The following is a 1,153,433-nucleotide window of genomic DNA, read 5'->3' as shown; positions in this document are numbered from 1 at the left end:
CCTGGAAGAGCAGCAACTCTCCCATGAGAAAATGAATGTCTGTATGCAGCCAGTGTTTCAGGAGCCATTAAGGATCCTGTACCCCCACATTTCAAATCAGTTGAGTAAAGAGTAGAAAAAATCCCCAATACTGAGGGCAGGAGCTCAAGCCTGGGCAGGGACAAGCAAGAGAAAATTCAGAGATCAAATCCAGACTGTCCCTAATCAACCATAAATTGTGTCCATTTTTATGAGACAAAATTGAAAATCAGGGAGCTAAACATGGCTCCCTGATAAGTTGCTTCTCCCTGCTGAGCCCATAAAAAAACCTGGTTTATAGCTGAGAAAATGCGACTGTAAGAGTGTTTTTATGCATGTTGCAGGAGTGAGCGGGGGGGGTGGGGAGGGAGGGGCTTTAATTAGAGTAACTCCAAGAGCTGCTCTGAAGTGCCTGAAGCGTCTCATGTATAAGCACCCTCCTGCTTCAAAATGGCAATGGGAGTGTTTTATCTAAAGCTCGTCAAACGAGCTTTCATTAAGGCACCCCCACTACTATTCCAAAGCATGGGGATGCTAATACATGAGATGTGGAAGCTGGCTGGAGTGTAGTAATTACCAGAAGGCTCGAGTCCAGCAAACTCAATTAATCAAGTAATTACAGAATGTCAGAGCAGTCTCCCAGCTCATGTATAGGCACCCTAAGATGCCATGCATATATTGTGCAATTAGCAACCTTTTCTGTTATATATTTTTTCTATTATTTTTATTTGAAATTCTAAAAATGATAATGATTTTCATTTTGAACTGGGCCTGACCCTGTGAGAAGCCTTTTTTTAATTCTAAGGCTGTACAAAAATGTTACTGTATCATTCAGCCCAACATAAAATGAAAAGAATTAGAATGCCTGGAGCTTGACTGACCTACATGGGATTCAAATAGAGTTCCAAAAGACTTCCCATTGAACAAAGAGAAGAGAAAGTTGAACACTTCACGGTGAAAGGAGAATGACAGGGCATGCATAAAAGTATCCAGACACATTATTCTTTTACATGAAATAAAAACAAATGAAAACATTTAACAATGGAAAAGGAAAGAATGAAGAGTGGTGTAATAAAGGGAGATATAGCATGCTGAGGAGAAATATTTAAAAGAGCACAAGATACTCTTACTTTATTGAAGAGAATTCTGGTCTCTTTAATTCATTAAAAATCTTAGTAAGTTTTTGTATGAAATAAGAGTGTTATCTACAAAGCTAGGTAATTAGAAGCTAGTCCCATTAAAAGTTATTTCAGACAATTAAGGGCCTATATTTAAAAGGATGTTCCCTTTTAAGAAACACCTTCCGCTTCATAACAAAAGAAACGAGCTGCGTTCTTCGGTGTGCTAGCTTCTCTCTTAGGAATATTTCAGGAGAATATCAGTAATACGCATCTTGTAAAACATAGTTTATAAGTATAGATGTGTTTGAGGAAATGTAATTTTAGATTCATTTACACATGTAAATTAGATAAAAGACTGGCAAATGAGCTCATGTTCTTTATAAAGCAATAACAGAGCATTACCTGCATGTGTAATAAAAAGGATAACTACAGGGCTCCTGCAGTGTTCTTGGCTTCCTAGGCTGACAGGAGATAAAACTACATGCCAAGTCCAGAAACTGACTCAGGTTCCTAATACATATTGGGCACATCTACATGAGATGCCAGAAGTGCAGTACACTAATTCTACCGCACATAAGCATGTCATGGTTAAAGCCATGCTAATGCACTAATGTGCAGTAGTACCAATTACAGTGCACTAATCACTGAGTCACATACATGTGTGCCATCTAAGTCAGATACATGTAAACATGTAAACCTGTTTTCCTAGCTCATCATATAACATTGCCCATTGCAGCCCATTTCAAGGGTTCAGAGAGAGCAGAAGAATACTTACTGGCACTGGACCTGCTCCCCTGGCCTTCTGCCTGAGGATGTCAGATGCAGAAAGATGAGAATACCAGCGACACGGAGGTCTGCCACCAAAGCTGCCAATGACTGGGCAGCAACCTGAAAGGAACTTTTAAGAGACAGTGAGTCTTTTAAGACATGGCCAGTGAGTGTGAGATCCCTGGTGATGGAAGCGAGAGAAGCAGCCGGAGTGAGCTACTGCAAGCCCATGAGGAGGCATGGGGAATCTGATCAGCAGTGACTGGAGACATCCAATGGGCAAGAAAGAGAGAGAGAGAAGAAGAGTCAGGACTAGATCCTTTCAGACTGGTGGCAGTAATGAGTTGCCTGGGCAATAGAGTTCCAGAGCTGGAGCAATGGGAGGATTTAACTGGCTGTGACCAGGTGCATTGACAATGCAAGACTTTGGGAATAGAGACTGGCCTGTTTGGAATGGAAAAGTTGTGACCTCAAATTTGTGTTTTGAGATAGAGAAGAAATCCTTCTGAGATGATTCCATGTTGCTTGGAGGGTGGGGGGGAGCCAGGGAGGAAATTAAGTTTCCACCTACCCTGGGGAACTCTAACTTACCCAAGAGACATAAGGAGACTGTGAAGAGGGGATACACTGACTGAAGGTCAAGCTGAGCTGTAAATCCTCATACCTGGGAAGGAGAGGTTGGACAATTTGGAATTATTCTAACTGGATACAAGTTGGGCCCGGACAGGATATAGGGGAGGTGGAGCCATGTGGCAAAGGCTGGAGCATCAGTTATCCATCAACAAATTGGCCCACTGTCAACATTCACATTATTTTAAGTTTTTAAGTTTTACAGGCTTGGGGAGAAATGTGTTTGTGTTAGCTATTATTTCTTTCCCTCTTATGGTTAGACCCACCCTGTAAAAAATGATAAAAGCAACACTTGAGATTTGTGACAGATTATACAGCATGGAAAAAAACTGTAGTTGGGCAAAATAAAATCTCTCCTCATGATGACCATTTCAGCCTTCTGTTAGAATACTGATAAGTTTGTAATGAGATGGTATGTTCAGCTCTTGCATGGATAAGAACTACCTTGTATTACTGTGTAGGGAGTTGGTCAAAGCACTCCCAAATATGAATAAAATATGAAGGATGATTTAAAGAAAACTGAGGTAATAGCCTTCAAATACCCAAAGGAAGAGGATGGCATAAACTTTTTTCTGTGGATTTAGGGAACAGAACTGGGAGCAATGGCCTCAAACTTCAGCAAAGGAAATTTAGGTTGGAGACTTGTAAGAACTTTCTGGCTATGAGGATGGTTATGTACTGGAACAGGCTACCTACAGAGGTTGTGAAATCTTCATCTCTAGAAATTTCAAGATCGGGTAAGACAGACATTTGGCTGGAATGATTTATTCAGGAATGATTCTGCCTTGAGCAGGGGGGTGAGCTGGGTGACTTCAAGAGATCTTAAGAGTAAATTAAAAAAATATTTAGAGGTGAGGGATATCTCATTAAGTTCTTTTAAAGTTTGACTGTGTATTAGGGGAGAGACTGTAAGTTCTGTAGGACTGTATCTACCTTCCAAAAATCACCATTATCTTTTTGTAACAGGTTAAAAAGATGGCACCCAATCAATGCCAGCTTCCCAACAGCTCTGAACTCCAGAAATGTTTGTAATCCAAAACTAGGTTGCAGGTGACACTTAGACTTTCCAAAATGACAAATTAAAACCTAATTTGGGACAAACCTGAAGTCTGTGTATATAAAATCTAGCTATAGATTTGATAGCTAGTGGCTTTTATAGAATAGTAAAAGGGAAGGTGACACTCTCAAAATTCGGGAAAATATGAAAATGCAAGTAAACATACATCAAAAAATTAATCTCAGAGTCATAAAAAGAAATTACCAATTTTAGAAAATGATTGAATTAATATAGATTGTGACAAGTTTGGGTCTAGGGCTGACTATGATGCACCCTGGTGGTCACATAATTCCTGCCCCAGCTCCAAGTCTAGGGTCCCTCACTTCTATTACTTGCCCACCACACCTCTCATGTTATTTTTAGAAAGGAGGAAGGCTGCTTGAGAAATCTAGAGTGAACATAGAATCATAGATTCATAGAATTAATGAGTCGGAAGGGACCTAGACAGATCATTGAGTCTGACCCCCTGCCATGGGCAGGAAGGAGCACTGGGGGTGGCAGGGGTAATAAGAGCCCAGCCAAGGTGCCTGTCCAGTCTCCTCTTGAAGATTTTCAGGGAAGGTGACAGCACCACCTCTCTGGGGAGCCTATCCAGGCTCCGGCCACCCTTACAGTGAAGTAGTTCTTCTTAATATCTAACCTAAACCGATCGTCCCTCAGCTTGTGGCCATTGGTCCTACTGACTCCAAGGGGGGCCCTGGTGAACAGACTTTTCCTGAGTGCCTGCTGGTGGCCCATGATAAGGTTGTAGGCAGCCACAAGATCCCCCCTCAGTTGCCTCTTGCGGAGACTGAAGAGATTCAGGTCCCTCAGCCTCTCCTCATAGGGCTGGCCACAGAGGCCCCCAACCATACGAGTGGCCTCCTCTGGACCCTCTCCAGGTTCTCCACATCCCTCTTGAAGTGCGGCACCCAGAACTGGACACAGTACTCCACCTGCAGCCTGACCAGCGCCGCATAGATGGGGATCAAGACCTCTCTGGACCTGTTAGTGATGCCCCTATTGGTGCATGACAGGGTGCAGTTGGCTCTGCCTATTGCTTCATCGCATTGGCAACTCATATTCATCCTGGAGTCAGTCCTGACTCCAAGATCCCTCTCTGCCTCTGTGCTGCCGAGAGGGTCAGCCCCTAATCTATAACCATAATGCTGGTTCCCTCTCCCCAGGTGCAGCACTCTGCACCTGTCCTTGTTGAACCGCATCCTGTTCAGATCTGCCCATTTCTCCAACCTATCCAGGTCTGCCTGGATGCAGTCCCTGCCTGCCGGTGTATTCACTTTACCCCACAGCTTGGTGTCATCAGCGAACTTGAACAGGGTGCTTTCCACACCTTTGTCCAGGTCGCTAATGAAGATGTTGAACAGCACCGGCCCAAGGACCAGTGTGGGGGACTCCACTGCCCACAGCCTCCCAGGTTGACATCGACCTGTCCACCACCACCCTCTGGGTGCACCCCTGGAGCCAGTTTGCCACCCATGTGACTGTGCATTCGTCAATGCCACAGTCCCTCAGCTTGCCCACCAGAATTGGGTGGGACACTGTGTCGAAGGCCTTCTGGAAGTCCAAGAGCATGACATCGACTTCCTCCTTCACATCTAAGCTTTTTGTTACCTGGTCATAGAAAAAGACCAGGTTAGTCAGGCAGGATCGGTCTTGCACGAACCCATGCTGGTTACGCCTTAACATCACTTTCCCTGGAGGGCTCTCACAAATGTGGCCCTTGATAATTTTTTCAAAGACCTTCCCCAGGCTAGAAGTGAGGCTGACTGGCCTGTAGTTGCCAGGCTCTTCCTTCCTCCCCTTCTTGAAAATAGGGACATTGGCCCTTTTCCAGTCCTCAGGGACTTGTCCCAAGCTCCAGGAGTCCTCAAACTGCTGTGCTAATGGCTCCGCAGTGACACCAGCCAATTCCCTCAGCACCTGCGGATGAAGGTCATCCGGGCCCACCGACTTGGATACATCTAAACCCTCCAGGTAATCCTTAACTAGGTCTGAACTAACAGTTGGGGGACTCGCATCCTTCCCGGGCTTCTCTACACTGTCACCCAAGAGCACCCCATTGTCAGCAGACAGGAACATGGAGGCAAAGAACTTGTTAAAGAGTTCTGCCTTCTCTCACGCGTCCATCACCAACTGCCCTGCCCTGGCTTGTAGGGGTCCAGTGTTACCCCAAGACTTCTTCTTGCTACCTATACACTCAAAGAAGGACTTTTTGTTATCCTTAATCCCAGAAGCTAATCTAAGCTCCAGTGCTGCTTTAGCTTCCTTACCAAATCCCTGCAAGCTTGGGTCAGGGAGGTGTACTCTTCCTTGGTCCCTGCCCCCTGCTTCCACCACCAGTATACTTTTTTCTTTGCCCTCAGGCCAGCCTGGATATCCGTGCTCAGCCATGAAGATTTCTTGGACCCTTTTTCTGCCTTCCTGCGCAGTGGAATTGCATCCTGCTGCGCCCCAAGGATAGTCTTCTTGAGAAAGGACCACCTTTCCTGGACCCCCATACTAGCTACCCCCTGGGCTCTGAGTGCCTCCCTGACTACTGCTCTAAGCACATCAAAGTTGGCTTTCCTAAAGTCAAGCATTTGCGCTGTTCTAGTTACCCTCCCCACCTTTCTCTGAATAGCAAACTGCATCATTTCATGATCACTGTCCCCTAGCCTCCTTTGTACTAGCAAATCCCCCACCAGGTCATCCCCAGAGGCTAACAGCAGATCCAGCATGGTGTTTCCCCTAGTGGGGACAAGTACCTTCTGCATGAGGTGTAGGTTCTGTACGCATGTCAGGAACCTTTGTGAGTAGCTAGACCTGGCAGACTGCTTCTCCCAGTTGATGTCAGGGTAATTCATATCACCCATGACTACAACATCCTTTGCACACACGGCCTCCCCAAGCTGCCTGGAAAATTCCAAATCCAGCTCTTCCTCCTGATGTGGTGGCCTGTAGTAAACCCCTACCACCAGATCCCTCTCTCCCCGCCCTCCTTGAAGTTTAACCCACAGGGTCTCAGTTAAGCCTTCCTCTGGTCCCATTTGGAAGGTAGAACTGTTATACTGTTCCCTAACAGAGGGTGCAACCCCTCCACTTTTTTTCCCCTTCCTATCTCTTCTAAACAACCTATAGCCCTCTATGTCTAATGCCCAGTCAAATGTTTCATCCCACCATGTCTCCATTAGGCCAACCAGGTTGATTTTACTACTTGCAAGCAGGAAAGCAAGCTCCTCCTGCTTGTTTCCCATGCTTCTTGCATTAGTGAAGAGACACCTTAATCCCCCAGTAGGAGCCCTAGGCACCCCCGCCACCTGAGAGACAACTGGTCCCTTGGTATATACCTGAGCTCTTACCTGGGCAGGTCCTACACCTGGTTGAGTTTTCTCTTGCTCCTGTGGATCCCCATCCCCTGATGAACTTAGTTTAAAGCCTGCCAGAGGAGGTCAACTAGTGTGTAAGAAAACAAACTCTTACCTTTTGGAGGAGAGATGGAGAGCATCACGCCCCAGGATGCCCTCTGCTCCGAAGTGTGGGTCATGGTCCAGGAAGCCAAATCCATTGGACATGCCGTTGTTCAAGTGTCAGGCTTCAGCCATCTCAGCCTCTGCCCTTTTTGCTCCAGCTGAGCCCTCTAGTTTTAGTCCGTGGACCAGACTGAGCTTCCAGATTCCCAGCTTCTTGGCTTTCCCTCTCATGCTCTACCAGGTCACCCCTCTCATACTGTTGAGCCTTCCTAGGCTCTCTCTCTATTTGGGCTCTCTCTCTTCTCTGCCTGGTCACTGTGCCCTCTGCCCCACAAAGTTTCAGTCCTGCCCCTCCCAGACTCTTTGCAACTTCCCCTCTCAGGCTCTCTATGACTGTTGCATGCCCCCTCCCCCAGTGGGCACTATGGGACCCCCTAAACCATCTGTATAGTCCCCCCAAACCTCCAGGTCAAACTGAAATCAACACACAAACACAAGCCCTTCTGGCTCAATCAAAACTGCTACCCCAATCCTGGGTCTAGATCTGTTGCTAGCCCTCAGCTCTCTATATGAACGCCACATGCCACCAAAGGCTGGAGGGCATGAGCTCCCACAGCTGGCAGCAGTGCTAGTGGCAGTGGGAGCACAGTGGCAGCAAGCAGTAAGCTCCTGCAGGTGGCCAAAGCATGGTTGGCGGTGATGGAGGGGAGGGTGGTGAATGCTGACCACTGGTCATTGACCACCAGCAGACACTGCTGGCAGCATCTGTAGCAGCCAGCGGTGATCAGGAACCACTCACAGATGCCACCAGCAGTGTTAATGGGGGCGTGGCAAGCGGCAACCATCTGCAAGTGCCACCGGCAGTGTCGGCAGCCTTTTTACAGGGGGTGCACTGCCAACTTCAGGGGGTGCACATGTACCTGCATGTACCCCCTACACTTTGCCAATGGCTATCTAGCTGACTCAGGGCCTAGCATAGTCATAGTCTACTTCTAACAAAGAGGCATCTCTGCAGAGGTCCTTCTTGCTCCATTCCAATGGCCAGCCTGCCTGGCCAGCCTTACATTCCTCCCAGGGCTCTGCATTTTTCCAGTCAGGTGACTTCTCATTGGCTGCCTGCAGATGCCTCCTAATTAATTTAATCAATTGATCTGCATGGAGACCCAGTTATAGTTATGCCCTGTATGCTGGCAGGGCTCCCCCTAGGTTTCTTCTGTCTTAAAAAGACAGGGCCCACAGGATTTCTGTCACATAGAGCAGGGGTTTTTAACCTTTTTAAAGAAGTGTATCCCTTTTGGTGGTGGCAGCTACCAGACATGGAGCAGGGGGTGGGGGGGGGAACTTGCTCGTGGTGGCTACCACTGCCACCCACCACCCCGTGCTGCCACTGCCACCCACCACCCTGTACACACCACCTTCTCATGGCCAGTTGCATATGTGGCTCTGTGGGCTGCTGACAGGCCTCACACTGGCCAATCACACGCCACTTGTCAGCATCCCATGGAGCCACATGTGCGACCAGTTGTGGGAAAACGGCATGTGGCAGCAGTGCAAGGCAGTGGGTGGTGGCAGGGGCATGGGGTGGTGGATGGTGGTGGCAGCTGCTGCATGCAAGCTCCCCCTGTTTGTATCTGGCTGGCTAGGTGGCACCTGTGAGGCCCTCAGATGGGTGCTGCTTCCCTTGTCCCCCACAGCCCCGCTCCTGGGAAGCAGCAGTGTGAGGTGGTGGATGGTGGCACTCTGTCTCCACCCATTTGCACATACCCCTTAGAACTTTTGCAGGTACCCCTAGGGGTACGCCTACCTGCAGTTGACAACCCCTGACATAGATACATGAATTTCAGAATGAAGGTTTCTATAAGACCAGAATGAATAACATGTGCCCCGAGAGGTACCTGAAGCTTTACACAGCCCTACAAACCATGCCTGACCAATTTGATTTCTTTCTATAATAAGGTGACAGGCCCTGTGATATACCTTTATGTTCACAAGGCTTTTGACACTCTCCCATTATGTTGTCATTAACAAGCTAAGGAAATACAGATTAGATGAAAAGACTAAGATGGTTGGATCACTGTATTCAATGAGCAGTCATCAATGTTTCAATGCCTTGCTGGGAAAAGGTATGAAGTGTGGTTCCCTAGAGGTCTGTCCTGGGACTGACATTGCTTAACAACCTTAATAATGATTTCATTGGTGGGACTGACTGCATGCTTAGCAAATTTGCAGATGACAGCAAAGTGAATAGAGTTGCAAACTTTTTGGAGGATAGATCTAGGATCCAGAATGATCTGCACAGACTGAAAAAAAATGGTCTGCAATCAATCAGATGAGATTCACAAGGACAAGTGCAAAGCCCTACGCCTGGGATGGAAATCACTGCATGCACAAATACAGACTGGGGCTAGGCTGCAGTACTGCAGAGAAAGAGGTGGGGATTACAGCAGACCATAAGCTGAATAAAAGTCAACAGCATCCTGCATTTTATCAACAGGGGTGACATTTGCAAATCAAGGGAAGTGATTCTTCCACTCTATTCAGCACTGGTGAATGGGCAAAACATGGCCCACAGGCCAGATCCAGCCCACCAGGCCATTCTACCCAGCCCACGGGGCCCCTAAATATTCATTTTCTGAATTTTTTATCTACCCCTTGCTCCTGCCAAAGATGACATGAGCCAGGAGCAGTAGGATCCATGGGAAGCCACGGCAGGCTCCTGCAACAGCAAGGCCCACCAGCCTCCACCACCCCCTTCCCGCCCAGGGCCAGAAGCCCATGCTTAGCAGGGGCTTCTGGCCTGGGACTGAGGGGCTGTTCATGTCTGTGATGGCATGAGAAATTCAGGTGGGGGAGGGCAGGGCAGGAGAGGACCACGGCAATCACCCCAGTCCTCAGGGCCGGGCCAGCTCCTGCTGAGCCCCATGTCCAGCCATACAGCTGGAAGCCACGTGGGCAGGTAGGAAGGTGAGGAAAGTAGTGGAAGCGAGCAGTGTGCAGGACCTGCACCAATGTCACAGGGCCAGTGCTGGCAGGGCCCAGAGCAAGGCAGCAGGAGCGCAGGGCGCGGGCTGTTATGGGTCTATGGAGCTGGGTTGGGCCACACCAGCAGGGAGAGGGGGGAGCTGACTGGGCTCCATAGAGCCCCTGCCAGCCAGGACCCTGCACTCCTGCTACCCTGCTCTGGGCCCTGGCGCTGGCACCAGGAGAGGCACTGCACTCCAGCCTGGCTGCCACTGGCTCCCACGTGCCCACTCACTCTCAGTGCCCCTGCCCCAGCCCCAGGGTACAGGAGGGGATGGAGTGCACAGCTCCAACCCTGCATGCTCCACACTTGCCTGTTCAAGCTGAACAGTGGCAGGGGGGAACAAACTGCTGCTCAGCATTGCACCAGGAAGGAGCAGCAGGAAGGGGTGTGCTTCCCCCCTACACTGAACAGCAGTTTCTCTCCCATGCTGTCACTGCTGAGCACAGGCCCCTGCACCAGTTCCTAGCTCTCCTGTCCAGGCTGAGTGGCAGCAGCAGCCGGGCAGAAACTGTGGCTTGGCATGGGGGAAAGTGGCTTCTTTCTCTCACCACTACCAGGCAGTTTTTGGTGCGGCCGCCCAGAGCCTGTGCCACATTGGGCTGCCCTGCGGTTTCATCACTGCCACCTCTGGGCTTCCCAGTGTGGCAGCAGTGACAATGTGGAGCAGCCACATGGCAGCTCACAGATGGCGGTGATGGAACTGCAGGCCAACCCAGCATGGGCTCCGGGTAGCCGCACCAAAAAGTGCCCAGTGGTAGTGAAAGGGAGGGGCCACTTTCCCCTGAACTGAGCATCAGTTTCTCCCCAGCTGCTGCTGCTGTGGCTCAGCTTGGATGGGCGAGCCCAGAGCCAACACAGGGTATGCAGGGTCTTGGCTGCATGTGCTGGTCCCTGCTGCTACCACTGCCTGTCCAGGGGTGGCAGGACATGCCATGTCTGGCTGCTACAGAGCAGGTGAGGGGCATGCTGTAGCTGCATGCTGTTGGTGGTGGTGGGGAGGTACCACAGGCACTCAGGGTTTGGGCAGGGTGGGGGTGGATGCTGACCGGCTGAAAGGGGGTGTGCAAAGGGGGGGTTCCCATGCACACCCCACATACCCTCAAACCCTTTCTCCAAACCCCACAGCCACATTCTCCCCCGACACAATCTCACACACCACAAATACTGTACCCACACACACATCCCCACAACCCCCCCATACCCACCCACCCACCCATATCCACACACACACCCCCACAGCTCCCCACAAGCCCCACACCTACCCCTCTACACCTCCTAACACCTCTACACACCCCAAACAATATACAAGAATAAGACTGCATTTGACCTATTATGCAATCATTTCTACATATACAGCACAAACACACACAAATCAGGAAAAAAATATTTTTTCAAATTAAATTAAAATTAAAATATATTATTATGTGTTTTGATTTTTAGTATATAATTTTTCCCCCCATTCGAAGATGGCAAACCCTCTTCCCAAAAGGAGTACTTCCACGGGCAAGGGGAGGGACTTCTGGTGGCAAAGGTCAGGGGGTGGGACTTCAGGTCCCAAGATGGTGACCGGGGGTGGGGCACCTGTCAAGGGGTGGGACTATCCATGCGGCCCTTGATAGTTTGCCAAAACTTGGGAAGTGGTGCTGTGCCCAAAATAATTGCTTGCGCCTGTTTTAGGGGCAGGACTGAGAACAATGGCTTTAAACTGAAGCAGAGGAAATTTAGGTTGGAGACTAATAAGAACTTTCTGACTGTGAGAGTGGTTAAGCACTGGAATAGGGTACCTAGAGTTGTGGAATTTCCATTCCTGGTAATTTTCAAGATCAGTTAAGACAGACATTTGACTAGAATATTCCTGCCTTGAGCAGGGGAGCTGGACTAGATTACCTCATGAGATCCCTTCCAGCCCTATTTTCCCCTGATCGTCTAGGTTATACTTACACTGTTAGTTATGAGTTGACCTTTATGTTGTCCTCAAGCCTATACTTGCCAAATATCTCCACTGTAAAGCCCTATGCTCAATCCCCAGCAACATAGGTTCATGTAAGAGTAGGGTGGGATGGGAGCTCATGAGGCCATCTTTTACAGCCCCTTACTCAAGGCAGGATTTTCCTCGACTAAACCACCCCAGCCAAGTGTCTGTCCAACCCGATCTTGAAAATTTTCAAGGATGGAGATTCTACAACTTCTTTAGGTAGTCTGTTCCCATGCTTGACCACCCTCATAATCAGAAAGTTCCTGCTAATCTCTAGCCTAAATTTCCCCTGCTGCAGCTTGAGGCCATTACTTCTAGTCCTGTCTCATACATCCACAGAGAAGAGCCCATTTCAATAGTCTCTATAATTGCCTTTTAGGTATTTGAAGACTGTTATCAAATCCCACCTCAGACTTCTCTTCTCCAGACTAAAAAACTCCTAGCTCTTTCATCCTTCCCTCATAAGACATGCTTTTCAAGTCTCTAATAATTTTTGCTGCTCTGTGCTAGACTCTTTCCAATGTGGCCACATCCTTCTTGAAGCATGGGGCCCAGGTCTGCCCAGGTGAAGTTTTCCCAGTGCTAACAGTCTGCCCTCAGCCTAGAATGTCTACTGAGCTTCTGGATATGAAATCAACCCAACTTTCAGTCACCAACCTTCTTTCACTTTTCTGTAGTGTGTCTGGAATTTACCTGCATGTTTCAGACCTCAAACACTGCATGTGTAACAGCAATCCCACAATTCCCTGTTCTTAGCTTCCAGTCCTTGTATACCTAGCCTCCTCTTTCTTTTTCCTTTAAGTTTAGGGAGGCATTCCACAGTCTGTTTCCTAAAAGGGCTCTACTTTATATGACAAAAGGGAACCTGTAATACATCTAGACTGCTACACTTAAAAAATAAGAGGGACAACATTAATGGTTTTGCTGTGGGTTACAAGTTACAACATAGACAGGAGGGGCAGCTCACTCAGACTGGTCAATGATTACCTCGAGGCAGGCCCCAAGTATCACTGTAGATATAACTTTAATGTCTTTTGTCATCAAAGACATCCCATCAATAGTATCCTCTTATTTTTATGCACCTTGATTTTTTATTCATTGTTATTACTACGATACTGAACAGGACTGCATTTGCATGTTATTAAAATTACTGCCTATAGTTCAGTAAAACCCATATTTCATCATCTCATACTGTGTTTTAATATTGCCTGATGGGCACTGCTTGCATTTTAATACATAGATATATGTTTTGAAATGCAAACATTCAGAATGCTTAAGGAATAAATTTAAAAACAGGTGTTGAGGAATTCACCAAGCACCCTGTATGCCAGACTCAAACAGCCTTCTCCCCCATCGGAGCTGCCAATTCCATTGTCTGAAAAGTCAGACTACAAGAGACAGACTCATTATACCCAGCAGAAAAGAGAATGTGCATCATCTGTCTGCTGAAATTATTGCTATTATTTACATTGAAATAGAGCCGAAACATAGACAATGCATAATGTCTGCTATGAAAAGCATGCAATCTAAATACAGTTTTAAATGTGTATGATAACAAGAGAGAGAAGAGAAGAATGAATCACTTTGCTGCATGCAGACATTAATTTCTACAGGAAGAAATTTTATCTGGTAGAAAAATACACCAGGAGGTGGATTCTAAAGGCATTCCTTCAGCCCCTTGGTGGAGAGCTTCACAGGCAAGCTCTCTAGCTAGGGAGCACTAGAGGGCTGCACCCTGGGAAACCTCCACCCTTAAGGGACCCCTATAATTGGCAGTCCATCCTTTCCTCTGCCTGGGGCAGGCTGTCAAGTGGCTGTTGGCAGCTCCTGAAAGGCAGCACCTGCCACAGACAGCTGGAGAGAGTTCTAGCCTCAAGAAAATGCTCCTCCCTCCCAGCAATCAATTGACTGGCAGGACAGGGTCAGTATCTCACGGTGGGAATCCTCCCAGCCACACCAGCTTTTTAATTACCACCCTGAGGCTCAGCTGAGCGGCAGGGAGGGAAGCCAGGGGACGCAGACAGGTGGTAACGTTCCTTACACTCAGCTCCTGGTGACTGAGATCCAAGAAGAGGGAGGGATGTGGTAAAGCCCCTGTCTGCTTCACACACTGGAAGCCACATGGTGGTGGATGGGTCGATGTCGACCTGGGAGGGTGTGGGCAGCAGAGTCCCGAAGGGCTCGGTCCTTGGGCTGGTGCTGTTCAACATCTTCATTAGTGACCTGGACAAAGATGTGGAGAGCACCCTGTTCAAGTTCGCTGATGACACCAAGCTGTGGGGTAAAGTGAATACACCGGCAGGCAGGGACTGCATCCAGGCAGACCTGGATAGGTTGGAGAAATGGGCAGATCTGAACAGGATGCGGTTCAACAAGGACAGGTGCAGAGTGCTGCACCTGGGGAGAGGGAACCAGCATTATGGTTATAGATTAGGGGATGACCCTCTCGGCAGCACAGAGGCAGAGAGGGATCTTGGAGTCAGGACTGACTCCAGGATGAATATGAGTTGCCAATGCAACGAAGCAATAGGCAGAGCCAACTGCACCCTGTCATGCACCAATAGGGGCATCACTAACAGGTCCAGAGAGGTCTTGCTCTCCCTCTATGCGGTGCTGGTCAGGCTGCAGGTGGAGTACTGTGTCCAGTTCTGGGTGCCGCACTTCAAGAGGGATGTGGAGAACCTGGAGAGGGTCCAGAGGAGGCCACTCATATGGTTGGGGGCCTCTGTGTCCAGCCCTATGAGAAGAAGCTGAGGGACCTGAATCTCTTCAGTCTCCGCAAGAGGCAACTGAGGGGGGATCTTGTGGTTGCCTACAACCTTATCATGGGCCACCAGCAGGGACTCAGGGAAAGTCTGTTCACCAGGGCCCCCCTTGGAGTCACTAGGAACAATGGCCACAAGCTGATGGACGATAGGTTTAGGCTGGATATTAGGAAGAACTACTTCACTGTAAAGGTGGCCGGAGCCTGGAATAGGCTTCCCAGAGAGGTGGTGCTCTCACCTTCCCTATAAATCTTCAAAAGGAGACTGGATAGGCACCTGGCTGGGATCTTATGACCCCTCCTACCCCCAGTGCTCATTCCTGTCCATGGCAGGGAGTCGGACTCGATGATCTGTCTAGGTCCCTAGACTCACTGATTCTATGATTCTATGATTCTCTAGCATGAGAAGCAGCTGGAGTTTCTCCTTCCCTCCTCCCCCATCTATGGGAGGGGGAAGCAACTGCTTCCCCAAATCTTTCTCCAGACTGGGGTAACTCTGGCCTTGGGAAGGCATGAAAGCCTTCCTTCAGGAGGAATTAAGTTAGGGGACAATATGCAAATGTTCAGTCTCCCAGGAGAAACTCTCCCAGGAGCAATTTAACCTTGGTTGTTCCCAGGTTACTTTTCTTTTGGAGCAGTCACTGTTGCTCTGGAAAGAAAAGCTTGAACATCTGCACACTTTTGTTTTGTACTGGGAGAACAACAGTAGAAACTGAACATCTGTACATGGCCTATAGTGGATCAAATAATACGTGCCACACCCCCTTTTTAACTTAGAGGTTTCCTTCCACTGTAGTATCAGTTATTAGGACTATTACAACCACTGGAAATAACATTTGCAAAGCCCTGCAAGCTGAATGAGATCCCAGAGAACTGGAGAAGGGATAACACAGTGCCCATCTTTAAAAGGGTAGAAAAAAGAGGACCCACAGAATTATAGAGAAGTCACCAAGACTTCAGTACCTGGAAAGTTGCTAGAGCAAATTACAAAGCACTCAGTCCCTCGGAGTAAGAGGAGGAATGGATGTTCAGTAGCAACTAGAATAGATCTGTTAAAAATCAATCATGCCAAACTCTCCTTGATTTGAGAGGGTAACAACTACTTTGGTGGATGAAGGGAATGTGGTGGACATAGCATAACAGACTTTAGTGAAACTTTTTTATATAGTCCCTTCTATCAAAAGTAAACTGGAGAAATATGGGCTAGCTAGAATAACTATTATGTGAACACCTTGTTGGTTAAATAACTGCAAACAAAAAGTAATTTTAAATGGATCAAAGCCCAAATGGCAGAAGGCCTCATGTGGGGTTCCACAAGAGTATGTCCTGGGCCCAGTGCTGTTCAATGTTGTTAATAACTTGGAGGCAGGTATGTGTAGCAGGACCTGGTCCCAAGGGTGGCCATGATGCTTCCTGGTGGCCCAGCAACTCCTGCCCCACTCCAGCTCCTTGGGGGTACCATCCTTTTTCTACCTCAACTGCCATGCCTTGATGGATCCTAAGAGTACTTAGGGAGGCTGCCCCAGGGTCCCTCAGTGAGCCTTAGCCCCTCAGCTGTCTCTTGCTGCACATGTCTGGCTGGCACCAGTCTCACCCTCTGAGCACTAAACTGTGGCCTTCCTGGCTCTATCCATGCTTTAGGGCACAAGCTACTTCAGGGATTATAAATGTGGGCTCCTGATGCCCTACAGCCATACCTACACCTCACAGGTGTCACTCAAAATCAATTTGGAGGGGCCCACCTGGTCCCAGTGCAACTTTTAGCCCCCTCAGTCCTCAAAACTTTGTCAGGGCTTGAGCATTCCCAGATCTGGCCCCTTTTCTCTGGCTATGCCTCCTAGCCCAGGTCCATTGCCTCAGACCTCAGCTCCTGGGCCTCCATCCCTGGTCTCACCTGCTCAGGCCCCATCTCTTGTGACAGTCCCCTGGGGTCCCTGATCCCAGCCAGGCTGGTCTCGCATTGCTCTGCCCCCTAGGGTTTATGAACCAGGCAAGACTCTATGCTGTGTGCCCCTCTAGTGCTCCTGTAACCTCCATACCACTCCCACAGCCACAAGCTGGTCCTCTGGTATCAAGCTTAAATGCAACGAATACAAGCAAACCACTTCAAACTAAAATTCTCCCCCACTCTGGGTCAATCCCATACCACATGCCATGCTTCCCCCTTAGCTTTCTAAAGCTATCTCCCTCAAGTAACTTGGGTGTCCATGGGCCTGTTTCCCATCGCTGCTCTCTCCCAGGAGATCCTCTCCCTGCAGCAATCACTTTGGAAGACAGGATCCAAATGCAAAAGAGCTTTGATAAGTTAGAGAGCTGGGCTAAAGACAACTAAGATGAAATTCAACACAGACAAAGGTATGGTGCTACCTTTTGGGATGGAAAAACAAATGCATGCACAAGAAATGGGGCTGTTGAGAAGGGTCTCACTGTTGAAGTAGCAGTGTTGAGAAGGGTCAGAGGTGACGGTGGAACACACACCCTATATAAGTAACAAATGTGATGTTGTCCTCCAAAACACTATTAACAGAAATATTAAATGCAATACATAGGAGGTAATAGTACCATTCTACTTGGTAGGTCTAAGCTGTAGACTTGTGTGGCACATCTTAAGAAGGATGTACGGAAAGATAATTCTCTGGAGAGGATACAGAGACAAACAACAAAGATGATTAAGGACTTGGAATGCAAACCCAAAGGGAGAATAACCATTCCTTTGCCACAGAGGGCAGGATATGAGGCAATAAGTTTAAACTGTATTATGGCATAACAGAAAAAAAACTTAGCATCAGAACTGTAGGACAGTGCAACAGGTTGTCTAGGGAAGTTATGGCATCTCCTTCATTGGAGATATTCAAGTAATGGTTGGGTAGTCACTGTTTGAGATGGTTTAAGAACTCTTAAAGTTCTTTACAAGACTGATTCAATGAATTTGCCACCCTTCCTCATACTGAGTATTCAAATTCTTATACAACAGATGCCACTGAGTCATGCCTCTGAGCCACACAGAATCCCAGTAAAGCAAACAAGTCTCTGCGCAGGGGTGATTTATATAGAAATAACTGCAGTTGTAGGGCCCTATTCTGTAAGACTAGTGGAACTAGTTGTAGAGCAAAATACTAGTCAACACAATTAAAGGTGACAAGAGTAGTGCTAAGGATTGGAACTCTACTACAAAAGGAGAAGAATTATATTTTTGTCCATCAGATAGTTTTAACAACTGCATATGAAAAAAAACTTCTCCCAGCATGCTCTTTAGTCTCAAAGTCTGAGACTGGGTCCTATTTCACTTCCAAGATGTCTTAACAGCACTCAAATGGATTTTAGGTGTCACTAAACACAATGCTATTCCTTCTCACTTTACAGCTAGAAAAACACAACACTTGGATTCATTCTGCACTTTCATTTGGACCTGAAAATATTTGTGCTCCCTGCACAGTTCTGTATACGTACTGGAGTCAGCTAAAGCTGCTCATTCCCAAAATGGGAGAACTATGCACTTCTGCAGTGTGGAATTGGACCAGTCTCTGGAAGTGCATTAGGTGGCCCACTGAGAGAATGAAAAAACCTATGTGAGAAGCATATTTTGGGGGGAAACAGCTATGTAGGTTCAGAGATCTACTAGGTGGAACAGTATTTGGGCCACAGAGCCTCCAATTCCACCCCCTTCTTCATATTTATCTTCATAATATCTTACCTTGAATCAATCAACACATAGTTGAGAAAAATTGTATGGGGCCCCCTCTGACTAGTCGGTGGGCTCACTGTTACCTATCATACTATTAAAAATCAAACTTTGTTTTTCTAAGAAGTTAGCTACCCTGAACTTCTTGATTCTTCCAGTCTGGGAAAAAAAAGTTTAATTTGGGAACTGAACCTGGATTTCTTGCTTAACAGTAGAGAGCTGCAGTATTAACAAATGACTAGGCAACCCATTAATATAATTAGTTATTTGTTCCTGCATTTCAAAGCATACTATTCAAAGTACATATATATCCCATACTCTTCATCTGAGATGATTGTAAGGATAAAGGAAAAGAAACAAGAATGTACAAGCAGAATGGGAGACGATTTGGATGGCTGCCCTATAATGAAAACTGATATCGTTGGATGTCCATGTAATAATTCATCTCAGCTGATAGACTATAGCTAACAGTTAACATATTGTGAATACAACAGACAGCCTGGGCCCTGAAAAATGAATGTTTTTCTGCATGCAAGTTGCAAGTAAAAGGGACATTTTTTCCTTTCATTAATCTAGAGTAAATAATGGTTATAATATTACATATTTGCTTGCTTTATCTCTGACAGCTTCTTTGTGCAGAACTAGATGACTGCAATATGCAGCAAAGCTTCTCAGACTGTGTTGTGTGCACTTGCGTGTGTGCATGAGCGAGAGTTATTCATGCCACAAAATACCTGACAAAATTACAATTTCAGTTCTCCTTCTAATCAGTCTTGAGTATGGCTGCACTTTTGTTAAACTAAGGTTAGAGTTAGAGTTTCTACTATATTGTTTAATTTACCCTTTTTTTTGGTAAAAAATGTAAATCATACTATTCTCATTTATTCATTGATAGAGATTAATTTTAGGTTAACATTACAACATGAAATGTATAAAGATCCAGTTTTGGTCTCTACAGCCTCCAGATAAATTCTCAGTCAGAGCAACTTGTAATGATATGCAACCCACAAGGCACGAACAATACACATAGCTGTAGCAACTTACTTGGCAATATACCTGATATGACAGACAAGGTAATTTCAAATATAATAGTTTCTTACATTCCTTAAATGTCTGTTTGTATTTGATACTTACACAGGAACACAGGAGAGGAAAGGACCTAGTGTGTCCAGCCCTCTAGTATTTCCAGGAACTGCATCATACAATCAATCTCCTTTGACACTTATCTTCCCCACTAGCAAATTTTCCATTCCTCATCCCTGTCCCCCCTCCTCCCACTCTTTTCAATAAATCCTCATGTTTTTTTAAAAAAACCTTCGGACATGTCCTAATGCAGACACAATTCTTTACATCAGTGCTCTTTTCACTACCAACCAGGGACCGGAACAACTTTTGATTTGGGTTTTTTTGTCTGCTTGTTTGTATTTTAATGTCGATGTCTCCTTCAAGTTTTGCCATCAGGACTGTAAACATATAAGGGTATCTGAGAAACTGTCCTTATTTCTTGGTGGGAAGTCAATATCATTTTTTTTTATTTTGTGTCTGTGTGGTGTGATACTTTGTGTGGCTTATACAGATGAATGTCTTACTGTACTCACTGCAGGAAGGCAAATGTAGCATACAATAGATTTTTGGAGCAGGCAAAGAGGGGAGTAGCCGTGTGTGGATTCATGCAGAAAATCCCCTAGGGAGCTTTGTGATATACCCCTTTATGTCTATGCAATGATCTGCACACTTGGTTAAAATCTGGCACTAATTTGAAGCAAGTACTATTCAGAGTACAAGCAGCCTCCATTTTGTTGCCTTCTTTTTGGAATCCTGACAAAATGGTGGCACAGGACAGAGGCAAAACATGGATAATGATTAACTTCTCCTTCTGTTTGCCATGAGGCTTTTGAATTTTTCTTTAGAATAGGATCCTGAGGTAACAGGACATGATACTTATGTATCCATTTAGCTTGTTCAAACATTTTAAAAACTCATGCTTTCTTCTGCCCTCTAGCATCCTTATTAAAGTAGCCATAGGGCAGCTACCAGTTGCAATGCCCTTCTACAACCACAGAAACAATACCAAGATCAGCAGTACAAGAACAGCCAGTTTATGCTCTCTTTCTATCTCAATTTTTCCTCCTGTCGAGGTCAGAAAACACTTGCCACATATAGTATTTGCTGACTATCCTTTTTATAAAAGAATTGATGCTTCATTACTGTCAGATTTTGATGAATTACTGGCAGGGTTTGATAAGTCACAAAACAGGAGAATAATTTAGGTGGAAAATGTCCAATCTACACTTTAGCAGGTACAGTTTAACTATTTAGCAAAACATTTTTTACTTCATAACTACTGTATCTAATGCGCAAATGCTCCAGTGAATCAAAACCTGATTTTTTTTTAATGTGATTATATAGCTGTTCATATTTCCATAATTTTCTCCTACCACAATGATCAGTAAGGTTATCTACTGCATAAAGAGCAGCCATACTTCTACAACTGTATTTTCACATAGTCTGCTCAGCTTAGTGAAAAAAGACACTTCTTTGTCTTTGTTGTGTATGTAGGAAGATACATACCTTGTAGTCACAGTGACTAGCTATAGATGTTCTTACACCCTTTACTTTCTCAAGCTGCAACTATTTCTTTTGCTATATAGATACTAGGGCTGTGCAAAATTATGCTGGCTGTTTTGTTTTGACACTGTTTTGACTCATTTTAAGCTTGAAACAGTAAAATTGAAATGAAATGAAAGGGCTTCGAAACAGCCTCAAAATGAGGCTAGTTGAACTGTTTCGAAAGTACATTCCAATGGTTGCACTGGGGAGGGGAACTCAGCCCAGGTGGGCTGAGTTTGTTTCCCCAGTCCGATAGTCATGCTGGGGAGGGGAATTGAACGAGGGGGCTCGGTTCCCTTCCCCAGCTCTCCAGTCCCAGGTGGCATCCCTCCTTCATCTGGCAGGCAGATGGGGGCCCGCAACACTGGGAGGACTGGCACAGCCCCTGCAGCCTGCCTGGGGTTGGGCTGCCTGCTAGATGAGAGAGGCTGTTTTGAGCTTTCCTATTATAGCCTATAGGTGAAACATCGAAACAGCAGCACTGTTTCAACAAAACAAAATGGAACAGCAGTTTTGAATCAAAACAAAATTTGAAACCAAACGCTGTTCCCTTGAAATGCAAGTTGAAACAGAATGGTGCCATTTTGCACAGCCCTAGTAGATACTAGGTACTAGTACAAGGCCCTGCATAACCTTGTTCATAAATTGTGTTGGGACTCCTTCATGAAGACAGAAAGAATATTTATTCAAGGAAAAATATGCAGAATTCTCTGAGAAATTCCACTGACACCAATGGAGTTGCCTTGGATTATAAATATATATTGAAGTAAAGCAAACAATAAAAGTACTGGGACAAACATTTCATTCTGAGAACAAATCCTGAACCAGAGTTTACTTTGGGAAATTCAAACCTTTGCATGACACCAGCACAGGCTTATGTCTCCCTTTAAAAAATACTTAATTTTTTACGGAAGAACTGAAGTAAATGTTACATAGGTCTTTGCTTGCATTCTGCACATTTTTATATTTCACTTTTACCTGCTCCACCTTGTTACCCACAGGCAGGGAAGAGTGATTGAACAAAATCTTTTTACAAGATACATTTCCCTTCAATAACACACAATGAAGTGAGGGGTGGCTAGTACACCCCCTGGCTGCCTTGGACTTCCACATCTACAAGACCCAGTGGGGGGTGGCCTTCAGCACAGCTGAAACCAGACTCAAAATGACAACTCTGAAGAGCCATAGCTGGCTCCAGTTTGCCACCACAGCCCAGAATGAATGCAAGTTATCAATGATTTTGAGGCCTTCAGATTCCTTACTTAGAGTTAGTGAACTAGCTGAAACAATAAAAAAAATGCAATACTGGAGTGCATCCTGAGCTCAGTATGAGGTTTTTGGTTCACAAATAGATAACATGTATCTATAGGAAGATATGTTGGAATGGATTTAGATAAATAAGGTGGAAAATTTGGATGGGATGAATCCACACCTCAAATTCTTTTTGAGGAAGTCACCTAGAAATCAGACAACAGGACTAGAATTTGTTGCCCAGCATTTTGGGGACAGAGAATTAAATATTCTACAAAAAGTTACTCTGATTGATTGATACCATTATCAGATCACAATTGAAGAGAAGGGTTAAGTCAAATTATAGCAACTTGTTATGTTATTGAAAGAGACAGAGATAGAGAACAAAAATCAGGAGTAGAAATTTAATACCTTTTTGCTTTGTAAGTAGGAAGTCAGTAAGGGACAGTAGACTGCAGAGATGTCATTCATTATCATGGAATTAACTGAAAAGTGGCAGATAGCCAATAAAGCACTTTGATACTGTTTATGTGGGTGACTGTTCAGCCATCCATATCTACCAATGGATATAGTTTTTATTGCATGCAATGAACAAGAAGCTGTTTACCAGATTTGTAGTACAATTCACAGTGTTTATCTACAATTGTTGAAAACAAAGACAATCCAGGCTCTTTCCAATTTTTTTGTGAACTATACAAAGGTGTCTTGCCATCTAACAATATTGGAGCCCAAAGTATATGGCTTGTAATATAATATTTTTTGAGTGCACATGTTCCAATTAAAATAAAGAAAGATGGCTCATACTAAGTTTTGCTTTTATTAGGGACATTTAACTACTTGACTTGTTCACCTGTATAAAGGTAAGGGGGACTCAAGAGACTTACAACTCACATTTCTATATTTCAAATTAAATAAGGCTACAAAATCTATATCTATTATATGAAGACCAACTGGTTTGGGAACCAGCTTAGCTGTCCAGTGCACAATCCTAGAAGCAATGTGTTTGATTAAAACATCATAGGTTAGAGACAGCAGAAAAAATACATTTATTTAACTTCTCTATGTGCAAGCAACATCAAGAAACTTTGTCTGGTTCAGTGTGTGGTCAGAAAAGCTGCTTTAATCTTCAGTTTGCATCAGTCTATTTTCTGGAAAACAAATGTTCTTTATAGGTTCCCAAAAGTTGAACAAAAATTTTAAAATGATCATCTGGATTTTTTTGGCAACTACATTGAGGTATGGATTTCATGAGGTAAGTATTCCAACAGTACCTTCTGATGGCTGCTCTATCAGATGTATAACATGCACATAGCGCACGCACACACACAGTGCCCCCCCACTGTTGTCCTTCCTGCTGGACTTATTTATGGTACATAAACAGGATATTATTTGCAGAAAATATGCTGTAAGATTTATTTCAGGAAAACTGATATGCTGAGTTCATACACAGAAACTTGCAAAAAGTTTGCAGAAGAAATAAAAAAACAGTTTTCTGTAACTCTCACAAAATTGAACTAGTTCTCAGAGGTCACATCTACACATGCAATTAATATACCTGAATAAACTCTAGCACAGTTCACACCAGAATTTATTGCTCATGGGTGCAACATTTACACATGTACCTGGGACTGCAGCATGTTAAGCCAGGGTGGCACAATCCCAGCTGAAAGAGGAACTGGTGTGGGGGAGGTGGGGATCAGCCTGCCAGCCCAGAGCCACTCTGCCCTGGCTCGATGTGCTCTGGAGGGGCTGACTGGGGCACAAAAATGCTACAGTATGGGGCTAGCTGGCAGTAGTCCCTGCACTGTAGCACCCTCATGCCCAGCCTGCCCTGGTCACCATCTACTTGTGTGTTACAGTGGAGTAAATAACTCTTGCCTGAGGATAGTACTTGTGTCAGGCAGAGTTAATTAGTTTACTCTGGCCTAATAGTGTTGCATGTGTAGACCATGATGCTTTACCACGGAGGTAGTCATCTCCACAGTAAAGCCCATGTGTAGATGCCCCCAGAGACTATGAACAAAGATGTATTTGTGTTAAATACATTCTATTAAGGAGAAACAGTTGTGGGATGGGTAAAAAGTATTCTGTTCAGCCCTGATAGGACACTTATTAGGCATGCCCTACCAAAGAAAATAATATTCAACCTGATGGTAGTTAATTCCCTATTGACATTTGTGAACATTTATTAAAAATATACAAATTATTCTCTCAGTTCTGCAGGAAGGAGATTCACTCTATCGAGTTTCTTTCAAAATATCACGTGAATGCTTCAGCTTTTCTCCTCGTCTCAAGATGTTAAGAAAGACACTTGCAAAAGGGGCCAAATTTGGGTATTTATGCATTACAAATTTGGGTATACTGTCATTCAGTAGTTTTTGGTTGCAGTTCCGGAAATAATTTAAGTTAAAAGCTTGTAGTATGGAGAACAAGCAGGAGGAACTTACCCTCCTGCTAGCTAACACTAACCAAGACATAGTGGGGCTCACTGAAACATGGTGGGACCCAATGCATAACTGGGCAGTAAATATCAAGGGCTATAGGCTGTACAGGAGGGATAGGACAGGTAGAAAAGGTGGGGGTGTGGCGCTACTTGATGAGGAATACACGTCCTCATCAAGTAGCACAAGGTCAGAGGAGGGGCACACTGAAGTGCTCTGGGTTAGAATACAAGGAAGTTGAGGGGAAAGGGACTTAATGGTGGGGGTCCACTACAGACCACCCAACCAAGAGGAAGAGCTAGACTGGGAATTCTTAAGTCAGCTCATGGAGACAGTTAGGTCAAAGGATGTGGTCATCATGGGTGACCTAAACTTTCCAGACATCTGCTGGGAAGAGCAGTCAGCCAGGTCTGACCGCTCACATATGTTCCTAGCTGAGATACAGGCCTTCATCTAACCCAGGAGGTGCACAGCCCAACCAGAGGAGACACCTTGTTGGTCCTGGCCATGGCCGAAAACCTGGTGAGAGGGCTGCAGGTGCTGGACCACCTGGGCAACTGCAATCATCGCCTGCTGGAATTCACCATCCAGTGCAAGGTGGCAAGGGCCTGCAGCAAGGCAGCAGCCCTGGACTTCAGGAGGGCAGATTTCAACGAGCTAAGGAGAATAGTTAGGGAGGCACTGAGGTCCCGGAGGGGCGGGGAGTTGGGTGTCCAAGAAGAGTGGTTCTTAGGGAGATGCTCCTCCAAGCCCAAAGGGAGGTAATCCCAACACAGATCAAAGGGGGCAAGAGGGCGCAAAAGCCCCCATGGCTCACCAAAAGCATCCAGGAATGTCTCCTAGCTAAAAAGGAAGCATACACCCAATGGAAATGAGGGGCCATCACCAGGGAGGACTATACCTCTATTGCTTGGGGCTGTAGTGGGGCTGTCAGGAAGGCCAAGGCGGAGATGGAACTGGGACTAGCTATCCAGATCAAGGACAACAAGAAGTCCTTTTTTTAAATACACAGGGGATAAAAAGAAGGTACCAGGTAACGTGTGGCCTCTGCAGAACATGCTAGGAAATCTGGTTGTAGCACCAGACAGCAAAACTAACCTATTTAACAATTTCTTTGCCTCCATTTTTCTGAGCAGGGACTGGGTCGTCCCCTCCAACCAGGACCCCCGTAGACCCCAGGGGAGCCACATCCAGGCCTAGGGTCAGAGAGGGTCAGAGAAGACCTAGTCACGGAACTTCTGGAGGGACTGAGTGTATTTAAATCAGCAGTTCCTGACAATCTCCACCCCAAACTGCTGAGGGAATTAGCAGCGGTCATTGCGGGACTCCTGGCATGGCTTTATGAACACTCATGGTGCTTGGGCATTGTGCCGGAGGACTGGAAAAGGGCCAATGTGGTTCCCATTTTCAAAAAAGGGAGGAAGGAGGACCCAGGAAACTATAGGCCAGTTAATCTTACTTTGGTCCTGGGTAAGCTTTTTGAGAGAATTATCCTGGCGCATGTCTGCGAGGGGCCACCAGGGGAGATTATGCTTAGGGGCAACCAACATGGGTTCATCAGAGGCAAGTCCTGTCAGACCAACCTGGTTGCCTTCTATGACCAGGTCACCAAATCCTTGGATGCAGATGTCAAGGTGGACATAGTCTTTCTGGACTTTAGGAAGGCCTTTGACACTGTTTCTCACTCTATTCTCATTAAAAAACTAGGAGACTGTGGCATTCATACCTACACAGTCAGATGGGTCACTAATTGGCTGGCGGGCCACACCCACAGAGTGGTGATGGATGGGTCTTATTCGACCTGGAGGGATGTGGGCAGTGGGGTTCCGCAGGGCTCGGTCCTCGGGCCCGCACTGCTCAACATCTTCATCAGCAACTTGGACGAGTGGGTGAAAAGCACCCTGTTCAAATTTGCAGATGACACTAAGATGTGGGGGGATGTGGGTATGCTAGAAGGGAGGAATAGGCTGCAATCAGACCTAGACAGGTTACAGGGGTGGGCGGATGAGAATAGGATGGGTTTCAACACTGACAAGTGCAAGGTACTGCACGTGGGGAGGAAGAACCAGCAGCATACCTACAGGCTGGGGGACTCCCTTCTCATCAGTGAAGAGGCTGAAAAGGATCTTGGTGTCATTATTGATGCCAAAATGAACATGGGCCAACAGTATGGGGACGCGGTCAGGAAGGCCAACTGTACCTTGTCATGCATCCACAGATGCATCTCAAGCAGATCCAAGGAGGTGATCCTCCCCAACTACGTGACACTGGTCAGGCCACAGTCGGAGTACTTCATCCAGTTTTGGGCGCCACACTCCAGGAGGGATGTGGACAACACGGAGAGGGTCCAGAGGAGGGCCACTCACATGATCAAGGGTCAGCAAGGCAGGCCCTATGAGGAGAGGCTACGGGACCTGAACCTGTTCAGCCTCCACAAGAGAAGGCTGAGGGGGGATCTAGTGGCCTGTTACAAACTAGTCAGGGGGGACCAGAAGGCAATGGGGGAGTCCCTGTTCCCCCAAGCACTACCAGGAGTGACTAGGAATCACAAGCTGGCAGAGGGTAGATTCAGACTAGACATCAGGAGGTGCTACTTAACGGTTAGGGTGGCTAGGATCTGGGACTTCCAAGTGAAGTGGTGCTGGCTCCTACCCTGGGGGTCTTTAAAAGGAGGCTGGATGAACACCTTGCCAGGGTCATTTGACCCCAGTACTTTTTCCTGCCACGGCAGGGGGTTAGACTTGATGATCTTCTCAGGTCCCTTCTGACCCTACCAACTATGAAACTATGTGAAGGACAAGGCATTTTATAATCATCCAATTTAAAATAAAATCTAGGAGGGAAAAGAAAAAAAGTATAGCCTTGTGGTTAATGTATGGGAAGAACACAGAAGACCTAGGTTCAGTCCAATTTTTTTCTCTCTTAAGGACTTCATGTGCAGTCTTGCGGAGACAATCCTTTTATGCCTCATTTTCTCATATGCAAAATAGGGAAAAAACTACTCCCTGTCTTTTTTGATTAAAAACTCCTTTGACCAGATACAGTACATTACTGCAGATACAGTCATCCCTTGGTAGTGACAGGCTGCTTTCTTACTTAAGCAAATACATATTTTAAGAAATCATCCTTTGCAAATGGTGTAATTTATGGCATACTGGAAAGCCTATTTCCATCCATTTTTATGTCTCTGTGCATAGTAGACTACACTTTTGAAGTAAAATTAATTCAAACTTTCGATTTCTCCAAGATGTCTATAGATAATTTCATCTCCTAAGCTGCACCAGATGCCTTTCCTGGTCCCTTGACAAAATATTGAATTATTCTAATTTATACAGGTGTTTTATAGTCTCAAGAAGACCTTGGACATGTCCCTTTACAGCAAGTTGAAGAACCTTTTAGAGTAGTTCAATGCCATACAATCATCTTCAGCCAGTGAATCTTTTCAGTAGTTGGTCAAGGGATGGCCTTCCTGCCTCCTGAAAGGCTGCAGGTATTTATTCCCAAAAGCACTCCATCACTTTTATCAGCAAACAAAAAGATGCCTCCTGTCCTCCTCCTCTCTGTTCCCTCCATCACCTCAGCCTGGAGCACAGATTCCAGCTCTACCACTACAGCAGCATGTTTCCTTTCCTACAACCTCCCAAGCAGTCCCTTCTCCAGTGGTAACTCCATTTTCTAATAGGAGAGTTGGTAGAGGGAATAAAAGGAAAGCTTTTAACCCAAACAAGCTCAGGGAAGGATAAGAGGAGGGACTCGGGGTGTATTTCCTGAAAAGTCAGCACCTCTTTTTTGCTAATGTTCTAACAGATCAGAGCTTGGTTAGGTCCACACTTCATAGTCCTGACACTGATCTAGAACATGGAGAGAGGAGAAGGTTCCCCAGAGGAGACTTAGGCCTTCTTTGGCTGGAAAAGTTATCCAAATGAGCCTCAGAACAGGAGTTGGCTTGGCTCTCAGTGACTTATATCCATCTGTTTGTATTCAATATGGGTTGGGACCTACCCTGCCTCCATGTAAGTTAAGAAACGTTAAAATTAAGTTCAGTAAAAGACTGAATCAGTTCAGGGCTTGATAACAAGTACTGTTTGGCAGGTACTACAGGCAAGGAATGGTTAATCACAAACCAAAAGGCTGCCCTGCATTGGCAGGGAATTACATTAACTCCAGAGATACCAGAATACCTACAATAAAAACACAGGTCATTTTGAACATCTGCAAAACCAAGAAAATCTCTTTGTTTATAAAGTCATCATCAGGGAAATGTCCCTAGGAAACTGGGGCTATTTTGTTGGAGTAGAAACCAAATACTGTAGTACTGGGGTGTCAAACTCATCAGGCCCTGCATACCAGATGAATGGTGCAGGGCTGGTCTGCAGGCTGGATCAGCCCCACAGACTGGCCCCACACACTGGATCTAGTGTGAAGGCCCAGTCTGGCGCAGGCACTGCCTGGAATGGTCCCATGCACTGCGGGCTGTATGCTGCATGCAGCATGTGCCCGCGTCCCACATCAACCCCAAGCAGCATCCTCACACTGGGTCCACGCACCATATCCAGTGCATGCCCTGGACAGGCCCTGTGCATTGTGTGCAGTGTATATTCCATACTGGCTGCATGGGAACTGGAGGTGCTCAGCACATCTCAGGATCTGGCCATATGTGCATTGTAATGTGATGTGCTTTCCTTACAAATCACCTTACAACTGCATGTGGTGCATGCACCGATCCCAGCCCCATGCATGGTGCATGGCACAGGGGGTCAGTCAGAGGTGATGCAGCACATGGGGGCCAGTCCAGGACTTACCACAGGCACTGTGCAAGTCCAGCCCGAGAACCATGGACAGCAACGTGGGCTGGATGACAGGGCTCTAATTTTTAGGCTGGCCCATATCTTTCCTACTCCCACTGTAGAAAAATACCACTATTTTTAGCCTACAAACTTTGGGGGGAAAGTTTCCATGATAAGATTTCCTAAATGTATCTAAACATTTACTATTAAGAGATTATTTCATAGGCCTCTGAAAACATATTGCATTGTTTATTTTACATTAGATTTGATATATAGAATTCAGAAATGAAAGGCAATTTTACTAACCTAAAACAGTAGAAAAGCTGTTAGGACTTTTTCCCATGTTTGACTCCTTTTAGTGTCTCACTCAAGTTTGTTGAACTGTATCCTTTGAAAGTATTAATTGAATGAGATTACTGAAGTCAACGGAGCCATGTTAAACTTCAGCAGCTGAAGATCCAGCTTGTGTATTTGTGACCCAAAAGCATAAATACCAAATTAAAAATTCTATCAACACAGTCTTTTTAATGATAACCTAAACAGTGCCAAAATGATAAATATGATGAAAATGAGTATGTTTGCCTTACAGCTGGCACGGAGGGAGAGGACAAAGTGTTCTCAATAGGTTCCATTATCATGCTGTAACAATTTTACCTCATTAGAAAATTTAGTGGGTTCAGCCAGGCTGAGATTACCATGTAGTTGGGCACCTGTGGCAATTCTCACCTTGGAAATGGAGGGAGGAAGAAAGCACGAATGGGTCCCAGGAGAAACGTCTCATACGATTTCTTCTTTTTTTCTTCCCAGCTATTCTGTGCAAATAATGACATCCCTGTTCCTTAACCTCCTGTTGTAGTTATGATCCTTTCTGGGCTGAGTGCAACAGACCATGGTTCATTACATGCTGTAGCTGATAAGCACGATGCAATACAACATTATGATGTTTCATTTGACACTGTCACTTCTTCTCATTTTAATAAATCATAATAGTAATGGGTCAATTCTTAGCATCCCTACTCCTATTAAGGTTAATGAATGTTTAGCCTAACTAAGGAGATCAGGATATAGCCAAATAGCACTTAGCACTAATAGAACATTCATCAGCTTACCAACATATTATGAACAATGAATTAACCAAATTAAATCTAATTATTAATAATAACAAGAAACATCATTAAAATTTTAATAGGAAAGTTTCACACATTTCAGGGTTCATCACAGCCAGAGTGAAGCTTGCTAACACGTGGTCAAAGAAAACTTAATTAATCTAGAAAGGAAAGGCAAGTTTCCTTATGCAACTCCATAACTACATGTCATTCTTATGATAATACTTACATTTTCTCCAGAACTGAGCTCATCCAACACACACAAGAAAAAACTGCTTAAGGATGAGAACAAGAGGTCCCTCTTGAAATTCCCAGAAAACACATTTAAAGCAAATCAAGCAAGGTCACAATTGTCTAAATATTAGTATTATGAAAGCAGGTCTGTTATGACAAAGTCATGCACATTACCACTATAAAAAGACCATCAGCGCTGCTCTTATAACAGTCACCCCAGAACAATTCCAGCTTCCAGAGATCATGGGATCTTTCTTGTCAAATGGAAGGAAAGCTGAAGATAGTATTCCCACTTCATCATAGACTCTATCTCAGCCATCATATAAACACATCCCATATCTATCTTGCTAGGAAAGAACTGGGCATTCCCTTCCCTTTGTTTTCTGTACTATCATTCACCCATTCCAGAAATCTATGATGAAAGTCTTCCTTACAAACAAAAGTACACAAAGCCCAGAAAATTGTCCCTAATAGGATTCTAGCCAGGATCAGAGGTAAGCCAAAATCTAACAACATAATCTTCAGTACCAGCTACAACTTCTGCTTTTCCCTGGGAACTTGGAGGGCTAGAGAACTCAGAAGAAGCAATGACAGAGCAGCATACTTAGAGGCTATTTACAGCATGGAAGAGACATTTTTCAGCAGGATACTAACTATGCTTGTATGAAAGCATGGCCTGTGGGTAGAAGTCCATAAAGTTTTGACAGACACTTCAAAGAGAACAAGACTGGGCTTCTTCCAGATCTGAACCCAATGAATAAAGATGTGGTTAGCTGTGTTAGTCTGAAATCAGGAAGAAGGTATGGTAGAGTGGCACCTTAGAGATGAACTAGATAGTTTAGTTAGTCTCCAAAGTGCCATCCTCAGGGGTGGATCCCAAGGGAGTGCAGTGACATAATCTGAAAGGGAGAGGTGCAACCATGTTATGGAAGCAGCAGTTGGGAGCTTTTGAAGTCCCCACATCAGGTAAGAATTCCCACCAACCTTCTGCTCTCTGCTCAGTAGCACATCCCCTCCCATCTCCCTTTTTTGTTCCCTTCCCCATTCATCACTGCTGCTATCCCTGCCATCTCACTAACCTGAGGTTGGGGAGCTCAAAAGTCACTGTTTGCTCCTTCTCATTTCTAGACAGGCTACAAAAGGAGCCAGGCTCATCTAGGGAAAGCGGCAGCGGCAGCAACTGGTGGGTGCCCCCTTCCTACCTGGTGCCCCCTGGGTGTTCCCTGCCAATCAGGGAGTAGGCATAGGAAGGGAAACCTGTGTACTCTTACCACTGCCCCCCGCTAAGCCTGGTTTCCCACACAGAACAGCTGGAGAGGGGCAGGAGGGACTTGGAGCTCATACATACAGACTTAACTAGAAGTCAACAAAATCAGACCTAACCTGTTGTGAAGCGCAGTGGGCTTGCTTGCCGCATTAAATCCCTGGAACTGAAATGATTGTATTGGATGCTAGTACTTGGGATTCCAGTTGTTGCTGCTTCTGCTTCATGAGTTACTGGAGCAGTATAACATGCCCTTGGCTCCCCTTTACAGCAGCAGTACTCAACTTGCAGGACAGATCCAGCCCTCTAAAGTGGCCCACAACATGGGGTGATCAACAGCAAGCAGCTTCCCTGACCTGCACAGTGTTGCTCATCCCTTCCACAGCCCTTCCTGCTCTAGTCTCTTCCTTTCTCTCTCTCCCCATCCTCTACCAGAGGGGAGTTCGGTGGCCTGTGGTGCAGCTGGCTCCAAGGCACCCAACCCACTGCCTTAACAAAGACCCAAAGATTTATATTCAAGCTTCCGATACACAATTTCCCTAACATTTGACCATGTCTTGTCCTTGTTCTGGACACCAGCTTCCTTTTCCTGTCTGCTGGTGACCCAGAGCTTCAGCTGTTGTTTCCTCCTTGACCCTTATATTTTCCAGGACTTGCTTCCAAATCCTGCCAACAAACTTAGTGTAGAAATTGTTTTTGAGCTGGTGTAATCGAATTTTGTTCTTCGTAAAGAAAGGGAGATGTGGAGTGATCACAAGAGTCCTGTTGCTCCATGCCTACTAAATAGGTTGTACTAGGAAGACAGTAATAAAGGCTGGACAGTCCCTGGAGGGAGCTAGATTACAACAGATAAATTCCATTATAAGCCTACAGCTTGTGGTGATCATTACTACAGAACTTTAAGAACATGAAATATTGTAGGTGAAATTTTAAGACCTGGAAAATTCAACATGCAGTTATACCTGCTGGAATCATATTAATGTTTAAGGGACTTATAGATCAGGAACAAATCCTGTAACAGAAACAGCATTACACAATTGGCTATGCACAGTACCTGGGGCAGAAGATTAGGATGAAAAAAAAAATGCACCCAGGGCAGGCAGTTTTTTCTCCCCTTTCTCCCTTCCTCCTTTCCCTGCCTGCGTTATGGCCTGCAGTATGCAGAAACAGCTGGAAGCAGAAGCCTGGCAGTGTCATGGAGTGCAGGGTATTCTGGGAATGGTAGTTCTCTAGACTGGCCCTGGAGGGACTTTGTGCTTCCTGGGAAACATGTGCCCCAGTTTTTGCTGCCAAGCCAAGCCAAGCCAAGCCAAGCCAAGCCAAAAAAATGTCCAGAAGACAAAAAAATGTGCTGATTTTGGTAGCAAAAAATGGGATTAATTTTCCACCCCCTGCCCTGAGCAGCAGCAAATGCCACTGCTGCTCAATTGCCAGAATGCCCTGTGGTCTGTAACAACACACATTGCCTGCCCTAGTGGCTTTGTGCAGCTGGTACATGCAGGCAGAGCACAGGGTGGCAGGGTGAGGTATTCCCTTCTTGTCCTTTTGGCACTGCTTCTCTTATGTAGCACCTGAGGCATGTGCCCCACTCGCCCACCCCATGTTGCACCACCAACCTGAGGTGCAGAGGTGATGTATTCTCCTTTTTTGAGGGTATCAGACTTAGGAAAGCAATGATCTGATCCAGTATGCATCACTATACTCCATAGCAGTGCTTCTTAACCTTTTCAGCCTCAAGACACCCCATCAAAAGTTTTAATAAAAGTAGTGGCACTCTATTAAAAAACTAATTGACATATTTATGCATATTGTACATAGAGATGATAATTATATGATTAATTACTGTGTTAACAACTGATTAAGTCATCATAATGTTAGAAATGCACAGCCTGCATCTCACTCTTGATAGGAAGGAATGCTACTCAAGGTTTCTTACCTCCCCCAGCTTCTCCCTAGTCTTTCTCATGTTGATTACAGAAGCTGGAATTCAATTATCTGTGTCCTTGAAAGGGGGGGGATTTGAACTCTTGGCAACCTGTTGTAGTTTCTGGGCATGCTTAATTAGCTGATGCATATTTACCTCTCCGCCCTGCATACTTAAGTAGCTAATTATACTATACATGCGATGTATGTAGTGATGTAACTACATGTATGCTTGTATGAAATGGAAGTAGCTGTAAGAGTTCTGGTATCTGCACACGTGCTCAGGAGAGAGAAGATAAATTCCACTTGCAAATACCAATGCTTGGTCAGAGTAATCTGAGTACCTGACTCTGCTCTGACCTTTGTTTGCAAACAAATACAACCTTTTATGCCGGCTGATGAGTGTGTGTCTGTGATTTTTTGCGGGCCTCCAGAGAAACAAACTGCGGTTTATGCATCAATAATTATATTATATTCACACCAATACCATTGCTGTTGCAGCCAGGTGGAACTGCATCATGCACATCCTGCAGAGCCAGATCAAGAAGAAACCATGAGAAGCCATAGCAGGAGACCATGCTCTTCTTGGTCCAATTCTGCATTGCATCTTCCAGAAATAGAGGCACGTAGAACAGCTGAAACTTCACCGTGCACCCTGGTTTTCAGAAGGCAGATCAGAGGCAAACTGACAAGTGGCTGCAGTAGAAAGGCAGGCTGCCTGCATTTCATTACATAGTCAGTGGTGCTGCTTCTGCTGCAGCTCTTCCTGGTAGCTCTTCTTTTATCTCCAGGTTGCCTGTGTTTTCAGGAGGCCCATTGGACCTAAATATGAAAGAGATTTAGTAGAAACAATGCTTTTGCCTGCAGAATGTAATGCAAACAGGTACATCTTTCTGCTGCAGCTACTCATCAGTTTGACTCCAATGTCCATCTTAAAAACAGATGGGACAATTCAACCCCACAGCTGTGCCACACACCCCTGCTATATTCTGATTGCACCATGGGCTCCTGCGGCACACCAGTTCAGAACCACTGCTCCATGGCATACTTAATAACCTGTTAAAACTATAATTCATGTTTGGTCCTTATCTTTTTGTTAAATTTGCCCAGATCATGTAGTAAATGTGTTTACAGTAGTCAAGAAGAAGAGGTGATCCTATCAAATAAGGGTCAATGTAACTCAAGGGGAAAGTAAAACCCACCTTATTCTTCCAAAGTGGATCAAAGAATTATCTTGTGTCTAAATCAGTGGCAGAGGCAAACAACAGTTGGAATAAAAGGACAGATCCCTTATATGGTAGCTGAAGTGGGCCCTTCCTTCTGTACTTACACATGGAGAAATTATGGATGAGGTGGCGAGGAAGAAGCAAGCTGTTTCTCTGCCTCTCATGACTGGACTAGAAGTAGCAATTAGAGCAGCCAAATAGTTATCTTGGTCCTTCTCACTCACACGTAATATTTTCCTGGGCTTTCAGGAGATACCTTTATGTTTGCCCCTCCCATTCCTTTCATCTGACCAATCACTTGCTTTAAGAATAAGAAAGGACTTTTCCTCTGTTGAGTCAAATTGGTAGAGATCCAATGGATTTCTCTCCCTCCTTGCAGCATTGTGAAAGCACAGTTAAGTTATAGGAGTAAAAATGGGGAGGAATATTAGAAGATAGTATAAGATTCCTTAGCATGTCATAACTTGGGACTCGTGTTCTATATAAAGAAAAACTAACTCTGGGCATTTCTACATGTGCTTTGAATGTGCATTAGGTTTACTGCACAGGAAGCCTTCCCCAGGAGCATGTCTATGCACACTGCCTGTTGGGAGCAGATTTGGTCCCAATGGGAGCTGCCTGATACAGGGCTGTTTTTGTGCTTCTCTGCCCCACTGCAACAGCCAAGGGAAGCTCCAGGCTCCCCTTGATTCTAGCATGGAGGATGGCAAGAGGCATGGGGCTGTTCTCAAAATGCACAGGGTCAGCATTGCTCTGCCGGGGAGGGGACTTGATGTGCACCACGCTGGGAAACAGCTGCCCCTATAGTGGGAAGAGCCCTCTTGGCCCCATGCTCATTGAGACATACAGCTCTTCCATGCCCAGCAGTGGGTTCACTGGATGTGAGGCAGCTGCCAGCAAGCCTCCTGCTAGGCAGTGGGGATGGGGGATGGAACTTGTCAGTAGCTGCCTGGAGTAGCCATGTGCAATGCAGAGGTGGATGCTCCAGAGGGAGAGTGGGAGCTGGGAACCAAGTGCTCTCTCTCCCTTACTTCCCTGAGCAACTGCACAGAGCTTCTCCACGGGATAGGCAGGGGCTGGGTTCCCAGCCTCCACTCATCTTCATAGATTCATAGACGTAGGGTCAGAAGGGACCTTGTAGATCTTCTAGTCCGACCCCCTGCCGTAAGCAGGAGAGAAAACTGGGCTCAAATGACCCCAGCCAGGTAAACATCGAGCCTCCTCTTAAAGGCCTCCAGGGTAGGAGCCAACACCACTTCCCTTGGAAGTTGGTTCCAGATCTTAGCCACCCTGACTGTGAAGTAGTGCCTTCTAATGTCTAGTCTAAACCTACTCTCTAGCAGCTTATGGCCATTATTCCTCGTTACTCCGGGAGATGCTCCCAAACCCGTTGGTCCTCCCTAGTAAGTTTATAGATGGCTACCAGGTCTCCCCTCAGCCTTATCTTGTAAAGGCTGAGCAGGTTAAGGTCCTGTAGCCTCTTCTAATAGGGTCTGCCCTGCTGTCCCTGGATCATGTGAGTGGCCCTCCTTTGGACCCTCTCCATGATGTACACATCCCTCCTGAAGTGCGGCGCCCAGAACTGGATACAGTATTCCAACTGTGGCCTAACCAGTGTCACATAGAGGGGGAGGATCACCTCCTTGGCCCTGCTTGTGCTGCATCTGTGGATGCAGGACAAGGTACGGTTAGCCCTACTGACTGTGTTCTCGCATTGTCGGCCCGTGTTCATCTTGGAGTCAATAATGACCCCAAGATCTCTTTCTGCCACCATGCTTTTGAGAAGGGAGTTCCCCAGCCTATAGGAATGCTGCTGGTTCCTACCTCCCAAGTACAGCACCCTGCACTTGTCAGTATTGAATCCCATCCTATTTTCATGTGCCCACCCCTGTAACCTGTTCAGGTCCTGCTGTAATCTGTCCTTCTTTTCTAGTGTGCCCACCTCACCGCAAATCTTGGTGTCATCTGAGAATTTAAACAGGCTGCTCTTCACCCTGTCATCCAAGTCACTAATAAAGAAATTGAACAGTGCGAGCCCAAGGACCAAGCCCTGGGTGACCCCACTGCCCACTTCCCTCCAGGTCAAAAATGACCCATCCACCACCACTCTCTGAGTATGACCCCTTAGCCAATTTGCAATCCATCTGACTGTGTAAGCATCAATGCCACAGTCACCTAGCTTTTTAATGAGAATGGGGTGAAATTGCTAAAGAGATCTGCTTCCTCCTGTGGTGCGACCACCAAATTGCCAAGCATATCCTGCAGGGGCCCCACATTACCCGGGGCTTTCTTCATTCTCCCTATGTATTTAAAAAAGGGCTTTTTGTTATCCTTGATGCTAGCCCTAGTTCTGTATTGGCCTTAGCTTTCCTAACAGCCCCCCTACAGACCTGAGCGGTGGAGGTATACTCCTCTTTGGTGATAGCCTCTCCCTTTCACTGGGTATACGCCTCCTTTTTGGCAATCAGGCATTCATGAATGCCCTTGGTGAGCCAAGGGGGCTTTTGGGCACTCTTTGCTCCCTTTGCTTCTTGTTGGGATTGTCACCCCTTGGGCTCTGAGTATCATTTCCTTAAGGAACAACCATTCATCTTGGGCACCCAGTTCCCCTACTTTCCAGGACCCTAGTGCCTCCCCCCACTAATCGCCTCAGCTCATTGAAGTTGGCCCTCTTAAAGTCTAAGGCCCTTGACACCCTGCACTGGATGTTGAATTCCAGCAAGTGATGATCACTATCACCCATGTGGTTGAGGACCCTCACCAGGTTGTCGCCTGTGGCCAGGACCAGGTCCAGCAGGGCATTCCCCCTGGTTGGACTGTGCACCTCTTGGGTTAAGTGGAGGTCCTGTATCTCTTCCAGAGCTGCCAGCTGTATGCTGGGAGCCAGGAGCTGGGACAGGGGACAGAGAACTCCCCAGTCCTGGTGCTGATCAGCTCCTGGCTCCTAGGGGGAGCTGGAAGCTGAGCAGCACCAGGACCATGGACAGAAAGCTCCATGTCCCCCATGGCTTCCTGCTGACAGGGAGCAAATTTGGTCTTGATCAGTGTCTAAGTGAGTGCTGCTATGCAGTAACTACTGTGCAATTAATTTGCTGAGCCTAATCTACTGAGCAGTAAATGTCCTGCACATGTTGATGGTGATGCTTTAGTGTGCGGTAGATTAGTCAGTAAAGCATATTATGTCAAAGTGCCCTCTGAGAGCGAAATCAGTCACAGAATCATAGAGAAGTAGGGCTGGAAAGGACCTCCAGAGATCCTAGAACTTCGCTGTTAGACCTAATGCTTGTAGGAAGAAAAGGAGAAAAATCAAGTATTTACAACCTGGGGAGTCCCTTATAGGCCCTGGAGGAAATTTAAAAGGATTCAGAAGTAGGCCAAATTCTAGAGGTTAGACTGAAGAGAGTCTACAGTAAGTTATTGGTTATATGATGGGAGGTCTGGAAACTCACATCAGATCCAATAAAATCACCAGGATGTAAGTTGAGAGAGTAGGTAAACTTTGCAACACAGTATTTTTATGTTATTAAAGTTGTGACTAGCTACTTAAATATATCTCTGTGTCTTTCTTTCTTGTGTGTCTTGATCCAGCTAAACCATGGTTCATGACTTGGCTCACGACTGTTGGTTTAATTAGGAAGCTGTCAGTTTTCAGGAGTCTGTGACTCAGTGTAATGGTTACAGCAAACATTTTAAAATATGTCTTGAATAAATTTAGCAGGCTTTGCTTGCCCAAACAGAACTTGCATTCTGTCACTATGAATCATAATAAAAAGCTGATCTATTTCTTTTAAACAGCGTGTTGCATCTACTTCTAGAAAACCTTGCCTTCAGAAGTAGAACGTGATCAGACTACCTACCTTGTCAGGAATAGAGCCCTAAATTTTAGAATAAACAATTTTGTAGATTATGATACATTTTTGATTCAAGTAATTTGCCACTTCTTCAGGGAAACATAACGTTTCTCTTGCCTGATTTTCACTGCATTTAATAATCTTTCTACGTGTTTCGAAACATGAAGAGAGTCTGGTATATTTCTGTACTGAAGGACAGTTTTCAGATCACCATCTTATCTGCACATAAATGTTAACCAGAATTTCACTATTTACAGCCATAAACTTCAATATAACTTCCACACAAACAAAAGTTATTTTGTTCTATTTTATTCAGATGGTTTAAACACACACAAACAAAAGAAACCACATATACGTATATAGTACAATAAACTTCAGTGTTCACCATATTTCAGTGCAGCATGAAGGACCATTATTTACTGCTGACAAACCAGTGTTAGCAGATTAAATACTTAAGGAATTCTGCCAGATCAGGGTTACGCAATCTTTTCTGGCTGAAGACCAAAATGACCCATTCTGGGTTGAAGGTATGCAAGAAGGTGGGCACTAGGACGCTGCTGCTGTCATCACCTGTACTTGAGAGTTTCCAATATAAAAATTAAATTTTGGTTCCAATTTTAATCTACGTCCACAGGATGTTTAAAGCAGCCCTGAATTTAATATTTCAAAAAAAATGTTATTTTCAGCATTCTAGGTAAGAGGTTTTTACAAGATCTTAGAACCTCAAACAGAGTAAACTAACTTCAACAGAACTAAGACAATTTATACCAGTTGACAATCTCATTGGAACAGAGAATCAGAATGAACCTCCCGAGTCAGGGTCATTCTCCCTACGATTACCGTATTCAAGGATAATGCAATGAGTGTTTATTCCTGAGTAGTCAACACTTTGTCTACATTACTTAGTCATGGTCAACATTACATCTGTTCATGTGGCTTTTCAAATTGTACTTAAACCTGTACAATTTCCTAATGCTAGTAAGCACTAGGATGCTGTTATAAAGGCCCAGACTAAACTACTTCCAAAATTAGGGTTAGGGACAGAAGCTGCACATAAACCGGTTTAAGTGATCAGAAACTGGTTTCAACTTGTAACAGAACAGAAATTCAGTGCACATAAAGTGCTTTCAAAATGGCCCAAACCAGTTAATGATAAACCTGGATGGATTTAGTATCAGACTTAACTGATTTATGTCAAACCAGTCTATGGAATTTCTGTCCCAGATCCCCTCCCAATTCAAGTTAACTCACAGTCCCCCAGCATCCCAGAATGCTTTGTAGCCCAGGGCTGTGTTGTCTGCTCTAGTGAGGAAGGGCTGACCCTGTTCCCCTGTTTTCACAGAACTGAGGCAGTAAAGCCCCTGCACCCTAGCTTAGCCTCTTCTTGTGCCTGTCAGCCTGGTAGGAGGGAAGCAGGGATCCCTAGAGAGCCGGGCTGAGATCTCTTGACCCTGTTTTCACAGGGCTGAGGCAGTAAGCTCCCTAGATTCTCCGTCAGCCCAGTATGGGGCCAAGCCCTGTGGGACCATACTGAGGAATGGGAGGGGGTAATCCCCTCTGCACCAGGATCAGGGCTTGGGGGATTCTGCCAGGGCAGGAACTCCCTCTGAGGCTGGGGGATCCAGTCAGCCTTGGGCTGGAGGAACTATTCCCCCCAACCTGTGGGCACAGGGCTAAACCCTGCAGGACCATAGTGAGCGGTGGAAGAGGGGAATTCCCCTCTCTGCACCAGGGGCAAGTTTCAGAGATCCTGCCAGGGATGGGACCCCCCCACTGAGGCTTGGGGATCTGGCCAGCTCTGGGCTGAATGGACTCTTCCTCTTGGGGATAGCAATGGGAGCATGTGCTGGGCACCCAATCAAGGATTAGCCCTGGGCTGCATTTGCTTACCTTCAGCAGTGGCCAGCAGGCTGGAAGGTATGCTCTAGTGCAGTAGTTCTCAACCTTTTTTGTACCAGGACCCATCTGTAAACTTCAATGGTCAGCCCTGACCCAGTGCCCATCAGTTTCGATCCGCTGCCCCCAGGCCCCAGCCCCACAGTGTGTGAGGCAGGGGGTAGGTGTGTGGGGCAAGCAGCCCCTCACAGGCTGGGACTCTGAGAGCCTGCAAAGGAAAACCCATGATTTCTCATGTTTTTCTCCTTTAAAGACGAACCTGTTTTTAAAGTTTGTTCACAACCCTTTCATATATTCTTGCAACCCACAAGTTGAGAAAAGCTGCTTTAGTACCCCCTGGGTACTGGTATGGGCCACTGCAGGGGTCTGTCTGCCTTTCCAGTTTCAAAAGTGAATGTCAGCTCACTTTATTATCGGTTCAATCTTCACAGTTTAGGGAAACTTGAAAAGAATGAATCAATTCAGCACTGGGCTTTTTGATTGTCTGCACTTAGCTTAGAAGGCAAGGATTCCGATATTCAGTGTAGAATCATAGCTTTAATTACTCCTAACTGAATATGTGTTCTTTCTACATAAATGGGATTAGCTGAAATACAAACAAATGTGTTTTCTTGACCACGGGCACAATTTTTCTCCCACTGAAGAACCTAGAAACATTTCCAAAAAATTGAAAGGAAGTAGAGTCAGGTCCAATATTAGGGAGTCAGGCAGCTTTCCCAGTTAGTTGAAAGACACGATGAAATAAGAACTGCCTATTTATAGCATTTAACACTAACATGGTATTCCTACAGGTGCAGTATAACAGCTCAAATTGATTAGATCAGGGGGGTCAAAGATATGGCCTGTGGGTCAGATTCAGGTCGCAAAGCTATATTGCCCATCCTGCAGTGCTGCCTTTGGGTCTTGGACCAGTCCTGCATATTGCTTATAGCATGCACTGATCCTGAACGATGTATTGCATAAAGTTAGGATGACTAAGTGTCCCAGTTTAGCCTGAACAGTCCTGGATTTCGAAGGCCAGTCCTGGCTGGTTGGTAAAAATTAAAATGAATTCCGGAATTGCAGGGGCATGGGATGCAGACTGGCAGGGAGGTGCAGTGGCTAGGTGTGCCCAGCAGCTCCACCTCCCTGCCAGACTATGCCCATGCCCCTGCCTACTGACCTCTGCCACTGCCTGCAACAGCACTGCTGACTTTGGATGGGGAGCAGCATACCAGATATCCCGAATTTTCTTTATTTCCTGAAGTTGTCTCACACACATAGCAAGTGATACATGCAGCACTTTGGACCAGACCAAGTTGCATGCTGGCTGGATGAGTTTGATCCTCTGGGATTGGATTGCTTTAATAGATTACTACACTTGCCACTGTTTTTAGGATACCCAGTGTTATTCTAACAATAATGCTAAAAGCCTCTGCTTCAGGAGAGCTACACTGGGAATACTTAATATATTTGTATAAAGATCAGATTTGTTCCTGAATCCACTGATACAATGGCCAAAACCATTCCTAATTTCACAGTAGCAAAACTCTGATTTGGCTCTAACGAGTGTAACCCCTTCCTGCTCATTAGGTCATGCCATTTCATGGCAATGATGCAGTGCCACCATTTGTTATGATGCAACAACAATACCATTACACCCTGACAAAGGATATCAAATGACAGTATAACTCTGAGAGGCCTGGAATAGCCTGTTTAATAATTATGCAAAGCAGCTATAACATGGGCAAACTATTTAACACAGGTAATGAGAATTTTTTTCTTACACTGATTGAGGGGGAAAAAAAAGGGTTGAATGCTTCCTTTTTCATACTTTGTAAGTTAAATGGATCTGAATATCTTGAAGTCACTAACAGTTGTAGAATGGACAACTTTCAACATACTGAAAGCTTTGCTTCAGTTTGCTTGCATTAACAAAAAGTTATTTGGGCTGAAAAACTGAAGTAAGGAATTCTCGTTTTGTGACATTTCTAGTACTTTTAATTTCTGATCATGTCAGAAATACCTCAGATTTGCAGTAATCCAGCTCTTTACCTTCTCTTTTCCAGGAAGACCCAAGAACTCTGTGAAAGATGGTTAGAAACCTCAATGCATGTTTATTCCCAGTTTTAGTGTGAACTAGTATTTTGACCAAACCAGTTCTAAATCATGTTACTATTTCCCATGTTTTTAAGCTGAATTTTAAACACGCTAACAAATAAATGTCTGGGGAAAAAAAGCACCTGAACAAGTGTCTGCATTCAGCTCCACAGTTTGTGTTCTGTATGTAACTGTGAGAGGACCACACCCCTCCCCCAGCCCTCTGTGACACTCCTTGTAGCCACACAGCTCCTGCCCCACTCTGGCCATCTGGGTACCCTCCCTTTTCTCTTGCCGCCAATGCCTTGAGGTACTTCACTGATCTGCAAAAAGGAAGGATGCTCTAGGGTCCAAGAGTGAGCTCTTATCTGGTTTTCAGCCAGCATGTCCCTCCCAGACCTCGCTGGTCCCAATCCTGCCCCACAAGTGCTAAGTGGGCTCTTTTGGCCCATCCATGCACCCCAGGGCACTTGTTGCCTTAATGGCTATTCATGGTCTCCTTCCACCCCTACAGCCATGCCTATGCCTCACTAATGTTACCGGTTATCATTTCAGGGAGGACCTTGTCTCAGTTCAATGCCAGGCCACTTCAGGCCAACACACCCTTGTTGGGGCTTCGGCCTTCCTAGCCTCTACCCCTTTTCTCTAGCTGGGCTCCTTAGCTTAGGCCAGCTGTGCTAGGCCTTGGCTTATGGGATGCAGCCCCTGGCTCACCCCTCTTGGGCTCCTGGCCATGGTTTCTCACCCCTCCCCCCTTGGCTCTGGCCCGCTGACCCAGGCTTTACCCCTCTTGGGCTCTGGCCTTAGCCCTCCCAGCTTCAGGCCACTGCTATTGCTTTGCAGCTTGGGTTTTAAACCTCCTAGCTTCCACCTATCTGTGTTTTGAGTCCTGATCTCTGGAAGGGCTCAAAACCTCATGTGCCCCTCAGGCACACCTGTGGACTCCTCATCACCTCTTATAGCCCATTCCAGTCCTCCAGTATAATCTGAACATAAACACGAGTCCACTGGTTGTACAACAAATCTCTCCCCGTACTGCGTCATACTTTCCTAAAAACTCTAAGCTTCTTACTTGTAGCTACCAGGGCAGCCTAGGTATCAGTTGGTTATTCTACTGGTGCCATCCTGCTCATGAGCTCCTCTCCTTACCACCTATAGGACTAGACTGACTGGTCTCAAACACTGGTCTTATGCATCTCCAAAGCCCCACCTCTTCCTCTCCAGCAACCCACAGGGGTTTCCTTTTTGCACCTAATGACCAATCTGCCTTTCCTTGTTATGGCTTAGCTCAGCTGCTTGTGGCTCTGTGCTTCTGTCTGCCTAAATAGCTGCCTGGGTGCAGCTTCCTGCTCTGCAACTATTTCTAAGCAGAATTACTGCCCCAGGGGCTACCTCTATCTCTGTGGCTACAAGTCTGCCTGTTTGCCAGCAGCGAGCTCACTAGTGGTGAGCTTGCTTCCTAGCAGTTAGCCTGCTTCCTAGATGTCAGCCCTCCCAGAACCAGTCCAACCTGTTGCAGTCTTCTCTTAAAGTAACAGGAGCCCTCTGGCTCCTTGTTACAAGAACAAGCCACTTTCATTTCCACGGTAGAGAAATCAAGTGGCTTTGTTACAAATAAGTCATTCATCATAGAAAGTATGCAGTCTTCTATAGTAAGGGAAAATAAACTTTGATGCAGTGAGTCATATATTCTACGGAAGTTAATACAGTAAATATATATTGAAATGAATAATAATTTAAATAATTAGTGAACTACTGATTTGATGCTTACATGCAAATCTTGAAGACATTAGTTAATTTTTCAAAATTAACTTTCTTTAAGTGACCTAGAAGCCTAATTATCATTTCAAAAGTGATTTAGACATTTAGGAGTCTAAATCAATTAAAACCCCATCAGCCCCATTTTCAAAAGAGACATAGGTGCTTTCAGAATTTGTATCTGTAAGTCTTTGTTTTTGCATACTTCTATTTAGTGCTACAGCCATATGAGTATCATTCATATTTTGTACCTTGGAAAGATAATAAAGCAAAAACTTTTGTATAAGCTTAGAAAAGTCTATGGGTCATGGACATTTCTGCTCACTTTTTTTTCTTATTGAATAGCACACATTAAAGAAAATAGTATTTCATGTGGTACGAAGAATAATAAGCAATAAAACAATACCAGTTTACACATATAGTCTTTCAAAACCACTTTAGAATTGTTACATAAAAAGATAAAAGGGTTGGTTATCAACATGTGGCTTCTGTCTTTCATATATGTTAAATCCCAAGTGAAATTGAAACTGCATAGTTTGGACATTCCAAGTAACTAAAATAACATGCCTGTAAAATCTCATTTTAAACTGAATGAATTCTATAACAACGTGGTGGCAGATATATGTTGATGACCATACAGCCTTCTCACTCTCTTTGCCCCACCACAGTGGTTGCAATAAGCTGGCAGACATTCTTCAGTAATAGCTGGAATTCATTTCCTCTACTTTTAAAATAGTACTCACATATGTTGATCTTCAAGAAATGGCATAAGGTGCATTTGTTTATGCAGTTCTGCCTGAGAGACACTTGTTTCTTTAAGAGTAATATTAAAAAAAATGAGCCCTACTGCCACTATAGAATGACCTGCAAATTGTTGGCTACTATAGACCATATGGAGGCGATATTAGTTTGAACAGGTGTCGGAGGTGTGGGGTGGGGGGGAGTGTTACCTTCCATGGCACTTCTTTACTGCAAACTGGTTGCTACTATGGGCTTGGGCTGTTGCAGCTATAAGATATGCTTCCTGAGTACCAAGGCAAGCTTCCTGTACACTGGCTGCAGCAGCCTCCATACCATGGGCTCCTTGGGGGAGCCTAGTGCCCATCTAAATTGACCCCCAGGGCTGGTGCCTTGCTCACCCACCCCTAGTTACACTAGTGATATAGAGTAGCTATGTATGTTTCAGGAAAACTTAAAAATCTGTACAGCTCCTGAAAGAGAAGATTTTTTGCCTAGAAGGACAACTCCGTAAGTGCTTAAATGCATCTGAGGAGACACATGGTTGTGAATACTTTCATAAGGAAGGGGTACTTAGTAGTAACTGCTGTTCTTCAAGAGCTATGTCTGTGCTGGGATAATAAAATGAAAGAATCTAATTTTGGCCCTGGGGAAAGTCTTGTTAGTTACATAGAGGACAGATTCATGGCCACTCTCCAATAACTGGCATTTAATGCAGTGAAAGACCATTTCTGGATCATATGCTCATCCACTGTCCAGAGTTGTCAAATACTGACCTTGAAGCGGTCTTCACCAAGATATTAATATCGCCAATGAGTGAATCACAGTGTGACATTCTGACCCGAATGAAATAAGTGGGACATGGATTCCATCCTAAATACAGATACCCATCTTTGTCATGTACCATTGCTGGACTAGAGGCTGATTCAGGTAAAGATAAAGAATGGATTCTTCTCTTCTGTTTAATATGCTCTGACTGGGAAGTCAGGAATTGTTCTAAATTATGCTGATGGTATAAGGTTCAGTAAAGTCTTTATGCCAGAGGCAGGCCAAATCCAGCCTGTGGGCAGCATTTTGCCTGCCAGGCACTTTCATCCAGCCTGCAGTGCCCCACAACAAATTGTGCCCCATTCAGCCCTTCTGCCTGCAAGGGTGGGAACGAGGCGCCCATGTGTACAACCCCTACAACATACTCTATTGTGCCTTGCTCCTACCTTCTTGGGCCAAAGGGCCCCACCCCACCAGCAGCAACTTCTGGCAGAGGCCCCTGCTGCAGATGCCCCATGGGAACCTGCTTGGCTTCCTGGATGTCCAGCTTGCTTGGGGCAGCAAGTAGGATAGTGGCAGGGCTGGTGCCCAGGGTGTGGGGGAGTGGAATTACAATTGGACAGAAGCACAGAGAACAGTGAAGAACCCATGGCTAGGAAGGTGGTAGAAGTGTGGAACTTGGCTAGGCAGGGTGTGGGTGCAAGGGAATGTGGAGGTGGAGAGTGTGGGGACCCCCCACACACTCCCCCACATGGCACACAGTCTCCACTGCCAGCAGCAACAGCAGGCGGGAGGCTCAGGTTGCTAATGCCTGGTGCAGGTGCTGGTGCTTGGTGGGGTGTAGGTCCCACCAGTGCTGTGTGTGGGGGTTAGGAGTGAAGCCTGCTTAGCCCTCTCTATCATGGGGGCTCCCCACCATGTGCCTGCAGTTCCCACACTTGCACCAGGGAAGCCCCATGCTGGAGCCGGCTGCCTTCCCCACCCTGTGCTGCCTAAGCCCTCAGACTCTGCCAGGTGTGGAGGGAGCCCCACTCCCTACTTCCCCACAGAGTCCAGTGTAGCGCTTTCTCTGGTGCAAGTACAGGAGCTGCAGGTGCACCACACTGAGCTTCTGCTATAGAGGAAGCCAGTCAGGCTGCACTCCTCACCTCCCTGTGTGCAGCACTGGCTGGACCCATGCTCAGCACAAGCACCCTGAGCCCCCCCCTGTCTGCTGCTGCTGCAGCAGCAGGGGCTGCACACCATGTGTGGGAGTCTGTGGGGCATCCCCACACCCTCCACCCTCCCTCACACCCCACAAACCTCATATACCCACACCCTGCTCCCACAACCCCCACCAACATACACACACCTCAACATACACTATACACCCCACACACACCGCCATACCCCCTCATAACTCCCCCCACACACCTCACCATACACACATGCATACACTCTACCACACACACACATAGACACATACACACACCCAGTGCTGGATTTAGGCTTAAACTTTTTAAGCTACAGCTTATGGCTTCACAGTATGTGGGGCTTTTAAATAAGGAAAAATGACTAAATATCAAATTTTATAATAATCAGTTGGTAAAGAAAGGAGATAAAGGAGATATGGGGAAATGACTCTTTAAATATGGACATTTTCATTCTAATCTGATTAAAATATACATATATATACATATATATGGCTCCATAGTTATTGTTCATATTGAGTTCATAAATTTGTGTAGAAATAACACTAATTCATCTTTTCATGGATTTCATGGATAATTTTTATTGTATGGAGCCTCTTCAACTGGACATAATGTAGAGCCTCAGCATGTCATAAGCCGGTACTGCCTGCACCCTACCATACCCACCCCCCACCCCTCCATATGCACATCATATAAGAAAGTGCGACTTTGTTTTTGAGTTATTATGCAATCCCTTCTATATATAGTACACAAACACAAAGCATGATAAATATTTTTGTAATAAAATTCAAATATGTTACAGTAGGTGTTTGACATTTAGTGTATGATTTAGGGTTTTTTGCTTTTTAAGATGGCACCCTCCCCCGAAGAGGAGTATGGATGGGTATATGGCAAACAGGGGGCAGGGCAACTGTCAAGGGGAAGGGTTACCTATTCAGCCCTTGGCAGCTCACCAACATTTGTTAAGTGACCCTCCAGCTGAACTAATTGCCCGCGCCTGCTTTATGTCAATGCAGGATTGGCATATAAACACTTAGCTCTATGACACTGCCTCCTGGCCTCCAGTATGGAAGTGGACACAGTGTAGACTGGCAAAGGAAGCAGTTATACAGCCTTCAGTAGCAGCAAGAGTTTCCCTATGCATAGAGTAACCATATTATTTTGAAGGAAATCCCTGCATCCCTGTGATTCAAGAACTTTTGTTTCAGTTTTCACCAACTGGCTGGGACCAGCTTACAGAATCCAGGACTGTCCCAGCCAAACTGGGATATACAGTCACCCTATCGATTCATGTAACTTTTTTTAGATATAGCACAGATACTTTGCATTGCTGAATTGGACACAGCAGCCACATTCTATTCCCAGGAGAAAATCTGGAGCATTCTGCCATACTGAAACTGATTCTAAAAACCATTGGTGCTGTAGACATTTTGTATTACATTTTGATGACAAAGATATTCTTTTATCAACAAGAAGTTCAATAGTTGTGATACCTAAAAAGATTAATTGTGGAGTGCTTTCTTGTCAGATAGCTACTCATCCAAGTAATCATCTCTAGCATACGGAACATTTGCTGACCAGAGAGATTCTGGTCTTATAAAACATTCATGTATTGAAGCTAGCTCATGTTTGATGGTACCAAATATGCACCATGGATCAGTTTCTGCTGAGTGGCTAGTACTACAAAAAGACTGGTCATTCAGCAGCATAAATAATATCACAGCAGGAGTTTTCTTCTGAAAGTTGTTTTTGGATAGTCCTACATAGAAGACTACTCCCTGTCAAACCAAAAATAATAGCTATAGCTATTATTCTTCAAATAAGCATATCTTCAAATGAACATGGCAAAAACCTGATTCATTTCACAAGCCAATTAGATCACTATTAGATCAGGATAACAAGGCAGTTTATAAAAAGGCTGAACTATGATTTGTATGCACCACTAGGATTCTTTGCAACAATTTAGCAAAGCCCTGTTAAACTTTTATAAATTAATTTCAGATGAAAATAATTATACTAATATAATAGTCAGTCATTTCACCAAATGATGCATCATATTATATGCTGTCATTGTATTGGCATTTTAAGAATGCTTTACCAGAGTTTGATTTCTGAAATTTATGCTAGGAGTTACAAGATGACAAGAGCTATAATATTTAGACTCTGGAAAAAATGGAGAAGCTCTTACATTCAGCTATGCAAAAACCACTTTATGGCAGTGACAGAAGGTGACAGAAAACAGTTTCTATCAGATATAAAGAGCCAGGCATCAAAGAGGATTTTATCCTGCAAATAACTGGTCCCAAAGTAAAATCTGGGAATGACAGGAAAGGCAAAAAAACAATAGCTCTAGTTAATGCTACTAAAAAAGGACTTAATTCCCAATCTGTGAGGGCCCGTGACTCTGAAGGAAACTCTAGTGTCTTTATTGACCAACATATTTGCATTTGTCTTTTGCTGTGTTCTATTTATGCTTTACTGAATGATCATGCAGTTTCTTTTCTACTTTCAGTAACTTGTTTGAGCCTGTCTTTGCTGGCCCCCTTTTCAGGCTGCCTAAATAAAGGAAGACAAATACCATTCATAGAAATATGTCTCTTCCCTCTCCTTCAAGTTGACACTAATGAAACACTAACTGATTAAAAGCACTGAAAGCACACTGTTTTAACCTGCAGGGCAGAGGGTCAGACTCGATGATCTACTAAGGTCTCTTCTGACCCTAAACATCTATGAAATCTATGAATTCCCAAATTTTTCTGGATCTGATCAGGTAGGAAACAGAAGAATGACTTATATGATATCATGGTCAAAACTAGGTGTTGCTATAGCCCTTCCCAATTGACCTTCTAACATCCTTTTGTATCAACAGCTATCTTTCTCATTAGATTCTATCAGACCCTGCCACACCATTCCATGTTTCTTTAGTGAAGACAGAGAACATTGGCTGCATATCCTTCCCTCTCCCTGACTTCACTGCTGCCATCTACCAGGTAATTTCTCTCGTTCAATGTTTCTAGGGAGCCAGCCTACAGATCCACCTCCTAGAACTTTCCTGGCTGGTGATAAAGTCTAATTTCTTTCCAGTTATTTGGAGGCACTTAGTGGGGGAACTGCCTCGCCCACTTCCTTTCTGCAATACCATAAGCTCCAACTATTCAAAACCTTGATCCAGGTCTGTGGGAAACTGTACATTTAAAGGGTTCTTGCAAGAGGCCATTGTTACCAGTTGTTATATTGAAATAGTTCATATTTAACTGTGCTGATCAGTTAGAACTTAGATGTTGAATGAAGCACAGCTGTGTCAGATTGGGTGGTTCCACATCATTTCTGAACAATACATGATGCTAGGCAATGAAATGAACTAAAACAATACCCTAAATTGAGGAATCAACCAATTAAAAATCACACCAGAACTGAAAAACTCATTACATAAGGAAAACAACTGGAGAAGGTTAAAACAGCTCCTTGCTCAGCCGCTGCAAGTAAGAGATGCCACCAGAAAGGAAGTGCAACAGTGATGCTATAGCCATGACGGTCCAGAAATAATGCAAGAGTAGAGGTACACCAATACATCAGTCTGATATCAGATCAGTACCAATATAAAAAAAACTGCCTGTATCAGAAATTGTTGCAATTGGGCAGGTAACGTGGCTGATAAATGCTTGTGCGTGTGTGCAGCTGCAGCACAGCATGCAGGCAGTGAGGAACACAGCCCGGCAGTGTGGAGAGCTGCCTCCAGCTGGTAAGTCCATTGTGGTGGAAAGGGAGGGGAGAGGGAAGGGTCATGGGGGGGCAGATCAATTCCCACCCTGCGGTGAGGGAGGGGGCCGGAGTAGACACTGCCCAGCCAGGGTGGGGCAGGGTGCTTGTTGTGGGGTCAGCTCTCACCACTGCTTGCACCTCAGGAGGGTATGGGGGTGGGGTGTGCCTCCCGAGCTGTGTGGGGTGGGGCGGCCGGGCTGCAGCTGTGGGCTGGAGCCAGGGCTGTGCCGGGTCCTTTTTGCTGGGGGTTGGGCATGGAATGGGGGCTACAGAGGTGGCTGAAGTCACCCCAGATTTTATCATTGCCCCCTCCCTGGTGCATCCTCAGCTCTTCCCGGCAGGTGTGGGAAGGCAGGGGTTGAGCTGGAATGAGCTGGGGCTGTGCTGGGTGGGCAGGTGGCAGTGGCAGCACTGGGAGGGAGCTACAGTGAAATTTGGGGCAACTGCAGCCCCCTCCATAGCCCCTGCCCTGAGCCCAGACCCCAGCAAGAAGATCCTGGTGGAACCCCAGCTCCAGCCCACAGCTGCTGCCTACCTGCCCTGCCCCACACAGATCCAGGGGCACATGCCCCCATCCCCCATCCCCTCTTGGGGTGCAAGCAGTGGCAGGAGCCGCTCCACCCCTTGTGAGTGTCCAACCCCTAAAAGAAGAGAAACATTTTTGAGGAAGACTGGGTGCATTGGCATAGTTCTAGCAAGTACCTTTGGAAAACCAGAGCTCAACTCCCCACTTTGAAGACCCTGGTGCTACAGGTACCATTTATGTTGCACCCTAAGGATTTCAGAGGATAAATTTCATGCATGATTTTAAATCTGAGGGGAAAACACAAGAGTACAATCAGAGACCTTGAGCAGCTTCAATGATAAAGGTAAATAAGCAAAAAATGTAAATTATATATCTGGGAGAAATGTTAACATAACAAGCAATATAGTTGGAGCACAGTAAGGTTGAGATAATTACCAACACCAGGCCTGACCCAAGAGATGAGAAAGTGATTAGTACTTAGTACTACAAGAGAAACCGAAACACTAGGGTGTTTGCAAAGAGGGTACTTGTACAATCCATGTACAAGAATATGATCAAAACTGAAGACCTGTGACAGGATATATCAAAACTTGCTTGTCAATACACTTAAATGAAGGGGAAGGATTTGGTTTCAGTTCATGGTATAAAAAGTTAAATATATTTATTAAAGCAAGTCAGTATTAAACCAAATTGACCATAAACATTGCATTTTCACTTCCAAAATCGGCTTGGCAACCATCCCCATCCCCTTCCATGCCCCCACCCCCAGGAATAGAGATTACTTTGGTTTTTTTGGTTACAAAGCAGGTCCAAACTGGGAATTGAATTGGTGGTTGCAGACACACTCTGAAAACCATTTGACAAAAGACTAGTGGAATGAAGCCTGCAGATGAATTATGCTCATTACAATCTGATTAAAAAGTGTTTTTCCTCCAACAAAATATGAATTATTATTGTCAAAGCTACTGCCAAAGAGACCCTGCATAAAGCAGTTAAGTCTGGCATAGGTTAAACAAAACTGCATACTTCCTGTACTGATTGCCTATATATATAAGGGACCTCTTGAGTAAAAAATAGCATTTTGTTTAAAGGTACTAGACAGAATCCCTCACATTTGTATAGAACTAAACAAGTAAACTAACATGTAATTCCTAAGGTTACAAAAAAGTAGGTTAGTAAGTACAAGTGAAAGTGAAGTATAAGAAAGTATATGTGAAACAGGCCAGAAATATTTGATAGATGCCTTTCACAAACAGCAATATTGGGAAAACTGTTGTCTAATCATGCATGCCAAAAATGCAAACCAAGTCAAGCAAAATGTCATGCTGGTGGCACAGAAGTAATGGATCCTCTGAAACAAAGTATGCATATACTTATTTAGATTGCTTGGGGGAGATAGGGGAAGCTATCTCCTTGTCTAGATACTTTTGCTCACTTCCCTGTCATAGCCCTGTTAGTAGTACAGCTAACAGCTGATTGTGCATCTCAAATATATTTTCCTAGATAAGGCATAACAATCATAACAGTGTCTGACAATGTGCCACAGTTTAATGAGCATAAGTTTAAGTAGTGTGAAATGAAGTAAGATGTGTTTGAGATATGCGATCTGTAGGCTCCCTCATACAAAATCCAATAAGCTAGTGGAAAATGATATCAAAATTAGAAAACATGCACTTGGAAGTACAGAGTCAGATTCTAATCTGTATTTAACACTTTTAAATTATAGAAACATGGGGGTGTCAGTTAATTATATTTTGTTTGGCAGAATACTGCTCTGCTGGACTCAGGTACTTGAGTCACTGGAGACTTCTGAAAAAAAGTCTATAGAGATAAATGAAGCTAAACAAAAATTCAGCATGATTTGGGGTCTCAAAGAATGCTGCTACTTTGTAAAGAAGGAGCTAGGGATCTTCATAACAACAGGAAACAACAGTCACAAACCCAAAAGGAGTAGCAGAAGAGACAGCTCTACAATCATTTTAGCTTGGCATCCCAAACGGGCACTAGGGATGTGTGAAATGGGCTGTATTTGATTTGGATTTGGATGCAGCCAAAATTGGGGACAGTGATACGATTAATTGATTTGGATCACTGTCCCCATTTTGATTTGGCTGAATCCAAAGCTAAAGATTCGATGCTGATTCAGAGAAACACTCATATGGCCATAGACACGGCATTAAATGCTTTTTCTATGCACCTCGAGGTACCAGGTGTGGCTTGTGAACATTGAGATGGTGGGGCATATGGAACATCTCAGAGGAGCACGGGGGGGCATGTGCTCGGCAGTATTTCCAGTCCACTTCAGGGTCCACTGCTGAGTGTGTGGGTGACTCCCCTCCCCCCTCCACTGCCCCGGCTCAGCAATTGGACATTGGGGGACCTCAGATGCCCCCCCCCAAACACAGGAGGCACCAGTCTCTGAGCCAGAAGGGCATAGGGTGGTCCCCTGCATGCTCCCTGGCAGACCCCGAAGTGGACCAGAAGTGCTTCTGGTCCATTTCTGGCTCTGCTGCCAAGCACACTGGGGAGCCCCCCGCACTTCTGTGGGACAATCCATCTACCCCACCATCTCAGCATTCACGAGCCACCTGGTATCTTGAGGTATATAGAAAAAACTTTACAGTTGTGTCTATGTCTGAATTGTTGAATCTTTCTGAATCTCTCCGAATCAATTTGGAAGGTTCTGATTCAATTCGGAGAGATTAAAGGATCTTCTGATTCAATTCAGATCCTGATTCAATTCAAGTTCAGAGATTTGGTCACTGACTCAGGCCAAATCTCTGCCAGATCAAATCAGGGCCCAGAGCTTTGCACAGCCCTAATGGGCACACACCGTAGAGGAAGAAGTGGCACCTTTCTCAGATCCCATGTAGGAGGTTCATACTAAAAATTTACCACAGTGGTAAAAAGGAGAAGGGCTTTACTACACACTAACTGTCCCTCTTTACTCTCTTCTGCCATGATGTGTAGAAGTTAAACCATGGTAGCTGAATGAAGAAGGGATAAGTTACCATTCATAATCCCCTACTTCCAGTGAGGGAAGACTATACATGTTCACTTACTGCAGAGCATCTGAAATGTGGTAATGCCCCACAACTTTTTACCCTGCACTAAATTGTATGCCCATAGCTTTAATACCAAAGAATTAGAAGTCAGACACTGATTAGGCAGACCTCTTTCAGGCTCAATGACTCATGATCACCAGACAACAAACCTCCCTACCCTCAAATCATGATATTAGCTTGAAAAATGAAATTTTAAAATGGTATAGAAAGTACAGTTATTTGTTTTAGGGCATTGTTATGGAATTCTCTGCTTCATTACTTGAATTTGATATGACAAACCAGATTCTTACAATTTGTACATATCTGATGTAATGTGTTGCCTATGAAAACTTATGCTTCTCTGAAACAAGGTACCACCTTACCCTACCTTCTGCCTGACTTCAGAAAGAAAGGGCTAACTACCTCTTTCTGACTTAAACTATGTAAATGAATTTGTACACATATAAACACAATCTGTGCTCACACACTGAAACATTACACACAAAATTAAAGCACAAGCTAATGGGTATAAACTTCATGTGCTTTTAATACCAAAGATATGCCCCAATGTCATCATATTTATCTCCAAATATTAGTAATCTCATTGTGATTCTCAACATGCATTTTCTTTTGAGTGAGCCAATTTATTTCACAAAATGTGAAGACACAAAATTAAGTTTTCAATAATGTGCCACTAATTTCTACACTCACCGGTACAGCATTTACTGTAGTATTTGAATCCATTCTGCAGTTCATTGACAAGGTAGGTTATTTGTCAATATTTTCAAGTCAGGCAGGGGGAGAGGGGAAAGCCTTTACATTTTCCAAGTTTATATCTAAGCAGCAGATGGAAACAATTCCACAACAAAAGAATGAATGCTGGTAGGATATTCTGACGATCTCTTAAGTTCAGCACGTCACCAGTGCTGAGGCCAATTTTCCATAAGACTGATTTGAACTGCAGAAAAGAAGAGAAGGTGAAGCGATATATTATCTTAACCCATTAAATGGTGAATTCTGGAGTTAAATCAAAATGTAATTATTTTCTGAAATACACATTGTACAATTAACTCATTTTTACATGTTTGCCTTCATTGTTAATATTAATTGATGGTACCTGTGTCTGTGGTTGTTTAAAAGGAAAAGACTTCAGCACCTCAGGAAATAAGTAGATGAGAAATGCTGTTATTGATTATGCTACTTGAACTAGTTTAGAGGAACTGCACCTTTGACATTTACCTTTGATATCAGAATCTTCAATCCACCATAATTAAAAGTTTTGTGCACTTCACTGCAAAAAGTTACCACTGAAACAAATAACTGGCATCTCATAACAGCCAACATATCTTTCAAAGTATATTGAATTAGTGCATAAAAACAGAAGGACTTTAGGGACTGCCAGTAAAGCTGGAATGAATTATTTTACAGACTCATGATTGGCAGATGGGTAGCATGATTCTCAGAGATGACTTTCCTTTCACCTTTCTTTTAAAAAGTTTCAAAGCAAAATTAACTCACACAGCTACATCTGTTTTATAGGAAAGGAAGGATTCATTGGATAGGTAAGGAACTGGATTTGAGACCTCATGCATGACTTTAGCTAACCACTTAGTCTCTCTGTTCCTCATTAGTAAAACAGGGATATAAACACTTCTTTTGGCATTTATTTAGATTGAAAGCTGCTTACAGCAGGAATGGTCTCTTGCTATCTGCCACCTAGGACAATGTTACCATGCAAAGATTTTGCATTAGGATTGCTAGGTGCACACACAATAAATAATGGTAATAAAGCAGACCCATATATTATATTGTTACCTGGGTAAAGGAGATGGATTACCTCAGGGGTTTCAAAGATACAGCACACAGAGCTCTATCATCTGGCCCCCAGTGCTACCTGTGGATCCCAGAATGAAATAGGCTTCATGTAGGAGGAGAAAGGTGATGGCTTGAAAATGATATTTAGAGGTTTGTTTTTAGGAATTGGCTTGTAGGTAAAGTAGGTAGTGTATTAGAACAACGGTCTAGGGGAATGGCAAGGGGTAACTGATTTATAAAAGCCTGTTTGTCACACAGTTTCATAGCCTGAAGCAGGGTATCAGGTTGTGCTTGCCTGAAGCAGGGTATCAGGGCTGGGTTGTGAATCCAGTGCCAACAAGAGGGGTGCACCTTCAATCTTGCTCCACTCAAGCTATAAAACCAACTGCTAGAAGGAACAGCTGCATTTCTATTTAGGCAGAGCTAAAAGGGTCAATTGACTTCATAGTCCATCATCATCTTCCTGATTCCTGTTAATCTTCCTCCACTCCATGGGTCTTAATGACCCTCTATCATTTTTAATAGTCTTGTTGTTCCACTGTTCAAACTAGCCTTTCCTCTCCAATGTTTCTGTCTGTTAGCCATCCTTGGTAATGTCTCTCTTCCATGTCACAGATGTGCAGCTGTTTTTAGCTCTACCTAAAAATTTTAACTCAAGTGCAGTAATATTGTTGCCCTAAGAACCAAAAGGTATCTGCCTCTCTTTCCAAATGGAGAGAGAGCGAACAGCAGGATTAATATTGCCTTAACATATACTTTAGTTTTCTCCATATGAGAACCTATTTATCTTTTCCAAACCAGAACTCAGTTATTTATGTATCTTCTCCAAATGTTAAACCAGCTATCTTCTCCAAGCGAGAACCCAGTTATCTATTTGTCTTCAAACAGGAACCCAGTTATCTCTTTAATAAATCAGTTTTATGGAGCATTATCCTTGTTTTGCTCCATTGACCAGGAGGCCAGTTGAAGGTGCTCAATTGTCATTACAGTGACATTAGCTGCGGACCCAGGAATTCAAAAATTCAGAAAATCAAGAAATTCAAGAATTCAAGAGACTGCTTAAGTGGGTGGGCCATGAGAAGGCATTACCATCCATCCATCATCTAGGAAACACACGGGATATGGATGGTGTGACCACCTGATGTACAAGTGGCGGCTAAAAACCTTGCCTGGCTGTGACTGTAGAAACCCTCACCAAACCATGGAGCACATAATAGCTTCCTGCTCCAGATACAAGTCTGAGGGCAACATCCTGGAGTTACACTTGCTTTCCAGCAAGGCATTGGTTTGGTTGGGGAATTTGGAATTAAAACTGTGACAATAGTTCTTGCTCCTAAAGCCATACGAAAGAAAGAAAGAAAGAAAGAAAGAAAGAATTGAGCATTATAAACTATTAAATCCAAGCATGCATATAGATACAATCTTAGCAGTTTCAGTAAACTTAGCAAGATACACTCTTAGCAAGCAAGTAACTGTACACTACCAATAATAATATATGACTCAGGAGCTGGCCAAGCTTCCAGAGCAGGCAAGGTTCCTTGAAGAGAGAACAGATATCTTCAGTTCTCAGGCATTGTTAGGGTGAGGGGAAAAAGAGGTGGGGATGGGAAAAAAAGAGAGGAATGGAAAAAAGGGGAAGGGGGTAATATTTAAGTCCTTTAGTCATGTAGCTACCAATTAGGCCAATGTTCTGTTTTTCATCAACAACTTGGAGTTTGTCTTCACTTTATCATTGTTTTTCTCTTCTTCTATGGTGCCAGGAGATATTTGCTTCAGATATGGGTGGAGTGCACCATAACAAACCCTTTTTATCCACAACAAGTGTTTTTATCATCAGATGCTTGCAGAAAGACAAGTTAAATCAGACCCTTGTCTCTGTAGGGTGCAGGTTATACAATCACATAACTCCATGAGTGCACTCTTAGCCTGCTTATGTCAAGGCTGCTTTAGGCCTTGCAGGCCTAAGGGACCATTTCAGTCCTGTCAAGTGTCAAGAGGCTCTCCACAATATTAACTCAGGTGGAGAAATGACTGCCACTGAAGTACTGGAAGTACTGTCAAGATGCTCAAGAAGGCTAGATATAATTTTACAAATCTGAATAAGAGGGTTACATTTAACTATAATGACACAATATTTTTTACTATTTTTAGCCTAGTTTGTTGTGTTTTTTTAAGCTTAATATATAGTCTAGCAAATTAGTGCACATTCCAATAAAGTTATATTTATTTTTGTTTTGATGTTAAACTGTATAATGTAGCACTAGCTCCCTATCATTGGGGCCTGGTTTAAATTATGGGCCCAACTCAATAATTTCATGGCCCAATTATGCCAGGGGCTGCCATTTTCACGCTACAAAAGTGATGCAGGGGCAAGTGCTGAGGGGAGGGAGGGATCCCCCTCCATGCCCTATGGCTGGTGCCCTCACCTCCACATCCAGCGCAGGACAAGGAGCTCATGAAGCCCCTTCCCCTCTGCCCCCCAGTGATGGGGGAGGGGACATGGAGAGGTGTAAGGGGAGGCCTGGCCCAACCTGGTCTAGCCTGGTGGTTCGTTTGCTTGGCTGGTCAGGCGGGCAGTGAGCTGGCCCCTTCCCATTGGCCACTGCTGCCCTGAGCCACCACCACTTCAGGGGCTCTGGCCCCCTCTCACCACCCTCCTGCTTGCAGGCTGCAGATGGACCAGGAGGGCACCAGCTCCCTCTGTCACTGCACAAAATATGGGGTAAGGCTGGGTTGGACCATGCATTGTAGCGGCTCCCTCCTGCTGGCTGCTGCTGCCACCTCAGGGGCTCATGCCCCCTCATACCACCCCCCATCTGCAGACTGTAGAGGGGCCAAGCAAGCAGTGGGTCCCTCCTTGGTACTGGAAAAAGTGCTTGGCTGGCCTGAGCCAAGTCAGGAGGGGCTGGTGCACAAAGATGGGGCTGGAAATGCAGCTGCTGCATCTACCCCATGGAGGCCATCAGGACTTGGAGAGACTGTGGTGGTGGAGGGATATTCTTCACCCTGCTGGCATTAGGGAAAGCAGCCTGAGAGAGGAGTACACCAATTGGCCTGTTACTCCAGGCTCTGAGTGGCATCCCATTTCCTCCTCCACTTGCATCTCATCTTGTTGCATTGAAATGCCATGGATATGGCTGCTTGCTGGGGAACTCCCTCCTTCTCTGAAAATCACTTAATTTTGTAATTTTCACAAAAAATGAGAAATTGGGATTTAAACCAGGCCCTATCATATTAGTAATGCTTCTAGATTCTTTTTTCATAGATTTCATAGACATTAGGGCTGGAAGGGACCTCAGGAGATCATCGAGTCCAGCCCCCTGCCCAAAGGGCAGGAAGTCAGCTGGGGTCATAGGATCCCAGCAAGATAAGCATCCAATTTACTCTTGAAGGTGTTCAATGTAGGTGCTTGAACCACCTCCGCTGGCAGACTGTTCCAGACCTTGGGGGCTCGGACAGTAAAGAAATTCTTCCTTATGTCCAGCCTGAAACGGTCTTGCAGGAGTTTGTGACCGTTCGACCTCGTCATCCCTTGGGGCGCTCTGGTGAACAAACGTTCCCCCAGATCCTGGTGGTTACCCCTGATAAACTTATAGGTGGCCATCAGATCACCCCTGAGCCTACGCTTTTCCAGGCTAAAGAGTATCATGTCTCTCAGCCTGTCATCGTAAGATCTGTTTTCCTGACCTCTGATCAAGCGTGTGGCTCTCCTCTGGACTCTCTCAAGCTTCTCCACATCCTTTTTGAATTGTGGAGCCCAAAACTGGACGCAGTACTCCAGCTGCGGCCTCACCAAGGCCAAGTACAAGGGGAGAATGACATCCTGGGATTTGCTCGAGAAGCATCTATGGATGCAAGCCACCGTTTTGGTTGCTTTATTAGCCGCAGCATCGCATTGCAGGCTCATGTTCATCTTGTGGTCAATGATGACCCCCAAGTCTCTTTCTTTTGTAGTGCTAACCAACGTAGCACTGCCGAGCCGATAAGGGTGCTGCAGGTTTTTCCTCCCAAGTTGGAGAACCTTGCATTTTTCGGTGTTAAACACCATCAGGTTCTCATCTGCCCATTTCCTGAGCTTGTCCAGGTCAGCCTGGATCACCTGCCTATCTTCTGGCGTGGATGCTTTGCCCCAAAGTTTGGTGTCATCGGCGAACTTGGCCAGTCCACTCCTGACTTCAATGTCCACATCTTTAATGAAGTTGTTGAACAGTATGGGTCCCAGGACAGAGCCTTGAGGGACCCCACTGGTCACAGGGCACCACGATGAGTGACTGCCATCAATCACAACCCTCTGGGTCCGACCACGGAGCTAATTTCCCAGCCAGCGGATCGTGGCGGAGCCAAGGCCCCAACTGGCCAGTTTGGCCAAGAGGTGATCATGGGATACCAGATCAAAAGCTTTTTTGAAGTCAAGATATATGACATCAATCTCTTCTCCCTTGTCCAGATGATAGGTCACCTGGTCATAGAAGGAAATGAGATTGGTCAAACAAGACCTACCCGCAACAAACCCGTGCTGGCTATCCCTTAGAATGTTAGCCTGCGCCAGTCCATCAAGGATGGTCTCCTTAATAAACTTTTCTAAGATCTTCCCCAGGATAGAAGTCAGGATAATGGGCCTGTAGTTAGCTGAATCCACTCTCCTCCTTTTCTTGAAGATCGGCACCACATTGGCCTTCTTCCAGTCTTCGGGCACTACAGCAGAGTGCCAGGAGTTTTCAAAGATCCGTGCCAGGGGCTGGGCTATGACGCTCGCCAGGTCCTTGAGTACCCTGGGGTGCAGATTGTCAGGGCCGGCTGACTTGAAGGTGTCCAGCTTCTCAAGGTGTTCCTTCATGAGGTCAGCATTTATGGAGGGTAGGGGATCCCCATCACCCGGATCTCCCTGTCCCATAGCAGGCATGGGCGTCCCATGTGACTGATGAAAGACTGACGCAAAGTACCTATTTAATAGGTTGGCTTTTTCCTGGGCATCGGTTGCCAGTTGCCCCATCTGGTTCAGCAGGGGTCCAACGTTGCCCTTGCTTTTCCTCTGGCTCCGCACATATCTGAAAAAGGAATTTTTGTTGTCCTTGATGCCTGAAGCTAGTTGGAGTTCAGTTGCAGCCTTGGCTTTCCTGGTTTGGTCCCTGCAGGACCGGACCAGCGCAGAATAATCCTCCTTGGAGGTGAATCCCGTCCTCCATCCTTTGTAGGCTTTCCTTTTTAGCTGCAGGTGGTCTGCCAGGTCCCTGGAGAGCCAGGAGGGCTGCTGTGCCTTCTTGCTGCCTTTCCTTCATGTTGGAATAGATTTAGCTTGTGCATTGAGGATCGCTTCCTTGAGGAGCAGCCACTCTTCTTGAACTCCCATCATCTTGGGGTCATGGTCCCTGAAGGGCTGACCGACAAGCCTCTTGAGCTTGTCAAAGTCGGCTTTTCTGAAGTCAAGGACTTCTGTGTTGCTGACTGACTTGCCAGTTTTATGGCGGATGGTGAAGGTGATCGGCTCATGGTCGCTGTCACCCAGCTTCCCATCGATCACTAGGTCGCTGATTAGGTCGTCCCCAATAGCCAGTACCAGGTCGAGCAGCGCTTTGCCTCTCGTTGGCCCATAGACTTCTTGAATCAGGTAGAGGTCATCCACGCATGAAAGAAAGCTTTGCGACCGCTCGGATTTTTCTGAGTGATCTTCCCACGAGATGTCCGGGTAATTGAAGTCACCCATGACAACCAAGGTCCTGGAGCAAGCGGCCTCAGTCAGTTCCCAGGCAAATTCCTGGTCAAGCTCAGGACTTTGAGTAGGAGGTCTGTAGTAGAGTCCCACCGTTGTGTCCCCTGTGCCGTATTCCCCACAAATTTTTACCCAGAGGGTCTCTCGCTGTCCATGCCGGTCACCAACATCAGCTTGCAGGGACATGTAGCTTTCCTTCACATAGAGAGCTACACCCCCGCCCCTTTTGTCAACACGATCCCTCCTGTACAGGGTATAGCCCTCTATACCCATGGTCCAGTCATTGGTGGAGTCCCACCAGGTCTCTGTTATCCCAATGACATCATATTTCTTTGCACTGAGCAGGAGGACGAGCTCGTCCTGCTTGTTGCCCAGGCTCCTGGCATTAATGTACAGGCAGGCAAGTGTCCCTTTGGGTGCTCTTGCCTTGCCCACAGATTGTGCCAGGGCTGAGGCAGGGGTGGGCTCCCTTAAGTGCCTTGGTCCGCTGGCTTTGCAAGGGTGGTTCAGCAGGCCAGCAGTGGCAGTAGTCCCCCCATCCCCCAGCAGGCTTAGTTTAAAGCCCGGTGGAGCAGGTCAGCCAGCCTGGCTGAGAAGAGCCTCCTCCCCAGGGTAGAGAGGTGGAGGCCATCTCTTCCCAGCAGCTCACTGCCTCTTTCACCAAAGAGCGGGCTGTGGTCATGGAAGCCAAAGCCTTCCCGATGACACCAGCTCTGCAGTCTTTGGTTCACTGCGTGGATCCTCCTCTCCCTCCTCAGCCCATAGCCTGAGACTGGGAGGACCGACGAAAACACCACCTGAGCTCCCAGACCCCTAAGCCCCACTCCCAACTCCCTGTAGCGCCTCATGACCTGGCTGGGGGTGCTCCGAGGTGTGTCATTGGTGCCCACGTGAATAAGGAGCATGGGGTAGTGGTCTGTGGGCCGGAGGAGCTGCGGGATCCTCTCTGCAATGTCTCAGATGCGGGCCCCTGGGAAGCAGCAGACTTCCCGGGCTAAGGGGTTGGGGTGGCAGATTGCCCCTCAGTGCCCCGCAGGATGGAGTCTCCCACAACAAACACCTTTCGCTTTGTCTTGGGGAGAGCGAGGCCAGTAGCTGCGGTCGAGCCTGGGTTGTCTGCGGGAGCCAGCAACTGAGCAGTCTCTGCTGGGGCTGCAAGAGGTGTGAACCTGTTGCTAAGCTCTGGCGAGGGAGGGCCCTTGGTGCGGCGAGCCTTCGGGCCCTTGACCACCTTGGGCCATGCCCCTGACTGTGCAGAGTGGGAGGTCCCAGAGTCCTCCTTAGTTGTGGTGGGAGACGGAGCTCTCCCCTGCGGCTCCCGGGGCAGAAGGGCCTGGCAGTAGGAGTCTATGTCCTGCTCGCAGTCCCTGATGGCACGCAGTCTCTGGACTGTGGCCTGGAGCTCCTCCAGCTGGCGCGCCAGAGACCCCAGGAGGGAGCAGACCCCCAAAGGGGAGGTGGCCATGCTCCCGGGCCCCAGAGCCTGAAAAAGGGACAGGCAGCCCCCGCAGCCAAGAGCCAGGGACTCCGTCTGCGTGGAGCCCGGAACCATGGGCTCCGTCTGGGCGGCCGTCTCTGAGGTGCCCAATGGAGGGGCCACAGAGCCCGAGGGGACACTCGGGGTGCGGCGCGTGCCTATCCGTGTCATGCCTCTGGTAGGCTGGCTACAGCTGGGGCTGGCTATGGCTGGGGGGGTCACAGGCAGGGTCTTGTACCCTCCCGCGCCCTCCCCCGTGTGAACTCCGCGCTAACTCGAGCGCCTGTTTGTGCAGCCTGTTCGCGCAGCTCTGGTCGCTGGGCTTCCTGGGGGGCTGGGCCAAGTAGAGGCCTGGGCGGGGGCTTGACCCGGCCCGGCACCAGGCAGCGGCCTCCTCCCAGGGAGCAAGGAGTTAACCCCTTCCCACCACAAGCCCGCTTACCTCCAGCTGTGCTGGGGCTCAGCAGGGGGCTCGGCGGCTGCTGAGGGGGTGTCTGGGGGGCTTCAAGGGAGCGGGGGCACAGCGGGCTTCACCCGCATGTCTCTTACCACTCTGGAGCCTACCTGAGTGTGTTTTTTTTTTTTTTCCCCTGTTTGGCGGGCCCTTTTAAACTACACGCATGCGCAGTGGGCCTGCCATCGGGGGACGCTGGTTTCTCAGGCCAGGGGGGCCCTGCCCTACAGGAGGGGGACTGGTGAGTACCCCCTCCTTCTCTTCTCTCTTCCTGGGGGGCTGGGCCAAGTAGGGGCCTGGGCGGGGGCTTTTTAACTGGATAATAATGTGTTGTATTCTATGTGATAATGCACCATACTATTTGCACCTCCTGTTGCAAAATCCTCGATCTACCTATGCCACCACCCCTTCATTGATATAGGATTTATATTTCTTCATCCATTTAATATTTTTCACCAGACCTAAATTCACTGAACAAAAATGAAATTAAAACAAATCCCACCCCTACATAAAAAATTTTGATACATAATTTATCTAAACTTTCATTCCTTATGAAAGGAGTGAACACAGAACAGGATGACTAAGGAGCAATGAACCAAAGTGAGGGGAGAGGGGCATGAGGGCACACACCAAATGGAGAAGGCATAGTAGGTTCAGGGAATGACTACCTCCTGTTAGGAATTTTCATTTTCGTGCAGCCTTTCAAAGCTGGCTGAAGCAGAAAACAGTTAAATGGACCATGACCAGAAATGAACTAAACAGCTATTGTGTACTTATTACTGCTCAAACCAGCATAACCTTTCCTCAGTGAAGTATGCAAGTAATAGCTATAGTTGTCATATTTTGACACATTTTTTCATTTTCAGTTTTGAGCAAAAATCATTCTGCTCCTCTGAACTACATCTTATCCCTTCAACTACTGCCGCAAAAAAAATTATGTTTGTTCCAAGAATCATAAGGCAGCAATTAAATAGAAAAAGATCATTTCTTCAAACATATTTGAATGTTTAAATTACTATGTTTTGAAATTCTGTTAGTGCATGTGTGTGCCTTTTCTGCATACATTATGGCCAACAGCTTACCAGCACATAGGTTTGTAAAACATTGCATTTTAAGTGAACATTGCAGGACAATCCTGGAAACTGAATTTAGAATTTGGAAACATAACTGTTTGTACTAGCAGCCTAACTTTAAAAGTTACTTTAAGAGTTATCTTAAACAGGGTACTTTCTGATCAAAGGAAAACATGACCCCGTTCATTGAAAATACCTTAAATTTCAAAGACATGTAGAAGTGATGTTATTGGTGTGATAGTGCAGGAAATATGTGAAAGGCAAGAGTTCTTGAGGGTGATACTTTTTATTGGACTGCCTGCATGGTTAGGATAGACGTAGATGAGCTTTTGGCTATCACAGTGATTTGGGCTCCAAATTTCAAATACATTTGACACCCTTTTGCAGTAATACCAGTTTACCAACAATAGTTCCCCTTCCAATGTTTTTTCCGGCATTTATTTAGAGAACACTGGATGTCCCAAACTTATTTTAATGACCCTCACAGCAGCAGGACCCTGGCTGCCATCATCTCTCTATGACTACAAGATGTTATACCTTATAGTTGTGTGATAAGGTTGATTTTGTACTTTTAGTAATAAGTTAAACAAGGATTTGCATGGGATGGGTTGGACAGGATGATCCTGCTTCAGGCAGGGGTTGGACTAGATGACCTCCAGAGGTATCTTCCAGCTCTACTTTTCTCTGATTCTATGATAACAACAGTCACTTAGGAGTAATGTAACACTGGAGTTCTGGCATGTTGCTATTAACAGGTGTCAAATATATTGTAAACTTCTCACAAATAACTTGTAGGCAAGAGTTCTGAAAAGACGTGTTTTAGCAAGCAATTTCAAACAGTAAAGACATTATTTTTTAGTGTGAGATAAATCATGAAACTCCAAGCATTTACAATGCATGTATGTACATGGGAAGATATAGATAAAAGGAATAACATTTGTTCCATTAAGGGCAAGATTATGCAGTCCTTATATCAAGAAGCTAGTACTTACTTAGGCATCTTAACCTCACTGAAATGAATAAGATTACTTACCCAAGTAAATACTATTCAATGCAAGGACAAACTAAAGCACTGGGCTCTAAAGAAGGAGGTACATTTTCCCAGATTTTGAAAAAATCACGTATTTCATCACAATTTGGTTTGGTGAGTAACCTTGTAGAAAGGAAAAGGTTGTCATGGAAAGGCAATGAATGGAATCTTACACACAAACACACAACTTTATTACATCATGCCTGCTTGAAGTAATATCAAGATTTTATTTATTATTAGGGACTATACATGTACAAAATAAAGTAACAAAACTAAGTAAAAATGATTTTGGGAAAGGGGGGATTCAAATGAATAACTGCTGACTGAAATATGATGAGTCCTGTTGCATTAAAGCAACAAAGCATCAGCCAGTAAAATTAAAAATTGCAACTCAAATTTCATTTCCTGTATAAAGGCTGAGAATTACAAAAATGAAATTAATGTAAGCAGGAGAAGCTGAAGGCAAAAAATCCAGATCCAGGTTTCCAACAATCTTCCTTCCCTAAAGGTTCAGAGAAATATTTGGAGGTTTGGTTTTTGTTGAGAAATGGAAGGCACTTGTGAAGTTTGTATCTGGATTTTGAACACACACAAAAAGAAGTTACCTATCAGTAATCAGACTTCTTCAAGATGTGTCATCTTGGTATACATTCACACTATGGATGCATGTGCACTGTAAGCATTTAAATTCAGACATTACTCAAACATCGGGTTTGAAATTTTCTTAAAGCTTAATTCCAAGCAGGTTTCTGTTCAACAATGCAGAGCATGTAATAATGCCTCAGCTCTTGACAAATGAAGTTCAAGGGGAAATACCCAGAAAGGCTTATCTGTTGACTGAGATTGAATTGAATGGTCACAAACTCCTGCAAGACCATTTCAGGCTGGACATAAGGAAGAATTTCTTTACTGTCCGAGCCCCCAAGGTCTGGAACAGTCTGCCAGCGGAGGTGGTTCAAGCACCTACATTGAACACCTTCAAGAGTAAATTGGATGCTTATCTTGCTGGGATCCTATGACCCCAGCTGACTTCCTGCCCTTTGGGCAGGGGGCTGGACTCGATGATCTCCCAAGGTCCCTTCCAGCCCTAATGTCTATGAAATCTATGAAATAGCCATAGTCAGAAACTTAGGATAAATCTACAAAGAGTGCTTGTCCAGCTAAAAGATGGTATAGGGAAGATCTGCCATAGGGGAAGATCAGTTAGAACTTAGAACCCACCTAGCTTTCTAACCAAGGTAATATCCACAGTTTCTGAAATTAAATGATCTTCAAAGAGAGATGAGAGATGTAGGATCAGGTCTCACAGCAGAACTGGAGTGCTTATTGGAGGGAACATCTTGGGTAGACTCTTGAGGAATCTTAAAACTGTTGGTAGAAAGAAAGAGAAACACCGAATTTCTGGACAGACGATTGTCCAGCCAGAGGCCCATTAACTGAGCAGAAGGACAAGTCACAACACTTGAGCTCTAGCAGGTAGCTTAGTATGGCCAGTGTACAAATCTCATAAGGAAAGAAAGATTTTACACCACAGAAAGCAAAAAGCCTATTTTGCATAGCTAAATAAGAGTACCTAGGCAAGTGTTTCTTCTTGTCAATGAGAAGGTCCCTATCCGTGGGTGTAGGGAAAGCAATGCTTTTGATAAGGTCTCCTGCAGCAATCCTGCAAGGAAGCTAAGTAAATATGGGTTGGATGAATGGACTCTAAGGTGAATAGAAAGCTGGCTGGATCATCAAGGTCAACAGGTTTCAATGGGTATCAATGGCTTGAGGTATAGTTGGCAGCCAGTATCAAGTGGAATACCCCAGGGGTTGGTCCTGGGGTCAGTTTTATTCAATATTTTCATCAACAACCTGGAAGATGGGATGGAGTGCATCTTCAGCAAGTCTGCAGATGACACCAAGCCGGGGGAAAGTAGTAAATATGCTGGAGGGTAGGGCTAGGATTCAGAGCAACCTAGACAAATTAGAGGATTGGGCCAAAATAAATGTCATGAAGTTCAATAAGGAGAAATGCAAAGTCCTGCACTTAGGACAGAATAATCCTATGTCTGCTACAGGCATGGGACCAAATGGCCTAGCAGCAGCTCTGCAGAAAAGGACCTAGGGGTTAGAGTGGATAATAAGCTGGATATGAGTCAACAGTGCACCCTTGTTGCCCAGAAGCCGGACAGAATACTGAGTGGCATTAGTAGTAGCATTGACAGCAGATCGAGGGAAGTAATTATTCCCCTCTATTCTGCACTGGTGAGGCCAGATCTGGAATACTATACCCAGTTTTGGGCTCCCCACTACAGAAAGGATGTGGACAAGTTGGAGGAGTACAGCAGAGGGCAACAAAAATGGTTATGGGGCTGGGGCACATGATTTATGAGGACAGGCTGAGGGAACTGAGCTTATTTTGTCTGCAGAAGAGAAAACTGAGGGTTGATTTGATAGCAGCCTTTAACTACCTAAAGGGTGGTTGCAAAGAAGATGGAGCTAGACTGTTCTCAGTGGTGGCAGATGACAGAACAAGAAGCAATGGTTTCATGTTTCTGCAAGGGAATTTAGATTAGTTATTAGGAAAAGCTTTCTTACTATGTGTTTAGTGAAACATTAGAATGGGTTACCAAGAAAGGTGGTGGAATCTCTATCTGCCTCCATCTGATCTTGTAGAGGTGTTCTTGGGTGGCCTTCAAGCATTCATCTGTTTGCCACCATCTTAGTTTCAGTTTCATACTTTCTAGGGTCGGAAGGGACCTGAGCAGATCATCTAGTCCGACCCCCTGCCATGGCAGGAAAGAATACTGGGGTCAAACAACCCCAGCGAGATGTTCATCTAACCTCCTCATAAACACCCCCAGGGTAGAAGCCTGCACCACTTCTCTTGGAAGCTGGTTCCAGACCCTAGCTGCCCTGACTGTGAAGTAGCGCCTCCTGATATCTAACCTAAACCTACCCTCTGCCAGCTTGTGACCATTATTTCTGGTCACTCCTGGTGGTCCGCGGGGGAACAGGGACTCGCCCAATGCCTGCTGATCCCCCCTGACTAGTTTATAACAGGCCACAAGATCCCCCCTCAGCCTTCTCTTTTGGAGGCTGAACAGGTTCAGGTCCCGTAGCCTCTCCTCATAGGGCCTGCCCTGTTGTCCCCTGATCATGTGAGTGGCCCTCCTCTGGACCCTCTCCATGCTGTCGACATCCCTCTTGAAGTGTGGTGCCAAGAACTGGATGCAATACTCCACTTGCGGCCTGACCAGTGCCACATAGAGGGGGAGGATCACCTCTTTGGACCTGCTCGAGATGCATCTGTGGATGCATGCCAAGGTGCGGTTGGCCTTCCTTACTGCCTTCCCACACTGCCGGCCCATGTTCATCTTGGCATCAGTGATGACTCCAAGATCCTTTTCCGCCTCCGTGCTGACAAGAGGGGAGTTCCCTAACCTGTAGGTATGGTGCCGGTTGTTCCTCCCGAGGTGCATCACCTTGCACTTGTCTGTGTTGAAACCCATCCTATTCTCGTCCGCCCACCCTTGTAACCTGTCTAGGTCTGATTGTAGTCTGTTGCATCCTTCCAGTGTGCCCACATCCCCCCACATCTTAGTGTCATCAGCAAATTTGGACAGGGTGCTTTCTACCCCCTCGTCCAAATCGCTGATGAAGATGTTGAACAGTGCGGGCCCAAGGACCGAGCCCTGCGGAACCCCACTGCCCACGTCCTTCCAGGTTGAGAAGGACCCATCCACTACCACCCTCTGGGTGCGGCCCTCCAGCCAGTTGGCGAGCCAGTAGACTGCGTGGGTGTCTACACCACAGCCCCCCCAGTTTCTTAATGAGAACGGGGTGAGAGACAGTGTCAAAAGCCTTCTGGAAGTCCAGGAAGACTATATCCACTGCTACCCCTGCATCTAATGATCTGGTGATCTGATCATAAAAGGCCACCAGGTTGGTCTCACAGGACCTGCCACTGATGAACCTGTGTTGGTTTCCCCTAAGCATGCAGTCCCCTGCTGGCCCCTCCTGGATGTGTGCCAGCATAATTTTCTCAAACAGCTTGCCTAGGATCGAGGTAAGACTAACCGCCCTATAGTTTCCCGGGTCCTCCTTCCTGCCTTTTTTGAAGATGGGGACCACATTGGCCCTCTTCCAGTCCTCCGGTACCTCACCAGAGCACCACGAGTGCTCGTAAAGCCGTGCCAGGGGACTTGCAATGACCTCGGCCAGTTCCTTTAGAACTCTAGGGTGGACATCATCCGGACTGGCTGACTTGAATACATCCAACCCCTCCAGAAGCTCCCTAACTAAATACTCACTAACCCGTGGCCCAGGTGTGCTTCCCCCAGGGCCTGAGGGGGGCCCAGCAGGGAGGTAGCTGTTCTGGTCCCTACTTAGGAAGACGGAGGCAAAGAAATCGTTAAACATGTTAGCTTTGCCGTCTGGTGTGACGACCAAGTTTCTCAACGCGTCCTGCAAGGGCCCCACATTACCCGGGACCTTCTGTTTCTCTCTGTCTCTCCACATGTCCCTTTAGAGCGCTATTGGGTCTCCATTGTTTCACGGGGCCATTTCACAGATTCATAGACGTTAGGGTGAGAAGGGACCTCAATAGATCATCGAGTCTGACCCCCTGCATAGACAGGAAAGAGTGCTGGGTTCAGATGACCCCAGACAGAAGCCCATCCAACCTTCTCTTGAAGACCCCCCAAGGTAGGGGAGAGCACCACCTCCCTTGGGAGCCCATTCCAGACCTTGGCCACTCTAACTGTGAAGAAGTTCCTTCTAATGTCCAGTCTAAATCTGGTCTCAGCTAGATTATGGCTATTCTTTCTTGTGACCCCCTAGGGGTGCCTTGGTGAGCAGAGCCTCACCAATTCCCTTCTTCACCCCCATGATGAATTTATAGGCAGCCACAAGGACACCTCTCAACCTTCTCTTGCGGAGGCTGAAGAGGTCCAGATGCCTTAGTCTCTCCTCGTAGGGCTTGGCCTGTAAGCCCTTAACCGTATGAGTGGCCCTTCTCTGGACCCTCTCCAGGTTACCCACATCCCTCTTGAAGTGTAGTGCCCAAAACTGCATGCAGTATTCCAACTGCGGTCTGACCAGTGCCTGATAGAGGAGAAGTATCACCTCAGTTCTGTTTGTCATACATCTGCTGATGCGTGATAAAGTACAGTTAGCTTTTCTGATTACTTCAGCACACTGATGACATGTTCATCTTGGAGTCCACTAGGACTCCAAGATCCTTTTCCGGATCCGTGCTACCAAGAAGGTAATTTCCTAGGCAGTAGGTGTGCTGGACATTTTTCCTCCCTAGGTGCAGCACTTTGCATTTCTCCTTGTTAAATTGCATTCTATTGTTTTCTGCCCATTTGTCAAATCTGTCCTGGTCTGCCTGTAGTTGCTTCTTGCCCTCTGGTATGTCCACTTCTCCCCACAGTTTTGTATCATCCGCAAACTTGGACAGCGTACACTTCACTCCCCCGTCCAAGTCACTGATGAAGACATTGAAGAGTATTGGTCCAAGGTCCAAACCCTGTGGGACCCCACTACCCACGCCCTTCCAGGTCGATACTGACCCATCCACTACCACTCTCTGGGTATGAACCTCTAGCCAATTTGCTACCCACTGGACTATGTAATCATCCAAGTCACAGCCTCTTAAATTGTTCACCAGTATGGGGTGGGATACCATATCAAAGGCCTTCCTGAAGTCTAAGTAAATAATATCAACCCCTAGACCTGTGTTGAGGTGTTTTGTAACCTGGTCATAAAAAGAGACTAGATTAGTCAGGTATGATCTACCTGGGCACTCTCATGAAAGGTGTCCTGTTTTCCCACACCGGAAGCAGACCACTTCTCTTAGTCTGCTCCTAAAAGGGGTGCGTTTCCTTTTGGTCTCACAGGGTTGAGCATTCCCAAGGTTCTGCATCATTTTCTCTTGACTAAATACCATCTAGGATGCTGCAAAAGGCCTCTGCTAGTCTTAAAGCCTCATTGCAATTGGTTGGAGTGTGCTGCCAGACCCATCGCTGAGTGCATTTGTCTAAGTCATTCTGGAATTGTTTCAGAAATATTTGGTCAGCCAGTGTGTTCCGATCATACTTGGCCTGACTCACCCATTTGTTTATGAGATATCATAATAATTGCATCAGGACCCGAGGTTGTTTCTCGTCAGGGGCCTTCTTGGCCCGAAACTGGTTTCTGTAATACTCCAGATTGATCTCCAGCCAGTATAGAATAGTGGCCTTTACTTGTTCGTAGTTCCTAGCCAAAGCCTTGTATGCTGCCTGTGTTCTGGCGACTACGAGGGCCCCCAGCTGACTGGCCCAATATCTCTTCTCTAGCCCTGTCATAAGGGCATGATTCTCAAATGCTTCGATGTATGCCTCTGGTTCATTGTTGCAGGTCATTTTGGGCATCTTAAAGTATGTCGCAGCCAATCTTGTTGTCTGTCTATCATCTGCTGCTGGGCATCTATTATTTGAGTAAGGGCCTGCAGGTTCTGGCCCAGAAGATCTGGAGGGGTCATAGCTGCTGGCTGCATCGTGGGGTTGTCGGCTTCCCACGGGTCCCCTTGTATGTTCCTGGCCAATGAACCACTTTGCCTCCACCTGATCTCATAGAAGCATTCTTGGGTGGCCTTCAAGCATTCACTTGACTCCAGCCAAGGGGTATATACCCAGAACTTAGGTGTTAGGCCGCACTCCACCCTGAGGGAAGCCCTGACACTCATCTGCCATGACCTGGTCTTCTCTTTTTCAGTGGGGAGGCTCTTTCCTGGGGTTCTTCACTGTTCCGGGTACTACCTGCTAGGGACATTCTTAGGGCTCCACCTCCCCTACACTCCAGCCATGTGCCAACCCTCAGGATCACCAGATGTTGGATCGTTGGTCTGTTTCCCTACAAGAGGGAAACAGACCAACTGAGATGGCCGAGAGGCATATGATTGTCCCTGCCTTCATGCCCAACCTTCCCCCAAGACTCGTACCAATCCAGCCTCGATCTTCCTCTGTGAACCTGGACCCGTGGAGGGTCTTTCTTTGGTCACAACTCTGGGTTCCTCTCAAAATCAAAGTGGAATGAAGAAAAGAAAGAAAATAATAAAAGGCTCTGGGTGTGGGTTTCTGCCCACCCCCACGCATGGGTCTGGTGTGTGTGGTCCTCTCTGATCCCTCAACATCATTCCTTCTCTTCACTATGTTTCAGAGTTTCACAGTAGCTAGGGTTAGGAGGGATCTGATCATCTAGCTTGATCCCCTGCCATAGGCAGGAATGAATGCTGGGTTCACAAGACCCCAGACAGGTGATCATCCAACCTCCTCTTGAATTTGCCAAGGTAGGGGCGAGGACCACTTCCCTGGGAAGTTGGTTCCAGACTTTGGTCACCCTAACTGTAAAATCTTGCCTTCTGGTTTCTAACCTAAACCTGTTCTCCATCAGCTTATTACCATTGTTCCTTATCACTCCAGGTGGTGCTGGGGAGAAAAGGGCTCTACTTATTTGCTGTTGATCTCCCTTGATGAGTTTGTAGGCAGCCACCAGGTCCCCCCTCAGCCTCCTCTTGCTGAGGCTGAACAGGTTCAGGTCCCTCAGTCTCTCCTTGTAGGGCCTGCCCTGCTGCCCTCTCACCAAGTGGGTGGCCTTCCTCTGAACTCTCTCCAGGCTGGCCACATCCTTTTTAAAGTGCAGTGTCCAGTACTGGACACAGTACTCTAATTGTGGCCTAACCAAAGTTGTATAGAGGGGGAGTATCACCTCTTTGGACTGGCTTGAGATGCATCTTTGGATGCATGACAAGGTACGGCTGACCTTGCTGGCTGCAGTCTGGCATTGGCAGCTCATGTTCATCTTGGAGTCAATAATGACTCCAAGACCCCATTCTGCCTCTGTGCTTTCAAGAGGGGAACTCCTCAGCCTGTATGTATGCTGTGGATTCCTTTTCCCAAGGTGCAGCACCCTGCATTTGTCTACGCTGAACCCCAGTGTATTCTCATCTGCCCACTTTTATATTCTGTCTAAATCTATTTGCAGCCTCTCTATCCCTTCAAGTGTGTCCACCTCGCCCCACGTCTTAGTGTCATCAGCAAACTTGGACAGCTTGCTCTCTACCCCCTTGTCCAAGTTGCTGATGAAGATGTTAAACAGTGTGGGTCCAAGGACTGAGCCCTGGGGTACCCCACTGCTCACATCTCACCAGGTTGAGTACAACCCGTCCACCACTACTCTGTGGGTGCACCCCATCAGCTACTTTTTTACCCATCCAACTGTGTAGGCAATGCCACAGTCACTTAGTTTATTGATGAGGATGGGGTGAGACACAGTGTCAAAGGCCTTCTTAAAGTCTAGAAAGACTACGTTCACAGCAACACCATCACCAAAGGATTTAGTTACTTGGTCATAAAAGGCACTCAGGTTCATCAGGCAGGACCTGCCTTTGATGAACCCATGCTGATTACCCCTGAGCATGATCTCCCCTGCAGGCCTCCCACAGATGTGATCCTTGATGATTCTCTCCAAGATCTTCCCGAGCACTGAGGTTAGGCTTACAGGCCCATAGTTACTTGGGTCCTCCTTCCTCCCTTTCTTGAAAATTGAGACCACATTAGCTAGTTTCCAATCTCCCAGGACCTGGCCAGATGACCATGAATACTCATATAGTTAGGCCAAGGGCTCCACAATGACCCCTGCCAGTTCCCTCAACACCCTTGGGTGGAGGGCATCTGGACCTGTGGATTTAAAAATGTCTAGCCCTTCCAGAAGATCCCTAACTACATCTGTGCTGACTGAAGTCCTGATAGAGCTATCCTTGAGATTGTCCCTACCCCGGTAGGTGGGATATCCCAGTCCCTCTTCAAGAAAACAGGGGAAAGACATTGTTAAAAATATCGGCTTTCTTGTCTGACGTAGTCACAAGCTTACCATTTGCATCTTGCAGGGGCCCTACATTACCTGGTACCCTCTTTTTGCTCCCAATGTACTTGAAAAAGGACTTTTTGTTGTCCTTAATCCTGAACGTTAGCCTGAGTTCCATCTCTGCCTTGGGTTTCCTAATAGCCCTCCCACACTCATATGAGTGAGACCCCTTCAGAGGGTCTCTATACCACCCCCACCAGGGCTGCAGACCTTCCTGGGATGTCAGCTGGGAAGCAACCTCACCCTCTGGCATCCCTGCCATCTCTCCTGCCATTCTTTTGCCACTGGCTTTTGAATCCGCCAGGTGGCAGTTTTTTATGATGTCATCTGCTGGTGCCACTGCCAGCTGGCAATAAAAGCAGCTGATGAACTGTGCAAGCAGCCCTTCTCGGCATGGATCTCCCTTCCCTATGGGAGGTAAGTATGCCCTCTCTTCAGGGCTCTTTCTTTCTTTTCTTGGGTGGGTTGCCCCTGCCTCAGGTCCTGCCACGTTCTAGTGCCTCTGGTTTTATTTCCCTGGAACACCATCCTTGGAGGTTTTAAAGGCCTGGCTCAACAAAGCCTGGGCTGGAATGACTTAGTTGGGGATGGTCCTACTTTGAACAGAGGGTTGGAATATTTGACCTCCTGAGGTCCCTTCCAACTCTAAATTTCTATGATTCTATGATCAAGGGACAAGCAGGCCCAGTGTATTGTACAGAGTCACTAGGTATCCATTACATGAGGTGCAGAATTTTAAAAATTCAGGTGGAGTGTCCTTAATCCATTCTGGATTAACAATTCAAGGAGCAATAGGTTAGCCCTGAGGCTCTTCAGCAATGCCTGAAGTGGATTTTGGAACTAGAATTGTGTTAGGTTGAGGTTAGCAAGATCAGACATCCATACCCTTGACTTATCTTGTGCATCATTTGGAGAAGAGTGGGTAGAAATGCCAAAAGGGATGATACTGGGATGAGAAAGGTACTGGATAGGGAATAAAGGCTTAGTTCCTACCCCACAAGAGCAGGAGGAATGGCACTTCTTGCTGATGTCTGAAGCAAACAATTCAGTCTCTGTGTACTCTGAAATGATCCCAAGATCACTTGAGGGACTCAGTAGTCCTTGATTTCTTACTCATAGTCCAGGCTTGTGTGTCAGCTGAAACTATTCACTCCTTACTGTAGGGAATATATGGTCCATACCCATGACTGCATAAACAGGTGATAAAGTCTGGCATGCAGCATCACCGAGATACAAAAGGTGACATGGCCTGAGTTTGACTGGCAAGTTTTCACTTACAATGTCAGATTAACCTTTAACTGTCAAATGTCAACATTGTCAAACTGTCAACTGTCTTTGGCTGCTGGGGAATCTAGTAAGAACAAGCCCTATGAAGTCTCTCTGAATTTGTTCCTCCTCAGAGGGATGAGGACAACATGCAGATAAAGGAAGAGGGAAAAAGAGAGTGCTAAGGTTGTTGCTGCCCTGAGTAGGGCTAAAATTTGTTCTCTCTTCCTGGCAAGCATATCAAGTGAGTAAAAGTAGATACTTGAGAGCATGCCAAGCCTGCTCTTTTTTTGAGTAGAAAAGGGGATATTCTCTAGTGTTTTGCTTTTCCTTTAAGAATCCATCTTTGGAAACAAGAGGAATAATTCATGACCAGAGCTATGATCATGGAACATGTGGCACTGTCTTTCATGTCCAAGTGGGGAATTTTTGGCCATCAAGTGACCATCAGAAATAAGTGCAGTAAATATATATCCCTTGAGTCCTTTTTCTTCTCTCTCTCTGAAGTTTTCGGGTAGGTGGGTGGCCCAAAAATCAAAAGCACCACATTGTGAAGTTCAGGAAAGATCCTTAGGGACACTATAATGGGGACTAAGAAACTTTCACAGGTGGTCTGGGAACTTAGTGTTTTTCCACTGCTGCGAGAAAGACTGAGCACATAGGTGGAATTAAGTTTATCACTGGAGCTGAAGGAAGGGTATGACAACCAGAACTAGAGACCAGTTTCTGAACATTGCTGGTGATTGCTAACCTGAAAGATTTACAGTTGGTGCCAGTGGAGAAAATTCCACATCATTAGAAAATGTGAAGCATATACAGCAAGTCTTGAAATGGGAGGAAGTGGTAAAGAAGGAGCCTCCCTCTGGAACCACTCAGCAGTTTGTCTTCAGCTGGGGTTTTCTCAGGTGTAGAAGAGGTCAATGGCTTCCTCTGGGAAGTAGTTCTTTTTGCTAGTGGGTGACCTGCAGAATTGTGTGCTCTTGGATCAAAGACTGATGTCACGGATGTGCCCCAGGAGGTAGATCTAGAATCTCACCTCATACTTCTTTCAAGCCCTGGAGGGAGAGGACTTGCAGATGGAGTCTTTGAGTCCCAAGAATACATGACTCAAGCAGTAGAGGCTTTTAGCATGCCCATTCAACTATCACAAGATGAACACAGCTTAAAACTCAGAGATCTGAGAGAATCTACACAGTGGAAGAAAGGAAAGAGAGAGTTAAAATGAAAAAAATATAAAAAGGTGTTGATGATATGAAGTGTGAGGCCTCATAAAATGCCATGTGTTACATATTAAGAGGATCCTGAGTTCACACTGAGATGGAGGACTGAAAGACAGATAGAGAAATATACTGGGGAAAGCAAAGAAAAGTCTTGAGGTAAGTAATACTAATTTTAAAAAGGGAAATGGGAGTAACAAAGAGAAGAAAATATTCAAGGGACTATAGACTAAATCTGATCTGAATGGCCTGGAAAATGTGTTCTGGGTTGAATCAAATTAATTAAGAGAAACTGAAGAGTAGGAAGCATATGCCAGCCTTTATGGGTGTGGAACATGGGGAAAACCAAGGGTCATGTGCTGCATGGGTTCTGTCAGGGGAAAATAAGTCTCCAAACTTGAGTGCTTGAGGCATACGAGCATCCATGTTCAACGGAGAATTCAGGGTGCATTTGCATCTTGGGTTATCTCTTATAAACGTTTTTTCTTAGCATTTATGTAAAGGAATACTTTTCACTATCATGATGCTTTTATATATTAGTAAATCCTTACTGTATTATATATTGTAGATAAGGTATTTCCTCCCATTTGAACGATAGGCAAAGTTACTTTTTTCATAAGGAGTTGGAGGGATGTTGTAGCCATGATGGTCCAGGAAACACGAGACAAGGATTTTTTGGTGTTGTCTTTTATTGGACCAACTGTAAAGCAGACAAGCTTTCAGGCACAGAGTGCCCTTCCTCAGATCATCAACTCCTTAAAGGGAATATTTACTTTACTAGTAAAATATTTCTAGGATTTTTTCATACATGAAGATTTTCTTTTTATACCAGTGATGATATAGTTGGGAACATATACACAGGGGAAGGAGGTGAAAGGAGATTTAGGATTAATAAATTAGATAAATGATTTATACATAAGATGACCTATCAAATGCCAGTTGCTCCTGTAAGGAAAAACAAACTAGAGCAACCTCTAGCAATTACAAATCATAGAACCATAGAAAAACAGGCCTAGAATGAACCTCAGGGTATTATCCACTCTAAACCCCTACTGAAAGCAGAAGTATCCCTGTCTACACTAATCTGATTTTTAAAATGTCCAAGGATAGAGATCTCAAAATCTCTTTAGGTAATCAGTTCCATTGCTTAGCCACCCTCATAATTAAGAAGTTCTTCTTCCAATATAATCTACGTTCCCCTTTTTGCAATTTAAGGCCATTACTTTTTGTCCTGTCTCCTGTGAATACAGAGAATAGTCTGACACCATCGTCTCAAAAATCACATTTAAAGACTGTTTTGAAATGACACCTCAGTCTCCTCTTCTTCAGAATAAGCAATACCAGTTCTTCCAGCCTTTTTTTTTATACTTCTTCCTAGACCTTTAATCATTGTTGTTGCTCCTTAATGGACTCTTTCCAATTTTTCTTCATTTTTCTTGAAGTGTGGTGCCCTAACCTGACACAGTCCTCCAGATGATAAATAGAATGGGAGAATCACTTTACTTGACTTGCAGGCAGATCTCCAGTATATTATATAATTTCTTTCTTTCTTTCTTTCTCTTTTTTTTGTTGCAACAGTAGCATGCTCTTGTCTCTTGTTCAACATATGGTACCCTCTGACCCACAGAAAGAGATGGACAGTTTCTGCAGTGACTCAGCAATATTTAGCTACCAATATTCTCAGTAACATATTCTTTTCCATCCTGCCAGTGAGCGGTCGAGGCAGATGCCACGAGATGTGCATAGCGGAGACCAACTGGAGGCTACAGGAATGGTGCTTCGAGGCGGGCTTTGGCTTCCTCAGCCATGACCGGCACATCGTGATGAGAGACATGCTGGGATGGGATGGGCTCCATCTTTCCCCTAAAGGTAAGCGTGTGTTCTCTTCCAGGTTGGTGAACCTCCTTCGGCGGGCTTTAAACTAGGCTCGTCGGGGGAGGGGGAAGATGAGGGCGGAGGAGACGATGAACTACCAGGCTCAGCAACAGCCTGCAAGCCCAGACCAATGGTCAAAAGGGAGAAACAGGTAAGTGATGGGGGACGGGGCATTGCTGAGACTAGGGGGTCAGTGGGCACAACCGTTGGAGGCCTCAAATGCCTCTACACGAATGCTCGAAGTATGGGGAAGAAGCAGGAGGAACTTGCCCTCCTCCTAGCTGTCACCAGCCCTGACATAGTGGGGATCACAGAAACGTGGTGGGACTCATCGCATGACTGGGCGGTGAGTGTCAAGGGCTATAGGCTATACAGGAGGGACAGGATAGGAAGGAAAGGTGGAGGAGTAGCACTCTACATCAAGGAGGAATATACTTCCTCGTCAATTAGCAAGGGGGTAGAGGGGGGGCACTCTGAGGTGCTCTGGGTTAGAGTAAAAGGCAGTCCAGGGGATAGAGACTTAACGGTGGGAGTCTAGTATAGACCTCCCAACCAGGGAGAAGAGCTCGACCAGGAATTCTTAGGTCAGCTCACAGAGGCAGTGAGGGCTTAGGATGTGGTCATCATGGGGGACCTGAACTTCCCAGACATCTGCTGGGAAGAGCAGTCAGCCAAGTCTGACCGCTCACGTCGGTTCTTAGCCAGAGTGCAGGACCTCCATCTAACCCAGGAGGTGCACAGCCCCACCAGGGGAGATGCCTTGTTGGACCTGGTGCTGGCCACGGGTGATGACCTGGTGAGGGGGCTGCGGGTGATGGGCCACCTGGGAGACAGTGATCATCGCTTGCTGGAATTCACCATCCAGCGTAAGGTGGCAAAGGGCTGCAGCAGGGCAACAGCCCTAGACTTTAGGAGGGCTGACTTCAACAAGCTAAGGAGGATCGTTGGGGAAGCACTGAGGACCCAGAGGGGAAGGGAGCCAGATGTCCAAGGTGAGTGGTTGCTCCTTAAGGAGACGATCCTCCATGCCCAAAGGGAGGTAATCCCAACAAGGGTCAAAGGGAGCAGGAGGGCACATAAACCCCCATGGCTCACTAGGAGCATCTGGGAATGTCTCCTTGCTAAAAGGGAGGCATACACCCAATGGAGGGATGGGGTCATCACCAAGAAGGACTATGTTACAGTCGCCCGAGGATGTAGGGGGGCAGTCAGGAAGACCAAGGCAGAGATTGAAATAGGACTAGCTTCCCGGATTAAGGACAATAAGAAGTCCTTCTTCAAATACATAGGGGGTAAAAAGAGGGTCCCAGGTAATGTGGGGCCCCTGCAGGACACGATGGGCAACTTAGTCGTCATGCCAGATGACAAAGCTAACATATTTAACGATTTCTTTGCCTCTGTCTTCCTAAGTAGGGACCAGTTCAGCTACCTCCCTGCTGGGCCCCCCTCGGGCCCCGGGAGAGACACGCCTGGGCCAGGGGTTAGCGAGGAGTTAGTTAGGGTACTTCTGGAGAGGCTGGACGTGTTCAAGTCCGCTGGTCCGGACGATCTTCAACCTAGGGTTCTACAGGAACTGGCCGAGGTCATTGCGGGACCCCTGGCGCGGCTCTATGAGCACTCGTGGTGCTCTGGTGAGGTGCCAGAGGACTGGAAGAGGGCCAATGTGGTCCCTATCTTCAAAAAGGGAAAAAAAGAGGACCCTGGAAATTACAGGCCACTTAGTCTTACCTCAATCCCGGGTAAGCTCTTTGAAAAAATTATCCTGGCACACATCCAGGAGGGCCTTGCGGAGGAATGCATGCTCAGGGGCAACCAACATGGGTTCATCAGTGGCAGGTCTTGTCAGACCAACCTGGTGGCCTTTTACGATCAGGTCACCAAATCATTAGACGCAGGGGTTGCTGTGGATGTAGTCTTTCTGGACTTCCGGAAGGCTTTCGACACTGTCTCTCACCCTGTCCTCATCAAAAAGCTGGGAGACTGTGGTGTCGATGCCCACACAGTCAAATGGGTCGCTAACTGGTTGGAGGGCCGCACCCAGAGGGTGGTAGTGGATGGGTTCTTCTCGACCTGGAAGGACGTGGGCAGTGGGGTTCCGCAGGGCTCGGTCCTCGGGCCCGCGCTGTTCAACATCTTCATCAGTGACTTGGATGAGGGGGTAGAAAGCACCCTGTTCAAGTTTGCTGATGACACTAAGATGTGGGGGGATGTGGGTGCACTAGAAGGGTGCAATAGGCTACAAGCTGACCTTGACAGGTTGCAATGGTGGGCGGATGAGAATAGGATGGGGTTTAACACTGATAAGTGCAAGGTGTTGCACATGGGGAGGAAGAACCGGCACCACACTTACAGGTTGGGGAACTCCCCTCTTGCCAGCACGGAGACGGAAAAGGATCTTGGAGTCGTCATTGACTCCACGATGAACATGGGCCGGCAGTGTGGGGAGGCAGTCAAGAAGGCCAACCGTACCCTGTCATGCATCCACAGATGCATCTCGAGCAGGTCCAGGGAGGTGATCCTCCCCCTCTATGCGGCACTGGTCAGGCCGCAGCTGGAGTACTGCGTCCAGTTCTGGGTGCCACACTTCAAGAGGGACGTGGACGATATGGAAAGAGTCCAGAGGAGGGCCACTCGTATGATCAGGGGTCAGCAGGGCAGGCCTTATGAGGAGAGGCTACGGGACCTGAACCTGTTTAGCCTCCACAAGAGAAGGTTAAGGGGGGACCTTGTGGCCTGCTACAAACTGGTCAGGGGGGATCAGCAAGTATTGGGGGAGTCCCTGTTCCCCCGTGTGCTGCCAGGAGTGACCAGGAATAACGGTCACAAGCTGGCGGAGGGTAGGTTTAGATTAGATATTAGGAGGCGCTACTTCACAGTCAGGGCGGCTAGGGCCTGGAACCGGCTTCCAGGGGAAGTGGTGCAGGCTCCTAGCCTGGGGATTTTTAAAAGGAAGTTAGATGAGCACCTTGCCGGGGTCATCTGACCCCGGTGCTCTTTCCTGCCAAGGCAGGGGGTCGGACTAGATGATCTACCTAGGTCCCTTCCTACTCTAGCTACTATGAAACTATACCTCCTTTTCATTTAATAAATACCTTTACTCTTTCTTGCTGTTTATTTTTTAATCACCCTTTTATAACATGAATTTGATATTGACTTAATGGTGCTGGGCTTTCACCTTAGAGCTATGTCTGCCTGAGGGGAGACATTAGATGTCACTGAAAAATCTAGGAATGTCAGTTTCATTTACTCCTTTATTGTATAAAAAATGACACCATCAAATCTATTATCATTTGCATTAAGCCAAATGACTCAGCTCTGCTGAGACTGAATGGATTACAAAATAACAAAAAGGATATGATTAGATTTCACAGACATTAGGGCTGGAAGGGACCTCGGAAGATCATTAAATCCAGCCCCCTGCCCCAGAGGCAGGAAGTCAGCTGGGGTCATAGGATCCCAGCAAGATAAGCATCCAAATTTCTCTTGAAGGCATTCAATGTGGGTGCTTGAACCACCTCTAATGGCAGGCTATTCCAGACCTTGGGGACTTGGACAGTAAAAAAATTCTTCCTTATGTCTAGCCTGAAACAGTCTTGCAGGAGTTTATAACCATGTGACCTTGTCATCCCTTGGGGCACTCTGGTGAACAATCATTCCCCCAGATCCTAGTGAACACCCCTAATAAACTTATAGGTGGCCATTAGATAGCCCCTGAGCCTGTGCTTTTCCAGGCTAAAGAGCTCCATAGCTCTCAGCCTGTCGTCATAAGGTCTGTTTTCCTGACCTCTGATCATGTGCGTGGCTCTCCACTGGACTCTCTCAAGCTTCTCCACATCCTTTTTGAATTGCGGAGCCCAAAATTGGATGCAATACTCCAGCTGAGGCCTCACCAAGGCCAAGTACAATGGGAGAATGATGCCCCAGGATTTGAGAAGCATCTATGGATGCAATCCAGCGTTTTGCTTGCTTTACTAGCCACAGCATCACACTGAAGGCTCATGTTCATCTTGTCAATCATGACCCCCAAGTCCCTTTCATCTGTAGTGCTAGTTAGCATAGCACTGCAGAGCCTGTAAGGATGCTGTAGGTTTTTCCTTCCAAGGTGGAGAACCTTGCATTTTTCAGTGTTAAACACCATCAGGTTTGCATCCACCCATTTCATGAGCCTATCAAGATCAGACTGGATCGCCTTCCTGTCCTCAGGTGTGGATTCTTTACCCCAGAGTTTGGTGTCATCGGTGAACTTGGCCAGTCCACTTCTGACTCCAATGTCCACATCATTACTGAAGATATTGAACAATGTAGGTCCAAGGACAGGGCCTTGGGGGACCCCACTGGTCACAGGGCACCATGACGATTGACTTCCGTCACCACCCTCTGGGTCCAATTCACCACCCTCTGGGTCCGACCATGGAGCCAATTCGGTGATCATGGGATACCAGATCAAAGACTTTTCTGAAGTCAAGATATATGACATCAATCTCCTCTTGTTCAGTTTTGAAGGAAATATGTGAAAAAATCCAGAAGGGTAAATAAAAGTCATAGAAATACACATTCTTGAAACTGAACAATTTTCCCTGGCTGTCATTCAAGAAAGGAATAGTGTTGATTATGGATATAGAGGTAAGTCCATACCTGTTTAGGATGGGTTTCTATCAGCTTTGAAAGTCTAACACACACAGTGATGAGTTTCAGATTCTCCTCCTTGGGAGTTGTCTTCTTTTGAGCTACCCACTACTATGAAGCATACATTTAGGTATGTGACACTTGTTGGCACTGGATTTATGACCTAGATACCTTGATCTGAACAGGCCCAAACCCTCAGATGGACCATAATTTTTTCCATTCGATAATAGGCAAATGTTACTGACACACAGTGATAGTGGATAAGAATAATGCAAACCATTCTATATCTACTAGTCCCAGGTTCACAGAGTCAAGGTACATCTGGCAACATGAACGTCACTCCTGAGGTTCTTTCTTGAATGTCGGATATCAGCAGCCTGGACGTTGAAGGCTGAGGCCCCCTCCCCCGCCCCCCCTGCTCCGCAGTGGGATGGGTGAGACGGGCTGGTGGTGTGCCCTCTATCCATGGTAGCCTCGGGTTTGCTGGTCTGAAAACGCAAAGATGAGTCCTCCAATGACTCATCTTTGGGCATTGTTGATTGGTCTCCCTGTGGTTGTCATACTGTCTACATTCTATCCTGTTAACATATTCCTTTGTTTCACATCACATGCACACATCCTATTTTGGGCTTTGCTGGTTTCTCCTAATTTGGTCCATCTACCAAAACTGGAAATCCCAAGTGCTCTGCTGGTGGGGCATTGTGACCTGGTAGCCAATGGTGCAGAGTCTCTTTACCTCTCTAATGGAACAGCGTGGTACATGTCTTCAATTTCCCAGCCTGTGCATCTGCTTGCCACTTGCCTGTGTCAGACACAGTGGGCATTGAAGGTGACTTGTCACAAACAGGCTTTTAGAAAGCAATTAACCCTTGCCATCTGCCCTGGAGCATTGTTGTAATGCATAGCTACTTTACCTACAAGCCAATTCCAAAAAGGAAGCCTCTAAATACCATTTTTCTAGCCAGCAACACTTTGATTTCCATTATCTTTATTCTTAAAATAACTAACCATGCCACCATAGTGACATATTTAAAAAAAACTATTTGTGTTACACAATTGTCTGGGGGTCCTCCCCAGTTAAATAATAAAATACCATTGTCCCTCCCCTATGTCAGAATTTTGAAATCTAAGTTTCTATTTATCTTTAGCTTAATCATGTTTTCAAATCCCAACTTGGCAAGGGTAAATGGAGTGAAATCCCCTCTTGAATAAAATCACTTCAATGAATGGACTTTTATGCTGAACTTAATTTCTAGAGCAAAAGGTTTCTTAAAAAAACTTGTAATACAGTCATTCTGTTGCCCTGTGGGGTCAGGACAACTCTCAGGATCTCAATATTGAGCTGTTAGACAGGAAGGTATGACACAATTGCACATATACAAACACACAAATCAATTAGGTGCACATACACAAACATCCACACCAGCCTAGGCACATGTATACTATATCACCAATTCAAGCACATATACTATACACCCCAAAAGTTAGACACAGACCACTAATTTGTATATCATGCACACACTGCCATATATGTATATACATACACACACACACTCACCAGTTCACACACACACAACCCACCTACATATACACACAGGTAAGTTCCTAACTTGGATGGTTTGTGTCTATGTGCGTGCTTGGGGTACCTGGAATACTTGGGGGAAGGTTCAGGTGACAGAGAGAGTTAAAGTGTAGGGAGTGAAAGTTGCCAGAACTGGGATTAAAACCAGTGGACTACAGAGAAGCTGGCTGAGGAACTGAGGGTTGGGTTTACTTAAGGTAGACTGGGGCTGGAAACTGAGGCAGACAACTGAGATACTGGGGAGGGGCAGATAAGTGGTGGCAAGGAGGAGACAGCCAGGAAAGAAACTGAGGCAGAAACCTGGATGCTCAGGAGAACAGGCAGTGGGGATAAGATGGTGGCAAAGAAATAGGGGGCTCTGAGGCAGAGAGAAGCTCAGGGCAAGTGTTGGAAGTGGCATTGAGCCAGAAACAGGAGAGGGAGAAACGAGACAGAAGTTAGAGGGGTGAGGAGCAGAGATTGGAGCAGGGCCAAACCATAGTAAATTAAAACCCAACTTCGGGGTCCAAATCACAGTTTTATTAAAGAGACAACACACCACATAGCCCCATGAAGTTTTTGGTTCACACACACACACACGCGCGCGCGCGCGCGCGCGAGCGCTCATAATGGCAGCAGGAGAAGAAGACTTGGTGAAAGGGTTGGAGTCCAGGTGGGGAAGAGAAGCAGAGTCCAAGTCCTTGGTTAAAGAAGGGGTGGGAGGTGATAGCTACCAATCCTGGCCGGAAAGGGGTCCTTGTCCAGTAGGTGTTGTCCAGAGGGGGGTCGCCGGCAGGGCCTCTGAGTGGGTAGGTAGTGTGGCATGGTGCTGGTCCAGATGGAGAAGATGTCTCAAGGAGTCAGTCTTCACTTCCCCCTTTATGGAACAGACTACCTTTGACCTCCTATGGGGAGGGCCTGTCCAGGCAAGGTCAGTCCTGATCCAGAGGGTTCCAGATGCTCATACTGAGCATGTACAGCCTTGACACAATGGTGGGTTGCCTCATCTTTTGTTTCTTGAATGCTGAGGGTGGTTCCAAGGGCTTGGTCCTTTGTCCAGGTATTGGTGTTGATGGTTTGGCCATTCAGAGAGAGCTATTTTTAGACCTACTGCCATTATCTCTCAAGCATCCTCATTCATCCCCATTCATCCAGGAACCTAGTTACATAGGAGGGGTAGGTGTGAGTCATGGGTTACACAACCAGGCCTGGGGACAGGATGGAGACTTGACAAACAAAATGGGAACTTGACATGACTTACGCTAACTTACATATGTAGGCCTAAATCATATGGTACCAGTAGAACAGTAATATAGACCAGTAAAAATCAATATAAACATAATAATTATACAATATAAAGAAGGAGAAAAAAAACCAAACAAATACAACTTGCTACCAAAATGAAATGCTGAATCTTATCCTATATCTTATCTCACTTATACTTATCTGTAGGGAATAGAGAGGGAAAGAAAAAGTCAGAAATGGTTGGGGAAGGGGAGGGAATGCATTTTAAAAGAAAAAAAAAAGAAAACCTGGGGGCTTTGCTACAATTCTTGCTTCCAAAATTTGTTGCAACTGGATTTTTCTGACTAAACTAGAATGTAACATTTGTTGAAATTACTACTACAGTGTAATTTTTACTGTTTACACTGTCACAACCTACTTGTTTAACATACATTATTCAATACCAGGCATACTTCTTGATCCTCTTCAATTAGATAGAACAGTAGTATGTTGGATCCTTGCATGTCTTCCTACGGTATAATTCTTTATAACTATAAGGCAATTTTCTATCACAGAAGGAACTAATATAAATTTGTTACTAACCAACAGCTGTGTTAAAAAAAAGTATAGAAATTATGAGATCAAATTTTCCTCTTTTTTACATCGATTTTATCCTAGTGCAAATCCAGCAACTTCACCCATGTTACTCTTAATTTAGCTGGTATAACAGAGTAACAGACTGTTGATGTATGTGGCATTGTTTCTGTTTAAAGCACAAAAAATTTACACATTGCAGTTTTTGGTGAAAAATAATATTTATTATTCAGGGGCACCTACAAACTCCCATTATGAACCAGAGCTCTGCTGTTTGATTGATATAAAAATATTGCTGTTGGCTTTGGTGATACCTTGATATGAGAAAGACAGACTTCCAATTAATAGGGAAGTCATCGCTGACTCCCAAGATGACTGAGAAAGCAAAAACAAGATCTGCATGTATGATTGCAGGTGTGGCAAATAGTTCCAGGAAAAAGCAGTAGATCCTGGTGATGTGGGGTCATGGCTGTTTCCATTTGTCTTTCTTGTCTATCTGCCTCTATCTTGAGTTGAGTTTGCTCAAAATGCTTGAAGCTTTGTAGTAAGTACTAGGGGTATGCAAAACAGGCCGTGTTTGATTCAGATTTGGCCCGAATCAGGGACAGTGATTTGATGAATTGATTCAGAACACTGTCACGAATCTGAATCTGAAGATTTGATGCTGGTTCAGAGAATCAGTGATATGGCCATAGACACAGCTTTAAATGTTTTTTCTATATACCTTGAGGTACCAGGCGTGGCTCATGAATGCTGTGATGGTGGGGCAGATGGAGCATCTCACAGAAGCATGGGGGGCCGAGTCCAGTATTTCCAGTCCACGTCTGGGTCTGCTGCTGAGCACATGGGGGCCCCTCCTGCACCCCCCAGCTCGGCAATCAGCTATGAGGGGAACCTGGGTGCTCCCCCAGACCCAGAAGGCACCAGTTTCTGAGCCAGGGGAGTATGGGGGGGGGGCCCGCATGCTCCCTGGCAGATCTGGAAGTGGACTGGAAGTGCTTCTGGTCCACTTCTGGGTCTGCTGCTGAGCGTGCTGTGGACCCCCCCACCCCGTGCTCCTATGGGATGCTCCACCTGCCCCAGCATCTCAGCACTCACAAGCCACCTGGTACCTTGAGATATGTAGAAAAAAAAATTAAAGCTTTATCTATGTCTGAATTGTCAAATCTTTCTGAATCTCTCTGAATCAATTTGGAGGTTTCTGATTTGGTTTGGAGAGATTAAAGGGTCTTCTGATTCGATTTGGATTTGGAGATTTGGCCACCAAATTGAGCTGAATCCCCACTGAATCAAATCAGTGGCCAAAGTTTCACACAGCCCTAGTAAGTACATCATGGCACCACTGGGGACAATTCAGTACTTGAATCTCCCATGTATTGATGCTAATATTGCATTTCTTCAAATAGGCAGTCAAGGTGTCTTTGAATCTCTTCTTTTGCCCACCTCTAGACCAGAGACCAGAGACCATCAGTGAGTTAGGAGTATACAACCTATTTGGCAGGTTGTTGAGCATCCTTATGACACGTCCTGTTCAACAGAGCTGGTGACATATAAACATGGCTTCAGTGCTGGTGGTGTTTGCTTAAGCCAAAACACTGGTTTTTGTTCTTCTAGCCTTCCAATTGATAAGGGATCACTTACGGTAACTTTCTGAAGATTTCATGAACAAAAACAAACTGAACCAAAAGATGGTCACTGTCCCAAAGAACTTAAACTATTAATACCATTATGTACAGAATATTTTCTATACAAATGGGAAGAGACCATCCTGGGTGAACTAATTTAGGGTGGTGTTTTCCAAAATGTGGAGTATGCTTCCTTGGGGAAACATGATGAAGGAGTAGCAGCAGGAAAAGGAGGCAGGAAAAGATGCTTTCATTGTTCTTCAGACCCTGCTTTCTTTTAAACAAAATCTGGTACTGTTATACTTGCAAATAGGTGTTTTAGAATCTGAAGCAAGTGTAATTGATGGAGATGCATCTCTGTTTGCAGAAAGCCTAAAACCATTCTTTGTGAGGTAAACGTCCCCATTCCTTTACAACAATGCTAACTCATATGCAAATAATAGTGCAAATATCAACACACTTCAGTATTTCATTGCTTGACATAGTTTGTAAGGATGGAAAGAATACATTGTGCAGATACACAGAACACATCCTAGTGTGAAGGGACCAGATCAATAGATCTTAAAATTTGATGAGTTTCTATGAGATGAATAACCCTAAACATTGGGGTTTTTTTGAAAGAGGTCTTCATTTTCAAAAGTTTGGGAAGTAATATGAGGGAAATGAAACAAACAGGTTAAAGAATGTCTTAACATGCTTAAATCTCAAGTTTATCCTGGTTATTTTTGAAAGAACAAATATAGATTTCCAGCCATGCTTATTACCAACTAAGCCTTCAGAGCTAGATATACTAGTTCAGAGGTGGGCAAAATACAGCCCGGGGGCTGGATCTGGCCCACAGGGCCCTTAAAAAATTTAGAAAATTAGTATTTATTTGCACTTGGCTGCCTGTCAAAGATGACAGGAGCCAGGGGCAGTAGGACCCAGGGGAAGCCAGTGGCAGGATCCAGCGGCGAGGCCTGCCCAGTTCCCCCTCCTTCCCCCCCAAACCAGAAGCCCCTGCCAAGCATCAGAGAGGAAAATGCAGCCCTCAACAGCTTGCCAAAACTCGGTAAGGGGCCGTCCACCCAAATTAATTGCCCGCCCCTGCATTAGTTGAAACATTTTAAAAAAGAGCCATAAAATATCTAAACCCTGTCATAGAAAGCCAATTATTATTTTTACCCAGAAGACGCATAAATCTACTTTTTCTCACCTGACTTCTCTCCTCCATCCAATTATCTATTTTAGTTAATCACTCTAATACAGACTCCTGGAAGTCTCATACTATTATACAAGGTTGAACTGCCTATTTTTCAAATAACCACTCTCTTTTTCTCTGAAACTCCTGACAGCATATAGGAACCAGGTATTATCCAGTTTCTTAGTCAGGGTGTTATCCTCAACACTGAAAGTATCTCCACCTTTCTCATTCTCATTAGGCTAGCAATTGTCTAATAAACGTGATACCTCTGCCTCCCTCCAGCCCTGTTGGAAGGGTCTTCTTTTCCTCTGCACACTAGACTGTTTTCTCTGAAGGACAAGTCCAGCACCTGCTTCTGTTTTTGATCTTTGTTTTGTTAGAGTTCACCAAACTGAAACTGGCCTTATTGTTTTTAGCTTTCCTAACTGAAATAGTTGAATGCAAAATGGATTTTTTTTCTCATGTACAATTTGAATGAAATGTTTTTCCTCAGTTTTGCATTAAAAACCAACTAAACATTTTATTTGAAAATAACAGCGATAATCTGATCTAGAAGTATTCATTACCCATGTGCCTTCTGGGGGCTGCTGTTCTTTACAGTACCTCAAGCCTTCCTTCTCCTGGATGGGCAAAACTTCTTGATTGATCTCCATGTCCCAAGATGCATCATACTCTCACCTCTTTCTGAGCCACTTCAGTGCATTCTAGGTGTCTTCTAGGTGCAGTGCATTATGGAAACATGCCTACCGCTGGCTTTTAAAAGGTAAATGGTCTTGTGGGTTTTTCAAGCTTTCTATATATTGATGTATGTCACAGAATTTGGCCAAGATTTTTTTCTTTGATTTATTTGTTTTATAAGAGCTTGTTTAATTTTAGGTACCCCCAGTCAATATTTTCACTGCAAGTAAATGGCCTAATTTTCCTAGATACTGAACTCTAGCAGGTCCTAACAACTAATGGGTAATATGATGGGCTCTTAGCACTTTTGGAAGTCAGGCTATTTAGGTACAAAATTATTGAGTGTATTCCCATTAAATTGTTCCTTTAATGTTTCTAAGGTTATTTTCAGTCACAAGGGCTAGATTTTTTTTTCAAATGCTAAGATTCTAGAGTACTGGCCTGTTCAGTCAAGGGCCAAATTCAGGACAAATTACAAAATATTGCCTTACCAAAGGTCTAACCTTGGGTAGCCACAGGCACTTAATGCAGTCTTCTTCCATTTCTTATTGGGTTGGACAGCATCTCCTCTTAAATTCAGCCAGTATTCTTCTGTGTGGTGAGATACCCAGCCTCAAACTGCTCAGTGGTCAGTTGCCTCTGTTCTAAATTATTTGAATTAATGTCCTGGTTTCTCCGGAGATTCAGAAGTCATTGGCATTGACAGGACTTTTATTTACCATTATTTTCCCCCCAAAAACTTATTTCTTAAACCTGCCTCTCTTACAGTGACTGACCTTGTCTGATGGAAAATTGCTCTTTCCAGCACTGATCAGTCTTTTTCTACTCCCCAGGTATATCTTAAAAGCACAAATACAACACTCACTAAGAAGTAAACAAGAACACATACTCTCAGTCTAATATAAAGTCCAGATCTGGAAGGGTAGGAAGAAAATGAAAAAAAATTATAGACAAGATTCCCAGCTAGTGTAATTGCCATAGTTATCTGAAAGTCAGTGAAGCCATGAAGATTTACAATAGCTGAGCTTTTGGTCCAATATGTTTTACACTTTTATGTGCTACAGCATTATCACAAATAGTTTTATTTATAACATATTTGATCTGTATCTCAAATTGTGATGTGAGTGTTTGACTTCTTATGCAAGAGAATTCTAGGGAAGGACAATGAAGGTCTTTTTTAGTAGTTCCATGACATCTTGCTAAGAGCCTATACTAAAGTGAATACCTATCATAGTGCTCAGGGAGTAGATGAGTCTATCCTCTCTGTAGTCTCTCCAAGTTATATTTGGATTTTTTCCCTTACCTTGTTTCAAGATAGAATCTCATGACATTTCCAGTCCTGTACCAAAGAAATCTACCCCTTTGTGTACCAACGCTTAATACCCTACTGGACAGACTGGGCTTCAGACGTCTTCATTTCCTTTCATTACTAACCTGACCATAGATAGGGGACCTACAATCTTTTTGAAACAAAGCATTTTAACCAACAGCTGAAACAAAGCAGCAGAAAAGACTGTTTTAACAGCGACGCACTAAATATTTAGTCTTATCTAATGCTACACTTCACTACAAGCTACATTCATTAGGCTTTCCTCTTCAGTTACTGTAAAAGAATGGAATGAACTCACATTTTTTTAGGTAGCGCATATCCTCCTATAAGTATGAGAATCTCAGTTGCTGGCTTTTTGGTTGCTGGCTTTTTGGTTGTAGCCTATGTCCTTTAGTCTAAGGACACAGGCAAGCAAGGTTCTTTGAGTTGATGTGATATCTTTTATTAAACCAACTGAGTAGTTGGAAAAAAGTTCTTAGCAAGCTTTCAGGCTCAGTTTGCTTCTTGCATTCAAAATTTCCCTGCTCAAAGTGCTTTGAGTGCTTCCTACAAGATTAGGGCAGAGCTATTCATGCTTCTTCTCAGGTCCTGCAATTTAATAATTCTTAAAGAAAGCTGGTGGATAACTGTTTCTTTTTCCAAGTGGGCAGGGCTGAAACTTGCATTCCACCACCTGGAATGTCACAGACGTAAATTACATTTTGGGATACAGATCAAAATATGCTACTAATGCAGATATGCCTGATTATATTTTGTTACATTTATGGTGGTCTTTATTAATAATTCAGCATTTGTCCAAAATTACCTCCTTTTCTAACCACAAGAAAATATTATGGTATCTCAAAGTGGAAAAAATAAGAGTGGGAAAATGCTGACTTGTTATACCATAACTTCTATAGTGCATATGACACTAAATGAGCTTAAATGTTCCCAAAAAGCTCTCTTTATTTAGTAATTTGCAATGTTTTTGTGGTTATTTTCCTTATTTGTTGTACTCAATCCCAGAATTTTGTACATGTATAAAATATTTTGTTACCTGCAAGTTATTAAAATATAGCTGCTTAAAGCAGCTATATTTTATATACTTTTGATTTCATATGTATTTCTGCATGCATATATATGTACCATTAAGTATGTATATTTAAAGAGTGTAAGCCAGCATGCATTTACTGTGTTCTAAAGCAACTTTGGATGCTGTTTTGCTGACAGCAATGCACCAAAACAGAAGTTGTTCTTGCATCTAAAAGCAAGTATTCTAACATGATATAGGCAAAAGAGTTCACTTTGAACTGGAGGTAGAATTTTTAACCTAATTAATAGAAATCATTGTACATTGCTTTTCTGGATAAGAGGAATTTTTGATAAATGGAGGTTGAGCAGTTCTACTAGACCATAGCCAATCAATCAAGTCTGTTCTTTCATGCTTTGTTCTTGTCATAAATACTTCAGGTGCTTGAGGATCACCATCCCTTTTGCCATTTAACTCCTTTTATGTTTTGGATTAGCCTTGGCACTAACACCAGTGCCAGTGCAGAACATGGTGCACTTTGAATGTTATGATTAGTTTGGTAAGTAAAGTATTTTAAATGATGTATTGCAATTTGTTTTTCTGACAGGGTCATGAAAGCTATAGTACTGAAATGGATGAATTACAGCACTATCCTATGTCCTACATTTTGACAAAAGAATTGTTTTTATGGTAAACACATTTCCATCATTAAAAATAAAACAAGAACAGATTTATACTGTCATAAAGTTTTATTGAAAAAATGTGAAAACAATAGTTTTACAATGCTTAGTTTGTGAGCCCCTGCATTCCTAAGAATTATTACAGTCCAGTAGAGTATGCATTCTCATTCTGTGGGCCAATGTTTTTAAAAATACAATTGGGAAAACTTTCTGAGGGTGGTCAGTGTCCCAGTTGTACTCTTTCATCAGTAGGTGTTCTGGTAATAATCTCCTTACTGTAACCACAAGTTTCTTTGTATTATAGTGTTTTACCTCCCAACAGACACAGTGCTTCAATGAATGCCAAACTAGCTCCATTAGCTTAAGATCAAGGAATCTACAGCATTTAACAGCTGCTCTGGTAGGCAAGCCAACTGCAGTGCTATCAAGCTGTGCAGAACCATAGTGAGTGTACTGTTTGGAATGCAGCATTTTTAATGGTCCATCACTAAGCTTGTGCTCATGAAAGAGCCTTGACTATTTCTAAAGTCAAAATTACCCATATGGTCCTGAATCAAATCCCACTGAACCAGAAAGAGCTTCTTGATGCTCTACACTTTTGCACATAAAGCATCTTAGCATCCTAAAGAGCATTTTAGGGTCTTAACCTTAAAGACCTAGGTTAGAAATTCTAAGAATGCTGAGTGACCTCACAGGTCCCATTTAAGTCAATGGTAAAACTTCTATCAATACAAATGGGAGTCGAATTAAACCCATGCTAAGTGTTTCTGGAAGTCCCAGTTTTGGAAATCTTGGCTCAAACTTTCCAGTCTTGGAACATATTCTTGAAAATGATGCAATTCACATGGCACAAGCAAAAACTGAGCCGTAGCTACAGTCATACAGATGCTAACTTGACTATTAGTTCCATTGCTACCATGTGTATTTTACAATTCCATAGCTACACAGTTTATACGAAATGAATTTAGAATGGGTATACTGGGAAAAATCTGTATTCTAACAAAAATCTTTGGAGAGTAAAAGTAAACAAACTTAAAAAAAATGTAGAGAGTAAATGTTTTTGGAGAACACATTCAAACACCATTCTCTTGGATTTCCTACTATGAAAGGATCAAATACTTTTTAAGAACTACACTTATGGTTATATCCTATTAAAAGGATGATCATCACAACTTTCTCCATTTTTATTCAATTTAATACTTTTTGATTAAAATCACTTGTGAAAAACAACAAAGTTGAGTGTGGACAGCATGAATTGGCAGGAATTCACAGCCCTTATTTTGTTCCATTTGCTCTGAATTCTTAAATGGCAATCTACAATATTTGCTAAACATATGGGCTGAAAAATGTTCTGATATTAAGTAACAATGCACTGTGTGAATTAGCACAAGGCTGAATGTTGCACTCTATATAGCACAAACTCATTGGATCATTCACTCACTCACTGAGCCTCTCCCAAGTAGCTTCAAACATGATTATTTGGATGGCCTTTTGGTCCCAGAAGCCTGAAGAAACTCTTAGCTTTCTTGCCAGATCCTCCTGTTCCAACACTACCTAGCATTTGGTCATAGCATAGAAGCAGAACAGATTTTACACAGTTTTAGGGAAATCATGGGCTCTAGCAGGTGTGCAGCTTCTTGGTCTAACTCATAGCACTTCAGAGAAAGCTCCACGAGCTTGACTGACCCTCCTGACCCAACAGACATTCACAGTTGGGTCTGGAGAGGGAGGGATTGACCTCTGTTTTGAAGCCAATCTAGCCAAGGGCCTGAGTGGCTGCAGCTTCTCTCTCCCCCCGTCACCTCCTTTTTCCACTACCCCTGGTGCTGTTTTCATGATGGGAGGGGGAGGAGAAGGGAGGGGAGGGAGCTTGGGTTAGAGTTTGCCCAGCTTGCTCTAGGGATGGGTCAAATGGATCCCCCTCACCTTGGGGGGGCTTCAATCCATCTAGCCCTTTATAGTGCAGGGGGCTGGGCAAACCCCAGATCAAGCTCCTTCTCCCCCTCCACTCCCATAGTGTAGCTAGCACTGGGGGCTGTCTAGCTCCCTGAGAAGACAGAAGTTAAAGAAGGTGCTTTGCTTTGGAGCACCTTCATCTGAACCCTCATATAATGAGGGCTAATTTGTTGTGCAACTGGGGACTTTTAAAGCACTCTGCAGCCATGAACTTCTGTCAGGGCATAGTTATAGAATACTTTCAAGGGGCTGATCACATGATAAATGTAACTTCTGACTGTGTCCTGTGAGAAGGCTGGCAAACAATACCTGCTTTTTCAAACTTTCTCCCTATCACTAAATTACTTTGAACATTCTTCTTATATTCACCCCCTCAGTCTTTTATCATCCTTCATCTTTATGTTTTCTCTCCTGTATTGTTCATACTCCAAACACTAACACTTCTGACCATTAGAGGGATATTAATGGAACTGAATGCATGCTTCTAGGTTAGATTCTGTCTAGAGTCATGTACTGCTGCTATTCTACTATCATTTTCCTTTGCCTGATTTAAAAAAGCATTTAAGTCTTCATCACTGCAAATCCCACAACTGAAATAAGCTATCATCAGATTAAGCAGCTATCTTGGGATCAACCTGAGCAACTGTCTTGGGTTCAATCCAAAAAAACCCCTATGAATTAGAAAATGCATAGACAGACATTGCTATGACGTTTCTAATGTTGAAATGTGATTTGCTCAAGGTTATACAATATGAGGATATATATTTTGTGTTTTCAAATCTGCATCAGAAAGCCAGGCTAGGGAGAGGAGTGAAACAGATGAAGGTTCAAGGACAAAACATGACTGCAGGCCTGCTAGGCCCTGCTAGGACAAAAAGCCTGCCAGCTATGTCTCTCTTAGGACACAGTGGGCTGAAAAAAGTGCTGCAGGCTTCCAAGGTCCCGCTGCAGCCATGAAGCCTACCAGCTGTGTCTGTCTGTCTTAGCACACAAGGGGGTGGAAAACATTACTGCAGGCCTGCTAGGCCCTGCCAGGCCACAACCCCTGCCAGCTGGGTCTCTTTTAGGATGCAGGGGGTTGAAAAAAACTACTGTAGGCCTCCTAGGCCCTGCTATGGCCACGAAGCCTGACAGATGTGTCTGTCTGTCTAGGGCACAAGGGGGTGAAAAACACTACTGCAGGCCTGCTAGGCCTTACTGCAGCCATGAAGACTGTCAGCTATATCTCTCGTAGGGTGCTAGGGGGTGAAAAAAACTACTGCAGGCCAGCGAGGCACTGCTGCAGCCATGAAGCCTGCCAGTTGTAAAAGAGATAGGTGCAGGGGGATCCTGGCCTATGGGGCCCTGCACCTCTGGCCACTAAGAGGCAGAACTTGTGACAAGGGTGGGTGACACTGTGTTGTGTGTTAAGCTGTGCCCCCACTGGCACTGGGGACTCTACACAACATGGTAGTGAGGGCTCCGCCTCCCCTGCAGCCTCATTCTGGTCCACCACTTTTCATGACAACAGGTAAAATAACTTAGTGACTGACTGAACACTAGCAGCAGCACCAGCAGCATCTCAAGTAGCCAAACTGTCAGAGAGCCCTTCTTTCCTCTCAAGTAACTGCTTCTTCTCTAGCATGTCTGTTATAGTGTGCTCTCACTGTGTGACATGTGTGTCTCTATGTGTGTACTTGTGTTCAGGTGTGCCCTCACTGGTGCTGGGACCTCTGCATAACACAGCAGTGTGCCCCAGTGAGGTTTCCTCCTCCCCTACAGCCTCAGTCTGGTCCACCATTGTAAATGATGGCAGGTCAAAATAACTTAGCTGGCTCAACACCAGTAGCAGCAGCAGCAGCATCAAAGGTACCCAAATGGAACTATCACAGAGCCTTTCTTTTTATAAAGGAATTGACAGCAAGAAGTAAAAATGTTGCGTTGTGTTGGATATATGATATTAATTATGATGCGTGATGGCTTATCTTGTGTTTTTATGTCTATATGTTTATTATGAAAAAAAAGAAATACTTAAAAATATATATCTTAGGAAGCTTTTGGGTTGAAAAACCCTTTGTCAGGCTGAGGAAGTACCTGCAGTTGGTGTGTCTCCTGGTCTTGGATGGAAGGAATAGTAAAGAAGCCAGAGGCTGGCCTGGTATACAATGCAGGACTAGGAGACACACCAACTGCAGGTACTTCCTCAGCCTGACAAAGGGTTTTTCAGCACAAAAGCTGGCATCCCAGGCAGCTAAGCTGAACACACCAGGAGCCTCACAACTGCACTGCAACCAGCAAGGGTCAGTGTGACAGGTCAGGGCATTCCCCAGCCAGGACTGTGTGCATGTGTGCAGTAGCTGGGGGTTATGGCATCTCCCACACACCTTTCACCAGGGGATTGTTGGTCCTTGCATATATGGGGCTGCTGCGTTACCAGCAGTCTCACCAGGCCTCCCTACCCTGACAGGGTGCAGTTTTAGTGGACATGCCCAGGACCTGGGTCCTCCTTCTTCCCCATAGCCCCAGCTCATACCTCCAAGTTCATCCTGGCAGAAGAATGAGCTCAGCAGGGATGTGTTCTTCCCCTGCTGGCTGGTGATGCAGTTAGTGCCCTCTCCAGCTGACAGAAGGGCATTACCTGGCTTTAAAAAAAAAAAAAAATCAAACATGGTATTTGGTGCAGATGGAGTGAGGAGTGTGGCACTCAGTCCATCTTCAGGTAGAGCTTTGGGAACCCCAGCAGTGGGAGGTTCACCTTCAAGAACATCAGCTGGTCCGTCAAAGCAGGATCCAACCAGGTGTGGTGGGGTGTGACAACATCCCCAGAAATGCTGAACACCCTCTAACTTGGAACCCTGGTTGGCGGACAGGACAAGTGCTGCCAGGCAACCATGGCCAGATCCTGTCACATCTGGCTGTGGCTTGTCCAGCAGGCCAATGGGTCGCAGTCCAGTGGCTCCACATCCTCAGCGAGATAGGTAGCCACTGAAGCCTCGGCGCTACCTATCCAAGGCTGGGGTCTGGTGCGTTTGGACCCTGTCTTTGAAGCCAAGCCCATGGCCCACATTGGCAGTGGCTGGCATGGAGGAGACTGGCTGGTGCTAGTGCTTGTGCTGGTGCTGGTGCCAGTGCTGGGAGTGCTGGCATGGGAAAGTGGATCCCCCTCTTCCACATCCCCTTGCCTCTGCACTTTGGCTTCCTTGACTTGTGGACCAGCACCTGCATCCAGTGATCGAGGGTTTTGGTGCTGCCAGTGCATATGTTCCCCTTCACCCTTGGGTCGCACATGCCTGCCATCATGTGGACCGTACTGGACTGCAAGGGATCCAGCCATCTCCTGATGCCCTCCTTCAGCTGCCTCCCCAGTGCCTGCACATCGGGTGACAGCAGCTCGCCCCAACCAGGAACACTGATCCCCTGGAACTTCTCCATTTGGTTCTCAAGTTGGCCTTCTGTTGCTACACCAGCCTTTCAAGCATCAGGTATGTGGAGTTCCACTGAGTCTCCACATTCTGCATGATTTTGTACTGTGGGATGATCAGCTCCACCATATTGACCACATTGTTGGTGACCATGAACCCGTGGGTAAGCTTAGCTCGACAAGCTACCCCTGCACCATGCGGTTCATGGCCCCCATGATTTCTCTTGCTGTGTGGGACTCATTCAGCACCTTGGCTTGGAGGAGAGCCCACTGACGGCCTGACTGATCACACTATGCCCTGTGAGGGAGAGGTAGATGTGATTGCCACCCTGGCTGCTCCAGATGCCAGAGGTGAAGTGCAAGGCTACCTGTGGCCCTGCCTTGCACAGCTCCTCCCTCAAGTACTCCCTGCATGCCTCACACAGGGAGGGCACCACCATCCTGCTAAAGGTGGTGTATGTGAGAACTTTGTAAGATGTGGCCAGAAACACTCTGTCTTCTTCTCTGCTATGATTTATTTATTTACTATGAATTATGAATGTGAAGTGTGACTCTGTTGTGTGTTTTATTCCTTCTGTGTTATTTCCTCGGTGTTGCATGCATGCACTGGACTCTGCTTTGATTATTAATAAATGTATATGGCGTCTTCTTCTGTGATGTTCTATTAAATGTGAATGTGTAACTACTACAGTACTTCTTGTTCTTCTTCTGTGTGGTAATGTGTACCTAAAATGATATATCTCCTTCTTCTAAGACCCTGAGTTCTGTGTTGGTCTCAATCTGAATCTGATTTCTGTGTTGTCTTCAGTCTCTATGTAAACTAATTATAATAACATTAATAACTACTATATATAATCTGACTCTCTTTTTCTCCTGTGAATATCTGATTTTTTTTCTTCTATGTGTGTATATTATAAGTGTGTATGTGTGCACAGTCTGTGTGCCTCCCTGCACACTGATGGATCATGCTGGCAGGGAAAACACTGAGCTTTCTTTTTTAAAGTTTGCAACAAAAAAAAAAGAGAGCACATATAAATTGAAAGAAATGAATTGAATAGTATTAAGTAAAGAGATATTAAGCTAAGCCAAGCTAAGCTAAGTTCTATCCAACCCTTTCGAAGAACAAAAAGGAGCAGGTAAGTTGCAACTGACTGACTATGAAGCAAGCCAGGCAGCACAGTACCTTTCTGACACTGTTGCTCAGACAGAAACATCTCACAAAAGGCACAGCAAGTCGGCACACAGAAGCTTTTCTGACGTTTCGATGTCCCTCCCCCCAGACACTGTAACTGGAAAGGCAGTCAGACAGAAATAATGTTCACTTGCCACCTAGACATGCCAGTCTTTCCCACCCTGACTCCCCCTCCCCCCAGCTCCCCCACCCTCTTCTAAGTTTCTTTTTCCCCATACAGACAGCCCTCTGAATCACTGAATCTTTTCCAAATCGATTTGGAAGCTCTGAATTGATTCAGAAAGCCAAAAGCAGCTACTGATTCAATTCGGACTTGCAGATTCAGCTTCCAAATTGTCCGAATCTTTTCCGAATCTGAATCACAGTCTGAAGCTTTGCACAGCCCTAATAAATAGGTGACTTTTTTGCCTGGTGCAACTCCATTTTACCAATAGGAGTTAATCCCATAATTTGAGTTTGGTCCTATTTGGTTAACTGATTTTAATTTATGCTCACAGAAAAACAACAAAAAATAAAATGAGAGAACTTTGAATGAGCAACAAGGAGAAGCAATGGTTGAGAATATTTGTACGCTTAATACAAAATTTTACAGCTTTAGATCATAGTGTGTCTCTAGCTTGCATCAGGAATGAGAGAAAATAGTCATAACATGATAGCTTTTCAGTATGTTAGTGGTCTAGTTCCAAAGTACAGGATTGGGCAGAAAGGGGGAAATTTATATCAGTGGTACTATAGATATATCACAAATTGGTACTTTTGTCAACAATGTTTCAGAGAGGCCAAGAATTAGATGAACTAAGAATGTAAAGATGGTTTCTTCAGCTTGGCACTGATAAAGGAAGTGAAAGACATTATTGCTCATGCTGTGCGGCTTTGACCTCAGAATTTTGTTTTTTAGGGTTTTCACTTGAAGATTTTCTTAATAATGATACTGAAGATAAAGAGAAAATTAGGCAAAAATCAATTGAATTTCATGTTTTTAGGCACAATAGCATGATTCAGTACAATGTTAATGAAAACACCAGCTAAGGAATGATTGCACTAGAAAAAATAATGAAAATGTTATAAGACTGATTAGCATACCAGATATAAATCTAGTTTAAAAAATCCTACACAAGACTTGAATTATATTTATCTCAAGAAAATTAGAGTCACTTTTACTTCTTTGAATGAAACCTTAGAACTGAAATCAATTCTCAGATCGCAATAAAAATATTTTCCCCTCCTAGAAGTTTCCAACAAAGAAACAAAAGATTTCAATGTGGCTGACTTTGTATCTGTTAAAACATGCATAACCTGGAAAGTCTAAAAAAATAAACAAACTGCTGCTATTCTTGGTTCTGGAAATATATGATAATGTGGAAGTTCTTCTGTTTGTCCTCTAAGTGTCATTTTGATAGGACTAATGAAGAAATTGAAGAATGGAGTGAGATCCAGGAGAGCCAAAATCCTATTTCACTATTTGCATCCAAATTGAAATTAAAGCAGTTGCATAACTACCTTTGTTGGCTCTTACACACAGCTTGTGATCCTATTCTGTGTGCAGTGTGCACATATAAGCTGTGGCTCAGCAAGTGCATGCATACGCTAGGTGAGTATAAGTCACAACAATTAGGCTGGCAAAAACCCATGTGTGTGGTAGATGCTGGAGGAGGACGCTCCCATATTTTTATCTCAATAACCTGATGGTTAGGGGTCAGACCTAACTTAGCTAGGGGGCAGCCTACTGGGTATGTCTTAGTAGCCACATAGACATTTATATGTCCACATTGTGCATATCATAGGATAACAAGCTGTGTGTAAGTGCCAAAAATGGCAAGCATGTGGCTGGGTAAGTGCATTTGGGCATGTCAGATGAAATAGGCTTCTCCCTTAAGAGTCTAATTCAAAAACAAGAACAAAGTGATGTACCTATATTGAAGGGTATAAATGCCTGAGAAGTTAGTATTTCATACATATTATCCTGGACTGCAAACAATTTTTAATCAGATATATTTTTATGTCTAGGTTACCTATGCTTGATTATTTAAAGTCTAGAAGAGCAAACAGAACCCAATTCTGCTCAAATCTGAAAGACCAATGAAGTCAATGGAGTTATACAGAGCTGGGCTCAAAGTCAAAACCTAGATATTTAAACCAGGTCCGTTATATAAATGTAGATCCACTCTCAGAAGAGAATGTTGAATCTAAAGACTTCTATTACAGTGAGTAAAACATCACATTTTCCTAGGAAGCATCTGTTGTAGTCAAATTAAGTGTAATATTATCTGTAATTACTTCAACAAAAGATTCATTCAGGCACTTGTGCACACAGCTCAGCAATATGTAGCACAATGGACTGTTATTTTTGTACAGTACCAGGTTATTTGTGGTTTGGGAAGGTTCATCCAAAGGTTACTGAGTCCAGGTAATATGAGCAATAGAGGATATAATTTTTTAGAAGTACAGGAAGGGACAGATTATCCTACATTTTAAAACCCTTGCTAAACAAAGAAGTCTTTGAAAATGTAAGCTAGTTTATTTCAAGTACCACATTTAAAACTAAATTGCTCTCTACATATGAAAGCATACATTTGATTGAATTCCTAAAGGCATTTTAGCCTCTGCTACCTAATTCCAAGTCAGTTATCTTTCATAAAGCTCAACTAATCAGCCACCAGATGTGGCTTCAGTTGGAAATGTTTCTTGAGAAAATAAGTGGTTGATGCAGAAGAAATAGAATAAACTCCACTGGGGAAACATCATTTCTTAGTTAATATCATTTAAAAATAATTTATAGCATATTTGCTAGTGTCAGGACCATTGGGTCTCAGTCTGCTCTTGGACATCCAAGTGCAACTTCCATTGACTTCACTGGCAGCTGTGCCTGTGTATCTGAAGGCTGAGTTGGGCCATAAGGAATTGATTTTTGCCAGAAGCACTCATCCAAGCCTAATGCTAAAATGAAAAGAAAAGAGAAGTCAAACAGATGAGAAAAATAATTTACAGAACTCCAAATATTAGGTAAGAATATCTTTCTTTTCATTATCATCTGGAGAGAATGAGGCTACAGCCGAAACTTTGTCCATTATTCACTTTTACAGAATTGGCTCATTCTTGTCATTAATAAGTAATGGACAAGTTAGAATATTCATCAAGATTCAGCTCCCAGGATTTTTTTTCTATCCCATCTTCCACAGATGATCCCCAACCCAGCCACTTTTACTCCAGCCATATGTTAAAGTACTTTGGGGACACATAGCCCTCAGAACCCTGGGGCCAGAGAATAAAAAACAGGTCTCAAGTACTTATATATCATGTCATCATCCAAGTACTCATATCAGTTAGAGATGATTCCCTTGGACAGTGAAAAACAAATATTAACATACATAAAATTAGTGAGAAAGCTCATCCTCTCTGAGGAAAGGGAGAGAGACAAGTGCAAAAGGAATATGGAGGATTTCTTTGACAGTAAATGAAAATGCTTTTACATGATTCTGAATCTTCAAGTGGTATACACTGAGACCATATGATCTATTACTCTTATTTCTGCTATCTTCTGTACACTATACCTACTGGATGAGTCTTACTGTATTTTCTTACACGTCTCCAAGTAAGACATGCACCTTGTTTTTGGAGGCAGACTGTGACATGGAGTAAGTCCACCTGGAAACACAACATGTCCAGGGTGGCATCCCAGGAGATGCTCTGGGTGAGGCAGAATAATTTCCTGGTGTGGCAGGACAGCAATAAGGCCAGGCCTCAGCCCTTGCAAGTACAGTAGTATGACTGTTACTTCTTCACTGTAAATAGTTCCTTTAAATAATATCAGTATTGTTTCCACACCAAGCTCATCAGGGAAGTTGCAGCCATCCATCAATCACAGTGTATGCTTCCTCTATTCAAAATTAGCGCCCTGCTTAAGACCATTTTGGAGAGATGGTTTTTTCGGGGTGGAGGGAGGGGTGGAGGTGCATGTGGTAGGCAAGTAAATAGGCTTTTTCTAAGTAAAAAGTATAAGCTATAACTTTCGGTGAGCTAGTAAGGTGCCCAAGAAAATGCTATGCTTGATCTGCTTTGGAATCTTTGACCTGCAACAAAACAAGAATAGCATTTAAAACAGCTATCTTTCTGTTTTTTTTAGTCAAAACCTTTGTCAAACAATATGAAACAAAAACTGTCTTTTCATTTCTTCTTCTGTTGACACATTTTAGTGGCTTTGTCAGTGAAATTCCTCTTAAAACTGACATCTGTGAGAAACTACTTATGTCTCCAGTATCTTTTTTTTTCTGTTTGCAGTCCTTTAAAACAAATATCTTCAGTGAGTTTGCCCATCTTAATCTGAACAGCTGCTTTCCTGAATAACTGTAAACACTCAAGTCAATTTATTCTAGAGCTGAGTCTGAACTGTTTTTCCTCTTTCTACAGCCTCAGCACAACACTTTTGAACTTAGTGGGATTACACTGACTGTAAATCATACAGGTGGCGGCCAAAGGTTCCATACAAATTAAAATTGAAGAGATGCAATTAATAGTTCTTACTTGGCATAAATAAGAAGACTGTGCTGCATATCCCATGCCATGTGTACATAACCCTTTAGAGAGAGAGAAAAAACAAGGCCGCTGCTCAAAAAAATTCACAATCAGTTGATCCTGCAATTGGATTCATATGAATGGATCCTAATACCTGAATAAAGCCCTTTTGAAATGAAGAGGACAATAAGTGGGTATAATTATCTAGACTGCAGGATCAGGGCCTACATCAAACTGGACAAATATAGGGAAAAAAGAGTCCTGTTTCAAAAATATTTTATACTAGTACAAGACATAGTTCATACACAGAGGGGACAAACTAACCATCTGTGCATGCAAAGTGCAAATCTAGGTTGAGCTCAGGTCAAAAGACATATTTTTTAATAAAAATTAAAGTAATAAAGCTTAATTTGTTCTCCTATATAGAGCTTTAATAAGCAATGACTATGAGCTGAAAAGAGAAGTGGAAAAGGCCATAATAAAAACCTACCAGTATTTAATAATGTAACATAGAGGAAAGAAAAGGCAAATTAGAAAAGAGGCCATTCCACAGTTGCTTCTCAAGCAAATCCCAGAACATCGTTCTCCCATTGTACTTGGCCTTGGTGAGGCCACAGCTGGAGTACTGCATCCAGTTTTGGGCTCTACAATTCAAAAAGGATGTGGAGAAGCTTCAGAAAGTCCAGAGAAGAGCCACACACATGATCAGAGTCAGAAAACCAGACCTTATGATGAGAGGCTGAGAGCTATGGGACTCTTTAGCTTAGAAAAGCGCAGGCTCAGGGGTGACCTGATGGCCACTGTAAGTTTATAAGTGGTGTTCACTTATAAATAGGATCTGGGGGAATGTTCACCAGAGCACCCTGAGGGATGACAAGGTCAAATGGTCACAAACTCCTCCATGACTGTTTCAGGCTGGACATAAGGAAGAACTTCTTTACTGTCTGAGCCCCCAGGGTCTGGAATAGTCTACCATTGGGGGTGGTTCAAGCACCTACTTTGAATGCCTTCAAGAGAAATCTGGATGTTTATCTTGCTGGGATCCCATGACCTGAGCTGACTTCCTGCCCTTGGGGCAGGGGGCTGGACTCGATGATCTTCCAAGGTCCTTTCCAGCCCTAATGTCTATGAATCTATGAAAAGGGCGAAACTGAGAAGAAAATGAAAAGTATCCTGTGCCCGCTGGGTTTTATTCACTCCTGAGGGTACCGCCCTTCTGGTGTCACCCCGCTCCAGGATCCTTGAGGGCAATGTGGGTGTTCTTTCAACACGTCGCCGCCCCCGCTCTTGCCTGCCATGTCTTGGTGTACCGTCAATGGAGGGGGGGTCATCTAGTTGGTCCCTCGCTGCCCAGGTCCGACCCGGTGGATGTACACGGGGCTCCAACCACACCTGCACCCCGGCCTCATGCTACCTTCTGGAGCCAACCCTGAGAAGGCACGTGGCTCCTCTTGCCCATCCGCTGCCTTCTCTTATCCCTATCCTTTATACTTAATGGGTCAAGCCTCTATGGGTATAGATTTGGCTCCAGACCCTCTGTCCCTAGGACCTTAACTCCAACAGACTCGGGTGCCAGTGGTCCCGGAGGTGACCCCGCCCCGATCAAGATCCTCCCTTGGGATCCCATCTCCCATAAAACAAAACAAGACCAGAGTACAAAATTTGAGAAAATAAAAGTGTGTGCCTGAATCTCACAGAATCCAACAAGAGGAGAATGTCAAAAAGCTGGCGGGAATTCAGAGAGGAGCAATAAAAAATGACTGGAGAATCTGACTTATGAAGAAAAAGTAGAAAAACTATAATATTAACTTGGCCAAATAATGACTAAATGGTGAGGGAGGGTGGTGTGACACTATAAGAATTTGAAGGTTGGAAATACCAACAAGCAAAAGGAGCTATTTAGGGTGGTCCAGTAGAACACACACTGAAGTAGTGGGATGAAAATAATTGAAGGAGCATTTAGGAAAATTTCCTAATGGCCAGATCCATCCCATTCTAGAAATCTCTCTCAAGGGAAGTGGTGGGAATCCCATTGCTTGAATAATTGTACAGTCTAGTTTGGACAAAACAGTGGAGAATATACAATTCTGGACAGGCAGGAATGGGGAAACGGATGGAATGATTTAACATGACTTTTCCATTTCTGATTTTTGCGATAGGTCCATGAACCGTGTTAGTTTTGATAAAATCGTTTCTTTGGAAAACTCAACCATTTTTTTTCAGTCAGATCTTGCATATCTCTAATTTAATCTCCCTTATATCCCCAGCAGCATCATTCTGATTTGAAACACAAGCTTCATCTGTGAGAAACTAATAGTTCATGGGTTGCAAAAACAACAACATAAAATGTACACTGTATTGAAAATAAGATGGAGAAAAATTTCTAACAACAGTGTCTATTTCTACATGCTTAGGTCAAAGTTGCAGGCCACACAAGGAGGCACACCAAGAGAATTATAGAAAATAAGCCCTGACTCTCCTGGGGGCTGAAAAGGTGGCCACAAAATATGCATAGTCTCTAGAGAAACTGGTTCAGCTCCTCCGTAGAGTACTTTGCTTCAAAACTATTACAAAGCAAAACAAAAAATAGCACAGAAATTTCAGGAGAGATATCACCTAGGCTATTTCCATCTTGATCAATGTTTCTCTCGTGGTCTTTTTCTATCTAGGAAAAAAAGGTTAAGTTTATATAAGCCCTTATTTCCCAGTTTTGCTTGTTCTAGCCCAAGACACCAACATTATGACTAGAGAAGTCATACATTCATCAGAAAACCTGTTCCTCATAGCTACTAGGAGGCCACCTGGGAACTACCCTCACAATCAAGGAAAAAGGAAAGTTCATGCTCATCCTTTTCTTCCTGCTCCAATCTTCAGCCTTTAGAACATGGTTAATGAACATTTCTTTTACAGTTCAGTTGACCTCCCTGAGACATTTATTCCCCTTAGCGGATAGTTTTTGTTCCACAGGTATTCTGAAATGCCAAACCTGGAACCAAGGTATTCCTGTCTCAGGAGAATTTTGTCCCACAATTTAAAGAATTAGCACAGTTATTGCAGTTATGTTCAAGAAAACAATTATATACCAGTAAAACGTAACATGGATGACACATAAATGGGTCATATTCACCTAGTTTATCAGTTGGGAGCCTAACGAACAATGATTTTCTGTTACTAGCCATCAGCTCCAATTATATATCTGCATATTTTTTAAACTTTTTTATTTTCTTTAACTTCATATGATTAGCAGAAGCATCACTATGTGCCCCAAAATTATTTTATATAATGCCTCAGGAAATCAGATGGGCAACAGTTTAAAAAGTACCTCCAGAAAGACTATTACAGAGTGGTGATTTATATTTCTTTCTGCTTCTGCTAAACATTCCCTTATCTTTCTCTGACCCTGGGTGCTGTGGCACCCTGGGATACCTTGAGATCCTTTCAAGAGTGTGCAGAGTGCCAGGCAAGGTTAGCACTGTTAGGTGTGTGAACACGATTCACAAGATAAACCCAAAGATTTCAAACAGGGATCCATAGTGTCAAAACCATTCTGAGCTGTGGTGGCCTGAGTTCTTTGCAGCAGAAGAATTGCTCTATTATTTTTCACAAGTCAGAAACTGAGTGAAAACTAAGACCTGGTATTTTTTCTGGAGGTGCCTTGAGTCTAAAAAGTTTAAGAATCACTGTTGTAATACCTCAAAACTTTCGGGAAATTTAAATTCAGATCCTGCTTAAAGAGTTGACATATCCTTTTATAACTAACTGAGTCAGAACATCCTGAAAATTGGTCAAGATATATATTTAGATATGAACCACCCCTTAAGCTAATGCTTCTAACTTTTCCCTCACTTGAGAAATATATTTTAGCTACAGAATTGGCCCCTACTTAAAGAAATACATACATCTTAATTTGTAGGTTTACAGCAAGGCCCTGCTCAACTACCCACAAAGAGGGGTTGGGGGAGATGAAGAAAAATAAATTTTCCTTGAGAAACTTGATCCACATTAAATCTTTTCTGAACAACATGAATAGCCAAAGGAACCACCTAAAATTAGTTGCCTGCAATTCACTTTAAAATTCATGAAGAGCTTCACAAAATTCCCAGTGTCATGGGAAATTCAAGCACCTGCTAATCACTCTCTACACTGTTTCCTCCTTGCTTCTCTTTATGTACATTAGCTTTTGTAAAGTAAAAATGCTGAGAGTTTGGTAAAGTACACTTTAAACCTTTCAAGCAAACAGAGAACTGCAGTGCTGCATGATGGGGAACAATAATTCAATCACATTTTTCAAGGTTTAAGGATGTTTTTGTTTCCAGGGCTTATTTACTAAGTCAGAAATCTTCATTAAAACAAAACAGATATTCATTTTTATGTGCTTTCTTGCAAAATTCCTTTCAAACCTGGTATGATTTGGAAGTCGTTAAGGTCAAGCAGAAATAAAATAGTGGACTAAATCATCAATTAATGTACACTGGCACAGACCTGTTGAAGTCAGTGGGGGTACACAGGTGAAACACATTATTTATAGATACATTTCACACAGATGGCAATCAAATACCAACAGTGCAGAAGGAACAAAGAATAGTGACACTGGACTTCAGAAAACTAGACTTTAACAAACTCAGGGAAATGGTGGGTAGGATCCCCGGGAGGAAAGTTTAAAGGGGAAAAGGATTCCAGGAGAGATGGCTGTACTTCAAAAATCAATACTAAAGGTGCAAAAACAAGCTATCCCAAAATGACAGAAGATTGAGGAGTGCAACAGGAGACTAGCTTGATTAGACAGCAATCTCTTCAATGAGCTACAAATCAGAAAAGAATCCCTCAAAAAGTAGACACTTGGTCATATTATTAGAGAGAATATAAGAGTATCACATGAACATGCAGGAAGGAAATTAGGAAGGCCAGTTTATGATTTCAGATGTGACTAGCAAGGGATGTAAAAAGCAATAAAAGGGATTCTACAAGTCTGTCAAGAATCAGAGGAAGACAAAAGAAACCATAAATCACTTACAAAATGTAGAAGGCAATCTAGTTACAGATGATGCAGACAAATATTGAAGGCCTTTTTTTTTACGTTGCTTTTCACAAATAAAGGCAATGACCAGAAGATGAGTCCAGTTTGCAGAAAGAGAGGGAAGGAGTCAAACAGCAATGGTAAAACAAGTTAGGGTTAGTCATGGAGAAGTAGGGTGGGAAGGGACCTTCATGTTAGAAATATTATTAGAAACACATAATGAATAGAGTGTTGTTAGAACCGCACAGTTTGCATCTCGTACCTGATAAGGAGAAACACCAAGGACATCCTCCCCCCTTTCCGTATACTAAATCACACATTCTTTCAGATCCTCCCTCTGCTTTTTCTCAAGTAGATTACAGAAGCTGTAATTCAACTGACTGTGTGTCCTTGAAAGAGGGGGGATTTCAACTCTTGGTGACCTAGAGAGCTTTCTGAGCGTGCGTAATTAGCTGATGCATATATGCCTATCCGCCCCGCATACTTAAGTAGTTAATTATAATGCACATGCGTCGGATGACGTGACGTAATCACATATATGTTTGTATGAACCGGAAATAAGTTGTAAGAGTTCCTGTTTCGGCACATGTGCCCAGGAGGGGGAGTATATTAGAGCCGACTGCTGGTTTCCTCGGCGGCGGAGTGATCTGAGTCCTTTGTCTCCGCTCCGACCCTATTTGCAAATATACCTTTTGTGCTGCTAATAGTGTGTGCCTGAGAAATTATTATTCGCGAGCGTCCAAAAGAAACGAACCGCAATTTTTGCATCATTCAGGTGTCTGCTAGTTAAACTTGCTGTCTGAGGCAGGATCATCCCTATCCAAGCCTTCCCATAAAACCATAATCTAAACTCTACATAAGACTATCCTCAAGCCCGGTTTACTTAGAGAAGCCAGATACTTTCAGGTCAGCAGGGTCAGATGGGATACACTCTAGAGCCACACCAACATGAGTAGGAGCATGCATTTGCAGCAGCACAAATAGTAGAAGCACAAATCTGCCCCTGCAGTCCTGCTCATGCACCTTGCAGCAGGATTGTCCTGATACTCCATGTGCTGCAGGGAGGGGCTGGCTGGGGCACAGGGTGGCAGGCAGCCCCCATGCTGAGGCACCCTGGAGGCACTCTGCACCCCAGCCAGCCAGGGAGTGGCACATGGGGACAGAGCTGCCCCATCTCCATGAGCTGCAGAGCCCCTGTCCTGAGGCACCCTGCACCCCAGCCAGCCACTCCCCAGCTGATTGGGGTGCAGAGTGCCTCCAGATGGGGGAGTAGGCAGCCAGGAATGCCTGTTCCCTGGTCTCTGCATGCCTCAGTGGGGTGGATCTGCTCCACAGTGAGGCTTGCAGAGCCCCCATCTCAAGGCACATTGCACTCCAGGGAGCTGTTGGCAGGGGCACAGTGTGCCTCAAGCTGGGGGCACCACAGGGCACAGTTTAATGTGCAACACATGGTTTGTGGTGCCACAAACCACACATGCCTGCATGTCTGGATCTGGCCTGGGGTACTGAAGGAATTGGTTGAGCTAATTTCATAGTCATTTGCTATTTCCACTGAGAACTTGTGAAGGTCATATGAGGTTCCAGATGAGTGGAAAAGGGCAATATACTAAGTATCCATCTTTATGAAAGGGAGGAAGGAAAGGAGAAGTGTTACAGGGTATTATAAATCAGTCAGCTTTGACTTCTATATTTGAACAGATCACAGATTAGGTTCTCAAGAAATTTATTGTGAAGCACCTGGAAGAGAACAAAGTAATCTGGAACAGCCAGCATGGATTCAGCAACAGCAAGTCCTGCCTTACAAACCTGATTTCCTTCTATGATAAGTAAGAATGGATGGGATAGAGGGCAGTGTATACATTATACTTGGACTTCAGTAAGGTTTTTGATACTATCTCCCACAATGTTTTCCTTAAGAAGCTAATATAATACAGGCTAGATAAAAGTACTGTAAGGTGGATAAATAACTGGTTGGATGATCATGCTCAATGAGCAGTATCTAGTTGGGAGAAGGTGTCAAGTGGGATTCCCCAGGGGTCCGTCCTGGGTCTGGTGTTGCATACATTCTAAAGGGTAGGACTTGGATACTGAATGACCTAGACTGAAAAAATGGTCCACAATCAATCAGATTAAATTAAACAGACAAGTGCAAAGTCCTGTACTTGGGATAAATAATTGCATGCACACATTCAAATTGGGGAATGGCTGGCTAGGTTACATTCGACCATAAAATGAATATGAGCCAATAGTGTGTTCTGGCTGCACAAAAGACCAAAAGCATACCGGATTGTATCGACAGGAGGTTCATTTGTAAATCTAAGGACGCGATTTTTCGATTATTCAGCACTGGTAAGGTCTCACCTGGAAAACTGTGACCAGTTTTTGTACCCACACTTCAAGAAGGATGTGAACAGATTGTAAAGAGTCTTGATAAATGCAACAAAAATGATTAGAGGCTTGAGCAGCATTACTTATGGGGCTAGGCTAAAAGAACCAGGGTTATTTTGTCAGTAGAATAGCTGCAATATCCACCATCACTTGTTGCTGAACGAATGCCGTATTTAATTTGGAGAAGAGATGACTGAGAGGCCATTTGTTAACAGTCTTCAAATAACTGAGGGGTGATTATAAAGAGGATGTAGATGGGATTTTCTCTGTGGCCAGAGAGTACAGGATGAGGAGGAATTGCCTCAAGCTGCAGCAGAGGAAATTTAGGTTAGATATTAAGAGGAACATTCTGATAATGCAGGTGGTCAAGCATGAAAACAGACTATCTAGATAAGCTGTGGGATGGCCATCCCAGAAATTTTCAAGAGCAGGTTGGACAGACACTTGGTTGGGATGGTTTTAGTCAGGGATGATCCTGCTTTGAGAAGGAGGTTGGACTAGATAACCTTATGAGGTCCCTTTCTAGCCTTTTTTTCCCTATGATCCACTTTATTTTCACATACCAATTCCCTGAAGGACTTGATACTACCAATATAATATGTTCCACACTATACTATATTTCATTTCCTCTTTAAAATAATTGTGCTATTCAGCTGACAGCTAGAAGTGCCCCTCCACAATGCATTTTTTTCCCTGCTTCTGAATTTTTGATAAGCTCTCTAATCACTTATCTTTTAAAAGCTTTCATCAAAAAATGAAGATTTTGTTCCCCTTCTCCTACCTCCCCACGTATACGCACTTTGTAAAGTTTTAGTGGCATTCCTGGACAGATGTGCCTTTATATTTTCCCTTACCTAGGTGTGCTGAGAATACAGAACGTACTTTCCAGCCACAAATAATGTCATGAAAAGATGTACCTGTATTACAGTATAGAACATGAAAGTCCATTTTTCTGCATGTCAAAACACATTCAGCAGGACAGCGAAAAGAAAAAACAAAACAAAAAATCACAGAGAAACTCAAAGAGAACAAACAGAGTTTGAAATGTCCCCTTTATATAACAGCAGACAGATTTGGTTTTCCATTCAAATAGTCAGAGGCTTGGTTTTTTGCCCCGCCCCCCCCCAGTGGAGAATATTTTCTCTGTTACTTTAGTGTTTTGGGACCACATTTCACATATGCTATATCTTAAACCACATCCTACAATAATAGAATATTTGTAGACATGCTCCAGGAGCAGGGGGGGCTCTTTAGAGTGGCTCTGAGAACCATTCTAATTAAAGCACCTAGAGCATCACGTGCATGGGCAACTGGTGTCACCTAATACTGGGGGGGCACCAATGGTCAATCACCGACTGGCGGGGGAGGTCCCCCAGAGGCTGATCACTGTTGCTGGCCAACCAAAAAAACCCCAAAAGTGCCAGCAGCAAAACCGGAAGTGCCACCAATACTTCTCTTAGGGGAGGCTCAGCCAATCACAGGGGGTGCATGTGCACCTCTACACATCACCAATGGTCAAGTGTATCAGTGTCCCCACTCTGAAAAATGGTGGTGTGGGCTTTAGTTAAAGCACCCCCACCACCAATGAACGAGCTTTAGTTAAAGTGTCCCCACCACCATTTTTCAGTACCGGGATGCTGATACACATGACATTGGAGTCTGCTGCAGTGCAGTAATTACCATGCTCCAGAAGACTTAATTAACTGAGTCTTCTCTGACATGCTGTAATTACAGCACGTTGGGGCAGCCTCCTTGCATGTGTACGTTCTCATATTTATCAAATGTTATAGTTACCATTTTACTAATTAGGTATCTGATACTGTAGATAAAATTATGTTTTTCCAGACACATCTGAAACAGTATCATACATATATACAGTGTTTCTAAACAATTTTATGGTTCTCTGCAATCCATTTCTGCAGTTGTTAATCAGCAACAGTTTGACTGTATTTTATTTACATTTAGGGGAATAGTATTTAAAAGAGAAGATTCCTGCAGAGACTCTGGATGTGTTCCTGTCATTACAACTGTACTGACATTCCTGACATTTGAAGGATAAAAATCAAGTAGCTAGAAAGAAAAGAAAATAAAGAAAGAAATAGCTAGAAGTTCAGTTGTCATACTTGAATTTACAAATCATTTGACTTTATGACCTGATTAGAGGCATGGAAAAGTGAAGCAATGATATTTGCTGTAAAAGACCACTAAATACAAATTGGAAGGACCCAAAGATATCATGACTTGCTCTCTCTGGTGGAATTCTTTGCCCTTTCACAGAAATAAACAGGCCATGAGATAAAGTGCATGTGTAACAGTCTATGAAGTAAATACCTGTTTATTAGTTGTATACTATATTTACTTGAATCTACGTCAACCCTGAATTTAAGATGACACTCCAATAATTAGATTCTATATATGGAAAATGAGATAAATTTATTATAAATTTTCCAAGTGTAGAATCTAATTATTTTTGGAGGGCTGTCTTAAATTTATCCCCCTCCCCTCACTGCTACAGAAGGAAAAGCAGTGGCTGGGGATCAGGTAGCACCCTTGCCCTCTCCCCCTGACACTGCTTCCCCTTGAAGCCTTCCAGCTTCCTTGCCAGTTTCACCCTCCAACCCCATGAGCCCCACAGCCTCTGCCCCCTCCCCCATAATCTTTATCCCTTCCTCCCCAAGTCCCCACAGTCTCTGCCCCTTCACCCTATTCTCCTCTGTCTCTTCTTCTCCTTTCAACCTGCTCCCCACAATCTGTATCTATTTCTCCCTCCCTTACTGTCAGATATTGCTGGGGCCTTGTTTCACCCCAGAGCAAAGCACATGGAAGCACAACCCCTGATAGCTGTGCAGCAGCAGTGGCATTGCTGATTTACCGGGCAGGGGCGGAGTTTCTCTGTGCTCCACGTCTAAGAAGGATTCCAGCCAGGGCTGGAGCTAAAATGCCTGATAGTCAGGGAAGGCGGGCATAAGGGGTGGGGTGCAGAAGCTGCAGAGGGCAAGTGGAGCATGGGCAGGAGGCTGCTGTGGGTCTGACTCTGGCAGCAGCTGCTTGCCTCCCTCTCTTCTCCCCAGCTTTGTACACAAATCTAAGATGAAGGGCTTTTTCCCCCTATGGTGATGGGGATAGGGGGGAGACCTCATTTTAGATTCAAGTAAATATAGTATTTATACGAAGCTTTTATGACAATCAGCAAGGCAGAGAAATTCTAAGAGCACAGCAACTTAGTTCTTAGCCAGAGTAAGGCAGCATAGCAAATGCTGAAAATTTGAAGTCACACAAGAGAAGTGCTTTTCTGCAGCAAACAGGATCAGGAACCAAAATGACTGAGCTTTAAATGCAATATAAATATTTGTAAAGTTGTAAGCCATGCTGCTATACTATGCTATATACTAATACTTTTGCAGTGTAAGGCTTAAATGAGATCATGGAAACAGTAGTATCTACTTTGTTGTAACCATGCACAGTATGTTCATATAAAACAGAATAACCCTCAACAAACAAAATCTTTACCCTAAATACATTTACTGGATTGAGCCTTCTTGTAGAACAATAGATGTAGGAAAAGTGTGTTCAAGTGTTATATGCTTACAAAAGTGTAACTAAAAATGTTCACCCTGTGAATAAGATAGATACTTCTCACCGTGTCCCTACATAAATCCACAGGCACATGACTTTGTCCAGGCAACACCACTTGGGATGAATAGAAAGAATTCAATCCCCATAGCATACCGAGAGCTGGCTGGAAAAGGAGCAGCTGCAATTTCAACAGTTGGAAAACATCCGTGGTAACATCCTTCCCTTTTACAAGCCACCTCCAAATTGCTCATTAGTCCTTTACCCCTGATATGACTGTGGTATCTTGATGAAGCTTGCAGTGAACAAAGGATTCTTTTTTTTACATACAGAAACTTCTATACAACTATTTACAGTAAATAGTTAACACGTTTTACTTTTTTTTTATTGCCCTTGCCTTTATGGCTGTCCTGTTACTGTTCTGCCACCTGGAACTTCCTGCTGGCTTTACCCATACCACCTGTTGGAATGCTACACTTCATGAATGCTCTGAATGTCCAGACGGGCTTACCCTATGTTACATCTTCCTCTTTTTATAAAAACCTAACTAGAGTAATAACATTAATAAAGCAACTATTCCAAAATCAAACTAACATGTCTCATATCACAAACCCCATCTACCATATACTCCATGCACAGAATCCCAAGTTTCTCCCCACTGATTCACTGTTTGTCCCAAGGAACAGGCTGAGGTTGCCTTGGGATAAATCCTTATGTCCACAAGCCTTGCCCAGAGATGACTCTTTCTACAGGAAACTGGTAAGGAGACAAAACAGGAAACCATAAGTTTGGAGACAAAAAAACAAGCCAAAAAACAAGATGAGAAAAGTTTCCTACTCTGTCACTCAGCTAGTGTCCATCCTGCCAATTTTGCATTGAATCATTGTCTTTTAACCGTGGACATGGTCTTGATCTTTTATTGTAATGTAGCTTCTAATTGTACTGTCCTTGGTTTTTATAGGCTATTATAGATTCTGTTGTCACCCTTCATTTTTGGTCTATGCCTGGTAGTTGAATTTTTATATATCTGTTATAAAGAAGTTCCACAAGTGACTTTTGGTATTGCAGTGATGTAGCTCTGTAGCCAAGTAGTACAACTAGACATCTTTTTCTTCCTCTGTTATTTCTCAAGAAGGGTCCTCACAATGCATACTCCACATTATGTCTATTCATTGAGTTGAAGGTATCTGGGGCTGGATTTATCATGAGAAAAAAATCAACTTTTGAGCAAAGTCTTAAAATTCCCTATTCCTGAACTGTGGTGTGTTGTCAGTAACCATGGTTCTTGGAATTCCATGGAGTACAAACATAGAAAGGTGTCGTGGTGCTATCATCAAGCATCCCTGCTTCTGACAAATTAGTACAGTAGTCCACTATAATTAGGTGGTCATGTCTTCCCAAACTGAACAGATGAATTCCTACTTTGTTCCACGGGAAAGCAAGTTGTTTACGAAGCATGATTGATTCTTTTTGCTGGGCATTCCTTTACTTTTGACTTGTTCCACATGTCCTCACCATATCTTCAATATCACTATTCATCCAGTGCCATAAAACAATATCTCTGGCTCTAATTTTTGATTTGGGTATTTCCTGATGTCCTCCATGTATTCATTCCAAAATTTTCACTCATCACTGTAGGACTTACAGCCTGTGTACCCTTCATGAGTACTACTGAGGTCACTGAGAACTCATTTTTATTTTGAGAATATGCAGGTAGAAAATGGTGATTTTCCCTTCTTTCTTATTGCTTGTATCACTGCTTGCAATGTTTCATCTTTCAGTTTCCAACACCCATTCATTCCAAATGCCTGGAGATGCATTGCATTATGCTTTAGCCGTGTCCACATGTACAGGTTACCATTGGCACTAGATCATCAGGTTGTATACTGTTAAGTATGCTGTTGAAAAGGTGTCTGCCATTAATAAGTAGTGTCCAGGTTAGAACTTCAGGGACACATCATACTCCTGAAATTTCAGTCATTTCTGTATCCTTGGTGATGCATCCCCAAGTTCTTTTTTGAATACTTCAGTTAGTGGTTTGTGCTCAGCTTCTGCAAAGAGTTTCCAGCCATACAGTAAGCCCTGGGATTTTGTACATCCAAGTCAGGCCAAGAGTCTATTTTTCAATCTGTGTATACATTTTTTTCTGCAGCTGCTATAGCCCTAGATGTATATGAGACAGGCAGCCAATCTGTTCCACAACACTGTAAATAGTACAGCTTCCAATCAATATTTTGAGGCATCTGCAGGGAGTTTGGTGTCTTTTAATGGGTAAAAGAACTGTAGCACTGTGTGTGGAACATGGCATATTAGTGAGGTGGAAAGCAACACCATGGCAGATAAGGCAGAGAGCAGAAAGCAGAAGATCATATCAGGCAGGGAATACAGGGCAGGAAACAGAACGCAGAGCAGCAGCTTGGTCAGGGAGCACAGAGCAGTAGATTGAGTGGGGGAAAGGATTGTAATAGTATTCAGGGTGGGGTTGCACCTAATTTGTGGTATATCTGCCAACAAAGGTAGGCCCCCTCAGTGTCTTAAATCATTAAATTCACTGTCATGATCTGGCATGCAGACCCACTCCACACTATTGTGGAAAAGGTTCCTTAGATGAATTATGTAAGCTCATTACCAGTTGTGTAGTTAGGTATAAACTTGTTGACTTAATTCACCATCCCTAAAAATGTCTGAATCCCTACTTTACCTTCAGGTTTTAGAAAGTTTAATATCACCTGTTCCTTTGAGTTCTCAAGTAAGATTTCCCTTGAGATCAGTTGCTTACCCAAATATGTTATTTTTGTTGTTTGAAACTGGCACATGTCCTTATTCATTTAAGGTTAATTCTTGCAATACCCAGTACCTTTTCTCAGTCATTCTTGATGTTCACTGGCACTACCACACCAAATCATGATGTAATCAACTGCTAGACCTGCTACTGCGAGACCTGGCTTATTGCATGATAAAATACTTCTGGAGCTGAGCATATTCCAAAAGGTAGCTTTAGGAAACAGTGCGTGTATTTACACAAGACATTATATCTCTGTAGCATCAGCAGGCATGAACTGTGACACTGACACTACTGCACAATAGCACTGGAAATGACCCAAGTGCTGTTGGCACTGTGCAGTAATTGCAGTTACTGCGCAGTTATTTAGTATTTGTGTAGGCAAGTACTAAATGACTGCACAGTAACAACTGTAGATGTGCCCAGTATCTTTCAAATGGGGTGCTGAAATTGCAGATCTTAGCAACCAAAGGGATCTAATCAAAACCCTTTCAATGCACTTAATTTGCCGCAGAATTTTGCTCCTGTCATTTGTGACAGTAGTTCACTTCTGGGTAAGCAAAAGTGCTCTCTCAGGGTGTCTCTTTATGTGCTCCAGGGTTGTGGGGGTGGGTTGGGTAGGAATCAATGTGAAGTTGGTGAGAGAACTTCTTTGCACTTTCCTTATAAATTTCAGCTTGTGTTCCATAAGAACCACATGCTTTGCTGTTTCTCATCTGCTTAATGGTTTTCAAGGCCTCTTGATTAGACAGTGGCTCCCCAAGGCCGTCCTTAATGGGAAGTCGTGGAATGGCTCCAGTGGCATTGTCCATAACATTAGAATCTCAGTTCAGGGGATCTTGCAAGTGTACCTTCTACTGTGCATGGATGGCAGAGCTGTCTTTAAACAGTGTTATTCTAACCTTGGACCTCAGAGGGATGGCTCTTTGCTAGCACTAAGTATACAGTTTACTTCATGTGTCCTACATATGATACTCCTTTTAAGACATTTATAGTGTTTTAAGATTTTTATAATGTTTAAGACATGTATAGTGTTTAAGACAAAAATAGTGGTTTTTTGTTTGATACATTACAAAATTGTTGATTTATATTCAGTTTTTACTTTAATATAATTCAGGATCTGGAAGTTATAGTGGATCACAAACTGAAATGTTTTATGTTCATATTACTTCATCATGGTGGAACATAAACTAGAGTATCGCATGTAGAAGACATTCAGTAACCCTTCCATTTCACTTAGCTACGTAAGTCTTCAACTGTGCTACTGTGTCCAGTTTTGGTCAACATACTTCAAGGACTGTGTGTACCAACTGGAGAAAATCCAGGGATAAGAAACCAGCATGATCAGAAGTCTAGAAAACATGAACAAGGGGGAAAGGTGGAATAAACTGAGTTTATATAATCTAGAAAAGAGGAAACTGAAACTAAAGGGAAACAGGATAACAGCCTTCAAATGTGTAAAGGTTGCTTCAAAGAGGAAGGATTATATATTTTTTTCCATGTTTACTGGGATTAGGATAAGTAGGAAGGGTCATAAATTTCAGCCAGGACAATTTAAGGTGGACATTATCATTAAAGGAATTTTTTTCCTAATTAAGCACTTGAACAATTACTTAGGGAAGCTGTAAAATTTCCATCAGTGCAGTGTTTTAAGAACAAGTTTTACAAACTACTCCTGACAGATGTCTAAGTATAGTCTGAGAGGTCATCTAGTCCATCTCTCTGCCTCAAAGGTCCTTCCAACTATATATATAAGTTATAGATATATATATAAAGGAATCTAAGGCTTGCATTATATTTTTACTTCATTGGGTATACTGTTACTAGATGTTGGGCAGAGGAAAGAGAGCATTCATAATAATACTAAATTTTATAAGGTGCCTTTCTCTATAATCATCCAAACCAAAATCCTAGATATCAACATCTCAGAGCTTTAGTCTGTTAGAAGCCTGATTCTAGATCCAATTTTTGCAGCTTGAACTCATCTCTTGTTAAAGTAAAGTTTATCTAGGCTACTGCTACAAATGCAACTACAGTGACTGAACTAACATTCACATGGATTACTAAGTTTAGGGGTCAAGAGGGAGTAAGTTGGTAGCATTTTAATTTTAAAAAAATCTCTCCACTAACACTGCAGGGACAGTAAGATTGTACAAGAATACTTTTGCCCATATATACAACTTTAACATTGCCTTGTCATTGTTCAGTTTTCACAAGTATGAATTATGTGCAGGTATTCAAATAGCTCCAAATCTGTCACAGATATACAGATATAGCTAATAAGCCAAGCTGTAAAATGCACTGAAAAACATAAACAGCTTGCATTCACTGTAGCAGTTTTGCTATCAAAAGCACTAGAAGCAGTAAGATAAGAACATCTTAGAGAAATGTACAGCTGTGAGAAATCTGCATTGGGAAAGTCAAAACCACAGAAGGTGGACTGGAAAACAAGCCTGGATTTGTATAACGACGGAAAATTCCCAGTGCAGAGAAACACTGGCTGAACAGCAACCAAACTCTCACAGCCCAGTAAACATAACTGAAGTTATTACTGATTTGCAAACATCTGTTTTCTGAAAAGAAACACACTGTGGGATCCAAGGACTGCTTGCACATGGAAAGGGGTTTCCCTTAAAAAAGCTCTATCCATCTATCTGTATTTATGGGAAATGGTTCAGTCTTTAACAAAAGTTATGTGGAAGCCTCATCTTGAGCTGCCAAGTCATGCAAAAATGACAAACTGCCAAATCTTCACTGGGATTTCACCTTGAGTTTAAAGCATATCTTTTATTTTCTGTCATGGGAGCAAGGTCAAGAAACCAGCCCGTTTTCCAGGTTCCCTGTGCTTTGTATTCAGTGCTAACCCTGAGACTTTTCTAGCTGTATTCCCTTCACACAGAAAGCCTCCTTTCTTCACTCAGCACCACCCCTCCACCAAGATCCTGCCTCTTCCTGTTCACCTTTCTGCCCTAATGAGCACAGGTGGGGATTACTTTTGTCCACCCTGCAGGCTGAACATTTAATCTGAGCGCTCTCAACATGGTCCCCTTTGGGGGCAGTTAACTCTTTTCTTGCTTGGGTAAACATGTGGTCTACACTAGCCAATGTGCTTCCAACCTTTTTTTTATGGGTGTGTAAATCTCAGTGTAAGGAAAACATGGATTGTATTTGAAAAAAAATCAGATCCCTTTCTTCAAAGTTATGAACTTTATATTCTGTAAATGCATCCTGCACTCAGCCAAGCTGTCAGAGAGACAAGGCAGAAAAGTCCTGCTTAGCATGCCTGAAAACTGTTTTAAAGCCTCATAGCCAAAACTATTGGGCCAACTTAGGTCACAGTTGCAGATACAAATCAAGCCACATTTTAAGTTTTTAATATCACTTTAAATCATGAGGTCAATATTTGTCATTACAGCTTAAGTGAGGAAAACTATCCAAACAACTTTTCTGGATTTGGCTAAAACTTTTCATGGAAAATTTCAACCTAAGGAAACAGGTTCAAGAAATTTATGAGCAACTGAAAATGCATCTTGGAATAGAAGCTGAGGTTTATTTGTAACCACAGAACATGCTATTTGCACCATCCAGATTTTAAATATAAAATATATTTGAATATTTCCAGGCCGAGAAAGAGAAAAGCCAATGCGCTCTCAAAGAGGGCTGACTGACCTGAAAGGAAAGAAAAAATGTTTGTCCCAGTCCTACAAACAAGTACTTTATTCATATGAAATTATTTCTTCAGTAGCATTAACTAGGGAGGGGGTAAGTATGACATGACCTTTGGGTACCAATTCAGAGAGGGTGCAAGATTGGTGGCCATGACCTCTGACCTGGCCACTACTGCCTTTGATCAGGCTGTAAAAATTGCTTGTTATACCTCTGCATTTCTCCTTTCAATCTTCCTACAGGCAGGATAATTTCAGTAAAGTTAAGCATGGGAGTAAGAGAGTGCAGGAGAGAAACCATATGGGAATCACGACTGAGTGTTTTAAATGCACTTTTGCATTCAAAACTTCTTGTGTATTTAGTGCTACAGACAAGGGCCATTAAATTTAGAACTTCTTTTTTCCATTTTTTGCATTAAGCATGATTATAGCCTACTTGGTTTTTTGAGGCTTCTTTTCTTTGGAGACATTTTAAAATATCATAGTAGTAGGAAAAACAAAAAGGAGAAAGGAAAAAATTAACAAGAAAGATGAAGGTGAAGTAAAACCTGTGATCTAGCCAAAAGTGTTACGGACTTTTTCCATTATGTGAATTAGGTCTCTTAGAAGGTGAAAGATGACAAAGGGATACCATTAGCATTAATCATTCAGCTCCTTCTAATTAGCAAGACTTCAACTTTGTCTTGACAGTTTTTAGGAAGAGTCATTTTTATGGGTTATGGTGAAAAGGGAAGAGTCATAGAAGTATAGTAAAACCTGGGAGTTTTTAAACAGCAACCTTGCTAGTTTTAATAAAAATGGAAAATTAAATTGTACTGCTGTGCTGAACGTAATAGGGTTTGCTCTTAAAGACCTGACCTTTGTAAACTCAGCCTCCACTTATTTTAATTGTCTTTTTTTAAACCAGGGAAGGTGAAAGCTTCCCGATTATTCCTTCATGGAAGTAGATTCTTCACTCAGAATCAGCTGTTCTGCTACTTTTCTTCATTAGCTATCTATGCTTCTGCCTAATTTTGCATCTATTCATTAGGCTTATTCAACATTTTGGGCCTAGTCCTACTGCCTTAACTCATGTGTGTAGTCCTGTTGCAAGATTTCTCTATTATCATATTTCCTCTCCCATTTGCTTATATTCATTTTCAAATATGAAGTTGTAGATTCCAAAAGAAAACAAAATGAGGAACTCCAAGGCAACCACAACGTACGTCTGACATTAACCATTAAAATTAATTGGATTTGGGATGATGTTGGGGGCTGGGGGGGAATGCTTTAAAAGGAGAAAGGTCCAAGTATCTTATCAAAAAAAGCTACAGGCAAAGCTTTTCAGGAAATGGAAAATAAAAATTGATTCCAACACAGGCAGAGGTACAAATCTGAAACAGTTCTATATATCACAGTACAGGAGCAAATGAATAATAATTTATCATTGACTTGTGATCTTGGAACTACTGTAAATACTCAAGTGTAACTGACATTTTTATGATGCTCATGGGAGAAAAATAGATTTTTTATGTCCCATGAAAGAGGTGAGCAGTTACAGAAATCAGTGAAGCAAAGTCTGGAGACTGGTTCACAGACTACTGATGACTGGAGAACACTTATTTCTGTTCCACAGAGACCTGGGTGGTCAGATGGTGGTGGTTTTTATTTCCAGGTATTACATTACATTGAGTGACAGCTAAACATACATAAACATATTTATAATAAAGTTTTCCCATGTGAACAGTTGTTATAGTTGTTGTAAGGATATTGCTCGATAACTAATGAGCCAGGAGGTGAATAGCAGGGGAAATGGTCAACCTAAATGAGATGAGAGGTCTCCACCTGGAATTCTCTCTAGTAAAATGTGGTCCACACTCTTAAAGTCTGAGAATTTTTGCACTGGAGAATTTCTCATATTGCCTGTTGTGAGAAATCCACTTAAATAAGCACCAAAAATTCAAAACCAGTACAGGTGAAACCTAATTTGCTATGCAATTTTGTTACTGTAACCAGAGGCATAACTAGTATGTTCTGTGCTCTGGGCCAGCACTTCCCATACCTGGTGGGTTTATGGCCTACCATAGGGTAGCAGGAACTCATACGCCCTCTACTGCAGCTGCCACTACTGCTTCCCTTGCCATTGTTTAGCTTGATGTTGAGTGATGCCCATTCCCCTTGCCTGTTGTAATGGGTAGCAAAAGAAGCAGCAGCTGAGCAGGGACCCTGTAACAGGATGGCACCCAAGGGCGGCCACAATGCCCCACAGTGACCACCTATGATTACTATGTCAGTGACCGCCTTAGGGGAGGGCAAACTGGGAGACCTACCACAAGCTATTATTCCCAGGGCTAGGCCTGCTCTTACCCTTGTGGGTAGCTTGGGTAAAGGTGACCCAAGCAGGGTATGAGGCCCAGGACCAATCAGCCCATGCAGGGCCCCGCCCCCACTCCGATCCCAGATCTGAAGAAGGGAGGTAGCGGTGGTGGGGTGGAAGGAGTGAGTGGCTGGACATGGAGCCACTGCTTCACCCAGCTCTGCACCACTGCTTCTCCACCCAGCTCCATGGGGCCCCCCAAGAATGAGGCTCAGGGTGGTCACCCCAATTCCCCTCCCCGCAAGAATGGCCCTGAGCTTGGGCTTCCCATAGTCAACTTCCCTGGGGGAAGGCTCCTCTCTCTGAAACCTACAGAGTCTGACTGCTTCTTCTAGCTCAGGCCCTGGGCTTATATGCCTGGAAGCCTTGCCCCCTTTCTGTCATGTGTCTTCCCTAGCTCCATGCCGAGGTTTTATTCTCTTAATTAAGGGCCAGCCTGCACTCCTGCAACTGTGGCCCCCACACAGCTGGCTTAGTCTCCTGTATCCTCTTAAAGGGTGCAGAGAGACGTGCAGCTCCGCATTGTAACTGGGAAGTGTTCTGAGTTACAATGATCGCCTGGAGCCAAGAGAAGTTCACTGCTGGTTCTAGGGGGGGAGGAAATCTAGCTGTTTGGCAATTTCCCTTAGGAATGGCCTCCCTCTTTGCAAGGCTGCAAAGTTTTCAGAATGGGAGGGGGGAAAGAAGCCATGGGAGCTTTTTCTAGGGGTTTCATAGCAGGCAATGGAGGGTGAGGTGGGTGAATTTGAACCCTCCTACTTCAGGAAGGGGGGGATGGGAGGGGGATACAAGCACCCTGCCCTCCACTGGGGGATGAAAAACCACTGGACCAAACTCCCTCCACTCCCTTTTCCCCCTCCCATTCTGAAAACAGTTTGAGGCTGGCAGGCAGGCAAACACAAGTTACGGAAGACCCTCTGTTTTGGAACGTTTTCATCTGCCCCTCATGCAATGAGGGTTCAGATTTTTGCTCAATTGGCCATTTTTTTAACTGTCTGTAGCCATGCACCTGTGTTTGGTCATGGCTATAGACCACTTTCTGGGGCCAGATTGGGTGAAAACTGTCAGTTCTATCTGTGCCCGAAGTGACAGGAGCCCCCTGGCTCCCTGTTAAAGTCCCCCTCTCCTCCCCCTCCATTATGCCCAAGTAACAGGGTTTGGGTTCCTTGTTACAGGACCCAAGAGTGGCTGAAGTAGTGATTTGTCCATCCTGGCTATGGCTGTTGCTTTAGCAGGGGCATGGTGTGTCCCTACATGAGGAATGAGCAAAATGGCAGATCCAGCCAACAGCTGGACTCCATTTCCCAGCAGCTTCTGCCTGCATCACTGCAACTGGCTTCCATGAAGACCCCAGAAGTAGCAGGGCCAAGACAGTGTGGGGCCAGGGTTTTCATGGAGACTAGTCCCAGCAGAGTGCTGGCAGGACATGCAGCTGGGTAGGGAACTGCTCTGGGGCTGAAGCTGAGATCTTTCAGTGGTGACAGCAGGATCCAGAGCGAGGGCAGAGCTGCAATCCACTGCCAGCATGCCCCTACTTGGGGGGCCTGACCCAGACTTTGTCCACTACTGCCCTACACCCATCTAAAGTCAGCCTTTAAGTCTGGTGCCCCCTCAAACTACCCCTAATTATGCTACTGACTGTAGATAACATTCTTCTTATTTGTTTCTTTACTTTTGCTTTCACTGGGGGCGGTGGGGAGGAGAGGGAAAAGGTGGTCTCTTTAAAGGGTGGCCTGTTCTAAATATCTGAAAGGAGGTTGCTCCAAGGATATTCTCCATTATGGTCCATGCCTTTAAAATACACTTCTACACTTCATCTGTGACAGCTTGGGCATTTTTTAAGCTTCTGGGTATCTTGCCAGGTACATTTTTTTCTCCCTGGCCAGTAGGAACCTGGGTGATGGGCAAATTTGGAAAGTGGTGATTTATTACATTGTTTTTAAAATTTTTATTGGTACTTTAAACTCTAGAGATTTTTTTCAGTCCTTCAATCAATAGGAAAAGGTTGACAGAAGGATTTTCAAAATAAATTGCCATACACACTGAATTTCAATGGAAGTTAGAGAACTAATTGCCATTCATATTTTTAAAAATCTTTTCCCCAAAATGTTCTTGCTCAACAGAAAACATGTGCAAACTGCTGAAGTTTTCAAGTTAGGAAAGAAGCAGTTACTTTAGTAGCTTTTTTTTTGGCTCTATGCTTGACCAGCTAACCCAAAATAATCCTAAGGTTTTTTTGCTAAGAGGAGGAAATATTTGCTTTATGATTTGGACAAACCAATTCAAGCATACCACCAAAAGATTGCCAAACTGAAACTTGAATTTTATAACATTACAGTTGAGGGATATTTTATATTCAGTAAAATTGAGGATTACCTATCAAAGCAATAAATGTTTCTTTTCCGATTATGATTACGACAGAGACATCTGATGCACATGCATTCTCTTGTAAAAAGGCAAAATCCAGATGTTAGTAATTATTCTGATATGGATGAATTAGACTTTCAAGACAAAATAAAATCTTATTTCATTGGAGTTTTAAAGTTAAAAATGTTTTTCAAGCCATGATGGCACTGATTTATACTAATAATATGAATATTTCCTCTAATTTGTAACTTAACTCCACTGTGTATTCTATTGTTTTCCTGTAAATCTGTATAGTAAGTTTTCTGACAAGAGGCAGACATTGTCATTACAGAAATATAGTTCTGACCCTCTCCCTTTTCCAAGGTCTTGTTTCTTCAAAGAACTGAGACTTAAAGCTCAATTATTGAACTGGGGCCAAAATTAGAAGGCCTGATCCTTATCTTAAAGTAAGTAGAGTTAAAACTTGGAATAAGTATGGTATAGGTCTGATCAGAATCAAGTTACTATTCCTTATTATTATAAGATTTATGGTAGCACCTCCAAGCCACAGAAATAAACTAAGACCCTTTTGCACAGATGCCTTTGTTTTTACAGTCATAGATGCCTATATCTGAGTGGACTGGGTAGTTTTGCTAGAAGGTTAGAAACAATGGATTTGTACTGGGTGGTTTGGATAGGGACAATACTACCTCTGGCAAGGGGCTGGACTAGAAGACCTCTAAAAATACCTTCCAGCCTACTTCTCTATGACTCTATGCCTGAAAGTCTGTTTCTAGCAATGTGAAAGAGAATTTCAAACCTTCATTTACAGGCAGATCAAAAAGGCATCTATAGCTTCATTTTTTTTAATGAAGCAGTGTTTGATTTTGATAATGTAAGTTTGTAGTGGAGCTCTTGGAGTGTATGTAGTTGCATATCAAGCTTTAATACAGGCAATATTTGAGAAAGGAAAACAGGGCTATTGTTTTGCAATTAATTCTTATAATATGTCAGTAAGAGGTACAGGTAAGGTAATGGCCAAGTGTATAAGGTGTACTTTGGCTTTGTCATAATGAACAAAGCTTTTCTGTGACTTAGTCCATTAATGTTCATTCATATAGTATTGGTTTTCTTAAACCACATCTCATACAGTTTAGCTGATTTACAGACATTGTTAGTTGAATTAAGAAATGAAGCCCACTCACTTTTAGTTTTATATTTGCTATGACAAATTTTGCACTCTGAGGGCACATCCAAATGAGCATAGAAGTTTGTTTCTCTGGGGACTAGTAGCAGCAGCACAACTTGTGCCACTGCTACTTGTCCCTGAGGAATCCCCATGCCATGCGTACTCTGGCGCGTGGCAGGTTACCCCAGGTGGGGTAGCAGAGACTGGGAACAGCAAAGTGTGCTGGCCCCAGCAGCCTTACCTGGGACCCTGGGTGCCTCCTGGGACTGCAGATGTAGCAGGAAGCCTGGCTGGCAGCTGGAATGTGTCTCTGGCCAGCCAGGCTCTGGTTTTGGGTGGTGCATGCTGCTGCCATCTGTGCCGCCCCACTATTCTTTCTTTTTTTTTAATCTCTCAGGGTCAAACCCTGCCCCCCCCACCCTATTCTGCAAGGTAGAAGCATGGGGAACACCTGCATGTGCAGTGTGTGGTGCTGCAGATGGGTCTGTGGCACCACATACCACATGTCTGAATTCATCTGGACACGGTCTCAGGGTATCTTTATTTTTAAGTTGTAAAAAAAAAAAAAAAATTAAAACAAATCAAACTTGTTCCTGTAGTTGGAAGATCCAGTTTCAGTGGCAACTGAATAGATAAAGGACTGACAATAAAGTATAGGTGTTTTCACCTAATTCAGTAAGTGGAGTTAGCTCAGGTTGCTGATACTCAAAACACTGCAGATTTCCTGCAACTGCCATCACAAATTTACACCCTTAATAACAGCACAATTAGACAGGTTAATAACAGAATAAATTACCAGAGGCTGTAGATGATGACATGCTCTTCCTTTCCTTGTGCTTTTTCTTTTCCATAATTTTCTTTCAGAGGCAGATCCAGAGGGGTTGCAATGGCACAGGTACACACTCCTTTTGGATTGGACTACACGATAGGATGTTTTCAAAGCCCCTACAGTAGGTGAGAATCCCTCATCCCTTACCCTTCATGCTCAGAGGCATGTCCCTTCCCCTCCATTTCCCCCACTTCTGTCACTCCTGCTTTCCCCACTATTCTGGGGGTAGGGGCTGCTTCAGAGCCAAATCTGCCTGCTCCTGCCAGCCTGCACAGGGACTGGGCTCTGCTGGGACAGGGACAACAACAGTGGCAGCAGCAGCAATGGTGGATTCTCCCTCCCTGCATCTGCTCAAGGAGGACCAGATAGGGTGGGGGAACCCTTCCTAACACCTAAGGGTGAGACATGACTCTGACCATGGAGGGGAAGTGCAGGGGATTCTTACCTGTTTTCAGGGTTTTAAGAAATTCTGGAAGGCTCCCCCACCTGGTCTGCCTGCACCAGTTGTAGGGCTGGGGGGGATGGAGGTAGAGAGGCTGGTGGTGATGTGTGTAGCCACCCCTGCAGCACAGGTTGCTGCTCCCACACCCTCCTTTTCTAAATCCTGACCCTCTCCTTCTCCTTTCCTTGGTCCCCCCATTCTGCTGGAGTGGTTTTACTTTTTCCACATCCTTGCATGGAGGATACATAGAGTTCTACTCTCACTTCCATCAGTGAGAATGAAAAGCAGCTTCAGTTAAATCAATGGAGTTACATGCCTGGAAAGAAGAGAATTGGCATTTGAAGTCTGTCTTTTAGTTTCAAAAAGCCTGGTTCTATAGCTGCCACTGCCACCCACAATTATCTGCCTGTTCTATTAAACTGTCATTTTTCCCTCAGGGAAACAAGAATATTGTAACAAGAATGTTATGCAAAGCTTTATTCCAATCCATGTACAGATCTATAATCAGGGCTTGAGGAACCATGCAGCTGTATTTCCACAGGGTGAATATCACTATATGTTTTACCTTTTCTTTTTCAATTTACCTGCAAGTCAGCCCCCTTGGTTCCTTCTGCGCAATGAGACAGAAGATCATGCTTAACACCTTTTAGCAGTTTTGCTGTAGCTATAAGCAACAGCCGTTGCTGTCATAATTATATCTATCTTGTATCTATGTAAACAAGAGTACAGAAGCCCATAGAGATTTGCCTACCTTTATATTAAGTCTCCTCTTTGCATAAACTGTCAGCACTGGGAGAAAGGAAATTTCTGTCCCTAAAGCTTGTCTGTGCATCTTATTTTTATTCTCACAGTAAATCATGTATCCATTTAAAGTAACATAGTAGCATATGACTCAGAATTGAGTATGACACAGTAGTATATAATGAGATGCACACTCAAGTCTTGAAATGTAGTTTTATCAGTAGAGACCATTTTGAGAGCAAACAAAACCCCTGCAGGAAACATGGGCTATAGTGCAGAAATCTCTAGATTTGCATGGAAAATGAAATTAGGGACACATGCATTAAAGCTTTTCCAAAACAATAAGCCAGATAAGAACCCTCTATGCCTGACAAATGGAAAACAATTAAGATAATTCTGACAAATTCATACTAACCTTTATTTGCATATGCTCCAAGAACAGATATAATAATCATTAAAGAAAACAGTGGTTAAGTGACCCTGATGTAGTAGTCTGCCTAAAATCCAACCAAACACTAAATTAATATGTAACATTGATTTGGCTTAGTTAAATATTCATATTTCAGAAAGAAATTGGGGTTTCACAGTAAGCATGGAGCAGTTTAATCATTCATTTTATGAATTCTGATCTTACTATTTTCGTTTTAGTCCATGTAAACCAAAATTATGGCCAGTGGATTATTATTAATCATATGTATTGCAGTAGTGCCTAATGATCAACCAAGTATGTGGACCCATTGTGCTAGGTTGAATATAAATAAATATGGAACTTGTGGGCTAAATAAGCAAGACAGATGCAAGGCTGAGAGAGTATACAACATATCAGCAGAGAGATAAATATACTGTCAACAAACATCATTTTCATTCCACAATTTTCTGAGGCAAGTTTACTTAGATGGAGATATATGAAATGGAAAATAAAGGGATGTGAGTGATGAGAAAGCAAGGGAGAGGAAGGTTAGAGGGGCAGATGTGAAGAAGCTGAAGGGAACATATTAGGAAGGAGGAAGGAGGGAAAAAGTCAGAACTGGTCAGAAAAATTATAATTCCAAGTCACTTTAAATTGTAAAATATAGACTCTAAAGTGTCTGTTCCTACCTATTTTCTTTTTTTCTACCCATAATTCATTTCTTACAGAAGAATCTCTGTAATGTGGAGACCAGCCTACTTCATTACAACTTGGCTAAGAATCTGATATAGCATGGGTCAGCAACCCATGGCATGCCAAATGTTTGAATTTGGCCTGCAGATGTGGGGCTTCAGCAGCATCCAGCAGGCAGTGGGGGACACCTTCTGTGGTGCTCTCCCTGTGCTGCCAGTCCTTGCCATGAGAGGTCAGGGAGACAAGCAGTAACAGAGATGGCAGGGTTGTAGCACCCGCCTATGTCTGACCTGAGGTGTGTCACTCCAGCCTGCAGCTGGAAAAGGTTGCCTTCCGTTGCCATATAGCATCAACCCCTATCTTATCATTCTGCTAGTTATCATGATCCTTTTTCTTAACAATACTCAGCACCCGTGAATCCCACTGAGCTCAACGGAAGATGCAAATGCTCAGTATTTCTGAAAATCAGACCCCTAGACTCCAAGAGCACCCATCACCAAGATCTGTGAATTCCCTTGGCTACAATTCAGTGTCAGGGCTTACTTTGCTGGAAATATTTTCTCCTCTAATAAATGTTTCTTATTTTCACAGCCTATGATAATTTTTTTTTAGTTTGTTATCCTTTTTATACTAGTTTTCTTTAATACTGTATTAATGTCGTTACTCCAGAGTTGCCAGCTATCAGCAATAAAACATGTCCAAACAGGAGTAGAAAACCATTGTTCTAAAAACAAAAATTAACATTTTCTTTGGTCAGGAACTCTGTCATTCGTGAACCCTAAACACCCTCATTCCTGCTATTAGGCTGTCAGAACTGTGACCCCAGTGTTTAATTCTACTAGTACTCCTAATCAGCCAATTTGCAGTAGTATCACCCACCACCTCATCATCTCCAGTCTCATCGATCTGGATCTCATCAGTTCTTAATTTGTCATTGATTATCCAATTTCTATATTTTCAAAATACTTCTTTTCTCTGGTAACAATTCAGCTTTCCCCTTCTTTATTTATGACTGTAATAAAGTATTCTGGTTTAGAAAAATAAGAAAATACATGATTAGGTTATTGACTTTAACCTGAATATGTAAAATACTGACCAACCTCAACAATACTGGAAATTCTTGTGGGCTGGTGAAGTTCCAGATTTAAAAACATATATACTTTTAACTAAATTATTTCTTTGATCTTTTTGGACAGGTGTTTATTGTACAATTGTCTGAAGTCATAAGGGACAGGACCCTATGGACAGGGTAGTCCCTTCTGGTCCTATACTTTGTGTTTTTTTTCATTTGAAAAGCAGCACCTTTGATGCGATCCATATTTCACAAAATATAATTCAGCTAAATTGGTCAACTGAGGTAAAAAATAATAATGATTTATTTGCTACCACAAGACTAAGACTTGGTTTTAATGCTTAGATTACCACATCTGAAGGCATCTTCCTAAACCATTCTAATAATAACTGTAACATCTCTAATAATAAAGTATGCTTTGAAGAAAGTCACATTAGACTGTAGCTCTTATTTTTGTCTGCATTCTAGTTTAATTAAAGGGTGGCAGTCTGCTCCCTGAAATCAATGGTGAAATTTTCATTGACTTCAGTGGGGTCAGGACTACCTCTTCATGAGTCAGAGGAAAACAGAGAAGATAATTACAGGTTGGAATGCTAGCACTGCCTATTTTGAAAGTTGCCCAACACTACGCCTTATAAGGCCTTATTTTCAGCTGCTGCTTAAAACATGTATGCTAAGTTGCGTGGGGAAGGATTAAATGGCCTTATCATTCAGCTGTGCTAATGAACTTAAATGAAGCACTTGATAGATCTGGCTATACCCATTCCAGTTTAGGAGTCAGATAACTTGAAGTAACATGGTATGCTAGAGGGGCCACTGCCTGACACAAGGCATTTTTCATACAGACTCAATCCTATACTTGCTGAAGATAATAGTAAAAGTCCTTGGGACCTCAGTGGTGCAGGATCAGGACTTAATGTCAGGGTCTCTTACAGTAGTGTACTATTCCATTTTTCAGTGTGCCTGTCACATTGTCACTAATCCTCTGTTCTCTAGTGTCTGCTTGTAGAGTGGAATGGCCTCCTCAAATTCTCAATCAAAAGTTTGCACAGCTGTTTAATTACTTGCTCACTTGCATGGAAAAAACCAAATGTCAAAATTCCATTTAAAACACAAACATAAAGACAACCATAAATCAGAAGATATTCATCTTTACTGTGGTCTAAAAAGTGCCTGTTTAAGGAAAGACAAGATTTGCCCACACATTACTTATATTATGCAGAACCATGTGAACTTGGGAGTCCTTGAAAGGATTACATGAATGTAGAGAACTAGGAGGACTCTTACAAATGAAGGCAGGGCATCATCAAATAGAGTCAGAATGACACTACCATAAATTAAAACAGCCCTCAAGCAAAAACTAACAGCCAGGAAATGAGAAACAGATTTAAAACAGAGGACAGAAACCAGAAAGCATGGCCACTAACGAGATTCTGCACAGCACTTATAGTAACAAAGGAGGTGACAATGGCACAGATACAATATTAATAAGAAAGTGCAAAGTATATTTCCCATTTATGTTCTCTTTCACCTTGCATGACAAGACACCGGACACCTGGAAGGTAAAGGAGACAAATATTTAAGAATTTCACTTTTAATAGGGATTGAAAATTAGGAATGGCATAAAAGAGAGAACTCATACCTCCAAGTCAAACTAAAATCCCACATCAAAGGTAGAATGAAGGGAGGAGGAGTGAAATGACTGAAAGCATGCAGGATGATATAACTTGGACACCTGAAAGCAAGTATATTCACATGCACAAACCTATGTCCAGCTAGCTCAAAAGTGAAGACCTTAGTCAAGATTCGGGCTTTAAATTTAGTGTAAAATTAGACAATTATAGGATCATATTAATTAGCTATGGCTCAATCCTACTCCTATTATGGTCAATGGCAATTCTCTCACTGACATAAATGTGAAGAATTCCAGTTTTATATATTATATATAATATTACAGAAGATGATTCAAAATAACGTTTAGATATTTATCAGGAGAAGCTTGTATGTCAAGACAAAGAGGAAGATCAAAAAGTCTGCAAAGAAACCATAGGTCCCTTATAGAATTCAGAAGGCAATCTAGTTATAGATGTTACAGGGAAGGCTAAACTATTTAATGCCTTTTTAAAATTCAACCTTCACAACTAGGGAAGATTTGAGCAGATTTGATAGCAAAGATAAGGTAGGGATCAAACAGACTAGAGTAATGTCAGAACAGGTTAGGAATGACTTCAAGAAGCTAGATAGCAGAGTTGGATGGGATGCACCCAAGGATACTGAAGGAATAGGCTGAGGTAATTTCAGAACCATTAAGTATCCTCATTAAGAACTCATGAAGGCTAGGTGAGGTTCCAGATGACTGGAAAGGGGAAAATATAGTTCCCACTTTTATTAAAGAGAAGGACGATTGGGATAATTCCAGAATTATCAGTCTGACCTTGATACCTGGAAAGATCATGGAGCAGATCCTCAGTGGAACTGTTGTGAAGCATGTACAGGACAGCAAAGTGATTAGGAACAGCCAGCATACATTCACCAAGAACAAAATACCTGACCCACCTGATTGTCTTCCATTGTAAGGTGACAGGCTCTGTGGATGTGGTGGACAGCAGTGGATGTAATCTACTTTTATTTTAGCGAGGATTTTGACACTGTTTTCAATGATGTTCTCCTTAACAAGCTAGGGAAATAGAATAATTGTAAACTAGGGCTTGAAGGGACACAAAGGTCATCTAGTCCAACCTCCATCCCCACCATCAGAGGTAGGATCGTCCCTATCCAAACCATTCTATAAAGACCACTTCCTAGCCTATTAGCAGAATTATGCAGTCGACCGTGACACCACCACAAGGCATAACACCCTAACTTGCCACAATCAAGGCAGAAGAACAATGGTGGCCAGTGTCCTGATGCAAGGGTTGTTAAGATAAGCTTGAGAGATCCAGGGAAGAAGGCCATTAAAGTACAAACTAAATGGAAGTACTGTAAGATGGATACATAACTGTTTGGCTCATCATACTCAATGAGTAGTTATTAATGGTTCAGTGTCTTAGTGACTGGAGGTACCATATGGGATTCCTCAGGGGGTCTGTCCTGAATCCAGTATTGTTTAATATTCTCAATAATGATTTGGACCAGGGCTAGCTCCTCCACTCTCAAAACCCATGCACTGGAATGCTTCCAAAAACAAATACTCCCTACTTCCCACAGGATTTGCCCAAGGCACCATTTCTGCTTGTTACATCTCTGCTTGTGATTATATACATAAAAGTATATCATAATTCATGGGCAACCTTAGTTTTGGGATTCCATTATTAGTATGCTTTTCTTTGAAACTTAAATAATGTTGTTTTAATTTAAGCATTGTTTTTGTTTTGGAACATCCTTGAATATAGGTTCTTATAACAAATCAAATTCTCTCCTGACATGTATTTCCCCCCAGCCACATACACTTTCTTTTTCCCCATTCTCATGCCTCTGGGCACTCATACAATATATATATATAACGGTTTTGGAAAGCACACCTGCATGTTTTGCATGAATCATATGCACAATAAACATGTAATTTAAAGTGACATCTGATATAGGATAAAATTGATTTGGAAGACTATTTTATATGAAATGAACAACTACGTTATACTGTTTCATACCGTAAATACTGGTATATATGTTTGTTTTATTAAATTATTATTAAATTAGAAGATGACTACTTATAAAAAACAGGAGAGAAGGTGTTTTTAAATAGAATTGGAAGCTAAGCCTCAGCTATAAGAATCTTGGTTATACCGCTATAAAGTGTGAAATAGCAGAGTACAATTCATAGGTGGTCTGAAAACAAAAGCCTTTATTATTCACAAGGCTTCCAGACTCATGAAGATGTCTTATGCAGTCTGTTTAACCCCTATATATTTAGAGATCTGTCATGCTGCCTTGGTTTCTTTTATGAAAATATTTTTATTTTAAAAAAGTCTTTACTTTTAAAGCTCAGCTGGCCTGAGGCAAAGATCTAGCTTTTATGTTCGTTGCATAGGTTAAGGTTTATATCACTATTTAATACATATGGAAATAGAGTAGGAGTGATTTCTGTATCATCTTATATCTGGAATGACTATGATACAGATCATTGTCCTTAAAAATTGAATCTATTTACCAACAGATATGATAGATTTTCTGTACTTTTAACTGCGGCCAACATAAGGCAAATATATGTTTTGGCTATATTGGAGAAAAATCTTTCCCTAGACTTTAGAAAAAGAGAATAAGCTTATTAATTCATATACTAATTATGAATCACCCCCTTAAAATAGTGTTATTTGCTTAAGAACCTGTTTTAAGCCAGATGTATCAGGCTAAATTCACTGCCAGTCTAACTAATTTGACCATACCTATGTCAGGGATACACTAGTCTCCTTAGTATGGATCATCAATTTCTATAAACAAGCATATTGGTTCCACTGAAGTTCATGAAGCCACACTAATTATTGCCAGTTACAATGTGGCCTAACTTATTACATATATGGGGGGATGGATGAGATTCAGTATCTTCATCAATAAACCAACTAGAGTGCTTAGGATTCCCACCAGTTTTCTGCATTTTACCAACGTGCAAATGCAAACTACCCTGCACTTTTTGCTGCATCAGTATCTTAAAAATAGACCTTTTGAGGAATTCTACTGTTTCTCCTGTGGTGAGATATACCACTGTTGAACCAGTCCATTTCCCTCTGCAACAGCTCAGCATGCCATCTGCAGAATTCCCAGCTCTCAAAAGTCTGCATAGCAGGAGACGAGTTGAAAGTCATCCTATATTTTTATACAAGTGGAGCACTAGTAGCATACACTAAACTATAGAATATTTTAAAAATCCAAAACCCAGCTGCCTGCTGCATGAAGCATATTTGAAATTCTTATAAAAGATCAGTGGTTCTCAAAATGTACAAAAGCGTTATCATCTTTATTTTGGAGAAGAGAAATAGAAACAGAGAGATTAAATTAGAGTGATAAAAAATTGTGAAAGAACTGAAAATGGAATGCATATATCCTGACTCCAAATTCCATGCTTTTGCCATATAGTCACTCTTCCTACTTATTATAGAGAAAAATCCTATCCTGGCAGAGAGATAGCAGACTAACTCAATTAGATAATTACTTTTAATTGTTTGATTCTGTTTTTTGCTTTCCAGAATATTACTCATGTATAAGTTCAAATAAATTGGCCTGCCCAAATAAAACTATTTATGAGTGTTTTGATTTATGATTTTCTCAAATGGTAACATAGCCAGAATATTCAAATGTGGGGATTTCATGGACTTCAATGGAATGCCCATGGAGTTACATGGACTTAACTGAGCCAATATGCTTGTTTATAGCAGCTGATTATATGCACTAAAGAGGCCAATTTATAATGGACCTCAAATATAAATGGTTTGACTTTCAAAAGAACTGAGTAAATAAACACCCTACTAAGGATATTTGGAGAGTTATATTCAGAATGTCTCAGAAAAAAAACCAAGCTAACTTTAAGTGCACATAGACATTTAAGATTAGGCATAATATTTAAGATGCAAGTTTTTATAGGAGTGACATGTATAACAGTGGACCTTATAAGATAATGGTGGTGTTTTCAAACCTGGCTGACTGGCTCAAAAACAAAGCCTGATTGGCTTTAAATTAATAATTTGAGGTGAATATTTTGCTTATGAAAGAAGATCCTTTGTTTGCATAGCCAACCTTCTTGCTTTAAGTCACAGAACTTTTGTAATCAGGTCCTGATTGAAGAAAACACATGCAAGCTTTAATTCCTACTGGCTTCAATGAGAGTTAAGCAAATGTTTCTGTTCTTATGCTGAAAAAGGCTGATTCCATTATAAGGAAAACTAAAAAGAACCTTTAAGTTTAGGATTGAAAGTATGGTATCAGATATTTATATTTTCAACATAAATACTGTAAATACTGACCTAAGATTTTTCTCCTTAAACTGTCCTTCAGTTAGAAAACATTTGGGAGATACTTTGCCATCTAGCTGCAAACCTCCACCTCTAAGGCTAGGGACAGACATTACACATAAACTGATTTCAGTGAGCAGAAACTAATTTAAACCTGTAACAGAACAGATGTTCAATGCACATAAACCAGTTTGAAAATGGTGGAAACTGGTCTGAGATAAACCTGGCTGAATGTAGTATCAGATTTAACTGATTTGGGTCAAACTGGTTTATGCAATGTCTGTCCCAGACCCCTTCCTGGTTTAAGTTAAACCAGAGTCCCCCAGCATCCTAGCATGCTCTCTGGGCTGGGTAGGGTTCTCTGCTCCACAGCAAAGCTGGTCCCACCCCTCTGCTCCCTGGCTGCAGCTCTTGCAGAGATGGCAGGCATCTGCCTGGCTTCCTCCCACTCCCCATCCCCCGCTCAAGCAAGGATTCCCCCCTCCCTTCTGCCTTACACAGAAACTTCTTAACATTAGCTACCATACCACATGTTGCCGATGGTCTGTACTGTGGGAGACAGTACAAAGGCAGACAGGACAGTGTTGGTTTAGGGTTTTTTAGAGCTAATCCATAGGTAGCTGGTATTGTACCTCCATTCCTTCCTTGGGAAAAGCTGGTTAAGAAGAGCTTGAACTAATGGAGAGAAGCTATTGTTTTCTTGATGGGCTGATAAACACTGATGAACACTGTGTGAAATCTAGGAGATTTCAATTTCAAACTTTATATAGAGAGCCAAAACCTACACTTAGCTATCCCAAAGTGACTCTGTTATGAATGCATATTTTTGAAGATGTTACTTTGAACTCAAACCAATGTAAAAGGCAAAAAAAACTAGTGTGAGCAACTGAAATATTATTCAAGCATTTTCTGAAAAAGAACTACCATAGTTTCATAGTTGGTAGGGTCAGAAGGGACCTGAGCAGATCATCAAGTCTAACCCCCTGCCATGGCAGGAAAGAGTACTGGGGTTAAACAACCCTGGCTAGGTGACTGTCTAGCCTCCTTTTGAAGACCCCCAGGGTAGGGGCAAGCACCACTTCCCTTGGAAGTTGGTTCCAGCTCCTAGCTGCCTTGACAGTGAAGGAGCGCCTCCTGATGTCCAGCTTGAATCTACTCTCACTCAGCTCATGGCCTTTATTCCTTGCAACTCCTGGTAGTGCTTGGGGGAGCAGGGACTCTCCCATTGTCTGCTGGTCCCACTTGGCAAGTTTATATGTGGCCACCAGATCCCCCCTCAGCCTTCTCTTGTGGAAGCTGAACAGGTTCAGGTCCCGTAGCCTCTCCTCATAGGGCCTGCCCTGCTGCCTTCTGATCATGCAAGTGGCCCTCCTCTGGACCCTCTCCATGTTGTCCACATCCCTCTTGAAGTGGGGCACCCAGAACTGGACACAGTACTCCAGCTGCAGCCTGACCAGTGCCACATAGAGGGGGAGGAACACTTCCTTGGACCTGCTTGAGATGCATCTATGAATGCATGACAAGGTACGGTTGTCCTTCCTAACTGCATCCCCACACTGCCAGCCCATGTTCATCTTGGCATCAATGACGACTCCAGGATCCTTTTCTGCCTCTGCACTGATGAGAAGGGAGTTCCCCAGCCTGTAGGTATGGTGCTGGTTCTTCCTTCCCACGTGCAATACTTTGCACTTGTCCATATTGAATCCTATCCTATTCTCATCCGCCCACCTCTGTAACTTGTCCAGATCTAGTTGTAGCCTGTTCCTCTCTTCTAGCATGCTCACTTTTCCCCACATCTTAGTGTCATCTATGAACTTGAACAAGGTGCTTTTCACCACCTCGTCCAAGTCGCCGATGAAGATATTGAACAGTGCGGGCCCGAAGACCGAGCCCTGCGGGACCCCTCTACTGACCCCTCTCCAGGTTGAAAACTCTGGGGTGGAGATCATCAGAACCTGCCTATTTGAACACGTCTACTCCCTTGAGAAGTTCCCTGACTAGGTCCTCATTGACCCTGGGCTTGGCTGTGCTTCCTCTGGGCCTGTCCAGATTTCCAGTGGGGGGGATGTTCCTGTCCCCACTCAGAAAAATGCAAGAAAAGAATCTGTTAAAGAGATTAGCTTTGTCGTCTGGTGCTACCACCAGATTACCAAGCATGTCCTACAGAGGCCCCACGTTGCTTGGCACCTTCTTTTTACCCTCTATGTATTTAAAAAAGGACTTCTTGTTATCTTTGATCCGGGTCGCTAGTCCCAGTTCCATCTCTGCCTTAGTCTTCCTGATTGTCCCCCTACAATCTTGAGCAGAAGAGGTATAATCCTCCTTGGTTATGGCCCCTCCCTTCCATTGGGTATACACTTCCTTTTTGGCTTTGAGATGTTCCTGGATGCTTTTGGTGAGCCTTGGGGGCTTTTGAGTGCTCTTGCTCCCTTTGATCTGTGTGGGGATTGTCACCTTTTGGGCTCAGAGGATCGTCTCCTTAAGGAACAACCACTCTTCTTGGACTCCTAACTCCCCTCCTCTCCTGGACCTCAGTGCCTCCTTGACTAGTTTCTCTACCTCATTGAAATCCACCCTGCTGAAGTCCAGGGCTGCTGCCTTGCTGCAGGCCTTTGACACCGTGCGCTGGATGGTGAATTCCAGATGATCGCTAATGCCCAGGTGGTTGAGCACCTGCAGTCTCCTCACCAGGTCATCACCTGTGGCCAGGACCAGGTCCAACAAGGCATTTCCTCTGGTAGGACAGTGTACCTCCTGGGTTAGATGGAGGTCCTGTAATTTGGCTAGGAACCTACATGAGCGGTCAGACCTGGCTGATTGCTCTTCCCAGCAGATGTCCGGATAGTTTAGGTCACCCATGATGACCACGTCCCTTGACTTAACTGCCTCTGTGAACTGACCTGAGAATTCCTGGTCCAGCTCTTCCCCCTGGTTAGGTAGCCTGTAGTAGACCCTCACCATTAGGTCCCTCTCCCCCCAACCCCCTTGTATTCTGACCCAGAGCACCTCAGTCTTCCCTACCTCAGAGCCAGTGTTGTTTGCTGAGGATGTGTATTGCTCTTTGATGTAGAGCGCCACACCCCCACCTTTCCTTTCCATTCTATCCCGCCTATGCAGCCTATAGTCCTTGATGTTCACCACCTTGTCATGCGCTGGATCCCACCAAGTTTCAGTGAGCCCCACTATGTCTGGGTTTATGTTAGCTAGCAGGAGGGTGAGTTCCTCCTGCTTGCTCCCCATACCCTCACCACTATGGAAACATATCCCTATTTCTTACATTGTAAACTGGGGTCCCTTTATGCAAATTTGATTTATGCACAGTTTTCCAGGAACAGATGTACCACATATATCAAGGGAATCCTGTATAAAATTTAATTATACAGCTCTTTCAATTATAGGATGAAAATAATGTTATGCTGATACATGTCAAAGTCCCAACCCTGTAAGGAAAGTGCCCAGCGAAATTAATATTCATAGCTCATTGGTTAAAACATAGCAAGGTGTGGTAGCTTTCCTGACAAAGTTATTTGGGTAGATTAGACCAACTAAATGGTTGGAAAAAAATTCAGGCACAAACACCCTTCTTCAGGCATTGAGATGGCTATAACCAACAACCCTAGTGAGCCAATTGAGTAGCAGGAATAGTCAGAGTCCTGACTCCCAATCCCGAGCTTGAACCACTAACACCAGACTCCCCCTCATAGACTGTGCCCTAGTGCCAATCAAGCTCAATGGCCCTGTTTAGCTAACTCTACTAATACAGTCCACAAAACTGGCTACCTGGTGAGTAACAATTAGGAGTAGGTAGAAGATGCATTAAGTGAATCAACGGTGCTGTCTCAAGGAGACCTGTTCTTTTAATAGCTCTTCAGAGCCCTGTCTCGATACAATAGCCAACACAAACTGCCAGTGCAACCCTTCCATTACCTTCTCCCACCAAAAGTTTCCTTTTGGTTTTCTGTACATGTACTTAGCAGTCTCTTATCCTCCCCCTCCTGGCTCTGTCCCTTCAAAGAGCCAGCTTCATATAAAATACTCATGGGGAGGGAAATTCTATTCAACCCTTCTCAAGTCCCTGAAAGCAATTAATGCAAAAGATGAATGAATCCTCTTCCTTGCTGTTTTCTATGACTCAGTCTTAAAAGTCAGGTGTGTTACAAAAGCAGGAATTTAAAGATGTTCATAGCTTGAACAGTATAGAATCAAACTACACTGGGATGGTGGAATAGAACCAGGGCCACGGAGTCTAAAGGCACAGGCAGAGGTAACAATTCTATCAATATTCAAGGATGCTGAAATAAGCCTACAATGTATACAGGCAACCCCTGCTTAGTGCTCTTAATTGGTTCCTGGAAAAGTGAGCATTAAGCGAAACAAGCGTTAAGCAAAACCAAAAGTATTTGACTACCCAAGATGGCGACCACAAGTTTTTTTAATGGCCCAACATGGCGACCATGAGTATTATAATGAAACTTGCTGAGCATTAGGTGAAATCAGGTATCAATTTAAAATGAGTGTTATAGTGAAGTAGTGCCAAGCGAAACAGCGTTAAGCGGGGGTTGCCTATAATTGTCACATCTGCATAATTCTGCAGCCATGTAAATGTAGCAAAACTACTGCAACTCTAACTTTGTCTGATTCAAGGTAAAAGTGAGGGGGATTTCACTAACTTGTATTGCTATAGGATCATGCAAGCACAGTAGTTGATGCGTGTCCCTGAGTGGCAGGTCCCCCTCTTCTTTTAGAAGGTTAAAAGGAATATTAACCCATGCCCTAATTTGACATTTGTGGGCATCTGAATTTCCCATTGATTTTGGTGGAATCTTTGGATGTGCAAAGGACAGGATCATTAAAGAATCTCTACAAGTAATTAAAAATATCTTCACAAAGAAAATTTGTTTTCCTCCCTACTGATAAAATCATTCATTTTGTAAGGCCATCATTCCATTACCGGTACCCTCTATCAGGCACAGAGGGGACAGGAGGCTGCTACGAGCAACATTTTAATTTAATACAAAAACCTATTTCAGAGGGAAAAAACCTCTTGGTTCAGAGCAGGAGAGTCAGCACACTGTTTATATCATGTGATTGCTGTCCAGGAAGCACCAGAGGCCCCTCCCTTTAGGGCCTTGACTAGGCAGGAGGCTGCTCACTCAGCCCCTTCTCTGGGTTTGCCCGCCCCAAACGTCTTTCCCCTGTGGGACCCAAGGACCCAATGACTCATGCTCCCTCAGGTGGCAGTGATCAGGGCACAGCTCGATGGGGTGTCCTCTGCTGGAGTGCCTCTCCAGGTCTCTCCCATGCTGCTGGGCTCCTCTCTACCCTGTGCCCCACTCTGGGCACCAAGGGTTCAGCTCCTTTCAGCTGCTGCATCACTGTTGCTAGCTCCTGCATGCTGAGCCTCACACTGCAGCACTACTATTTCCACATGCCCTGAGTCAGCATTGAGGGCTCTCTTAGCACAGGCCAGGCCCTTCAGGCTCTGGCCAGCCATCCTCATGCCAGGTGGCTAACCCAAGCAGCTTCCACAGCTCCCTGACCCCCAAGGCTCAGGCCCATGAGCTGCCCTGTGCACTGTGAGACCTGGCTGCTTGCTGGGAGATGAGGCCTGAGCCGCCTCACTGCAGCCCCCATGGCCCTGCCGGGGTTGCAAGCTCAAGCCACCACTTGCGGCTTCCAAAGCCTGGGCTCCATGCACTGAACTGTGCACCGGGATGGGCCCGAGCAGTCTCACACTGCTCCCAGGGCTGGGTCTCTGTGCATTGTCCCTGTACACTGTCAACAGCCCATGAGGTCTCGCACCGCTCCTAAGGCTGCTCCTCCAGTGGCAGCTTCAGGAGCCTTGGGCCTATTGCCTGCTGAGAGAGAGCTCCCCAGCTTTTCTTGGCTCCACTTTCTTGAGTCCCTTGCTGCATCTGCCTCTTGTGCTAGACACGCAGCTCCAGGACTCCACCCCTGAAGTCTTCCAGACCTGACAGTTTACAGCCTTCAGTCAGATCTGAAGGAGCTCTTCTCCTCCTCCCTCAGGAAAGAGGTGTGACTTTATTTCTCCTGCTGCCTCCTCATTGCTGGATGGGCTCCACCAACCAAAACAGCAGGATTTCAAGCCTGGGACTCAACCCAAGCTGTGAGAGATGAGCCTTTTACACAAAAAAATCCCTTACCAGTATTAGAATGAGGGTAGTCTCAATAGACAATCTGCCTCTGTAGAATCTGTTGCAGACTTTCTGGCCCTATTGGGACACCAACTGCCTTAAGGGCTGTGTTTGTGACCTCCTTCTACCTTTACGGCCATGCCCATACCTTGCAGATGATATATATTATCACTTCAGTGGGGTTGCCCACCCCACTGCAATGCTTGGATCACTCAGGCCTCAAAGCCTTTGGTGAGGCTTTGACCTTCCTGGCCTGGCCCCTTTTTTCTGGCTGTGCCTCCTCAGCCTAGGTTGACTGCATCAGATATTGGCCTCCTTTTCTCCTCACTCATTCTTTCTGGTGCTTAATCAGGACAAAAAAAGCAAGAAACCACTTTAGAACAAATATAAAACAATATTTGGTCAGCCCTCCTTCCATGGGGCTGTCACCTCTCTGTATTTCAATGCCTGCCAGGGTGTTTCAGGCAGCCTGTCTCCTGAGAGCTCTGTCTCCTTAAAACCACTCTCTGCCTTTCTTTAGACACTGGGTTTATGTGCCATGAAGTGCTGCCCCTTTGCATCTGGTGACTCCCTAGCCCTGTAGAGATGTTCAGCTTTAGGTCTAATTGTCAGCTTGCTTGTCCTCCTTAGCTCAGCTGCTTGCAGCCCTTGTCTTATGGCTGCCTGGGAGTCCACTGTATTCTCCTGCCTAGTGTTGTGCAGCTAGGCTTGTCACCAGCTGCCTGCTTACCCACATAGCCAGGCTAGCCTTCTGTGCCATCTCCTTTCTAGTAATAGGAACCTTTGGCTTCCTGTTACACAGGTCCAAGGGGATGTCAGCATCTCCAGACTCTGTGATCTGTTTTGGAGACTGGACAGTTCACTGTTGGATGGAAGAGGTGTGAGACTTAGTGTATCTGGGTAAAAGGTAAAACAAATGGAGAGGCTTTAAAAATGCCTGCACATGGACATATACATTACATTAGTGGTCACTGAACTTTCTGGCCTTTTGCATCTGATGCCTGCCAAAGTATCAATGACCACTAATGTAACGCATATTTTGATGTCCACATGCAGGCATTTTTTATCCCAAATCCCAGGGGCAGGAGGCACAATTGTTGGGACTAGGGATCAGATCCCAATCACAGAATCAGAGAAAACAAGTGTTGGGAGGGACCTCAGGAGGTCATCTACTCCAACTCCATGCTCAAAGCAGGGCCATCCCCAACTAGATCATCCCAGCAAAGGCTTTGTCTAGCCAAGTCTTAAAAACCTCCAAGGATGGAAATGCTACAGCCTCTGTGGGTAGCCTCTTCCAGTGCTTTACTACCCTCCTAGTATGAAAGTTTTTCTTAATATCTAACTTAAACTTCCCTTGCTGCAACTTGAAACCATTGCTCCTTGTTCTGTTGTCTATCATGTCTTTAAATGAATGTGTGCCAAAGGCTTCAGATTAACAGCTTAAAATATACTTTGAAGCTATGTAAAAAGTGATTAAAAAGGTGATGCCAAGATAAAAATTCAGAACACTAAGGACATGTTTAGTGAAGCATGGGATTGAAATATCTGGGCTAGATTTAAACTACTGGGCTCAGGTACTGGTGGTAGTCTATTTATCTAGTGTTTCTTGGGTATGTTACCTTCCTTCATGGCACTGTAATTCAGTGCCAGGTTAAGCTCTGTGCTGGCACAGCAAAACTATTACCTATCCTTCCTAGTTTGAAGCTATTTTGGATAGCTCCATGTCACACTCCAGTTACTACTCAGTCCTACTTCTTATATTCTTTGCCTTAATTCTAAGATTGGCTTAGAGCATGGAATACTTTTAGCCTTAAGAAAAAAGAGGTTTTCAATCAATATGCATTTTACAATTGTGTAGTAGCCTTCAAGTTGAAGTATTCTTATTAAAAACACTGAAGGTCTAAATAAGTGGCTTCTTGAGTAATGTAGTTTTAAATTAATAGCTAAACTATGGATATATAGGCAATAGGACTGTGTGAAGGGGGATATTAAATAATGATTTAGTAGACTATTAATATGTTTTAGGAAATGGTATCAAGAACTCTTGAAAGAAATGAACCATGCTGATCAGCAGTGACCCCTTAGTTCTTCAAATAAAGCAACAAAGGTCTGAGTCTAATTTTTTCATTTGCTCTTTCTTTACTTTGTTTTTTACAAGCAAAAAAGACATCACAGTTCAAGGGGATTCTTTTCCTTTTTGTCATCAGTTTCATATGTTACAATATAATCCTGGTGGTTAGATTATTCCTTTTGGAATCGCACTGAGTGAGGGGTTCTTCATAAACTTCATCACCCCAGGTGTTACATGTACCACATGCTGGAAAATAACGAGAAAGGGCTCCCTGCTCATAAAAATAAACTGCCTTTACTAAGAGAGAGATTTACAGAAATGCCATGATTGCAGCTTGTGTTCTACTAACATGCACATGGTCTCACTCCTTGGTGCCTCTCCATACTCTTCCATTCTGCAAACCATATTCCTTTCTGCAGGTGGCTACATTTGTCTTTATGGCATATGTTGTTGGTTTTTGTAGCGTGAGTATTGTCTGATTACAGAAACTCTTTCGTTACTGCTAATGGATGGTGATTTTTTCTTTGTTTCTTCTGACTCATCAACATCAGGCCATCTGATGGTTAATTTTTTTTCTGTGCCCCCTATCTAAGACATTGGCCTTCGTGTACTCCCTAGGTTTGCTAGTAGTCTGGGTTTGAGTGCTACTACTCTGTGACAGTTTCACCTCTACAACTGTGAGCATATCTACATGTTTATTCATGTGCCATAGTTACTGTGCATTAAGTTTAGTACTTATATAACCAAGTCCTAAATCCATGCTCAGTAACAGGTGTGACTGCACAGTAGCGCTGGTGCACAGCTTTTTAGTGATGCAAACTGCACAGTAGCCTAATACTACTGCACACTAGTGTATTAGCATGGGTTTTGCCCTGCATGCTAATACACAGTAAAATTAGGCTACTGCGCAGTTGGTATCTCGTGTAAAGACATGCACTAGATATATGTCCTCAGGGGCAGATCCAGGGAGGATTCAGTTGCACACTTGCACTCCTCTTCAATTCCTGTTCCACCCAAAGTTTAAAACTAACTGCCTGGTAGTAGCAGCAGTATTTGTATTCAGGCAGCAGAGAGGGAGTCAACTGAGGTTCTTGCTCATTATAATACACCCACTTCCTTTTAAACCATTCCGCAGTTTAATGGCCATCTCCATTCCACAGGTGTTAATAACCCTCTCTCCTTTCTAATGGTCTACAATGGTTCCACTAATCAAGCTATCCTTTGTTCTGCAGTTCTGCTCTCTGCTACCTGTTCCTGGTAATATAGCTTCTATATTACAGGCATGAAGACTACCTTTAACTCTAACTACAAACATTCACTCAGGTGTGGAAATGACTTTCAGTGAAGCACTGGATGTGCTATCAAGATGCTTAAGAATGCTAGATTAGTATTTTATGAATGTGAAAGAGATGTATATTTAATTCTAGTAACTACAGAACTTACGAAACATCTTTTATTGTTGCCTGCAAGATATAGCAAGTTAATGCACATTCCTGTAAAGTTTTTTACTTAAAGTATTTTTGCTTAAAGTGAATAATATAGCCTGAAGCCCTTAGCCTATTGGTAAAGTTCATAGTTTATTTTTAACTAGGGTGTATATGTTGTGGTATATGTGATGCACTGCACTCCCCTTTTTCAAAATCCTAGATTTCCACCATGTACAACTTCATTCATATCTCCAATCAGTAGTGACTTTCCTGGACAATACATTATCCTCACTTCAGAATACAGGAGTCTCACTAGCATTTTGGCTCCGAGATCCCTTGCATGGGTGTGCAGATAGTGTTAGGATAAGAAACAGTACGCAGGAGACAACAGTGACCTATCTCCATGTAACCAGTGGGTACATCAATAGTTGAAAGCACTGAGAAGTTAGCTATCTGGCTAACCTTCATCTTGACACTGCACATGATGAAAGCATGGTGTTGAAAGATAGTAATTCAGCAGCAATCTTAGATCTGTACTTAGTCCCAGCTGTACTAGATAACAGTGTCTGGGTTGTTTTGGACAGGCAGAGAGGTCAGATGGGAGACAGCAGTGAAGTGACTGGACCAAATAGAGCCATCATCATGTCTGGACTTGACATCATAGAAGTGACATCAAACCACCTCTTCATAGAAGTCAAGTGGCAGAGGTGATATATTTTATTAGACCAACCAGATATTTGCAAAAAAACAAAAAAAAAAAATGGGCAAGCTTTCAGGCACACTCAACCTTCCTCAGCATAGGGGAAGGCGAAGATTGTAAAATTCCTCTTAAGGGGAAATGAAAATTCATATTTCACAGGAGAGCTGAAGGTGGTGTAAGATCTCCTGGTTGGAATATTTCATTTTGTGCAAATTAGGCTCAGATAAAAGTTAGAACAGTCTATTTACCTTGATGTTGTCTAGTGTCAAGCAGAATGTTGAATTATGTTTCCTTCTTGTTATATTTCATAATTCACAGGAGGGTGTGGTGATATCTGAGCCTTATTTGCACAAAACGAATCATTACAACCAGGAGATCTTACAACACCTTCAGCCCTCCTGTGAAATATGAAGTTTCATTTCCAGCTAAGAGGAAGTTTACAATCTTTGCACCCTCCTGTGCCTGAGGAATGGTGAGTGTACCTGAAAGCTTGCAAATAATGTATATTTTTTGCAAATATCTAGTTGGTGTAATAAAAGATATCATCTCTGCCACAAGTTCAGGTTTCTTTTGCCTGTAGACCAAAATGGCTACAACCTGTATCCCTGGAAGCCAAATAGTAATTTTCTCCTTTAGGCAAGAGATGAACCTGCCTCAGTGTATCACTGGGGCACTGCTTGTTCACTGTACAATCATGCCAGGAAGTGGGAAAACTGAAGCAAAGGAATACTGCCCAAGTTACTTATCAAGGTTTGTTTTTAGTTATTTTCACGTAATATTGATTTGTGGATGCCTTTCCTATGGTCCTCTCCTGTAAAGATAAGCTGTACTTATTTGATACGCTGACCCAGCTTTTGACAAACACTTGAATACTGCTTATTCTAGGCCTGATGGGAGGAATTTAGCTCTCTCACATGTCTTGGAAAGGGCTTAAGCCAATTTTATTTTGTAAGTTGATAAATAAATCTTAGATTTTAAAACTGGTCCCTATTGCTGCTGACAAGAACTGGCAGAAAGTTGCCATCAAAAAGTAATTGAAAAAGTAGTAAAGATGGAAGCATTGTGCTAAAGTAAAAACATTTCATTCACTTGCTTTTTTACTTTGGTCTGCTGTCAAGTTTTGCCTTACGACTAGTCTTATATGGTATGTCCCATTTAAAAAAAGCCATTTGATGTATTTGCACTTCAATTATATGTGTACCTTTTGCCAAAACAATGCTGCAACCCTCTTTGACCAGTTAGCTGCCGTATTTGCAGTGGTGTTATGAAGCCAGCTGTAGCATAATCCAAATGATGTTTGACAACCAGCAACATTAGGCAAGAGAAACGTGACTAAGTGCTGGTGATACACAACAAAATAATTCTTAAGCTAGTGGAAATGGAGACTGTTGAGAGAGAGACAAAACCAGGAAAAATTGTTTGGAGTCACCGTAGCTGATGCACCAGAATACCACACACTGATAGGCAGGAGAGTGGTGCAAGCTCAGTTTTGAACACTGTAAAACTCCCAAATAATGTAAGGTTAATGGGTAAGAAGAGGGCCACTCACCACAGGGCCTATTTAGCCTGCTAACAGATAATGTGAGGAAACCTCTAAAGCTGTCTCTTAGCCCACTTAGCATTTTCAGTTCTGATGATTTTAAGTGTAGTAGAAGACAGACTCAATGAAGCCCATTCAACTTCACTGTTAAACTGCAGCCCTATCCATGAGCTGTTTGGGGAAAGACTTCAAACACAAAGACACAAACCTTTAGGAGCCTTGGAAATTAAGTTGATATTGGAAAGAACAGATCGCCTCATCACGCTTCTCTTTCATTAGTTTTAGTTTACTTTCCCAGCCTCCAAGAATGAGGTATCAGTGAGAGTGATCTCAAGTCACATACGTAGAGATCTGCAGCTCTAGAGTCATACAATGGGGATAACCCCTCATAATCTGTACATCCAAAATTGAAATTAATTTGAACTAAAATCATCAAAATATTTGTACTGCTAAATAGTTGTACTGGAATACACTGTGGAACAGTCAATCTGTTCGTCAACTTTTGACAGCAGAGAGCTCCTTCATCTGTGATCCTCAGACCACAAGACAAAAATTGACAATAAATACAGTTGGATGATGTGTCCAGTGCAGGGTTCATGTAACCTAAGGCAGTCCTTCACATGCTGAACCTTGACCTGACCAGAAGACCACTCAAACTACAAAAAAGCCCACAATCTTGGTAGTATAACTGAGGAGGCGGGCAATGGGGAGTAGGAAAAAGAGTCATGATTGCAGTGGTGGCTAACTGTGCTGCTGTGATGGATACTATGACAGTTGGGGCTGCCCTGGACATTGTGTGGCTGCCCCTGGTATGGAGCTGCTTGGATATGCCTCTGCACATCCTCTCTGCTGAGTTAACTGGAAGTAGTTAAATCTGAATGGTAAAAGTCCTATTGTCTTCACTGCCTTCCAGTTCAGTCCAAGGTATAGTTCAACAGCCTGATCCTTGTATCCAGGTTTCTAAACAAGCCAGTACCGTGTTGTCTCAAAGACTGCTTTTCTTTCAGTTACTTTCCAGAGAAGCAAGAAGACCAACAGAGCCTAGGTTCAAACTAGAATCAGCCAGCTGCAGGGTGCTGTATGTGAAGTGAACTCAGGTATAGTATACATTACCATGAGGTACATGGTCCCATTAAATCCTGAAATCATCTTGCAAATTTTGCCTCTGATATTTCCTGGAGTTGGAATGTGGCTATAGCAAGTTATACTTGGAGCAAATCAGCTATACCCAGTTACTCATAAATAAGGGGTTTCAGAAGAGGAGACAGCCTCCAAAGGAACAATGGTGCAGTTGAAAATGGACTGTGGACACTTGTTTCCTAGATATGGATGTGGTGTTATTTCTAAAAATGGCACACATTATTTATTTGACCATTCTTACTTCAGGAAATGAAATGGCTAGAGAAATTTATTCTGCATTTGGCAGTCAGAAAGCAGCAGCCTGAATGAGCCGAACCTGTTTAAGGTGATCACATATCGGGCTGTCTACTGATACCCCACTGCGCAATGAAAATTAATGCCTGCAGAGGGAAATTTATTAGCTGGTGTGCTGCCATTCTCACAAAGAGAGAGTCACTGACTCCACAATGAGAATCTCCATGACAATAGTGGTTTACTGTTACTTATGGTCCCAATTCAGCAGGGTGCACTTGCAAAGTCCCATTGAGCACTACATGATTAAACATCTACTTAGGTTTCTTGATGAACTACGACATGAATACTTAGTTTTTGCATTTATGAAATATGTTTCAAATGTGCTGCTATCAAACACCCATTAAATACAAACGGCCTGATCCGAGGAAACCCTGAGTGCATCAGGTTTGAATCCAGCAGGATCTGAGGGCACAGAACATGGGAGAGATTGCACAAAAGAAGGATTAAAAATAGTACCTTACAGTTATACATCTCTCTATCAAGCTCAAAGGATTTCATAAGCTACAATTTATGAAGAAAGCTGTCACCTACCTTTAGGACAAAACATTAGCTGTTCAGTGGGAAGCAGCAATACTACACAGTAGTTTAGGAGAGGAAGTGAAGAGAAGACAGTAACCAGTTGCAACTCTAGGGAGGGATAATACTTTTTAACTCAATTAAGAATGTAATCACAATAGAGCTAATTATCTACACCTTTGCAAAAATGCCACAGGTCACGAGACCAACATCTGCCCTCCGGAGAACAGAAGTACAGCAAAATCTGCAAGTAGCCTAAGGAGAAGCATGCAAGGAAGAGGCACAGCTTGATTTTCCTTTGAGCTAGAGAAGAAGAAAGGAAAATAAAACCCTCACATAGCTTGTTTCAGCCAGCAACTGCCGAGATGTCCCTGCTGTGAACTGATAACTGAGAATGAGAATAGATGTAGACTGACTCTATCAACCAAACGAAGTTATAATAAATGTAGACTGACTCTATCAACTAAGCAAAGTTATTTACTTCTTGGAAAATAACATCATCAGCTCAGCTAAGAAATGGGGCAAAATGGAACCAGCTCAGTAAAAACAAAAACTGTCTCCAGACTGTGTCTCAACCTGACACAGGTTTAGAAAACCATATCCCATTTAAACAGTTCTGCTAAACCAAAGCCAGGTATCCTCATTTCATCTCTGATGCAGATATTTCTAGCTATACTGCCTGTTAATTGTGTGAATGGAAAACAATGCCTGCTCTATACTATTCAGGTTGTAACATGTTGTTCACAAACTTGAAAGAGATGTTTTTTATTTATATCATTATTTTACAGATACACCATTATACATATTAAATTTTATGTGGATTTTTGGCATGAAAAAATAGGCTTAGTCCTGGTCTTGTTTTACATTGTTGAATGAGGTATATAAGCAGACGGTCTTAACTTCGATGCATACTCACACATCTCATTCCAGGGAAGGGGAGGGATGGGACAGAAAAAGAGCTGTAACCATCCTGCAGCTTTATAGAAGGGAATTCCTATATGCAAGCTACTTCAAGTAGCCATGAAGAAACATACTATGGCCCTCCTTCTCTGCTTCACATACAAGGGGGTCTTCAGGTTGTAGGAATTGCTTTAAGGCACTAGGGAGCAGGAAGAGGTATAAAACAACTGGATTTTTTAACCCCCTTCCCCCAAAAAAACAAACAGCAAACCAAAAAATGTTTTTTCCAAAGACTAGAAAAGCAGAGAATGAAGCAACTCTCCTTATCCATTTGGCGCATGCATCTCTTGCAGACTCAATGGCATGAAAATGATGTCCTTGACTGGACTACTGGAAAGAGTTAATAAAAGTAATGGACAAAAGACTGAAATTATGGATAACGACAGGAAAGGAGTAAAAGGAAAGCATTATCTTACCATGGAAACTGCTGGTGCTGCATATAGATAAGAGTCTGTCAGCATTTCCTTTTTAAATCCCCTATTTACAGGGATTTATAACTCAGCTGTGGAAAGTCACTCCAGGCTGAACCATGGCTTATAAGGTCTCAGGAAATAAGCTTCCCCCCTACCCAAAAATTAAACCAGTTTAACTGTTTCATCCTTAAATACTACAGATATTAACTCTTTAAGAGCTCCATGAATAGCTACTAGAAAGTAAGATGACACATTCTGAGTTGTAGACACTTTGCTGAAGCATTTTTTTCCAAATAATTCCTGATCTTTATAGATAGTTTACAAGTTCAAAATCTGAAGTTTCCTTCTTTTTGAGTGAACAGATAGAGACAAGCTGCAAGAGATAGACTCCACCTGCAGATATTTTGATTGCAGAAGGAGTATAAGCAAAGTTGCCTGTAAATAACCTTAGGCTTCCCACTGAAGGGGTGAAGGGAGCCTGTTCGGGTCCCGGAATAAGAGTATGGAGAGGTGTTCATTTGTAGTGTCTCAGCACTCTGTACTACCACAAAAATATAGGGCTATGGGGGCATAAATACGTTCCACCCCCTGGGATGAGAGCAATATATTCACCACAAAGGTGAGCTCTCCAGCCTGGGGACTATAGAGGGATGCTCCTTGTGTCCCCTTTCCCCCATGGGACCCTGATCACTGACAGCCTTCTCTCTCCCCTTCTGGGGAAGGGAGCAGGGCATCCGTGGCGAGCTGGCAGCTGCTAAAAAGCAGTCCCAGTAGCACCACTGCTTCTGCCAGAGCCTTAGTTCTTCCCAGGGCTCTGGAAACAAGAATTCACTAACCCTCTCCCCCATGCTCCCACCCTCCACTTGACTTGTGCACTCCACCAATCAGCTGATGAGCAGAGCCAGGCAACATGGGTTCTGTTGCACTTGCCGAGCTGCAACCACTTCTTCCTAGTAGTGGAAAATTGCTGCCACTATTTTAGGATCTCTGGCTAACCCTGCTCCCTGAAAACTCACTGCTGGGTAGGCTAGCAAGGAGCCAGCTGCACTCCCTCTCCCTCATTTCTTCCTCCAATGTGTACTTCACAGACATTATATACAGCACTGCAAGACACAGCCCTACCAAGAAGTTCCTCTTTGAAAAAGCAATATTTTGTATGACTTTCACCCTCTTTGTAGTGGTATAAAAATCTTGAATGGCTATCCACTTAATTTTTGTATTGCTACAAGGGTGTATTTAGCACTAGAAAGGTAACACCTATGGCCTAAATTAGCTTGAAAGTTGCTGCTATTTTCTCTCAGATGCCTAAACCAGAGGCCAGTTCTGACACCTAAGGATTGCTGGGGCACGGTAATACCCAGAACATACCATAATGCCACAGAAAGAAGGAAAATGAAGCAAAATGCAAAAGCCACTGAAGTGCCCAAGGCACTCAGAGTGCTCCATCTCCTGGAATGTCCATAGGACCCCAGATCTACTTGCTTTCTAACGTCACCATCAGATCCACGCACAACAGCCCTGAAACAGAAACAATATCTAACCCAAAGTGTTGTCTCTGTTTCTTGGTTGGATGAAAACAACATTTAGAATCAGGTTTTGCTTTCCAGTGGTCAGAAATCACAAGTCTGAAATGTGGTGTCTGCAAATATTAGAACTTGACAAATAGAGGTGTCGCCTGCAAAACCTTATGCCTCTGAATACATTAGTCTTTAAACGTACCAAGCTGCCCTGCCTTCTGTTTGACTTCAGATTAAAACAGCTAATTACCTTTTCTCTACAAATATTTTGCAATACTTGTTTAAAATGTGACTGGTTTTTTTGCAGAAACACTTACCAATAAACTTCTTAGCTAGATTATTTATAGAGAATGCACAAAAAAGCTATTACAGTAATTTTTTATTTTTGCAAATATGTTGGTTATATCAGATTTCCCATTAGATTCCTACTCCCTTTTCCTTACTTTTTGGAAACACATAGATTATGCATCTTAAAACTGGAAGGAATGCTAAGGGTTCATCTGGTTCAACCCTCAAAGACCATGTGATCAAAACCATGACTTTGAAAATATTAGCACCACAATCTAACCAGCCCACTTCAAAATGTGCAACAAGGATGAGATTCTATCCCATACAAGCACTTGACCACTTTGTCTTTCTTTGTACTATTGCACCACAGTTTGTGGAAAAGTCATTATTTGTAGCAAAAAAACGAATATATTCACAAGAAAATACTCATTGCAGATTTTATGGCACATCCACTCAAGGCATGAGTGTATCAAGGGAAAACCAGATGTAGAATTTGCCCTACAGCTAGCAAGTTGGGTCTATTATGAACTTTCCACCAATAAGGATAAAACCAAGGTATTCTAAAATCTGTGATCTAGTTATTCAGCCAAAGATCTAACACTCTTTCTCTCTCGTTCTTTTACATCTTAAAAAATATGGAGTCAGGCAGACATAATATTTAAAGCAGCAATTTTTCTATTGTTTAGAAATCTAATCACTTATCAACATTTATATGAGTGAAAAACTGACCATTTGACATCAAGAAGATTTTGAAGGGAAATTTGTATTCTTAATGCCATAAAAAAGATAAAATACAGTAACATAAAACACAACTCTACTGACATCCAGATTATAAGAGAAAGGGAAAAGTGCTTTTAGCCTGGATTGGAAGAAGTGAACTTTCCATGAGCAGTTCCAATCCCAAATTCAGTTCAAACCTGTCCTTTTGAACCATCCAGCTGTAGTGCAAGAGGTGTTCATTTCTTGATGGAGATATGCCAAGGCATATGGAACCAAGAAACATTACTTTATGTAATACATGATTTGGCGCACAGCAATTTTGAACATGTCAGAGCAATTAGAAAAAGAGAGAAAAACTGTATTGAACTGGCAGATGTCACTGGTTCACTGCCTATGCTAGCCAGGGTTTGTTCTCGGAATGCAAGCTCAGGGATCAAAGTCTCGCTACTGGCTGTGTGAGCCACAGCACAGTAAAATGCAAAGAGAAGCCAACGTACAATGGAAAAAGCATGGAGAGACATTTTTAGACTTTTGAAAATCTTTAAGCTTTTGTTAGATACATTTCTTATGCTCTTTTTCTTCTTTATTCTGTGTTCTAAGTAATGGAAAACATAAGGTATAAGTCACCTATTTTAAAATTCTCTTCATGTTCCTATATTACTGTCTTGGAGTATCTATATTGTAGGTTTCACCACAAATAAAAAAGGTATTAAAATTGAAAAATATTACACAGGCACATTTATGTCATGTTTTTGAGTATAAATTCCGTATTATTTTCACAATTCACTTGTTGCAACATACTTGGGATCCTATATCTATTTGTCAAAACTCTCATGTTGAGACCTGCCTTCAAGTACAAAGTCCCTTGATGCTTATTAGAGTACAGCTTAGTCTCAGTGCCTAGAAACAATGGAAAGTTAGAATTTTGGTTCAAAATTTGGTTTGTGTTACATATCTCTCTCTATATATTCATCATAATTTAACAAGAAAATAAAACCACAACTCATTCTACCCATTACTTTATGCATTACAAATGATAAATTACATGCATTTATAATGATATAACCTAGTCAACCTGTTATGGTCTAGAACACAGAATGCAACAAATTTTTTATAATTCTGATTGGCAGCATATCTATTTTTATTGCAATTCATAAAATGAAAATAAATCATACAATACTATGATTGATTTTGCATGTGCATATGTTTTAAAGTAAGAATAGCACGATACCTCAATATCAGCTAAGATACTATATGCAGCATTGGTTTATCCAACTTTACAAGTACATAATTAGCCCTTCAGGGACTACAGCATAGTGTAACATAAAATAGCTTCAATGACAGATGAAATCAGTACAGCTAGACAAAAACTGCCAATTATTTAGTAAGAGTTTTGTTTAATTTTTAACAATTATCTCGTCCTCCCAACCCCTTTTCCAGTGAAAAATGGAAAACAATACATGAACATTTTTCAGTGGCCATTTTTTAAAAATTAAAATTATACCTCTTGTCTTTCAGACCTCTCCCTGAAAAAGGAATATTTGAACAAAACTGAGCATTTTCCATGTAAAATGTAACTCATGTTGAAAAGCCAGTTTTCTGCAAATACATATTTCACTAAAAAGAAACAAAATTTTAGTAATCTGTGGGCGTGTCTACACGAGATGCTTTACTGTGCAGTAGAGCTATTTACATCACCATCTGCACGTGTTGATACTTACTGCACAGTAATTTCCCTACTCAGCAGTTAATTTTGCTATCTGCAAACACAAGTAGCAAATTAATGGCCAAATACTGCACAATGAAACATGTACAGACAGCCGACCAGGAGATAGCCAGCCGAGTAGCAGGAAGCAGGAGACAGCTCCCTGCTCCCAGGAGCTGCCTGCTGCCAGGGCGGGCTGCACCACTGGAGTCCAGGTGGGGACAATGTCCCCTTGTCCAGCAGCAGGGAGCTCCCAGCTCCAGCTCTGTGATTGCAGAACAGGAGCTGGGGTGATTGTTCCCAGACCCCACTCCATGATTACGGAGTGAGGCCTGGGAGCTCCCTGCACAGGGAAAGTTTCCCACCCAGCCTGAAGTTGTCTAGGACCTGCCCCTGATCAGGGTATTTCCTGGCCAGCTCTGGTCTGTGTGGGGAAGTCTTTATATGCAGACTGGAGGTGGCTGGGGACTGTCCCATTTTGGCTGCATGTGCAGACTTTCCTGTGCAGCCTGGGGCTGGCTAGGAACTGTTCTGGTCAGGGCCAGATCCCAGTCCCACAGATTTTTCCCAGTCCCATGTCTTGATCAGGCGATCAAGACATGGGGCTTGCAAAGTGCTGCAGGGGAAAGGCAGGTCCCAGCCCCTTGCCTCGATCCACTGGTGGGGCAGCTAGCAGGGAGCCCCCAGCTGGGCAGGGATTCCCTTCCTATCTGGGGACTTCCTGCCAGCTTCCCCACTGGCAGATTGGGGCTGGGGGCTAGGACCTGCTCCTCCTCCACTGCTCTTTCCAAGCCCCCTGCCTTTGACTGGGGAGCCAGATCAGAGGGATATTGTCTCTGCTCGGGCTCCACCACTGGATTCCGCCCGAGCATCAGACAACTCCTGGAGACAGGAAACAATCTCCCAGACCCTGCCAGGAGACAGCTGTCTCCTGGCCCCATGCTCTCTACCCCAAAGCTCCCCCTGGCTGTTGCAGGAGGCTGGAGGAGGTGGGACCAGACTGCTGCCAGGAGTCCTGGCACGTGTAGCATCCTGCCCAGGGTGGGTTCACTCTAAAGTAAATTGCTCTAGAGTAAACCCACCCTGCAGCATTTGCATGTGCAGATGCACCCAGTGTTTATTTGTCAATAGAAAAAATAGAATATTTCAGCAGGTTAAATATTCTGTCATAACTATAAATAGGGTAGGTGCAGTCTTTGAATTCAGTGAGTTGAGAATGTTTGGGACTTACTTGTTGTCCTGAATGCCACTGTGGCTGTCTGAGAATGGAATCAAAGATGATTTGGTGCAGCTGTAAAGTATGTGGGATTGCAATGAGGAATGAAGGATGGTATGGTATTAGGAGTTAATGGCCACATCTATTACAATCCACACCCAGAAAAAAACCAACTTGCTAAATAGGTACTTTGTGTCTGTCTTTCACCAGTCCCATGGGACACCCCTGCCCATTATGGGACCAGGAGGACCAAGTGAGGGTGATTCCTTACCCTCCATCAATGCTGAGCTCATGAAGGAACACTTTGAGAGGCTGGATACCTTTGAGTCAGCCAGCCCTGACAGTTTACACCCCAGGGTACTCAAGGAGCTGGCTATCATCACAGCTCAGCTCCTGGCATGGATCTTCAAGAACTCCTGGAGCTCTGGTGAAGTGCCTGACAATTGGAAGAAGGCCAATGTGGTGCCTATCTTCAAGAAAGGGAGGAAAGTGGATCTGGCAAACTACAGGCCCATCAGCCTGACCTCTATCCCAGGGAAGGTCTTAGAAAAGATTATCAAAGAGGCCATTCTTAACAGATCAGCCAGTGGCAACATCCTAAGGGATAGCCAGTGTGGATTTGTTGTGGGTAGGTCTTGCTTGACCAATCTTATATCCTTCTATGACCAGGTGACCTATCACCTGGATAAGGGAAAAGAGATTGATATTGTATATCTGGACTTTAAAAAAGCCTTTCACCTGGTATCCCATGATTACCTCTTAGTAAAACTGGGCAACTGCATCCTCGGCCTCACCATGATCCACTGGCTGGGGAACTGGCTCTGTGGTAGGACCCAGAGTGTGGTGGTTGACGGAAGTCAATCGTCGTGGTGCGCTGTGACCAGTGGGGCCCCTGAAAGCTCTGTCCTTGGGCCTATACTATTCAACATCTTCATTAATGATGTAGGATATTGGTATCAGAAGTGGACTGGCCAAGTTTGCTGATGACACCAAACACTGGGGTAAACCGTCCACACTTGAGGACTGGCGGGTGATCCAGGCTGACCTTGACAGGCTCAGGAAATGGGTGGACAAGAATCTGATGGTGTTTAACAGTGAAAAATGCAAGGTTTTCTATCTTGGGAAGAAAAACCTGCACCATGCTTATAGGCTTGGCAGTGCTACGCTGGCTAGCACTATGGATGAAAGGGACTTGGGGGTCATGATTGACCACAATATGAACATGAGCCTTCAGTGTGATACTTCTGCTAGTAAAGCAAACAAAACATTGGCTTGCATCCATAGATGCTTCTCAAGCAAATCCCAGGACATCATTCAAGGGGAAACCCTTGTACTTGGCCTTGGGGAGGCCACAGCTGATGTACTGCATCCAGTTTTGGGCTCCACAATTCAAAAAGGATGCGGAGAAGCTTGAGATAGTCCAGAGAAGAGCTATGCACATGATCAGAGGTCAGGAAAACAGACCTTATGATGAGAGGCTGAGAGCTATGGGACTCTTCAGCCTGGAAAATCTCAGGCTCAGGGGTGATCTGGTGGTCACTTATAAGTTTATCGGGGTGCTTACCAGGATCTGGGGGAACATCTTTTCACCAGAGAGCCCCAAGGGATGACAAGGTTGAACAGTCACAAACTCCTCTATGACCGTTTCAAGCTAGACATAAGGAAGAGCTTCTTTATTGTCTGAGCCCCTGAAGTTTAGAATAGACTGCCACTGGAGGTGGTTCAAGCACCTACTTTGAATGCCTTCATGAAACACCTGGATGTTTATCTTGCTGGGATCCTACAATCCCTGCTGACTTCCTGCCCCTGGGGCAGGGGGCTGGACTTAATGATCTCCCGAGGTCCCTTCCAGCCCTAATGTCTATGAAATCTATAGAAGCGGTGAACTGTGCTGTTGTTACTGCACAGTCATTTAGTACTTGCTTATGACTGCACAGTAACTAGCATTACTGCCCAGTATCATCCCCGCATGGATTTTTTCAGATGCTATTATGCAGTAGCAGCAAGCTACTACTTGGTAGCATCTCATATAGATGCATCCACTGGGTCCAAAGCTGAAAAAGTCATGGGGCATTATGGGATTTCTTTTGACGTACCTGGAGAACAACATAAGGAACAGCCACTGTGGGTTCAGCAAGAGTAAGTCATGCCTAACCAACTTGGTTTCCTTCTATGATAAAGTGACAGGATCAGGGGGCAGCAGTTGATGTGACATAAGCTGATTTCAGCAACACTTGTGACACTGTTTCCCATGACATTCTCATAAATAAGATAAGAAAATATAGATTAGATAAAAGTATCATGAGGCAGATACATAACTGGTTGGATCGTCATGCTCAATAGTCTAGTTGTAAGAAGTGGAGGGAGTAACCCAGCACAACACAAGAAAACCTGACAGGGAGAGCTGGTAGTAACAGACTTTCCCCTGTTACTTTTAGTTTGGAGATTAGGAAGAACCTTCTCACTAAGCATTGGTTAAGCATTAAAACAAGCTAGCTAGCTAGAAAGGCTGTGGAATTTCCATCCCTGGAAAGTTTAAAGAAGAGGGTAGATAGACACTTGACTGGAATGATTTAGTCTGGGATGATCCTGCTTTCTACAGTTGGGCTTTATAAGGTCCCTTCCAGCCCTGCTTTCCTATGATTCTATGAACTGTTCATCTCCTGATACTTTAATGTTCGAGCTTTTAAAAATGTACATATTTTTGTAAATAAAGTGTTTTATTGCATTTTGATCTTAGCTGAATTCTTATACATATTTTTCATAATAATCAATATAATTATTTCTATTATTATTATCATTACCACAATATCTCAAAGTCAGACCCCTCCTGTGTTAGGTACAATCATAAAACAAAAAGATAGTGTGAACCCCAATAAATTTATAAGCAAAATTTAAGATGAAAAGCAATAGGTGGATATAACCGTGATGAGGCATAGGAGAATAATCAGACAGTTATGAACCACAGAATAAATGGAAAACACTATAGATGCAACTCACCAGCTGCCTAACACATTCATGTGCTTTGTTGCCATCATAGCATAGGTGGATTTTTATGAGAGATTTAATAGAGGATGATATATTGCCCTCATGGCTTTTTACAGAGAGTTTCTTCAATCCAAGAGAGTTAGAAAGATAAAATATATGATAGTACCTGCCTGGGAATTTGTCATATAAGTTAGCAAATATATGTGTGCATTACAGGCAGAGCAAAGGTGAGCGTTTAGGATTGCACAGTTTTAAAGATGATAAGTGGGGTACATAGTGACCATGAATACTTTTAAAAACTATACACAGTTTATGTCTGTTGTGACAGGATAAAGAAGCCAGAGAAGCAAGGCAAAAAGTGAGGTGACTTGGATAAATCAAGGAGCCAAGAAGAGCCATGTTTCAAACCTCTTTAAATAGGGAAGATGCAATTTGTGAAGAGGCACAGGAGGAATTTGCAATAGTCAAGATACATAATAACGGTCATCATTGGCAGTCCCACAATATGAGGACAACAGTCTTCCAGTAGATAGGGAAGTCATTGGTGAACCTGAAGATGCCTGAGGAGGCCTCCTTCTCAGGATAACAAAAGTCTGGAGAAAAGCTTCACCTGAGCAAATAAAGTGTTGATGCTGGGTTTTGGAGAGGTACAGGAAACGGCACATTTTAGATATATTCAGGGTAAATTTTGTGTGTGTGAGCACACACACATGTCCTTGTGAATTAGAGGTGACATGGGCAGTATTGCTTATACTTAAATTTGCTTGATAATTCCATTAAGACCATATTTTCAGTTTCTTGTGCCTTTGACAATATCTTTATTTTGCCCCAGTTAAGCCATTTTCACAATTATTATTTAGCTAAGTCATGATGCCTGTATGCTTATGATCAATGACTTGATATCTAGCTTTTCTATTTCCACGAAAGTCTGCTCACATTTGGGCAAGCTGCATGTCTCTGAAAAATACCAGTTTACATCTGTTCAATACTGTCGGGATATGGCCTCGACCGCCTCCCCGCGTCAGGGCCGCTTACCGGTCGCCAAGTATTGGCTCACCTGGGGTTGGGCGTTTTACACGCGCTTGCCTCACCTGGCACGACTTTGATGTTAATTGAGTTGGTTCGGATGGTCCAGCGCGTGTCGTCCAAATATGAGACTCCTCAGCATCCCATGGGTCCCACGTTGATGAGGGCTCCGCCATCCCTACACCGTCGCCCGTTCCACCGGGTGGTGGCTGCCAATCTGGCCCAGCCACGTGTCCATGGATCACCCAGATAGTTCATAAAAGAAAATGTAAGGGTCAACACAAAATGCTAAGGCCAGGGGTTCCCTGGATCGGGCGACTGCCTCAGTCTTCTGCAGATGACCGCTGATATTCCCCGTACGCCATGGGATCTAAATCCCCTCTCCAGCTCTTGCCGAGCTCTTCGGGAGGATTTGTCCAACTCCTCAGTTCTAATTAAGGCTCCATGTGGCCACTCCACCCCTATTATCGGAGCTACGGTGCCCACCGTCAAGGAGTGCCCTTATATTAGAGTTTATAAGGTACTCAGCTCCTGCCACATCCCAGCCGCTCCTGGCCAGTCAAAACAACAGTCCAAGGCCCCACTGGGCCAGCCGTGTGGGCTTAAAAGCCCCGCTGGGGCTTATCCCTTCCCCAAAGGCTCCTACCGCGTCTGAGAGCTGCTCACAGCCACCGCAACATGCTCCAGCCAGCCTCCACTCCACCGCCACCTTCTTCTGGTTCCGCCTCCATCCGTCTTGCCGGCCCCTGCCTCTCTTTTATGTCGGTCCCGGGAGTACCGGCCCCTCCCTTTCCCACACACCTGGAAAAGGTGAGTTCCTGCCCCGCATCTTGGGCCTGTGTGCGTGTGCCTAGTGAGCTTTCACTTGGGCATGGAGCCCCGGAGCCTGCCAGCTCCTTCTCTCCCTCACATATACAGACTTTTCAAAGGTAGACAGATAAATTCTTTAAATATTCTGTTTGTACTGAGCATGTTCCTGCCTCTCACAGAGGCTACAAAGACAGACTAGAGGCTACAAAGACAGACTAGAGGAAAAGGAGTGGCAGGATCTAGGGACAGGAACCCAGGAGGAAAGCAAAGGAATTGAATCAGGAACAATACCTGAAGGAAATTAAAAGGAGTTGAAAAGGAACAAGGACCAATATTAAGCAGAGACAAAAAAAAAAAAGCAACAGAAAAAACATAGGCAGGAGCTAAAGGGTGAGGAAGCCAGCAGCAGAATAGGAAAGGGGATGCTGGGAGAGATGAGCAGTAAAGGTCTGTGACTAAAAGAATACACTTTTCTATAGAAAGTGGAACTCAACTCATAATTCCTGGGTCTCAACTCTCCTTTTGGTGCTTCCAAAATAACTGGTAAATTAATTGGCAAGATTCATGACTTCATCTCCTTCTGAAGAGAGATAACACAGAGAAAAATAACCAACTACCAGTTACCCTATTATCTCAGGTAGCAGAGGTCTGTTGTGTGCATCCTGACCATGATGATGACACATAGATGGGTGAACTTGGTTTCACATAAGGATGTGGGTTTTTGTTTTTATTTTTCAGTCTTAGCAATATCAGGTATGAAATTAAAAACTGCACTTAAAATAACATTCCAAAAAACACAGAGCAGGGAAATATAAAAATATGTCTACTGGTACAACCCTCACTTGGCCTGCTTGAGCACAAAAATTAGGATGGTGTCTTTAATCCTTTCCTTTTTTGTGTCCTTGTGACAAGATATTTAGCAGAATTTGTAGATTCATTGGAATCTGACAGGACAAGCCATGAACACTTCTACTATGGCCACAAACTTGCAACCTCTGGGCTGTCAACTCTCATATCTTTAATGACATGGTCATATATTCTTTTCCCCTTATCCACTTCACATTGCTATCCTTGCAACTCCCTCTTGTTCTCCATCTGCTAGGCATTCAACGCATAGCAGCTCAATGGGAAAAGGACATATGGAGGCTTGGGAAGTGCCTATTTTTAAACCATTGTAAGACAAAATAGCTTTCTTCTGTATGTGAGGTACAGCCACATAATGCAATGCAAAATTAAAATTCTATATTTACTTTAAAAAATGGAACATATTTACTGTATTATCTTAAGCATAATCGCTGCCAGCTTCAACCACAGCAAATCAATCATTGGTATCAGTCTTATGCCCTTAATGCCAAAGCAAGTATGAACCTCCAAGGCAACTAGTAACAGAAAACAAACAGTGTTTCACTTATTAGGATTAAATAACAGAATACTATCCTGCTTATATTCCAGTAAGCTCTTAGCATTTTTTTTTATAATATGTTGTACTCCTTTCATGTGTTACTTATCTGATGAACACCTTCATATGCTAACAATGCTGATGGACAACTGATTATGTAAAGAAAAGAAAAGCATATAAAAGATAAATCCAGCTATGATTCTAAGAACAAGAGACTGATTAAGACAGGATGAAGGGAGCTATGAAATAAAGGCCTGGTACAGACATTACACTTAGACTGCTCTAAGTGACTGGAAATCCATGAAACCTGTAACCATACAGAAGTTTGGTGCACGTAGCTCAGTCTACAAATGGTAGAACCAGGTCCAAGACTGATTTAGGTTAGAAAAATGAATCAAACTTCAGTACCCCTAAGGATTCGAATTAGAAAGCTGTTCTCTGGCATTCCAGACTTTTACAGCCTCCCCACCACCCAACCCCTTCACAGGGAGGTGTGCTAGCACTTGGCTACTCCAGCTGAGCTCCCAGTGGGCCCTGCCCCTGAGCTCTCCCAGAGTTGAGCCTGCACAGACTCTTCTCCAGTTCTTCCTTCTGCCTCCAGCTACCTGTCATCCATAGGCAGGCATCAGGGGGAAGTGAAGCATCTGTATCCCCTGCATGAAAGGAAGCATCTGCATCCCCTGGGCACATAAGTCACAAATCACCCCACAATGTACACACAGACCTGACACAGCCCAGGAAAATCCCACTGTTTGGGCATAGCCCATGACCGCAACCCTGGCTCCTGCACATCCATCCAGGAATCCCCATTACCCTGTACTCAGGCACAGCCCCTTGGACCCCAACTCTAGCTCCCTCATGCAAGATCTCAGTGGCAAGGGCCAGGCCTCCTGCCACCCAAACTTCAGCATGGACCCGCACCTGAGCAGGAGCTGGTGTGAGTGGGTCACCACTGGTGGGTTGGGGTGACAGGGGGCAGAACATAGGGACTGGGACTCCATGAAGGCAACACTGTGACCTTCATGGTTCAGGCAGCTGGGCTGTTGCAAAGGCTTTTTTGACCCATAGCTACCCAAAAAGGTGGGGCATGAAATTCAACCAGAACCTTAGGAGGAGACTCTGGGGATGGAGGGGCTGCAGCCTGTCACATTTGAGGGTCAGCTGCACCAGGGTCTTCCTCTGCCAGCAGAAGGGGCAGGAGACCTCAGAACCTCCTGAGAGCATGTAGCCCTGAGGTACTTGCCAGGGCAGCTTTTTATACTGCTGAGGACAGCACAGGGCAGGTTTTTATACTGCTGAGTCTTGGAGGGTAGGGGAGGGGGCACTGAGCATTCAAACTGAGCAAAGCAAGAGGATGCCCCTGGAAACTTCAGGAGCAGGTGGGGCATGGCCAGTTGACTCCATGTTGCAGGTAGAGAACACTGAAAATTTCCAGGTTGAGGCATAGGGCACTGCCAGAATCACAGGGTGTCTGCTCATGTCCACCATCCACCTCTACATTCTTGTGCCCTGCATAATCCTTCGTGTTGCCATCATGTCCCACCTGGACCTACTCAGCGTGGGCATAGCTGGGGCACCTCAGTGGCTGAGCCAAACTCCACCCTCTTCCCACGAGCCACTGGGGACCTCAGCTGGAAGATCCTCTATGGAGCCACCCCCCCCCACCCCCTGCACTCACCAGCTGTAGCAGCAGCTGCTGGGCCTGCTTAGGGCCTCATGACACAGCACCCCCACATGGTGTGGGGAAGTGGGGACTGGCCCTGGCCACCTGGCACCTGTGCTGACACTTCTGCATTGCATGGGTGCAGTGCAGCTTGGCAGAGTGCCGTGTGGCTCCTTACACTGTCAGGCAACTGGGGCCACCAAGGCTGTGACCCAGAGTCCGGCAACACTCAACCCAAGTGGCCCAGATGTTTGATAGTGTGTGGAGCTGCACATTGCCCTGCTAAGCTGTGCTGCACCTGTGCGATGTAGCAGCAGCAGCGAGGGTGCCAGGAGGCCAGATCCAGTCCCCACTGCCCCCTGCCATGTGGGGGTGACCAGGGACACTACTTTGCTCCCCGAGCTGACCCACTCCTCATCAGTTCTGTGGTCACCCCAGGAGAGTCCTGAAAGAGACTAGGGGGAGGGTGCACCCCACCAGACCAGGCTTTCACTTGGACTGCATCTGGCAACAGATACCACCAGGCCCAGCTTATCCACCTGCCAGCTTTCATTCCCTGAGGTGCCCCTGTTGGCTCAGGTCCCACTACAGGGGAGTGGAACAGCCTCGGGGGGATAGGAAGCCCCTAAGCTGAGTCCTTCTGGGTGACATGAGCCCCAGACATGGCCGAGGATCACAGGGCTGGGGTCCCCGAAGGGGGAGACTGGGGCCCAGAAGGAGGGACTGACAGGCTGGGGGTCCTGTGAAGGAGAGCCAAGAGCTTCCCACCCCACAATCTTAACCCTTCCCAGCCCAGCAGTCACCTCCCACTCCTGACCCCATCTCATAGCTCTTTCAGATGGACAGTGGGTCCAGGATCACCTACCTGTCCAGCTCTGACAAGGAGAAGTTCCTTGTCTTCACTCCTGAGTCTGGGAATTAGTGTGCCAGGTCTAAGGTTCCCCTACCCTGTGCCTCCTTTCCAAGGTTTTGTTTCAGCCACTGCGGAATTCCCCTGACCCTGACCCCAACCTCCCTCCCTATCCTAACCACCCTTTGCAGGTTATTTTGCCTCTTTCAGAAACCTCCCCTGCCCCCTCCAAAGGTTTGTTAATTTGTATCAATGGGAAGAAGTACCAAGATGAGACACGTGCGGTGTTCAACAGATTTTTATTAAAAATGAGATAAGTTTGGCAACTGCAAACGTATAAACTGAGCTATGTCTCTTTCTCATGCCTTATTCTCCCACATCCCAGTGTGTACAACTGGGCAGTAGTTGGGAGAGTGGGGGAAGAGGGAAATGAGAATGGTGTCCACCCAGCCTGGATTGTGGGCAGAGCTGCCCAGTATACAGGGCCAGCCGAACCCGAGGTAGGAGATCCAGGGCCCAGTGCCGGGGCACAGGCCCTCAAAGCCCTCTGGCTTATCCAGGGAGGGCTCCTGGTCCCCAAGGGTGAGGATGTAGTCAGCCAGAGCTTTTCAGATCTGGATTGTTTGTCACTGTGTGGTGTCAATGCCCTCAACAGCAGCACATGAGAGTTACCTCTCATCCTTGTGCTGCTAGGACCAGTCTGCCATGTCTGGTCCACACACTGTGCCTCCTTTCCCCAGACTTCATGGAAGCCCTCCTCCCTGATCTTGCAGATATTGTGGAGGAAGAGTTGGGTCAGGTTTTCCTCATCCACCTTGAGGCAAATACTGAGAGCCTGCCAGCATGCCTTGAGGCGACTAGAGGCACATTCCATCATTATGTGGCAGCAACTAGTGCCTGAGCAGAAGTGCTCCTCCCAGAGGTCCAGATGCCCCCCATAGGTCTCCATGAGCAGGAGGAGCTACCCAATGATAATGGAGATGTTGAAGTAACCATTGATGAAATTGGGGGCCCCAGGAGCATAGTGCCCACTCTCCATCAGCCTGGTAGCAAGAGATGTGGAAGATGTGGACATCATGGGCACTGCCTCCCCAGTCAGCAAAGATGTGGATGAAGCAGCTCTTGTGGTTAATGATGCCCTTCAGGATGATAGAGAAGTACCCTTTGTGACTGATGAATGTGACCTGGGTGGCCTGGGCTGGGCAGAAGTGGGTGCCATCCACAGGCCTCACGTAAGTGGGAAAGCCCATGCATGGAAGCTGGTGACCACCTCTTGCAGGTTGATGAGGCAAATTAAGTGGTTGACCAGGATGTCCTAGATGACCAGGCACACCTCCTGGCTGGCTTTCTTCAGCTGTGGTCTTGCCCACACCAAGCTGGTTAGTGATGTAGCAAAGATTGCTTGGGGTGACCAGCTTCTTGATGGTAATGGCCACCCACTTCTCTGGAGTGAGGGATGGCTGCATGCTGATGTCCTGGCACATGATGTGGGGGGCCAGCTAGGTGATGATGTCCATGAAGGTAGCTCAGTACATGCAGAAAGTCGGACCTACTTTTCATTGTCCCAGGTACCCAGGACAGTCTACTCCAACCATTTGGTATTTGTAGCACAGGCCCAGAACTGGTGCTTGACAGTCTGGAGGTGTGCCAGAGCACCCTGGCATCCATGAGATTCCTGGTGACCTTGTCCTCATGGGCCTTGTGAAAGTCAGTGGCCTAGTCCAGGATGCTTGGCAGGTGTAGGGTGCAGTGGGTAGCCCTGAGTAGGACATCCAGGTACTGGCTCAGGGCCTTGGAGCTGTGTGCCATGGTGATCAGCCACTGGGTCATGTCCAGGTAGACATATCTGATGTCGTGTAGACTCCAGCGAAAGCCATGTAGGGAAACAAGCTGGACATGCCACAGCTCCTGTGTAGATGTGGGTGGCAGGATGCCATGGCAGAATGTGGGCAGGCCAGGACATAGATGCACATGCAATTCATAATGGAGGATGCTTGCTCGGGGACTTTTCTAGAAGCCCAGGGCTGGGCATGGTGGAGGGTCCATGGTGACATGGCAGGGGCTTGGAGGCATGCTGCCAGTCAGGGGTGGTCCAGGTGCTTGACTATGTTTGGCAGTCTTTAGTAGCTGGGCTCATGGGGCATGCTGGGAGGCATGCAGGAGTGCCCCAACCTGCTGACCTCAGCCAGTATAGGTAGTCTGAATACCCCACCTCCCTGCAAAGGGTGAACATGCAAACTGTTCACTACTGATCAAACCTAGGCTGCTTACAGACCTGTGTAAGTTAGATCAATTTCTCCTTGAGCTTTTTCAATATCTGCACTTAGCCAAAGAGAAAGCATGACTGACAGGTCATAATAAAATGTAGCTGAACTGATAGTTTCCTGGTTTACCTCTTCTTTGTGGCAATGTGGTGACTGCCAGTTTTTCTTACAGGTAGATAGGCTTAGCTTTCTAACTAACGAAAGCTACCTCCTCCAGAGTCTAACAGCTATGGCCCAAGTAGTTTTTTTGGAGACAACAGGAAGCTTGCTCCCATGCCCCCACTTCCAAAAGATATAATCAATAATCAATCCCTAAACCTCCCAGCTGATTCTTTCCCAAGGCTCATGCACTGTTCTGACATCTCCCTTCAGTGTTTACTCCGGGTCTCCCTACATCTAATTCTACCCCTACAACTTCTCCAAGAAGTCTTCTGGACCCATATGGGACCTGTACCAAACTCCTCACTACCTGAACATGAATTAGGTCTTTCACGGAGCTTCCCTATCCTTCCCACTAACCTCTTCTCAAGCCCTTTGTCTGGAGAAACAAAGAGGTCTTGTGCCTCCTGTTTCTCCCCCGTACAACCATTCTTCCCAGGCTGCTTCTAACATTTCTACATCAGGTTTCTCTTTCCATGATTTTTTAGACTGGGAACTTAGTCGTGTTCCTGCTCCTATACCCTCACCAGTCTCTCTCTGCACTAAATAAAACATCTTATTTATGCATACTCTTCTTTCTTAGCATTCCTTACTGCAAGACTCACAATTCCCATGTCGCCTGGGAACACAACATGAAATGCCTGTTCTAGGAGGAACCAGATAAAGTGATTTTAGACCTAGCCCCTGCCTGAAAGGCAAGCAAGCCCAGGTAAACTCCATGTGAGAAAATTATTGAGAAAATTCATAAGTAACCTGTTCACTCAAATCCAGGCTTTTTATAAACAGCTTAAAACACTCTGTGGATCTAGGGTAAAAAGCTTGATCAGAGTTATGAGGATCTAAAATGACTTACTGACCACATCCTCAGTATAGGCATCTTATGTTGTTTCTAAATCTAGAAGATGCCACAAACTACAGTGTCAGTGGGTAATACAGTTACATTAAAACATTAGAAGCCTGTAGCAAGTTGCAAAAAATTCCACTGCAGACTGTTTCAGTGATACAACAGTCCCTCCCATCTAGCACTGGAAGAGACTGGGTGAGAACAGGATTGGGCTGTTTGAAGAAAATGGACGTGCTTATCTGGTAACCTTTGGATTTATCTGTTTATTTTAGATTTGTAGAAATTTTGATTTCCGCCACATCCAGATATCAACAAGCCATAAGAAAAAAAAAAATAAAGGAAAGATTTGCCTTACGCAATTTAAAAGCAATGGGGGCAATGGATAATTCAGTATTTCTAATTTTCTATTCTTTGTTTCTCTAGTACCATGTCACAGTTCTGACTCCCAGGCTGGATTAAAGGAATAACTCAATTGCAATGTATTTCCAGTATTCAATCATGAGATGCTATTTTTCCTCAGCAATAGAAAGCAGGTCAAAGATGTCATTTGTGAGACACAAACACACATACACGCACTTCTGACTGAGGAACAGGTCTAACTGTAAAGACTATATGGGGGAAATCACAGCTGGTTTAAACCAAGAGGAAAGGAACTAACACCAAAAAGTTGGAAACACATCCAGCCTCCACCTATTGTTCACAAGAAGTGATTAGACTGAAACACACAGCAGGTGTAAAAACAAAATTTGACCTTAATGACTTTGTTGGAAACTGACGTTTTTGTTTTTGGTGGTTTTAGTACGGCTCCCATGCTGTTTCATAGTTAGGATATTTCCCCCTAAGGTAATGTGTCAGGTATTGATAAGTTTGTTTTAAGTTTTATATAATTAAAGCAGTAAATATAATACTGACATGCCAGCAACCTGAGGCATTGTTTAATAGATATCTATACGTGTGGCTGTGCTAAAAACATCCTGCACTGAATAAAACAGAGGTCAGACAAGGTCCTAGGCCCTCTATGAAATTACCAATTGAGTCTAAACTCATGTATCTGCATTAAAACTGCAGGGAAGATGCAGCACCCCCTCAGTACCAGAACAGATGGAAGAAACAACCAGCCAGTGGGAGATACCCCTAATGCCTAGTGATTAGAATAGATCCTTCCAAAAATTAGAAACTGTATCTCCATATTTTTTGCTCTTCTGATAAGTATGCTAATTGGATAAAGCAAGTAGAGGCATTTGCAAATACACGGCTAGAAGATTTACTGTTTAATATCCACTCAAGCAATGAAAATGATTTTGTTTATGTTGGAAAAGAGAAGCCAAGGAGAAAGGTCATTATGTTGTGTCTGCAGCTTTCACTCCTAATATGTGAGTCTCATTTCTCAGTAAAGGGAAAAATCAATACTCTCTTTAAGTTGCCTTGGATTCCAAGAAAAGAGGACTTTTACCCACTGCATAGAGGTGATTTAGAATGATCATGCAGTATTATACAATGTTGTTTTTACAAAGCTCTCAGGTTCACTTCAATAGTTTTTAATTGTGCTGGCGAGTCCTGTCTTGACGGGCAAAGAAATGAACATTTCAAGTAGCATGATGGTTTAATGATGATTTAACACTTTTTTTTTTTTTTTATCAACTGCCTCTTATCTTTTATACCATTTCTCCTAGGATGACATAAGATAGTTTATTTGAAGAACTACAAGATTTAAAACAGGCATGGCATACAGCATTTCTGCCAGCAATAGCAGCAATAACTAATCATAGATGAAGGATATTGTAGTTATGGGGGGTTCAGATACCAAACTGATAGGTGGCTTTGGCCATCTAACACAGTAAGAACAAAATTTTGTTTGCATTAATTTGTTTTATATTAAAAGCTGGAGAAATGGATTGTAGCAACTATGTTGCAAAAGGATAATGAACACAATATTACTGTTATAGCAAACATACTTGTGTCTTATAAAGAGATAAAATGAGATAAAAATTGATGTTGAATTGGTTTTGAAATGTAATGCAAACAAGGCCAGGTACAGACATTCACTTTTCCAGTTTAGGTGGTCAAAACTGGTTGTAGCAGGTTGGGAAAACCACTTAGCTCAGTTCAGCCTCTTACAGTCTTCAAATTCAGCACAGTCTTTTATTTCCTGGGCGCACCTGCCAATGTAGAACGCCTCTTGCATACACCTATCCTCAAGAGCCTAGACTTAACATAGTCCATATAAAACACACTCACAGTCCTGAGACTGCTGTAGCTCCGAGAAGATGCCTTTGGTTCACTTCTGCTCCCTCCATACTGCAGTCTTCCTTGTCCATCTTGCTATAACTCCAGTCCTGCTGTGGTGCAACTGCTTCCTGTGTTGCAAACCTGGGTCTCTGCCCAGACCCCAAGACTGACACTCAGTCAGTTCTGCTGCTGGCCTGGTACATCTCCATCCCTGTCTTTTGGCCCCCTTCTGGCTCCTCTCCCTGGGGGCATTTTAAATTGTGGCTAGCCAATTATCTGCATTGGATGACCCCCTCTGTCAAGGTAGGGTCATAATCACCCTCTGTCTGCTTCCAGCTGGGCTGCAGCCCCGGCAAGCCTACAATCTGATGCAGCCTGATATGTGCAGCCTGCTGTTGTCCTGTTACACCAGTCTATACCTGTAACAAAACAGAAGTCTGGAGCACATAGACTGATTTAAAAATGGTGGACCCCAGTCTAAGTTACACCTGGATCAATATGGTATCAGACTTAACCAGGTTAGACTTATGAATTGAACTTCAGTACCAGGTTCATTCATAAATTAGGGTAGGTTACTGTCCACTTGCATCCCAGGTGCTTTTGTGAGTCACCTGCTAGTCCCACCTTGTAGGGAGATGGGTGGGCTGCAGAAGCCTTTCACTGATGCAACTGTTGATGGGGGAAAGGAGGGATTGGCTATGCCCCACTCCCTGGCACTGTGCTGGTTTGTGGCACCATGGGTGTCTCTTAGTAGGTGTGTGGGAGCCCACCAAAAGATACCCATGCTGCTGTAAGCAGGTGCAGTGCTGTGGAACTGGGAAAATGGCAGAAGCCCGTCAAGGAGGGTGGCATTGACAAGGAGGGTGGAAGGGGGCTCAGCTGTATCTGGCTCCCTGGCACTGCACTTGCTCCCAGCACCACAGGTGTCTCTTGGTGGGCTCCTGCACACCAACTGAGAGATGCCTACAGCACCAGCAGCCAGCTCAGTGTCAGGGAGCAGACTCAGCTGGAGATGCCTGTTACTGACTCATTAGTGCTCAGCAATCTCCAGCAGCATGGGGAGGCTACGGGGCATGCTGGGAGGCATGCTTGAGTGCCTTCAATCTGCTGTCCTAAGCCAGCACAGCCAGCCTCATACCTGCTCCTCCCTCCCACCCAGCAAAGGTTAAACTTCTCTTTTGTTCATTTCTGACCTAAACTAGGGTGCTTAAAGAAACCTGCTTGAATGCAAGTGACTCCACTTTGGCTTTTTGAATGTTTGTACCTAGCCCAAATGTCCTTGTCTATAAATGTTATTATACCCTGTGCACTGGAAGTGGATGTGAACAAAAACTGCAGGATCCCAATATAAAGAAAAAAGGTTAAAATACTATAGATAACATGGTGTCTTTTGCACCCAAAGGATACATCCGTTGTATTTCAGTTAAAGATGTTACTCTGTTAGTTGTAATAGGGTAGAAGTATTTAGCTATGATGGTCTAGAAAATATGTAAGCAGCAAGGGCTTTATTAGTGATATTTTTTTATTGAACTGTATAGTTGGAAGAGATGATAGATAAGTTCTTGGGCACAAAGTGCTCTGTTAGGGCACTTGTACATATGACGGTTGTCATGATATACATGTGACAAAAATGTAATTTGTGTGGCTTAATGGTGTCATGCATTACACATGCACCAGTTTTGGAGGTTTTAAATGACTCTACATCTTTGCAAACTAAACTACATCTGGATGTAATTGACTTTGCAATGTTGCAAAGCACAACAATGCAGCTGTCAGTTCACCCCCCGGCCATGAGAGAGGTGGGCAGGCTCTGCAGAAAAAAAGGATTGAGCCCCTCATTGCTTCTGCCTTCAGCAGGTGGTTGGGTGCCACAGGCACCTGCTGAAGGCAAAACTGGCAAGGTGCCTGATGCTGTTGTTTTCATGGAGCCTGCCACCTCGCCCATGTCCAGGGTTGAACTGCCACTGGGCTGAGTGGTCCCTGAGCTGTGGGGGGCCCCAATCCTTCCCCCACAGCTGTGGTGCTCCCTGGGGCTGCCCGGGTGGGCCGCTAGTGGGTGGGTGCTGCCCTAGCTGAAAAGCCTGATCCAACTCTTCCCTGAGCCTGCCAGAGCTTTTAGGATCCAGCCAGGTGCTACCTCTGAGCTGGGGCAGCACCCTTCCACTAGAAGCCTGCCTGGGCAGCACCAGGGGGCACTGCCATTGTGGAGGGAAGAACCGGGCTACTTGGCCTGCTGACACCTCACCCTTCAGCTATGGGGGAGGCAGGCAGATCCCTCCCAACCCCCCCCAAAAAAACCAAAGATCAGGCCTGTCACCACTTCTTTCACCAGCCAAATGCTGAAGGCAGCGAGGGGCCCAATCCTCTCTTCTTTTTTTCATTGGAGCCTGCCCACCTTTCCCACATCTGGGGCATGAGCAGCTAGTGGATTGAGTGGCCTCCAAGCTGTGGGGGGCCCCAGTCCTTCTCTCTGTAGTGGCAGCACCCCTCCCTGGGCTGCCCAGGTGAATTGCTAGTGGGTGGGATCAGGGAACAGTTGGATTGGGTGCCACCAAGTTCGGGCAGCATCCAGCCCACTAGCAATTCATGGAGAGAAGGGAGACCACCCACAGCTCAGGGGCTGCTCCACCCACTAGCAGCTCTCCCCTGGCCATGGGCTGGCTCTAGCTCTGACAGGAAAATAAAAAAGGATCAGGCCCCTTGCCATAATGTGATGGAAAAATTGAAATGGTGGGTTTCAATTAAAAATGCACCGTTTCATTTTGGGGGGCATAAAATAAAGCCTTGGGGATTAAAACCTCATCACATGTACAAGTCCCCTTAGTTCTGTTTAAGTAACAGGCTAAAGTTGCTGGACCCTACATTAGCTGGAAACATAAATCACATACTGAGAGCTTTGCTACACTGGTGCCTAAATGACTAATAAAGTCACCTCTAACACCTTTTGGCTGTATTTTTCCTAAAAATTTATATTGCGGGAAGCTACATTGCACTTCTGACTGAAAAGTGTGCCTCTATTATAGATTTAAACACCAGTTCTAATTATTAGACTAGAACAATTAGATTAAAAGCCCTTTTTTATCCTTCTCAGTTTACTTTGTGCATGTGACAACATTTTGTTCAACCCACCTTAAGTCCTGTTTTGTGGATTTCACCCTTCACACATTAATCATTTTCACCAGGCCTGTGCAAAGCGGCTAGTATTCTCTTTGGATTCAGAATCAGCTGATTTGGGGGACAGTGATTTGATTCTATGAATCTCTGGATCAGGCAGGCCAGGCCCATCCCCAGCTGGATCTCCCAGCCCCGGGAATGGCTGCCCTGCCTGCCCCAACTCCGGTACTTTGAAAAAAAAAGTTCCAGCTCAGCAATCCCTACTGCCCCACACTATCCCATGCTGTGTGGGGGGCTCTGCACGAGCCCCCCATGCTCCACCGTTCCCCCCATAACTGCCCCGCCTGCCGCACCTTCGGCCCTTTAAGAAAAAAAACAAACAAGAAAACCCCCGGACTCACTGCTCCTGATGGCAGGGGAGTGATCCCTCCTGCTCCCCACTGCCCCATGCCACAAGCTACCTGAGGTCCCAAGGCCGCTGCAGGAGCAGCGAGTCCCAGGGCTTTTCTCATTTTTTTTCCTTAAAGGGCCAAAGCTGGCCCAGGTGGGGCACCCATGGAGGGGCTGGGGGAGCACAGAGACATTGGGGGGGTCATGGCACAGCCCCCCATGCAGTTGGGGCAGTCAAGGGCAGTGGCTATTGCCCCCACCTGGCAGCACCTGCTGAGTGGGCCTTTTTTTTAAAGCACCAGGGGCTGGGTCAAGTGGGGCAGCCATGGGAGATCTGGGAGAGAGGGGGGGTCCCCCCATGGTCCCCTCCCCACTCCCCCAGCCCCCTTCCTGCACCCCTGTACTTACCAGCTGTAAGTCTGGCTGCAGCTCCCTGCTGCAGCCACCAGGGACTGTCTGAATCAAAGCTCTCTGAATCTTTTCCAAAAATTTGGAGGGCTTTGAATCAATTTGGACTTTTTAATTGATCCCCTGATTTGTTTCAGATTCGGAGAGTCATCCACCTAATCAGGCCGAATCTCCTCCGAATCAAATAACCACCTGAAGCTTTGCACAGCCCTAATTTTCACCCTGTCTTTGGAACAGTCAGTCAATTTTCTCCCAGTGTTTTTGTGGGTCTGTTAACAATGGGAAAATAAATCTTTAATGTAAGGAAATGTGAATGTAAAACTACAAACATGGTGGGATAATAAAGGCAGGTGTCATATTTGAACTTTTGTTAAATCATTGTTTCTTTATTATCCCTGAACTTGATTGTTAGCTGATATACTACACACTTACTTTTTAAGATTTTGTGAATTTACACATGGGCATGCCCTTTTGGTTCAGTCACTTAAATCTGTAGGCGATGGAAATTATAACCTGCACCACAGATGATAGTGCACAACCAAACTCAAGAAACTATGGTCGTGCAAAAAAAGTTTCATAAAGTGCAAATAATGCCAAGTTAAGTCCCCATTGAATACCAAAATACCTTTTGCCTGGATAGATGTGTTTAAAACCACAAAAAGTATTTAGAATATTCAGTATGTAAATACATGAAAGAAGCTTAGAAGACACTGGAGTTCCAAGAATTTACTTTCATACCTTTAACAACAAAAACACACACAAGAAGACTGTTCTTTAAAATGAATTTGTAGACCTACCTGATAAAAGCTTGAGTGTTTTTGTGTTCCTCTCATATCCCTTTTAAGGTTGCTCAGTGCCAACACAAATATTCAACTCAGGAAAAGTTCTGATGGAATTATTAAAAGGCACTTGCTGGTGAAGTACAATTCAGTCCTAAAAAAATCCTCTATGAATTTATACCACATTGTGATTTTCACGTTTATTTCCACGTTAATTTTCTAAGTAACTGGGGGAGGGGGGAGGTTTCTAAGCCTCAGCCAACTCTCAAGAATATATTGACAAAACGCTTTGCAAGGTAGTCAAATTATCAATGAAGGTGCTAAGGGCTAAGAATCCATTTGAATCAACACTCGAAGAATAAGGTATACTCAGTATGAAAAACAGCAGTCTTCCCATTAGTGAAAAACGTGCTTTGGAGACAGCTTTCCAAGCTACAGATACTGGAGAAAATCATTGAAATAACTACTTTGCTACCTAAGCAGAAAGTTATTTCCTTTAGCCAGAATGTCGTTGGATATGAGACTCATGGCTGAAGACATGAATATTCCATATCAGCTAGAACACATATTTTAGAAAAATATTTATTTTACACTTATACATCCCCAAGTATTTTGTAACCTTTCCAGTTATGTCTGCTCCTGTTGCCAAATAAGTAATTATTTGACTCCCTCACCAAATGGTTGGGCCATAGTCAAAGTCATATTTTACATTTTCAAAGGTAAACCCAAACCAAACCCTTACGGTTTATCTATCCCACAGAGTGTGGGATACCCTCTTTAATTCAGACTTTAACCTCACTACAAATTTCTTTTCCTATTTTTTTTCTCAGGGTTACACTCCCAATGCTCATCTAGGCCAAGTCTGTTACTTCCTGCAACTTTCTGTCAGTTCCTTGGCTTTTTTCAGCTGTTTCTTTCATAATCTTCACCACTGTCAAGAAAAATTATTTCAGCACTCATGTGCTTTTGGTTTGAGTGGTGATGTGTGCTTCTGTTGGGAAATGGAGGCCACTATTTTTCAGATAGGAGTTTAGCTGTTTCTTATAACTAAAAAGGTTCCCTGCTACACTATCCCCATTTCAAGAGATTTATCCCAAAATGCTTTAATCTTGGAAATCAACCTAAAAATAATTCATATATTTGTGTAAAGATTAAAAAAATAAACAAATTTGGAACTTGGGAGAGGGGAGGGGGACAGACTGTCTTAGATTCCTTCCATTTGCAGAGCAAGGCCACAGTCACGACTACAAACTATGTGTAGGTCAGAACATTTCCGATAAATAATTTTTAGTAAAGTACAGTTTAGTAAATAAAGATATTTAATAAATCATGTTAATTCCAACACAATTTTATTTTTTGTGTATAAATACATTTTTCATTTACAAATTTATTCTCTATCTTTTCTGTTATTTCATGACCCATTAGTAGTACTGTATAAAATGCCTTATGTCACACTCTGCATTACTGTTACTTACATATCATGTCATATTAGGGAATAAAATAATTTTATTTTTAATATTGTTTCTATATTTATTAGGGCTGTGTGAAGCTTTTGTCTCTGATTCAATTCAGCGGAGTTTCAGACTGACTTGGGGACCAAATCTTCGAATCTGAATTGAATCTCTCTGAATTGAATCAAAACCCTCTGAACTGATTCAGAGAGATTCAGAGATTTGGACATAGACACAGCTTTAAATGCTTTTTTCTACATGTATCAAGGTATCAGGTGGCTCATCAGTGCTGTGATGCTGGGGCAGATGGAGCATCCGACAGGAGTGGGGAGAGCTCCCCAACTTGCTTGGCAGCAGACCCCGAAGTGGACCAGAAGCACTTCCGGCCCACTTCCAGGTCCGCTGGAGAGTGTGTAGTCCACTTCCGGTACACATCCAAGTTTGGCACTGAGCATGTGCTCCCCTGCCCTCACTCCTGTGGGATGGTCCATCTGCTCCACCATTCATGAGCTGTGCCTGGTACCTTGAGGTATGTAGACAAAACATTTAAAGCTGTGTCTATGGCCAAATCATTGATTCTCCAAATTAGCATCAAATCTTCAGATTTGGATTCAGCTGAATCAAATTGGGGACAGTGATCTGAATCAATTAATTGAATTACTGTCCCTGATTCAGGCTGAATCTGAATCAAATACAGCCTATTTTGCACACCCCTAATATTTATATTATTATATATGCTGGAATAATAACTTTTTCAATAACTCTATGATAACCTGATTGCATTTTTGCACAGTAAAAATAGCAGCTACTTTAATTAGTAATGCATGTTTATGTTATTTTCTCATTCAGAATGTCCCTTATTTGTCATTGCAATAACATACCATGAGACTGAAACATTGAATAAGAAAATAAGATAAGCACCCAATATTAAAGTGCTTGCAGTTTTTAATGTCTTAAAAGAAATATTCCAGGTGAATGCAGCAATATTAAAAACAGATGCCACTGTAAATTATGATACAAAATAAAACATATACACTATAAATCCAACTACTCATACTCAAATCACCTAATCCAATTATAGCAATTCCTTCTTTCACAATGTAGGGTAGCAAAAGCAGTTTTCACAAGCCTATGGAACAACACTTACAACTAATACATTCTTTTCATTATGTAAATAAAACTCTAACCCACTTAGCACATAGTCTGCCTCATCAGATGATGTTTTTTTCATTTCAGAATTCATGGTGTATTATCACCAGGATCAACACTTTTAGGTCTGAGACCAACACTTGTAAATTAATTGGAAGTCTACACTGCTTGCCAGTGAGGGCTGATACTTATCTAATCTCTGCATGATTTACCTATCACATTCCAAGTAAAGATTCAGCACCCAAGTTTTGAGTGCAATGAAAGACTTTCTACTGCCTTCAAATATCTACTTTCTATATTAACAGTACTCAAGTATAGTAGATTCTCAGCTTAAGGTTTTAATAACTCAACCACTTCATAAAAATCTCCCTTGAATTTTTTAGAAAGATACTTTAACAGCACTTATCTGCTTCTACGGTAATAGAGATACAAAATGCAAGAATAATTCAATAGAGAAAATGTGTTTTATTTCAAAGCATCCCAAAGAGGAAGAGATTAAAGGTATTACAATGGTACCATAAGTAATGTTATAATTAAGTTCAAGCTTATGTTTCCAATATAAACACTGATTTTGAAGCATTACTATTTCAGTCATTTCACAGTATTTGGGGACATAAACTTGCTTTACAAATTAATGGCATGACTTCTCTCTCCCCCCAACCCAAAAAGGCGGGGAGGAGGGAAGGGGGGAGGGGTTGAAAAGATAAACAGTTTTGTTCCTGCCCAGTACAGGGAAAATTAGGTAGGGGGTGGGGAGATATACAGATGCATTCACAGATGCTTTTTTATGTGGAGCCAAAGACCTGGATTAACTTCAAATACATTTTCAGGCATAGTTTACCAAACCACTTGATGTTATGGGCACCCACAGTTTCCACTGAGGTAATTCAAAGAAACATCCAAGGTTTATAATAGAGCTAGTAAGCTATAACTGCCTTAGCATGGTGAAATACATCCTTGTGCAGAGTACCAGAAGTCCTGAGCTTTTCTCATTCTTAAATAAGACTTTGGTAGTATTCAGACTTTGTGCTAATATTCTGCATGTGCATGAATTTGCACCTCAGTGGACTATGCTCTGTAAAAAAGCAAAAAACAGACAAGCAAAAATATCAATAAAGAGTGATGATACAGCCTATTGAAGCTCTGCCGTATTTGCTGGAAAGTGTGTAAATAATAAAGCAGGCAACTGCCGGAAAGAATGGGCCACTTAAGGGAGCTCACTGTGTCCCAAGAGAACAAAACTTAGTTTTTTGGCTTTGTCAGTGCATGTGTACCTACACTGGAAAAAGAAGGTATGATTATAGGGCTAGCTATGCTAGCTTTAACCTGAAGACGTAAGACCTAACTTTAAGATGTAGCAGCATAGGGGAGGCAACCAGTCTAAGTCTTTGGGATCTCTAGGGATCTTGTACTCTTTTTACTATTGCATGTGGGAGTCTGTGCTTCCCCATCTTTCCCAATTTTGTTACATGCATTATCAGTAGGTTAAACTAGGACTGTATCACTGACTGTGCTACAATCACACCTTCGTTTTGCTCTCGGACATGCCCTACCCAATGATAGTTAATTACTTTGTATGTTTTTTTTTCATATGACCATGTATTGTGTGCTCCTGTTATTCTACATGTCCAATCTGAAACAAAGAAAACCAAAAAAAGGTTGATTTTAGAAGATCTCCTATGCACTCGACAACTACAGATGAAGCCAGTATGAGCTGAGTTCTGGATTTTCAACAAACCTAAAAGCTCTAGGCATGGACAATGCTTCTTCTGACAATTCTTAACACATGAACACCTGATTTTGCAACCTTAATAGCACATAACTTGAACACAATTTTTTTTATATACATAACTAGAACTACTTCATATGCTGAGCCCTGGACCAGTGCTGAGAAACAAGACATCCCACCAAATGATAACTAGGAGCACAGTCCTAAGAACATACTTCAGTACTGCTCTCAGCCTCCCCAAGACACAGAGCACCATCCATTCCTTCTGCCTGATGGGCTCAGGAACAGGAGCAAGTGGGCAAGGCTTTTTCTCAGCCATAGTCCTAAACTTGGCTGGAAGGTAGAATAGACATGGGTTATGTCTCCCTACATTAGGACAAATTCTGCCATACTTATTTTCTACCAAGCTGACCCAAACCCTATCAAAATCCTTGAAATGAAGACTTCCACTGGCTCTGGGCAAGACTTAAATGACCAGAACCTTAGTCTGTGAGAAGTCACAATGGTTTATTGGCTGAAATGCAATTCTGCAGGAAAAGGTCAATACAGGGTTTACATGGAATAGTAATGCTGCTCAGAGGAGAATTTCACCCACTGGAGCAGACCCACATTGGACTGATGTTTTTTGAAAGGAAGAAATATACTTTTAATATTCCAAAAACATTGTCTTCCTAAAAGCTTTCCAACAATTTAAAACCCTGCCGCTATGTATCCATAGTGAAAAATGCTACACAAATAAACGAATGCTCCTTCTTCCATATAGTTAATTTCACAAAGGGTTTTTGTTACTTGAAAATGTTCTTTTTTTGTCTATTCATTAACATTTGTCCACAAAATCCGTCTGACTGATTAGTCTAGAATATAACATCAATCCTTTATTGTGGCTCCGGAAAAAGACTTGCTAGAAGATTAAAGCCTTTTTTTGTATTCACTTATTTCCTCATCAACAAAATCCCATGCTGCCAGTCAGCTTGTTTGTCTCACTACTGAATGATCTAATTTAAGATATAATTGAACAATCATTTTGGTTATATCCCAGTTACCAAATCTTAACACAAGCCAGTGTATTGTATAAACAAAGAAGATCTTTGTTAAAATAGTTTTACAGCCTCCAGATCCATAATATTTCTGAAATACTGTTAAGATATTATTTTTGCTTTTGCTTAAAAATACAAGAATCTATGGAAGAACAATAATGATAGTTACCTCTGTCTTGTAGGTACAATGAAAAATTCTATATATTTTTTAAATTTTAGCTTTTTGCAAACTAACTGTAAAGGAGAAATCCTGAAATCTTTTACCTAGGTAAGGATTCCATTGCCTTCAAGAATAATTACACCCACATTCAAATTTATGGCTAGAATCCCAGATGTTTCATTAGAAATGTGTAATGTATGACTGCACTCACTGAAGCCAGTAGGACTCTGGTTTCAGTGACCAGCTCCAAGAAGAAGCAGGACTGAGCAAATAATCAGCTAATAGAAATCTAAATAGAATGTAAATCAATTTAATGCAATGTTACATTAGAGAAAAGGATGCAAAGAGATGATTTCCCCCCTGCAACATAGCAGGGGGAAATACCCCTTGATAATGACTATTTCAAGGCAAATGTAACAATTACCTGCAAGAATATGGCTTTAACAAAAGAAAATTGTCATGTCTGCCTTCTTTCCAGTGTATGTCAGCTTCTGTTTATCTGGGACCTCACACTGGGGATTTAGTGCCTATATACTCTTTGCAATTCTTGAATTGTAGATCAATGACCAAATGAGACAACATCCATGGTTTTCTTTTTGTTTCTTTACTCTGCCACCAAAGTGGTGCCTCTGACATCCAGAAGGTCTAGTATCATCTGCACTGTTAATACATTGCATTTCATGTTAAAAGTAGCAGATATTTTAAAGAATGTAATCAATAGCATTTAGAGGAGAAGCTAGACATTAACAAATTGCCTGGCTGGGGACTGTCCTTTTGCTGCAGTGCCCAGTAATGAATCTCACTTAAAAGACTCCAGTTCTTAAAGGCTATTAGTAAGCAATTCTTTAAAGGTGCTTGGCATGGGGAGGAGGAAGCAAATACTATGTAGTGTAAAGCATTAACTCACTATTCACTTCCAAGAATCTACCCCAAGGTGAAAGGGGGAGAAAACCTTAAAACCAGTCTAAGGTACAACCCAGTAATGGTGAGTCACATGAGCAACTTTACTCATGCAGACATTTCCACTGAATTCAGTGGGTTGACTCATGTGAGAATGGAATGCAGAGCTGGATGTAGCAAGATAAAAAAAAGCAACTTCAAGAGCGAATAGCATCAAGGTATGGTGGTATATGTGACTGGCTTTAAACCAGGGACTGTGCTGGACAACAAGGGCAGAGAAAAAGACAGCAGAGAGACTCTCTGGCAGAAATGTTTGCAGTTCATCTGCTGAGGTGGGAACCCTGCCACACATTTAAAGGCGATGGCATGGATGATTAAGTTAGCCAGTCTGTGGTGGAACGTCCTCACCTTATTTCTGTAGGTCCATGTCCTCACCCTAACTGTGCTGACCCAATAACCGAATGCAAAACAGCCACAAAAGTCTCCCAGGCCTTCAGTTTATAGCTTTCCTGCCATTGCTTCTAATGAATTATTACATTAATAATTCATTAATACACCTTCCTGCCTTCAAAACTTTGTATATGGTTAGGGATATAGCTAAGTTGTTGTAGATAATCTTACATTTTACCATTACTTAGCCTAACTAAACATACCCAGCTCCAAAGATCTTTTTTCATTATTCTTCTCCAATCTTTCAGCAATTAGTAAACACTTTTATGGTAAATCCATCTGAAGAATATTCCATGTGATTTTGTGTTGCAGCTGTATATGGTGAGAGGGACTTTTACCAGACTGTGACATTAGGTTTTTGGGAAGGCAGCCCAAAACTGATTCATCTTCTTCCACTCTGATTTCACCTTGTAAACTAAGGTCTACTTTCCTGCTCTAGGATACCTAAATCTCTCTCACCCCAACTGTTCGCTTTTTTTTCCTGGTTCCTTCCTCCCATTGAAACATGGTAACCCTCCAGATGCCTTGCAGGTTGGTATGCAAATTAAATAAGGCTGGAAGTAATTCAGATATATGTGGTACTGCAAAAGATACTTTACACAACACGCATCTTTGTTCTAGGATCCTTCACTTAGGTTTTTAATTCATGATATGGTGCTTATTCTTTTCCAAACTGAACTGAAAGTGAATGAGACTTAGCTTTTTAAATGCTTATGCTCTTTTTTGAAAACAGGATTTTGACTCTAAGTTATTTAGGGAATTTTGAAAACATTACCATAGGACTGAAAAATGTCATGAGACATTGTATCAAATAATTTACAAAAAAACTAAATATCTGCATCTAAAACTTTCCTTTCATTCATTAATTATGGTCAGACTCCAGGACCTTCACATACATGAGCATTTATTTACAGGAACTGCCTTTCATGGATCCCTCACCAAAGTTGCAGAATGAAGGCCTTTGTAGGTCTATTACAGAAAGGCAATCAGAGTTGTTCTTTATAAGGCAAGAGTTAATCTTTTTAAAACCATGCACACTTGGCACAATTTTTCTGTATTCGGTTATTTCAATATTTTCCATCATTTTAGTGAACATACGGGTTATGCTTTTAGACCTTATACTGAAATGATCGCTGTATGACATTTAAAAGTGAAGAGATTCAGTATTCAATCCTTTTTTAGCCATTATTAATTTAATGCCCTTCTTCAGAAGTACAACAGTAAAATGTGTATTTTCCCACTGCTTTATGGGAACTCTCATATTGACAATCCTTAACTGACTGGTTGTTCTTGAATGGTGATCTCCCCTCCTTTGCAGCTTTGGTCCAAGGATTTTGGGGGGATTTTCAGTTTAATTTTTTTTCTTTCCTTTTTTTCTTGTCTTTTTTTTTGGTTTTTTGTTTGTTAATTCTTTGATTTTTTTATGAGTCAATTGCAAAGCCACATTGATAGCTTCCTATTCCACACTCCTATTTTCAGAGGCTCAGGTAGGTTTTTTGTTGTTGTTGGTTGTTTGGGGTTTTTTTTCCCTGAAGACTGAAAAGATTTCCAAGTGTTCGTGTTTTATCCAAACCTCCTTAGCTTGCAAAGCACTCAGTTCTTTCAGCTACATCTACATGGAAGTCCCAGTGCAGAGAATAAAAGATGTGTGAAAATGGAGAGAAGAATGGATTTGGGCAGCACAAAAGGTTTGGTTTGGGTTTGGTTTGAGGGATGGGCAAAGGGTTAGAGAAGTTTCTGCTTTATCTGATTTATTTTTCCTTTTAACAATGACAAACTCAGATTATGGTTTAACAGCCTGACAATAAAGAATTGAATCATGTATTTATTTCCTACCCCTAAAGTTCATGTTTTTTGGACAGTTATAGGGCTTACTGGTGAGATTTTTTTTTCTGTATTTTCCTAGTATTTCCTAGCAAATCTGCCTTTGATGTGGAAGTTAGCATTGATATATGAAATATCTGATATTGCACTGTATATTATATATTGTATTTTCTTGGCACCTTATCTTAAAAATAAAAAAAGTTTTTAAAAAAGTTAAGAAAACTGCAAAGGCTGTTTTAGAATGACAGGATCATAGAATTGCAATAAATAATAAAATGAGAAAATTAAAATGGCATTTTATTTTTTCTTTTGGTTGTGCTGGCTTTGTAAGGAAAATTCACTAACAGACTGTAACTGTACACATCAAACTTCAACCCAGAACAACTTTATACATATCAAAAGAGTTTATAATGGAAATGCTGGCCAATGTTTACCTACACAAGTAGGTATACAAGTAGTGCCGCTAAAACATGTGGAGCTCTAGGATTTGAAACTTACCTTTTTATTTCTTAGAGTGGCTCAGCCAAAATTTCTCTCACTTTCTCAGAGACTGATAATAACAATTACCACATGAATTTGTCAATTTACTGTGTATAATGCGTGTTCTTGCATATAGTTTCAGATAGTGTCAGATACAACAGGAACATTCAATGCTGATGTCAAGACTACAAATTGTATTGTCAAAGTTTCTATATGCCTGGATATGCATAAAAAGTAAGAGAATAAATCTTCTCTACACTTAACATTTTTCACTCATATTTCCAGGCTTTTTAAAAACAAATTTCTTTCTCCTTTGGCACAGATTTGCTTTGCTTTAATGCTAGGAGAGAAGCAGACTTCAGTTATTCATGCTTGTAAATAGCACCTTGGGTTTTTGGAAGGAGTTTTGACAGAAAAAAAAGACTATAAATCTTAATACACACATTTCCCCATCCAAGACAAAATTCAAAAAAGATCAAATGTGGAAAAGCGAGTGAAACTGTAGATAACTATGAGATAACTGTTCCCATATTCCCATTTCCCCCTTACCACCACCATTTTTTCAGAAAATGAAATAAGGACATTGACAGATGGTAATATTTAGACTGGAACCTAGAGAGAAGACTCAATATTATCAATGGATCCAGCTCCCCTCTGTTTTTTAAAGTCTCAGATATTTCTATTATGAGGACAGCTCTAATGGAAAATAATGTATTTTAATTTTATATGGGAAAGCAAAAACCAAAGTTTAAAACCACAGAATATTATATGTGCAAAATTATAACACTGCTGTTTCAAATGATCAAATTTAAAGAAAAATCAAATTGCTCTGAACTGAACTAAATATTATATAGCAAGGTGATGACTGTGGGTTCAACCAAAGAGACACCTCCTATTTTATTCTGGGAGAGATTTACTCATTTCCCAAAAAGGAAACAGTCAGTAGTTGTACTGAATGCAACAGAAACACCGTACGTTCTAGGCCAATTAATAAAAAAAGATATTTGGAACAATTCACCCATCAAATTTTAGGTTGCTAGGCTTTTTGTTCAACAGGTTCCAGACTATATCCTTACTATTCTTGGATTATTCAGATGAAAAAAAAACTAAATGGCTTGATTTGAGATTATCAGCAGATCAAATTGAACCAGACCTGAAAACCTGTGCAACTTACAGTAAGGAGTATGATAAATGTACTAGGAGATTAATTAAAATACATATCCTTTACTATGATCTGTTTTATTGTAAAGAAGAAACTGATTTAAAGTTCATTAAATCACTTTTTTTGTGTTCCTTCATAACTGAGGCTAATATCACTGTCTGATCACAAGATATAGTAGGGAATTAAATGCAGGGAAAAAAATCCACAATGCAAACTATAGAGAGAGAAGCAATAGAAGAATATTTTTGAGTTCCTAACACAATACAAAAATGCCCCCTCCTATTTCCTGTGGCTTTACCTAAAAATACTCCAGAAAAAATTCCAGTATGTAATACTGTATAGGTAATGAACATTTACATTTGGCATGTTAAAATAGCAAACATGTTGTATGTTACATCTCCCTGAACAGAACTGATACAAGCCAGTCCTAGGCTCTCCGACTTCTACCCACTTACAGAATACATCCTTAACAAGGCAAGCCTCTAAGGGGTTTATTAATAAAAGATTATACTGCCACCATACTCTTTGTGTTTGTATCAATTATTCAGGACAGAAAGGAATTCCCTGACCTTTGTTATAGACTTGGTAAAATATGATCTGATGCCAAAGGAAACCAAAGCAATTCAATCCTTTCTTATATTCTCTTATTTTTAGTTTTAACTCTACTGTCATAACTTGTTAAATAAATAAATAAATAACAAATGATAATGGGGGTTGGGGGGAATACTGCAACTCGCAAATCCAGTGTACAAAGTAAATATGTGAAACAGACACACTCTATACAACCAAAAACATGAAAATACCCAGACAGCAAGAGCTGCACTTGAACCTTAGTGTTGGCTAAATAAAAATTCTACTTTCATGAAAAAATCCAGGTTTCAATATTTAGTCTTCTTGAATATTAGAATAAAACTGAGACCTTCCATTTTTTTTTAAATGAAAACCACAGTACTGAGATCAATGACTCAGTGGTCAAGGAACATGTGATTTAGGATTTGGAGATTCACTTCTTTGCTTCAGTTTGGAGCAGGAATTCAGATTTAGGAAACTGAATATTTCATATTTCATATGTTTAAACCAAATCATTGTTGAAGGGTAAGGAGTATTTATCTCAGATCTGAGATAGCATTCTGACAAGGTAGAAAAAAGTCTTGCCAAAAAATTCCTGAACAACTCTACTTATTATAGGATCATTGACTTCTTTGTTTATATCACCTAAGTACCTAGCCCAGAGAAAGGAGAGACTATTTATGTTATCTTACTCATCATCCTTCTTATACTTCTATCAGATCAAATGAATGTTCAAAGAAACCTGAACTGGATCTCTTACCCACTTTCTTCCTGGGCTTAGGAGGCCATTTCTCTGGGTTTCCTGTGGGACTGGAGCTTCTAACAAGTGCTCATGGAGGTTCAGGTATTCAATTTCCTCTACCACCAGTAAGTAAATATCACCTGACTCTGTGGACCCTGAACACGCAGTAGAGTATAGTCACCTCTGAGCTACTTAAGTTATATCTTGTGGTTACTTTAGCAACCTTCCTATGTCATCCATTATGAGGTTACAGGATTCATTCATCACAATGGTCCCTCCTGAAGACATTAATTATAATGGGGCCAGCTGATGGCAAAAGAGGTAAAATCATTAATATAATAGCTCCAAGAAAACTGGGCAGATTTACATATGTTGTTCTTGCATGCTCAAAAATGATTAATAAGAAATCCCATACTTGTGACACTTTGGACATCTGACTTAGGGTACATAAAGACATTACATTTTGATCAATCTAAATGGTTAGGTCAATCTAAATGCATACTTGTGGAGGCATTTGGAAGGTTTATTTCAGCCAAAAAATGGCATGCCCAGTTTAAAGTAGTTCACTTCAGGACAACTAACTTAGATCAAGAGGTAAAATAACTTCCATTTAGGGAATGCCAGTGCATGTTTTCAGCACAGCCCCTGGGCTGGGAAAGCCCAGCTGCTCACTCCAGCCTTGGGGTTGTGCTGCTCCTACTGCCTGACCAGGCTATATCTAGACCCCACAACCAGGGAACCCTCCCCTCCCGCCCCCATGGACCCTTAAAGTAAGCTGCCTAAGCCTAGAGGAGGTGTGGCAAATGCTTGTTTGCACTCTTAATGCCCCATGGAGGTGAAAGAAGCAGTTGGCATCTTTACCAACAATTATTTCAGGCTCTCTGCCAAATCAAGCAGATATCACTGCATTTCTTTATGCTCAGCCCACATTTTCAACTTTTCCTCACACCCAAAGACAAAGAATTACTTTTGCTTTTTACAATGAAAATCAAGATTTGGGGGACTGGCAGACAGCCTACAAGAAAAGGATACTAGTTCAACAAATTACCATGAGGAAGGATAGTTCAAGTCCTGTAAGAAATAATGCCACAAAAGTGACAAATGGGTGATGAGCGTCATACTGCCGGTTCATGTTCATACTGTGGTCTATTATTACCCCAAGGTCCCTTTCATTCATGCTGCTGGTCAGTTTGTGATTGCCAAACCTGTAAGTGTGTAGGTGGGTTTTAGTCCCCGGATGGAGCACTTTACATTTCTCAATGTTGAACTTTATTTGATTCCGATATGCCCAATTTGCTAGCGTGTCTAGGTCCACCTGTATCTCCAGCCCATCTTCAAGCGTGACCACACCTCCCCATAACTTGGTGTTATCCATGAACTTGTCCAGTGAGCTCTTTACCCCCATATCTGAATCATTGATAAAGATGTTGAAAAGCACTGGGCCAAGCACTGACCCCTGAGGTACACTACTGGCCACTTCTCGCCAAGACAACGCAGATCTGTTCATTAGAACTCTCTGGGCCCTGCCCCACAACCAGCTCCCCATCCACCTAGCTGTCTCACAGTTGAGTCCACAGTCCTCCGATTTACTCATAAGAACATTGTGGGATACTAGATCAAAGGCCTATTGGAAGTCAAAGTATACAATGTCAACCTCTTCTCCCTTATCCAGGTGGCAAGTTACCTAATTGTAAAAGGAGATAAGATTGATAAGACAAGACCTACCTGTGATGAAGCCATGTTGGCTGTCTTTCAGAATCCTACCTTTTACAAGCTTATTGCATTATTGACTCATTGATGATTTTTTCCCTGGGATAGAAGTTAGGAGGACTGGTTTATATTTACCCAGGTCCTCCTTCCTCGCTTTCTGTGACAGAGCATATCTTTTTGGTTTTAGGACTTCTGCCATGAAGAAAATCATGCCTACTCTGGGCATTCTTCCCCCCAGACTAATGTCATGTAGCCACCTTCATGTAGTATAGGGCATGCACCAACAAGCACATTCTTTGGGAAAGGCCTATTGGTGTACGCCCAGCACACCACTAACATGGTACAGTGTGAAGAGGGATGTGGAATGGTCTGCTGCAGCTCTTCTTACTGCAGCTGTGCCTACTGAAGTGCTGGTATGTGCTTCAAGACATCAGACTAGCCTATGATATGGTCCTCAGCAACCTGAGGACTGGAAAAATAAAAAAGCCACACAGAGCAACTGACTATTTAAGTTTCATATTCAAAGATATTTTAGATTTTAGTTAGGATGAGTATCAATGGCACATTTCCTGACAAATACATTGAACAAAAGGGCTGCAATGTTCCTATAAATGCATTTATATATGCTTCCACAAAAAAATAAAAATAAATAAAATTAGGATGAATTATGGCCACATTTTCTAATATAAGTTCTCAAATTAAACCACTTGAATTTATACTTAGGTATATGCATAACTAAATAGTCTGGTCTTCAGAAGTACTGTGTATCCACACAACTTTCATGGGAATCTATGTATAGAAACCTTGAATGTAGCCCACTTATCTGGATAGTTCTCTGTAGGCAATTTAGGCTGAATATTTAAGCTTTCTTCTCTTTCTTGTAAATGCATAGGGATTATTGTGATGAAATTATTTTTTATATATATATAAAATGATAGAACATTAGTTGCAAATGCAATTTCCTTCAACTTTTGATGAGATGGAAAATATGTCTTTTTTAATAGGAGTGATTCCTTGTGCTTTACATGGGAAATGGAAAGAAAAATTGTGAGGTACATAAAATTAGTTAACCACAGACACCTACCATTAATGTTGTATTTATTTTACAATTATTTTTATCCACAGAGGCCCTATTTCTCCATGGCTTTCCAAGTTCTTGTCTCCAAAAATCACAAAGTGTTCCTTTCCAACCTTCAGTTTCAATGTACAATTACATGAAAGAATGAGAATTTTGGCATGAAAATGGAGTTGTTTAACTCTCATAAACCTAGGAAATTAGCTGTACTAAAACTGTAGTTCAGGGATTTTCCTGGAAAGCAACCAATAACAAAACCAAAAAGTTTATCGTGTTAAAATACTGAAAAACATAACAGTGAGATTGTCAGTTAAACATTTTGGAAACAATACATTAATGTGCTGAAATGACCCAATATTGTCCATGCTTCTAAATACTACCCCAAACTTCTATAGCTGATTCCCATACAGTCATAGAAACGGCTTATTAAAGGTGCATATTATGCCTGTAATGAGAAACAAACAAACAAAAAAAGAATGCCTAGTAAATACATTAAGAAAAAGCATAAAGTAAATGACTCTATACAGAGTGTGTCTACATGTGCTATTAGTGTGCATGAATAAACTGGAGTTTATTGTTCACAGGGGCCACATCCAGACTTGTGCCTGGAAGTGCAACACAGTGAGCTGGGTTGGAGCAGCCCAGGCTGGCAGGGAGCTGTCCCTGGCTCAGTGTGCTGTGGAGGGGCTGACTGGGACATGAGGGTGCTGTTGTGTAGGGCTAGTGGGCAGGTAGCCCCAACACTGAAGCACCCTTATGCCCCAGGCAGCTAGGGCAGCAATTACATGTGCATCGCTGCAGAGTAAAAAACTCTGGAGCAGGATAATACTTGTATTTATAAGTTCCATCCTGCTGCAAAGTTACTGCATCTACTCTGGCATAACAAGGGCACATGTGTAGAAGGACAACTTTTACTGTGAAGCTGATTAGTCAACTGTGCAGTAAACATCTCATGTAGATGCACCCACAGAGTCTCATTTATGTAACATTCCATGTTTCTGGGTACTTCCCAAACATGTATTAGAAACATGGCTTTGATGCTATATAAAGACTTCTATATATTTTTCTTGTGTTCCTACTCCTTAAATTTTCCCGTCTCAAATAGGTAAGCTATACATTTATGAAAATAGCTTCCACATTTTGTCTTCTTGATATTTCCAATATAAACATAAATACTTTTTCCATTTGACCATATTTCACATTTTTATATTCATAAAATAAATATAATCAAAATATTTCATAATACAGCATTTTAGCAAAGGGAATACAGGAAAGCTCTCTCTCTAGTGATCACTCAAGGGAATGACTAAAAGGAAAGGCTGCTTGACAGAACTGGGTCTTTTACTTCAGTCAGTGGAGCAGAGAGTTACAATCAATACTTTGGGGGATATTTTGCTTTGGTTTCATTAAGGTGAGATATGGTTTAATCAGGATCATCTCATAAATAACTCCTGGTTTGGAGTATTTTATGATAATTACATGTATTGTAATATCCCCTTAACTCCTGGGTAAGAGAAACTGTGTGCTGGCTTGTTTGATCTTAAAGATCAGTTAAGTCAGTGCAGAACTATATTTAGAATTCCCCCTACCTCTCTCTCTATCTTTTTTTTAGGCTTCTATTAATAAAAGGGAAATAGAGAAAGAAAGGAGGAAGAGAAATGAGCAATTAAAACCCAGTATATTTCCAGTGTCCCAGCTATAGTGAACACTTCTTCCCCTGCAGAATCATTACAGCTCAGTGCTCTAGGTCGTAATGTAACCATGAGAAGAATTAGGGGCATCTGGTATACCCAAAATTAGTTAGTTTTGTTTTGTTTTATTTTTACATCATCATCATCTTTTTTCTATCTATAGTGATAGAGTGAGCTCATCATGGATCAACCTGTTTCAGGGGAAGCTCCGTCTCAGGACTTCCCAAAAGGAACTTTGTTCAGCCTTCCTCTTTTTAAGGAGTCCTTGAAACCAGCCCTGGTGTGGCTACTAGAGGGGTGAGCCTCTGGCTTTGAATACCTGGATCTTCTTTGTGCCTGGCTTACCTGGTGATTCATAGCACCTTTATCTCAGCAAACTGCTCTCACTTCCTGGGGCCCTGCAATGGGTCCCTGCTGCCACCAGTGGGAGTTCTAGGCCTGGTCTAGGATATTACATCCTGCCCCAGGGAGGTTGCCTGCTGCTGGGACAGGGGCAATGTTTCCCCTACCCTGGCAGCAGGGAGCTCCAGCACTGCCCTGGTGCCCTGATTGGGGCAGAGGACTTAGGTAGAGCTGCAGGAGAGGAGCGGGTCCCACCCTGATCCACCAGTGGGGCACCTAGCAGATAGGTCACTACTAGCTGCCCCACTTGCAGATCAAGTTGGGGGCTGGGGCCTACCCCAGCCCTGCAGCTCTTTCCAAGCCCTGTGCCTTGACCACCCAATTGGGGATGGGGTTGAGACTTGACCCTGATCAGGAACTTCCTGCTCCCAGCCCCAATCTGACACGTGGGGATGAAGGCTGGGGAGCCTGTTTCCCACTCAGCTCTAAGAGTGCAGAGGTCAGTGGGAATAGGCTGGGGAGCTTGTTTCCTGCTTAGCTTCATGATGCAGAGCTGGGAAGGGAACAGGTTCCCCAGCACCTGCCAGCACTGCTAGCTCTGCACCATGGGGCTGGTGCTAGGAGACCCCTATCTCCTAGCACCAGCTCCACAGGTGCAGGGTTGGTGCTGGGAGATCTTTCTATACCAGTGCCGGCCCCACAGGTGTGGAACTGGTGCTGGGAGATAATATCTCAGCCTGTGCTCCCTGATCACGATCTTGGAGTGGGAGACTTGGAACTTCCTGCTGCCAGGGCAGGGGCACATAGTCCCACCTGGGCTTCAGTGGCAGAGCCCACCCCAGTAGCAGGTATTTTCTGGAGACAGGTAACAATCTCCTACCTCTGGGTGAAGAGCTGACCGGGAGCAGATTTGCTTCCAGTCAGGCATCTACATGAATGCTACTGCACCATTACTAATTGAAAATAAACTTGCTAAATGAACTTACAGATAGCAGATTTACTCATGATTAGTGAGGTTTTCTGTATAGTAAGCATGTTCATGTATAGACACACATGCTTACTGCACAATAAAGTACACTACTATGCAGTTAAGCATCTTGTATAGGTGCACCCACTGATCCCTCAAACCATTCCCCAGAAGAACTACTAATAAGAATTGAGCCAAGTAAGACTTTTTGGTCACAGGGGCACAATGGACCTCTCTCTGGCTTTCACTGAGGGAAGTCTAGGGAAACCAGCAATAGCTACATTGATCTTAGGAGGACATGTGGGAAGAATTAATGGGCTATGATGACAGATTCCCAGAATGATGGAGTATTTGCAGAATCTGCTTGGAATAGCCAAATAATGTATACTATGTTGTATCATATCCATAACCAACAATGTTTGTGACTATCAGTTGAGTTATTCAGCCCACCTACTTTCAGTGTGGTTTACAATCATGATTTTATTCAACTTTTATAATTTCTCCCCCAGTTTACAGAGTCTCAAAATGTAGAAGTGGTCAGGAACACATATGCTTCTCACCAGCATACCTTTTTGAGTAATCAAAAGACTTCCCCAAGTTGCCACACACAGATTTCGTCATAGTCACACAGGTCCTTGTTATGCTTTATCTGAGACTAATAAGGAAGGTTATCTGGAAGCTTCAGTTAATATACAATCCAGTTAACCAGCTGTGAGCAGGATACAGGAGCAGAAGTACATTATAGTCTGGTTTGACACTGGGCTGGCTACTGATCATCATCATCAGAGTAAAGGTCTCAGGTACATCATAGACTGCTTCTTCCTCTCTAACAGTGTACCAGAGAACAAAGGCTGAAATAAGTGGGGGTCAGATTTACTTCATGGGATGCACCCCATATATATACCTTGATGACGGCCACAGTCAGGATATGTTATACAACGTGCAGCTTTGCTGTGAGTTTTTGCTAACCACTGGTTTTGAAATCTTACCTAGCTTTCAGACCACTAGTAAGATGCTCCAGTTTTGTCTTCCACTTGTGTGAGAAAAAGGATCTCACCACTTTCTAGCACTCAAGTTTCAGGAAAGGCTAAACTATATTTACTAGAAATAACCTATCAAGTTAAAACCTCAACAGTAAATTGACAGATGAATAATTTGAGCTGAGTGCAGAAATGACTTGTGCGCACCAACAACTTTTGAAGCTGTGAAGTGGTTTCCCAAGGGTTGTTGGAAGCCCACTAGTTTGAAAAAAATGAAACTGATGCAAACTGAACAATCTCACATTGGAAAGGAAGGGAATGGGCTGATCCAACATGTTTTTCCATCTCTAACCTCCAAATTCTATGAAACAAGAAGACCTCCAAAAACCTGAAAGAATTTCTGGGTATGCTGATATTATATATATTTTGTGATGCATACATACATACATACATAGACACACACACATATATAGTTGGCAAAACTGCAGGTTACTGATTTATATAACTGATTTCTTTTTTTAAAGAAGTCTTTCCTAACGGGAGAAACTTTGCCAATTTTTAGCCGAGAGTGAATATTTATAGCTAAGTTATAAATCCCTGAAAATAGGGATTTATATTTATAATGGAAAGGCTGACAAGCTTTTACTGTAGCTATGCTAGCAGGAAGTGCTATAATAAAGAGGTGTTATTTTAACAAGAGTACTTATAATGGCTGTATAATGTAGTTAGGAAAGAATGAACTTTACAAGGTGAGTGTACAAGTTATCACTAATATTCAAGCCAAAAACCAAACCACAAGAAGAGTCTAATAAATATACATTTCCTTATAGACCATGTGACTGTATAGATATCTGCCAAAAAGAAATGCAGCCCACTATGTAATATATTAGATATGTTAAAATCTTCATCTATTTTCAAGCCAAATAAATTGTTGAGGTCTTAAAATTTACATTTTCTTGAAAGAATTTCTTAACAGAACTCAAAATATTCATAAACCATGACAGTAATATCCAGTGGATTAACACCATAATTGCTAACAATATAATCATCTTGCACATACAGTTCAAAAGATTTAAAGTATTTTTGTGTGTTTCATTTATGGCAATAGATAAGGATTAATTCTCCCAAGGGCATTATAAAGAGGCCTGATTCTACTGAAGGCACTGGAAAAACTCCCAGTAAATACAATGGGACTGGGATGTTGCCCCACTGTGTAATTTGATACAGTTATGAGTTAAATTAGCAAAAGGTCATTAAAAATCAGGGTATGTACCCCTCCCTCCTCTAAAACATCTGCACAAAGTGTGAGTGAACTGGCTTCAGTGAACTGGCTCCAGGGAACTAAGCAGAATACAAAAATCAAGACAGGCCACAACCTGGAGGCTGCCCAGAGAGCTACCTTCGTCAGCCAGGGATAGAAATCCCACCTACTTGTCTTTTAACTCTTCCCTTCCATGAAAGATTCCCTACCTAATGAAAATGCATAGCCGCTTCCTCTCCTGTGCTCTTTGCCAATATCCTTCTCCAGGCTGATGCATTCAGAGCCACCATGGTGCTCATTTCCCCAGTGAAAAAGTTCCCCTTGGTGGCCACTTCACTTCTACATTCCCAAGCAGGAATGCTGTAGAGCTAGTTAGACATCTATCTGTGGTTTTTCTAAAGAGCAATAACTGATAATTTTGTGCAGCAGCCCCAGGTACCAGCTCAGGGACAGGGCAAAAAATAACAACTGATGCTGCTGCAGGCTAGCCACAAGGCTGGCTCCTAGAGCCACTGGTAGACAGCTCCAAGCTGCCCTGTTACGCCTCTGACATTATGTAATGTTCCCTGGGATTAACCTACCAATAAAAACTAAAAGTCTCAGTCCTCCAAATGCTTTAAAATACAGTCTTAAATGTAAGTACCGGTAGTCCCACTAGCTTCAGTAAGAGGTCGCACAACTTAAGCAACACATAACTAAGCATAAAAGCAGGATCCAAAATATGAAAGTTATTGATCTTCTCTCTCTTCCCTCCCAATCGAAAAGAATATCAAAAAGCACCCCAATGGAATCACCCGATTCTATGTCAGGGGAAAGCCTCTCATTTTAGATTTCAGTACAACTGGGAAGGCAGTAGCTGAGGCTCTGACGCTGGGTCTGGGGTAAAAGCCAGAGCTGCAGCCACCTGTACCTCCACCTCTGCTTCCTGTCACCACTTCCCAGGGGTCAGGGCTGGGGCAAGGCTGCCATCTCTGCAACCACTGCTGCATGGCTCAGCGAGGGCCAGAGGATGCATATGCTGCATGCTCCCTGGGCTGGAGTGGGGTCCCAGACAGAGCTGGAGCTGTGATAGGAAGGTAGGAGGTGGTGGGGGCAGGAGGTGGCACAGGAAGCAGGCAGCAGGGGACACAGGTATGGAGAGCAGGAGGAAGGGGAGGAAAATAGTGAGGGAGACAGGTGCCAATGGGTACACGCACCTGTAGGCGTGGGCAGGTGTCAGAGGGCTCAGGCGTGGGGAGGTGGGCAGGTGGGAGGGAGAGCAAGTGGCAGGGGACAAAGTGTGGTGGAGGGTACAGACACCAGGGAGCAGACAGCAAGGAGGGCAATCAGTAGGGGAATACAGGAACGGGGCAAGGAGAAGGGGGCAACTGTTAGGCAGGGTTAGGCCACTTGACTCCCCCAGCATCTACCCAACTACAGTGGTGTTGGGGGGCGGGATAAATTTAAGGAAAAAACTACAAAGATTAGATTCTATACATGGGAAATCACAACAAATTAATACATTTTCCAATCTAATCATTGGGGGTCATCTCAAATTCAAAGTCATTTTGGATTTGAGTAAATATGCCAGGTCTTTAGCTTGCTTCCTTTATGGGTTTTTTTACTTTGCAATTAACACGAAAAGCCCTGAGATTGCTGATCTTTCCCTTTCTGTCCTCATTTTGAAAAAAAAGAATTATGGAATACATAATATGGTTTGTCCTAGCTACGTAAGTCACATAATTAAATTTGAGGTTGTTTGCAATATTCAGTAGCGCCACTTACTGAAATCTGCCCAAAAATGGGTTTTCACAAATAAGCAGGCCAGCAACAGATGTTTTAAAAGAACTGTGAGATTCCAAACAGGGTTTCTGAATAGCCCAGGGGAAAATAAACATGATGAATACTAATCTGATGGAAAGAAATATCATCAAACCATTATTATCTATGCAAAACTGATAAGGAATTATGATGTATACTGATTACTGTTTATATAGGTGGAGTATAATTTTTATAATCTAGAAACATGAATGTTTACACTATGAGTGTTTTGTAAAACACAGAGAAATGCAAAATGCTCCATCTGGGGAGAAATAATCCACAACACGCTTACAGGCTCGGCAGTGCTATGCTAGCCAGCACCACAACTGAATGAGACCTGGGTGTCATGATAGACAACAACATGAACACGAGCCGCCAATGCAATGCCATAGCTGGCAGAGCTAATGAAACACTGACATGCATCTACTGAAGCATCTTGAGCAAAGCTAAAGATGTCATTCTTCCTCTCCACTCGGCATTGGTGAGAGCACAGCTGGAATACTGTGTCCAGTTCTGAGCACCGCGCTTCAGGAAGGATGTGGAGAAGCTCAAGAGAGTCCAAAGGAGAGCCACACACATGATTAGAGGCCTAGAGACCAGGTCATATGAGGAGAGGCTGAAAGACTTGGGACAGTTCAGCCTGGAGAAGAGAAGACTCAGAGGGGACTTGGTGGCAGCTATTAAGTATACTAGGGGAGTACATCAGAGCCTGGGGGAGCAACTATTCACCAAGGCCCCCCAGAGGAGGACTAGAAATAATGGGCACAAACTGATTGAAGATCACTTCAGACTAGACATAAGAAAAAACTTCTTTACAAGTCATGTACCGAGGGGTTGGAACAGGCTCCCCACCAGAGATGATTCAGTCACCGACCCTGGTGATCTTCAAAAAGTGTCTTGATGGCTACCTTGCTGGGGTTATCTGACTTCAGTGGTCTTCCCTGCCCAGTGCAGGGGGGCTGGACCCAGTGGTCTATAAAACCCCTACAAAACTATGAAACTATGAAAAATGGGAGACAGATCCAAATACAATCGCTGTGGGGAGCATCATTCCTTTTATAAATCTAATACTTTATATCAAGCAAGGGAGTTAAGCTGGTCCTTGTGGGTATGTCCCCATGAGTGGGAATGTGCACCTGGGCTGGCCCGCACAGCCTTTCCTGAGATTCTAGAGGTGTCCAGGGGTTGTAGCCACGGTGATCCTACAGAGGGGAGTCTGGCCAGCATCCAGAGTGTGGCTCTGGCCAGCCAGGCTCCAATTTTGGACACTGCATGTGGCCACCATGTGCACTGTCCCCCTTTTTTTTTTAGGCACAGGGTTTTATGATACTGGGATCTCCTGCTGTCAACACCCCCCACCCCCACACACTGCAAATTAGCAATGTGGGAAAAGCCTGCATATCCAGCACATGGGCTGTGCGGTGCCACAGATGGGTCTGCAGCACCACATATTGCATGTACACGCTTGTCTGGACATGCCCTATGAGGTGGCAACCATCCAATATTAGAAGCAAGAGACCTCCAAAACCTCCAAAAGGTGCAAAAACTAACAGGGTTCCTGTGATAGAAGCATGAGCTCATTAGGAACTTTTCTCAGCTTGCTAAATCCTAACACAGCATGTCTCTAAGCCTGTATGCTCATCTTTTCTTTCTATTCAGATTGCAACACAAGCAGCTGGGAAAATACAGATTCATGAGATAATGATACAGAGAGCTGACTCATTTCCAGATGTAGACAATATGACATAGCAGTATGAGCAAGCATGAAAGACACAACAACAACAAACAAACATTTCCACAGTCATGGGCCAATCCTGAGAGGCTCTGAGCTCCCTGAACTCTATTTGAAGTGAACCATATGGCTAAAACCCTGACTTCAGTGAGAGATGATGTCAGCCACCACCTGGGCAGCATGCTCAGCAGGATTAAATTCTCAGTTGTTTGGTCCTTACTACAAGATCTTAATTTCACTGCAAGAAGTGACTAATTCCTTTCAAGTGCTTGGGTAATGCAAAGCACCCACCCCATAATGTACACATGTTTCCCATTACAATCCATATTAGCTGTGTAAGTGTATTTAGGGACATAAATTTGGTTCCATGTGTATATTTGCTTCAGAAAACAAAGTCCTTACCAAGCGAAACCTTTAGGCCTGACCCAATGTCATTTGAAGGCAATGGGCAGATCAGGCCTCCCGGTTCCAAACCTAGCTATTCCTAGATAGACATAGATTTTCTACTGGTCAAAGGGAAGTTACTTACAGTAAGAACATTTAGGTTTTTATAATGCCTCATTAAACATGATACAATGTAATTCATAATGAATCTTTGCAGAAGAAAGCTGTTTGGTTCAGAGAAACAATGACCGTCTAATTAGTTATGAATATTTAAACATGCTTTCTGGGGGTTTTCCTCTTAGTTGTCTGTTTAAAAAAAAAAGGTAAATTTTCTGTAGTTCATTACTACATTAAAAAACAATTCTCATATTTTTCTATAACAGAAAAATCACAAGACGAAAATGTACATGAAGCATTTTTAAAAATATTTTTAAAGATTATGCTTTCTTTTATATAAACATATATACAGTATTTTTAAATTATTTTAAAAAGCGTCATGTCATCGGACAATGGTAGAGAATTAGGAACTCTTTCTTCTAAAATTGAATATGGAACTCATTTATAATACGGAAAATGGTCTTCGTTTTCTCTCCTAGTTTCACTATAAACCTTTCCCTAAATTAGACCCTTCTATAATTGTAAATAAACAATTTACATATCATCACAGACTGCTACAAACATACTGGCATGTACCACATTTACTTATATACCACACAAATACCGTTCTCCAAAAAATCAGCCCACCAGAATTGGGGATCATATCCTAAGCAGGGAAGCTAATCTTTCTTCACTGGAATAGAAGCATGAAGAGGCAGTGCTGCAAGATGGATGCCAGCTTTTCTCTTAGGGTACTTGTACACACAGTTCAGTTTAGTTCTCCCTAAATGGAAATAGTGGGTTTTTAAAAACCTAGTGTTTCAATTTAGGAAGAGCTAAACCAAACTAAATCCTCATGGTATGTATATAAGGGTGGGGGCCCAACCTTAGAGCTTACCTGCCTCTGCTGTGGCAGGAGTGGGGTAAGGATGAGCTGCTGGTGGACTGAGTGGTCCCTGAGCTGTGGGGGGACCAGTGCTTCCCTCCTCAGTGGCACGCCCCTAGGCAGCACCTACATGGTGGCATCTGATCCAGGTGGTCCCAAGGGTGTCACAGCCGTGGAGGGAAGCACCACCCCCACCTCAGCTGTGGAGGAAAGCACTGGGCCCCTGTGCAGCTCAGGCAGGCAGGCTCTGGGAGGAAAAAAAAAAGACCAGGCTCCTCACTACTTTTTGCTTTTTTCTCTCATAAGTCAAACTTGCCTGCATGGACTGCTGTCGGGTCGCACAGCCCCTGAGCTGCATGGGGCCTGGTGTTTCCCCCTGTGACTGCAGCACTGCCTGGGACTGCTTGGGCTGGTTGCCACCGGGCCAGTGCCACCCGGGGGGCGCTGCCACTTTTGCAGTGAAAAACACCACGGTCCCCCACAGCTAAAGGGCTGTGTGATCTAGCAGCAGCTTTGCCCCCTTTTCCTCCCTGCACTGGGGGGAGGCAGGTATGCTCCAGCACCCCTGCATCATCCCTGCTACCTTCCCACCACCTGGGACAACCTGGGAATGGCTGGCTTGGCCCTGTGACAGGGCAGCAAGGCAGTGGGAGGGCAGCTGGGTGTGCTGGCAGCAGGAGAAGGCAGTGGGGACAGTGCACAGAGCATTGGAAACCTGCCAAGCCCAAGCTTCCCCAAGCACATTGGCTTCCAGTACCCCTTACATTGTTGCACTTTTTTAGGTAGCAAAGTAAAACACCTCAGAGAAGTTTTATCTTGCTACGTTACGAAGTCACTTAAAGTACAATGTGTCACAGAGTGTGCAAACAGCAACGCCATTAAAGCGGAATATGTTGCTGAGTGTGCAACAGCAATGCCATTAAAGCAGTATAAAAGGACATTTAAGCTGCTTTAAAGGCCAATTTTGTTGCCTGTACAAAGACTCTTAGGTAGCAAGCAGGAAAGAGGAAATCCAGTGTTGACCCTTTGATAGCCACTGTCAAACTGGCAACAGTTTGTGGCTGAGTAGCCAAATGAGAAGCCAAAGACTATTGCCTAGGTGACGGTGGTTGTGAAAAGATTAACATTGGGCTTTTCTCCTGCCTGTTGTGTAGGGCATAATTCAGGGGATTTTTTTAAAATACATTCTGCCTTCCAAAAACAAGGTCTGTATCTTATTTGGGGGTATGTGGTATGGGAGAAAATGTTGTTTTAAAACCCTAAGCCACTTATCACATCTTAAATAAATATAATTAAATTTCTAATGATGTAAGAGGTCTCCACTTCTCTGAATTGGGGTAATGTCATCTAGTTCAGTCTCAGCCAACGTAGGATTGGCCCACAATCATTTCCATTGTGTTATCCATTTCATAATCCAGTTTATTTTCTATGCCATTTTTTCCCTTCCCTGGTATTTAGTTCTTTCCCCACCTCTTTTTAGAGGAAATCACTGCTCTCCCAAGAGAAACTACAAGTGTACAGAAATTGAGGGGTTTTTTCTCACAGAGCAAAAATGGTTGTTCCAGGAAAAATATAAACCCCAAACAACATGGGTTAAAATGGCATGCTCCAGCACCCCCAGAAGAGTTTCACTCCCAGAAGAGTTTCTCCTGAGAAAGTAAATGTCTATACACATTCTCTGGAGCCACAGCACAGTCCTCTACCATCCCAAGGTACTTTGTTCCTATACTTCCCCACCATAGATACAGCGTGTTGCTTGCTGGATGCTACTACTCCAGGCAAGCTGGGAGCAGCATACGAGCAGTCCTCAGACTTATGACAAATTAGTTCCAGAAAACCATGTCTTAAGTCAAAACGTTGTAACTTGGAACCAATTTTCTCATAAGAAACAACGTTATAAATGGAGGATTGGTTCTTGAACCAAGCCCCGATACCCTATTTTCACTAAAAATACCCCAGACTTTTGTACTCAATCGATTATAGATGAGTAATATAGCTACAGTAATATATTTATATTGTAAATAGCATGGATCGGAGCAAGTGTTGTAAAGTTGAAACTGACGTCATAAAGTCGAGACAGGGTGTCAATTTATAAACGTTGTAAGTGCAAAACATTGTAACTCGAACTGTTGTAAGTCAAGGACTGCCTGTGTATCCCCTTCAGAATCCTCACATTGTGCAGAAGGGAGACGCAGCTGACCCAGGGTCAACAAATCACGGCTGCCCTGCACATCTGCTGCCATTCTGTCTCCATGCAGACTGGTGAAGCCTGCAGAGCATGCTGAGATGTGTACACAAGGCCCCCTGGCTGTGCAGCATCAGCACTACAAGCTCTCTGCTCTTCAGCAGCTCAGCATCTGATTGTCTGTTGAGGCATCTTCAGGTACATTTTTCTCCCAAGAGGACAAACTTAGAAGGAATCTCCCAGATCATTTTAGTGTGTGCATGCAGCCTTAGTCTGGCCTCCGGTGGAACATAAACTCAAGTGGACTTCTCTGTCTTAATTTCTACTCCAGCTTCAGCAGCCACACTTGAATCTTTCAGGAAAAAAAGATCCAGTCTTCACTGGGGGGGGAAGGATGAGGAAATCAGCAATGGTAAATCTGTGGTAAATTGTTGTAATGTTAAGGGGGGAAAATGCACCCTATTTTGAATCTGAGTTTTTCTAGCTTCCAGTTCAAGCCATTGCACCTGGAACACCTCCCCCCACCCCCAAAAAAACCCAAACAAACAAACAAACAAAAAAACTTGGCTTAGATGTAAGAGGATTCTTTAAAACCCCACATGTTTGCTTAACCAAAACACAAATTATAACACCGATTAAAAACATTAATCTATGCCTGCTACTACCAGACTCTGTGGCAGAGAAGTCACTAACTTTAGGCACCTGACATCAGCAAGAGATTCAGTTTCTGATAACCCCATTAGCATAAATTCAGTGGAAGTCCAAAATGATAAACTTCTTTGTGGGATTGTTAAGCATTGTTCTTCATCTCTTAGCTGTCTCCAGTCTACTTTCCAATCCACAAATATATTCACTAAGGACCCTATTAATTTTTGTCATAGAGACAGCAACACATTAATATTGAAAGAGTCTATTCAATGAACATTTATCTTTCCATCTAAGACCCTGGAGAGTTTCTTTCAAAGATTATTCCTGAAAGGAGAGTTATGTTCCTGGTAGACATGGCAATTGGGTCAAAGAATGGACCTGCTAAAACAGAATACAGAGTAGATTTGCCCCTTATAGGATGTGTCTACAAGTCACTGTATGGTGACATTGCTACGGCATTGTAGTTTAGTACTTCCATTTGGGGGTTACTGTGTTGTGGATGGTTACTGTGCTGTGCATGTGACACAGGTAGATTTCACCTCTACATTGCTGTAGCAGCGTGCTGTGGCTGGGGAGTGCGCTGCTAAGGAGACATAGCTGGTAATCATGTGTAGATGCGTATGATTGCTACATCACCACAGTGCACCATGCAGTGATGTAATGTGTCACTACATCACCATAGGGTGACATACGGACACACCCATAGACAAATTAGACATACAGTTGGTCTACCCTGCCTCCTGCTTGACTTAAGACTAACATGGTTAAGTACATCTCCTTGCTAAAAGAGACAGTTGGTGTATTTGAAAATACACCCAAGCTGAAATATCCCCTCTGGAGCTCTGAACATGAAGGACTTGTGAAATATGAACCCAATGACTATTCTGGAAAGTTTTGTGCTCCATATACTCTCCTATGGAAGAAGTAAGAGATCTGAATTTGGTTGAAAAATCCATAAAAATCCATAACATATCTATGAAATTGGATCAAACTGTTCAAACAGGGATAAAGGCAATATCCTACCTCACAAAACTTTTGGAAGAAAAAATAAAGATTGGGAGTTGTTTCCAATACTAGAATTATGGAGGCTACATAAATCCCTAAGCAAGATAGTTTCCCCTCAAAGGAATCAAAGAGATCATAGATTCCAACTAATAAAACACTTGAGGAATTGCATCATTAAAAAAAAATATTTACATGTATTCTCATTGACAACAATAGGGCTACTTTGTGTGCTTAAAGTTAAACATGTCCTTTTTTACTTCCCTGGATTGAGGACTAAGTCTTCAAGAATGGAAATGTTTTTCTTGCAATCTTAAGCTTCGTACTCATTGGGTTAGGTTTTAACATTTGCTGGACTTGAAAGTGCCCTTAATTCTTTTAAATTGACTTGATGGACATTTCTAAAATCATTTTTATCTGCTGCAGGAGATCAACTCTTTGAAATCTCACGTGCCTTGGGAGAAAATGGTTTGTTTTTGTAGAGTTTAACAAGACTCCTTTGCTCTCGTTTTTCACCCCTTAAATTTCAAGTGTCATTCTGTATTCAGCCTTCTGCTATTTGAGAAGAAATGGACTTCAGTAAGCCTATCAATGAAAGCCTCTTTCTTTTTTGCTGTTGAGGCTTGCTGGGGCTTCTGTGAAGTGGCAGAATACAGCAGGTTTCTGAAGTGCTTGATACTGCATTAGAATGTCATCCGTTCAAAAGATGACACGCTAGATACTATATATGGGACAATGCTGAAGGTGTCTTTTACTCAAGTGTACATTCAGCAGTACTAAAGTGGTTAATCAGCAAATGGATAGGTGACACAAAAGAAAGAATCACATGTCATCAGTGTAAACTGAGCAACATAACACTCTTTCTCCCCCAACTTGTTCTGGCACTTCAATGAGATTTTTGTTAGAAAATGTTACATGCCATATACCTGGGCTGTTTTAATTAATTTTTGCACTGTAAATTCTCCCTTTGTATTGGCACTATCCTTCTGGCAGATTTGAGCCAGTTGGTAACTGCTTTGTTCCTGAATTTTTTTTTTAAAAAAAGGGGGATTTTATGTCCTTGACATGTCACTAGTATGAATAAGTATTCTCTAAGAAGGATGTGGGTTTAGATGCTGTAATTTTTAGTTGTCAGATTAGGACAACTGGGCTGAGAATATTCAATAGCTAGATGCAGTTTGATTTATAAGACAGAGCAGTAAAGCATGACAAACATATATATTTATTAACGATATATTTACAGGGGTGCCCAGCTTAATTTAACAACTCTGTCAGCAAAGGCCATGGAGATCCCAAAGATATTACATGGTATATATGCACACAACATGACAATACAGTTCTGGTAAAAGTTAAGTCAAGAATAAATAGTTTAGTGCTTTAATACTATAAGGTCCCTGCTTCTCCCCTGACCAACAAGGATGATGTTGTGGTGTTTGCTATAGACCATGAGACCAGGATAATGAAGTGGATGAGGCTTTCTTCAAACAGCTGGTTGAAATTTCCTGATCACAGGCCCTGGCTCTCATGGGGGACTTCAGCTACCCTGATATCTTCTGGGAAGGCAATCCAGGAAGGTTTTGGAGAATGTTGGGGGGCAACTCCCTGGTGCAAGTGTTAAAACGCCAACTAGGTGCCATGCTCTTCTTGACCTACTACTCACAAACATGGAAGAATTGGTGGAGAATGTAGTACCGGATGGCCAATTGGGCATCATGAGATGAGGAAAGGAAGGAAGGAAAGCAAACCTTGGACTTCAGAAAAGCAGAATCTGACTCACCCGGGGAACTGATTGGCAGGATCCCATGGGAAGCCAGTCTGAGGAGGAAAGGAGATGAGGAGAGCTGGCTGTATTTTAAAGACACCTTACTGAAGGCCCAGGAATAAATCATCCCAATGCACAGGAAGACTAGCAAATATGGCAGAAGATTAGCTTGGCTTAGCAAAGAACTCTTCAGTAAGCTAAATCACAAAAATGATTTTGTCCAAGTTACAAGTGGCAACTTGGACAAAAGAAAAGGAAGGAGTATAAGAGTATTGCTTGGATATGCAGGGATAAATCTAGGCAGATCAAAGCAGAACTGGAGTTGCAGGAAGTAAGGGACATGAAGGATAACAGAAAGGGGTTCTACAAGTATGTCAGAAACAAAAGGAGGATCAGGTAAAGCGTGGGCCCCTTCCTGAGCATCCAGCAGTGTTGAAAGACTAGGTTAGAGACTATTTAGAAAAGCTGGACATGTACAAGTCCATGGGGTCAGATGCAATGCAGAGCCCCTTGCCATTATCTTTGAAAACTTGTGGTGATAAGGAGAGATCCCAGATGATTGGAAGAGGGCAAATATAGTGCCCCTCTTTAAGAAAGGGAAGAAGGAGGATCCAGGAAACTACAGACTGTCCAGCCTTACCTCAGTCCCTGGAAAAATAAAGTAACAGATCCTCAAGGATCAGCATCAGGGTAGATAAAAATCAGCAATTAAAAAAAAATTAATCAGTTTTTTTAGATTTAGTCATATTTTTTATTTTTTTGTTAAGATTGTTGCCGGCACAAGGTACCCGAGGGAGGCAACAATTGGGTTCGTTGCCCGGTGTGCGTCGCACGAATAAACACACTGGGGGGAGAAGTAGACAGAGTTTATTTGAGCTCAAGTAAAAGGCGCAGGGAGACTGTATGGTCTCAAATCCCGCATGCCTAGCCCTGCAATAGTGTATATTTATATCCTGGTCATTTTCTGTAGTAGTGTTTTCCACTAGCTGCCCCCCCCTTTCCCTCCTCCCTTCTCTCTCTCTCTCTGAGTGGTGCCCTTGCATTCCACAGATAAGTTTTTAGGGAGTTTCAGCTTGCTTGCTACTCATGCTGTTTTCCAGTATTACAGGAGGTTACAAAAGTTCAAAGAAAGAGTTACAAAGGTTCGGGGGGGGAGGGGGCCCTGGCTTGCCTGGGCCTAGAGCAGAGGGGCTTCATCAACACTCATGGTCTTCCATCCCTCTGAGTTACCTAGGGTTATGCCCAGTGACACCAACAAGATGCTTTTTAAAAAATATATATAACAACAGTTTTAATTTATGTTAAAGCTCAAAGATATCATCATGGAATAGGGACTATAAATTCTAATTATATAATATTTGAGACAATATATTCATGTAACCTTTTTAGAAGTTTTATAAATATGACACAACAGGCCATGGACTGTATTAGGGGCCCAATCTTATGGAGTTTCCAGAAGAAAACCACTCTACCAATGGGACTCAGCGCTCAGTCTAGAAGATCCCATTAAGCATCTCTGTGATACTTAGCTTCAGTTCTCAAAGTGTGGATTTGTGTCTCCAGAGATCATAGGCAGACAAGGTTCTTTGGGTAGATGTGATACCTTTTATTAGACCAACTAAACATTTGGCAAAATTGTTCTTTGGAAGCTTTTAGGCACAAACATCCTTCTCCAGAGATAGGGAGAGTTTGTTGTCTCTAGAGATACAACGCCACCCCTCCCATGTCTATGAGATAACTTCCTTGTTAACAGAATTATGGAGATGAGAGATAACAGACTTGATTACTCACCCATCAGACCTATTGTCTCTCTGCAAGTTTGTGTACACACAGTCAAGCCCTTACCTTTGTCTAAAAGAGCAAAGTTTCAAGAAGTTAAATGAATAAAGGATATCAAACAACAAGAATGCACTTTTTGTAGAAAACAACGATTAAATCAAGGCTTCATGGTCAGTAATTTAAATCAATTTGATTTAAATAAAATCCACTCCGGTCAGCATGAATTCATCAAGGGCAAGTCATACCTGACCAACCTCATTGCCTTTTATGATAAGATGACTGGCTCTGTGGATGCAGGGAGACTAATGGACATGATATATCTTGACTTTAGCAAGGCTTTTCATACCGTCTCTCTCAACATTCTTGCAAGCAAGCTAAGGAAGTATGGGTTGAATGAAGGGACTGTCAGGTAAATAGAAAACTGTCCGGATCTTCGGGCTCAAAGGGTAGTAATCAATGGCTCAATATCTAGTTGGCAGCCAGTATCAAGTACAGTGCACCAGGGGTTGGTTCTTGGTCTGGTTTTATTCAATATATAACAGCTGCAAAGGCTTGCTTGGCTGCAAGCTGAGTGGGTGAGCTGTGCCTAAGAACTTTGCAAGAAAGGCAGCAAAAAGTTTGCAGAGGGTGAAATAGCTTTTCAGAATGGAGGGTATGCTGTGCACAATCCATGCTTTTTACTGGAGGATTTGAACTGTAACCAGAACCCCCATTGCAAACCCTGGGCTCTGATTGGCTACTATGGAGCCATAAAAGCTGACGCAGGGAAAAGCAGCTGGGAGAGAAGTTGGAGGAGAACAACAGCAGCCTAGAGAGAGGGGCAGAGACTCAGCCCCTCTCTCCCCTCCCAGGAAAAGGGAATGGAGCTCAGGCTTGCTGGGGAGCAGACTTCATGACAGAGGAGAGCCTGAATCATCCCAGGAGAAGCTGATTCCCCACCCAGGTTAGAGACATACAATCAGGGACACAGGTGCCCAGGGAAAGAGTGGGGAGGGGTTGGTAAGCTAGCTGGGAGCTGGGAGAAGGGAGAAGCTGCCTGGTCAGGGACCTGGAGAGAGAAGTCCATTGTTTGGGCTGGAAAGGGACAGAGGCCTGCAGAGGGAATCCCATGTCTGCATGCAGAGGTGCTGGGGGATAGAGAGACACTCCAGAGAGGGAGCAGGCAGAATCCCAAATCTGCATGGGTGGGTGAGGGGACATTTAACCTCTAGTGTTTGCAGGAGGTGTATTTTTCAGAAGGAAACTAAAGAAAAGAAACCTTTTACCTGTAGTGGCTAATTGAAGACTTGTTTTTTGCTGAGTTACCAAGAAAGAACAAAGAGTTCACCTTCCCCAGAGCAGTAGAAGCTTTGCCCCTGCCACGTAGTGATAGATCATAGTTAAAGCTGTATTGCCATTTATTGTTATGGGAAGGGGAGTCTGACCAGAGGGAAGTCAACTTGGATGTTGGGGAGAACTCTTTTAAAGTGGTTATAAACCAGGTGAATGTAATCATTGAGGTTGTTTGATGCAAGTGGGAACACCTAGGCCGTGATCCAGCCCACTGATTACTACCCCATGGTCCTAATCCATGTGGGTACTAACGATGCAGCCAGGAGATGCCCTGATCACCTGATGGTGGACTACCATGCTCTGGGGGGCGTGCTGAAGGAGATAGTGCACAGGTGGTTTTCTCTTCTGTCCTACTAGTGAGCGGACATGGAAGACAGCATGCGACATGCATCACAGAGACCAACTGGTGGCTTCGGGAATAGTGCCTCGAGGCGAGCTTTGGCTTCCTTGACAACAACCCACACATCACAACAAGAGACATGCTCGGATGGGATAAGCTGCACCTTTCCCCTAAAGGTAAGCATGTGTTTTCTTCTAGGCTGGTGGATCTCCTCTGGCGGGCTTTAAACTAGGCTCATTGGGGGAAGGGGAGGACGAGGGCGGAGGAAGCCTTGGACTGCCAAACCAAGTAACACCCACAAATACAGCCCAGCCTAGACCGACGAGTGGAACATATACACAGGTAAGTGACAGGGTCCAGGGCAATGCTGAGATTAGGGGGGCAGTGCAAACAACCTCAGGAGGCCTCAAATGCCTCTACGCAAATGCTCATAGTATGGGAAACAAGCAAGAGGAACTTACCCTCCTACTAGCTGACACCAACCCAGACATAGTGGGGCTCACTGAAACATGTGAGGCCCAATGCATGACTGGGCAGTGAATATCAAGGGCTATAGGCTGTACAGGAGGGATAGGACAGGGAGGAAAGGTGAGGGCAGGAGGGCGCAAAAGCCCCCATGGATCACCAAAAGAATCTGGGAATGTCTTCTAGCAAAAAGGGAGACGCACACCCGATGGAAGGGAGGGGCCATCACCAGGGAGGACTATACTGTAGTTGGTCGGGGATGCAGGGAGGCAATCAGGAAGGCCAAGGCAGAGATGGAACTGGGACTAGCTTCCCAGATCAAGGACAATAAGAAGTGCTTTTTTAAATACATAGGGTGCAAAAAGAAGGTTCCAGGTAACGTGGGACCCCTGGCAAATTCCCTTCGAAAATTTGGTCATCACACCAGATGCCAAATCTAACCTATTTAACAATTTCTTTGCCTCCATTTTCCTGAGCAGGGACTAGAACAGCCCCCCCCCCCCAGGCTCCCCTTAAGCCCCAGGGAAGGTGCACCTAGGCCAAGGATTAGTGAGAAACTAGTTGGGGAACTTCTGGAGGGACTGGATGTATTCAAATGAGCTGGTCTGGACAATCTCCATCCTAGAGTACTGAGGGAATTAGCTGCGGTCATTGCGGAACCCCTGGCACAACTTTACGAGCACTGGTGGTGCTCTGGTGTGATGCCAGAAGACTGGAAGAGGGCCAATGTGGTTCCCATCTTCAAAAAGGGGAGGAAAGAAGACCCGGGAAACTATAGGCCAGTTAGTCTTATCTCAATCCTGGGCGTGCTTTTTGAGAGAATTATTCTGGCACATGTCCGCAACGGGTCAGCAGGGGAGATTATGCTTAGGGGCAACTAACACGGGTTCATTAGAGGCAGGTCCTGTCAGACCAACCTGGTGGCCTTCTATAACCAGGTCACCAAATCCTTAGATGCAGGGGTAGCAGTGGACATAGTCTTCCTGGACTTTCAGAAGGCGTTCGGCACTGTCCCTCACCCCGTTCTCATTAAGAAACTGGGGGACTGTGGTGTCGACACGTACATAGTCAAATGGTTCGCCAACTGGCTGGAGGGCCGCACCCAGAGCATGGTAGTGGATGGGTCATTTTTGACCCAGAGGGATGTGGGCAGTGGGGTTCCTCAGGGCTCGGTCCTCGGGCCCTCACTGTTCAACATCTTCATCAGTGACTTGGACGAGGGGGTAAAAAGCACCCTGTTCAAATCTGCTGATGACACTAAGATGTGGGGGGATGTGGAAATGCTAGAAGGGAGGAATAGGCTACAATCAGACCTAGACAGGTTACAGGGGTGGGGGGGATGAGGATAGGATGGGATTCAACAGTGACAAGTCCAAGGTGCTGCACTTGGGGAGGAAGAACCAGCACCATACCTACAGGCTGGTGAACTCCCTTCTCATCAGTGCAGAGAAAGAAAAGGATCTTGGAGTCATCACTGATGTCAAGATGAACATGGGTTGGCAGTGTGGGGATGCAGGCAGGAAGGCCAACCGCACCTTTTCATGCATCCACAGATGCATCTCAAGCAGGTCCAAGGAGGTGATCCTCCCCCTCCTATGCAGCACTGGTCAGGCCACAGCTGGAGTACTGTGTCCAGTTCTGGACACTGCACTTCAAGAGGGATGTGGACAACATGGAAAGGGTCCAGAGGAGGGCCACTCGCATGATCAGGAGGCTGCAGGGCAGGCCCTACGAGTGGAGGCTATGGGACCTGAACCTGTTCAGCCTCCACAAGAGAAGGCTGAGGGGGGATCTAGTGGCCTGCTACAAACTAGTCAGGGGGGAACAGCAGGCATTGGGGGAGTCCCTTTTCCCCTGAGCACTACCAGGAGTGACTAGGAATAATGGTCACAAGCTGGCAGAGGGTAGATTTAGGCTAGATATCAGGAGGCGCTGCTTCACTGTCAGGGCAGCTAGGATCTGAAACCAACTTCCAAGAGAAGTGGTGCTGGCTCCTACCCTGGGGGTCTTTAAGAGGAGGCTAGATGTAGACATTGTCAGGGTCGTTTGACCCCAGTACTCTTTCCTGCCATGGCAGGGGGTCGGACTCGATGATCTGCTCAGGTCCCTTCCGACCCTACAAACTATGAACCCTAGTGTGGTGGAATTACTTGTCTATTGTTGCAGTTATAAATTTTATTCAAATTTGTTGGTTTTATTAACTATTGATATTATAGATGGATGTAGATATTTCTTCTCTTGAGTAATCAATTATTTTCTGTATATAGTTGTGTATAATAAAGAAACCCATTTGGTTATTGCGTTATTGGGACTTAAAGTAAATTATTGGGCAGTGAGGGAGAGGGACACGGACACCTCAGTCAGCAGACCTGCCTGAGGGAGTTCCCAAGGTTACTGGCACCCTGAGGATCCAGAATCTGGCATATTACCCAGCCTAGCATGCTGACAAGGGTTACAAATATCTTCATCAATGAACTAGAAGATGGGATGGAGTCCATCTCTCAGCAAGTTTGCAGATGACACCAAGCTGGGGGGACGGGGGGTAGGGTTAGGATTCAGAGAGATGTCAACAGATTGGAGGATTGGACCAAAAGAAATTTCATGAAGTTCATAAGATTTCTCATAAAGCCCAAAGAAATTTCATAAGGACAAGTTCAAAGTCCTACACTGAGGCCAGAAAAATTCCATGTACTGTCAGTAGAGGCTGGGGAGTGACTTGTTAAACAGCAGCTCTGTAGAAAAGAACCTGGGGGGTTACAATGGACCTGAATATGAGCCAACGGTGTGTCCTTGTTGCAAAGAAGGCTAATAGCATACTGGGCTGCCTTAGTAGGAGTGTCACCAGCAGACTGAAGGAAGTGATTCTTTCCCTTTGTTCAGCACCAGTGAGACCACATCTGGAGTACTCTGTCTAGTTTTGGGCTCCACTACAGAAAGGATGTAGGCAAACTGCAGTCCAAAGAAAGGCAACAAAAATGTTTAGGGTGCTAGGACATGACATAGGAGGGGAAGCTGAGGGAACTCAGCTTATTTAGTCTGGAGAAGAGAAGACAGGGGATTTCATAGATGCCTTCAGCTATCTGAAGGGTGGTTGCAAAGAGGATGGAGCTAGACTGTTCTCATGTCATGGCAGATGACAGAACAAGTAGTAATGATCTCAAGTTGCAGCAATGACAGTTTAGGTTAGATATTAGGAAAAACTCTCTCACTAGGAGGATAGTAAAGCACTGGAACAGGTTACCCAGACAGGTAGTGGAATCTCCCTCCTTGGAGGTTTTAAAGACCCAGCTAGATAAAGCCTTGGCTGGGATGATGTAATTTGGGATGGTCCTATTTTGAGCAGAGGGTTGGAATAGATGACCTCCTGAGATCCCTTCCAACCCTGATTTTTCTATGCTTCTATAATTCTAAAACCCACCAAAAACAAAAATCCTAAATCTTTCTTGACTTCATGAGCATAATCAAAACAAAAAAACTCAGCAAATGAATAAAATGATTACACCTTTCATTAAAAAGTTGAAATCTACATAAAAGAAATCATCATATTATATTATAATAAAATTATAAAATATTAAATTATCAAATTATAATATTTATAATTGGGTTCAAGAAGAAAGTTTGGGGGAGATTTTTTTGTCCTGTTTCCTGCCTTTTCTAGGGAAATTAAAAAAAAAAAAAAACCCTGCTAGATCTATTGTATGGAGTACTTGCTGAATGCATCTGCAAGTGCACATATAATTTTGCTATCTTTGGAATTGTTATGGACAATGCAAGAGGACAATGCAATATTTTTATAAATACCCAGGGTAAGTTTGTGTGATCAAACACAGAAGACTCTCAGCATAAGAAGAATGCTAATGAAGAAATCTGTATACTCTCACCAAGAAATATGACCAAACCACTACTGTAAAAAAATCTAACATCAAACAATGAACCATTGACTTGAAGACTTGTTATTGCCCAGTGTTGCCATAACCACAGAACAAGTTTACTTGTTTCTGAAAGTGATTTCTACACAGCAGAAAAATGCAAATGTACATTTCCTTCCATTGCTTGAATCAGCCTTTTCCACAAACTCTGTACAAACAGAAAAAAAAAGAATATTTCCTCTGGTTTCTTAGTCTGGTTTACAATATTGCATTCGGATATGCAAGGTGAAGAAAGCATATCAGTTAGTGAGATAAGAATGAGCTGATGGAGTAGTCACTAAATCAAGAGACTATACATTTTATATATTGCATATTTTGAATAGTTATCCAACATTGCAACAGCTACAAGTAGCATGTATCCGGCTTTGTAGAGTACCTTTCAGGATGATAGCAACAGTCATATGGTGGTCAGAGGAACATCAATTTTGCTTCAACGGGGGACATTTGTACCCATCTACTATCCTGCAGAGCCACAGGGCAGAATCTGGGCCTAAATAAGCATCGAGATCCCCACAAAGGTGAAATTATATCAGTTACACATTATGAAGGCACAGCTTATTTCCCCATCTTCATTAAGATTTTCTTTAGCCTATTTCTTAGCAGGCCAGGCTTTCTTCACCTACCTTAAGTTAGGCTTTTTGGGATTCCCACTTAGAATCCTTCTTTTACACTTGGCCTACACTCTGGGAATCGGGCACACTCTCTTACAATCTGCAGCCTGCACCCTCTGGGCAGGGGCATGCAGGCAGTGGATTGTAGCTCTGCCCTGGCTCAGGACCAGGCTGTCACCACTGGAAGAAGCTGGGGCAGAACTGTGATCTGCTGCCTATGTGCTCCTGCCCAGAGCATGAAGACTTCAGATCATGGCTCTCCTTTGGGCCCAGACCAAGCTGCCTCCACTGCAAGATCCCAGAGGCTCCAGAGCAGTCCTCTGCCCTACCCTGCTGCAGGCCCTGCCAGTGTGGCTGGGGCCAGATTCCACAGCAACCCCAGCCTTGCACTATCACAGTGCATCTGTGGCTGGGGTCTCCATAGAGACTAGTCTCAGCCCTGTGAGCAGGGGCTGCTGGGAAATGGAGTCCAGTTGCTGGCCAAATCTGCCATTTTGCCTACTCCTAGAGTGGGCAGACAACTAGGCGCAGATAGAAATTTCCAGATACCTGTGTCCAATTTGAGAGGGCAGCTGGGGAAGGTGGCAGCCCAAGGTGAGTAGGCAATGTAGACAGGTCAAGGGATTAGGTCCAAGACTGTGCCCTGACAGCAGAGTTCCCTCTAAGCTGTGCAAGTGTGCATGGCCGCACAGGCACCCCTGGCAGTGGGAGCTGACTGACGTTACTGTAACACGAGCTGGGAAGCACAACCTAGAGATATTCCTTGCTCAAAGTGACATAACTTCAAAATGCCCAGAGAGCCCGTAGCAGAGTTTTCCCTCTTTAACACATGGGCGTCTGCATATTAAAGGTGCCTATATACACATGCAGTGAGGCTGCTCTGATGTGTTGTAATTACAATTAATCCAGTCTGCTGGAGTGTGGTAATCATGATGCTCCAGCAGACTCCAGTGTTGCATGCAGTGTCCTTGCACTGAAAAATAGCGGTAGGAGCGTTTTAGCTAAAACCCATTCAATTAATTCTAGTTAAAGCGCTTTCACTGCCATTATTCATCGCAAGGACCCAGATACATGTGATGCTCTGGGAACTTTAATTAGAATGGATCTCAGAGCTGCTCTAATTAAAGCATTCTCCCCTTCCCCTGCAACTCCCAGATCATATGCATAAATGCCCTAAGTGCCTTAAGTATGTGCTAATTTTAATGTGTAACAACACTCTAAGATCAAAGAAATCCTACATCATTGATGAAGAAATCCTACATCAGTGACGAAGAGAAAATGCATGAAAAGTCAGATAATATTTCCATAATTTTGTGTTTCTTCAGAGACATCACTGACTTGTGGCTCACTATGCACTATGCGTTTCCATTGAGTTTCTCCTGAATTTTACTTTTTCTTAAATGTAAAGTCTAGGGATGCTGCAGCACTCATAGCCCAAGTCCATTGCATTTAGAAGCAATTTATTATAATTATTCAGATGAATGCTAAAGTGGATGCAAAGAAAGAACTATATTCTCTATCTTGTGAGGCAAATAGGCAACATGAGAGAGAAATTTGTCACCAGCAGACTTCACTATACTGTGCCTGTATGAGGGAGAAGACAGAAGATTTTTCCCCAAGTTTTCTTCAAATAAAAGACTCATTTGCAAGCCAGGTGCCAGCTATTGCACAGAGGCATTTCATATTAGTGGTGATCATCAATTTTTAAAACTGTGTTCTGGTAAAAATAATTTTCAGTCCATTGACAATCTTTTCAACTGAACATCTTATTATATAGCAGTTTTTCTTTGCAAGGAATGGGCTTAGAGACTTGCTTTTTCTTTTTATGAAATCTGAAAACTATAGTAACTATAGTAGCTATAGTAACTGTTCAGAGCAGACTAGCTAGTGTGAGTTTACTTGTTAAAATCTCCACAACTTTTAAAATGAGAGTTTAACTTACTAATCTTTGGTCCTGTGTGCTAAAACATAACTAGAGCCACAGTCCAACAAAATAGTTACTTAAGTCTCATCGACTTCATTGAGAGCTTTTCTGACTTATTGAATGGCAATGAATCATTATATACTTATATAGTTAAGTTGAAGCAAATGCTAGATAATTAAGTTTATCACCTTCTTTTCCACCCTTAGGTTTTTGGAATCCTGATGAACACCTACATTTTTAGTGGTCAATTTAGGAACATCTAATCAAATTAATTTTAAATTTGGTAAAGATTTTATGTTGTATTTAAACATTATCACCATTTTGAGTACAGCATTTTTTTGAGAGTTTTACATGGAGAGCCTAAGAATGTCAGACTTATAATGGGAATATGTGCACTTAAAAGTGTAGAGTTGCTAATGCTACCCTACAATCATTTCTGAAGCTACATGTCATTGCCTCTTAACGTGAATACTAAATGACTTAAATTACATGAATACTGTACAAAAGCTATAGAAGATACAATTTTCTTTTTTCTTTTTTTGTAAGTCAATGTAAACTCAAAGTGAACTTTCAGGTTAACACATCTAAAGATCAGGGAACCAAGCTGCATCAAGCATTTCCCCCACCGAAGTAAAATCATTTACCTTGTTCTCTCTCTCGCTCTCTCTCTCTCCCCGTTGCCATTTAGTGCATGTCTTTGTGTGTGACTAGTTTTTAGTGAAGGATATTGAACTGAGCCTTGGAAAGCTGTTTTTTTTTTAATAGAATAGACACACCACAGAAAGTGGCAGGGCAAATATCTTAATGCTAATAATTCAATGCCACATTTCCCATTTACCTTTTTCTGTTGTAGAAGAACTTCTATAAGGGAGAAAAGATAATTTACTTCACTGTGTAAAAAACTGCTCTTCCTGAAATGTTGAGTCCCTGGCCTCTCTGTTGAAAGATGTTAAGATGCTCATTAGTGCCAATGACACCTATCCACTAGGACCTGGACTAAGCCCACCAAATCATTTTACAGACTTCTGGAAAATAATAAAAATATCACAGGGTAGCAAGTTTCAGCTATGCCTCTTCGGACTACATCAGATCATATGTCACAGAGGTAAGAGGCTTAATAGCCAAAATCAACCCAGTGAGCCATCTGGTCTCCCAGAAATATGTTTCAGCTCTCAGCATGGCTGTGATATAATCTGCCAATATAATGGCAACCTCCTTCAAAGAACGAAACTTTAGTGGATTCTGTGGACATACTCAGTGGAATTCCTAGAAGTCGTCGTTACAAACGTAACTGTGGATATTAAACGGCTACAGGAGAGTACGGGATGCAGACAAATACCTAAAATGGAATTCCATAGCTGTTCTTCAGAGCTGAATCAGCGCTGTGAATGCTGAAATGCAGGTTTCCCCTCCCTTGTTTCATTCTTTCTTTCCTTATTTTCTCTTTTCCTTCCTTTTCCTTCCCTTTTTTCTTGGGTGAATCATGTCCTTGTTGATATTGTTCTTTCATTTATATGATGAGCTCATTCATATTATACCCAGCAGGTGAAAAATGAATGCACTTGCACAGCAGCGTGAAGTGGAATTTCAACAGCACACTGAAACAGCTCAAGACATTTCCATTAGCTGCTGATAAATTCATTCCTTTGAAAATGTGGAACATACTTCAAAAATATCAATGTGACGCTACAGTGAACATCCCGTTATTGAAAACTAGAGTAACCACAGGAATATGGTTACAAAAAAATGGCCTGACGAACTCTGAATTACACAGCATATACCTGATTTTGTCCTCTCACACATTTAATTGCTTACAGTAAATAACTGAGTCAAATGAAAATGACACCCATATACCTGCCAAAGTAACTGGCCTTTAACTGGTAAGAGAGCGGTAACTAACCCTGTTAGTCTGAAGTTAGACAGAGGGCAGGGTAAAGTTGCATCCTACAGACTAAACAAATCAGGTGGGAGGGCAGTGCTGGGAGGGGCAAAGACGCAATAAACCCATCAAGACAAAGGGGTCACAAAAGCTAATCCAGGTAATGGGATAACAATCCACAGTTCCCGTTTACACCGTACTTAACCCAGTCTGAGGATGATTTCTCATTCTGCACTTTCACATTTAAATTTGTTTTTAAAGTTTTGTTGTCTTACAACAACTACCCAAAATAATTTTATTTTTTTTTAAAAGCCAATGAACCAAAAATTAGTTTTTTCTGCATCTTTCATGAGGAGATGAGGTTGTGATAACAACATTTTGATTTATATCCAAACACCTTCAGTCAGCACATGGAAGAACATGGCTTGTTGGGAGGAATCAATATGGTTTTGCCAAAGGGAAATCATGTCTTGCCAAGAATGCAATCATGTCTTACTAACCTACTAGAGTTTGTTGAGGGTGTCAATAAGCAGGTAGCTTAGGGTGAGCCAGCTGACAGTATGTCTGGACTTCCAAAAAGAAACCTTTGACAAAGTCCCCCCATCAGAGGATCTTAATGAAGTTAAGTAGTCATGAGATTACAGGGAAGGCTCATTCATAGATTAGAAATTGACCTAAAGATAGAAAACAAAGAGTGCATGTAAATGGTCAGTTTTTGGGATGGAAAGGAATAAACAGCAGGGTCCTCCAGGGATCTGTATTGGGACACACTTCTTAACATAATGATCTGGAATAGGGGGTGAGTAGTGAGATGGCCAAATTTACTGATGACACAAAATAATTTAAAGTAGTGAAGAACTACAGCAGGATCTTATACTACTCAGTGAATGAGCAACTAAATAGAAGATGAAATTCAATGTAGACAAATGTAAAGTAATGGATAGGGGCAAAATAACCTAAACTGTACCCACCCTCTGATGGGCTCTACATTAGCTATTACCACACAGGAAAGAGATTTGGGATTCATTATGGACAGTTCACTAAAAACATCAGCTCAATGCTCAGCAGCCATCAAAAAGACAAACACAATTATTAAGAAGGAAATTGTAAACAAAATAATCACTATCATTATGCCACCTTTATACATCCATGGCGTTTCTACTTCTTGAATACTGTGCCCAGTTTTGGTCCCTAAACCTCAAAAAAGATAGAGAAGAACTAGTGAAAGTATAGAGAAGAACAACAAGGATAATTAGTATGGAGGGGTGTTTATATGAGGAAAGACTACAGAGGCTTGGACCATTCAGTTTAGAAAAAAGATGCTTGTGGCAGGTAGGGCATGATAAGGGTTTACAAAATACTAAATAGCAAACAGAAAGGAAATAGGAATTTATTATTTACTCTCTCACATAAAACTAGGGATTGTAGAGCCAGGGCCAGGAGCTCCTGCTGCCAGGGCAGGGAGACATTGTTCTGGTCTGGGCTCAGCAGGTAGCTCCCAGGGGCTATCTTCTACCCTCTGATGCCCAACTGATTAGGAGCAAATTTGCTCTTGGTTAGCCATCTACATGTGCCTTACTGCGCAGTAACTATTCCACAGTTAATTTGCTACCTACAGAGCAGAGCAAATTGCCATGCAGTAAGTGTCTGCACGTGTAAATGGTGATGCTTATTGTGCTGTAATTTGCTGTACTACACAGTAACTAATCTCATGTAGATGCACCCAGGGTGTCATTAAAGTTTGGAACTCATTGCTACCAGATATTGTGGAAATTGACAGTTTAGCCAGATTCAAATAAGGATAGGACAAATTCTTGGAAGAAAGTAGTTATTGAATCAGTGCATGAGAGTTTAGGTGTACAGTTTTGAATCAGAACTTCCTAGACCTTAAATTATGAAGGCTGCAAGTGGAAGAGGAACAGGGAAAAAAAAACATGTCCAAACCCTGTTCACTTTCCATTTCAGCATCTACTCTTGCCAGGATACTAGGCAAGATGGATCTATGGTCTGACCTAGTAAATCTCAGTTCTGGTGTATGCGCGCGCGCACACACACACACACACACACACACACACACACAACCTCAAAGTACTTTACACACATTAATAGCTATATTACGAAACCCTTATTCATGTTGATAGTTAGTAGAACTATGGATGGCTGTAATATTTCTAGGTCATGTTGAGGAAACATAAGATAGACCCACAATCTAAAGAAAGGCTAGGTACAGACATTCAAAAAGGCCGAGGCAGAATTGATCCAAATCATGCAGTTTTCTGTAAAGGTGTAGTTTAGATTGGTAGTGAACAGAACATATATTCACCCTTTGGTGGGTCAGGAAAAATCTTAGACTAGGTTTCACAATGTTTAAACCAGTCTGCGTGTGCCAAACTTCTGTTCTGTTACAAGTACAGACCAGTTTCTGATTACTTATACTTGTGAAAGTGTAATGTCTGTACCTGGCCTAAATATATGCCATTTTACACTTCTTGTTTGGGTGCTATTCTCCTCTTCATGTTCATAAGCAAATAATTCCCTGCAATTCTCCCAGCATGTCTTTATTCCATCCCCGCTTGGTATGTGTGGTGTCTACTCTGGTGTATTCTAAAATACTTGTTATATCATACTGTTATCACATCCAGTATTCACAAAAGCAAGTATTCATCATTGCTTATGCTTTGTATTGGCTATACTGTGATTCTTAAGGCCTATATACTATTCAATATCCTTGGTCCCTTTATAAAAAAAATGCTATTCTCTTTTTAGCTTGTGAGCTACATCAGCTGTGTCTTCACAAGGGATCAATGCCAACTACATTATAACTACTTTTTTATTTTTCTTTGAACACAACATGAAGTCGGATTTTAAATCAGTGGTAACTACTTCATGTGAACAAAATAAGCCTTCTTTTCAGGTTTAAAATTGTATCCCAGTTGTCTTCAGTTGCAAGAGTTCCCTGTGGGGAGACTTCTTACTTTCTGCTGATGTTCACAAAGGGAAAAATCTTCTCTTGTCACAGATGCCTGTCAGTGCTTTTAATACATCACGAGATCTCCAACAGTCCTAGCCCTGGCTCATTCTTTTATTGCAGCCTGATAAAATCTGCTGAGATGCATCTTTCTTCCAGACAAGTTTACTGTAGGCTAAAGCTGTCACCTGTTCTTAGCCCCAGTCTTGCAAATTAGCTGGAGCTAGAGGGTAGGCTGCTTTTAAGGCTGTTTTATATTCCTCAACAATTTGATCTCCACAGGTCTGCCCAAGAAAGTTTCCTTTTTAGGATTCCATGTTTTAAGAGTGTTCAAACCTTTGTCTTTCTTCTTTTTTTTAAATTGTCTGTCCTGGCAGGCTACTTATTTAGCTTAATATTCTTTCCTTTTTTCTGCCTGCCACATCCACCAGAAACAGTGACTTTGTTACCCAAAGATGACCGATTAGTGGGAAAAAATTATTCACCACCATATCTGTGATACCACTTCATAATTCTGTCTCATTATACCCATGTCCATTCTGTTCACTTTTGTACTAAAAAAGGATACTGTTCAAAAGGAATTTGCATCAGACACTCCTGTATATGAATACACAGAAAATGCATGTGCATATCCCTATCCAATTTGTTACCCTGACACATGTGCTTGGAAATTCAAGTGTTAGGAAGCAGGAAGAGAATTCAGTGAAGTGTCCAGAGATTTTAAACTGACCACTCCTAAGGAGCCAATGGCCCAAAGGGAGGGAACAGGTAAAAGGTAAAGAAATATCAACACTGTGGAAACATATACTCAGCACCTTAAGTTCTCCCTCACACCTCTAGAGATGTCCCCAAACAAGCCTCTAGTCCCTAGAGGGCTGAAACAGCAGCCTGCAGCTGCTCTCATGTCTGACTACAGCTCCTTCAGTCCACAGTCCTAGCTGACTGAGCCAGTGAGATCCCCAGCTCTGCCGTGCATCCCTTTGTCTAGAGCTGACCAACCTCCATGCGCATGCTGTTCTCTCTTCCCCTTAATTCTAGCCTTGAGCTGTTTCTTCCTTTTTCCCTTGCTACCCAACCCCTGGGGATTTCTGGGAACTGCAGTCCAAATTAACAGATATCACAGCTCTGCAGACTGTCCCTCCCTCCCCCAGTTTCACCTGGCATTATAAATGTTACATTCATATTACAATATTTAACTCGAAATATCAAGTACTAGAGGCAACTACAGTTGTGAACACTTTGTGAAAGCCTGTAGGTTCAAAACATGCTTGTTAAGACCATTTCAGAAATAATACATAATATAGAAACAATATACAAATATGAACATTTTTTTTTCAGATAATTTATGAACAGAACAGAAGGATCACAATCTGATGTGGGTTTGGAAGAGTTCAAACACAGCTAATTACAAACACTTTCGGCATCATAATTTACTATCAGGTACATTGGGTTTAATTTCATTTTTGGTCATTATCATATTATTATGTATCTTTATGAAGGAAAAAAAAAACTTGCTGATTTGCTTACTTAAATAATATTCTTTATATTAATATTTAATTGTTTTACCAAATGGGGCTTTCGATCCCAAAGTCTAAAGAAGACTTTGCATTGCTCTTTTCCCTTGGTGCTGCTCTCAAGGCACTGGCATTGGTCATCAGGTCTACAAAAATAAAATTGATGGTTTTACTCAGCAGCAGTCAGGGAAAGCCTAGAATTATTTACTTATTAAGTATTATATTTAAGTGTGTGCGCATTGTGCTCTTTGTGAGTTTCTGGTAGCTCCATGTTCATAAAGCACCTACTACCAAGGAGTCCTGAGAAATGACTAGGGCTGCTAGGCATATGATGATACAAATAAAGAAAAAAAAGTTTTAGTTTCCCTCTCCATCTTTGTAATCTTAAAGTAAATCAGAGGTTTAAGTACATACAAAACATGGACTTCTGTGACTGTGCCTCCATGATGGTACTCTACCCTTAGTTTTTCCAGGCTTTTGAAAAAAAGGGTGCGCTTCAAAGTAGGTAAAGGTCATAAGACCCCCTCTATTCTCTCCTGTTACTGAAGAGCAACACCACCCAAGAACAGATATAATAGAGTAGCAACCCCCTCCCCCTGTATACACATAGTCTTGAGCTGTAACTGGCTGGGGTTCCAAGAACAGTACATTTCAAAGTTAACAATCCAATAAAAGGAATATAAATTCACACCCCCAAAGCTATTTTTCAGGTTATCTGGACACTCAGGCAATCAGCTCTGCAGTGGTTACATTCACCTCCAATATTCAAGAATCTTTTACAAACAGAAGGTCTTTTTCTTGGCAAGAAAGCTAAGTTTCTGGTGCCAATACATGATTCCAGGAGCAGGTTCTCTAGAATTAGGCATATTTCCATTGCCTCGTCTTTTTAGACGAAATGATGCTTAGGTAAGGAGCTATGTCTATTTCTATGTTTGTACAATTTATGGCATGATGGTACCAGAATATGTATTTAGATCATAAATAATGTAACACTCCCATTTTACAGATGAAGAAACTGAAAAACAGAAAACTGTGTTACTTGCTGAGCATCATAAACCAGATAGTTACCAGAACTTCAAGTTTAGCTATCAAATGAATAGAAATCCTAGCCTGTATTGAGAGCATTGCATTAGTAAGGTGACCGAAGCATAGATCAGAGTAGCAGTGCTTAAACCTAAGGAAGGTTCTCAGGCTCCACTCATCAGAAAATGAAAAGCATAGAGATAGTCCTCCAGAAAATGCCACTGAGAAATAAAGAGAAGAAAGTCTCATCTAAACAAAATAACTACACCAGGATATCCTGATGGGATTCAGTCAGCCAGGAGGATACTTAGAACTTTCTGAGAGCTGTACAGAACCTTACTGGATCACCCAACCTTCCCTAGCAGTCACATACTGAAACAGCATGTCCTGATGTCTATCTGCAAGGTAAAAGTTTCATTGCAATGTTCAGCAGCACTGCCTGTAGCTTTCATTTTGTGGATGATTTTATTTCTAGCTTAGTCCAGGACTCTTTATCTTCAGTCCTATATACTTCAGCAATTCTTGCACAAGATGAGGCTCCTCAAGCCCTGGGAGTGCTTGCCTGACTTTCCCCACTCACTAAGATGCACTGCAGAGACTCTTGGGGAGTGTCTCTGTAAGTGGAAAAAGTCAGGGTTTCCCTACTTATGGAGATGTGTCCCCAGGACCTTCAGGGTATGTCATACAAACAGGGAAACCTTGACTTTCCCCACTTACAGAGATGCGCCCAGGAGAACCAAGGGGCATGACATGGTAAGTAGGAAAAGCCTGACTTTCCACACTTATAGACATGCTCCCAAACCTTGCATGGGAATTCTCAGGGTGTGCAGGATCTGGCCCCACAAGCCCCCAGAGCACCTACCTAGGACACTAGAGAGCACGGGCAGTCCCAGGCCATCAGTGTTGCCTCACCATAAAGTAAACAGATGTCTGCTGCTAAATAAAGGCACAAATTGATACTGCCTTCATCGTGGCCACAAATTGTGGGCATGTATGGCATGACAAGGGGTATGAATGTCTGTTTGCTTGTCCCTTGTGCTGCCATAAAAATGTTTGTTTGCACTCTTAGTAATATTACCAACTCCCTATATGCTCAGTTTACCCCTCTATAGGAGTTGCCACATTGTTCTAGATTGCTTGGGCCATCTAGGCTAGTATCCTGCCTCTGATATTTACTGATAGCATATGCTTCTGAGGAAGGTACAAGATAATTATAGAATCTTTTTCTCAGCCTTTATCAGTTAGCCGTTCTTATGATATTCTCAAAGAAAAGGGGCATAGCAATCCTGACCTCTCTCAGAGACAACACTGAGAACCTTAATCAATGTTTGAAAAGCATTTTGTAATCTTAAGATGAAAAGCAGCTATATATGATTGCAAATAAGAGGGAAAGCATTTAGAATTAACTTGCAGCTCACATTAATGACCTTCCATGTTCCTCCAGACAATTGATTTGGCTGTCACCGCTTTGTAAATCAGGAGTAATTCTGCAAAAGAGTGAACAATAGAGTTAAACCAATAAAAATCTGGTGCATGGGAGATCTGGATCAGGCCAATAACTCTAATTAGGGACTAGAAGTGTGACTTTATTTTATTTTACTATGCACAGGCTGTAAGGCTCCCATTCCATCTGAGAGATATTTGTTTTCTGGTACTAAATTCTCCTCAAAATTAATGGTAATGCACCTGAAAGCTTATATTTTGAATATGCAGCATTAACATAGGAGGTTGTTTCTGTTCCTGATTTCTTCATTTAAAAATTCCAGAGGAAAAGGCATTTAAGACGTGGCAGAATGGTGGTATTTATCATCCTCTATGGTGAATCATTTCAGCCCAACAAGTGTTGCAAGGAAAAGGGATTATTATTTACTTTGTCTGGCAGTGAAAACAGTTTTCAATGTACTGAGAACCCCTATCAGGGTACGGCATTTGACTGAAGCAGGAAAAGTCTGTAGACAGATTTTTTGTTGTGTGCCTGTCTTCAAACCTTTCTCCACATAAATAACCCTCAAAGTTTAATAGCTGTTAGACATCTGTAGGCAAAAGTAAGAGAAATTAGTTCATCAGGGAACTGTATCATGCTTCCAACATGTGGCAAAACGAGCGCCTCTTCACCATCTGTTATTTGTGTGAGTATTTTATTATGTAAATGTCTGTACACACTGCATTCTAAACAAAGGAAAATGACTTCCTCTACAGTATGTTGATACTGCCAAGCTTCTGTGTCTGCCACCAAAAAAGTGACAGACAGAAAATCTTGGATTCATCTAGCTCCTCCCAATGAAACGCAACAAATTCAGTCAATGGGATAAGGATCCTTTGCCAATGAAAAGTAGGAAACTGTAAAATACTGAACACTGAGTAAAAGACCCACACAAATGAATGCTCTACATATTTCCACTGTATATTCCACTATTCTATAATATGGGAGCATTATGTCTTTTTCAGGAATTTAGAAACAATATATGCACTCTTCAGTGTCCATCTGCCCATTTGAAACCTCAAACTTTCTCCTTGAAATGATGTTGACAGGGGTCTCAAGCCTACAGTTTTCTGAGCATCCCTGAACTCTCACCTCAGACTAACTTCACTGAGAACTGAAAGCGGACAGCCCACCTTACATGACTAGGCCATTTGGTAGCATCACAACACCACTCTTCATGTAGGGGAAGGGTTGGGGTGTAAGATGGCATGTAGCCTATATCCTGGCTTAAAATGTTCATTAAATTTTCTATTTAAATTGAAATATAATTATCTTAACTGGCATATTTTTGGCAGCTGCGATAAAGAAAAAAATCCTTCAGCTACACTGTACCAAGTAAAAGCCCAAAGGAGTTCTGACACTGGCCCTTAATCAAAATATGCAAAGACACAAAAGCATTTAGCTAATCTATGCCAAGCTATCTTGGACAGCATAGTGTTGCCTAGAGCATCCTTCTGGTGGCATTTAAAACACCTGGTGCCCTAGGAAAAAAAAAATCATTATCTGAGGATGTAATTTCGCCTGTTCTGTTTATAGCTATCTACCCACTAAGAGTGCCTGCTGCAGGGATAGTAGCATAATATATCTGTATGCCAAAAAAGGCTAATATTTTTGCTCATTTTTTCAGTCTGTAGCACCCAGGTGGTTATCTGCATGAACACACTCCCTCTCATTGTGTACTGCATGTGGTTTAATATAATTATACTATCATTGTGTTCATTGATTTAGCTTAAATCTTAATTTGATAATTGGAAAAAGTATACATTCTAAGTGTGAGAGATTAATTGATTCTTCAATTGAACTTGAACAGAAATAATTGAAGTCAATGCCAGACTTGACCAATTTGATGATTTAATGGTGGTTTGTTACCTACTTCATTGTGTTTATATTTCTTACACTTGGATTTATCAGTTTTTCTTCTCTTAATTATGATTAAGTGTTGAACTTTAGAGGTAGCTAAGTGCTAGTGCTAGTATTGATTAGCTTGTTTTTATTAATGTGTTAAATTTTGTTGTTGTGATTTGGAATATATTTCATGGTAGAGGAAATAATGGCTAGAGAATTCTGGGCTTTAAATTATTCAAATTCCTCTTTGTCTCACACTCCAGCTTACAATTACCTTACCTAGATACTTCAAATACTAGAAAGTTCATAAGCATCAGATGTTCCCTTATTTAGCAGGTAAGACCTGGTGTCACAAACAAAATATCAGCACTGCTCTTGGATTTATAAGTCAAGCTGATTTAAGGCACAAGCAAAGCAAATAGCAACATGGCATTATTTATGGAGCCTTTCATTTTAGAGAAGGTCTCTAATTTCTGTTTTAGCTTGTTGTCCAACCTCAGCAGTAGAATCAGAAAGAAGACAACCACTTTCCTTACTTCAAGCAGTTTGATTTTCCACAGATTGTAAGGTCAACCTTTCAATAGGTGAGTTTATGTTTGTAACTGGGATATGAATTTATGTCCTTCATTCTGAGCACTGTGTCCAGTCTGAAACTACATGCAGACTATTGCCAAATGAACAGAAGATCACATTATAAATTCTCCCTTACACATTCAGTCTCTGATTACCATTAATTCATGAATTCTTTACCCACTTTGAGGCATACAGTTTTTTCAAAAGTCTGGATGAAACTATAAACTATGCAAGAATACTGTAGAAGTCAAGAGATTTGGGATACATAATATATGCTTCTCTCTAAGAATCTGAAGCCTGCTCTATATACCTTAGGTGTATTTTCATTACTTGCACAAGGAATAAGGGCCAAAATCAGATAGCATTTCCCCATTTTGTTTTATTGCTCGAGATTGTAGTGGGGCTGTTAGGAAGGCTAAGGCAATGATGGAACTGGGAACTACAGACCTGGATCAAAGATAACAAGAAGTCCTTTTTTAAATACATAGGGGGGTAAAAAGAAGGTAACAAGTAATGTGGGGCCTCTGCAGGACATGCTTGGTAATCTGGTAGTAGCACCAGATGACACAGCTAATCTCTTTAACAGATTCTTTGCATCCATTTTTCTGAGCAGGGACAGGGACACCCTCCACCACTTGGATTCCAGACGGAGCCAGGGGAGGCGCAACCAGGCCAAGGTCAGTAAGGACCTAGTCAGGGAACTTCTGGAGGGACTAGATGTGTTCAAATCAGCAGGTCCTGATGATCCCCACCCCAGAGTGCTTAGGGAATTGGCAGAGGTCATTGCAGAACCCCTGGCACAGCTTCATGAGCACTTGTGGTGCTCTGGTGAGGTGCTGGAGGACTGGAAAACGGCCAATGTGGTCCCCACTTTCAAAAAAGGGAGGAAAGAGGACCCAGGAAATTATAGGCCCATTAGTCTTACCTTGGTCCTGGGGAAGCTCCTTGATAAAATTATCCAGGTGCACATCTGCAAGGGGCCAGCAGGGGAGATTATGCTTAGGGGCAATCAACATGGGTTCATTAGAGGCAGGTCCTGTCAGACCAACCTGGTTGCCTTCTGTGACCAGGTCACAAAAGTCTTGGATGCAGGTGCCGTGGTGAATGTAGTCTTTTTGGACTTTAAGAAGGCCTTTGACACTGTTTCTCACCCCATCCTCATTAAAAAATTAGGCGACTGTGGTGTTGACACCTACACAGTCATATGGGTCACAAATTGGCTAGAGGGCCACACTCAGAGAATGGCAGTGGATGGGTCATTTTCAACCTGGAGGGATGTGGGCAGTGGGGTTCCCCAGGGCTCAGTCCTAGGGCCCGCATTGTTCAATATTTTCATTGGCCATTTGGATGAGGGGGTGAAAAGCACCTTGTTCAAATTTGCAGATGACACTAAGATGTGGGGAGAAGTGAGAATGCTAGAAGAGAGGGACAGGCTACAAATGGATCTGGACAGGTTACAGAGGTGGGCAGATGAGAACAGGATGGGTTTCAAGGTGGACAAGTGCAAGGTGCTGCACCTGGGGAGGAAGAACCAGCAGCATACCTACAAGCTGGGGAACTCCCTTCTTGTCAGCACAGAGGCAGAAAAGGATCTTGGTGTCACTACTGATTCCAAGATGAACAGGGGCCACCAACGTGGGGACATGGTCAGGAAGGCTAACCATACCTTGTCATGCATGCATAGATGCATCACGTACAGGTCCAAGGAGGTGATCCTCCCCCTTTATGTGACATTGGTCGGGCCACAGTTGGAGTACTGCTTCCAGTTTTGGGTGCTGTGCTTCAGGAGGGTTGTGGACAACATGGAGAGGGTCCAGAGGAAGGCCACCTCGCATGATCAGGGGGCAGCAGGCAGGGCCTGTGAGGAGAGGCTACAGGATCTGAACCTGTTCAGCCTCCACAAAAGACGACTGGGATCTGGTGGCCACCTATAAACTTGCCAAGCGGGACCAGCAGGCAACGGGAGAGTCCCTGTTTCCCCAAGCATTACCAGGGGTAACAAGGAACAACGGCCATAAGTTGACTAAGAGTAGATTCAGGCTAGATATCAGGAGGCAGTACTTCATAGTCAGGGTGGCTAGGAGCTGGCATCAACTTTCAAGGGAAGTGATGCTTGCCCCTACCCTGGGGGTCTTCAAAAAGGAGGCTAGACAACCACCTAGCCAGAGTCATTTGACTCCAGCATCCCTTCCTGCCCATGGCAGGGGGTCAGACTGGATGATCTGCTTAGGTCCCTTCCAACCCTATCAACTATGAAACTATTGTCCACTGCTTCATTTTAGCCTTTTTTGCATCAGCATATACCATGTTCCATTTTAGTTTTGTGGTAAACTAGTAGAATAGATAATCTTACTGTATGCTTTTGACAAAATTAGAAATTATACAAATGTTGTTATACATAGTTTTTATTGTTCATGTTATTATATTGTTTTAGCAAAAACTGCAAATAAACCATTACCACTATTATGTAGAAAAAAAGGAGAAAGAATGAAAATGGAAAGCAGAGGAAAAGAGAAAAACCACTATACAGAATCTTTTGGGTAAAAATATTGACAAATACATTTATGCATGATAGGCTTCAGTCTTGATGACATACCTTATTTTTGTATATACTTTGTGAGGACTACTATTTTAGTATGATTAAGGGTGAGACTATTAAACTTTTTTTCTAATATGCTTCCATGTGAAATTCACTATTCTTTTCACAGAGGATGGAACAAAGATCACATGTTTTCTCTAAGTGCCAAACTCAAATGGAACATTGTAGTACTACTAATTTATTTTATTATGTAAATATACTGCAATAAAATAATTATTTTCACATACATTTATAATTATAGTCTAGATTTTAATAGTGCCACAATTGTTCATTTGCCTGGGATACACTCAGTTTTCAAATTATAATTAAATCTTCCACTGTAACTAAATGCCATTTTTACCAACAGTATATGACTTCAAGATAATGGGGAATAGCTACATTAAAAGAAGCATTCTTCATGTACGGAATCTTTGTATCCTTAGCACTCTAGACATAACATTATTAATACTTCACCTGACTTGGTAGTCAGTGACATTCTGTAGGCCAGTTATTCTGTAGTTACATGCGAGTTGTGTTTATATTTTATAAAATCAGAGCCATCTCAAAGATTTCAATGAGGGTAGAGTAGAAGCAGGATTTCTATTTTTTTATGGGAGTGATTTAGTTTTATGTTAGTAATCTACAGAGGCTCCAGGCCACGGAACTCAACCCTCCCTAACAACAGCACAACTAGAGCAGGGCAAGTGTCCCCAACACTGACTTAGAAAAGCACCAGTATGACTCCCTCACCCCAGGAATCTGTCACATCAGATGCAGTGTTGGCCCTGCAGAGGCGAGAGACAGAAGCCTCTTGTGAGCTTGCAACATTTCAGAGATAAGATGTTCTGCACCAGGGCCCACGTGCTTCCTGTGTTCAGGTCAGGGGCTGGCTGTGCACAGGTGCCCACAGACCATGGTAAGGCATCCAGACAGGCCTGAGCCCCCCATCCTTGCTTGCTTGCTCCCCCAGGACTGGTGACCCACTGGGTGCTGGCCACAGGCAGCCTACTTCCCCTTTCCCTACCCAGGGAAGAACACACCAGGCTGCTGTAAAGCACCTGCTGCTGCAGTTCCAGATGCCACTCCCCTACTATCTCCCTGCAGGCCAACCTCTCTGCTGTACTGTTGCCAAGCCTATAGTGCCTGGGCTTGGAGCATGTGGAGCTCCCAGACAAAGGGGGTATGGGGCTGGCCATGGCCCTGTCCTCCCCACTGCGGGCCTCTCTAGGGAGGTGAACCACTGTAGCCCTCCCCTGCATCCTGCTGCTCTATAACCTGAGCATGTCCCTGCTCTGTGCACCTCAGGCAATGCTCAATGAGCTGTTTGTGCAGGTTGAGGGGTGCATGAGCCACTATGCTCTGCAGCTGCTGATCCTCCTGGTACCCTGGGCACACCTGTGCTCCTGGTTCAGGACCCTGAGCTATGACAGTGAATGCAGCAAGCCCAAGTTTCCCTGCAACATCTGCCAGTGCCTGGAGGGCTACCTGTGGAAGGGTACACATCCCTGCCCCCTACTGCTGAGGAGAACATCACTGCTGGCATTGACACCTTCCTTGGGGTGTAAGAGGTCCATGCCCATCCCAGCTATGGGGACATGGGTTCCTCAATAAAGTTCTGAACTGTGTCTCACCTTTCTGCATGCTATGGAGGAGAGAGAACCTGGGGCCAGGGAAGTCCAGGCAGGCTAGGCAGGGAATGGGAGCAGGTGCTGGGACTGAAGACAGGGGAAAGGAATTCCCTCCCCCCAGTGCAGTACTTACCACGCGTCCAGGGCTGGCAAGGCTGGTGGCTCAGCACAGGCCTCCCCATCAGCATAGGTGACCATCTGTGCCCAGAGCCCATGCCCTATGGTGACCAGCAGGCTGCCATTTGGCCAGGCCACCCTTTCCCCAAGTGCTGCTTTTGGCTGGTGGGGGCATTGCTCACCGCACCTTGTGACAGGGTCTGGGGCTGTTCTGAAGATAAAGGCAGCTGCTTGCCAGGACTCCCAAAGCTGCCAGTGGATGCAGCAGCTGGGGAGGAGGATTTGGGCAGCATTCTGAAGGCCCAAGGGCTCCTCCTCTGGTAATGTGTCACTGGAGGTGTCAGGTCAGGGCAGGGTAGGGTTTGGACAAGCTGCCCTTGCCGGTGACAGTTGGAGAGGTGCAGCTTGGGTCCTGAGGCACCAAAATACAGGTCAGCTTCCACAGGCCATGGTCTTGCAGGCATAGTAGCAGACAATTGTAGGCAGTCACAACCATTCACAGTGCCTACAAGGCCTTGACCTTAATGTGACACTACCACATCAACTGGGAATGCCCTTGCTCCCATATTCCATCTGACAGGTCCTCATAAATATGGGCATTTGAGCATGTGCCCTGTGTAAACTGCCTCTGCATGTCAGAACAGCCTAGAGCACCACGAGGTCACCAACCTCTTCCTGTGACCAGTTGGGGGCCTGGGCAGTTGACATTGGTGTGCACACATGGGTGGGCTGGGCCTCAATGGAAAGGAATTCGATGACATGACATCTTGTGCTGGCATGCTGGGCTGCAGTGTGGCTGTTCCTTTGATGCTGGCCCTCAACAGCCACTAGCAGCACCCAGCACAGGGGCATGGCAAGGGACTGGGAGCCATGTAGCAGAGGCTCTTCACCACAGGATGTACAATGATAGGAGACAGTCTGGGGGTGAGCAGCAGCAGGAAGCAGCTGCCGGCCCCGCTGCCAGAGACCGTCAGCCTGGGGGATATCAGGGCCGGGCAAGGGGTGCAGCAAGCTGCAGCCCTTTGCAACACTTACCTGTGGCCAAGCAGGAGCTGTAGAAAGGGGACAAGCCAGGCAGAAGCAACCTGTGACCTGTCCAGGGGGATGCATGAACCAGCATTGGTCCCAGGGAGTGCACAGGCTCTGGTAGGCTCCTGTGCAGTGAGTCCCAAATCACAAAATAGCTGCAGGCTTTTATACCCTGCAGCTAGGGGTTGCCAGAGACCAGGCGAGGCCTTGGGCAGGAGAGGAAGCCAACCAGGAGCCCTGGGGCTGGGCTCCAGCTGGCCCCGCAATGGCTGGACAGACCTGGCACTAAAGTTAGTGCCAGATCACGTCTACATGTGCATGACTTGAATTTGCAGGTATTAAATTTAGTCATGATTAGCCTAGTTTGCTGTGCAATAAGGGTGCACACATGCAGACATCCTCCTGTACTGTGCAATAAACTAGGCTAATGCAAATTAACATGTCCTGTTGCAGATGCTCCCTGAAGCCTGCAGTGGAAACTGCAGTTTGCATGGATCCCATCAAATATTAAAAAAAATGTGACACATACCTGTGAGCATTTGATAAATATCCATGGCTCTGATATTAAAAATTCTTCTAATTAATTTAGTTATCATTTGTCAGTGTGTATTAACTAATGCCTCACTGTTTAAGTAACTTGTATAATGCTACAAAGGTATCAGATGAACTGGTATTTCCAACTGTAGTTTTTGCTTGAATAGCTCTTCTCCTGAAGTTCTTTGAGCTCTCTGTTAAGTGACAAATGGATGCAAATTTTATTAGTCTCACTTAGAAGATGTTGAATAATACTGCCATTAGTAAGACTATCATGCAGTGGCTGCTTCAGACAGCATACCTGTAGATTTGCCATCTTCTACAATCCTTACAACATTGGCTTCATTGTCAGGGACAATAAAACCAAAATAAAAATTTAAGGCAGGAAGCCATACATTTATTTGTTTTTAAGTTTTAAAAATTGGGTTGGTTGCTACGGTATCTTTTTTAAATCCAAAGGAAGTATGGCTTTTTAAGTCAGTTCCAAAGGCTGACAGATGCTTCTTTCAAGCTCTCACCCAGTGAGCTGTGAAACTCAACTAGGTGAAACATTTGTCCCTGTATCTAAATGTGAGTCACAAATTCATATCGAGAATCATTTCCTCTGACTGTGCAGAGTTGTTGCAACATGGCATTGTGAGGCTACAAGTGAGTTGCAAACAACTTCAGCATTTGCTATGAGTGATGTATACATGCTGTGTCTGGTGGCAGAGTAGCAGACAGCCTATATTTGGTTTTTGATTTTGGACTAATATTGCCTGGGCTAGCAGCTGTGAATGCTGTAGTCCAAGCTCAAAAGGAAGTTATGACTTCCTTGATTGAAAGGAAGAATAACTGTGACCCAAAGATTCACATTTAGGTTTTTGGGTTTTTTTTTTCAGTTGGGAGTATACTCACTCTGGCATGCACCAAGGAAGGAGTAGAGTGGAAAACGGAGACAAGGAGATTAGTTAAGGAATTTCATGTAGCATTTCACTTGTTTGCACTGTGAAAATAATGTTTTGATTAACAATGAAAGAATGTTCTTTTTTCTTCTGTATTAAACATTCCTTGAGAGGACTATTTCAATGAGCAGCAACTGAAGCATGATAAGTACAATTATAAGGTAAATATAAAACACAAAAAATCTTTGTTAGTAAAATAAGGATGTGTCTATTGAACAAAGAAACTAACCAGAGAATACCTAGACACTACATAATATCCCTTAACATAATCATAGGTGTGTTTCTCCTGATACATCATTCATACATGTTTAAACCAAAACCATCTCATGGCTGGATCCAAGTTTAAACTAGAATATTGCATAATTTAGGCTAAAAGTTAGCAACATTTCCAGGCAATCCACAGTATTTTTTTTCCAAAAATAAACCTATTTCAGTGAAGACAAATAAGAATCTGCCATTTTAAATGGAAAATTCTACCATCAGTTTCACAGATTGGGTCCCTCAAAATCTGTTCTATGCCCTTTGGTGGTCATTGCGTGCTGGGGGAGGATTCCATAAGCCTATTTTACCTGGATATGCAGCTCTTCTGGCCCAGAACTATAATGAAATAATGGGATATTTTAAGAATGAGGTACCATTAAATGCAGGGTTGTCCAACTGGCATCCTGTGGGCCACATGTAGCGCCCTAAGGGTTAAGCTATAGCCACCAAGTTCCTAGTCTGGCTTCTGCTCCCCACATTACTCCAGTTGTTTCCACTGGAATCTATAAGCTACCATTCCCTCCTCCAGCCTCTGCTTCCTGCCCCTACCACTGGGGGGCTGGGCAGGCAGAGTTGAGGGAGCCTGCAGCTGAGGACTCAGGGGACCCAGTGACTAAGTGGCCTGGGAGTACCAGTATGGTCCAGTGGGGGGGGGGGGGGGCACTGTGTGTTGGTTGGGCACATGGCACAATATGCAAGGCAGGAGTATGCTGTAGACAGGGCCCCTGCAGTACAGTGTGGTACATCACATGGCTGCTATGGCCCTCACAACATGCAGCCATGAGGCAAGGAGCTCACACAGCAAGCGGCCCAGCCAATAAGAAATTGGACAGCTCTGTTTACACATATTAACCTTCTCAGACACTGGCACAAGTGAAAGTGAACACCTCTCTATTTTTCAGAAGTAATAAGTGATATATGTCAGCCTTCTAATTTTTGAAGCAACTAGGAAGATGTTTAAACAATAGTAACAATTGAATCCCAGGCAACACAAAGTTTTAGATGTGTATCTAGAAGTCCACACTGCCTTGCAAAAAAACAAAAACAAACATATGGACCCTAAATGGGTCAGATTTTTAGTTTACCCATTTAATCTGAAAGGGAGGCTAAATATTTTGAAAAATCTACACTTGTAAAATTTGTAGTACTTTTGAGCTTAGGATCCTAAACTACAGCAAGACGATATCCACATCATAAACAGAAAGAAGAGGCATGGAAATGTGTTTTTAAAGAAATCATTTGAGTCTCTAAATCTCTGTTCTACCTTTTCTTTTTGAAGAAGAAAAGATTCCCATATTAACCATAGTCCACTAGCACCCAAAGATGGCTTTTACCTCATCTTTTCTGTTCTTTTATTCTCTTTCTCCCCACCAGTCTAGTTTCTTATTTTCTCTCTTTCTTCAAGTGTTTTCATATTCCTCTATCCTCCTCTCCCAAAACCTGCTTCTTCTTACTTCTCGACTCCCTAAAGTCTCTATTCACCCTGGCAGACAGCCTCAAATAATAGAATCTCCACTGACAGCAAGCCGAGAGAAGGATTGTATTACTCTCTATTTTCATTGGTTTCCTTTCATGCACTGAATGAATTTAATATTTTTTCTTCTAGTGCAGATCCTCACCTGGTGTACATTGTACAGACTCCATTATCTTTAGTGGCCTCTGACAACATACAGCAACAATTTAGAGAAGATCTGTGAAAAGAGGTTCATTACACTCTGTAGAGGTCTTACCCACTTCCACTCCTGTAGTTTATTTCTTCTTCTCCAAGATCTCTATAGTTGATGGCTGCTCTCTCTCTCTTTTTTTTTTTTAAACCTGTTGTTGAGGCCCGACCACTCTGAATTCCTCCTTCAAATTGCACTTTCTCCTAAATTTCACTTTTAAAACACCCTGTTCTTTTTAACCTATGCCTTATGTCTGCAAAGCTATTTTGTTGTACTGTTCATTATAAATACTATATAAAAATGGGATTGAGTTTATTGAAACATAAGTGAACTCCTATAGATGCACCAGCACAGCTATTTTCTGACATCAGTACCTCTTCTGTAACACTGAAGTGAGCTATAAAAGGTATCATTACAACAAAACATAAAATAACACAAAAATTCTATCCAAGTTGTCTTTCCAGCTCTGTGGACATTTTTCCCCTTTGCAGTGTTATTGTCCCGGGAGATAAGGAATAGCTATAAACAACATTAATGTCTCCTAATTGGCATCATTAACTCGTTCACCCCTCAACTACTCTTATCCTAAGTAACAACAACAACACTTTCTTAGGCATATAGAATATTAGAACTCAAAAATAAATTAACTCATATCAAATGGCAACAGTTGCTTTCCTTATACTAAATAAGGAAGTACAGTATTTTTGCAAGGCTTATATGGCCCCTAGAGCTGGCTCTTCATTGTACTGTACTAGTTCAGGAGAAAAAATTTGTATTAATTTTGTACAACAAAATGGGGAAGTATTAAAATATTATTGCTCTTGACTTTTTGTCCTCTTTAACATCTTATTTACCTGCCTGAGATGGACCTTCCCCTAGCTAACAATCATCTGGCTGGTTTGCTTTAACTAATGACTAGTTCTGCTGTTCCCAATGATGGAGGACTCAGGAGAAATACTTACCGAGATCACTGTTTCGGGTAGGGTGAGAAAAAGAGATAGAGATACAAGGAGCTGAAGAGGAGAATACAAGGTGTTCCACATTATTTTCACCTACCTTTCTACCATTAATTATTACTTATATTACAGTGCCACCACAGTATAATGGAGATCAGGTCGTATTTGACTGACTGAGCTAACTATCACAGTCCTTCTCAGGTGCCAAAGAGCTTATAATCTGAATGGGCAAACCAGAAAAATCAGTGGGAGAAAAGTAGTGCTAATCTTTCTGTTCTACTGACAGAAAACTGAAGTACTGAAAGATTAAGAGCATGTCTTCACCCTGGCAGCAGGATGGGTCTCAGCTGAGATAGTCCTCAGCTGGGATGGTTCTAAGCACACCCTATCCCATGCCCCTCCTCCTTGCTTGCTTCAGATCTAGAAGCATGTTGGTGACCTTGCTCCGGGTCTTCCCTTTGTGATCTTTCTTGACACCTCAACTTCTGCTGTGCTTGAGAGTGGCCACTAGGAATGATGCTAGAGCAGGCTCACCAACATATTTCCAGGTTTGGAGCAGGCCAGTAGGAGCAGGTAAGTAAGGCTTGCTTGGAAACATCCTACTTACCTTAATTGACTTGCTTAATATCAGCCAGGAGGTCTATGGTAGAGGCAAAAATTGAGTGCAGAGTCCAGTGCATTTATCTCAGGACCCTCCACTCTACTCTTACTGCCTTCTATTCCTTCTAAATGATCAACATATATTTCTTTCTTTTTCATTCTTTTAACTCACTACTACTTCTTCTCTTAATTTGTTCAAAAAGTAACTTCTGTCTTTTCAAGCTCCTCGTTATAATTACTTTTCAAAGTCTTTAAGTGAAACTCTTAATTATCCAAATCAGCTTTGGTCACTATGTGCTCTGCCTCTTTTGAACTAAGCCAGTTATTCCTCTGGTATCATTGTCCTTTCTACACCATTTTCAAGGGAAGTGCTAGATTTTGAGTCCTTGCCTTGGATTCTGCTCAAAATCTGCAGGATGTCAAGGAGGAACAAAAGGCTACTTATGCCCCATTTGCCTTGCTAACCTTCAAGGAGCTAGGCATGCTCTGACCAGGCTACTTAAATAACTCAGAAATTGTAGTTTCCATTTATGTTTAGTAACTTTTTGCTTAGCCTCTTGCTAGCTGAATAATGTCTTCCAATTCAAACCTGTAAGATCAGCATCCCCAAGAGCTGCAAAGAAACTGAATATATTTTGGAACTGATGAGCAACAATACATTTAGAACCTGGCCTAGGAATCTCTATTTTAAATGGTTGTCTTCAGTCAATTCTTTTCATAAGTTTTCTGTGCAATAAACATTAGAGCATTTCTCAGAATATATTCCCTGGTCTTCACAACTGACATATCAGTACTTGATGAATTATGATTTCACAGAAAGAGTTATTAGCTTTGTTTTTTCAGAACTTCACCTCTTACTGAACTCACTAGAATTCAGGCTAGTTAGGCCATACAAGTCAAGTTGCCATTACATCACTTAAAACAATCAAACTTAATTGCCCCCTCTGCCAAATCCACCCAGCAGTTTCCATTTATACAGATACCAAACAGCCTGCAAACATAATCAAAGTATCTTATTTTTGTTTGAAGTGATGAAACATCCTTAGATTATCAGTAACTGAATGATTGAATGACACTTAACACATGATGGAACATTAATACTATGTATTTGCACATTGTCAAGGAAAGATACTACAACAGAGTGCAGTTACTTTCTATATACTTTTGAAGGTATGTATTAACATTGACATATTTCATGCATTCTTGTACACCAATTGAATGTTTTTCTCCTTGGATTAACATATGTTGATGCAAGTCAATGTCATGGGCACTGCTACTAGTGTCAGACACAGGTGTTACTGGCAATAGGTATCTATCCAAGATCTGTATAGAAATCTCATTACCATAGCACCAAAGCATTCTGTAATGCATGAATCCTCAAAACATGTGTGTAAGGTAGGGAGATGGGCAACTGTGATACAGAGAAACACAAAATTTAGATCCTAAAAAAGTTATGGACTGACAAAGGATCTCAGGCTCTTAAATGCAAAATTTAGATCCTTACAAAACTCTCCTCTCAGCTGACTCTTTTTGGAAATATGTAGTTGCTAGGTACCTACATTTATGCTGTGTAGGTTATAGCTGGGTTGGTCTAAGGTTCTTTGGGTAAATCCTTTATTAGACCAACTAGTTATTAATGCAACTAGTTGGTCTAATAAAAGATATTGGATTCACCCAAAGAAACTTGTCTACCTAGATTTCTGCTGGCACCCACATTTCTTCTGTTGGACATTCGCACAAGTCTTGACAGCACCAAGCAGTTCAACACCTACCCTCTCGCAGAATTCATAAATAGTCTTAGTGTTACAGGGCGGGGTCCCAGGAACGGCCGTGATCTCTGCTGGTGCCCCCTACCTTGCCAAGTTGTTTATCAAGCACCCTCTGTTATCTCACCCGCCACATCTTTGACGGTGAAAGTATTCTAAGGGAGGCTGCCTTTACTTGTCCCCTCGAACATGGTGCTCTTATTTATCCCAGCCCTTGTCCCGTGTAGGTCAATCTAGTGCACCCAGCCCTATGGGCTGTGTGTGGCTCCTACCACCCCTTATACCACGCCCCAAGGCTCTCAGGTATACCGGACATTGTTAAAGTCTATTGTCTTCTCTTAGCGGCCCTCTCCGGGGCTACTACCCGTACGCTCGCCCTCTCCGGGGGCCTTGCCTCGCAATTCCCGTGATTGAGGCTCAGGTGGCCTCAGCCGTGCCTAGCCTCCAGATTTTTTTTTGGATCTTGCACCCCGCTGGGCTTCTCCCGATAATGCTCACGCTGGGCTGGGGTCAAGATACCCCAAAACACAGAGCCACCTCCAGCACCAGGAACCTCCCCCCCCCACACACGCACTACTGGGGAGCTCCTGTGAGGCCTCCTCCAACCCCTACAGCCTCATCTGGTCCTCCAGTGTAACGACAAAGCAAAACCATAAGCCAACCGGCTGCAAACCAAAATAAGCCTCCTGGCTAATCATCATTTCCATCCCTGCCAGGGATTCCTCTACCTGGTATCCTTGCCCATAAGCTGCTCAAGCCATCCGGCTTCCCAACTCTTCTTACTCCCACAGAGCTCCACCTTCCATGACTACCAGAGGGGAACTGACTCTGGTCTCAGCCTGACTTGTTTATGTAGGCCAGGCCCTGCCCCCCTCCAGTCAGCTGACCCCTGTGGTTGCCTCAGCAACCCACACCTGTCCTTCTTTAGGAGAAGGCACTTCAGTGCCCTGCGACACACCTCCCCGCCTTAAGTTTGAGTCCCACTAGAAGTGTTAAAGGGTAGGATGGCTTATCTAACATCAGCTGGAAGACAGCAATCTAACTTGAATCGATAGACAAACAGTACAGAAGTTTGATGCCTCAGTCTAACCTAAACCAATCTGAATTGGAGGTATTGCACAACAGGTCTATCTTAGACCGCTTGAGTCATTTTTGGAGCAGTCTATGTGCACCAAATTCTGTATAGTTATGGGTTTACATCAATTTATGTTCACTTAGATCAGTCTAAGCATAATGTCTGCATGTGCCCTAGATGTGCAAGAGGTTAGGTATTACTCTTAACTTGCAAGAATTTTTACACTTTATAACCTGATCTCTCTAGCATAAACATTTCCTTTCTATCCTGTGTGGTACCTTTAGAAGTGATAAGCCACCCTGGTACCTGGCCCTCCCTCCATCATGGTTTGAACCATCAGCTCTTTCCCAGTCTCACCTATCATGACTTTAATGTTATTTTGTTTGTTGTGACAGGGAGGCTGTCCCTAGATATGGGGGTAACTTTGCTGATTGCCTTGCCTGCCCAACTAGGCTGGCACCTCACCTGGGGCCTTTGCTCTCCCTCGAGTGCTTATCTTTAAGGGAGTGCTCCTACAGACTTCTGACCACCTCTTGGGGCTTCAGCTGTTACAGCCTTGGCCTCCTTTTTCTCTGGCCAATTTTGGTCCACTGTCTAAAAACTCAGCTCCCGGGTCATCTACCCTGCCTTGGTGGCAGTCCCTCCTGGAATTCAAGTTTCATTCTGCCAGTCTCAGCCCCTCTGGCTCAGGACTAGCTTTGGACACCTATGGAAAGGGAATACCACCCACACCCCAACTCATTGCTTCCTCTGTCCCTGTAGCCACAACCAGGTCCTCCCATCTCAAGTTCAAAATGAAACATAAACACAAGCCAGATGCTGCAAAAAACAAATACTCTCTCTCCATCAAGGTAAATGTTGCCTGCAGGCCCTACCTCCCTTGAAACCATCTCAATCCAGCTCCCATGGGTGGTTGGTCAGTCAGTTGGTCTGTCCATCTCCAGCAGACCCTCTCTCCTGGATGCTCCTTTCCCTGCTGCATACAAGGAGCATCCCATGCATGGTCAGTGACTGGGTTTATATCCCCAAGCCTAACCTTCTTCTGGCCATGTGACTGAATTTTCTGTACCCAGAGACCTGGTGCAGCTAATTGCCTCATTTTTAGTCCTTGGCTCAGGCCACCTAAGCTGCTCCCTTTGGTTTCCTATTCTCTGGGCATATCTACACATGATTTTAAGTGGGCTTAAATTTAATGTGCATTAAACTAATGCAGATTAAGTGGATTTTGGCAGGTGTCTACATCTGGTGGGACTTGGAACTAACTTTAGTCCCAGGTCAGTCCAGATCTGCCATGTGCTTCTTTGGCCCCTGGGGGGAGCTCCACCCCCTGGACACATGGCTTCCAGCACTTGGAAGCCATGCTGAAGCCACAGCCAGCTGCCAGCACTTGGCAGCCATCTTAAAAGCACACCCTCCACACTGCGACCTCTGGGCTGATGCTTCCTGTCTCACAGCAGCAGTGTGGCACAGACAGAGGCAGCATGTGCCTGCTGTGCCCCTGCTGCAGCTGAACTTCCCAGCCCTGCCTGCCTCAGCTCCTGGCTATGGCACCTAGGGACAGGATCTCCCACTCCTTAGGGCTGCTGTCCTGTTCACCCACTGCTATTCTGCATGCCTGACAATGGGCCACCTAGCACCACCTGAGACCCCCACCCACTCTGCCCACCTGCTGAACAACTGGTACATGGTCTCTGGGGCCCCACCATCATGCATCATCCTATTGCCATACAAGGTGGCCACAGGCTCCAGGATGCCCCTGCCAGGACTGCCATTACCCTCCTGTCCCACCAGCCCTGCCACCTCTGGAGCCACTACACCAGGACTGGTGGTAGCACACTGTGCTCCAGGAATGGGATGACCACCAGTGGGTCGACATGTTCTGGATGACCTGGGTTACCTTTGATGACCGTCTGCACCAGCTCTGGCCCCACCTGGAGCTTCAGTTCATGGAGGTGCACCTGCCCATCCCTGCTGACACCCACCTGCCCTGCAGCCCACACCTCCCCTACTCTCTGTCCCCCCAGAACCACACTCAGGACATGCACATGTTTGCAATGACAATGTTTGTTCCCCTCACATCCCCACCCCATCCTTCCTCCCATTGCCCCTCAATCAGAGCCCCCTCTCACCTCCTTCCCCCATACACAGAGCCCCTCCACCACTCTCCCCACTCACCAATAAAATGTCCTCCTCCCAAACTGAAAATTATGTACAAGAGGCTGAGTCTCTGTCCAAGTTCTGGAATGGGGGGCTGTGGGGTGGGAGTGCCTGGGCACAGTGGCAGGCAGCCAGCACCCTGGCAGCAGACCACTCCCCCATAGGTCTAGGGGCCACAGTGAATGCCAGGGGATCCTGTGGAGGCCCTCCTCCTGCGGGATCAGGGGCCAGGCACGGAGGGGGCTGGATGTAGGCACCACTGGCCAGGCCTGGCTGGCCATTTGATGCTAGAGCAGTTCCACACAGCACTGTACCAGGCCTTCAGCTAGGCCCAGTATGTCCAGTGTGCCCAGTCCCGTGCCTTCTCCTGAGCTATTTCTTGGGTGATGTCTTCCTCCTGTCAGGCCAGCTTCTATGCCAATGAGTTTTCTATGACTTCCACCAGCTGCTGGAACAAGAGGGTCCAGTCCCTGGTACGCTGCTGACACAGCCAACATATCTGGAAGGCTCCAGGGGTGGGTGGTGGTGACCCTGAGGTGGCACTCTCTCAGGGTCATGTGGCTTCTCTCCTATGTCCAGATGTTGGCTCTGCAGAAGCAAGAGGCAGAAGCCTTTTGTGAGTTTGCAACACTGAAGAGATAAGATACTTTGCATCAAGAGCCCTAAATTGCCCAGCCTCAGATGGGGGGGGTCCTCATCCTTTCCATCCATGGGTGCTGCCTCCTCTGGGAGGCTCCCAGGGACCAGCCCCATCCCCGCACTGCTGCTGTGCTCCAAGCATGCTCCTGCTACATGTGCCCTGGGTGGTGTGTGATGAGCTGTCTGTGTAGGGAGAGGGCTGGCAAAGCCACTACACCCTGCTGCTGCCAATCCTGCTGGTGCCCCAGGCACACCTGCACTTGTGGTTGGGGACCCTGAGCTACAATGGCATGGGGGGAAAGCCTGGGCTGCCCCTCAACCTCCATTGCTACCTGGAGAGCTACCTGTCACAGTGTCACATGTGGGTGCAGCACCTGGGGAGGTGGGTGAGGCACAGTACTGAAGGACCAAGTGCCCTTCCTCTGGTGAAATGTTACCAAAGTCATCAGGGCAGTGTATAGGTAAGGCCAGGCTGCTTCTGCTGGTAGCACTAGCAGGGGTGCAGCCTGTCCCCCAAGGTGCCAAAATGAGGGTCAGCTGCCTCATGAAGAGTGTGGTTTTACAGGCATGACAGACCAATGACTGAAGTCAGTCACAGCCACCCACTGTGCCTGCAGGGCCTTGGCTTTCAACAGCACTGTGTGGGGTGGGAGTGGCCTTGTGCATGCATCTTGACTAAGATGGCCCCATAAATGTGGGCATTCCAACACCCATCCCACAGAACCTGCCTCTGGACATTGGACCTGTCCCAGAGTGCCATAAGGTTGTGCACCTCCTTGGGGGTTCAGTAGAGGGCCCAGGCACTCAGGATAGTTGTGGGCATGTGGGCAGAGCCAGGACTGGGGAGAAAGACTTGTTCAACATAGTTCCTATGCAAGCTCTTGGGGACCCTGCATGGCTATCCCTGTGATGTTGGCTCTGGATGGCTGGCAGCAGCACCCACTACAGGGGCACAGCCAGGGTTGGGGAACCACATGGCAGAGGTGCTTCACCGCAGTGCCCTGAAAATGAGAGAGAACTGGGGGTGAGGAGCAGCAGGAAGCAGGTGCTGGCCCTGCTGCTATAGTGAGAAGGGTCAGCAGCCCTGGGGGAAACCTCAGGGCTGGGCAAGGGATGCAGCAGGCTGCAGACCTTTGCAATGCTCACTTGTGGCCAAGGAGAAGCTCTAGCTAGGAGACAGGATGGGCTTGGGTCCTGTCCAGTAGAGCAAATGGGGCCTGATGGGCTGCCCCCAGCAGCACTGGCTCACTATGCAGTGTGCCCCAAGGCACAATATGGCTGGGGCTTTTATAGCCTGCAGCTAGGGGCTGCCACAGACCAGCCAGGAGTGCCAGGCAGACCCAGGACTAAAGTCCCTGAGTTAATGTACATTAATTCATCTACACGTATGTTAATCCACATTAATTAATCCTGCTGAGCTTTGAGCAGGTATCAAATTAGGCTCACATATCCTAAAATCACCATTTTTAAGCTGTATTAAGGTTGTGCATGTGTAGACACGTGCCCCATATGTGGATTAAATTGGGCTAATCCGCATTAAGTGACCACATGTAGACAGCCCCTCTTAGGCCTAGTAACAGGGACAGGGTTCCTTGTTACATTCCGATAGTATTCCTGCTTGAGATTTTAGCATTCTCTCTTCATGTGTCTTTATTATTTCATCATTTCTTATCAAATGTACTTGCTGGATATTCTTCAAGAGAATCCGAAGTGCTCCACAGATTAATTTTGGTCTTTCTTTTCTTTCCTCTCACTTATTTCATCTTCACTGATTTTACTAATATACAGTCAGTGTGCCTTTGCTATTTAGGTAGCTTATATCCTATGGGATCCTATGACCCCAGCTGACCTCCTGCCCTTTGGGCAGGGGGCTGGACTCGATGATCTCCCGAGGTCCCTTCCAGCACTGATGTCTATGAAATCTATGAAATATTAGGTCATTTTGGTTTCCCATCTAAGGTAACTTTTGTACAACTGTATTTAAAACTACTGAATTTACTACCTCCAGTTTTCTGAATCTTTCCTTATGAATGCTGTTTGCCATCTCTGTGTGGGTGTCCACATTCTGCCATAATTATTAAAGCCAAATGTTCTGTGAGGCTTGGATAATATTTGTATTATAAGCCTAGGGGCTTATAATCAAAAAGGTCCACTTACATACTAGTTTGTCTGGATATTGCCATCAGGTTTTTATGGTTGGCTTGAAGTGAGTTTTAGCGGAACCAGCAAGATAGTCATGGGAGAAAGAAAAGACGATAAAGTTTGTTGGAAAAAACATTCAAACAGCAAATTCTTTCTATAGCCCTTTCCAGATATGCCAAAATTGCTAGCATGAACTTTTTCTAAGGCAAATTTAATTTACGTTCAAGTCTGAGGCATAGTTTTTAAGATCCCCTTTTTCCTGTTCCCATCAATCTTCCTCCCTCACATTAACAACACTACACTTTAGAATTGTATTGGTGTTTATGGTTTTGTGTGTGCACATTTAGATACACACATCACCTTTGGAAGGTTGTATATTTGTGTGCATATTATATATTACACATTCATTCTCATTCAAAAAGTTTCTCTAGGACCCTTCCTAAAATTCCAAGATTTGGACTAGCATCAGACACCAAAATATTTGACAAACCTATTGGACATATATTGTCTTCTTTTTCTCCAATATTAAGCCCAGGACCAGAGATAAAATTTAATTCTGATGGATTCTGATACAACAAGGCTAAAACAATAGATGGGTTAAAAATCAGACTGAAAATGTCTGGCCAACCCTTAAAAGAAAGTATGGGGGGAAAAACCTGAAAAAGGACCCTCTCTCATACACCATTATCTTTCCTTTATGCGCAGGGCCAGGCTAAGGACTTTGAGAAATGATGAAGGATGATTCTTGAGACACCCCTCTTCATACATCCCTCATTTTATACACACACATACACACTCATTTTTCCATCTCTTGGAGCTCTGTATAAGTGGGGCTTACAAGAGCATCCTGAAAGGATTTTTATTTTTTGAGGACAGTATTAAAAATGGTAACAATAAAAGGAATCAGACAATAACATGTTCAGGTTAGTGGTCAGCTCAACTTTAATCAAAGAGGTGAAGATTTAAAAGGCCCCATATACTCCCAGTTCTAACTCTCCTAGCTCCCTTAATTAATTACAGACCAGTTTAAAGTAGTTGTAAGTATTCATGGGATAATCATGCATTAAAATACTTTTTCTATAATTGTGATTAATTAACATGTATTCATAGTACAATAATGAAAAAAAAATCAGTGAAAATATAACTCTTAAAATGCTGAATACTCTCTGCACGAGGAGTGAACTCCAGCATTAACCCTTTCAAAGCTAATCTCAGCTTAGGAGAAGAATGAAAAGATAACACCACAGACTAAAGGTTTGATCAGTTACTGGATTTATAAGCAGCTAAGGGACAAATTATGAAGAAAAAACAAACACAAAAAAAATTAAAGAGTAAGCTGAGCATTTTCTTCAGGCAATCACAATTTATTGGGAGTTTGGGTTTTAAACACATTTTAAAGGTTTTTATCACTAGATTTAGACCTCTCTCATAAGGACAGAATAAGCTTCTACCTGAAGTTTGCTTTCCAAAACAAACATGGAGACAAGACTTTTTCTTGTAGCTCACATATGTATTTATCCTACAGTAAAATACTTACAAGAGTATTTTCCTGTACTCAGTACTTACCTCTGTGAAGAGGTATGGGGGAGAGGTGCATAAATGTATGTCAACTAAGTACTAATGGATCTAATTAACACTTAGCCCCTCCATCTACTTTCTTTAACCTTTTTCTTCTTCCCCACGCACTTGTTTTCTCTTAGCTTTCCTCCTATTTTTTCTTATTCATAACTTCTCTTCTACCTTGTTGTTCACATGGAACATGCATTGCATTTTAGTGGCTTTTGACTGAACAGTAACACAGACACTTGGGACACATCAGCTTGACCTACACTTATATTTGCCTTTGCCAGCAAGCTGCCAGAGCACATGTACATCCGTGCACTTCTGGAGGCTCTCTGTGGCACCACTCAGCAGCTCTGCTACCAGGGCAAGCAATGCACCCTGAGAAAGACTGCAGCAGCCAACAGAAAGCACTGGAGTGTGTACTTGTGTCATCAGCTGGGTAGCAGCAGCAGTGTTACATAAGAATATTAGACTTGCCATTTACTGCATCACACCATTAGCCCATCTTGCCTAGTATCCTGTGTCACACAGTGGCAGAGAAAGATGCTGAAAGAGAGATTAAACTGGGTATGACCAGGGATTTTTCCACTGTTCCTTTCTCACTTGCAGCCTCCAGCATTTAGTACTTACATACCTTAAGTAGTTTGCCTTGCTGTAGTCAAGAGTACATTCCTGCTTCTCTCCTTCCATTTCACCCAAACTTTCTTCCCCTCTTTTTACTCTCCCCTACAGCCTCTCTACCCTGTTACCTATATTTCTAACTCAGAAGTATTTTTTGGATATTACCCTGTGCACCTCCCACTGTGATCTAAGCAGTGTAAGTTTTTCCATCTTTTCATATTTGGAGAGGAGACACTAATAATACTTATGATGCACTACCCACACCTTCTCTAGGTCTATCTGGTCACTGCCTTTTTTGCTGGATGTAAAGAGAGGACTCCATCAGACATTGCCTAGAAGGATACAGAGGCAAATAAATCCACTCTTCCTTTGATAGAGGCAAGTTCTTCACAGGGAGAGTTACCATTATATTTAGATCAAATTGAAATAATCCAAGCTTTAATTACAAGCACATAAAGGTCACCAGAAGAGTGCTTTGGCTCTTGAAAAAAAGAGCATTTTAACTCCCAACAATCAATTTTCAATTATGGGAATGAGAAGTCTACAAATATGGGGCTAAATCTGTCTCTGGGATAAACACTCCATTGAATTCAAACTTTACTACTCAAATGCAGAGAGGCTTCTGTTAGAGCAGATGCAGAAGAAAGAATGATGAATGAAAGGAGGAGAGAGACAAAAGAGAAGAAAAACAAAAGAATTTAATTAAGGTAATTGATTTAAAAATATGGGATAACTTTATAGTGCATGTATTCACCTTTTGTTCCATGACTACAGCAGAGGCAGGATGAGCACTCCTTGTTAATGGTGTTTGCTTGGCTTGTGCCCAGGTTGCTACTCTGTCAGAACATTCCATCAGCACATTTCCTTTCTTCATTACTATGAAAGTTGCAGGAAAAAAAGATTATTTTTATGTTCCTTTCTTTAATCTCCTATTTTTAGAAATTTGGCAGGATCCAAATCAGAACAGACCTCTTTTCTTTTTTCTCTCAAGTTATAAGTTTAATCAAATAATGAAGTGGAAGAAGACAACAACAGAAACAGTTAGGGTGACATGGTCTCTGGTCTTTTACATTCATTGTTAGGTACACAGGAGAAATCAAATTCCAATGTGTGTTGAAGGGCTTACCTTTGCCAATCTGTCAAAAATTGTTTCAAATAACACATTGCCATCAACAGCTAGCATTTTGTAGCAGAGTTATGTTCAACTCCTAGGAGTGCTACATATTTCTTGATACTATTTCTTTTAGACAGGGGCCTAGATGTTCATATTGCAATAAGCAGGCTAACAAGTTGTCTGTTGTTGGTGATGTGAACCAGTTCCTTGTTTCTCTTTACAGCACATTCTTCAATGCACAACTTTTGCTGATGCTGTTTTTATTTTCCATTGTTTGATTTTGGTGACAATGGTGGGTCCTTCAATCTGAGTTTATCTAAATGAGTCTGAGTTTATTCCAAAGAGTCCAGATGATTTCCAATTTTTATTTGCAATGGGGAGGGGATGCTTATTTATCTTCATCTTTCCCGTCATGGGTAGGATTGTGACTGCTTTCTTTCTTTTTCTCTCTCTCTCTCTTCTGGAAGGTCAATCAATCAATGGCTTCATCTTTAGCTGATTCTGACGCTATTACAAAAATCTGCCAGCAGGTGGTGCTCAGGGACCAACTACCCATTAGGCTTTGTAATGCAGCTGCAGTGTAACACTTGTGCATTGTTACTGAACTCCACCATCCAGTGGCAAAACACGTGTTTACTTCTGAAATCACATCCCCTATACCATAAAATGTGTCGTTTAAAGCAGCACTGTTAACGTACATATGTAGATAATGTAACTAACATTAACACTATTATGATCCATTGGGGAAAACCATCCAAATTTTAATTTGTGCATGTGAATGTTTTTAAAAAAAGCATTAGATGGTTCTTATGAGTTGTTAGTAGAATGTTAGATGTGTGCAGTAAATATAACTCTTCTGAGCCAATCAAAATCCATGTAAAGTTGTATGGTCAGAATGAGTTATTCTGATGACTGATAGCAGGCAGCTTATGAAAAATGAAATTGCAATCTTGGACCAGTTCCTAATACAAAAAGCATGTCTCTTAGGAGGCCCATTTGTTGGATCAAATGGAAACCCATTCTTAGAACTCGTCTTAATCACAACCCTTGCCTGAGGTCTCAGAAAAGAAGATGAAGGAGAAAGAGCCTGGGAATTAAAATACTTTTTCATCCCTAGACTCTGTTTAGCCACCTGTATAAAAACTAAAGGGAAGAACTGAGACTGAGATATTGAAGAGTGTGGAGGAAGGACCATAATACTATTCTGTGTACATAGCCTACAATGCTATGTGCAATTGAGTTGAAACTTTTTGGTAAGAGTTCTTTTAATGAATAAATCCGGTGTAGTTTTATAAGCAGGGATTCCTTCCATATTGTTACCCATCAGGCACTGCACAAAAAACTCTAAAGCTGCGCCGAACGAAGAAACTTGTCCTTTCATATAAACAAAAGGCTGCGCTACGGCAGTATAGCTCCACTGAATTGAACGAACTAACTGAAGTCCACAATGCCACAGCAATAAATTGACTATTTACACCAAAAGCTGCATTAAAGGGTTTATCTGCCCAGTCAATCTGACAAGTTTTCTGATAATTTATATCCTTACAAAATATAAATGTTATCAAAAAACGAAGCTGGCCACTGTTTTTGCGGTATTCACAATACACATCATGTACACACACATTATACACACACACACACACACACGTTACACATACCTACAATATAATACATTTCTTGTGCTCCCTCTGCTGATTCACAGCCAAAACTAATTTAATTTGAACATGTTTTTTAAACACCATTGTATCTGAAAGAAGGACAAAGATTAACATGAGTAGAAAACCAGCAGCCAATACTTTAAGATCCTTTTGGGGGAAAAAATGTTTGTCAAATGCTCAAAGACACTGAGGACAATTTTTCAACCTGACTAGTAATATCAAGTCCCACACATACACACACATTTTATTTATATGGGGAAGTACTTACTGCTGACCCCTGGAGAGCTTGCTCATAACATGATGCTAGTTACTCTTTTTTCCTAACTGTTTCTCCAGGTATTCAGATACTTCACTGCAAATAAGATCCTGCAAAACAACCAGAACAAACAGCTGCCAGTTAATCTGCCTATACCAAGAACTATATTCTATAAAAATAGGACCAAAATCAGGACTTCAGGTTGACATCTACCAATAGAAAAAAGCAAACAGGAATTGATGGAGGGAAAGTAATGATAAGAGACCACCACTCAGCCAAACAGGGACACAAAGCCCGAGGAAGAAGAGGACCTCATGCCTGACCATCATGTTTATACACAGAATGAATAGAGGGAAGAGGAAAAACATCAGGCACAGGGGGGAAGAATTAAATTAATGGGCAAATGAAGAAAGTGTGTATAAGGTTGTATTTTTTTAAAAAAGGACATATACTCTACATATTAAAAAACAGTTAAAACATATAGTAGTGCTTCCCCAGGATGTTCCATGTGAGTACTGCCTTGGTCAATAGAGGGGTATACACAACAGTGCTCAGTGCTATCAAAAGGTTATGTATTTATTATGAAATGATCCACCTTGTGGGGAAGCCCGAGAACCACAGACTTGAACTAGCCATTGTCCTTTATAATGTTAGCCTATTTTTTGTTTACCTCCATATTCTTGAAGTCCTTATTCATTCCCTACCCCTCCCTTCCAAAACTGTAAAACAGATATCACACTTCGAAATAGACATCATTCTTTTACATCTTGGTTCTCTGCCCAGGATATCAGTGAAGGTTTGAGAAAGATGAAACTGTCTAACGGGACTTTTCTTGAGCACAAAGCTTCTTCTCTGAAGGATTTGCTTATGTTACATTAGATACCAGTAATTTTGGTGTATGACTTACTGGCTTTCCCTTTCCCTTTAGAAGTGAAATTTAACATTTCTCTTATGGTTGTAAATAGAGAGAAAGGTAAATGATGATAAACAGATCCATAATCACAGAGAAACTGAAACACAAAAAATGAAAAAGAAAAAAGGGCCTAGGCTTGATCAAAGAGCACACTGAGGCATCAAAGAACAAACTGATTTGTGTTACTGACCTAGCCAAGAATTAGGTGAGCAATGACATGATGTTCTCATTCATTTTCAGAACCTCTTAAATTTGTATCTAGGAATCACATCTCTTTTGTGGAAAATGTTCATCTGCAAAGAATGCTAAACCCAGAGTGCTAATAGGACTGACATCACAAATTTTGCCCATTACTGAAACAACTGGTTTGAAATATTTGCCAATAACTCTTTAGTGGACAGTCAAGGTATGCAAGTACAGACTTCTCCCTTTACAAAGTTATGTTTTACAGAAATTCTACTATCTCTTGTAAGTTACTAAAATACAGAGTTTATTCCTATGACAACCACTTACTAACATACTAGCTTTTTGCACAATTTTATTTTCTATTTAGTTTACTCAAATTAATTTCTTACTTCACTTTGGACAGGTATTGACAGCCTGTGAATTACACGCACAAAAAATGCCCAACTCTCTATTACTTTAAATACTGTACAATTGTGAGTATATAGATAAATGTAACATTTGGAGCACTCTAAGTGATTTTAATGCCTTCCAAAAAGCAAGGTAACAGATGCATGCAGTAAATGAAACACTCCAAAAAGGGATGATTTGTCTAAAAAATGACCTCAGGAAAAAAAAACAACCCAGAAATAATTCTTAAGCACTCCACTATGAAACACTTCACATTACCATTTGCAATCTTCATCAGAGCGCAATAGGTAGTTGGTCAGCCTACCGGTAGGTCACACCCCCTTCTTGTTCTCTGAGAAGCCGCCTTTTCAAATAATGCCAAACTCCATTTCTTCAGGGACAGGACCTGGCTGGCATGTGATGTCATCTATTTACAACTGGGGTGAAAGCATTCCGTATCTTCACTTTGCTGGATAGCCACCCCAAGGAATCAGCATCACCTTTTCTTGCCTATAATGGAATAGTATTGAGGTCTCTTCAGTGTGTGGGTAGTGGCCTGTGCTCAGAATGTCAGCACCACCACCTTCTGCTGCATCTCCCTCTCCAAACTAGAGGTATAGAGGTAATAAATCATTTTGCTATTTGGAGTGACATAAAAATCCATTACTCACTTAGGACAAGTCACCGCTATCAGTCCATCTACCAGAAACTTTATCTCCTCAGGGGCAAGACTGCAGCTGACACTAGTGTACATCAAGGCTTGAGTACTGAAGCTGCAACACAACTCATCTCAATGCTTAGAAAAGGACATGTGCTTATGAGGAGCCATCACAGATTCTGGAAGCGGGGGTGACTTGACAAAATCCCACTTTGTTGCAATCTCAGGGGTCAACTTTGAGGGCATGGAAGACTTGGAGGGATCTAACTGAGAGGAGGAGAACCCTCTGATGCTATCCAGCCATTGCCCAACAACTATCAAACGCTGGAAGAAGACACAAAGCATGCTCAGATCAGCCACATCTCTCTGCCTTGCATTGGATAGAAGGAATAGCATGGCCCCGGTGCTGTTCACCCAGGGACTGCAGAGAAGATGGTAAGTACCAACCATTCCAGGCGCCATGGGCTGACAGTGCCAATCCTGTAACTGTTGAGGTCTCCTGAGGTGAAACTGACCAGACCACAATGGTGCAGAGCACCAAAGACAACCTGGGAAGGGAGAACAATCGGCCAATGGACTCTTTCCTCTGTCCTCAGCAGTGTTTGGGAGCCTCTGCAGAGCCTGACAGGCAGGCCGGGATCTTTGCTCTACAGGCTCCTAACTGCAGAAGCCTTTACAACATGAACTTGGCCATTTTGAAGCACTTCAGATGGAACATCAGGCTAATGCTGCAGTGCTCCAAATTTGAAGCAGTTTGTATTAAAGCAGAGTTTGAAGTCCTTCTAAAGAATGTCTGTCCATGCCCTGGTTTAGTACCATTCTGAACCTATTTTGCAGAATTGTAAATGAATACATAGCAAGAAGGGTAGTAGAGAATCAGGGTAAAAGCCTATATGTTTAAGAGTATTTATGTAGGGACCATTTTCTCCAGCAATAAAATAGGTAATAGGTCTTAGGACTTGGATTTTTCTCATCTCTTATTCAATTGTCAGATGTTTAGATATTAGAAGTAGAATTAGTATAATTTAAACTGCCTCAGTGAACTAGAGAGAAGTTTAACCTGTTTATATTGTTTTGATCCAAAACAAATTGTTCTTCATTTTTCTCACTATTAAGGGAAGGTCAGCGCATTTCTAAATAAATTACAAAGAAAAAAAGAGTATTGCCAAGACATCATACAATGCCATAATTATAATTATTTGCCAGCTCTTATGAAGTGTAATTGAAAGCACGGCTACTGTGAATCATTTGTCAATTAGGGCAAAGGTGAATTTCTACACTGCTGCCAGAAAAACAAGAGTCACTACCTTGCAAAGCAGCAGATTCCTGGTTTGTTATGCCTAACCAGATGTTACATGTCATCTTTTATTTCATATTTATACTGGTAAAACCTCATATTATAACTGACAATTCAGATTTCCACTTAAGATTATCCTTACAATAGGAAAATTGTAACCATGTGAAGCAGGAATATTACTCACACCTCTCAAAATATGCATGGTCTTTGTGATAGTCTGAAGTTATCCTTTTAAAAATTGAGATTGAACCCGCTCCACCGAGTTCTCCACTTGTTCTTCTTTGTATTCTTCTGCCATGCCTTTCATGTTAAGAAAAAAATAATGGAAAGAGAAAGTAAGTGTTGGGAGGTGTGATCTTCTGCCCCACTCTGAACCAGGTGATGACTTCACAGGGTTCCTCCACCCCCGCACCCTGTCCATACCATGACACAGATGGTTATTGATGAAATACTTATCAGTATACTTCTCCCAGGTGCATGTATACACATTCAAAGTGGTTACATAGGTGTTGGTTCCAGTTCTTGCTCAAGTCAAACACCGTAATCTCTCAGGCTCATGCCCAGTGCCTAGTAAGTCAGTACTTAGCCTTCAAGCTCAACAGTCCAATCCTTGCACACCATCCTTACCATAGCTCCTTTTCATAGCTGCTATCCAGCCAAGAGTCCTGTTTCTAAAAATGCTTCTAACAATATTTGTTTCAATTCACAACTACCAATTCTATGAGGGACATTGCCAATTCTAAAAGAGTCACTTGACCCTGTTCCCCATCTCCCCAATATTGACAGGAACCACTTTGACAGGGTTGTCCCTGCTAATGCTCACATGATTTTCCCTTCTCTGGTGCTAATTAGTCAACAGCCACAACACTCACTGGGATGCCACATTCCCTCCACGTTCAGAGTTCCCACGCTGAATCTTCGCTCAAGGTAAATTTCTATTCCCTTCTTCCTCAAATTAGATTCAGCTAATTCCCTGTCTAAGAGCTGGGTAAGTCACCACACCTCCATGAGGCTGGCATGAGCCTGAGTTCCTGTGTGTGTTTCTTCTCTGGGGCACTGACCCTCCAGACCCACATGGGTTTTAACTTCTGGTTCACCAGCCAGCCCCAATAAGGACAGGCTTCATTTCTGCATGGGCTCCAGCAGAAAGATAGAAGGATTAACTAATGACATTGGGGCTTGTCCAATGGTGTTACATTCTCTTAATATCTTCACCCAGTACAGGTATTTTACCCACTTCCCATTAACTAACAGTACAAGCTCCCTCCACGGCATCAGGGCTTAACAGACACTCTGTTAGTGTCTTAAAGATGTGTAAAACTTATGGATGATAGCATGGAAGGTGTTGTGATGTAATGCAATGGACACATGCTCTTAACTATCCCCCCTCCCCCCACACACTGAAACAGCTGAGGATAGCACAGAAATAGACATTTTAAATTCTGGGACTGACTCTTTGGTCTTGCCTTCTCTGATTGGCATTCTATGACCATTACAGTTTGGTTAAACCATTCAGGTGGTTCAACTTAAACCTCCTTTTCTTTTTATCTATAAAGAAGCTCCACTGAACGCATGGTGTCAAACAGCAATGGTGAAATTTGCAGTTGACATGGTTCTTGGCACTTTCAGAAACATTTAGTAAGAAACAGTTGAAAGCAATTTGTGGAAAATGTAAGGGCTTCTAATGGAAAATAAATATGACAGATCAACACGATTGAAAAACAGCCCATTTAGCTGCCAACATTGTCATCTCAATTCCATTTTACAGAATTTCTGAAAACTAAAATCAAACTTCAGACATGAGGGTTCCATTTTATAAAATGAGGCCATAAATATGATTTAATACAGTATCATCTTACATTTTAATACAAGTGTTTTAGACTTTATTTTTATTATCCCTATGAATTATACATCTGCAGTTCATATCATTTATAAATAATGTTGCATTTAAGGAATTTGACAATGGCCTGATCTAAGACCAGGGGAAGTTCTCCAGAACATTTGCAGAAATAAACATCAGACTGACATAATGATTTTTCAGGCATTTTAAAAGTGAAATATCAATTTCATCAGATAAGTACCTATTTGAATCCATTATGTGTCTCTGTTTCTAAGTGTTTCCTATTACAGGAATATATATATAATAATTATATTGGGACATATAGTCTGCCTTGGGGAGTATATAGGCATTCATTCCTATGATAGAATTTCTCTTACAGGGAAGATCATGCTGGTGTCAACCTGGAAGATCTTTCTCTTGGAGGGGGTATCCTTCCCCTGGGAGAAACTGAACAAATGCTTGTACACTTGTAATTTCTAATGGGAAAGTGACAACTCTCCTAGTAGAAGTGTGATGCCTGTATGTGGCTTTAGTCATTCCAATCCAGCCCTACTAATTTCCAAAAGATGGCACTGTACTGAAATGTGACACATATAGCTTCTATAGACCTTATATACACCCTTTTTCAACATTTTCAATACTTGGATAGAGATATTAGTGTCAAAAGAAATCAGACACAGAACTCAACAAAAAATAGTGGTTTTCAATAATGCAACTTTATAAAACACTGCTTATGACCAGAGATAAGATTTACAATAGAACAAAAGAAGTGAAATTTTCTCAGATTTATTTGACCCTTACTGCACTGCATCTTTACTAGGTTCTTCACTTCAGCTGTGATGTCTGTGGAATTTCATCCCACATTTTCTAAATTAGCAAAAAAAAATATAACTATAGGAATGAACACTGATATGCTATATTATAAAGTTCTTAAAAAAATCAAAACAAACTAGGCAAAAATAGTCAAAATATATTATGTCATTAGTCCTGCAGTCATTATAGTTAAATGTACATCTCATGCAGATTGATAACATGAAATCTAGACTTCTTGAGCATCTTGACAGTGCCTCCAATATTTCACTGTCAGTCATTTCTACACTTGAGTTAATATTATAACAACTGGATTAAGGATTTTATCTAGAGCTAAAAACCATCTGCAGAACTGTGAATAGAAGAGACACATCAGGAATGGCTAACAGACAACAATATTTCAGAAGAGAGGGTAGTGTGAACAGTGGAATGTCAAGACCTTTAAAAAGGCTAGCGTCATTAAGACCCGTGGAGCGGAGAAAGATTAGCAGGAATCAAGATTATAATGAGCCACAAAGTCAATTGAATCTCTCAGGATAGGGCTTTAAACTGAGATTTCTGGGGGATGGCCCATCAACCACTAGTACAAACCCGAAAAATTGCAACCTCAAAACCAGCATCCCAGGGTATAATAGGAAGCTTTTTGCAGCACTGGCCAATGGACAGGTTATTCCATAGTTCACCTGAACCCCTAGGGCCTCCAATGACAGGCTTAGTTGCCTGTATACTAACACAAGAAGCATGGGAAAAAAGCAGGAGGAACTGGCTCTCCTAGTAACCAACAACCAACATGATCCCATAGGAATCATGGAGACTTGGTGGGACTCCACCTATGACTGGACCACAGGAGGGATCATATTGGGAAGAAGAGCAGTGGATTTGCTCTCTACGTGAAGGAACATTACACCTCCCTAGAAGTGAAGATGGGAAACGAAGAAGGGCAACTTGAGACCCTCTGGGTCAAGATATGGGGAGAGCATGGGGAAGAGAATTTGACAGTAGAAATTTAGTATAGACCTCCAAACCAAGAGGAAGAGCTCAACCACGAATTAACTGTGGGACCATGGAGTAGTGAGGAAAGGGGTACAAGAAAGGTGATCATTTCTCAAGAAAGCGATCCAAAAAGCTAAAAGGAAGTCCATTTCCTTTTGTAAAAAAGGCAGAAAAAGAAATGGAAGACCCCCTTGGCTCAACAGGGAAGTCATGGACCTCCTGAAATTAAAACAAGAAACCTACAAAGGATGGCAGTCAGGAATAATTACCAAAGAGGAGTACTCAGGAACAGCTTGCACCTATAAAGAGCAGATCAGGACAGCAAGAGCACAAACCGAATATAGGTTGACAACCAGAATCAAGGATAACACAAAGTCCTTTAGATAGGTAGGAAGTCAGAGAAAATATAAGGGAAGAGTTGGGCCCCTGATGAATAAAATGGGATGGCTAATAACTGACACTCAGGAAAGAAATGAATTCCTGAATGAATACTTTACATTGATATTCCACCAGTCCAAGGGTGTTAGCCTGCTTGACAGCATACAGGATGATCATGGTGGGGTGACCACCCCCCTCATAGTTGACATAGATCTTGTGGGGCAGTACCTGCACAAAAGCTAAATATCTACAAGCCGGCAGGACCAGATGAACTACATCTGAGGGTGCTAAAAGAGCTGGCCGATGTCATCACGTGACCGATGGTAAAGTTATTTGAAGACTTGTAGCATTTGGAAGAGCTCCCAGAATACTGAAATAAGGCCAACGTGGCAACCTATCTATAAGAAAAGGAAGACCAGGAAATTACAGGTCAATCAGTTCAACCTCAATCCCTGGTAAAATTCTGGAGAAAAATTATCAAATAATCTATTACAGACAGCTTAGCAGAAGGCAGTATTCAGAAGGATAGCCAACATGGCTTCATTATAGGCAGATCATGCCAGACCAACCTCATTTCCTTCTATGGTTAGGTTACACTCCTCCTGGATGGGGGAAATGAAGTTAATGTCATATACCTGGACTTCTAAAAGGCCTTTGACTTCATCTTCCATGAAGTCCTCACAAGAAAATGGGGAAAATGTGGCCTTGACTACTTTACAGTCCACTGGCTAGGAAACTGGCTCTGTGGTAGGACTCAGAGAATACTGATTGACAAAACCGAGTCATCATGGCGGAGGGTGACCAGTGGCCTCCCTCAGGGTTTAGTAATCAGACCAGTGCTTTTCAACACGTTCATCAACAATTTGGATTTAGGTATTAAAAGCAAATTAGCAAAGTTCACTGATGACAACAAACTATGGGGGAGTGTGGTCATGCTTGAAGGCCGGCTGGCAATACTAGCCAACCTAGACAGGCTCGCAAGGTGAGTGGACCTCAACCAGATGTCGCTTAATATGGAAAAATGTAAAGTGCTCAATGTCCAGTCACACATCTGACTACACGGGACCTAATCATTTGTAAGATCTCTTCTCTCCCTGTGCCATTCTGCCACAGCAGAGGTCCCTAAGCTGAAGTCCCACATATAAGAAAGGAAGGGGGCAGCTGAAAGGGTATTCTCTCCCTGACCTTTCAGTTTTGGAATGTATTTTTTCCTTCTTTCCCCAGTCCAAATGCCATAATCTGGTGAATTTCTAGGTAGATTATAAGGCACATGTGTTCCCTGAGCTCAGAGAAATTGGAAGGGTTCTGCTGGGTGGTCATAAACAATGGATTATGATTTTAGCTGCTTTGCTGTGATTTATGTTCCTCGGATAAAAGGGCGGTCTTACTATGTAACCTGGTTTTTAAATATGTCAAGGAAAGCCGCAGGCAAAAATGTAAAACAATTCTTTTTATGGAATGTAGCTATAAAGTTTAAAAACCAAATAAATTAATATTATATAATTGTGAGCTTGCAGCACTGCTGTCTGTCAGACATCCCAGTCTTGGATCACTGCCTGACTTGTCGGCATTTACAGGTTGAAAAGCATGCTTCCCTGCTTTATTCCCTGATCCAGTCTACATTCTGTTTCCACCCATGTCAATAAACTGTATTTGAATACATCTTTAAAAATAAATAGTTCCAGGAGTTCTTGGGCACCCAGCACAGCAGTCACACCATCATACTACAGCCATGACCCCTCTCCCTCACCTTTGAAGTAAAAAGGCAATGCCAGTCATCAGGAATAAAAGACAGTGCATTGAAGGGAAATGTCCTATGAGTAAGTGCCTTAATGCAAAGCCTGGGAGTCACAAAGCAGTGAATTATAGTTTCAAACAAAACAAGAACTGACACTTTTTAAACTGCTCTTAAATCCAAAGGACCCAAAAGTGCTTTCCAAACTAGGGAATATAACTTAATAAAAATGAGAGAATGTTGGGGCCCAAATATATAAATGTAGGGAATACCACAAGTATAACAGAACAGCATAGTACAGAACATTTAGGACAAGAAATAAAGAATACTTGATGCTTTCCCCTCACATGGGGCTCAGTTGCAACTTGGAAAGCATGCAGAGCTATGAAGCATGAGGCTGCTAGCCTGGGTGGTTAATACTGGCCATGGACAGAAGCTCATTTCTACTGTTGAAAATTTCTGGGAAATTTGGTAGAAATCTTCCTGGGAGAGCAAGCATACAGACATTCTAGCTTGCAGAACTCCCCTACTCCTGTTGTCCCCAGGCCTTCTCTTGGAGGTGGATCTAGGATTTTGACAAATGAGGTGCAGAAGGTGTGGCACATCATTGCATACAACATAGCACATTTTTCACCAGTTAAAAAGAAACTAGAAGCTTTACTACTGTGCTAGGACCCTAGGTTGATATTCCTTAGTTCATCAAGCAAAAAAAAAAACTTTATTGCGATTTGTACTGATTTGCTGTATTACACATTAAGTATAAAAGCACAGCAAAGTATGCAAATAATAAATCGAGGCATTAAAATTAAATAAACTTCTTGTATTCAGATTTATAAAACAAAATTTAGTCTTCTTGTGAGTCTTGACAGTGTATTCTACATTTCAGTTATTTCTACATCTGAGTTAATGTTCAAAATGGGCAGTCCATTGACACACACTTCCCCCATTGGTGAATTAATCAGAGTCTTAAGTCTCCCAGCAAAGATTTTTTGTGATATTGTTTTTGGACCAGCTGTATAATTGGGGGAGTTGTTGGATGAGGTGAGACAAGGTGATGTGAGGATGGGCTCTTGATGCCCAAAAGTTTGGCCAACAGCTCTTCCAACCATAGGGCTGGTCCAGTAAACAATATCACAAAAAATCCTTGCCTCCAGAATAGTACTAGCAATGTGACTAAGATCTGTAAGGTGTGAGGCTGGCACAAGTATTGCAGGAGGGTAGAGTGAAGATGGCTGTAGAGTAATATGGCTTTGGAAAACCTTAAAGTACCTCCTTTAAAAACAGGACTTTCACTGCTGATGTTCTTTGTGCAGCTGCAAGGGATGGGGTGCAGAGCCCAGCTGCCCATGCACATGGAAGAGCTGCACTTTGAAGAGCATGGCTCAGGACTCCATTATGCTTAACCCATTCTCTGTGGACCCATTCAGAGTGGACAGCTTGCTCCCTCACTGCAGCTGTAGCACTGGTTGTGGAAGGGATGCGGGAAGAGGGGATGGGACTTTCCCCAGGAGCAGCATGTGCCCTGGACCCTAGGAGCCCTGCCAGGCTCCCTGCTGCTTACCCTATCCCTATGGTTCTCAAGCTTTTTAGACTCAAAGCTGCCCTCCACAAGATTTCAAAATTTACTGACACCCCATTTCAGAAACAAAGATTATATGTATCTGAATATAAACATTACATTATTAAAGTGGTATCATATCATATATCTCATATCATATCATGTAATTTAATAGTCACAAATTCTGATTTCTCCCTTCATCTCTGCCTGCTCTCATGCACATTTGCTCCTGGTGAAGCACATGGGTCCATGTCACTAGTTGGGACTGGGAACTGGTGGGCTAATTTCTGGCCTTATCTCCCCTTAGGATGATCCCTCTTGAACTCCAGCCCTAGGGCCACAATGGACAAATCCTGGGTATACTCAGTCAATGAGGTAGCACATGTGTGCCATGTGGAGGTGCTGAGGGGATGAGAGGGGTGGGGGCAAGAGAACACATGAGGCTCAGGGAAGAGAGAGTCTGGACTGGAGGGAGGAAACACAGCCCCTACTGCTGCAGCTACTCCTCTGGGCACTCACACACCAAAGGCCCAGAGCCACCTGACCTTGCAGCTCCTCTAACCAACTCTGGACACATGAGAGAAGCTGGGAGATAAGCCAGGCTGAAATGCGCATTTTTGTTTCCATACATTCACTCGCACACTGCTCAGAGCAGCCAGCGCAGGGGCTGCCAGAAGATGGAAGGGGGCGGACATGAGTCTGTGGGGCTCTGGGGCAGGTAAGGAGAGGACTAAGTGTCATGATTATCTCCTGGGTCAGGGGCTGGGCACTGTAGCATTCCTGAGGGTTGAGAGTTACTGCCCTATCCCCACTTTAAATTCATACCCCTGCTCCCTACACACTTCCCCTTTTACCAACTCACTTCTCTCCCTTCAAACCAGTAGGGCTCCCTCAGCACAGCTAGTGAGTGGAGCAGGAATCAGAGGTGTGCATCCAGGCCACTGCATCCCCTTTGGATTCATCCCTGCCTTCCCCAAAATGGGGAAGCTGGTGCTTGGCTCTTCCGAATCATGTAGGAGTTGAGCTTACAAGTGTTCATTCTAGCAAGGGAAGCTCTGTCACAGGGAAGATTTTGAAAGAGTCAAGGTGAAAGATCTGTCTTGTGGATGAGGTTTGTTTCTTCTGTAAGACACTGAATGAACAGCTGTACATGGGCAGTTTCTACCGGGAGAGTGCTAACTGTCCTGATAGAAACATAACACCTGTACATGGCCCAGCATCCTGTCTGCGATATCTCTAAGGTACAAAATATCCTGTAGTGCCTTCAGTCCACTGAACCTAAAGCAGTGGGCACACATTAATGAATTAAGCCCCATCATGCCTCTTATTGATTTAAACCTCACTATGACCCCACTGTGTTGAGGAAATTAAAGCACAGATAGGGTTACATCGGCCTGTTGCACAGTAAGCCTAGCCATGGTCCTTGTTACACATTACCTGTAGACCATGAAAAGGCACTTAAAATCTGAGCATCCATGCCTTAAAGCAGGAAAACTTGCACCAAGCATTCTCTGAACATTTCAAAGTTATGCCACTTTGTGCAAGGAGTAACTCTAGGTCCTGGTATCCAATTCACATTGCAGCAATGTCAGTCAGTTTCCATGGAGATAAAATGAGCATTTTTGGGACCTTCAGTATCCCAGAATGCACCACTCCCAGCCCCCCTACTCCTGCTCAGTCAAAAGTCCACCTACCCCTCCCAGAGTGTGGTACCCGGGGCAGGCAGGGCCCCACCAGTGCTGGGGGATGCCATAGCCAGCAGCCCCAAGTCCCCCAAGCTGAGCAGACTGACAGAGTTTGCCTTTCTCCTTTCTGGCAGCTCTGGGCTCCACCTTCCTCTAGGAGTGAGGAGCTTTTGGGTAGGGGATTTACACAGTGGAAGCATGGAGCCGCCAAGGGAGGAAGCATGCTTCATGCTCCCACCATGCAAACCCTCCCCCAGTGAGTCACTGCAACTCTGCACTGCTATGGGAAGTGAGAGCATACAGCCAACAGGAGGAAGAGAAGAAAACTCCATGCTCCTGCTGTACAACTCTCCTCCCAGCAGCTCCACTCTCCAGCATCCCCTCTAAGCATAGAACTGCAGCCTCTCTATAGCATCCGTCTCTCCCTCATCCCCGCACACCCAAGGACAGGAACGTCAGAGGTGTGGAGAGAGGCCACAGCCTTCACAAAACTGTGTGGCTATGGGTAAGCCAGTGGGGCTTAAAGGAAATGTGGCCAAGCAACATGGGAAAATTTCAATTAACTGCAAATGACCACAGTTAACTGAACTTTCCCACAGCTATTGCCTGGCTCTGGGTTAAAGGCGCAGCCCTCTATGGGAATGCTGGTTGCCCAGTCCCCAAAAAGAGAAGGGCTGGGATCAGGTCAGAGGAGTTGGTAGGCCTGCCTGGCATGGGATCATCTGGCTGGGCTTGGCTTAGGGACTCCCCACAGCACAGATTCCACTCCCCACCCCCCGCTACCCCCCAACCCAGAGCACCCTGGCTCCTAGCTATGCCCCTGCTCACCAGCCCTTCAGCTCTAAGTCTGGCTTGTTCAGAGATAGCATTAACCCTTAATGTGCAATTGCTCAGAGTATGTTTTAACTTCAACACTGCATGACATTCCCTAGGTTTAGCACATGCAAACTGTAACATGGAACAACTACTTTTGACAACGCTTCGCTTGGCAGCTGACAGACCTTCAACATTAAGTTGTAAGATTTAGAGTTCAGGCCCAATGGCATGAAAGCTATAGGATTGCACACCATCTGATCGGTGGCAGTAACACAGGGATTCTTCGAAAAGTTCTCAGAATTTGGTTCACTAAGACAGAGGTTCCTAACCACTGGGCTGTCAGGTTGCAGCACGAGCTTCAACCAGCTCCCAATGACAGTGGCTTAGACCTCATTCACTCCTCAGATGTGCACTGCCCACAGTCACATCCCTCCACCCAGCCTGGCCCCACAGCCCCTCGCTCCCATCCTGCTCCGCTGCCAGTCGGTAGTAAAAAAAGTTGGGAATGACTGCACTAGGAGGATCATTAGTTTCCCTGGTGTGGACCAGGTGCTAACAGTTGGTAAGACATGAATGCTGGTCCATTGCCCATGACAAAACTGCTGGCAAAGCTGGGAATCTTGGCTATATACCTTATCCAACTAGATCCCACTTCCTTATAACTAGTGGCATCCCAAAGAATAACACTGCAATAAGATAGGGCATCAAGCACTGAAACATCTAAAAAGTCCACAGCAGGGTTTTAATACCAACCTGAAGTTAAAAAAAAAAAAGGCAGTGTGGGACTGTCTAGATGTCAAATAGGATTTTAATTTTATTTTTAGATATCTCACTTAGGATGTAAGATTTTAATTTATGGCATAACTCAGTCCATTTGGCTGCTGCTACAGCTCATGGTAGCAGTGGCTTCTACTTATGCATACTGTGCTCATCAGTGATATTATGCAGCTGATATGCAGCACTTCTTTTGTTCATTTCTGGTTTTGATCTACAGCATTTGGGGATGAACAGTTCCTTTCAAGATATTTGCAAACCTTGTCAGAGTCTGATTGCAGCATGACATTGACATCAGTCTGATTATTACTTGTCTCAGGAAGCACTGTATTTATGAACACATTGGCTTTCATGTGATCATCAAGATAGCTATTAGTGTACAGTGCAAATGGCAGCAACTCCTCAACAAAGTCCTGCTGACACTGCTGAAAAGAACAAGATTCAGTCTTGCTGAAAGTGCTGGAAATCTGCTAATGACTTTTCAAAACTTTCTTTGTCAGGCATATTTCTTACAGAAGGGCTGCTCAACACTCAGCCCACAGGCCACATCTGGCCTGCAGAGCTATGGGGTCTGGTTTGTGGAGCTCCTCATAGGTCAAGAAATTTGGTGGTAGGGGGAGCTATGGCAACTAACACTGCCACCCCTCCCCATGTAGCTGGTTTGGGGTTGGGCCATGTTCCTCCCCCTGCTCGGCCAGATTGGGGCCAGACCACGCACCCTCCCTCTGCTCTCCTTCCCTTGTAGCAAGATCAGGGCCAGGCCACCCTCTCCCTCCTGCCCCTGTGCCAGATCCAGCCTGCAGATAGACCAGGCACTATCCATCCAAAAGTTGGACACCATTGTCTTACAGGATTCAAACATGCTGCTTCGTATGTAGCAGCTATGACTTAACATCCAAAATATAGCTTCGTTCTGCTAGAAAATATGACAACTCTGCATATCATCAATTAGGATATGTAATATAACAACAGCAAAAATGGTTTTAACATTTACACAACAGCTTTCATCCCTAGAGTTCAGAGCTCTTTAGAAAGTTAGAGAAGCTCCATTATTCCCATTCTGAAGATAAGAACAAGGGACAGAGTTAAACTGATTTCCCCAGTGTCCCACGGTAGCCAAAGTGGGAATAGAACTCATATCACCCACATCCTTACACCCTGGAGTAAATTTCTGAATTGTTTGTCTCAAATACAGAGCCTATCATGGAAGCAGGCCCATGATGCTAAGACAGTTATATCTACACAATAAAACTTACAGCTCCTGACAACAGTGCCCTCAAGATACTTCAGACAGACTCCCTCCTATACCAGAAGCTATGGAGCCATAGCCGGATATGAGGGGTTAACTGATTACTACTCAGTGGTGCAACGTAGCACATGACACAGAGGTGGTTGGAAAGCAGTCCCCTCAGAGCAATACAGTATGCTTGCAGGTATTGCTGCCAGTGATGCTGAGTTTACTGTACACACGCTGCCAGTTCCCTATTTCAGCAATAATTGGTATATATTCTCATCCAAACACATGGAGAATTTATCACACAAATTCCTAGTAGCTTATTCTCCTTTATATGCAGTCTGTTGAGATTTCATCTTACCTCGTTATCTGTTTATTATCTGTTGCGTAAATTTCCACCAGAGCACTAATACTGAATACTAATAATGTTTTTGAATTCTTCAGCTCAATGATCCAGGGGCTCTAGGCTGTAAAGCTCAAAGAAGTTTAATAAAGTTTCACATATAAACTGACTTGTTTGCTTATATGATCATGCAGAGATAACCACCTAAAATCTAGTCAAGGCCAATGGGAGACGTAGGTGCTTAATACCTTTGAAAAGACAGCCTCATTGGATGATATATACTGCCATGATGAGTTGTGCAGTAAATTTCATCTGTTCAAATTTTTGGAACTCTCCAAATATACAGTCAAGCTGTAAGGCCTTAATGGACACGCTAATACAAGTTACATGCTCAACATCAAGGGTCACATATGATTCTGGCAGGAACGCACAAAAAGTTAGAGAAAAGCCAACTTATATGTGGTACAATATGAAATACTGGCTGTAATAAATTTACTGTGTTTGGTATCCATGGACTATGGTACTGAAAGCAGCAATGGATCCTGCTGTAAAAGCATTTATAAATCACTGATTAGTATTGTAAGCATATAAGAATTCATAGAGACAACACATGAGGAAAAAGCAGAAGTGGTAAGAGAAGAAAAGAATGTGAGAAATGACAGATGAGAATAAAAAAGAGAAAAAAGGCACTTCATGTAAGCTTATGAAGCAAATAGAGATAGCTGGGTGAGACATGATTAAGGCAATGGGAAGGAAAAGAAAGCATCAGAAATGAGAAAAGGAGGAGGGTGATTCATTTTATTTACTAGTTCTCTTTTTCCTTTTCTTCTCTCCTTGACCCTTCCCATCTGTTCTTTTTCTTTATTCCCATTCCTTTTATGTTTTCCATTCACAAGGAGTAAACATATATTTTCCAATCTAAAATTATTTATTCTTGATTACAGTAAATGGTGATCAGTCTTTCTGGGACCGCAATGAGTGTTCATCTCCCCTTATAAAAGGTAGCAGCAAACCTGAAGGCAGAGCCAATCCTATAAACTCTTTGAGCCACTGAGTAATGAATATGACTCTGCATCTAATTAGCAGGGCTCACCTCCGGACAGGCATACCCAGTCATTTTCATCTTTACATGGAGACAAAACTGTTAGAAATCTAAAAGGGCTCTATGAAGAAAAGTCTGTTTCATACATAGATACACATACGTAGCCATTTTTTCATTCCCTAGCTATCCAACTCATTTGAAGGTTGGCCACTTCAGACTACTAAAATGCAGGCAGGAAAGGGGAGGGGTCCTAGATCTCTACAGGTATCTGATCAAATCTTGGCAGGTCTGTATATTTTCCATCAAGCACTATGGAAAGTCAAATAAGCCAATTTAAAAATCCTACAGGCAGGGAAGAGAACCTCTCCTCTGCACTGAAACAGCTGAGCTAACAGAGTAAGCTTTCATTTTCACTAAGTAGATTGGTACAAATCTCTGTTTATTTTAGCATTGTCAAATGTTCCAGCAAGACCCTTGGGATATGTTGCATATAGTTCCCATTAGTACTAATGGAATTATGTATCAACATTGGAAAATGTTCATTAAGGAAAGATGGTGACCCCTTTCCTTTTATTGGCAAGCAGCTACTTGTCATCTTTTGTACATGTGGAGATCTCCACATAGGTAGGTATCTCAGGGCTGGCTCCCAGCTGTGGCCTTTATTTGTTACAAAAGTTCAGTAATAATAAATATGAAGCATGTAATTATTATTTTAAAAGAATGAATCCAAATTCACAACAAAGAACTTAGAGGGTGAGAGGATGGAAAGAATAAGGACTACAACTCTGTTTGGAAAAATGTGCTCTGAGCAGGGACAAATTCTGCTATCCTTATAAGACTGTAGACAGTCTTATATACATAAGACTCTGGGAGGCTGGTCTGAATGAAAACTAAAACACTGATCATACATGCATACATGTGAAGTAGTAGGCGTGATCCATATACGAAGTGATTTCTATGTCAGTGAGCACATCTCTACACATGTGCTTTAATGTACAGTAGCCTATTTTACTGCGCATTAAAGTGTCACATCAAAAACTGTACTAATATGCCAAAGTGCAGTAAAAATAAGCTACTGTGCATTGTCACAAAAAAAGCATGCACTTTTGCTAGTGTGCAGTAGGGAAGCCTAATGTGCATTTATTTACTACCTCACATTACAGGGCATGTCTACACGTGCATTTTAATGAGCATTAGCCTATTTTAATACACATTAAAGCATCACTAAAAAACCATGCTATTTAGTTAATGGGCATTAAAATAGGCTGATGTGCTTTAAGTGTCACTTAACCACATTCCTTAGTCAATGCGCATTAAGACAGGCTAATGCACATTTTCCTAGTACCTCGCAATGGAGGGCATCTATACATGAGCACAGAGGCTGCTCCAAGGTGCTGGAATTCCAGTGCTTTGGAGCAGACTAGATTAATCAAATCTGCTGGAGCCTGGCAATTACCACACTCCAACAGACTCCTGCATTTCACATACACATTTCTCTCTCTTTATGTGGGTTCTGTATATATGAATTCACTCTTATGCGATGATCCTTTTTATACCCAAGATTCATTATATGTGAGGTAAATTAATTATGTGTGAGCTAAGTTTGTAGGGGAAGGGGAAGGACAGGGAGATGGACAGAGCCCAATGGCTACAGGGGTAGCAAAACCCCCAGTTTTTCTGTTTTTATTTATTTTAAAATGCATTCCCTCCCCTTCCCCAACCATTTCTGACTTTTTCTTTCCCTTTCTAGTCCCTATAGATAACTATAAGTAAGCTAAGATGTAGGATAAGCTTTAACATTTTATTTTATTTAGTAAGTTTTATTTTTCTCTCCCCTTTTTGCAAATAACTTCCCTGCTATTTTGATATTGATACCCATTGTTTTATAAGTGATAATTATTATGTTTGTACTGCTTCTATATTGTGTGATCAATGGTTTAAGCCGATATATGTAAGTTAGCGTAAGTCATGTCAAGTTTCCATTTTATATGTCAAGCCTTCATCTTCTGTCCTCTGCCCAGGCATCCCCTGTGCTGCAACTGTATGATTCACGTACCCCTCCCATATAAATTGGTTTCTGAATGAATGACAGTGATTGGGAATGATTGAAATACAATGGTAGCAGGCCTCTACTGAATGGCTTGTAATGACCAGGCCATCACCTCGCATTGTTTCATCCAGGAACCATGGACCTCACCCAGGAACAGAGACCAGTACCCAGCATTTGAAAGACAAAAGACCCTATAGAACCAGCAACTCATTGTACCCACCATTACAGACACACGAAACTGCACATCCCTGTATGGAGCACACATGCTCAGTATGCCAGGGACTGACCCTTGCCTGGGCACGCCTCCTGTCACTAGGGTCACACAAGGTCTGCCCCTATAAAAAGGGGGAACCAGGGGGACATCCTCTCCATCTGGACCAGCACCACGCCACACCACCTATCCACCCATAGGTCCTGCCGGCAGCCCCCCTCTGGATAACACCTACTGGACAAGGACCCCTTTCCAGCCTGGATAGGTAGCTATCACCCCCCACCCCATCTTCAATCAAGGACTTGGACTCTGTTTCTCTTCCCCACCTGGACTCCAGCCCTTCCACTGAGTCGTGTGTGTGTGTGTGTGTGTGTTAGTGTTAGTACATACATACATACATACATACGTACACCAATAACTTCATGGGGCTGTTGTGTGTGTTGTCTGTGTAATACAACTGTTATTTGGACCCCTAAGTGGGTTTTGTATTACTATGGTTTGGCCCTGCTCCAATCTCTGGTCCTCGACTCTCTAACTTCTGTCTCATTTCTCTCTCTCCTGCTTCTGGCTCATTGCCACCTCCAACATCTGTCTTGAGCTCCTCTCTCCTTCAAGCCCCCTGTTTCTTTGCTACTGTCTTATCCCCACTGCCTTTTCCCCTGAGAAACCAGGTTTCTGCCTCAGTTTCTTTCCTGGCTCTCTCTTCCTTGCTGCCACTTATCTGCCACCACTTATCTTCTCTGTAGTCTACTGGTTCTAATCCCAGTTCTGGCAACTTTCGTTCCCTACACTTTAACTCTCTCTAGCTTTCACCTGAACCTTCCTCCAAGTATCCCAGGTACCCCAAGCACACACATACACACTGTACCATCCAAGTTAGGAACTTAACTTACCTGTGTGTATGTGTAGGTGGGTTGTGTGTGTGTGCACTGGTGAGTGTGTGTGTATACATATATGGCATTGTGTGCATGATATACAAATTAGTGATCTGTGTCTAACTTTTGGGGTGTATAGTGTATGTGCTTGAATTGGTGATAGGTATGCATGTGCCTAGGCTGGTTTGGATGTGTATGTCCCTGAGCTGGTAGTGTGTGTGTGTATGCACCTAATTGATTTTTGTGTTTGTATATATGCAATTGTATGTCACACCCTCCTAACAACACAATATTGAGATCCTGAGAGTTGGCCTGACCCCACAGGGCAACACAGGCAGGTGGTGTCAGCCACTCCCAGGGCTGCAGCAGGGAGCAAAGTGGAAGGAACAGTCAGTGGGTGCAGGGAATGGGATGGGGGGCATGGCTCTTGCTGCTATGCACACCCCAGAAGGGCTACAGACTGGGAGTCTGTGCTGGGCTCTTCCTGGGGAATGAGTGCCTTTGGATCCTTGTGCAGGATAGTGGCAGACTGCTACTGTGAGCTGGGTCCGGCAGTAGCAACAGGCTCTTCCTGGTGTGGGCTGGACCATGCTGTACTTGGGGCAGGCAGTGGTGGTGCTAGGAGGGGGCTGCAGCCACCCCAAAATTCACCGTAGTCCCCCCAACCTCTCCTCCCAGAGCCACTGCCTCCTGCCCTGAGCAGAGCGCAGCCCAACCCCCCTGCCAGGATAAGCCCAGTGCTGTTACCGGTCCCAGCCTGCAGTGGCAGCCTGCCCTTGTCCCGCACACAGGTCTGGGGGCATATGTCCCCCTGGACGAGTCCAGCACAGCCCCTCAGCCTGCAGCCCTCCTGGGGTGTGCACAGCAGCGAGTGCCATGGCTCCCCGTCCCATGTCTCGCACCTACTGACAGTTCCCTTCACTTTTCTCCCTGCTGCAGCCCTGGGAGTGGCCAGTGCCACCTGTCTGCAGCTGCTGGACTGCACTGCACCCCTCCCCCTGCCCCTTCCCTAACCCCAGCCTCCCTCTCCCTGGGTTCCCTTTATGAGAATTCAAGTTCTGCATAGTTTTCCGGGAATGAATATACCACATAAAGGGAAACATGTATCAGCGTCTCCGTGTTTAAAAAAGGTAGCGGGGTGCTTGAACTAAAGCCCCCACTGCCATTTTTAAGTGTGGGAACACTGATACGTGAGATATGGTGGTGCTTCTAATTGAAGTGCTGCCCGCCCCCCCACCCCAGGAGCATATATAAAAGTGCCTGGATGTAGTAGATTTAATGTGCATTAACTAAGGCAAGTGAATACACATGTAGATATGCCCAGAGGTACTAAATTTAATGTGCATTAGGAAAAGCACATTAATGAACATGTAGATGTGCTCAGTGTAATTCCACTAAACTCAACAGGATTACGCTACAGCACCTGAGTAATGAGAATAATAATAATGAATCAGAGCCATTGAAGACAATGAGACTACTAATATTCAGATATGCAGGAACAGAATTCAGGTGTCCAGGATTACAGACAGCATCATTACTATGTGATGGATTTTTAAAACAACCCTCCATCCTCCCCGTTAAAATGTATATTCTGCCTGCTCTACACAAAAACTAGTTGTAAGCATTGCCCTCATGTAAGGTGTTACCAATGGTTAATGACATGCAGCATACATGTTCCATGTTTCTAAGTTATTTCCCCAGATTTCACTTTCAAAATTATTATTTCAAAAAGGAACATGTTCTACTAACCTAACGTTTTTTAAATCCCAGTTGCCACCTTCCCTCAAGCAAAGTAAATTAAATGCATAGGTAGACAGAGTTTTTGTTATTGACAGGATGGTGTATATAGTATATTTAAACTCACGCCATAGACTTACTTAGGTGTGATGTGTCAAGTTGCTTTCAAGAACAATCCAGTGATAACTAGGGCATGAAATGCAATGTGTTCAAACCATATAGACATATGTTGATCTCTTCAGGTTTGCTTTTATTATAATCACCTTCTCTACCTCATCTAGTACAAATACATCTGTATATTCTGTCATACTGCCCCTCATACCAAGTATTATTATTATTTTGCATAGGACATCCTCCCTAGACAGATTATGGAAGCTGCTACCCTTTGTTTTCTTTTCTCTGGGCTTCTCACAGTTGTATTTCTTGGAAATCCTTTTTCAAGGCCCATTTCTGCCATGACTCACAGAAGGAACCAGATAGTTACTGATGACTGAGCTGAGGGTCTTACAAGCTAAATTACTGGCTATCTGTTATTATCATTTTGGCATGAGGGAAGAATATCAATCTAAAAATGAGGAGTTATACTGCATAATGATGCAGGGAGAACATTCTTAGATTTCTTTTCTTGAGTAAATGACTCCAAGATCATTGTCTACAACTTTAGGATTGCCTTCTGAGACGTGATAAACATCTATGGCTCTCATGAAGCTGTCTAGATGTGATTCTGAAAATTGCCAGCTGTCAGCTTCTATTTGCTTATATGTCTCATTGCCAAAGGACATTTATATCACACACACACACACACATTCACAGAGGATATGATATCCATAGAATATGCACACATATAATAAAATATATTGCATGCATGCTATCCACATGCATGTATGTCACCATGTCTCAGACAAAAGTTCAGAATAAGGCCTGTTACTTTGAAAGAACAGGCTCATCATTTCCCATGAGATTCTTGGGTGTGTATTATGTCCAACAGTGTAAGTTAGAGGCCTATGATTTTGCCCACAGAAACTTGGAACAGATTCATAATCACTGGTTAGAACCCCCCTCCCCCACAGAAAGGGTCACATTAGTATTTGGAATTGAAGCGGGGGGGGGAGGGTTCCTCCTTTACAGGGCAAGGCTTAAATTTGAAGATGGTTACTATGATTGCACTACAGCTTCCTCAACATTCTCACTGACTTCAATAGTTAGATAACTGATAACAATAGTGAATTTTAAGAAATAGCTACAGCAGGCTATTTAGAAGGATTGCAATAGATATCTATACCCTAAGATTGGTATTCTTGTTCAAAATAGGAAGGAAGATGACACAATTATTAGTTGAGCACTTGGGCACCCAAATAAGCCTCTCTCCAAAAGAATACAGTCATTGAGATGGTATAAAAATTAACAGACTTAAAGAAACCATGACATTTGTAGTTAGAAGTGCCACTTCATCAAAATTTACTCTGTAAACTGGTGCCACAGCTATACATGTCACAAACTCTGTGCAATAGTGATTATAAAGAGTGGGGGTTAAAGAAGGATTTGCTAGGATTGAGTATCTTTGGGCAGTTGTAGATGACACTTTAAAGCAGGTTTAAAGTGGGTTAAAGGCCTTTTGCACCACTTCAGTGGCATTGCTGTTTGCAGATTCAGCAGTGTATTGCACATTAATTCCAGCTGCTGTAGCACTTTCAGTGGTGTAATGCACTTTAAATGACATTGGGACACAGCAAATGACTTTGGGGTGCTGCAAAGTAAAACACCTCTGAAGAGTTTTAGTTTCTAAATCCTACAGCCATGGAGGGAAGCACCAGGTCCCCTCCAGGATATGACATAGCTGGAGATAGTCTAAGTTAAGAGTCAGAGCTTAGAGAGTCATACGGCCGTCTTAGTGCTCTTGGCATTAATAAAGAAACATCACAAAAGTGATCACTACCTCAGGAAACCGAACCTACAACACAACATGGAACCAGAAGTTATTGAAAGCAAGTGAATGCATTACATGGAGTCAAGTTTAAGAAAACAAATGGAGCAACTATAGACTCAGCAGAGCTGAAACTCTACAACTACATAGCAGAGGAGGAAGAGGTTTGAGCAACATTTCCACATGTACATGAGGTTAAGTGGAGCCTCTGAAAAGCCATGTGACCCAAAGATAGCTATTTTTCTGAACATAGCAGGTGCTGAGGTACTGGATGCATATAACAATGCAACTGAGCCAAGCAGAGCAGGCTTGTTATGAGACAGTACTCAAAAAGTTTAAGGAGTACTGCAAAGCAAAAAACTATGGAGACTTTTGAAAGATATCAGTTCCACTTGAAGTTACAAAAAGAGGGAAAATCCTTTGGGAAATGTGAAAAGGATCTCAGATTACTGAATCAATTCTGAAGTCTTGGAGAACTCACAGACTCCATGTTAATGATCAAATGATAATAGGGATCAGAGACGTGCAGCTCAGGAAAAGACTGCTGGAGGATCCTGACCTTAAGCTAGAGAAGGCAATCAGGATATGCAAAGCAGCAGAGATCACCCAGCTCAGGGGTTGTGCAGGCAGACCAGCAGTAGCCTGGGAAGGCAGGCTCCACAGAAGAAAAAAGAAGAAAAAAGCTGTAGTGCAATCTGAGGTTCAACTTACCTATGTTTGGAAGAGACAGCCTGGTGCTGTATGCATTAACACATGCCATGTGCAAGGGGGCGAGTGCTGTGTGCATGGACATGCGATTGGCTGTGGCCATGACTGACAGCTGTCAATGAGTAAGGCTTATAAAAGGGGATGATTTCAGAAGTTTGGGGCCCCTGCCTGATCTCAGGAGAGTATCTTCCCTTCTGGTAGTGTGTGAGCTGCAGTTGTGTTTGGTTACGTGTGTAGCTAAAGGGCCTGGAAAGCCAAAGGCCACCACAACTCAGAGTGGTTCGGCAGTGAGGCAGGTGACTGGGGGCAAAGTGAGGGCAGGCAGACTGCCAGTATCTTGTGCTTTGTGTGGTCAGAGCGGGTGCAAGCAGGGAAAGCTAATCCCCTCTGTGGGTGGCTGAGTCATTATACAGGCCATGGTATTGAGCAACAGTGTGAGGGAGCTGCTCATTCATAGATGCTAGTGTCAGAAGGGACCTCAATAGATCATCGGGTCCGGCCCCCTGCCTAGGCAGGAAAGTGCTGGAGTTAGATGACCCCATTCAGATTTCATAGATTTTATAGATGTTAGGGCTGGAAAGGACCTTGAAGATCACCAAGTCCAGCCCTCTGCCCAGGGGCAGGAATTCAGGTAGGGTCAAAGGATCCCAGCAAGATAAACATCCAAATGTCTCTTAAAGGAGTCCAGAGTAGGTGCCTGTACCACTTCTGGAGGCAGTCCATTTCAGGCTTTGTGGGTTCAGACAGTAAAGAAATTTTTCCTCATGTCCAACCTAAAGCGGCCTTGGAGGAGTTTATAACCATTAGCCCTTGTTATCCCTTGGGGCACTCTGGTGAACAGACATTCCCCCAGATCCTGATGCACACCCCTTATGTACTTATAGGCAGCCACCAGGTCCCCCCTAAGCCTGCACTTTTCCAGACGGAAGAGTCCCATGGCCCTCAGCCTCTCTTCATAAGGTATATTCTCTTGTCCTTTTATCATGCATGTGGCTCTTTTTTGAGCTCTCTCAAGCTTCTCTACATCTTTCTTGAATTGTGGGGAGCCCAGAATTGGATGCAGTACTCCAGCTGCAGCCTCACCAAAGCCAAGTACAGCAGGAGGATGACATCCTGAGATTTACTTGAGAAGCATCTATAGATGCAAACCAGAGTTTTGCCTTACCAGCTGTGACATCATATTGGTGGCCCATGTTCATCTTGTGGTCAAACATGACCCCCACGTCTCTTTCAGTCATGCTGATAGCGAGTGTAGCACTGCCGAGCCTGTAAGCAAGCTGTGGGGTTTTTTTTCCACCCAAGGTGAAGTACCTTGCATTTATCTGTGCTGAACGTCATCAGGTTTGTATCTGCCCACTTACTAAGCTTATCTAAGTTGGTCTAGGTCACTAGCCTGTCCTCAGGTGTGGACGCTATGACCCAAAGTTTAGTGTCATTGGTGAACTTGGCCAGTGCGCTTCTGACACCAATGTCCACATCATTGATAAAGATGTTGTAGAGAACAGGTTCAAGAACAGAGCCTCGGGGGGAAACCACTGGTCACAGAGTACCATAATGATTCACCACCATTGAATACTACTCTCTGGGTCTGACCTCAGAGCCAATTTCCCAGCCATCAGATTGTGGTGTAGCCAAGGCCACAGTTGGCCAATTTTTCCATGAGTAGACCATGGGACATCAGGATCTGGGACACCAGATCAAAGGCTTTTTTAAAGTCCAGATCTATGATGTCAATCTCTTCTCCCTTGTCCAGGTGATATGTCACCTGGTCATAGAAAGAGATAAGATTGGTTAGGCAAGACCTACCCATGACAAACCCATGCTGGCTGTCCCTCACTATGTTGCCTTCAGCCAGCTTATGGAGAAAGGTCTCTTTGATAATTTTCTCCAAAATCTTATCAGGGATTGAGGTCAAGCTGATTGGCCTGTAATTCCCAGGATCTACTTTTCACCCTTTCTTAAAGATGGGTACCACATTGACCTTCTTCCAGTCTTAGGTACTTCACCTGAGCACCATGAGTTTTTGAATATTTCTGCCAGTGGTTGGGCTATGACACCTGCCAGCTCCTTGAGTACTCTAGGGTGTAATCTGTCAGGGCCAGCTGACTTGAAGGTGTCCAGCCTCTGAAGGTGTTCCTTTACAAGTTCTACACTGATGCTGGGTATAAATACGCCCTCACCCTGGCTTTCCCACATCATGCTAGGCAGGGCAGTCCCTTTTGGAAGATGAAAGACTGATGCAAAGTACTTATTGAGCAGGTTGGCTTTTTCCTGGGTATCAGTTATTAGCTGTCCCATTTAGTTCAGCAGGGGTACAATGCTACCCATGCTTTCTTTCCAACTCCCCACATATCTGAAAAAGGACTTTTCATTATCCTTTATATGTGAAGCCAGATGGAGTTTGGTTACAACCTTGGCTTCCTTGGTCCGCTCCCTGCAGGCACGGACCAGTGCTGAGTACTCCTCCTTGGTGGTTATTCCAGCCTTCCATCCTTTATAAGTCTCTTTTTTTAGGCATAGGAGGTCCTCAAGTTCCCTGGTAAGTCCTTTTGCTACTCATCTTCTGAGATGGGTTAGACAATGCTTGTGCTGTCAGGGTTGCTCCCTTGAGGAGGGACCACTCCTCTTGGATTCTTCCTGTAAAGTCATGGTCCCTTACAGTCTCAAAAATGAATCTCCTGTGCTTGTCAAAGTCAGCTTTCCTAAAGTAAAGGACTTCTGCATTGCTAACTGACTTGCCAGCTTTGCAATGGATAGTGAAGGTGATCAGCTTGTGGTCACTATCACCCAGCTTTCCATCGATTCTTAGGTCACTGACTAGATCATCCCCTTTGGCCAGTACCAGGTCCAGCAACATTTTACCTCTTGTCAGCCCATAGACTTCTTGAGTCAGGTAGAACTCATCCATGCATGTGAGGTAGCTTTGAGACTGATTGCATTTGGCCAAGTGCTCTTCTTATGAGATGTCTGGGTAGTTAAAGTCTTCCGTGACAACCATGCACCGAGAGTGTGCAGCCTCAGCCAGTTCCCTGGTGAATTCTTGGTCCAGCTCTTGTATCAGGGTAGGAGGTCTGTAGTAGACTCCTACCATGGTGTCACCTGTGCCATATTCCCCAAGTATTTTAACCCAGAGGGATTCCAGTCATCCTCCCTGGGTGCCCGTGTCACTTTGCAGGGACATGTAGCTTTCCTTGACAGACAGCTACGCCCCCTCCCCTTTTATCTGCATGATCTCTCCTGTACAGGGTATAGCCATCTATACCTGTGGCCCAGTCATAGGTGGAGTCCCCACTTCTATGTCTTCTACTACTATCCAGTCTTCTCTTAAAGACCCCCAAGGTAGGAGAGAGCATCACCTCCCTTGGAAGCCCATTCCAAATTTTGGCCACCCTTACCATGAAGAAGTTTTTCCTCATAGCTAGCTTAAATCTGCTCTCTATCAGTTTGTGACAATTGTTCCTTGTTACCCCAAGAGATACCCTGGTGAATAGAGCATCTCTGATCCCTTGCTGTGTCCCCCTAATGAATTTGTAGGCAGCCACAAGATCACCTCTCAGCCTTCTCTTGCAGAGGCTGAAGAAGTCCAGGTCCCTCAGTCTCTTGTCATAGGGCTTGTCCTGTAAGCCTCATATCATACGAGTGGCCCTCTGCTGGACCCTCTCAAGTCTATCAACATCCTTCTTGAAGTCTGGTGCCCAAAACTGGACACAGTACTCCAATTGCAATCTACCCAATGTCACATAGCGGGGAAGTAGCACTTCCTTGGTTCAATTTATCATGCATCTGCTGATGCATGATGAAGTGCAGTTAGCTTTGCTGACAATTTCATCACACTGGTGACTCATGTTCATCTTGGAGTCCACTATGATTCTGAGATACCCTTCCACTTCTGCGCTGCTGAGAGGGTCACTTCCCAGCCAGTAGATATGCTGGATATTTTTGCACCCTAGGTGCAGCACTCTGCACTTGTCTTGGTTGTACTGCATCCTAATGTGTACTGCCCATTTTTCTAACCTGTCCAGATCTGCCTGCAATCATTCCTTGCCCTCTGGAGTGTGCACTTCACCTCACAATTTAGTATCATCCGCAAACTTGGACAGAGCACACTTCACACCCACATCCAAGTCACTGATGAAGATATTGAAAAGTACAGGTCCAAGGACTGAACCCTGTGGAACCCCACTACCCACATCCTTCCAGGTTGATATCAACCTGTCTACTACCACTCTCTGGGTTTGCCACTCACTGGACTGTGTAAATATCTAAGTCACAGCCTCTCAATTTATTTATGAGAATGGGATGAGATACCGTATCAAAGGCCTTGCTAAAATCGAAGAAAATGACATTCACCTCTACTCTTGTGTTTAAGCATTTTGTGATTCTGTCATAAAGTGAAACCAGATTGGCTAGGCATGATCTACCTGCTATGAATCCATGCTGGTTTCCCTGCTGCATTACTTTTCCTGCTGGACTCCCACAAATATGATCTTTCAAAATCCTTTCAAAGACTTTTCCAAGGATGGAGGTGAGACTGACTGGCCTATAATTATTTGGATCCTCCTTCCTCCACTTCTTGAAAATAGTAACCATGCTGGCCCTTTTCCAGTCCTCCGGAACCTGACCCAAGTGCCACAAGTGCTCAAACAGCCCTACCAGTGGCTGTGCTATGACACGGGCCAATTCCTTCAGGGAGCTCATCTGGGCCTGCTGACTTGATGATGAGAGAGTTCATATTGCTTTCAAACACCTCCTAGCAGGGGCACAGTTTTGTTGCTTATTTCTGGCATGGTTGTATTGGGGGCTGTATTGGGGTATATATGGTTCTTGTTGTTATTGGATCTTGTTTGTTGATTAATCGTTGTTGTGTTGTTATATTATAATAAATTGTTGATTACCTTTTCTCATTGTGTTGTTTGTTTATTGTCAGCTAATTAATTATTATCGAGTGCCAGGTAGAGTCAGGCAGTAGGTTTAGCCTGGCAAGAGCAGGCCACCCACCACTTTCACTTACATCACTGTAGGCTAATTAAGCAGTCCACTAATTTGACTGTTAGTTTGGACTGCAGCTTCCAGAAATCCCCAGGGGTTGGGGGCAGGAAAAAGGAAAATGTTGTTGAAGACTGGAGTAAGAAGAAAGAGCAATGTACACATAGAACCTACACAGAGGAGTGCACAGCAGAGCTGGAGATATTACTGTCTTGGTCAGCCAGGGCTGTGGACCAAAGGAGCTGGACTCTAACTTAGGGGCAGCTGCAGGCTGCTTTTTGAGCACTCCAGGGACTAGAGGCTTGTTTGGGGATGTCTCTGGAGGTGTGGGGGAGAAATTAAGGTGCTGAGTATATGTTATCACAGTGTTGATGTTTCTTTACCCTTTACTTGTTTCTTCACTTTGGCCCATTGGGTTGTGATCCTAACTTTTATGATGTATATAGAAATGATAATTCCCCCTCCCCCACCTTGCTTCTTGTGCCAGTTTCCATGGATTCAGGCTTGGCACAAATTGATGACAGAGGTAGGATTTTGAAGGGGGGCTATCCCACAACTGAGGCAAACTGCGATTGGTTGTCATAGGGCATAAGGCACAGGACAAACTGCTGAAGTGAGTCCACAGATTTTGTTGTGTGGGTATTTGATCAGGGAATGAGTACAACAGAGGAGGGGGTACTCCCAATGGGAGGGGAACACACACATATGCCATTTAGTGTCTCAAGGCCTATCTTTCCAATTTTGTACCCTGTAGTGGGGAACAACAAGAATTGGGCGTCTGGCATGAACAATTTGAAATAGCAGCTGAGATCGATGGGTGGTATTAGGCTACTAAGCTAAAATTCCTGTTCTTTGTGCTCACAAGGCCAGGGAGGTCTACTGTCGGCTCAACAGTGAAGCCAAACAAATTTATGAGTACCTAAAAGTGGCCTTCAGGAATGCTTTGAAATCAGGTGCAGGTCTTGACTGGGACCATGAAGCTTTCTTTAATCAGAGGAAGACTTCAGCAGAGTTGATGTAAGAGTTTGCCACCACCCTACATGATTAACTGTAAAGGCCCTCCCACAAGTCAGTCCAGAGATACAGGACCTGCTGACCCATGATGAGTTCATTAACAATGCCTTCAGTGGGAAGAAACAGGTTCAGCTAAGGTTGGGGACATGAACATTGCATGCCTCCCAAGGCTAGCGGGGCACGGCAACCACACACAGGTGGCGGTGGCGAGCTTCTGCAGGTGGCCACAGCAGTGTCAGTGGCGAGGGGAAGAGAAGGGTGGTGAGCACCAACTGGCAATAGGCAACTACCTACAGATGCTGCTGGCAGTGTCAGTGGCAGCCAGTGGCAATTGGCGACCACCTGCAGACACCGCCAGCATTGCTGGCAATGAGAGGGCAGGGGCATGGTGAGCAGTGACTGCCCACAGGCACCACCAGCAGCGTCAGTGGTGACCAATCTCAGGAGGTATATGTGCAGCCGTGTACACCCCCTACATATTGCCAATGGTTGAGGAGGCCCCCATAGCTTTGAATGGTGCCATAAAGTTAGCCACTGATATGAAAGTGGTGAAAAAATTGGAGGCCCTAAATATCCAAGGCACGGAAGCAAGGGTGCACATGCATGCCAGAAGCACACACTCCAACCCTTGAGTCATCAGCTTAGCAAATGGTGATGGAGACATTGAGAGAGATCTGAGACAAACTGGACCTGCTCACAAAGAGAATGGAAACCTAGTCCCAGAACAGACATGCATAATTGGGACATTTGAGACAGGAAATAATTGAGACATTTGAGACAGGTGTGGCTGTCCTGCAGGAGGATGCTGGATCAGGGAAGTTGCTTGTTGTAAGAATATTGATCTCAAATAAAAACCCAAACCTTAGAGAGCCAGGAAATAACCTTCAGCAGGACAAACTTTCTGGGACATGATCTCTACAGGGGAGATAGGCCCAGATCCAGAGAAGGTGGAGGCTATTAAGGCCTAGCCAGTACCTCAAAATGTAACAGAACTGTCCAGCTTCTTCGGTTTAACCTCCTATTACAGAATGTGTGGGGCAGATTTTGCTACTGTTGCAAGTCCCTTACATAAGCTCTCCAATAAGGCAAAGTTCACCTGGACTGAAGAATGTCAAGATACCTATAGAGCTAAAGCGATGGTTGATGTTATCTCCTATCTTAGTGTAACCCAACCCTCAGCGCACAAGCTGAAGGATGCCAGGAAAAGGTATTAGCCCATCCAAGCCAAGCCTTAAACAAAGCCAAGTGTCAATATGCAGCTACAAGAAAGGAATTGTTTGCTGTGGTGACCTTTACCAAACATTTTTACTCTTTCTCCTGGGAAGATGCTTCACGTTAAGAATAGACCACTGTTCTTTCCAGTGGCTACACAATTTCCAACAACCCAAAGGTCAACTGGGTAGACTGTTAGAATAGCTTGCTGAATTTGACTACCAAATAGTACATCATCCTTGGAGACAGCACCAGAATGCTGATGCCTTGTCCCATAGGCCTGACAATGGAAATTGAACCTGAAGCCTAAGGAGTGGGGATACAACCACCATCAGAGGTGGCGGCAACCAGGGTAAACCAGCCCCAAATACAGAAAAAAACAGAAGCTTGGCAGATTGGTGTAAAACAAGATGCTGGCACTGAAAAACTAATAAGGTGGAAGGAACTCAATAGTAAGAAGTTCCTTGAAGAAGAACAATGTCATCCATGCCTGAAGAGGTACTAGATAGTGTGGCCTGAACTAAGCATTAGGCAAGTAGTACTGGTGTAAAAACTTCCAGAACCTGCCCAGAGACCTGAGTTTATTCACATAGTGGAACCAGAGAAGGAAATAGCAAAAATTCTGCCAGCTCTGAATGATTCCAATGCCAGGGGACATTTGGACATTGAGAAGTCTCTTATAAGGTCTAGTCTCAGTATGTCTGGTTAGGCTAGAAAAATATCTGTTAAGGAGTGGTGTAGGTCATGTGTAATGCCCCAAAAAAGGAATAAAGAGTAATCCCAGAGCTCCCATAGCTTCCACGCAGGTTGGACAACCCCTGGGAAGATAACAATAGATATTCACAAAGAAACAAATATGTTCTAGTAGTGCCTGACTATTTTTCCCACTGGGAAGATGCATACCCTCTTCCTGATCAGGAGGCTCAGACTATGGCAACAGTGTATATTGAGAGATGGGTGTGCTGCTATGGTGTACTTCAATTCCTACAAACTGACCAGGGGAGCAATTTTGAATTTCAATTACTCCATCATGCATGTAACCTTTTGAAATTCAGCAAAGCCTGCACTACACCATAATCACCCCCTGTCTGATGGATTAATGGACAAAGTCAACCATACTCTAGTTGACATGCTGCCCTCCCCGCTCAGAGAGAGTCAGATGGAATAGGATGAGATACTTCCTTATGTCATGATGGCCTACCAGTGCAGTCATCTATGGGATAACCACCTTATATGGTGTTGTTTGGACAGGAGATTCGCCTACCTGTTTATGCTCCCTAGAGTAAATATATTAGAAGAATTGAACAATCTGTCTGAATGTTATAAACATGGCAGACACCTAAGTTCAGTTAGCCAACCTGTTAAGATACATCAGGCTGCAGCCAAAACAAGGCAAAAAGCAGAGCCAGCCTTAGGGGTGCGACTGTCCAGGGGCCTGTGGTCAGGGAGGTAGCGAACGGTGCCTAGCCCAGCCCAGCCCCCCCACACACACACATTTCTAGTCACTGCTCAGGAGGACCTGGGTCAGGCATGTATGGATGGGGTGGTGCCTGCTCCAGTCTGCCCTCCTTGCTCCCACACAGCAAGTGTCAGGTGCTTTGCAAAGGAATAAGGGTTTATATGCATTACTTTTAGCCCAAGATTACCACAGTCTAATGGACTTGTAGAAAATGGTGTTGAAACAACAAAAAGGCTGCTAAACAAAGCACAAGAGTCTCACACAGATCCTGGCATTAATACATTTTAAAGCATGTCTTTTGAAACAACCGCTTTTGCCATTTGACCAAGTATTTAAACAGGAAACTTAGAAGAAGACTGCTTAATCTGGTAAACACTGATAAGGAACAACAAAATCATCATAAATGCTTGGAATAAATATAAACATAAGTTTTATCATTGCAAGATATAACTAGAACTAGAACCTTTGCTACCCCGCAACAGGGTATGCATACATGATTGTAAAACATGGAGGAGATAGTTGTCACTCATGAGATAGCTACTAGATCTTATGAAGTGGAGGCAGCGAAGGAACTGCCTACAGGAGGAACAACAAACACTTGCGGTACATCCAGAAAGGACAGGAGAGAGAACAAACAGTATCCAAACTGGAGAAGGACATGGAGGAAAATAAAGCAGACCAAGCAAGACAATGCAGAGACTAATATGATACCTTGCAGACCTGCAAGGCTGCAAATGGGTATTGCAAAGGTTGATTGACAGTTGTTAGCTTATTCAAAATTTGAATTATTGCATATATGGCACTACTGGTTAAAATGGGTTGTGCTTTTACTTGGAATGGAGACATATGAGGATTATACGTCTCTAAGAGTTAGGCTATCACTCAGCTCCCCCTCTGGATATCATATAGCTGGAGACAGGTGGAATTAAAGACAAAACAGAGAGTTTCATGGCTAGCTTAGTGCTGTTGGCATCTAGAAAGAAACCTCGCTGTAAAAAGTGGCTTCTGCCTCAGTGAACTGAACCCACAATTCAACAAGAGTATCAAGGATACAGGTCTGGACTGTCTTAGATCCCATGCCACCACTATAAATGCTTGTCCTGCCACTGCTGCTGGATCTAGACATGTCCTGTGAAAAGCGCCACAGTTCTGATCCAACCTAGGGAGCCAATAGAGTTTGATACTTCTGTGTTAAAGCAAGACTTGTATGTCCTCTTTAGCTAGAAATAAAACTTTGCTTCTGGAAATTTGTTTGATAATGATAAATGTCATTATTTAGGTTATATAGGGAGGATGAAGAAGGCACTGGGAAACTAGGGGCCCCTGCAAGATTCTCTGGGTAATCTGGTGGTTGCGCCAGAGGAGAAAGCAGACCTCTTTAACCAATTCTTCACCTCCATTTCCTTGGGCAGGGACCAGCACTTCCCCACCATGATGAAAGACGGACTCGAGGGGAACGCCTCCAGACCTCAGGTTGGGAAGGACCAGGTTAGAGAGCTTCTGGAGGGGCTGGACATGTTCAAATCAGTGGGTCCAGATGCTCTCCACCCCAGGGTGTTGAAGGAGCTAGCAGGGGTTATTGCAGGGCCTTTGGCATGGCTTTACAAGCGCTCATGGTACTTGGGCCAGGTGCCAGATGATTGGAAGATAGCCAACGTGGTCCCCATCTTTAAAAAAGGGAGGAGGGAGGAACCAGGCAACTATAGGTCCGTCAGTCTTACCTCAATCCTAGGGAAACTCTTTGGGAAGATCATCAAGGAGCACATCTGTAATGGACTGGCTTCAGGGATGACTCTCAAGGGCAACCAGCACAGTTTCATTAGGGGCAGGTCATGTCAGACTAACCTGATTGCCTTTTACGATCAGGTCACAGAAACATTGGATGCAGGTGTCACTGTGGACATAGTCTTCCTGGACTTCAGCAAGGCCTTTGACACCGTCTCCTACCCCATCCTTATTAAAAAAACTAGGCAACTGTGGCACTGATGCTTATACCATCAGATGGATTGCAGATTGGCTGAAGGGTCATACTCAGAGGGTGGTGGTGGACATGTCATATTCGACCTGGGGGAAGTGGGCAGCACAGTACCCCAGGGCTCGGTCCTTGGGCCCATGCTGTTCAATCTCTTTATCAGCAATTTAGACGATGGGGTGAAAAGCAACCTGTTTAAATTTGCCGATGATACCAAAATTTGGGGTGAGCTGAGCATGCTATCAGGGAGGGAAAGACTGCAGCAAGACCTGGATAGGTTACAGGGGTGGGCTAACGAAAAACAGGATGCATTTCAATACTGACAAGTGCAGGGTCCCTTCTTGAGAGCATGGAGGCAGAAAGGGATCTTGGCGTCATTACTGACTCCAAGATGAACATGGGCCAACAACGCGAGGTCATGGTTGGCAGGGCTAACCGGACCTTGTAATGCATCCACAGGTGCATCTCAAGTAGGGCCAAGGAGGTGATCCTCCCCCTCTACGTGACACTGGTTAGGCCACAGCTGGAGTACTGTGTCCCAGTTCTGTGCGCCCCACTTCAGGAGGGATGTGGACAATGTTGAGAGGGTCCAGAGGAGGGACACCCGCATGATCCGGGGACAACAGGGCACACCCTACAATGAGAGACTGCGGGACCCGAACCTGTTCAGCCTTCACAAGAGAAGGCTGAGGGGGGACCTGGTGACCATCTATAAACTCACTACGGGAGACCAGAAAGGTTTGGGAGAGACCTTGTTTCCCCTAGCGCCCCCTGGCACAACAAGGAATAACAGCCACAAGTTGTTAGAGAGTAGATTTAGATTAGACATCCGTAAGAACTACTTCACAGTCAGGGCGGCTAAGATCTGGAACCAGCTTCCTAGGGAAGTGGTGCTGGCTCCTACCCTGGGGGTCTTTAAAGAAGAGGCTTGATGCCTACCTGGCTGGAGTCATTTGAGACCAGTGTTTTCTCCTGCCCAGGCAGGGGGTCAGACTTGAAGATCTACAAGGTCCCTTCCGACCCCACTTCTATGATTCTGTGACAGAACACCTGCTTCAAAAACACACAGAATGATGCTGCTTTGTCTTTCCCTTTCTGTTCTTTTCCAAACCTTGTTTCTATTAAAATAACCTCCCCAGAATGAGGTTGGTTTTTTTTAATGTTATGCTTCCCATTTTAGTTTCATGGAGCTATTAGCCTTCAACAGTGACATGGGGGGGATGGGGGGGGGACAATTAGTGCACAGTACACAAGAAACAAACCTGATAAATTGGAGGGTTTTGTTTGTTTTAGCAGAAAAAACCCACATAAAATAAATCATAAACATAATAATCATAATAATAAACCTGTCACAGCTCACCTGCTATTAGCGTATGTATTATAACACACAAGGGTTCAAGGAGAAACCAGGGATCATTGGGCTAGGAACTGTACATTGTGGAGGGAGAGGAGGCAGGGTCTGCATTGAAGAGTTCAGGATCTAAATAGAAAACACAAAAGGGGGAGTTGAAATAAAGGCACAAAGAACAAGAGACATGCCTAGGTCCACACAGGAACTCAGTGGCAGAGCCATGAATAGATCCAAATTTTCCACTCCCACTCCAGTACCTTATCAGTGTGTGGCTGCATGCTAGGGCTGTGCAAAGCTTTGATCTCTCATTCAGTTCACCAGATATTTGGCCCAATTTGGTGGCTGAATCTCTGAATCTGAATTGAATCAGAGGACCCTTTAATCTCTCTGAATCAAATCAGAACCCTCCAAGATTCAGAAAGGTTCAGCAATTTGGACATAGACATAGCTGTAAATGTTTTTTCTACATACCTCTAGGTAGCATGCGGCTTGTGAATGCTGTGATGCTGGGGTGCATGGAGCATCCCACAGAAATGCAGGGCGTCCCCAGTGCTCTCGGCAGTGGACCCAGAAGTGGACTAGAAGCACTTCCAGTCCACTTCCGGGTCTGCCAGGGAGCATGCCTGGGGGGGCCCCTGCCCCCCATGGTTTGGTGACTGGGGCCTCCTGGGTCTGGGGGGGGGGGGGACCTGAGGTCCCCCTGTGACCAACTGCCGAGCTGTGGAGTTGTGGGGGGGTGAACTTCTGGATTCACTGCAGACCATGTGGAGGGCTGCCCACACTCCTGTGGGATGCTTCATGTGCTCCAGCACTGCAGCGTTCACAAGCCACGCTGATACCTGAAGAAAAACCTTGTAGAAAAAACTTTTTAAGCTATATCTATGTCTGAATCACTGATTCTCCAAATCAGCATTGAATCTTCAGATTCGGAATTGGCCGAATCAAATCAGGGACAATGATCCAAATCAATTAATTGAATCACTATCCCCAATTCAGGCCGGATCTGAATTTAAATCGAAAAGGGCCCACTTCACACATGCCTACTGTATGAACATGTTCAAATGATCTGGGAAAATTTTCCCAGGTTTGTTTTCCTGGTAGGAAAAAACCCAGTGACCTCCTAAACAGATGTTTTAATGCTGAGCCCCTGAAGAGCAGAGAGCTTCCAGTGTTGATGCTATGCAGTAGGGTGTGCAAAATTTCACCGGCTGTTTGATTTCAATTCTGTTTCGACTCGTTTTGAGCTTGAAACAGCGAAATCAAAATGAAATGAAGGGCTTCAAAACAGCCTTGAAACAAAATGAGGGCAGTCAAAACATTTTGAAAATTTTGAAGTGTTTCAAGTTTCAAAACTGAAGTTGGGCTGGCCTTCAGGGAAACAAAGTAAGGAGAGGGAGGGGGAAGAAGGGAGAAGGACTGCTCTGACATTGACTGTGTAGCTGGCCAGTGACTGTGATCCTTCCTTGTAGTCTCTTCCAATCCCAGTGCTCTGGGGAAGGGATGGAAAAACAGCTTAAAAGGCAGCATTGTTTGAATTGGCCTGCTTTCTGCCTAGGGGTCAGTTACTGAGCTATCTTCCAGAAGCTCAGGAACATTAGACAACAAAGGCTACTACTACCATTGATTTGATTTCCTACTTGCTAACCTAGCAAGTAGGATTCCACAATACCTTTTGCTTTCTTTCTAGACCCTTGTTTTTTTTTCAGTTTCATAACTATATTGGATATTATACTATAGAATTTATATAGGAGGGCACATGCACATTTATATAATTTTTATACATTTATATATCTTGCACCAGCCATAACCTCCCCCCACAACCATGACAACAAGCAGCAGCACCAGCACAAGTCTTCTCCACCCCCATTTCACTTCCCATGCTGAGCCTTCCAAATGCCAGAGGACGAGCTGGATCTGGATCTCAGTGCCCTAGCAAGAGAAAGTCTTGGGGAGGAGGGAGAATCATCTGAGTTTATGCTCCACACCCCTCAAGTTTCCCCTAGAGCCAGATCTCCTTCCCCAGAAGGCACTTCAGATGAGGTTGAGGTAGAGATTGCAGGGGCAAGTGGCTCAGCTGAGTCCGATCCTCCTGTTGGTGTGCCTCTGCCTGCTGAGGAGGGGGAACTGCAGCATCCACTCATGCACCTGCACCCTGGAAGTGAGCAGGTACTGTAGTCTGGGATCATTTCAAGCTGGCAGATGATCCCACATATGCTATCTGACTGCACTGCCAAGCCAAGCCAAGCCAAGCCAAACACATGAGTACCACGGGGATGCTGATGCATCTCCTCAGGCACCACCTCCATTGTTCTTGCTCCTCCTCGGCCTGGCACCGGCAGGAGCATGCCCAAAGGGAAGTTCCCCTCTTGCTCCAAAGCCCCCATCCCTGCAAAACAAAGGCAGGCCACCCTGGAACAGGGGGGGAAAGGCAGACAGAAAGGGGGGCGCATTGCAAGGGTGAGCAAGATCACTCAGAGCATTGGGGAGATGCTTGCTATGGATGGACAATCCTTTTCCTTAGTGGCTAGGGTTCAGGCGGCTCATGGCACTCATGGCCCCATGTTACCAAGTGCCTGCACATATCACCTTGAGCAGGATGGTGGCACCCTTCCTGTATGAGGCATCCAGGGAGTACTTGATGGAGGAACTGCACAAGACAGGTCTGTAGGTGGCTTTACACTTCACCTTGGACATCTGGAGCAGGCGGGTGGAAATCACACATACTTCTCCCTCACAGGGAGCGGGTGCTACTAAGGCCATCAGTGGGCTCTCCTTCAAGCTTAGGTGATGGATGAGTCCAACACAGCAACAGAGATCATGGGGGCCATGAACCGCTTGATGCAGGGGTAGTTCATTGGGCAGGGCAAGATCACCCATGGGTTCATGGTCACTGACAATGGGGCCAATATGGTCAAGGTAGTCCATGATGCCAACTTGGTTGGCATCCGCTGTGTGGCACACAAGTTCCACCTCATAAACAGGGCTGCCAGGGATGGCACCAGCACCACCAGCAAGCTCATTTCAAAATGCATGAAGGTGGCAGGCTACTTCCACCAAAACATCACGGGGGAGTGGGGGCGGGGTAAGATGCCGCGGGACAAACAAATACAGCTGAACTTCCTGCAGCACAAAATCATGCAGGATGTGGAAACTCAGTGGAACGCCACGTACCTGATGCTTGAAAAGTTGGTGGAGCAACAGAAGGCCATCCATGAGATAGCCTTGCTCAGGGAGATTAAGATCAGCAGCCACCCCTAACAGAGTTGAGTGGGATACCATCTTCCAGATCTTGGTGGTCCTCAATCCCTTCCTCAGGGCCACTGAGATCCTCAGCGACAGGTCAGGAATAAAGCAACCCCCCCAGCTAGAGTCTGGGGAAGGATAATAAGGGGGCAGGGGGCAGACACATCAGGAAGTGGCTCATTATTCTGTGTTTTGTTACTACATTTTATTTAGTTACCCCGTGCGAAGAGGAATAGAGGGAGAGTGTGGGTATCCCTGAGGGACAAAGCTGAGGAGAAGCCTTGGAAGGTTTACCTTTTTTTGCATTTCCCCAAAAGAAGGGGTGGAGGCAAGGAGGGCAGAGGGAGTAGACCCACACAGGCAAACGTGGCTATAGGCCACGGGCATCTAGACACCAAGTCGGAAGTCATTATCCCACCAGAGGGGACGAGGCCAACAGACAGACGACGCACTGAAGGAGGCATGAGGCCAGGGCATAGGGGTGGTGGAGCCCTGTGAATGACCGCCAGGTGAACCATGGGCCACCGAGTATACTTGACGACCAACTGCACCTACTGAGGAACAACAAATTGTGGCAGGCTGAGAACGGGGGAGGCATCTACTCGGCCTGCGATACGAGTCTGTAAGGCGCTTGACGTCTACCGCCAGAGCAAAGGTCGCCCAAGAGCAGCTATTTGAGGCCCAGCGGCCACACAAGAATATTATATAATCATACAGACTAGTTAAAATAAACTTTTGCGTCATATTAGAGTCCTGTTAATCACTGAAACTCTACTTTTTAGGGTGTGCTCCAAGCCCCTGTGAAGCCAGCTGGAATCTTTCCTGTGATTTCAGTGGGATTTGGATAACAGTCCTGGACAATGATTGCCCTATCATCTTATTCTAATTATGACTTAAACAGGCAGTGTTGTTACTCTGGATATTTTTTAGAAGAAAGAAAATGAAAAATTTAATAGATTTCATAGGCATTAGGGCTGGAAGGGATCTCATAAGATCATTGAGTCTAGCCCCTTGCCCAAGGGGTAGGAAATCAGCTAGGGTCAAAGGATCCCAGCAAATTAAGCATCTAAATATTCAATGTATTTCTGCACTTTTAGAAAGAGACAGGAAAGGTGGTAGAATTATGGATCAGCAGTTTGCAACATGGGGTCCAATGCACCAGAACAGAGTAAAATGCTCCATCATTATGAACCAGTGCTTACCTGAAACTATCTTTCTGGTTCTTACGAGGTAGTGGAGCTCAGCAGCTTATTCATACAAATACCATGATTTATCTCATGTCAGATATCAGCATTACACATGTACACAGCACATAACCATGTACTATATGTTCTCATAAATGGAGACAAAAGAGGCCTGTCCTCTGAGCATTCTGTAGAATCTGTTACTTAGATCACCCTGCATTTTAACTAACAAAACCTTCATTATGTTTAGCTAATTAAACAAAAAAACACAGTACTAACGCTCAACAGGATTACCTATTAGATCATAATTGAAATTTACATTATAATTTTAACTAACGCCATATCCAAAAGCACTGATTTTTATCTTAAGATAATATAAATCTGCACTAATCTAGCAATAAATACAGAGTTTTTAATTATATAAATAAATAACATCCTTACCATCATATCTATTGGGAAATATTACATTAAGATGGGATCTTTTTAAAAGAGCTAAAACTGAGTAGGAATACAATGCCCAAAATATACTCTTAACTTTTTTTTTTTTTTAAGAATTCATATACTTTGTAAATTCAAACAAGCGCTGAACCTCACTAACCTCATCACCAGAAGCCAACTTCCTACAGCCCAAAACACACTGAATGGATCCAGGCCATGCCATGACAAGACACACAAAACCTACAAACAATCTCTCCAGTATGGAGATATCTTTACAATACATTTCTCCATCACGGCACCCAGTGCCGTGATGGAAAATACATGGAGACACCAAGCAACAACTGCACACCAGAATGAACACACACTGAAAATCTATCAAAGACAAGAACAGAACATCACCTGTCCCCAGTCTCTCAGGCTTGATCCTCAAAGGGAATTTACAAGTCATTTTTCAAAGATGAGCCTATCAACTGCACTTCATCAACCTCCTAGGTACAGAAACTCATGGACTCAATATAGACATTGGAATTCAGAAACACTACAACCTGCCAGACATCTGACTCCCCAGGTACCTCTGCACTTTTAGCTGCACTGCTACACCTCCTCCCTCCCAGCCCCACTCCAGCATGTCCCTCACCTTCTGATGCCTTCATTTTCCTTGACTGGCTTTCTTGCCTGCATTGCATGCCAGCCTCTGGCTTTTTTACTATTCTTCCCATCCAGGAACAGCACACACACCAACTGCAGGTGCTTCCTCAGCCTAACAAAGGGTTTTTCAACCTGAAAACTGGCATCCCAGGCAGCTAAGATGAGCTCACCTGGAGCCTCATAACTCCACTGCAACTAGCAAGCATCAGTCCTGTCAAAGACATGACAGGTCTGGGCTTTCCCCAACCAGGAGTGAGTGAGGGAGGGAGTGAGTGAGGGAGGCGGCTGGAGGTTACTGCACCTCCTACCCGCCTTTCAACAGGGGGATGCTTGGTCCTGACATTTCCTGGGGCTGCTAGCAGCTCCATCAGACTTTCTGACCCTGGCAGAGTGCAGTTTTAGTGGTCAAGACCTGGGGCCCCCTCCTTCCTCATAGCCCTAGCTCATACCTCCAAGTTCTTCCTGGCCTCAGGAACACAGCAGGGACATTTTCTTCCCTTCCTGGCTGGTGATGCAGTGAGTGCTGCCTCCAGCTCTGACAGCAGGGTATTAAATGGTTTTTTAAAAATGAAAAAAGGAAATAGGTGCAGATGGAGTGAGGGTGACACTCACTCCATCTTCACCTGGAGCTTGGGGAACCCCAGCAATGGGAGGTTCACTTTGAGGAACACCAGCTGCTCCACCAAACCAGGATCCAAGTAGGTGTGGTGGGGTGTCTCTACAGTCCCAGCAATGCTAAGCATCCTCTTGCTCAGAACACTGGTTGGTGGACAAAACAGGTGTACCCAGGCAACTGTGGCCAGATCTGGCCACGACTTGCCTAGTAGGCCAACGGGCCCCCCAGCAGCGGATCCACATCTTCAGTGAGATAGGCAGCCATCAGGCCTGAGTGCTACCTGTCTGATGGTGGAAACTGGTGCCTCTGAACCCCACCACTGTAAACCCCTCAGGGCTCCCCCAGGGTCTTCTCCCCCGGCATGGCTTCCTCCTTGCCTCTGTTGTCCCAACACCCCCACCTGGGGTCAGCTTTGCCTGCGGGTGCAGCTCTAGCTCCATCTCTGGCCGGCATGCTTGTCGCTCCCTCGCCGTCCCGTGCAGGCTCCAGTAGGGGTGTTCTGCTTTGCACTGCCAGTGTCTTCCCCAGGTTGTCAGGCTATCAGGTCCCATGGGGAGGATCCCTTCCACTCCCTGCAGCAGCTGCAGCTCCTCTCCCATGGCATCGGCCACCATTTTTATTTTCGCCAGTCTGCATCTGAAGCTGACATAATTGGCTGGCCATAATTGAATAAAGAGGGGACTGATGAGCTGAGCGGGCTCTTCATTCCACTGGTAAGTACCCTCTGTTACTTCCTTCCCTAGGACATCCTGCAATATATTTTAGATTTATGTTGGCCGCAGAGCCATTCAGTATGCACATCAAACAAAAACTTTGAAGGAAAAATATTTAGCATTTTTTCCTGGAAAAATCTATTATAGTGCGTAAGTACTCCATGAAGTATTTATTCTACAAGGTCTTTTACAAACATGGACAACAGTAACATTTAGCATTTGTACCCAGGCCATAGAAAAGTTTTGTTTGGAACATGTAAAGTATTTGGATATCAGTGTCATTTTCACTATTTTTATTTTAAAGAAAACTAAGCTTTTTAATATTCTTTAATTAAAAGGATCTCAAAGTGCTTTAAAAATTATGGTCCAAATTCATAGTCTGTCTGTGCCAGGTGATGGAAGAGGTTAGGGGAACAAGTTGCGATACAGAATCTGTTAAACGTTCGATACTGGATTAGGCTTGTTGGCTAGGTACAGAAGTTACACATAAACCAGTTTAAGTAATCAGAAACTGGTTTACACCTGTAACAGAATAGAATTTCAGTGCACATAAACCAGTTTCAAAATGGCTGAAATTGTTTTAAGAGAAACCTGGTTGAATGTAGTAGTATCAGATTTAACTGATTTTGGTCGAACTGGTTTATGAAATTTCTGTCCCAGACTGCTTCCTGCTTCAAGTTAAATCAGGGTCCCCTAGCATCCCAGCATGCTTTGCAGGAGAGGTGCATCAATAAAGATTTTTGGGGCCAATACCAAGAGCTGATTTTTAAGGAGGCATATTGGCCGATACCAATCCAATTTCCAATATGCAGCCTGGCAGCTTCTGGCTGATAAGTCTGTTGTGGTGGAAGGGGAGGGAAGATCAAGGCCCCTTGTGGTGAGGAAGGGAATAGGGCTGAACCTCCCCATCTGTCCTAGACAAACCCAGGCCAGAGTCTGGGGCCAGGGAAGGGAGTTAAACATCCTTTCTCCTGCTCAAACTTTCTGCTGGCTGTGACTATGGACTACAAATCCCAGAGGCACCTGGAAGCAGGAAGAGGAAGTGATGAGCAATGCTTCTGTAACTGTGGACTGCAAATTGCAGAGACCTCAGGGGGGACAGGAAGAGGAAGGGAACACACACAGGCCATGCTGGCTACATGCCAGAGAGCCATGCTGTAGCAACCCCCTACTTCCGGCTTGAGCTACTGCAGGCATGTGGCTGCATTTCCTGAATCAAAAGGTAAACGTCTGTCCAGTTGTTTTTCAGTTTAATCTCTGCAGTTTAAACAAACCGGCAAAGACTGAATCAATTCAGCCTCAGGCTTTTTGACTCTCTGTACATAGCTGTTGAGTTCTAAAACTATACTGGATGGGCTAAAAGGAGCAAGTCCCCATACAAACTGGCAGAAACTGAACCTCAAATTATGGAATGAAAAGTCTTGGTAATGAAGAGTCAATAATTAGCCAGATGGTATCTACACTACAAAGACTGATGTTTTTCCGCGGAAGGATGACAGCCTTATTGAACTTGCTCTTACAACCCAGGTTATATAGATAAGACAGCCAGGAATTTTCTATAAGGTTAAAATATGATATTCTTTCCCCCAAAGTAACTAATAAACTAGTTCCTAAAGATCACGGTAGTAGAATCGGACCAAAGAGATTACTCTGTATTACCATTTTCCCCTCAAGGTAAAAGTCAGGAATAAAATTAAATGAGAAGATAGAAAAATGTTACCTCAATAGTAAAAACCAAACAACATCATAAAATGCAATAGTTAATCAATCAAATAAAATAATATCTATTTTCCAATACGATACAGGACAGACGTATCTGAAGATTGATCTGAACCATCATCTCACCAATGTTCTGGATCTTTTAATATACCTTTTAATAAACTCAAAAGGAAAAAAACAAGGCTTTCACCTATGAAAAACTAAACTAACCTGAGCAGATGGACCCTGTACCCTTTACATAGGTCAAGGAGGCAAAGAAGTCCACCTTCTTACTTCTGACTGCAGAAATCAGCGGTATATTTTACTATATTCATTTCTAAAGGAAAAGAAAAATATTGTTGTTGTTACTAATACTCAACTGTTTCACTCCCTGCTCCAACATACCAGCGATAGACCAAAACAATGTCACAAACAACTAAACTTATGAATGATACCTCAGAGGCTTTTCTTGATCCTTATTAATGAGGTTTTAAAAAAATCTGTAAAGCATATATTCTTATTGGTTGCCTGGCTCTATCCAGAAAGATGTAGAGTGGCTTACAAGATGGGATAAACAGCAACAGTGGATTCCCCCAATGACACTCTGAGACTAGAAAACTCAACCCCACCCATCACCCTTACGCGGAAACCCACTGGCAAATCCTAACACCCATTTACATTTAGGTTTATGCTACTGACCAAAGCTTTTATTTTCCAATTCTGCCTCTAGCTACAGGCTTTGCTATATTGCCCATATATAGCAAAGAGTCAGTATGCCCAAACCTTTCACAAATCACAACAGCTTGTAATCAGAACACTGCCAGAATGTCACAAAAGGATTCCTTAGTATGTATTCCCTTTCTGACATCCAACATAGATAGTGTTGACTACTGGCCTCAGAAGAGGCAGCCATACTATTAAAACATGATAATGTGGTCTACTCTGAAAAGTCAGATGGTTTTGCAATTAAAAGACAGATAAAGATCCCGTCAAGAATGACAGGTGGATTAAATGACAGATATAGATAGATATCTATCCATCCATCCATACACATACAGGCATACCTGATTTTATTGCGCTTCGCTTTATTGCGCTTCGCAGATATTGCGTTTTTTACAAGGATTAATTTCGACTTTCAAGTCTTATTATTTAAGAAATACGTTTCGTAAGGCTATAGCTGCCATAGATAGTGATTCCTCTGATGGATCTGGGCAAAGTAATTGAAAACCTTCTGGAAAGGGTTCACCATTCTAGATGCTATTAAGAACATTCATGATTCATGGGAGGAGGTCAAAATATCAACATTAACAGGAGTTTGGAAGAAGTTGATTCCAACCCTCATGGATGACTTTGAGGGGTTCAAGACTTCAGTGGAGGAAGTAACTGCAGATGTGGTGGAAATATCAAGAGAACTAGAATTAGAAGTGGAGCCTGAAGATGTGACTGAGTTGCTGCAATCTCATGATAAAACTTTAACTGATGAGGAGTTGCTTCTTACGGATGAGCAAAGAAAGTGGTTTCTTGAGATGGAATCTACTCCTGGTGAAGATGCTGTGAACATTGTTGAAATTACAGCAAAGGATTTAGAATATTACATAAACTTAGTTGATAAAGCAGCGGCAGGGTTTGAGAGGATTGACTCCAATTTTGAAAGAAGTTCTACTGTGGGTAAAATGCTATCAAACAGCATTGCATGCTACAGAGAAATCTTTTGTGAAAGGAAGAGTCAATCGATGCGGCAAACTTCATTGTTGTCTTATTTGAAGAAATTGCCACAGCCACCCCAACCTTCAGCAACCACCACCCTGATCAGTCAGCAGTCATCAACATCGAGGCAAGACCCTCCACCAGCAAAAAGATTATGACTCGCTGAAGGCTCAGATGATGGTTAGCATTTTTTAGCAATAAAGTATTTTTTAATTAAGGTATGTACATTGTTTTTTTAGACATAATGCTATTGCACACTTAGTAGACTACAGTATAGTGTAAACATAACTTTTATATGCACTGGGAAACCAAAAAATTCATGTGACTCGCTTTATTGCGATATTTGCTTTATTGCGGTGGTCTGGAACCGAACCCGCAATATCTCTGAGGTATGCCTGTGTCCATCAAGAATAATGGGTGGGCAGCAGGGATGGAGTGCTACCACCCACCGTCCCTTGCTGGTGTCACTCCATGTCCAGCTGTGTGCAATGCCCTTCTACTCTGTGTCCAGCCCCATGTGCCCCCCCACACCTGACATACTCACCCATACACCCAGCCACACCCCACACACTTCCAACCACCCAGCCACACAGATGCACATATACACACACACACACACACACACAGCCACATGCATGCATGCACATCCGCCAGCCAGCCACATGCATGCACACCCACATGCACATCCACCCACCACACACCCAGCCAGCCAGCCAGCCCCATGCTGCACACGTGCCTCCTGTCCACCTTAGCATGCCCCACAGCAGGACTCATGTGGCACTGCACTGCTGTCTGAGCAGGGGCAGCGAGGCTGGGAGCAGCAGCCACAGCTGCAGCTGCCCCTGCCCATGCATGAAGTGAGAGCTATGTGCCCTGTGGACTCCCCAGTGCTGCCTCTGGAAAAGCCACTGGGCTCCAAGTGTCCCATGGCCCAGCCCACCCACAGCCACATTCACCGTGACTGGGGCCTCAGCCCGGCTGGTTCGTGGGGCCTTCAGAGACTGGCAGCTCATGCAGGGACATGGCGCTGGGGACCCCAGGGGGCAATTTAGGCTCCCCTCCCCCCAGCTCCCCCATGCTGCACAGTGGTGGGAGCCGCTGGCCCTGGAGGAGCCACCAGGCTCCAATAGCCCCACAGCCCAGTGGCCCGGTGTGAGCGCAGCTCCCCCACAACTGGGATCAACCTGGCACAGCCTCAGCCCCAGTCCCCCCGCCCTTCTGCCAGTGGGTCTCCATGACCAGAATCCCCTTCCTGCACCATGCACCACCTCCCTTCACACCCTGTGCAACCCACGGTTGCAGATGGCAGTTGCTCCTTGCAGCCAGAAGGTGCCACATGGGGAGTGGGTGCAGGGGTGTGCCCCACCCTGTAGCCATGTGCTGCAGCTGAGGGGTGGTTCCCATGCACCACACCTCACAAGTGCAACCAGCAGGGGGCATGACACCACATGGGGAGCAGGCGGGGGGGGTGCACCACACTCTGCAGCCACGAGCTGCAGCCAGCAGAGTCTGTCCGTGCACCCTGGGCCCGCTCCCTCATGGCACCCTGTGGCCATATGCCAAGCCCCCCCCTTCCACATGCCACACAGCCATGTGCCATGCTGCCCCGCAGGGCTGCAAGCCCCCCCCCTTCACTTCACTTACCCTCCCCCCACCTACCTTCCTCCCTGCATGGCAGAGAACACCTTAGCCCCTACTGCCTCCACCTTGCCTTGCCTCACCCATGTGTCTATCTGTCAATAAGGCTCTGGGCAGTGCACAATCAGTTGGCCTGGAGTGTTACGGACAGATAGATGCACAACCGCAAGTAGCATGGCTTTTATTATGTTAGAATAAAATAAATTAGAATCCAGATTTCCTGAGTTTAAGTGCTGCTGTATATTTTCTGCAACCCTGATGAATTACTTAGGCCTACATTTTTATAGTATCTTAGAATATATATTTTAATATCTTAACAATGGGTGCCCGATTTTAAATACCAATACAAAACTTTTCAAGCTTGGCTGTCTAAAAATTATGCACCTAAATACAATGATAGGCTCCCAAATATCACCATTGGCAACAGTTGGTCTCAGGAGACTATGGGGACTGCATCTTTAGTAGGTTGCCAGGTACCACCATAGCTTCTTGAGTGGTTGAGGAATCCAAGGCACAACAGGCAGACCCTCTGGAAATTTGCACATACAAACTCAGTTAAGTTGGCATTTGGCATGCCAGTGCAATTTTGTCTTGCCTGCCTCCAAGGCTGCTTCTCTAGCTCATCACTGACCCTCTCCATCTCAAAGCGACATGGGCCCTGCTTCATGGTGGGTTTCCACTCTCAGCGGTCTGAAACAATAAGTGATGAAATGCAATGATAGGCTTCCAAACATGCATCTTGATTTTCAGAGGTAATCAGAATTCAGTTTCCATTTTCTACACATATATTTGGGAATCCAGGTCACCATGAGCATACTTGCACTAGGTTCTGTCAATGGTAATGGAGAAAGTGTCAGTATCAAAATGAAAGTGCTTATAGAGAATTCTAGTGTTTCAATGAAATGATTCACAAGTGGAGTTTCAATGCATGCTTCCAGGATTGTGGCCTTAAAAAGCAATTTTTGGGGACAGAAGAAAATTTGTGACCTTGAGCTTTAATGCTGGAACATGACAAATGCCAACAATTTCAGCTGAAGTCAGTGCTCTGTTTGCAGACTTTAAATCTTAATATTTTTTGACGAAGTTTCTCACTTGTAAGATAGAACATAATGCAAAATCTAATTAACAGCTAGAAACATGGAACTACTTTTTCCTTGAAAACTATTGATGAAAGTTGTATTTTTTTTTTAAAAGGAAAATTTTCAATATTTGACCTTTTCCGTTTAGTAAGGGTTAAAAAGTGAATTGGCATCTTTTCATGAGAAGAATTATAGGGTATAAAGTATTATCAATATTATAAATAGTTTTCTCTTCTGCAACAAAGAAAAGGGAGCTAAGAAGTTCTGAAGACTTTTTTTTGCTGAGCCAACACAAATTTAAAATCTTTGCAGCCAAATCCATTTGTATTAATCAAATTCAAATGAAAACTCTCTCTTTTCCAAAGAGATGAATGCATATCTGAACTAGTTTGGTCTCTGAGCTGAACAAGAAATCTTGTAAGACAGAGACAGAGAAAAAAAAAAATCAAACTCTTACAAGTTTCCTGTAGTACTGAGTTTTAGCTGGTTTGAAATATCAAATAGATTTTCCTTCTACTTCTAGTCAAAAGGAGGAAGAAATATAAAAGAAAACTCTCATTTTAATTCCCACATTTTTTCTTCTATTTTTGAAATATACTATTTCAGTCTTAATTGAAATTTCATATTGGTTTTTAAACTTAAACTTTTCCTCAAAATCAGTAAAAATAAAAATAAAGATGCCATAAAAAACAAACACAAATCGTCACATGTCCCAGCAGAATGACCCCTTACCACTGGATTCAAGCTGGATTGCTATCCTCTGGCATCCAAGCCTCCTTTGTGGTTCCTGCTACCCCTCCTTCACAGGGAGGTATGCTAGCACTTAGCCTGCACTCTGCTGCTCCAGGCAAGTACCCAGCAGGCCCCACCCCTGGGCTGTTCCAGTGCTGAGCAAGCACAGCCCCTTTCCTCAGCCCTGCTTTCTGCATCCTGCCATCTGTCAGCCTCAGGCAGGCAGCAGGGGGAAGGGAAGCATCCATGTCCACTGGACATGCCCTGGCACTCCCAACATCCTGCCACAAAGTACCCCACAACATACACACAGACCCCAACACTGAGCCCAGGAGAACTCCCACACTCAGACAGCCCCACAAACCCCAACCCTTGCATCTGCACACCCAGTCAGGGACCCCCATGGCCCCACACTTGGGCACAGCCCCACAGACCCTGACCTTGGCACCCATCCATCACACCTCAGAAGCCACAGCCTGGCACCCAGCTTCCCCTGCCCCCTTCCAAATGTGCTGGTTTGCATCAGTAGGAAGAGGGGCCAGGTTGAGCCATGGGCACCATTCAACAGGTTTTCTTTATTAACAAGAAAATGTTGGCAGCTGCAACATTGTAAACTGAGGCACTTCTTTTCTTCACACTACATTCCCTGACATCCCGGTCTGTCCCCCTGAGGGGAAAAAGGAGCAGGGGAAGGGAAATGGTATTCAGGCAGCCAGTGTTGCAAGTGGTGCTTCCTAGGACACAGGGCCAGAGGATCCATAATCCGGTGTCAGGGCATTCCACAGTCACGTAGCACCTGCTCAGGCATTGGCTGAAGCTCACTTTTCAGCAGTGTAGCTGTTCTGTGTAGGGCTTCATAAGCCAGGGCAGAAGAAAGTAAGCCAGGTGTGCGATGAAGAGGGGAAGGACCATGATGGCACTGATGACTATATTGGGGAATCCTGGAATGTAGAGCCTTTCTCCATCACCTCAGGGAATAAGGAGCTGAAGAAGATATGGGTATCATGGGCTGTACCTGCCCAGCCAGCAAAGATGGACAATAGAGTAATAGCCCTTGCAACTGATGGATGCCTGGATGCCCTGGAGTGGGCAGGGGATGAGGATATGGGTACCATCCACAGTCCCCATGCAGGTGAGGGACCCTATGCAGGAGAAGCTGGCAACACCTCCTGTGGATAAATGAGGCAGATGAAGCAGTCTGGATGACCAGGCACACCTCCTGAATAGCCTCTCCAGCCATGGACTTGCCTATGCTGAACCGGTTGGTGATGTACCAGAGACTGTCGGGGGTAGCCAGCTTTGTAACAGCAATGGCCATCCACTTCTCTGGAATGAGGGATATCCAAATGCTCATGTCCTGATGTGCAATGCGTGTGTGTGGGGGGTGGGGAGGGGAAGGGGCAGGTGTCCTTGAAGGGGACCCAACGCATACAGAAGTTGCATCCCAGCTTTCCATGATAATCCACCTCGCATCAGTTGCTGCTGGTGGCACAGGCCCAGAACTGGTGCTCAGTAGTCTGGAGGCAGTGCCAGATCACCCTGGTGTTCATGGTTTCCTAGATGGCCTCATCTTCATCAGCCACATGGAAGTGGGTGGCCCAGTAGAGGATGTTTTGTAGGCCCAGGGTGCAGTATGAAATGCCACACAGGATAGCCAGAAGCTGGCTTGGAGGCAGGAAGCTGCAGCCCATGGTCACCTGTCTGGACATGATGCGGCCACTGGATGTTTCACAGCATTTTTCAAGAGTTGCACAGGGTGATCAGCAGAATACACTGCACCTCCTCAGTCTCCATGCTTGGGCATGGGTGGTAAGGCATCATAGCATGGTGCAGACAGGCTGGGGGACAGAGGCACATGCAATTTCTGAGGGAGGGCACTTGCTGCTTCTGGAAGCCTCAGGGTAGAGGACAGGGGAAGGGCTGCAGTGACATGCTGGGGGTTGGGGGCATGCTTGACCAAGTCAAGCAGGCAGTCAGGGCCGGCCTGCACACTGAGCAGGCTCCAGCAGCCTGGGGACTCCAGAAGGCATGCAAGTGTCCTCTACACGTGGCCAGTGCAACCCATCTGCTCCCCCCTCCCCCAAGGGCAAACACATATACTGTTTACTCCCGCTCTATAATAAGCTGCTTAAAGAATACTGGATAACTTAAATAGATTTTTCCTCAGGCTTTTTGACCATTCTCTCTTAGTGAATTTTGAATGCCGCTTGATGTTTTGAATCATCTGCTTTCATAAATCAGATTAGGCTAGAAGAATGACTTCGAAGGCATACCTAAGTGTGATAGGAAGTGGCAGTAGTGTTTCAGGATGTGGTGGCCCTAATTCTTACATGAGACTGAATTTGTGGCAGCTGAATCAGCGGTTGCTGAAAACTGCTGTTCTTTAAATGATGTGGTCACTTATGGCCATGAGATCCCAAATACAGTTAAAAATCAGGAGAGATGGGAGATGAAAAGAACTATTTATAACCTTTTTAAAACCATGTTGGTACTCCAGGGGAAAGAAATTTGGAAGGCTGACAGCCTCCCATTCTCTCAGGCTCTAACTTTCTGTCTGCTTCTGGGAAAGCTTTGATCTCATTGAGTGAGCCAGAGCCAAGGCAAGAATGTTAACCATACAGGGAGCACAAAAGGTGTAGGGAAGGACAGGAATATCTCCCAGATTCACACCACATGGCAGAATTGGCATCATCAGTGCCTCATGTTGGTGAGCAAATAAGCCTCTGGTCTTCTGACTCAACTTGTTCCTTCTCTTTATAATCCTAGTTGCAGCCCGCCAAATGAGCATTCCACAGAAGCTACCTCTATAGCCTTTTAACTCATACCTCTCCTTCCCAAAATTTCCGAAGCAAAATCAACACCTTTTCTCAAGAGAAGCACAAAACTTTTCTGAACATGGAATTACAGAAGAATAGTAAAGGGAGAGAGAATGCAGAAAAATAAGTAGCTCAAGCAAAAAAGAGGAGTAGAATAAGGCAAGCTGACAGATCTTCAGCTTTGGGATATGTGTATCCAGATGTTCGTCCCAGAGAGTTGCCATGATGCCCCCTGGTGGCTGTTCAGCCCTTACCTGGTCTGCCCTGTTCATTTACACTCCCCTCCGCTCAGCTGCCATGCCTTGATGTTATAGGGTGCCTGTAGATGCACCGGGAGGCTGCTCCATCACACTAATTACAGAGCATCAGAACAGACTCAATTAATTGGAGGCTGCTGAAGCATGTTAATTAAACACACTCCAGCAGCCTTTGCATCTTATGCATCAGTGTCCCCATGCTTCAAAATGGTGGCAGAGGTGCTTTAACTGAAGTTCATTTGAGGACCTTTAGTTAAAGCACCCCTGCCACCATTCTGAAACACGGGAACATCGATAGATGCTATGGGTGCTTAAATTAAAAAAACTGCGCTTGGAGACACCCCCAGAGCACATGTAAAAACATGTGTAGTGTTTAAAAGAAAGGAAGGCTGCCCAGAGCTTCCCAAGCCTGGTTTCTCACCCTCTCTCCCAGGTATGTTTTGGAGCACTTGAGGCAACCTGGTATTGGGTTAGGATGAAGTCTTGATATTTTTGTTGGGACCTAGCCTTTCCCAGTCTCACTCCCTTCTTCTCTTGGCTGGTTCCTATATTGGACCTGGCTTCTAGATCCCAGCCCCACACTCAGTCTTGGGCTCTCCAGCTTCCTGCTTGGCCCTGCTCTGGGCTCTGATCTACTGGAATGCCTTGAGCCTGTAACTGCAGGACAAGGCAATTACATGCCCTCAGGACACTAATGGGACCACCAAAAACCACCAGGATAGAGCTAGCAACCGGTTAACATAAGCCTTCCCTTCTGAGCAAAAGAACATACTACTACTTCAAAAGGAAAAACCTTCCTCCTGCCCCATCAGGGTAGGTAGGCAAACAGCCAAGGCAGCCCTCTATGGGTATCAACATAACCCCCAGCTCAGACTTATTTCTTCCTGCAAGCTCTCAGTCTTATTGGTATTTCCAAGGCAGCTCAGAGGTCCACTAGGCACTTCTTTGCTGCTTTCCTAGCCAGAAGCTCCTTCCCCTGTAGCATGCAGGGCCAGACTACCCGCTCTGGCTCAGGGCCTGTGTGTATATATGGCTCCCTGCCCCTGCCCCCTTGCTGGTTACATGCCTCCCAGAGCTGCCCCAGGTGGATTCCAATTTGGTTTGCTGGAGCAATTTCAGGGCCCTTGCTACTGGGCCCTGCAGTGTTTCCATGCAAGCCTCCAGGCCCTGATGTTGTTGTCATTACCATTGGCTCTATGGTAAGCATTTACTTAAGTCTTTTCCACCCTTAAGTCTGCACCCAGGGGTACAGCTTGGCTGGTCAGCAGGCCCTAGGGTTTGCTCCCCTTCTCTGTAATGGGGTAGGGGCCCTATTACAATGCAGTTTGGGGAACCAGGGCACATTGGATTGGGGGTGGGGAGGCGAACAGTGAGGTGGATCCCAGCTCAAGATGGAAGGATCTTTGTATTAGGAATGCTGTAAGTAGAAGGCACCTGGAAAAACTAGGGATATTGTAGGATAAACAGTAGGAAAAATGTTTCTCATGCAGAGCCTTAAGGGTATAATGTAGTGGCCTAAAGAATCCAAACTCCAGTTCAAATAGTTTCCCAGGTATCCTGCACCTCAATATTTTATTTAGGTATAGATAGCGTATGATCCCACAGCCTCTGTTCGCAAGCCTAGAATTGTTAATGGGTTATAGGTTGTAGCCATACTGGTCTAGGGACATAAGCAGACAAGGTTCCCTGGATAATTCAGATCTCGTTTATTCATCTAATTAATAATGTAATCTTTTGTCTTATAAAAGATATCAGATTTACCCAAAAACTTAGTCAGCCTAGGACTGCTAATGCCACTGGCTTTACAGAGTGTCAATTGAGGTATATTCTGTCCACCTAACTTTCTCTTGCATCTCTAATCTGGTGAGCTACATGTCACTTCCTCATCTGAACTGCTGCCTCATGTTGCAGTGAATTGTTAAACTGCTCTTGTTTTTAGTCAAAGCTGGAGCTGCATTTTAGCAACTGCTGAAATTGTGCCTTTGCATAGAGGTCTGAACTGCAAGGTGCTCTGCATTCTCTGCAGGTTCTCTGTACGCACTGGATCAGGTTCTGCATTTGTAAAACACTTTGGAATATAACGTCTCTCTAAGCAGGACTGGTAAACAATAGTAATTTAGCTTGACATGGTCATGCATCTCTGCCTTTTGCTCAAGCCAAAACTTCAGACTCTGTAGCTGCTGATTACTTTACTGTGGGGTGCCAGTCACAGACAGCATTGCTCAATTGTTGTTGTCAATGTTCTTCCCTGCCCCCCAGCCCAGACAGGCAAACCTTATGCATCTGGGAGTGGGAATAACTTGGGTGTAATTACAACAGAGGTAGCACTTTTTATTTTCTAAGGAGCTGTTTTCCCCTATGTGTTATTGGATCGGTTCCCTCCCTATGATGACAATGCACCTTCTTTTCCTTCAGGCTCTTTGTCAGTTAAGTTCAGAAACACCAGCAGATGCAGGCAACCGGGCATGTCATTAATCGTCGCTAGACAGCTGAAGTGGTGACTCAGCGTCTGCACCAAAACTATTGCTTCAAATGGAAGCAGTTACCCCGATTAGCTATTCAAATTACATTCAGGTAGCTAGCAGCTTCTACATGCATTATATTCTCGCCTTTTGAATGCTAGTATCTATGTCTAGATGCTGCATTCATATTTCTCTGTCTAGGAAGAGGTATGTATATAGATCTTTAGGTGGATATTCATAGATAAAAGTAATGATGAACAAAACTGCATCTCCCCTATTTTGGTATTCTGTGACATTCTCATCTCAGCAGACTGTGTCTGGCAGTCTCACAATGAAGCACTGCATGTGTCAGGGAGATGGATTATATCTGCAGTGTCTGAATCTCAACCCTGCCTGTACGAGCTCCTGCTTAACCTTACCTTGGAGATACTGGATTTTGTGCCATTGAATTAGAGTAAGAGTGAAACAATTCTAATAGTGCCACATTTCTAGCATTTAATAAAGTATGAAACAACATAATGAAAGAAAAACACTTTCTGTGCACCACGTACAAATAGCACAAAGTAACCCTGCTTTTTCACTAAGAGGTGTAGGAACAAGTTCTGGAAAAATGAGCCTTGGTGAAATTAACTAATTAGCCACTATTCCCACTAGTCAAGATATAGATATAGATATAGATATGTGAGCAAGAAACAGTTTTATCTACACTGGATTGTAGGTAGATTTAAATTTATAATCACATGAAGATGACAGTACAGCTTTTTAAGGAAGTAATAGATACTTACACCAGTGGATGGTGCTGACAATTTCATAACCAGATACTTATCTGTACCGATCAGTGGATACATCTATATGTGCAAATAGCACAGAGTAGTAAACTCCAGCACAATTTGCACATGCACCCAGGACCAAAGCAGTTTGAGCCAGACCAGAGCAGTCCTGAGCTGGTGGGAGGCTTTAGGGGAGGGAGAGGGGTCAGCCCAGGTTCCCGGTTGTAGTATTTGGTGGCAAAAGGGGCTGGCTACGGCACAAGGCTGGCAAGCAGGCAACCCCTGCATTGTAGCAACCCTGTGCCCCAGCCAGCCCTCATCACCATCTACACATGTGTTGCAGTGGCATAAAATAGGATAGGGCTGTCTGGAACAAGTACTATGGCAGAATAAATTAAAATTTACTGTGCCTTAATATGGGTGCACATATAGATGGTGATGCTTTACGGCAGAGCTAATTAGTCAGAGTAAAGCGCACCTAGTAATTACTAAAACTCAAACCTTATTTATCACAAATGTAGGTCAATGAAAAATAAAAATTAAAAAAACCCCATAAAATAAAAGGAGACTCCACAGATTCAGGTCTGCAATTTCTGTAGGCATTTTTACATAAGTAGCCAAGTTTGTCCCTTGGGTAACTTTGTTATATTAGATTAATTTGGTCCAATTTACAAGTTACTAATCTAGGACTCATCTGATTATCAAAACTTTAATCACAAAAGCTACAGTGTCTCAAGTAATGTGAACATAGGAACCATCTAATAGGGTTACTGTCTTGAGTAAGGCTAGGTTGCAGGAATAATTTAGATGTCCCTTTTCTCCAAGGGGCAACTTTCTCTCCCCGCTCCCTAATACTTGGGAAATGTGCTTTGAGTTTTGTATGTGAAATAATGGTAGTGATAATAAAGAGAGTTTGATTAAATACTGTCAAGTCAAAATACTGAGTTAGATTTCTCCTACTGTTTGCACCAATTTAAAAAAAAAAAGTGATTTCACAAACGAAAAATGAGGTTAACCAAAATTCTAACAATGCAGGTTTTTTGTGCGTTTGTTTTTGCTTCAGTTTGTTCTTTGTAAGATCTTGTTATTAGCCAGACTCCTCTGTCTGGAGCTTTAAAGAAACTGCATTACATTTTTTTGAGGGATGGCTTTACTGAGGCAGTAGAAACATTTTTCACAGCTCCTTAAACCTGTTTTGGCTTTAAACTAGACAGATAAGAAGTACTGGAGGTGTTTTTGCAAAAAAACAAAACAAGTTTTACTGAAAATTTACTTGTTTTCCATAGAGATCTGCACTTTTATGGAGACATAAATGTTGAATAACTGAAGTAGATTCAGCATGTATTTAATCATATCGACTCTGCACTTAGAGTAGTTTTTAAATTTTGCACAGGAGAAAGTTTGGCTCATCCTTAAGCTTGCCCACTTGTTTGACCAATAGAATTTTTCTTTTTTTGTCTCTTTTTTTTGGAGGGGGGGGGAAGGAAAGAGATATAATGATACTAGTAATGTTCTCCAGTAGTTTTTTGAGAAAGCACTGTAAGTGCATATTCACATACATACATATAAATCAATGAATAACTGTTTATATTAAATTTAGTTACTGAGAAATACTACAATGGCCTATACCAGAGACAAGTCTGTAGAATACATGGCTGCATTTTATTTATTTATTATGATCCTGCCAGGCCTGTAAGCAATCTATCCATCCTTTCGTCCAGAAATGATACTTCAATCCTAAAATTATTCTGTGTGTCCCTTAGGACTCCGACACAAACTTAAGACAGTCTAACCTTTAAGCGATTTACCATTTGTTACACACTCTTTATTCCTACAGCTATTCTGCAATATTATTAACACCAGTCTAACAACTGCAATAGTTACTGTGGTATAAAACTGTCTTATTGCTGAAAGGTGGACTGATCAAATCATGACTTCACATAGTAACTATCCTTGGTATTCTTATTGTGCCTTAATCCAACAGCATCACAAAATTCAGATGATTAGAAGCTATTGGGGCAGTTTCTCCATTATAAATTAGATTCACTGCACAGAGGTAGGCAAATCTTGCTTGGCAGTTAACTGTGCAGCCAGTTTCAAAAGATTAGAGATGACATTGTAGATAATTTGCATGAAGTGGCCACATTCTAAAAATATTCCTTTAAAACTAGTCATTTATCACCATACCTTTCATAGTTAAATTATTTCTGAAACACATAAGTAAAACACCCCCTATAAAATATTTGAGAAATATCTATTGAAGCCTTGCAATTCATATGCCTGCCACGTGACCCTATTTCAGATAGTGGAAGCTGCCATCCTAGTGCTAGATAGTAAATTCATAAAAGTAGCACACTCATTTTTCCCTAGAATCAATAGGAGAAAAGGGAACTTTTGTTATGAGGTAGCTTGGCCAGACAGGAGCATGTAGCTTTGTTTTTACTTTATTTTGGCAGATGGCATTCAAAAGATATAGAGAAAAAATTCTATGCTGATCTACTCAAGCAGTGCGATGTAGATGGCATTTGTCTGTTTCACAACTCAGCTGCAGTTGGTCTGAGCCAAAAGGCCAAACTAATATGCTTAGTTATCCAGTATCACCCACCATTATCCTTCCTCCTGCCCCAATCCAATCTTCTTCCTCTGACTAGGAGTCTTTTTGCCAAATTCAGTTGATCTAACAACCAGACTAATCCCATACTCTTAAGGATTTGATTATAAGTTCTACATGCCTTTTATGCTCAAACAAATATTAATTTTGGAATACATTTTACTGGTCAAGGCTGCCTTTAATCCAAAAGGGACTGAAGACAGACTGATCTTTATATAGTAGAAGAACAATTGTAGATTGAATGTCACCAAAGGCTACTTTAGGCTGCTTTTATTCCCTGCAGTGGTGTGAAATGGATTTCTCTGTTGGCTATTCTGAGGCTCTGTCCACAAGGCCTCAGGGCATACAAAAATTTGAAGAGTTTATAGAGTTATTCTTGTTTATGCTGAAGCTGATTAAATCCTTTCAGTTGAACTTAAAGCACAGCTCAAATAGGTTCTTAGAACTTAAGTGTGCTATCAGACCTAACACTGCTGTTTGGAAGTTAGCAGTAGCCATTTTCTATTAGATAGAAGCTGAAAGAATATTACTAGACTCAGGGCTGTCCTGGAGGGGAGGGGGTGTGAAGTGGTGCAACCACCCCAGGCTTCATGTTTCAGGGACCCCAGGGAGCTGGGCCCAGTGGTTGCAACCCCTTCTGAAGGGCCCACCTAGGGGTACTGACTCCGCACCTCTGGCAGCTTTGTATCCAGCTGGTTGATACCCCCATCCCCCTCCCTGCTGCTAGCTTCTTTGTGTCCAGGCCCTGCACCCTGCTAGGATCATAGATTCATAGACATTAGGGCTTGAAGGGACCTCAGAAGATCAAGTCCAGGCCCCTGCCCCAGGGGCAGGAAGTCAACAGGTCATAAGATCCCAGCAAGATAAACATCTAAGTGTCTCTTGAAGGTGTTCAAAGTAGGTGCTTGAACTACTTCTGGTGGCAGTGTATTCCAAACCTTTGGGCTTCAGACAGTAAAGAAGTTCTTCATGTCCAGCCTAAAATGGTCATGGGGGAGTTTGTGACTGTTGAACCTGGTCATCCCTTGGGGTGCTCTGGTGAACAGATGTTCCCCCAGATCTTGGTGAGCATCCCTGATAAAATTTGTAGGTGGCCACCAGATCACCCCTGAGCCTGCACTTTTCCAGGCTGAAGAGTCCCATGGCTCTCAGCCTCTCATCGTAAGGTCTGTTTTCCTGACCTCTGATCATGCACATGGCTCTCCTCTGCACTCTCTCAAGCTTCTCCACATCCTTTTTTGAATTGTGGAGCCCAAAACTGGATAGTAGTCCAGCTGTGGCCTCACCAAGGCTAAGTACAACAGGAGAATGACCTCCTGGGATTTGTTTGAGAAGCATCTATGGATGCAAGCCAGCATTTTGCTCGCTTTACTAGCTGCAGCATCACACTGAAGGCTCATGTTCATCTTGACCCCCTGTCCATAGTGCTAGCCATCATAGCTTTGCCAAGCCTATAAGCAAGCTGTAGGTTTTTCTTCCCAAGGTGGGGAACCTTGCATTTTTTTGGTGTCAAACACTGTCAGGTTCTCATCTGCCCATTCCCTGAGCCTGTCCAGGTCAGCCTGGATCACCCTTCTGTCCTCAGGTGTGGGCACTTTACCCCAGTTTGGTGTCATTGGCAGGCTTGGCCAGTCCACTTCTGATACAGATGTTCACATCATTAAATGAAGGTGGTGATTAGTATAGGCCCAAGGACAAAGCCTTGAGGGACCCTACTGGTCACAGCATACCACAACAATTGACTTCCATCAACCACCACCCTCTGGGTCCTACCACAGAGCCAATGCCTCAGCCAGCAGATTGTGGCGAGGCTGAGGGCACAATTAGACAGTTTTGCCAAGAGGTGATTATGAGATACCAGATCAAAAGTTTTTTGAAGTCAAGTATTACAACAATCACCTCTCCCTTGTGCAGGCGATAGGTCACCTGGTCATAAAAGGAAATAAAATTAGACATCCGTAAGAACTACTTCACAGTTAGGGTGGCTAGGATCTGGAACCAACTTCCAAGGGAAGTAGTGCTGGCTCCTACCCTGGGGGTCTTAAGAGGAGGCTTGATGCTTATCTGGCTGGAGTCATTTGAGCCCAGTTTTTTCTCCTGCCCAGGCAGGAGGTCAAACCTGAAGATCTACAAGGTCCCTTCCAACCCTACTTTTATGATTCTATGAAGATTAGTCAAGCAGGACCTCCCCACAACAAATCCATGCTGGCTATCCCTCAGGATGTTGCTATCGGCCAAATCATTTGACGATCTTTTCTAAGACCTTGCCCGGGATAGAGGTCAGGCTGATGGGCCTGTAGTTTACCAAATCCACTTTCCTCCCTTTCTTGAAGATAGGTACCAGACACAAATGTGGTGCCTAAAGACTGGAAGAAAGCCAATCTTCCAACTAGACTCTTTAGGCAGGATTTTCTCTATGAAGTACAGACAGGACAACAGTTGTCCCATCTCAGATGTCTTTTTCACCTTTTACTGGATTTGATTTGAGGTGGAACTAAAAAAGGTGTTACTGGGTACATCTATGCACCCTACGGTGACATTGTTACTGTGCTGTGCTTTAGTACTTCTGGAAGTACTAAAGCATGATGTAGTAGCCTCCCACAAAGTGCAGTTATTTTTAGCAGCTACTTTGCTGTAACAGTGTGCTATAATAGGGGAGCATGCTACAATGGCGAAGTAGCTGCTGGTCATGTGCAGACACTGCTATGACAACATAGCATGCCATGTAGATGCATCCACTTTCCCATAGAAGAAGCAAAGGGTATGGAAATGAACTATGGGAAGTTGCTGATGCCAAGACTGACAATGAAGGAATGTTTCCACTCATACAAAATAAGGCTTTGATATTTTAACTTCCCTAATTCTGTGATAAATCACTATCTGTACACAAACTGAAGAGTTAAGTTTGATTTTTAGTTTCTATTTTCTCTCTCCATACTTCCATTTCGCAGCAAGTGATTTTACATTAATCCTCTCATTTTACCTCCTCCTGTTCCTTCCCTTGTGCACTGATCCATTGAGTTTTATATCGCTAATATTCTTTAGTTCCTAAACAATCTTCTACTTAATTTGTTAATAGTCTAGCATATTTTATTAATGAACTGTTTTTAAATAAAGCATTTAAGTTAAATATACTAAAATTCCATGGAGCCATGAGATTAAGACAATTTTTTTATAATTTGAGAGAGGAGAGCACAAGACTGAATTTCAGGGTACCACTTAGCCATTCAGATTTCACACTGTGGGTACATTTACACATGCTTTTGATCTGGGATTAATTTACTCACAAGTAAATGCTCCCAGGCAAGTGTCTACACTTGCAGAACAGTAGGAACAGATTTGCTGCTAATGGTAGCAAACTGCTGCCACTTCCTGGGGCCCTGCAATGGGCCTCTGCCAGCATCAGAGGAGCTCTATGCTCCCTCTGGGTGCTAGCCCAAGGACTGGCAGGGAGCACCAAGCTAGGAGACAGCCACCTCTTGGCCAGAGCTGGGACATTACATCCTACCCCTGGGGGCAGCCTGTTGCTAGGGCAGGGACACTGTCCCCCAGCACCAGGGAGCTCCTGGCCCTGGTTCTCCAATTAGGGGCATGTGACTTGGAAAGAGCTGCAGGGGATGGCTAGATCCTAGGCTAGCCCCCTACCCCAAATAGGGCAGCTAGCTTGCATCTCTGCAGCTTTTTCCAAGCCCCACATCTTGATCAGCCAGTTGGGGCACAGGTCTGGGACCTGCCCCTGACCAAGACAGTTCCCAGCCCCTAGTCTGCATATGGGTTGGAGGGTGGGGAGCCTGTTCCCCATTCAGCTCCATGAGCACAGCTAAGTGGGAAACAGTGTGGGGAGCTTTCAACACTGGCTCCATTATCTTCTAGCCTGAGCTCTAAGACTAAGTTCTCCGAGTCCCCACTCCCTGATCACAATCTTGAAGCTCCCTGCTGCCAGGAAAGGGGGACAGTCCCTACCCAGACTCTGGTGGTGGAGCCTGACCCAGCAACAGGCAGCTTCTGGGGGCAAGGAGCAATCTCCAACCCCCTGGTGGATGGCTGACCAGGAACAGATTTGTCAGTTGTCTACACAGGTGCTACTGCACTGTTACCAATTAAAAGTAAATTTGCTACTTGCATTTGCAGGTAGCAAATTTACCTGTGAATAGTGAGGTTTAATATGTAGTAAGGATATGCACATGCTTACTTCTCAGTAAACTATGCTACCACTCAGCTAAGTACCTCATGTAGATGCATCCATACACACACTTGAACTTTAAAGTTATTCTTGCCATTGGAAAATCAACACAAGTGTGGCTATATAAACTTCTTGCTCTTAGGACCCTGTTTTCTTTTTAATCTCAGGTCTTCGAGATGTTGCATTTATAGGTTTCCATTTTATTCATTTTGGTATTGTTGACCTTTGCCACTTACAGAAGGGTAAACATTCCGAATGAGTTTTGGCAGCGTTTGAACTATAGTTAAGTTTCTAAACAAAAGAAAAAAAATTATGAAGTTTTACAAAGAGGTCTAACCAAAATCAAGGTTGCCTATCTAAGGTCACCTATGAAAAAATCAGCATCTGAGCTAGATGACTATATCTTTGAAGGGCTATTGCTGTTAGAGGGCCTTCCAATTCCAAGAGAAAAATTTAATTCAGTTGCTTTATAGATACAAAATGATAAAGTATTTGGGGAAGCAGGGTGAATCATGACATCTCATTTTATTCATACAATAAATCCCACCGACCCCAAGAGGTGTTAGCTATGAAACAGGGTCTGGCAGGAGTTGACATGGATAGTTAGTCTGCAATAGAATAAGTGGGGAAAATACAGATGTTTTTGTTCATATTTAGCCTGATCCTATAGAAATAGCAGAAACTTTAAGTAGCACTCTAACCTTGCAAGACCTTGATTACTGTGGCATCAGTTCAGTGAAGTCAGTGGGATCACATAGCCCAAATCAAAGAAGTGCTTTGCTAGATCAGACTGTTCATACAGCAGTTTACAGAACCCAGCACCAGGTGAGTACAACCATCTTCAGTGCCATCTAAACAGGTTCAGAGCATCTATGCTTGCTACTTCTTCCACCTCCACTTTTGGGTCATTAAACTGAAAATAAAAGTTTTTGGTACAAACACCTGGGCCAAGTACAGAGCACCAAAAACCTGAGACTGCATAAATTCAGTCCTCACAGATGCATCCAAGCTGCATAGATTGGACCAATAAGCAACTGACATTTACTTTTGATTCTGGAGGCTAGAAGCCACAGGATGCTAGAGCATGTCTCCTTGCTTGGCTGAAACAGACAGCTTGTTAAGGTTAGGCCACCCACCCTATAAAAGGGCAGGGAAAACCATGCAAAACATTTTGGGATGCTGGGGGACTGCAAGTTAACTTGAATATGGAGAAGATCTGGGATAGAAGTTCAATAAACCAATTTAACCAAAACCCATTAAATACGATACTATATCCATCCAGGTTCATCTTAAACCAGTTTCAGCTATTTTAAAGAGTAGTTTATGTGCTCTGAGCTTTTGTGCATTACAGATTTGTACTGGTTTCTGGTCACATAAACAGGTGTGTGTAGTTCAGGGCTAGGGAACTTGCATATTAAGGGCATTTTTTTCTGCATCTCGGAACTGGTGACAAATAGCAAAAGTCTAGGATGGCTATAATGAAGTATTAGTTAAGAGGGAGAAACTAAAAACCCCAAAACATAGTATTATATGAAATCTGTTGTCTGGATATAATGCTAGTTCTTATGATGAAGTAGTTCGTTTGGAGAAAGAACAAAATAATTTCACAGGAAGAAATTGGGCAAAGTCACCACCTCAGTTTCTAATAAAGTCACAGAGCCCAACATTGAAGTTACATAGTACATTATCTAAAATGTATAGTCCTACCAACAGCAACTGAGATCATGGAACCAGGGGAGGGGCACTCTGAAGTGCTTTGGGTTAGAGTACAAGGCAATCGAGGGGAAAGGGACTTAATAGTGGGAGTCTACTACAGACCTCCCGACCAGGGAGAAGAGCTTGACCAGGAATTCTTGGGTCAGCTCACAGAGGTAGTGAAGGCTAAGGATGTGGTTGTCATGGGGGACCTGAATTTCCCAGACATCTGCGGAAGAGCAGTCAACCAGGTCCGAATGCTCACGTAGGTTCTTGGCCAGAGTGCAGGACCTCCATCTAACCCAGGAGGTGCACAGCCCCACCAGGGGGGACACCTTGTTGGACCTAGTGCTGGCCATGGGTGATGACCTGGTAAGGGGGCTGCGAGTGCTTGACCACCTGGGCGACAGCGATCATCACCTGTTGGAATTCACCTTCCAGTGCAAGGTGGCAAAGGCATGCAGTGAGGCAGCGGCCCTAGATTTTAGGAGGGCAGACTTCAACAAGCTAAGGAGGATAGTTGGAGAAGCACTGAGGTCCCGGGGGGGGAGGGGAGCCAAGTGTCCAAGGAGAGTGGTCGCTCCTTAAGGAGACGATCCTCCAAGCCCAAAGGAAGGTAATCCCAACGAGGATCAAAGGGAGCAGGAGAGCACACAAGCCTCTGTGGCTCACCAAAAGAATCCGGGAATGTTTCCTTGCTAAAAAGGAAGCTTATACCCAGTGGAAAGAAGGGGTCATCACCAGGGAGGGCTATTCTGTAGTTGCTTGGGGATGTAGGGGGGCAGTTAGGAAGGCCAAGGCAGAGATGGAACTGGGACTAGCTTCCCAAATTAAAGGACAATAAGAAGTCTTTTTTTAAATACGTAGGGGATAAAAAGAAGGTCCCAGGTAATGTGGGGCCGTTGCAGGACGACATGGGTAACTTGGTTGTCACACCAGGCGGCAAAGCTAACATGTTTAATGATTTCTTTGCCTCCGTCTTCCTAAGTAGGGACCAGAACAGCCACCTCCCTGCTGAGCCCCCCTTGGGCCCCAGGGGAGGCACACCTAGGCCACAGGTTAGCAAGAATTTAGTTAGGGAGCTTCTGGAGGGGTCGGACGTATTCAAGTCAGCCGGCCCAGATGATCTCCACCCTAGAGTTCTAAAGGAACTGGCCGAGGTCATTGCAAGTCCCCTGGCACAACTTTATGAGCACTCATGGTGCTCTGGTGAAGTACCAGAGGACTGGAAGAGGGCCAACGTGGTCCCCATCTTCAAAAAAAAGGCAGGAAGGAGGACTCGGGAAACTATAGGCCGGTTAGTCTCACCTCAATCCTAGGCAAGCTGTTCGAGAAAATTATGCTGGCACACATCCAGGAGGGGCCAGCAGGAGACTGCATGCTTAGGGGCAACCAACATGGGTTCATCAGTGGCAGGTCCTGTGAGACCAACCTGGTGGCCTTTTATGATTAGATCACCAGATCATTAGATGCAGGGGGAGCAGTGGATATAGTCTTCCTGGACTTCCGGAAGGCTTTCAACACTGTCTCTTACCCTGTTCTCATTAAGAAACTGGGGGGCTGTGGTGTAGACACCCACACAGTCAAATGGCTCACCAACTGGCTGGAGGGCCGCACCCAGAGGGCGGTAGTGGATGGGTCCTTCTCAACCTGGAAGGACATGGGCAGTGGGGTTCCACAGGGCTCGGTCCTCGGGCCCGTACTGTTCAACATCTTCATCAGTGATTTGGATGAGGGGGTAAAAAGCACCCTGTTCAAGTTTGCTGATGACACTAAGATGTGGGGGGACGTGGATACATTGGAAGGATGCAACAGGCTACAATCAGACCTAGACAGGTTACAAGGGTGGGAGGATGAGAATAGGATGGGTTTCAACACAGACAAGTGCAAGGTGATGCACCTGGGGAGGAACAACCGGCACCATACCTACAGGTTGGGGAACTCCCCTCTTGCCAGCACGGAGGCGGAAAGGGATCTGGGGGTCATCATTGACTCCAAGATGAACATGGGCCAGCAGTGTGGGGAGGCAGTTAGGAAGGCCAACCGCACCTTGGCATGCATCCACAGATGCATCTCAAGCAGGTCCAAGGAGGTGATCCTCCCCCTCTATGCGGCACTGGTCAGGCCGCAGCTGGAGTACTGCATCCAGTTCTGGGCACCGCACTTCAAGAGGGATGTCGACAGCATGGAGAGGGTCCAGAGGAGGGCCACTCGTATGATCGGGGGACAACAGGGCAGACCCTACGAGGAGAGGCTAGGGGACCTGAACCTGTTCATCCTCCAAAAGAGAAGGCTGAGGGGGGATCTTGTGGCCTGTTATGAACTAGTCAGGGGTGATCAGCAGGCATTGGGGAAGTCACTGTTCCCCCAAGCACCGCCTGGAGTAACCAGGAATAACGGTCACGAGCTGGCAGAGGGTAGGTTTAGGTTAGACATCAGGAGGTGCTACTTCACGGTCAGGGTGGCTAGGGTCTGGAACCAGCTTCCAAGAGAAGTGGTGCTGGCCCCTACCCTGGGGGTGTTTAAGAGGAGGTTAGATGAACATCTTGCTGGGGTTGTTTGACCCCAGTACTCTTCCCTGCCATGGCAGGGGGTCGGACTAGGTGATCTGCTCAGGTCCCTTCCGACCCTACAAACTATGAAACTATAAGTAGAGTAGAATATTAGCAAGCATTTAAAAAAAAAGTTTGGCTGTAGTCCAATTGAAAACAAAGTTTTCCCAAAGAATTGAACATGGTCATCTCCTAGTACAAGTGAAATAAAGATCTGTAAGCTCCCAAAATAAAAATTGGATGCTTAGCCCAAATTGATCTAATTATAATGGTGACTTTTTTGTTAAAATATTATATTACAAAATCTCAACAATTTAGCTTTTGGTGAAGATTTCTCCAATGTTACTTTGCCCTAGAAAACTGGGTATCATCTCCCCAAAGTACCAGCTTTTTGTTTTGAGGTTTCTTGCATTAAAATTGTTCCAAGTTGGAAAGTAGTTGTCAAAATAGCATTTTCTTTGCTATATGTTGATAAAAGTGTTCTTGCTTTTAATGGAATTCTATATTAGTTTGGTGCAGCATAACTACATAGATGTTAAAATGTTGACTTAATGTATTATACATTCTCTTTTACTACAAGTTATGGATGCATTTTAAGTGATCTAATTGTGGGATGGCAACAAGCAGAAAAAGCTAGTGATATTGTAATAATAGGGATAGTTAATTTGAATGAGCAATTTAAATGGCATCAAACACAACATGTGAATTAAGATTGCTTTTAAGGTTAAGTCAGACATAAATGCTAAGTATATTCACTTCTAAAGTTGATTCTTAATTCTTCCCTTGTGCTTGTGTATGGCAGCAAATACTCTTCAATTTCTGGACACAGTTAATGTTTTCCTGGTTAAACTCCTAATTTCCTTGCATTTACTCAGAAATGAAGTGGTATTTTCATGCAAGTTTAAAGTTTAATTTCCTTTCCTATACATCATCTTGCTAAATCATTATAGTATAGCAAACAGACATAAACCCGATTTGATTGTGATATTTCTGCTTCATAGGACGTAAAGTTATCATAAGACACTTAAACAGTTTAAAGTTATTGTCCACTTTTATACAAAGTAGAATCTATGAGCTAATCAACTTGCTGAGGGAGTTGTCTATAGAAGTCTAACAACAGTTTTTAAAACTGTAGAAGTGTGCATGTAAAGCCACTTTCAAAGAAGGCGGGGGAAGAAGAGAAGCAATGAATATTGTCCCTTTACAAAAGTTTTCCTAATCAGCTACAGATTTTTAAGAAGTAGTGACAAGTTGTAGCTGATGTTTTGTCCTTTTTTTAACTTGGTCAATGAGACTTATGCAGAGGTTTTAGGCTGATATTTTCAAAGGGCCATTTAAAACAGTTGGGTATCCAACTCCAGTGGAAAGTCTAATCTAGTGGTACTCAACTTGTAGCGTAGAAGTCAGATGCAGCCCTTAGAACCACATTATCTGGCCCATGGATATCCTCATGAGTCTGAAACATTGGTGGGAGGGAACCTGTGGAAGCATTAATTGCTGCCCCCCTGCTGCCAAATTTTTGGACCTCTGGAGAGCCTCGAGGGCTGGATGACATGGCTCCATGTGCTAGAGTATACAAGCACATGGTCAGGTCAGTACATAGGATTGCTCCATGGACACATCTGGCACAAGAGATCAGCTCCAATGCTTCATCCCTGCACTGGATCTAAACTCAGATTGGCCCTATGCCACTTGTCCTGCCTGCAGAGGCAAAGGATTAAAATCAGTGGCATTCAATCTATATTATTTGAAAGGTTAGGCACTTACTATTAGCATACATATTTTACTGTCCGACTGGGAAACAGACATATGAAAATAAAGTGTAAAATAGAAAGACTCAGTACTGTAGTAGTATTCAGGAGTGCTAATTTTTTTGGAAGAGTGATAAAGGAAGAAACCCACCTGAAGTTTTCTATTCCATTTGGATTTGATTATTTTATTTCAAAAGACTCCAAATGAAATTTAAAATGTGTTATATCAGAAAAGTTAGAGACCCTCATTTTTCAACCAGTCCCGGCGGTAGCCAATCAATCAATCATTCTTGTTACTAACACCACATTGATTGGATAAATCCTTGTTTCGGCAAGAACTATCTATGTCTGTTCTATTCCATTGAGACTACTACATTTTAGTAATCACTGTAGTACTTGAATACCTTATTTTAATGCATTAAGCAACATGACAAAAATGTGTCATGCGTTTTGTTTCAGCCCCCTGGAGTGAGCAAATGTGCATTAGGTTTTTGTTTTTTTGTTTTTAGTTTTTTTTTTAGGATTTCTCTATCATGCATACACAGTTAGGCATTTCTAGGTAACTGACTAAAAAAAAAAAAGTGCCCTGTACTTGGTGTATGAGACAGTGAGGGTTTTGGGTTTTTTTCTCCTCCCCACCCCCAGAGATGCTCCTGGGTTTTCAAGAAGGCATTTGGGCAACCCTCGAGAAAAAGTTCCATATCCCCAGCCCTTATAATGGGGTTGGGAAAACAGAACAAGCAATCAGATAACATGCAAATCTTTTTCAGGACTGGCTTTTCAGAGTTAAAGTTGCACTTACCATTACTGGATTTACAGTTTAATATCACCCTTTACAGTATTACTTGATGAAAAAAAGGGTTACTTGGGACATTTATGGCTATGATGGAAATATTTCTAGATATTTGTTTAAAACATTCAAAATGCATCAACAATACACATATTGACTTCATATTTAAATGACCATCCACTTTTATTGACCCTCGAGGTTAATATTAACCTCAGTTTTGACTTTATCTATATTTTACCACTTGGTTCAATAAATATTGATGTTCATCTCAACAGAATTCAAGCCTGCTTGATATGCAAGACAGTGTTAGGTGTAAATCTTGAAATAGTCAAATAACTCAGTCACAATTCTCTTAACAGATTTCAAATTTATTTTTAAAATTGTGGTAGGCAGAACATTATTTACTGAGTCTAGACTGATGTACTTTACCTCAAAAATATATTATGAGGCTGTAGAAAATAAAAGTCAAACAAATTTGCATAAGTAGTCATCCCCATACCATTGGGTTGGGAAGCATGTCATTTGCATAAATTAAATATGGGATTCAAGAGCAAATGCATGAGATTTCAGGGATGTAAAAAAAAAAAAAAAAAGGGGGGGGGGCTGTGTGCTCTTATGGATTTAAAAAACCCTAAAAAAAAAAATCTTTTATTTTAAATATGCAAAGAAATTTTAGTCTTATTAAAATTTGTGTCTATAAAATGTTGAGAGTTCACAATCTAGAAAGATACAGGGAGGTAGTGTAACATTTTATACAGCTAGAGAAAAATCATTCATTCAGAGTATCCCTTAGGAAATCTAAGGATGTGGAGTCACAAAGCTGCCAGAGGTTAGTGTCATCTTTGGGAATGTAAGCAACTAGTCTTTCCACCCTTTCTATTAAGGTCACAAAAGTACAGTTCGCCAACTTCACACTGCAGCTGTTTGTTATGGCAAAATCCTCTTGTTAGATTTGCACATGCTGTTAATCTCCAGAAGTGACTAAGCAAAGTCTGCTGTGGACTGATATACCTTATAGTCTTTTTACCCTGCATTCTTATGCCTCCTGTGATTTAGTTGGTGGACTTGCAAAAGCCGGTTCAATATTTAGCTGAAAAGGGGTGTGCACTCATTAAGTTTTATTCTTTGTTTTACAGTAGCACCTAGAGGTCTTGTCTGAAATAGGGAGCTAGATCTTTTACAAGCACAAAGATAGCCCCTCTCCTAAGTTTATAGTCTCATTTTTCAACTTGTTTATTTAGAAGATTGGCATTATCCCTCCATTCCATATCTGTAAAATGGAAACAAAGAGGTTATGTAGCTTGTTCAAGGTCACCCAGAAAGTTGCAGGATTTTCTTACTCTAAAACTAATCGCTCTTTTTACCGTGAAAACTACTGTTTAGCTTTCTTTAATACACAGCCAAAAGGATGCATCTAACATCTGTAAAGAGATGAGGTGTCAGGTTATCAAAAGGGATGAATGTAGAAAGCAGATAAAGCTTCACCGAAATTGTTCTGTGCAGAGAAATAAGTAGCCATATACCTCTCTCAGTTCACCTATATAGAAATTTATTTCTGAAGTTTTGAAATGAATTCTCATGAATCCAAAGTACATAGTTAACATTCCTCAATTTAAATAAATAAATAAATAAATAAATAATGAACAAACAAAACAAAACCTGCAACAGGAAGAATCACAGGCACATCCAGATGGGCACAGACTTTTGTTTCCATGGGGACAAGTAGCAGCAGCACACCTTGTGCCGCTGCTACTTGTCCTTGGGGACACTTGTGCCACGTGTGATCTGGCATACAACAGGTTGCTCCGGGTAGGGTAGGGGAAGCTGGGCCAGCAACTGGACCCAGTCTTACCGGAGGTTCTGGGGTTCTCCCAGGGCTGCAGCCATGGCAGGAAGTCTGGCCAGGACCTGGAGTGTGGCCCCAGCCAGCCAGGCTCTGGTTTGGGGTGGTGCATGCTGCTGCCACCATGTGTACCACCAGGGGTGGGGTGGTTTGGCATGGGTTTTGCTGGTCCCAGGGTCTCCTGGAGTCAACACCCCCGCCACCTGTTGCAGGGAATGCCTGCATTGTGGTGTGTAGCATCACAGACAGGTCTGTGGCACCACATACAGACAAGTGTGGACATGCAGGACACAGTCAGTGTCAATATTGATCAAGCCAAGACAATCCAGCTGTTGCAAGAACAAGAGTAAATTGGTCATTATGACTAGGAAGAAAATATTATCTTTTATTGAAGATGCAATAAAGCACCTCCTTGATATCACAATCTGTACATAGAAAAAATTGTTTTTGGGGAGAGAGAGAGAGAGAACCTAAATAGCTTCTAAACTCAAAGATGCACCACCCTATCAGCTCCTCAGTAGACCAAAACAGATTATACCCAATGTTTTCAAATCTAAGCATCTAAAACATTAAAAAAAGGAGCAAACCAAGACATCAAATAACCCATGCACACTAGATTCACTTGAATAGGCAATAGTCCAAAATTTGTAATCAGCTTTGATGGGGGAAAGCTAATTCTCTCTGGGGAAGAAAAAGTATAACAAGCCACTTACATAAATGCCTAAGTGTAACAGAAACAAACTACGGATAAGTTTTGAAGTGTACTGCTCTCTGCTATCATCTTGGGCTTTTGTTGCCCATTATGAACTTCGTTTACAATAGCAAAACACATAAATGTGATCCAGAAGGTGCTAGTCGTGTACTTGCACATGAAGAAAGCACAGCAGCAGCCCTCTGCATTTGGAAGCCAGATCACTGATAAATGCCCTATCACTCTGCCCAGGTTTGACTGATCAGTAAGTCTGAAGTTTAGCAAAGTATTGTCCAGACAGAAGAATTTTCTTTTGCATAAATGTGCGATTCAAGGGCAAAGACATTGCTAGATACTAAAAAAAAACCCACCATGTTAAGTAAGATAATCCAAGAGTCGTCTTTAAAGTAGACATAAGCAATTTGGAGATTAAGATAATCCTGAGTAGGGTTTATTACAGAGAGAGAGGGGAGAAAAGAAAGAAAAAAGAAGCATTTAGCATTAGATTTATTTACTGCCATATCTAAAATGCAGGAAAGACTCAAATGTCCTTAGCCACTTAGAAAGCTTTGAGAAAAAAGTTTTTTAGGTTGCTTTTTACAGGACCTTAAGAGAGAAATGCAAACTGTTATTATTATGAAAGTGATTTGCTTGAAGACGGACAGAGAATGGAGAAGAGGAAAGCAATGCTCAATAAGCCTATTCATACTAGAAGCAGGAAGTGTGTAGAGATTTTTCTCACTTGTGTAACAGATGCATCTGTTGTCATTCTCATCTCTCTCAAATTTTGTGAAACTGCATAGAATTTAACTTGTGCTACAGAATTATTTTATAAGTAGCATCAAGTGTTTTAAATCTGTTGACATCAGCTGCTAGATTCAAACACCAGTGATAAGCAAGGTATGACAATTCTATAATTAAAGGGAGGAGATTTTTCTCCTATTAACACTACCATGGATTTTTGATGCTTGGAACAAGTTACCTTTGCAAGAGAAAATATCATCATCTCACTGTTCAGCGAGTTATGTTCCTCTAATCAGCATAAAACATGATCCCAATATAGTCATCAGCTATATAAAGCACCACCCACCCCAGTGGTATAAATATTAGATGAACTATTGGATCAGTAACAGGTTTAATAACTCAATAATCAAGTAAAGCTCCTTCTGGATCTCAGGGCAATACAAGCAGTGTAGGGAAAGGGAAAAAAAATAAACAAACAAAAACAGACACAACACTTCCATTCTGCTTGTAAAATGTCTGCTGTTTGAAGCCATCCAGAAATGTGTAATGTTACAGTAAATGCTTGATCAGATAATTAATGGGCAAATTAAAAGGTGGTTAAAAAAAAAGTAAGACAACAATGCAGGTACAAAAGATAAATATTTTATCTGAGGGGCTAAGTCTAAAATTGAATTATTTTGCTTAACCCTCCCTCCCCCCCCCCCCGTGTTTTTTTTAAACTACGCTAAAATATTTGGTTAGAGAAAATACAGTTAAGTTTCCTTGCTAACATTTTTTTAGAATTGGCACTTAAGTCAAAGACAGTCATACACAAAATGGGCACAGCATCCTACCTTCTCAGATTCATTTGTGTAGCAGGGGACTTCTCGGACCCTGCTATGCTCACTTCTCCAAGCAAGCCTGATCCAGAAATCCCACTGTGGATGAAAGCCAGGCAAGTGGCAAAGGAGTTAAAGCCAGTACACCACGGTATGGAGTGGCTAGGACTGGCTCCTATGAGACCACAGGAGTTCTGGCCCTCCTTTAGAAGAAAGAGTCAGCTGGGAGGACCGGGGGCTTACCTTTCCCCCCGGAAAGGGAAAAAGTAAGGGAACTTTTATCTGGGATTTCATGTGAAAGCATGGACAAGCTGCCCAAAAGGGAAGAAAAGAGCTCCAGGTCACTGGAGAAGGTGGGAGACAGGTCCAGCAACTGTCACTGAACAGGCTCACTATCCCAGTAGGGAAATAGTCTCCTCAGTTAAGGAAATGAGTGGACTTCCGATTTTCTTCCCAGGTGACTGTGTATGGAGCCTGAAGGGAGAATAAAAGAAAGCAGAGGGGTAAGTGGTTAAGTGTTAATGCCATGCCTGAATTATATGAGCCTGATCACTGAAGCCAGTTGAAGCCAAGTAAGGGACAAAATTGTTTGATTGTAGCCTGGACTTCATTATGTGGCTGTGAAAATGAATGAGGCCAATTTAGAAGTGAGAACCAATTACTTAAGACAGACTGTGGCCCATGTTACAAGAGGCCCTGAAACCCATTGAAGTACTGGGGAATGGTGAAAAATTAATTAAAGAGGAGTGTGGGCTGTGGTTATGCAGGAAACTGAAGTTGTTTAAAAAGGTGAATTGGGAAGGAAGATTGATCAATTAGGGCATGAACTGCCAAACCTGTGATTTAGAATAGTCAGCAGCCAGCTTATGGAAGGAGATCAAGTAATCTCAGTGTGGCTGCATTAATTTAGGCCACAAGGTGCAACGAGGCCTCACTAGGAAGAATTTGACAGGCAAAGGCAGCCAATCTGTGTGAAGAAGGGTCCAAATTACTCTGAAGGAGACTGGGGCTACAATGCTTTGATAGATTGAGGTTGATACCAGGCCCAGTTAATGATTAATTTGTTATGTTTATTTATTTATTTTTAATTGGACATAGGATCAAATTCTGATAACAAATCAGGGAGACCATATCCCAAAAGAAGTAGGCACAACAACCAACCAAACAAACAAAAAAAATAAATAAAACCACCCTCATTGGGAATTGACCTGGAGCTTTGGGGAAGAGTGGCAAACCAGGGTGTAGGGGAAGAGGAGCCCTGAAGGAGGTCTACTTTAGGAATGTATACTGGTCAGATGCACTAACCAGGCAGCCACTCTGTTTGTAACAGTAACATCAGTGTGGCATCTGATAAATCAGCAAGCAGTGGAGAGCACCAGAAAGAAGGATCACAACTAGCAATCCCATGTTACTTATATAACAATTTGATAGCATATGCAGGTGCCCAGAAACTAGAAGGCATGTTCAAGGCTAGTTCACAAAAAACTACCACTTACTGGGAGCACCTACATGAGACATTTACGGTGGAGTAGGCCGATTAGCTCTGCAGTAAGTGTCTCGCATTTATACATGTAGCCTAATTAGGGTGCAGGAAACTCTGCAGCAGATAATACTTGTCAATGCAAGTATTATCTTGCTATAGTTTTTCACTCGGCATTTACATGTGTGCTGTAGTGAACAGAGCTGGCTAGAGCACAAGGATGCTTCAGTGCAGGGATTGCCTGCTAGCCCTGCACTGGAGCATTCTTGTGACACAGCCAGTCCTTCTGCAGCATGTGGAGCCAGGTCAGAGCAGTCTTGGGTTCACAGATTGACCCTCTGGGCCTCCTGCCAGCTGTGGCTGCTCCAACCCAGCTGAGTGTGCTAGTGGTCCCAGGTGCATGTTTAAAAGAGCCAGAGTTTATTGCTGCATGTAAATAGCAAGTGTAGATGTACTCATTATGGAGGTGACCCACTTCCACTACCATCTTAACTTGCACAATTGATTTTGCTAGCATGAATCCAGGAGCTACCCTTTTTGGGACACCAACCCTTGCACACAGGCAAAAGACGGGGTAGCCAAGATGAGAGATAACACGTTTCATTCTGCAGTTCAAGTACAAGTGTGGGGGAAATACAGAATTTTCACATTCATAAAGACAGCCTGAGGGTGTTGTCACATGTTACAATTAAGTTGTGTTAATTTTAAAGAATGCTAGGTAGTAATAAAGTTAGCACATATTGTGAGAAGTTGCATATTAAGGGTAAAACTCTCTCTAACACGTACAGCTGATTTGGAGCTTAGAGGGCTGGTAAGTAGGCGTACAGCTAGGAGCCATGACTGCCCAGCTCCATCTCTTCAGCAGCTTCTTACTCACCTGTGGCTCCCCAGCACTTGTCCTCTTACCCACTTCCTCACTCACCTGCAGCTGCCCAACTCTTCTTGCCTCTGTCAGTCCAGGGCAATAGAGTTTTGGATGATATATCATCCATGTGGGGGTGGGAGGTGCTTAGGAACACTGCATCCTGGAGGACCACAAATTGCTTGTATTAGCCCCATGGAGCAGGCTGATGTTACTGCAACATGAGCTACCTTTATACTAGCTAGAAATAATACTTACCCAAGGAGGTACAACTTGGAGACACTCAAAGTTGGCACATTCTTTCCTCCCTCGATGCATAGATAGATACTCCTGTCTTAATAGCACTTAAAGACACAAGGAAAAGGACAATGTCTAACAAACACACTGATATTAAAAGATGGATGCCCATTGTACAGGAGTCGTCACTGTAACCAAATGTAGCATCCCCCAGGCCATGGAAATTTGTTCTCAGGGCAGCTGAGAAAAAGCCGAGGCCAGAAAGATGGAAAGTCCAGCCCATTCAACAGTAACAAAGAAAAATACTGAGGCTAACTTTTTTTGAGCAGTTAAGAGTATAGCCACCACAAAAGGAACCTCAAGGAAAGAGTTCCTTGCATGGCTGAATATTGCCATCACCCTTGGAACAAGTGTTCTACCGCTACTGCCCTTGAACACAATCAATATTTGTTTTATAAAATACTGTGTATTCATAATCATTTGAGAGAGAGGCTTAACAGCTATGCTGAGATTTCTAGCTCTATAATCCACATTTGTTGCTATTCATAGGGGAGATAGCCAGTATCTTGTCCGAGGGCAGCAATGAAGTCCGTGTCTGATGACAATCTTCTTGTATTACTAAATTTGTTTCTTTAGATGTTGGGCTTCCTCAGGTCTCATCTCAGTCCAAAAAGGTATTCAATTTATTGTGCAAATGTGAGACTATTAAGCAGCAGTGATTAGTAGAACATTTGAAAGGCTCAGTTGTAAACCCAATAGCAAAACAACTCTCATACTTCATGGAAGAGCTTGTTCAAGTGTCTTCTCGCTTTATAGCGCAGTTGGCTAGGTGGATTACAGTGGCGTTTCTCTAAGAAATGGACAGGGACCTTTTATTTAGAAGAGGCAGAATAATGGACTATCAATCTGATACCCAACATGGCAATACCTATGTAAATATTTTCAAATCAGCAAGATCACCTAGTGCTTTTGAGACCACTTCAAGAACCAGGACCCCTATACATAGTGCTAGGTTCTGAACAAGTAGAATAAAATAGTCCCTACTCCAAAGATCTTAAAATCCTAGGTAAAAGTAGTCAACTTTATTTGCCAACTCATTCAAAACATACTTTTCTGCCCTGCAACGCACCGGAGATCTGCCAAGCTGACGCGCACTGTGCTGCATCATGTGCAATTGTACAAGTGGCAAAATGCACCTTAGCAGACAGCACACTTTGTGCTTTAGTTCAAGTGTCATTTTCTCAGTGTTACCCCACTTATACAACTGCAAGCATCGCAGTGCCAGGCATTTTTCAGACTGCCTGGTACTGCAGTGCTTCCATGTGTAAAAATTCATTCATCAGGAGCAGTCTGTTGCACTACAAGCAAGAGTCTTTAGGCAAAAATCAAGAGCTGTGGCCACTGTTCATTTCAGTAGCACAGGAGGAAAGAATGCAAGCTGCTTTTTAATCCATCATCCTCTTATTCCCAGGTCAGCATAGTATATCTATGGTTTGCATGGCTTGGCAAACTAGTTTTAGAGCAATCTGTACACTGCTACCAGCCCAATGCAAAACTATTGTAGCTCAACCAAATTAATTTTTTTGCTTTAAATATGAAATTATTTCTCTCCATCAACTACCATAATTCTGCTTATATAATGCTCCTGAATTACGGTGGTGTTTCCATCAACAGTGAGCCCTGCCAATGAATCAGAAATAAAACATGACTATCTTGCAGTCACATTAGTTGAACTGATGGTAACAGAGATATGAGGTCTAAGGCTGTTCTTACAGGTTACCTTTAAGCCATCCTAAATCTGTGGAATGTTGGGCACTGTTAAATTCAGAAGTTTCCAAACTGTTGTAGGTTGAGGCTTAATGCCATCTCTGACCTGTATAAAAAAAAAAGTGACTTGCCACGAGGGCAGAGGTGGGAAAAATAGGGTCTGGGGGGCCAGATCTGGCCCAAAGAGAGACTCTGTCTGGCCTCTTGGTCACACCTGGCCCAGGGACCATGTGGGCTGTCCCACCACCACTGGGAGTGCAGCAGGGCTGGAGCAGCTCCATAGCTGGACTGCATTTCTAAGCTGACCAGGCAGTGGCAGCTCCTTCCAGATGCTGCTGCCACTGTACTCCAGCCCATGGTGCTGGCTAGGACCAGCACGAAACAGCTATGATATCATCCCACCCTGCACACAATACAGACTTGCCGTGCCTGGAACAGACCAACTCTGGAGCAGTTGGAATTAATATATACAGTCCTGCCCATGGCCCACCCCATGCTGAGCATTGGCAGCCAGGCAGAAGCTACTGCTCAGTATGGGGTGGGGGGGAGGAGGGAAAAGAGTGGCTGCCTCCTCCCTGCCACTACCAGGCCCTTCTTGCTACAGCCACTTGAAGCCCACTGGGTGGCCAGAACCACAGGTCAACTCAGGTATGGGCTCCAGGTGGTTGCAGCAAGAAGGGTCTGGCAGTGGTCACCTCCCCACCCCCCTCCCCATGACTAACAACAGTTTTACTTAGCATGGGCAGGTGGTCCAGAACAGGCTTAGGGTGGCTGGGGTCAGGGCTATGTGCAGGTTCCAGCTGGTCAACTCCAGCCAGGGCGAGTCTGGAGCAGGTGCAGGGAGGGCCAGGGTTGGGACCAAGGCTGTGCACTCATATGCCACTGAGTGATGGTGGCAGGGAAGAGCTAGTGTGTGTGTGTGTGTGTGTGTGTAGGCTTTGGGGTGTTGTGGGGTGGGGAAGGATTACTGACTGGCCTGCAGCAGCTCCCCAGAACTGCTTATGTGGCCCATGGACCCAAATAATTGCCTGCCTCTGTACTAGAGGGTCTGACAAGCAGAGATATGGCCAGCTGCCAAGACTCCATCCCTCCTTTGGGAGCAAGGCTCCAGGGGTTACATGCAGCATCAGCAAAAACCCTAGAGAAGGTGAGTAGGAAGGGACCTAGATAGATCATTGAGTCCAACCCCCTGCCATGGGCAGGAAGGAGCTGGGGTGTCAGGGGTCATAAGACCCCAGCCAGGTGCCTATCCAGTCTCCTCTTGAAGATTTCCAGGGAAGGTGAGAGCACCACCTCTCTGAGAAGCCTATTCCAGGCTCTGGCCACCCTTACAGTGAAGTAGTTCTTCCTAGTATCCAACCTAAACCTATCCTCCCTCAGCTTGTGGCCATTGTTCCTAGTGACTCCAAGGGGGGTCCTGGTGAACAGACTCCCCCCCTCCCCCCCCAGCCCATGCTGCTGGCCCCTGATAAGGTTGTAGGCAGCCACAAGATCCCCCCCTCAGTTTCCTCTTGGACCTGAATCTCTTCAGTCTTCACCTCAGCCTCTCCTCATAGGGCTGGCCACAGAGGCCCCCAACCATATGAGTGGCCCTCCTCTGGACCCTCTCCAGGTTTTCCACATCCTTCTTGAAACCTCAAAAAGACAACTTTAGAATTGACAATCATCCATTGGACTTATGGTAGGTACACAAGTCAACATGATGCCAGAAAGAATGATATTGGCACCAAAGCACAAATACTAGGCATTAGAAGAAGAAAAAAAAAAAAAAAATGGTTAAGTTACTGACTGAGCATGGGTGAATCTAGGATTTTGAAGAGGTGGGTACAGATGGTGCGGTGCCTAACACAACACAAATTCCTCTAGTTAAAGAAAAACTAGAAGCTTTACTAATATGCCTAGCACTGAAAAATATAGTTTAAGATAAAGCAAAAAAAACTAATATAAAAACTTTATTGGAATGTTTACTAATTTTCTCAATTAAATATATTAAGTTGACTATTTTGCCTAGCTTTGTTGTACATGTTAAATCGTTTCATTAGTCCTGCATTCAGTACAGTTAAAATGTACATATGTCCCATTAAAGGAAACAAACAAAACACACACACCGTGGGTTTGGCCTCAAAGGCTGGGACTGAGAGGCTGCAGGGAGTGGGAGGAGGATGGTCACAGGCAGGGGTAGCCATGTGCATGTGTAGACCAGGCTGAAATCTGATCCCTGCCTGGTTCACCAAGCTGCAGTGCTTTGAAAAGCTGGACAACCCCAGCTCAGGGCGGGGGGGCGGTGTCAGACTGGGCCACTGTGTTCCCCTTCCTCCCCCATCTCTTATAGCTGGTGGAGTTGGGGCACAACCCATGCCAGCCTGGCAAGCCAGACTGCATGAGAGAGTGAAAAATCCCCAGTAGGGGTAATTCCTACCCCCACACCTGCAACCAGGCAGACCCTGGCTGACAGGGGAGGGGAAGCAGTGCCCAGTTGGGCTAGTGCATTTGCCACCCCCCCCGCCCCGACAGGTCAGAGCTACAGGCCAGGACTAAGCTGATCCCAGCCCAGCAAACCAAGTTGTGTGGGAGTAGAAAGCCTCCAGTGGGGGTCTCCCCACTATTCCCCCACCCCTACTAGGTAGACCTATGGGGAGGGTCCAGTGCCAAGCTGGGCCAGTGTGTTCCCCCATATCTAAACTTCCCCTCTTGGACATGTAGGGCTGGGATGGGGATGGGGCTGAGCTGATCCCAGCCTAGTAAGCTGAACTGCAGGAGAGAACTGACCCCCCCCCAAATGGGGTGTTTCCCCCCAACCCCCTCTCAAAGGCATAGGGCTGGGGAAGGGGCAGGGCTGAACTAATCAGAGCCCTGCTAGCCAGGATGTTAAGAGTGGAAAGCTCCACTGTGGGGGCTTTTCCCATGCCAGGCAGACCCCAGCCAGGGCCATATGGCACATTCTCCCTCCCTACCCCACTCAGAAGCAGGGGCTAGGGAGAGATTTTCTGGTGGTGCTCCTCTCCCTGTAGCTAAGTGAGGCCAGAGGGGATGTTGTATATCCAGCAGCCAATCAGGCCTGGACTGCCATTGGGCTTGGTTTAGCAGCCTTACCCATCTGGCCATGAGGATGCAGGCTCTTTGCCTGAGCCAGTGCAGAGTTCTTCCTATCTTGGCCACCCAAACACTGAGTGTCAGTTCAGTTTGTTATTGGTTCAAGCTATGCAGCTTAGAAAAACCTGTGAAGATTGAATTAATTCTCTCTCAGACTTTTTGAACCTCTGTACTTAACCATGAAGTTGTTTAATATCCTTAACTTCCATCACCTGAAAGAGTTGAGAATCTTCAGCCCAACTGGATAGGAAACTGTTTTCTTATCTTGAGAAAACTTTGTGTTCTTGATCAGGATGATCCTTTCAAAGCTTACCAAACTAAACCAGAGACCAAATCACATCATTCCAAAATAACCAATAGCCAAATGATTAAGGCAGTCACCTATAACGTGGAATCTGTGGTTTAAATCCCTACTCTGTCCCATTTGGGCCAGAGACTTCCATTTCTCACATGCTGCAGTTGCATTGGCCAGAAGGTATTGGCAATAAAAGGCATGGATTTCTTTCAACCTTTCCTGGTGGAGCTACTCTATTTTGTGACTAGTTCAATAGTCATTGGAGCAGGAACTCAAACCTGGATTTCCTGCATTCCAGATGAGAGTCTTAGAATTGACTCAATAGCCCAATGGTTTTGAAGCCCAAAGGACAATATGGCCACATCAAGAAGAAAAGGAGAGAGTCTGGTTTGTGGTGCCACAAACTGCATGCATGGAATATTAAAATATGACCCATGTTGCAAATTTACAGCACAGGGGCAAAGTTTGCTAGTGGAATTTCTTGGTAGCAAAAGACCGGAAAAAAAAAAGGCACAGAGCACACTACAACAGCATGCGCCAGAACAAATGGATGCTCGAAATGCTCCAGCGAGTCATTATGTTCCTTTTGCACCCTGGCTGCTCCCAGCCAGGAAGAGCTGGTCAAGGGCAGTTTGCCCACAGCAGAACAATTTGTCCTGCAACAAAGCAGATGTAGCCTTAGTGCATGCCCCTCGGCACAAGTAGTAGCAGCAAAGTAGTTCAGTAGTTTGTGCCACTACTATTTTTCCCCACTGCAAGCATACACCCCTGCTTATCTGGAGATGGTTATACAGGCCAGCTCTTTGTCTACCAATTAGGAGCAGAAGGGCAATGTAGGGAAGTGAGCTTACATTTTCTGTTTACCAGATGATCACCTGAACACTGGCTATGGAATTTCTTATCAAGACAGGAGAAGTCCTGATATCAGACTAGCCAGTCATAGACCCGAGAAACCTTTTGCGATGAGAAGTTTTCTGAAAATTGCATGAAATCCCTCAAAAAAGGTTTTCATAGACATTAGGGCTGGAAGGGACCTCAGAAGATCATCAAGTCCAGCCCCCCCGCCCAAGAGGCAGGAAGTCAGCTGGGGTCGTAGGATCCCAGCAAGATAAGCATCCAATGTACTCTTGAAGGTGTTCAATGTAGGTGCCTGAACTACCTCCAGCATCAGGCTGTTCCAGATCTTGGGGGCTCAGACAGTAAAGAAATTCTTCCTTATGTCCAGCCTGAAATGGTCTTGCAGTAGTTTATAACCATTTGACCTCATCATCCCTTGGGGCACTCTGAACAAACATGCCCCCAGGTACTGGTGGTCACCCCTGATAAACTTATAGGTGGCCATCAGATCACCCCTGAGCCTGCGCTTTTCCAGGCTAAAGAGCCCCATGGCTCTCAGCCTGTCATCGTAAGATCTGTTTTCCTGACCTCTGATCATGCGCGTGGCTCTTCTCTGGACTCTCTCAAGCTTCTCCACATCCTTTTTGAATTGTGGGGCCCAAAACTGGATGCAGTACTCCAGCTGCGGCCTCACCAAAGCCGAGTACAAAGGGAGAATGACATTCTGGGATTTACTTGATAAGCATCTATGGATGCAAGCCAGCATTTTGGTTGCTTTACTAGCCGCAACATTGCATTGCAGGCTCATGTTCATCTTGTGGTCAATGACGACCCCCAAGTCTCTTTCTTCCGTAGTGCTAGCCAGCATAGCACTGCTGAGCCTATAAGGATGCTGCAGGTTTTTCCTCCCAAGGTGGAGAACCTTGCATTTTTCAGTGTTAAACACCATCAGGTTCTCATCCACCCATTTTGATGTTAAACACCATCAGGTTCTTGTCTGTCCATTTGTTCAGCCTGTCCAGGTCAGCGTGGATCATCTGCCTGTTTTCTGGTGTGGATGCTTTGCCCCAAAGTTTGGCATCATCAGCAAACTTGGCCAGTCCGCTTCTGACTTCAATGTCCACATCATTAATGAAGATGCTGAACAATATGGGTCCAAGCACAGAGCCTTGGGGGGACCCCACTGGTCACAGGGCACCATGATTGACTTCCATCAATTACTACCCTCTGGGTCCAACCAGAGCCAATTTCCCAGTTTTGGTTTCATGCCATCAAGAAAAAGTCATCACAAAACCCCCAACTAATTCTACTTCATACCGTGGAGGATGGTACCCCAAAAGACAAAGGCTTCTCTTTGAATAAAAGGATACTAGGATAACAAAACAACAACAACAACAACAACCTCTCCTTAAGCCAGTCCCAAGTAGTTTGTGGTCTATACCTGCCAGTTCTAGCTACTTCAAATGATAACTGCTTCTGCTTTTCTATTTTAGATTTCTTTTCCTTTCTTTGAACTGCTTCAGGCAAGGACCCAAGGATATAACCTATATTAAACATTTAAGATTCTTCTGCGTTCTGCTCTATTCTTGTCAATATCAACATTACTAATTTTGCTATCCCAGACACAGGATAGATTTTTTAAGTGGCAGCACTGAGATATCATATATTGCATATTCAGTGCACTCACGGTTCAGCTTAGCAAAGCATTGAAGCATATGTTTAAAGTCAAGTGTATGATCAAGTGTTTTGCTACATCAAAATGGCTTGCCGAATCAGATAGTTACATTGAGGCTAAATCCTCCTTTGCCTGGAATCAGTGGGAATTTTGCCAATGACTTCAATGGGAGCAAGAGCAATACATCTCCAGCTGAATCAGGGAAGAAAATCAATTCTGTTCCAAACCAAATCCATACGAAAGACTCTTTTATATTTTTATACAGCCCTTTTTGGGGAAGCTGCAACAAGCTGCTTAGAGTTTCAAACTCCGATGAACAAGTCCCTCTAGGCTCACTAAGAAAAGCTCACATACTCACTACTGCTCAATCGTTATGCTCCAGATAAAAAAAAAAAAAAAAAGCAAGCGAGAAAGCTGCCAATAGTTATCTATTTATATTTAGAAATCCAATCATTTTATCTGAATGCAAAAGAATTCAGGGGAAAGACTTTGCAAGCTCAGAAAGAAAGTGCTTGATTTATTACACCTATTTAAGTATTTAATATATCTCTCCCCACCCATTCATATTTCTCCTTTTGACTTACTTTAATTAAGCTCTCACTGGGCCCACAAACTGGAAGAGGAGGAACTTTGTTCCCCTTTTTGTTTAAGCAAAAGAAATGGCTCTCCCAGCAGGTTTCTCCAAACGCGCACAGCTTTGCTCAAATAAAAGAGCTTTGAAACAGAGTAGTGTGGGATGATTCACCACAGATTTGAAATTTTTCTAACATCATCTCTGTGGGTACTCCAATTTAGAGGTTTTTTTCCAAGCAAGAAATATCACTTGCTGTTTTCATCCAACTATGGATTTCAGGATAAGGGGAGCACACTCAGAACCTGATACTCATCATCAAGGATACAATCCCAACCTCACTTTAATATCTAACTGTCTCACTTAACAACAAACTGGAGTTATGGCTACCATTTAAATTCAATGGCAAGATTGTTTCACTCTAACTTGATGGACCACTTCACCATTTAATTTGTAAAAACTTATTTGTCACAGTTAAAAGCACTTGTAGTGATACTGGATGAAAGCTAAACAGGAATTACCTCTTCAAATCAAGTCCAAACTAAAACAAGAGACACCAGTAAGTAGTATAAAGCCTAAAGCAAGTGAATACTCCGGTGCTATAACAACGTGGTGCCTCTTGTTATGCTGAAGCATCAAGCAAGCAAGAAACCCTGGGAACTGGAATACAAGTTTTTGAAAAGATATTAGAAAGTAAAAAGTTCCATCAAAATAAAGAGGAGCAAACTGAATCATCATTTAAAACTGGAAATGAACCCAAATTCAAATGGTTTAACCTTGTACCATCTCTCCCTTTACCTTAAAATAACCAATGTTTTCCTTTGTTTCTGGCTGGAACCAGAAACTGGAGGAGGGAAGGAGGGGAGGGAAAAACCTATTTAGGAACAGACTTCAAAGTGAAGTTTTCAGACATGGTTGCTTACCTCACTGAAATCAGTACAAACAGTGGGGTCTGAACACATCATCAGAGGAAACAGACCATTTTAGGCTCCAGTGCTGCTTTGTAATCCACACAGCTGTGCAGCTGCACCTGCAGGGAATCCCATTGACTGAGGCCAGTGAAGCTTGGGCACCGCAACAGTCTTGCCTCATCAATCATACCGCAGGATCAGGGCCTTGATTAGTTGCCTGAATGTTGATTTAGGTGCTTCAGTTTATTTTAGTCTACTTATTCTAATTAAGTTCTTATTCCCATTACCTGTAAACTTCACTTTATATCAGAACTAGTCATATGTCCCCATCATCAAGGAAGAAAACAGGGACCATAAATTAAGAGACCAGTTGTGCTAGTACAGTCCCTTGCATTACATATTCACCACTATTTGATATGAAAAATAAACATTACTAAACTCCTAACAGAGCTTTTCTGCTTAGACATACTGCAAGGGACTGGGAAGGTCTATAGTATTCGAACGAATTGAGTTTTTATACCACTGTATCAGGGGCATTTGGCTTATTCTGTGCAATAAAATATGTAAGTGTTCTGTATTTGTAATACTGCGTTCTGTTCTGGGCACTTCTACCTCCAAAAGTGGTAGGCAAACTGGAAGGAATTGTTGCTGGCTGCCAGTTCTTGGCTCAGTACAAAGGCAGACATTTTCCCTCCCCCAGAGTATTTCAGATCTAAGTCAGATGCAGACACAATACAAGTTCAGACAGAAGTGCAACAAAAGTCATTGAGAAGCCGGAGGGAAAGAGCTAAATGTTGTGCGTAAGACATGGCAAAGCAAGAGGAACACAAATAATAATGATCTGGGTTGGGCTTGCTTTGGTCTTAAGCTGCTAAAACCGGAAAGCAGAATTTGGCTACAGGCTTACTAATTACCTAATTATGTGTCTAACCAGGTTGCCATAGACCATCCAGTAAAACTGTTCTTTTCAAACTCAGCAGTTAGATTTCTTCCATCTATCTTCACTATGCAGCCTAAAAACTCTCTCAGAGGAAATGAAAGGGCTCTGTATCAAAGGGATCCAGCAGTGCCCCAGATACCACCTTTTGACCAAGTCTTGAGTAGAAATCCTTTTGTTCCCTGTCCATCTATCTTTTGGCATCTTTCTTGTCAGGATAACAGGAATTCACACTTTTATCTGGTGTCCATTTCTCCATCCACCAGTTCTCTCTCAATTTAGGACTCATTAGACTTTGAGCTCTTTGGCCACGTCCAGATGAGCAGGGACGTGTGCTTGCAGCAGCACAAATAGTAATGGTACCAATTTTTGCTGCTACGTTGTGCTGCAGCACATGCCCCTGCACACGCACTTTGTTGCAGGACACACTGTCCCATAGTTAGCAAATTGCCCATGCTCAGCTCTTCCTGGCTCCCAGCATGCTGCTCTGACCAGCCTCCATGTGTTGCAGTAGGGGCACACTGGGATACAGCAGGCAGCCCCCACACTGAGGCACCTCGCACCCAACCAGCCAGGGAGTAGCACATGGAGGCAGGGGAGCAGCCAGCCTAGACCTGCCTGCTCCTCCATCTTGCGGTACACTATGCCCAGCCAGCTGCTCCACTCTGTGGCTGGCTGGGACACTGTGTGCTTCAGCATAAGGGTGAGTGATGGGGAGGACACACAGGGTCTCCACATTTGACCTGGAGCATGCTATTTTGGCATGCTTGGCACTGCCTTTTTTTTTTTTTTTACAGGGTTTATTTTTGCTACCAGGATTTTCTGATAGCAAATTTTGCCCCTGCACCACACATTAGCAGCACTCTGAATGGTTTAACGTGAAACACATGCATTTTGTGGTACCAGCTTGTCATTTCCCCTGCCCTACAGGAAGGGAGATGTAGAAGGGCTCAACTTGAATCTCTCTGCTAAGATTCAGCCAAGAGACCCAAAATAAACCAACAGACAATCATTTCTTCTTACCCTGACCATATTCCAGGCTTGCTCGCATATAACACAATACATATTTTTTCTCCAGGTAAAAAGAAAATAGAAGCGTCATTAATATGCTGTGGGCCTAGGGCTATATTAAGCAGTTTAAGAACAAGGCACAAACAAATATAGCTTTATTGGAATGCATATTAATTTACTATACCATACATTTTGTATTAAAAACGGAACAAATTAAGCAAAAATAATCCAAATATATTGTTTCATTAGTCCTGTAGTCAGTAGAATGTACATCTCCCTCAAATTCGTAAAACATAATCAAGCTATCTTGAGCATCTTGACAGTGCATTCAATATTTCATTGAAACCTATTTTCACACCTGAGTTTGTGATTTTAGCTAGAGTTAAAGTAGACTGCAGGGCTGTGAAATAGGAGCTACATTACTAGGAGGAACCAAGAGACAGCAGACTTGCTGAGGAAAGAATAGCTTGATTCCTGGAACATTAACACTGTTAAAAAGGACAGAGGGTCACTAACACTTAAGGCATGAAGAGTTTTGAAGGAATTGCATCGATTATAATCAATTGTGAAGTCAAGTGACTTTTTCACTGCTGATAGCATAAGAATGCTGCAGTCACTACCAGACAGTTTGTTTCAAACTTTGGGTGGACCAGGAATCAAAGGGTGGTTCAACTATACCACTGCATCTCCCCTGGATCTGCCTCCCAGCCCGTGCTCTGAATTACAACTGCATATTATGTGTTACATTGACTCAGTCAAAGGGGCTAGGGACAGATATTAAAAAGGTCAGCACCTGAATTGATTCAACCTTTGGAGGTTAGTTTAACTTGCCTAGGTTGAATGGGTTTGTAACAGCACAGAGATTCCCTCTGGACTAAGCCAGAGGGCACATGCCTGCAGTTGCTCAGGCCAATAGCCAGGGGGTGCTAGAGCAGGACCTCACCTGCAGGGAAACTATGCTGGAGGGGTGTGGCCAGTCTGGGCTGAACTGGCCAGAGAAGGGTTTAATCCCCCCCTCCCTGTCCCACCGGCAGGGACCCAACCCAGGTCTGCTGGGCACTCTCCCATCATTGCTTCACTGGCAGGCTTGCATGGCCCCTGAGGCAGAAGGGGCAGGGAGGAGGGTTATTCTCCCCTCTATCCCCACTGCCCCCGGGGGACTGCAGCCAGGTCTGCCTGCCCCAATTGCCATCTTCAGTGGAAGAAGACCCCTCCTAGTCCGGAAGCTGGAGGGAGGGGGGATAACTCCCAGCCCTGCCCCCCACAAGGGGCCCTGCTGCACAGGAGATTAGTTAGAGCACGTTTTCTAGCAAAGATGTTTCTGTTTGTGATCTCTACAAGCTGCATCTCCCTGTCCTTTTTCTACCATCTCTGCCTGTTTACTTCCCTAGTGATGGAGAATCCTTTCTCTAACAGTACTATGGTTTCCTCTTTCTTTATTTTGCTCAGCTCCAAGACACTCCCTCTGCTCCTGACTCACTTAGCTATACTTCCTTGTGATTTCTATAGGTTAGCCAAGCATTTCCTCCTCTGTTCTCCTCTTCTTATGACTCAAAGTTATCAGATGTTGAGTGGTTGATAAGGGCAGTGTCCTTGAAAGGACTGGTCTGAAAAAAGTGCAGATCCTGTGGAGAGAAAGAAAAGTAACAATGTTCTCTTTCCCTCAGTTTGAAGACATAGTCATCATCATAGCCTTTTCTCTGTATTATGGGTCATGGAGATGGCTGGTAATTTTTTAACTTGCTTCCACTGCATCTTGTCATGATGATGTTATTAACCTTCTCAGTATTTCAGGACTGTTTGGGGAGTGATCAGCTGATTCTTGTGGATTGTGAAACTAACAGTGGTTTTTTATATCCCACAGTTCAGGGAAGGGGGTGGCACGCAAGGCTTTTAGAAACACCTGGGTCTAGTTTTGGGAAGGAGGGCATGGAAGCCTCAGGTTAGTGATTGTAGATGCATACTGAGGGCAATGCTTTCACTGGAAAAAAAGATAGAGCTGATCTCTGTGACCAGGAAGCAAAAAAAGTGCAGGTTTAGACAAGCTAAAGTGAACCCAGTAAGACATGCATTGATGTTGCTCATAAGAAATGTCCTGTCTGACATTCTGCAAGACTGGAAAGGCAAAGTTACTTTTTCTGGAAAGAGTGACAAAGTAGCGCATAACAGAGCATTTTCTGTATCATTCCATTTTATATCCCCTGCAGACATCCACAGGGCTTGTAGTGCAATAAATGAAGTTTTGCAATGATTGTTCAGAAGGGTTAACAATGACCTTTTTGCTTTATCGCTGCCTTACTATCTCCATGCAGTTTCAGATTTCTTAAATGGTTGTTATTTACTCCTGCACTATTAAGTTTGGTGCAGGACAAAAATGCTTTGAAAATACCAGCATGCTTCTGAAAAGCTGTTTTCCACTTGAAAAGTGCTTAGGAAATACAATGCTATGATATAGTGCTTTCAAATGTATTTCACATGCTATGAAACTGTTGCCTCAAAAAGGAGCATTGATCAGATTCTGAGACAGATACAGTAATTCATCTTGTTCTAAGTTGGCACTGTACTTAAGTGTATTTCTTTTATACAGGTTTATTTTTAATTTGGCACTCTGAAAAGGGAGCAAGATTAGTGTTTTGGGCTGATAAGAGGTACTCACAGCACACACTCAAGAGTAGGAGCTAAAGAACTGAAAAGTTTAATAGATTTCATACATTTCATAGACATCAGGGCTGGAAGGGACTTTGGGAGATCATCGAGTCCAGTCCCCTGCCCAAAGGGCAGGAAGTCAGCTGGGGTCATAGGATCCCAGCAAGATAAGCATCCAATTTACTCTTGAAGGTGTTCAATGTAGGTGCTTGATCCACCTCCGCTGGCAGACTGTTCCAGACTTTGGGGGCTCGGACAGTAAAGAAATTCTTCCTTATGTCCAGCCTGAAATGGTCTTGCAGGAGTTTGTGACCGTTCGACCTAGTCATCACTTGGGGCGCTCTGGTGAACAGACGTTCCCCCAGATCCTGGTGGTCAACCCTGATAAACTTATACGTGGCCATCAGATCACCCCTGAGCCTGCGCTTTTCCAGGCTAAAGAGCCCCATGTCTCTCAGCCTATCATGCTAAGATCTGTTTTCCTGACCTCTGATCATGCGCGTGGCTCTCCTCTAGACTCTCTCAAGCTTCTCCACATCCTTTTTGAATTTTGGAGCCCAAAACTGGATGCAGTACTCCACCTGCGGTCTCACCAAGGCTGAGTACAAGGGGAGAATGACGTCCCGGGACTTGCTCGAGAAGCATCTATGGATGCAAGCCAGCATTTTGGTCGCTTTATTAGCCGCAGCATCGCATTGCAGGCTCATGTTCATCTTGTGGTCAATGATGACCCCCAGGTCTCTTTCTTCTGTAGTGCTATCCAAAGTAGCACTGCCGAGCCTATAAGGATGCTGCAGGTTTTTCCTCCCAAGGTGGAGAACCTTGCATTTTGCGCTGTTAAACACCATCAGGTTCCCGTCTTCCCATTTGCTGAGCTTGTCCAGGTCAGCCTGGATCACCTGCCTATCTTCTGGCGTGGATGCTTTGCCCCAAAGTTTGGTGTCATCGGCGAACTTGGCCAGTCCACTCCTAACTCCAATGTCCACATCGTTAATGAAGATGTTGAACAGTATAGGTCCAAAGACAGAGCCTTGAGGGACCCCACTGGTCACAGGGCACCATGATGAGTGACTGCCATCAATCACAACCCTCTGGGTCCGACCACAGAGCCAATTTCCCAGCCAGCAGATCGTGGTGGAGCCAAGGCCCCAACTGGCCAGTTTGGCCAAGAGGTGATCATGGGATACCAGATCAAAAGCTTTTTTGAAGTCAAGATATATGACATCAATCTCTTCTCCCTCGTCCAGGTGATAGGTCACCTGGTCATAGAAGGAAATGAGATCGGTCAAACAAGACCTACCCACAACAAACCCGTGCTGGCTATCCCTTAGGATGTTAGCCTGGGCCAGTCCCTCAAGGATGGCCTCCTTAATAAACTTTTCTAAGATCTTCCCCAGGATAGAAGTCAGGCTAATGGGCCTGTAGTTAGCCGGATCCACTCTCCTCCCTTTCTTGAAGACCGGCACCACATTGGACTTCTTCCAGTCTTCGGGCACTACACCAGAGCGCCAGGAGTTTTCAAAGATCCGTGCCAGGGGCTGGGCTATGACGCTCGCCAGCTCCTTGAGTACCCTGGGATATAGATTGTCAGGGCCGGCTGACTTGAAGGTATCCAGCTTCTCAAGGTGTTCCTTCATGAGGTCAGCATTTATGGAGGGTAGGGGATCCCCATCACCCGGATCTCCCTGTCCCATAGCAGGCATGGGCGTCCCATGGGACTGATGAAAGACTGACGCAAAGTACCTATTTAATAGGTTGGCTTTTTCCTGGGCGTCAGTTGTCAGTTGCCCCATCTGGTTTAGCAGGGGTCCAACGTTGCCCTTGCTTTTCCTCCGGCTCCCCACATATCTGAAAAAGGACTTTTTGTTGTCCTTGATGCTTGAAGCTAGTTGGAGTTCAGTTGCAGCCTTGGCTTTCCTGGTTTGCTCCCTGCAGGACCAGACCAGTGCAGAATAATCCTCCTTGGAGGTGAATCCCGTCCTCCATCCTTTGTAGGCTTTCCTTTTTAGCTGCAGGAGGTCCGCTAGGTCCCTGGAGAGCCAGGAGGGCTGCTGTGCCTTCTTGCTGCCTTTCCTCCGTGTTGGAATAGATTTAGCTTGTGCATTGAAGATCACTTCCTTGAGAAGCAACCACTCTTCTTAAACTCCCATCTCCCTGGGGTCATGGTCCCTAAGGGGCTGACCGACAAGCCTCTTGAGCTTGTCAAAGTCAGCTTTTCTGAAGTCAAGGACTTCTGTGTTGCTGACTGACTTGCCAGCTTTACGGCAGATGGTGAAGGTGATCAGCTCGTGGTCGCTGTCACCCAGCTTCCCATCGATCACTAGGTCGCCGATTAGGTCGTCCCCCATAGCCAGTACCAGGTCAAGCAGCACTTTGCCTCTCATTGGCCCATAGACTTCTTGAGTCAGGTAGAGGTCATCCATGCATAAGAGAAAGCTTTGTGACTGCTCAGATTTTGCTGAGTGATCTTCCCACAAGCTGTCCGGGTAATTGAAGTCACCCATGACAACCAAGGTCCTGGAGCAAGCGGCCTCAGTCAGTTCCTGGGCAAACTCCTGGTCAAGCTCAGGACTTTGAGTGGGAGGTCTGTAGTAGACTCCCACCGTTGTGTCCCCTGTGCCGTATTCCCCACAAATTTTTACCCAGAGGGTCTCTAGCTGTCCATGCCGGTCACCAACATCAGCTTGCAGGGACATGTAGCTTTCCTTCATATAGAGAGCTACACTTTTGTCAACATGATCCCTCCTGTACAGGGTCCAGTCATGGGTGGAGTCCCACCAGGTCTCCGTTATCCCAATGACGTCATAATTCTTTGCACTGAGCAGGAGGACAAGCTCCTCCTGCTTGTTGCCCAGGCTCCTGGCATTAGTGTACAGGCAGGCAAGTGTCCCCTTGGGTGCTCTTGCCTTGCCCACAGATTGTGCCAGGGCTGAGGCAGGGGTGGGCTCCCTTAAGTGCCTTGGTCTGCTGGCTTTGCAAGGGTTGCTCAGCGGGCCAGCAGTGGCAGTAGACCCCCCATCCCCCAGTGGGCTTAGTTTAAAGCCCGGTGGAGCAGGTCAGCCAGCCTGGCTGAGAAGAGCCTCCTCCCCAGTGGGGAGAGGTGGAGGCCATCTCTTCCCAGCAGCTCACTGCCTCTCTCGCCAAAGAACGGGCTGTGGTCATGGAAGCCAAAGCCTTCCCGATGACACCAGCTCCGCAGTCTTTGGTTCACTGCGTGGATCCTCCTCTCCCTCCTCAGCCCATAGCCCGAGACTGGGAGGATCGACGAAAACACCACCTGAGTTCCCAGACCCCTAAGCCCCGCTCCCAAATCCCTGTAGCACCTCATGACCTGGCTGGGGGTGCTCCGAGCCATGTCATTGGTGCCCACGTGAATAAGGAGCATGGGATAGTGGTTAAAAGTGATAGAAGTTAAGGGACTGTGGACAGGCGCTTGAAAGAGAGTGACCTGCTGAATTCCCAATGTTGCAAATTCTGAATCAGCCTTCTCCCAGTGTGGTCACCATTCTCAGCATCCTAGGGTCAAGATGGAGGTTGCTACAGTAAGATGGCAGGAGGACAGGTTGTGAAAGAGCCTGGCTAGATCCACCACAGCTTGCAGGAGGGGGAGGACTAGAACTTGGAAGGTTAGCTCACATCTACCAGTGCATGTCCAGGAGGAACAATGACCATGTGTATAGCATATCATGGCAGAAGGTAGATCAGAGTGCCATTGGAGGGTCAGGTTAGTAGCGTAGAAACCAGTTAGTTCCTTCAGAGAGGCATGAGCTTCCGTAGGCAACAGCTTTCTTTGTCAGATACTATGAATGGACTGGCATACGCATCATAGCATGTAATACCAATTCCTTGTGATAAAAGGACATCCAGTCTGTCAAAAGAAAGACACTAACTGGCCGAGTTCATCTCCCCAGCGGCAACAGATGGGGTACACACTGGGTTGAAAGGTTCAGTGTGCATACCGTCATGGTTGGGGAATTGGCTCCGAGGTAGGACCCAGAGAGAGTGATAGTCAAAAGAAGTGAATCATTATGGCGCCTGTGACCAGTTCCGTCCTCGGACTTGTACTCTTTAACATCATTATTAATGATGTGGACACTGGTTTCAAAAGCAGACTAGCCAAATTCGCTGATAACACCACACTTTGGGGTAGAGTATCCACACCTGAGGATAGGCTGGTGAGCCAGGCTGACCTTGATAGGCTTAGAAAGTGGGTGGATAAAAACCTGATAACATTCAATATGGATAAATGAAAGGTGCTCCACCTCGGGAAAAAACACTCACATCACACTTACAGGCTCAGTAGTGCTAGGCTTGCTAGCACAACAGCCGAAAGAGACTTGGGGGTCATGACTGACCACAAGATGAACATGAGCCACCAATGTGATGTCACAGCTGGTAAAGTGAACAAAACTCTGGCTTGCATCCATAGATGCTTCTCAAGCAAATCTCAGGGTGTCATCCTCCCACTGTACTCAGCCTTGATGAGGCTGCAGCTGGAGTACTGCATCCAGTTCTGGGCTCCCCAATTCAAGAAGGATGTGGAGAATCTTGAGAGAGTCCAGAGAAGAGCCACGTTCATGATCAGAGTGCAAGAGACAGGCCTTCTGATGAGAGGCTGGGAGTCATGGGACTGTTCAGCTTGGAAAAGTGCAGGCTCAGGGATGACTGGGTGGAAGCCTGTAAGTATGTAAGAGGTGTGCATCAGGACCTGGGGCAACACCTGTTCACCAGAGTGCCCCAATCAATGACGAGGTCCAACAGTCATAAATTCCTCCAAGACCATTTTAGGCTGGATTTATTTACTGTCCAAGCCCCCAAAGCTTGGAATAGACTCCCTCCAGAGGTGGTTCAAGCAGGGGGCTGGACTTGATGCTCTTCTGAGGTCCCTTCCAGCCCTAATGTCTATGAAATCTATCTTTCCAATTATCTCAGATACCTGATGTATCCTCACCCTTTTGCACTGCAAAGAGGTCCTCTTCTTAAGATGCCACTTCATCATCAAAATCTATGTTGGTCCTGAAGCCCTTGCTATCCTCTACTGTACCTCAGTGCTAGTGTCTCGAGACTAAATCCTGTCCAGCTTCTATTAATATAGGCAGAGGTAGAGTAAGCACTTTCAAGGGTCCAGCCTCTGTTATTCTTGTAAGCCACTCTCAGGTCCTTGTTCTTGTTCTGTCATTACTGTGCACCCAGATTGTGACCCTGTAGCAATTGCCTATAAATATCCCTATTAAATGTTACTTTCCAAGGACTTCCTGCACCTTTGCCTTTCTTAGGAAGAATGGAAATCCAGAAGCTGGCAGGTGCAATGTCATAGCACAATAATGCTACCAATAATACACTGATGCTGACTTCAGATGCGTGTACCTACATATGGACTGATCCCAGCTGCATGTCAGCATGTTAACAAGGAGTTGGCAGCTGCTTAGTATGACCTTGGAGTGGTAGAGGTAAAAAAACTGGTTGGTTCTGGTGGCACATAAAACAGTTTGAGATGACATCTGGAGGACCACCAAAATAGTGGCCAGTGCAGATGAGCCTGAATTAACATTCATACACCTACTGCTCCGTGAAATAGGAATATAGAATGCATATTATCTTACCATTTAATACATACAAAGAATTGCGTTTTGTGGATGTAGGTCATTTCAATGTACAGAAATTAAGCTGAGTGAAATCCAACTTTCCCTCAATCACATGTTGTTTGTAGACAAGCATACAAGCTTAATTGTTGAAGGAATAACCAGAAGCCTTTTCAAAAAATTGTATTGATGTCTTACTCACTTCCCCAAAATGACTATTTTTTTCTATTATTGGATGAAATTTTCCTCAGTCATCGCCAAACATCAGCTTGAAAGGATAATTTTACTCAAGCTACTTTTAGACTGCTGGATGTAAATTTATTTATTAACATAAGATGCACAATAATTCTAATGACATGGTTGAATTCCTTCTGTACTGTTTTAAAAAAATGTGTAACCCAGGTTTCAGATTTATTCTGTGCACATTTATCCATAGCAGCACTTAGTAGAATGCAAATTAAGAGACCACATAGCTGCAGACAACCTCTTCAGTAAATACAAAAAATATCTCTATTTAGTTTTTGAAGGATGGGTGTCTCCCCTTCGTGCCTTAAAAACTTGTGAAAAAAGATATGCACGCTGTTCTCTGAGTTTATAATATTAAATAAATACATAAATAAGGGTCACTTTTCAACTGTGCTTCAAAATCAATAGACTAATGTGATGATTTACATGAGCTAAGGATTGGCTTACTGGGCCAAATTCAACCCAGTGAAAGCAGATGAAATGATGAATATATTGACTTAATTGCAGTTGTGCCTTCAGGCTATGTACAGACATTTGGAGAGGTTAAATTGCATTAAAAATGGTCATCCAATCTAACTTAGTTTGTCCAGGTATGGGCTTTACACTAGTTAGGGAGATCTACGTGTAAACTGTAAAAGAGCTCAGGACAGTTAGATCAGTCTAAAAATGGCCAGCCTGATCTAAGTTAAATGTTCTTCCAAGGTAGTCTAACTTAGACTACTACGTCTACTACTAGGACCCTACTAGGACCCTCCATCCTGACTTACCTTAGATGAAGTGCCATTTTTAATTCTATCTAACCTCCCCAAATATATGTATGCAGCCTTAGACAGCAGGACAGCTTCTGACCAATGAGAGAAAACTTCCTTAAATAAAGTCACTTCTTGCTCATCAGGATTTTGCTAAAGCTGAGATGTGGACTTGACTACCGGTACATGATACATATTAATTAAGACAAGGGACAGTTTTAGAAGCATTTTAACCATGCACATTATTAAGAGGGCAAAGCATCTTAATCATCCTTTTTCTCTTATTCACAAACCCGCAGACTCAGGGCTATGGTGAAGCATTCCAAAGTCCTCAGCACATCTCATTCAGTGCTCCCGCACCCTCGCCCATCCTTGTAAGGGCAGTAGGTTTCAGCAGCAATATGCATGGGCATATACACTCTTTAGAGCTATCATCTCAGGTTGTATGCAGTGTCAGAAGGCAGTTGTTACACTCTGTGTGCACTCTTTACTTTTTTTTTAATCAGTGGGGGCAAAAAACATGTTTTTTTAATGAGACCTGAGGTTCCATAACTCCAAGATGCAGTACCTGTCATAACGTAGCCCTGGACTGAGCCACTACCTCATCTCATTTCATCTTGTCCTGCACAGAGGAGAGGTCGAAGAAGAGCATTGTGAGTTTTTTACAAGTACCCTCTAATGCAGCATTTCTCAACCTTTTTAGACTCCATAACTTTTCTGCATTCAGCAGCGCTCCATTTCAAGAATGAATTTCACGTATTTTTTACTAATACAACAGTTCTTCTTTTGCAAATAACTCAGCAAGACCACAGCAAGTCAGAACCTGTTTTTTTTTTTACACTATATATTCTTATTAGCAATTTCTGAGTTTATCTTGTGAATCCTGTCTACGTGTTTGCTCCCTACAGCACCCTTAAATGGAGCTTTAATCCGCTGCAACGTGTCTTGGAAGCAGGGCTCATAATTGTGGTATCTTAATATCTCCTTTATTGACAGCATCATTCCCAGTCCCTTTAGTTTGGAACTTTTGAAGATACTAAGATGAAAATACTGGTGGTTAAAGAAGACTGACAGAAACTGCAAGCAAATTGCTGTGAGCCCTTCAGGTGGGGGGAACTGCAAAGGGGACTAACTTGCCCATGCTATGAAAAGAAATGCCTTCCTTATTTGAACCTCTGCTTCTCACTAGCAGAGATGCAGCACTCTCTGAGGCAAAGGATATCAGGTCTGGAGTCAGGACCCATACAGTGAATTTCCAGGTCTGCCTCTGACTTGCTGTGTTCCTTCAGGCAAGTCATTTAACCCTTCCAAACTGCTGTTTTTCCATCTGTAGGACAGAGATAATCACAGTTGCTATCCTTTATAATATGCTTTAGGATCAAATGGCTCTGTAGGTGCTGAGTTATTATTTATGTATTCCTTCTCATGCACAGAGGAAAGTGAAGCTGGTGAAAATGCTGCTAAAGGAGCGGTATCACATATAAAGCAAACAATGTGCATCAAGGCTTAATGAATCTCAGAAAGCATTGTTCTGCTGCTGCAGTGTTGGGCATATTTACAATATGCCTTTAACTGCTGTTTCAATTCCCCATGCAACCCTTGATTGTTCCAGAGGAATAAGTATGACTGGTAAAAATCAGTGTATTACTGGGTCAAAACTATATGGCATGTAGCTCTACTGTAGGTTGCTGCTTCAGACCAAGACTTATCTGAAAGAAAGGTCTATTCAGTCCAGTGGTGGCTAAAGACACCGTCTCATTTTCCTTAAAGTTATTATAGTCACAAGTCTATGATAAGTGTGGATTTCATTTAAACCTTGATGACAGAGGGTAGCATTTGAGAAATCATCATAGGCTGCTTCTCTTCAGGAGGCAGCAGAGTGAGATGTGCAACTGCAGTGAAAGACACCAAAAATGTAACCTTCCTCCAACCCCCAGAAGTGACATTAAAAAAAAGAAAAAAATATCTCCAGTGGTAAGTCTCTTACTGATGTCTTTATGTCAATTTATGAAAAGCAATACAAAAAAGAGCATAGATATACTTACAGATGGACCACATTTGAGAAGTCATCTGAAATATTTCATTACAATTTACAAGGATCTCTTGTATCTTCTTGATTTTTATATCATTTTATACTATCAAAGCACGCCACCCCACCACACGTGCCTTTTGTGAATATAATGGCAAAAGTAGCTGCTACAACAGGAAACTGGTGTTTGCAAAATGAACAACATGCTTTACAGTGAATTTGAGAAATGCCCAACTGGGATGCTAATGGTGTTAGTAAAATATGGTCAAAGATATGTAAGTAAGCTTCAGTACCTGTAAATAACATCAGTAATAGAAAAATCTCTTAACCTCTTGAGTGCCCAGGTCACGTAGGCAAATATATTTCCATTGATTGCATTTCAGAATACACATTATAGGTGAAATTCCTGCCTGAACTGAAAGCCCAGGCAAAACCTTTAGTATTTAAGTATCCCTGATAAGGATCCTGTGCGAGTGAACAAGCTGTAGCCTGTGGAGGTGGGCTCCATGCTAGCTAGAAATATGCCTCTGTTAGAGGGAGATCTTCTGTGGAGGGACTCATTAGATCTATGTTTACCTGTATTTATGTGCTGAGGCTCCAAAAACCACTACAAAAAGTAAAAGAGGGAACAGGGAAGACTGAATGTTATCCTGAATTATATACTTGTAAATAATACATTAGCTGTTTTCCTAGGGAAGAATTCAACTTGGAATCTGTTTTCTCAGGTTAAGAGTACCTCTCAGAACTGTGCTTAGTGAAGAACAAATTAGATTCAATACTCCATATTAAACTAATGCATATAAACATAACTATGCATCTTTAAATAGAAGAAAATTACATCCTCATAAGAGCTTTGAGTTTTGGGTGTAGATGAGGAAGAGTTGGTGCTAAAGGCCCTTCATTAGCCAAAAAATATACGTAAATCTTCAGACTGGCACTATTAAAGACTAGTTTCCAGAGGTGTTGCCTGGCATATGCATGACCATACAATTAAAAAGTAATTCATTTTCTATTTTCTGTGCATTGCATCCTTGAATCTAAAAGGAGTCTGTATCCACTAAAGAAGAAACTGTTGTTTTATTGTGCACATGCAAAATGGTAGTGTAAAGTTACTCCCTGCTTTTTCTATCTGCCTGTTTGTTTTTCTGCCAAAACTATGCATTTTAACACTGCCCTTGTTTTGTCATAATGGCTTTCTGCAGACCTGGCTCAATAAAGAAGAGGCCACAGCCTTCCATAGTATTGTACTGTACTATACCAATCCTTTTCTTATTAGGATCAGGATTCTCAGATATGTGTGTAAGTGTGGAACACAGCTTCAAGTAGAAATTGTCTCATGGGCCATGGCTGTCCCAGATGAGGTCACATGAGCACTCATCAATACATTGTTAACACAGAAGACATTTTAATGTAATTTCAGTTGTCTGCAAATGGTATTTAGAAGCGGAAAATATGAAGGGGGCCTGCACCATGAGGTCAGACAGCTGTCTCTGGACCACCAACAAGTGCTCACCAAGTACAGGTGGCTCCTGAACATATTCTGAGGCAGAGAGTAGCCACCAGCTGAGAGCTGAGCCTTCAAGCACATTTCCAAGTCCAAACTCAGATCTTTTCTGACTAAAAGCTGCTGGCATGAAGGAAGTCTGAGACAGCATCTAGTCTTTTTCAGCGGCAGCTTGTAAGGTCATGCAGGGAGAGGGAATGTATCCAGGCTAACAGTTGAGAATGTGTTAGGACAGTTTACATTATGAGGCTACCCAAATTATTTTTGGCACAACATTTGCCAGATGTTTGATAGGTACATTTTATATTTTTCAAGGCATATTCTCCATGCTTCAGGCAGATAGACTGTTTCACTCTTGGATCTCCATAGCATGGATATCTTAGCCAGAAAGTCATATTTGATGAAGAAAAAATAAATCAAGCACATAAATTGTTTCCTCACAATCAAGCAATCACACAATTAAGCTCCTTTACTGTTATGAGGAAAGATTATTGAGCTCCTACAAAGATACAAAAGCTTTCTTAGCCAAGATTGATGGGCCAATCCAATACTGTTCCTTTCCTTGAGAAAGGTCCTTGGCTAGAAGTAAGAAGTAAGAAACTGAGACAAAAAGTTGTTTCAAGTTCCAGCCAACCTCATCAGGATATTTCCAACCATAAACAAATTGTTGGCAGGAGGAGACCAAATCTGATGACTATGTTGTATCTATCCAACTAATCTACTTCCAAGCATTCCAAATTATATTTTGAAAGTTTCTTTGAGGGATGCTTAATGATTTCCCATGGATATACAGCATCGTTCTATAGATGAAGATGTAAATAACAAGTAAAATTTAAACAAGTGTCTTGTAGACAGTACTATATTAATACTTTTCTTACAGCTGCTTAGTAGACACATTACAGCCACTCACAGCTTGCTACAAACAGGGTGCATCTACACGTGCCGCTGTGGTGCAATTGTTACTGTGCTGTCATTTAGTACTTCCTTTTGGCCCATCATTAGCCTGTGCTGTCATTTAGTACTTCTTTTTGGAAATACTAAAAGACAGTGCAGTAACAGCCTGTACTCCACTGTGTGCTGTGTGCACTGCACACAGTTATTTTTAGGCACTATGTTGCCATAGCAACACACTATAACTGGGGGGACATCACTATGGTGACATAGTTGTGGCATCACAGTTTTTGCTCACGGATGCTATATCGCCATAGCACATTATTACAGCGACATGGCGTCACATGTATACGCACCCACATGAAGTTATGCTAGATTTGAGGAATCCACTTTTGCTTTAACCCAAGGAAATGGGGGCGTCTTGCCAAATACTTTTTCTTCGCTTAGGGCAGGGGAAAATAAAGATGATGAAGACATTTTGATGCAGTTTTACTGGGGAGTCATATGGTTGACTCGTGCATATTTTGTGTCAGCCAAAAGACTAGGAGACAGAAGTGAGGTTAAAATTTACAAATTGAAAAGAAAGAAAAAAGAAAAGCTGGGTTCATAATAATGGCTGCTTTAGGAAATACTGTTTTGGGCACTTGCATTCATATTTTGAGCGGTTGTGAGAAAACAAGGAGAGAGTGGGCAGAGATGAGAGACCTGAAGACAATCAGACTCAAACATCTGAGAATGTCTCCTGGCAGACTTGAGACAGTTCTACAGATAATGCAGACTTACCAGATCCTATGGCCAAAGACATAGTCTGTACATAGAGAAGTGCTGAATTTTTGCTCATGCAGCAAAGGAAGAGACTTTTCAATACCAAATGAACTGAAACAATGCAGTTCTCAAAAAACAAATTAAAAAAACCCACAGCTTCCTAGGATTCATTGAGATATTTAAATTTAAAAGGGAACACAACTGCTTGTGGCATCAAGGAGTGATAGTACCTCTCTACTCAGTGCCTGGAAGGCTGCAGCTGGAGTACTATATTCAGGTCTGGGAGGATGTGAAGAAACTGAAGGGGATCTTGAGGCAAAAGATACTAAAGATAATAGAGACCTGATGAAAGAATGTCTTGCATTTTAAAACTTGACTAACTATACCAACTATGCAGTTGGTCCAATAAAGGACATCACCATAAGAAATCCTTGCCTTAAAGATAATAAAGGAGTCACAATGCAAGCCATATTAGGAATGGTTAACAGAACCACGTATGTTTGGTTTGGAGGAAAGGTGGTAAAGAGTGACACTGATAGCAGTTTTCAAATATTTGAAAGGCTGCCATAAAGAGGGAAGGAAACTGTCCTTCTTTGCTGCAGAGGGTAGGACATAAGGCAATGGGTTTCCACTCCAGCAGAGCAGATTTAGATTAAATATCAGGGTAGGAGGAAAAAAAACCCAAAACCTTTCTTACTGTAAGAATGGTAGGACCGTGGAACAAGCTGCAAGAGAAGTTGTAGATTCAGCCTCACTAGAGGATTTCTCCTTTGATAAAAGGCTGGATAAGCATTTGTCTGGGTTGGTGTCAGAACAGCATGTCTTGCATTCATACGGGGCGGTGGACTAAATGACTTCACTGTATGAATGACTTCCCAATCAAGCATCAGTAGGCAGGTATAGCAGCAGCAAATCCAATCCTCCTTGAATTAGGAAGCCCAACTGTGGTGGTCAAAAGATGAGTTTAGTCATGGACTTATTGCCCAGGGTAAAATACATTAGTGACATGTCTACACTGCAAATTTACTGTGCTAGGCAGCAGCATTCAAGTTAGTCTGCAAGGACTCACTCCTGAACTGGAAGCAGCGTGGTTGCATTTTCATGGCACTGTAGATGGGCTAATGAATGCTTTTGACAGTCTGTGCTAATTAGTCTGCCTGCAGGACACTGTGAACATGCTGATACTACTTTTGTATTCTAAAAGTCATGTACAGGGAGTTGCATGGTATATTTGAGGCCACCATTGCCAGGCATAGTAAATTTATAGTGCAGACATACTGTAAGGTGGCTACTGAATTTACACAGCGTTTACACGTTACAGTTAGCACCCACTAACTTTAAGGAATGTTAAGCCACCATCAAAATTAGCATATGCTGGGAGCAATGGCACATTCAGAATTAATATCCTCTGTAACATGCACAGCTCTGAGCTGCTTCCAGAGAGCTGGTGAGCTGATGAGTCTGTTGTGTTGTGCTGTGTGTGCATGCAGCCCTCCACCCATGAGCTTCCCATCCTGCTTGGTACATGCATTTCTCTCCCCCACAACTGCAGCCCATCAGCTTCTCTCCCCACTCACTGCTGCTGCTCCACTTTGTAGGCTGTCTGGAGGCAGGGAGATGGCATCAGAGTTCAAAAGGACAGCTAGTCTACCTGGAAACAGTGTCTCCTGGGATACTGGAGAACTATAAATTGGATGTCTGATCTCCCCTGAACAATAAGAAATAAGAGTAAGTTGAACTGGTTAGCACAGCTGTATCAGGGCCACTGATCAGGAATGCCCAGCTGGCCAAGCACCTGCATAGTCACACCTGCCCCTGCCCCTTACTAATTCTGTAAGAACCTGGGCATGGAAACACTTCGCTCCTCTGCATACCACCCTTACCAAAAGAATTTGTAAACCAGACCCTGGAATTAGATGCTTTCTAAAGTTTCACCAGGCTAATTGGGTTTTCTTGCTCCTCCTAGTTGAATTTGCATATAACAATGTCGTCCATATGTCCACAGGCCAGACCCCCTTTTTCTCCAGCTATGGATTCCATCCTCGGTTTGACTCAGCACTGCCTACCTTCTCATAGGTTACTGTGTTGGATGACCTTGTATCCCATCTCCCACAGGTTCAACAAGAACTAAACACCCATCTCAACACAGCCAAGTTCACATCTAAAAACCAAGATGCCCAAACACTATCAGTTCAGCCCCACCATTTTGGTTGGCAACAAGGTCTGGCTATCAAAAAAAAATCAAGAACCTGAGACCGCCAGTTTCTGGGCCCATTTAAGGTTGTGAAACAAATAAGCCACATTGCATTCAAGCTCCAGCTGCCATAGACATTGAAAATGCACCTATTTTCCATATGCTACTATTCAACCCCCTTTCCTGACTGTCTAGACCCACTCCCCCACCCATGATAGGGGAAGGTCATAAAGCAGATCTATATCATTAAGCAGATCTTCAATTCAAAATGCACCCAAGGCAGGTTCCATTACTTGATTGATTGGGAGGGCTATCGCCCTGAAAAATAATCTTGGAAACTGCCCAACCACGTTCACTCATCCAAACTAGTGCAAAACTTCCACCAGAAGTACCAAGAAAAGGCAGGTACTTCTGGTGGAACAGAAGTTTCCTGCAACTGGAGTAGCTTCTGAAGTGCCACTTACCCCTTATAAGCATACCTGCAGCCTCAGGTTACAGGAATGCCTTCACAAAGCCTCAGTCTGCTCTGGCAAGCCTCATATTCACTGCACTCTGATTCTCCTGTCTCCTGATTCAGTTTTGCCTTTCTCTGACCCTCATCTTGAATCTCCCCTGAATCTTAGCACTGGCCCTGCTCTCTGGTTTTTCCAGCATCTTGACTTCCTTGACCCTGCCCTCAGATCTTTCTTGGCACTTGGCACCAGTTCTCTGACTCCTGACCTTGGCTTATGTCTTGGACTATGTCTTAGATTTCCCCTCTTGGTTCTGGTAACCTGTACCCCAACCCTGCTGACTTCCACATCACTCCTAGTGAATGAAGTTTAGTTTGGGTGCACCATTTTTAGGGTGACCTAAGCCCCATGCATGCTGGAGAATTTAGATCACACTAACCTTGGTTAGGGCAATCTCAATTTAACTCTTGTGGTCCTTGTTGTTGGAGTGTAATGACAATGAATAGGTGATTTCCAGAGGGCAAGTTTTCTTGTAGCGGAAAGCATGTGATTGTAGTACATTGTGTCAAGAGTTGGGATGAATCTTATTCTCTAAATAAGTTACAAGAGAAAGATAAGGGGCTCCTAGACCACCAGAAGGTGAATGAGAATGGAAATGCCAAAGAAGAGGCCTATGAAAATAGTTAAAAGGAAGTGGCATTGTATAAAACCTTGTACAACATCTCAGTACAACAGTAGATGACATTGTGAAAATACCTCTGCTAGAAATATTTGACTTCGGCAGCTCAGACAAATGGCATCCCTGGAGTTGAAAATTTAAGTTATAATGTAGGATTTCTGGGTAAAGAGAAAACACAAGAATCCAAAATAAAAGTCCTAATATATGCCACTGGTGATGCTGCTGGTAACATACTGTGAGTTCTATTTTTACTGAGGAGAAAAGAAAGGACGAAAGAAAAAATGAAAAGGATTTTTTTTGCCCATGCAGAGAGAGTTGAATTTACTGGGAGGTGCTAGGACCAAGTGGAAAGAGATGAATCAGTCTCGCTGAACATCACAAATATGGAATGTTAAAAAAGGAATTAATATGAGACAGAAAAGTTGTTGATATCAGAAACACCAATTTATCAGTACAGGTTCAGTTAAACCCAGGTTATGAATTAGCAAAAGCAAGGGTACAAGAAAAACACAAAGAAACAGCAATATGACTTCCATGCTAAAGCAAAGGGGTAACTGTATAAGACATAGATAAGAGGAAAAGCAGACGTAAAAGGAGGAGTCAAACTGAACTTGTAGCATCAGGACAGTGCATAATTAGCAAACTGAGGACCAAAGAACAGGAGAGAAAAATGAAAAATCTGTGAATGATGTGGCAAAATACCAAACCCCAGCTGGCAGCAGTTTCCAGCAAAAGAGGCAGAATATAGAAGATGCCATAAGAAGACTTGTTTTGTAAAAGTATACTGGTTATGGAGAGTAATGGAAGTGATCAAAGGAGTGGAAATGATCCAAGAAGTAGTGTTATTGTTGGCTATAAATGAGGCTATACTTCTAGGAACTATATCAGTGGACTAGACAATAACTGTTATACAAACATTAATATGGATGTTTGAAAAAAATAAATTTAAAACTGACATTGTAGCAGTAGTCACTGCAATTCTGACAAAAGATTATCGTTTGTACCAACACAATGATCTGCAAAGATCATATAAGATTTTACAATGAGCTTGTTATGCTGTATTGAAAGTCTCTGAACATTTCCTTGGGAAATCAGAGAAAGAACTAGAGAATTAGAGAAAGTTCTTCCTCAATTTTTAGTGCAATACAAGGGTACTGTTAGTTGTGTGAACTGAAGCCAGGCAGAGTGCTCTTATGTTCTACAACAGGGGTGGCCAACCTGCAGCTCTGGGGCCAGGCTCTTCAGCAGTTAACATGCATCTGCTTGAATCTTCTAAGCTAGGGCACCTTAGACTCTTAAGTGGTACCTAGAAGCATGATCTCACAGCATATGATGAAGTAGGCTGTCACTTCTGATAATTCATATATCTCTGAACCACTTAATCCTTAAGAAGCGACCCTATCCTACCTTCTACACATAATATGGAAACTAACAACCCCTCTAGCAGGGTTTCTACCAATATAACATCTACACCGAGTGAAACCCCCGAGCTATATAAAATAAAAATAGTGCCATCTCCAAGTGTCTGTGCTCTTATAGGCTCACACACTACATCTTTATATTGTTTCCAGGGGAAGTGAAAAAAGAATTAAAGAGACTAATGTTTGCTTGGTTTTGTTTAAACATGGTATGTGACTATGGTTATATATTCAACTCCAATGGAAAAAAATTATGTCTGTGGACCTTTTACAGCTTAATAAAAGCCTTTGCATTGAAAGATATGTACTTTTCAGCTGAACAGATGTCTGTTATGAGAAGTCAAAGAATGTTTTAAGTCAGAGGTTGTCAACCAGGGGTATGCATACTGCCAGGGTTACTTGAGAAGGCCCTAGAGGGTACACATGGGTGGGGATGGAGCACCATCACGCACTATCCCACGCTGGTGCAATGGCACCGCCCACCCAGCCAGGATCGGGGGGCAAGGGAAAGTCACACATGGTGGCTGCTGCCAATCTGAATCCAGCTACACCCCCTCCCCACCCTGCTCGGTGTCTGGCCACCAGAGGTACACTGATCCATGTCCAGCCACCGGGGGTACACTGATCCAACAAGGTTGAAAACCCCTGTTCTAAATTACATAATACTTTGGATTTTTGAAAACCTCTTTCCTAAAGAATCTATACAATTGCCTACAATCATAACTGTAATGGACTGGGGTGTGGGTGGCTGAGGTAAGTGTTGTGAGGACACAAGCCAGGGGCTCAGAATAGGGAGTCACAACCTGGAGTTCATGTCAGGGAGTCACAGATCAGTTCAGATTAGGGAGTTACAGTGAAGATTACAAAGTCAAAGTCTCAAACCAGGATTAAGCAGCAGAGTGAGGGTTAGGAGTTTCAAGCAGGTCAGAGGTACAGCATGGCTATTTGCCCTGCTCTCCATTCCTGGAAAATTTCAAGAGACAGTTAGACATTTACTTGGCTGGGGTGGTTTTGTCAGGGATGATCCTGCCTTGAGCAGGAGGCTGGACTACTTTCCTGCCCTACTTTTGGATGATCATGTAAATCCCAGTGTGGGCAGGTGATGACTTAGCCTGATTCCCTAATTACTTCCAGCTGGGCTTTGGGATCGATCTGCCTCTATGGGGCAAATCGATCCCTTCTTACAAGAACTCTGTTTTGGTGGCATGGTTTCAGTGAGCTTCCATTCAGCATGTCTTTGGCACCAGAACACTTCCAGAAAAGAATTTCTAAGTCTGTGACAGAATTGCCTGGCATCCTATATACGTGTCAGGCAGGCCAGACAGAACTAATCGTTCAGTTGGCCAAATCTGCCTGAGGCTCTAATTGGCCGTCAGCCCTAACCTGGCTGGTGTTGGGGCCTCTGGCTTGGCTTCTGAGGATAGCAGTCTCCTCATTTAAGTTCACCTGTGGCAGCAGTCTGTGGGTCAGATAACAGTTCTGTTTGAAAGTTTGCCATGGCAAGCCTTTCTGGATCTGTTGCTCTTTGGTTTTGCCAGCTTCTGACCCTCCTTTGCTCTGCTCTTGAACTTTGGCTTTTGGAAACTCTGCTCAGCTTTAATAACTTGGGCCCTGACTCCAGAACCCTAACTGAGCCTTTGGTTGCCTCTGGAATTTCCCTTTGGATTTGGTAACTTGGGGATCTAGCCCTCCCATGGTGGCCTAACCAGTAAACCAGGTGCCTACAACCAGGTCCTAACAATATAGATATATATTCTTTATCTAGATATACATAATAGAACAAAATCAGGGAAAAATAGGGCTGGACTAAAAAGAAACTCTGTGATCTTTCCAACCCTGCACAAATGCAGTATTTATTTTTCCTGAACCATCCCAGACAGATGTTCTCTTGAAGAGATTCCACAATATCCCTGGACTTCTTGTTTTACTTTCTTACTGCTCTTACTACATTTAGGAAGATGTTCCTGATACTTGAACTAGATCTGCTTTGCTTCAGCCTAAAATTATGCCAGGCAGCCTCTGTGGCAAGGGAGAACAATGTTTCTCCATCTTCTTTATGGCAGTATTTCAAACATTTGAAAACTGCCATCACATTTTCAACCAATTGTATTAAACTGCTACAATTAAAGGTAGCCATAATTTCCTTTTCTTCAAGCTAAGCCTACCCAACTCCTCCTGCTTTTCTTCTGATGACTTAGCATATTGGTTTACAGCAGAGATAAAAATGAATATGATAAAAGACAATATGCAGATACAACAAGCCAACTTGAGAAATATGAATTTAGAAACAAGCAGATAAAAATTTGTGGAACACAAGTTAAAAACAGGGAATTCCACTGGATTTTGATAAAGCGCAGGGATTATTTGCTTTACCTGAATTCCAAGACATTTCTTCTTGACAAGGTAACCCATTTGTGGAAATACTTACTAAAGTTAATTCACTTAATAAAACCCTTAAGAATTCTCCTTAATGGTCACAATATATAGATACTGGGGAGAACACATGCACACGCATGTGCACACACTTGCATGTGTATACCCACACACAAACACACTCAATAAAAGAAAATAACTATTGGCATTTCCGCCTATTTGGGCAGAGATCATTGTTTACGTGGACTCAGAGAAGTGATCTGATCCAAAACAGCTGGAATGAAACTGAAGACCTGCTACTTTCATATTAAAAGCTTCACAGGAACCAAACAGCAATACACTCAAGTAGAAAAGGGAGGTCTAGCAATTACGAAGTCTATAAACAGGTCAGTGAACTTTTACTCATCTTAGATTTTAACATAGAAAAAAGTCCAAGACTTGTTGGGTTCAAAACCACTGGAACACCTTCCACCTCAGATATGAAGCTTTCAGCTCTGACTCAGATGCAGTGTTTTTCTGTCATTAAACATGGACCAGAGGAAGCACTTATAATAGCAGAAACTGTACCTAGAGCTTCAATTAAGCAGTCACCAGTAGCAGAAAAAAAGTGTTTATGAAAAGATGTTAAACTCTATCCTGACAGATGAATAACTATAGGATGAGTTTTGCCAGAAATTTATTCAATAAAGGCAGAGAAGGTGGGAACAAATGCAATGTAATAACATTCAGCAGACCTACTATCATATTGGCAGCACTGAAACAACCTTTACATGGGTAATGAACTGCTTTTGATCCCTTCAGTATATCACAAAGAGATGCTATCCAAAATCTATGAGCTATATCAATGTATGAAGAAATGTAGGGCTTGAGCACACCAATCTGTATGGTGGCCCAGTCTGAGTAGGTAAATTCAGACTTTAGCAGTAAGCAGTGTGAAAATAATATATGAAACAAAAAAAAATATTCAGAATCATTAATTGCCACAAAACTACCTGATAGACGTTGGCAGCAATAATAACAGTTTTTTTTTTCTTGAAAACATTCACATACATTATTGAACTCAAGTATATCTTGAGATGCATTGAGTTGGTTTTACTTATGCAGCTATAATTGGCCTGCACTATTCAGAAACTCAAGTTTTTAGATGTGGAGTTCTTGAAGTCCTGCGGTTAGATAACGGATTTCAGTTTATCTCAAAAACATTTCTAGGATTTGCACAGAACTTTGATTTTTCGGGATAGTAAGCTATATTATTACCAAAGCAATGCAGAGGTGAAGAGGCAAAAAATTTTAAAAAGGCATCTGAAGAAATCAGTAGAACTGTAGCAATCATTCCTGGCCTGATGGGCAACATCCCTTGTGTCTGAATTATCCAGCAGAATATATGATGGAAAGAAGATTAAGAATGCCTCTCCCAGTTGCACCCAGGAGGCATGTCCCCACATGCAGGGGCGTGTGCTTGCAGCAGCAAAAAACACAGCGGCACAAATTTATACTACTACTTTTTCTTGCTGCACACGCCCCTGCACTTGCACTTTGGTGTAGGGCAAAATGCCTTGCTTCAGGGAAACTTCTGTTTTCCTGATCCTCCTGGCCCCTGGCACAGTGGAGGAGCCAGGGTAGAATTAGATAAGAGAAGATGCTCTGGCCAGCAGCCAGAGCATCTCCTGATAGGACTGAGCCTCTGTCTGCCAGCACATGTTCCTGTGGCATATGCCACACCCCTTTTTTGTGGTGGTTTTTTTTTTTGCTACTGGAATTTCCCAGTAGCAGATTTTGCCCCCATGCTGCAAATTTGCAGTGTGAGACATGTTTTAACAGTCCAGGTATGAAAACTGCATGTACCTGCACATCTGGATCTGGCCAGGGAGGTTACACCTAAGTGTTTTAATGTGGAAAATATCAATATTTGGCACAGAACAAAAGCATCAGCTGATCTGAAGCCAAGGAACAGAGGTTGATGCAAAAGTTTCTAGCCATTTAGAATTATTCAGAATTTGCAGAAATTCCCAGATCCAACACAGGAAAGACTCCAGAAAGAATTTTCTGGCGGAATCAGAATAATCTCCAATATTTTCCAAGTCTGTAGGTCAGAATCGGAGAGTCCTGCTTACATGCACTTCTCCCCAGGGTAGTTCACATGAAAACTCACAAGAAGTGAGAATATGGCCTGGGGCCTGGTCAGATTCCTTCAAGGAGTTGTTCTAAAGGAATTCAGGATCATAGGAAAGTAGGGATGGAAAGGACTTCACAAGATCATCTAGTCCAGCCTTCTGCTGAAGGCAGGGCATTCCTGACTAACAGATCCTAGCCAAGTGTCTTTCTAATCTGCTTTTGAAAATTTCTGACAGAGATTCCACAACTTCTATAGGTAGCCTGTTTCAATGCTTGCCCACCCTCATAGTCAGAAAGTTACTTCTAATCTCCAGCCTATATTTCATTTAATTGATTTCAGGGCATCTCTCCAATTTATCAAGATCAAGCTGAATCCTAGTCTTACCCTCCAGGGTATCTACAACTGCACCCATATTGGTGTAATCTGAAAATGTGTGTTCAATTCCATCTTCTAAATCATTAATGAAAATACTAAACAACAGCAAGAGCAACTTGGGTTGGATCTTAAGAAGAACTTTCTCACTATAAGGGTGATTAGGCATGGGAAGAGGCTACCCAGAGGGGTTGTAGAATCTGCATCACCGGAAATTTTTAAAAGGAGGTTAGACAAACACTTGATTGGGATGGTTTGTCTTTTGCAAAGGATTGGACTAGATCAGCATCTCTCAACCCATGGGTCATGACCCAAAAGTGGGTTGCAAGAATATTTCAAAGGCAAGCACCAGTGAAACATGCAAAAGCACAGGTTTCCCCTTGCAGCCTGCAAGGGGCTTCTTGGGGCATGAGACATGGCCAGATGCAGGCAGGCAAGGTCATGGGAGCAGCCCCAGCAGCCAGATAAAAGTAAGCATATGGGGAACAGAGGTTGGCATGCCACGGCTTGGGGACTGTTGGTGTATGGTGTGTGGGGGGAGGGAGGGAGGGGTCATGCATGTGTGTGCATGCATATGGGGGGGATGGGTGTGGGGAGGGGGGCAGGTGCCTAGGTGACCAGGCACTGAGGCTGTGGCAGGGCAGGGGGAAACAGGACACTGTGGGTTGGGCACTGGGAGGGCCAGGGGGGTGTGGGTTGGGACAAGCTATTGATCTTTGCAAATGGATCCAGCACAAAAAAGGTTGAGAAAAACTGGACTAAATGACCACCTGAGATTCCCTTCAGTCCTACCTTTCTATGATTCTAAGAGGGCTTACCAGGTTTGTCACTCATATGCATAGGAATTCTAAATGAATAGACCTTTCTCCACTGTAAAATAGTACAGTTTAAAAATGATTTTAACATACATTTAATCACAATTTTAAAAAATGAAATAGAAATACAATTCCATCCTTGAAGGTATGTAAGACCTGGCTAGACATAGTCTAGGGTGGGATGATATAGTTGGGGCTGGTCCTGCTCTGAACAGGGGGTTGGACTAGATCACCTCCTGAGGTCCCTTCCGACCCTAATTTTCTATGATTCTATGATACTGTCTGGTATCATGCCCCCAGGAAGCTGCAGTTTTTTTAGACCTCCCATTGTTACTGCCTGAGATTCTACTCTCTGACAATCATTCACACAAAACCAACTAATTGCTGTCTAATGGGGTGGAGAAGAGGGGCTGGTGATGTGCCCTCTGTCCAAAGTGGTCTGGGGGAGGGGGACAGGGATTGCTCTCAGGGACCCTCTCAGAAAGAAGGACCCGGGCAGGATGAGGAGGGACCCTTTGTTATTTTCAAGTCTCTGCTTTTGTATTCTCTTTCCTTCCTGATTACTCTTGATCTGTGACTATCGCTGATTGGTCTCTCTCTCTCTGTCACATTGTCCACGTAGCTCATCACATGTACACATACTAATTTGGTCCGTTCCCCCCCAAACTGGGACTCAGGCACCCCTGCTCTGGGGCCTTGCTGGTGCTACCCTATCTCATATTATGGAACAGTGTGGTACATGCCCCTAGTGTCCCAGGCTGTGTGTCCTTGTTGTGTTAGACAGCCTGTCTGCTTTTGAAAGCTAAGAAACTGGATGTGTGAAACCCAAGCTCTTAAAAATGTATTAACCGCTGCTGCCCATCCTGAACCATTCTAATGCATACATATACACCTGTAAGCCAATTCCCAAAAAGCAAACCTTTAAATACCATTCTTAAGCCATCACATTCCAGGTACTTAACTCTTTTTAAAAGGCAGCATCAAAACAAATAAACAAAGAAAAAGAAGAGGTCCCTAAGGAGATGGTAGCATAACTCTCTGACTTCAGCTGTACTCCTGTTGTGTCAGTTCTCCCCACAGTGACTCTATTTCCATCCTCAGGCTAGTCAAACAACTTGCCTCTGTTCAATCAAAATCCTTCCCTTTTCATGGTAACAAAAGATCAACAGACTTGTAGTTATGGGTCAAACATTCCTCCCCTTTGTTGCAGGGGCTCTTCGTATGTACTACGTAAACAGTCGCTCTCTTTTGTCTGCTTACCTCTCCTGTGTGGCAGAAAACAGGGTAGAATGGGAGCTCTCTATTTAAAAATTAGACCCAGGCCCAAATTTCTGTCCCGTACAACAACTATTTCTTCCAGCTTTAAACAAATACATAAATGTGTGCGCGCATGCACACACGCACACATACACAGATATAAATATCTATAGACACACATATACATATATACGTCTATATCTATAGATAAACATATAAATATATATGGTTTGACAAGTAATTCTGGAACATTTTTACCAATGTTAACTTATTCTAACTAGTGAATTGTTAGATAAAAATGGCATACCACCACCTTCTCTAGCCATTTTTTTACATGGAGTCCCATTTGAGAACAGAACTGGCAAGTGGGTAGACAAAAGAACATCTGGTTTCTGGACCTTAATGTAGCTAGGGTGCATATTTGCTGTTAAACACTGTTAACACTTAGGCATTTCTGGGCATGTCCAGAAGCAGAGCTTCAGACACCTTTGGAATTTCACTGTGAAGAAAAAAAAGGGTGCCCAGGGACTTCAAGAATTTCCAAGGTTTGGAGGATTTTGATTTTGATTTAGGAGCCTACAGCAACAGTGAGGAAGGAGTTGGGAATTAGAGTCCTTTGGTAGATCTAGCCCTGGGTGACAGTTCACAGATATTTTCTATATGACTTTGAAAATCTCCCCTCTACAGCCTGCTTCTGCTCCTCCTCCTGCAGGATACAGTGGAGCAGAGTTAGTCCTTTCTTTTTTCATCTGTTAAAACATTGTGAAATCTAGCAAGGACTGTAGCAGACCAGTTTGTCACAGCTGAAATCTGGAACTCACTGAAAGCCATAAGATTTTTGCCATGAATTTGCTGTCCTGTAACTTGTTTTAATTATTTCTTCTGTTTTGTTTGCTGCTTTCATTTCACTTGAAAATAAAATGAATAACTACATGTGACTCAGAAAACCTGCATCTGTCTAAGGCCTTTTGCAATTCAGTTATTTTTAAGGCATTTTTACATGCTAATTTGGGGCCACTCCAGGAGCTCTTAACCCCTGGAGGGGAATGTGTGCGGAAACTGTGAGGTGCATTTGGGGCCTTAAGCTGAAAGACCCCTGAACTGGCCACACATTAATGTCTGAAATTAATTTTAAGCACCTGCTAGGCACCTCAAAGTTATGCTGCTCCAGGTGAGGTTTACCCAGCTCATCTTTCATTAAAGTGTGGCCACAGATGAGCAGCTCAAGTCAGAGTTTTACAGCATACCTGGATGCAGTAGCCCCTCACCCACCCTCCTGTTCTGTGTGGAAAAACTTTCCAGCCACAAGACTCTACTGCCCAGGGGGCAGCTCTGGCACCAAGCCAACTCCCCTTCCCATCCCTGGAGTATAACCTTTCCACCCCACAAGGATGCAACCCCATGCAAACAACCCACAGAGCACATGCCAACTAGAAAACAAACAGAAACTTTTTGTAGATGTCCAGGTCAGCCATCTTCAGCATAAGTCAAAGGATGCCCCACTGGACCCTATCAGGAGGGCATCTAATTGGAGCCACAGTGAGGTGCTGGACCTCATCATGGTATGGGGAGAGGACAGGACTATCTCAACTACAGTGAAGGGAACTAAAGGCAACTGGCAGAATCAGGCTGTTTATGAGAGTATAGTGTTGCAGATGGTGGCACAGGGGCATCAGTGGAACTGGTTCCAGGTCAGGACCAAGTCCCTGAAATCGCTGTATATGAGAAGCAGGTATACCAGCAGGGTGTCTGGAGCAACCAGGATCTTGATACCCTTCCACAATGAGCTCAGTGAAATCCTTGAGATGAATCATACCATGGCTCCTTGCCACATAGTCTAGGGCACAACATTGAAGCCAGTCAGCTGTGATGAGCAAGAAGGGGACAGCAGTGAAGCAGCCTCCTCCCAGCAGCCTCCTGCTGCTCTGCAAGATTGTTCCAAGGACCTCTGTCCTCTGTGGCCCTCTTCCTGGGACCCATCACTGAACCTGGAACTCAAGAGACCCAAGAGGTGGGTGCAGGACAGAATGGAGGCAGCTCAGATGAAAAAGACATGGAAAACACTTCAGAAACCCTTGCCAGTAAGTCAGGGTATTGGAAAGAGTGGCTAGTGTATGATTGGTGTTGTATTTAGGGATTTGGAGGGTGGTGGATGGGGTTGGGGAAGCACAGGGAGGGGTTCTGTGGATCCTATCTTGGGGACAAGCACTTTTGCGTGCTGGACTAGCTAGGTGGTGGGGTTGCAATTGATGCTGATTGCCCACCAACTCCAGCAATTGATCAAGAGGGTGAAGGCATTGTGCTGTGCACAGTGCATGAATGGTGGCAATCAATGGCACATCCAGGCATTTGATGGCCAGCAAGCGAGGTCTATTCAAAAGTTAATGATTTTATTTAAGGGCACCCACATCCCCATCTACTATCCCCTGGCCATGGTCCCATGTGTCCCAACCCTGCCAACATAGTAAGAACCTCCCTGCCAGTGGACTCCATCCTCCCCTGCTCTGGCCCAAAGCCTCATTCCCCTCATCTTCTCCATCCCCCCTCCAAGTTCAGTCCACACCTTTTGACTTGGCTGGCCAGCCTCCACACTGCCTGGAGTGGCCATGGGAAAATTTCAGTTAACTGTGAATAACCACAGTTCCTCTGAAATGTACAAGGCCGTCTGCCAGCTCAGAGTGTGGGGCTTGTTGGAGCTGAGCCAAGTCTGGGGGCTGTCTGGGGCCAGCCATGGTGCTTCTCTCCTTCCAGGGCTCTGGAGGGTGGGGAGGAGAAGGTGATCATCTGCCAGAATGGTCACCTTCTTCCAGAGCTTCCAGGGCTCTGGGGCGGGGGGGGGGGGGAGCAGTGACCATCTGCTAGAATGGGCTTGGTGCTTGTGGGGAAATGTGTCCCTGCTGGCCATTTCTGGGCCAGGATGCTGACAGAGCGGGGAGGAAAGCTGTGGCTAGTGTGGGGGAAGCCATGGCTGCAGTCCCTGCCACCCCACTGAATGGCTCAGGGTGGGGCTTTGTAGCAAACAGCTCCTTTCCACAGCTCCAGGACACCTAGCACAATAGCTTGCAGAAGCATCAGGGCATAGCCTGCAAGGTCACCACTGGCAAACTCAAAGGCACAAACTCTCTGAAGAAGTTCTGCATTGCCTGGACACAATTTCCAGGGAGAAATCATACAGTATGCTGAGAACCTTAGATTGGGACAGGACAGAAGGGGGTCTTTTACTTAGGGGCTGGAGGGAAGGGCAAAACAGCCTCAGAGTAGGTAGCCAAGAAGGCACTTACCATGGTGGAGTTGCACCCTGATGTTGGTGTTCCCATGAAAGTATCTGGCCAGAGTAAGACAAACACAATTTACCCCACATACTGTCTTAAAACTTGTAGCAATTTCAAGGTATCCTCTACTGTCTCAGTACCTGCCAGCATTTGTGTGGGACTGAATGAATGTCTGAGTACATATAAGGACAAACTGAACCATTAGAAACAGTCTCAAGGCCAATTCTTTCTTTTTCTTGTCTCAGCCCTGCAAGAAATCCCACTATGAGGAGAGAAGCATCTGCATTCTTCAGTGCAGATGGTGCCACATAGCTTCAAGTGGGGACTCCAGCTTAGAGGATGTCCCATAGCCAAAGGGGGAGGGAGGTACCATGATCAACTGCTTGATGACATCACAGACTTATAGTATGTGCTAAACAGAGACTGCTGAGAGCTGGCTTTCTGCCTATGAAGTCAAGCAGGAAGAGACACCATCCATTCAATGGCTATAAGTTGCAGCAAATTAAGTTTAGATTGGATATCCAGAAAAACTTCTTCACTGTGAGAATAGTGAGGTAGTGGAATAAACTACCTAGGCAAGTTGTGGACTCTTCATTGCTGGAGGTATTCAAGAAGAAGTTGGACTGCCACTGGTCAGGGAAGATCTAGGCATAGTTATGTCTATTTTCTACCATGGGATTTTCCCATGTTTCTGGGCTTTGCTGCTTTCATCCTTCCCTGACTTTTCTGCTGTATGGGTCAGGGTGTCTTTTAAGCCTTCCCAGAAGCATTGGGTGTTTGCTACACCCAAGACTGGGGACTTTGACTGGGACATACCAAAGGTCCTGCTGGGACCAGAGCCAGAGGTTCCTGGCTAAGGGGTCTTGCCCCTCCACTCAGACTGATCGCCATATTTGGGATCAGGAAGGAATTTCGTCTGGGGTCAAATTGGTATGTGCTTTTGCCTTCCTCTGTACGTGGCCCTCTCTACCCAGGATCTCTTGAACATATATTGACAACATTTTATAGAAGCAGGACTTTGGCTGCTGTGGTTCCTCTGCTCAATCCATGGCAAATTAGGGTATTAGGTCTATGTTGTGTCTGAGTTCATGGCAGTCTTATGCAGAGTTTAGATTATGGTTTCTATGAGATGGCTTGGACAGGGATGATTCTGCCTCAGGGAATTGGATTAGATGACCTCTGGAGGTCCCTTCCAGCCCTTCTTCTCTATGACTATGACTCTATGACCACCACCTGGCAGCTGCTCAGTCAGTAATTTAAATTCTTCCTGGGGTCCAGTCAGCTAGTGTATGGTTTTTATGAACCATAGAAGGAATGGGAATCCCCGATAACTGAGGGGGAATGGACAGGCCAGCTGGGAGTGAATTCTCACCACTCCATCATCTCTGGGAACCCCAGGTTCCTACATATATGGGCATCATGGATCCATCCTTACCACGCAACATTTATATTGGTAAACCAGCCCTGGTGGTCCATGAAATCCTAAAGGATGACAGAGAATGAGTCCTCCCTCTTGTTGTAATCTAAGTCAGAGTGAGGGGGGGAGGGGCATAGAATGGGGATGTAGGTCCTGTCAGTGGCCTCCACACAGTTCCAGAACCCCCCCAGCAATCACTTCTTGCAAATCCCTGAGCCACAGCACCCAAGGCCCCAACTGCTTAAGAATTGCCTCATACACTTCATGCATGGCAAGCGTTGCTGTTGTCTGTCCCACACTAAATTAGTTAGCCATGCACCGGAGGCTGTCAGGATTCACCAGCTTCCATTGTAACTTGTCTCTTCATGGACATGGGGCTCTGAAGTCCAGTGTCCTGGTTCTGAAGCAGAGGGGTGAGCTGGAAAACAGGTCCATGAATGTGCCAAGAGACATTCTGAAATTCTGTCTCCATTGCTTATTGTCCCAGGTCTTGAGCACAAGCTGCTCCCATCAGTTCGAGACCACAAGTAGAGCCCTCCATTAGGATCTGAAATCAGGCATGCAGAGGTGAAGCTTCAATGGAGTCATCCTGTGCCTCATGTGGTATGGCCAGAAGGACTCCCACAGCAACATTGTTGTTCTCAGTATAGCAAGCCACTAGGACTAGAAGCAGATTGCCCTGGTTCTTCTTCTATCTGAGCAGTTTAGCCAAGACAATGATTGCTGTGACTCCGCCAAGCACCATTTGAAAAGCAAAAGCTAGCTGGAACAGTTAGCTTGGTCAGGCAGATTATGATAGGACCAGACCAGTGCCTGTGCCTGGCCAGGAGATTTGAATTGCTAGCCATTCAATCACTGTATTTTGCTTCTCCCAAGTGACTGTCAGAAAGAACAGACAGCAAAGCCAGGCAAAAAGTAGCCTGCAAGAAGACCCTCATCGCTGCCTCTTTCCATAAGCCACAAACCTGCCTTGGCAGGGGAGAAACCACAGCAAAGCAAGGCTTGGAAGACATCTTCTGATGTTTATACCAGGGGATGCCATCATACTACACTATACATTAAAATCCATTAAAAGCCAAGGCACCATCTGTGTTGCTTTTTCTATAGCAGTGATTTTTCAACTGTGGTCCAGGGACCCCTGGAGGTCCACAGACTATGTCTAAGAGGTCCTTGAAAGATGACTACAGTCAATCAAAAGCATATGAATACCCACACTCACAATCAAGGGAGTCTGGCACCTCCATTTGAAATTTTTTAGTGGTCATCAGATGAAAAAGGTTAAAAACCACTGCCTTATAGTAAAAGCAAGAGTGTCACTTTTACATTGTTTTTGTATTGGAGGGGGCTTGACATCTTGAAGAGGGAGAGGGGCTGGAGGGTAAGGTCAGGGAGCTGGCCATCAAGTGCAGCCAGCAGCTTTTCCCTGCTCAGGCTGTTTGGGTGGGTGCCTGGCCCCCTTGTGAGCCCCCAGACTTGGCTTAGCTCCAGTAACCTCCACAATGGGAGCTGGCAGTCAGCCTTGTAAACTTCAAGGGAACCACAGTTACTCATGATTAACTGAAATTTCCCCAATAGTCACTCCAGGAGGCATGAAGGCTGATTGGCTTGGTTGCAGGGCATGGATCAGTCTGGAAGGGACAGTTTGTGGGGGAAACAAAACTGGGGGCTGGATTGGGCTCTTCCACCCTGAGCCATTCAGTGGAGTGGCCCAGGGACTGCAGCCACAGCTTTTCCTTTTTCTCCAGCCCCCAGCTACCCTGTCTGGGAACAGCCAATCAGGGCACCTTTTCCACCAGCGCTGAGCTCATCCTGGTGGGTGGTCACTGCCCAGCTCCCCTCCTCCCCCCACTGAGCCCCGGGGAGTGAAAGAGAGCCAAAGATCAGGGATTTTCTTTCCCAGCCACCTGATCCCCAAATGGGCAGTTGGGACACCTTTCACTAAGCCCATCTTGATAGGTGGTCACTGTCTAGCCCCTCCTCTGACCCCCAGAGAGTGGAGGAGAGCTATGGCTAGTCCCGGATAGCCCTTAGATTCAGACAAACTCCAGCAAGCCCCATGCTCTGCACCATCAGACAGCCTTATAAAGTCCAGAGGAACCATGGTTACTTATGTTTAATTGAAATGTTCTCACTGCTGGTCCAGGCAGCATGAATGCTGGCTGGCTAGGTCACAGTACATGGACATGTCTGGGAGCGGGCTTTAGGGTTGGTGGGGGAAAACAGATCTAGTACCCATGAGCTTAGGCTTCCTTCCTGGGGCAGGGGCAGAGCCAGTGTCTCCCCCAAAAAGTGCCTTCCCTCACTGTTCCCAACTCCCTGCCACCTTGGGAAGCATAACCAACACCTCCCACATCCCAATCCCAAATTCTGGAAATACAGCACATTAGAGGGCTGCTGAGCACATGCCCAAAAGAGCTTGTATGCTCTCTGTCTCTGTCAGCAAAACAAGCATGTGCTTTGCACCATTCTAAAACTGGCTCTTGTTGCCTGATATCCTATTTGGCGCTAACAGCGTGGGAGTGGCTGTGGTGCTTGTCACAGCCATGCTCCTAGGTGCAGCACCAGCATTTCATGTTTGGTAGTGCAGCTGCACACTCATTTGGAAGTCCTCACAGGTGCACAGAAATGCAAATGGACTGCAGGGGAGAGCAAAAAAGTGTTGCAAGCATCATGAAAACCGGTTTGTGCAGGCATTCATGAAGACTCCCTTTATGTGCCACTATGTAATTTCCTCCATGGCCTCCTTTAATCAGTTTTTATCAGTTTACAGCTTTATGTTTATATTATCCATCTGCAGGAAATAAGGAATATATAATTTCTGCATTCAATATTTCAATACATATTATAGTCTTATGATGATCAAAACACATAACCAGTTCTTTATGGAACAAACCAATATTCATATGTGCAAAACAAAAGTGCAGAAGCTTGATATTTATATCTACCAACCAATACAGGGTTAATAAAAATTGCAAAATACTGTGTGTATATGTACACATAGTAAATGTTTTTAATTAAATTAAACAGCATACAGATATAAATTTTCCCTTCAAGCATAGTCAAACCTGTCATCAGCTGAATGATTAATATAAATCTATTACTTTTAAATATAATTCCCTCTAAGAAAGCCTGTATTACCAAGTCCTAGTATACACGCACAATATATTAATGTAGGAGATTACCTCACCTCCCTCCATTTCCTCCAAAATCTTGGTAGAAGGGGAAATTAAGGGAGACAAACTGAACTATGATGCTTAGGGAGTCCCTTGATTCTGCCTGTCACAGTTTTAAGCCTGCTTTGGGCCTCAGGGGAGTCTGGCTGTTCTTGCTCCTCCTCTGCCAACCAGACAGTAACGGCCCACTGCTTTTATTCATTACCCTGAATGTAATGCACTAAATTTAACAAGTAACACACTCAGCGGGAATTTATTGGCCTTTTGCAGCATGATTGCAAGGTAGGATATGGATATGGATTCCAATTACTGCTGACACCCAGATAAGAGGAACAAAGCCCAGATATAATTGTTATTAATCAAAGGTAATCTTCTCTACTGAAAAAAAATGGAAAACAAAACAAGTAGCTTTTAAAAATATGCAACAAAGTATTTTTCTATTTAGAAACATTCACTTGTTCCACAGTTAAACTATTTTGATGCAGTGTAGCAATATTGAAAGGAAAGGCAGATTGTATCAGAATTGCCCAGGAGAGCAGGTAAACAACAATAGATTCAGAGTGTAGAACAATAGATTAAAAAATAGACACGTATCAGAAGATGTAATACACTGCGACACAAAATGAAAATACATACAAATATGTGGTTATGTTTCTGTATTTTAATGTTCCATACATGAAGTAAAAAAATGTCATGCAATGTATTTTAATGAGATGCTATTCATGTTCATCAGATAGTAATAAAATATGGGATAAGATTAAATTAATTCTTCTTGTTCACATCTGGAACTTAAGACAGGCACAATGTGCATGGGTAAAGAATAGTCCTAAAAGCACTGTGTCAAATTGTAGAAACTGGCAGATGAGAAATAGATACATTTCTTTCCAGACCCCTCTCCCAGGTGAGTATAGGAGCTCACCATTGAGCTAGATGAGATTCCATTCATCTCATAATGCTGAAACCCACAATGTATTAAATATAACTAATCTTCAGAATTGCAATAGGCAAATGATTCAAAAGGATGTCAGAGGTTCAGAATTTCCATTCGTTTTTGGACCTAAAAAGTCAGATGTACTTCCAAGATATCTGAACCATAGGAGCCTTGTGCCAGACAGAAAGGCTGGTGAATATATTGTTCCTGAAGCACTCTAGTCAAGTGATAAGAGTCCTCTCTTTACGCAAAAATGTGCTATATGATGGCAAGAAGTGGTGCAAAGTTCCAGGTATCATCCTACCAATGTGCTGCACTCCAGACCAGTAGGAAAGCCCTTTATCCTTGGTCATTCCCTCCATGGTTTCTGCTCAGATGGTCAGGGATGGTGAAAATAGTGCTGTGGACAGCTGCCCATTATAGGATTTAAATAGAGATCAACAATTCATTTCCTATAAACCAATTAACGTCCTTCCAATGACATTTGTGGGTACTAGCAATCAGGATTGAATTTGAACCAATGATTAAGCGTTTGGGGTAAAGTTTCATAGAGAATTTTACCAGTTTACCTCTACCTCAGAGATAGACAACCCCTGGCACACGTGCCAGGTGGTGGCACATGGAGACATTTTCCTCAGCACACCGGGCGGTCCACAAGGAAATTGTCTAAAAACTGATTTTTTTTTTTAAGCTGCTGCTACAGTCTGTCCAGAGCAGCCATGGGTCCCAGCACCATAGCAGATACCAGGGGCAGGGTGAGGGGACACTGCCTGCCTTCTTCTGACCCTGCCCCCTGTCCTCAGGCTGCACCCTCCAGTCTAGCCCAGCCCTTGGAGGGGAGCTGCAGGTGGGCAAAACTGGTACCTGGGCAGGCAATGTGGAGGGCCGCTGTGCTGGAGGCTCCTGGTCACCTTGGTCCCAAGTGCTGCCTGCAGCGGCCATTGCTGGGCTCCGGGAGCCTCCTGTAGCCGGCCCCCGTAGCCAGGCCCTTCCATCAAGGGTGGCTTCAATGGCAGCTCACACTGTGCCTGGTGCTGGGCAGGCTGAGCCCAGAGCTGGGAGCACCCTGAGCCTGGTGTTCCTCTCCAGCAAGGCAACGTCATCTCACAGGCAGAGCTGCATGGGAGAGGCCAGGCCCCACCTTGGGTGCTGCTGGGCACCCTACCTGCCCATTACAGCGTGAATCTGAAGAGCCCCAGCACAGCCTCGGCTTCCCACCTGGCCCCCCACTCTCCTCTGGCTCCTGCCTTCCCAAGGGTCTGGCCGGGCCGGCCTGCCTATGGCATCTTCTCCCATGCTTGGTTCTCCCCACGCCACCTGGATCTTCCCTGACTACCCGGCCCCAGCGCTCAGCGTCCCAGTGCTGCCCCAGCCTGGGTGGGATGGGATGTCTGTCTGCCCAAGTGCTGGCCAGGCCCTCTGTCCCAGCCCTCTGCCTGGGCTCCTGCTCCAGGACCACTGGGGAGGCCTGTGCAACCTGGCCCCAGGGACTACTGCTGGGGTGTTGCTGCCTCCCTCCCCTGGATACTGCCCTGGAGTCGGTGGGCCTGAGCCACAGCCAGTTGCGGAGGGACATGTGGGCACAACTCTTTCTCTTTTTCCTTTTTTTCTCTCTTCTTTTTCTTTCTTTTTCTCATCTTTTTATCTCTTTGTCTCTTTTTTCTTTTCTTGTCTTCTCTCCTTTTTCTTTTTTCTCTGCTTTTTTTCTTTCTCTTTGCTCTCCTCTTTTTTCTCTTTTCTCTTCTCTCCTTTTCTCTCTCTCTCCTTTTTTGTCTTTTTTTCTCTTTTTTCCTTTTTTGTTTTCTTTCTCTTGTATTTTCTCTCTTTTCTCCTTTTGTCTCTTCTCTCCTTTTTCTCTTATTTTTTCTCTTTCCATTTTTCTTTTTGTTTTTCTCTCTCTCCTCTCCTTTTCTTTCTTCTTTTCTCTTCTCATTGTCTCTCATTTCTTTTTTCTCTCCCTCCTCTTTTTCTCTTATTTCTCTCATCAGAACATGCTTAACAAAAAAAAGAACACACAAGAACAAAGGTAGTATGAAGTGCTATTTTCATCACCAAGTGTAATTATTTTTTAAAAACCTGGTATTTACTGTAAAAAAAGGGCAACATTTATGATTATTAACTATATCAATATGCAGTACATCCTGCTATGTACTACCTGCCCTAGTTTTGTTTTTCTAATATGCTGGCACTTTGGCACCTTACAAGGTAGACATTGCAGTTTTTCCGACACTCTGACCCAAAATGTTGCCTACCCCCGCTCTACCTAATTTAAGAGTTCATACTTCCAAATACTTCCAAAGCATATCAGCCTTATAAAATATTTTATATTTTACATACTGTAGAGTATATTTAACACATGGTTGCTTATTTCTAGTGTGACATTTCACTTGCGAGAAGAGATGGACTGGCTTGCTTGTATCTATACCACTAAGAATGATCCCTCTCTCCCATCATATGGAGATAAATGCCACAACCAAGATTAGCCATCGTGTCTTAAGTATACAAGATAACTTCCGATAAAGTACATGCCACATTAAATTGTTAGTGTCTCATGAAGGGAGGGAAAAACACATCTCAATTTTTAACCAAGGCAATCATTAGCATGACTCAAAAAAGCAATAAATCATTTGTCATACCATTTTTTAAATTATTTTACTGAGTATATCCTGTAAATAAGTACTTGGAGACAGGGTGGAGCAGGTATCCTGTAAATAAGTTCTTGAGACAGGGTGGAGCAGAGAAAGTGAATACAGAATGAGTCAGGAAATAACATGTTCTTAGGAATCTGCTGAATTACTTTGACATTAAAAACAGAACATCTGTACTACATATGAATGATGAACCAAATTGGCACTTTTGGGTATAAAATCAGTTTTGCTACATTTGCTTCTGCAGAGTATGACTTGTACATATTAAATTAAATCCACACACAGTGTCAAACTAAAAAAGTGTTGGACTGGTATACTTGAAATTTAAGAGATGTGTTTCATTTTTAACTTTAGTATTTTTTGAATCCCATTACATATGTCATTAAGGCAGAAAAGGAAGCAGATAAAAGGTTGATTCAGGAGAACACTTAAGCAAAGTAGTTCCACTGAAGTCAGCCAGGATTGAACTCAGTGGGTTTACTCACATGCTTGAAGATAAGCACGTGAAAAATGTTTTGCTGAAGCAAGACCCAAGAGTTCAGATGTTCACTTTAATCACAAAGAGAAAGAGGAAGAAAAATTATCACAGTCTCCAAAACAGAAACTGAAAGACAGAAGACAGTGGAAGGTAATTTTAACAAGGCAGGCATTTTTATTTTTTCCCACCCCTTACCTGTAAGTAGTCACCAAACAGATCTGAGTTGTGGGGTGGGGGGCAGAAGTAGTTTGTTTACCCATCTATGTGAATTACAAAGGTAAAAATAGAGAGACTTAAGATAAAGGGCCTGGTCCAAAGCCCACTACAGTCAATAGGAATCTTGCCATTAGCATGCATGGCCTTTGGATTAAGCCAAAAGGGAAGGGGAAAACTCTAATAGACTAGGCAAAATACATTCCAACATTTTAAAGTTAATTACTGATGGGGGTTTTTTTCTTCTTTTTATAAAATATATTCCAGTTCTAGCTGCACTACTGCATATCCATAATTTTGTTGTGAACTCGTGAAGCAAAATATAAAATTGACCTGAATTTGTGGCAGTGTTTTTATACTGCACCAGGAAGTTACCAGCAAAAAAAGAAAGAATATGGTAGCTTGTCAGCAGTACGGCGAATTAAAAGTGGTCATGCTGTTTCTCTAAAATGTTAACGGAAAAATCAACAGTGCCTTTTGAAAAAGATTACAATTTAGAATGGAATGATATATTTATCTCATGAGAAACTGCGTTCTGTCTACAAATCAATCATGATATGGTAAAACAATTTCAAATGAATCACAGTTAAATGCATAAAATACTTGGAAGACCTTTGACAATACACATCAAAAAACAGAGAAATGCATTTCATCTTGTTCTTCTTGGAAATGTATAGATTCATTGATTTGGGTAATTTCTACTACAAATGACGCACAATTTTTATTTAAAGCAGAATGCCAAAAAAGATACCGTTCCCTCCATACTTTCATGAGCAGGTACTACTGATGTCTATTAGATCCAGACTCTTATGATGTGAGTAAATTACCTAAATGTGGATTGAAGTGATAACTTTAATGCAAAATATTACCTTCTTCTTTTTTGAATTTCTCACAATGCTTTTAATACACTAATCCTTACAAATCATTTAAGCAATAAGGCCAGGAGAAAGCGCCACATTGGAAGGGAATAATTTCATGCCCCAGATGTGTTGTGAGGCATGAGGTCGAAGAATGAGTGACTTCAGTCACCTGAGAAGTTCAATAATTCCCAGAAATGTACTGCTTAAAGTATCTTATTGCTATTATTCCAGGAAAATTATTTAGCAAAGGTCACACCCGTGGATTTACTAAGAATAATTAGATATGAGCGATTAATATGGGAAACCGGACAACCTGTAAACAACTGTTTAATAAACAATTGAAACAAGAATGGTTTAGACTCCTAATCTAACTTTATTTTAAAGTCAACCTTTTAAAGAATAAAAATAACCCGACTCTGGTAAGCTGTATCCTACTGTAAATTTAAAAGCTGTGTTACAGTAGAAAAAAGAATTTAAAAACTAGGCTTTCATGCAGCTTTATTGTACCCCAAACGTCTCAGTAGATGAGATAGGCAGTTCTATATTTTCAGGCTATGTTATATATGGAGGCCTTAAACTGGCTGGACAAGCATGCAATGCGAAAGGAACAGTAACACTTGTACAGGCAAGGAAGGTAAATGGAAAGGTAATATTCATAATACTGTTACATAACCCCATGGCCTCCAAATTAGTGGGTTAATGCAGACATGCAAGGTCCTTGGAACAGTGGCATCAGCACAAGCTCATTTTAACAGTGGCAACTAGCAAGGCAACAAGAGAAACAGAAACCCAGGTAAGCAACAATGGGCACAGCAGTCCTGGGAGCAGGGGGGAGGTACGTGCACTCTCAGGAGGCCTCCACACGCCTGTACACTAATGCATGTAGTATGGGGGACAAGCAGGAGGAACTTTGCCTTCTGATAGCAGGGAAGAATCCAGACTTAGTGGGGCTCACAGAAACCTGGTGGGATCCTACCCACAACTGGGCGGTGGGCATTCAGGGATACACACTATATAGAAGGGACAGGACTGGGAGGAAAGGCAGGGGGCGGGGGTTGCCCGCTACATCAAAGAGCAACTCACATCATCAAGAATTAGGTTTGGGGCAGAAGAAGCTCAAGCAGAGCACTGGGGGTCAAATTTCAAAGGGGGCAAGGTGAAAAGGAGCTTATAGTGTGTGTCTACTATAGACCACCCTGCCAAGGGATTGAGTTGGACCAGGATTTCTCAGTAAGGCTTATGGAGGCAGTTAGGTCTAGGGATGTCATTGTCATGGGGGACCTAAGCTACCCAGACATCTGGTGGGAGGAGCAGTCAGCCAGGTCTGACCATTCGTGTAGGTTCCTAGCTGAAATACAGGACCTCCACTTTATCCAGGAGGTGCACAGCCCCACTAGGAGAGATGCCTTGCTGGACCTGGTCTTGGCCACTGGGGGTAACCTGGTGAGGGAATTGCAGGTCCTTGACCAGCTGGGTGACAGTGATCATCGCCTGCCGGAATTCACCATCCAGCGCAGGGTGTTGAGGGCTTATACCAAATCTAAAGCCCCTGACTTCAGAAGGGCCAACTTCAATGAACTTAGAAGATTAGTGGGGGAGGCACTGAGGGCCCAAAAGATAGAGGATATGGCAATCCACAAGGGATGGTCGTACCTTAAGGGGATGATCCTCCAGGTTCAGAGTGTGACAGTCCCCGAAAGAAAGAAGGCGGGTAAGAGTGCTCTGAAACCCCCATGGCTCAGCAAAGGCATTTGAGAATGCCTGAGGGCTGAAAGGGAGGCATACACCCAGTGGAAGGGAGGGGCTATCACCTAGGAGGAATAGTCCTCCTTGGCCTGTGAGTGTAGGAGGGCCACTAGGAAGGCCAAGGCAGGAGTAGAGTTCAGGCTAGCGACCAGGATTAAGGACAACAAAAAGTCCTTCAAATACATTGGGAGTAAGAGGAGGGCACCGGGTAATGTAGGGCCCCTGCTAGACTCAAATGGTAATCTTGTGGCTACGCCAGACAAGAAAGCCAAAATTTTTAACAAGTTCTTTGCCTCTGTGTTCTTGGACAGGGACCAGGACAGCTCTCCCACCACAGGTACGGGCAATCTTGGGGATAGCACTGCCAGGCCTCAGGTCTGCACAGATGTAGTTAGGGATCTTCTGAAGGGATGGATGCTTTTAAACCTACAGGCTGCGATGCCCTCCACCCACGGGTGTTGAGAGAGCTGGCAGGGGTCATTTCTGTGCCCTTGGCCTGGCTGTATGAGCGATCATGGTCCATGGGCCAGGTGCCCAGAGATTAGAAACTAGCTAATGTGGTCCCCATTTATAAGAAAGGGAAAAAGGAGGACCTAGGAAACTATAGGCCCATAAGCCTCACATCAGTCTTGGGGAAAATCCTTGAAAAAATAATCAAGGATCACAATAATTGCCCTCTCTGAGAGAGGCCAGCAGGGGAGATCATGCCCAGGGGAAATCAACATGGGTTCATCAAAGACAGGTCCTGCCAGACCAACCTGATGGCCTTTTATGACCAGGTAGCTAAATCCCTGGATGATGGTGTCACTGTGGACGTAGTCTTTCTGGACCTTAAGAAGGCCTTTGAAACTGTCTCTCACCCCATTCTCATTAATAAATTGACCAACTGTGGCATTGATGCCTACACAGTTGGATGGGTCAAAAATTGGCTGATGGGGTGCACCCAGAGAGTGGTGGTGGACAGGTTGTACTCGACCTGGCGGGATGTGAATAGTGGGGTACCCCAGGGCTTGGTCCTGGGGCCTACACTGTTCAACATCTTCACTGGTGACTTGGATGAGGGGGTGGAAAACATGTTGTCCAAGTTTGCTGATGATACCAAGATGTGGGGAGAAGTAGGCATGCTCAAAGGGAGAGAGAGGCTGTAATTAGATTTAGACAGATTACAGACGTGGGTGGATGGTAACAGGATGGGGTTCAATGTAGATAAATGCAGGGTACTGCACCTGTGGAGAAGGAATCCACAGCATACATACAAGCTGGGGAGCTCCCCCCTTGTGAGCACAAAGGCAAAAAGGGATCTTGGAGTCATTATTGACTCCAAGATGAACATAAGCTTCCAATGCCAGACCACAGCCAGCAAAGCCAACTGCACCTTGTTGTGCATCCAAAAATGCATTTCAAGCCAGTCCAGAGGGGTGATACTCCCCCTCTATGTGACACTGGTCAGGCCACAATTGGAGTACTGCGTCCAGTTCTGGGCACTGCACATTAAGAAGGATGTGGCCTGCCTTGAGAGGGTTCAGAGGAGGGTCACCCGCTTGGTTGGAGGGCAACAGGGCAGGCCCTATGAGGAGAGGCTGAGGGACCTGAACCTGTTCAGCCTCAGCAAGTGGAGGCTGAGGGAGGATTTGGTGGCTGCCTACAACTTGTTAGGGGAGATCAGCAGCAAATAGGAAGGGCCCTATTCCCCCCAGCAGCACCTGGGGTGACGAGGAACAATGGCCAGAAGCTGCTGGAGGATAGGTTCAGGTTAGAGATTAGGAGGCACTATTTCACTGATAGGGTGGCTAGGATCTGGAACCAACTTTCTAGGGAAGTGGTCCTTGCTCCTACCTTGCGCAAATTCAAAATGAGTTTGGACAAACACCTGTCAGGTCGTGTGCTCCCAGCATGTGCTCTAGCCAGTGGCAGAAGGTTAGACTAGATGATCTGTTCAGGTCCCTTCTGACCCCAAACTACTATGAAACTATGAATTACAGTTGTCTATTTCTGGAAGAGAGCCCAAAGGAAATTTTACTGTGGCTGGTACAATTTCCTTCCCACCTTGAGGTAGGAAGCTTACCCCTTAAACTTCTTGAGATACACTGTCTTGGACAGTGGCCAGTACCATTCAGAAGGAGCTACATCCTCAGGGTGTTGGCTGGGAGAATGCTAAGACATTACGATTCAACCACCTGTAGATTCTTTCTTCTACAAACCATCCAGTCACAAAAAGGACTCTATCTGATGTCCAATATACTCATTCTCTTTATTTGCATCCTGTAGTTAGGAAGGTGGGGCTGGGAATGATGGCTTATATGATGACGATTGTTTAGAGATATAGTCCACCCTATCTAAAAAGGCTCAAAGAAGCTTACAATAACAAACAACCTACATGATTTGAAGCAGCAACAGACTCCCCAATCAACCCTCTAAAACTTTAAAACTCCACCTCACCCTGTCCATTCCTGCTTCCCTGTTATCCAGGAGGACAGACACTCCACATCATCCCAACACTGTTTCCCAACCCCCAGTAACATGTATACACAAAACTTTTTCACATTCTCTATCTCTAATTCCTGCCCACCTCTATTTCCCACCTTAGATCCAACAGAGATTCTTTCCCTCTCTCCCAATTTACATCCCAAGCCTAAACCCACCCCCTCCCATCCCACACATGGCCAGTGGCTGTCCATTAAAATGCATAAATCCCTTCTAATTTCTCCCAACAAACGGAACACACAAAAAACCATAACAGGTTAACGACCAAATGGTTGTTACTACCCTATGTCCCTGCCACCATCCTCACCAAAAGACAATGCCAAAGGGCACAACTGAGCATCACCCACCAGCTTTCTGGGACCTGCTGGCTGGCCAGGTCCTTCTTCCTCGAGTTTGAGTAGCCAAGATGGTGCCTGGACTGGACCCTAAATAAGGAGGGTAGAGGAAGGAGTGATGGCAACAGTTCTTCACTGCAGTAAGCTTGCTGTATGATCATGGTATGATCTTATACATGCACTGTCATGTGTAACTTTAAGTCCTAGAGGGAGGCATTATGGAAGAATCTCCTATTTATGCTTTTGAACTTGATTCATTCATTAGCATCATAAGTGTACCTTTCATACATATGCCTTCATGTTGTGACTGTTCTCTGACAAAGAAAGAGAAGTGGGGTATCTTAATTCACTGAAATGTAACTTTATCTGTGATAAGAAAGCCTGGTTTAATGGCGGGTGAGTGCTTAATCTTGAGGCACTGTGAAGGATGAAAGTACTTGGCATATAGTAAAGTGCCTTTTTTGTGATTAGTCCACACTGTCACAGTATACTTGTATTAAACATTACATATTTCGTAGGTATCAGGGGGGATCAGCAGGTATTCAGGGGGGATCAGCAGGTATTGGGGGAGTCCCTGTTCCCCCGTGCGCTGCCAGGAGTGACCAGGAATAACGGTCACAAACTGGCGGAGGGTAAGTTTAGATTAGATATTAGGAGGCGCTACTTCACAGTCAGGGCGGCTAGGGCCTGGAACCAGCTTCCAGGGGAAGTGGTGCAGGCTCCTAGCCTGGGGATTTTTAAAAGGAAGTTAGATGAGCACCTTGCCGGGGTCATCTGACCCCGGTGCTCTTTCCTGCTAAGGCAGGGGGTTGGACTAGATGATCTACCTAGGTCCCTTCCGACTCTAGCTACTATGAAACTACTATGAAACTATGCTTAGTGATAGTTGATATCTAAACTCTCTGCAATTTTAAGACTTGGTTAAAAATGTACACACACACACGTACGCCTTACATAGAAGTTTTGGGAGGAAATACTTTTCTGTTCATTCACATTCTTTTAAAAAAAATAATTTTCTCACATTTTGTGTTTTTTTTCTTTCCTTTCTTCAGTTTTGCCATTGGAAAAAAGAAAAAAGATAGATGAAGAAAAACTGCAAAACTGAAAATATTTTCCTTTGGATTTATGCTGGGAAAAAATGGAGGAAACTTTCAAAAAGATTATTATTTTTTTCAATATGGCTGGATGAAATTCTGGGCGATGTCCACATGAGCATGGACATTTGGTTCCCTGGGGACAACTAGCATCGGGACACCTTGTGCCACTGTTAGTTGTCCTCGGGGAATGCCCATGGCATGCAGCAGGTTACACTGGGTGGGGTGGGGGAGGCTGGGGCCAACATTGGACTGGCCTTAGCATCCTTACCTGGGATCCTGAGAACCTCTTGGGGCTGCAACTGTGGTGATCCTGAAGCTCAGACCCTGGCTGGCAGCTGAAATATGGCTCTGGACAGCTACCCTCCAGTTTTGAACTGGGTGCGCCGCTCCGGGTTTTTTTGTGCAGGTTTTTTTTGACCTCTGGATATACAAGGGTCAAAAAATGCCCTTGTGCTGCTCTCTTGTGGTGTGGAAACCAGCTGAATGTGTGGTATGTGGCACAGCAGACATGTCTGGGGTACCACATACCGCATGGCTGCATTCGTCTGGATACAGCCCTGCAGTCTGCTTGGCTGATGAATCATCCAGCTATATTCTATGGTGGCATATTATCACTTCTGGTTCCTTTCTAACATTGAACTGGAAAAATGTTTCTTTATTTTAAAAAAGGGCCATTTTTCAAACAAATATTTTGAAGACATACCCAAAATTGCATTTAAGGCTCAAATATTCCTGGTTTTGCCTTTACACTTACCAAATGGTGGCACTTTCCTTGTTTGGTGTATATTGTACTGTAATCTGGCTCACACCTAATATTTTCCTCCTGAATTTTCTGCTGATGGCATATAAATTGCCCTTTAGTGGTAGAATAGTTCAATCAAATACTATAGTCATTCTTTTTTACATTTGCCCTGGAAATATACAAGCATGTTCTAAATAAAATAAACAAATAAAAATCATAGCTAAATACCTATCAGTGAATGAATAACCAAAGTATTTTTAATTTTAAATGTAACGTTTTTCTTTTTTCTTTTACTATAATGGTGTCAGGGTAGTCACAAGTTCTGGGAGCTAACCTGAACACTTGAAACATGATGCAATTGTTTTTGTAATTCTCATTAAAATGTAGAGGGCTAATTGTTTGAAGTATAATTCGAACTACCATTTATTTTCACAAAGAGTTGAAAGTCCAGAGTGAAACTCAAGAAGTCTCTGGCGATGTTGCTCACAAAGTTGATACCATATAGAATAATTACTATAAACAATCTTAAATGAGAATGCTTTTTATGGTCTCCATGGTGTGTTTTGTTTTGTTTTGATTTGTATTTGATATTTGGAGGACTCATTGAAAAGTGCATGCGGGAGGGAAAATACCTTTAGCCTGCAAAAAAACCACCTGGCTTCTGGACTGACTCACAAAGCCTCTGGTAACCACACAAGTCTAGGGACTATGGATCCCCAGTTCTTGAACACTTTGTGTTGTTTATGCTGTCATCAAGTGTCCTGAGGAATAAACAGAAACATACATGCAAGACTTGGCAGGCAAATTTACATTGGATCCTGCATTTTTTTTCACCTGAATAGTCATGAAAAGCTTATTGGAAAAATTTATATGAGGAAAGTTTTGAAAAACTGAGTCCAGATGCAGGAATGGATTTTTCAGCTTGTTATAGACCAGGGGTGGGCAAAATGCGGCTTGTGGGCCGAATACCCAGGCCATTCTATCCAGCCCACAAGACCCCTAAAAATTTAGAAAATTAATATTTATTGCCCTGGCTGCATGTCATGCGGCCCTCGATGGCTTGCCAAAACTCAGTAAGTGGCCCTCCGCCCAAAATAATTGCCTGCCCCTGTTACAGACAAAGAAAAGCTGATATAGAGGTCCAGGTGCTTAGCCACTCGTATACAAACCTTCTCAGTCCACAGATTGAGGGGGGAATGATGAAAATGAAATAATGCAAGCTTCATGTTACCATGTTGCTTCTGAGCTGGTTTGCTTGCCCTCATATTCAACCAGTATGGGGCAATGTCAAGTTGATTTAGGCCAAACAAATTTCTTATCTAAATTTTATAAAACTTAAGCACAGTGGCAGTACTTTTTAATATCTTTATGGTTCCAGTAAATACAGAGGTTTTTTTGTTTGGCTTTATACCATTTTTTGAAGCTTAAAGATTACAGAACTGTATCAGAACATGACAGCTGGGAGGATGACAGTAGCAATAAACAAAACTGAAACTATTACTCTGCTCGTATCCTATATGAGAAAAATGCAAGCAGTGCAAAATAAATCCTTAATGATGACATGCAAATCAGACAAATATAATTTTAATTTACTAGACAACATACTTTAAAATGTTTTAGTTGTGTGTTCAATTTTTTATTCTATACATACTGGAATTGTATAATGTACTATGGATTTTGTATGAACTACCTTTCCAGTTTGGTATTAATAAGGTCCTACCAGCAGTAATATGCCATAATAAAATGGCATAACTATTATGCAAGCCAAACTTGTGGCCCCGGCCTAACACTTTGACCTTCTAATCAAGTGCTATTATTCAAATAATTTGGGGGAATCAGGGAGGAATGAAGTGTTTATTGTCAAGAGCTGCATATAGATCTTTTCCTCAGACAATAGCTCTTTTCCTCTGTGTGAGGTGTGTATATGAAATTCAACAATCATCTTCTTTGCTGTGGATCCCTTTGAAAGGCAAGTGCCAGAGCAGCTGCAGGTAGGGGAAATCCTAGTGCCACTCAGAGTAACACTCTCAGCTGCAAGGAAGTGGGGAAGGGAGGGGTCGGAGCAGCAGTGAGCCCCAGACTAGTTGAGATATCGGTTCTGTACATTGGTGGTCTTGTACCTCTGGAGGATCCTCTGGGATCTGTAGGATATGAGAGTGAGACTTCTTGCTTTTTTTTGGTTGGAAGAATTTCACCCCACCACTGTGGGAACAATCTAAAGAAATCTCTGCAAGCAAAACCTCCCACAAGCTTCTTTCAACCAATATCTTCTTTTGTGCATTTGTCAAGGGAAGGACACTACCCTGGGCTAGACGCTGCAAACATTGTAAAAGGATATGCCTTTTTATACAGGCAAATGACAAAAATCATAATTCAAATCCCCTGCCTAAGAAAACATTGGATCTTCCTCCTTGTACCTAATAGCTTAATATTTAAGCTTTGGGATCCATCCTGTGCAGTGCTCCCTGGATGCCTGCTGAAGCATAGAGAGAGCTGAGGATTATGCATTCCCTCTCAGAGGATGCTCAGTCCCTCGAAAAAATGAGCCCTGTAAGAAAGAGAAGGGGGGAAGGGTAGAGTTTGGCATCATAAATGATAAACCAGATCCTCAACTGCCATGGAATGGGAAAGCTCCCCACCTATGCCAGCATATGCCATCAAAAGAATTGCCCCTGTATATTAAAATAGGCCCCTCGTAAATATTTCATATTCTTGATTCAAGCAAAAATGCTTACAGTACCCTTCCCACTTCTATTATTTAAAGGGTTACTAATCAAGCAGGTTGCCCTGTTGAACTTGCCTCCCTGACAAATCTACATACTAGATTATCAATATTCATTTGGGGCTAACAAGACTCCTTTCATATACACCGTAGCATATGAATGCAACCTTGGCTGTCTCCCTCCTACACCAGGATTAGCATAAATGGTGAACTGGGAAATGAACCCCTCTGATTCACTAGGGTGTGCTGTGTTGAGCACTGCAGGCAAAGTGCTTTGTAACAACCACCAGCAGCTGTTGGTACAGTAGTGACAAGCCTAGGAAGGGTTAAAGTTTTGTCTGTGACACTGAAATTGAGGCCAGCTGTAGGTCATATTCACGTCCCAGTCACAGGAAAATGAACCTGTGAGACAGAACCTAATTATCTGCTAAACCAAAAGCCAGTCTCAGTTCAATAACTTACGACAGAGCTGGCAGCCAGATATAGTGTTGCCATGGTAACACTGAAAAAAAAATCCACTGCAGTAGAGAACAAGAAGGAAAAGAAGGAGACTGTAACCCTAAATATGCTGTAGCCATTTGATCTTGGACAAGTGGGTATGTCTAAGGAACCAGATTGCTACAACTGTCTATCCACTTTAATATCCTCTATAATTACTGAAATGAAAAATGCAATTACAGCGTGCTCTGAGCTAAAAACCAGGAGTAACTGGCTAACTGGGAATTAATTTTAGAGTGAACAATATCAGCTTTCTCTCTCAGCATACAGACTTAGAAGTACACAGGGATTGGAGAGCAAAGGCGTCTGCTTCGCACTGGTCCAAAATCACTTCATACCAATCAAACCTTTGGTTTTCATGATCACCTTCCCCTCCTCCCACAAACCAGGAACTATTCACCAGGGGAAACTTTAGTAGATTAAAGCACTAAGTCTCATTTTATAGACTGCATTGTCGGAACAACTTAAAGGTATGAGTGACATGAGTTTAAAGGTCTCAGCCTAACACCCTGAGAGTCGTACCCTAATCCAGCCAGCAGTATTATATCATAGTGCAACACAATCAATCTGTGTTCTTAAAAACAATCACACTGCCAATCCTGCAATCATTTTCTATCAAGTATCGTACACCTCATCCTTTAGTTGCTTGAAAAGAACGCAATTTCCAAATATTTTGAGAAGTCCACTTGCCTGTTTTGCTAGTCTCTTAATCATAGCCATAAAAGTCCATTTAAAACTAAACGGGTATTCTTCATTATGAAAACAAAACGGCATATTTCTGCATGAGGGAGATTATAAGTCACTTTCTGATCATTTCTTTTCTATAGACCTTGTGTCAAACAGATTAGTTGATTTCATAATTGTCTGTGTGCGCGTGTTTCTGCCAGACTGTCAGAGACAGAAAAAAGAGATTAAATAAATACTGTGGTTAGAAAACTAAGTACAAATCCAACCCAGCCAAGGACTTTATTTTGGTCAGCATTATATGTGTTTTCAGGTTACTTCTCACTGCTATCCAAAACTGATTGCTAAGCAGTGAGATTTTACAAAGATTAGATAAACTACGTGGTTCAGACTATCACATATTAATGCCACTCAGTCTCAAAAAAACTGTGGCCACTTCTAAAAATAGATTTGTAAAAAAACTTATTCTAGGGATTTATAGTATCAAAATTATTGTCTGACTGGAGGAGCGATCATGAAATATGATTGTCCTCAAGTTTTATCATACATAGCTTTCCTTCTTATAATGGGGTATTCGGCATTCTTTACTCAAGTAAAATGCAGGTTCTATAGGAATTTGGCTGAATAAGAAATACCCATTCATATTTGGTGTGCCTTGTAAAATGGGTTGCGCATTTACTGCTCCTGCATGGTGCTATATAAGTAATAAAGCAAAAATAACTTGTTCAGCAGTACATTATTGTGTATTATGGTTGTAGTTCTCTGTGTAGAGAAAAAATAATTATTTTTCTTCCACTGAAGGCAGCAGAGAATTAAAGTGTGTAGGTTTCCTTTCACACCTCTTAAATACCAAATCTGAGAACCAGGCCTTGTAAACAATTACTACTGGACATAGTATTACTCCTGTGAGTAGTGTCACTGAACTGATAGGTCTAGGCTATTTGCAAGAGTGCATGAGTATGTTTTTCAACCATAAGCAGTAATGTACATCAAAGGGAAACTATACTATAATGCAAAAGTGGGTGCAACTCTGCCAGCCAGGGCCCAGCCTTACTGATGCCACCTTGTATTTGACACTGGTTTCATCACATTAAACATATCCTGCTTTGGCTATCCTTTCACTTTCCAAAGTGTTGTTAACATGCTCTTATGTTAATCTCATAGGGTGTGTTCAGACAAGTGCGGATGTCTGGACAAGCACAGACCCATCTGCAGCACTGCATGCTGCACACGCTGCACCTGCAAGCTGCTAATTTGCAATGCAGGGGATGATGGGGGATTTGACACTGGGAGAGCCTGGTGTCAAAAAACCTGTGCCTTAAAAAAGCAGGGTGGCCCACATGGCAGTAGCATGCATCACTGGAAACCAGAGCTTGGCTGGCCAGAGACACACTCCAACTGCCAGTCAGGCTCCACGCTGCTGAATTCCAATGGCTGGAGGCCCTGGAAAACTTCAGGACCACAGGTAAGGCTGCCGAGGCCAGCCCAGGTGCTGGCCTCAGCCTTCCCTACCCCACCTGGTCCAGCGTGCCACATGCCAGAGTGCACAAGCATAGGCATTTCCTGGGGACAAGCAGCAGTAGCATATATTAGGGAAATGCATGTTCCTGCATAGGGGGATACACCCATAATGTTTTTCTCCTTCATTTGTGCAACCTATTTAGAGAATCAGGTCCTTTTCAGCTAAGATTAGTTGGTGTAATGTGCTGCTTTTCAGTGGCTAAAGATTGGGCCTATTAGCAGATATCTCTGTTTTGAAGCACATTTTAACAGAGCTTTTTTGATAAAGAATGAGCTTACAGAGAATTCATGGAGAAATAAATCAAACAGACAAGGGGAAACAGTACAGAAAAGTAAAAGTACTGGAGAAAGCAGGACTGGAGTAAGTCAGAGCTACTAGAAAAATGCATCCACAGCACCTGAAGTCACATCATGTCAGAAGTTCAGCTGATACGTAAAGCAGAGAAACAACGAATTATGCCTAATTTGTCAGATTGTTGTCTGAGTCTCCAAGCCATCTGAAACAATAGTTCCAGTTGCTCTATTCATCTTAAATATAAAACCCGCTACTATACCAAGGAAGCACCAGCCCATACCTGGAAGGATAATCTTGTAGAAGAATAATAAAGTTTCATCACTACCTGCTGAAGTTCCTTAGTGTCTACTAATATGACTAAAGATCGTGCTTGCCAAGTTAGAGGAGAACTATCTCATGTATGATGTTAATGGGACCTTGTTTATTAAAGAACATTAGGTCTGTACATTTAAAATTATTCACTACAGCTATGAAAAGCATAAGTTGGATTAACTGCTGTTGATCTTTAGGAGCTATTCTGATGAAACACCAATGTGCATCTCAGCTAATTTTCTGAGGCTTGTATGAAACAGTAGGAAAAGATCATCAGTTAATGAAAAGGAGGGCATCATTTTGTCATGGCAGCAGCATTAGAGACAGTTATTGATTAAAGTGTCTTTGTTTTTTAACATCAGCATTTATGGGGGAAAAAAAGGAAAGAAAAATAATTAGATGGCTATTATTGGCATAACGGTGGTGGAATCCAATAGCCAAATTTTGCCTTTTGTTCATGTGCATGAAACCCCCATTTACTTCAAACAGAACTGCATGCATGTATCTAGTGCAGAATTCAGCATGAAGCAATTTCACTCAGCCTCCCACTGAAAATGTTAACTCTACCACATAACTCGTGATGGTCATACTAGATTTTTTTAAGGGAAGTCATCCTTATGAAGAAGCAATTTCATTTGGGATTTTTCATGGGGGCCTAATGGAATAAAGCATCCCACCACCATTGAAACTTGGTAGGGTAGGAGTTCCTAACTGCATTAGCCCCTCTGACATCCCTGCTGTTAAGTAACTGAAATGTTCTTTCACAAACAAAGCAAATACATCTTGGTGGGTCTTAAACCCAGCTACAGCCTTAATGAGAGACTACCTCAGGTCAGTCCAACCTCTGGCAATAGATTTCAGCCTACTGAAACCATTTTGTGGACCTGTTAAAAATGTGTGTAGGTACAGCAGCTATCTGGACAGAAATGTCTTTTGTTTTTAACATGGTTCTAACACAGTGAACCTACTCAATCCATGCTTAAGAGTCATATACACCTATGCAGAGCTGAGAAAAAAATTAGTAGGTTGATTGGATGGCACTTTGCTCATTGCTTAGGTGCAAATAACTACACAAGACAGACAGCAATGGTGAATCTGACCTGTCCATACTGTGAGCCCCAAAATACATTATATAGATGGGTTGGAACTGTACTGAGCAATTAACATTAAACCTAACTGTTGTTAACAGGGTTTACATAGATGAAATACCAAGTAAGCAAATGAATCTATTTTGTTAGCTCTTTTATAACAAAGTAATATCTAAGTAGTATATCTTAATAAACTGGCATAATACGGAAGAGTACCATTACTTGATCTAATCTCCTTAAAAAGGGAGTCATCGTTAGATGTTATATTTTGATTTGGAAATAAGAACTGAATGGCCATCTTGTAAAAAGGGCTGCTGGTAACTTCAAACAGCATTTTAGTAAAGTTAATAGACATTTACAAATTGGCTAGCTGTGATTATTGTAAAAAAAAAATACTGTATGAACTATATGAATCAGACAACCACACTTTCATCTAAAAATTGAAAGTCTTACTATAAACTATTAAAATATGTTGATGCATCTTTTCTACCATGTAATGTGGTACGCACTGAGGTTGCTGTATTTGCTTTTTCTTAATTGCCTAAGCAAAAAAAAAATCCAAATATTTTATTTTTTGACCTGACAGCTACATATAAACTTTCCAGTTTGTTATTATGGTAAGATTTAGAGTCACATTCCAGTGCCCACATTCCAATGTGGTCTTTTTGGATGAATCTACAAGCTCTTGCTTGAAATGCACTTTTCTAGGTTTCATTGTACCTCGATTGGCACTGCTTGGATTTCCAGAACTGTGGGAGGAAATTATGTATGCAAACATTATGAATGATTTCTATGGTTGGTGACAACTTTTCCAAGTTTCACATTTATTGGGTGATATTTGACCCCATTAAAATCAGTGGCAACATTCCTGTTGACTTCACTACAACTAGGATTTCATCCTTTACCTTTTCACGTAAGGGCTTTTTTGGGGAAACACAAAAAAATAATTTACATGGGAAAACTAGTCACAAGATATAATATTACCCTATGACACAACCTGGTATCATAGCCACATTAAAATCTCTCTGTCACAAGAGAACAATGCGTGGTTGAAATGGCTGAAAATATTGTGCAACTGTCAGGAATTGGGCCAAAAATATCAGAAATTTCTACCCGCTTCATTTGATGAGAGGTTATATGACTGTACATTCACTTTATTTTGGTTGTGAAATGAATCTTCAAAGAAATCCAAATAAATGAGCTGATTATGGGTATATCAAGTATATTTGTGGCTTGAAGACTCCATGTGGCAACCCCCAAGTCTTACCAGGCATGTGTAAATCTTCAAAAGAATTTTTGCTCAGCCTCTCTATCCACAGATGAAACTGACAGAATTGGAGCTATTTTGGGATATCATTTCCTCTTATCATTCAACTCAAATGGTTACCACTTCATCTCACAATAGCACTCCATGTTTTGCTGCCTCTTACGATGTCCTGAGATACAGCCAATGGATTCATTTGCTATTGACAGCACATTGGGCATACTGCTATTGTGTCACATATCATTTGATATACTAGGCCACACGATAGTTGAATATCTGTAGATAGAGATCGTGATACAGATATGAGATATCAATGTAGTACAATATCTTTACCTTTAGATTCTCCCCACATTGCCTCAAAATGCTGTTTTCTTTTTTCAGAAACATTGTCTGCTTTTCCATGCAAGACTTTTGAACCTAGAATGACATCATCCATGGATGGACTGCGGCTTCTAAATTCTCGACCCTTTTAAATGGCCTGTGTGCATGAAGGAGCTAGACATTATCTCAGGAGAAATTGCTAGAGAGGTTTGAGCAGCACATCAGATTTGCCTTTCTTTCCAGGATTGCAGCATGCAATCTACTTCACATTTGGCTAACTTTGCCAGCCAGGAAGAAAAAAAGTGTATGAAATCACACTCCCTCCTTCCCTCTACCACTCCACTTTTCTCCTACATGATACCTACTGGAGGGGGGAAGCAGGAGGGGGGTAGGAGGAGGGAGGACCGTTAAAAGAACAGTTGCACCACATCCCAAGGGGATATTAGTGAAAGGAACCACTGTTCCTTTCCACAGCTGTGGAGAGTCGTGGCCATATTGTTCTGTTTTTACAAACACATTTCTATAATTTTATACTGCATGTAGAAAGTGAAAGTCATTGTATAACACAAGTAATCCTTTATCAACATCATGGGAATCCTGAATAAGACACAAAAAGAACAAGACAATGTTTGGAGTAGTATCCCAAGATTTGTGAAATGAAATTGATTTCCATTCAAATCAGGTCTTTTACTCTTCTTGAAAATGTCAAGGTGTCAGCCTTGGCCATTACCACACTGTGATTTATAGTTGAGACAAAGCGATAATACTCAGGTGACTGTCTGGAGCTGTACTGCAGTGTCTGGAAAGGCTACAGATGACAGCCATCTCTTTTCTTAACCAACTTGCATTGCTTATCTAAGATCAGTGTTTCCCCTTCCCCACCACACACTTAATAGGAAAATAATAAAATACAGGCTTGAAGATTTACTTGGGCCAGGAAGAACGTATACAGGAATGTATTAAAAGTATTCTTTATGATAAATCAAATCTCAGCTATTTGGAAGAATGCATTTAGAACACAAGCTGAGCACCTGCTTCAAGCTATCAAGTTATTTTAATTTAACTGTATGGACTGTTACTGTAATTTAAATGACATACAAGTACAAAAAATGCTGAGTAACAAAGTAAGTTTCCAAACGTTCAAAATTATATTCTAATTTTATCTCATTTTGGACTAAGAATAAGGATACATCATTATTGGATGTATTAATTCTACCATTCAAAGAGAACATCAAAAAAAGGTATCGCTATTGATACTGCTTCCACCTTGGTACTAAGGCGATTTGTACTCTTTAAATCTGACTGATAGATCTGAGAGAGCTAGAAATTACTTGGACATTATAAAGCAAAATAATAATAATTTTAATTGTTCCTCCCACTGATATAAATGAAAGCTTTTCTTGAACAGGGATGGCAGGGTAAAAGCAATGGAGTAGTATCATTTCCTTCCTAAGAAGGTGAGGTTCTCACCTACTAGCTTCAAAGGAAAGTGCCTACCCTCCTGGGGACTTTTATAAATCTGGTTCTGTTCCCTTATCCCTTCTGCTGTGCATGCAGAAGGACCTAATCATTTAGGATTATGCTAGATAACCAGCTGAACATGAACTCTGAGTACAGTAAAGTGGCTAACAGAGTAAATATGACCCTTGGATGAAAAAGAAAGAGAATGGCAAGTAAAGGAAGGGAAGTGTAAACACTGTCTGTGGCATTACTGATGACTGTTACTGGCATGTCCAGTTTTTTGTGTCCACATTTGCAAAGGATGTTGATAGCCTGGAAGGGTTAAAAAAGAAGTATTATGACTAATTTCAGGATTGGGAAATCTGTCTTTCAGTAAGGAACTAAAGCTCAAACTATCTTATTAGAGAGAATCTTAAGAAGTGATATGATCATGATTAGCACATACATGGGAAAGATTTCCAACAGTAGATAGCCCGTAAAATTAGCAGACAAGGACACAAGAAAATGCCATGGTTGAAAGCTAGATTTAGACAAATTCAGATTAGAAACAAGACTAACAGTGCTGTAATTCATGGCTAGAACAAGGGATGTGATATAGTCTTTATTACACAAAACATTGTTGAGTGTCTTCCTGAAAGATAAGTTCTCCTCCAGCCATAAGTTATAGCCTCAGTGTATAAATTATCCAGTGAAATTGTGTGGCCTATTTTACAGGAGAAAAAACAGAAATGGTATACAACTGTACTAGTGGGGGTAATGCCAGGTTTCCACTGGAATGGTTTACTCCCTACATGGCATCATGTTTCATGACATAATGTAATGCAGCAGATCTTTGGGCACATGAGAGCCAATGAGGCTGCTGTTGTACTTAAGAGTTTGCTGTTGTGTTGTGGTCCAAACTGAATGTCATTGTAGGATTTGGGCCATACTGAGGGCCCTGATACATGTTCAGATTAAAGCTGGATAGAAACCAGCTATAGAGTTGTTACACATTTTCAAGCAATAACCTTATTCCTGGTTGGCTTTTGTATAGCTGGAAAGCCATTTTTATCATGTGATAATTTGCACATGTGACTGCTCTAAATTTATTGCACAATGAACCAGTTAATTGTGTGATAATTACTTTGCATTTGGGGCCAGTCTAAACTTAATCAGTTAACTGAGTAATATATGTAACATATAGCAGGGGTCTGAGAATAGGAAGAAAGCAAAAATATGCATATGGAACAAGTTTTATGCAGATAGTTGCCGTAACTAGACATTCATTTCTGAACAGCAATTTAATACAAGTACTTTCCGAACTAAGATCATTGGAGGCCTTTTAAATAATCTGAAAAGTCACGAAAGCAGATGCAGAAACTAAGGACCAAACTGCATGCAACAATGAGAAGCCTAAATGTATATACATACTTAAGAGTGATCTTATGCTATTCATGACCCTAAAAAACAGTTAACAATGAGTCTTCCTCCTGCTTGCTGCTTTTTGTTATTTGGTTTTAAGGTCAAGATGATAATGTGTAGAAACTTTAACATTTTTTCAAAGACTGAAGCAGGGTAGCATAGGATGAAAATTTGAAGTTGAAAAGTCTTGATGAAGAACATGAAACTTACGGTATTGTGATAACACAAACATCTTTGGGCATCACTCAAGACAGTATGGTCTGGGAGACCAAGCTCCCTTTGGGCATAACCTTGAAATTCAGAAGTATTGAGCTTATTACCAACTTGTATACAATAGTCTGCACAGGGTATCGTAATAAACCATGACATTGCTCTGATCAATGAATGACTTTCTTTTACTCACATTATAGTACCCCTCAGAGGCTCAGTCTGAAAATTGGGCACCACCATGCTAGTCACTTTACATATACACATACTAAGTCCTTTCCATTGAGTGAGGAATGGAGATAGTAAATAACTTGCTCAAGTTCTCAGAGAAAATCTGTGGCAGAACTAAAACGGGAATCCAAATCTCCTGAGCCACAATTAGTTCTCTTCACTACAAGCTCAGCTTTTTGCTGCACAAACAATAAGCCATTGCATTGATAGAATATGCATGGACAGTGGGAAAGAGCCAGTATGCTTTGGAAAAATAGCTTATGTCTATATTAATGTTCACTCCCCTTCTGCATGCAGCATTATTTTCTCCAATACAGATACGTATGTGGATCTTGTATCAACGAAGTAGAACAAACATAGCCTTATTTGTAAACATTTACATTGCTCTTAAAGTTGTATTCATTAACCTTGGTGATTCTGATTTTCCCTTTACATTTAAAAATAATAATCAAATACTAGAAAGGCAACCTATAGCCTTGAGTTTCTATTAACACACAAAAGCTACCCCTGCTCTTTCCCCACCCCTCAGATAACTGCAACACTCAGTCAAAAACTTATTCCATTGGGCTGATTGGGACAGGTTACTAAGGTTGCCTTGGTAACCTCTTCTTTTTTAGGCAAAATCTTATATGGTGCTTGGTACCCTGCTAACTTTTAATAGGTAAATATGGCATGCTTTTAATCCTGTATTTTAGGAGAAAAGTACATAACTATGCTGTTACAACCCAGATATAACATTTGTGTGATGAACTTCAAATATTTATTTCCTAGATTTTTTAAAAATCGAAATGGTCCACCTAAATTACTGAATGAGCACCTGTATTGTCTATATAGTTGTATAGACATAAGCTATAGACCTATTACGTCCTCACAGTTTTGAGCAATCTTATTAGAGACATTATTGTAAAACTAATTACTTCTAGCCTAGGAGTGAGATGCTATAACTCTGGCCACAAAATGGCTGTGAGCAGCCATTTTGCACATCTGACTTGCTGACTTGATGGACACGCATCCTTCAATATTCCCAGTTTTTTTACTACACAGACCAAGTAAGTCGTACTTGAGCATGGCAAGTACTGTATAACACAGCATACAGCTTAGGCATAAGGAACCTGTTCAGTCACCTGAAGTGCTATGCAAATGATTTGCTTCAAGATGATATTTAAATAGCAGGCCTGCATGCTCTTAAAGCTGAAGTCTTTGAGTTTTAGGGATGACAAACCTACAATTTATTATAATTAAACCATTTGGTTTAAAAAAAATGCAGTTAATGTAAAATATTTGATTCAATTCAAGGCTGTCTACAGTAGCAAGTGTGCTTTAAAGCAGCGTGACATCAGAATAATCGTATCACCAAGGATCCTGGTTTTCTCTGCTTTAAAAAAAAACTCCCCAATTTTTGATTAACAAAAAGTAACCCCAAATCTACATTTCCATGGTTAAAAATTGGGGATTTTTTAAATTAGAGAAAACCAGGCTCCCTGCTTATCACCCAGGCACTGAGATTTATATTCCACATATTCTCTTTTTGGGAATATCCAATGTCTAAGGCTGCCACTATTCTTAAAGTAACCTCAGCTGCTTTATTTTAAATCTTATGAAAAATGAAACTAGCAAACTAGTATATTACCCTTTGGAATTGTCTGTTTACTAAGGGTGTTGCAGGAGATGGAGAGACTAATGTGACAGTATTGGAAGAGGTAAAAGCAGGTGGGAAAGTTTCTTTGGAACGTATTCTTCTTGCCCAGTGTTTCTGATGATGTAGGTGCTTGACACTCCTGACACAAGATCCCAGTTCCTGACTTTATTACTTAGGTAGCAAAATAAGGGGTAGGAAGCAATATTATCTATGAACTCACACTCAGAGGGTGAAAGAACTGGCATGGGCCAAAGTAGCCATTTTAGTAACAGCAGGAGGCAGGGGTTGAGTCAACTGGTGGGAGAAAGAAGGTGGTATTAAATAGTGCTTTACAGTGGTGACTGTAGATGGCACCGTATTGTATTGAGGGTGAGGAAATTATGACAATACAAGAGGAGGTTACTGCTGTTAGAAAAAGAAGGAAGCTTAATAGATGAAGACAAAGACACAGGCTTCAACTTTGATACCCGGTATAAGAGCCTCTAAGGGTTAATATTGCATTTTGATTTCAGACATCTGTTAACAGAAAATGGTGAACAATTCACCCAGTTCTTCCTTTAGCAAAACTATGTTTTCAGCATCCTTTATAGAATAGGGGTGTGTGTGTGTGAAAAATATACCAGAAAGCCAAACAAACAGATTGGAAACCTTAAGGGATGACATATTCAAACTTTCCTCCAGACACAAAGAAATTTCCCTCATATGAGAGGGGTTTCTGGAGATACTATATCCTCCCCCTGGGGAAAGGACAGATTGGGATCTAAGAAGTATTTTCCATTGATAACTACCAAACTAGTATAAAAAAACAACATATACATTAGGTGAACAGAATTAGTCTTAGGCACATGAGAAATTACATACACCTAATATAACATATATGGTGATTTTTTGGGTTAAGGAATATATTTTAAAGGTGCATTCTGTTAGGAGGTACTACAGCTTGAAACTTAAATTTCTGAACCAGTCTTTTCAAGGAAGTATCTACCTTCACAAAAGTACGGTTTCCTTTTACGCTCATGGTTAATTTCTACTTTAAACTTTCCACTTATTGTACTCTAAGCTTCACCAGTGAATTTAAATGGGGCTTCACTATATGTTTAGTGCATTCAAGGATTCTTTGTTACAGTTCCCACCCTGGTGCATTATGTGAGCTCTGCCACGGAAGTCCAGCAGTCGGTTTGTTTTCTGCTATTAATAAAAGAACCTACTTTTTTCCACTTCTTTGAAGAAGTTGAAAGGGCTACATGTGAGAGGGGGAGGAGGTGGGGAACAGATTGTGGTGTAATCCCCAAACGCAAATGCTGTCTAGATTAGAAACCTCCCTGAAGAAAACTTACAAATGCTAAGACTGTGCTTTTTGTGTGATGAACACTAGAGCAATAACTTAGCCACATACTGGGTTTTGCCTAATGTTTAGGGAGCCTACTAGGTGAATGGAATTAAATGAAGAAGAAAAAAAATCCGATTGGCTCTTTGTATGGATGCCATCCAACCTTTTCAATATCCAGTTACTTACTAGAGCAACTATTGTCATATGTATCCACCACTGAAATATTTTAATATAATACTTGGAAATCTGTTAAAGTAAAACCCCCAAATGAGATTTACACATTGTCAGTATTTTTACACAGTCCAAGAAAAGCTTAAAGTGGTGGGGCATGTCTCTGCAAAATATCTGTTTCTCCCCCTACACTTTCCCATTTAAGCATATAAACTTATCTAAAAAATGAAAGAACTAAACAGAACCAAACAATGTTGGCTTGTTTTCCATCACACATATATACATATTTTGTGATTCCTTGCAAAGACAGAAAGTGTGTGTGTGTGTGTGTGTGTGCGTGCGCGCGCGCACATTCCTTGCAAAGAATCGCACAGTCCTTTATGATGGTTAACAAGAAAAAGAAAAAAATTAAAAAATCATTTTTTTTCTCCCACAGGATGCTTGTATTGTTAAAACCATCATTATTTTATCTAGTTTATCACACAATTACAAACTAATCCTTAATTCCTAAAGAAACAGGAACAAGAAAAAAGATGGAACTCCTGAAAGTCTATGAGATAAACTCCTGTGATTAATCTTAAATACTACTTGTCAGGTTAAAAATTCTTATAAAGGTGAAATAATTTTATCAGTGTTGGTTTAGGAGAATTTAGGTTTACTTTGTCTCAGTAGCCTCCATATTCCACCTGTTCCCCATTCACAGTGAGGAAAATGTAGTTTTACATACAAATTAATATTATTAGATTAATGTACTTCCCCTGAAAAAGATGAATCTAGTGTTGGAGGAATGAAATGATACAGCATTCACTGAAAACTGAAGACACCTCATTATAAACACTAAACAATAAAGCATTTTACCAACAGATAACCCACCAAAGATGTGTTGTTTAGATGAATGTATATGTCAAAATTGATACAGTCCTTACACCTACGTAGTCACTGATACAATTTAGATGATACTATATATGAGATCCTAGCTTTTGAATGAACACTTGCCTGTTTAAAAAACTTAAAATGTGTGTAATGTCACACTCTGACCTTGGAAAGCTGGCCTCCTTTTAGGGCTATGGCTAGTTCCTAAAAGGAGATGCCTGCTTTTTAGTGCTAAATTAAATACCCAGTCAGGATCTGAATATAATCATCATATTGGCAAATCAAACTGATGGCTGCATTTACTTCCAACAGAATTTTTTGCTGCATATTAAAATAGCGAACAATGTTGTTGGGTAACCATTAATGTGCCGATTTTCATTACTCATGTAAATGTATAAAAGCTGCTGTTACACTACATTGACATATTTCATCAAATGAATGGAAATATCCCCTGAAATGTAGTAATTGCAGATTCCTGTAACTCAACTTAAGGTAGAATATCCTTTTCTCTAATTCCGACAGTAATTAACTTGGATTGGAATTCCCCTGACTCATGTAACATTCTTCTAGACAGCATTAATGGATCATGATGTTTATAAGGTTAGAAAAGGAATCCTGCCCTGTAGATGTAATATTATATTAAGGTGTTAAGGACATCCAGGTTAATGAAAGATAGTGACCAAATCACCCATAGCTTGAAGTGTAAACACATTTTATTTTTGGTATACATTTAAGAGAGTTGTGTTTGTTGAAGTGGAAAAATGCTTTAAAATGACTTTGTGAAAAATTGATGTGTCCCCTATGAAGATTAAAAGTTAAAATAGTTGATTATCATGATAATAACCCAATTGTACATGACAGACAAAAGAGAAGTACTTCCCCCCTGCTTTTGACTGATGCTTTGTTGGGCTATAGCTAAACAGCACTTTAAGTTGACAGTAAATTAGCAAACAATATGGGGGGGGAAGAGAAAATCATGCAGGGGTTAAGATGTTTATGTAAAACAGTGATTTTCCTTTTTAAAATTAAAATGTACAAATAAGCTGGTGTCAGAGACTAGGTGATCCTTCATTTCCACTGCATTGAGCAGGCTCACATCAGCAGCAGACAGCCGCTAATATATGCGTCTGGCTCAGTCTGGTCTACCAACTAGGAATTCATCGAATTGTTAATATCACTCCTTTTTTGTATGCAGCACACATCATTTTTACACTCTCTCTCTCTCTCTGTTGCTAGAGGTTTTGTTGTTTTTTCCCTAACTGTAGCATGAGCTGATTACCCCTCAGTCACATATTACAGCATATAAAAATATTATACTGCAACAGAAAATGAATGTATGTATATTATAAACGCATTTGTAAGTATAGATAAATTGTTATATATAAAAATCATAAATACCAAAGATACAGGCTGCCAATCAGCTAATAAATACTCTCACATGCTATTAAATGATAAATAAAATTACATTCTACAGAGTGTCTGGGGACTTGGTCCTGGGGTCCTGACATGGGCAAAAGCTTCATTGACTGCAGTGGGATTTCTGCCCCAGGTAAAACTGGAAAATATATTTTCATAAAGGTTTTAATCCACTCCAGTGCTTGGTTTTGCAGTGCTTGAATTGGGTTAATTGAAGGTGTGGGGGAGAGGCTGTGAAGAGATGATATGCTCCAACTTTTTCTCTCATTTTCCAAGGGGCAGTGGTGGCACAGAATATCCACTATACTACCTCAGTTAAAGCCCTAAATGCAGAGCCAGTATTGTGTCCCACTCCATTGTATTCATGGTTTTGTTGTGACATCAACTGAGTCAAGTCAGGATCTTCCTGGATGCATTTTTTATCTCACTGCACAAGGGAAAATATTTGGTATCTTTATATTGTCAGGTCATGACTGAGGCAGGTAAAAATGCAGTGTCTAATGTCCCCTTTTACATGGGAGAAGAATTGCACAATGAATTACTCTGTGTCAAGTATGAACTTATTGCGCTCAAGAACATTCTTGTGACACAAAAATAAATGTTCTAAAAAACCCTAATATGTGTATGCATGGGCAAAAATTACCTGCTAAATAAATTAACATCAGGAATTTAATTTTGAAAAGCATATAGCAACATTTAGATATCATAAGTCTTATATATCAGTGTGTGCATACACACAGTATACTTATGTTTTACAAGGTAATTCATACGGGTAAAATATATATTCACAAGACCAAAACCTAGATATATTTGCACATCAATACTACCCTTATAAAAAAATGATAGCAGCTGTAATGCAAAATGTAAGCCAGTTGCTACCAAAGTGCCTCATCAATACATCACACTAGTTTGATATTTTAGTTTTGCATACACAGATTTAGATATTCTCCTCTCAGATTACATAAATAGAAACCAATAGAAGACAGCATGTCTTTGTCGAAAAGAATTACTAGTATGTCTGAGATGAATGAAGTATTTCCAAATAACGCTTGAGTGACCTGAGGAGGTGGGATTGAGGGTTTTATGAAGAAAAGAATTTAGTCTAGTCATGATCAGGAGCTTTGTCATCTCTCGGATTGGTAAGAAAATTCTTTGCAATTATTTGAAGTAAAGCTTTAACTGTAGGTTGAGCAACTTGATTGGAAACTATATAGTGCATTGTTTCTGTCTTTTTAGAAAACAGGACAACAAAAACACAAATTATGCTAACACGTAAGAATAATTTATTTTAACAAAGGGTTGGCACTTACAATAATGCACAATTCCTCCTACATGTGTGGAAAAAAATTAACTCAAGCCAAAATACTGCTTTTGAAATGAACAAATTGTTTAGATGCTTGTGCTGTGTAAAGCCTTTGTTTTAAATCAGTGAGGTTTGATATTAGCACACCATCTACAAGGTGCTGCAGCATGTTGGGTTAGATACAGGAAACAAAGTGATTCATTGGAACTTAATACTTCAGCACTTTGAGGGACCGATAAACGTTACAAAGTATCTTGTCCTTCCAAATCTTTGTGTACTTCGGTCACAGAATTATTTTGCATCTGGGGACAACATTAAAGTCATTCTGTTTCTATAACTGAATAAAGGTGGAAAGTGAAGGAAGAGACTAGATGTTGAATCCAATAAATGGTATACTGCTTTCATGGTTTAGATAGGATAAGTACATCAACATCAAGAGTAAATAGCCTTGTGTTCCAAGTGATTTCAATAGTGTGTTATGAACTTGACACTACCTATCAATTTTCTTATCATATTAAAATGTGGTTTCAAGTAAGTGTGACCCTTCATAATTTCATATTGTGTTTTTGCTTAGACAAGGAGTAATGACAGCTAACTATAGAGGAATCTCTGTATTGGGTTACAGGGAAAACTAAGCAACAGTTTTCTTGTCTGTTCATATCTCTGTACCCCAGACTGTATGGTGTGCTAGGCCTCATGCATCAGTGTTCAAATTGTCTGATTTAAAGAGTAAATCAAATACTATAGCAGTACAACTGGACATGTGCTTCATCTTAATTATCTATGTGTATCATCCGTAATAGCAGAAACATGGTTGGAAATACTTCACGTATTTTTCAGTACTTGGCTTTTCATGTACGTATCTAGCATTTGTTTTAAATTTTAATTCCAGATTTTACACAATGTCCTGTACAAAACAGGTTTCCAAACATGCAAATATGTAGCATCTTCATATAACCACTTTATCGGGTACAGTGGATAAGAATATTTTTGTTTAGTAATAGTTCTTAACATATGAAATTAATAATTCCCCTGGACAGGAATGTTTCCTTTGGTTCTCTTAATATCGCAGAAAAACAATCAATAAGTCCAAAGCTGCTGGTTCCCCTCCGCCTAGGTCCCAAGAGCCTGACTTGTGATTGTTGCTAAAAAACCTCACAAGTTAGGGTCTCAGGGACTAGGAAAAGTCCAATGTGATCCAGTAGAATCCTTCTTCAAATAATCTGTATCGTCACGATTGCATTCAGTAAAACTCTTTTTTTCCCCCTGCTATTTTGAAAAAAGTTAAACACATTTCCAAGTAGGGGCAGAAAATATCAAACAAGCAGGCAATATATGCACATACATTGAAAACAATACATAATTTGATTGACTAAAATGTTTCTTAGAATATATGCCATGACTCTGGGGGAGAGGAAGGGGAGAGTACAGGAAAAATGTTCACTATCCTGATTCCTGAGTAGCTATATTAAATACTTGAAAAAGAAGAGCCTAAATATGAGTTAAAATCTGCTTCTAATAGATTTGTACAATAACAGTTTTATATTATTTCCTCTACTGCCTTAAAGAAGGATTAAATGCTTGTTAATGGGTTTCTAATTTAAATATTCCCCCATTATATGTTTAGTCTTGCTGTTAAGGTGGGCCCTAGGATAGACAGCACTTTAAACTCATCTTCAGTGCCACGATAGCCTTCAGGCAGATATTTACTTTTTTTGCCTTTTCCCCATATTCAACATTTAATCCTTCTACAGGCTGAGATTAGCAGCTTCTTCCTTTCCAACCCAGCAACTACTTTTCACTCCATAAACCGCAGAAAATATTGACATACAGAGATTGCTGTTGCTCGAGCCAGGTCACTCGAACCACATACAACTTTTAAATATTGTTGGTACAGGAAGATCAACTGATCGGATTTCCCATTTTGCTCGGAAGCCGAACACTTTTAATGACACGACCACAATCTCGAACTGCATTCACATTCATTCTCCTCTCCGAGGTTTAGCCTTGCTTGCAGAATGAAAAAAGAAAATTTCTACTTTAGGGCTGGATCCACGGTGTTTTCTCATCAGAACCCAGAGCCAAACAGGATCAGCGGCCATAAAGGTCCTGGCCACTGAAGTAGAATCTGGTATAGAAAACTCAGTGCTCTTCGGGAAATGCTTCGGCTTTAAATGGAAAAAGAGAAGGGTGGGGGAAAGAAAAAGAATTAGAATCTCTTCTAGTATAACAGGTGAATCGTTCATTTACAAGTAAGCTGTACAGAAAGCTATGCTGAAGAAAAGATCTGCTAATTGCCCCCCGCCCCTTGTTCTTCCTCACCCTCCCCTCCAGAATGTTACCTCGGATTTCAGTACATCTTGGATTACTTTAAATATTTTGGCCAATGATATAATGCAACATTATATAAGAGCGCTCCTTTTGTCATTCTGTATGCACTATTCAATCAGTTATGCCTCAGACATGAAATAGTTAAGCAACACAATTAAAAAAAAAAATCAAACATTCCCTAGATTTCATTTCGTTCCTTTGCTTTAAACTGAGCATGGTTTTACAAGCAATTTTTGACCACAGCTTTCAAACCAATAATTAGAATGAAAAATCTCTCCCCTCTATAAATATGACATTAACATAATTATACCACCCCCATCACATAGACCCATCCTCCTTAGGGAATACATCTGATGCTCTGAAGATGGAAATCAGTCAGAATTTTAGTTGCTCTCAAACGTACCTTTGCTTCTCACTGACTGACTGGCTTTTACCTTCCATGCACACGCACGCAGACACACGGATACACACACACACACTCACACACACACACACACAGACACACACGCACGCGCGCGCACACACAGACACACAAAAAGGCAAGGCAAAGCAGCGGATGCTGACTCAGAGCGGTTGTGTGTGGAGGGGGTGGTATCGGCTGGTATTTTCACTGCACTCATCATTAACATTAACTCACTCTCTAGCATCCACCCTCTCTCAGACCTGCAGGACTGCAGCATTTGCATGACGCTGTCACTCTAGCCCTTGCAGGTCAGATGTTAGAAGAAAAAAAAAAAAGCCTCAAGGCTCTCATAAGAAATGCCTTCATTTCTTCCAAAGGGTCCCTCTTCTTATTTTTCCACCTTTCTACTTCCTCTGTTGCTGTGTCTCAGTTGTTTGACATCTTTCCGGAAGAAAATGTCTTGAGCTGCAATAAGCCAGTAGTCAGTCGGTCCTCCCCTCACCTCACACTCCTATTCCCACCCCCTTTTTTTCCTAATCAATAAGACAGATCTCCAAATGCAGTTGTGAAAACAGGCTCTGACACACAGACTTTCATCCTCGATCCTCTGCCTCAGGAATAGCAGGCAACCCAGGCTCACACGTGATGTAGAGAGAAATAATGCCAGCAATTCTTTAACAGTCTTAGAGTTTATTCTACGCCTTCTTCATTTTTTCCTTTCCTTGAATCAATATGAGCAGAAAGGACGCAGCAACTCTCAAAAGCCTTTAGGATCCATTTTTTTTATATTTAAAATTCAAATGACTAATTTTAATATTAATCAATATTATTGTTTGGGGGGGTTGCTTTTCTTTCTTTCTTACTTTCTTTTTTTTGTACTAGTTGTGTTTCAGTTTGCAGGAATTGCCATGTTTTAGCCAAGTCACTACAGCATCTGAATCACCAGAACAGTGTTGAAATCATAAGTTTCTAGTTTTAAACCCACACCTCACAGGACATTAGTCATTCTTATTTTAGACTCCCCTAATAAAAACAGTGTGTGTACGTGTGTGTGTGCGCACGTGCACGCGTGTGTGTGCATGTGTGCATATATGCATGTGTGCGTGCAAAAGAGAATTATATGAGAAAGATCAGAAACTGTACATACAATTCTACATAAAAAAGTGGACACCTATGTGTGAATAATGTGCATATACATACATAATATGTATCCTATGCTAATAATATGTAACGTATATATACAGCATAGCATATACTTTTCCAAGTGTGTATGTATACACACACAGCTATATGCAATACATATGTAATACCCACAGTATAAAACAAAACACAAAGCTTTGCTATATGAAATGCCGACAAGTTTGTATCATATGCTATACAAATTTGTGAAGCACAATTATTGTATGTGTTTATACTCTGTTCCTTTGTTCTTAATAGAAAGTACTTCCATGCTATACAGTGTAATGAACTTTTTATCTTTTCTTTTTTCCATGAACAATATTTCTGAATTATTTTTCCAGACAAAGCCATGCCACCATGATTTGCAGAACAAAATCATTTTCAAAAGGGGGAACGAGTGGTACGCAATTCTGAAGCCGATTCTTAAAGCTATCTGGTGCTGTAGAAATTCCCAGCTTACCCACAGAGACAGATCCCAGCATGCAGTGCTACACTGCAGTACCAACTAAGGTAGCAGTTTGGCAACATAACTGTGGCAGCAAATGTGAAGGGCATCCATTCGCAGAAAAGTTAAAAAAAAGCAAAACAAAACAACCCCCCCCACAAATTATAAACCCCATTACTAGAGAAAGGAAGCCACACCATAAGGGAATGCATCCTAAGCCTAGTTTGTATACATGCACAGGACCAATCACTAGAATGATAATTAATAAAAAAAAGTAGACAATTAGGAAACAGTTAAGTCTGGTATCTCAGGGAGGGAGAGAGAGAGACAGAGACAGACACACACCCACAGACAGAGACAGAGAGCAAGAGAAGAACGCCAAGCATGAGACAACAAAAGCAAGACTGAAATCAGATTTGGGAAACTGAAAAAATACAGGATTACAGCATTCAGCTTAGCATTTACTGAAGTATAAAAAAAAATTAACACATGCACAGCATGGCTTAAAATACTTATTGCCATCAATAGTCTGTGACGGATGCCGGCTTCTTACTGCTATACGTACATTAGATTGGTCATCGCCTCTTAATCTCCTTTTGCTCAGACCCATCCATTTTTTGCTGCTCCAGCATCTGTGCCCTTTATGCTTTTTTTCTGTATAGTTACCCACAATACCCTGGATAAATTAATGTCATGACCTCGCTATGGCTATCAGACAGAAAAAAGTCTACTATTTTAATAATTGAACGTGCGCGTACAGCAAACTGCCTACTGATAGCCCAGCTTTGTGGACTGCCTCCAGAAAGCAGCCTTTGCTAGCTCTGCGAATCAGAAACAACAGATGCAAATACTAGCCACATAGCCACATCTTTTTTTTTTTTTTACTCCTCCATCTATAATCTGTGCTATCCATTCTCTTTACCTCTGACTCGATGGTTAAAAACACGAACCTGCTGAAATTAGAAGTGTCTGAGTAAAAACGTGGGGACAAATGTAAATTACAAATGGCTGCACATTTTGTAAATTTATATCCAGACAGTGAGTAGGGAGAGTGCTTGGGTTCAAGTGCTGAAGCTTCACTTGGGAACACCTTTGGGGCCAATGGGAATGCAGACTAGATTAAATCAATAGTCGTCTGAAACGAGATGTCGTAATCAATCAGCTCAATTACCACTGTCATAGATCTGGGCTTAAGGTCTTTCCTGATTCTACTCTTCTAATCATTAACCCTTATACATCTCTAAATAGGAATTTATGCTTGCTCTGTCACCCTATCTTGCAGATGGACTATACAGGTTTAACTTAGCTTTCTTCCCTAGGTTTTAAATAATAGAGGATCAAGACAGCAACAACTGTTCTAATTGTGAATATGGCAAAGCTACATGCATTCTTAGAAACGTACCTTATATATTTGATGTGTGTACTTATATATGATTATTATTATGCCTCTGGGAGTGGCTGGGTGGATCAAAGAATGCTGTTTAATTAACATTCAACTCAGCTGTTTCCTTGGAGACTACAAATACAACAAGAATAGTTGGAGTTAGCTGAAGCTGTTCACCCCTCTTCACTAATCCTATCGTACAACTCCTCCCTCAAAACCTGGTTAGAAACCATATATGTTTAGTGAAGCAGACTCTAGGAAAAATTAATTGTCAGTCTGTGAATGAAGGTTAAAAAGTATTGTGGTTTTTTTTTTAAGTATGCGTATTTTAGTTCCAAAAAATTTCCCCCCATGGTTTTACATTGTGCATCCATGCAACTTAGGAAAGCAGAACTGTCAGATCTGAAGAAGGAGGCAGAGGCTTTTGTGCAAGTAATATTTTCTGTTTAAAAATTAATGCTTTTGATTTCTTAATTTATTTAAAAAAAAAAAATTCTTGTGCAAATCTTGAAAAGATCAGGAAAAGTTTTGTCTCAACAGTGATTTAGCCAACTGTCATATACACATCTGAAAAGTTTTAGGGGAAAAAAAATCCTACCTGTATTACTAAATCACTAATATATATCCCAAAATCTGAATCACTACAACCTAATTTATTTCCATCAGCACACATAATAAAAAATGCCCCTGTTCCATTCAAAGCATCATCAGCCTCTGTATGTATTGCCTCTGTTCCCACTCAGAACTGCAGGGGTTTTTTATTGCAGGTCTGTTTTTATTAGGAAAGACAGCATTAGTCCATGCATTGATAGGAGCGCCATCTGACAAAATGTACTCCTGTGCAGCAGAGTGCTGCTTTAGTTATATTTTGATGCTGGTTAGTTTTTCCAGGAGGGTGGGGGAGCAAGGGAGACATAAGACCTCAAAGTCTGTCTTGCAACAAAAGATGTATGCACTGAAGTCTAGGAAAATTGATCAAGGGGGAGTATACCTGAACTCTTAAGCTATACCTTGTATATCAGATCACATTTTCTGAAACAAGACAATAGTCAACTGTAACATTGTGCAGGATATATTATTATTAAGGACCAATTGCTTGACTCAATGATCCAGATGGTTTTATTAATAGAAGTAAAAAAAATAAATCTATTTTTAAATAGGAATTGGACCTGGTATAGATGCCCTTTGACTGGGATAAAAAGGGGCTTTTTCCTCAGCCAGGAATAACTTGTTTCTACCTTGATTTAGACACGCAGACAAAATGATCACTTATGTAAGGAAAAAAAATACTTCGGACTCACATCCTCTCAGGGAGGGGGCTCTATTGACAACTGGATGAGACAGAATGAACCTTGCTACTGTCCTTTATAGATAAAAACGAATGTGATGTGCTAGGCACCAAATTTAACCAGACGAAGGGCACACAGATACACTGTTCAGCTTGCCTGAGTAGTACAATGCAGGCAGCACTTAAGACTGTAAGCATCATCCACAAGGGGACAGCATTCACATCCACACTGAAAAGATGCAGTTTGTACGAGTACATAAAGAGCAAGACGAGAAGTAGCCATTGTTGCAGCCACCAGAAATAGAGGAGCCTCCCCAGCTATTACTTATGGGAGGGGGCAGGAAGGATGAGCACTCAGTGAGGCTGGACACGGCTGTCAGATGTCAAAGTACATTCAAGTATGCAATAGCATCTTTGGGGGTTTTTTTAGACACTGGGGCTAAAAGTGATTTGTAATATTAGTAAGATTATTTTCTCTATGTAGCATATATATTTTTAGAACAACAAAAACAATGTTAAAGAGGAAGGAGGACGACAAGAAAGAGAAACTATTTGGAGGGGAATTAGAATGTGCTCTCTAAAAAGAAGGGATACATGTAAGTGATGCCAAATGTGTGATTTTGATGTCTGGGTTCTGATTGTTATACTCTGTGTGTTATGATTGGGGTATGTAATTGCTCCATGTCAGTGCAAATAAATGGATAATATTAATAAAAGATTTATGGTTTAGCCTCTCAGTGTATCTCTTTCATTATATTGTTCTTGTGAATGTTTAAGAGTGAAACTGTAAATGTGACCTGTTTTATATATTTTTTTATATATATATATATATATACACACACACATATACACACACACACACACACACATATATATATATATATATATATATATATTCAACACACCATACTTTATATGGTTGCTCATGAAATCTGTCCTTACTGTTGAACAGCAAGGGGATAAATACCTCATAAAAATGCCGGATGAACTGGAAAAAATAAAAACTACCCCGTGGTCTCACTTTTTCAAATCCCCAAACTTTATGTTATTTCTGCTAGCAACATTTTTCCTGAGAAGGGAATTTTCACTTGCTCATCATCTATTCTTAAAATTTTACATTTACTTCTATAGGGAAAAGCTGAAAAAGCAGAAGATGAATAATAATAATAATGAAAAAGAAGAAATGTTTATTTAAATGGAAAGGACAATGCCCAATCTTTTCCTTTGTAAGTTTGCAAGAATTCTTTGTACTTGGGAAATGCTGTTTTACTGTCTCTCCTGACTTGCCAATTTACCTGCCCTTAATTAAAACAAAGACATACGACAACACAAATGATTGTAGTCTGAATTACTTTGAAAGTATATGAATGTGTATGCAATCTGGTTGTATGCCACTGACATTTTCAATTTAAAAATCATTTTTAATTATTTATTAAAAAACTAACTGGTGCTATATTTTTTATTTTTTGACCTATTGATTTTCTAGAGGTCCAAAAGCATGAAACGCTGAGTGAATTAATTGCTCAATTTATGAGCAATTCTTAATCTGGCTATATTTATTTCTTCATATTACTGATTAATGCTGCTTCAGTCACATGTGACAGGACAGCCTGGTAGAGAAAAACAAAACAACAAATGGTAATAAAACATATTTTAACTCCAGCAGAGAAGTTTGAGTTTTTGATTTGTTGGTTTTCCTCATTTGTGAATACGGAATAGTCATCCTTATGAGAGGCTGAGACTCCCAGACTGTTTTTAAAAATATTTAGTAAAATATATTTTCTAACATTTTTTAAAACATTTCCTTTACACATAAGAATATAAAAGATCTGGCAATGAGCTAAACTGGTAGTTAGCTATAATAATGAACTTGTTACAATGAAGTTATAATGAAAATACAGAACATATATAACAGAAATAATGAAAGTGATGAAAACATACAATTGATAGAAAAGGTTTAACTGAACTGGTTTTTTTCTGCCGCTGATCCCACTTTCCTAGGCTGAAAGATCATTTCATTGTTGCTACATTTACAGGACCTGATCCGGCAAATACTTTAGCACTGGAGTAACTTTCCAATTGTGGAGAATCCCAGTGAACTTATCTCGACAATCTGTGTGAGGGAGGCACATTCAAATGCATGCATGCTAGATAATGCTTAGTCCAATTTTTTAAAGACAATTTGTTGCCCGTTACTGTGTTGAAAGGATATACTCTTGTGACAAACATCCACTGTAAGAGACATTACTTCAAGAGGTTTGTTTGAAAAGTTTTCACAACGGGACTGGAGAAAAAGTAAATTATTTTAGAACTAGAGTTTAAAAAACAAGGTGGTAAATGCATGCAAAAATGAATATTTAAAATGTTCAAGACAGTGAAGGTGAAAGTCTATCCTGCATTCTCATACTTCACTTCCTTTCCCTTTCAATCAATTGCATTGATTTTTTAAGGGTCAGAGGCTATACCTTCATTGATCAAAAAAACAGCCTGACACAGCGAAAGAGTCTGCCAATTCCAGACAGATCAATCACACCTTTGTCTGCTTTTGATACATTATGGTTATTTATTCTGCATCATCACGACTTTCTGTCGCATGGTTCTTAATGTAATAATCTTGCTCGGGGAGTATGGGGGAAGGAGGGAGGAAAGGGGGAAATATTCTATTAAAAATATTTTAAGCTTCCCCCTGGTATTTCTGAAGGAGGCTTGTGGTGGAACTAGGCCAACTTGTTTTATTTCATTTTTTACTTGGAACCGAACTCTTGTTCTGGTATTTAGCTCTCCTTACTGTCAGCATTTTGTAGGATTTTATAAAGGATATAGACAGCCATTTGAAAAGATTTGTGCAAAGTGTATTTAGAAAAGTAATTAGATCTTGATAGAATGACAATTATAGCATAATTATAACAATCATTTTCCCTATTAATCTATCCGTTTGTTTAGAAATGTGCCTTAATAGATACAATATACCCGATATCATTCCATTGCCACCGACAGCTTTGTAATTGTAAAATGAAAGGAAATTGTCTACTAAAAATAAGTGCTGGAAAATACTGTTGAACAAATAGAAACAAATGCTGAAAATGCCACTGGGTTTGTAAACTATTATTGCTGCAGGCCATCTAAAGCTTTACAAATTAATAGAACCTTCCCCGGTTTTCACCCCTGTAAGTTTCTTTCCATAATTCAGTGATGAATATATTTACTTGTTCTTAAAATTCAGCATTTATTATTATTAAAAGTAGTAGTAGTATTAACCATATTTCAAAACTCTTGTTGATATTAGGTGCATCTCCATATACAATTAATTCGAAGCAATAAACTCTGGAGCAGTGTGAGCCAGAGTAAACTACTCTGGGTAAAGCAACTACACGTGTGCCCAAGACAGAAGCAATTGAAGCTAGGGCAGAACAATTTATGTTAGGGCCACTCCTGCCCTGCTGGCAGTGGATATGGGGGGTCAGCCGTGGGCTTCAGGTGGTGGCATCAGACAGCAGAGGGGCTGGCCAGATACTGAAAGTACAGAGCCACATTGCTAGGTGGCAGGCAGGTATATGACCCCCTACTGGCTAGGCTGACCAGGAACAATTCACACCTGTGGTCAGCATTGATACATGTGTTTAATCACAGTAAACTACCCCATTGTGAGATAGTATTGTCCCCAACAGGACTATTTTATGGTGGCGTTAATTAGTTTACTGTGGCCTAACAGCACTGGACATATAGACAGTGACGTGTTACTCCACAGTTAATTAGTCTACTCTGCAGTTAAGCGCATGTGTAGACATAGCCACTGAGTACCACATTCTCCACAAGTAGTCCCATTTGTTGAATAGGGTACTGTTCAGTATGAGTCAACATCTAACTCTATAGGGGAAATCCTTGCATTACTGAGGTCAGTGGTAAAATTCCCACAGACTTCAGATGGATCAGGATTTCACTGGAAAAATTTATGACTGAGCATCCTGAATTTGCAGTACTGTTGGTAAGAACTGAGGGCTCCCAATGCATTGGGGGATTGGCATCTTGTATAGCAATAAGATGCACATGCTTTCTAGCAAAGCATAGCCCCCAATTCTGGGCTTTATGCACACCAAGTAGTCTTATTGAAGTCAACAAAAGTACTTAATGTGCATAAAATGAAGCAAGTGAATCTTTTCAGGACTGGGTTATCATGCAGTAAGATATAATCACAGCCTTGAAGAACTTATTCCCCTAAATTGTTAGAACATTAAAATAAAATACGCTATTGTCCACACTGTTGCATTTAATTCAGATTTCATTTTGTCTAGTCTCTGGATTGTTGTGAACCAGAGTCACAATTACATCAATATTATTATGTAAAGTGAAAAGCAAGCAATATAGAAAGCCGGAATATTAAACCTATTAAAAAGTTATGAGTTTGACACAGGCCCTGCACGCATTTGTGTGCATGCCAATAGAAACATTTTAAAGCATTTAACTAAAGGAACCTGCCCTCCAATGATAAACTACAATGCCTAAAGGAAAGAAATGTTACTGCCACTCTCAAAGGCCAGGCACCTTAAAACCAGTTGCTGGCTGACAGCATTACACAAAACCATACAGTTTTCTTCTGTAAAGAAATAAAGCTGAATGTGCAACATTTCTGAGAAGTTTTGAATAAGTCTATTTGTCCAGCTTACTTTGCAAAGGCTCTGTAGAAAACAGCACCATAAACACTTTCAGTCCCCACACAAGGGCTAAACAAAGAGTTCTCTTTCTAGCCATTTAATCTGGTAATTTATTTTTTCAACCATCACATAAATCGAAACACAGCTGTAACCAATGACTTGCAGATCCAGTTCCCTGCCAGCTGGATCCTGTTTTGCTGAAGCAGCAAGATTTTTACATTGTTCACTTCTGTACATCTGGAGAAATCGTTTGGGTTCAAAGGTGACTAGAAAAGCTCTTTAAATAAACTCGACTGACAGTGAAAATCAGCCTAAGTATCTACACAATCTACATGTAGTTCCACAAAAATTGTTCATTTGATCAAATTAATTTACATACAAGGGCAAGATCTAATACATTTTCTGCCTATGAAAGTTTTATTTTATTATCCATTTACATGATATTTTTATTGGAACCAGGATGCTTAATTTCTCCAAGGATTGCTTCCTTTCAAATGCACTGTCAATAACCAAGACAAACACATGCCTTAGTGTTGTATTTATCATGGAAACAAATCATAAAGAAAACAGCTCTACAATATAAGAAGGTACCAGAAACATAGCATAGGAGCTCTATCTCAAGTGTTCCCTAAAATGCTGCTTAGTCTTGATTCTTTAAAAAAAAGATAATAGTAAGCATCTACTCTGTTTAAATATGCCGGACCATGCATCTTAAAGAAGCAAGTCCTTAAAATAGCTTTACTTAAAAAAGTCAGCAAAATCCCCTACAGCAAAAGTATTGCTAGTTAAGTAATGAAAATGTCCTTGACATTTTAAGTTGCACACAATAAATTGATTACAGTGCATCATTTCCTTCAGAAAAGCAATCACACAACAAATCAGCTGAATCTTTGAGAGGTAAATAAAACTGAATATTGAAGGCTCATGAAATCTGTAGTTTTGATTAATTTTCAAAGAACAGAAACTGAAAATGTGTATGCAGCTGAGAAGTGTCATGCTTAGTAGATCCTAAGAATATATAAATATTGTTCCTATATGAGGATCCGCACTAGGTCTTATTTGTATACAGATTTATGAGCATGAGCTAACAACTTAAAAACAGACTTTGTCCACAGATGCAAGTATGCTCCCAACAAGATAAACGGGAAATTTGAATATATGAGGACAGGATTTGGCTGTAATTGCATGGATGATGATTTAATTCTTTCTCCTAGCTCCTACAAACTAGTTCTTTTAAAAAAATCAGTTAGTTCTGCCTACATTAACCATCTCATTTTCTCCCTCTGTTGTAACTGAACTAATGCTGACAATCCTGTTTTTTCCTCTGACGTTAGAATATCTTTCTGTTCTTCATAGTCATCTCTTCCCCTTAGTGCAAGGCTTCATCTCACCTATATGTATGCCTCATTTCTTCCTACATGTTGCCATACTCTCTGCTCATCTGGAGTTTTTTTCTCCTTTTTTCTTTTATAACTTTTAAGGAAAGTTAAGGTCCCCAAACAACCTTCACTCTGTCCTCTGACCTAAGTGCAGACAGTCAAAAAGCCCAAAGCTGAATTGATTCAAGTTTTGCAGGGTAGTCTAAGCTGCATAGATTAAACTGATAAGCAAGTGAACAGACATTCACTTTTGATTCTACAGATGCAGCCACATGCTTGCAGTGGGCACCAGAAGCAGGGGGGCAGGGGAGGGGAAGGTGGTGCTGGAGCACATCTCCCTACTCTGCTGGATCAGACAGCTTGGGCCAACACTAGCCCACTCACTGGTTTGCAGCAGAGGTGCAAAGCATCCTGGGATGCTGGGGGACTGAGGCTAGGGACAGACATTACACACAAACCGATTTAAGTGATCAGAAACTGGTTTAAATCTGTAGCAGAACAGGCATTCAGTGCACATAAACCAGTTTCAAAATGACCAAAACAAATTTGAGATAAACTTGCTTGAATGTAGTATTGGACTTAACTGATTTGACTCAAACCGGTTTATACAATGTCTGTCCCAGACCCCCTTCCTGGTTTACGGTAAAGCAGTCACCCCCATCATCCCAGCATGCTCTCTAGCTTGGGAGAGGCTCTCTGCTCCACAGCAAAGCTGCCCCCTCCCCTCTGCTATCTAGCCAGAGCAGGGACTGTCCCTAGCAGAGACACTGGCTGGCATGGCCCCATTAAGGTAAAGTGGGCAGGGAGGGGGTTAATTCTTCCCTCCTTCCCCTCTTACCTCACTACAGCTGGGGTCAGCCTGTCTGCCGGGAGGCAGAGGGGAGGGGGCTGTAGCAGTGGCCCTGGAGCTAGCAGACCTTGCTGCAAGGAAGGGAAGGAGGGAGGTATTAACCCTTCCTCCTGCCCCCTTTACCTTAACAGGGCCATGTTCATGGAGCCTGGAGGATAGAAGTGGCCTGGCAGGCTGTGCAGGACTGTGCTTCTTGCACCCAGTGCAGCACTGGCTGCCTCTGTCCCCAGGGTTCCATGCTGCACACCTACAGCTCCACACTGCTAGAAAGCAGGGACGGGGCTCCCTCCACTCCTGGCAGAGTTCAGGGACTGCACAGCCAGGAGCAGATGAGACAGCAGGCTCCAGTGTAGGGCTTCCCCCACTGTGAGTGCTGGACCTACAGGCATGGGGAGCAGAGCCTCAGGGATAAGGCAGGCTCCACTCCCTCTACCACACACCGCTGGCCAGAGCTGTTCCTGCATCAGGCACAAGTGCCCTGACTTCCCCACCTGCTGCTGCTGCTAGGCAGTGGTGGCTGGACACCATAGGGAGTTTGTGTGGGGGTCCCTACACCCCCCAACCTCCCTCACACCCCACAGAGCCACATCCTGCCCAGCTGAGTTCTGTGCTCCTGCTGCCCCTCCAGGGTGAGGAGGAGGGGGAAGAATTCACCCCCAGAGCTTCCCCCATGCCCTAGGGGGGAGGAGTGGGGGGAAGAGTCCCCCTCTGGGGCTCGGAAGCATCCCATAGAGCCCCTCCTCCCCACCCTGCAGTGATGGAGGAGAATCAGGGGGAAGGGTCCCCCTCTCAGGCAAGGCAGCCTCACAGAGTCCTCTCCCTACCCCACAGTAGTGGCAGGGGAGGAAAAGGAGGGATAGGATCCCCCCAGCACTGAACATGGACCCCTCCTAGCCCCATGGTGGCAGAAGACAGGGAGGAGGAGGCAGAGTTCCCTTCTGGGGCTGGGCAGCTCTGCATGCCAGGGTTGCTCCCAGCTGTCAGAGAGCTGCTGGGGTGGGCCTGCTGGGGCCTGGCTGTGACCCCCCTCCTCAGCTCAGCTTTCCCTGTGGAAGGGAGGGCTGCTCTAGCACCCCCACCCTTCTGGGTAGAGCCACTGCAGGCATGTGCCAAATGTCTATCCACTTGCAAACCAGTTCACAGTCCGCAGTTTAGACTAACCTGCGAAGATTGAATCAATTGAGGCTCGGGACTTTTGAATGTTTGTCCCTAGCCTGTGAGTTAACTTGAGTCTGGAGGGGATCTGGCACAGAAGTTCAATAAACTGATTTAACCTAATTCAATTATGTTTGATACTATGTCCGTACAGGTTTATCATAAACTTGTTTCAGCCATTTTGAAAGTGGTTTATATGAGCTTCTGTTGTGTTTGAAACAGATTTGAACTAGTTTCTGCCCACTTATACTGATGTATATGTAATTTCTATCATTAGCCCTGGTGAAACCATCTAAAAATATTTGACTTTAAAATAAGTTTAATTTAACATAGGATTTACAGACACTAATGTATATTAATCATATCAACAGTACATATCATTACTGTTGGGAACAGTTAAAGGTGTCCGGGTATCTACTTGTGCACTTCCCTGTGTTTTCTTCCCCCCCCACCTTCCCCCCCGCCCCCCCTTCCTCAGAAGCACTGGTTTTTGATGATAGCCAAGGCTGGGGATTTTGACTCAGGCATGCCGCTGTGACTAAAACCTGGAGGTTCCTGTCTAGAGTGTCTTGCTGCTCCAATATGTGGAGGGTCATATTGATCACCACATTTGGAATCAGTTAGGAATTTTACCCCATGGTTCTGCTGGTATGGATTATAGAGGTTTTTTACTTCTTCTGTAGAAGCGGGCATTACCCTCTTCCTTGGATCTCTCAAGCACATTTTAACAACCCTTGTAGTAGCAAGACACTGGCCACCGCTGTCCCTCTGCTTCAGTTGTAGCAGGGAGGGTGTCATACCTTGTAGTTTTGCAGCAGGGCTGCTTTTGTAGTATTAGTAACAGGTTAGACAGGGATTTGTATAGGATGGTTTAAGTAGGACTGATCCTGTCAGGTCGGGGGTTGGAAGCCTAGGGAAATGTCTTCCAGCTCTGTGATTCTGTGATTCTAACATGTACTCTGAATTTCCAACATTTGTAAGGACTGGCTTTTTAATAAATACAATATTACTTATTTACCTTGAAGTTATTGATATATATTGAATCTTGATTGTACTGTAACACTTTTTTGCAACAACAGCATAAAAATATCACAATTTTTTAAAAATTTGAACAAAGAAAAAAGGCAAAATTCCGTAATAAATACATTTCTACTGTGTTACCATTTCCTTAGTATTCTAGTCTATGAAATTGATTGGTGGAAAACAATGAAAATTCACTTCCCATTGTTTAGTTACAACTAGTACTTTACAGTTACTATCCTACATAGTTAACATTGGTCATCTACATGTGCCTTTATGCATGCCTCAACTTAATGCTCATTGAGGCAATTTAGGCATGCATCTACACATGCATGTGCTAGGGCACATTAACACTGTGTATGTTAACTGACTTGGGACTAAGTTACTCAACATATACAGTGTTAATGTGCTTTAGTGTGTCTACACATGCCTAAAGGCACTTTAGCTATTTGCACCTAAATTTGATACCTGAAGGTATCAAAAGTAGGTATCAAATTTAGGTGCTAATAGCCTTTCCCACTTAATAGCTAATCACCATTTTTAAGGTGCATTAAGGGTGCACACATGTAGATCTGCATCCTTAATCAGTGTTCCCTCTAAGCTGTATGGCATGCACAGCCATGCAGGCATGCCTGGCAGTGTGGCATGAGCATGCCTGTGCAGCTGGCATGCCACATAACTTAGAGGGAACGCTAACCTTAATGTGCCTTAAAAATGGCTAATACACCATAAATTGGCACATGTAGACGTGCCTACTATCTCCTTCCTTCGTGTTCCATCTTACCACCACAGAAATACAAAGCATGTCATTTACTATCCAACTCAGTTCTCCCAGCTGGGCTTTTATTAAAATATAGTAACATCTCATTGGGTTTCAAATGCATGAGATCTGGATAATGATGATTACTAGGGCTGTTTAAAGCTTCAGTCACTGATTTTATTTGGCAGAGATTCAGCCCAATTTAGGGGTCAAATCTATGAATCCAAGTTGAATCAGGAAGCCCTTTAATCTCTGAATTGAATCAGAACCCTCAAAAAGATTTGGAGAGATTCAGAATGATTCAATGATTCGGACATAGACACAGTTTTAAATGTTTTTTCTACACATCTCAAGGCACCAGGAAGCTTGTGAATGCTACAATGGTGGGGTGGATGGAATATCCCACAGAAGTGGAGGGGGGGGGGGTCGGGGAAACCTGTGCTCAGCGGTGAACCCAGAAGTGGACTGGAAGTACACCAAATCACTGATTTGCTGAATCGCTGATTCTCCAAATCAGCATCGAATCTTCAGATTCGGATTCAGCAAAATCAAATCAGGACAGTGATCTGAATCAACGAATCGAATCACTGTGCTTCATTCAGGCTGAATCTGAAACTAAATTGAATACGGCTCGTTTCACACACCTCTAATGACTACGCCACCCAAAGTTTGCAACTAAGCAGGTGTCTGTTGCGGTCCATACAACCAAAATTATTCTCTGGAAATCTCTCTGCTGTTATGGCTGACTAGCTTCTAATAGCTGAGTCAACTCATTCAGAGCAGGCTTGGGGATCTCTATGCTATGCCGCAGTGGACAACATAGAAATACCTAGTGACCAGGCTTTTTCGTAAACCAAATTGTCATGGTAGGGCTTGGGACATAAGTCTTTAGGCAGTCACATATTTTCACTCCATAAAACCTGAAGACCAGCAGTGTGAATCAGGCAGATGGAGATCTAGCAAATCTGCTTGACAGAATGAATTCATGATCTTTTGATCCTGTATTTAGACTTCAGAATCTGCTGAGACCCCTCCAATTATCAACCCCCTGCTTATCTCAAGGTTATGGGTGCCCCTACCTTACACCACTGAAAAAATGTTCCATAAAACATTTAATTATGCACATTTATATAACTTTTATACATATCATATCTTAACATGTTTTATGGTATTAAATGTACTGTTTTAAGCAAAATATGAAACAATGCTATATGGACAGAGAAACCCAGATGTATAGACAAGGGAGAAAAGTCAATGATCTGGCAAGTTATTTACCTGAGTAAAATAGATCAGGCTAAGAACTGTGTATTAAAACAAAACATTCTGTGAAAGACAGGCCCAAAAAGTTTAGCTACAATACAATATGCATAAACAAGACATAGCGTGCCATCTGATATAAAATTACTAGAGTTTTATGATGATTTCATAGTTTCTTTTATACTTACAACAATATACATAAGTAAATAATAAAATGCACTAGCCCAAGATACAACATCTTATTTCTGACATGACACCTATATATAATGAATGTGGAAAATATTGCTAGTATCAGCTTTTGAGTTAGGGCCCACAATGTGGAAGGAAAGTCAGTTTGTGGCACATCTGTCATTTTGTATATCATATGACATCTATTTCTGTTTTCCCTTTTTCTAGGGGACATCTGTACTGCTACTGCTACTGCTGTACTCACACATACTCTTCCAGAACAGGGTAAAGTGAAGAATAGTATCAGTATTGCATCTATTACACATGAAGAAAGGTTGATTGGCAATGATCCACTCCTAAGGCCATGCTACACCATAAATGAAAGATGAATTCAACTTAAAAACCCCCTGGTACAGTAGGGATCAAAATCATTTGAGGCAGATCAGAAATGGACTCAAATGTAATTTTCCTGAGGAACTGGGTAAAATTTCGCCCACCTGAAGTCCATGCAAGTTTTACCATCATGTTTCAACCTGAATATGGGTGACTCATAAATATGGAACACATTCTCTTCAATATTTTTTACTTTTTCATTATGTCCAAAACCAAGAAGTGTTAAACAGCCCACAAAATTTGTGTTTCTCTGCCTGCTTAAAATGATAGCATGATGACAAATAGGGTAATCATTTAGTTCTTTGTTTCTACCAGAGGTTTATGAGGTGGCTGTAAAGAGAATGGGCTGCTAAAACTGTGGAACTCCTGCAGAGCAGAGAGCACCCCATGGGAAAAGTGAACTAAGAACAAACTACACTGGTTTTGATGGAAGAGGAGTATTTCTTCCAACCACCTCTTTGTTTAGCTTGTATATATCTTTTTGCATATGTGTGTGTGTTTAACATACTCTGCATTTGGCTAACTCAACAACAACTCCACACTAAGGTAAACCAATGTTGAGCACATTTCAACATCCCACTTAAGGAAAAGAAGCACTGCAGGAAGGGCACTCTATATATACTATTTAGCCAGTTTGAGGCTTCCAAGCATGTCTATATTAAAATATTAAATAATTAATAGCAATTATAGGTAAGTGATTATACTAAGATGTTTTCTATACTTGTTTTCCATAGTTCTCTCTCTCCTCACTAACTCTAGTCTGAAGTACAAATATTTTAACTATGATACCTATATCCTTAAGAAGTCAAAGGTGATTTGGCACTACATTCTTCAGTGAACTGTAACTCCAGGAAACTCTAAATTAACTGCTTACAATGGCTTATTAATTATATCTAAAGTGACTGCTACTAATGCTGTAAAGGGTATGAAAATCTATTTTAAAAGGTAAAACTATTCCCTGAAGATACACAAGGAAAGTTACACTTATAATTTTCTCAATATAGCATTCTGACAAAACAGTGAACTACAAATCATAAAAATCTTTACAGTTTTTCTTTTCTTTTTTTTTTCCTATTGGATGGAAATACCATAGTAACTATTTTATTTGCAAGGAAAAACAGATTTTATTATGAAGATTTTACACAGATTTTAATTATGATCACTGCTAGCATTACTTATGGTTACATACAAAATAGTTGATGTCACCAAATTTCTAAGTGTCAAAACCTTTTCTGCAAACTGCATCTGAATCACCAGAATGGCAGCCTGACTTGGAAAATACACACCCACTGCTATAACTAGAGCACTGCAAGATCCTTATTAATGCAAAAACAGCTTAATTCAGATAATTTAGCCTTTGTCATGTTACAACTTTTCAAAAATGTCCTACAGGCATGTTCTAGTGTTCATTGGGTAGGTCAGATCAAACTGTTACACCTAATTCATACTTATGCCTGGTCAAGTAACTACTTGCAACAGTTAACAAACTGAGTTGAACTATTTTATGTATTTTAAGCAAAATTTGCATAAATCCTTACATTTACAAGCTAAAGGCATAGGTATAAGAGGGATCTCTACATCAGTTCTTATAGATCATTTTAAATGGTTGGAAATAATGTGACTTCTACAGCATTATTCTGTTATGTGGTACTTTACATGGTTACTGTACAGCAGCAGATTTTTCGACTTTATATACCAGATAATTACCATATTAATATTTTCACCAAATTAATTTTCTATTAACATCGTATCACATATTGTCCAATTAAGTAACTGCCTCTGTTTACAAGATGGGTTAGTGTTGTAGTTGTGTTGGTCCAGAAGTGGTCAGGGAATGTTCAAGAGATTTTTTTTTTCTGTTATTGAACCAATTGCATAGTTGGGAAAGATGTTGGACAAGATTGTTTGGCAAAAAGTACCTTGAAGATATGTCTTTCTATCTCTTGTTAGTATAAGTTATCTGTTAATCTTGAATGTTAATAAGAAAAAGATCCTTAAATGGATTCATTTTTAATCTCATTGCAATTTTCCCTGTCTTTTGCCTAGCCTAATATACTTAAGCCTTATGTCTTTGTGAGATATTCAAGACAATATATTTTTATAAACTTTTTTTATTTCTTCAAAAAATATATCCTACTGATTACCTGGAATTGTTTGGTGAAAATCAGAAAGAAAAGTAGGAAACCATGAAGAGCCATGTGACATTAGACTGTGATAATATTTAGGGCTTCATTATGATTATTTGTGTTCATAATCATGTCTCCTAGGATCCTGTGGGCTCTTCAGGCTTGTCAGAGGTTGATTTCTACTTTTAGAATGCTAAAAAGGAATAGGTGTGTTTTTTATTGTGGAGGCAAAATTGTGAGTTGATGCAGAAAAGGAAAATATTTTTATATGGCTTTATACAGTTCAGGTTTGGGAGTAAAGATGTATAGAATGTATTTACCATATTTACTTGAATAGAAATACCCTGATTATAAGACAACTCCCCCAATAATTATATTCTGTATATGAAAAATTTATAAATTTGTATAAATCTAATTATTATTTTGCCTTGAATTTGTCCCCCTCCCATTGTTGCAGCCGGGTAAATAAATCTGGGTAGCCCTTTGCTTCCTGAATGTTCCCACCTTTTTTCCTTGACAGCCCCTTCTTCCTCCCCTTACTGTCAGTCCTTGCTCTCCCTGAGCACTTGGAAGTGAGGAGGAAAACCCAACTGGAGAAAACACAATAGTCAAGTTCCAAAATTAGACTGAATAGAACTCAATCACCAAGTCTGTGCGGTTCTATCACCGGGCAAGTATCCTCCCTCTCAGGCCCATTGGTCAAGGGCTTTGAATATTCCCCAATCCAGGCAGACATCTGACATGGAAGCCCTCAGCACTGGAAAACTCGGGGGTTAGATGACCCCAGTTTCGCTTGATCTTAGCTAAAAGGCTGAGAACTTTTCTTTTTTTTAAATTTTGCATTCCAGGTCAAATTAGCCAAATCAGTTCTGAATCCTATCAGTTGAGCAAAACTCAGTTATTCAATTCCATGTGGTGCTACTACGGGCAAGTATCCTCTTTCTCAGACTCTTTAGCCCAGGGCTTCAAATATTCCCAAATCCATGGCAGGCATCCTACATGCAGACCCAAGCCCAGAGGTCTTAGGGTTCAGATACCCCTGAGTATCACTTATCTTAACCTATAGGCCAAAAGAACAAGCTAGGAGGAAAGGTCCCATCTCCATAAAATAGGGGTATAGCCAAGATCCTCCCATTGGGAGGCTATAGTAAAGTCTTGTGCAGGGCATACGTACAGTACATGGACAGGTTTTTACCCTGAAGTACACATAGTCATTATAAGGTAATGAAGAAAGTGATCTATCTTTCCAGTTACAACAGGAAAACCACCTGGACTGGTACCATGGTACCTCCACTGCTAGGCCAAGAACTGTGCATGATATTAGTCCAAAGCCAAACACTCATGATTTACCATATAGTTCACTGGACTGGGCCCCACCAGAGTCAACAGCATCTCAACCCACAGTGACCCCACAGCTCAGCACTGCACAGTATGTGTGTGTACTCCAGGTACCACCCACAAAGGATCCACATGCCTATTACCCCCTCCGTCCCTCCTGACTGCAACCAGGTGTTCTTGTCATGTGTCCTGGGATGCTCCATAAACTTATCTGCAGGGGAGATGCAGGGCAGCTTGATCTGGCTTCATCTCATGGAGAGTGGGGCCACACTAATCATATGTGGCGAGGTGAGACAGGGGCCAACAGAGGGATTCTGGGTGAATGGTATGCAGTGTCATGGCTCACCATGACTTGAAAAAGAGCCAGTGATAAGGGGGACTATGCTTAATGGGCACTACCAATACGTCTTATTTAGGTGGGCTACCCTAACATATTCTTGTGGTACGTTCCCATCAGTATGTTTGCCCAATGTGGGCCACATGTTTTATAGTTATACTTTGCATTGGATACATTTAATTGACTTTATAGTACGTTTCTATTGCTGAGCACATACTGCTTTTGGCAGCAGTTTAATGATACACAATATATTTAGTGAGATTTCATTGTATGCAATTATAAAACAAAAGGCTTTTTTGCAAATGTCAATGGGGGGAAGGGAACCTTGTCCTGTATTTGAGTAAATACTAGGGCTGTGCAAAATGGCGCTGTTCCATTTTGCCTTGAGTTTCGATGGTTTGACAGAACAGTGTTTCATCTCGAATTTCATTTCAAGTTGAAACAGTTGTTCCATTTCATTCTGTTGAAACAGAAAGGCTGTTTCACCACTGTTTCAAGTTTCACTGAAGATGCGAAGTCAGACCAGCTGGGCTGACTTCCCATCCCCAGCGCTAAACCACCCAGCTGGGCTTCTTCCTGCCTCCGGTATGACCTAGCACAGGGCACCGGGAAGCAACCCCCCTCGGCTTCCTCTTGCCCCCTGCTGGATCTTGCACAGGGGATGTGAAATCAGGCCAGCTGGACTGACTTCCCATCCCCAGCCTATGGTCGAAATGTTTTGACTTTCAAAATGTTTCTATCAGCCTTGTTTTGTTTCGAGGCTATTTCAATGGCCTTTGTTTCACTCCAATTTTTCTGTTTCGACCTCGAAATTGGTCGAAACAGTGTCGGAATGAAACGGCTGGCAAAATTTTGCATAGCCCTAGTAAATACAATACATTTTATATATTTCCAAGGAAAATGTATTAGATGAAATATTATGAAATGTATTTTACATTCTACCCTTTGCTTTCCAAATATAGGAGCTAGTGAAAGCTAAAGCAACAAAACTTTGTGTGTCAGGACAAAGGCTTTTCATTCACCCCACTCACTTACCTCTCTTAGGTACTTCAGTGCCTCAAGGGCCCTCACCATCTAATATGTTGCAGTAAATGTCATGAGTGTATACAGAATATGTTCTCTTCCCACATTGTTCCATGCTACTGCAACAAGATCATACTCTGGTCTTTTACTAAAGCCATTTCTTCTCAATTATTATGCAAAAATGGTTGATGAGGTTTTCTCTCAATAATATTAATATAGATTTTTGATAGAATTCTGTATGGAAATTAAAGGGGAATACAATGTTCTCAGTCTTAGCACATGTAATAGTTCTAGTTAAAAAATCAGAGTTTACCCATATTGACATATGATATACTGTTAGCAAGGCCTGTACTATTCCCTCTACTTAGAGCAGGAGATAATAGCAATACCACAGCACCTAGTAGTACAGGCCTTGTTAAATGCTGATTTTTCTTAAGACCACTGTTAGTGACTGGAGGAAGGCTGAAGTGATATCTATTTTTAAGATAAGCAGCAGGAATTTGATCTTTATTTCAATGAATATTAGAGACAGTAACCAGGTTGAATTATCTGGATATTAGAACTGAGAGAGAATTGAACTGGGAATGCTGCCACCACTATGTCAGCTGCAGGGCTGGCAGTGGGTGTTGCACCCCAGTGGCTGGGAGTCTCTCAGTTGATGGGGCTCCCAGTCACAGGGGAACACTTCACCACACATTCAATTAATGGTGTGATTAGAACAAGCTACAAAATTATTACACATTCTTTGTGGAATAACTTTGTAGCTTATTGCTTGTTTTATCATGTCTTTAATTGGTTGAAGATGAGCTGGGTCACAACTTAAAGCATGATTAACTGGTCAAACATGCCTTAAGTGTAATGTGCAAAGGAGGCCAAAGAGATTCAGTGAGGGAAGAAACATGGAAAGAGTAGTGATGAAAAAGACACAGGCCCAACAAAAGTTTGCACATAAGATTTGCATTTGAAATGTGACAGGGCAGGTAACATTTTGAGTAGATGTGCACAATATCTCAGAACAGAAATGTACCACTACTAGGGCTTTCATAAACCTGGAATAATGCATTCCATTTTGGATCTCTCATGATGAGAAATTTACTGGTAGTGTGGAGGGATTTCAGAGAACAACAGGAGTGATTTCACAGCTGATAGCATGGGTTGAGAAGGAAATATTAAGAGAAATAAATATATTAAGTACCCTAGCTGAAGAGTATGCATGGCCTACAAGTATCTGCAGGGATGAGCTTAAAGGCAAGAAAGAAAAGATCTTGCATGTAAAAAGACTATACATGTACTGAGATGAAAATTAGAATGAGAATCTCTGGCTGAATATTAGAAAAATCTTCCTGATGATGAAACAGCTCCAAGGAAAAGGCTAAGTTCTATAAAAGTAGCTTAGACCCATACAATAGGGAATAATCCTTCAGATGGTACAGGTGACATAACAGATGTCTTCTTTCCCTAGATTCTATAATAAATTAAAATAACATTGGGTAAGCATAATTACTAAATTGATAATGAAGAACAAAGTAAAGACAAGACCCCCACTGAATGACAGAAGAAGTAGGAAAAACTTAGCCTGAGAAGGTAGGTGATGAAGGGAGGTAGTCAAACCATCTTGTAAATAATGCAACCACTCCTTTCCAGGAGGAGAATTTTAAAAGGATATTAAAATATTACAAAATGGTATAGAGGAGGACAAGTAAGCTTATTTTGGGATTAGGAAGATTCATTAATGATGAAAGAGAAATGAAACCCAACATGTTTAATCTTGAAGACAGGTAATTTAGAGAAGGTATAATGGCAGTTTATAAGTGGTTGAAAGCATGGAGGGCAAAGGCCAGCTTTCATAAATAGAAGGCTAAGAGGAGAGCAGTGTATGGACATGACTTGGAGTTAAAAATAGATATTACAAAGGGTTTCAAATTTTTTTTGGATTTCAGGCTGTCATTGAAATATTGGACACTCAGACAAAAAGATGATATATGAGCCAGCCATATCAAAAGCGTAGGGCAAATATGGATATTCACTTGATGTTGAATATCATATATTTAGATATACCAAATTAAAAATCTGTATAACAAAAGGGGATACCCAAACAGACACACTTCAGCATCTATGTAACAAGGGATATAAAAAATGACTGAAGTATGGCTACCTTAACAAAAATATTCCCTCTGGCTATGTGTGAGTCTATTTTTTTTTAAACCAAACTACCTTATATTTACAACATTATCTATTTTCTTTATTATCCCTGAGCATAAAGGTATACACTGTGTGAAGCTGACCACATTTGTTGAGCTGGGGCTCCACATGATTGGCTTGGGCTTGGGCCTCCTACAGAGGGGCTTATTTCATTTACCATTTCACAGTATTAGTTATATAATTACTTCCTATTATTTCCAACTTGAAACTGGAAGAATACAGCTGAAGAACAGGCTTAGGAGACCTGGTAAAAAACCCATCTGGATACCCATGAGCTTGGATTTTGTAAACCTTAGTTATGCTGAGTAGTACTTGAGGAATGAAAGCGGGCAATGACAGTGTTAACAAGAGTGCTATAGCCTACTCTGTAAGGGTACGTGCATATGTTACACTTAGACTGACCTAACGTTACTGAATTAGGATTAGGTCAATCTGCTAAGTGCTGATATGTACAGATGTTTGGGGAGGTTAGATAGGGCAAAAAATGACTGGTCCTATCTAATTTAGTGAACTAAATTAGATTGGGGATGGGTTAGCCCAAACTAATGAATGTCTGTACACATTTGAAGTGCAGCCCCAGGGCTGGGAAAACCCAGATGCTTGCCCCAGCTATGTTCTCTTTACTCCCACTAACCCCCAGTGATTAAATTTTGGAACCCTGACCAAGCTGTTTTTGTCTCCTACCCTCCAACCCCCAGGTGAATAACATCCTCTGCAGACTTCAGTCATCACAGATTAGTGTAGGCTGCATATACTGAACCAATAAGAAAGTGAACAGACAATCACTTTTAATTCTGGAAATGCAGCTACATGCCTGCAGTGGCCCAGGCCAGGCGCCAAGGAGCACTAGAACATACCCCCCTGCTCAGTTGGAGAAGACAGCTTAGGCTAAGGCTAGCCCGCCCACCCTGAGAAGGGTCATTTGCAGGGCAGATGCAAAGCTACTTGGGATGCTGGGAGCCTGAGTTAACTTGAATCTGGGTCTGGGACTGAAATTCAATAAACCCATTTAACCTAAATCAGTTAAATCTGATATTACATCCACGCAGGTTTATTTTAAACCAGTTTCAGCCATTTTGAAAGTAGTTTAAATGCACTGAACATTGGTTGTGTTACAGATTTGAACTGGCTTCTGATCACTTATACTGGCTTATGTGTAATTTCTGTCCCTAGCCTTGCAGTCAAGTGTGATTATAGGATTAGGCCTTTCTTGTGGAAGCAAGTTCCACTGAATGATTATTTGATATGGAAAATGTTATTATTTTCTAGAAGTTTTAAATTTTCAGCCTTTCAGTTTCATTTATTACCCCCTTACTATTGTACTTAAAAGGCAGAATACAGAAACAAACTGATTTATTTTTTACTCTTAATCATTTTGTATACCTTTATCATATCTCATCTTCCCTCTAAACCAGTGCAATGTTTTCTAATTCTGCTTATATGGAGAACATTTCATAATTTTAATTATTTTGTTCTCCCACCTCTGAACTCCCATATATTATTGTTACACATCTTCTGACAAAGACTGACCAAAACTGAATCTGTATTCAATATATAGTGGTGATATTAATATTCATAAAATATTTTCAGTATTATTTTCCATCTCTTCAGCATGTAGCCAAACATTGCACTTTTCCCCTATCCCCGTTTTGGATCATAGCTGAAACCAGAGGAAAAGTTTTCACTGAGCTGTTCATAATGATCATTAGGTCTCTTTCCTGAGTTGTTACAGTTAATTTACAACCCAGTAAAGTGCATATGTACTTCATATTATTCTTTCTAATGCGTACTAGGTTGAATAGCAAAACTGAATTTCATTTGTCATTACATTGTCCTTTTATGTAGCTCTGGTGGTTCCCTTTGAAGTTCCTCTCAGTTGTATTTGTACTTGACAAGCTTAAATATTTGTGTCATCTGCAAATGTTGCCACTTCACTGCTTACTCCTTTTTCCAGATCATTAATAGATACATTAAATAACATCTGCCCTAGCATGGAACATTGCAGCACCCTACTGTTACATTTTTGTCATAATGAAAACTGAATATTTATTCTTACTTTGTGTTTTGTTTCTTAGCCAGTTCCAAATCCATCATAAAACTCCATCTCTCAGTAACCAGTCAGCTTCCTTAATAGCCTTTCCTGATAGATTTTGTGTAAAGTTTTTTCTTTTTTTATAAGTTCAGCAAAATTATATCATCTGGCTCTCTTATTCCTTTTGTTTTAATAATTTCCTAAAAGAACAGTGAGGAATGAATATATTTCACAGAAACTGTGTTGGTTAGTTTCTTGATCATGTTGGCATTTTAAAATTTTATGTTTATAGTTTTATATATTTTTCCATGGGTTTTTTGTGAAGAAACTTCCTAAAACAGCCACAATATTTGTTACTCCCAAATTCCTATCGAGCCTGTAACTTATCCAGATAAAATCAACAAAATTCTGCATGAACTTTGCTCATGTTAGCGATAGAACTTTTCCAAAAGCAATCTTATTTAATGGAAATGTTGTATTGTCCCCTTCTTGAAAAATAATGATCCGGGAACAGTCCACTTTCCATTACTTTTTCTGATATACAACAATTAAATATTGGGGAAGGAGTGGTAATTCTAAGCAGCATCAGCAATATTCTGTATAGGTAAAGTACTGAATTCAGACTACTCTGTATATACTGGGCACGTCTACATGAGATGTTACTGTGCAGTTGTTACTGCTTATTTAGTAAGTACTAAATAAATGCACAGCAAATGGTTACTGCATAGTAGTGCCAGCGAACATCTTTTAACTGACACTACTATGCAATAGTCTAATAATACTGTGCAGTAGTGTATTAGCACTGTCTGTGCTGTGGCATATTGCTGCACAGTATTATTAGATTACTGAGTAGTCAGTATCTTTTGTAGACATGACCACAGGCTGCATCTACACAAGATGTTGACTGTGGGATACTGCACAGTGGAAATGAGGGGCACAAACCATAACATGATGCTACTGAGCAGTAATAACGAGCTACTCTACAGTCAGCATCACCACAAAGCCATGCAGGAATGCTACTGAGCAGTAACACTGTTTAGTAATTGCATACCCAAGTACTAAATGACTGAACAGTAACAACTGCACAGTCAGCGTCTTATGTAGATGTTGCTGCAGAGTACTAAAATCCATGGACCTACAGAACCCTAGTTTCAAATTATTTCTAACTTTTGAGTGGGGCAGTACTTTGGACTCTGGTTCTAGTTTCAATGCTGGTCCCACTCATTCAAATGTGCCAAACAAAAAACCACCCCAGAACAACAAGGCACTTGTAACTGAGATCTGAATGTTGCAGTTAGAGTCTTTGTAGTTTTCACTAGATATTGAAGTTCAGGGGAGGTAGGATTAACACAGTTTTAACATAACTTTGTATCTTTTTGATACCAGGCTGTTCTGCAACACCTGAAATAAAATAGATAGCCCTAAATCATGACAGTCTGTTTCCAAGATGCCTATAGGCCCCAGTACTACGTAGAATTTTCTCAGTATTACATGCCTCCTTTCTGCCTCCAGCCTCACTTTTGGGGTCTCGAATGGCTGTTTTAAGACTCCAGTTCCAATGTCAGGAGAACTCTCCTCTGCCTGCATCTGAGACTTTTGGGACCTCTTTATGCTGCTCTGGACATTTTCCCAGAATAAGGAGACCAGAGAAGAGGTAAGGATCTCATCAAATGTGCTGCAGGCAGATATTTTTCTTTGCCTATATTACAATATCAGAGATCACTAAAAGAAATTTTTAAAGAATTTTTAGTCACTATTTTCTGTTTACATTATTCCATTATTATTATTATTATTATTCCATTACATTCCATTTTTATATTATTGTTGAAGGATAGGAGTATGGTCAGTTTTATATCAGGATCTTAAGAGCTGCAATATTTGAGTTTTAACAAAGCTGGGGAATATTATTCAGTTGTTGGCACTGTCGCCTTTATAACTCATTTTAAAGAGTTGGATCCATTTCAAAAGATAGGTTTCAGGTAAACTTTCTTTCAATTCTGATTTGAATCTTAAAATGCAACAATAGAACACTTTATTAATGAAGGAATATTTGTTAATGGGACATATAACTGTTTTAAAATACTAAGTAAGTGTTTATCATCTAGATTGTGCAGGCCGAGCTCTGCAGACATTATTCAGTAAGAACTCCTATTTATTTGTAGAAGAAAAAAAAATATTCACTGAAGGCCAGAGTTGGCTTAACCTTTATGTGACTTCACACTGGAAAATGTAAGGTAAGAAGGCCATAAGGGCTAGGGATAGACATTACATATAAACAGGTTTAAGTGATCAGAAACTGGTCTAAACCTGTAACAGAACAGACATTCAGTGCACAGAAACCATTTTGAAAATGGCTGAAACTGGGTTGAAATAAACCTGGGTGAATGTATTATGAGAGTTAACTGATTTGGCTCAAACTGCTTTATGCAATGTCTGTCCCAGACCTTTCCTGAATTAAGATAAACCAGACTATCCCAGCATGCTCTCTGGGCAGGGAGGGGCGCTCTGCTCCACAGCAGGACTGGCCTTTCCCCTCTGCTCCCTGGTTGCAGCTCTGGCAGAGATTTTCAGGCACAGCAGTATATGCTGGCTTCCCCATGGCCCCCTCCCCACCTCTCACCACTCACTACTTAAGCAGAGAGCCCTTCCTCCTCTCTCCCACTGCATGAACCATAGCCAGCATGTGATATGTTATCTAATGCTGTGTAAGGCAGAAAGGACAGTGTCTGGTTAGGGCTTTCTGGAGCTAATCAACAGCTTACCTGGTAATCTCCTTCCATCTTTGGAAAAAGCTGTTGAAGAATAGCTTGAACTAATGAGTGAGGCTTTGTTTTCTGATGGGGTGAAAAGTGCTGATAACAGAGCTGATAAGTGCTCTGTTATCAAGGGGGGGGGGGCTCCCTCCCTAATCACAGTGCCCTGACAGGGCCTGGCCATGCCCCCCTCAGCTCAGCCCTGTGGAAAGGAGGGGAGGGCTGCTCTAGTGCCCCCTGGGCTTCTAGCCTGAGCCACTGCAAGCACGTGCCTGCATTTTTTCAGTTCAGAGGGGATATCTGTACTATTACTAAGTGATTTAGCCTAGCTTGGTTAGACTAACCTGCAAAGATTTAATCAATTCAAGCTCAGGCTTTTTTGAATGTCTGTCCCTAGTGAAGGAGGTTCACCTTTCTCATGAAGTCCAAGCAAAATGGCTGGCTCTGAACATAAGGAAAAACAAAAGCTTGTCTCACTGGAGCAGCCATGGAGCTATACATAGTGAGGAAGCAAGATATGTGAATCATACACATAGACCAGAATAGTATGATAAGACAAAACACACCTGATAAAGGCATGGAAGCCATGGGCATGGTGGGGGCCTTAGTAGGCATTCTGTCTCACTAAGAATATGTACCATTGCTCCAAACAGCTTCTGATGATAAGGTATGCATTAAATGCAGAACCTGATTCTTAGGACTTGCTTCCAAGTGTCTTGTCACATGTTCACTTGCCACAGTTGGAAATTACTGGAATGTAGTAATGTTGTCACAATGTTGTTAGGATGTTGTCACATGTTACATTTTGCATGAGCTAACTCTATGGAATTTTATGCCGTTTAAAGTTAAATGTGCTGTGAGGTTAATAACCTCTCTGATATTCACAGCTCTCTGACTTGCTGCTAGAAGGCTGGTGAGCAGAGGTGTGGCTAGCAGCTACCATGTCTGCCCCTCAGATGCCTGGCCTTTTAGCTCTCTCATGGCTCTCCCCAGATTCCTAGCTCCTCTGCAGCTGTCTGGCTCCCCGTCTCTCTGTCAGTATAGATCATCTACATGGGGATTCAGAGGCTGGGAGTGGTATATCCTGGGATGCTGGAGGACCATGAATTGCCCCTTGTGGAACAGACTAATGTTACCACAATACATGCTCCCTAACGCCAGCCAGAGATATTCCTCACCTGAAGATGTGTACATCTGAAATACTTAGAGCCCACTTAGCTTATCTTTTTCTACTTTAACATGAGGACACTCTCACCTTAAGATAATTTAGCATGTGGGAAAAGTAACATCTAGTAATACCTTTATTAAAGTTAGATGTTTGGATATAACCCTTGCCTGAAAAGGATCAATGTTGCAATGCCACAAGGATATTTAACACATTCTAAAATTCTTAAACATGCATCTACTGGCATTTTAACTGCACTTCGCGGTTGCATCTATATGAGATGCTTACTGTGTGGTAGGTTAATAACACCGTGCAGTAGCATACTAGTCAAAAATCATACTAATTACCTGCTGCACAGTGTTATTAGGCTACCGTGCAGTAAGCATCACACACAAAAAAAGTGTAGTGCTACTGTGCAGTAAATGTAGCTACTGCATATTCAGTTAGTACTTCACTAAGGAAGTACTAAACTAAATGTGCAGTAACTACTGCACATTAATGAACATGTAGAAGTGTCCAGTAAGTGTTAAATTGAAAGTCTTTTATTGACTCCTAAGAAGCTAGTTCCAGGAAGGAGTGTTTGTTATGGAGGATGCTCTGTCTTAAGTCTTCTCCAGGGAAGTTCCAGCTAATCACAGCTGTAGTTCATTGTCACAGGGAAAAAGGACATCTCTCATCAATCAAGTCTCAAGCTCTTCAGGTCTTCTAGTTGGATTTAACTACAGTCGTACAAGCAGCCACTGTTCCTTATAGAACACTACACTGGTATGACATTGGCCATGAACAGATGTTGAGTTTCTCGTGGGAGAGTTGCTGCTCTCCCAGGGGAAATCATGAGTATACAGATGTTCAGGATTTTTAACTAACTCCCATTAATCATTTTTAAAAATTAGCAATATTAAGAAAAGTATTAAGAAAGAGAAAGGCAAAAGGGATTGTGATTTTGATATGAAAACTCCGGCTGCTTGCTTTCCCAAACGTGAATGCCCCTTTTTAATTTCAATAGCCTTGTGGGGAATAATCTTATGCTTTCAAATCACTGCATATCCATTTGTGTTCCTAGCTGTTCTCTGTTGTTAAGGGTATGCATTTGAAATGTCTTACCTTTTGGTACATCTTATAGCTACAAATAAATCACAGTGTACAGTGCATTACTAATATCTCTACGAAATAAAGTCTTAATGTGACAGTGAATAGCTGTTCCTTTCTTTCATACATGGATTATACTAATTGTTTAGTGGATGTCACTGAACAGCAGCATGTATAGTGGACATATCCTCAGACTTATATTTTATCTGACAAATAATCAATGTTAGTCAAAACTCAAACCCCAAATAGCTAGTCTCCAATTAATGCTTTGCTGGAAAATTATGGAAAAGAGTGAGATGAAGTTTCCTACATTATTAGATGTTTATGGTTGCAACATTTACCCTGCGGTATATGTTTCTTGTTGACTGGCATCCTACCAATTAGCTATTAGGGATATACTGTTTCAAATGAACACCAATGATTTCTAATTTTTGGTTATTCTAGCTAAAGTATACAAAGGAATTTAGAAATTCACAAGTATTAAGGTAGGAAGGAATCTATGGGTTTAACCATCTGTGATTACAGGTCAGTTGTGTACTTCAACTAACTGCCCTCCGTACTCTATGGTTTACACTTGCCTTGACTATGCCAAATAAAGGCAACACCTCAAATTTTGCTTGGTATATTGTTTTTTCTAATGATTTTTAAAATGACAAAATTGTATTTAAATTATTTTCTCCATAAGACTTCTAACTTTTTAAAGTCTTCATTACTTCATCCTCATGCTGCAAATAGTTTCATGTCTCCTCCTTGGACCTCTTTACTCTAGGCTATATTTAATTATTTCCATCAACTTTCTTAATCCTGACTTCACTGAAGTTAATGGCAGAACTCCTGATGATTTAAATGGAAATGAATTTTTATCACATTTTCTAAATGACGTATCCATTGCCCTATTTTTGGATTTGGGTGAAGAAATAGTAACTCTCTCTCTAATGGCTTCCATTAATTAACAAATGACCAAGCACTGCAACTAAGGGAAGTTCTCACTGTGATTAGAGTGAACATTGGGCCCTAAGCTATTTCAGGTTATAAAGTCATAGGATATGTTAAATATATGTATAAAACAACTACTCAATTTTTTTTAGAAAATCTAGTAGTTGTAAATTACGTATGTTGTAAATTTCAAGAAACGGAACAACAACTTCTCAGAGTAGGATGGTAGCCATCTTCTGGTTTATACTGTATCAGGCTTTAAGTACTCAAGGTGTGCTAAAGCAAAGCATGTGTCAAGAGCTGAAACGTGCGTCAGTGCTGAGAAAATAGCAGTCCACTTTTGAACTAAACACATAGAAGGTGCTTTAGTTCAAAAGCGCACTGCCACCATTTTCTCAGCACTGATGTGCATTTTGCAGCTTATAAAAATGCATGTGGCACAGTGCAGTGTACATCAGCTCAGCTCCAAAGCAGCGAGTCTCTGGCACATCACAGGACCAAAAAAGTATGTGTATAAATACACTGGCTTTTTGTCTTATTTCAGCTCCCCTTATTAAGGCCAGGCTCATACCTACATCTACATTTAGAAAAAGGGTGTTTTTATTTTTTACCATGAGGGGAAGGGGGTTGGATTTTCTTAACAGCCAGATATTATTTTGTGCATGCATGTGTGTGTGCGTTTGGCCTTTGCATACATTTAAGATGCCAATTTAAGATGCAAAGTTGAGACAAAGAATTTCATGGGACTGGATATGGAGTCCTGTGAATAAGAACAATAAAAATGCCATCATAATAAGTCTAGTCCAGATGCTTTATCATTTTTAGCATGTTGCTTTTTTGAATATAAAAACAAAATACAGATTGTGTTAACACATTTTTATTTATGAAATTTGTATAGGTTTGAGTTTCACAAGAAACAAGCTGTGGATGAGAAACATGTTTCTCAGTCTTTAGTGAATCAAAAAAGACAATTTAGTCTACCAGGCACATAGAGGCCTGAATTTGGCAATTAAATCAACTGAGTTATGCGAGGTCTGAATTTGGCACTGTCAGGGTAAACCCTTGTTCATTTAATAGGAAATAGTCATTAATAGATTTGCTCATACTAATATAATACTGCAGTTAAATATAAATGTATGGAGTTTCACTGGATTTGAGAAAATTTAGTTACTAAGAAAGAAACTTTGATGGTGGAAGGTCAAGATTTTACCCTGTAAACAATGCATTTGAGTCTTTACATGTTCCGTTTATAGTGTTTATCTGTAAGAGACACTGTAAATTGAGGGTTTATTGTTATTACTGAGCTGTAGAACAGTTCTATCAAATTCAACTGAAAAGAGAAACAGCTGGCTGACCCTGACCAGTCTGTAGAATCCTCTTATTCAAATTCACTTCACGAGGGATGTCAACAGCATGGAGAGGGTCCAGAGGAGGACCACTCATATGATCAGGGGACAACAGGGCAGGCCCTATGAGGAGAGGCTACGGGACCTGAACCTGTTCAGCCTCCACAAGAGAAGGCTGAGGGGGGATCTGGTGGCCTGTTATAAACTAGTCAGGGGGGATCAGCAGACATTGGGGGAGTCCCTGTTCCCCTGAGCACTGCCAGGAGTGACCCAGGAATAACGGTCACAAGCTGGCAGAGGGTAGGTTTAGGTTAGATATCAGGAGGCGCTACTTCACGGTCAGGGCGGCTAGGGTCTGGAACCAGCTTCCAAGAGAAGTGGTGTAGGCTTCTACCCTGGGGGTGTTTAAGAGGAGGTTAGATGAACATCTTGCTGGGGTCGCTTGACCCCAGTACTCTTTCCTGCCATGGCAGGGGGTCAGACTAGATGATCTGCTCAGGTCCCTTCCGACCCTAGAAACTATGAAACTATGAAATTCAGAAATACAGTAACACAGGTCAGTAGTTCTCAATATTTTTTGTACCAGGACCAATTTGTAAACATCGATGGTCAGTTCCAACCCAGTATAAGTTAAAGTAGAAAACAGCCCCTGGCCCTGCTAGTGGTACTTGTACCTGATCCACTGCAGCCTCCCTCCCCTCCACTCCCAGCTCCCTAGTGTGTGGGATGGGGGGATGCATATGTGGGGAGGCATGGTGAGAAATGTGCAGTTCCAGATTTGTGCACCTACAGCAGGCATGGGGCTGCAGCTTGGCTGGACCAACACAAGCAGGAGCCTCCTCAGTGGCACAGCTGGCAGGACCCAGCATGGGAGGGCAGAGCAGGGTGGCAAGACTTGTTGCTGCCACAGCTGCTGGGACCCCTGTACCAGCTGCAGCACCAGCAGCGTGAGGAGTAATGGACCAGGGGCATGCTGCCCTCACCTTCTCCCACCGCCAGCCACTTGCTGGGCTGTGGCTCTACCCTGTCCCATGGCCCAGCTACTGCTGTCCCATGGCCCAGCTGCTGCTGCCACCACTGCTCCACTCAGGCAGCCTGCACTACCAACCAGGGTAGAGCTGACGCCTGAGGGGAGTGGCAGCAATGGCAGCTGGGCCATGGCAGGGGAGTAGAGGGCAAGTAGTTGGCAGTGGAAGCAGAAGAAGACAGCTCACCCCCGCCATTCATTACTTCTCATATTGCTGGCAGTGTGGCTGGCATAGGGGTCCCTGAGGTGGCAACAGCAATGTGTCTCACCACCCTACTTGTTCTCCTCCTGCCCATGTTTGTCTGACCAGGCTGTAGCCCCAAGCCTACTGTGGGTGCAAAAATCGGGGGGGGGGGAGAAACATGCCCCCTCATACCTCCCAATGCATCAACTGTGTCCCCCTGGCTTCCCTAACACATGGTCTATGACAGTCCCTTCCACCCCACAGACTTACCTGCAGGCAGCTATGAAAGCTGCTTTCCATGCTGCCTGGCCACTATGTGCATGTGTGTGTATGTACATGCGTGTAGTGCCTCCCACCTGGTCACCCTTAACCCACTCTCCCCCAGCCCCAAGCAGCCCCTTGCAGGCTGGAACGCTGCCAGCATGCAAAAGGAAACCCGTGGTTTTCTGCTTTTTTCTCCTTTAAAGGAAAATCCATTTTTAAAGTGTGTACATAATCCTTTCATATATTCTTGTGACCCACTTTTCAGTTGTTACTCATAGGTTGAGAAATTCTGACATAGGTCACACATTGATGATGCAATTCTGTCTACAAAGAACTTTGTTTCTATTCAATGGCTAGCTAAGTATCAAAAGAAGGAATTAAAATTAAAATTAAAATATTTATTTCCCAACTATTCTCAAAGTTGGCTACACATATGAAGAAGCCGCATTTTATTTTAATTCTTTCTCCTGGTGTATCATAAGAGCTTGTGGCTACCTTGATGGAGCCTGAAGATCAGTGAGAGACAAATAAGAAATCTTACTTTTACAACCACAGCTAGAGGTTCATTCTGTTTTATACTCAATAGAAATGGCTTTTAAATGTCCATATCTCATCCATTTAAACTTTTGACAATATATTTAGTAATACATTTATTCAGAAAAGCATGTTAATAGCTCCCAGATTAAATATATGAACACAGAAAAACCACACAGTCCAAAGGACTAGCTCTTTCTTTCTGGAAGTAACCAACAGTGGATGACACAACTCTTTTATAATGCATCTCGGCAAAATTTATCACAGGAAGGAAGTGCTTTGAGACCCCCAGCAGTTATTTACATTGTAACCCAGGAAGACTGCTATTCAAAGTGCAACTGCAGATAACACTGTTCTTATTCCTATCATTGCTTACAGTTTTTCACTATTGCTTAGAATTTCCTTCAAAACCATTTTGTAGTAATGAGTTTGGCAGATTAATTATACATCACACAGAACTGAGGAGCTTCTTATTCTGAGTACCTACCTTCTTGTTCAGGCATGTTAATTCCATTAAGGCTCAAGTAGGGCATGCAACCAAACTAAATTCTGCCCTGAAACTGTGCAATATCTATATGACTATGACTGTGGCATTTTAGTTTTTGTGGTCCTACAGTGGAATAAACTAACTTGTTACTGAAGTGTCTGCATTAGATTGCTTCCCTCAACTGTATCTTTACAGGGAAGAGTTAAGGTTACTTGGATGCTCTATGCATTTCCACATTTCTATTTTTGATGTATATCATTAGCCCTGAACGTTGTTGGTTCTTAATGCTTGGTTCTGGGATCATTACAACATTTTTATAATGTGTGATATCCTGAATTATCAGTAGAAATTGTCAACCTTAATCCCATTTCAATTTATTTTTATATGAAAATCTCCTTAAAAGGAACAGCAATGAGGACATTAGAAAGCCCTGACAGAACCACTGCCACATTGCAATGGCAATGTACTGAATTGTCTATTTCTAATTATTGCTGAAGGTTTCAAGTCAATAGAACTGGAAGCCAGCCTTACAAAACATGTTGCATAATAGGAAATATCATTAAGTTAGTGTCACACTGTATTATAAAGTAACAAAGGCCCTATACTGTAATATAGCACCTGGCTTCTTCTATATTAAAAGGTATCCTTAACATAAAACTACATCTCTACATACTAAAAGATATGGCACTATGGTTGCTTGATATTTCATAAGCCCCAAGTTAGTATGGATTCTCATGCCCTTGGCCTACTGACTCAGATAATTATATATTGGATATGGGGTCTAATGCTGTTGGATTCTGATAGAGGGCTGGTATCTGAGACTTGAAACAAGGTTTTTATCTATGTATATCATATATACAACATCCCAAAAACCTATTTAGATAACAAGTGGCTTAACTCAGTGTTTCCCAAACTTTTGATACCTGTGGCACACTTTTTTATGTATAAAATAGGCAGCGCACATTACTCTAACACCCAAAAGAGTGTTTATGTGTGTGTGTGCATTTATAAGACCATAGGCAGATCTATGATTTTGAAAAGCGGGGTACAGATGACATAAGCAACTGGTGCCTCACCAGTGCTGCACGACCGGAGGAGGTGGTCCCCCAGCAGCCAGCCAGCAACTGGGGGGCAGGGGGCAGGCAGCGGCACAGCGGTGTCGGCAACTCCCCATGCAGCATGGCAGCATGGCAGCAGCAGAGGTGCCAGCACTTCTGCCACCAATATGCCACCAGTGGAGCCAATTTCAGGGGGGGCACTACCGCTTTCTGTGTCCCCCTACCAGCCAGAGCACTCGCTCGGGGGGGGGGCACCAGCACTCTCGGGGGGGCACATGCCCCCCCGTTCCTTCCCTACACATCGCCTATGACAGATGATGTGGCACATCATCACATATAACCCAACACAAATTTTTCAACAGTTAAAGAGAAACTAAAAGCTTTGTTGATATGCTGCAGGACTAGCGCTATATGATTCAGTTTAGGATCAAAGCAAAACCAATTATAATTATTGAAATGTTCACTAATTTGCTATAGTATATATAAAAAACATAACACACTAGGCAAAGAAAACAGTAAGAACAATCAAAAGATTGTGTCATGGCTTTTGATTACCGTGTCAGTGTTCACTGCCATCCCTCCCCCACCACCAAATTTCTGGACCCGGGGGAGCTCTGCAGGCCAGATGACATGGCTCCACATCTTGGATCTGATACTGATAATGAATTAATTTTGTGGCACACTTCCACCTAGTGTACTCCCATATACCCTTTGGGAATCACTGGCTTAAGCAAACAAACAATGTAGTTGCAAATCTTTTCTAATATTTTGTATTCTTTTTACAAAAATGTTCTTGATCCTTTTCTGAAAGACCTTCCCTCACAAGGGGCTGCATGGGGTGTCAGAGTGAAGCAGCACCATCCTACAGCACAGTGTGACTCAAGAGAGTCCATGATAATATGGAGCTTGTTTCCCAGAGAAGAAGTATGTATATCCAGTGGCTAGCACTTGCCTCTCAGCATGTTTGACAGGATAGGGATAAGATGATTCCATAAGAAGTATGTTCTTTTGCAGTTCTGAGGTGCCAGCTATCACATGTTCCCCTTTCACAACTGTTTAAGGCCTAGGAAGTATCAGGAACTCCTTACAGGGTTAGAGAAGCTTTATATCATCCAGCCTCCTTCAAGGCCCTGACCAGCAGAAGCAAGTCCTAATGTTATATGCACAAACGTACTTCTGTACTTGTATGTTCAGCATATCTCTGAAAATAAAAATACTCTTTTATCTGGGAATCTTTACAAAAGTTGCCACCAGCTGCAAACCCCAGTACTCAGCTACTGACTTCCTTCATGCTCTTTTGTCAGTGTTCTTACTTTTTAAATCTTCGATTCACAAGCTACACATTCAGTATATTGCCTTCTGCAGGAAAGACAGGAAGACCTATTTAAATCTGAGTGCCACAAACGTGCTGTATATCCAAATTTAGGTAGCTCAATGAAAATTGCACCAAATTTTATATCCTGAGCACCTGTCACACCAGCCACAGCAGACCACATACTTAAAATTCTGCCTATCAGGCCACTAGTATAGGAAATAGAAGTTTAAGAAACTTTTGATGAAGTTATATAGGTGCTTGAAAGTGTAAGTCTCATGGTAAGTCAATAGAATTTAGACACTTAAAATCACTTCTGACAATGAGATGTAGGTGCCTTAAAAATCTATATCCTAAATAGGTGCCCAGCTTTTGTCATTAAAAATTAAAATGTCATACTTAGAAACAGCAATGAATGCAACAATAAAACCCATAAACAAGAAAAAAAAATAACGCTTTCATGCTGAAAGCCAAATAATTTCAGTGAACAGTATGCTTGTACACTGTAGTAGTGCATCTTAACAAACACTTTTACACCCGCACATGCTGCCTTCTTACACCCAGCTTCTCTCCTCAGGGGTTGCTATGGAATCCAGTCCTGTAGTACACAAGGGCTGAATCTGCATTTCTATGCAAATGTTCAACAGGTAAACATCACTAGGATTTAGAGAGCCCTGCCACAATCCTGAACACACATGGAAATTAATCTATTTTCCCTTGAAGAAGGCAGTCACTTTGGGACAGGGTGGAGGTGTGCTTGCAAAAGAAAGCTGGAAAAATTGACATCAGAATTTTTTTTTTGGAAATTAAACATGGAATGGGAAAACTGTCCCTCCACACAAAATTATGCTGTGGCAGATAAAGAATTTGCATGGGTTAATTCTCCTCTCAGGTCCCCAAGGAACATAGCCCTAAAATATGGAATACACACAGTATGTTGTAGGGACTGGTAGTCACTTTTCTTTTTAAAGAGTAAGATCGCTCTTGCTACTGCTACTACCACAACAGTGGGCTCAGACTAGACACAGTCAAACATAAAAGAGACTCATCATCCAAAGCCTTGGCTTGAATATATTCCACCCACATAAAAACAGAGTATTCAGGCTGTGGGAGGAGTGTGTAGTGGTTAGCCTAACGGCTAGAATAGCAGAAACAATCCCTTCCTGCCAGTTTTGTTCAGGTTTGGCATGATTACGCATCTATTTCCCTGTGCACCTGTGATGAACAATCTTCCCCCACCTTGTTACCAGCTTCCCTTGATATTCCCTGGCTCTCTCCTGCCCGTCTGCAAACTCCAAATTTACTCTTTCAGGGAAGGACTGAAGTCTATACAGCTGTATCATTAGTGCAATCAGCATTATTAAATGACGGAGTATGAAATGAACAGTGAAGAAAGGAACTTGAAGCTCAGAGTCAAGAGACAAATGGGCAATCATACAAGAGAAAAGAAAGCAGGAATGAAGGCATATATTTCCTAGATAGCCTAAAACCAACATTAGGGATAAAAGATCTAGGGGTTTGGCTGAAGGATTCAAAATACACGGAGTAAGACAATAATTGGTAAATGGTAACTATAGTCTATTTATTTTTACATTATTATTTTAAATATAGTAGGCAACTGCTGATCCTTCTGGATCACGGTATATGCATGAGAGGTCATTGGGACTTTCAATGTGTAAGCCTAGGCAGGTATATGGATGAGCAGAGGCTGCCCAGACCTTCAATTCCCCCTTAGAAAATGGAGACAGTATCCAAAGACCAGACCAAGTCTAGACATTTGGTGCCTCAATGGCTGTAGTTATATGCGGGTCTGGGAATCTTACCCAGGTCTCCCTTGTGGCAGACAAAGATTCTACCGCTGAATCACAACAGTAGGTGATTTGTATATATACATGTAGAAAAATGCAATACAATGAAAATGACTCATTGATTGTGAGGCAAAAAATGGGACTGCCTGAGCTCTGATGTGGGCAATCAGGAACCCAGTCTGCTGTGGTTGACTTGCATCCTCCTGGGTGTACTTGGCCAGCTGGCTTGAACACACCAGCAGCATATGCACTCAGGCCTGTCAACCACACCCCGAAAAGGAAAGAAAAGAAAAGAAAAAAACACACAAAAGCTGGAGCCCAAAACGCTGCATAAGCCGGGAAATTCATGGGTGAGAATTCCATGTTGAAGTGGAGTTTCAGCCTTGCCATGACAAGGGGTGAACACTCCATCTATGCTTAGAGCTCCAAATCTGGAGCCTTACATCAGCCACATAGTACAGACCTAAGGCCACTAATGCATAGGTTCAAATTTAATAATAAAATTACATTTTCAGAAGAATACATATAGAGTCTGGACATGGCAAATTCTGAATAAATTGATCTCTCTGAACAAGGAGAGGCCTACACAATGTATTCTGGTCTCTTCTCTTGAGGAGACAGAAATGCATCTATTTTTTTCTTCCAGATGCTTACTCCTCTATGTGCCCATCGTCCTAGGTACAGTAGAGATTTGTGTGTCTTTGCAGATTTTATAAGCAGCCTCTTAAAACTTAGTAGCAGAAACACAAGGCTCTTTCCTACGGTATAAACTTTACAAAAAGAACAAATCAGTAATACAAAAGAGGTGGTTGGGAGAAGGAAATACACTATGAAAGTAAACTGAAATTTTCACATAAATTATAATGAATCAATTAGTAACTAAAATCTAATACCTAAAATCTCTATAAACCTCATACAAAAGAAAATACTGTCAAAAAGATCACTTTGATATAAAAATTTCTACTCAGTGAGGACAGACAAAGCTGAAATAACTTTATACTGGTGGAAGATACAATGCAGTCATTAGGTTTTGCTTCAAGTTAGCATTTATCCATTTAGCAAAAGTAATATTTATGTTTAAAGAGACCCATCGGACAGATTTAGTTTAAGGTTTTACTAACAGAGCCTAGTAGATGAACTGGCACTGAGGGTGATTCTGAACCCAGGCTCCCCCTACACCAGCAAGAAGCAGGCTCCCTCTGTACCATGCACCTCTGGGGCTGGGAGATCACAGCAGCACCCTGTGATTGCAGGGATGCAGAGTCCTAGGACCCAGTGTCTGTAGTTGTTAGGTGCTGCTGAGGATGAGAGTCCCCTCAGCTGTGCCCCAGCAGCTAGGAGATTGTACCAGCTGCAGTCTCCCAGCCACCAGGGACTGCCAACACATGCAAACTAAAGCTGGATAGAAACCAGCTATAAAGTTATTACACATTCTCGAGCAATAATTTTATAACTGGTTGGACCTCTTTAAGCACCATAGTTAATTTGCACATGTAGCCAATCTAACCATATTGCACAATTAACTGGGTAACTGCATAATAGATATAATATGAGAGGTGGCCTCTCATATAGTTTTGTATGCAGCCCAATACCTCTTATCAAAATAATGCACTGAACATTACAGAGGAAAAAATGTGTTCATTAAACCCAATGATGGCACAGTGAAAATCTCTGCATAAACCTGTAACTGTGTCTGACAATTATAATTTTATCATGCATTTCAAAAACTGAAAAGTATTCCCACATTTTCTGCATCAGTCATTTTTATTTGGTTCAGTTCAGTATAAACATGCCCTCTTTTCTTGTAACTAATTGGAGAATTAATATAAAAGGATTGAACACCTATTGCTCTGTTGCGAGAAAACAGCAATTACATTGTTTCTTTCTATTGGACTTAAGCAACAAAAGAAAATAAAGCGAAAAGACATCACACAGGTGACTCATAGACTCTGAATCCACACTAAACATTCTAGTTCAGATTATAAATGGCCCCTCTTCAGCCTCCTGTGCAAAAAAAGCAACTATCCCATCACCACTACAAGCAATGCTGCTTAACTTTTGCTTACAATATGACACTGACTGATACTGAACTTACTGGAGCAGATCTATACTTCCCCCTCTTTAGGACTGTGGGTTAGAGGCCATAAAACAGCTCTTTAATTTCCAGGCTACGTATCATACAGATAGTATTTCCTATTTTCTTTGTTACAGACATTGATTAGCAAGGGTAAATTCATTTAAAAATAATAATAAAAAATGTGTTTCCTTCCCTTCTTGGGTATCTCACCAAATGTTAGGAGAAAAGTAAGATAATATCATCATCTTCTATGTAAATGATCAACCTTCAACCTGGGTAGGAATACATACCTGGGAGTTTGGAGATGTGAATTCCAACCCCTTGGAAAAAGAACTTGAGGCTTGGAATTCAGTATTTTATGCCAATCCCATTAGCAATGGGGCAACTGCTTGAAGCAGAGTAGCACCATCATTTTTCCCTCCTTTTTTGAATCTAGCTCCCCTCATTTTTTTAAGCTAAAATGATGGCAAAATTCACCCCAGCTTCATGAATAGTGGTAAGACAACCAGAATGGCATTTTTTAGCAGTTAGAGTACTCAACAACAAAAAAATTGCCCAGCTCTATCCACAAGAAAGGATATGAATTCCCTGCTGGATCACTTGTGGTCTATGTAGGAGCCAGATAATAATTTCCTGAGTCACAAGTGGCAGGCTGGAAACCCGCCAGTCTTTCTCCTGGCTTCCTCTGGCTACCAGAGAAATTTAAGATTTCAGTTGATGGAGTCTCTCCTCACTGATGATCTTCAGACTACCCCCTATCCCAGCTTCCTCACTGACATGGGGTTCCTGTTTTGACAGATGCATTAGGGAGACACCCGGAAAATAGTGAGTCTAAAGCACTATTAGGTAAGTATGATCTTCATCAGAATGTATAATGGCGGGAATTCCCTGGATTATTGTTGTTCTGCACAATACTGTAAGTCACATCTGAGTACAAAGATAGGAAGGAGTAGGCAGGACTATATTCTGTTAGCATGACAGAGACACTTAATTATCAGAGAGAGTCAAAACACACCATCTATAATCAAAAGTTTCTCTTAGGAAATTTCTGGCTTGTGGGTCAAACTCTCTTGCTTCGCAATTCCTGTTGAATCTCCAAGAGACTGGAGACCAACACAGGCCTTAAACTGAAATTGGGCATGTGCTTCTTTTTTGTCAGTGGATGCTGGAACTTTATAACTTGGTTAAAAATTCTGATTTCTAAAAGTTCAGCCTTTGATTCAAGTCAGAGTGGATGGGCATTGGCCTTAAGATGCAAGAAGTAAAGTGCATTCAAGACTTTTTAAAAATATAAAATACGAATGGTCACATATTTAAATAACTTTGGAGAATGATATAATGTAATGCTCTTTTTGAAAAAAAAGAGGAGATTAATTAGGTATATAATCTAATAAACAGCGTATAACATTGACCACTTTACAAAAAAGCATTGATATTTGTTAAGAAAAGACATCAGAAGAATTATTGAAAAAAGTAACACATTCCACTCGTATTTTAAGATTATTAGTATATACTTATTTTAATTCCTTTTCAATTTTTTATCAAGAATGCTGCCTCTACCTGAGAAAACTGTGCAAACCCTTGCTTGGATATTCCTGTTTTGGCTTGGACTTTGCCTCGTATTTCTTCCAGTTAGTAATCTGAGCTTGAGATCAGTTCTTAAGACACAGACCCATTTCAAAACTATACAAAGTTTAGATGTGATTATTTGATTTGATTAGTTTACCTATTTGATGAAACATCAGTCAATACCTAATTCAAAGTGAAAAAAAAAAGTATAAGGAAGGCAAAAAACCCCAGGAAGAATAGTCAACACTCTGGGTAAATTCAAACAATCCCTGATTTATACACTCACATCTGCTTGCATTCCCTGAAAAACACTTATTGTTCTGAGTAAAAATATTCTTTTCCTCCACTGCACACTGTGTCCAATCTTTTAAATAAATCAGTGTCCTGAAGGGTGGTTCCAAAGTGGATGGAACTGGACTGTTCTTTGTGGTGTCAATACATGTGGTGTCAGATGACAAAACAAGGAGCAATGGTTTCAAGCTGCAGCATGGGAAGTTTGGGTTAGCTATTAGGAAAAACTCTCTCACTAGGAGGGCAGTAAAGCACTAGAACAAGTTACCCAGAGAGATTGTGGACTCTTGATCCTTGGAGATTTTTAAGACCTGGCTAGACAAAAACCTTGGCTGGGATGATCGAATTGGGGCTGGTCCTGCTCTGAGCAAGGGGTTGGACTAGATCACCTCCTGAGGTCCCTTCCAACCCTGATTTTCTATGATTCTGTGATTCAGGGAATGCTAGACCTCAATCAAGGGAGCAGTGCCAGTTGGAGTCATGAGACAACTTTCAACTACCAGCTAACATTACTGGCTTACTGTAAAAGGGATGCAGTGCACCCTTTGGTAAGGTGCTCCATGCCTCTCTTATCCAAGTTCTGCAATGTTTAACCCAGAGTATTATACAGGAAAGTATATTTTTAAGTTACCATTTCTGTATAGTAGCAGGAAAGCCATTAACATTTAACCCAGTTAGGATTAGCCAGTCCTAGAGAGAATTTGTACAATACTGAATAGTTGATAGTCTAATGAATTTGTAGATTAAAATCAACTTTTAAAGCCTTGCTGTTAATGTAATTAAAGTCATCATCAGTCTTTTTCTAAGTGTCTGTAGCGTGGAGTCACAGTCCATTAGGAGAACATGTTAGCATTGTTCATAACAGGATGTAAATGAAATAATCATGTAATCAGAACTATTTTAACATCAATAGTGCCTTAGAGTGGTTATTCTGTATAGCTGTGACACACAATACCTTTTTTCCCCTGATCAGATTAAAATGATGATGAATTCCTCGATGGCTCAAGTGTGCTCCAAGGAAAGCTAGAAGGTTGTACAGTTAACTCCCAGGGTGTAACTCTAAACCATACAACCTACTACCTCAACCCGGATGCACACAGATTCCAACGGTGACCATAAAATCTTCTTCATATCTTCAGCCTTTCTTTCAAATATGGCAGCCACATACATATGTCCTCTCTATATTGATTGATGGGCTTTCAAAATGTTGAAGACAGAACTCTATTTTCATTCATCTTCCATTTTTAATGTAATAATTAAAAGATTGGGTTTAGATTTATTATCTTGTGCACATACTCATAATATATCTTAAGCAGATTTTTATAGTAATTTTGAAAGACATGATGAAAATCCAACTATGTTTCTGCAAGAACTCCTTTTGATTGTTTCCTCTTTTTTTAAATTAAACTTAAGTAGCCATCCAAATTACAAATACTTCCCTCAACCAATGCATATTTGAACTTAATATTTTATAGATTATATTAGGGAAACAAACATACCAAATCTTCTATTCAAGCTCTGTGAAAAAAAAATTCTCACATAAGATAAAATGTTAATCTGATATTAAGCTAAATGTGCTTTAAAAAAAACAAAGGGATAACAAAAAAAATTAATTAGCCATATTTTAAAATCACTACAGAATATACTATTGAGGCAAACAACAAGAAAAGCAGGACAGAAACACAAGTGGATTAAAAACTCCAAAACCTACTTTTGCTTGAAACAGTCATATAGGCAGCATGGCCTGCTTTTAAATACCACAAAGTAGCATGTCGTATAACCTTTTGCCAGATAACCACACTGACACAGACCCATAGAAGCGAGCTTGTGCGGTGTACTTTACCACAAGATCGGATCTACGGGTTTATGCCAACTGGCACCATCAGCTAACATCTTCCATTTAATGAGACATGGGAAAAATAATGTATGAAGCCTTTATAATGATGAGGTCAGAGAGTAGCAATGTTGAAATTAACTGTAAAGATCCCTAGTTAAAATATGGATTTCTAATCAGAGGCCATGGCCTTCACCAAAAAGAAAGGAAGAAAGAAACTCTGCTATTTATTTTTAAACAGAAAATATGAAAGAAATACACATTTTACAGGCTTGTCACACAATGTTTTTTTATCCACAAATGGATACAAGCATTATTTTGATCATAATGCTGCTTCTTGGTGCAGCCACAAATCTCAGTAACTTCAATAGATGTATTTCATGAAACCAGATGCAGGATCAGGCCATATAAGAAGACATGAAATAGTACGAATGGTACAAGTTTGGGTTCAATATTTTAGTGTGGATATTGTACTACGAGCCAATAATGAAAATTAAACCACAACATCTAAAAAGCCACCATATATAACAGATGGGCTCTTTCAGATAACCCTTTAAAGACTGGTCAAAAACTTCTTCAGATTGAAGTGTTTTCAGATACTACCTACACAAAAGCTTTTTGATTAAGCAATGCATATGAAATTAACCACAGAAGTCAATTCATATCTTTTGTCCACTAAAATTTCTAACAACACTGCTGCCTGATAAATAATACAGCAACTGTAAAATCAACTTTATAACACTTCAGGGCTAACTCATAAAACATGTAACTTGTTTGTTGCGACTGATAAAACATTATGATGCAAGTATCTGCACACACAAAATACAACATGCAACAGACTAAAATGAGTCCCTTTTGAGGAGATATTTAGTAATTCTGTGGATGAAATGGAGATGCATTTTTATCATATAAATATTTTACATTAGTATACTTCTAACTAGTGCATTTTATCATCTTAATATTTTTTTTAAAATGATATGCAAATGTAATTTTCAAACAGTATAACTACAAAAATATATAAAAATATTGCCAGGAATGCATCCCTTAAAATAAGGGCTCTTGAAATGTCTCTTTAATATTGGTGTCACAAAATACTGAAATTTCTTTCTGAACTACATTTCAGTATCTTCTTTCATAGATTCCCACTATAGACCCAAATCTTTACAATGCAGTACTCTATTTAAGAGAAGGAAACTGCTAGCATAGGGGCTACTGGATCAGGTCCATACTGTATTATCTGAAAAACTGCAAGAAATGTTTCTTATTCAATAAGGGTAATAATGATTGAATGCCAGTGAACAGGCATTGTAATTTTGAACATTTTAGTTGATTAAATATTAGACTATCTACTGTAAATTGTTGGTTTTTTTCCCGTCCATTTCTTTTTACTTTTCTATGTTTTGGTAATGATTTCAATACATTGCTATACTTCTATGCAAAACTGATATAAATTCAAAAGCAACCACACTATCATTTTTTTCTGTTGAAGCTGAAGAGTTAAAATATATTGCAACAAAGGAGAATTCCTAAAACAAAAATTGTTATCATAGTATCAAACATATGGATACTGATTGCTTACATATCTTACCAATTGATACTAATGGATGCTGTGAAAGAGTACTACTCAGGGATTTCCCTTTCTAAGAAAGACTAGAAGGTATTCAGTGTTTCATAAAAAAACACACTCACCACTACATTTCATACACATACACACACATACACACACACACAAATGCACATGCACACACAGAGTAAAAGACGTGGATTATATATTGATTTTTTTTAGGTTCCTTTAAATCTACATAGGGGAAAAATATTATAAAAGTAGACAGCAGTGCCCTATTCCCTACAGAGAACAATCAAAGCAAAGTTTATATGTAAGAATATATTTCTATATTTCTTTTTAATGAAAAAAACCTTCTTTAAAATTAATACTTCTAATATTCTTGCCACAAGTCTTGTCAGTAACAGAAAAATATTAAAAACATGTTTAAGGAGATCATTTTATTACCTTTGTTGATTTCTGTTATTAACAACTTCTTCATTTTCCATTCTGTTTTAAATTTTCTGATCACTAAAACAAGAACATTGGTGAGAGAGAAATGTTGGAATAATTATTTTTAAGATAATCTGAGACATGTAAAACAGTATTAATACTAACTGTGAAGAAACGGAATCAACATATTGTTGATGCCCCTCTCAAGGCCATGGGAAGACATTCAGTGAGCTCACAGACTTTGTGACTGCTATTTTGTATTTCTTTATTTATTTTTCTCCAAATATTGTAATATTATGATTATTCCAAAGTAGAGGAGTGTTGGTGGTAGGAAATAAATAGGAGTTGTTTCAACATGTTCATTAGATTTTAATGTGGTATGTAGATTACTATGAAAATAGTAATCAGGTAAGTTCAGTTACACTTAAAAAAAATTTTTAAACAAGCATTAGTTACAAAAAGATCTTAGAAACAATTACTTAATTGCTATACTTATTTTTAAAAGTTGTATGCTCATTTAGGCAAATGTAGACATAAATTTTCATTATTCCAGTAAGCATTATTGACATATGAAAGTATTCTAACAGAGCTATTGGGGAAAAAAATTACTATGCACATAGTAAATCCCTTTTTATGAATGAAGTTCTCTCTCACAAACCTATACATATATATATTCTCAATTTAGTAATTTCCCACAATTCATTGCAGGCAACAATATATACTGTACCACAATTCAGCACATAATCTAAGCAGCTCATATCTAATTAGTAATCTTTAACTTGTCAAATACATGCTTATACTTCTGTATTTTGAAGAAATGTAAGATGTTTATAAATCTTTTATAAGAAACAACAATATATGATACGTCTTAATAAGCATATTAAAGTTTTCAATAAAAGAACATTTTAAGTCTTAGAGTACTATCTACCAGGGGGCTAGTATCTTTTTAATATAGTACTAAAGAGCTCAAGCAAAGACTAAAAATCAAACTGAAATACATAAAGCATATTGATCTGGTGACCCTACAATAAAGTGTCAGCCAAAATGAATGTTGTTAAAAATTTGTTCTATTTGCCTAGCAATGTATTTCTGAAGTCACACAAAACAATTAAAAAGCAGCTATGGTCAAAACTTACAGTAACTTTGCATGCACTTTTCACAAAAATATTGAATGGATATCTTAAATGCTATTTTCAGATATTCTTTGACAAATGCTACTTTAGCAAATATCTTAAAATAGGCACTGTAACTAGCTGTGAGCCAGGCTTGCTTCATGTAACTTCCCATAATGTGCCTTTTATTCCTCTGCTTATAACACTGAAATCTTTGTAATGGATTTAAATACAAATTGTAAGAAACTCATAAGTGAACCAACTCGATTATAACTTTAATATATTGGCTACAAGAGTGATCTTTTCTTATAGTTGAGCAAGTTCGCCCCCCCCCCCCTCCCCTCACTCTCTCTCTTTAGGAATTGAAAGCATGAGTCACACTATATAAAAAAAGAATTTACTTTCCTTAGCAACCAGCTCTAAATACCCACCACTTTCTTACAGATAACCAAAGCTTATACTGAATACATGTAATTATTAAGGTCTTTGCATAACTTCAGTGCTTAGCTAAGATAAAATGTGCCTGCCACTTATTTATATCATTTCTGCTGTTTTGTTTACTTTCTATTTTTAGCAGTATTAGTTCAAGCATGCTGAAACAAAAAGTTAGTAAAAGAAAAAGTGTGATCAGTCATCTATGTTAAATCTAATACACAAGGACTCGGTTTCGAAACAACATGTTTAAAATGAAAAAAAAGAAAAGAAAAAGAAGCTATACCTGATATGAAAGGTACGTTTTCACCCACTGCCATATATTGCTATTAAAGCAATAATAAAACAAAACAAAGATTTTTTTTTTTAAGTTAAAAAATCACTTAGGCTCATTTAGTTATATTGTTTTAAGAAGCTCTAACACATCCTGATGACTCTGGAGTTAAACATGCCAGATTTTTTTTTTTTTGGAAGCAGGAGAGTCACTTTTTTTTTCATCACTCCTGTATGTAGGACAAACTCAGATTTGTTTCTTCTTAGGCTCCTGTTATTTCTCGGAATAGAACCAGGATGCCTGTCTTCTTTTTCGTTCTTCTCGGAATTCCAAGCACAAAGCACTGCGCAAAAGCTGCACCAATCCTCGCCGCAACTGCCTACACAGTGCTAGAGGTGGGAGAGCCCAGAAAATTCATCTATCCCCTGTGCTGATTTTATACATGGGGATTGTACAAGTCTGCCGAAGCAAAGGGGTGAAAAGGCAGGGTGCCAGTTTGCTACACTATGCTGCAATGATCTCATGTTCAGTGCTTCTCCCCGTTTGCCCAGTTCAAACGCCTGTTCATTAAACAGTAAAAACTTTTATTCTTCAGGCACTCAAAAGGATAGTTATAAACCACAGATCAGCCATAAAAAAACCCCACCAGAACATGTCGTTTTCAAATTCAGTTATTAAGCCTAAATATTCTGTTTATATTTTCTTTTTTTTTTTCTGTTTAGAGATAAGAAGCAGAATTTATCAGGCGTGAAAGGGACAGCCTCCTGGTGGTGTGCCAAAAAAGCCAGAATAAAGGCAAAGTTGTGCTTCAAAGCTCAATCGCTTGCTGAGTCTGGCTAAAGTCAAGTATTAAGATCCACCATTTTCTGAGCCATATAAGAAAAGAAGAAAAAAGTCAGGACGGGTGCTGCTTTCCAAGTCTCCGTTGGCACCATCACAAAATCTCAGCCGTAAGGTCACATGATTCTCTGCCAAATGTGGAGTGCATTCCCATAAACCATTCTGCTGATACTGCGAAGGCAGCTATTGTCTAGTTTATACCCAAAGTTCAGCCCACTCCTCATTGAATTAGCTGAAAAACGCATCACCTTTGGGGGTTGGGAGCCATGGAAACGTCTACCTGGCAGGCTGCCCACTTTTTCTGCCCATCAACCAGAGATGGAATTGTGCTGCCTAATGTAATGATGACTAGGAATGTGAAGAGTCGTCCAAAGTGAATCTGATTCTTGCGAAGCCTGTTTCATTTGCACAGCAAACTCTGGCTTCTTGTCGTTAAAAAGGCGGAGGGTGGGGGGGGAGGGAAAAAAAAAAGCCTTTCTACTAAATGTAGCAATTAAAGGTCTAGTAAACATGCCTACTCTGCAACTTTACTTCATAACACACCCAAATGGTTCCCAAACCAAAGGACTTAGTATATGTAAGTTTTCTGATTTAAAGCAGCAGTCATTTTTCCTGAGTTAATACAGCATTCCCTGGACATTTTTTCTCCCTAAGATATAAAATGTGGTATATAGCAGATCTCTCAGCTCTTCTTTTTTCCTTCTTTATTACCTCCTGATTTTTATCTAGCACAAATTATATATGTGCACAGCAATACCCACAAGTAGCCATGGGGATGCAATATTGCTGCAATCTTCCTCAAAGCAGTCTCCTGAGAAAGCTAGTTGTGTTTCCAACAGCACAAAAATCTTCATCTTAGCCCTCTTATCTTCACTAGTGACTAGGACAGCCAGTCTGCAAGTTTGCAACCCAACACATTTGAAAAGTGCACCATCTCTTTCCTTAAAATACAATTAATCCAGATATTCTTGAGGCAAGTTCCAATTATATGGGATTTATAAAAGATACAGGTTATTGGAAAAACAATGTACTAGGTATAGATCCTCTGTTTCAGAACTGTAATTTCCATTCTGCCCATCTATTGCTTTTATGTAAAATGTCACAAAGCATCCAAATGAGACTTCTGACTAGGTAAAGCTGGGGACAACGATTTTATGCTATTTCAGGATATCAAATGGACTATTTAAGAGAATTCATTCAGGGTTTAGTGTTGTGAACAAACTGACAAATATCCAATTTGGCTGCTCCTCACTCAGGGTCAAAACTGAAGCAAAATAAATATCATTTCTGTATATATATAAGAAAGGGATTTGGAGGCAGGAACAGCCAAATGTACTTTAACACAACAGTTCTTAATCTTTTTGGACCCGAGGCACGCATCTGGAGATTCAAGGCACCCTCAGAAAATGGCAGCTCTTAGTTTTCACTCATTTTTTAACTATCAGAAAATAAAAGAGCATTTTGTCTGTTGCAAAGAACTGAGAGAGACCACATCAGGTCAGAACGTTTCAACATTTTTATTTTTATTTGAAAATCTCTCTGTGTTTATTTTGTGAAACACGTTTGCAAGCCTAACAGCGCCAACACTGCATGCTACCCTGTGGCAACCTTGAAAGGATCTCAAGACACCCCAAAGTGCCACAGCACCTTGGTTAAAAATCACTGATTTCACATTTGTATATAATAAGATAGGTGTGAAAGTAAAGCTGAAGTCCATTACAGGGGAAGAAGAGAAACATGGCTAGGAAATGACAGGGCAGTGATGGGAGAAAAGGTGGAAAGTGGTAGAGAGAGGGGCAGGAGAGAAGTAAAAAGAGAAAAGATGACAAAGAATAATGTGAAAGCTTCTTTGGAGAGCACTGCCCATCCTAATTCTTAACTACTGTTATATCTTTCTAATTTATTTATTTTTTGCTTTAAAGAAACTAAAGGTTAATTGCATAATAGATTTTGAGTAAAGTGGCTTTGATAAGGGATTTGAAGAAAGAGAGGGAGATTATGATGCAAGGAATGGGTATTTTCAGGCATAGCAAGCAGCATGAAAGATGTCCCACAGGCATTTGGACAAAGAGAACAGCAGAGTAAAGCATGAAGATAGAACTGGAAGGAAAGAGGGTCTGAACAAGAAAAGGTTAGAATGAGGTAGAACTGCGCCAACTTTAATGACTGGATGAGAATTTTGAAATAGTTGTAGAAGGGGTCAAGGAATAATTGCCACAAAAAAGGATGGGTAGGCTACTGCACTAGGAGAGGAAGACTAATTTAGTATTAGTCCCTTATCTGACAGAACAGAGGAGATTGAGACAAGGACAGAAAAGCTGAGAGTTGTCCATGAAGAAGATTATCAAGGCATGGATGAGGTTTGTGGAAAGAAGAATAGGCAGAAAAAGTGGATATTAGATATGCTGCAATAGGAAAAAATGAATTTATCAGCAGCAAGCTAAAGTGAGGATAGAAGAACAGATGGGTATAATTAGTATAAGGGGTATGAGAAAACTCACATACCTCCTTTCTATGAAGTCGAACCCCTGCCCCAGGCCAAGATTGGCAATAAGGAGCGGGGGCCCAGGTGGACTTAGGGACTAAAAAGGCCATGCAACTAGTGAAGCAATTAGTTATACCTGGTCCTTGGGGCAGTGGGGAAGGGGGCAGAAGATCCAGTCACATAGCCAGAAGGAGGCTGGGCTGGGGGATATAAGCCTAATCTCTGAACATGTGAAGGGGAGGAAGCCCCTCCTTGCATCAGATAGAAGAGGGACCAGTGGAGTTGAACAGGCAGGCACCCAACCTACCCAGAAGAGTGGGAAGTGAGATGGCTCTGGTGGAGGTGGGGCCTGCAGGCAACATTTAACCCCAGGGAGAGAGACTATTTGTTTTATGAAACAGTTGGCTTGTGTTGTTGGTTTTGGATTTGAAACCAGAGGACAAGATTATGGCTACAGGGGTGGAGGAGGCCACGAGCAGAGGTCCCCGAGTGCACTCCCCTGAAGTGAACCCCAAGCTAGAAAGGAGTAGACACAGTGAGGCTGGACCCCCAGGTGGGCTGCCATCACTGCCTTAAATGAGAAGTACTGAGGGAGCGCAAAGGCCCCAAGTGGGGCTGGTCAGACCAGGTAGACAAGGCTACCCATGAGGTTATTCCTGGCCCCAGGGACTTCTCCCCCAACAACAAACAAACTACTTCAGAGTCATGGCAGGTGAAAGACTGGAGGTGAACTGGGACCAGGAAAGAGTAACTGGAGGAAACAATACTTTGATTTCTCTTGAATAGATATTTTCTGTTTGCCTGAGAATTAAGCAATGGCTATAGCAACTCAGCTGGTCCCTGATTAGGATCAAACCTCTATAAATCATAACTATCAGGCCTTAAAGATGCAAGAATAAATAGCCTGAACAGATGAACTCTCCCTTATCACCATCTTATGCTTTGACCCTCAAACAGATACACAATACATATAGACAATACAATAGTGTATAAAATTTATACTTATGTAAAAATATATCTGTTGTATATAAACGCATATATATGCTCTGTACATTTACATAGTATATAGGGTTTGCCTCTAAGAATATCAGCCTTCAATCTAAAACCTTCCTGACATTGTATTTATCTTAATTTTTGCAATTTCTATAACAATGGAGCTTATCCAAAGTAGCAGGGGGTCATACTAAAAGTTACTGAAACAAAAATGAATATTAAATGCCAACATCCATGTGATGGTCAGCAGAACTCAATTCAACCAATACATCTCTTCTCACCTATACAGACAGATAAATCCTAACTAATATCACCATTTCTCTTAATCAGATAAGTACACCCTGGTGTGTACCTTTGTTGATCAGGCCTGTTTCAGACTTGAAGGGCTTGTTCTAATGGCTCATAATCAAGTCTGCTGTTGGCTTGTTTTCTTTTCCAAATAGATAGCGTCTGCCCCCTTCAGCATGAGGAAGATGGCTCCTGGAAATTGTGGGACGGCATAAACTTTCTCAAAAATTCCTGTTAGATTGAAATTTCAGATGCCCAGAGACAGACTTTTTGAAGGGTTAATTAAAGTTCTTAACGATTTGAATTATTCGTGAAGACAAATGCCCTTTTTTATTTTCAAAGCTCTTCAGGCAAGATTGTTTATCATGGGTCCTGTGACCCAATCTCAGTCTCATCATGTCAGTTTATATAACTTATTTCAGTCTCCCCTGCAAAAACAGGTATGACGGTTTGATATTTCACAGAGTTCTTTGAGTTCCATCACTAAAAAAAGTTTTATACAACCTAAATGATATTATAGCAAATATTTTTGGCTCCCAAGTAACTCAAAAATAGCTGATCAATTCAATCTAAAATGTGAAGTGACTGCTGCCTAAAAAAGTGCTTCTGTAAAAACCACTTGATGTTCCTGCCATGTCTATTGTGCCTCAGTGACTTTTGTTTTTTATTTGTTTCTCTCAATAACTCTTTTTCTAACTGCCAGGCCTGTAGACCTGCCCTGAGAAATAACAGTTGAGCTTGTTTCTTTCCACTATATACATCACCATTAACAATATGAGTGCTCTAGGCCAGATTAATGCTTTTTTAAGCCATCGGTGATACCCGTGTGACTCTGTTAACCTTTAGTGCAATTACAGAAGTTAAACTAATTTTATTAGAATACAGTAGGGTTGATCAGGTAAAATAAACTGAGCACAGATTCTTTCCTGCCAAGTCTTAAAGATGGAAGAAAATAAAGAAAAACAGCTCGATGTTCAGGGATGTTTTCCAATCTTTGAAGATTATACACAAAACAATTTTTCTTATAATGGAGCAAATTTCAGCTGAAAATGTAAGAGACAATTGACACCTCTAGAGTCACTTCTCATTGGAGAACACTTAAGTGTGTAGGCTAATTCTCAGTAAGGAGTAGGTCTTTGGCTAATTTTGAACAAGTAAAGGCCATTTAAAATAATTTTTGCATATGCATACCAATCAACAAGTAATGATCTTGCTAATGGGTACTCAACCCTGGCCTTCAGGCCAGAACTGGCTGGTAGAGCCATGCCATCTGGCTTGCCATGGTCCCCATGGGTCTATAAATTTGATCGTGGAGGAGCAGTGGTAGCATTAATTGCCACTCCTCTGCTGCCAAATTTCCAGACCTCTGTGGGAAGCCCAGTGAGTCAGACAGCATGGCCCTACATGTTAGATCAGATGCATAGGGCCACGCTGGGGCAGTGCAGGGGCCAATCTAGGCACATCAACCCTAGGAGGATCTGCCTTGTGGACTGTCCCTATGCCACTCATTTAGCCTGCAGTAATTAGAAGTTGAGCGCTACTCATCTAGATGAATCCAAGAAGGCCTTACCTGCTAAGTACTGCAATGATACCATAAAGGGAGGAAAAAATTGTTGTGCTTTTACCTATATGTACCCTGAGGGATTGGTGGGCTGGGCACAGTGGAGAGAGAAGCCATCATGATCTGAACATGAGAACTTAGGAAAGAAGAGAGAAAGGGAGGGGAAATGTCAATGTTGCTGGAAGGTCCAACAATGTGAGAGCTCTTAGTAACTACCTGCAGAACAACTTAGCCCCAGTCAGGATTGCTGAAGCATACAGACATTCTTTTCCTATGGTAAAGCAGAAGAGGAAAACATCTCTTGGGGTCCAGACAGCCCTGGCTAAAGCCATAGGAAAGAGTTAAAGAGAGTAGAAACTGAAAGAAACAGAAAAAGGGGGACAATAAGTGAAAGGAGGGAGTCAGGAATAAGGTAGGGTAATGTTGACATCCCTTTTTCTTTTTATTCCTCAGTTTTTTAAAAAAAAACAAAAAAGTAAAACTGAGGAAATGAAATATTAAACTAACAAAATCATAAATGTAATTGCTACACTTTAAGGTTAAGAATTGAAAGAGTCCAGAGAAGAGCCACATGCATGATCACAGGTCAGGAAAACAGATCTTACAATGACAGGCTGAGAGCATGGGGCTCTTTAGCCTGGAAAAGCGCAGGCTCAGGGGTGACCTGATGGCCACCTATAAGTTTATCAGGGGTGACCACCAGGATCTGGAGGAACGTTTGTTCACCAGAGTGCCCCAAGGGATGATGAGGTCAAACGGTCATAAACTACTACGAGACTGTTTCAGGTTGGACATAAGAAATAATTTCTTTACTGTCCGAGCCCCCAAGGTCTGGATAGCCTGCCATCGGAGGTGGTTCAAGCACCTGCATCCAAGAGTAAATTGGATGCTTATCTTGCTGGGATCCTAGGACCCCAGCTGACTTCCTGCCCTTTCGGCGGGGGGCTGGACTCGATGATCTTCCAAGGTCCCTTCCAGCCCTGATGTCTATGAAATCTATGAAATTTAAACACAATATAGGAAACATAAGCACTGGGAACCACAGTTGTTTCTTTTTAATAACTTTTGTATATACTATCACAGCAGTACACAGTACTTTAGGAAAAAACATAAACCCTTTCACTTTGTGGACCTCAGTTTGAAAGGCGCTGGTATAAAGGGGAAGTCGAGATAATTGTAAAATATATGGAAAAAACCAAAAAGTGACTTTAGAGGCTCTGAATCAGCAGGGTAACCTTTCCTCATTTTGCTTCCACCTCCATTTTATTTTCAAGTAATGCAATGCCTTCTCATTTCCTTCTTCAGTTTTAGGGTTAGCGTCAGAGAACTAAATAGGCAGGAAAACTGGTGTAATTATTCATTGCAAATTTAAGCCCTTGTTTGGCTCTTGAAACACTGATGAACAGACAGACTTTTAAAATTTGTCTTAAAATTCCAGTCTGTGGATTATACGCCAATATTTTGCTTTGACTATTTGTTATCTGGGGTTTGTGATCAGCCACTTAAGTCTCATAACATTATTTCCATTTGCCATAGGGAAAAAGAATTATTTTAGGTAGGGAAGCAAGAAATAGAGAACAGTGGACAGCAAATATTCTTCATGCAAGAATAATCTTGACCAGGGACAAACACGGGTGTTTATAAGAAAAACAGCCATTCCCCAAATGTTCATCAGAACAAATAAGAAATATTCACAAACAGCAGCAAGTTCAAAAATGATGAAATCAAACAGCTATCTAAAATTCAAATGAGTATTCTCAAACACTATTTTACAATAAGTAGAGAGCTCCATGTTACCACAAATAGGGATATCCTGTCAGGTCTTGCCTGGTATGCAGGAGAAGCTTCTCCTAACCAACATAATATCTACAATGCCACCAAAGCTGAGAAAGAGCAAAGTGATGTCTACACAAGCTGCTGACTTCTCATATTTCACTTTTCTTTTACTTCTGAGCTGTTAGCAATAATCTATGAGATCTAAAAGGTAATGTTATTTCAGTGACAACAGAAGGCTGCATCAGGTGAATGTCCTGCATTGTTATAAAACATTAAAACAAATGGATGGTGATAGAAAGCTTTGCCACAGATCCTCCTTTCACCACAAGTTCATTCCTTTCCATGTATTCCTATAATCCGTAATCATAACATTTACGAGAATTTTTTTTCCACTTTGTATAAATTCACAGATCATCTAACTATTTGGATTTGTGCATAAAAATTCTTAAAACATCTGTATTCATCTTATTCTCCACACACTTTCTGGATATATGTATAGATTATATATCTATATATATGTATTTATGCCTGATTCTTGAATGAAACCTACATGCTTTACGCTTCAAGGGGGAGGCCAGTAGATCCCAAACTACGAGCCAAACTGGTCTTCAGACATGCAAATCCACATCAGATGACAGAATTTATTCCTGCCAGGCTAGCGTGTCTTCTGCATTCCTGGTGGCATCTTACAAATAATATGGTTAAAAGAGAAGTGGAAAGGTTTAGCAAAATACATAGCATATAGCTTTCCTATTGCCTGTAGCTGATCATAAGCTATTCCAGATCAGATGCTGAAATAGCTCTCACTGCTCAGTTTGCTAAGTCATTTAGGGATCTAACAGATTTTATTGATTTCTTCACACTTTCTACATAGGTTTGCAATCCAATTCCAGATTCAAGGGCTTCATCTGCATTTCATTGACCTTCTAGGATTAGAGAGTGGCTTTTACTTACTTTGAGTATGCCCTTTTTCATTTTTACAGATAGAATATCCTTCAGTTTTATAGCTGGCAAATTCTTTATTTAATAAAAAGAACAAGGATGATGTAATACTAAATTAAATATTCTTCAATCAATGGCACATTGTGCATAAACTGTATTTCTGAGCTATGTGCCTTAGCAATTATAATAAGCAAGCATCTCTTTCACTGTTTTGAAGATAGAAAGAATAGACAGAGGAGGCAAGGAGACCAATGCTATGCAGCATGTCAGTAGCAGAGACAAGAAAAGAACACAAGGGATCTGAGCCTGTCCCATTGTCCATTTTCTGCTTCATGCTGTCACACTACATGGTTTTTCCATCTAATAATTTCTGCTAAATTTTCTTCTTCTTGTGTTGCTTTATTTCTGGCTGTGGGGAAGTCAGGGAAGGGCCAATAATCCCTAGATTGGGCCATTAGCATGAGTCCCATGGCAGACACAAACAGCTTGAGCTAGGGTTCTTGGGTTTCCAGTCTCCGACAGCATGCAGAGTTTGACACTTTGGCAGCCTAACTCAAATCAATGCTGTCAAGACATATGGGCCCCAACTTTCTATTTTATTCTAGCTCATCATTCTAGCTCTAGAAAAGACAAGACTGGAGGGATTTCAGAACAAGCTTCAAATACACAAAGGGGATAAAGAGGATAGTGATCAAGTCATCTCTGTCATCTAACAGCTATGGCTACCTCCATGCCAGCTGTTCTCCATCAAAGCCAATGATTTTCAACCATGGTGCTGTGGCACACTAGGCTGCCTCGAGATCCTTTCAAGGGTTCCCTGGCATGCTGTGCAATATTAGCATTGTTAGGTGTAGGGTGGCCATCATATAGAACAGTCTTGGTCATCCTCTGTCCTCTATTGATATGAAACTGGATGTCTTTATGTCCTCTATTTTTCTGCTGAAGAGAAAAACAGAGTACATAAAGGCGTCGGATTTCGTATTAATAGAGGACATTGGACAGAGTAGCAGAAAACTGGAAAGTCCTCTATGATGGCCGCCCTAGTTAGGTGTGTAAACAGGCTTCATATGATAAACCCATAGATTTCAAAAAGGAATCTATAGTGTTAAAAACATTCTGATCTGTTGTGGTCTTTCTGAATACTTTGATAAAAACGAGTGAATACTAAGAGTTCTCACTGTCTGAGGGGTGTCTCGAGTATAATGAGGGATGCCTCAAGTCTAAGAAGGGTGAGAACCACTGATCTAAGCATACCACTGGACCCATCATCTGTAGCCAAGCTCTAAGTTAGAACCATATTTGCTCTGATCTCACTGACTGGAATGCACACCTTAAGGATCTGAAGCAGGTGTTCCTACATTTGCAGCACAATCCTAAAACTGGAAGCCACTTAAATCAGCAAATCAGCAGAGCCAGATTGCTATAATACCAGACCCGAGACAAGGAAAACAGAACCCCTCTGGTTGTCACCTATAACTCAAAGCTTTAACACCTTAGACATAACATTAATGACCTCCAACCTCTCCTGGAAAACATCTCAAGGTGGCCAGGGGGAACAAACCTGCCCTAGATTACAGGCTGCCCCCCCGCCCCAGATGGCATCTCTCCAGCAACTGATTACTTAACTCCAATACTTCCCAAGGCACCAGACCTTGCTTCAGTCCCAGATGCCACCCATTCCACCTGATCAACACAGACCACAGCATCATTAGACCAAATAACATAGACCATAACATCCAAGGTTTAGTCACTTGTTCTTCTACCAAAGTCATATACAACATCGCCTGCTTATAGTGCCCCTCTCCTGTATACACTGCACAGATGGGGAGTTGTCTACATGTAAGAATGAATGAACACTGATCTGACATCAATTCCAGAAAGAGACACAAGCCTGGCAGGTCCTTTAACTTCCCTGGACAGTCCACTGTTGACCTCAGGGTGAACTCTTCTTATTTCACAAAACTTTAAAAAGAAAGTTAAACAGGAAATTATGGAACAAGAAATCACCCACAGGAGGAATGGTATAGATGATATCTATTATCTAGATTCCCTTCCAGCCCCAGTTTTTACGATTTTATCACTATAGCATGATAATTTTTCAATAATGCATTAAGCTACATGAATTTCAGCCTTTCCTTGTAAGTCTCATCTCTCAGGGGCCTAAGAGACAAGACGTATGAGGAAAGGCTGAAAGAATTGCAGTTGTTTAGCCTGAAGAAGAGAAGACTGAGGGGGGATTTGATACAATCTTCAAATACCTCAAGAGTAATTATAGCAAGGATGCTTAGAAACTTTTAGATACTTGACTGGGATGTTTTAGTTTGGGATGATCCTGCTTTGAGCAGGGTGCCTGGACTAGATGACCCTACTAGGTCCTTTTCAGGCCTCCTTTCTGATGATCCTATAATTAACAGCTGAGATATCTTTGTCTTATCATCCTGTTTCCGGGGGGGGGGGGGACTGGTTCATTAAGGCATATAATTTTTGTAGTTTGCATTTATTTGGTTTGATATAGTTTGGGACTTTTTCCATATTTTTTGTTTTAATATGGAATTGTTACTTTTTTATTTTAACAGTAGGGATTTCTCATAGAAGAGGAATTCCAATTTACTCCCAACCTCAATACTGAGAGCCATTACCTTTTTATTTTAAGTTCTTTGGGGCCAGTGACCAGGAATTTGACTAAAGCCTAAAGCCAATACAGCTACCCCAAGATTACAATCAGGTGTACTTTCAAATCTGCCTCTTAGCAAGTATTTGGGATGATTTTAGAAAAAGGATGTTTCTTGAAACCTAGCTGAATTTTTTTCTTTTTTTACCAGCAATTACTGGTGCTCTTTTCATTGTCCTTTCTGTCTCCCTTGAAGGAGCCCTAACATAACATCTCTTTTATAGATCTTTCTGCTGATGTCCTAACACTCTTTGCAGTAAGTGACCCTCCCAGACAGCAAGCAGCAGTAGAGAACAATAAACAGATCACTTTAAAACTGGATCCAAAGGTATCAAAGATATTATTTGTTTATGCAGGTATCTGAGGGCTGCTCTAGACATTCAGGTAAAAGTATGATAGGATCTGATGCATGATCCACATAATCATATCTCCTGCCATGTCACATGTGCAGAGCAGGAGGCATGATTGTGGGATCCAGCATCAGACCCTTTCACACCTTATCATCAGTGCAGGGAGAGCCCAGACCTGTGACCCCAGGCTCCCCCTTTGCTGGCATACTAGTAGCAAGCTACCACAGCCATGAATCCCACAGCGCTGATGGGACTCCCAGCTGCAACAGTGACTCACATGCTGCCATGGCCGGGAATCCCATCAGCGTCCAATGTGGGGTGCTGCTGTGGCTTGGTGTCCCATCAACTGACAGGACTCCCAGCTACGGCAGCTTGTGGGGTGCTGCTGATGGGACTTCCAGCCATGGCAGCATGTGAAACACTGCCACAGCTGGGAGTCTTATCAGCTGACAGGACTTGCAACTGCAGCAGCACCTAATTCACCCCCATGGGCTGGGAACCCCATCAGCTGACAAGGTTCCCAGTTTTGTATGCTGCACATTCAAATTAAAGCTGAATAGAAACCTACTATAAAGATATTATACATTTTCCAACTGTAACTTCATATCTAGCTGGACCATTTTAATGCATGGTCATTAACTGTATGTGTAGCTGGTCTAAATTAATTGCACAGTTAACAGATAATTGCATAATACATGTAATATGTAGAGGGAGCTTGAAAATTATATATTATATGTATATACGTATGTATGTACGTACGCATAAAGATAGATATAGATATAGAGATATAGAGACATCTGTACATGGCAGGAGTGATGAAGATACAATCCATGGGCTGGATCCAGCATAAAGAATGGTGGCAGAGTTAATTACCCCAACCCCAAGAACTGCAGCAAGAGTGCCATGGGCCAGATTAGGAGTACATAGCTGTGGTCTTCTAGCCGAAGGGCTGCTCATGGGGTCAGAAATTTGTTCTTGATGTTGGTCTGAGAGCTACAGCAATTCCACTGCCAAATTCCAGCTGCACTGTCCAGATGACAATGCTCCATGCTCTGGATCCAGCTTGTGGACCGGCACCATGCCATTCATCTGGCCCATGGAAACAGGTAAGCTGGGTACCACTGTATTAAGGCATCAAATGCTCTCTACTACGTAAACTTTAAAACACTGCATATAGAACCATTAATACTACCACATATCAGGCAATATTTGATTATTCCCTACACTACTTGCACCAGTTTGAACAAGACTTCCTGAAGAAGAAATTTAAACTGATCTTGCTCTCCCCCTTGTTATAAATCATGAAAGAAGAACAATGAGTACAGCAATTTGATTTCAGACAGTAGGAACAAACATTCCGTTATGACTCTTCCAGTTGTGTGGAAACAATAAATGTATTTTACATCTTATTCCTTTCATTAATATGTCATCAAGACAAAGGCAGATAAAGATAGAATTCAAGCCAGAAACCCACCTATTATTCAAACTGAGCTTTTGGCTCTAATATTGAGTTTGGGAAAACACATCCTTTGGTTCCTTAAAAGCATCATTTAGTGCACAGTACTGCCCTGATAAAGATGCCACAACAAACATTCTGATCCAAATATTGCGGCAGTACACAATTTGAGCAGCCTACATGCACACTGGGGAACATATCAAGGCCTGCCATCCTACCCCAGGCTGCAGAATGGCTTCAGAGCTGTTCCATGCCTGAGACTGTTCCTCACCACCTGGAGGTTTGCTCTGCAGGGAAATGAATGGTGAATTCACACAGAACCAGCTTTGGGCAAACTCTGGATGGGCTCCAGAAATCCTGCTCTCTCATATACAGCACATCTTGTTATAAGATTTGCAGAGACTCTATAGGCCCCCTGGTGGGCAAAGTTTAGCCCTCCTGCATATCAGTTGGCTTCTAACTGAATATAATTGAAGCAGATGACGATGCAACAACGTACTACGTCACCATATGGCATGCTATGACAACGTAGCAGTCACATGTGTCTACATATGATCACCAGCTATGTTGTCATAGTGGTGCTCTCCCCAGATATAGCGCACTGCTATGGTAACATAGTGGCGAAATCTACCTGTGCACTGCACACACAGTACAGTAACCACCAAAAGGAAGTACAAAAGCACGGTGATGTGTAGATGCATCCATTGTACTGCTGTAAGTGCTAGCTTCCAAATGAGATCTAAAACTAAGCATTTGTGGACACTAAATGCATTAGACCATTTTTCACAAGATTATGTACATGAACTCGATGGGCTGGACTTGATGATCTCCCTAGGTCCCTTCCAGCCCTGATGTCTATGAAATCTATGAAATCTATGAAACTCCTTAAAGTCTTAGCCAAATTCCCACTGAGGTAATTACTTCCCATCTATTTAAAATTCACCTTGTTGCAGTTAAGTATAGGCTTTCTCCAGCCCTTGTCCTACACCATTTTGTACTATTGCTGTGCATAGTTAAACTGCCACATTCCACTCCAAAGATAGCCCACATATTAGTTGTGTTTTCTGGGATACAGTCACCATGGTAAAAAATTAAGTGGCCTTTGTAAAGTGCTTCAGGGTCTCCCAAGAGATGAAATAAAGGGAAAATTCATATTTGGTGGTAACTCATATCTTAATGTGCATAAACATATACCATGATTTAGGAAAAAAACAAATCTGTAGCCGACTTCAAATATAACAAATTACAGTAGCTGATACTATAGTTGAACTACTTGAGCTGAAACAAAGTATGGCCAATAGACATGGGTAAACAGTTCTCATCTCGAAGAGTCTGATGGGATCCTAATACCAGAAGCATTCAGGACATTGTTTTAAATACTATGCATATTTTAAGATGCACTTCTGTAAAGGTATAATAGAATTATATGGGAAATAAACAGATTTCCCATCTCACAGGGCATGTTTACATAAGATGCTTAATGTGCAGTAGCCCAATAATACTGCGCGGTAGTGCGTCACAGCATGGACAGTGCTAATATGCTACTGCACAGTACTATTAGGCTACTGCGCAGTACTGTCACTAAAAAGGTATTCACCAGCACTACTGCACAGTAACTCTAGTTACTGTGCATTTAATTAATACTTCATTAAGCAAGTACTAAATTAAATGTGCAGTAACTACCATGGATTAAATGAATGAGTCAGGGGTGGGAAATTATTTTGGGCGAAGGGCCGCTTACTGAGTTTTGGCAAGCCATTGAGGGCTACATGACAGGCAGCCAGGGGCAGATAAATATTAATTTTCTAAATTTTTAGGGGTGCCATGGGCTGGATAGAATGGTCTGGTGGGCCGCATGTGGCCCATGGGCCGCATTTTGCCCAACCTTGCCAGTGAGTAGAAATGCCCACAGACTTTTTTGAAATTTCTAAATCTCCCTATTCCACATTAGGTCTAAAACAAGCCCTTTTGACATTGTTTAAGTATAAGCCAAAAAGAGAAACTTAACTTTAGGTAGCCAAATAGCTTGGGCAGTTGGCTCTGAATAGGTAGAGTATTGACCTTGACCTTGACTTCCTCACATCCCAGCTGAATGTCTTAATCACCTGGCAATTGGTCATTCTGGTGTGAGTCTCTTTCTTGAGCGGATATTTCATTTTGGAATTTGGAAACTATCCTATTAAAATAACGCTAAAATGATAATTTCTAACTAAAAAAATATTGATTTCTGACAGATTAACAAAAATAGTGTTTCCTCAAAAAATGTTTATTATCTCAAGGGGGTATATACTCACTTCCTTCTAGGTATGTGTATAAATAAAAATAAAGGGTGCATTTAACTTATCAAGTGAAGTCACCAATCCACTGATTTCATAACGATCCATGCATTGATATAGCTCTTGTTAAGGGGTTACATATGTTTGCTTTTGGGAAACAGTGGTGCAAGTCTGATATTATCATCAAATTGTGTTCCTGGTGGGATGACAGAATCTGTACAATAGCTTACAATAATATAGTGTAGCTGAAAACAAACTTGAGTTTCAGAGAGAGTTTCAGTTCACACTTGATATCCAACAAGAAGAAACAGATTTGGACAAACTATACATGTATTATAAATAACCACAGAATAATTGATTGGAGATCTTGAAATATGTTGAATCATGAAATAAATGTAGCTAAGAGCTTGTTTTGTTACTGGCTGAAAAACATTGCCTACTTTCAGTCACTGAACACTGGAACTGAGTAAGACTGAGTATAAAGTTTTTTTTCCCCTTCTTGTCTAGAAATAATCAGTGTCTTTGATTCTCATTTCAAATTACTATAAAAATAATCAAGCCCTTTACTGACATTTCTTTTTCACTATAGTGCAGTTATTCTCAGCCAGGGTGCTATGGCACCCCAGGATACAACCAGATCCTTTGAAAGGTCCCACAAAGTATGAGGAGGTAACTAGATAAAGGAAGGCTTAGGCTTGTCCCTGCCTGGCTGATCCCTCACCCCAAATGCCAGGCCCCTCTGCAAAGAAGTAAGCACTGTAACATATGAATTCGTTTTTTAAATTTGGTGCCAATCAATTCAGAAATGTTAGGGAGGGTTGCCTTGAATCCAGTGAGAGGTACTTTGAATCCAAAGAAATTGAGAATGACTGCTATAGAAGAATAACAAGTTAGGCTGTAAGCATTTTGGGACCTGTGCTGTCATTTTGTTCTTTATTTGTACAGTGCATAGCATTAGTGTCCTTGCCCAAACTGAGGCTTGTGGAAAAGGATGCCACAGTATAAAGAAAATACAAATAAGGTTTACAATGGCCTATGTTTTAAATAGGAAACATATATCATAGTTGTCTGGAACATCACTTTTTAACACCACTGAATAGAGCATGGTTCAATGACTGAGGGCATATATATTTCTACCAGGAGAATCACTGGTCTTCCAAAAGAAATTACCAGCACATAGGTGTTAATTCAGTTTCTTGTGAAGGAAACATGCCCTATCCACAAGAAAGATCTTCCTTTTTGACATGTGGAAGATCTCCCCTGTGATCAAGAGGAGTTCAGATGCAGGTTGTCTTATGCCTTCCCCAGACTAAGGGTACTCTGGTTTAGCATGGGCATTTCCCTGCAGCTGGAATCCTCTCAATCAAGGCAGGAGCTCAGCTGCCACTGTACTCCAAAGCCTTCCCAAAAGTAGGAGGGCCCCAGTTCAGGAAAGGCTCAGAGAGCAGCTTTTCTTCCACCCTCCTGAGACCTAGGTCTCACTGGTCTAGGAAAGGAGTACAGGTATTTTGCCACAGCTGGAATGGAGAAATCCAGATGCTGTTGCTATTCTAGTTGGGTCACACCAGTCTGGCCAAGGTATGGGGAGCATGGGGAGAGGGAGCATCTGAAGACTGGCACGCCTGTTCATGGCCTGAATCAGGTCTCTTGTTCAAGGTGGAAGCTGTGCAGATATAGACACAGTAATTTTTTTTATCAGAAATTTCTGATGAATTCTAATCATTGTATTTTCTTTTCTGGATTACTGTTAAGTGATGGATGGACCATGAGGCCCTCCAATCATTAGGCCTTGCTAGCTGAGATTGGTTACTAAAAATGAAACCTTCAATCACTTTCTATTTCAAATCTGAATTAGATTCAAAATTGTAAAACAACAACAAAAGAGGGTTTTTTAAAATGGAATTTTAAAGTAACCTAAACCAGAAAGTATCAGTGATTCCAACGCAGCTTGTTCTTCAGATATTTCCAACATAATTTTGGAAACCAATGAGATGTACAGGATCCAACTTTTAAAATAGGAAACATTGGTGCACCCTCCACAATACAATATTCTAGTTGATTTTAAATAGAAATGAAGAGGCAGAGAGTATCAAGATCACAAATTTCAATTTTTGATAACAATTAAGCAACAATAAAGCATAACAGTAGATACCCCATTCACTGGTTGGCTGAGGACTTGAGGACTTATTGAACTTACATGTACAAATGAAATCTTGTTGGCATATTTAAGTAATCCTACACAACTACCAGAGAATACTTACATTCATTTTTAAAAAGTCACAATTTTCTTATAGTTTCCCTCATAAATTGTCATCGAAACGCTACAGAAGTGCAGAGGTCCTAAAATATCAGGAAAATATCTTGATTTTAAAAAATCTTGTTTATTTGAACTACCATTTCCTTGAAACCACCTTTCTAATTTTCTGTTAATTTTAGAGGCTTCTGAGTCATACAATTGCTTATATCGTTAAAGATATTTTTGCTTATTCTTTATACTGAACATAACTTTATTCTCCAGCTTAAGTACATCTCTCTCTTTTCTTCTGAGTATGATGGTGATGGGAACAGCACACAAACCTATGAGAATAGCATATTTTTTCCCATTATGCTACTATGATTTTCCTCCAGTTCCTTATTTGTGCTTTAAGAGCACTGGCCAACCCAAGAGTAGGCAGCAACTTTGATAGATATTCAAAATACTAACAGACACAAAATATTAAACTGTAGTCATGTCTGTTATTCTGATAATACACAATGCTTTAAAAGTATCAATCTGTAATTTAGCAGCCATCTATTACAATAATTAGTTCTCTCCTGGCTTCTTTTTTAATATACAACTCCTTACTGTCTTCTAAAATATTTCCTGATAGACTATTCTTTTTATTATTCATTACCAGGTTGATTTATTTGAGCTATATCCTGCAATTGATTTATATATATATTTCTTATTGACTTCAACTTAACTTCTTCCATGAGGATATGACCCTAATTTAAATGCCTAATTTAAAACTCTTTTTCTTTTTCCACTGCCTTCAAAATATCTAATGTATTTTAAATTGTGCATTTCTCTGAATGTATTTGCTAGCCAACTGTAAGTTTTTCCACATGGACAAACCTGAAAAGATCTGCTTTCCACTCCTATCCCATTTTTACAAAGGTATTTATCAAGTTATAAAGCCAGAAAATGTATGTATTTACTAGTGCAGAAATACGTCTGTGCCCATAACATATAGGTTGCCTTCTGCTAAGTTAAAGTGTTTTACGAGAAGCTGCGGAAATAATTTTTGTTTATCTAAGATATTGAAAAATGGCCTGTCTTAAATTTGAAGTTTGTGGCCTGTGGATTTGACAGACAGAAGTAAAAAAGTTGATGTTCTTTTCAAATTTCAAAACCACTTGGTTTGATTTTTTTTTTTTTTTTTTGTATATTTCTGAATGTAAAAATCTTTTTGGAGAAAATGGATACAAAACTCATTGCTCTGTAAGGAGTTATTTTATTCAGTTTAGGAATCGCATTCAATCATCTAAAGTGCAAAAAAAAATTGGAGTCCTGCTTGAGGACCAGACCTTAATACAACTTTATTTTGTAGTTACAAACATTTACATAGTGCTGTTGTAGCTACTATGCAAATAAATGCTGTAGCATCCTAGCTAAGTTGATTGATTAATTTACTAGGACCCAGAGTAATATTTTTATCCCTATGTCTGTCAGATTAATTGATATCCTAATTCGGTCCTTTTGGTCAATCATTCTCCTCCTAATCTGTTCATGTAATTAATTAAATATGATTTGTGTATGTAAACACAGATATGCTATTGCTTAGAGCATCATGACTCACTGCCCTCCTTGGTGGTTTTGAACTACTGTAATATAAATAATAAATAATACATGGTACTTTCAATACCAAATCTAAGGGTATGCCTAAATGTTTCATTTCAATAGGTAGAATCACAGCTCCACCACTTGAAATGGATAGCAAACAACCATTCAAAGCACTTCAACTGCTCTGAAATTGGCCAATGTGGTGGAAATCTCTCCTGTGTCAGATGAAGTTGAAGTGCTAATTGATTGGGGTGCAACCATTTGAACGAACACTAAAAGAGTAATATGCTTTGACAGGAGTAATGGGATAACTTGAGCAGTCATCTCATTTGATAACTTATCCTATTTGATATCCTATTATCCCATTTGATGTAAGCTGCACTGTTCAGTTGAAGACATTAATCCCAGGGCATAATAATGCTGAAGTTGTGCTTAGGTTTTGTGCAAACTGTCTGCTGTCCACAGTGGGTTGAACATATACATAGATACAGCGGCTGCGCCACATGAGGAGGAGCTGTGGCACGGTGCTGCTACACTTTGTGTCACACGCATGCCCCTGCATATGTGCTTTGTTGTGGGATACATTATCCCGCTGTGGGCAAACTGCCAAGCTCCTCCTGGCTCCTGGGCGTGCTGCTCTAACAAGGCTTCATGTGCTCGGAGGAGGAAACAGGGCTGTGTGTGTATAGATGCCTTCCTAAGCACTGCAACATGGTTCCCTTAATAGTTCTTAAAACAGCTGCAGAGCCTGATATTTGTATTAAACTGTAGAACTAAAGTTTTAAAAGGTGCACTATAAGCAATTAAGGAAGTCTGAAATGAAGTTTCAGAAAATAACACAGGAAAAATAGTGCAGAGCCATTGTTTAAAAATGTAATGAGCACTAAGAACATCTACACATGCGCTTTCATGTGCATTAGCCTATTTCAGTGCGTATTGAAGCATCATAAAAAAGCATGCTCTTTAGCTAATGTGCATTAAAATAGGTTAATGGGCATTTTTCTAGTATGTCACACTGGAGGTACTAGAAAAATGAAAGTGCATTATGATGCCTAAAGCACCTTAGCAAATGTGTAGATGCGCCCACTGTATTTTAAGTGAACATGAGATAATTACTACCTTTTTGAAAGCCTGTTGCTGTATCTTTGCCAGAGTGAGTGACATCATAACTACCATAAATATAGGTTTGAAATAGGTGTGTGCATGCAGGGTTTAATATCAGTATTTATGCCTCGGATCATTTGAGTGATTAATATTTAACATCTTACAACTTGTTGTCCTTGTTTTTTATTGCTTTAGGGATAAAACGTGTTGCAGGCTATAAGGAAATGCAGCAAAAGCACTTTAGTCTCCCTCCCAAAGGAGGAAATACATATTTAAGCAATAATAAAAGTTACAGTTTTAATAGATGTAGTAGATGATATGCTCATCTGTGCACACACAAGCACATGTACACGCATAAACAATTACTAGTCATTAGCAGCCAAAAAGTATAATTGTAGTGCAATGACAGTCCATATTATGAAGAATAACCATAATACTTCAGTCTACAGGGGAGAAGAAATAAACTGAATTTTCACAAAATACCCATCTGCAGAAACAAAATAAAATATCAAGCGTCTAACATACAACTATGTTATATTAACCAATCTAGTTCCTTTATATTTCAGTAACTTCAGTTGTTGCCTTTCTTTTGTCACTTCTAAAAAGTTTTAAATGCTATGGATCCAATCCAGTGCACTATATCTGTGGACCATAAACATATATATTGAGAGGCAAAGATTGCTGGCTCCAAGGCAAGATGATGTGGATTGAAGAAATGTCAGCCTATTTGGAGAGATGAAAAACCTCCAGATAGAACCATGTATCAGGAAACTGTGGACCTGCAGTGAGGGGGGGTCTCCCGTAGTCTCTACTCTGTTCCTTCCTATGGCTACTGTTTTGACCATATGTGCACAGCCTGCCAGAGTTAGACTGAAGAAACAAGAATAATAGGAGAAAGATAACTGAAATAAAACCACATCAATTTAAAAGCAACAAGAATAAATTCCTCAACAAAGGAATGAAAAACGAAATGACTATAAACTGTATGCTTTTTGCCCTTAGCATTATTTTTTCTCTTGGGCTTTTCATACTTTTTCCATTCTCTTTTGTGTTCCCCTCTGCCTTGGCAAACATATTATTGCTTATACTGTTTGTGAATGTTAGCTGTAAGCTGCTTGGAGCAGAAACTGTTGCCTTATTTTTCTGTATAAGTAATTCACTCCAGAAGTGTTGTACAACTAATGAAGCTAATAACCATGGATAAGGAATGAAGAAAAGCATCATGGGTAGAGTGGGACAGCTTCTAGTAAAGCTGAATATCGGGGACACAAAAACTTTTAAAAAACAAAAACAGGCTACTGTACACAGTGGTCACATCTTCATGAGATGCTGACTGCACACTACCTGAAAAATACTGTGCAGTAATGCGTCACAGCAAGAACAATGCTAATATGCTACTGTGCAGCAGCATCACCTAAAAGACATACACCAGTGCTACCATGAAGTAACTCCAATCACTGCACATTTATTTAGTACTTGCTAATACAAGCACTAAATAAATGTGCAGTAACCACTAAGCAGTAGCATCTTGTGTAGACACAACCAATGTGCACAAACATATTTTTGCTAGAGTTGGCTGGAGAAAAATGGATTCATTTTATGTAGGATTTCTGATACTCTGAATTTTGTTTTCATTTTTTAGGCAAACCAAAATTTCTAAATTCTTTATAAAAAGGAATAGTGATGAACCTTGAAAGTTCTGGGATTTGAGGCTGGAAGAGCTGTCCTGGAACTGTGGACTCTAAAAACGTAGGCTTATTGATGAGGAATCATGATCATGGGAATCACTGTCGTCATTCCTAAAGTGGCTCTGAGAAGTCCTGCAAGTCCCATCTGAGATGGTCCAGAGGAGGGCCACCCGCGTGATCTGGGGACAACAGGGCAGACCTTACAATGAGAGACTGCGGGACCTCAAGCTGTTCAGCCTTCACAAGAGAAGGCTGAGGGGGGACCTGGTGACCATCTATAAACTCACTAGGGGGGAGCAGAAGGGTTTGGGAGAGACCTTGTTTCCCCTAGCTCCCCCAGCATGACAAGGAATAACGGCCACAAGTTGTTGGAGAGTAGGTTTAGATTAGACATCCGTAAGAACCACTTCCCAGTCAGGGCGGCTAGGATCTGGAACCAACTTCCAAGGGAAGTGGTGCTGGCTCCTACCCTGGGGGTCTTTAAGAGGAGGCTTGATGCCTACGTGGCTGGAGTGATTTGAGACCAGTGTTTTCTCCTGCCCAGGTGGGGGGTCGGACTTGAAGATCTACAAGGTCCCTTCCGACCCGACTTCTATGATTCTATGAGGTAGAAGCCTCAAATTTTTTGGGACCGCAGCGTCAAAATCTTCCAAGGAGAAAAGCTAAATGGCAGGCTGGCAAGACACCAAGCTGGTTTTCAAACTTGCCAGACTTATGTCAAAATGTTATCAGAATCAAAACACCCTTTTACAAAAGGTCCTGATTTTGACAGTAGCATTGTTGGTTAACTGTTCCAGCTGAAAACAGACTATGTTAACCAAGGCAGAGTGTACTACAGTTCGTGTTTAAAAATAAAGGCAATAATTTGAGTCAACCCCTCCTCAAAGACTGATTTCTCTTATTATGAACCACATACTTTCTTTATTTGTTTTCCAAACCATCTACTCATTAGCTCTAAGTTTAGAAACAATAAAACACAGCTAATTTTTTATGTAGACACCAGTTTAAATAGTGATATTATTAACAGACACTCACAACCCCTCCCTACATTTTGCAGAATGATTTCTTCCAAAAGCCTGGACAAGACTACAAAGTTTTCTCAGAGGCTGGACCTTCTCATAGATTTGGTTTGTGTCTGATTAAAGGAGGATGTGAGCCCTGAAGTTGAAGGTTACCCATTTTAATTATTCACTGTTATCCAATGGTACTAACTACCAGCTTGTGAAACTTAGCTGAACTCAGCTGCCAAGATATCACACAGAAGAAAAAGCCAGAATACAAACCATTTAGAGTTTTTCAAATCAACATGAAGAAGCAAACAAGTAATGAATGCCGATCTCAGAAATACGCTCGTTGCATGAGGCACTGTTAAACAAGACAGCAACCATAATCTGTTAAAACTGCAATTTCTTTTCTATATAGCATTAAGGCTCAGCCTCATCAAGAGTACATTATAGTAAACATTTCAAATGAAATACAAAATGGCTCGCAAATACCTAGGTTTGTTTTTTTTTGCATTGTACTTTAAATGTTAATAGTATGATTACAAAACATTTTTTCTAGAGACCTCTTGCTTCATTCAGTGCAGTGGGTAAATGCACAAAGGAGTAGATTTTAAAGTTGCATTGTCAGATAAAAAAATTGTATTTCCTAGGTTGAGTGCTTAACTTTGCAACTCTAAATAACTTTCTTTAACATAGCTATTTTAACATGTACTCTCAATTTTAAGAGGAATTAGATGTGATTTGTGAAAAGTTCTATTTGTTTGTTCTAAAACCAGCATGAGTTAACAAAATGTCCCAAACTTTATAACATATTACTGCTGTAAGACAGAGCTGGCACATAAACCTCTGTAATTTAACTTCTTCAATTTATTATAGCTGCTGGTGTTCCAGCAAGCCAGTTGTACAAAAAAAAAAAAAGGAAAATAATTTAACTCCTTGTTAAAAAAGTTATCCTAATCTTGCTTTTTTTTTGTTTTGTACTTTATATATATATTTTACTTAGCTAGTGACTTAATTAAACTTAAGAGCAAAAAATTTCTCAGAAGTTGTTTTTTAAACCTCTCTCAAACAATATATATATTCCTTGTTATTTGCTTAACTGTATGTTGTAATGCACCAAAATACAAAACTGTTAATATTCCATGTTTTAAAATTGTCTGAGAGAGGTTTAAAAAACAACTTCTGAGAAATATTTTTTGCTCTTAAGTTTAATTAAGTCAATCTAGAAGCTATTGCTTGTTTTTGTTTCAGATTATGAAAATTAAATGAATGACTATGAATATAAATAGATTTATTAATTTTCTAAGTAGTGAATTCACTGTACAGAAACAGAAGCTGAGATATTTAGATTCAATTTTCCCTTAAATGTTCCTATGAAATCCACTTAAAGCTATGGAGATGTTCATCCTTTTGGACATATGACAGATTTTCTGTGGATTCAGATTCTGAAGAATTCTAAAACATTCAACAAGTTAGTGTCACTTTTCCATATTCATGCAGGGAAATTGCCAGAGCCACAGAAGTTATGACTGCACAGCTCGGATATGAGGCTTATATTTCACTTGCCTCCACTAAGATAACTTGCTACTATATTGAAATATAAAAAACACAAACATTTTACATACAAAGTTTGTTACTTCCAGTTCTTAGGTCATTCATGCTAAATAAATCCTAATTTAAATGATTTACAGGTCAACATGCCTGTAAATTGGTAAACTGTTTGCTCCTTCCTCCAGTGACACAGACTATTCTAGTTTATTAATATTTGTATGTTTCATATAATAATTGCTTTAGGTAACAACAAAATGTAGAATGTAGAACTGTAGACATTGTTAGGAACATATAATTGTGGGTAAAACACTTGACTTTCAAATACAGACAACAGATGACAATTATCTTTCCTCAAGCATGTTGATAAACTGGAAATTTAATTTTTGTCAGTCACATTTCCATAGGAAGAAAACTAGTAACATATTCTTAAAGAATACATTTGACAATCTATCTGAACATAATTTTTGAACTTTCAATATTACTAAACCCAAGCACTGGAAGACATATTTAAATCCCTATTCTCCCACCCCTCAAATCTTGAATATGTTCTAAAAAATCTTTTGTTTCCTGGTTTTTAAATATTTTGCACAAACACTTTCCGGATTTCCTCTAACAATAGAAACTTTTATTTTTAAAAAAGAAAACTGACATTTTCACCCACTGACATCTAAGAGCTGAGATTTTAAACAATGTACCATATATCACAAGATACGAAGAAATGATGAGAATTTTCTTCGATTGCTCGCCTACCCTTGTATGAATCTCCACAGAATTCACTAAGGCTCTGTCTAGCACAGTGGCCCATTTCTGCAAATCTAGCAGCAGGAGTGGGGCTTAAATATTACCAATTTAAACTATAGAATTCAAACACAGACTATAGATAAACTCATTAAGAATTTTCTTAAATGACTAGCTGATTGAAGCCTTTGTGTTATAGCTATTTTCTATAAGTCTATGTGTTCGCAGTTAAAGTAGATGCTAAGTGCAGATCTCATATATTTGGAGAGCAAATTGTCCTAATGTTTAGTTTTTATTTTAAAATGTTCCAATAATTTAAAATTAGTTTAAAACAGCAAAGCACATGTTAAGCAACACGAACTGCTACGTCAAAGATACAGGTTCAGATTTCAGTTTGGGACTCTTGAAGCTTGATCATGCAGTTTTCTGGGACCACTGCCCAGATCAGCTTATTAGGGCAAAACTTCTAGTTTCAGATCTGCACTGTGAATGACTGTTGTCTTTGCTCTGCATGTGAAGCTCCTATTGCTACCAAGAAGAGTTGTGCATACAGAAAAGGGCAGAGGGTTGATTTCTGCACCACTGAGGCCAATGGGAGTTTTGCCATTGAAATGGGAGCAGGATAGGTAAAATAAATATGTGTTGTCGATAAGAGACTCACAGAGCAGTTCAGAGAGTGAGAAATCTGAGTACAGTCTCCAGCAGGAAAAGATCAGCACAAACTGTATCATTCTGAAGAACTCTCCATAGTCCAGTTTGGAGTAGCAGCAATCTTGGTGAATCCTACCATCTTGCTCAGCTGCAGGATGTGTGGAGTGAGGGACTTGCTATGATCACACAGATTAGACAAATGACCTAAAACCAGAAATCTTAAAGTAATGGTTAATTATATTTGATTTATTTGTGTTTTGGGCCAATTCTCCCAACCTGTGTAATAATAGCACCCACCTCACAAAAAAAAAAAAGAATAACAAATCTGTGTAGAATCATGACATCTACTGAAAGTCAGTGACTCTCATTGACTTGAATGAGGCCAGTTTTATACTCTATGAATTCATTTAGATATGCTTAACATCCTGAATTACTGTCATAAGAAAGACAGAAATGCTGTTAGTAGATGTCATTAGTAAAATTTTGGTCCACAAGGAACTTCCTTAAAAGCAGATGTAACACATTTTTATTCTGCAAGCCTAAGAGGAGAAAGGGTTTTTTTAATTGTTTATTTAACATGGTCCCAGGCCTTCTTTTTTATTGATTAAGAATTAGGATACAGAAAAGCAATTATTTACTGCCAAGAATTATAAGCAACAATGCCTTTGAACTGAATTATTTCTAGCAGTGAGAACTATTAACAAATGAACAACATAGCAGGGGTTTAATCAGGATACTGACTTTAAGGACAAAACTGGTACAAACAAAAGGATTTATGGAATCCTAACTAGAGCTGGGTGAATAATTCATAAAGAAACATCCATTTGACAACATTCACTTGTTTTCCTTTTGTTTGTTAATTACCCAGGAACAGCCTGAAATTTTATAAAATTTATTCTTTTTGGATGAAATTCATCCCTGTGCATGACACCAATAGTCCCACATAAGCCTTCAAAATAAAAGCATACTAGACCCCACCCCCCATACAAGGTTTCATCTAATCCAATGTCCTTCCTGGGAAAGGGCAGAGAGAGATGCTTTAAAAGGGTCTAAAACGAGATTTAGTTGGAAATAGATGGATTGTTAATTTTCTAAACAAAAGTGAATTCTGATGTAGTTTAAATAATTCTTGGCTTGTAGCTTGTCAACAGTTCATTTTACGTATTGGATCACTAGAAGCTGTGTGAAAGAACAGCCAAATTACACAATATGGGTTTTGTTCCATAATTGCTTCACATGAACTTATCTCTTCAAATTAGATTTCATGTGTAAAAAATGAAATTCATTTTTACTTTCCATGATTGCTCTTTAAAATGTGCTTAACCTGTGGGGCTTTTGTTGGTAAACTGATCTGTCAGAATATCCAAAAGAACAAGAAATGAAAGGGCTCAAAGCACAGATATTTGAATATTTTTGCCTTCATTAATAAAACTCACAGAGGTATTTTAAACCATATTTTCCAAAGTGAATATATGAAAATTTTTACTTCATTGAGGCTCCAAATCCACTCCTCTTAGGCTAGAGACAGACATTGCGCACAAACTGGTTTAAGTGATCAGAAACTGGTTTAAACCTGTAACAGAACAGCTGTTCAGTGCATATAAACCAGTTTGAAAATAGCTGAAACCAGTTTGAGATAAACCTTGTTGAACGCAGTATCAGACTTAACTGATTTGGCTCACACTGATTTATGCAGTAGGGGACTTGCAGGGCTCTGGCCCACTTTGGACTCCCGTGCTGCCACAGCTCTGCCATCGCTGCAGTGCAATGCCCCGCTGGGAAGGGGTTCACTCCCCCACATTATGACAGGGGCTGCTACCACTAGTAAGGGTCCTGCCTCCTCCCACTGCAGTGGCAAGGTGGGGACACGGCTAAGCAGGGCCCCTGGGAGGGGGAAGGGAGTGCAGCAGCGAGGGTGGGCAGATCTGGCTTGGTAGAGAGAAGACTAACTCTCCTCCCTGCCCTGCTCTTCCTCAGGGGCTATGGTGCCTGCTGCTGCAGGAGTGAGGGGAGTGGGGCACCCAGCAGACCCAGCTCAGGTCCCTGCTGGTTGGATAGAGAGAGGGAATTAAACCCCTCCCTGGCCAAGTCAGCTGGGACTGCCCATGCCTTCTCCCATAGCTTCCCTGCAGCCAAGAGCCTGCCCTAGCACCGCCTGGCTCCTGACCTGAGTACCTGCAGGCATGTGCCTGCATTGCCTCAGACCAGAGTGAATATTTGTCCTGTTACAAACCGGTTTCAGCCAAAGCTAGTTAGACTAACCTGCAAAAATTGAATCAATTTAGGCTCCAGCTTTTTAAATCTCTGTCCCTAGCATTAATGAAGATAAAGCATATATCCAACAGTGGTACAACAATGGGTAAAACTAAATATAAATTATAATTAGATATCTTAGGTAAACCATAATATTAAATGTTCGTTTTTTACTTTTGTGTTCAAAATTGTTTCTAAATTTGAGTTTCCAAATTATGTATGTATACTCAGGCTGCACCACACTGAATATCTGGGCACTGTATACCTATGCTGTATGACTCTCATATTGGTGCTTCCCATGTCCTCCCCCACACCACCACCACTGTACCATGCGCCCAGGTATCCTGATTCACCCTTAGCTTCCCAGCCACAAGCTCCTCCACTATACCTTGCCACTCAGGCACGCGAACTTGTTGACTCCCACAGCATTGCACACTGTGACATACTGGTGCTAGGATGACCATATGTCCCAGTTTAGCCAGAAAAGTCCTGGATTTCAAAGGCCAGTCCCAGCTGGCTGGTGAGAGTTAAAATAAGAATCCTGGAAATGCAAGGGCATGGGGTGCAGTCTGGCAAGGGGGCAGAGTGGTGCACCAGGTAGGCAGCCAGGTACTACTGCCCAGCCACCTGCCTGCCTGGTGCACCACACCACTCTGCCTCTGCCTGCAGAGGGATGTGGGAGTGTGGGCAGTGTCCTAGATGTCCCAGATTTCCCTATGGTCAACCTGTCAAACCCCCTGCTTGAGGCAGGATCATCCCTAATTAAGCCATCCCATACAAATCCTTGTTTAACCTATTATTAAAACTACACAGTCAACCCTGCTGCATATCTATAAGGCACAGAACCCTAACTTGCTACATGTAAAGCAGGGGGACAACAGCAGCCAGTGTTCTGCGGCTGCCAGCTGGTATTAAAATATGCTCAGGCGATCCAAGGAAGTGGCCATATCCATTGCTATAAAGGAAGGCAAATGCCTCTCCCTCCCCAGTCTGTACCAATCTGACTGTGGAGGAAAATTCTTTAGTGATCTCAGATGTGGTGATCAGTCTGAGCCTGAGTGGAGGGGCAAGACTCTCTAGCCAGGAACCTTTAGATTTTAGGGGAAAAGAGGTCTGAAACATCTGGACACAAGTTTAAGTTATTTGAGGAAGCTGCTATGTGATGGACCAACAGAAAGAAAAGGCCTCTTGTATTCATAGCTTGTGTTCCTGCTCCTCCCCCTGTATGCTGTTCATCAACTACAGCATGATCAACCTTCCCACCCGATAAGTCAGGTAAGGAATGGCTGTGTAAAATATGCAGTGGATACACAAGAATCCCATGGATTCATTGCAATATGAAAAGTATTCCCAAAATACTTTCATCCAGTTCATAACTTAATAGCATGTATTAGGGTGTGTATAGACAAAACAGGAGGCCTAAATTGAAGCAGTGGGTTTTTAAAAACACTGCTTCAATTTAGGGCCAAGTAAACGCCTGTGTCATGCTCACACCCATGTACTTACCTGCCTCTCTGGCAGTGGGAAAGGGAGAGCCAGTTGCTGGCAAGAAGAGTGGTCCCTGGGCTGGTGCTTCCCTCCACAGCAGCAGTGGCCCCCCCTCCAGGCAGCACCTGCCCACAAGCACCTGGCTCATGTGGTCCTGGGGGGGAACTGCAGCCATGGAGGGAAGCACCAGGTCCTCACGCAGCTCAGGCAGGCAGGCAGGCTCCAGGGGAAAAAAACAAAAAAAATCAGGCTCGCCGCTTGTTTCTTTTTTGGGATGGAACCTGCCTTCCCGAGCTGCTGCCAGGCTGCCTGCACAGGTTTCTGGCAGAGCCCCCGAGCTGCATAGCTGTAGGGCAACAAACTAAAACTCCCTGGAGGAATTTTAGTTTGCTGTGCTCCAAGTCATTTAAGGCACATTATGCTGCTGAATTTCCTTGCAGTACAAGCATATATGTATTCCAGCCCCCTAGCTGGAGAGGTCCACAGGTGAACTCTCCATCTAGGAGACAGTGGAGGGTTGCTCCCTGGACTGCCCACTCCTTTAGGATAGCCCATTACTTGATAGCCTGTCCTCTCTCTTGCCTGGGAAAGAGATAAGCTGTCAAGAGGTAACCCCTGGCTTTTAAATCACCCTATGTGGCACCCAGTTGGGCAGCACATCTAGTAATTAAAGCCTGCAGAGCTGGTAACCATGGCAAGGAAACCTCTCCCTGGGTCCCCTAGTTCCCAGTGTCAAAGGCTTTAAATGCCACCCACAGTAGGAACGGTGGAGCAGACCCCAGACTAAGGAGTGGGCAGAGAGCAAGGATCAACTGTTCCTCCACTGGTCCAGACTGACAGGAGAAAAGCAGAGGGAGCAGCCTGTCAAACTGTCCCCACTCCTCAGACCAAGGACATTTGTCTGAGGAGTGGGTATGGGGCATTTACCCTGCTGCTCCAGGACTCACAGACTGGTCTGGAATGGAAGGGAGCAGCAGGCCACAGCCCCAAGCCTGTTCCTCCAACCAGAACCAGGCAGTCTGCAGTCTGGGACAGAAGGGGGGAGCATTACTTTGTGGCTCCACCCACCTCCTGTAACAGACTGAGAGGGGAGCAGACAACCATTCATTCTCACAAGAGAGTCTCCCTTGTATGTTTTCCCCAGGAGAAACAGAGTAAATACATTTCTACTGGAAGAACACCTATAAATGCCAAATGACTCCTAACCTTTGTAGGGAGGAAAGGAGAAAAAAAAATCATGAAAAGAGTAATTACTTACAGGTATGGCACTTCATGTATTAGGCTGTAAATTCTCTGAGTTGGTGGTATTGTTATTATTTAGATTTAGATCCCAACCTGTCCTAGGCATAGATTTAGATCCCAACCTGTGCTAGGTCTCAAAGTGATCTGTTAGGCCTTGTTACATGTTTTGCTTAGCAAAAGAATTCTAAAATTGGAGGATTTTTTTCTTTTGGCTCTGTGTCCACCCAAATCATGAGAAAGGGCTCTCCTGACTTCAGGGGGCTCCAAGGCATACCTATGTACACACTAGACATGTCTACACAAGGTGCTAAATGTGCAGAAGACTACTTATACTATGTATTAGCATGTCAGGGCAAAAGCCGTGCTATTGCACTAATGCACAGCAGAATTAGTCTACTTCACATTAGTGTCACTAAAAAGGCATGTGCTGGAGCTCCTGTGCAGTAGTACCAGTTACTGTACATTTAGTTAGTTTCTGTTATTACAGCTACTAAACTTAATGCGCTATACCTATGACACATTAATGAACATGTAGACTTGCCCATTGTAAATAAAAATAACTTCTGAAAGAATAACTTCCATCTGTATCCCTCTGCTTTCTTCTCTTCCAACAATTAATAAACCCACTCAAGGCTAGTGCTTAGAATTTCAGAAACTGAATCACAAAACTAGAGGGTGCATCATTAGGACTATATTGCATGCATGAAATTAGGTGCAGCTTCATCATGAATGTGCACAACAATGAAAAAACAAAGAATGAAAAGCTTTACTGGACCCATATCTAATTTTACCAAATAGGGACAGGCATACAGGAATGTAAGAGGCAATATTGAAAGCTGTAGTATGAGTCAGCTTCCCATTACAGGTATGCTAAGAGACTTAAGAAGCTCGTGTTCTATCCTAGTTACTTAAAACATGCTTATTTTCAAAAGAAGCAAAGCCATACCTTTATATATTGATTACAATTCAGTAAATAATATTTGTAAACAGTAAAACTACAGTTAGTTTACTGTATTTGTTCAACCTTCCCCTTGCCCTCAGGAGCTGTGTTAGTTTCATGGTACTGAAATACTGCCTGTGGGCTTATCAGTAGGGAACCCTACCTGAGACATTCATATCCCAGTACAGATACAGAGACTGACAGCAGACAACACAAATGGTAGCAGCTATCAAAATTTTGGGGAAAAAATAAAAATACTTGCACAGACTGTGAGGAAATGGGAACAGGGCTACACAAAAGAATGGAGAGAAAAAATAAGTATATATAAGCATAGGAAGAATACACTCTATTTCCAACTAGAATATTCTCCTTAGATATTCAGGTTTAAGGTGCAAAATGATTTCAGCATTTTCACTGTTTTCACAACAGCTTTTGTAAAGTTTCTACGGGTAGTATTTGGAGAAACACCAATCCCTCTAAAACTAAGTATGTTTACAACATTTTCATCAGTAAATTTTATTTTGTGTATTTTTCCTTACCTGTACAGTTCATCACAATGCACAGGCTGCTGAAGAATTTATGAAAACAAGCTATAAGAAAAACATTTATTAAAATATAATCCATATTTCATTCCTTTATTTGTAATAGTAAACTAATAAACAGTAACAGGTTATTCTTTAAGACAAATTTTAAATTTTAGAACGTTATTAACATATACACATCTTAAAGTCCATCAAGTCCCAATTTTATCATGATCTAATGGCCACTTTAATTACAACAGGAGTATCAAACATAAAGCCCTGCCATCAAACCCCCTGGTGCTTCCCATGGGTCTTAGCAGACCCACACAGGGCATGGCACATGCCAGACCAGCCCCACAAGAAGGCAGCCTGGGATGCATGCCACGTGCAGTACCTGCCCCAGCTGTTCCAGAACTGTGCCAGATGGGAGGACATATGTGGCACAGATCCCAGAGTGGCAAGACCAGGCTCTGTGTGCAGCATAGTCCAGCTGGGCAGATATAGCTGGATTCCAGAAGTGGTAAACGTGGTACCTGACCAAGCCAAGCTGTGGACATGTACCACCCATTCTAGGATGTGTGCCACACACAGTGACTGCTCCTGACTTCCCGGAGCTCTAGAACTGTGCTGAATGCAGAGCCCACTCCAGGTAGTCTGGGACCCAAGCTGCATGTGGTCCTGTGAGTGTCATGTGCAGTGCAAGTCCTGGACCAGCTGGAGTGGGCACTATGTGTGGTGTGATTCCCACAGCAGGAACTGCCTGTGATGCAGTCTGGCCAGAGCAGGTATCATGTACAGGGTGGTGCCCAATCCAGCTGGTATGGGATTCATGCTACACACTCCTGGCCAGACTACTCTGCATGCAGCGTCCATTCCAACCACTTTAGGATCCGCTGCGTGGGTTGCGGACTGGCTGGAGCAGGTGCTGGATCCAGTATGTTGGGGAAAAGGAGTAGGGGAAGAGGACAGTGTCTATAGGCCAGATCCAGCCTGCAGACCAGCCCCATGCCACTCATCTGGCCTGCAGGGCTGGATGAGTTTGACACACCTGAACTACAGGATCACATAATATTTTTCCCAGCTGATCCCTACTTCATTCATTATGTAGGATAGATTGATTATTTAGATAACTGCTATGCAACATTTTATTTCATTATTACTGTTCAATGTATGGCCCCCAAGTTCCAATTAGTGCACACTATTCCAACCCTGATAGGAATACAGTGTAATTTCCTCATAGGCTTTTCTTTGAGGCTCAACACTACAGTATATAAGAGTATCACAAACACTGTTTCATTTATCTTCATAACCCCTCTGAGGTGAGAATGTGGTCTTCTCACTTTTTTTACAGAGGAGGAATTCAGCACAGATTAAGGTGAAAGGCATCTATCAATTGGAGATGCTTCAAACTGATTTTTTAAAGAGTTCACGGCATTATATAACACTTCAGCTATTCAAGCATTACTCTCAGTGATTTCAGCTGCAGGTATAAATGATCAGCATGTCTACAAATCAGGCACAAAACTGAGATTGACCACAAAAAATGGTTATTAGTGACCAGCTGTAGAAAGCTTATGAGAGCTGCTTAATGTCACCCAGAAACTCTGTGGCACTTCCACGGCCAAACTGCAATTCTTTAAAGCAACATTAAACTGCCATTTTTATTATTTTTTTCCTTCTCTTGGAATCTGCTATTTCATTCAATGCACACCTTCCAACTTCTGCAACAAATAAGCAGGAGTGCAACACACTTTATACATAACTCTTATTCATACTTGGAACAGGTCATTCTGTTCACTGACTCAAGCAACAATCAGTGTACATAATCAAATGTTTAATGATGCTATAAAGGCTCACTATCCCTATCCAAATCATTTCATCTAAATGTTTGTCTAATCTACTCTTTAAAACATTCAACAAATGGAGATTCTGTAACCTCTATAAGTAATCTGTTCTAATGCTTAACAACACTCAAAGTTTAAAAAGTTCTAATATCCATTCTAAATTTCCCAGATTGCAGTTTAAGATTATTCTTTCTTCTCCAGCCCTGGTGGCCACAAAAAATATTGCCCTTCTCTTTATAATTGTCCTTCAGGTATTTAAAGACTGTTACCAAATTCCCCCCTTAGTTATCTCTTTTCCAAACTAAGCAATCCCAAGTCTTCCAACCTTTTCTTGTAAATCATGTTTCGTAGACCTTCCTAATTATTTTTGGTGCTCTCCCCTGGACTTTTTCTAATGTGTTCACATCATTTTTGAAATGTGGGGCACAATATCATTCACAGCACTTCAGGTGCAGCCTCATCCATGCTGAACTGAGTGGAAAAATCACTTCCCTGAACAAACTGGTGATGTTCCTGATAATACAGTTAGGTATGGTTTTGACTTTTTTTGGTCAAAAAACTGATTTTAGGTTGCACAGATAGTTCTTATTTTCTAAGTGCTTGCAATCTTAATATGGTTCTTTTAATTTTATGTGAGGTGATTTTGTTAATTTGCTTATTTGTTTTGTTTGGTGGTGTTTCCAGATCTGTAAAAAGCAAACTGAAAAAACATCAGAGGTCCCCTCATGCACTGTCATAGCGAGACCCACATTGAAGTCTACCAACTGAAGGACTGAAAATGTTAGTTTCACCAGCACAGATCTCTACTAATTAAGCTGGCAGAACAACTGATAGGATAGCAGTATCTATGTGGAGCAGCCCTAGATGGACAGTCACAGATATTTGCTGCCAGAAGAGGAATGGTGGGACTCAAAATGTTGGGCTCCATTTCAGGCCCTTGAAACAGGTCTTACAAGAAGATGTCTCCAACAACCTTAATGATGTGTAGCATAAACCAACTCTGATTACAATACGGAAAAAATGTTCCTTTCCTCTCTTTCAGAAAAAATTGTAATTGGTATCATTTATATTTTAGAGAACATGTCAATATATTCAAAAATACTTGATATTATCTACTAAAGTTCCTAGGATTATTTAAATAAAAGGAAATGGACTACAGTGACCTACAGGATATTGTAAATGATCTGTAACCAGCCATGTGGAGGTATAGAAAAATATTTCAAAAACACGATCAGTTAAGCCCAACTACCTTCAGCACCTACAATACAAGCTATTCATGGAATATATGCTCCTGTGGGATATGCTATTATAGTCTGATGGAGTGAGATTGCACTTGTGTAACAGGAGATATTTTGATCCAATATCTCCATTTTAAAACTGGGAACTGAGTCACATAGCCCTGGGCTCATGGGAATATATCCTTCCTTCTCCTTAGCCACCTGTTTATTTATGGTATTTTCGAGTTTCTCTGACCCTGTTTCAGAAAGATTAATGATGGAGTTATTTTTTCTGTTATAAACTTAGACCACAGTTTTACTGTTGAGTGCAGGGATGGGCTCCTGAAGCTGCAAATGTCTTTACAACAGTTAAATGTTTACACAGACCCAATAGTAAGAGTGTTTCTCCAAAGGAGGGTAAAATGCCCAAAGAAATCCAAGAGTAGAAACAAATTAGCATATCAAACCTGCAATCTGAGGAAAGTAAGAGTCCCAGGAAGGAAACCAAAGGCAAAAAAAAAAAAAAAAAAAAAGAAGAAGAAAGAAAGAAAGACTTTTGACTTTTTAAATACTTTATTCAGGGGTTCAGGGGTACAACAATGGTGGCCGCTTGCAAAGCGAAAACACAAACAACTTACTACCAAACCAAAAACTAGATCAAACAAGTCTCTTTGTCCTCGGATCCAGAAACCAAATTGGGCAAGGGGATTCGTTTTCTACACGGGAGCTACCCGCACCCATTTTAATGCCCACAAAAGTGCATCCAATGCACACCAAATACCAGAAAGACCAAGTTGGACAAGGGGATTCGTTTTCCACACGGGAGCTACCCGCACCCATTTTAATGCTCCCAAAAGTGCATCCAATGCACACCAAAAGCAGAAAGCATGCACCAAAAGATCCGAGCCAAAGACCGTCTGCAAAAGTGCGTCCCACGCCCACCAAATACCAGGCCGAAAGAATCCCCGGAACAACCAGACAACCAACACATCACACTGTGACAGACACCTTCGCTGCCTTTCACGTTGTGTCTCACATGCTATGTGGTCGGCGTGCCTGCCACACAGTCATAAACAATTCAGACCCTGCTCCATCCCATCATACACATCACAAAGCCTCCAACTTCCACACACCAGAGAGCAAAAAAGCAGCCTGGTGAGGGCCCAGGACGTGGCAGAGCTGGGAGTCGCAGTTCGACACCGAGCCAGCCCGGTCGCCCAGACTGGTCATGACATCAGAGCGCGTATTTGAGACGGCCGTCCTCCACCCGGCACAGTGCTCCCTCAAGGGCCCAGCACGCCTCAAAGGCGGGCACCGCCCACCGGAGCACAGCATGCTCAAACTCCAGCAAGAGGCGCGCCTGCACCAGGAGGCGGAAAAGCCGCAGGGCATCATCTGAGCTGGTCCCGGCGGCTCTTGACAACGGCCAACTTGGCCTGACCCAGTACAAAGTTGGCCAGGCAGATGGGGCCCTTCTCAGCCGCCTGGTACAGGCAGGAGCACACGTAGGTGGTCTCCGAAAAGCTCCTGCCCAGAGCCCGCAGCAGCAGGCCGAGGGTGACAAAGAGCGGCTGCAGGCGGAGGCAGTCGAGGAAAGCATGAAAAAGGGTCTCCTCAACACCCCCAGGCAGAAAGGGCAGGCCGTCCAGGCGGCTGGGTCCAAGTGAGACGCAAACGCGCCGGTGGCTAGGATGCCGTGCAGCAACCGCTACTGCAGGTCGCCAGTCTTCTTGGCGATTGGCGGCTTATACAATGTGCACCACGCTGGGTGGGCCGGTGGGGAACCTGGCGGCCCCAGGCGCCGTCACCACGATGTATCGGGGTGGCCCGCCAGCACTTGGGCATGGCGGACATGAATCACCCAGATGTATAAACCTCTACGCGACAGAGAAGAAAAAGGACAACCTGTGTCACTGTCAGGAGGCACAGGGAGCATCAGCAGGGTGCCAGGGCCGCCGGCCAGATCGTCGGCCACGGCTGGGGCGACTGGTAATGCAGGGAAAGCCTCGCTCGGGGCATCCTCAGTGCAGGGGACCTGGTCCGCCCGGAGATGGTCCTCCAGGGCAGCTGCCACCTCCAATGGGAGGGCAGCCCGGATATCGCACAGGAGACAGCCCACGCTGCGGACGGAGTGCATGCCCAGCTGGCTGCTCAAGGCCTCGGGCGAGAGCCAGGCTGACCGAGTGGGGTCAAGGAGGTGGCCCAGGCGGAGAACACATGCCTGAATGAGAGCGGCCGTGAGACTGGCAGAGGCCAGGCTCGGCACGGGGTGCCCCAGCGCTGGGTTGTGCACCAGGGGTTCCCCCAGCAACCGCGGGAACTGGAGGTGACAGGCCTGGGACTGGAGGTGGAAAGTGGCTTGCCAGGCTCGTACCATGCTACGGTAAAAGGCTGGAAGCAGAGCTCAGTTCAAAAGCATGAAGTCCAGCTGGAAGAGCTCCCGGTCAAAGCCGAGGGCCCCCACCTTCTGCAGAAACCGGCATGCCAGGTGTTGCCAAGGTGGGCGCTCCTCGCCGTACAGGAGTCGCTGGAGGACCTGGAGACGGAAGGAGACCACCCTGCTCACCAGGTCAACCAAACTCTGGCCCCACTCAGTCACAGGTAGGTAAAGGACAGGTCGTGGGAACCAGTGGCGCCCGTCCCAGAAGAAGTCAACCAGGAGGCACTGGAGTCTCTCGAGCAGGTCCTCCGGCAGATTGAGTACGGCGCACTGATGCCACAGGCTCGCCGCCACTAGGTTGTTCACGATGAGGACGCATCCATGGTAGGAGAGGCTGGGTAGGCGCCTGTGCCACCCCTGAAGGCGGGCCTTCACTCCTTCCTCTAGGCCATCCCAGTTGCGCACCATGAAGGCTGCCGGCCCCAGGAACACGCCCAGCATCTTAAGGCCCTCGCGGCGCCAGCTGAGGCCCCCGGGCAAGGCCGGGGGGGTCGTGGCAATCCACTCTCCAAGCAGCAGTGTATCGCTCTTGGCCCAGTTGATACAGGCCAAAGAGGCACGTTCGTAGGCTCCCTGGCAGGCTGTCAGGGCCTCCACGTCTTCCTGGGTGTTAAGGAAGATGGTCACATTGTCTGCGTATGCTGAGAGCCTCAGCGGAGGGGCAAGGGATGGGCCTCTGGCTGGTGGCAAGGCCACACCGCTCAGGTGGCACCGCAGCGCATGCAACAGCGGCTTGATGGCCAGGGCATAGAGCATGCCCGACAAGGGGCAGCCCTGACGGATGCCTCTGCATGCAGGGAATGGGCCACAGAGCACACCGTTCACCTTGAGCAGGCTGGAAGTGTCTCATTACAAGACCTGGAGGGTGCCGATGAAAAGGGGCCCAAAGCCAAAAGCCTCCAGGGTCCGAAAGAGGTAGGCGTGGTCCACCCGGTCAAAGGCTTTCTCCTGGTCCAGGGAGAGAAGGCCAACATCCAGGCCAAAGAGTTCGCTGGCTGTAAGTAGGTCGCGCAGCAGAAACAGGTTGTCTTGAATGGTTCTGCCCAGCACGCAGTAGCTCTGCTCAGGCCCAGTGATGGAGGCCATGACAGTGTGGAGGCGGGTGGCCAGCGCTTTGGCCAGGATCTTATAATCTGCGCGCAGCAGGGAGACGGGCCGCCAGTTCTTAATGCAGCCAAGGTCTCCTTTCTTGGGCAGCAGCGTGAGCACTGCACGGCGGCAACTGATCGGCAAGACCTTGTTAGCAAGACTCTCCTGGAAAACGCGCAGGAGGCAGGGGTCGAGAAGAGGCCAGAAAGCCTTGTAGAACTCTGCAGGTAGCCCGTCGAGGCCTGGGGCTTTGCCGGAGGTGAGGCCAGCTGTGGCCGCTGCCAGCTCCACCAGAGACAACTCCTGCTCAAGCTTGCCGGCCTCCAAGGCACCAAGGCACGGCAGGCCCGCATGGAGTTCCTGCGCGGCGTCAGGGCAGGACGGCTCAGCCGCAAACAGGTCACGATAGAAAGTCACAGCATGCTCACGTACTTCACCCAGGTCAGTGATGACCTGGCCCTCAGAGGTCTTGAGGTGATCTAAGACTTTGCTTGCTGCCCGCCGTCGCTCCAGGTTGAAAAAGAAGCGGGTCGGGGCATCCATTTCGGCCAGCTCTTGGCAGCAGGCGCGGATCCTCGCTCCATGGGCTGCACTCTCTGCCAAGTCATGCAGGCACTTCTTCCGGAACCGGAGGCTCTCGCGCAGCACTGCATCACTGCCAGCTGCCAGCAGGGCAGCCTCGAGCTTCACCACGTCCTCCTCCAGCTCTCTGATATGGCAGCGCAGTTCATTTGTGGCCAGCTGAGTGTACTGCTGGCAAAAGGCCCGAATCTGTATCTTGCCCACATCCCACCATAGCTTCCAGGAGGAGTAATTCGGTCTTGTGGCCTCCCAGCCCCGTCAAAAATTGGCAAAGCAGTCCTGGAAGTAAGAGTCTTGAAGCAGGCTGACGTTGAAGCACCAATAAGGTGCTCGTGCACAGGTTCTCCCTGGCAGGCTCAGTTCACAAAAGGCTAGGCTAGGCCATGGTCTGACAGGCCCGAGGGAACGATGCAGCCGCTGTGGCGGGCCATAGTGAGACCCCTGGCACTCATCCTGGCCCAGGTGTACTGGGGTGCGTCGGAGTGCAGGGCTCGCCAGACGTCAACGAGGCCTGCAGTCTCCAAGATGGACTGCAGCTTGCGGGCTGAGGGCAGGTGAGACTCTGGCCCCGTACGGTCGAGCAGGGTATCGGTGGTACAATTAAAGTCCCCGCCTACAAGAACCAGGTCATCGTCCTCGCTGATGTCACACAAAAGGCCGGCCAAGGTCTCAAAGAAAGTGACCCTCTCCTGGCCATCACAGGGTGGATAGACGTTGATGAGCGGCAGATGGTGTTGCGCTAGGGTGACACGGACCGTCAACAAGCGGCCGGGGACAACCTCTCGTGCCACCGGCGTATCATGCTGTAGCTGTGATGATAAGAGAGTCGCGACCCCGGCGCTAAGATTGGTGCCGTGACTCAAGAACACCTGGCCTTGCCAGGCAGCGCGCCAGGCCAACTGGTTGTGCCTGTCGGAGTGCGTCTTCTGGAGGAAGGCGACAGCCAGCCGCTTCCGGCACAGGAGCTCCAGCACGGCCTCTTGCTTTACCAGATCTCGACAGCCATTGATATTGAAGGTGCCAATGGTTGTGGCCGCCATGGGTGTGAGTTTGGGAGAAGAAGAGCGAGGTGAGGCGTAGATAAAAAGCAAGCCTCCAAGAGTCGAGCAAAGGCAGGGACAGGTCGAAAAGAAAAAGCCTATCGTTCCCTACTCTAGTCCAGGGACCCCGCCAGGCCCCACTCATCTCTCACCCGCTGGGCGAGCTTCTCCAGACGATAGGCCATCTGCCTAGTGCCCAGATCTTGCTGCATGAGCTTGGCCACAGCCCTGGCAGCCTTGACAAACACTTTGGGGTCCGCGCACCACTGGGTGATGTGCGCCGCTATGTTCTTTTGTCCCTTCATTTGCTTTAGAAAGGTCAAGAGCCCCCCATAGTCAGGACCGACCCGGGGGGGTCTGCCAACATGGGCTGCACATTTCCCACAGAGGAGCGGTGAGGGCGCACACTGGCTGGGAGCGCTACATCCACACCCTCAATATCCAAGCCTATCAACCTCCTCTGATCGTCCAGGTCAAGGTCTGGCTCTTGAAGAGCAAGCCCCACCTTCTTGCGGGGGGAGAGGTCATCCCACTCTCGAGTTCGCTTGCGACACTCAGAAAGCTGGATTTCCATCTCACAAGCCTCCTCATCCAATTCAGTGGCCTGGGACGTGACCGAGAGGTCAGCAGACTCTTCTGCTGCTCCCTGGGTCAGACCTCCAGAAGCGACACATTGTGCATATGTCACTTTACTAGCCGCAGCATCGCATTGCAGGCTCATGTTCATCTTGTGGTCAATGATGACCCCCAAGTCTCTTTCTTCTGTAGTGCTATCCAAAGTAGCACTGCCGAGCCTATAAGGATGCTGCAGGTTTTTCCTCCCAAGGTGGAGAACCTTGCATTTTGCGCTGTTAAACACCATCAGGTTCCCGTCTTCCCATTTGCTGAGCTTGTCCAGGTCAGCCTGGATCACCTGCCTATCTTCTGGCATGGATGCTTTGCCCCAAAGTTTGGTGTCATCGGCGAACTTGGCCAGTCCACTCCTGACTCCAATGTCCACATCATTAATGAAGATGTTGAACAGTATGGGTCCAAGGACAGAGCTTTGAGGGACCCCACTGGTCACAGGGCACCACGATGAGTGACTGCCATCAATTACAACCCTCTGGGTCCGACCATGGAGCCAATTTCCCAGCCAGCAGATAGTGGTGGAGCCAAGGCCACAACTGGGCAGTTTGGCCAAGAGGTGATCATAGGATACCAGATCAAAAGCTTTTTTGAAGTCAAGATATATGACATCAATCTCTTCTCCCTCGTCTAGGTGATAGGTCACCTGGTCATAGAAGGAAATGAGATTGTGCAAACAAGACCTACCCACAACAAACCCATGCTGTCTGTCCCTTAGGATGTTAGCCTGGGCCAGTCCATCAAGGATGGCCTCCTTAATAAACTTTTCTAAGATCTTCCCCAGGATAGAAGTCAGGCTAATGGGCCTGTAGTTAGCCGGATCCACTCTCCTCCCTAATGGTTACATACAAGATATGTTTATTTATGCAAAAGATAAATACTTAAGAAGTTCGTGAACTCTGGACACACTAACAATGTAAACAGCCATAGATTTGTTCAATACCAGCTTCATTTAACTATTGGTATTAGTCTAAGACTGAACATAAATTCACATGGGTCTTTGTGGGTTTTTTTTAATTATATAAGAATACACCTGGCCCAGTTCTACCACTACTGGCACCAATGGGTATTTTGCTATTGCTTCACAGGGAAGAGGACTGAAATGTTATTTTCTCCTTGCAATCTTTCCTTCTCCTGTGATACTAGTACAGGTGAAGGAAAGACTGCAAGGATCTTCAATTTGATCACAGCTTCTGAAGGCTTCATGAAGATGTGATTTATAGGGCTGTGCGAAGTTTCAGTAGCTGATTCAATTTGGAGGAGATCTGGCACAATTTGGAGACTGAATGTCCAAATATGAATAAAATTGGGAGTCCAAATAAAAGCTCTAAATGAATTCAAAGCATCTGAATTGATTTGGAAAAGCTTTGGAAAAAGATTCGGCCAATTCGAAGATTCAGCCAGTCTAAACAGACAGTAGTCTTCACCACACTGGACATAGCTGCCTCCAACTAGTAAGTCTGTTGGGGTTGGGGGGTGGGGATTGGGGCTGGGACAAGCTCCCCAGCTGGGGTGGGGGGCACATTACTGTGGGCATGGCTGTGCTCATAGGAGGGGCTCTGCCCTGCTGCTTGCCCAGCTGGGGGGGAGGAATGCAGATGTGGCTCACTCCATGTGGAAGGGAGCAAGGAACAGCAGGGAATATCCCCCGTAGCTCCCTCTACACCCAGGAAGAGGCAGGAACAGCCAGCGGAGCCACGAGAGAAGCCCCAGTGGCCACCTTGCCCAGCTCCATCCCTCACCCAGCCTCCAGGCACTTAAAAAAAAAATTAATAAAAGCCCCACACTCACTGGCTGTAGCAGCATGCAATTGGGGCCTCTGGGTGCTCGTGACAGAGAATCACCCAGCATGGGACACAGGGGATCCCCTTCCCTGGCACCTGTGCAGCAGCTACCCCATGATGTGGGTGCATCGTGGCTTGGCAGGGCGCTGTGCACTGTCTGGGAGCTGGAGCAGTTCCACCTGTTGGCTGGAGCTCCCAGTTCAACTCCCCAGCTCTCTGATCATTCCCCCAGCTCTTCCCAGGAGGCCCAGCCCCTGACTGCATGCAGGGTTTCAGCAGCCTGCTGCTGCTGGCTGGGAAATAGCCCAGAGTCACCATCTCAGCTGGCAGTGGCAGCCTGCTGTCATCCCGCATCATCTGGGGGCCCGTGACTCCCAGGAAGAGCCGGCAGAAAGATCAAGGAGTGGGGGAGTCAAACTGGGAGAGACCTGAACATTCCCCCAATTCCAAGGCTCCCAGTTAAATTCCTCAGATTCCTGTTTGATTCACCTGGGAGCTGGGGTAGCTCTATGTGCCAGCTGGAGCCCAGCAGCGCTCAGCCCCAGCTCCCAGGCAGCATCCAATGCCCTTCCAAGCCACGCTGCACCCATGCCATGGGGCAGCTGCCACGTAGGTGCCGGGGGTGGGGCATCCCTGCAGCCTTCCACTACCCCATGCTGTACTGGGGGCAGGGGGTGCTCTGCCACAAGTGCCCAGAGGCCCCAATTGCCGCTTCTACAGCCAGTGAGTGCAGAGCTGTTTTTTTTTTTTTTAAGTGTTGGGGGTAGGCTGGGGCTGGGCAGGGGATGGGTCTGGGCAAGGCAGCCATGGGGGCTTCTCCAGGGACAGGCAGGCACAGCTGAAAAAGCAGCGGGAGAACCTGCCACCACCTGACTGACCCTGTGTCTCCTGGCCAATCCAAATCAGTGAATCTCTCCAAATCAGCACCGAATCTTCCAAAGTTATTCAGCTGAATCAATTCAGGACAGTGATCTGAATCTCTGAATTGAATCACTGTCCTCTGAATCAGCCAAATCTGAATCCAAATTGAATACATCCCTATTCACACAAGCCTAGTGATTTAGCCATAGCTAATTTAAATTCATCCCACAAAGAACACTTTCAGAAGCTCTTCTTCAGTAGTCCCTCAGTTCAAGAATGATCTCTACCATGGCTCATTGATAGGTTTTGAGGCGACTTATGGGTCCAATCCTTGAGCTGCGGATCCATCCACAGAAGTTGCAGGTCTTTCTGCAGAGTAGGCTACAGGTCAGAATTCCTCTCCTTTTCCTTCCTCTGCTCTTTCTTCTCTGCTTCAAGGCCAAGATGTTCTACCTCAAGGTGAGCTGCTGCTTGTTTGAGCTCGTGGCACTAATGAAGGTGGTTAGTAGTCAGCTCCCTCTCAGCTCTTGATGTTGGTGTCCATTTTCTTGAGGTATGACTTCACTATGTCCTCTGGCTTTTTTCCTCTGGCTAACATGAGATCTCAGGCTGCCACTCAGATGGGAGTAGAGTACTTGTTTTGGAGTCAACAGTTGGGTATGCTCACACAGTGAAGTTGATGCTTGAGGATCACTGATCCTATGCTGGTAACACGGGCTTCAGCAGGGATGATGGCATTTGTGTGCACAAATCCCAGGAACTTCTATGAGACATTTAAAACTAAAATCCAGTATGCTAAAAAGACCAACTTTTGGGATTATTTTATTATTATGTCTTCCTATATGAGGCCTAAAGCATCAATTCTGTCATTTAAAGACGCACACTAACACAAAGATTGTTAACAATTATCTGAAAAGCCTGATACACCTTGTACCTAAACATAAATATCTGAGAGAGTAAATAAAATGTTGAAATATTTTTCTTCTGTAAGCATTCAGGCCTTTTTTATTTTTGTTAACAGAATCCCTCGTTTGAGGTTTCATGCAGAAACAGAGATGGAATGGGAATGAAAGAATAATCTGCAATGCACAACATGAGTCCCCCATAGATTCATAGATGTTAGGGTCGGAAGGGACCTCAATAGATCATCGAGTCCAACCCACTGCATAGGCAAGAAAGTGTGCTGGGTTCAGATGACCCCAGCAGATGCCTATCTAACCTCCTCTTGAAGACCCCCAGGGTAGGGGAGAGAACCACCTCCCTTGAAAGCCTACCAGGGTGCCTTGGTGAGTAGAGCCTGACCAATTCTCTTCTGTGCCGCCATGATGAATTTATAGGAAGCCACAAGGTTGCCTCTCAACCTTCTCATGCGGAGGCTGAAGAGGTCCTGGTGCCCTAGTCTCTCCTCGTAAGGCCTACAAACTCTTAACTATATGAGTGGCCCTTCTCTGGACCCTCTCCAGGTTATCCATATCTCTCTTAAAGTATGGCCCCCCAAACTGCATGCAGTGTTCCAACTGTGGTCTGACCAGCACCCAATAGAGGGGAAGTATTACCTCCTTGGTTCTGTTTGTCTGCTGATGCATGATAAAGTGCAGTTAGTTTTGCTGATGACTTTGTCACACTGACAACTCGTGTTCATCTTGGAGTCCACTAGGACTCCGAGATCCCTTTCTACTTCCGTGCTGTCGAGCAAGTCATTTCCTAGGCAGTAGGTGTGCTGGACATTTTTCCTCCCTAGGTGCAGCACTTTGCATTCTTCCTTGTTAAATAGAATTCTATTGTTTTCTGCCCATTTGTCCAACCTGTCCAGGTCTACCTGTAGTTGTTCCCTGCCCTCTGATGTGTCCACTTCTCCCCACAGTTTTTTATCATCATAAACTTGGACAGAATACACTTCACTCCCTTGTCCAAGTCAGTGATGAAAACGTTGAAGAGTATTGGTCCAAGGACCAAGCCCTGTGGGACCCCACTGCCCACATCCTTCCAGGTTGATATCAACCCATCCACTTCCACTCTCTGGGTATGACCCTCTAGCCAATTTGCCACCCACTGGACTGCGTAATCATCCAAGTCACAGCCTCTTAATTTTTTACCAGTATGGGGTAGGATACCATATCAAAGGCATTCCTGAAGTCTAAGTAAATGATCTCTACCCCGGCTCCTGCATCCAGGTGTTTTGTAAAAAGAGACTAGATAAATCAGGCATGATCTACTTGCTACAAACCCATGCTGGTTTCCCCTCAGCATATTTTTTCCTGCTAGGCTTTCACATACATGAACCTTAATAATCTTTTCAAAGACTTTTCCGAGAATGGAGGTGAAACTGACAGGCCTGTAGTTGCCTGAATCCTCCTTCCTCCCCTTCTTGAAAATAGGGACCACACTGGCCCTTTTCCAGTCCTCTAGGACGTGGTCTGTGTCCATGAGTGCTCAAATATTCTTGCCAGTGCTTGTGCAATAACATTAGCCAGTGCCTTCAGTACCCTCGGATGGAGCTCATCCAGGCCTGCTGACTTAAACGCATCCAGTCCTTCCAAGTGACTCTGCACCATGTCAGGGTCAATGCTTGGTGGTCTGGTGCCCTGCAGTTCTCTCTACGATCCCATTGTGAGACTTGTTTTGCTCCTCGTTTAGGAACACTGAGGCAAAGAACTCATTGAGGAGTTCAGCCTTGTCCCCCCTGTCTATCACCAATTGCTTTTGCCCATTCAGTAGTGGTCCTATACCACCCTGGGCCTTCCTTTTACTCCCTATATATCTGAAAAACAATTTTTTGTTATCCTTAACTTGGGATGCCATCCTCAGCTCCATGGTAGCTTTGGCCTTTCTACCTGCCTCCCTACAACTGCCAGCTGAGGAGGCATACTCCTCTTTAGTAATTTCTCCCCGTTTCTACTGCTTATATACCCCCCTTTTTGCCCTTAGGCTGCTCTGGATTTCTCTGGTCAGCCAAGGAAGCCTCTTGACCCCTTTCCCCCTTTTTCCCTGCATCGGGATCATCTCCTTCTCATCAGTTCCTTAAGGCACAGCCACCCTTCCTGGGTTCCCATCTCGCCAAATCTCTTACTCTGCAACAGTCAGATAAATGCTTCCAGAAGCCTAAAAATTATGAGAAATGTTTGGCCCTCCACCTGTATAACAGAATTATGTTTTCTCCTGCTGATAATGAACACTCTTTGGAGAAACCTGCATTTGACATCAACAGACTTGCCTGTTACTACTCTATTTCCAACCTCAATTTTCTTGACAAGGCAATGTTGGAACCAAGATCCTGAAATATCTGCAAAACTCCAGTTACCTGGATATTTTACAATCAGATTTCAGAGTAAGACACAGCCCAGACATAGCTCTGATGGATTACCTTCTTTTGCACGGGACAGCCAACTATTTTTCACACTGTTAGACCTCTTTGGAGACCTTCAGTAAAAATGACAAGACATGTATTAGACCTGGCAAGAATAAATTGGCTAATATTATGCTGGAATCTTAACCTTGGTTGGGTCTCAGCTTTAATGGACACTCACTCTATCACACATAGACCTCTATTATTTGCCAATATTGCTGAGTAGCTAAAAACATTGACTCTTTTCTGAAAAGTGGATCTTTTCTGAAACGTGTCCATGGAAAGACGAAGTCTTCTTACATAAGAGATATATTTTTTGTCTCCTTTTAGTCATACCTCTTCAGGGTTGAAAATAAATATTTATGGATTTTTACTTTTGTTATTTTCCAACTGCTAAGACAAAGGAGGCTGGATTACATGTCTTTTCAAGATCATAAGCAGAGCTCATCTGTCTGCTTATACCAGATGCGCTAATATTACTATAACTGGTGACAAACAGGAACAGAACCATTCACCCCTTGCTTGAAAATGTCCATTACAGTCATAGCATCAGCTAGTCCTTAAACCTTTAACAAAATAAAAGATGAAAATGTCACAGGAAAAAAGGTCAATATTTTAAAGAGCTTGTACATTATGCAAGATTAACTGTAACTATACTATTTAATAATCTAGTTTGATGTACATTAGTTTTAAATACATTTGCAATGACTTAAGCCACTGAAGACATATATATATCACTTGTTTTTTACTAATAATTATAGAATAGATATGATCAAAGAAAGAGTCTAAAATGCAAAAGAAAGTTCTTATTGAGCAACCCAGTTCTGCAGGTGAGGAAATTGCTTGTGAATGCATTCTTCATGGGTCCATGCACATGTTTGTGGTATCTGAGCTATGATCACACAGCTTACCTTAAGCTGCATACTTGTAGACCCGGTCCAGATGGTGCACACATTTGGTAATGCCAGGAGTTGTGTTGGGAACCTGATCTAAGTAAATTAGGTTGTGGGGGAAGGTCAGGCAGGATTGTGGAGTGGGGGGGCAAGTGGGTCCTCAGGGGGGTTGGCAGGTTGTCGGTTTGGGAGTGAAGGGTAATCAGGGGCTAAAAATATGCCAGTCAGAAGGGGGGCGGGGGAGGGATTAGAAAGAGTGCAGTCCTGGGGCTAGAATGAGTGGCTGAGCTTTCTCAGCCTTAGGGCTGCACTCCAAATGTGTACAGGTGTTTGTCAGATCAGGCTAACCCATTCCCAATCTGACACATTCATTTCCTCAGGTGGACTAAGTTAGATCAAACTGATCTAATCTCCCTGAACATCTGTACAGATCAGCAGTCAGATTCAAGCCTAGCTAGCTAGGCTGATCTAAATGTAATGTCTGAACAAACCCCAAATTATCAGGCCAGTCAGAGGGGAAAATATCTATTCATTTCTTAAAAAGGTAATTTAAACTCCATTCCAAATGTGTGTGTGTGTGTATGTATGTATATATATATATATATATATATATATAAAAAAAAATTTCAGTTTGACATATTTGACTGAAGAAGCTGTGGCTCCTGCGAATGTCACTAGGGTTCTGATTTTATGTTTTGTACTATAAGGTTTGGGAATTTTCTTCTTGGCAAACTGGTATGTTCAGTGGTGAATAGTGATTGTGAGTAAAATGACAACAGTTTTATTCCCAAATTCCTGGTTGCCTGCTGTAAAAAATGAACCAGCTTTCCCCATCTTATTCTTGCAGAAGTCCTTTTGGCTTCTGCTAAATTATGTGAAAGCATCAATTTTCAAATAGCCAGGATTTTAAAGTCTTTAAGCTGTTTTGATACCTGCATATTGACAGGAGAAGCAATAAGAATGTGCAAAGTAATGAAGGGCCAATGCTCAGCTGCAGCTGCATGAACATGGACATGGACACTAAATAAGACCATAACTGCCATTTACTGTGTCAGACCGTAGGTCTATCTTGCCCAGTATCCTGTGGGCATGTCGACATGAGACGCTTTACTGTAGAGCTGACCAATAATAATGCTGGAAAAGGTAAAGGCACCTGGAAGACAATCTGATCATCAGATGATACCTCAGCAGGAACCAACTACCTGAGAGAAATATCTACCTGGCTAGTTATATGTAAAAAGAAAAGGGGGGGGGATGGGGGGGACTTAATATCATAATATCAGAGTTTCTTGGAAAACACCTACAGTGGCTCACAAAAATAAAAAATATAACTGCCATTTTTAAAAAGGTATTATAAATATTTAACAAAACAAAAAAAAACTAACAAGAAAATCAGAATCCTACACATTAAAAGTTTTTAAAAGTTGGCAATTATGACTATATAGACTATAAGACTATAAAGACTTTTAGATTTGTATACCTTTGTTTTGAGGTTGGCAATTATGACTATGGTATTAATTTGTGTAATTTATTTATTGTACTGCTGCTTGTATTTGCATCTTCCTTGAAAAGGAAATCAATAGAGAATTTTGAAAAGAAAGTTTTTAATAGCCAGCACTACTACAACAGCAACAATTTATTTAGCAAAAGGGCCAGGACTTCTGCTTTGCTCAAGTCCCACTTAAGCCTCCTGGATAATGGATGTAAAGGATTCAAGCATTCTTTCTGAACAAGGTCAGGTTCACACAAAGAGCATGTTACTAAGTACGGCATTCTCTGTTGTTTACTATAGTGAGTAATATAATAAATATGCAACTGCTTTCTTTATATGTTATTCTTACAAGGAATCTGCCCTCTTTGCATTCAGGAGAAATCTTTACTTTGTATGTTCCAATACAGTTTCTACTTGAAAAGGCAATTTCTGTAATTATTATTATGCTGATAAAATAAAAAGAAAACTGTAGACAAATTGTAAAGAATTCTAAAGAAAGCCACAAAGATGACATGGGGGTTATAAAACAAGACCTACTGGTATGCATTTTCACCTCGCCCTCCCCTGGCAAAAAAATACAAATAAAAAGATGACTGAGGACGGACATGATAACCACCTTCCAATATATACAAAGTTATAATGAGAATAGTGGTCGATTGTTCTCCATTGTCCCTAGGGAAAGACAAAAAAAATCAGTTCAATTTGTAGGAAATTAGACAGAAAAACTTTGGCTGTCAAGGGTGATGGAACAAGCTACGAAAGAAAACTGTGGAATCTCTTTCACTGGAGGTTTTAAGAACCTGTTTTGGGAACCATCTATCAGGAACAGCTTCAGGATGGAGGGCTGGACAAAATAATATATATCAACACTCCTTCCAATCTACATTTCTCTGACTCTAGCTGCATAATTGGGATGGAGATCTTGAGAAAAAAAAGGCTTTGCTTATGTTATTTGCTGTCTTTAAACACCATTAGAACTGTCCTTTTCCTCTTCCTCCTTTCTTTCCCTTCCCATTTCTGCCTCAGAAAGACAGAGGTAGAAAAGTTAAAAAGTCTTTAAATTTTTCAAAAGCATCACCAAGGTTTTGATTGGCTTGAGGAAAAAGCTTACCATGATTGTATGCTCTGCATACCAGTTCACCCTCTCTTAGTATTAGGATGCTCAGTGTTGGTGAATGGTCACTTAAAGCTTGACAGTACTTCAATCCCACCATTGCCTTCAAATAGGGTGGAAGTAGGATTGAAACAAAACTTCATGCAGACTCTCTGAATATAGGTGACTGGGCTCCACTAGGTGCAAATCTGGATGGCTAGTAACATTTTTCTTAAGACTGTATCATAACTAGTGCCACTGTTTGATCAAAATGAAATCTCTGGCTTAGGCTAAATACTTCCATGCTCTTATTGCTCACAAGGGACAAGGAATTTATGTGAGCTTCTTATTTTCATCTTCTCTAAAATGGTGTAAATTGATGTACAATAACCACTTTTGGCTAGATGTTGCTTGCCATTTAGCAACAGTTTGTAAACTTGAGAGGGAAGGGGGATGGAAGTTGCACTGCTTCTGGAAGACTACCAGAAGACGTTTCCAGAATGACTTTAGAAATCCCATAGTAACCAAACACTGCAGTTTACTCAGCTGAGAGAACAAGTATGAAGGGAGTTAAGGTAATCCCCCTTCCCACCTGACGGGGTTGAACAGTCACACCCGTCCCTTAAACATACATACCCAGATCCTAGCAAATGACTTTAACGTCTTTCCTGCTTCCTCCATCACGGAACACCCCAGGATAATGGTCAAGTGAAAAGCAATTCCTTAATTCTACAAAGTGAAAGTAACTACTACTTAATCATATCAACATTTTCAGTATCTGGACTAAATAATTTTCTCTCATGATATAAACTTTAGCTGACAGCTTAGTTGTTCATAACAGGCAACTACCATAACTTAATATAACTTGCCGTGTATTTCAGGGCATTCTAATAAGTGTGCTTTGTCCCCGCTGCATTATTTAAAAACTGCTGCTGTTAAGGACTGACCATCAAGGCAGCTATAAGAGGCCAAATAGGATTCTTAGCTACACCAATGTAAATCTGGAATGACTCCATTAAGTAGTGCTGGAAACAACTAGCTAACTAAAAGGAAGGGTACTTGGGGTCTGAAAACTTGTTCAACAGCTCTCCCAACTATATAGTTGGTGAAATAAAAAATAATACAAAAAAGCCTTGCCTTACTGACTATATCATAATTTCTTTTCAAGAACAAAAAATGCAGTGGGCATTACACTGGCTATTTATATGGTAGAGTAACTTAAGTATCTTGGTGTTATTTCAGTTAAGATTTGTAACTTGTCTTTTTACATATTTTTTAATGCACCATGTGAGTAGAAAACTACATTTCAAAGAACTGTGAAGCCACAAGTTACATAACAATGCAAAAAATTGTCTTCAATCATATTTATAAATATAACTAGAATAACAAAAATAATCAACTTAATTGTTCATAAAAATTCATTTCAATGATTTTTTAAAAATATTCTAGATGTTCTGTGCCTCTAATACTGTTTCCACTTAATTAAGTTCTTTAAAAGCACTTAAATATACAGTGCCAACAGCTAAACACTGAGCTTTTCTTTTCTTTAACAGTGAAGCTGAACAGCAGAATAAAAATTGTGTTTACTGCTCAGAAAAGTCAGCTGGCAAATCTACCCAAATGCATTTCTGTACATAAGATGAGATGAAAAGACATGCCATGTTGTTCAGATTTTCTTTATGCACCTATAAAACTAAAAGCAGAAATGAGTAAGACATATTCAAAAAATCACAAATTCCCTAACCTTCCTAAAGCCAGTCTGAAATTTGCTGGGTTTCCCCTCATTCTCAAGATTGTCCTTCCTTTCCTTTCACAAGGTTTTTGTTTGTTTGTGTTTTTAAAGCTTCTCCCTAACTGTTCTCTCTCTTCCTCTGAGTTTATCCTCACTGGTTTGACTTCAATGTGCTGCTGACCTCTTCTGTCTTGACCATCTTTTTTCTAAAGCCTTGTTCATTCTCTAAGTCTATTACCAATCTCAGCTATAAACATGACTTGTCTGACTACTTTTGTCCTTAATTCTGTTTAAAGATGGCCTTACCTCCCATCACTTGTTTATATACTCTTCACTACTTCTCTGATTAGAAATTTGCCCTGCTGCTCTCATAAGCAGCTTGGGTATGCTAGTTTCACTATTCATGGGTCTGATACAAAGTCCAATTAAGTTAATGGAAAGCATTCCATTAACTTCAGTTGACTTGGGATCAGAGCTTTGATCCCTTTTGGCTCAAGAAGTACCTCCTCTTCAGATTCAGGTATTAATACCAACAATAGCATATCTAGCCATCTTGGTGCTGTTTCCTGCATTGTCATTTTCCTAGTTACAAGTGTATGTCTGAGGTCATGCTATAACTAGGACTGTGTTCATCTCCAGGGATCATTCACATAGAATAACCTGCTAAATACTGTCTGGGAGACAATGTCGCAAATCTTCGGATTTTCACCTTTTCTGGTCTCTTCTCCGTCCGTACAGTTTGCCTTCTTTCCCTAGCCATGTGCAGGAAGCTTCATCTCTTATAGCCTACAACTGTTCTAAAATGCAGCATGTCTATTCCGTCTCTACCAGCTACCTTTATAATCAAATTGTCATCCTCTTCAGCAACTCATTCTCTATTTCTCAAAATTCACTCAAAACTCTACCTTCCTTGCACCACACCTGCTCCCATTATTCATTCCTGTCTCCATTAATTTTGATTCTCTATGCTACTGCTATTCTGGTAACATGCCTTTTTATGAAGCTGTCCCAGAATTTGCTCTGCTGTCACCCCCTCATTAACTTCACTTTTCTGTGCACAGTGCTTAAAAAGAAATCTTTTTTTCCCCTCAGTCTCCTGCATAGACTGATATTTCAGACATTTTACATTTGGATTTTACTTTAGCCATTGCATTAAAAAAAAATCAGCCAAACAAGCAAAAACAAAAACAAGGGTTCCTCGATGCACTGAAATGTGAAGATCTTCCTTTTTTCTGACATGAACATAATTTTTAGTATCATGGTGCTCTCTGTTCTCCTATACCAATGCCATACCTATGTGGGCATCTTCAGTTCCCTTCAGCAATGATTAAACTTTATCACTCTCTACAATGATTGCTCCTTCTCTGTATTAAATCTTTCTCTATGGTGTCTCACAAAAGTGCTTTTCTTTTTTTCTATCTCCTTTCTCACTCTTAAGTTCTTAATTTTACCTTTCACCACTACTACTACAAATTTTATCTTTTATATTCAACTGGTAATAACTTTTCCATTTTTTTAAATAATCTTCCGGCAGTTTTGAAACATTCTGGAAGTCAACCTCCTATAGACATAGGAGGAGTTAAAACATTTTCAAATTATAGCCGTGTACATCAATGATGCCCTCACAGGAAAACATTATAATGTGATTCATTTTTACAACTATATTTTATAAATTGTATAGTTATATATACATTATTTCAACACCATTTTAATATTTTAAAAATTGTTTTTTTAAAATAGAAAAATGCAGATTTCCTTCAAACCCTCTGGGACTTTAATTATGTAATTGGCTCCTCTGTTAATAGACTTGTCATCTCTTACTATATATTTCCAACTTTCCAAAGAGAAGTAAAAAATAGTCATATAGATGGAGATTTAATTTTTTCACTTTTATGTTTACTAAGGGGAACAAAGAAAATCACTGTCCTTGGACACAAATGAACCCTCACCATCTTCTTACCTGCTACTGTAAAAGCACTCAATGAATGTAATTATTAGTTATTATAATCTGAATTCACATAGGAACTTCTGGAACTGAGTGAAAAATTTGGCAGATTACTGGTGCTGTATGGGAGACAAAAGGCCTCTGTGCAGAGTCAAGTGATAAATATGGTAAATTACTTATATTGGTCAAAGGTATTAATGAGTTATTTAGTTTTTAAACAAATCTATAAGGATTATACCTCCAGAAATATTTTTGAAAAACTGATTCAAACTATTACATTACTGCAAATTACTAAAGCCTAATTGTAGGTGCCTGGGCATCCTCCATCAGAAAAGGAGTTAACTGAAGCTGTTGAAAATATGAAGTGGGGAAAGCCCCCAGACCAAATAACTTTTCAATAAACACTTCCTTGAACTCTTATCTGAAAAGATACTTGCAGTATTAATGATTCACTTTAGAGAATGTTCTTTCTCCTATGTTAGGAGAAGCCATGATATTGATGGTTCCTAAGCTTGAAAGAGATACTGCACTGTGTTCTGATTACAGGCCAATTGCACTTATAAACAGTGAAATTGAAACAGTGGCAAAATTTTAGTACTGAGACTGGCAAAGATTTGGGCTAGTTTATCATTCAAACAAATCAAGCTTGTTTGTCAGAGACCATCATTGTTCGGACTACCTTTGACAACTCTGACATCAAGGCAATGAAATAATGACCCTGAACACGTATTGTGAGGTGCAGAAAATGTTTTTTTTATAGGTAGGCTGGAAATATATGTTCTATAAAAAATTATATTTGGACATTCAGGAGCTTTCTATCAATGTGATCTGTGTAGCCAAATTCATGTATATAAGCACAGTAACTATTTATATTGTATCCTACCCCAAGGTACTGACATAGCCCCTACCACTTAAAAATCTGAGCATCTTACAGTCTTTAAGACATTTGTCTTCACAACCACATGTGCAGAAAAATTAGGAAGTACTTGAATAGAGTCATGAGATGTCACTTAAACAGAGTCACTTGAACCTGATGTTTCAGCTGAAACTGGAATTGGATCCAAGCCTCTGATATTCCATACATCAACCATCTTTCCTGCTTCCCCACACTGTGCAGACTAGCCAGTTAATGTTAAGCTCTTCCTTGCTCCACTTGGGAGTGCTCTGTGCTTCTTAGGAGGGGCCATAGTTCCTGTCCCAGAGGAAAGGAGAGAAAGTATTTTTGGCTTTCCCCTGTACAGCCCTGCATTAAAGCCACATCCAGCCTGGACATTAGAGCTAGGGACAGATATTCAAAAAGCCTGAGCCTGAATTTATTCAATCTTTGCAGGTTAGTCTAACCTGACTAGGCTAAACCACTTTGTAACTGCACAGAAATCCCCTCTGGACTAAAAAATGCAGGCACATGCCTGCAGTGGCTCAGGCTAGAAGCCAGGGGGTGCTAGAGCAGCCCTCCCTTCCCTTCTTCAGGGCGGAGCTAAGGGGAGCATGGCCAGGACCCTAGCAAAATGCTGTGATTAGGGAGAGGCATTAACAGATAACAGAGCATTTATCTTCTCTGTTATCAGCATTTAGCACCCCATCAGAAAACAAAGCCTTGCTCATTAGTTTCATAGATTTCATAGACATTAGGGCTGGAAGGGACTTTGGGAGATCATCGAGTCCAGCCCCCTGCCAAAGCGCAGGAAGCCAGCTGGGGTCATAGGATCCCAGCAAGATAAGCAACCAATTTACTCTTGAAGGTGTTCAATGTAGGTGCTTGAACCACCTCTGATGGCAGGCTGTTCCAGACCTTGAGGGCTCGGACAGTAAAGAAATTCTTCCTTATGTCCAGCCTGAAATGGTCTTGCAGGAGTTTGTGACCGTTCGACCTCGTCATCCTTTGGGGCGCTCTGGAAAACAAACGTTCCCCCAGATCCTGGTGGTCACCCTTGATAAACTTATAGGTGGCCATCAGATCACCCCTGAGCCTATGCTTTTCCAGGCTAAAGAGTCCCATGGCTCTCAGCCTGTCATTGTAAGGTCTGTTTTCCTGACCTCTGATCATGTGCGTGGCTCTCTTCTGGACTCTCTCAAGCTTCTCCACATCCTTTTTGAATTGTGGAGCCCAAAACTGGACGCAGTACTCCAGCTGCGGCCTCACCAAGGCCGAGTACAAGGGGAGAATGACGTCCCAGGATTTGCTCGAGAAGCATCTATGGATGCAAGCCAGCATTTTGGTCACTTTACTAGCCGCAGCATCGCATTGCAGGCTCATGTTCATCTTGTGGTCAATGATGACCCCCAAGTCTCTTTCTTCTATAGTGCTATCCAACGTAGCACTGCCATGCCTATAAGGATGCTGCAGGTTTTTCCTCCTAAGGTGGAGAACCTTGCATTTTTTGGTGTTAAACACCATCAGGTTCTCATCTGCCCATTTGCTGAGCTTGTCCAGGTCAGCCTGGATCACCCGCCTATCTTCTGGCATGGATGCTTTGCCCCAAACTTTGGTGTCATCGGCGAACTTGGCCAGTCCACTCCTGACTCCAATGTCCACATCGTTAATGAAGATGTTGAACAGTACGGATCCAAGGACAGAGCTTTGAGGGACCCCACTGATCACAGGGCACCACGATGAGTGACTGCCATCAATTACAACCCTCTGGGTCCGACCATGGAGCCAATTTCCCAGCCAGTGGATCGTGGTGGAGCCAAGGCCACAACTGGGCAGTTTGGCCAAGAGGTGATCACGGGATACCAGATCAAAAGCTTTTTTGAAGTCAAGATATATGACATCAATCTCTTCTCCCTTGTCCAGGTGATAGGTCACCTGGTCATAGAAGGAAATGAGATAGGTCAAACAAGACCTACCCGCAACAAACCCGTGCTGGCTATCCCTTAGAATGCTAGCCTGGGCCAGTCCATCAAGGATGGCCTCCTTAATAAACTTTTCTAAGATCTTCCTCAGGATAGAAGTCAGGCTAATGGGCCTGTAGTTAGCCGGATCCACTCTCCTCCCTTTCTTGAAGACCGGCACCACATTGGGCTTCTTCCAGTCTTCGGGCACTACACCAGAGCGCCAGGAGTTTTCAAAGATCCGTGCCAGGGGGTGGGCTATGACGCTCGCCAACTCCTTGAGTACCCTGGGGTGCAGATTGTCAGGGCTGGCTGATTTGAAGGTATCCAGCTTCTCAAGGTGTTCCTTCATGAGGTCAGCATTTATGGAGGGTAGGGGATCCCCATCACCCGGATCTCCCTGTCCCATAGCAGGCACGGGGGTCCCATAGGACTGATGAAAGACTGACGCAAAGTACCTATTTAATAGGTTGGCTTTTTCCTGGGCATCAGTTGTCAGTTGCCCCATCTGGTTTAGCAGGGGTCCAACGTTGCCCTTGCTTTTCCTCCGGCTCCCCACATATCTGAAAAAGGACTTTTTGTAGTTCTTGATGCTTGAAGCTAGTTGGAGTTCAGTTGCAGCCTTGGCTTTCCTGGTTTGGTCCCTGCAGGACCGGACCAGCGCAGAATAATCCTCCTTGGAGGTGAATCCCGTCGTCCATCCTTTGTAGGCTTTCCTTTTTAGCCGCAGGAGGTCTGCTAGGTCCCTGGAGAGCCAGGAGGGCTGCTGTGCCTTCTTGCTGCCTTTCCTTCGTGTTGGAATAGATTTAGCTTGTGCATTGAGGATCGCTTCCTTGAGAAGCAACCACTCTTCTTGAACTCCAATCTCCCTGGGGTCACGGTCCCTGAGGCCTGACCGACAAGCCTCCTGAGCTTGTCAAAGTTGGCTTTTCTGAAGTCAAGGACTTCTGTGTTGCTGACTGACTTGCCAGCTTTACGGCGGATGGTGAAGCTGATCAGCTCATGGTCGCTGTCACCCAGCTTCCCATCGATCACTAGGTCGCCGATTAGGTCATCCCCCGTAGCCAGTACCAGGTCAAGCAGCGCTTTGCCTCTCGTTGGCCCATAGACTTCTTGAGTCAGGTAGAGGTCATCCACACATGACAGAAAGCTTTGCGACCGCTCGGATTTTGCTGAATGATCTTCGCACGAGATGTCCGGGTAATTGAAGTCCCCCATGACAACCAAGGTCCTGGAGTAAGCGGCCTCAGTCAGTTCCCGGGCAAACTCCTGGTCAAGCTCAGGACTTTGAGTGGGAGGTCTGTAGTAGACTCTCACCATTGTGTTCCCTGTGCCGTATTCCCCATGAATTTTTACCCAGAGGGTCTCTAGCTGTCCATGCTGGTCACCAACATCAGCTTGCAGGGACATGTAGCTTTCCTTCACATAGAGAGCTACACCCCCGCCCCTTTTGTCAACACGATCCCTCCTGTACAGGGTATAGCCCTCTATACCCGTGGTCCAGTCATGGGTGGAGTCCCACCAGGTCTCCGTTATCCCAATGACATCATAATTCTTTGCACTGAGCAGGAGGATGAGCTCATCCTGCTTGTTGCCCAGGCTCCTGGCATTAGTGTACAGGCAGGCAAGTGTGCCCTTGGGGGCTCTTGCCTTGCCCACAGATTGTGCCAGGGCTAGGGCAGGGGTGGGCTCCCTTAAGTGCCTTGGTCTGCTGGCTTTGCAAGGGCCACTCAGCGGGCCAGCAGTGGCAGTAGTCCCCCCATCCCCCAGCGGGCTTAGTTCAAACTCTTTTTAAACAGATTTTTCCAAAGGAAGGAATTCAGGGACAGTACCATCTGACCTATTGAGTAGCTCCAAAAAGCCCTAAGCAGACACTGTCCTATCTGCCTTATACAGCATTAGCTACCATACCACATACTGGCTACAGTTTGTGCTGTGGCAGAAAGGAGGAAGGGATCTCTGCTTAAGCAGCGAGTGGTGGTGTGTGTGTGTGGGGGGGGGGGAAGGGTAGGGAGGGGAGCATAGGGAAACTAGTGGACCCCACTGTGCCTGCTAGTCTCTGCTGGAGCTGTAGCCAGGGAGCAGAGGGGAGGGGTCAGCTCTGCTGTGGAGAAGAGAGCCCCACCCAGCCTAGAGAGCATGCCAGGATGCTGGGGGGTCCTGATTTAACTTAAACCAGCAAGGGGTCTGGCACAGACATTGCATAAACTGGTTTGACCCAAATCAGTTAAATCTGATACTACTTCCAACCAGGTTTGTCTCAAACCAGTTTCAGCCATTTTCTAACTGGTTTATGTGCACTAAATGTCTGTTCTGTTACAGACTTAAAATAGTTTCAGATCACCTAAACCAGTTTATGTGTAATGTCTGCCCCTAGCCTTGTGGTGTTTATACAGGTGTTCTGGGGTGATCCTACTAGAGACAGGACACAGTAAGAGAACAGAAATCAAATGAAATGTCTCCACATTTATTCAAGGTATATATTATTATCAACAATAGCATTACCATAATTACTACTATTATTGTCATTAATATTAATAATATTAATAGCAATTATGATGATAATGATAATGATAATGATATGATGATAATAATATCTGACACTATTTTCACAATAACAAGAGTTAAACAATACATTTAAACCGCTTTTGTACTTCATACTATCTTTGGATTGTGTTGCTGATATATTTAACTTTATACTTATCTTTGTTATAACAGCACTCTCTTACAACACTCAGGCTAGCTAATTTCCAAATATACTATTTTAGAAAGTGATTGAAGCCCAAATGATAATTCATGGCTATGTACACATGTTGAAATAATCTAAGAGAATTCTCCCAAGTTTGGTCTCTGGCAGAAAAACTTACCCAGAACTGCCTGTATAAGCATTGAAATGATGATGCCCTAAAGACTGGAGAGTTTACAGTGCTGACACTGTGCAGCAGAGGTGTGTAGGGAAAAGGGGGAAGCCCTGCTTACACATCCCAGCCTTAGTTTGCCTTGTGACAGATGGCAGCAGTGTTTAGGGTAGCCCTGATTGGCTAACCAAGTCTGCTCATGGTCAGCCCGTATTTTTTTTGCAGTATATTGTGGGTTTTGTGAAGGGGGCATATCCTGCTCACTACTAAAGCAGCAGAGTCCAGAGAGTCATACACTGTCTCTTTCTGATATGAGCATTAAAGGAATGTAAATAGTACTATGTATTTACAGAGAGCTGTTTGAACTACACTGCATTTACATTTAACTGTTAACAATTACAGCTTAAAAAATCATACTTGTAAGCTATTTTCTCATTTGTCCAAAGTTTTTTCCAGACCTTTTAATGAAGGATCACAAAAAAAAATCCATGCAACAATAATAAAAGCATAGCTTGAACTGTAAATCATGATGCGTGTATGCATTTCACTAGTCTGAGTAAAGCTTCTGAATTAGTAAAGAGTTTTGCTTTTTTTAAAGGGAGAGAATCTAATAACAAATGAAGGAACATGGAGGCAGGTTAAAATTGATTAAAATAAACTAGATTAATAGTCTATGACTAGCAAGATTTAGGACTTGAGATCTCAGTGAAAGATGGATAATATTGCATGATTTGTATGTGAAACTATTTATCATTAAGCTATGACTGTTACTATAAAAAATATGCTTTGCATGGAACAGAATAAGTAAATTGAAACCTGTTACTATAAAGAATTGTTCCTGAAGCTGATCAGGACAAAAGGCATAATATGCCAGTTACTCTGTTTATGTAAATACTCTAGAAGAACAACTTCATGCCAATGACTGGATGAACATAAGAAGTCCTTTTTTAAATAGATAGGGTAAAAAGAAGGTCCCAGGTAATGTGGGGCCCTTGCAGGACGAGATGGGAAACTTGGTTGTCACACCAGACGGCAAAGCTAACATGTTCAACGATTTCTTTGCCTCCATCTTCCTAAGTAGGAACCAGAACAGCCACCTCCCTGCTGGGCCCCCCTCGGGCCCCGGGGGAGGCACACCTGGGCCACGGGTTAGCGAGTATTTAGTTAGGGAGCTTCTGGAGGGGTCGGACGTAGTCAAGTCAGCTGGCCCAGAAGATCTCCACCCTAGAGTTCTAAAGGAACTGGCCGAGGTCATTGCAAGTCCCCTGGCACAACTTTACGAGCACTCGTGGTGCTCTGGTGAGGTACCGGAGGACTGGAAGAGGGCCAACGTGGTCCCCATCTTCAAAAAAGGCAGGAAGGAGGACCCGGGAAACTATAGGCTGGTTAGTCTTACCTCGATCCTAGGCAAGCTGTTCGAGAAAATTATGCTGGCACACATCCAGGAGGGGCCAGCAGGGGACTGCATGCTTAGGAGCAACCAACATGGGTTCATCAGTGGCAGGTCCTGTGAGACCAACCTGGTGGCCTTTTACGATCAGATCACCAGATCATTAGATGCAGGGGTAGCAGTGGATATAGTCTTCCTGGACTTCCGGAAGGCTTTCGACACTGTCTCTCACCCCATTCTCATTAAGAAACTGGGGGACTGTGGCGTAGACACCCACACAGTCAAATGGGTCACCAACTGGCTGGAGGGCTGCACCCAGAGGGTAGTAGTGGATGGGTCCTTCTCAACCTGGAAGGACATGGGCAGTGGGGTTCCGCAGGGCTCGGTCCTCGGGCCCGCACTGTTCAACATCTTCATCAGCGATTTGGATGAGGGGGTAAAAAGCACCCTGTTCAAATTTGCTGATGACACTAAGATGTGGGGGGACTTGGGCACACTGGAAGGATGCAACAGGCTACAATCAGACCTAGACAGGTTACAAGGGTGGGCAGATGAGAATAGGATGGGTTTCAACACAGACAAGTGCAAGGTGAGGCACCTCGGGAGGAACAACCGGCACCATACCTACAGGTTAGGGAACTTCCCTCTTGTCAGCATGGAGGCGGAAAAGGATCTGGGGGTCATCATTGACTCCAAGATGAACATGGGCCGGCAGTGCAGAGAGGCAGTTAGGAAGGCCAACTGCACCTTGGCATGCATCCACAGATGCATCTCGAGCAAGTCCAAAGAGGTGATCCTCCCCCTCCATGTGGCACTGGTCAGGCCGCAGCCAGAGTATTGCATCCAGTTCTGGGTGCCCCAGTTCAAGAGGGATCGACAGCATGGAGAGGTTGCAGAGGAGGGCCACTCATATGATCAAGGGACAACAGGGCAGGCCCTATGAGGAGAGGCTAGGGGACCTGAACCTCTTCAGCCTCCAAAAGAGAAGGCTGAGGGGGGATCTTATGGCCTGTTATAAACTAGTCAGGGGGGATCAGCAGGCATTGGGGGAGTCCCTGTTCCCCTGAGCACCGCCAGGAGTGACCAGGAATAACGGTCACAAGCTGGCAGAGGGTAGGTTTAGGTTAGATATCAGGAGGCGCTACTTCACAGTCAGGGCGGCTAGGGTCTGGAACCAGCTTCCAAGAGAAGTGGTGCAGGCTTCTACCCTGGGGGTGTTTAAGAGGAGGTTAGATGCACATCTTGCTGGGGTCGTTTGACACCAGTATTCTTTCCTGCCATGGCAGGGCGTCGGACTAGATGATCTGCTCAGGTCCCTTCCGACCCTAGAAACTATGAAAAGGATATGCCAAGGCACAGCCTTGAAGCCAGGGCCTTGGTCTGTCTTACACAGCAGCTCACTCCAGTCTGCCACCTCCCCAACAGAGCACTGAGGCAGACATAGGTTGCCAGAGTCCTCAGCCTGGGTCTAGGCACACACCTACTCCATGCTACTAGAGTGGACAGCCAAGGTCAGCTGACCTCCTACCCCTTCCCATATAAATCCTTGACCCAGAAGGGGAAGTGTCTGGGTGACAAGGTTCAACCCTGTATGTGGGCTGCTGCACTCTTGGTTTGCGCTGCTACTGACTGACAGATTCCTGGGATTCCTGATCTGACTAGCCTCCTGACCTTGCTCTCTTTCTGACCCTCTGAATACCCAACCTGAGCTCTGTCCTGACCCAGATACTTGACCCAGATAACTTCCTGACCTCATGGTCTCCTCAACCCTATGGATCCCCAACTGAGTTTCCAGGACAGAGCTCCTGGATTCTGACTTCCTGGCTTCTCCCAACCTTGAGGTGACCCCCAAACCTGGCCATCCATGAACCTGGCCTGGGGCTTTATATATACAGGTCTACCTCACTTGAGGGAGCCCGCATCCTGTTTGTTAAAATAAATAAATAAAAAGGATTGGAATCCCTTTGTGTCAATTATTGGGCACTGAACCAAATTACTAACCAGAACCAGAACCCTCTATCCTTCAACTCAGAGCTGCTTGATTGGCTTAAAATAGCTCATATCTTCATCAAACTTAATCTTCAGGGTGAGCATTTGTGCTGGGAATGAATGGAAAACCACTTTCAGGATGCTGTGCAGGCATTTTGAATACCTGGGCATGCCCTGTGGATTTGCCAATGCCCCAGCTACTTTTTAAAACTTTATAATTATATGCTACAAGACCTACTGGACCAATCTGCAATCACTTACCTGAATGACCTACTGATCTTCTCAGAGGAACCTAGCCAGCATGCAACATCTCCAAACAGTACTGGAAAGGCTACACCAACACAACCTGTTTGCAAAATTAGAGAAGTGCACATTTGACCAAACAATGATTGAGTTCCTTGCATTTGGTCTGTCTCCTGAAGGCCTGAAAAGGGAGCAAAGGAAGGTTCAGATGAACCTGAAAAGGGGAGTGGAAAGCCCCTTGGAATGCAATGAGCTCAAAAGATTCCTAGGGTTTGAACTTTTACTGCCCAGGTCATAAGTCCCTTCTACACTATTGCAAAAATATCCCGTTCTACAAGGAGGCCCAGATAGCATTTGAACATATGATACAGGCCTTTACTTCTGCCCCTGTGCTCTCCCATCCAGACCTTGCCCTGCCATTTGTGGTGAAGACAGATGCATCTCGTACCATCATTTCCCTAGACTTTATTGTGACAAGAGATACTGACTGATGGATTCCTTGGATGCTTGAATTACAGTACCTAGTAGACTGGAAATGGTATGGACCAAAGGAATGCACAAGGGAGCCCATAGAAAACATCCATGCCCCCTATTTGGTACATAAATTCCATAAGGATTAGCCAGGAAAACCTGGATCAGTGCCCACTAGAAGGGGTTGTTGGAAGAGGGGGAGGAGGCAGGGGGTTAAATGTCAAGGAGTAGACTTGAATCCAGGGCCTTAGCGTATCTAGGGTGGCAGCTTACCCTAGTTTTTCACCTCCCCAGTGTAACATCGGAGCATATACGGGTGGCCAGATCCTCCAGTTGGATCTAGGCACATACCCACTGCCCATCACTGGAGTAGCCAGCCAAGGCCCACCCCTTCCCATGGCCTGAAAGGAAAGTGTCCAGGTAACAAGGCTTAATCTTGTATATGGGTTGCTTGTACCCTTGGCCTGTGCTGCTACTTACTGATAGGTTCCTTGGATACCTGATCTGACTAGCTTCCTGAATTCACTCTCTGCCTGACTCTCAAGGTACCCAATCCAGCTCTGGTCTGACCCAGCTTGCTTCCTGACCTTGTGCTCTGCCCAGCCCTCTGGATCCCTAACTCAGTTCCTCAGACAGCAATCCTGGATTCTGACTTCCTGGCTTCTCCCAACCCTGAGGTGACCCCCAAACCACAACCCAGCATGACAGGATACATATATAGACTTATACAAGACAGAGATTTGGCTTCAGCAGGGCCCAAGAACAAAGAAAAAAAAAAGGTAAAACATTGGTCTTCTAGGTGATCCAAAATATGAGAGGGGCCATAAAGACTTCATGTAACTACAAATCTCTAAATGTTCTTTTTTTTTTTTTTTTTTTTCTAGACATGTGTTTCATATGGCAATGTTTTCTTACAACAAGGCTAAGGTCTTGCCAGGGACATACATAAAATAACAGACACTCATGTTTCAGAACTGGATTTCCACAGAATTCCTTTCATTTTTATGCCATCCAAAGTTAAACGGGGAGAACACAGTAGTTAATTTCCTTTGTAACTTCTGCCAAAAGTCCAAGGAAATATTGAAAAAGGATATTGCTTTGGGGAGGAAAGGACTGTTACCAACAGTAACAATCTTGTCAACACCAGTAATGAAGGTATATTTGTGTCCTTTCATTCACCTGAAAGAAATAGGGCTTGAAGGACATGGGTACCTTCTGCAGAACATTTGGGTCTCTTCTGCAATTAAAAGTTTTGTCACCATAGCTACTGTGGTTGCAAATATGAAAAAAAAAATCACTACCTATGTCAGTATTGCCTATTTCTTATGGAGAATTGGTATAAGCTATACCACCTAACCAACTCTTGCCAGTATGAACTGTCTTTCCTAAATAGCACTAGATGTCCCTGTGAAGATGTATCATATACACTTGGATATAGATAGGGAGGTCTCTCTCTGCATGGTCTGCTACTTTTCTCTGGAGAAAGTGGGAGGGAGTAGGCATAGTCTTGTCTCCATCTCCTCAATATGCCGGGCAGCATAGCTGGATCAGTAAGAAGTATGAGTAGTATCTGCACTTAGTAAGATCATTTACTGGTGACAAATTTCTACTTGCCTGGGGAAAAGGGAGCAGAAAGAGCCATGTTTGTCTGAGCTTCCATTTCTTTTCTGCAGGGTTTGTATGGCACCATAGTCACTCATCATCGCTTATCCAGCACAGAAAGGTAACATGCATGATTCATACCACAGAGCTTCCAACATGATTTCTACCTTACTGTTATTTTGTCTGCCCTTTTCTCCTACTTCATGGCCATAGACCTTGATATCAGCATCCTAGCCAACAGAGCTCAGGCACAGTGCATTAGTCAAATCTTCATAGAATCATAGAATCAATGAGTGGAAAGGGACCTAGACAGACCTTCTAGTCTGACCCCCGCCATGGGCAGGAAGGAGCTCTGAGGGTGGCAGGGGTCATAAGACCCCAGCCAGGTGCCCATCCAGTCTTCTTTTGAAGATCCCCAGGGAAGCTGAGAGCACCACCTCTCTGGGAAGCCTACTCCAGGCTCTGGCCACCCTTACATGTTTTTGTTTCCTAGAACATTAATCACTATATTATCAAAGCTTTTCCCAAGTAAATGAAATCTACTCAGGGAGGTCTCTAGTTACTTCAAGGATGTATCTGCTCTTCAAATGGCTCTTCAATTATTAAAATATGATCATAGTGAAGGTAGAACTGTTTCTCCAAGCACTTTGGTCAGTTAATCCTTCTTATATGAGATTCGTTCACTGAGGGTGTTGGATAAGAGGTTGGATTTCAGGTTTTATATTTGCAACCATATGCAATATTCTTATGGAATATATTTTTCATTTTCATGCCACACATAGGTTAAATAATACCAAGCAGTGTGGTCTACCCATTTCCATGCTTTTACTGTCTAATTTTTCACATTGTATTTGCTCTTTGCATTGCAAGCATTACATCTATTAGATGTTCTTGTAACATTTCAGCTAAATACAGACAGTTAAAAAAGCCTGAGGCTGAATTGATTCCATCTTTGCAGGTTAGTCTAAGCTGTGGAGGTTGAACTGATAAGGAAGTGAACAGACATTCATGTTTTATTCTGGGAATGCAGCCACATGCCTGTAGTGGCCCAGGCCAGAACCTAAGGGGGACTAGAGCATGCCTCCTTACCCAGCTGGAGCAGACATGTTGGGCCAAGGCTAGCCTACCTACTGTGCAAGGGGCAGCTGGGTGCAGAGGTGCAAAGCATCCTGGGATACTGGGGGACTGTGAGTTAACTTGAATATGGAGGAGATCTGGGACAAAAGTTCAATAAACCAATTTAACCTAAATCAATTAAGTCTGATACTACATCCATCCAGGTTTATCTTAAACTGGTTTGGGCCATTTTGAAAGCAATTCATGTGCACTGAGTTTCTGTTCTGTTACAGATTTGAACTGGTTTCTGATCACTTGTGCTGGTTTATGTATAATTTCTGTCCCTAACCTTCTTGATTGGAAAGAAGAAACTATTTATACGAAAACTATTTTCTGCACCGAATATTGAGTTTGTCCTCCTAAAAAACAAAATTCCAATGGAAGCACCTCCAAATGGCTAGAGTAGGTATGAAGAAGGTGTTATACAGTACACGATAGCCTAACACAGATGATGGAGAGAAAAACAACTGTTCAAGGTTCGGATAAGGTACTTATCAAAAGTGGCTATCAGCCCAGTACTCTTTTCCAATGAATTGCTCTATACTTTAACTCCTTACCCTGTATAAGATGAAAGCTTTTTTTTTTCAAACGAGCAAGTCTGACTCATTTTTATGATCAATGCACCATTCTCAAAATGCTTTCCAACCAGATTGCAGTTCAAATGCGACATGTGTATTGTTACAAAACAGAATATGCTGGCTGAACAGAATGTATTCATCTATATTAGTTTTTCTTTCTAAATCCAGCACATGGGAACTAAATTAATCTGCTGAGTGCTAAATTCATCTACTAAGAGCTACTGTAGATACAGGGAAATGTTTTGAATACTGTGGCAAACAAGTCTCACACACTCAGGAGCCCTCTGTGTGTTGCTGATGTTTTAACCATTTTGTCTGCTTTCAAGCAAGCAAGGAACTGATAGATGAGGAAAATGTTCACTGATCTGCTGTGGCTGCAATATAGACACAGACCCAGAATGAGGCACTATCATGAATCTTTCCAGCTATGCATATTTATATGCAGCTGTCGTACCTCCAAGTCTCCAGTGAATACAAAGTAAGTGTATGGCCACCACTACACACAATGCCATCCTGCTGCATGGTCTGCCTTAACTACAATACAATACAGGAAGATGGACTATGTAAGAAATACATTTCATTTTCCTTTTAGCTTGGCTACCTAAGCAAAGTGAATGTATGTATTAGAAGACCATGTCACAGGACATTCTTAATCCAAAGTGCTAAATTGGTTAGTGCAAACAGACATTTTGAATGAACCTGTTTTACAGTGAACTCGGCTAGCATACTACAACACAATACCAGAGAGAAGCTGTATTGCCAGCAGCGTCAAAAGGCATTGCACCTCTAAGGTAGGTTCATGACAAAGAATTTCCCTTGGGTTCGCTGCAGCAATGTACAGAAATAGAGAACACACACAGATACTTAGGAAAGAAAATGGCAGAGAGAGCAGCATCGGAAAGATGAATGCTGCGGTTTAGACTTTGATTGGAGGAGAAAGAAATTAGTCCCTCAATTCAAAAAATGTTGATGAGGTACACAAAGAAACACAGGGGGCATTTCTTGTGAATGAGGCAATCTTGAGGACCTGAAAGGAGAAGAAAAAGGGAGAAGCTTAGGGAGCTGAGAGAAAGAGAAGCAAAGAAAGTGGTCCTGCTAGAAGTAAAAATGGACAAAAATGCCTATGACTAGGAAAAAGCAGGACCATGTACCTTAATAGAAAAGTGCCAAGGTTAAAGAGCATAGCTAAAGAATCCAACCCCAGGGGTAAGAAAGTCTGATTTATTTTAATGCCACAGGATGTAAAATTAATCTACTGAGTTAGCATGATATTTTAGTGGATTCTGAGCAATTTCTTATAGTGCATGAACCTGACTGACTACAAGGATTCTTCAAGTTCCTATCAGCAGCAAGCAGGCTGTGGGACGCTAAGCTCTGGAAAGTCAAAAAGAGGTTGGGGAACAGTAGCAAAAGATTCATACAGCCTGCACTCTGACCTGCAGCCATGCAGTGCAGGCCCCAGCAGGCAGGAGTGGGGCAAGCACTCAGGAGCTGCGGTGATTTAACCTACAAAGCCTGTCAGGGTACAGAGCTGTCTTCCTTGGGCAAGGAACGATCGCAGCTCAGTGCCTCTCCAACTTGAGTATAGTTGGACTTACAAACAAAGAAGGGTCCATGACTTCCCCTGCATCAGGGTTGTGAATCAAAACATTTGTTTTGGATTTTAAAACATTCTAGATTGTAAGTTATTCATTGGAAATAGTTATGTTTCTCCAGTCCTTAGCAGATAGGCAGTGCAAAAAAGAGGGTATAGCAAGAAAAATACATATATTTCAAAGACAATTACTTCCATTAGGGTAGAGACTATTCAAATCTTGTATTTACAATAGGGAAAAAAACCCTACAACATAGAGACTTTTATTTATTATGGCTATCACATATAAGCTTAACTCCTACTGTTAAATTATTCTCATATTTTCAGTTGCAAGGAACAATGGCAAACAACTTCCTCTGAACACTAGAAAAAAATTATAAACAAAGCACTGAATTTTAATTTGAGAAAGATTGTTGCAAAAATATATATTTAATTGCAGGAACAAGCTACAACCAACATTACATCAAGATGATGAATATCAGATATGGATTAAGAAATAAAGCTTTAAGTTTATTATTGCAAATAGGTTTTGTGATTTGCTGTGCATAGTTAAAGTGCTACTCAGACAAATTACAGCTGCTCTTTTAACCTGAACATAAGATGGCATTGTTCCAACCAATCTGAACTAAGGTTTCTAGGCAGGGTGTCAAATCTAGGCCCCCTGGGTCTTGGAATGATGGATTGAACCTTGAAAGTTACAGCCGAGCGGCATATGTGATTTTTGTACTGTACTCTGGTAATTGGTGAATATATTTAATGTGTTCATATGTGTTTGCTTAAATATTCAGTTTTAACCATTCTTTTACAATACAAGAAATTGCCACAACATAATCATGTGCATCTTAAAATAGTCATATTAACAGTTAAAGATTATTTGAGTTTTTTATTTGGTTGTCTGGTTCCCTGGTGACTTTTCCATTGTTTTCTTTGAGAGAGACATGCAGTGGCTCAGTTAAGTGTGTCTACTGGGCCTCATAGTTAGTACCTTATTACAAGACACATCCTAATGCCATTGTTAGGATGTAATTTCTAGGAATTTTCTTAAGAAGCAGTTCTATTTGTTCTCTTTAACAAACCATAGGGAATTACATTATAATTATTCATATTAAAAATGTGATAGATTAGGGACAGACTATTGCATTATTTGAGTATTAGACAAACAGGGCTGAACTAATCAAGAGAAGTAGTTAGCCATGTTGGACTGAAGTCAGGGTAGACATGAACCTTCTAAATTAACTGAATCAGAGATGCATAGGCTTTCATGAGTAAGAGCTCAGTCATCAGATGTTACGCAAGAACATGCAGACCAGGCTATCAAATATACAGTGATTTGAAAAAAGAAAGCCAGACACTTTGAAAATTAATCATCCTATTTGATAGCCTGTTCTTTCATAACATCTAATGAAGTGAGTTCTTGTTCACAAAAGCTTATGCACCTCTGATTCACTTAATCTATAAAGTACATCTCTATCCTGCTTTCTGTCTGAAATAATTTACTGAACCCAGGAAGACTTTGAATTTAAAACGCCCTCTCCTCTACATTTGATTCTATACATGGAAAATTATACATTTCCTATAATTTTCCATGTAAAGATTCTAATTATTAGAGGGTGCCTTAAAAATCATACATCCCACCGCTGCAGCAGCGAAAGCAGCCAGCCTGACCCTAGCCCCTTAACCCTATTACACCTCGCCCCCGCTGCCATTTGCATCCCCCATATCTGGCCCGCCTCTTGCGCTACTCTCTGGCTCTGTGCTAATTTTCTTGCCACTCCCTGGTTTCACACTGTGTCCTGTCCTGGCTTCAGGGAGTGGCAAGGGAATCAGTGTGAAGCCAGGAAGCAGCAGGACCAGTGCAGAGCCAGAGAGCAGCAAAGTAATCAGTGCAGAGCTGGGGAGTGCTAAGGGAATGCATGCCAATTACCGTGCTAGTCCCCACAGACTCCTTTGCTGCTCTCTGGCTCCATGCCAGGTTCTGTGCTGCCCTCTTGCTCTGTGCTGGATGGATCCAGTATGGATCCAGAGGGCAGCGGGAAATCAATAGAGAGCCAGGGAGCAGTGCAGGACCGTCTACTGGCTGCAGCTACTCCATTTTTTACCTGTTACTTGATTATAAGATGAGACTTCATCTTCTGCATGATGGATGGGAGGAAAACTCATCTTGGAATCAAGTAAAACTATGTCTCCTTTGAGTTTTGTTAGGTATATACTTGTTGGAATACATTTTCCTTAATAGCAACGTTTGATGGTTTCAGAATTATTCTTTTCTCTTTAAACTGATAAGTGATAAGGAACAAGCTTCCTTATTCAGGATACTTTTCTGAATTTATCCTATCACAACAAACATTTTAGAATAGAGGATTCAAGTGAACACAGTAACATGGCAAAGAATATAAATAATTTCTTATGTCCACTCTCGACTGGAAGCACCGTACTGCAGGCCTGAACTTGCTTCCCTCACTACAGAGTTCTTAGTTCTCCTGACATTAAACCAACAAAAGCATGTCCTTTTCACTCTTCCTACTCCTTCAACTTTCAAGTTAGCAGTCCACAATTATTAAGCAAAGTGAGCTTGGTGTGGGGAATCTGAGACTCAGGGTATGTCTACATAGCAGTCAAAGGTGAGAGTGCCATGCATTATATTGCAGTATAGATATACACAAACTAGCTTAAAATTAGCCAGCTTGTATACTGCTAGCAACACAGCCATGACAGCATGGCACTCTGTGCAGGCAGCTGCTTGAGTATTAAGCAGGATTCTTGGATATGCTTTACAGTCTGCCGTGGGGCCTTTGATGTTGCCGCTATTGTGTTATTGATACTCAAGCGAGGTGTATAAACTTAGGTTGGGCCTCCTTAATGAGCTCATGTCATACTTCTGTTGATTATAAGATATACCTTTAAGTCAACTGGAAGAAAATCAGAAACAATCAAAGCTTCTGATACAGATGTCAACTCCCTACCTGCTGCAATTTTGACTCTGAACATTGTTCTTCCCCGATCTCTCTGCCTAACTTCTCTTCAACCATGCTCCTCCACCTGCTTTTTTTTGCCCTCTTTTTTCCCCTACCTCTTCTTGTCTGTATCTTCTTGTCTTCAATTTCCCTCATCTTTTCTTTACTTTCTTCAGGGATTCTCACCTTTCTAAACACCATTAAGGACGTGAACACACAAACTGCCCAGAAGAATCTAGTACTAACATGATGTTTGCAGACCAGCACATTGTGGTTAGATGACTTAGGCCCCTGGCAGACATTACACTTAAGACACCATTAACAAGTTAATCACATCTTAACTTGTAATGTGGCCACACATTAAGTCAACTAATGGCGTAATAAAAGACAAAGTTATTACACAAAAACGTCATTCTCCCCTTGTACTTGGCCTTGGTGAGGCCGCAGCTGGAATACAGTTTTAGGCTCCACAATTCAAAAAGGATGTGGAGAAGCTTGAGAGAGTCCAGAGAAGAGCCACGCACATAATCAGAGGTCAGGGTAACAGACCTTACGACAACAGGCTGAGAGCCATGGGGCTGTTTAGCCTGGAAGAGCGCAGGCTCAGGGGTGATCTGATGGCCACCTATAAGTTTATCAGGGGTGACCACCAGGATCTGGGGGAATGTTTGTTCACCAGAGCGCCCCAAGGGATGACAAGGTCGAATGGACATAAACTCCTGCAAGACCGTTTCAGGCTGGACATAAGGAAGAATTTCTTTACTGTCCGAGGCCCCCACGGTCTGGAACAGTCTGCCAGCGGAGGTGGTTCAAGCACCTACATTGAACACCTTCAAGAGCAAATTGGATGTTTATCTTGCTGGGATCCTATGACCCCAGCTGACTTCCTGCCCTTTGGGTGGGGGGCTGGACTCGATCTTCCGAAGTCCCTTCCAGCCCTAATGTCTATGAAATCTATAATAACTCTGCGGCTGGTTCCCATCACACCTTAAATTGCATGTGTGGCTGGATTGATCAGGGCTCCCAGGCTCAGAAGCACATGGGAATCAAGGGCTCTGATGCAGCAAAAGGGCTGGGAGCCACAAACAGTTGCCTCTCCCAGCTGTGGGACTGCATCAGAACCCTTGACTCTGATGCCCCCTGAGGCAGGGAGTAGCTGCTGACCAGGTCTCCCAGCCTTGGAAGCACATTAGAGTCAAGGACCCTGGTGGACCCACAAAGCTGGGAATGGCAGTCAGCTCATCAGGGCTCCCAGCCTCAGAGGCGTATCAGAGCTCTTGACTCTGATACGCTGCTGAGACTATGAGTAGGGACCATGTGACTGGCTTCCTACTCGGTGGTACAGGGGGAGCCTGGAATCATGACCCCAGACTCCCTCTGCACTGACAATACTAAACGCTTGGGATCTCATTCCCAATCCCACAATCACGCATCCTGCCATGCATGTATACTGCAATTATTTGGATCAAATAACAGACCCGATGGAACCTTTAACTGAACATCTGTCAGAGGCCTTAGGGTGCAGACAGACATAATAATTGAAACATTTCCAAATGAAAAGCACTTAGAAACATTTCAGCCAAGGAAACATGCATAAGCCCTGGCCGAAATGTTTCAAGCACTGCAGCCTCTTTTGCAAGGAGCACTACAACCTGCAGCACTCCATCATAGGGATGGGAAGTGGGGAGAGGGGGCTGGAGCCAGAAGTCACATGAGGAAGTAAGCAGGAAAGTAGCACACTGCCACTGCCTCACACTCCATTTCCAACCCCCTCAATTCTTCTCCGCCTGTCAGCCCAGAGGACTGGAGCTGAATTGCCCAAGGAATCAGCAGGGCTGTGACAGGAAGGACCATGAAAGGAGAGGAGGTGGTCAGCCCAGCTCCAGGTGTGGCAGGGGAAGGACTCCCAGCAGAGGTTGTGAGGGTCACAGTGATGACCTGACAGCACCCCAGAGCATGACCCACCATGACATCCACCCAATCTCTTCCCTGTATGACAATATCCTGATGCAGATATAAGAAACAGTCAAATGTTCCAATGAAGCACTTCATTTTGAGAGCTTGTATTTAGGAACTTTTCAGCCACTTTGGAAACATTTCAAAGATATTTAAAATTTCTTGCTATAACTTTTATGTCTCTCCATATCCTTAAACTACAATGTTATGAAGCATAGGGAATATCTACTTTGTGTTTGCACAGTTCTTAACACAATGAGGTCCAAACTTTGTTGGCGGCTCTAGACGTTGGCACAATACAGAAGAACCATGTATTAAGCCTCACTGAAGTTATCCTTAAAAGTGTTGCTGAACAGTGTGTATAGGAGAATTAACTGAAATAGTTTGATCAACTGGGGCTTAAACAAGGATGGTAAAAGACTACTGTGCTTTCATTTGCCATGAACACATTAACTATAAAAGGTGACAAAAATTTTTTACAGAAGTCAACACTTAACTATTTTACAAGTATTCTGAACAACCTGACACAATAAAAGCTTCTAACGTGCTTATTTTCAGCTTCCAGGACATGATTTAAAACATTTTCTGACTTCAGCCGCATTTTTTTCATTTTCTATTCTTAGAGTTGTCACCATCTCCCTATTTTTAAGAAGCCAGTAAAAATTCCTTCCAAGATGAACCTTAGTAAATAATGCATACAGTTTTAGAAGAAAAGCTATCTTAAGAGTTTAGACCACAGGAATGCAAAAATATAACAGTCAAGAGTTTCAGAAGCTGGTTTATTTTCACACTAGTAATTTTTTTAAAAGAAAGTTTGTATTTGACATATAATATTAAATCCAATTAGTTTAAAAAGTTGACTTGGATCACATACTTTAGAAATAACCAATTACAATTATTAACTCAATTTGTCTAGAAAAATACTTTTCTATTCCTTTCCCCTCGTCCCAGAAAATAGCTTGAGAGTATGAGCAGTGGAATAAAAGAGTACATCATAGTCCTAACAAATGGTATTAATTTTTACAAAGTTATTACAGACTGTTATAAAAGCAGTTATTTATCAAGAGTGCACCAGTGAGATGTTAGAAACTAGGGGCCACTTCCAAGAAGTTTGTGGGACAAGCAGTCACATACAAAAATAACTTGTCCATAACAAAAATTTACTATTTCAGAGCTAGTAAAGAACAATTAAAATAACCAATAAACACTGCCAAACTTTCCCCTATAGGAAAGAACTGTAATAAAAAAAAAAATGCATGAAATTGACAGTGTAATGATATTTTTCATAAGAAATCATGGTTGTCAAAGTTTGCAATTATTTGATACTTTTTTAAAAGTAAAATTGTATAAAATTAAGTATATGACTGACAGGCTTGACTTTGTATATGTAGATTTTGCAAATTTAAAATTTACAAAACTCATTTACTTTAAATAAAAAATAGCTTCCATACAAGCAAAGTTACCAAGTGAGTTTCCTTTTTATTAATTTTGTAAATCTATGACTATTGCAGCTATAGAAAAAAACATAAATAAACCAACTTAAAACTAGGTAAGTTATTAATTTGTCCATAATACTTGACATAAAGAACACTACAATTAAGTGCTTATGAACAACATCGAAGACAGTTTTAAATGAAATCTGTTTAGTGTACACTGTAGCTGTTAGTGTGTCTTGGACGTTGAATCAAATTAGAATAGTGGGCAACTATGAGCAAATGACCTAGGAACCCCCCTCCCCCCCCAATAACATTACAAATCTCTCTCTCTCAGTCTTTATTGGTTCATTCAAATAAATTACTTAGGCTACATTTTCAAATCCAGTAGCCTAAAATTCAATATCTGTATATTTATTGAATTCTTGGTTCTCAATGCTTTTATTGTTTAAGAAAATGTGAAGATTTCAAAGTTATAAGAGAATTGTGTCTTGTTTATTAACAGATAAAACAGAAAAGGCAAAGCAGCAGTACCTTCTTCATACTGCCCTGCTAATGTACTTCTGTGTACTAAGTACTTCTACTTCAGTCTCCCAAACCATACATCCACTGGTTTATCTACTATCGCAGATGAGAGCTGGAATGGCTGGCTTCTTTTATAGTATGGCCATCTGGACCAAGAAGTGCATTTTTAGAGTATTTAATATAGCCAACTGAACAGCTATCACATTGTAACTTCTTTTGTGGCCTAATCTAAAGTCAGTTTAAGTAAGTGGAGGTATTTCCATTTGTTCAAGGGTTTGGATTGAGCCTTACATCATTATAAATGAGAGGTGAAATTCTGACCCTACTGAAATAAACAAAAACACTCCTACTGGTTCAATGGACCTGACTTTCACTTCAAAGTTAGCTTCATGCCACTGCTATAAAATTAAAAGGATACAATATCCTATTACCAAGTTCCTAAGCCACCCACTGCCTTGCTATTTATGACTCTGTGGTGACAAGGCGCTTACTGCACAGTACCTTGTTACAACTGTGCAGTAGCATCACTGGGCGTGAACTGTGATGCAATGCTACTGCACAGTAGTAATGAGCTACTGCGCAGTAAGCATCACTAGGCAATTGTACCAGGATGCTATTGCGCAGTAACACTGGCTACTGCACAGTCATTCAGTACTTGATTATGCAAGTATCAAATGACTGTGCAGTAACAACTGGATGGTGGGAATCTCATGTAGACATTGTGCGCGCGCGCGCGCATGCGTGTATATGTGCATGCACGTGTGTTTTCCTGCCATTATTTGGCGTACAATTAATTATAACCTATAAAAGAAGAGGAAAGGACAAATGTTAATAGTTATCTTACATGCTGAAAGCACAACAAATGATTTTTCCACAGTGAAGTTATTATAAAAAATATTTCTTTCCTTTGGATAGAAACAAAAGCAGGTATTCTATTTGGTCTCCTTTTCTTTCGATTTATTCTTTGTTAATTACATTTCCTGTAATCAGACAAGTGAATTAAAAAACATATGGCTAGTTATGGAGCTAATATTGCTTAACATACCAAAACCCCCAGAAACACGTTTAGGAGTGAATGGGTAGATCAGTTTTCATGACTCCTCTAGGACTGCTTAAAATGTAGTACCGTGCAAACCCAGTTAGCAAACTATATTATTTTCCCCAGGGTTAGATAGACACTGTACCTGGAGGGCTGAATGATGGACAGTCTTAAAGGCACCTCACAAGGTCTTTAGAGAAGCATGACTCTGAGGCAAAATGCACTTCATAAAAAGGAAGGAAGATTTTTCAATTGATGTGCTCCTTACTATAAGCTTAAGACATCTATTATACTAAACTCACTCAAAAAAAGGCGATTGTTATATGGGAGAAAAAGAAGGAAATTGTCTAAACAGTCTGTTTCTTGACTCTAATGGTTCAATAACCTTCCAGCAAAGGAATGCATTTCCCTCCTCATTTCTGAAAGTTTATGTGGCTTGCTTTTATCATTTTCTAAGCCTAGTATTTTATGACATGTTGTGTACCTCAGTCTGCATCTTTGAGACCTTTGTTTGGCTTCCCCTTCTCCTTACTAACTTCAACAAAGAAATCACTCCTTTAAAGAAATATTTCATATCACAATAATGGAATGTCAGTGGATTATCCTCTTCACATAATATGACAGCTTATTCTAAAGCACCAGAAAAGCCTTATGCCCAATGATAGATGTTTCCTGAAGATACTCTAAATCCTCATGCATATAATATCTGACTAGGTAGACTGCTGTGAAGTAGCATTCTCCAACTTCACAAGGGCATTTATGACCATGTCTCATTGTCACCTCCAGACTCTACGTTCAGTCCTACACTCTGGTGTGTGATATATACATATCCTCACACATTATCTGCTTGCCATCATAGGAGGTTTTGCAGGATGCTCTATGTGGACATATGCTGGGTATAGAAAAACCGTACTGAAGACTAAAGCACTATGAAGGGCAAAAGATAAACATCCTTTATTTGTGCCTTTCCTTTCCAACTTTCTTATTTTAGAAGTGTTACTTCTTGGAAGAATCATCCAAGGAAAAAAGATATGCCCTGCATCACTTACATAAACAAGGATTTTTTATGGTTTTCTTCAACATCTTAACATTGCCTTGAATTTCCTCAAAAGCTTCACTTCAAGCTGACTTTATTTTTATTTAAGCTAGCAAATATGTGCGTGTTTAGGAAAGGGTGAAACGTCTTAACTTGCTGCTTAGACAGCTTAAGGTGAATAAAGCTTCAGCAATTGCCCTAAGTTAACTTAAGTCTCAGGAGGTAGGACCTGTTTCTTGCTAATTCATAAGCATTTGAGAAGAAAAGTTGCTAAATATAATGTTTACTAGTTCACAGTAAAAAAGCAAAGTAAAAAAAAAGTGTGTTTTTTTAAGGCAGAGTGCATACTGATAGTCTATACTTCATCCCTCAGAGAAAGGATTGGGATAGATAAGTTGAAAAGGCAGTGGCTAACATCCATCTACTCTTTTCATATCTAACCTGTACACATTAACAAATCCTGAGAGTGAGCTCAAAACAAAATCTCTAAGCACAGGTCCTTGAAAAATTACTACGCATCCTTCATCATGGCTACAGGCTCCCAGCCAACATAAATCAATAAATTAGCTATAATTTTGGTAATGCTTTGTTTCACGCATATTTGTTTCATGTTTTTTTGAGCTGTACAACAGAAAAGTGGATAATACATCCCTAACCAGTAACCTAGGAAATTCCACAGAGGTTCAGGTATACTCATCAGAGTAAGCATTCAGTTTTGACCCATGAGCAAACTGTACTATACATGAAAAGCCATATTCACACCTTTGAGGAGGGAAGGCCAGTACAATTGTCTAAAGATTTATCATATTACCAAAGAGCAGTATCAGGTAGTCTTTGAGTCATGCTTAATTACCCATCTTGACCATGGTAAATCTAACTTCCTTACTGTTGGAAATCATACCTTTTGTACACCATCACAAAGAGCATTGCCAGAACTTAGCAGAAATTTACACTATGCAAATAATACTGATATTTAAATATTAAAAGAATAATTTTTAATATTTTTTCCCTTAAACAGCTTAAAATTCTGTCCCCTAAAATTTTAATTTTTTATCTCATGTATTTTTCCATTTGGTTGAAAAGTATTGTCATTTTCAATATGATTAAAACAACATTTATATAATAAACTTCACCAGCTTGCCATGCCCATTCAATAGATTCCTTATTGTGCTGTTGCACTATACAACCCTGTGCCTCAGGTAAAATCATGGGTTGTCCCACCAGCTAACAATATGGACATGTCACTCAGTGTCTGGAGAGATTTTTTTCTCATTACTCATCAACACACTGCAGTAGATCAGTTTGCTTGCTCAGAGGATATTTTTCAACACACATTTTCTCAGCTGGAAGGTTCTTTATTAGTGATAGGCAACCTCCAAAGAGCTCAGAGTTTTGATTCAGATAAGCCCTCAACATTGGTGACACGTAGGGGGTGCACACAGGTGCACATGCACGCCCTGAGATTGGCTGTGCACCCCCTGGAAGCTCCAGCTGTGAAACCACAAGTGCTGCTGGAAGTACACTTCTGGTTTTGCTGCTGACTCGCCGATCGGCTGCTGGGGGACCCCCCTGTCGGTCATCTGGTGCCCTCCCAGACTCGAGAGGCACCAGTCGTCCAAAAGCCCTCAAGACTGTGAAACCTTATTCAAATTTATCCAGTGCTTTGCGATATCTCTCTCCCAGTCTCATTTTTCATTTTTCCAGCTCAAAGCAGTGCCTTCTTCTCTTCCCTGAGCACCAGTCTCCAAAATCCTAGCACAAACCAGCCTAGTGTCAAACTCCTTTTCCTTGAACTATAATCCAGAAGTCTGAGTACTAACCCAGCCTCTGATATCAGTGTCTTGTGGTATTTTTGGCAAGCAATGATGACTTTTTTAGCCATTTGCAAAAGGAGGATAAAAATATGTATTTACCTAACAAGGAAATTCTAAGAATTAGTGTTTGTTAACCAACCAAAGGGCTAGGCAGCACTTAACTGTCATATCAGTCCTTAAATCATCTGCTGCACAAGGATCTATCAGGGATTATCTATATATGCACCACATTAAAAAGCGCCATTCACTTTATTAATAATTTCTTCTCACAGAATACATCTCTGAAGGATTCGACCAGATGTTCTTTTCAAGTCTCACATTTAAATTTCACATGTTCCTTCCTCACACCTTTAATGCTTCAACAGAACACATGGTTCAGCACAGAAAGGATGCTGTCTAACTCCCATTTTGACAACCAAAAAGAAAAAAGTTTACCGGTTGGATCTAGCAATAAAAAACAGAAACCAAACAAACAAACCAAGCTTCAAATGGTGTATCAGGAGAAGTGAATTGAGAGCAGCAGCTGACCAAAGGATCAAGCATTGCTTAAAAGAAAATGGATTTTGTCAAGAAGGAATTAGGTGCTGATTTGAAACTATAAGTAAAGGAAAGGAAATAGCATCACATGCAGAAAAGGGTGAAGTGAAGGTGTTTTGCCTAGGTCCATCATATGGAAAGATATACATCAATATTTGAGATAATGCAAGCAGGTGAAGATATTGCCATTTCGAAGGAGAGAAAATAAGTTAGAATAACAAAATCTCAGTTCAAATCGACCCTACTGCGTAAAAATAAAGTGCCTGTGACTGGAAAGTTTGTTCCAAGTCTTTCCTTGACCAAATAGAGAGCCCTCGTATATTGTTACTGTGATAAATTTTATAAAGCCCTTTTTTTTCTTTCGCTATAGCTTCTGGCCCACAACTTTATGCAGCTCATCTTTTAAAGATATGGTTGATGTGCTTGCAATCATTTTTAAGTAAAAAACGCAGCGTATTTTTGAAAACTATATCAAACAAATACTATCCTTTGTGCCTTGTTCTCACTATCAACCCACTTTTTTAATATTTCTGAGTGCATTCTGGAAAAGTGCAACTATCTAAATTGGATCTTAAAAAACTTACACTCCTTTCTTTGTACGCACACTGTTGCCAAAGGAACGCAGTGCTGTATAAACAAATACAGATGGCTGTTTCTTTTTTTAACACTATGAACTGAGACGAACACTTCTGTCTAGAAGTATGGAAGTTCACTAGGCCACCAAAAGGTAAATCCAGGTAGCTGATCACTATCTATGTTGACTAAAATCACTGGAATGAAAACCATGTCAGTTACAAGAAAACCAAAAGGGCTTTCTCCTCTTGTTGGGCCTTTGGAACAACTACAAAAGGACTGACAGGTGCTGGGCTCTCGTTACTCAGGAGTGCAGCCACTTAGTATCTTCTGAATATCTTTGTTCTTGTATTCTGGAACTTTATTCCTCCACTTTGTTGATTAAGAAAGAAAGAAAAAACAAAGTAAGAAAACAAGCAATCCTTCCAAATCTTCCATAGTTTCAGGAAAAAAAGCTCTTCATGTCATTTGTACTGCATATTTTTTGCATCTGGAGGCAGAGGAAGGTTGAAACAAAGAACATAATGACTACACAGAAAAAGGATTGCTTCTCATAAAAAAATGCACTAGCAATACAAAGATATATTCACGCTTAGCCATTGAGAAGGATTTCTAAAATGGCCACAGCTCAATTTCTAAGAATGTATAGTCTTCCCCTGCGGTTTTAAGATGGCATCATCAGGTTGCCACCATCAGAATAAACAGTTCAGAATACAGCAGGGGTTGTCAACCAGGGGTATGCGTACCCTTGGGGGTACTTTGAAAGGTCCCAGGGGGTACATAAGGGCAGGTGGGGACGGAGCACTGCCATCCTGTGCTGCTGCCTCACAGGAGCAGGACTGGGGTGGGGCGAGAGCAGGGCCACACAGATGCTGTGCTGCTGCTACTTTGCCATGCACCATGCCCCCGCTTCGTGTCCAGCTGCTCACGCCTCCAGGTACACTTGTTAAAAAGGGGGCCATTGGGGGTACACTTATTGAAAACCCCTGGAATACAGAGATCCTGTTGCTGCTTTGGAGAATATTATGAGTAGTAAAAGACAAAAGATTTCTATGATGTGAAGAGAAATCAGAATTTATGCTATAGCCTATTTTATACTATAATAAGGTCCTAAAACCACTCAACAGATGGCATGCTGAACGAATACGGGGAAGAGATGATCTTTAACCCATGGCTCACTAGGGGCTTCTTTACACATGCTCCATTAGAGTGGCTCCAAGTGCTGCACTAATTCAAGCACTCGCAATGGTGTGCGTATTCAGCACCCTACACTTCAAAATGGTGGTGGGGGGTGTTTAACTGAAGCTCATTTCATGACCTTTAGTGAAAGCACCCCCACCACCATTTTGAAGCATGAGGATGCTAAATACGTGTGATGCAGAGACCGTGGGAATACCAATTAGCGCACCTCAGTAGACTTGACTAATTAGCACATGTCAAAGTAGACGTCCAGCACATGTATAGGTGCCTTAGGTGTGAAGAAGTGCATAGCAGTTGCAATGACAGTGATGGCAATAGCAGAATGGTTAGGAGCAGGTGTGCCAGCCTTCAGCTTTACCAGTACATATCCAAGATATGTGCATACATGGAGTATACAATAACTAAATATGACTACCAGCAATGCAACTTAAAGCATCACTTTTCTCACATTTCATTATCAATTGTAAGCTAATTTAATATTAATTTCTTCAAACCCTCTTTGAACAGAGTTGAGACACTTCCTTTAGGGTGTTGTGAAGGAAGAAAAAGCATTGTTCTGAGATTTCCGCACTATCTACCTGAATCCAGGATTGCAGGTGGAAGGAGGCAGCTCTCCAGAGCCATTACATTCCTTACTCCCTCATGGAGATGGACATGGAAAAAGGTTGGAGTCTTCAGTCTGGTCTCCCAACCACCTTGGACTAGCCCACGTGGGTCAAGATGTTTGAGAACATTGACTATTCTAGGTATAGGCCCAATGCAACTTACTCTTTCCCTAGACCAGCAGAGGAACCGGGAGGGAGATTATGACCAAACAACAGTGTGCTACCTCATGTGTTCAGCTTATAGCAAAGCCATGGCCTGGAATAGAAGTGTTTGCATCGTGAAATCTATTAAACATGGAGCTACTACATTTTAATGGCTCAATTAAAAGGAAATGCTGGCATAAGTAAATGCTAGTCAATGTAATTATGGGCTCCTGAGTTGAACCCTCTCCCTCCAGACCCATCTCCCTAAAATGGGGACAAGAATACATGTCACCTGAAATGGACACTACGATCCTTAATTCAAAAGTATTTTCAGAGTGCACTGGGAACACAAAGCATTAGAGTAGTGTCAGATATGTAACACACCGTCATATAATTATGCTGGAATTTTTTGTATATCTTTCAAAAATTGTTTATTAGAATAGAAATAAACAGTGTTTCCAAAGGGGGTCAGGTTTGACAAATTTTCTTTTTCCAATTGATTTTGGGGGAATAAAAGTTTTGAAATTGTGGAAGCATTCCATTTCCTTTTTTTTCCCAAAATGTAGGAAGTTCAATGTTGTCTAAGGCAAGATAACTTTTCTTTCCCCCAAATGCAAGTTAATTTATAGTAGAGAATGTTAAGAAAGAAAGAAAATCAAAACAAATAATTTCAAAATTAAACACTATGTTTCAGATGACCCGATTCAATATTTTTACTGATTTTTTAATGGACATTTTCTAGAATTGGATTTTTGTCTCAGTTCAATACAAGAAACATTCCTGACAAGAAAACATACCATTTACAACCACCCTCCAGGTTACTGAATAACTTTTACTCTCACTTACAGCAAGTCATACAAAAAAAAAAATCTGCAAGCATGAAACAAACCATAGTAAGATTTACTTCTCAACACACTAGATGCTCTGCTGAACTTTCATGGAAAATTGTGAAGGAGATTTTGTTTAGAAACAGTTCGTATGTATTTTAACCTTTGCTCTAACTTTTTTTCTAGGAATACTTGTATGAAAAGAGAGTCTTTAGTTAGTAAGAGTCATTCTGTTTCTGTGGCCTCTTCCTCACCCAAAACCTTAATCCCCTGTTTTCAAGATCATAGACATCTCCCCAGCAACTAATTGTGAAGTCACAAACAAAGGATTATAGCTTCAGGTGAAGAATAAACATCTGGAACAGAGGAAATCCTAGAAGATGATGATCTTGTTTCTCAATAAAACATCAAAAGCAACAAATTGGGGGAAGGAGGAAAAGTAGGTACATAAAATATAGGTTGAATTCTATCTAAAGGCAATGTTTCTCCAAGTTCATTGTAATTAATTGTACTTCAGTCCCTAACCTACCCTGCTTTTCAAACTCTAATTGTAATACAAAGCAACTACGAACGGGATCTGTGGGAAAAGGGTGTAGTTGCAAAACTGGCAATAGATAGCATTCAGCAACAATATCATATGTACATAACAGTTTATATGTCCTCTATTCACCCCAGTCTGAAGTCATCAACTTACCAGCCTCTCTCAAAACTGTAATCAGCATTTGGCAGACAACTTCACTCCAGGGGAGTTCTGCCTAAACTGTTCTAAGTATCATTAGATGGACTTATTGTGCTTGAAGAAAGAGTTATCCCTGTTGGGCTGTATTCTCCATCCACTGATCAAAGCAGCATCTTTACTTTCAAAATGTGCAACCTTCCTTCAACCCCTTGGAAAAGATACTTTAATGTATGACCCATAGCAATTTCTTCTCTACATCCTTACTCTGTTCAGCCCTTCTACTTTTCTTTTCAATGATAAGAATTTAAAAAGGAGGTAAAACAATATTTTAAAACCCAGTTTATTTGTGAGGTGAATTTTCTTGCTTTATTCATTGCAGCCATTAGTAAATGTAACCTATTTGTAGAAGCTGCCCCAAAGCATAGATTGATATGCAGAACTGAAGGCTACGTGGGACATAAAGGAGGGCTACCATCTGGTGATGTCACATATAAACAGAGGGTGCAGCCCAAAAATGAAGCATCATGGCAGTGCCCATCTTGTGTCCCTTCATACTAAAGGCTTTCTATTTTTGCACATATTGCTTGCTTTGGCACAGCATTTTGCCAACAGAGAAAAGAAAGTGTTCACATTTCACTTTCTAGAAAATACTGTGGCATGTTTGGTCATAGAACACAGGTCTGCTAGCAAGGATGGGAAGCTTTCAGAGAAACAGTAGAATCTTTTCTGATTAGATAACTGGTTACTGCCTTTATCATTATTAAACATTTTTGTGACAGCACCTGTGACCCCTCCCACCAGCCAGAAAACCATTAATTTGACCTGGATCCCAAATGCTAGGCTCTGTACAAAGAAAAAACAAAACAAATCCCTAGAAAAATCAAATGGCTCAGACAAAGATAATCTTACATAGATTCCTATGCCACTTGTAAGTCACTAGCAGATTTGCAGTCTGAGTCCACATCTAAATTTGTCTCTGACTTCCTTTTAATTTGTCTGACAGACAATATCAATCAGTCAGACAGAGAATCAGCATAATACTGCAAAACAGAATGAACTAAAATCTGCATATTTGTCTTAGAAAAGTCAAGCTGGTATGATGTTTCCCTGGCAGGAACCTGTCCCTGGGCCAAGTTCTAATGGTGAAGCATCATAATAGTACTTTACTGTAAGGACACATGAATAAGGAACTAATTGTCCCCAAATCAATTTGCCCACTGATCACAGAAATTCAAGTTAAATGGAATAATTACTTACATGTGCGTATGTCTAAAGAAGAAAAGGTATGGTCAAAAGTTCAGAAAAGACTGATTTCTTTTGAGAGTCCTCTAAAACAAGGATTTTAAGAAATCATCCTTTCACCTGACAGGAAATGCAAGAGGTCTCATATTTGAAGAAAGAGCTGAATAAATTTAACAGGATGGTATTCTAAAGTCAAGGAATGTTGGGCCTGATGACTGCAAAAGCTCTCCTGTTACCTAGTTCAATGGTTCGAATGTCTTCATAAGTCCCAACCTTCATTTTTAGGGGCACAGAGCTCTGTGGCTGTGACAGAGATTAGGAGAAGTATCAGTAAGAAAAGAAAAAAAGTCTCAGTATGCCTTTTTGACACTTAGGTCAAAATGGTGGCGGCTAATATTACTGTAATAAAGAATATATTCTCCACAGAAATAAAGAGGGGAGGAGGAGAGAGAATTACAAGAATTCAAGGCTGAAATGCTACTTCAAATCAAGTTAGATGGGACCAGAATATCATCCAAAATGTATATAGTTGGCTTACTGAGAGAACTGCATCCTCTTTCTGACATTATTTTGAAGAATACTAATGCTTTTCAATTTTGAACTACACTACACCTGTGTGACAGCTTATTGATGGGTGCATTTTGAATGCCCTGATAGAAGTTCCCTCTTATTTGTGCCCTAAGATGCATTAAAGAGCAGCTAATTAGCATTCATCATTCATCTGGGTATTGTCTGACATTTTGTATTTGCAAGGCTAACAATAAAAATGTTAATTATAAAAAGGCAGAAGCAACTTGTGGCTTTGAGGCATTTGGACTTTCAAGGGTAAGGACTATCAGTATTACATTGAGATCAACATTGAGATGGTGTTAAATACAAAAAAACAGAACCGGGAGAAATCTCACTAAACTCAATCTTTCTTCTTGTGTTTTGATGTTATAATGTTATTTGTTTCTACAAAATGTTTTAGTTTACAGTTAGCAGACAAATTCCAGATCATTTCTCATAGACACCAAAAGGAACCTACTGAAACTACAACATGCTACTTTACATTATTTAAAAATATCTTATTTTATTAATACAGTGTTAATGCTTCCAATTCTACTATTATTAATATTATTATTATATAAAGCATTAGCTTTAACTGTGCTGGATGCAGTGTAGCTTAAGATTAGAAAAATTCACATTTGAAAGGGATATATATGCATGCCAGCACATCTGGAAACCACTTTTAATTGTACTTTCCTGAAGTGGGAAAGCAGTAGCTTGTACCCAGAGTGAAGCTTTTATATCTGACCACACAAATGCTAGCAGCCACCTGTGCTTTACACTGATTTTCATTATGAAGTATATCACATTACTAGCCTATTATTCCAGAACTACATCTGACGCTGTTGTATGATTAAGCTGCAGCAAGTGTGGTCTTGAAAAGGCCTTTGCTCTATAAAAATGCAATAAACTTGATTGCAGTTATGGTACTTACCACTGAGCATATCACAAGAAGTATGTTCCTAAAGTTGTCTTGTCTTGTTCTGAAAGTCATAAGAATATACATTAACAACTACATTTATTAATCAGGGAAGTGATATCCATAAAGCTAGCGCATCTCCTCAAATGAGATGCATGGTTAGGTTTCCCCCCGCCCTGCCCCCACCTTAATTAGGGCAGACTGGTAATAAAGGGAGGGTATTTCAGGGTTTTTTTCTTCCTAGTAAGATTAGTGAATTAGTTATAATCAAATACTTTGTCCTGCATCTTTAGTCACACTCTTTTATTACAAAGGGCAATTACAACTCTGATCTGTCAGCACAACAATATTTCAATCCTGTCATAAATATTTTCATAGACTACAAACATCTTGAGCTAATGATGATGCAGGATCTTTTTGGCTTAAAGAAAAAAAAGCAATTTATGTGCTTTTGTATTTAGTAAAAGACAAAATTCCACATTAGTCCATTATTTTTCCAATTCCTATAACAGTCCTGCAGAATTTTAGATATGGGTAACATTAATGTGCAAATTCTATATGTACCTTGAGAGACTGGGAAGAGTGACTAATTGTAATGTATTCTATAGGAATCCCTGAATCCCCAAAGACTTATCAGTCAGAAGTGAACAGTAAAGGCATTTATACATATGCTTGGGGGGGGGGGTGTTGGGGAGTAATTAAAGCAGCTCTTGGAGCCCCAAAGTACCCAAAGCGTCTCGTATATCAGCATCCTCACACTGAAAAATGATGGCGGGGGTGCTTTAACTAAAGCTTGTCAAACAAGCTTTAGTTAAAGCACTCCCGTGAGTCTGCTCCAACATGCTGTAATTACAGTGCATCAGAGCAGCCTCACTGATCATAAATAGGTGCCCCAACTGGTATAACCTAATAATGTATAACTGTATACTTTTACCCACTCTTTTGTAGTTCTACATTTATTTTCATAACATATACAACTAAGAATGTGAGCAAAACATCAGCGTAATTTCACCAGTTCATCACTTAATACATTTGAAAGACAAGATTTAACAATATAAGCCTACAAATTCCCATATTCACCTGCCTTGTTGTCACCCTCTTAATTTCAGGATCTAAATTTCACAGTAAAATAATGAAGCCTTAGAAAATCTTTCTTGGTACCAAATCCCTTTCCAGCACACTGCACAACTTCACTGTGTGGTACCAAGACACTTGAGATAGGGATTGAAGGAACCCTCCCCTCCCATCCTTCAAAACAGAACAGTTGAGCCAATATCTGGATTCTAACACAGCCGGTATGAATTTACATAGTCACAAATTTGTTGGCCTTGTTCCTGCCCTCTTACTACCAGGAATCCTCCATGTCTGAATGTAGTAACACCAAGAAACTTGTACTACCCAATTTTAACTGGCCCCCATTATATAATAGCATTAGTTCCCTTGCATGTAAAGATCTCCATTATCAATTGGGAAGAGTTAATAAGCTGTCTGTTATTCCAACTTTCTTTTTTTTTTGTTTCCAGCATCACACCAGTGCATGTCTGACACCTCTTTCAAAATGTACCCAGGCACTACATGGTGTCCAGTAGGCCATAGAGATTGTCTCATTACAAAAAATATTCTTAATATCTTAAAGGAATTAAAACATAAATAGGCCAAATACATCTTTGTTGCAAAAGTGCAATCAAATGTCAGATTATGAACAGGGTTGCTATCTAAGCAATGGAGGTGTCATACTCTGCTCCTAATCTGTGGTAACTATTTTAGACTGTTAAAAGTATGTTCCTTTCTGTGAGTCACTCAGACTAAAAAGTAAAAGGAGTACTGCTGACTTGGAAATATAGGCACACTTGAACTTAATCTTGTTTGAAACGAGACACATAAAAAGTCAAAGACTGAGAACTCAATTGCATTGTCAAATAAGTTTATGTCCACTTTATAGTCTGCTTCGTATAGATTGAATTAAACTTTATGGGTGTTTTTAATACAAATAATAGATTTAGAAGTAAGTTAAATATGATCCACCCTTGTAATATTTTATCTAATGCAATTTTTAAGTGTGTATGTGGTAGCACATACTTAATCAGCTCGCACAAGAAAATAAGCAATCCGAAAAGGGTGACAGTGAATCATCTAAATAAGGCAAGGCCACAAGATTACCCTTTTTTTTTTGGAGGGGATGCAAATTCCCCTTAAAAAATGAAGGTGGCAATACTTAAGTAACAATGGTACAATCAAAAATAAAATCAAATCTCCAGCAATCAACTTTCAGCTTCTAAACACATGTAGGTGCAAATTCTATTAAGCAAGTGAAAGACAGAATGAAGCTATATGACAACTAGGCAAACAAGCAAAAAAAGAAAAAATAGTATCTTGCTCACCATGCACCTGATCCAAAATCCAGTAAAGATCTCACATTTCTTCATCTATCACTATCACACAGCTATTGCAACAGAGTATTGGCAAGGGCTGTCATAGGGAAGGAAACAATGGAATTTATGAGACAGTATGAGCAGGGCTATGGTGAATGACCCAGGAAGACCCTTTCCAATTCAATATTTCTATAAGCAACTCCAATTTTAAAATGCAGATATGACAATATGGCAAGTAATGGTACAGTAGACAGGAGACAGAATACACCTATTGTTGTATTTATGGATTGATAAGGGCAATATACCTTTAAACACTTAGTCCTATGGTGGCCATTCTTGCCATTGCATGGGGAGATTGCCCACTTAACTTGCTGGAAAAGGAGCAAATAAGAAATCAGCTCCAGGATTGGGGCCAGCGTTTGGTAATTGGTACATCACATACAGGGAGAGAGGAGCATCATTTCAAGGACAGAAAGCCCACCTACAACTCAGTACTGAGCATCTGGGAGGCTGTAATGTGCAGGATGCAACACATGCATAGGAATTTCTCGCAAAGCCAGGTTCTGCTGGATTATGTCAGTAAATTACAGCTACTGCAGAGTTGTTCTCTTGCTCTGCATAAGAGTGGCTGCAGATATTTAAAAGGCTCTGTAATTCTATCAGTCCTGACTAGGAAGTGTGAAAAGCAGGACAATAAATCATTATTCTCAATTAAAAAACCACTATTTGGATAGAGTAATTATTTTAAAAAGAATGACCAGAATATGATAATTACATTTTTTCAATCAAAACAAACTTTTCTAAAGTATTAAGGGTGCGCTGGAAAAGGAACAGAGAGGGAAGTAATATCAAGAACCATCAAGAGTAAAAACATAATTATAATGAAAAGGCACGTACAACATGCTGATAGAAAGTGATTTCATTAGTCCATTACAGTGCTATACACTGTAAGCAGTATGCACACTTGTCTTTCCCTTTTATAATAATAACCTGCTACTCTTATATAACACCAAAGAAGATCAAAAAGAAATGAGAAATTCATGTTAAAACAGAATTTCTAGATCTTCATTACAGTTTTCATCATCAAGATAACAATATTACCATTAGCAGTTTATAACAAAAGTAACACTTGCATGTCATTTTCTATTTTCTATAAACCACAATGATTGGAGTCTGTTCTGTACTTCCCTTATCTAACTCTGTTACTTTGGAATCTAAGAGTGCGCTGGGCACATTAATCTTTCATGGCAGAATTCACTGAAGTTCTGCCAAAATTCAATAATTATGTTCTATCCAGTATAGCAATTTATTTATCTTATTGCTGGAATTTAGACCATATAGAACAAAGTGCTCAGCTTGTATGAAAGAACTGCCCTTAAAATTTAAACCTTATTTAAACCCTGTTTCATGTTTCAAGTTTTAAAAGTGTGATACAAATTATCAAGGGGCAAAGCTGTCCTTTTGAATCTGTATGTTAAACTGGCAAATTGAAAGTGCTCTTTGATATGTTTATTTCATGTTTTAAGCCTTTCCAATATAGTTTACAATTTTTATTCAAATATACAACAATATTTTGTATTTTGTGTTACACCATTCCAAAACCCCTAAGCATCTATGCACCGTAGTTGCAAAATAGAGACAAAACACAAAGTGAATATTGAGTTCTTCTGATTGAGAAGAAGTTGTACCAAACCAAAATGGCCAACTAGAAGTTTAGCAGTTTGGGTATTAAATTCCTAAAAGGCAAATTACAAATTCTATAATTTGTCACCGCCAATGATAAATTCACAAAGAAGCCAGTGAAAAAAGTTAAAAGGCCACCAAGGAGGAAAATTGAAAAAGATACTATTTCAGATGGCTGTTAAATATGGTTTAATGGAGAAAAATTCATGTGTGTCCATTCTTATAATCTCAGGGAAAGTAACAAACAAAGTCATATATCTACCTGGCTGTACTGAAGAATTGTTTGGTTTCAGAAAGAGACTAGCACATAAAAGTACATAACTCCATAATCTTAGAAAGATGCCACATTTATTTCTACACTGATTTACCCAATATTTCTTAATAAAACAAAACACTAGCCTACCATGTCAGTAATCTAAAGGCATATTTCCAGTGTCTTTAGTATCTAGACAAGACTCATTTAATTCAGACATTGTCACAATGTCTGCAGTGTTTCCCTCTACAGAGAATTTGACTCTGGATTCAGAAAATTGCTCAGAAACTTTCTAGAGCACACTTGCTATGATTTATAACTTAGTCCTCCTCCTGCCCACCATAAGAAATGACATGTATAAGCAATTCACAAAGTAATACTACCCAGTATTCATTTTGTTGCATTATTTTATTTTATTTTATTGCTTTAAAATATATTTTTGGCAATGAATGTGACAGATTTTTCTTTTTAACAAAATCAACTATATCTGTTTCAGTAACAGAAGTAAAAATTATTTTTATATGTCAGAAGCAAGATTTGTTCCCCTCTCCAAAACTGTACCATGACATTTTCTTTTACATGTTGTGCTGTCAGTTTTATACTATGTTGTCATTTTCTGGCAAGACTTTACAGTTAAATATATTTTTCCCCTTTTCAGACTTCAAAAAAAATTAGTAAACTCTATTAAAGTCTTTCCCACTGTTCTTTTAGTAACTGACAATCCATTATTTCAACATATATTTTCTTTGTACTTTTATCTATGTAAAACTCATATATTTCAATATAATTCAAATATGAAAGGAGAGTTAACAGTGTCATAATTCACTCCACAGCAACTCAATGAGGAACAAGCACTTTTCCTAAACAAATGAATGTGAATATTGGACGTGAGGCTTTCGTAAAACCTCTCAAGTATTTCCAGTTGCTTTTCCCCCAATCTAGTTTTATCCTACTTTAAGGGGAAAAAATACACCTTTACAAAAGTATATTGTTTTAAAAAGAGTTAGACAATGGCTACAAATGTCTATTCTAATTGCAGGTGCTATCGCCAAAGGAATAAGAATTGGTGGGGGTGGAGAGGAAAGGAGGAAAGAAAAACTATTTCTTACTGACGCTTCTTGTTAAACATAATATTGCTTACAAGTCAAGAAATACTAAGATTAAAATCTACGCAGAAAGGAGCAATTCAAAACTATAAGAACTGCTAAGTAAAATAGTAACAAGAATTGCCTTACATATTTTCCTTACATTCAGTACACCCTCAAATCTGCCTGTATACTCATACAAATCATACGCTGTGCGTAACAGGAGGTCCTTAATTTCCAGTTTCTATCTGCATTGTTGGAACCAGACTTAATTCACAAAGCATTCAAAGTGTTCAATAAGTACTCAGTTAAAATGCCAGATTTGTTTAGAAAATATTAGAGATAAATAACCACACATAAAATGCAGTAAGGTCTCTACAAGTTTTGTAACTCTGAAAGCACTGAAATGACAACTTTTGCAGTTCTTTATTGATGTTTATAGTAACTTTCTTCTCCCTTTTTTAACAACAGAGAACAAGTACCTTAACACACTTCCACAAAGCTTCATAACCCGATCTTAAAAACATTAGGCTAAATATAACGGTTCCTGTTAATTTTTTATTACATATTTTCTCCTATATCTAAATATTTATATTAAAAGCTTAACTTCTACTATGCACACAAAGAAACCACTAGAAAATTTCATTACTTACTGTTCACTGAGTATTACTTACTGAGATTAACAGTTTAAAGAATGCATCTGCTATTTATCCAGGAGTGTTTTAAACAACCCTTTCTACTGTATACTGCTGAAATGTGATAATTAAGCCTACTTTGGTATGCTGAAAAAATATTTTAAAAAAGTACAAGCTCTCTTCTTTATGAGTTAACTCATTGGAGCCTATTTTTGGTGGCAAGTAAACTAAGGAAATTTAGAATGATAATAGCAACAATTTGGTACATTAGGAAAAACCAGAAAGAAAATGAGTGTTTCACATATACAGTATAAAGTCATTTTGACATGCCTACACAACTGGTTGTGGCAGCTTTCAGACATGATTCCTAATCACAAAAAAATGCTCCAGGTTCTTTTAGAGAAAGCTTGCCGTTGGGAAGTTGATTTTGGCCAAGTGCCAAAATCATGTGCAAAAGGGGCCCTCATTACCAATTCATGGCAGCCTTCAGAGCTGACAAAAAATGTGACCCAACAGGCTAAAGCAACAACTAAAATTAAAAACTACGAGACAAAGACAACTTACTTAATATTCCTTCCATAGCCACATTAAACTTTTCTGTAATTAAACCCTTGTTAGTTCAAAGCAGTTTTCAACTACTTTTAAATGATTACACAGCTTTCCCTGTACAGTCTCTCAATCTACTGCACTTTTAAAAGTACTTTTGTCTCATGACAAAACTTCTTTAAGTGTCTACTAAAATCCCACTAAAAAGGAATAGCATTCCCATACATATTTAATTTCAGGAAATTCTAAAACTAAATAGATAATTACAACATGTTACCAGCCTTAAAACCATAAAGGAGGAGAGGGGAGTTAACATACAATAATAGCTATTTCCCAAACTTTCTAAAAAGATAGTCAAAAAGTCCATGCAAGCTGCAAACATTAAGAAAACTGCAATCAACAGAGCTCACTGCACAACTTTCCCCCAAAAGTAGATTTGATACACAGCCTTACCTAGATGTCGTCAGGGTTTTCTGTGGATCAAAAAGTTTCCTGCCTAAGCACAGAGATATTCTTTCACAACCCATAAAGGCCCCTTTTATTAATCCAGCACTGTAACAGACTGCTTTCTACACCACGTTGAGAGCAGGATGCGTCAGCTTTCAAGAGAAAAACATTCTTAATACACAATTAGTGGCAGATTGTATAATAGTGGATTTATCTTAAAGAGGGAAAAGACATTTTTTAAAAAGCAAAGAGGGTGCGGTCAGATGTTAGGCTATCCCTGAGAAAAGGGGCCTAGGCTGCACTAGTACCTAAATACTAGCAGAAGCTCACTGGGAAAGGAGCCAATGGAATGACTTTGTTTGACCCAGCTGCCAATCTCTCCTGAAGCAGTGCGCCAGACTAAACACTGACACTATTTTAACTCAAATCAGGCTACAGCAGCTGTTTGCTTTCCGGCTCTGAGCTATGCACCATGGCCATGATGACTCTGCACGGCACATATGATAGAGCAGGGGCTGTATTGCTAAAATATGTTCCATGTTTGGATTTGTCATATAGGAGTGATTTTTTTTTTTTGTTAACACCCCTCTGTGTCCTCTGGGAAGGAAATAAAAATGCAATTATAGCCCTGCAAAACTCAGTATTTTAACTTAAAAAGTAAAGTTACTACATCTGTATATATTTAAAAAATATCAGCAACAAACTGTAAAGGTGTGTCCACCTCACTCCAAAATCCAAAAATGATCTTTGACATGTTTGCATGGCTTCTACGTCACATTTGGGACTCACCAATAAGCCATCTGTTTTACCAATCTCACTGGCTCTTTTTAAACTATATTTTATTAAAGAGCTGATATATTTTCTATGCATTCACTTCCCACAATACAATGTATACATGAGGTACATGTGAGAAAGTAGATGTGCAAATATATATTCATATACAAAATCACACACAGCTCTAGATTCTGTTCTGTTACATTGACACAAATCCAGAATAAGTCTTTTCTAGGTAATAGAATTGTTCCAGACTTGAACTCAAAAATTTAAAGTCAAACTTGTCTACTGCAGTTCATATAAAGCCATGTGAGTTAAAAATAGCATAATAAAAACCCCTCTTTTTGCTACAGGTCTATTGCATAGAAGCTGAGACATCCTGTTATAGGTATACTGCATAGAAGCTCAGACAAAGCCAGTTCAAAAGCAAAAATCAAATCTTGTGCAGGTGGTGCTAGGATTTTGTAGGGAACATAAACATGCATGAAAAATTCAATAGGAGCACCAACATCCTGGTAACTAATTATATAGCATAGTTACACAGAGGCGGCATAAGAAAAAGTTACCTACAATATAGCTGCCTTTGCATCCATGCCATACAATGGTACCAGTCCCAAGTCTGTGTTCTTCCCCCATTTCCAGTGAGTTGATTGGCTTCTCCCATCCACATTGCATTCATGTAACCCCACTCAGCTCCCCAGACTGCCCCACTGCACTTTAACATTTTTTTCATCCCAACTTAAAAAAAAACAAGAGTAGAATAGGAAAAGGAATAATTTGGGCCCTACCATTTTCCATCTAAGCAAACTGGTATAGTTGTTTTTTTTTTTTGATTATCAAATGAATATTACAAAAACATTCCAATATTTTTATTCAAGTTTTCAGAAAAACAGTCATCTTACATGCATCACAGAGTGTAACAATATTAGTGTAGCCAACTGCTGGGATTTGAATGCAAGCCTCATGATATCTGCTGTTTTCATAAAAACCCCACTCTGGAAGTCAAGTGCTCAGATGAGAATCTCAGCTTTCATTAAATAAATAAATAAAAAAGAAGTTTATAGCTCTTATATAGGTTGAGACACCTTGAAAATAAAAATGTACTGAACCATGTAAGTCTCAGGAAAATCCCATAAATGAAGTAAAACCCAATTTTTATCATGATTTTTAATGCAATCTTATGATATGGGGAGGTCTGACACATGCTGTTGAACAGCTAGGAATTGTAATGCTAAATATGTTATAAATCAACATATGCACAGGATATTCCTCATGAAAGGATAAAATACTATGACTCATTAGGCTGATTAACTGTAATAAGTTATATGTCTAAGTCATGAACTTGAGAAATGGCTAGCACCCTGTCACATGAAACCAATAGAAATAATTTTTACTCAACCCCACTACAGTGACAGGAACCAAAAGCAGTCAAATAGTATAGTGGCCAGGGAGTGACCTATCAAAGATCTTCAGATATACTAGATCTATTATAGTAAGCTTCTTTTAAACAAAAGTATAAAACATAAGACTCATCTCCATGACTAAACAAATGAAAAAAGAATCCTTCTTGTGTCACACCTCTGAAGAGTCTTTAAACATACCAGCACAATAACACTCCTGGAAAGAATTGCAAACAGTCCATTCAACACTAAAATAGGAATGTGGCAAAATGTTGCTGTAGCTAGTGCAACAAGCATCAGAACGTCTTTGAAACAAAAAGAGAAACCAAACAGAAGATAAAAATAATATCATTTGTTACATATCAATTATGTTGTATATTAGGGTGATATAGTCAGATTAACACACAAAGAAGATGCATGTAACATCTACATTTTGGAATGACTGAGAGTGAGTGATGTGGCTCTTCAGGGGTACAATAATGGAAGCAGGGCACGATCAGAGCATGGAAAAAATTTTAAGCTACTAGAATGAAAAGAAAGGATCAAATTTTCTATATATTGTTGGAAGCAGCATAGTAGTCGATTAAGTTATAGTGTAATGAGCAGAACGGTCACACAGTCTTCTTCATCCGCTTTGAGAGTCACTGAAAAAACACTCAAAAGTTCTCCTGTTTCTGTTTATGAAATGGGTTATGATCCACCTTTTGCTCTGTAAGTTCTCATTATATCATTTTGATTTGGAATTAAATATTCTTGACATAATGGCTCCAGGGAGATTGCCCGGGGAAGGACCTGGAGTCTGAGATTCCTTTCACCTTTTAATCAAACTTATGTCACCCTTGGGCAAGGCATGAACAAATTTGGGAACACACTGAAATCAATAGCTGATGCTGCTTCTCCAATTACTACAAATTTCAAGCCATTCCTTGTTGAAAAATGCTGAAGATTCTTGACTGTATAATTGACAGGCTGAGGAAATTTGTTGTTTTTCATAGAACTGCTCAGTGCATTGTCTTTAAAACTAATGAGGTTTTCCATCACTAGCAACATCCATAGTATTTCTTGTTGGGTAAGGTCATTTGACATACCCTTAACGGGTTTTTAAAGTGTTCAAATAGAATGAGTTTTTTCTGCCATCACTTCCTTACTTTGACTATAATAATTCTGAGCCATCACTTTACCACGGATAATATCCCTGACAATGGTATGTTAAGAGTAATCACAGGCCTCCGGTGAAATCCTCACTCCACTGAAGTCAACTGCAAAACTCTAATTGAAAGGATAAAGATTTCATCCATAAAGGCCTAAAGGCACAAGTAGATTGCCACAGGGTCTGAAGGGATAGGTCACTGCAGCATGTATAGCACTGCAGAGCTATCTAGGTGATTTATGGCATAGATTTAGCTTCCTCTAAAGCAGCACGGAATAGCCCAGTAGCTGAAGGAGGATATCAGACATAATGGGCCAAAATTGTGATGTAAATTGCAAGATGTATAAATTATTTTGGTCTTTGAGACTTGCATTCTTATTCTTGTTGTGACTTTATCTGCCTGCTGTACCCACTACAAACTGAATATATATGGAGTTGGTTGGCTATGAATATATATGGAGTTTGGCTGACCTCTGCTCAACTAAAAGACGGTTCTCCTTTCATAGTTAAGAAAGAAATCACACATTAAAACCAGATTTAAGCAACTTCTTCATTGTGTTGAACATCTTATGCTGAACTGGAAGGAGGCAATTAAGTTTCCTAAAATTATAGGAATATATGTCATCACACTTTCTAAGGAAAAAAAAAGAAAATGGAAAGAGTTAAAAATATTAAGGGGATAACAACTCATATGTTTCAGGATGGAGCCCAACCCCTAGCTCTTTTGAGTTAGGAAAAAACTTGTCTTAGTTATTGCACAAATGTCCTTTATGTTAGAATTATATGTTCTTCTGAATCATCTGGTTCCCACCTTTGTCGGCAGCTGCACACCAGACTCTACCACTGCCTTTGGCTTGGGAAATTACATATTTCTACAGTCTACAGAAATCCACTACAAAACAGGATGGTAATTGGGCAGAGATCATTGTGACAACTGACTGATTTATTTAAGCCTTTTGTAGATTAAAATTAGGTTTATACAACATTATCATTTGCACATGCCTCCTGGATGTTTATAAAGTCACTGAAATATTTATATTATCCTTGAGAAAGGTGCAAATGTCAGCTTTTGGATTGTTTCTATCAGGCAAAGATAATGTAACCATGTATTTTCTGTAGTAAGTTGAAATATTTTTCCAAGGTAAAATCTATAGAAGTTCAATTCTTTCCCTAGCTCCTCCCACTTTTCAACAAACCAATGCAAATTTGTGCTTTATGAGCACCTTCTCCAACATATTAGCTTTGGAGAAGAATCAGAATATGGCATCCCCTCAAATAGACATAGGTGTGGCCCCCTTAAAGCATTTTACCATAAATTTCTATAGAGTGGAGACTATGTTATTACAGAACTTTGAAAATTTCAGTATTTATACACCATGGGCTTAGCCACTATAAAAAAAAATGTCATGTCACACAGACAAATAATCAGACTCAATAAAATACATCGGAGTCCAATCATACCTATTCTATTTGAGGGAGCATTTAACAATACCTTCTACCATTGCACTAAGTAGCTTTCTGTATAATGTGGACAAGATGTGCCCACTGTGCTAGGCACTATACACATACAAAACAAAAAGACAGTCCTTGCCCAAGAAATTAATCTTACCTATTCTTGTCTACCACTAGCAGTCATAGTACTTTGACCCCTTTTTCTTCGCATGCAAATTTAGGGGATCATCCACAATTTGCTTTGGTAGCTTTTAATATCAAAGAGTGCTTATACATGTGATGTTGTTAACATGTACGCATGACAAAAATGTTACTTTGTGTGGCTTAAAGATGTCATTGTGTACATGTGCAGGACTTTTGGAGGCTTTTAATGATTTTGAGTCATTGCAAACTGAACTACATCCAGATGTAGTTTAATTTGCAATGTTGTAAATTGCAGTGATGCAGCTGCAAGAGAAGTGGGCACTCCACATAAAAAAAGGGTTGGGTCCCTTGCCACTTCTGCCTTCAGCAGGTACTTGCTAAAGGCGGAAGTTGCAAGGGACCTGATCCTTTTTTTTTTTCCCTGCAGAGTCTGCTTTCAGCCAGGGAGCAAGATGCCTGTGGGTCAAGGGGCCCCTGAGCTGTGGGAAGCCCTGGTCTTTTCCTCTACAGTGACAGTAACCCCTGCTGCCACCCAAGTGGGCTGCCAATTGAGCTAGGTGCTGCCCCAGCTTGGGGTCAGGGTCAAGTTGGATCAGGACGGATGTTGTCTCTGAGCTGGGGCAGCACCCGGCCTACTAGCAGCCCACCTGAGCAGCCCCTGAGGGTGCTACCATTGTGGAGGGAAGAATCAGGGGCCCCCACATCTCAGAGGCTACTCAGCCTGCCAGCAGCATGCCCCCCAGCCATGAGAGAGAAGGGCAGGATCTGCTGAAGAAAAAGATTGGGCCCCTCACCCCTTCTGCCTTCAGCAGGTGCCTGCTGCAGGCAGAAGGAGTAAGGGACCTGATCTTTATTTTTTGCCTGACCATGGCCAAGGGGTGAGCTGCTGGTGGGCTGAGCAGCCCTCGAGCTCTGTGGTCCCGGTTCTTCCCTCTGCAGTGATGGCATCTGCCAAGGCTGCCCATGTGGGCTGCTAGTGGGCTGGGTACTTCCCCAGCCTAATCCAACTCTTCCCCAACCCCGAGCTGGGGCAGCACTTGGTCCACCATCTACATGTAGTTTAATTTGTAAAGTAGGTATTTGTAACATTGCAGAATTTGACAGCTTGCCCCCTCCCCCCACCATGGGAGAGGGGGACTGAAGGCAGAAGCAGTGAGGGGCCTGATCCTTTAATTAATTAATTTATTTTCACGGAACCTGCTTCTCCGATAGCCAGGGGGTGTGCTGGTGGGCTGAGTGGTCCTGAGCTGCGGAGGGCCACACTCTTTCCTTTTTCAGTGTCAGCACCCCTTGGAGCAATCTGGGTGGGCTGCTAGTTAGTGGGTGCTGCCCCAGCTTGCACTCAGGGAACAGTTGGATTGGATTGGGTGCTGCCTGCAAACCGGGGCAGCATCCACCTGCTAGCCACTTGCCCAGGTAGCCCCAGGGGTGCTACCACCATGGAAGAAAGGTCTGCAGCCCCCCAAAGTACACCTGCCCACTAGCAGCCCACTCAGGTAGCCCTGTGGGCGCTTACACTGCAGAGGGAAGGACCAGGGCCCCCTGCATTCAGAGGCCATTCACCCACTGGCATGTCACCCTGTGGCCATGGGAAAGGCTGGCAGGCTCCGCAGAAAGAAAAAAAAAAAAAGAATCAAGCCCCTCACCATAATGGTGCTGGAAACCCCTAAATTGAAACAGTGGTTTTATAATTGATGTAATTAAAAATCCATCATTTCAATTTAGGGGACTAAACTCCCATCATGTGTACAAGCAGCCTTAACGACTATTCAAGTACTTTGAGATGCACAGATGAAAGGTGTTGGAGCAGCATTTCATACCACTGACATAGTCACAGTAAAGTACAGAATCAACTTCAAATTCTATAGTATTGAAAAGGCTTTAGATTACTTCACTATGAATGTACTCTTTAATTTGCTATTTGGCACCTGACATTACATAACTTACATTTCTTGTTCAATTAACAATTGCACAATAAATTATACTTTTTATGCAGAGTAATTAACACAGTAAACATGGCCTACCAACTCCAATAATGGCCAACCAATCTAAAAAATGTTGCCTGAAAAATGTGGAATATTTTTGGAGCTAGTTTCTATTAAGCTTTAAATTGAAAATAGAGCATGCCATACATAAGGTGATAATGTCTGGCCAAGTCCTCCAGCGCCCCAGGGTAGACTGCTCTCTCCTCCCACCACCCTATGTCAATGAAACTTGGTGAACTTTGATGCTCCAGAGTACCTCAGGAAGAGATGTCAAGACTTGGACTCACTGCCCTTTTTACCTTTCCCTAGCTTTTCCCTTTTCAAAGCCGCTTCTTTAAGGAGATATCACCACATTTTCCCTGTGAGTAGCAGAGTCTAAATGGACACTCAACATGACATACTTTACTTGCACCCAATTTGGGGGTGGGGAGGGAATGTGTTTGGAAAATTACTGTCGAGGACAAGATGGGGAAAGCGGAAAAGCATATACACAAAATCATCTCATAAGGCATCTAGGGAGAGTTCAATCCCTGCCCCCTTGCCCTTTGCATGGATCTCCCATGCTGTGCAAAAGGATCAGGGATCAGTTCCTTCACCGAGAGCTCACTTCTCATATGAAGCACAGCTGAAATTATTGAAGGGAGGCTGACCATGCCTGGCAGCAGCTCTCCAGCACCTCTTGCTGGTGCGTGCTGGCAGACCAAGTTCCCAGGGCATTTTTATGCCTCTTGGAGAGCTTGTCACTTGCCCTGTAAATATGAAGCAGGCCACATGGCATGACAATTTACATCAAGCAACATTACCTGATGCTTGATGGAAATAACATCTGCCAGGGGCCTTTTTTCTCTCTCTCTCTTTTTTATATTTCACTTATATGCCATATTATTCAGTAACAGAAATAGCTATTCATGTAAAAGATTCTCTTTTTTTTTAATATACCAGTTCCATATATTTTCCTCAGAAAGATAAAAGCATTATGTCAGATTTTTCAAGATAGTCCAAGGCATTAGTGTCTTAAATTTAAAACTACCTGCCCCACAGTAAAGCTTAAATAACTAATCAGCCTGCCAGTGTACATGCCTTTAAGTTCGTGTTGTGTTGACTCTTAAAATATTTTCACTATTTCATGTAAACTTTTCAGGCAAAAAGTCCCTCTTGGAGAACAAGGACTCTACACAACCAAAATGGAAAGAGGTTAGCGTGTTATGTTTTTTCAGTCTCACCTGTTTAAGTACAGCTGACTTGCACAGATGCAGCCATTATTCTTGTCTGAGGTATGGCCTGTTTACCAAACTTTTAGCAACTGGTAATTGAAATTGCTTAATTTAGTTCACTGTGATGGTATTTGCCATTAACAGAAAGGAGAAATGCCTACAAGTCATAATAGGGTATTAGAAACGAGTGGCCTTGGGTCCTAGTCCAGGTTCTGCTATTGATTTGTCTGTGAATCTAGATAGACACAGAGGGAAATATTGGATTCAGACATGTAGGTGCTCTTAAAATACCGATTGGTGATATAACTGCACTAGAAGGCATCTAAAAATATCACTACAGATCTTATATTTTCAAACTTCACTGCCTAAAATAAGGCCCCTAATTCAAATAATTACCCAATTAAAGAAAAGTAAAACTGCATGTTCTTAGGTTTGAAAAATGATGATCTTCATAGCCCTGTTTTTTCAGCTTTTCAGTATAAAATAGATACACCCATAAAATAGATATGCCCTGTGAAACCTTTTGTAATATTCAGATAAAATATGATGTATAACTGAAAAAGGATAGGTATTATTTTTTGTGTTCTGCTTGATAATATTCTTATTTGTTCTCTGTTGAAGAAACCAGAATTTAAAATCTTGTCTTTCAAATGCTGCATATGTAAAGTACAAGTGACTGGCCTTTATGATTATATTTTCTTTGACAATAGAATCACAACAGATATTTCAAATACTTAAGGATGGACAGATCATGCAGGATTAATTATTACAAAAACAGAGCTATCTGGAGATCAAAGAGAGCAGTGGACAACAGCTTCTCCCACTCCAAAACAAAAACAAAAACTTAAAACAAAACCAGAGGTTCATCTGCTTACTTTAGATAAATACATCAGGACCAAAATATAACATGAAATGGGTTTGTTTCGTCCTGAATTGCTAGGGTTTCAGTAATACAGCAGCAAGAACCTTGCAAATATGTACTACAAAGGAAAAGGTTATATCATATATATTTCTGTAAAAATAAAATTAGAACAATTGAAAATAGATTAAATCAGTTTCTTTATCAAGGTATTTTGGTGTCTTAGATTTAAAAGGCTTCCAGTAAGATTCAGATGTAGGTGCCTTGAGATACCAGAGGTGTAGCAAGCTCATTGAGCACTCAGGGCAGGGACCATATGCCAAGAACAGCATATGGTCGGCATTCCTGGACAAGGAAAGGGAATATGGGTGAGAGGAAGGGAAGGCATCAGCTCTATCCCAGTGGCAGCAGCCTCATAGATGAGCTTCCATGGGAGACAAACTTAATGCCCAGTTCACCCCTCTCCCCAGACACATTATGTGTAGGGAGGTGGCTGCTCAGGCAAAGGTCCCAGGGTGGGGCAGTGGCACTATTCTGTTTGTACCACTTTTCTCTCTGCCCACCAGATACACTGCTTTGGTGCAATTCTTCGCTGCCTGGCACCTATGGTACATGTCCTGGGTGGGGCTGGGGGGGGTAAGGAGGGCGATAGCGCCTGGGGTTGATACCCAATCTCATCCACCCTAATACAAAATAGTCGATGTACTAAAGTAGGCAGATCCTGTTCAATTACCTTCCTGTAATTCATACAGGTATTTATATCTGTCATAATGCATATAGAGGATCTGATGCCTACTCGGTAAGGTGGCCAGAAAGAACCTGTGACCTTTATTCCAGTCACAGTAACATACACTTAGTTATTTTAAAAGTACTTTACTTTCTAAAGAAGTTTCCAGTTTAATCTAATATGTCTTCTGGGTCATAGCTGAAAAGTATCATTTATGGAAAGTAATTTTCAGTTACTGTCACATCATTACAAATTGGTTTACACATTTATAGCATATGAAATCTGATTATTATTCTTGTGTGAACACTGGAAAAATGGAATTTGGTTTTGGAGAAGGCCTCCCACTTTTTTATTAGAATGCAGTTTAGGGGTGTTTTGGGTGACACTTCAGATGTAATTAATCACTTGGTCAGCATGTATCATTCCTATTAATTGTATGATTTATGTATATGAAATAATAGAACTATACACTCACTCATTTACATACTCTTATAAGCAACTGTTTAGATATCATAAAACAATAAAATATGTAAATTTTGTCCTTCAGCTCTTTTTTATTTGGAATTTGGAATCCTGGAATCTGACGGCCCATGGATCATTACCAGGTTCAAAGTTAATACAAATATTTGAGAAACAGACTCTGCAAACTACATTCGATACCAAAGCCTTATTCAGTGCCATGCTTTCTAAAAAAGGATAGTAAGCAGGGCTGACAGTACTCCCTTTCCCCATTTTGTGATACATCATCGTTCTATTCAATATTGAAAACAATGACTTTTGCATCTATAACACCTGGTTCACCAAAAGAGCCTGTGGTTGATGTATTTAAGAAAATACAAATTCAATATTGTCAACAGACAACAGACTGGACTTCGGGCAGTATCCTTTTATCAGCAGGTAGATGTTGTCAAGTTGAAAAGTAGGTATTTATTGCACCTAGATCAAACGAGGACAACAAAACTGCTAGAGCTGTTGGAAGGGAGAGAAAGCAAACTAGTTAACAACAAGTCCTCTGAATGGGAAGGAAAGAAAACACAGGGAGTAAGAATTTCCTCTGTTTTGCACAACACTTTTGCTACTACTTGATCTAGAGATTATCCATATGAGAACAACTATTTCAAAGCCTTCGAGTTACTCAGCCCTGAAACCACAGTAATCTGGACAAATTACTAAGAGGTTTTCTGTTCAAAGATTGAAACGAGTAGTCCATTTTGTCCCAGCAGACCATGGCTAACTATGTATTATTGGAGAATCCTGAGCTTCACAGCCTACAGGCTTCATTCCTTCACAGACAGCTAGGGATTGTGTGTGTTTATATGCATGTCAGGTATTTTTATGATTTCAACATTGGGCTTCAGTAAGCTGCAAGTGCCTCAGAGTGCAAAATTTGGTCCTATTTTATATTATAATTTTTAGTTGCACTAAAACATCTAACATGGATTCTATATGACCATTTATTTACTAAAAACTGCCCTACTGTGGTTTAGAAAAACTTTGCAATAGTAATGCCAGAGAAAAACTACCTGATGGCCTAAGATTTAACAAATGAGGAAAAATAAAAATAAAAACAATCCAGAAAAATAATATATACATACACAGATCACAAGCTTTATACAGACTTTTAGACTAGATACAGAAGTTATGCTTACTGTCAACGGGCAGCTGGTGGAGAGCAAGGTTGGGGAGAGAGGCTGCTTTGGGAGGCATGCAGGAATGCCCCCAGCTTGCTAGCCTAGGCCAGTGCAGACCACCTCCACGCCCCTGTCAGTTCTGTTCACTCCCTCACCAATCTACGGTGCTTGAGTAAAGCAAGATACTTAAAGAGCTTCTGCCTTCGGTTGCTTGAACATTTTAGAGTTAGAGTATGATCCCACAAAATGTTGAGCTCTACCTGAGAAGTGCTGAATGTACTATGAAAGGAATTAAGCACCTTTCAAAGAACATCCAACCTATTAGAAGAATGAACCTGATCTTCAGGTGGTGGAAATTCCCATTGTTTCCCTCAAGTCATAGAGAAAGAAGGGGAAAACTCGAATACAAGTTATCTATAGTAAAAAGCTCATTTCTTCTTCTTCTTCCCTCACTTGTCTTGTCTAAATGGATCCTAGCTTTCCAAGGGCTTCAGTCATACATATCTTTTTCCAACTCCTTTTCTCTTATGTCCCTCTACACTATATCTTTCCATTTCATCTTTGGTCTTCCTCTTCCCCTTGTCCCTGGTAGTGCCATTCTGGTAACTTATTTTCCCACATAGTCTTCCAGATTCCTTTGAACATGCCCATGCCATACCAGTCTTCTCATTCATATATTTTTTAGGTGCCTCCACTACCTTCACTGATCCTCTGATATAAGTATTCCTCACTTTATCCATCTTTGTCACTCTTCACATTCATGAGAACATTCTCATCTCTGTCATGTTCAGTCTCCTTTCTTGAATTTTCTTCAGGGGCCATTTCTCCACACTGCACAGTAGTGCTGGACACACATGTCTTGTAGACTTTCCCCTTCAACTTCACAGATATTCTCCTGTCACATAGCATTCCTGTTACCAATTTCTAGTTCATCTACCCTGCTGTTATTCAATGACTTAACTCTTCATCTAACTATGCATTCACTGAATGGTTGATCCCAGATAATTGAACTTATCACCTTTTCAAACATGTTTCTCAACAATTATCACATTTCTAACATCAGGTACCTCAGAGAAATCACAGTACATATATTCCATTTTGGATCAACTAATCCTCACTCCCCTTCCCTCTAGCACTTCTCTCCATTGGTCCAATCCAGCTTGCACTTACTCTAGATTCTCAACACAAATGATGTCAACCATAAACATCATATTCCAGGGAGGTCTCAAGGTCTCCTTCTTATTCAGTAAATGTATCCATCATGACTGCAAACAGGAATGGTTTCAAAGCTGACCCTTGATGTATGCCCACCTTCACCTCAAAATTTGGTCTCTCCTGAACTGCTCCTTGTGCTCCTCACTTTCACTGTACATTTCCAATGCACATACTTGATGGTTCTGACTTATTTCTCTGGCACTTCCTTAACTCTCAGGCATTCCCATATTTCTTCCCTGAGTACAATATCATAGGCTTTCTCCAGATCAATAAAAATTAAATTGATATCTTTGCAACCATACCTGAATTTCTCTATTATAACTCTTATTGCAAAAACTGGATCCATGGTACTTTTCCACAGCATGAATCTCTACTGGCTTTTTCCTATGACCACCTCAACCCTTAACCAATTCTCCACCACTCTCCCCCATGCTTTCAAAGTGTGGGACATCAATTTGGCTCAATAGTTGTCAGAATCCTGGACATCGCTTTTCTGCTTGAATATTAGCACCAACCCACTACCTTTCCATTTATTTGGTATCTTTTGCATTGCCAAAAAACCCTCATTTAAAACATAAAAGGAAAACCCCTCAAAAACTATGTATTAGTAATGTCTCAGATATGAGTAATCATCCTATTTTTATGCTATTTATGCTATTCATTTATTTTGTTTAATATGTATGAATTAAATGATGTGCCTACATCGGGGTGGGAAAAATGCAGCCCAGGGGCCAGATGCGGCCCACCAGGCCATTCTATCTGGCCCACAGGCACCCTAAAAAAATTAGAAAATAAACATTTATCTGCCCTGGGCTGCCTGTCATGCAGCCCTTGATGGCTTGTCAAAATTCAGTAAGCAGCCCTCTGCCCAAAATAATTGTCCGCTCCTGGCCTGCATGGTTGCCTCAGTACTCAAAGCAGGACTAAAGAGTCTGCAATTTTCAAGGTGATTTAAAAGGTTTATTAATTTATTAAATATTGTATCGCTCAATAAAAGTTTATTTGAATCAGCTATTAGAGAATCAAAGCTTTTTGCAGCTTCAATTCAAACACTGTAAATACCAATGGAAATGTACACATGTGCATTACTAGCTATTACTGTGCCCATACAGTAGATGAAAAAAAATGACCTTCATGAAAACAGATATATGTATCACTACTTTCTTAAATCAGTTACCACACATGTGCTGTTGTAGGTGAATCCTAGAAGCTATTTATAAAAGTCAGTTTCAGGGTTGCAATGGAACTGCAAATTGCCATCTGGCAATGGGATGTGGACTTCAACTTCCTGAGGACGCCTGTTTCTATGTCTGTCTTCACCAAATATTCAGCTTTCCTAGGGTGCATAGAAATTATTCTGGATCTACAAAGTTCTGGTGCAGTAGAGAGGAAATAAGACATAAGAAGCCAGTGTTTACACAAGTATTTATGGATCTAAAGATACAGGTCAGCACCCAGTGAGAACTTTAAGTATCTAGGCTAGTGGGGTGCCTATCTCCTATTGATGTCAATGAGATTAAATCCCGTTATCTATGCCTATTTGCATCTTCAGGCATTTATTACATACCTTTGTTAATCTGGTCCAAATTAAAACAAACTCAAGTAATTTCCTGCCAGGTAACAGGTGAAAGGTTTTCCTTCCTTAGCAGATAAGCCATTTAATAAAGGTCAGGAGTAACATTTAAACCAAAGCAGAACTGCATCAAGATTTTACTTATCAGTTGCTTGATGCAAGCAATAGTTACAAGAACACTGCAGTCTGGATTTTAAAGTAAGAAAAGAGGAAAAAATCACATTGATTACTACAGAATATTACATTAGTAAGAAAAAAGACCCTCAGAATCGTATTTTGAAGGTCAGCATGAAATCAATAGGTAAACTTCACACTAATCATGCATTTTAAACTTCAGAAATGTTGCTATAAAGGTTAGGCCTTCAAAATCAATATATGAAACATTTTGATAGCTGTTGTGAATTTGCTATTAATTATTTTTATTGCTTACAACTCCCAAGACAAATTATTGTTAATATCTTTGGGAAATTTCTCTCTCTCTCTTCCTTTCTCTCCCTCATGAAGTACATTTGAAAAGAGAGAAGCTCATGAAAACATACAATTAACAAACACAAAACAAAACCCTACATGTATTTTGGTTTTATAGTGCAAAACGTAGGGCCCCCAGGCCTCAAAACAGTGAACAATTTATTAATACATCACATGAACATTGTAATAAAAAAGATCTCCCCAAACGGCATTGTAACCAAGAGTTCTGTAAATCTAGCTTCCTACTGAAGGGCTGATCGTTTAGCATAGCACAGACTAAAAACATACTCAAGGAAGTTCACATACACTAAAATAAGGACATTCCCTTACATTGCTAAAACAGGTTTTATTTAAGCTGTAAAGGAAAACTACCATGTCAAGGGCTGATCCAGCATCTACTGAAACAAGCTAAAAGATCAACATTCATTTCAATGGGACCTAGATTCAAATATGACCAGATTTTCAAACAAAGTAGCACTGAAATGGCATTGGAAGAAGCATGCACAATTATGTAGTGGGTATACTAAACAATTTCATTTCTCTGCAATAATATCTTTCATTTTAAAATGAGGACACTGCCAGTACGAGCACTCTTTCTCAAACAGGAATGAATGTTTTAATTGTCCTCACTGCGTGCTTCGTTTGTGTGCAGAATCACAGGTCCTGCACACACAAAGCACAAGGTACCTCTGCTGATACATAGTCAAATCCATTCATATATGTGCTCACTTCCACAGCTTACATCTGTAGCCTTTGTAACTGTGTACACAAACTAGGTACACATTTTGTGTATGCAGTTACATGCCTATACTCTGTAAATGTGGCCATCTGCCAAAGTTATCTTTAAAATGAAGCATCACAAATGGTGAAGTTTGCCAGCAGTTAGCATATGGGTTACATATCCTTTTAATTTAGTTTAAAATGCTTTTGCATCTTTGTTTTGAACATTTAATTAGTATTTTCCAAACAGACTATAATATTCATGCAGTGGTACATTTTCAAGCTAACTGCACAGTTTTGTTGGTAAAACTGAAATGATCTCTAAAAATGATCAGAGGGAATTCTCTGAAATTTACCATCTGTGAAACAACACCAAACAATGTCTGCTACAAAACTGAAGTGTTTGGTTATGTTATTCTTGCAAAAGGAAGTAAAACCAATGCAATATATGTGATTCTATTAGGTACATCCTTCACTCTTTCCAGTTGAAAAGCAACCCATGGATCAGTTGTCACAAAAATACCCACAAATTATTCATGACACAGGCAATTTAGGGTCAAAGTGGCATCAATGTTCATAGAGTGCTAGCAAATCCATGGCAAACAAGATGTGAAACTGGTCCATAATTGCTAATCAGTAGAATTATTTTTCCATCAGACATGGCCAAGTAAGATCAAGAGATAAAATAATTTGCAGAAAGGCACAAATAGACCTTTCCTCACCTCAGCTTCTTGTAGAAATGTAGCTAGATTCTAGTTAAAACTGAGAAGATCCCTTGATAACTCAAATTATTGGGCCATAACTTGATGAATAGTGGGAACCCCTTTGCATCTCAAGGAATCCCTTTCCCCTGAGCTTGCAAAAAACTACCTATGACAGAGTATTATGCCAATCTGCAGGACAGATCATCATGGCTAGCTATATTAACAGCACTGTTTAAGAAGTTATTAGAAATATGCAACTGTTAATTTTCAGTAGCCAACAACTTGGACATCCAAAGTCTATCACTGAGTGTCACTGTAATATCCATCATCACGAATGACAATCAAGTGCATGTATGACTAATGCACAAATATTACTCCAATCATTTAACATTACCATAGTAGGCCCGTCCTACAGACTGAGGTCCAGTCTTCCCTTGGTCCCTGCATGGAATTTCCATTGTCCACAGGTATTCAATATGCTTAGTGTGAAAGGAAGAAACTGTTAAAAGTCTTTGCAAAATCAATATTTATAAACACCTCCTTGGATTTATAAAAGCACAAATAGCTCTGAAATAATCAACTTTTAATACCCACATAATATTCTTGTTTTCTTTTTTTTCTTTTAGTGGAGAAAACTAAAGGCAATTCACTCCAAGAGTCCTCTACCCAAACCCTTTTAAAGTCAAGTTCTCAAACCTCCACAAATAATGGTTTATAATGGGAACTGAGACAGAGCATTAACTACACCATCACAAACAGCAGCACTATAGTAATAAAACTCAGGAACAATAAATAAATATATGTAAAGTATTCATCTTATGGAGAATGACAAGACTGAAGTCTTAATGGAAACAAAACAAAACACATTGAACTGCTAGCAGACAATAATCCAAACTGTAGTTGAATTAAGTTTACTAAAATATTTAATTTAATATTAATATATATAAAACAAAATTTAAGTAGCTTGCTGTTGGTAAATTAAAATAGAATGCATAAAAAAAACTTTATACTTGAAATTTGTCTTCTAGTCAATCCAATGCCCCCTCTGAACATTAAATTTTTTAAAAGATAGCATATAAAACATAATTAAGAAACCAGGGTATTTTCCTCAATATATACCTGATACAACTTTATAATGCATAAGAACTTTCTTGTATTCATATTAGTTTATTTTTCATGGTCTTTGAAATAGAAATGGGGAAAACAAATTTCCAAACCTTCAAATATTTTTTTTCAAGCTTTTTGTTATTAATATAATTCATATAAAGCTTTATGGATAGTCCAGATGTACTGCAGTTCTGAAATTGGGCAAAGGTTGTGAGAACTTCAAGAAACCAGACAGATCCTGCCTTCTGGATCACTTGACCACCAAAAAGACTCAATTATTTACCAAAATCAAAGCCAAATTAAAATTTTCTTTGTTCAAGGAGAAAAGCAGAAAAGGTTTCACATAGTTTTGCTGTTTTTTCTTTTCACAAATATTCAATCTCTTTGTAGTAGATTTAAATGCCAGGGCACAGTATAACAGTAATGACACAAAATAGTTTTATGACTGTTCTTTCACAAATGCCCTGAAAGTAGTTAGCATTATTGTGCCAGTGTTATGTACTTAGGTGTGAATTTCAAAACTTTTATTGGTGTTGTATTTCACTAAGTGTTTATGGTTTGCATGTAAATTTAACTATTTCATTTTATACCTGAACAATAAACAGTTTACTATAACTGGTTTTGAGAGGGAAATAAACCTGGAGAAACAAATGTTAATTGAATTCCCAAATGCAGCATTATTGTGTACTTCCTCTGCACTTAATGCTGTTTTCTTAAGCTTTATTTTCATATTAAAAGTTTAAAAAGCAAAAGAAAATTGCCTGCTTCTGTGCTATCAAGGGGAAAAAAATCAGTCAAGTAACCCAGAACTTTTAAAGTAACTTAGATTTTATATAGCTGGAACACTCCAATTTCAGTAAAATTTACTTCCATCTTCTAACTGTGAAACTATTTAGTTTTAGGTACAATCTCATTGTTTTCATTATCATTAATTCAAATATATGCTATTCATCCCCAAAACCAAAAAGGCAGTAGTTGTCAGAGGTTTAAAATTGAATTTGCTTTATTAAAGGATCTCAACTTTTATTTGCATCTGACTTCATATTGACAAAGCTTCCTTATGATTGACTTCACATTAAAAAGATCTCAGTAGTTCCTAGCATATATTATGGGTTTTCAACATCAAGTTTGTAAGCAGCATGAAGAAAATTCTCTGTTTTTAGAAAAGTGCTGATCATACCTGCAAGATTTGGCACCAAGGTGAGAACAAACATATAAAAAAAAGTGGTCGTGTACCCACATCATCATCTGATCTGAACCAGACAGAATGAGAATCTAAACTTGTGTCTTCCCATCTACCCAGTGAATGTCCTAACCATTGGACTAATAGAGTCATTTCCACTGTCAACATACATTTAAGTAGCCCATCCAAATTGGACCATCATCAAAAAGTTTCCCCATTATTCCTTATTTTTGGTGATAATTACACTGCCTCAAATGGTTGGAAATGTGCATTCAAATCCCATCAGTAAGAGAAACAATTCTGGACTGGGTCTCCTACATTTGGGGTAAGTACTTTAACAATTTGGCTACTGGTTAGAAGTGGAAGGACACCAAACAGTATCAGCAGTTTTTGTGAATCGAGCTTTTATTTCTTTGTTTTTTATTACAAGCATCTGAAAACAAACCATTTTGGAAATGTCAAAAGAAGCTGCATTGCTTGTATTGTACCATACTCTGAAACATCTTGACATTTTTCTTTAAGTAAAAAATATGTGGTGAATTCTGCCCAAATTTTGAAATAGTTTCAACTGCTCCAAAACAGCATTTTTGGGAAATAGAGGATTGGCAGAATAAAAAGTTACCCAGTTGTAATCCCAACAGAATCCTCCTTTGTTTATTTTGCCATTGGCCCTATTTGATTGCTATGGACAAAATCAATGTCATTCTAACAAAGCCACTTCCTTCAGGGAAATTAACTTGTATGAGTCAGTGGGTGTAATTTTTATCATATCTTAGTGGTAAGGCTACAAAAGCAAGGGCTGTGGGAACTAAAAGCAAAATGGCAAATTGATATTTTGTATTTCTAGAACAAGACAAAATATAAACAATTATTGGAAAGCTATGAGGTACTCAGACACATTACTTTCAAACACGTTCTCATTTTTCTTATGATATTTTTGATTAGCCTGATTACAATTGTATATCTCCAAGAGCTAAAGCACAGTGTTTACATATACCTTTTATTTATAATTTTGTGCCTTCCGCAATGTCTAGATATGCATACAATTTTCATGCTGTCATAAAAGCTGTCATATCATGAAAGACTTTCCCAATTCAGGACCAAGCATTCCCAATCGACCCCCTAAAAAATGCCAAAGTCCTTTTTCAAGTGCATCACTGAATCAGGGCCCTAATTCCTATGCTTCAATTTCACTTTGTATGTCTCTTCTATTTTAGACTGTAATATTGCTAGGTACAGTGCTTAGCACAGTGTGAACCTCTCCGGGGCCTTGCTTTTAGCTGTTACCATAACACCAAATAATAAAAAGATATTATCTGTTCTAGTACTATTCTGCATTATTAGTCTAGGAAATATCTACTAAAATCCATGTGCAAATTTTTAAATACATTAATTGCAACAACTATCTACAAGCATAAGCTATTTCCAGCTGATCACTTTTATCCCCACCCATATCCCTTGAAAGGAATGTTTTATGTAGGGGGCAAGCAAAATGAGGTTCACTAGCTCATTATCCTACTACTGTTTCATAGATTTCATCGACATTAGGGCTGGAAGGGACCTCAGAAGATCATCAAGTCCAGCCCCCCGCCCAAAGGGCAGGAAGTCAGCTGTGGTTATAGGATCCTAGCAAGATAAGCATCCACTTTGCTCCTGAAGGTGTTCAATGTAGGTGCTCGAACCACCTCTGATGGCAGGCTGTTCCAGACCTTGGGGGCTCGGACAGTAAAGAAATTTTTCCTTATGTTCAGCTTGAAACAGTCTTGCAGTACTTTATAACCATTTGACCTTGTCATCCCTTGGGGGCTCTGGTGAACAAACGTTCCCCCAGGTACTGGTGGTCACCTTAGTAAACATACAGGTGGCCATCAGATCACCCCTGAGCCCACGCTTTTCCAGGCTAAAGAGCCCCATGGCTCTCAGCCTGTCATCGTAAGGTCCGTTTTCCTGACCTCTGATCATGTGTGTGGCTCTTCTCTGGACTCTCTCAAGCTTCTCCACATCCTTTTTGAATTGTGGAGCCCAAAACTGGATGCAGTACTCCAGCTGCCTCACCAAGGTGGAGTACAAGGGGAGAATGATGTCCCGGGATTTGCTTGAGAAGCATCTATGGACGCAAGCCAGCATTTTTGCCACTTTACTAGCCGCAGCATAATATTGAAGGCTCATGTTCATCTTATGGTCAATGTTGACCCGCAAGTCTCTTTCTTCTCAGCAGTGCTAGCCAACGTAGCACTGCCGAGCCTATAAGGATGCTGCAGGTTTTTCCTCCCAAGGTGGAAAACCCTGCATTTTTCAGCATTAAACCACCTCAGGTTCTCATCCGCCCATTTGCTGAGCCTGTCCAGGTCAGCCTGGATCACCCTCCTGTCTTCTGGTGTGGATGCTTTGCCCCAAAGTTTGGTGTCATCGGCGAACTTGGCCAGTCTGATCCTGACTCCAGTGTCCACATCATTAATGAAGATGTTGAACAATATGGGTCCAAGGACAGAGCCTTGAGGGACTCCACTGGTCACAGGGCACCATGACGATTGACTTCCATCAATTACTGCCCTCTGGGTCCGACCACAGAGCCAGTTCTCCAGCCAGTGGATCGTGGTGGAGCCAAGGCCACAACTGGCCAGTTTTGCCAAGAGGTGATCGTGGGATACCAGATTGAAGCCTTTTTTAAAGTCAAGATATATGACATCAATCTCTTCTTCCTTGTCCAGGTGATAGGTCACCTGGGTGTAGAAGGAAATGAAATTGGTCAAGCAAGACCTACCCACAATAAACCCACACTGGCTATCCCTTAGGATGTTGGTGTTGGTCAGTCCATTAAGAATGGCCTCTTTAATAAACTTTTCTAAGATCTTCCCCAGGATAGAAGTCAGGCTGACGGGCCTATAGTTAGCTGGATCCACCTTCCCCCCCCCACCCTTCTTGAAGATAGGCACCACATTGACCTTCTTCCAGTCTTTGGGCACTACACTAGAGCACCAGGAGTTTTCAGAGATCCATGTCAGAGGCTGGGCTATGATTCCTGCCAGCTCCTTGAGTATCCTGGGGTGTAGATTGTCAGGGCTGGATGACGCGAAGGTGTGGCAGAAAGCCACCTTGGTTTCTCCCCAAAATCTCTGCCCTGTGACAATGTGATTAGGATGAGCCCAGCACAGGAATCACACCTCAGCCTATCTCTTTATGTAACTTGAGCTGGCTACATTCCTGAGGGAGCGGGGAAACCTGCTCCCTCTGCCTACATGACTGGTATCAGCTACCTGGGTGAGGGGCATCTACCTGGTGGGCTGGAGTCTGCCCAGCAACGAGTGATGTATTTCAAATTGGTTGGCCGACAGCCAACTGGAGCTGGCCTCCACTGGACCAGGTGAATGAGGTCACAGGGGCTATATAAGTTTAGACTGCACAGAAGGAGGGGGCAGCCGCCATGCGGGGGAGTCAGAGGAGCATGACCACCTGAAACTGGCTCTCTGTCCCATAACTCATGAGCAAAGAACTGCCTGCCTCCAATGGGAAACTTCACCAGCCTTTGGAAGATGCTTGTAAGTAAGTTACTCGAGATCTGATTAGATATCTAGCTGGCAGTAACTCAGATGCGTGATCAAAAGGCTACCTCAGCCAGACTGTTTGCTCTTTAGGATTTCTAGGATATTGCTCCATCTTGTACCTATTTTCACCCCACCCCTGTAATCAATAAAGTTCTCCTTTGTGACCGGTGTGGGAGACTTATTGAGAAGTGGGTCTAATTATGCCTAAGAGACCCGGACTTGGGGAAGTGCCCCAAGTACCTGTACTGGGTCAAGTACCCATAGGACTTTAGGCCTGGGTTTACCTGAGGACACAGGGCCGAGAATGAGTCCATTCTCGGGGTGGTGGCAGCTACGTTACCCCCAGGCTAGCAAGTGTGCTCCAGGAAGGGGGTCGGCCGGACGTAAGGCACCCCATTTGGAGCCTGGAAGGTGGTCGGGCGCAGGGAGGTGGGCAGCTCAATGCAGGAGCGCCCCCTACTGGCCCGCCACACAAGAGCACCAGGAGTTTTCAAAGATCCATGTCAGAGGCTGAGCTACGATGCCTGCCAGCTCCTTGAATATCCTGGGGTGTAGATTGTCAGGGCTGGATGACTCGAAGGTATCCAGCATCTCAAGGTACTCCTTCATGAGGTCATACCTCCCTGTCCTGTGGTGGGCATGGGTGTGCTGTGGGACTGATGAAAGACCGACGCAAAGTACCCATTTAATAGGTTGGCTTTTCCTGGGTGTCAGTTGTCAGCTGTCCCATCTGGTTCAGCTGGTGTCCAATGTTGCCCTTGCTTTTCCTCTGGCTCCCCACATATCTGAAAAAGGACTTTTTATTGTCCTTGATGCTCGAAGCTAGTTGGAGTTCAGTTGCAGCCTTGGCTTTCCTGGTTTGCTCCCTCCCCATGGGGTCGTGGTCCCTTAAAGCCTCACTGACAAGCCTCCTGAGCTTGTCAAAATTGGCTTTTCTGAAATCAAGGACTTCCGTGTTGCTGACTTGCTAGCTTTATGGCAGATGGTGAAGGTGATCAGCTTGTGTTCGTTGTCACCCAGCTTCCCATCGATCACTAGGTCACCGATTAGGTCATCCCCAGTAGCCAGTACCAGGTCGAGCAGCACCATCCATGCATGATAGGAAGCTTTGCAACTGCTCGGATTTTGCTGAGAGCTGACCTCCCACAAGATGTCCGGGTAACTGAAGTCACCCATGACAACCATGGTCATGGAGCATGTGGCTTCAGCCAGTTCCCGGGCGAATTCCTTGTCAAGCTCTTGACTTTAGGTGGGAGGTCTGTAGTAGACTCCCACCATTGTGTCCCCTGTGCTGTGTTCCCCATGGATTTTAACCCAGAGGGTCTCCAGTTGTCCACCCTGCACGCCAACATCATCTTGCAGGGACTCATAGCTTTCCTTAACATAGGAACCCCCGCTCCTTTTATCTACTCGATCCCTCCTGTTGAAGGTATAGCCATCTATCCCCATGGTCCAGTCATGGGTGGAGTCCCACCAGGTCTCCGTTATCCCTATGACATCATAATTATATGCGTTAAGCAAGAGAATGAGTTCCTCCTGCTTATTCCCCAAGCTCCTGGCATTTGTGTACAGGCAGGCAAGTGTCCCCTTGGGGGCTCTTGCCTTGCCCACAGATTGCATCAGGGTTGGGGCAGCGGTGGGCTCCCTTAAGTGCCTTGGCTTGCTGGCATTGCAATGGTTGCTCAGCAGGCCAGCAGTGGGAGTAATCTCCCCATCCCCATTTGAATGAAAGGAAACCATAGTCTGATTTCCACTGATGACAGGTCTTAGCTTTTAAAAGAGGACCTGCAGAACTACTTGCACTTCTCCTATCACCTCTACTTCTTTATGTAGCTATGTGATTCCCCTTCATTCTTCTTTGTTGTCTGGGTAGGAGTCAGGGTTTCATGGCTGTGGACTAATTTATTTTCATTCATATTTCCAGTAATAATTTAACCCCGTTAGGGTCACAGATAGTTGCATATAAAAAGTAAGTTCACTAGGGTGTTTGCTAACAGCTTTCAGAGCTGCCAGCTCTGCATACAGGTAGGCACATAGGGAGTTTAAAATTTAAAGCCAAGTTAAGTATTTTAGCAGGGAATGCCAAATTTTCTGGTCAAAATGATTTTGAGAATAGGGTTTTTGGTGCAGAAAAAGAGGAATATCATTAGAGGAGAAAATAACTGCTTAGAATAAGCCATGCGAGGTAACTGAGAATTGGATGGCATGGTAGAGAGAACAATGGAGAAGAAAAATGAGGACATTAGAATGAAATGGGATGAGTTTCAGACAGGGCAGGAACTGTGCAAAACCTTAGATGCATCTACACGTGATGCCACATCACCATGACAACATACCATAGTGACAGCAACATAGCTCATTGCTATGGTGATGTAGCATCAGTGGGCACACACTATGAAGTCCATTGTACAGTGCCATAGTGATGAGATACCTTGCTATAGCACATCACTATGGAGATGTAACTGCTCAAAATAAGAATGTGCCACTGGGGTGGTACAGTAATGGCTATTTCTATGCCATCATTTAGTACTTCTTAAAGCAAGTACTAAATGATGGCACAGTAACAACTGCACCATGGGGGGCATGTGTCCCTTATGAAGATGTGCCCTTTATGAAGGAGGTGTTATTTTTACAATATCATTTTGTCAGCTGATTAATTCCAACCTCTGAAAAGTTATAACTAGGGACCTACTCAATTTGCAATTTTGAGGATTTCGCTAAATCAGGCATTGTACACAAAATCCACAAAATAATAGTTTTTAAAAACTTGCTACAAATAAAATGCTGACTCTCCAGTGGGAGCCATCAGTCCTCGTGGTCATTGAGGCCTGGCCTCACAGCATGCTGGTGGGGAGTGAAGGGAGAGAAGCCACCAGCACAAAGGGGAGCAGCCAAAATAGCACCTGCTGCCCCCCTGCTTCTTGCCAGTGTTTGGCTGAGTGGGCTGCCCATCACACGGCCCCACCTCTCTCCACCAATCAGCAGTGAGGGGTGGGGCCACACCTTATGGCCGATCAGTGATAAGGGGAGGAGCCACATGATGGTTCATCCTCTTAGCCAATCAGCAGCAAGGGGCACAGCTACTATTGCTCCTTAGCCAATGGGAGGCATGAAGGGGTTCCCCCCATGATAAGGCAATTAAAATGGTGGCCAGCCCTATGATCATTCCACAAAATTGACTGCCTGCCCCCTCAATTTTGGTCAGTTTCTAGTAATAATTACTTCTGTATTTGCTGGACAGAATGGCGGAAGAGAAAAAATATTTTGCTAGATATCTTTCAAAAAGTAATTTGCCCACTTAATATTATTTTGATATATGTTGCCATTTCTTTTTATATCAACTGAAATGCCTTCTTCCATTGTCTAACATAAAGCTTATAGCAATCAAGTGGGAGATTTTTATAAAAACAAAAATTTTCATTAGGAATTATGTTCAAATTTTGATTTACATCTGAAAATATCCCTATATAAAATAAAAATTGAAAATTCTCTGTGTTATTCTTTAAAGCAGTGGTCACCAACCAGTGGATCTCGATCCACCGGTAGATCTTGGAGCCTCTTGCAGTATATCCTGGAACCTCTTGGAGTTGATACAAGGCTAGGGTGGGAGGCTGAGTGCCTGCCTGCATGCATGCATGCACACACCCCTGCCCAGAAGGGCAGCCCATGAGAGAGGGAAGAAGTAGAGGCTAGATTGAGGCCCCCACTGTGAGGGACAGTGCCACAGAGGTAGGAGCAGGGTTAAGTTGAGTGGGTCCCCAGCCTGCGGGGAATTACCTGCTGGGGAGGCACACCACCAATTTTTTTTTTTTCCTCTGCCTTGATCTGCTCCACCCCACTTCCCTCCCCACAGACTGACTGACTGGGTGTGGCTAGGGAGGAGGGTGGTGGCAGCATATGGTAGATCTTGGGTTGCTTCTAAATGCCAAAGGTGATCTCCTACTTAAAAAGGTTGGAGACCACTGCTTTACAGCCGCTATTTAAAAACATACAAGATGTCAGTACCGTGGAATGCAATTTAAAGAACTAGGGATTGGTCAAAAATGTAAAATATAATGCAGCAGAATTCATGATTCTATGAGCTACAGCATGAGCTATATCTTTAACAGATACACCAAAGAATATTAAAGGTTAGCAGGATTATCCAAAACAATTTCTTAAAAAAGAAATCTTGATGCAATTCCCAGATTCAGCTATGAACTACAGTATTTTTCACCTTTTTTCTAGCTCTAGGGCTGGGAAAACACAAATCTCAATTACATAAAATAAATCCACCAGACTATATTTAATAGAAAGCTGAAATATCTGGCTTTCCTTCTTTTGTACTTCATAGGCTCTCTTGATTTAATTTTTCATTTGGAAACTACTATTCTTGTTAGAATTTATCCCTCTATTGAACCATATTTCCAGCAGCTTCTCTCCATGAACACTGGAAACCTGACCTCCTTTGTGATTGTTGTCAATGCTATTTCTATATTTCTAATTTTTTTGTTTCACTTTATGGCTTGGTAAGGGATAGGTATGCAGAAAAAATGTGTTGTTTAGGAAAATGAACAATTAAAAATAGGGGGCACAACTGTAGCATGCATGAGCTAGTGACTTCAGTGGCTAAGTGCAGATGTTCAAAAAGCCCATGGAGGAAGTGCTGTAACTATCACACATTACTTAGTGCCATAAGCGAGAGTAAGAGTAAAGCAAATAGATATTCACTGTTTGGTGGAGAGGGCTCAAAGCCTCTCCATACTGGCCACTGGGGGCACTCCCACAAATCTCCCAGAAGGCTGCTGGAATGGTCCCTTTCCCCAGCCCCACATCTCCACCAGCTGGAAACTGTCAGCAGTGGCAGGGGAGAGACCCCGGCCCCTTTCCCCACAGGTGCCCCCACACACACAGGAGCAGATGCAGGGAGAGAGAACTCAGAGCCCTTCCCCTGCAGCCCTTGCTGGCCAGGCTGCAGCATGCTGCAGGGCCGGAGTAGCTTTAGTGATAGCACCTCCCACCCACCCATTGCTAAGGATGTGTGCTGGGTTGGAATCAAAAGAGGCAGAGCCAGCCTGGTGGTCAGACAGAGAAGAGAGCTTTTCTTCAGGCTAGAGTGCAGCCCTGCACAACACTACCTGGGATGGCAATGACTGTACTCTTAGCAAAGCCTGATGGGATCAGACACAAACGTTTGATAAAGTGTTCTAAGACAAAGTGCTTTACGTTAGTATTCATGCATCCAGAGTTAACTTAGAGAACGATCCACCATTTTTAAAGCAGTCTAACAACCTTGAACATCTGTTCAGTTACAGCTTTAGGGCACCTGTACACACCACAGGTTTTAATCTTCATTACATTAAATAGGTTTATAAAATTTAAACTTGTTTATTTTGGAGCATTGCATCTGTGTTTACATGCACTAGGTTTTCAAATTAAGCAAGTCTTGGAGTGTCACATCTGTGTTTACACGCACTAGATTTTCAAACAAATTAAGCTAGGTCTCTGGCCAGTGCTGCAGGAGAGTGGGACAGTCCAGGACTGCCCCCCTGACCCAGCTCCCTCCCCCACCCCATACCCATGCCCCATCATGAAGCTGTGGAAGCAGGGAGCTGGCAAACCACACAAAAGAAATAAAAGCAGAAGCAATTGGAAAGTGAAAGCAATTTGAAGGGGTGAAGTACAAAAAATTGCAGTGCCATCTGGTGAACAAAGAGGCTCATTACACATCTTTGAGGGCCTTTGTGTTTGCACTCAAACCAGTCCATGAATGCGACACTTTAATTCCCAGTGAGCCAAAATAAACTACGTTTGAGGAGTTTTACTTTAACGCACAAGAAAGACTTATAAAGCATCTGGAAATCCCACTCATGCAAATAGACATACAGTTGCAGCACATGGCAGGGCAAAAATTGTGGCCTGTACATTAGCCCTTAGAGTGCAATCTGCCTACTTAATATGCTATATTTGTAATAATATCTATACCTAGCCAATGAGTCTAGTAATTACCCCACTGATTCTAACAATGATGAAAACCCAAATCTGAAATCCTAAAAATGTCCTTGCATGGTTCTGTCACTCCAGAGAAGTCACGCCTTAAATTAGCTCTGTTCTTTGAAGGTCCATCCTTAGAAAATATTTCAAATTATGTGACCAGTTTTAATATGAAAAAAAATGCCTTGTATGAACTAATGACAAAACCATTTTCATTTACATTGATGCTTTTACCAAAATATAAACCTCTGTTTTAAAAAGTGAAAAGTTGCTATATTAAATAAATAGCACCAGCTTTACAACACGTAAGTTCTAAACTATCTAATAAAAAATAAAAAGCAAAAACGACAACAGCAAGATGCATCCAATGTGGGTCCCAATCCTCTCCTACTGAAAGAAAAGCAAGGATGAAGGCTCTTTGATAGGGAGATGTGGTAGAAGAAATCTTCTCTGTAAGAAGACCTGGGCTTAGGACCCTTAATTTTTCCTTCCATTCCAGTTCTCTGACCCTAGCCATTGATTGAGCAAGATACTTTAGTACATGCCTAACTTAAGGAAATGAGTATTCCCTTTAAGGACTGCCCACGTTTAAATACCCTGCTGAGCATCAGTACTATTATCTGAGCATCGGTACTATAATATAATGGGAAAGCTCTCACTCTCCTCTGGTGCATTGTTAATGTCAATGTCTGCTATGGTGCCAGTTTCTGTGCAAGACAAGGAGCTGCCATGAGCATCGGTACTATAGTATATTAACTTCAGAGTTTCAACTTTCTAATTGTGGGCATGACTGAATGTGTGCATGTTGAGAACTGTACTAGTTATGCATTTATTTTAGAATAACAATATAGCCTCAAACTTTTAGAAAATGCCACACCTTTTAAAAAAGAAATTAAGGCCCGGGTATAATTTGAAATACAAGGAAATGAAAAGGTTAACCCTAAATTATGCACAATAAACAGGAGCCCAAATGTGCCTTTTATATGCCATTTGTTGGGTTTACTTGTCCTTCTAATTCTAAAATATACCCTAATCAATCCCTAGTGTTTAAACTAGTCTTTAAGTTCAAGCATGACTTAAACACAACTATTTTGAAACATATGAAATCAGTTTAAAAAAGTAATTTAAATCCACTTGGAATACCTCCACAGCAGGAATAATGACCATAATGACTTAAAGTTGGTTTCCTAAAATTTTGAGAAAAGTTTGTGTTTTTTATTTAGTTACCGTTTGATGCTGTCTAAGTCTATAATACAAAGCACACAAGATCCCATTTTATGCAACATTCCTTTGCATCCTAAGCGGTTATGATACCTTTTACATTACTGTATTAAAAAAAACCCTCCTAAGCAGTTCCATATGAAGAAAGTACTCATTTTTGCCCTTTATGGGCACATCCAGATCAACAGGATGCTCATCTAGATGTGCCCATAAAGGCACTGCAAAATGTAAATGGTGCATGTGAAAAGGTTCTCCATGCTGATTGCAGCGTGGAGTCAAAATTAGATACTAGGAAATACCTATAAGTGCCAAAAAGTGGGATGGTGCATGGGGCGCTGTGTGTATCACCCATAAGTGGAGCTTGGCCAACTACAGCCACACTGTGGCTGCTGACCAAGCTCCACACTCCCAGATCACTGCTGCTGAAGCCCTAGGAGGCCCCCAGGACCCCAGGTATAAAGCTGCTGGGGCCAGCCCAGGTGTTGCCCCCAGCATCCCCTACCCCACCCTGAGCCATTTTCCAAATGCCAGAACACACTGATGCAGGGGCATTGCCCAGGGACAAGTCACAGCAGCACACCTATGTGCCCCTGCTATTCGTCCCAGGGGAAATGCACATTCATGCTTGTGGGGACATGCCCATCTCTAGAAATAAGTATGGATTTTAATGCAACTGTAAAAAAAAAACTTAAACGTACATTTTTAATTTTTTTTTTTTTTTTTTTTTTAAGTACAAGGTCAATAATATTTAAATACACACTGGACCTGCTGGTTGCTAGCAGCAGGCTTAATGGCTATCACCACTAAGGTCATGTGAGGTCAGGAATGACCTCAAAACTTCTGTTTTTAACATTGATAAGCTTAATCACAATATGAAAACAACACAATTGCCTGACGAGTCAAAGTGTTTAGCCATGACACTTAAAGTCATTCATTTTAGCAGTGACGATTTAAAGCTTGCAGCTTTTCTGATATTTTCAAACAAAGCAAGCACAGACAAAATACAACATCATATAAAAAGGGAAGGAGAACTCCCCCCATGTCATACAACTGAAATAGGGAAAGAAGAAAGGCTTTTACAAAGAATTTGAAGAAACGCCACTAGACAAAAAAAATATGTCTTAAGAGCTTCTGCGGTTGAAAAGACAGAAAAAGCAGAAATAAAGATGAGTGGCACAGTGATTATTTCTTCTTCCAGAATGAAATAATAATAATTTTGGCACTCTGAAAATACCTAAATAACTTTCCTGGGTTCCCTTGTTCTCCATGCATGTCTCTCTCTCTGCATTAACTGTCCCAACTTGAACCAGAAATAGGAAGTCCCAAAAATCTTATGTGGATGCCTGTTCTTCTGTTCTTGCAAAATTACCAGCACAATATTGAAGAACCAAGTGGTACAGATGGTATGATAAGCATTCAAAGCCTTGAGCATTTATTGAAGCTGAATCTCAGAAAACTTGAAATTTGCACATGACAAGGGATGAAAAAAAGGCAGCTTTTTTTTAAAGAAACATTCATATTAAACCTATCACATAGAGCATTTAGAAATCCTTGCCTAGCAAAATACATAAACACACTTTTACATATTTTTTCCAGTCCTGATTTTTTTCCAACATTCTAATTAACCCTGTTCTTTATTCTGTGGTTATACACTCACCCATAGAATTCAGTGCTGAAAATGTAGTGTTTAAGTATTGTAGGCTTTATTTGAATTAATCTAAATATTCTCAAATCCCTTTAATTAGAACTTTTTATTACAGCCTAACTTGATTGTGTAAACTTGCTGACTATACAAAACAATTTTTAACTAAGTACTGTATTATATTTCCACCATTTTCCTATTACCCAGAGATCACTAAAGGCGTGTGCAGACATTTGCCACACACAGTCTACAATCACATGGCTTACCTTAAATTGCATGACTGTAGATCAGGAGTAATTTATGTACCTGTCCACTGGTGCTGGGAACCATGCTGGGAAATCTAAGTAATTCAGAGTGAGGGAGCAAGCTGGATGGAATCAGGGTGGATGGTACACTTGAGGGGAAGGGCTTGGTGGGTCCAAGAAAGCATTGGTGGGATCGGGGTGGGGGGTCTGGTGGTTCTGCAGAGAGGTGGGGGGGTGGCAGTCCATCAGGGTGGGGCATTCTGTCTGGGGGCAAGGAGGGGGCTGATGGTTAACGTATCCAGGTCAAAGTTGGGGAGTAGAAAGAATACAGCCGTGGGGAGGGGGTGAGCAGTTGGGCTTTTCCAGCCCCAGAGCTATGCTTCAAACATGTACAGACATTCATGAGATTGGGCTAACCTGTTCCCAATCTTAGTTCACCTCTTTAGGCAAAGTAATTTAGATCAGACCAGCCATTTTTTGTTTGATTTAACTTCCCCAAATGCCTGCACAGGGTCATCACTTAAAAAGACCAAACCCTAGTTAGGTTTTTCTAAGTGTAATGTCTGCACTTTTCCCAAGTCAAACAAAGGAGGGGGTACAGAGAAAGAAATGTCTCTTATTTACTACTATTTATAAAGAACTATAAATGATATGGATTCTTTGATCCAAGGTTAGCAATCTGTAGAAACTTTCATTTAAAAACAGGCCTGGATCCAACACATCCACATTTGGAGATGATCCAAATATAGGCTCAAGTTTCATAATTGTTACTTATATTTATGATGGCTTAATACACTACAATTCTGCACATTTTCAGCAACTTTATAAATAGACCCCTCTAAATATTTATTTGATATAAGGCCCTGAAATTAAATGTTCTGGTTTAATTTAACTAAATCATATGAAAAATCAGTTTATTCTTATATGTTACTGTAAACAAAAGGTTATTCATATACTATATGATTTATGAAAAAGGTTAGCAACATATGGTCTACAGGCTGGAGTTGGCCCACAGCAGCTCAGGGAATCAGCAGCATGCTCCAGGAGGGCCAATGGAGAGGTCTCCAGGGTCCTGTTGCCTGCCCTGTTTGGTTTATTTTCTCTGGTACACCAGAGGTGGCATCCCCAGAGCTCTAGAGTCTGTCTTTTTCTATCTATTCCTTTGGCAGCATCTGCTGATCACTGAGGTGAGCAGGTGTGTCCCACAGCATGGCCAGGTCACAAGCAGCTGCCTGTGGTGACCAAAGGTTGCCAACCCAGATTTATGAAAATTATTTTTTTAAACCTAAGTACAGTGCATTTGATGGAACAATTGTTTCCAATCTTTTAAGATTTATGTACCGTATTGGCAGCCTCTTGCCTTAGTGGCATCAGCCAAAAACATCCTCGCCCTTTCTTCATCTACAGGGAATGCCCATATATTGCTTCACTTTTCCCAAAGCTAGCGGATCCTCCTTTTCTAATGGGTTAGAAAATATTAATCTTCCATTTAATTGTTTTTGCTTTAATCTGAAGTAAGTCATAGAGTATGTCTGCACTAAGTCCCTGCCACTACCAGAAGCGTGATTCTGAGCCTGGTCTACCCACCCACTCCTCCGTGCACAAATCAAGCAGGGAAATATAGTGGAGAAACGAATGATGGGTTGTACCTCCACAGCCATTCTCAAGACTTCACTTTCTTGTATCAGAGAGGCTGCAGAAAGATTATTGAATGGTTTCACTGGTTTTGGTGCATGCAAATAGAAATGGGTGGTGGGGTGTGCTCAGACATAGATACCCCAGCCACAGTTGAAATATGACATAAGCATACCCACAGGGGCCTTCCAATCTCTGAGCATGAAAAATTTTGCTAAACAAAGTCCAAAGTGGACCAAACTGCACCATGGATTAGAACGCACGCGCACATGAACACGCGCGCGCGCGCACACCCCCCCCCCCCCCCCCAGAAAATGAAACAAGTGTCAGCGACCACAGTAAGGATGAGGTTCTCCTGCGGAACCCCTTAAGGAATAGTTAAACAAAGATAAAAAGCACTGGATATACCAAGAGAACCATATGTTTTAAGTAATGGAAGAATAAAACCAAGATCAGACCAAGCCCTATCCTGTCCAATTAATTTTGGTGCCAGCACAAGTCAAGGAAATGAAAGCCTGGTCCCATGATGCACAAGAATTTAGCTCAGGCCATTTTCTAAAAGCCAGTGAAGTCAGACAAATTGAACCCCCTTTGAATCTTGTTATCATGGTGGAGTCCAACATAGCGGTTTAACCCAAAAGCCAAATACACCCTCCACTGATTTAAAACAAACTATGATATACTATAATAGTTGAATTAATATGGGACATGATTGTTAGTAGCAAATTCTGCAATCTGCACATGCACAAGGACAATTGCAATCTGCCCGTGCACAATTTCATGGCTGTGCTAGGTGGGTAAACATGTAGGAACTGCAGAACCAGTAGGAAACTGAATCATTTGCATCTTAGGTTGGAGAATGCTGGGTCTGAGAGACATATCCTGATGCCTCTACCAGTTTAGTACTTACTACAGTGGCTCCCCAGAATGTGTGGCAAAGCACTGAAGAAAAACACATACTACATTTATTTGTAGACTGAAGCAGGGTTACATATGGAATATTTCACCTTTGACAAGTACTAACTTAATTTACATTAACACCTGTCTAGACTGTTTTCCTAAGTATAAACATGAAAATCTCCTTAGTGTATTTGGGTCCCTCTTACTTAATTAACCATATGTGACGTAAAGTGATACAACCCAGTTAAATGTATGCCATTGTTGATAGGATCAATTACAGTCAGACATAAGTGTTCATTGCTTACACCATCTGTGCTGCATCACTAAGTGCAGAACCTTGTCAAAAAAAGTATATGCAGATTAACTGTATTCACTTTCATTAAAGAACACCAAACTGTTTTGTCAGCTTAAGGCTTCTGTATTCAACAGAAGGCACCTTCTGTTAAAAACTAGGAATAATAAAATGCACATTCACCTCCTTCCTTCCAGTAGACTGTGGCTAATGCTGAAACACTTTAAGGATTTATAAAAATATTTGAGGATATTTGGGATGTTATATGCTTTTTTCTTGAGTAACAGAGGCAAAACAGCACTGACGGTATGGCAGTCTTGCAAAATTCTACTTGCGTACTAAATTGGGGAATCATCAGGGCAGGGATGTGGCTATTTCCTGCCAATGCTGGTAAATTTTCATAAGTATTTTTGCAGGACTACTGTGTCTACACTGCTGTATTTTTCCATCATTCAGTATGGCAGTGCTTAAGCATGTGACATTTAAAAAAATAATAATACTAATCTATCCCCTGAGACCTACTGACACCAGCATAGACACAGATACAGACACATCTAACATTTTTGTTGTAAAAGGTTTCGTTCCTTTGAATGCTAATTGGAATTAAATAAAGGAATCATTAAAAAGTGTGTGCACTTTTTTCTAAAGCAAAAAACCTACTGTGGTGCAGGATTTTATAGTGTGAGGAGACTGTAGAGGGGTAGTAAGCAGCCCTGTGTGGGGTCACAGACTCAGTGGTGGTAATCATACAGTGCCAGAGAGAACAAGGCCAGAAAGCCCATTGTAAAAGAAGCAGGGTCAGGGAGGCTCACTGAATGGAATCAGTGACTTCTTTGAGGCATGGGCAAGAAAGCAAGGAAGTACAAAGAGGAGCTGGAGTGAGCCAAGATTCATGCAGTCATGGGGACCCAGGTATCTGCTGCTGCAGGAAACCGAAGCAGCCAGCATGCGAGCTACACTGTTGAAGGTGAGTGCAATTGTGCTAATATACCCCACCTGGGTCTACCCCAATGCAAAGTGGAAGCAAATGTCCAGGACTAACAGGAAGGGTTCCAGCAACAGGCTGCTGCCAAAAGCCATGCTGAGTAATAATACAAACCCCCAAATTTCATGGCAGGATGAACCCCATAGGTGCAAGCCCCTGCTCACTCTCCCCATCTAGAGCCTTGAACTCTCCTGCCTGCTTACTCCTGACCACTTTTGCCTGCTCAGCACTGCTGCATGTCATGGCTTCACAAACCCTGAGCCCCCTTGCCCCTCTTTTAGTTTCCATGCCAGGAGCACAGAGCCCCTTGCCCACCAACTGCTACATTACTGATTGCTGCAAAATCCTATGGTCTGGGCGAACTATAACTAACGTCTGCCCTCAGAACTGAGGGATAAGCAGGTGTTGTGCACTTCCAGTCAGCCTCTTTCACCAGAACAACCTTGCATGGGAAGACTGGGACCTGTACTTCCAGTGATAACCAGGAGACTTTATTAAGGTGTTCTGAGAAAAGGATCAGGCATGCACAACACTGCCTCCTTATTGAAGGGTGAAAGACTGGGAGAGCCAAATAGAGTAAGGGGATCTCTTTCCTAGAAGAAAGAGACAAGTAATTCAATCTTTTGTTTCTATTCTTTGCTCTTTGTTTCCATATATCTGTGTTTAATTTGGGGGGGGGGGGGGGAACACTCTTAGGCACACCCATTGGAAAGAGTTGCATCCATTTAAAATTGGAAAACAAAGTTCCTGGAAGAGGAATTTTTTTTTCTTTTATTTTAAAACAACTCTATGGGCATGGTCATTTATTTTGTTTTGCCTGCCACAGATACAACCAGAGAAGTCAAACTATCATGACAAGTTTTAATATTTTAATTTTAGAATGTATATAAAGTTTTAAACAACTGAATTAAGATTTATGATTAGTGTTCCAGTTTTCTTAAGATGGTTCAAGAGTTCAAAGTCTAGCAAGCTTGCAGGTTCAATCATGTCCCATATTAATTCAGTTTTATATATACATACGTGTGTGTGTGTGTGTGTGTGTGTATGTGCATGTACGTAAAGAAACACTTAATTGAAATTTGAAATTTAATCTTGCAAACCTTTTATATTTTGGTGTATAATACAAACACAAGTAAACCTCTCTTTATATTAACTCTTAAAGCTAAAAAAGCCCACTTTATTATAAAAAAATTAAGCTCCCCCCACCCCCATCATCTTTTTTCATGCCTGCTCTAGAGTCATATAAAAGTGTTCCACAACTCAACTTATAGAAGTGGAAGTACGTCTTTTCTTCAGGGTATTAGAAGAAAAGGGAAAGATAGAGTAGACAGGAGAAAAATATCTAAATTTAATTACATGGAATTACAACGCTGTTTTGCTATTTAAATATTACATACTTTCCAATACTCTTTTTGAGTCAAGATAATTTTATCAAACTTGTATAGAAAAAAACAATAGTCAATTCCTTTTTGTCCCTTTATTTATAACCTTTTATGCCTAACTTTAAATTTGTGGAAAAAAACGTTTTGATCAATCCTATCGGATCCTAGCCACTGTGACTCCACAAAGTTCTTATATTAGTTTCTGACAGATTCATCTTAGCAAGAACAAATACTTTACCGTCTTCAAAATAACCCCTAAAGAGGAATACAGCTCATAAAACTCTTCCACTTCCTACCACTGGACTCAGCTCTCAGTTCTTCTCACTGACTCTTAGGGTTTTTAGTCTCTGGGAGTATTCCTTCTTCCAAAGCAAATCATACTTCTGCACCTCCCCTTTGCCCAGCTGAGCTCTCTCATGCTTCATAAGCTTCCCATAACCTTTTCCCCAGTTGGGTCTAATGACTAAACAGAGCAAACTTGTCCTTAAACAGTAAAGATCAGCTGCATGGGTAGCTGATGCATCACAGACAAGAGTGGACTTGACTGTTTTCTGGGCCAGCCTGTGACGGGGTCATTTCTTTACCTTGGATATATACCAGTATGTGAGGTAGATTCCATCTCAACAAGTCTGGATATTTGGTCATATATTAAGTAGAATCTGTGCATGATGAAACAATCTCAATTTTCAAAGAACCCCTTCAAGAGAAAGTAACGCATTCTACTTCTTGATACAATTAATTACATATCACTGAGATGCTTCTATACTTCAACTTTTTGTACTTGATGCCTAAGTATTTGATGGCAGTGTTTGCTGACACTGCTAATTCTTTAAGGCGCAGTGTCCCATACCATGGTTATCATGTTTGTTTCAAGGTTTTAGCTAGAATGAAGTGACCTATTTCCTATTTCAAGTTGCGTCTCATCAGTACTTTAGGCTATTTCTGACTGAGTTTTTTAACCTACTCTATCTTCTCCTCAGAGCTTTAATACATTCAGCTTCAGATGACCCTTTTGTCTCCAAGTGGTTTCAAAGACAATCTGTTTCCTACACAGTTTAACAAGCTCCTTTATTTGCCATCTCTGCATGGGTAGCAAGTTAGAAGGAGATGAAGGATGCTGAGAACTGAAAAACTGAGAATTGCACAATTCAGTTGCATAAGAGTTGACCAGATAGAGAGTCAAGAAATAGCACACTGAGCCTGTGTATTTATGTCTTTACACCCTGTCTGCAGATCAGTATGGCTTTTTTTCAACCTACTGCAGTTATTCAACGCTGATTCCTATAACCAACAGTACCAATTCCAAACTCTTTAAGAAACTATATTAAATAAAGTATCGTGTCACAATACATGGACACAAACTTTCCCCCCAGATTATATTTCAATCAATGTAATTTTATGCTTTATTACTTGGACCTATATGAAGAAGGTCCAGAGGAGGGCCACTTGCATGACTGGGGGAAGCAGGGCAGGCCTGACAAGCGTAGGCTATGGGACCCGAGCCTGTTCAGCCTCCACAAGAGAAGGCTGAGGGGGGATCTAGTGGCCTGCTACAAACTAGTCAGGGGGGACCAGCAGGCATTAGTGGAGTCCCTGTTCCCCCGAGCACTACCAGGAGTGACCAGGAATAACGGTCACAAGCTGGCAGAGGGTAGATTTAAGCTGGATATCAGGAGGTGCTACTTTATGGTCAGGGCGGCTAGGATCTGGAACCAACTTCCAAGAGAAGTGGTGCTGGCTCCTACCCTGGGGGTGTTTAAGAGGAGGCTAGATGATCACCTTGCTAGGGTTGTTTGACCCCAGTACTCTTTCCTGCCACGGCAGGGGGTTGGACTCGATGATCTGCTCAGGTTCCTTCTGACCCTACCAACTATGAAACTTCAAGTAGAGTGATTGCTGGGGCTTTGCAAAGATCCTTACACAGGATCTAACAAGTACAATAATGGTTACAAAGGGACTTTGTGGATCAGATGCCTTAATGATTTCTTGAAGTAATCTGGATTCTGTCTGAAACTTTTTTGTTGAAGAAACTAGATATGGAGAGAATAAAGTGTTCAGTTATGGTAGATGAACCAGTAAGTTGCTTAGCTCTTGCTAAGAATTGCACATTTGGTCTGCTGTTTGGTTTAGAATTGATTGAATGAGCTATTAGTTGCAAGGAACTAGAAATCTTCTAGGTTTCATGAGGATGAGGTATTTTATTGTCACCAAAAAAAGCAGGGCAAACCTAACTGAACGAAATGTTTAACATATATGGCCAGAAGATACCCCTCAGCTTTACAGTTTTCCAAATAAATCCATCTTTATAGGTGAGAATAAATGGAGCAATTGTTTACTGCCTTCTTACAAAACATCAAATTCTTGCACATTTTGGGCGCATCCAAATGAGCACGGATATTTGTTTCCCATGGGAACACCTTGTGCTGCTACCACTTGTCACCAGGGAACTCCTGTGCCATGCATGCTCTGGTGCACAGTGGGGTACGGGAGCCTGGGACCTGCAACCGTGCTGGCCCCAACAGCCTTATTTGGGGTCTTGGGGGCCTTCCAGGGCTGCAGACATGATAGGAAGCCTGGCTGGCAGCCAGAACATGGCTCCAACCAGCCAGCCTCTGGGTCTCCTGGGGTCAACCCCCCTCTCCGCGCTACAAGGTAGCAGCCTGGGGAACGCCTGCATGTGCAGTGCCACAGACCCATCTGCAGTGCCACATACTACGGGTATGCGCTTGTCTGGACACGGCCTTTGTGGCCATCTGGTACATTCCTGCAGAGTTGTGATATAAATTTGAGCTTTGTTGAAAACCACTCAAATGGGAAACACGCATATGATTCATTGCTGACGTTTAGGCAGTTTAACATTGTCTTAAATATTTTTCTTTCACACTTTATTTGAAAGGGGTAAATTAAAGTGAACAGCATTAATTAGGTCTAATGATCCAGCCTAGCAACTTGACAAAATAACTGGAGAATAAGATTGCTCGCTCACCTGATCTCCTCCCCTTTGAAACTACCACAGCTTGGTGACCATCATCTTATTGTCTATACCATTTCTTCAAAGCTTTGAAAATTGAAGGAAAACAATTTCAGAGTAGGGAAAAGAGCACAACATGTCCTTTTTTGTTAGCTGAAAGTCTCTCAAACTCTCAATAACACTGAGTCACTACACCACAATAGCCACTCTTACAAGAGAGGCATTTATCCATTTCAGACTTCAAAATCATGCCAGGTCCCATGATTGTGAAAGAGGAAATGTTTTTTGATCAACTTGAATACTTCTTGACTTTAAAAAGTCTTACTGAATCTGGAGTTTTATTAGGCATTTTCAAACTTGCTAGGATGATCAGTCAAAAATAATGGATAATTCAGGACATAGTAAAACACCTGTCCAGTGCACACATGCAAGTAGTTATCTTGTAACTTGTGTTCAATGCCACCCAACACTTTTCTATCCCATACCTCCTATCTTTCCATTTTCTTACCTATCACAGACATATAGGTACATCTTCATCTGCTGTCCTCTAACTTCTTCACTTGCCCAGTGACCTCATCCTATCCCCAAATATCCCACATGGCCACTTTCAGTCTTTCCTCTACTACTTTCCTTAATCTGTGACACAGTCCTCTCAATGTAAACATGGTTTAATGCCTCATCTCTTGATCCTGCCTACCACTCTCTCTCTCTCTCTCTCTCTCTTCTCTTTTATTTCTAAACTTACTTAATGTCCTGTTTACAATTGCTAAGTTATCCTCTTCCAATTCCACCTTAAATCTTAGAATCGTAGAAAAATAGGAAGGGACCTAAGGAGGTCATCTACTCCAACTCCCTGCTCAAAGCACAACCATCCCAAACTAGATCATCCCAGCCAGTGCTTTGTTGCCAGGCCTTAAAAACCACCAAAGATGGAGATTCCCAGCACTTCTCTAGGTAACCCATTCCATTGCTTCATCACCTAGTGTGAAAGTTTTTCCTGATATCCAACCTAAGCCTCCCTTGATGCAACTTGAGACCTTTGCTCCTTGTTTGATCATCTATTACTACCAAGAAAAGTCTAGCTCCATTCTCCTTGGAACCACCCTTCAGTAAGTTATCAAATCCCCCTCAGTCTTCTCTTCTGCAGACTAAATAATCCCAGTTCCCTCAGCCCCTCCCCACAAGTCACATGCCCCAGCCCCCTAACCATTTTAGTTACCACCCACTGGACTCTCTCCTACTTTTCCACATCCTTTCTGTAGTGGGGGGCCCAAAACTGGACACAGTACTCCAGATGCAGCCTCACTTGTGCAAAATAGAGGGGAATATTTACTTTCCCTTGATCTGCAGGCAATACTCCTTGTAGCAGGGCACTAGGGTGCCTGCTCCTGACATTAGAAATAAGGCTGCTGAAGCTCCCTGAGATAGCACAGGTGTTGGTTGCTGGAGCAGCCAGGCTGGTCACATGAGCAGAAGGGGGCAGGGCCAGGCCTTTATAAACAGCCCAGGCCAAAGCCTAGCGGCAGTTCCCCTCTGGCAACCTGAGCAGCGGGAGCTCCACTGCAGAGCAGAGCGGGGCAGAGTAGCCTGATCACTTGCATAATGGCATGAGGAGTGAGAGTCTTGCTGCAGAGCAGAACAAAGCAGAGATAAGCAGAGCAGCCTGACCGCCTGAGCATCGGCGTCAGGGTACAGGGTGGAGAGGACCCTGGCAGGGAGGTTTTGAAGGAGAGCCAAGGTGGCAAGGAATTTATGTTATAGCCGGTAGGCTGATTTTGTGTTACAGCCGGTGGGCTCATGGCTTTATGTTCATTGCTGTAGTGATTGTGTAATACCGGAGGACTGGGAGAGGCTGTGAGGGACGGAGGAGGCCTCATTAGGAGCTCCCCAGTGGAGTGGGGGGGTTCCTGGGTGCCCTGGGAGGGCAAAGCGATTGGTGCCGGAGCTGGCACTGCGGGTGAGCACCGGAGAGAGGCGCGATGTTGTGGGGTGTCGTGACCTCAGCCCCGTGGGGGGGCAGTATTCTGCCCAGCACCACGTAGGCCCCAGAGAGGGTGAGGGGAGCAAGAAGTGCCTTGTAGGCCCCAGAGAAGGCGAGGGGCAAGAAGTGCGAGACAAGGCCCAGAGTGGGCAGGCACACGGGAAGAGGAAGCCCCAGGGAGGGCAGATTAAAATAGGAGGCTCCAGGGTGAGTGATTGGCCTCCTACTGGCACAGAGTCCCCGAGAAGGGTGAGCACGCGGTAAAAGTCCCAGAGAGGGGCAGGCACACGAGAACAAGCCTGGAGAGGGGCGGACATGCGGATAAGGACCCGACGGAGACGAGGCACGTACAGAATAGAAGCCCGACGAGGCTGAGTGCGCAATTAGAAGCCAGAAAGGGCTGAGTGCACGGGCAGGAAGCCCGGAGAGGGCGCCTACATATTGACATGTTGAGAGGCCCAACAGAGAGGGCACGTACATATTGACATGCTGAGGGGCCCTGGGAGAGGGGCGCGTATACCAGAAAGGCCCCGGAAAGGGCGTTTATAGGAGAGAAGCCCGGAAAAGGGCGAGAGGGTGAACAGAAGGCCGGGAGGGGCGAGCACATTGGGCGCGCATACTGAGAGACCCCAGAGAGAGGGGGTGTGCATATTGAGAGACCCCAGGTAGGGGCAAGCATACAGACATAAGAACGCCCGGAACACCGGCGAGGCTTGGGCATGTTATTGGGGCAGAAGGAGCCACGCAATGCCCTGGGGGGGTGCACCAAGAGATATCCGTAGAGGGCAAGAGCACCGGGTCCGAGAAGCCCAGGAAGGACAGCCTCCCATTAATATTATATAAACAGCAAAAATGTGGCGGGTGAGATGAGGGTGCTAGAAGGGCAACTTGGCACGGTGGGGGCGCAGGAGAGATCACGGCCGCTTCTAGGCCCCGCCCCAATGACACTCCTAATAATGCAGAGGTGGCTAGCTTCTTCTTCTTACATATGGCTTCAAATCTTCTTAAAATCTGGCTTCTGATCCCTTGCACTCCCTGGCCAGATCCTGATGTGCAGGCATGTGCAGTTTGTGGAGCTGCAAACCTATTTGTGGTGCCACAGACCATCCCGGGGGTGTAGACCCCCGGATCTGTGTGCTGGGTGAGAGGAGGCTGCTGCTGCTGGCAAGTGTCAGGACTTTTGCTTTTTACAGTTTGAGGTATGATTTCCCAGAAAACTCTGCACCTATCTCCTTGAAACTTAGCATACTTCATACCCATAGAAGGGGCTACCATCCCTGCAATTTTCATCCAAATCAGGCAAGAAGTAACAGTTTTAGGCATTTACTTGATTTCCCATTATAGCCTAAGGGCGAAATGTCAAAACTCATTGAAACAGTGAAACAGTTTTGACAACACAAAACAAGACAGTGCTTTGAAACAAAATGAAACAATGAAATGAAAAACTGTCCTTCTGAAATGGTGAAATGACGAAATGAAATGATGGTGTTCTGCACAGTCCTAGTAATTATCTAATAAGGAATAGCAACGCTCCATCATAGTATATGACTGTACATGAACAGTCAGTGGAAACTGCACAGTGAATTCTCTTAGCTTTAGTATATTTACTTTGGGCCAAATTTTATATAGTCATTGATAAAGCAAATATCTGATTGAAATCAATGGGGAATTTGCTCTATTAAGGATAGCAAAATTTAGTCTTATGACTGGAAATCCTCTTTCCTGCTTAACTTGAAATTACTGTCAATTTTGCCATTCTTCATCACGCACATATCCTCAAATTTACAGTTTTTCATTGAAGCAAACGTCCATTATGGAACACACAGAATGATAAAATATTGTTTTTCTTGTACTATGACCTATGGGCTTTTAGACCTATAACAATATGTATAACTATAGATACAGATATAGATAACTAACTTTTAACACCATAAATTGTTTGGATAACCTCAGTTTCTTACCTGGTAGGCCATGTTCTAGGGTTGGTTTTCATGCATTTTAAAGTATCTTATCCTTTAACCAAACTATACCTCTGCTCATTTTGTTTCTTTATGTAGGGTTGCAATATCGAGTACTGACAAGTTGGGACATTCTTGAATGAATTACCCAGTCTTTTGTACGCCTACGATTAACATTTAGGAGGATGGTTACATACAACTTTTATTTTATTTTAGTTTATTTTTCCACAGTATACCTCCCTCCTTCAGTTCATAGGATGGACATTGATCACAAGTGTTCCAATATTTCTTTTTGTGAACTTAAACCACTATGCCTCCCTTAGGCCTTCCTTGTTGAATACCATCAGAATACTGCATTTACTGTTGAATTATTAATTTCTGGATAGACTTTTATATGACACTCATCATTCTAATATATGAGCACTTACAAACATTGATTCATTTATTTTTGTAACATTCCTGTAAAACCAAGTAGTACTATTATTCTTAGTCCCTTTTTTTACAGAAGAAGCTCTGAAATACAGAATGGTGAAAGCCAGCATTATCAAAGTCCATCAGTGAATGCACAACGTAAGATGCTTAGGACCTGATTTTTCAGAGTATTTGTCTTCTTATATCATGTTTTATGTTAAAAGTACAAATACATTCTCTCCAGTGAGTTATGAACGCTCAACAGTTCTGCAAAGCAGGGAGTAAGTAATTCAAGTTTTGTACCGCTTTAATGATGTGACTGTTTACACTGCTGGTGGCATAATGTGCTTTAATGGCACATTCTTTACACTGTTGGTGGTGTATTGCACATTAAATGACTTTGGGACTCACCAAAATAAAATATGTCCAAGGTGTTTTAGTTTGCAGCTGCGGAGGGATGCACCAGGACCCCTGAAGCTCATGGGCTGTGAAGACAGCCTGTGCAGGCAGGATCTGCTGAAGGGAGGGGGTGGGAAACATGCTGAGCCTGATCTTTTTTTTTTCTCTCTCTGGAGCCTGCTTGCCTGCCTGAGTTGTGCAGGGGTCTGGTGCTTCCCTCTACAGCTGGGACTGCCCGGGCTGGGTGCCTGTAGGCAGGTGCTGCCTGGGTGGTGCCGCCGCAACAGAGGGAAGCACTGCCACCCCACAGCTCAGGGACCACTCAGCCTGCCAGCAGCTCACCCTTCCCACCCCACCGCCGGAGAGGCCAGCCCAACCCTTAGGCTATCCAAGCCATAGGGGTTTACTTTGCCCTAAATTGAAGTGGTGTTTTTAAAAACCCACCACTTCAATTTAGGGAAAATTAAACTGAAGTAAACCCCCGTGGCATGTACAAGCAGCCTTAGTTTCCACCAATGAGAAACCTAGTTCAGGTAATTTGATCAGCATCATCTAGGAATCCTGTGGCAGAAACAAGAATAAAACCCAGTTCTTCAGGACAGCATTCTGTTACCTTTACTACTACACTATCACTTCTCTTCATACAACTCCCTAGCTCAATCATTAGAAACCTTTCCAACAAGAAAGGAGCTAAGGGGCCTATACAACAAAGTGCATATACACATTTTTTTTAAGAGCCTATGGGAGTTAGGTGCTGAAATAAATTCTAATCTAAATTTATTTGGATGCTTACTTTCAATGGGTTCCTCTGAAAGTTTTAATCTAAAGCTTTACTCTATTTGCTCCCAAGGGAGAAACATCTAACAGCAGCATCAGTAATGGGAAAACACCAGGCAAAAATCAAACAAATTTCTAAAATGTAATGTAACTTGGAGAAGATGCACATAAAATCGTTGTTAATCTACAAATCACCAAACTGATCAGTAATTTGTACAGAAACTTCATGTCAGGAAGCACAGGGGCACAAATTGTGCCAGAATAATTATAGAAATAGTATAAAAGATCTTATTACTGTCCATTTTAAAATCTTAATGCCAGTAGCATAACAATGGGTGAGCAAGCTGGGCATGAGGATTGGTCATTGGATTGATCCCCCTGCCTAAGGGAGGAAGGAATGCCAGAATAGAGTTAGGGGGCCAATTACCCTCCCTTCCCTTGACCCTTCCTCCTCCCCTGTACTTGCCTTGCAAAGGCTTTTGCTCTGACAGCAGGGAGGGCAGTGACAATGCATGGTGCAGGAGAAGCGATTGCTCGGTTAGTGCTCAGAGCAGGCTATCCCTTTTTTGCCATTGAAAATTGGTGTTTAAATGGTAGCAACATTAAATGGAGGCAACAGGTCCTCCTACAGCAGTGAGCCTCCAGACACTACTTCTGTATTGCGTGCCACCAATACTCTAGGCCAGTTACACCTCTGCTTAATATGGACATGAAATACAGATAGAAGACCATTTTAGATTCATTTTAATGGATGTTTAGTTTTGTATTAAAATATATTCTAAACCTATTGTTCTAATAAAAGGGAGAATACATTTGTTGGTGTTTGATATAGTCCTTTAGTTTATGTCCTGCACGCAGTGTTCCAATCCGATGTACAGCCTCTACACAGTAATATGTACAAAATGCCCTCACTGCATCCAATTAGTTACTACTTAAAATTCCAATACCACTCATCTTTAACAATGTGTAACTAACATTTCTTCGTGGACCAGTGCTCTGGAACCTCTGTCTAAAATATGACATCCTTGTTTCTTTTGTGAATGTGTTGTTATTTCACACTCAAAGCAGACAGTGCAAAAAGCAACCAAGACATCAAAATAGCTGTATTCTACAGGGGTTGATGTTCCCCAAACTACATCTATTTCACATTTATATAAAATAGGATAAGTATCCACAGCGATAAATAGTTAACTGCAGTTTAAGTGCAACCAAGCAAGGCTTTGGAGTAACCCAAATATTATAGTTGCCTTGGTATGCAGGAATGAGAATCACATTTATTTGCTTTGCTTCGGGATATTTGTTCAAAAATACCCAAAATAGCCTAATGTTTGAGACTGCATAACTTGTTAACCCCAGAGACAGGGTGTTTCCACTGAGCAGAGATCACAGCCGTGAAGTTTTGGAAACTATTGTTTGTGATTTAGCCAGTCTAGAAATTGATAATGTATGGGATTTTAAGATATAATATTGTTAATCTAAATTTTATTAAGGTTTAGAATAATAAACTATTTTAAAAGGCATTTATTATCCTTTTCTGTATGTGCCTTTCTACCATCATCACAATAGTATGTGAGTACGTTATAACTGTACATTGAGAGAGAGGATTAATACCTGTCCCATAGCATTCAAAGTCTCTTATCCCCTCCCCCAAAGGGGGAAACCATGGACAGTTTTTTAAATAAATAACTAAATTTATAAACAAAGCTAAATGTTTGTGTTAAAAAAGTCAAAGAAGTGCACATTGGACTTGAAGTTCCTGTGGCGCTTTGTTCTCACAGTGTCTGCCTGGCTCCTGGGAAGACACTGTCTCCTGCACAGACAGGAAATTTTCTCCTTGTAGTAGAAAGTTCCACTGTGCAGGATAAGTTGAATTGTCAAAAATTATTCACAGCCCAGGGCTGCAGATGATCTTTCTAACATACTGGGCCTGGGCCACTAGGCACACTGAAGTTAAGGAACAAGGTCCTGAACTTGAACAGGTATATACTACTGAAAAATATGATTTCAAGAAAAGCTATTGTACATATTCAACACAAAGCATCAAACTTGACAATTTCTGCCTGGAGGCCAATCCCTATATGTTCACTGATATTAACCTTACCAATAATTTCAGCATAAAGTCTGTAAATTCTGATTGAACTAGGGTATATCTTTTAGAATTAAATTCAGCCTTGATTTAAAGGTTTCAAATAACATAGAATCTAACACATCCTAAAAAAATGCATATTGAGTAATAAGCTCTGTATTAAAGTCTGACCTCTCACAGTTAAATTAATTTAAAGGAATTTTTGGTTTAGAACACCTTGCTTCTTCAGCCTTGCCTCCCATGGTATCTTTTGTCACTACAGACAATATATTTAACCTCAATATGTAGATTATGGTTTTCAAAACCATGTCAATAATTAGGTTGGATTCCAAAATAGGGCTGCCAGCACAAGATTTTTTTTTTTTTAACTGACAAAAAATTTTTTTTTTTTACTGACACGTGTTTTTACTAATATATGTTTGACATAATGTAAATTTAAATCTTCTACCAGGTCATAGAAGTCAGGTTGGAAGGGAACTTATAGATCTTCAAGTCCAACCCCCTGCCAGGGCAGGAGAAAAAAACTGGGCTCAAATGATCCCAGCTAGGTAGGCATCAAGCCTCCTCTTAAAGACCCGCAGGGTAGGAGCCAGCACCACTTCCCTTGGAAGTTGGTTCCAGATCCTAGTCGCCCTAACTGTGAAGTAGTTCATACGGATGTCTAGTCTAAACCTACTCTCCAAGAACTTGTAGCCATTATTCCTTGTTATGCCAGGGGGCGCTAGGGGAAACAAGGTCTCACCCAAACCCTTCTGGTCCCCCCTAGTGAGTTTATAGACTGTCACCATGTCCCACCTCAGCCTTCTCTTGTGAAGGCTGAACAGGTTCAGGTCCCGCAGTCTCTCATTGTAGGGTCTGCCCTGTAGTCCCCGGATCATGCAGGTGACCCTCCTTTGGACCCTCTCACTGTTGTCCACATCTCTCCTGAAGTGGGGCACACAGAACTGGACACAGTACTCCAGCTGTGGCCTGACCAGTGTTGCATAGAGGGGGAGGATCACTTCCTTGTCCCTGCTAGAGATGAACCTGTGGATGCACGACAAGGTGCTGCAAGGCCCTAGTTAGAAGGGATGGGTTCAATGTAAGGATTTAATACCAAGTGTAGTAAAAAAGTTAGAAAGTTTGGTTATCAGTAAGAAATTTGCAATTAAAAAAATTCTTGGGTTGTTAAACCTGTCTGAATGCACCTGTGCTTCTACCCAAACACCACGCAATGCTGCCTTTCTGGCTAGGGACAGAAGTTATACATAAACCAGTTTAACTGATCAGAAACTGCTTTAAACCTGTAACAGAACAGAAGGTCAGTGCACATAGACCAGTTTCAAAATACCTGAAATTGGTTTAAGATAAACCTGGTTGAATGTAGTATCAGACTTAATAGATGTGGGTCAAATTGGTTTCTGAAACTTCTGTCCCAAATCCCTCCCTGGTTCAAGTTAAATCAGAGTCCCCAAGCATCCCAGCATGCTTTGCAGCCCTGGGCAGGGCTGTGCTGTCTGCTCCAGAGAGCAGGGCTGGCTTCCTAGCTGGAGTGGTGAGGGCTGGCTGACAAAGATGGGGAGGGGGGTGCAGCCCAGCTGGGGATGCTTGATTGTTTTTACAGATAACTTGATTGGCAGTTGGAGCTTGGCTGTTTCCACAGATAGCTCAAATTTATTTACAGACTTTATGGATGAGCATCTCTAGCCTCAATTTTTACTGACTGCCCAGAAATTTATGAATAGTTGGCAAACCTGTTCCAAACCTAAGCCATTATAAATACTGAAGTAAAACTATGATATAGCAAAATACAATTCCACTTGGGTATAATCTCAAAAAGTTTTCTTCTTAAAATTTCTAAAATTTCAAACAGTGTTTAAGTGTCAGGCACTCACACCAGATCAACAGGCTCCAAAGATCTTTTTGACAACAGCTGTGGATTGATGCATATGGCATATTCTCTATTGATGGTCAAACACCACCCAGCATTTGAACTCCTGCTTTTAAAATCTTCTGTTAAGTCCCTAACTTCAAGACCAGAAGTACAACAACTCTCTCTCAAAAAAAAATCAATCAATTAAAATACAAAATTATTTAAAAATAAACAACTCCAACAAAACAAAAGGTAAGGATGAACATCAACTGAAAAAAAATCCATCCCAATCTGGAAATTCTGGAGTGTGTGAGTAGGAGAAAGAATCCTGCCACAGTGAGATATTATTAAGAAGCAGGACTACAAGATAAATCAGTATTCTGTGATAGAGATACCATCCAGGCAGGGTTCTCATACCTGGAGAGTTAAGAAGGCAAAACACAAAATTGCAACAGGCAGCCAAAACACAAACAATCCACCACTAAAAAAGGTACTTTAAGTAAAACATAAGGCAGCAGTTCACAATGTATTCTAGCAGTGACCTAGTTCAGGTCTGTGGTGGGCTGGTGCTAGGTCCTGTCCACCACTGATTCTCCCTCTTGCCCTGCTGTTGTGTAGCATAGAAAAGCTCCCTGCCGCCACAAAGCTTTCTCTGCCCAAAACTGCCAAAGCTCAAACTCTGCAGACCAAATCCAATGGCTCCACAGGTCACAGACTGTGGGCCACAGGTTGCTGATCCTTTGAATAAGGGATGAAAACTAGTTCCCATAAAACCTAAAACAATCTTTTAGGCTAGGAACAGACATTACACATAAGCTGATTTAAGTGATCAGAAACTGGTTTAAACCTGTAACAGAACAGATGCTCAGTGCACATAAACCAGTATGAAAATGACTGAAATCTGTTTGAGATAAACCTGGTTAAATGTAGTATCAGACTTAACTGATTTGGCTCAAATCAGTGTATGCAACGTCTGTCCCAGACCCCTTGCTGTTTTAAGTTAAATCAGAGTTCCCCAGCATCCCAGCATGCTCCCTGGGCTGGGCAGGGCTCTCTGCTCCACAGCAGGGCTGGCCCCTTCCCTCTGCTCCTTGGCTGCTGCTCTGGCAGAGACTGCAGGCATACACCTGGCTTCTGCTCCCTGCCCCCCTCCCTCCCCTCTCCAATCTCTGCTAAGCAGGAATTCCCCCGTCCCTCACAAACACCTCTCAGCATTAGCTAGCAGGCCACATGCTGGCATTTCTGGAAAAAAATGGAATGTCTATCCACCTCCAAATTGGTTCAAACTCTGCAGGTTAGACTAACCTGAAAAGATTGAATCAACTGAGGCTCAGAATTTTTGAATGTCTGTCCTGAGCCCTGATGACCTATAGAAGAGTCTGCAAACCCCCATGACTTTAATCCTTTAGACCAATTAGAATAAGGAACAACCTCAAAAACCACAAAAGAGCAAGGGATCACATATTTTGTAAATAGATTCTTCATCATTGAGACCAAAAGCAGGATTCCTCCATAAGAGAGAAACAGACATTTTATAAATGAATTAACCTAGGACCATGTAGCTGCTAAGTATACAACTAAAATGGAAATTTCCTTCAGGCAAAAAGGAGAGTCCAGCTTCTCTTGAGCAGAATGGGCAGCTCTAATTTACATTACCCAGGCCACAGAATTATAAGGTATTTCAACACTGGATTTCAAGTGATGCCACTGTTGAAGGAACTAGTGTTCAAGGAATCAAGAAGTTGTGGTGGATTAAAGTTTTTGAAAAATTCACTAAAGTGGAGCCTCCACACTTGCATACTTCTTCTATACATTTGAAATGTATCATGCATAGAAAAATGCCTTCACTGAGCTGAGTATGTAAGTGCAGAGAGAAAGTTGTCAGGAAAATGATAGGGATTAGGAACCATTATTAAAATTGAGTCTAATGAGTCTGTGGCACCCTCATATGGATGCAAGATCTGGTACAGGGTAAATTATTCACTAGAACCTGAAGCATACTCATGATATGAGCTGAAGTCACTAGTTCCACACTACCAAGAATATTGTGAATGTCCACTTATGGAACTTGAATTCACAGAATATGAGTTGCTCAGATAAGGCTTTCATCAGCAATATCAAAATATGAATATCATGATAAAAATCTTTTTAATAGTGACCTTCAAAAAGGGCAATCCCTATATGAAACTTATGAGAACAGAGTGAAAAGAAACAGATTTGTCTTCCAATAATTTGCAAAAAGCTATCTAAACAGAGTTAGACAAAGTTTAATTTTCAAACTAGTCAAGCAAGTTCCATGTGGGCCTGCTTTACACAAGTCTTTTCATTTACGATAAAGTCATTCTGGCAGAGGATTTCTGAAAAAAATCAAACAGTATTAAACTAGATAATATTGTAAGTGTGATGTAGCCATGATGGTCCAGGAATTATGCAGGAAGTGATAACTTCTTAGGGTGATATTAACTGCGTAGAGGAGTTAGACAAGCTTATGAATCCAAAACATTTTTATCTGATCTTCTCTTGTCTTGGATTTAAAAGCTCTTCTAACTCTATTACACAGTTAGCCCAATAAAAAATATGACCCTAAGAAATCCTTACCTCTTTCATAATCTCTGGACCATCATGGCTGCAATATTACACTTACACTACCATAACATCAAAGATATCAAAATCCACTGCTTAGGCCCCGACACAGAATGTCTTGTATTAGAAAGCTTGTCTGTTTCTACTACACAGTTCGTTCAATAAAAGATAGCACCTTAAAAAATCTTTGCCTTAAATTATATGCTTGTCATATAATTGTTATATAATTATAATATATATATTATTATCATATAATTATTATTATCATATAATTGTTATATGCTTGTCAATGATAGGACTTGCAGAAAAGCAACAGCGAAGAAGGCTCAGCTTAACGCTCAGTTCTCAGCCAAGGTGATGCAACAACTTGGGGTGCTATGAGATCCTTTTAAGGGTGATGTAGAATATTAGCACTGCTGGGTGTTCAAACAACCACATAGGACTCACAAGATATACCCAGAGATTTCAAATAAGAGTCCATAGTGTCACAAAACCTGCAGAACTGTTGTTGTCTTTTTGAGTTCTTCGCAACAGAATTGCTCTATTATTTTTCTGTATTTAAAAATGAGTAAAAGATAAAAACTAGCATTTTGCACGGGGTGCCTTAAGTATAAAAAGGTTTAAAACCACTGATCTAATGACTATTGCAAGAGAATTGAGAACCATAATGATTTATGCCAGTATCAAGCTATCAGGATTACTGAACCTTTGTTTCTCCAAAACCCTCTGTAAGAAATACTACCCAAAATATGTACAGGATCCTTCTTCACATAATAGATGTATAAAGCACCCTTTTTTAGCACAGTCTCCTCCCACTTGCCATGACCACAAAACTACAGCTTATTTCTAAAGTTAACAGTAAAGACTTACTTCCACTGTACTCCACCAAAATAAAATTACCTTCTAAGATCTGCAAGGCATGAACAATGTCAGCTTTTATGTATACAAAGACACAATATTGATTAGGCATATGGAGACTGTAACAATACAACCAGTAACTAATTCTGGATATTGCTTATCATTATCATGCAGTGCTTTTAGTAACTTAGCACCAAGCCAGGAAATGAGTTAAAAACATGATCTCCCAAATACTGTAACCTTTTTTCCTCTATTCCTACTTTTTCTGCCATACACTGAAATATTTCATCTAGCTTAGACTGTTATCTCCTTGGTACAAGGACCATGTTAATTTTACCTAACAAGCACCACAAACACCACTGATGCATTAGAGTAAATAATGCTAATACTCATCTAATCCATTTGTATCGAACTGCTTCTTTCAGAATCAGACAATGGTTACAATTATATTTCAAGATTCAAGGAAGAGCAGCCTCACTGTGCTGTGCCAGATATTTAATAAAGAGTAACAGAAGTGTGTATATGAAAAGACCAGATGGTTCAATAGTCATCATGTATGACTATTGGGCATACATGTGTGCATGCAGAAGGGGAACAAAAAACCCACAGCACAAAAACCAGTGTCCATCTTTGACACAAAAGCCAGTCTCCAGATAAAGCCGTATTTTTCATTTTAAATATTTTTGCTCAGGGTTTATGTCTGGTTGGTATGGCGTTGGCTTAGTAAATGTCTGTTTTTCCATGTAGTTTAGCTTTTCTCTTGCACAAGCAGTCCCTTGACTAATTACTTACTGTAAGCTGTGCTAAACAGAAGGTTGCAGTATATTTTCAAGTTCAACGTTTGAAATCAGTCCCACAGCCTTAAAAAAACATAATTCTTTTATATGATATTCACTTTCTTCCTAAATGTTTCCTTTTCTTTTTTTGTCCAAACTAAACCTTAGTACTTCCATTCCAACTGAAGTGATTTAGTATTACTTTCCCCACCAGATGGCAGTAACTTCAACTTAATATATACCAGACTAGTTGCCACATGTGCAGCAAACAATGGCATTCTTTATGTTTAGGAGTTTCACAAAAGGGAATGGTTGGATTTCAACATGTAGAGCCATTCCAGATCCCAGCTATTAAATGACAAATTGGAGGATAACATTTTCTACTATGAGCTAAGTTTAACTATAGTCACTGTACTTGGCAAGATTCATTGCAGTTTATTTGTAATATATATCTTTTACTCTATGTGGTCTATTTTATATTGGAACTGATGTTCAGTGGTTATATTTTCCCCATCTCAATACTTATCTTGAAATAACTTCCAGTCTTACACAATTTTCAAGCTGATTTAATAATCTTTTTTCTTTAGCTTTTGCAAATAATTAAAAATGCTATTTAATATTTTAACAAAATTATGTCTTGTCCTTGATACCTGCTTTAGATTTTCTTCAACCTGTCACAAAACACATCAGCAACAAAACTTCAATCCTACGGAAAAAAACTTGAAAGAATAATGGAAATGTCTTTTGGTGGACAGAACTTGTCAAACATATACAGTAGCTGCTCCGGCTTCTGGTACATTGATTTACCTTAAGCATGCATACAATTGTGTATCAGACATTAAAGTTAAGTTATTAGAATGGCTGTTCCTGTTCGTTGATGTTATATAGTGTATATGATATATCAAGCATATATAACTGCATATTGTATTAGTACATACATATATAAAAGTATATTATATAGTCAAATATGCATGAATACAAATAGATTATGTATAAAATATAGTTTCAGTTGGTAGGGTCAGAACGGACCTGAGCGGATCATCGAGTCCAACCCCCTGCCATGGCGGGAAAGAGTACTGGGGTCGGACGACCCTGGCAAGGTATTCATCTAGCCTCCTCTTAAAGACCCCCAGGGTAGGAGCCAGCACCACTTCTCTTGGAAGTTGGTTCCAGACGCTAGCTGCCCTAACTGTGCAGTAACAACTCCTGATGTCTAATCTGAATTTACCCTCTGCCAGCTCGTGACTGTTATTCCTAGTCACTCCTGGCAGTGCTTGGGGGAAAAGGGACTTCTCCAATGCCTGCTGGTCCCCCCTGACTAGTTTGTAGCAGGCCACTAGATCCCCCCTCAGTCTTCTCTTGTGGAGGCTGAACAGGTTCAGGTCCCTTAGCCTCTCCTCGTAGGGTAGGCCCTGCTGCCCCCCTGATCATGTGAGTGGCCCTCCTCTGGACCCTCTCCATGTTGTCCACATCCCTCCTGAAGTGCAGCGCCCAGAACTGGACACAGTACTCCAGCTGCAGCCTGACCAGTGCCGCATAGAGGGGCAGGATCACCTCCTTGGACCTGCTTGAGATGCATCTGTGGATGCATGACAAGGTATGGTTGGCCTTTCTGACTGCATCCCCACACTGCCAGCCCATGTTCATCTTGGCATCGATGATGACTCCAAGATCCTTTTCTGCCTCTGCACTGACGAGAAAGGAGTTCCCCAGCCTGTAGGTATGGTGCTGATTCTTCCTCCCCAGGTGCATTGCCTTGCACTTGTCAGTGTTGAAACGCATCCTGTTCTCATCCGCTCACCCCTGTAACCTGTCTAGGTCTGATTGCAGCCTATTCCTCCCTTCTAGTGTACCCACATCCCCCCACATATTAGTGTCATCTGCAGATTTGAACAGGGTGCTTTTTACCCCCTCATCCAAGTTGCTGATGAAGATGTTGAACAGTGCGGGCCTGAGGACAGAGCCCTGGGGGACCCCACTGCCCACATTCCTCCAGGTCGAAAACGACCTGTCCACCACCACGCTCTGGGTGAGGCCCACCAGCTAATTGGTGACCCATCTGACTGTGTAGGCATCGACACCACAATCTCCTAATTTTTTAATTAGAATGGGGTGAGGGACTGTGTCGAAGGCCTTACTAAAGTCCAGAAAGACTATGTCCTGCATCTAAGGATTTTGTGACCTGGTCATAGAGGGCCACCAGGTTGGCCTGACAGGACCTGCCTCTAATGAACCCGTGTTGGTTGCCCCTAAGCAAAATTTCCCTTGCTGGCCCCTCGCAGACATGCTGCAGGATAATTCTCTCAAAAAGCTTATCCAGGACCAAGGTAAAACTAACTGACCTATAGTTTCCTGGGTCCTTCTTCCTCCCTTTTTTGAAAATGGGAACGACACTGGCCCTTTTCTAGTCTTCCGGCACAATGCCAGAGCACCATGAGTGCTTGTAAAGTTGTGCCAGGGGTCCTGCAATGACCTCTACTAATTCCCTCAGCACTCTGGGGTGAAGATTGTCTGGACCTGCTGATTTAAATACGTCCAGTCCCTCCAGAAGTTCCCTGACTCTGACCCTAGGCCTGTGTGTGCCTCCCCTGGGGCCTATGAGGGTCCTGGTGGGGGGAATGACCTGGTCCCTGCTAAGAAAAATGGAGGCAAAGAGATTGTTAAATAGGTTAGCTTTGCTGTCTGGTGTGACAGCTAGATTTCCTAGCATGCCCTGCAGAGGCCACACGTTACCTGGTACCTTTTTTTTACCCCCTATGTATTTAAAAAAGGACTTCTTGTTGTCCTTTTTATATATATTATATGAAGTTGTTTATGAAGTACTATATAGTCCAACTGCTAGAATGCTTTAATTCAACTACTAACTCATCAGCAAACAGATAGCAGTTGTAGGTTTTATTTAGGTGAAAGGAATACATGATTAAAAATCACAGCAAAACTTCTGTTCAAGAAGGGAAGAAATTACAGGGAACATAAAATAGATTCAATTATTAAATGGCTTGAGTACATCATTTGTGGGCCAAATCCAGGAGCACTGCTGAGAAGTCAACTTTTTCCTGACTCTATACACACCAAATCCCAAAAATGAGGCAATGTCACCACCTTAAGGTTGCCTTGAGAGCACACTCCAAGGAATTTAGACTGTCTGCACTGGGTATACTTATCATTATATGCTCAGTGCCACCCTATGGCAATTTATATTGTCTTATTCCTGAGATTTGGCACATATGGAGTAGGAGTAAATAACTAGGACAGGCATCTCAGTGATACTCTAAGGATTGACACCTTATTTTCAATTTTAAATATATCTAGATGAATAACTAGATTTAAACTTATTTATAGCCTTGTTACATGGTAATTATGGGTGGCTCCTGAAACTCTTAACATCTGAACTGTGCACACATTAACACCTGAAACTAGTTTTAAGCACTTAGGGCATGTGTAGATGAAACAAGGGGCATGTGTGCATGACACTTTAAAGCAGGTTATATTCTTTTGCACCACTTCAGTGGTCTTGGTGTTTGCATGTGTCAGCAGCATATTGTGTATTAATTCCAGCCACTGTAGCACATTCGGCAGCATAATGCATCGTAAATGACTTTGGAGTTCAGCAAACTGAAACACTCTGAGGAGTTTTAGTTTGCTGCCCTACAGCCATAGAGCAAAGCACTAGGCTCAGGGGATGTGCAGGGAGCCCATGTAGGCAGCCTGGCAGTAGCCCAGGAAGGCAAGCTTCACCAAAGGAAAAAAAAAGCATCAAACCTGATCTCCACCCCCCAGAGCCTGCCTGTCTGCCTGAGCTTCATGGGGAACTGGTTCTTTCCTCTGCTGCTGCTGCCCAAGCCAGGTGCCTGTGGGTGGTTGCTGCCGGGGGGGGGGGGGCACAACACTTCTGCAGAGGGAAGCACCAGCCCTCACTCCCCACCACAGCCCAGGGACTGCTCTGCTCACCAGCAGCTTGCCCTCCCCTCCCCCACCACCAGAGAGACAGGTAAAACACGGGTGTACATGACACAGGGGTTTACTTCATCCTAAATTGAAGCAGTGTTTTTAAAACCCAGCACTTCAATTTAGGTCCCCTGTTTTGTCTACACATGCCCCTCAGCAACTTAAAGTTATGCCAATCCAGGGCAGGATTATCTCTGATCTGTGTTACCCAGCTTCTGATGCACTTAAGGTATAGCCACTCTAGGCTACACCTTAGTATGAACATCCTACCAACCCACCCCCACCCTCGTTGGCCTAGATTGGGCCCACTGCTCCTCCTGCCTTCCCCTGCACCCAGGATCCCTGCTCCCTACCCCTCCTCCCCCATTTACTTGTGGCTGTCCATGCTGTCTGTCCCAGAGGGAACTCCAAGGGACAAGAGGGGAACCATGGGAGCATGGGGGAATCCCAGAATGGGGGTAGGGGGAGGATTATTACCTTTCAGTCTTCCTGGACCCTACTGGTCTGAATATGTGACTCCTCCAAACTTGTGCTAGCACTAATACGGATCAATATTTGTGCAGCTCACCATGTGATGTAAAACAAGGCCCTTAGAGTGTTTAGTATCTAGTAGCTATGTTTTAAAGCTATACTCTCTGCTGTAGTGTTCATATCTTCAACAGCAATACATAGCTCGTGTATATCCCCATAAATAAATACTGTTATTTATATTCATTTTATTTTGTCTTAACTGCCTTGTCCACATTTTAAAACTTGTGAGGTTTGTTTTTCATTTGATGTAAATGCAAGTCCCATTTATAACAAGCATATGACCAAAAGGCCTATGCCAGAGATGAACAATTCTTGTATGTTACATACATAAATAATTTAAAAAATAAAAGATTGATTTGTTTTAGACAAGTTTGACAAAAAGAAATGTTAAGAAGATCTCTGCTTTATACAAAATTCAAACTCAATTCCTTCTAAAGTGTCAAGGAAAACAAGAAAACTTTATATAGCATGCCTTATTTTTAATATATAAACCATTTCTCTAGAGAAAATTTGCAATAATGAAGGAAACTCTTACGGACTCAAAACTGATATTATGTATTAATAATGGTAGAATATATTTTCCCCCAAAATAGTAACAAAAACCCTGGAGATTTTATATACTATTATCACATAGCTTCTGCTTGCTGTCCACTTCTTAAAGTGAACACTAGCATTTGCTACTCTTGGGCAAGAGACTAGATAAGTTTTACCAATGGCAGTCTAGTCATTGTGGGGATAAATGTCATCTGATGGTTGACACCAGAGCTGTCAATATTTAGGAATATGACTTCACTAATAGATCCAGTCATAGCACTAGACTATTCCTTGCTGTAGATCTACTTATTTTAAAAAGTGTATAGAAATCTTGCTAAAAGTCTAATCAATATTTAAAGGAAGGAGGAGTTTAAACCCTTTTCTAGAAGTACTAATATCTCACAATGATCAAGTGGTTTATTTTATCAATCTTCTCTTCTCCAGAGTAAAGGAGCTCAGTTCCCTCAGACTCTCATCAGTCCCCTAGCCATTTTCATTGCCCTCCACTGGACTCTCCCAATTTGTCCACATGCTTTCTGTAGTGGGGGGGCACAGAAATGGACACAGTACTCCAGGTGTGGCCTCACCAGCACAGAATAGAGGGGATAGTCATTTCCCTCAATCTGCTGGCAATGTTTCTACTAATGCAGCCTAGTATGCCATTAGATTCCTTATCAAATCTTCTTACAGGATTCTACATTCTACATGGTAGGAGGACCTGCAGAGTGCTACAAGGACACCCTGAAAGCATACCTTAAGAAGGATTGCGTCAACCCTACAAATTGGGAACTGCTGGCTGATAACAGGTTCCAATGGCGCTGCATCATACATCAAGCCGCAGCCTACCTTGAAGAGAACCATCTTACTCAGGAAGCCAAGAAATGGCAAAGGAGGAAGTAAAGGACACAACATCCTGGCCAACAGTTGTACTTCCCCCAAGGTACCTCTTGCCATATCTGTGGAAACACTTGCAGAGCACAGATTGCAATCCTCAGCCACCTTAAAACTCATCAGTAATTCCTCCCTCCCCCCAGCAGACATCATCCTTGTATCAAGGGATAGCCGATGACATTCTAACTGCTCAGAATTGTTGTGCAAGCTGTTAAGAACTTTACAGATTATTCTTTGGGTACCTACAGAACGAAGTCATTTATGACATTCGAAAGAAGAGAGAACAAATTATGGTTGAACAGAATAGCGATACTGTAAATGTTGGAGCTACTTACATTCAGGATACTCAAAGCAATTACAAACTTACACAATAAGGCTGCTGGCAGATGTGGGGAAAAAACCAAAAAACAGTACTTTACTAGAAAAAGCAAAACGTTAGTTTGACCTGGCTCTGTAGCATTTGTATAGATTGTGCGCTTCAGTAAGGATTTTTGGTGCTTTTATCTCAAGCTGATACAATCAGCTACTAAATAAAAGTGCCCAAAGAAGCTCCACTGAAGTATTTAATTTATACAGACATTGGGGAATCTGGGTCAAACTAACACGATGTCTCTTCTGGGCATGTGCTGCCCTCTTTGCAGAGGTGCACTGAGTTTAAAGTAAAGCACCGTAATTGGGTTTTTTTTATGTCTGTAAGCAGCCTAAATGGAGAAGTATAATATGAATCACTCTTGAAGACAGAGATGTTTCCAATTCTGAAGTTAATTTACATACTAGAGATAGCACAAAATAAAAAAATAAATCAAAATCAGGAAACATTCACAAATAGTTTTACAAAAAAAAACCTTTCCTTTTTATTTCAAAATGTAGACATATGCAATGTAGACATTGCTCATATAAGCACTTCTCCTCCCATATTGATTTCTCCTAAAACACAAAGAATTCCTAAATATTATCTTATTGTGTGTGTGTATATATATATATATATTATTTAAAGCCTAGAGCCTTCACTAAGTACTGTACAAATTTTCTGTATCCGGTAACAGGCCTGGGCTACTGTTTTATTCAATGACCTGTAAGTAAATTACAAAAAATAATATCCAAAAATATATGTGCACAGTCCCACTGAATACAATGACAGTATTTCTACTGAGTTCAGTTGAAGCAGGATTTTTCTACATCAACCTGTATCACATCCTGCCAGTTCTGAATAACGTCAACCAGTAAAATAAGTGCAACAAAAATCAAATTCACATAAAAAAACCACATTTAAAAATGGGCAGAGCTTTCCATAATTCCTGTTTACAGAAAAAATCTGCTGTCATAGTCATTTTACTTTTGGATTATGATGGCTTTCAATTAAAATTTTAATTAAAGTCTTCAAGACTTACCCTTAAATTGTGAAACAATAAAAGCAATCTTTTCACAAAAGTTGGAATGTCAGCCAATTTCTGAAAAAAAAAATCAGTGCATCAAAAAAGGGTTTAAGACTAACTTGTTCATATAATTTCATCCAGTTAGTTTTAAATTACCTCATTTACTTGCATACCACATGCACCTTCCCCCCAAAATCTGCCCTCCAAAACTGGAGTTTTGTCTTAAGCAGGGAAACTGATTTTTCTCCACAGGAACAGAAGCATGGAGAAACAGAAGCATTACGACACTGTGCTCCAATGGTTGCAAAATGGCTACAGATTCTCTGCTGTCCAGCAGGCAGAAGAGGCTGAGTCCAATGTTAAGCCTCCTGGGACAAGTCTACACATGCCATTAAGGCTCAGCAATATACTGCAGAGCTTACTGCTGAGCCTTAATGGCATGTATAGATCCTCCCCAAGAGCCTTAACACCTATTGCTTATTGCTCCACAGTTTACTGCTCCTGGGAAGCTCCCAGGCATGCTGTTTAGACATGTGCCATACCATAGTACACTGAGTTGGGCCACAACAGCCTCACCTGGCAGAGGGCCTGGAGGGGGAGAGGGATGTCAGGCTGCCAGCCCGGGGCTACTTCAACCCTACTCAGTGTGCTTTAGAGGGGCTGGCTGGGGCATGAAGATGCTTCAGTGTGGGGCTAGCCACCCAGCTTCCACACTGAAGTACCCTCATGCCCCAGCCAGCCAGCCAACAATACACATACATTGCTGCACATGAAAAAAGTTGTGCAGCAGAGTGATACTTATATTTACAAGTACTGCCTTGCTGCAGAGTTTATTTGGTTCACACACCCTAGTAGGGGTGCATGTGTACATGCTGAGATATTTACTCCACTGTTAATTAGTCAACTGCATCATAAATATCTCCTGTAGATGTGCCCTCGCAGCTACAGAGAAACCTGCAGTAGCTATTTCACGTGCACACTACAGCTTGTGCTTGAAGCAGTAGTTGAGGTGACTCAGGGAAGTGAGATGCTGCATGCAGTCTGTACTCTCTTAGGTCTGGAAAAGACATTGCATAAACCAGTTTCAGCAAAATCAGTTAAGTCGGATGGTACATTCAACCAGATTTATCTCAAACTGGTTTTGGCCATTTTCAGACTGGTATATGTGCACTGAATGTCTGTTCTGTTACAGGTTTAAACCAGTTTCTGATCACTTAAATCGCTTTATGTGTAATGTCTGTCCCTAGCCTTAACAAGGATTGCACTATGGAAACAGCACTTTACACTTCATTATTTACAAGAATTTATATAAAAAACTATTTTCTGTTCCTGTCTTGCTACACCAGGAAGTTTCTGCTGCCTTACCTACAGTCTCCTGGGATGCCATACTTCTTGGACGCTATGGCTGCTGAGAGACGTGGGGAAAAAAGGGGCTTTACAGGAAGAGGCAGCGCATTAGTTTGGCCTAGCTCTGCAGCATCTGTATAGATTACGTGCTTCAGCAGGGCTTTTTGATGCTTTTACCTGATAGCTGATTGGGCAAACCGGGTGAAACTAACGTGATGCCTCTTCTGAGCATGCACTGAGGTTGGCACAGGGACTTACTGAACTTAAAGTAAAGCACCCAGTTTTTTGGGTTTTTTCTTATGTCTGTAAGCACTCTGTTTCCAGGAGGACTTATTCGATGCCATGACTTTGGAAAATTCTTTTATTTTACATTCTCCCTTCCAGAAACAAAGTGAGTGTCTTTTTTGAACATTGTGAAGTATATGTGAAAATGCCATAGCTCCTTTTAAAAAAAACCTTAAAAGTATATCCCATAATTAGAAAAATACTGGAGAAAAAGTAGGAAAAAAATTTGTTTCAGCTTAGAAGTCCTGAACATTTAACAAAGAATTATTAGATATCAGTAAGTCAAGGAACCTTTGGAACCAATTATTGACACTATTTCTCAGGTAGCTATCACTCAACCTTATAAAGAAACTTGACCTTACAAGATGTATATTTACATATTTGCGGCTACTTTGTATGATTATTACAGCTATATTTCAAGGTTTGGTATTATAGGGCATTTTGTAAAATGTCCTTGCTATTATGTAAAGAAGAATCAGCAATTATATATTTACACAAAATTATCAGCTAACGCATGTCATGATATGAAGCCTTGTTCTCTCCATTTTTAAAAAAAAATTCATGCACAAACTAGAAAGCACAAAGGATGAGTAATATTTTTTCTCTAGTAAAAAGAAAAACTATGAAATCTACAATGTGGACACAGCTTTTAAGAGAATAGTGCATTCTGAAGTGTCTTGAAACAACTAATCTGTTAGCCTTCAGTTTATACAGCTTGGCAGTTTACCTGTACTCTAGTGCACATTAGGTTTCGATAGAACGAATAAATTACACTGCAGTCGTCCTGAAGTTACAATGTAATTGCAATGTGATTATATTCACTGATATATTTAACTACCTCTTCATATAACTTATACATAGTAATTTGTATAAAGATATGCTTTGTTTTTTGTGAAACTTACATGTACCAGCATATAAAAATTAATTTCAGCGTAAATTCAGCTTGGTTAGCATGTCTGGGCAGACAGACAGCAGCAGAAGTATTTCAGTTAAATGGTTAATCTTTAACTGTAGGATTCTGTATTAGGCAAAATATAACAGATATATGACCATAAAAATTGTAGTATAACATTAACTTAGCAATTTAAGGAGTAATAAGTCAGTCAATCTTATAGATAACCTTTGAGTTATTTGGTGCAGGAATAGCTACTTTATAATTAAACTGGAAACTTATCTCCATTATTAAACCTTATTTTAGCATTTGGAACCAATTTTAATTATAGGCCACGAAAAATATAATAGTTTGAATTTTTTATTCCCTCATATTTTTCTCACATCCATTTAGCTTAATAATGGTTTGTTTGGTCTTCTTAAATTTAACACATAATGAAATAATGTATAACAAAAATAAAGTTGTACTGATGAATAAAAGTGTAGGTAATATTCATTTTTAATTAAATTAAAGGTCGTGTGAAATGTGTGATAAGAATAATTGACGGTAGTTTAAAATGTAAACTACAATCCTGGAAAAAAGTGTACAAATTCTCAATTTCTGCAATGAACAGTTCTAATTGAAGTGTTTGTGTCAATAGATCTTAGAGGACAAAGTTAAATATAGGCACAATTATTTTCAAGACATAATACTGTCTTTAAATTTTTCATTTCCTTGCTATTATGTTTCTTGAGTGATGTGATAGGTAAGTAAACTATCATTACACTCAACAACCATAAATGGCTTTTTTAAATGACTTTTTCTTTTGTCTGTTTTTGACAGTTCAATTAGTGTTAATTACAAGTAAGAAGCATAACCATAATGTAATTATATTAGAACGAAAGTGTAACTATTATGTAATTATAATCACTGTATTATTATGCATAACCATGGTACGTATACTGTCTTTGGAACAGAGGGCAGGAAAGGACTTCTTGGGTCATTGAGAACAGTCCCCTGCTCTAACCAGCAACCACCTCACAATCTCTTACATAAAATTATCAAACCCTATCATGAAATCAGTGAAGTGCTTTACTGTTACTGTCATTGGCTGATGGTTAGAAACCTTTTCTCCACTTTCCTGCTTATATTTATAAATGACTAGTTTATACCCTTATATTTTTTGGCCAACATTATCTATTAACTTCAAAAGCTCTTCTTAGTTCTTCACTCTCTTTTTTAGAATCATATTCTCTTCAGCCTTCATTTTGCAAGCCTATTTTTTTTAGCTTCTTCTCATTTAATAAGCTACACATTCCCTTGACCATCTTAGGAGCCCTTATTTGTACCCATTCCATTTTGAGTTTGTTATCTTTTAACATATACAATCAGAATTGTATACAATTTTCCACATGAGTTCATATCAATGGTTTGTAGAATTAAATTAATATTTTCCTATCTCAGTTGGAAACATCTCACTTGGCACATCCTAGGATTGCATTTACCTTGTTCACTACTTTATCACATTAGTAGCTCATAGTCACCATGACCAGGTATAGACATGATACTTATAAGTGATCAGAAACCAGTCTATACCCATAACAGAACAGAAGTTTGGCACACACAAACTGGTTTAAAAATGGCAGAACCTTATCTGAGAGATGTCCTCCACCTCCTCCCCACCCCAACCAAGTGTGAAAGTTTGTTCTGTTCACTACCAATCTAAACATCGCCAATTATAGAAAACCACATAACTTTGATTTCACCTCAGGTTTTTTTGAATGTCTGTACCTAGCCAGTATGATAAAGTATTACACCCTATCCTTAGTAATTTCTACCTAGTGAAATTCCATTACACAGGAGTTGTTGGTGTTAGTCTTCCAATACCCGATATTGCATTTTGAACTTTTGTATTTTGTGCTATTTCTATTCTTCCATTTCTTTCTGTACGATATTCGGATCCTTATTTGTATTAACAATGCCTCCTACCTTTATGTAATGGTCATGCCCATCTGATTGTCTGTTTAAAACAATAAATAGAAATTAATTTCCCTTGGAAAACAAGAAAAAATAAGTGATGATGCACCGCTGTGGCTGGGAGCCCTGTCAGCTAGTGGAGCTCCTAGCCACAGGGGAGACCCAGCTACATGTGCAAATTAAAGCTTGATTGCAACCAACTATAAAGTTAATACATATTTTCCAAGTCTAACTTTATAGCTGGTTGGAGCTATTTATTGTGAGATAACTACTTTGCATGTGTAGCTGGTGTTAAGGCAATTGCACAATTAACAAATTAATTGCACAATATCTTTAATGTATAGGGTGGGGCCTGATGATCAGAAAGGTTTTTTTTTTTAGCTATCCTATATTGTGAGATAAAAATTGAGATCATGGTAGATATTGAAAACAAATGAGATTATGATGTTTGCTAAGGTACAAAGACGGAGCTAAATCACTGAGTTTTGACCAAACTTTTCAAAAAGCATAACAGTATATGGGAGCTAAATATAGAAAAGATAGTGACAAAGAAACTGCTTTAATGTTTTGGGTGGACCCATCTCTATAAAAGCAGGGCTAGGACAACCATAAGCAAAGAACTTGGAGCAGAAAAAGAAAATTAATTAAGCTACATGTGCAGCTGCAGGATTTAATCACATCTGCCTTTGCTAATGCAAAACTTTTAAATTTTACCTTGGAAGGAATAAATTAAATCATAGAGAGATCAATGTCATTGTCCTATTTTCCAAACAAACTAAAACAGTTAAAATGTGATTCAGCACCTGGAAGTACCATTTAAAATCCAACCATACTGTTTTTTCACATTGTACAGCAACATTTCATTAGGTGATTGAGACATAAAATTTATTGGCTCACTAAGGAAGCCTATTACCTATCCAATCTATAAACATAGACAAAAAAGTCCCTTTCTATGTTTTTCATATATGTACTCATTATAGCTCATTTTACCTACTTCGGTGAATACATTTAGACAACTACCCCAATGAATGAAAGAATTTTGGGTAGGTGTTCACCATAACCATTAGCAACCATAAAGTGGGCACATCTGTACGTTCATTAATGCACCTTTGCTACTGTGCATTAAGTTTACTGCCTCTAATATGAGGTATTAGATAAAGGTGCAGTAGTTGTGCTAATGTGCAGTAGGCAAAGTAAACTTTTATTTGTGATGCTTAATGAGCAGTAGACTAATTCTACGGTGCTTTAGCAGATTAGCATGTTTTTTTCTGTGATGCGCTAATGTGCAGTAAAACAGTCCACTGCACATTAAGGAGTCTTATGTAGACACACATGGTAAATAGCATCTACTCTACAGAAGCGATAAGCAATCAGTATATTATTAGATATAGTTCAAAGGCTGCAGTTTTGAAATATCAGCTTAACTGGGCTGTTAGGCTTTAGTCCTGATAATTCAAAGAGTTGGCAGCAACAATTCTGCACAAATCTCATCATGATGTTGATGGGAGGCTGTGTCAGAAATTCATGTAGCCAAAAAGTCAGTTTCCTGAAACACAGTCCTGTAAAGATAGGAGTCCCAGAGAAATCACCTTATTTTGCTGATTAACAGACTGCATTGTTAACCAAAAATAAAAAAAAGAGAAAAAGTTAAAATTTGTCCTTGCCTTTTACTTTATGAATGAAAATAAATCTGAGGGAAATAGATTTTCTATTAAAAAAGGATTACCAAGTACCAGTCAATTATTAGGATTCTTCTGGCATTTGAACACAAAACCAAAGATCCCAATCAGAGCAGGATTAGTGACTTCATACGTACATACTCATGGGATTTTAATTTCACATTTAGTTTACATGTTGATAGAACGCAAGTCAGCACATGACCTGCTAAACCAAAAATCTGAAGTTATGATTTTGAAATATTTTCCATATTCCCAATTCTCTTTTAGAAAATTCCATTTTTGGACTACGGTTCCAATAAATGTGCTACGGACAATGGCATTTATTAGCAACATCTGTTGACCTTTTCCACAATTATTCATTCCTCTTTGAAACACCTGCTTTATGTTCATGTTCCACTACTTATGGTGTACACAAATATAATTTACAGTTAAGGACTGTATGGAATTAACAGTGGTTGGTGTGGGATTTTACTTCTCCAAATTTCAGCCGCCTCATGTTTGTCCATATTAAGGTGGCAGTTTTTTCCATGAGGAGCATAGGGGAATTAAAAGGCTTTAAGAATAATTTCCTGTGAATAACTTAAACTTTATGGAATTTTTAAAAGCTACTAAATATAAGAGACAATTCCCTACCACAAAGGATAACAATAAACTGCAGTGGAATCATCAGTTGTGCAGGATAGGCTCAACCACAAAACAGTTTCATCAGAATGACTCTGAGAACTCCTTCTCACTGGACTAAAAAGTCTCACACCACATAGGTTTGTTCCTCTAAAATGAGACCTCCAAAATTGGGGTCCATATCTTAAGTAGGGAAGCGAATTTTCTGCCTGGAACATAGGCACCCCACTTTGCTTCTGCCTTGTAGAGCAGGAATCAGTGGTGTTTCTATTTAGGCAGCTCACTCGATGGGTCATTATTCTTCACAGGTATTAATGACCATCTCTCCTTTTCAGTGATCAAACTAACCTTTCTTCTGACAACTTTGAGCAGCTGCTGCTGGTCTTTATTCTCTTATTTTACAGCACTATAGACTAGGTTTTAGCTCTTTTCAAAATCATAGGTCTACCCATGGAGACCAGTCTTCAGCAGCAGCTAATGTTACAGCTTCTGTTTGAACAAGAAAGGGAAAGTGAGCTGAAGGATAGGTTCTGTGCCTGGTCTATGAAGCCATAACTATGGAAAAAAAACAAAACTTTTTTTCTTCATTGACAGTGGATGCCAGGGAGAGTAATGAACAGGTGAAAAATCACTTTAGATATACTCAAATCAATGCTCTCCTGCTAAAGTATCCACTCCAGCCACTGTCAGTGACAGTACACTGGGCTAGATGAACCACTGGTCTACTATGGGATTTCGTATGTTTTTGTTCTGCCTTGCTAAAAAGGTGTGTGTCATATTTAGGGACATGTGGTATGTGAGAATTTCTTCTTTCAGAAAAAGAAAACAAATGAGAAACTATAGCAACTCTATACAAAGCATATGCAGTCAGCACCAAGATCAACAGTCCTTCCAACTTGCTTTAAATCATCAGTGTCCTTTCCCAGCACGCCAGCAAATGGAATGAAGCAGCAGCTCCTCAAATGGTGAGGAAAAAAGATTGTTTACTTAAGAAAACATTCCATGTCACAGACTATTTTCATGCTGATACAGCTGTAACCAGGAAGTTAAAAACATATAATTGTGGTCCTTGCAACATTAATGTAGAAAGGTCTAAAAATTAAGGTGCCTAGGTTCTTGAAAATCATGGTTTAAGGATTTACATTCTTGGCTTTGAAATTATATGGAAAAGACCATGGCCTTCAAGTTGTCGGCTTCTAGAGTACAAGGAGCTGCTCTAGAAGGGTTGTATTTTTCTTCTATATTTTTGTACGATAGAAGTCTTTTCTGACAATAGATAATAACTGGAGATCTCCCAGCTGTTCAAGCATATTTGGTATTGAAATCAATTCAATATGAGAGCATGTATGTATGGTTGTTGCTTATGACTGTTGGAGGCTTGTAAAGTGATAGTATGACAACTGTACACCAAATTCCTTACATTTTCCTAAGTTACATTATTTTCCATCCCAGCAAAGACTAAATATTGCCAAGATACCAAAATAAGAAGAAAAAATTCCTGTAGTACTTTAATAAATGTTCCTTCTGGTTAGCAATCAAGGAGTTAGTGATTGCGGTTCTGCATCTATTATTTATAGTAACAGGTGATAGGGCTGTGCAAAGCTTCGGTCCCTGATTCCAGTCGGCAGAGATTTGCCTGTATTTGGTGGCCAAATCTGTGAATCCAAATCAAATCAGAAGACCCTTTAATCTCTCTGAATTGAATCAGAACCCTCCAAATTGATTCACAGGGATTTGGAAAGATTTGGCAATTCAGATATAAACACAGCCTTAAATGTCTTTTCTACATACCTTAAGGTAGCAGGCAGCTCATGAGTGCTACTATGCTGGGGTGCATGGAGTATCCCACAGGAGTGTGGGGGGCTTCCCAGCACATGTGGCAGCAGAGCTGGAAGTGGACTAGAAGCACTTCTGGTCCACTTCTGGGTCTGCTTGGGAGCACATACCCCGCCCCCCCCCCCGAAACCCTTTCGCCCGGCAACTGGTTCCTCCTGGGTCTGGGGGTGCATCCAGGGTCATCCCATGGCCTATCGCTGAGCTGAGGGGTGCAGGGGGCCCCCCGTGCACTCCCCGGCAGACCCTGAAGTGGACCAAGAATACCTCCGGACCACTTCCGGGTTCACAACCAAGCACCTGGATGCTTCATCTGCCCTACCATTACAGCATTCACAAGCCATGCTGGTACCTCATGGTATGTAGAAAAAAAAATTAAAGCTGTGTCCAAATCGCTGAGTCTCTGAATCAGCATCGAATCTTCAGATTTCGATTAGGCTGAATTGAATCAGGGACAGTGATCTGAATCAACTAATCGAATCACTATCCCTGATTCAGGCTGAATCCAAATCAAGTAGGGCCTGCTTTGCACCTAATGGGTAGGAAGAAAATAAATTTTAAGACTTGGAGTACATTTTCACAAACCTGGAGACCAGAAGATAATGTCTACTTGGTAGCAAGTTGCAGGTTTGAGAGAAGATTCTTCAAAACAAGAGGGATATCAATTTTTTTTTAGGGATCCAGGATAATCGGTGTCAAATTAAGCAAGGTCATGTATTCTGCCACATATATATTATCTAACCTCTAGCAGCTATTTCAAAACCAAATACAAATCTGAAACAGTATCTAATGCAAAAAAACCAAACAAATAGGGCTTACTGCCAATAGCTAACCACATTTATGAGACTGATCAGTTTTGAGAAAACACACTGGAGGCTGTCATCCCCATTTTACAGACTGCTAGTCTCTGATGACTGTCTGATGATTGGTGTGTTCCAAGTCCCCACTCAAATAGGCTACAAGTGAGACTGAAGAGTCCTTATCTTAGAAAAAAAACAGAAAATGTAATCCTGGAGAAAGAGCCCAAGTAATGGCCATCTCTTGGGTCCATCTTTAATATCCCAGTCCAATGCTAGTGACTTTATCACTCCTTGTACCTAAGGGCATCCCAATTCTTGTTATAATTTTCTTACATCATATTATTCTGAGATTGTAAACAAAAAAAGTGTGTTAAACAACACTGCAATGACCAGTGGGCAACTGGGGCATCAGCTGAGACCCTGTATGTTATGCCTCTCATGTGAATAGATAATAAATGTTAAACCAGGACTGGCCCCTTATGGTCTGTATTGTTGCATTTTGTAGCATTGTGCTAGATACCTGCTTGACCTCCATTCAGTAGAGTTCTATGAAATAATCTTATGTTCCCACCCTCCCAGAGGTAATTCAGAGCATTGGTAGAGACTACCATTATGCAGCTGGATTGAAATGATTTACTTGTGGTACCAAAAATATGATCTTCATTAACCAAAGTCAAATATTTCCCCTCCTGCCGGTCACCCAGTATGGCACTAGTCTGGTTAGTATGTCTCACATAGCTTTTTTAAAAAAGCCTTCAGGTAAGCTACTCAAAGCATGCCACTCTATATGAAGTGCTACAAGATACTATACTGATAGCCTGTAGTTTTTTTAGGCCAGATGGCACCCACTGGTTCAGATATCTTTAATATATCTTCATATGTCAACCTTTTAGTGTTCCACTAGGAAAAATGTAGCTCATAGAATTGGGTTCTGGTTTAATTCAATTAACCTAATTATGTTAGAAACTTAAAATAAAGATAACAGACACAGTAAACCCCCATTTATAGTGTCAGTTTTAAAGCTTCTCTCCACATTCTTATGAAGTAAAGTAGATACATGACTGGTCTCCTGGGAACATCCACATAGCTGACATGAACTATGTCAAATATCGGGGTCCCAAATGGAACTTGCAACTGACAAACATCCCTCTTTTTCTAGTTCCATTACCTCTTTGGTTTGGGAGAGCTATTTTGGGTATCATGTCACTAAAGTTGAATAGGCAGCTGTATCCCTTTTGACCTACAGCCTCTTATATCCTTTCAGAAAAATAATTATATAAGAGAGATGCCCCTTCAACTAAATGCAAGAAGCAGAGGAGAAACAATGAATAACAGGGCTGTGTTAAATTTCACTGACTGTTTCATTTTGAAGTTGTTACAATGCATTTCAAGCTCAAAACAGTGAAATTGAAATGAAACAAAAAGCATCGAAACAGTTTCAAACTGAAATGAGGGCACTCAAAATTTTTTGGAAGTTTTGAAACCTTTCAAGTTTTGAAGCAGCCCAGTGGTGGGAGGCAGGGGACAGCCAGGACTGCACTCTGAGTGGCTCCACAGCCCCATGTAGCTCAGCCCAATGGGGAGCACAGTGCTGGCACTTCCCACCTCCCACCATTGGGCTGTGCTCCATGGGGCCGGCGGAGCTGATCAGAGTACAGCACCAGCTCTGTCTGCCTCCTGCCGCTGAGCTGTGCTCTGTGGGGCTGGTGGAGCCGATCACAGTGCAGCACCAGCTCATTGCACTACAGTCGGCTCTGCCAGCCCCACAGAGCACAGCGCCAGCTCTGTCCACCTTCTGCCACTGGGCTGCACTTTAATCAGCTCTGCCAGCCCCATGGAGCTCAGCCTGGTGGCGGGAGATGGGCAGAGCTGGAGCTGCACTCCATCTCCTGCCACTGGGCTAAGCTCTGAGTGGCTCTGCAGCCCCATGGAGCTCAACCAAGTGGTGGGAAGCAGAGCACAGTGCTGGCTCTGCCTGCCTCCTGCCATTGGGATGAGCTCCATGGGGCTGCAAAGCTGCTTGAAGTGCAGGCTGGCGACAGAAGGCAGGCAGAGTTGGGTCTGCACTCCACCTCCCACCACCAGGCTGAGCTCCATGGAGCCTGATGCTGGGTGTGGGCTGTGCCCAGTACTGGTCCCAGGTGGCAGCAGCAACCTCCTGTCATCCAGCGGAGGTCCAGGGGCCTGCACCCCTGGGAGGAGTCTGGCACATCCCTGCAACCCTCCTCGGGGTGCAAGGCCTCTGGATCTGTGCGCTAGATGACAGGAGGCTGCCACTGCTGGCAAATTTTGCTTTCAAGACTTTGAGGGGCAGTTTCTGAGAAACCTCTGCACCTATCTCTTTGAAACTTGGCAGGCTTCATGCCCTCAGAAGAAGCTACCATCCCTGTATCTGAATCAGGCAAGAAATGGCAATGTTTTAGGCATTTTCATGATTCCCCATTATAGCCTATTGGTGAAACGTTGAAACAAGTCAAAACAGCGAAACAGTTTCAACTAAACAAACTGGGACATTGTTTTGAAATGAAACAAAACAATGAAATGAAACGCCATCCCTTCAAAATGGTGAAATGGATGTCAAAACAAAACAATGGTGTTTCGCACAGCCTTAATGAATAACATCCACATACTAGTGACTTACTATTTTTAAAGGATTGGACGTACAAGTGAGTGACAGCCAAACTTTAACTGCATTGGGTTAAGTTCAAAATTAACAAGTCAATGAAGGGAAGAGCTTAGAGAATGTAATAATTGTTGAGAATCTTGGTATTCACAATGCAGTAATGAGTACACAGGCCTCCATAATAAGTACACAGACCTTTGGATGACACAGCAAATATAGTACTATACCACATAAGGAACAGTAGAGATAAACTTACTGCTGATTAGATTTCTGGCCTAATGTTCATATTTTCATTCTTAATCTTCAACTCAACCTAATATCTGTCTCAGTGTGAAAATGCCATCAGCAGTGCTCAGTTCTCAACTCTTTACAGGGAAACATTAATTATTTTAAGAGTTGATTATGCATACAATTAAGATGAGACCCTTCCCTTGGTACACTTTGCAGACTGCAATGAATACAGGGTGGGTTGCTTATAAACTGCAATAAATGAAAAACTAAACCCTCAAATATAATGAGGGCCAGAGAAGTCTCTGGGCCTTTCATTTAAAGTTTCTGCCTTCTTTTTTTCTTAATTGAACTTTCAATACACCTTTAGTTTGGGCATATGCTGTTGCTAAAATATGTTGTTTATGAAATAGTTACCATATTTACTCAAATACAAGACCAGGTTTTTCCCCCATTTGCCATTGGGAAAAAAGCCCTCTCATTTTCCTATCTCATAAAACAAAATCTGAGTAAACACACTACTTATCATTAAGCTGCTGCCAAAAGCGGCATGTGCTTAGCAATGGAGACCAACTATGAAGCTGATTAAATGCAGCTGACACTGAGCACAACTATAAAATACATGGCTCACATTGGGCAAACATAGTGATGGGAACCTAGTAGCACAAGAATAGGTTAGTGTAACCCATCTGAATAAGACATATGGTAGTGCCCATTAAGCACAGTCCCCCCCACCTCACTGCTGGCTCTTTTTCCAGTCATACTAAGCCATAGAACTCTATACAAACAGTAAGCATAGGACTCTATGCAAAACCATTTTTCATAGAGTTCACCCAAAATCATGGGTGACTGGTGCCGCCTTATTCAGGGGAAGTATGTGCCCCCCAGTGACCAGTCATCAAGGGTGTCCCCATAGCCAATCCCACCAATAGTGGGGTCCCACACAGCTGATCCCACTGACCCTGTGGCTGATCGCAAGATGGCCAATTGCTGTGGCCACTTCTGGGAGCACAACAGTGCTCCACACCTCAGACGTCACTTGAAGGGGGGCACCGACATTCACACCTGTCCCATCTGCCCATTGCCTAAGCAGCAAGCATGGCCAGTCAGGAGATGCACCAGCGCTCTCAGAGGTGCATGTGCACCTCCATGCACCGCCTATGCCCAAATCCCTTTGCCCAAAATCCCTCTGTTGAATCTTCTCTCAGTCGCGGTGCATAAGATTATTGTGGCCCCACCCTGCACGAGGTGAAGCCAAACAAAGATGCCCTGCTACTCATCTGCATATAGATTTTTGGATGGTCCCAGGAATTGTCACAAGAACACCTGATTCCTGCCATATGTAGAGGCTAATTAGCACATGGCTTCTTTGTGGAGGGGATCTGGAGTACACAGACATACTGAACATTACTGATCTGTGGAGTCAACATGTCTTAAAGGCTCTTGACTCTTTTGGGGCCCAAGCCAATGAACTATGCAGTAAATCATGAGCCTTTGGCTTTGGACCAATATAAAATTCAATAATCACCCCTCCATCAGACTATTTCTTGAATACTTCAGGACCAACATCTCCTTTTTAGAGGGATAAATCACACTTTTGAAAGAGTCACCTGGATACCACATGAAGAATTGCTGCAGTACAAAAAGAAATTCCCCCAAAATTGCACAGCATTATTTATGACATACTATCCTTCCCTGGAACTTATATGGAAAATCCTCAAAGAATTGCAACCCATACTAGAAGACCCCTTTCTCAAAGAGATCTTTTCAGTACCACCCATCCTATCCTTTAAACAAGCTTCAAACCTTACTAACTTCATCATCAGAAGTAAACTTCCCATGGCCCAAACCACACCTAATGGATGCAGACCATGCCAGGATAAGAAATATAAAACCTGCCAACACAACTCCATTACTCCCATAATGACTATACTCTACAACAAAACCATCACCATTCTTAGATCTTACACCTGCACCTCCAGAAATCTAATATTGCATCCAGTGCACCAAATGCCCTGGTGTAATATATGCAGGAGAAACCAAACAGCAAGAGCATACATGAATTAATGCACATCAAAGATAAAAATATCCAATTACCTGTTGGTGCACACTTTCCACAAGATAACCACTGTCTTTCTGATCTCTCAATTCTAATCCTCAAAGGGAATTTCCCAAATGCCTTTCATAGATGAGCCTACAAACTTCACTTCATAGATGTACTGGATACAAAAAATTCCTGGACTAAATGTAGTCATTGGGTTTATGGCACATTATAACCTTCCTGCCATCTGAGAACCCCAGGTAAACTTTCTACAGTTTAGTAGTTGCATTCTTTCACCAGATAAACATTTCATAGTTTCATAGTTTCATAGTCTGTAGGGTCGGAAGGGACCTGAGCAGATCATCTAGTCTGACCCCCTGCCATGGCAGGAAAGAGTACTGGGGTCAAATGACCCCAGCAAGATGTTCATCTAACCTCCTCTTAAACACCCCCAGGGTAGGAGCCTGCACCACTTCTCTTGGAAGTTGGTTCCAGACCCTAGTCGCCCTGACAGTGAAGTAGCGCCTCCTGTTATCTAACCTAAACCTACTCTCTGCCAGCTTGTGACCATTATTCCTGGTCACTCCTGGCAGTGCTCGGGGGAACAGGGACTCCCCCAATGCCTGCTGATCCCCCCTGACTAGTTTATAACAGGCCACAAGATCCCCTCTCAGCCTTCTCTTGTGGAGGCTGAACAGGTTCCCACAGCCTCTCCTCATAGGGCCTGCCCTGTTGTCCCCTGATCCGCCTCCGTGCTGACAAGAGGGGAGTTCCCCAACCTGTAGGTATGGTGCTGGTTGTTCCTCCCGAGGTGCATCACCTTGCACTTGTCTGTGTTGAAACCCATCCTATTCTCGTCCGCCCACCCTTGTAACCTGTCTAGGTCAGATTGTAGCCTCCCCCACATTTTCCCCTCCCCCACATTGTTTGCCATACATTTGCATTTTCATAGACATGAATTTTTGCATATTGGCTTCTAATCCACCCTGGAGAGCACCCAAACCAACAGCAGACTTTCTCCAATGCCTGAAGAAGGGTGCTTTTGCCCAAAAGCTTGAAAAGAACATTTTTTCCAACTATTTAGTTGGTCTAATAAAAGATATCATATTTACCCAAAGAACCTCATCTGTCTATCATACACAGCAAGATTCAGGGGCATCCAAACCCCCAAGACCTTCAGGTTTGGGCCTGCATGTAGTATGCCTGCCATGGATTTGGAAGTACCTGAAGCAGCAGACTGAAGAGACTGGGAGGTAAGATACTTGCTGGTAGTGGCGCCACAAAGATTTGAACAACTGAACTCTGTTTGGTTGATAGAATTTGGAACAGATTTAACTAATTGGACCAGAGACACAAAATTTAATTTAAAGAAAGTTGGTACTACATATACTACGCTGGGTCCTCTTCATTGTATATACATCTTTTACTTTTTAAAGTTCATACCACATATAAGTAGGTACCAAAGTGCTGCTCAAAAGTGTGTTTATGGAGTCCCTGTGCTAAACCTTACAGCAGTTTCAAAAAGGGTAATGCATCAATTCTGGGTAAATTAAGTGTATGGGTAGTATATGCAAACTGCTACTGCCATGCTTAATACAAAGGTTATTATTTTCAGATTTGCTCTTCACTTCCATGTGCTCAGGGAGAGTAGGGTCTGACAGTAAAAAGAGGAGGAATGAACTGACAAAGGACAAAGTTGGGGGAAGCAGAAAGAAAAGGGCTACCTGACCCCCACAGATTGAGAAGTGGGAGAGGGACAAATTCAAGGCAACCTCTAATAATTAGATTCTATACTGGGACAATTATAACAATTTATACATTTACCTTATATAGAATTTAATTAATGAGGGGCCATTCTATAGTCAAGGTAGCTTCTATTTGAGTGAATATGGTAATTTCTGGCATTTCTGGCATTTTCATACCAGTACAATGACACTAACTTTTGCATTAGTTTAAACTGTAGTGCACAAGGAGTGCCAGGTAATAAGCTTTCTTTTCTTAAATAGAATGGACATAAAAATGAATAATGTCTCATATTACCAATAAAAATCTTGAGAAATAACACTGAAATATTGTGCATGACTTTCTAAATACTGAAAGCATTATAAATCACCATTAGTCTGTCGTAGCTAACATGCAGACTAGTACAATAGTAATATTTAAATGATCATGTTGCCTTAAATAGGAAAAAAAAGAGACTAACAGATTTTTCTCTAAGCCAAAATGTTTAGCTAATGAACTTCTGGGGAAAAACCCCCCAATTATTTGCAGTCATGTCAAATGCATTTAAAAGTGTGTCTAACTCTATCAAAACCATATAGTTGGTCCAATGAAAGATATCACCCTAAGAAATACTTGCCTCTTGCATAATTTCTAAACCGTCACGGCTACAACATCACTCTAACACTACCAATCATGTGAAAGACATTCTAATAGTCAAATTAATATTCAGGACATAAATTATCTGATGAACTCAGATTGTGAAACTTTTAAGATATGTTCTTGCTTCTTATACCATTAATATTTAATTGTTTTTATGTTGCTTATGGGTATTGTCCTATATACTCTTGTTTTATACTTTCTGTTTGAAGCAAGAACTCACCAGATAAGAGTCAAATCAACCCCCAATACATTTAAATACAGTTTATAATCACTGCCAATATAGTATGCATACTTGATGCATTTAATAAATATTAATTATTTTTATTAGCTAGCCATGCAATGACTACAAAATTAAGTAAAACAGTATATATATTAAATAGATCCAGTTTATGTAAATTAAGGAGGTAATTATTATGTTCTTGTCAATTCAAACAATATTCAACGATTCTCGTTTTCTTTAGGTTTTCTTTTTTTTTAATGTTGACCATCTTTCATAGAAATATTCACCTAAAATCAATGCAAAATAAGAACATAGTAAAAGTAGCATTGCAAATAAATGTTATGCTGCAAGCCAGAAATAACTAGATTCTTAATCTTTGTCTTTACAACATACTTTAACAAATAAATGAATAAACTAAAATTAATTTTTTACCACCACTACAAGCAGTTATAATTTCACATAACATACTTATTGTTAATCAATGTTTGAAAAAGCGCACATTTCTTGGGATAACTAGACTACGCTTTTTAATTTTTCAGGTGTAGATCCAATATGCTGCCATTTAAAAAAGGTTAAAAAAGGCCAAACATAATTCTCAAAGGCTAACAGTTACACCGCTGACTTAAATTCACTGATCACATTTCCACTAAGCATTGACAGGAGACCTTTTCTCTCAGAAAGGTAAGACTAATATTACCAAATCACTCCTTTTCACTGTTTCTTATTGTTGCTGCCTTGCCTGTGATTATTAATCTCCCAAATTAATGTACAAAAATTGCAACAAACAAACTTAGAAAAACTATAACTAGCAAAGTAGACTGTTAGGCTGAGTGCACAGAGAAAGAAAGAATTGCTTTCATGCTCTACCAAACTTAAAATAATAGTGCACTTAAAAAGAAAAGCAAAATCTTATTTTAAATGGCATTTGCTAAATCTACCCTAACAAAAGGGTTTGTGGCCCTGTCACGAAAAAATACTGACCCTTGACCTTGTCTCAGTTTAAAGAATGAGAACAGCCAAAATTTTGTGTATCATATAAATGTTTAATTTGTAAACATTTCCCTCCTTCATCCAGCCCTGACTAAAAAGAAAAACAAAAACCAACCCCCCAGCCCAAAACCCCCATGCTCACAATTCTCAAACAGCACAAGTCTGCTTCTAAACAGTCATGTGACTTTTTTTGCTAACAGCCATGTGCTCGCGTATCATTTTACTCTGAAATAACTATGCGGATTTCAGCTCAACCTGCCTTTGCTTATAATGCATGACATAGCCTGTGAGGGAGCATGAGAACCGTCTCTCTTGAAAAGCAAGGTTCTCATAGTTGGCCTGTAACCATGGAAGCAGATGCCTTTTTTGCTTACCCCTGCTTACCTCTTTGCAGCCACGAGCTGCTCCCTATTGTTAAAAGGGGTACGCCTTGATTTTTCTTCATCGTGACCGAACTTGCCTCTTCTTCAAAGGGCATGATGCTGCAGGTCATTGGTCTAGACTGTTTGCACGGTCCAGAGAACAGCCTTGATGTAACCCTTGCTCCGTCTGTGCCACACCACCAGCCGTGCGACTGCAGACTGTAGGGGGACATTGGAGATCTGTATTTGAAAAGAAGTCCGTCCGATTTTGCCATTGTGCCTTTTCACTCATCGATCGAATGAATATCGAACCTTCTGTCGTTGCATGTGTGAAATAGATAGCTTAGCAAGCACTTTTGTGCCCAAACCTGTGTAGTCGCCAAACTGTTTTCCTTTTCCAAGTATATTCTTCTGTGATATATTAATTTTTTATTTACTTCAATGAACTAGGTCTTAATGTTAGAGCAACATCTCAGTGACCAATTTCATTTACTTTGCAATAGTAGGCTCTACACAGCAGTGTATCTTTTTAAGTTTTAAAAGGTACTTTCCTTTCAGTCATTTGTCTTTAAAGTTCATCCCTCATAAAAACAAACCTCTTAAAAGTGAAAAGGAGGCATTTTTTCCATTAGATAAGAGCAAAACATTGTGATGCTTTTGTTTTAAAACTAAATGCTAATATACATTTGCTAACTTATGTTACAAAATAGATCAGAAAAAAAAGTGAATTTTGAAAGTACCTTATGTAATTTCAGGGGCTAATGAAAGAAAATGTAGAACAGAAGTGATAAAACCACAACTAAAATAAAAAGGTAAGGAAAACCAGGTAGTGGAGAAGATAAGTTAGTTCTGCTGGGGATTACTAAAAAGAAAAAACAAAAAAGAAAAAGGCAAGAATGTAAGGAATTTGGAAAAACTAAATATGACACTTTGAGAAAACTAAAATATTAATGCTATATTCTGCACCGAGCACACTACCAGCATTCCATAAACATTTTCACTTTGCATCATTGGTTAGCTAAATATTTGTTTAAATGAATTTAATTTAAAATATATTTGTTTAAACATACCAACTCTCCCCAAAAACGTAAAAATAACGGTGATGCACTTGAGAGAGATAATTTGAAAAATTTCTAGGAATTTGTTCAAATAAAAAAAAGGAACAATTTAAAATTATATAAAAGCACCCAATGTGTAAAATGGCACATTTTAGTAAACAAGTTTTGCTCTTCTAATAGAATGACAAACTCTCTGACCACTGCCTGTCAAAAAACAATAACCTACTGACAGCCATCAGCACCTACTCATTGTAAAATATGTCTGCCTTGACTCTGTTCTAATAAAATTCGGATTGCATCAAAAAGGGCTTATATATCCTTCAGGGTGTTGCTTAGCAAGCGTTGTCTGTATATGACATCAGTATATATATTTTTGAGATACCACTATCTCATACTTCAAGGCATACCTATTTTCTCTAATTGCCGCAGGCAAAGGGGAGGTGCACTAAAGAATAAAGAAGGTTATTGTGACAGATGAAACATAATTCACAATGAGTACTCTTTTCATCCAGCCTTAAGTAGCAGAGGATTACTCCAAGCTGAATTTTAGGGAAGTATGTATGATCTGATTTTATTAATATAAGGACAGGCCACAGGCTGAAAGGCAATGTAAACCAATTACGCTTTATACTTGTGCTGAAGGGTTGTGATTTTTTTTTTATAGAAGAAATTTTAACCTGAAGAGAGTCTGAAGAGGCATGGGAAAAAATAGGAAATGCCAAGCAATTAAAGTTGGGATTTTCTTGGAATGGATTTTGATAAATGTTTATTCTATATTTCTCCTTCAGTTGACACTCAAATGAAATAAGATCATGCTATTTCTTCACTAAATATGCGCTGTGAAAGTAGGTAAACTGATTTTCATACGGTTACTGAACTTATATTGCTTCAAAGAAATCATACGTGAATCTGAAGGAGTGTACATTTCACAATCAGATTTAGAATAAGTGCTTTTGCAGTCAGATATCTTTCTTCTAAATATCTGTACATGGTTTTTTTAGACTGTTATATATTTAAGCAGTGTATGCTTGCATGTATATGTTAAGTCATTTCTGTTTACTCATGATATGCTTTTAAAAGATTCGCCTAGTACAAGTTACCATATTTTGAAAGACTATTAGCTTCTTATTTTTTATGTTTTCCTTTAAAAAGATTTTATTAAAAGTCTGAAATTATACTCAAAATATTTTTGAACAATCTGATTACATGTAAAAATATATCAGAGTTATCTGGTTGGCAACTGAAGTACATTTATTTTTGTTTACTGTAAATATGTTAGCTTAGATGCAAGGATTTTTTATAGTAATAGATAATTTTTTATTGGATTTTTATTTAACACAAATTCAAATCTTCTATCTCTGTAAAAAGAATATATACATCATGCATACATTATTATATAATATAGAGTTTTGTGACTAAAATCTAAACAAGTCTTTTAGAAAATACATCTCCTACGGATGCTTTGCAGTAACTTCCCTTTTTTTTGTCATGTGTAGGAGATGAAAATTTAAATGCTGAGTTATGTTTATTTTCATAAATATTGTATACCATTTTCTACTTTACAAAAAACATTTTAAGCATTTGTAACTAATAAAAACGCATTATTATTAATTGGAAATATATTATTGCTAGAGGTCTATGTATACCTTTCATATTTTTCTTTGGAATATAAAATGAAGATTAATTTGACTAGGTTCTTTCTTTAGTTGATTGCTGCTATACATCATTCTCGCTGATTCAGCTCCTCACCAGTAAAGAATATACTCAAGTAAATGGATGAGCATGTGTAACAATATGAACATGAAATAAATATGAATTAAAATATTCTCAAATCAAAAAAGGTTACAAAGTTTCTTCTGACTTTATTAATATCTATCACCGCACAGTTTTTTTACATTATGACTCCATGTGTTTTCTCAAAATAGTCAAAACACTACAAGAACTGCCTAAACAATATAACTATCAAGATATTACGTTATTTGTAGTTTAATAAGTGGAATGATTGAAACTAGTATTTCTACTGATTCTGAGGACAAAACGAACACTCAGAAAAAATGTGAAAATGCAAGTTTAAAAAAATGGAATGAGAACATACAATTTAGAATTATAATTTTTATGTGAGAAGCAGCAGCCAAAAGATTATTCAAAACAACTGTCAAGTAACAATCAACAACAGCCATGAAATCAAAATATTTATTATGCTGCTATGTTAATGTACAACCTGGCATATGTGAAATAAAAAATAGTGTATTATCTTCATGCTAATAAAAGAATAATGCTATTATTTTTAAAATATATGGAATTGAAACTATTTATTTTAAAACATACAGTAATTTTAACCTTCATTGATCTTTTAAATACCTTAGAAAAAAATACATAAGTACCAAATGCAATTACATCATTCTTAGGTAAATGCATTTTCCAAATGTTTTTATTGTAGATTGTTATTGCAGATTGTTTGTTATTGTCAAGATTCAGAGCAATAAGAAATATTTATCCAGTGGTTATTTAAGAAATTAAATATTTTAACTGGGCATATAAAGTCATAAAACTATTCATATAAGCAATGCCTCCTAATACTGAATTCCTAGCAACGTTTTAGTTATAGGGATTGTAATAAATTCTATTTTTATTCTTCTTAAAGTTGAACTTACTGTTAACATTATGGTATATAAAATATGCAGCAAATTTGCAGATAAAGGCCTTAAAATAGGAGGATACATCTAGATAGGGAAATTGCATGCAGTTTTTTAATTTTAGCCCACATTAACACTGAAACTGAATTATGACAATATTATTAATATAAATAATAAAAACGACAAAGAAAAAAAATCCAAGAATGTGTCAGTTACAACTCATCTTCATTTCTGTTGCTTGAAAACAGAATCCTATTTGGCTGAATATGAAGCAAATTTAGTCTGTTTTTCATAACAGCTACGCTACATTTTTATTTTAAAAAGTAAAGCCTAAAATTAGCTTTTGTTTTACTCAAATATGAGTTTGCAGGTACACTTATCTCATTGTTACACATACTAGCTGGCTTTTAAAATATCTGTAAGATCTTAAGGTTTGCAATATGAAGGGAGATAAAAGGAATACTGCAGTTCGGGAAGCAACACTGTGATTGTAAAAAAAAAAAAATCACAGCCTTTGATTTTATAAGACAAGCTGGATAGGAGTCAAAGCTGCCACATGCAGTGTGAAAAAATGCCACCCTGGTGTGAACAAAGGGTTTAAAATGGAGTCAAGAAGCGTGCAAGCTCAATGTCTAAGCTTTTCCTGTGAATTGTTCTGCCACAACCTGCAGGATATCAAGTGGGCTGGGAAGAATAGAGAGCCCTTGGAAACTACAACAGAGTAACATTGGCAGTCAAAAGTGTTAGGGTTTCTTTTGTTTTGTCTTCTTGTTTGTGCATCATTACAATGAGCTGTTTTAGGGAAAACAGAGAAGCAATTGTAAAGGCAAAAATAAAGTCACAAAATGTGCAAAGAAACTGTGATGTGTACATTAACTGTTATCTTTCTTGTTGTATTTGTCATTTTCAATAAGGTGAAGGAATTTACTGATCAGATCATTCATTTTATGGGCCTGAACCAGTTACAAAAGCAGAATGTAGCCCATAAACACCCCTCAGACCTCTGACTGAACGAGTAGCTGCAAAAATACATATACTATTAATAATCTCCATGGGTTCAGTTCCTTTTATATAACTAACCAGAAATCATAAACACATTTCAAATGCCTGTAAGAACAGTGCACCTGACTTAAATGCATGCAGCTTTCCTCCCTCACTTTACGCAAAAACCTGTATATTTGCATATTCAATTCAGAAAACACTATCTGCTAAGAATAGCTATAAGAAAAATGTTAATGAATTCTTCAAATGGTTTGGGTCATACAGTCACAAAGCAGCTGTGCTGAAAACTGAATAATTTGGGAAAAAAAAATTAAACTTAGCTCAAAGAGAATAACTTTGCTTACATTAAAGTAGCAGAGTAAAGGAATAAAGGTAAAAATTAATTGACAGGTATTTTAGGAAAATGACATACTATAGCAAGTAACGCAAGCTCTTCTAAAACAAAATGCTATATGACTATTAGCAAAATACGAATTTTGATTAAAGCAGGAAGATATATTTTAACCCAATTATGAGTGCACTTTTTAAGAAATAAGGCCACTTTCAGATCTGTTATATCATATTTTATTTTTGAGACTGGGTCTAAAGCCACAGATTTTAGAGTGCATAAATGCAGGTCAAGGCAGAAACATATTTTCTATTTACTCTTTGTAACTCTGGATAGAAATCAATCTGTTACTTTCATTACAACCACATAATCAATTCCATTTAAAGTACAAAGAAACAACCAAGTGCAAGGACAATACGGCTCTGAAAAGCCTGCATTTCATCTACAGACCTTATTTGGTATGATTGCATAGTATGTATTTTCTTTTAATTAAGGCACAACAAGCTTTTACAGATAAATTTATCCTCACTACATTTAACTGTAATTTGGTATATAAAACAAATTAACATAAATTAATTTATCAATCCCTGAACAGATTGATAAATGTTGCTTTTCAATAAATACTATAAATCTTCTCATAAGTAATATTTGTATGCAGACAAATACCTTTCCCAAGTACTGGGCCACACTGGGTCATGATTACTGCAAAAAGATCTGACTTTACAATAATTAGATAAGCTGTATGAAAGATGTATACACACATCTATATTAAATGTAGAGAGAAAAGCAATCCATTTTATTCCAAAATAAAGACTATATCAACTTGAAACACATTCTCAAATATATTCTCCTCAATTACACTTATTCTTCTATTCCTGTGCTCCATAGGGAGGGGCCGGAGGAAAACCTAAGTTTAAGTGTGATGCCTGAGTTTCATGAAGGTCACAAAACTGAGCTTGTGAACAGCGTGAAATGTTAACAGTATCTCTGCCTGCACACTCAAAGCCCTCTGTAGGATCATTTGGAAGGATGTAATTTAGTCACGTTTATCAATGTATTTGATTGTGTTCATAATTGCTTTTATATTCACACACCAAAACAAAGCAGCAATGTCAGATTTTAACATGGTTAAAACCCAAACAACAGATTGCTTTTAATTATGCTAACGTCATGCTTTTCTTCATCCTTCTAACATTTCTTCTGTCTCTTAATATTTGAAATATTTTGGTTTTATTTTTCATTCATGCCTCCACAGCAGATAAAACAGTCAAATGTGTGTTACATTATAAGACTACAATAGACTGAAAAGGTGGTTATATACAGATTTTTAGACAATAAAACTGCCTATGGTTTCTGAGAAAACATTGTCTTGAAGAATCTCAACTTTTTTGTGTATGTTCATTATTGCATGAATCATTTTGTTCAAGTAGGTGCCTTCTCTCAATAAAACATCAGAGAAGCTGAAAAATCCACTTTGGAGTGCAGCGTGGTACTTTTCCAAATTATGCATTTAGACAATATTAAACATATTCTGTGGAAGCTGCATCAACCTTCAAATGCTGCAGGATAAACTGGGAGGCAATAGGATGAACACTCTGAATACGTCTTATGATGTCGGCAGCATTTCTTTAATATTGTTATAAACTGCCCTTACACTGTTGTTCTTGGCAATTGGTGGCTAGACATAAGAGCAGCCATCCAAGTACGTTACCAATGGGGAGCTAGCCTCACTAACTGTATGCATGCTGCTTGTTATTGGAGCCAGTATATAAACTGGACACTCTTGCAGCCCAGTGACCCCTTCTATACACCTAAAGGAGAACTAAACTGTTCTTCCTTTAGCTACTCCAGTAACAGCTGTGTTGTTTCTCTCTCCTATAAGTCATAACCTGAATAGCTGCCATAAAGAACATATATAATTATATTCAAATAATGCAAATGACCAACAAAACAAAGTGAAGAAAGGTAGTTAGCTGTATTAGTCTGAAATCAGGCAGAAGGGAAGGGAAAGTAGCACCTTATAGACCAACCATAAGCAACATCTGATGAAGTAGGCTGTTGTTTAGGGCCCTGGCACATGTTACATTTAGAATTTGATTAAGGTGTTAATCACACTATATATAGTAACCTTGTCACATATTACGGCTACTTTATGTTGTGATAACGTAGCAAACAACTCACAGATATATCTATTTGTGTATATATAATGTATGTATATGTATGATGTGTAACTTCTTTGTGGCTTGTTTGAATCATGCATTAAATTTAACATGAAGCACGGTGAGGCTGACCCATGATGAATCCCAATGCTCAGCTGAGTATCCAGATCCCATATGGGGAAGCCCCAGGATCCAGAACAGTGGCCTTATGTCTGATCAGTAGGATTGAGAGCCCCAGCTGCACATCTGCTTTTTTAAGTTCCTGTGGAAGTGGCAGCTGGGAGTTCTTGGCTCTCTAGCTCCAGACACCACTTCATGGTGTGGGGCATGGGCAACCATGGAGCCAAGAACTCCCAGCTTCCCAGATGCCCATGCCCCAGACTGTGGGTCCTGACACAAAAGGAGCTTTAAAGACTGTGCCTGCAGCTGGGCTGCAGCCCTGCTTTTTAAACCTCTCCAGGTGCTTGAACCAAGACAATAGGGAGATGCTCCCTGGTGCCTGGCTCCTGATGTCCAGGGAGCTTTAAAGAGTTTGCTGAGACTTCCCTGACTAGGACTTTAAGCCCCACTCCTGGCAGCTCTTGCCAGCTGCTGGGGCATGGAGAATCAAAGGCTCCCAGCAGGGTTTAAGGTTCCCAGCAGAAGAAGCCTTACACACCAGAAGCCTCTGGTCCCTCGTGTCCAGCAATTACCCAAAGCTGTTAAACATGGAGTTTTTAACAGTCATTTTTGGTCCTGTTCAAGAGAAGCCTGGACAGCTTGTCTTGAACAGGACCCAGAGCTGTCCCACCCAGAGTTGCCAATCAGCTGACTGTCAGGTCATTGCACTGGGGACTTGAACCAGCCTCAGTGCTATCCAGGGTGGGGGCAGATAATCAGCTAACTGCCAGCCAAACACTTTTCTTTCATCTTGCCATAATCTTGGGTTCCTCTCACTGGCAAGTAGTAACAGTACAAGTGGGATCAAAGATCATGTACCAACCCCACCATTAAATGAACTTGTACCAGGAGCCTTAGTAAAGGTTATGGCTCTCTGAATTAGTCTATAAGGTACCATTTTGTCCTGCCCATAAGAAGCAAGTCAACTGGCCAAAGTTTTATAGCAATGTGGCATTGTGAGAGGAAAAACCATTCTGGCAGACTTAAGTTCACCTTCTTCAATGCAAACCTTATATAAGTAAATGTAAACATCTTTTTCCTCCTGTTCAGCTGTGTTTACTTGCCACTGCTTCCCTTGCTTGTATCAAAGCTCATTTTTCCAAAGCTCCTGAACTTGTTTATTTTCTCACTGCCGTCTGTCTGCCAAGTGTTGCTAATACACCCCAGAGGGCCTTATTCACATCAGTTATATCATATGTCGGGTTCTAAGAACATGAATAGAACATAGGAAATAAACAGGTTATCTGTGCAGGGACCAGGCAGGTGCTCCAGACTCTGAGAAAGAGGCAAGCCTACCTGGAAGGAAGTAGGCTGTCCAAAATAAAAGGGGACATAACTTCAAGTGAGACATCATTCATACTTTCATTTATACATTCATTAATCATACTTTAGCTATGAGGTATGGGGAGGTAAAAGTCAGCAACATTTTCAGACTCAGGGGTCAGGTTCAGAGCTCTATTGCAGCCCCTAGCACCAAACCAACCTTCAAGCTGCCTTGGTGAATGCATATGTGTATTGGAACTATTGCATCTGGTCCCTTGGCTCATGTCGAACCAATAAAGCTCCTGTAGTGGCCCCACAGAATCCAACATACATGGAGACCACTCTGTTTAGAGCACCGCATGCTTCTTCAGCTACTTGATCTTTTGACACACCTGATGTTTGGATAAGTGGGACAGAAGACCTTGTAGTAGCCCTACACACTGGAGTAAATGTCAATGGCAGGAAGGGAATAAAGCAACGGGGGCGAAGGAACTGGAAACACTGGCTGGTGAGATGGAGGATGAGAGAACGGAGGAAGAACATCTTTATTCAAGAAGTTCATTGACTCTCAAGTTGTATAGTGTGGTAATAGTCTTCTGATTATTATGAACCATGATATATATTCATTACTACAGGATGGCCCTGTATCTTCCTGGCTTACCTTTACAAACCAAAACAGGCTGTTTTCTGCATTTCAGAATACAGGCTAAACAATAAATGCCAGACCATGGGCTCAGTTCTATACCAAATCCCCTTCTACATCCCTGGGAAGCAGAAGAAGGCATCCAGTAATGTAACTAGGGTGGGGTACCCAGAGCATCGGTTTGGGAGGAGGGGGTTGGGGGCCATAAAAAATAGCAGCTGCCGCTGCCCCCACCATGTGTTCTGCTCCCCTAAGTATCTACCTGCCTTGTTATACTTCTTCAGGAATTTCTCCACAGCACCGTTCCTCCCTGTCTCCTAGACTAGACTCTGTGATCAATTCCCCATGAATTAAAGGATCCAATCAAGAAATGTTAATGAGAACAAGACGAAAAGACATACCAGAGATATACCACAGTGACATGACCAGCTTCTCTAATGACACTACAGAGACTGCTCTGGAAAAAAATAGCATACTTGATTCTGAGATATTCTCCATATTAGGGATCTTTTTTTAAATGAGTACTTGAAAGCAGCTATCCATGGTAGAATCGCTGTTGGCAGGATACTACTAATCCCCAAGTTATCTGCAGGAGTTAGCTGAAGGCCCTTACATCCATGCAGGAAATACCCTGACAAACCAATTGGGGAAGAAATTGCACATGCAAAATTTGCAGATCTGTTCCTTAGAGCCTTAACCTGAGACAGCGAGTTAGCAACCTAGGGCCGAAGGGCCAGATCTGTCCTGTGGAGCCATGGCTTCAGGGGGAGCTCTGAACTGCATCACATCTGTGAGGTGGAGAGAAGCAATGGTGATGGCTGGGTCCTAGTGCTGGCCCACATTAGACCCGAGTTGAGTCATGCTGTCTCACCACTGGAAAATGCTGCCAACTCCTGACTTGAGGGTTTTTCTACAGTAAGGGACAGTTAGAAACTTTTTATAAATAGTAGGAGGAAATATTTTTCTTAGACCAATATTCGAGCTTAATTTCAGAGACAATATTCTGATATATCAATGAAAATGTCTTGTAAAAGTTGAGAAACACAAATAATTCCACAGGTTTTGCTTTCACTTCTACCTTCATAAATACAACATTAGCATTTAAGGAAGAACCTCCACCCCCTATCCACCTGGCTGCAGAGACTTCTGCAATGATTTGTAAATTCCCTTTTGTAGGTTTATTTTAGTACCCTGATTTTATTTGAACATAGCTTATTATGTTTTAATTTCCTCCTCTTTTTTTAACAGAGGATGGAAAAGGAAAATAAATCTCTTATGCTCTCAGCATATAACTGTTGATATAATAGCCTGAAATGGCTCTTTCTGATCACTTGGGGATTTTTTAAGTGCATTGTATTGACATGATAGACCATTACAAGCCCTTTAGACTTGTTATGGTTTATGATATCAAGGCTCATGGTTTTAAGTATTATTCCTAATATCTATTCACCATATCCACTCCAACAGCTTTTTTAATCTCAGTTAAATTCCATTAAACTATGTGCTGTACCTGGGTACAAATAATCAGAGAGTCGTATTCGCGTGTGCTGGTAGCGAAATAATGTCAGTCTGGCTCAACTGACATTGCTCTCACTTTGGGCCCAGAAAATTACATTATAAAGTATCAGACCAGAATTTAAGTTCATATCCCAAAGTGGCAGAGCACTGCAGAGCCATGGGTTCATTATACTTTCCTAAAGATCTTATCCCTCAAATGATACATTAAAGTGAGTTCTCATCTGCCCAGCCATGAGAACTTTTTCAGCAGAAATTAAAATGTCACTATATTTTCTGGAAAGACAAAGGTTACCCTTGATGTTTTGGTCCATATGTGTTCCAGTAAAGAAACAAACTTAAATAACAACATTCACTATGAAGTGTGTAAATGTCTATTGTACAGGCATGCTTAAAGATTCTGAATAATGCGTGTATACTGCCATCCCAATGGCTAAATAATGCACCTAACTTTTCTTCAAGCACCTGCCTATTTCTTTGCTCTTTTTTCCAAAACAGTGGTTTCAATGGATTTGTTGTGATGCTGCTATAAAATAAAGAATATGAGAAGTGAAAGAGACCTGCTTCCGGACTCAAATGCATTAAGGACAAGTATGATTGTAAAAGTGCTCAGGCCAGTGGTAGAGGTGGAATCTTGCAGTAAAAAAGATGACGGTACAAAGTTGTAAACCATTTAGAGTATCACCCAATGTCAGTGCACACAGCTGCAAATTTCTGCAAAATGATCACAGGTTGTGTGATTTTGACTCTAGATTTAAGCTGTCTCATGATGACCTGAAAATCAAGAGGGAAAGATGAAGTCTTACCCATAGCCCAATGTAAGTTTCAATAAATTACATACCCAGGAACTATGAAATGCATACATATGTATAATCCCTGTCAATGGCTGCACAATTCTTATGGAGCTACAGTTTCATAGAGTTTCTGTAATGTATGCTGATGATGAGACATGGCATCATTCTTCAGCAATTAGACCATATACAGGAGATTGTGACTTTACTAAGGTTTTCATACTAAAAGGTCTGAGTCTTATGTTCAGGTTGTCAAGATTCCAGCATTTACATCCAGACATTATAGATTCATTCCCCATGGACAACTCAAACAGGGATGTTTTTTCATTTGGCTATGTTGCTTGTAAGTCTTGACCATAACCTAGTCTCAGAGCTAAGGAAAGAAATCAAGGATGCTGATGTGTAGAGTTATGGGACAGCATTTAGGCTACTGGAATGGGCAATTTTCATTCCACTGTATAAATTAGTCCGCATTAAAAACAGAGGTATACTAGTCTTCTCACTAGTTGTGCCTATATTTGAAGTAGAAAAGGTCTGTGATGTGACTCTTTCAAGTCTGTAGTTTCACATGTTACTCATGACCATGAAGGTGAGTCTACATCCACCTTTTATTCAATTCAGGCATAAGTATTGTGTGCACTAAACTAGTTTCAAGAGTGGCCCAGTTTGGAAATATCAGTACATACAGAAAACTATTCTTCTGCTACAATGGATTTTAACTTTATGGTACACTTCAACAATCATTTCAGTAAAGCCAAAGGTTATGAAATGGTTTCATAATCAATTAACACTACAGCTTAATTCCCAGTTTGCCACATAATTCTGCATTGCTTTGCCACATAATTGAAGTCTAATTTACCATGCTGTATAGAGAGGTTTTGTTTATTCACATTCCATTATCAGTACCTAACTCATTATTCTAATGTACTCTGTGCACTTTAACCATGAATGTGAAAGCAAGTTCTATTCTATTCTACCGTCTACATGCAGAACTTAACTTTGCAAGCTAGAAATCACTTTCAAATCACCATAAGTCTGTCTTTCTTTTGAAATAGTAAAACAGATTCAGTCACAGGAGAATATTACACAAGTTTAATTACACAAGGGAGGCTTATCAAGGAAGTAACACATCCTATGTTAACAAGCAAGATTGAAACATATAATTCTTAAAAACAAATTAAAAACATATAATTATAATTTTATAAAAGCATTCACATCCAATAAGCTCTGCATGGGATCTGCATGGGATCATTCCAAAAGTTCTTTCCTAGGTACCATTGCACTGTTATATTTGTTAAAGTACTTCCAAACTAAACAAACAGGGTAAATTTGTGGTAAATTTGAGGAAGGTCAGGGAAAGTGTGGGTCCCTTACTGAAAGGGGGAGGCAACCTAGTGACAGATGATGAGGAAAAGACTGAAGTACTCAACACCTTTTTATCTCAGTCTTCAAAGGCAAAGTTAGCTCCCAGACTATTACACAAGGCAAAACAGTTTGGGGAGAAGGTGAGCAGCCCTCAGTGGTAAAAGTACAAGTCAGGGACTATTTAAAAAAGCTGGATGTGTACAAGTCCATGGGGACAGATGCAATGCATCTGAGGGTGCTGAGAGATGGCTGATGTGATTGCAGAGCTGCTGGCCATTATCTTTGAAAACCAGTGGCAATTTGGGGAGGTCCTGGACAATTGGAAAAAGGTATAGTGCCCATCTTTAAGAAATGAAAGGAGGCGGCTCCAGGGAACTACAGACCAGTCAGCCTCAACTCAGTCCCCAGAAAAATCATGGAGCAGATCCTCAATAAATTAATTTAACAGATGTCATAGACATTAGGGGCTGGAAGGGACCTCATCACATCATCGGGTCCAGCTCCACCGCCATAGGTGGGAAGTCAGTTGGGATCAAGTGACCCCAGCAAAAAATATATCTGCCTGTTTTTTGAAGAAGTCCAGAGTGGGTGCTTGTACCACCTCTGCTGGGAGTCTGTTCCAGACCCTGAACACACACACCATAAAGAACTTTTTTCTTAAGTCTAGTCTAAATTGGCCTTTGAAGAGCTTATGGATGTTAGACCTTGTTATCTCTTGGGGAGCTCTGGTGAATAGATGTTCTCCCAGGTCCTCATATACCCTCTTATGAATTTGTAGGCTACCACCAATTCCCCCCTGAGCTTCCTCTTCTCCAGACTAAAGACTCCCAAGTCCCTCAGCATCTCCTTGTACAGCCTTCTCTCCAGGCCTTGGATCATATGAGTGGCTCTCCTCTGGACTCTCTCAAGCTTCTCCACATCCTTCCTGAAGTGGGGGGCCCAGTACTGGATGCAGTACTCCAGCTGCAGTCTCACCAGGGCCAAGTGAAGCAGGAGGATGACTTCCCTGGTTTTGCTTGAGATGCATCGATGGACGCACACCAGAGTTTGGTTAGCTTTGCCAGCCACAGCATCACATTGGTGGCTCATATTTATCTTGTGGTCAGTCAAGACCCCCAAGTCCCTCTCGTTCATGGTGCTAGTGAGCATAGCTCAGCCAAGCCTGTAGGTACGCTGGGGGTTCCTCCTACTGAGGTGCAGCACGTTGCACTTCTCTGCATTGAAGGCCATCAGGTTTTGGTTGGACCACCTTAACAGTGTCCAAGTTGGCTTGAATCCCTAGCCTGTCCTGTGGTGTGACGGCCCTCCCCCATAATTTAGTTTCATCCACGAACTTGTCCAGTTCACATCTGACTCCCAAATCTAGATCATTGATAAAGATGTTATAGAGTACTGGCCTGAGTACTGAGCCCTGAGGGACTCCACTGGTAGCCCTGTGCCACATTGATTTGCTTCCTTCAACTAATACTCTTTGGGTCCAACCCCGTAGCCAGTTGCCTAGCCATCGGACCATGTGATGATCAAGGACACAGTTCCCCAGCTTAACCATAAGGACATCATGGGGAACTAGGTCAAATGCCTCCCTGAAGTCCCGATATGTGATGTCCACATCATCTCCCTTGTCCAGGGCACATATTACCTGATCATAGAAAGACATGAGGTTGGTCAGGCAAGACCAATTTTCTCCAGGATTTTTCCAGGGATCAACATCACACTGTTTGGTCTATAGTTCCCTGGGTCATCCCTCCTCCCTTTCTTGTAGATAAGGACCACGTTGGCTCTTTTTGAGTCATCTGGGACCTCACCCAAGAGCCACAATTTTTCAAATCTCTCTGCCAAGGGGAATGCAATGATGTCTGCCAGCTCTTTCAAGACCCCTGGGTGCATTCTGTCTGGGCCCATGGACTTGTGAATGTCCAGTTTGTCAAGGTGTTCCCTCACCTGGTCCACATCAATTTTGGGCCTGTCACCTGCTCCCACATTGGTTTGTGCCATTCCTGGCAATGTGATCCTCTTGGTAGGGTGAAAAACTGATGCAAAAAAGTCATTTAGAAGATTGGCCCTTTCTTGGGTGTTGGCTGTCAGTTGCCCCATTGAATGTCTCAGGGGCCCAATGCTATCCTTGTTCTTTTTCTGACTTTCACATGTCTGAAGAAGGACTTTTTGTTTTCCTTGATTCTCGTACGTAGCCTAAGTTTGGTTATTGTCCTGGCTTTTCTCAACTGTTCTCTACAGGTGCGGGCAAGTGCAGAGTAATTCTCCTTGGTAATGTTTCCCATTTTCCAGCTGGTGTACACTACACTTTTGAGTTTAATAACGTCCAACAGTTCCTTATTCACCCATGGGGGCTTTCTTGCCCGTGGACTGCATTTCTTGTGATATGGTATGGCTTTGCCCTGTGCTTCAAGGATTATGTTTTTGAGAGATGACTATTCTTCATGTACTCCCTTTTCTGGGGAGTGGGGAGGTGAAAGAGGGGTATGGCCTCTAATTGCCTGAATGACCAATTCTCTCCGTTTGCAGAAGTCAGCCTTCCCAAAGTTAGATTTGGCCATTTGCCCATCCCAAGAGATGTCAGGGAAGTTGAAGTCCCCCATGACAGTCATGGATTAGGAGCACGCAGCTTTGACCAGTTTCCTATTGAATTCCTGATCTAGGTCTTCCTCTTGGTGGGGAGGTCTATAGTATACTCCTACAAATAAGTCCCCCTCCCCACGTTGTCCTTGTACCTTGACCCAGAGGATCTCTAAGTACTTGGAGGAGAAGAAGGTGATCAGGAACAGTTAGCATGGATTCATCAAGGGCAAGTGATGCCTGACCAACGTGACTGCTTTTTATGATGAGATAACCAACTCTGTGGATACAAGGAAAGCAGTGGATATAATATACCTTGACTTGAGCAAGGCTTTTGATACCATCTCCCACAGCATTCTTGCAAGCAAGCTGAGGAAGTATGGGTTGGATGAATGGTCTATAAGGTAGATGAAAGCCGGCTGGATTGTTGGGCTCAGTGGGTAGCGGTCTGTATCTAGCTGGCAGCCAGTATCAAGTGGAGTACTCCAGGGTTTGGTGCTGGGGCTGGTTTTGTTCAATATCTTCATTAATAACCTGAAAAATTGGATAGATGCCACCCTCAGCAAGTTCCCAAGCTGGAGGGTGTAGTAGTCACACTGGAGGATAGGTCTAGGATTCAGAGTAACTTCAACAAATTGGAGGATTCAGCCAAAGAACTCTCATGAAGTTCAACAAGGACAAGTGCAAAGTCCTGCACTTAGGACAGAACAACCCATGCACCCCCACAGCCTGGGGGCTGACTAGCTAAGCAGCAGCTCTGCAGAAAAAGACCTGGGGGTTACAGTGCACAATAATATGGATATGAGTCAGCAGTACACCCTTGTGGCCAAGAAGACTACCAGCATACTGGGCTGCATTAGTAGGAGCACGGGAGGCAGATTGAGGAAAGTAATTGTTCCACTTTATTCTGCACTGATGAGGCTACATCTGGAGTACTGTGTCCAGTTTGGGGTCCTCCACTATACAAAGGATATGCACAAGTCGTAGAGAGTCTAATGGAGGACAACAAAAATGGTTAAGGGGCTGGGGCACATGACTTATGAGAGGCTGAGAGAACTGGGTTTATTTAGTCTGCAGAAGAAATGACTGTGTGAGGAATTTGATATCTGCCTTTAACTACCTGAAGTGTGGTTCCAAAGAGGATGGAGCTAGACTGTTTTCAGTGGTGACAGATAACCGAACAAGGAGCAATGTTCCCAAGTTGCAGCAAGAGAGGTTTAAGTTGGATATTAAGAAAAAAAGTTCTAATTAATAGGGTGGTCAACCACTGGAATGGGTTACCTAGAGAGGTGATGGAATCTGCATCCTTGGAGGTGTTTAAGTTCCACTGGACAAAACCCTGGCTGTAATGATCTGGTTGGGGATGGTATTGCTTTGAGTATGGGGTGGGCAATATTCATTCAGCTAATTCTGAAATCTATAAGTGAATGTCTTAGTTACCTTTATTCATATTTTCCAAATCTGCTACAGATGGTATTGATATTATTCATAGATGATTCAATATTTTTAATTTATAATTTAATCGCAATGCATTCTAGGCTATTCAAAAATAATAATCTTAAATTTTATATAACTTTCAAAACTATGTGAAAGAAAATAAAAAGGGAAATTGCTTATATAAATGAGGCTATAGATATTGATTGTATTGCATTTTAGGGTCATCTGTATTAAATGGCACTAGATTTTATATTTAGGACTACTATATACAGTCAGGCCTTGATTTACACAGTGATTGTGTTCCTGAAAAAAAACCCATGCAAATCGAAATTGTGTAAAAACATACCAAGGTTCTATGGGAAATGAAGGGTTTAGGTTCCAGATGCGACCAATAATTTGGCCAATAAATGCCCATGCATGCGTGCAGCTGCAGCACAGTACGCAGGCAGTGAGGAGTACAGCCCAGCAGGTTGGAGTGCTGTGTAAAGCTAGTAAGTCTGGTGTGGTGGAAAAAGAGTAGGCAGATCAATGCCCCTGTGGTAAGGGGGGAGTGGAGTAGGAGGAGATGCTGCCCAGCTGGGGAGGAGTGGATGCAGGATGAAGCCATGGCTCACCTGGGGGATGTGGCGGGGGGGGGCGGGACTCCAGCCACTACATGCACCCCAGGAGGGTTTGAGTTTTACTTGAACACCACACATTAAATTTTTAAATATTACATTCATTCCAAGTGCCAAAATATTTATATGCACATGCACACAGACACTAGACTGTGGACTATCTTTTTCCACTATTTGATGTTAAATGTTATTAAATTTTGTGATTCTCAGACTTTTGGGTACATACCAAGAATTTTTCATCCACCATATAACATTAAGAACAAGAATACTTTTAGCAAACCTTCATACATGCATGAATTGCCACCTTAAACATGACTAAAACACTGATCATATTCTTCAGCAATAGGGCTTTGTAAATATTAAACAAAGCTAGATAAATCCATACATCCAAGATACTAAAAAGGAAAAATCCAATGAAAATAGCTTAGACAGTATATGAATAAAATACTGCCATGCAAGTATACAAAGAACCATTACTCTTTTCGGCTTCTGCATTTTGTTCCTTCAGAAGATAAGCCACTTCAGCTACTCGATCTGATGCCCAGCAAAATATCCAAAATGCAATATCTAGAAGTAGAAAAACTGATATACCAGTGACAAGTAGGGTGGTTTCACTAACAAATATGGGTACCACTGCCAGCAATTTTGACAGAATTAACATTTATTTTAAAATGTGGGATCTACATTTCGAGTTTTGATCATTATAAAAAGCATATTCCAAATTGGAACTGAATATTAATAAATACTTCAGAGTCTTTCCAAATTTGCATAGAGGAAGATTTGAAGTTACTGCTTGTAGCAGGATCAGGCAGTAAGAGAAATCAACACCATACAAAGCTGTTTCCTTAATACTGTTCAGAAACATGTGGATAGTAATTATTCATTTCACTTTATGGCTGCTTGGGAAGTTGCATGAGACAGAGAGAGACTGATATGAATCAAGAGGCAAAACCTTTTCATGTTAGTAAATACATGCAGGGAGTATCTACATGTTTATTAATGTGCTTCAGGCAATGTGCATTAAATCTAATCCTCCGGAAGTTTTTACACATGCTCTAGGAGTGGTGGGAGGGGGAGCAGCTGCTTTAATTAGAGTGGCTCCAAGAGCCGCTTTAATTAAAGTACCTGGAGCGTTTTGTGTATCAGTGTCCCTGAACTTCAAAGTGGCAACAGGGGTGCTTAATCTAAAGCTCATCAAATGAACTTTAGTTAAAGCACCCCTGCTACCATTTTAAAGCATGGGGATACTGATACATGAGATACAGTGGCTGGCTAGAATATGGTAATTATCATATTCCAGCAGACTTGATTGAGTCTGCTCCGACATGCTGTAATTACATCCTGGTGTCACACAATTAAAGAATACTTTAAAAATTTCCTGTCTTATAATCACTTTTGAGACAGAAATAAAAAAGTTTGTTCTTTCTGTAGGGGAGAAGATATAAGTAAGAGGTCAGAAATGAGATATCATAAGGGCTAGGGACAGATTTAAAAAGCCAGAGCCTGAATTGATTCAATCTTTGCAGGTTACTCGGCTTGGCTCGGCTGGCTCAGACAGGGGAGTAAAGCCCCCACTGCAGGTTTTCCAGGAGCTGGGCCAATCACCTGACCATGCCCCCTGCTCAGCCAGGGCAGCTGGCAGTGTGGACTTTACTCCTCCACCCCAGCTGGGAGCTGGGTTGATTCCTCCCCTGGGTGAGGTACGGGAAGCTGCCCTGCTCCTGGCTGCTGCGGATGAAAAAGACCCTGCTGGCAGAGCCAGCCCTGTTGGGGGCAGAGCCAGCCCTGCTCTGTTGGAGCAGACAGCACAGCCCAGGGCTGAAAAGCATGCTGGGATGCTGGGGGACTCTGATTTAACCTCAACTAGGAAGGGGTCTGGGGCAGAAGTTCCATAAAGTGGTTTGACCCAAATCAGTTAAGTATGGTACTACATTCAACCAGGTTTATCTTAAACCAGTATGGGGCCCTTTGAACCTGGTTTATTTGCATTGAACTTATGTGCCGTTACAGGTTTAAACCAGTTTTTGACCACTTAAACCAGTCTGTGTGTAACTTTTGTCCCTAGCCAAGTTGTACAAACTGAAGATTTTTTGTATAGCAAAACATGATGCATGAATGTATGTAATCTGTGCTGATATATGTGCTGTTAAAAAAGGACCTTGAAATCCTCACCCTTTGAAGCAAAATGCAAAAAGTCCTATGGTTTTCAACAGAACCAGGATTTTACTACTCCTCTTGTTTGCAAATTTTATGTTTTCTTATGTAATTAAATAGCCAGTGACTGCTTGGAGACTCCTATTTTCTTCTTTCTTTGTTGAGCTGCTTGTAACATTTATTTGAGTCTGAAAGCTAGAGAATCTTAGAGCGTCCTAGTCTATTAACCTAATGAAGTAGGCTGTTGCCTATGAGAGCACATGATTCTCTGAAGCAGTTAGTCTCTAAGGTGCCACCCTGCCCTATCTTCTGCCTGACTTGAGAAGAATATGTCTAACCACCTTTCTAAGTGTCTATGATGGGGTGATGCATTAGTTTATTATGTAGTTGGCTACAGAAAGTGGGGGAGGATTAGCACCTTAGAGATTAATACATTCAGAAAAGCATAAGCTTTTGTAAGTGACAGCCTATTTTATCAGATGATATAAATAAATTAGCAGAGAGCAGGGGTACTAAATAGAAAGGAATAATGCAATTTAAAAACAAAAGATAGGGAAAGGGGAAGGAAAGAACAGGAGGAGAGGGCACTGCTGAGAGAGGTAAAGACGTGCTGAAGAGATCAAATTGACCATTGTTGTTTTCAGTTTACTAAAAATATAGCTTGATTAAGGATATTTTTAAAAAGCAAAAGAAAAAATCTTCAGTGCACATAAACAAAGTGTCCCTTTTGACACCAATATATACATATTAATACAGGGTAATGTGTAGGTACTGCTAAAAGTTAATGGGGAAACAGACTGCCTCCTAGATATCTCAGTAAACCGTAGGCCTGAAAATTATGAATCTTTGTATTGTACACTTTTAGGTAACTTGTTAAATCAGTTTACCTTTGTGTTTTGATCCATTTTCCCACTTTCAACATTTTAACTTTTTAAATGAAACCTTTCTTATAACTACTTCCCTCCTCTTCAATAAGATATCTGAAATCTCTCCCAGTGAACATGCACATGCAGGGGCACAGGTTTCCCATGGGACATACAGCAGCAACACATATTTGTGCACAAACATGTGCTGCTGCTATTTGTCTCCAGGCATGCCCTTGCATGTGTGCTCTGGTGTACAGCAAAGTGGTCCAGGTGGAGTAGGGGAGGCTGGGGCCAGCACCTGTGCTTACCCTAGTAGCCTTACCTGGGGTCCTCCTCAGGCAGCAGCAGCACTGAGCCACGTGACTGGAGCCTGATGGGCAGCCAGTCTGTCTGTGGCTGGCCAGGCTCCCTTTCCAGGGGCATATGCTGCTGCCCCTGCGCCATGCTGTTTTTGTAGTGGATTTTTTTTTTGTCTTTTTTTAATACCGGAATCTCCGTGTGTCAAAAAAACCACTGCACTGCTAATTAGTGGAGTGGTGGATGTGTACATGTGTATCACCTGTGGTTTGAGGCACCAGAAACTGCTTTGAGATGCTGCAAACTGCACGTGTGCATTTGTTAGGGTGCACCCACTATAGCTAAGTACAGACAGTTAATAAGGCTGAGGCTAAATTGATTCATTCTTTGCAAGTTAGTCTAAGCTGCATGATTGCACCACTAAACAAGCGAACAGACATTTACTTTTGATTCCGGAATAGCAGCCATTTGCTTGCAGAATCCCAGGCCAGAAGCTGGGGGCACTAGAGCATGCCTACCTCCTGGGCTAGAGCAGACAGCTTGCAACAAGGCTAGCCTGCCCACCCTGCAAGGTGGTGTTTGTGGGGGAGGTGCAAAGCACCCTGGGATGCTGAAGGATTGTGAGTTAACTTAAATCTGGAGGGGATCTGGGATGGAAGTTTAATAAACAGATTTAAAATAAAACTGTTAAATCTGATACTTCATCTATTTAAGTTTATCTTAAACTGGTTTGGCCATTTTGAAAGCAGTTTATATGTACTGAATTTTTTTGTGTTACAAATTTAAACTGGTTTCCAATCACTTATGTATAATTTCTGTCTCCAGCCTATAAGTCTTTCCTAAGTTCTTCTTACAATACATCTTTCCTTTTCGGTATGATATACAAAGATAAGTGAGTGCAATAGACTGTTTGTTATTAGTTTAGCAATGTAGCACATTCTGATATGACAGAGCACCATATCTGGGACCAAATTATATAAAATGTTGGAATATATGCATAAATTTGTCTTTTTAAAATATACATTTTTCTTGTAGAAATATACACTATTCATAATGAGTTGGAGATATTAGTATAAAAAAGTCCTCACCTAGGTGATTCAAACTGCAATAACCATGTGAAACCTAGTATAGTTAATGTCAATTTTTTTATTAATTCTACAACCCAACAGGTTCTTAATTCTCTTTCTTTTTTAAATACAAGATATGAAAGGAGCAAGATAATCATTGCCATACCTACCACTGACACAGAACTGCCGCAGCTTTTCTTACTTTAATGGTGCTTATGCTGGCTCTTGAGTCTTTATTCTCAGTCTCCATACCCATGAAAGTTGGTGTGGAGTTTTTTTTTTTCCTTTTGAAATGAAGGTGGATAATATGATAAAGAAAAGTAACATAACCCGTATGCAACAATCAGGGCAGTTGCCCCAAGCACTGGCCTGTTATGGGATGTGGAGAAGGAGAAGGGGCACAGAAAAAGAAGGCTGCTACTGCAACTATGCCATTGCATTGATAGTGTGGCAGCATCTGGAAACTGCCATGGCTCCTGTGTGTAGCAGTTGTCCTGGGCACTTGGCTGTATCATTATATCTCTCACAAGGAGGAGGCAATCTATTTGTACTGCTAAAAGTTGATGATTGTGACATTCTCTCCTTTATTTAAAAAATTCAAATAAACTAAACTGCTAAATCTAAACTAGCATATGATGATAATAGGAAAGTAGGGTTATAGGAAAACAGATATGAAAGGAACCTCATGAGGTCATAGAATCATAGAATCAATGAGTCAGAAGGGACCTAGACAGATCATCAAGTCTGACCCCCCGCCATGGGCAGAAATGAGCACTGGGGGTGGCAGGGGTCATAAGACCCCAGCCAGGTGCCTATCCAGTTTCCTCTTGAAGATTTCCAGGGAAGGTGACAGCACCACCTCTCTGGGGAGCCTATTCCAGGCTCTGGCTACCCTTACAGTGAAGTAGTTCTTCCTAATATCTAACCTAACCCTATCCTCCCTCAGCTTGTAGCCATTGTTCCTGGTGATGCCAAGGGGGGCCCTGGTGAATGGACTTTCCCTGAGTCCCTGCTGCTGGCCCCTGATAAGGTTGTAGGCAGCCACAAGATCCCCCCTCAGTCACCTTTTGCGGAGACTAAAGAGATTCAGGTCCCTCAGCCTCTTTTCATAGGGCTGGCCATGGAGGCCCCCAACCATACGAGTGGCCTCCTGTGGACCCTCTCCAGGTTCTCCACGTCCTCTTGAAGTGCAGCACCCAGAACTGGACACAGTACTCCAGCTGTAGCCTGACCAGCACCGCATAGAGGGGGAGCAAGACCTCTCTGGACCTGTTAGTGATGCCCTTGTTGATGCATGACAGGGTGCGGTTGGCTCTGCCTACTGCTTTGTCGCATTGGCGACTCATATTCATCCTGGAGTCAATCCTGACTCCAAGATCCCTCTCTGCCTCTGTGCTGCCGAGAGGGTCAGCCCCTAACCTATAACCATAATGCTGGTTCCCTCTCCCCAGGTGCAGCACACTGCACTTGTCCTTGTTGAACCACATCCTGTTCAGATCTGCCCACTTCTCCAACCTATCCAAGTCTGCCTGGATGCAGTCCCTGCCTGCTGGTGTATTCACTTTACCCCACAGCTTGGTGTCATCAGCGAACTTGAACAGGGTGCTCTCCACACCCTCGTCCAGGTCGCTAATGAAGATGTTGAACAGCACCGGCCCAAGGACTGAGCCTTGGGAGACTCCGCTGCCCACACCCTCCCAGGTTGACATCAACCTGTCCACTACCACCCTCTGGGTGTACCCCTGGAGCCAGTTTGCCACCCATGTGACTGTGCATTCGTCAGTGCCGTAGCCCCTCAGCTTGCCCACCAGAATTGGGTGGGACACTGTGTCTAAGACCTTCTGGAAGTCCAAGAAGATGACATTGACTACCTGCTTCACATCTAAGCTCTTTATTACCTAGTCATAGAAAGAGACTAGGTTGGTCAGGCAGGATTGGCCTGGCACAAACCCGTCTTGGTTACCCCTCAACATCACTTTCCCTGGAGGGCTCTCACAAATGTGGCCCTTGATAATTTTTTTCAAAGACCTTCCCCAGGATAGAAGTGAGGCTGACTGGCCTGTAGTTGCCAGGCTCTTCCTTCCTCCCCTTCTTGAAAATAGGGACCACATTGGCCCTTTTCCAGTCCCCAGGGACTTGGCCCGAGCACCAGGAGTCCTCAAACAGCCATGCTAATGGCTCCGCAATGACATCAGCCAATTCCCTCAGCACCCATGAATGAAGGTCATCCAGGCCTGCTGACTTGGATACATCTAAGCCCTCCAGGTAATCCTTAACTAGGTCTGAACTAACAGTCAGGGGACTTGCATCCTTCCTGGGCCTCTCTACGCTGTCACCCAAGAGCACCACATTGTCAGCAGACAGGAACATGGAGGCAAAGAACTTGTTAAAGAGTTCTGCCTTCTCTTGTGCATCCGTCACCAACTGCCTTGCCCTGCCTCGTAGGGGTCCAGTCTTATCCAGTGCTGCTTTAGCCTTCCTTACCAAATCCCTACAAGCTTGGGTCAGGGAGGTGTACTCCTCCTTGGTCCCAGCCCTCTGCTTCCACCACCAGTACACTTTTTTCTTTGCCCTCAGGCCAGCCTGGATATCCGTGCTCAGCCATGAAGGTTTCTTGGACCCTTTTTCTGCCTTCCCGCCCAGTGGAATTGCATCCTGCTGCGCCCCAAGGATAGCCTTCTTGAGAAAGGACCACCTTTCCTGGACCCCCATACTAGCTACACTCTGGGCTCTGAGTGCCTCCCTGACTACTGCTCTAAGCACATCAGAGTTGGCTTTCCTAAAGTCAAGCATTTGCGCTGTGCTAGTTACCCTCCCCACCTTTCTCTGAATAGGGAACTGGATCATTTCATGATCACTGTCCCCTAGCCTCCCTTGTACTAGCACATCCCCCACCACGTTGTCCCCAGAGGTCATCATCCAGCCCCCTGCTCAAGGCAATTATGACTAATTCCTTGAGTCCTTCCCATATGTATTTATTGATGCTTTTCTTCTGATGAATTAAATATTACTCTTATGTCACTCCTACCAGTTTGTTTTTACCAAGGCCTAACTTACTCTCTCCTGTTATAGGACAAACAACCATCAATCCAGTGGATCATGGTGTATATGCAAGAAGTCCATGACCATCACAATAAGACCTTTGATGTCTACTTGTATGCAAGAGTATGGAGAAGTAGAGGCTGCCCAAGAGCTATCATTCACCTCTGAATTCAGACCACTGCAACAGAATATAGGCCAGACCAATTCCAGACATTCAGTGCCTTGAGGGTTTTAGTTTCTTCCAGAAAGCAATACATAAGGATTCCTGCTGACCACCTAATGCCTCAGCAAGTGTTTCTTTCAGTCAGAGTGATGTCTCTTAGCCTTTCTCCAACCAAGGAATATCTACAAGACAGTTGGGGATAAGGTTTTGAAGCTCCCCATACTTGTCTTATTTTGGAAGTTGCAACATTATGGAAACAGCAGGAAGCATGATCTCTGGAAACCCTAATAGTAGTACTAGCTAGTTAGCACTAAGAGTGCTAACACTCTCAGTAGTGTTAGGTTGCATTTGGATAAGAGGAAAAAAAACCTTATCTTGTCTTTTGGTTCTAGCTTCAAACATGTGGTTAGTTTTGCTTGTATTGTGTTCTTTTATCCTATATAGTTTCATAGTTGATTTCATAGTTCTTTTTATTCAAATTCAGCTACAGGCCTTATTACAATGAATTGGGTTTACTGTAAAAAAAAAACAAAAACAAAAAACAAAAAAACCCACAACCATGTACTTTGATTCACATCCTATGGGCACTGGAAATACACTATTGTGTGAAGGGAGCATTATATTCAAGACAGTCTTGAGAAAATGGTGTGGAGGAATCACAAGTCAATTTGCTATAGGCTTTTGAAAAATCTCACCCAAAATGATAAATATATTTAAAACAAGGGAAAAATAGTCATATAAACATTTTGGTTTTTGTCTTATAAAGTACTGCTTTTCCGAGTGGCAAAATATTGTCAATATCACTATTTTTTTTAAATCATGTTTTATAAAATAAGTAAAATTTATTAAAATGTTCTTTATAAAATCTGTTATGAAATGCCATGCATTACTAGGTTTTTTATGTTAATATGCTCACCTTCAACTTGTATAATAATAATAAAAAATTAAGTGATATCCACCACACACAAAGGAAATGGCCTTGCCTCTGCTACAAGCTAAAAAAGTGAAACTTTGTAATATTTTCTGCTTTTTTGTGTTCTAAATGTTATGGTTTTGGTGTTAATTAAAACCATATCCGGTAGGTATGTAGGTGAATGGCTCAAGACTGAAATCCTCTTCTATATATGCAGGACATAGTATTTACCTTGAATCCAGGTAAAGTGCATAATCTAGCCTTTGTGGTGATGTTTTATTTTGTAACCTAAACCTAATTAACCAGAAACATGACTAACAACAACAGTGTTTCATATTTATGAATAAGCACATTGGACAACTCTTAAGTTTCTGATCAGTTACAGAGATAACGCAAATACAACTAACCTTCTAGCTATGTGTATACAGATCCACTTCTTAAGAGGATCTTATAAATTCTTGCCTCCTGCAATCTTTGTTTCTGCAAGTTCAATGCAGGTTAACATTCAAGACTCTGCTTTCAACCCAGGCCAGGGGGCAGGAACCAAGAAACCTTTAAACTATGCCAATACCCTCCTATTTCTGGGTTGCTTCAGGAAGTAGAGTAACCATTGGTTTAATTTATACAGCCCTGGAGGCTACCAACTGGCTGCTATGAGAAACAGAACTGCTTGAAATTATCTCAGTGCTTTATGCTGAAACCTTACCCCGATGTGCCCTTTGTACCATTGTTTGCAACAGTCTTGAGACAATGTTCCTGCACTTATGGAATTTACTGGAGAACCTTCCCCTAAGCATCAAGCCTACTGGATGGCTAACACTACAGCTCTTAGAAAGGCATGAATTATTTCTACTCGTCTTAGGAGCCTTAACTACAAACCACTGTGGTAGAAGTTTACATGTTAACTACTCCAATGCTTAACTGTTTAGTTAAAACATCCAGCTAAAGATCTAATACAATCAAAATGAAAGAAATTGCAAATGGGATAAACCTGAACTATAGACACTTATTAAAACATTACACAGCACACAATCATATTTGGGGCCTCATACCCAGATTAAATCCTGTGGCTGTGAATCTGGTGCAGGAGACAGAAGTCAGGGTATAGGCCCTAAAAAAAAGTGTGCTAAGTACTGGTAATGCCAAACATTTAAAATTGTGTGCCACATTCCAGAAATCCTTGAGATTTGTTTAAAAGCCTTGAGATTTTAAATTAAACAATAAACTTGGGGTTCTCTTTATTTTCCTTACAGAGGTCTTTAAGTTATCTTCATCAAGCTTTTCTTCAAAAACACCAGGGTTAGAAATTTGCTTTTCAGTTACATGAAAGCTGAAATGTCCTTGTAATCATTATCCACAAGAGCTGGGGCTTTAGAATTTCAGATAGCACCAAACTCATGATACAGTCAGTTAGAAACATCGTGTTATGTACCTCCTCCCTGTCCACCACTCACCTGTCTTGGACCTGTTGTAGCTGCAGCCTAGCCTCACCTCTTCCACCCCCCCACCACCTCCGAACAGCCCCAGCTAATTATAGCTCACAACTCCTACCACTTATACCAAAAGCAATAATATATATTATATATTAGATCCTTATATAGTGATCCTAGTGGTCTTACAGATAACTAAGTGCAGGAGCTCTAGGAGGCTTCAAATTTGGGAGCCAGTACTTGACTCTGGAGAAAGCTGCATGGCATAGCTGCTTCAGAGCTGCAGACAGTGGTAAACCAGGCTCCCCAGCAGCCTACCAGGAAAGTTGGCAGGAAATCTGGCTCTATCTTGTTGGAAGTTTACAGTAACCAAATTGTTCCATTGAATGTTTCAGTGTTAACATACCTACATTTTTGCATCATCAAATTCTCACTCAGCTGTAAATATATCTCATCATGGTAAACCATCTCTGAAGCAGAAAGATAGATAGCTGTTTTGCCTTCCTCTCCCACCTTGGGAGATTGAAAGGAGATAGGACTGGGTAGTTTTCACCCTGTCTCCAGATCCTTTCTTGAAGACATAAAAGACAGGTATGGTGACGTATACAGAATAGGTAAGTAGATCTTGTTAGTGGATAGGTGGCATCTTGCAGGCTGAGTGGAGAGGGTATGCAGTACTTCCATTATTTTGCTTGTCACAGGCTCTGCTTATCAAACAAAAAGCTGAGACTAGTAGTGCTAAGTTTGGCATTGATATTAGTGATCTGAATCCTCTAAGCAGGCATTTTGAAATGCTATAGATATTACATACAATGGGAAGTATTTACTTTATGAAACAAAAAAGCACTTGTGAAAATGTTCAAAAAAATCAGCCATTGATCATTGTCCCACAAACAAATCTACACCTTAAAAAAATACAGTGATTTTGCACGTATTATTAAGAGTTAAAGGTGACTGAAATCTGAGGAATAGAGAGTTAAGTTGTCACTTCAATGTGGCACTCAGACTTCCTTCAAAACATGGGGTAAATAAATCTAGATGATGATACATCCATCCACAAAAAAACATTTAATTTCACTAGAGTTAAAAAAAACCTGAGAAATGCCTTAACTTTCATTGTAGGACAGCTGAGCTGCTTTAAGGCTTTTTTATTGTCATACTGGGTGCATCTACACATGTGCTTTACTGAGGAGTAGACTAATTAACACTGCAGTTAAACTTTTCATGCCACATGTGCACCGATATTAAATTAACTCTGCTTTAAGATACTATTGTCAGAGACAGTACTATCTTATGGTGCAATCAAATGCATGCATAGACAGTAACCACTGGGTGTAAATTGTTCCTGGTCAGCCCAGGCAACTGGGGGCCAGATCCCTGGCTCCTGCCAGTCCCTCTGCCACCTGATGCTGCTACTCGGAGCCCAGAGCTGACCTCCTGTGGCCCCTGCCAGCCTGGAGCTGCTCCAACCTGACTAAAATTCCTGCTTCCCAGGTATATGTATAGATACTGTATCCAGGAGCAGTGTTTTCTGACTCAAACAGCTCCAGAATTGTTGGAGGTTTTTGTGTCGTGTTAATTGTATGTGTACATGCACCCGGTCTGTATAAATAACAGCATTAATTCTTGATTAAGCAAATACCCCACCAATTGCAAATTTCTAGGCAATATTAAGGGCCTAGTTTTACAGGATGCCAAGGACTTGGACCTATGGTCCCATGTGGCAATTAATAATCCAAGTGTTATTAGACACAGAGCAAAATGTATAAATTTTATATACTCAGATTGTGAATTCTTAGCAACTACCTGAAGAGAGCCCAAGGTAATGTGTGGACAAAGCACTCTGAGACACTGGAACATATGTGTAACGTGCTAAATAAGTATGCAATATCTATCATTGTGACTAAATGCAAAAAAGAAAGATGGCAGGTTTAAAATTCTATGGTGGCTAATTTAAGGTTTTGTGCATGCCATTTTGAGAAACGTTTTTCATTGTCTTTTTCCCCCTAACAGTAGTTGTGGGTTTTATTTTTATTTGTTTATTTTGCCACCTTAAACTATTTAACTACAAACCTTCAATTCACCTTACTGAAGTTTTGTGTGTAAAAGTTTATTGTAAGGATTGTTAATGAGCCACCTCTGATAATTTATTTAAAATGCTTAGTGTCATAATTTAATTCTAAATGTTCTAAATACCACAATATTTTCCATATTATTTGCTTATGAGGCATCTGTAATTTGTTAAGTATATCACACTGCATACAGCATAATGGGGGAAAAATGTTGAAACCATCTTAAATTCTAATAACATAATAACTTTCTTGAACTTTGGCAAACAAAAAAAGTTACAATTTGTATGACTTAGCACCTCTACCACCTTGAAAAAAAAATAACAGGCTGCATACCTTCCAGTATCTGAAATGATTTCGAAATATAACATTGAAACCCAACCCACCTCTGACCACAACATTTGGAAAAAAGCCACCCTGACTCCGTAAAATCTACTCCTAAATCTCAATTTGTCAAATAGTGTATTAAAAACTCAGATGTTAGAATATAACACTTACTTAGCACATGGTCAATCACAAAAAGCCTGAACCTTGAAGTCAGATGATGTCTTATATATAAAAAAAAAAGGAGGGCATCTTTACATGTGCTCTAGGGTGGGGGCACTTTAAAGCACTCACAGTAGCTCATGTATTCAGCATCTTGACTAGTCAAACTGCCTCTGCCACCATTTTGAAACATCGGGATGCTAAATACATGTGATGCCAAGGCTGCTGGAGTGGGCTAATCAGCACGCTCCAGAAGACTCAATTAATTGCATGTCAGTTAGCATGCATCGGAGCAGGAGTTGTCCATGTGTATAGGTGCCCAAGGACTACAGATGCAAACCTGACAGCAGAAAATACTAGGAACTGCCAACATGTAGGTTACATTGTAATTCCTTCCCCTTAATACTTTAACCAGTATAGAACAGGTCAAAATGCAAAGTAATTTATCATCACAAAGAAGATGGTTACAATGTATAGACTGCTAAATCTGGACACTATAAAAAACAATATAAATCTTAGCCAGATGCTCAGTTTGTGTAAACTGATGAAGTTCCACTTCGGTTGCTGGATTTAATCTAGTTTATATCTACTAAGGATCTGACCACCAGTATTTTTTCTATTTTGTTTCCAAATGTCTCAAAAAAATTCTATTGCATTTTACGTAAAATATAGATTGAAACTAAATCCTTTTTGAATACTCACGAAATAAACACATTTACATCAGATGTTTTATTACAAAGTTATAATCCCATAGAATTCTGGTTAGACTCTTAGGCAGGTAACTCCTTGCATTAGTAGCACAGGTTATTTATATGTATAATATTCAACTTAAAGGAAAAGAAAGAAATTAATATATTATTTTCAAAGAAACAACTTGATGGCAATGACCAGCTGACCATATGTTTACTGATGATAGGTACTGGTAAAATGAGCCAAAATGTAGCCTTCATAGATATTGTTTATTCAGGGTATCTTTAAAATAAAAACAAAGACTTTGATCTGTAATTCAAATCACATAGCATCTTTGATTTGTCCCCTGCCCCCCCTTCCATTTTCTCCCCCAGCCCACCACCTAAAAAAAGCTCTGTCTGTAGTGGTTGGTGAGCAAAGTAAGAATCTATGCAGAGACTATCCATCACATTTCTGTCTTAATTGAATGACACCAGAATGAGATCGATAAAATGTAACAAGAGACAGCTTTGCATTTCCACACTCACTTATTCTCCCTTTCTATTACTCCTAGCCATTACCGTGACCAGAAAGCATAAGTATGGAGCTTCAACACTGCTACCAAGCCAGCTGTTAGTATATGAATAAACTTGTTAGGAAAACAATAAAACCTGTAAGACAAAAGAAGCTAAAATGTCAAATAGCCACTACAAAAAGCATTAAATGTGCTGCTTTTAAAACTGTTACACAAAGAAAAAGAAAAAAACTAGAGTAGCATATTCAGTGGCCACATTTCAGATATAATTTTCCCCTTCTCCCAAAATATGTCTACGCATCTGTGTGTGTGTGACTGACTGACATGCAGTTGTGGTGACCTCTTGGCTCAAATCGGCTAATCCTACAATACACCCAGACCAGCTGTGATTTTCCTGTTTTCAAGGATCCTGAGATCTCCAATGCATTATTGATAACCTCATCATTGTGCTAAAAGCAAAGGCTGACATAGTTATAATCCCAGACTTTTCCTGAAAAGCTCTAGCTTTGCCTAGTGGTCGATTACAAGGAGGAGTAAACCGAAAAGCAAAACCATATGTTTTAAAAGAAGGTTATATATTCATGTGCCTTGTCTACTTGGGCCTGGCACGGGGAGAAACGGGCTGAGTGAAAATGTGATCTAATTTTAACTCTTCTTTTTCTTGTTGCCAATTTATGATGATGTTCTACATTGTGTAGTGGTAAGAAATAACTATTATAGAAAAATATTGTTATAGAATTAACTCTTAAGTCAGTCTTGGAATCTTACTGTGTATTGCAGTTGTATCTGCAGCACCATAACAGAACTGGGGCCTCATTGCACATACTCTATATACACATAGCAAGTCATAGTTCTTGCCCAAAAGAGCTAACAGTCTAAATTGGAACAAACAAATGAGTAAGTTAAGAAGGGAACCAGGGCAAAAGAAAGAAAAAGAACTAAATTATGTATGCACAGGTTTGTTATACACAGATAGAAGGTTCATACAAGATGAAAACAAAAGTATATTCACTCTCCCCAAGTAGGTTGATATGTAAAGAAATGCTTAAACCAAGGTGACAAGCTGAATGCAGGCTGCAGGGCTCCTCAGGCCACAGATCTGGACTGTGATGCTCCTTGAGGACTAGATCCAAATCTACCTGCAGAGGGAAATTGAGCAACATCAGGGAGACCTGGGGGTTACTGTAGCCATCACTTGCTCCACCCCAAAATCTTCAACCCCTTCAGCTGTAAGGCCCATGAGCCATTTGTTCAAAACTCCTAACTTAAGCACCTGCATCGCAGAAAATGTTCTCTTCATGTTTCTAGGCATATTTTCATATTTCAGCTTGAAACTCAATTAGATATTAAAACAGTTGCTGTACAATTATAAACACTTCTGCCAGCCATTATTAAAATCCAGCAGATAAGACATTTCTCCTCTTAACTTCAATAAATAATTCTTCATGCCTGGTTAACTGCATTTCTTTGTTTTCTCATTACTATATGCTCGTGCTTGGTCTTCAAGCAGCCTTTTTTTTTCTTTTTACTTTGGCATTTCACAACTAAAAGCTGCACAGACAGGAGGACTGGGTTGTGATAAAACGTGACATTTTAAATCAGAAAATATTTCCTTTATAATCACTGTTTAAACAAACTAATAACAGTCTGCTGCTTTTGCTTGTGAATGTAGTTTATGGAGGTCTTGCTTCTCTAGGGCACAATTTTACTCAACAGCCTTAAAATGTATTTAGTTAATTTAACTTTCCAATGTCATATCAAAGTCTATAGCATAAGGCACAGCCTATATTCTGTTTTCCCCCAATCATATCTGAGTGAAAAAGTAGTACTTTTAATAAGGTCCAATACAGTTACATTTTCCCTTTTCATAACATTCTGAGAAAGCATTTTAATGGAAATAAGATTTCCTTGACTCTGATGTTTTAATGTTTAACAGCATGAAGCTGATAAACATTATTTATTCTGAACGTAAATTACTAAAAGTTTAAGACAGTGAATATTTTCAGTGCTATTTACTTCTGTGTTGTTAATAAAATGAAGATAAGTTTTGTGGCCATATCATACACTGGCATAGGTATTAAACCAAACCAAAACTTGTGCAGCAAATTGAATTTTCCCAAAGGAAGCACAACTCTTTAAGGCAGTGAATACTGACTGTATCATGCAGCTCTTCATTTCATCAAAACATTCATCTCTCCCGTACTTGAATATAGGCAAAAATGAAATATTATACATGATCAGTGTTATCATATACTCACATTAGATGTCAAAGTTGGCATTTGTACTACTCAAAAAAGACCACAGTTATCACCAATATCTTCAGAGTCTGCAATAATTGACTGCAATAGCAGTTAGATAGTCCTCTGGTACTTTTTTGTCCTATTGTCTGCTCTACGGAGTTGTAAGGAAATTCTGCAATTTCCGTACAAAAGTTCTCCATTACAGCCACTCTGGGATAGGACCCCCGCAACATTAGATGACAGAAATATAGATTGAAAAACCTGAGAAGCTATATCCTGACTTCTCCCAGGTAAATACTGTGGTTAGGAACAGAAATTACACATAAACTGGTATAAGTGATCAGAAACTGGTTCAAATCTATAACACAACAGAAGTTCAGTGCACATGAACAGCTTTCAAAATGATCGAAACTGATTTAAGATAAACCTGGATGTATGTAGCATTGGACTTAACTGATTTATTGAACTTCTGTTCCAGATCCCCTCCAAATTCAAATTAACTTACAGTTCCCCAACATCCCAGGATGCTTTGCACCTCCCTGGCAAACTCCCCCTCGGAGGATGCACAGTCTATCCTTGGTCCAAGCTGCCTGCTCCAGCCAAGCATGGAAGCATGCTGTATGCCAGGTGTATGTAGGAGTATGGTGCATCCTTTGAAAGCAGCCTCCTAAGTTGGTATCTGATGAAAAAATAACTGTCAATTTTGGTTCCTACTAGAATTGTGCTAAAGCTGACAGCAAACATCTGAAAAAGATCACACATGCACATATATATTATATAAGTTATAGGCCAGGTGTCTTTGAACCCAATGTGCATAGGATTTGAACAAGCTCAGTCTCAAAGAGAAACCACAAACTCAGAATCATAGAAAATTAGGCTTGGAAGGGACCTCTGGTGGTCATCTTGTCCAACCCCCTGCTCAAAGCAGAACCATCCCCAACTAGATCATTCCAAGCAAAGCTTTGTCTAGCCGGGTCTTAAAAACCTCCAAAGATGGAGAGACCACAACTTCTCTGGGCAGCCTATTCCAGCGCTTTACTACTCTCCTAGTGAAAAAAGGTTTACCCTAATATCCAACCTAAGATTCCCTTGCTGCAACTTGAGACTATTGAAAACATCACACGATTTCATTATAAAGGTACAGATTCCTACCCCTTTCTTTTTCCTTCTGGTAAACTTGGTAAAACTTTTGATGACTTAGTCTGTATTTCAAATTTACAATGAAATTCACACAGCTCTATTCCTGTGTGTCTTAACAAACTGGAGTACTGGTTCACCAACAGTTTTATTCTGAAGACTATTTCTAAGACTAAGAAAAATGTGATCTCATCAACTATTACCCTTCCTAAGCAATCATCTCATTCTTTGCTTGGTTCTCAACCTGCTTAATATTCTATATATCATCATGAAGGGATCCTTGGAATAGAATCTGAGAATAAGTATGTTAAAGTATCTAATGCTAGAAAGCAAAGTATCATATGCTCAAATTCTCCACTGGAATTCACATGTTCAGATCCTTTTACTTTATTCACTGGGGCCCAAGTTTTTCTTGCAAAAGCAAAAACACTTCCTCTCTACAAAAAGTACATACGTACTTTTGTCAAATGTTCAGCTACCTACTACTACTAGGATGAGAAAGTCTCTCAGAAGTTATGTCAGACGTGTCTGAATTCTCCTTGAATATTAGTTGATATAATGAACACTAAGTAAGGTGCACAGATAATCTTTGTACGTTCATTCCTATTGACTGCATGGGGCTAGAGGTGCAAAACCCAAGGTCTACAGCTTAGATGGTGGTGGTGGCCAGGCAGGCAGCTGCAGAAGTCATTTCTGTGTCTCCTCTTAAGTGGGCACCTGGGACTGATGGCCTGGTTACCCACTTCTAGTTACGTTACTGCAAGGTGCCAAGTAATTCTCCAAGTCTCTTTTTAAACCCAAATCAGGGCCTAAAGAAGATAGGGGCAAGAGATCAACTCTCAAGATAGCCTTAAATGTACAGGTCATCATAACCTGAAGTTAGACCCAGAAATAGGAGGCTTCAAAAGTATCCTTAAAGCTGTCTTATACAGCTTCCTGATGCATTCAAAGTTGAAGACCCTGGCCAAATGTCTGAGGGCTGAAACCATTATATAAAGGTTACCATTAATAACTCAACAGTCATGTCTGTGGCATCTGAAGTTCATTGAGTGTACCAAGAGGGGTATATACATGCATATTCAATTCTATGGCAACTGTTGTAAAAGATTTATTTGTAATCAGAGTGTATACATATATACAGCCCCTCACTCTCTCTCTCTCTCTCTCTCTCTCTCTCTCTCACACACACACACACACACACACACACACACACACACAGATAAAATATAGTTAAAGGATAGGAAGGTAAGGGAAAGCTTAAAAAAATCAACATATGTTAAACATCAGCTAGGGAAGACAGATGAAAATACAAGTTAACATTAAACTTGCTATTATAAATTTCACAAAGAAATATTTTATTATAAAAAGTTCAAATTGCTTTCCCAACTTCAGCCATCATTAAAACCCTAAAGAACTGCAGTTTTCATTAACTGTAAAACACAATCATTTACATTTAAGAGATTCAGCATTGTCTGGAAGCTTATGGAGCCATGGGACCATGCAGTGTTCAAAATTACTGGGGCATTTCCACTCTGTAGGAATGTTCATTTTCCTAACTGAAGCATTGCTTTAAAAAAGAAAGAAACTTCTTACAAATTTAAAACTGTTCTACCTACCAAGACATACACATAACAGTAAATCCTTTCAGTGCTAACTGACACATCTGTCCCTGTCTATTCTCAACAATTTTACCTTTTTGGAGAATAAATTTTTAAAAGTTGCTATTAATTAGCTTATAAATCATTTTAAAGTTTAACTCCGATCATATTCTACTTGGTACTGCTGAAGGCACTGCTATATCTTAAAATGTTGCATATTTATGAAATATATTTTAGTGTAATACTGAGGTAACAAGAAATAAAAATAACACTTCAAAAAATCAAAAACCCAGAATAGTAACATACCATATTAAAATAAAGATAAATGGGTGCATAAACCAAGATCACTAAAATACACTGTCATTATTAATCCAATCCTGCATGCACTGAAACCAGTGGAAATGGGCACCATTCCTGAAACTGTTTATAAAAGTCCATACAAATATTGCTTGAACTATTTTATGTTTCCATGTATTTGTATTTATCCGGTATTTTGCTTTTTTCTCTTCACTGTTCTACAATTCAGCTTGATATACATAACAGTGCCTTTCATTTAAGATAATCTAACTCATACTTCCCCCTTCATACTAATCCTTTTATTCTGATACACCCTCAATAAATGATTCTTCATAGCAGATTTCCATCACCTAACATATTTTCTTTAATTATAAAGGAAGCAATTTTTTTCAGGTTACTTGTGGAACAGATTGTTACTTCTTGTTTTTTCCCTGACCTGGAAAATATTTACATGGCATTAAAAATATCAATCATTTGGAAAACAAGAATAACTAACTACACTGCATCAAAACCAGTTCTATTGGCAGGTACAACAACTGTAATGTAGAATCCTGTACTATACAGCTGCTGCAAAATACAGTGAACTTCAATCTAAGAGGCATTTTTTAAAGTGGCAAATGACTAGAGTACTTATAAATACACCTGTTGACTAAGACCCTAATAAATATTTCAAGATAAAAGACTGAAACATAAATTCAACGACTTTGCATGATATTAAGATATTCTTTTAAAAACTACTTCATTCTCACGGACAGATAACTTTTAAATTATTTAAGGAAGATCAAAGTTATGCTAGACATTGCCATTGGAGTTCTCACATTTCTGTAAAGCAATTACCACAAGCAAACAAAACAAATAAAAAAGTGGCACACTGCCACTTAGAATATTTATAGAGAAGAAGAACATACAGATGGATCTTGAATTTAATACCGTAAGGCCATTAAGTAGCATCAAATGAAAAAAAGCAATAATGTTGTTACTAATTACTGACAATTAGCCTAAATACAACAATTAATATTAGGGAATATAATCTCTACTCTATGAATTATTAAAAGTTTTTTAAACCATTTAAGTACTTAAAGGAAAATGGAAACACTTCAGGAAAATGGAAAAACATATGGTTATGATTTCCTATCCCAAATACCCTATTTCTTCGTATTGAAAAAAAAGAAGTGTTAAATGGGTCAATAAAAGCATGAGCCTTCAGTGAAGGACCATGATCAGAAAGTTTATTTTCTTATGCTTCAATAACCTTGTAAGTTGTTTTCATTAAATAAAGTCCTACTGGAAAAGCTGGGAGTATTAGTGATATTTCTCATATTATTGTACAGGGATTATCAACTGTATGTTTATACTATAATATCATGTCATGCTCCAACTTTTCATTTACTCTTTTCCACCTCTTTTCTCCACCCCTCTGCTCAAAAAGCAAAACCTTTATCTCGTTCTTTCTAACTCTCCTCTCAGCCAGAGTTTTCTTGACATTGATGAAATGCAGCATCACCTACTGTCATTGGTGGAAAGCAATGTCAGTACAGATGTCTCCAGAGGAGCCTTGCCTCATGCATTCTCTGTCTGCCACAGCTTTGTGTGTTGCTGGCTTCGTAGCGTAAGGTGAACCAAGCATACAAAATGTTTTAATTGGTACAGCTACTCAGGAACAACCTTCATGAGTGCTGAAAAGTGCAAATGTCTGACATCAGTGACAGTTTACCCAACATTATAACCATAAAGAGTCATATGATCTAATACTAAACTTTTCTGAAACTCCATGTAAAGCTGGAAACATATTTGCTAATACATGTAATCCCTAAATTACTGTTTTCCCCACGCTTGCCTGCATTTGGGCATTATTAAAATTCAACTGTTGATTAGAAAAGCTGAAGAAAGAGTTGGTGTTTTGCAAGTGCCTGATGCCTTTTAAAAGCAATTAAATAATATTAATAAATGCATTTAAGAACTAAAATATTTGCCGAGCACCCCCTCAAAAAAGCCAACTGAGTAAGGTTATGGAGTTGAATCATCATCTATATCAATTTATAGACTTTGGGTGCTTGAAGCACAAATAAACCTTCTGAAGGGTTTTAGCCACAAGGAGATAAGATCTCTCTCTGGGGAGACTGCTAGAAACTGCTCCATTGCCTTTGTGCAGACTACTGGAATGTGCTTGCTTTTCATTTATTTCTTTGTGTCTGGCACTCTGGCCTCACAGGCAGTGTCTTAAGCCATGCAGGGTCAGGGCAAACAGAGAACTGCATTCATGGACAGATCAAGTTTATGTGAGAATCTGCTCCTCCTGTGCCCTCAATTTCCATTTGAATTGTTAATAAAATCTCAGCCTGAAAGCACATGATCCCATCAGTGGGGAAGTCATGCAGAGAATCCTCCAGCTCAGAAAAACAAAATTTTCTTTATCTTTTTCATCCTCCTCCTGCATTCGTGGGAATTATGCCATGTAACCCCTCCTAAACCAGCCCCCTACCCCCACCACAACACCTGATTGCCAGTGAGCAGCTTACATTAAAAAAAAGAGAAAAGACACAAAAGAAACATTTGTACAGCCACAGCAAAAAAGACAACCACAATCATTTCACCTTCCTACCAGTTTACAGGTCGGACACCTTTGGGTGAAAAAAACACAGACATTTAATTTTTTAAGTTAATTTCAAACAGCTAATAACATTGGGTGGAAGACTTTCCCACAGCTTTGTAACACTGCATGAACTACAGGGCCACAGAGATAATAAAAGGTCATAAATAAAGCAAAGAACAGAGGCATACCCCAATTAATTTGGACTCCCTATGCAAAAAATGTACAGGAATAAGAGCCGATATTGCTGCAGGCATCAGGCATGCATCTCCTAACCTTGCCATGGTCTAACTGGGCCTCTTGTTTCTTCTGCCTTTGCTCCTTGCAAACTGTTTTAATATTGAATGCTTTCCAGAGGGATGGGCTGATGAACGAAAACATGAATTTCCTGCTTGCCCTTTAAGGTGGGTTAAAGGGGTGCTACCAATCAATTACTGAACAAAATGAGAATGAGACTAAAGATTTCACAGAGTAAATGTCTTACACTTTACGTCCTGTTTTTTTAATTGAAGTAGCCCTCTTTTCCCCCTAAGCAATACTATCTGCTTAGAAAAAAAGTATAAAATGTTTTTCAAGTAACTCAGGGATAAAATATAACCATCCAGTTGGTCTTCGGCTTTGAGTACAACAATGACTGTGCTAAACATGTAACAGGCTTATATGCCGGGGTTTGGTTACCCCCATAACCTTCCCTCTGCCACAACCGCATTTTGATGGCAAGCTGCTTCTGCCTCTAGTCATCATTATCATGATTTTAAAAATGTTGTGAATGCTCTGACTTCGGGACTGATTTTGCCACTGTTTATATTCACTGAGGATTTCTTCTTTATTGAATTTTTCCCTTGGCTTAAGAAAGAGATACATCAGTGAGTAGGGATGTAGCTTTTAGATTATAAAATCCTTGAGGCAAAGACTGCACTGGCATGGTTCTAAGCTGAATAATGACACTTTGTAAAAATAATTATCTTTTATTTTAATGTTTGTCTTCCTCTAAAAATTAGCACAAATATTTTAGGTGGTGCAAAATATATTATGTGATACATTCACAACAAATCAATAGGCAATAGTCTAGCAGTTGCTTAGCTATGACCACTTTCAGTAACTGCAGAACAGCTTCCACTATGAGGCTGATTTTTCACACCTTAACTAGAGCAGGCTGAATTAGTCCCTCTCTGAGTAAGGTAGCCCATAAATTTAGCTTGAAAATAGGTTGTGGAATTTTTTTTTTATTATTAATTAGTTCATTAGTCACAATTCTTTGAACAATGTGTGCAAATATATTTGACCCTCTGACATGCTTTTAAGCTTTTTGATATGAATAATCATTATTTGTCATTCACGCCATATGACTGGCCACTTAATTCACAATATATTGTTCCTTTTTCCTAAACTGGATGACCTAAGCTGTATAGACAGACAGCTGTTTTACTGGTTCCCAATTCTGTGCAGACATTTAGAACCATCTGAGGAAACTACCACAAGATTGATGTCATAAACCTGCTAAAATGGCACTTCCAATGCAAATGATCATGTGATCACTGGTTAGAGTTTACTTTTGCACATCTTTTACTGGTTTCAGAAAGGTCTAAGTATTTAAAAACCTCCACAAAGAGCATCAGAAGTAAAAAGTTTCATTAAATCAACAGGTACACATTGAAAGCACACACTGCTCATTTTATAGAACTTCAAGCTGTGCACTATCATCTAAGAGTAAGACAAGATGCTTACATGGTTTCCTACCAAAGTCCACTGCTTCCTTCAAACCTTCTTTAATGAGGCCTTGAAGTTTAGAGCAGTGTGTCTTCCTGTGCCAGAACACCCTCTATTCCCATAGTTTTCAACCAGAGTGTTACAAGACCCTTCCAGGAGTGCCATGGTATGGGCCTTGCCATTGCAACCAGGTGAAACTCGCTCATGTGCCTTGTGCATAGTCAGTTCAGGCATGAAGGCACGCTCCGATCTCCATTAGGGTTATTTGACCTGAAGCAGACAGGAGGAGGAGGAGCAGGCAGGAGCACCTGGTCCTGCCACAGCCCTTTCCCATCCAATCCTGCATGGTATCTCCCAGAAACAAATATGCAGAGCAGGTGGAACTGTCCTCTGCTTTTGGGATGAGCATGGGGGCCTAACTGGGAAGGGCTGCAGTGAAAACTGGTGCCTCTGTCTGCTTTAGGCTTGTCAAATAACTCTAATGCAGCCAGGAGGACATACCCTGCACCTCAGTCCTTCTCAGTCCAGCTGAGCAGAAGGTACATAGCACCTCAGCTGAGAACCACTGAAGTATGTTGGGGGAGTGCAACAATGGTTCTCAGCTGGGTTGCTGTCAAAATCAAACAAGTTATGGATGGCTGCCGTGAATCTAAAAAAAGGTTTAAAACTGATACTTTATTCATTCAAATACCTCCTTAAACCTCATTTATTCTGTGTATCTTATCAATGATAGCTCATATTCCAAGGAGATGCTGAAAGGAACAGCTGAAAACAAAAATAAGGGACAGGGTTATGATCTTCTCACAGAGCAGAACAACAAGATAGCATGTGTTGATTCTTTGGGGTGGTTTCTTATAAGTGGTTTCTTATAAGTACCTTTGGTGTATCATGCACAGGTCTAATTTATCTAGCTATTTTAGCATATCTACAAATTCAGCTTACTTCTTGTTCCCTTTTTGAAGGAGACCCCATGTCTCATATGACAAAGCCTTCTTTTTCAGTGTGCTTTCAGTATATACAAGATATAAGCTAAACCTCTTACTGTAGTAGCCTTTTTATATATTTCATTGCTAAGTAAAATGCAGACCTCTGGAAGTGGGAAGATACTGTTAAGATCTACCACATAAACCAGGGGTACTCAATCCCTGCCACTACTTCCCTGCCACCAAATTTCTAAGCCCTACAGGGCTAGCTCAGCCCTGTGCAAAGAAGGATTAAGGCACATTCCTATGTGGCTGGATCCAGCTGGGGCCTGAAGCAGCCACAGGGGCCTGGCTGGGGCCAATGTAACTGCACAGGTTTGGGCTTCAGACACTTCCCATGTGGCTGCTTTAGGCCTTCGGCAGTTCTGGATGGGCTGTTTCCACGTGGTTGCATCCACCCCAGCTTGGCCAGATCAGGGTCATGGATCATGGATCAGGGTCAGGGTCATGGATAGGATGCAGCCCACAAACAGACCTGGGACCTTTCATCCAGCCCATAAGCTGAAAAGGTCAGGCAACAATGAAACCATTATGTTCATGGTCCTTCACAAGGCAGACAAATCAGATATGAGGCTTGAAGTTTTGGAGTTCAAAAATGCAAACTTCAGCAAGCTCAGGTCACTAGTAGGGAATGTGCTGAGGGGACAGGGACCTTAGGCAAAAGGAGTGCATGAAGAGTGGTTGTTCCTACAGGTCACAATCCTTAAAGCAAAAACAAAGTCCATTCCCATGTGGAGGAAATGTAGCAAAAGGGCTAGGAAGCACTCTTGGCTAAACATAGAAACCATGGTCTTCTTAAGAAAGAGGCGTGCATTCAATGGAAGCTAGGGACAGCCTCCAAGGAGGACTATATAACTATCACTTGCACTTGTAGGGGTTAGATTAGAAATGCTAAGGCAGTGAGCGAACTAAAATTAGCAATGGAAATTAAGGACAACAAGTCCTTCTTTAGGTATGTAGGGAACAGGAGGAAAATAAATGGGAGTGTGGGGCCATTGCTCAACAACTCAGGACAGCTATACAATGGCACTCAGGAGAAAACTGAACTCCTAATTGACTATTTTGCCTCAATCTTCGACCAGGTCAAGGGGTAAATTCACCAGCTAGGGTACAGAATGAGCAGGGTTCAAATGACCACCTTCCTACTATTGCCGTAGAAGTGGTATGTGATCAATTAAAGACACTGGATGTATATAAGTCAGCAGGTCCAAATGAACTTCATCCAAGAGTGCTGAAAGAGCTGCCTGAAGTCATCGTTGGACTCCTGGCAAAGCTCTTCCAAAACTTGTGGCACTCTGTGGAGGTCCCCAAGGACTGGAAGAGGGCCAATATTATGCCCATCTACAAGAAGGGAGGAGGGAGGACCTGGGTACTATAGGCCAATTAGCCTAACTTCTATCCTTTGGAAAATCCAGGGAAAATTCATTAAGGAATCTATGTGCAATAGGCTTGTAGAAGGTAGGATTCTGAATGACAGCCAGCATGGCTTCATCATGGGCAGATCTCATCTTACCAACCTCATCTCCTTTTGACTTGCCACCCTGGATAAGAGAAAGGAGGTTGACAGTATATACCTCAACTTCCAAAAAGTTTTCGATCAAATATCCCACAATGTTCTTGCAAGAATATTGGAAGACTGTAGGCTTAATTGCAAGACAGTCAGGTAAAGAGGAAACTGGCTGTGGGGTAGGAGGCAGAGAGTTCTAATGAATGGATCTGTGTTATCTTGGTGGGAAGTGACTAGTGGTGTCCCGCTGGGCTTGGTGCTTAGTCCAGTGCTATTCAACATCTTCATCAATAATTTGGATGTGGGAGTGAAGAGCTCACTAGTCCAGTTTGTGGATGACACCAAATTATGGGGAAGCATGGGCACACTTGAAGATAGGCTACAGATACAGGCAGACCTACACAGGCTTGCAAGTTGGGAGGACCAGAACTAGATGAAGTTCAACATCGAGAAATGTAAAATGCTCCACCTTGGGACAAAAAATCCTCTGCACACCTACAGGCTTGGCAAGCCAACCTGACCTGCACTATGAATGAAAGAGACCTGGGGGTAATTATTGACCACAGTATGAACGTGAGGCGGCAGTGCAACACTGTAGCCAGCAGGGCCAACAATACCCTGGCATACATCAATCAATGCACCTCCAGCAAAACCAAAGAAGTGATTCTTTCACTCTACTCAGCATTGGTGAGACTGCAGCTGGAGTACTGCATCCAGTTCTGGGTGCCGCTCTTTAACAAAGACATGGTAGATCTTGAGAGAGTCCAGAGAAGGGCCACCCATGAGTTCAGACACTTGTGTGGCAAGCCATACAAGGAAAGGCTGAGGGATCTGGGACTCTTCAGTCTGAAAAAGAGAGGGCTGAGAGGGGACTTGGTAGCAGCTTACTATTAACTACATCGGGGCATACATCAAGGGCCTGGTGAATAACTGTTCACCAGGGCACCCTTGGGGAAAACTAGGAGCAATGGTCACAAACTCCTGGAAGACCATTTTAGGCTCAACGTTAGGAAAAAGTACTTCACAACTAGGGTGTCCAGACTGTGGAATAAGCTCACTCCAGAGGTGGTACAATTGCCTACCCTGGAAATGTCCAAGAGAAGATTAGACCTTGATGGGATCACCTGACCCCAGTTGTCTTTCCTGATTGGTGCAGGGGGCTAGACCCGATGATCTTCCAAGGTCCCTTCCAGCTTTACAATCTATGAATCTATGAAAAAAAACAAAACACTGCAGTGCTGAAGGAGTCATTCACCCTTTTAAACTTAGTGAAGGCAAGGTAGCTTGATGGTCTCACACAAGTTAGCAGGTCCAGGTAAACTCTATGTTCTTCCACATCAGACTAACCTTACATGAAAACTACACATTACCTTATACAATCTGACATCCCCACCCTTTATCACAGTCTCAACAAAGAGCATGAGGCAAATTTCTGTTCAGTAAGACACCCGATGTTGTAGTTATTATATGATTATTATTTGTATTTTGATAATGCCTAGGAAAAAAAGAGTTTAAGTCAGAGCCCTATTGTACAAACCATGAAACAGTCCCAACTACAAAGCATTTACAATTCAAGAGTAAAAGCCAAAAAAGCTCAACTGATTCCAGCAGAGCCAGGTTTGACTAAGAGTAATTAAGGGACATACTGAATAAAGGAACTCTAAGCTGAATTTGTTACCCTTCAGATTGCAGCCTCTCCAGCACAAGACAGTGCTATACAGAGATCTCTGACTGAATTGTGCACAAGCTAGCTCCAGAGATGGAAGCAGCAAAATATGGTGTGGAAGTAGCATGCAAGCAGAACTGGAAAACTGAAAAACCTCAGTCCAGACAAGCGGGGATTTGCACTTGCAGTTGCAGGGCACATTGTCCTGGTGTGGGCAAACTGCCCATGCCCACCTTCTTCTGTTTCCCAGCCAGGCTCCATGTGCTGCAGGGGGGTGGGGGCTGGCTGGGGAACAGGGTGCCTCAATGTGGTGCTAGCTAGCAGGCAGCCCACATGCTGAGGCATGCTGAACCCCAGCCAGTCAGGGAGTGGCACATGGAGATGGGGGAATAGGCAGTCCTGGGCCTCAGCGCAGGGGCTCTCCAGGATGTGGAGATGGGGCCACAAACCACACATGTCTGCATGTGTGGACATGGCAAGGGATGTCTGCATGCAACTGCCTGGAACCATAGACATACTGCAAGTGATCTAACTAAGGTTATCCTACAGAAAGCCTTACAGTCTTCTGACTCCCAGTCCAGTGCCTTAAACACAAGAGTACCTTTCCTCTATATTAGCCAGTCTCCTAACTCACTAACATTTTCCATAAATAAAAGCACATTTTCTAGACCTTATTTATATGCTCCAAACCATGACCTCCACCCCTAAAACAAAATACATAGCAGGAGTTTACTTAAGGTGAATATCAAGAAAATTCCAGGACTTTTGTCAGTGATATCTTATACTAGCTACATGGTTGGGATAGACTTAGGTGTGCTTTTGGGTACCAGATTCACTTCCTGAGACTTTAGCAAAAGGTATCTAGTACTTGAAATCTCATCTAATCTCTTGCATAGTTTTCACACAACCACAGCTATAACATCACTCCCACATTACCAATAAAATGCAACATTCTGAAGATATGGGTCATATCATGTGACTTTGCAGTGGCCTCTGAGCTTTGTGTTAACCACATCTCTGCATTTCTTAACATCCATTTTACTACTTCAACCTTCATGTAGTAGAAATCCTTCATGAATTTCTAATGAATGCTCTGCATCTACAATAAGAAAAAGGATAAATATACAACTTATTTCAAGTGAGTCTTTTTTTAATTAAATACTCAAAATTTCTATAGATATACCAGACCACTATGAAAAAAATCTATAAGATTACACATTTACCTGTTTTAAATAATATAACGCTATCATTTCTAAAATGTAATGTTAATTATTACCTTATTGTATGAGAAACTGGTTAGAATGCAGCAGTACATATGTCCTTAAGGTACTGTACCATAATAGCATAAATATTCCCCCCCCCATTGAATGTAAAGCATTAAAGATTTATACACACTAATAGCAATAGTAACTTTACTTTGCTGTTAACATGCTTCTTTATTATTGGGCTATCAAATAGGATTTATTTTTTGAAAATCAAACAGTAAAACTATTAGAAAAAATGTTATTTTTGTAGCTCACATTTTGTTTCCATATCAAAAGTACATAAAGGAAAGGTACTTGTGTATTTTCATGAGCTTCAGAAGACTATCAAAGACATTACAAAGTTAACTCACAATCGCACACACACTTGATCCTTTGCCTGTGCTTTACATTCCAGCATTCACTAGCATATTCTACCCCCAATTAGTTGAGGGGTGAGATTATTAATTGTGTCAAATTAAGTGGTGGTTTGGTAATGCTAACAACTGAATCTCTGAACCTGGCTTCAGATACATATTGTTAACCTTATTGTTAACCAGGTTCAAATTTGGACAGGAAATTAAATGAAAATTATGGTATTTTTAAAGAAGTGGTTGCTGTATTACTCTGAAGTCAGGCAAGATAGAACAGGGAGTCGCCTTCGAAACTAAGGGCACCTATAGACATGCTCTGAGGTGGGGGGGGCACTTTAACTAGAACAGCTCTGAGAGCTACTTTAATTAAAGCACCTGCAGTGTCATGTGTATTCAGCTCTCAGAGCTGCTCTTTCTTTTCTTGCCAGTAAGTTTTTTTTTCATTTCTTCATTTTTTACAGGGTGCCCACCAAAATCACAGAGCCCAAAACTGTAGCTTAAATACCTTTAAGCACCGCTATAATTAAAGTGCCCACAATGTTACATGTATTCAGCATCCTGCATTTCAAAATGGTGTTGGAGGTGCTTTAACTAAAGCTTGTTCAATAGACTTTAGTTAAAGCACCCCCACCACCATTTTGAAATGCAGAGATGCTGAATACACATGACAGAGGCTGCTGAAGCATGCTAATTAGCATGCTCCAACAGACTTGCAGCAGACTCAGTTAATCAAGTCTGTTCTGATGCGTGCTAATTAGCATGTCAGAGCAGAGGTCCATCATGTATATAGGTGCCCCTCAGTGGTTCAGAAAGGTGTGCGCTCTTGTAGGGAGCAACCTACTTCATCACATGCTTCAATGAAGGACTTTTATAGCTAGGGATCTACTGAATTCAAGGATGTGCCCAGCCAATTTCACAAGCAGATCCTGGGGCCAAATGCCATTTTCTCAGGCTGAGTGCAGCTGCCTGCCCTTGCCTCTCTCCCATACCTCTAATTGGCTGGAGGGCCCCGGAAGTCCCACCGTTCCCTACAGATTGCCACATGACCCAAAACAGCATCTTAATTACTCGGATTAAGCATGGGAAAGTCATTAATACATATGCCATAAGACATGGATTAATGGCTTCCCCAGGCTTAATCAGGGTAATTGCAGGTAATTCCCCAGGTTTAATTAGCTGGAGTTTTGGGTTCTCTGATTTTGGCATATACCCTGCCAAAAAAACCCCAAAACTTACTGGCAAGAAGTGAAAAGGGCAAGAAGCCCTGTAGTCTTGGAGAATGTTGGAAAGGTGGGGAAGACAGAAGGGGAAGGCAGAGGGTAGAAGGGAAGAGGGTGGAGTAGGGTGGGGTGGGGCTGCTTGCAGCAGGAAGCATGGAGGCTGCAGACAATGACTGAAGCCTCTGCACCTTTTGTTGCAAGCAACCTCACCCTGCTCTGCTCCCCTTGAGCCCTCCCCACCTCCCACCCCTTCCCAATGCTCCAAGACTCCCCACCCCTTTCTCTGCTTGCCAGTAAGTTTTGTTTTTTCTTTTCTTTTCTTTTTTTCAGTGAGCCCACCAAAATAGTTTCATAGTTTCTAGGGTCGGAAGGGACCTGAGCAGATCATCTAGTCTGACCCCCTGCCATGGCAGAAAGAATACTGGGGTCAAATGACCCCAGCAAGATGTTCATCTAACCTCCTCTTAAAGACCCCCAGGGTAGGGGCCAGCACCACTTCTCTTGGAAGCTGGTTCCAGACCCTAGCCGCTCTGACTGTGAAGTAGTGCCTCCTGATATCTAACCTAAACCTACCCTCTGCCAGCTTGTGACCGTTATTCCTGGTCACTCCTGGCAGTGCTCGGGGAAACAGTGACTTCCCCAATGCCTGCTGATTCCCCCTGACTAGTTTATAACAGGCCACAAGATCCCCCCTCAGCCTTCTCTTGTGGAGGCTGAACAGGTTCAGGTCCCGCAGCCTCTCCTCATAGGGCCTGCCCTGTTGTCCCCTGATCATACGAGTGGCCCTCCTCTGGACCCTCTCCATGCTGTCGACATCCCTCTTGAAGTGTGGTGCCCAGAACTGGATGCAATACTCCACTTGTGGCCTGACCAGTGCTGCATAGAGGGGGAGGATCACCTCCTTGGACCTGCTCGAGATGCATCTGTGGATGCATGCCAAGGTGCGGTTGGCCTTCCTTACTGCCTCTCCACACTGCCGGCCCATGTTCATCTTGGAGTCAATGATGACCCCCAGATCCCTTTCCACCTCCGTGCTGACAAGAGGGGAGTTCCCCAACCTGTAGGTATGGTGCCGGTTGTTCCTCCCGAGGTGCATCACCTTGCACTTGTCTGTGTTGAAACCCATCCTATTCTCGTCCACCCACCCTTGTAACTTGTCTAGGTCTGATTGTAGCCTGTTGCATCCTTCCAATGTACCCACGTCCCCCCACATCTTAGTGTCATCAGTAAATTTGAACAGGGTGCTTTTTACCCCCTCATCCAAATCGCTGATGAAGATGTTGAACAGTGCGGGCCCGAGGACTGAGCCCTGCGGAACCCCACTGCCCACGTCCTTCCAGGTTGAGAAGGACCCATCTACTACCACCCTCTTGGTGCAGCCCTCCAGCCAGTTGGCGACCCATTTGACTGTGTGGGTGTCTACACCACAGCCCCCCAGTTTCTTAATGAGAACAGGGTGAGAGACAGTGTCAAAAGCCTTCTGGAAGTCCAGGAAGATTATATCCACTGCTACCCCTGCATCTAATGATCTGGTGATCTGATTGTAAAAGGCCACCAGGTTGGTCTGACAGGACCTGCCACTGATGAACCCATGTTGGTTGCCCGTAAGCATGCAGTCTCCTGTTGACCCCTCCTGGTTGTGTGCCAGCATAATTTTCTCAAACAGCTTGCCTAGGATCGAGGTGAGACTAACCGGCCTATAGTTTCCCGGGTCCTCCTTCCTGCCTTTTTTGAAGATGGGGACCACGTTGGCCCTCTTCCAGTCCTCCGGTACCTCACCAGAGCACCACGAGTGCTCATAAAGTTGTGCCAGGGGACTTGCAAGGACCTCGGCCAGTTCCTTTAGAACTCTAGGGTGGAGATTATCCGGGCCAGCTGACTTGAATACGTCCAACCCCTCCAGAAGCTCCCTAAATAAATCTTCGCTAACCCGTGGCCCAGGTGTGTCTTCCCCAGGGCCCGAGGGGGGCCCAGCAGGGAGGTGGCTGTTCTGGTCCCTACTTAGGAAGATGGAGGCAAAGAAATCATTAAACATGTTAGCTTTACCATCTGGTGTGACGACCAAGTTTTCCATGTCGTCCTGCAAGGGCTCCACATTACCCGGGACCTTCTTTTTACTCCCTAAAATCATGGAGACTACCATTTTTCAGAGCCTATCATTTTTTGTGGAACCTGACCAAATTTGCCTTTTCTGCAAAAATTGCATAATCATGAATTTGGTAGCTCCCTATTTATAGCATCTGACTAAGTAAGCTGTTGCCTGTAGAAGTTCATGCCTCTCTAAACCACTTAGTCTCTAAGTTGCCAACCATATCCTTTCTTCAGCATTACTTAATCTATACTTTCATCTTCCCCCTGGAAAAACACACCTTAGAATATAGGGGACTGGTGGGGGCACATGTGCCCCCCCCCAACAGGGCCTTCCCCACCGCTGCCAATGCCCCTGACTTCTACAGGTGCTTGCCAGTCCTGTCCCCACCACCAGTGGCATCTGCGGTTGCTCTCCCAGACTCGAGGCACCAATCACCCATGCCTTAGAACATTACCATATGCTATAAAAATATTAATATACCTGATGATTACTTTTTCATTAACCTATACAAAAATCTCTTGCTAGCTGGTTATAAAAATATTAATATACCTGATGATTACTTTTTCATTAACCCATACAAAAATCTCTTGCTAGCTGAAATGTGAGCCTGCCCTTCTTTGGGGTGACAGGCACCAATCTTTCTCAAACAGTTTTCTAAAAGTTAATTGTGAAAACTATCCCCAACATGAATCTATTTTAAAATAAATTTCCCAAGATGTATTTCATGGATATTAAAGTTAAAATCTAACTTTCGGTACTCAACATGGTTTTGTTAAATTTCTGTTTCCATCACAAAAGGAGAATAGACAGTTTTTATGACAGGTTCCCACACCCTAGCACTGGGATGCAAAGGCATTTACTTACTTTTACTGAATATATCTCTTCAGTCATTGTGACTACCTTTGCAGCCTAGTACTAGGTTGTAGGAACCTGCCATAGCAAACATTGAAGAGGAACATTCAATATTAATAAATACATATATAAATAAAACAGTTTAAAATCCACACTTTCTCTTTTTCATTATTAAAACTTTTACAAAGCCCAAAAAGTAGTTGGGGGCCAACTCATCAGCTATTACCAAAAGAGAGAAAGAGGCCAGATGATGTCTTCTGTTCCATTAATTCTCCCACTTCCAAGTCATGCTAGAAATAAACATCACCAAATGAAGAAGATCATCTATGCCAGGAGGGGTCCAGCTGATCCACTTCATTGGGCAAAACACACATTGACTGTTGTCTGGTCTGTTGATCTTGCATGTGATAGGCCTCCAACAATCTGGGCTTCCCGGCTGCATGTCTCTGGAACCTGGGAAAGTTGGGACATGCTGGTGGGGATCCGATGATTAGTGATCTTAGCTCCAGGACTAGAGCACAGTGATTTTGATACTCTGGTGCTGTCCCAAGTCTGAGGCTGCCAATCTGGACAATTGGATCAACTGATTGTCAGACCCAGCCCTGGCACCACAGAGTGTTCTGGCTTTTGCCCTTGTCCAAATACACTCCCCTAGGATCTCCATGGGGCATCTCTGGAAATAGGGAAAGTTGGGGGAAAGTTGTCTCCCACGGCAATCTGCAAGTGGAGTCTATGGAAATGGGGAATGCTGACTTTCTCTGCTTCCAAAGATGCTCCCTGGAGATTGCCAGTGGCCTATTTCTGGAATTTGGGAAAGCCAAGCAGGTGCTCCCATGGCTTGAGGGGCCACTCTCAACAGAAATTCCTGGCATGCTCTTAAGCACACACCTCAAGCGCTGGTAGTGTTTGCCCAGGACAGCAGAAGAGTGAGGTGAGCTCCAGCTGCCCACACTCTTCTGTCATAAAGTAAGTAGATGTCCACTGCAGTAAAGTGGCACCATTTATTACTCTCTTATGTCATGGCCATGTTGTGGCACAACAAAATGTATGAATGTGTATTTGGTGTCATTTTGTGGCAACATAAAAAAAAATTATGGAGCCATAAAGGTGAGAAAAAGTTACCACCTGTTTCCACTTTCAAATACCTGCAACAGGTGTCAGCTCCAGTCATAGTCTCTGAATTCTCCTGAGCTCAGGTACTGCTCCTCCCAGATACTGCAAACCATCCCAACAGTTAGAAGAAGGGGTTACAAAGAAGGAGACTGCAGCCCTACTACATCTTGCTTTCTATGTCTGCTAGAAGGGCTGTCCAGCTTTGGAGAGTACCAGCAAGCATGATCTTTAGGAGCTATTAATCTTCAACATATCTGGAAATTAGGTTAGGTGCCTAACTTAGGGCACCCATATTTGATTTATTTGATCTACATCTGACCTACTTATGAAAGCATACTACTTCCACTCTTGAAAATATAGAAGGCAATTTTATCTAATAGAGCTTCCCTCACTTATACCTTCAGGGTAAATACAGCTAATGACACTGAGGTCTTTAATTTTCTCTTTACTTTTCTATCACCTGGTTTTACCTGCTGCATCTGTCTGAAGCAGTTGCTGTTTGTACCTTCAGCACCTGAATGGCTATATGTAAGTCCATCTTTTCAACAAACAGAAAGCGTGATTGTAGTAAGTGCTACTATACCTGTATCAAGCTGGCAACTCTCCAGATTTCCTGAGCTTTTAATCTACTTACTGGCAAATTTAAAAGTATTACAATACAAAGGTAGGGGAGTATGGTAAAGTTAGTTAAGGAGAGGAATTCCATCCAGGTGGCCCCATTATCTTAGAGCTTCAAATACATAGCAGAAATGGTCCACCTAAATGACTACAGCCAACATGGAAAGAAGTCAAACAACGACATATATCGGAGAGGGTAAAGCAAATAAATGAGAATAAAAATACATAACATTGTTAAATTAAATCAGAAAATCATGTATTTAATTCTAAAGGGAACAGTGTGTGTCAGAATATTGAGTTATATGTTGCTTTATTGAAGAGTAGGCCAAGATCTTATCAGCTCTGCTATACAGAATGTCAATAAAAGACTACACAATGATAAAATGTTTAATTAAAAAATGAACATTGTGCAACGTATTAAGTCTGTATTATTCTGAAAGATTAGTCAAATATGTTATGTTCTCTGAGTTACAAATTGCACTGAATCATTCTTCTCTCTCAATCAAGCATTTTTATCATTGTGAAATCTTGAATGAAAATGCAGGTATTTATATCAGCTCTTTTGCAAATTAACCTAAGATTGTCTACCTCAGGGGAACTTCAGTTATTTTGAAAATCTGGGACAATTCTGATGGGATGAACAGTAGGGCTTTGTTTTTAGCTTGCTTTCAGCTGAATAAGTGGCACACTTTGGTGAGCTAATGAATAAAGTAAAGGGTTAATATTGAAATTTAATGTGTTGATCCAAAAGAAAAGAAACCCACAATAAAATATTTGATTCATAGATTCATAGATGCTAGGGTCGGAAGGGACCTCAATAGATCATCGAGTCCGACCCCCTGCATAAGCAGGAAAGAGTGCTGGGCCTACATTACCCCAGCTAGATACACATCCAACCTTCTCTTGAATACCCCCAGGGTAGGGGAGAGCACCACCTCCCTTGGGAGCCCGTTCCAGAGCTTGGCCACTCGAACTGTGAAGAAGTTCCTCCTAATATCTAATCTAAATCTGCTCTCCTCCAGCTTGTGGCCATTATTTCTTGTAACCCCCGGGGGCGCCTTGGTGAATAAATACTCACCAATTCCCTTCTGTGCCCCCCTGACGAACTTATAGGCAGCCACCAGGTCGCCTCTCAACCTTCTCTTGCGGAGGCTGAAAAGGTCCAGTTTCTCTAATCTCTCCTCATAGGGCTTGGCCTGCAGGCCCTTAACCATACGAGTGGCCCTTCTCTGGACCCTCTCCAGGTTATCCGCATCCTTCTTGAAGTGCGGCGCCCAGAATTGCACGCAGTACTCCAGCTGCGGTCTGACCAGCGCCCGATAGAGGGGAAGTATCACCTCCTTGGACCTATTTGTCATGCATCTGCTGATGCACGATAAAGTGCCATTGGCTTTTCTGATGGTTTCGTCACACTGCCGACTCATGTTCATCTTGGAGTCTACTAGGACTCCAAGATCCCTTTCCACTTCCGTGCCACCCAGCAGGTCATTTCCTAGGCTGTAGGTGTGCTGGACATTTTTCCTCCCTAGATGCAGCACTTTGCATTTCTCCTTGTTGAACTGCATTCTGTTGTTTTCTGCCCACTTGTCTAACCTGTCCAGGTCTGCTTGCAGCTGTTCCCTGCCCTCCGGCGTGTCCACTTCGCCCCATAGCTTAGTGTCATCTGCAAACTTGGACAGAGTACATTTCACCCCCTCGTCCAAGTCGCTGATGAAGACATTAAAGAGTATCGGTCCAAGCACCGAGCCCTGTGGGACCCCACTGCCCACACTCTTCCAGGTCGAAACCGACCCATCCACCACAACTCTCTGGGTGCGACCCTCCAGCCAATTCTCCACCCACCGGACTGTGCAGTCATCCAAGTCACAGCCCCTTAACTTGTTCACCAGTATGGGGTGGGATACCGTGTCAAAGGCCTTCCTGAAGTCCAAGTATACGACATCCACCCCTCCTCCTGCGTCGAGGCGTTTTGTGACCTGGTCATAAAAAGAGACTAGATTGGTCAGGCACGATCTACCTGCCACGAACCCGTGCTGGTTTCCCCTCAGCATAATTTGTCCTGCCGGGCTCTCACAAATGTGAGCCTTGATAATTTTCTCAAAGATTTTGCCAAGGATGGAGGTGAGACTGACTGGCCTATAGTTACCCGGGTCCTCCTTCCTCCCCTTCTTGAAAATGGGAACCACATTGGCCCTTTTCCAGTCCTCCGGGACTTGACCCGTGCGCCATGAGCGTTCAAATATTCCCGCCATTCTTTATATAGTCATGCTTGCTTGCAAATTATCTGCCCTAAGGACCTCAAACATCTAAGTAACAAACTGAGGAGCAGAAATGGGATGCAATGCATAAAAATGTGCTTTAGGTTCACAACTGGTTTTCTCTAAGGTGAAAGGAATTTTAATTAATGCTTTTATACCATGAGCAAATTGAAAGAGGAGGTTGAGGACAGGAGAAGTCAGCAGCAATAGCAAGTGCTAAAGAGAGCTTAAGTAGGAGAGAATTGTTGCTTGTATTATACCAGAAAGTATAATACCAGAAAGAGAACATAGGCTTTGGTGCTAGTTACAGAAGCAACAACTTGACACTACCACAGCCCTCTGTGCAGGAGGACAGGTAACAGTCCAAAGCAAAGATCAACTATATATGCATCCTAAATGATGCTTCAACCTGAGCATCTCCCACAGATGCTATTCAGGATTCCCCTTTCCTCAAACAGAAGCTATTCAGTGTAGCAGAGGTGCAAACTGAAATGAAAGCTATCTTCCAGTAGGTTTGTCTTAATTAGTCCTTAATAGAAAACCAAAATTTCATAAAACAAAACAAGAAATGGGTCTTCCAACCAAGTGAGTTCAACCAGAGGCTGAAATCACATAAACAAAAGAATGGCAGTTCAGAGCAAGTGCAGACTTCATAGTTTGACTTTGTTTCTAGAATCAAAATCAAAACTTATGGCTAAAAATCATCCTGTAGACAGGAACTATATAGGAGAGTACAGTTGTGGCATCAATGCTTTTAACTGCTGAGTTCTTTAGGCTGAGCCAGAACCTCAGCTTATGGGAAAGAAATGATGTAGTAAAAAAGAATATTGATGCCCTTTTATGGGATGTTTTATAGGACCTACATGTTATTTTGCCAAGAACTATCATGGTGACAGAGTTCAACAGCCATTATTTAAAACTGGGATAATTACTGAGAATATATAAGCACATCCAAACCCAGAATATAATGTTTTTGGAATCAAAGACAAATGAAGAAAAAGTACTATCAGGCTACAGACAAAAAGTTCAGGATCTCAGAAACTGAAGATACTTATTAAATTATCTAATATTTTCTCTGGGAGTTCAAGATTGTTCTGTTCAGTACACTTCTAGTCCTCAGCTACCAGACTACTTTTAAACTTATCACTGCGCAATGGGATTACCATCATTTCCTGTGGGAAATGATTCCACTGACTTTTCTCTCTTTCCATGAGGAAGCATTACCTGATATCCAGTCTATGATTTCCTGTAACAGTAATGGCACATTTAACGTTAAAAACACATTTTGGTATGCATATTTTTCTTTCTGAGCAGACATCCCCAGAGACTGTTATATACAAACTTTAGTAATAGAAAATGACTACCCAAAAAGCAGACTATAGTGGCAATATTTGCATCACAACCTTAAAGGAGATGTGGTAAACTAAAGAAACAATTCCATTAACAGAAGACAACAGAAACTGCTAACATGAAATTCCTGGCCTCATTGAAGCTGATGTCAAAATTCCCTGTGATTTCAGTGAGACAAGAATCTCACTCCTATGGTTTATTTAGATTACATTACTAAACAGACAAATTTGAAACCACACATCATGAAAATCAGTATCTACAATTCCTTATGTTCTCTCTCACCCTGAAAGCCAAGACCTCTCCTTGAAATTCAACAGAGGCAGCTAAATAAAATCCGTATGTCAGAAACCAACAGTAATTTTTTAATTGCAATTTCATACAGTGAAGCATTTTTACATGATTCCATAAATGCAAGAAAATATTTAGAAATTTCTTTACATGGAGGAATAGATGGCAGAAACAGAACGGGTGTGAATGAAAGTGTTAGTTACATGAAAATAGGTGGGTGTAACTACCATATTTACTCAAATGCAAGATGAATTTTCTTCCCAAATCAGTATAGGAGGGAAACACTGCTTGTCTTACATTGTCATACAAAGAAATCTCATTAAACACATTGTCTAGTATTAAATTGCTGCCAAAAGCAGCATGCATTCAGTAATGGAAACCGACTATGAAGCTAATTAAATGTAGCCAACAGAGAGCAATACTATGAAAAAAATGGCCCACAATGGGCAAACCTCATGGATACGTTAATGCAGTCCACCTGAATAAAATATATATATTGTAGCGCCTATTGTGCAGAGTCCCCCTCATGGCTTTCTTTCAAATCATGGTAAGCCACACTGAATACATTTTGACTTCTTCACTCCCACAGCTGAGCTGAGTCTTTATGTACCATTTCAAATAATTCCTGTTTCTTCACTAGTCTTAAATACCTGGAAAACATCAAACAGGGCCCAAAATAGTTTACCCAGAACCCATCTGTCACTCTCTCTCTCAGCATATCTTATATGGTTAGAGTAGCTCCACCCTCATGAACAACATGTGCCCGCAGAGGCTGGGGGGGCACAGCAAGCTCCCACAGGCAGTGGCGGCGCTGTGGGTGATGGGAGTGTGGCTGCAGCAAGCAGGGAGCTCCTGCAGGTAGCCACAGCGCTGTCAGCAATGGGGGGGAGGTGGCAAGCACCGACCACTGGTTGGCTACCACCTGCAGATGCCGCCAGAAGTGGCAGTGGCCAGTGGCAATCGCAGACCACCCCCAGATGCTGCTGGCAGTGTTGGTGGTGATGCAGGGGATGGCAAACAGTGACTGCCTGCAGGCACCACTGGCAGTGTCAGCAGCACCTTTTTGCAGGGCGTCTACTGGTATGCTCACGGGGTGCACATGCACCTGTGCGCAGCCCATACACATTGTCAATGCCCACCCTCCATGGGGTGGAACCAGAACAGTCCTTAGAGGAGGACTGTGCCTCATCTGCATATACATTTTTGGAGGATCCCAGAACTTGTGACAAGAACACCTGACACCAATCATGAGTGAGAGGCTAATTAACATATGGGTCCTTTCTAAGGTATAGCTGAAGTATACACATATATACAGAACAGTGCTGAGCTGTGGGCTTGAAACACTTTACTCTGCTGGGGCCCAGCCCAGTGAACTGTATGGTAAATCATGAGTCTTTCAGCTTTGGACCAATAGCACGCATAGTTTATACTATATAAATGGACATGTCTACATGTGCCTATTAATGCTAATTCCTGCGAGGCACACATCTTCATGGGGGCCCAGGATTGCAGCACACTGAGCCATGGCAGAGTAGTCCCAGCTGGAGCGGGCCCTGGGTGTCAGCCTGCCAGCCCAGAGCTGCTCCCCCTGGCTCAGCATGCTGAGGAGGGGCTGGCTGGGGTATGAGGGTGCTTTAGCACAGGGATAGCTGGCAGGCAGCCCCTGCACTAAAACACCCTCATGCCCTACTAGCCCATGTCTACACATGTGCTGCTGCAGAGTTTTTTTTTACTCTGAAGCAGGATGGTATTTGTATTTACTAGTACTGGTGTGGAGTATATTAGTTTACTCCAACCTAATGTACACACTGAAACATTTACTGTGCAGCTAATTAGTCAACTAAGTAGACATGCCTCATATATATATAGAAGTATGGCTTAAAAGTGTGTTTATGGAGTACCCATGCTAAAATTTGCAGCAGTTTCAAAAAAAGTGAACAGCATCTATTCTATGGATACCTATGCTAATTTATTTATATTCCATTTATAACAAGTATGTTTATTTTAAGATTAGTGGTTTCAAATTTGTCCATCACTTTCACATGCTCAGGGAGAACAAGATCTGGCCATTAGGGTGGGGGAAGAAGTTGGGAGGGGCAGAGGGCAAGAGGGCTACCTGACCGCCCCAGATTTATTTTCCCTGCTGTAGTTCTGAGAGGGGGGAAAATTCAAGGCAGACCTCCAATAAGTATACTGTATGCCTGGACAATTATAGTATTTTTTTTTTCCATACATAGAATCTAATTACTGGGGAGTTCATCATATATTTGAGCAAATACAGTGATATAAAAGGACAACAGAATGAGAAAAAGCAATCAACAGCAAAATAACTTACTCTAATATAACTTGGGTCTTACATCCTTCAGTTGGTTGCTTATTTTGTCTTAACTGAACTTTTCTGTCCTCTCCATTTTTTCAGTTGCACCCACTTATCAAGATATGTAAATTTGACCAATATTTAATGGTCACCTCTGAACTTGACCCTAGCTCTGAAGTTTGCATTTTTCCAGAATTCCAGATTCAGGTCCACACACAAGTCCTTGTAATTCAACCAGAAATGAAAAACCATGAGTATTATCTTTATGCAGCATCTCTATTCAGTACTCTGCCTCGATATTGTTACCATGGCACCAAACAAAAAAAATGCAGTGCAATTGGTGCCTAAAACCAGATCCATTAAACCTATTCTATGAAGAAATGACACTAGCTGTGAAATTTACAGATGTATAAAGATTTATACCACTTCTAAATACATGCACAAATGGATTAAAAAAGCAATAACGTTCACAGGAGCCCAGTTATATGTTAGGATAGCTGTGACTGGATGTTTAATTAAAACATACCAAAGACTCAAGCACAGTATAAAACTGAAAGCTTCTACGATTCACCATAGGAAACTATTTTAATCAGTGAAGGATCAGGATGAAACCAAGATTAAATCTACTGAAATGTGGGGATTCTATTAAAAAAAAAGAAACCTCACATATTCACCCAACAGTGGGCTCTTGCACTGCCATACAGTCCTGCAATTGCCACGTAAGTAAGCATATAGTTCTTTTCCTACCAGACGTTTTCTCATCATAGGATCATCCCTCATCCCAGATCTCCAACTCTCATTTTTCATCTTTATCTTTCTCTCCTTCTTTTCTTCAGCTTCCTAGAGCTCCTTAATTTTAGTAGCTCCAGCTCAAACTAGGTGTAATCCAAATACATAGAAGACATAGTTCTTGCCCAGAAGGCTTGCAAATTCACTAAGAGTAAGGCATGACACATAAGCAACAATAGAATGAAAGTGGAGAAAAGAAATGAGGATAACAGGAGTACATTAACCCTCAGTGGTTCCAAATCATTAAAATTAGAGAATGATATTTACACTGTGAATGTTGATGGGTGCTTTATGGAAGTAACTCTTCCTTGAGCAATCTTTAAATTCACAAACCAAAAGCATGTCTTTAAGTTATATAAATCATGGTTGAAAGCCCCTTTTTTTCCTCTCCAGAGTAATTGTTTCTTTGATCCCAAGACTCCACCCTATTATTTTGTGAAACAGCAGCAGTGTAAAGCTGACGTGAAAGTGTGTCCATGTAATCTCAAGAGTACTAGAATTTGTCTATAGCTATAACATTCATATCTTAATTTGTACAAAACAGAGTGTAAAGAACATTATCAATCCATGGAAATGGAAAATGGATTAGGAAAAAATAGATCAGATCTTACCTCCAAAGACTGGTTCCATTCTGTAATGCTAGTCAGAGCAGCATGTGACATTACCAGCAGAGTGGGGTGTCACAGATGGACCAGAATGACCAGAATCCTAGAATAGAAGAATAAACAAAACAGTTTCAATCAGAATACTGAACTTGGAAACCGGTACCCAAACAAGTTCCAAGGTTATTGGCTTTCAACAATTTCAGATCTGCTCAGCTTTTCAAGTAAAACAGTATTTTCCAATTCCTAGACCTGCAAAATCACCCTGGGATCTAAACGTGATGCTGAGTTTTTTGGCATGTGTATTCCCTCCAATAATCCTCATTCAATTTAGAAACATTATACGGTGTCTGCCATTAAAATTTGACAATTGCCATTTACAGGTAAAATTAACTTTACCTTGGCATTTGCAGATTTCCTGCATTTAAGATGTACTCGGATATGTAGTAGACAGTTAAATACCATGGTAACAGTTTCCAATTACAGCAGTATTTTCAAAGGACTGAATGGTGATCATGATATATGTAGGCCTAGGCTGAAGGGCTTTATCTATAACAAGCTGAAAATTATGTTATCAAATTATGCTATATACATACATACATATATAACATAATTTGATAACATACACATATATATATTAATAGTTACATATATACATGTATACATTTGGCTTTTACATTATCATGCCTTCAGAATATATAAGAAATATTACATACACACACACACATATATATAGTTAAAATAAAAAATATATATATATATATATCAATCATGTAAATTATATATTAAAAATGAGTACAAATGCATCTCAAGGGTTATTAATGTAAATTATATATATAATAGCTAAATGTGTACACAGTATCACGTTATTTCATTTCTTTTTCTGCAGTATACTCTATACAGTTTCATCAAGGTGAAAGGGGGAGCATATTATCAGTTACACATAACATTTATAATAGTGAAAAAGGACTATCACACATATTGAATACCACCATAACTAGAATGTGTTGTATGATGCAAATTCCCACTTATTTTTATTGTGACTGCCAGGGAGAGTAATAGAAATGAGGATACTTTGTATTACTGTTCTAAAAATTCAAACCAATGTACTTCCAAGGGACAATGATTTATGACCAAAGTTTTTATGGATATTCAGGTCTGGCTTAAAGTACGTTTACACAGGGAATCACTGAAATACTGTTACATATAGTTCAATCCACTTTGGACATTTGTTACATTTTAGAGGAAGGAAACATAATGCAGTGTTATTGGTATCTCAACTGGTTGCCTGGGTAGTCCTGGGAAACCTGTTGATATTTAGTACCCCAACAGATGGCAGACAACTGGCTACCCAAAATGCTAGGGACCCTACAAGTTGGGAAAGGTGCCATGAAACTTAATGCACGCACTGTATGTGCTCTTTCAGAGCCTGGAAATCTATGGAAGCCTGCCAGTAGACATGTCAAGTCTCTCCTCAAGTCTGTTGTTTTAGTGATTCACTCCTCAAAAATGCCCAACCAAAACTTTTAACTATGACATTTACTACAAAGCAAATCTTTAACTATATGCATTTTTTTCTTGATAAATGTTTCAAAAGCCATGAATAAGTTAAATTGGGGGATAAAATACTGGTCAGTAATATGACCAAGTACCCTTTCATCTCCCCATTCTAATTTATAGGCATTATTTATTACAAATGCCAGGATGCCACTTCTCACAACCCAAACCTAGACTAGATTTCATAGATTTCATAGACATTAGGGCTGGAAGGGACCTCGGGAGATCATTGAGTCCAGCCCCCTGCCCAAAGAGCAGGAAGTCAGCTGGGGTCATAGGATCCCAGCAAGATAAGCATCCAATTTAGTCTTGAAGGTGTTCAATGTAGGTGCTTGAACCACCTCTGATGGCAGGCTGTTCCAGACCTTGGGGGCTCGGACAGTAAAGAAATTCTTCCTTATGTCCAGCCTGAAATGGTCTTGCAGGAGTTTGTGACCGTTCGACCTCGTCATCCCTTGGGGCGCTCTGGTGAACAGATGTTCTCCCAGATCCTGGTGGTCACCCCTGATAAACTTATAGGTGGCCATCAGATCACCCCTGAGCCTGCGCTTTTCCAGGCTAAAGAGTCCCATGGCTCTCAGCCTGTCATTGTAAGATCTGTTTTCCTGACCTCTGATCATGCGCGTGGCTCTCCTCTGGACTCTCTCAAGCTTCTCCACATCCTTTTGGAATTGTGGAGCCCAAAACTGGACACAGTACTCCAGCTGCGGCCTCACCAAGGCCGAGTACAAGGGGAGAATGACGTCCCGGGATTTGCTCGAGAAGCATCTATGGATGCAAGCCAGCATTTTGGTCGCTTTACTAGCCGCAGCATCGCATTGGAGGCTCATGTTCATCTTGTGGTCAATGATGACCCCCAAGTCTTTTTCTTCTGTAGTGCTAACCAACGTAGCACTGCCGAGCCTATAAGGGTGCTGCAGGTTTTTCCTCCCAAGTTGGAGAACCTTGCATTTTTCGGTGTTAAACACCATCAGGTTCTCGTCTGCCCATTTGCTGAGCTTGTCCAGGTCAGCCTGGATCACCTGCCTATCTTCTGGCGTGGATGCTTTGCCCCAAAGTTTGGTGTCATCGGCGAACTTGGCCAGTCCACTCCTGACTCCAATGTCCACATCGTTAATGAAGATGTTGAACAGTATGGGTCCAAAGACAGAGCCTTGAGGGACCCCACTGGTCACAGGGCACCACGATGAGTGACTGCCATCAATCACAACCCTCTGGGTCCGACCACGAAGCCAATTTCCCAGCCAGCGGATCGTGGTGGAGCCAAAGCCACAACTGGCCAGTTTGGCCAAGAGGTGATCATGGGATACCAGATCAAAAGCTTTTTTGAAGTCAAGATATATGACATCAATCTCTTCTCCCTTGTCCAGGTGATAGGTCACCTGGTCATAGAAAGAAATGAGATAGGTCAAACAAGACCTACCCGCAACAAACCCATGCTGGCTGTCCCTTAGAATGTTAGCCTGGGCCAGTCCCCCAAGGATGGCCTCCTTAATAAACTTTTCTAAGATCTTCCCCAGGATAGAAGTCAGGCTAATGGGCCTGTAGTTAGCCGGATCCACTCTCCTCCCTTTCTTGAAGATCGGCACCACATTGGCCTTCTTCCAGTCTTCGGGCACTACACCAGACTAACTAGTCGAGAGAAAGGAAAGAAGACTGGGTTAGTAAAATAGCAGCAGGATTTTCTATACACAGTAAGAGAATGTTTTTAATGTTATTTATGGGTCAGTTTCAGAACTTCAATATATTGCTCTGCTGTTAATACCAGCTTCACTATGGTCTGACAGTGTCATGCCATGTCATGTTAGACATTTGGCATCATGATAGCTGATTTTGTCCTGAAACTGAACTCATAGCTCTATCTCAGGGATACGCAAAACTTGGCACACATGCCAATGGATATATTTTCCATGGTACTACAGGAGATGTGCAGGGGCAAATGTTTGGTTTTTTGTAAATGTTTTAAAGTTGCTGCTCCGGGCTTTCCAGAGCAGACACATGTTCCAGTGCCATGAAAGACACTGGGGCCAGAGCCAGATGAAAACAGGCAGGGATGCAGGGATGCTGCCTGTGTTCTGCTCACCCCACCCCTGGTGTCTGTGGTGGTGCATGGGGGAACCTGGGAAATCAAAAGAGCCATCACATATCCCACTTTTGCCAAGTTTGCAGGTTCCCCCAAACCTCCAGACACCATCAACAAGCAGGTCAAGCAGACCATGCTGAGGTAGAAGCAGCCAGGGGCTTGTTTAGTATCTGCAGCAGATAAGACTCCCCCTACCTCTTTGGAACTAAGTGGCACCTCCCCTTTCCCACCAGCCTTGATCTCCAGCAGAGTTGGCCCAAGGCAAAAACCCCACTAGTCATCCCTCTGTTTTCCATTTTACTGGCTACCCAGTGGATATTTCTAAATATGAATTACTGAGTACTTTGATATCCAGTGCTATCTCTTGAGTGATTAAAATGAAATCTTACAGCATTTCCTTCAGAATTTAGTGCTTTCACAGCTCCTACCAAGCTATCAGGTAAGACAATATAATGTAATATATAGTCTGGTACAGCAAGCTACTGCTCTTGCTATGTGTGATCTTTTCGTTCCCTCCTCTTCTTTTCTCACCTGACTATGGTCTAACTTTCTTTTTCCACCCTGAATGAGCTTATGCCTGAGTTCGACATAAGGAGTTTAAATGAGACTGGGAAGGAAAGGGATCTTCCACCTCAGACAGATCATGCCATCTCCTTGTTTTGCTTAAAGAAGACATTGTGACAGTAGAACAGGATTTTTGAAAATCCACCTTCCCCTGGCTGGATAGTCCTTTAATATGTCTCTCTCAAACACTACACATGGAGTCCTGGAGGCAGCCCTCAAAGACTTGGGCTTTACAGTGTAGAGCCAGAGAAAATGGAACCACCAACACACTTACAGGCTAGGGGATGACCTCAGCAGCACAGCAGTGGAAAGGGATCTTGGAGTCATAGTTGATTCCAAGATGAACATTAGTCATCAGTGTGATGAAGTGATCAACAAGGCAAACAACACTTTATCATGCATTAGCAGATGCATGATGAACAGGTCCAAGGAGGTGATGTTTCCCCTCTATGCAGCACTGGTCAGGCCGCAGTTGGAGTACTGCGTCCAGTTTTGGGCGCCGTAGTTCAAGAGGGATACGGAGAATCTTGAGAGAGTTCAGAGGAGGCCATTCATATGGTCAGAGGCCTGCAGGCAAGGCCCTACGAGGAGAGATGGAGGGACCTAGATCTCTTCAGCCTTTGCAAGAGAAGGTGGAGAGGTGATTTTGTGGCTACCTATAAATTCATCAGGGGAGAGCAGCAGGTAATAGATGTTCTATTTACTAGGGCAACCCTGGAGTAACTAAGAACAGTCGCCACATATTGACAGAGAGCAGACTTAGGGTGGTTATTAGAAAGAACTCCTTCACAGTTAGGGCTGCCAAAATCTGGAATGGGCTTCCAAGGGAGGTGGTGCTCTCCCCTACCCTGGGGGTCTTCAAGAGGAGACTGGACAAGCACCTAGCTGGGGTCATCTGACCCCAGCGCTCTTTCCCAAGGCAGGGAGTCAGATGTGATGACCTACTGAGGTCCCTTCTGACCCTAACATCTATGAAACTATGAAAACCTTGTGGCAAAAGACTGCATAGTGATTCCTTTACACATACTATCTGTTCATGTGTTCATTTCCTTCATGCTTTTTGTACCAGAAATCCAGTGCTTTAGGTATTCCCTCTTTAATCATTGCCAGTTACCCATTCTCTCCTTCTTTCCATAAACTTCTGCTCTCCTTTTAGGCTTCAAAGTATCTTATGCAATCTTTAAGATTATTTTGTTAATATCATTTAGCTAGCCAAGTGTTTAAAGACCATTTGGAGATGGTGACTGGTAAGAGGAGGTATGATTGCCTGAATTTGTAATTTAACTGAGGATGAGGGCAAATCACTAGTCTCCTGAGCTTGCAACAGCAAATTCTGGCGTTCTAAGAAACAAGCTGTCAGGATAAGACTGATAATAAAAATATCCATCACTTAATGTTACTTTCAACATAATACCTTATTATTGTCCATAATAAAAAATATATATATTTGTAGAGTGTCAGATACTACAAGGTACCTAAAAAGGTTGTGGAGTCTTCAGCAGTTGAGATTTCTGAGTTCAGGCTAGAGATAGGTTTGTCCGAGATATTTTAGACAGAAATATCTTCTGTTGAGCAGGAAGAAGTCAAAGTAGATGACTTCCTGAGGCTGCTTCTGGCCTGTCTCTCTCTGACTATGAAGAGTATACCTTGGCATGTTACAGAGCAGTCTTGGGCAATGTGCCTTGTAGTTGACCACGATGGAGGGGGTGAAATGGTGATTTAAGGAATCTCTTCAGTTAATGACTGCCTGCAATTACAGGGAACTAGACCAGATGTCCCAGGAGACAGGTTCTATTCTTATGTTCTTATACAAATGACTAGATGCAATATTTTTAACCATCATTTTGGTGCAACAAAAAAAATTAGAGGCTTTAAAAAAAATCATAATCTGTATAGTATCCAAGTGCAGACTCTGAAAGTGCTAAGTGATTCTAGTTTCATATACATGAAAATACAACTCCTTAGTAAGTGTTATAGCAGTGGCTACTGTAGAATAGTTATGAATATTTCTCATATGCTAGGTTCAGACACAGATTTTGTTTGTGTGCACAGGAAAAGGAAAACTCCATAAAGCTCTGTTTTGGCCAACTTAAGATTGCCAGAATCTGTGGAGAAAATATTACATTACATGTTACATTAAAGTTTACCCCCACTACTGTCACTGGCCTTTATAGCATGCATTAGAGAAACCCCTGTATCTAAATCAGGGGTGAGCAATTATTTCAGGCAGAGGGTTGCTTACTGAGTTTTGGCAAACCATTGAGGGCCACATAACAGGCAGCCAGAGGAAGATAAATATTCATTTTCTAAATTTTTTAGGGGCCCCACAGGCTGGATAGAATGGCCTGGCAGGCCACATCTGACCTACGGGCTACATTTTGCCCACTCCTGATCTAAATATCACATATCTTTATTTTTCCCTACTCTAATTTTGCTCTTAATTTCACTCTACATTTGGGGATAGAAAGAATGTTATGTCTTAACTATCTTATCTCTATTATCTGCTTAAGTATTTACAGTATACTTATCACTTACTGTAACTAAGCCCTTCAATTTCTAATACCCTTTTCCAATTATTTGCTTACTTCTACCTACCTCCTTTTCCCATGGATCCTTCCATTTAATTTTTGCTTGTTGCTAGTCTCAATGTCTTTCTCCATCCAAGTAAACCTACATTTATTTCTTCAAAATTCAATGCCGCTATGGCTAAAATCCTTCTTCTAATCTTCTAGGCCTCAATGCTAGAGATTCAGAAGTCAGTTTCAGAAAAGAACAACAGAGCCCCAAACTGCTGACCAGTTCAAAAATATTTCTGGCATTTTAAAAATGTTTCGTGTTCTTTTCTGGGCTTGTCAAAAACCTGTAAGGAAGGTCATTCTCTCTTATCATTTCCAAACAGGAGCAAATGTGCTGGGAATCTCTTTCCTAAAAACCTGTTTAACAACATTTAAAAATTTAATTTATAGTGGAGAAAGGCAGAAACACAGTACTTCTGGATGGTTACCCAAGTCTAAACCTTCTTTCCCCATCATTACATCATTCTAAAACTACAAAGAGCTGAGGTTTCCGAACTCCCAGTCCTGTAATCTAAGAAGACCCTTCTTTCTTTATCAAGACTCCTAAAATTGATAACTCAAATACATGTCTTAGCCTCAAGCATCTTTGAATTTTCCATAATTTGATACTTTAAAATAGCTCGGTTGTAGAATCACGCTTGCCATAAACATTAGATGCCTAACTGCCTTTTGTGCCCTTGAAATGCCACCAGTTCTCATCTGTTGACTCTTCTTTGTTTAGTATTAGTGGATTACTGAAGTAAACAGAGCTTCACCACTTTACATCAGCTGTGGACCCACCCCAGTATTTGTCATTTGAACAAACTTACTAGATTTAAATCATCATAGGCTACTGGCACATGCTACACTTAAGACTTGATTAACCATTTATATCACATCTTATCCTAGGTAGTTACTCAGCCACATATTACTGCAATAAATTACACAATAAACAAGGAATAATCCAAAAAGTTATTATACAAAATATGTTTAATAATGTTGTAGCCACTTCCTATCATGATGTTAATTGAATGTGTGGCCACGTTGATTGGGGTTCGCAGCCTCCAGAGCACATGGGAGCTCCCAAGGCTGAGTGTACCAATCAGCTAATTACCATGCCCAGCCTTGGGCCCCCATGGCTAGGAGCTTGAATCAGCAGATGGCTCCCAGCTATGGGGGTGCCTGGTGCAACCCAACAGCTAGGTGCCCCATCAGCTGATCTGGGATCCCAGCCACAGGAGCTTGCTACTTGTAGGTGTAAGGGGAGCCAGGAACCAGGTTCCTGGGCTGCCCCTGTACCACCAATATGGCATGATGGGATAGTGTACAAGGCTTCCTCAAAAGCTTCAAACCAGAGCATTTCATAGAGAATTATCAGAGTTACTATATTTTTACTGAACTTTCTGAGGCACTTGGATAGATTGATTCTAATGTACTATTCCTTAGACACATTAGCCAAATTACTTAAGCAGATTTCAAAGTAGCTGGCTGTGACCTAATCGGTATCTCAGATGAAGTTCTCAGTACTCATCATTTGCAAAAACCATGCCTTTCTTCTTAGCTGAAGGTGCTTTCCTGTGACATAACAGCAAAAAGAACAGCAGTGCAGGAATTAAAACATCATAATTTTGTCTCTAGTAACTGGATACTATTAATGCAGTATTAGCAATATTCCTTATCCTGTATTTAATAAACACTCAGCATATTCTATACACCTATTATCTAGCTAGCAAAAGAAAAACACATTTTCAAAGATCAACGATAGCATCAGGTAATCACCAGTCACACGAGGAACTGCCAACTCCTGACTTTTCAACAGCTGACAAAATTCGTAGGCCTCAACAAAATACCTTACAAGAAATTGTGAAGCTCATCACCAGAATACCCTATAACTTAGAATCATAGGAAGTTATGGTTGGAAGGGACCTCAGGAGGTCATCTAGTCCAACCCCCTGCTCAAAGCAGAACCTTCCCCAACTAGATCATCCCAGCCAAACCTTTGTCTAGCCAGGTTTTGAAAACCGCCAAGGATACAGATTCCACCACCTCTCTGGGTAACCTGTTCCAGTAGTTTACTACCATCCTAGTGAGAAAATTATTCCTAATATCTAACCTAAGCTTGCCCTGCTGCAACTGGAGACCACTGCTTCTTGTTCCATCATCTGCCACCACTGAACAGTCTAGCTCCACCCTCTTTTGAACTACCCTTCAGGTAGTTGAGGGCTGCTATTAAGTCTCCTCTCCGTCTCCTCTTCTTGAGACTAAATAAGCCCAGTTCCCCCAGTATTTCATCATAGGTCATATCCCCCAGCCTCCTCACCATTTTTGTCCCCCTCTTTCTAATTTGTCCACATCCTTTCTGTAGTGGGGGCCCCAAAACTGAACACAGTACTCCAGATGTGGCCTCACCACATAGAATGTTCACCAGAAAGCTAACCAATAATCCCTTCTGCCTTTGAGAATTGAAACCCAGACCTGCTGTTTCCAGGAGACTGCCCTAACTGCCCAGCTCAAGGGTAGAAGCATTGTATGAATTCAAGATTGAGCAACAAATACAACACACAACCAAGAATGACTTACCAACTCAGTGGCCAGAGCACCCACCAGGGGGATAGAGGGGAAGAGAGAGAGTTCTGAATTTGAGCCCTGATCTAAGGACAGTTTCTGGATTTTAATTTTTTATTATTGTGCAATGTAAAGTAATACCTTAAAGCATGATACTGTTGGTAGTAGATAATTAGAAAGGCTTTAAACGAGAGAGATTGTGTGCACATTTTCTTGTATCAGAAATTATACAAAAGAATTGAACAATGTTATCCTTTTCCTACCATCCTCCTGGACTGACCTATAGATGAATCATTGTTTTTTAGGCCCAGTTTGCCATTTTTCCATGGGAATCACTCCATTTGTAGTAAAAAAAGGTTATGGGTGGGGACTAAAGGTAAGGTTAAGTCAGAAGTTGGAGTAGGTTTTTACAACAAAAAATTCAAACAGCACTACTGTAAATTGCCAGGAAATAAAGAGGCAAGGATACTTTAGAATAGCTTATACATAACAATTTTTTCTAGTGAATGTTCATTCACTCAAGTTGCTTAAAAATGAGTTATGAGTTGCAGAACTGTGAAAAATAAGGTGGAAAAGTTACTGTATTTTATCACATATCACAAACACCTTTTCCCCCCAAATTGGGCTGCATGCTTTAAATGGGGAACCTGATGTCTTCGCTGTGAAAGAAGCACTTCTGGAGACATCGTTGCAGCTGCCAAGGGATGGAGTCTTGTGTGAGTCCTCTTACAGCCTTATTTCTTGGCTGAGCATTGCAGCTTATGCTCAAAGCAGCAAGGGGATGCTAGTAGTGTCTCGATGAGGCTTGTGATGTACAAACAACTTTTTTTTCCTTACAGGAACTTATAAAAATTACTTACAGTAAGAGTAACAATACTTAACATAACAGTCTTGCTACTTTCCTTTTTGCAAGGATCTGGGGTCTAACCTTGTATATTGTAAAGTAACCCCTCCTTGGAACATAAAGTGCCCAGGTAGTGTGGTATCACAGGAGATAGTCTGCTACAAGAAAAGGGGCAGTTTGCCAAACTGCTTGGGTACTCTAGGTTTCTAGCAGGACTTATTCCATGTCATCAAGTCAGCCATGACTGAAAAAAATCTTTTTTTCTGCATCCTGCCTTGTAAAATCAAGGTGAATGTTTTACCTGGGGGCATGTTGTATGTAAGAAAATACAGTACTGTCTTCTTATGATTATTTTAAAGCTCTTTATCCTAGAAGTATATAAGTATACCATACAAGTAAATGAAGATGAAACAACAAAAGCAATAATACAAAATGACTGAGGACTTCATAGTAGTAGCTCTATGTAGCAGTAGCTCCCTCAAAGGGAGATCAAAATGAATTCTGCTTGTTTGTAAAATTAGTATTCAGTGCTTCAGTAAACAAATCCTCATTAACCAAAGAAATTATTTGTATTATTAACAAGAGAAATTTTAAGGCAGTGTTCTGATACCAGACTGCCTTTTGGTATGCTTATGCCTGTGTGTACATACTCATGTACATTAGTGGATTTTGATGTATGACAATGCCTGAAAAGCTCTGTTCATCTTCTCAAGGACACTTTTGCAAATGTGAGCATCTGAAATGAGCATTTTTCTCCATTTTTTAACTCATGAGTCCAACAAAAGATTGCCAGCATCTCTATGCAAACCTGCATTCATATACACATCAGATAAAGGCTATTCTTTTTTTTTCCTTTTCTTTTACCTTTTGGGCAAACTAAGGCCCAAGGAATTAACCAGACTTTCCAAAGGTAAACCATGAGCAGTATGAGATGAAATTAGGACTCCCACCTCCAATCTAATTCCTTTCCTCATTCCCCTTTGTGCTTATTTCCTGTCAATCACAGTATCTTCTCTTACCTTTCTCTTCATTTATGCATCCCCCTTTACAGCTGACCTGATCACTCTGTCTTAATTTCTAACTGATCTGGTACTTTCTCCCTCACAAAATGGATTTTTCTTCTGGAAATGTGATATGCCAATCATGGGCAACTAGTACCTCCCAAGTCTGGGGGGGCACCAGATCACCAACCGGGGGGGGGGTCCCCCAGCGGCCAATCACCAAAATGATTGATCAGCAAAATGCGAAATGCACTTCCAGTTGGCATTTCCAGTGGGTGCCCGGCAAATCTCAGGGGGTGCACCCATGTGCACCCCCTATGCATTACCAATGATGCCAATGATCAGGATCTGGAAGCAGTGATATTGCTCTATTTTTCTTCCTTCCTGTGCCATGCCAAAAGGCACAATGGGAAGAAAAGGGAAGAAACCTTGGTTGTCTACTCAGAAACCCCAGAAAGGAAATTTCTCACTCCCTGAGGTTTTCTTCACTAGCTGGCACAGTTAAGAACAGGAGAAGGGAAAAGTGGGAAAGCCAATGCAGATTAGAGACATGACAAGTATGCACCTTTGGAACTGTATCCAGCTCTCTCAAGGAAAAAGCATGTACTGTATTTTGACACATACCACATGCACCTTCTCCCAAAAAGTAAGCCCCCCAAAACTGGGGTTTGTGTATTAAATGGGAAAGCTGATTTTCTGCCTGGAGTCGGAAGCACCTGACTTATTCCTGCTTAACAATGAAGCAGCTGAGGTATTCCTGTTCAGGCAACCAAGAAAGTTAGCTGACTAAATGGCTCATTCTTCTTTACTCCACAGATGTTAATGATTCTCTTGTTCCTTTTTAATGATCCACTAGTCAAGCTAACCTTCGTTAGGGAAATGTTGCTGTTTCTGCTAGCTGCTCCTGGTCTCTTTCTTACACTGCTTCTTTAGCTCTTTAGCTCAAGCTCTTTTGCTCTTTTTAGTACAAACTCTCCATCTGTTTTCAAAATCTTAGACTCACCCATGGAAACCAGTCTTCAGCAGCAATTAGGGATTCAGATTTAGTTATGCAGGAAAAGGAGCGTGAGTTAACTGAAGATCATCTGATTTTTGTCTCTGCTCTATGCAACCATAACTCTGGAAAAAGAACTTTTTTTCTTCAGTTTGCCTTTCAAAGCATGATGTGTACTGTATTTGGGGATATGTTATATACAAGAAAATACAATATTCATATTTTAATGGTCTAAAAAGTCATATGCTTCAAAAATACCTCTCAGTTCTGACAAGAGTATAACTGAAGTCAACCAAAATACCAGCAGAGATCCACAACAGCTGATTCATATAGAAAATCATGATAGGGTCATGCAAGTGAAAAAATGAAGAGTGGTATGTTACACAAGAATCCTAGCATGAAGGTTCTGAGTTCCTAATACAACTCAAACATGTTATGGTATTAGTAGACAATCATGACTCACTTTGCAAAAATCAGTGCCATGCAAACATTATGATTAACTATTTCTAAAACAAAACAAATGCTGTTAATTTGAACATAATGCCAAAACTGTTCTACTGTGATAGTCAGCAGTACGTCCTCTGGGCTAAGTGCAGGCAATCAAAAAGCTGGAGGCTGAATCAATTCAATCTTTGTAGTTTAGTCTAAGCTATGCACATTAAATTTATAAGAAAGTGAATAGACATTCACTTTTGATTCCAGAAATGCAACCATGTGCTGCAGTGGCCCAGGCCAGAAGCCTGGGTGCTAGAGCATGCTTCACTGCTTGGCTGGAGGAGACAGACTGGACCAAGGCTAGGCTGCTCACCTACTGGGCAGGGGGCTCGCCTGGGAGGTCCAAAGCATCCTAGGATTCTGGAGGACTATGAGTTAACTTGAATTTGGAGGGGATCTGGGACAGAACTTCAATAAACCATTTTAACCTAAATCAGTGAAGTCTGACACTACATCTATCCAGGTTTATCTTAAACCAGTTCCAGCCACTTTGAAAGTGGTTTATGTGCACTAAACTTCTGGGCTAGGGACAGAAGTTACACATAAACTGATTTATGTGATCAGAAACTGGTTTAAACCTGTAACAGTACAGAATGTCAGTGCACATAAACCAGTTCAAAATGGCTGAAATTGGTTAAAGATAAACCTAGTTGAATGTAGTATCAGACTTACCTGAATTGGGTCAAACCAGTTTGTGAAACTTCTGTCCCAGACCTCTTCTTGGTTAAAGTTAAATCACAGTCCCCCAGCATCCCAACATGTTTTCCAGTCCTGGGTTGTGCTGGGTTGTGTTGTATGCTCCAGAGAGCAGGACTGGATCCACCCATCTGCTCTCTAGCTGGAGCGTGGAGAGCTGGCTGACAAGAGTGGGGAGGGTAAGCCTGGCTGGGGATGCAGCCCAGCCTACGGCGGGGAGGGGGGGGGGAGAGATTGCCCTCTCCAGGCAAACCTCATCTGTGGTTAAGCACCCCTTTCCTGCACTCAAACTTACTGCTGGCTGCACCTGTGGACTACCAATCCCACAGGCACCTGGAAACAGGAAGAGTAAGTGATGAACAACCCTGCAGAGACCTCAGGGGCAGCAGGAAGAGGAAGTGAACACCCAGACAGACAGCCATGCTCTAGTGCCCCCTGGCTTCTGTCCTGAGCCACTACAGGCATGTGGCTGCATTTCCTGAATCAAAGGTAAATGTCTGTACACTTCTTTTCAGTTTAATCTGTGCAGTTTAGATTAACCAACAAAGACTGAATTGATTCAGCTTTGGGCTTTTTGACTGTCTGTACCTAACTCTGTTGTGTTACAGATTTCAAATTGTTTCAGATCAATTATAGCAGTTTATGTGTAATTTCTGCCCCAGACTTGCAGTACAATCTTCAACTGTACTGCAATAATTCCTACAGACTTCCATCAGAATCAGAGCCCCTTCCTTGATGATTGTATTGTTTCTGTTCCATAAACACGGCTGTGGAGCTGCCACAGCCCAGTTTCAGGGAGCAAACTCTGAATAAGTTTTCCCTAAAATGTTATGGTCTCTATTACTCTAGTGGGTCCTGTAATGAGCATGAGCACCCAATAATTTACTTTATTGTGTTGTAGTCACTTCTTTCTAAGGAAAAATCAGCTCTTTGCACTGCCCATGCCAGACAGAATGAAAACTTCCCCTCTTTTTTCAGTACTTCAAAACTAATTTGTAAAACAATGTTTTTTGTTGTTTATGAATCTGCATATGCATAGATACTTATGCCTATGCATATATTCTTTGTGTTTTGATAGCTATATACACTATTAAAAGAATCACAACTGTGACTTTTTAAAAAACTAAGTCTATGACCTGTGCCATCTTTGTTTTAGCCTGACAAGGAGCCAACCTTAGCAATGGCATCATAGTGTGGGTATTCCTCTGTCCCCTTAATATAGTATATAAACATGAAAAGGGCACTAATGTTCATGTAATAAGTGAAAAGTCAAAATATTTTGGAGGTCAAAATACTACTGACCTAGTTATCTAACAGCACTCTCCCTAGATATACACACAAATAAAATGACACTAAAAAAGTAAAATATGGCAGACTACCAGCAAAACATCAGTCTTCCAAGGTAGACACTACTCCTGGTATCCAAGAAGCATAATGCCACAGTAGGAAATGTAAGGAGGAAATAAATGTATAATAGTTGGTAACACCCTTCAAAAGGTATATTAACTGTCAATAGCCTTAATTCAGTTTTGAATTTAACCAGTTGGTTTTACACATTATTTTTAGAGGCAATCATGAAAAGCACAAGAAACAACATCAAAATTGCATCAGTTGACATGAAGCTTTATTTTTTAATTATTAGTCTTGGCTGCTAAAAAAACCGTGTTTACTTTATCTGGGACACTATTGTTTTTAAAAAAACAGCCGGCAGACATTTAATGTAGCTGTATTAACTAAGCATCCTATCTAGTGTCTCATTTTATCAGGGCATGATACATAATTAATTAAATGGCAAGTAAATAGTGTATTTTATGGTCTTATGTAAACATATGTGTTTATATAACACAAGAGTATCAAACTATTGACTATACCTGTTTACAAGATCAAGATGAATAAGTCTAATAACTCTGTACAGCTCCTAGTCTAATAACTTTGTACAGCACACATGATAAAATACTTCAAATATTAAAAAAGACAAATAACTTTTTCATATGCAAACTTTTAACACTCTACACAAAACTGTATTCCCCCAGATGTTGTTCTAGATAGCAGATATTAACTCCCAAAACTAATGACTTTACACTTTTTTATCCCTTTAGTAATTACGATCTGGCCCTGAATATTAACACAAAGCAATATGAAGTTTCCTGTTTTGCGTTTTACTGCTTGTGAATCCATTTCATAAACCTTATCTTAACACTCCTAATAGTCCATTAATTACACCCTACCACTTCTAACACTTACATAAGAATTGCATAAATTTAAAGAAAACATTCAGTATTTTAAAACATATGAAACAATCTAATAATTTATCCCCTCTACTCTTTATTTTATAATTTTACTTATATTTGGTCCTACAAAACTAAACCATTACTTAATTACATGATTGTTACAGTGTATTCAAATAAACAAGGAACAACAGCATTTGAACACACTTGAAAAAAAATCTTTGCCTACAATTTTGATTTCAGATTTTAAAAATTATTCAGTTCTTTGTATTCCTTAGGAGTGTTCACAAAATGGTTAAAACAAGTTTGTTTCCTTATCTAAGCATAAAACATCTTCCAATTAATCAGTAGAAAACTAACAGCAAAGAAATTGGTAGCCCAGTTACTATACAGTTCTTATTTCAGAAGTTATTCGGTTATCTAGAAAAAAAATTATCTGTTGTACAATTCATTCCTTTATGTAAAGTCCCATAGAATTACAAAAACACTGACTTTTTCAAACAAACTATATAATTTAATAGAAAAAGGTAACTTTGCTATAAACTTCCTCTGAAAAGACTTTAAAAAAAAACTATGGAAAAAAGAGAACCCTCTCGTATATTGCAAAAGTTTTAGAGCAATCTCTGGTACCTTCCTCAAGAACATTTTTTATTTCATCCTGATTACACTCTCATGAAAATGTCCAATAGACTTAAATTTAAAAATATCCAATAGACTTAAAGTTCAAAGACAGAAATAATAGAAGACATTAATAAAGTTATCTTTTGCATTTAAGAAGTCATGTATAATTTGACATGAAAACTCAACAAGCGCTTAAAAATGGACTTAAATATAAGGAGGTTTGTCAACTACAAATATCCAGGAACTAAAAGAAGGACAGTATTTATGGCATTAAATAAATACTACATATACATTGTTGGTTTAGTGACTTTTAAGGTGACAAATAGAAAAATATTTTTACAGGGCCCTCTTCTTACAACAGAAGACACCACTGAGTCTTACTTCTATTAGCGCTTGTTGACATTCATTTTATCAGATAGTAAGCAAAATGTTTTACAAAACTGCAAAACAAAAGTGGGTTTCAGGAAATGTTAGGGACATTATTTTTTTAAAAAAATGATTTTATGATATGCATATGCTCCTCAGTGTTTGCCGGGGGTCATTAAAATCTGATCAGAGGCTGTCCTGATCCACCTCTAACCCTTTGTCTCAACAAGAAGGCAAAAGAGTGAACTGTCATATATTATAGGAGACTCAAGAATTTTCTAGCTCTTAAAAGACAAGCAAAGAGCAATCCTACTTAGGTCTGAGGTAATGTAGTTACAATGTAAAGGAAATGTTTAATGTGTATTTCAAATAAGAACATAGTTAGGGATTAATCACCCCTTATGGGCAACATCTGGCAATCACTTCTGGCCAAATCTACATATTTAGGTGTCAAACTCCTATGGTTTTCAGTATCTATTAAGCATTTAAATCAGCATTAGGTAGCTTTCTGGATATGGGCCCCAGTAACTTACATAATCATAAGTTCAGTGTGCAAAGAGTCTATAAAATCATTCCATAGTTGGATTTTACAATTTTTTTTAAGACGCTAAAAAGACTGCCACTTTAAATATTCTGAAACAAGCAAAAATATTTTGACATATTTACAATCCTATAGAGGTACAAAAACCACTGGAATTTTAAATACTTTCTTTCTCACATTAGATTTATCCTAAAAATGTGCTATTGTAATAGTGTACTAACATACTAGGATCTCTTTGTCAGCCTATCAAATAGTCAGCCTTACCATTGCAAGCAATAGTGCATTAACAGTCAACTCAGTTTACTTGCCAAAGTTGGTGCGAGTTCAGTTCAACAGAAGCATATTTCTCCTTAGTTCTGAGTTCTTGGCCACATCATCTATTATATTATGGACTGCTTTATACGTACAAGATAAAGCAAACCAGAAAGCATACAGCCTATGTTTGGAAGTAAGTTATCTAAAAAATGAGCTTTTCTTATCCACTTAGCTCTAATATTTAACAATTTCCTTTTACCTTTTTGTAGTAGTTTTAATTCACCATAATTTTTTAAAGACATGAGATAAAGAAACTTCAAATAGAACAAATGTTTTCTGGAAAACAAAACTCTAGTACATACTTTCCAACCAGTTAACTATATTCATACTTTAAAAAAAGAAAACTTATCTCAGGAGACAACAGCAATCCAAAAGTATTCACAAGAATTTTAATAAAACATACTCTAACCCTCTGAAGAATAAATCTCTCTCTACTAGAGCGACTGTTGCATTGCTGTTTCCTGTCACGGGGTCTCTGTAGAAGATTATAGTTTAAACCAAGATAGCCTGGATAAGCAGTTTATTCAATTAGAAGTGAAAAGGACACATAGTTTAACTAGCACAGCATTATGTACAATCTATTAAAAATAGCTTATTAGCTTTTAATAATATATTCTAAGATAATATTACAGGAAATACACAAAATGTTGACATAACATAGAATAAAAGTTTACATATGGTATCAGGTAATCATTTTTATCTACATGAGAATAAAAAGAAAATGACTAAAGCAAGAGAGACATAAATAAGAGTCAATACTATAATTATTTTATATATTAAAAGAAGCATCACAAACTCCTCTGATTTGCCGTTTTTGTACAATTTATTTTAAAGGAAAGGCATTATGCAATTCTGGAAAAATGTCAGAACATACTGAATGCAACACATCTAAATAAAAATACAATGAAAACATTATCTCCGTTAAAGAAACAGCTCTCCCAGAAGGAAAATTACATGATAGGTACAGCTAAAAGGTATCATGTTAATTTAAATTTGACTAAAAATTCTTCTCTATTAGTAACCTGATTACTTTTACAAGGATGCCTTGCCTTAAATAATGCATAAAGATAAAAAATACTTTTTGCACACTAAAATTATTTAAATGGAGATAGTACAAAATGGTTTTTAGAAATTGAGAAATTCAAAGAAAAGCATTAATTTGTGAATTTTAAAAAAAAGGGGAAAAAAACCCCAACCCTCATCCATATTGAATTTCAAGCCTGCTATGACATTGCTACCTTAAAATGCAGCAGTGGAAATTAAATACACAGGTCCTGATCCATATTTTCTCACTCCCATACCATGTTTTAACTAACTTTAATGAGCAAGATAACTTGTGTGAGTAACAATTTTCAGAATCAGACCCCTGAATATTTGCAAAATATATTAAATCAGCAAACATGCTGTAACATAGTGGTTATATTACAGCATGTTTGCTTTGCCACAATTGTACTAAGAGCCAACTTTTAAAGCTTTACAGTAGCTTTCCATGGAAAAATATTTCACAGCGTGCCTCAACTCACATGTTCAACAAACTCAAATACTGGAACGTACTGCTATATAATGTGCTGTTTAATGACAGAAAGCTATATTGTGCATGTATATATAATGCACACACACATATATTCCACTAAACTAAAAATCTGCCAGCTTAACAAATTCTATAACAACTTTACGCTCCATAAAATGAAGTACTATCAAGTTAGCTTTCTTCAGTATGTACAAGCTTGTATTTCGTTTTTTCAAATAGTTTTTGAGTAACTGATGGCCTACTTCTCAGGAACGGGATCCCCCCAAAATAAGGATCTGTAATTTACAAATGCCAACTAACACAATTTAATATTAATCACCAGAAAGCATGTATGTTAATATACCTGAGTAACCTTTATTATAGTACATCTGAAAAATGATATTTCTGCATGTAAAAACAGGAACAGTCAAACAAAAACATTATATACGTTATATAAACCCTACTGTTCTCTCTCTTCTGCTACAGCATAAACCAGCAGATTTATTAGATTTGTAGCATAAAACATTGCATTTAAAAATGCAGTTTCCAAGCAGAATATTAGTAAAATCTAATAACTGATTCACTTGATAGCACATACCATTCTATGACAAAGGAATACATTTATTTGTGGCATTCCTTTAACAGAGTTAAGCAGCTGAATCAGAAGTAAAATAAAAGCAGCACAGCCAACAGGATCGTGTCTTTCGGAACATCAGAAAAAGAAAAAAGAAAACAACCAAGGGCTATTTTAATGTGAAATAGAAAAGACCTTCTACAAAAACACAATCAACACACAGACAGGCAGGTGTTAGCATTCTATATAAGTTAACTCGTGGATTTCACTGTGTGTTTCATAGGAAGAAAAACAGTTTCATTTGTAGACCTTATAGGGAAACAAAGAATTTCAACAAGAAGTCCTGATAAACATCTTACATTGTTAAACATCTTCACCAGGAGAGAGAGAAAAATCTAGCCAGTTGTAAACCCTGGACATCTTTTGTTCCTTGATAAATATTTGTCTTTGTCTTTTGTGATAAGGTCTGCTGCTTGCATTTCACACAAAAAAGGCCTGGTTGTTTCTGTATAGAAAACATTTAATTAAGATCATTTCCGATTTTGTAGCCCCCTGTGTGCTGATGAAAAAGGCAAGCAATAAGGTAGAGAAAACAGCACCCGCTGGTTGTAAACAGGGTAGAACAAATGTCCTGCAGCTCCAAAACAAGGAAACATGGGCCCCCCTGCTGGTTAGTAATGGGGAGGAAGTTATCTCCCACAGGCTGGAAACTGCTATAAGGGTACTGGAAGAGAAGAGGAAAATAAACTGGCAAATCATGGCTATAGAGTAAAAATGGAAAGAAATGATGTTGTGCAATTGTGTTCTCCTTTGGAAGTGCATATGTATGTATGTATGTATGTATGTATGTATGGTGGAGGGAGGAGATTCAGCAAGGCACAGACCAGGTATTTTCTGGAATATATTACAAAAATTAAAAACCTGAAGTACTTTATTTTTCACAAGCAAAATAATCTATGTTCCCTAAGTATCTTCCATGATGCTAGATATTTAAAAATTGTTTAAATGTTGGCCTATGAAGAGTTAAAAAAATAGGAGAAGATACAGAGAAGATATTTTACTTTGACCTAACTAGAGGGGGAAAAAAAATCAGAAATTGATGAGGATCACACTCTCACAAATGCAACACATTAATTTGTTGTTAATATTTTGTTGATATAATCTATGATAATTTTTGTTCCTTTTTAAGTGCCCTGATATATAGTTCTCCATACAGAAAACAAATGTGAAATGCTTAATTATATTTAAAACAGTATTTCAAAAGACAGAACTTGATTCTGCTGATCCTTACTAACATGAGTAGTCATTAGCTTGTGGAGGAATCTGCTTACATGAGGAAGCATTATTTGAACAAATTAAAGTTTAAAGAAAAAATTTAAATAAGTGAAAAGAAAATGTATGAGGCAAAATCAGAGAAACTAATTTTTGGTACAGTTAATACAAAAGCATACAGGTACCAATATTATTTATGTATGTATCTTTATCTACCCTGCCCTTATCTACATAGATATATGTTTTCCTTTTAAGGAATTGCTAGCAAACTTTATTGTACTCACATGTGGACCCAATCCTGCATTTTCTTTTCTACATACAGAGCTGCCACTAGCAACAATATTAAATGAAGAACCATTTTAGATCTAAGTCAATCAATAAGGTACACATCCTCCTACTGATATCAATTTCATATCAGGTTTACAAAAAGCTTGTAAAAGAGAATCTCAGCATCATTTCTGGACTGCACTCCAATCTATGACAAAAACTCCTTTCAGAATTTTATCTGATATTTTCTTAAGGAACAAGGTCAGAAAACACTAACTCTCAGTGCTGAAATGTTGTTATGGCAAAATGTATGTTACAGTAAGAAACACAAGTCAGGCAAGCAGAAATACATTAAAAACATTAGAAGGAATACCATTTCCACAATCTAAATGCAAAACACAGAATCTGAATTTACATTGTGGACATGAAATGGCCTTCCATATAGGTTCTAGGAGCTTTTCCTGCTGGTTAAATATTCAGAAAGCACAAACTCCATTTTTTGTTAAACATCAACAAAAGAAACTATAGTGCTTTCAAAGTTGAATCAGCTTTTAAATGCACGATGCATTTTTTTCCTTGCAGAGTCTTTATTTAATAAATAAATGCCAATTATTTTCCTGGAAACAATGAACTAACTCTTATACTGTAAAACATTTAATATGTGCACTCTGAATACAAAAAAGGCAATTCGTGTAAACTAATCAAATCCCTGACATCTCACTGAATTTAGAAGCAACAGCACTAAAACCAACAATGCTTTTAAGACCACATTATCTTACGTGAATTTTAGATAAAAGTGTAACAAAAGACAATATGCAGGAAAAACTGCAAGGTGCTGAATTCTGGAGTAGAGATCTCAATAAACTCAGTGAAAGTGAATCAGGTCTACTTTCTTGTAAATAAATAAATAAAACAGAGTCCATTCCCCTACCTATCAACACATCAAAAATAAGATTACAGCTGAACTTGAAATTACAGTACCTGCAGCTCCATGCTGTTCCCAGGTTTGCTTATCAAAGCATTCTGACTGCAAGAAGTATTTTTTATGATCCCATATATTTTATGTTAATTATTTTTGAACTATAAGAGGACATGCACTCTATCTTAGGGTAGTATACATGTCCCCACCTTATGTTTAGCTGCTCATGCTGAGTTGAATACCCAGACATATTTGAACTTCATCAGTGGCTAAAGGTTTTGAGTTCAATTCTATAGAAAGTTCTAATCCTCCAGACACTTACATATGAACCTAACTTAATTTCTATGAGTATTCCCATTGATTTCAAGAAATTAACTGTCAGTATTAAAGAGAAATATATGTAGGTATATTTGCAGGATCCTAAATGAGAATATGAAACTGCCAAAAACAAGGCTTAAATTTTTGAGATTTCTATATTTTATACTGTGAGACTATATGTGGAATAATAAATACAAGTAGATTTTTGTAAGGTGGGGAATGCCATGTTAAAGGGCATCAGTGATACCCCTTGTCTTTTGAACAGTTTACATACACTGGACAACAAAGGAGGCAATAAACAAGGCAACTAAAGAGGGTAATGGGATTAATCCAAGATTATCTCAGTTGATTCTACCCATAAATGCAGTGAAACCACATTCACTTAAGAACATTTGAGGGGATAATGATTAAGTAGGAATTACCTGATTTTAACATCAACATAGGGCTGATAACATAGGCTGACCACACTGAATGTCAGAGAGAAATTAAATGACAGTAAGGTTTAAAAATCTTGACAATTAGAGGCCTGCCTATGAGTTAACTCCACTGTTGGTATACCTGCACCCACATTAATAGTTGTAGGACTGGGCTGATATACCTTGAAAATAGATTTCTTAGCATATCTCTATACCCTGTGAATTAAAATAAATGTGTTCTGAGTTGCTTTTTGATCCATAAAGTTTGTTACAGAATAGACCTTTTTGGTAGGGGTGGAGGGGGTATTATATCAAGCCAACAAAAACCTGCATTACAAACATCAAAACAAACAAGTACAATAATTTCTGAATGTATTTTCAGTGTAAATATTTCTGTCTATACATTTCTACATATATGGACAGCACTACGAATAAAATCTAGCCACTCTAAAATGCAAAATGATTAGAGAGCATTGATCATTAATAGTTAAAAATCAAGAAAAAACACACAGAACAAAGCCTGCCAACTTGAACTGTACCCCTCATCGGGACAGAAGAGGATAACACTAGTATGACTATGTTCTGAAATATATGTCATCTATAACTAGTGGATTATGAAGCTTTCATAAAACACAGTTAATGATTCATAATATTTTTTCAACAAAAAATCTTCATTTTAAGGTCATTTTGGTTTTTTCCTGCAGTAATGACAAATCTTTACAAATTATGTTCTTCTCTTCTGCTCTCTTAAATGCCCTCTGCCTTTCATTATTTTACATTTTAAACGAGGCCGTTTGTGACCTGTCAGTATTATGGTGAACTATGCTAATGCAAGCTCAGCCTAGCTCTGTGTAGTGTTGTACGGGGTGAGTGTAGATAGCCATTACTCTGATGAATCAGAACCATAATCACCATTTTCCTGAAACAATCCAGGATAAAGAAATACCAACAGTGAAGAAGAGGTGGGAATACATAATACATATAATACATAGAGTACATAATACATATAATACATACAGTTTCAGATTGCATTTGCAGTAAAACAAATTAGAGTACATTTGTAGGTTGACTAAAGGATAAAAACAAGGCAGAAACAGAAACAAATGCAAGTCTCTGATCCAGCTCATCAACATTGTAGAAAAAGTAAAAGCTTAATTCCCAGGCTGCCTCTCAAGTTCCTTTTATAGAATTAAGATTATACAAGTAGAATATAGGTTATATAGCATATCTCAATCAGACAGGGCAGCCCCCTGTGGACCTATCAGCTCCCTCTCCATTCTACCAGCCTCTCCTCAATCCCATCAGACACCCCCCAATTTACCTCCAGCTGCCCATGCAAACTTCTGCACACTGCAGAACCTGACTCAGGTTTAGGCAGCTCAGTGCAAGCCACCTAACCTGAGTCAGGTCATTTGAATGCTTGTTTTTGCCCATAGAGATTTAATCTACTCTAGAAAACATCATTTGGATAATTTGTAAAAACCAATACACTAATCTCCCTGTCTTCAAATCTGTCTTTGATTACCAACTTAACAGCAGTGCTGATCAGAAAGCAGCTGGTCAATGAAGGTTGGATTGAAAAATGAAATAACTGATACTTTACTTACATTTCTTGTATTAAATATTCAACAAGTTGCACATACTTAATTTCACAGTCTTTGTAAATCATTTGTCACCTAGACTAATTTATTAGCTCCTCTGGACAGAGTCCATGTCTCTGTACAGTCTGGCACTGAGGTCAGTAGAATAAATCTCCAGTCTTGTTTGGAACCTCTGGGAACTTCTGAAATATACATAGTCCTTAATATCATCTGGATTTTCAGTTACACAAAAGACAACTTCAGCATCTCCCAAAAATGAAGAGTCTGCTGAGGAGAAAGCCTTCTCAATGTACTTAACAAATCTGGAAGACTTTGCGGAGAGGAATGCACGGAACAAACATTGCTCTACTGGCTGAAAGTAGAGGAACCCCAATTGCTTGCATAAAGGATTGCTTGCCAGAGCACTGAAAATCATTAATCTATATGTATTTGGGAAATATATGACCCAATGTCTTGCTACCATTTTTTTCTCCTTTTAATCTCTCAGGGAGCTTCTACACTGCATAATATGGTATCATACAGTTCACAACATTGTACTTCACAAGCTAGGCCAAGTACTAGCAAACAGTAGAATTGTATTCACATGGTTTCCCCCATGGCTAACATACCCTGTTTTTCAGCCGAGCTACTTAGTTCAGATGAAGCAATGAGCAGCTGTATGGCTCTTGGTAACCCATGTTACCATATCTGAAAGTGGCTTGGATAACTGCAAGCTGCACACTGTACAATGTAGACATGTCCTTTGAGACCTCCAGAACTCTGAGGGTCCTTGTACATATGATGGGAGTTTAATCCCCAAGGTTTTATTCTTTGCCCCCTAAATTGAAGTGGTGGGACATAAAATAAAACCTTGAGGACTAAACTGTTTCAATTTTTCCATCATGTTACAGTGAGGGGACCAATCCTTTTTTTTCTTGTTGGAGCCAGAGCTGGTGCCTGCCTATAGCTCAGGGGTGAGCTGCCAGTGAGTCAACCGGCCCATGAGCTACAGGGGGCCCCAGTCCTTCCTTATGCAGTGGCGGTCCTACCTGCAGCTCAGGGGCTGCTCGGCTCACTGGCAGCTCACCCTCTGCCACAGGAGAGGCGACCAGGCTCTGCCAGAAAAAAAAAAAAGGATGAGGGCCCTCACCACTTCTGCCTTCAGTAGGCACCGGCTGAAGATAAAAGCAGCAAGGGACCTTATCTTTTATTTCTGTGGAGCCTGCCTGCCTCTCCCATGACCAGAGGGTGAGCTGACAGCTCACTTGTTGCAATTTGCAAAGCTGAAACTAAACTACATCTGAATGTAGTTTAGTTTGCAATGATACAGAGTCATTTAAAACCCCCCAAAGTCTTGCACTTGTACACTGTGATGCCATTAGGCTACACAAAGTGAAATTTTCCTCACATACACACATTAATGGCATCACATGCACAAATACCCCAAGTCTCAGGCCTCAAACTGTCACATTTCTTTCAGGGCAAAATTAACATTATTCTCCCACTGTCATACTGGGCTTTGAACTTCAGTTCCTGATATTAACCATGGAAGACCCCAGGTTTAGACTCAGGCCCCATAGTGTCACCCACTCCGAGAGCAATGGCACAGGTAATCGGTGAATCAAACAGCATTCTCAAAGCAATATTTTATTTATTTCAATCAAAATAGAAGAATGTATGTGCTCTGCAGCCTTTCCCTAACATTCTCTATTGCATGAAAGCTGGAAGGAAGCCCAATTTCTTAATACTTTAGATTTTCTCTCAGAGCCTCCCTCTGTGTCAGCTTGTCCTCAGGACAGCAGCTGACAACTGATGTTTCCCCCCCCTGCTTTCTCCTGAGAAAAGATTTTTTTTAACTGTTTGCTTTTCTTTTGATCTCTCTTTGCTAGCCAGACCAAAGAGCTATGTCACTTTGGACTAGATCTTGAATATTATCTGAAGCCATTATGTAGCCTTTTTGCTCAGCTCCCAATTAATTCAAGTATTATAGGATGCAACAAACATCCTGCCACACCCACATAATATGGGTGTTGATTTAGTGTGTGTGTGTGTACACTGCTTCACCAAGGACAATGGTGGTGGCATGCTGATTCCTTCTTGCAGTGCCTACTCCATGCCTGCCCTTTCCTCTCCCAGTTTCTCCCACTGGCTGGGAGCGGGCACTGTAAGGAAGAACCAGCATACTGCCACCACTGTCCTTGGCTAAGCCTGGCTCCCCACAAGCGCACTGCACGCAACTGGACAGGGGCAGAAGTGGTGCTGGAACTCCTTCTGTGCCTAATTGCTGGCTTCCAGGCTTCTTGGCCTGTGCTAGGCAGTCCTGCACTCCCAAAAGGGCAGACTTAAAGGTGAAGGAAGCTTTCTACTCCCCTCTTTGTCTCTAACTGAGCTTGCCCTTAATACCCGGACAGCCCTACCTCTCAGTCAGTATTGTAACATATAACCTCAAACCTTATGTCTTTACTGGAGAAGAGGAACAGAAGCTGCTGAATCTTTAATAGAGCAGCCATGCCCTAAAAGGGCCAGCTTAACCTCTGACTGGATCCAAATGAAATATCAGATCATCAAAGACCTCATATGCAAGTACAGGACTCTCAAGAACATTCAAACAGAGGTCAGAATTTTATTCTTAAACATTTTAAAATATATTACTTATAAGTATTTTATAACATTTCAAGGGAATATCTGGTTGGGCATAAGCATGATAAAATAAGTTTTAGGGGTTAAAAAGGATGACAAACTGAATAGTTAGGCTTTTGCAACAAAACAAATCTCATTTCCCCTGGATTATATTAACTCAGCTGTTGTACATACAATAATGGATGGAATTATCTGACTACACAGCATTAGAGTTACTACGTCCAGTTTTGATCCTCACTCTTTAAGAAGCATGTACACAAACTGCACAGAGTCTAGGAAAAAAAGCAGCAAAGATTTATGAGTGCCAGTATCACAACTAAAGAAACCTCCCAATGCTTACAGCACCTGAATCCAGTCTCATCTCCACTGTGGGAGACATTTCAAGTACCATCACTGCAAGAAGAAAAGCGATGTGTGGTTTAAGGTGCAGAAGAAAATATTTTGCAGAAATGGCTATTATGAATGATAACTCTATTTAATTTTAAATTAGTTTTTAAATAGTTTGACATACATACCCCCTAATTTCCTACAGAAAAATAACATTGTTACCTTAGCGAAGTCAAGCTTTCAAAAGAATTGGATACTATTTTTTTTAGGTGAAAAGAATATATACTTCATATACCTCATTCAGTATATGGTGCTCTTTGACTAAACAACCTTTCACTATTGTGTTGTCTCCTAAATGTTCAATGTGTGGTCTCAAACCTTATTTACTGTACATTGGGGTTCTCAAACCGAGGGTCATGACACCCCAGGGGGTCGTAAGCAACTTGAAACGGGGCTGCAAACTTCTTGAGGGGTACGTGCAATGATGTGGGGAAGTAGCATGCAGCAGCAGCACAGAGTGGTGGACGGTGGTGGTGGCTGCCATGTGCTAGCTCCCCATCCCCTGCAGCCACCATCCAGCACTTGGGGTCACAGTATCACAAAGTTTGAGAACCCCTGATGTACATGATTCATACCCTGCTTTGAAAGTATGATTATTAATTTCCTTGTGGCCTTTCCTTGAGCACTCAGTGTTCTCTGAATGCTTTACTTCATAATACTTCTGTTAGCTGAAGGATATTATCCCAATTTTGCTGATGGAGAGCTGAGGCCCAGAGGGTATGTCTATGCAGTAGAGCCCTGATAAGTGTGCTGCCTCAGATAGTCACCCAACTTTCCAGAGTTTATCAGTAATGTTCTTTTAATATAGGAAACAACAAGGATCCATGTGTGTGTGGGAGTGTCTTTTTATTGAAAAAAATCAAGGTATTAAAAAAAATAAATGTCATCATGATTGAGGAGGAATTGACATTTGGGGAGATCATCCAGGCTAGGGACAGACATTCAAAAAGCCTGAGCCTGAATTGATTCAATCTTTGCAGGTCAGTCTAACCTGCAGAGACTGAACTGATTTGCAAGTGGACAGACATCCACATTTCATTCTGGAAATGCAGGCACATGTCTGCAGTGGCTTAGGCCTGGGGGCACTACAGCAGCCCTCCTTGCCCTTCCACAAGAAAGCTGAGCTGGCAGGGAGAGGGTAGCCAAGCCCCAGCAGACCTGAGTATGCCTAAGGATGGGTTTAAACCCCCACCTTGGCTTGCAAGGTTTGGAGGGTGGGGGAAGGGAGACCCTGGCCAGATGGAGACATGGCCATACCCCCATGGTGAGGCAGGAGGAGGAGGGGGAGAGCCCTGCCTGCAGCAGCAACTCCCTGACAGCTGGGAGAAATCTAGGCACACAGCTCTGTTGCCCAGCCCCAGAGGGGGACTCTTCCCCTGCCTCCTTCTCCCTCTCCCCTGCTTCCATGGGGCAGGGAAGGGGGCTACATGCAATGCTGGAGGGGGACACTTCCCCCTCCTCCTCTTCCTCCTCCTTCTCTCCCCCCCTCACAGGGTGGGGAGGGGGACTCTGTGCCATGCTGCCTGGCCCTGGATGGGTACTCTTCATCCTCCTCCTCCTCCCTCTCCCACAGGGTGGGAAGGGAGCGTGGGAAAGGGGGGGGGCTCTGTGCAGTGCTGCCCAGCCCCAGAAGGCTGTGGACACATGAGCCCCCATGGTGCCCCCAAGCTGGCCTGGGTAACCCATTGCCCAGCCAGCTGCTGCCCATGTATTCTGGGCCAGGCTGCACTCACTGATAGCTTCTCTGTCTGAGCTGCAACTGCTGGGGAGGGCCCTACCTCTGTGGCCTGGCCTGGGCACATATGGCTGCCACAGCTGGGGCTGAGTGGAATCAGGCTGGGCTGCAGGGGTGGGGCCCTCCCCAGTGGCTGCAGCTTAGTACAGGCTGGGCTTGGCTGGGAAATGCCACACTGAGTCCCCCTCCTCACCCTGCGGGGGGGGGGGGCGGGGAAGAGGGAGGAGAGGAAAAATTCCTCCTCCAGGGCCAGGCAGAACTGCACAGAGCCCTTCTCTCTACGCTGTGACAGCAGGAAAGGGAAGAAGAGGAGGAGGGGGAAGAGTCCTGCTCTGGGGCCAGGCAGCACTGCACAGAACCCCCCTCCATGGTGAGGGGAGGGAGAAGGAAGAAGAGTGCCCCTCCAGCACTGCACAGAGCCCCCCTCCCTACCCCCAGAGGACAGGGGTTGATCCGCCCCAGCTGCAGTCCCCTGGTTGGGAAGGAGGGGAATTAGCCACCTCTCTGCCCCCTTAGCCTTAATGGCACCATGCCAGAATGGCTTCAGTCCCTGCCAGTGGGACAGGGAAGTAGGGGAGGTAATAAATCCCCTCTTTGCCTCTCCTCTGCTCCAGTGGTGGGGTCATGGCCAGATGCCATCCCAGCATGACCTGATTAAGGCAAAGGGGGCAGGGAGGGGGTTAATTCCTCCCTCTGTCCTTTCTGCCACCAGGGACCTCAGCTGGGATCTGCCAGCCCCAGCCCCTACCGCTCACCTACAGACAGGCAGACTCAGCCTGGGGGGGAGGGGGGGGAAGAGGGGAAGAAGGAAGAACTAATCCCCTTCTGTGTCCAATGTGCCTTAATAGGGTTGTGCTGAGATGTGTCTGGCCACGCCCCAACCCCTGCTTGGGCTAGAGAGGATGGGGGCAGAGCCATCCCTGCTCTTTGGAGCAGAGAACACAGCCCAGCGTGCTAGGATGCTGGAGGACCCTGATTTAACTTAACCCAGGAAGGGGTTTGGAACAGAAGTTGCATAAACAGGTTTGACCTAAATCAGTTAAACCTGATACTATTTTCAACCAGGTTTATCTTAAGCCAGTTTCAGCCATTTTGAAACTGGGATATGTGCACTAAACGTATGTTCTGTTACAGGTTTAAACCAGTTTCTGGTCACTTAAACTGGTTTATGTGTAACTTCTCTCCCTAGTCCTGCAGGGGTGACAATTTTAGATCCAGTAAGCAGACCTATATGAACAGTACAGGCCTCTGCCACTTCACCTGAATAACAGATAGCAGTAGAAGGTTGTGGTTTTCTATGAAGACAAGCAATAGAAGGGATAGGGTAGATTATGAGTGTGTTTGTGTGTTTCTGGAGATATGTGCTGACCTCAAAGGACTGGTGAGTCTCAGGTTCCATTCCAGACATTATAGCAGTGCTTCTCAACTGCAAGAATGTGTTTGGGGCACTGTGATGCATTGCCACCACCACTGCTACTGTGGGGTGAAACTGCCCTACACGCCTCTGTTTTCAGGAGGCATGTTGGAGCTGAACTGAGAAGTGGCTGCAGCAGGAAGGCATGTCTGCCTACATTACACCATGCAGGCTGGTGCACCACTTCTGTTGCAGCTCTTCCAGGTTCAGTGCTGACATGTCTCCTGAAAACAGAAGCATGCAGGGCAGTTCTACCAGATGGCAGCAGCATCCATTTCCAGGCTGCCACCACAGCGGGGTGAAACTGCTTCATCTGCCTTGGAGCCAAACTGGGAAGAGCTGCAGAAGGAGCATTCCTACTTGCACTTCTCTTTCTGGGAAAAGTTTTAGATAGATGTTATCAGTCTAAAAAGGTTGAAAACCACTGCATTAGAGTTCTGTAGTGGGCAGTTATTTTTTGTATTACTATAACATTGAGGAACCTTACAAATGAGCCAGGACCCCAGTGTTGTAGGCACTGTACAACTAAAAAACAACAACACATTCTGCTCTATCTCCTCCAATCCATCCCTGTTCCAATGCTATCTCTTTCTCACCCTGGCTCCTATTCCACGTTCCACACTGTTTAGCTACCCATCCTGGTCTGCAGGCTTCCAAATTCCAGTCAGTCTTCTTGCTGAGCCTGTCCAAAACTGTCTCCAACATTACTCGCTCAGTCTCACTTCCTAACCCACTTGCTCCCACTTTCCCCATGCTTGTTCCTTTTCCTTAGCTTCCAGTCCTGGTCACTTTACCCAGCTGATCCAACTCTCTTTGTCTCTCTCTTCTCCCACCAGAGTCCCAGTCTCTCCCACACCCAGGATCCTTTGTCCCAATCTCATCTGCCTTATCCATTCTCCTGTCCACAGGTCCTGTGCCAAGCAAATCTGCATTTGAAGAAGGCCCACCTGTAGGAGCCTTGAGAGCAGCCTTCCCACTTTCCATTCTGCTCCCACTCAGACCCAGAGCATAACAGCCCAAAACTAGATGTGCAGGCAACCAAAGGCTGCTTATTTCCATGAAATCTTTGATCATTTTAGCTGAGAAGCTGTTGCAAGCCTCTGTTGGGTGTGCACGAACTGCAGTGTCTCAAAAGCTTCAAATGGGCCAAACTGGAATGGATTTTCACAGTGCTGGCAAAAAGCACATCCCAGCCTACAAATGCTCCAAAGCATAAAGGAGAAGCCAGAGCTTCTCAAGGAAGGTGACCAAATAGAAACATTGTAGTCAAAACTACATTTTCTCAAACCACTTTTTCAGGAATGTTTGCGTTATTTCAGCTTAAATTTTCCAACAGAAATAAAACAAGCTTGAAGGAGATCACTGTCAGAGGGAAAAAAGCCAGCAGAGAGAGTTAACATTTAGTAAAGTTATAGGTAACTGCAAACAAGGTCTTATACTGGTAAATGTTAGATAACTTTAGTAGTAGGCACTACTACTTCTAGTCCTGCTTAGAACAACATGCACCTGAATATTACAAAGTGAAATAATGACCAACCTCATATTCAGCTTCTTACAATCATAAATACACCTAAACTCTGAATAAGTAAAGGGAAATAGCCTGAAGGTGAATTCCTGCAAGGGTCAAATGTGAGCTGAAGGTTCTTTATACTTTGCAGAATCAGCTAAGGATAGGTAATAGGTGTTGATCTAAAACTACTTTAGGACTCAATAAAAATTGTTCAAAAACCCAAGCAAAAGGTTAAAATTCAATTAGTCATACCCAAATCATCAGTATTATACTAATCAAGCAATAACACGGTAATGCAACTACTTCTTACCTTTGGTGTAATAAGCTTAGTGTTTAAATGGTGAATTGTTTTGCAATTCAAAATCCCTGAAGACCTAGAAAATGAAAGCAATAAACATGGTTAGAAAAGCAGATGCTTTTTAAAGTTTGATTCAGGATCTGCTAATTTTATATGATTTGTGTTTTGAGATCTATTTCAAGACTTCAATTACAAACTAATTGTAAAAGCTGTAGCGACTAAGGCCTTTAAAATTCTCAAGAATATTTGTGCCTCTAAAGGCTTACATACAGGCATGAAACATTAGCCCCTTTATTAAGTCACATGTGAAGTCTGGCATTCACAGCTACTCTCAAGCCCCCATGCCCTCAATCCCCCAATGCCCTCAATTTCAACCTTGAACTGATCACACTACTGTTTAGAAATAAGTCGTGCTCATTCCTCATCCTAACCAAGCTTTTGCTTCTCCTTTTGAGCAAAGACTAACAGCAGTAAAACATACTGATTTTTACTGAATTTTGTGCTTCTTATTCTACTTATAATACTAAGGCCAGGGGTTTTGAGCAGTAAATGTATCTCATATCTAAGTCTATTTCATCTTTTCAGCTTATCAACACTCATTTTCTAAATTACTTTTCATAAGAGCACATCAAATTAGGTAAGATATTAATCAATATGAAAATGCTGAAACTATCATTTTGTTCTAAAGGGAATGGTAATTTTATTCAACATCGTGATATGGGTTCATTACAAGTAAGCTTGTCCCATCCAATTGTGAAGTCTGTTTAATCACAATGTGAATAAACTTCCCTTGAATTCTTTTGTAAAGAGATGTAATATAACACAATATCTTCTTATTAAACCTTTAAACCAAATAATCTAAAAAAAGGCACTAAAATTCATACAGTTCAGAAATCAGAATTTAAAATAGGAGATGTGATATGACCATTTTTCCCCTAAGGTAGCTTTGAAAACAGAATGCTTTGTCTATTTGTCTCGGTTCATACTCAACAGGATAGCTGGCAGTGAGGACATACAAAAAGCCAAAGAAGAAGAAAAAACAAAAGTGAGAAAAAATGTTTATATTCTTAATGAAAAATTTTATTCAGAATCTATGTCTCTGTCTCCAGTTCACAAGTAAAGCATTTTTGTGAGTAATCCATAAGGGATTTTAACAGCAAGTTTTGTTGTTTTGTTTTGGCTCTTTTTTTAAGGTCGCATTACATTGTTTTAAAATTGTTAGAAATCTAAAATATAATTAAAACATGAATTTAAATATCTTCTATTTCACATAATTTTCTTCCTTCTTTAAATCTGCCTTTTATTAATGTGCTGTTTATCATTTACCTGTCCCCTGCCCCCCCCCACTCCACCTGTCCTTAGCCAGAGATCTGGGGGCCCTAATAGATAAACATATGAAGTTGAAGAAACAGAGGTAAACTAATATGATACTACATAAAACAAGCAGTATAATTTCTAATAGTCAGAAACTTTCTTACACACTGTGGCTCATTGCACTCATAAAGAAGTCAGTACATTGTTTAAAAAATTACTATAGCTTGATCTCTACTTATTGGGCAGTCTCTCATGGGCTGGTTCTCCATAAATAAGGGAAACTATGGCCTGGAATTATCAGCACAGATCATTCATTGTAAATCTCTTGCAGGTACTAAAAATAACAGATAATTAAAATGGTTCATATAAGGAAAGGGCAAGTCCATAAACATACTAGACAAGACAAGACAAGTAATTAAAGTAGCTAATTCACATAACAAAAAAGCAAGTCCATAAAGTTGTTTCCAATTCAAAACTATTCTTAAGGACTCTCATCTCTTTCAAAAGAAACATGAAGAGACAGCAGGGGTCATCAACACAGCATTAGATAGTGCATGACATGTGCATGAATCAACTAAAGGGAAGCAACCTAAAACCTCTGGGAAGGATATGACAAGTACTTTCACCTCCTCAGGGGTCTGTATCAGTTCCTGTTTTCCAACATGCTTAAACCCAAACATGACTACTAAGGAGGGATTAATGCTCCAAACCTAGGAAGCCACATCAATACCCACAAAATAAACCTGCCTATTTCTCACCATTGCTTCTTTTCCCCTTGCATCTTAAAATGTAATGAAAGAGAAGATTAAAAACATGCTTTCAAATCATACAAATACCAGGGATGAAACAGTCATTTCCCAATGTTTGTTTTGTTGGTTTTTTTTTAATGACTGAGCAATGCAAATTTTTCATCAGTTTGATACACAAACACCCCCACTGAAAATGTCAATTCTCTCCACCTAGCCCATTCATTTCAATTTTGCATTGGTCTCAGGATCAAGTGGCTAGCCAAATGCTGCTGTCCATGGCATACCTGCCATTCCAGCTTCTGCCTCTCTTTGAAGACGAGCATCTGGCATCCTTAATTTAATGAGAACTACCACCGTGACTGTTCTACCAAGTGTAGAGGCTGGAACAATTTCAAGGAAGGTAGAGGTAGTATTAGGGGGTGCCACATAGAAGAGACAAAGGATTTTTCTCTTTCAGATTTCTGAGCTAGAAAAAACTGTACTAAAAGCATGAACCACCTTAAGTTCCACACAGTAGAGAAACATATAGGTGTGGGGCCTGCATGCTTTCCTATATGTGCATCTTACATTTTGCACTTGGGTGCTACAGGGAAAAATGATTTTAAAAAAAGAGACTTGCTGCACTCACACATTTTAACTTTATTCTGTTTTCAGAATACAGCTAGGTACAAATTCTTCACAGTCATCCTCAGTTCATGGGAAAATGGCTTCCAAATGAACAGCTGCATAAGGTTTCTACAGCTGCTCCACAGCCAACAGCTAAGCCAACAGCAGATTCTGTACAATACATTTATGAGGACAAGAGAAAAGAAGAAAAATGGAGAAAGGAAAAATGACACCCTTGTGCTCTGAGTGGAAAGTTTCATTTCAGTCCTGGGCATCTGTGTTTTGCAAATGCCAACATGTCTTGCGTAAGTGGTCAGTGCAGCCAGCCAGTCAGTCCCCCCTTCTCTATCTGTTTCAGCTGCACAGAGCAAAAGCGGATCTTCTTGTCTGTACCTTTGAGTGTGAAGTGAATACTTGCAGTGTTCTTTCTCTCTTTCTAAAGATAGCATATCAAAGAGAAACTGAATGAAATGGGTGTGTTTGTACATGTTTTATGGATGAAACAAGAAAAATATTAACAAAAATAGTAGAAATACTTGCACATGGTAAATGTATTTATACTGAAATGGCTTATACGTTATTATATACATTATATCCAATCAAGATGTACATTATTTTTAAAGTCACTGCTAAAATACCTACCAGGGACATTTAATAAATTTACCTGCTCCACAGCAGCAATTAGATTAAGTAACTTAAAAAGAATAAAATTATTTTAAAAATGCTTAATAGGTTTTTTTTAAAGTAATCTTGAGCAACAGAGCCTGTTCAAGGGACCTAATAAATCCAAAACAGCATTAAAAATAGGAGCAGGCCCAAATTTAAACCATCATTTTAGTGATAGCGGAAAGATAGAAAAATACAACACCCAATCTGATCCCAAGAGGGGAAGAAAGATCAATAACATATTTCCATATAGACAACCTCTAGCACCAGAGCCAAAAAACCTCCTGTTCAGGGTCACTTCTACTTCCAAAGTGACCAAGTAGAGATGAATAGAAACATGTTTCCTAATTAATAGAACACAAGTTCCTAATCAAGCAAGGCAGCTTTCAAATTGATCCAACTAATCTACCCCTGTGGAAAAGTTTAGTTTCAGTAACCTTGCACCCCAGCAAAAGATCACTGCAAGTCATAATGGAAGTCTTCCCTAGAAACTGTGCAAAAGTTTATACATTATGTTTTTAATCCATCTTGGCTTTGACTAGGACACTTACATTTGTTCTACAGCAGTGACCTAAGCAATTAACAAAAAATAGACAAGAATATCAAGGCATGGCTGCTGCCAAAACATAAAAATGCAAGAGGAGGGGGAAAGAGGGTAGGAAGGAGAGGATTGCTTGATATGATATGAATAATTCATTCAAATCCTTTTGGAAATACTTGCAATTAGCTGTCAAGTTAATGGGCTAAATTGTAATAAAAAATTAATTGAATTTGAAAAGAGATATTGTAAGATTTAAGATTTCAATAAGTTTTTGGCATAATGCAGTTGTTCAGATGAATATGCAATGAATCTCTGGTGTAATGTACCAGTTTGATTTCAGAAACAGGGGCAGGTTTCAGATATATGACTCAAAACTTACTCAAAGCTCATTCTGTCTGCACCACCAAACACACCCAGCCAGCTGTAGCTCTTTGTGTGTGTCACTACCAGATCTCTGGAAGAAATAACCACCGACATTAGCTACAGGTGCACACATGTGGATCGGTTAAACTTGAAACTTTCAGCTATCTACTTCCAATGGTAGAGGCTTACACCTTCTGGTACTAAGGTTCTTAGGTTCAATCACCAATGACAATCAGGTGACCATACCTGCAGTAGTGGCTTGTTACAACTAATTTCTGAAATCAAATGGTCCGTTCCTTTCATTTAGTCTCAAACTTGGAACCTCGCATGAGTCAGCCACTTTAGATACAGGATTTCAGGGGGGCAAATAACTACAGAACACCTAAAAGAGCAACTGTGTCCCCTCAGAGGGCATCTGGTTGATTTGAAGAGTACTGAGCTGTCCTTTTTAAAAAGGCTGCAAGAGTGAATGAAGACTCAGACTGCTCTAAGCTTGCCACAGTAATTTTCCCAAATCCTTATGCTCAGTCCAATTGCCAAGTTTACTTCCTTGCCAAGGTTCAAGGCACAGACCTACAGTCTCAATCATTAAGAGGCCAATACATGCCATAGCTACTTCAGTCAAGGTGTTCTCTTTGGTTCAGATAAGAACCTTTCTGAGACGATGGTGAGCTGGTTTTTTTGGGCCATCTTAACTTCATTCAGCCCCTGGGAAAACTTGGCCCATCAAGGCCAGTTGAGTCCCTCAACCCCTGGCCCCTGCATTCTTGGAAAAGTTATTCCATGACCATTAATGGAAGAGACAGGAGGAGACTATGCTCATTTTTCAGGAAAACTTGTCGGTGGTGGGCACTGAAGACCCTCAGAAGGAGTTATTTAGTGCTTAAGAATGAGCACTACAAAACAAATAGGCATTTTGAAAGAGACCACCCAGCCAACTCCATGTTTGCATAACAGAACAGTTAAGAAGTTAGCTTTGTTAAACTGAAGCTAGGCAAAAGGATGGCATTATAAACTAACTTGTTCAGAGTGATAATCCATAAAAGGCCACCCTGCCCTGCTTTCTGCCCAACAGAATGGGTGGTAGCAACACAGAACTTCAAGCAGACAATAAAGAAAAGTTATGATAGGGATATGTTCAAAAGAGAAGAAAATATCCATTGAAAGGGTTAGGTCTCTATGAAGTTAAAACTGATCTAGTGATTTCAGTAGTCCATGGTCTCAATACCTCAATCAGCCTCTTCCCCTCCATTTTTTACAACTGTCAGTACTTGTAGGTTTTCCTTCTTCTGCAGAACTAGTGGCACAGTAAAACATTTTACTGTTTTAAAAGTAACAACTTCATAATGTCCTCAGAGTACTCAGTATTTCCTTGGCAGATGACTCAACAAATTGCAGGGGTAGAATGTCAGGGCTACACAGCTCAAAATTCAGAAGTTTAGAAATTAAGATGGCTATTCTTCATTATACCCTCTTAGAGCTTGACGCTTCAAGTCACTCCATGCAATCCTATACAAATACCTGTGCAGACCAGCTTCAAAGGGAGGGTCCTTAGCTGATACAAAGGACAATGTTTCTTACATGACCACTTGTTTCTCCACAACAGCACTTATTTTTTCTTTTTCTTTTTTAAATTAGAAGCCTCGCCACAGCTCTAGTGTAATTTACAATGTCTCCAGGAGCCTTTTCTTCCGCACCAGGTGTCCTTATTAATTAACAGCAACTTCTTAGACCTGGATTTTTTCAATAAGCAGACAACTTCCACAAGCACTCTCAGCAAATTCTTTGGTTGAGCCCTTTGTATGTTCCATGTTAGTCCGCTGTGTGTACTCAGTAGCTAAAAACTCACAAAAATCAAATCAAGTCTCCTCTGTGTTTTTACAACATTCCTAGTCAAATTTCACTTGCAAACCTCCAGGTGTTTAGGCTGTAGAGGTACCCAAGAACAAGTTAAGAGAGGGTTATTACATAAATAGGGGGTGGGATATAGTCTTCTCACTCTTCTCACAGTTTAAACTGCTGAACCATTTTCTTCTTCCCCACCAAAAACAACTCCAAGCACAGACCAGACTTGGAAAGTTTCAGCTTGAAAAGCGAGAATCAGAAAAACTAACAACAACCAAAAACAAGGTTTCAAAATGAATATTTCAATTGCTTAAAAGGGTGACAGAAATTGCTGTTCATCCCAAAAGCAATGACCAACATTCTGGTTAAGGCTTGTTATACCCACAGCTGAAAATCTTGTTTTCTTTTTAAAAATTCTGCAGACGTGGCTTCTCAACCAATAAGCATACTTGAAATACAATATGCAAAGACATGCCATTATAGGCAAAATACTTTACCAATTCAATTTTAAATCAGAGATTTTACAGGAAGTAGTCAAACATTCTGTATTTGGCAAGACAATTCTTTATTTCCACTGGCAATCTCATTTAGTGGCTGACTTGTCCTGCTGCTGCATTTCTAGTTATGGCATGATAGTCCCACACTGAGACACTTACCTCACTGCTAGTTAGCAAGTTGGGAGATTCCTCCTCTCCCTACTTCCTTCCCCCTCTATCCTCTTAGTGTTTCTTAGTACAGGACACAAAAGCAGTGGGAAAGGCTGCTACCAGCACAGCGGGCCTTGACAGCACCTTAACCTGTGGTAGGATCCATTTGCACTTGACTGATGTATGGCTAAGGATGGACACTACAGCAGGCTGAAAGGGGTGGTCCAGGGACAGATGTCACATTTCTCCCTCTCCTTATCTCTCAGAAAAGGGGAGGGGAAAAAGGGGGAGAAAAAGGAAATTAGAATAGCAAAAAAAGGAAGCATGGACAGAGAAAAGGGAGAGAAGGATATAAAAGTGAGAGGTAAAAAATGGCATAGAAATGGAAAGACACAATGCAGGGGGCAACAGACAGAATAGGGATAAAGTAAAATAAGGGGGTAAAAAAATCTCTGTGACATTACAGCCTGCTCCCTACAATGTGGCTTGCCTGCTTCGTAGGCTGACACAACATGGTTTAGTCTCCCGAAGAAATGGTGAGAAGAACACAATACTCCATCCATGCAGGGACTGTAACACAGCTTTACATAGCCCTTACAAGGGACATTCTTCTTGTGCATGACCCAGACCTAAGCATTTCAGTGCTCAGATTTTTAGTGAAGGTTCCTTAACTGAACTTTTTGCCTTTAATGGTAAATAAGCAAATCAAGCATTCAGAACAGAAAATCCAAGCAAATATTTCTTGTATGTCTAGACAGCTGTTGCAAAAATGAAATTCCTTTGTTCTCTAATCACCTATAGCAAAGGCACTAATAATTTACAAAAGGGTTCTGCTCTTCTTTAAAATTCTGTACATGAAAGTGTGATATAGTGCTGTTACAAGTCAATAAAGCTGTCGGCATATTGTTAAACACTTACCGAAAATTTAGATTACATGCTATCAATTTGACCTTCAAAAACACACATTTTACAAGGAAAAATGATGCTTTGTAAGTTGCCTTTTATTTCTTCTAAAAATGAATTTTAAAAAACCCCAAACAAACATTAACAAAAACAACTCCTTGATGTAAACCATGTAACATTAAATGTCTTGGTTAGTATCAGGTTACTTGAAGCTCGAGTCTCTGAAAGCAGGCCAAAATTATCAAAGTGCCTAAAACTTTAGTACTTTACTTGCTTTATCACTTAGATTGGTCTATTTAAAAACAGTTGTCTTTAATTTAAAAGTGATCAATCACATAAAGACAAGCTGATCTTTTTATTTACCCCTAGACAAAGATTGCTTTTTCAATTTTATATGGTCTTAATACTTTATGGGTAAAACACCTAAATGAAATACAGAATAATTGAGGCTGTCTTCTACTTAGCCTGATATCTAAACGGGACAAGTGTGAGTAAGCAGTTTAAAAGATATTCCTACCAATGATCAGAAAACCCAATCTCATATTGAGAAGGCAAGGAAGTTTGTACCAGTATTAGTCCTGCAGTTACATACTAGTGCCTTATGGAAAAATGGAATTGCCCATTTTAAAATGGAATTATCTATTTCTGTAGCTATTCCTAATGCATCCATCAGAGAAGTATTTAGTTGCCAATCATTTATAACATAAAAATACTTAAAGGGACATCATACTTTATTTGGGCTGGAAAAAAGAAAGCAACTGTTCACTAGAGTTAACCCACAATTTCTACAACTTAGGTATGGTATCACAAAACAGCACATACTGGTTAAACAACTGGCCAAACCAGCTGCGGAAAGAGAGAGGTAGTTATAGTAGCTATGTTTGTCTGAAGTCAGTCAGAAGGCATGACAGAGATTCACCTTACAAACTAATTAATTCAGTGTCGTATAAGCTTTTGTAAACAGCAGCTTACTTTGTTAGATGCTATCAAGGGAAAGTTATGGCTTTGTGGTACCAAAAAAAACCAAACTATTTCTTACTAGAAGGATACGCAATTGTTCTGCACCTAACAAAACTGCATAGCATCCACACAGTGAAACTTTTTACAAGGTCTGGACCTCTTTTTTACAGGGAGTCTGGTATTCTAAAATGCTGAAGTACTTTCAAATCAATAGTAACTCTAATAAGCAGTTCTACTGGGGGAGGCTAAAGGAACCAGACTGCTCCAAAGACAATTGTCATTCTTCTTCAAGACCAAGAATAATCTCCCACCCACTGAGGAAGGAAAACTGTTAGTTTCTGTCCCAATCACTAAGTGCAAAAGAGGTTCACTACCAACAACTTTACTTTCAACTGAGTAAGCACTGTTGGCTTCTACACATTCACTTCAAGCAGTTCTTGTAAATGAATGCAATTGGCCAACCCAGGAAAAAGACAAGGGATTGGGCTGCACTAGAAATTACTATTAGAATTATATCAGCTTTTCAGAGGGGTCAAGGGAAAAGTATTCCTTGGGGATAGGTGGCTGACAGCAACACATTTAAACCATTATTTAGCAAAAGAAACTGAGAGAAAATGTTTTATAGTGTATTTAATATATTATTATTCCATTTGCTGAAAATTCCAGGAAATGACTAGGCCTATAGAGAAGAAGTTTTACACAACATAGCTACAATGGTTTGTAGTTTGCAAATACCGCTTTGTTCATCACAAACCGTGAACTATAGTAAGTAATGGGAACCATAATTGCCACCTGAACATTGTTGCCACCTGAACACCTAAACCCATCAAAACAAGCACACTGGAAAAGTCTTATTGATATGCTATTAAGACCCCAAAAAGAGGAATCTTATCACTGGGAAATCTATTTTTAATAGAACATGAGTATCTAATAGTGAGAAGCAGGGAACTGGGATTAAAGGTTCCTGCATTAAGAAGCTCTGCCACTGTTTGAAGGCAATTCACTTCTCTTCCCTGAGCATCAATTTAAGCCTCTATAAATTTAATACAGTAGTAGGCCATACTTACAGGAGTACAACTGTATCCTTGGAAGCAGTTTTGTAAACAGTTTGGGGGCAATGTCAGATAATCCCCTGAACATGAGCTCTTAATGGAAGGCTCTAGTTAAAAGGGCTAATGCAATCCTTGGGTGAATTAATACCTTGTGTAAGAGTAAGGAGGGTATATTATTATATACCTTAGTATATACATTATAATATTATATTATATATTATATATTATATTATTATAATATAATATTATAATAACCTTAGTATTTTTTACTAGTGTGACCACACCTGGAACACTGTGCCCATTTCTAGTGTCCACGATGCAAGAGGAATGTTGATAATTTGAACATGGTTAACTGGATAGCCAGAAAAAAGTGAGAGGATTAGAAAACATACAGTATAGGACAGAGGCAGGAGCAATACAGCCTGTGAGCCAGATCTGGCCTTCCAGGGCATTCTATCCAGCCTGTGGGTCCACTAAAAAAATTAGAAAATTAATATTTATCTGCTCCTGCCTGCCTGTCAAAGCTGACAGGAGCCAGGGGCAGTAGGGCCCAGGGGGAGCCAGAGGCAGAACTAAACAACTGTAGCAACAAGTCTGGCCCAGCCCCAACCCCCCCACCCCAAGTCCCTGCTGGAAGCCACTGCCTAGTGGGAGCTGCTGGAGGCTTCTACCTAACTGTTCCTGCCTCACCACGCCAAAGGAAATCCAGATAAAAGTGAGGGAGGACAGAAGCAGAGGAGGACCATGGGCAATTGCCCCATTCTCAGGGCCAGCTGGGCCAGCTTCTGTGGTCCTGGTGCTGCTGCTAGAAACCACATGATGTCATACCACAGCAGGCAGGTGGGGGGGGGGATTGGGGAAATGGCTGCAGGAGGCAGAGGGAAGGGGAAGCAAACAGGTGTGTGGAGCACAACAGCTGGGAGGGAGTGTGGGTGCACTGGGGCCAATGCCAGTGAGGCCCAGAGCGGGGTGGCAGGAGTGCGGGGCTGGGCTACCAGAGGTTCTGTGGAGCTGGGCTGGCTCCCTCCTCTTCCTGCTTGTGCAGTGCAGCCCAGCTCCACTGAGGGGTGGAAAGTGGCAAGAGAAAGGCAGAAGTGGCAGATGGGGAACAAATGGCAGAGCAGGAGCACGGAACCTTGAGGTATGTAGAAAAAAACATTTAAAGCTGCACCTGTGTCCAAATTGTCGAATCTTTCTGAATTGATTTGGAGGGTTCCAATTTAATTCAGGGAGATTAAAGGGTCTCCTGATTCAATTCCAATTCGGCCACCAAATTGGGCTGAATCAAATCAATGACCAAAGCGTCTCACAGCCCAAATGAACACACACCTAATGCACAGGTAACTTTGACTTGCAGATTAAGGACAGAAATTACACATAAACCGGTTGAAATCTATAATACAACAGAAAGGTTTAGTGCACATAACCCACTTACAAAATGACCAAAACCAGTTTAAGATAAACCTGGATGGCTGTAGTTTCAAACTTAAGTGATTTCAGTTAAATTGGTTTATTGAACTTCCGGTTCCCCTCCAGATTCAAGCTAACTCATACTCTCCCCACATCCCACGATGCTTTACACCTCCCCTGAAATCTCCCCCTCACAGGGTAGGCAGGCTAGCCATGACCCAAGCTTTCCACTCTAGCTGAGCAGGGAGGTGTGCTCTAGTACCCCCCACATTTTGGCCTGGGCCATTGCAGGCATGTGTCTGTAGTTCCAGAATCAGAAGTGAATGTCTGTTCACTTGTTTATTCGTTCAGTCTATGCATCTTAGACTAACCTGCGAAGATTGAATTGATTCAGCCTCAGGCTTTTTGACTACCTGTACCTAGCCACAATAGGTGCACCTACACAAGATGTTTGCTGTGCAGTTGACTAATTAAATGCACAGTAAACATCTCAGTGTCTACACATGTGGCCCTATTAGGACACAAGAAACTAATAAACTCCACAGCAGGATAGTACTTGTAAACAGAAGTACTACCTTGCTGCAGAGTTTTTTTTAATGCAGAGCAGTGCACGTGTAGACCCTGAACCAGTTGGCTGTGGCACAAGGGTGGTTCAGTCTGGGGGCTGCCTGCCAGCTAAACCTACAATGATGCACCATCATGCCGCAGCCAACCCCTTTCACAACACATTGAGCCCAGTAGGAGGAGCCTTAGACTGGCAGGCTGAACTCCTTGGGCTCCCTGTCATCTAGGGCTGCTGCAATCCAGCTAAGTGTGCAGCAGTCCAGGCACATGTGTAAACTGCACATCCAGAAGTTTTCCAGGAGCAATAAACTGCAGAACAATAAGCTCTGCAGTTTATTGTTGTGTTTTAATGGCACATGTAGATGGGCCCTGCAAGTAATTCATTAGTGGCTGCAAAACACTGGGATCTTCTGATGAGAAGTATTACAAATTTCAAAATATTGTGGTTGTCAACAATATTAACACCTCCAAATAATATGTTTTTAATGTCCCACATACCTGAATATATATTTACTATTACTATTATCTTTTTCTCCCCTGTTACCTGTAAATTAATAATAAATACATGAAAAAGAACTATGAATTTAGACTGGTAAATGCAAATGTGGGGTAAAATCTTTTTACTATTTCAACAAGAAGTTTACCTTTTTGCTTAACAGATTTTGAGAGAAATCAATGTGCAGCCAAAAGAGCCAACAAAAAAGAGTAAACAGTTTCTAGTTATGATCCCTTTCACTTCCAACAAATAATGATAGTCTGAAGAATGTTTGTAGATTTAGTGGACAAAAGCTATTTTCCCAAGACAGGCATATTTCAAGTATGACCCTTGTAACTGGATAGGCCACACAGAAAATATGTTTCCTTGGACATCTAAATCCTTCCCATGTGCCAGCTGCTGCTTCTTTTCTCAGCCAAACTTTGGTTTCAGCTCTCTGATGCTTCCCTGCTTCCAGATGCTGTTCACCTTCCCTGTCAAATCCAGCCTTTGGATATGTCCTCGTTCCCAATCACCTTTTTCTCCTTGGATTGGCAATAGTCTGTCACCAGTGTCTACCTGCTCCAGTCCCAAGTAAGGCAAGTGGATATTACAAACTAAATAAACTGTGACAAATTAGTCCACTCTAAACAAATTGTATCATACCTAATTTAAGTGTGTTCAAATTAGTAAACATGCAGTTTTTAAGTTCCAGCCACTCATTTTATGTTATTTTCCTCAAATTCATTTTTAAAAAAAAGAATTGACAGGGGTGGGGCTTTTGGAGACAATAGGTGAAAATTACAAACATATTGAACACATCTACGCAAGATGCTATGTTGCTTTTGTTCAGCTTTACAGTGACATAGTGTCAGTGGTGCTGGGACTGCACAGTACTGGTGGTTACCACACAGTCATTTAGTACTTGCTTTAGCTAGAACTTTAGCTAAAGCAAGTACTAAATGACTGCGTAGTAACAACTGCACAGTCGGATACACGTGTAGACGTGCCTATTCTGACTGCTTCACACCATTGTGGTGACACAAAGTGGCAATCAATTGACCACTTAAGGCAGGTTTATGGCTGTTTGCATTGCCAGGGTAATACAAAGTTACACCAAATGTGGCTGAATGGTCTCAGGCACTATGGCTGTGTGAAATTTCACCAGCTGTTTCATTTTGACTCTGTTTTGACTCATTTTGAGCTCAAAACAATGAAATTGAAATAAAATGAAAACCTACAAAACAGCCTCTAAATAAATGAGGCTAGTCAAAATTTTTCAAAAGTTTCGAATTGTTTTGAGTTTCGAAGCAGCCAGAAGCCAGGTGGTGGGAAACTGGAGAACCAGGGCAGCTCTGCAGCCCCATTTGGCTCAGCCAGGCATGGAGCATAGCCTTGACTTTCCCTGCTTCCTGCACCTGGGCTGTGGAAAGCCAATTGCAGTGCAGAGGAAGGGAACTGAGCCTGGGCTCAGTTCCCCTCAGTGCTGCGATCAGGCTGGGGAAGGGAACTGATCCCAATCACTCAGTTCCCCTTCCCAGCCCTACAATCATGCTGGGGAGGGAAAGGCAGTTACCTCTTGATCCATCAACCTAAAGACTGGCAAAAATCAAATGATAGGAGTGGTGGGAGGAAAACTCTATATGCAAGTCAAGCAAAATGAGACTCCCCTATACTGCTGCCAACCCAAATGCTTACAAAAAAAATCATGGGTTTTGCAGGATTTTTTTTTGTTTTGAACCTTTATTTTATATCAGGCCCATATGCCCCTACTACCTACTTCTGCACATGGATCTTGAAGGTTTATACACTCAGGACAGAGCATTTGCACAACTCAGGGCATGTAGGAAATTATTATGCTGATCACTACAGAGCTGCAGTGGTGGCAGCAGCATAACCCATCATCTCTGCAGTTCAGTTGTTGCTGCTGTAGTGAGGCTGCAGGTGCAGGCTTTGGCTAAAGAATGGGCAGTAGCATATCTGATTGAGTAGGGGAGGGAGCGAAGTGAGTAGGATGAGAGTCCTGGACACCAGGCTGGTGATCCCCAGGGAACCTGCACTGTGGGGATGTGTAGCTGCTGAAACTAGTGTTGAGAGTGCCTGTCGCCAAGCCACAGCAGCCAGAGCCTATTGCCACACCCATGCCGCAGCAGTTGGAGTGTGGGGATCCCAAGCCCTTGCAGGTAACATGCTTAATATTGTCATCATTTCCTCACCTTGCTTTGTCCTGGGTGTGCTACACTTCTACCCTTAGCCTCTGCTACCACAACAGGTCTGGATGGCACAGAGTAGAACAGGGTCTGGGGCATCATTCCTCCCATACCCCAATGAAAATCCAGGTCCCTCCCACCTCCCCACACCTGTGGCAGGAATCAAAGGGGGTGGGGGTGTGACCCCACAAATCTACCACCCACTGGATATGTCCTGCAAAGGAGTGCACAAGTTGGACAGAGGCACACGGATAAGCAAGACAAGATATAAAGACAATATATCTCCTCCTTTTACGGTTAGGGTGAGAAGTGCTTCTGCAAATGATCCTCAGAGTTGGCACAGGGTATTCCACGGAGAAATCTACTTTCTATGGGATCCGTGTCCTACAGAACCCAATGTAGTGGTAGGGTTGGGCGGGGGGAGGCAGGACTGTTAAAGATACTGTAATGTTAAATCAGTTAAGCATTATCCTACTCATTCTTCTGGTTCTATTCCAACTTCCTCAGTGGGCACTGAAGGCAATTCCCAGCACTTTATACAATTAAGCCTTACAAAAGAATCACCTCAAAATGCACCTACTGAATTGCACATATTTTACAGGCAGGTAAACTGAAATGCACACACAGAAAGACAGGTTGATGATATACAGAGAACCAGATGCAGGTGAGTCTTACCTTGTATCTCCCTACTTAAACAATAGACAACACACAGTCGCACAATAAATGCATATTTACTATTTCATATTTAATTACAGAATCAAAGTATCAATAATGATACTTAGCATTTATATGGGAATTTTCTCATGAGCCTTCTGTGGATTCTTACTGCAAAAGTCAAGTGACCTGCTTAAGGTTAAAGTGGGGGTAAAATGTTAGCACATGGATGACACCTAGGGAGTTTGAGATTTCAAGTTCCAACTCAAACCTCTAGAGTATATCTTAATGCAGTAATAAATCCAAGGTAAAAGACCTCTCTGATGCAGAGAAATTGGCTGAGGTTTTCACTATGCTATTATCCATTTGTTTTCTTTCACATTTATGTCTTTCCTACTGATTACATTTTCAAATATTTGCACTGGAATCAATGTGCTATGACTATGCTTTAGAGTCTAACTGAATTTTTTATTTGTTTTCAATAACTTATAAGTGACTTAATAGATACCCTAATTGCATATGAGCTAAGTACCTACAGGTGGGTATACATGTACTTCCAACATGTTGTTCATGTTGATTGATATAAAAGAAAAAAAATCTATCATTTCAGTTGGTTTTATGTTTACCTCCCTCTTGATCTTAATCAGTGAAGTTGCTAACACTTTATTTATATAACACTATTTATTTTACAATCTTCATTCCAATGATTTCAAGGACCTCTGAAATCCTTAACTATGTAAGCCTGAATAATGACTCACATGCATACTACATTTACTTGTATACTGCACATACCTTTCCCCACCAAATTCAGCCTTCCAAAATTGGGGTGTGTGTCTTAAGAGCTGACACTGATTTTCCTTTACTGGAATAGAAGGACTATAGGGCTACAGACAGAAATTACACATAAGTCCATATAAGTGATCAGAAAACAGTTCATATCTGTAACACAACACAAGTTCACCACCCAAACCTCTTTCAAAATGGCTGAAACCAGTTTAAGATAAACCTGGATATATGTAGTATCAGACTTACCTGATTTAGGTTAAATTGGTTCACTGAAAATCTGTCCCAGATCCCCTCCAAATTCAAGTTAGCTCACAGTCCTCCTACATCCCAAGATACTTTGCACCTCCCCTGCAAGTCTCCCCTACCCCCCCCCCCGCCACAGGGTGGGCAAGCTAGCTTTGCTTGCCCACCTGTCTTCTAACTGTCTTCTGCAGTTCAGCAGGGAGATGTTCTCTAGTGCTCCCGTCCCTCTGGGTTCTCACCAGGGCCACTGCAAGCATGTAACTACATTTCTGGAATCAATAGTGAATGTCTGTTCACTTGCTTACTGGTTCAATCTGTGCAGCTTAGACTAACCTGAAAAGACTGAATTGATTCAGCCTTGGGCTTTTTGATGGCATGTACTTCACCTAGGAGGTACTGGACCAAAATGGCTACCAATTCTCCCTGGTGCAACAAGCAAGAGTCCAGTGTTAACCTTGCAGCTACTAGTGAGGCAATAGTTTTGGCTGAAGAGCTACTGAGCTTGCTCAGGGTGAGTGAGCTGCTGCATGCTCTCTGTAGTATCTTGATGATGCTTGTGGTATAGAAACAATACTTCATTATTTAAAGGAACTTGTATAAAGACCTATTTGCAGGAAAGAAGTAGTAGTCTTGCTACTGCCCTTACAAGGAACTGGGGCCTAGGCTTGTTGCTGCCCTGCCATACCAGGAAGTTCCTGCTGCCTTACCCAAGGATGCTCTATTTCCTAGATATTCTTTGTTTCTAGGAGGACTTACTCCATGCCACACAGATGGCCATCACACTGGAAAATCTTTCCCTCTTACATTCTGCCTTCCAAAAACAAGGTGCATGTCGTATGTGAGGGCATATGCCACACTAGAAAATATAGTATTATTGTCCATGATTTACTTGCAGAAAAACTGACACACAAACAGATTAAACAGTACAGTATTAGAACCACATTAATTTATAGAGTCATACCAAACATAATCTAAGCTGGTACACTCTGTTAACCCAATCTTTTCTCTACTGAACAAGTATCTCTATATGAACAAATGCATCACTATGTAATATGTGAGTGAATAATTAGAGTCGATAACATAGTGAGCAAACAGCTGGAGTCAAAGTTAAGCTGTACAGGCAACCATTATCATTGTTTCCTGATTTCAGAATAATTAACTGTGATCCTTTAATAATCCATTTGACATTGTTTTGTCCTTTGTGTGTATTTTTAATAAAATAAATAAAAACATTATAAAACTCTGATGACTTTGCATTGCTGGAACAGAATGTATGAATTTCATAATGAAGAAGTACTTGGTGAAATACAACCAAAAAATCCTCTTGCACATAGGATCTGAATAGAAAGTATGGTCCTTAACAACATATTTCAGTCTCCCAGGTTAAGTATCAAACAGTATAAAAGCCCGAGGCTGAATCAATTCAATCTTCAAAGGTTAGTCTAAGCTCCATAGTTTAGACTAACTGAAAAGCAAGTAAACCAATGTCACTTTTGATTCTGGTAATGCAGCCACATGCCTGCAGTGGCCAAGGTCAGAAGCTGGGGAGCACCAGAACATGCCTCTCTGCTTTGCTGGAGCAGACAGCTTGGACCAAGGCTAGCTTACCCACCCTGCAAGGGGGTGGGGTTGTGGGGGGGGGGAGGGTGCAAAACACCCTGAGATGCTGGAGGACCATGAGTTAACTTGAATCTGGAGGGGATCTGGGAGTTCAATAAGCCAATTTAACCTAAGTCAATTAAATCAGATACTACATCCATCCAGGTTTATTTTAAACTGGTGTTAGACTTTTTGAAAGCAGTTTGTGTGTACTGAACTTGTGTTGCATTACATATTTCAACCATTTCCAATCATTTATACCAGTTTATGCATAACTTCTGTGCCTAGCCCCAAGGTCCTAATACCAAAAGGAAGCACAGCAAATTATATCTGCAATAAACTTAAAATGCTCTGTGGGCCCCTTTAGGCCAGGTACAGACATTATACTTTTACTGGTGTAAGTGATCGGAAACCATTTGATACCCATAACAGAACAGAAGTTTGGCACACAAAACTGGTCAATACCTGTAATAAAACTGAAGTTTGACACACAGACCAGTTTAAAATGGCAGAACCCAGTCTAAGATTCCCTCTCCACACACCCCCAACCAAAGCTAAATGTGTCTTCTGTTTGCTACCAATGTAAGCTATGCTGCTTACAGAAAAACACATAACTTAGACAGATTCTGCCTGGGTCTTTTTTGAATGTATGTACCAAGCCTTAAAGTAAATAACTCTTTCTAAAACCTCAATGTAATGAGTCTTAATGTCTGAAACAAATTGAGGGTACACCCATTCTCTGGAACACAAGTAACTGCTAGCATAAAATGAGTGGTCTCTGTCAAAATTTGGAATATGTAAAAGGAATGTAAATCAAGTATGGGAATTAGGTTTGATGTCTTCCTCACAAGATGTTCAAAATGAGAATTTCTGTCTTGCCTTTTTATGTCTTTGTAATATGCTGTTTCTTGCACAGCTAAGTTATTCAGGATGTCTGAGCAGTCCAGCCTTTCTTGGTGCCGTGTTTTATGAGGACTGAAGAAAATCCAGGACAAAATGTACTGCATGTGTACAATGTCTGATTTTCATGTATTACTTATAAGAAAAAATGCAATTAAACACTCAGAAAAACATTCCTTTGACAGAGGAGGAACAAATACTGAAGTTCCACCTCAGTCCTTTGGACATACCAATTCAAAAACAGGTCACAAGAACTTACTTTAGTTTGAAATTTTCAACAGAAGAAAGTATTCTTCCACTCAATAGAAGGTTAAACATATTTGCACTAAATGAAAAAGTCAAACCAAAATATTCACCTTTGGACTGATACCAAGCATAGAATAATTTCAGGTAAAGTTTGGGAATAAGTTGTGGAAAAGAGCAAGGAAAAACTGGGTGCATCTACACATGTGAAGCAATAACTCAGGGCCAGTTTGACTTGGAGTAAACTGTTCTCAGGTGCAGTGTCTACATGTGTCCCAAGGACAACAGCAATTTGAGCCAGGGAAGAGCAGGCCCCAGGCTAGCTGGGCTGCCTGGGTACAATTTATGCTTATGGTCAGCATCTACATATGTATTTCAGCACAGTAGATTATTCTGGTGTAAGAAGCATCTACACCCAACAGTACTATCTTACAGTAGAGTTAATTTGTTTACTGTACCCTAATACTGGTGCATGTGTAGATGCTGACACTTTACTGCAGAGCTAATTAATTTACTCCGCAGTAAAGTTCAATGTCATGTAAACTTAACTGGAGCCATCTCTTCATTCCTGCAAGACCCATGAGGCTTTGCAGGAAGTTTTTTTGTTTATTTTTTGCTTTGGCAGGGTTCATTTTTATTTATTTTTAAGCGAGAGAGAGAGAGATCAACAGCAGACAGTAACATATTACTCCAGAGTAAATTAGTCTACTCGGCAGCAAAGTGCACTGTTATGTAAACTTAACTGGAGCCATCTCTTCACTCCTGCCAAAATTCTGGGTGGGGGGGAGTATTTGTTTGATTTGGTTTAGGTTTTTTTGGGGGGAGAGACGGTATTTTTATTTATTTATTCTTGAGAGAGACACAGACAGACAGAGATCAGCAGCAGACCATAGGGTTTGTACCAAGTGTAAAAAAATGTAAGAATATAAAGGGAAGGAGATTTCCAGAATCATGGTTGCTCCTTTAGTATAAAGTAATAATTTCAGGATGGGTTTTCCAAACATGCTTGGTGCCGATATAACTCTAAGCCAGCTGAAGTTAATGGTAAAAGTTCTACAGTCTTCAGTGGGAAGACTGTTTGTTTTACATTCAATATTTATCTGTAATATCTACCTGCAGCAGTCAAGCTTGATTTAGAAAACTTATTAATGTTTTAAGGTGCTTTTGGTATTAGCACTGCTGTTCAGAGCTATTCAATATAGTTAACAGCAGGGTGGGTACTTTCTACTTTACAATATTAGGAATTGGTCTCATTTCACTTAAATTTTATTATCTAACACCATACATATTCATTGTTTTGTATAGCACTGCTAAAAGGCAAACCTCTATCAGCAAAGAATTTACTACCTGTTGGACAATCTTTAAAGCATGAAGGTTGCACAGGGCATTAGCAAGGTCAGAGTTGAAAGGCTACATAAAGTAAATTAGTCCTTAAGTGATAGTTTATAAAAAAGGGAAAAAGAGGGCACTCGATATATTGCAACACTCACTATATCTAATAAAATGAAGTGTTTAAATACTTAACATTGACACTGAATATCAATGTCATCATTAGGCTTTACAGGTGCCACTACACTAACAGAATGGACAGGTGTTCACAACTCTGAGTCATGGCTTTATGAAAACACCTAAATAAAGGCATGGGCATGTGCTAACTTAAACTACCTAGGATGTGTAACAGTAGTATTGAAGACACCTCAGCATAGGCTGGAACATACTAGCAGTCACAGTACAAATTATCCAGGGACACAGGGTACAAGCAGATAGCTAGCATATGCTAAAACCCAGGTTACTACATCTTAACTACTCTTACCAATGCTAGCTGGGTTAATTTAGTACAGATATGGTAGCATGCATTACAATTGCACCTTCCTTCAATTGTAGGCCTAACTCTTGGCTATTGACACAAGTTACATATAAACTGGTTTAAGTGATCGGAAAATAGTTTAAACCTGTAACAGAACAGAAGTTCAGTGCACATAAACCAGTTTCAGAATGGCCCAAACTGGTTCAAGATAAATGTGGTTGAATGTACTATCTGATTTAGGTCATCTGGTTAGTTAACTGATTTAGGGCAAATTGGTATATGGAACTTCTGTCTTAGACCCCTTCCTGATTCAAGTTAAATCACAGTCTCCCAGCATCCTAGGATGCTTTGCAGCCCTAGGTTTGGCTGTGCGGTCTGCTTGAGTTGACCCCGGCTGGGGTCTCTTGCCAATGGGAGAGGGGAGGCAGGTGGATTTAATCCCCTTCTCTCCCCTCTCTTTGCCTGAGGTGACCACCCCACCCCACCGTCTGAACAGCAAGCAGGGGGGGAAAGCTGGAAAGACTTGGCTGGGGTCCTTTGCTGGTGGGAGAAGGGAGGCAGTGGGGGTTTAAACTCCCTTCCTCGCCCCTCTCACCTGAGGCACTGTCCAGGCCACTGTTCTGGTCATGCCCCCCTGCTGCTCAGGGACAAACATAACAAGGGCTGCTTCCCCTTTCCCCTTCCAGGCACAACCCAGCTGGGTCCTTGTAGGCCAGGGTGGGGGTTTAAAACCCTCCCCAATCATAGTGGCCTGCCCCCTCTCCCCCCTCATCCCCAGCTCAGCTTCCTTTCAGCCTTCCAGCCATTGCTAAGGGAAAGGGAGGACTTGCTTTAGTGCCTCCCAGCTTTTAGCCTAGGCCACTTGCTTTTTGGTTCAATCTATGCAGGTTAAACTGACTTGCAAAGATTGAATCAATTCAGGCTTGGGCTTTTTGAATGTCTGTAGATAGCCCAATATAGTAGCATGTATTACAATTGCACTTTCCTTTACTATGTAGGCCTGACTTTTGTGTCAGGCTATTTGCAGGCCCAGACAGGTATCATACAATGTGTAGACTCAGCCCACATATGGAATACTGTGGCAGTCTTTGGAAGATTATCCCTACGTGTCTGAATGCATTGGCAGTCACGTTGGACACTCCTCCATCCTTAAATTTAGGGCCTCATCCAAACCCTGCTGAAGCCAGGGCATGTCTGTACTGCTGCTGCTGCAGTGCTCTTGAGAGCTATACTGCAAACTCTGCCCTTACCCATACATTTCTACTCCCTAAGTGTCAAAGCCAGAAATGAAGCAGTGAAGCTGTGCTGAAGATGCTTCCTGCTTCTAGAGAGCTCAAGAGTGGTGGTGGGGCCACAACCTAGCGTGTCTTGACCACTTCCTTTCTGAGCTCTACATGTCCAAGGTAGGACAAGCTTTACAAGTGGCACTCAAAAGAGCTTTGCAGAAGCTCAAAAAACATACCTATAGAGCTTTTCACTACTTAGATTAGGTCCCTCATGTAGAAACAGAAAGAGATTTAAGAAAGGGAATAATCTGGTCAGAGGATCATTTTGAGCCTTCTGCCTACTTTTTCACTCCATTTAAGCCCTTAACTAGAGTTTTACTATATTTCATCTCATTTCCATTCTGCAAATGGCCTGCCTCTCTTCCCGAGGCTGAGTATGTGAACTGAACTGTCACAAGGGATCCAAACAATTTGGTTCTTACGGGTATTTAAAAAAAATTACCAGAATCTCGTTTCAAGTGAGAGAGAAAATCAGAGTAAACATACATAAAATGTGCTACGACAAATTTAACCATCAGTCTTAACCTCATTCCTCATTGGTAAAGGGTGATTTAACCACTTACACCTCTCTTTACTATTCCAGCAGCTATTTCAGAATGACACAAATAACATGCCAACTTTACTTTAGGGAAATGTTACTTAAAGCATCCAATTCAAAGGTATATGAACAGGAATATTTCGAAACAGCCAGTAACATTTTCTCTTTGTTATTTTCACATGTCATTTGTTCTCAGTATTTTTTTCACTACTATCAATCAGATGGTCCCTTCTACATACTTCAGTTGGCACTTCTTAAGGAAGTGCCTTCTATCAATGATGGATAAGACACACTGTCTCAGACAGAACAGATTTTCCCTCCCACCTCATCTCTCTTCTGTGTTTATATGTCCCTTTCCATTTTCCTCCTTTAATCTCTAACTTCTCAGCTCCACCCCTCACCCCTATTATCTCTTCTCATTCCTTTTGTCTATTCCCGTTCTATCCCACCATAAAGGTAATATTGTGGCCCTCATCACTGTAGAATCTGAACATCTCTCCTCTTGCCTATGCCGTTTTCACCTTCACCACAATCCTTTGTTAGATTCCTCTGTTGATCTGCTTCAAGTGCATTGGCAGCAGAGTAAAAGTGAATTGAAAGCTGATCACAAAATTTCCAAGATCAGGTTTCCATTCACTTTCACTGTCTTCTTAGGCACTTGGAACAGAAGAGCAGAAGGCAAAGTGTAGGTGAAGAGACAGGTGGTCCCACTCATTTCATTAGAACCTACCTGGAGTACAATAGCCAGGGAAGCTGTATGAAGCTTGAGAAGCTATAACACAGCTTCAGTGAGAGAATTACACCATACAACAGTGATTCTTAACCTTTTTACACTCAAGAGACCCCTGGATAGACTCATAGCACCTCTTGGAAAATTCTGACTCTTAGATTTCACTCTTTTTTGACTACAGAAAAATAATAGAGTAGTTTTTCAGTTGCAAAGAACTCAGACCACAGCTATGGATTTGTATCTGAAACCTCTGGGTTTATCTTGTGACTCGTGTTTGCAAACCTAACAGTGGCATCCTGGTTGAGAATCACTAATCTACAACGTTAGGGCCAGTCCCAGTTCCATTACATTAATAACAATAAAACTGCTGGCTTCACTAGAATGTGGTTTGGCCTGAAATCCATGGTTTACCTCATGCAGTTAGTACGAGATGATCCCAACTCGCTGTGAAGTTAAACAAGAGGGAAGATGGCACAGTTGTTTATATTGTACCAAGAGGGTTTATTCTTAGCCAAATTTAGTCATCTATATATACTCTGCTGTAATTACCCTGTCTTCTTCCCAAACAAAACCATGATCTGCTGCAGTGCCTCATGCTTGTTCCTGTCCAGGCTCTGCCCATTTTTATTCAAAATCCTATCTCCACATACAATTTTAAGTGGGGCAGCACCACCTTAAATCCCACAGTCAAACCTGTAACAAAGGAAGACTTCTAGACAGCTCTGGTCTCCTCTTCTACCTCTGCATCTGCTTTAGTTTGACCCCTTCTCTGCTTGCAGAACAGGGCTGGTCAGGAGGGAGGTCTTCCTGACAACTGAGCATTCCTTGGAGCAGCACTAAGCAACCTGATTGGGCCAAATGTTTTAAGGAGAGAAATCCCTATAGATAAAATGACTAGCCACAAACTGGGATTGTGTAGTAATGATCTGAGTCCAGAGAAACATATACCAATGGTGCATAAATCCTCTGCTCTAAGTCTGGTCTGGTCTCCAGATGATGCAACTATTTACTCAACTCCAGTGCTGACAACTGGAGTTTCTTCTGAGGCTTATGATTCTGGTGCTTTTTTTGAAGCTCAGCTCCTGGAGTCATATGATTATGTGAAAAATATGTTTTGACCATGATAATTGGAGAGAAAACTTGAAAATGTGGCCACTGCAACAATAAAGCATATTAAAATAAACCTGTTTTTATTTTTTTAATATCATTATATCTCCCTTAACGTCTTAGAATTTGAATAATAATTTCCGGGCATTTAGTAATACTGTAACTCACCCTATATTTCAGATGCAATAATTTTCTCCTGTACCTGCATAACGTGCTGCATCTTTCAGTCACAGGAGGTCTGCAAATGTGTTCATCTTTAATACAAAGCACTCTTTCTACCCTTGAAGACATGCTTCCTTAAGCACAAGTGAGTCCTACTGACTCATCTTATAACTATTCCAGGTACCTCCCAGATTTTTCTCTGAAAATCAAGTATGAAACTGTTATTGAAAAGGAAAAAAATATGTCTTAACGTAAGGTTTTTCTAGGTTTTCTTTCACTCTGCTTTCCTCAAACAGAACAGACTGAAAGGACTGTTAAAAGGAGCAGTGCATCTCTAGCTCATACTAAAATCTCCTCTCTTCCCCTTCCTATGCAGCCACCCTGGCTAGGGACAGACATTCAAAAAGCCTGAGCCTGAACTGATCCAGTCTTTGCAGGTTAGTCTAACCTGGCTAGACTAAACAGGTTTGTAACTGAACAACATACCAGAAATGCAGGCTCATGCAGGCATTTCCCAGGCTAGAAGCTGGGAAGGGGGGGGGCAGTGCTAGAGCAGCCCTCCCTTCCCTTGTACACTACTGACCTGAGGGGTGGTGTAGCCAGCCTCTGGCAGGACACACTGATTAGTCCAGCAGGGAATAGATGACAGTGTTTATCATTCCATTAAGAAAACAACAGAGCAAACATTACCAGCTCTCTGTTGATTCTACCTGTTGATTCAGCAGGGACTGTAGCCAGCATGCCGTATGTGGTTACAGCTTATACGACACCTCTCCACAAGGCCGGGGGGGGGGGGGAATTCCTGCTTATCAGGGAGTGGTGAGAGGGAGGGCCTGAGCAGTCTGCTTTTCCTGCCAGAGCTGCAGCCAGGGAGCAGAGGGAAGGGGCCAGCCCTGTTGTGGAGCAGAGAACCCAGCCCAGCACAGAGAGCATGCCGGGCTACTGGGGAAGTCTGATATATCTTAAACCAACAAGGGGTCTGGGACAGACATTGTATAAACTGGTTTGACCCAAATTAGCTAAGTCTGATACTACATTCAACCAGATTTATCTCAAGCCAATTTCAGCCATTTTCATGTTTATGTTCTAGTTTATGTGCACTGAACATCTGTTCTGTTACAGGTTTAAACCAGTTTCTGATCACTTTAAACCTATTTATATATAATGTCTGTCCCTAGCCCCTGGGTATAGTATATGTAAACCTTCCAAAAGAGCAAAACATCTAAAAGTAATGTAATCTTTCTTCGAAGTTTTTTAAAACTGCCTCTTTTCTAGTATCTACTTGAATTAAATGAACCAACAAAAACGTCATTTTGTGATAGGAGGTGGCTTTCTTCTATGTGCAAATGCATATATTAAATATATATGGCATTTGTCACCTTGGCCTGGCTTGTAGCTTCCATGTAAACACTGTAGCTTTGTTTTGGTTGGTAGGAAAGAAATCATAATTCTTCTTGATCACCTGTATCACTAACACAAACATATCTAAGAATAATCAAAGTACTTATACCTGTTGTGAGATGATGATCTTTTGATGCATTCAAAGATTGGGAAATCATTATTAATAATCAGAATTTTGTTCTTCTTGGTTGCTTTGCATCAGGAAAAAATGTTTTATAAAATCTAATTATGCCTCATTACCAGCCTGCAAGAAAGTATCCCTGTGTTACCAATGGGAAAAAATCAAGGCACCAAGAGGTTAGGTGACTTGCCTGAAGTCATACAGGAGGTTATTGTCAGAGATGGCAATAGAAACAATTACTTCTCTCCCCAGTCCTATTGTTCCTACCCAAAAGGTACACTCTTCTCTAAGGGACTGCAGAAGGTTTTGGGGGAGATAAATCTATAGTCACCCAAAATATTTTCCTTAAGATTTTTGGGATAGGAAAAGCATTTCAAAATATATTCACCCCCATCTTCCCACAGTCCAGGAAAGTAATCTACTTATACTATAGGGCTAAGTACAAACAGTCAAAAACCCTGAGGCTGAGTTGATTCAGTCTTTGCAGGTTAGTCTAAGCTGCATAGATTGAACTAATAAGCAAGTGAACAGATATTCACTTTTGATTCCAGAAATGCAGCCACATGCTAGAGCAGACAGCTTGACTGTAGAAGGGATCTGGAACAGAAGTTAAATAAACTGATTTAACCACATCCATCCAGGTTTATCTTAAACCAGTTTCAGTCATTTTGAAAGTGGTTTATATGCACTGCATTTCTGTTGTGTTACAGATTTGAACCTGTTTCCAATCATTTATACTGGTTTATGTGTAATTTCTGTCCTTAGTCTAAGGGTACCTTCCCCCCTTTTTGGAAACTTGCTATAGAACTTTTAAAAAAAAAGAAAAAAAATTGTTTAACTGTTAAGGACCCAGCTCAGAATGACTATCCTCCTCAGACAGCATAAAACTTCTCCCAAAAAATAAATAAATAAATGGAAGGAAAAGAAAAAGAAAAAAGAAAAAAAGACGGGAATCCAGTTTGCAATAAGAACGTGGCATGTGGCATCTGCTCAAAATGTGAACTTGCCATTTCAACACAGTTTCCAGTCCCCGTGCATTTCTGGAGTCATGTTAATTTCTCCACAGCATCTGAGGCAGAATTTACACTATCACAATGGATGGGCAGGAGGGAGAACTTTAGTTTGGCAGAAACAGAGTATAATAGGTGAGTGACAGTGAACTTGTTTGTTTGGAAGGACTTGTTAAAGAGTCTGCATCTCTAGCAAACACTTTTGACATACATCTGAAACACCAACTTCAAAAATAGGTACTCTCTTACATACTATATTTTCTTTCCCAAGTTGAGTTTATTAACTCAAAATAGTTTAGAAATAAGTATCAAGACTGCCCTTTATGTAAAAGCAATTATGTTATATTTTGTAAGATCACCCAGCTAAAGGAAATATTTTCCTTTAACTGAACATAAATTGTTCCAAGACTTCTCAAGTACTTCAGTCCAAATTCAGTTATTCACTTTTTGAAAACAAAGCACAAAAATTTTTAAAGAAGGGATATTGGATCCCATGTGGTACCCGATTGTATTCATGCTGGAATAGAGAAAGCAGATAGGCTAGTTTGTTAAATAGCAAGCATTTTAAATGAGCAGAGTATGTTGAGTAACTTTGACATGCACTGATGATTTATTAGTCTACATTTCGTCAACTCAGCGGTTTTTAAAAACATTTCTGATGGTACTGTCAACTTGTTAATACTGTTACCTTTTTGCTAAAACTTTTTCCCCCTGAAATAACAGTACAGCTTACACTGGTTTTATGACCATTATGCTGAATAATTTTCTTAGAAATATTTAAAACAAAGCCTCTTCGATAACATTGCAAAAGAAACCTGCATGCTCCTTAAAATAAAACTACTAAACCTAGTCCTTGATATGATTTTGTTCCTTGCATAAAATCAGAATATCTCAATCCTTCTAATATTTTCAGAAATATGTATACAAACACAAATCCTTCATATCTAAACAGAAATCAGAATTACTGAACATTGCCTCAAGATAAAGTTATGTGCATCACAACAAAGGAATGCAAAAAGCTACAACAAAGCTCAAGTAAATAAAATAAATACAGACCCCCAAAAAAGCTGGATTTTCCCAAAAATATGACTTTGTCAAAAGAACAAAGCACACACAAAGAGCATGTAAAACCTGAATTCAAAACACATTTATTTAAAAAAAGACGAGGACACATGTTTTTCTCTTTTAGTTCGAAAAATAAAGGGCACAGCAATGAGTCTTGCTGGCAGGCAGATAACTCACAGGCCCTGACCCTTCGACTCACCAGGAATTCAAACACAAAGCTCTTTTCATAGTGACCGTGCCATACATTCTCAAGATAAGGCGGCAAAATAAGGAGTAGTGGAGAGGTGCCATGGAGCTCAGACTATACAAACTCTTCATGTAAATTGTTGCATTCACTTATTCACCCATATGTCGCTGCACACCTGATCCTGCTTACACAGCAGTTTTACGGCAAAACAGCAGCAAAGCAATATGATTTTAAAACAGCGACACACCTCCTAAAACAGACACAAAGAACACATGTACAAGGGGCAAGGACAGGGCCATCCCTCTACAACATTGTATCGTTCGGAATTAAAACGCACCTCAGGAAAATAACCTGAAACACGACGAGTTTCCAAAATGGACTGCTTTGTTAAAACAGAAGGATTTAAAAAAAAAAAACCAAAAAAAACCAACAGCAATAAGTACACTTAAAGCAATACTACAAATCTGACTCACCATAGAAAAGCAACAGTTGCCTGAAGTTAGTGTATTATTTTCTGCCCTGTTCCATTTCACGTTTTGTCTATAGTTGTCCAACACTTAGTAGCTCAGAGCTGCCACACAGAGGCCCCTCCAGTGATCTGGCTTATTTGCCTGTCAGTTTGAGTCCCAGATTCTGTCCTATGCAGCTGTGCACTTTGCTGGAGTCCTAATAATTTTCCATAAGCTTTCTCCCTGCCTCAAGTAGGTAATTTGCTTTCTCTGTTCAATAAATACTCAGATCACTTTTCTGGTACTCACAGGGATAAAGCTTTAAGTTGTTAGTCTTCTAGTTAAAGAGTTCTTACTAAGTAGTGGGTGGAGAAGACTAAGCTCAGTACAAGGAAACTGCGCATAATCAGGACTCTGAGAAACTTCCTCCCATTCCCCCAACCCCTCCTCTCGCTAGGCTAAGCTGCCAGTGCCTCCTTCACAGAATTTAGGAATGTAAAGGGAGGACTCAAAGAGGCCCAGTCAGACAAGCCTTTCTCAATCAATTAGCTTGCAGCCATTACTTGTGACCTTAGGTCACGCAACATAAGTGTGTGGGGTGTGCCTTTAGGGGTACCAAAGCTACTTGCTAAAACTTACATAACCAAAAGTGTTCAAACATCAAATAAACAGTGAAAGCTAGAAAATATTTTTCCAATACCACAATTTTTTCAGGAAGCACAATATTTGACCAAAGAACTATTACGCTGCTTTTACCAGTAATAAGTGATGGGATGCTTATAACTTTTTTTTCCTATAAATATTTCATATATATATCTATATGTGTGTGTGTGTATACATGTATACACACACATACACACACATACACACACACATTCTCTCTCCTGTCTCTCTTGTTCCATGAGGGGCAGGCTTTTGGGATATTGAAATAATGGCTTTTTCAAATGCAGTCTGATGGAGCACAAGGCTTTATTTGCTAAAATGTAACTATACTGGCTCTGCTGTGACAAGACAGGAAGCTTATTCAGAGCGCAAAATTCATCATAAGTATTCCAAATTCTCTGCAGCAAATGAGTTTAGATTGTTCAAACCCCACGGTTCATCTTAATATTTTCACCATAACAAATAGAACAACTGAAGTCATAAAGCCCTCAAATATTTAAATGAGCCCCCTGGACTTAATACACGGTAAGAAGAGGGTGTAATTTACACCAATTCCCACACATCAAAAATACACCCCTTGGTGTGAAAGAAAACTTCAAAAAGAGCTTGCAGCTTCATATCCTGCCAACCCAATGACATGGAGATGATACCCTGGAAAAGCCATGAGGGAGTCCTGATTTCAAAAGCAGATCCATGACTCCCCCTTTCTGGGCCAGACAAGATCAATGCACTGCAGGGGTGATGCACTTTAATCTCAGGGCACATCGCAAAGAATCTCTTACAAGTGCTGCAAATCAAGGCTCACATAAGGTTTGAGGGAAGCTAACTAAGCCATACTGAACTCTAAAGACCAACAGCAAGGAAAACACACACAAAGTGAGAAAGTAAAGATAAGCCATGAAACTTAGTCCCATGTAGATGGCTTGCACAAGGATTGTTCATCACTAAAAATCCCAACTGAACTCTCTAAATTATCAGTGTGGTTTCAAATAACTTCAGAGATTCATACCCATGGATCCGTCCTAAGGATCAGAGCCCCGGAGTGTAAATGTATTGAGGTGTTTATCTTGTGCATAGACCGTTATATCATCAGCATATATTCAATGCAATCCGATTTAAATCCTAGGAAGGCCCTGGTAGTGAAAGTGAACAGCTTGAGATGTTTAAAATTAAGATACTTGACTAGGATTTAAGATATCGATTTTCAGTTCCTTCCTCTGCCACAGATTTCCTGTTTGATTTTTAGGGCAGTATTTTAATCTATTTGTACATCAGTCCCCAGTTCTGTGTTATATGGTGGGTCAGTATGGCTAGGCACTTACTTATTCACTCACAGGTTTTAGGAAGGTTTTAGAGACAGAAAATTATTTAAACTATGGGGCCTTCTACACAACAATGGATGCACCAAGCTGCAGAATTACTATTATAGCAAGACTGTGCCTACAGCATACACTGCCACACATCACAGGATTTCTTGGTGAATACAAAAAGAGAGAAAGTGCACACAGTAGATGAATCACCTCTCAATTCAGACCAGTTCTACTGTTGGGGTTAAGCAGAGGTACAGATCCTCTAGGAGAGGAATGTGAAATCATGCACATAAGTAATTTTTGCACATTACTATTCCTTCCACCGATTTCAGTGAGACTACCCACAAAAACCAGAGTTCCTCACATGCCAGAGAGCTTCCACAATAGAGCTCTTGGTTCACAAGGTAAATGCTTAAGGGTCTTGTATTTCAAATCTAGCTTTTTTCAGCAAACAGAAATCCCAGTTGGGTAGAGTCCAGGGTTTCCTGACAATAGTTCCCAGCAGGTTTTAAGGAATGAAGAAGTCACTGCAACTTCTCCTATCTGTGATCTTCCAGGCATCTTGAGTGTAAGTATTTGCCTTTTACCTCAGTTTTTCCCTTTAAACTACAAATTCTAAACCAAGACATACCCTAGCACCCCATTTGGAAGGACATTGTAGTAGTGCACAGCTTTCTTTTGGCAAGATGAATGTAGAAAATTTACCACACTACTAACAAGACATTTAAAGGAAGTTTTTAATGTAACTTAAAACAATGCCTGCACATTGGAAATAATACTTAGAATAATGGATTCTTTTGGCACCACTGATTCCTCAGGCTGATGGCTCTTCCTTTTCCTGATTGCTGGCTCTAAGATTGCCTCTGCATTGGCTCTTCTCCATTACTGCCACATTTCAGCCAAGCAAAGGCAGCATGAATTATTTCAATACAATCTATGACATAAAAAGCTATATAGCAGTAATGAGGCTTTAGTATTTCAAAGAGTAAATACAAGATGGTGGCCAGGATTATATCATTTCCCTAGAATTTTGCAAGGGTTTGGTCTCTCTCCCATGAGCCAAATCACTGAAACGGACAGAACCAAATATTGACTTAAGGAAAGAGTTCATTTTAGCATTCCAACCGAGGTGACATGAAAAGGACACTCGGTGCCCAAAAGCTTGTCTAACATTTCTCCCAACTATACAGCTGATTGAATAAAAGATATCACTAAAAATAATTCCTTTAATTCTTGTCTTAGGATGTTTAAGGATAAATAGATGCCATACATTATTGCAGAAATGGCTGTGTGGCATTGATGGGTGATATACTGACATTCTGTAGACAATGTAAAATGATATCCTCCCCTGCTTTCCCAAAATACCAAAGTTGGAAGCCTATCTTAAATTAACCATCAATACTATGACTTCTACTTTTACTGAATGTGAATGTCATGCAAGCTCTTTCAGTGAGAGGTAAATTGTTATGCAGAGAATATTTCTATCCATATTTCTCCCTCCCTCCACTGAAACTTCCCCATATGTGTTACAGCAAAGAGGAGGATGTTTTTTATATAATAATATAGCTTGATCACTTTCTCCTTCCATGGTCTCAGTTCAATGTTTTTAGCTCTTTGCTATACAACCAACAGAGAACATGGGCCTGGTTGGTAAAGCATTCTGGGATGGTTTGCTTGTATAATAATTTAAATACCCCCAGAATTAAATGAAAACAAGGCAACAACACTGAGACCCAATTTCAAAAGATCAGGCTCTCCCTCCCCTCTTCACCAACAAGAAATGTACCTCTTCAGTAAGACAAAAAAGCTGCAATAAGCAACTGATATAGAATATGATCATAGTTTCTCAGCTGTTGTCATCAGTAGGATACTAACATCCTAATTCCTAAATTAATTACTTCATATTAAGACGGAAGCTCCTGTAAAAAGGAAATGAATATTAATTTCAGTCAAAAAAGGGAAGCTTACAGCTGAACTACAGTACTTTGAAACAGGCCTTCTAACACTATAAGGCTTCTTTCACCTCCTTCCCCCACCCCATTTTCCTTTCAGGAAACAAAATTCAAGAAGAGAGAGAGAGAGGGTGTCAAAAGGTTACTGCAGGCTTGTAAGAGCAAAGAACATGAGAGGCCCATTCTTTCCTTAACACCTGACATCCTAGGGTACATTTTCTTCAGTACTGTGCTCGGTAGATTAGACATGCACCTTCTATTGATAACAATGGAAGCTGTGCATCTAATTCACTCTGCAATATTCCTTAAAAGTCTTCCCTTTTTCCTTCCTCATATAAATCACTCTCCCTTTCTCCAACAATTATAAAATGAATTACTTGAAATTTACCATCTCATTAAGGGGGAAAAAAACCTTAGAGCTGGAAAACAAATATTTTCTGAGTCCTGAAATTTAATTTCCTATACTTCAGCTAAAAATAATTGCAATGTAATCAGTAAAAGTATATACACCTCCTGAATTAAACAATACAGGGGGGAAAGCTTATATGAACTTTACAAACATTAGTGCTGTCAGACAAAATCTTGAATGAAAGCCTTCAGAACAGGGTTATAAATTCAGACTATCGTTCGTCCATTTCTCAAAAACACAAAGATTTCTATTACTTTCTAATCTTAGCACTGTGTTCCCTCAATAGGGCAAGCATGCCAAGACAGAATATTCATGCTTAGTCATGTTTGCAGAACAGAGAAAAAGAGTGAACTATTAAATTAACGAAGTCATTGTCACCTACAATTTTATACAGAAGAGGCCCCCAGTTGTGTGTGCCAGGCAAAGATCATAGTGGATAATGCTGAAAGGGATTATAGACACACACTGTTGAGTCTAGCTGGCTGCACAGTTCAGAGCAAAATGAGAGAGGATTCATTTTTTCCTAATGTTAAGCATAAGATACTCGAGGTAAAAAGAATGCAACAAAAATAATAAAGAACAATTGCCTTTTTGTGATGGAAAAGGAAAATAAATGCAAGCCAAATTTGTGATGAAAATAAAGCAGCAGGTGAGATTCAGAGACTAATCCAATGTGTACAACTGTTGGCCAACTTTCAATTAAGTGGAAAAATAGCTAGGATACAAATCTGGCTGTATGAGGTTGTTAGAGATCTTAAGGGAAGGCAGGAAGTTTTGATTTAACAGGATGGCAGTTCTTAGCTCACGGTAACAGTGAGACTTTAGAAAACGAGCATTTATAGAATCCATAGCCAATAAAACCAGCAGACGTAGTAATTCTCATGAATGCAAGATGATCCAAGACTCCTGTGGTTTTCTGAACACCAAGGCAGACTTTTTTTTACCTACTTAGTGGATTGTTGGATGGGGATGAGAATATGTTCTTGTACATGTTTTATCCTGCATATAACCTTTCAAGACCACAGAAAAACCTATAGAAGACTTGTACAGGGAAACCCATCCCTGTACTCACACACACACACACACACACACACACACACACACACACACTAAGAAATATAAGATTTGTGATACAGTTACCTGGAAAGTCATCTTGCTGGTAGATGTATGATCTATCTCATACATCATGGTTTGTCTTTCAGGGAAAGACCAGGTTCCCATGTATAAGGACACATATAAGGGAACACTTGCAAATCCAGTGAAAATCAAAACTGAACAAACAAACAAAAAAACCCCTAGGTCAGAAAGCATGGAAGTTCCGCAAGCTGAAATGAATAAGCCAAACTCAGTTACTGTGTAATGTCTCTTTCTGATTTGAGTACAGGGGTAAAAGGTAATATGACAAGTGAATTACCAAAGCACCATCCAGGAGGCTCTCTGACCTTCCTAAAAAAATAATTTTGATAAGAAGGATGTCTTATGGACTTTTTACCAGCCAAGGAGGATAAGTATTGCCATGAGCTTGGAAAGATTCAAGGGTATGAAGAAAGAACAAAAAGAAAAGGAACATATATGGGTAGTACTAATTAGATTTACAGAAATATTGTCCAACTTGTTGGTCATAAGGTCATCTAGGTTATCATACGCAGGCTTGGAAGAGAATATTTGCAAAAGCTTGCATTTATTTTGATGTACTAGGACCACATATTCATTAAGATCTCCCCAGGCAGAAGAAGGATTTGTTCCATGCCCTGTTTCTCTTCTACCTTTTTCTCCTGTTGTCATTCATGCTAGTCTTCTACCGTGCAAATCTAACAAGCCCCAGCAACTTAGTCCTTACTATAACTCTTTCACAATTTCATCATACTCCGCCATGCCCTTATCATGTCCTAAAAATTTCCTATTGTTTTCTCTTGTGACCAAAACCCACAAGTCCTTTAAAACTACAAAAGCAAGAGCATACGGTAGGTTATAGATTATATTTCTTCTGGTTATATGATGTAGATTACAAAGCCTGACAACTATTTGTTCCCAGAATTCCCTCTCACCTTTCTAAAAAAAACAGAAAAAAACTTAGTTTTTAGCTTTACAAGGTTTAGCCTTGTTTTTGTTAAGAGGATGGAGCAGGGAGGGGAATCATGAGACAATGTTAAAAAAGGAATGTTGAAGGAAGACTTCTCTACGTGAAATCATCATAGGGTCAGTCTAAGTTCTGGTAACAAGAAAAAAATGTCCTATAGCATGCTGCTGAAATAAGTTGGTTCCCAAGGCCTCAGATGTTAGGCCTGTGCGAAGTGGCTAGTATTTGCTTTGGATTTGGCTGATTCTGGAGACAGTGATTCAATCTGGTGATTCGAATCACTGTCCCGAATCGATTCAGCCAAATCTGATTCAGAGATTCAGCTGCCGCCGAATCGGCTGAACTCTGAATTGAACAAGCCCCATCCCCTGTCTGCTCTCCCACCCCACCAATTGCTGCCCCACCTGGGCCCAGCATCCTGGTGCTTAAAAAAAAATAAAAGGCCATACACTCATCGGCTGCTGCCAGGTGGGGGAGCAATCCCCATTGCCCCCTGCTGCCCTGTTCTTCATGGGGGGGGCTGTGCCATGAGCCCCCAGAGGACCCTATGGCTGCTGCAGCAGCCAATGAGTGTGGGGCTTATTTTTTTATTTTTTTTAAATGCTGGGACACTGAGGCCAAATGGGGCAGCCACTGACGGGGCTGGGAGAGCGGTTAGGGGTTGGGGAGTAGTCAGGGGGGCTGGGGGAGCAGGCAGGGGATGAGGCATGGTGGGGGTCCCCCCATGTTCCCCTTCTCTCTCCCTTCAGCACCCCCCCCCCCCACTTACCAGCATGGAGTTTGGGTCCAGCTTCCTGTGGTGGTGAGCAGGGACTGTCTGAATCATTGAATCTCTGAATCTACTCCAACTCTTTTCTGAATTGATTTAGAGGCTTTGGATCAATTTGGGCCCTTTTATTCGTCTCCCAATTTGATAAGGATTCAGAGATTCTGCTGCTGAATCAGGCAGAATATCCTCTGAATCAAATCGGCAACCAAAGCTTTGCACAGACCTGTCAGATGTATGATTATTTAACAGGTCAGGTATCTGGAAAAGAATGCAAGGGCCTAGGTTCTGTAGGAAGTTTAGAATGATTTACAAGAAATCTGGAGGTCCTGAAAGAAGATTTCACTAACAGAAAGTCTTGCCTTGAAAAAGCTTTTCCTTACCTTTTCTTTAGGTATATTGTTAAGGAATAGAAGTAAAGACCACTACAATTTATTAGGATGTTAGTTTTGGCACATGGCACCTCACTAAGTGACTAATGAAATGCATTTATCCTCTAAAGTCTTTGGTCTAGGAAGTGACAGAATTTTAAAAAAGGTAAAATAAGGTGAAATTATGGTCAAAAGGGAAGAAACACAGGAAACAATTACTGCCATGACATGAAGGGGATTTAACTGGGAGTTCTGTGATGTTTGCACACCTCACAATCAGATACATGGATGGAGTGCATTGCCTACAGAATCATCTCACTGTCTAGGGTTTGTGGATCAATTCCAGTTGTTCAAAAAACCACCACCATATTAATTTTTTGCTGTATAAAAAAGACAAGATACATGACACACTTCATACAAACACACAGTGACCTATCTTATAGTGGAGTCATTTTATATATATGTACAAAAAATAAAAAATACTCCTACATAAAAAATGCACTTTGAGAGGTTGGATACCTTCAAGTCAGCTGGCCCTGACAGCTTACACCCCAGGGTACTCAAGGAGCTAGCAAGAATCACAGCTCAGCCCCTAGCATGGATCTTCGAGAACTCCTGGTGCTCTGGTGAAGTGCCCAAAGATTGGAAGAAGTCCAATCTTCAAGAATGGGATGAAAGTGGATCTGGCAAGCTACAGGTCCATGAGCCTGACCTCTATCTCAGGGAAGGTCTTAGAAAAGATTATCAAAGAGATCATTCTTAACAGACTGGCTGATGGCAACATCCTAAGGGATAGCCAGCAGGTAGGTCTTGCTTGACCAATCTTATTTCCTTCTACGACCAGGTGACCTATCACCTGGATAAGGGAAGAGATTGATGTCATATATCTTGACTTCAGAAAAGCCTTTGGTCTGGTATCCCATGATCACTTCTTTGCAAAACTGGCCAACTGGGGCCTTGGGTTCACCATGATCTGCTGGCTGGGGAACTGGCTCTATGGTCAGACCCAGAGTGTGGTGGTTGATGGAAATCAATTGTTGTGGTGCACTGTGACCAGTGGGGTCCCTCAAGGCTCTGTCCTTGGGCCTATATTATTCAATATCTTCATTAATGATGTGGACATTGGTATCAGAAGTGGACTAGCCAAGTTCGACGATAACACCAAACTCTGGGGGAAAGTGTCCACTCAGGACAGGAGGGCGATCCAGGCTGACCCTGACAGGCTCAGAAAGTTGGTGGATAAGAACCTGATGGTGTTTAACACTGAAAAATGCAAGGTTCTCCACCTTGGGAAGAAAAATCCGCAGCATGCTTATAGGCTCGGCAGTGCTACGCAGGCTAGTATTACAAACAAAAGGGACTTGGGGGTCATGACTGACCACAAGAGGAACATGAGCCATCAATGTATGTTGCTGCTAGTAAAGTGAGCAAAACTCTGGCTTGCATCCATAGATGCTTCTCAAGCAAATCCCAGGATGTCATTCTCCTGTTGTACATGGCCTTGGTGAGGCTGCAGCTGGAGTACTGCATCCAGTTTTGGGCTCCACAATTCATGAAGGATGTGGAGAAGCTTGAGAGAGTCCAGAGAAGAGCCCTGCACATGATCAGAGGTCAGGAAAACAGACCTCATGAAGAGAGGCAGAGAGCTACGGGACTCTTCAGCCCAGAAAAACGCAGTCTCAGGGGTGATCTGGTGACTGCCTATAAGTTTATAAGGGGTGCTCATCAGGATCTGGGGGAACGTTTGTTCACCAGAGCACCCCAAGGGATGATGAGGTTGAATGGTCAAAAACTCCTCCAAGACCGTTTCAGGCTGGACATAAGAAAGAACTTCTTTACTCTCCAACCCCCCAAGGTCTGGAATAGACTGCTGCTAGAGGTGGTTCAAGCACCTACTTTGAATGCCTTCAAGAGACATTTGGATGTTTATCTTGCTGGGATCCTATGACCGCTGGTGACTTCCTGCCCCTGGGGCAGGGGGCTAGACTCGATGATCTTCCAAAGTCCCTTCCAGCCCTAATGTCTATGCATCTACGAATTGCCTGTCAAATTATACAACACTGAAATAGTATAAAGAGGTGGTTTATGATATACTGCCTGAAACCAAAGTTTCATTGTTCAAGACATATATAAAAAAGAATCAGTAAACAAGCATCTGCATTCTGAAGTGCCTTAGATAATAAGGTTTGTCTCGAATTTTGATTAGACCCAGTACAGAGAAATGGGCACTTGTTTGATTTGAATCTAATTTTTTATTTGGATTCAGATCTCTACTGATCCTAAGTTTCCAGGTATTTGAGTTTAGAGAATTTAGTCAGTCTTCAATAGAATCAATTCAATTAAATTCTCATACCAAAAGATTTGCAGAATTTAACAAGAGCTGTGCTATTATTAAGCCAATTATTTAGGTGTCCAAACATAAACCTAGGAACCTATTTTGCCAATTATAGAGAGAGAAGAAAGGGAAAGTCTCTTTTTATTTGACATTGGGGTAAGAATATACCAAAAGCTCATTTTGGGAGAAGTCTGCATTCTGGTGAAGTTTGTTCACTCACTTGCCATTCTTGACAAACCTAAGTTTATTTTTAACTGAAGTCAGCAATTATTGTTAGAAACATTTCAGTGCTTTTGTTAAGATACACATGGAAAACACACAGTGGGTAGACTTAAACAATCATATTGATTTTCTATTATCAGTTGCACTCTCAGCAATGGAAGACTACAACGTTAAACTATTTTCTAGCTGGACCCACATCTTTGACAAACCAGTTACGGTTGAAAAATATTATGATTTTATTTCTTAATTATTTGTCCTTCCTTGTCTATGAACTCATATTTTGGGGTCAAGAAAAACATGAACTTGCTGATGCATCTTTTAAAAATGAGTTCTCCACAGAAAAATATCCCTAAAGTAAATACCATGAAATGTTCCAACAGTCAACTTCAATTTGTATTAAGACAAAAAAAATCTCTCTAGGGATTAAAAATCAATCCTCAAATTGACAGCAGCAATGTGCAAAATTTAGTAATGTTCTTAATTCAACACAAAATATTATGCAAGAGGTGAGTCTTCCCACTAACATTAATACTCAGTGAAACAAAAACAAGAACAGGGATAATGAAGTTATGAGCAAGTACTTACCAAGTACAGCAGTGAAAAAAGAACGAACATCTCCCAACTAAACTTACTATTTAAATTCATTAAAGAGTAATGTTTATTACTGCACTGCCTGAAGGCAAAAATGGCGGTCACTTGTGCAATGCACTGTATGAACACAGGATTTTAGACATTTATTTATACAGTTAGCTCCTTGCCTCTAGGAGATAACTGTATAAAAAGTCAAGATAGACACAGGTAAAAGAGATATACAACACAACAGCAGAGTGATCAACTTGATGGAGAGCAAACATAGCCCCTCATTCTTCCCCTTGGGTGATGGGAATAAGGGGTTTGTATACTATGAATTCTGAAGTATTTGCTTTCTTCAGAGGTGAAGCCAGAACAATTTGAATCAAGAATAAAGAAGGTATCTGACAGGTACTCAGGAATTTTGCATTCAACCCTAGACTCCCTGTGTGACCTTGGGCAAGTCAGAAAAATGTCTATGTGTTTCAGCTCCTCATATGTAAAATGGTGAATACTTCTTGTTCCCACCCTTTGTTATCTTGCCTATTTAGACTGTAAGCTCCTTGGGACAAAGCACATCTCTTGATACAGGTTTGTGAAGTAGCTAGGCATAGTGGGCCTCTAAGCTCTGCTCTCATGAGACTAAATAACCACACAGCCACAAAAAGCTGACAACTGCTGCTTCTTATCTGGGAAAGTATATGGAAGTTTAGAAAAGACAAACAATATTTCACTAACAAATGGACAGTCTCTTGAACGTGTTTAAAAATGAAGTGGAAAATCAGAGGAAGTCTATAATAATTCTATTTCACAATTAAATGCTATCTGAGCTCATAATGGTATTTAAAAGCCATGAAAAATGCAGCTAAACTATGATATACAAAAATCCTTAAAAAGAAATGAATTGAATGGGTCATATGAGAGAAGAGCAATTTCATAACAAGAAATTAAGGTAAGGAGGAGGATTGTAGATAGGGAAAGAAAATATGGGGCCAGTTGATCTTAATAAATTCATATTAAGAGTTCAAGGATTTTTTTTAAAAAGCAGGGAGATTACAGACTGAGAATGATTATAAAAGCCAGCAAGATCTGTATCCAAGGTCCACATCAAGAAAAACATAACTGCTTGCTGGCATAAAGATACTTCATTTATAGCAATGACGTATGTTATTTTCCATGTTACTGGGTGAGCACTCAAACACAATGGAGTGTGCGCTTGTGTATTTAATGTGTGTGTAGGTAAGGGAAGTGAGAAAATGCAGGCAATGAGTAAAGGTGCTCAAATAAAGGTTGCTAGTTGTTTCTGCCATTAGCTTCAGAGATAACAATAGAGTCAAGTTTCCACATCCTGACATAACATGGCATGCAATTTTGCATACAAGGTCACAAGTGCCAGAAAAAGAATGCATGTTGCTGCTCTATAATTAGGTGTATTATAAAGCTTCTTCAGGAAATTACTGAGGGTAGAGGAAGGCAACAAACTTTTCTTGCCCCATCCAGAAATGTAGAGAGTATAGACTCATTTCAGCTGCTACCTCCAAATGTTAAGAAATGTTTCACTGTTGCTTTACCAAATGCAATTTACGGTATCTAAGATCAAAAGGAAAGATTAGACCCTAGTTCAGCAATCCCAGCATAACTTTTTTTTTCAGGATGAGCTTTGAGTTCAATCATTTGCTCCCTCAGCAGCAACATGAGTTTATAGGGATGCACTGTTGGTCACATAAAACAAAAAGCTCAGAGTTATACTGCTCAGCTGAGATTCATAGCAGCTAATGGTTACCTTCAGTTCAAGACAAAAATACAAGTTTTTAAACTGTTAGAAACAGGTAGAGTACCAGAGCATAAAACCTTAGATATACAACTGTATATATATTTTATATACATATAAAACCTTCGATTTCCTTGTTACTCCTTCAAGCTAGTGTATTTCTATATTGCTCCTTAATCGAATTACAAACAGCTCAAGAAAGAGGATTCCCATCATATCCCTTTAGGGATCTCACCCACCATGCAATAAATCTTAACAGCAGAACATTTTCCTCAGTATTCAATACATTTCTTTTCTTAGTTTTATCCCATTACTGCCATCTTGTTTCTTCTAGGTAATTCATCTCCATCTTTGGTATTCACAGCCGTCGGACAGTTTTAATTAGTTATGTCCTGTTCACACCCCTTCCATGGGCGACATGGTGCCACCTTAGTCAGGGGGAGCACATGCCCCACCAGTGACCAGTCAGCAAATGGGGCGGAGTCCCCCTGCAGCCAATCACGCCAACTAGGAAGTAGCCATGGCGCTACATCCGGCGCTCCCACTCCACAGTCAGTGCTCGCACCTGCCCCCCCGCCCATCGCCTCAGTGGAAGCATAACCTTTCAGGCAGGGCACCAGTGCTCTCAGGGGGTGCACGTGTACCCCCTATGTGTTGCCACTGACCCCTTCACACAAACACTTCAGTTGTAGCTATAAGGTATATTTAGCTCTTTTAAGTTTTCCTTATAGACCAGTTTCACCAGTGATTTCTTTTGTAATTCTTAGAAATCCCTCCAGAATAAGAATTTACCTCTTTACTGCCAATGTGAAAGGCCAAACAAACAAAAACAAATGCAATACTGTAGCTTGGGGCTTTGGCACCAGCCACACGTGCCCTGCTTCACACCACCAATACTGCGGCTCCATCCCTTCCAGAGTGCCAGTTAAAATGAGTACCCCCATTCATACTTTCTAATGATATTATTTCAAACTCTCTGCACAGTCAGTCACCAGGCAAAGTCAGGTTGCAAAGCTGTTTTGAATCAATGATCTAAGATTTTTTGTATCGTGCAACCAGAGGTGGTAGAGCTCTAGACACAGGACAAGAACAGCCTCTGCTTCTTGAAGAATGATACCCCAAAGCAGCAATTCAAAAGGAAGTTGTATTCTCCTTTAACCATTTTTCTTCCAGGACCTTTTAGATCAGATCATGCCGGCTGAGGGCAACCTGCATTATTTCATGGTGGGCACTACCATACTAATATATTATTTTATGAGGTGTAGGCTGCCTTTTAGCATATCAGTCTATACTGCAGTGGAGAGGAAAAAGGAGACCTGTGGCTCTTAACTTATTCATCCTGAAGGAATATGGAGGAAAGGGAAAGGGTGTAATGCAAGGGAGGCAGTTTTTGCCTGCCCATTTTCAGGGCTTCAGTAGTTATTATTTTGGTAAGCTTTTTTTGACTTTGACCATTGACAAAGGTAAAGAATATCCAAAGAAGTTGCAAGGAATATTCAACTTTAAACTCTCTTGTTTTTCATGGAAAAAAAATATATATATGTATTTAAGGATAAGAAATATTATCTTCCTTTCTGGGTTGTTCCACTTTTAGTCTTTCAGATAACTGGCACTGAATCATCTTCTGACAGAGCACAGGAGGAAGGGAAGAGGATTGTTTTATGGTTTGGGAGGGTGTTATTTTCTGAACTTTATCATTTCATTTATGAGCGTTTCCCTTTGTTACCTGATAGTGATAAGAAATGGCAGCTCAGAGGGACATCATCAACACTTCAGTAATGCAAAGTTAAAAAGAAACCAACCATGTGTGGTTAGCTTTGTGGAACTACACAGTTTCTCTCCACTCCCCTGGCTCTATTCTTATCAGTAAATAAAATACAGAAGAGGACAAAAACTTACTTTTGGAAGACCTCATTGCTAGACTATTCAAACTCTTTGTAAGACGGCCCAGATTTTCACTGAATACATTCACTTTCTGCTTAATACTATGTCCAGCTAATTTTAAGACTACAGATCATTCACTATTATTGTTCACTATTTATGTGGTTGCTCACTCAACGCATAGGACAATATTTCTTGTCTCTCATTGAATGACTTAAATTCTGTAACAGAAGTATCAGAATTTTTGACTAAAACTGTCAGATGAATGATCATTTGTGCTAAAATTCATGAAATATTTCTGATTTGGAAATATATATATGTGTGTGTGTATGTATATATCAAATGGTTCAATAAAAATGACCACATCTATTAAAAATTAATTTATTTTTATAATTCAACCAGCACCAAATAACACTCTTCCTGCTCACAATAAAAGGTAAATTAGAAGACTAAAGGTACATACTCATACGTGTGCATTTATATCCTTGCATGAATCTGAAATTTGTTTTAAAGGAATAAACTTTCTTCTTCTTCCTTCCACCACAAGATGCATGATCATTAAAGCTGGACCAAATTTCTTTTTACTGTCCCATACCTTGAAATAGCAGATCTGTAACATTAATATCCTATTGGAATTTGAAGTTTTAAAATTGATGTTAGAGCTTATTAATAAAGCTACAGAGCATGGAGTTCTCTTACTACAGCACAGGTCCAGCATTGCCAGTTGCACAGCCATATAACACACTACACTACAAATATGCCCTCAACTCTGACCCACAGCAACCATCTCGAACAGTGAGAGGGCAGTTTGGTCTCCATTCCTATTCAGACCTTTGGCTCTCTGCTGAGACTGCTAGCTAGGGTGCCAATTAGTGCCAGCTGATTGCTCTTTTGATGTGCTTACCTCTCTAGGAAGTAGACTAAGGCTACCAACCCATTTCACATAGGTCATTGGACAGTGACAATTTTTGTAAACTACTAACTCAAGCAAGATCTGGATTGGCAATGTAAAAAGAAATGTTCTATATCCTATTGCCCTTCACCCTTTTTGTGAGATCTGATTTTAATACATCAGTTCATGAAGGAGAAATCAACTAAAATACAGGTTCTGAACAAGGACATTTGAAAATTCCAGAACTGACTGCATTTAAAAAGACTCCCATAAAGAGTTATTGGGAAATTAAACTAGGGCTTGGTCCTTTCACCTTTTGTTATGTAGGCTGCATTTAGAGGATTTCATTAGGGCCAGAGGCCATGGCTTACATTTTCTGTTGCTAAGTGAAACGAATTGAAGCAGAAATTGGCTTAATTGGGGACTCCAATAAAATACAAGGTACAGATCCCAGCAGTCAGCAAAAATCTAGTCATGTAAAACAGTCATTTCAGGATTTTAAGGTATGAGCACTTAACGTGCTCTGCTCCATCAGAAGAAAGGATACATCATTCCATGTGTTATGTCACTTATGTCAGGCAGACTTCTAGACAGGCCAGGATAAGAAAGAGGAGGTGGGAAAGACTCATTCTAAAAGTCTGGGCTCATTTAGACTATGTGATTCTTCCATTAGCTAAACATTTACTTGTTATTAGTACTGTGATCCATATTCCTTAGACATTTCAGAAACACAAACAGTTTGACTTTGCTAATCAAAATACAACTAGCTAAACTTTTCTAACAAGTACTCAATAAAGGTCTTAGTTTGTCTATTCCTAGCACCTAATGAAAGTAATTTGTAGTACCTGGGGGATATTTGATTTCTTCTCCGAGTCTCTCATTTTCAAAGTCTTAGGGGATACAGATGCTATGGAAGAAGGTGAATCTCTCATATCACTCACCAGTAATGAGTGTTGTAGCCAATGGTCTCTGGCCCAATCTACCTGCAATTTATTCTCCTGGTTTAATTTTGGGGGTTATGGATGTGATTATATTTACCATAATGTTTACATCAGTACAACCACAAGGTGCGGTTATATTAGTACAATGTGTATACATGTATATATGTTACTTAACTATAACAATACTAAGGGACTATAATGATACTGTTATGGTTAAAGCAGTAAAGTGGTACAATATTCTACAATAAACAAAGTCATGGTTCTTGGAGAGAGAATAGCTTTCACGTGGACAAAAGAAACAGTTTGAAAGGGATTCTTGGGACTTCACTGGGGTTCAGATGAGCTAACGAGAAAAAATACCAGGAAACTGAGCATGTGAAAGTCTAACAAAAAGTAAATAAAAATCTTACACTTCAGATACTTTGGAAGATAGGACTGAAATTCAAAAGGATCTTGATGAATTAGAAAACATCACTGGACATGACAAAATGAAATTCAACAGTATAAATATAAGATGTTACACTTATGGAAGAAAAAGCAAATACACAAATGCAGAAAGGGGGATAACTGGTTAGGTTAGGCCAAAAAAGGATCTGGGAGTTATGATGAATCACAAATTCAATACAAGTCAGCAAAATATGAGAACTGGCAGGGCCTCAGCTGAAGTATTGTGTCCAGGTTTAGGTGGTACATTTTAACAAAGGTGTAGAGAAACTGGAGAAGATCAAGAGACGAGCAACAAAGATGATAAAAGGACTGCAATGCAAGTCATATGTGGAAAAGTTGAAAGTAGTAGTATATTTAGTCTGGAGAAAAGGAAATAAAAGGTGGCATGACAGCAGTTTTTCAAACATTTGAAAGGTTATCATAAAGAGGGAGAAGAACTGTTTCCCCTTGTCAGAGAGAGCAGGGAATGAGGAAATCAGTTTAAACTGCAGTAAAGCAGATTTAGGTTAAATCTCAGGATAAATGTCCTCATTATAAGAGAATGGAACAAGGTGCCTAGAGAAATTGTGGACTCCTCAGTGGAGGTTTTCATGAATATGCTAAGTCAGCATCTATCTGGAGGGTTTTACAATAGCACATCCTACAGACAGTTGGACCAGAAATCATTGGGATTCCTCCAAAACCTCTAAGTCTCTGATTCTATTGCTCACTTCAGGACCACTTTATACTTCCTAAGCCATGTAAAGAGCCTTAAAGACAATGAGAAGTAACATCAGTGAAAAGCCTTCCTGAAATGATGTGGACATGGGCCAGCAATTTATGGCCTATGGGTGAGATCCAACCCATGAAGCCATTTTATATGGCCCATAGAGTCAGGGGTCCCAACAACATTTCAGTAGTGGGAAGTTTCCACGCTGTTTCTGCAGTGGTGGGGTTTGGCTTGAGTGTTAGCAAGAAGCAGCTGCAACTGTGGCTTACCCTCTAGCTCCAGCTGGGTTGGAAGCAGTCCACACTCAGAGCTAAGCAAAATCCCTGATGTAGATGATAGACATCTGAACAATTAATCATATGGGTAGAAGGAGATAAGTACTATACTCTGCATCATTTGCTCCATGGTAACTGCTGGTGTGCATGGTAACTGTGGTTACCTCTTATTAAGACTCAACTACTGCAGATTCACTTCCATTTACCCTGTCTACATCCACTTCAGTATCATCCAGGGTGAGTTATGTGTATAAGGATATGGCCAGAGGACTGTTGGTGTGCTGTAACATTTTAGGTATCCTTGGTTCCTTGAACAGGCACTAGAGATCTATAAGAGCTTAGTGAAATGAGAGCAGGCCAGAACTTGCTCTCAGATATATGGACAGCTAGGTTCCCAAACAACTCAAATACATGGAGAAACTAAAGTGGCATGTTACTTTTGTTATATCTTTGTAACTCCACCGTGTAGTATCACTGGGGGCAAAGGCATGTGGGGCACTAGCTCAGGTCCCAATTTAGGAGGGGTGCCAGAACCATCCAGATCCACGCAGACTCCAGAGCCCAGCAGCAAAAGCAGCCCTATAGCATTGTTCTAACAGCAGCTGGACACATAGAACAACAGCTGGATTGGGCAGACCATGCTGTGACTGTGGCAGCGGCAGCAGCGGCAGCAGCAGCAGTAACAGTGGCAGCAATAGCAGCAGCTGGGGACTGTTTTGAGGTCCTGGGAATAAGTAAGACTCCTGGACCTCCTTCCCTGCTTGTTATGCCTCGGTTCCACACTGGTGAGGGTTAGGCTAGCACAGAGGAGGAGGGAGAATACAATACAGCCAACATGGCTGAGAAAAGTATTGTTCTAAACAGGGACCCAGTCTAAAAGCAAACAGTGTCTTGGGAGACAACATTAAATTACAACCTGTTAAGAAGCAGTACCACATACTATATTTTCTTTCATATAACCCACACCTTTTCCTCCTGTGTGCTGGGTCAGACTCAGAGTGTTGATTACAAGGCCAAATACTGGGTCAGATATAATGTGCAAAGTCAAGGACCATACGCTAGCTCTAAAGTCAGCATGCAGTTCTTGACTTGGCATACAGCCCCAGAGCCATGAACACAGGTTTGGGCCCTGGGTCTGGCATACAGAACCAGGATGGGACTTGATTTGTGGCCCCAGACCCAGTGTGCTGGATCAGTCCTCAGGTGCCATGTGATGCACAGGTCTGGCTGCAGATTCGGGACCACTCTCAGCTCCATAGCTCCTGGCACTTGTTTACCTCAGTTGAGGATTATCTTTTTTAGGCTCCCCTTTGGCTCCAAAAAGCAAGTACTTTATATGAGAATGTTCTGTATGCAAGAAAAATACATTGATAACTAATGAACAATACATTACGTTCCTCCATCCTATCCTAAAATACTTAATTTTTACATAACAATAAACAAACATACTAACATAAAAAGATATGTAAACATTAGTTAGTCTGACTGAAAGATGCATGTATTGCACTGCATAGCAGCTGCATACTCTGGAGTTAAGTGTGAATACTTTGCTCCTTCTGGTAACTCACTAACTAGACAATTTATAGGCCCAGGTATGCCATGGATTTTAGTATTATTTTAGATAACACGTTGAAGGTACTGTGATGTTGCTGTCTACCACAGAAGATGGTGGTGAGAAATCCTTAGTGCCTAGCACCTCAGTCTCTCCCAATAAATCACTGCAATCAAAACTTTGAACTGGAGGATGCTCAACTAGCAGAACAAAACAGAGCTTTTGTAGATATTATGGTTATACCTGATATATATGCTGCTTCCATACAATACCAGAAATGAAGCAAGCCATTCTCCAGGTAGCTCATTTTACTCTACCAGGGGAATTATGAGCCCAGAACAAGTCCGTTGTATTGAATGAACACTAGGGAAACGTGCACTGTTGATCAATTCATCTGCCTTGGGATTTAAATACCTGCAAGGCAACATCAGGACATAAAAGGTCAAAACTAGTACCCACTGATCTTCAAGAAAAGATTAGTAGGTGACTCCCACATAGTGGCATGGGGTGTATTCCAATAAATGAATAAGAAGTTATCCAATTTGTGTTGAAGACTTATGGTAGACTTGTAAAGCATGCTTGAGAGATTATACAAGACACTCAACTAATCCATTTGTAAGAGGATGATAAGAAGCAGCATATATAGGCTAAGTACAGACATTCAAAAAGCCCAAGCCTGAATTGGTTCAATCTTTGAAGGTTAGCCTAACCTGCATGGATTAAACTGAGAAGCAAATGAATTGACATTCACTTTTGATTCCAGAAATGCAGCCACATGCCTGCAGTGACTAAGGCTAAAAGCTGGGCAGTGCTAAAGCAAACCCTCCCTTCCCTTCCACAGTGGCTAGAAGGTAATGGAGGGAAGCTGAGCTGATGAGGGGGCATGGCCAGGCCCCAGCAGGCCACTGAGTATGCTTTGGAAGGTGTTTAAACCCCACCCTGGCCTGCAGGGACCCCAGCCAGAGTGTGCCTGGAAGGGGAAGGGGGAAGCAGCCCTTGCCAGGTTTGTTCCCAAGTAGCAGTGGGTGTGGCCAGATGGCGGCCTGAACAGCACTTCAGGCAAAGGTGGGGAGGGAGGGAGATTAACCTCTGTTTCCCCTCTCCCACTGGCACAGGACCCCAGCTAGGGTCTGCCCAGCTTTTCCCCTCTGCTCACCACTCAAGCAGAACCACTTAAGTGGTGAGCAAGAGGGAAAAGATGGGCAGACCTAAGCTGGAGTCCCATGCTGGTGGGAGAGGGGATTAAAACCCACTTCTGCACCTCACCATGCCTGCCCCCTGCTCTCTACTGGAGCAAGGAGACAAAAGTGTGGCAGCCCCCCACACCCAAACATAATCCAGGCTGGCCTGCTGGCCCATGCCCCCACCATCTCCGCTCCAGCAAGAAAAAGTCTGGCAGGGACTGCTCTGCCCCTCCAGGCAGAACAGGCTGCATCCCCAGAGGGGGTTCCCGTCTCCCACTCCCACCCTACAGCCTTGTCAGCCAGCCCTTACTGCTCCAGATAGAGAGCAGAGGAGCAGAGCCAACTTTGCCCTGCTCCAGCAAACAGCACAGCCCAGCCCAGAGATGCAAAACATCCTGGAATTTTTGGGGACCGTGATTTATCTTGAAACAGGAAGGGGTCTGGGACAGAAGTTCCACAAACTGGTTTAACCTAAATCAGTTAAGTCTGATACTACATTCAGCCAGGTTTATCTTAAACCAGTTTCAGCCATTTTGAAATTGGTTTATGCGCACTGAACTTCTGTTCTGTTACAGATTTAAAGCAGTTTCTTATCATTTACACTGGTTTATGTGCAATTTCTGTCCCTAGCCATAATTTTGAATAACTTTGCAAACTAGGAACTTCCAAAATTCCTCCAAGCAGAACTGAGATCCATTATCACTTACCAACTGCAATTACAAGTATAGTCCAAAGAGACTAAATAAGGTATAAAGGTGCTCAGTAGTCTGGTAGCTCTAAAAGAGGATATTTTGAAAACTTCAGGTCACTTAGTGTGTGCAATAATTACCACTAAAAGCATATGGCTTTCCACCAAACCTGAAAAATGCAGGTGAATATATACCCATGGAGTCAGAGGCCTTGCTGAATTTGATTACACATAGCTCAGAACTTTGTTGCTCTCACCAATATGTATTTAAGGGCTTCAGGTGCCTTCCTAACTGATTTGATCTCGTTCCAACTCACCCTAGCTTCTGTACCCAAGATCTTCCAAACAGCAGTGGATAATTTCTTGCAACTGCATACAAGTTTAAACTGATGGACTGCCCATCTAGTTGAACTGTTACCTGAAGCATCCCATTTGGGACCACCTTTTCCACAAAGTAAGCCTAAAGAATCATGGAGATTTTCTCCAGCAGGCACCTGGAACAAGGTCTAGTTATATATAGATGCAGCTCTTGTATGTAGCTCCATTCTTGCAGGGCCTCCTTCAACTGAAGGTGTGCCCCAATGCTATTTGTTACCATTACTTTTAATAGCACATGCAATTCCAGGTCTTTGTCTGTGGTACTAGAACTCTGATCTTCCACATTTTATATTCTGGACTTATGTCCCATTTTGGGCTTCTCCTTGATAGATGTTTTCTAGGGTGGATGACTTCCAGGTGTTACTGGCTATTGAACTGTGCAACAAGTTACAGCAACATGGCCTTTTCTCTAGCACTTGACATGCCTAACAACTTCTTTCAGGGTGCATTGTTTGTATTTAACAGCCCTATTAAAGTCCCTCATTTTCTGTGCTCCTAGATCTTGTTGAGTAATTTTCCAGTCCACACTAAATTCCAGGGAGCCCTTCTCACCAGTTTCCATGTCAACCACTATTTCCACACAATAGTGGTTTTTCAACACAAGAATTGACATGGTCAATAACTTCTTCCAAATTTGGTTATTGTGCAACCCTGCAAAAAACTGATCTCATAAGCCACCACTCAATTCTTGCCCAAACTGATATGGTTGACAACTTCTTTAAAGTAGCTAATACCTGTGTTACTGACACTCCACTGAGTTTGTTGGTGGAATTGGTAGCATTCTGGTAGAATCAGTAGCATTTATGCATAGCATGCAGGGTGTGGGAAAAAAGCTTCTTGCATGGCTCCGTAATTTCTCCATAGCTGGTTCATCCCAGCAAGACTGGAAACAAAAGAGCTGGTAATAGCTGACATGCCCTGGAACCCATCACTGTCATCTAACTGTTTGAAATGTTCAAAAAATGTTCACATTTCTTGGTTTTCTTCAAACTTACCACCATTGCCTATGCGACTGGCCATTGTTATTACTATTTTCAGGGATCCCCACAGCTGAGCTCTCTCTGATTATAGTGTGCCTTCAGTGCAGGCTGCATGCTTACTTGTGTTAGAGCAGGGCTGCTCAACTGCCCAGGCTGTGGGCAAGATACAACCTGTGGAGCCAAATTTCAAGTCTGTAGGGCTCTCAATGGGTCCAGAAATTTAGCAGTGGGAAAGCAGTTTTAGTGTTAATAACTGTTCCCCAGCTGCCAAATTCCTGGACCCATGGGGAGCCCTACAGAGGTAAGCATGCTCCCATGTGCTAAAATGGGCACTCTGGGCCAGGGTGGCACTGGTTCTGATCCGGGCAGCATGAGGTGGGATCCAGTCAGTGCAGGGCCTGATCTGGGTGGTACGAGACAGGGTTCAGGCATGCAGGGTCCAATCTAGGTTCATAGGGCAAATCTAGGTGACATAAGGCAGGGTCAGGGTGACAGATCTGAGTGGCACAGTGTAGCAACGTCCAGCCAAAAGGGTGGCATTGGTACCCACTGGCAGCCAAACTTACTCTGCATGACTTACTCTGGTCTCCTAAGGCTACCACTCCATACTCACCTGCTTCACCTTTGTTGTTGTTATACACTCCAGAGAACCAGAATGTGCTCTTGGATGCTTGGTTCCACTCAGCCCAACCCACTTGGATTTGGTCACCCTTTGACAGGCACTTGCTCCAAGCCCTATTGGCTCAAATTGTGGTATCCCAGGCCTGCTTGTCTTAAGGGTGTTAATCATGGCCTAAAGCTTCCCCAACAGCCATGCCCATGCTTTGGAGGTGTCACCCAATCTCTATTACTTAGGCCACTGGGCCCCTCAGACCATCGTCCCTTTTGTTTGTGCTTTGATCTTTATAGCTTGGGCCCTGGTCTATTTTGTGTGGGCTTCGAGCTCTATAACTTAGGCCCCTTTCCAGTGGTCTTGGCTTTCTTGGCCTCATAAATTCATATATTGTAAGGGGCTGGAAGGGACCTTGCAAGAACATTGGGTCCAGCCCCCCTGCACTAGGCAGGAAAGACCCCAACAAGGTAACCCCAGTGAAGTGACTGTCCAGTCTCCTCTTGAAAATTTCCAGGGTAGGTGATTGTACCATCTCTGGAGAGAGTTTATTCCACAGTCCGGACACCCTAAATCTGAAGAAGTTTTTCCTATTGTTAAGTCTTCCAGGAGTTTGTGGCCTTTACTCCTGCTTTTCCCCAAGGGTGCCCTGGTGAACAGTTGTTTGCTGAGCCCTTGATGTACTCCCCTGATGTAGCAGTAAGCTGCTACCAAGTCCCCTATCAGCCTTTTATTTTTTAGGCTGAAGAGGCTGAAGTCCCTCGGCCTTTCCTTGTATAGCTTGCCTTGTAAGTCTCTGAGCATACAGTGGCCATAGGTGATACACAGGAGGGCACATGCCCCTTCCCCCCCGAGAGTGCTGGTTCCCCCATGGTAGCAAGTGCTCCGGCTGGTAGAGTGGGACAGCCCCCCCCTGAAATTGGCTCTGTCGGTGGCATATCAGTGGCGGAACTGCTGGCACTTCCACTGCAGCCATACCACTGGTCACTGGCTGACCACTGGGTGCCCCCACTGGTTGTGCCCCTCTGGTGCCCCCCCCCCCCAGATATTGGAGGCATTAGTCACCCATGCAGGTGGCTCTTCTCTGGACTCTCTCAAGCTTTACCATGTCCTTGTTGAAGGGTGGTGCTCAGAATTTGATGCAGTAATCCAGGTACGGTCTCACCAATGTAAAGTAGACCACTGAGTAAAGTAGAAGAATCACTTCCTTGATTTTACTTTAGATGCATGGGTTGATACATGGCAGAATATTGTTTGCCCTGCTGGCTACTGACAGTTCATATTGATACTATGGTCTATTATTACCCCTAGGTCCCTTTCAATCATGGCACTAGTCAGTTTGGCATCATTGAGCCTGTAAGTATGTTGTGAATTGTTCATCCCAAGATGGAGCACTTTATGCTTCTCAGTGGTCAACTTCATCTGGTTCTGATCTGCCCATCTTACCAGCCTGTCTAGGGCTGCCTCTTTCTGTAGCCTATCTTCAAGCATGACCACGCTCCCCCATAACTTGCTGTCATTCATGAACTTGGCCAATGAGATCTTCACCCCAACATCCAAATCATTGATAAAGGTGTTGAAAAGCAAGTGGACCAAGCATGGACCCCTGAGGGACACAACACAAATCCATTCATTAGATTCTCTGGGTCCTACCCTTCAGCAAGCTTCCTACACACGTAACTGTTGAGCAGGTAAACCCACAATCCTCCAATTTTCCTGTGAGGACACCATGGGATACTAGATCACAGACCTTTTGGAAGTCTAGCTGTACAATGTTGACGTCAAACCCTTAGTTTCTCTTTCTTTTTCTGGGATCCTGGCTCAATTGCGGCTTTCATCCCTCTGTCCTGGATCAAGCTATCCCAGCCTTAGCCTTTCTCTTTCCAGCTTCAGATCTTCCCTACCCTTGATACAGCTGTGACCTTGCTCAATGCAGGATGCCCAACATAGAGTTCTCTAAGCACTGTGTTTTGTGCCCTCCTGACCACCACTGCAGCCACAATCCAAAACTTTGGTTAGACCCAGAACCAAAGGACATTTATATACATATGTTTGTCTGCTCCAACACACCAGAAATCTAGTGCATTGGAGCAGACTCAATTAATCAAGTCTGCGGAGCCTGAGTACTGATGCGCCCAGTGCTGCATCACATACATTTGTATACACGATGAAATGCACATCAACACTAAGAAAGTAGCAGTGGTGCACTTTGAACCTTTGATGTGTTTTAGTTCAAAGGGCAACACTGCCATTTTCTGTGCTGACGTTCATATAAATGCATGTAATGTAGCATCAGTCACTTTTAAAAGCACTGTCACGTGCATGTGTGCATAATTGTCGTGTGTTAGTGTCTGTATATATGTTCTGTACTCCAGCAGCAGAGGGTGCTGCCCAAACTGCATCATCTTGTTTTTCTGGTTGCTGTTCTGCTGAGTGTTAAGGGTAGTTAGTTGTTAATAAAGATGGTTTCCCTCTTCTTCCCTGTGTGATCTCAACAGGATGAGAACCCCCAGATACAAAATACTACCAATGAGGGTGGGATCCTGGTGAGTAGGATGCTTCTAGTGCTTCAAAAAAATGAACAAAGGAGATGCTTGCAGTGATCTATGCTTCAAGTGAGAAAAAAATTGGGGCTCCTTTCCTCCCATGTGCTGGTCTGTGTAGTTGCTCTCTAACATGGCTAATTTGGCCCGTATTGAAGAATTTGATGTGGCTGATCTGTTCGCCTGGGACTCTTAAGCTGACTGGCTCAACTTCTCTCTAAGCCAATAAGATTACTGATGATAACCATAAATGTGCAGTGCTACTGAGCATCATTGGCTCAAACACTTCTCAGATTACTTGCTCCTGTATATCCCCAGCCAAGCCAACAACATCCTTGAATTGCTAAAAAAATCACTTTGCATCAACCCCACAAAAGAAGATCTACACAACAGTGATTCTCCAAGATGTTCCCTGTACTATGGAGGTAGAATAAACATACTAGGAGGAGAATGGTTTGAACCATTGGGTATAAAATTAACAGGAGTGCACAGCCTCATAATGGACACCTTAGAAAATGTCCTAAGGGATTTCAGAGAAGTCTTGGATGAACAGCCTATAAGGGCCAGGCAGTGTCATTTATATTAGATCCAACTGTGGTTCCAATTTGAATGAAGCCTTGAAACATTGCCTTGATGCAGAGATTGACTGACTTGTGGAACAAGATGCCCTAGAAGCAAATTTAAATCCAACATGGGCCACTCCAATCATACTCAGTACTCACCAAGAAGCCAAACAATGATATTCAATTGTTCTGACTGTAAGCATACCATTAAGCAGACACTACAGAAGCACCCATACCAGATTCCAGAAGTAACCCAGCTCCTTGCCACTCTTGCTGAAGGGAAGGTTTTTGCTAAATTAGACTTGGGCCAAGTGTATCAACAACTTTCTGATACATAAACAGCTGAAGCAGAGACTATCTTGACCCATAAGGGAGCCTTCTGAGACAAGTGCCTACTATTTAATAAACATTGCACCTAGAGTTTTCCAAAAGGTTACAAATGAATGACTTGCAGGTCTTAAGAGAACTGAGCCATATTTTGATAATGTCTGCATCAGAGCAGGGTCCATGCCAAAATTAGTTGTACAACTGCAAGAAGTATTACACTGCATTTCCAATGCTGAACTGAAACTCAAGTAAGACAAATGTGCTTTCTGAATGACAAATGTGATGATCCAGGGACTGGGTTGATGCCACTAGAATTCATCCAACACATGCAAAGGTATAAGCTATGCATAAGGCCCCAATACCTAAGAATAAGTAGGAACTGCAAACCTTCCTGGGTCTGCTTAATTTCTATCATTCCTTTCTAAAAGACAAGGCCACCATTGCTGAGCCTTTGCATTGTCTATTGATTAAAGATGCCACCTGGAAATTAACTGAACTGCACAACAAGGCTTTTAATGATGTGAAGCAATTGTTGTTTTCTGACAGCAGGCTAGTCCATTATGACATGGAGAAGCCACTTTTGCTTACTTGTGATGCTCCACCGTATGGATTGGGGCTGTCCTCAGTCACCTTCAGAATGATGGACATGAAGCTCCCATTTCTTATTATTCATGAAAAGACTCAGAGGAATTATAGCCAAACTGGTAAGGAAACTCTTACAGTGATCGCTGAGGTTAGGAAATGACATGACTATGTATATGGCCACAAATTCACAATTGTACCAGAACATAAATCATTGCCAGGGTTATTCACCAAGAACGGATCAACACCCCAAACCATTTCACTATGTACGCTTCATCGACCCTTATTTTTAAATGTATATGATTCAAATTCAACATCACCCTGGGAAGTCGATAGAAAATGCAGATGCACTGGGTCATTTGCTGTTAGCCTGCCCTGACTTCCACTGTTCCTCCCCACTCTGAAGTTCTGATTCTAGAATTTTCTTGTGATCTTCTCCTCCAGGCAGATGACATTGTTCATAGAACTGCTAAGGATCCAGTGTTAGCCCAGGTACTAAACTGGGTATGGAAGGGGTGGCCTTCAACAAAGGTTGCAAATTAATTTAAGCCATTCACTGTGCATCAACATGAACTTTCCAGACTTAAAAGATGCTTCCTATGGGGTAACTGAGTGGTCATTCTCAATGTTCTCAATGCTGTCCACGCAATACCAGAGACTGTCCACATGAAACCACTTGCCAGAAGTTATTACCTGGTGGCCAAAGCTTGATGCTGACTGAGCAAATATAATAAAGAAGTGTGAACCACCCCAGACACCAGATAAGGCTTGAACCCATCCAGGGGAAGTCAATAGAACACCATTGTCTTGTCTACACATAAATTTTGCTAGCCCTTTCCAAGGCCAGATATTTTTCATAGTCTTTAATTCTTTCTTAAAATGGTTGGAAGCTGTTTCTAATGCATCAATGACTTCACGAGCTGTAATCCAAGTTTTACTGTTGTAAACTTGCTGCTCACAACTCATGATCACATACCACTATGTCTGATCATGCTGTACAATTCACTACTGAAAGATTTAGAAGTTTATGGAGAAGTATCTTATCTATCACACCACATCTGCACCATTCCACATATCATCAAATGGCCAAGGGGAATGAATAGCCCAAACTACTAAAGATGTATTTAAGCAAACCCCTGATGGTGATTGGAACTAATGATTAGTTAATTTCTTACTACAATGCAAATTTATGCACTGCATGTAGTTCTGTGCACTGCTACAGGTGACAGACAGTCCTGCACAACTACTAATAAACCACAATCTAAAAAGTTTTTTTGGATCAACTCCACCCAGATATGGTAGCCAAATACCAGACAAGGCCAGAAATCCAGTTCTCCAAGAAACAAGATGTTATGTCTGCAATAACCTTTGAACCAGATGAACCTGCATACATCTAAAACTATGCGACTGGGCCATTAATGGGTGCCAGTATCATATAAGATCCAGACTCCAGATGGAAAGATACTTCATATTGACTTGATAATACAGGGTTAAGTCTCAGATAAGGTGACCTCTGCAACACCAGAATGTGCTGTGCTGCTAATAGAACCACTTCTGATGAGTCCATTGGCTGCTATTTTAGACCCATCAATACTTCTAGTAGCTAAAGCTACTGTAGAACAGCCAGAGAAGCCTACTGCTGTTGACAGTGAAATGTCTGTTACTCCTGAAGTAGACCACACAAGACAGTTCACTGTCCGGCCAAATATTTACAGGACTATATTACCCAGGGAAAATGATTGTTGTGTATTGAATGTCTGTATGTATGTTCTATACCCCATTAGCAGAAGGCACTGCACAAACCATATTATTTTGTTTTGCTACTTGCTGTTCTGTTTAGTGTTAATGTTGGTTAGCTATTGTTAATAAAGATTTCATAGACATTAGGGCTGGAAGGGACCTCATAAGATCATTGAGTCCAGCTCCCTACCCCAAGGGCAGGAAGTCAGATAGGGTCAAAGGATCTCAGCACGATAAGCATCCAAATGCTCCTTAAAAGATTCCAAAGTAGGTGTTTGCACCACCTCTGGAGGGAGTCTATTCCAGGCCTCAGGGGCTCGGACACTAAAGAAGTTGTTACTTATGTCCAGCCTCAAATGGTCTTGGAGGAGTTTGTGACCATTGGACCTTGCCATCCCTTGGAGCACTCTGGTGAACAGGTGTTCCCCCAGATCCTGATGCACTTACAGGCCACCACTAGGTCACCCCTGAGTTCTGTACTTTTTCAGGCTGAAGAGTCTCATGACTCTTAGCGTCTCTTCATAAGGCCTATTTTCTTGTCCTCTGATTATGCATGTAGCTCTTCTCTGGACTCTCTCAAGCTTCTCTGCATCCTTGAATTATGGAGACCAGAATTGGATGCAATACTCCAGCTGCAGCCTTACCAAGGTCGAGTACAGTGGGAGGATGACATCCTGAGATTTGCTTGGCTATGGATGCAAGCCAGAATTTGGTTTGCTTTACTAGCTGCAACATCACATTGGTGGCTTATGTTCATCTTGTGGTCAGTCATGACCCCCAAGTCTCTTTCAGCCATGGCGTTAGCGAGTGTAGCATCGCTGAGCCTATAAGCCTAGAATACCTTACATTTATCAGTATTGAATGTCATCAGATTTTTATCTCCCCACTTTTTTAGCCTATCCAAGTCATCCTGGATCACCAGCCTACCCTCAGGTATGGATGCTCTACCCCAAAGTTTGGTGTCATCAGCAAACTTGGACAGTCCGCTTCTCACACCAGTATCCACATCATTGAAGAAGACATTAGAGAACAGGTCCAAGGATGGAGACTTGTGGTACACCACTGGTCACAGAGTGCTTTAATGATTCACTTCCACTGACCACCACACTGAGTCTGCAAGAGGAGACTGAGGGGGGATCTTGTAGCTGCCTACAACTTTATCAGGGGCCACCAGCAGGGACTCGGGGAAAGTCTGTTCACCAGCGCCCCCCTTGGAGTCACCAGGAACAATGGCCACAAGCTGAGGGAGGATAGGTTTATGTTAGATATTAGGAAGAACTACTTCACTGTAAGGGTGGCCAGAGCCTGCTCTCACCTTCCCTGGAAATCTTCAAGGGGAGACTGGATAGGCACCTGGCTGGGGTCTTATGACCCCTGCCACCCCCAGTGCTCCTTCCTGCCCATGGCAGGGGGTCAGACTAGATGATCTATCTAGGTCCCTTCTGACTCATTGATTCTATGATTCAGTTGCCCACCATGCCTCAATATCTTTTAATTTTATGAGGGAGACTGCCCCAAGGTTTCCTAAATTGCTCTCTCAAATAACTACCATGTACCTATGGTCACTGCCCTATGGGCTAATTGTATGGCTCCATGTCACCCCTACACCATGCCCCAGGCCTCACAGGTGTCATCACTCACAAATGTTATTTTCCACTTAGCCTCTCCCATGGGTTTCTGTACCTTTTCTGGTCCCACACACTCAGCCCCTTTTTCTTAAATGAAATCTGAAATTTTGAATGGAAAACAAGACATGCAAGAATCAGACCCCCGCAAAAAATATATTTTATTTTCCTTTCTTAAAGATGCACCTAAGGATGATAATTGTTACAATAACTTTTATAGAAAAGGATCCCATAGTAATTCCAACACTGAATTTACAACTAGAAACTGATCTTGCTTCATGTGGAAGACACACACACTTGGTTACATAGATTTTGTATGCCTGCTATAACCAGTGTTATAGGGAACAGGAACAACACGTGATACTGAGAGCCAGTTTTTTTACCCAGACACCTTTCTGCATAAGTGTGCATCAAGCCTTTGTCTCAAGAAGAAATTTTAACACAATCTATAGTTACTCATCCTGGGGAAGATATTTTTTATTGAAGACAACTCCGAAGTCTAGTGGGTAAAGATATAACCAAACCCAATTTCTGGTGGGTGAAGTGTGACAAATTAAGGCAAGGATTTTTAAATAGTGAGGGTTATTAATCCTTCAAACCAGCGGTTCCCAACCTTTTCCTCCTTGGATTTGATGGACAGTGCTCAGTCTGTCTGTAGGCTAGATCCCAAATCCAGTATGATGGGCGGTGAGCCGGTGGGCCAAATCCAGTATGATGGGTAGTGAAGCTTGGCCTAATCCAGCCACATGGGTGGGGGGGCTGTCCTTGCCCCAATCTGGCTGTGTGGGAAGGAAGTATAAAGGCTTGCCTGGAACATAGGTGATGGACTTGTAGATAGGCCCTGAGGTCAAGTTAGGTTGGGGTACAGATTATCAGGTCAGGGTCTGGATCATCAGAATGAAGAATGCAGATCCAGGACCCAGGAGAGCCAAGAGAGAGATCTAAGAATTGTTATCTGGGGTGCGAGCTGTGTCAGAGAACCAGGTGCTGAGTTCCAGGGAAGATCTAAGAGCAGGGTCAGTGAAAGCCAAAGTTGAGTCAGGAGCCAGCAAAACCAGAGAAAGCAGTGAACATGAGTCTTGCCAGAGCAGACTGATGCTGTTTTCAAGGCATGCTGGCAGCCTGAGGCTCCAGGTGGGCTTAAAATTGCTGAGTAGAGATCTCAGTAGCCAATCCAGTTATAGAGAACCATGGCAATCGCATTAGCCCAAGATCAAAGTCAGGTGTGGAAGCCTAAGAGCTCACCCTGGCTGGGTCTGACTAACCAGAGACCCTGACAGGAAGAGAATGCAGGCCAGCCCCAATCCGGTGATGCAGAGAGAAGGGGGTGTGGTCTGTCCCTGATTCAGCCACATGAGGGCAGGAAGGGAGTGTAGCCTAACTCCTACCCCACTGTTCAGGACTTAGGAATTTGGCAGTGTGGGAGGCTGGCAATATTACTTACCACTGCTCTCCCACCACCAAATTTCTTGACTCATAGGGAGCCCCACAGACCAGATGCTATGGCTCTATGGGCCAGTTCTGGCCCATGGGCTGAAGATTGAGCATTCCTGCTTCAAACAATTTACTTTGTTTGAAGTGGATTCACAATTACTTCACAATTACTTACAGCTGTGTTATATATCAAGCAGAAGTTATAGATTTATTCAGAAATGTCTAGGTGAGATTACACATAAGAGTAGTCAAGAACTTTATAATCATTCCTTCTTGCACTTCGCAGTTGGTTGCATGAACATCTGCTAAACAGCTATTACAGATCAAGAATTCTGGCTTTAATCCTTGGGTGATTACATGGGCATTGATCAATGCATTCATATTGTCATTTTTATTTTGAAAGGTAGCATGCCTGACTGAATACAACTTGGATTTACTCAGTTGAAGACCTCAGTTCTTTCCCCAGCCCTATCTGAAGTGAACTTGACTAATTTCTCCACTAACTTACTTTTAAAATGAGGGTGCATATGGCCACAAGTAGTAAACAAATTACAAAGGGCAACAGTCAGTAGGATTCAGAATTGACATCTGGCCTCCCAACTCAGTACATTTTACTTTATGCTCTTTATTTGATTTATACATCACCCTCCCCCAAAGGCACAGGACAGTTTACAATAAAAATTATAAAATTGATAAAGCAATGAAATAGAATAATAAGCATTCAAACAACTCCCAAACAAAACCCTCAGACTTAACTCCACCTGCTAAAAGCCCATCCCAAGCACACCCAATAAGAAAGTCATAAAATGCTTCTGGAACATGTCCAGGTTCAGGCTCTGGCAGACCTTAGAGGAAGCAGGAGTTTTCCAGGTTGTAGAGCAACTACCAAGAACAACCTCCTCCATATTTTTTTCAAATGAATTTGGTGCATACAACAAAATTGTGGGAAGTTATTCTCAACTGACCTTAGAAATTGCGATGGAATGTAAGGGAGAATGCAAGTCCCTCAGATACACAAGGTCCTTCCATTTAGGGCTTTATCAGTCAAACTCAGTGCTTTGAATTGGAAGCCAATGCAGATCCTGTAGCACTATGGTCCTGGTGATCCAGGAACCTATCAGAAGGTGGGCAGCCAAGTTCTGCAACTGCTGCAGCTTCCAAATGGTAGGGCTATGCAAAGCTTCAGTCCCTGATTTGATCTGGCAGAGATTTGGCCCAATTTGGCTACTGAATTCCAAATCTAAATTGAATCAGAGGGCCCTTTAATCTCTCCAAATCAATTCAGAGAAATTTGGAAAGATTCGGCGATTCAGACATAGACACAGCTTTAAATGTTTTTTCTACACACCTCTAGGTACCAGGTGGCTCATGAAGACTGTGATGCTGGGGTGCATGGAGTGTTCCACAGGAGCGCAGGGAGCTCCCCAGCATGCTTGGCAGCAGACCCAGAAGTGGACCAAAAGCACTTCCAGTCCACTTCCGGGTCTCCCTGGATTGTACTGAGGGGCTCCCCCTGTACCCGTGGCTCAGTGACTGGTTCCTCCAGGGTCAGGGGGGCACCTAGGGTCCCCCCATGGCCAATCACTGAGCTGGGAGGGCATGGGCCCCCTCCCCCTGCATACTCCCTGCCAACATGGAAGTGAACCAGAAGTACTTCTGGGCCACTTCCAGGTTCACTGCAGAGCATGTGGAGGGCTCCCCCGCACACTCCTGTGGGATGCTTCATGTGCCCCAGCATCACAGTGTTCACAAGCCATGCTAGTACCTAGAAGTATGTAGAAAAAACGTTTAAAGTTGCGTCTATGTCCAAAACACCAATTCTCTGAATCAGCATTCAATCTTATGATTTGGATTCGGCCAAATCGAATCAGGGACAGTGATTCAAATCAATGAACCAAATCACTGTCCCTGATTCAGGCCAAATCAGAATCTGAATTGAATAAGGCCCGCTTCACACACCCCTACCAAATGGTACTCACAGGCCACATCTATACAAGATGCTGACTGTGCAGTAGCTTGTTACTTCTGCGCAGTAGCATTCCTTGGCAGGAAACATGATGCAATGCTGTGCAGTAGTAATGAGCTACTCTACAGTCAATGTCACCTAAAAGCTGTTTGGTAATGCTACTGTGTAGTAACTCCAGTTACTGTGCAGTCATTTAGTATTTATTTATTCAATTACTAAATGACTGCACAGTAACAACTGCTCAGTCAGCATCTCATGCAGATGCACCCAAGGACAGTTTTGTATAGAGTGCACAGCAGTAGCGCTTTACAAAATTTCGACGGGTGTTTCATTTTGAAGCTGCTTCAATGCCTTTCAAGGTTGAAACAGTGAAATTGAAATGAAACAAAAGGCTTCAAAACAGCTTTGAAATGAATTGGGATACTCAAAATGTTTCAAAAGTTTTGAAATGTTTTGAGTTTCAAAGCAGCCCGGTGGCAGGAGGTCGGAGAGAGCCAGAGCTGTGCTCCAAGCAGCTGTCAGCCCCATGGAGCTCAGACTGGTGGCGGGAGGGCCAGTGGTGGAGCCATTCCAAGCACAGCCCTGGCCAGTGGCTCTCCATCATCTCCCACCACCAGGCTCAGCTCCATGGGACTGTGGAGCCTCCTGCCACTAGACTGTGCTCACCAAGGCTGTGCTCTGAGTTGCTCCACCACTGGCTCTTCTGCTACTGGGCTGACCTCTGTGAGGCTGGCAGAGCTGCTTGGAGTGTACCCCTGGCTCAGAGTGCTCCCCTGGCAAACACAGCCCAGTGGCTGGAGGCTCTGCAGCCCCACAGAGCTGAGTCTAGCGGTGGGAGGCAGCAGAAAGCCAATGGCCAAGCCACTCAGAGCACAGCCCTGGCCAGTGGCTCTCCCCCACCTCCTGTTGCCAGGTTCAGCTCCATGGGCCTACAGAGCCTCCCACCACCAGGCTGTGCTCATCAGGGCTGCACTCTGAGCAGCTCCACCACTGGCTCTTCCGCCACCAGGCTCAGCTCTTTGGGGGTGGTGGAGCTGCTCAGAGTGCAGCCTGGTGGTGGGAGGCCAGGAGAACCAAGGCTGCACACCGAGGGGCTCTGCCAGCCCCACGGAGCTCAACCTTCCCTCCCACTGCTGCTGGACTCCTCCCAGGAGTGCAGGCCCCTACATCTCTGTGCAGGATGACAGAAGGCTGCCACTGATGCCTGGGGCCAGTGGCAGCAGCAGCAGGTGCTGGTTGTGGGCTGTGTCCAGCGCCAGTCCCAGGTGGCAGCAGCAACCTCCTGTCATCCCATGTGCATATGCAGGTACCCATACCCCCAGGAGGAATACAGCACAGTCCTCCTGCGGGGGTGTGGGCCCCCAGCTCTGTGCACAGGTTCACAGCAGGCTGCCACTGCCAGCAAGTGATATGAGTATTGCTCTCAGCACCTTGAGGTGCAGTTTCCCAGAAACCCATGCACCTATCTCCTTGAAACTTGTCAGACTTCTTGCCCTTGGAAAGAAGGGGCTACTATCCCTGCATTTTCATCTGAATCAGGCAAGAAATGACGAAGCTATAGGCATTTTAATGATTCCCCATTATAGCCTATGAGCAAAACATCAAAATGTGTTGAAACAGCAAAATAGTTTCAATGAAACAAAATGAGACAGTGTTTTGAAATTAAACAAAATGACAAAATGAAACACTATTCCTTCAAAATGGTGAAACAGAAGTCGAAACAAAATGGTGCTATTTCACACAGCCCTACACAGCAGTAGTCCAGCCTTGAGGTTACAAAAGCATAGATGATGGTGGTCAGATCCAAATCTGAAAACAAGGTCTACAGGTACATGACTTCAGCAAAAAAGGAAGCCTGATGTAATCACAGTATTGAACATACTTCAAACTCCTGTATATTTGCAGAGTCTGGCAACACCCAAAAAGAATGAGAGACCAAGCATACCTGGTGCACTAAGTACTAAACATTCAATACTGTTATGGAAATTAGGTGATCAGCATCCCACTAGGACCATCCGTACAACCAGTTCCATGTCATTCTTTCTTCAACGCCCCATGTTACAAGTAGTGCTCCATCTTATTCCTCCTCAGACTTCATCCCTTCACCCTGTATATATGCCTGGCCAAATATCATACTTATGTCCCCTTCTCCCAGAAAACAAACCAAAAACAAATCACTAAATGAAATTTAAAGTTGTTCAAATGTATTTCCTCATAACCACATAAAACTAAAAAACGATACTGTAATTGATTAAGGCATTATTCACGCTCAAACCAAGAATACACTGTCAATACACTAATACCATTCCGTCAAAATACAGATCAACAATGCCATCACCTTCATCTTGCACAGAAAGAACAGAACATCATACTGCAGCTTGTTTAATATTCTGTCAAGACGTTATTGCAGTCAAATCTCTTTGTAGTGATAGCAGTGGCTTTGATTTTCAAGGAAGGGACCTCACTGTGCTGAATCTTGGAGACTGATGGGAATACAGTCTCTTACTTATGAAATACATTCTCTGTCAATCCCCATTATTTTCTCTGGGATGTTAGTCTTAGAAGCTTTCAGCAACATTTCCTGTTACAATCTAAAGTTCAAGAAATTAATCGGTCAGTACCTGAAACAAAGCATTAACCCCAAGTAATGCTACTATTTTAGAAGGAACATTAGCTCCTTTAGCCATTGAGTAAAAATTGAAAAATGGTTACATGAATTAGAAAGATAAATCCTATTTGCAGAAGTGACTAAGGCACTGAAAGAGTATGGTTCCAAAATCACTTTTGAGAATGGTGTTTGGGCTCCTAAATCACTTATAGGCTTTTTGAAAGCGTTCCCCTTATCTCTCTCTTTACTTACATTTAATCACCTCTCAGCTTACCGAGAGACGAAAATAACACCAGTTGTAAAAACAGCCTGAGAATGAAGTTTTAAAGTAGTGCTCCAAAGACTCAGCTCGTTCAAACTATTGATGATAACACTTCTAGATTACAGAGAAACCACTACACAAGTTTTTTAAAATTGTTCAATAATGCAATACTCTCTCTCAGGGTGCAAACAGACATTGCCCCTGTGCCACCATAATTTTTTATTCATGACAGCACAAGTTGTGAGCAAACAGTAGTACCTGCCCCTTGTCATGCTCCAATTGTCCAAAAATGTTTGTATGACCAAACCTAATTACAGTTTGTGATGCCTTATAGGGAAGGATGTCTATTTGCTTATGGCACACCCTGGGGTTAACTTCCTTGACACTCCCCCCTCCCCCAGCACCGAGGTTCCTCTGCTTGCAGATATGCATGCTAGGAATCTTCCAGCAGAGGATTTCTGGGGCACATGTTTCATGCTGCTGTGCCTTGACCATAGAAAGGTAGGGATGGAAGGGAACTCCACAGGTCCAACCCTCTGGCTGAGGCAGGATCATCCCATTGCAAACCATTCTATACGAATCCACTGTATCCAATACAAATCCCCCTAGAGAGGGATTCCTGGCAGGCACATCTATAAAGATGGTCTTCTGTTTGTAGATATGTGCCATAGGCCAAGGTGTGGCACCAGGGCCATTTTCCCACAGGACTGGGGCCTGAAGCCCTAAGCACAGCAGGGGCCCTGTGGCCCTAGCTGTTTCTTCTGATCAATCAGACCAACTGTGCCAGGACCCATCCCAGCAGAGCTGATGCCACAACAAAATGATATCTGTTTGTAGCCCTACCCTTCCACCCTCCCCTCTCCCACTCTCTCTCTCTCTCTTACACAAAATATTGTATTTTTGGCTGAAAAGTCACACTTACGCTTTTTTTAAAGCCTGCTTGCGGACATGAAAAAAAACAAACCCAAAATGGTACTTTACTTTAAACTCAGTATGTTCCTGCACCACACCAAGAAGAGTCAGCGCATTAGTTGGACCCAGCCTGTCCAACCTCTGTATAGATCAGATGCTTTAGAGGGGCTTTTCTGGTGCTTTTATCTAATAGTTGATTGACTCAGCTTTGCCAAAAAGCCCATTGAAGTGCTCAATCCATATAGTTGCTGTGGAGCCAGGTCAAAATAATGTGCTGCTTCTTCAGGTAAAGCACAGGGGGGTTTTGTTTTTGTGGGGAGGGTTGTTTTTTTAACATCTGTAAGCAGCTACACAAATGGTAAAAAAATCTAATACATTTTTTCAATCTGCAATTAACATGTATTATGACTTACATATTCAGTGCATGGGGGAGTAACTTTGGCTTTTGGCAAAAATGGGAGAAGTACTTCACATTTCTAATGTTGCTGGAAAGATAGTAGCTGAGTTCCCTGGAAAGAACATTAGAAATGACTGCATTACAGATCACATCAGAACCTTACAGCTTCCATAGGAGGTGTCTCTCTCATCTCTTCTACTGCATGACCATTTAGGGAGAAAATTGCCTGATTGAAGTAATTTGCCTCAAAGTCCTCCGTGAAACGTAAGCCACATGGTAAGGCTGAAGAATATAGGTAGGACTGCGCAGTTGGGCAGTAAAGCAATATGCTGGAGTTCAGGGCCTGCAAACCATGAAAGGGGGACTAGGTTAACAATTTTAAGGACCCATTGGCCCCAAATTTGTCACAGAAAGGCTCAAAGTTCAAGTTGAGCACAATACTGTTAGAAGGGGTATGACAACTCTGAGTCCAAGTTGGTTAGTCTTAACACTAAAAATGCTCTTCCCAACATTAATGAATGAACTTTGCATTTGCTACATCACACGCACACACACACATACAGAGTATAATAAAACCAATATTAAGGTTGCAAATCTTAATTCTGCTATCATCCAGCCTTTAATACATGATATTCTTCTTCTTCTTCTCTCCCATAGGGCACCTGCTTTCTTTAGCGCACAGAAAAACAATACTTAATTAACAACCAGTCATTCAATATTTTGTTCACCCTTCATTGTTCAACAGATTATTTACTATACACTATTTCAATTATGCTTTGAAGAAAGAATAATTTTCTTGTGGGCTTTTTCTCTGACATTCTCGTAGATGCATCTAAAAGTTTAAAAAAATAATTTTCATAACATCCCTGAGAACTGAAGAGTTACTTGCATTTGACAAATGGTGGATTATAAAGCACAGTGCAAATTTAGAGACATAACTGGAAATGTTTTCTCCCTGGGCAAGGTGTGAAGGGCGAGAGAACAAAGGGAAGTCCTACTAGAGACTCAGCTGCTCCTGCTGTGGCAGTCTCCCCTCACACCGATGGCTGCTGCTGCCACCACTGCTTCTAAATGGGCTTCTGACACACCAATACGAGTTGCTGCTGCTGCCATATGGGCTCCCTGCACACCTGTGTAAGTCTCCCTGGAGGCCAGGCCTCCTCTAAGTCAGAGCCTGATACACGGAGTCCTAGGTCACTTTTGCACATTACATGCATTATGCAGTTAACTGGTTAACTGTGCAATGAATCCAGCCTGGCGCCACATGAAAAGCAACTATCATGCCATAAAAAGGTCCATCCAAGTTAGAGCTTGAAAATGTGTAATAGTGTTATAGCTGATTTTTATTTAGTTTTAATTTGCACGTAATTTGTAGCAAGCATGGGTGATACTTATGCCCCTGTGGCTAGATGCCCCATCTGGTGACGGGGCTCACAGCTGCAGGAGTGGCCCATGTGCTGCTGAGGCTAGGAGTCCTACAGCTGTTGGGGCTCTGAGCCCCATAAGCTAATTGGGCTCCCAGACTCAGGAGTTTTCTACTTGCCAGGACAAGGAGAGCCTGCAATCACAATCCTGGGCTCCCTCTGCACTGGCAACAAGGCACGATTGGATCTCATGCTGGATCCCACACTCACACTCATTCCTCCTGCCATGCACATGTGGCATGCCAGGAGGTGCAATTGTGTGGATCATGGATCAGCTCCTATCATGCCTTTACTTGAACACTGGGGGGGAGGGGCGGGGGGCACTAGTTATGCTGCAGGTGAGATTACAGTCAAAAACATCTGGGTCCCAGTCTAAGACATCTAAGACTGGATTATTCAGACTACTTGGCACTGAATATTATTTCGCATGGGCAAAGACTAGCTTCCCTATTGGCTTCAATTGCTGCTGTGGGTGCTCTGAAGATTTGAAAATTAGGTTCTAGAATGTCAAGACAGGTACCAGAAAATGACCAAAAAAAGTGACCACCTGTGAAAAGTTTAGTTTAAGTGACTTGCTGACTGTTATGTAAGAATTCTGGGGTAGAGACAGGGATAGATTCAATTCTCCAAGTACCATCCAACTGTTTATTAATAAGAACATCCTTTCCCTTCCTGCAGATGTTGTGTCATCCAGTATGCACCTGACTAGTACAATAAATGAAGCAAGGGTCCCATAGACCTAATCCACCCTTGATTCCTTTCCAGGGATATTTTATGCTCTGAATGAGGCAGAGATCCTGTGGGTGGAAAACAGAGGTCATGAAAGACTATTTCATAATACATATTAAATAAAAAATAGGTCAAATAGGCCTAGATAGATAGATAGATAGTCTCTAACATTTTTATTTTGAACTATTAAAAACGTCCTTGTTAAATTTTTTACATTTTCTTAATAAAAGTGTTATATGACCTATATATTTACGCAGAGGGCCATGGGAAATTCAGATGCTCAATAAAGGCTCCAAAAAAAGAAAGAAAGAATACATAAAAATTATATGTTTTAATTTGTTTACATTTACTCATTCTTGAATTTTTTATTTAAAAGTATGGAACAATTTGTGTGTTCAAAATGTAAAATGTATGCAAAAATGCTTGCAATCCATACATGGAGAATAGTTAGTACACCTTTCTAATTATTTTGCAATTCCAGAACTTCTAAAAATTTGGGTGCGTTCTTAAACTCCTTTGTAGCGGTAACCTAAATTTGACACCTCTGTGGCAACATTCACAACGCAATAACTAGTTTCCTAAATGTAAATTGCAAATATTTAATCAATAATGAAAAGATAACAAGACACGAAACAACAGCAAAAGGAATATGTATAGCCAATAAGATCTAACCAACTGGAAAGAATCTCATTCCCTGTGATACCTGATGATGTGTGTCTTATTTCATGTTTCGTGTTTCAATCTGTAGACTGAATGAGATTTATATGGTGAAAATTTCCTGACCAAGCGCAAATATACATTTTACAAATCCAAAGCTGTATGGAGAATGTCTAATCTAAGATCTAATCTTAGGGGAGCTATAATTGGATGTGTGTGTCCTAGAGAGTGACAGCTGTGCCTGTTGGGCACCGTGGTTTTAAATATCAAACTGTTGGCACCCTCTAGTGGTCAGTTATCTAGATGCTCAGTAATGAGAAGCAAGAATGTTCTGGAAGATGGAGAGAAACCGGCCAGAGAAGAAAACTGATATGGGCCAGCAGATATCGATATAATGATGGATCTTTTCCACAGTTTGATTACATATACTCATGTAAGAGAGTAGGGGAACATATTGCCAATTCTCCTTTGGATTCTAGACAGTACGGAGCTGGCCCTCTCCTACTTTGTGAAATGGTTGCAGCGCAGGAACTGGATGAGAGGCATTTAGGCAGTAAAAGAATAACTAACTCTCAAATCCTGTTAAAATAAATTGTTCAGATGTGTTCCAAACATACAACCAGGGGCACACAGAATATAAAATATATCAAGCTTGCATTAATCATTCCTATTTGCTTCATCCACTGAAATAACAGCAGCATTACAATAGGTACAGCTCGTAAGAGACAGCATTATATACACTTGCCATTTTCCCAGTTAATAAAACAATCCCATTGTGGATTAAAAAAAAAATAGCCACAATTTAACTGTTTGAGAACCTTATGGATTTTGACATAGACACAGATTAGAGTAGAGGGAGAATGGCTTTCTGTCCTGTCATTATGGTTTGGGATTAAGGCCTTCATGCAAGCAAAAATACACAGTAGCAACACACTGCCAGACTGAAAACTAATATTAGGATTTGCAATGCAACACAAGGCCAGTGACTGAGAAATTAAGGGGCAAGCACCTCATGCCTCACTGGTAAAATGATCCCATTTAAGATCAGCTATGATCATCCTTAGGGCACCCCAAAGAATCTTTTAATACCAGGAGCATCAGATAGATACAACAATAAGGCTCTGTCATGACATAGTTTCTCATTAGGTTAGTGGATTTATAATGACCCATGCAGCTCATTTGTTCCACTGAAGGGCTGTTTTTAGCTGAATGTTCAATTTTAGTAACTGTCACTAAAATTCCTCAAATCATTTATTTTTCTGGGCTCCTTTGGGGATTCCAGCATATTCAGACCATGCCTAAATTGGGAGAACAGGATGTGTCTTAAAATATATGCCAAATAACACATTTTTACTAAAACAATTTTAAGTAACACATTGCAAACATGCACAATTAACCATTTCAAACAATATTGCTCTCTGTACCTGAGGTGCAATATCTGTTTTTTAAGTCTTAAAAGATTATTTTAGTTAAAATGTGCAAGCTAGCATGCTTTAAAGATGCACTATTTTCTTAGTCTAGGCATGGCCTCAAGCAAATGTATTACTCTTGTTTTCTTTCCCAGCAAGTCTCAACAGCTGCAAGTATAGTCGCTGGATCACTAGGACAGCAACAATGACTAAAACCACTTTTTTTCCCTGGCTGTATGCAGAGAGTGGCTCATGTTAGTATTCATAGAATCATAGCATCATATAAAATTAGGATTGGAAAGGACTTCAGTACATCATCTAATCCAATCCCCTGCTCAAGCAGGACCGTCCCCAACTACTTCACCCCAGCCAAGCATTGGTACAGATATCACAGCCAATCCATACATGTACCTGCAATTCCAAAAGTATCCATTCTCTGGGGCTCGAAAAGATGCTTTACACAATCATGCATGCTAGTGTTCAAAGTCAGAGGCAGTCATGGCAATATTGATCCTTACAGATCATGGTGTATGCATGCGAGGTCACCCTGACCTTTGATGCATATGCCTAGGCAGAAGTTTTTGGAGGAGTGGAGGCTGCTCAGACCTTCCATCCCCACTTTATGCCACAGAGACAGAATCCAAAGGCCAGGCTGAGTCCAGAAGTTTGGTGCCTCCACAGCTGTATTTGTATAAATGTTTGGGAATTGAACCTGGGAATGGCAGTCATACAAACAAACTAAATCACAACTCCAGTAGCAGTAGCAAATGCTAGAATTGCAGACAGGTATCTACAGATGCTTGGGGAATCACTTAGCACTATTCTCTTAATGTCTCAGGAACTACTTGTGGCTTTTTTTTCCCACTTCCCCAAGTTCTTTCTGAACTGATCATACCTGATTGCTTGTGTATTCCAAATCATCTTTTCTACTATGAGACAGAGGTGCAGCTGTGTGGTTCTGTGTCCTGGGTGGCATCAGTGCCTGGGGGCAGCACTTGTAGCTGGGCTGCCAATAGCAGTGGCTGGGCCAGCAGTATGGGGGCTGCTCTTTCTGTGCTCTCTCCCAAGTCAGCACCTGAGGCTGGTGGCTCAGTCACCCCACATAATTACACTTGATCTGAGCCTTCAAGAGGCCGAGAAGCCTTAATAGCACACTACTGCTATGAAGTAACTGAATTGTAGAAGTATTTCCTAATATTTTGAATGCTATAGAACTCAAGACCTTTTCCTGACAAAGGTAGTGACAATTCAACTCCAGAAACACCTGCCAGTCTTAAGTTCTTTGGATGCCATCCAAATAGATTTAAAACCAGGGCATGGCATAGAAACTATGCTAACAACGCTGGCTAATGACTTTCTCAGGGCAACAGAGGTCAAACATCTTTAACAACGTGATTTAATATTTCAAGAGTTTTTGATGTTGGTACAAGCAAAAATTGCCACCTACTGGAGTTGGTGAACTTGGATGGAATTACTTAGAGTGGTTCCTGTCAGATCATTCCCCATCTGTGAGGACAGATAACAGGATTCCTCCACTCCCCAAAGCCTCTCAATTACAGAGTCCTGCTAGTGTTAGACTAACTTCTTCTTATGTACATGTCTGTGTAATCTCTAGAAATAACTCTGAGATGATGACAGCATAGTCAGTAATACCCATCTCTCTCTCTGTCTCCTTTTCTTTTGGCCTTAAGCAAGACTCACTTAAATTAGAAACTGGGGAATGAGATCTTAGTGAATGTCAGCTGGTACAAGCCAACCTGGATGAAATAAGATGGAAATGAATCCAAAAGCATTCAACACTAACCTACCAATCCTGCTGTGAGGATTGACTCATAGAGACTTGGGACTAAAAGGGACCAGAGAAGTCACCTAGAGGTTACCCATACCTTGAGAGGCCACCTAGAGGTCACCAATGCCTGTCCAAACCATCCCAAAGAAATCCATTGTCTAACCCCTTAGCAAAACTATACAGTTGACCTCAACACAAAACCCCAGATGTAACCCCCTAACTTGCCACGGGTAAAGAGAGACCATGGAGGCCAACATCCTGCTGCTGCAAATGTTGTTAAACATATGCTAGAGATCTCAAGAAGAGGGCAATGCCACCTGCTACAAAGGAAGACAAAACCTCCAACAGTCAATTCCAATCTGACCATGGGGTAAAATTCCTTCCTGACCCCAATTATGGTGATTGAGCTAACCCTGAGTCAATAGGCAAAACTCTCTAGCCAAGAATGTCTGAATTTATGTCCTTGCAGGAGCATTGCACATCCCAGGCAAAATTTCCATCCTTGGCTGCAATCAACACCCTTAAAAAAAAAAACCCCAAACTTCTGATGCATGTAGTAACAAGGAGGAGGGGAAGTGTTGGGGTAGAAGGATTTACTCCTGGCCTCATGCAGCATCCAGCAAAGTGTCAGGTCATGGCCTTAAAATTAGGGCCTTAGCCTGCCCAACACAGTAGATCATCCCAGCCTGCCATGTCCCCACCAGGACACTGGGAGCAAATGCATGTGGCCAGAACCCTCCATCTAGGCTTCCATCATGCCCACTCTCTGCCATTGGAGAGTCCAGCCAAGGTCAGCTGACCTCTCACCCCTCCCCATATAAGCACCTGACTTAGAGAGAAAAGTGTCCAAGCATCAAGGTACAACCTTGTAGGCCACTAAAGCATACTGCTACTTGATGGATTCTCTGGCTACCTGATATAGCTACCCCTCTGACCTTATACAAAGGACCCCTCTGGCCTGACACTCCAAATACCAACCCAGCTCTGACCTGACCTCCTGTGTACCTGATGCAGCTAAACCCCCTAACCTTGCATTCTTCTTGACCCTATAGACTTTTGACTCTCTCCCTGACAGGTCTCATGGCTTTGACTTCCTGACTTCTCCTGACCATGTGGTGAACCCCAGACCTGGCTGCCTATGCTCCAGCATGATACAAAGCCCAGAAGTATGGGAAATACCCATAAAAGAACATAGGCAAAGCTATACTAGGTCTACTACAGACCATCTAACCAAGAGGAAGAGCTAGACTGGGAATTCTTAAGTCAGCTCACAGAGGTAGTTAGGTCAAAGGATGTGGTCATCATGAGTGACCTGAACTTTCCAGACATCTGCTGGGAAGAGCAGTCAGCCAGGTCTGACCGCTCACATAGTTTTCTAGCCGAGATACAGGACCTCCATCTAACCCAGGAGGTGCACTGCCCCACCAGGGGAGACACCTTGTTGGACCTGGTGCTGGCCACGGGTGATGACCTGGTGAGGGGTCTGTGGGTACTCGACCACCTGGGTGACAGCGATCATCGCCTGCTGGAATTCACCATCCAGCACAAGGTGGCAAAGGCCTGCAGCAAGGCAGCAGCCCTGGACTTCAGGAGGGCAGACTTCAATGAGGTAAGGAGAATAGTTGGGGAGGCACTGAGGTCCCAGAGGGGAGAGGAGTCGGAGGTCCAAGAAGAGTGGTCATTCCTTAAGGAGACAATCCTCCAAGCCCAAAGGGAGGTAATCCCAACACAGATCAAAGTGGGCAAGAGGGCGCAAAATCCCCCATGGCTCACCAAAAGCATATGGGAATGTCTTCTAGCTAAAAAGGAGGCGTATACCCAATGAAAGGGAGGGGTCATCACTAGGGAGGACTATATCTCAGTTGCTCGGGGCTGCAGGGGGGCAGTCAGGAAGGCCAAGGCAGAGATGGAACTGAGACTAGCTACCCAGATCAAGTACAAGAAGAAGCCCTTTTTAAAATACATAGGGAGTAAAAAGAAGGTACCGGGTAACGTGGGACCTCTACAAGACACCCTAGCTAATCTGGTCATCACACACAATTTCTTTGCCTCCATTTTCCTTAGCAGGGACCGGATCACCCCACCACCACCACCACTACCAGGATCCCCATAGGCCCAGGGGAGGCACACCCAGGCCTAGAGTCAGTGAGTATCTAGTCAGGGAACTTCTGGAGGGACTGGATGTATTTAAATCAGCTGGTCCTGATGATCTCCACCCCAGAGTGCTGAGGGAATTAGCAGAGGTCATTGCGGGACCCCGGCACAGCTTTACGAGCACTCAAGGTGCTCTGGTGTGGTGCCGGAAGACTGGAAAAGGGCCAATGTGGTTCCCATTTTCAAAAAAGGGAGGAAGGAGGACCCAGGAAACTATAGGCAAGTTAGTCTTACCTCAATCCTGGGTAAGCTTTTTGAGAGAATTATCATGGCACATGTCCATGAGGGGCCAGCAGGGGAGACTATGCTTAGGGGAACCAATACGGTGTTCATTAGAGGCAGATCCTGTCAGACCAACCTGGTGGCCTTCTATGAGCAGGTCACAAAGTCCTTAGATGCAGGGGTAGCAGTGGACAGGACCTTCAACACTGTCTGTCACTCCATTGTCATTAAAAAAACTAGGGGACTGTGGTGTCAACACTTACACAGTCAAATGGGTCACTAACTGGCTGGAGGGCCACACCCAGAGAGTGGTGGTGGACAGGTCTAATTCAACCTGCAAGGACGTGGGCAGTGGGGTTCTGCAGGGCTCGGTCCTCAGGCCCGCACTGTTCAACATCTTCATCAGCGACTTGGACGAGGGGGTAAAAAGCACTCTGTTCAAATTTGCAGATGACACTAAGATGTGGGGGGACGTGGGCATGCTAGAAGGGAGGAATAGGCTGCAATCAGACCTAGACAGGTTACAGGGGTGGGCGGATGAAAACAGGATGGGTTTCAACAATGACAAGTGCAAGGTGCTGCACCTGGGAAGGAAGAACCAGCAGCATACCTACAGGCTGAGGAACTCCCTTCTCATCAGTGCAGAGGCAGAAAAGGTTCTTGGTGTCATTATTGATGCCAAAATGAACATGGGCCAACAGTGAGGACGTGGTCAGGAAGGCCAACCGCACCTTGTCATGCATCCACAGATGCATCTTGAGCAGGTTCAAGGAGCTGATCCTCCCCCTCTATGCAACTTGGTCAGGCTGCAGCTGGAGTACTGTGTCCAGTTCTGGGTGCCACACTTCAGGAGGGATGTGGACCACTCGCATGATTGGGGACAGCAGGGCAGGCCCTACAAGGAGAGGCTAAGGGACCTGAACCTGTTCAGCCTCCACAAGAGAAGGCTGAGGGGGGATCTAGTGGCCTGTTACAAACTGGTCAGAGGGGACCAGCAGGCACTGGGGGAGTCCCTGTTCCCCCCGAGCACTGCCAGGAGTGACCAGGAATAACAGTCACAAGCTGGCAGAGGGTAGATTTAGGCTAGATATCAGGAGGCGCTACTTCATGGTCAGGGCGGCTAGGATCTGGAACCAACTTCCAAGAGAAGTGGTGTTGGCTCCTACCCTGGGGGTCTTTAAGAAGAGGCTAAATGAACACCTTGCTGGGGTCGTTTGACCCCAGTACTCTTTCCTGCCATGGCAGGGGGTCGGACTTGATGATCTGCTCAGGTCCCTTCCGATCCTACCAACTATGAAATTATAGCTAGATCATCCCTGACTAGAGGCTGTCCAAACTCTTTTTAAACATCAGCGATGTAGAGTTCACAACTTCTCTAGGCAAGCTATTTCACTGCCTCATTCTTCTAACAGTGAAGAAATTTTTCCTGATATCCAGTCCAAACCTACTTTGTTGTAAGCCATTAGTCCATGTTTTACTCTCTGGAGCAGGAGGAAAAAGGTGTTTTCCCCACTTCTTTATAGCAGCCCTTCAAGTACTTGAAGACTGCTATCATTTCCTCATTTAAGTGCCTTTTGCAGAAGCCTAACATCCCTACCTCTTTCAACCTATCCTCATACGACTTGTTTACCAAGCCCTTTATCATTTTTGTCACCTACCTCTGGATCCTCTTAAACTTCTACCCATCCTTTTTAAAAACGTAGAGCCCAAGACTGCACACAGTGCTCTAGACGAGGCCTAATCAGTGCTGAGTAGAGGCACTAGCACATTCCATGTCTTGAGCCTATGCTTCTAATGATGCATCCCAAAACTGCATTTGCCTTTGTGCAGCTGCATCAGACTGAAGACTCACATTGAATCTGTGGTCTACCAAGACTCCCAAGGCCTTTTGTATAGTGCTGCCATCCAGCCAGATGTCATCCATTTTGTATTTGCATTTTTTATTCTTTCTGAGGTGTAGCACCATGCATTTGTCCATATTGAACTTCATCCCGTTAGCTTCAGCCCACATTTCCAATCTGTCAGGATCCTTCTTAATCATGGTTCCCTCCCCCAATGTGTTCACAATTCTTCCTAGTTTTGTATCACCTTCAAAACTTGCTCAAGAAGCTTTCTATGACAGCATCTAAATCAATACACATGTTGAACAGCAATAGACCTAGGACAGACACCTGCTGCCATCCTAACAAGGATCCATTTATAATTACCCTTACCTTGTGGCTATAGAGCCAGTTGTGTATTCAACTGATAGTAGCTTTGTCTAGCCCACATTTCTCCAATTTCTTTAAGAGAAAGTCATGTGGCAACTTGTCAGAAGCCTTACTGAAGATAAATTATGTCCACAGTATTCCCATCATCTGTTCAAATAGTTACTTTATCAAAGAAGGGGATCATGTTAGTTTGAGATTATTTGTTCTTAATAAATCAATGCTGGCTGCTTGTTATTGGGCTTTCCTCCATTAGATGCTTCCAAATGGACTTCCTTAGGATATGCTTCAGTAACTTCTTGGGTCTTGAGGTGAAACTAACTTGTGTGTAGTTCTCTGGGTCCTTGTTGTTGTCTTTTCTAAGGAGGGGCACTACGTTGGCCCTTTTTCTGTCTTTTGATGCATCTCCCATCTCATATGACCATCAACGTTATTCCCAAGGGCTCTGAGATCTCCTCTGCCAGTTTCTTCCATACCTTGAGATGAAGATCATCAGGTCCTGCTGACTTGAATTCATTCAAAAGCACTCTGACCATCTCTCTTGTTATTTCATCCTTCAGATTATCCCCTTCTTTATCCAAATAATCAGTACTAAGTGTCTGGCTGCAGCTTAATTTTTTTCTGTATGGTACCAAGAGTAGTTAAAGAAAAGTGACTGGACTGCACAGAATGAACTTTAAGGGAAAAAAAAAAAATGAGTAACTGTGGGCTCCAGAAAAATGGAAACTCTCCAGCCACAAAGCAAAGACTTGGAGGAGATGTGAGCAACAATTCAACCAGTACATGAGGGTGAATGGAGCAACTGAGAAACCAAGGGTGCCTGTACATGAGTACAGAGGCCGCTTTGATACTGTAATTACAGCATTTTGGAGCAGACTTGATTAATCGAGTCTGTTGGAGTGTGGTAATTACTGCACTCCAGCAGCCTCCTGTATCTTGCATATCAGTATCCCCATGCTTAAACATGGTGGTGGGGCATTTGAACTGAAGCTTGTAGAACAAACGAACTCAGACTGCTGAGTCAATCCTCCATTTCTGGAGAACTAACTGACTCCATGTTTAGAGATCACATAGTAAGAGGGATCAGAGACATGCAGCCCAAGAAAAGACTGCTGGAAGATCCTGATCTCAAATTAGAGAAAGCAATCAGCATGTGCAAAGCAGTAGAGATCTCTCAGACTAGAATGAAGTCTTTGGAAGGAAATCTAGATGCTGAAATGCTTGACAGAGTGACAAACCTGCCCAGAAAAGAACAATGGCAATACAGAAATGGCAATAGGAGGCCTTATAAATGCAATCAGGAAGAGTTTAAGAAAAGCAGCATAAAGAGCAGTACATGCCGTGGTAACAAACATAGACCAAAGCAATGTCTTGCCTTTGGACAACACCACAACAAATGCAAAAGACACGACGCTTTTTGCTAGAGTATGCAGAAGAGAGGACAGCAGGCATAGACTGGAACAGATTATGTAAGCACTGCAAAAGGAGGTGAATTCTGACACAGCAAGCAGCAATGAAGAGCTGTATGTAGGAATAGCAGAAGATACAATATCATCAGAAGACTGGAATATCAGGCTGGAAACAAATGGAACTCCTGTGACTTTAAACTGGACACTGGTGTACAAGCCAGACTATATTGTAAAGAGCTGGAAAAAGAAAACAAATATTCACAGCAAGCAAATAAGGCTCCAGGCTGATCCAGGAGTTGATTCCTACTGTTTGCACATATGAGCTGGAGATAAAAGTAAAAAATAGTAATGAAAAAATTCAGATTGTGGTTATGCCAGGAAAATGTGACTCTTTAATAGCACTAAAGACCTGTCAGGCACTAGGTCTTATACAGAGAAGACATACCATAGAGTGATCCAGTAAAATTAAAGATAACTTTCAGGATGTATCTGAAAGGCTTGGGAAGCTGAACAAAGAATATAAGACTGAGGTGTCTAAACCCTACACCCCTAAAATACATGCTCCCGAAAAAAAATCTATCATCTTTAAGACAAAGCCTGAAGGCAGAACTAGAGAAATTGGTTGTTCAGGATGTTATTGAGAAAGTAGAGGAAGTGACAGTATGGGTTTGTACTTTAATAATGGAGCAAAAAAAAAACAAACCCCCCACAACCCCTTCCCTCCCAAAATGGAACCCTTCATCTTTGCTTAGACTCAAAAAACCCTAATAAATATATCAAAAGGGAACATTTTCCCATTTCTACCAGGGAATAACTTCTTTCGAGAGATGGAACAAGCATAGATTTCATAGATTTCATAGACATTAGGGCTGGAAGGGACCTCGGGAGATCATCGAGTCCAGCCCCCTACCCGAAGGGCAGAAAGTCAGCTGGGGTCATAGGATCCCAGCAAGATAAGCATCCAATTTACTCTTGAAGGTGTTCAATGTAGGTGCTTGAACCACCTCCGCTGGCAGACTGTTCTAGACCTTGGGGGCTCAGACAGTAAAGAAATTCTTCCTTATGTCCAGCCTGAAACGGTCTTGCAGGAGTTTGTGACCGTTCGACCTCGTCATCCCTTGGGGCGCTCTGGTGAACAGACGTTCCCCCAGATCCTGGTGGTTACCCCTGATAAACTTATAGGTGGCCATCAGATCACCCCTGAGCCTACACTTTTCCAGGCTAAAGAGTCCCATGTCTCTCAGCCTGTCATTGTAAGGTCTGTTTTCCTGACCTCTGATCATGCGCGTGGCTGTCCTCTGGACTCTCTCAAGCTTCTCCACATCCTTTTTGAATTGCGGAGCCCAAAACTGGACACAGTACTCCAGCTGCGGCCTCACCAAGGCCGAGTACAAGAGGAGAATGACGTCCCAGGATTTGCTCAAGAAGCATCTATGGATGCAAGCCAGCGTTTTGGTCGCTTTACTAGCTGCAGCATCGCATTGCAGGCTCATGTTCATCTTGTGGTCAATGATGACCCCCAAGTCTCTTTCTTCTGTAGTGCTATCCAAAGTAGCACTGCCGAGCCTATAAGGATGCTGCAGGTTTTTCCTCCCAAGGTGGAGAACCTTGCATTTTTCGGTGTTAAACACCATCAGGTTCTCGTCTGCCCATCTGCTGAGCTTGTCCAGGTCAGCCTGGATCACTCGCCTATCTTCTGGCGTGGATGCTTTGCCCCAAAGTTTGGTGTCATCGGCGAACTTGGCCAGTCCACTCCTGACTCCAATGTCCACATCGTTAATGAAGATGTTGAACAGTATGGGTCCAAAGACAGAGCCTTGAGGGACCCCACTGGTCACAGGGCACCACGATGAGTGACTGCCATCGATTACAACCCTCTGGGTCCGACCACGGAGCCAGTTTCCCAGCCAGCAGATTGTGGTGCAGCCAAGGCCACAAATGGCCAGTTTGGCCAAGAGGTGATCGCGGGATACCAGATCAAAAGCTTTTTTGAAGTCAAGATATATGACATCAATCTCTTCTCCCTTGTCCAGGTGATAGGTCACCTGGTCATAGAAGGAAATGAGATTGGTCAAACAAGACCTACCCGCAACCAACCCATGCTGGCTATCCCTTAGGATGTTAGCCTGGGCTAGTCCATCAAGGATGGCCTCCTTAATAAACTTTTCTAAGATCTTCCCCAGGATAGAAGTCAGGCTAATGGGCCTGTAGTTAGCCGGATCCACTCTCCTCCCTTTCTTGAAGATCGGCACCACATTGGCCTTCTTCCAGTCTTCGGGCACTACACCAGAGCACCAGGAGTTTTCAAAGATCCGTGCCAGGGGCTGGGCTATGACGCTCGCCAGCTCCTTGAGTACCCTGGGGTGCAGGTTGTCAGGGCCGGCTGACTTGAAGGTATCCAGCCTCTCTAGGTGTCCCATCATGAGGTCAGCATAATGGAGGATAGGGGATCCCCATCACCCGGATCTCCCTGTCCCATAGCAGGCATGGGCATCCCATGGGACTGATGAAAGACTGACGCAAAGTACCTATTTAATAGGTTGGCTTTTTCCTGGGCGTCAGTTGCATATTTCTCCACATCACCTGCACAGCTGGGTTTTGCCAGGTTCCACTAGAAAAAATAGCAGACATTTGGGCATGTTCAACACTCCATGAGGAAGAATCTTCTTTCACAGATTGCCTTTTGGGTTACATTCATCACCAGAAGTGTTTCATAAAAATATGCTATAAATATTTTGTGGCATTGAAGGTGTTAAATAATATATAGCCAATATTTTAATAAGGGGGTGTAGAATGTGGGAGCACCATCAGAGGCTTCAGGGAGTTCTGGAAAGGGCTCAGCCAGCAGGGTTTGACCTCAGTAGACAAAAGTGAAAATTTAGAGCCAGGAAAACATATCTGGGTAAAAAAAGTAATGGATCAAGGCAAACAGATAGAATCCAGCAGAGATTATATGCCACCTCCCATAGATAAAGTCCCTGGCCATGGTTAACTTTTTGGGGAAGCTGGTACCTAAATCTGATGCAAAAATGCAGCAACATAAAAGCTTTACTGTATACAAGTAAAAAATGGATATGGGAAGCATATCATGAAAAGAAGTTTGGGCACCTAAAACAGTTTTTACAAAAGGCTCCGGGACTTACATTCTACAACAGCAAATGTCAGACCAAACTGTCTACAGAGGCCTCAAAGAAAGATCATGGGACAGCACTCATGTAGGATTATGGGGAGCATGGCATATGCTTCTAGGCTTTATGAGTTTCACTGTGCACAAAATGAAAAATAGGCTTTAGCTCTGGTGCATGGATGTAAAATGTTCCATGTCTTCCTGTATGGGAGACTGGTACTAGAGCTGAACCAGATCCCAAGTCACTGGTAGCAATAGCAAAAAAGGACTCTCTGACATGCCTCCAACATTACAGCAGTTCTTTGAATTGCAGTTATCCAATTTCATATTAGGGGAAAAGTTAGTGGTGGTAGATACTCTGACTAGAGCTTTTGACAGAAGTAGAAACAAACCCGGAATTAGATACTGCATGTCAGCCTGTTAAAGAAAAAGGGCCTGGTGTCTGATAAAATATGGACTGTACTTACACATGCCATAGCATAGGATTGGATTTTACAAACGAGAATACAAGCCATTAATGCAGGATGGCCTACAAGATACATGTCCAGTCCTTATCATTAGTTTGAAGTAGAACTGTCAGTAATAGATGGCCTCTTGTTTAGAAATGACTGACTTATTCCCAAAGTATTATATCTGGAAATGTTACATAGGATGCTTGGGTACAGAGAAATGCAAAAGAAAGGCTAGGAAGACTCTAAACTTGCCACAAATTAATATGGGCACAGGAATGTATATTACAGTGTGTTCAACCTGTCAAAAAAACAGAGACAGTCAAGCAAAACAGCCAGTGGTAGAGACTAGGGAATAATTGGCCCCATGGACCAAAGTAGCCATTGATTTCTTCACTCATACTGGAACAAACACAATATATTGGTTTTAAACCATTACTCTCACTCTCCAGAAATGGTAAGACTTGAAAACACTGCTACAAAACATGTAATAACACATATAAAATCCATCTTTGCCAAACATGACTGTGGTCAGGTCTGACAATGTACTGTAACTTGATGGGTATGCATCCAAATGCTTCACAAAGAACTATGGGTTTACACACATTACCACCAGCCCAAGATACAAACCTAATTTGTATCTTGTAAAAATAGCATTAAAGCAACAAAAAGGCTGATAAACAAAGCAGAGGAGTCTCTCACAGATCCTTATATGGCATTACTAAATTTTGGAACGTCTCCTTTGAAGCATGGCCTTTCACCTTATTTAACAGGAAACTTAGAACAAGACTGCCTAATTTGGTACCCACTGATAAAAACCAACAAATTAACATAAATGTTTATAAGGTTCATAATAAGTATAAATAAAAACTTTATTATGACAAGGAGACACAAGAACTAGAACCTTTGATACCCCATGACAGGGTATACATGTACAATGGTAAAACATAGATGTAGGAGACAGTTGTTACTTATGAGGTAGCTCCTAAATCTTAGTGGAAAACAAGTGAAGGACATGTCTATAGTAGGAACAGGAAAAACCTGCAGCAGGTTGAGGAAGGACAGAAGAAACAGTGTCTGAACTGGAGGGAGAAGGACATGGAGGAGATCAGAACATGGACTAAGTGTGGCACTGCAGAGACTAAAGTGATGCCTCACAGATCTGCAAGAGCAAGAAGCATACTGAAAGGACTAATAGGGTGCCTGTAGATGTGCAGAATGCCTGCTCTGGCACAAGTCTGCTGGAGCGTGCTAATTAGCATGCTCCAGCAGACTTGGCATCTTATGTATTCAGCATCCCCATGCTTCAAAATGGTGGTGGGGGCACTTTAACTAAAACTCTTTGAATGAGCTTTAATTAAAGCAGCCCCCTTACCATTTAGAAGTGTGTGATGCTGAATACACAAGATGCTGTAGACACTTTAATTAGAGCAGTTCACAAGAGCCTCTCTAATTAAAACACGCCACTCATGCCCCAACAGCACATGTAAAAACACCTTTGAACACTATTTATTAAAAATTGGAATGACTGTCTATATATTGTTATTGGTTAAAATGGGTTGTGCTTTCACATGGAAAGGGGAAATGTGACGACTGTATATCTTTAAGAGCTAGGCAGAGTTGAACAGAGCTGAGAGAGAGAGTCTGAAGTCTGTGTGTGTGCTGTTAGCAGAAATAAAGAAACCTCTTTGGAAAAGTGGCAAGTGGCTCCTGCCACTGAACCCACAACACAACACCTCCAACTGCAGTAAGTAGTAGCACTCCTAGGAGTTCAGTGACCATAAATACTATGTAAATGTAAGCAAAAATATTAAAATATACCAGTCTCATATTCCAGTTTTAAATCAGTTTGCATCTCTGCAAACTAAACTACATCCCGATGTACTTTAGTTTGCAGTGTTGCAACTTGGAGTGTTGCAGCCATTCATCAGCTTGCCCCCAGCCATGTGAGAGAGAGGAAGGTCCACAGAAAAAAAGGATCAGGCCCTTCACTACTTCTGCATTCAGCAGGCTCCTGTGGCCAGCAGGATGCCTAGAGCTACCCAGGAATGGGCTGGCTTGCCCATGGGGCAATGCAGAGAGCAAGCAGGACAACAGTTGGGTGTGTTGCTGGCCGGAGAAGGCAACAGGGACAGTGCACAGGGTGTGGGGCTACCTGGGCAGGCTGCTAGTTTCCCTGAGCCCAACCAAGCTTCCAGCACCCCATGTTCAGGTTCTGATTTCCTCCCAATATCTTCTCTTTGCCTAAATCCAAATCCATGCATTCTGTTCAAACTTCCAAACCCATTCAGATCAGAACTTATTTCAATTCCCATGTCTTTAGTATAAATTAAGAAGCCCTATTGCCCAAAAGAGGTCTCCAAGCTAGCATGGGTGCTGCTTCTAGCGCAATAGGATGCTGGACCATAACTGGGGCTCCTCATTTCTACTGTAATATCAGTAAGTACCAGCAGTACCAGGAAGTCAGAAGGACAGATGTTTTCACTCCATACAAATAGAAAACTACCCCCTAACCATCCAGCTTTTTTTCATTATGACCACCGTCCAAGGAAGAAGGTCCTTGTGTAACAGCTAAAATGAAATCCAGAATTAAACACAATGCTGCTTATGTTTACTACAATTATAGCAATTCTTGTGCAATAGTGTTTACTAGGGCTGTGAGAAGCTTCGGTAGCTGATTTGATTCAGAGGAGTTTTAGCCCGATTCAGCAGCCGAATCTCCAAATCTGAAGCTAATCAGGAGACCAGTTAAAAGGTATGAATCAAATTGGAAACCTCTGAATCAATTCGGAAAAGATTCAGCGCTGATTTAGAGATTCAGCCACAGACTAAACAGGCAGCAGTCCACATCACACTGGACACAGCTGCCTCCAGCTGGTAAGCCTGCTGTGGTGGGTGGAGGGGGGAAGAAAGGGGGCATGGCCCCTACAGTGAGGGAGGGATTGGGGCGGGGGCTAGCTGCCTAGCCAGCGTGGAGGGCTCCCACCACTGCATGCCAACATGAACTGCCAGTCCAGGAGAGCATGGCAGCGGGTGTGAACCCCCAGATCTATGCAGGGTAGGCTGGGCTGTGCTCTGGGAGGCTAGCCCCCTTCTGTCCAGAGGAAGCCACACCTGCTGGGTGCTGGGCAAATGGCACATCCCACACCCCACTCCCCCACCACCCTGGCTGGGTGAACGGCAGCAAGGCATAGCCCACCACTTGCCCACCTGGGGTGGAGGGGCACAGGATGTGGGTGCAGCAGCACTGGGAGCAGGAGCTATGCCCTTCTGTCACTTGCCCAACCAGGGTGGGGGGGTCATGAGATGCAGGTGCAGCAGCATTGAATGCAAGGGCTCTGCCTTGCTGCTGCTTGCCCAGCCAGGGCAGAGCAGAGGAGCTATGCAGGTGTGGCTCACTCTGAGCGGAAGGGAGCTAGCCTCCTGGAGAGCAGCCCAGTCCAACCCACCTCACACAGATCCAGTGGCACATGCCTGCTCGCATGCCCTCCTGGACCAGCAGCGCACAGTGGTGGGAACCCCCCCCTCCCTGAGTCCCAAGCCCCACCACCCCAGCTGGGCAGCTTGTCCCAGCCCCAGCCACAATCCTTCCCTCACTGTGGGGGTGTTGATCCCCCCCCCACAACTTCTTTCCCCCCTCCGTCCACCACAACAGACTTACCAGCTGGAGACAGCTGTGTCCAGCGTGGTGAGGACTGCGGCCTGTTTAGTCTATGGCTGAGTCTCCGAAGTGGTGCCTAAACTTCAGATCTGATTTGGCCTAATCAAATTGGAATGGTGATTTGAATCAGCAAATCGAATCACTGTCCCTGCAAATCGGCCAAATCTGAATCCAAAGCAACAAACTTGCCACTTAGTACAGGCCTAGTGTTTACCATAGAAGACACTGGGGAAATCCTCATGCCAAAACTATCCTTTCTAGTACATGGGTCTGAAGAGTTGGACAACACTGAAGTGACAGACAGAGGAAGTTTTAAAACCAAATGATAAACTAAATACTAATAATTCACTAGACTTTCACCCAAGAGTTCTAAAGGAACTCAAAGGTGAAGTTGCAGAGCTGATAGTATTTAACCTGTCATTACAAATAACCTCTGTGCCAGATGACTGGCAGGTTGTGAACATAACACCCATGTTCAAAAAAGGGCTCCAGAGATGATCCTGGGAAGTACAAACCAGTGAGTCTCACTTCCAACCCAGCAAGTTGGTAGAATTCAGAGCAAAGAACTAAATCAAGTCACAAAAACAAATATGATCTGCTGAGAAAGATCCAATTGGTTTTTGTAAAGGGAAATTTTGCCTCGTATCTTCTGGAGTTCTTGGAAGGTATTAACACACTTACAGACAAGGAGGATCCAGCTGACATAATGTATTTGGACTTTCAAAAAGCATTGACAAGGTTCCTCACCAAAGGTAGGTGCATTGACACAGGATAAGAGAGAAAGTTCTTTTGTGGATTGAGATGGTTGAAAGATGGGAACAAAGGATAGGGCTAAATGGTCACTTTTCAGGGTGCAGGAAGGTCAAAAGTGGGGTCCCACAGGGCTCTGTACTGGGCCTTATTTTGTTCAACATTTCCATCAATGACATGGAAATGAGGATGCACAGTGAAATGTTCAAGTTTTCAGGTCATACCAAATTATTCCAGGTAGTCACATCCAAAGCTGATGGAGAGGAGCTGCAGAGAGATCTCACCAAGCTGAGTGAGCAAAAAAATTGACAAACGAACTTCAGTGTCAACAAGTACAAAGTAATGCACCTCAGGAAGAAAGTATTTTCAACTATATGTATACAATGCTGGGTTCTGACGTAGCTGTTTTGACTCACTTTGGAGTTGTTGTAGATAGGTCTCTAGAAAGTCAGCTCAGTGTTCAGTGGTGACCAAAAAAGAAGGCAATTAAATATTGGGCCTCATTAAGAAAAGAATTGAAACAGAGAACATCATCATGCCACTATGCAAATCCATGGTGCCTACACATCTTGAATACTGTGTGCAGTTCTGATCCCTACATCTTAAAAGGGATGTAGTGAAATTAGATAAAAGTAGAGAAAGGCAACCAGAATGATCAAGTATAGAGCAGTTGCCATATAAGAAAAGATGTAAAAATCTAAAACTTCAGTTTGGAAAGGAATAGGTTGAGGGGCATAAAGTAGAGGTCTGTAAAATCATGAAGGGAGTGGACTACATGAACTGGGAACTGTTGTTCACCAAATCCAAGAACACTCAAACTAGTGTTCCTAGTGAACCACTGAAATTAATAGGAGACAGGTTTAAAATGAACAAAAAAAGTACTTTTTATGCAAATGTAGCTAGTTTATGGAATTCATTCCCACAGGAGCTGGTGGAGGCACGTAGCATAGTCAGGTTTAAAAAGGAATTGAATCAATTTATGGATGATAGATCAGTTAATGGTTATTGAACAGAATGATTGGAGATGTTTCTTCTGGCATTTCTAAACCAGTAATGGTAGATGGCAGGAAGGGTATTGAATAGGGGATCACTCTAGAACAGTGGTGCTCAACCTTTTTGTTCAGAAGGTTGGATGGTCAACGCCCAGTCCCTCTGCAGGCCAGATCCAGCCAGTGGACCCAATCTGACACCCATTGCTTAGCAAGTGATGGGCAGAACAACATCCTGTTTCTGCATGAGTGCCCAGTTGAGTCCTAGAATGGGCCAAAACTTCTGCAGTTATACCCCATTTTATCTGCAGACTTAGTTACATTACACAAAGACAAAATGTCTATTTTTAGAGACACCACCTGCACATGGGAGGGAGCATGAAGAGGATGCAATGGCAGCTCAAGGCTAGGCCACTGTACAGCTGCAGAGCACATGAGAAATGCCTGGGGGAGGCAGCTAAGGAGCAAGGACAAGATGCTGCAAGTCCCTGGTAGCTGCCCCTGAGCACTGGGCATGCACTGCAGATTCTTGGTGCTGAGAGCTAAGGCACCAATATGATGAGAGACAGCAGATGTGGAGGAGGGGAAGATCTGGAGGCTGGGGGATGCCTACACCTGGGCTGCTGAAGTGCAGGAAAGGGGGCTTGAGTTAGCCATGCAGTTCTGAGGAAGCTGCCTGTACCTCAGCAGAGCTAGCAAATTCCCAGCACCAGAAGAGGGCATTCATGGAAGGGGTTTGAAACCACTTTGCAGCAACCTGTGAGAACCCTGACTGGCATCAGCATCGTCTCCCTGTGAGACCCGCTTGTCCCCCAGGCCACACGTGGTGAGAGAGGCTGCCAGTAAGCCCCTGTCAGCATACCATGCCATGTCTTAAAGAGTGTTCCCTGAAGTGAGAAACAGGAGTCCTGCAGGTGGGACCCCTGGTGGCAGGGGGAGGAGGAGACTGGCCCCTGTGGCACCCTGATTGGGAGCAAGCAGAGTGGGAGGTATACCTGGGACAGGAGAATTAGAGTGAGGGGCCCCATGACCTGGCAAAACAGAAAAACCCCAGAGGTGCCACTTCTGGCAGGCAAAAGCAGATGAAGGAAATAAAACTGGGGCACCTGGGGCCTGAGTACAGTGCCATCTTGAACAGTTCCCTTCTCGCTGAGCCAACCATCCCCTGCACTGTCCTGGGATTTGTACCATGAACACAGACCCCACATGCAGTTCCAAGACAGTCCCAGCAAGGCACCACAGTACTTGGCTCTAGGGGAGGGAATGCAGCACCCATCAGCCTGCCATGCCAGCTTGTCACTGGAACAGTGGCTGGCAATGGGAGCCCCAGCTCCTCCAGCAGGTGAGCTGGTCCACTCCACATAACCCTGGTCCTTGGTCTGCTGCAGGGGAACATGCCAGCCTAATCTCAGAGCATGAGGAGACCCCCACACTGACTTAGAGTTGCATAGTCAGTGTTCCAACAGAAGGAGAAGAGGACCCTGGGGCTGAAGGGAAGGAGTTGTGGATTTCTCAGAGGAGCACATGGAGCCCACAGTCCCCAGTGCAGCAATGACCCAACACCCCACACACTTCAAATGCCATGCTTGTTCAGCACGCCACGCTTCTCCCACTCAGGCCTTGCAAAATGCCTTTACCTGGTCTCATAGATATTGTGGAGGATGCAGGCAGTGGTGGTGAGGTGCAGCAAGTATGCCTTCCCCATGAAGGTGCACACTCAAAGCTTGCCAGCACGTCTTGAGGCACCTGAAGGTGCACTTCACAGTCACGCAGCATCTGCTTAGGCAGTACTTGCAATGTTCTTTCCTAAAGTCCAGAACTTCATGAGGCAGGGGTGGAGAGGGTAGGTATGGTCCCCAGTGATGAGGGGTGGGATAAGAGGATGCTGACATCACTGCTGGGGACCCTAAGGATGTAGCATAGAGTTCTGCAACACCCTGGCATTGTCGGCACTACTATCCAACAAAGATGTGAGTGAAGCAGCCCTGGTGGTTGACAAGACCCTGCAGGATGATGGAAAAAAGGTCCTTGTGGCTGATGAACTCCTACGTAACCTTGGGGTGGTCAGAGGATGGAGATGCAGGTGCCATCCATAGCTCCCATGCAATTGGGGAAGCCTATCTGGCAAAAGCCGGCAATAACTTCCTGCAGGCTGGCAAAATGGATGAAGTGGTTGACCAGGACAAGGTGCATGGCCTGGCACATCTCCCAGATGACCTCTCCAACTGTGGACTTGCCCACACTGAAGTAGTTGGTGACAGAGTGGAAGCTGTAATACGTGGCAAGTTTAAAGGTAGCAATGGCCACCTGCTTCTGTGGAGTGAGGGAGACAGGCGATGCCGATGTCCTGGCACTGAATATGGGGGGGCCAGTTGAGCAATTATGTCCATGAAGTTCTAGAACCACTGCTTTGTGTCACAAGTGTCCAAGATGATCCATTCCCACCCGTCACTGCTGGTGGTACAGGCCCAAAATAGCCACTCAATGGTCTGAAGGTGGTACCAGAGACCTCTGGAGGTCATGGCATCCTGGATGGCCTTGTCAGCCACGTGGAAGTTGTTGATTGAGTCCATGATGCCTTTATCAGTCATAAGGTGTGGTAAATGGCTCTATGTGGGATGGCAAGCTGCTGACTCATGGACATGAAGGCATATGTCATCAAGACCATCTGCCCATCTCCAGAATAGGCACATGTAATGTCCCAGAGCCTCCGGCAAGAGTGATACAGGGGGACAAGTGGAGGCATTGCAGCTCCTGGGTTCATGGGCTTGGCCATGCATGGTGGAGCACCATGGTAAGGTACAGGCATTCCAGGAAACTGACGCATGTGCAATTAACAAGAGAAAGCACTTGCTCCAGGTCTCTTCTGGAAGCTTCTAAGCATGGCAGAAGGGAGGGGTCACCATGAGGGAGAACACCCTGGGGTGGGGGTTGGCAACTAGTCAATCAGGGGTGGCTTAGGCACTCAGCAATTTCTGGTAGTCCAGCAGGCCTGCAAGGCACACTGGCATGCGTACACAGTGGCCCCTGTCTGTGCCTCTTCCCCTCAAGGATAAATGCCTGCCCACTGCTCTCTTGATCTATATATGCATCACACAAAGTAAACTGTGCAACTTAAGCTGGTTCTTCTCCACACTTTGCAAATGCTTGTACGCCCCTACTATATTTTGATTTCTTTTCCCTTTAACAATCTATCCTTAACAGCAAACAAAGCATGGTGGAACTGGTTCATTAATAGCAGGGAGAGTTTTTAGCAGACCAAGAGGCACTTGGCACTTTATTAATGAACTCTGGAAGATTACATCATCTTTTGGTGTTCTATCTTTAGCCAGGTAGACTAGGTCAGAATTGTATGTTCCTTCTGGCATTACTAAAGGGATGTTTATTCTGATCTTGATGCACTTCAGCAAAGTACATAGTGAATTAATTACTGCATCTGTTTTCTCTTATCAAGAATGGGAGAGGTTTCACAAGCCTTTCAATATATAATGAATGATAGGGCCAATTTCAATTTGGGCCAAAAGAAAACGTTGTATTATCCCATGTAAGAAAAACCAGAAGTGAAATAAATCATGGCTATTAAAGTTTTGCCAAACCATTTGGGAAGTAAACCATCTCCCAGAAAGTCTGGACGAATCTTGCTTAGTTACAGAATATCATTTGTTAAAGTAACTGCAAATTTTATAGGGCAATACTACCAATTTGAGAAATTTGCATTGATTTGCTACCATATAATTCTGTATATACAGCTATAATTTTACTTATGGGTTATAAATTGAACTACATATTTTATGTAGGTGCAAATAAATCCACACCAGGATTAAATCTTAAGAAAATTTAAGAAGAGGGGTCCAAGAAACACTAGATTTGTAGAATCAGGAATTGCTCCATGGGAAAACAAACCAGTTATTCCTAGCAAATTCAACATCCTGACGATGGAAAAGTAATTTGCCTCCAGAACTGAAGAGAGTGAAATTTAGATACTGTGTTTAAACATAATTCGTACTTCAAAGAACACAGGGCAAAGTTACTGTAGGTTTTATTGGCTACATACTGGCCCAAAGAATATAGCTCTCTGCCTTAGCCAGTTTTACTGACTTATTTGGATTACTATAACAACAAAAACATGCTTTACTTGAACTGGGAGATAAAAAACAATCATAATACAGAATTAACAATATGAAAGTGATGCTCACATTAAAAAAATAGATTTGTATGATGTTTTTGTTTCAGAGAAATCATCCTCCTGTACAAGCATTTCTAGAAGAAAATACTGACAGTTATATTTATCACATTTTTGTATTTGTCATTAAGTTGTTTATAGTAAGCTAATATCCATAACAGGCAGATGTTATTTAGAATTATATAAAAACAATTGCCCAATGGGGTGAGGTATGAGAAAGATTCATTGCATATCTTTCATCAACATCCAGCTGATATATTCAATGTGAGCTGTACATGTTGAGAGACCTTTTTAAACGAGAATTGGGATAATATTGCTTTTGAGTGATCGTATCATAAGTGCTATACTTGTATATGCTTACATCTGAAACAATTTAGAAAAAAACAGAGACATTTTCAGAAATGCCTAAATCATTGATGAGGTGGGTTTTTTTCCCCCCAAAGGACTTACAATCCAGTTTTCAAAAGTGATATAGGATCCTATATATCTCACTGAAAGTCAATGAGATTTGGCTCCTGAGAGTCTCCTGAAAACAAGATTCAGGTTCTTCTCAAAATATGATCCAACTTATTAGCTCTTCTAGAAAGTCTTTAGGATCTGAGTATTGAGAGATTGGTAGGATATTCAGGACAATCTTATCTCTAGAATCTCAAATTAAACATCTCCACTTAGAGGATTTAGTGTGAATGCTCTTTTTTTCTGTATGCAAGTTCAGAAAGAAAACAAAAGGTTGACTGGTGTACCTCCAGTTTGGTCTGGATCTGCTGAGGGTGGAAAATTTTGGAGGGTACATATTAAAATAAACTGCTGTTGTGGTTCACTGATAGAATCCTTGTCTGCCATGCAGGACACCTGGCTTCAATTCCTGGACATGTACATAGCTACAGCCATTGAGCCACCTAACATCTGGACTTGGTCTGGTCATTGGATTTTGTCTCAGTGGTCTAAAAGGAAATGGAAGATCTGGGCAGCCTCCATTCCTCCATACTCTTGTCTATGCATATATGTTTAACCTCTTGGTGACTGCTCATGCATACACCATAATCCAGAAGGACTGACAGTTGCCTACTGTTAAGATAGTTCTGTTATTTCACTTGGTTGGTTTTTGAGATGCAGCCCAGACTGAAGGACTTGCTGATGCATTTTCAATAATTAAAAGCTCATGCACTGACCATCTGTAAACTAAAGTCGTATCGATGGTCCACTCACATCTGCACGATGTGAGAAAGCCAGTTGTCAATTGCACAGGACAGGAAATTAGTTGATCTGTGATTCAGGCCTGGATTGGTGTTTCTTCAACTTTTTTTCCTACTGCTGTGATTCATGCTGCTGACGGATGCCAACTACTGGGCACCCTAACTGGCAAGGGAGGTGAACTATTAGCATGCACCAAACACTTAATTCAGCAAGACTGCTGAACTCAGAAGGAGGGAGTTTAAGGGTGATTTGTCTGTAGCATATCCATGCTGTTTAGTAAGGGAATTAAAATAACTTTAATTGAATCAAAGTAACGTGCTGGTGGGTGGAACTGCTACTGAGTTTTACTAAACCTCTCTCTCCTGTACTTCATTTGGATTACTGCATGGAGATGGATGTGGTTTGAATTCATTATTCCACAAGCTGGCACCTTCTGATGATGAATAAAATTGTATAAATGATTGCTTTTGACAATTATCCACTCTACACCAGCCAAAGTTTTGAATTAAGTATTTGTCATGTTGACTATTTGAAAGATATGGTCAGGGTCAGTTGAAGGAACCTGAAGGGTGACATGCAAGGGAAAGATTATAGTGTGTAATCTGAACTTTCATTATTACAGTAAATTTTTACTGGGCTGTACTGGAGAAATGATGGCAGGAAGAATATTGCAAAATGATAAAGTTACATATAAACAATTTATTATGCTTCTATCAATGTTAGATGGCTGGTTCAAACAGCATTATGTACCCCAAAATAATTGTACCTTATTGCCTTCAAACTCCAGCAAAGGATTAAAAACAAATTAGACAGTGTAAATGCTCAAGCACCCAATGCTTTTGAAATACAAACTGGCTGATTTGGCACAACAGTACAGTTTACAAAAAATTACAAATTACAAACAGGAAAGTGTAGCTGAAATAGACAATGCTCTTTTTTCTCAAGCAACTACTATGTAAAGTATTTCCCTTGCAATAGAAAAGTTAACTCAATTGTGAAACCATCTCAGTAGCATTTCCATCCTTAGGCAATACTTTATAGCTACTGCTCATGTTGTGTTTCTGGCAGGCAAATGTCATTTTAAAATAACTAGAAGTGGAATGTAAAGTTAGAGTCAGAGTTCATCCAGGAAGACGAGTGTGAGGCTCAGGGTTCAGTATGCAGGTTATTTGGAACCAGCAGTCATACATTTTCTGAGTAATCTCTATTGATTAAAGAGATCACTTTGGTTCACAGCAAAGACAGAGGGTCTGTCTTTTTATGACAGGGATATAAGAGCTCTTAAAACCAGGCACTCTTGACAAATACATTTATTTAGCTTGGTGCAGTGTACTAGACACTCACAGGACAAGAATCATTTCTAAACTGTGATTCCTTTGCTGACAGCTGCCATCTTGTGGAAAAAATGACAACAGGTCATATCCAGTCATTATGTTGCAGGCAAAAATGAATGGCAATATAATGGCCTATCATTTGCAAAAAATGTTTTGTAGGTTGTAATGCAATTATCATCTTTCTCGCCAGTATGTCAACAACTTGAAAGACTATTAAGCATTGAAACTAAATATTTGAAGCCCTGCCCTACAAGAGGATTGCATAGAAAGGGCATTATGGACATCTTGCTCTGAAATGGCTCTATATCACATTTGACCAGTTTTCAAGTACAATTTCTAAGGGCTTAATACTCAGCTGCACTAACTTCATGTCCAAGGCAGTGCTAAGAACGAACTACATCAGTATGCTATATCGATGAATTCCCATCTTCAGAGGAATCTTTGGCTGCCTTGCTAGCAGGACAAAGTGGTTGGGTGGTGCAGACAATTCAGCTTGCATTTTCTCTAGACACCACTATAGCAGACTCAGTTTCGGATCTGAAATCTGAATTTTTGTCATTTGAACTCATGCAAGATCAGCAATAATAAAAAAGCATTGCATGTTAACTCAAACACCTGAGATGCATTCATTTGCTAGTTATTTTTGAAAAGGGAGGCCACAAGCAATTTGACATCGGAACAGTAAATGAAATTAGGATTTTCATTAAAGACTTGTTTGCAAATGGAACACAGAAGCTAACCAAGCTTTATGGGTCCTCAGAAGATCCAAAGTCCACCCATGTCTAGCAGCCTATTTGGCTAAGGGAATTAAGACATGCCACTTTCTGTAGTAAATACCACACAAGAGTGTAATGCGGTTAGCATCACATCTGGTTCCTTTCAGTTCTTCAGCCCAAACGAAGACCAGGTACCCATTTGCAACTGGCTGATTTGTGAGCAGCTTTTCAGTACAAGTCCAGAACAAGACTGGTATTCATACCCCTGGGTCTATAGTGAGATGCTTCAATGAATCCCACCAATGAATACTGAAAGAAAGCAGGGTGTTTTTCCCTTTCCCGTTTCAGCCTTCCTTTTTAACTAACATTTCCAGATCAATAAAATCTCAAACCATAAAACTATACTATAAAAATTAGAGAGAGATTTGCTTTTCCCCTCCACCCCACAATTTACTGAAGTTTCCCTTCCTTTATCTCAACATCCCTGTCCCTATTTCAGTATGACAAAATGAGTATTAGAAATGAGTGACACTACCCATGACCCATGCCATTCACAGCAGGTAATGATGGGAAGCCGAGATCCAAGTTCAAAAGCCCGCCCCCACCCGCCTTACACTCACTATTTCCCAACCTTTAGACCAAGTTCTAATTTAAATGTGAATACTTTAAATAATGACCAATATTTGTAAAGTCACTATATGTAATTGAATTAAAGACAACAGATTTTGTGTACTATTTTGCAAGGACTTGTCCTTTAAAATGCTTAGTAGATCCTGGGAAGGTGCTTGGTAAAACTTTATTCAGTTGTTGTACAATTGTTTTATACACTTTCCCCTTACTTCATTCTTTAGTGAACATCTCTGGAATAAGTAATTACTGTGGGAACACTTCTTTACAGCTATTCTCAAACAGCAAAATTGGCAGAGGTTGGTTTTATAAAGTTCACAAACTGAATGGTGCCTTATTGCCATAAACAAAGGGATTTTAACTACTAGCATTAAAATACACTAAGAATAACAGATAAGCAAATCTGTGAATACAGATAAGTCCTTAATTGACAAGAAAATGAAGGATTAAGCTAAAGCAGCATTATAGCAATATGCCAGGGATTCAAACTTCGGCCTACATCACCATTTTGGACTAAGTGATTATAAAAGCTTTTTAAATGACAGAAAGCAGGACTCCCCCGAGACATTTTCTGCCTAAAATTTGTCAAAATGTATGCAACTGGTATTAAGCTCCAATGCAGGCCTTCTAAATGAATACATAATTTATCTAGTTACTCAAGATAATTGAAGTCTTGCCAATTTAATTAAAAATAAGCTAACTATTGAAAAGAAGAAATGGAAAAATCTTACTGCTCATATTTCACAATTTAATAGCTGTTTGTGTTACTGGATGAATTCTATATTTAAGATTTTTTTTGGCTAATAAATTAAGGTAGAAAGAGTCAAAGACCTTTTGTTTGGAAAGGCAGTTCAAACAAAAATATAGAGCCAAAACCTGAAGTCTGCACCTTACTTAACTAAATGGAAATCTTGGCTGACTGAGCAAATAAGGTTTTGACAACAGATAAGCATCCACAGAGTTTTCATGATGCTCCAGGTGATGGAGAGGAAGTAGGAAGAGAATCTCTCTGCTCTTCCACTCTTTGTCCTTGAAGCTAAGTAGTGTAGGGCAAACATAAAAAGAAAATCAAATTTGTAGAAGTCAGTCAAGTTCTCAGAGAAGGCATAGATTGGTTCCTCTTATGGATCTAGCGGGACAGTTCCTCAAGAGAGAGGTCCCTAACAGAATCCAAAAAAAAGTTAGTAGGTGAAATCATGTGTTTTGGTCATGAAAAATGGTGCACTGTAACTGAATCCAGCTCCCTGAATAGGAGCCCAAAAGATGTCAAAAGCTTTGCCTGATAGGAAGTCCATTAGGGAGTATCTTTTTTGTATCTCTTCTGGTAAAGAGATAGGACTTGTAGGCAAGGGTACATTAGGGATGCTTACTCAAGCTACTGAACACAGATAAGCTCTTGTAGTTCCTAGACTCAGTTTGGCCTGTGCTGCCTGGTATTTCAAGACAGAAGTTCTTTATGTACTAGCCTGCAGCGAAAGAAGGAACTGCTGACTGTGCAGGCTAGCCCCCAAATGGCCCAATCCTCTGGCTCAACCTGACAAGGCCCTTAAGGCTTAGCTTTAGGTTCCTTGCCAGGCTGAGCGGAGAGATTTTAGTTCTTAGAGGAATCAGCCTTCAGTTATAAACTGTTATTCTAAGCAACCAGTTTGGTTTTTCCCTATATATCCTGGGCCAGATATTGCCATATTAACAATGTTTCTGTTTAGTGCCTCTGGTCCACATAGAGTCCTGATGAAATCAATAAGTTTTATGGAGAAGTAAAGTATTGCACAGCTTGAATTAGGATGGCAGAATCTGAAACTCACTCAGCGATGCCAAGATATGTCAATAATTAATTCAACTGCCTCTTGGGAAGTAAATCTGAATTGTAAAGGGGTGCTGTAGATGGTCTTAAATTTAACTATAATTTAACTCAAAGAAAATGCAGCATCAACATTTAAAGAAGCAGGACTGCAACCACCCAATATTAGTGCAATATTTTAACTAAATATTCAACCTGTTCCACATTGCCAAGAAGAGAAAGGGACTGCAAATTCCGCATAGACACAATGTTCTAATAATTTAAAATGAGGCCTCAGGCTAATTAGAGATGGATATTCGGGCTGTGCAAAGCTTCGGATCGTGATTCAGATTTGGAGATGTTTTGGATGATTCAGAGACCAAATCTATGAATCTGAATTAAATCACTAGAAGCTTTAGGCTTTCTGAATCGATTTGGAGCATCCAAATTGATTTGGAAAAGATTTGGCAATAGGGCATAATGGGGAGTCAATGAAATATCTATAACTTTGGGTTTTTTGGCTGATTCAAATGAAACTTGCAGGGATGGTAGCCTCTACAGAGGGCATGGAGTGTGCCAAGCTTCAAGGTGATAGGTTCAGGGGTTTCTGGGAAACTGCACCTCAAAGTCCTGAGAGCAAAACTCATGTCACGTGTGTGTGTTAGGCCACAGTGGAGTGAAAACTGCAGGGGTGGTAGCTCTTCCTGAGGCCACAAAGCTTGTGAAGTTTCAAGGAGATAGGTGGAGGGGTTTCTGGGAAACCGCACCTCAGGTTTCATTCAAATTAGCCAAAAAACAACAAAGTTAAAGATATTTCATTGATTCCCCATTATACCCTATGGCCAAATCTCTTAATCACTCTGTGACCACCGGGCCTCGAACATACAGTCACGTGCGGCCTTGGTTCAAGTGGTCGATGGTATACGCCCCCCCATTCTCTAGTAAGCTGCCAAGTAGGTGCCTGCTCTTCAAGCAGCCTTCCCCAATCTCACCTGCCATGACTTTGAATGTTCCTCAATGGTGGGGTGACTACTTGGGATTCCTTGGTTTCTGTCCAGCGGTCACCTGCAGGGCTCCACCACCCCTACACCCCAATCTTAACCCACTTTGATGGATCACCAGGTCTTCCTGGCCACTCTCCCACTCTTTTCGCATCGTGGAAGCCTTGCACGCCCCTTCTCATCCTGTGTAACTGGTTCTCGGGATGGACTTGCTAGTTCAGCCTTACAGCCAGTATTCCCCTAGCCTCGTAATCTATTCACTCCAGGGAATAACTCCAGGCTAGTACTTTAAACAAAAATAGTGAAGCCCATAATGGCTCTGCAGCGGCTACCTCAGCCTGGGCATTTACTCCTACTTCTCAACCCCTCCAAAAGGGGAAACACAAAGAAAAACACAAACTAACAATCTTCTCTGTTGCAAAGGGGAGCCAGTGTAGCCCCTGCCTGGCCCCTATGTTGGGATGCTGGGTGCTTTATTCCCTAAATCTCTCCAGGGGATACTCCCCACCTGGAGCCGTGTACCTGTGACCCCTCGCTCATGTCACTTCTCCCCCTCTTTCTGGCTCTTCTACTGTTATGGCTCCCCTCCTCTTGCCTTTCTTTAGTGGCATCACTACTTGGGTGCCTTGTGGCCCCTCTGTGTATGCCCAGTCGCTCCTCACACCCAGAAACAGCACTCTGCCTCTTGAACGGCACTCACACTCCTGTGTGAAGCTTCTTGAAGAGGGGTTTTCTTCTGCCTCCCAAATGTCCCCACTTCTCCCACCTGTTAAGGTGTGGGACGTCATGTCCCTCTCTCTGCTCCCTCTGTTTCTGCCCACCCTGCTAGCTGCAGGAGATTTCTCAGGTTCATCCTCCCCTCCAGCGAGCTGTTCCTCGCTACGGTCATCCCAGTTGGCACCCAGGACTCCCTCTGACTCCTTGCTAGCCCAAGCAGGCTGTTCTTCTGTCTCCCTGCAGGACTCCTAAGAGGCACACCATGGTGGTGCCTCCCTCGGGTCCATTTTCCCTCTCTCCCTTCCTCCACCAGCAGTTTATTTTATTGCTGGTGATGTAACCAGCCAGCCACAGCTGTATGAAGGCATGGCTGATGAGCTGCGTGGGTTTCCCTCCTTGTTCTACCTGTGCCGTTGTTCCTGCTGGTAAGTATTTTCTTTGTTTTATTTTTATGTTTGTTTTCTTTTCTTCATGGGGGTTTCTTTCCTGTTGTTCCCCCTTTTGGGTATGGGGTCCTTCCTCCCATTTTCCCCCAGGATACACTCCAAACCAGCTCCAAATCTTTTCCAAATCGATTCAAAAAAGCTATTTGAATCTCTGAATTGAATCAGCTAAATCCAAATCAAACAGTTCCCTATTCGCACAGGCTTAAGGATATATCCAACCCTTTTCAGTCTCTCTCTGTTAAAGAAAGACTAGAAACACTTATGTATTCTTGCATTTAATTCATTTCTCCAAAATTTTACCAATCTTAATTTAAAGTGATTTTCCTAACCTAATCTAAAACTTATTTGAGTTTATGGAAAGACTTGAAGTTACTTCATTGGATTTTTAACCAGACGTACAGCCAGGTTTTTTCTAGTTCATTCAGTTATTTGTATTTTAAAAGACTACTAGAGTCTTTGGCCAAATGACCAATTCAATATTTTAGTCCAGGAAAGTGTATATGGACTCAGTTACTGCTATATCTGGAGTCAGATTCAATATTTTCCTTCTAAGTACTCATTTGTCTAAAGCAGCTTTGTGTACATTATTTTTATACACTTGGCCTCACATTCTCAGTGTAAATTGGCACCAATGTAGTTATGCCAAAATACACCAACTAGGTTCTGGCTCCTTACATTCCACATTATTCTGAGCACATCATCACCAAGGAGCAATATCAAGAAATCTTTTCCAAGCCGGAAGTAATATAACATCCCACTTCTGAATTATAATACCCATGATTTTCCATCATTTTAGTAATCAATGATTGCTGGGGGAATTGCAATGTATTGCATAACCAAAACCTTAAGAAATAGCCATTCTTTGATTACATTTATGTCTATGAGATTTCTTTTATCGTTTAATTTAAATAAAAAATGATCACATCTTGGGGAGAAACTGGAGAACATTTTTTGTAATCCAGGTATCTCTGAAGTCTTCATACAAAAGCAATCAAATCACTACTTACCCTCTTTCAACGTGGGCTGAAATGCTTCAAGACTGATGGTGAATCTTTTGATGGATGGTGATAGCCTTCTAACCCAGTGAGTTGGACTGTTTTTGAAGGAGGACAACCATGGCACAATGTTCTTCAGCAGCCAATGGAGAGATGGATTGGACAGGCAATTCCCTGGCCTCTAAGGAGACGAGAAAGTAACAAGAAATTTGGTTGGTATGTTTGGCTTTGTGCAATGTACACAGAGCCAGCCACAAAATCCATCCCAGAAGGAAAAGATGAAGGAAAGCTTCTGGAGAGTGAGACTTAGCAAGGTAGCTACATAAATACAGAAAGACTAGATGAAGCCAATTTTCAGTCTGTGGTTAAAATTTTAATTCGCGAGGCTCCAAATTCTTTGCACATATCAGGTCATGGTTTTAAAGTGAAGACAGACATATGCTATGCTAACCAGATCTTGTTTGATTCTGGAGAAAGCATGCATTGTAATTTGTGTGATTTATGCATTCCATCGGAGAGGAATAACCTGCAGAATGTACTCTGAGATTCCAAGCCATTTCCCAGAAGACAGAGTATTGGGACCCATCTCTAATTAAAAGTGATAACTCCCAAATTTACTCAACAAGCAACTTAACATAGGAAATGATGTTAGCAGAGTTAGCAAGCAGTAAATCAGAGTTAGTAGCATCATGTACTAATAAAATAAGCCTATAGCTCATGTCTCTGCTGAATGCCATAGTCAAGTAAAGGGAGATGGACTAGCTGAAAGTTTTCCTAGGTCTAGTTAGGTTTGGATGCAAGAAAAGTGAAGTTTTTAGTACAATGAAAACTCTGGTCATCACTGAGAAAACATAAGCAAATCTGCATTGGGAAGAAAAACAGCATGTTGGTAAACCACAAAAGATGAAGTACCAGTTCATGAAGAAATGGGATCATCCTTGAAGGGCTTACATCTGATTTAATACAAGTAAGTGTGACAAGCTCTAAGAGGGAGAAAAAGATAAAGGAATCACAACTTTGGTTTCAAACTATAAGATAACTTTTTTACATGATTAAAAACCTTTAAATAATAAACTTCTTGGCCTTGATTCTGCATTCAGTCATGCTTGTGTGAAACTTCATTTAATTCAGTGGAGTTAGTTATTTTGGAATTAGACTTGTGTTATTGTGAGCAAAATTTGGCCATGACAAGGCTGGCATCTTTGTTTAGAAAAACAGAGACAGATTTCCTCCAAACATTAAGTTTAATATTGCTCCTATGTTACGTTTTTGAGGCAAAGGACTTAGCCTACTGGCTTCAGAGTCAGATATAAAGCCTGTGCTTAATCTTCATTGTTTATGGAAATGTAAACATTGTCTTTATTACTTGATTCTCTCCCTGTACTTACTCAAATACATTTAAAGTCTTGTGGAGAATTTCAGTAGAAAATTCACCTAACTATCTTATAATGGAGCTGCAGAACTTCTCTGTAATTTAGGTTTTTGCATAGTAGTTACCTGCCACATATGGAAAATCTATAGATTTCAAGTGTGCAGTTCTTCAATTAAAGCTATAGGTCACATTTTAAATGTGTGTTACCTAATTTTTAGTCCCCCTGCCATTCCACTCTCCAGAAAGGTTAACCCATGTCTTACACATACTTCTCAGAGACAAGAGGATTGTAACAAAATACAGCTCGAATTTTTAATTTATTATGTAAGTTCAATATTCAGAGTCCCACATTTTGAGAACTGAATGACTTGAGTCTTTTATCTCTCAATGTAAGTCTACATGGCAGTCACAGTGGTTAGTTACAGCAGTGATTGAAATGTAGTGAAGAACTATTTGAGCTAGCTTTTAAACAAGCTAGCTTGGGTTCTGGTATTAATCTAGCTGTGGCAGCACTGAGCTCAGTGCTGAGTAAATTGTTGTCACTAATGTGACTCTAGCCTAGCCTGATAATGGCTATAAAACATTACAAAAATCCAACGGTTTTTCTGTAAACCAAGTGAGATGAATTGATGCTTTCAGTCTAGCTGTCAACACAAAAAAACAATGCAATATGATTTCCACATATTGTCATGCTTGCTGGTTACTGTCAAAGAAGGGCTAAGTAGTAAAAGGGCATGGAGATTTAACTAACTACGCCTATAATGTGTTTCCTCAAGACAGTGCTAAAGCCTAAACTGGTTGGGAATTTTTTGATGAAACAGGTTTAATTGGAAAATGCTGGTTTATCCAAATGTACCATTCCATTCACTGGGTCATAAAGCCTCAGGGACAGCCCAAGCAAAGCATGGTCCCAACCTCAGTAAGGTTAGCAATACAAACGCATATTTATATGTGCCTCAAATGCTGATCAGTAAACCATTTGAAACATTAACTATAGCATTTTAAAGTGGTTTTGAAGGATTGTTCTTAATTGTTTTAGAGCGCAATGTTGAATTCAGCTTAAACTCATAGGGCATTTGTACACATGCTCCAGGAGTGGGGGGTGGGGGAGACATGGTTTAATTAGAGCAGCTCTGAGACCCACTCTAATTAAAGTGCCCAGAGTGTCTCATGTATCAGTGTCCCCACGCTGAAAAATGGTGGCAGAAGTGCTTTATTTAAAGCTCAGCAAAAGAGCCTTAAAGTACACCCACCACCATTTTTCAGCATAGGGACGCTTATACATGAGATGATGGAGTCTGCTAGAGCGTGATTAATTGAGTCTGTTCCAATGTGGTGTAATTACAGCACGTCGGAGCAGCCTCGCTGCTTGTGTATAGTGAAAGAAAGTGGCGTTAACTCGAACACAGAGATCTTGGATTTGTTACTTAAGTCCCCATGTTCAAACTTTGCAAATGATTGTGTATATGCAGAAATTATTACTTATTGTAACATTTCAGATAACTTCTCTCTGTTTGACACTGGGGATTCTTTATGTATACATCACACTGGAAACTACATTTTTAATGCTGGGCTCATGGCCTTCTCTGTTGTCTTTTTATAGTCAAGTTGGCCTGAAACTCCAAGGTGTGGTGACCTATAAGTAAAAAAAAAGGGCATGACATTTTGTTTGCCCTCTTTTCACATGAAAGCCCACTAGGACAAGGAGCTGGCTGCAGTGCAGAACAAACCAATGTCTTCAGTGGAAACTCCTTGTGTGGACATAACTAAGCAGTAGATCAGCTTTGATCACTTCACAAGGCTGGTCAGGATCACCTGACAAAAGAGGCTTGAGACTATAAAATAGAATCTGTCAATGTTCATTTTTAAAAAGAAGGCACAGAAGGAACCTAGGACAAGAGAAAATGGAAAGAATCTGTCCCAGAAGAGAACCAATCTGAAGGAGGGCAAGGGGAGAGGAACCTTCCTGGACTCCTTAGAGGACTCCAACCCAAGTCCAAAGGTGCTTAAGACTTAAAGTAGGAGCATCTAGCACAAAGAATTGTGTGCAGTTCACCAGTTTGTCTCCATCTGTATGTTTCTAGTGTCAGATAGACAGTGATGGTTTTTAGAACTTCTACATAAGTCTGTGTCTTATTTGCTTGAACTAAGGTGTGCCCCGACCAGTAAAACAGAAATATCCACAAGACTTGAGCTAAGTCATTAGTTCCCATTTATATAATGGGGTAAAAACAGAGAAACTGTGCCTCAGAAATGTGCCTAGGCAGCAAAGAAAGAGCCCATGTTACAACCTGTTGGAACCAAAAAATGGAAGCCTAGTGAGTGGCCAGCATGGAAAGTTTTACTGGGGCTGAAAGAGAAACATCCCTACACATCAACTTACAATGGGACTTAAGCACAAAATTAGGGTAGGGTTCAGTTACACTAATAACAGTTTGTTCAATGGGAAAAATATGACCTTCTTTTCCAGTTTTGTCAATCTGGCACCACCAAACTGATCATAAAATAATTGTATTGCTTTGCATCATTCTTCTAAACAGACCTTACACACACAACCTGGTATGAAAGATAAAACTACACATGATCGTTATTTTCTTAAATCAGTTCTTTTTTTTTCCATTGCTTTGGTTAACTTCACTGTTGTAACAGACCTGCTGTTCTGCATTTTCCAGGAATATTCCTCTTTCTTTACAGAGGGAGATGCATATTCGGTTTTGACCCCGTTATGCGATTTAAAGCCATCCATGCTGTTCTGTTTAAAAGGTTTAAAAGGATTCACTTTAAATAGAACCAGGAACTTTCAGTGCAAGTTCTTCATCACATATCTCTTGAACGTGTAATTAAATAATCAGGGTGAAAACTAATATATTGCTCTTTATTAATGCAATGCTTTCCTCAGCTGCCCACAGTATAGAACATGTAATTTTATTTGTTATTCCTGATTATTTTTTAAGCAGCATGATGGAAAATTTTGACTTCAAGGCTCCCTGGCTTCATTCAATTTTCCAGCTGAGGTTTCCCATCAGGATCTTGAGGGTTGAGGCTAGGACAGCACAACACTGTCTTCAGCTTCCTAGGATGCGTAGGAGCTCCATCCACATAAAGGAGCCTTGTGATTCCAACTGTAAAAGCTCCAAACTCTAAGCCCAGGATGTGCTCATCAGGACTTCCTCCATCCAGAATAATTTTAGGATTTACAAAATCCTCCACATACAAACATATAGGAAAGAACTCTCTACCTGACCCCTCTTTCATAGTGCTCCTATCTGCCTTTATGATATTTCTAAAGGAGTTACTGTAGCTCCGTATCCACAGTAGCCTCCAAAATTGGGTAGTAGACAAAGGGAGATTGGCCCAATCACAGAAGTAGCTCATACTGAGAGGCTGCTTAGGGACTAGCCATCAAGTTGCTACACAGCTATTCAAGAGTTCCTGCACCAGGTGAACCATCCCTAGGATCATAGATGGTGCAGAACTGCAATATGTCAAAATAAAAGACTTCCATACCCCTTATTCCTAAATAAAATAAGGCTGTGACACACTAAAACTCCCTTTTCTACATTGCTAAGTTACACTGAACAATAACATATTTTGTAGTTCTGTGAAGCAGGACTGAGAGGGAGGGAAAAAAATAGCCCCTAGATTTTGTTAATACATCATTACAAAGATGTAGTATATCTAACCAACCTAAAGCGAAGAATGACAACAACATAAAAATAATACACCCTGAAAATGTGACAGAAATTAGAATAGACATCTGTTAAATTTTGTCTGGAAAAAATAGAAATCCAAATTTCAAACCCTTTTCCAAAAGCAAAGACTGCCAGTAAAACTAAGAAGCATATTAGCTACTTAGCCAGTTGTCCACTAAATGTGAGGACCAACAGTCCCATCAATCAAATCATTTTGAAATGTTCAGAAGTTAAATGAGCTGACCCATGTGAACAACTCCAATTTATTACAATGGTATCACTAAATGCTAAATATTTCTTAAATCCATATCGCTCTATGTAAGCATCTAGCTTTAGATTAGATATGTACCTTTAGGCATTAATATCTAAAAAAACCCAGATCCTGTACTTTTATATTGAATCATACAGTATGCAGAGGCAACAAAATATCAGCTATCTGGAATCAGATTTTTTCAGGTGAAAGCTTAAGGTATTTTTCAGATCAAATCAATAGGGTACCTGAACAAGGACCTCACCAATTGGGAAATGATCTTATTAAGCTGAATATTGGTAGTAAGACATAATAGTATACCTCAGTGAAAAGAGCTCTAGCACACTGTTCACAGACCATCTCAGTTACCATGTTACCTGCCTTGCATCTAAAGTTAGAGGAAAGAGAGAAAGAAAGAAAGAAAGATAGGGAGAGAGAGAGAGAGAGAAGTGCAAAACAGATCAAGGTATATCACAAGTGGTCAAATAAATGATTTCCAGATGAATGTAAAATCTTAAGAATAAAGGTATTGTTCTTTTATCATTCCCCACCACCATCCAAATTCAAAGTGCACTGCAATGAGAAGGCTAATCAAATCACGTAACATTTCCTGTAACAAATATTTAAAGAGCTAATACAATGTTTTTAGAAAGATGGTGGCAGGGAGATTAAAACTAATCATGAAAAAGAGGATTCAAACAGCATTTAAGTTCTTTAAAAGAAAGCAAAGAAAATAAAAATACCAAGCTGGGTATGGCAGTGGCTAAATCATATGCTTACAAATTTAGCAAGTGCCATACAAGCTCACTTCAAAATTATCCTCAACTTGCCTCAACTTCAAAAGGACCACTACCTGCCTATCTCTGATTGCTAATCCATCAAAGTTTTTAAATAGCCACTGTTGCAATGAAAGTCCTCAGGCATCCAGTTACAACCTAAATAAATTCCAGAGGCATGAAACCATTCTAGTAAATGAAAAGATACATTTGCCTACAGTCATGAAAAAAGAATTTGGATAACAGAATGAGTTGTTCCACTTAGCAGAAAGTAATAGGCAACTACAATTATATCTTGTATGCAAGTAAGACAATTTCTCCATCATTTATCCAAACTGACTGTGAATAAAGAAAAGGAGAGCTCATTTGATTTCAGAGGCAACAGACATCATTTGGATACTTGCTTCAAAATAAGTGACGAATGTATGTTTACCTGCATTATATTTTGAAAACAAAAAGATATGAAGATGAACTTTCAAGCATGGATGGACACTCTACACACACATCTATAAACTGAAAGTACTTATGTCTTACTTCCCAGACTGCCACTGAAACATCTTTACTAGGCACCTGTAGAAAAAGTACTGCATGAACCCCTACTCTCCTCACCCTTTTAAAGGTCCAATTGTGTCACCTTTAATCAATCTGATTAGTTCTTAATCCCATTAAATTTAATGCAACTTAGTTGGATTACTCACATAGTAAAGTGCTATTCAAGGTAGAAATAGAGTAATCAAATCAGTTCCTAACATGACAGATTGCCCCAAAGTATATAAAAAATTACCAGAACTATAGAACTAGGTGTACTGAAACAACTGGACAGAAAAGAGGAAAAAGGGAAACCAGATAGCCAAATAGTTTTAGGGGCATGGCTGAGGCCTTACCTATACCTACCTATTCTGCTAGAAACAGAATAAATTAGAAGAACTGAAAATCGATCACCAGAACAACCCTTACCAGTCACAGCCATTAAAGATTTATGTGATTCCATCCTTGCTGCTGTTCTGTGTTTCCTGTTCTTTGTGATGCAAATCCTAGGAACTGCATCCTCCTAAGCTTCTCCCTTGGTTCAACATCATCTTTCATAGATTTCATAGACATTAGGGCTGGAAGGGACCTCGGGAGATCTTCGAGTCCAGCCCCCTGCCCAAAGGGCAGGAAGTCAGCTGGGGTCATAGGATCCCAGCAAGATAAGCATCCAATTTACTCCTGAAGGTGTTCAATGTAGGTGCTTGAACCACCTCCGCTGGCAGACTGTTCCAGACCTTGGGGGCTCGGACGGTAAAGAAATTCTTCCTTATGTCCAGCCTGAAACGGTCTTGCAGGAGTTTGTGACCGTTCGACCTTGTCATCCCTTGGGGCGCTCTGGTGAACAAACGTTCCCCCAGATCCTGGTGGTCACCCCTGATAAACTTATAGGTGGCCATCAGATCACCCCTGAGCCTACGCGTTTCCAAGCTAAAGAGTCATGGGGCTCTCAGCCTGTCATTGTAAGATCTGTTTTCCTGTTCAAATGTCTATCCAGAAAGAATGCTCCATCATTTCACCTCAGACTCATAGAAAATTGGGGTTGGAAGGGACCTCAGGAGATCATCAAGTCCAACCCACTGCTCATAGCAGGACTGTCCCCTCCCAGATCATCCCAGCCAAGGCTTTGCCTAGTTAGGTCTTAAAAACCTCCAAGGATGGAGATTCAACAACCTCCCTGGATAACCTGTTCCAGTGTTTTACTACCCTGGTAGTGAGAAAATTCTTCCTAATATCTAACCTAAATCTCCTTTGCTGCAACTTGAGACCATTGCTCCTTGTTCTGTCATCTGCCACCACTGAGAACAGTCTAGCTCCATCCTCTTTCAAACCCCCTTCAGGTAATTGAAGGCTGCTATTAAATCCCATCTCAGTTCTCTCTTCTGCAGACTAAATAAGCCCAGTTGCCTCAGCCTTTCCCCATAAATCATGTGCCCCAGCCCCCAAACCATTGTTGTTGCCCTTCGCTGGACTCTTCCCAATTTGTCCACATCTTTTCTGCAGTGGGGAGCCCAAAACTGAACACAATACTCCAGGTGTAGCCTCACCAGTGCTGAATAGAGGGGAATAATCACTTCCCTTGCCTGCTAGCAACACTCCTACCATTGCAGCTCAGTATACCGTTAGCCTTCTTGGCAACAAGGGCACAGTGCTGACTCACATTCAGCTTTTGTCCACTGTAATCCCCAGGTCCTTTTCTGCAGAGCTGCTGCCCAGGCAGTCAGCCCCCAGCCTGTACCAGTGCGTGGGTTTCTTCCATCCTTAGTGTAGGACTTTGCATTTGTCCTTGTTGAACCTGATGAGATTTCTTTTGGCCCAATCCACTAATTTTTTGAGGTCACTGAATCCTAGCCCTATCATCTACTACTCCCCCCAGCTTGGTGTCATCTGCAAACTTGCTGAGGGTGCACTCTATGCCATCTTCCAGGTCATTGATGAAAATGTTGAACAAAACCATCCCCAAGACCGATTCTTGGGGCACTCTACTTGATACCAGCTGCCAACTAGACAGCAAACCATTGATTACTACTCTCTGAGCCTGATGCTCCAGTCAGTTTTCTATACAGTCCATTCATCCAGCCTGTACTTCCTTAACTTGCCTGCAAGAATGCTGTAGGAGACCATATCAAGGTACCTTGCTAAAATCAAGGTATACCACATCCACTCATCTCCCCACATCCACAAAGCCAGTCATCTCATCATAGAAGGCAATCAGATTGGTCAGGCGTAACTAGCCCTTGGTGAATCCATGCTGACTGTTGCTAATCACCTTCTCCTCCAAGTGCTTAGAAATTGATTCCTTGAGGATCTGCTCCATGATTTTTCCAGAGACTGAGGTGAGGCTGACTGGTCTGTAGTTCCGTGGATTCTCTTTTTTCCCTTTCTTAAATATGGGCACTATGTTTTCCCTTTTCCAGTCATTGCTCCTCATAGCCATGAGTTTTCAAAGATGATGCCCAGTGACTCTGCAATCCCATCAGCCAACTCCCTCAGCACCCTCAGGTGCATTCCATCAGGCCCCATGGACTTGTATATGTCCAGCTTTTCTGAACTATCCCTAACATGTTCTCTCACCTCTGTTGGCTGCTCACCTCCTTCCCAAACTGTGTTGCCAAAAGCAACAGTCTGGGAGCTGACCTGCTTGTGAAGACTGAGGTGAAAAGGCATTGAGTACTTCAGCCTTTTCTGCATCCTCTGTCACTAGTACTAACACTTGTAGAACCCCTTCTTGTTACCCTTCATGTCCCTTGCTTGCAGCAACTCCAATTACGCTTTGGCCCTCCTGACTTCATCCCTACATGCCCAAGCAATATTCATATACTCCTCCCTAGTTGTTTGTCCAAGTTTTAACTTCTTCTTATGATTTAGTTTACTGAAGACTCCCCTGCTAAGCCAAGCTGGTCTTTTGCCAGATGTGCTAGTCTTCCTGCACATTGGGATGGTTTCTGCCTACACTTTCAATAAGGCTTCTTTAAAGCATAGTCAGGTCTCCTGGACTCCTCTCCCCATCAGTTTGGCTTCCCAGAGGATCCTGACCATGAGTTCCCCAAGTGAGTCAAAGTCTGCTTTTTGAAGTCCAAGCTCCTTACTCTGCTGCTCTCTACCCTTAGCTTCCTCAGGATCTTAAACTCAATCAACTCATGGTCGCTGCTGTGGAAAACTTCCGCTACCTGTTTAAAGAAAGCCTCATCCACTACTTCCTCCTGGTCTGGTGGTTTATAGCAGACCCCCCACCATAACATCACCTTGTTGCTCTATCCTCTGACCCTAACCTAGAGACTTTCAACAGGCCTATCACCAGTTTTATACTGGAACTTTGAGCAATCATATGGCTCTTTTGTGTAAAGTGCAACTCCTCCTCCTCATCCCCCTGCCTGCCCTGCCTAAACAGTTTGTTTAGGTACAGTTTGTACCTAAAGTTTTTACTTTAGGAAGCTGAACTTAGCTTCCACACTACAACTTCAGGCTTTGCCAAAAGGAACACAATTTGTTTTCAAGTTATGCTGAGTTTTACAAAAGACCCTTAATATGAACACAAACACTGTCTGTTTTTCCATCCACTTACACAGTGAAATCATCACATTCTTTGAACAAAGAGGCAATTTTCTGGCTACAAGTCAAACACCTTGCTATATACAAAATTACATTACTTCCATGTACAACAATCCTTTGTGTTAGTCCACAGCCTTTCAGACATCAGATACATATAGGAATAACACTGAGAAGAAAGAAAGCTGAATTTAAGTGTACTCCTTACCCCAAACTTAGAATCTTTACTATTAAAAAAGTAACGCAATTAGGAACATGGTAAAGAAACACACTATATGCTTATGCACTACTTGACCTACTTTTTTCAATCCTGTAATTTAAAAAAAAAGTAGTTTTGCCACCATAATTACAGGTAGCCATACTAGAAAAAACAACAGTACTTCAAATTGAAGGGGGATATTTTTCCTTTCAAATAGAATACAGAACTTGATGCCTTACTTGGGACTGAGAAAGTGACCTTAAACTCACGACACTAAGCAGCAGAAGTCTTGTGAAAAGCATATCATTCATATTGGCATTGTCCTATCCCTCCAAAGTCTGTACAGTACAGTTGGTTATAATTTTCAAAAGTCAACATTTTGATTTTTTTTAAGTTTAAATAATAAACCCCCCCTAAAATATTGGGGAAAACTAGCTAAAAATCTAACTAAAATTTTAACTCAATAAAAATACTTCGCTTTTCAGTCCTGCCTTTTTTTTGTCTGCCTGACTGTATGGTTGAACTCTTGCTGCTCACAGGGCATGTCTACATGTCTATTAATGCACTGTGATTACTGCGCATTAAGTTTAGTACCTGTACTATCAACAGGTACTACCAAATGCACAGTAACTGATGCTGCTGTGCAGTAGCGCCAATGCATGCCTTTTAAGTGATATTTCTGCACAGTAGACTAATTCTACTGTGCATTAGCACAATAGCATGATTTACGTCATTGCATGCTAACGTACAAAAGAATTAAGTCTACTGCACATTTAGTGTCTCATGTAAACACACTCAGTCAGAATATACAAGTGTTGGAACACAAAAACCAACACCAATAATAGCTTTTCATAGATTCAGAGTTGAATTACACCCCCCGCTCCCCAAATTCATTAGATTATCTAGCTGCCCTGTATAAAACAAAATTTAGCATTTCAACCAGTTATTCCTGTAATGGGCCCAGGTACTTGTATGTGACGAAAGCTTATCTTCTAGAAAAAGCCAGTCAGTCATGATATGGAGACTTTAAGAGAAGGAGCTTTCCTCCTGTCAACACCCATCAACACCAAAATACAATTAACTTGTGTTTTTTAAACATTAAATATTAATTAGAATATATCAATATTCTGAAACATTATAATTTTAGACGCATCAAAATAGGTTTTAGAGTTTATCATCACGCAGATGCACTCACACAAAGGATATGTATTTTGAATGTGTTACATCAACAAATATGTTTGGTGGAATCCAGCTTACAAATTCAGTTTATATCAAATATGTTTGATATAATTCAGCTTAAGGGTTTACTTCTATTCACCAACTATCACAGAAGTGAAATATAAAGTGAATGAAAACCATAAAATAAGCAACAACAGCAAAAGACTGCCAGGGACAAAAAAAGAAAGCAAATCTCTTGTGATAAAGGACAACAGTGTCTGAAAACGTTGCACTATCTCAACTCTGGCAGGTTGATCGGACAAAAGGAACCAAACTTCATTACCTACTTCAGTAACACTCAAAAACTATATATTTCCATAAAAATCAATAAAGTACTGATCCTACCCAAGAAATAAGAACCAGAAAATAAGCGGTAATTCAGGCCGGGGAAGGGTGCTTGGGAGGGCACGAGGCTCAATTTGTGGCATGCTTGCCAAAAAGGTTAGCCCTACTGCAATAGAGCAAGTGTTTACACTGGTAAATGTAGTAATTTAAAGAAGATGAGGGCAGTGAAAATCCTTGCTGATTTAAAATTCAAATCAGGCCAAGTTGGAGTATTTTAAATAGATATCTGAGGAAATGTCCCAGGTCTGGGATTTAATAGTGCATGCCTACAAAGAGGTTGTTGATACCTCAGACAAGTAGGTTGGGAGACATCAGACAAATTGAAAGGACTTAATGGCATAAATCCCTCTTTTCTCAGTCTAATACTTCCTTGGAAGCCATTTTACTAAAGAATAGCTATAAACAGAATTTTGAGGACTCTGTGATAGGTTCCTTCTTCTCATGATTTAAGTTACCTAGAAGGAGTCCCAACTGCGAGTGTTCAGCATCGTTCCATGGCTTGTCAAATTTTGTTTTCCAAGATTATCCAAGTGGGAAACAAATCTAATAATAATATGAATAATAATCATGCTCCTGTACTTTCTGGCTAATGTTCTATTTTTAACAGCAAGTCATAACCTCAACAAAATCAGCTGAAGAAGAGTTCCTTGTAGCTTCCTTTAGAACCCATGTAACCACCCTGGAGTTGGATAGAAAGGGCAGGAACACAGTGAATTCACACACTGAGAAAAGGTGTTGAAGTTATCCACTAAATATAATAGGAAGGATAGAAGTAATGGGCTGACCTGTTTTAAGTGTGCTCATAGATAAACTTACTGCAAAGACTCTGAGTTCCAATAGTTAAAGTACAGAACTGAGGCTGAAGGCAATCTAATGAAATTCAGCAAGGACAAGTGCAAAGTCCTACACTTGGCACAGAAAAATTGCATGCACAAATACAGTCTGGGGAATGATTGGCAGGCTGCAGCACTTTAGAGAAGACCTGGGGTTACAGTAGACCATCAGCTGAATAGGAGCCAACAGTGTGCTCTTGTTGCCAAGAACTCCAATGGCTTACTGGTTTGTATCAACAGGAGTAGTTCTTCGTCTCTATTCAGCACTGGTGAGGCCTCATCTGGAGTACTGTGCCCAGTTTTGGGCCCCTCACTTCAAGAAAAATGAGGATAGATTGGAGAGAGTGCAGTGGAGAGCAACAAAAAGCATTAGGGGCCTTGGAAATGTGATTTATGAGGAAAGGCTGAAAGAACAAGGGATATTTAGTTTGGAGAGGGGGAATTTGCTAACAGTCTTCAAATACCTGAAGGGTGATTATATTTAGGACAGAGATACACTTTTCTCTCTGGCTGTAGGGGACAAGACTAGGAAAAATAGACTCAAACTGCTGCTGAAACTTAGGTTGAAGATTGGGAAGAATGTTCTGACCTTAATGGTGGTCAAGCATTGGAACAGGCTATCTAGGAAGGCTGTGGGATCTCCATCCCTGGAAATTTTCAAGAGCAGGTGGGAGAGACATTTGGCTGGGATTTTAATCATGGATAATCTTGTCTTGAATTCCCTGCCAGACTAAAAGACTTGTGAGGTGCCTTCCAGCCCTACTTGTCTGTGATCCTATAAAGAGAGATAACTGCTTTGTGTTGATGCTAATACCAATAAGAAGGGAATTCAAGCATTTAAAAAGTGAAATATTTTTAAACTAAGGAAGCAGACAATGCTTATTCCATCTAACTACTACAGGAGAAAATTGAGAGACTCCTATAACAGGATGTCTTCTTGTTAAAGCAGAGAGTAAAGCTTATTTTTTTGGCACTAGGACATGGATTATTTCTTCCTATTTATACACAGCACCTGGCACATAAATTCTCAGATTATGATCAGGCTACCATAAGATTGCCATGGATGTTATCATCAATATTAACAGCAACAAACTGAAAACATTCTGGAAGCTTAAAGACACCACACGATCCTGAATTTATCAGAAGATATTTTCCAAATTGAAATACAAACCTATACATATAGCAAGACACAGTTAAGAAATGGCAATTGCAAAATACCTCACAGGGATGACAGAAAAATGCATAATGTGACTTGTATGTATTAAGTCCCACAAATAAATAAGTTAGCTGGGCATCTTTTCAACCTTAGGTGACATTGCTGTGCTATGCTCTATACAAGAGCTTTATCTTAAGGTGATGTAGAAGCCAAAACTTATACAGAATGATGTATACTGGTTCCTAAAGTAGATGCACATGGAAAATATCTTAGAACAGTGTCTGGGGGGATCTTGACTGGCTTTCAGAAAGTTTCTGGGTGGAATTCAAATTCTTGTTTTAAGCTCATGAAGGCCTAAATGTGGGATTATGGTTACCTACTGAACTGCTTCTTTTCTACTGCTGGAGATTCAGTTCTAAGCACTCTTTGACCATACAAACTGCAGGCAAGATGTTCTCTTAGCTAGGGAACTTGATCTGCTCTTTTGCCCAACCATAGGTCAGATTTGTTATCTTTTAAGACATGCTACATGGCCAATTTTCATCTCTCCCTTTTCACAGGCTACTGTGGACATACATTTTTATATTGAAGAAGAATCCTCTTCATATATGTAAGGCATTCATAAAAAGCATCATATATGCATTTGATAAATTCTAATAAATATGTAAGTATGTTTCTCAAGCAAGCAGAAGAAAAAGAAAAATGAAGTCTATCAAATCCACTACTTTGTACTTGTTAAAGGAAGTATAGACATTAAGGAAGAAAAGAAGTAGTTGTAAAGTGATCACAGGGTTGGTTTTCTATACCCACTAGACAGGCTGGATTACGGGGATTGTAATTAATAAAAGTGGGACAGTCCCTTGAGGAGAGCCAGATTATTGCCCACACTGTGGTTGCATGCATCTCTGTCTCCCTCACACCACGAAGTGTTGGAGATGGATCTTATCCCTTTCTCTAGGGTGAAAAAAGAGAGAGAGAGGAGCCCCAAACTGCCAGAGTACAAACAGTCAAAGAGTGCAGAGCAGGAGGGAGGAGAGATGCTGAAAGCCCAGTGCAATTATGGAGGCCATAACACAGATGGCTCTGCTAGAGAAGTTTGACCATGGGAATGCAGGTAGTTAGCCTTGCTGGATCTGAAGGTTTGAGCGGTTCTGGGGGGTTTCAGGCTCATCAGAAAGAACACAGGATACCAGGTAAATGCCATGGAGTTCTCTGGTATTTGCCATGGTAGAAGGTGCAGATGATGTACTTTGTACCGTCCCCCTCACTGGGAAGGCTATAAAAAAGTGAAAGAGGCATTGGATGCCCATTTCCTAGGGAACAGAAATGATACAGGTGAAAGGGCCAAATTTAATATGAGATACTAGAAACCAGGGGAAAGAGCCAAATTCTTTTATTCCTATGGTTCACACTTTTGCTGATCACTGCAATTATGGAGTTTTGAAAGAGGAACTCATAAGAGATGGGATGGTTGTAAACATCACAGGAGCCAGTTTCTCACCACAACTGCAGTTAGATCCATAACTTACACTAGCAAGTGCCATAACAAAAATTAAGATACAAGAAATTATAACAAAACAGCAGTCTGATGTACAGGCTAAAAGTGTCCTCAAATTTAATCAAATGACATGGATATAGTAAAGAGACAACATCTACGACATGAAAGGAACCGTCACATCTGTGATAAAAAATAAAATTAGAACAAAAATGAGGCAAAAACAGTCAAGCAACTTGAGCAGAGAAAGCAATCTGGTAGAGCAGTCTGGATTGGGGAGCTGCTGGGGACAGAACCTGCCCAGGAAGGCACAAGGACAAAAGCACGTAATGTGGCAAGGGATCTTAGAAGAGTGCCTGAGCAAAGAGAGATTGCAGACTTGCACAGAAAAGTGAGCTAAGTACTCCATGCATTTTTGTGGGTTTTTTCTACATGGAACATGCCACACAGGGGTGTGGTGAACCCCTGCAAGATATTGCTGTGCCTGGGGGCAGGCATTGACATTTTGGGTGATTTTCATTTTTTGTTCTGTGGAGGCCTGGATCATGGCTGAAGAGGAGGCAGAGGCCATGGAAAGGGCGTGATTGGAGACACCCCAGAATCAAAGCTCAGCCAAGCAGGCAGAGCATAAAGACTGGGATATGAGTTGAGATTATTAGCATGCAACATGGTGCATATCTTGAGTTTGGAACCCGGCAATCATGAAGTGTGACCAAAGCCAAAGCCAGAAGCTAATGGCCCTGAATAGTGGGTCCCAAGCTAAAAGGCTCACCTAAAGTAGAAGTGTGACAGGGCCAGGGAGCTCTAGCCCAGACCCGGGCCTATTCCTTTGTATGGCCTCTCCTAATGAGTTTACATCAAGACACAGCAGGAGAGAACACTGAAAAGGAGCAGAGGATAGAGGCACTGGGAAGCATCTAAAAGTGGGAACCATGTAGCGACACCCGTATGGTGCTTATAGGCAATCACCAATAGAAGAAGAAATAACTTTGAAAAATATGTTAATACAAATATTGACCATTTCTGCAAGCATTGCCAGCATCTGCTACTAGGCTTGAGCAAATAAATAGCAACAGAGAGATGACATTTGCCAGAAATTAGTTAATTTCTATCCAAATGGATGGGGCCACTGGATGCAACTTTCAAAAGACCTACAACTGTGTTGGCAGGACTGAAGTGACTTCTATATAGCCGACAGTCTGCTCCTTAAAGGAAGACTCATTGTGATCCCTCAGGCACTTTGGAAAGAAATGCTTTCAAAGATCCACAAAGTACACCGGGGTATAAACAAATGCAGGGAAAACCCTAATAATTTTATTGTGGCCTGGGCTGAGTAAGCAAATTCAGATTTTAGTAGAAGGTTGAATGCAACAAAGAAAAAAATATTGGTCTCCATTCCCATTACTTTCTATAAAGATGCTAGATAGACCTTGGCAGCAGGTAGCAATGAATTTATTTTTCTGAAAAGGACACATACAAGTTATTGTAGTAAGTTATTTCTCCAGATATATTGACTTGGCTTTACTTACACAGATCTCATTGACAAAAGTCATCCAAAAAGTGAAGTCTATATTTACAAGGCATGGCGTGCCTGAGGTCCTTGTATTGGACAAAGGATCTAAGTTTACTTCTCAGTTATTCCTACAGCTTTCAGAGAAGTTTGATTTTCAGCATTGCACTAAGCAGTCCTCACTGTCCTCAGAGCAATGGAGAAACTGAGAGACAGTATAGACTCTGAAACAGCTTCTACATAAATCCAGAGATCCATATATGGCACTCCTGATATATCAATCTACACCAGGACTCTCTTTGACTGAACTGCTCATGGAACAATGACTTAGGATGCCATTACCTGTGGACTGCTACACCTTAACCTAAGATGGCCCAACCTACAGGAATTTAAGAAATGAGATGGTGAACTAAAACTTCAGTAGCAAAAAATTTGTCAATATTTGAGACAGAGCAAAACTACTACTGGAGCTGCTGCCAGGGACAGAATTTGATTTAAAAGTTCTCAGATGTTTAGAACTGTCCAAAATGCAGCAAACACACTTAGATCCTACTTACTGGAGCAGGCGTGAGCAAAATGGCAGATCCAGCCAGCAGCCAAACTATTTCCCAGCAGCCCCTGCCAGCATGGCTGGAGCCGGTCTCCACGGAGACCCCAGTTACACGGTGATAGCATAAGGCTAGGGTTGCCATGGAGACTGGCCCAGCCACACTGGTAGGGTGTGCAGCAGGGCAGGGCAGGGGACTGCTCTGGAGCTGCTGGGATCTTGTTCTGGGGGCACCTTGGTCTGGGGCCCGGCCAGAGCCACGATCTGAAGTCTCACACTTCAGGCAGGGGTGCACAGGCAGTGGATAGTGGCTTTTTCCCAGCTCCTTGCAGCAGGGATAGCCTGGTCCAGAGCAGGGGCAGAGCCATGATCTACAACCTGAGTGCCTCTGCCTGGAGCATGCAGGCTACAGATCATAGCTCTGCCCTTGCAGAGAATGAGAGACTTCTTCCAGAAGGCTGGAAGGAGGCAAGCCTAAGTCCAGAGAAAGCAACATGAACTGTAAGTTGCAGTGCCTGCACAAGCAAGGGACCTGGGGTTGGGACCATGTAGGAGGTACAGAGAAAGTGTGGCCTGGTACAAAGAATAGGTCAGGAAAAAGATCTTCTGGTCTGGGGCTCCTGGGTGAAGGAATAGTCTGCTTATTTTAGCAAAATAAAGAAGGCCAAGGAGACTGTGACCAGCCTGGTAGATGGAGTGGGTGTGGAGCACTGATTGAACAAGGGATGTTGAAAACAGCAGCAGCCTGCTACCAGGAGCTCTACACCACATGACCAGAGGACTCAGGGGCCATGCAGAAATATCAACAGAAGCTCACTCAGGTCCTCAGGGAGGACAAGAGTCAGAAGCTGGTGGAGGAGCGAACACTGGAGGAGATCAATAGAACTCTCCACAGCTACAAGAATGGTAAGACTCCTGGGACAAACAGCCTTCCCAAGGACTTCTACATTGCTTTCTGGGACCAGGTGGGTCCAGACCCACTGAAAGTCTGTAGGCAGTGCCTGCAAGAGGGCCCATCTTGGGGTGGGAATGGAGGAGGGTCTCATAACACTTCTTTTCAAGAAGGGGGAGAGGTGGGTCTGAAAAAATTGGCATCCTGTACCACTCATGAACTTTGACTACAAACTAATGGACAAAGTCTTGGCTGACCAGGTATAGTTACAGGTACAGTGATCCATGAGGACCAGTCGTGTGTGGTGCCAGGGTGACAGCTCCACAGGGCCCTCATCCAGCTGTGAGATATGCTACAGTACCAATGGGGGAGAGAGCTGAATGCTGCCATGCTGAACTTTGACCTGGAGAACACCTATGATTGGTATCCCATTGATTCTTATTTGAGACACCGAAAAAGATGGTAGTCCACCCAACTTTCATCACCAGTATAAAGATGCTAGACACCAACATCAGCAGCAGGGTACAGGTAAATAGGTCTCTGACAGCCCTGAGTGCAGTGGAGTCAGACATCCAGCTGGGATGCCCACTCTCCCCAATCCTGTTCATCTGTGTGATGGAACTTATAACACAATAGCTCAGGCAGGACTCCAGAATCAGTGAAGTAGAGATCACTGGGAGTAACCAGGAAGAGACAAGGGACCTGGCCTACATGGATGACTATCATATGCAGGAACAAGTAGTTGGTTGAAAAAGTGTTACAACACACCCAGGTATACAGAGTGGCAGCAGGGGCCAAATGTAATGTGAACAAAAACACATGCTGGGTAAATTTAGGGACCTGTCAGCCCTGTGGTGTCTGCATCTCCCATGAGTGGACAAAGATCCTCAGGACGGAGTTCAGCCCAGAGCTGACTAAACAGAGGGCATGGGAAAAGACTAAGGCCAAGGATAACAGAGACGAGAACTATGGAAATTGCACTGCCTGTCAATGGCAGGGGGATGACACTCATGAAAGCGGTGGTACTACCAATGCTTTTACACACCACACTAATCTTCCTGTGCTCCAGAGCAAGTCATCCACAGAATTCAAAGAGCCATGTATGTCTTCTTCTGGGACTCCAGATGGGAGAAGTTGATGAGAACCACACTGTAAAATGCAAAATAGATCAGAGGCAGAGGAATGCCAGACATCATGCAGTTCCTCTGGGTCAAGTATGTAAGCCAGATCTACCAACTGGCAACAAGGACAGAATTCAAAACAGCCCACTTTGTAAAGTATTTTCCTGCACAGCTACAGTGACAGTGGTGGCTTTAGATGACAGCCAACCTGAACCCATGGATCATGGAGCCACCATGGTTTTACAAGGTCCTGAAACACTTCCAGAGCAAACTATGCAACAAGGCCCCAGCAACCCTGACAAACTACCATAAGATGCAAGTGGTAAGAGTAACAGCTATCGTGTCACCCATGGACCTAATACTTCACAACAGCTGTCAGGCCTTGTGGGAGTGAATCTTCCACAGGGACCTGCAGAAGGAGTACAGCAACTTGAATTGGCAGGTAGCCAATGGGCAGTTCTCATGTGGACATAGGGAAACAATGAAGGGCAGAAAGATCCATCAAACTGCCCCAGGAAAACCTGCCAGCAGATGTTGGAAACAACTGACCACTTCCTCTAGTACTCCCCACGTGCTAAAGTGATGTGGAAGAGAGTTATTGGACTCCTTCTGATGGTTACAGGGTTCATAACCCTGACCAAAGAAGCAGTTCTGTATAGGTGCTTGACTAAGCAGCAAGGGACCCCGACAACCCACTTCAACTCCTGCTTCAGGAATACCCTCTGGAAGACCAGGAACCTGCTCATGAACAACCACACAAACCTCTCAGTCAAGGGCTGCATCAAAATGGGACTGCGTGAGATGTACTGATACTACAGGAAGATGGTAGAAAACAATGGGGAAGAGATAACGGACATCATATGGAAGCGAGGTGACTGGTGCAGACTGTTTAGAGATGGGTCTCCCAAAGAAAGCAACTATGATGACAATGATGCTACTGATGATGGCAGTGGAGACAACAATGAATACAAGGACAAGTGAAAGACTGGGAAACAGGCAGTGGGGTTGGAAGGGGAGAAGCAGTAAAGTGGTCCTTTGTGTAATTATGAGAGTTAAAGGTGATGGTGGTGATGATGGGCAAATGGTGCGTAGTGCAGTTTTGCCATAAGAATGAAAATGATACAACTGTAAAGGTGTGTTTTGGACTGTCAAGTGACCCATGGTGGTGATTTAGGTTTAGCTATAAATATACCTATATATATTTGCAAAAGAAAAAGCAAAAAAACGGAAAACTGAGGGGCATTCAAACTGCAAGGCTTTGGGGTCTGGAGTTTGGACACAGGATGCCTGACATAAGAAAAGAAAATGTTCCTATCAGCATATTTGCCCAACGTGGGCTATGTGTTTTAAAGTCATACTCAGTGTTAGTTGCATTTAATCAACTTCATAGTTATTACTTATTACATGCTGGTTTTGGCAGCAGTTTAATTATAGACAATATATTTAAAGAAACTGAATCATTTGGTGGGCCTGCAGGTGGTGACTCCAGCTCTGGCCTCTGCTGTTGCAGTGAGGGACTGGGCACAGGTAGCCCTGACCACTGGCATACCAAGGCACAGCAGCCTGGGAGATGGAGTCTCACCCTGCAGTGCCATTTGGCCATGTGGGGCTGCTTCTGCATAACATCCCCTATGACACCAGCAGAAGCCCCGCCTGCCTAGCACCATGCAGCAGGGGAACTGAGCCCCCCAACCTGCTCCCCCCCTACTCCAGCTAATCTCTTCACAGTAGGAGTAGGGGAAGGGGAAGGGGAGGCCAGGCAGATGTATTCTCCTCTGCCCCTTTCCTCCCCACTCCCAAACCACAGACTGTCTCCACGGGACTGTGAACACCATAGCCTTGCTACAGTACAGTGTAACTCTCAGCTCCATTCCTGCCTGTCCGTGTCAGCCAAGCCAAGCAGCTTGGGAGGAGTGGCCATAAGACACTATAGACTAGGGGGTGGGGCTGATGCCCCAACTCCTGCTGCTGCTCTAGTGCCAGCCTCAGTCCAGCTGCAGGGAACTCATGAGTGTGAGTGCAAGTGCACGTGCGAGTGCGAGAGAAAGAGAGAATGTGCATGCATGCACACAACCCTCAACAGGTCACCAAAACTCACTAAGTACCCCTCCAGCCCAAATAATTGCACACCCCTGATTTAAATCTGACCCCCAACTCCTCCTAAGCACTTTATTTTATTTTTATTTTTAAAAACTCCTTTAGTACTTTATTTTATTTTGCCTTTTTGAAAATACAACAGTAGCTCATTGCTGATGAAAACAGTGCAAGATTAAAAAGAAAAAGATTCAAAACATTTTTGTGAATAACGATGTCATCAGCAGTTACACCAGCAAATAAAAAATTTACAATAGTTGTCAGTGTTTATGCTACAAGATATATACTAGTCACTGAATTTACGTTATCATCAATGATAGATGATTGTATAGTTGGTCTGAGGAATTGTGTTATAAGAGGGGGAGGTTTTCTCCTTTCACTGAAGTGGCCAATAGCAGAATGCCCAATTAGCTGACTCATCAGTATATTTCACCATTTCACTTCAGTGCCCCATGAACCTAAAGATCTAGGTTTAGGTAAAAGGCAGAGAATCTGAACTTAATGAAGGCTGAAATTTTCAGAAGGGGCCAGGGACATACAATCATGTTCATGTTTCCAAAAGAATTAAACTCCCACATAAACACTTATGAAATGGGTAGATATATAAAAGGTCTCCCACTGCACCACTGGTCCCCAAGCATCACCTTGTGAATATGAAAATCAGGCCATAGACCTCATATGCTGGCTCCCAAGCCCTTCAGAAAACCTGGTCCTCAGTCTCTCTGACTGAAGCAGATCATAATATGTCGTTTACTATTTATTCTGCTGTAGTGCCTGCCTAAAGGATCAATGCATCATTCAGTGCCTCAAAGAGTTTACTAAGTATAGGAAAAAGAGAGAACTGGTAGATTTAACAGACAAATGGGGAAGGCAAAGTTAACAAGGAGATCTGAAGCTGCTTTGTATTATATTAGGTATATTTCAAAATATTTACCTATAATTCACCTTATCTTTAATCAATGAATCCGGTCCTTTGAGATCATGCATACATGTCAGAAAATGTGCATGTGTGTCCTTCCACAGACGCATGTTAAATGCACATTAAGGTCTCAAAACTTGATTCTTAAATATGAATTTTTAAAAAGCCAAGTTTCACTTCATTTGAAAGTGTCAGTGGCCATATGTTAACTAAAATGTATACTTTATATAAAAGCTTCCATTTACAAATATTTAAGAGGTACCAAAATCTCTGCAGCCCCTTTCCAACAGTTTTCACAAGCATCAATGCAGTTTCTCAAAACTAGAGAGAGTATATCACAGCTCCATAACACTAAAACACCACACTGATGTCCAATGACTCTCCATATGGGAAAAGATGCTGCTACAAAATGTCAACAGATTGCCAAATCTTTATAGGCTTGTTTCCAGCTTTAACTGGTGCTTAGGTGCTATTTACAACGTAAATATTTATTTTTCAGCTTTGTAAACACTGTCATAATAATATAAGGACTACTTCCATGTTTTCCAGGACAAGATGACCAAAGGGAATAATCTCAATTTGGTAGAACAATTAAAACAGCTGGTTTAGCTACAAGAGCTTTCATTTAAAATGTTATTTACCTAAATCCAATTTTGCACAGGCAGCATGTCTACTTTGCTTGCAAAAATATATGCTGCCATATAAGGTCTCCGATAATGTAAATAACACCACTAAAAATGGCTCTCATATAAATCATTTGATTGAGCTGCTCTTCAGGAATAATTATAAAGCATTGAACTATTCTTGGGGAAAAGGTAGGAAGGCAAGCAAAAGCAAATCAAGAAGGAAAAGGCAGAGGAAACTGAAATAGTGTCCTCCACAGCCACTTGTCTTTAGCATTCTCCATCAGACTTCAGGTCATGGCATGTTTCTCCTGTCAATAAAGAGAGAAAAAACAGCCACGCTCATCCTACTGGACCTCTGATAAAAATAATTCATCAGAGGTGAACAAAATTTCTCATTTCCAACCTGTAGGAAATTCCAACATTTATTTTTATTCAAATTAAGACAAAACTTTAAAATCCCACTATTTTCAATTCAGAAATATTTTGACATTACGCATTGGAATCCACCATTCTCCATAATCAAAAGATAGTTTGTTTAAATGAAATAACTCCAATATTTTGTTTAAAGGGATCCCTGTAAACACCCCTCTCCAAAAAAAAATAAAAAAAACACCAGACCCCAAGCTATATTTCCTTATGGTGAACAATTGCCTTATGGGAAGAATAGTTTGGGCACCTAATGCTCCCATTTTCTCGTCTCAGATGGATAACATCTGCCGTAAGTCACTTGGTCATAGGATGTTTTATGATGCTACATTTTGGGGAGACGGAGAAGATGAAGGATGAACTACAAAGCAGCACACACCACAATAGGGAAAGACAGCTCAATGTTTTGTTGAATCTCTTTGAAATATATTTTGGGCAGATTAAATAATGAAACATTTTATTTCAGTTAAACTGACCAGCACGTAAATATTACTTTTAGGTTTATCTGATGAAAAATTTTAGAAGAACTGAAATATTCCAAGGGGGATTTCATTTTTGCAGAAACTGCAATTTTTTGTTGGAAAAAGTACTTGTGAAAGAAAATGATTGGCCACTTCTGTTTGTCAGAAACTACTACCAGCTCTAGAGCCTGCAAACATTACATCTATGAACAACACTTTCTCCATTGCATCTAGAGGTGATCTAGGTATCAACTTGCAATAAAGGAAATTCAGGTTGAAGAGTAAGAGAAACTTTCTTATTATGAGGGTGGTCAAGCATTGGAACCAGCTACCTAGAGAAACTGTAGAATCTCCATCCCTGGATATTTTCAAGAGCAGGATGGACAGACACTTGACTGGGGTGATTTAGTCAGGGAATATCTTGCTTGGAGTAGGGGGCTGGACTAGATGACTGTGTGAGGCCCTTTCCAGCCTCACTTTCCTATAATCCTAGGAACCCCGTTAACGTTCACCTGAAATCCGTATTTAAGAAAACTGCATTCTTCTACTACCCCTCCCGACCATTAGAGGGTTCATGCAGGCTGGACACAAAAGTTTCCCTGAACACAGAATCTAAATGGTGAAACTCACTTCCAAGAGAGATCATAATGATGACGCACTTTTCTGCTTTCAGAGTTAAATACAAAGTTAAATTCAGCCAATTTAGTTCTCCTATATAACTGCATATGTATCACCCTTCATGCATGTGTGTGCTCACACACACCTAAATAAAATAAAACTGTAAACTAATAGAGTTGCTTCTCCTATATACTGGTAAGAAAAGGAAAGAATATTGATTGTATCTTTAAATACTTGTGAGGCATTCATATTATGTGGTACTAGGGGACCCATACAAATAGCTACTCTTGTTTATGCACAATATACACATTCAAGCACAATGGCAGGGTTAAGTTCTTATATATGCTGTTCCGTTTATAATGCCTGCTCTTTCTTATATTGCACAACATAATACTTCTTTAGAACACTATCTTTAAAGTGATACCCTTGTAATACCAAGTTTCACAAACAGTAAAACAAAAATGTGCAGACAAAGAGTCCTATTCTGCTTCCACTCAGCTATATCGAATATTTAGGATAAGTTATGCCAATGGAAATGTTGGTATACAATTTACATTTAAAAATGTGTCCTATTCATTGTTTTTCTCCAATCAAACAAGAATAAAGCATCAGAGGAACTGCCATGTTGGATCCAGCCAATGGCCCATCTAGCCCACCATCCTTTCTCCAGCAGGGATGAGCTCTTTCAGGCCATGTCTAAACCACTTCTCCCTCAACCCTGGAATACCTACTAAAAATGATCCCAGCTTGTGCCCTCCTATTCCATGTCCACTAAAGCTCAGCAATTAGGCAGAATTGATGTCTTAGAGGCCTCCTAAGACTGCATTTCCACATAGGCGTCAACTTTGTGGGTGCTCTAGGCCTCAAACATCCACAAGCCACAGCCATTTTGGTTTTATGCAATACATGTTAGATTTCTGTTATGTTAAAAACTTTGCCCTGAAACTGAACTTTTACAAACTGGTGCCAGTAGGTGGCAGAAGCATGTTACCTGGTTGCACAGGGAAGTGGAATTACACCAGTGCACTGTGATTCATGGTGAGGTACTGGACGTGAGTAGGGCCAGAATTGGAGCAAGATGGGCACGTGAGACTGAATAATGTAGGTTTCTTTCATGTTCATCAACACCATACCAGAGAACTAGATGTAAATAAGATTGCTCACAGTTTCATCCAGAAAGCTAGTGAGATATAATGTCTTTAAACTGGAACATCAGCTTGTGGGTGAGTGCAATTATTGTAATTTAATCCATTATAATATAAATTACACTACAGTTTATAACTATTTCTAATTAATTATTGAATTGTTAAGATACCAATGATAGATAAAACATAGAATCTGACAGAAGTTTATAAATACATTGAAAATACCAACCGACCCCCTGCTTCCCTCCGCACAAAAAAAACAGCAAAGTCGGTGCCTATGCATCTCTGTAGTACTCTCTGTTCCTACCAAGACAAAAAACTTTAGATGGTGTTGGAGTTTGTGCTCATGACTCCTCTTAGCCATCAACTTTGTGCAATGGCTAGGCTTTGATGCACTTGCAGTGGGTGTTGGTGGGGCTGGTAGGGAAGCAGTGTTACTCTGTGGTGGTTCCTGGTTTGGCAAGAAGCTGGTTTAGAGAGAGTGCTAGAGGGTGACTGAAGAACTCCAGGAGAAAGCACTGATAGAATTACATGCCATGAGGAAAGTTTCTATCGTCCATTAGTATATGAATGTCTTAAGCCCTGAAGTCTGATTGTATTTTCTGAAAAAATATCTGTTTTCTTTTTAGTCATGCCGTGTTCTTGCCACATTGCTTCCCCTTTTACATAGAAACATATGTGCTTACTACAGTCATGTTACTCTACTCTTTAAGGGTTACTAAACAAATTAAGGATTTTTTATTTTTGAACTAAACTGTTTTTAAAAAATGGCTTTTTTTTTAAACAACAAAAGGATTTGGTACAGAAGTTTCCTTAAAGCTGCCCTTTTATCACCTTTGGAGCTCAATGTGCTTCCTTTGTGTTCTTCAATAGTCACAGTCACAAATTATTATACAACATATGTTAATCTTACAGCTTTTTTTCCCCCAGTACATGACAAAATACAATCCTTGAAAAGACATTCTCTACCAATATAGGTGACACCTTGTGATTACAGAGCATTAGAGACTAGCTTTACAGATAACTGAGGAGTGAAGTAGGAGCTTCAAAACCTTGTTTAGAAAAAAGAGTTGCTTTGATTTCTGGAGATGAGGATTCTCTAAGGAAAAATGCATATTTTTTTTCTTATTCTAAGTGAATAAGTTTGAGGACAAGGTAAATTTTGTCTAAAGCATTACATTTCAAACAGTGTGCAATAGGCTAGATCAGAGTTCTGAGCCCAGCCAGTCCCAACAGGGCAGTTCAGCTCTTGAGACTACAAGGGAACAGGTACCACCTACAGCAAGCCTCCTTAGGCCACTGAGACAGAATCCAAAGGCCAGAATGAGTTAAGACATTTGGTGCATCCATGACTGGATTTGTATAAGTATCAGGGAATTGAACCTGGGTCTCCTATACAGCAAGCAAGAATTCTACCACTGAGCCACAGGGATACATTTTGCTACTACCAAAAATAGAATAGCAAGCACTCCAGACCCAAAGAACAATTATAAACCCAACTGTAATGCATAGATAAGACCCAGCTGCTGAGATGCATAATCTGAAGTTTTCATGCTTTGTATCTTGGTGTACAAGACAAGATGAAAGAGGAACTGCATATCTTAAAGCAATCTACCTATGGACAAATAAGGATGGGAAGTCTTCTCCTCGATTTTTGTTGTTGTATTTAATAAAATTCAATATAGTGCAAAAAATGGCATGAAAAATGATGGCGGACAGCTCCAGAGAATGAAATCAACTATTCACTGAACAATTACTGTCTAGACAGACGCAATGAAAGCTTCATAACCATATTTGTGCCTAGGTTTTGGAGGAAACACCTGCAACAAGTCAACTTTGAGAATCCTTTGCCTCTTGTTCAGGCTGCCTCCAGACTATTATTTGTAATCAGCCACACTGATGATATTTTAACCATCCCTCTGCTAGAAACTGAACTAAGAATCCCCACCCCATCAGGTATGACTGAAAACCCATGACCTAATGGTCAAAAGTCCTTTAATATTGAAGTTTCATAAAATTCTACTGGAATTGCTGATAATAAGAATACGTAATCTGGGAAAAATCTGCACCACTGTATCCATTTTGGCAAGCTATCCACATCCCTACCTTTTAAAAAAAATAATAAAATGTGTTCTGAGTTTCAGTTTCAAAAGGAGAAATCTATGCCTTTTTTCAGCAACAAAGCAAAACAGGCCTCTGTGGCTGCTGCTTCTTGATGTAGGTTTCCTCCTAGAAATATTAGAGATAGAAAATAAACCACCTGGTTTTCCATTCAAAAGAAATATGTAGAACATTCAGCTTTTTAGGAGTTTTATCAATGGGCAAAAACACCACCACAGAAGAACAGTATCTGGCATGCAATCTTTTTTTTTTTTAATTTTTTCAAAAAAGCCAATGCTATGTTTTGATCCGTCCTGCACCTAAAACCCAATAGAAGTGTCTTTTAGATGTGGTGAACAATTATTAGCATAATACAAGTGCACTGCACTCTGTTTTGTCTACTTATTCATTCCCAAGGGCAGCTCAATTATCATCAAGGCCATCTGTCTCCTTATGTTCCTTCAATATCACTATGTTCTTCTGGATTGCTCTTGCTGTTGATTTTTAGGGTTGAAAACTGCAGTACCAGTTGCTTTTCAACGGTACCTCAGTGCCTTTGCAGTATAGTTGTTTTTTGTTCGTTTGTTTTTTACTTTTCTGGTAGTTTGGCAAGCATTACTGTTTTTCATCATAACTCATGTTTGTTCAAAACACTTGTTTAATCTATGGAGTCTATAAAGAAACCTAAGATCCCTTTTTAAAATATATAGATATTGTCTCTTTTTAATAGTGCGTTAAGATCGTCAACATATTTTAAGATGTTCCAATGTTCATCATTTAGTCCAAGAACCCTTTACAAGTATATGCCACCAGTCCAGTTATTTACCTTCTTGTAGGACTAGATGGAATGAATGAATGTATACTTCTTAATATTCCAGTGGTAACATTTGGTTTGACTTCTTAACCACATTATCTTTATTTCTTGTAAAAGAAAAGAAGGGAAGGTGACAATGAAAGGAACCTTTTCCCCCTTTCCATTTATTCCAGAGGATGTGAGATATAGGTGTCAGTGTAGAAGTCCTTAAAGTGGAGACGGATGTAAACCGGCAATGGAAACAGAATTTTTAATTCATTCTTAAAAGTAATATAACATATAAACAGAATACAAATAAAGTCAAAGGCTTTTCCAAGTCTGATGGCTCACTGGGCTAGCAGGGTTAACCCGCGCTGGTTTCTGTGTCCAACAAAACAAGGAAGTGACGTGGCTATAATCACATCCAACTCCCCAGATCAAATGGCCAGACATTCATTACAGTTGGGCCAATTGGGGGTGGTCTTTGGCATAAGCCCAGAGAAGGGCTATAGTGAGACACCTTCACTGCTTTGCCACTATGACCTTCAATTAAAATCCAATAATGTGACAAGATACAGCTTGCATAGAGTTAGTTACTGCAGCAGAACAGATATAACCTAGAGGACAAGATGACTCCATTGGAATCAGCCTTTAAAGAACTTGGGATCACTAGTGGGAAAAGTGGAACCAGTCCATACATTTAAACACAAAAATGTGTAATAATATATATCATTTCTAAATATTTGTTAAAGTTAAGTTTTTATCTGTGTGTTGTAAGCAGAATGTTCCAATAAATGAGGGTGAATGAAAAGCTAAGCCATAATGTTTTCTCCTATGTTATAATTCATAGCAGTTCATATTATATGTATTGTAAAGTCTAGTAGGATTGTTTATGCCCCCCAAACAGTGAACTTTAAGAGCATGGCACAATGTAAGGAACTCTCTCATTACCTGTAGCAGATAAAAGACAGCTTTTATAAACTTGTGCTTCTAATTTTTATTTTATGATTCTGAGATTGTTTAACTTGTTCTTTCACATTGGAGCCTCCATATTTTCTGCAGCCTTTGCCCCCTTCTGTACCTCACTACAAGCCAGCCAAACATCCTGTTGAATGCATTAAATAACCTCACATTCACAACTTGGGAAATGCATTCCCAGCCACAGCCGATAATATGCTATCAACATATTATCTGTAAAACTATTCAGTCAAAGGATACTTAATATTTTTATCATGTGATAATTGGCAACTATGTTAATAACTGGAGTAAAAATATATATTAACAGTCAAAGAAAAACCTCTAGCTTTATTTTCTACCTCTCCATCCCATTATCCACGCTAAGAGTCTCCATTTCCTGGATTTCATCACATGGTACACCCATTACACTGGTGATGAATTCCTGTAAATCTCAGGTTTTTATCGTTAGTATTTTCAAGTATTTCTGCTTCCAAGAAAACCTAATTTATAATGTGGGGGAGGTCGCGTATTTTTGGCACATGCAGTTGTGCAGATGTTATTCCTTAAGGAAGACTATCTTGATTGCCTCTGTGAATAATGGCTATGAGCTGGCAAAGAGCCAAGAGTTCTCTTATAGCAGAATGTATAAAACCACTCTCCTACTGAAAGAAGGCCCCCAGTAGGATAATATATTATTACGCATGATTCAAATTACAGGATCTGCAGCAGGGGAGCTAGTGGCTGAATCAGGACAGGCGCACGCAGAATACTGATGATGGGATGATGGAATGCATCATGCATTGAAAGAGCCATGGTTTAGTGTTTAAATCCCCCGTATTCTTTTCAAAGTGACAACATGAATCAATAGACAACTGAAGCCTCATAAACAAATTTTGCATTATTGTGATTTCTTAAAGAAAAAAAGGAAATAATACTCCACGTATTCTAATAGAAACTGTATTCAACTATTTTGGTTGTTTTAAATAAAAACTTTGCTTCCCTAGAGACTCTTGACCTCTTGAAGCCCACTAGCAATAGATACAGCTTTAATTTAATAAGACAATATTGAATTTGTCTCATATCTGATCCTGTTTCAGTTATTAGGATACTGTAGAACAAAAACTTGGTTCATTAGATTACGCGGTCTGAAATCTCTACATTCCACAGATTTTTGGGCTGTTTTTAAATCACTTGCACAACAAATTACTTTACCCACAAAGAACTAAATCCAAATGTTCGACACAGCGGTGTCTTCCCAAATGTTTTCCATTTGTAAATGCATGTAGCTCAAGAAAATGTGCATGTTTAAAAGGAAAAAAAACACATCACTAACTATTTGTTAATATAAAAAAATGCTAGAGATTGTTGTCTCAGGCTACAATCTTATATTTTCTGCATAAATATACAAGTATTAAATATACAAAAGAAAACAGCTACACAAAAACTCTGTATTTCGCCTTGCTGCAATATACCCTGAAGCAGTATGCAAGCTTTCCTTTAACTTCCTTTCATACAGCCTCTTGTATTCAGTTATTCTGGTTAATGGATGCAAATCAGGTGCATTGTGCTGAGGTAGGAGGAAGGGGGTGAAATTTGTTCAGAAATGACCTCAGTTCTTTTCATTAATAAAATGACATCTTGGCTGAAAGTGGTGAAGAATGAAATATAACAGTGCTGAATTTCACTCAGTTGAGACAGATGCTTGTAAGACCCTTTAGAGAAAGCCTAATATGTAAAATGGCCACAGTGAAATGAACTCTGAAGCATTAAAATAAGTATTTCGATGGTGGTTGCAGCTAAAGATGAAAACTCCATGCTGCAGTACCTTCTCTACTTCGCAAGATTATTAAAGGTGATGTCAGATTATAATGGAAGAAGCAATGCCACACTAGGTAAGGAATACAAGACGACAAATACACATAAAAGAAAATTAGATGCTCAATATTAACAACAAAAAATTATTCAACAGCTTTATGGGCCAAAAAATGGAACAGTGCCCATGGTTACCTGCAGAGACAGCACACAGATATTAAAAAAAAAAAAAAAAAAAAATCAGGGAAAATGTAGCCACCGTTTTGCATAGCGATTCAAATTATGCTGGCAGAATAATTAATGGAGGGACCTAATCTCTGGGAAAAAAAAAAGGATACGTTAAACAAAGTTCATTACTGCATGATGTAAATGAGTTTCTCACCAATGATGTCACTGATTGGCTGAGATGTGGAGCTGGTTTCGAACAGTGCAGCATGGCCGGATTGGCTGCTAGCTCTTCTGGTTACTGCCTGCTTGGGCAGCGGTCGAACCAGACACTTTCTGTCTCTCTTGTTGTCGTTTGAAGCAAATCTTGTTCAGCCCAGCTGTGTCTCCATAGTAGTGGCACCCTAAGAGAGTCTCCCTCCTGCTTCCCACAGCTCATCTGTAAGGCGGTCGCTGCTGTGAAATACCAGCCTTTGGCACGGAGCCCAGACTGCGTTGTTAGATCCGTCTATAATACAGAAAAGAAATTGTTTTTAAAAGCAGTTCTTTCACCGAATTACATGCTAAGAAGGATTAATAAGCACTAAATTGCAACTGATTTGTGTACTTTTAAATTATGGACAGAGCACACTTCCCAAAATAAAACATTATCTGACCTGCAGTAATAGAACATCACTGGTTAAAATATATTTAAAAAAAAAAAACCCAAACCCGAAACAAAACAACAACTCGCCTTTGTTTACCTTGATTACAGAAAAAAAAAAATTAAAAATATCTTCATTTAAAACCATGACTGATTGCCTGGTGCAACCCAAGAATATTTTAAACTAATCGCCGGGTTTCTATTTACATCCGAGTCATTATTTTCTGGTTAAGGCAAGGGATCTTAATTAGCATTCTTTTTAACTATGCAAACTGAGACAGGGCATGAAACAAAAATGCTGGAGAGAGAGAGAGAGAGAGAGAGAGAGAGAGAGAGAGAGAGAATGGGAGAGACAGACCAAGAGGAAAAAAAAATCTGGGCAGCTTTTACAGTTCAGCTGTCTGACCCCCTGCAAAAAGAATGCAGTCATATCAACTTTGCCAGACAATGGAGTACCTACAGGCTTTCCCCTAGACAAGTCCTTTATAACCAGTCAGTATTATGTGCTGCAGACAGTGGCCAATCGGTAAGCTGCTTTCTACAGCAGTGACACAATAGGTGCACTGGCCACACTGTCCTCCTAGCCTCTGACAGCAGTTCAGGTTCATTTATTGTGTACTGGAACATGCATATGTCTTTAATGTTTCCACTGTAAAAATTATCAACTGAGGCTTCCTTTGTTTTACTATAATTACATCATCCCTAATTACTGCATATGAGCCGCAGTGCCACTTTTCACAGAGCAGCGCATAGGCATATACGTCATATAAATATGCATGAGCATGCCTGCTTATTTAAATAATAAAATGCATCAATTGTTTTTTTTCCTCCCCCACCCATTCCTGATAAATAAAATGAGTTAAAAATGCATAGGAAATAAGATCACGCATTCCCCGTTTTATTTTCTTCACTCAAGCTTTTATTTTTTTTTTATTTTAATCATATAATAAGAAATGACAAAAACATAGAAATGCAAATGAGTCTCAGTTAGTGAGAGAAAGGATATTATAGACCTAGGGCATTTTTTTCCTCTTGTCACTAAACATCAGGGTAAGAGCCTGTAAGTGAATCTGTATGCACTCCATCATAGCCACACATCAGATGCCTGGCTCTTATTAAAAGCATGATGATCACCCAGCATGTGCATACATCTTGCTTGTGTATTTGGGTATTCTATAATTACAGCATCTCTTGTAACAGTACCTGAATCCGCTCACATATTCAAAAGATTAAATCATCACTTTTCACGTATTAGACAGACATAATTGGGCTCGTTCTATGGTGGGAATCGCCATGCTAATTTTTGTGATTTTTATGCATAGGATTTACATATTCATGAAGAGAATAGCTGTTATGACCGCCGACAGAGCAACATGAAAAGAAAAGACACCATTCTCCAGCATACAGAGTATACAAAAAATCTAGGGGGAAAAGACGCAGCATATGGCGACAAGGAGAAGTTGTTTGGTTTTTCAGGGTTATTTTACTCCCTATTTATAAAATTCTGAGTACACGGCTTACAAAATATGTAAGTATATTGAACTGGAAAGTAAAGTAAACCTGCATTATTAACAATCATTCACTGGTAGTTGAAAGAAAATCATTTTTACAATTGGTGCCCATGTTCTGCAAGTTTTATCTTTGCAGTTTTAGATCATTTTAAGTTTATGGATGCTGAGAATGTATTCATCCAGTGATGCAGAACATACTAATGAATTTTTTAAAAAGCTATGCTTCCATTTTATATTTTAATCATTATTTCAAATTTTCACATCTGAACCGTATTCTGGCAACTGTACCTTGCCTGAGCAAGGTGGGGTTCTAGGATACCTTAAGTCTTTTCCATCCTATTATGACTGCATGCTTTCCAAATGTGAAAATACTAACTCAATGTATTTTTCAGTATCTATTGTCTTTTAAAGAAAAATATTCACCAGAAGAAAGAAAGATCATTCCCAGAGCGTGACACATATAGTATGCACTGATTTTTTTAGTAGCCTCATCAAAACAGGCACTTTTAAAATAACTATGCAGTCAGTATAATATTACTGCATCTATGCATTCAGTGTAAACAGTGAAAGTATAATTTCTTTTCTGTTTACTTGTATGGTAGCTGCCATTCAAAATGTCCCAATTTTGACTATGATAGCTAAATAACATTACCTAAGTATTTACTCTCCTCCCTATAATTCTGTATATTTGGTCCAGATAATACTGCAAATAACAAGGTGACATTATTTCATTTTCCAAGTAAATTGAAAAGTTTTTAAGGTAACCATTGGATGTGTTGGAGAGGCCTTGATGTAAAATAATCATTTTAACACAAAGGCTATAGACAATATAATAGTACAAAAGAATGAAAAAGTGCAGAGGTCTATTTTCATATTTATACAATAAATATATCCTGATATACAGTCCTTCTTCCCTATGTTACTTAACCAGTATTAGCTGAGTAAATAAAAATGACTCTTTCCAATGCAGCATAAAAATAAACTCTTTGAATCAATTAAAAATGCTTCGTTCACTTTTACACATCATCACTGAGAGAATATTAGCCACCTAAAATTATAATAAAGAGCATGAGAAACTGGTACTGTTTCTGTGAAACAGAAAACAGATGCAAGAACTAAAACCAAACAGATTTCCTTCAGAATATTAATAAATATTTTTTTCATTAACTATGCATGTTTCCCCAGTCAGACCACTTTTACTGACTCTAACCAAGCAATAATCTTCCGAATACCTTTGTTTATACTTGTGTCTATCCAGGATTCAAACTCCAGTGTCTCCAGATCTGTAAGCAAATTATTAATTTTTCCACTCAGTTTAGGATGATGTCTAGGTTATGACATCATGCAGTACAAAAATAAGCTGAATCACTACAAGGGACTCCTGTGAATAGCAGAAAAGTGATGCACTTCCATTTTTAAAATCTGGACCTTACATAATCCCAGAGTGGTCTTCATTTTAGGACCAGGAAAAAAAATGTCCAGGATATTAGCACAAATTTAAAGGGATGTTTAACAAGGATTATATCTAAAATACTTAAGCATTTACAGGGCAAACAAAATCAAGGCAGTGCTTTGGTTTCATTACAAATAAAACTCCCCAAAACGAATTTTACAATATTAAAAGTGAGTTAAGACTCAAAATGTATGTTTCCCCAGTTTAGCAGTAAGAAGCTTGCCAAATTCTGCTTTCAGAGTGCCACCAACTGAAAACATGCTGAATGTCTATAAAAGTCAGCAGTTCCCAAAACTAAACTGTTTTTCATTTTCTCTTCAGTTAGCTAGTCCAAACAGAGCACTGTAAAAGGTTATTAATAAATTTCTCAAGTCAGAACTAGAAAAAGAAATTTTTAGATGAAGAGAGAAACCAAACAAAAATAAATGTGTGCATCAAATGTATGGAGTAGATGTGCAGTAAAAATGCCAATAAATAAATGAAATTGTATAAAATAAAAATGCATTGACTAGCATGTCATTTCCTTGTTTACTACCCTTTTACTGTCTGTGATGTACAGATCACATTCCCCACTGTACCTTTGGCTTGCGTCCCCCACTTGTCCGTTAAATCCATTGGCTTGCTTTTGTGATATACGTCGATTATGGGCTATCTGGATCAGAGGAATTATTTTTGTTATGTGCATACACAACAGGCCCCAGATCTAGGTCACTGATTCTCAACCGAGGTTCTGTGGCAACCTGACTGCTGCAAGATTCCTTTAAAGGCACCAGGCAATATTAGCATTGATAGGCATGCAAACACCTACACTAGATTCACAAGATAAACCCAGGGATTTCAGACTGGACCTCATAGTGTCAAAAGCATTCTGCTCTGCTGTGGTCTTTCATTTCTCTTCGCAACAGAAGAATTGCTTTAGTATTTTCCTATAGTCAAAAAAGGAGTAAAAATAATTTTGGAAATGGGGAGGCTGCTAAAATCAGAGAAGGAATGATGAGGTGCCTTGCATATAAAAGGGCTGAGAGCCACTGTTTTTGAAGCTCCCGCAAGCAAATAACTAACTAACCATAAAATAGCAATGGAAGGGAACTACTCGAGTCATGCAGTCCATTTCTCTGCCCTAACCATTCCCGACAGATCTTGTGCTAACCTCCTCTTTAAAACTTTCAACGATGAATAGCGCATCATTGTGATAAGCACTGTAAAAAGAACTAATATTATTATTTGTTTCCTTACATGTTCACAATAAAATTATTTCTAGTTAATCATATGCACTATAAATCATAGCTTTGCTATGTCCCTATTCTGAAGGCCATAATTAAAATGTTCAGATCTGGCTTCTTCAAGTCAAACACTTGTATCCACCTTTCTGTCCAGTCTTTCAATAAGTGTTGTGTTGGAGGACCTCATCTGACATCTGCTACATGGGTTATTAAATGACTTAAGGATGTAGTGAAGTAAGTGGTCTGCTTTTCAGAAGTGAAAGCAATGTGCACCTGCTGTGGTGAGTGGGCGTTTGGGAGTCCTAATGTGCCCAGTCCTTTTCAACTATACTCAAGAACATACCTAATTTTGTGTAGCATTAATACAGATCGCTCTCCCCACCGCCCTCACTCTCTCTCTCTCTCACTCTCACTCACACTCACACACACAGAGCCCAATTATTTAAGTTAGTTTTAATAAAACGAATAAAATGTTTGCTAACAGTCTTTTTCATTTTAAGATACATTAATCTTTATTTATCTTTATTTATATTTATATTACCAAATATTTTACAACCAGTTCTTAAACCATTTGTCCTTCTCAAAGGGGTCCATTTTGCCCCATTTTACTTAATATTCTTGTTTCTCACTCAGTCATCCAGAGTTCATCTTTTCCTTCACGCCCCATTCTTAGAACTCTTCGGGTAGCTAATGGTATTATACGAACATCACATGCTTTCACAAATATCTTAATTAAACTTAGGCTTGATTTACAATGACTATTATTAAAAGGTCAATGCTTTACCTACAGTGATCAGAGTTGGAGAGATCACAGATTGCATGCAGGGGTGCATGCAGCAGAGCTCACCCAGGCAGTACAGTGCAGGTGCAGCAGTTCACTCCCCCCATCCAGCCACAGCGGCCCCCATGGTGCTCCATATGGGGCCAAGCCTCACCCACTCCTGCCTGGGGCAGCCTGCACAGTGCTACCACTAACACCCTCCCCACACCCACTGACAGCACCACCCTGGCCCTGGCCCCATGCATAGCTTCCTGACAGGACTGCTCCTGCCTCCTGCTGCAGCTGTCCAGGTACTGCTCAGCTCCCCCCATGTCTAGTGGTTCCTCCTCCTCCTGCCCCTGTTGTGCCACTCCAGGTAGAGGGGAAGCTGCAATCAGGTGGTTCCTGCCTTAGCATGTGGGGCTCCAGCTCCCAGCCACCTTTCACCTGCCTGACACAATGAGCAGCCACCTGCAGGCAGCTGAGTGGGTAGAAGGCAAACCCCACCAGGAAGCTATGCATGTTGGCTGGGGCGGTGCCATTGGTCGATATGGGACAGGTACAAGCAGGGGTCAGACCCATTTGGAATACCACAAGCACAGCCATGGGCCAGATACAATCAACTGGCTGGCTGAATCCAGCCAATGGGCTGTATTTTGCCCACCTTTGCTTCAGGCCAAAGCATATTTGTATGTGAGGGTGCAAAGCTCACTGGCCAAGTTTGCAGATGACACCAAGTTATGGGGAAGCGTGGTCACGCTTGAAGATAGGCTATAGTTACAGGCAGATCTACACAGGCTGGCAAGTTGGGTGGATCAGAACCTGGTAAAGTTCAACGTTGAGAAATGTAAAGTGCTCCACCTCAGGACAAGCAACCCCCAATGCACTTACAGGCTTGGTGGCACCAGACTATCACCACAAATGAAAATGACCTGGGAATAATAACAGACCACAGTATAAATATGAGCCAGCAGTGCGACACTGTAGCCAGCAGGGCAAATAATACCCTGGCATGCTTCAATTGATGCATCTCCAGCAAAGCCAAGGAGGTGATTTTTCTACCCAGTACTGGTGAGACTGCAGCTGGAGTACTGCATCCAGTTCTGGGCATCACACTTTAACAAGGACATGGACAAACTTGACAGAGCCCAAAGAAGAGCCACCTGTATGATCAAAGTCTTAAAAGGCAAGCCATACAAGGAAAGGCTGGGGGTTTGGGACTCTTCAGCCTGAAGAAAAGAAGGCTGAGAGGGGACCTGGTAGCAGCTTATCACTACACTAAGAGCTCAGTGAGCAACTGTTCACCAGGGCACCCGAGGGGAAAACCAGGAGTAATGGCCACAAACTCCTGGAAGATCAATTCAGGCTCAACATTAGGAAAAACTTCTTCACAGTCAGGGTGTCCAGACTGTGGAATAAACTCCCTCCAGAGGTGGTGCAATCGCCTACCCTGGAAATCTTCAAGAGGAGATGGACAGTCACCTTGCTGGGGTCACCTGACCCCAGTTATCTTTCCTGCTTGGTCTTCTGAGGTCCCTTCTGGCCTTACCATCTATGAATCTATGAATATGTGGCAGGATGGCCAGTGGGCTCACCGGCAACCCAGAGTATTGGCTTGAGCCTGAATGACTTGAAACCTATTGGTGGAGGCATTCTTCCTTCCCCACCAATCAGGGGAAGGCAGGAGGAAGGCTGTCCTAACCCAGGGGCAAGGGGAAAGAAAGGACCTGAGGGAGATATTTGAGGATTAGGACTGAGAGATTAGATTACTTGTCGGTACACACTTTTCAAAAGACAGTCACTCCCTCTCTGATCTCTCAGTTCTAATCCTCAAAGGTAATTTACAAAACACCTTTCATAGATGAGCCTACCAACTTCAGTTCAATCAATCTACTGGATACAAAAAATCACAAACTAAATATAGACATTGGATTTATGGCACATTACATCTTGCCTGCCATGTGATAACCCAGGTAACCTGCCTGCAGCTGACCAGCTACATTCTTTCACACATTTCCCTCCTTTCCCCACCATTGCCCTCCTATCTCTACCCAGTGTCTCCCAAACTACCTCTTATTTGCACTTTCACAGACAAGCATGTTGAAAATTAGCTTCTTTTCTACCTTGGAGAACATATAACACCAGCAGAGTCCCCCTGAAGATGGATGTTTGTGGCCAAAAGCTTGCAGAGAAAGTTTTTTACAACTATTTAGTTAGTCTAATAAAAGCAAATCAAGAGGCATCAACATTGAATGACTCCTCCGTAGTGCAGCAACATTGAATGACTCTCCTCTCTCTCTATATATATATAATCTATATAAATATCTATATAGATATATAGATCTAGCTATCGATATATCTATATATAGATGGATAGAGAGAAAATATATATATATTTTTTTTTTACCCCCAATCCTCTTGTTGCCCAGGGCCCCAAAACATTTTAATCTGCCTCTGGTTTCTGACAATCCCCTAGTCTGAAAATCATGGCTGGGATAACAGTAGCTTCTGTTTTAGGCCTCCTGAACAGGCCAACTGTTTTAAAAAAAGGATGACTTCAATCAAGGAGGGGTACAAGCTATACCCATAGTCAACAGATGGAGCCAATTATAAGAAAAGGGAAGGGGAACACTGCATAAGGGCTCTAAACAGAACCAGGACTCGTTATTGTTTTCTGCAGATCAATACTTATTTTGTGCTTTTCTAAGATTTTTTTTTGTTAAGAAATTTTGCTAAGAAAGATTTTTAGTTACGTAATTCCTTTGCTAAATCCCTATAATTTGCTTTACTGTCAGGGTCCTGAGAAGTGTTGTGGTACTAGATATCTAGGTGTCCAAACTGAAGGGTCCTGCTCCTCAACAAGGATGTCACAAGTGGAGCATGTCTGATGAAACCAGTGCTAGGAAGAGTCATAGTCACTGCACATCCCCATGCAGCTTGGTCCACCTGTAGCAAACAGGTATGCATTCAAAGGAGAACTAGTCTAAACAGTAACAATGACACTTCAGAAGTAATTCTGAATCTAGAAAAAGATTTACCCTGATGGCAACCCTTGGTGCTTTATAGAACAGAACACCTGAGGACTGAAGCATAGAGGCAGATAGAAAATAAAATAAAATAAAAAATATGTAATTCTATTCCTTCTTTGACAAAGAATAATCAATGTCTACTTGCCTGAAAATATTATAATGAGAAATCTGCAGAGAAGAATCATATTTCATATAGGTAATTTCTTATCAACAAATGTGTATACATTTTTACAGGCTTCTCTCACTGAAGTGTCTGAGCATTACACCAAAATTAATAAATTTATCCTTGCAAAGTATCTGAGAAGAATGGTTACTATCCTAAACTGGGGATCATGACTCAAATCACAAGAAGACAGACTTGATTAAAATATCACAACTGGAAATTAAATACAAATATCCAAGATGGTCTGTTGCTTTGGCCACAAAACTGTCCTTCCCTCGTGTGACCAATTTTATCCAACAGATTTATCCACCTGATTTAAGTACAGTGTATATACAGGATAAATGCTACTTACCATGTAATAAATATATACAATGTATTCCAGGTCAGAGCAGTTAAAACGCTTCACAAGCTTTCTTTATAAAAAAAGGTATCATTCACATGCCACGGACTGGAAAATGGATGTGAAGATGAACAAGTCATCTAAGGCTACTGGAGTTACCTGTATTCAAATTTATCTCTGATCCCCGCACCTCATCCATTAGTTGATGAGCATTGCCTCTGTAGTAACAACATGTCACATTATTGTTCTAATTATTCTTCCTACTCCTTAGAATTTTTTTAAGTCAACAAAAGTCAGCATTTTGTTTTTTCTGTACCCTCAGTGACAGTACTCTTTTCTCCATTTTAAAAATTAGACTACAAACTAAGAAGTCTAATTGCAAAATAATAGAGGCAACAGTGATGCCCTTTGTTTCTCTTGCTCTCTTCTTGTAGCTTGCTGCAGGTCTTAGAGGATTTGTTGTTTGCATTAAAGATTGTGGTAAGATGTCATGGCAGTGAGCAGGAGGGGGCTTCATGGCTCATGATGTGCCAGAAAGGCCAGACTGGAGGTCCAACACTTTTTGGAATTAATACCTATTACATGATTACCTTTGATTTCATAGGACTGAACTCGGTGACCCAGGGGTTTCTTTCAGTCCTATTTTCTTGTTGGGTCACTGTATACTACTGATACTGTATATAAGCTTATAAATGCAAGAACAAGGGGGACAGTTATTACAATTAAACATGACAAATGCAAATGTGATAAAATGAAGCTTTTTCACATAGTGTGTCATCAGACTGGGACCTCATTGCCACTGGATTTTATTAAAGACAAGCATTTAGCAAATTTCAAATATGGATACATATTTCAAGAATCTCCAGAATTATCTATCCAGTTATTAGAGGGGGGGGGGAAAAAAACCTTTTATGGAAGGGATATTAAACCTTATGCTTCTGAGTTTAAATCACTCTCTTAGTACTGGAAGTCAGGTTATGACCTTATGCAGCAAAGTGAAGACCTACTCTGGAGTTCTTATATCTTTTCATGAATCATCTGCTGCTAGCTACAGTTGAAGAGATGATACTACAGCAGATGGACTTTGCATCAGATCCTGGCACTTTATTCCTATAGCTATGTGCCTTAGGTTAAAGCACACACATGCACCAAACTGCTCTTTGAAAATATATCATGGGATCTTAACATTTCTCTTGAATGTCCACCAAATAGTGAGACCTTGGTTAAGTAGGTTACTATTCACACATCATTTTTAGTATGTTGGCATTCAACTACTGCTGTGCCATCATTTAGATATGAGTTTGAAATTCTATGATCTGACTTGTCTCTAAAATATGGCACCTGTGAGTGAAGATGTGCTACTCAGTTAATTATCAGTGACATTCTGTTAACAACTGCCATTAAGAGGAAGGGTCATGTTGTGCAATACACTTAGGATGTTTTAATTGCACTTAAGTCTTGAATGTCCACACTTTCAAGCAATAAGACATAAGGTAAATGGGATCGTAACATACCAAAGTTATAACTGTTCACAGGAGGAGTAGCTCCAGATCTTATCAAGTAACATGTTCAGCTGTCATTGAACTGTTAATACAAGTTCAAGGTGCCAGGGTGGTGCAGGGCCTGGGATCAACCAAACAGCTGATTGCAGCTGCAGTTCTAGCACTGCCCTGGAGATGGTTGAAGACCACTAGCGGCAGAATCCTAGCTCTGCAGATCCAATGGCAGAGGCTGCTCCCTTTAATGGGCTCAGTTCCCCATCTTTCCTTCCACCCACTGCTCCTGGGAGGCATTCCTGGACTGCCTAGCGGGAAGGATGTTGGAGGCTGCACATCTTCACAGGCAGACTTGTGAGCTGCAATGCCTGGTGCAGGGGTCAGTGCTAGGGGGAGGAGGGACACAGCTGTCTCCAGCCCAGTCTAGAGACTGTAGTAAGCATTACTGTACACCTGCTCAGAACATGTTCTAATTTTTAATACAGCATGGTAATGCTTCCTATGATCTAAATAAAACACATGGAACAAATCCCACAGACTCCAATAAAACATAACTGGGGAATGTTGATGAGACATTTCCGTTACACCCTAAATTTAATCTACTTACTTACATATCATAGTATTTGATATGTGCTACCCTGCACCCACTAAGAGTGACATTTATGACAGATCATAATTGGTTCATTAATTGAACACTAAGGGGTCAATTTAGGACACAGTGCTTCCATTAACTGTAGTTTCTTGGTTTAGTTATTGTTTGCAATTGTGACTTCTTGGCCTTTTACTTGGAACCAGGGGCAAAGAAGGAAATTATAATGAATACATGTTCAAGGCAGTGTTTAGGGATTTATCTGTGTGACTCCCATTAATACCAGTGGGGGTTGTTTAGGGATTTAGCTGCACAATGCTTTGAAAATGTGTACTTCACAGTTGACTAAAGGAGATGACTGCCCTAGATCTGTCTTCCCCACTACACCCCCAACCAGGGGACAGGAAAGGTTAATAAGAGGTTAGAAGACAGGTAGAAGTAGGATAGAAACTCTGATTTGAAGTCATAAGCTGCCCATCTTTCCATATTCTCAGGGTACTTGACAAGTTGAAGCCCATCACTATGTGGTTGAGCTAAATGTAGCTGTAAAACTATTTGTGGTTCACAATTTTAATGTCAGCCCTAATGCAATCTACAAGAGAACAAAAATACAAGAGAATTCAATTGTATTGTTTTATTCCACTTTGCCCCAATTTAATAAGCTTAGCTACATTTGGTAACTTTTACAGAAGAAATATGGAAAGAAATTTAAAAAATATGAGTTCCAAAACAATAGCTAACCTAGTCTCAAATTCCTGAAAAAAATGTATTTAACTTTTATGGTATGTATTAAGTAATTGGGATTAAATAATATTTTACTTAGAGTAGCTTTGATGTTTAGTAGCTTTGTGCCAAGAGCAGCCACCTGCATGCTGGATCAGACACACCAGGCAGATCCAACCCATGGATGGACGAGGTACTGCCCATCTGGCCTACAGGGTGAAGAAGTTGGCACCACTCTCCTAAACTATAAATCTATGCTATAGGTATATTGCTATCCGTGATTTACAAGTAAGAAAGTAAAATGCAGTGTAAGGAAGTGATGACTTTAAGCAAAATTCCTTGCAAGGTCTCAACTGAGGCAGAGCATCTTTGTGGGTACAGACAGAAGTTCTATTTGCCATGCCATCAGCCCTCTGAAAGTGCTCTTCAGCCGTGCTGTGACACACGTGTATGGCTGCAGAGAGTTTTACAAGTGGCCGATCATGAAACAAATTAACTCTCATCAAATGAGAGATTAGATAAAGGTACTCTACTTTGGAGCACATGAAGGAACTTCTGTTCCTTAGGGTTAATCTGTTGCGTGATTAGGGCTGGGCTGCATCAGCTCAGCCCAGCCCTGCCCCCAGTGCTGTCTGCAGGAAGGGAGAGAAGAAAGGGGAGGGGGAATGAGCTTTAGGATGGGGTTTGCCTGGCCTGAGCTGGAGGGAGGGGCAAGTGAACTGGAGCCCCCGCCTCAGAGCACCCCTCCCCTCCACTTCAGACCAGGCCAACCCCAGGCTACAACTCACTACCCATCCCTTCTTCCTTCTCCCTTCCTGCAGAGAGCACTAAAATTTAAGAAAGGTGGGTGGGGCAGGGCTAGAGGAGAAAGGCTGCAGGCAGGCTTCTCAGGCTTGACCAGCTAAAAAGAGGAGCTTGATCCTCCCTCCCTCCCTGACCTAACAAACAAACGTCTGTTGGGCTAGGGGGCTGCTCAAACTCATGGTGCTTTACGTAAAGCACCATGAGTTAGAATGGAGGCCCACATGTCTGTCAGCACCCTATATTAAACCTAATGTAAACTTTTTCTCAGGAGTGAAATCCCCTTCACATGAAAAAGTGTGGATTGCGGAAACTGAAGTCAGGGTTAGGGCACAAGAGTCACTGTGAAAAATTACCCCAGCCATTAATTGAGTTTATAGGTCTGCAACAGTGTTTGTAATCCCTTTACAGAGCTTGCAGATCATGGTCAGGGCAGAGAATTCATGTAGGTAGTATAAGGCACAGCCTGTGGTTGCTCTCAAAACTAGCCTATTAAGTAACAGAACATATACCCCTTTCTCTAGCAGGCAGGGCACAAGTCCTCACATCTGATAAAGCATAGTCCAAATGAAAATCCAAAGGCTTAAGCAGTTCAAGCCTTGTTCTACTTAAGCCTTGCTCTACTTTTCACTAGAGGAGTGAATTTCACCATATATGTTGGCAGGGGGGGCTTACATACTCCCTAAACTTATAAGATGCAGGGACCTATGGGGACTTTTTACCATCTTGTACCATCTACGATTTTCCCAAAGCCTGACGAAGGGACTGTGATCCTGAAAGCTTGCAGAAAAGGACAATTTTCTTGCCATTTTCCAGTTGTTCTAATAAAAGGTATCATTTTGGAACCAAGAGTTCTAGTTGTTTGTATTCCATGCTCTAGTAACCCTTACCATAAAGAAGTTCTTCCTAATATCTAGTGTAAATCTCCTCTCTGTCAGTTTGTGGCCATTGTTTCTAGTTACTCCAAGGGACACCTTGGTAAACAGAGCATCCCCTATTCTTTGTTGCCCCCCTCCACCCCTAACAAATTTGTAGACAGCCACCAGATCCCCTCTCAGCCTTCTCTTACAGAGGCTAAAGAGTTCCAGGTTCCTCAATCTCTCCTCACAGGGTCTTTCCTGCAGGCCCCTAACCATATGAGTGGCCCTCCTCTGGACCCTCTCAAGGTCATCCACATCCCTCTTGAAGTGTCTCCCAAAACAGGATGCAGTACTTCAGCTGTGGCCTTACCAGTGCCATATAGACAGGGGGTATCACCTCCTTAGACCTGTTCATGATGCACCTGTTAATGCATGATAAAGTCCAGTTAGCTCTATTGATCACTTTGTCACGTTGTCAACTCATGTTCATCTTTGAGTCAACTGTGATTCTGAGATCCCTCTCTGCTGCTGTGCTACTTCAAAAGTCATTTCCCAATCTGTATGCGTGTTGGTGAATCCTTTTCCCCAGGTGCAGCATTCTGCACTTAGTTTTGTTAAGATGCATCCTATTTTGTTCTGCCCACTTTTCCAGCCTGTCCAAATCTGCCTGAATCAGTTCCCTTCCCTCCAGCATGTCTACTTTGCCCCATAATTTGGTGCCATCCATGAATTTGGACAATGTGCTCACCACACCCTCATCCAAACCACTGATGAAGATACTGAACCGTACTGGTCCCAGGACTGAGCCTTGAGGAACCCCAATGGCCACATCTTTCCAGGCCAAGACTGACCTATCCACCACTACTCTCTGGGTGTGTCCCATTAGCCAATTAGTCACCCACCTGACAGTGTAATCATCTACATCACAGTAACTTTGTTTATGAAAATGGGATGTGACACTATGTCAAATACATTTTTTTAAATCCAAGTATATGACATCCACCTTGACCCCTGCATCTAAGCAGTTTGTGACCTGGTCAGGCAGGATCTACCTGCTATTAATCTATTCTGGTTACTCATTGGCATTATTTTTTCCTGCTGGACTTCCACAAATAGAGTCCTTAATAATTTTTTCAAAGGTTTTCCCAAGGATAGAGGTGAGACTAACTGGTCTGTAGTTACCCGGATCCTCCTTCCTCCCCTTTTTGAAAATAGGGACCACATTGGCCCTCTTCCAGTCCTCTGGGACCTGTCCTGAGCACTCAAACAGTCCTACTTGACATCTGCTGGGAGGAGCAGTCAGCTATGACACTGCTAATTCTGCTATGACACTGGCTAATTCTTTCAGCACCCTGGGAGGAAGTTCATCTGGACTTGTTGACTTGAACGCATCAAGTCCCTCCAAGGGACACCTTCCCAGATGATTTTTTGCATGTACAAGCAGGCTTGAGAAAGTAATGGTAATTTCAAAATAAAATCATTTTGCATGCCATGATCATTTACTGGACTACATTGCTTGTTTACATAGCCATAACTGTGTGTGTCAAACAATGATGCCTGTTTCCTGTTGCTGTGCACTTTTCCACTCACTGCACACAAAATGGTTTTCTTAGTGTGCAATGCCATTTCTGAAACACACCCATATGTTAGGGAAGAACATGCGAGATAAAGGATAAGGTTTGCCAGAATGGCATATGTATGAAAAGAAAAGTATTTGCAGCATCTACTTCATACATATTACCCTGCAGATACGGAGAGGATTTTCTTCTTCCTTGTATTCAGACTTGAGTGATTACCAGAGGCAAAAGGAGCAGTTTCTTCAATTCTTACTTATGTTCTATGATTTTCTTTTCTGCTGCAAACCTCAGGTTCATTTGTGAACCAAAAGTTGTCACAAAAAAAAAAAAAAGGAAAAAATAAAAATACTAACAAAAGATGGGGGTGGTAAGAAAGATTGTTGTGTACCTTCTAACCGTCTTATACCAGAACCAGATTTCCACAGGAATATTGATTTCAAATGCAAATGTAAGGAAATAACACTCATAAAAACAGTCACTGAACTCTATTTAAGAGTTTTACATGGTAAGAGAGAAAGATATTAGAAGTGGAAATCACTGGTGGTAGTCCAAGGCACCAGCCTGAAGGAGGAAAAATTAAACCTGTCTTTTAATGGACGGTCATTTAAATAAACCACTTATCTGTTGATTTTGGTATTCCTCAAAGTCTTGCTGCATTTTGTGTAGTAATTTTTACAATCAACACAGCTTTAAAACACTGCATATCTCCCATGATCATCAACCATGTCCTCTCAAGTGCCACACTTCTATTATCTGCACACTAAAAAGCTATTCCCTGCTGTGTGTGAACACCAATAGGAGATTACTCCATCTTTGTTTTCCCCTGCTGAAAAGTCAAGGTTAACTTCAAAACCAAAAGAGTCAGTCACTTGTCACTAGGAATTTGATCAGATGTTACGCCATTGCAGGAATTCAGATTATATTTCTAACAAATACCACAAGCAGCAAAATCCTTCTAGCTATTAAGTCTCTTACATAAGTGATGAAAGTAACTAAAACCAGCTGAAGCAAAGTACAAGATACATGGATAGTGTCACTGAACTTGTTAAAATTTTTCTGTGTTAATAACTGATGACACCCAGTGGAACATGATTCTTTATAATCTTGTTGGAGGCTGAATAGCCTCACAGTTTCAAGTGCTACATTAAATTCTGAGAGATTCCGTACATCACTGTGGCATGCTAAGGAACAAGATAAGAAACTACAATGCTTGACTCTCTTTAGTACGGCCCCTCTAACAACAAGTCAGAAACTTTTTCACTTGAAATAAAAACGAGAAAATAAAATAAGAAATGTGCTGTCCTTTGCTGCAGTAATAATTGACTTGACAAGCCACTCCATATAATAAATATTGTAGCAATGAATGAGACAGAATCTATAAAGTGCTATCCAAAACCAGTCACAGTATTTAAAAGTCAGTAAAGATAAGAATCCAGTCACTGAGCGCATCTACACAAGACGTGTACTGCACAGTTGACTAACCGTGTAATAAACGTCACAGCGTCTATACATGTGCCCTTATTAGGGCGCATGAAACTAATAAAGTCTGCAGCAGGGTAGGGCTTGTATTTATATGCACTTCTGCAGATTTTTTCACGTGCAGCAGCACATGTGTAGACACTGAGCCAGCTGGTTAGAGTATGAGGCTGCTTCAGTGCAGGGGCTGCCAGCCAGCTACCTTCACGCACCAGCCAGCCCCCCTCACACACCAGCTAGCCCATCCACAGCACACTGAGCCCTGCTGGAGTATGCCCCAGCTGGGCAGACTGACCACTTGGGCCCCTGACAGCCAGCTCCAGGCCCCCTGCCAGCCCCCTGCAGCCCAGCTCAGTGTGCTGCAGTCTGGGTGCACATGTAAGCCACACACCCAGGAGCTTCCTGGGAGCAATAAACTGAGGAACAAAAAGTTTATTGCTGCACATTAATAGCATGCGTAGATGTGCCCATTTAGTCAAATAACTACAAGCAGGGGATTTGTTTTCTCCCAAGTAACCTCCTGTCATCTTGTCATAATCTACCCAATGAGAGTATGTAGCTAAGAAATATAAAAGTTCCTATTTCTTAGTACTCACAAGCAGAGCTAAGATGGGTGAAAATAAACACACACTTCTGTTTATCAAATCCTGTGGACAAAGCTGAAAATGAGAAGTAGTCAGAAAGGAAAAGAGGCACCCAACAGGGATAGCAAGTTCAGGCAAGAAAGAAAAAAAAAACTAATGAAATGCTCTAATACCATGCTGACAAGGGTCATATAGATTAGATTTGAAAGTATCCAGCAGGAGAGAGGACCCAAAAAAGGGGAGAAGGCAGTACTGAGGAAAGCAGTGTTTAATTCAGATGCTTGGAAAATGAAGAGCAGGGAAAAGACAAATCGAACTGTCAATCCAAAGGAAGTCAGAGCTTTATATTCCCTAATGTTCCCCATCTGATGCTCTGCAGTTAATAGCAGCCCATGCTCTACAGTCTTATGCAAGACTCTAAAGGTCTTCAGGGTGAGAACTACCCCTTTGTTATGTTTGTACATCACCTTAGACAATGGAGCCCAGGTATAACAGCATGGATCCAATATGTAGTAAAGAAGAATGAACACATAAAATACTTTTTCATAACATCATAGAATTGAAGGTTTGGAAGGAACCTCAGGAGGTCACCTAGTCCAGTGGGGCCAACCTTTTTGATGGGTGCACCACAAATTAGTCCTGCACCTTCCCTGAGTGCCACTCTTTTCCCCATCCCCTGCTCAACTGGCTGCTCTGCTTTTTGTTTTCTGCTCTGTGCTCCCTAGCCAAACTGCTGCTCTGTTTTCTGCTCCCTGCCTCCTCTCCAATCTGTCATATCACACAGAGGCTGCCAATGCCACATGCAGCACGTGTGTTGCAGATTGGCCATCCGATCCAGTCCAATCTCTGGTTCAGCCCTTCCAGTCAAGTGCTTGTCTAAAGAAGAAAAGAAGACACTTAAAAACAGTTTTTAAGAACTGGGATCACATTTCCAAATAAAGATTAAATTAAGTATATAGCTAAATTAAACCTGCTATATCCACATATTTATATATAATCATAGAATAATAGAAAATGAGGATTGGAAGGGACCTCGGGAGGTCTTCTAGTCCAACCCCCTGCCCAAAGCAGAGCCATCCTGAACTATATTAACTATATCTGAAAATTATTGGCATGGGGGAGGAAATCAATCAATCACACTCCTCTCTCATTCATGATAATAAGCTAAGGCTGAAGAAGAAATGATCAAGTGCGTAACATAGCCATAATGTCTTTCCCTTTGACTAACACCATTCTGGTCTTGTATATACTCCAATTGCACTGGTTTAATTTCAAATCAGTTTAAAAACTGATTTAATCAAGTGGTACAAAAAGTTATCTGGCTCCACTTAATTTTGTATATACCTAGATTACAGTGAATTAACTTTAAAAGAGTAGGAACAAAATATCACAAGCAGACATCTATATGAAGAGAAGTCATATTACGATAAGGCTGAAGAATGAGTACAAGAAAGAGGACAAAATGTTTAACAGTTCCTTTGGGGGGTTATTTATATAACTACGCCATTTTCCTTTAAAAAAAATAAAGCTAACAACAACAAAAAATCACTCCATACTTCAAAGCATTTGATGTAAAAGTTTTGACCATCACCATAAATCCATTCACTTGCACAGTTTTCTTTGTAACAATCTCCATTTTGGAAAAGGCTTTAAAGTTTTGTTTTGGTTTTTTTGAGCCAACAAATTATATCCTCATAACTAAATCTGGTAATCATTTTTACATCTATAGTCTACATGGATCCCAAAGGCAGTTTTTGTTTCAGAAAATCCTATAAAACCTATTTTACAAGAATAGGTTGTATCAGTTACAACCACCTGGACCGACATGGATCACCTGGCCTTAACTGAGTCTTATGCTGGTGTATCGTTGTAACCTTGATACTGCTTTTCCCCTCCCATTTCTTTCTTTGTGTGTTTTCTTTGTTTCTTTCTTTAGATTATTTTCTTATTGTAGTATCTCCTTACCCTTGGGATGTTTGAAAGCACAAATACAGTCTTGATTTACTTTTGTACTTTTATAATCATCAAATACTGGCATTTCCCTATGAAGTTTTATAATCATCAAATACTGGCATTTCCCTATGAAGAGTTACCATTTCTTTTCTTTGGTCTTCCCATTTCCCATAATTTAGATTCATGCAGTTATGAAGATCTCATTAGGTGGATTCTAATTAGTTTCTTACAAATAGAAGTCATTCTAGGTAGAATATTTGAGAAGTAAATTACCTAGTACATAATCTCTCTCCCAGATGACCAACCTTCAGCTGGGTACCCTAAAATGTATCCCTTCAGCCACATATCCTCCCACACATTTTCCCTCTACCAGATCATCACTGTGAACTTATTTACCTACATAACAATTCAGACTTGACATATGTAGTGCTGAGATGCTCTGGATGCTCAGCTTCTGGTAGTGTCAGAAGCTGTGTTGAAATCAAGTAGTAGGAGAAATTCCTGATACAATGGTCCCCCAATTTATGGTATAAGGTCACCCAATTTATTTTACTTCAGGACAACAGAGAGTGAAGATCAGCAGAGTTATAAGAAGCAGATTTTCCTTTCCTTGTTACCGAAATGGGGAAGCACAAATAAAAACTTATTTCATTAAAATGAAACTGTCTGCTGCATGCAACAAGTGGGAAGTAATTGTATATTACTGAAAGTTGCTACCACCAATTTGTGTTCCATTCTGATAGCCACATATTGTTTTGGCATTAGAGGGGGGACATTTTGTCTGACAGAACCATGACAAACTTGCAAGTCTAGCATGCACATATACACAATTCTCTTTCTGGTTTTGGATGCCTAGAAAAATGTAAAGCTTATACTTAAAGTGATGTTAAGATAACTCAGATAGCTACATTTCAACTTTGTTTCACCATCCTCCCCCTTTTGGGTAGAAGGCTGATCAGACAGCATTAACCAAAGACATACTTCACATTTTTGTACAGCCACTAGAGAGTACACTTAGTTGGAAGCTGAAAATTTACTATATTTTCTGTTAAATTGTTTTCTGTTTCTAAATTTTCTTTTAGATTGTTTAATAGGGGTAAAAGCATCAATTAATTCTTGATAAAGATCTTATCTTTCTCTACTTACTTGAGCTTAATCAGAAGAACATTTTTCAGCCATATTCACAACTGACAAGCAGGATAAAAATTAGACAAATAGAAAAAGAGGACTAGAAGGCACCCAAATCAACCCCTTACTAAAGGCAGGGTCATCCACATTTAAACCATTTCAGAAAAGTATGCATCTAAGCTGCTCTTTAAAACTTTCTGGAATGGAGATTCCACAACGAGTGGTGCTCAAGCTTCCAGGCCAGATGAGTGGGGCCCAACCAGTCCTCAAGCTGGATCCAGCATACAGGGCCTGATCTGCAAATTGGATCTTGTGCATGGATTGAACCAGTAAACAGCATCTTGGATTGCGCACAAGGTCCAGCTGTGGAAGACTCAGCACACTGGCCCAATCCAGCACATGTGACCATGTCATCTGGCCCATGGAATTTCCCAGGGGTCCAAAAAATTTAGTAACAGAGAAGCAGTGGTAATAGTAATTGCCACAGGCCTCTTGCAATCATGCCTATTATGACACTGCCACTGCTCTCCCCAAACCACATTTCTGGTAATGTGGGGAGTCCCATGGGTTAGATGACTTGAGTCTGCAGGCTATACTTTGGAAACTACTTCTCTGAATAAACTACAATCTCTCCCAGTAGAAACTGCCAGCATACATTCAGTTTCTTATAGAAGAAACATGCCCCTTCTTTGAAAAAGAAAGATCTTGACACCTGAAAGATCTCCCTGCAAGATAATTTCTCTTGCTAGACTGAACAATTCCATGTTCAACTCCTCTCTGATTGGGAGCAGTTGAGCAGCAGCTTCTGCTGTGCCTTCCCCATGACTTCTTCTACAAAAACTGTTACCTGATCTTGTTGTTTCTCTGGTAAAGTAGCTTGAAGACTGGCTTGTTTTTCCACTTAGGCTGTGTAAACATGTTCATAGATCTTGGAAAATTCTCCTGGGTTTATTTTTCTTGTAGAAAGATTTAGCCAGTGTTCAAATGCTGAATCTTTGAAGAACAGAGAGCTTGTAGTGCTGGTACTGGGCAGCCAGAGTGGCCCCATTCACATATCTGCAAGCTCCCTCAGTCTGCCTGGGGACAGATGGAAGCACTGCACAGGACACTCCTAATTGGTTGACCCAAACTGCTACAGGTAAGCTTGTGTCTCTCTGCAGTACAATGTGGAGTTGATCAAGGAACAATGTTCTGCTCCCTCATTGGCAGGTGCTATAAAATCCAGCAAGCGACACACTACCCTCCTGGGATATGCCAGGGAATGGCCATTTTTGTTCTGAGAGAAAAAAAACTGAACATCATTACACTTCTGGTTTCTACAGGGAGAGGAGAGATTTTTTCCAGGAGAAACTGAATGTCTGTATGCAGTACGGAGCCTTAGTTTTTCAAATTTCTATTAAGTGATAATTTTCTCTGTTATAACAGAGATTAGGGGCAACCAACATGGGTTCATTAGACACAGGTCCTGTCAGACCAACCTGATGGCCTTCTATGACAAAGGTCACAAAATTCTTAGACACAGGTGTAGCAGTGGACGTAGTATTTCTGGACTTTAGGAAGGCCTTTGGCACCGTCTCTCAACCCATTCTCATTAAAAAACTAGGAGACTGTGGCATTGATGCCTACACAGTCAAATGGTTCGCCAACTGGCTGGAGGGCTGCACCCACAGCATGGTAGTGGATGGGTCATTTTCGACCCGGAGGGATGTGGGCAGTGGGGTTCCCCAGGGCTCGGTCTTTGGGCCTGCACTGTTCAACATCTTAATCAGTGCCTTGCATGAAGGGGTAAAAAGCACCCTGTTCAAATTTGCTGATGACACTAAGATGTGGGGGGATGTGGGCATGTTAAAAGGGAGGAATAGGCTACAATCAGACCAGGCCAGGTTACGGGGGTGGGTGGATGAGAATAGGATTGGATTCAACATTGACAAGTGCAAAGTGATGCACCTGGGGAGGAACAACCAGCACCATACCTACAGGCTGGGGAACTCCCTTCTCACCAGTGCAGAGGCAGAAAAGGATCTTGGAGTCATCACTGATTCCAAGATGAACATGGGCTGGCAGTGTGGGGATGCAGTCAGGAAGGCTAACCATACCTTGTCATGCATCCACGGATGCATCTCAAGCAGATCCAAGGTGATACTCCCCCTCTATGCGGCACTGGTCAGGCCACAGCTGGAGTACTGCATCCAGTTCTGGACTCCACACTTCAGGAGGGATGTGGACAACATGGAGAAGGTCCAGAGGAGGGCCACTCACATGATCGGGAGCAGCAGGGCAGGCCCTACGAGGGGAGGCTAAGGGACCTGAACCTGTTCAGCCTCCACAAGAGAAGGCTGAGGGGGGATCTAGTGGCCTGTTACAAACTGGTCAGAGGGGACCAGCAGGCACTGGGGGAGTCCCTGTTCCCCCGAGCACTACCAGGAGTGACTAGGAATAACAGTCACAAGCTGGCAGAGGGTAGATTCAGGCTAGATATCAGGAGGTGCTACTTCACTGTCAGGGCTGCTAGGTTCTTGAACCAACTTCTAAGAGAAGTGGTGCTGGCTCCTACCCTGGGGGTCTTTAAGAGGAGGCTAAACAAACATCTTGCTGGGGTCGTTTGACCACAATACTCTTTCCTGCCGTGGAACTGATGATCTGTTTTTGTACTTCCGACCCTACCAACTATGAAACTATGAACTGACTTGCTTTTCACTGATATGTTCTGTAGCATCCAACCATGCAGTCAAAGTACTTTTATTTGTTCTATTCCTAGATTACTTGACATTTTTAAGAAGTATTGGAATACAGTACTAGAAAACAGGATTCCTAGTTTTTATTACTGCTTTATAAAGGAGTAACTCGGTATGCTCCTCCAGCCAAATTTTTAAATGTGGCCAGTGATTTGTGTGGCTTCACTTCTGGGTGCTGAGTTTATAATACTATGTGCCTGACTCTGAGGTTTTAAAGGATATACACTTCTGATGGCTTTAGTGGTCAGTGTGGTGGGTAGCAGAAGATCAAGCAAGAATTAAAAGAAAGACAAAAGAATGTTAATTACATTTAATGGCAGGTAAATCATAATTAACCACATGGTTTGTTGATTCAGTTATTTATTCATCCATCCATCCACTTGTCTATGTATATGCTGCCCTTCCAAACAGAGGGTCAAAGCATTTTACAATTAAAAACAGAATTAATTAAAATGGGAGAGTGACAGGTTGACCAAAACAACTTGAGAGAAATTGTACATCAAGATAAAACAAAGAACCCCCTTAACAATATCTCAAACTAGTTTTCTTCGGTGAATGCCTGCCCAAATAGGAAAGTCTTACTGCATTTCTGAAAGACGTCCAGGCCAGGCTCTGGCAAACCTTGAAAGAAACGGAGTTCCAGAGGTGAGGAGTAATGGTGGAGAACACTGCCAAACAGACTGATGATACTTGCTGTCAACTGACCTTAAGGATTACGATGAAATGTAAGGGAGAAGGCAGTTCTTTATGTATGTAGAGCCCAGACCATTTAGGGACTTATAAAGTCAAAACTGACTCCTTGAATTGTACCTGGAAAGCTACTGGGAGGAGCCAGCTCAAACTCTGGAGCACTGGAATTATGAATAGGGACCTACCAAAATTTTTCCAAAAATAAACAGATAAACTTACCAGCAAGCAGAGAAAAGTTTATGGGAAGCCCTATAGTTTTGGAGCATGGGGGGAGGTGGCTATCCAGGGCTGCTTGCAGAAGGAGGCATGGAGGCTGCAAGCAGTCCTGCTGCACCCCACCCCCTTCTTCTCCGCCCCCACCTCCCCCCAGAGCACCAGGAGTTTTCAAAGATCCGTGCCAGGGGCTGGGCTATGATGCTCACCAGCTCCTTGAGTACCCTGGGTTGTAGATTGTCAGGGCCGGCTGACTTGAAGGTATCCAGCTTCTCAAGGTGTTCCTTCATGAGGTCAGCATTGATGGAGAGTAGGGGATCTCCCTCACCCGGACCTCCCTGTCCTGTGGCGGGCATGGGTGTCCCATGGGACTGATGAAAGACCGATGCAAAGTACCCATTTAATAGGTTGGCTTTTTCCTGGGCATCAGTTTTCAGTTGCCCCATCTGGTTCAGCAGGGGTCCAATGTTGCCCTTGCTTTTCCTCCGGCTCCCCACATATCTGAAAAAGGACTTTTTATTGTCCTTGATGCTCAAAGCTAGTTGGAGTTCAGTTGCAGCCTTGGGTTCTACAGCTTCCAGAAGGTTTTTGAGGGCAGCCCTACCTAGAGCACATTGCAGTAGTCTAGCCTTGAAGTTAGGCATGCATGGATGATGGGGATGACTAGATCAGTTTGAAAGAAAGAACCAAAGCTTCTCACCACATGTAGTTTGTAAAAGGCACTTAAAAGTCATGGCTCCCACTTGAAGATCCAAGTGCAGCATAGCATCCAAAAGCTATGAATTTGAGTGTCAGAAGGTGGCTGCATCTCAATGACAGGTATCCCAGTCTCTCCCCCCCCCCCCAAGTCATGTGGTCTGCCCATTACCATCACTTCTGTCATGGATCCTGGTTTTTGCTGATAAAAAAAAATCTCCAATTTTTGTTTTTAAAAATGTAATCCAAAATCCACATTTTTCCATGGTTAAAATGAAACACCACTAACGTGTGTGTGTATATATATATATAAAGTGGTGCTCCATTTTAATCATGGAAAAATGTGGATGTTAGTTTACTTTTTTTAAACTGAAATTTGGGGATTTTTTTTAAACACAGAAAACCAGGATCCCTGGTCATAACGTAAGAGCAAAATATAGAAGAATCTGTGCTTAAAAAAAAAAAAAAAGCTGGCTAAAGCAGGACATGATAACATCCTTCATATGTGAAAGGTTGCCATAGATCTGACTGATTAATTTTTTTTATTCATGCCTACTTTGGTTCAGATAAGAAAAAATTGGTTTACTTTTCAGGAACAGAACATTTGGATTCAATATCAGGCAACGCTTTCAATCTATGAAGTCAGTTAAAAGCAATGCTGCAGACTACTTGGGACAGTTGCAGAATCCCAATCCCTCGAGGTCTTTAAAAACATGTTAGATAAATATCTGTCAGGGATGATCTGGAAACTCTTGCTTCTGACAACCTCTTGAGGTTTCTTCCAACGCTTCACTTTTATGATTGATTTTGAGATTGTTAAATTAATTATGAAAGTGGGCAATTAGGGAGGAACAAATGACACTACAGTGGAGGGATTTTTAGAAGGAGAGATCCAGTAGCTTTCCACTGTTTCCAGTCCCCTTGTGGCAGATAAGCATTGACAAAGCAGATTATGCACAGTAGTAACTCTTTCTGTATGACTCTACTACAAGTTACAATAATTCAGTCTATACAGCATGAAAAATGTTGTAGTTTTGTTGTGATGGAAATGCAACTTCACTTCAAGAAACATTCACGATGCCAGCTTTCCCTGAAAATTATTTCAGAGGAGTTTCACTGGAGAAACTACAGAAATATAGCAAAGTTGTTGCCAAAAACTGTGACATGAGAAATAAATGCTTTTTTTTCCTTCTGACATAGAATTCATTCTTTTTTTGACAATAAAATAATGTGTATTGCAAGGGTGGAGAGAAAGCCAACATCAAAGAACAGAAAAGAAAAATACTGCAACAGTAATCTTGGTCTTTGCAGATCTTTTCAGTATTGTATTTCTAAAACACAAACAGCTAACAAAACATAATTCTACAGTGGGATTGAAAAAAGAATCTGTCACACTGCCAAGTGACACAAGATCTTTTGATAACAGGATAAATCAATGACATAAGACATTTAATAAAAGCTATATTATCTAACAGTGCATACCCCTAATCTTCCATCCAGAGGTATATTATTTATTATTACTATAACTTCAATATTCAAAAGGCCATACTTTGTATGCTTACCAAATCTTAGCTTTCATCATTCCTCTTAAGTTTCCTTTTGCAATATTATACAATCTGTTTTCTTCCAACACACACTATTATTCCAAACAAACAGTCATACTCACTAGTACTTCAAGGAAAAAAAGACAAGATTATTCACAGCATAAGAATGTAAAATGTATATTACAGATAGTGGGTATCATTGTCCCTAGTTAACTTTGCCTAACAAACTTATTTTCAAGCATGTGTAATTCTTCCAAACTTTAGCCACTGGTGCTGAAATTTCTGTTAAGTCACTAATTGAGCCATCTATTGAAAGTGCAGTTTTCTTTCCGTCTCACCCCTTCCAGAGTCCTCCATTCTCCCTCTCAAGAATTACTAAAATATGCTGCCCATACAATGAAAAAAACAACCAACCACTTATCTAAACAACAAAAAGATTGACCAATCTGTGATGGGACAAAAATTCCACTTGCCAACAACGGAAACAATAGATCAAAACATCCTGCTCGTGAAATGAGTCTACAACAACATGGAACAATTTCATTTTCAGGTGGCCTTGAAATCTGGAGCAGAACCAGAAAAAACATCAACTACAGCGATACGAAAATTATCAAGCACAGTAAGAACCAGCAACTGTAGTGCCAAAACCACAGGGAATTTCAGTAGCTCAAAGAGATCATTCTATGATGAACTATAGAAAGCTAGTTCCTATCTTTCCCCATGGGAGGACTCTCATAACAACATGCTCAACCCTCACACAGCTGATCAGATGAGGCAGTTTTTGCACCCTAGTTGGGATTCAAACAACACAAACTACAGTACCTTATTAACTTTACTTCTTGTTGTCATAATGTGGAAAGAACTAAAACTTGTCTTACAGACACAGGGTGCATCTAGACAAAATATTTACTGCAGAGTCGACTAATTACTTTAGACTAATTACTGTAGACTCATTTTTTACTCTGCAGCAGTGCACATGTAGATGCTGACATGGCTGGCTGGGGCATGAAGGTGCTTCAGTGCAAGGGCTGCCTGCTGGCTATCCCTGCACTGGAGCACCCTCATGCCCCAGCCAGGCCCTCTACAAGATGTTGAGCTGGTTTGGAGTAGCCCCGGGCTGGCAGGCTAACCCCCACCTGGATGCTTGACAGCCGTGGCTGCTCTGATCTGTCTCAATGAGATATGGCCCCGGGTACATGTGTAAACACACTGCCCAGGAGCAATAAACTCCAGTGCGATATACAATTGCTGCATGCTAAAAGTACATGTAGGTGTACCCACAACCTACTAAATCTCAGTGCTGCATACAAAATTGAGCCTCTCATCCTTAATTCCCAAATAATAAGTATTAAAAATTGATCAAACATTCTACAATAAACACAATTAACTGAAGAGAGGGAATCTGTCCCTAAAGATACAGTATCCTTCAGAAATCACTAAAAATGCATACAAACTAGACCATGATATTGCTTATTATTTGTATTGAAATAGAACCTTCTAGGGATCACAAACAAGGAGCAGGGCTCCATTATACTAAGTACTATTGTCATTTTCCTTTGTAGTCAAAGATGATTGCATGCCATTTCATGGCTGAACTGTTCAAGTGATGGGCTCTCCGAAGACTGACAAGTCCAATTTTTGACTGGAACATAGAGTTACAAATAGAAGAGATAATGGTGAATATTATGGATGAGGAGGGCTGATCGTGACACCAAAACTTGTTTTAAATGCTTGTGGTCTGTATCTCTAATGTGTTGATTCTCAAAGCCAGTTACGCTATAATGGAACAATTTACGTCCCGTCTTGTGCTCAAGAACTATTTTGCTCCCAGCTTTGAACATTGATACTGCATTGATTCAAAGATGTGTTTAAACAATTCTTCTATCTTTTCCTATTGTTCACCACGTGACCATCTGCACAGTTCTCCATAAAGGATTCTCTTAGGAACTTATCAGAAATCCAAAAGATCCTTCAATATGCTTTCATAATTATACCACCTATACAGTGGGTGTATATTCTCACTGGATGCCTTAAAAATATTTGGGATTCTATCTTGCTACCTTATCTGCATTAGCATTTTCAGACTCTTGAGAGGAAATGTTTCCATTTCTTGGAGAGATTATTGCAGGTTGTGCATGAGAGGGATTAAAGTAAAAAAGGTGAGGAGTATTGCTTTTCAGACCTTAAACATGTGCCTACAACACTATACTTCTATCCAAAATATATTCACATAATCATTGGAGGAAATGGTTCTCAACCTTTTTAGGCTCACGGCACCCCCTCCATAACTTTTCTAAATTTAGCAGCACCCCATTTTCCAGGAGTCATGTGCAGAGGTGGACTGGGAAATGGATGCAGCATGAGTGGGCACTCCTGCCTTCATTAGGTTTATATAATAACTGTATCAGTTATCTGATAAACCTAATGCAGGCAGGAACAGCCCTTCCTTCCAAGAGTGCTGCACCCAGGTGAAATTGCCCTGAACACCTCTGTTTCCAGGAAGCGTCTGTGGAGCTGGCATGGGAAGTGCCTGCTGCAAGAGAAGGTTATCCTTCCTATATTAGGTTTATCTGCAGCCACCCACCTCCTTCTGCCAGCCTCATACACACCTCCTGGAAAGGGACATGCTGTGCTATTTAGGTTGAGAACCACTGGTTTAAAGACTAGCTGTAGCAATTTTGCTGGGGACTTCATCTTCAATGTGAACTTCATGTGCAAAAGTGATATCCCAAAAAGATGGATTCATTAGCAGCTTGAAGCATATGCCCTCTAATTGAGGGGACAGGTGATATGTAGCTGGTTGGTACACAACTTCTGATTCTTTTAAGCCTAACAAACTGTGAATGTGCAGCTGAAATGAGATCTATGGTGACTTACATCTCTTCCTTGTAATGAAGGACCAAGACACGAAAGTTTGTGAACTTGTTCCTAAAGCACCCTATATGGGATTAAACAGTTTTTCATTAGCTCTGAATTTAATCCTAATACCAACAACAAAGCAATGGAAATTGACTAACACCACAAAAACAAACAAGACACTAAGGGTGTGATGACATCATTTTGTTTTGTACTATTTATTACTGGAAATAGATTGGAGCTACTCCTATCTGCCAGCACTCCTACCATTATTTCATCATGAAATTGTCTTGCTATTTGTCAGGGCAGCCAATCTTAGCTAGAAGCTTCCATAAGCCTTCTCTACTGATAGTGTCAAATGTCTTTGGAAGATCAATAAGGACACAGCAGAGAACAGTATTCTGCATTTCTCGTGTATTTGCTGTGCAGAAAAAAAAATGTGTTCCTCTCTCTTCTCTGAAACCACATTGGCTATCAAATACAACAAAAACTTTCAGCTTTATGACAAATAAAACAGAAGAGTATGATTTTTGCCAGAATCTGGACAGCAAGCAGTGTAAGGAGATTCCATAATAAATGTTATATGTGAATTATGTGAATATGACAATAGTAACATCAATGCACTCTTAGGGATCACCTTTTTATGTCATGTCAAGTAAAAGTACTCTGTGGGATATTGTTTTAGTAGTTCCCCATGAACTACATAGCCCTCAGCCAGAATAACATCACAGCCAGATGCTTTGCCATTTGAGAGTAATATACTACTTACTTTTTAGTCTTTAAAAGATAAGAAGTTCTGTGGCAAAAAAATCACTGTTGACATACAGGTCAATGGCTTCATCAGTGGTGCTGGAGTTTTTCTGGAGGTTTTTCCATTTGAACCCATAATAGAGATAGAATCACTTAGATGAGGCCCCTATACTATCTAAAGAGCGCCATAGGACTTCTGCATATCATTTTGATGAGTATGTGACAGCAGATATTTTGCTTTCTTGCTCCACAAAGTACTGCAAATAGCTATCACTTTAGAAAAAAATGTTGAGCATATTGTAAAAAAGTTGCTTTCTTGAGTGTTATGATCTATCAGTCATTCAAGATAAATACCGATGAGGTTTCTTAGCTAGCATTCTTATTCAGCCAAGCTCGATGTTTCCTCATTACTGAGCCCAGAGGCACTATACAAACAAACAAAAAGCACGAACGAAGGCCCTGCTTGCAAGAGTTCACAAACCTAGGATTCAGATATAATAGCCCAAAAATAGACAAAGGAAGGAACAGAGGAAGAATGGACAAGGCAATAGTAGAAAAATATGCATGGTACATCTCTAGATAGACTGTTTTATCTTCCTGCCTTGTCACCCCTTCCCCAACTGGTAGAGACCAAGGGACCTCACTCCAAACAGTCTTTTTCTATGCACCTGTGAGCTACCATTGTCCTCAGCCTACTAACATGTTTTCCTACCCTTTTGACCACATTGGAGATATTCAGATAAGCATCTAAATGAGTGCCTCCAGGATAGTGAGTACAGTTCTACATATGCCCTCCAGAAATCTGCTTCCTCATCTCTTAGTCCAAAGCAAGATACTGAAAGCCCTCATTGTATTTACCTCCACAACCAGAAAACAGTACTTACATTGACCATTTATCACAAGACAGAAGGGCAGCCACAACACAAATCACAATAGTACAGTAAAAATTATTGCTTACAAACAAAACATCCACTGGCTATCCAACCAATACAACATTTAGTTTAACAATAAAATCCTATGTCCCAGTCCTGATGCAAATATAGATATTCATGTTACAAACCTGTCAATTTTAACATATATTATGACACTGCAAACTACAAAGGCAATACCATCCTCAGTGATGGGGTTGTTTCACAATAGGTAATCAACATATGTATTACCATATACAGTTACATTGGTCCTTTCCCTCTTTCTCTCTGGTATGTGTCAGCTAAATATTTTATCCATAAAATGAGTTAACATAAATCAACATGTCATGGTAAAACTGTATTTGAATTCTGCAAATTTAATTTTTGGGGGTGTTGGTTATAGCCACATTGGTCTAAGGACACAGGCAGACAAGGTTCTTTGGGTAAACATGATATATTTTATTAGATCAACTAAATAGCTGGAAAAGTTGTTCTTTCCAAGCTTTCGGGCACAACCACCCTTCTTCAGGTAGTCTAATAAAAGATATCACATTTACCCAAAGAACTTTGTCTGCAAATTTAATTTGAAATTTGATTTCCATCTTGAATAGATAAAATATGAGTAATGGACAACATGTGATGGTTTAAACAGAAATACTTCTGTTCTTGTTATATGTAAGTGTTTGAGTAAGCAAATCATCATCAGAGGAGGATATGGACCAACACATCTGGAAATACACAAGTGGTCCTACACTGAGATTCATGAAGGCAGAACTTCATGTCCCTAAGGAACTATATGAAAGATCTTGGTCTTAACATTCACTAGAAAATGTACTGTAGCTTTATGTAATTTTAAATAATTGCAAAGTCAACAGATCAAGATGCTAGTATTACCTTGTATTGCTCTAATGCCACAAACCAGAAACTCTGACTGACAATGCCAATATAACAGGATAGTATTGATGCACCATACCAGCTCCAATTACTACAGACCTATAAGAATATTCCTAATAAACTGAGAGCAGCAACCGCACTGGGTGGCAATGTGAAAATGAATGCTAAAAATGGCAACCACCAGGGGAGCCGTGATAGAAAAGAGGATGCTGCTTTAACAAAAAGGAATTATGTTTTATTTTAGCATTCTCATCTTCAAATCAAAGAAAATTAGATGTTTCTAATCAGGTGTTACTCGGCACCTGAGTAGAAAAGGAATGGATTCTAGGGAAGGCACGGGGATTCTCATGAAGTATGAGAAAACAGAGTTATAAGTAACATAACCCAGTGCCCATATTCAAATTATTATTCTGAATGATCAGTGATGATGAATGAAAAGCAAGACACCACATTCTCCATTTAGTTGCATAATGATCCATTTTGGGGAGTAACAAGGGATTCCTTAGAAGCTTCAGAACTTAGAAGACTACCGTATTTTAATAGTGTGACCTATCTGGCAACTCTCAAACAAAAGTACAGAAAGCAATAAATTGATAGATAATAATCAGCTAAGAGAACTTAAAAATGAATGCTTGCCCAGTTGTAATAATTTAGATAGGTTATTAGTAAAATAAAGGCGTTAGTTTTTTGGTCTTTTTAAACAGCCCATCAGGGTTCATTTAATCCAACATGGTCTCTTTAAGCTGTTCACATAAGACTTCTGGTTAAAAGACAGCCAGCCATGGCTGAAACAGGTCTAATTACATGTCTTTTTGTAGGTTTGTCAAATGCATAAATATCACACAAAGGAAATGATTCTGTGATAAATTAGGGTAAATTACTATAATAAAAAAGTTTACTTTTGTTTTGGATAATCAGCAAATTAATTGTGTTTGTTGCCAGCATAAACTGTATAATTAGCACAACATCTGTGTCATTTAAATCAACTCAGCAATTCTCATTGTATCATTGCTGAAAGAATTTGAAGTGTACTTAATGTATTAATGATGCACAATGGTGAAAAAACTCTCATTAGCGGAAAGTTTGTATAGTCAATAACTGAAAAAATATGCAAATGAACACATTAAATCTCCACTAACGTATCGATTCCATATAGGCTAAAACTCTTGAAAATCAATACTTGATAAAACAGTATTTCTGCTTGGTGCAATAAGTTTGGCACGTCAGACTAAAGGATTTCAGGACCACAGCAGGCTGATTTAGCCCTTTTGAACACTTGAGATTAGGCGACTTCAGCTAGCTGATTAGAGATGCAATAATTTTAGACAGAAATGATTTTGCAGGGAAGTCATATTTTAAATCAAAAACAGGTGTTATTTAGCCTATACATATATATATATACACATATATATATAGGATGGGGTTCAGCATAGGCAATGGAGGGACCTGAGCAGATCATCAAGTCTGACCCCCTGCCATGGGCAGGAAAGAGTACTGGAGTCATTACTGACTCCAAGATGAACATGAGCCACCAATACTAGACCGCAGCCAGCAAGGCCAGCCATACCTTGTCATGCATCCCAAGATGCATCTCAAGCTGGTCCAGAGAGGCGATACTCTCCCTCTATGCCACAATTGGAGTACTGTGTCCAGTACTGGGTGCTGCACTTCAAGAGGGATGTAGCCAGCCTGGAGAGGGTTCAGAGGAGGGCCACTCACTTGGTGAGAGCGCAGCAGGACAGGCCCTATGAGGAGAGACTGAGGGACCTGAACCTGTTCAGTTTCAGCAAGAGGAGGCTGAGGGGAGACCTGGTGGCTGCTACAAACTCATCAGGGGAGATCAACAGCAAATAGGTAGAGCCCTTTTCTCCCCAGCACTACCTGGGGTGACGAGGAACAATGGTAATAAGCTGATGGAGAGTAGGTTTAGCCTAGCGATCAGAAGGCAATATTTTACAGTTAGGGTGGCCAAAATCTGGAACCAACTTCCCAGGGAAGTTGCCTACCTTGGGCAAATTCAAGAAGAGGTTAGATGATCACCTGTCTGGGGTCTTGTGAACCCAACATTCATTCCTGCCTGTGGCAGGGGGTCAGGCTAGATGATTTGATCAGGTCCTTCCTGACCCCAGCTACTATGAAACAATGAAATCTTTCTTAGTCTATAAAATGAATATCTGCCCTCCCTTGTGCCTAGGTTTAGACTAACACGGCTTACTACCTATCTCTATAGGTATATATAGGTCTCTCTCTCTCATTTAGTAAGTCTATAAGATGCATATCTACCCTGTTTTCCTTCCCTACAGAGGTCATTCCACCATCACGGCTATTCTAATCTCTGGGTGGATCTATATGTGCAAATAAAATGTAGCAATAAACTCCAATGCAGCTTGTGCCAGAGTTTATTGCTCCTAAGTTTACATATACAGCTGAGACTGCAGCGCTTTGAGCCAGGGCAGAGCAGCCCTGGGCTGGCAAGGGGCCCAAGGGGTCAGTTTGCCAGCCCAGGGCTGCTCCCCTCTGGCTCAATATGTCATGGAGGGGCTAGCTGGGGCATAAAGGTCCTATAGTGAATAGCTGGCCAGCAGGCAGCCCCAACACAGTAGCATCCTCATGCCCCAGCCAACCCCAGTTACCATCGACATGTGCATTTTGGCACATGTAACTACTCTGCTGTAGGATGATACTTGTTCCAGACAGTACTGTCCTACAGCGGAGTTAATTAATTGACTGCACCCTAATGGGGGTGTATGTGTTGACAGTGATGCTTTACTGTGGAAGAAATTAGTCAGCTTTGCAGTAAAACGCACACAAAGATGTAGTAAAATGCACTGTCAGTTCATCTCCAGCTTTTTCTGGGCACTTTTGACTGCTTGAATTGCCTTGTAGCAATTCACCCATAACCCAAGAAGTCTTTTGCTCTTGTTGAAAAAATAACAATGAATCTATTCCAAAAAAAAAATTCTCTCCTTCCCTGAAAAAGGCAAACTTTCATCCTAGGTTACACTGGCACAAGTTAAAAACTACAAATTTAAGACCAAACTAGAATAAAAACTGGATAAAATTATTCATTCAAAACTTTTTTTCAGTTTGTTTGCTTAACTTTAGACAAAAGTAATTTTTTGGTCAAAATAGTTTTTTTTTTGTTTCAGGGATGTTATCAATCCAAAACCAAGCATTCCCAAAGCAAAAATTATGAATATTTCCAAAAGAAGTATTCAACATCTAAAAACTAAAAAGAATTCAGCCAGTCCAGTAAGACATTTTAGTAAGTATCCAGTTTAACTATATTTCCCATATAGTATGTCAGAACTATAAAAGCCAAGGTGAATTTCATTTTGATGGAAGCAAAAAAAAATTTTCTCCTAAATATTTAGGGGAAAGAATATACTTCTTAACCTAGACAGAATCAATCAAAATTAGAAACAGGAGATGCGTACACATTGGAATTAAAGATTCATAGGATTCTAACCCTTAAGAATCCTACTTTTCCTGATGTCTTAAATAGACTTCTAAAAATGTGCATGTACAAACAGACATTCAAAAATCCTGAGCTGGAATCAATCCAAGTTATGTGGTTTTCTGAAAGTGTCATAGTTTAGATCAGTAATGAATACAACACACATTTACCCTTTGGTGGGAAGGGAGGGATCTTAAAATGGGTTGGGACATTTTTAAACCAGGATGTGTCCCCAGACTGTTCTGTTCTGTTAGGGGTCTAGACCAATTTCCAATCACATATACCAGTAAAAGTATAATGTAAAAGAAGTTTTATCAAATATTTATTCCCTTGCAGGAATTGTGTTGATGCAGGCAAAGATGCAAATAATTAAATTCCCCATTTGAAAGAACTGGATAACAGATCATTAACACTTTTAATAAAAGTTTTCTTAGCCAGTATGGAGAGAGAGCGAGAGAATTTATTCAAATAGTCATTAAAATTAATGTTAAATTAATAAATATTGTTATATAATAGGATTTACTTTTCCTTTTATTAACATTGAAGCCTCTCCAATTCTCGTAGATAACAATGCATTTTTCAAACTGCAACATTGAGGGATTTGTTTCTTGGCAGAATTTACAAAGCATTACTTTAAAAAAAAATCTCATACAGCTGTGTATTGACTTTAGAGTGGACCTTAATTCAGTTCTGTAAGAAACAAAGCACCATCCTTTATTTTCAAGCAATGATTGGTGTACCTTATTTATTGCCTTTTCCTGTTAGTTTGCCCAGACAGGTCAAGAGCTAGTGTGTGGTTCCATCCTGCCCATAGAGAATGATAAAAGCTGGTCTGGGATTTGACATCAGGACCAGATATAACAACCAAAGGAAAGCAATGCAATGCTAGGAATTCAGGAATATTTTTTTCAAAGATCCTGGACATCAAGAACTTAACCAACACTGTAAAAAAGCATAAAACTGTATCTCTGTATCTTTACTCATCTATATATATTTGGTATTGCTTTGTAGTGTTATAAAAAAAGATTAGTTTATATTTCAATGGCTTCCTTTTGCTTATGTAGGCATATGTCAACAATAGGGGTTTAAGATCCCTTTTATAGCCATAGGCTGACTGCTGTCATGCAGCTAAACTTGAACTCCCTCTTGTTGGGTTGTTGGTGACCTGGAGCAATTTTTCTTCTTTTGAGTAACAAGCAATTTGGTTTCAATACTGAGGCTTCATCTGGGCTTGTACTACTGAGTAGTGATGGAAAGCACCAGTAAGTATTGTTGATATGCTCTGACACAGGTAGATTTCTGAGGCAATTTGATTAGAACAGATATACTACATATTTACAGTGTGTGATTTATTTAAGCTGTTAAGATAATAAAAGTAGAATTATGTTACCTGAGCCGTGCAATAAAATGAGTGGCTTAGCTCCTACTGTAAACTACCCCATAGGGTGGAGACTTTTGTGGAAGTTATTGAAGCTTCTTTGCTGAAGAAAGAAATCTGTTTCAGGAGAGAACTTGTGGTAGTGCCAAACTATTTAGCAAGTACCCTTGAAAATTTCTCAGTTGCAGTTATTACAAGGGATGAATGCAAAGGTTTGCATACAAGAAGAGCTAGATTAGAAGTTAGCCAAACTTTTCTTTGAATCTCAAAAGTTTGGGTCACATTTTTGGCCAGTTGTTTTTGTGCACCTGTGTAGCTAAATTCTTCCTAGAAATTCAGAAATACTATAAGAGAACATTAAATGTACAGCACTTAATGGCCTCATTGCAAAGAGATCAAGTAGGACTCCTGCAGGTGTGTTCCACAATGAGCACTTAATTGGGAAGTAGGAGCGCATATATGGGGAGAAATGATAAAAGGTTATAGGGAACATGGCAGCACTGAGCTCAGTAATGCATGTAGAGATACCGTGTTTCCCCGAAAATAAGACACTGTCTTATATTTATTTTTCCTCAAGAAGACACACTATGGCTTATTTTCAGTGGATGTCTTATTTTTATTAAGTATAGTACAACAATCTACATTTATTCAAATACAATTAAGTCGTATTCTTCTGGAACGTAGGTAGGTAGGTGCCGCCTGTGGCAAGGGAGCGCGGGCGGGGCCAGGGGCAGGGCGGGGCCGGGGCCTCAGCCGGGCAGTCCAGCTCCACGGACAGGCGCCGCACGCGCTCCCACAGCATGGCCGCGCGGGGGCAGGGGCGGCCGCGGTCAAAGTCGGGACGCGGACCTCGCACCGGGCCGGCTGTCACGATGGGGCAAATGAGAAGGGCTGCCCGTCTTATTTACTGCTTCGCGCCGGTATGCTTAGCCACGCCTATCACTATGTCTTATTTTCGGGGTATGGCTTATATTGCGCAAATACGTAGAAATCCTGCTACGGCTTATTTTATGGGTATGTCTTATTTTCGGGGAAACACGGTATTAACAGTTTTACTTGTCAGTGATTTACGAAAGGAAGATGCAGATAAACACCTAAACATTGAGATGCATGGTTCCAGTATTATGCCAGATCACTCTCAGATTTTTTAGACAACTTGGACCACCTCTTTTTTGTACCGACACATTTTTGTCTTCTTTGGAAGTTTAACATTGATCCAGTATTAGTGTTCTCCAGCTTTGAGATTTTACTATGATAATTTCATTGAATAAAAAGCATCTTCAGAGTGGAAAATGCATAATCCTGTATTTAAACCATTATGGTTTTCTACATAGATGTTAGGTAAGCTAATATGCATATGCACATTACCTGGAAGAACCTGCTTTGATAAACTTGGAGTGAAATTGTTTCTGAAAATGGAGTGACAGTGTGGGCTTACTTAGATTATTAAATGACTGATTGATAATTATGATTAATAAAATCTGAAGGTAGGCTGCCAGCTGTGAAACAATGCAGTTTGTTACTTAGGGTGAGCTTATACAGTACATTAGAACAGTGGTTTTCAACCTGTGGTCCACAGACCCCTGAGGGTCCATAGACTATGTCTAAGGGGTCTAGGAAAGATGAACATGATCAAAAGTATGTGAATACCCACACTTACAATTCAAAGGGTCCAGACCTCCATTCAAAATTTCCAAAGAGGTCAGTACCTCTTCAAAATGTTTTAAGGGTCCACAAATGAGAAATGGCTGAAAACCACTGCATTAGAGTTAGCAGGTATAATTGTAAGGAACAGTAGTCAGTGTTAAGGTTAGCATGTGCCAATAACCACTGGCACATTAAAAGCTAATACGGTCTCTAACATGCACTACTCAGACCTACCCCTACTGAGCTGGTGAACAGGGGCCTGGCCAGGGCCTGTAAATCTACCCCATGCCTGCCCTGCTCACAGGCTGTCTAGCTGCAATATAGGCCAGGGGGAAGGGAAAGGCACCTCCTACACCGCTTTAATTGCCCCAGGCTCTCCAACCACTCCTTCTACCCTCCAAACTGCCTGCCACCCCAATCAGCCCCAGTTCAGCTCCTTGACTCCCAGATTGCCCCCCTGCACTCTACTCAGTCTGAAATCACTGGCAGTGGGGTGAAGGAGTGGCTTCCATCTCCGACTGCTCTTGCAGCCTGAGTCATCTCCATGCTGGGCCCCATGGCTCCTTGGCAAATCCCCACCCCTCTACCCCTCCTTCACTTGCAGGGCCTGGCAGGGGCTGCAGGATACTTGGGAGCAGGCAGGGATAGGGAAGTCCTCCATACTGCTGATGCCACACTTGGACTCATTAGGGTAGTGAGAAAGCAATCTAAGAGCGGAAGAGCCAGTAAGGGGTGGAGGAAGTGATTGGGGATAGTAGTGGGAGTGGGGGTTTAAGGGGCAATCAGAACAGCAGCACAAATATCTGGGTAGCAGCAGGAGAGATCAAGATGATAGGGGAGCAGACAAAGGCTATTCAGGATGTCAGGGACCATTTTGGGAGACGAAGGACATAGCAGCCCAGCAGTTCCATTCCTCCCTCTTCCTCCCCACTTCCCCAAGACCCCCACTGCCTGGCCTCTTTTCCCTTTAACCCCTTCCCATCTTCCCACTCACCTGTTGCCTGGTTATCCCCAGCTGTTAGTCCACATCTATAAAATCCTGGATGATAGCTAGTGTACCTAGAAGCAATGCCTCCTGAGATATTGAAGGACTACTTCTTTGTGAAATTAGTAGAAATTAACTTAATTTGAGTTAGGAAGCACAGCTCAAAGTTAACCCTTGCCCAAAGTAGTTTAACTTTAAGATGCTTCATAAGGAGAAGAGATAAGCAAAACATTTCTTTTATATAATTTTATATTCCTTAAAGGGTAATTAGCACTTAATTAATGAGTCTTATAATGTGCAATTGTTCAAGTTAAGTGTTTTTAAAACCGTCTAATTACAACATGTAATCTTATTTGTCACACTTTGTCAGATAGATGAAAATGCCACTTTAAAAGTTTGTGAGGAAGCCCATCTAGATGTTATGGCTCATACATTAAGAACTGCAAGGACTCAAGGGATATAATGCAATATATATCAACGTTTTTAATTTCTAGAGCTGAATGAAAAAGGACATGAAAGCTTTACAAATATTTCCATTAGAATTTTTACATCAGGATTTAAAATTTCAACAGCAACAATCTGAAATCTCTCAATCAGCAACCATGGAAACAAAAATGTAAAGCTTAAAAAAAAAAGATCAAGGATAAACTATACCTTTATACTTAGTTCTCATTTAGTACTCTTTCTGACCTTTACAGTAGCTAATGTAAATCTTTTCTTTACCTAGACCACATTTCCTTTGAAATACTATTATTGTGAATCTGAAGGAAGGTTCCCATTTCAAATGTCTCATAAGAATCAAAGATCAATGAAATTTATTGATTTTATATAATCTTATTTTCATTAACAAGTCTTATGCAGGAATAAGGATTGAATTAAAGATCTTATTTACTGGTATAAATAAAATGTATCTTCTTTGATAATTAAAATGAATACAACAGTATTCAAGACCAGAGAAAGAATGAGAGGAAAAAACCCAACCTATCAGCCATTGTCAGTTGACAGACTGAACTGTAATTCCACCTTCTTGGCCTGTAAAGTCCTTCAGAAATGTATAAAGTATCATTTACCATGGAAAACATTACAGCTACAGTATTACAACTGAGCGACACCTTCTTTTAGACAGTCTCAGATACGCTTCCAATGTTATACCTCAACATAAAATGATTCACTATCACATAGTAGGAGGAGACAGATACACCCATCATCAGTAAGTGTAATATATATTGCACTTACTGTACCGTATATACTACTATATAGTATATAGTATACTATAAACTATACTGCACTTAGTGAACTATATATATTGCACTTACTGGTGTGTGTGTGGGGGGGTGCGCACAAACAACACACACACAAAAAGCAAAGTTAAAAATGCAAGTCTTAGTTAATACCAACATGAACGTAGGTAGAAAGTTTATATAAATTCATTAGTGAGCTTATCTGGAATTCTGTTAAAATGTTGGTTGCCCACATACAAAAAAGATTAAATCAAAGTGGAACAGGTGAAGAGAAGGGCTACTAGGATGATGAGGGATGTGTTTTTGTGCGTTTTTTTGTAGCCAGTGCTGGATTTAGGCTTAAGCTACTTTAGCTACAGTTTAGGGCCTCACAATATAAGGGACTTCTAAATAAGAAAAAAAAAATGGACATTTTTGTTCTAATATGACAAATATATATATGGCTCCACAGTTATTATTCGTATTGAGTTAATAAATCTGTGCAGAAACAACAGTAATTCATTTTAAAATCTCATGAAAATCTATTTTCATGGATTGCATGGATTAATTTTATCATACAAGGCCTCTTAAACTGGACATAGCTTGGGGACTCAGCATGTCATAATCCAGCACTGTTTGTAATATGGAAAAATTAAGGCCAAGAGGGAAAATGACACCTATCTATAAACCCGTTTGGGGGCAAGTATCAGGACGGGAGAAGAATGATCTAAGTGTAGTCCATGTAGTACCCACTATGTACCTCCCTCTCCTATTAAAGGGAATGTTAGCAGGGCAAGTGTGCTGTGGGGTGAAACTGCTAGTTGCACGCAATTTCCCTGCTTCCCCTATAGAGGCAGATAAAAACACTCAATAACTTAACTATGTACAAATTTATTAAAATACATATAAAAAGAGTTAAAATAGAACATGCATACAAAGGACCTGGGAACTATGTCCAATATATATATACACACAACTCTATGCAAATACTCTGGGTGCAGGTGAGGGATCTGGGAAACAGTCTCTCCATAAATGTCATGCAATCTTATACTCCAGTGAAACACTAATCTACAAAGCATGAGGTGCATGGTTCACAAAATATGAGGCACAAAACCATCAGATGAAAAGCTAGATCTCTAAAAGGAACAAAAGAACAGCCCTTGTTGTCCTGGGGCAGTGGCAATGCCCCAGAAATAAGGAGAGGGAAAATATCCCTAGGGCCCTTCAGGTTCTGTGCTACACAGTTTGAACAGCCCATGAAGGGCACCCTCAAGACCCCTGAGAGCCTTTTCCCTTTGGGGCTTTTCCTCTGGTTTCCTCAATTTCCAACCAATAAGGGAAGGGGCAAATCCCTCATGCAGCTCCCAAGGTCTCTGTTGCTCTCAGTCCCACTGTGCACTGACTGCCTAGCCTCATGCCAGGGGTTGGAGACCCAAGCCCTGCCCTCATGCAGCTCCCAGGGTCTTGGTCCTTCTTGGATCCTCTGTGCACCACTTACCGTACTCCCTCACAGCAGGGCTGAGGGATGCAGCCACTTGCCACTCCCAACCTAGCAAGGAAGCTTAAGGTTCTTCTGGGGCAACAGCTCCAGCCTGCTGGCCAACTCTGCCAGCTCTTCTTCTTTACCTCCTCTTTACCATCCCTTGCTGCAGCCACCCATGCGCTGAGCCCTCTCCCTTTTTATTCCATTTGGGGGCTCTACCCCCGGATTGGAAATGGACCAATCAGGGAGAGGGGAGTGTTAGTCGCCTCTCAGATCCAGCTCTTTACCTTAACCTAAAGTAGGGGTGGGGCAAGCTTCTCCCCTGCCATCACCTGATTAGTGGGAACACCCCATCAATCCCTCAGAGCCTGAGCTGGCAAGCCAGGCTGCCACCGCTGGCCAGACTGCCACATTGGCTGAACAAAAATACCAACATGGAAATAAATTGATATAATACAGCCATCAATAAAGTGTAGGCCTGACATTAGAACAGGGTTTTTCACCATTAGAACATCAACGGCCTCCCAATGACAGCTACAGGGCAAAATAAAACCCATCTCATAGAAGCTTGATCAGTTGAAATGAGTGATTATGTGGCTTAGTTGCTTGTGACCACAAGAGACTAACCTATAGGCTAGGGACAGACATTACACATAAACTGGTTTAAGTGATCAGAAACTGGTTTAAATTGGTAACAGAATGGATGTTCAGTGCACATAAATCAGTTTGAAAATGGCTGAAACTGGTTTGAGGTAAACCTACTTGAATATAGTATCAGACTTAATGGATTTGGGTCAAACCAGTTTATGCTATGTCTGTCCCAGACCCCTTGCTGGTTTAAGTTAAATCAGAGTCCTTCAGCATCCTAGCATGCTCTCTGGGATGGGTGGGGCTCTACTCCACAGCAGGGCTGGCCCCTGCCCTCTGCTCCCTGGCCAGAGCTCCAGTAGAGACTTGCAGATGCAGCAGGGTCTGTGAGCTTCCCAATGTCCCCCTTCCCCCACCCCCTTACCACTTGCTGCTTAAGCAGAGACTCCTTCCTCCTCTCTGCCACAGCATGGACCATAAGCAGATTGTGGTATGCTAGCTAATGCTATGTTAGGCTCCTACCTAGCTTCCTTCTGCCTTACCCCCCACTTGCTGCTCAAGCAGGAAATCCCATCTCCCATAGCACAGACCCCAGCCCCATGGACCCTAGGTATGTGGTATACTAGCTACTGCTGAGAGGTGTCTGTCACTCTTTCCAATTTGACTGGAGCAGGCAGACAAAATGGTGACTGCTTAGGGCTGTTTGGATCTAATCAGTAGGTCATCTGGCAAGATGTTTAAGAAGTCTGAAGTAATGGAGAGAGGCCATTGTTTTGCTAATCAGGTGACAAAAGACTGTTATCACCATCAGCTCCCAGCTGGCTTGCTTGCCGGTCTGTTCGCTGCAGACAGTATGAAGAAGCAGGGAGGGAAATTAAAAGCTCCATGTCGTCAACAGATGCATGCACTGACCCCTCCTCCTCCTTGCCTCTGAGTGCTAGGCCCAGGCTGCAGGGTGGCAACACTCCCACCCCTTGAGCAGGCAGTGGGGAAGAACCTGGGATCCTGCAGGCAGACCTCCCTGAAGAGAGAGTCCTGCCAGGGCCTGGCCATACCCACCTCAGCTAAGGGCCCTGCAGAAGGGAAGGGAGGGCTGATCTAACATCCCTCGGCTTCTAGCCTGAGCCACTGCTGGCAAGTGCCTGAATTTCCTCAGTCAAGAGAGAAGGTCTGTCTGGTTTCAGACTGGTTCAGCCTAGCCAGGTTAGGCTAACTTGCAAAGATTCAATCAATTCAGGCTCAGGCTTTTTGAATGTCTGTCCCTAGCCATAAGGTCCATTGCAGTCTTGCTTGCTACACGTATTGGTAGCACATCTGTGAAAGAAGGCATTGTTTGTGCAAGAATAAATCAACTGTAGTTAGCTTGGGGGAAAAGGTGTTTCTCTCTCACTCTGCTAAATGTAAGGTGTCTCAATATATTTATCATTTTTATCCATTTATCTCAAGGCACTTTGTAAAGAATCTCCATGCAATTTTACAAATGGATAAGTGAGGGACAGGGAGACACTCGTGTATTTACAATGAGACCTAAAAAGAATAACCCTACAGTCTACTCTGACACAACCATCAATACTGCTGCGTGAGTTTGAAAAGTGTCTCACTTCCTTGTCAAGTAGTAACCAAAGACTGGACTTCAAAGCATCAATGGGTTTCAGCCAGCTTTAGATCAGGCCCAACTTTATTTTGTCATGATCAACTTAGCCTTTACAGGACAAAGTCTCTCATGAGTTGTGGTCTTTTGTAATATCAAGGGTTTTGGTCCCTTGTCATCTATTTAACAAATTTACTTAAACAACAAAAAACACTAAAAACCAGTCACCAGTTTCAGTAACTGAATGAAGCTTATCATATGAAAGCTGGAGCTGTTACTGTTACTAACCAAGTATCTGTCTCTCTCCAGACAAATTATTGGGTATACCAGTTTAAGGCTATAATTTTATTCCCATTTTCATCTACCTCAGTCTGGAACTAGTCAGTTTCACACTGAGTTTTCCTGTGTTTTACAATTAAAGTAATAATAATGGGAAATGATTAACATCAGTATTGGTGTCAATACTTTTAATAGAAGTACAAATACAGTTAAATGTTGTACTTTATCACAGAAATTACATAAAAAGACCAATTAAGCAGCAGAGATTTTAGGATCTTTCACTGTGAGCCTTTCAGTAGTTTTTCTGGTTTAGTAATTAATGCCATAGGCAACAGGGACTTTCAACATTTCCCTTTGGAAAGTATTTCACAGTTTGATAAAACCTTAATGTCAAGATAATTTAAACCAGGCATCAGGGAAAAAAAAACAGAGTTCAGCACATTTTCATCCCATTACTCCCTATCCTCAGTAACTCATACCCTCTACATTTTACACCTGTTGATGGTTAACACGTCACCATTTTCTTCTTTGAGATCTAAGAAGCTATGCTATTGGGCCATGATTGTACTGTTGTGTTTACTGACATAAATTATTCAATATCTACCCAAAGGGGAAGTATACAATCTGTATTGTCATGGCTTCTTCAAAGCACAAACACCAGCAGTTCAGTATGCATAGCAGCTGTGCACAGAAGGGGCACAACCTAAGGAAAGGAGATAGGGTTCATTGAACAGTTGGCCTGGTTATAGAACTTGAGCAACCACATTATGCATAGCTGTACCTTTCGTGGGAAAAAGGATGCAAGATCTTTGTATCTGTCTATATGTAAAGAGTTAAGGTGACAACAGGTAGTGTTCAAAATAGGTAGCACAGGCTCCTTGGTTATGTAGAATCAATAAAACGTGTTGTGTGGCAAATGCCTTCCTTTTGTGCAGCAATTTACATCCATGTTTCTTGCAAAGGAAGGCAGCAATTTCAAAGCGTGCACTTCAGTGCCAGTTACCAGAGGACTACATTAAACAGAAGAAGAAACGATATGTTCTGTGACCAGACTTCCTTCCATAGGCTTTTTGTGGGATGAAGAGACCAGCAGGCTAAGGTAGCTGTTACTGCTAAAATAATTTAGACAGAAAAGGCTGATTTTTTTTCTTTTCTTTATCCCATTAATTTTGACAGTCATGGGTGGGGTGGGGTATTGGGACAGAGAGATGAATTTCACTGGTCCATTGACCAATGTACACGGATGGACATATGCTATGATCCTGCTCTGTGGCATTTGCCATGGAATTCATCCCCTGGCCACAAACATGCTCAAATATGCTCAAACATGTACATATATTCTAATATTTTTAATCACATTATTAGTTTTTAGGGCTTCAGAATAGGTTTCGAAATGAAGGGGATGCAGAACCGTGGGTAGCCCAACTATCGCCTTCTGAACTGTGTCCTTCTGGGTATGCTTAACTGGCACAAGGCCATGCATTTTGTTTACCTGCTCCCATATACATCTTTCCTTTCTGTATGCCCTGATGTATTAAATTATTGGTTTGTTTAATCTATCAAATTTTCAAATGATTTAAGGTATCGAGTTAACAGAGCAATCAAATGATTCTTCCACTGAATGAGAAAATAGTTAAAACAATAAAAAGCAAAAATGGTGGCATAGAGAGAAGTATGCAGCTCTGTCAAGTAAAACTATTCAGAAGACCTTTTCAACAGCACTGCTAATTCTTCACGGTCATCCCCTTTCTTTCTCCTCACACCCATCAGAGAATTTCTTAAGTTAGAAACTTGACAGCTTTGTCACCAAACTGCAGACAAACCCTGACAGAAATAAAAAAGTAATTATACTATACCAGGCTTTGATGAAATTTTCCAGAAAAGGCACAAGTGTTTTGTAAGCAAGCTTAAACGACAATAAGTTTTCCATGTCGGTTCAACAGTTTTCTAAATTATCTGACAATATTATCCTGCCCTCTACTGACAACAATAAGGACTCGTGTACTAAAAAGATAGGAGTGCAAAGGCAGGATTTGATAATTCAGGTATAAGTTATACACACACACTTAGAAGAGCAAATACTAATCATTTCCCTGAAAATATTTATTTTTTTTCCATATCCAAACCTAGCACAATAGAATTTTAAACAACAACAAAAAGAGAAATTACTGCAGATATTAAATTATGGAGCAACTATACTTGCTGCTTCCTTCTTACTTAATATAAATTAAAGCAGTTATGAAAAAAACCAAGATTCCTAAATATACCTTTAAATCAGAGACAAAAATCTCTTCCAGTACTAGGTCAAAAATCAAAGTTTAAACTTTAATGGGTGGCCACAATATGTATTGGAATGCATTTGCATTACAGAGCCAGGATGGCTTCTGGATTCTAACATTCCTACAGCCCATTGTTTCACTTTGCAGGTTCAGACCAGTCCCTGACTCCATTTCTGGGCTGTATTTAATCCTTGTATTACTTTGCTACCTCACAATGGTTTTGAGAGAATGTACACAGTGCTCTATGTTGTGCTAGATGCTTTACATGCATAAGGAAAGCCCTGTGCTGAAGAATTTATAATCCAAACAGCCAAATTCACACAAAATGTGGAGAAGAGATACCAGGTGAAAAGAAAGTTACTGGGCAGACACTATAGTACCGTAAGTGTTTTATTAATTTATTAAAAGTTAAATTTCAGTTCTGCCTTTAGCGATTATTTGCAAAGAAGTAAATGGCGAGGTTTCTTGTTTATCATCTATCAGTGCTTTCTACCTCAAAATGTGTTTGCTGTTTAGGGGGAAGAAAAGAGAAGCAGAAAAGAAAAGAAAAAAAAAGGCCAAACAAGCAAAACCCCAGCCTGGCAAATTCAGCTTAAATTGGGCAAATGTTATATCTTTCCCTTCTCTTCCACCTTAATCTGTATTACAGGTTTTACGGGCTACATTTTGCTAACTGTAATCTACATACCAAAGTTACATTTTCAAAGGCATAATTTGGTCTGAAAAATTGTTTTAATCAGGAAGACTATCAGGAGGCTCCAGAACGGAGAACTTCCCAGAAATTTAAAGGTTTGTGCCTAGGCTGTGTACCCAAGACAAACTGACTTCAGGAGTCAGTCAAGACAAAGGAGAAGGTATTAACACCACCTATGTCCACATTGACAATGCAACCACTGCTGCTGCTGCACCATGGGGGGATTGTAGGGGGGTCCCCACACCCTTCCTCACACCACACAAATGACCACCCTGCTCCCCAACCCTCCACATATACACACCCCAGCCGGGCTGACTCTCCATCCCCAGTGAAACGTGAAAACAGCGTCAAAATGCCCTTTCTGTTTTGATGGAACGAAATGGAACAACTCTTTTGACTCTAAATGAAATTTGATATGAAATGCAGTTCTGTCGAACTGGCAAAACTCAAGGCGAAACAGACCAGTGCCATTTCGCACAGCCCTACTTTCTGGCACTTTTATCTAATATCGGATTCAATCAGCTGTTAGATAAAAGCACTGAAAAAGTCCTGCTGTCGAATCTACACGGACTTTGGGTGACCTGGGTCAAACTAATGCAATGTCTCTTCTGGGCATGCACTGGGCTTGGCATGGGAGCGCACCAAGTTTAAAGTAAAATGCCGGGCTTTGGGGTTGTTGTTGTTTTTTTTTTTTTTTTTTTTTTACATCTGTAAGCAGTCTTCGAGTCTTTTTTTTTTTTTGGACTACAAGGACCAATTCAAATTTTGTTTATATTTTCAAAGAACTATGTCTATATGGATTCACCCCTTTAAAATTTCTACTGTTAAGTAGTAGGAGTAGAGATATTTGTAGGAACACAGTGTCATAAAATACAACTAAGTTGGTGGGATAAGAAAAAATTCAAGGCCCAGAACAGTAAGTGCTCCTAACTTTACTACATTTAATATTTCAAAATAGTTTACCTTTCAGGTTCAGCAACAAGGCCTTGCTGAACAGATTCATAGTAACTGACTGGAATTAAAGTACCTGGTTTCTTTAAGTGAATCAGAAGAGAGTTTCAATGTTAAGAATTAAGACAGAACACTAGGGCATTTATATACATATTTTTCTTTTTCAGCAACGCACTGGAGATCCACTGCTTTAGAGAAGACTCAATTAATTGAGTCTGCTCCACATGCAAGCAATTGAATAAGCGGTGACATGTGCATCAACACGCAGAAAGCAGCCACAGTGCACTTTAGAAATAAAGCATCTCTGAGGTGTTTTAGTTGTACAATGCACTGCTGCCATTTCTCAGCACTGATGTGCATTTTGCTGCTTATACAACTCCATGTGTAAAAATGCCCCTAGTCTCTCTTTTGGTTTTGATTTTTCTATTTCTTTCTAATTGAGGACAATAAAATACATCCAACAACTAAGATTAAACTTAACAATCAATATGAAATATGCTTGCATGTTTTCTTAGGTAAAAAAACCATACCTGAAATACTGAATTGCTCTACTGAAAACAGTTTGTTAAGAAACCATAAATAGTTTTGTGCAGTTATCAACAATCAAGTACCTGCACAATGGTATTCAGAACATATTCTGTTAACACCAGGCTAAAATTAACTACTTGCTTGAAGCATCATAATCTTTAACTTTAGAAATATTTGATTCATCATTGCTTTAGACAAAATTTCAAAGATATTTCAGGCTAAGTACAGACAGTCAAAAAGCCCAAAGTGGAATCAATCTAGGTTACGTGGGGTTTTTTTTGTAGGCGATGTAGTGTAGATCATTAGCGAACAGAACACACATTCACCCTTTGGTTGGAGGATACAAATCTTAGACTGATTTTAAAATGGCAGTATCATGCATGCTAAACTTCTGCTCTGTTATGTGGGTATAGGCCAGTTTCTGTTCACTTATACGAGTAAAAGTGCAATGTCTGTACCTGGCCTAAAAAGGAGATAAAGTGAAATAGAAGTTATATTTTAGAAAAGCATGATTTTGAGATTCTAACCCACTTTCAAATACTTCACCAAACACTATTTTCATCTTTATATGGATAAATTAATCTAAAATTGACAAATCCCATGGTAGCACTTTGCAGGCAACCAATTACAGAAGAGGAGGAGGAGGGTCAAAGGTTAGCATGCTTGCCTGGAACTAAAGAAACAGAAATTCATCCTTCACTGGAGTCCCCATGTATAATCTTGGAAAAACGATTCATTTCTCTTCTTTCCCTTTCCATGGAGAGAGAAAAGATTTCTGGAAGATTTGTACTTCATCTATAAACAACAGAGTGTATATTCAAGTTGCTAATTATATTTCTGACATGAAAGCTACTTGTTCTTCAATATCAAACCGTACCTATAGGGCAAACAATTCACAGAAACCAGTTTAGATTTAGGTAGCTTATTTTAAGCCACCTAAACTTAAACTGGAAGAGGGGCATGCAGGCATTCACCACTGCTGGGAGTGGTGGAGACAGCCCAGGTTGGTAGCTCCAGAGGGGGGAAGTGAGTCTACAGACATGGGTAGTTGGGGCTGGGAGTGCTAAAAAATCTCCTGGTTGAGATTTTGGGGGTAGAAACAGCACAGCCCAGGGGCTGGGGCAACTGGCTGGTCTTCCCCAGCCCCAGGGCTGTGCTGTAAATGTGGCACGGCATTTAGCTAGACTGGGCTGATCCATTTTATATTGGGTTAACCCAGATCAATCTAAAGTTAGATCACTTTCTGATCTAATTTTAGATAAGGTGAACCATTTTTAGGGCGATATAAACACTGTGAACACCTACACACTCGACCATTTAGATCAACCTAACCAAAGTCAACCCTTTAGATCAAACAAGGTTAAGTTGATATAAATGTAATGCTTATAACCTACCAAAGGGAGGTGGCAAAGGGAGGACAATACTATAAATCTGACATCTTGAAAAAATATTTCAAGCAAAGTTATATCCTTTATTTCTAAAAACACTATTTTTATATGGTGTTTCTACAACCATATTTAGAGACGGAGAAAGTAAGTATTCAAAACCAGCAGTAATGAAAGAGAATTACCTGGACTTTAAAGGTAAGAAAGGACAAATGTATTTTATAGTGCCACTACCAGTTTGGACAGTTTTCATTGCTTGAACTTTTAAAAAGCCTAACCAGTTTTTTATATAAGGCAAAACAATATAGTGCCTGACTGGAAACTCACCTAGTTCTTCAAGTTCTTTTATAAACTGGTAATCTACATAGTTCAGTTCAGTCTTGAGCCTGAAAATGTTGTTTTCCTCAAAGCTAAGTATAAATGCCAGCTTTAAAAGTAAACCAAAGCCAAAAGCCCAATGCCACATTCACGGTTTTGTTTTTCACATTTGGGGTCCAACTCTGCAATCCTAACTTGCAGAAGAAAATGTTATTAGGTCAGGCTCTGTATCTGCTACCTGTACTAAGAAGCTAAACACACAAAAATCATCCATGGGGGGAACTGATATGACACAAACCTTAGCAGGCCAAAATGACAATGGTTATTCATACACTATAAATCAAGGGAAATATCCTCTGCCAGTCCTCAGTTGCTATGATTTCTGTCTCAAAAATTTTTTCTTCAAAAATTCAGTAATCAAGGTATATTATATGACTAGAGAAGCATGATTTGTTACAAAAACAAAGAAGTAGGATGCTTTGGTGCTTAAGGGAGTATACTCAAAATTGAGAATGTGGGTTCACTTCTTAGCAGGGCTCATGCATCACCTTGGCTAAATCACTAGGATCGAATTTGAATGCTCACAGCCCACAATTAGCAACAGATTTTCAAACATGCTCACAACCCATTTCTGTAGTGAAATTAAAAGTCAGGTTTTCAAATAGGTGTCTGATATCCAGCAGATCTGACTACTACAACCTGAGTAGTGATTCAAAAATCACTCAGTACTCAACATCCTAAATCTTGGAAAATCTAGCTATTTTAGTGCTGTTTTGAATGGCTGGCCTTAACTGAGGATGAGGAATGTTTGAAAATCAGATCTCTAATCTTTTTGTGCCACCACTCCTTATCTGTAAAACAGGATTAATCTTATTTCATTTTCTCATACCTTTTCTGGTCTTGTCTAATTTTACACTGTAAGATGTTCAGAGCAGGGGATTATCTCCTTACTGTGCATTTGCAGATTAGACTTGTGCGATTAGCCAAAGAAATTCCAATTTCAGTACGGGTCTTTAGGCACTACTGAAATATAAATAATATTAATACATTGAAGGTTTTAACAATCACTTTATGTGTGAAAAGGTCCATAGGAGATCTGCGCATCGTTGTCTTGTCAAAATATTTTGGTTGCAAACTTACAATTTATTTTGGCCATAAAACACAACAATGATAAACAGTCATAGATGAATTACAGACCACACAGTGGTATCTATAAATAAAATTGTGGTGTGGGGAAAAAGAGACTTCTTGATACTGTACAAAATATGGCTCCATTCATGTCTCCTCATAACAAGGCATATACATAAATGGCAGACAGTACTATTAACATGCCCTTTTCCCAACTGAGAAGGCTCTATCAAAGAACCTCTATGCAGAGCATTCCTATTAGAGAGAAGCACTCTGAAATTGTAGAGCATTGCTAGTCTAAAGGAAGGATACATGCAAACATGCAGATCAAATACAGGCACGCTCCTGAAACAAGCATCACAGCAGACCTGGAAAGCCTCTCACTCTGCAAACCAGTTTGAAGCATCTCTGGCTAGGGACAGACATTAAACAGAAACCCCTTTAAGTGATCAGAAACTGATTTAAGCCTGTAACAGAATAGACATTCAGTGTACATAAACCAGTTTAAAAATGACTGAAACCAGTTTGAGATAAACCTGGTTGAATGTAGCAGGTCTTAACTAATTTGGGTCAAATCAGTTTATGCAGTGTCTGTCTCAGACACTTTCTGGCTTAACTTAAACCAGAGTCCCCCAGCATCCCAGATGCTTTGCAGCCCTGGGGTGGGCTCTCTCCTTCAGAGCAGGGTTGGCCCCTCCCCTCTGCTCCCTGGCTGGAGCTTTGGCAGAGATGGCAGGCAGCAGTCTGCCAGGCTTCCCCCTGTCCTGCTCCCCACTCCCTGCTCGAACAGGGATTCCCCCTTCCCCTCTCCCACAGCACAGACGTAGCCAGTATGTGGTATGCTAGCTAATGCTGAGAGGTGTCTATGTAAGGCAGGCAGGACAGTGTCTGCTTGGGGCTTTTTGGAGTTAATCAATAGGTCAGTTGGTAATGTCCCTCCATTCCTTCCTTGGAAAAAGCTGTTTTAAGAAGAGCTTGAACTAATAAGAGGCTTCTGTTTTCATGATGGGGTGTTATCAACTCCCTTCTGGGGAGCTGCCAAATGAACTGCTATTAATTCCCTGCTGGGCTGGTCAGAAGCAGCAAGCGGAAGAGGGGGAGGAACCCCTCCCTAATTAGAGCATCCTGCCAGGGTCTGGCCAAACCCCACACTGAGCTCAGCACTATGGAAGGGGAGGAAGGACTGCTCTAGTGCTTCCCAACTTCTAGCAAGTACCTGCATTGACTCTGTTCAGGGAGGGATGTCTGTGCAGTTACAAATCAATTCAGCCTAACTAGGTTAAACTAACCTGCAAAGATTAAATCAATTCAGGTTCAACCTTTTTGAATGTCTGTCCCTAGGCTCTGAGTCCATATTTTAAAAAGTCAGAGTCCTTAGACAGTATCCCACAGATTGAAGTCAGTGAGAGCTTTGCTTGAGTACAACCTGTAGGAGGGAGCCTGTAATTAGCTATAAGGTGACTCAATGGGAACTTTTACACTACTAAAATATCTCTATGCAACCTAACATCTCTACTATATACCAGTACTCACTGTTTCAAGCACACAAACATCTATTATGTCTCCTTTTAATAACTATCACTGAAGGTGCACACTGTTATGCATGGTATGTTAACAACCATGTGATATTTTGTTCAGACCATCCATTTTCTTCCCTGGAGAAGTTACATCTTTCAGTAAAAGGTCTTGTAGAATAGAAGAGCAGTCCTAACTGTACCCACAGTCTAGGTGAAACTTAACTGTTCTCTACAATTATCTGATCTAAGACTTGTCTACCATGTGTCAAACTACAGCCAAATTTGTACTCCCAAGTCAGAAAGACATAATGCATATTAGCAATTTTGTTTTCTAAATAAAGTATATATAGATATATCCATATTACACATTTTTCTTCTTTCCTATAAGAATTACTCATATTGATGCACCTCATACTGATCTATTTTTCATTCTTCTTTCAAATTCTTCCTGTTACAGTCCTATGGTAGCTTTGTTCAAGGAAAACTGTAAAATAATACCACCTTTCTGTCCCTTAAACCACACTCTTCAGCACTACCCAGTAAGAAAGGTCTGCCAAAAATTAGTCTTTTAACATGTAGACATAATTGCTAACACTGAACCTGTCATGTAATCTGAAATTACAGGGAAGCTGTAGGAGAAAGTATTTTTTCTCCAGTATTAGTGAACAGTCAGATGCATCAGTTTCCAGACAATTCCAATCATTTTCCAATGGTTCAGAGCACTCTGTTTTGTGTGTGTTGTCAAGTGGGACCTTAAGGCATTTATAATGGGGTTGAAAGTACATGGGAAGCAAAAGGATCAGAGAGAAGACTATATAGGAGAATGTTAAGAGGGTAAATTGCATTCATGTCATGAGGTATTTTCATGTTTTCAAAGGAACTCAGCTGTAGGCATCTTCCTGTCACTAAACAGTAAGATTTCTTTCTAAAACTTAAATGTAAAGAACATGATAGCAAGCGAGTGGAAAAAACAGCATCACAAGCTACTACAATCCAAATGGTTCAGTTCTTGCTTTCTGAGGGGAGTGGGTGGCGGGGGTACTATTACAGATCACATAAAACATACGAAAAAATGCATGTTGCTAAATAGGGATTGTATTCAATTAATTAAATTCATTTATACACGTCAAGATAATTCGTATTTAAAACGTGTGCATCTGAAAAAACAAGGCTGGGTAAATCAGAGCTTACTGCTGTGCTGTTTATGTTAGTGACTTCTTCCCCTTTACCTCTCCTCTCCCTAGATAACAGAATGAACTCATTTTATTTACAGTATACATTCTCTTCCTACTGAGAAGAACAACACTGGTTCTCAACAGAACACGTTCAGAGCATTATTTATAGTGCAATTTTAATTATTTAATTTTTTCACATCCCACTGAGTAAAAAAATTAACTAAAAGGACAAGCAACTTAATTGTCCTAATTTTTGCTTCTGTGCACTCTAGAGTAGAATTCCACAGGGTCCACAGTCTCAGGAACAAAGAGGAAACCAGAACAAAACCCCTAAACAGAACAAAGTTTGCATGAAGACAAGATTTATTAATAGCACTGTATTATATTTATACTATGTATATAATGGACTATTTACGAATGCTTTCTGAATTTCTAAGGAGAAATAATTACAGATCAATCTGTACCTTCAAAATACATATGCATCTTGAGATAGAAAGATACTTTGTTGTTACAGAAGCAGTGAGTTGTGAAATCAGGCCTCTTGCATCCAATTAATGCCTGCAGACTGAAACCCAGGTCCCTTTCCCAGAGGGAAAAATGGATTTTTTTTTTTTTTTGGTGGCAGACCATCAGATCACTTTCCTTTAAAGATGAGGAACAGTAATCCTTATCCATGTTATTCATGAGCATAAAACATCAATATAAATTTATTAAACTATACACTGAAGGATTTTGTCTTAATCTATTATGAAGTCATAATAAATCTAGTATGAAAAAAATCTGCTGAATACAACCAGTAATAAATGTGCAGTTCCGGAAAAGCTCTCCAATTCAAGCAATGTAAGTAAATCTAGATGTAAAAACTAAGTGAATGATGACTTTACAAAGATTTTAAAAATTTGACTTGTGAATCTATAATTTTCTAAAATAATCTTTTTGCCTATAATACCACAAATTCAGTAATACTTCCTATTTTGAAAATCCATCTGGATTATTTTAATCTACATAGAAGTTAAACTGATATATGAAAAATGCTGTTGAAACTACAGTGCCTTTAATGAGTCAACAGATCTAGTGATCCATGGTTACATTGTTCATGTTTATGATCTATAAACCTAAGACGGCTTTACATTTTCTTATTTAAGCAGCTAGTTGGAAAAAAAAGACACATAATTTTTTTTTCCTGTTCCTGTGTGAACACTGACAGGATTATATTTTAACCCTGTGAATACAGCTATTACACTGTTGGCCAATAATGCACATTGTGTTATGTGTAATAAATAACCACAATAATCTTGCAGAAACATACATGGATTTCAGCACCTGCTTAGGCCAAGCAAATGCTATGACATTGCCTATTTACTATTTCTGTACACATTAAATATTATTTCATAGATTTCATAGACATTAGGGCTGGAAGGGATCTTGGAAGATCATCGAGTCCCACCCAAAGAGCAGGAAGTCAGCTGGGGTCATAGGATCCCAGCAAGATAAGCATCCAATTTGCTCTTGAGGGTGTTCAGTGTAGGTGCTTGAACCACCTCTGATGGCAGGCTGTTCCAGACCTTGGGGGCTCTTATAATTTATAAGTAAGTTATATGGCACTGAAGAAATGTTCATACATACATTTGCCAGCTGTTCGAAGGTACTGATTTCAAAGTATTTCCTTAATCATGAACAGGAAAACAGTGAAGTAACTGACATAAAAGTATGTGGCCCCTATAGACACAGGCTCACTTTTTAATGGCTTTACCACAACTGCCTGCTTAGTTAAGACACAGTGAAATACTTAGTGTAAAACTTTCGGTCCCTGGCTCTTGAAATAGAATCTGTGTTAGACACATAGGGTGTCTTCATATGTGGTCCCGGGGTGGGGGTAGGAATGCTTTAATTAGAGCAGCTCTCAGGAGGTGTTCTAATTAAAGTGCCCACAGCATTACGTGTATTCAGCACCCCATACTTCAAAAGGGCCATGGGGCACTTTAACTAAACTTCATTTGATGAGCTTTAGTTAAAAGTCCCCTGCTGTCATTTTGTAGTGTGGGAACACTGAATACATGAGACACCGAGGCTGCTTGAATGTGCTAAACAGCATGCTCCACCAGACTGGATTAATCCTCTACAGGCATCCCTAGACTCCCTAAAGTGCAGGATAAGTGAGGAGACTTGGAATGGGATCCACAACAGCCACAACATTGAGCAATGAGCTGCCAGGAGATAGAAAACTCAGCAAGCAGCAACCTAGAATGAGCCAAAAGGAAATGCCAAGGACCAGGTTGTGTCTGAAAGCTCCCTTCTCCGGGGCTTAGTATTTATATCTATTTTACTTAGTATTTATATCTATATATTACTTTAACTTCAAGGACAATCCATCTGCTAACAACAACCTGTAGATGAAGAGACCACATTGGGTATCAGATATGTTATCCCATTGTTTTTGGCAGTTAGACTATTGTATTGTGCACCCCTTTTTCTTTCAGCTAAACTCTGTAGAGTTTTAGCTATTAATAGAAGCACACTCCTTACTAGAGCAACAGCTAGATGGGAGACAGAGTTCTATAATTAAACCACAAAATCAGTTGTCAGGAGCTGTACTGCAGATTTATTTTGGAATACAGGCAACTCTCTCCTCCGTTTTATCTCAATTTCTACATCTAATCTAGGTTTAAAACATCTTAAAGCCAGGAGGTATAAGTTGTGGGGTCTGTGATAAGAAATTTATTAATGATGTCAATTGTGTTCCACTGCTAGATCCATTTTTCCTTGATGTCAAAGATTTCATCATTCAACTCTTTTCCTGCATTCCAAAAAGGCCTCCTTGACAAGACTGGGCTGGGCCGGGGGGGGGGGCGGGGGTCATTAAGTTCCTTAAAAAGTGGTAGCAAATTGAATGTAAGCAATTTTTAGTAGACTCTTAGGCTACATTACACATAAACCAGATCAAGTGATGAGAAACTGGTTTAAACCTGTAACACAACAGATGTTCAGTGCACATAAACCAATCTGAAAATGGCTGAAACTGTTTTGAGATAAACATGATTGAATGTAGTATCAGACTTAACTGATTTGGCTCAAATCAGTTTATGCAATGTCTGTCCCAGACCCCTTGCTGGTTTAAGATAAACCAGACTCCCTCAGCATCCCAGCATGCTCTCTGGGCTGGGTGGGGCTCTCTGCTCTACAACAGGGCTGGCCCCTCCCCTCTGCTCCCTCGCTGGAACTCCTGCAGAGACTGCAGGTACAGCAGGATCTGCCTGGCTTTCCTCTCCCATCCCCTCCCCCTCACTGCTTGCTGGACAAGCAGGAATTCCCCCCCGCCACCCCCTCCATTTATCTCCCATAGCATGGACCCCAGCACCACAGACCCTAGGCATGTGGTATACTAGCTAATGCTGAGAGGTGTCTCTGTGTAGAAGCATCTCCAATTTCACTGGGACAGGCAGGCAGAAGAGTGACTGCTTAGGGCTTTTTTTGAGCTATCAACAGGTCAGCTGGTAGGCTGTTTAAGAAGAGTTTGAATTAATGGACAGAGGCTATTGTTTTGCTGATAAGATGATAAACACTTATCAGCTCTCTGCTGGCTTGCTTGCCCATCAGTTTGCTGCCAGCAGTGTAAAGAAGCAGGGAGGGAGATTGAAAAGCTCTGTATCATTAACAGATGTGTGCATGGCACACCCCCGCTTCCCTCAGAGTGCTAGCAGGCGGCTGGGGTCTGACAACACTTCAGCCCCTTGAGCAGCCAACGGGGAAAAGCCTGGGATGGTGCAGGCAGACCCCCCTAATCAGAGGTCCTTCCCAGGCCTGGCAATGACCCCCTCAGCTCAGCAGTGTGGAAGGAAGGGAAGGCTACTCTAGCACCCTTGGGCTTCTAGCCTGAGCCACTGCAGGCATGTGCCTGAACTTCCTCAGTCCAGAGAAAATGTCTGTCCAGTTTCAAACCAGTTCAGCCTAGCCAAGTTAGACTAACTTGCAAAGATTTAATCAATTCAGGCACAGGCTTTTTGAATGTCTGTCCCTAGCCTGGAAGTAGCCTGTTTGCTAAATGTTTTGATTTGCTTTAATAAAATGAAACAAAATGTTTTGATTCAAGAAGGTCAAAATGAAATGTTTCAAGATTACTGAATGAAATTTCTTCCCAACTTTACCTTCCATGAAGCTGATGTTTATCTTTCAGTTTAGATGGTAAATAACTATAAATGTTTCCTATGGCATGGGCTTCTAGTTTTTAGCCAGCCAAAAGAATAAGAAATACTATTCCAAGCACTTTGTTTGAATTACGCAATTTTCTGAGCTCTTCCATGTTCTAAATTCTTCTACTACTGCAATTTTCTGATGAGTCATAGCTACAAAAGAAATGCTGTGATACTTGGAATTCTTTTTCATTTCAAATTAAATTTTAAAATGACTCCTTACTGCTCTTATATTAAGGCAAATGGACCTAAAAGGACTAGAATGCTTTGTCCAAAAAAACCATTACAGAATGAAGCAGAAATGGATTCTCCATCCACAGATGAAGAGTGAATCCACAACAAGGCACTATCTTTGTTCCCCCTCTAACAAAGAGCAGAATGAAAAGTATTTTACATCTTATGATTTCATATTTAAACTAATTATAGCTTGCATGAGAAGAAAGGGAATCAAATAAGAAAGATGAGATGACAGGATACAAGAAAAACTAAGAAAAGTAAGAAACAGTTTTAAGAGAGGATGAAAGGGGGGAAAAAAGCAGCAGCAAAAGGAAAAGAAGTTCAGGCCAAAGGTTTCAAGAGACGCAAGGAAAATGAAAAAACAAAAAGCAGAAAGAACGTGAAAGAGATGAGGATTGAGAGAAAAAAAGATAAGGTTGCTCTGTTTTTAAATTAATCATTGACCTTTCCTTGGATTAAAACATGCAAATATTATTAGACAGTCTCGCATTCTGATTGGCCTACATGCATTACAATTTTATTAACAAGAGTTAGTCCAGGTTTAGTCCTGGAGATAAGACAATCTTGTCAATGATCAGAATAAAAGATTTCTTTATAGTGCTTAAACACACACATGCCTAGGTCTATTTGTATCACATCTGGTTTCTGTTGGGCACTGGTTAGCAGCTGCCATAACACTAAAAAAAGATCAATATAATAGATTTTTTTTTTATAACCCATAGACTTGACCAGTATTTTACACCTAAGTTTCAGGAAAAAATATTTATAAAATAGTTGTTTACTGGTTGTAAATGTGGTATCTTCATGACAGCATTTTATTTATTACAAACCCTTGAGCAGCACGTGCTATTTATGGTACAGTTTTGTCACAAGCTCCCAACAAAACTGCAACCTTACTATATGGAAACTGGAAAATCCAAATAAAAAGCAGCTAAAATATTAATCTTCTCAGTCAGGTACTTTCCTCCAACAGCATTTGTGAGTTTGAAAATGATATATGGGAAATAACTTATTAATGAACAACAAGGTCAGTGAAACTAAAACCTGAAATTTCAAAATTCACAGTTCTAAAGAGTTTAAGAAAGTGCTATAGACGGATGCTGTGATACTGCGTGATACGTGGCCAGAGATGTTATACTACAAATAGAAATGGCAATTGACTGCTGAGTAACTGTGGCATATGAACACCCAATTCAGCACAACCTGAATCATATCATCAGCGAATCAATATAAAACCCACTGCAAAAGGAAGACGCATACTTTTCTAATGATGTACTTCATTTTATTCATTAATTACTTATCATATAAGAAGAGCTTTAATGCAACAAAATTAATGGAATAGTTTTAATAAAATCATTGAACCCAAAGGGCTTAATATAACAGCGAAGTCCAGGACAAGAGAAATTTAAGTCCAGAATGCCCAAAAGAGAAGGAACTAATGGGAGGTTTAGGTCATGTCTATGCCACCATTGTGTTGGTCCTACAACTTGATAAGCATGCCTACCTAGAAGTATACACAAGACAGAGCTTGAATACAGCTCTAGGGTACAGTCTCAGGGACACTCGAGCCAGCTTCTACTGCCTCATTTTCAAGACTTGTTCTATGTCGATTGGCAGGAAGGGGTGGGATGGAACAAGGACACACCCTTGGTGTCTGCAGTAGTGATTTTGGTTAAAGACATGAAGTCATCAGATATTATGACATTCCAATAGCTCACAGAGACTACTTTTGTAGCAGCATCCACACATGATTAAAAATTAGGTCATGTCAGCTTTTCACAGTATCTGATGAAGTGAGCTACAGTGCTTGTGCTTATATATAATCTATCTTACTTTGTCTACTTGACTTCAGACTCATACGCCTAACTGTGTCACGTCCTAATAATAACCTGAGTAAACACAAACATAAATAAAAATCAATATTAGGAGAAATTATAAGAAATCTAAGGCTTTGGGGTCAAGTGTAATGCTACTTCATCATCTAAGAACTGATTCTGCGTCACTGAAACATGAGAATCTTCCCAGTGACATAGCAGAATAATGAAAATGTGATGGAACTATAGAAGCACTGAATGTTATAAGCTGTTTCAAAAAAATGAGAAATTAAAGGTACTGGGATAACACTGTACATGAAGTGATATAGTATGGCAAAATAAAATGTAATGACATAGACAAAACAGAATCCATTAAGGTGAAAAAAATCACACTTGGAAGGGATAAATAATGAATCACATAGGGATTATGTTGATGGGTTGTTTTGGACCCCCAGTTTCAGACTTGGATATGTATAGAAATTGCTACATGACCCTGAGAAAATTTAGTAACATTTTAAATGAAGTAAGTATGGGAGAACAACTTATAGACTATATAACCAATACCAGTAGGACACGCACCTTTTTGGATAAGATGGTGTAAGCAGCTCACTCACCCAGCTTCCTCATCAAGGCCAGTGAATTCTGATTTCATGTTTCTAACCAGTTTATTTTGACATGGGGCAAGCTTGTCCACATGGCAAACCACAAAAGGCAAACCACAAAATAAGCAAGTGCACAAATAACAAAAAATGCCAAAATCAGTGATCTGTCTTTAGACCTAGAGAGGGGCAACCCAGGCTCTATCTATGCTTCTTCCTCAGCAACACAGTCTCCTCTCACCTCTTCTTCTTGCCCTCTGCTCTTTGAGCTCCTAACTCTCCGTAGCTTCAACCTTATTACAGGTCATGAGTTGCAGCTGTTGCCCAGCCTTCTAGCCATGCAGACTCTTAACTTCTAAGTACCTGAATCTGGGTTTCAGCGTTCTGCAGGCTGAGAACCTCCTTACAGGTCACTTAATTCAGTGATCAATTGGTCACTGAATTAATAAGACGATAATAGTATTTTTATTTGGTTTTAACAAGTAGAAGAGTGGCTTTAGGAAACAAGCTCATTCACTTCAGGATGCATTTCAGGATAGACAAAAATAGGCCCACAACTAGAGGTTGGGGCTTTAGCAAAGCATCCACAAAAATGGAAAAACATAAGAAAATATCTTTCAGAGGCCAGAAATTGAAGAAATAAAGTGTGAATAGCAAAGATTTAGCTGAAGTGTATCTTTCAAAAAACTAACATGAACAGCAAATAGTTCTTCAGTCATGTAAATAGAATGAGAACTAGGAGGGAAGAAGCAGGCTGTGAATATGCTGAAGATGGGATAGAGATAGGTGTAACTTCATGTATGGCTGAAATATTGAGCAAATACTTTTTCTCAGTCTTTGGTTAATTAACACAGTGCCTTATGGAAATACACTGGCTGAACTGGCAAAGAAATGGATACAATAATTACAAGATGAATAAGGAATTAGGTAAAAGGGAGACTACAACTGTTTTAGGGGAGTTATCAGATTGAAGAAAGGTGTTTTTCAGGGATCAGTCATAGGACTCATCCACTTTAAAAATGTTACTGGCTAGCTCGATGTAAGAACTACATGTCTGCTTATGACATTTGAAAACAACAGGGGTATTGCTAATATGAAGGATTGAATTATTATAAGGAAGAACAATACCGTCAGTGATGGCAGCAGTCCCTCAGACTTGAAGATGACATCCATCAGGCTTGATGGGTCTTCAGGTGACTGAGGAGCCTGAGTCTGGATACACATATTCATTGACAATGGGAGCACGTTGTTGCATAGGGGAGCAGGATTCGCAGCCCCAAGTTGGTCTCCCTGTCCTTCCTCTGCCACTGCCATTCCACTTCAGCATTGAGTCATTGGGCTTCAAAGTGCCTTGGTGGACCAGGTGGCACCACACTGAATGGTCAGCAGGTTGCTTCTCCCAGCCATTGGTGTTGAAGCCCCCATGGTTGAGGGAGATCTTGAGCGTGTCTTTGTACCATTTCCTTTGGCTGCCTTTGATCATTGGACAACAGAGAACTGTGAAAAGAGAATCTGGTGAGGGAGACAGTTCCCAGACATCTGAATGCAGTGGCCTATCCATCAGAGTTGATTTCTCAAGAGCAAGGCTTCAATGGTGGTGGACGCAGCTTCATGAAGGATGCTTGCGCTGGTCCGGTGGTCCTCCCATTTGATCCCCAGGATTCGATGCAAGCACTGCTGGTGAAAGCTCTCGAGGGTTGTAATACTGCGTCAGTAAACAATCCAGGTTTCACTGCAGCAGAGTAGGGTGGCAATCACACAACTTTGACCGGATGCGGAAGGCGTCAGTTTCAGGTCTTCCACTCAGGACAATGATGGTCATATCATCATGCAGGAGCCTCAGCATGGTGACAAACTTCAGCAGGCAGCCAAGGCATTGGAGGATGTTCCACAGAGCTTCATGATTTAAGGAACTGAATGCCTTGGTCAGGTCAACGAAGGCAAGGAACAGTTCTTGCTTTCAGTCCTGACATTTTTCTTGGAGCTGCCTGGCAACAAAAACCATGTCCGCAGTGCACTGGGATGGTCAGAAACTGCGCTGGGTTTCTGGAATGATCTCCTCAGTGACAGGATGAAGGTGGTTCAGGAGAATGCAGGCCAGGATCTTACCTGCAATAACAGGCAGGAAATCCCCCTGTAGTTCCCACAGTCAGATTTGTTCCCCCGTCTTGTAGATGGTCACGATGGTTGCATTCTTGAGATCCCTGGGGATGTCCTCTTTGTCCAAAAGGTCGAGAATAAGCTGGTGGAGTCGTGATGTGAGCTGGAAGCCACCAGCATGGTAGACCTCCACGGTTATACCATCTGGCCCACAGGCTTTACTGGTTTTCATCTGTTGGATGGCCCACTTCAGCTCTCCAATGGCTGGTGGATTGCCAACAGAATCTACCACAGGGCATTGCAGAATGGCTTTGAGGGTCTCCTTTGAATTATTATAAAGAAGAATGATATAGTCTTGTGTAGTGCAGCAATGAAAATGCTCTAAATTAATAGTAGATATGCACAGGGGCTAATGCCAACATGTTTTGCTACAAAATGGGGGCTTTTGATTTCAGAGGTTTCTGGATATACTAGATCTGAGGTGCTCAACCCCCAACCCATTGGCCAGATCTGGCCCCTGCAGCTGTGCCATCTGTCCCTCTGGGGCTCCGCGGGGGTCCACAGATTTGACAGTAGGAGAGCAGTGACAGTATTAATTGCCATTCCCCGACCCGTGGAGAGCTCTGTGGGGAGATGGCATGGCCCTGAATGCTAGATTAGCTGCATGGGCAGGAGTGGTGCAAGGCCTGATCCAGGTGTACAGGGCCAGGGTGGTGAAGACCATAATCCTGACTGGTACAAGGCTTGATTTGGACAGCATAGAGCTTGATCTAGGGGGTCTAAGGTGTGATTTAAGTAGCATGAGGCTTGAATCGGGAGGTGCAGGATGGAATATGGGCACGCAGGGCCCAAACTAGGTGGTGCAGGGTGTGATCCAGGCACATGGGGACTAATCCAGGTGGCATGAGGGAAGATCCAGATTTGCAGGGCCCAATCTGGTTGGCACAAGGGGGTATCTAGGCATGTGGGGCTTGGCCCACAGACCAGCCCTGTGTCACTAATTATGCCTGTGGGACCAAAAGGTTGAGTGGCAGTGTACTAGTTGATTATAGGATGATCATGACCCACAGTGAGGTAGCTGTGAAAAGAACTAATGAAATTAGGCTTTATATGAAGCATTTTTAGTAGAAACAGGGAAGTATTAGTAGCACTAAAAAGGCATTGGTAAAATACTATTTAGAATATAATGTGCCATTCTCTTGAACTCTGTTCAAGACTACGTATTTAAATTGGAGAAGATATTAACATGGGCTACCAACATGGACAGCAGAATGGAGAACCTATATTCCAACAGGAGATTTAAAAAAAAAAATTCTTGGCTTGCTTGGCTTAGCAAAACAAAGCTTGAGATAGGATATAAGTACTTTCTATAAATAAATCCATGCTGGGGTAGATGGTGGGGGAAGCAAGTAACATGAATTGCTTCAAGAAGGATCTTGACAACTAATGAAGGGGATAATGTGATCAGGTGTACTATCCTTGCAGCAATAATCATCACATATGATATGAGGATTCAAGTATTTGACATCCAGTTATGCCCTGTATCAGAGCTTCTGCTGATTGTCTGTAATGGTTAGGGAGAATTACCCCTTTCCCATCCCTCCCCATTACTTGGCCTTATTTGCTTTCTGCTGTGGGTTTTTTTTTTACCTTCCTATGGACATTGGCCACAGATGTGCGTGGGAGTTTGTCTTGGGTGCATTAGTGCTTTTCCTGTTATTTAGGCCCTTGACAAACATTCACTTTAAGATATACCAAGATCTAATCCTCAGTCCTAAATCATGCACCCTGCCATGCCACATGTGCATGGCCGGAGGCATGATTTTGGGATTAGAGATTAGATCCCAATTGTGATTTACTTGCTGGTGAAGGGGAAGCCCAAGCTCAACTGGGCCAGTCCCTGACCTCAGCAAACAATCAGCTCAGCATATGGGGAGCATGGCATTTGGTGCCACAGCCAGGTGATGGATTCCTTATATACCAGGAGCCATAAAACCACACACCACTCAAATAAGTGACAGCACATGGTTCTGACAGGGTTTGGTGCACAGGGAGTCCAGCATTGGACTGCTGCAGCCCTATTTCAGGCTTTCTGTGTATGGAGAGCTATAAAACAATATATGCCACTTAGCTGGGTGGCACACATGGTTTATACTGCTCCCCATACATTGGGACCTGTCAAAACCCAGTGCTAGCCACACATTTAATTTAAGGCATGATACAAACAAGTCCAAAGTTATTTCACACTACATGTGAAATAAATTGCTGGCTCATTTATTGGACTATTACACCTTAAGCTGAGTTACCTGTGTAGCTAGTTATTACTATTTAAGGCGTGATTAACCTGTTAACCGTGTGGGGCTTTAGATACCCTCTTGCCTAAAGGGTCTTAGTTATGTGGGTTTTTTTGCTTTTCTAGAATTATCTGAGCATATTTTAAACCCAAGATTCCCTGTCACTGCAGTGGCCAGTGTCCTCTCACTTGCTCTTCATCCGAGGTACATTACAGGTGTTCCTCCTACAAGACAGTTCCCCCCTACAGCACTGGGTGCCATTTTTTTTTTGGCAGGCATGCTACAGCTTACCCCTACCTCCTCTCCAAGTGCCACTCTCATCCCCAACTCCTGTCTAATCTGCTGCTCTGCTTTCTATTGTCTGTTGCATCAACTACTGTGCCAACTGTCCCTCCTCAATTTGCTATGTACCACACATAGAGGCTGTACCTTCCACTTGTGCCACAGGTTGGCCACCCTTCCCCTACAGGATACTTTGTGCTATCCTGTGTAAGAGGAGTTGGAGTAAATGATCTTGAGGATCCTTGAGGAAAACTGATCTCTGAGAATGCAGGAGACCAGCTTTGATGGTCTAAGAGACCCCTACCAGTGCTATGGCACTCTTCATTGGAAACAAAATCAAGGCTTGAAGAATATAAAATATAATGTATACACACAGCACTGCCAATTAAAGTTACAAATAGTTGGCTTCTGATGAAAGGCCTAAGCCATTATGCAAGGAGATACTGATCATTCGAAGCTGTATAGATCTAAGCTGGTCAAGAGATATATTTGGGAACCTGCTGAGTGAAATGTCCAGTACTTCCATGTGAGATTTTGGGCCCATTCAAGTAATTTGGGTATTCATAAATTGCTTAGAAAGCCAGCCATAAAGGAATGCTTGATACATCAACAGGGCAGTAGGGCTTGGTGAGGAAGAAACCAAATAGTAATAATTTTTCATTTAAATTCAAGTCCAAGTCTATTGAGCAGATCCTTGCTTTCAGCTCCAACTGAAGTTAAAAGCTTTGGAGGACACTTAGTACTTTCTAGGAATGGGCCTATCAACCTACTGATCACTGAGGACTAGAGTGCAAAGAAAGCAAAGATTCTAAACTTGCATGATATTTCATTTTTCTAAATTTGATTTGTTTGAATTAGACGGTGAAATGCAAACCTAGAATTAATTTTCCTGGTGGTTCATTTCACCTTGTAAATGCTTTTTTTTTTCAGTTTCTAGTCAATTTCACTTGGATTTATGTCTGAGATCAATGCTGCAGTCTTTGGTAATCAAGAACTCCGTTTTCTTAAAGTAAAAAAAAAGCATAGCATTCCTCTACTAAGTTTGTGCAACCTAAGCCTCTGGATCTACTTAAATCAAACTGCAGAACAGGTGTGTAATCTAAGTGATAAAACACTGTAATAGAAAATAAAAGACCTGTATATAGGTTAAAAAATAACTATTCTGAATCTTATACTTCAATATAAACATTTCATCTTTGCCTTCTACATCTGAATGATTCTCTGTGGTGTCACAAGATCATTGTACATGCTTTGGAATGTGACCTAATACTGGAAATGAGCTTACCACAAGATCTGTTGACTTCACTATTTTTGAGAGCGCCATTCCTACTAGTCTCCACATGTTCTATCTATGTTATAGCAAATCCTCCAGAAGGTTACACTGACGGCTAAAAAGTAATTATTACATAAATGGAAATACTCCATCTCCCTGGATATCATACAAGATTCTGACACAAGGGATTAGTACACTAGAATTCTTTAACAGATCAGCTATCAGACAAATATAAATTTCAATACATTTCAGTAAATATAGTTGCCACTTTCCGATAACACTTGGAGTAGAAATACAATTCACTTCGCCTGTTTCTCTGTCAAAGCACGTTTTAAATACCACTCTGTCAAAAAAACATGATACTCTCTTTCCTGAGAGGAATAAAAGTTAAGGAAAAATAATGTTATTCAGGTTGCTAAGTGACTCATTCTAAGCGTACGATATGACAGAAGCAAAGCGGTCTTGCCTCCCCATGTACATATTTACAGAGGCTTAGCCCAGTCTTAAACCACATGATCATACTTGCTTTCCACAGGATCTCCTACCTCATTCAGTGTTCAGTTAATGAGTAGCTACTAGCCATTTTTATTTTCTTTTAAATCCTCCTCATTCATTGTGTGGCTTTCTTTACTGTACATTATTCCTGCTTTGATAGAATTTCTTCATAGGCATTCAATTGTGCTGGAGTATGAGTACTACACAAAACTGACATTATCGTCAGAACACCGTGTGAAACAGCAATTACATTTTCTGTTTTACAGACAGGGAACAGAGACACAGGGAGGTTTCACCAAAATTGTCAAAGATTAGGTACCCAAGGACTTGGTTTTCGAAGTATTCAGCATTTGGAACTTATGTTCAAAAACACTTTACTACTGGAAATAAGAAAGCATTCATTTTTTCTTTCATTGAAATAGAGTTCAAAAAGGAGAATGCAGCTGATTACTCACATGGTTTTCTGCTGAATCTACAAATAAGTTTCATGTGATGTAAAAACTCACTGGTAGGTTACTGAGAAAACAGAATGAGGTCAGCACATTAAACTAGATTTTTTCTTCTTTTACAGCAACTCCCAGGCAAATTTTCAGCATTTTCCAATGTATTTATAAGGACATTAAAAGAGGTCTTGTTGTTTTTACCTTAGTGATTTATTCTTGCCCAATACAGATGCATTCTTTCTTCCAATGCCTGTTAATTAACAGTTCTAGCAATAAGGCTAACATTTTAACAAAATAACTTGATTTCTTAAATGTGCAAGTCTTCCTTAAGTTTTGTGAATCCAATTTTTCCACGAGGTTCTGTTAGACTAGTACAATAACTCTTAAAATAGTCTGAGTTTTTAACCCATCTTCAGTGCTTCAAGACAGAATCCAGAAATAGTAGCAGCACTTGAAATGAATACTTGGCAAGCTAGAAAAAAAATCGTATAAAAATAAGTTTCCAGAGAACAGTTAAGCCACTACAGTAAAAATGATGTGATAAGAGAATCGAGCTCTTTTTAAACAACACACTTTTTTTAAACTATGTCAGGCATATTTGTACAGCTTCAGAACTCTCCTTTAAAAAAAAAAAACCAACCTGTTAAATGCATAGACCAGTGCAAGGCAAGACCTTGATTTAGCAGTTTTGAATTTAAGCATTTTTATTTAGTTTGCATTCAGAAAAAAAACAGATGTTGTTGTTAATCTTTGACTTGAACTTTGACTCTGATGAGGTACCCCAACAAAACTCATTAAAGTATGAGGGTATTGGGGTGCTGATAGAGTTTTGATGATGGGTTTATTCAGGTATTTGCTATGTAGAGGAAATAGTTGATTTCAGTTCATAATCTTAACCTGTCACTGATCCAATTGAATGAGTATTAATGTGTATATAAAGTGTTTTACTGACTTGCTTCATGCTGTATACAAGTATGTTAAGGATTTCTCCTCAGCTGTGCTGCCTCTCATCACTGTTACAAACTGGTGGTCATCTCAGAAGTTCTTTGCCATTCTTAATTTCTCTTCCAGGTCAAGCCATGCATTGTTCTGTCCTTTCTTTCCCCCTTTCAAATGCACTACTAGGGGGCATTTACCATGTATATAGATTAAGTAGTCCATTGCCTAAGGCCTTGATCTTGAAAAAACAGGGATGTACGCACATGGCTAGCAAATGAAATGAATCACTCCAATAAAAGATAAGCATTGCAGGAGGCTGACCTCTACAACCTACTTGACAAGAGCTGTAGTGCTACATGTCACTAACATCAGATGTTTCAGGAGCTGGGCTCTCTCCTGCACCATGGATAGAAATGGAGTGCGTCACCCCAAGTCCTGTTTCAGGCATGGTTTAGAACAGCTTAGTTGGGTCTAGATTATTCTTTGTTAAAAGGAGAATATTTTAGACCAGATAAGGTTTTTATTTTCTTCTGAAATGCCTCATATTTCTAAAGATAGACAAGGTTGAATATGATATCTTTTATTAGACCAACTTAAATAGTTGGAAAAAAAATTCATAGCAAGCTTTCGGGTTTAAAAACCCTTCATCAGGCTGAGGCAGTCTCTGCAGTTGGTGTGTGCTCTTCCTGGATGGAGTGAATAGTAAAGATGCGATGGCACTCTGACAGCGTTACTCATTTTTCTCCTGCCTATGTTTTTATCTCTGAATGCTATAGCAAGCTCTTGGTGTTTTAAGTATTGTGCCTTGTAGTTGTGTGTGAGGTTTTAAAATGATGATTAGGGGAAATTACTGGATAAACCTCCTGTGAATACAGAAGGGACTCAATAGACCACAGGCCCCCAATCCAGTCCTATTTTTCTAGTTGATACATAAAATGACAGTGGTAACTGATGCAAACCTTCCAACTTTACTTTTTGAAAGTGATAAATGTTACTGAAGTGACTAGTGCAATGAATACCACAATGATATGAATTACTTACAAGGCATTTAACAAAAGCATGATCACTGAAAAGGAGATCAAAGTAATTCTGTTTACATATCCCTGAAAGCAAATGGCAAATACTTCCATAGAAACTTAATGGCAATCAAAAGAAACATTACTTTTGAAGATCAGTTTGTGAGTACATACAATCCTTCTGATTTGTCCTTGCTTTTTAAACGAAGACTTTTATATTTTCTTTAATGAGGCCTAGTGGAAAATCCTAGCCCTTAAATATAATTATACAACACATATTATAAAATAATGCATTTGTTGCATCTTAAAAATAAAAACCTTTATTTCTTTGTTTCTTAGCAACTAATACAGTGGAACTATTATAGAGATACATATGCACACGTGTATACCCACCCACAGAATGGGAGTTTTACCAGCACCATACTAGTTGTCCTCAGTACATGCATCCTGCAAAGCAATGAGAATAATTTCTACTGCAATCACTGGGAGTTATGGGTGCTCAGCACTTCCACAGTTGGATCCATACTCTATACCTGATTCTGTTCACATTTAAGACAAAATGTTCTGGCCTTTGGCAACTCTAGTTTACAAAGTTTAACATGAAACAGATTTAATTCTCTTCCTAGAAAACTTCTCAGCATAGTTGTATTGTAAATCCCTCAGAAAAACTCTTACCTTATGTGATACAGAGGAATTAAACCCAAGTTTGTACTGTGGATTTTTTTCTCTCCTAAGGATGAATTTATCCCTTTTCAGTTCAGTACCTTTGTGATCCCTTCTGACCTAATTTTGTCGGTGATAAATGCCAGAGCTCCAGTGGAGTCACTTGAGCCGCTGCAAGGAAAAGACTGAAGTAAAAAAAAAAATGAATGCACTCAACATTCCTCCTCTGACAGATTGCTTGTCAGGATGCTAAAAGCCTTGAAAGGCTGTAGGTGAGGTAAAGCCACAGAATAGCCATTCTTCAGATTAAATTGGATTTCAGTTTTCTACTTATTACTCTGTACAAACATAATTAAGTTAAAGCTCATTCAGGCTAAATCATTTTATATGTTGCACAGGTTTGGTACAAACTGTGTCTTATAGGATACATTCCCAGAGGTGATGCATGGCTGGAGGACATACAAATTACATTTCAGACCCCTGTTAGTAACACAGCCATTCTGTGGAGATCTGCTGGAACTGTTCTTGCTTGTATCCATGCTACTGTAAGCCCAATACCTAGGCAGCATGCCTTCTGCTCAGTACTAAATGGTTAGGACTGGGGGGAGTACATCTGCTCCTATTGCTACAGAAATAGGAAAGCAGGCTGGCTGATTCACCTTGGTACCTTTTACCAAGACTACGGCTGGTGGAAGGAAGCTTTTCTTGTCATCTTATCAGGAGATCTACCATCTTCCCTGTCAATGTCTAGGTGGTAACAGGGGGATTCAGCATTGCCATAAACTATGCCTGTAGGATCCCTGGGAAAAGGAACATGGAAGGGCAACTATGTTGGAAGGTGGGAATGATCATTAAAACAAAATAAAACACAACAAAGCAAAACCAAGAAGCAAAGAAAACCTCCCATGCTTTGGGGAACTCTAGGTTCATTACTAAGAAAGGAATACTTTTTAAAAGCTATGCCAAGCAAAATGAGAAAGTTGAAGAAATACTTACGGGGCCTTTTTTTTTTAAATAAGGAAGCCAAGAAAAGAAATTGTGCAAGTCTGTGTGTGTCCATGCCAAGTTTCAGCCTTAAGTGAATTCAAAGCCTTGTAATAAGCCTTGCCTAAGACTGGTTTACAACAGAAATTGCCAACAGACCCTTAAGTAGCAATGCTATTTGTACATAAATCAGGTGCCTGAGAATTGCGTAAGTCATTTCAAAGTACCTGCAATTTGCCAGGGGGAAGAGGAGGTCTGAGGGAATAGCCAGCCTTCTGTGGTCTCAGTTTTCAAACCTAACAAGCATTTAGATAGTTGGGAGCTAAAAATGGTGCCTAGTGAAGTGTTTAGGCCCCTGATTTTATCTCCTAATTGTAGAGATTGTACTATACTTGAGGTACATCAATTTGAAAACGAGGCTGCTTGTGTTGTTGGTAAATGCTCATTTCAACATATTTGACAAAGAAAATACTTTTAGTAAAGGAGCAAATTCCACTGCACTGACTCCTTTATCTGCCAGAAATATCTTGTTTCCCCACCAATCCTTCAGGTCATTGCATTTAAATAAGAAGGTTACGTTTAAGAAAAGAGCACAGCACCCTTCTAAACCAATAGCAAGATACTGAATTGTGTAGAGCATTACCCTCAGAGTTTCCACAGCCACATTTGATAAAATTCCACAAGCTCTTAAAGGTTCCTGAAGGCTTGCAATGTCAATATTTAATAATACATGTTACGCTCAATGCTCAGTTGCTCAAGTGCCCATTAAAAAAAAAAAATCAATATTTAAATGTATTGCACAGAAACAAAGTTATGGTTCCCTTTCCCTTCTTTAGTACTATGTGAAGAACTAAACAAACAGTTACTATAAAACCACACACAGCCATAAGACTTTGTGCAAGCTGGCAGAACTATTTAATCAGGCATATGTGCATAATTAGTTTACATAGTTCCTTCCCATTCTTGGTTTTCTTATTCTGTCCTTAAAAAATCTCATCATATTTACTCAAATCCAAGACAAGGTTATTTTCCCCATTCAACATGAGGAAAAAAGCCCCATATCTTGGAATCAAGTATAAGTGGAAAGACAGGCAGATGCTGTGGCTCTAACACCTGAAGCCACAGCCTCTGCCCCTCACCCACCAGCCCCCCTGTAGCCTCTTCTCCCCTGTCTACCCCCAACCACCTTACTATGCAGCAAAGAGACCCAAGAAGAGGCACATACACCCTGGGTAACAGGTACAGGGGTGGCATAAGCACCACAGAGGGGCACAAGTAGTGGAGTGGGAAAGGCAGCAGGAGACAAGGGACAGGGGTCAGGTCACTTAACTTCCTTGCTGCCTGCCCTGCCACTGCCTGCTCCCCTGCCACCGTTTGCCCACAAACTTAAGACAACCCTCCGATAATTAGATATACATGGAAAATTGTAACAAATTTATAAATTTTCCATGTATAGAATCTAATTATTGACAGCATCTTAAATTTGAGTGCGCCTTGGATCCAGGTAAATATGGCATCATAAAGGTAATAAAGGCAACCTGTTTAACATTAGGTACTGCTTATGCTGAAGGCAGCAGAAACTCCTCCTCATGTTATTTCAGTGCCACAGCAGGAATACAGTTGTGGGGAGATCTAGATGTACCATTAGCAATATCACAAACCCAGGTTGGGACATCTGACAAAAGAGGCTCCAGTCAGACCTCTGCAAAAGTTTCCTCCATGGATCCTGTCCATGCCCCTGGTGCCAGTCTACTGCAGCACCACTCATTCTGTCAGTACAGCAAGACCACAGAAGCTTTAGCTTCAGGTCTATTTTTGACCTTCCATGCCTATTAAGGCTCAAAGTGGAAAAACTGTCCCCAAGCTTATACTGTTCGCTCCAAAGATTGATTTGTGCTATGATCTGTTGTTACTGAGTGGTATGACAGAAGCTCTGACACAGGAAAAACTTCTGCTGAGTGCAATAGGAATTTTGTTGGACTGCAACTAAATAAGGAACTCAGCAGTAATCATTAAAGTGATCATGCACCAAGATCTCAGTTAGTACAGTTTTTAATGCAGAATTATAATCTTGTAGTCATGCAGGCAGTTTTAGTCCCTATATCTGAAGTGAATTTATTTCCTTGGAACTAAATGTTTCCTGCCCACTTAATTATTTAAGAGAAACAACTGTAAATTAGAAACACCAACCAAGAGTTTAGGTTCTGATATTGTCTCTCCTGTTTACCAAGTATTGCTGTTGTGGATTAGTGGTAGACTCTTAGTCTACTACACAGGAGACCCAAGTTTAATTCCTGCACGCACACATAACTACAGCCATTGAGGCACCAAATGCCTGCAACTGGTCTGGCTTTTGGATGCCGTCTCAATAGTCTGAGGGGGATAGAAGGTCTGAGCAGCCTCCACTTCTCCATAACACCTGCCTAGGCATATGTGTCAAAGGTCCTGGTGACCTCTCATGCATACACCATGATCCAGAAGGATTGATGGCTGCCTATTACTACCTTCTCCAGAACTGCAAAAAGCACAGATACCTAGTCACCAAAAATATGTAGTATGTAAACACAACCCAGTCATTATACCTATAATTTAATAGCAGCACAACTTAAGAACAATGATTTTTTTTAAATTTAAAAGCACTATTCTACTTAAGCATATTCAGCATTGTATTTAAACATATTGATACATATTAACAAAATTATTCATTCTGATCTCCTTTATATATGCTAGATATTCTGAAACCAATGTCTTATCAATTTTCTGATATTTGTTTAAACTGCATATAAACTGATAAGTTATTGCATTTGTTTCATCTAAAGACTTTTCTCACATACCACAATGTATATTTTTCATATTTTAATTACATTTTATTATTTAAAGAACAGATATCAAACAACACTTTTATTGCTTCTGAGGTTCTGAGGTTTATATAGATCCAGGCAATTTGGGACAGGCTGCCCAGTAACACACATAAAAGATGCAGAGCACAAAGTCCTTCTAATCAGGCAGACTTGTCTGGCAACCCACAGCCGTGCTTAAAATGTATTGACAAGTCTGTAATGCTGTTTGTCTTCTACTGGATATATAGTACAATTGATTTTCTGCTTTGTGTAATGGGCATCAGTTTATAAATAATGGGCATGAAATACTGGGAGAATTAAAGAAAACATATTTCTGCTGAGTCCTGGACTTTGGGCAGCAGCTCCCTGATGTCAGTAACTTATGGGAAGTTATAGGCTGAAGTTGGTAACATTAGAAGCAAATACAACTAGTTTTTAACATATTGTAATTTAAAAGTCAAGCTTTCCTTGAGGCAACAGTCGGACAGTGTCTGTTGAAGTTTGGGATGCAGGAGGATTGAGCTTAATTTTTTGCTTTGTAACTCACCTCCCATGTGACCAATAGTTTAGAGCTGGGGCAGCCAACCTGTGGTATGTATGCTGCAAGTGTCATAGCCTGCCCGTGTGGCATGCAGGAGACTGGGACGAGTACAAGCAGGACAGTGGCAGACAGGGCAGGAAGTAGAAAACAGAGCAGATCAGGCAGGGGAGCACAGGACGAGGAACAGAGAGCAGAACAGAAGATTGAGAAGAGGAAGGAGATCGGCGTGGCACTTTGGGTACAGGACTAATGTGGCACACATTCCAAAAGGGTTGACCCCCCCACTGACCTAGGTCATCTCTGCCTCACTTCTTGGGACCCTGTCAGAAAAAAGGGGCATTAAAGTTAAATGCTTGTCTAAGGGTGTGGACAGACATAACACTTGGAATATTCTAAATATACTTTAGAGTTTAGACCCTAAGGGTGCCTATAGTTGTGCTTGTTCACGTTCTAATTAGAATGCATAGGAACACATTGAGTCTGCTCTGCTTTCTCATTAGAACAATTCAGCATCCGTCACCATCATATGTATAAATCCCCCGCACATTTCAAAAAGTCCATGGGGCGCTTTATCTAAACCTCAGTAAACAAGCTTTAGATAAAGCACCCATCAGCCATTTTGAAATGTGCAGGGGCATAATAAACATGATGGTGAGCCATTTTAATTAGAGCAGCTGTCTGGGAAGTGCTTTAATTAAAACAGCTCCCTCCCACCTCTGAGCACATGTATGGACAGCCCACAAATATAGACATACAAGACCACTTTAGACTGGTTTAAGCTCCCTGTAACATTTAAAAAGCACACTGGGAAAATGAAGTAATATTTTGAGCCAGTAGTCCTCAAACCTGTTCAATGTTATATGCAGATACATACAATATTCCACACCTAAGGTCTAGTCAGTCCTCCAGGCATCCTAAACTGCACTGTTCCTCACCCCCCAAACCTATGCAGGGCAACAGGGGCTGCTCTGAGATGCAACCAAGACCCTACTGCCCAAAGATCTATTACCTACAGAGACCACAGCTTGCAGGGGTGTGGAAGTCAAAGTTCTCTCTGTCAGTTTCACTTCTCTGCTAGGGACCCCCTGCTAGATTTATTTGGGTGGTGGGGGGCAGCCAGGTTCAGAGCAGGTGCTGTATTTTGTGGCCCCCTGCTTGTGATTGTGCCTGTAACTGTAAACATCTGTCAATTGCTGGGTGGTGGTAGTGGAGAAACAGCCAATATGCAATGGGCACTTAATAGAAAGAATGGCTGCCAATTCTAAGCTCCATGGGCACAGACAGAAGTGACATTTTTTGCCTAATCTAGTCCTTGGAAGCGCTCTTAGCCGTGTCATAATAATACATGCGTGGCTACAGAGTGCTTTTAAAATGGCCGATAGTTCAAAGAAGTAACCTGTGTTAAATCAGGTGTAAGTGAAGGTGCTCTAAGTTCGAACACCTTAGATAACTTGCATACAGTTCCCTACAAGGGTCACATATCATGCCTCTGGTTTGCTACAGGGAGGAGGCAGAGAGTTTCTTCCCAGTGCAGCCAGCTGGCAGGCAGAGGAAGGGAAGCAACTGAGCAGTGGTTGGGGGTGAGGGTGCTCTAAGTGGAAGCCCCACCTCCAGCAGGAGAGGGTCCCTGGTACCCCATGGCACCAGTGGGGAGGGGGCACAGTCCGAATCTGGATCTTCCTCCCAATCTAGGGGAATGGTGGGGAAAACTGACATCGAGAAGGCATGATGATCTGGATATTCCAGCCCCTGGTGGCATTTGGCAGCTATGCAATCCCTGACATTAGGGTTTACTTAGAACAATGTACATGTGGACACTTCAGTCCACCAAATTTGTGAACCAGTTTCCAATCAGTGACATTCTTGGAGTGGTTCAAGAGTTATGTCTTTCTGAACCCTAAGTCTATCCCAACCATAGAGTTGGTTTAATAAAGCTATCAACCACAAAAAACTTTGCAACTCGACCTTCATCTTCTTTGTTTTTGTTAGAAGGTGCGACGTTTAGGGCAAAAATGCATCCTTTGTGTCTGTGTAATGTCTAATGCAGTAGGCTGAAGCCTCTAGGACTGGCTCCAACATAAATCAATAAATGACAATGACAGTGCAATACAAATAACAGATTACATCCTGTTCTATCCTGGTAGTGATTGGAAGTCAACTTGGGTTACTCCAGAAAAGAATGTAGTCAGTGATAACATGCCTATAGAAGACAGCTAACAATAAGCCTTTTGTCAGAAGCACAAAGTACTTCCAAGAGATGCATCTTGTGACAGTTTTAGTTAAAGGGTAGAGATCTTCATCTTTTCATACTTTTATAAATATTTTTTACAATGTATCTTGGTGAAGTTTTTCTAAGCATATGTAATACCAGTTCCAAACCAAAGAGCATACAGATACATTAAATTAATCTACATACATATTTATCATTATTTGAGATGACTGTATCCACGTTGGATCTTGGTACCCACAGAGAAAAGCCCCAGTGTGGATGAGTACATGGGTGAGAGAAGAACCAGACTGTGTAGCATAACAGTCATAATACTGAGGAAACAACAAAGAAAACTGAGCCAGTACTGGCATCATTAGACCCCAGGAGTTGGGAATAATAGAAAATTAGGGTTGGAAGGGACCTCAGGAGACCATCTAGTCCGACCCCTACTCAAAGCAGGACCATACCCAACTATATCATCCTAGCGAAAGCTTTGTCTAGCTGGGTCATAGAAACCTCAAGGGATGGAGATTTCACAACCTGTTCTTTACTACACTCCTTGTGAGAAAGTTTCTCTTAATATCTAACAGATGACACAGCCACGAGTGTTAAAGCTAATCAATATAGCCACCTCAGTCCAAGACAACATTCACTGAAGGATTCCTAGTACAGAAATGAGTATGCACATTACTCAACAAACCAATAGGCAACAAAAAAACGACCACATTTTCTGCAAGTCATTAATAGAGGTGTGGTCCCTGACTTTTGCCATTTCTGCTTTGTCAGCCTAGTGCAGTGATTCTCAACTGGGGATCCATGATATCCTTTTTAGGGTATAAGGGGTTGCAGCACAATATTAGCACTTTCAGTTGTGTAAACACCTACACATCATTCACAAAATAAACCCAGCGCTTTCAAACAGAAATACACACCATCAGAAGCATTCTTATCTCCTGTGGTTTGAGTCCAAAAATGAGTGAAAGCTACGAACTGGTATTTTCCAATGGGTGCTTCAAGTCTGAAAATGTTGAGAACTACTAACTGAGTGTGTGCGTCTTGCAGATTAGCATTACATCACTGTTCAGATGTTCAACATGCTTTTTGATGAAATACAAAAATCTTTGAGGGGGCATTAAATGTAATTGTGGAGGCATGCAGAAGAGAGGGAAATAAGTCCCATGATGAAGAAGACTGATTTAACTGCACTCGTATCCTGTGATGAGTCAGACATGCAAATAAGGAGAAACACAAGCAGTTTATGGTTGCAATTTATACCCTAATTTTGCTTAAATTTCACTTTTGATAGGTTGTCCACTTCTTGACTGTGTCCCATTCAGATAAATCCAAGATTTCAATCTGGAACTTGACTCAAAAAGCTAAATTAGCTTCACTTCACAAAATGAGTTTCCACTTGAAAAGGAAACAAATATTTTTTTTAGTGTCACAAAGGGTGTTTAAACAACAGTCTATTTCCTGAAATCTCTGTGCCCTGGGCCTTTATTTGGAGTTTTTAACCTATTTTCAGGCTTCCCTAAAAATGCTTTGCACAGCTCTAGTTAATGAACACTTCTGGAGAACAAACAAGTTATAAAAGCACCCTTAGGAAATAGAAAACACAAAGAATTGGGAGTTAAGAGACTTCTATTTTTTTAAAACTCATCTGTGACTTTTGGGATGACAGTTCTGTTTAAATGCCTGGTAATTCTTATATGTGAAATTAAAGACAATGATATCACCATGACCTGCCACAGCACTTTGAGGTGCAGGTTTGAAAAGTGCCCAATCAGGAGCATCATCCCTTCCATTCATGTGGATCTGGCTTAGGACGCTAAGAACTCAATGCTATTGTAAATGTGGCACTTTTCCATATCCAGATGGGGATGAGTTATCACCACGCATGGATCCAGAAGGTATGCTGTCAGCAGTTTGCCCTATCCATTAGTGAACACAGTAATTCAAAGTAACATATAGCTTGCGGAACATCTTCAATCAAGAAGGCAGTAGGGATATTAGTAAGCACAAAATAGGCTGTTACTTTAATAAAGCCAATCAAATGTCTGCTTTTAATAGTTGTATTCTAGTAGTGATGCCAATTCACTTGGCATTCCAGCCATTCATTAATGGGCTTGACTTGAAAACAGTTTCACAAACAGAAAATATATGCAACATGAGAGAAGTAAAAAGTCACCAAAGTGCAGCAGAGCTCTAATGATATTTGCAAAATTTAACTGTAGGTGGCAGTAAAGAAGAGAAGACACTTGGGCTCTGATTTATACTTAATTTCAGAGAGGCAGCTTGTGTGTGTACACCTCTTTTCTGTCCTTTCATATACATGCAAGAGAAAATGTCAAAACTAGGAAGTTAAGGCTGAGATAATACATCTCTTATATTAGATAAACTCCTATTAGCTTGGCAATCACCATAATGAAAACATTGCCACATTAGAAAAGTATTCAGGCCACCTTGGCTAGTGATTCAGGGGTAAAAGCATTTATTAGAATGAGGTGGGTAGTAAACTAAAATTAAGAAAAAATACCCATTGTTAGGATAATTCAGAGTTATGTTTCATCTTAGAAGAAACAGCCTGACAATAAAAACCTATGAAAACTGAAACAGATGAGTAAGAGGGTTTTGTGATTAAGGCACTGGGCCAGGGCCCAAGATATTTTACTTACTTACATAGAGTGATCGACCACAGATTCTGAGTACTTCAGTCTCAATTGTGTTTTCTCTCTACTACTGCTTCCATTCTGCATGTGTAGGACTAAGTAATTTACCTAAAACCACTTTGGAGTTGAAGTGAGGTCTCTAGTCTGCAAATTTTCACCACAAGAGCATCATTCCTCAAATTACAAGCATTCCTATAAAATTCTGGTTAACTTTCAAAAGGCATTCCATGTTTAAGACAGTCACAGTATCAGGTTATTGGTTATTCATCAGACATGCATTAAAACACAGTTCCACACTAGAAAACTGTTTAAGAAGTCGTTTATGTTGTCTAATATAATTCACAGATCTCCAAGCACCAAAAACATGGGTAACTACCTTCTTCAGAATCGTCTTGGTAGAAAAAGTTAACCTAACACTTCCTAGGGGGGGAAAAAAACCCCACAGCTCTCTTTACCACTGGATGTCACTCTGACTCTACAAAAATGCAACCAGAGGGCATTTTCATCTTAACAATAACAGAGAAATGATTTTGTACTCTCATCTGAGATGCTATTTCAAAACAGCTCAGGCTCTGTTTAGGCTTCAAAATAACTTGCTAGATCTAGACAAGTGCTGGGCACATTGGATTTTGTGTTCTTTTGAAAATATGGTCAAATTGACTGGTGCTGAAAAGTTGAAATTCTGTCCTGATGTCTTTTGATATTTGTGCCTTATAATATAATTGAAGGATTATCCTGAGGAATCTCTCTGATAATCAATTTCTGGCACTGTTCTACATATACAGCTGTGCAATCAGATAGACTGAGATATGAAATCATTTGCAGGACTCTCTGGAAAATAAAAACCCATGACTCTTCTCAGAGAAATAAGGCAATTTTAACAGCAGATGTCCCCTTTAAAGAACCCATGTGTCACAGATAAGGCCTAATGTTCTTAATCAGGTAGGCCAACAAACTGCTTTAGGGTGTAGCTGACTTCACAATCCCAGCAATAATATGACACTACTTCTAACCCTGAAGAATGGTTATCTTCACACTCTCCAGGACAAGTGGAACTGCAGCCACTTTTTTCTGCATAATATTAAAAAAGCACCAGACAGATTTTGTAGGGTATTTTGGAAGTTTGTTGGTTAGGGAGTAAATATTTCAAATAATACATCATACATTTAAGTATATAAAAAGGAAATTAAGTCCAGGTCACGCACTGCTTTTAAAATGATTAATGGGTCTTTTGAGACCTAAAAAAGTATAACAGACGACTAAGTATTGAGCATGTCTTCACGAGATGCTGTACTACATATTACACTAATTTAGTGCACAGTAAAGAATCAGCATCTACACATGCACAGAACTTACTATGCAATAAATTAGGCCAATGCACTGTTTGCTAGTACCAACAAATAAAGGTACTAGATTAATGGCACATCAGCTAGTGCACATGTAGATGCTGACTGGGAGCAATTTGCTCCTGTCAGCTTAGAGAGCAGGGGCACAGGTAGCGAGGCGTGGGGGGAGTGGGAAAAGCTGTCCGTGGGTCCAGTGCAGAAGTCAGGATTACAGCTTGGCTTGGTGGTGCTAGCTTGAGGTGATGCTCTGTGGCCAACTGCAGCGCTCTAAGCTCACCCCTCACTTTGCTTGCTGAGGGGATGCGGTAGCTCTCTGGAGCCAGGAGCTTAGCACCACTGGGACAGGGGAGCTCTCTGTCCCTGCAGCATCAGGCTGGGGACAGAGAGCTTCCCTGTCCCCTCAGCCCTGCTACTTCCTGTGCAATGCACGCCCCAGTTGGCTCCTTCTCTCCACCCATGCCTGGGGGAGCTGAGCAGTGTCAGGACTGGAGGGAGATGTGGAGGGTGTAAGCAGCACTGGGACTGGAGGGTGGAACACATCTGCTTACTCCACCCTGTGTTGTCTCCCCCTGGTCTAGTGCTGCTCCTCCCTGTTCCCATGTCACACTCTCCCCCCCGCCTCTCCCCCATACCCCAATCCCGGTACGTATTTCCTGGCCTCGGTGCTGCTCAGTTCCCCGCTCCCCACAGGCATGGGCAGGCTGACTGGGGTGTGCATTGCATGGACAGTGACAGGGCTGAGGAGATGGGGAAGCTCTCTGTCCCTGGCCCAGTGCTGCAGGGACAGAAAGCTCTCCTGTCCTGGTGCTGCTCCCTGGGGGGAGCCAGGAGCTGAGCAGCACTGGGACAGGCAACAGAGAGGTCCCCCATCCCTGCAACAAGCAAAGCTTGGGAAGAGCTCAGGCTGCTCAGCCACAGGGTGTCACCCCAAGCCAGTGCTGCTAAACTGGGCTGCAATCCCAAGCTCCATGTGGCTGAGAGTGGTCCTCTGCTCTGGGAAAGTCCTCTGCTCTGGAGTGCCCCCAGCTGCTGCAGAGCAGGGCAGGGGGGCAGAAGCAGCCCTGGATTCAATGGACACATCCAGGCGAGTACAGACATGTGGTATGGGCACCATAGACCCATCTGCAGCACTACACACCAAATATGCTGCATTTGTAGGCATTCCCTGCACTGCTAATTTGCAGTGTGCAGGAACGGGGGAGTTTGACCACAGGGATCCTAGGGTCAAAAACCTGTGCCTAAAAAAAATCAGAGCATCACATGTGGCAGCAAAAGCCAGAGTCTGGCTGGCTACAGCCATGATCTGGCTGCCGGCCAGGCTTCCTGCTGCAGGATTGCCATGGCTGCAGATCCTGGAGGCCTCCAGGACCTCAGTAAGGCTGCTGGGGCCTGCATAATTGCTGGCCCCAGCCTCCCGTACCCCACCCAGGGCAATGTGCTACGTGCCAGAGCATTAGTAGCACAGGCATTCCCCATACTGTGCTGCTGCTTTGTGTCCCTGGGAAAACACACATTCCCACATGTGGGGACATGCCCAACTGCTCCTGTTGGGAGTAAACATGCCTCTGATGCAGGTACATGTGTAGACATGTTCCTGGGTAGTTTACTGTGCCTTGTTTTAATGCATAGTAGCCATGTTGTGCATTAACTGCACATGTAGATATGGCCACTATGATATTAAAACTAGAGGGTAGATATGGATGTTCCAAAGAGTATGGGGCACAAGACATTTCTTTATAGAAATTCCAGACTTTGGGTAACTACTCAGGTAGATTCTCTTTAGCTAGTAAGCAAATAAGTCTAGTTTGCACACATGTAATGGGACCCCAAGTTAGCCAAGGTCATGAGGCTATAAACTCCCCATGAGGTGAATTACTCTATCAATGGACAGATTCATTTAGGAATAATAAAAACAAAATAAATAATCAAATCAAACTTTAATAATTAGGGAAAACATGACAACAGAATTGGGAAAAAGAGAACAGATCATAAAGGGTTAACATACATACTGTCACACTTTTAACCCTTAACCCTGGCTAGGGCTTACTTTACAGTCCACAACTGGTTCCAGTGGCAGCCAGGAATCATCACTGTCTTTGCAGTAAATTCCTCTTTGTGCCCAGGAGTTTTTGCTTCTCTGCTTTCATCAGCAGGCTGCCTCTGACTCACTGCTCCAACCCTTTCAGCTGATGTTCCCACATAGACAACTCCCTCCGTCTCCAATCTCTACAGTGTCGTTAGTATGTCTTTCCAAATAGCTGGCATCCCAAAAACACAAATCAAAAGCTAAACCATTATGTGTTAAGTTTCAGGGATAACGTGCAGGTTTTACTGAAGTCAACAGCTAAATCTCTGGTGAGTTCAATTAAGTCAGGATTTTACCCTATATATTTTTGAGGCGATAAAACATATATGACTAGTTAGTTATGAGACACCGCAAATACAACAGATATTTTACCACAGACCACCAGAGATTTTGAAGGACTTTGCTGGGAATTGCAGGCATTGCTAAGAAGAAATACTGGGCATCAGAAAGAAAATTGCATTGACAACTCACTCTGATGTGGTGGACTGGTGCCTTCAGTCATAGCTGTAGCAATATAAGTTTTCCCCAAGATGACATTGGGACTGAGTGGCATCAGTGCAGAAAGGTTTCTCAAGCAGAATACTTAAGGTTAACACTTCTTATCACACATACATCTTGAAATATATTCAAGTTCACAGTTAACATTATAAAAAAATTGGCAGAGGTAGAAGCCTTCAAATCTGCATGTCAAGAACAGCCTGCCTTTTGCTATTTTAAATGTTCATCTTAAAGAAAACACGATATTCTCAAAGTTCCATCAGATCTCATTAGTGCTCTACATTAGCCTTTGAGAAGTAGAACAAGTACTGAGTTAAACTAACAATCTGCCAGCATAATATGTACAACATGGTACAAATTAATCATACTGATGCTGGCAAGAAAACTACTATTTTTTTAAAAGCTGTGATAGCCAAAATGAAAGCAGAATGTATGATGCCTTCTGTAATCACAACAAATGTAAGGCACACTAACATTAGAAACTTAACAGGCATATCTTGGGAAAGGTTCTCTATGGTTGAAAACAATGACATGATACATAGCGCATACAATATTTTCTCACATATAACATGCCCTGCAATATAACTGCAGTAACTGCCTCCCTGTTTTTGAAAGGCTTCAAAAAGGAAGAATACATCTTACCTTTGAGTACAGGGAAGTGCCTGATGTCTGGGGTCTCCAGGTTCGGAGTGTGTGCGAGTCCAACTCCATACACCAGACTGATCTGGTACTGGGACTAGTGTTGTATGACAGGTCTGAGGCCATGGACTGACCCCATGCTTTGGCCTGATGCAGCACATAGCAGCACTTATGTCATCTAAGTGAAAGGCTTGACAGGGGCCTAAATATTTGTTGGTAGGGAGTGGAGGCAGTGTTTATTGCCATGTTTCTTAGAGTGGCTCTGGGAGCCAAGGAAATTAACACTGCTACCAAATTTCCAGATCCATTGGGATCTGTATTTCTCACATAAGATGCATATCTGAATTCCCCCAACTGGTTGGGGATAAAATATTCCTGTTTTATGTGACAAAAATATAGCATGTAAAAAGGAATGATTTTGAGTATTTCATGATAAAGGGTTTGGAAGACAAGCCTTATGAGGAGAGATTGAAGAAAATAGCATGTTCAATAGCTTGCAGAAAAGGTGCTTAAGAGGGGACATGATGGCAGTCTTCAAATATCTGAAGAGCTGCCATAAAGAAGATGGAAAGCACCTTTTCTTTCTTGCTGCAGAGCACAAGATATGGACCAATGGCTTGAAGTTTCAGCAAAGTAGGTTTCAATTAAGTCAGGATTTTATCCTAAATGTTTTTGAGGAGATAAAACAGGAGCTTGGGTATTAGGACAAATGTCTTCACAGTGAGACAGTAAAATAGACTGCCTAGGGAAGCTGAGGAATCTCCATCATTGGAGGCATTTAAGAGGAGACTGGACAAAGCGTTGGTCAGGGATTGTTTTGTTGGCTTGGGGTGGGGGGCTAGGTTCATCTTCCTCAGAAGCACTGGGGTTTGGCTGCAACCATGGCTGGGGGGGTTTTGACTGGGGTGCACAATGCTCTCAACTTAAACTCAGAGCTTCCAGAGGGTCTTGTCCCTCTGATGAGGTTCATATCAATCGTCATATTTGGGGTCAGGAAAGAATGATACCCCATGGTTAAACTGGTATGGACTGGGGCGGGTGGGAAGAGGAGGATGCCTTCTTTCTGGGATCTCTTGAGAATATATTAACAACCCTCATAGTAATACGAGGTAGGCCACCCTAGTGCTTTATCTGTGACAGGGTTGGGGTGTTATGTTTTGTCTTTGTGTCAAGATTGACTCTAGTTTCACTAAGAGATTTGACCATGGATTTGTATTGGATGGTTTGGAAAGGGATGATCCTGTGTCTGGCAGAGGGCTGGACTAGATAACCTTTGGAGGTCCCTTCCAGACCTACTTATCTATGATTTTATATAATTTAAACAGATTCTGTTTGGAATTACATAAAAGAACATTCTGATTTTTGCAAGATTGACAGATATAACACAACAAATTAACCTTGAAACTGTGCTTGTTTAGACTTAACCCCCTTTAGTTCAGCTATGGAGACTTCATATTATTTAAAATGCACAATTAAAAAAATGAAGGGGGCATAGAGCATAATAATACACAGTCTTGTGAAAGGATGAACCCATAGCCAACCTCCCATCAGCGGTGTAACTTGCGGGGAGTGACCAGAGTACCAGCCCTCAGTGCCAAATCAGAGGGCACACCAGTATGAAGTTGGGGCTTAAGTCCAGCACACATAGGCCCCCTGTACTCACCAGTGGCAGTGGCAAAGGTAGAGGCAGCAGCAGCGGATCCTTGAAAAGTAACTGGAAGCCGGCACAGCTGTACAGGATCTGGATGGGGAGCCCCCTGGATCCCTCTTAACTGAGCTGGCAGGAAGACATGCTCCCGAGCCGCGCACAAACGTGCAGTCTGTAAGGGTGTGCCAGCATTCACACAAGTTGGGCATGTAGCAGTAACCGGAAGGAGTCTCCAGCAAGAGAGAGAGGGAGATGCACAGCTCCACAGACCTGGTAAGGATGCGGAGTGCAGCTGCTAGGGGTCCCGCCACGGTGGCACCACCTACCCTGGGCTTCTCTGAGGCCTCAACCCAGACAGAGCTCATGGTGGGGCTAGCAGCCCCCTGCCCGTGGGGGTAGCCTGGAGGGGACCCAGAGGCCTGTGGTGGGAGAGGGGTCTGCCCCTCTGTGCCTGACTTCAGGCTCTAGAGGAGCAGGTGAGAAAGCTCCAGGCTGAGATAAGCAGGCTACGGAGGATCAGGGATGCAGAGGATGAGATTGACACCTATTTCTGTTCACTGCAGGACCAGCTGTCCTGAGTACAGACCCCCCAGGAGAGACGCGTGACAGAGGAGTGGCAGAAGGTGCCCACGAGACCCAGGGCTGCTCAGGCTAGCATGGTGGAGGCTCCCCAGGTACAGCTCAGGAACAGATACGAGGCCCTGGCAGCCTCGGAGGAAAAGGACGAAGAGAATGTCTCTGGGGGGGATGGTGCCACTCCACACACAACACAGACAGCGCAGAGACGGAGCACGAGGAGGAAGAAACGCCAAGTCCTCATCATCAGAGATTCCATCCTGACCGAAACGGAGGGTCCTATCTGCCAACCCGACCCCATGGCACAGGAGGTCTGCTACCTGTCTGGGGCTCCGATTCAGCATGTCAGAGAGGATTCTGGCCTTCATTTGACCCTTGGACCAGTACCCCATGCTCCTAATCCATGTAGGAACAAATGATGTGGCCAGGGGCAACCCAGACCGCATCATGAAGGACTACAAGGCCTTGGGGGCCCAGCTCAAGGAGAAAGGGGCACAGGTGGTATTCTCCTCTATTTTCCCAGTAAGTAGACATGGACAGCGTCACGAGGCCAGAATCAATGAGGTCAACTAGAGGCTTTGGAGTTGGTGCCACCAGGCAGGCCTCGGGTTCCTGGACAATGACTTGCATTTTCGTGCAGGGGGCATGCTTGGATGGGATGGGCTTCACTTCTCCCTTAAAGGCAAACGTGTCTTCTCTTCCAGATTGGCTGATCTCATACGGTGTGCTTTAAACTAGCTTCACTGGGGGATGGGGCCACAGGAGGACACAAGAACACCTCCCAGCCAAGACAGGTGATGAGCATAAGAGGTACAAGGCCTTGGGGGCCAAGCTCAAGGAGTGACAAGGGTCCAGATAGTCCTAGGAATGGTGTTGGGGGGGGCTTGCATGCACCAACAGGAGGCCTTAAATGCCTTTACACTAATGCTCAAAGTATGTGGAATAAGCAGGAGGAACTCGCCCTCTGGATAGCTAGTAGAAACCCAGACAGTAGGGCTCACAGAAACCTGGTGGGATTTAATCCACGACTGGGCGGTAAACATTAGGGGGTACAGACTATACAGGCAAGACAGAACAGGGAGGAGAGGCAGGGGTGTGGTACTCTACATAAAAGAGCAATACATGTCCTCAACTATCAGGAGGAGGTGCAGACTGAAGTGCTCTGGATCAGAATACAAGGAGGTCGCAAGGAAAGGGACTTATCGATGGGCATCTACTACAGGAGAAAGAGATGGACCGGGAATTCTCAGGTCAGCTCGCGGAGGCAGTTAAGTCAAGGGATATGGTCGTTATTGGTGATCTAAACTACCTGGACATTTGCTGGGAGCAGCAGCCAGCCAGGTCTGACTGCTCACGTAGGTTCCTCGGTGGGATACAAGACCTCCACCTAACCCAGGAGGTGCGCTGTCCCACCAGGGAGAATGCCCTGCTGGACCTGGTCCTGACCACAGGCAACAACCTGGTGAGGGGACCCCAGGTCCTTGACCACCTGGGTGATAGCAAGCATTGCCTACTGGAATTCACCATCCAGCGCAAGGCATCAAGGGCCTGCAGCAAGGCAGTAATCCTTGACTTCAGGAGGGCTGACTTCAAAGAGTTGAGGAGATTGGTAGGAGAGGCATTGTGGTCCCAGAAAGTAGGGGAACTATATGTCCAAGATGAGTGGTTGTTCCTTAAGGAGATGATCCTCTGAGCCCAAGGGGTGACAGTCTCAACACAAGTCAAAGCGGGTAAGAGTGCTCAAAAGCCCCTATGGCTCACCAAAGGCATCCAGAAATGTCTGAAAGGCAAAAAAGAGGTGTACATCCAGTGGGGGAGAGGGGGGGGACTATCACCGAAGAGGATTATACCTCCCTAGCAAGAGTCTGTAGGGAGGCTGTTAGGAAGGCTAAGGCGGAGACAAAAGTAGGGCGAGCAACAAGGATCAAGGATAACAAAAAGTCCCTTTTTAAATAAATAGGGAGTATGAAGAAGGCACCACGCAACGTGGAGCCCCTGCAGGATATGCTTGGCAATCTGGTGGTTGCACCAGATGAAAAAGCAGACCATTTTAACAAATTCTTTGCTTCCATTTTTCTGAGCAGGGACCGCGACTTCTCCCCCACTGGGATTCAGGATGGACTCAGGAGTGACTCCGCCAGGCCTAGGGTCAGGGAGGATTGAGTTAAGGAACTTCTGGAGGGGCTGCACATATTCAGATCAGCAGGTCCAGATGCTCTTCACCCTAGGATGCTGAAGAAATTGGCAGAGGTCATTGTGGGGCCCCTGGCACAGCTTTACGAGCACTCGTGGTGCTCTGGCCAGGTGCCAGAAGACTGGAAGAAGGCCAACGTGGTCCCTATTTTCAAAAAAGGGAGGACCCAGGCAACTATAGGCCCATTAGTCTTACTTGGGCCCTCAGGAAGCTCTTTGAAAAAATTATCCAAGAGCATATTTGGGAGGAACCATCAGGGGGGAGGATGGTCAAGGGCAACCAGCATGGGTTCATTAAGGACAGGTCCTGTCAGACCAACCTGATAGCCTTCTATGATCAGGTCACAAAATCATTGGACACAGGTGTAGCAGTGGACGTAGTCTTTCTGGACTTCAGGAAGGCCTTTGACACTGTCTCCCACCCTATCCTCATTAAAAAGCTGGGTGACTGTGGCATTAATGCCTACACAGTCAGATGGGTTGCAAATTGGCCAGGGGGCTGCACCCAGAGGGGTGGTGGATGGGTCATATTCGACCTGGAGGGAGGTGGGCAGTGGAGTCCCCCAGGCTCAGTCCTCGGGCCCATACTGTTCAATTTCTTTATCAGCTATTTGGATGAGGGGGTGCAAAGCACCCTGTTCAAATTTGTTGATGACACCAAGATTTGGGGTGAGGTGGGCACGCTAGAAGGGAGAGGATACAACTGGACCTGGACAGGTTACAGGGGTGGGAGAATGCAAATAGGATAGGATTCAATACTAAGAAGTGCAGAGTACTGCACTTGGGCGGGAAGACCCAGCAGCATACCTATAGGCTGGGGAATTCCCTTCTCGAAAGCACAGTGGTAGAAAGAGATCTTGGAGTCATTATCGATTCTAAAATGAACATGGGCCACCAATGCGAGGACGTGGTCAGCAAGGTTAACTGCACCTTGTCATGTATTCACAGATACATCACAAGCAGGTCCAAGGAGATGATCCTACCCCTCTATGTGACACTAGTCAGGCCACAGCTGAAGTAGTGTATCCAGTTCTGGGCGCCGCACTTCAGGAGGGATGAGGACAGCATCAAAAGAGTCCAGAAGAGGGCCATTCGCCTGATCAGCGGGCAGCAGGGCAGGCTGAGGAGAGGCTAAGGGACCTGGACCTGTTCAGCCTTCACAAGAAAAGGCTGAGAGGGGACTTACTGGCCATCTATAAAACTTACCAGGTGGGACTAGAGGGGAATGGGTGAGACCCTGTTCTCCCGAGCGCCTCCTGGAGCAAAAAAGAATAACAGCCACAAGTTGACTGACAGTAGGTTCAGGCTAGGTATCAGGAGGTACTACTTCACAGTCAGGGTGGCCAGGATCTGGAACCAGCTTCCAAGGGAAGTGGTGCCGGCTCCTACCTTAGGGTCTTTAAAAGGAGGTTCGATAACTACCTAACTAGAGTCATATGAGCTTAACTTGGGGGGGGGGTGGTCATATAAGCCCAGTATTCATTCCTGCCCAGGGCAGGGGTTCAGACTTGATGATCTGCTCAGGTCCCCTCTGACCCTACATCTATGAATGTTTCCCACTGCTGCAGCAGAGTGCATACAAGAAGTCTGCACTGAGGTGCTAGCAGCTATCCCTGCACTAGGAGGTAAAGGCTTGCTTTCCCTCTCCCCCCCCCGCCCCACCGCCACATTGCCTATGGAAGTTACACTTCTGCATGCTATATACCCCTAAGCTCTCACAGTCACCTGAAAAAAGAGACAAAGGAACTTGGGTGTGCATCCCATTTCTCAAGAGGGTAATTCTGATAATAATCTGCCCCAATACATTAACATACTCAGTAAATTTCATGGTAGTCACAACAGTCCAAGAAGACATAATGTTGTTTGCTGGGTAAATGATAAACCCTTGTGAAGCAAACTGCATATTAGCTCCTTTGGCAGTATATGTCAGTGTAGCACCAACAGAATCACAGAGGTAGAGACAACCTGGGTCCTCTAGTCTTACATGTTGTATGAATGCAGGAATGCTCTCCCTAAGCTATCCTTATCCAATGCTTATGCAGCCTTCTTTTGCAAATCTCTAAAGGAGAGTCTACAACTTTCCTGGACATTATGCCCATTCACACTAGTCAATGATATTTCCGTATAAATTATTTTCATGCTCAATACACTGACAAAGCACTAATCCAAGGATTGGCACCTTTTTGGAGCAGCAGGCTGAAATAAAACAGCTCTATCCAAAGTATATATTTATTTCTAATGGTTATTTAATATCCTATTAAAACTGCTTTGTCTCAATACAGGATCTATTTTCCCACAGAAGTATGAAAATAGAACCCAATGAACTTACTGGAGTTACTGTGTGTATTAATGCTCACAGGATTTGATTTATTTCTGGAATATACTTGCTTCTACATCTGAATGGGTAGCTGTAAATGGGAATGTGGTGACAAAGTGTTAGTAAATTACAAATTATATAGGATGAGCGTTGAACCCTGTGTGTGGGGATCTAGGATACTCTGGCTAAACCACTTGGGGATGTGCCAATTCATCAAAAGCAACAGGCTTACCGCCTTTTGGGTTAGTGCAGGGGTCAGCAACCTATGGCCTGCGCTTTAGATCCAGCCCACCAAGCAGTTTCATCTAGCCTGTGAAACCTGTTCAGCAGTGGATTGAACACTTTGCTATGCTGAATACTAAGTCAGCGCTTGGACCAATCTGTGCTATTTCAACCAGCTGCTCAGAAAAGGTTGCCAGTCCCTTGGGTTAGTATTTTGTCAAATTGAGTTGGAAAACAAAAATCAGCATTTCCCTTCATATAATGGCAAACAGCACCCTATTTTGTTATTGTATTTTATTATATGGGTTTTTCACCAGGGAGATACAGGAAAATCAGCAAAGTAGGAAGCTGTCTGGCAGCAACTCCTTGTCTCCAAAACTCTCCATCTCCAAGTTGTTAAATCTTTCAGTATTCAAAAAAGTTTTACTTAAAACTTGGATTGCTGTCACCCTATCATTACTGTTACTTTGTGTTTGGCTAACAGCGGGGCCTGCATTAACCTTGAATTTCCTGGTTTTGCTGTTTGAAGTAGCAATCTAATCACATCTTAAGCAAACTTCTCTTGTGGAGTCTATTTAGTTGGAGATTTATAACAGCTTATGCTATTTGTAAAACATGAATACTGTTCTTGACTGTGTAACGTTCTTATGCCTAAGGGTCTCTACCACAATGCCCGATTAATTGAACTGCATTCGGATGACCTCTGCCTGAAACTAAGGGGACAAATTAGAGAGTACCAACAGATCAGTCTCCACTGCAGGAGTGGCAGTTACCATCACTATTCATGGATATTTTAATGGTGGGTGAGGTGAGCATGATCATACATCTTCAAATCATACCCATCACTTACGAAAATACAAGTTGGCACTGATTTTCCAATACAACTACCCTCCATACAGATCTGTACAAAATGCTCCACTAATCATTGCTTGGCACAGAGTGTTTATAGATTCCGTAACTGGACAGGTAGGCTTCTGGGGTAGGACTGGGTTCTTAGAAGGTATAAGGTTGTACACTGCATTCACAAGAAGTTTTTGGATTGATTATAAAAGAGCAGTTTCTTAACTGATACTGGGAAAATGATTTTCCAGGGGAGGTGTTGTGCATTTTTGTTTTGGAGGGTAGAGGGATGGCAGGGAGGAAGGGAGTGAGACTAGTCAGTGCTACTGAGAGGACTAGGTCACTTAGTATACTGGGAACATGTGTACAACATATTTTAATACAGCTAAATGCAAGTTTACGCATCTTGGAACAAAACTATGTAAGCCATGTTTCCAAGCTGGTTGGTATAATCTGTAAAGCAATGACCCTTAAATTTCTGATTATGGTGAATAACTAACCTGATCCTGAGCTCCCATGGTGGAGCTAACTGCCCAATGTATGAACAGCGAATTATTGTGCAGGAAGCATGTGGAATGGCATTATTTAGCATTCGTGAGATCACTGAGTCCAATTCTGATATCCATACTTCAAAAACAATCATGAAAAAACTGGGAAACATTCAGAAGAGAGAAATGAGAATAACTGAGGTTGGGCAAACATACATAGTCAGAAACTTTTTATATATAAATTATCTTGCCAGAGAGAAAGTGAAGTGATTTGATTACGTTCTAGACCCACACAGGGAGAGGAAAGATTTTCTAATATTAATATTAAAGAGCAGACAAGGGCTTAAAATGATTGACTGGACACTACATCTATACTAGAAATAAGGCCTTTTTCTTTTGACGAAGGTTTAAAACACTATTGGAACGTCATTCTTGGGGATATGGTGGATGCTCTACCTCTACAAACCTTCAATTAAAGATGGACATCTTACTAAGTGAAATGCTTTAAGACAATCAGAAACTGTCAGCCTGATGTAGGTATTACTGTATGACATTCTATGTTCTATCTTATGCATGAGATGAGATTAGACATCATACCGATCCTTTCCATACTTTCAAGATACGAATGATTTTCAAAGTTAAACCATACCAGTTGTAACTATAGGAGCAAAACATCTCATAAAAGCTGATCAGGATTTGGGCCTCAGTGCTCCTACATTTTTCATGTATCATTAATGTGACTAACTTCATTACATCTTACATACTGAAGTCTGTCACACTAATCAAATAAAAACTAAAACTAACCCTTCTTAAACTCATTAGACTCTTTATTTATGCATCATTGAGCAAGATAAAAATGGGGAAAAGGTGGAAGTAATTTCTTTGGCAAAATGGTTTAAGGAGGGACAGGGAAAGGCTTTGGACTCCAAATTTACTCCTTTGAAGAAAGATAAAGATCTGTCGGCCAATTAAAAAGACAACAGCTGCTTTACTGTGTTTTAGACCATCTTTATTTGATGCCCACAAGATAGCAGGAAAGAATTAATTTTATTAAAAAGAATTTTAGAATTCTTTTTAGCAATGTTTTTAGACAGCCTTACTTATTCTCGAGTCCTGCACAAGATATCAGAGAAATGTGAACTCTAATATATACGTATCAAAAGAACCACAAAAACAAATGCCAGCCAACTTTTGACCATTTGTAGGCATTCATTTATGTACAGACTTCAGTCTATATGAAGTTACTACCTTATTTTTACACTGGGCAGTTTGGCTTTTATCACAAATTAACCTTAGTGGGCTTAGTAATCACACTCACTTGGGCAGAGCTCTCAAACTAAGCAAATCTTCCTGAAACGAGGTATTTGAACAAAGATCATATGCTACAGTAAGAAGTGCCAGTAATCCATCAGACTGCTCCATCTGAGTCATTTCTGAATCATTGTCCTAGCAGAAATCTTGTCCGCAAGAGCAGTCTTAAGGTGACAAATCCAGTAACATCAGTCAGAGCAATGGCTTGGCTAAATTTCATACTTAATGATGAATGCACATTTTGATTCCTTCCTCTCCCGCCCCCAACCTGGCCCTGGTGCACTTCTGCACCAGCTGGAAGTTGCACTCTGGCTGCAGTTAGGAAACAGGGGATTGGGAGAAGCAGTGACAGTGCAGGCACAATTCCTAGTTGAATGATTCTCACAGGTGAGGAGGGAAAGCCTTCCTCTCCTCACCTATATGCCAGTCACCCTGCCTGGAGGCAGGTCATTCCCTCTGATGGCCTGAAAATGGTTGCTAGCCCCTGATCTAGTGTCTTGCCATATACCCTAGGTTAGGATTCTCCATTATCTTCATCAAATGCCTATTCCCTTCTCCTAGAGAGCATCAACTTGCATCTTGCCAGTCCTGTTGCTTCATTGTCCTTTGACCCTCCTGCCCCAAATCCCATTAGATCTGCAGGATGTTGAAGGAATAACTTTGAAGTGCTCACACATTGTTCCTTGAGAGTTATTTGTATAGTGGGGGAGAGCTTTTTCAGAGGCCAAGACTCTTGGAACACAGCTCCAGAGATTGGTATTTGAGTCTTGCTCCAAAACTCATGCTAAAGCCAGCCAACACAGATGTCAACCAGTACCTGGTAACTCAGTGTCAGACAGCCAGACACAAATGCCAACTACATTGTGTGCTACTGGCTCTGAAGCACTTAACTCAAAGGGGTCTTGAATTCAATAAGCTTCTAGAAGATTTTGTATTGTTGAAAATAGAGTGCAATAGCTGGAAATAAATAAATCATTCAGCAACTCAATGAAAATAAAACTAGTTAAAGGTTCTAACAGGTTAATTTCAAATGAAATTTCAACTTCAAGATAGAGGTTTCCTGCCCAAAGAAAATCAGATTTTTACAGTGAAATAACCTCTTTCATGACATATCCCATTTCCAGACGCAGCAAATTTTCACATGCTGATCATATGACCATAACAGTTACTTTGGCTTACTAAAGCATTTACACTTCCAGCAATACTGTTCCAAATGTCAGGTTTTTTTCAGTTAAACCCAGACGAATTAGATGCTGGCTTTTTTGGTCATTTTCACTGCTGAACAAGAGAGTTAACTTTACTTCTAATACAATAATGTGTTTCGTTCATAACTCTATATACCTTCCTACCGTGCTTTTGTAAAAAATAGAAGCAGCTAAAATCCCAAATCAGCAACTGTGCATGGCTTCTAAATTGTCTACAGCTTTATTAAAAATTAGAAGGATTTCCAAGTGTGCAGTCCACCTTAGCTAGAAGCACAACTACAATATGTTACAGGTAATAGGACATAGTAGAAGCTGCTCTTTGAAAAAAACTGTATGGGAAATAATACGGCCTTCCTAATGAATCACGTGTGTATTAAGTATAGGTCAGTTCACTACAAGACTCACATCCAGAACTTTGAGACCACCTGAATATTTGGGACATCAAAATTTAGACTTGCCTTTGAGTTCAGTATCACAAGACACAAAGCATTCCTGGACCAGGACTTCCAACAGGAGCAGAATATAACTATGGCCTCCATAAAACCAAACCTGTGAGGGCAAGACATCAGGCTCTTTACAATAGCTATAAGGCCTGTGGAAATCTTTGAATTCAAAACACATTAAGACAAAACTTTTGAAAAAGCCATCCAAGTCCATCAGACTTCAGAAAGGGTTGATCTGGGATTCAAACAGAGACCTGAGGTTTTTTTCAGATATAGCAAGTTGACTCAAGAAGTGGAACCTTTTCTTGATTGCAGGATAACTGCAAACTGACCTTCTGGAGACTTATCTCTTCAGGTTTTGAATTGGTAGCCCCTGCATCCCCTCTCCACTCCCCCAGGTAGACTTTCAACAGGGCCCCTTTGCTAAGGGATACCAAAGAAGGTATAGAAACATCACTTGCAGGCAACAGAATCAGGATTGGTGATACCAACAGGAAGCTAGCATCTGTGCTTGGTTATTTCAGCAAGTGAGAAGGGAAGGCACACATCAGCTTAATCACCTGGTTAGACTTAGGTGACTACCTAAAAAAAAAGAGTGGGGGGGGAGGGGGGAAGGAGGTGCTTTAATTAGAACAGCTCAGAGCTTCTTTAAGTAAAGCGCCAAGAGTGTCACGTATATCAGTATCTCCACACTGAAAAATGGTGGTGGGGGTGCTGTAACTAAAGCTCATTAAATGAGCTTTATTTAAAGCACCCCACCACCATTTTTCAGTGTGGGGATGCTGATACATGTGACGCTGAAGTAATTACTGTGCTCCAAAAGACCACTGTCCAGCAGACTTGATTAATCTGTAATTAATCTGTAATTATAACAGATCAGAGCAGGTTTGCTGCATGTGTATAGGTGCCCTTTGATTTTTCAAGTCTCTTGGAGCTCTAAAGGGATGTACTCCCTATCATTTTATTTTAAACATGAAATGAATTTTAAAAAATGTAATTAATCAAGTCTTTTAAGGTCTTACCTCAAGGATGAATGCCAGGAACATAGCAAGAACAGAGATATGAGAGAATACAGGGACTGCATTATAAAAGCAGCAGTTGTGCATGTCTCCATAAGTTTAGGTACTTAGTGAAAAACGTGGGTTTTTTTTAAAGCATGAAATAAAAATAGGACAGTAATATACATGTTTCAGCATAATCAGTGTAGAATGCTGGGTAATGCAAAGACCATTCATGAAGTTATAGCTGATGCTTTGGATAATAGCATCTGAATTCTTCTACAAGTCATGTTCAGGTTTGAAGTTGAATGACTTCCACAAGAGGAGAATGTTTCTTTTCCTTTCATGATTCATGCTTATCCTGTGGTATGATAAAATTATTTTCAAAGAAGAAAGGGAATTCTATTTTCATTTTCAATCCATGTATTCAATACTGCAAACAAGATCACCATAGACTTTTAAAATACATTTGTTGGAAGCACCTACAACTTAAAGTTCTGTTAAAAAAACCCAGAACAAAAACCTCCCTCTCTCAATAGTTACTGTAATCTTCACTTTTTTAACATCAAATCCAAAAAAGTCAAAGCAAACATCGTTTGCAACACAAAGAAATGTGGAAACCTGGTGGAATAGATTTGTTACAAACATTTGTATATTTTATATTTCCCCTTAAAAAAAAAAGAATCTCATGTGCAATTCACCAGAAACCACAAACTCAGGAGCTCTTGATAAATGTGGACCAGTAATACTTACCTAATGTTTCAAAACCCTGCTAAGTACTCAGTAATAATGAAATCTTGAAACATGGAGATAATGTTGTGACTTTTATGGTGGCAGGCCTTAATATTAATGCTTTATTATATGCATCATTTAAAATAAGATTGTAGCAGAGGTGAAGGCTAGGGCCCTCCAGTGGCAGAAGTATTAACTGACAGCCCTGCTCTCCATTCCCATCACCCTGGATTTGCCAGCCATGCATTGGTCTTAAGTGATAGAATGGGGTGAATGGGAACATACCTGGTCTCTAAGGTTGTCCATCATGAGGGCTGAGTCTCACTTGATGTCTTCACAGGACTCCTCCTCCCCAACACCCCACCCAAACCCCTGCAAATGAGGTGTTCTGTAGCAGATGCTGACTGCTTCGTACTACACTCTGTTTTTTTCTTTCCCCCTGGTCTCAGTTATTGCCCGTTTAAGGAACACTTGGATGCTGTTCCAAAGCTTTGCCCCTTTAAGGGTCACCAGTCCAAACAAATGAACAAAACCTGGGGATTGCCTTGCCTGCTGGGTCAGTCAGGCCAACCAGAGCAGTAGTTCTTCTGGAAGCCTGAGGGATCCTGGTGCCACAGACCTTCTCCTTCTCCTGCTTCTTCCTGAGCCTTATTCCTTGGCTCTGGCTACTCCTCCCTTGGTTCTCTGGGAGCTAACTGGCTGGGGCCAACATGGCTTCTCACATCCCTAAGGCCAAGCTACTTGCTGCCTACCCTCTGCTGCATCTACTGTCCAGTGAAGTAGGCAGTTCCAGTGTGGCTCTGCTCCTCTGGAGCTTCCCAGTCAATCTGCCTCGTGGTTGTTGTGTGCTACGTTCCCAAAGCTATTCCCTATTCCTTGCCTGGCCCAGCTATCTTCCCAGTTTCCAACCCCAGTAGGCATGCTGGGAGGGGCTTTTCTGGACATTGTGTTGCCCTGTGCTCTAGCGCCTGCTACAAGGATGTTAGGATGAAATTTCTTAGGAAAACACCTAAAACTTCAATCCATCTCTTTGTCCTGAAGCCACTCACAGGCAACTAATCAATTCAACTAATTTAACCAGATACATTAATGCCTTTTGGAACTTTCAAAACAATTCTCATAATCTCAATTAAGAAATTAGACTCTTCTGCAGTTTCTGCAGCCCTGTCACTGTAGAAATGGAGGAACTATCAAATTTAAAGTTTAACAGTTTTCAACTTCTTAATTGAGGATTATTTGTAAGTTTTTCAAGAAGCCTGACCATCTAGTTTCTGAGAGTCTTTGCAGGCACTGGCCTTTGTACAGCATGCTTTCCTCATGCCTGTGAAAAAATATGTATAAAGACTTACACTTGAGAACTTACCAACTACTGTCAAGTTGTTCTTGCACATGCGTAACAGGTGTCACTGGTGGGTCAAGTGGCATTAAGGCATTTACTTGCTCAACTTTTTTTTGCCAAAGTATTTGTAATACCTCGCTTTCATCCTAATACACCTTTGGTACCATCAAAGCAAGAACTAAAGTACGTCAAGGGTTAAGACCCATTTCTTGGAAACATTCTGATGTTTATTGTTTAATATTTTCCAGACAGAACTAGACATAACCATTTCCCAAATAGTTGCAATAGTAACTTTCATAGCTACTTCTTCCCAATATCAATCTTTTCATCCTGAATTTCAGGTGTAGCAGTCAAAAGTTTTACACTGGCTTTCATGGCATGCTTAAGTTTTGGATAGTGTCCTAAAGTAAAGTTTAAGTAACTTGCTAAAAGTTGTTGATGAATTGTTCCAATCAACATTTAAGTCCCTAAACTTAAATAGTATGATGATGATCTGCCACAGGGAATTCATAGCAAAATGGATAATTTTTTTACAAGGTTTTTAAATAAAATCCTTTTATTTCAGTTTAGAAGGATGACATCACAGCAGCAATTGCTGCATCTGAAACAGGAAGTTATGATACATAAATACCATATTCATAATTAAAGCTATTGATCAAACAAATAAACTGAAATAATATAATCAGTAAATGTCTTAAATGCTGGATGATCCACATTACATTTTAGAGTTTTTTGTTTTTTTCCCCTCAGGACAATCAAGATTGTAAGTGTGAAAGAGGAGAGTTTAAGCTAGATTAGGATGTTGCGGTATATGCAAAATAGTATATAGGACTAAGGCCTACACTCCTGATTTAAAAGAAGATGAATCTCAGCAAAATGAAAATATGAAATATACAATAGCAAAACATTACCTGTGGATTCTTAATTCCTTGCCGAGTTCCAGTGAACCACTGCATTTGAGTAAACTAAGCTTTATTCATTCTTGATGAATCCCCTGCCTTAACAAGGTGCATTTTTCAAACTGCAAAATCCAGATTCTAACCACTTCAGCTTTTGTTCCATCAGCATTGCCAGGGTGTCCATATATCTGACAAGGAAAACAAAAGGCCTTAGCACAGGGGTGGGCCATTATTTTGGGCAGAGGGTTACTTACTGAGTTTTAGCAACTTGTCAGGGGCTGCATGGGTAGCCCAACCCCTTAGTCACCATCTTGGGGCCAGAAGTCCTGCCCTTAACCTCTGACCTTTGCCACCAGAAGTCTTTCCCCTTGCCCCTGGAAGTACTCCTTTGGGGAAAAGGGTTCGCCACCCTGCTCTGGGCCTGGTCCCACCAGATTGCTGCTGGCTGTCACATGCCCACTCATTCCCAGTGCCCCCACCCCAACCCTGTGGTACCCCAACACCACGTGCCCCAGGCTGCCCATCTGGGCTGTGCAGTGGCAGTGGGGAACAGACTGGTGCTCAGCACGGGAGAAAAGCAGCTCCTCCCCCTCCCCATTGCTAGCACTTCCTGCTATAGCGTCTTGCAGCCCGAGTGGGGCTGTGCTGCCTCTCTGCTGCATCACTGCCACTCTGTGGAGCAGCAGAGGCAATGGAGAGCAGGCACAGGCAGTCCCAAGCAGGCTCTGAGCAGCTGCAGCACAAGGCGCTAGCAGTGGGAGGGGGAGCGACTGCTTTTCACCTGCACTGAGCACCAGTCTGTTCCCCGCTACCGCTGCTCAGCCTGGGCCCTGTGCCAGCTCCGGAATAGCTTGTCCAAGCTGAGTGGCAGCTGCAGTATCAGCAACAGCTAGGCAGAAACTCAGCAGGAGGAAAGCCCACCCCGCTCTCCCCCCCGGGCAGTATTTGCTGTAGCTGCCCAACAAGAAGTTGCGCTGCACAAGGCTGTGGTGCGGCTGCTTCTCCACTGCTTGGCTTGTGAGCTGCCTTGTGGCTGCTCCACAAGGACACTGCTGCCACATGAGACAGCACAGAGGTGGTGCTAAAGCAGCCGCACTGCAGCTGAGCATGGCATGAGCAAACACTGCCCAGCAGCAGTGATGGGAAAGGGGGGGGCACCTTCCTCCACACCAAGCAGCAGTTTCTGTCCAGCTGCTGCTGCTGCCGCCACCACTTGGCATGGATGGGTGAGCCTGGAGCTGGCGTGGGGCCCAGGCTGAGCAGCGGCAGTGGGCAACAGGCTGGTGCTCAGTACAGGCGAAAGCAGCCACTCCCCCTTCTGCTGCCAGTGCCCCATGCTGCAGCCACTCAGAGCTCACATGGAGCTGCCTGTGCCTGCACTCCATTGCCACCACTGCCCCACAGGGTGACGCGGCAGAGAAGCAGAACAGCCACGGGCAGGCTGCTAGCGGCTGCTGCAGGAAAGGCCAGCCATGGGGAGGGGGAGCGACCACTTTTTTCCCCACTCTGAGCACCAGTCTGTTCCCTGCTACTGCTGCTCAGCCCAAATGGGTAGCATAGGGCGCGTGGTGTCAGGTACTGTGAGGTTGGTGTGGAGGCATTGGGAGTGAGTGGGTGTGTGGGAGCCAGCAGCAGCCGAGTGGGAGCATGGGCCTGTGCCGGAGTCCAGGAGCCAGAGCCAGCAGGGCTTAATGCAGGGCAGCAGGAGCATGGGGTCCTGGCCGGCAGGGACTCTATGGAGCCCAGTCAGTTCCCTTCTTTCTCTGCTGGCATAGCCCAGCCTGGCTCCACAGATTCCTGCCACCCCACTCTGGACCTCACTGGTCCTGGTCCCAGGATACCAGCACAGGTCCCGCATGCCCACTCACTTCCACTCCCTCCGTCCTCACCGCCACTTTCCCCACTTTGGTACCCGCTGGCCACTCTTCACTATATGGCTCCCATACCCACATCCATACCCACACACAGAGCTCTGGTAAGGGAAAAAGCAGAACAGCCTTACAATGTTTCTGAAGGACTGCAGCCAAGACCTGAATATAAAGCTCCTTAAAAGAGGAGATGTGTTCAACAAACATTACTTTCCCTTTAAGGAACTGGGAAAAACATGGACAAAGGATGCAAGCTGTTAGATACACATGGCAGGCCTACTGATCCCATGGCACATGCACATACTTCCCAGAAACACCATCAACATTTTTGTGTGTTCTAGTCTTACATTAAAAACACTAGCAAATATAAAGCCTACTATTTCTTTTAAAAAGTCTACAGAAAAACAAGATTAAGCAAAACCCAGGCTTTTTTTTATATTCTACATATGCAATTCACCATGCTGATAAAAGCAACTTAGGGGCCATGTATCTGCTTTCTGTACCATGAAAGCAGAGCAGTTGAACTTAAAGTTGCTTAGAATTCTGGGTTTACAAATGGATACAGTAAGTAAAAAATCTGCTGATTCCCACCTTGAGATGGGATCTGCTATCAACCCAAAATCATCTTCAAACACCTCCAAACCAGAGTTTCACCTGCTCACAGACTGCACTCCTTCAGTTCTTCAGCAATGTGTTTGGTTATGTTGTAGGCTCTTATGTAAGTTTTTCCATGATAGACATGGGTACTGGTTGTCTTCTGCACACTGTTGCTGCTGTACAATTTTTACAGTTTTAACAATGGTTAATAAAATGCACTGAAGAGCAAGAAATCAGAAAAGATGTATTCTTGAAAACAGTTCCTTTATCAAACTCAGAACTGAAGTGCCAGGTCTTTGCATATGCTGGGCTGCACTCCAGTTTACAGCAACTAGTGCATCTCAAAGGCAATATGAAAGGTTTGAAAACGAGGATAAATTCAACCTCTTACTTTTTGTAAGGTCTGATGTTAGTTGGTGCCCATGAAACAGTCTGAATTTTATCAACCCTTCCCTCCCCTCTGCATTATTTTCTTAGTAGTCATAAAAAATATATACTCTACAACAGTATAATTTGGTGTCGCTCCAATAAACACGTACACAAACATATTTACATCTTTTACTGTTCTACCACAAAATGATTGCTATAAAGATTAAGAATCAAAATATTTTCTGTTAACAGAATTACCTAAGGATGCATTAAACTCTTTCACAAAATAATTATCTTCATTAAAATCAGACAGTATTTCAGTTCTACAAAACAAGCTCTACAGTTTTCTTCATCAGCTTCTGATAGAGAGTTAATAAGGATTGATATTTGATTTTGGAAATCTTTTGCTGTAACAACAGCAGCATCCTATTCCATAGCAAGTATTAGTGAAAAGTTACACTCTGAGCTAGAGTGGTGCAGTTCACATATAACACACCAAATTTATGAAAGAGGAAAAAATGAATATTTAATCTGTGATAGATTCTGCAGTCTTACAGAGTTCACATTTATAAAGCCCTAATTTACTCAACTTAATCATCTTAAAATAAATCTTACTGCGAGCCTGGAGCGTGTAATATAGCTTCTATTTCTATTGAAAATAGTTTTGTTTTTAAAAATGTCTTCTATGAATAGAAGGAAATGGTAATTAATTTTTGCTTTGGAAACCAGTCTGTAGCTTCACATCAAACCTGATGTGGCCTCAAAATATGAGCCAGCTGCAATATTATACAGATCAGTAAAGAGCATACAAAAAGTAGAGGATGTAATACCATTGTGACAGTTTTCCAAGGTGCTGTAATCAGTGACCACCTTCAAAGAAATGGGCCATAAATCCTGAAGAATCATAACTAAAAACCCAGCAGCCCATCAATATATTGTATCTGAATCTTATCTAAAAACAACTTATATAATACATTAATATACAATGTATGTGCTTGGAAACACAGAAGTAGCCATAAATAAAACTTTATTCATTCATTTCATTTACAAGCTACCAAGTACCATGTATTTACACAGCACTGGACACTTAAAATAGTTGCAGTCACAGAATGATCCAGACTGAATAGAAAGCTGTTGATAAAGTAAAGGATCTCAGATAAAAGCAAAGTAATACTGTAACAGATAGGTGGCAAAAAGCAGTTTTGCCATAGTAATCAGACTTGCAATGTTGCATGAACTCTGGTTGAAAAACTGAGCACCATGCGATTCTCAGCTTTATTTATTTGCAGTCTGGCTAAAGTTTGTAGTCATTTGTTTTTTGCAGTTATTAAAATAAAAAAAGTTAAAAACTATAGCAGCAACAAGCAAACCCTGTGACAGGAAGGCAAGGGTTAAGAACTAAAAAAGTTTATACAATGTGCTTAGGAAGGTTTGCAGAGTTTATCTTCCATCAGCTGGAGTTCGACTGCGTGACAACATGATTCGGGCATATCTCTCGACAAGTTCATGTGTAGAATAGGAAGGTAATTTTGGCGGGTCATTGAAACCTTTGATTTCTGTAGAACAATCAAGCAGTTTTGGCAAGAAATCTGTCAGCTTTTCTTGCAAGTTAGCTGCAAAATACAAAAATGAATGTCAAATTCTGCATTTACTGATGCAATAAAAGGAGTAACTGAATACTGCTGTAATGAACTCTGTTATACTTATGGTCTCGTGAATGCTTTTTTGTGTTTTACTGTACTGATAGAGTAGGTGTAGTCTCATTGGAAAGCTCATGTTATGCTCCAATTAATTTATGTTGCTTTTATTACTGCATTGTTTATGTTATGTTGCCAATATAGATCTATATAATTTTGCACATGGTTTAGCTAAGGGACTGAGGCATGCATACTTAAAGACACCTGCCACTACCAAGCACAGGCAGAAGCAGATATTGGGCTAGGCACCCTGGGACATTTTCTGTCTGCAGTGGTGAGATCAACTCCACAACTGAGAGAAATGGCCCTTTAAGCCAGAGTGGCTCCAGGTACCTCAGGCATACCAAAAAATGTTTAGAGGATTCTGGTGACTTATGAACAATTAAAATACTGTTCAGGGGAGTTTGGTTGGAAGTAATTTAGAAAGCCAACTATGGCATATGCTTTGCCTTTGGTGGTGCCTGTATACAAGCATGTAGTCTGCTCTGGCATGCTCTAATTACAGCACAATATTTTAATTGAGTCTGCTTTAGCGTGGCAATTACAGCATTCCAGCAGCTTCCTGCATCTTGTGTATCAGCATTTCCATGCTTCAAAACAGCAGCGGGGGGACTTTAACTAAAGCTTGTTGAATGAGCTTTAGATCAAGTGCCCTTGCAGCCATTTTGAAGTACAGGGATGCACAAGACACTGTGGTGCTTTAATTACAGCAGGTCTCAGAGCCGCTCTAATTAAAGTGCTGCTCCCACTGAGCATGTGTAAAAGTGCCCTTAGATTTCAGGCGTCAGAGCTTTGGCTGTAGAGAGCATCAGGGGGCCAATCACGTGACAAACGTAACTTCGGTCTGCGCCCATACTTTCTTTCACAACCCAAGGTAGAGGCCACCTAAGCCTAGTGGACACTCGCCTACTACAGATGTGGAACCTAGTGCAAGTGTTGAATCTTGTTGGGATAAGGAGTTCTCAGGGTAACATCAATTTGTTGCTTAGGGCAAGTGACAGCACAGAGGGAAGGAATTTGGGGGGAGGGGAAGCAGGGTCCCCTGCAAATGAGTTTCTGACAACTATCAGTTTCTTTATTAGTTATATCACTTTGTAATAAACTCTACCCTTTGGGCTATAAGTATTAACTAGGAATATCTATATTAAATTTTTAAATCTGACAGTGTTCAAAACTAAAATGAAATAAATATGAAGCTAAACAGAACTGATATGTAAGCAATACATGTGCAATAATGCTAATATGCATATTTCCTTCTTCAAAATGGACTTCCTTTGATTCTCTAGGATTTAATTTAATAAAGAGAGAGACAACTGTTTCTAGCAATGGGTAGTGGATCAGGCCCAAATGCCATCATCTGTGGTATCAGAGAATGTTATCGTGGAACAACATTATCATCAAGTTATACATGACTTCAAAACTGACAATTTGTCTATGGACCCACATGTATGTGTATGAACCTTTGAATTTAAGGAATGAATACGACTTACGCTCCATTTCTTGTCCAAGATATGAACACCAGCGGTTTCTCATATCTTCTACAGCAATAATATCCTTTTCTTCCATTTCATCCACCAGTAGCAATGGCAAACATGGGACAATAAGCTCATTCATAATGATCAGTCCATTATTTACTTCCTGATCATCTCCTGATTCAAACAGTGCTGCAGCATGTTCATTTAGTTTCTTCATGTAACACCATAAAAAAAGGAAAGTCTATAAGTGTATAACATTTCACATTTTGCCAGGTATCAGCTTTTAAAAACAAAAATTCTTTACATGAAATGTTTGGAGTTGCAGGCCGATTGCATTGAGACCATCTCAAAAACTTTTCTCTCAGCAGATCAAGTGTTATGCCTCTTTCTACCAACAAACACTTGAATTTGGTGCCAACCTAATCATAATCTTTCTGGTAATTATTCCAGAGACTAAATTTTCTCTGCTACAATTTGTTTCTAAAAATTATGCTAAACCCCCCCCTATTTCTTTTGCTGTTATTTCCAGTGGTTGCTCCCTGGCAAACCACAACAAAATGCTGAGTTTGTTGTCTACCACTACAACATAATTCTTTTTACTGTCACACTTCCATGGCGATAGACAAATTCATTACAATGTTATAGTAAAACACGAACTGCCACTTATTCCGAAGGGACAATGATGGGACATTCTTCCTTTTAATCCTTACATTTTCCATTTCCAACCTCCCAATTTTTGAGCACATCATAACAGAATAGGAATGTCCTTAATTTGTTAACACATGGGGGCTTTTTAATCACACCTTTGTATGCAAATTACTTAGGTTTTCTACCATTTGAAACAAACTACAATATTTTGGGCATACACCACTTACTAGTAAACATTCTCTTCTGTAATGTGAGATCAGGTCTTCATCATGCCCTCTGTACTGGCCTTTGGACAAGAGTTCTTTGTTATTCTGATAAGCATAGATAAGATACAGCAAGGCCTCCATATAACTAAAACCAAAATAAGAAACAAAAGAGCCAATTTAATGTCTTTCATTTCTAAAGTGCAATTTCCCAGGAGGAAACACTGCATATAACATCTTTGTGTCTTCAGTCTTCCCACAGTATCACTAACATTTAGTTTGGTGGAACAATTCACAAATGTATTACTGATAGGCCCACCACTACCTCTCCGCTATACCCCACTCTCCACAGAACAGCTATCTGTAGTGTCAGTTTCACTGCAACATTGAATTTTGGTTAAAATGCAACTACAGTATAGACATGTTCACTCAATATTGGAAAATGTATAAGGAACCCCACAATAAAAACCTGTTTGATAATAGTTATCTAACTGGATTGGCCAGTATTACATCTCTGACTTCCAGCAAACATGTTAGTAAACCTTGTTATAACCTGATTTACAAGAACTGAAAAAGACTGTACTTTTTCAAGGTACCTTTAAATTTTAGTTGAATGAAAAACTGTATTTTTCTAATAAGAGAACAGTTTAGGGTGAAAGCCTCAACTAAATGAGACAGTAGCAGCCCTACTTAATGAGCTGTAAAGCATCACTACCTCTTACTAGCATACGCTGCTAGTTGCAGTCAGATGTTGGGTCCCCTTTGGCTATTTTCTGTATTATATGCACATGGAAATAATACATAGTTTCTGTAAAATCACACCAAAAATATACCAGTGCTTTCCATAATAGAGCAACTCGCCAACTGATCAAAGCAGTTCCATATGGAATAGGAAGCAAATTTGGAAAAAAGTTACTTTTAGTACTGGCATTTCTTAGTGAATAAGCAGAGGCAACTCCTTCACTGATGACATAAGACATCTAGTAAAACTGCTGCTGTGAAACCTTCTGGAAGGCCACTCATTTTGTACAACTTTGTTTCTGTTTGAGGCACCACACCTTACTGCCTGAAGTTACATAACATAATGGAAGTGCAGTCAGTATTCTTTATTCTCCCTCCTGAATCTTTAAACTCCAAGGACACATGCAGAGAATTGAGGGGAAAAAGAAAGGCAAGTATGAGCATGCATACAGAGTCAACTATCTCAAGGAATGGCAGCTCCTAGTAAGTATCCTCCTTCTTCACATGTAGCTTTGGCATATTCGGACTCATGAGAAATTAGCAAGAAATGCAGTTCAGAAGGTAAGCCGAATTCTCAGTTATAATGACTGGCCTGTTATTCTTTCTGATTGGACATTTGACCAACACTCTGGCATCCAAACAGACATGTCATGGAGCAGCTCAATATCTCAGCAAACAACAAACACACACAGTACCTCAGCCCTGGAGGAAACTGGTTTAAAACTCCAAGGAAGTGAGACTTTAGCTAAAGACATAACATGTATCAATACATTTTTGCTTTGATTAATAATGAGATGAGATGGCGTTTCCCCCCTCAGGATCCCTACGTACCACAAAAGTAGTGCTAAAAGATCCTACTCCAGTTAAGTGACAACTTAATGAGCAAAGTGCATAATCTAGGAAACTACTAAGTATAAGCTTAATTTTTAGCAATATGAATAGAGCACTAAAGGCAATAGGACTCCTGCTTTTGTTAAGTACCTTACTACTTGTAAGTTTTGGAAAGGGTAAAAGAAACAAAGGACTGATTAAAGTGAAACTCTAACACTGCTTCACGGAGATTAGAAAACCGCATAGTCTTTCTTGAAAGCTGTAAGAGGCAAGGATTTTTGTGGGCAATATCTTTTAGTAGATCAATCTTTTAGTATCTTAGTAGTGCGTGTTTGGAAAAAAAAGTAGACATTGTCAAATGCAAGGAATTCACAGGTCTCAATATGAAAACCTCTAATGCAATTATTAAAGAAAGCAGCTCATTTCCTGTATAGATAGCTTTTTTAGTGACATCTTGCTTGAGATGTAATCGAACCTCTCCTACATTTTAACAAATACTTCGGCTGTTTCTGTAGCACTACATTTCAACACCAGATGGAGAAGATTCCCTAGTTTGCAAGTACAGCTTGATCAGCCAAATCAAAGATGGAAACCAAAGATCCATCCGATCATGACAGGCTTAGTCAATTATTTTACTTTAACAAAAGAAACAGTTCAAAGGATTTTCAATGCAGCACACCACCCATATTGTGGAGATGAGAAACATGTGATTACAGAGATCAATGTTCACACCCCATAAAAGAGAAGTCTCTTCTATTTTTACACATAATTTAAAAAAAAAATTGGGGAACTCCTAAATTTCCAATATTTACAAGGGAAACATGACTGATCTCCTCTAGTCAGAGTTTACAGTCTAACTGCCAAATATTGAGAAGCTGTCTGTAAGTATGAGGGAAATCTCTCCTCATAGGATAGAAAACCCTGCAAATACAGCAAATACAGGGGTTCTGTAAATACTGCCAGAAGCTTTGTGCTGTTTAACTGGAGCTAGAGGAATTACTATGACCTATGCTCTGTCTCAAAGGCTTTTCTGGATAATTACTGGCATGTAAGGGCCTGGAAGAAAGATACACAAGAGTTTTTGCCCTTGCTCAAAAGAAACATATCCGCGGTAGTTCCTGTCCCCTCTTTTCTGGTAAGGCAGAGTGTTCGTTCTTCTGTCATTATGTTCATCAGAACTTTTGCTAGGTAATCCCATCATCTGTAGAAATGATCTGCCACTGTCTGTGGCTGTCCAGAGAGGCCAATTATGTTGAGAACATGCCCACCATCTCATTCCCATAACGTGCACCAAAAGCCAAAAAAATTATAACGTAGCTGCTGTTTGCACAAGATCAGTGTGGACTCAGCAGTGCTCTTGGGTTCACAGCCTCAGATGTGTTCAGTGGTGTGTGCCGTTCCAACACTGCTTACATATATTTACTGTTTTTCAACTTTTGTAGTGCACAGAGCAGAAGTGGGTTGTTTTATGGGCAGCATCTCCTAGATGGTTGAAGGTAGTATAACCATACCTAAAGTTAGACTGTACACTGTCCTGTTTGTTCAGGCAGCATGCTAATCTAGTTCTGTAGTAAGAACTTGAACCAACTGACCTTACACAAATACAGAAAAGATTTCATGTATTATGGAACAGCTCTACATTTCAGAATGCAGCCTCTCCCTCACTCTTGTAACTGTGGGACTCAAGTCCAAGGCAGCCTGCTGGAAACACCTGTAGGGCTAAGGGACATACTGAATCTGTATTCTTCCAAAATGAGCTGCTTCTAGCACACAGTTTTGAAGGGGCCTCATTTTCAGGAAGGTAAATGGGCTTATGTAGGCAGAAGAGACCATCCTTCGAAAAAAAACAAGTACCCACAGATCAAATTAGACAATAAACTTAAGATGTTTGCAGGGATCCTTGGAGAATGACTGGAGCAGACCAGAATTAGAAAAAACATTTTCAGCCATTTTATTATATTAGTGGATGAGCTCCAAAACAAAAGCAATGTTGTCTCCACAACTGAGTCAGTACCACACCATGATGATTTGATAGGACTGGAAGGGTAATCTCAGTTGAAGTGAGAGTTAATTAAAATGTTCATTTTTCTTGATATCACTGTTCTGGGGCAGAAATCTTGGATCATTTTCTTTCTTCTGTGTTTTTTTTTTTCTTTTTACTACAACTAAAACTAATAGTGAATTTAGAGCTCAATCTTATGTAGCATGACATAGCCTTTTGGACTTCTTAGTGACTACATGTGAGCCTCTCTGTTAGACAGTCCCCCAAGAAAGACATTTGGCACTATCAGGGGATAACTCTATAGCCTGCATAGGCACCAGTACAGAAATTTCCAAAGTTACAGTGAATGGGATACCTTTGGTCCATTAATAAGAATGTGTAAAGATCACTACAAAAAAAGACCTAGAATAAAATTTGGAAATAATTCACGGCACTAAAGAATAGTGGGAAAAGAGCTTCATGTTCAGGGGCAGAGTTGACATTCATGTGCTACAATTATTCTGAGTTAATACTTAAGGCTTCATTTTTTTTTCTTTTTTGGACAAGTGGGACGATTATACCTGGCACCATGAAACAGATCATACCTTAAGAAGTAGGCAACTGATTCCTGGCTCAAATCACATAATCTGATTCTTTCTTTGAGTGTTAAATACTTCCTATTTTCTTTTTCCAAACACATCAGGCCCAAAAGCTTCAAACTAGGGCTCTTAAACACTGTTGCATCCAAACTCAGTGACCAGACATTTTGTCACACAGTATATGCCTAGGTCTCAAGCAAGACACAAGTTAAAAATCATGGTCTACTCAGCTCAAGACGGGAATATTCAAAGGTGTAACCAGTTCTTTCAGCACCATGGAGAGGAGACGAGGGGGAGAAAGGGAGGGGAAGAGGAGAGGAGTCTTACCCATCTGGCTCTCCTCACTCCAGCTTCTTGGAGCATGCACTGCCATGCCAGGGCAAAAGGTAGCGGCTACTACTTCAGCTGCTTTTGCAGTGGCATGGGCTTGAGCTGCTGCCACTGGAGAACAGACAGCAGCACAAGCTCCAAGAAGGGGGCACTCCTAGTGTCCCTTTTGCTCTTCCCTCTCTCCCCAGGTGGAGGGTTGTACTTCCTATGGCAAAGCTTGGGGGGGGGGGGGGGGAGGGGACACATCATTCCATGCCCCCAGATATACTACTGGGTGTGGGGGTCATGCCTATCTGGCTCCTCTACCCTGTCATGGTAAAGACTCCTGGGGGAAAGGGACCATATTGGTGCCCCCCATAAGTTGTCGCTTAGGGCTGGTGCCCATCTCTCCCTACCCTAGTTATGCTACTGGGTGTTTTGCTCATTGCTTCTCAGTTGCTATCTGCTACTAATATTACAGTTAGAAAGCCAACTTCAAAATAAAGCCTACTGATGAAATCCTACTGATGAAAACACCTTCTTATTTATATGGAAGTAAACAACTGCAGTTTTATGAACCACTGGAACTATTTTCTTGATTAAGAAATTAAGTATGGAAGGACTATTTTTCTTTTTTACCTGAACAGCTCTTCAATTTAACACTGCTTTTAGAAAGCAGAACTGCCCTCTACAGGATATTCTTCCACACACACACACACACACACACACACACACACACACACACACACACAATTGATGCCTTTGAATTATTCAGTGGAAACAATAAACGCTCATCCTGTTAATGCATGTAAACATTTGATATGCAGGTAACTACTGCTTAAATGTTAGCCAAATGTTAGGTGCAGAAGATCATTAAGGAAATGTAAAAGGATAGAATACCATGCCTCCTTTAATGTTAAATTAATCATTGGATGGTAACACTTTCTTCATTTTTTGTCAAATACTGATTGGTAGTGGCTTGTTTTCTGGAGGTTTTTAAGGGAATAATGGGCTCATGTTTAGTACATAACTGAATGTAAATTATTTGGAGACCATATGAAAAGAATTGGTGACATGTAGAGCAGTGGGGTTTCTCCACATGGAACAGATGAAGGGGAAAAGCATATTAAGTGAATGCTTTGCTCATACAAAATATAACTTGGCAACCTAGTGTCTCAATAACAGAATGCATTCAGCAATCAGAAGTTTGCTCTTCTATATATTTTAAATACAGAAGACAAAGGGAAAAGATAGTCCTATATATTAGACTGGTGTTCAGAACATCTCTAATATATTTAAAAGTTTGGAAGAAAGGCCACAAAAGTTGCCCCCACCCCTAATTAAAGAAGTCAGCCTTCTGAAAAATGTGTTAGTTGCTTAAAATTAATAAATACTTAAATATGGCAAATTAGACCACATCAGCACGTACTGTGGAGTACAAATAAGTGTCCAGAGACCCAACGGAGATTAGTGTCCCTATGAATTCTGCATTTTAAATTTACAAAGCAAACAGGGGACTCGGAAGGTAGTTATTTGCCAAAGGTGTCACAGAGAGGTAAGCAGCAGAGCTAGTAAGATGGCCAAAGCTTCATGACTTTCCAGCTGGTTACCCTACCCACAGGACCATACTGTGACTTATGGGCCCCTCTAAACATTAGAAGTATTGCAAAAGTAACTGGTTAATTGCACAATTACCTTGAGACCAGCTGCACAAGCAAAGTAACTGTCACATAATAAAAAAAGCTCCAACCAGCTATAAAGTTAGGCCGCAAAACATACACTAACTTTATAGCTGGCTGCTATTGAGCTTTAATTTGCATGTGTACAAGGGTCTCCAGGGGAGCTAGGCTCCCCATCAGCTAACAGCGCTTCCAGCTGCAGAGGTGTATCTTGCCCAGCCAGGGCTGAGAGTTTCACAACTACTCAGGATACTCAGCTGCAGCAGCTTCAGAGTCTGCCATGGCAGCACCCTACAGCTGCTAGGAGCTGAAGTCCCACAGCTGTGGGTGCTAGGTTCCCATAGCTTCTCTCTTGGCAAACCTGCAAGGCCAGAGGATAGCTGTAAAGTAATTCCTCCCTCTGCCCCATGAGCAATCCTCCTGTCTTGGGAATTTCACACAGCCCTGAGACAGGAGGACTGCAATTCCATCACCATGGGGGTGTAGAGGGCACCCCCCGCAGCTGGAAGCCTCTCAAATGGGGTGCTTTGAGCTGCTAACCTGCACCAGCAATAAGGTGGAATGGGATCTAATGCACGTGTGGCATGGCGGCAAGCAAGATGAGAATTGAGTATTAGATCCCAACATGCCTTTACCTACACGTGTAGAGGGAGCCATGCAACCTCAACATTTTTTTCCATATTTGCAGGATCAGGGACCCACTAAACATGCAGGGGCATACAAATATAATGGTTCAGTTCTGAACCAATCAGAACAACATAATATTCAACTAATTTATTAGCTCTCTGAAGTGCCCACCTTGATCATATGTGAGGAACAGGTAAATTAGGGTAATGGTTTCTCTTTCGTGAAGGCTCTCTCCTCAAGGATGCTACAGGGTTCTGTAATGCTACCCCATCTCTTCTTCACAAACATGTAAGGTAGGTTGAGAGGTAATAAAGAAACACTGACTGCAATGCATTCAATACACTGCTAACACTTAACTCTAACTATCCATGCCTTCTCCAGCTGAAGATGATAAATTAATTACCCAATGCCTACATTAACTTGTTAGGCCCTGACTGCACAGAAAATGGATGTGGCCAAGAGCACTCCACCTTTATTCCCAAACCCTGTGCAACCCACGCCATGATTGACAAGACAAATGTCACTTTTTTCTCTTTTAAGATAATCTTGCTACAATTACTGATGCATTTGCTGCTTGGTAACTGGGTTGCTGTTAGCTGTTTGCATAGCAAATTCAGAAACTGAAGCTAAGGCTGCAACCCGTGTGTCAGGTACAGCTGTATATCTGCAGACCATTAAATAGGGCTCTGGAACTTGCATGGCTACTAAATAACTTTGGGATTCAAAGTGTTAATTTTGTTTTGTGGTTGTACTTCCATTCATTTTGTTTATATCACCGTTTTGCTATATAAGTCTGAATTCTATAACGTTTACTTCTTACCTCTTTTTTTGAAAAAGCTCCAGTCCTACCAGAAGATACATGGTTGTTTCTCTGAAATTTTTATATTCTTGATGCCACCTCTGTGCATGACAAAATATATTTAGAACATTCATTGCATGATATGCTAATTTATATGAAACATTATAATCTTTATATAGCATCACACACTTATAATGGATCTAATAAATAATTATATTAGATTCTTTCAGTAGCATACCCAACTTCTGAAAACATCTGCTATAAGACTGGAAAATAATTACAGTTTTGATAATCAAAAAACTCTTTTTTTTGGAATGAACTGCCAATTGAAAGGAACAATAAAAGCACACTAATGGAAATCCTAATTAAGATTATAAAAGCCCTTGATTCCTGTGAAAAGCAAATGAAAACGCAACCTATTCTTTTTCACTTGTGTATCACTCCAAAGCATTTACATGAACATAATACATATCTGAAAAGTTATGACAGTCATAACATTAAGCTTTAATTTCAATCTGTGAATGGGGGAAAAATCTTAAAAATTTGTAAATTTGAAATGATGAATACCTCATGTTATGTCACAGATAAAGGAAGTAGCACCTAGATAGCGAAATAAAATATTTAATCATGTTGCATGGTCTTTATACCTTAGTTACTTTAGCTGCATTTAATGACACAAAATGTTTTACTTCTAAATGATTAGTAGACAAGGCAAAATACCTGCTATTGTGCGAATCCTCCAGTCCTTACTCTCCCTAAAAGAGATTGAAGCACGGGGAAAAATCTGTGCTTCAAGACAGAACATACTTTAGGCCTTCAGGATGGCGAATAAGCACACAGCAGATTGCTTTTTTTAAATTTTTTTTTTTTTTGATTTGGCAAGATGATTACTTGCTCTTTGCTTCTCCAGGGAGAGAATTTTGCCCCACAGTGATAAAAGATAAGGTTTAAGTGGGGTATGGAGACTTGTGTAGGTCTCTTGGAAGGGATTAATTATGTTCTAAATCAGAAGTGGGCCAGAAAAGGGTCTCTAGGCTGGTGTGCAGATCAGAGGCAGCTGTGCTTGGGCCAGTGGACAGGGCTGGGAAGGTGTGATGCTGTATGCAGGGCATTCCCTGTGCTGGTCTCTTGTTCCTCAGCCTCATTCTGGGGCTTGGGCTTCAGGCAGCACAGGCTGCACTTAGCACTGAGAGCAGTGCTCACAGCTCAGGGTTCCAGCATGGGGTGAGTTGCATGCACACTGGTTTCAGGGCGGTCAGGATTAGAAGCCAGTGTACAGGCAGGGTCCTGAATGAAGCATGCACCCCATGTTACCAGCGCTACCTACAGCCCAGAGGCAGCATAAAACCCAGAGCAGGGTTGGTGTGTGGTGCAGACAATGCACAGGCTGGATTGGATGCTGCAGGCTCTACTGACAGCACAGGGGGCGAGCATGGGTAAATACTGCACAGAGTACCCTCCTGGACAGCTCTGTGAGCTGGCTCTGGTATGGACCAATACAGATCAGCTCCAAAGTCAGTGCACGGTACTGGTTCCAGCCCATATGCCAGACAGGCTCTGCATGTTCCATGCCAGAAGTATGGCATGCCTATTCTTAATGAATGACACTCAAAGATTAAACCAGGAAGGGGTAGCTGGGCTCCATGCTCCACTCTGCTGCAGCAGTCACTGCCTCCTGTGGGTGGCGCTGAAGCTCGGGGACTGCTGGGGGGAGCAAGGAGCTACAGACATGGTTCCCTGGCCTCGTAGCTCTGGTAGCTGGGGACCCCCTCTGGCAGGATTGGGGGAGAACAGTAGGCTGCAGGTGGGGAGTGAGCAGCACCAGAAGGTCCAGGGGGCTTTGGGTAGGGATTAAGGGGCACCAGTAGGGACAGGGGGCTTCTACTGGGGAGTAAGGGGCAGCAGCAGGGTTGGGGGACTGTGGCTTGGAAGTGAGGGATAATAGCACAGGCAGGGCATTGGCACATCAGGCTTGCTCAACATTTCCCCAAAGCAGCATGGGGTATGGGGAGGGCAGCCACAACTGTACCCACATCCTGGTGAGCAAAGGGGGAAGGGGGAGCTCTGATTTTCTGTGATAAAAAACCCAAAATCAGATGCCAAAATTTAAAGGTATTTAGAATTTATTTTGTTATAGTAATTGAGGCACTTGTAAGTTTCTGAACTGCTTTAAAATTGTAAATATATAAATAAAATATTGTGTTCAACCGATACCTATATATAGTGGCATTTCATTTTAATCATGGAAAAAATGAGGATTTGGGGTATTTAATCAGAGAATTAGTAAACTTATAAGAGAATTTATGATTTTTAAACAGAAAACCAGGATCCCTGCTGATGACAGGCAAATAGTAGCTAATACCAGTGCAATATTTAGTTCTGAAACCGCATACAGGCATACCTCGTTTTATTGCGCTTCGCTTTATTGCGCTTCGCAGATATTGCGCTTTTTTTACAAATTGAAGGTTTGTGGCAACCCTGCGTCAAGCAAGTCTATTGGCACCATTTTTCCAACAGCATTTGCTCACTTCGTGTCTCTGTGTTACATTTTGGTAATTCTCACAATATTTCAAACTTTTTCATTATATTTGTTATGGTGATCTGTGATCTTTGATGTTACTATTGTAATTGTTTTGGGGCGCCACGAACCGCACCCATATAAGACGGCAAACTTAATCGATAAACGTTGTGTGTGTTCTGACTGCTCCACCGACCGGCCATTCCCCCGTCTCTCTCCCTCTCCTCGGGCCTCCCTATTCCCTGAGACGCAACAATATTGAAATTAGGCCAATTAATAACCCTACAATGGCCTCTAAGTGTTCAAGTGAAAGGAAGAGTCGCACGTCTCTCACTTTAAATCAAAAGCTAGAAATGATTAAGCTTAGTGAGGAAGGCATGTCGAAAGCCGAGATAGGCTGAAAGCTAGGCCTCTTGCGCCAAACAGTTAGCCAAGTTGTGACTGCAAAGGAAAAGTTCTTGGAGGAAATTAAAAGTGCTACTCCAGTGAACACAAGAATGATAAGAAAGCGAAACAGCCTTATTGCTGATATGGAGAAAGTTTTAGTGATCTGGATAGAAGATCAAACCAACCACAACATTCCCTTAAGCCAAAGCCTAATCCAGAGCAAGGCCCTAACTCTCTTCAATTCTATGAAGGTTGAGAGAGGTGAGGAAGCTGCAGAAGAAAAGTCTGAAGCTAGCAGAGGTTTCTTCATGAGGTTTAAGGAAAGAAGCCGTCTCCATAACATAAAAGTGCAAGGTGAAGCAGCAAGTGCTGATGTAGAAGCTGCAGCAAGTTATCCAGAAGATCTAGCTAAGATAATTGATGAAGGTGGCTACACTAAACAACAGATTTTCAGTGTAGACGAAACAGCCTTATATTGGAAGAAGATGCCATCTAGGACTTTCATAGCTAGAGAGGAGAAGTCAATGCCTGGCTTCAAAGCTTCAAAGGACAGGCTGACTCTCTTGTTAGGGGCTAATGCAGCTGGTGACTTTAAAGTTGAAGCCAACGCTCATTTACCATTCCGAAAATCCTAGGGCCCTTAAGAATTATGCTAAATCTACTCCGCCTGTGCTCTATAAATGGAACAACAAAGCCTGGGTGACAGCACATCTGTTTACAACATGGTTTACTGAATATTTTAAGCCCACTGTTGAGACCTACTGCTCAGAAAAAAAGATTCCTTTCAAAATATTACTGCTCATTGACAATGCACCTGGTCACCCAAGAGCTCTGATGGAGATGTACAACGAGATTAATGTTGTTTTCATGCCTGCTAACACAACATCCATTCTGCAGCCCATGGATCAAGGAGTAATTTCGACTTTCAAGTCTTATTATTTAAGAAATACATTTTGTAAGGCTATAGCTGCCATAGATAGTGATTCCTCTGATGGATCTGGGCAAAGTAATTGAAAACCTTCTGGAAAGGATTCACCATTCTAGATGCCATTAAGAACATTCGTGATTCATGGGAGGAGGTCAAAATATCAACATTAACAGGAGTTTGGAAGAAGTTGATTCCAACCCTCATGGATGACTTTGAGGGGTTCAAGACTTCAGTGGAGGAAGTAACTGCAGATGTGGTGGAAATAGCAAGAGAACTAGAATTAGAAGTGGAGCCTGAAGATGTGACTGAATTGCTGCAATCTCATGATAAAACTTTAACGGATGAGGAGTTGCTTCTTATGGATGAGCAAAGAAAGTGGTTTCTTGAGATGGAATCTACTCCTGGTGAAGATGCTGTGAACATTGATGAAATTACAACAAAGGATTTAGAATATTACATAAACTTAGTTGATAAAGCAGCGGCAGGGTTTGAGAAGATTGACCCCAATTTTGAAAGAAGTTCTAGTGTGGGTAAAATGCTATCAAACAGCATTGCATGCTACAGAGAAATCTTTCGTGAAAGGAAGAGTCAATTGATGCGGCAAACTTCATTGTTGTCTTATTTTAAGAAATTGCCACAGCCAGCCCAACCTTCAGCAACCACCACCCTAATCAGTCAGCAGCCATCAACATCGAGGCAAGACCCTCCACCAGCAAAAAGATTACGACTCGCTGAAGGCTCAGATGATGGTTAGCATTTTTTAGCAATAAAGTATTTTTTTAATTAAGATATGTACATTTTTTTTTAGACATAATGCTATTGCACACTTAACAGACTACAGTATAGTGTAAACATAAACTTTTATATGCACTGGGAAACCCAAAAATTCGTGTGACTCACTTTATTGCGATATTCGCTTTATTGCAGTGGTCTGGAACCGAACCCACAATATCTCCGAGGTATGCCTGTACTATTCACTAAAATCATGCCCATTTCAGAGCAGAGAAAGCCAATCATTTCCTGTGGTAAATTAAGGGGTACAGTCAGTGATGTCAGCAAGCATTAAGGAATAGGCCAAGAGTAGTGGGTTAATTTTATTTGTGGCCCAAATCAAATTTGAGTTAGGATTCCAGATAGAATGAACTGCAGCACTGGAATGTTCGCATGTAGATAGTGATTCCATGAATAAATTCTTTCGACAACTGATATTACCATATTTACTTACAAGATGATCTCCCCCGCAATAATTAGATTCTATATATGAAAAATTTATAAATTTGATACAATTTCCCAGGAATAGAATCTAACTATTGGAGGCTTGCCTTGAATTTGTCCCCTTTCCCATTATCACAGCAGGGAAAATAAATCTGGGTTGTCAACATACCACCCCACCACCACCACAAAAGGATCCATGTACTAATTAGCCCTGTAATCATGACTGGAACTGAAGTCCTGAGATACTCCAAACAGATATATGCTGATGAGGTGCAGGGCAACCTGGTCTAGCTCCATCTCATGGAAGGCAAGGCCACACTAATATGTAACAGGCTGAGAGAGGAGGCAACAGAGTGATTCTGGCTGAATTGTTTGGGATCCCATTTGGTGGTGTTTTCCAGGCATTTAAGCCTGGTAAAGAAACAGGAATAATTTGAAATGAGAAAGGAAGGTACAGCTCAGCTGTGGGAGCAAAGAGGAAGTTGAAATATATTTAATGTAGTGGTTCACCATGACTTAAAGAAGAGCTGACGCTAAAAGGGGATTGAGCCCAATAGGCATTACTATACATCTTATTCAGATGAGCTTCACTAATCTATCCACATGGTAGGTTCCTATCAATATGCTTACCCATTATGGGCCATGTGTTTGATAGTCATGCTCAGTATTGGCTGCATTTAATCAATTTCAAAGTTGGTTTCCATTACTAAGCATATGGGTGTTTTTGGCAGCAGCTTAATTATAAACAATGTATTTAATGAGGTTTCTTTGTATGAGAAGGTAAACAAGGAACATTTCTCCGCAGGCTAACGGTGGGGGGGGGGGGAGCCTCATCTTTTATTTGAACAAATATGTAAATCTCTAATGATCTGAGCACAAGAAATCTGGTTGATGCAATGACTTCCATTCAGTTGTTGGGTAAAATTTATGGTACAATTGAATATGCAGTGAAGAAAATGCTAACCTCATACTCCTCCATGTTTATTTCATCAGGTTTTATCATTTCAAGTTTGGCTTGAGCCACTTTCATTATGTTACGGCACCTTGAAAACAAAGAAAGACAAACTGTCTGAAAAACACGGTTAACAACAGAAAACACAAGAAATATTGTAAAGTGTCAAGGAGACTAGCCCACAGCACACATGTAAAGATCATCAGAGCATCACAACTCTAGACAACAAGTACAAACACAAGTTGTAAATTTGCTCTCTGTTCTTCAGGTTCAAGCCATGTGTGCGGGGGGGGGGCAACTCATAATTATGTTAAAATATGTAAATTAATTGGCATGCTTTAACTGTCTTCTTCTGCCAGACTGTCCTGTTTTTTTAAGTTAAAAAGCAGATGGTTTGAATTCTAGTTGGTATTTAGATCAAGCTGCAGTTGTATAGCCTTTCCGACTGTGTTAAACAGGTAAAAGTGGAAATCAGAATACAACACAAATTGCCACGCACACAAGCAAGTTTCCATCTAACCAAGTGCCCTATGTCTTGAAGGCTAGGGACAGACATTACACATAAACCAGTTAAAGTGATGAGAAATCGGTTTAAAACCTGTATCAGTTATGTTCAGTGCACATAAACCAATCTGAAAATGGCTGAAACTGGTTTGAGATAAACCCGGTTGAATGTAGTATCAGACTGAACAGATTTGGGTCAAAAAGGTTTATGCAATGTCTATCCCAGACCCCTTCCTAGTTTAAGTTTAATCAGACTCTCCCAGGATCCCAGCATGCTTTTGGCTGGGCGGGGCTCTCTGCTCCACAGCAGGGCTGCCCCTTCCCCTCTGCTACTTGGCTGCAGCTCCAGCAGAGACTTGCAGGCACAGAGCCTCTGCCTGGCTTTTCCCTGCTAAGCAGGGATAATACCTCCTGCCACTCCAGCTTATGCAGACACCTCAGCATTAGCTAGCAGACCACATGCTGGCTACGGTCCACGCTGTGGGAGACAACAATGGTAGACAGGTTTTGTGGAGCTAATCAATGGGTAGCTTAATGTCCTTCCATGGAAAACTGTTTAAAAAAAGCTTGGAGAGAGGCTTTGTTTTCTTAATGGGTTGATAAACACCGAGTTAGAAGTGACAAATATTCCCTGCTGGGCAGTTGGGAGGGTGGGGAAATAATCAGAATATCCTGCTGGGCCTGGCCACACCCCCTCAGCTCAGCATTGTGGAGTGAAGGGAGGGCTGCTCTAGTGCCCCCCTGCCTCCTAGCCTGAGCCACTGCAAGCATGCGCCTGCATTTCTAGAATGAAAAGGGAATGTCCATTCACCTTCAAATTGGTTTAAGTTTTGCAGGTAAGACTAACCCACAAAGACTGGATCAATTCAGGCTTTCTGAATGTCTGTCCCAAGCCAAAGTGACTAGCCTAATTTGTTTCAGAGGAAGGTCCAGGAATCCATATTAACAGGCAATTAATTGCTACATACAACATGCCACCTTTTTCAAAAATGAAAACTGGGAGTGTACACTACATGCAAAGAAATACAGTGACAGCAGTTTCTGCTGCTTCAGCCTAGGTGGGTTAACATGAAAGTAAAGTCTGCTTGTAATCCACAAGGGGCAGAGCAATGTCCAGGCTCTCTCCCTAGCTGTTTCTACTCACTTACTTACAACAAGGAAGATCCTTTTTTCTTCATTCTGCCTTTCAAAAACAAATGCATCTTATTCTGGGGTGTATTGTATGCAAAGAATTCTGCTGTGGAATTATAGTAACTACCCAATTTATGTCAGACACAGGGATGTATGTATCTTACATTTGTTTATATAATATGTACCTATAGTTTATTGAGTTATTTGCCTATACATCTTACATTTTGATCACAAATGCATAGGTACAATATATGACTGCCGTACCAGAAACAGAGAAAGGAACTAAAGAAACAGCCATTAGTCATTGGGGTTATGAATATGAAGTAAAATCAAATATCTTTTCTTCCAGCAAGAGATGCCATATCTGTAGAATCTACTGCAACAGATTCCAAACATATTTGGAAAAAAACAACTAATCTTCATTAGTAATTTTTATAGTGTGTTGTTTTACAGGTATAAAAATTAACTGATGTGCAAGTTACATAAATTATACTCAGGGGGTGCACGCCTGTATTACATATATTGTACATTAAGCAGTATCTTCCTCTGAACTTTAAACGAAACATTTAACAGCATTCATGGAACGCATTCCAATTACCTGTCATCAAAGCTCAAATTGTGATCTGCAAACTGTTCCAGTAATGATCTCTCAATTATTTTCTTTGGCGCTTGATTCTGGATAAAGTAGACTATTGCATGATTCAAACGGTAATCATGTTCATGTGGTGCATCTTCCTGTGCCATTTTTAGTAGCCGGGCATATTCCAATTTAATTGCCTAAATAATTTAAAATAAATGTATCAGTTTTGTCTAATTAACCTTCCAAGATTTATGAATAGTATACTTTATATCATATTATTTCTCGCTAGAAAAGGATTCCTAATAATCCCCCTCCCCTGACCTACTTAAATATAGCCCCAACCACTTAAAACTGCCATGGTTAATGCAGGGTGCTGTTCAAATCAGGGAAATAGCATCAGCCATTTGTCATCCACATAGGCACTGGTTTACACCCTGTTAAGTGCAGCAGCTGTTTTGGCAGATTCAGCTCTCTTGTCTATTTCTCTGCTAAAACCAGGCAGGAAATTCATGTTCTTGTCAGCTTCACTGCTAATCCTAGCCATGGTTTTACCATTTACTTCATATAGCAGGCAGATAGCCCAATATGCCTGCTGTATGGAGTAAGGACAATATTTCAAACTGCACTTGTACTGTGCAGGTCATTATATGTTTAAAAAACCCAGGAGTTGTTTCTCTCTCTCCCTCTGCCCAGCAAACCTAGACAATTACATGCTTATGTAGATCTTGAACACAGATCTTCCAAATTCCTTCATAGCCAAGTACTTGGACAGGTTCCTCAGCTCCAGGTCTACTGGACTACATCAAGATTTATTACCTCTGGCTATCAGGAATTCAATCATCTCCCCTTCAAACACACTGTCCACTTCACATGTGGGTTCTGAATGATACGAGAAAAACAGGAAAGTACCCACAGTCTGGCAAGCAACCTAGAGGAACCTGTGTGTATATTCATTTCTGTTCTTTTCCTTGGCCATATCATAATGTTACTGGCAAGATTTACATGATCTTACACATGAATGGATCTACCATCAGGACCAAACCAAAGGTCCACTACACATCAATTTGGATAACACGGAATCTGATCTATACTTAACAAGGTAGGCATGCACAACTATGCTAGCTAGAAGCCTACAGGAGGAGGGGGAGAGAGGGTGAATTCACTTAGCTGACTTAGCAGTGCTGGTAAAAGCCCTACTGTTGACATAAAAGGAAAACTGCAAGAGTCCTTTTAATGCATCTTTATTAGGTATACTTACCAGGAATAACTACCCCAATAAATTCTACCTGAGCCTAAAAGAAAGCACTTGATACATACATACACACTTTTCAGATGACTGACTACCTACAGTAAGAAAAATGGCTTCCATATACAAGTTTACTTTTTTACAGTAGTATAACAACAGGTAATTTATGTGAATTTTAAGATCCCCCTATATTGATCAAAATAAACAGTTTTTCTTTAAACAATATACCTATGAGAAGATTAGGATGAAACAATTTATCACTGAAAGATTATTTAAGTTTCTTGTGGGAAGCTTTATACAGAAGTCCTGAAACATAGTCCTAGATTCTTCATGACAAGGCAAACACACTCTAAGGACTTCAAGTTTTGAAGAAAGAGGACTTATTTCAAATGCATTTCAATAGGACAATTTTCAAGCTACAAGACCACAAAACATTACACCTGCACATACACACATACACAGATTATTCTATTATATGCACTCTTATTTTTGAAACACTATGCAATGCAAATATGTCAAATATTTAATTATAGCATAGGTTAAATAAGAACATGTATAAAAAACTATGCTAAAAAGTAATATCAAGTTTGGAGATATGAGCTTCAACAAGTCAAGGCATTTAACTCAACTCGTATACTTAAGCTAAAGTTTTGCTTGAAAATTATATACATATAGTATTAATATACTTTGCTATAAATACTAAAACCACTGTTAACAGAAAGTTAATAAACACAGATGTGAGAACAGTTTTTGCAAGCTCCAAAAATTTAAGAATTGATAATTGTTCAAAACACTGAAAGTTGTGTAAGTTTTCACAAAATACATATCTAGAAAAGATTTGGGGTTGGGACAATTGAAACATTTTTGGTAATTTCAAAATTTCCGATCTCTGCTTTATTTAGTTTTTAATTTCACTAAATTCTAAAACTTTTTTTGTATTAAGGGAGCCTTTATTTTTGTTTCTAAAAAGGTGAAGGACACCTCTTTGGCAAATGTAAAGGTAAAAAAAAAGTCCAAAGCAGAACACTTATTGCAACATCCTTTTAATCAAATGTAAAATATTTTGTACAATCAGCATTTTCCAAATTTTGTTTGTTTTTTCATTAAATTCCCAACTAGTTCTATTAACAAGAAGGCAGAACAAAGCTCTCTTCAACCCTCTAAGAAAGCTACCTCACTAAATAGTCAACTGTGAAAGTTGTACATCTGTCTTCATCAAGCTTATGTATTTAACCGCGCATGTACATACACATGCACACACGGAGATCAAGAAACATTATGCATTAAGAAGTACATTATATTCAACATCCTGTTCCTTTTAAAAATCCAAGTCTCCTAACCAATCAAGCAAGTATTATTGACAGTTATTTTAAAGTGTTCTGCACAGAATCTTATTGATCTTATTTACTTAATTTGCGATTTTGTGGAAATTGCAAAAGCAGGCATTGCCCACAAAAATCAGTCAATCAATCAAGCTTACTAAAAATAAAATGCTGGCTCCCCAGTGGGAGCCAGTGGGGCCCTTATGGTTAATGTGGCCTGGCCTCACAGCCTACTGGAGGAGGAAGGGGTGGGGGGGAGGGTGTGGGAGGGGAAGCCAATGGTCCATTTATTAGCCTAAATGGCAGCCATCTCCATTTCCCTCCCCCCCACCACATCCTGCTGCTGATTGGCTGAGAAGGCTGTCTGTCACACAGCCCCACCCCCTCTGCCAATCAGCAGCAAGGGATGTGGCTCCACAGGATGGACAGCCCTCTCAGTCAATCACTGATGAGGACTGGGACTGCAGGACAGGCATCTGTCACAGCCAATCAGCAGCAAGGGGACGGATCACTGGGGCTCCTTGGCCAAGAAGAGGTGTGGGAGGGCCACGGTGCAATAAGCATGCAAAAACAGCAGCCAGTGCTATGATCCGCCTGGGAAATTGCCCATCTGTTTCCTCAATTTGGGTAGATCCCTAAACCTAAAAAGCCAGAAACACTTCTACTGCAACAGAACTGCACACCATACTACTATAGTTCCACTGCTGGCAAACTAATGACTCACATTTTTACATACAAAAAATTCAAGTTTACATATGTAGTAAAGCCAATGAAGCAGGGACATTTTTTCCAAAATTTACTGGTTTAACTGAAAAGTTGAACAAGCTCTCAAGTCCTTTCCATCAAATATACAATATCAAAAGTATAAGTTAACAAAACAAAGCTATTCAGATTGCTATAAGGAAGACCACACAAGAGCAAAAAAGTGTTGTCTTGGAAATGCACAATACTGACATTGGTGCTGTTATTTATTTAAGCTCATGAGGCTATGTTTAATGGTACTATGAATTATTATTAAAAAGATGAATTATGGGAATGCTATTATTGAAAAATTAATGCTAAGATTACAGAATAAAGTACCGCTAAGCCCTTAAAAAAAACACATGTTGTAAGATTTTCTCTCAGGGCAAGACTTTTTAACTGAAGACCTGAACGCTACAGAAAGCAGACTGTGATGACAAATGCTAGAATATTTTAATATGCATTTAAAAAACCAAAAAAAAAAAGCATTCTAATCACAAAAATTCAGAAGAAAAGTAAAGATGAAAATGTTAGTTATACCTTAAAGAACCCTGCTTCTGGCCCACACCTGTCATAAACATTCCTGGCTTTACCTATAGCCATGATAATACCTTGCATGTTCGGGGTCAGCATGACCTGCCACAAGGGATTTAAGGTAAAAGTTTTGAATGATTAACATTTTAATAATTCAAGTCCATATGCTTTTACACTCATGCAAGATGAAGAACAACCTAGTGCATGCATACATGGAATGGCAAATATTTCAATGTTAGAATTTTCTTCCCCATGTTTGAAGACGAATAGTAACATTTTGTGTATTTCTACAACAGAGGCATACCACCAGATTAGAATGAAATTAGAATCATACCAAATGCTCTGAAACATTTTAAAAGTGTTATAACTAGAACTTTCAAAGAAAAAGAACATGCAGTGTTCAAAACTAACAGCAAATATTGGTCCTGACCTAACAAGGACCTAAATTAATTATTATATTACTCTGTAATTATATCTAATATCCATATCAATGTATTTTAATTTTAATAACTTTACTCTTATTCTTTTACATACACACACAAATCAGAATTAAGGTCCAATTGTGCTAAGCGCTGTACAAATACATAAGACAAACAAAGATTTCTGGAGCATGAAGAGCTTCCAGTTAATGGGAAGATAGTGGGAAGGAAGGCAAAGATAACACCAGTAAGATTATGCAGTTGAACAAGACAGTTATGCACAACTTTAAAAGCCCTTTCAAGTAGTTTAGAAAATTTTTTTTTTTATATCTAAGCAAACACAAATTGCTTTCACATGGCCCTCAACTACAGCCATTTTTGGCTGGTGCCACAAATGACACAAGACTGCAGCAAAGGCACCTTGCATGTAAAAGAAACAAACTAAAAAACACAAACACACAGCTTACAGAAGACAACAACAGCAAGTAAGATTAGCAACACTTGGAAATAAGGTATGGCAGGACATTGCTGCCAAACACAAAAGTAGCTACGTTTGGAAAGGCTGAATTATAAAGGTCCTTTAAGATGAAAAGTAAGAACAACTGCAGTCAGACTTCTCCTAACAGAACAGACAGATCCCGGCTCAGGACATGAACAAATGAACAAACTACTGAAAGTTAAAAATGGGACAAGGACTTATATAAATATATCAGATGCTCTGGGGTAACTGTGTGCCTGCTCTTATCCTGTGGCAAGTCCAAGTTAAACCATAGTTGCTTACTAATCCCCAAAAGGTAGCAGGATATAAATTTAAATTTTTAAAACCAAAAAGTCAAGGGCCAGGAAACATGGTCTTCTCAGCTCCTCTTCTTCCTCCTCTTTTTTTTAAAAGCAACCATCTCTACCTAGATCTTTCAGCTCATATCTTTAGGACAATTTGCCCTTCTGAGTCTAAAATGCCTAAGCTTTGCATATATGGAATGGGTTTAACATTAACTTTATTCAGCTGACAGAAACAAGGAGAGTCAAAACACCATTCATTATTCTAACAGCTTAAAGAAACTGAACAATAGTTAACAAATACCCTTCACAGATCACATGTGGCCAAATACAACAAAATCCAATAGCAGAAAAGTGCACACACATATATATATATAAATATAAATATATATACACACACACACGCACACATATATATTTCTTCAGTACAAACTGCTATACCATGCAAAAGCGTGCCCAATTACAAAAGCTGCTGCTCTCTTTCCACATTTCTGTTGTTGCAGATTTCAAGAGATCAACAGTCACAAGTTGCTAAGCATTTAGTGTGCAGAAATCTGTTAAGTGTTACAATGTGCAAACATGCCAAAAAGTCTCTCATCAAGCAGCAGTAGAAAGCACCAGAGTAGGAGCAGTGCACAAGACTGCAATCAAAGGTACCTCATCGTCATAACCCCCCTCCTCTGACTCAATCACAAAAGTCCCTATATCAGGAATCGCCACCTCTACAACTCGCTGGTTAGGAGCTGGTTGAGCTGGGGCGTTATCAGAGTTCTGCAGGAGAAAATCATCATCAGTATGAAGAATTGGGGGGGGAAAGAAAGAAGGGGAAAAACATGAATTGACAGATCAAGCAAATAAAATGATGCAAGTTTTTGAGACTTGCTACTATTTATGGTATGACACTGTGCTATTAATGTGTAACCTTTTTAAAGAAATTAAAAACCAAGGGGTGGGGGAAAGTAAATCTGAAGTTAGATTCACAAAAAAGAACAGCTATTAGCTTTTATATGACATTTCTCCTTTCCTTTTTTTCCCCACTGATATAGGTAAAAGTGTTTAAAAACCCAGTAGGCTACTATTTCAACACCAGAGAATACACCATTCAAGGTCAATTTTAAAACAGTGTTGTAAATAAAATGCATCCTTGAATCACAAAACCTACTGGAAAAAAATTAAAAAGGTAATATAACATTTGTGTAAGAAAGGCAGCAAACCTCAGCCTCAAGTTTTTATACATTCTAAAAACTATAATTAAATCTAGTTATTTGACTGTGCTTTATCTTAAAAACCCTAAGTCGTTCATATAATGTACTGAACATTCCCACAAGTCTTGGCATTTATTTTATCTTAGCACACTTCTGTAACAGCAAGTTCTCCACTCAATGGTGAAATTATTTGCCAATGTAATCTTCAGCCCCTTTACTGATATTGTATGGTTAATGTGTTCTTGAAAGATATTTTGAACATATTTTTAACACTGATATTTTCAGCTAGTATAAACTGTCACATTTCCTGGAGACATGACAATTTACACCCCTGAGGATCTACCCCTTGATTCTAATCAAAGCAAGCATGTGTCATAGAAACAAAATGCACTAGCAACCATATTATTTGAGAAGCTCTATCACAGGGATTCTTGATCAGGGTGCCAAAGCACTGTGGGATGCAGTGAGATCCTTTGAAGAGCACCACAGGTAGTATGAAAAGATAAACAGGACAGAGGCAGGCTATCTCTGTTTGGTTCCTTCCTTGTCCCCACTGCCTGGCCTTCTTCAAGGAGGTAAGCAAAGTAATAAATTTGTTTCTGAAATGGGGTTCTGCTCAATTCACAAAAGCTATCAAGGGGTGCCTTGAGTTATATATGGGGTGCTCCGAGTCTAAGAAAGTCGCTCTATTATAAACATTTCTATTATATTAGGACCCAAAAGCGCAATCTGGAAGTAGCCCTTCTCTCACCTAACACCATATAAGCATGTAGGAAGAGCTTACAGTCTGAGATGCAAAAACACATGAAACAGACCGGAAATGATTGTGGGGACGAATGATACATGGCTTGTTGCATGTTTTTCCAGATTCTATTTTCTTTCTTTAAAGATCAGCCAATGCAGTGATGGAGAGCAATGCAAGAGTCAGTATGCATCAGGTAGCAGAATAATGAAGGCAAGGGAAGACAGACAGACAGATACTGAAAAGCAGAAATAAAGGAAAGGAAGAAGACAGTCTAGCTTTGCCTGCTTATGGGTGCTTATGTGCTTTTCACCTGCTAATGTAAAAGTAATTAATGAAGTAACTAACAAAATTATATTTGAACCAGTTAACTTCTAGTTTGGGATGCTAGTTTTTTTATATAGAAGGATTAACAAATATTAATACAAATATCAATATTAAGGTGGCACGAGAATATAATGCATACCCTTAATACATAAGTATTGTGTGTTCAGTTACATGAATAAATATAGCTTCCCAAATAATTCCTCCCCCAGTCCCATGACCACAGCCCAGGAAAACCCAGAGACAGATTATTCCCTGAAACATGATTGGTCTGAATGAAGGGCCTGTTCCTTGCAGTCATCATGACAAGCAGCAGCTGAACTTCAGGATGTGCCAGGCCACTTCCACAGGGATATCCACCAGGATATCCCCCACCACTGTGTGACAAGTATTTGGCATAAAGGCAGCCCTCATGATATAAAAAAAAGCATGGTGCTGTTGTCACTTGAAAACTTGCCACCCCCAACAGCCTTGGTCTGTCATTAACCACTCTGCTGTTGCCAATTCCAGTGGGCGAGGCAGTTCAGAAGGTGTTCCTGACTATCCAGCAGGCAACAGCACCATGCTTCACTTTCCTTACCACCCGAGAAAGGCTGGCAGTGGGAGAAAGGACACTGCCAGCCCTTGCAGAGGCTTTGTACATGGGATCATGCATTACTGCAATATCACTGTCTCATAGCCCCTGTAGTGCTGTGCCCACCCCTGAGACAACATGGTACTGTGCAAAACATCTACTTCCTAGCCCACGGTAATCCCCTGGAAAAAAAACACCCCATAGCACTCTGCTCTGCCTAGCTTCTGGAGAGGTGCTTAACAGTCTCCTTCACACCAGCCATGGCCTTTTCCATGCCTTGAATGATGCTCAGCCAACCTTTGGAGTCACTGCACACAACCTCCACCACTCATCAGTTCTTGCTTGATGCCCTTGTTGAGCTTGCAGATAAGGCCAAAGATGCTTATGGGACATGACTAGATTTATACTGCATAATGAGAGATTCATGCCATGTTCTGAGGATGCTGATGCAGGACTGGATTCAGGAGAAGCTACCAGTAGGATTCAGAGAATCAGCAAAATGATCAGCAGAGTTGACTTAAATGGGGCAGTACTCTGGGAACTGCTTGAAATCCACTTCTGTGCAGATTGTGAAGCATTCTGTCATGTGACTGAACCAAGACAGCACTGAACTGCAAGTCAATGTGACCATATGCATGTTTGGCTCTGCTTCCCCAGGGCAGTAGAGTTTGGAGTCTGTCACAGAAACTTCCTGGAGCCAAGGGATGGGGAAGGCAAGAGCAAGACCTTCTGGGATGTTGGAGGACTTAATCACAATCTGTAGTATCAAGTGTAACTGCACAGGCATCACAAAGCACTAGAAAAAGTTGGGCTGCCACGTTTTTGTTTAATTCTTCATGTTTTCTGTGCTGCAGATGGCTTGAATAGCTGTACATTCCCTTTTCCAGTGCTGAAAGGGCATATTTGGTCCTACAAATGTAATGCCTGTCCATGGCCTCAACTGTCCGCTCAGCCTAAATGCCAGGCTTAGGCACACATGAAGTAGGAGACACTTCATTCTTAGTTGAAAGTGGAAACAAGTAGTGCACCAAGTGGAAGCAGCATAGTGCCATGTGCCAGATTAGTTTCCTTGTTGATTGTAACTCTAAGGTAGCAGTGGCACTGCTCTCTTGTTATCATGGTGATTGAGAAATGAAAGACACATCTTTGCTTGTACTAAGCATGAATCCAATACTCCACCTTCAAGTGAACTGGAAAAACCTGCCTTCTGAGGGTGCAATGGATTAGAGTTCCAGACAACCAGAAGTAAGGACAGCTTTTTAAGCAATATACTAGAATTTTGCACAAATTTAGTTTGTACATACGCTGTCTCTAAGATGCCCCAAGCAAACCATAAAATAAAGAAGGAAGTAAAATTGATACATTTTGTGTTGTTAGATGTCACAGTTATTATTCCAAGAAGCCTGTGCTACTTTTAAATGGTATCAGCATTGATGAAATGCCTTTGAGCCAATACACTGATAGGTGGTCAAAGATACTTCCTGAATTCAAAGAATTATTGCTGAATTTTAACTTCATAAGGAATTAATGAAACAGCCTCATTTGAAACTCTACTGAAAACTAATACAAGCAAACATGTACATATCTATGAACTATTGACTTCAAAATATTAATCCAATATTCTAGCAGATGCAATATATGTATTTTAAATAAGTACATGCATTTGATCAATTGCGAAGACCAACTCTGGAGGTATACAATTTCTAATATTAAAGCCCTAGAATACTGTCAAACAGAGAGGAAGAATTAACACATGTAAGATACTCATTATTCACACCCTAGTATTACATTAACACTACAGACAGGCTTGATAAACATGATGCTTATCGAGTGACTGAATACAAGAAGAGAAATACTTTAATGGACTTTTGCTATAGTTAGTGTTTTGGATACAGCAGTACTTTATATATAGACCTCAATATAAAGTGTCCATGCACAATTTTAGAAAAATAACCATAGACATAATCATATCTATAATTTTGTTTTAAAAAAAATCTATTATCCCTCATAGCAAGTATATTACATACATGCTATGTACCTGAATAGTTGTAATCTATTATAAACCTTTACCATATACAGAAGAAAGGGAGTGTAAAGCTTTAACAACTCCTAAGGAAGGTTTAGTGTTTTTTCACTTCTCTCTTTTATCAGGCATAACCCCAACCGCTTGGTAAGATAAGGAGCAAAGAAGAGATATTAAAAGATTCCAAATATCCTCACCATTTGCATGACAGCTTCAGGACTTCTTTCTTCTTGTTCAGCTAATGCTTTAGTAATTGCTTGTACAGATTCTTCTTTCAAATGTTTTGAGAGATCAGTCCTTGATGGCTGTTCTAAATATTCTGGATCACCTGCTTGAACTTAGTAATAAAAATAAAGTCATTATTAGTCAACCAAAAAATGATTTAGATCAATGTAGGACAACCCCATGGTAGGCATGCCACAAATTAGCCCCAAACCCTCCCCAAGTGCCACTCCATGCCCTTCCCCTGCCCATTCTGCTGCTCTGCTTTCTGCCCTATCTGCTACTGTGCTGCTTGTCCCCCTCCCCGATTTGCCTGTCACATGCCACACACAGAGACTACCTGTGCCACTTGTCACATGCATGCCACAGGTTGGCCATCCCTGATTTAGATCAATGCATTTAATTGCTAAAGAAACTTGAACGCAAATGCAAAATACGTCAAGTAATTCACATAAAAATCCTGCTTCAATGCTATGTTAAAAATTAATCTAATCCTATTTCATTTAATAAAGTACTGCATAATAAATACTTTGATAATTAAAAAAGATTAAAATAATTTATATTAGATATACAGTAGTCTTGAATTGATAAATCAGATCTGTACCAGTAGAATGAAACCTGTGAAGGAGTAGTGAAGTCAAGAAAGTTATTCAGAGGTACAGACATTACACTTTTACTGGTGTAAGGGTATAGATCAGTTTTCAATCACTTAACAGAACAGAAATTCAGCACACATAGACTAGTTTAAAACTGACAGAATCCAGTCTAAGATTTGCTCCCCAAAAACAAAGAGTAAACGTGCATCCTGTGTACTACTGATCTAAACTATGCCACTTACAGAAAACTGAGCAACTTAGATCAATTCCACCTTGGGCTTTTTGAATGTTTGTACCTAGCCATAAGAGGATAAAGTTCTACCTGAACCTATAATAAAATCAATGCTTACAATACAAAAAACCCCTAAAACTCTAAAATTTTAAATTCATATTCCACAGTATAATCAATACTTTTTTTTTAACTAAGACAAGACAAATCCCAAAATAAATCCCTTTTCATTAAAAAAGTAGAATCATTACCTGGGAAAATAAAAGATATTGTATTGACAACACTATGGCCTTGTATTAGCAAAACCATAAAAATGGACGTTTTTCATTAAATGATCAATATACTAGTAAAAAGAACTAAAACACTTCCAAGATATTAAGGCAATACTAACCACTGGGAATCTTTGGGAAAACTCTGGAAAAAATAATTAAGGATCACATTTGTGGGAGTCCAGCAGGGGAAATAATGCTGAAAGGAAATCAGCATGGGTTCATTGCAGGTAGTTCCTGACTGACTGACCTTGTTTCTTTTTATGACCAGGTTACAAAATGCTTAGACACAGGAGTCGAGGTAGATGTCATCTACCTAGACTTTAAGAAGGCCTTCAATATGGTACGACATTCTGTTCTCACAGATAAACTGACAAGCTGTGATGTAGATGATTACATGAACACTTCGGTGGCAAACTGGCTTAGGGGTCACACCCAGAGAGTGGTGGTAGATGGGCTGATACTGACCTGCAAAAATGTGGGCAGTGGAGTCCCACACGGCTCGGTCCTTGAACAGGTGTTATTCAATGTCTTCATCAGTGACTTGGACGAGGGTGTGGGAGCAGTCTGTCCAAGTTCACAGATGATACCAAATTATGGGGCAAAGGTTAACACACCAGAGGGTAGGCAACGGATCCAGGCAGATCCGGACAGTTTGGGAAAATGAGCAGAACGAAGTAAGATGCAGTTCATCAAAAACAAGTGCAAAGTGCTGCACCCGGGCAAAAAGAATCACCAACACACTTACAGGCTGGGAGGCTGGGGGATGACCTCCTCAGCAGCACAGCAGCAGAAAGGATCTCTGAGTCATAGCTGACTCCAAGATGAGCATGAGTCATCAATGTGATGAAGTGATCAACAAGGCTAACCACACTATATCAGACATTAGCAGATGCATGATGAACAGGTCCGGGGAGGTGATACTTCCCCTCTATACAGCACTAGTCAGGCCGCAGCTGGAGTACTACATCCTGTTTTGGGCACCGCACTTCAAGAGGGATGTGGAGAATCTTGAGAGGGTCCAGAGGAGGGCCACTTGTATGGTTAGAGGCCTGCAGGCAAGGCCCTACAAGGAGAGACTAAGGGATCTAGAGCTCTACAGCCTTCACAAGAGATCTTGTGGCTGCCTATAAATTCATCAGGGGAGGGCAGCAGGTAAAAGGAGATGCTCAGTGTACTAGGGCACCTCCTGGAATACCTAGGAACAATGGGCACAAATCAATGGAAAGCAGATTTAAGTTGGACATTAGAAAGAACTTCTTCACAGTAAGAGTTGTCAGAATCTGGAATGGCTGCCAAGGGAGATGATGCTCTCCTCTACTTTGGGGGTCTTCAAGGGGAAACTCAACAAGCACCTAGCTGGGGTTGTCTGAATTCAGCGCTCTTTCCTGCCCAGGGCAGGCAGTGGGACTTGATGACCTACTGAGGTCCCTTCTGACCCTAACATCTATGACTCTACGAATCATTTACAAGAAAGGTAATGCTTTCAATGTTTAAACTTTTTTTTTAATGCATCAATGTACTTTAAAAAAAAAAATACCAGAATAACATACAGCATCTGTCACTACAAAATAAGTGTTCTTCAGAGACTACTGCATGGCCTAATAGTCTCATTTCTTTTCCTGGTTATCATGCTACTTTGTACTTTTATATTTAAATCTATTACTACTAGCTATAGACCGTATACTGCAATAATTCTCTCCTTTCTTTAGGGCTAAATTCTGGTCTCACTGAGAATTGGGAGTAGCTGAACCAAAGAACATTTATAGAAAAAAGAAAAAGGGGAGGTATGGAACACTGATGAGTTTTTTGAAGTAATAGGCGAATGGGAGCTGCTAAGTACCTTTGAAAAATCAGACCATTATTTCCATTTTAAAGCATGTATTCCAGTTTAATAATACTGGGGCTTTAGGAGGAAAATCATGTCATATAAAAAGTCCAAGACACAGTCTGTTTTCCTCTAGTAGTAAGCAGAATATTAAATAACACTTTCTAAAAGAAGAACATTTATTTAAACTAAACACACAATGGAACCTAATGCATATTTTAAAGGAAAAACTTGAAATTTGGTTAATTTCAGAACTTACTGTAGAATACAAGCCAGTTCTGAAGAAAAACATGCATCTTAAAAGACCCTTAAGTGAGTATTAATGCAGATGGGTGCAGAGTTTTCTTTCTGGCTTTCTCCTCTTTCGTCCCCAAAATGTCTGCAGACTAACCTGGAGCAGTAGAGGCTGCTGGAACCCTTGGGGTCTGGGATATTATCTTTTCCTGCAGTGCTTTCTGAGCAAGCTCTGCATCCCATTCTTCTATTTCTTTTTCAAAGCGCTTATTGTCTTCCTTGACATACTCCCTTAAGTCAGGCGGCAGCATATCCATTCCAACAAGCATCTGACCAGTTTCCTTGTTAAATTCCTCTGTAGTATCACACAGTTTGTGTGTTTTATAAAATAATAGCATGTAAAAAAGAACAGAAATAAATGTAGATAAATAGCATTTAGACAGGTTTGTTGAAAATATACAATATAGCAACAAGGGTACAATAGTCTTACATTAATTACCTTTTTCAACATATTATTTTATAAATTAGTATCTTAGTCACCTGTTGGCTACACTGCTTCTGAACTTCCATTTTTGGGAGTACACAAACTTGGGTATCACAAGAACTTGACCTTAAAAGCTTGGCTTTCTAGCTGCTAAAGTGGATTTGAATGTTCAGAGCTTAAACATATTGCAGCTGTACCCAACATGCCCTCCATTCTATATATTTGTAATATTATGCAACTCTTGAAGAAATGGGGACTTCATAATGGGGATATTTTAAGACTGCCAACCACAAGAAGTATCTTTGCTCTCTCCTTTGAGAATTGTCTTGGCAGGTTCTAAAGGCCTGGGGGATTAATCAGGTGTAATAACATTGTGCAGCAGGACTAAGTACTTAAGGTGGCTTTGCCAACACAGTGATAGCTAGAACTGCAGATACATGATCAACCCAGTGCCTAACCCCAGTTCTAATTAAAAAAAGCGAGATACCTAGCTTTCTGTTCTATGAAGGTAGCCTTGAAAACAATGTCAACATACCACTACAGTTAAAAACTGACAACCATTCCTGACCAAAAGATTCAACTTCTTTGCTGTTGTTCTCCAGCATTTTCAAACAAGGATTTTTAGGTTTCTGGAAGTCCTCTGATTTCTAATTTATTAATATACACATAGGAAAAACAGTGAAGGCAGCTCTGCCCCATTCTGTCGCTGGCACCACAACATTCATAAGCAACTCTACTGCTTAGTACAGATAAGCAATCAAATCTACTGAACAATCAGTAACCAAACTTTATGACCACAAGAAGAGAGAGATAAAGAGATGGGATTTTGTCTTTTAATACAAATTACAGTTTTAAAAGTACAGACTAATAGGGCTGTGTGAAACAGTTCTGTTTGGTTTCATTTTCAGATTCAGCCGTTTCGGAGGACAGCGAGTCATTTCGGTTTTTTGGATCACTGTTCTGTTCCAATTCAGTCGAATCTGTTTCAAAGTTTTGACGCTGTTTCGAAACTGATTTGGAGATTCAGATCAACCAGGGAGAGGCAGGCACAGTTGGGCAACTGCGGGTTCTCCTGAAGCTCCTTTGGTTGTGCCTGCCTCTGCCCCAGTAGGGGCTGCCGCGGAAAAAGCCCTCACAGCTGTCCTGGAGGCCCCCATAGTCGTCCCAGCCCCAGTCTCCCAGCACCAAACAAAACAACCCCCCATCCCCCAACAAAAAAAAAAAAATGCCCTGCACTCATCTGCTGCAGCAGCAGCAATTTGGCCTCTGAGGTCTTGTGGCAGCGTCTCCCCCCATGCAGCGCAGGGTAGTGGGAGGCAGTGGAGCTCACCCTTCCTGCTTGGCACCTGCACAGCAGCTGTCACATTGCACAGGTGCAGTGTGGTTTATCAGGGCACCACACTGGGAGCTGGGGCAGCTCCACACATCAGTCGAAGCCCGGCATTGCTCAGCCACAGCAGCCCCAGCTCCCAGAGTGCATGGCACCCTGCCAAACCACACTGCACCCATGCCACGGGGCAGCTGCTGTGCAGGTGCCAAACACAGGTGTGGGGGGGGGGGAAATCCCTGCTGCCCCATGCTGCATGGGGGGAGGTGGGGAAGGGGCTCTGCCATGAGCCCTCACAGGCCCTGATCACTGCTGCTGCAGCCCATGAGTGAGGGACTCTTTTTTTTTTTGAACTGCCAGGAGGCCAGGGCCAGGGCTGGGCAAGGCAGCCACTGGGGCTTCTCCCACAGCTCCTCTGGCTGTGCCTACCTCTCCCTAGGCAGGGGGAGCTGCAGGAGAAGCTCCCATGGCTGCTCTGCCCAGCCCAGGCCCTCTGGCACTTTAAAAGGAGGGCTGCAGGGCTGTGCCAGACTATTCCTGGGGGGTGCATCTAAAACATTCCAAAACATTTCCGAAACGTTTTGGATGGTTTTGTTTAGTTTCAGAAATGTTTCAGAGCCTTCCGTTTCTTTCTGGAATCAGTGTTACAGGCACTGAAACACCTCTGAAACAGAACAGCTGCCAAAATTTCACACAGCACTAAAAACTAATTTTAAAATAAAGGACGGAAAAAAAAATTGAGGAACACGTAGATCATCCCCCACAGTCCATTCTAGTTAAAGATGTCCTTCCTATGGTGGACAGGAAGGGAACATGGGTTATTATAGCTGCATTCTGTAATATACCTTTCTATCAACTATTTGTGTCTGAGACAGCATAAAAACGCAACTCAATGGTCACTATTTTGCAGCAGAGTATGAAATCATAGAGGTGATGGACATTTTTCCAAGAATGTGATCTGAAGACACAATTCTTAAACCGTTCATTTCTGTGTTTTGATGAGTTTTTGTAAGACTTTGCTAAAATGTCGTTAGCTAAATATCTATGTCATTATTTCAGTACACTACAGCAAAAAGTTTTCCACATCCCATCAAAGTTTATCAAGATTTTTAAAGTGGATGAAGGCAAGACAATGTTCCTTAGAGCATATTTCAGAAGTGAGCTATTTTACAGCTTTCAGTAATTAAACATGTGGTTTTATTCTCTGGTTGTGGTGTAATACAATTCTAGAATGGGAATCTATCGTCTTGCCTGAACCATACTGCCTCCATTTTGCAAAATTGTATTTAATTATATTAATAATACTGAACTGTTTTTAATCAGTGATTTTTCCTAGTCAAAAGTTTGTAAGCTAGAAAAATATAGCTTGATATTTCTGAGCATAACATGACATTTCACCATTCGCTATTTGTTCAAAGATACGGAAATCATTCCAACAGAAATTCTACCATTAGCACTACGTTACATAATTTAATTTTATACTGAATATATATCCATGATATTACCTTGCATCAAGTATTGCTCCTTATCGTTAATATACATTAAACAGTATGCACTGGCATTTCTGTAGCCACCAAAAGAGTCACGTTCCAGCTCTTCCCAAGTTGACTTTGTCACCGAAATATCATTGTATTTCATCCATCGCCTCTGGTGGTGGTCATAAATGTATGCCCAGTAGTGTCCTGCATTAGCTTGGCCTTCATGAACTAGCACAGCATGTAATCGATAAGGAACCTAAAAATGGAAAGAAAATGTAACCCAAATGTTCTTATCATCAGTTAATCAATAGAAGCAAATGGTTAGTGGTTAAAGAAGCACATAAAGATAAAGGGAAAAAAAAAGAAGGCAAGAAACAGGGACAAGGCTAAGTGAAGCAACATGATTAAGCAGAAAGACTCTGAACTACTGTTGTATACTATAACCACAGTTGTGAACTGGCAGTCCATAGGCCACATGAGGCCTGTGAAGGGTTAATTTGCTCCCACCCAACTGCTACTTCTGCTGTTACAGCTGCAGCAGCAGCAGCCAGGCTTCCTCTAAGACTTCTGCTTCCTGTGCCAGTCCCAGGGAGCAGTGAGAATTGCAGCCCATGGTGCTGGGATAGCCTGAGTCTGCCTCTACCCACTGCCCCCAACTCATTTGCTGCATTGCAGATGAGCTGGGGTGAGGTGCTGTTTGTTCAAGTATGCAATACAGTGGTGGGATGGGGTTGGGTTGGGGACCACAGCTTGCACTAATATAGCCCCAGATGATGTGACCTGTGTAGGGTGCAGTTTTGGGTCACTTTGTATAGGACAGGGCTGTCCAAATTCTATGACATATTAAGCTAGCTCCAAGAGATACTACTCATCTACAGTGAATCATGTGCTACTGGAGCATTCAGGAAAGAAGTCTGCAACTTTGCACAATAGCTGCTGACCATGAGTCAATTTTCTATTTCACATAATTTTGAAGGTTGCCTTCCCTAGATTTTACTTTGACTTTTTTTTAACGGAATACAATTTAAAAGATCACAAGCTACAAAACAGAAATAGTGTATTTCTTGAAATAAAAACCAAAGCTTTCTGTAACCTAAATACAGCAAAGACAATTAATCAAACGTGTCTCAGATTTTGAATTCCATCTTTTATGATCACAAAGACTGTATCACTAACATACTAGGTGAACCAGTGGTTCTCAACTTCATTTGTCACCAGGCACCCCTAATGCCAGCTCTTAGTTTTCATTTGTTTTTTTGATGACAGAAAAATAAAAGAGCAGTTCATCTCTTGCAAAGAAAGCAAGACAATAACAGGTTGGAATGTTTTAACTATGGATTACTATTTGAAATCTCCTTGTTTATCTTGTAAATCATGGACACCTATACATGTGTTCCAGGGTGAGGGAGAGATTCATAGATTCATAAACATTAGGGCTGGAAGGGACCTTGCAAGATTGTCAGGTCCAACCTCCTGCCCAAGGGGCATGAAGTCAGTGTTTTAATTAGAGTGGTTCTTGGGAGCTGCTGTAATTAAAACAACCGCAGCATCTTCTGTATTCAATGTCCTGTGCTTCGAAATGGTGGTAGAGGCACTTTAGCTAAAGCTTGTTCGATGAGTTTTAGTTAAAGTGCCCCTGCCACCATTTTGAAACACAGGGACGCTGAATATAAGACATGGTACAGCACACTGAAGTGTTCCAATGAAAACAAGTCTGTTCTGACACCTTCTAATAAGAATGCATCAGAGCACATGTAAAAGTCTCCCATGTTTGCACACATAACTGAGCTAAAATTGTGTGGCACTGACGCCCCACATCCTTGAAAGGATATAAGGACACTTCAGGGAGTCACAGCATCCTGTTTGATGATTGATCACTGATGTAAATTAATCATTTCTCCAAGCATTAATCTCTTAACCTATAAGACAACAGAAAGTATCTTCTCCCAAAACCTCCGAATAAAGACAAAATGTCACTTCCTAGGAAAAGTTATACAATGCTTGGTTTGTCTTGGTCATTAGGCTCAGCAGGACATAAGAATGAAACAAGTAACTAAGTGTGAGCAACTCAAAGATATTCAAGATGAATAGAGAGCAAAATCTTCTGGGATAAATATTAGATTTTCTGCCGTAGAGGGGGAGTACTAGAAATAATAAGAGAGATGAGGAACTGATCTACTTTTCCTTAGAAGTTTATACAAGTAAAAACAAAGATATATACCCTTTTTAATGCGTACAACTCCTGGGTTAATTCAGTTAAAACAGCAGAAATGAGCAACACCCTTATTACAAGGTTGCAATCTGTTTGCTTGGTTGGTTTTTTTTTTTAAAGGACTGAAGATGTTACTGAATGGCTATAATCTGTAGTCCTATGCAAGGAGTACAACAGAAGGGAAAGATCCACATACCATTCATAAAATGCTCCAGTGCTAATGAGCCTGGCTACTAGTAAAAACTAAAGCTGTTTTTCAGACCCATTGCTATTACTATCCAACTTGCAAGGTGAAGTTCTTTGCAGGCAAAGTATATTTGATATCTTTTTAAAATATCTCCAAACATTTTTTGCAACACAAAGATTTGCATGTAGTATTTGACTATCATAAAACCAATGACAATAGCACAAGTCTTTTCACAGGTTATTTTAACTGGGTTTGTCTTGCTAAGACTACAGCCCAATTTTTCTGGACTACCACCCTCACTTACTTTAAACAATAAAGTTATGCAATCATCCCTGAAACTGGAAAGCTGCTCCACACCCAGCCAGCAGGAACCCACGGTGAAAGTTTTTTGCCATCCCCAAAGCAGAACATGACTTCTGCAAATGAGAGTCAGAGAAGAGAGAGACCCTGGCCATACACTGCCCTGTGGGTGACAGCACGTTGTTATAACAGCTGAATTACTAAGCTAGATTGAAAGCTTTTTATAAAAATCAACATAGATATATAGATTTTGATTTAAAAGACTCATCAGGAGAGTCCCCATAGCCTTTCCGGGAAGCTTTCTTCATTTTCAAATAGTGCACTACAACCAAGAGAAAAAGACAAGCTGAGGGGGTTTATATTTTATTTTATTTAATATTTAATTTAATTGGGTCAACTTCAATCTCTTTCTCTAACTCTGATGAACTGGCTGGCAGAACGGTCTAGTCTGAGTTTCCAGGAACGTTAATTGCAGACATCTATTAATGGAGTGATACTGAGCTCTAACAGGTAAACCCTGTACCTGCAGCAATGCCTCTCAATAAGCTATTATATCAACAGCAATTAACAGTATGTAGCAACACTCTCGGTAGGATATTGGCATTAAGCTTTTGAGTTGGTAACTACCCATGTGCGTAACAAGTTTAACCCATCAACAGAAAGGAACCTCTCAATATTGAATAACCCTTTCCATACCACTTCATTTCCACTTCTAGAACATAGCTAACAGCATCACAAAAATACTGACGTGGTTAAAAAATAATGGAAATTGAATGGAGTATTTGAGTACCTACAAGTTTAAATCCATGGCATAAGTTAAAGCCATTTGGGACACCATTTCTCTTTGGTCCTATCTCATACTTACATATAGCCAATAAATAAACTAATCAAGCAACTTGGAGTCACGTGCTTAAAGATGCCATCCAAGAGGACTCACTGAGAGCATCTACATATTCATTAATGTGCTGTAATTATGGAGCATTAAGTTTAGTGACAACAGGTACTAACAATGTACCATAATCAGTGCTGCTGCGCAGTAGTGCCAGCACACACTTTTTTGTGATGCTAATGAACAGTAAACTAATTCTGTTGCACATTAGCATGTTAGCATGGTTTTTGACTGCTGTGCTTATGGGCAGCAGAATTTGTCTATTGTGCATTTAAAGTTTCACGTATCTAGTTGGAGCTGAATACAGTTTGCCATTTCGGCTGTTTTGAAGACTTCATAACCATGGCAGTACCTTCTTGGCTGAGCTTACACAAGTAACTGATGCAGGTTTCTATACAAGTCCAGTGGCAATGTGCTTGATAATAAGCTCCAATGTAGGAGTGCCTGCAAGTTACATGCTAAAAAATACATTCTGTATCACAAAATGGTCTGCCTGCCATATACATGCGTGTCAGGACTACAGTAATGCAGTCTGCCTGGGCATGAAGTTATCAGCCTTTAGGAAAATTAAGACTCAGCAATGCATACTTATCAAACCTCTCCTCTGCTTTCTATGTTGTCTTCCCATAAAATATTGAGTAAAATGAAAGATCTATGTCTTTAACTTCAAGCCATGGGATAACCTGACTTCAGATTATCAAGATTACCTACGGTTTTGGATGACGACTATGGCTAACCACTCTGTTCTTTAGGCAGAGTAGGACACTAGGTATAAGGCAAACTTTTTCAGGCCTGGGTACAAGGGCAGAGAATAAAATCCCACAGGAACAAAAGCCGTCTCACACACACACACACACATTTAGATCAGGGGTTTCCCAAAGCAGCCCATGAACCCCTTTGATGTGCCCTGCCACTTGGGTAGATGTGACCTACCATCTGATCACTGCCCCTTTTAAATGGCCCTTCAGGGGCAAAACTTTGGGAACCATTGGTTTACAAATTAAAAAGTGCAGTAATTAGAAGTGGTTATAGAAACACAAAAAACCCCAGCAACTACAATGTTTCTATCTTTCCAAATAAATCAATTTTATGGGATCTGAGAACTTCTCAAATCTCAATGACCTAAAAAGCATGGACTGTAGCAAATAGAAATAGTTCCCATTATCAGAAGAACAAGAGAAAAACAGCCTCATATCCAAAAAGATAACAAAGACACACACACCCACACACACCTGGGCTGTGTGAAGCTTCGGTCGCCAGTTTGATTCGGAAGAGATTCAGCAGCCAAATCTCTGAATCCAAATTGAATCAGGAGACCCTTTAATCTCTCTGAATCAAATTGGAACCTTCCAAATCAATTTGGAGACATTTGATGATTCAGACATATAGACACAGCTTTAAAAGTTTTTTCTACCTACCTCAAGGTACCAGGCAGCTTGTGAACGCTGAGATGGTGGGACAGATGGAACAACCCATGGGAGTGCGGGGGAGGGTCCCCTGCACACTTGGCAGCAGACCTGGAAGTGAGCCAGAAGCACTTCTGGGTCCGCTGCCAAGAATGCAGGGCCTCCCCTACCACACTCCAGTGGGATGCTTCATCTGCCCCATCATCTCAGCGTTTATGGGCCCCCCCATGGTATCTTGAGGTATGTAATAAAAACATTTAAAGCTGTGTCTATGGCTGAATTGCTGATTCTCCGAATCCTCATATCTGGCTGACCTGAATTGGGACAGGGATCCGAATCAACAAATCAAATCACTGTCCCCCAATTCGGGCCGAGTCCAAATTAAATACAGCCCATTTCGCACACACATTATATCATATATATTACACAGACACACAGGGGGGTGTGCGTGTACATAGTATACACACACACTTCAGACCTAGACTGTAAAATCAACAGCTGCATCAGTTTATAAGGATCTGCCATCTCTACAACGTACTAGGGCAGTCAAGAGAACCGTTACCTGGAATTGTGATGGGCTACTTTCTTCCATACCTCCATCCTTGGGAGATTTATAAGACCTGGATAGACAAAGCCTTGGCTGAGATGACCTAGTTGGGGATGGTCCTGCTCTGAGCAGGGGGTTGTATTAGATAACCTGAGGTCCCTTTCAGCTATAATCTTCTATGTTTATATAACATGAAGGTTTGGTATGCTGGGGGGCTACAAAGAGTTCTGTAATTAAAGAATGCACATAACAGTGCTTCCAAATAAATACCTAAGCACAGTAGCTCATCAGGTATTAACAAATCAATATGGCATTTTCATCTTTCTAAATTCGTAGAGTTACCTATTCTGATCCAAAATGCCTCATGAAATCTCTATTAAACACAAGCAGTTTTACCTTAGGTGAATAGCTCTATTAACTCAACATATAAATTTCCTGACTAATTAAATTCTAGCCATCCGGAAGTAAAATAACTTGTCAAGTGTTGCATCATGTCATAGAAATCATGTGACAGCAATACAACATGGAGACTATAGGTCATTTAAAATTGTGGTTAAATGATTGAAGACAGCCTCAGAGATGACCATTTCATGTACTACTTGTCTTGGCAACCACTGATCCTCTAGAGGTCTATGTGCCATCACACCAAGACCTTCAGTGCACATGTCTAGGAAAGTGTATGGAGCCCACCCTAGATCTACCACCCCCACCTTTAGACCACTGAGACAGAGTCCAAAGGCCAGACTGAGTCTAGAAGTTAGGTACCTCAATGGTTGTAGCTTCTTACAGATAGCAACAGATTAGAGCTGCTGCTGATTGCCTAATGCCTTAGTGAGGGTGCATTTCTGTCAGGGTTGTGTCCTTTAGTCTTGTTCCAATCAAGGAGTACCCGTAAGGCAGTGGAGCTACGGTTCTGAAGAACCCTATTCTTGCCTTACTCTGGAGACTGCAACACTGTGGCATCTTATAGAGCTACCCTGCCATGAGTAGCTTCACCATGTTGCCACCAAGCCCTCCAGTAAGATACAGTTTATGGTAATGTCCAGGACCATATTTACTACAAACAACCCCAAAAAACAGAAATTTTCACATATGGCCAAGTCCTCAGATAACAAAAAATATACTGCTAGATGGCATCTAGACTGTAATTTCCTTGTTATATCATAAACCTTAAAAAAAAAAATGTCTGCAGGGAGAAAGTTTAAGGCAAGCTCTCTATGAGCAGATCTGCCCAAAACATTTAGTATCCGGTTTGAAGTGCCCTTATCTATTACAGAGGTGCGAGGAGTGGCATAGGCAGATTAGGAAGGGGACAGGCAGCACAGCAGGAGGAAGGGCAGGAAGCAAAAGCAAAGCAGGACATTTACGTGCCAGAGGGGAGAAGGCCATCTGGACAACTAAGGCAAAGATGGCTGGAGGATATAGAGTCAGACTTACAGAAATTAAATGCAGATAACTACAGAATAAAAGTACACAACAGATGGGAATGGATGAAGATAATGAAGGCAGCCAAGGACCTCTAGGGTCTACAGTACTAAGTTGTTATTATTATTATTTTATTATCACATGCCATCTTCTAAATATCCAGGGTTAGAAAGAATATTTTTCTAGGGACAACAAATCCCACAAATGACAATTACATTGTTTCCTCCACCTTCCTTTGAAAAGGGCAGCAAACTTTTTTGGCAGTGCACTACAAATTAGCCCTTCACACTTCCCAAGTGCTACTCTGAACTTCTTCCCCCCGATTTGCTGTTCTGTGCTCCCTTTCTAATCAGCTGCTTTGCTTCCTGCTTCTTGTCCTGTGTTCCCTGCCCAATCTGCTTCTCTGCCTTGAGTTACATGCCAAATCTAGTACTTTAAGTTGTGCTTCCTCCCCAATCTGCTGCATGCTGCACAAAGGGTGCCCGTACCACTTGTGGCTCTTGTGCCACAGGTTGGCCATCTTTGGACTACACTGTGGACTGGATAATTGACTAGGTAGACTGAGTTGATGTGGCAATTCCCATGCACTCTTTAGAGGCTTTGGGAGAGAAGACGCATACCTCTGGGAAAGGTGCCCCCAAAATGGTTCCAGCCTTCTTCCCAAACTTTAGCTGTGCAACTGCAAGCATACTACAAAAGGGCTTTTGTATCATTGCATAGACCACCACCATGGAAGCAGCCTCCCTCATCAAAAAGATTCTCCTAAACTGTAATCCAAAATGTTTTTACAGGCATACCTTGTTTTTTTGCGCTTCGCTTTATTGCACTTCGCAGATATTGTGTTTTTTACAAATTGAAGCTTTGTGGCAACCCTGCATCGAGCAAGTCTATTGGTGCCATTTTTCCATCAGTTAGCATTTTTTAGCAATAAAGTATTTTTTAATTAAGGTATGTACATTGTTTTTTTAGACATAATGCTATTGCACACTTAATAGACTACAGTATAGTGGAAACATAACTTTTATATGCACTGGGAAACCAAAAAATTCGTGTGACTCGCTTTATTGAGATATTCGCTTTATTGCGGTGGTCTGGAACCGAACCCGCAATATCTCTGAGGTATGCCTGTATTTCTTTCTTGAAGATGGAAGGTCTTGAAATACTGAGAAATGAGATGTTCCAGTAGGTAGTATTTTGGATGCCACCCATGTCCCTCCTTTAACTCTCCTCAACTTGGCATGCTCACATCTTGTTTAGGATATAACCTTGCCCCATACATTTATTATATTTAAATATATATTTCTTTCCCTATATATCCTTACATTTATGGACAGCACTAATACCACATTTTCCTCCAATACCCTCCCCCCACTCCAAAATTAGATGGGCACCTTGTTTTGGAAAGGCAGAATGAAGAAAACAAGATCTCCCAGTCATGACTGAATGCTGGCTGCAGGTTATCCTGACTACAGTAGCTGTGGCTGTGCAAGAGTGTCAATACTGCAGCGCTGACCCTGAAGGGTGACTTTTGCACCTTCCTGCCTTCCCTGAGGCTGGCAGCTGTTGAAGCTGGCAGCCTTCCTGCAGTAGTGTCTCCCTGCTTATATTCCTCTGTACTTCTACTGCAGTAAAGAAAAATCATCTGCCCTGCTTAAGACATGGATCTAAGTTTTTAAGGGCTCATTTTTGGGGTAAAGTGCATAGTGTTTGCAAGTAAATAGGGTAAAACCACCTACTAAATAAAAAAGTGTTCATGGGCACAAGATGACTACACAAGTCACTTCTATACAAAAAACTATCACTTCATTAGGAGATTGTCCCAGGAAAATGGTTTAATTTAATAAGAATAAAGGCTATGGCTAACAGTTAATTGACATGACTGAAGTACATGGCCATTTAATAGGGATGCACTTGGATGGTGCCAGAAGGTTCAGTAGTGCTTAACCAAATAGGAGTGAAATCTTACATCTTAATGAAGAATGTTCAAATCAAATGAAAAAGAAATGGTGAAATAGATATAAGGGCAGATCCTGCTCCACATGTTATTAGACACCCAGAAGAAATTATTTTTTCCCCTCTTTCTTCTTAAATGACTAATAATATAACACCCTGTTTGAGTTCCTGGAAAAAAAAAATCTTTTTTTTGTAACTTGGCCTTAAAACTAAATCACAAAAAAGTAGCCAGGAGGAATTAACAGTTTTGAATTAAAGCTTTTTCATGGACTTGAGGAAGGCAGAAGATCACATTTTGGTGCCTACTAGGTAGAATAAGATCTGGCCAATAATATATTTTTCTTATATTTCATCATAGTTGAAGACCTTCACTGGGCAGCCTGAGAAGATTCTATTAAGTTCGACTAAAATTGTAGCATGGAGTTCAATTCAACTCAGCTGAGCAGACAAGAATCTGTTTTGGGTTTTGCCACAGACTTGCATGGCCAGAACTAAAATACTTAAAAATGCTCTCTCTGATGCTCTGGTGTTCAATTAAGGCTTATTATCTTGTGATCCTCAGATAAAATATCTCCAACCATTATTCCTCTCTTTAAGCCTCTTAGAATTCCAGAGATCTCTTTTAATGAAACCAAAAAAACCCCCTATCTATATTAACCATGCAGAAACTTTACTCACTTGAACCATTGATTTGTCAGAGTACATCAATTCAATTGTCCGATGTATTCTAGATATGCTTTCCTGCAAGTCTAAGGGAAGGAGAAAAAGAAGTTATTTCTTTAATACTGTTAGTGTTCTATATACTTGTTCAATAAGCCACAATTTCTTGTTTTAATAATTTAAAGACTCAACTAAGGGTTGATATTTCACATTTTTGCAAAATAATATTTTAATTGCTTATGTGCTAAATGCTGCAACTTCTCTGACTTCAGTGTGAATAGTATAATTCAAGAGAGGGCTCAGTTTGCTCTCTAAGGGTATATACCTGGGGAGGGTATGTAGCTGGAGAGGTTAGGGGTAGGTTAGATTGAGTTAAAAATTGCCATCTGACCTAAGGTAATTTGTGATGGAGGAGGACTAGCGGGGGGGGAGGGGGGGAGTTAGAGAGCTGCGGAGTGGTAAGCAGGGCTCACAGAAGAGGCTGAAAGGGATCTGGGGTGAGAGTTGGCCGGTTTGGAGAGGCTCTCCAAATTCCTCAAAGGCCCTGGACCCTACCAGCTCCCCCGCACTACTAATGCAACTAAACTGCCCCCTATCCTGCAAACTGCTCCCAGGGCCGGTTCTACCAGCATTCACTGGTCCTGAGAACTTGACTTAAGTAAGTCAGGGTGGGAGTATTGGGGGGCAGCTGGTGGCCACATAGCAGGGCAGTTGGTAGAATGGGTTGGCTCTCTCCACCATCCCAGGAACTATTTTTTGTCACCTGTCCACCCCACCCCAGACAAACTCCCTGAATCCCACCTGCACATTCCCCAAACCTGACTTACTTCCTTGGCTCCCAGCACCAGCAAATACTGGTAAAACCAGCTGTGGGAACAGCTTGTGGGATGGAGAGGAAGGAGGGTTAGTTGGTCTGTTGAGAGGGGGAAATGTCTCTCTCTTGGGTGGAGCAAGGGGTCAAGGAGCTAAAAATTGCTTCCCTGAACACCTGCACCTAGTTTAATAAAATCAGCCCCTGTATGGGCTCCATCTTCCTCACAGTTTTGTTCATGAAACCAGTGCCCTTTCTTGTTCCCCAAACACACAAAGGTGCCTGAGCTCTCCCAAGCACATGGACTGCAACTGTAAATAACCTACACCATAGTCACTGTTGACAAGGGCTGTAGAAAGCTTCATTCACTGATTTGATTCAGTGGAGATTTGGCCAAATTTGTTGACCAAATCTCTAAATCCGAATAGAATCAGGAGACCCTTTAATCTCTCCGAATTGAATCGGAACCCTCCAAACTGATTCGGAGAGATTCGATGATTCGGACATAAACAGCTTTAAATGTTTTTTCTATATACCTCAAGGTACCAGGTGGCTCACAAATGCTGCAATGGTGGGGCGGATGGAGCATCCCACAGGACCGTGGACGGGTCCCCCAGCACACTCGGCCATGGACCTGGAACTGGACCAGAAGCACTTCTGTTCCACTTCTGGATCCACCGGGGAGTTCACAGGGGACCCCCTGCCTCAGCAACTGGTGCCTCCCGTGTCTGGGGGGGCACCTGGGGTTCTCCTGCGGCCAACAGCTGAACCGGGAGGTGCGGGGGGAGGACACAGTCCCCTATGCACTCGGTGATGGACCTGGAAGTGCCCCAGAAGTAGTTCCAGTCCAATTCTGGGTTCTCTGCCGAGCATGCAGCCTCCCCTCCCCCCACACTCCTGTGGGACGCTCCATCCACCCCACCATTGCAGCGTTCACGAGCTGCACCTGGTACCTCGAGGTATGTAGAAAAAACATTTGAAGCTGCATCTATGGCCAAATCAAAGACTCCAGAATCACCATCGAATCTTCAGATTCAGATTCGGCTGAATCAAATCAGGATAGTGATCCAAATCAACGAATTGAAGCGCTGTCCCCCGATTCAGGCCGAATTCGAATTGAATATTCATTTCGCACACCCCTACTGTTGACAGCTACATAAGGTGGAAGGCTCTTTGGTACAGCAGCAGGAGAAGTCTAGCACTGTGACTACCCCTTCTATTCTCTACCTTGAAATCACAGAGCACTGCAATGCCTGCATAAATTGAAAGTGCAATTTCTAGTGCATAACATCAATTCGCAAGATTCTGAGCAAGTGAATGCTTTACCAGCTGAGCCAGACAACAGGTTTGTTAGCACTAGGGTCTTTTCCCCCTTCATTTCTCTGAGCGTAAGATGCAGTAGGAGTTATGAAAAATACTGACATACAAGCACACCGTTTTTCTTCCACCCAAATCAGTGCATTTTCACTGTTTCCAGTTTGCTGCTACACAGTCTACATATACATTTTGACAGTACCTCTAGTGTCATTTTCTACTTCAGTCCTCCAGCGATGTAAACAGCCTTCTAGCACTGAAAGCTCTTCTTCAGTTATATGCCTTGGTGCTGGATGCATTGGCAGGTCAGGAGGAATCCTGGACTGTGTGAATGGCTTGTGTATTACTGATCTTTGTATGGGAGATGTGCTTGGTATATCTGAAGATGAAGGCCCCTGTTGCTCTGTTGTGCTATATTTATGTAAAACATGAAACATGACACTTGAAACATCCTGTTATACTAGCTAAAAACTAGAAAAAATATTTCAAAGTCATTTGGAAATTAAATATAAATATTAAGTCGTAAATGTTTTATTTTTATTTTTTTTATCTGAACATTGAAATTTCAAAACCAATAATTCTCTTCATAAAGAAGCAGAATCCATTGAGAGAATTTTTAACATAAAATGATTTATTATATGACTTCCCATATCTTTGTGGTATGTCAAAGAGGTTAGCACATAATAATTTAGCTTACCATGGTACATGAAATGTATTTCATGGACTGTTTGAGCCAGAGTTTATTTAATTCAAAACCAATCAGAACCTCCACAGAGTGGTGGCAAAATTGATCAACTCAAACCAAGGTCCTTCAAAACATATACTGCTGAAGTTAAGAGTAAGAATAGATATTTTGCCTTACTGTGGTTAATTTACCCTAAAGTCAATTAATAGCACTAGTATGTTTAACTACTGGCTTCCTCATGTCATATCCACAGTCAACTTCATCCTTCATACCTAGTTCAACAGAACTAGCAGCTACAGAGCTCCTATACTGAGCAGGACAATGACATTTTTAATATCATGTCCTCTAGGATTTACTAAAGTTTTTAGCAGTTTGCCTCCATTAGTAACTAGTCAGCCAACACTGCCTCCACTGATGGCAACAGTGAGAAATTAAAACAACAAAGCCTCTATTTTATGGATATAGACTCAAAGACTGCTTTCCTTTTGTTCTTCTCCCATCTTGGCAGCAGCTAGGATGCCTATGTCATCTCCCTAGATTTGCATTATGGAGGAGCACAAATGCATTGATCTTATGACGAACGTATTGACCTTATGACAAAAATATCTGGGCACGTACAAGCATTACATTTCTACTGAGAGAATTGCAGTTCTCTTGGTAGAATGGACAACCGTACAAGCATTCATTTCATTTCTCCCAGGGGAAATGTGTCCCTCCTAGAAGAAACATCAGCACTGATTTCCAGTTGCCACCACAGACATTTATTTCTATCCCTGACCCTCTAAGTTGGCACCAGTTGTCCTGCCCTAATTACACAACTGCTGGAGAGTCTGGTGATTTGTGGAGTTTAAAGAACATTAATAACTGTTTTTTTCCTCCTCTAGCTTACATGGTTTGATGTTGCTATGCCTAGGTACAAAAGTTACAAAGCTTATATTTGTCTAAGTAAATTCAGTATACAGTCTTGCCCATCAAAGCATTACTTTTCCCCAGCATGCAAACAATACTACTTGTTTAGATTCTGTCTTCTGTTTTATCAATGGGCAGTATCTCTATTGCTGATGAGTAATGAATTATCAGAAAAACACCTGAGAACTTTGTCTAACCACTGTGGAGGCTCATTTACTTCAATAAGACTTTTCAAAAGGTTTAAAGTTAACTATGTCTTCAGTGCTTTGCTAAAATGGGACCTGGAACCTCTGCATCTGAGCCTGAGATCAAAGTACTTATTTGTTGACAGTCCTATCCCAGTTTATATACCTGTTTACTTTGCTGACTTCACTGTGGTACAAAATTGGAAATAATTTAACCAGTATCTCTCGGGCATTCTGACTTTTCCTTTAGCAGCCAAAGAGTGACCTTGCTAATTAACTCAGGATATTTTTTTAAATGGCAGCAATGCATAGTAGAACTGATAAGTTTGATGTGCAGATCAGTTATAAATTAAAGTATAAATTACCTTAAAGTAATGCAACACATCCATATTGTTCAAATTCTGGGATGCCTACAAGAATATTTTTCCAGATAGCTTGGTTTTTACCCTGGTTTCCGCTAAGATTTTGTATTTGTTTTAAAATTATACTTGCCACTCTTCATAAACAAAACATACTGCACCATTTAGGAAAGTTTAATCTTTCAAATAGGAATCACACATAGGAAGTGGAAAAATGGATGAGTTAGCATTATTGTAAAATACTGTCAGAGATACATTTTCTTCCACACAAATATTTTTACAGAGACAACAGTATGGTTTCTGGCTTTAGTTTGAATTTGATAATTGGCCAGCAAGACATGTTTGAGAATTTTTTATAAACAATTTTTACCATATTCACAAATAAATATGTGGGGGAAAGCACATTTTAAACTCCCTCAGGTTTTATGGGAAATGATTAAAATGACTCATCTTTATTAAGTGTACATAAAATTATTTTAAGTGAAGAATATTTTCCTTTAGCCTACCTCTATACCATATATACACTTTCTTGCCTAAAATGAGCTTTATTTTTCTTAAAATGAGAAACTAAAACCAGAAACCACAAACGTAGATCAAAACACAAATGATACCTGGGGTTTACCTTGGTATTGTCTGTGTTGTTATAGTACCACTAGAGGGAGCACTAGCATCAATATCATCAACCGGTGAAGTGCAAACAGGTTTACTGGATGCAAACTCCAATGCGTACTGTAGGACATCTACCAAGGGGAATCGTTTAGGACCAGAACCATAGCTTAAATATCTGTTAATCATAAAATGTATTAATGCAATGCCTCACAACAAAATAGGATTTCTGGCAGATTATAATTAAAATAAAATGAGTCTATTGTAATAAGTTGCATTCATTAAACTTTCACTTAAATAAGCCTTCCACGGACATGTCAAAGAGAATGGATAAGAAAAAAAAAGGAAACATACAACAGTTTGGAACAAGTATTTAAATATAAAATGATGGAAGAAATTATTCATATCTGCATAACGTATAATTCAATCTTAAGTATTCTAACAAAATGCAAGCATATCTAGTACCGTTCTAATCTCTGCTGTAGAACTGTAAGATATTCTTTAAGCCTCTTGATCTCATCCCGTTTAATTCTTGTTATTTCTCTATTTTTGTGCATGTATCTGTCAAATCAAAAAAACAGAAAATGAGCTGCTCTTTGTATTGTAACAAATGAATTTGCAATTATGCCAAACACTTATGTACTTGTACTACCCAGTAAGAAAATTATTCACTAAAACCTTTCAACTACAAAGCATCAAAAGGGTAATGTAAAACAGAAGGCAATAAAACATTTACATTTGTCTGTCTACTAACCAGAGGTATATTTTAAAGCTATATTTTGGCATGTATTGCATGTAAAAGTTGACAATTCTCAGAGCTGTATTTGACATATCAAACATGCTTTTATAACTAGTCCTTGCTATACTTATTTTTATGCAGTTATAAAAAGAATGGCTTTAATTGTATCTGCACAGTAACTATTTTGACACACAAGTAGCATGTGCCCACAAACAACCTGCTTAATATTTGGTTAGAACACACCCATAGTAATAGCCAAATGTTTCACATCCGGGCATAACAGCCTTCTTGCAAACCAGGGACATCAAAGATAAGTCTCTCAGGATAGATCCAGCGTACAGAACCGAGTCATCCAGCCCACTGAATTTCGCCCCAGCTCTGCCCATGGTGGCAGAGCCTACCATAGTGACAACGAGAGCTGGGGCAAAGGCTGCCCCCATGGGTAGCCCTGCCCTGGCTCTGGCTGCAGTAACAGAACCATAGCTTAAGTATCTAAAATGTGAAAGCCAGAGTGCAGCCCACAGGTACCTGAAAAGCACAGAAGGCAGCCTGCCAACTGAATTGAGTTTGACACCGTGGTTATAAACCAGTAAAGCACATTTTTTGGCCGTGAGAACAGAGCTGTTAAATGGCAGTTGGTAACCCTCTACAGAGTTGCATACCCCAGGTTTTTATATTCAGGATACATTACCTAAATACAAAGGCACAGCAGCCAATTTTTTTTGTATGCACTGATGTAACGCAACATGTAGTATAAAGGCACAATTGTTTGGATTAACCATTTATCTGGGTCAAAAACAACACTGCCATGGTAATAGGAGCATATATACAATTTTATCATTTACACATACTTCCTAAAGTGGTTGTTACAAACCATTAAAAATTAAATTATTCTCTCTAGAGCATAACCGATTATGATTTAGTGTCTGAAAAACTGGAAGTTTAATCATTTCCATGAGACGTTGCCTATAAAGGCTTTCTTTAAGACTTTACTTATATTATACTGTACCTGTCCAAATATAAAACTGAAGGAAATTCTAACTTGTTGTGTATCTTCTCTGGCCTTCCCAAAGCCTGATTAAATTCAAATCTTGAGAGCTCAAAAGTTAAGACAGGAGGAAGTTCAGTAAACCAGTGCTGAATAAGAAACAAACAAAATACAACACATGTAGTAAATACCTTTCAAGCACACTAAAATATTTTGGTTGCACTTTTCCACAATACTTCCACAGTTGCTACAACACTGTGGAAAACACAGGTGTTAGGCAATGGATCAATATAAACTTCCTGCAGGCCCTATATTTCAGTGATATTTGAAATCAGAACTATGAATTTGTATTTCAACTGCAGCAAGTTACTATAACCTACCTGTACTAACATGGTTAAACTGATAAAGAGCCCACCTTGCAAATCTCTTCTCTCTCTCAGTATTTATCAATCTCTTGCTCCTTCCCCTCACAATACAAGCATGCTTTCCCACCCCAGCCTCCCCCGTACCTTGACTTTCCCCATCTTAAAAATCCAGAGGTGTATCAAGTTACTTTGGCATCCCAGGCAGAGCAAAGTGAGGGGAGGAAGGGTGGGAGAGGGGAAGGGGCAGAAGCATACCTGGTAGGGTTTGTGCCCTGAGCAGCTACAAGCTCCGGGTGGTGTCAAGGACCCGGGGGATGGAGACAAGGGGGTGCTAGGGTCCTGGCAGCTGTGGGCTCCAGCTGCAGAGAGAGGGGGAAGGAGACAAGGGGTGGAGCCAAGGTGGCTCTAGGGTCCCAGCAGCCATGGGCAAAAGCTCTCTCCCACACACAGAAAGCTCTCGCCTGCCTGCACCCCCACTCCACCCCCAGGTGCAGGCACCACTGAAGGTCATGTGAAACAAAGAAATAAAATCTTTAATTTGGAGGCAGGGGAGGGGAGGGTACCCGCTATCTTTATTGCTAACATCTCCATGTTCTTTCTCCCAAGCACAAAGCTGCCAGAACCCTAGAGCCTCCCTGGGTTATCACCTGGTTCCTGGCCCCACTCCATACAGCCTGAGCCAGTGGCTGCTGAAGCAGCAACATGAGTCTTTTCCAATGCTCCCCACCCGCCATTCCAGCACCTCAACCCTTAATCAACGTGCGGCACTTGTGCTTCCACTCCTGCGCCCCCACCACAAACTCCTTGTTACGCTACTGTTAAAATCTGGCCCTTTGCCCCACTTGCCTCTCTAATTATCATTTCATTTATGAGGTCATGGAATTTCCTGTTTACCTTCCTGGATTTCCTGTCCTTTAATTCCATCTTACAACCTTTTCAATTACAGGGCAGTCTCTTTTGCTCCCCAAGCTTTCCATTGACACCGCACTCACTGAAGTCTCTAATTACACCTCTATCGAGCCCAGGGGTGGGCAAAGTCCAGCCTGCAGGCCAGATCGGGCCCACAGCAGACTCAATTCCCCAGCAGCTACTGCCCACATCATCACGGCCGGTTTCCATGGAGACTCCAGCAGTGACAGGTTCCTGACAGCACAGGGCCAGCATTTCCATGGAGACTGGCCCCAGCAGCACTGGCAGGCGTGCAGCTAGGCAGGGAGCTGCTCCAAGCCAGAGCTGGGATCTTGTGGCAGTGACAGTGTGGTCCACAGAATGGGCAGAGCCACAGTCCAACTGAATCTGCCCCTGCCTGGATCACGACTCTGCCCTGGCTCCAGACCATGCCATCACAGCTGCAAAATCCCAGCCCCAGCCCCAGAGCAGCTCCACACCCAGCTGCGTGCCCTGCCAGTGCTGCTGGGGCTGGTCTCCACAGAAACCCTGGCCCATGGCTGTTACAACCCTACCACTGCTGGGGTCTCCATGGAAACCAGCCACAGCGGTGCAAGCTGGGGCTGCTGGGAAATGTAATCCAGTCACTGGCCAGATCTGCCATTTTGCCCACCCCTGATCTAGCCAATCCTCCTTGCCCTGTTAGGTACTTTCAGCACAGTTGACTACAAAATCTTGACCTTCCTGGGCTGTCGGAGATCTGTCCTCTCCTAGTTCTGCTACCTCTCTAATCCATTTTTATGCAAATTCTCTCCCTTCCCAGATCCTCCAGCTTCCATGATGGTTCAACTACCACCTCCAGGCTCCATGGTATCAAAACCAAACAATGTTTGCACTTCGCTTGTTGACATCAGGTGGATGTATAGCCATCAACACAGGTTCACAACTTTCATAATTTTCCTCCCCAAATTATTCCTGCTATCTCTAGCTGATTGCTATTAAAAAAAAAAATCACCATACTGCTTAACAGTCAAATATCCAAAGTGTGGCTGTCAATCTCCAACTCAGGGCTACTTTTAGGTACTCATACATCTAGGCTATGACACAGCCTTTACTATCTATCCACGCAGTCAGAACACTCATTTTATATCTTGATGACCACAATATCCTTTTTCCTGACCATGATGGATGTAATCTTGATCTGCTCATACCCATGTTACTGAAAAGATCATTTTCCTAGCCAGTCACTTTGACAATATCATCTCTCTTTGTATCCCTCCCCTTTCTCTGATCACAAACAACTTGTCTTTCTTTTCAAGTCCCTTTACTGACTATTTTCAGCCTACCACTTTTCTATCCCTAACGACTCTGATGTTATACTAAGTTCTCTGGGGGCAAGAAAGGCTTTTCCCCTTGTTTGTTCAACTTAAAACAAAATGGGCTCCTGGTCCACATCTGGACTTGTTAGGCACTATGGAAGGCAACTACTGATCCTTCTGTATCATGCTATATGCATGAGAAGTCAACCCAGACCCTCAACTGATATGCCTAGACAGGAGTATGGAGGAGTGGAAACTTCCCAGACTTTCCAGTCCCAGTTTAGACAAAATCCAAAGGCCACAATGAGTCCAGATATTTGGGGCCTTGATGACTGTAGTTATGTGCACAACTAGGAACTGAACCCAGGCCTCCAATGTAGCAGACATGGATTCTACCACCTAACCACAGCAGTGGGGTAGGCACTATGACAGTACAAATAAACAATTGATTTAACAGAAATGAAAAATAAGTAGTAGAAAATTACTTTAGAGCAGAAGTCTCCAGTATTTATTACAGAAGTTCCATTACCCTAGAGCACTTAAAGCTGCCAAGTCTCATCTTCCTAATGTCACCAACTAGGACAAATAGTGTCCTGAAGCTTTCCTCTCAAGTGGTAGATTTTTTTTTATTAAAACTTTTGGAAAGTCAGCATTCAGCAACATTTCAATATCCTTTACTATTTAGTAATTGTACTTATGTATTCACTGAGTAAATCCTACATAAATAATATTAATTCCTAATATTTAATCACATCCCTGGGAAATTTACTGTACATCTAGCAGACATCTATCAGACTCTAACAATTGTGCATCACTTTTTCCATGCTGGGGAGTTACATAATGTCTTTTTTGACTTTAGTGCTATTGACAATTCTTTGAGATGTGTTATACAGCTGTTTCATTTCTCCCTTCCTACCTAACGGTAAGCAAAATTGATAAAACAATTCCAAAGTCTTACCACAACAAAACATAAAACTGGACAATAAAGAATAGATTGTGCAGCATCCAGCAATCCAATAAATAAACCTATGTGTGTTCATGAAAACAACAAAGCAGCCCAGACCTTTCAAAAAGAATTTGCATTTTGCACTGTAGTGAAGTGTTTGTGAGGTTTTTGTTTACTTGTTAGAGTCTGCTTCAGGAAAAGTGGTGCACTTGCGCTCTGTGATTAAGTTTAAGTTTTATTTACTCAGGTGACCAGAACAAAACAAATGGAAAATATTATCTGTAAAGGAAAAAAGAAGAAGCATCCATGTAGAAAATTGGACAGATACTTCTGAATTTGACAAACAACAGCTGATGGCAAAAGAAATTACAGAAAAGAAGTTAAACTTCTGTCAATATTGTAAAGCAGGAAATTATATTTTCAAATGGCAGGATGCCTTTGTTATGCTTGTTATGTTTAGTAATTAAAAGCTAATATTTATTCTGACATCACTGAAAAGCAGGCAACATTTTGGCTGCTTCTCTGAAACTTTCCTAGTTCTCCCATACCCTTCAGGTATAGGTACCAGAAGCACACACAGTATTCACGTTGCGGCGTATCAGACTGCTCTAAAGGGACTAAATTTTCTGAATTCAAAGATAAAGCATCATTGCCTTAATTAGGGAAAAAAAAAAATCAGATTCTTAAAATACTGTGCATTTTTGTCACCTGCACCTTAAATTAAAGGTGAAAGTGTTACTTGCCTTATGCCACCTTTTTAGATCAGTTGGAGCTTAATACTCAGAGGCAAAAAAGGACTGAATCTAGTTCTTGAATACTAGCCTGCCCCATGTGTCATGTGTACATTCTCTCTAACTTAGGGGCAGGTAATTATTTTGGGTGGAGGGCCACTACCCCTTGATCACCATATGAGGACTAATAGTCCCACCCCCAAACCCTGACCTTTGCCATCAGATATCCCTCCCCTTGTCCCTCAAAAATACTCCTTTTGGAAGAGGAGGGTTGCCATCTTTGAACCAGAAAAAAACCAAATCATACACTAACAGTAAAACACCTACTATAACATTTTAATTTTATTAGAAAAAATATTTGTCATGATTCGTGTTTGCGTAGTGCATATAGAGGGGGTTGCATAGTAACTCAAAAATAAAGTCTTACTCCTGTATATTGTGTGTGGGAGGGTGCAAGGTGTGGTTGGAGTATTGTATGGTGAGGTATGGGGAGTGTGTGTGTGTGTGTTTGTGTATGTATGTTCATACACGCATATGTGCGGGTGTGTGTGTGTGTAGTGACGTATGTGTGTGGTGAGGTGCAGGGGGAGATGTGAGTGGGGTTGTGAAGGGGTGTGGCTTTATGTGTGCGGGGGGCATAAGGTATATTGTGGAGTGTATGTATATGTGCAGGAGTTGTGGGGGAAGGGTGAGGGAGGGTGGGTGGCATGGGGACCCCCTCATACATTCCTTCACATGGTGTGCACTCCTTGCTGCACCCATGCAGGCGCTTGCACTCCGTGGCACACGGCTCTGGCCAGTGCTGCACATGGGGATGAGGAGAGCAACCTCCCCAGCCTGCCTCTACTGTGAGGGCTACGTACAGAGTGTGTACAACTCCAGGTTAAGCCCTGCGCTGGAGCTGGCTGCCGCCTTTGCTCCCCTGCCATGTAGGTCCCAGGACTCCATGGGGAAGCAGGGGTGAGGGTTCCCCTCCACTTCCAGCATAGTCCAGGGACCTGCACAGAAGGGGGCTGGGAAAACAGCCAGCTACAGCACATGGCTGGATAAAGGCAGGCTGGGCAAGCTGCACTTCTCTCCCACACACGCAGCACTGGCTGGAGCCACGTGCTGCCGGGCACCAGAACCTGAACAAGCATCGCCGCCTGTTACTGCTGCTGGCAGCAGGGGCTGAATGCCATATGGTGGAGTGTGGGGGGGGGGGTCCCCACACTCCCTCTTACATCCACACCACGCCCAACTGAGCTCAGGGCTCCTGCCCTCCACGCCCCCAGGCACAGGCTCCACAACCCACCCAGCTGCAAGCTCCCCCCACCCCAACTGCTTCCCTACCTAGTGCCCAGAGCAAGTGTGATGCCAATAAGGTCCCATGGGGTGGCTGTAGTAGTACAAGCAGCAGCCTAGCCTAGCAGTGTATGATGGCTGAAATGGGCTAGGCCATGAGGGTGGAAGCAAGGCACAACAGAGTATGCTGGGGGAGGGGGGGAGAATGCCTGGGTGCCTCACTCCCACCCTCGTGGATGGAAGGACTGGACAGGTTACAATTAGTTGGGGGGTGCCTGTGGGCTAGATGAAAGTGCCTAGCAGGCTGCATCCAGCCGGCAGACTGTACTTTGCTTGCCTCTGCTCTAACCTGACATGTCGGAATATGCAAATGATATTCAGTAAACTACAACGGGGCTGGGTTACATAAATGAGCACACTGCACCTACCTAGCACCAGCAACAGGCAGCAAAATGTGCCACAAACTATGTCATAGCCTATGTTGGCTGTATAGCTCTAGTAGTTTAGTCATGCCAACCATTTTCAAACAGGAATGTGGCAGCAGACCTTCAGTGTCTTTCCAGAAACAAAGAGTCTGCTGAAAACCAGCAGCATATCTCCAGGGCTCAGGTAGGACTGCACTAAGCAAATAGACACAAGTTTTACCAATAACTTTAAGAATTTGTATAGGCCTCTCTGGGTTGTGATGTTGTGGGGTAGGCAGTAGTAGTCATTCCTGCTCCTCACACATACATACACAGGAGGTACTACGAGGACGTGATTTATGATATGGCACGCATGATGACAGCGCTAGCCCACCTGATCCTTCAGTGCTCTGGGAGACCTGAAATGTCTATTTATACAACCTTGCCCTTGATTTACATCAAAAAGGCCATTAGAAGAGCCAAAACATTTAACTCACCTCCTGACCAGACTTTGCAGAGTTTTCTGAATGTAAAGATTCAATCTCTCCTTCAATCATGGCAGCTTCTAGGCACTCATGCAGATCTTTAAAGCCATTAACCTGGAGGGGGTACTGGCCAAACATTTCTGTGTTTTCAAATTTCTTACCTAAGCAGAAGACAGATATTAACAGTTCAGGCTTCACAAATAAGTGTTTATCATTTAAACTTCTTACCACTCAAGTGTGTTACAGTTCGCAGTGCTGGTCCCATATTATGCTGTAGTCATGAGCAAATTAATTATATACAGCTTTGGAGAGGAAATATCAGAGATATTAAAATGACTATTTTCCTCCTAAAGCACTAACAGTTAATACCTGCATACAATTAGGTATTTAACAATTATTTTTACTTCTCAACAGATGTGCATAGTGTTATACAAATATAAAATGACGATCCAACTCTGGAAATACAAAATAACCTCTCAGTGGGCAAGTCTACATATGCAAATACTGCTGGATGGGTTTAGTCCAGAGTAATTTACTCTGGAGTAAACCCACCCTGGGCAGGCATCTACACAAGCGCCCATTTGGGAGCAGATTTGCTGCTCCTGAAAGCAGTGTGCACCAGCCCTCTGCAGTACCCTCTAGATTCCCCCTGGGCAGTATCCCAGGGGCTGACAGGGAGCACAGGGTCAGGAGACAGCCATCTCCTGGCAGGAGCTGGGAGATTGCTCCCTGTCGCCAGGAGCTGCCTGCAGCCAGGGCAGGCTCTGGTGACACATCCCAGGCAGGGACAATGTCCCCTGGGCCTGGCAGCAGGAAGCTTCTAGCTCCAGCTCCCTGACTGGGACCAGGGGGCTTGGAAAGAGCTGTGGGGGAGGGGAGGGGAACTACCCCTTCCCTGCACCTCTTTCCAAGCCCCATGCCTCGATCCCCAATTAGGTCATTGGGCTGGGACCTGCCTCTGACTGGGACAGTTCCTAGCCAGTCCTGGGATGCATGAGTAAGTCTGCACATTGGAGCTGGCTGGGAACTGTCTGAAACAAGACAAACCCCAGCCAACTCCAGGATGCACACGCAAACTTCCCTGCACAGCACGTGGCTTGCCAGGAACTATCCCAGTTAGGGGCAGATCCGAGCTAGCTTTAGGCTGGGCAGGGAACTATCCCCATGCAGGGAACTCCCTGCCCCTGCTCCACAGTCATGAAGTGGGGGCTGAGAGCTCCCTGCTGCCAGGGCAAGGGGGCATTGTCCCTACCTCGACTCTGGTAGCAGAGCCCACCCTAGCAGTAGGCAGCTTCCAGGGGCAGGGAGCAATCTCCCACCCCATGCTGCCCAGCTGACAGGGAGTAAATTTGCTTCCAGTCAGTCAGTCTTACTGCGCATTAAGTACTAGGCATTTAATCTACCACTAACATTTGCAAGTAGCAAATTAACTGCTGAGTACAGCAAATTACTGTGAAGTAAGGGTCTCTACATGTAGACACAGATGTTTACTATGCAGTAATTTGCTCTACTGCACAGTAAAGTGTCTCGTGTAGATGCACCCCAGATTTCTTAAATACATCTGCACAGTCTCAGTAGAATCACAAGACAATAAAATGTGATAAAGGATTACTTGAAAAAAATAAGTTCTACAGCATTAACCCATAAGAGAGGACATTCATAATTTCTACCTTAAGAATACTGCACATCTGTGCAAAATGAATGTAAAGGACATCAAAGTCAGAGACTGAGAAATGATGGTGACAAAAGGTTAAAAAAAGAAACTAATTCATTTTCATTTATTCTCTGGTTCAGAAAAGTCCAGTTTCATGACCAATTTCCTTGACACGCGGGTGATAAATGAAAACAATCTGATCTGAGTGCAGAGCAGAAGTAAGAACGTTGAAGCAAAGCAGTAAGTTTGGAGGATGGATTTAAAAGACGACAGTGAAGTGGGAAAGTCGTCAGAAAGAGGATGTTTCAGATAGTAGGATAGTCTGTAAGTCTTGCAAAAGTGATAGGTGCTGCATTTTTTCAGAAAACACATCTCAGTCCAATACAAAGTAATTAATTTTTTTTTTAACTGGGCTAAAAAAAAAACAGAGAGAAAGAAAGGGAACTGCTCACCAACAAGCAAAAATAAGACCTGCTCAGTTTAATGAAATAATGACCTCAAACCATGTTGTCAGTCAAGTCTCAGTAACAGCGAATTTATAACCCCCACCACTAAATTTTGCAGCATTTCAAATCTATTAGAAATTATTAGAAGTGTCTTCCGAGCTCATGATTCGTCACATATTTACCCCCATATCGCCTTGATTCATATACTAAAACATTCATTTCAAAATTGCTTTTTGATTAAAAAAAATATTTCTGTGGAACAAAACAGGTATGGACATGTGTTAAACAAGTATAAACAAGGAGCTTTTCTAGCTGAATTACAATAAAATGCATGCATACCTTCAAGCACACCCACTGCTAGAAATCGTCCATAGAACAACTCTACCATTGGGTTCTTTGGCTTCTCTCCATCCCTAAAAACATTAAATATGTAACTATATGATGAAAAACAGTAACATCACACACTAGAAAACATAACACTTGGTTTATTATGGAAACAATATATAACAACTGTTATTAAAAATGAAATACTCTGCTACAGCCAAGCTTTCTACTTTTTATCTGAATGGTAATGTAGAGGTTAGCATATTTACAAAAGTAAGATCTATTCTGGAACTAAACTTAGTGCAGTTTATTAAGCGTTTTTTTCTGGATAGTTCTGTGCATATTTTAAAAACCAGAACCAATTCACAAGATGGCTGAAAACATACATGAAGAGTTTTCTTTAACAATCCTGTAACATTTAAATGGTACAATTTGCAGATGTTCAGCATCCCAGATGATTTGCAACCTTGGGTGGGGCTCCACTCTCTGCTTCAGCTCAGCAGGGCTGGCCCTGCCTCTCTGCTCCCTGGCTGGAGCTCTGGCAGAGACTACAGGTACAATGGTGTCTGCCTGGCTTCCTCCTGCTTCCCACCATGATCCTTCCACCCCACAACGTTCCGTGCTCAAGCAGGGATTCCCCCCTCCCCTCTCGTTACACAGTCACTTCCCAGCATTAGCTACCATATCACATGCTGGCTATGGTCCATGCTGTGGGAGACAGGACAGAGGCAGACAAGACAGTGTCCACTTAGGGCTTTTTATAGCTAATGAACAGGTAGCTGGTAATGTCCTTCCATTTCTTCCTTGGAACAAGTTGTTTAAGAAGAGCTTGATCTAACGAGAGCCTTTTGTCTTATTTTGATGGGCTGAAAAATGCTATCAACTCTCTGTACAGCTCCCTGCTGTGTAACAAATTGCTCCCAGCTAGCTCCCTGCTGGTCAGGAGCAGTGAAGGGGGGTGGGACAGACAACCCCCTCCCTAATCAGAGATCACAGGATCCTGCCTGGACCTGGACACACCCCGCTCAGCTCAGACCTGTGGAAGGGAAGGGAGGGCTGCTCTAGCACCTCCCCCGGCATCTAGCCTGAGCCATTGCAGGCATATGTCTGCATTTATGGAATGAAAAGGGAATGTCTATCCACCTCCAAATCAGTTCAAGCGTTGCAGGTTACACTAACCTGCAATGATTGAATCAATTCAGGCTCAGGCTTTTTGAATGTCCATCCCTAACCATTAAGTTCATTAAGTCTCCCAAAATATAAAAAGGGAGCAAAATCTTAGGGATAGATCCTGTTCTAAATGAAATCCCATTCAACTTTGATTCCCTGAAAAAAAACATTAACACAGAAGGTGGATGCGTATTCCTCCACTTCCTCCTAGCTGTTGTAACAGTCTATGACTAAGAATACGAATGGACTGTTACTGTAGCCATGATGGTCCAGAAAAATATACAGAAAGCAAGGGGGTTTTCTAGCAATATTTTCATTTGGATCAACTGTATAACTGGTAGAAATATTAGGCAGACTTTCAGGCACAGTGTCCTTCTTCAAGTCACCTTCAGCCTAAGATGACCCTGGGACCCCTTGGCACGCGAGGTATACTGCCTACCTGGAGCGAGGATTCAGGACGTGAAAGGGATGCTCCAGACCGTAATCCAGCCCACCGATTATTACCCCATGGTCCTAGTCCATGTGGGCACTAACGATGCAGCCAGGAGGAGCCCTGATCGCCTGATGGAGGACTACCACACTCTGGGGTGCATGCTGAAGGAGATGGGCGCACAGGTGGTTTTCTCTTCTATCCTGCCAGTGAGTGGACGAGACAGATGGCACGAAACGTGCATCGTGGAGACCCACTGGCAACTACAGGAATGGTGCTTCGAGGAGGGCTTTGGCTTCTTCAGCCATGACCGGCACATCACGACGAGAGACATGCTGGGATGGGATGGGCTCCACCTTTCCCCTAAAGGTAAGCATGTGTTCCCTTTTAGGTTGGAGGACCTCCTCCGGCGGGCTTTAAACTAGGCTCATCAGGGGAAGGGGAAGATGAGGGTGGAGGAAACAGACTGCCAGACCAAACAGCACCCACAACTACAGCCCAACCCAGACCAACAAACGAAGCGAATAAACAAGAAAGAGATAGGGGCCAGGGTAACGCTGGGACTAGGGGGTCAGTACACACACCCACAGGAGGCCTCAAATGCCTCTACACAAACGCTCGTAGTATGGGCAACAAGCAGGAGGAACTCACCCTCCTGCTGGCTGACACCAGCCTGGACATAGCGGGGATTACGGAAACATGGTGGAACGCAATGCATGATTGGGCAGTGAATGTCAGGGGCTATAGGCTGTACAGGAGGGACAGGATAGGAAAGAGAGGAGGGGGAGTGGCACTCTATATTAAGGAGGAATACACATCCTTGTCAATTAGCAAGGAGTCAGGGGAGGGGCACTCTGAAGTGCTTTGGGTTAGAGTACAAGGCAGTCAAGGGGAAAGAGACTTAACAGTGGGAGTCTACTACAGACCTCCCAACCAGGAAGAAGAGCTTGACCAGGAATTCTTGGGTCAGCTCACAGAGGTAGTGAAGGCTAAGGATGGGGTAGTCATGGGGGACCTGAACTTCCCAGACATCTACTGGGAAGAACAGTCAGCCAGGTCTAAACGCTCACGTAGATTCTTGGCCAGAGTGCAGGAACTCCATCTAACCCAGGAGGTGCACAGCCCCACCAGGGGAGATGCCTTGTTGGACCTAGTGCTGGCCACGGGTGATGACCTGGTGAGGGGGCTGCGGGTGCTCAACCACCTGGGCGACAGCGATCATCGCCTGCTGGAATTCACCATCCAGCGCAAGGTGGCAAAGGCATGCAGTAAGGTAGCGGACCTAGATTTTAGGAGGGCAAAATTTAATGAGCTAAGGAGGATAGTTGGAGAAGCGCTGAGGTCCCGGAGGGGAGGGGAGCCAGGTGTCCAAGGAGAGTGGTCGCTCCTTAAGAAGATGATCCTCCAAGCCCAAAGGAAGGTAATCCCAATGAGGATTAAAGGGAGCAGGAGAGCACACAAGCCTCTGTGGCTCACCAAAAGCATCCGGGAATGTCTCCTTGCTAAAAAGGAGGCTTACACCCAATGGAAAGAAGGGGTCATCACTAAGGAGGACTATTCTGTAGTTGCTCGGGGATGTAGGGGGGTAGTTAGGAAGGCCAAGGCAGAGATGGAACTGGGACTAGCTTCCCAGATTAAGGACAATAAGAAGTACTTTTTTAAATACATAGGGGGTAAAAAGAAGGTCCCGGGTAATGTGGGGCCCTTGCAGGATGAGTTGGGAAACTTGGTCATCACACTGGACGGCAAACCTAACATGTTTAACGATTTCTTTACCTCCGTCTTCCTAAGTAGGGACCAGAACAGCCACCTCCCTGCTGAGCCCCCCTCGGGCCCTGGGGGAGGCACACCTGGGCCTCGGGTTAGCGAGGATTTAGTTAGGGAGCTTCTGGAGGGGTTGGACGTATTCAAGTCAGCCGGTCCGGGTGATCTCCACCCTAGAGTTCTAAAGGAACTTGCCGAGGTCATTGCAAGTCCCCTGGCACAACTTCACGAGTACTCGTGGTGCTCTGGTGAGGTACCGGAGGACTGGAAGAGGGCGAACGTGGTCCCCATCTTCAAAAAAGGCAGGAAGGAGGACCAGGAAAACTATAGGCTGGTTAGTCTTACCTCGATCCTAGGCAAGCTGTTCAAGAAAATTATGCTGGCACACATCCAGGAGGGGCCAGCAGGGGACTGCATGCTTAGGGGCAACCAACATGGGTTCATCAGTGGCAGGTCCTATCAGACCAACCTGGTGGCCTTTTACGATCAGATCACCAGATCCCTAGATGCAGGGGTAGCAGTGGATATAGTCTTCCTGGACTTCTGTAAGGCTTTCGACACTGTCTTTCACCCCGTTCTCATTAACAAACTGGGGGGATGTGGTGTAGACACCCACACAGTTAAATGGGTCGCCAACTGGCTGGAGGGCCGCACCCAGAGGGTGGTAGTGGATGGGTCCTTCTCGACCTGGAAGGATGTGGGCAGTGGGGTTCCGCAGGGCTCGGTCCTCGGGCCTGCACTGTTCAACATCTTCATCAGTGACTTGGATGAGGGGGTAGAAAGCACCCTGTTCAAGTTTGCTGATGATACTAAGATGTGGGGGGATGTGGGTGCACTAGAAGGGTGCAATAGGCTACAAGCTGACCTTGACAGGTTGCAACGGTGGGCGGATGAGAATAGGATGGGGTTTAACACTGATAAGTGCAAGGTGTTGCACATGGGGAGGAAGAACCGGCACCACACTTACAGGTTGGGGAACTCCCCTCTTGCCAGCACGGAGACGGAAAAGGATCTTGGAGTCGTCATTGACTCCACGATGAACATGGGCCGGCAGTGTGGGGAGGCAGTCAAGAAGGCCAATCGTACCCTGTCATGCATCCACAGATGCATCTCGAGCAGGTCCAGGGAGGTGATCCTCCCCCTCTATGCGGCACTGGTCAGGCCGCAGCTGGAGTACTGCGTCCAGTTCTGGGCGCCACACTTCAAGAGGGACGTGGACAATATGGAAAGAGTTCAGAGGAGGGCCACTCGTATGATCAGGGGTCAGCAGGGCAGGCCTTATGAGGATAGGCTACGGGACCTGAACCTGTTTAGCCTCCACAAGAGAAGGCTAAGGGGGGACCTTGTGGCCTGCTACAAACTGGTCAGGGGGGATCAGCAGGTATTGGGGGAGTCCCTGTTCCCCCATGCGCTGCCAGGAGTGACCAGGAATAACGGTCACAAACTGGCGGAGGGTAAGTTTAGATTAGATATTAGGAGGCGCTACTTCACAGTCAGGGTGGCTAGGGCCTGGAACCAGCTTCCAGGGGAAGTGGTGCAGGCTCCTAGCCTGGGGATTTTTAAAAGGAAGTTAGATGAGCACCTTGCCGGGGTCATCTGACCCCGGGGCTCTTTCCTGCTAAGGCAGGGGGTCGGACTAGATGATCTACCTAGGTCCCTTCCGACTCTAGCTACTATGAAACTATAAGGTGATGCACCTGGGGAGGAACAACTGGCACCATACCTACAGGTTAGGGAACTCCCCTCATGACAGCACGGAGGAGGAAAAGGATCTGGGGGTCATCACTGACTCCAAGATGAACATGGGCCGGCAGTAGGAAGGCCAACTGTACCTTGTCATGCATCCACAGATGCATCTCGAGCAGGTCCAAAGAGGTGATCCTTCCCCTCTATGCGGCACTGGTCAGGCCGCAGCTGGAGCATTGCATCCAGTTCTGGACACCACACTTCAAGAGGAATGTGGACAGCATGGAGAGGGTCCAGAGGAGGGCCACTCGTATGATCGGGGGACAACAGGGCAGGCCCTATGAGGAAAGGCTAGGGGACCTGAACCTGTTCAGCCTCCAAAAGAGAAGGCTGAGGGGGGATCTTGTGGCCTGTTATAAACTAGTCAGGGGGGATCAGCAGGCATTGGGGGAGTCGCTGTTCCCCCGAGCTCTGCCAGGAGTGACCAGGAATAACGGTCACAAGCTGGCAGAGGGTAGGTTTAGGTTAGATATTAGGAGGCGCTACTTCACGGTCAGGGTGGCTAGGGTCTGGAACCAACTTCCAAGGGAAGTGGTGCAGGCTCCTACCCTGGGGGTGTTTAAGAGGAGGTTAGATGAACATCTTGCTGGGGGTCGTTTGACCCCAGTATTCTTTCCTGCCATGGCAGGGGGTCAGACTAGGTGATCTGCTCAAGTCTCTTCCGACCCTAGAAACTATGAAACTATGAAGGTACAGTACACTACTATCATTTTTTCACTGTCTTAACCATAATGGAATAGGACAGGACTCAAAATACTTAGAGTGTGGAAATACAACTATTATTTTACTACAGATTTTATTTAGCAGTAAGGAGTGGACACATGGCCAGCTCTCCTAAGCTTACAGCTACCTTGGGGTGCAACCAATTAGAAGACCAGACACACAATACAAAACCAGATTAATGGAGCACTTACTCCATTTTCCAACAAGTGCAGTGACTTACACTGGCACAAGACTGTACATCATGCCCACTCCACTTTTATCTCACAACAAAGTTAAAACACTCTCAAGTATATATGTTTGTGCCCTCACCCATAGATACATAGATGTAAGGAAAAATTAACAATTTCTTGAATTAGAGTGGTCAGAGGTTGGTACTGGAAAGGCCAAAAGAGGAGTGGCAACATGTGGCTACTAGAAAGAGGTCCCCAAAATGCCAGCGGAACAGACTAAAGTCAGCAACTATAGTCAAGCACTCTGCAGTGGAACAGCTGAGGATAAGGCAGAGATAAGGACACCAGAAGGCAAGAACCCAGAGGACTCAGCAGTCTAGAGAGCATGAAGTGCAGGGCCCCAAGCCTAGAAACTTTAAGACCACTTCTGCAAGAAGGAAGAAAAGAGTGGTGATAGTTGGCAACTCCCTTCTGGAGGGTACAGAGGCACTAATTTGTTATTCAGATTTGAGGTCATGGGATGTGTGCTTTCTTCCTGGAGGCCATATTCAGGATGTTACTGAAAAACTAGTAGAACTCATCCATCTCCAGGACCACTACCCTTTCCCACTTGTCCATATAGACACCAATGATGTTGCCAGAAATGACACCAAGCAGATCAGAAGAGACCGTAAGGCTCTTGGCAGGAGGATTAAAGAGCTTACAGCACAAGTGGTGTTCTCATCAATCCTTCCCTTGGACGGCAAAGGCTCGGGAAGGGACAGTCATATCTTGTAAGCAAATAAATGGTTGGGACAGTGATATCAACGTGAAGTCTTTGGATTCTTCAAAAATGGATGGATGTTCTGGAGAGAAGGACTGGTATCAACAGATGGGATTAATCTCACTAGAACACGAAAGAATACCTTTGGGGATCATATGGTCAACATAATAAGGAAGGCTTTAAATTAGGTACCATGAAGGATGGTGAACAAAGCCTCCAGCAACAAGACAAAATGTAGACGGGAAACTACTAGAAGCAACAGCTCCATGCTGTGAAAAGAGCAGAAAACCAAAGGACAGCAAAAAATGACCCAGAAGGGAAGTGGGTAGACCGGAACACAAAATATTAGAGGTGCACCTAATACAATATGGGACCAATACATCGGTCCCATATTGGATCAGCAGTGATATAAGGAAAAGTGACAGTATTGGAAATCAGCTTTTTATGGCTGATGTAGCCAATAATGGGACCAATAAATGCCCTGTGCATACGCAGCTGCAGTGCAGGACATGGGCAGCCAGGAGCACAGCCTGGCAGTGTGGAGAGAAGCCAGGTTCAGCTGGTAAGTCTGTTGTGAGGGAAGGGGGTATGAGGAGGGGAGAGATCAAGGTCCTCGTGGTGAGGGAGGGAGTGGGGCTTGGGCTGGGGCAGGTGCTGCACAGCCAGGGTAGGGCGTAGGATGGAGCCACAAGTGTCTCGTCCAGGGACATGGGGGGGGGGGGTCGTAGCAGCTCCAGCTGGTGCATGCACCCTAGGAAGACATGGGGGGGTGCCCCTGGATCTGTGCAGGATGAGGGCAGGCTGCCACTGTGGGCTAGGGTCAGGGCAGCACCAGGCTCTTTCTGATGGGGTTGAGCCAGGGCTGTGCTCAGCAGTGGCTCTGGGAGGGGTGCTCAGGAGGACTATGGCAAATTTTGGAGTGGCTGCAGTCTTCCCCACCCCCACCATAGTCCCCTTCCCAGCACCACCACTGCCGCCCACCCCAAGCACAGCCTGGCCCAGCCCCCTCGCCAGGAAAATCCCAGTGTTGCCCTTGACCCTGGCCCCAGCCCGCAGCTGCAGCCTGCCCTTGCCCCGCACAGATTCAGAGGCACCATACCCTGCCCCTCAAGCCCTCCCAGGTTGCATGTAGTGGTAAAGAGCTGCCCTCCCACCATGCACTCTGGATGAGCTGCTCATGACTCCATCCTGCGCTCTGCCTTCACTGGGCAGCACCTGCCCTTGCCCCAGCTGCACTCCCTCCCTCAACACAGGGGCCTCCATCTGCACCCCCATTCTCCCTTCCCTCCTTCCTTCCCCCACAACAGACTTACCAGCTGGACGCCACACTCCGTGCTGCCTGGCTCCATACTAGAATCGGATAGGTATTGGCTGATATGGCTTGCTAAAAATCAGCCATAGGTATCGGCCCAAAAAATCTCTATTGGTGCACCCCTACAAAATATATCCAATGTATGTATACAAATGTGAGCATTATGAAGAATAAACAGTATGGGCTCAAAGCTATAGCCTGTGAAAAGAACTATGATCCGATTTGTACTGCAGGGACCTAACAGAGCAGCTCTTATAGCTGGACTGTCAACATTGATAGTTGCAATCTGTTTCAGAAAGACAAGGATGGGAGAAAAGGTGGTGGTGTTGCCTTGCATGTCAATAATACATATACTTGTTCCCTGGTTCATGAGGAAGACGACAACAGATCAAAATGTGTTTGGGTGAAGATAAATGGTGAAAGATACAGCACTGCTGAAGTGGGGATTTGTTGTAGGTTACCAAGTCAGAAAAAGGAGACGGATGAAGCACTCTTCAAGGAAATGACAAATTATCCAAAAATTATAAGACAGTACTTATGAAAGACTTCATTTTTCTGGAAGAAAAATGCAAACAAACATAAAATGTCAAGCCGGTTAATATCTTGTATGGAGGACAACTTTTTGTTCCAGAAGGTAGTGAATACACCTAGGGCACAGATTCTCAACCATAGTGCTGCAGCACTGTGGGGCGCCACAAGATCATTTGAAGGGTGCCCCAGTGAGGAGATAAGCAGATAAAGGGCAGGCTCAGGCTCTCCCTGCTTAATTTCTTCCCCACCCCAACTGCCTGCCTTATTTGGCAGGAAGCCCTATAATAAACAGGATGCCACTCAATTCACAAAAGTTATGAAATAGTACCTCGAGTCTAAAAAGGTAGAAAACCACTGATCATCTAAAGGATTATCTATTTTGGATCTTGTCCTGACCAATAGGGAAATTGGTGGAGGATATCAAGATGATGGGCAACCTGAGGGGAAGAAATCATGGTATGACAGAATTCCAGATCCTGAGACAAGGAAACCATTAGGTCAGAACTAATAGACTAAGATTTCACAAAGGCAAAATTCAACTGACTAAAGGAGATAATAGCCATGGTGCCATGGGAAGACAGACTGAAAGGGAAAGGCACCCAAGAGGATGGGAGGCTTCTGAAGGGGATGGTATTGAAAGCCCAACAAGAAAACACTGCAACATGATGGAAGCAAAAGAAGAATGGTAAGAGACCAATCAGGCTGCACAAGGAACTTTTAGGATACCTCAAATAATAAAGGAAAGTACAGAGACAATGGAAAGATAGGCAGGTCACCAAAAAAGTATCCAAGGAAGCAGCAAGAACTTGCAGGGATCAAACCAGGAAAGAAGAGGTTCACCTCATAAAGGAGATTAAAGACTACAAGAAGAGGTCTATAAGTATGTTGGTCAGAAAAGAAGGACCAAGAAAGCTATGTGTCCAGGGTTAACTCATCAGGGGAACTCTTAACAGAAGATGCAAGGAAAGAGCAACTACTCAGCAGCTACTGTGCCTCAGCTTAAACTGCAACCAGAGCCCTAATAACAATTATTTGGATAAGGAAGAAACCAAGCAGAGGAATGAAGTGAGAGTCAGCAAGTTTTTGATGGGTCTGAATGAAATCAAGTCAGCAAGGCCTGATGAATTTCATTTCAGGATACTAAAGAAACTGGTAAAGGAGATGCTGGAGTCCTTGTCAATAATATTTACTAGCTCATGGAGGACAGTGAAGTGCCAGAGGGCTGGAGGTGGGCCAACATGTCCTCTAAAAGAGGCAGAGAGGAGGGCCCAGGGAACTACAGACCTATTCACCTCACCTCAATACCTGGAAAGTTCTGGAGCATAACCTAAGGAAGGCCATTTGAAAGCACACGGAGGAGGTAAGGTTGATTATGAGCAGCCAGCATGGATTTACTACGAATAAATACTGCCAAACTAATTTGGTCTTCTTGGACAAAATAACTACTTGGTTGGATGGAAATGCAGTGGATATAGTGTATCTGCATTTCAGCAAGGCTTTTGACAAAATTTCCCATGTGACCTCCTTATAAACAAATCAGAAAAATGTGGGGTAGACAAAACTACTATCAGCTGGACAGACAACTGCTCAATAGCCACTAGTAAAGGGTAATTATAAATGGATACACGTCAGAATGATGAGCTTTCAAGTGAAATCCCACAGGGGGTCTGTCCAGGGCCTGGCATGGTTCAACATGCTTATTAATTATTTAGATGCTGGAATATAGAGCTTCTTGAACAAATTTGCAGATTACACAAAACTGTGAAGGATCACAAACACATTGGAGGAGAGGAGCAAAATTAAGAAGGATACTGACAGACTGGGAAGCTGGCCTGGAACTTTCGTGTCCTTGTAATAAATTAGATGTTTTTCAAGAGTCAGAGATTGTAATGACAAGGAATTTAGCAGAATTTAGCAGATTCACTGGAATCGGACATGGCTGTGATATGAACACTTCTGCTATAGCCATTATGGCAGCTTGAGCTAACAGGATGAAATTCAATCCTGATAAACCCAACACATCAGCAAAAACAATCAAAAATATAAATAAAAAAAGGTGACACCTGGCTGGATGGCAGAAGTACACAGAAGGATCTAGGAGCCTTGTAGATCACAGACTTAATATAATTCTACACTATGATACAGCTGTACAAAGAATAAACAAGGTTCTGGAATGCATCAATAGATGCATTAGGCACAAGACAAAAGATGTGTCAGTGCATCTCCACTCAACACTGGTTAGGTCTCATCTAAAGCAGTGTGAAGTTTTGGGCTCCACATTTTAATAAGGACATGAAGAAATTAGAGAGTCCAGAAGCAGGTGACAAGAATGAGACAAGCTGGGGATTTTGACTGAAGTGTGCCAGTGCTTCTGCTGGGACTTAAATCCAGAGCCTCCTGGCTGCAGGGTCTTGCCCCTCCACTCACAGCAAGACCAATGGCCATATTTGGGGTCAAGAAGGAATTTTACTCCATGGTCAGATAGATAACAGGATGTGGGAGTTGTTGCCTTCCTCTGTAGCAGGGGCTGTGGGCCTCTTTTGGACTTCCAGTGTATATTTAACAGCCTTTGTACCAGTAGGACACTGGCAGCCATGGTCCCCCTGATGCACCTGTGGCAGATGAGGGTGTTATATCTTATGCTTAACAGGGTTGACTGCATAGTTGTACTAATACATTAGACAATGGATTCGTATACAATGGTTTGGAGAGCGATGGTCCTGCCTCTGGTGTGAGGCTGAACTAGATGACCCCTGGAGGTCCTTTCCAACCCTACTTTTCTATGAGTCTTTGATTCTATGTCCTCAAAACAGCTTTCCCTATACAGTGAAACTTTAAAAGCTGATTTAAATGGAAAATGCCAAACAAAACAACAAAACAAAAAATCAGCCACAGACTAGATTGTTTTAAGCATGGCTTAAAAAAGGACTACTGATTCTTATCCCATTACCTGGATTAGCTCTTATGATCCCTTTTTTCCTACTGATTTATTACTTTGCTTCCTCTCTTCATACTGGCCTCCACCCCTCCCTGACTTCTCTCCCAGCTGTGCCTTTTGTATGCAAATCACTTTCTGACAGCCTGCTTTGTGCATGTCCTTTCATGGCAGCTGATGAAGTGAGAGATATGGTCTCACAAAAATTTATGCATATTTGATTTAGTTAGCTGCTAATGTGCATTTCTACCCTGCCTTTTTTTCCCTTAATAGAGGAATACAGGTCCTTGTAATACAGGTCCCCTTTTTCGTCACCATAAATGAGGACTAAGTTATTTCTTCTGAAGTTTCCTCTTCATATCAGGGGACGATGATCAAAGGACATGGGAGGGAAGCAGTTTTCTTTAAAAATGATGGTTTATTTTTATTATAACATTTTGATAAATGCCATTTCTACAAGGAAGAAAACTCTCACCTCTCCTCTTCAGCTTTAATTTGGAAGGCATCTTCTAACCAATCTAACAGCTTGTGCGTGAACTCACTTACATCTTGCTGTTAAAAACAACAAACGATTAATAAACATTTATGTGTATTCCAGAAAACAACCAGGTGTTACTCACCTTCAAGAACTCCAAAAGAAAAACATTTTAACACCATATGACAATTGCTTCCTACACATGGATTCCAGATTGCATTGCAGTCCTTACCACCGCTCACTTATCATGGTGCTCCAACACATTTCATGTACCTCATTGTCTAAACCCTTTGGTATCTGACAAGGGATGACTGATGCTGCCCACATGGAATAGTGAATTCAGTATACTAACTGAATTATAACCTAATAAGTGAACGACATAACCTCATGTGGATAAAACTGACTGAAAGGAGAAGAATTGCCAAGATTGAGAGAAAACCAAAAGAATATACAAGTACCTAAACCCTCCAAATGAATATCTAGGACAAAACCATATCAGGACTATAATTGCCCAAAATGTTCTTTAGGTATCAGAAATAAGTTTCTTCCAAGAGCTATTAATTCCATTTAACTTCCAAATTGTACTTCTGAATGTGAAACTCTAGAATGCAAGTCTTTTAATAATGTGAATGATAAAAATAATTATTACATGTTTTTGTTCTTTTAATTTAAAAACAAAGATTATGAGAGGTTGTTTCTACTTGCAAGTTTTGCTCTGGTATGTGGAGAGAGTATGTGTGTCTGAAACTGACACTCCGAAGAAGTCATACCATATTCCATGGGGACAACAATCAAAAGAAAGAGAACAAAGTGAAACAGTTTCCATCAGCAGCAATTTATATAGTATGTTTAAACATGTTATGTTAAACATCTGTTAGACACAGCCATACAAAAAATGACCAATTTTATTTATAAATGTTTAAATGTTACCTGTTGAGAGTCGTTTGATTTGAAAGCATCTTTAAGAATTTCAACTGCTCTGGATGGATCAACATATTTTCTCTTTGAGCCAACAAGAAGTGCAAATAGATACCTCAGCTCACGCATGAAAGGCAAATTCCGATGTTCCTATATTTGAAAAGATTTAAAGTATTTCATGCAAAATAGTTGCACATATATAATCTTTTAACAGTAAAAAAGAAACTGGGCACATGCAGTATGTGACTACAGGGTAGAACAGACATCACACAATGAAGCAGATTAGCTGTGGCCAGGACGTGACCCAGCCAAGCTGATCTGATGCCTTGGACAAAACACATAGCCTGGTTTTCTACCCATTGATCCTGCAACACAACAGGCAACAAGTTCTCCATTTACAGAGACCCACCCTGGGAAACGTCTGGGACGAGTTTCTGGAAGCAAGGAATGCCAAGCGGTACTCCCGGGGCTAAAGAAGCCCGCTCCTTCATGGGAATTCCTAGGACATGCAGGATCAGGCCCCTTAACCTCAGGAACACCTGCCTGGAGCAGCTGGAGAGTGTGGGCAGCTCTGGGCTGTCCATACTCTCACACTATAAAGCTAACAGACATCTGCTGCAATAAAATAGCAGAAACTATTACTACCCTTTAGTTGGCGACATAAATTAAGACACTTATGGCATGGCAAATGGTACAGACATGTTTGATTTCCCTCTCTACCAACATAAAAATTGTTATAGCAGCACAAGGGCAATAGCTATTTATACCCTACATTTTGTGTACCACCATGATATGCAATATTCATTTAGGTATTGCTCATGTTGTGCCACAAGCATTTTGTTTGGGTCAAGCTACAATACAGATATTGGTATAAAGTTCTCAAAAGACTGCAGTCAAACTTGGATTCCTGAAAATTAGGTTTTATAAAGCCAAATTTAGTTGGTTATTTGTCAAGGGCTGGTGTTTGCAAGGGGAGGACCTCCTGGAGTTGTACTTATGACAGTAAAAAATTCAAAGGACTAAGTTTCCAAGGCTTGTGCCCATCATCACCCTTGGCCTTGATAAACTAGGAGCAACATGAAACAGCCTGCTCTTACATGTAGACAGACTTAGTTAAAATACTTGTGCGGGATTTTGCAGTTCTCCAACACTAAAGTGATAAATAAAAAATTGTAGAAGTAGGCCAGCAATATTTTTAACCTATAAAAATCTAAAAGAAAAGTACAGTAAATGGAAATGTATGGACGGACACCTCCGATTTAACCATAGCATTACAGGTGCTATACAATATCAGCCACACCTTTCTTACTTCAGCAGGGGTTGCTGATAAATGGTCATGAGTTTGAGGGAGATACAAGATTTGTATCTGCAGTAAGAATAATGGCATCCAGATCCTATACAGATGTTGGGGTACTAGTCAAACATAAATTACCTGCTGACAATAACTGCACACTACAGTCAAATAAAGAGCAAACTTGCTTAGGCAGTTCTATGGAAAGATGCTTGGTACGTGTGAGAATGTTTTGGGTAAAACTTATGCTATACATTATATTTAAAAAAGGAATAATAATTTCTACTGTACTTTGCATGCTAGCTTTCAGAGTCAGATCACCACATATCTGTTACCTGTTCTTCCAGCATTCCCAGGTGTGGGCAACATTTGCAGAATCAAAAGTAATGGAAGATAATGGCTGCACTACACCCAAAGCTCTTTTTCCAAAGTTTAAATCTTTGGGGAAGGGTTTATGACTTTTTACATTCAAATCAGATTTCTATTTGCATTTTCCTAATTCATTATGCTATTATGTTCCATATGCTATTTTACAGCAGTAAATTGTTAAATTGTATTTTATCTTAGTTTTGTAAACTACTTTACTGATCAAGATTTCAGATTTAAAAGCATTTTTCTATTAATATGCATCCATATCAATACTCAGCTTTCTTAAATTTTATTTTGGAATATACTGAACTCAGAATATTCTAGATCCCGTTCCTACTTCTGATTGATCAGGGTATATGTGAATGGACAGTCTTGCATCCTTCAGCTGCACCCCAAGGCTAACATAAGCTGCGTGGCAAACAGCATGTTTTAGATCATGTCAGTATATACCATCTATGAACCTATGTAGCTGCCATGTACAAGGTCCTGTATTCTCTTCCATCTCTACACAACCATGTAAATAGCCAGCATTTTTAACATTTTCTAATAAAGTTTTAAGTTTGAATCACGGTAGTGTCTAAATAGCCTAGTTGGGAATCAGGTCCCTGTTCTAACAAAAGCAATCTTCAGACCCATAATAAAAAGATATTTTGACTTCTAAGAACTCTGTTTGGTAGGGCTATGCAAAGTTTCAGTAGCCGATTAAATCTGGAGGTGATTCGGCCTAATTTGGCAGCCAAATTTCTGAATCCAAATTGAATCAGGAGACCCATTAATCTCTCTAAACTGAATTGAAAGCCTCCAAATTGATTGAGAGCAATTTGGAGAGATTCAGCCATAGACTGTATAGGCAGGCACTAGGCAGTGCTGGAGGGAGCAGCTGGATGAGCCCCAGCAGCCCCGGGAGAAGCCATGATTCTTCCAGCTGCTTCCCCAGCTGCCCCCCTTGCCCCCCGACCAGGGCGAAGTGGGCAGTGCTGGCAGCCCTGGGAGAAGCCACAAGGGCTGAGGGGAATAATTGGGGAGTTGGGAAATGGAACTGGGAGCTAAGGGAATAACTGGGGACTGGGGGGAACAGGGGTCTCCCTCTAGCTCCCAGTTCGATCCCCCAGCTCCCCAATCATCCCCCCGCAGCCCCTGCGGCTTCTCCCATGGCTGCCAGCACTGCCTGCCTGTATAGTCTATGGCCGAATAAGATTTGGCATAGAATATCTTTGCATTCAAATTTGGCCAAATTGAATCTGGATAGTGATTCAAGTCACTGAATCGAATAACGTCCCTCCAAATCACCGAATCCAAATCCAAACTGAACACTTTCCGCGTTGCACAGGCCTACTGTTTGTGCACCCCATTCTGTTTATTACAGCCTGCAACACTGTGGTTCATGGCTACTGATGCTTAGATGGCCTTTACCGAATGATCCAGTAGTGTTGTGATGCTGCTGCCACACTCTTGCACAGAGCTTGCAGCTGCGCAAGATATGGAGCAGGGTCTCACCATTGTAGCCACACCTTTGACACCTCTTATCTTGTCAGATGTATCAGATGACGCCAACAGGCATCTGAGACAGGCTCATTGGATGATGCACCACTCTACAAAGCACATGAAGTTCCCATAGAGCATGAAGTGGTTGCTGGTGTGGCCACTTTGAGGTGACCTCAAAGACCCTGTCCTGGTCAGATTTCAACTTCATGTCATAGAAGTACTTAGGCAGCATAGGATCCTTCAGGAACCTCTCAAGGAACAATAGTGATCTGGTTGTCAGTTGGAGCTGGGATTACCAAGACCTCCAGCACCTACCGCTCCTCACACCATTTCTTGGAGCACTGACACAGAGCTGATGCACTTCCCAAGGCACCACATGGCAAGGCCTTACTGTGGAGCTGAGCCTACGAAGTCCCTGCCACCTCATCTAAACTTTCCTGAGCTAGTTGTTGGAGGCCACATGGCCTGGTCCTTGCTGGATGGTGGCCTAGTAATCTTCCTTTTGGTGTCTCTTTCAGGGCACCAGCAGCAATGTTGTGTACCAGATCGAGGCAGGTCAGTAGGCAGAAGGCATAGGTGACTACTGCAGTGTTATAGAGGTCTCCTATATATGAAGGACACTGGTAACCCTCTGCAAATAGGGGATAAGCAGGATCTCATCCTGGCCCATAATAGCATATTCACCCACTTCTTTAGGAACTGCATGATTTCACCATCTCCTTTCTTGAGAGTTGTCTTAGGGACTGGTGTCTTCTCAAGAACAATAATATATGAGAAACAGAAGTGTTTATAATATAAATCTTCTTCCAGGAGGCCAGCAGGGAGGAGTCGAGTTTGTGGGCGCTCTGCACAATCCCAGGGATAATCTCTTCCAGAGTCTGTCTCACCAGGGGACTAGTGGCATGCCCCCATGGAAGTAGGCCTCACTCTCCTTCAGGTGCCTCATGGGCTCACCCTGTGTCTTGCCAGTAGCAGCCAGGACTGCGTTTCTTTCCCTTCAGTTGATATGCAGAGAGAGACATTTTGGAGGCATTGAAGAAGTCAAGCCCTATCCACCCAGCTACCACAGAACTTAGCATCCTCTGGAGATCACTGGGCTCATCAGCAGTGAGGACCAGGTTGTTTGCATAGGCCAGAATTATCAAATTATGGCCATCCTGTCTTTTGCACCTAATGCTTCTATTGATGCATCCCAAAACAGCATTCACCTTTTTTGACACTGCATCACACTGCAGACCCGTATTGAATCTGATCTATTAAGACTCCCAGATCCTTCTTTGAGGGGCTGCCATCCAGTCAAGTGTCACCCATTTTGTATTTATGATTATTCTTCCTGAAGCGTAGCACCTTGCATTGGTTAGTATTGTAATTCATGCTGCTAGCTCCAGTCCAGATTTCCAAACTTCCAAGATCCTTCCAAATTCCACACCTGTCCTCCAATGTGATCACAGTCCTTCCCAGTTTCATGTCATCTGCAAACATGCTCAAGAAGCTTTCTATGCATCCAAATTAGTAGTAAATACATCTATTAATAAACAATATAAATTTAATTATTTACGTTTAATTAATTGCATTTGTTTATAGATCAATAAAGTACACAGTACAGACCCCTTTAGAACGCCACTCAAAACCTCCTGCTATTCTGATATGTATCCATTTATAACTACCCTTAGCTTGCAGCTAGTAAGCCAGTTGTCTATTCACCTTATAACAGTTCTGTCCAGCCCACATTTCTCCAATCTGTTTATGAGAAAGTCACGTGGGACCTTGTCAAAAGCTTTGCTAAAGTCCAGCAACACTATATCCACGACATTTCCTTCATCTACCCAAGTAGTTACTTTGTCAAAAAAGGAGATCAAGTTTGTTTGACACAATTTGGTTTTTAGTAAATCCATGCTGGCTGCTTATGATCAGCCTTTCATAGAATCACAGAGAAATAAAGCTAGAAGGGACCCCCATAGGTCATTTACTCCAATCCCCTGCCTTGGGCACGATCAGCCCTATCCAAGCCATACTGTGCAAATCTATGGTCTAACCTCTTAGCAAAACCAGTCTACCATGATACAACCCAAGACATAATGCTCTAACCTGCCACAGGTAAAGCAGGGGGAACCACAGTAGCCAATGTCTTCCTGATGTAAAGGCTGTTAATACAGTCAGAAGATCCCAGGAAGTGGGCCATGCCCCCTCCACCAGATGCTTGCAAATTAACTTCTGTATGATATGCTCCAGTTCCTTCCCAGGTACTAAGGTGAGGTTAAACCATCTGTAGTTTCTTGTGTTCCCCTTTTTGCCTCTTTTAAAGAAGGGCACATCCATGGCCCTTTTCCAGTCCTCTGGTACCATGTCCACCTCTCACAACTTGATGAATATCATTGTCAAAGGCTCCAACATCTCTTTTTCCTGTCCCTTCAGTAGCCTTGGATGCAGTTCACAGGCCCTGATGACTTAAATATATTCAACAACTCTCCAACTGTCTGTCCTGTTATTTCATCCTTCAGCTTGCTGCCTTCTTTATCCAAGTAACCATTATTAAACATCTGGATGGAGCTTAATTCTACAGCAAAGAATGATGCAAACTAGCTGTTAGTAATTCTGCCTTACTTGCATTTTCTGTTTAGATATACCCCTAGTTGTTTAACAGTAGATCTGCAGCTTCCTTTGTCTTTTTTTCTCACTAATGTATTTAGAGACATTCTTCTTCTTGTCTTTAACCTCTATTGCCAGGTGTGACTCCTACTTTCATCTTTATCCATTTCGTCATTATCCATCCAAATCATTCTTTCATCCATTATATTGGTGCCACATCCTTCACCTTTTATCTTCACCCAAATGCATTATTATCTGCTATCTTCTTCCTCCTGAACCAGGGAACAAGTGTATGAGTTTGACATATGAAGTGACCACAGGTGTTCCTCAGACTCTAAACAGCAGGTCATTAGCATAACCATGCTTGCACTGTTGCCTTCCCTATCTTTCAACACTATACAATTGAGTAAGTCAGGTAATTATGCATTTCCTCTAACATCCAGGAGGGAGGAAACTATTATTATGCCTATTCTGTCATATGGGGGACTGAGTCAGAGGGACTGATTCACCCAAAATGACACAAGAAGTCTTAAGCAGAACCTAGAATTCATCTCCAAGCCCAGTTCTAGTACTGTCAACAAAAAAGGCCAGTGTTTATCCAAGTCCTTCACAAATCTGTTGGGAAAGGATGAGTTAACTATCAGCACTAAATTTCTAATCCAGAATGGCAGGTAATTTAATACCTGTGGGGGGGGGGGCGGAAATCACACTTGTGGCTAGACCTACTACACTACTCATTTTGCTGGCAAAACAGAGCTGGCCAGGGTGAGATGAGGTCTAACTTGTAACTAATTATGGTAAGCCTTCAGAACTGGGGTAACCCACTTCATATTAGGATGGGATGGGAGAGAGAAGGGGAGAGGTGTTAGAACAGGGGTGTCAAAATCATCCCATTCCAGAAGCCAGGTGAGGGGCACAGAGCTACTCTACTGGCTCGATTAGGCCCACAGATTGGCCCTATACGCCAGATCCATGTAGTGAACTGCTTGGACTAGCCATGTGTGCTGCTTGCAATGCATACACCAGCTCTACATACCATATTCAGACCACAGCGGTCCCATGCGTGGCATACCGTGGGTGGGGCCAGTCTCAGGTGCAGCCTACATGTGGAACCTGCGCACTGGACCCAGCTAGATCTGGCATGAACTGTGGACCTGACCAGGACCAGCCCCATGATCCAACATGCGTGGCGCAGGCAGCACAGGTGCCATATGTAGCACATGCCCCTGCCTGGCCCTGTGCTGTGTGCAGCCTGCACCAGATGGGCTCTGCACACTGACCCAAGCCAGTATGTGCTGGATGGATGTGGCAAGCAATGCTGCAAGCCAGAGGATATGGTTCTGACAGCAAAATCTAGCCTATAGGTCATACCTTTGACACCAGTGAGTCAGAATAAACTAAGGAGATAAATGGATATATTTAGTATATGCAACACCAACACAAGATGTGTTTTCATAATTGATTACAAAACAGCTACACCAGCAAAACCTTGCAGCTACAAATACAGACTGAAAACAAAATCTAGATCTCCAGACTTCATCCGATATCATGAAAGCATAATGCCCCAGAAAAATATTCCCTTACAGCTAAGCTCAAAGTGTTTAACTTGGTGCCTATGAAATGTTAACAATTTGATATTAGACACATACTGTGAAACTGAGCTGAAACAGAAATGCCATGGTAATCATTAGAAGTATATTTTTCTAATTTTACCTTTTGGTTTCGAGGTAAATCTTGAGCATTTGCAGGTGGACTGTAATTCAAAACTAGTCTTCGAAACTCCAGGAGGTTAAACAATGACTGGGAAAAAAAAAAAAAAAGAAATATGTAAATGCTTCTGCAGAAAAGTGCTGCCAGTATGCTTTAGCAAAGATCTTTGCTGATGTGTTTGCTTTTGATGACAACATTTACTGTCAAAATGAAGTCATTTCTCAGACCTGAAAAAGGATACCCTTATACCCAACACCTTGTGTAAATTTTTCTCTATCCTGCAGTTTGTTCAATAAAATGTATCACCTACAAAAACCCTTGCTTTTTGCATCACACACAGACACCCACACATGTGCGCATGCACAACACGTAAAGATAAATAATATTAGGAACTCGGTATGATATGTATGATATAACTTGCTTTCGGTATCTGAAATTTCAATTGAAGTCAGTTTTAAAAAACGCTGGTTGTCCAAGAAAGAAAACAGAAGTTGTTTAGTTGTAAATAGTTAAAGCTCCTGGTTGTTTTACTGCATATGCTTTTAAGTATTTACAGAAATTTGAGACACTAACATAATTCTGTGAAGAATGCAGATCTTATTTTACACTGTTTTTGAGTCCCTGTCGCTAAATATCTAATACTAGAGAAGAACTGTTTCTTGCTGCTTTGTCGAGTAGCAGGAAAGAGATGAGAAACTTAATCAAGAGTGTAACAGGCTAGTATAAATCAAACATGAATGATTTAACCCATATTTTGAGATGCCAACTATAAAATCCCATTAAGAATATGACTTGAAGAAAGGAAGGACACACATCTTTCAGATTTCGATGTGGATTTACTCTCTGCTCTATGTTATGAAAGATCAGTTGTCCAACTTGATCCTGTTTTAATTCTTTTAGAGCCCATGTTTATTATACATTATAATATATGGTTCACGAGAACATATAAATTGTCCTGGCCTGATTGCATGATCTCATTTGGCATGGATATTTATTGCTCAAGCCAAATAGGTAAATATTGACAGTGGATACTACTTGTTTTGGAAACAACCAAAATTGAATGCTGTATGTTCCATTAACAGATTTTGATGGCTTGCTCTTTAAAGGTATAAGCAAAATATGGGGAAAATGTTTCTTAGTCTTTGGAATAAATAGGGTCTTAAATGCCCTGGCCTGCGCTGCCCTGCCCTGGGGACAAACTAAGCCAGATTGCCTGTTTATATAAACTGGAGCAGATTCTGCTTGCTTGTCCTCCTCCATGCCTCAGCAGAAAATTTAACTCAACAATATCATCAACTCACTAATTGCAGTAAAGTTGGTACCTTGCTAGTTTGACCATATATGCGGCAATAAGTACCTTACTGACTGAACAGCTTCACTTACTGGATTTTAATAGACCTACACAAATAGCAACGTACAATTGTTACTACTTCACAAAAAGGCCACATTTAATCATGTAAAAATGAGCCATAATTGAAACTACACATCTAGAAATCACCAAATTAAATATTTCTTAATAACCTGCATGAAGAACTTCGAGAAAAATCTGTTCTAAAAGAAACATAGAACAAAGTGTATAAAACCAGTTTTTAAACATGATTTTCTCTTTTAGGCCTGAAGTAAAAGAAAAGGCTCAGCTTAGTAGATTGTATGTTCATAATTCAGAACCAGACACTTGATTATACTGACAAAACTGTGAATTTAATTTAAATTAATTTACTTGTGTACAGTTTTCTGTAATGTGTGTATGTGTACATCTATTTGGCTAGCTCAGTTGCTGGACAGTATGACAGTAGATGAATTAGTCACGGAGGGAGGCTACTCTTTGCACCTTAAATATCATCAGCTTTTTTTTGTACGCATGACATTGCTATAATTTATTTGATGAAAAGTCCATCAACTGCATGCCATTACATCTTCTCTCACACAGCTGTGCATCATTCAGCTTGAACTTCTAGAATGGCACCTAAGTTAAAAATGTTAATACTTAATTTGTAAATCTGTACAAAGCATACCTGGTATATGTAATCATACTTGTTAGAAAGAGAAAAGATGGGTGTCCTGCAAAGCTTTTGGGGTTTTTTGTTTTTAAACTTATGAAGGGGTCTGAAAGGCATTTTTTTGCTTATGATTACTTAACCTTAGAACAGGGGCGGGCAATTATTTTGGGCAGAGGGCTGCTTACTGAGTTTTGGCAAGCCATCGAGGCCCACATGACAGGCAGCACAGGGCAGACAAATATTCATTTTCTAAATTTTTTTTAGGGGCCCTGCAGGCCAGATAGAGGGGCCTGTCAGGTCGCATCCGGCTCCCCAGGCTGCATTTTGCCCATCCCTGCCTTAGAAATACTAGGAAAAACAATTGTGGTACCCCACGGATTTGTCAGAGATCTTCTTCTTTGGGTAAACGCATATCAACACCTGTTTTAACCTTAGTTGAAAGGCAGGGATGTTCTGATCTTTAGGTGAGCTTTTTTCCACCCCCAAAGTGTTTGTGAGAGGTGCAGGGATGGTGGGAGAACCAAAAGAGTTCTCTCCTATGACTCACCTTCCCGTCTCTAAAATGAGAATAACAACACTAACAGATACAAGGTATATTCATTACTGACCACTTGGTTCATTTAGTCAAAATGAATCAAGTGCTCAGGAATAAATACACCTTGTATCAATGATATCAAACATGGCTCAAGGGCCAGATCCAGCCCATAATCTCCACCATCCAGCCACTGGTGCTCCTCCTGGGTCTGATCAGACCCACAGGGAGCACAGCACATGGCCATGGTGCAGGACTGGACTATGGACTGGATCAGGGCCATGGATCCCCTCCCTCTCTCTCCCAACATAAACAGCACGAGTCTCAGACTGGCTGGGGTGGCCACCAGGGCAGGTATGCTGGAGGAAAAAAAAAGGGGGTGAGGATCTGTGGGCTTGATCCAGCCTATGGGCCAGCCTCATGCCATCCTGCTAGCAAGGATGATTAAAGCCAGATATCCTTACCCTATACGAATATTCCCGGTCACCAGATAACATGAGACTGAGCAATGAAACCTGAAATTACTAAATCCCCCCCTAGTCCTAACTTTCTGGTGAATTCCTTACCAAGATACATGTGGCTATCAATAGGAAAGGAGGATGAATAAATATAAAACTATTTCTTAAGCAATGTGAAAATGTACATCAGCAATGGGTAAGCACAGAGCAAAAATGAATTTGAAGACGCATGTCTCTCAGTACAGTAGATCAGTAAGACATTAGAAAAAAGTACTATAAAAGCCCCACTTCTTCCTGGAAGGTAAGTGATTCATACCTGCACTGCTAGAGATAAGTTCAAATTCTCCCCTCTCTCTCATTCCTATTTTATATAACATGACTACCTAAAAATTAGCAAAACTGGAACCACAAGTTATCAAGCACAGAAAGCAATTCAGTTTAAAGATACATTTGAGCATCACTGTTAAGGTTGGATGTCACAAAATAATGAATATCAAGATGATTCTGAAAAATCTAATATCATCATTAATTTTCTTTCTCTGTATGAAATAGGGATTCCTACCCTAAACCTAGGAATTCTGCAAATTTACATATTATGTGAAATTTTTACTCTCTGAATCTCTTGCATACCTTTATCTCTAATAAAACAAAATAGACATGAGTCATCTTTATCACCATATATTTTACATCAGAAAGAAGTTTCCATCATGAAAGAAACCTGGAAAGGAGAGTTAAGCCCCAAAGTTGTACTGAAGGAGAATAAATTAAACTCCATCCAAAAAAGATATATTCATATATGACAGGCACCCCTACAAACCAAAATATTTAAAATAAACTGACTTATGGTGCCACAAATAAGAAAGTATATGCATCCATTGTTACACACAGGCTTAGTCATCAGAATGAAGTATTTACTATTAAAAATCTGCATGTTTGAGGTGGAGGCCAATATTCCAGATAAAATTAACTGAATTCTCAGTGCGGTGACAATCATGTAAAAGCATCCATCCCTCTTTTAGGAATTTAAAGCTGACTAAGAGTTGTTCGTTGTAGCCTTGTCGGTTTAAGGATGTAGGCAGACAAGGTTCCTTGGGTAAATGTGATATCTTATTAAACAAATTAAATAGTTGGAAACATTGTTCTTCACAAGCTTTCAGGTGCAAGCACCCTTCCTCAGCCACAGGGAAAGTTTGTTGTTGCTTTGAGTGCTCTCCTGGGTGGAACGGAAGCTTGAAGAAGGGTGTTTGTACCCGAAAGCTAGCAAAGAACAATTATTTAGCTGGTGTAATAAAAGATATCACATTTACCCAAAGAAACTTGTCTGCTTATAAAGGTGAATAAGAAGCATTCTTGTTACTCAAACATCTCTGAACCATGACCAAAAATACTGAAAATCCCATTTATTACAAAAACCTTATCCATCTATTATTCTTTTTTTCATATATGTGTGTGTACATAGGCAGAGTCAAAGAGCAACAATCTAATTTTTAAGCCAATAGCTAAGTTCCAATCACCTGAGAAGAAGTAGAAAGGGCAATAAGTCAGTAAAAGAGGGTTTCTAGCTCTGGGCACAAGGAAGAATATGAATGGACGAAAGACAAGACATCTATCCCTGTGCCTTTCATTATATAGAAACTAGCAAGAGGTTGACAGGAAGGTTGAAGGGAGTGCAAAAAACATCCAAGAGCAAAATTGAGTAATATGAAACAATTAGTACCGAAAGAAATTCTGGGATCATTTGGCTCAGCTCAGGGATGACAGGGAAAAAATAGGGTACAAACAGATGCAACAATCACAGTGATACCAAAGGATACAGAAAACAAGCTGTTAAGATGCATGATTCTGTAGTGATACAAATTTAGTAAAACTGCTTTTGCTTTAACTCAGCTTCATTCAGGGTCAAAGTTGGGGAAACGTGGTAACTTGCATTGCTACAGGATATCACAGATATGTAACAGATTGTAACAGCTGCTGCATACTTCTGAACAGCAGCTCCCTCTTCCCTTCTAAAACAATTGAAATGGTTGCTCATACCCACAGGGGCAACTTCCAGCATATCACAAGGAAGTAAAAAAAAAAATCTGTTTAAGGAATAAAATAAAGATATAAAAATATTAAAACTTCTTTATGTATGTGGGCTTCTGATTTCCAATTTGGACATATAAAAGGCTACTAAACTAAAAATAACAACTTTATAACTATTACTATAAACAGACAATGAAGTCTGTCTTAACATTGAACATCCTTATCCTTTGTACTCAGAGAGTTAACAAATACCATGCAATATTGTATTAAATTGTTAATGTGTGCAAACAATGAACACATTAAAACCAAAAAAGCAAGCCAGATGAAAGAAACATTAGCAAATCATTTTGCTATTGTTTAGTGACAGCTGCCACTATAATGCTAAAATTATAAGAAATGTAATGACATTAATAAGTCTTTCAGGGTAAGAGCATCCCTAACTTTTGCTTCTAGACACAGGACGATCAATCAGGCTTTATCATTATAGTTTCAGACAGACATTCTCTTAAGGGATTCTTTCAATTTCTAGGTTCACAGATTGTCAACATACAGTACTAACATCAGCTGCTTCAATGGCACATGCATAACTACTTCTACTGCTCGAAAATATTCAACTGTCAGCTTTTTTCTCATTTCTATCTCAAAAGAAACAAGGCAAAAATATATCTATGCAAAAATACTGAAAATAGTTTACTAGCCTATCATTTCCCATACTACCAGGTAATTGAGGAACTAAATAACCAGGTAATTCAGGCCATTTTATACATCCTTCATAATGGCATCCCTGAACTGAGCTTGTAAAGGTTAAGAATTGAAGGAATTAATTACTTAGTCATTTTCTCTCAGAATCGGAGAGCAAGAGATGTTCAGGGTTAAACAAGGAAGGTTTCTGTATCATAAGATGCATCTTTACCTAATCAGTAATAAATTATAACATTGTATGATTTGATTAAAGATTGTCCATGCAACAAAAAGGAGACGATACATCCCCTATGAATCAACAAATTCTGCAAAATGAGGAAATAACAAGAGTGAGTATCTTACCAAGGTAACAAATACTGAAAACATGATATCAGATATCCAAGGTTGCAATTAAAGCCTCGTAATTAACATAGCCTTTGTGTGTTGGCAGTTATGTGGAATGAAACGGGCATATCGTTAAATGCTGGCAGACTCATTGGTGGGGTCACATTCAGGTTTCCTTTTCCAAGTGCAGCTGTTCCTCTTCCTTGACTTGCACTGGTTTGCATTATTTTTCTGCCATGAATTGGGTTAACTATGGTGATGGCACCATGATGGAGATGTGTACAATGATGAAAATGTGTCAGCAGTGCAAAATGACAAGCTGTCTATTCAGTAAATTAACATTAAAATTTAAGAGTCAGATGGCTTTAAAAAAAAAAAAAAGCCTAAAAACTAACCAGAGACAAATGTAAGAATGTAAGAGGGTTTAACTGGCAGGAAACTGAAAAAAAGAAGGTACTTTTCAAGTAGTACTAATAAAGCAACTTCACAAAAAGAGAAAGTGATCATGGATGTCTGGAACATTGTTCAATGATACGATGGTAGCTAGATTATATTAATAAGCAAGATGTTTTATGAGTTTGAGTCATATATTATTTTTACTGCAATCAACATTTTAATGCATTTCCTCAGAGCCATCCAGTTCATATGTCCTTAGTTCACTAGGAAAGAGACTATTGTCCTCTTTTGTTCTGTACAGCACCTAAAAGTGAGCTAGATGGTTTAAGAAAAATCAACTATTTTCTCTTTAAGAAAGTAAAGAACAAGATTAGGCCTTGTTTGGTCCTGGTTATTTTGATATATTGCTTGAGGTTGCTGACTGCAGGTAATCCAATTAGTTTCACTAGCATTTTCCTAGCAAAAAGAGAATACCACCATTTAGGTGAACACATCCATTCCAGAAGCAGCTACAGTAATTGCAAGTGAGGGGTGGGGAGTGGTAATCATATGCAAGACCTATCTACGCAGAAGCATATTCTTTCAAAAAATATGAACTAGGAAGTTGCGTATTGTGTGTGTGTAGCGGGGGGAGGCGTTGTTTGTTTGCTTTTTCAGGAAGTTTGCTGGGGAGGGGTTGGTTTTGTTTGTTCATTTCTTTTTAATTTGATCTCTACTTTGGGCCTAAACCAAAGCACTGAGGTTAAGAAAAGAAACGAAACAGAAACAGAAAAGAAGGGAAGAGAAAAAGAAACCGTATGAAACATGCTGTTCCTCATCAGACAGAGACACAGCCATCTGTATGTGGTAAACCAAACTACCTATAAAAGGTTAAGTGGTTTGCAATGAAAACCTACTTCACTAAACCCTCTGTTGAAATGGTTTATTGGCTTAAACTGAAGACTGATCAGTTAAGGATTGCAGTTTATCAAGAGATACTATACAAAAATAAAAAGGAGGGAACACAAACGATGGAGAAACTTTATGATTTTAGAAACAAAGTATTTTTTAACACACAAAAGAGAAGACGCATTAGGTTGCAAAGTCAAGCAAGCAAGATTGAGAACTCTCAGATTCATGCTTCTGTAACCTTAATTCTGCCCTCATGGAGGGTGAGCTTGTCTACCAGTGATCTCAATCAGGATGCCACAAGACCATTTCAGGAGTGCTGCTGCTTCCCCCAACATGTGCAACTGCTCTAGCTCCTCTGTTTCTGAAAGGACCATTCAGGGATGGACCAGAAAGCAGCTGCTGTAGGAGAGGCCTCCACTGCAGCCCAGCCTAAAAGAAGGTTGCACTGGAGTAAGTAGAGGGAGCAAGAGGGTTACAAGCTCCAAGTGCTAACTTATAGGGGGTGCCCCCAGGTCACCTCCCCCTGCTTGTGTCCATTGCCAGTATTTCCTTATGGGAACTCTTAGGCCTCCTCCCCCCCTGCTCCATACAGTCTGCCTGCTATAAGCCGCTCATTGACCACTGCTGCTGCCTATGGGATCCACACAATGAGGGTAAGATGACTGCTATAGGTCATAAAAGCAGCCCTCAATACAGAATAGAGAGGGCTAGGAAAGCAGTAGGCAGCTTGGGTGTTGCAGAGGGTATACAGAAAAATGCACAGAGCAGGGAAGAAAGTGGGGACAAGCTGAGGTGAGCATAGGTTGACCACCCATTTCTAATTGGGTGAAACAGTCCAGGAATGAGAACATCCAGTCCAGGTACAGCATTTGTCCCGGATTCACAGTGTCACACAGGGATCCATGGGGAAACAGTGGGTTTCCCCTTGCAGGCTGGCAGATCAAAGCCCCCACAGTAAGGGAGGGAGTGGAACAAGGACTGAAGGCACTGCTCAGCCAGAGCGGTGCATGGGACCAGGGCATGGAGTGGCAGAGCCAGGGACTGCTCATTCAGGGGACAGAGGGCATGGTGGGGCACGTGCCCCTCCGAATTTGTGCATGGGGTGGGAGGACATACAGGCAGCCCACTGAGAGCTCAGGGCTCCCTGCCCTGCTCTTGAGGGCCCCACACTGGCCACACTACCATGGCAAGGCACCCCCTGTCCACCTGGCAGCAGCAAGGATGGCAGCAGTGTGGAGCTGTGGCCCACACTGCTGCTGGGTAAGCAAGAGGTACGTGACCAGTGAAGGACTCCCAGGGGAAAGGCAGTGGGGAGTTCCAACACCGCAGCCCGCACTCACCCCCATTCCATTCAGCTCTGGTCCAGACATGCCAGCGGCAGCGAAGGGGGGCTGAGAGGGGAAGGTGGGCATGTGCCCCACCTTTCCCTTTTAAAAAAAATGGTCACCCTAGGTGGGCATCCCCATGGCAAGTAGAGATGACCCATAAGGGTGTGTGAGCGCCCACTAGATTTAGCAGAAACACAGTACCAGGAGGGATGGGAATAATAGAAGGAACGTGCTCATGTGCAAAATTAGCTTTTACACACTGTAATACATATATTCGTTTTTTAAAACAAGGCGCCACTAAACTCAGAAAAGCTATAGAGGGGTGCCTTCAGCCTAAAATGTTTCAGAATCCCTGTTGTATGCTACAGGGATCTATTAAATAACAACTATGCAGTAATGTATATGGTCAAATTAAGTCTGAAAACAAACTTTCCTAACTGCTAAGACACTTGACTTTGCATCCTAAGTTTTTCAAACATTCCATTTTACAAGGAAGGGAGGACATGTTAAAATAAAGGGAAAATAAAGTTATCTAGATAAACAAATCAAAACAAAACCTGGCATAAAGGACCAAGCATGACCAGACCACTGAAAAGGAAAGCTTTTAGTGAATTACAAAGTGGAAGCTCAAAAGTATTACAGGTAATACCTGGATTTGCAGGCACCCCAAGTTGAGGGGGAGGAAAATGGGATTGGCCGAGCCAAGACTATAATCAAGTTCCAAATTGAAACAGTTTTAACCAAGCATCCAGTGGGGTGAAGTATAGGCAACTTTACTCACAGAATCTTTCCAACTGGTTGCTTGCTTCAAATGTCTCATTACATCATTTTCTTCATTTCAGCTTCCTTTTTTTGTTTTTGTTTTTTTCTTTTACAGGTCTGCTCCCTCACCCAGCCCTTCCTTTTAACATCATCTTTCTCTTCACTTCTCTTCCCATTTCCCTTTACCCTCTTAACTAGCCCCCTACATTGAATGAAAATAGCATGCTGTTTGTCTGTTCACTCTACTTCTGTGTTATATATTTTCCCCCATCTATTTATACTTTAAATACTGTGGGATGGGGACTGTCTGTTCCTGCATATTTATACAATATCTTGCACAATGGGTTTCTATGGCAGGTACTACTATAATAGGTATAATCAGTATTAGCATAATCCCTTAGAAAAGATCACACAAGCAACCATTTTGAGGCACTATGGAGCAATTAACCAGTTTTAAACCAAAAGGATTGCAAATCATTCTTGAGTTGCATTAAGGGCAGAAGTTTAAATTTGAAGGGAACTGATTGCTGAAAATGTGCTAGCACCCTCCTGCAGGAAGTCGAGAAAGCAATTACAAGGGGAATAAAGGTAGCAGGAGAGCTTAGCAACAACAAAACTGTTCATAGGAAACAACGGCTCTATACATTATTTCCTACTAACAGGGGAAAGACCAGAGGAATTCTATCCATAGCCTTATCTGAGGTGCTGACAAAGTTAAGAGAACTTCCTGAAAATCGTCATTTGTTTGGAGGCAAGGGCAGAGGGAAGGAGAGAGAGATTGTGGTTGAAGGATAACTTAAACAACTGGGACTTGAGCCAGGTCATTTTTAAACTTACAGGAAAAGCATCCAAAGAGTTTTTATCTCCAAAACAAAACCCCTGTGGACAGATATGTTCCTATTTCATAGGGCAAACAGTACAGCACAACAAAACATATGCAGAAGGAAAGGTTAAGTGGAAGGGAGAATAGAAAGGGAAGGAGAACCAAAATGCTTAAGGTTTTTCACATTCTGTAGAAAATTTAGCCATAGATCTTTGCACCTTTGGGGAAAATAATTCAACCCACAGCTTTATTAGGTGTTGCTGCCTGTTTTCGTTCAATGATTCAGTGTTCTAAACAAGTTAAAAATTAACAGCATTCAGTTTCAGGTTGTTGTGCTTTCTTCTAAAAGTTTTAAGAATAACAAGCAAGATGGGAAATGGTTTTGATACCGAAAAGTTAAACTAAATTAAGAACATTAGCAAACCTGGGTTAAATCAACAGTTTTAAATAAATAGCTCACAGCAGTGTTACCAGGCTACTATTTATAGAACATTTAATAGCTGAAAATAACATGAAATTTAGAAAGCAGTAAAGTAAGTATAAATTGGAAGTTCCCCAAAATAATTAGTGCACACCGTGGTCTTGGCAAACAGTGAAAACTACCAGTCAGCCTCTACTCTATCATATTCTCAAAGCTAAGTAAAGATTCATCACTAACTATAAGACATAACTGCCAACATTTCCTTATATGGTTAAAGCTTTCAAATTCTGTAAGTATATGAGAAGTGCAAAGGTAGCAAATGTGGCTGTAGTCTTAATGAGTCTATTCCGTGTACAAGTTTAAATACAATATTAAACCTGAAAGTTACATACTGCAGTGGGATCACTGCCCAAAGACAGTTATTTACTGCCTTATTTATGCTATAACTAAATAGAAAAATATTTTACTATAGACAGAGGCAGTAGCACTATTGATTACTTAAGTTTTTATCACTTTATTATAAACTGACAACAGGGACTATAATTTTGCCAGCATTTAACCTTCTGACTGGGACCAGATGAAGAGCTGCCTTGTGTCCTTTGCCACTCTTTCTTTCAATGTACACTCACTCCTTTCATTTCTCTTTCCTCTTAGTTTATTCCCTCTCAATTAAGCCCAATCCCTATCCCTCAAAAAATTGTGGAGAAATAATAGTCCCTCAGTTACTGCCATTACACTGTTCTTTCTGCATGTATGTTATATGCCTTCTCCCACCTATTCATATTTTAAAGCTGCCTGGGACAGGACCTGCTGTTGTGTTCTTGAACCCTAAAGGAGTGGCCATCCTATGGCACAAGTGCCACAAGTGGCATGGGCAGGCTCTTTGTGCAGCACATGGCAGATTGGGGAGAGAGAGCAGACAGCATAGTGGCAGGTAGGGCAGTGAGCAGAAAGCAAAATTGCAGGTTAGGCAGGGAGCACAGCGAAGAAAGCAGACAGAGTAGCAGATAGGGAGGGGAAGACGGTCAGAGTGACACTTAGGGAGGGTACGCAGCTAATTTATGGCAAGCCTGCCAAAACGGTGGGTCCCCATTGCTCTGCAAAGCAGAGCTCTGATTTTAGTTGGTTTTACTGCACTGCTTGAAAGTGGAACTTGCACAACAAGAAGGCTCTAAGCCAGAGGTTGATAAGCTTTTAGGCACAGCAGGCCAAAATTACTGCAGCTCACATCAAAAATGGGCTGCTGCTTCTGAGTCAACTGCCCTTTCCCACTTGCCACTGAATTGCTATGTGCTTCCAAGCAAACCACTGATCCAATCCCCTCACAACCACGAGTTCCCCCAGCCACTGACATCCTAACGCACATGCAACCATCCACCACATGCTGCTGAAGTTATAACTAAATACAATGTAGGCTAGACAAAACTTCTTTGCACGCTTGAGCTGTCCATCACCTGTAGGTAACAGACTCCTGCTCTACCCAGACAGCATGAATAGAAAGAGGAAAGAAAAACTCGAAAAAGAACCACAGGAGGAAAATGAGAAAGGGGAGTGAGGACCTGGAGGGAGACCTGCACTGGGAACTAATGGGTGTAACAGGATGAGGGGGATGGGAGACAAAATACAGGGTGAGACTTGGACTATCTAAGCCTAGGGGCTAGAACAAGACACAGGAGACAGAACTGGAAGGAGGGAAGTTTGGAGCAGATAGGGCACTGGATTTTAGACTTCTGTGTCCACTGGCACCAGCTGTCCTTCAAAGCCTAAAACAGAACCCCAGGACCCTTGCATCACACCACCTGTCTGATTTCAGCAAAAATCTGTGAAAGAACTGTAAAACATGCTTTTGTATAATAATATCTAAATATATATATCTGTGCAATAGATTTACAGGTTTAAACCTAGCTAACAATGTGGGTTTCAACCTTTTGGCACACGATCAAACTGTTTGGGGTTTTTTTCCTCTTTCCTCAGTTTCTTTCTTTTTTTTTCCAGAAGAAAGAAACCAAAAGGACCTGCAAATGAAGACGCATTAAAGGTTGTCAATTCAAGCACTCAAAGGTCAGCAAGTGCCAGAATTACGATTACATGATTATTCTTAGTTTCACCCCCTAATGTGTTCACATTATGATTCATCAGATAGAAGACAGATTTAAATCTTTCCAAGTCTGATGCCTAAGATCCTAAACCCTAAAGATGCTGGCCTCAGGAAGGATGGGAGGCTGCCAAGGAGCTGACAAACATGCAGGCAGATGCAGACTGATGGATAGGATGTTGCAAGAATGACAGTCTTTCCTTACAAATTCCCTGAGACCAGCTGACCCTGGCTGCTGGTTAAGAAAAGCAGACCAAGGCATAGGTAGGTGGAATTACATGTACAGGCCTCTACTGTATACTATATACATTTGAGTCAAATAAACAAAGGTTTGTTTTAAGACAGGTGTTTGAGTCACTAATCAGCCATTGCCATGGGCTATCAAAGGAAAAGGTTTATGGGGGCAAAACTCAATTAGGCCAGTTGGTTAATGTGATTGGGAAACATGGAGCTTGCAATCAAGAGGTCCATTTAAGAGAAGCAAAATTACATTTTGCAAACTGAGCCAACCGCATCACCTGTTACTGCAATGCAAGAGGGATAATATAAAAAGAGTGAAGTACAGCACAGCTGGCAACCATAACGCATGTAACCACACAGGATGTTTCTTCTTCACACAGGAAGAACCCGGTCTCATTGCACTATATGGACAGGACTCGTAGAATATGCAACTATTCTGTATTTTGTTTTGTCCTCATTGTTCAATGCATTTCTCCTCTAGATAATACTTACTAGACAATATTTAAACCAACATTTAAGCACACAATTATTAATAGCTGTTTTTTGCAATATATTAATTAAAACACCACAGAATCGGTAAGTTGCACAAACTTCTAACTGTTCATAACTACTCATTTTATATCATACCTTGATCCCCTCCAACCCTCCTCTATAACTAGTTACAACCTAAGGTAGGCCCTTATCTTACATACTAAACTAGATTTACAGACTGCACACATGGCTAGATTTACACACAAGAGTAGCCCCATGGGTCTCAACAGGAGACAGTTTTGCAAATCAAGGTTTTAGGTTGTAAACTTTTAGGAAGAGAAAACATCTTCCTGTGGACAATCATGGGCCTGTCCTGACTGTCATGTCCAAGGTCTACTTCAATACATAAGGCAGGAATGAATGCTGGGTTCACAAGACTCCAGACAGGTGATCATCCAACCTCCTCTTGAATTTGCCCAAGGTAGGGGCCAGGACCACTTCCCTGGGAAGTTGGTTCCAGATTTTGGCCACCTTAACTGTAAAATTTTGCCTTCTGATCTCTAACCTAAACCTATCCTCCACCAGCTTATTACCATTGTTCCTTGTCACCCCAGGTGGTGCTGAGGAGAAAAGGGCTCTACCTATTTGCTGTTGATCTTCCCTGATAAGTTCATAGGCAGCCACCAGGTCTCTCCTCAGCCTCTTTTTGCTGAGGCTGAACAGGTTCAGGTCCCTCAGTCTCTCCTTGTAGGGCCTGTCCTGCTGCCCTCTCACCAAGCAGGTAGCCCTCTTCCGAATGCTCTCCAGGCTGGCCGCATCCCTCTTGAAGTGTGGCACCCAGTACTGGACACAGTACTCCAACTGCGGCCTGACCAAGGTTGCACAGAGGGGGAGTATCACCTCTCTGGACTGGCTTGAGATGCACCTTTGGATGTATGGCAAGGTATGGCTGGCCTTGCTGGCTGCAGTCTGGCATTGGCAGCTCATGTTCATCTTGGAGTCAATAATGACTACAAGACCCTGTTCCACCTCAGTGCTTTCAAGAGGGGAACTCCCCAGCCTGTATGTATGCTGTGAATTCCTTGTCCCAAGGTGCAGCACCCAGCATTTGTCTACATTGAACCCCATCCTATTCTTATCTGCCCACTTTTGTAGTCTGTCTAAATCTGTTTGCAGCCTCTCTCGCTCTTCAACTGTGTCCACCTCACCCCACATCTTAGTGTCATCAGCAAACTTGGACAGTGTGCTTTCCACTCCCTCGTCCAAGTCGCTGATGAAGATGTTAAACAGTGAGGGCCCGAGGACTGAGCCCTGGGGTATCCCATGGCTCACATCTCGCCAGGCTTTTAAGTCGTGTCTTGGCAGGTAAGAGAAGGAGGAAATGCTTGTTTTATCCCAACTTTTTTTTTTTCTTATACCCCCTGCCCCCCATCAATAAGAATGTATTTGTAGTCTGCGTCTAGTTTAAACATTGTATTTTTTATATGGAATCCTTAATGGGACTTATATTAAAGCTACAGAACACTAATATGCAGTATTAGTTTATAGTGGGCTTGTATATTTTACACCTCAGCTTGCAAATATGTTATATTTGCAAAGACTCATTTTCCCTATCCATAATGAAGAGACAAAAATCCTTTTGTATACGATCTACATATAAAATAACTTCTAGAGATGATCAGTCCTCTCCACAAGTTTTTGCTGCCACCCATCTATAACTTAAAGTTTTAAATAATTGACTCTTTCAAATTCATTTGGAATTAGCTATTAATCATCATATTCAAGAAAAAATTAGATGAACAATGGGCAGACAGTGAGAAAATAAAACAATGCTGCCTGAAATAAGCAATACATTAAAATTCTTAAACCTGCAAGCGTTTCTACAATGCAGGATAGGGAAAAGAGATTGTTTTGTTATGAGTTTTTCCTAATATACTATGTAACATAATCTAAACAAAAATGAAAACAGAGAGATCAATAATATCTAATGTTAACTAATCAAATGTGTCAGGTTTCAAAGTGCTCCTAAGAAAGCTTGAAATACTTTCAACATAGCTGATGCAAGCCAAGAAGTCCATCCATCCTGCAGTTAAATAAATACTGGATTAGATAACATCCAAAATTAAACCACATGTAGTTTACTGGTATGGTTGTTTGAAACATAATTCTCCCTAGTTGACTGACAACACTTAACCCATGTTTTCAACAATATAGATTAAGAAAAATCAAACAAAAATATATTTTTATTTCGACTGATGTTTTCTAGTTCTGAACAATTACAGTCTACCAAGTTCTAATACTGTAATTGTGAATGCAAGAGATTTCACAGTATGAGTGATGACCATAAAATCTGACCTGTCCTCTTTATAATCCATTTTCAAGGTATAAAGTTGCACAAGGGGCGTCACTTAACATGAGATCATAGCATAGAAATCTATGCTGAACCTAACTGTCACAATTCAGTGTTCCCACTGGTTAACAGAATGAAACTCAGAGGACACAAAAAATATATCCTGAAAAAGTTGACATTTTTAACATTTTTTTAAAAAAGTACTTACAACAATACTGTCACATTTCCAAAAAGATGGAAAGCAATCTGTAAATGAGATGTTGGTAAAGCAGCAAGTTAATGGGATGCTAAGGCATCTTGTAAATGTTGGGGGTAAAATAAACCTGCTTTCCAACATCAAAGCAATGTTCCTATTAAAAAGAAACAATGTGTATGCATGCGCATACACACACACACACACACACACACACGCGCGCGCGTGCACACACGCAGAGCTGAAGAACTTCAGGAAAGTATAAAATTCAGACACGTTAGCATTCAATTAGTTTACAAGACCCTGGAAGAGATAAGGGCTAAAAGCAAAATAAGAAACTAACTGGGCTGTGTTCACCATTCAAGTCATGAAAGACCACACACAGAACAAAAGGAACAGCAAGGTGGATTTTTACCATTTTCCCTCCCCCTCCCTCTTTACAGTGCAAGATGTTAGCTGTAATTCAGGTTTAAAAAAAGCGCATTTGAAATATCATGGTTTTAATTCAATTTGTCAAAAAGCAGAGATAAAGAAAATGATGTATCAAGTATGTTTCAACATATCAGACAGTACTCTGCATAGGGAACTGCTGTAGATTACTGAAGAAACTTGTCTTGGTGATTTTCACAAAGCACCCTCCTGCTTCCCCTCTCTGGTGACATATAATTTTGGAAATACCCATGAAAATAAATAGAAATTAAAATGTCAGTGCTTCAGTTTTTACTAAATCCTACCACTTCATAAGTATTATATACAAAAAAATATATTACATTCACTACTAGCATATTAAGTTTTACTCAAATAAGAATATGGTGACACACCTATCCATTTGATCAATACCCTTCCTTTCAAGGAAGCCTACTACAATTAATAGGATTGCTCACTGAAAAGGTATTTCACAATGAGTATAAGTGGCAGAATTTGGTCTTTCCTGCTAAGTCAGAATAGCTCGGGCATGTTTCTACAGCAATATAACCCATTCATAATGCAATCTTGCAGTGACAAAAAGTTGCTATCCCTATTGGCTTCACAGCCAGATCTATTTCTCATTTAACCATGCTAACAATACTTCAAGTCTAATTCTACTCAACACTTCTAGTCTAATTTCAACCTTAATTTCCTGGCATACCAATAATGACTACTGAAAACTGCTTTCACTGCTTTACTAACATAAAAAAATCACAATGACAGCTTTTAAATGCTTCTGATGTTGTGATTCTACATCTTTTAAAAATTACTGATACACATAATTAACATACTACACACTACAGTACATACTACAGATTAACACAATAATTGCACATACACATTGACTGGACTAGCTAAACTAACTCAAAACAACATGACTAGGCATTGGACCTTTTTTCCTTCCCAAATTCCTGCCTGTCATCCATCTCCTGTTTTTCTGTGCACACACTTTACTGCTGCCCTATAAATGATTCACTGCTCAGTGAAGGGATTGCAACATCTCCATAAAACTGTATCATCAGCAGGGACCCAGGTTTTCCGTTTCCCACAGAAAAATGGAGAAAATCCCAGATTTTACCCTTTACTGGAGGAAAATGTGGATTGCTCATTTTAGGGGAGAAACCTGCAGATTCTTCAGTTTTGCAAAGAGCTGACTGCTGGCTGGCTGAATTCCAGCCTGAAAGGAGCTGGGGGGAGTGGGAGAAGGGCAGTCAGGCAGGGGGTGCCATTTGCATGCATATGCACGTGACCAGTAAGTGGGGGGGAAGGGGGATTGAGGCCCCCATAGGGAGAGAAGGAGGGAGCTGGGCAGGTCTGGGCAATGCGTAGGGCTTGGGGCTCGGGGCTGCGTGGCCACAGGGCCCCAGCATAGGGTGGGACAAGTCTGTGGGCAGCTCATCCTAGGGGTGGGGGAATGGCCTCCCCACCCTGTTGCCCTCCCCTGGGGTCTCTGCAGCTCAGCAGGTGCAACCCAGCATTGCAGAGAACAGCAGGGCTGTGTGGGGATCTCCTTGCCACTGCAAGCTCCATGCTGCCCTGGAGAGGCGTCTCCTGTGTGTGGAGCAGCAGCAGGGCAGCAGCGCAGGGTTATGCCCCACACTGCTGCAACACGCTCAGGGGATGCTTTAGGCATCACACAGCTCACAGCCCACTCCCGCCCTGTGCGCAGATCTGGGAGGCATGGGTCCCCTCTGCCCCCCTGGGAGTGCACGCAGTGGCAAGGAACTGCCCACCCCTCCCCACAACCAAGACCACAGCAGGCAGGCAGCAGGACAGAGAGCACTGGGCTCTGCTCTGCTGCAGCAGCCACCACCTCCTGCTGGAGGCAGTGGGCTATGGACCTGGGTCCCTGGCCCCACAGCCCTGGCAGTTGGGGGCCCCCTCTGAGAGGGCTGGGGGGTAGGGGGCAGAGGGCTGTGAGTTGGGGGTGAGGGACACTATCAGGACTGGGGGACTGTGTGGGGAGTGAGAGTCACCAGCAGGGCCAGGAGGCTGTGGGGAGGGCTGTGAGGTGCCTTTCATTTTAATCACAGAGGTTTTAAATCAGAGAATTTGCAATTTTTTTTAATCAGGGAAAACCAGGATCCCTGGTCAAAGACAAGGCAACCATTCACCTCCTTCTTCCTTCAGGTCTCCCTCCACTCATTTTCCAATATTCTTAGAACATTGCAGATAACACTGAGAGCACCCTCTGCCTTTGAAAGGTAATGCTATTTTCAAATATTCTGAAATATTTTCAGATACTATGATGTCTCACTTATCTAAACCAGGCAAGTCTACTGCCTACAATAAGTAGCAGTATAGATTTTTTTAGATTCTGTAAACATAGTATTGGTTTTACTGAGCACTCAGAGCCTTATACTTCAGGCTCAAGGGAAAAAAAAAAAGCCAAGATTCTACCCGTTATAACCTTTTGTAGAAGAACAGTATGCAAAAAACAGAGATCTTTACGAAAACACTTACCTGTATAACTGCACTAAACCAGCATGTGTTGCCAACATTCTTTAACCCAACCGGACAGTTTTCTAGCCGCTTTCGATCATACGGATTTGGAGAATCACTCCACACTTCTGGATGTGTCCTCTTCAAGCTTGCTTTATTTTCTGCTATGCTGGCTTCTAGGACTCTTAAAAAGCAGAAGGAAACATGAGAAAAAGAAAGCTAAAATACAGTAGAAAAAACTTCAAGATATGCAATTATATATATAAATATTGGTACAAAATACATGATTAAATCAGTCAGTAATTTAAGATTGTAGGCTTATCCTTGATTTAGACAAACAAGTTTTAAATGCTGCAACTTGTCTTGGATGATAAAAGGAGATACATATCTGAAAATGTTAGTGAACCAAACTCTTCATGACTGAACAATACCTATTCTAATTTCACCCAAACTAATTAAATACATTTTAGAAAGTTAAAAATAAGAAAGCTAGTTATTACAACTGAGTCCCAATTGTTCAGATGGACATAACTGGGGAGAAAGGAAGGAGTTCAGATAAAATACTGAGAGCCACTCAAAATGCTTTTTATCCAGACATCCCAGTGCTGTACAATGCACTGTGTCACTATTTAACAGATAAAAGAAAAAGATAAAGAAAACATTTCTGAGCTCGCCCAACACCCAGCAAGCATGCCAGTGACAAGCAAATGACGGAATCCAGGTTTTCAGACACCCTGAAGCATTGGGCTAATCCTGTGCGCAGCAAAAGACTAACTGCTACATGCAGCCTGAGCATGCCTATGGACCATGAAAAAATTCCATTTTCCTCCCCAGAGGAATTGGCAGATTCCAGACTTAAAAAACCTTTGCAAGAAAAATACTACTCAGATGCGAGTTGCACCCTCATGCTGGCACACATTGGAGCACAAATTCCAATGAACTCCATGTTGCGTATTATTGATGTCAATGCAGAGATCATTAGCCTCACTGACTTGAAAAAAATATAGTTTAAGGATTTTGGAAACATCTCTGGTAGCCACACATTCTGAGCAGAAAACAGAATGTATATATGCAAGCTCTGATACTGAATTAATTGTTCAAGAAGCTAAACCAAATTAGCATATTTACTAGAATATAAAACTACTCTGAATATAAGATGACTCCCCCAATAATTAGATTTTATACAGGAAGAATTTATACATTTGTTATAATTTTCCCAGTATAGAACCTAATTATTGGAAGTTTTGCCTTGAATTTGTCCCCCTCCATTGCTACAGCAAGGAAGATAGATCCGGGGAGGAGGGGACAATCAGATGGCCCCCTGCCCCATAGAACTTCTTCCCCCTGCAGCCCCTTCCCTTCCTCCCCCCACCCTTACTCTCAGAACCTGCTTTCCTTAAGCACTTGGATGTGAGGGACACATTTTAAAACACTGATTTTGAAATAAACCATACTTGTAGTAATTTAGTTCATCTGCAATTAATACATTTTACTTTTTTTGAAACTGCTGCAAGTTTTAGCACTGATACTTCATAAACATACTTTTAAGTAACATTTTTGTACCTATGTATATATAGCACAAACTATACATGGTATTAGTCCAAAGCCAAAAGGCTCATAATTTACCATATAGTTCATTGGGCTGTGCACCAGCAGAGTCAACAACATATTAAGCCATAGGGACTGCACAGCTTAGCATATGTGTGTACTCCAGATATGCCCCACAAAAGGATCCTTGTGCTAATTAGCCATCAACTCATGACTGAAATTGGGCGTTCTGGTCATGAGTCCTGGGATCCTCCAAAATTTTATATGCAGATGAGGCACAGGACAACCTGGTCCAGTTCCACCCCCATGGAGGACAGGGCCAAACTAATCATAAGCAACAAGCTATGGGAAGGGGAAACAGAGTGATTTTGGGTGAAATGTTTGGGTCTCCATTTGGTGACATTTCCCAGGCATTAAAGGCTGGTGAAGAAATAAGAATGTTTGGAAAAAGGAAAGAAAGACATAGCTGAGCTGTCGGAGGGAAGAAGTTAAAATGCATTCAACATAGTGGCTCACCATGACTTGGAAAAGGAGTCAATGTTGAGGGGGACTGAGCACAGTAGGCATTATCATCTATCTTATTCAGATGGGCTACACTAACCTAGCCTTATGATAGTCTCCCATCTCCATTTTTGGCATCAGGGGAGGATGCCAGAACTTGCTCTGGCCTATCTGAGTGACAGCCTGGTATTGCAGTACCTCTAGGCTTGAGCCCATTCCCTCTTACAAAAGCAACTTCTCATTTTTCTTAACGACCACAAAAAAAAAATGTTTCCATCAGTATGTTTGCCCAATGTGGGCCATATGTTTTATAGCCATGCTCTGTTTTAGCTGCATTTAATCAATTTCATAGTTTGTTTCCATTACAGAGCACATGCTGCTTTGGCAGAATTCAATGATAGATAATATGTTTAATGAGGTTTCTTCATATGGGAATGTAAGATGACGAGTTTCTTTCCCCATGTTGATTGGGGGAAAAAGCCACACTATATTTACTCCAGTATAAGATAACTCTACAGAAAAATGTAAGTTTTCACAAAGTACATATAACCCTAAATCTTTCCTAGATGTGTACTTTGTGAAAATTTACGCAACTTCAATATTTTGTCCTTATTTGTGGTGGGGGAAATTATCAATCCTTAAATTTTTGGAGTTTGCAAAAACTCTTCCCCACAGCTATGCTTATTAACTTTCTGTTAATAGAGACTGTAGTATTTATAGCAGAATATATCAATACTATACGCACATCATTTTCAAGTAAAAGTTTAGCTTAACAACTTGAGTTAAATGTCTTGACTTCTGGAAGCTCATATCTCTAACCTTGATATTACTTCTTAGCATTGTTTTCTGTATATCTTCTTACTTAACCTATGCATTAATAAAATATTTGACATTTATATTGCTTGGTGATTAAAAAATAAGTGCTTATTGGGAATACTGTGTATGTGTGTGTGTGTGTGTGTGTATGCATGTGCACATCCACCTATTATTTTATATATTATTGCATATTAATTAAATACATACATACATACATAGTATATGCATATATGAGAGAGAGGAAGAGATCGAGAGGGGGAGAGAGATCTTAAGAAAAAGCACACCCTAAAAATGAAATTGTACATCTGTTTCAGGAATTTCCTACTTGTAATATTTCATTCAGTGTTCTGTCAGTGCCAGATTAACCTAATTACCCAGTATTCTGGAGGTTGTACTCCAAGTTTTTAATATTCAAAGATACTGAATTGTTTTGATGGCATATATAAGCAGTTTAGAGATCTACTGCTGTTGTGAATGTTTTGTTTTGTTATTACCCTGTATTATTCATGGAAGCTTTTCAAATTTTAAAAAGCTACTTTTCTATTAGCAATGTTATCACACCTTAGAATTATATTATTCTTCAAAATGGACACCAAGTTAAAGTGTTAAAACATTCCTTTTTCTAGATTGAACTCCCTTTAAATAGCACACCCCAATTTTAAAGAGACTGCATGCATATATAATTATAAGAGTTTTTCCTCTCTTCTTGTTCATTTCACTTCAGAGATGCGTCCAAATAGTGCAGAGTAGCCAGATATTTGTTCTGCATTTTAATTGTTAAATGAAATAGGCTGACTTTCATTGTAGCAAAATTAGTGCTACCTCCCGAGGAAACCTCAAGGATGAAGGGATCTAAAGCATGCTTTTCTCAGCTTCATTTCCCCCATCACTGATGTATTTTTGGCCCTCTCTGCAAGTACAGATAAAGGCACAATGGGATCCAATGCATGATCCACACTACCATGCGCTCAGCTGAGGGGCTGCCAGTCATAGGGGCATCCCACACACTCCCAAGACAAGGGGATCATGGTAACCATGACTTTCAGGCTGAAGGGTGTGTGAAACAGCCTGGCATGGGGGATGGCAGCAGTTGCACGCCCCAAGATTCAGGGGTGCTCGAAACTGCCAAGCTTTGGGGATCATAGCAACCATCATTCCCTGGGCATAGGGATTTGATGCTGGGCACAGTGCACCCCTATGGTTGGAGCCCTTGTAGCTGATGGATTTCTAGTTTCTGGGAAGTGCCTGTTCCCCAGACCTGTGCACAGGATGGCAGGTTGCTGCTACAGACTGGGGCTGGTGGCACCACTGGGCTCTCCCCAACACTCCAAATGGGCAGGTTGGGGACAGATATAACAAATGTTGGGGTGGTAGCAATCCCCATCCCAGCACCACCACCTGCCTGAAGCACTGAGAAGAGCCCAGCCTTGCCTGAAGGAATGAGGTGGCAGCACTTGGAGGGGGGCTGCTGCCACCCCAAAATTCACCATAGCCCCTCCCCACCCCCAACTGCCCGCTGGTGGCCTGATAGCATTGCCAGTACCAGCCTGCTGTTGTCACGAACACAGATCTGGGGGCCCAGCCCTCTTGGGGGGTGCACAGCAGCAAGAGCCACACCCCCATCCCACACCCACTCACAGTTCCTGCTGCCTGCCGCAGCCTCCGCTTCTCCCCACTCACCCCAGTCCCTGCTACAATGGTCACAAGAGTAGCTAATGCCAGCTACCTGTAGCTTCTGGGCTGGACCATGCCCCAAACCTCCCAGGGATCTGCTTCTTCCCTCACCCCAGCTGCTGCAGCAGACCCAGGAGCAGCTGACACCTGTCACGAACACAGATGTGGGGGCCCACACACACCCCCAGCCCTCCTGTGGGGTGCAAAGCAGCACGAGCCACACCCCCATCCCGCACCCACTCACAGTTCCTGCTGCCTGCTGCAGCCTGGGGCCTCTGCTTCTCCTCACTCACCCCAGTCCCTGCTACAGTGGTCACAGGAGTAGCTGATGCCAGCTACCTGCAGCTGCTGGGCTGCACCATGCCCCAAACCTCCCGGGGATCTACTTCTTCCCACTCACCCCAGCTGCTGCAGCAGACCCAGGAGCAGCTGACACCACCTGCCTGCACCACAGCAGGGTACAGTCCAGGGGCTGGGGTGAGTGGGGACAAGTGGAACCCCAATCACATACGAGTGAATTCACCTCACATAAGGAATTTTGGATAGAAAAGGGGTGATCACATACAAGTGGATTCACATATATGGAACCTGTATAAAAATCAAGGGAAACCTGTAACCATTTAATTGTGTGATAACTGTAACATGTATAATACACCCCTGTGACAGCATGCTAAGGCAGTCACAGTTTTGCTTTGGGAAGAAATCAGCTACTTGAAGGTTAAAGAAAGCTCCAAGATAAATGTCACACTAATTTAAAACAATTTCTTAAACAGTAAGAATGATCTATGTTAATTTAGTCAGTTCTCTACAGTACTGCATTACTACTGAAGTTGTGCTGATGGGGTAGCACCAATCCTGGCTAAGAGAAGCTTTAAATGTAACCTCATACCATCTCCCAGAGAACAATTACACACTTTACAAAAGCGATTTTTTTAAACTGAAGGAAAATTGCCCAAGTTTGGGGCTCAATTCTGGACAACAGAACTTGTTAGAATATGTAATATTGTTCATATGGCCCATTCTGGAAAATGGCAGTCAGACTAACTCAATATGAATTTCCAAGGCAGTTCCTGCAGAGTTCTTACAACTTCCTATCTGAAATTTAAAAAGTCGCCTCTCTAGGCAAAAAACCCCCGCAAAACATTGGATATGGTCTTCTGTACAAATATAGGAAGGTATTCCCTGTTATACTCCTGCAGCATCTTTGCTCCTACAACTAACGTGTAGCTAAAGACAAGTAGCATTTATGTTCTATTTATTACTTCAGAAGTTGTTTTCACCTTGCATTTTATAATTTTTCTATTTTTTTTTTTTTTTTTACGGCAGAATAATATTCATGGGTTCTGTCCTCACCTAAAATCCTGTCTCAATTTTGATAGTTTCAGTTTTAATAATAAATCTTGGAATTCTGCTAGCGTTGTGGCATTATTTCCTAATGATAATGAATCGCCTGCCAGGATAGGCTTTGTCCAGCCACTAATGTGCCCTTAGACATCCTACTTCTACTATACCTTTGCCTTCTATTGTAAAAAATAACCACAGGCTCCATCATAAGCATTACACTCGATGCAGCAGAAGTTAGCCTGCCAATTACAGTCAGCTTTGGACAAAGTGGTGATGGCTGCAATATAAGCTAACTTAAAATATGAACTTCTGCTCAAAACAAAAGCTAACCATTATAAAATTACTCAAGAGCTTATATTGGATCCCTCCTTTCCTCCCAGTTCTACCCTATGGAAACACTGCCAGAAATTAAGAAATGGTGGCATGATACGAAAGTCATTCTCCTCTGAAACTGGTCTCAGGGATTGTTCTCACACAAGCAGAAATCACAAATTAATTAGAAAGTAATTTGGGGACATCATAGTTCTGGCTCTACGCAATATACACATTATTCATAATGAAAACAAATGGAACAGATGAAAACTCCCAAGAATGCGGCCCACAATGAGACGCTAAAAAATTGGAAGCACAAATTCAAACTATGCACAGAAGTATGAATTTTAGCGATCTCAGATATGGCTCAGTATACAAGGGGAAAATGCTTTAGTTATAACAAATCAAGAAATCCATGGATGCAACAATCCTTATCCAACCAAAAGTCTGATATACTTCATTGGAAATAGATTTTAGTAGGGATGTTTTTCTGAATAGCAGTCGTAATATGGGGCCATATTTGGAAACCCATTTAAAGTAAAACTTTGACATCCTTACTGTAGGCATCTTATATTGTAAGCATTTACATTCTTAAACTGTTACAGTCTCAATTATTATAATGTTACCATATATTTATACTTTTGTTTGAAACCATTACATTTTAAACAACGATGTAACAGATGGGGAAAATTATAATAAGCTGTAAACTGAAAGAAAGCAGCTGCCAGAGAGATTGCTTTAGGGGGCCCATGAGTCCTGGTCCTATGGTCCAAAAACATTATGTTTGGGCCTGTTATAATGATACCTGAATATAAGATGAACACAAAGACATTATCTTCTCAATATTAATCTCCAGAAGTGGTGAGTGTAAAACATACACATTAACATGGCTAGTAACACAAGTCCTAAATGCCCAGTACGGATAAAAGAGTGGTCACAAGAAAAAGAAAATAGGACAAGCCTTCATACATCAATACAATATTTTAGAGTTGCACACTTTATGGAAATATTCAGTGACAGGAATTTTTTCCCTTTAAAGTAACAAAACTAAAAATCTTAACTGAAAACAGATTGTGTGTGTGCTTAGCATCTTCTGGACATTTCAGTTACAGATCTTTCAGTATTTATGTAGTCAATCAGAACTTTCTTGATTAAAAATAAGGCAGTCAAACACAAACGCTTAACATTCATGCAATATTAAATTGTACTAGCCAAGTCATTCATAAGTAATAAGTCATCTGTAGTAATCAATGCAGGTTAGGTAATTAACTGCTATATGCATACTTGAAAATGTCTACCTCTATGAAGTAACCAGTAAAAAAAAAAAAGCCTTAGCTGATCATTATTTACAGCGTTCCAAGGCCCAGTTTACCTGCCACTTTGATTTTTACCTTTCCTTTAATTTAGTAAACAAAAATCAGAAGCTATTTCAGTTCTTTACACTCGCATTAAAAAGGCAACCCTTTCTAGCTCTCAAACAGTAAAACAAAGTGGCCTGTCAGCTTGCCCAAGAATATAAAACTACCATATTTTCTCACAGGCCACTCACTGCCAAAAACAAACATACCTTGTTTTAGAAAGGCAAACCGAAGAAAGAGAGATTTTGGGACTGCCCAAAACTACTGTCAATTCAGCAGTGGCTGTGAGATTAACATTGGACACCTCCCCTTAATCCTGACTGTCCCTCTACTTGGCTTGTATGATTCAAATTTAAATCACACATATAATTATAATTAAATTATAAATACTTTCTACATTCCAAGGACACCCTTTGTTTTATCTGGGGAAGAAGAACTGGGAAAATGAAAAAAGAGGTTTAAAGACAGAAGGCCCCAAAAACATGAAAATGGTCCAGAAGGGGCAGTTAAAGCCAAAGAATGGAGAGAAAGAGAATGAAGGCTGCTATGCCAAATAGAGAGCCTCACATCTAGACTCAAAGCAGGATTATTCCTCCTACATCTACATCTACACTTCACAAACCCTGAGTATCTCTTACATTACATCAGGCAAAATAGTTCTCACTATATTCTCATACATTGGTATTGCAGAACATGCACATCCCCAAAACCTAAAGAATACCATCACGGCCCTATTCAATAGCTAACAGTAATACTTACTTGCATGCCATGTGCACCTTTTGTATAAAAATCATCACCCTGCCACCCCAAATTGGGGTGCAGATCTTAAAACAGGGTAGCTAACTTTCTGCCCAAAAAGTATCCTTATCCATTTCCTACTCCACAGAAAATCAGCAGCAGCAGCATTACTATTCACACAGCTAAAGGAGTCATTTGACTTAATGGTTTATGTTCTTCACTCCACAGGTGTTGATGGTAGTGGTCTCCTTTTAATAGTCTTGACAGTCCACTATCAAGCTAACTTTTCTGAGAGCAATTTTGCTATCTGCTAGCTGCTCCTGCTCTCTCCATTTTCTTATTCTACAGCCCTGAGTACTCTTTAGATGTTCTCAAAACCCTGGAAACTAGTCTTCAGTTGCAGCTAGGGGTTCAGCTTTTGGTTAAGCAAGAAAGTAAGTCGCTGCAGATTAGATTCTGTCTCAGCTCTATGAAGCCGTAACTGGAAAAATCTCTCCCCACTTTATTCTTGCTTCAGGGCATGCTCTAAGCAAGAAAATACAGTTACAGCATCCCTCCACCCCTTTCTTTTTCAGTCCATCTGACTCTTCTGAGCACTTTGAGAGATTTTTATCTAGTCAAAATGTTCAGATGACTCTGACCATTAAATAGTTCTTTCCACTTATCTAGGTGTATTCTTTGGCATGTTTTCTTTTTGTAGTTGGCGCACTTGCATTTTTCAAAAATGATATAGAAAATGAAAATAAAAAGACTTTACTTCTAAGAACATGTGGAATTTTTGCTGCAGTATTTTTCTCTCTCACTGCTAAACACAGCATTCCAAGCAGTAGGATTGGAGCAGTGAACTTGCATGATCCAAAATTGCATCAAACCTGGCCAAGAGGACATTCTGAATGATAATCCAGTAGCCAAAGTATGCCTTTTAATAAGACCCAAGTTTCTCAAAACATTTCAAAAAAGTGTGTCCAAGCCAATCAAGAGCTCAATTTATTATAGGAACATAGAAAAGCATGGCAAATTTTCCACTGGGCAATGCTTATAGACTTATCAAATAAGTCTACTGGAAGTATGTCATATCTTACTTTCAAACAGTCATAATCAAAGTCATTTTCCTCTGTCTGCAGCTTTTTCAGTAAGAACTATACCCACACCTAATTTCAAACCTCAATTGTTTTATCTGTACTGCTGTTCAAAAAGTAGCCCCAAGATAAATTTCTGTATTTTGTAAGCTGCTAAAAAGCAGCCAACACACAACACCCTCCTCCAAGCTTTGGACAAAATGAAGTCTGGTAAATTTCACCCCCCCAAAAAATTATTTTTTCCCCTAATTTTTGACTAAACAAAAATGAGATTTATAATAAAAATACTTTTTAATAGCTGAAGTTTAATGATTATCAGTGCCACTAAAAGTTAAGAACCCTAATAACCAAACTTTCCTAGCACACACATGAGACAGTGTTATTGTAATAATGAAAAAGAACTTGGAAAAAGAAACCTGCAAGCTGCAAGTGGTAGCTTCTTCATCTTACTGTGCTTTTTCTGATGATACATTGCTACTTCCCTCTTTGATATTTAAACTGTATAGCCATGAGACATTATTAATTTCTACCAAAAACACAGTGGACTATTTTTCTAATGCAGAATATACAATTTAGTAAAAGCAACACTTCAGAAGCCAAGCATAGCAGCAGCACAGATTAAAGTAAACAAGTTATTTTTGGTGTGGTGGTTGTTACAAAGAATAAAATCAATACAGGCCAATCTTCATCTCTTAAAATTTAATTTCTGCTTTATACAAGTTATTTGTTTACCTGCTAATGGCTTGTTCCTCATCTGTTATTCCAGTCTCCCTGAATGCCCTGTTTGATTCCTCCAAACTCAAGGCAATTGCCCTCTGAAGATCATCTTTATCATCTCCAGTGAGATCAATCACATCTGAAAAGCAAAACTATCTTTCTCAAAATTAAAAGTGAAACAGAATGAAAGATAAATCTTACTGTAGAGGATACAAAACTAGCATGGACTGCTAGACTGCATTCAAAACCCTCCTCAGAATTCATTTCTTTTGGCCTACATTCCAACACTCATCTCAAGATCTTCACCACATGCTCCCTCCATCTTGATAAGTAAAGGTGGGGAAAAAACAATAAAACACAATATTGTTCCAAAGAGTTTTTTTCCTTTCTCAAGGTCCTATTTCCCCATAGATGTTATTTTCTTTGAAGTTACCCATCAATTTTAGGGTGCAATTCTGCAAAGTCATTGTTCTCTGAAGCCTCTTTCTTTAAGTGCAGTATGTCAGCAATCCCTTTCATTCCCCACCTCTTCCCAAAGCTATTTAATGAAAATAAAGTTCTCTTGAAGGATACCTTCAAAATGAGAATAGTCAGTATTTCCCTGCATATTTTCTGTATCTGTAAAGTACAGACAAAAGCCCCAACCTTAAAAACACTTAGGTACATACTTGTCAGGGAAACTAGTTATGGGTAAGAATCCAGACTAAGTGAAGTTACACATCTTTACACTGTTATACTCTCCCCCTCCCTCCCAACAACATACACTTTGGTCTGAAACTAAATTAACAGGTTAATTTCCATTCCAAATGATTATTGGGATTATCCAGCCAAACAGGAAAATTCAATCAGGTATTCAAGTAAAAAAATTCAGATCCTCAGTTTAGGAAAACAGGACAGACTGGATGGCTGCTAAAGAAAAAAAATACTTATGGGTCTATTTCTTTTTTTCCATCAAAATCAAACCACCACAGTCACCTACTGACAAGCAATCTGTAAATTCCCCATTCTAACGACTATAACAAAGTCCCTCAGAAGAAAATACATACTATCACTCTATGTTGCTAAATTACCCATCCCATAGTCAAGCACAGCCACATGCTTGCCAAAACAGACAATGGAAATAACCATCAGCTACGGAACACAGGCAAAAGGGCTAAGGATTCTAAAGCAAGGTTACTCAACTCCTGGCCTGTGGGCCAGATCCAGCCCAGAGTGGCTCCCCATGGGTCCAGGAAGAGCCCTGTGGGCCGTGGCCCTGCACACCAGGTTGGGCACACAGAGCCCAATCCCACGACACGAGGCCAGGCAGGGGCAGTGTAAGCATAAGCAAAGGTGGTGCAGACCTGATCCTGGTATGCAGGGTCAAATCCAGCCTGCATACCAGCCCCACACTACTCACTGGCCTACACGCCCAAAATGCTGAACACATCATTTTAAGTACTGATATTTCTGTGACCAAAAAACCCACAATTATGCAATTCAAACAGGGAAAAAGGAAAACATGTAGGTTAAAAATGACTCTCGTACTACCTTCATTAGGACCAGCTAGTTACCCTTTTTCTTCTGTACCAAATAGGAAAGAGAAGCTCAACAAAAAGGAGCATGGAAGGTGTTGTTACTCCAATATTACATCTGGGTGTTAGAGGATAGTGTGGAAAAGGGAATCAGAAATACAGGGTGTAGGGGAGAGACTGTTAGTGGGTGGAGAAATGTAAAGCCAAACTAAGTAACATTTCTTCTTAGGTTGTGACTTTTGCCCTGAATATATTGGCATGCTGCAGAGTGAGCATCTATTATTTTCCTGGACTTACTTGGGTGTGGATATGCTCTGTTGGATCAAAATGATATACTAAGCATATTATGCAACAATCATCTCCATAGTTACAGACTACTAGCATACAAGCTAATTATTTCACCAAAGGTTGAAACTGACAGACGTTTGTGATATCTGTTAATACCGACATCTCTAACAAGCTTAATCCTGGACATCTCCCACTGCCTTTTTCCCCACATCAAGTCCCTTCCCCTCTTCCATTATGGTCCAAGTTATTTTTTGGGGCTTCATTTTAGTTTAGTGATCCCTCAGAAGCACCTGGAATGCTCTTACCTGTAAAAGCAACCTACAAAACCATAATATGCAGAAAATAAAAAAACAGAAGCAAAACACAAAACAAAAAAACAAAGCAAAAAAAGCTTCTCTATCTTTATATATTTTGCACTTGTTGGATTGTTTTAAGTTAATACAGTAGCCTTGAAGAATATTGCAGAGACACTTAAAAATGAAGGGTTCTAAACTTCATTCCCTCGGAGGGGACTAAATCTATTACAAAAATAGTACTTAAATTACAAAAAGGTAACACCTATCGGATTGCGATGTATAGGTTTTAGTGTTTAGCATAACATGAGCCAAAAAACTTGGCCATTTACAAACATGACATTCACTGTTTCAAACTGTAAGATCTGGCCAGTCAGAGCAGGCACACTCTACTGGTACTAAAACAAAAAATAAGGCAAAGCAGGATGGCACCTTAGGCCTCTGAAAGGCATTACATTTAACGATTAACAAATAGATTGCACCATAAATTATGAAGTGCCACCCATTCAGCTAATTTAAGGTTTTAAATGTGGCAAACAAGCCACAGAGATGCTCTACATTATTTGTGGATCACAGCTGTGACTAGTTTCTATCGTATCTTAAATTGAACATGTGGCCTATCCATTTGGGACACAAGACTGTACCCCATACCTGGGGATGCCTTGTGCTCCCATCCTGATGCTAGGCTGAACATAGGGATGGGACACAGGACAGCCCTCACATCTGGGGGACAGCCCCAAGTCCCAAATGTTGAGGCCCCACATGAGATTTAATTTCCCTGGGCAGGGGGAAACCATCAGCTGCCCCCCACCTGGAACCTGTTAAACCATGCACCAGGCAAGTCATACACGGCTGCCCTGTGCATGGATTTAAACTTATGATCCCTGTAATTTGCATGTTTAAATTTACCAGTGTACATGAAGCCTCAGACTGTAGCCCTGGGCACCATGTGTGTCAGCAAGCTGAAAGGGCGCCACACAAACTGCAGCACCAAGTACCAGTCCCCTGTGCGGAGCTCCCTGGAGTGGCAGTAGCATAACTGTGCCGCAGAGAAACACAGACTGACCACAGGCAATAAATCAAGGCTGCGCTATGAACCATTGCCATCTGTTGCCAGGGAGACTAAGGGAGCCTGCAGAACACACAGAGATGTGTGCATAGTCACCCTCTTTAGCTGCACAATGTCAGCACTGTGAGTTTTCCACTATTCAGGGCTTCAGCATTCAAATGTCCGTACACATGGCTCTGGGTAAGTTTCTCTACCAAAATACAGAGAATTCTCCCAAATTATTTAATGCGTGTACTCAGCCTTAGAAAAAAGCCATCAGCAAAGCAGTAGAAAATGGTATTTCCCTATGGGCACCTCATGGTGATCCATTTTTTATTTACAAGAAGCTGTTTAAGTCTCACTTTCTGCTATTATCACCACTGATGAACTGCAGTTCATTGGAACCCCACGTCCACAACTTCTTACATATTTATTCTGCTTCTTCTTCCCATTTATAGCCAGAAACACTGAAATGCTGGAGTCCAGGAACTTCCTTTTCTGGTTTCAAAGTGCTTACGTAGATCACTACTAATTAGGGGTGCACTGATAATGATTTTTAGGCTGATACCAACGGACAATTTTTAACAAGCCTTATCGGCCAATACAGATCCAATTGCCGATACACTGTGCATCCGGATGGTCAGTCTGTTATGGGGGGGGGGGGAGGGGCAGGCAGAGGGAAGAGGTGTGGGGGGGCAGATTGAGACCCCCACGATGAAGAAGGGAGTGAGACTGTGGTGGGGCAGGGGCTATGCAGCTGGGGCGGGGCACAGGATGAAGCAGTGAGTGGCTCATCTGGAGGATGCAGGGAGGGCGCGGCAGCTCCTGTTGCTGCACACTCACCAGGAGGGCATGAGGGGTATGTCCCCCTGGATCTGCAAGGCAAGAGCAAACTGCCACTGGTGGGTTGGGGCCGGGGGGGGGGGCGGGACACTGCAGCCACCCTAAAATTTGCTGTAGTCTCCCCCCCATAACCTCCTTCCCAGCACCACTGCTATGCACCCCAAGTGCAGCCCACCCCAGCACTCCCACCAGGAAGAGCCTGGCACAGTCCCGGCCCCAGCCCACCAGTGACAGCCCACCCTCCATGCAGATCCAGGGATGCACGCCCCCCCAATACCGTCTTAGTGTGTGTGCAGTGGCAGAAGCCACTCCATCCCCCTCCCCAGATAAGCTGCTCACAGTTCTGTCCAGTGCCTCACCCTGCCCCTGTCCCACTCCCTTCCTCACCACAGAGACCTCAACCTGTCCACCCACAATTCCTCCACAACAGACTTACTCATGTGCTGGGCTGCGCCTCTGGCCACCCACATGTTGTGTTGCACCTGTCCGCATGCACAGGGCATTTAACAGCTACATCAGCCAAGAAAAGCCAATTGATGATACTGTCTATTTTCCTTATATGGGTACTGATCTAATATGGCACCAAAATATCAGTGCACCTCTACTCAAAAAAGACAGGAACCAAGGGCGGTAGGACCCAGGGGAAGCCCAGCGGGCATCAACAACAGAGGGGCCAGTCCGGTTCTGCCCCCCAGCTGGAAGCCCCAGCCATGGTTTCTGGGCTGGGAGCATGTGGCTGCCCTGGTGCAGGAAGCTCAGGTAAGGGGGGGGGACCCCAGGCAGGTTAGGAGCACAGGGGGGTGGGGAAAGCAGGCCCTCCCCGCCTGGTGCCCCACGCTGTAGCTGCTTGCAGCCCGCGTGGGGCTGCCTGTGCCCACTCTGGAAAGCCCCACATGGGCTGCAAGCACCTGTAGTGTGGGGCACAGGGTGTGGGGTGGGGGGACCACTTCCCCCCTGCACTCAGCTTTTCCCCAGGCTCCTTCCCGGTGCAGGGAAAAGCAGCCCCTCACCTGCCCCACGCCTGGTGCCCCATGCTGCAGCTGCTTGCAGCCTGCCTGGGACTGCCTGTGCCTGCTCCAGACAGCCCTGTGCAGGCTACGAGCGCCTGCAGTGGGGGGTGCTGGCCATGGGGCAGGTGAAGGGCTGCTTTTCCCTGCACTCAGCACCAGCTTCTTCCCTGCTGGCATGCAGAGGGTCAGGGTTGTGTGCTGCCCCCAGCCTGTACCACAGGGCTGAGAGGCACTGGGAACGTGCAGGTGTGGGAGCCAGTGGGAGCACAGGGCCCGCACTGGTGTCCAGTGCTGGTGGAGCCCAGAGCAGGAGCATGGGTTCCCAGCTGGCAGAGGCTCTATGGAGCCAGGCCTGCTCCCTGCTCGTGCAGCCCAGCCCGGCACCACGCACCCATGCCAGCCTGTGCCCTGCTTTGGGCCCCACCAGTGCTGGCCCTGGGACATTGGTCCTGAGACAGTGGTCCCAAGCTGATGACCAGGGGGCGGGACACCTGTCAAGGGGCGAGGCACCTGTCAAGGGGCAGGGTACCCATGTGACCCTCGACATCCTGCCAAAACTGGGTAAGCAGCCCTCCGCTCAAAATAATTGCCCGCCCCCATGTAGCTGCTTCCCTTTTCATTGGTGTTGATGAAATTAAATAAGGATGCTTGAAAACATTATTTTACAAAAGATTTTTTAAAAAGAAAGTCAGCATGTAGACAAAAAATAAAAAGACATTATTTTTCTTGTACATGTAGTATTAATGTCAACAACAGAATCTAAAGTATCACTGAAAACAACAATGAACTGGAGCCCAGACCAGTTTCCACTGTTAGAAAAACAAATGATAATAAAGTATTTCCAGATCAGACTCAACCAACATTCCACTATGTTTTTCTTTCTGGACAACTATTTAATACGTTAATCTTTACTAATATGTATTGTTAGCCTACGTTCTAAAAACCACATTACCACACAAAATTAACAGTGAGCTAAGAACATATTCTGATCAAACTGTAAAACAAGGAACAGAAACTTTGTCTTCATTTCAGTTCCAAAAATGCTGATAGTGAAAAATATTTTAAAGGAAATACACAATTATTGACTAACTTTCTAACAGCTATACTCTCTACAAAGCCTGATCCAAATCCATAGTTTTTAATGGAAAGATTCTGACTAGCCTCAAAGCAGTTGGAATCAGGACCCTTCTACCAAATTTATTTGGTAAAATAGACTTATTGCATTTTCATATGCATTTTCCCCACAGACTAGTTTAAAAAAAAAAAGTAACATTTAGTCAGTATTAGTCACTTCCTCCACACATGCAAAGGGTAACTTACATTTTGTGTGAGTATCTAAAAAGGAGAGATGAAAATAATAGATGATGCAAGCCTGCTATCTAAACTTCCTTTCTTAATAAACTTCTAACGTGTGTGGCTGTTCATATGATTCCATAGCTAATCTATTATTTCACATATTATAATTTCTGATGCATTGGGTATCACCTCAGAAATTCACACAAGTATTAAAAAAAAATCACCTTGTTTAATATTTTATAGCACTTAATTCTAAAATGGACTAAAGACTTTTGGTATAATACTTTGAAAACAGCAGTGGCCAAGATGCCTAAGTTTCAAGTGTGCATATTCAGTGTTTACATCTTCAAATTAGCATACATGTTTTAGTCATCTCTCAACACACTAATTATTTTCAGCCCTTAAATATATTAACTGTTTGTTCCACTGAACTGAATGTTGAAATGCTGAAAATTAAAGTTGGTATTTTATAGCAATTTCTATTGGAATGAGACTAAGTTACTCATGTATTACAGCTTACCCTTTGGCAGATTAGATAGGATTTTCTGTTTGGTGCTAAAGATTCTATAATGAAATACTATTAGGGAAATTTTACTTTGATTACTATTGATTCAAACTTTTAACAAACTAAATGGTCTCCATGTCATCATGTGTACTGAATTTCACTCAGCTGCTCTGGGCGTTGGCTTCTTCACTTGTATTTGGCTAAAACATACCTTTCAGGAAAGCATTTAAATAAACCATGTATTGTTACTAGCTTGAACTGGTCCAACTTTAACTTCCATTCCCAATTATTACTATGCCTCCCAATTATTGCATGGCATGGGCATATCAGGTGCCCCCCCAACAATCACATTACTATCACCACCAAACCCACAAGTGTCCTCTTTTGAAACTGGAAATATGGTAACCATACTTGAATGAAGCCCAGCAGCCTGAAGAGCAGCCTTCAGCAGGAAAGTCTGTGGAGGGAAAGGAGCCGGGGGCACACAGATTGATACCACCATGGTGAGGGAGGGAGTAGGGCAGGGACTGCTGACTCCAGGGCTAGAGCAGGTCATGGGATGGAGCCATGGGCAGCTCATCCAGAGGCACGGTTCCCCACCACAGTGCACACCCCTGGGGGAGGTACTGGGGGCATGTGCCTTCTGGATTTGTGCATCGGGTGGAGGCAGGCTGAGGCTGTGCACCCTACTGCCTCTGGCCCGAGAGCCGGTAGCTGGCAGCACATTCCCAGCCCACCCAATGGCAGGAGACACAACATGGTGTTGCATGGCTCCTGGGGCAAAGGCAGCAGGGTGCAGAGCCCCAGCCCATAGCCTGCAGCCCACCTCCACCCCACGTACAAATCCGACACAGCAGTGGCAGGGATCTACTCCCACCCACCCCTGCTCCTGGATGAGCCACCCATGGCTCCATCCCACAATCCACTCAGGCCCTGGGTTCCCACTCATCCCAGGCCCTGCCCCACTCTCTCCCTCACTACGGGGGCGGGGGGAGGGGTTGTTCTGCCCGTCAGCTTGCTCCTTCACCTCCACAGACTTAGCTGCTGGGTGCTGCTCTACACATTGTCAAGCTGCGTTCCTGGCCATACATGAGCAGCCACAGCATGTGTGTCCATCTGTGTCTGTCGAACCCCCTACTGGAGCTGCCTGGAGCCCATACCCAGGATGCCCTCTGGCTCCTCTGCACTGCCACTGCTGCCCCGCTGGGTGGCCAGGACGCAGTGGTGATGGCAGAAAAATGGAGCCCAGGTATGGGCTCCAGAACCACATGTGCAATTAACATGTTAAAAAATTAACACAAGAACCAATTAACATTTATCAAGCATATACATGGTGATTGAGAGCCCTATTTTTTTTGACAAGTGAAATGGAGCAAGCTCCTTTGTAAACAGGATCAATATAGTACTAAAACATTGCTGTGAATTAGAAAAAAAAAAAAAAAAAATCACAAAAAGTAAACTATTTTAGTTGTTCAAAGGAGCAATCAAAGTGCAGCAGAGTATAAATGCCCTCTACCTAACTCAACAATATATACAGATAAACAGTTCTACTAGTGAAAATACTCTTCTTCTCAAGTACTGCTGTCTTTTTGTAACTCGGCAGTAATATCTTTCTGGTTCCAGAAGGTCAAGCTTCACACCCTCTGTTTGCAATTACATAAAAACTGTTTCTTAGTACATCTGTCTTTAAATCTCACTGAATTCCTGAGTATGCAAACTGAGTGCAATTCCCACAACACTATTTAAAACAAGCTATCTATTCTCAGTAATTTTTTGAAGAATATAAATAATAATGCATTATGTGGGCTGGTAATGGGACAAATCCATAGGAACTCTCAGAGGGAAGGAACCTCAAACAACCAACAGGACAGGGATCTCATCAGGAGGTAGGAAAAATGGGCATCAAGTGGGAGCAGCTAGACAAGTAGCCACAGTATTGCAACTTCTGGCACAATGAGAGGAAAATGAAGAGATAGGCCTGATGGTTTGAACAAAATGCTGCCAGGTCTAGAAAGGCCAACTGAGAGACTAATTCTAACATACCAGCAGCCCAGAAGTCAAATAAATTGAGGTAACATAATTCATTACTATTCAAGCAAAGCAAGATTTCACACTCTACCTTGATGGCAAGTTAATGTTTTAATGGCAATGTACTAGGCATCATTGGCTAGCTTACTAATTCTGGTAAAAACAGAAAGCCAAAATGGGAAAATAAAAGGACACATGGTGTCTCTGGCATTTGATTCACAAACCCAGCAGCTTCAGGATTGTCTGCAACACTATACACAAAGGGCCACTTGATGGCAGCCATTAACATGTTACAACAAAACACATGCCATACACCAGCCCTGCCCAATATCCCACTACATTTCAAAATGCTGACACATTTAACAGGTGATCTCCCACACAGGAAGAACTAAAAATAATAGAAATTAAGAAGAAACAGAGGCCAAACAGAGTCCTGGAGTGGGAAAAGTAGGGGTATGTAGAACTTTGATATGCAAAAATGAAGAATGGGTAAGAGAACCGATGAGTATAGAACTCATGGCATACAGAATTAGGAACCCTGCCATGAAGGGGAAGGGAGTTGGTGAGCTATCTTCATTCTAGGTCTGAAGGTGTGTGGGGTGGGGTAGGGTAGGCAAGGGAGAGATGCAGCGACACAGTACATTAGAAAAATAAGAGGTTGACAGGGAGCCTGGTGACAAGAACAAAGTGATGAAAGGCAGCCCCCCCCATGCTTGCTTGTGTAGTCAAAGCAGATTACACCCATATCAGAAAAAGTGCTTACAGGTTTGCACAGCAAAATACTACTTAACGGTTCTGCCATAATCATCAGTGGAGTATTTACATATCTTATTCTATGAAAATTCAGCATACAATGTCAAACTGTAGCTAGTGTTTAAAGTAAAATACTTCTTGACTGAAAATGTTTAATTTATCATATGTTTATATTCACTGAGTAACCCACCTTTCAATAAAATACAGCCACTCAAGGCACCAAAGAATAAGGTGACTGCCTTGTACTTGATATATACTCAAAAGCCTAAACAGCCACCTGTTTTTATCTCCTTGTAAAGGAATAAATTTCTGGTGCTTGTCTGTTAACTTCTCATCCAGTGCTGATGGCTGAAAACATTACATTGCATCCAACTCCCAACATCTCAAATTCCAAATTAAGGTGGGTTATTAAGTAGAAAGGATGAGGATGTCTTTTGATAATTAAAGACATGTGTGGGTATTTAATGTGATTCAGCAAATCTGAAAGGCAAGATACTGGCAGTAATTCCATAATGTTATCAAAGTAAGAGATAGCAACATCCCTCAAAGTTACCCTGTTAAAGTTTCATGTTTCATCTTTACTCACATTCTTCCTTCCATTGTCCTGTCCTCCCAAATTATCCAAACCCCCCCACCTTTTTTTTTTTTTAACTCATTCACTGTTGATCACAACTGTGGGCCCTGGATTTTGCCTGCTTTGAGCTTTTCTAACCAATTTCGCAAGTATTCTTATGATTTCTTTCAAGTAGCCACTGAACTAAGCAAACCATGGTACAGGACTTAAGCAAAATTTCCATGGAACTTGCAAGCAGTTCTTATTTGAAGAAACTCTGCAATCCCAGTCAGGGGTCCCTTTCCATGAGATAGTACATGCTTGCTGAAATATTTAGTGCTCTTCTGAATATGGAAAACAAAGTAGGATAAGCCTACTAAATGCCTTTTACTCTTTATCTCTAAAAAATCATGGTTTCCAGTTTTGAGGCCGAAAGAAAACTTTAGCAATTAGGAAGAAATAATAGGGTACATCAATCTTCTTTTTCTCTAGGGTTGTTGCCCCTTGACTGCCTTGCAATACAATGTATTCAGTTGTAAAACTATATAATCTTCCTAATAACAGATCCTGAAATTCAGCATGAAGTCCCAACATCAGATTAAGTATTCTCTCCTCTTTGGTCATCACTCCCTATGGTATGGATTCTGTGGACTACCACCATCATCTAACCCTAGTACACCTTCCCTACTTAGTCTAAACTTAAAAATTAAATGTAGTTGTATATTATTTTGACCCCAACCTAGTTTGAGAAAATAAAACTTTTCCACAGTGGAAGTGACAAACTTCATGAAGGGAGATCAATAACTAAGTATTAAAGCTATCTTTCAGTTAGACACCACCAATTTTTACAACAAACAAGGGAAGTCAGTCTCAAGTAAAGTGAAACCCTAAGCAAACTTGTAAGGGCTACCACCAGTCCTCTGATATTACAAAACATAGGGCAAGACCCAACCTAGCATAAAACAAAATCATTCCACAGGCCTAATGGAGCTATGCAGATATATAGCTCAAGAATATAGATACACAGCTTAAGGGAATAGTAAGAGTCCAATGCATACACTCTTCCATGACATGCAAAGAATACTTACTTCTAGGACAGCAATACTGAAATATGAACATGCAGCATATACAAGAAAGCAAAAACTCAAGTTCTCTTTAGGACAAAAAAAATACTGGACAAGAGAAAAAAGAAGTCAAAACTAAGGGTGCACTGAACGGGATTTTGGAGGCTGATATGATTCTATACCGATAGTCAATCTTTAAGGAGACATATCAGCTGACACCAATCCAATTTCCGACACACAGCCCAGCGGCTTGAAGAGCAGCGTCCAGCTGGTAAATTTGTTTTGATGGAAGGGAAGGAGGAAGGGAGGGGCATCAGGGGGTGACAGTTCAAGGCCCGCGGTGAGGGAAGGAGTGGGGCTGGGGCTGCCCAGCCAGAGCCAGACGGAGTGTGGGACAGAGCCATGGCTCATATGGGGGGGAGCGAATCCCAAGGCTGCACACACCCTAGGAGACCATGGCAGGTGTTGCATGCCCCCCCGGATCTACGCGGGGCAGGAGGCTGCTGCTGTGGGCTGGAGCTGGCCCAGGGTTATTCCTGACAGGAGCTGAACCATGCTGTGCTCAGGGCAGGTGATGACAGCACTGGGAGGGAGCTACGGGGGGGGGGGGGTAGCAGCTACCACAAAGTTTGTCATAGCCCCACCAACCCTCCTCCCAGGACCACCACCACACGCTCCAAGCGCAGGAAGAGCCTGGCACTGGCCTGGGCCCGCACTGGCAGCCACCCTGCCCTGCACAGATCCAGAGGACACACACCACTCCCCATGTCCTCCTGGGATGCATGCAGCGGTGGGAGCCACCCTCCCCCCAGACGATCCACAGCTCTATCCTGCACCCACCCCAGCTGAACAGCCCCTGCCCCACCCTCTCCCTCAGTGTGGGGGGCCTCAATCTGCTCCCCCCAATGCCCCTTCCTCTTTCCTTCCCCTTCCACCACAACAGATTTATCAGCTGGATGCAGCTCTCCAAGCTGCCGGGCTGCACTCCTGGCCCCATGCATGCCACAACTGCACACATGCATAGGGCATTTATTGGCTACATTATCGGCCACATCAGGCAAAAGAAGCTGATTTCTGATAGAGTCAACTTCCTTTACATTGGTGCCAGTCTCATATTGGACCAATGCATCAGTGCACTTCTAGTCAAAACACTAAAAAGAAACCTATTAAAAATGGAGCCATATCAAATAGTCATATCTATTTTAATGTTTCTTGAAGAGAAAAAAACAACTGTCCACTTAATAAATTTGGGGGCTGATCCTACAAACAACACAGCAGCATGAGCTCTTGCTGTCAAAGTATGCTGCATATACTACTACAATTGCTGAGATAGGTCCTTAACAGGTATATCTAGTAATATTACACCTGTAGCATTTCACAAGTAAAACAGCAAATGAATTCTTCTTTTCCCATATATATATATATAAAACCACCACCACCCATCCTTTATGAAAGCAATCCTTTTAAACTCAGGCCATTTTTATACTGATGCAATATCTTAAGAGGTCTCTGCCTACAAGGCATTTACCAACTATATATTTATTTTTATCTCAATGCATCTTTCTAAAGTTATTTGCTATTCTTAAAATGGAATACCCAAACATGAAACCTGCAAGAGGCAAAAAACATACACTAAAGTCCCAGACTTTCCAATTCTAATTATAAATAAATAAATAAATAAATAAAAAGGAAACACAGTTATATCTGAAAAAATAAGATTTATGCTAAAAGAAAATGAATGAGTATCTAGGAATTATGACATTTTCAAGCATAATTAATGGTAACTACATTATTACTTTTTATGCTAAACTTATGAAAAGGAAATAGATACCTACTTGTGTCTGCCTGGCTGCCCACACTGATATATCTGTCATTCCCAGGAAGTGCTGTTTGATAGTAGGTTGCCTCCTCCTGCTGAGGAACCTTGGCATTCTTCGCAGTAAGGAAAGCCACTGCTAATTCCAAGTTGCCATTGCTATCCTTTAAACACCAAATGTGGGGGGGAGAAGAGAGACTGACCATTGTGGATCAGAATGTATTATAAGCAGCCTCAATTATTATACAAGCAAGGGCACTTTCTATTCTTGTATCAAATACAAGTTAGAAAGTCAGACCTAAAATTATTTTTACTCTCGAAACCTTTGGCCCCGCATTGCTCCACATAGGGTAGAGCCTCACCTGTTCCCTCCCAGGACAGCTCACCCTGTGCTCCTGCCTGCTGCCAGCCACCTTCCATTTACTCCGCCTGCCCGGCACAATAAGGCAGAATCTGGAGCCCCATATGCTGGGGCAGGAGTCATCCAGCTGCACCATCCCCCTTGCCTGGCTAGGCATGTGGCACCCAGCACACGTCCCCATGCTAACTGCTGCCCAGAGCAGCACACCAGAGGCAGGGGGAGGAACCACTGGAGATACCCAAGTGGCTGCAGCAGCCGTGAAATCAGCCCCGCCAGGAAGCTGTGCGTGCTGGCCAGAGCCAGGGGCATGCTGTCAGTGGGTATGGAGTAGATATGGGCAGGAGAGGGGTGCAGGCTGCCCAGGAAGAATCAGGCAGGGCTCGGCCTCATGTGGAATATCACAGGGGCAACCATGGGCCAGATAGGGACAGTGCGAACCTCTCCTGCATCTGCACTGCACCACGTGCCCCCCACCCACGTGAGCTCTACTGCACATGCCTTCCCATCCCTCCCCACCCGGACCAGCTCCTGGGACCTAGCACACAGGCAGCCCCTCCCCACACACGCCCTCCACCCCAACACATAATATACAAGAGATTTTATACATTAATATATAAGATTTTATTTTGTGCTATTATGCAACAGCTTCTCAACTGACTACTCAAAAATACAGTAGGACAAAAATTCCTTTCTGAAATAAAATTAAAATACATTATAGTAGATGTTTGATTTTTAGTATAAGATTTGGATTTTGTATATAATTTGTTAAAATGGTATCTTCTGAAAGATTGTGCGTCTGGCACCCTCAACAGCTCACCAAAACTTGTTAAGTGGCGCTACAGCTGCATTAGACCCACCCCTGCATTACAGAGAGTCATGAATATTTACCATACCTTTAAAGCTTGTTGCAGTACTTGGATGTCATTGATACCAGTGATCTCCCTCAGCTGATTCAAAAAGGTCTGCTGGTGCTAAAAATGAAGAAATAGCTCATCAAAATAATAAAAAGATATTTGATATCATGTAGTTACTTTACTTTTTCTTGCTTAAAAAGTGCATATCATCATAAGTATGATCCATATAAAGATGGATATAGCATGCTTGCGCTCTCTCTTTCTCTACCCCCCCCCACACACGAGATAGTTTATTATTGTTGCAGAATTTCCAACTTTGTTTCCCAAGATTTGTACACTTGATGTAAAATAAGCTATTTTAAGGGGGGAAGGCAGTATATGCAGTGGAGGACATGGCTACAAGAATATAGCATTAGCAATGAAGATCTAAAATTTACTTGAAGAACAAACTATATACTTTACTTGTGCTCTTCAAGCTATATCCCCCGGTCTCACAACCAAAGCCATGGGGACAGACCTTGGCACTTCCTTCTATGACATTTCAGAAGGTTTGCAATACTTATCCTAGACAGTCAAAGTACATGACTGAGACATTAAATATTGCAAGGTAAGTATTTCATTGAACACATCCAGAAAATAATATTACCTTGATATCAGCTTCTTTATATATAAACTGATTTCTTCTAACACCAATTGTACCTATTCCTCACATTTATTTACATATACAACAAGTTTTAAAACCTAATCATCTGAACCATCAAAAGGTCAGAAATGCATCTATTTCTTTTTCCAAAGGGATTTTGGACCAATTTTCACTTTCTTATAGCTGAAAATATTAGTGACTGTCTAACAATAAAAATGTACACATGCTCACTCAATGCACCCTTATCTGTCAGTACACAAGACACTTAAAATGCAATGACAAAAATATGAACAATTAAACAAAACGTTAGTACCCAAGAAGAAATGTATTCTATAAGAATGACTACATTTATAGTTTTAACTTTGAAAAGTATAACACTTTGATCCTATTACCCCAGCTGCAAACCTATGACCCCAGCTGACTTCCTGCCTTTTGGGAGGGGGGCTGGACTCGATAATCTTCTGAGGTCCCTTCCAGCCCTAATGTCTATGAAAACTATGAACAATTTTAGTTAAAGACACCAAGAAAGCATATTTTTCACTGATGTACTCAAATCAATCCATTTTTGCCTACCACCTGATAACTGTAGGAGCAAATGAGGAATTGTGTCTTAATTTACAAGGAAATGAAAAAGTAGAGATTTAATCTGAATGGCACATGTAATCTTCACAGAGAAATCACGATAAAACCTCAAAATTCTTGGCCCTCTCTTCCAAACTACCATATGCTATTTCCAACTGAGGAGATGAGCAAGGAAAAAAGATATCTACTTTCATTTAAATTCTGTTGCTGTTCATAATTTTGTTAGCCACCACTTGAAATCAAAGCAATGATTATAGGTATAAAGAGAACTAGTAAAATACAGGGTTTTGAAAGGAAAATACACTTAAACAAAGATAAAATGTTCTCATATTTTTCTCAAAATTTAACAAAAAGATACAAACCCATTGTTTTGCCAAAAATGATTTTAAAATACTGCTCTTTAACAATAAGCGTATGGAATCAAACTTTGAAATTCCCTTTTTCGAGCTACCTTTCTACCAGAATTTTCTTCTGAACTTGCACAAACTCGCAGAGAGAGCACAGAAGGGTATACATATTATCAGAGCTTTACATAAAACTCCCGTAAATCAAAAGCTGAATAAATGCTTGAATCCCACTGCGATCCTACACTACTTCATGCTGTAATAAACTGAAATAGAAGGCCTCTGGTTCAGTATGTTTGTTACTTAAAAATAAGATAACTTGTGCATTACCTTCAATGGACATTGTCAACTTCACCATTTTTTTGCCTACTCGTTAGAAGACTTATTAACTGGAAACCTTTTTCCAGCTGAATATGTGCAGTTCTTAGCACTGATATATATTACATAGAGTGGTTTTAGTTGTTCACCCTGCACAGTCAGTTTTCCTCTTCACTGGTTTTTCAGACAGCAGCAAGGGAAAGAAAAATTAAAATAACTGGAAATGTGATTATAGAAATGATATAAAGGGAGAGACTTAAGGGCAGTTTCCTTATAACAAAACTTCAATCTCAGTTTTTCAAATTATCTAGAAAGGTGTGGGATCAAAGTAAGAGAGACAGTTCCAATGTCAGGCATTCTTCAAAATGCTGAGAATTTACAGAAAGGACAACAGGGAGATGAAAGCACTGTGGCTAAGTACACAGAGTCCAAAAGCCTGAGGCAGAATGGATCCAATCCAGGGAGCTTCCTCTAATCTGCATAGGTTGAACTGATAACCAACTGAACTGACTTTCAGTTTTCAGTTGGGAAAGGCCTGCACTGACCCAGGCCAGTAGGTGGGAGAGGGCAATAGTGCATCTCCCAGCCTGCTGGCCATGCCAGCCCAGCCAAGTGTCCCCAACCCCCTGCTGTCCCCACACAGGGTTTAAGGAGCTCCCTGTCTGGATGCTGGCCCACCTCAGGGGAGCCTGCCTCTCAAGGGGTTTCCCCCAGCCTGGATCCCCCCAGCCCAGACAGCCCTGAAGGGGAGCTGAAGGGAATTCCCCCCCTCCCCCTTCAGCAGCTGCCACAGGTGGGAGGGAGGGAGGGAGAAGAAGTCCTCCCAGCCAGGTGCCTGCTCGCAGCCCAGCATGGAGGCACTGGGAACCCCCTGCCATAGGGGACTTCCCCCACCCCAGCCCAGGGTCTCCCAGCCCCAGGCAGTCCCAGGGAACTGAGGTGAATTCTCCCCCTGCCCCAACCCACAGCTGCTTGCCTTAGCCCCTGTGAATCTCAGGGATACCCCCCCACCACCACATCAAGGAGCAGAGAGAAATTCTTCTGATCCCCTGCAACCAGTTTTGCCTCAAACTCACAGCAGCTAACACCAAGTTGACTGCGGAGGAGCAGAAGAATATTTCCCTCTGCTCCCTGAAGCTTCCCAAAACTGGCAGCAGCTCTGGGGTTGGGAGAAGAATTCCCCACAGCTCCCTAGGGCTGCCCTGAGCAGGAGGACCATGGGCTGGGGTGGGGGAAGCCCTCCAAGGCAGGGGTTTCCAGGCACCAGGCAGAGAGAACTGCTTCTCCCTCTCTTCTGGCAGCTGCTGAAGCTATCAGCAGCTGGGAAGGGGGAACGTGGAGGGCTCTGGAGGGTCAAAAAGCCCCCACCACAGGGGCTTTCCCTCCCCCCAAGTGCTGGGCAGAGTGGCCAGGGGAATCTGTGGGGGCAGGGGCCATGAGCTGACAGATGGAGGCAGGAAGCAGACTAAGGAGCAGCAGAGAGAGGCAGTCCCTTCTCCACTGGAACAGACAGCACAGCCCAGGGCTGCAAAGCATCCTGGGATGCTGGGGAGACTGAATTAACTCAAACAAAGAAAGGATCTGGGACAGAAGTTCAATAAACTGATTTGACCTAAAACAGTTAACCCTGATACTACATCCAACCAGGTTTATTTTAAACCAGTTTTGCCCATTTTGAAAGCAGTCTATGTGAACTGAACTTCTGTTCTGTTACAGGTTTAAACCAGTTTCTGAACATTTAAACCAGTTTATGTGTAACTTCTGACGCTAGCCTGTGTGCGTGGACAGAGCAGGTGGGGGATTCTCTGTTTGCCACGATTTTTGCAGGTAGCAGAAAAGGGGTGTCTTGCTCTGCCTTTTTATTAATAGGCTCTGTTTCTCCCTTTACACAACGTGGAGGTAAGCTGCACAGGACAATAACGGGGGGAAGAGGACAAACGGGAGGGCAGAAGCTACAGAGGGGAGCAGAAGACTTCTGTGGGTCTGACTCTAGCCCCAAACTGCAGCAGTTACCTGCCCCCCGCTTCCCAATTTCCTGATCTGCAATGCAAGAGACCAAAAAATAGTGATCTTCAAGTAAACATACCAACAGCCATTTGTATATATGGTATGTCAATAACATGAGCAGCATTTTTCCCCATACTGATTGGAGAGGGAGCAGCCTCATATTATAATAAATACAGCACCTTCCCTTCCCCCTCCTTTACATGGCCATAATGTAAATTTCAGAACAAACAGAATCTTGTAAAATTGTGAGAAGCTGGAAATTATTAGCACTTTATGACACTAAAGTCATAGTGTCCAAAACCAAAAATGTACATAGGCCCTCTTGGGAGAACAGTCTACTTTCATCATCTTGTTTCTAGTTCAGAAGAACAGAAATACAGTCCCAGGTTCAAGACTCACCAGACTTACTGGAAAGCTTCAAATCTGGACAATGAAAACCATCACTACACAGTCAGTGTCTACACGTCTGACAGCCTACCTTCTCCCCATCATCACATGAAATAAATTTCACATTACAGAAAAGTTGCATCTATTTTGTTATTGTTTTTTTTTTCCAGCCACATATATGATTTCACCCTTCATAATTTTCCCTTTGCTGCATTATCAGAGATCTGTTCTGCTCCATGAGAAAAGTACATGCATTCATACGGTTCTCACAACAAATGCTAAGCCTCTCTGTTAACATTTCTGTTTCCTGATGTGGGCACATGTCACATTAGAGTCTGGACACTTTTCCTTACAACAAAAATGTGGTTCCTGGAAGAGGCACTCCATAAGGTGGAAGACGGGACTAGTCCTAAATGAAAAAGGTGATCTGGGGAAGGGATTTTTCTCTCACCATACAGAAGTTTTTGTTGTTTTTTTTTACTGACAAGTGTTTCATGCTCAGCCACACCAAGGGGCATGCATTTTTGCACTTCTGTTTTTAACTTTCTTTTTAATAATAATAGTTTTAAAAGAAAAAGAAAAAAAAAAAAAAGGCTCTCTCCCCACCCACCTCCAATATTAAAGTAACAGTTTTATACTTCTCTTTTTTTAACAACCTGGGAACAGTATTTTACTGCTATATTTTTGCCCCTTTTTTCTTATAGAAATTATAATTGTATGAGCACTGATGACACTGTCTAAATTATTTGCTCAAATACATAATAAGACTTTTTCTCTCTATTCCTACGCTTCTCAGTGATGTTGTATATGTCTCAGGTAGTTCACACTAAAATCAGTGAAACCAGCGTCTCCCTGATTTTTAGTCTTGAATCTCCTACAAGGTGGGGTGTGGGGAAGAAAAGAGAGAGATGGAATTCTTAACATCTGTAATTTTATTAAGCATTCACAGCATGTCCCAGAATGTTTTTTGTCTGACAATGCAAAACAGTTATTGAACAGCTCCATTAAAATATGTATTTCATAGACTGCATGACCATTATTAATGTTTTCGCCATTTATGCCACTGACTCCATGTATCAAAACTTTGCCTAACATTACTTACTCCCCCCCATAAAGTCTCAAAATCTTTCTTATAGATGCTCCCCTTGGTTCTGTCTAGAGCTTTTGGTTTTGCTGGAATCTGAGATAATTAATTGTCAGTCAGCTTAAGTTAATCAATGTGCTTGCGTATTTTAACACAGAAACTTTCAAACACTTGTAAAATGCTAATGACAATACTCACAAATGCTTGTTCCTACTTATGGCTCACTTCGGATCTCACAAAAAACTTGAGGTCAGACTACAACAGGTCACAAACAAGACCTTAAATAAGGTCTGTTCTGGTTTTGCTGTTCTTTTTATTAATGATTTGGATGTGGAATAGAGTATGCTAACCATATCTGCAAACCATGCAACAGACTACAACAGGTCACAAACATCTGTAAGTGTCTAGCTTATCATTTTTTCATTTTGTTGGAGCATCAACACTATTAGATATCAATACGTGCGCGTGCGCGCACACACACACACACACACACACACACACACACACACACACAACTTGTAAGTTAGGTAGAGCTACAGTACAATAAAAACTGCAGTTCAATAAAGTATAATCCTTATCCAGCCATAACCTCTTCCTGCACCTAATGGTGGTCATCCTTTGCTAGGATATATAATTTTTTAATTGTCAATTTCTCAGACCACAGACCTGAAATTATATTTGTTACTAAAGCAACACAAGCACATATAGTGCTATATGAAGCAGCAACACAAAATTACAGAAAAACATCTTAAGTCACAAATTCTCATTTTTCTGTCTTAACATCAAGCCAGTATTTAATAACTTGTGTGGGTACGTATTTCTCATTGCTGGAAATGGCAGCAATCATCCAGTTACCAGTTGGTTTCTTTGACAATAAACTGATGTTCTGGCAAAGAGAACAGCTGTGCAGGGATGAAATAAAAACTGTTAAGAACACGTTTGGACATCATCTGATTATCTTAATGAATATGGTGTTACAGCTATGATCTACTGGGGTGGCAACAAAACCCACTGGCCAGTAAGCAATTAGGGTGAAGGGATCAGGACTGGGGAAAAAAAATACATTCTCTGGAAGAAATGAGAAACCACTGTAAGTTAATAAAAGTGCAACAGCAGGAAAGACTATACCTTCAATGTCTATTTATCAACGTAAAGAGCATGGAGAACAAAGTATGAGATGGAAATCTAGTGTGTGGCTTAACTGGTATTTCAAAGAATTGGTGGGATAGTCCTTATGACTAAAATATCAGCAAGAGTCTGGAAAAATAACAGTTTGCTCCACAAGGATCTGTGCAAGAAAGAGAGACATTATCCCATATGTCAAAATTGAATATGCCTGGTAGAAATGAACGTCTTACACAGCCAAAAGTATTTGTGAAGGCATAGATGACAGGCAAGGCTCCAGAGGACTGGACTTGAGAAGGGTTTACATAGCAGCCATCTCTAAAAATGGGGGGAGTTAATATAAAATACCCTTATAAAACTTTCTGAATCAATCCCACATATCATTTTAATAAGTAAACTTGAGAAATATGAGCTAGATAGAACCACTAGAAAGATACCCAGTAGACTAAAAGAAGCATGATGATGAATGGACTGATGGCAGACTGACAAGAGGTCTTAAATAAGGTCTGTTCTGGTTTTGCTGTTCTTTTTATTAATGATTTGGATGTGGAATAGAGTATGCTAACCATATCTGCAAACCATACAAAACTGTTACAGGACACAAAGACTTTGGAAGACAGAATTAAAGAAGAGATATTGATACACAGGAGAACTGTGCTACATACAAAAAAGTGAAATTCAATAAAGGCAAATACAGAAAGGAAATAAACAGTTTGGCAGCATCACTGCCATGAAGGAACCGGGGATTAGGTCGGATCACAAATTCAAATAAGTCAGTAACTGTCACACACAAAAAATTGAGATGCATTACCAAATTTTATATGCAAAATATGGAAGGCAAGATTATGGTTCTTTTTACCAATGACTAGTCCTCATCTGGAGTACTGTCTCTAAATTAGGGCACTGAATTTTAAAAATGACATAGAACAGGAATGTTAATCATATGGTATGTGGGCTGGATCCAAACCAATGAATTGTTCTGTCTAGCAGACTACCAGAATTTGAGGTAGCCTTGTGCAGGATTCAGGACCCTAACAGACATGGCACATTGGCAGGCAGGAAGTTAAGCAAGGGCTTTGGAAATACAGCCCTCATGTATCCCGCTGCCAACCAACCTGAGAAACTGAAGATGCTCCAGAGGCAACTGTCAGAGAAGATAAAGGATTTAGAATGCAAACCATACAAGGAAAGGTTGAAAGAAGCAGGCATGTTTATATTTGGAGAAATGGAGATTACGGGGAGACATAAAAACTGTTTTCATAAAAAGAAGGAAGAAAACCTATCCTGCTTTATCATTAGAGTCAGAACAAGAAACAACAGATTTAAACTACAGCAAAGCAGATGTCAATTGCTCTCTCAACCAAACCTTTCTCGCTGTAGGACCAGTAAGACAACAGAACAAGTTACCTAGAAAAATTAGAGAATCTCCTTCATTAGGGGTTTTCAAGAGACAGGACAAGCATCTGTCTAAAATGATTAAAGAACAGCAAAGACAATATCTGTGCAGGAGATTTGATTAAAAGACCACCATCAAGGCCCCTTCCAACACTACGATTTCATACTACTATCTGGACTATACAGCCCTGCATGTAAGATGCTGAGTGGCTATGCCATGAGTGAAGCAGACAAGGATCAAGACCATCTTTAGCATAACCATGGATGAGGAAGCTATTTAATACTTCTGTGCCAAACATTAACCATGCTATAAATCAAAGCAATGCCATAAATTCTAATAATGTAGCCTAAATCAGTTGCCAAAGATAAACTGTTATTACACCAGTTTTCTGACAAATCCAAACCCATAAATACATGACCATTCAATATTACTGTAAAGATTCACTAAGAAAAACAACAGTTGCCCTTTCTTGCAAATGTGTTTCTTAATCTCTCCCATGATCTCAGTGCGGAACTGCAGGGCCCCAATACATTGGTCACAGAAAATAAAACCTAAATGTTAACATTACATTCAGCTTGTTTAATTTCAGTATTTCATTTGAAAAAGTGTGAATGTTCTGCAACAACTATGGAAATTACTTCACTTTCACAGGACAAATACTGGGGTATTTAGCAATGTTAAAGCTACATTTTTAAAGCATCATAAACCAATCCCTTCCTCCCCACCAAAAAAAAACATGCTCACAATAGTATTTAATCTCAGCTCCTTCAACCAAGGTGTGAACCAAAACCCACTTGTGTTAAACCCAAATACAGATCAAGTTCGATGGGAAAAATCATTACAGTAAGCCATGTGGGTCTGGCCTTACACACTTATTCTACAAGTTGGTTACTCTAATGGGAATTGCTTCTAAATGAAGCTGTTACCAGTACTGCCCCCATCCAATTATGTGATGAACTCGTTTCATCATGTGCTTCTGTTACTGTAATAGGACAAATTCTAAGGGATTAAAGGATTACATCCTCTAATCTATAATAAAGCTTTCAGTTTCTACTATAAACATTTTTTTAAAAGGAGGAACCTTATGAGAAATATATAAAAGGCCCTCAATTACTACAGCAAATTTCACCAGTCACATTATTTCTGCTGGGAATACTTATGCAACTATACATCTCTATGCACTGTGCTTTCCACCAGAATGGTTAGTTTCTGTCCACCTATTTGGGACCTGAACAATGGCTGGTGTTTCCCCGACTGCTAAACTAAACCTGTCCAGCAAGCTATGAAGTTAAAACCTCCTGGATAATAAGCAGCTGATAGTTGTTCATTTAAAAAAAAACCTGTCACTACTGTCGGTTCTCTTTTGCTCCCACCCTCCCTTTAAAATTACTGTTTTCCCCCTGAAAAAACACACAGGTTCTGCAATGCCAAAAGGCTATGCATATGACTAATTACATGTTCTAAAAAGTTACTACTCAAAGAGGATTCAACACAAAAGTATCCTCAATGGCTTTCTTTTTTTCTTTCATCTATATACACATACATACACTCCAGAGATGGCTTTTGTTTTTGTTGGGTTTTTGGTTGTTTTTTTTTTTGGGGGGGGGGGGGTGTTAAAGTTCTTTTTAACAAGCCCCATATTTACACATATGAAATGGATCCAGGAAGTAACTACTAGTTTGAGACTAGCTTGCAAACACTATCTGTGGGCAGAAAGCGAAGTTCAGTCTTCATGCTCATTCAATCTGTGACTGCTTTACTATGGCCATCAGTGGGCATGTCTAAACATGCAAATAATTCAAAACAACAAACTCTGGAGATTATTGCTCCCAGAAGCTATTATGAACATGCACCCAGGATACCAGCACTCTAAGCCAGGTTGAAGCAGCCCTGGGTACCAGGTGGCCCTGGCAGCCAGCCTGCCAGCCCAGGGCTGGCTCCCCTCCCAACCTCAATGTGCTACAGAGGGGCTGGCTGGGGCATAAGGTTGCTGGAAGGCAGCCCTGCACTGACGCACTCTTGTGCCCCCACCAGTCAGGCCAGCATCTACACATACACTGCTGTGGAGATTTTTACTCCACAGCAGGTTAGCACTTCTATTCACAAGCACTATCCTGCAGTGGAGTAAATTAATTTACTCCAACCTAATAAGGCGCACATGTAGATGCTGAGATGCTTACTGCATAGCTACTGAGTCTACTACACAGTAAATGTCTCATGTAGACGTCCCAATTAGAGCTACACTTTATCTCCACTTGAAACTGGACTGAGACCAAATTTATCTTACAAACTCAGCCAAAGATCACAAGATGCTAACAACTTTCAGTCGCCGACAACACAGATGAGATTCAAGTTAAAGACCTCAAGAGAAATGAAATATCTAGAGCTCATCTTCAAAATTAAATAGGCACCCAATGTTTCTGGATTGTGAAGGGACACTCCCATTTAAAAATAGTATTGTATAACCTGCATTCGTAATAAGACAACTAAAACATAGTTAACTTTCTCCACACCACTTCGTTTGTAGAAACATGCACAAGTCATTTACATTTTGTGCTTTTTATGCACAACAAAGCTTCTGTTCTTCAGATTTAAACATTCTCCAGAACTGTAACCAACCTAAGTTAATTACAGTATTCAGGTTTTTTTATATCAAAGTTGTTCATAGAGGATGAAATCCTACACATTTTGGACTTCCCCTATTTCTCAGAATTCCTCATTTATTGTTGTAAGAACACAAATTAAATTTGTAAATGTTAGATCATACAATTGCATTTAATATAAGTTAAAAGTAAGATTTTTAAAGAGGACAAAATTGGTCAATTTTCAAACTACAAAATGTCTATTAACAACCATTATATAAAAGGAACACCCATTTCAAATAACTGTATAGTTACATGGGCAAAAAAGGAAAAATATCTATATGACTGAACTACAGTATTTACTCAAATCAAGACAACCCTGAATTCAAGATGACCATCCAATAATTGGATTTTATTTATGGAAAATATATAAGTGAGTTATAAAGAACAGAATGCAATTGTTCGGGGGTGGTCTTTAATTCATCCCTCTGCCCCTCACCACCACCACTGCAAGGGATCAGGCAGTGAAGGAGCACAGGTATTTGTGGCTGCCCCCTATACCTTTACTCTCCCCTTCCCCTCCTCCCACATCCCCTTGCTCATGCCAGCATGCTCTGTCCCTGTTCTAGCCTGCAGCACAAAATGAGACGGCCCCAGCCCAGCCCTGTAACAGCTGAGCAGGTTACATGCTGCTGCTATGGAGCCAAGCTGGACCTGCACTCAGTGCCCCATGCCAGTACCCAGTAAAATTACAGGTGGAGGCAGAGGCTGCATGGGTTGGGGGGGGGGGGGTGGAGGGGGAGGGAATGGGAAAAAGGCTACAGGTGAGCAGAGCAGAGTGGGGTGGGGTGGGGTGGACCTTTGCAGGAAACAGAAAACCATGCTAGCTCAAAAGTGTACTCTTCTTCAAATCATGCTGCCTAGGGACAAGAAGAAGAGAAAATGTTTTTGAGCTCTCTGCCTCCAACAAACAGATTAGGAAAGCCATCTTCCAAATTTAGCTCAAGATACATATCAAATCATTTCTGCTAAGCTCTTCCTCAGTACAGTATGGCTCTGCCATACTCCAATAACCAACTGAGTTAGAGCTACCCTTCACTGCTCCTGAGAGATAGCAAGCTCTTCCAGTGGGAAGGTGAACAACAATTCTTACAGTAAACAATCCTACATGAACTTTTGGGAGGGAAAGAACTGGGAGGATGATTCCTACAACAATTGTTTCCACAACCCTATGAATTCCTACAACAATTGTTTCCACAACCCTATGAATTCCTACAACAATTGTTTCCACAACCCTATGAATTCAGATTTTTCTGTACAATTTCTAGTGTATGGAATCAGTTCTTCCTTCTTAAACATTTGAGGGATTTTGTCCTATCTTGCACAGTTTCACAACAAAAAGACCATGAATTTTGTGATCTCAGAAGATGAGCGAGTGTGGTATGTAACAGGCACACAAAGAATCTAACTCCGTGATTAGCAGGTAACAGACCTGTCCAATATCTCTGGCTTCACTATGTTATCAAAGTTAGGATTACCATATTTCCAGCATCATAAAAGAAGACATCTGTGTGGGAGGAAGGGGGGCAGTGGGGGGGGGGGGGAGTGATATGCCTGTGCCCTACCTCTGCCCCTCACTTCCAACATACAGCCCCCTCCCCACCAGCCCTGCCGGTGCCTCTCACTCCTGACCTGCAGCCTCCTCCCCACAAAGTCCTGTTGCCCACGCACCTTGCACACATGCGCACACACTCTCTCCGTCTCTCTTACCTGTATGCAGCTTGCTAGCGCCCGTACATAAAGCACATGATCCCTCACCAACCACCTTGTCCCACTAATCCCAGCCCCAAGCAGCCAAGCTACAAGTGCCCAGGAAAAGCAGAGGCAGAGCAAAAACCCAGACATTAGCTTCCATTTTAAAAACCCGCCCAGACAGGACAGGAAATCAAAAAAAGAGACATGTCCAGGAAAACCTGGGTGTATGGTAACCCTATTTTTAGCCTAGCAAAACAAAAGGCTGAGAGGAAATACAGCCAGATGGAAAACAACTATTTAAGCAAAAAGACAATGTTAACACAAGAATATATGCATATCTATTAAACATGAATATATTTCAGTTAGAAAACATAAGAATTCAAACAATCAGAAGCAAGGTCCTAGAAACACTTGCCAACAGTAGCAGAAGGTAAAGGAAAAAAGAAAACAAATTGCTTTAAAAGTGAAACAACCAATTTACGAAGAGATCCGTATGATGCAGTTGCCTGAAGCATCAGGAGATTGAATCTGAAGACCCAGACAGTCCTCTCTTATGTTCCTAATTCTAACAGGCCACTCTAGCTCTTGCTGATGCAAGCTTCATTGCTGCCAATGTTCCAATAGCAAAAATAATGGACTTATTGTTAAAAACCTCTAACATCTTTCAGTTCTATCCACCATATCACCCAAATTATCAAATGTGTTTGTAAAGTAAATGCGAGACATAAAGATTTCTTAGTGTTATGTGCTCTACTGGACAACTATGCTGGGAGATTTAGACCTTTCGAACACAATAAATTCTTCCTGTGGTCTGATCACAAGAAGCCAGACTTAAGATAGTAAAGAAAAGCAGTGGGAAAGGGATTAGTGATCTCCCAGTAATCAGCTTTTCTTCACTTAATTGTGTGTTTGCTACCCCTGGAAAGTTTGCTGACCCCCTCCCATTGCTGTTCCTTTACCATGCTGTGCCTGGCTCCTTGTGATCAGACCCAATGAAGAATATCTTGTCTTCAAAAGCTTGTCTAATTCACTCCCAACTACTCAGCTGATCCAGTAAAATGTATCAGCCTAAGAAATCCTTACCTCTTGCATTGTTTCTAAACTATCATGGCTATGACATCACTCTTATGCTGCCATTTGTTAAGTAAAATGACTTACCTTCAGTCTCATTTAATTTGTTCCAAAATTAATTTCCATTTGCATACACCTGAATTATTACATGAAACTTTGCTTCTGGGGTGGTGCCTTGGCCTTATTTGTGTTTTACCATCTTAGGTAAGGAATTTATGAGTAACTATTAGCAAAAAAATCTCTGTTCCAATGAAGCGCTGATACTGCCAAATTCTATACCATTTGACTTATTATTAATCAAAGGTATAAAACAAGTTTAAGTCCACACTTTCTGAACAGAGCATTAAATTCAGAAGTTTAAAAACCACTGCTATCAGAAACTGGCTAGGGCCACTGATCATCTAATACAGCACTCCCATTGGCTGAATGAATCCCCTTCTGTGAGGTCATAGCAGCATCCTAAATCAGCGGGGCTTTATCACATAAAGAGTTAAAAGAAAGTTTCTAATGCTAATTTTGAGTGCTGGGTGCAGGGGAAAGTTAAAAAGCTGAAACAACAACAGGCCATGTTATGGGACAGGGCATGAAGAGGGGTGTGGGCAGTAAGAGGCTGAAGACAAAACAAACTTAAAATGCTTTTTCAGCAGAAGCCTATAATCTTTTCAACCACTTTTAACCCAACTTCTATTTTTAAAAAAAACACAGTCTAAATGTAACGAGAAATACTCCTGAACAAGACTCTCTCTATAGCTTCTTTCTGCATACGATCTGGGATAGGACCTTTCTTCTTTGCTCATGTGGCTTAAACTCTTGTCTGGGTTATCATCATCCACTGACTCAGACACTAAAATCTTCATTTTCTAGCCTTGCCAAAAGCAATCATATCCCACTAAAATGCATCCAAAGCGGTACCACAAAGAGAAATTTTCCTAGATTACCACTTTTCTCATGTTACACTTCTCTTTACATCCCTTTAGTGGCTTCTCCCTTTTTCTGCTGCTTCAAACAGAAGCTATTAATTGTCAAAGCTGTTCACTGCCTGCCTCTATCCTCTTCCCGTTGAATACAGAAACGCTGACTCACACTGCTGGTCTATTCATGATGTCAGGCTACATCACCTGCATATTCAGTTTCCAAACCACTCACTTTCTCCCATGCTGACACAAAAAGAGCTGACCATAAACCACCACAGGCCCACCTCATCATCATCTTTCAAATACCGCTTCCATTACATTTAAAATATATAACTATTACAGTTAGATTTCCAATGTGCTGGAAATCACCACTTCAAGATAATGTTGTCTCACTGTTTTCTTGTGTCCTATCTGTTCTCTCTGCCCCAAAGAGTTTACAGAAACACAGGGAGATGAGATTTTCTTTCAATTCTGTGTTTGCACAGTCCCTAACACATGAGTGGTCAAAACTGTATAGACAAAAATAACAGAACAGGTTGAAAGTAGCTGCTGGAATTAACTGTATTAGAAATGTGAGCTAGGTTTCTCAAGCAAAATTCAAGGATCTTTAAACATGAGAGAGAAAGAATTAAAAGGAGGTAAAAGGAAAGTAAAAACGTAGTTTGCAGCTTTATCCAATCTTGTCATTTTTGCATACAGCCAACTCTTTTTTCTCCCCCTTGAAGAGCCAAGAGTTAATTAATAAGCCTTCCCTGAATCTGCACTGGTAAGTTTGTGATGCACGTCTCAAATGGCCAAAGCAAACGACACTAAAGCTTTCCCTCAACAGTATGTCCCAAGAACCAATTAATGCACACTTCAATGTGACTTAATGCCTGCCTTACTACTACATTTTTTAAAAACTGTTTAGAGCTCTTATGCCAGGCATGTCAAAGATCTGGGCTGCAAGCTGAATCATACAGCCTGCTGAACTGCCTGTGGGCCTTGGACCAGACTCACACACAGATCCAGTGCATAAGTGTGGGCCAGATCCCTTGCACATGTGACACACACGGTCAGTCCAGGATTCTTGCAGTGCTGACACCGGACCAGCCCATATAATAGATCTAGCACTCACAGCTAGTTTGTAGGTCCATTCCAGCCTGCAGACCAGCCCCTTGCCATTCATCTATCCTGCCACGCCTGATGAGTTTGACACCATCCAGCTGGCCTTATACCAACTGCACTAGTTAGAACAATCTTTTGTCCGATGCCTAATGAAGGGTGTTTGTGCCCAAAAACTTGCAATTGAAAAATTTATTTTGCAAAAATCTACTCAGTCTAATAAAAGGTATCACTTCTACCACGAGTCCTGATAGCTAGTTAGAACAAGAAGTTTTCAAATCAGTAATACATAGGCCTCACCTCAGACTACTCTTAGGCACATCAGTTACGTGACACATTTCTGGGAGCACATAGAAATAAAGAAAAGACATTAAATCTGAATTTCAGCTACACATACCTGCTTTACCCCTATTACACTATTTTCAATCTAGCTACTGTTTGAAGAAAAAAAATATTAAACAAGCACTTATTTAAGAGAACTTTTCTGCACCAGAAGTTACCTAACATTCCCCTCACCCTTCCTCCAATCCATGAGTTCTTGTTTCTACAATTTGAAAAAGCATCAGACTGACACTGACAGGCAACATCTCTGTAGGAAGAGCACTAAAGCAGACTCCATGCATGAGGCTTCATTTGTGAAGGTCAATGACTACCTCTCATATTTATACAATAATCATAAGAGAAATTTAAAGAAAAAACCTAAAACATTAGCAGTATTTCCACATGCCTGAGCATGTGTTGAGATGCACACTTAAGGCTGGACTGAACTCTCCATTTCACAGTTTAAGAAGTTTAATTTACAAGTCTGGTTGAATGCTTTCAGAAGACAAATTAACTTTCTGTTCTGTTTTCTGACTTCTTTAAAAGACACATTTAAGAACCACTTTTTTCTTTTGCCTCAAATGATCTTAGAAAGAGTCAGGTACTTTTGTCTTTTGAATTAATAAACCCAATGAAAACTTGAACATATACTGCATTAAAATATACTAGTTTGAGACTAATTTGGGTTCATAACTAATACCATTATAAACAGGGCCATTCATCAATACCAGAAAAAATCTTTTATTGTCATCCTTCCTCTGGCAATTTGGTTGAGATGAGTCACAGCACTGTGGAGGCTCTGCATATGTGAAAAGTTCTCACTGAGTAGATTACTTGACAACCATTTGTCCTCCCCTAACAGCAGACTCCCATCAGTGAGTCCCAAACAAGACAACAGAGAATGGAGATGCTGCTATACTTTCTTGAATGGTAGCTTCCCACTTTCACCACTACTGCAATGCAATCTCATATGCAGAAGGATATAAGCAGCACAATGTTTCCCCTGCAGCAAGGCAATACAGTAGAACCCAGGTACCCTGCATATGCACCCCTATCAACACTAAAAACCAGAAGTCAAAATAATCAAATATTAGTTAATTCCCATCTCATAGGGAGACCACCTAACTAGGCAGGACAGTCCCAAAATGTAAACATCAAGAGCCGGTGCTGGGCTGATTGACTCTGGATCAGCATTTTTCCCAGAATCCCCTTGACAGCTCACAAAGGTCACCCCCACCAGGCTCTGAGGCTCTGTCACACATCATTCAGAGACAAAACATGGTCCATGGCACCCCCCCAGTGCACACTAGAGAGGCAAATCCACCCTTAGAATGTGTTGTCCCCTACCCAAGAAAGCAGCATTCATCTTCCTCCAACTATGCACACATGCACCCCTCCTCAACTCCTCTAGCTGCCCATTCCGAGTGCCCAAGGCCACCGCACCACTTCTTGCTGTAGAGCTCCTCCATGCAATGCCAATGGTAAAATAGCATCCCCCCCCCTTTGGTTTTTTTGGTTTTTTTTTTAAATACATGTGTCCTGTTTTTGCATTTTCATAGATTTCATAGACATCAGGGCTGGAAGGGACCTCGGGAGATCATCGAGTCCAGCCCCCTGCCCAAAGGGGTCATAGGATCCCAGCAAGATAAGCATCCAATTTACTCTTGAAGGTGTTCAATGTAGGTGTTTGAACCACCTCCAATGGCAGGCTGTTCCAGACCTTGGGGGCTCGGACAAAAAAGAAATTCTTCCTTATGTCCAGCCTGAAACGGTCTTGCAGGAGTTTATGACCATTCGACCTAGTCATCCCTTGGGGCGCTCCGGTGAACAAACGTTCCCCCAGATCCTGGTGGTCACCCCTGATAAACTTATAGGTGGACATCAGATCACCCCTGAGCCTACACTTTTCCAGACTAAAGAGTCCCATGGCTCTCAGCCTATCATCGTAAGATCTGTTTTCCTGACCTCTGATCATGCACGTGGCTCTCCTCTGGACTCTCTCAAGCTTCTCCACATCCTTTTTGAATTGTGGAGCCCAAAACTGGAAGCAGTACTCCAGCTGCAGCCTCACCAAGGCCGAGTACAAGGGGAGAATGACGTCCCGGGATTTGCTCGAGAAGCATCTATGGATGCAAGCCAGCATTTTGGTTGCTTTACTAGCCACAGCATCTTTTTGAAAAGGTAGTCGCCCTATCATCTCATTATCGTCCTTCAGGGTAACAAAATGACTTTTGTCTAACTGGAGAGAAGATAAAAATATTGTGGCTCCAAACAGATCAATCATGGAAACCATAACTTCATGAGCACCCTTATAGAAAGCCACTAAGTGAAAGGGAACTGGAAGAAGTTCCAACTAGCAGAAGTTCACATCAATGAGGATTAACCCAGGCCATGGATAGGCATTATATCTGTGCTGGATATGGAAACCTTTTTCCCAGCACAAAAAAGAATGCATATAATTGTTCAAAAAAATTTCTTGCAAAAGAAAATTGGCTATTCCCCAAGGAAGTTAAATTGATTCCTACCAGGAAAATCTCCTGCCTCCTGCATTAACCTTGAATGACTGTACACTTCTCAGGTGTTGAGGACAACCAATATCCCACAGTCTTCTGCTCTCCCTTCCTCCCTCCCTCCAAGGGAGAGGGTGGGAAGGAACAAGAACACCAACACCCTGATAACTCAGCCTCCTTCCCACCCCACCCCCGCAGAGAGGCTGTCAAGAAGCCTTGTGGGGTCCCTGCATTCTCCTTTGAAGGGAACCCTGCTGCAACCCCAGGAGGGTTGCTGTTGAGGAGAATGGTCCCTGGCAGGGCCGCTGCGCCACAGTAGCAAGGTCCCTAGGCTCTGGCAGACTTGCCATGGCAAGGTAAGAGCCCCCAGACTCTCCTCTGGGTTGATCCAAATGCTACAGCTACACACCTTCTGCCTGGAGAGGCTACAGAAAGAATGAAAAAGCTGCAAGGGGCAGAAAAGAAAATATGCAATACGGCCTAATAAAGAACCAGATGTGTAATCAAAAAGGGTGTGGGTTCTTTCAGAAACAGATAAAGCAACTTCAGAAATTACAGGGGCGGCTAGGGAAAAGAAGATCTTAAGAAAGAAAGTTGACGAACTGGAAAAGGGAGCAAAGCTTTATAGAGACGAAGTCCAACACTTGAATTTTCTTTCTTTTTTTTTTTTTTTGTATATAATAAAAAAAAAGCATTTAAAGATGTTTTAAAAGACTTTAACAAAAAATAAAGAGCTTTTTAAAATACCCCAGAACTGCAATCATTCTTACTGAGTAGGGAAATGCATGGACTCGGGCACATTATGTTAACTTCTAAATCATTTACAAATAATTGCAACTGGAATTAAAGTTGCTATGATAAGGTGAAGCATGACAATGCTCACCCCTTTAAGTGCATGCTACAAACAGCTCGCATACCAAAAAGCAGTAGCAGCACAGTACTTAAAAGAAATGGAACTGTACCTCCCACACAAAGTAACAAAAAAAGGAGGAACCAACTCCCAAGTGGCTGGATAAGTCTTTGGCCCCACTTCCCATGGCAAAAAGCAGCAGGAACGTGCTCTCTGTACCTACTCCTCTTCTGAGAAAAAGAAAGAAAAGATACCGGAGCTCCCTGCAGATACAGAAAATACATCATCCCCAAACTGTTCACACATGCATTAGCACACTAGCCCTCCAAGATGCTCCTGAATTAAAGAAATACTGTACTCAATTCCGGTATAATTTTTAGCCAGGTACATACAACCACTTTCAGACCTACCATAACAAACTGGCAAGTAAATTCAGCTTTTAATAAGTAAGCCACACAATGAAATAAATGATGCTGAAATTAAAAGTTAACTTTTGGAGAGAAAACAAGAATGGAAAGCTTAACCCAAACCCCTTGTTTTTTATAAAGGCATATGCCTGACTTACAAAAGAAAGTACATGCAAACTTAACTAGTGTCTACTACTCCAAGAAAGATATCGGGATAAAAGTTTTTGTAGTTTTCATAGTAAAATTCCCATTCTAAGGCCTTTACAGACATGCAGAAAAGAGGGTCAGAGCACTTTACATAAGTAAATAAATACAGCTCCACTCCCAGTATTTACAAAAATGTTACTGCATATAACATAGTAAGTGAAACAGGCCACAGTAACGGGTATAAAGGAAACTTCACAAAACATGGATCAATAGCCATGGACTTTGTCCTAATTGTAGATTATAAATATCATAACCAGAGGTTCACTGGCTTCAACTGTTCCTTGCATCAGGCCTTTAAAACTGTACCACTTCTAAAGTCTGTCTGCCAAAAAAAAATCTTTGCACCCAAACACAAAAAAGGTAATATTCTTCACAGAAATTCATACATAATTTTTATGGTAAAATTACTTTATATGCCACCCTTCCCAACAAAGGACCAAAGCAGTCTACAGTAAGAAAAACTTAAAAGTGAGGAAAGCTACAAGAGGATCAAAACAGCTTCAAAGGGAACTAAACAGACAAGGTAAAAGACCCCTAACCTTCCACCCAACATCCAACAGTGGAACTGTGGACACTCTAATGGGTAGGACCATGATCTTGTCTAATCTGGATAAACCATAGAAATGGTCCGCAATCACTGAAATGAGACTCAAGAGGATTAAGTGTAAAGTCCTGCACTGTCGGCAGAATAACCACATGCACAAATTAGGGAATGACTAGCTAGGCTGCAGTATTGCAGAGAAGGACCTAGGGGTTACAGTGGGCCATCACCTGAATATGAACTAAAGTAATGATGACTCCATCATCTATGGAAAACCATTGTAAACTAAGGAATCATTGTGTTCAGCATAATTTACACCAACAAGAATCAAGAACAAATACCCGAAACATACCATAACGGTAGTAATGTTCCAGTCAATGTAAAAGGAGGCAATGGTTTGCATCTCAGAACAGGCTGACTGATGTTAAACTCATTTTTGGATATTTTTGTCATTTTTAAAAAGTGCTTTACAGAGAGAGGTTATCATCAGATGCTCATTTCCATTATTAATTCCACTCATTTCACTCTCCATTCATAGGATTCCTTACCTGTCATCATCTGCAGCACCTATTAAGAAAAGTATGGAAACTGTATACAACTCAGTACTGACACCTCTCACAATACTGCTGTTTCTTGAAACCTCAGCTCCTTAAATCCCATTATGTGACAGACTTTAACATAAAAGGCTCCTACCCTTTTGCTAGAAAAGAAAACTTCAATGTGCCATTGCTAATGTTTCAAAAACCAGAGGCAACAAAAAAGAAACCTTTTTTTTTTTTTTGTTAATCTCATTCTTTTGAAAGAATGGTACTTTGGATTTTGACTCATTGGGGAAAGGGGAGGATGAGCTCAGAGGGAACACCAAACCAAGTGTCGCCCACTAGAACAGCCCGGCCAAGACCAACGACGAGCACAAGAAATACCCAGGTAATAGATCGGATAGTCCTGGGATTAGGGGGGCAGTGCATACACCTTCAGGAGGCCTTAAATGCCTATACACTAATGCTCGTAGTATGGGGAACAAACAGGGAGGAATTTGCCCTCCTGCTTACACAAACACAGACATAGCAGGGCTCACCAAAACATGGTCGGATCCAACACACGACTGGGCAGTGAACATCAAGAGCTATAGGCTGTACAGGAGTGATAGAACAGGGAGGAAAGGCAGTGGTGTGGTGCTCTATCTCAAAGAACAATTCACATCCTCAACAAGCAGCAATGGGTCAGAGAAGGGGCACACTGAAGTGCTCTGGATCAGAATACAAGGGGGTTGGGGGGAAACAGACTTAACAGTGGGGGTCTACTACAGACCACCCAACCAGGGAGAAGAGCTGAACTGGGAATTCTTAGGTCAGCTCGCGCAGACAGTTAAGTCAAAGGACGTGGTCATCACGGGTGACCTACACTACACAGACATCTGCTGGGAAGAGCAGTCAGCCAGGTCTGACTGCTCACGTAGGTTCCTAGCCATGTTACAGGACCTCCATCTAACCCAGGGGGCGCACAGTCCCACCACAGGCAATGCCTTGTTAGACCTGGTCCTGGCCACAAGCGACGACCTAGTGGGGGACTGTGGGTGCTTGATCACATGAGCGATAGCGATCATCGCCGATTGGAATTCACCATCCAGTGTAGGGTGGCAAAGGCCTGCAGCAAGACAGCAGCCCTGGACTTCAGGAGGGCAGATTTCATTGGGCTAAGGAGACTACTCGGCGAGGCACTGAGGCCTCAGAGGGGTGGGGAGCTGGGAGTCCAAGAAGAGTGGTCGTTCCTTAAGGAAACAATCCTCCAAGCCCAAAGGTTGGCAATCCCAACATGGATCAAAGGGGCAGGAGTGCTCAAAAGCCCCCATGGCTCACCAAAAGCATCCACGAATGCCTCAAAGCCAAACAGGAGGCGTACACCCAATGGAAGGGAGGGGCCATCACCAGGGAGGACTATACTCTAGTTGTTTGGGGCTGTAGGGGGGCGGTCAGGAAGGCCAAGGCAGAGATGGAACTGGGACTAGCTTCCCAGATCAAGGATAACAAGAAATCCTTTTTTACATACATAGCGGGTAAAAAGAAGGTTCCGGGTAACGTGGGGCCTCTGCAGGACATGCTTGGAAATCTGGTGGTCTCACCAGATGACAAAGCTAACCTATTTAACAATTTCTTTGCCTCCATTTTTCTGAGCAGGGCCCAAGTCATCCCCCCCCACCGGGATCCCCACTGGTCCCAGGGGAGGCACACCCAGGCCCAGGATCAGAGAGGACCTAGTCAGGAAACTTCCGGTGGGACTGGATGTACTCAGATCAGCTGGTCCTGATGATCTCCACCCCAGAGTGCTGAGGGAATTAGCAGAGGTCATTATGGGACCCCTGGCACAGCTTTACAAGTACTCGTGGTGCTCTAGCTAGGTGCCAGAGGACTGGGAAAGGGCCAATGTGGTCCCCATTTTCAAAAAAGGGACGAAGGAGGACCCAGGAAAGTATAGGCCTGTTAGTCTTAGCTTGGTCCTGGGGAAGCTCTTTGAGAAAACTATCCAGGTGCACATCTGTGAGGGGCAAGCAGGGAAGTGGATGCTTAGGGGCAACCAACATGGGTTCATCAGAGGCAGGTCCTGTCAGACCAACCTGGTGGCCTTCTATGACCAGGTCACAAAATCCTTGGACACAGGTGTCACAGTGGATGTAGTCTTTCCAGACTTTAGGAAGGCCTTCAACACTGTCTCTCACCCCGTTCTCGTTAAAAAATTAGGAAACTGTGGTGTCAATGCCTACGCAGTCAGATGGGTCACCAACTAGCTGGAGGGCCGCACCCAGAGAGTGGGGGTGGATGGGTCATTTTCGACCTGGAGGGATGTGGGCAGTGGGGTCCCACAGGGCTCGATCCTCAGCCCTACACTGTTCAACATCTTCATCAGCAACTTGGATAAGGGGGTGAAAAGCACCTTGTTCAAATTCGCAGATGACACTAAGATGTGGGGAGAAGTGGGCAGGCTAGAAGGGAGGGACAGGCTGCAATTGGATATGGACAGGTTACAGGGGTGGGCGGATGAGAACAAGATGAGATTCAATACTGACAAGTGCAGGGTACTTCACACAGGAAGAAAGAACCAGGCTGGGGAACTCCCTTCTAGTCAGCACAGGCAGAAAGGATCTTGGAGTCATTATAGTCATCTATATGACATTCTGGACACTGCACTTCAGGAGGGATGTAGACAACATCGAGAGGGTCCAGAGGAGGGCCACTCACATGATCAGGGGGAAGCAGGGCAGGCCCTATGAGGAGAGGCTATGGGACCTGAACCTGTTCAACCTCCACAAGAGAAGGCTGAGAGGGAATCTGATGATCATCTATAAAGTGGCCAAGGGAAACCAGTAGCCAGTGGGAGAGTCCCTGTTCTCCTGAGCTCTGGCTTTCCCTGAAAGTAACCAGGAATAATGGCTGTAACAGGAGTGGTTCCCTAGGGGTCACCATGCTCTCCCCTAGCACCCCTTTCAGTCTCCAGTCAGTCAACCATGCACCCTCAATCTCACCCACCACATCTTTGATGTCAGTTATGTAATTAGGGAAGCTGCCTCTTTGGTTCCTTGGATACAGTTATCCTCCTGTACATTAGCTCAGCTCCACTAATGGGTGTTCCTGGGCACCCCAGCCTTATGAGCTATGCATGACTCCAACCACCCCTTTACCACGCCTCAAGCCTTGCAGATCTACCAGACATTGTTTGGTCTTAGCCGCAGCCCTTGGCTCTCTCGCTTAGCCACACCCTTGGCTCTCTCTCTCCGCACCCTCTCTGGTGCTCCGGCTTTGCCACAGCCCTTGGCTCTCTCTCCGCACCCTCTCTGGCGCTCCGGCTTCGCCACAGCACTTGGCTCTCTCTCTCCGCACCCTCTCTGGTGCTCTGGCTTCAGCACAGCCCTTGGCTCTCTCTCCGCACCCTCTCTGGTGCTCAGGCTTTCCACAGTCCCTTGTCTCTCACTGCTCCCTTTGCCCTGGGGCTTCTCACGCTGCCCCCTTTGCTCTGGGGCTGGGGTCAGTACACCCCAAAATGCTGCGCCCTCTCTAGTGCCCATGCTACCGTGGATCCCCTATGAGGCCTCCTCCAACCCCTAATAGCCTCACCCAAACCACTGGTGTAAACAATAAACACAAAACATAAGCCCCTGGTCTATAACATAAATTCTAGCTGCTTAGCTGTAACATCCTTCAAGCCACCCCACGGGTACTCCATCTCTTCCCTAGTATCAGCCTGCTCATGCAGTCCAGCTTCTCCTTTTTACTTACTTAGGCAAAGCTCCTTCTCCCTTGGCAGCCAGCAGCCCACTCCCCCTGGCCTCAGACTTGTGATTTATATAGGCACCCAGCCCTGCCCCTTCTGGTCAGTTGACCAGGCAGGTGTAGGTCCCTACCCTCATTAACGAGTTGTCCCAGCAACCTGCACCTGGGTCCTTATCTCTGCTCTCAAAGTAGCAGGCCTTAGTGCCCTGCTACAATGGCCATAAGTTGACAGAGAGTAAATTCAAGCTAGTCATCAGGAGGCGTTACTTCACAGTCAGGGTGGCTAGGATCTGGAACCAACTTCCAAGGGAAGTGGTGCTCGCTCCTACCCAGGGGTTTTTCAAAAGGAGGCTAGACAGACACCTAGCCGGGGTCGTTTGACCCCAGCATCCTTTCCTGCCATGGCAGGGAGTCGGATTTGATGATCTGCTCAGGTCCCTTCTGACCCTACCTACTATGAAACTCTGAATTCCAGAATGCCAGAGGTTAGGGATGTCAATACATATTTTGAAAAGCAGACTTGTGGTCACACAAATCTGAATTCACAATACCTGTCACAGACAGCTCTGAACTTCTCACAAGCTTTTAAATCACCACATCTGATCTCTGTGCCATTTCAACTATCTTAGGACCTGATTCTTCTTCCAGTTGCAGTTGAAATAAATGTTGCTTTCAACTTTAATAAGAAGCAGGACAGAAATCTTAGGCAGCATAACTTCAAGACAAGTCCCAGATTATCTGTTGCAAGCTTTGCTGGACTAATAATTCTGAAGCACTTCAAATCCTGGAGTATGATGAGACTGGGATTTGAAGCGCTCCAAGACAAACATTCTGGATAGGCAGTGCCATACCAGGCACAGATGCAAGTCCCCTTTGGAACCCTACATAATTTTCAGCAAAAGCAAATTTTAAAAGCAGATGATTCAAGCTTCTCAATATTAAACATATATTATGTTTCAAAAGAATTTACTATCAATATTTATGCAGTCAGAAACCAAGCTGACCATTAAGACTGGAATATGCTGCTCAGAACATAACTCTTCATAAGACAAACAAAAGTATTTGCAGTTACTAGCTAAAAGTGTAGGGTGAAATCGGGTCTTTTCCCAAGGTTAAAAAAATGCTCCAAATTACTTTTCTATTCTTACCCTTATGCTTAGCCTTATTTTGTTGCTTATCTACCTTGAGCTCTGAAGGCAACAGGACATTTAAACTGATTCAGCTTAAAACTCACCTTACTTCTATTTGTTACAAATAGTGATGTTTGCTACTTAGCTGTTTTGCTGAATGAGCAATGAATCTAAAAAGGTACTCACATCAATATTTCTTAGTCATAAAATAAAGCCCTCCCAATGCTTAAGAATATAAGAGAGAGATGTATTAATGGTTTAACCTAACAAAAACAGGTCATGTTTTTAACAAAAAAATAAGAAAATAGGTCTGTCCTGAGCCCTTCATTTTATTTTGGAATTTACAGTTGTTCAGTAACCTTTGCACCAAAACATGTTGGCACCAGCCCACCACTCTCTTTATACCCCGTTTGTCATGATGCTGGCATAAAGCTAGGAAGAGATACTGTGTAATATTGGGTACCCTCATTTCTAAGAGCAAGAAACACAGGCCCTCCTCTTAAGAAACACATCACATTGCTGAGGGCCACAACTAGAGCAGCTTAGTTTTCACTCTAAATAACTGTTCTGCATCAAAGAGTACTTCCTCAAAGGAAAAAAAACAAAACAAAACACATTTTGTTTGAATTAATGCCCCCTTCCCACTCCGGGCAACAAAAACATTGCACAACTGTACTAGTTCGCATCGGAGAGATAGAAAGTGAAACTCACTGGGCTATTTTTGTTTCTCCGAGTAGAAAGCCCAGCCCTGCCCATTTCTTACTGGTCACAGTGAAACCAGTACCCAGGAAATGTAAACAATATGAAGCATGTTTTTTCCCTGGTTTGGCTGGTTGACCCCCTGGATGTTTCAAAGCATGTTTCTTGTGTACTGTAACTGAACTGTTTACCTCAGGCCAACCTTTTTATGCAAGCAAAAAGGCAGGTAAGAGCCTAAAAGAGTATTTAAAAGCTCCCACTCTTCCTAAGGGAACAGCTCTCCTAGCACAAAACAGAAAACAGCCAAATGTGTTCTGCTCCTAGTGCTGTTTATGCATATTATCCAATGACCTTTCTGCACAAAACCCTAGAACAGCAATGGGAGCAAGGCTCATTAGAGCTCCCTCCACCCTGGAGCAGAATTATTTGGGCTTTGCCAGTCACCCTTCTTGCTTGCTGTCCTTCCTAGCCCCAAGACTTATCCCAGGAGGTCAGCAATGTTTCTGGGCAAAGTGCCAAAAACACCCACAACATCAACTTGTAAGATGCTGACGTGTCAGGGGAGCCACGAAGGGCCCAATCCTTGTTGTGGCAGTGCAGCCTGTCACCTAAGGTGCACATGCCAAGCAAAATGCTTGTGCCAGAGCATAGCACAGCAAATGTGCCAGAGATGGCCTACCCCTGATTTTTCCCATTTTGGTCATCCAATGGCTGCACTTCAACAGGAAAGTGAAGGGTATTCTCATCCTTACTTAAACCATGTCCTGGTAGTTAGAGCACTTTGCTGGGAAGTGGGATGTTCAAACTCCCTCAGATTAAGAACAACCTAAAAATCCAAATTTCCTACTTCCTTGGCAAATTCCCTAACCACCAGGTTACTGGGTAACCTCCTCATTAATCTTGATTCTCCTCCAAACTAAAAATTCAGGACTTGCCATATTTATTCCCATAACATACGCACCTTTCCCCCACCAAAATTAGCCTACCAAAATTGGAGCTGGTGTTTAAGTGAGGAAGCTGATTTCCATGCTAGAACAGAAGTGTGGGGATGCCCACAAGAATGGCAGGATTTATGCTGGACTCTGTGCTTCACAGAGACACTCACCTTCTCACTGCCGCACCAGAACTTCAGGTTTAACCCTGTCACAGTCACTGCCAAGTTAGCAGTTACTTTTGGCCGAGCTGCCAATTTGGCAGTGGCTGTGACAGAGCTAAACCTGAAGCTCTGGTGCTGCATCTAGAGGGTGAGTGACAGGAGCATTAAACTATGGTAAACCCATCATTCAGCCACTGAAACCACATGCTGGGTCAGTTACAATTTTTGGAAAAAATCTATTTTTCACTTTCTGGCTTCCCAAAATAAGGTGTTCATCTTATCTGAGAACATGCAATATGTAGAATATGGTATACACTTTCCAAAATGGATTTGGATTGCAACAGAGCTCTTAGTGGAATGTTTCTGTCTGCATGCAATGGGATAAAATGAAGATAAGTAAAGAAACTGCACATCCTTTCAGTGGCAAGGATCAGTGGCAGTTAGAATCACATTTAGTTTCAAGTGACTAAAAGGTGTTATGGACATTTCCACATTTTTAAGGTAGATTATGATCTGGCCTCAAGTGTGCAAAACAGGACATGCCAAATTGTCCTCCCACACAAATTTGCAGGTCATGTTTCATGATGCAAGATATTTAGGGATATAAACCAGGGAACTATTTTGTTTGTTTAAAATAGACTGCTTAACATTTAAATATCAAGTTTTTTTTAACTGACTTATATAAATATTTTTCATCGTAGCCATAAAAGTGGACCTAGCCCAGAGATGCTGGTTTTGTTAAAAAAAAGAAAAATAGAGACAACTCATTTCAGAATTACATGAAGAGAAGACTGGACAGGCACCTAGCTGGGATCTTATGACCCCTGCCACCCGCGGTGCTCCTTCCTGCCCATGGCAGGAGGTCGGACGCGATGATGTGTCCAGGTCCCTTCCAACTCATTGATTCTATGATTCTATGAAAAACATGTATAAATTAGATGTCTTTTATAATCACATATTTTGAAGTGGAGTTGATCTTTTGAGAATTGATCCAAATGCCATTCAAAGAAGCACTTCAAAACAGGGGCTGATATATTTTTTTAAGCATTTGTATGGTGTGACAGAGCCCAGTACTCTGATGGTAACTCCTGGATGTTACTACAATACAAACACGGCAGACTTTTCCATAAACTCCAACAAAATTTAGTTTGAACTTAAAAAAAAAAATTCATAGTAATTTCATATCATGGTCCACTAATTTTATTAATGTAAATTCCAATTCCACAAAGGTAGAGGACTGATAAAATAATATCATCACCATCATAATTCAGAATCATTTCGTCAGCTAGTAAATGAAGCTTTTATAAATAAGCAAATTTTTACATAAAACTGACATCTGCTTGATTATGTAGTATTAAATATTCAGGTTAGCCTGAATAGAAGCAGTCATTACATATAACATGGATTTATATACCCCATTCTCAATTACAAGAATAACTTGAACCCAGTATCAAAAGCTAGCACTCCTTCAAATGTGCCGTTGCAGTGAACCTGGCAAAAACATATATAGGCACAGTATTAAGAGCTCTAAATCACATTCACAATTGCCACAGTTTCAGTGGTTGTCAAACTTCATCACAAAAACTTAAAAAGTTCAATTGGGCTCTTTCATGCACTATCCACATTACAAAGACACAGCGTCCAAGGCCATCTTCTTTCCACTTTGTGACAGCAAAGACCACTGCCTTTCCCTTTATTCATACCATTCTTCTGCCCAATATGATTGGTTAGATAGAACACTAAAAAAGGGAGTTACTTAACATACACACGTTACATATTACTGCAATTTAGCAGCTGGAAACAAGGAGAGGAAGCAATGTGATAAATCAAATGACCAACAATCCACAAATTAAATATATGGAAGGAGCATTTAGGGAAAATGCACATTTCAGCTTGTGACCTTTCCCTTCAACATCTTCCAAAGAAAAACCAACCAAAAAAAGAAAAACCCCAAACTCACACAAGTAGTCTTTATCATAGCAAAAAAGCTATATATCATCTATGCAATCAATGCTGGGTGCCCTTAATAGAGGAAATAAGAATTTGTAAAACTGAGCCCTGTATTTTCAGAAGTGCCAAGTTGAACAGTTTCTGCTTCCAACTTTATCCCACTGCGACGAATGTCTTGTATTCAAAAGCTTGTTTAACTCTACTACAGTTGATAAAATAATAGATACCACCCAAAAAAATCCTTGCCTCTCACAGGTAGCACAGACAGAACAAAGGTTTTTTAACCCTACACATCAAACTTCATCCAGCCTTTCTCCAATTCACATACAAACTAGGGTAATCAACTGGAAAACTTTACGGTAGGCTGTTCTGGGGCCAGAGTGAAATGGATTGGTGATTTAAAGTAATTTCTTCTTGGACAGGTGTTCAGAGATCACTATCACCATTAGGAATAGCTTGCATATCAGTGAAGTTAAATGATACAATGGGTAAGGCACATATGACCCATGTACACTGCTGCTGCTGGTAATTACCATCAGCATTTGAGTACCGTGTGCATTTCAGTTTTCCTACTAGAGGCAAGGTTTAAAGGACATTAACCTTGAGACAAGCTAGGGGCTCTCCACACGGAGAGTGACAGACTACAACTGTGCCCCTTTGAAAGGAAAACATGAAGACACGCTTGCCAAATTAAACAGCCCCATGGCAGCAATTCAGGACCATGTGGAGTACACAGTCAAGCAATAAATATTCCTTAAATGTTCAACAAGAAGCCTGATCAAAAACATTTTAATGAAAGAAAAAAAGTGGATGACAAAGCCACAAGGAGCCAAAAGTATATAGAATCAAATATTAGAAACACAGGGCAAGAAAAGCTTTCAATTTTTATTCCAACGGCTATATTGGAACATAGGCATCACAGATCCCCCAGCTTAAGATTACAGAATAACGTTATAGAATCACACGTGAAAAAGTAGATGCAGCAAAAAGACTGATAGGGGAGAAAATCCAAATTTAGAAGTAAATTTAGAAGTAAATCAATTCAAAATGGTCTGTAAGCATGAGGGAAGTAAAAATTGAACTTTGCACAGATACAGATTTTGGTGATTAAGCAAGGAGGACATTATTAGTCTGAGAAAACAAGTAACTAAATAAGTCCCATCTCCCCCTACATTTAGAGCACTGTACCAAAATAAACCTGGGTTTAAATACTGCAAAAATCCAAAATGCTCTCTGAGTAACAGAAAACAAGACCTCCTGATGAATCAGATACCAAGTACCACAGTTGTAAGAGTATTCTGCTGACTAATAGTCATCTCTTGGAAACTCAATACACTTTTATCATATATGTGGTTTCTTCACACTAACAATGGACAGCCACAACATACTTTGGAAATGTGCCCAAAATACACAAACCAAGAAACACCATACTCCTAAACAAGCAAAATACAAATCATCTTTAATTCCAGTTCTACAAAACCAACAGAAACATTTTTTAAACTTTCATCTCAGACAAGGCAATAATCCAATTTATTCTTTTACATCATTTCCTAATGTATTTTCCAAAATATCTCGACTTATTTTCAGTTGGCACCCTGTCAATCCATCATCGCACTTACTGGGTCTAGAAGCTGTCATTTTTTTAACAGTCAAAATTTGCAAGGTGTATTCTGCATTGTTTTTTCACAGACATTTTGAAAGGAAAGTAGGTTGCAGAAAATATGGTATAATGAGAGGGGGGCTGATGTTACAGATGGCCACAACTGAAAATTGAAAGATAGCAATTTTAGGGTAATATTCTTTTAATCACTTTTGGCTTGAGAACATTTTATTTATTTATTTATATGATCATTTGCTTTTTGAATCCCATTTTCCAAATCCCATTTCCCCTGCTGAAGTTAATATTTTTTCCCCAGACGATACAATGAAAAAAAAGGTACAAACTCTTCAGGCCAGGGAATGTCGTTTTTTTTGTTGTGTGTGTGTTCCCTACCTTGCTAAAATGGACTATTAGATGCTTCAGTACAGCAGCTCATCCTCCTCCTCCTCCAAGAAGAGATTTCAGATTTGGATTTCTTGCTAATTCATTTGATTTTTACAGTCTGGGTCACAAGATGAAATTTAAGAACTAATCTCTGCCCACAGCCCAAATTTAACTTCCAAAGAGAAACAAAGAAAGCAATCTTAGAACACTGATCAGCAAATACAATCGTTTAGCTGACAGTCATAATTTTTTATTATTTGTTAGACCACTGATGGAAATATAATAAATTCAGCCCAACCAGCAAATATTACAAGTGCCTGTACACTATTACAAGTACCTGTAATCAGGCCTCCAATACAAGAATGAAGCTAAGTGCACCTCATTAAAAACAATATTAGTAACAGAATTTACTGCTCACAAACCATGTCAGATTTGCAGTAGTCAGTCTGTAAGGTGCCACCCTATCCTCCCTTTAGCTATTCGCAGCAGTAGAAACTGAAACTCCCTGCTCTTTCATAGACAAGGTACAATACAGAAGCTGCCAGCAAAAGTTCACAACAGTAGCCTATTAGCACATCTCCCTTTAAATCAGTATTGACCAGCACAAGTACCAGAAGACAAATTTAGCTAGTGTCTGCGCAGCCTTAGCCTTGTCCCTGGAAACGCCTAACAAAGTGCAACATCAATTTTTAGGAGGTAGACATCTTCCCCTCTCTCGGAGCTTGTCTAAAATAGGATGTTGTACCACTTTAAAGATAATGGCACAGTTAAGGTAGTTTAAGAGCCCTCCAGTATGGGCACGCTTATGCTAGCATAGCTGTCTTCATATAATAAGGTATATAGCTACATTATCTTTGCTACCCAACAGGAGCTGTATGTCTGTCACCAACTCATTTCATGTTAGTGAAGTAACAGCAACAGAATAGCAGTTTTCCACAGTTACTGCCCCAAGTGTGAAATCAATCACAGAGCTAAATGGCTCTATACTGTTTCCAGTTGCTCAAGTCCAATTTTAATGCTGCCTGGGGAAAAAATCCCTAAGTACGCAACTTTCCATTTCAGCCAGATCAATTCATAGGTACTCTTCTGTATCACCTCCTCTGAATAACTTCTGCTTCTCAATACCTATCTAAATTAGGCCTGACAGGAAATGCAGAGTTGAGTTTGTTTCTTTTATTTCAGACTTGCAGGTGTGTTGGTCTAAGGACACAGGCAGGCATAGGCCTTTCTTTTGTTTTATATTTCTGTGGCCTCTTTCTTCCTATGAACTGTTTATGCAAACCCTTTCCACTCACATGAAAACCAGGCGCTTCGTAAGGTGAGCTTCCACCCCTTATGTACATAAGTGTTATCATAGTGGTTTGTTTTCACACTGGCTACTTGCCCCTTGAGTTGGTTGGGCTTTCTGATGAGCGTCAGGACCAGGCCCTGCCTATATACACCACCACCAAAATGCAACTACCTCCAAAGCGAAAGGCAGCAGCCAGACTTTGCTTTCCAGCCACGTGTCCCATTTAAGGTGCAAGAGAGACCGGTCGGTGATGCCAGTCACCGCACAGGCAACCGCTGTCTCGCCAGGCCAGAGAGAGCTTCCCATCACAGCCAACACAGCTGGCCAGCCGGCAGAGCTTCATTCTAGCTCCATCTCCACGGAGGGTGTGGGGGATGCAAAAGTCATTGCTGTGACAGCAAGGCTCAGTTGGCCTGACACCCGGGGCCTCGGCCACTGCTGAAGCGTGACCTGTTTACATTCACCAGTTGTCCTGCCTCAGCCCAGCTTGAGGGCCTTGATACCCATATCCAACAACTATGCAGCAAAGAGCTGGAACGGACACACGCACGCATGCATGCACTTGCACACATATGCATGCACACGCCCTCTCCAGGAATCCCAGTGCCCTCCCCCCACTCTGACACCATCACAACATCCAGAGGCTTCTCCTTTAGGAAAAAGGAAATAGGTTGCTTCTTCAGGAAAAGGAAACAAGAAGCTGCTTGTAGGGACCTGGACAGCGGGTGGAGGAGTGTTTACAGTGGGTGAATGGCTACAACCTGCCCCTCCCTACACACAGATACACACGCACATGCAGACACGTGTGCACACAGACACACGGAGACATGTGCACGCTGACACACACACACACACACACACACGGAGAGACAGAAATATGCAGACGCCCCGAGACACGCAGAAGTGCACACACCCCGAGGTGCACACGCACACAGACGTGCAGAGAGACGCACACAGGCACAGGCGTGCACTCACAAGCAGGCAGACACGTGCAGTCCCGCACACGCAGAGCCGCAGAGCGGCGGGAAGGAGCCGCGCCGCGATGCCCCCGCCCCGGCCGAGCCCGAGCCCGTGCCCGTGCCCGCCAGGCCGCGCGCGGTACCTTGGCGCCGCCGCTCTGCTGCAGCACGTTCTGCTCCACCGTCATGGCCACGGCGCACTGGGGCCCGCGGCCGCGGCGGCTCGCAGCGGAGCTGGGCTGGGCTGGGCTGGGCAGGGCGGGGCGGGGCGGGCGCTGCTGGGGCGGGCCCGGGGCGCTGGCAGGCGCAGGCCCGGCCCGGCCCGGCCGCTACCGCCGCCGCTCGCCTCGGCGCGGCCCGGGCCCAGGAATGCGCCGCCGGCTCCGCCCCGCGCCCCAGCAGCGCCGCTGCCGCCGGGCCCGCCTGGGCTGGGCTGGGCTGGGCTGGGCCGGGCCTGGCCACTCCCCCGCCCCGCGCCAAGCTCGGGCCTCCCCTTCCTCCGCGCGCAGCCGCGCCTCGCCGCCCGGGCCTGCACGCCCCCCTTCTCTTCCCACAACATCAGAAGCCGGGCTCGGCTGGGCGCAAGCTTGGCCAGGTGTACGATCATGCTCCCCGTTGCGTGGTCATTTCCACCCTGGTGCGATGAGGAATAGTAAGTGTTGCCAGTGTGCGCCCCACCCTCCACTTTTCCCTGCAACGAGCAGTTTCCTTCCGACCTGGGAGAAATGTTACCATCTTTGCGTGGCGACAATCTAGGACCCCTGGTTCGGAAAGGATACCTTGTATCGGACCAGCTGAGGAAAAAGGATCCTCTCCGGAACCAAGAGTTCTACATGTTTGCATTTCCTTGGGTCTCAGAGTGACACGGCGACCAAATGCATCCCTGAAACAATTTTTGCATACGCCTCGCCTGGGGAACAGGGATCCTGGTTCTCTCTGATTTAAAAAAATAAAAAAATCCCCAATTTCAAATCTAGTTGGTCTAAGTCCTGATTGCCTTTGGAGTGAAAAAAGTAACCCAGAATCCACATGTTTGCATGGTCAAAATGAAGCATCACTAATATCTTTGTAATACATAATAGTGTTTAGAATGAGTGAGTTCTGCCTGCGGCATCCATAGGTTTTTGGGACAGCACTGTTCTGCTCGATCAATAATTTGATTGACCAGAACGCTGCTGTCCCAAAAATCCTATGGATGGCACAGGCAGAACTCACTCTTTCTAAACACTATTATCTATTACAAAGATATTAGTGATGCTTCATTTTGACCATGCAAACACGGAGATATATATATATAAATGGTGTTTTATTTTGGTCACAGAAAAATGTGAATTTTTGGGTTACTCTTTTTAATCCAGAAGTTGGGGATATTTTTTTAATCAGAGAAAACCACAATCCTGGGAAAATGAGGAGTTTGGGTTGCTCTTAATCCAGAAATTGGGGATTTTTTAAATCAGAAAACCAGGATCTCTAAGGTCCCTTCCAGCCCCTAACAACTACAAAAGTATAAAACCATGGAAGGCACGTAAGCCCAAAAGCTTGCAAATAAAGATATTTTTTCCACTGTCTAGTTCATCTATCACCTCTACTGCAAGAGTTCTGACTGCTTTTGCCTTTAGACCAATATGGCTACAACCTATATCCCCAAAATGTACAGTGATTTTTGAGGTACCTAATTGATGCAGATATTCACTCTGATGGAGTCTTAACTGAAATAATAATTATTATTATTATTATGATTAATAGTAATAATAATATATTTTGTGTTCCAGGTCAAATCAGCCAAATCATATCGACTGAGCAGAACTCAAATTGTTCCAAAAGCCCTATGGATTGAGCAGGCAGAACTCAATCATTCTAAACACTATGCATGGTGCTACAACCGGCGAGCATCCTTCATCCCAGGCTCTCACCCTGGGATTTCATATACTCCCAGATCCATTGACAGGCATCCTACGTGCCGACCCAAGCCCGGGTTCAGATGCCACCATGCTTGATCAGAGGCAAACTGCCAGGACTTTCTTATGACTGTTTGCCTCGAAAATAAAGAAATACTTCAACTTTGATGACCCAGTTCTCACTCACTCACTGGAGAGTTATAGAGAACAATATAAAATAAATAAGAATAAGAGTTGTTTGCATGTTTATTTGCATATTTTTTCTGTGTACAATTTTTTTTTCACCAAATACAATAATTTTGAGCTTCCAATCATATTAAGACTTGACAGTGCTTCTGGGAACTGTGGGATGAGCTCCCACGAGTCCTGGAGCAGCAAGGCTCCTGCTGGGAATGGCTGGTACTATGGGCAACTGCTACCACCTTAGTCAGGTGGTGGGGCATGTGCCCCTCAGTGACCAGGCCACCAATCTCACCAATGGGGGGGGCCTCCCCCCCTGCCGATCGCGAGGCTGGCACTCACAGGGGGTCCTCCCCCTTGCCCATTGCCTAAGCGGTGAGCGTGGCCATTCAGGGGGTGCACCAGCACTCTCAGGGGGTGCATATACATCCTACATGTTGCCACTGGCTGGTACATAGCTAGCCCCAGGCCCTGTGGGCTGCAAGGGGATGGTTTGTGTGGGGGTGAGCCTGTCTCAGGCAGGGGGATGGACTAGATGACCTGTGCAGGTCCCTTCCAGTCCTACTTCTCTGTGAGTCCATGACTGATGGAAGCATGACAAGTTGGCTGCCCTGCTTTGCCTGCTTTTCTTGTGGCAGGTTATGAAGGGGTTAGGTCTGTTCTGTGTCAGGGTAGTCTCATGTAACATTTAAGTGAAGGATTTGTATAAGAGGGTTTGCACAGGGATGATTCCTGCCTCAGGCAGCCCCAGAGACCTCCTCTCTTCCTCGCTTTGGCCAAGCTGGCCATCTACAAGACCAGAAGGGAGGCTCCGACCAGGAGAAACCCAAGACAGTGTGGGGCTGCTTTCCTGGCCCTCCTGTGCTCCCATCTATGGCAGAGTTTCACTGGTCAGCATCCACAGGCTCCCTCCACTCTTTCAGGGGGTAGTGGGCACTGACCAATGTGCTCTGTTCAGTGCTCACTTACAATGCCCTAGTCTTAACCTATAACCTCACTCCTGTTCCTGTTTTCTTTATTGTTGTCCCAAGCAATTAGTTGCTAGGTTCCCAGGGCCTCTCTTCTTAAGAGGGGCATGGAAGGATCAGCTGTGCCCTCCTGAAGTTGAGCTGTAGTCTCTCACGTTGGACCGGATGTCCTCCTTGAACTCGTCTGCCACAACTTCGATGGAAAAAGGAAGGATCTAAAAATAGGCACAGTCCTATGAGACAATATGAATGTTAACTCTGTGACTCAGGAGGTTGGCTCCTCTTCCCAGGGCTCTACCATCCCCATACCTTGCCCCCTCCATACCAGATGTTATGCATTTACTCATCAGTTCTTGTCTATGGGAGCTTCAACTCACAGGTTATCTTGATCAGACTCCTGGAGTCTCATGCCTCACTCCTGGTCGCTTACCCCATTCTTCCCCACACGAGTCCCAAGCCAGCTTCCCTGCAGTTCACTCAAGCCCTTATCCTTCATGACCGTGCCACCTAGGGACACTGTCCCTGACTCACACCAACACACATCTCTGTCTCATCTCTTTTCCAGTTCCCTGGAATGGCTGCCCACCCCCACCAGTATCTGACTCACTGGCTGGGACACTGCAGCTGCCTTGTCATCCTGTCTCTGCAGGTAAGTAAATTGCCAAGACTCCTTCTTGAGCCCCAGGGTCAATCCCTCATTGGCGGCATCTCCCCATGTTCCTTCAGGGTCCTCTTTGTGCCCTCCTCTCCTGGATCGATGCCGACTGCCTGGTCGGTGTCCCTTAAATTTCCTGCGCTGATCAGCTGGGTCTGCTGTGGGAGCACCTGATTCACTGCTTCCTCAGCTCTGTCAGCTCAGCTGGCTAATTACCCTCCTGTTCTTCTTTGCAGCATTTCTCCTGCCCGGGCTCATCCTGGAAAGTTTCTCTTTTCTCCTCCGGGATTTTGGCACAGGGTGGGTTTACTGCCCTGTCACAGGGGGATTTTATATTTCATGATGGGCTGAGGCCCATGACGTCAGCACACATCAAATAGGCCTGGTTCTGGCCAGGCTGGCCATCTACAAGACAAGGATGAAGGCTGTGGCCTGGGGGACCCCAGGAAGGTGTAAGGCTGTCTTCCTGTCACTCCTCTGCTCACATCTCTGGACATCCACAGGCTCCCCTGACACATTCAGAGGGCAGCGGGCACTGCCTGGTGTACTCTGCTTGTCACTCTTATTATGAACCTTTGACCTCCACTCCTGTCCCTGTTTTCATTATTACTCATCCCAAGTAATCTGTAACACATCATTAGTGGCCCTCAGTACAAAAGAGGGCTTATAGTTTCCTTGGAGGGCACCTGAGCCCATGCTTCCCCTGACGTGTTAAAAGTCCTGTCACTCCTCCACTCAGGTCTCTGGGCAGAGTTTCACTAGTCAGTATCCACAGGCTCCCTCAACTCATTAAGGGGGCAGTGGGTGCTGGCTGGTGTGCTCTGCTCAGTGTCCACTTCTGGATCCCTTGTCATTAACCTGTGGTCTCACGCCCATTCCTGTTTTCTTATTATTTATCCCAAGTATTCAGTTGATGGGCCCCCGGTGACCTCCCTTATTAAAGAAGGCTTATAGTTTTCCATGGTGGGCAAAGCCCATGACCTCGTGGCACTTCAAATAGGCCTGTCACTCCTCCGCTCATGGTTCTGGGCAGGCTTTCACTTCCTCGACTCATCCAGCAGGTAGCAGGCTCTGGCAAGTGCACTCTGCGTGGTGTCTCCTGCTTTACCTCTGGCAGGTTAGGGAGTTAGGTCTGTGTTAGGTCAGGGTTCACTATAGTCTTGTGGAGCATTTAGATGATGGATTTGTACAGGATGGTTTGGATAGAGATGATCCTGCCTCAGGAAGGCTGTTGGATTAGACGGCCTCTGGACACCCCTTTCAGCATGACTTCTCTATGCTTCTATGAAACACTCACTGAATTAGAGGAGGTTCATAGATTCATAGAAGTAGGGCCAGAAGGGACCTTGTAGATCATCAGGTCTGACACCCTGCCCTAGGCAGGAGAGAAAACAAGGCTCAAATGACCCCAGCCAGGTAGACGTCAAGCCTACTCCACTTTCCTTGGAAGCCATTACCACTTCCTTTGGAAGTTGGTTCCAGATCCTAGCCACCCTGACTGTGAAGTAGTGCCTTTGGATGTCTAGTCTAAACCTACTCTCTGACAGCTTGTGGCCGTTATTCCTTGTTGCCCCGCGGGGCACTAGGGGGAACAAGGTCTCTCCCAAACCTTGCTGGTCCCCCCTAGTGAGTTTATAGACGACCACCAGGTCCCCCCTCAGCCTACTCTTGTGAAAGCTGAACAGGTTAAGGTCCCATAGCCTCTCTTCGTAGGGTCTGCCCTGCTGTCCCCAGATCATGTGGGTGGCCCTCCTTTGGACCCTCTCAATGCTGTCCACATCCCTCCTGAAGTGCAGTGCCCAGAACTCGACACAGTACTCCAGCTGTGGCCTGGCCATAGAGCGGGAGGATCACCTCCTTGGCCCTGCTTGAGATGCATCTGTGGATGCACGACAAGGTACGGTTAGCCCTAGTGACTGTGACCTCGCATTGTTGGCCCATGTTCATTTTGGAGTCAATAATGACCCCAAGATCTCTTTCTGCCACTGTGTTCTTGAGAAGGATGTGATGTGGAGCACTACTACTGGCCACCGTGAAGCTAAGCAGCTGTAGCCATCTTACCTGCTGGGGGCTCTCAGACACCCCCTGCTCCCAGGCCTGTCTGCCCTGGGGTGTGGCTATGAGCAGATTCAGGATTTTGAGAAAGGGGGTGGGAGTAGATGGTGAGCCACATCATTGCATATAACATAGATGGTTTTCTCCAATAAAATAGAGACTAGAAGCTTTACAACTATGCTAGAGACCCAGGGCTATGTGACTTGGTTAAAACCTGAAGCAAAAACAAATAAAACGTAATTGAAAGAAGTTAGAACAGTGAAACAGGAGCTTCCTGATGAGACGCAGATGCCCTTAGTGGCCCCCATCACCAATGGTAACTTGTAGCTCTACTTGGTGGGCTTTGCTCCAGATCACAGAATGGCATATCAAAAGGCCTAACCAGGAGCAGCCAATAGGTGGCAGAATAGCCAGATAAAGCATGGCTTGACTGATGGAACATCAAGACTATTAAAAGAAGAATCGATCCTTAATGCCTGTAAAATGAAGGGTTTAGAAGGGATCAGGTACATGACAATGATTCTGGATGTCAATTGACTCCCTCAGCATTGACTTACTAGAACTGCTGCTGTCACTGCCAGGTACTTGGTTTTAAAATTTGCATGGAACAGGAATCAAAGGCGGGTTCAAGTGCACCGGTGCCTGCCCCCCCGCCCCCCTAGCTCCACCCCTGGTTGTGGCACTTGCATTCCCCACAGACCCCAGCCCCAAAGAGCCCAGGAAAGACTTGAAGCTGGGTTCCCTCAAAAAAGTACAGGGTCATCAAACCGGGGACATTCTTAGCAAAATATTTTGCATTAAAAAAAGACAGTTTCCCATGAAACTTTGCCTAGCTGAAAAATTTCTAACAAGCTCTAGTGCTATCAGCCTTTGTTTACAGTGAGTCTTAAAAAAAAAAATCAGTGCTGTCACTGCCGTTCCTCTTCACTCCTGTGAGGTGTTAAACTATATACTCAGTTTACCCACTGATGATACTCAGGGGGTATCTGAGTTAAACATCAGTGTTATAACTTGTTCCCTGCCAATAAACCATGTAAACAAGGAAAGGAAGGAATCACAGAATCAAATGAATGTCATTTTGTTCTGATACTCTATCAGATGGCATTTAGGTACTTTTTTGCCCAAAGTGATCTGTGAAGCCAAGAAACCAAAAGGAAAAAATGGAGTCTGAGGGAATAAGTTTCACTAAGTGAAAATCAGTCCTACAGAAGCCAGTGAGGCATTCATTTCCCCACCTAGCCAATCTGCCACTGCTGAAACATAGGGCAGGAGTGGGCAGAATTTGCTGTGATGTTGGATATCGGACTAGGCTGGCTGTAATTTCAGTTGTTCCTCCCTCTGCCAGGGTCTGTTTGTAGACTCAAGCAGATCTCACTGCATCAGTTACACTTGGGTCATGTTTCAAATTTTCCTTGCAATGAGGGGTAGGGCTAGAAACATTTTTTTTAAATGAAACCTGAGATTCTCACATCATAATAGAACCCTGGGTTTTGAGGTCCTAACACATACGTATTTTGTGGTGTGTCATGCACCAAAAAGGAAGCAAACCCAAGAATCTCAGCAAAACCCCTGTAATTATATTTTAAATACAGAGAGTACATTCCAGCAGTTCCCCATTTTAACATCATGAATAGCTTGGCTTGAAAGCAGAGTTTGTAAAAGTAATATGGTATTGCTAACCCCAGATATTTTTAAAAAAATCATGATTTGGGGGCCCAAATGCATTCAGTTTAAAAAAAAAAGGAACTGTGGGGTTCTTCTGGTTTGCCTTGTGGTTTCTGAGGCTTTGGGATTCACACTTCTATCTGAGACTGTAACCATGAAGGCAAGAAACTAATTTACTGAAAATAAGAGCTGAGATTTTCATTTAATGACATGACTCCAAGTCCCAGGTATTTAAGAAAAACATTGAATATTGCAGAACTCATTGGCTGGCAAGAATGGCCTCTCAACTTTTCAACTTCACTTCAAACCCTACCCTGCTTCTTATTTTTGACTAAGGTTATCACTCCTCTTCCTCCTCTTCCTGCTCATCACTTACCCCAACTCCATGCCTACATGCATTACTTCTGGGATGATCTGTTTGCAGTTTCTTTGAATGTATAGAGTTGAAGGAGGATCTAGGCAGGACTCTGGCAATGAAGCAAGGGGAGGTAGCTCTGCAAAAAATACTGTTTTCTCTAATTTAACAGAGCTTGCTATTCTGTTAGAAGAAAGTGGTTGTTTGTGATTCTCCACCACTGTCATATGGTACAGAATGTTTCTGAGGGCAGGGGCTCTCTTTTTATGTCTGCCCAATGCCAACAAAATAATAAATCACAGCAATAGTGAAAATACAAGTTCTCCTCACATCATGGAGCTACCATAAATCCATTTATTTTCTTCATCATCTGGTTGTTTCACTGTAATATTTTTGCTTGTTTATTTTGTTGCCTTGTTTTGTACCAGCTTTTGTGGGGGAGGTTTTGAAATCTGTCCAAAATTTGGGCTTGTAAGGTTTGCTGATCAGAGACAAGTTAATGGCCCTCAGTTTTTTTTCCCCTCGTACCAAAGTGATTTTTTAAATTACTGTTAACAAAGAATCCACTGTACAATCGACAACAGACACTATACAAATCATAAAATGAATAAGATTATCAAGGACTTGGAGGCCCTTTTTCTAGGTTTTAGAACAATAATTCAATATACTTGTTCAATCAACTGGTGGCTACACAATATGCTGGCAACAATAGCATTTTGTTTTAGAAAAATGTCTTTTATATTGTTGTGCCCCACTGACTAGACTGACCTCTTTATCCCTCAGTTCAGTATATAACTTTACATAAGTCAATGCATTTAATTTTTCTGGCATGCTCAGGTAGCAATTTTTGACGCCGCTTTAACCCATTCTACTATATTTTTGCAATATTCAAGTTAATAAATTTCTGTATCAAAATGATCCAACAATACCTTCATACTGCTTTGATAAAAAAGTATGATGAATATTGAACACCATATTAAATTATATATCTATATTATATGTATAGATTTAAAATTAAATGTTGTTTTCAAACATCTACATTTCTGACCTGAAATACTTCCTTCAAGTGCAGCTCTGCTCCTACTCAAGCATTCCCAAGAAAGCAGAAATGGACGCAAAAAATAAAATATTTTAACTACATTTTATTTTTTTGTCCAATTTTAGCCTCAGAACAGGACAGGGTAACCTAATTTCAAACTTCGTAAAATAATTTTAAAAACATCACTTCCGGAGGTGAACATGCACTGCTACTACTTTTTTTTCAAATAGCTGAGTAATACACTCCTGAAATAGGGATTTATAATTGAAATGCTGACATAATCTGAACCATAGCAATGCAAATTATGATTCTCTAGTACATATGGCGCTGCTGGAAAACAGATGGACTACATTTCATGTTCCATTTGCAACAAGCATTCTATATTAAGTAAGATTGGAATTTACACATCATAAAACAATAGGGATTTTGTCAGTATCACAGTAAGAGCTGTTGACTTGATAGTGAGATTCTTTCATAACTAAAAAATATTAGATAAATAAAACTGCAGGAAAAAAATGAAAGAACAGAAAACAAAATGGCAATGCCATTTTGGATTACAATCCTGCACTCCTTTGAGCAAAATCAACAAAGAAAAATATCTATTTAATTTTCTTTATTTTGTAACATTTCAGGTTGTCAGTATTTGGATTGGTTAAAGCCCAGTTCTTTATATTTTGCCCACTCAAAATTCCCTTAGACTTTGTAAAGGGACTTTGTCTAAGGGACTTTTGAGTGGGCAAGATATAAAAGTATTTTTCATTATTTGCTTTGCTATATCTACTAATCTCTTACTGACAGGTATCTTTAAGTGTATGCCTGCAGAGCAGAATGCTGTACTGTATATTGATACAAGCCAGCTCAAGTACCAGAAACAACATAAATGCATTTAGCATAGTGCTTAACCCGGACTAAAACAACCTTGCTTAGACCACTGATTTTCAGCCATGGTACCACAGCACCCTGAGGTGCTCTGGGATCTTTTTAAGGGTGCCAATGAAGTACTTCAAAATGTTAGCTTTGTTATATGAGCACTTACACACAATTCACAAAATAAATCCTGAGATTTCAGACAGGAATCCATAGTGTCAACACACATTCTGACCTGGGCCCATCTGCACATGCACTAAGATGCTTTAGTTAATGCCCATTAAATCTAGTATCTCTGGGTGCCTATACATGAGCAGGGAGGCTGCTCCAATGAACGGTAATTCCAGTGCCTCAGAGCAGACTGGGCCATGGATTACCACACTCCAGCAGCCTCCCATATCTCAGGCATCAGTGTCCCCATTCTTCAAAATGGTGGCAAGGCACTTTATCTAAAGCTCATTCGGCGAGCTTTAAATAAAGTGCCCCTGTTGCCATTTTGACACACGGGAACACTGATAAGACATTCTGGGCACTTTAATTAGAGCAGATCTCAGAGACTCTAATTAAAGCATGTCTCCTCCCCCAACTCCCAGAGCACATGTACAAATGCCCTCCTTTGTGAGGTACTGGGAAAATGTGCATTAGCCTGCCTTAATGTGCATTAACTAAAGAGTTTAAGTGATGCTTAATGCACATTAGCCTTAACTAAGTAGCACTTTTTTAAAGTGATGCTTTAATGTGCATTAAAGCGTATGTATAGATGCACCCAGCTGTGTTATTGAAAGCAGAAGAATTGGTTGCAACAGAAGGAGGGGGGCATGGAGGTAGGGGCCCTAGTGCAGCAGGGAGACCTCTCGCACAGTGGGAGTGGGGGCACCAGGCATGCAGTGTAGCAGGGGCTGGTGTTCTTGTACCCACTCTAAATGGGTGCCCAGGACTAGTATCTTACTCACTCCCCTCCTAATTACACTACTGCCAAACCCTGCCCCAGAATGTAAACGTCTCCTGCTGGCCTGCAGTGATTTTTTTCAGCTGTCACACTCTTAGGGCTGTAATCATCTGCATTTTCTTGCTGACCTTATTGATGTAATTGTACACAGAAAGAGAAGTAAATGTATTGAGAACTGCTTTCGGTTCACAAAAAAATGACCATAGCAGTAACACATTTGTCTACTGGGTTGCACACCTTCAACCACATTTCCCCTGACATTTCTATTTATATTAACTGCTATAAAGACAGAAATGTACTGAAAGGCAGCATCTGAAATACTGGCTGTGGCTATATAGATGAGCTTTTCCTGGATATTTTCACTTTGACATTTCTCATTTTTAGCAATCTCAGCATGCTCCTTAGGTCACTAGGTGATCATGTTTTTGCTGAGGCTGGCAACTATTTCCACTTGTGGGACTATTTGTTGCATTAGGTGTGCAACAATAGTTGCATTAGGTGTGCAACTATTTCCTACTTGTAGCTCTCATTGCCTTTCCACCATTTATAAAGACAGAAGCAAATAAAAAGCACACCTTAACATACGTCTTATTGGTTCCTGCCCAAAATTCCAATAGTACTGGTTCAAATTATTATTAAATGCAATCTCACAGTAGCATAACTGGGGCAGGGTGACAGGGGTATCTGCTTCAGGTGCCAACAGTTGGGGGAGGGAGGTGGGAGGAGAGGCAAAAATAAACGCTGGTGCTTCAGCTCCATGATCATGCCAAGGCATGCAACAGCCAGAAGTTGCCGCTGGTCTTGGCTATCGCAGCTGCCTTGGGCCCCCAGCAGCATTTGTTATGCCTCTATAATCTCTCTTTAGGACAATGACAATGACAATGGCTGGAGAATGTGAGAGGCAAATATTTCTTAGGGTGGAAGCAGACATTGTGTGATGTCTCCTTTGTGTCCCCATAACCATTTTTATGGCAACATAACTTGTGGGCAAACAGGCATTGCTATTCTTTGTCATGCCACATTAAAGAAAAATCAGTGGTATCACCAAAGGTAGCAATAGACCCTGACAGTTTATTGTGGCTGATGTCTATTAGCCCTGTGTTGGGAGAGTATGAGCAGTCTAAGCTGCTTGCACCCTCCAGCCACCCTGTGCAGCAAAGCATAGTAAAAAACAGTTGGAAGCAACTATATGGGTGAAACTGAACAGCAATTACACAGCAGAATTAACTCTCATTAAAATATAAAGGATACACACAAACACATCAGGAAAACATTTCTCACAGAACAATCGCTCCCTCTTTGACATTACTATCCACGTGCTCAAAGGAAATCTACCCAGCACCTTTAAAGATGAACATGGGAACAAAAATTCATAAGCTGTAGTACCAAAGACTCAACACCAAAGTTTTATAACATTATAACCTAACTGATTCCTGTATACTAGAACTAAGGGACAGCCACTAAAATTAGTAGGTGACAGGTTTAAAACTAAAAAGAGAAAATCCTTTTTTTATGTAACATGCAGTTACTTTGAGGAATCCTTTGCTACAGGACGTGGTAGAGGCAGATAACATAACCAGAACCAGGTTCAAAAAAGGACTAGATAAATTCATGGAGGATAGATCTATTAATAGTTATTTAATAGAACTGTTGGAAATATTTCCTTTGGCATCTTCAAATAATGGTGGGTGCAGGGAAGGTATTGAATAAAGGATAGATCACCTTAGATATATCCAAAGCTCTTTCTAGATAGCAACCACTTCTGCCATTGTGGGAGACAGAATAGTAGCCTAGATGGACCATTGGTCTGATCCAGCATGGCACTTCTTATGAATTCTTCCCACACTGAAAATTGCCAATGACCCCCCTCCCTTTTTATAAGACTTGATCTCCCACTAGTTAGCCTCTTTTGTTCTGCTAATTGTTTGTCGGCTACCCCTAGGAATTTCTCTCTCCACTCTTTCAACTGTTTTTTACTATGCTATCCTGGCTTTTACTCCTTAGACCTGAAAAATCATGTCTTACATTTGAAAGCCCACCTAATTCTATCCCAACTATGCAGTTGGTCCAATAAAAGTTATTACCCTAAGAAATCCTTTTTTCTCAAATAATTCCTGGATCATTCTGGCCACAACATCATTTTAACAGCACCACAATCAATAAACAGAATAGCATGAACAATCCATGCAGTGGAAGAACATCGGCCTGTAAACAATATCCTCCTACTTTCATCATACAGGATCCATTAATTCACAGCAACATAGAGTTTTCCATTTATAAACCACCTTTAAAAGGTTGTGTCTAACACTAGCACAGTTTTAACTTAACAAAAATACCCCAAAGGCTTTTAAAAGAGCACTTTTTACATTGTAACCAAAGATTACTGATTGAGCATTGGTTTTGCCCCTCTGAATCTTGTGTCAAAAAAACCAAACTATATTGTTCGTCTCTCCAGACAACCAAAATGAAACTAAACAGAAACTATCTCTTGTTTTAAAGACTATTAGTAGTTCATAAACTCAGAATTGGTTTATACCATGCATAGAATGTTTGCCACTGCACAAAATACAAAGATGTATCAGACAATTGACCTTAACATTGAAGGTCCCTACCAGTGGATACATACAGACATTTGGGGAGTTTAGGAGGAGGTTAGATTATATTAAAAATGGCCACCCAATCTAACATAGTTCACCCAAGTGCAGACCTAACACTTAGATCCCTACTAAAGTTCAGCATAGTTAGATTGGTCTAAAAATGACTGACCTGATCTTTTATTTGACCCCAGCAGTTTTTCCTGCCCAGAGCAAGGGGGCTGGAACCAATGATCTTACAAGGTCCTTTCCATCCCTAAACTTCTGTGAATCTGTGTCAGCTAACCCTACCTCTGAGGTAGTTTAATTTATATTGGATCTGGTGATCCCCATCTAACTGAATTTCTCCACAGTTCCCAGTGCAGCCCTGGGGCTGGAAAAGCCCAGACACTTACCCCAGCCCCAGGATTGTGCTTTTCCTACCCACCCCAGCACCAGGCTATTTTTAGTCCCCCAGCCTCTTCCTCTACCCCTAGATGGACAACCCCCATGGACCAGCCAGCACCCCTTGAGCCCACCAAACACCCAATCCCACAAGCTATTCCTGATGCCGGTTTTACCAGTGTTTGTCAGTGCTAGGACCTGAACAAGCAAATCAAGGTGGGGTGGAGAAAGCAGACAGTGTTAGGTCTGCACTTGGGTGAACTATGTTAGATTGGGTGGCCATTTTTAATATAATTCTGGGGTGGGGATGTTGTTTGTCTGGGACTGAGAGGATTGGGTTGCTAAAAACAGCCCTTGGTCCTGGGGAGTGGGAAAGAGTCTCCATGCCCCCAAGTATCCCTCCAGATTCTTCTATCACCCTGATCACACAAATCCCTCCTAGAACCCACTAGCTCCCCTACAGACTCTCCCCCGCAAACTGCCCTAAGGAAAGCCTGTAGCCACATGGTTGGAGCACTCTCCTGGGGTGTAAGAGATATAGGTATGAATGCCTTCAAGATGAGGAGGTCACAGAACCTACATTTCTTACAGTTTGGGTGACTGTGCTTAATTAGCGCTCATTAAGAGTAAAGCACAATACTTTCCTCTCCTGTGGCCATTTTTTTTTAATTGAAGTGTCTGTGGCTGCTGGGTTTATGCAGAACCAACACCTTCCAGTAGCATGTATGCTAAAAGCACATCTATTGGATTGGGTCCCTCAGGGAAGAGAGGTTTGAGGATTCCTATCAGATTTAGGTAGGATATAGTTACCAAGCTGCATAGCCATGGGGAGTTAGAGGCACTTAGGGGTATGTGCAAAAACAGAACTCCAGTCATTTGGGGAACTTTACCAGTGGAAATTTAAGTGTCTATACTTTTAGGTAGGGATTTTGAGAATTACATTCTTGGAGACAAGCATCTACACCTGCCTAAATCCCAGTTTAGGGATCTAAATCCTTCCTTCCATATAATGAGATTATTGTTATTCAGATAACTATAGATTTATGATAGATTTATCGTATGGCATATGGGAACATTTGATGGCCTGTCACAAACATTCCTTATTATTTTAGCTGTTGTAAATTGCAGGATTTGATCATCATTATTTTCCAAGACAAAAAGGAGGTGAGAAACCTCAACCCCCTCAGAGCAATATAAGGTGCAAATACAAACCCATTGCTTCTAAGCCAGCATCACCTCAGCACCATATCTAAGGCTACAGATTAGTACATATTGCACTGCATGCAAAGAGCAAGAGCATTTCAGTCTTGATAAATAACTTGACTCGAGGATGAACATGAGCCACCAATGCAAGGAAGCGGTCAGTAAGGCTAAATGCACCTTGTCATGCATCTACAGATGCATCACAAGCAGGTCCAGGGAAGATCCTTCCCCTCTATGTGGCACTGGTCAGGCCACAGTTGGAGTGCTGTGTCTAGTTCTGGGCGCCGCACTTCAAGAGGGATGTGGCTATTGAGAGGGTCCAGAGGAGGGCCACTCGGATGGTCAAGGGACAGCAGGGCAGGCCCCATAAAGAGAGGCTAAAGGGCCTGAACCTATTCAGCCTCCACTAGAGAAGGCTGTGAGGGGATTTGGTGGCCGCTTACAAACTAACTGGGGGGACCAGCGGGAATTGGGGAAGGCTCTGTTTCCCCGGACACCACTGGGGATTACTAGGAATAAAGGCCACAAATTGATTGAGAGTAGGTTCAGGCTTGATATCAGGAGGCATTACTTTACAGTTAGGGCTGCCAGGCTCTGGAATGGGCTCCCAAGTGAGGTGGTACTCTCTCCTACCTTGGGGATCTTCAGGAGGAAGCTGGACAGATATTTGGCTGGGGTGATATGACCCCAGCACCCATTCCTGCCCAGGGCAGGGGATCGGAGCTGATGATCTATTTAGGTCCCTTCCGACCCTAAGCATTATGATACTATGTTGATACTATGAAATAGAAACTTTGCTTTGTTGTATTTCCTTACTACTGTTTTTCTTACGTATTATGTACCAAAAATATAAATGGAGCCCAAACATATAGCTATGGATACAAGATCCAACCCATACTATCCTTTTTTTGCAGCCTGTATAGTAAAAGTGTATTCTTTCCAAAATGTAAATTTTGGAGTGACAACTAATATTTTCCCCAGCCTTAAATCTATGAATTGTGATATCCAGCATCTTTAGGTGACTAACTAAGATGCAACAATAAAACTCTGTGTGTCAAGAAGCATGGAGAAAAATAAAATCCATTGGTTTTACGTTTTTTCTGTGATTGTTTTAAGCAATAAACCTAGTTCACTCAGACTTACAGCATCAGGAGGAATTAGTTACAGATCATTTTCTAATTTCTGATGTATTTGACATCTCTTATCTAAGCAGCATATTTGTGCCTTGTGGGTAAAGTAATCTGCATTTTAATTTATAGTAGAATAAAAGAGGAAAATACAAAATGACTAAAACTGGGTTCATCAACTTACACTAAGAGAAAAGACAAAATTGAATCATATAAAAGAGAATTGGATATTTCACTGTAAAAGCCATGCATTGCTCTTTATAGAACTCCTACTGACAGTAATGCTACTAATGTTAATGGGCATTCTGTGCATAGACCCAGGGCAATATCTGACTAAATGAGCAGCTACAGACTATAGGAATACACCAAGGACATTATTTGATCCACAGTGTACAGCTGGTGTCACAAGATCTATCACATAAAGAGCTGTAATGAAATTTCCATGTACATGCGTTGTGAATAAACCAAATGAAAACAAAATAATTTAATATGCAAAACATTTGAACTGATCTTGTTGACAAATCTTATCATGACTCTTCGTCACTAGGTCTGCTATATAAAATGAAATCCATCTCACAGTAAAATCAGCCTAGTGACCTTCACTATGACAGTATCATAGACACAGTGGAAGCAAGGCATTTAAATGTTAAAACATGAACAGCTGGGGTGAAATATAAGACTTAAAAGAGTGACACATTAAATAAACTGGAGCCTGATGAGATGAGATGAGTTCATGAATTGTGATGATAGTCATGCTGTTTGACAAATGATATTCAGTAACACTTGGTACTCAGCAGGGATCTTTCATTGATGATCTTTAGGAGCTGTAGTACTCCATTTGGAGGAATATTTCACATAAGGCCTTGAAAGCTTTTATTCCTTTTGCATTCCTATTACACAGATTAATATTTGTTGTCAGGGAGAGCCATTCTAGAGACAAATTTTGAAAGTACAAAATTTACCATCTAATTTAAAAGTCAACATTTACACATATATCAGAGTATAACAGTGTCCGAGTCACAACTGTTAGGGCGCTATACTGTATCATTAAAGCTACTGTGCTGGGGGAGGTTCATTGACCTAAAATAGGTTGTACAGGTGACACTCTGCAATGTTTTGAAGGGGCTTAGGTTTGTAGATCCAAGAGATATTTATCTCATTGGAAGCATTGTCTGATCACTGGCACCAGATCTAGTTTAACTCATTACTAAATGGCTCACTGTAGGGAAGTAAGGTAGCACAATCCATTCTAACTTGCCTCTTAAAACAGGTTTTGTATACCATTTAGCTCAGTCACTGTTCCAAGAAGCCAATGAAACAGGCAGGATATAAACAGCAAGAACTTAAAGGAATAAGCTCTAAGGCTAGGGACAGACATTACACGTAAATCAGTTTAAGTGATCAGAAATTGGTTTTAACTTGTAACAGAACAGACATTCAGTGCACATAAACCAGTTTGAAAATGGCTGAAACCAGTCTGAGATAAACCTGGTTGAATGTAGTATCAAAATAACTGATTTGACTCAAACCAGTTTATGCAATGTCTATCCCAGACACCTTGCTCGTTTAAGTTAAACCAGAGACCCCCAGCATCCTGGCATGCTCTCTGGGCAGGGCTTTGCTTTAGAGAGCTGGTTTGGCCCCTCCCCTTTGCTCTCTAGCCAGAGCAGGGCTGGGGCATGGCCAGAGGCTGGCCTGCTATGACCCCCTGAGGAAAATTCCTCCTTCTGTCCCCTCTCCCCCTTGCTGGCAAACCCTGCAGACTGCAGCTGGGGTTTGCCAGTCCCAGCCCCACCTGCACGGCTTTCCTGCAGCCAGACAGAGATGGAGTTAATTCCTCCCTCTGTCCAGCTTGCCTGCAGTCAGGGAGGGGAGTAATTCCACAGTGGTCCCAGAGTTGGGGAGAGAGGTAAGCTAGTCCCCTGTGTGCAGATTCAAGACCTGCACCTGTGAGCCCACAGCTAAGACCTTCAGGACCAGACTGAGAGGTGGGAAGTGTTGGCAAAGACCTGACAATCATCACACATGTGTGGTAGAGATGGAGTTAAGGGAAGCTGCAGACCAAAGAATGCAGAGATCTGCATTTACATTATAAAACAGAACCTGTAAAACTTAAACAAAGCCTTTCTGAATGCCTGGCTGTAAGAAGATACTCTGTCCTCAGGATTAGTGAGACTCATGCAAGGCTTTCTTTTGTATTCCTGCTTTACATGTTAAGTTAGACTAAGTTGTGTATGCTGTGTTTTAGTGGGCTGTATCTTAGGTGAAGATTTTTAGTAGTTCCCTGTTGTATGCTTTGCAAATTGCTATGTTCAATACATGCTTGCTGCAGAGAAAGGACTTGTTCCCATCCCCACTCCTCAGTCTGGCAGCAGCTTCCCCACTCCAAGCTGGTGCTTGGCATCCTGTGTGTCCTGCTAGCCTCAGCTGGTGCCTGGCAATGCCCCCTCCACTCCAGCAGGGAGGGGTGAGAACCTTGGAGGGCATATCTCTTCCCTCCCCTTTGGCAGGCTGGCAGGCATGCTCTAGCACCCCCCAGCTTCTGGCTTGAGCCACTACAGGCACATGCATCCCCAGGAAGAAGCTGACATAGGTCCCCAGCCTGCAGCACACCTGGGAGGCACAGAGCAACAAGAGACAAACCGCACCCCTCTCCCCGTACTCATTGGCAGTTCCCATTGCAGCTGCTGTCAGCTGCTCCTGGGGCCACTGCAGCAGGGGATGGGGGGAATGGCAGTAAGCAGAGCCCCAAGCAGCATGGTATGTGGTGCAGCTAGTCTGCAATCACCCTAGCCCTGGCTGCAGTGGCCCCAGCCGACTGGTGCCAGCTGCAATTGGAACTGTCAGTGCGGGGTGGGGCGCCTCTTGCTACTCTGCACCCCCTGGAATGGCTGCAGGCTGCAGGGCTGTGTTGGGCTCTTCCTGGGGGCTCGTGCCCCCAGATCCACACACAGGATGACATCAGGCTATCACTGCAGGTTTGGCTGGTGGCAGCACCAGGATGAGTCTTCCTTTGCTCAGGGTGGGTGCTCTGAGCTTCAGGAACAACCCAGCGCCACCACCAGCCTGCTGTCATCCTGCTTCCAGATTTGGGGGCACATGCTCCTCAGAAAGAGCCAACACAGCCTCCCAGCCCTCAGACCTCCTAGGTGGCATGGAGCAGCAAGAGGTGCAACCTGCCCCGGACCCAGCAACCCACTGACAGTTCTCATTGCAGCTGGTGCCGGTCACTCCCAGGGCTGCAGCAGGGGCTGGGGCAAGTGTGGACAAGCTATGCCATGTCCCACACTGCCCAGGGCTCCACTTCCTCCCACTCCCCGCAGCCCCAGTTGCAGTGGCCCCGGGAGCAATGGGCACCAGTTGCAATGAGAACTGTCAGTGAGTGGGGCGGGGGGGGGGAGGGGCAACCACCAGGAAGAATCAGTGTGGTGCTGCCACCAGCCCCAGCCTGCAGTGGCAACCTGCTATTGTCCTGCATGCAGATCCAGGGACACATGCCCCCAGGAAGAGCTTGACAGAGCCCCACAGCCCTCCTGGTGGGCTCAGAGCAGCAAGAGGTGTGCCCTGCCCCCTGCCCCCTCCGCACCCACTGACAGTTCCCATTGCAGCTGGTATTAGTCACTCCTGGGGCCACTGCAGTGGGGGCTAGGATGAGTGCAGACAAGCTGTGCTGCATCCTGTGCTGCCTGGGACTCCACTTACTGCCATTCCCCCCAGCCCCTGCTGCAGTGGCACCAGCTGCCTGCACCACGGCATGGTGCAGCCTAAGACCTGGGGTGAGTGGGGACAGGCAGAACATGGTGCAGCCCTGGGAATGACACCCTTCCCTGCACCCCTTCCCTAGTCCCAGCCTCACTCCCTCCCTCCCTCACCACCTGGGAACATATCCCATCTGTTAGGGCTGTCTGAAGCTTCAGTAGCCAATGTGGTGGCTGAATCTCTGAATCCAAATCAACCGAATCAAATCGGGACAGTGATTCAAATCACTGAATTGAATCACTGTCCCTCGAATCAGCTGAATCTGAATCCAAATTGAATACTTGCAGCTTTGTACAGGCCTATTGCCTGCATTTTCTGATTTAACAGAGACTGTCTGTCCAGTTATTAATTAGATTAAGCTGCACAGCTAGGGAATGTCTGTCCCTAGCCTAAAGGAGAAGCTTCTTGGGGAAAGGGGCAAAAATTAGAGGTCATAATATTTAACAAAATAACTAGAACATCCATCAGTTTTCCAAACCAACACTACAGCAGAGGACCAGGCAGCTTCTATATTATTGGTTGGTCATTTTTGCATGTTTCTGAGGCTGCAGAAGGTGGTCCGAGTACTCTGGCTTAATAATACATGCATAGTTATCACTTCTGAGACCATACTTTTTTGTTAGCCAAAAGTTGTCAGATTTTGTGGATAAATGGGAAAGCAGTTAGATAATGAATGGACTTGAGTATTGACAGTAATGTGACAGTAATGTGACAACTTTTTAACTCATTTTACTTCTAAATCCTGTTCTGTCATACAAATGGATAAGAGGAATTCAGTCTTCTCACTCCTGGGGGACTCAGCACCATTGTACAGAAGGAAGAAGAGAAATTGCTGTGGATCTAGGGAATACAGAGGCAATAGGGCTGTACAAAATTTCGCTGTCTGTTTCCTTTTGACACTGTTTTGACTCATTTGTGCTCAAAACAGAGAAATCGAAACAAAATGAACGGCTTCGAAATAGCCTTGAAATGAAATGAGGGCAGTGGCAGTCTAATCGTTTTGTAAGTTTCAAAATGTTTCAAGTGTCAAAGCTGAAGCTGGGTTTGCCTGCCGGGAAACAGAAAGTAAGGAGAGGGAGGGGGAAGAGGGGGGATTGACTGGTCTGATATTGATTGTGTAGCTGGCCAGTGACTGTCATCCTTCCCTGAAGTCCCTTCCAATCCCAGTGCTCTGGGAGAGGGATGGAAAAACAGCATAAAAAGCAGCATTGTTTGAACTAGCCTGCTTTCCACCTTGGGGTTAGTTACTGAGCTGAGCTATCTTCCAGAAGCTCAACAGTGTTAGACACCAAAGGCTACTACCACTTAGACACCAAAGGCTACTACCACTTATTTCCTACTTTCTAGCCTAGAAAGTGGGATTTTGCAATACCTTTTGCTCTCTGTCTATACCCTTTTATTTATTATTATATTCATTGAATGATTTCTTTCAATTTCTTCCTCCCCCAAAATCCTCTTATTGTTTAGTTTATTTTGATTCTTTTAAAATCGGTGCTCTCTCTCACAGTCTGCATTCCATTCACCATGCAGGGAAGCACAGTATAATTATATTGCATATTATAATATAGAATTTATATAGGAAGACACATATATACATTTATATATTTTAATTTTATTTATTACATAAATACATACGTAAAAACATACATACATTACATAAATACAGATACATACAATTATCTTAATATCTACATATATTGCATAAATCAGATAGATAACATTACAGAAGAAAAGACAGATTTTCCAACACACCAAGGTAAAGACAAGACACTATGAAACACACCATGAAATGTGCTGGAAAGGCAGCTGGTAAGCCTTCAGGGAGGGGCAGAAGAGTGTGTAGAGGAGAGGTGTAAGCCCCCACTTCTCTTCCCCAAACTGAGACACAGTCTCTTTGCTACAATAACCAGGCATGAGGCTTGCAGTAGTACAGGCAGCAAGGAGAAGGGAGCAGTGCCAGTGCCACTGCCTGTACCTGAGTCTGCATCCCCTCCAAGGAGATCCCCTCCTACAACCTGCTAGACATCTGACTCCCCAGGTACCTCTTCACTTTTACCTGTGCTGCTACATCTCCCTTCTTTCCCCACCCCAGCCTGTCCCCCACCGCCTGATGCCTCCATTTCCATTTTCACTGGCTGGCTTTCTTGCCTGAATTGCATGCCAGCCTCTGGCTTCTTTATTATTCCTCTCATCCAGGAAGAGCACACACACTAACTCCAGTTGCTTCCTCAGCCTGCTGATGGGTTTTTCAACCCCAAACCTTGCTAAGATATATGTCTCTAACTATTCAGTTGGTCTACTAAAAGATACCAGATCAGATTGACCCAAAGAGCCTTATCTGCCAGTGCCATGTCCTTAGACCAACAACCCTAGCACCTGTCCCCAGTCAGCTAACCAGAAGGATGCAGGGCCCTGGACACATCTAAGCCCCAGGGCTGGGGCTGGCAGGGAGAGTTCTCTGGCAGCTGCTGGAGAAGAAACTCCTGCACGAGAGGAAAGAACGTTTCTGTGATAGTCTGGCTGCCTGAGATGCTGCTGATGCTACTGTGCTGCTCACTAAGTTATTATTACCTGTTGTTATTTAAAGTGGTGCACCAGGATGAGGCTGTGGTGGAGGAGGAGGCCTCAGTGGGGCACACTACTGTGTCATGTAGAGGCACCAATGAGGGTGCACCTTAACACACATGCAAAGTCACATGTCATGAGCTTTGCTTGTCAGAAGCTTGAGGTGCAGTTTCCCAGAAACCCCTAGGTCCTTGAAACATGGCAGGCTTTGTGGCCTCAGCAGGGGCTACCATGTCTGCTGTTTTCACCCCCCTGTGCCTTCACACTTACAAGTGACATAAGTTTTGCTTTCAAGAATTTGAGGTGCAGTTTCCCAAAAAACCCTGCACCCATCTCCTTGAAACCTGGCAGGCTTCATGCCCTCAGAAGGGGCTACCATTTCTGCTCTCTTCATCCAAATATGCCACAAAATGACAAAGTTATAGGCAGTTTTGTGCTTCCCCATTTTATGTGTGAAACATCAAAACAGTGAAAGTTTTGATTAAATGAAATAGAACAGTATTTTCAAAACTAAATGAAACTCAAACCAAAACACTGTCCCATTGAAATAGTGAAACAGCAGTTGAAATGAAATGGTGCTGTTTCACGCAGCCCTAATAGCCAGATCAAGTTTGGTTCAAGTTTATTGTATACAAGGACACAACTAACGCAGAGGTGGTTAGCTGTGTTAGTCCAAAACCAGGCAGAAGGTAGGATAGGGTGACAACTTAGAGACCACCTGGAAGACTGTAATTCATACTTCATGCAATGCCAGTCCCTGGGACTTCATAAGAAGCACTGAGCAGAGGTACAACTTTAGATCTGGAGAATGTACTTGAGCCCTCTGACTTGGGGTCAATGGAATAAGAGAAGCCTGCGTGGACCATTTTTGTCATATTCTGAGATGGGCTTAGAGATTTGCTGGACAGAAAACTTCTTTTCTTGAAGTTCATGTTGCTCTTCTGTCCCCAGTCCAGAAAGAACTTCCTTCATGCTCTTTAGTGTGAGCCTATGCAGACTCTTTTCCCTTTTTTCTCTTATCTTTAATCCATGCATGATATGGCTGAATAGAAAGGACCCCCATCACCTTCCTGGTGAGGGAACAATGACCAGACAAAAATTCTTTCTTCTAACTTGCTTTTCTAACTATTCCCAAAGGATTCAAGTACAGTTACCATTTCCTACACCAGCTATCAGCCACCCCCAGCATGTGTGCCAGAGCATAGCATGTGAGGCCATTTTGCTTCACACACCACAGCCCACCAAGGTTCTGGGCAGTTGCTTCCAGCCATGAAGCCCAGGTTTATCCCAGCAAGCAGCTAAGAGGCTGCAAGCAGCCTGAGTTCCATGGATGTCAGCATGTACCCAGAGCCTGGGCCAGCTGAAGGGGTAGCACTAGCCTGATCGTGTTGGGGGGGCACCTAAGGGGGGCTCCGTGTCTCAACCCAGGCTCCAACACCGAGTCCACCCCAACAACAGGCAGCTCCTGAGGACAGGGAGCAATGTCCCAGCCCCTGCCAGGAAACAGCTGTCTCCAGGCCCCATGCTCTCTGCCAACCCCTGGGCTAGCACCCAGGAGGAGCCTGGAGCTCCCTCTGGCTGCTGCAGGAGGGCAGAGCAGGGTGGCAGTCTGGAGAGGCTGCAGAGGATTTATAGGACAGGAGTAGGGTGGGCTCAGCTGCAGCAGGGCTGGGGGGCAGCAGTCTGGGTGGTTTCACAGATTTCATAGACACTAGGGCTGGAAGGGACCCCGGAGGATCATCGAGTCCAGCCCCCTGTCCCAGGGGCAGGAAGTCAGCAGAGATCATAGGATCCCTGAAATATAAGCATCCAAATGCGTCTTGAAGGAGTTCAAAGTGAGCGCCTGAACCACCTCCAGTGGCAGTCTATTCCAAACCTTGGGGGCTCGGACAGTGAAGAAGTTCTTTCTTATAGACATTTTTTCATAGACATTAGGGCTGGAAGGGACCTCGGGAGATCGTCGAGTCCAGCCCCCTGCCCAAAGGGCAGGAAGTCAGCTGGGTTCATAGGATCCCAGCAAGATAAGCATCCAATTTACTCTTGAAGGTGTTCAATGTAGGTGCTTGAACCACCTCCGCTGGCAGACTGTTCCAGACCTTGGGGGCTCGGACAGTAAAGAAATTCTTCTTTATGTCCAGCCTGAAACGGTCTTGCAGGAGTTTGTGACCGTTCAACCTCGTCATCCCTTGGGGCCCTCTGGTGAACAGACGTTCCCCCAGATCCTGGTGGTCACCCCTGATAAACTTATAGGTGGCTATCAGATCACCCCTGAGCCTGTGCTTTTCCAGGCTAAAGAGTCCCATGGCTCTCAGCCTGTCATCGTAAGATCTGTTTTCCTGACCTCTGATCATGCGCGTGGCTCTCCTCTGGACTCTCTCAAGCTTCTCCACATCCTTTTTGAATTGTGGAGCCCAAAACTGGACACAGTACTCCAGCTGCAGCCTCACCAAGGCCGAGTACAAGGGGAGAATGACGTCCCGGGATTTGCTCGAGAAGCATCTATGGATGCACGCCAGCATTTTGGTCGCTTTACTAGCTGTAGCATCGCATTGGAGGCTCATGTTCATCTTATGGTCAATGATGACCCCCAAGTCTCTTTCTTCTGTAGCGCTAACCAACGTAGCACTGCCGAGCCTATAAGGGTGCTGCAGGTTTTTCCTCCCAAGGTGGAGAAACTTGCATTTTTCGGTGTTAAACACCATCAGGTTCTCGTCTGCCCATTTGCTGAGCTTGTCCAGGTCAGCCTGGATCCGCCTATCTTCTGGCGTGGATGCTTTGCCCCAAAGTTTGGTGTCATCGGCGAACTTGGCCAGTCCACTCTTGACTCCAGTGTCCACATCGTTAATGAAGATGTTGAACAGTATGGGTCCCAGGACAGAGCCTTGAGGGACCCCACTTGTCACAGGGCACCACGATGAGTGACTGCCATCAATCACAACCCTCTGGGTCTGACCACAAAGCCAATTTCCCAGCCAGCGGATCGTGGTGGAGCCAAGGCCACAACTGGGCAGTTTAGCCAAGAGGTGATCATGGGATACCAGATCAAAAGCTTTTTTGAAGTCAAGATATATGACATCAATCTCTTCTCCCTTGTCCAGGTGATAGGTCACCTGGTCATAGAAGGAAATGCAGTACTCCAGCTGCGGCCTCACCAAGGCCGAGTACAATGGGAGAATGATGTCCAGGATTTGTTTGAGAAGCATCTATGGATGCAACCCAGCATTTTGATCACTTTACTAGCCGCAGCATCACACTGAAGGCTCATGTTCATCTTGTGGTCAACCATGACCTCCAAGTCCCTTTCATCTGTAGTGCTAACCAGTGTAGCACTACCAAGCCTATAAGCATTCTGAAGGTTTTTCCTCGTTGCATTTTTTGGTGTTGAACATCATCAGGTTCTTGTCCTCCCATTTCGTGAGCCTGTCAAGTTCCACCTGGATCACCCTCCTGTCCTCAGGTGTGGATGCTTTACCCCAGAGTCTGGTGTCATCAGCAAACTTGGCCAGTCCGCTTCCTACACCAATGTCCACATCACTGATGAAGATATTAAATAGTATAGGCCCTAGGACAGAGCCTTGAGGGACCCCCCTGGTCACAGTGCACCAAGATGACCACCACCCCCTGGGTCCTACCACAGAGCCAATTCTGCAGCCAGCGGAACTTGGTGAGGTTGAGGCCGCAGTTAGCCAGTTTAGCTAAGTGGTGATCATGGGATACCAGATTGAAGGGTTTTTTAAAGTCAAGATATACATTGTCGATCTCTTCCCCCTTGTCCAGGTGATAAATCACCTGATCATAAAAGGAAATGAGATTAGTCAGGGAAGACCTACCTGCAACAAACCCATGCTGGGTATCCCTCAGGATATTGCCTTCAGCTAGTCTGTTAAGGATGGCCTCTTTGATAATCTTTTCCAAGACCTTCCCCAGGATAGAAGTCAGGCTGATGGGCCTGTAGTTTGCCAGACCTACTTTCCTCCCTTTCTTGAAGATAGGCATGACACTGGCTTTCTTCGATTCATTGGGCACTTCACCAGAGCACCAAGAGCTCTCAAAGATCTGTGCCAGGGGCTCACCAGCTCCCTGAGTACCCTTGCGCATAACCCATCAGGACCAGCTGACTTGAAGGTATCCAGCTTATCAAGGTGTTCCTTCATGAGGTCAGCTTCAATGGAGGGCAAGGAATCTCCCTCATCTGGGCCTCCCTGACCCACAGTGGGCAGGGCTGTCCCATGGGACTGGTGAAAGACCAATGCAAAGTATCCATTTAGGAAGTTGGCTTTTTCCTGGGCGTTGGTTGTCAGTTGTCCCATCTGGTTTAGCAGGGGTCCAGTGTTGCCCTTGCTTTTCCTCTGGATCCCCACATAGCTAAAAAAGGACTTTTTATTTTCACTTTTTTATTTACACTGCCTCAGGTCCCTCCCCTGCCTTCTGCCCAGAGGGGTGCATGCAGTCGCCTCTGGCCCAAAGTCAGGTGGTGCTAAGGGAGAGCTTGGGAGGGGTATAGCCACCCCAAAATTTGCCTTAGCCCCCACCCACAGCCACCGCCTACCCTGTGCAGCTGCGCCTGCCCCTCACAGCACTGCCCTGGCTATGCAGCTCACCCTGTACCGATGAACCTGCCTTGCTTCCATCTAGGTGGTTAGTGCTTTTCTCTTCTCTCCTCTTTTTTTCTCTTCTTTTTATCTCTTTTTTCTCTCCTTTTTCTCTATTTGCTTTTTTCTTTCTGTCCCCTCTTTCCCTCTCCTCTTCCTCCCCTTTTTTCTCTCTCTCCTCTCCTTTTTTCTCTTTTCTTTCTCTTTCCCTCTTTTTCTCTTCTTCTTTCTTTCTTTCTCATCACAAAAATGCTTAACACCCCCCCCATCAACAACAAAGGTTTATTAAGTTTTGTTAATTGTTACCAGCATAGGTGGAGGGAGAATATATCTGGGGAAGCTGATCACACACATGCACATCAACCCCTACCCAACTCCCCTGTGAGCAGGTAAGTATGTCTTGGGGAAGGGGCATGGGGATGGGCAGATCAAGGTCCCCATGGTGAGGGAGGGAGTGGGGCAGAGGCAGGGGCAGGTCATAGGACTGTCAGAGCCTGGGTGCTTGTCCAGGGGCACAGAGTGGTTCCTGCCGCTGTGCACTGGATTTGTGTGTGGGGCAGAAGTGGGCTGCTGCTGTGGACTGAGCTCTGCACCCCACTGCTGCTGCCCCAGGAGCAGTGCAATGCCATGTACCTGCCACGTGCTGACTGCCAGGGACATGGCATCATGCCTTTCCTGGGGCAGCAACAGTGGGGCACAGAGCCCACCCACAGTGGCAGCCTACCTCCACCACACACACAAATCCAGGGGGTACATGCCCCCCAGGCCTCTGCCAGGGTAAACACAGTGGTAGGAACCTCCCTGTGCCCCTCAATGAGCTGCCCAGGCTCCAGTGGTCTCACAACCTGCCCCAGACCTGGGTCCCATTCACCCCAGCTCCTGTCCGTGTCTCTGCCCCACTCCATCCCTCACCGCAGGGGCCTAGATATGCCCCCCCATGTCCCTTCCCCATTAAAGACTTACCTGCTATGTTGGGCAGTGCTCTACATCCTGCTGGGCTCCTGCGGCTGTGCATCTATTTCTGTGCATGCCCCTCCCCACCACTGCAGCTGCCCAGAGTCCACGTCTGGGCTGCCCTGTGGATGGCCCTCTGAGCTGCTACTGCTTCCCTGCATTTGCAAGTGCTAAGCCCTGTTAGCTCCAGTCTTCTGCTACCTATGGTCACCAGGTTTAGAATATTTAGAAAACATGGTATTTACTGTAAAAAAAAGAAGCCACATTTATGATTACTAACTATATTAATATGTAGTGCTGTCATATGCCTCCTGCCCCAGTTTTGTTTTTCTGTCATGCCAGCCCTCCAGCACCAAGGTACTACAAGGTAGACATTGGGGTTTTTTTCAGCACTCTGGCCAAAAACATTGACCAAACCAGTCTTACATGGTCACTTTAAATAGCAGAGCCTTTCCTCTTTCTTTGTCTTCAGCTTTTTACATGTATTTAGTATCCATGCTGACTATATTCAAGACAAAAAGGCAGTCAGGAAGTGAAGATGTCAACAAGTTTATTGCTGCTGTTCAGGAAGCTGTAACAGTTTCCACTCCTGATGATATGATCATAACTATATCAGTGTCAGTACATTTTACTCCATCTATAGACTTCCCATAGAAAGTAAACTGAAACCAGAGAAGATTGGAAGAAAATGTCAACAAACTCAAATCATCACTAAAAATCAAACCTTGTAACTAATGTTGTGAGCTTCAGCTGAAATTATGCAAAAATCTAACAACTAAAAGCAGCTTGAATAACTTCTAATCCTCTAACTTTGGATTTCATGCTTTGTCATGAAAAATGTTGCAGTAAATTCAGTGAGTGTTCAGCTAAATAAACAGAGTTCATGGCAGCTGCAATTCTATTATGCTTATCTTTTAACATTTAAATATATAACAGCAAGAATATAGTTGCTAGGGGGAACCAAGAAAAATTGTTCATTTATTTAGTTAGAGACTGATTCATGAGTGAAGTAAACCCTATTGCTTTTCTAAGAGTGACAGAAAGACATTTGAATCTGTTAAACTATTTAAGTAGTATTATTCTTTTTAGGTATTCATACATCATGTTGCAGTTTGATTGAGTAGCTGTTTGCATAAAAAGCATTATTGGCAAAACAACATTATTGTAGTATATAGTGATTCTGGGCAAAAGATTGTATGTTGTTCAAATCTAGCTCAAGAAAGAAAATGTTTGCAATGCTCCCCGGCTTTAACTGTTAAGTGGGGATAAATTACTGAATGATGGATTTTTAAACATATGGAAATGCCAGAATGTTCTGTGCATTTAGTTATTATAGGGTGCATCTACACAAGACGCTTTACTACACAGTAGAGCAATTTACTGCACAGTGGGTATGTCTATATGAGACGCTTAACTGCAATAGTGTAGTGTACTGTGAAGTATGTTCATCTACATGTGCACATGCTTACTATGCAGTAAACCTCATTAATTGTGAGTAAATTTGCTACCTGAAAATGCAAGTAGCAAATTTACTTTTGATTAGTAATGCTGCAGTAATGCTCATGTAGATGACTGACAGGGAGCAAACCTCCTCCTGGTTAGCCATCCACCAGGGGCTGGGAGATTGCTCCCTGCCCTCAGGAGCTGCCTGCTGCTGGGGCAGGCTCTGCCACTGGAGATTTGGGAATACTACCCCGGCAGCAGGGAGCTCTGCCCCGTGCTCCAAGATCACAATCAGGAAATGGGACCTGGAAGATCCTTATCTCCCAGGCCCTGCTCTGCCATCATGATTGGGGACTGGGGGGCTGTGAGATCTTTATCTCCCAGTGCCAGCTTCGTGGTTCGGGGGTCAGTGCTGGGAGACCCTAATCTTCCAGCACTGGCCTCGCTGTCATGGAGCTGGCACTGGGAGATAAGGATCTCACAGTGTTGGTCCTACAGTCTCAGAGCTGGTGCTGGGAGATAAGGGTTGCCTAGTACTGGCCCTGGGGTGTGGAGCTGGCATTGGGAGTTCCCTGCTGGTGGGGGCTGGGGGGCTTGTTACCTGCTCAGTGAGTGAGGAGGTGGGTGGGGAACAGGCTGGGGAACTTGCTCAGCTCACAGATCTTCTTCCCAACCTGTTCTCCACCCAGCTCCATGCTTGCAGAGCTGAGCAGGGAACAGGCTTTGCAGCCTCTGCCCGGCATGTGGGGCAAGGGCTGGGAACTGTCCTGGTCAGAGGCAGGTCCCATCCTGGTGCCTCTATCAGGTGACTGAAGCATGGGGCTTGAAAAGAGCTGCAGGGATAGGGTAGGTCCCAGCCCCCTGCCTTGGTATTCTGATGAGGTAACTACCAGTGAGCTAGCTGCTAGATGTCCAGCTGGCGCATTGGAGCCTGGGACTGGGACCTGCCTCTCCCCTGCAGCCTTTTCCAAGTCCTCTGCCCCCGACTGAGAAGCCAGGACGAGGAACTCCCTGCTGCCAGGGCAGGGGGACATTGTCCCCATCCCAGCAGCAGGCAGCCCCTGGGGGCAGGGTGTAACGTCCCAGCCCTGGCCACTAGACAGCTGTTTCCTGGCCTGGTGCTCCCTGCCAGCCCCTGGGCTAGCACCCAGGGAGAGCCTACAGCTCCCCCTGGTGGCAGCAGGGCCATTGTGGGGCCACAGGAAGCGGAAGCAGTTTGCTGCCATTAGCAGGAAATCTTCTCCCACTTCCCTGCATGTGTGGACACCTGCCCAGGAGCATTTGCTCATGAGTAAACTGATCCCAGACCAAATGCATGTGTAGACGCACCCAGTAAGCATTACCGTCTACATGTGCAGACCATTACTATGCAATAATTTGCTCTTTTCTGCAGTTAATTTCCTGCAGTTAATTAACTGCCAAGTAGTTGTTGTGCAGCAAGGCACATATAGATTGCCAACCAGGAGCAAATTTGCTTCTTGTCAGCTGGGCAGTACAGGGTGGGAGATTACTTCCTGCCCTTGGGAGCTGCCTGCTGCTGAGGCTGCCTGTGGTGGCAGAGCCCAGACCATGAATTCCCTGCTGCTAGGACAGGGGACATTATCTCAGCCCAGGCTCCAACACTGGAGCCCGCCCCAACAACAGGAAACTGCTGGGGACAGATAGCTGTTTCTTGGCTCTGTGCTCCCTTCTATCCCTGTGCTAGCATGCAGGGGGAGCCTAGAGGCATGCTAGCTGTCCATATATTTATGGATACTCAAGCCAAAAACAACTGTCCATAAACTCCAAAGGAACATTCCACATCTGTAAAATCAGGAAGCCACCAGGGGTGCATACACACATACTAACTTTTTGATAGTTAAGCCAGCTTAACTTTTTAAAATTGACTTAATTATCAGAGCATACACACGTTTACAGGGATAAGCTGACTTAAATGATAATACCTCTGAGGGGTATTATCTTGAGTCGCATTAGTTGAGTCAACTTAGCTCACATGATGGCTGCCACCATGTCAAGGAGCTGTATGTGTGTACACTCTGACATGGCTTAACTTAAGTCGACTCAGTTAGGTCACCTTAGTTTAAGTCAATTTAGTATGTGTGTATGCTCTGCAGACCTTCAACAAAGCTACTCCAGGTTGGGAAGAAGCCGAACACACTGTTAAAGAACAGATGGAGCACAGCAGTGCCACCTGGTGTCTGAGTGGGAGCACATCACTTGCACGGAGCTCTTTACAAGACTTTGTGGTGCATGGGACTCTCCACAGGTCCCTCCTCCCCTTGCCAACTTTGTGTTCTTGCTGCTGCTGCATTCCCTTTGCCTGTAAACTCCATTCATCTCACAAGTAAGCAAGCAGTAGTCCTTCACCGAGTATCCATGCCAGGATGAGGGGAACGGGACTGGTGAGAGTAAGGCTGAGGGTTCAGCTGTATGGGGCAGCATGGCACAGTATGTAGTCAGGAGGTATCAGGATATGTAAAGGACCCCTAGGGATAGGGGAGTGTGCACTGCTGCAGTCAGGCAGGGCTGCCAAACCAACTTTTTCTTTTTTGGATCATCTCCAAACTTTTAACTGACAACCAACTACTTTTACTATGTATGGTGTTAAAGCCTTAAATTTAAACCTGGTCCTTTTTCAGAGTCTGGCAGAAGGCTTACATTTACTGATATATATCAGTAAATAAATTTGGTTCTCAATAAAACGTTTGCAGACTAGCAATAAAAAACAAAAAAATGTTTTGGGCTGGCAACCCCAACCTTGGAGTTTCTGAAAAAAATATCTTTGGAATTTCTAGTTTACTAGAGTTTGTTTGTTTTTTTTCTTAATTTCCAGTGAAATAGAACCTCTGCTTTCTGGCCAGCAGCTCTTCATGCTATATCTACTATATCACTATGTCCTGATTCCTTGCCTCTGAACACTGTCCACTTCCTGCTTCTCTATGAGCATCTTGGCCAAGGGACTTTTTTCTCTTGGAAGTCTTCGAAAAGCATTTGCCATATCTTGAGGATTAACAGAGAGATTAATAGTAGCTTTAATTATGGGTTTTCTTGAGAAGACTCTACTACTGCTTCATCAGCATGCAGTAATAGATCTCATATTGTTAATGCCAGTCCTAGCTGATTGTTGCCTGGTGTTACTTTAAACTGTTTTTTTCTACACAATGGGTTATTACCTAATCTGTATGTAAGTGAATTTGTAATACTCAGCTTTTGTTCTGGATCTGTAATAGTACACAATCCCAGTACATTTATCATTTCATACTTGGTGGTTTAAGCATACAAAAAGTTTCCAAACATATCTCTGATTTTATTCTTAAGACAATCTCATTTACATTGTACTAATGCATTATTCTTTTCTTTTTATCTGGGTATTTTTAGTACCAGTCTTATAAGAATACTCACTATTTTTAATGTATTTTTTGGATAGTATGATATAGGACAAACAGAGCCATCCCTAGGGGTGTGAGTGGCCCAGGGCATATCAGCCCATGTGGGAAGGGGGGATAGCAAGCACCTGAAGCGTGGAATTGGGGGCAGGGTGGTTGGTGAGTGGCTGGAGCACAGAGGAAGGGCTGGCGTGGCAAGCGGCACTGTCCATGGGGCCCCAAGATTGCGCCCCCTCCCCAAGCCTCCCAGGAACAACCCTGAGGACAAATTTATTACAAAAGCTGTTCTCTTCCATACCTGTAAACATGGGCACAGCTAGAATTTTGAAAAAGGGGTGCAAATCATATGGTGCTTCACTGCACATTTTTCTCCTGTTAAAAAGATACTAGAAGCTTTATTAATATACTGCAGTCTGGGGCTATATTATTCAGTTTAAGATTAAGGGAAAATGAAATATAACTTTATTAGAATGTACTTTGATTTGCTAGAGTATATATAAAAATAAAAACAGAACAAACTAGTAAATAATAACTAGCTCACCTAAATTAAATGTCTATTGTAATTTGGATTCATAAAACAAAATCTGACCTTCCTGAGACCCTTGAAAGGGTTTTCAACATTTCACTAACAGTTATTTCCACATCTGAATTACTGTATTTACCCAAATCTAGGAGAACTTTCATTTTAAGACAGCTCCCCAATAATTAGATTCTAGACCTGGAGAATAATAAATTTGTTAAAATTTTCCATATATAGAATCTAATTACTGGGGAGGGATTTTCTTAAATTCATCCCTCAATCCACAACCATGATAGGAAAAGCAGATCCCTGCCCCTTGTCCTTCCTTGCTTGCCCTCCACCCCTTTGAGTTGGGCAGGGCCCGGGATCTGCTCATGCTGCTTCAGGAAAGTCCCCCAGTGACAGATATGTTGTTGGGGTGCCCAGAGGTAGATTTTGCCTCAACTCAGCTCCTTATTCAGTGCACCACACTTCATATAGATATCACATATTTGATGAACTATAGAACTCTTTACCATGTCTCATTCATTGCTAACAAATTTCTCATTGTGGAAAGAGAAACTTTGAACAAAGAACCAGGAACTGGGAATAAGGAACTAGGGACAATGACCCAACTTCAGCTTCATTTACTACATTCCCTACTGACTTTGGTGCCAGCAGTTTTGCCACTTATGGAAGCAGTCATGCTGGCCACATGGAGGGGTAGAGGGAAAGACGGATGGGACTTTTCTCAGGACCAACATGTACCCTGAAACCTGGGAGCCTTTCTAGGATCCCCACTGCTTACCCTATCCCATTGATTCTTAACCCTTTTAGACTCAAGGTGCCCCTCCACAAGATTTCAGATTTTTAAAAAGATTATAATGTAATGTGAGTATTACAATAAACTTTACATTATTAATGTGACATTTATTCTATTTATATCATATCATATCATGTCATATCCATGTAACAGTCACCCCTTCAAGCTGATCCCCTAGCCCTGTTCACATTTGCTCCCAGTGCAGCACCTGGACATGGGTCCAGGTCACTGCTGGTGACTGTGAACTGATGGGCAATTTCTGGAGCAATCCCCGCCTGACCTCAAGCCCTGTGGCCAAAATGGAGTGAGCCTGGCAAGGAGAAGGTGCAGCCATGCTACATGGGGGGCATTGAGGGGATTGGAGGGGACGGAAACAAAACAAATGGGCAAAGGCAAAGTGTGGGAGTGGGGGGCACAGGACACACATGCCCCCCAAGATTTCTGTGCCAGCAGTAGAGTGCAGGGCTGCAGTCTGGCCAAATCCAGGGCCTGGCAGCAGTGGAGGTGGCAGTGGCATGATTTCTGTGCTGACGGCAGGGTGTGGGACTGAAGCCAAGTTGGAGCCTGGCAGCAGAGGGGGTGGTGGCAGCACGGTGGAGTTGTACCCCCTCACTGTCATCACTTACATGGCATCTACGCACATGAGGCTGAGAGATGTGTGGCGGGGGGAGGACACCATCCCAGCCGTCACTTTGTACCTGGGAAAACAAGCACATCCTTCACTACCACAGCTGCTCCACTGGGGACTTACATGCCAACTCCAGAACTACCTGATCCTGTGGCCCCTTCCACTAGCCCTGGCAGCATGTGAGAAGCAGGAAGATAAGCCAGCCTAAAATGCACAGCTTTGTGTCTGCACAGCCACCGGTTCACCCACAGCACAGCCCACTGCTCAGAGTGGCCAGTGCGGGGGCAGGCACAGGTGCCTGAGAAGGGGAGAGCATGGCACTTACCTTTGTGGCTGCAGACGCTGCACTTGCTTTCCCAGGTACAGGCTGGGAGTGAGTCTCCACTCCCCATTCCTGCCTCCCTGAAGTTTGAGAATGGCAACCCTATCTTTGCCCACCTGCCTACCCCCTCTTCCTCCTTGCCCCCTACCCATCTCTATTTGACTAGCTTACTCATCTCCTGCCTCTCTCTCTCCAGTCAAATCCAGGCTCCCTAAGTGCAGCTACTGAGTAAACCAGAAAACAAAGGAGGGGTGGAGGGAAGCACCCATGCGACTGTACCTCCTCTGGACCCACCCCTACTTATAAACATAATTCTAAAATTGAAGTTACTAATTGTCATTTTCATGCACAGAGAGAAAGAAATTAATAAAACTTGGGCCCATGATGAATTTCTGTTCTTCATGGTAAGTGTTTTAAATGATGCTGAATGTAGTTTGCTTCCAAAATTTTTCACAGGTAAAAGCTAAAATTAAAATAGTAACAGGTAACACCTGTAGAAAAGGGTGATTTCTATTTTTTAATAAATATTTAGAATAGATTGTTCATTTGAACACATGAGATAGAAAAGGCATGGTTAGGATTAACTCAGTTTCTTAATTGTGAACTTGTACTTGTAAATACAGGATGCCAAGAGTGGCTATATTGACTGCACACAGAAAAAAGCAAGCATTTTTTTAACCACAGTTAGTTTGAGAGATATCAGAGGACAAGTTACCAGTTTATGGCTTGTGCAACTCCAGTGCTTACAAATAGGCTTGCATGGGGTGGAGAAGTAGCGTTTGAACATTATAATATGAATGGGTTGTTCTAACATATGAAGATGCAAGATGAGAATCTCTGCTCCACCCACAAAAAGTAAGCTGCTGAGAAAATGGGAAATATTTCAGATAGCTTGAAGAAGAATTCTGTACCTGCATAAGCCTGCCTTTATAGCAGTGTATTTCCATGCAGGACTGAGAGGCTGAATTTCCCATGCAAACTGCCAAGAGATAACTGGATAAGTGTGGGTGTGAAAAAAAATGCCTGAATCTATGAGAATCAGATCAAAGGCTCCATAAAAAAGGAAACCTGGCCAGTGAAAGGTGATTGCCATCCAATAGCAGTACAATGCTACAGTGCAATTAGGCTGTGTAATTTCATGTTCTAATCTCTGCATCATATAAAGAACAGTTTTAATGACAGCGTCCAGCTCTTTCAAGCTATCATCAGGAAAGTGGAAACCTCCTTCATATCCCTATCCCTCTAGAAAGCCAGTCATGGTCACTAGAACAACCTCTATATTGATTTCCAAAGTTTCTCTCAGAGTCGCCATCCACCTTCCAGTCTGAATCTGTACAACCAAAACCTACATTACTGTCTCCCAGAACACAGCCCCTTTACTACTTCAAAGACATAAGTCAATTTAAAACAGAACAATGTCAACTCAGGCCCACAGGTTGTGTATATCAGCAATACTCTCCATCTTGCATAGCTGATGGCCTTTTGCTTCACATGATTGTGATATGTACAACCACAAGGGGTATTTGTACACATGCTTGCACTGCACTGAATGCTTTTAAAACCACCCAATGCTGCATTGTGTGCATTTATATAAATGGCAAAATGCACATCAGTGCTGAGAAAATGGTGGTGGCACATTTTTGAACTAAAACATATCAAAGATGTTCTAGTTCAAAGGCGCACCACCACACTTTTCTCAGTGCTGATGCACATTTTGCCATTTATACAAATGGATGCAACACAGCACTGGGTGCGTCAGCTCATTTGAAGATCAGACATAATTATTTGAATCTGCTCCAAAATGCCAGATCTCTGGTGTGTCAGAGCAGACAAATGTATGTGTAAAGATGTTTATGAATATGCCCACATGAGAAGGACTGCTTGCATGGTGTACTATAGCTGAGATAGCAGCAGTGTCTGCAATTCCCTTACAAAGGGAAGCATTTTCAAAGAGGAAAACTATCCAGTATGGAAATTCTATTTTCTCCAACAAAAGAGTCGATGTATTCCCATTTCTTAAATTCCTACCACCTTGCAACAACTTCATGGAACAGTTCTGTGGGAATGCAAGTAAAGGATCTAATGGTTGGTTCCTGAGATTTGATAAGGGAGTACACCATTCTTTGATCACCATTGCTTCTTCCAGTCTGTTATGTCCCTTAAGACAGGGATTAGTAACCTACAACTTATGGAGCCAAACAATTTAGCTCGGGAACATGGAGCTTTGGCAGCATTTGGTGGTACAGAGCTTTGGCAGTGGTTGCTTTCACCTGCTGCCATTTAGACAACCAGTGACTGAGGGCGCTTTCCCTATGCCACTAGTCCTACCACCTGAGCTCCCTCCTTGGACCGGAACTGGGTTAAACCATAAAAGCTGCTGCCTTAAGATATAACAATTATCATTGGTAGTTAGCACCAGCATCAGAGCTGGATTGCAATACGCACAATCTGCTGTGGAACCCATAAGCCCATTTTTGCAAAACAGCCATTTAGCCATTTCTTGATGGTTGATCTCCTTTTTCCTCACCTGCCCTTTCTCTCTTGGTCTTGAAATATGACCACCTAAAAGAACTGTCCATGGCCACCTAGAAGTACTGTCCCTGCTACCACCTGAGCTCCCTCCCTGGACTTGAACTGGGTTAAACCATGGAGCTCAGTAGTTAACACACTGAACTAGTAACACACTGAACTCAGAGGTGGAGACTCTCTTCTGTGGTGATTATTTTACACAAAGTTCTTTAAAACCCCCACCAATTGAGCAGGTAAAGGTGCTGTGCCATACATGTATGCTTGTGGGATTGAGCATCAGTTCCCTTCACACCTTACTGTTGGTGTAAGATCCCAGGCTCCCCTTGCAATGGCAAGTAGGCAGCTCCAACAACTGGAACCCCCTTCAGGCATGGTGTGTCCCCACGGCTGGAAGTCCCACTAGCTGTGGTCTCCCAGCTGTTGGAGTGCACCTGACCACACATTCTATTAATGGAATGATAGGAACCAGCCACAAAAGTATTGCACCTATTTTGTGGGATAACTTCGTGGCTTTTTCCTTGTTTTGTGATGTCTTTAATTGCTTTAATGTGTGTCTGGGTTACAAGTTAAGACATGATTAATGGGTTCATCACCTCTTCAGTGTAATGTGTGGCAGGGGCCCAAGGCGGTAAACCCAAGAGGGCAAATAACCCATTTTATCTGACTGGAACTTTTTTTCTTTGATCTAGCACTAAACTTTGTGAACACCACTGTGAATCTTTGAACTTGCTGGGCTCAATTAAAAAAGATGCATGCACAGCATTTATGCAGTGTTTTGGCAGACTTAATTTTATGCTTTTGTGATTCAATTTATCCTGCGTACAAGCAGCATTTTCTTTGCCATGCACCAGTGTAATAGCTAAAAAGAGGATGGGGTCATCAGACAAGTTTCAATGCATTTTTTAAACAAGTAATTTCAAATATTCTTTAAAATGATAGCCTATAAATAAAAACAGCTTTTAAGGCATTTTGACTGGGGGCTGAAAAGACAGATAGTCTTCAAATATATAGAGTGAGTATTTTTTGATAAAAGGATACAGGAATCACAGTAACCATACACTTTCATAGCCATTCCATCCCACAAATTGCCAGTAGTTTTGGGAAATAATAAAGTGTCTGATACTTCAAGTTTTGCATACATCTCAATTGTTGCAGAATATACTAGGCCATCTTGTAGAACTTCAAGGATGAAGTCCTTAGGGGTTTACAGACAGCAACTTCCAGACTTTTACAACACTCCACTTTGAAAAAAGGGCATATTGTTAATTGTTAAATAGAAAAATAGAGACAACAATACAGCATGTGAGGGTGAGAAACAGTGCATTCACTGAGAGAGTTTAGTGTCTAACTAGCCAAGAGGCTAAAGTAAAGCAGAATCAGTGCATTTTGAATACCAACCTTTTCATCCACATCCAGGACCCAACAGTGGGACAAAACTT

At 42.1% G+C, this 1,153,433-nt stretch overlaps 1 protein-coding gene and 3 long non-coding RNA genes across 8 annotated transcripts; 2 read left to right on the top strand and 2 right to left on the bottom strand.

Moving 5' to 3' along the window:
• Positions 1–225,106: 225,106 nt before the first annotated feature.
• On the top strand, positions 225,107–232,913 carry LOC149874336 (uncharacterized). The gene is made up of 4 exons (XR_016439923.1): positions 225,107–225,196; positions 230,104–230,205; positions 230,808–230,871; positions 232,629–232,913. It is a non-coding gene; the product is annotated as an uncharacterized LOC149874336 (long non-coding RNA).
• A 20,674-nt stretch (positions 232,914–253,587) lies between these two features.
• Positions 253,588–750,454, bottom strand: LOC149874335 (uncharacterized). 3 transcript variants are annotated; one of them, XR_016443822.1, is made up of 8 exons: positions 750,125–750,454; positions 721,520–721,583; positions 689,252–689,348; positions 610,919–610,978; positions 543,840–543,888; positions 454,688–454,750; positions 298,416–298,521; positions 253,588–253,606 (listed from the first exon to the last, which is right to left on the bottom strand). It is a non-coding gene; the product is annotated as an uncharacterized LOC149874335 (long non-coding RNA). The 3 variants fall into 3 exon arrangements; XR_016443819.1 differs by lacking the exons at positions 253,588–253,606; positions 298,416–298,521 and adding an exon at positions 405,178–407,388; XR_016443818.1 differs by lacking the exons at positions 253,588–253,606; positions 298,416–298,521; positions 454,688–454,750; positions 543,840–543,888; positions 610,919–610,978 and adding exons at positions 659,746–661,539; positions 663,146–663,319.
• A 205,737-nt stretch (positions 750,455–956,191) lies between these two features.
• On the bottom strand, positions 956,192–1,114,918 carry USP25 (ubiquitin specific peptidase 25). Of its 3 annotated transcripts, XM_090060085.1 has the most exons (26): positions 1,114,699–1,114,918; positions 1,081,073–1,081,150; positions 1,079,838–1,079,982; positions 1,066,823–1,066,946; positions 1,056,742–1,056,904; positions 1,037,803–1,037,889; positions 1,030,368–1,030,505; positions 1,029,438–1,029,514; positions 1,017,434–1,017,507; positions 1,015,007–1,015,155; positions 1,008,594–1,008,721; positions 1,007,311–1,007,406; positions 1,006,862–1,007,023; positions 1,004,304–1,004,512; positions 1,001,995–1,002,065; positions 992,425–992,653; positions 989,266–989,463; positions 985,928–986,067; positions 981,520–981,633; positions 979,670–979,765; positions 975,839–976,017; positions 973,618–973,696; positions 967,627–967,706; positions 960,064–960,187; positions 959,204–959,399; positions 956,192–957,629 (listed from the first exon to the last, which is right to left on the bottom strand). In XM_090060085.1, exons 1-26 carry the CDS (start codon positions 1,114,741–1,114,743, stop codon positions 957,457–957,459), a joined length of 3,354 nt encoding a protein of 1,117 aa, XP_089916211.1. In that variant the 5' UTR covers positions 1,114,744–1,114,918; the 3' UTR covers positions 956,192–957,456. The 3 variants fall into 3 exon arrangements, with proteins under 3 accessions (XP_089916211.1, XP_089916220.1, XP_089916231.1); XM_090060094.1 differs by lacking the exons at positions 979,670–979,765; positions 981,520–981,633; XM_090060105.1 differs by lacking the exons at positions 1,066,823–1,066,946; positions 1,081,073–1,081,150; positions 1,114,699–1,114,918 and having other exon boundaries at positions 1,079,838–1,079,972.
• Positions 1,114,919–1,115,053: 135 nt separating this feature from the next.
• Positions 1,115,054–1,116,689, top strand: LOC149874333 (uncharacterized). The gene is made up of 2 exons (XR_016443817.1): positions 1,115,054–1,115,207; positions 1,116,328–1,116,689. It is a non-coding gene; the product is annotated as an uncharacterized LOC149874333 (long non-coding RNA).
• The last annotated feature ends 36,744 nt before the right edge of the window (positions 1,116,690–1,153,433 follow it).

The sequence above is a fragment of the Crocodylus siamensis genome, chromosome 1, assembly GCF_052110815.1.
Source record: "Crocodylus siamensis isolate JL-2025a chromosome 1, ASM5211081v1, whole genome shotgun sequence".
In the NCBI taxonomy this organism is placed as follows: domain Eukaryota; kingdom Metazoa; phylum Chordata; order Crocodylia; family Crocodylidae; genus Crocodylus; species Crocodylus siamensis.
This window is presented reverse-complemented; position numbering and strand designations above follow the sequence as displayed.

What these genes read in the sequence shown, in the direction of transcription:
- USP25 (XM_090060085.1), bottom strand. Translation starts at nt 1,114,743, where the DNA reads ATGACGGTGGAGCAGAACGTGCTGCAGCAGAGCGGCGGCGCCAAG. An exon ending in AGTAGAAAATGACACTAGAG is followed by an intron (nt 1,002,066 to 1,004,303) that starts GTACTGTCAAAA and finishes TCCTTCCCTTAG; the next exon opens with ACTTGCAGGAAAGCATATCT. An exon ending in TCTTGGACAAGAAATGGAGC is followed by an intron (nt 957,630 to 959,203) that starts GTAAGTCGTATT and finishes TGTATTTTGCAG; the next exon opens with CTAACTTGCAAGAAAAGCTG.